The sequence below is a fragment of the Bos grunniens genome, chromosome 10 (genome assembly GCF_055505025.1).
Source record: "Bos grunniens cultivar Pamir isolate PY7600 chromosome 10, Bosgru_T2T1.0, whole genome shotgun sequence".
NCBI classification, from domain to species: Eukaryota; Metazoa; Chordata; class Mammalia; order Artiodactyla; family Bovidae; genus Bos; species Bos grunniens.
This window is the reverse complement of record NC_141174.1, coordinates 74,003,451-75,156,883: the sequence shown is the minus strand read 5'-3', so window position 1 is coordinate 75,156,883 and position 1,153,433 is coordinate 74,003,451. Positions and strand designations below refer to the sequence as shown.

General features: G+C 41.4%; 11 protein-coding genes, 4 long non-coding RNA genes and 2 pseudogenes across 36 annotated transcripts; 11 read left to right on the top strand and 6 right to left on the bottom strand.

The window, feature by feature from the left end:
* Positions 1-19,318: 19,318 nt before the first annotated feature.
* On the top strand, positions 19,319-19,505 carry LOC147364846 (metallothionein-1A pseudogene; annotated as a pseudogene).
* A 16,764-nt stretch (positions 19,506-36,269) lies between these two features.
* On the top strand, positions 36,270-37,632 carry LOC147364845 (large ribosomal subunit protein uL23 pseudogene; annotated as a pseudogene). The gene has a single exon (XR_015135054.1). The product of XR_015135054.1 is annotated as a large ribosomal subunit protein uL23 pseudogene (transcript).
* A 3,095-nt stretch (positions 37,633-40,727) lies between these two features.
* Positions 40,728-47,920, top strand: LPCAT4 (lysophosphatidylcholine acyltransferase 4). 3 transcript variants are annotated; one of them, XM_086322091.1, is made up of 15 exons: positions 40,728-40,864; positions 41,859-41,889; positions 42,111-42,253; positions 42,575-42,795; positions 43,067-43,179; positions 43,298-43,358; positions 43,643-43,701; positions 43,898-43,932; positions 44,471-44,525; positions 44,654-44,736; positions 45,010-45,135; positions 45,495-45,627; positions 46,775-46,873; positions 47,155-47,332; positions 47,542-47,920. In XM_086322091.1, exons 2-15 carry the CDS (start codon positions 41,884-41,886, stop codon positions 47,694-47,696), a joined length of 1,467 nt encoding a protein of 488 aa, XP_086178217.1. In that variant the 5' UTR covers positions 40,728-40,864; positions 41,859-41,883; the 3' UTR covers positions 47,697-47,920. The 3 variants fall into 3 exon arrangements, with proteins under 3 accessions (XP_086178217.1, XP_086178218.1, XP_086178216.1); XM_086322090.1 differs by lacking the exon at positions 40,728-40,864 and adding an exon at positions 40,988-41,565; XM_086322092.1 differs by lacking the exon at positions 41,859-41,889 and having other exon boundaries at positions 40,732-40,864.
* Positions 47,921-48,697: 777 nt separating this feature from the next.
* On the bottom strand, positions 48,698-59,001 carry NUTM1 (NUT midline carcinoma family member 1). Its single transcript, XM_086322093.1, has 7 exons — positions 58,895-59,001; positions 56,576-57,284; positions 53,640-53,768; positions 52,407-52,546; positions 51,650-51,933; positions 51,291-51,407; positions 48,698-50,942 (listed from the first exon to the last, which is right to left on the bottom strand). The coding sequence occupies exons 1-7, from the start codon at positions 58,908-58,910 to the stop codon at positions 48,933-48,935; spliced, it is 3,405 nt and encodes a 1,134-aa protein (XP_086178219.1). The 5' UTR covers positions 58,911-59,001; the 3' UTR covers positions 48,698-48,932.
* A 1,694-nt stretch (positions 59,002-60,695) lies between these two features.
* Positions 60,696-61,755, top strand: NOP10 (NOP10 ribonucleoprotein). Its single transcript, XM_086322089.1, has 2 exons — positions 60,696-60,799; positions 61,371-61,755. Exons 1-2 carry the CDS (start codon positions 60,746-60,748, stop codon positions 61,509-61,511), a joined length of 195 nt encoding a protein of 64 aa, XP_086178215.1. The 5' UTR covers positions 60,696-60,745; the 3' UTR covers positions 61,512-61,755.
* Positions 61,756-63,825: 2,070 nt separating this feature from the next.
* LOC147364841 (uncharacterized) lies at positions 63,826-65,388 on the bottom strand. Its single transcript, XR_015135052.1, has 2 exons — positions 64,870-65,388; positions 63,826-64,363 (listed from the first exon to the last, which is right to left on the bottom strand). It is a non-coding gene; the product is annotated as an uncharacterized LOC147364841 (long non-coding RNA).
* Positions 64,874-149,766, top strand: SLC12A6 (solute carrier family 12 member 6). Of its 6 annotated transcripts, none has more exons than XM_086322085.1 (26): positions 65,247-66,197; positions 112,516-112,560; positions 118,843-118,963; positions 124,154-124,248; positions 125,706-125,837; positions 126,528-126,674; positions 128,019-128,073; positions 128,555-128,685; positions 129,358-129,599; positions 131,720-131,934; positions 132,699-132,857; positions 133,036-133,134; positions 133,602-133,659; positions 134,191-134,365; positions 134,669-134,787; positions 136,301-136,399; positions 138,897-139,016; positions 139,930-140,034; positions 140,410-140,578; positions 142,107-142,302; positions 143,090-143,259; positions 144,024-144,155; positions 144,755-144,862; positions 145,058-145,242; positions 145,631-145,764; positions 146,713-149,766. In XM_086322085.1, exons 5-26 carry the CDS (start codon positions 125,712-125,714, stop codon positions 146,802-146,804), a joined length of 3,036 nt encoding a protein of 1,011 aa, XP_086178211.1. In that variant the 5' UTR covers positions 65,247-66,197; positions 112,516-112,560; positions 118,843-118,963; positions 124,154-124,248; positions 125,706-125,711; the 3' UTR covers positions 146,805-149,766. The 6 variants fall into 6 exon arrangements, with proteins under 6 accessions (XP_086178206.1, XP_086178211.1, XP_086178207.1 ...); XM_086322082.1 differs by lacking the exons at positions 65,247-66,197; positions 118,843-118,963 and adding exons at positions 83,423-87,187; positions 88,931-88,981; XM_086322080.1 differs by lacking the exon at positions 118,843-118,963 and having other exon boundaries at positions 64,874-66,197.
* Positions 141,947-143,095, bottom strand: LOC147364840 (uncharacterized). The gene is made up of 2 exons (XR_015135053.1): positions 142,687-143,095; positions 141,947-142,597 (listed from the first exon to the last, which is right to left on the bottom strand). It is a non-coding gene; the product is annotated as an uncharacterized LOC147364840 (long non-coding RNA).
* Positions 149,601-153,110, bottom strand: EMC4 (ER membrane protein complex subunit 4). Of its 3 annotated transcripts, none has more exons than XM_086322087.1 (5): positions 152,853-153,110; positions 152,494-152,608; positions 150,700-150,853; positions 150,218-150,378; positions 149,601-149,978 (listed from the first exon to the last, which is right to left on the bottom strand). In XM_086322087.1, exons 3-5 carry the CDS (start codon positions 150,809-150,811, stop codon positions 149,943-149,945), a joined length of 309 nt encoding a protein of 102 aa, XP_086178213.1. In that variant the 5' UTR covers positions 150,812-150,853; positions 152,494-152,608; positions 152,853-153,110; the 3' UTR covers positions 149,601-149,942. The 3 variants fall into 3 exon arrangements, with proteins under 3 accessions (XP_086178213.1, XP_086178212.1, XP_086178214.1); XM_086322086.1 differs by having other exon boundaries at positions 152,930-153,110; XM_086322088.1 differs by lacking the exon at positions 152,494-152,608.
* A 460-nt stretch (positions 153,111-153,570) lies between these two features.
* LOC147364837 (uncharacterized) lies at positions 153,571-157,135 on the top strand. Its single transcript, XR_015135051.1, has 4 exons — positions 153,571-154,737; positions 154,990-155,080; positions 155,510-155,664; positions 155,921-157,135. It is a non-coding gene; the product is annotated as an uncharacterized LOC147364837 (long non-coding RNA).
* A 10,248-nt stretch (positions 157,136-167,383) lies between these two features.
* On the top strand, positions 167,384-226,340 carry KATNBL1 (katanin regulatory subunit B1 like 1). Of its 3 annotated transcripts, none has more exons than XM_086322072.1 (10): positions 167,384-167,510; positions 201,787-201,917; positions 202,832-202,872; positions 204,254-204,533; positions 211,232-211,350; positions 212,026-212,076; positions 212,171-212,260; positions 212,589-212,678; positions 214,623-214,716; positions 224,571-226,340. In XM_086322072.1, exons 2-10 carry the CDS (start codon positions 201,801-201,803, stop codon positions 224,691-224,693), a joined length of 1,005 nt encoding a protein of 334 aa, XP_086178198.1. In that variant the 5' UTR covers positions 167,384-167,510; positions 201,787-201,800; the 3' UTR covers positions 224,694-226,340. The 3 variants fall into 3 exon arrangements, with proteins under 3 accessions (XP_086178198.1, XP_086178200.1, XP_086178199.1); XM_086322074.1 differs by lacking the exon at positions 224,571-226,340 and adding an exon at positions 216,431-220,003 and having other exon boundaries at positions 204,259-204,533; XM_086322073.1 differs by lacking the exon at positions 224,571-226,340 and adding an exon at positions 216,431-220,003.
* On the top strand, positions 220,423-222,635 carry LOC147364836 (uncharacterized). The gene is made up of 2 exons (XR_015135048.1): positions 220,423-220,627; positions 222,548-222,635. It is a non-coding gene; the product is annotated as an uncharacterized LOC147364836 (long non-coding RNA).
* A 27,807-nt stretch (positions 226,341-254,147) lies between the features above and the next one.
* On the top strand, positions 254,148-269,657 carry EMC7 (ER membrane protein complex subunit 7). The gene is made up of 5 exons (XM_086322079.1): positions 254,148-254,434; positions 258,245-258,364; positions 265,305-265,443; positions 266,975-267,055; positions 269,191-269,657. The coding sequence occupies exons 1-5, from the start codon at positions 254,202-254,204 to the stop codon at positions 269,341-269,343; spliced, it is 726 nt and encodes a 241-aa protein (XP_086178205.1). The 5' UTR covers positions 254,148-254,201; the 3' UTR covers positions 269,344-269,657.
* An 11,524-nt stretch (positions 269,658-281,181) lies between these two features.
* On the bottom strand, positions 281,182-285,812 carry CHRM5 (cholinergic receptor muscarinic 5). Its single transcript, XM_086322071.1, has one exon. The coding sequence runs from the start codon at positions 283,797-283,799 to the stop codon at positions 282,201-282,203; it is 1,599 nt and encodes a 532-aa protein (XP_086178197.1). The 5' UTR covers positions 283,800-285,812; the 3' UTR covers positions 281,182-282,200.
* Positions 285,813-299,244: 13,432 nt separating this feature from the next.
* AVEN (apoptosis and caspase activation inhibitor) lies at positions 299,245-491,452 on the top strand. Of its 4 annotated transcripts, none has more exons than XM_086322078.1 (6): positions 299,245-299,661; positions 338,907-339,084; positions 480,388-480,458; positions 486,641-486,736; positions 489,790-490,150; positions 490,947-491,452. In XM_086322078.1, the coding sequence occupies exons 1-6, from the start codon at positions 299,416-299,418 to the stop codon at positions 491,060-491,062; spliced, it is 1,068 nt and encodes a 355-aa protein (XP_086178204.1). In that variant the 5' UTR covers positions 299,245-299,415; the 3' UTR covers positions 491,063-491,452. The 4 variants fall into 4 exon arrangements, with proteins under 4 accessions (XP_086178204.1, XP_086178203.1, XP_086178201.1 ...); XM_086322077.1 differs by lacking the exon at positions 299,245-299,661 and adding an exon at positions 325,273-325,338; XM_086322075.1 differs by lacking the exon at positions 299,245-299,661 and adding an exon at positions 328,062-328,118.
* RYR3 (ryanodine receptor 3) lies at positions 490,915-1,055,965 on the bottom strand. 7 transcript variants are annotated; one of them, XM_086322070.1, is made up of 103 exons: positions 1,055,783-1,055,962; positions 868,978-869,097; positions 835,813-835,920; positions 805,434-805,508; positions 803,109-803,187; positions 797,079-797,191; positions 795,872-795,971; positions 792,993-793,086; positions 787,839-787,913; positions 784,952-785,108; positions 773,242-773,415; positions 769,217-769,338; positions 755,693-755,861; positions 754,213-754,348; positions 750,646-750,741; positions 749,090-749,208; positions 739,687-739,820; positions 737,305-737,546; positions 724,746-724,938; positions 711,373-711,589; positions 705,730-705,834; positions 703,956-704,059; positions 702,414-702,497; positions 700,464-700,623; positions 698,979-699,126; positions 697,899-698,104; positions 697,165-697,339; positions 686,588-686,796; positions 684,851-685,026; positions 683,935-683,971; positions 681,979-682,142; positions 678,844-679,009; positions 671,511-671,597; positions 670,872-671,098; positions 667,360-668,155; positions 664,755-664,955; positions 657,808-657,910; positions 656,884-657,021; positions 638,651-638,924; positions 636,380-636,494; positions 634,778-634,907; positions 633,464-633,567; positions 631,554-631,689; positions 620,218-620,398; positions 618,681-618,789; positions 615,929-616,049; positions 610,385-610,554; positions 607,193-607,413; positions 602,851-602,941; positions 600,846-600,986; positions 599,186-599,349; positions 596,862-596,940; positions 593,614-593,703; positions 592,403-592,549; positions 592,156-592,218; positions 590,907-590,982; positions 590,672-590,795; positions 588,122-588,237; positions 587,515-587,582; positions 586,433-586,554; positions 583,060-583,109; positions 582,622-582,682; positions 579,997-580,235; positions 578,557-578,638; positions 568,079-568,209; positions 560,605-560,925; positions 558,097-558,337; positions 549,242-549,329; positions 549,049-549,141; positions 541,601-541,771; positions 541,250-541,309; positions 538,532-538,663; positions 537,940-538,052; positions 534,765-534,861; positions 532,827-532,933; positions 532,376-532,427; positions 531,336-531,392; positions 530,335-530,434; positions 530,105-530,184; positions 528,567-528,643; positions 525,983-526,056; positions 525,710-525,727; positions 525,209-525,289; positions 524,665-524,753; positions 523,588-523,716; positions 520,542-520,646; positions 518,709-518,790; positions 516,720-518,050; positions 514,586-514,644; positions 513,304-513,475; positions 511,964-512,050; positions 510,541-510,741; positions 508,778-508,908; positions 504,435-504,477; positions 503,871-503,998; positions 503,392-503,452; positions 502,963-503,109; positions 498,765-498,899; positions 497,351-497,507; positions 496,233-496,297; positions 495,719-495,819; positions 493,508-493,559; positions 490,915-492,554 (listed from the first exon to the last, which is right to left on the bottom strand). In XM_086322070.1, the coding sequence occupies exons 1-103, from the start codon at positions 1,055,831-1,055,833 to the stop codon at positions 492,459-492,461; spliced, it is 14,598 nt and encodes a 4,865-aa protein (XP_086178196.1). In that variant the 5' UTR covers positions 1,055,834-1,055,962; the 3' UTR covers positions 490,915-492,458. The 7 variants fall into 7 exon arrangements, 5 of the variants coding, with proteins under 5 accessions (XP_086178196.1, XP_086178191.1, XP_086178192.1 ...); XM_086322065.1 differs by lacking the exons at positions 490,915-492,554; positions 493,508-493,559; positions 495,719-495,819; ... (22 more) ...; positions 530,335-530,434; positions 534,765-534,861 and having other exon boundaries at positions 618,681-618,792; positions 1,055,783-1,055,965; XM_086322066.1 differs by lacking the exons at positions 490,915-492,554; positions 493,508-493,559; positions 495,719-495,819; ... (22 more) ...; positions 530,335-530,434; positions 534,765-534,861 and having other exon boundaries at positions 1,055,783-1,055,965.
* Positions 1,055,966-1,112,630: 56,665 nt separating this feature from the next.
* On the top strand, positions 1,112,631-1,130,022 carry LOC147364830 (transmembrane and coiled-coil domain-containing protein 5B). The gene is made up of 10 exons (XM_086322064.1): positions 1,112,631-1,114,504; positions 1,114,817-1,114,934; positions 1,115,222-1,115,272; positions 1,115,852-1,115,920; positions 1,117,641-1,117,697; positions 1,118,181-1,118,240; positions 1,118,809-1,118,873; positions 1,128,072-1,128,147; positions 1,128,743-1,128,790; positions 1,129,724-1,130,022. The coding sequence occupies exons 1-10, from the start codon at positions 1,114,365-1,114,367 to the stop codon at positions 1,129,922-1,129,924; spliced, it is 885 nt and encodes a 294-aa protein (XP_086178190.1). The 5' UTR covers positions 1,112,631-1,114,364; the 3' UTR covers positions 1,129,925-1,130,022.
* Positions 1,130,023-1,153,433: the final 23,411 nt, after the last annotated feature.

Genomic DNA, 1,153,433 nt, shown 5'->3' with positions numbered 1-1,153,433 from the left:
AATAAGCGATACTTTGAATCAACTCCATCTTCTATGGACATTCAGAAAACGCTATGACCCTGGGATAAAACTAGCAAGATTCATCCTTAAATTACAAAAAAAGTAATGTTGTCTTGGAAATATGAAAACACACTTTTTATTTTACAAGTGCTATAGTGACTGTCTTAGTTCAGACAAAGTGGAAATCAGCTGATATAAAAGAAGTTACTGATGAATATATGAATAATCACTTCAAATCTCTGGGAAGTAATGACTTGAAATTTTGAAGTGACTGGATTTTTAAAGTATTATTTTGGAGCAGAGGTTGGCAAACTATGGCACATGGGCCAAAGCCAACCTGCTACCTGATACATATATATAACCCTTTCTGCATTTTTAAGTTTGAAGGGAAAAAAAAAATCAAAGACCAATATTGCATGCCATGTGAAATGATATGAAATTCAAGTATCATTGTCCATAAGAAAAACTTTATTGGAACATGAAAAAAATCTATTATGATATGTAATTCAAGTGTCATTTTCCATAAATAAAAGTTTATTGGAACATGAAAAAAATCTATTTTTTATTTTATTTATTTTTATTTTACTTTTATTACAGAGAAGGCAATGGCACCCCACTCCAGTATTCTTGCCTGGAAAATCCCATGGACAGAGGAGCCTGGTAGGCTGCAGTCCATGGGGTCACCAGAGTAGGACACGACTAAGCGACTTCGCTTTCACTTTTCACTTTCATGCATTGGAGAAGGAAATGGCAACCCACTCCAGTGTTCTTGCCTGGAGAATCCCAGGGACGGGGAAGTCTGGTGGGCTGCTGTCTATGGGGTTGCACATAGTCAGACACGACTGAAGTGACTTAGCAGTTAGCACTTTTATTATCATAGATTAGCAACTATGCAACAAACATTTCTCACAGATCTGGAGTCCAGAATTCCAGCATCAGTACACCAGCAGATTCAGTGTCTGGTGAGAACCTACTTTCTGGTTGACAGATGTCCTTCTTCTTTCTGTGTCCTCACATGGGGGAAGAGCAGGAGTGCTCTCTAGAGTCTCTTTAATAAGGTTGCCACTCCCATTCATGAAGGTTTCACCTTCAGGACTTAACCACCTTCCAGAAGGTCCCACCTCCTAATAACATCACATTGGTGATCACATGGAGGGGGAGGGATTCAACAGATGAATCAGGGAAAGTTAAAGTGAAGTCACTCAGTCCTGTCTGACTCTTTGCAACCCCATGGACTGTAGCCTACCAGGCTTCTCCATCCATCCACGGGATTTTCCAGGCAAGAATACTGGAGTGGCTTGCCATTTTCTTCTCCAGGGGGATCTTCCTGACCCAGGGATCGAACCCTGGTCTCCCACATTGTAAGCAGACGCTTTTACCCTCTGAGCCACCAGATAAATCTGGAAGGGGGGATAGAAACCTGCAGTCCATAACAGCGACAATTACACATTGAAAAATAATAGCTCGTTTTCCAAATACTTTTAGAGTCCACTGAGATCAGCTTTATTGACTATGCCAAAGCCTTTTACTGTGTGGATCACAATAAACTGTGGAAAATTCTGAAAGAGATGGGAATACCAGACCACCTGACCTGACTCTTGAGAAACCTGTATGCAGGTCAGGAAGCAACAGTTAGAACTGGACATGGAACAACAGACTGGTTCCAAATAGGAAAAGGAATATGTCAAGGCTGTATATTGTCACCCTGCCTATTTAACTTATATGCAGTGTACATCATGAGAAATGCTGGGCTAGAAGAAGCACAAGCTGGAATCAAAATTGCTGGGAGAAATATCAATAACCTCAGATATGCAGATGACACTACCCTTATGGCAGAAAGTGAAGAGGAACTCAAAAGCCTCTTGATGAAAGTGAAAGAGGAGAGTGAAAAAGTTGGCTTAAAGCTCAACATTCAGAAAACTAAGATCATGGCATCTGGTCCCACCACATCATGGGAAATAGATGGGGAAACAGTGGAAACAGTGACAGACTTTATTTTGGGGGGCTCCAAAATCACTGCAGATGGTGATTGCAGCCATGAAATTAAAAGACGCTTACTCCTTGGAAGGAAAGTTATGACCAACCCAGATAGCATATTAAAAAGCAGAGATATTACTTTGCCAACAAAGGTCCGTCTAGTCAAGGCTATGGTTTTTCCAGTGGTCATGTATGGATGTGAGTTGGACTGTGAAGAAAGCTGAGCGCCGAAGAATTGATGCTTTTGAACTGTGGTGTTGGAGAAGACTCTTGAGAGTCCCTTGGACTGCAAGGAGATCCAACCAGTCCATCCTAAAGTAGAGCAGTCCTGGATGTTCATTGGAAGGACTGATGCTGACTGAGGCTGAAACTCCAATACTTTGGCCACCTGATGTGAAGAGTTGACTCACTGGAAAAGACTCTGATCCTGGGAGGGATTGGGGGCAGGAGGAGAAGGGGATGACAAAGGATGAGATGGCTGGATGGCATCACCGACTCGATGCACATGAGTTTGGGTGAACTCCAGGAGTTGGTAACGGACAAGGAGGCCTGGCGTGCTGTGATTCACGGGGTCGCAAGGAGTCGGACACGACTGAGCGACTGGACTGAACTGAACTGAAGATCAGCTTATGAAATCCTCACAATAACTTCATGAGATAAATTCCATAACTATCCTCCTTTATCTATGAGGAACTAAGTCACAGAGAAGTTAAACAGTTTGCCCTATGTTACATTATCTGGTGACGCCTAGGTGCCAAGTCTGTCCACCAGCCCCACCTAGTGGTGCTGCTCCAAATAGCAGCGCCCAGATGTAAACCTAGAGTGAACATCAGTGCTAGGCAAACAGCAGGAGGTTGTTGATCATGATAATTATGTTATTTAACAAAGCAATCAAAAGAGATAGACTCTTTCTTCAGGCACGGGTGCTCACTATTTCACCAACTGCTCCATTCTGTGTTTGCTCTAATGTTAGAAAACTCTTCCTGTGAAGAGATATAAGTACCTGCCCCCTGGCATCGGATCTGCTCTCCAAAGCTGCACAGGGTAAGTTTACTCTTAAGACATACCCTTAAATCCTTATATGCAGATTTCATATGTTGAAGTCCCTATGTGATGTTATTTGGATATGAAGCCTTTGGCGTTGATTAGGTCATGATGGTGGATCTCTAATAAATGAGTCTAGTGCCCTTATAGGAAGAGACCAGAGAACTCTCTTGTTGCCTTTCCACCATAGAAGGATACACTGAGAACCCAGGTGTCTGCAACCCAGAAGAGGGTCCTCACCTGAACTCAGCAGTGCTGGCACCGTGGACTTGACTTCCAGCCCCCAGAACTGCAAGAAGTGAATTTCTATTGTTCAGAAGCCACCCAGTCTATGGTTTTGTTCTAACAGCCTGAACAAAGAGTTCAGTTTAATTGCTCAGTAGTGTCTACCTCTTTGCAACCCCATGGACTGCAGCACACCAGGCCTCCCTGTCCATCACCAACTCCCAGAGTTTACTCAAACTCATGTCCATTGAGTCAGTGATGCCATCCAACCATGCCATCCTTTGTTGTCCCCTTCTCCTTCTACATTCAATCTTTCCCAGCATCAGGGTCTTTTCAAATGAGTCAGCTCTTCACATCAGGTGGCCAAAATATTGGATCAGCTTCAACATCAGTCCTTCCAATGAATATTCAGGACTGATTTCTTTTAGGATGGACTGGTTGGATCTCCTTGCAGTCCAAGGGACTCTTAAGAGTCTTCTCCAACACCACAGTTCAGAAGCATCAATTCTTTGGTGCTCAGCTTTGTTTACAGTCCAGCTCTCAAATCAGACATGACTACCGGAAAAACCATAGCTTTGACTAGACGGACCTCTGTTGGCAAAGTAATGTCTCTGCTTTTGAATATGCTGTCTAGGTTGGTCATAACTTTTCTTCTAAGGAGCAAGCGTCTTTTAATTTCATGGCTGCAATCACCATCTGCAGTGATTTTGGAGCCCAAAAAAATAAAATCTGTCACTGTTTCCATTGTTTCCCCATCTATTTGCCATGAAGTGACGGGACCAGATCAGATGCCATGGGACCAGATGCCATGATCTTAGTTTTCTGAATGTTGAGCTTTAAGCCAACTTTTTTACTCTCCTCTTTCACTTTCATCAAGAGGCTCTTTAGTTCTTCTTCACTTTCTGCCATAAGGGTGGTGTCATCTGCATATGTGAGGTTATTGATATTTCTCCTGGCAATCTTGATTGCAGCTTGTGCTTCATCCAGCCCAGCATTTCTCATGATGTGCTCTGCATATAAGTTAAATAAGCAGTGTGACAATATACAGCCTTTTGCAATGAGACATTGCAAAAATTGACTAGTTCCTTAGTAGAACTGCTGCAGATATTGATTTTGATAGAGTGTGTCTGCCACCTACTGTAATTTTTGTGAATGACCAGCCAGCAAAGTTTTTTATCTTGAAATAAGACCTCATTAAAACTGTTCTAAGAACTAAGAGAAGAGCTCAAAAGAGTACTGCTAGGGCTTGAGATGACCCAAGAATTAGGGCTCTTTTCTACCTTGTGATCAATAAAGATTGAGATAAGAAATAAAGTGGTTGAAGGCCAGGCTTCACTTTTGTTATTGATAAGCTGGTGTCAGCCCAGGTACAGAAGTATGAGAGCTACATGTTCTGAATACCGAACCCCAAATTAGATCCACTGCTAAGAGTTCAAACAGTGCTAAACCACCGCAGACCTTCCCAAGTGGTAGCCTGTTCCTTAAAATCTTAGTGCCTATAGGAACTGAGAGGAATGAATACTGACTGAGGGAATGTCCAGCTTTTCTGTCTACAAATCCAATATGATACAACATTCCCACCGCCACAGTGCTGGGTAAACATATATCCATCCATGAGGAAGGAAATGTCAGGAAGCAAGAAGGACTGGCCTTCCTCCCTCCTATTCTACCACACCCCTGCCCAAAAAAAAAAAAAAAAAAATAGTCAGGAAATTGTAAATTGTTAAGAATGAGTAAGCTACATAAACAGGGAAAGCAGGAAAGACAGAGAACCAAATAAAATGGATTTTTTTTTTGTTTACCAACACAGAAAACTAGTGATAATAGAATGCTCAAGCTTTTTGTTGTGATAATTAAATTACCTTATTCATAAAAAGCACTTAGCAGATGCCTATTTCCATCCTTGAGGAGAGAAAAATTTTTTTAAGATTTGTGTGTGTGTGTGTGGATCATTTTTAAAGTCTTTATTGAATTTGTTACAACTGTGTATCTGTTTTATGTTTTGGCATTTGGGCCACAAGGCACATGAGATCTTAGCTCCCTGACCAGAGATCAAATCTGTACCTCCTGCATTGGAAGGTGAAGTCATAACCACTGGACCACCAGGGAAGCCCTGGGGAATGCATCTTTTAAAGAGTAGAATAAGCCATGTCTCTTTCCCTCCATTAGTCTCCGATTCTGCTCAGAGTAAAACCTAAGACTATAAGAAGACCTACAAGGCGCTGTGTGATCTGGCCTCTCAGGATTCCCCCACAATATCTCCCATCACTCCACTCCTTGCCCATCCTCCAGCATACCAGTCAGGCCCCTCCTCAGAGCCCTTTCTCTCTTTGGAATGCCGTTCTCCCAGACAGTTTCATCTTTCACTCCATGTCCTCAAACATCACCACCTCAGTGAGTCTTGGTGGTTACAGCCCAGTCACCGTCAGCCCTCTAGCCTTACTTCAATTTTCTCTTTAGCACTTAGCTTCATCTGACACTAGGCATTTTTTAAGGGTTGTTTTGTTTGTGTCTCTTGTTATACACTTGCACATGCACACACAAACACACACAGAGGTTTTGTTTTGCTTATTAAACTGCTTCACTAATTTCAAGACAATGCCAAGGAATGCTCAAACTACCACACAATTGCACTCATCTCACACGCTAGTAAAGTAATGCTCAAAATTCTCCAAGCCAGGCTTCAGTAATATGTGAACCATGAACTTTCAGATATTCAAGCTGGTTTTAGAAAAGATAGAGGAACCAGAGTTCAAATTGCCAACATCCTCTAGATCACTGAAAAAGCAAGAGAGTTCCAGAAAAAATCTGTTTTTGCTTTATTGACTTTGCCAAAGCCTTTGACTCTGTGGATCACAATAAACTATGGGAAATTCTTCAAGAGATGGGAATACCAGACCACCTGACCTGCCTCTTGAGAAATCTATATGCAGGTCAGGAAGCAACAGTTAGAACTGGACATGGAACAACAGACTGGTTCCAAATCAGGAAAGGAGTACATCAAGGCTGTATATTGTTACCGTGCTTATTTAACTTATATGCAGAGTATATAAAGAGAAACGCTGGCCTGGAAGAAACACAAGCTGGAATTGATATTGCCGGGAGAAATATCAGTAACCTCAGATATGCAGATGACACCACCCTTATGGCAGAAAGCAAAGAAGAACTAAAGAGCCTCTTGATGAAAGTGAAAGAGGAGAGTAAAAAAGTTGGCTTAAAGCTCAACATTCAGAAAACAAAGATTATGGCATCTGGTCCCATCACATCATGGCAAATAGATGGGGAAAGAGTGGAAACAGTGGCAGGCTTAGTTTTTTGGGGGGCTCCAAAATCACTGCAGATGGTGACTGTAGCCATGAAGTTAAAAGATGCTTACTCCTTGGAAGGAAAGTTATGACCAGCCTAGACAGCATATTAAAAAGCAGAGACATTACTTTGCCAACAAAGGTCTGTCTAGTCAAGGCTATTGTTTTTCCAATAGTCATGTACGGATGTGAGGGTTGGACTATAAAAAAGGCTGAGCACCAAAGAATTGATGCTTTTAAACTGTGGTGTTGGGGAAGACTCTTGAGAGTCCTTGGACTGCAAGGAGATGGAACCAGTCCATCCTAAAGGAGATCAGTCCTGAGTTCGTTGGAAGGACTGATGTTGAAGCTGAAACTCCAATACTTTGGCCACCTGATGCAAAGAGCTGACTCATTTGAAAAGACCCTGATGCTGGGAAAGACTGAAGGCTGGAGGAGAAGGGGACGACAAGGGATGAGATGGTTGGATGGCATCGCCAACTCAGTAGAGATGAGTTTGAATAAACTCTGGGAGTTGGTGATGGACAGGGAGGCCTGGCGTGCTGCAGTCCATGGGGTCGCGAAGAGTCAGACACAACTGAGCAACTGAACTGAACACTAATTTCATACTTTGAAAAGAATATTTTTTCCTGTAACTGATGGACAGAAAGTTTAACACTGAGACAAAACAAAAATCAGTTAGAAACTAGTAAGTAGAAACACCAAAAAGTTTACAGAAAAGGATCAGTTCAGTTCAGCTGCTCACTTGTGTGAAAATCTTTGCGACCCCATGGACTGCAGCATGCCAGGCCTCCCAGTCCATCACCAACTCCCAGAGCTTACTCAAATTCATGTCCATTGAGTCGGTGATGCCATCTAACCATCTCATCCTCTGTCGTCCCCTTTTCCTCCTGCCTTCAGGTGGCCAAAGTATTGGAGTTTCAGCTTCAGCATCAGTCCTTCCAATGAACATTCAGGACTGATTTCCTTTAGGATTAACTGGTTGGATCTCCTTGCAGTCCAAGGGACTCTCAATAGTCTTCTCCAACACCACAGTTCAAAAGCATCAATTCTTCAGCACTCAGCTTTCTTTATTCACATCCATACATGACTATGGGAAAAACCATAGCCTTGACTAGGGAGACTTTTTTGACAAAGTAATGTCTCTGCTTTTTAATATGCTGTCTAGGTTGGTCATAACTTTTCTTCCAAGGAGTAAGCGTCTTTTAATTTCATGGCTGGAGGCGGCCTTAAGATGGTGGAGGAAGAGGACAGGGAGACCACTTTTTCCCCCAGAAATTCACGAAAAGATCATTTGAACGCTGAGTAAATACCACAAAACAACTTCTGAATGCTGGCAGAGGACACCAGGCACCCAGAAAGGCAGCCCATTATCTTCGAAAGGAGGTAGGACAAAATATAAAAAACAAAAAGAGAGACAAAAGAGTTAGGGACAGAGAACTGTCCCAAGGAAGGAGTCTTAAAAGAGAAGTTTCCAAACACCAGGAGACCCTCTCACCAGCGGGTCTGTGGGGAGTTTTGGAATCTCAGAGGGCAACATAACTGGGAGGAAAAAATGAATAAATTAAACCCACAGATTACAGGTCCAACTACAACTCCTAAAGGAGAAGTAGCCCAGATGCTCGCCTCCTCCACCAGCAAGCAGGGGCTGAACAGGGAGGCGGGGGCTGCACTTTTAGGGTACGGACTGCTTCTGAATGCCCTGAGGCAATCTGAGGGAGCTAACGAACCATGGGATAGCCAGAGAGGGGGGAAAAAAAAAGAGAGGAAAGAGAGAGAATTTACCCGTGAAAGGCTCTAACCTAAGGCACTGCCTGACCCAACCACAGAACAAAGGACTGAGCGAATGAAGGTGGAGAGGCAGGCGGGCGCCAGCCAGAGCTGGAAGGAAAGGGGCAAACTCTGCCCCAGAGACGCAATCCCCTACCAAACGGCAAGCAGGCTCTCAGTCACTAACCAAGTCTTCTGGGGATCCTGGACGGTTGACATCCATTAGGAGGGTCGCAGCCAGAGATCAGCTCCCCAGAAGAGACACACGGCACACCTGAGACGCAGCTGCGCACCCAGGAAACCAAGCGGCTGGGACGGAGAAGTTGATAAGATGCACCTCACCTGTGGAATGTGCGCTCGCCAAGCACTTGGTCCCCTGAGCTGCTTGGGCCTGGGAAGCACAAAATGCAGGCCCAACTGAGTCTGTGCCTTTGTGGAGTACCCGAGAACCTGAACCTGAGCAGCATAGATCTGAGAAATGCACACAACCCAGGGCCGCTTCAGACAGTCCTCAGCAGAGCAACCTGAAGCCTAAGCAGTGTAGACCAGGAAACACAACCTCCGTGAGTGGGAGCAAACCCAGTGTGACCCAGACACTGTGAGCACTCCCCACATACGCAAGTGATAATTGTATGCAGTGTTCCTCCCTCCCCGCAGCACAATTGAACAAGTGAGCCTAAATAAATGACCACCTTTGCCCCCTGTGTCAGGGTGGAAGTTAGATACTGAAGAGACTTGCAAACAGAGGAAGCCAAAATAAACAAAGAAGAGGGAACAGCTCTGGAAGTGACAGGTGCAACAGATTAAAACCCTGTAGTTAACACTGACTACATTGGAAGGGACCTATAGACCTTGAGAAGAAGTAAAAGGTGGAACAAGGAACTATCTGAAACTTAACTAACCACACACTGTCCTCAACAGCTCCAGAGAAATTCCTAGATATATTTTACAATTATCATTTTTTAATTTTTATGTTCTTTATTAATCCTTTAATTTTCATTTTTAAAACCTATTACCTTGAAAAAAAAAGACCATATTTTTAAAGGAAATTTCATATTTTTTATATAACTTTCGCGATTTTGGTTTTTTTTAATATTGTATTTTTGAATGTCTAACCTCTACTCTAGATTTTTAATCTTTGCTTTTTGGTATTTGTTATCAATTTTGTACCTTTAAGAATTCAATCTTCAGTACCCATTTTTACTTAGGAGTGTGATTACTGGCTTGATTGCTCTCTCCCCTTTTGATTCTCATTTTTCTCCCCCAGGTCACCTCTATCTCCTCCCTCCCCCTTCTCTTCTCTACTTAACTCTGTGTTTTTGTGTCTTTGTGTCTTTGGGTGTTCCAGGCTGTGGAGAAAACTTAGGGACCTGATCACAGGCTAGATTGGTCTCTCTCCTTTTGACTCCCCCTCCTCTTCTCCTGGTCACCTCTATCTCCTTCCTCCCTTTTATCTTCTGTATGGAACTCTGTGAACCTCTCTGAGTGTTCCAGACTGTGTACACAAATAGGGAGTTGATTACTGGCTAGATTGCTCTCGCCCCTTTTGATTCCCCCTCTTCTCCTCCTGGTCAGTTCTATCTCCCTCCTCCCTCTTCTCTTCTTCATGTAACTCTGTGAACCTCTCTGGGTGTCCCTCACTGTGAGAATCTTTTCACCATTAACCTAGATGTTTTGTCATCTGTGCCATATGGATGGAGAGGTCTTGAGGCTACTACAAAAATAAGACTGAAAGCCAGGGGCAGAAGGCCTAAAACCAAAACTTGAGATCACCAGAAATCTCCTGACTCCAGGGACCATTAATCGACAAAAGCTCATCCAAAAGCCTCCATACCTACACTGAAACCAAGCTCCACCCAAGAGCCAACAAATTTCAGAGCAAAACATACCAAGCTAATTCTCCAACAAAGTGGGAACATAACCCTGAGCACAAAAATACAGGTGGCCAAAAGTCACACCAAACCCAGAGACATCTCAAAACTCACTACTGGACACTTCATTGCACTCCAGAGAGAAGAGATCCAGCCCACCCACCAGAACACCAACGCAAGCTTCCCTAACCAGGAAACCTTGACAAGTCACTCGTCCAACCCCACCCACAGGGAGGAGCCTCCACAATAAAAAGGAACCACAAACTTCCAGCATACAGAAAGGCCACCCCAAACACAGCAGCCTAAACAAGATGAAAAGTCAGAGAAATATTCAGCAGGTAAAGGAACAGGATAAAAGCCCACCAAGCCAAACAAAAGAGGAGAAGATAGGGAGTCTAACTGAAAAAGAATTCAGAATAATGATAGTAAAAATGATTCAAAATTTTGAGGAAAAAAATGGAGTTATAGATAAATAGTCTGGAGACAAGGATTGAGAAGCTGCAAGAAAAGTTTAACAAGGACCTAGAAGAAATAAAAAAGAGTCAATATATAATGAATAATGCAATAGGTGAGATCAAAAGCACTCTGGAGGGAACCAACAGTAGAATAACTGAGGCAGAAGATAGGATAAGAGAGGTGTAAGATAGAATGGTGGAAATAAATGAAGCAGAAAGGAAAAAAGAAAAAAGAATTAAACGAGGATAACCTCAGAGACGTCTGGGACAATGTCAAACTCCCCAACATTCGAATCATAGGAGTCACAGAAGAAGAAGACAAAAAGAAAGACCATGAGAAAATACTTCAGGAGATAATAGTTGAAAACTTCCCTAAAATGGGGAAGGAAATAGCCACCCAAGTCCAAGAAACCCAGAAAGTCCCAAACAGCATAAACCCAAGGTGAAACACCCCAAGACACATATTAATCAAATTAACAAAGATCAAACACAAAGAACAAATATTAAAAGCAACAAGGGAAAAACAACAATTAACCCATAAGGGGATCCCCATAAGGATAACATCTGATCTTTCAATAGAAACTCTTCAGGCCAGAAGGGAATGGCAGGACATACTTAAAGTGATGAAAGAGAAAAACCTACAACCCAGATTACTGTACCCAGCAAGGATCTCATTCAAATATGAAGGAGAAATCAAAAGCTTTACAGACAAGCAAAAGCTCAGAGAATTCATTACCACCAAACCAGCTCTCCAACAAATGCTAAAGGATCTTCTCTAGACAGGAAACACAGAAAAGGTTTATAAACTCAAACCCAAAACAACAAAGTATATGGCAATGGGATCATACTTATCAATAATTACCTTAAATGTAAATGGGTTGAATGCCCCAACCAAAAGACAAAGACTGGCTGAATGGATAGAAAAACAAGACCCCTATATATGCTGTCTACAAGAGACCCACCTCAAACCTAGGGAGACATACAGACTGAAAGTGAAGGGATGGAAAAAGATATTTCACTCAAATGGAGACCAAAATAAAGCAGGAGTAGCAATACTCATATCAGATAAAATAGACTTTGATATAAAGGCCGTGAAAAGAGACAAAGAAGGACACTACATAATGATCAAAGGATCAATCCAAGAATAAGATATAACAATTATAAATATATATGCACCCAACATAGGAGCACTGCAATATGTAAGGCAAATACTAACAAATATGAAAGGGGAAATTAACAGTAACACAATAATAGTGCGAGACTTTAATACCCCACTCACACCTATGGATAGATCAACTAAACAGAAAATTAGCAAGGAAACACAAATTTTAATGATACAATGGACCAGTTAGACCTAATTGATATCTATAGGACATTTCATCCTAAAACAATGAATTTCACCTTTTTCTCAAGTGCACACGGAACCTTCTCCAGGATAGATCACATCCTGGACCATAAATCTAGCCTTGGTAAATTCAAAAAAATCAAAATCATCTCAAGCATCTTTTCTGATCACAATGCAGTAAGATTAGATGTCAACTAAAGGAAAAAAAAAACTATGAAAAATACAAATATATGGAAGCTAAACAACACACTTCTGAATAACCAACAAATCACAGAAGAAATCAAAATATGCATAGAAATGAATGAGAATGAAAACACAGCAACCCAAAACCTATGAGATTCAGTAAAAGCAGTGCTAAGGGGAAGGTTCATAGCAATACAACCCTACCTCAAGAAACAGAAGAGAAATCAATAACCTAACTCTACACCTAAAGCAACTAGAAAAGAAAGAAATGAAGAACCCCAGGGCTAGTAGAAGGAAAGAAATCACAAAAATTAGGGCAGAAATAAAAGCAAAAGAAACAAAAGAGATCATAGCAAAAATCAACAAAGCTAAAAGCTGGTTCTTCAAGAAGATAAATAAAATAGACAAACCATTAGCCAGACTCATCAAGAAACAAAGAGAGAAGAATCAAATCAACAAAATTAGAAATGAAAATGGAGAAATCACAACACACAACACAGAAATACAAAGGATCATAAGAGACTAAATCAGCAACTATATGCCAATAAAATGGACAACTTGGAAGAAATGGACAAATTCTTAGAAAAGTATAACTTTCCAAAACTGAACCAGGAAGAAATAGAAAATCTTAACTAGCACAGAACTCAAGACTGTAATCAGAAATCTTCCAATAAACAAAAGCCCAGGACCAGATGGCTTTACAGCTTAATTCTACCAAAAATTTAGAAAAGAGCTAACATCTATCCTACTCAAACTCTTCCAGAAAATTGCAGAGGAAGATAAACTTCCAAACTCATTCTATGAGGCCATCATAATCTTAATACCAAAACCAAACAAAGATGCCACAAAAAAAGAAAACTACAGGCCAGTATCACTGATAAACATAGATACAAAAATCCTTAACAAAATTCTAGCAAACAGAATCCAACAACATATTAAAAAGATCATACATCACAACCAAGTGGGCTTTATCCCAGGGATGCAAGGATTCTTCAATATTCGCAAATCAATCAATGTGATACACCACATTAACAAATTAAAAGATAAAAACCATATGATTATTTCAAGAGATGCAGAGAAAGCCTTTAACAAAATTCAACATCCATTTATGATAAAAACCTGCCAGAAAGCAGGCATAGAGGGAACATACCTCAACAAAATAAAAGCCATATATGATAAACCCACAGCAAACATCCTCAATGGTGAAAAATAGAAAGCATTTCCCCTAAAGTCAGGAACAAGACAAGGATGCCCACTCTCACCACTACTATTCAACATAGTTTTGGAAGTTTTGACCACAGCAATCAGAGCAGAAAAAGAAATAAAAGGAATCCAAATTGGAAAAGAAGAAGTAAAACTCTCCCTGTGTGCAGATGACATGATCCTCTACATAGAAAACCCTAAAGACTCCACCAGAAAATTACTAGAGCTAATTAATGAATACAGTAAAGTTGCAGGATATAAAATTAACACACAAAATTCCCTTGCATTCCTATATACTAACAATGAGAAGATAGAAAAAGAAATTAAGGAAACAATTCCATTCACCATTGCGATGAAAAAATAAAATACTTAGGAATAAAGCTACCTAAAGAAACAGAAGACCTATATATAGAAAACTATAAAACACTGATTAAAGAAATCAAAGATGATACAAATAGATGGAGAAATATATCATGTTCATGGATCAGAAGAATCAATATAGTGAAAATGAGTATACTACCCAAAGCAATCTATAGATTCAATGCAATCCCTATCAAGCTACCAACGGTATTTTTCAGAGAATTAGAACAAATAATTTCACAATTTGTACGGAATTAAAAAAACTTCGAATAGCCAAAGCAATCCTGAGGAAGAAGAATGGAACTGGAGGAATCAACCTGCCTGACTTCAGGCTATACTACATAGCAACAGTCATCAAGACAGTATGGTACTGGCACAAAGACAGAAACATAGATAGATGGAACAAAATAGAAAGGCCAGAGATAAATCCACACACCTATGGACACCTTATCTTTGACAAAGGAGGCAAGAATGTACAATGGAGAAAAGACAATCTCTTTAACAAGTGGTGCTGGGAAAACTGGTCAACCACTTGTAAAAGAATGAAACTAGAACACTTTCTAACACCATACACAAAAATAAACACAAAATGGATTAAAGATCTAAATGTAAGACCAGAAACCATAAAACTCCTAGAGGAAAATATAGGAAAAACACTCTCTGACATAAATCACAGCAGGATCCTCTATGACCCACCAACCAGAGTAATGGAAATAAAAGCAAAAATAAACAAATGGAACCTAATTAAATTTAAAAGCTTTTGCACAACAAAGGAAACTATAAGCAAGGTGAAAAGACAGCCTTCAGAATGGGAGAAAATAATAGCAAATGAAGCAACTGACAAAGGGTTAATCTTAAAAATATACAAGCAGCACCTGCAGTTCAATTCCAGAAAAATAAGCGACCCAATCAAAAAATGGGCCAAAGAACTAAACTGACATTTCTCCAAAGAAGATATACAAATGGCTAACAAACACATGAAAAGATGCTCAACATCACTTATTATTAGAGAAATGCAAATCAAAACCACAGTGAGGTACCACCTCACGCAGGTCAGAATGTCTGCTATCCAAAAGTCTACAAACAGTAAATGCTGGAGAGGGTGAGGAGAAAAAGGAACCCTCTTACACTGTTGGTGGGAATGCAAACTAGTACAGCCACTATAGAGAACAGCGTGGAGATTCTTTAAAAAGCTGGAATGGAACCGCCATACGACCCAGCAATCCCACTGCTGGGCATACACACCGAGGAAACCAGAATTGAAAGAGACACGTGTACCCCAATGTTCATTGCAGCACGTTTACAATAGCCAGGACATGGAAGCCACATAGATATCCATCGGCAGATGAATAGATAAGAAAGGTGTGGTACATAAACACAATGGAACATTACTCAGCTATTAAAAAGAATACATTTGAATCAGTTCTAATGAGGTAGATGAAACTGGAGCCTATTATACAGAGCAAAGTAAGCTAGAAAGAAAAACACCAATACAGTATAATAATGCATATATATGGAATTTAGAAATATGGTAACGATGACCCTATATGAGAGACAGCAAAAGAGACACAGATGTAAACAGACTGTTGGACTCTGTGAGAGAAGGCGAGGCTGGGATGATTTGAAAGAATAGCATTGAAACTTATATATTATCTTATATGAAATAGATTGCTAGTCCAGGTTCAATGCATGAGGCAGGGTGCTCAGGGCTGGTGCACTGGGATGACCCTGAGAGATGGGATGGGGAGGAAGGTGGGAGGGAGGGTCTGGATGGGGAACACATGTACACCCATGGCTGATTCATGTGAATGTATGGCAAAAACCACCACAATATTGTAAAGTAATTAGCCTCCAATTAAGATAAAAATAAATAAATAAAAATAATTTCATGGCTGCAGTCACCATCTGTAGTGATTTTGGAGCGCAAAAACAAAACAAAACAAAAAAAAACAAAGTCTCTCACTATTTCCACTGTTTCCCCATCTATTTGCCATGAAGTGATGGGACCACTTGCCATGATCTTTGTTTTCTGAATGTTGAGCTTTAAGCCAACTTTTTCACTCTCCTCTTTCACTTTCATCAAGAGGCTCTTTAGTTCTTCGCTTTCTGCCATAAGATGCATCATCTGCATATCTGAGGTTATTGGTATTTCCCCCAGCAATCTTGATTCCAGCTTGTGCTTCATCAGCCCAGCGTTTCTCATGATGTACTCTGCATATAAGTTAAATAAGCACAGTGACGATATACAGCCTTGACGTACTCCTTTTCCTATTTGGAACCAGTCTGTTCAATGTCCAGTTCTAACTGTTGTTTCCTGACCTGCATACAGATTTCTCAAGAGGCAGGTCAGGTGTTCTGGTTGATGACAGAGCTACAAAATTGTACAGCAGAAGCCTCATTATAACCTCAGGGGGAAAGTTAGCACTCTTAGGTATAAGGCAGAAGTCATGATGACTGTCAGGGTCAGAAGTTGAAAACTGTACCAACTGCTGCTCCCTAATCTTTCTCCTGATTTCCTTCATCTGCCCTATGTACTTGTCCACATCCTCTCCCACTTTATTGTGATCACTATGCCTGCTGGATATGGCCTGTCAAAACCAGGGACAAGTCACCTAGTCCTGCCCCAGCTTGAATTGCTTCAGGCTTCTGGCCTGACCCTGCTCCCAAATGACACGATTCCTTTCTACTCTGCACAGAGGCCTGGTCCCCTCCTTCATTCTCCTCCCGGGCATTTTCCATGTTGAGCTTTTCCACTACTGTTCCTCTTTGAACACCATCCGGCTGTCTCCCCTTCCTCCCAGTTGGCCCAGGACATTTATATTCACAGACTTGCTCCCCCTCTTTGGGGGCTGCCCCCACCCAGCAAGCCCTCATGGCCCTGGGAGCAGGGATCAAGGAGGGAGTGAGCAAAGTTAGGGCCTACAGACACACACACACTCATGCACAGACTTTTGAATGAAGCTCCAGATGACTATAGATGGGTTTATTTTGTTCATGGCTATATCCACAGGCTCTAGAACACATAGCAGAGCACATAGTAGATGCTCAATAAATGTTTGTGGAATGATGGACATAATAAATGAATATCTTACCTAGTTTTTTCTAAAAGTGTGGTTTACAGACACTTTCTAAGTCACCTGGTTTTGGTATTGTACACTAAACAACTATCCGCAACCTTGAAGTTGAAAGTTATGTTATGCTTGACAGGAATTTTTAGGACTTCAAGCCCAGGAGGCAGCATCTCAAATAACCCTGAGAGAATTATTCCGAAGAGGTGAGGGGAAGCCAGGATATATAGGAGTTTTGCCACAAAGGGCAGAAGTCTGAACATCAAAAGATTTTTGTTAATTAACGCTGGACTGGAAGAAACACAAGCTAGAATCAAGATTGCCAGGAGAAATATCAATAACCTCACATATGCAGATGACACCACCCTTATGGCAGAAAGTGAAGAGGAACTAAAAACCCTCTTGATGAAAGTGAAAGTGGAGAGTGAAAAAGTTGGCTTAAAGCTCAATATTCAGAAAACTAAGATCATGGCACCCGGTCCCATCACTTCATGGGAAATAGATGGGAAAACAGTGGAAACAGTGGCAGACTTTATTTTCTGGGGCTCCAAAATCACTGCAGATGGTGATTGCAACCATGAAATTAAAAGATGCTTACTCCTTGGAAGGAAAGTTATGACCAACCTAGATAGCATATTCAAAAGCAGAAACATTACTTTGCCAACAAAGGTCTGTCTAGTCAAGGCTATGGTTTTTCCTGTGGTCATGTATGGATGTGAGAGTTGGACTGTGAAGAAGGCTGAGCGCCGAAGAATTGATGCTTTTGAACTGTGGTGTTGGAGAAGACTCTTGAGAGTCCCTTGGACTGCAAGGAGATCCAACCAGTCCATTCTGAAGGAGATCAGCCCTGGGATTTCTTTGGAGGGAATGATGCTGAAGCTAAAACTCCAGTACTTTGGCCACCTTATGCAAAGAGTTGACTCATTGGAAAAGACTCTGATGCTGGGAGGGATTGGGGGCAGGAGGAGAAGGGGACGACAGAGGATGAGATGGCTGGATGGCATCACTGACTCGATGGACGTGAGTCTGGGTGAACTCCAGGAGCTGGTGATGGACAGGGAGGCCTGGTGTGCTGCTATTCATGGGGTCGTGAAGAGTCAGACACGACTGAGCGACTGAACTGAACTGAACTGAAAGACAACCAAATATGTCAAGTTAAGGAATTTGGTGCTTTTCTATGCATGGGAAGATACAAGAGACTAGATACTGAAATCGTTCCTTTGAAGTGCACCTCAGCTATCTGGGGCCAGGGGCCTGTGTTTTCATATCTCGCGTTTCCTCAGGGCTTGCCATGGGGAGTGGCTGCAATCTGTTCTTTGTCTCCTTCCTGAGTACCTTCAGGGCTCACTAGCTCACCACAGCTGGTGGCTACAATCACTGATGACTGTGACATCCTTTGTTACTGATATGGCAGGCAATATTCTGTTTTTCAATATGTTTATAGAAGATTGCTGAGGGCCACCCCAGACCTCCTGGATTAAAAATTCTTAGGTTGGGTCAGGAAATTTTCATCTACCTGGCACACAAAAGTTTGAGAACAGTTGACCCAGCCCAACCCAGTCATTTCACAAAAAGGGTATGATGGCCAAGATTATAGAGCTTGCTTGCAGAAAACAAGGACTACAGCTATCATTCCATTCTTTATTTCACTGCAAATTATTTTCATTTGTACCATCCAAAATGGTGTTAAGGTCTCAGGAAGAACTTGAAGTTCCTATGAGGAGGCTATATGACACTAATTAAAATATTTATTTCTGAAAAATAGTTGCAAAATGAAAAAAGAGAAAACCAAGAAATATGCAAAGTTCTAAAGATTATATAAAATTTTCAGGAAAATATAAATTTTAACAGTAGAATTTGTATCTTGTTCTTTTGATCCCAAATTTCTACTATTACATTTCCCTGCTCTAGTAAAGAGTAATAATTCATTTAAGTGATTTTTATTGAGTGCCACTAGGGGCTGTGTTCCAGAGCAACAATAAGAAAAAGGACAAAGTTCCTGCCCTCATGAAGCAGCCACCAGGGAAATAGTCAAAACACAAAGATAAGTATGTAATTCAGAGAGTCCTTAGTGCTATGAAAGAGAAATGGAGCAAGTTACTGAGATGGAAGGCAACAAGATTAGGATGGAAAGAGCAGAGGGAGGTTATTTTATATTAGGGTTCAGGAAAGCCTCAAAGAGAGGATGGTACCTGAAGATAGACCTGGATGAAAGAAGGAAGAAAGGAAGAAGTCAAAGGAAGGTCAAGTGCCCTGAGTCAGAAGCAGCAGACTGAGACAAAACTTCATATTCAGATGATTTATTAAGAAAATGTATTCCAGTGTTGATGAGAGTATGGATAAAAGAGAACCCTGTGCACTGTTGATGGGAATGTAAATTGGTGCACACTGCTATAAAAAAAAAAAAAACTCAATGTGGCATTTCCTCAAAAATTTTAAAGTACACCTCCCACTGGACCAGGGGATGTGCTTCTACACTTGCTTTGGACCTCGGACCTCACCTTTCTTCCAAATGGACCCCAACTGCTCCTGCCCCCACTGGCGGCTCCTGCAGCTATGCTGGCTCCTGCACCTGCGAGGTCTGCAGATGCCCCTCCTGCAAGAAGAGCTGCTGTTCCTACTGCCCCGTGGGCTGTGCCGAGTGTGCCCAGAGCTGCATCTGCAAAGGGGCCTCAGACAAGGGCAACTGCTGCACCTGATACCTGGCAGAGCTTGCCTCAGTTGTCGATAGAGAAACCATGACAAATTTATATACATATTTTTTTCACACAACCTGACCTGGTGCTACATTTCCTTTTTCTATGAGACATGTGATTTCCAATAAAGTTGTTGACTTCAAAAAAAAACATTTTTTTTGTAAGTTAAACTATCATATGATCCAGCAGTTCCACTTTTGGATAGTTATCTGAAGGAAATGAAATCACTTATCTTGAAAAGATATCTGTACTCCATATTCATTGCAGCATTGTTTGCAATATCTAAGATATAGAAACAACCTAAGTATTCATCACCAGGTGCATGGATTTAAAAAATGTGATATAGGGCCTTCTATGGTGGTCCAGGGGCTGACTCCGTGTCTCCAGTGTTGGAGGCCAGAGTTCAAACCCTGCTCAGGGAACTAGATCCTGCATGCCACAACTGAAGATGTTACATGCCACAGCAAAGACCCCATGTGCCTCAAGGAAGACCTGGTGCAACCAAATACATTTTTAAAACAATTTTTTAATTAAGAAAATGTGATATATATGTGTACAATTGAATGTTATGAAATCATTTAAGAGGAAGGAAACCTTGCCATTTGCAACAACATGGATGGACCCTGAGGGCATTATGCAAAGTGATTTGTCAGAATGAGAAAAATATATATACTGTATATTTTCACTTGTATATGGAATCAAAAAAAAAATGAAATTTATAGGTACAGAGAATAGATTGGTGGTCTCCAGAGGCAGGGGGTAGGAGGGTTGGAAAATTGATAAGGGTGGTCAAAATGCACAAATTTCCAGTTATAAGATAAACAGGTCCTGGGGATATGAAGTACAACATGGTGGCTAGAGTTAACAATTAATTAATCATCTTTAGTATTTGCAAGTTGCTGAGAGTAGATCTTAAAACTTTAATCAGGGACTTTCCTGGCAGCCCAAAGAATTTCTTAATAACTCCACACTTCCATTGCAGGGGGTTCAATTTCAAACCCTGGTTGGGGAATTAAGATCTCACATGCCAATAGTAACCAGAAAAATAGAAAAAAAAAGTTTATCACACACACACAAAATCATAACTATATGAGGTGAAGGAATTGCCAACATCCATTGGATTATCAAAAAAACAAGAGAGTTCCAGAAAACACCTACTTTTGCTTTATTGACTATGCCAAAGCCTTTGACTGTGTGAATCACAACTGTGGAAAATTCTTCAAGAGATAGGAATACAAGACCACCTTACCTGCCTCCTGGGAAATCTGCATGCAAGTCAAGAAGCAACTGTTAGAATTGGACATGGAACAACAGACTGGTTCCAAATCGGGAAAGGAGTATGTCAAGGCTGTATATTGTCACCCTGCTTATTTAACTTACATGCAGAGTACATCATGAGAAATGCTGGGCTGGATGAAGCACAGGCTGGAATTAAGGTTGCCTAGAGAAATATCTATAACTTCAGATATGCAGATGACACCACCCTTATGGCAGAAAGTGAAGAGCCTCTTAATGAAAGTGAAAGAGGAGAGTGAAAAAGTTGGCTTAAAACTCAATATTCAGAAAATGAAGATCATGACATCTGGTCCCATCACTTCATGGCAAATAGATGGGGAAACAATGGAAACAGTGACAGACTTTATTTTTTTGGACTCCAAAATCACTGCAGATGGTGACTGCAGCCATGAAATTCAAAGACACTTGCTCTTTGGAAAAAAAGTTATGACCAACATAGACAGCATATTAAAAAGCATAGACATTACTTTGCCAACAAAGGTCCATCTAGTCAAAGCTATGGTTTTTCCAGTGGTCATGTATGGAAGTGAGAGTTGGACTGTGAAGAAAGCTGAGCACCAAAGAATTGATGCTTTTGAACTGTGGTGTTGGAGAAGACTCTTGAGAGTCCCTTGGACTGCAAGCAGATCAAACCAGTCCATTCTAAAGGAGATCAGTCCTGAGTGTTCATTGGAAGGACTGATGCTAAAGCTGAAACTCCAATACTTTGGCCATCTGATGCAAAGAACTGACTCATTGGAAAACACCCTGATGCTGGGAAAGATTGAAAGCAGGAGGAAAAGGGGATGACAGAGGATGAGATGGTTGGATGGCATCACCAACTCAAAGGACATGAGTTTGAGTAAGCTCCAGGAGTTGGTGATGGATAGGGAAGCCTGGCATGCTGCAGTCCATGGGGTCACAAAGAGTCAGACACGACTGAGTGACTAAACTGAACTGAGGTGAAGGATGTTAACTAGACTTACTGTAATGATAATTTCACACCTATACAAACATCAAATCATGTTGCACACCTGAAACTAATATAATGTATGTCAATTATGCCTCAATTTTAAAAAATCATTATGTTGAACATCTAAAACTAAAACAATGCTATGTGCCAATTATAGCTTTATTAAAAATTAAATTTAGAAGTGGCTCATGGGAGCAATATTTCCTGATTTCTTGAAAAGAAAGAAAGGTAGGAATAAAACCCTTCCAAGAGAAACTAGTAAGGGAGCTGGGGAAACAGGAAAGAGAAGGAAGAAAGACAGAAGAGGGTGAGATGTCATGCAAAGTCTGGACTTCAGCCAGATTCTGCAGGAGACCTCTGGAATGTAGATTCTTGCTCAGAGTTTAGAGTTTATCCCAACTTGGAGTCAAAGGAGTGGGGCTTTCATACTTCTGCAGCAGTTGAGGACTGGGTGAGTTGGTGTAGGAGGAATGTAAACTCCTGGTCAATTCCTTTTGCCTTTCCCTCAGCAAGGCAGCTTTAATAATGATTTCATTTCCTTTGGCTATATACCTAGAAGTTATACTAAGCAAAATAAGCCAGACATAGAAAGGCAAATACTTGATGATCTCACATGTGGAATCTAAAAAATTGAATTCACAGAATCAGAGAATAGAACAGTGGTTGCCAGAAACTGGGAGCTGGGGGAGGTGGGGAGATGTTGGTCAAAGGGTACAGATTTTCACTTATAAAATGATTGCATTCCAGAGATATAGCATACATCTTGGTGACCATAGTTAATAACACTGTACCTTGTACTTGATGTTTTCTAAGAAAGTAGATCTTAAGTAGATCTTAACTCACCACACACACAAAAAAGGGCTAACTTTGTGAGGCTATGGATGTTAATTAACTTGATTGTGGTAATCACTGCACAATATATATGTATATCAAATTGAAACTACCAGGTAGCATTTCAGGGGAGCTTCAGTCCTTTATGTCTCAGCACAGAAAGAATTCAGTGAGATGCAAAGTAATAGATAAGAAGTGATTTATTAGAATAGGAATTTATTAGAATAGGATGCTTATGAGGCTTACATGTGGGGAGGTGAGCATTGCACTGTCCTGTGTACATAGTGGGTTACACTTTTATAATCAAAGGAAGAGTAGAGAGGGGGGAAAGACCATCTTCTTCCTCTTTCTTGAGTAGATACCATACTTCTATCATCAGCTCCTCCTCCAGGTAGGGCAGGGGAGTTTTTTTACTCCTACATTATTAAGCCAGGACTGTCATGGCCTATGGAAAAATTATTTCAAATCTCAGTACAATGAAGGTCTTTACTTTGAAATGTCGTCTTTCCATAAATTATTTTTTTATATGAGCAGAGAGCATGTCCTAGGGGTCATTAACTTACCAAGCCCATTGGGTGGGATGGGGGTCTCATGTTTCCATTGTTTTATTGTTTGGCGGCCTGTCTCATGCTTATGCTGCATGGTTTGTTGCTAAGCAAGTCTGCTTGGTTTTGTGGTTTAACAAACTTGCTTTCTTAAGTGATTATTAACTTACTGTGGTTCCCCAAGGCCCCCTAAAATTCCCTCTCTTATCTATAATCCTCTAATGGGATTTCTGAGCTAACTATTTGATTATCCCACTCTGTCCCTATCAAAATCATGTTGTTTAATTGTGAACAACAACAAAAAAAGAATAATTTCTATGTATATCTGAATTGTTGTTTAAATTAAAATTAAAAATTACCGTGTTGTATATCCTAAGTATGTAGGATTTTTGTCAGTTATACCTCAAAAAAAGCAACTCTAATCACCCAAGGATAGTACTCCTAAGAGAGCTGCAGGTGTTGGCTAATAAAAAGCAGGCAGTTTTATCAAGGATCCAAGAGGATCTAGGCAGAACACTGACAGGTGCAGAAACTGAAAGGTTAGGGAGGAGGGAAATGATTGGAAACAGGATTGTGACACTGATTATGAAGCAAAATCCAGCCTCTGCACCCCAAAATCAAATTAAATCTCAAAGACAGAGTTTTGGGAAAAGTACAAAAGAATAGCTTTATTGCTTGCCAGGCAAGGGGACCACAGTGGCCCAATGTTCTCACAACTGTGTCCCCATTTGAAGAGGGTAATTAGAAATTTTATAGTAATGGTTCAAAGAGGGTGTGATCAGTTCATAGACATTCCTCTGATTGATTGGTGGTGAAGTTAAGTAGGAGTCAGCATCATCAACCTTCTGGTTCCAACCAATCTGAGGTCTCCATGCTTGTGGACAACATACTGTAGTTAACCATTAACTCCTCCCAAGTGGTAGAGGTTTTGTATTTACAAAACAGCTCAAAGACGTTGTGTGCATCCCTTGATAGAGAACCATGACCTTGCCCCAAGGCTGCACTATTACTCCTCTTAACTGTTTGTTTATCCCTGATCTTGCATCCTCTCCCTTCTCTAATTAACAACTGTTTGAATCTGCCAGTTGAACTCAGCAAAGGTCATGGAGGCTGAATGTAGGCAGTTTCCCATAATCAAAGAAATGGGGGACACAGAAAAACAGCTTTTGTGTCCAGGAGCTCCATAGGGCCCTACTCAGTATCAGTTCCCAATATTTCAGAATACCATTCTATTTTCTTTCATTAAATAAACATATTTTCAGTACCTGCATGCATGTGAAGTTGCTTTGATCATATCCAACTCTTTGTAACCCTGTGGACAGTAGCCCACCAGGCTTCTCTGTCCTTGGGACTCTTCAGGCAAGAATACTGGAGTGGGTTGCCATGACCTCCTCCAGGAGATCTTCTGGACCCAGGGGTTGAGCCTGCGTTTCCTACGACTCCTGCATTGCAAGTGGATTCTTTACCACTGAAGCCTACTCAGCACCTATGATGTGCCAAATGCTATGCCAGCCCTGAGGATACCACGGTGGACAGTAGAGACACAGTTACTGTACCCTTTGACACTTATAATCTGACCATGAATGAAAACATTAATTTCAAGTACTGTAGGAAACAAAACAGGAAAATATAAATCAGTTTGTGAGTGAAAGAAGGTCTCCCTGAAGAAGTAGTATCTAAACTAAAAATGATGTAGTCAGGCATGGCTGGGCTGGAGGGAAGGTAAGCAGGGGGTGTTTCAGGAGGTGGAACCACATGTTCAAAGTCTAGGAGGCATTAAGAGTGTGGTGAGTTCAAGGAACTGAAAGAAATCTGACATGACTGAGGCAGAAAGATCAAGCAGCAGGAGGTGAAGTTGGGGATGACAGGAGTCAGCAAATTGAGGAGTAGCTACGGGGCCAAGTTGAAGATGTAATCCAAAGACAGTAACAGGATTTAAATAGGACTTAATGGCTAATTAGATGTAGAAGTGGTGATTGGTGGATTTACAATACTGTATTTACAATCCACCTTTCCAAGAAAAACAAAGAATGTAGGAAGAAAAAAAGTTTTGAGGAAAGTGTTTTGCCACTTTGTTGTTTTTAATTAGTAGTTTAATTAATGTAATATGCTTATTTTGATATTTCAAAAATATCTGAAATCTTGAGTTTTGTGTAAAGATCTCATTTTTGTTTCTCATGCTGCTGCTGCTGCTGCTAAGTCGCTTCAGTTGTGTCTGACTCTGTGCGACCCCATAGACGGCAGCCCACCAGGCTCCCCCGTCCCTGGGATTCTCCAGGCAAGAACACTGGAGTGGGTTGCCATTTCCTTTTCCAGTGCATGAAAGTGAAAAGTGAAAGTGAAGTCACTCAGTTGTGTCCAACTCCTAGCGACCCCATGGACTGCAGCCCACCAGGCTCCTCCATCCATGGGATTTTCCAGGCAAAAGTACTGGAGTGGGGTGCCATTGCCTTCTCTGTTGTTTCTCATACATACACAAATTTATATATACATATGAAAAAATGTGTACAAAATTGTAACAATGTGTTCCTCTAGAAAGAAGGACTACAGAAGGTTTTCACTTCCTACTCTAGGTGTTTCTGTATTGCTTGAATTTTTATGAATATATGTTTTTTACGTAATGATTTAAATGTTATCTATAATAAAGCTCAAAAGTGAGAGAAAAGGAAAATAAAGGAAGACTTTTTAAAGATGAATGCTAGAGACAAAATATAGAAGAAATTATTAAGAAATCATTCTTTTGTCACAATGTGATAACTGATTCAGGTGGGAATCATCAGTGGATGTTAAAAAATGGTCCCAGTTCTTCTGTTAACCAAACCTCTTGCAATGTGACTTTGATGGTCTCCTATAAAGAGATGGAATCTATTTTCCCTATCCTATGCATCTCAACTGAGTCCTTATGGCTTAGACAGTAAAGAATCTGCCTGAAATGCTGGAGATGCGGGTTCCATCCCTGAGTCGGGAACATCCCCTGGAGAAGGGAAGGGCTACCCACTCCAGTATCCTTGCCTGGAGAATTCCACGGACAGAGGAGCCTGGCGGGCTATATACAGTCCATGGGGTTGCAAAGAGTCGCTCACAACTGAATGACTAACATTTTCACTTTCATGCTTCTCAGCTGGACTTGTGATTTATTTTGATCTATGGAATGTGGAGGAAGTGACAGTATGTCAGTTCCTAGCCTAGTCCTCACATATTTCCACTTGCTTTGTTGGATCCCTACCAGTGTCATGAGAATAATCCAGGCTAGCCTACTGAGAGACTTGAGGTGCCACTGGCAACAGAGCATCAACACCCAGGAGCTGGGCCACCTAGCCAAACCACAGCTGACCACAGATAAATGAAGAAATCAAACTGAAACCAGGATAACTACTTTCCAAACTCAAATTTCAAATCCCCAGAAGTCATGAGCTAAATAATCGCTTGTTTTAAGCCACTAAATTTTGAAATGGTTTGTTATGCAGCAATAACTAACTGGTCTAAAACAACCAATTAGTTACTGATTATAAAGATGAAAATATGTGGTCTGGTATTCACCATCTTAACTCTCACTAACACTGGAACAACCTGACATTACTGTTTCCTTAGGTGACACAATATCAAATACACAACATTAACTATGACATATTCTTGTCGAAACTGTTAAAATGAATATAACCAAGCCTCTAAACCTCCCGATGAAGTGTACAGGAAATACAGGGGAGAGAAAAACAAATGATGTGGCATCATGAAGAAATAAACAAATCAAGAACCTGAGAATTTTACAAAATGCTTGGTCTAGACCTTTTAAAAAAGAAAAATGTGTCATAGAAATAATGTCTAAAAAGACACAACAGTTTTGGGGACTAGTAAGCCCAAGATCAAGATTTGGTGTTTAGCAAGAGCCTGAACCTGGATCATATTCAGCATTCTTCTCATTGTGTCCTCACGTAGTGGAAGGGGCAAGAGAGCTCACCAGGGTCTCTTTTCTAAGGGTGCTAATCCCATTCATAAGGGCTCTGCCCTTATAACCTAATCAACTCCCAAATTCCCCACTGCCTAATACTGGCACATTGAAGGCTGGGGCTGCAACACATGAATTTTTGAAGGAACACAAACATTCAGTCTATAGCATCAGTCAACCCACAGAATCATGAAAAATAAATAATTCTCGTTGGACTAAGCTTTGGGATGATATGTAACACAACCATAGATGACTAAAACAGATAATCTTCAGAAAAATCCTATGAGGTAATTGCCATTATTATCCGCATCTTCTGTATGAGAAAACTAATGCTTAAAGAGTTTAAATAACTTGCCCAAAGTCACCAAGTTCAGAAATGGCAAAACCAAGAATTAAATGCATACTGGTCTCATTCTAAAGATTAACTCCCAAGTATTATCATGGAGCTTCTTACTGAGGCTGATCTGTGCCCTACTGTATAAAATAACCTCTGGACATGACCTTGGGCATACCCCAGGAGATGACGGGGGACAGAGAAACCTGGCATGCCACAGTCCATGGGGTCTCGAAGAGTTGGACATGACTTGGCGACTGAACAAAACAACAAAAAATGAAATCTAGTTAGAATCAAAAACATCTAGAGATAATGTATTCCAAACACGTACCAACTCATGCCTTCACTGTAACAATGTTTGTCACCTGGAGGCAATGTCTCCAAACACAGGGCTTCTATTCAGAAAATAATTTGTCGTTAATAGCCTTATTAGTGTTCACCCCAGGCAGTGCTGGAGCAAAGGGGAGTGCAAAGACTTTGATGAAAAATAACCACCTCCCATGGAGAGTAAAGAGAGGAGGGATTTTCATTAGGACCAAGCTTAAAAATGAACATGTGGTCTCAATCAGTTATCATGGTTCAGAAGAAAGAAGTCTTTGATGAAAGATTAAAAACAAACAACAGAAAAGATGTTCACCATCATTGGTCATTAGAGAAATGCAAATTTAGACCAAAATAAGATATGACCACACATCTACTAGAAGAGCTAAAATAAAATATAGCAACAAGACCAAATGCTAATGAGGTTATGTGGAACAACTGGATCTCTTGTACATTGCTTGTACAAATGTAAAATGGACAGCAACAGTTAGGCACCTTCTTATAAAGCTAAACATACAACCCCACCAGCAATCACACTCCTAGGCATCTATCCCAGAGAAGTGAAAAATTATGTCAACACAAAAACATGTATGTGAATGTTCGTAATAACTTTATTTATAAAACCAAAACCTGGAAGTAGCTAAAATGTCCCTCAGTAGACAATGAAGAACATATGTAACTGAATCACTTTGCTGTACGTCAAAAACTAATAAACATTGTAAATCAACTATGCTTCAATTAAAAATAAATTAGTTTTAAAAATGAAAGCAAAAAGATTTGAGTTTTCATTGTCTTCAGATGTATACCCAGCAGTGGAATTGCTCGATCATATGGTAGTTCTCGGAGAAGGCAATGGCAACCCACTCCAGTACTCTTGCCTGGAGAATCCCAGGGATGGGGGAGCCTGGTGGGCTGCCGTCTATGGGGTTGCACAGAGTCCAACACGACTGAAGTGACTTAGCAGCAGCAGCAGCATGGTAGTTCTACTGTTCGTTTTTTGAGGAAGCTCCAGATTGTTTTCCATGTGGCTGTACCATTTTACAATCCCACCAACAGTGTACTAGGGTTCCCTTTTCTCTACACCCACTCCAGAATTTATTTGTAGATTTTTTGATGATGGCCATTCTGACAGGTATATGAGGTGAGTCTGCAAAGTTTCTGCTTAGTCTGATGGGATTCCCTTTTTTTTTTTTTTTTTTTTGGTGATTAAGCGTTGGAATTTGAGTTTTCTTTTGGGATCCCCTTATGTATGACTCTTTGGTTTTTCTCTTGCTGCCTTTAGGATTCTCTGTCTTTAACTTTTGCCATTTTGATTATGATGTGTCTTGGTATGCGTCTGTTTGTGTTTATTTTCTTTGCGACCCTCTGTGCTTCCTATCGGAGAAGGCAGCCGATAGGAGGAGCCTGGTAGGCTGCAGTCCATGGGGTCACGAAGAGTCGGCCACGACTAAGCGACTTCACTTTCACTTCTCACTTTCATGCATTGGAGAAGGAAATGGCAACCCACTCCAGTGTTCTTGCCTGGAGAATCCCAGGGACGGGATCCCAGGGCTGCCGTCTATGGGGTCACACAGAGTCCGACACGACTGCAGCGACTTAGCAGCAGCAGCAGCAGCAGCAGCCGGGCTTCCTATAGCGCTTCCCTTATAGCTCAGTTGGTAAAGAATCTGCCTGCAATTCAGGAGACCCGGGTTCAATTCCTAGGTTGGGAAGATCCCCTGGAGAAAGAAACGGTGACCCACTCCAGTACTCTCGCCTGGAAAATCCCATGGAGGGAGGAGGAGCCTGGTAGGCTGTAGTCCATGGGGTCACTGAAGAGTCAGCCACAACTTAGCCGCTTAACTACTACTACTACTACTACTACTACTACTACTACTGTGCTTCCTATACCTGCATATCTGTCTCCTTCCTTAGGCTTGGGAAGTTTCCAGTCCTAATGTCATTGAATAAATTTTTGACCCCATTCTGTCTCTCTTTTCTCCTTCTGGGTCCCATACAGATATTGATATGCTTGTGTTTCGAAGGATCCTTTAAACTCTTTCTGGTTTTTTTTTTTTTGGTGTGTGTTTCTTTCTGCTATTCTAGTTTCCATTGTTCTATCCTCCAAATCACTTATGTGTTCTTCTGTATCACCTAGTCTCCTATTTATTCCTTCTAGTGTGTTTTAGTTCAGTTCAGTTTTCATGTTCAGCTCTCACTGGTTCTTTTTTACATTTTCTAGATCCTTATTAAAATTCTTGCTGTGCTTATTTATTCTTTTCTCCAATTCAGTTAGAATTCTTATCACTAATGCTTTGAATTCTTTAGTTAGTAAATCATTTATTTGTTTCATTAGTTTATTTTTTCAGGGCTTTTCTCTTGCTCTTTCAATTAAAAAAAATTCTTGTTTTCTCTCTCTTTTTTTTGAGCATGTACCTTTTTTTAATCTTTTTATAATAACATGTATCTACCATCTTAGTATCGCACAGAGTAGTTTCATTGCCTGAAAAATCCTCTGAACTCCATCATTCATTCCCCTGCCCTCCCTATTCTCATTTTTTTTTTTTTTTTGTCTTTCTCTGACTCTATGAAATAAGGTGAAACAGTTAACTGTTAGTCTTGAAGGGGGTCCTTATACAGGAGCTTCTCTATACAGCCTGTTTGTGCCCAATGGCTTTGGTGAGAGAGCTGGATTTGAGGCCACATCTTCCTCAGGGTATGCTGGCAGCTATCACCTTGGTAGAAGGTGGGGCTGGCGATGGAAGGGCTAGGGTCTGAGCCAGGTGGGAAGTGGTTCTGCCCCTCTGTTTAGTGGCTGTCACTACCCTATCCGGGCTGGGTCAGGTCCCAAGTTTCTGGAGCTGAAACTCTGAGGGTCTGGTCCCAGCTGGCTCTGTTCTCTTTAAGTGTATGTTCTGCTTCCTCCCAACGACAGCACCCTCAGCCTCAGAGGGGAGCAGCGTTGGAGTAAGAGGACCCAGTGTGGGTATTCATCGAGAGTGGGGCATGGCAGAGGTGGTCTAGCACCATCAGAGACGTGGTCTGCTTCTGATGGGCTGCCGTGCAGTTACCAACAATGGCTGGCCCTCCCTGTTCAGACTCTGCTTAGGATTTGAGCCACCATGGCACCTCATGGCCAGGGTTTTTCCTCTGTTATGGCAACCCTCACTCCAGTGTGGAGCTGCAACGCAAGGCAAATGGTGCTGGAGCATTCACTTGGTTCAGGTTGCAGGATGTGCCAGGGTGGTCATTGAAACTAGTCGGTCCTTCTCCACCCTGCTTTGTTGGTTTCGTTTATTTTTGTTTTGGCTGCATTGTGTGGCTTGTGGGTCTTAGTTTCCAGACCAAAGATTGAACCCAGACCTCAGCAGTGAAAACAGACAGTCCTAACCACTGGACCACCAAGGAATTGCCCCACTCTGCTATGGAAGCAAGCAAGCTTTCTGCTAGTCCCCAGTTAGTTTTCAGTGAGAACTGTTCCCCATACAGATGGATTTTTTATGTGTTTGTGGGGGGAGGTGAGTTCCATGTCCTCCTATTCTGCTGTTTTGATTCCTACGCCTCTAATTCTTTGATCATTTATATTCTATTTTATGTCTTCTGATTGTAAGCCACAAGGTAATTTTTCAAACTCTGGCATGAAAAAGCAATAAATACTACTATGCATTTAGCCAACAGTAATAATTACGAAGTACTTTCCATCAGACACTGTGCTAGGCCTAATGGATATGATAATATTGAATGCATGCTTTGCTTTGCCTCTTCACACATTGCACTACTGCCTCACATAGTACCTAACCTAATTCTCTCCCATTAATCATTGCTAGTTCTTAAATATTTCATCAAAATTTAAACGGTATTTCTAAGTGAAAATGAAGGCAGGAAACAGAACTTTTCAATTATCACCAGAAAATTGGCAAGCTTAGGATGGTATTAACAGAAGGGAGTGGCTGCAGGAGCAGCTAACACTAGACAGGGGGCACGTGAGGAAGAGTAGGGGTATGTGCCTCAAGCAAAGGAGTGACTCGACAGCAGTAACTATTGGTGATGCCAAATTTAAGACTTTACTTTATTCTGACCCAGTCTCACTCCAGCAACTCAGATTTATACCATTATTTTCAGGAAGGATTAATGCAAATATAACACGAAGGCTGGTTGCTCAGATAGCAATGGTATCTGCTTAAATGCTAAAGATATTCTTCTATGTAGTGGCGTGAAGTGAAGTTGCTCAGTCATGTCTGACTCTGCGATCCCAGGGACTGTAGCCCACCAGGCTCCTCTGTCCATGGAATTCTCCAGGCAAGAATACTGGAGTGGGTTGCCATTTCCTTCTCCAGGGGATCTTCCCGGCCCAGGGATCGAACCTAGGTCTCCTGCATTGCAGGCAGACACTTTACCATCTGAGCCACCAGGGAAGCCCCCACGTAGTGGCCTGCTGCTGCTGCTGCTGCCAAGTCGCTTCAGTCACGTCCGACTCTGTGCGACCCCATTGACGGCAGCCCACCAGGCTTCGTCATCCCTGGGATTCTCCAGGCAAGAACACTGGAGTGGGTTGCCATTTCCTTCTCCAGTGTAGTGGCCTAGTATTCTCTAAAGCTCACTGTGAATGCAGATCTCAACATAGTCACTCAGGTGTAGTGATTGATGGCCATTATTCCAGGTCCCTGGATTTAAGTGACTCATGGAGGAATAGGAGATGTCTGAGATTTGCAACAATTATTGATTTATTAAAAATTTGAGACTCTCAAACACCAGAAAACATTTATTAAACATAGGTACACTCAGCACTATGGTACACTCAGGACCACAGAGATGGAATCACCTCTTTCCCCTTGCTCACATGTGCCCTTAAGCAGTAAGCTCCCCTTTTGAAACTTTTTTTCTCATCTTAAACCTGTCTTGAATATTCTTGAATATGTTAAAGTTTAACTGTGATTTTTTTTTTCCAGTGTCTAATCACTCCAAGGACTTTTCATGTGAACCTAAAATGAAGACATAAGAACTGTGCTGTCCCTATCAAGGAGAAGTCCCACCTGTTAGCTACCTTAAAAAAAGGATCTGCCTTGGTATTAAATGAACTTCTTGCTTATTGAGATTGTGTAAAATGGTTTAATATAAAGCCTGACTGAAGAATAAGACAGAACTGGGAAGCTGGAATTCAAGTTCCACAATCACAATAGAGACTGTGTTCAACACACCCATGTATAGATAGATAGATAGATAACATGGTGTCTAACAGATGTATGTGTGTGCTCAGTGGCTCAGTCATGTTCGACTCTTTGCGACCCTATGGATTGTAGCTATCCAGGCTCTTCAGTCCATGGAATTTTCCAGGCAAGAATACTGGAGCGGATTGCCACTTCCTACTTCAGGGGATCTTCCTGACCCATGGATCAAACCAGTCTCTTGAGTCTCCTGCATTGGCAAGCGAATTCTTTACCACTGCACCATCCCATAGGTGTAGCTTAATAAATATTTATTTTACTAGATTGAAAACAGAAAAGATAATGATCAGAATTCTTTCTTGATTTAAGGCACCTCTGAAGCAAATAGATTTAAGTGATTTAAGGCATCACTGACTCGATGGACGTGAGTCTGAGTGAACTCCGGGAGTTGGTGATGGACAGGGAGGCCTGGCGTGCTGCGATTCATGGAGTCGCAAAGAGTTGGACACGACTGAGTGACTGAACTGAACTGAAGCAAATAGAAATACATCTGATCGCACACTCTTAATCTTGATTTCTCTACCAGATGCACACACTACTCCAAAATCTTTATCTCCATCTTTGAGCCCCAGATCCACAGTCCCACCTGGATTTGGCTGATGCCTCACAATGAATATGTTTAAATCATGTCAACCCCAGATATTGCAAGTCTCCCAAGCTAGACCAGTGGTTCTTAACCTGTGAAACAAGCACCTAAGAGATCATGGAGTCAGTAGGGAACCAAGAGCAGGTTGCTAGACAGGGTCAGTCCCACATGTAGGCAACAAGAGTATGCATTGTCTGTAGAAAATTTAAAAACAATAATAAAACCAGCCAAAACTTACTCAGTAGTTTATTATCACTATGCACCAGAAATTCTGAACAATGTCAAAGATAAAATACTCTAAAAAAATACCCTATGGGTCCAAGTTTTAAACAATTGCTAAGGTTACTTTTGAGTTTTAAAAATATTTATTTAAACTACAAGTTGGACATTTTTATCGTTTATCCTTTGATGAACACCACACTCTGCATGGAATCTAACTCAAAAAAACTCCCAGTTACACAATTACCAACTCTCATTAATTTAGAAAGTAAGTTTGCAAAGGTTCAGAATCATCTCAGATTACTTCAAGCACCCTTTTATCTCCAGCCCTTGTGGTAGTAGTCTCATGTTTAAATAGTAGATTTGTGATAAACAATATGGTAAGAATGTCTTAGTTCAGGCACCATAACAAAATAACAAGGGTGGCTTAAGAAACAGAAAGGTATCTTCTCACAGCTCTGGAGGCTGGAAGTCTGAGATCAGGTCCATTTACAATGAGGTTCCAGTCACACAAAATGTGTGATTATAGGTATTACTATGTAGATGTCTATAGAACTTCCGAAGTCTGGCATGCTGCAGTTCATGGGGTTGCAAAGAGTCGGACACAACTGAGCAACTGAACTGAACTGGTAGAACTTCCACTGAAAGTTGCTGTGTCCTTATTTGAGTACAGCTTAAACTCCAGTAGTTTGGCCACCTCATGCGAAGAGTTGATTCATTGGAAAAGACTCTGATGCTGGGAGGGATTGGGGGCAGGAGGAGAAGGGGACAACAGAGGATGAGATGGCTGGATGGCATCACTGACTCGATGGACATGATTCTGAGTGAACTCCAGGAGATGGTGATGGACAGGGAGGCCTGGCATGCTGTGATTCACGGGGTCGCAAAGAGTCGGACACGACTGAGTGACTGAACTGAACTACTCTTTACTAGAGGTAGGAACAAACACAAATCAGTTAGACTGCTTTAACAGTTTTGCACAATATCTTTCAGTCTCCACCTTCGTCCCCAATCTCCCAGCAGTCTGACCATATGGGTGTGTTCAAACCCTCATTAACTTTCTCCTGTCCCAGAGGAAGAGCTCCTTTTCTGTCTGACCTGTTCTTTCCCAACTTCTTTACAAACCACTACTTATATATCAAGATCTACCTCAAATGACCTTCTTTAGGGAATTTGCTCTTGAAGTAGTTATAGAACTCACTCTACTTAATGTTGCTTTTGTTATGCTCTAAGAGCTTTTGTTTACATCTGGATTTCAGTACAGCTCATGTAATTGTGAGTGTGATCTAGTGAAGGACAGGGAAGCCTGGAATGCTGCAGTCTGTGGGGTCGCAGAGAGCTCTACATGACTTAGTGACAACAATAATAGTGAGTGTGAGATGGTTGAACAATAAATTCTGAATGAGAGAAAAATTTTACTTTTACAGGAAAAATAAGTATATTTCTCTACAACAGTGAAACATACTGGACAATATGTTTCATAATGAACCCAAAATCACTTAGTGTCTATAGTAAACACACTCTAGGGTGGCCTTATGATCCCTTCCTCCTCACTGTGCATGTCCCGACTTGATTCTAACAGCAGAATATGGCAAAAGTGATGTGCTATCATTTACACGATTGTGTTACACCATAACGAAAAAGTGAATGGATTTTGCAGATATAGTTAAGGACCACAATCCCTAATTAGTTGATTTTGAGTTAACCAATGGCAGTATTGTCCTGGGTGGGCTAACCTAAAAGAGAGCCCGGAGGTCAGAGATTCTCTCTCTCTTGCACTGGCTATAAGAATCAAGATGCCATGAATTGTACAGCCTCAAGAAAATTAATTCTGCCACCAACTGAAGGGGGTTAGATGCAGATCCTTCCCCAGTCAAGCTGAAACAGGAGGGAAGGAGGCAAGGCACACTCTTTGAAAGAATGACATAGCCCAAGGACACAACAGAAACTGATTAGACTCAAATGGGTCCGAGATGCCAGACAAGTCAACTTCAACTAGACTTTGATCCTCACCAAGGGAACATTTCATGCAAAGATGGGCACAATAAAGGACAGAAACAGCATGGGCCTGAAAGAAGCACAAGATACTGAGAAGAGGTGGCAAGAATACACAGAACTATACCAAAGAGATCGTAATGACCCAGATAACCACGATAATGTGATCACTCATCTAGAGCCAGGCATCCTGGAGTGCAAAGTCAAGTGGTCCTTAGGAAGCAGCATTACAAACAAAGCTAGTGGAGCTGATGGAATTCCAGCTGGAATTATTTCAAATAATTCAAAGGAGTTATTTCAAATCCTAAAAGATGATACTGTTAAAGTGCTGCACTCAATATGCCAGCAAATTTGGAAAACTCAGCAGCAGTCACAGGATTGGAAATGGTCAGTTTTCACTCCAATCCCAAAGAAAGGCAATGCCAGAGAATGCTCAAACTACCGCACAATTGTACTCATCTCACACACTAGCAAAGTAATGCTCAAAATTCTCCAAGCTAGGCTTCAACGGTACATGAGCCAAGAACTTCCAGATATTCAAGCTGGGTTTAGAAAAGGCAAAGGAACCAGAAATTGCCAACATCTACTGGGTCATAAAAAAGCAAGAGAATTCCAGAAAAACATCTACTTTTGCTTCATTGACTACACTAAAGTCTTTGACTGTGTGGATCACAACAAACTATGGAAAATTCTTTAAGAGATGGAAATATCAGACCACCTTACCTGCCTCCTAAGACATCTGTATGTAGGACAAGAAGCAACAGTTAAAGCCAGACATGAAACAACGGACTGGTTCCAAATTGGGAAAGGAACACATCAAGCTTGTATATTGTCACCTTGCTTACTTAACTTCTAGAGTTACAGAAGGGTAAAACTTTTAGAGTTTCACAGAGTACATCATGTGAAATGCCGGGTTGGATGAAGCACAAGCTGGAATCAATATTGCCAAGAGAAATATCAATAAGCTCAGATATGCAGATGACACCACCCTTATGGCAGAAAGCAAAGAGGAACTAAAGAAACTTTTAATGAAGGTGAAAGAGGAGAGTGAAAAAATTGGCTTAAAAATTAACATTCAAAAAGTGAAGATCATGGCATTCGGTCCCATCACTTCATGGCAAATAGATGGGGAAACAGTGACAGACTTTATTTTCTTGGGCTCCAAAATTACTGCAGATGGTGACTGCAGCCATGAAATTAAAAGACGCTTACTCCTTGGAAGAAAAGCTATGACAAACCTAGATAGCATATTAAAAAACAGAGACATTTCTTTGCCAACAAAGATCCATATAGTCAAAGCTATGATTTTTCCAGTAGTCATGTATGGATGTTAGAGTTGGACCATTAAGAAGGCTAAGTGGAAACCCTTTTCATGAAGATGGCGCCGAAGGCAAAGAAGGAAACCCCTGCCCCTCCTAAAGCTGAAGCCAAAGCAAAGGCTTTGAAGGCCAAGAAAGCAGTGTTGAAAGGTGTCCACGGCCACAAGAAAAAGAAGATCCAGACGTCACCCACCTTCCGGCGACCCAAAACACTGAGGCTCAGGAGGCAGCCCAAATATCCTCAGAAGAGTGCCCCTAGGAGAAACAAACTTGACCACCATGCCATCATCAAATTCCCCCTCACCACCGAGTCAGCCATGAAGAAAATAGAAGACAACAACACACTGGTATTCATTGTGGATGTCAAGGCCAAAAAGCACCAAATTAAACAGGCTGTGGAGAAGCTCTATGACATTGACGTGGCTAAAGTCAATACTCTGATCAGGCCTGATGGAGAGAAGGCATATGTTTGACTGGCTCCTGACTATGATGCTTTGGATGTTGCCAACAAAATTGGGATCATCTAAACTGAGTCCAGCTGGCTAATTCCAACTATAAAAGTTTTCACTATTAAAAAAAAAAAAAAGGCCAAGTGCCGAAGAATTGATGCTTTTGAACTGTGATGTTGGAGAAGATTCTTGAAAGTCCCTTGGACTGTAAGGAGATCCAACCAGTCAATCCTAAAGGAAATCAGTCCTGAATATTCATTGGAAGGACTGATGTTGAAGTTGAAGCTCCAATACTTTGGCCACCTGATGCGAAGAACTGACTCATTGGAAAAGACCCTGATGCTGGGAAAGATTAAGCCATCCTCTTACCTGAAGTATCTACCTACCTAAAAACCTGTTCCACCAGTTTCCCTGGAGCACACACTGCCTCACTTTCCACCCTTAACTCCATTCAGAGTGTGTTGAAGTTCAGCTGCTACAGCAGCACAGGAGAAAAAGGGGATGACAGAGAATGAGATGGTTGGATGGCATCACTGACTCGATGGACCTGAATTTGTGCAAGCTCCAGAAGATGGTGAAGGACAGGGAAGCCTTGTGTGCTGCAGTCCATGAGGTCACAAAGAGTCAGACACAACTGAGCAACTGAACTAAATTGAAAATATTAGAAGCGTAAAAAGCAACTTATGTGCAATTATGCTTTTAATGAATTGCCTTAATTTAAAAAAATGAAATTATAAAAATATTGAAACTATTTTGGAAAAGCCAAAACATACAGAACCTGTTTTCCCTTAAATAATAGGTAAAATGTATATCTGTATCTAATAATCACATTGTACACTTTAAACTTACATACATGGCATTAATATCTCAAAAAAGGTGAAAAAGTAAATTGTTAAAATTAAATAGATATGGAATCGTCTCTAAAAATCTATAAGAAATAAATATCGCCTAAAACAAAGGTCCATCTAGTCAAAGCTATGGTTTTTCCAGTGGTCATGTATGGATGTGAGAGTTGGACTATGAAGAAAGCTGAGCGCCGAAGAACTGATGCTTTTGAACTGTGGTGTTGGAGAAGACCCTTGAGAGTCCCCTGGACTGCAAGGAGATCCAACCAGTCCATTCTGAAGGAGATCAGCCCTGGGATTTCTTTGGAAGGAATGATGCTAAAGCTGAAACTCCAGTACTTTGGCCACCTCATGCGAAGAGTTGACTCATGGGAAAAGACTCTGATGCTGGGAGGGATTGGGGGCAGGAGGAGAAGGGGACGACAGAGGATGAGATGGCTGGATGGCATCACTGACTCGATGGACATGAGTTTAAGTGAACTCCGGGAGTTGGTATTGGACAGGGAGGCCTGGCGTGCTGCAATTCATGGGGTCAGAGTTGGACACGACTGAGCGACTGAACTGAACTGAACTGAGGATATTTCTCTGAGAATGCTGGCTGCCCTCCTAAGTGGCAACTCAAAAACATGCACAACATGAATCCTAAGTGGCGACTCAAAAACATGCTCAACATGAGAATTGAGAGTTAAGTTTTATTTGAGGAAAAATCAGGATCGTAGCCCAGGATACAGCACCTCAGATAGCTCTGAGAAACTGCTCCAAAGAGGCAGCGGGAGGAGGTCATTATATGTGATTCTGGTGAAAGGGGAATTCAATACAATCAAGCACCTAACTTACAAAAGATTTTCTGCTAGGAGCTGATGTCACTATGAAGGATTTAGTGCTTTTCTAGATATGAGAAGATGCAAGGATTAGGATCATAAAATAAGTTCCTGAAAATATCTACCTACCTAAAAACCTGCTCCACCAGTTTCCCTGGAGCACACACTGCCTCACTTTCCACTCTTAACTCCATTCAGGGTGTGCTGAAGGTCAGCTGCTACAGCAGCACAAGATTTAATATCAACAAAGGCAGGAGGCAAATACCGTTGACAATTTGTAGTTGACATAAGGACAGAGGCAGGGATGTAAGTGGGTAGATTATGGGGCAAGAAGGGAGGGAAGGGGGTCTAGCTATTAGTGACTCCTGACTTTTGCCTGGTCTCCCTTCCAGTAAAAGATTATTATTACTCAATGACCCAGTAGCCCATTGACCTGCCATTGTTTCCATTACCTTCAAGATATGGTGACTGACAAAGATGCAGGAGAGCCCTAAAGCAGGGTGAACTGAAGGCAAATTCTTTTCAAAAGCAATGAGGCTTTTATTTCCTTTTTGTCACAAGAATTATCTTTCTGATTGTGTCACTGGGTGTGGATCTCAAAGTCTACCCAATTCCCTGATCTCACCACAACCTGACGACAACGGTTTATGAGTTTTCCAGGAATAGTTTGAGTTTGGGAATAAAGGGTATGTATTCCTTTGTTCTCTCAAGCAGTGGAAAGAGGAAAAGAGAGAAATAGAAAGACAGGAAAAAGAGACACGTGTCCCAGCTTTCCAGGTTCTCACTGCCCGTCCCTAGCCAGGTCTAGTTGGGCTCTTATAAGTTTGTGACCCGAGTCTGCATGGCTCAAGGAGTCCTTACAACCGATAGGCAGCCCTGCCCAACGCAGGCAGTACGCGGACGCCGAGCTGTGAGACATAAGGCGGTCGCCAGAGGGCGCGAGCGCTCAAGTTCACGCGCGATGGCGTCGACACGACCAGGAAGGAAAGGTGGTCGGCCTCCGAGAGATGGATGGGGCCCAGGAGCCCGCCAGGACAGCTCGGGCCCGCGTCGCCCGGGAGCTGCCGGCCTCCGCACACTGAGCGCCCACCCTTCCATGCACATCCGCCGGAGGGCCCCACCCTATCTGCGCTTGCAGGGTGACCTCCACGCCCGGGCGGGGTCGTAGGGCGTTCTCCGCTTCGCTCGCTCCCCGCGGCCCTAAACCCGCTCCGAGCCGGAGGCCTGCGGGGAGGCGGAGGCCGAGTCTTCCCAGAGGAACTCCCGGAGAGCCAGGCCAGGGGACAACTAGCAGACGGACATCGCGCTACCGTGACCCGCAGCCTCGTAACAATGGCCCGAGGGGTTGCGGGCGCGGCTGCGGTCGCGGAGGAGCAGGAGCACCCGGGCGCTGAAAGCCCCGCCCCTCGGCCGGCTCCCTGACAACGCGGGCCTGGCCGCGCCGCCTGCTCCCCGCCCCTCGGCGCCCTGCACCAGGCGGGGCCGCGGCCAGAGCGCCACCGCCGCTGCAGGCGCAGTCGCTGCTCTGCAAAGAGGGGCCCGGGGCCGGGCCGGGGCGCCCGCCCTCCCACCTTCTCCCGCCGCTATGAGCCAGGGAAGTCCGGGGGACTGGGCCCCCCTCGACCCTACCCCCGGACCCCCAGCGCCCCCCAACCCTTTCGTGCACGAGTTACATCTCTCCCGCCTCCAGAGGGTTAAGGTAAGGTGTGGGCGGGGGGCGCCCGGAGGACTCGCGCGGATAGAAAAAGGAGGCCTTTTAGAGCCTTGACGCAGATGGGGATGGAGATCCAGGAAGGAGGTTGGTGAGAGGCTAGCCGGGCGGAGAGTCCGGGGTGCGCACGTGGTGGGGGCGGCGGGGGTGGTCAAGGAGTCCTGAGGAAGACGCGGGCTTGGGCGATAGGCAAGGTGAAGGTGTGTGAGAATTGATTAGGTGAGCCTGGAGGACTGCAGGGGACCCAAGGAGATGGAGAACCTTGGAGACTGCGGATTACATCCTGCGGATGCAGATGGGCTAGAACGGAGTTGGAGGCTACGAAGAGCGGGGGTGGGGGCAGAGGCGTGCTGAGTGCTTCTCCGAGGCTCTGACATGGAAGAGCTTGCTGGGCCCGGAGCCTGCACCCCCTGTGCCCTTTCAGCAACCCCACTTTGCACTACCCTCTCCTCAACGCGCATTGCAGCACCTCATGGTGGGGGCGGGGAGGGAAGTAAAGAAGGGGGTTGGCTACAGGAAGTGGAGGGCCGCAAGGGCCTTGGGGGAGCTGCGGAATGGTGTGAGAAGGGAGTGTCCAAGGTTTCTTTTGCCTTCATCTCCCCTGAGGTCGGCTCCTGGAACTCGGTTTGTTTACCTGCACGTTCCCCAGGGCAGCCCCTGAAGTCACCCTGGCAACCCCTGCGTGTGGAGTAAGGCCGAACTCTTTTTCTCCCCCCAGTTCCTAGAACTGCGGGCGTGCTGCTGGGCAGAACTAGAGACTGGCCTGGGTCTGAAAAGTGGACCTCTCTGTTTTCTGGCCTCTACCTCCCAGGCCCACAATGAAAAGGACTATGCAACTGGTTTCTGCTGGACGTGGGATCTATTTATGGAAGAGGGTCGGGGGAGGAGGAACAATCTCTAGCTTACTCTACACCAGACACAGTGCTGGGTGCTTTCACACTGGTTATCCTTGAATCCTCTTAACAGCCTTTTAATTTTGTAGGTGTGGTGGGGACCAACTGAAAGACATGAAAGTGAGGCCACTGATCCTATTAATCTTTTATCCTCTTTCCCTTATTGGTATCTTCATCCCACCTTGGGCTCCAATCCCATCTCCTGTTCCCACTGTACTTGTCTTCTGATCCACAGGGGTGGGGTGATGGCCCTCTGCTCCTGGGTCCATCCTTGTTGGGGAGGGAAGCCTGTAAGGAGCAACTCACAGCCCTGAAATGGCCTTCTCTCCCACCCTCTGCAGTTCTGCCTCCTGGGGGCACTGCTGGCCCCTATCCGAGTGCTTCTGGCCTTTATCGTCCTCTTTCTCCTTTGGCCCTTCGCCTGGCTGCAAGTAGCTGGTCTTACTGAGGAGCAGCTTCAGGAGCCAATTACCGGATGGAGGAAGTAAGTGGGGGATCAGCCCCCAGAGACCCAATTTCTCCTTTCTCTTCCCTGCTATCCATTCTGCTCCCTCTTTGAGAAGAAGATGAGGGAGGGTTCTGAAATTCTCCTACCCAGCCTGGGTAGGTGAGATGAATCAGCCAAGCTCAAACCCTGGTACCCAGGACCTTAACTCTAAACGATGCACCCGGATATGTCCTGGACTAACCAGAGAGGTAGTAACGGAGGGCAAAAGAAGGGCACCTGCTTTCCTGGGTGTCTGAGCTCGGGGATGAGTGAAGGTCAGGATAGCTGCCTCCACTGATGCCCAGCTTTGCCCTGCAGGACTGTGTGCCATCATGGGGTGCTAGGCCTCAGCCGCCTGCTCTTTTTCCTGCTGGGTTTCCTCCGGATTCGAGTTCGGGGCCAGCGGGCCTCTCGCCTTCAAGCGCCTGTCCTGGTTGCGGCCCCTCACTCTACTTTCTTTGACCCCATTGTTCTGCTGCCCTGTGACCTGCCCAAGGTTGTGTCTCGAGCTGAGAACCTTTCCGTTCCCGTCATTGGAGGTGAGAGATTAAGAGGAGTGAAGGGGAGAGATGGCTACTCTGGGCAAAAAAAGACAGGAGTCAGAGACTCTGGAGAGAACTGGTCCCAGGTGGAGAAGGGAGAAGTTAGAAGCCATATCGACTGATACTGGCAAATGAAATGCAAATTAATACTATTTGTGAAGCAGCTTTTTAGATTCTGAGCTCTGTGCTTAGAAGGGAGCAGGGAGCTCTGGTGTTAGTGCCCCTGGGGAAGAACCAAGTGACCCCTTGTGTTCTGTCTTTACCCCAGCCCTTCTTCGCTTCAACCAAGCCATCCTGGTGTCCAGGCATGACCCCGCCTCTCGGCGCAGAGTGGTGGAAGAGGTCCGGAGGCGAGCTACCTCCGGAGGCAAGTGGCCTCAGGTGGGTCCAAGGTCAGAGGACCTCCTCCTATTTTATGTGCTCCCAAAGAGGCTTCTCTCGCCTCTTCTCCCCTTCCACCCACCTCATTCTGGTCCCTTGATTCCTCCCCGCCGCCCAGGTACTATTCTTTCCTGAGGGCACCTGTTCCAACAAGAAGGCTTTGCTGAAATTCAAACCAGGTGAATAAAGCAGCAGTAGATGGGAGGGCTGTAGGAAAGGAGCCCCATATATGGAGCGGGACTCTGGAATAACCCAAGAAAAGTGGTGGGGTGGGGGAGGGACGGAGATAGAGAACCTCTTAGCTGACACTGGAAAGTCTCTGGGAGGCAGAGGAAATTATAAATGAAATGGAGCCCAGCCAGATCTCCTTGTGGAGCTGATCCAGACCCCTGTACTCCGTGCCCTCCAGCTGCCTCCATGCACTAACCTCTGCCTTGGGGGTGGGGGTGGAAATGGGATTTAGGAGCCTTCATCGCGGGGGTGCCCGTGCAGCCTGTCCTCATCCGCTACCCCAACAGTCTGGTAAGTCGTCGTCTGGGGGAGGGAGGGCACAAGTCCACCCTGAATGGGAGTCAGTGAAAACTGCTAGTGGCGCCACAGCGAAATACGTGTGTGGAGGTGGGGCTTGATCGGGGCGCAGGCCTCTGCTCAGAGAGGCTGAGTCAGTTCAGGGAAGAAGAGTAATGCCTTTCTCCTCTCACCTCTGCTTCTCCCGCAGGACACTACCAGCTGGGCTTGGAGGGGCCCTGGAGTGTGAGTAGTGGTATTCCTGGGGGTGAGAGTGGGGAGTAGGGACCACCAGAATTCATGGCCCCCGTCTTCTACCCTCCAGACAAGGTGAAGCGCCCTTGTTCATCCCTGGAACTGAGAGAACTCTAGAGAAGGGGATGCCCACATCCCTTTGTTTTGTCCTGATCTCCTGAGATATTATCAGAAAGTGGGATAGCCCTCAGCTGTCCCTGCTAATCATTCCTGCTGTGCTTCTGGTGCCTTTGGACCCACTTTGCAGCCTTTTCTCCCTCAGTTATCCACAGCACCAGGCTTGCTCCTTCTCATGGTTCCTCAAACCCCTCACCTGTACTTCTTTCTCTGGCAGGGCCCTACAGCACTCCCTTATCCCACCTAGCACCTTTCTGGCCCTTCTATCTCCCAGCTACATACTCATCCAGCTGACTCTACAGCTACTAGCTGATTTTTTATATCAGTGGGCAGAACTTTGCCACTCCCATCCTTGGGCTGGGAGTGCCCGTAGTTAGACATTGGTGAGCATCTGAAGTCTGTTTTCTCTTAGACTCAAAGTCCTCTGGCTCACAGCCTCTCAGCCCTGCAGCATCGTGGATGTGGAGGTATGACTCCCAGGGGTGGGGTAGGAGAGCAGCCATTGGCTGAGCTGGGGATCTTTAGGGAAAGAGGGTGGGAGTGGTCACCCCTAACTTGGAAGTCCTGATGAGAAGCCTGTGTATGTGTGTTTCAGTTCCTACCTGTATACTGCCCCAGCCCGGAGGAGAGCAGGGACCCCACCCTCTATGCCAACAATGTCCAGAGGGTTATGGCACAGTGAGTGTCCCACGGGGTATTTCCTAAAAGCAGATACACAGGGCAGAGGAACCACAGGAAGGGGAGGAGAGCTGAATGAGGCTTTGAGGCAGAACTGTAGCGGGGGAGGCAGTCGGTCAGGAGGAAGGGCTATTGATAGCTGATGTGTGAGGGATGGGAGAGTGAAAGGGGCCTGATCTCCTCTCCCTGGTCAGCAGGCCAGAATCAGTAATGAACCCTCAGATGTGTCTTCTAACTCAATCCCCCTGCATTCCATCCCTCTTCATCCTGTAGGGCCCTGGGCATTCCAGCCACTGAGTGCGAGTTTGTAGAGAGCTTGCCTGTGATTGTGGTAGGCCGGCTGAAGGTGGCCTTGGAGCCACAGCTCTGGGAACTGGGCAGAGTGCTTCGGAAGGCTGGGTAAGTGACCTTGGAGATGAGGGTATGGGTAAGAGGAAAAGGAGAAGAGAAAAGGGAGAATGAGTAGGAGGAAGAAAAGTCCTAAGAAAGAAAAAAAAAAAAGTAGGACAATGAGAAGAATTTTTTGAAAGATAATGGAGTAAAAGGAAGGAGGAAAAAAAGATACGTAATAACCCCAATGACAAAGGTAGGAATGGCTTTCCAGGGACTATAGTCAGAGTACCTCTTAGAAAAATACCAGACGTACCTGTGCTGGGAGGATTCTTGGGGCTGGGGCCAAATTGCTGGTGGGTGGTGTTTCCAGAAGAAAACTGAGTCACTGCTGCACCTTCGATCCTTCGATGACAATTCCCTTGTAGGCTATCCCCTGGCTGTGTAGACGCTGGGACAGAGCCAGGCCAGAGTCGAAGGATCAGTCAGGAAGAGTTTGCCAAGCAGCTACAGCTCTCTGACTCCCAGACGGTGGCTGGTGCCTTTAGCTACTTCCAGCAGGTAAAGGGACTGGGATGCTCAAGATTTTAAGTACAGTACCCCAGGGGCTGTGTGGATGGCCAATCTGGAGTGTAGTCTGGATGCTCTAATAGCTGTTGGTAGACAGACATCTTCTGAGGTCCCCTGGGAGATTCGTTTTTTTATACACTGAGGAGCAGTGTTTTAGTCATTGTGGGAAAAAATGATGGAGAAATAATGGTCTGTGAGATCCATAAATTTCTGAGGCATGCTGGAGATGGGGATCACATGACCTTGTGAGCTCTGGGTGGGGAAGGTGTCATATGGAGGAGACCACACTGGACAGGTTAGACAGTTGAGGGTTTAAGACCCAGAAGTGTATGTAATTCATGGGCAGATTTTTTTCAATGTCTCAGGGCTTCCCTGAAGGATTCCTGAAGTTTCTCAAGAATCTTGATGAGCCATATATTTCCTGGGACTTAGCCAGGTTGTCCTGTTGAATTATAATAACCTCAGATGATTCGTAATGTTTATGAACAACCCCCAGTGGTCCTAAGGAGTTCTTTTTGATCTAAGATGCAGACCATACTTCTCAACATCCTCTGAAGTGACAGAGAGTGACCCACATGTGCTGATTCCTTAGACTGGGGCAGACTGTCCCTGAAAGGAGCTTCCCATCATAGCCTGTAGCTGAGCAGAGCCAAAACCCAGGTGCCCTGGTCCCCCATAGACATAGCACAGCAGGCATCCTCAGGTTTGTTTTTTTTTTTTCCTTGGTAAGTCATTTTGCCAGTGGCCCCCTTTTATTAGTTTTCTGGACCAGTTCTCCCACATAGGCCAAGTCAGAAGAGAACCAGTTTTTCCAGCTTGGGGTCCAAAATGCCCTGATTGTATATCAGAAATGATGGTAACTTAAACATACCTGAGGGATCCCATCATTCCCAGGAGATCCCTTTATAGGAGAGTTTTGTCACCAGGTGACTTGAAGAGGTATAGTATGAGCAAACCCATTCCCCAAGAGAACTGTCAGGGATCCTGGAGAGTTTAGGGCCCACAGTTCTGAGGGAAGCAGACCCAGGACAGGGGTCACCCCCATGCCTGCTGAGAAGAGCGGGAAGCCGAGATCCGGAGCAGGAGGGCGGGTACGGGGTTGGTCCCTCCATTGCCTGGTTTCTCTCCCACCCCCCAGGATGCCGATGGTTTGGTGGACTTCCGAGACGTGGCCCTTGCATTGGCAGCTCTGAGTGGGGGCAGGACCCTGGAGGAGCTGACTCGCCTGGCCTTTGAGGTATCAGGAAGTTGTGGGGGTCGGCCCCGAAGTGCCTGTGCTCACCCCACCCACGGTGAGCTGTTCCCAGGAGCTTCTGGCTAGTAGGTGCTTGGTGTCCACCCCAGTGCCAAACTGTCTGAACCGCAGAGCCCCAGCATCTCTGCTGAGGCTTCACTGGGAACAGGTAGAAGGAAGCAGCTGTGACCATTATAATTCCAAAAAAAGGAGGAGCCTGTCAGACAGACATGCAGGGTGATGTCCCAAGAAAAGAGCTTGACCTGCCTCCCTTTTCGTCCCAGCTCTTTGCTGAGGAGCCAGAGGAGCAGGCCGAGGAGCAGGCCAAGGGGCCCGGCCGACTGCTGTACAAAGATGGCTTCAGCACCATCCTGCACCTGCTGCTTGGCTCGCCGCGCCCCGCTGCCAGAACTCTGCATGCTGAGCTGTGCCAGGCAGGGGCCCGCCAAGGCCTCTCCCTCTGTGAGTCATCCCCTGCAGGCCCCGTGCGGGCAATTGGGGTGTCAGCAGCACAGGGCTGGTGGCCAGCTTTGGGGGGGAATCAGGACATCCTCAGGGCGAGGCCGGGAGAATACAGCCAGGGAGGTAGGGGACAGTACTTTGGCTTTGAGACAGCAAGGAGAGCCGGGGACCTCTTTCTCTCCTCCTCAGGTCTTTCCTTTCCCCTCCAGGTGAGTTCCAGGACTTCTCCCTCCACCATCCGCTCCATGGGAAGCTCTTCAGCACCTACCTGCGTCCCTCCCAGACACCACCCGCCTCCTCCCCAGGCAGCACCACCGCTCTGGCCAACGGGACTGTGCAAGCCCCCAAGCAGAAGGGCGACTGAGCACCTCAACCCCCTCCCCGCCAGCTCGCACCCGCTCACAGACTCAGGGCAGCACCAAGGCCACCCCCTGGGCCTCAAGCCCACCTCTGTCCTGCTTGACTTTTCATTATTGTTGTTGATTTTTTTTTTTTAAGTTGGTTTTCATTTTTCGTTTGTTTGGTTTTATTTTGTAAGAAACTATTTTATATATAAATATATATCTATATCTATTTAAAAAAAGAAAACGAAGCTCAGTCACATTGATGGTATCATTAGCTGGGGAGGAAAGGAAGGAGTGGTTGCTGGCTGCCCTGGGAAGACCCCCAAGGGTTCCCAAGGCCAGATCTCTTGGCCACAGCCGATTAGTCCTCACTTGCAAGTGAATGGATCATGTGGATCTGGTATCTTCCCTCTTGTTGTCACAGCCTGTAACAGGCCTCCTCCTGAACCTCTTTTCAGCCTGTTCCCTCTTGTTCTGTCTTCATTAAAGAATAGCTGACCACCACTTTATATTTAATAATCATACTAAGGTTGATGCCCCCATGGTCGGGGCAGAGAGCTGTGTCAGGACCCAGCCGTTCTGCTGCAGCTCAGACCTGCCACTCCAGAGTTTCTGCCATACAATGAATTGGGGACATACAAGTCCCTTCTGTCCAGCTTCTTTTCAAGGAACAAGAATAGCCCCCTCCTATAGAAGGTGGTATGTCTAGGCACCATTTTGGAAATAGGTTAAGGAAATAGAGCTCTATCCCCAAAATCTGATAGGTTAAAAAGAAGCATTTTTCCATCTAGGGACTTCTAAGGGAGACAGATCATGGCAGGATGTCCAGAGAAGCCCTCCCAACACCACGTCCAGGCTTCTGATGAGGGAGGAATAAAGTAATCACAGGACTCTTGGCACCAGGTTCAGAGGCTGGAATGCCATCTGGATCCATCAAATCAGGCCGCCCCCACCTCCTTTCTCCTTTGCAGCATCTTACCCCATCTAGCAGCAAAGAAGTGAGGGCACATGGAGAGCATTGTCCAACAACAAAATCTTTATTTTTTTTTCTCATACAACTTCCAAAGGTACTTCCCCCAACCTCTCACCCAGGGGACCACCTCCAACCTAGCCAACGTGACACCCTTCTGCCCCAAGCACAGAACAACAAAACAACATACGGCTGAGAGCAAGTGTTCACAGGCTGCCAGGGAGTCTACTCCGGGGGCCCCCACCCACAGGGATTGGCAGGTGGGACAGGATGGCCCGGCTGTCCCCTACTGGCTGCGACGGCGTTTCTTCCTCCTGCTCTTGGAGAAACCATCACGCTTTCTTTTACGAGGCTGTGAGGTGCGAATCACTCCCAGAGCCACTGGTTTCTCCCCAGGCGCTGTAGGTTCATCTCCCTGTAAAGGCCTCTTTTCAACAGGGACTGGTCCTCCAACTAAGGCTCGCTTCCCAGACTCGGCAGCAGGAGGCTGGCTGAGGCCTGCTGGCTTAGGAGTAAGGGAGTGCGATGCTCTCTGGGTCCCCTGAGAATGCCCTGAGGCGAGCAAGCCTGAAGCAGGGCAAGAACTGAGGGGAACCCCCCTCGGCGAGAGGCTAAGTTTAGAGGCTAAGAGGTAGGCAAAGTTAGAGAGCTCCTTGTCTTCCTCCTCCCCTTCCTCCTCAGCTTTGGCCCCATCTGCTGAACTGTATGCTTCAATAACAGGAGAGGCTTCTCTCGCAACTAAGGCATCCTTGGTTCCCCAGCTGGGGGAAGTGCTTCTAAGGCCCTGGTGAGGAGGTATTGATTTGGGGTTCCCATGGCCAGAAGATTCTTGATCCCCTGGTAAGGGAGCAAGGTCTTTAGGCTCAGATAAATCAGTATTCTCCCTGCCTTCTCCTTGGGGGTCATAAGAATTAAAACTTAGGGGGCAAATATCCTCGCTGACCTCCAGCTGGAGGCCACAGGCATCCCTGACGTCTAGTATGTCGACATACGTGGTTTCCAACAGAGGAGAAATGGAATTGCCACTGCTCCCTGCCTCTGGGCTGGCCTCAGGAAAGGTGTCCTGGGTCCCCAGGATAAGGATACTGCCTTGACTTGCAGGCAGGAGTGTTTCTTTAGAAGCCCCCAGTGTAGAGGCCCCGATTCTGCTTTCTAGCAAAGGGGGGCAATCTTCAGGCCACAGATCACGAGGATCCTGCAGAGTCCCAGGGCTCTGTGCCATGTCCTTTCTAGGCCTCGAGGCCGGGCTATTGGCCGTCTGAGGTTCCGCCAGGCCACAATAGTTTCTCTCTTCTAGGGGAACTGTGCCATCCGTGTCTCCACAGGGAACTGCACTGCTTCCCACGTCCCGGGGTGCCAAGGCTTCTCTAGGGCCCAGGGAAATTCTGCTTCTAGAGCCCAATGCCTGGCCGCCCCCCCGAGGCTCAGTTACACATTCCCTCTCATGGAGGTTCTCTACGATCTCCTCGATTTGTAAGGGCAACTCCAAGTCGGCAGCATCCACCTCACTGCTGAGCCACAGTCTCTGGCTGAGAGAAGCCCTGGCCTCGTCCCTATTCCCAGCTGGTCTAGGTGAAGGCTTCTGATCATAACTCTGAACTGTGGGGAGACCACTGTCATCTCCCCACGTGGCCTCTGAAGAGCTTTTCTGGGACAATACCGATGGCTCCATGCTCTGAGGAGCCACTCCAAGACCCTCTACCGCTTGTCCTGGGGGCAGCCCCAGGGTCTGCTTTTCTAACCCCTGTCCTTGCAGAGGAGCCAGCCCTGCAAGTCCAACATCCAAACTGGGAACGAGCTCTAGCTGGGGGCCTTCCTGCCAGCGAAGGGGCAGAGTCTCAGAAGTCCTGTCAGTGCCCAGGGAGCGCCCAGGGGACCCAGCATCTCCCTGGAGGCCATCCTGCGGTGGGGATATCTGGTTTGTAACTTCCCCAGGCCCTCTTTTCTCTATACTCGGGGGCCCTTGAGTACCCTGTGGAGCTGCAAGTTCTAGCTGCAGGCCCCAGCCGCTGGGGGTTGGCAGGGTGTTCCCATCCCTGCCCATCACCCTCAGGCCACGTAGGGCCGGCTCCTGCCCACCAGATACTTCTCTTGCTCGCTCTCCGAGAGAAGCAGCCTTTCCAAGGCGGAGGGAGCCCCCAGCCCCCTGAGGCCCAGGTGAGGGCCGAAGCCGCCCACCCCCATCTTCATCCTCATCAGAAATAGAAGGACTTGAATCTGACTGGGCTCCACTGCAACTTGGAGGTGCCTCGGCATCCTCCTCCTCTTCCAAGGCCAGGAGTCGCTTCTGGACCAGCTGGAAGGAGAACGGACAAATGCTGTTCTATACGTGGTTGTGAGAAGGGGTAGCAGGCCGGGTGGGGGGAGATGGTATTTAGGCAGGACAGGGGATACAAGCAAGTGGCCTAAGTGAGGGTATCAAAGCCAGGTACCACCGCTCTTTTTCTCCACCTTATTGGGTCTTATTCCTGCAATGCTTTGAGCCCTAAACTCCCCTTTTCCATGGTCCCTCGTCTGTTGTTCTACACCCAAAGCTGGATGCTAAAGCTGTCCCTCTCCAGAAGCCGCATCATCCAAGACAGTGTAAGGTTGGACGAAGCCACATAAGTTTTTCATTCTGATATTCTCTACCTCCCAGGTTTACCTGGGCAAGACTGAGTGCTTCTTCTTGTTCCAGCTCCTCAATTAAGGCCAAGGGATCCCTCTGTTGTTCTGGGGACAGCATATCTGCCAAAAACTGAGGGTGAATGACAGCTTCCACCTGGGGAACAGAAGTGAAAGTGGTGGGAGTCATTGAGAGGAGGTAACATGAACCAAGAAGCAGTCACGCACCTCCCCACTCACCACCCTCTACCTGGGTGGTTGGAAACCACCAGCTACATACAGACTTTCCTCAGCACCGAAGACAGTCTAGTTCCCAAAGGCCTCGGGCAAAACCATAGATCTTCCCTGGAGTTCCCACCCCAGGGTCTGCTAGAAACCACACCCCCTGGGCTAGCCCACCTTGGAGACAAAGACCTCCTGAGAACACAGCTCATCGATATAGCTCAGAAAACCAGCATCTGGATATATCCTTTCCTCTGGCTGCTGTTCTTGCTCTTCCTGTCTCCCATCTGACTCCTCAGTGGCCGAGTGGCTCCCCACCAGCCCTTCCATGATGTCGGCGTACTCTTTCACCGCCTCTGATGGGATCTCCTTGGGGGCCTCAGGGGCTGGAGGCCTCTGGGTTTTGCGCTGCCGCCGGCGGGGAGCCCGTGCTTTGGAGGCCGCCTTCTTGGGAATGTACACTGAGGGGCGAGGCGGGAAGCAGAAATGGAAAGCAGTGCTGAGACCTCAACTCCTGCCTCCCACCCTCTCCCATCCCCACTCCCCACTTGTAAGGCAGTGACCTGGGTACACTGAGATGGTTCCAGACTGGATCTGGCCGACCTGACAACAGTACCAGCTAGGGGAGAATACTTAGGAGCTAGAAGGACTGAGAATCTGGAGGACGATTCTCAGAATCCCTGAAATTCTACAAAGGCCCCTGGTCCAGCCCTCATTTGTTAGGCAGATGAGGCATCATGTGCCTCAATTACAGTCTCAGTGAGAGAGCTGTTGGTTTACTTGGCCACGATCAACATCTAGTCTGGGACAAAGGGAACTTATGCCTGTCCTGTTTGGAACATCACATGCCACTCCCTGGATGGAAGTGACTGGTTTCTGTGACTCCCTCTGAGCTCCTGGCCCACAGGCTCCTGTTGGCACTGGGTGGCCTTACCTGGCTGCGGGCAAACCTCAGGGACAGGTGGTCCCGGAGGATCAAGTTTCAGAGGGGCTGCAGGAGGCAGGCTCTGGGGCCCACTCATCAGTTGTGTGTTCTGAATCTGCATCTCCTCCTCAGCCTCAAACTCCATGAACCTGCAGGGGGTGCAGAAGGCCCAGGCAGTGCTGAGAAGACCATGATTCATTAAAAACCCAGGGGATCTGCTCACAGATGGCCGAATGAATAACAGTTCTAGAAAACCCTCACAAGATCACCACATAGCCCCTCTCCCTGCAGCTGTCACTTAGCTTATTAAGAAACTAATCTTAAGAATCTAGAGCTTGTAAGCTTTACAGGACAGAATCATGGCTTTTTCATACCCTATCCCACTCAACATCGAGGGTACACAGATTAATAAAGGCTTGTTGAGTTCAGTCAGGCCTGTGCCACACCTGGCAAGATCCTCATCTGCCTATCTGCCTATGCCTACAACCATAAAGCATGGCTGCATTCCTGAAGCCGAGACAGAGTTGCAATTCAAGGAACTTCCCACTAGGAGGCAGTGCTGTGACCCAGGAGGCCTGAGGCTGGGACTAGGATCCCAGAAGGGTCAATCTAGGAAGTCTGGGTCCAGAAGATTCCAGGGAGAAAGTGATAGCCAAGCTTGGAGGATAGGGTTCGTTTTCCTGAGTTACTTTTTTAACCAAGGAGATTATCATGGAGGAATGGGGGATATGAGCCAGAAGACCACCCTGGACATCCAGGACCTTCCCTGGACAAACCTCCTTAAGAAAAAGCCCTTCCCTGAGGCAATGGGCTAAACGATTCCTGTGCCACTGTTTCCACAGGAGTGGTGACCCCAAGGTGCTACCTGGTCGGTGAGGTAGAAAGAACCTGCGTAGTACGGCTTAAACCTCTTCTTCATTAGGTTCCCTTCAGTATAGGATTTTTACACCAATTGGGATCCAATCCCATCCTAAGGGCTTCAATATCAAAGCCCCTACATAACTCAAGACCTGGAGAAGGGAAAGCTTCCAAGAGGAGACAGGACAGAAAAGTCCCAAGAGCCAAGATGGTGGGAGAAGCAGCGAGGATCCAGGAGGCCCTCTGCTAGTGTATACCCTTCCTCCAGCATCCCTTAGAGCAACCACCCACAGCCCAGACCCAAGCCTCTTACCTGCCCTCAAAGTAGCACCACCACCACCCCCACCCCCGCCCCCAGGGAGCATGAGGTTTGCTGGGACTCACTTTTCTGCCATCTCGTAAAAGATCATCCGGTCGAAGTTGCTAGTACGCTCCCACTCCTGCACAGCCCTGGGCAGTCCCTCCTCCAGGGTCATCGTGGGCTTCAGCCGGGCCAGGGAACGAAGCACTGGGCTAAAACCCCCATTGGGTCAGTCACAGTCTACAAGTGTACCCGCCACCCACCTGCCCTGACCCCCACCTCAGTGCACACCCCCTCCCCCTCATCAGATCAGGCATCTCCAGGTCCCTGTCACATCCCACTGCGGATTAGACTCCAGACCCCCCACCTCCAGCCAGCCGTTTACCACACTGGTCTTTCTTCCCACTGAAATTTACAATCCTCACAGAAAATCAGACAGTTCTCCCCATCTTTTAAAATCAACTACCTTGAATTCTCACAGTACTATCTTCAACCAAACACAAGGAAGAAAGCACTCAGGTTATTCATTGTAAAGTAAGCTGAACCCTGCCCAAAGGCTCTTACATTTCCAAAAAAAAAAGGCACTCACTAACCCAAATGAATCTAATTCAAAGGCTGTGGGGTGTTTTTACTTGTTGCTTTTTAAGCGTTTTTTGCCTCCAGGATACCCCATCACAATCAAATATCAATACTCTTTGAGCTCTTTGTGATTTATTTTTGCCTTTCTGACTTCCTGTGAATCCTCAAACATTATTGTGCCTAGAATCACCTGGGGAAGCTTGTTATAAACATGGATCCCAGTGCCCCCAGAATCACCGGACTGAGCATTTTACCAGCCTCCCGGGTGACTGTGGCAGAGGGTCTGGTCTGGAGACCCTGCCCAGAGCCCCTGAATGTAGGGAACAGAAATAGGCCAGGAGTGAGAAATTCAGATTCCCAGACTCTAAGACACCCAGAGCTGTCTGGAGAAAGTGGAGAGTGATCTACACCAAGGACTTTGAGGGAGCCTTTTGAATAATTCACTCCAGAGTCAGGAAGGAAAGGGAGATTCCCTTAGGGCTTCAGCCACTGGAGGAACATGATGTTCATTTTTTTTCAAGTCCAGTAAGAGATGTGTATATTAAATCATTTCAGTCATGTCCAACTCTTTGTAATCCCACAGACTGTAGCCTACCATGCTCCTCTGTCCATGGGATTCTCCAGGCAATAATACTGGAGTGGATTGCCATTCCCTTCTCCAGAGGATCTTCCCAACCCAGAGATTGAACCCTCGTCTCTTATATCTCCTGCATTAGCAGGTAGGTTCTTTACCATTAGTGCCACCTGAGAAGCCCAAAGGTTAAGTACGGGAGGTGGCATATTGTTATATGATGGTTTACACAAAATGTTGAGAGTGCAGTTGAGGAAGGCAGAGTTCTTAGTGGGAAGAAGAGAAAATTCCCCAGATGGTTAATGACTTTGCTTTATAAACATTAATAGCCAGTGACCCTGGGCTCCCAGGCCAAGCATCCACTCCGCACAGACATTCTGGCCTTTTGTGAGTTCTTTTTCTCTTCTAGATTGCCTTTTTATAATAACAATAACAACAACAATAGCAGCTGCCATTTGATGAGGCATTCTCTGTGCTAGGCGCTCTGCTAAGCATTTCACATACAGTAACTCATTTCATCTCAGCAACTCTCTGCGTAAGTAACCATCCCCTTTAGCTACATGAGAAAGCTGAGAGCAAAGAAACTGGCGCCAGGACCCAGGATGACACACCTAGTAAGTGGTGGGGCCCAGCCCTTGGCCACTAAGTGAGCTCTAGACCAAGTATTAGTCTCTCAGTCGTATGTGAGAGACGGACCCCCACGGACTGCAGCCTGCCAGGCTCCTCTGTCCATGGAATTCTACAGGCAAGAATCCAACCCAGAATACTGGGTTTCCATTTCCTCCTGCAGGGATCTTCCCAACCCACGGATCGAACCCAGGTCTCCTGCATTGGAGGTGGATTCTTTGCCATCTGAGCCACCGGGGAACCCAAGTGAGCTCTGCCACTTCCCTTGACTTGACTCCTATTTCAACTTGACTTCTCCTAATAAAACAGGGAGCTGTATGTGGAATTCCCTGGTAGTCCAGTGGCTAGGACTTGGCCCTTTCATTGCTGTGGACCCTGGTTCAATCCCTAGATGGGGATCTAAGATTCCCACAAGCTGCTAGGCATGGCCCAAAACCCTGAAACAAAATAAAACAGGATAGTAGATAGCGTGGTACATGAGCTCCTTGGCCTGGCACCACACCATCCTCCCCTCCCAGCGCTCCTCATCCGAGTCGGTTTGGACAGTTCAACTCCATGTCAAAAGATAATTAAGGGCTTCCCTGGTAGCTCAGTGGTAAAGAATCTGCCTGCCAATGCAGGAGACATGGTTCAATCCCTGATCTGGGAAGATCCCACATGCCTCGAGTCAACTAATCCACAACTACTGAGCTGTGCTCAAGAGTCCAGGAGCCGCAGATAATGAGGCTGGCTCACTCTAGAGCCCGTGCTCTGCAACAAGAAAAGCCACAGCAGTGAGAGGCCTAAGCACCACAACTGGAGAGTGGCCCCCGCTCACCACAGCTAGAGAAGAGTTCTTACAGCAACGAGGACCCAGCACGGGCCCAAATAAATAATAATTTTTTTAAAAAAAAAGGTAGTAAAATAGCACAAGAGGGCCCTGGCACTCCTTATTAGAGACCTGGGTTCCTATTACCACTCTGAGCATTAGCCTTCTCATCCATAAATGAGGATGACCAGAAAAATGCCTGCCTGAATGTGTAGGATTGTGAGGATCACTTGAAAGAAGACACCTGAGGCTTATTATCCTCTGGGACATGGGTAAAGAGGTTTGTTGCATTGTTATTTTAATTCTCATAGCATCTTCATCACCCTCACGACCTGCCCTCAAGTATCCCTAAATAGCCTAACCACTTTGTCCATCCCCAAACCCTCCTCATTTAAAAGCCTCTAGGATAATGAATCTTCGGTCTCCCCACTTACATAAGAAAGCAGGAAAGGGCCTCTGCATCAGGACTCTGGGATAAGTGCCTTCGTGCCAAGGGTTTGTAGCGCTGCCAGCGCCGGAAGTTCTCATAAACACCCTTGGAGGTATAGAAGAGGTCACCCACTGAGGGCTTGGATCGGGTGGCCATAGGACCTCCTTCCCCGGTTGTCCCTTGTGACCCTGGCCAAGCCTTTTCTGGGGGTACGATGGGGGCCAGTTGGGCAGCTGGTGGTGGAGCCTGAGCAGGAAGGCATGGGACACCCTCCTGGTTCAGCCCAACAGCCTTAGTGGGCAGAAGGGTCTTCACATTAGAGGCTGTCAGGAGCCCGGGGGCAGGACTCTCAGGACCCCCGCAGGGAGCGCCAGAGGCAATCCAACTGAGGGCTGTCTGAGTTAGGATAAAGTTCTGAGTCTGAGAGGGCTCAGCTGACCCGGCTTCTGTCTTGACTTTGACAATGACTTTGCCAGCTCCGGCTCCACTGGGGCCAGGGCCCCCATCCCCGGTCACCAACAACGGGCTGGGGAAAGCAGAGAGCACCAGAGGGTTGCCTGGAGAGAATGCTGAAGGCACAGGGGGCTGCGAGGGCGGCTCCCATGGTGGTGGGTCTGGTGGGCCAGGAGCAGGTTGGGGGAAGGTAAGTGCAGTGAAAGGAGACAGGGCGGTGCCAGGATTCACGGTCCTGTCCGATCCTGGCAATGGAGATGCTGTAGAGACAAAAAGAGGGGATAGAGTAGCAGAAAAAGAGAGCGAGAGCTAGGTCATCTGAGTTCAACTCTAGTCCCCGAAGAAGCAGAGCACCGACTCTCAGCAAGTGAGTGAGTAGGAATGCATATATTTGCAAATGTCCCCCAAGTGTTTCTGATGTCCCTTACTCCCTGTTGAGAATGACTGCACTAGGGAAGCTGCAGTGACCTTGGACCTACGAGCTCATACTCCATAACAATGCCACCCAGCATACAGGTACATTCCAAACATGTTCAAGCCACCTGGACCCTGCTCCCAGCTTCTCTGTGATCCCTGCCACCACTCACAGAAGCACTCTTCCCAGGAGGGGATGTGTGGGTTAGAGGTTTTGTTCCCAGAAATTTTGTTACTTAACAGCCAGGAATGACCAGATAAGAGCCAGGAAATGGGTAAAGGGAGGGCAGTGTGGGAAGGGAGGTTTCCAGAGCTTTAAGTAGATGCTGGACATACTCAAATGTTATCTGTGATCCTTCTGCTTGAAACTCCTAATGTCAGAAATTTAGGGTCCACTTTTGAAAGGCACTGACCATGAAGTCTGAGACACAGCTCAGGGGCTATGTGGACTCTAGTCAAAGAGACCAAGGATAAATATGTTAAAACGTGTACTTAATCAGGACATGTGTCTCCTAGGACTTTCAATAATAATAGATCATCTGCCTATTTCAGGTTGCTCTCCTCCCCCTCTTAGATTATTCTGGTGGCAAATTAACAACGTTCAGCTTCTGCTGCTTCCTGACCATTGAAGGAGACAGGGAATACGAGCAGACTCTTCACCTCAGGCACAGAGCAGAGGACCAGGAATACTCCCTGAAGAACGGAACACCGTGAAATGGGTCTGAGGCCTAAGTTCTGCAAAAGGCAGAAAGTCAGAGCGTCTCAGGGAAGCCCCAATCCTCATCTCTGCTGGAGTGACCCACCTCCCCTGACCCTGGGAAAGCAAGGAAAACTGTTCCCCGCACTAAAAGAGAAGCCCTCGCTGGGGCTGGAAGGAGCCAGGAGGCTCTGAGCAGAGGCACTTACTGCACCTCCTCATCTAGCTTCTGGGAGGACAGTTCTCGACGGACTTGGCAACAGATGGCCCCACTGAACAGTTTTCCAGACAAGGCTTCCACTCCCTACACCCAGTAAGATTGAGAGCGGCCCCAGATCAGTTCTCTCAGGGCAAAATTCTAGAGCAGCCTCCAATTGCCTAAAGAAGACACCAGAACTTGGGCCTTACCCTGGAACCCCCCTGTGTCCCCTGTACCGCACACATCCCTGCCCCTGCCACACAAACACATTGAAGGTATCCCTCTTCCAGAGAAGCAAGTTGCTAACTACCATCCCTTCTCTCTACTCAGCACTTTCCTCAGAGGTGCTCTGATCTGCCACCCAGGAGGCCCCCTTCCTTCCCCAACCCCTAGTATTAACAGCACCATCTCCTCCCCCAGTGTGATGCCTCTCGTAGTGTCTGGTGTTCTCACATCCCTCTAGGTCAGCCCTGAGAGCTCGTCCCCAAGTAAAGTGTCAAGTTTTGAATTGCTAAAGAGGAAGCTGGTGGCAGGGGACCCTCCCCTACCGGCAGACTCACCTCCGTCTGAAGACATCGTCTCAGGTTTGGGCACTAACTGTGGCTGTCTGGAAGCCTCCAGAATGAGACGGGCAGGTCCAGGACCCAGAGAGTAACCTCCAGTAGAAACACACGGATCCAAGGAAGGGAGGGTAAAGATCAGATCAAAACAGAACTAGAATCTAGAACTCAAGGCATTCTACAGTTGGGGGAGGGGAGGGGGAAATGGGGTGAGGTTAGGGATATTCCACAAAGGACTCTGGTATGTAGGCAATAACCAGGAACTCCCTCCAAACCAGAGTGTGGCGACACAATTGTGTATCTCTTCAGGACAACCTGCAAATTATTTCTCAGGTTCCCAGCCACATAATTTTACATCTTGGTTCCCTATACACTTCTTCACCAATATATCTAGTTTTGTGCCTTTCAATTCTACCCAGTTTTGTACCTGACTTCCTATTAACAGCAGACTGTGGCAAACTCTTGACAATTCAATGTTTGCTGTATTTTCTAAACCAAAATCAGAGCACATAGTCTGAATAAATTTAAGGATCAAGCGAAGAGAACGTTTCAAATTAGGGTTGTCTCACAGTACCAAGGGTGCTGATTCGCTGTATGCATATCATTTCCTTAGAAAGCTGTTTTGCAGTTCCCAAATAGACTATTCCCATCGCCTCTGCAGTCCACAGACGGCTCAGCCTTACCCCGGGCTGAAAAGCTTCCCACTTAATCAAAAACTGCCACTCAGAGTAAAATTCCAAGACCCAAAAGTCTTTTTTGTTGGTTTGTTAAATTATTTTTGCGGTTTTAAATTTTGTTAAATAATTTAAATTTTTAAAATGGGTAGTACATCAGAACCGTTCAAAAGTCAAACTATTTAAAATGGACTACACAGCAAGTCCCCCTCCACTCCTTCCGGAACCAAGTTGAGCTCTTTATGCCAGAGGAAACCAGATTTATTCGGATCCTCACTGAGATATTTTATACAACTACAAGCAAACACAAACTATACTTAAAAAAAAAAAAAAAAACTTTAAGGTTTTTCTGGTAATAAAGCTAATATATCTTCCAACGTTTTTCGCCATTATAAATCATACCGCAATGATCACCTCGGTTAATGATATCTGGGTTCCAATTTTCATTTCTTTAAACCAAAATCCTATAAAGAGAATTTATTTGTACGTTCTTTTAAAAATTCGCCATACCTCTAAGAGGCGCATCTTATTACGCTATTATTAACTACTCACCACTACAGAGAGTTGAATTTGTGGTAGAGACCTGAGTTCGAATCTTGGGTCGACCACTAAAATATGCTTCACCGGTTTCGTAAAATAACTTCACGCTCTTTTCGCCGTCCAGAATATGGAATACTCATCGTGCATTTTTACCGCCAATGTTTGAAACTGGGCGAGAGAACCGGATGTAAAATAGGGGAAGGAAGAAAATCTTCTTTCTTTCCTAAGGTAAAGGAGGCTCTGGATCCTGGAGCCTTTAGTTCTGCAGGTACTAGAAACTCATTGCCTCTGAAATGGGTGTGCATCTTGAGATAAAAACAGGATAGTATTCAGTTATGTTTAATCTATATCCATCCCTACCCCCCTCTCTCCCTAGCAGTACCAGGCCCACAGTGGGCACACTGCACGTGTCTTACAACTCCTGCAAGATTGCAACTGGGTTGCAACTGGTCAAGTTCTGCGCTAGTGCGCCTCCTTCTGTCCGGCTGGAGAAAAGTCTAGATAAACTGGACTACATTTCCCGGCGTGCTTTCAGAGCGAGACTTCCGGCTGTACAGGAAGGAAATTGACCAACACGTGAGGCTTTCAGTTAGAGGCAGCTGCGGACAGAATTGGAACGTTCTGCTTTGGTGTGATCATGTTTCTCCAGTATTACCTCAACGAGCAAGGAGAGCGGGTCTACACGCTGAAGGTGAGAAGGGTAAACGGGCTGGATGTGAGCTTAGCGATGCATGTCATTGGAAGGAGCGGTCGAGAGGAGCCTGTGAGTTGCTTAGCTGCTTGGGCGGGGGCGGGACTAAAAACTCCAGAAGCCGCGCGTGGTATTCATTAATGGAAGCAGAAATGCGTGGCTTCTAGACCTTACCGTCGCGTCTCCTGTTTTCATGTTTACCGTTTTTGCGTGGCCCCTGATGTTGAAGCTGAAACTCTAATGCGTTGGCCACCTGATGCGAAGAGCTGACTCATTTGAAAAGACCCTGATGCTGGGAAAGATTGAGGGCAGGAGGAGAAGGGGAAGACAGGATGAGATAGTTGGATGGCATCACCGACTCCATGGACATGGGTTTGGGTAGACTCCGGCAGTTGGTGATGGACAGGGAGGCCTGGCGTGCTGCGGTTCATGGGGTCGCGAAAAGTCGGACACGACTGAGCGACTGAACTGAACTTCCCATCCCAGCCTCCATCTCCCTTTTGAGGCCAGGGATTGGGTTTTCCCACCATTCCAGTGCTGAGATTATGTTCTTTCTTTCCTCCTCGAGCAGAAGCTTGATCCTTTGGGACAACAGACGTGCTCGGCCCACCCTGCTCGATTCTCCCCAGACGACAAATACTCTCGACACCGAATCACCATCAAGAAACGCTTCAAGGTGCTCATGACCCAGCAGCCGCGCCCCGTCCTCTGAGGATGTCTTAACATTTCGTGTGTCTTCTGCTGCCTGCCAGCCCCCAAGAGACTTTGTGCAGCCAGGCTCTTCAGTCTGTGAGCCTGGAAGCTTGCTCCGACCCTTACTCCTCGAATCCGGTCTCATCTTTGCCTTTGATTATGCTTGTTGTGAAGCAGTCATGGTAGCATCCCCGTCCAAGGGGAGATATTTGAATCTTTTCGTACCTTGAATCACTGCCAGGTTATTAAAATGATTTCAAAGAGCTGTTATTTTGTATGTTGTGGGAAGAAAGAAGTGGTTTAAAAAAAAAAAAAACGAGGGAGACGAGAGGGAAGAGTACCCCAGGGATACAACAAGACCACTTGGAAGAGAAACCTGGGTGACTGCTGTAGCAGTCGTGCTGTGCTGTGAGTCATAGCAGGGTGCTGGGGTAGGGGAAGAAAGCTTGAAAAAGACTTGTGCAACTGTCAGCACTCAGTAAGAAATACCCGTGTTGTCAGTTAAGTAATTTTTTGTCCCTTGAAATGAAATTTCACTCAAAATGGAAGAGTTGCTTGAAAAATAATAGCAGCTATATGGGAGGAGGAAGATGTTGAATTGGAAGCCAGAAAATGAGTATTCACCCGTCTATAACTGTGAGAAAGTCAACCTGTTTAGTTCCGTTTTTCTCATCATTTCTAAGTACTCTTCCACCTCTAAAGTTGATAGAGTTCAGTGATGGATCTTAATTCATCCAACCGTTGTGAATAGGAATGCCTTTATGCATTTTTACTGCCCCTCTGGAAATATCTTGGAGGGTTTTCTTTTAATCCTGGAAGATTTCTTAGGCCATGAGCTTCTATCATGGGGCAACCATAAATTTGTAATCCAATTTCTTCATAGCATAGGGATGATGAGGCAAAATACAAGATTCAAGAAATGATTGCTTCTTCCTCTCCTTATCAATTCGGTACTTCCTGAACTTTTGACGATGAATTGAATGTTTGCCTAGTGCCACTGTAACATATATCAGCCCAAATTTGACTTATCAAGATTGGCCCTGGAAAGGGGTAAATGTATTTCTCACTGATGCTGCTGTCTGACTGTCCTAGCAGAAAAGTTCAGAATAGTTGACTGTTGAGAGAAAAAAAAAAAGAATCTAAAGACTTGGGTCATACGTAGTTAGTAAAAGACATGATTTCCGGTTCTATTACTTATGAGAATGGTGAAATGGGATACTTATTTTCTGTCAAGCAATTTTTGGTTTCTTAGCCTCATCACTTAAGGCTCTTAGCATTAAAGAGATTGTAAAAAGTTGTCCTATCCTATTAGAGGTTAATGTTTGAAGAAAGGCTAGAAATTCTGCAAATGACTAGGGAAAAGGTTCTGCTAAGGAAGTGTTTAACTTCAGGGGAATTCTTGGTGGTTAGGACTCCCAGCTTCCGCTGCCCCTCGGGTGGCAAGCTCCTGCGTGGGGTGGCTAAAAAAACAAGCAAATCCTATCTTTTTTTTTTTAATGCAGACTATGATTCTGTCTTTAAAAGCGTCCCTGACCTGCCAAAGAAGGATTAGCATTTTCGATACTACCTACGGTGTAGACTAAGGAAAATTCAAATTGGTGTGTGTATACCGAAGATTTTTTTCTTAGGAGATCTCCTAGGTATCTGAGATGTTCTCAGAAATGGGAGACTTTTTAGTATAAAGTGAATGCAAATACACTGTGGTATGAGACAAAATTCAATGTTGTAGAAATCTAGGATTTTTTTTTTTTTTTAATAAGGGGAATGTCTGTAAGACTGAACAGCAGGCCTGCCTGAAAAGAAAACTGATCAGGGAGCTAAATTTCTTGGCTTCTGCAAGAAAACTGTGAGCCTGAATCAGTATCGCAGGCTTTATAAAGAATCAAGCTTTGAGAAGATTTACATTTTAAATAGGAATCTAGTTTACATTTTGTTACCTGTATCTTTTCAACCAGACTGTGGACTTTGTGTCATGTGATAAAAGGAGATTTCCTGGCTCAGGTCTTCAATACTGTTCTCATCTATTATTAAGGATGATAAACATTTTTACTTGTGCTGAGCAAGGACCAGGCAAAGTCAGGCCTCAGGTTGTTGACTTTAAATGACTTTTGATAAACAAGGCCCTACATATAGTACAGGGAACTATATTCAGTATCCTGTGATAAACCATAATGGAAAGAAATATTTTTAAAAATATCTATGTGTATGACTGAGTCACTTTGCTGTACAGCAAAGATTGCACATTGTAAATCAACTATATGTCAATAAATAAAGTTAGGAAAAATTAAAAATGTCTTGATCACAGCTCTAGGAAATAACTTGCAAACAAAACATTGATGAGTCAAATTTATTGAACACCTCTATTCATGCATTAAATAAACATGCTAGGGAAAATATGGTGGCAATAATAGAGAAAACACTGGAGTCAAGAGAAAGTATCTCAATGTCATCTTCATGTCTAAAAGATGGTTTTTTTAACGGAGCTTTCAGTCTAACTGAGGTAAAACACAAAATTGTATATATGTAAGGTGTACAATGTGAATATTTGATAGGTGTATACCTGTAAAAACCAGCATTTTTTCCAAAAGACAGCAAATAGAAAATGTAGCACAAAGTATGTATAAATTTGAATATACAATGCTTTGGGATATACCACTACATAAAAACTCCAATGAGGGTCATATGCAATATATACCATACATTTTGGAGGTATATGGTGGTGTCGGGTTTGTGATTTTTAAAGAAATTATGAATGGTATTTTCAGGATGCTGTTATTCAGTAGAGATGGTTTTTGCGGTTCTGAGAGTATGGGGTATTCCACTGCTCCCTGAAATCCTTCCACCTCTAGAGTTGGTGCAAGACAGCAGGACCTAGAAGGAAAAGCATTTGTTTTTCCAAATGCACGCAGCTGAGGCCCCCACACCCAACTACAATTCCCGTCTTGCTCCGGGCCTCCGACTCTGGGGCCCAACCCCTGCCGCGACCTGAGCGAGCGCATGCGCGTAGCCCTCTCGTCCACCTCGCGGGCTGCAGAGACTGGGCGGGGCTTTCAGGCGCTCGTGGGGACGGTGCCGCCCTCCGACCGCTCCCCTAGGCTTCTCTTCGGACCGTTAACCTCGAATGAGGAACGAGCGGGGAGGAAAGGGCGGGGCTGCGGCGGCGCGGGCCCAGCCCGCCGGGCCGGGGGCCGGGGGCGGCGAGGTCACGTAACTGCATCTCTGGCGTCTGGCCAGGGAGGGGGCGCCCTCCCTGGCAGCTCCAGCCGTCCTGCGCGCGCCGTGGCTCTGAAACAGTTACCGGCTCATAAACAACAGCTGCGCGCGCACCCGCATCAGCTGGCGCCGAGATCCCGCACCTGCGACCTCCTCCTACTCACATCCTCGCTGCTCTCTCCAGCTCAGCCAGGGCCAGCCTGAGGCCACCTCCTCTTCATTTAGAACCCGAAGGAAGAACAGCGAGAGCTGACCTTGCGCCGGGGCTCTGGTAGGGGAGAGAGCTTCTTCGGCAAAGGGGTGGCTCGTCCTGTCACGCGTAAGAGAAACCGAGTGAGCCAGTCGGGGGCTCAATGGACTGACTAGCAGCGACCTGCCTCGACCCTAAGCTGCAGTCCGCGGAGTCTCGATCAGCTAGCCGCCTCCTCCCAGATCCTAGGGACCTTTCTGCCAGAAGAGCGGGCGAGCCACCCCCGCAGGCCTCTTGAAGGCAGAAATCCGCTCTGCCCCTACAGCCTCTGCTCACCCTTCTCTCCTCATTCTCCTCCAGCCGGAGTGTGCGATTATTTTTCCCGTTATGCGTGCGCACCTCTCCCACCAGACCCAAGTGGATTATCGGCCTCAGAAACATCGGGTGGCTCTACACACACCTCCTCCCAGCCAGACCTGTGGGGTATTCACCTGATACACAACAGGTGGCCGGGTATTCACCGTTTCGCAGTCTGATTTATGCTGTATTCGTCTGATAACGGTGGGCTTGTGCGCACTTTGCTCAACTAACCGTGGGACATTTACAGATAAAAAAAGGACTAACTACCTCGGCCGAAACCTTAGGGTCGAGGCGAGAAAGGCTTCGTCACCTGCTTTTCTGACCATGGCCCTGAGCCCACATCCCTGGACCAGAGGAGATAACTAGATATCTCGTCATTCTGAAGAAACGAAGTTACACGAGATTGGCATCGTTTTGTCTTTTTTTTTTTTTTTTTTTAATATTTTTCAACTGTTGGTACTGCACTTTTTAGGACAGCTTGAATTCTTGAGTAGAAGGATTCTTATATGTAGTGGCTTTTCGTGTGGTGTAAATCAAGGTAACTGAAGGTTGTTTTTCGTGTTTTTAGTTATCTTTTCTATTTTTGCAATCAGAAGTAGCCTGCAAAGGAAGAAGGGTTTTGCAGGGGTTTTCTTTTTTCCTTGTCCTTATAAAGGAAGAGAAAAATAAAAATGCATCCTCCAGAAACCACCACCAAGATGGCTTCAGTTCGGTTCATGGTGACACCAACAAAGATCGATGACATTCCAGGTTTGTCCGACACCAGTCCGGACCTCAGCTCTCGATCCAGTTCCCGAGTAAGATTTAGCTCCCGGGAAAGTGTGCCGGAAACCAGCCGTAGTGAGCCTATGAGTGAGATGTCTGGAGCCACCACTTCCCTGGCAACGGTTGCACTGGATCCAGCCAGTGACCGGACATCTAACCCCCAGGATGTTACTGAGGGTGAGTAGAAGCATAGATAACAAAATACTTCCATTACTGACCTGTTTGTCCAGGATGAAAATATACCGAGATCACGTTTCCATTATAAAATAATCATTAGGAACCAAGGAACCTCTTTTTGAGATGTTCAGGAACCCTCTGGGATAATGGTTGCATAGCGAATCTCTGCAGTAAGTAACTTGGTGTGTTTGAAGGTATATGGCAAGAAGGAAAGTGGTTGTGCTTTGACTTCCTCGTTTTTTGTCTCAGACTTGAAATAGATCTTTTGGTTGAGTATCAAATAATTTAATCATTTTTCAGGAAGGAGAATCCTAAATGGTAAAATTTAATGTAGAGTTGGCTTTGGGGGGGTCTTAACTATGACAGTTTGCTTTTAAGGTCAGTTATGTGGAGTAGTTATTGATCATATCTTAGTTATTGGCTTTCCTAAAGAGACTTCAAATATTGTATCACAAAATTCTTTTTGAGAATTTATAGTTTTACAGAGGCAGTTGTTCCAGTAGCTAAGCTCAGTCAGGGTGAGGGTGGGTAGATCTGAGTGGGCTGCCCTGTCCAGTGGAGAATTCTAAAGACGCTTTTAGGGCCTGATTCCACATACATTTTTTTTTTTTTTTCATTTTGAACTTTAGATGGCATGTACTGAGTATTAAGCCTTTGTAGTCAGAAATAGCACATGAGCCACTTTTGACTTGTATTGACCACTGCAGACCTTTAGCTTCCTAAAGCAATTTGTGTCAACAGGCTTGGAGGTTTCCATTGCGTTTAGTGAGAAAGAGGTGATGAGATAAAACAGGTCATAACATTTTTTGGACTAAAGTAGAAAATTTGAGAAATACTGTACTGCTTTATATATTTAATTTTATGCTGTGTTCTAACATAGCTCTGCCTGGTAATGAAAATTCTCTTAAGAATTTTAAAAGCTCTTAAAATGATATTCTACCCACATTTGAAAACCATCTTCAGCCACTGACTTGCTATTTTCCGGTGTCAGGAAATATTGTTCCTTCTAACCTACAGGGTGCAGGAAACCAAAATGATTTTAGTTCCTTATTTCTGTTTAGTGTGTTTTAATGTAAGGAGACAAGGTAGATTTGCTAGTTTATGGTCCTTGACTAATTTTTTTTTAATGAAGACCTTACAGGTCAATTCCTGGACTTAACAATTTTCACCTTCATGACTGAGTTTATGTTATGTACCATGGTATTAAAATTACATTATGGAATTAAAATAATTGATCATTTTCTCTTCTTCCACATTCTAAATTATAGTTTTAGTTTTTACCCTTTATACTGTGTTTAGGTTGTAAAAATGCCAGGTAAAGACTATAACAGTGTTAATTTTTTTAATGTTGTAATTGTCATTTGTTGTTCTTTAGTCGCGAGTCCTGTCTGACTCTTTTTGTGAGCCCACGGCCTGTAGCCCACTAGGCTCCTCTGTCCGTGGGATTTCCCAGGCAAGAATACTGGAGTGGCTTCTCTTTTCCTTCTCCAGGGGATCTGCCCGACCCAGGGATCAAACTCAAGTCTACTATTTGGCAGGCGGCTTCTTTATCACTGAGCCACTTGGAAAGCCTGTAATTGTTATTAGGTAACACAGGTTCTATTCCTGGGTCCAGAAGATCCTCTGGAGTAGGAAATGGCAACCTACTCCAGTATTCTTGCCTGGGAAATCCTTTGGACAGAGGAGCCTGACAGGCTTCAGGTCATGGGGTTGCAAAAGAGTTGGACATGACTGAGCACACATACACAATTTATAGTTAAGTGTTGATTTGCAAGTTATGTATTATAGAATTGTATTTTTGTTGTTTCTAAAAGTAGACATATCAGTAATGTATTAACCTTGCAGAGACAGGATCCTTGTCTGGGCTGCTCTTCTTATCTATAAGCCATTCTTTAAGGTCTACAGTGGTATCACTTCACACCGTAAGGATAAAACCATAAGGGTGAAACTGCGGACTTGTCTAGTGAAATCTATCTTGTCTAGGTGAAATCTATCTTGTTTAGGTGGGTATTGAAGTTAAAGCTTGGTCCTCTATCTAACATATTCCTTAATGTTTAGTTTCTGGTACTAGATCAAAGGGAAATTAACAGTCCAGCCATTAGATCACACTTTTTTCTAGAGTACTCTTGGGAAATGAGTTTCCTACTTTCCCAGTGACCTATTTTTTTTCTTACTATCTTTTAAAAAAATTCTTATGATGGCAATCATCCTGTGATATATTTCCCACGGAGGGAACTGGTTAAAAATATACTTCCTCTACCTTTGGTCTTGTAATATGCAGATGCCATTATTAGACTTAGAGGTGGCTCAGCTGGTAAGGAATCCGCCTGCAATTCGGGAGACCTGGGTTTGATCCCTGGATTGGGAAGATCCCTGGAGCTACCCACTCTAGTATTCTGGCTTGGAGATTTCCATGGACTGTGTAGTCCATGGGTTGCAAAGAGTCGACTGAGTGACTTTCACTTTCACTTTCAAACTTCAAAGAATGCTGTTGTCAAGAAAATCAAGGACGTGTGTTAATCTACATTTGTCTCTGGGCTAGATTTAATAAAGGAAAACAACTACTTCCTTGACTCTATCCATATGCTTATAAGATATTTCAGAATTGTTTCTTGTTTTACCACTTAGAATTGTAATCACAATTTAGTGATTGCAACATTGGTGTGATTCTCTCTTTTGTCCACAATTCCCTTGCCTCCCACATTTCTTCCCACCTTCAGTTTATTATCTTGTCCTATACCTTTATTAACATTACATTACACAACCAAGGAGGGGTGACACACACAGTTTTAAATATTTCTATCTGTATTTTAATTGTTTTCTACTATTGACCTCTTGAATAGTAATTATCTTTCTGCTATCCAAGTATTTATAGTTCTCTTTCATTTTGTCACTGTCCCATTAGAATTTCTGGACTGTCAAGCTGGTAAATAAAATCAACAATCTTAGCACTATACTTGCTTGTGCATGAAGAATGCTTTAAATGTACAGAAGGAACTTTTGAGAGTGGACGTCTCCAGAGAGTTATGAAAACAGAGTGGAGAGAAGGAATTTCCCTTTAAACAATTCAGTAAAGCATATACAATGTTTTATATTGAAAGTGTATCACTTTTATTCTTTATATAAGAAATTCTACCTTTAAAAAAATCATTTTTTCTTTTGGGTTGTGCTGGTTCTTCATTCTGCTCTGAGGGCTTTCTGTGCCGTGAGTGGGGACTCCTCTTCATTGTGGTTTATGGACTTCTCGCTGTGGTGGGTTCTCTTGTTGCAGAGCACAAGTTGCCTACGGCATGTGGAATCTTCTTGGACCAAGGATCAAACCTATGTCCCCTGCATTAGCAGGCAGATTCTTATCCGCTGTAGCACTAGGGAAATCTGCAAGTGTATCACTTTTAATTTAAAAAAAATTTAGTAGCCATAGCATATTAGTTAGGGAACTTTCAGATGCTCAAGAATCAAATTCTCATCAAACCCCGTTTTAATAAATGAGGAAACCAAGGGTTACAGAGATGGTTATTTATAGATTCTGAGTAGCAGAGCCGAGAGTGAAGTACAGGTGTCCTCACCTCTCTGTCCGTGGCTTTCCGTTTGCCTCTGCCACAATGAACATTTTTTACGTTAGTCTCATAACTATTTGGTTAACTTAAATGATTGCTAAAATAATAATGCCAAGATAGAGCAGAGAGCATATCTTTCTATGTCTTGTACAGGCTCTAATAACATTTCAACCTTTTCCAATTCAACAAATGCTCCTGGGGGCTCTGATATGTATGAGGCACTCCAGTAGAAATTATAGGTCAAACTCCATTTTACTAAATACTCAGGTAAAATATAGGTTCCGCCTTTGGAGAGCTCATAGAAATAAATAGTGGTGAAAATGACAAGAATGCTTGCACCAATGTTTACTGAGCAATTATTATGGGCTAGACCTATTCTGGGTGTGAAGGATGCCGGACTGAGAAAAAGAATCCCATTACTGTTCTAAGGAAAGTTATGATGTAATAGAGAAAACAAACAAAATTTTGTATAAATTAAAATGCTGTATGATAAATGTAGGAAGAGAAGTGTACATCAAAAAAGAAAAATAAAGTAAATTTTAGAATAATACAGTAGAAAAATACAGTAAAGGAAAATGATGAACTGAGACCCTGAGAGACTGGAGGACTTGACAGGTAAAATGGTAGTGAAAGATGCAGAAGGGTTAAAGACCGATCAGATGTTTGAAAGTTGGGCTTAATGTATTCAGAGGTGGAGCAGTTCCAGTGTTAACGTGATCCTAGTGTACAGCCTTGGGAGTAGGTTTCTGAGGTGGAGTAAAAATAAAAGCCAGTTGAGTCAAGAAGCTCTAAGTGTACTTTGAGGCTGGCTGTCCCCAAATTTTTATTGATGGTTGTTAGCTGCTAGAGGGAGAAGGCAATGGCACCCCACTCCAGTACTCTTGCCTGGAGAATCCCATGGACGGAGGAGCCTGGTGGGCTGCAGTCCATGGGGTCGCTAAGAGTCGGACACGGGTGAGCGACTTCACTTTCACTTTTCACTTTCATGCATTGGAGAAGGAAATGGCAACCCACTCCAGTGTTCTTGCCTGGAGCATCCCAGGGATGGGGGAGCCTGGTGGGCTGCCGTCTATGGGGTCGCAGAGAGTCAGACACGACTGAAGCGACTTAGCAGCAGCAGCTGCTAGAGAGGCAAAAGTAATTTAGATAAGCCCCTCCTCCATGGGGTCACCTCTTTCTGCCACCTTGTCTCATTCAATTTCAAATCCAGATAGATCAGATCTTTAAGTCCCTGTATTTCTTACACAGACTACTTCTATAGTACCTATTTCAGTTAGGCTGTAAAGTTCTTAAGGACAGGGACATCAAATTGTCTTTGTATCTTCAGAGCATAATGTTGTCAATTAAAAAAAAAATGCACAACCTAAAAGTGGAGAATTATATTTTATTTGGCAAAAAATGCACAAACTAAAGTTGAGAATTATATTTTATTTGGCAGACTTACTGAGGACTTCAACCTGAAGATGGCCTCTCAATAAGCCCTGAGGGACTGTTGTAAAGGAGGAGTATATGGAGGAGCCAGGATATATAGGAGTTTTTGCAAAAAAAACAAATAGTTGAAACATCGAAAGATTACTGCTTGTTAAGGAAAACTAGACATCTCAAGTTAACAAATTTAGTGCTTTTCTATGTATGAGAAGATGCAAAACTCTGGGCTTACTGAAATCATTCCTTTGAGATGCACCTTAGCTGTCTAGGGCCAGTATCCTGTTTTTCTCCACTTTGAATCCCCTCAAGGTGCACCATTGAGGGTGACTGCAATGACTGATGTCTTGATGGCCTCAACAGCCATTGTTCACTGATAGAGCAGGCAACATTCTTTGTCCATCGTATTTAAAAGCTCTTCAGCCAGAGTTGGGGACCATAGCTCAAAAGGAAAGAGGGATTAATGTAATATACATGTGAAGAATTTTCCTACTATAGGTGGGCTTCGAAGGGTAAGTAGACATTCACCAAGTGGATGAGGCCTGGCAGTCTTTTCCTTAAATGCTGATAGGCCTTAACAAATATTTATCTGCGCTTGGCACCATTATATTACACAGGGACATTAAGCCCACTCTGCTGATCCACCAATTCTGTGTTATTAGTAGTCATATCAGTCTCTTGAGCTGGGGTTAAATAATGTTTGACTAAGAATCAGAATAAAATTGGAAAGCTATCTTTTTTTTTCCTCATAAAAACACGTTTCAGAGCACCAAGCACTTTTTTTATACTTTTGAAAAAAAGTCTAGTTTTTTGCACCAAACAAAACTAAGTGAATTACACTGTATTGACAATTATAGGTGACTGTTAACTTTCTTTTAAATATACCTTTCATATTATATGATTATTGAATACTGTCCATTTTACTTTGACACGCTAATAAAGAGCTGTAACTAACGTGTATAAGGTAGTAAAAGGATAGTTTTGTAAAAACATGTGGATTTGGTACGTTCTTAGTTTTCCTAATAGCATCCTCTGGTAGGTTTTTTTTTTCCCCAAGCTCAATTTGCATCCCCCATTTTTTTAAAAGACAAATTATTGTGTGAAACATTTTGGTTACAGAGCAAGTCTCCTCAATACTGCACTGTTAGTGATTAAATTGTATAATGTATTATCAATATTTTATACCGCAAGTAGCAATCAGCTAAATCCAGTGTGGCAAATTTTATTGAATAATTAGAATTTTCAACAAATAAGTGAATGGGGTGAAAGAGGAGTTGATGGAAAGGGGGAAAGGCTGTTTCAGATAAAAGGAATATCAACCAAATACATGTGTGGACTTTTTTTGGATTTTGATGTTAACAAACAACTGTAAAAAGACTTGAGAAAATCAGGGAAACATGACCATGCACTTAATATTAAGCAACATTAAGGAATTATTGTGAATTTCCTTAGTTATATTTATGACACTGTGGTAATGTAAAGCCCGTATCTATAGAGATACATATTGACATATTAACAGGTGAAATGAAGTATACTCCACCCTCCCCTCATACCAAAAAAATAAAATTTGAGAGATAGACAAGACTGGCAAACACTTATGATTTGTTGAATTGGAGTAAAAGGTACATGAGGATTCATCTTACTGTTTTCTCTGATTTTGTGTATATTTGAAAATATCTGTAATACAAACTTTTACAAAGTTGGACTGAAATCCAGAAATAGACTTAATAGAAAGGACTTTCTTTTATAGAGTCTGTCCAGAATACTCTAGATATTTGATTAAATATTAGTGACTGGAAGAGTGATTACTTCAACTTCTTGTCTTTTATCCTGGGTAGTCTCTCCTATCTCCTCACTAATTCTTTGCATCAGAGGCCTTTTTCTTTTCCTGTCAGAGGCCTGTTTATTTTTATTTTTTCTTTTTAATTTATTTTTTTATGAAGGATAATTGCTTTACAGAATTTTGTTGCTTTCTGTCAAACCTCAACATGAATCAGCCATAGATATACATATATCCTCTTTTGAACCTCCCTCCCATCTCCTGCCCCATTCCACCCCTCTAAATTGATACCGAACCCCTGTTTGAGTTTCCTGGGCCATACAGCAAATTCCTGTTGGCTATCTATTTTACATATAGTAATATTAAGTTTCCATATTATTTTTTCCATACATCTCACCCTCTCCTCCCCTCGCTCCATGTTCATAAGTCTATTCTCTATGCCTGTTTCTCCACTGTTGCCCTGTAAATAAATTCTTCAGTACCATTTTTCTAGATTCTGTATATATGTGTTAGAATACGATATTTATCTTTCTCTTTCTGACTCACTTCACTCTGTATAATAGGTTCTAGGTTCATCCACCTCATCAGAACTGACTCAAATGTGTTCCTTTTTATGGCTGAGTAATATTCCATTGTGTATGTCCCACAACTTCTTTATCCATTCATCTGTCAGTGGACATCTAGGTTGCTTCCATGTTCTAGCTATTGTAAATAGTGCTGCAATGAACAATGGGACACATGTGTCTCTTTCAATTTTGGTTTCTTCAGGGTATATGCCTAGGAGTGGGATTGCTGGGTCATATGGTGGTTTTATTCGTAGTTTTTTAAAGAATCTCCATACTGTCTTCCACAGTGGCTGTATCAATTTACATTCCCACCAACAGTGCAAGAGCGTTCCCTTTACTCCACACCCTCTCCAGCATTTATTGTTTGTAGACTTTTTGATGAGGCCCATTCTGACCCTTGTGAGGTGATACCTCATTGCAGTTTTGATATGCAATTCTGAGGGATTCTCATAAACTTTGCTTTGCTATTACCTGTACTGGGAATGGAAGAGAAGGAAGAGGGCCTGGGAACCTAAGAGTCTTATATAATCATGCTTTTCTGTGTTAAAGCTGTTAAAATAAGAGGAATGTTTTAAGGCAATTTGTGCTGACCTAGAAGGATGATATTTTGCTGTAAACTTGGATCAAAGCTGCCTTTTTTTTTTCTTCCTCTGTGTAATAAATGCTTTTGGACTAGCCAGACCTAAAATGGCCACCTTTGCAAGCTTCACTGGAAAAGGGAAAACTGGATTTCAGTCTCCCCCTCCTTGCCCTTTTGGCCTGATGTAAGCTACATAGCTTCAGCTGGTGGGCCTGTTGACTCAGAGTAATGCACATTATATGTATTTAAGTTCTTAGTGATGTGTTTCTTAGCAGTAGATATGAAAATTTGGAGAGCTGTATTATAGGAATTATGAAAGCACTTTATTTTGTGATTGTCTAAAACAGTATATTATTTTAATGAAATTTTAGAAGTAAGTGGAAAACCAGGAAGATATTCCCCATTAAAACCTTGTTATTAGTGCTTTGGTGTACTTTGTAGAATCCCTGCAATGATGTATAAAGTTATGAGCACAAAACTGCAGAGCATACAACACACACACACAAACACACACACAGCACCTTGCTTTAACTGCAGAAGTTCAATAATTGATTAATAGGAAATGTTATTACTGTATTTACTCAGTTCTAAAGTGTTCATTTGTCAAATTTTTAACATTTCTGATTCTCAAGTGCATCTTACTTTTGAAAAGTTTTAATCTACTTAAATCACAGGTAGAACGTAACAGTTACCAAGATATCAGAATCAAACGAATATTGTAAATAAGTCAATCTGAAAGGCTATGCGAAACTAGAAAATTTGAAGTTACCTCTGGGTATCTTAATTGAAAAAATGCAAGGGCTAAAGCTTTTTTCTTCTTCTTAAAATTTATGTTTTTGTATTTAGACAGGATAGAAAAATGTAGACAAAAGCAGTATTAAGTTGTTAAGAAATGGTAGGTATACTTAGGTCTTAACCCTAACTTCAGTTTTTGTTTTGGGTGGTTTTTTTTTTTTCCTGGCAGGGAGAGTAGTTTGGCCATGCTGGGTGCATGTGGGATCTTAGTTCCTTGACCAGGGATTGACCTCAGGCCCCTTGCATTGGGAGCAAGAAGCCTTAACCACTGGACCACCACGGAAATCCCATGGTTTTTTCCTTTTTAAAATTTCCTGTTATTTTAACTGAGAGCTGGTTTCAGTCTTCTGCTTTGTATTTTTGTTGCTCCATAGCTAAGCCTTATTATATTTTATATGGCCTTGAGAAATCCATGCAAGATATTCAGTTGATAGCATTCATCTGTTCACAGGTGGAACCTTTTTGTAGATAGCTTTAATATTTGGCAAAGTGGCACCTAAATTTCCTCTATTTTATCAAAAGCTTTTTACTTTGTGGATAAGAGTATTCATTTTTCATATTGTTAATTTTTAAAAAGCAAACAGTATTAAGTTTAAAACTCTTGTATACACATGTACAGTTTCACTTCGAGGAGCTGTGATAATTAAATCCATCTGAAATTTATTTTGAGAGCATTTGCTTTTAATATTTAAGCATCTTTTTATATTCAGAAATAATTCACAGTGGCTAATTTACATCAAGATGGTTGTAAAAAATTCTGCTTTTTATTTTATTTTTTTCTAGTTTAGCAGTGTGCTAATTTCCAAACAAAGCTTTAGGAATTAATAGAAAATGGAAAACAGGTTTCTTCTTAAATGAGGTTAATTCTCTGTTGAAAAATCATCAGTTTTGATATTATTTCATTTAAAAAATTATGTCATTTACTTCTGAGTTAAGATAGATTTCTTCTCCAGGAAAAAGCTGAAGCTGACAGTGTTAATACCTGTCCAAGGTCTTACAAGAAATAAATTGAAGAATAGTGATTTGAACCCAGTGTGTGTGATTCTGACACCACTATTATTATCTTTTCTTGGCTGTGCTGGGTCTTGCTGTGCACCGACTTTCTCTAGTTGTGGCTGAGCAAGGGGTACTCTCTAGTTGCAGTGCTTGGGTTTTTCTCAAGGTGGTGGCTTCTTCTATTGCAGAGCACAGGCCCTTGGGCACTCAGGCTAAGTAGTTGGGGTTTGTAGGCCTAGTTGCCCTGTGGCACATGGCATCTTCCTGGAACAGGAATTGAACTCCTGTCCCCTGCATTGGCAGGTGGAATCCTAACCACTGGACCATCAGAGAAATCCTAACACCAGTATTCTGGTCATTATACTCTGCTAATGCAACAAGGCAAACTGATTTTCTGAGGAGGCCTTACAAATAGCTGAGAAAAGAAGAGAAGTGAAAGGCAAAGGAGAAAAGGAAAGATATACCCACCTGAATGCAGAGTTCCAAAGAATAGCAAAGAGAGAGAAGAAAGCCTTCTTAAGTGGACAATGCAAAGAAATAGAGGAAACAACAGAGTGGGAAAGACTAGAGATCTCTTCAAGAAAATTAGAGATACCAAGGGAACATCTTAGGCAAAGATGGACACAATAAAGGACAGAAATGGTATGGACCTAAAAGAAGAGGTGGCAAGAATACACAGAAGAACTATACAAAAAAGATCTTCATGACCCAAGGTCACACCATGATGGTGTGATCACTCACCTAGAGCCAGATATCCTGGAGTGTGAAGTCAATTGGCCTGAGGAAGCATCACTACGAACAAACCTAGTGGAGATGATGGAATTCCAGCTGAGCTATTTCAAATTCTAAAAGGTGATGCTGTTAAAGTGCTGCACTCAATATGCCAGCAAATTTGGAACAGTCAGCAGTGGCCACAGGACTGGAAAAGATTAGTTTTCATTCCAGTCCCAAAGAAAGGCAATGCTAAAGAATGTTCAAACTGCCACACAACTACACTCATTTCACATGCTAGCAAGGCTGTGCTCAAAATCCTTCAAGCTAGATTTTAACAATATATGGACCTAGAACTTTCAGATGTTGAAGCTAGATTTAGAAAAGGCTTTCTAAAGAGATCAAATTCCCAACACCTGTTGGATCATAGGAAAAGCAAGGAAATTCCAGAAAAACATCTACTTCTGCTTCACTGACTACAGTAAAGCCTTTGACTGTGTGATCACGACAAACTGGAAAATTCTTAAGAGAGATGGAAATACCAGACCACCTTACCTGCCTCCTGGGAAATCTGTATGCAGGTCAAGAAGCAATAGTTAGAACTAGACGTGGAACAATGGACTGGTTCCAAATTGGGAAAGGAGTGTATCAAGGCTGTATATTGTCACCCTGTTTGTTTAACTTATAGGCAGAGTACATCATGGAAAATGCTGGGCTGGATGAACCTCAAGCTGGAATCAAGATTGCCGAGAGAAATATCAATAACCTCAGATATGCAGATGACACCACCCTAACGGCAGAAACTTCCTCTTTAGAGCAAATAAAGAGCCTCTTGATGAAGATGAAAGAGGAGAGTAAAAAAGCTGGCTTAAAATTCAGCATTCAAAAAACTTAAGATCATGGCACCTGATCCCATCACTTCATGGCAGATAGATAGGACACAATGGGAAACAGTGACAGACTTTATTTTCTTGGGCTCCAAAATCACTGCAGATGGTGACTGCAGCCATGAAATTAGAAGGCACTTGCTCCTTGGAAGAAAAGCTATGACAAACATAGACAACACATTAAAAAGCGGAGACATTACTTTGCCAACAAAGGTCCATCTAGTCAAAGCTATGGTTTTTCCAGTAGTCACGTATGGATGTGAGAGTTGGATCATAAAGAAGGCTGAGCACCCAAGAATTGATGCTTTTGAACTGTGGTGTTGGAGAAGACTCCTGAGAGCCCCTTGGACTGCAAGGAGATCAAACCAGTCCATCCTAAAGGAAATCAGTCCTGAATATTCATTGGAAGGACTGATGCTGAAGCTGAAGCTCCAAAACTTTGGCCACCTGATGTGAAGAACTGACTCACTGGAAAAGGCCCTGATGCTGGGAAGGATTGAGGGCAGGAGGAGAAGAGGAGAATAGAGGATAAGATGGTTGGATGGCATCATCGACTCAATGTACATGAGTTTGGGCAAACTCTGGGAGGTGGTGAAGTACAGGGAAGCCTGGCCAACAACAGTGGTTGGCTCTGCTGCAATATTTATTAAGCTGCAAATGTGTAATAAGAGTAGAAGAGGTATGAGGAAATGCAAGTTTTATGTTCTGTGTATATTTTTGCAATATTTTGCCTCACATTGTGGGCGTGAAAGGAAATGTTTTTTAAAAAATGTCGTAAAATGGTATGTTTCCAGAACAACGTAAGGTTCTATGTTCCTAACAAGAAATCTGGCCTAAAAATGCATTTTTCACTCTGTTTTACACAAATGATCTCAAGTACCTAGGACATTATGAAAGTGAAAGTTGCTCAGTTGTATCCAACTCTTTGCGACCCCATGGACTATACAGTCCACGGAATTCTCCAGGCCAGAAGACTGGAGTGGGTAGCCTTTCCCTTCTCCAGGGGATCTTCCCAACCCAGGGATCGAACCTGCGTCTCGGGCATTGCAGGCAGATTCTTTACCAGCTGAGCCACAAGGGAGGCCCCAGGGCGTTATAATAATGCTTAATTAACATGAAGATGCACTGAGTTAGTTACATTAGTCCATCTAAAAAAAGGAAGTGAAGAAAGTGTTAGTCGCTCAGTTATGTCCAACTCTTTGCAACCCCATGGACTGTAGGCCACCAGGCTCCTCTTGTCCCTGGAATTCTCTAGGCAAGAAAACTGGACTGGGTTGTCATTCACTTCTCCAGGTGATCTTCACAACCCAGGGATCAAATCCAGATCTCCGGCATTGCAGGCAGATTCTTTACTGTCTGAGCCACCAGGGAAGCCATCTAAAGTTAGTTAATATTCATGTTTCGACCCTTGTCTCAATAGATCTATTTTAATTTATTTTTAAACAAAGTGTTTATATTAGAGACTTGTTTGTACAAGAGGAAAAAAGTCCACTCAAAGCATCATCTGTCATTATGCATTAACCTCCAACACTCATGGGTTCCCACTGGATCACTGAATCTTAACAATAAGTCTGTGCCTGTCATCCTCAGTAAATCTATTTTAAAATGGAGTTTTGTTGCTGGGGAAAAAGAAAGCAATAATTTATAAAAAAATACTTGTTCTCTGACATAAAAATTAACAAGGAAATTTTGTTTCAAATTATGTTTTCATTTTCCTTTATATTTTAGAAATATGTCCTAAGTTTTGATAATGTTTAATATCCGTTTTATTGTCTATGTACTACTGGTAGTATTGACTAGAAGCCCATAGATCATATTTCAAAATGAAAGAATGAAGTATCATACCTCAGAAATGAAAATCTAAGTTACTGAGTAGTTCATGTTTTCATACTTAGGTTGATTTTTTTGGGGGGCCTCTCATTTGTAGGTTACAATTGACATTGGGATGAGCAACCTTATATTGGGAATTGCAATACTCTGAAAAAGATAACAGTAGAAGCTGAGGGCTCTAAGTACTCAAAGGCTTTTGATAATGCCTTCTTTAGTATTTGGATCAGTAGCCAAAATGAATGGCATAGCTCTCCAACTAGCACTAGCAATCAACTGTTATTCTTTCCTCTAGTGAAGACTCACAGCTTAAGGTTCCTACAGAAGAAACTGGGCAAGGTGGTACTGTTGTGCTGTCAAGATTGATTCTATAAGTTACACTCCTGGTTTTATATTGCTTGTTATTATGTAGTTAATAGGATAATAAGTCTGCGAGCTCCTTGAGGGCAGGAACAGTGTCTTCTTCTCCATTGCATTCCTCTTTCCTGGCATATGGCATATTGAATAAATGCATGAGTCCTTCAGCCTCAGTAAAGCATGAGATTTTCCTGATGTTTTGATTTGGAGAACTCTTTGTTATCCTTACCTTATAGTATTACGAATCCATCAGAAAATAATGTCTTTTTTGTATTTACTGTCTTTCAGTCATCAGTCCCAAAATACATTATAAATATTATTTTATAAATATCCATTCATAGACAATTTTATGTAATTTTGAGATTTAGAAGTCTTAATGCCTTACTATCCATGATAGTTGGTCCTCACCAAAGTAACTGACTCATTTAATTCTTTTTATAGTTGTCTACATAGCAAGGCAAAATTTAGAATTTGTGATCATTTTTATACTTTAAATTAATATTTATTGCCCCAGTATTTGAAGGAGAAAAAGGTTTTGCTGAGTATGTTAAATAGGAAATTTATGTATAATGAGATTCTGTATACTTTTCAAATTTAAGTAGTGAACTGCCCATTGACTTCTAATAAAATGTTTAGAACATTCTCTAACAGAGCCATTCAGAGTGAGGTATGCAGATGGTGCTGGATCATGAGCTATTTATTAACCTGCTTACCTCTATGAGGAGATAATGTCAGAAATTAAGTTTTTAGAACTTGCTTAGCAATTTGTTAGAGTAAGTTTATGTCTATTGAGTCTAACAATAAAAATTGGAATTCGTGTTTTGTATATTTCATTTTCTAGTAATTTTTATTTTATGTTTTTATAGGTCTTTTTTTTTTTGTCCATAATGAATGGCAATTTAAAGAAAAATAGTCCTTTACCAAAGATAATTTGCAATGAGAGTGTGGTTCTAGATAATTTGCATAGGTTTTGTACAGTACAGTTCTCAATTTCTTCAAACTAAGTGGAAATACATACATGATTTGCTCTAAAGTTGAGTTTTTTTTTTTTTTTAAGATTTATTTGTTTTTGGCTGTGCTGGATATTTGTTGCTGCACGTGGGCTTTCTCCAGTTGCAGTGAGAGGTGACTGCTCTTCATTGCAGTGCACGTGCTTCTCATTTCCGTGGCTTCTCTCGTTGGGGAGCATGGCCTTTGCAGCACTGGCTCGGTAGTTGTGGCGCACAGGCTTAGTTGCTCCGCTGGCGTGTGGGATCATCCTGGACCAGGGACTGAAGCCATGTACCCTGCACTGGCATGTAGATTCGTAACCCCTAGACCACCAGGGAAGCCCCTAAAATTGAGTGTTTAATGATGGGGTTTAACAAAATATTACAAACTGAAATAATCCTTATGTTGAAAGTAATTTCCTGTTGACTTCCACTTGTTTCAGTGTCTTCACTGAAGCTAACTTGTCTTTTTTTTTTTTTTAATAAATGGGTTGAATAAAATAAAATGCTGGTTATCATGAATTGTTAACCATGATTAAAAATTAATAACAGAATAGTGTAGAGTGGTAAATTGTACTTTCAAAATAGTACCCAAAATATACCCATTCTTTTAAAGAATGGTCATGATTCTTTAAAAAAAAAAAAAAAATTTAAGGTGCTCTGTGTGTCTCTTTAAATTTTTTTTTTTTTTAAAGAATCATGACCATTCTTTAAAAGAATGGGTATATTTTGGGTAATATTTTGAAAGTACAATTTACCACTCTACACTATTCTGTTATTAATTTTTAATCATGGTTAACAATTCATGATAACCAGCATTTTATTTTATTCAACCCATTTATTAAAAAAAAAAAAAAGACAAGTTAGCTTCAGTGAAGACACTGAAACAAGTGGAAGTCAACAGGAAATTACTTTCAATCATGTTTGTGTGTGGTGTGGTGGGCGTTGTGTGTCGATTTTCAATTAGTCTGGCTGCAGGCTCCTCAGAGGTGTAGTGTTTTGAGCTTTCTGTCATTGTGCTGTTTCTCTTCAAGGCCAGTTTGTTGTAGTGTTTTGGTAGGATTCTCATAAATGGTGGTCTATAAAATATGGCATTTTTTCTAATAAAAAATTCAATTAAAAAAAAAAAGACATAGTCACAAGCGTTTCAGTGAAAGTAACTAATAAATATAACATGTATAATATTTAGCCTAAAGAATAAAATGCCCATTTTGCCCTAGCTTGGCCCTATATCTTATTGCTTGAAAATACCATAGATTTTTAAAAAAATTTATTGATGTATAGCTGATTTACAGTGTTGTGTTAATTTCTGCTATGTAGCATATTCTTTTCCATTATGGTTCATTACAGAATATTGAATATAGTTCCCTGTGCTACACAGTAGGACCTTGTTGTTTATCCATTCTCTATAGAGTAGTTTGCATCTGCTAATTCCAGACTCCCAATCCATGCCTCCCTCACCCACTCTTCTCCCTGGCAACCACAGATCTGTTCTCCCCTGGATTTTTTTTAAATGTAAAAATGTAAATATTTCAGACCTGCAAGGTGACTCTCATTTCAAACAGTGTTCAGCACTCTAGAATCAAAGTTCAGGAAAAGCATTTATGCAACTCCCTAAATTTTATGTGAAATGAAATTTGACCCATAAGTGATTTGTTCCAAAGTTTTTTAGATTTCAGTGAACTTCGTTTAGTTCATTTTATTTTTTTTCCAACAGTTTTTTATGAGAAATTTCACACATACACAAAAGTTGAAAGATTATATTATAAATACGCATAACCGTGTCCTCTGGAGGCTACACTTAGCATTTTGCTGTATTTGTTTTATCATATGTTCATCCCTTCCAATGATCCATCTATTTTTGAAGCATTTCAAAGTTAAAGTGCAGACATCAGTGTGCTTCACACTTAAACACTTCAGTATGTGTATAATTAATGTGTAATGTATAATTTATAATGTTTTTGAGATTCATTCATGTTGTTGTTGAATGTATCAGTAATTCATTCCTGGTTATTGTTGGGTAATAGTCTATTGTACGGAGAAGGCAGTGGCACCCCACTCTAGTACTTTTGCCTAGAAAATCCCATGGACGGAGGAGCCTGGTGGGCTGCAGTCCATGGGGTCGCTAGGAGTTGGACACGACTGAGCGACTTCACTTTCACTTTTCACTTTCATGCATTGGAGAAGGAAATGGCAACCCACTCCAGTGTTCTTGCCTGGAGAATCCCAGGGATGGGGAAGCCTGGTGGCCTGCCATCTATGGGATCTCACAGAGTAGGACACGACTGAAGCGACTTAGCAGCAGCAGCAGCAGCAGCAGCAGTAGTCTATTGTATGAATATACTATAGGTTGTGTATCCTGTGATGGATACCTACTAGGCTGTTTCCTGTTTGAACAGTTATGAATAAAGCTGCTAGTACATACTTGTTCAAATTTTTTTGTGATTTTAGCTTTTATTTCTCTTTGGTAAATACCTAGAAGAGGAATTGCTGGGTCATAAAGTAGGTGTGTGTTTAAATTTATTTTAAAAGTGCCAGACTTTCTTCCAAAGTGGTCAACATTTCCATTAACATTTGCTCTACATCCTTGCCAATAGTTTTAGTTGTGATTTTAATTTGCATTTCCCTGATGACCACTGATGTTGAGTGTTTTTTTCAATTGGTTATTATTATCCTTGTATATAGCTTCTTTGGGAATTGTCTGTCTGAATCTTCTGCTCATTTTCTGTTGAGTTGTCTTGTTACTGTTGAGTGGGTTGGGAAGATCCCCTGGAGAAGGGCATGGCAACCCACTCCAATATTCTTGCCTGAAGAATTCCGTGTACAGAAGAGCCTGGTGGGCTACAGTCCATGGGGTCGCAGAGTCAGTCATGACTGAGTGACTAACACTTCCACTTTTCTTGGGCATTTTTATATATTCAGACCACAAGTCCTTTGTCAGGCATATGTTTTATGAATGTTTTCTCCCAGTCTTTGACTTGCCTATTCATTTGCATAATGGTGTCAGTTTATTGTATTTTTTCAACATTTTGTTATAAAAAATTTCAAACATACAGAAAATTGAAAGACTTATAGTAAACACTCATATGCGTACCACCCAGAATCTATCATTAACATTTTATTATACTTTTCCTGTCACAACTTGTCTATCCATTTATATGCATTTTAAGCTAAATTGTGGATATCAGTTCATTTTCCCCCAATACCTCAGGATACATACTATTAAATAGAATTCATTATCTGTTAGCAGCTTTTTTTTCTTTCAAGTTAAACTTTTCATACAGTAAAATACACAACTTTTAAGTGAAGATTGACTGAATTTTGACAAATGCATATACGTGTGGAACTCTTAAACTCCATGTCAAGATATAGAATCTTACCAACACTCTGGGAAGTTCTCTCTTGCTCCATCCCATTTAATCCCCACTTCCATTCCTCCAGAGGCAGCCACTGTCCTGTTTTTTATCCACCATATTACTTCTGCCAGCACTTTGCTGTTGGTTGTTTCATATATTACGTATTCTTTTGTTTAAGGCTTCTGTAACTTAGCATCAGGTTTCTGAGATTCATCCATATTGTTGTAGGTATCACTGGTTCATTCCTTTTTATAGCTGAGTAGTAATCCCTTGTATGAATGTATCAGAGTTTTTTTACTCATTCTTTCGTGGGCTTCCTGTTTGGGGCTGGGTTTCCAGTTTCGGGCTATTGTTAATAACTGTTATGAACATTCCTATACAAGTCCTTCTGTGGGAATATATTTTCATTCACAGGGTAAATTCAGGGTGGTAAATACTAAGGAGTGCAATTGTTGGATTATAGGGATAAGTACCAGACCCTTTTCCAGAGTGGTGAACCAGCTTGTGCTTCATTAACAATGTATGAAAGTTCATTCCGTTCCACAGCCCCACCAAATTTGGTGTTATCCATCTTCCCTGTTTTATCTGTCACGCTGGCTATGGAATGGTATATATACCTCATTGTTTTAGTTTGTTGGTCTTTAAATAGCTGTTTCTTATATCCTACCTTCTCTATCTAACCACCGTTCCTATACAGAACTTACACATCTCTTCTTTGCCACTCCCCCCCCTTTTCTGTATTACTTTAACTTTGCCTTGAAATTTTTTATAATCCCACACTACCTACAGTGCAATCTAGGAGAGAACTGTTTTAAACTTGCTGACCATTATGACTACCAAAGCATTAAATTGGTAAATAATTTACACCTATTGTAGATTGACAGATATTTGTTACCTTCCTACTTGTTTAGTTTGGGGGATTTTTTAGAGGGGAGAGGTGACAGGATAACATTTGTACATAGGGTTATATGTACAAGCTACATATAGATTTATAAACACAAGTAATTGTTTCTTTCCATTGACTATAAAAAATTAGGTACAATTCAACTCTTTTTATAAAATAAATATGAAAAAGTAAGATCCCATTGGAAATATCTAGTGACACTAAAGTATTAATAAATTTGAAACCTAGAATATAATATGGAAATCTTTGACAGTGTGGCAGTTGTTTTAAGTTCCTTTGAGTAAATTAGTTGAGTAGCTACCCAAGTCTTTAATATGGAAAAATCACCAAGGGCACTACCACACCTGACTTACTTCATGTCTCTCAGAGAAAAAAATCTCAGTAGCTACAAAGCCTTCTTTTTTTTTCCTTATAGTAATTCTCAGCCTTGGCTGCCTGTTAGAACCATTTGGGGGGAACTTTTCAAAGTCCTGTTGCCCAAGTTCTACTCCAGAGCAGTTATATCAGAATATCTGGGATGGGACTCAGGCATCAGTAGTTTTAACATCTCTCCAGCTGATTCCAATTTGTAGCCTGAGATTACAAACCAGTGTTATGCAGGAACCCATGAAATAAAATTTAAGTAAGTGTATATGAATTTCTTTTCTGTGAAACCTCTGCGCTGACTACCATCAAAGGTACTGGAGATCTTTAATTTGGGCTTCACCATTTACAAGCTGTGTGACTTTGGGCAAGTTCTTAGCCTAATGTTTCTGTTTTTGTGATGGATTAAATGAGATCCTAATGAAAAGTTTCTAGTGCAGTGCAGTGTACAAGTAGGTCTTTAACAGCTATCGGCTTTGTTCTCTTTTGGAAGTGGTGTATATTGGAATAAATGAGGATTATAAACCATCATTATTCTCTTTTAAATTTAGTGCAGTCTTGCTTGTCAGGTGTTACTAACAACGAAATCCTCCTATTACATCATTAATATGGAAATTAGCACAGAGCTCAAGGCTCAGAGGTTAAAGCGTCTGCCTGCAATGCGGGAGACCTGGGTTTAATCCCTGGGTCGGGAAGATCCTCTGGAGAAGGAAATGGCAACCCACTCCAGTATTCTTGCCTGGAGAATCCCATGGACGGAGGAGCCTGGTGGGCTACAGTCCACGGGGTCACAAAGAGTCGGACACGACTGAGCGACTTCACTTTCGCTCAAGTTACTGAACTCCTGTGTCAGAGTGCTCAGATAGGGCCTCATACTCTGTTAAAGTCATCAACTGAGAACACAATTATCTGATAAAATATATCAGAAGTATGTTATTTTAAGTGTGTGCTAAAGGAGCTATACACCTCTGACGGAGGTCAGAGATTTTCTTGGATTGTTTTTTCTTTAAAACACAATGTTTACACTCCGTACAAAACGAAAAATGCTTAACTCTTCTCGTTAAAAATATTTAGCTCTTTTAAACAAATTTGGACTTTCAGGGAAGTTAATGTCTCTTCTCGGGTGTCCTTGTATACCCTACAACATCTTGAACTATGCTTTATATAAAATACATAGGTATTCATTAAATATTTGTTGAATAAATGTTCTCATCTGAAAGATAAGAAAAAACATTGACCTGCATAACTGTTTTCAATATGCTTTGAAATAAAGCAACAACAGAAACTTACAAATAGTTGATTTTCTAAATTGATGTAGTACCAGTCTTTAATGAATTTTTCCCTAGTCTTTGTCCTGTGAGATGTGAGGGCACAGGTTGAGATCTTGATGTGCAAATAACTTAAAGAAACAAGCGGGTGCATACACAATGGACAGAGTTTCAAGCATTCTTCCCGCTCTCCAGCCCTTGCTTCTCTGGGAAAGCAGCCTAAACCATTCTTGTGATTCTCACAGTTTAATAACAAATAAGCAAGAGGTGGAATGCTTAATCCTTTTAAGTGAATGGTAAACACCACCTTGGAAGGCGTGTTTTCCAGGTTCCCCTCCCTTAGGGCCGTAGGTCACGTGAACTGAAAGTACTTCCCGATTCCCTGCCTGGGTCTCCCGTGGGCAGTGATCAGAGTCAGAAAGGGGCACAGCAAGGAAGTGATAGGCAGCGAACGTAGACTGGAAGGAAGCAAACACAGGGAGAGCACACGTTCCTAACTAGAGCGATGCCACACTTCACAGTGACTAAAGTAGAGGATACGGAGGAGGGGGCAGCAGCTCCCGTCTCCCAGGAGGGGGAACCCAGCTTAGCAGAAATAAAAGCCCCGATTCAGCATTCAGATGAACCAGGTGAGTACTCAGCTGGGGAGCTTTGGAGAACTGGAGGTCTCGTGAAAGAAAATAGTACCTAAAATATTCAAAATGCCTCGTTAAGAATGGAGAAAAAGTATTGTGGTTCAAGTGCTTTTCAGTCAGCTGTTTCACTCCTTTGTATACCTGATAACTTTTTTCACATTCTGGTTTGTTTTTCCCCACAATGAATTCTGTGTTCATTACCTACAGGTGAAACTGAACCGGTATCCGTGTATGAAAAGCGTTTTCAAGCAAAAAGAAAGGCACAGTTAGAGGCAGTTTATGTGGAATTTAGAATTCATCTTTCGCTCAGTTTAAAAAGTACATCAACAGGGAGCATGGTTCAGCAGTTTTGTACAGTGGACTTTGCACTTGTACTTCTCCAGTTCTTCAGTATTTTGCCTCAGTTTTTTACCAGTTAAAGAGTAATTCAGTAGTAAATCATCTAAGCATTCTTGAATGAAAGAACAAAAGTACAGTAGGTCAATTGTGACTAGCATAGCTTCAGGTTTAATAAATTTGATGAATGTGATTATTCCTATTATTTTCTCTAAATGGTAACAATTAATTACACTTGCTGGGGGAATTGTGGCTTTGAATTTTTAACATGCCGTTAAAATCTGAGTTAATATTATGGTATTAAATACAGCCATAGTTTGAAGCCATTTATATTTTAAGTCTGTAACTTTCATAAATTTTCAAAAATTTCTCTAGTCTGTGAATAAAGGCAAAGGGAATAAAAGTCTCTTAAAATTCCATTTGATTCCGTGATTCTAATTTTCTTTTAGCAAGTAACACATCATAATTCATTGCTGTAACTGCTATTGACTCTCTCCTGTCCTACCAAGCATTCATGAATTTTTAAGAATCTCTAACTTAAAGATAAGGCTTATCAAAATAAAGCTCCGTTTGTTTATCTTTTCATTTTAGTGAGAGAATTTACTAGGGGAAGATAAGAAAGAAGGTTTTATGGAAACTCTTTTTCCTCCAGGTTATTTTTTTTTTCCACCAGGGTATTTTTCATTTTGCTAAACAAATAGGGTGATAAGTTGAAATTAAGGTATTTAAACTCAACAGGGAGTTACTGTGTAGCAAAGAGAACTTACTCAGTATTTTGTAATAGCCTGTATGGGAAAAGAGTACATATAAAAATATATAAACTGAGTCGTGTTGTATAGCTGAAAATATAACACATTATAAATCAACTATACTTCAATTTAAAAAAAAAGAAAGTAAGGTCAACCTACATTGTACTTAAACCTGATTCTCCGAAACTCTCGGTCAAAGAATTTAGGCTCTCTTTTGGGACAGTGTGTATTTGAAGCTGCGCTTCCTTTGTTGTCTGTGCTTGCTGCCCTTAGATTTTAATCCTTTTTAAGCTTTTGTTTTTGCTGTCTCATAATCCCACAAAATGCAAAGCTGTGCATTCTTCACTCCTGCTCAATTTTATTATATTTGGTTTTACTATTTTATTATATTTACTTATTTTACTCTATTATTTCGTCTTTACTGGTTCCATAATGTTGGAGGAAATCCACTTTATTCAGATTAGAACAGGGTAGAAATGATTTAATCTATTAGTAACCACCTAGAAAACTGGTGAAACATTTTTATAGCAACCAATATTTGTAATAAATAATATTGCTAGGCTTAATTTATTTTCTTCTGTAGTAATTGCTTTGGACAAGGAAGAAGTGACAGATATAATCTAAATTGAATTTAATAAGGCTTTTTATTTAGGCATTTTCCATGACAGTCCAGGAGGTATCCACTTGAATGAACTGTTGTTTGGTAAGTGAACAACTGATGGAAATACATTTTCTAAATTGTATTTATTTTTATTTTAGGATTAAATTAGAGGGAAAAAAGGAAGGAAACATATGGGGAAAACCTCAAAGTTTTTTTTTTTGCTTATTTGAAAAGCGTTGAGGAAGATAGTGGTTGCAGAGCAGTTGCTTGACATATGATAAGTTATAGCCCCTTGTTCTTCTGAGTTAAAATCCTAAATTGATTGTGATTTTATTGCAAGCACTTCTCATACTAGCCAGTTAGGTAACTAGTCACTTTTTTTATGGAGTTTTTTTTTCCTTATTTGTCTGTGAGGAGAGAAAAATAGGATGTACCATCATATAAACTGAAAATATTTGGAAAGCAGATCATTCTTTAAAATGTGTTTTTTAGAACATGAGATGTATTTGAACTAGACAGATAATTTGAGATAGAATAGGTAATTGTAAACATAACCTAATTTTCGAAAAATGTTTATTTTATTTTTGAACTGTGGTGGGTCTCTGTTGCTGCACTTGGGTTCTCCAGCTGTGCTGAGCTGAGGCTACTCTCTGTTGCATTGCACGGGCTTCTCACTGCGGTGGCTTCTCTTGTTGTGAATCACAGGCTGCAGGCGTGCAAGCTCAGTAGTTGTGGCACATGGTGCTAGTTGTTTTGCAACATGGGGGATCCTCACGACCAGAGATTGAACTGGTGTCCCCTGCATTGCAAGGCAAGTTCTTAACCATTGGATCACCAGGGAACGCTAAACTAATTTTAAAAAAGTACACTGTGGTGATCCTTTTGTAATGTATAAAAATATCAGATAACTATTGTACAGTATACCTGAAACTAATGTAATATTGTAAGTCTGTTCAGTTCAGTCACTCAGTTGTGTCTGACTCTTTGCGACCCCATGGACTGCAAAATGCCAGGCTTCCCTGTCCTTCACTATCTCCCAGAGTTTGCCCAAGCTCATGTGCATTGAGTCGATGATGCCACCAACCATCTTATCCTCTGTCCCCTTCTTCTCTTGCCCTCAGTCTTTCCCAGAATCAGGGTCTTTTCCAATGAGTCAGTTCTTCACATCAGGTGGCCAAAGTATTGGAGTTTCAGCTTCAGCATCAGTCCTTCCAATAAATATTCAGGATTGATTTCCTTCAGGATTGACTGGTTTGATCTCCTTGCAGTCCAAGGGATTCTCAAGAGTCTTCTCCAACACTACAGTTCAAAAGCATCAATTCTTCAGCACTCAGCTTTCTTTATAGTCCAGCTGTCACATCCATACATGACCACTGGAAAAACCATAGCTTTGACTCTACAGACCTTTGTTGGCAAAGTAATGTCTCTGCTTTCTAATATTCTGTCTAGGTTGGTCATAGCTTTTCTTCCAAGGACCAAGCATCTTTTAATTTCATGGCTGCAGTCACCATCTGCAGTGATTTAGGAGCCCAAGAAAATAAAGTCTGTCACTGTTTACATTGTTTCCCCATCTATTTGCCATTAAGTGGTGGGACCAGATGCCATGATCTTTGTTTTTTGAATGTTGAATTTTGAGCCAGCTTTTTCACTCTCCTCTCTCACTTTGATCAAGAGGCTCTTTAGTTCTTCACTTTCTACCATTAATGTGGTGTCATCTGCCTATCTGAGGTTATCGATGTTTCTCCTGGCAATTCCAGCTTGTGTTTCATCCAGCCCAGCATTGCACATGACGTGCTCTGCATATAAGTTAAATAAGCAGGGTGACAATATACAGCCTTGACATAGTCCTTTCCCAATTTGGAACCAGTCTGTTGTTCCATGTCCAGTTCTAACTGTTGCTTCGTGACCTGCATACTGATTTGTCAGGAGGCAGATCAGGTGGTCTGGTATTCCCATCTCTTAAAGAATTTTCCACAGTTTGTTGTGGTCCACACAGACAAAGCCTTTGGCGTAGTCAGTAAAGCAAAGGTAGGTGTTTTTCTGAAACTCTCTTGCTTTTTCTATGATCCAACAAATGTTGGCAATTTGATCTCTGGTTCCTCTGCCTTTTCTAAATCCAGCTTGAATGTCTGGAAGTTCACAGTTCATGTACTGTTGAAGCCTGGCTTGGAGAATTTTGAGCATTATTTTGCTAGTGTGTGAGATGAGTACAATTGTGCGGTAGTTTGAACATTCTTTGGCCTTGCCTTTCTTTGGGATTGGAATGAAAACTGACCTTTTCCAGTCCTGTTGCCATTGAGGAATTTTCCAAATTTGCTGGCATATTGGGTACAGCACTTTCACAGCATCATCTTTTAGAATTTGAAACAGCTCAGCTGGAATTCCATGACTTCCTCTAGCTTTGTTTGTAGTAATGCTTCCTAAGGCCCACTTGACTTCACAGTCCCTAATGTGTGGCTCTAGGTGAATAATCACACCATCATGGTTATCTGGGTCATGAAGATCTTTTTGGCTCTAGGTGAATAATCACACCATCGTGGTTATCTGGGTCATGAAGATCTTTTTTGTATGGTACTTCTATGTATTCTTGCCACCTCTTCTTAATATCTTCTGCTTTTGTTAGGTCTATACCATTTCTGTCCTTTATTGAGCCCATCTTTGCATGAAATGTTCCCTTGGCATCTCTAATTTTTCTTGAAGAGATCTCTAGTCTTTGCCATTCTGTTTTTTTCCTCTATTTCTTTGCATTGATTGCTGAGGAAGGCTTTCTTATCTCTCCTTGCTCTTCTTTAGAACTCTGCATTCAGATGGATATATCTTTCCTTTCCTCCTTTGCCTTTTGCTTCTCTTTTCTCAGCTATCTGTAAGGCCTCCTCAGACAACTGTCTTGTCCTTTTGCATTTCTTGGGGATGGTTTTGATCACCACCTCCTGTACAGTGTTACAAACTGAACGTACAATTTGTAAGTCAATGGTACTTTAATTAAAAAACAGTAGTACATTCATCTCTGCCATGCCAACTACTAGAATGCCAGTCTAGTAAAACCCTACTTAATTTGGTTTCGAAGGGAAAGGCAGAAACTCAGACTTATCTAACATCTTTCTTGATTCCTTCTCTCTGGTCCACCTTAGGTGCCCTCTTTATGTTTTCTCTGAGGCTTGTCCACAGAAATAGCATGTATCACACTCTGGATTGTAATCACCTGTTCATTTGTCTGTCTCCCAAATACCCTGCGTATAAGTTCCTTGAGGGTAAAGATCTTGAATAATATTGTACCTCCACATCCAGGTGAATTGCACACAATAGACAATTCAGTGTACAGACTTGTTTTTTGCCTTTTTTTTTTTTTAATTCACTTAAGCACATGTTCATGCCAGATGTGCTTTTTTCCTAAGGCTACAAAGGTGAAGGAAGTATAAGTTCTCCACTCTGGACCCAGTTACCTGGCTTTGAATCCCAGTCCTACTAATTATTACTAATTAGGAGTAATGATAATTTCTATTAATTATTGCTTGAGTGACTTTGGGAAAGTGACTTAACTTTTCTTAGTCTTACTTTACTCATTGATAAGGGGAATAACAGTGCTATTTACTTCACAGGGTGGTTGTGAATTAATGGGAAAATGAACATAAAGCACTTAACATGTGTGACACAGCACTCAAAAATAAGAGCTACTGATTACTTATTATATTGTGATTAGTGGTTTAATAAGAGCAAAAATAAACCACTTTGGATAGCAAATTCTGGAGAAGACTATAATATTGCCTGGAGGGGACCCTTGGACAGGTATCTCAGAAGACAGGACATACTGATCCTATTTTAACAATCCTTTTTTTTCCTAAACTTTTTACTTTGTATTGGAGTATAGCTGATTAACAATATTGATAATTTCAGGTGAGCAGCAAAGGGACTCAGTTATACATATATATGTATCCATTTTCCCTGAAACTTCCCTCCCATCCAGGCTGCCACATAACTATTTAGCAGAATTCCCTATAGGAGGTCTGTGTTGGTTATCCATTTTGAATATAGCAGTTGGCACAGTGATTTTGAAGGGAGGTCTTGATGAGATTACAAGCAATAGAAACAGTTAGAAGGAATGAGGAAGATGTAGAGCAAGCAGGTGGGAAACAGACCTGTGCAGTAGCTCGCACGTTGGACGTGTGGGAAAGGGCTGGGGCTGCGTGGTGGAGCGTTGCCCAGCTTCAGCCTGTCCCCGCTCTGGGACGGTGGGTGCTACTGCCTTGTTAAAGGTAGCGAAACTGAGCTTGTTGTCCGTGAGCACCTTGCCTAAAGTTACCTGCTAAGTAGTAACAGAGCCTGTGTTCAAAACTGATAAATTTTACGTACTTCCCATCTCACCATGGTGCCAAGTCCTAGCTTTTGAAAAACAAGAGAAAGTTGTTTAATATCTGAAATGTGTTTGGATCACAGAGTTTGATGTAAACATTATGAAATCTGTAATTTTTTTATAGGAACAGTAAAACAATTTTACTATTTATTGCACTTACTGAATCAGGTATAAATGTTGCATTTATTCATTTATTGAAGGATAATTGCTTTGCAAGTTAAAGTATTTCCATGAAATATTTGTTTCAGATCTTCTTCCTCGCTCATCAGATTTCTTTCTTTTTTTTTTTTTTTTTATTCTGCCACATCGTGAGGCTTGTGGGTTCTTGGTTCCCAGACCAGGGATTAAACCTGGGCCTCCACAGTGAAAGTGCAAATTTAACCACTAGACCCTCATCAGATCTTACAGTGTCTATGGATTGGGAAGATTTCAACGTCTGAAGTTGTGTTCAGTTGATACAGATAGCAGATTGGAAGATTTCTAAGGAGATTTTCAGAAATGAACCCATAACAGGAAAGAAGGAAATCTTTTTTTTTTTTTTTAAGAAAGGAGAGAGGAAGAAACAAAAGGAAAGAGGGGAAGAAGGCAGAGAGGAAAAGAGGAAGGAAAGGAACTGTAAGATGGAATGGTCCCAGAAGAGATAAGTATTAAGGATGTGCGTGCAAGCTAAGTTGCTTCAGTCGTGTCTGATTCTGTGCAACCCTGTGGACTGTAGGCCTCCAGGCTCCTCTGTCCATGAGATTCTCCAGGCAAGAATATTGAAGTGGGTTGCTGCCATTTCCTTCTCCAAGGAAGAAAATCTTATATTGGTATTGGAGAGCATGTTCAAACATTAACTCTTAGTAACCCAAATTGCATGAGTTAAGTGGAGTTTAAATTTTATTAAGAACCCTCAAAATGTTAGATTGTAACCTAAACATTAGTTCTGCTTATGTTCAAAGGTAGGTGATCAAATCAGATCAGATCAGATCAGTCGCTCAGTCGTCTCCGACTCTTTGCGACCCCATGAATCGCAGCACGCCAGGCCTCCCTGTCCATCACCAACTCCCGGAGTTCACTCAGACTCAGGTCCATCGAGTCAGTGATGCCATCCAGCCATCTCATCCTCTGTCGTCCCCTTCTCCTCCTGCCCCCAATCCCTCCCAGCATCAGAGTCTTTTCCAATGAGTCAACTCTTCACATGAGGTGGCCAAAGTACTGGAGTTTCAGCTTTAGCATCATTCCTTCCAAAGAAATCCCAGGGCTGATCTCCTTCAGAATGGACTGGTTAGATCTCCTTGCAGTCCAAGGAACTCTCAAGAGTCTTCTCCAACACCACAGTTCAAAAGCATCAATTCTTCGGTGCTCAGCCTTCTTCACAGTCCAACTCTCACATCCATACATGACCACAGGAAAAACCATAGCCTTGACTAGACAAACCTTTGTTGGCAAAGTAATGTCTCTGCTTTTCAATATGCTATCTAGGTTGGTCATAACTTTCCTTCCAAGGAGTAAGCGTCTTTTAATTTCATGGCTGCAGTCACCATCTGTAGTGATTTTGGAGCCCAGAAAAATAAAGTCTAACATTGTTTCCACTGTTTCCCCATCTATTTCCCATGAAGTGATGGGACCAGATGCCATGATCTTCGTTTTCTGAATGTTGAGCTTTAAGCCAACTTTTTCACTCTCCACTTTCACTTTCATCAAGAGGCTTTTTAGTTCCTCTTCACTTTCTGCCATAAGGGTGGTATCATCTGCATATCTGAGGTTATTGATATTTCTCCTGGCAATCTTGATTCCAGCTTGTGTTTCTTCCAGCCCAGCGTTTCTCATGATGTACTCTGCATATAAGTTATACGACTGTCTTTTTACTGACTAACATTAAAATAGACAACTAAAGAGCTTCTTTGTACTGATAAAATCTTTTCTGTAGTAAATATTTAAAAGCTTTTTAACTATTCACATGGGATTTTATATCAACCCAACTAACACATTCAGACCTGCATGTTTTAAAAATCTCAGTGTCAAAAGTTTATTTTTAAACTCAGCTTCATGAGGCATGTTTTTCTGCCTCCCTGCCCCCCACCAATATTCATTGTCAGAAAGACTAACACCTCCCTGAAATACCGTTCTTTTCACCATGTTTTTTTACATACTCTTAAGACCTTAATACAAAAAAACAAATTTGAGACTGACTGCTTTTAGCTCTGTACATCTTAAAACTTTGTTTAAATCATTAACCCTTCTTCGTCATATTCATGTTATACTCAGTGAAAGTGACCAACACTTTGATTCCCCATTTTACTACTGTTATGACCATTTTTTTGTATATTGAGGGTTTTTTGGTTGAAGTATAGTTGATGTACAATATTATATAACCCACTTACCTAATTCCCTGGTCCCTAGGCAATCTGCTTTCTGTCACTACAGTACATTAGTTTGTATTTCCTATAATTTTATACGAATAGAATCATATAGTATGTACTGTCTTTTCTCTGACTGCTTTTATAAAACATAATTTGAGATTCATCCATCTAGTCAATATCCTTTAAAATCCAACTAACATTATGATCTACCTTATTTCACAGAACTTAACATTTAGGGCAGCAGTTGAACATGATACAACCCACAGATGTTTGGACCTCACAGAGGCTTTTTAAAGCGTTGACTTCTTTGCCAAGATTTGAATGTTTTTAGGATTAGTCTATAACTAGGACTTACTTTTCACAGAGGGTTTTGGGAAGGTGAAATCTCCCTATCCCTCTGTTACTAATTTCAACTTGTGTCTGCCACTCTTGAGCCAAATGACCCCTGGATCTGATGAACACTTAGAGGCAAGTGAGGCCTCAGTTCTGTGGGAGCTCTTTCAGGGAGAGCTGACCCAGGACTTGCTCCTCAAGGGCTGGACAAGATCCTCAGAGTGAAGATACAAATGGCAGATCCAGAAAAAGAGCTTGGCTTGGTAGAGATCCATGGACTTCCCTAATGGGAAGAATGGCAAAGAGCTAGGGGACTGTTACCTCCCTGTCTGAGTCTGGGAGATGTAAGGAGACCTGAGAGTTGGCAGCCTTTCTCCCAGGCCTCAACAGGGCTGGTGGCTGGCCTGCTGCCCTGCCCGTCTACTGGTGTAGAGGCTGCTTTGCCTTTCTGTTCTCTTGAGACTGCTACCACTTATGATGCTCCAACAATGAAACCTAAGCCCCTCTGAAGCAACATAGACAAAGATCCCATCTGGGGAAGGCAGGAAACCAGAAAGAGAAAAAAGCACCTAGAGTAAACAGTGCAACAGACCAACTAAGTAGAAATGCAGAGAAGATAGGAACTTGAATATGCAAATAATGAACAGTAGGCGCACTGAAGGAAGTTCAAATGAAGTACAAAAGAGACACAGGGAGCAAAAGATACGATTTCCCTGCTAAATGCTTGGTACCACCTGACTTGCAATCCATGTACATACACTTAAAAAAAAAGTCCACTAGATAAACACATAAAAGCAGGACTTTTTTCTCTTGTGTACACTGACTGCTGTCAGTGTCCGTGTCTAGAACAGTCTTGTACATAGTAAACACTCAGTACCTAATTACTGAATAAAGAATTGAATGAGTATGATCATTATTGGCCTGGAAGATTCAAAGCCCAGAGTTAAAAATACAGATTGAAAAAACCATAAGAAACTTGGAGGATAGACTGAGGATAGATAGGATAGGAAAGAGACTGGGAAGAGGACATCTAATGTGGCTAATACAAGTTACAGAAAAAGGAATAAATGGAAGAGAAGTAGTAATTAAAGATGTTTTTTTTTAATTCCTGAGCTAAAGTTCATTGTGCAGATTGGTGGTACATTCCAGGGAAGATCAGTGTTGTAAAAAACATACCTAGGCTTATCCAGGTAAAGTTTTGAACTCCAGGAATTCATTTTGGAGGCTTCCAGATTACAGTATGATATTCAGAATAGTCTGAGATTCACATCAGAATTCTAATTCACACTAGTGGGAATTAGGAGACAGTGAAAGAGTATCCACAGATTACCAACAGAAAAAGACTGTAATCCCAAATCCCCATTTCCGGTGAAAATAGCATCCTCATCTACAAGGAGGAGCTACGGCATAAATGTAACTTTAGAGAGTGTATTACCCACATAACTAGAGAATATTTAAGAAAGGTTTTTAACCAAATAAATGAGCCAGAGCACAGATCACAAAATGAAAGGGATAGAAAAAGTGGAAAATGATGGTAGACTGTCTGGGAATGTTATGCTGAATAAGGACTCTAATCAACAGGAACATACTTCAGGGAACAATTCAATAATATTTATGATGTAAAAGTACTAAATAAGTCTAAGCAAAACCTCAAAATTATGGGAGGCAAGAGCTAAGAGGTTTCCAGATGGAGATGAGGAAAGGAGAAAGTGCTAAATAAGCACATTTAAGCACTTTAATCATCAGGGATATGCACATCAGAACCACAACAAGGGGCCACTTCACATCCGCTGGGCTGGTTCTGATAAAAACGATGGACCATAACAAGCGTTGACAAGAATGTGAAAAGACTGAAACCCCCGTATATTTTCGGTGGGAACATAAAATGGTGCAGACACTTTGTAAAACAGTTTGGCAGTTCTTCAAGAAGTTAAATATAGAGTTACCATATGATCCAGCAATTCCACTTCTAGGTATATACTTAAAATAAGAATATATGTCCACACGAAAAATTGTAGAGGAATGTTCATTGCAGCACTATGCATGATAGCCCCAATTATAGAAACAACCCAGATGTCGACTGATGAATAGATAAATGTGGTATATTCGTATAATGAAGTATTATCTGGCACTGACAACAAATGAAATACAGATCAGTTCAGTTCAGTTCAGTTGCTCAGTTGTATCCGACTCTTTGCGACCCCATGGACTGCAGCATGCCAGGCTTCCCTATCCATCACCAACTCCTGGAGCCTACTCAAACTGATGTCTATCACGTTGGAGATGCCATGCAACCATCTCATCCTCTGTCGTCCCCTTCTCCTCCCGCCTTCAATCTTTCCCACCATCAGGGTCTTTTCCAGTGACTTGGTTCTTCGCATCAGGTGGTCAAAGTATTGGAGTTTCAGCTTCATCATCAGTCCTTCCAATGAATATTCAGGATGGATTTCCTTTAGGATGGACTGGTTGGATCTCCTTGCAGTCCAAGGGACTCTCAAGAGTCTTCTCCAACACTGCAGTTCAAAAGCATCAAATCTTTGGTGCTCAGCTTTCTTCATAGTCCAACTCTCACATCCATATATGACTACTGGAAAAACCATAACCTTGAGTAGATGGGCCTTTGTTGGTAAAGTAATGTCTCTGCTTTTTAATATGCTATGTTTGTCATAGCTTTTCTTCCAAGGAGCAAGCATCTTTGAATTTCATGGCTGCAGTCACCATCTACAGTGATTTTGGAGCCCCAAAAAATAAAGTCTGTCACTGTTTCCATTGTTTCCCCATCTATTTGCCATGAAGTGGTGGGACCAGATGCCATGATCTTCGTTTTCTGAATGTGAACTTTTTCACTCTCCTCTTTCACTTTCATCAAGAGGCTCTTTAGTTCTTCTTTGCTTTCTGCCATAAGAGTGATGTCATCTGCGTATCTGAGGTTATTGATATTTCTCCCAGCAATCTTGATTCCAGTTTGTGTTTTATCCAGCCCAGCATTTTGCATGATGTACTCTGCATATAAGTTATATAAGCAGGGTGACAATATACAGCCTTGATGTATTCCTTTCCTGATTTGGAACCAGTCTGTTGTTCCATGTCCAGTTCTAACTCTTGCTTCTTTTAACCTGCATACAGATTTGTCAGGAGGCAGATCAGGTGGTCTGGTATTCCAGTCTCTTTAAGAATTTTCCACAATTTGTTGTGATCCACACAGTCAAAGGCTTTGGCGTAGTCAATAAAGCAAAAGTAGATGTTTTTCTGGAACTCTCTTGTTTTTTTGATGATCCAATGGATGTTGTGCCTGGAGAATCCCAGGGACGGGGGAGCCTGGTGGGCTGTCGTCTCTGGGGTCGCACAGAGTCGGACACGACTGAAGCGATTTAGCAGCAGTAGCAGCAGCAGCAGACTAGTGCTAGATTATAAAGGAACTTGAAAGCCAGGATTAGGTTTTTGGAGTTCACCCTATAAGCCAAGGGATTCAGACATGTAAACTGGAATCTTAAGCCATTAACCTCTGCTACCACCATCATTACCACTACCATGCCCAACCAGAAAATTCACAGTAGGAGTAGAGACACAGCCTGCGAAAGGCAGCCCTTTCCTTTTCTTGGAGAGACTTGAATCAGCAGCCCACATGATGTCAAAATATAAATAAGAAGTGAAAACAATCCATCTTCTCTTCACAAAATGATTGGACACTCCTAGCATTTTCACTTGGAGGTCTTTGAAAGTCTTTTTTAAGCAATAAAGAAGCTGATAAAGGCAAAATTAATAAGAAGGAAAATGAAGGATTGTTTGAAGATGGGAAAATTGATGGCAGGGAGACTAATTAAACTATTTTAATTAGTCTATGAATAATGAGACTCTAATAGATGGCAGTGTGATAGAAAGAAGAGATTGGTATGGAAGCCACAAATTACTGGATTTGATGAATGAGAAAGGGGAAGAATCAAAAGTTGGAAACACATCTTCTGACTGGTTCTGCTTTGTATCTTACCCACTTTTTAAATCAATTTTTAAAATCTCCTTTCCTGTCAAATGAGTATATATTTTATATTAGGTACAATGCATGTATGTATGACAGTGACAGATTTTATTTTCTTAGGCTCCAAAATCCCTATGGACAGTGACTGCAGCCATGAAATTAAAGGATCCTTGCTCCTTGGAAGGAAACCTATGACAAACCTAGAGAGTATATTAAAAAGCAAAGACGTCACTTTGCTGACAAAGGTCCATCTAGTCAAAGCTGTGATTTTTCCAGTAGTCATGTACAGTTGTGAGAGTTGAACCATAAAGAAGGCTGAGTGCCAAAGAATTGATGCTTTCAAACTGTAGTGCTAGAGAAGATGCTTGACAGTCCCTTGGACAACAAGGAGCTCAAACCAGTCAATCCTAAAGGAAATCAACCGTGAATATTCATTGGAAGGATTGATGCTGAAGCTGAAGCTCTAATACTTCGGCCACCTGATGTAAAGAGCAGACTCAGTGGAAAAGGCCTTCATGCCGGGAAAGATAGAAGGTAAAAGGAGAAGGGGACAGCAGAGGATGAGATGGTTGAATAGCATCACTAACTCAGCGGACATGAATTTGAGCAAACTCCAGGAGATAGTGGAAGACGGAGGAGCCTGGTACAGTCCGTGTGGTCACAGAGAGTTGTATATGACTTAACGACTGAACAACAGCAATTATAGACTAAAATAACATTATATACCATTATAGATTAGATGTGAAAGTGAAGTCGCTCAGTCGTGTTCGACTCTTTGCGACCACATGGACTGTAGCCCACCAGGCTCCTCCGTCCATGGGATTCTCCAGGCAAGAATACTGGAGTGGGTTGTCGTTTCCTTCTGCAGGGAATCTTCCAGACCCAGGAATTGAACCCAGGTCTCCCGCATTGCAGGCAGACGCTTTAACCTCTGAGCCACCTGGGAAGCCCATAGATTAGATATAGCATATACCTAATGTTGTATACAGGTATGTTATTAGGTGTATATTTCCCACGTTATCTTCAGAACTTCTCCATTAGTCGTGTCCTCATCAACCTCTTTGACTAGAATGTCTCCCCTTGTCCATTTTCTCTCACCCATTCTGCTTTTTAATGAACTACCCATCCTTCAAAATTTAGCTCAGTTATCCCATTGACCATCCCTGATCACCATTTTATTTTGTTTTCCTTCCTTTTTGATTCCCACAGTATTTGTACCTATACTATAAGAATTATTTTTATTGTTTTCATAATCGTTCGCATGTTTTCTCTCCAGATTATTGAGAAGAAAGGGTTACTACTGGTGTCTTGGTGCCAAGCACAGCACCTAACACAGAGTAGGCATTCAGAGTATAGGTTGAACTAATAACAACCATCTAGAGACCATGTGGCCTGGTAATAATTATATCTTCTTGGCCTCTGATAAATCTGATATTCATTTCATTTGCATATTGCACTCTTGTTTTCTTACCTAAAATACTGCTTTTATTTTTAGATTTCCACACAGACAATTTCAATTGTTTTTCATCTCCTTTAGATGTCTTATGACTTTTCCTAAGGGATCAACCCTTCCAGACATGTTTATTCCTCTTCTGTGATTTTGAGTTCAACATGATTTTTAAGGTTTTTAAAAGTTTTACTTAAAATTCCTACTGCACTCAATCCATGTTGCTCTTCTCCTTTGGAGCCTTGCAGCACTAAAGGCAGTACCACAGATTATCAGCTATAGCCCCTTAGGCAATTCATTTTAGTTTTCTGAGTTTCTTTTGAAACACAGAAATAAGTCTTTCTTGCAGGGTTTCTGTGTAGGCTTGCTATGATGATAGTAGGAAAAATTTCCCTAAATTGAATCGCTTGGAGACTACCTTTATAACCTTTCCATTTTTATATATCATTTTTGGATTATTTAATATTTTTTCTTACATTGAGCCACTGGTTTTCTGTTTCCTTTATATGGAAAACTTTGTCACTAAATGAAATCTCAGCATGCTTGCCACTGTATAAATAAAATATAAACTAAAAATAGATGTAATATAAATGATTTTAATTTTGCTAGATACCGTTGCCAAGCAGAGGCTCTGAGCCTGTTAAAAAAGAGACCATAGAGTTCTGAAGAGATGTTACAGACATTCTAGCACAGGCGTAAGAAAATTCTGTTTGATAAAATGCTTCAACTCCTGGGTAACAGGATTAATGGTAAGGGTATAGAGAGAAGATGGAGTGACATCCTGATAACCTGAAACCACAGATATGAAACCTGCCAAGATGTTTAGAACAAATGAATTTAATAAACCTTTAGTATAAAATTATGATAAATATTTACGAGTGCTCATTCTTTTTTTTTTAATATTTATTTGGCTGTATCGGGTCTTAGCTGCAGCCGTGGGATCTTTGTTGGGGTACCTAGTTGCTCCACGGCATGTGGGATCTTAGTTCCCCAACCAGGCACTGAGCCTGCATCTCTTGCATCACAAGGGCGATTCTTAACCACTGGACCCCCAGGCAAGTCCCTGAATGCTTGTGTTCTTACAGAAGTAATCAAAATATAAAAATAACAAAAGTGAAATAGTATAGTTCCTAAACGTTTTCAGGTAGTAAAAATTAAACCATATTTCCTGTCTTCCATAGGCAATCTTTATCTCTTCCTAATACCTCTACCCTTTCATCCCTGACTCTGTGTTAGATTCCGTAACCACATGGCTTTCACTATATCGTCTCATGCCCAGAATGGCAGAGGGATTCTTTTTTTAGTTTTTTATGTTGAATTTGACTCTTCAACAAAATTATGAGCTTCCTAATGTTAGAAATATACTCATTCTTTTATTCCTCACAGTATATAACAGTTTTAGGTGTCTTTAAAACTTCACCATCATTGCTCTTCTCTCAGTCTTCCACAACTCAGTAAATGGCATCTCTGTTCACATAATTGATGGAAAAAACTTTGACTCCTTTCTTTCCCCCTGTCCCATGTGCAGTCATCAGCATGCTAATCTTGTGAATCCTTCCATAGATACACACCCAGCATCTGATTACTTCTCAGCACCTCCACTACCACTGAGTTGATCCACACCACCGTTTATCTTTTCTGGGACTATTGTAAAAGCCTTCTAACAATTTTCTCCTTCCTCAACTTGCCTCCTGCAATCTCTTCTCCAGCTAGAGTGGTCATATTAAAATACAAATCAAAACCTTCCAATGGATTTCTTGCTCACTCAAAGTAAAAGTCCCTACTGTGTCCCAACAAGGCTCCACATAATCTGTGCCCCTGCCCCTGACACACATCCATCTCTTATCCCACACCTTACCACTTTTATCTTGCTGTTCTGTTGTGTAACTTAGCTTCCTTGCTGTTTATTGAACAAGCCAACAGGTACCTGCTTCAGGGTCTTTGCACTAACTGTTCCCTTTGCCTGCGGTGTTCTTGCAGATGAGTTTCTGGTCAAATGTCACATTATCTGACAGACATTCTTTAGATTCAGTGTCTAAATTATAAATTAGCACACAAATCATCCACCCACTAATCCTGTCTGTTCTTACTCTGCTTTTCTTTTTTGTTTTCTTATTACTCTTGACACTTAGCTTGTTTGTTTTTCTCTTCTCCGCTAACATGTAAGCTCTTTGATGGCAGGGATTTTATTGTTACATTTCTAGTAGTTAGCAGTGTTTCACATGTAGTGAGTCATTTAGTCGTGTCTGACTCTTTGCAACCCCATGGACTGTAAGTCCATGGAATTCTCCAGGCCAGAATAGCCTTTTCCTTCTCCAGGGAGTCTTCCCAACCCAGGGATTGAACTCGGGTCTCCCGCATTGCAGGCAGATTCTTTACCAGCTGAGCCACAAGGGAAGCCCAAGAATACTGGAGTGGGTAGCGTATCCCAACCCAGGAATCGAACCAGGGTCTCCTGCATTGCATGCGGATTCTTTACCAACTGAGCTATCAGGGACGGCTTACATGTAGAAGGTACCCAAGAAATATTTATTGAATAGAAAAATGAAAAGGGCTACAAAACTTAAAGTCACAGGAACATTACCTTTGAAGACTGACTCATGAGCCCTCATTCCAGAAGATAGCATCAGGCTCTCAACTTATACCATCTTCATTGCAGTCCTAATCATACCTTTCTAAGATTTCTACAGTAGACTCCTAGTTGGTTCTCCCTCTACTCTTGCTCCTGCTACAATCCTCTCTTCAACCAGCAGCCTCCATCTTCTAAAAAGTTAAACCTGTCATGCTGCTATTTAAAACCTTTCCAGCTATTTCATATCATTTTCTTATCATACTCTTTACCATAGTCTGCAGTACTACAAGATGTATCTGCTACCTAATTTTCTGACCTTTCTTTAAAAACCACTTTCCTCCTCTCTGTATTTTAGCCTCATTGTTTCGCAAACGTGCCAAGGTTACACCCTTCTAAGGCCTTTGTGTGGCTCCTCTTACGCCCTGCCCCAAGGCTGCTTTGTTGTCCTGGCCGTTCCTTCTTGACTCTGCATCCCTTGCCTTCCAGACTGGTAACTGTTTGAACCTGCTCTTTGGAACTCAGGGAAGGTCATGGAGGCTGAACTGAAAGACCCCCGTGCCCAGGAGCCCCTACAGGGTTCTACTCTGTTTCAACAGTATCCCAGGAGATACTGTCTTTTTGGTAGATACTTCTAAACATCTTTTAAAAGTTATATTTCTATTACATTAAAAAAAATCAAAAAGGATCTCTTGATTTTCCTTTATGGGGTACACACCAAGTGTAAATAACTAATGATTTAGTAACTTTTTGTAGGCACTGCTTTACATTTCCATCTTATTACTTACTTAATTACTTTGCCTAAAATTGCTTGATTTTTTTCACCCATCTATTTATTTGTACCCAATTAATCACATGTGAATTTTTTTAGGTCTGTCTAGTTTCACTGAAGTCAGTTCAAGATCTGTGTAAAGAGGATAGCTTTTTCAGATTTTACTTTATATCAACTTGTTTTCTCTCCTAAGTTTCCCACCAAAATTAGAACTTACTCAAAATAGAGGCAGAATCTAATAAATGTGAATGTTAGAGTAATTGTTTTTTATTTCATCTTTAATCATCTTTACCTAATTTTGAGTCCAAATGGCTTATGATGATGTTGCTGCTTTGTTTTTTTTTTAATTGGAATTGAAAAAATTAGAAATGTGTAAAGACTGGTGATTTCAGGTATTTGGTATCTTTAAATAATTTCTGCTGCCCTTGGTCATGCCTACTTCTTTTTCTACATGTTTAGGCAATAGTTTCTATTATTGATTGTGTTATTTCAATGAAATTACTGATTCTATCTTTAATGACTAAAACGTACAGTGATACTTAGATGCACAATGTAGATTAGCTTTCATTTGCTTCAAATTCTCTGCCAAGAATGGTAGATGAAATGATTATCAAAGGAAATTCAGAAAGAGACTATTGCTATGGGCAAACTAAGGGAGATAGTAAGGCTTTTCAGAAAAACTGTTTATAGAGAGGCAGTTTTGCAAGTGAATACCACCCACAGTCATTTTTTTTCTCTCTATTCTCTGAGGCACGTGGCAAGAAATAAAATCTCTGTTCTTTACCATGTGCCCAGGATAAACCAAGTATATTGAGCAAGTATCCATTTTATAAAACTACTATATCATTATAGTTCCAAGGAAATAGTTTCAGTTCACTTTTCTGATGCCATTTACCCATTGTGAAAAGGTACATGTTTCTATTTTGTGTTTGAACTGCCCTTTTATCTGTAGAGTTTCACAGGCTTTTGTATATAATCTGGTTGTGTTATGACTTAGAAATAGCTTAATTTAGGAAGGCTATCAAAGGTTAAAATAGTTACATTATTGGCAGATTGTTCTCATTACAGGAAGTAATTTGGTTAAAACAGATAGCATTTGGAGTAATATATAGGACAACTCCCAGTATTAGGCAAACCTGGGTTGGGTGTGCCCTCATTAGTGACACAGGCAGAAAAAATGTTGAATGGGAGAGTTCAGATACAGAACAATACACAGGTGCCCAGACATATCTCAGAGCGCTGTTGAACACAATTTGGATTGCAGGCCCAGAAACACCCTTCAACTTAATAAACCCATTTACCAATTGTGATTTTTTTTTTTTACAGGCATAGCTAGTTTCATTCTAGTGGGTTCATGAACTTGTTTACTCCTAGATTTGCCCTTGTTTCAGCTTTTACATATATTAATGAAGCATGTCTTTGCAGGTCCTTGGGAGTTTTCATATTACCAAATAAGTATTGAGTAAAGATTGCCCTATGTTCCTTTAATTATAATAAATGAAAAATATTGTAAAGAACTACACAGTAGACTTATTTTTACTTATCTTAAATATAGTCGTCCATTAGAATCCAGGTGGGATTGGTTCCAGGACCCTCCCCACTACCCTTGGAATACCAGAATGCGCAGATGCTCAGATCCCTTATATAAAATGGTGTAGTGTAGTTGGCCCTCCAAATCTGTAGGTTCCACCCTGCTCCCACTCCCATCCCTCAGAAATAGAGGACTGACTGTATAGGGGAATGTCCAAGGGAAAAGTCTTGGCTTAACTAGAAAATGCATGTAATCATGTGTGCACATCTCAGAAGCCAAGAAAATATACAGTAAAGAAAGTGGTAGTTCTGTTAAAGAAAAAGTCATTTATATACCTATTCTGTCTGAGTTATCTGAGATTTTTTTTTTTTTCCCACAGATACATGCCCTGGCAATTCCAGATAACTTGTTTTAGGCTATTGTACTTTATTTTAGAACAAGGAAATTAGAATTACAGAGTATTAAGAAACATGAGTATAGGTTCTCAAAACGTCATGACTGTATCTCCAACCTTTCTTTTTTGTCATAGTGTGGTGTGTCTTTGGTCATTCATTAACCCAAGCATTCATCTTGTCAGTTATATATGTTAAAATCCAAGGTTCTCAGCTTTGTTCTGTCCCAGCACACCTGATGGATAAAGGCATTCCTATTAGTGACAAAATGTGGGAATCAGAATCTTCAGAAGGATTGTTGGTATAGTTTTAGGAAGAAAATAGATGATGCTAATAACTTTTCTACAACTTTTCCTTTAGAATCACTGGAGTATATCTAGATGATGACCAAGGCTCTTCTGGTTCTGAAATCATATGATTCTTTCTCTACTCTTCCTTTCATGTTACATATATACCTGTTTTTCTGTAATGATAGTGAAAGGTGGTTGCCATGAGCTGTGTACTACAATGGGATTTGTGACCTCCAGAGGAGAGGCTTTTGATCTGGGGCCAGAGACCAGGCTTGACCACTTGGAGCTTTTTATGTAACAGAATTTTATTCAAGTATAAAAGACATAGGGAAAGCTTCTGACATAGACATCAGAAGAAGGCAGGAAGAATGCCCCTTGCTAATTTTTAGCAAGGCGTTTTATTTCTGTTAGAAAGCTGCTAATCAGATAAGAGAGATACCTCACAGCTAAGGGAGTTTCACCAGGCCCCTCTCCCACAATGGGCTTCCCTAGTGGCTCAGTTGGTAAAGAATCTGCCTGCAATGCAGGAGATCCGGGTTGATTCCTGGGTTGGGAAAATCCCCTGGAGAAGGAAATGGCAACCCACTTCAGTGTTCTTGCCTGGAGAATTCCTTGAACAGAGGAGCCTGGTGGGCCACAGTCCATGGGGTCCCAAAGGGTTGGACACGACTGTGTGACTAACTTTTACTTTCTCACCCACAGCATGCATTTTTGAGATAGAATGGCACAAGGTGTGTCATCCCCGGCCATAAAACAATTGGCATGAATACTTGTTTGTTGAGCTGTTATCAGCCCAAGGTTAGAGAAAAGAAAAAAGTTAGTCTTAGGCGGACATTCAGAAAACTAAGATCATGGTATCCGGTCCCATCCCTTCATGGCAAATAGATGGGGAAACAGTGGAAACAATGAGAGACTTTATTTTGGGGAGCTCCAAAATCACTGCAGATGGTGACTGCAGCCATGAAATTAAAAGACGCTTGCTCCTTGGAAGAAAAGTTATGACCAACCTAGAGACAGCATATTAAAAAGCAAAGATACAACTTTGCCAGCAAAGGTCCATCTAGTCAAAGCTATAGTTTTTCCACTAGTCATGTATGGATGTGAGAGTTGGACTATAAAGGAAGCTGAGCACCGAAGAATTGATGCTATTGAACTGTGGTATTGGAGAAGACTCTTGAGAGTCCGTTGGACTGCAGGGAGATCAAACCAGTCCATCCTAAAGGAGATCAGTCCTGGGTGTTCATTGGAAGGACTGATGTTGAAGCTGAAACTCCCAATACTTTAGCCACCTGATGTGAAGAGCTGACTCATTGGAAAAGACCCTGATGCTGGGAAAGATTGAAGGCAGGAGGAGAAGGGGTGATAGAGGATGAGATAGTTGGATGGCATCACCAACTCAATGGACATGAGTTTGAGCAAGCTCTGGGAGTTGGTGATGGACAGGGAGGCCTGGCATGCTGCAGTCCATGGGGTCGCAAAGAGTCGGACACGACTGAGCAACTGAACTGAACTGAACTGAGGCAGAACCATTTTGAAGAAAGGCAGATCCCAAAGCAAATACATAGTTTCATTAACATAGCTTAAGAAAAACATTTCCATAAGAAAAATGCATTGGTTAGCTCAAGGTTTGAGAAAAGTTCATGCAGAACCAGGTGTCTACAACACAGAATTAAAAGAAACTTTTAAATTTGTATAGAGAAGAAAAAAATAAGTCTGCCACTTGCAGTTTATTTCCTCCTGCCACCTGGGGACCTCTGGCCTGCCTACCTGTTACCCTGTTATCCAGTGTGTGTGTGTGTGTGTGTGTGTGTGTGTGTGTGTACACACCTCTGGCCTGCCTACCTGTTACCCTGTTATCCAGTGTGTGTGTGTGTGTGTGTGTGTGTGTGTGTACACACCTCTGGCCTGCCTACCTGTTACCCTGTTATCCAATGTGTGTGTGTGTGTGTGTGTGTGTGTGTACACACCTCTGGCCTGCCTACCTGTTACCCTCTCATCCTGTGTGTGTGTGTGTGTGTGTGTGTGTGAGAGCTTGTGTGATATGTTAATATGCTACAGAACTGTTAGTCCTACTTTTGTCTTATGTACAGAAACAACCCATATTCTTTATTTACATAGGAAACAAAACTGGTTTAAATTAAAAACAAATAAAAACTGAGAAATCATTTTCTAGCATGTTGGGGAAATATCTTTCAAAAATTTGAAATTTCTCTTAAAACAAAATTGTGGAAGAAAATCTTCTCAAAATATATCATTAAATGCTCACATAGCATTTAAAACTTTAGTTCTAGGAATCAGATTTCTATCTTATGTGTTTGTTGATTATATTATGTAGAATATATTCTAATATATACTGTATACATCAGAAATCAGAATTTGTATAGTTTCTGATTGGTTCTGCTGATTGTATAGTTTCTGTCCGGGCTGCTTAGTGTTAGATTTAATTATGTATACATTTATATTTAGAAACACCATGGAAAATGTTATTTGAATTTTGTTTGAAATAGTAAATCTTAATATTTTTTGTATCTTGGACCTCTTTGGCAGTCTTAAACCTGTTTAAACCTAGCAGGCACTCTAATAACTACCATAATTTCAAAGTAGTGTGGAACCTAAAAGATATAATGAGGTATATACAACTATAATGTGATATAAAAATATCAGTTATTGTTGACAAAAATCACAGGTAATTTTTTTTTAATGTAGTTTGTTGCCTACATCATATTTGGGAAAAATACTCGACTTCAATTAGAGGTTAGTGAAAATGAATATGTAATTTTTTCCCCATTGTTCATAGACCCTGGTCTAAAATTATTTTTTTTAATATTATTTTTTGTTTTTTAATTTTTACAATGTATTGTTGGTTTCTGCCATACAACAACACAAATCAGCCATAATTATGCATTCTCCAAACACATTCAAGAAATCTAGATGTAATTCTCTATATCTTAAGACATTTACTCTTTAAGGAAAGTAGAGCTCAAAGTCTTTTCCTTATTGAGCTTTTAACGTTTTACAAGCCTTTGAAATAAGCAAGTTGTTAATTGGCAATTGTCAGTATCTCTTGGATTAAGAACTTGGTTTATTGTCACTAATTCTATCACAAAATACTGAAGAAAGAGATATTTATAAAAGCCAGTTTAGTCATTTTATCTTAAAGTCAAATCAGAACATATCTGCTGGTAGTAATGAATGCTTTACTTATGTCTTAACTTGCAGCTGCTATGGCTACATATTCTTTGATCATTAAAGAGACAGTGTAATTCATGTCATAGGTCCTGAATCATTCTTCTACTTTATGGAACTAATATTGATTGGCTAAATTTGTGTGATTATTTTTTAATTTACTTTTTATTATAGAAAAATATATACAACACGAAATTTGCCATTGTACCATTTTAACCATTTTTTAGTGCAATGACATTAAATACATTCACAATGTTGAGCAACCATTACCAGTGTTTCCAAAATTTCTCACCACCCCAGACAGAAACCGTGTCTTCTCGGAATTCTCTGACGGTCCAGTGTTTAGAACTCCATGCTTTCAACTGCTGTGGGTGGGCCTGGGTTTGATCCCTGGTCGGGGAACTAATAAGATCCCACAAGCAGCACTGCATGGACAAAAAATTTGTTTTAAAAAGAAACTCTGGGACTTCCCTGGTGGTCCAGTGGTTAAGACTCCACGCTTCCACTGCAGGGGACACAGGTTTGATCCCTGGTCACCCAGTCAGGGAAGTTCCACATGCTGTGCTGTGTTGTCAAAAAGAAAAGAAACTCTGTACTCTGACCTAATGAAGAGGTAAACTGAGGCAAGCTAGAAAAGATGAGTTTTTTCAGTAACAGCAGAGGGGTTGCAATTTGGGACAAGCAAACTGTAGTAAGCTATAGATGAGTCTGGTCAAAGTTTAGGAAAGGTTATGTTTATGAGCAGGGAATGTAAAGAGGGGAGAGTTCAGTTTGAGTCAGTTAAAATCAAAAACAAACAGAGACCAGCCTTGAAAACTTCCTGAGCAGACAGAATTAGTCTAGTCACACAAACAACGCTCTGTTCAGCCTACTTTGTGAGAGTAACCCAGTTTGGGTCATCTCTTGTTCATGCCTCTGGCAAAACTTACCAGGGTTGAAATGAGGCCTCTGATCAACCCCCCATCATCTCATCTGAGAAAATTTTGTTTCTGTAAGTCAGGCATTTTGGGGAAATCAGCCTCTTAGTCTTTAAGTTTTGTCTTCCTGAGGGCACATGGATGAGTCTTGCCATTTTATATGCTCCAGTTCTATTTTAGATTGAAATTCTTTAATGACTTATTAAATAATAACATCCTACTCCCAACTCCACCTCCAGTCCCCAGCCCCGCTAACCTCTAACCTATTTTCTATCTTTGTAAATTTGCCAATTTGCCCTTTCTAGATATTTCATATAAATGGAATCATGCAATATTTGTTCTTCTGCTTCTGGCTTTTCCCCCTTAGTGTAATGTTTTCAGGGTATATGCACGTGTATCAGAACTTGATTCCTTTTTATGACTGAATAATATATATCTTATTTGACATACAGTAGGGTTACATCCCAAAGAAGGCGATGGCACCCCACTCCAGTACTCTTGCCTGGAAAATCCCATGGACGGAGGAGCCGGGTAGGCTGCAGTCCATGGGGTCGCTAAGAGTCGGACACAACTGAGCGACTTCACTTTCACTTTTCACTTTCATGCATTGGAGAAGGAAATGGCAACCCACTCCAGTGTTCCTGCCTGGAGAATCCCAGGGACGGGGGAGCCTGATGGGCTGCCGTCTATGGGGTCGCACAGAGTCGGACACGACTGAAGTGACTTAGCAGGGTTATATCCCAATAAACCCTTCCTAAATTAAAAATATTGTAACTCGGAGTGCATTTGCTATACCTACCTACCAAACATTATAATTTAGCCTAGCCTATCTTAAGTTCAGAACACTTCTGCCTACAGTTTGGGCAAAATCATCTAACACAAAGCTTATTTTATAACAGTGTGTTGAATATCTCATGTAATTTACTGAATACTAAAAGTAGAGAACAGATTGTCTGGGTACAGAATTGTTGTTATGGTTGTTTATCCTGTTGATTACATGTCTGACTGGGAGTTGCTGCATGCTCCCCTGCCCAGCATCACAAGAGAATATTGTACTGCATATCACTAGCCTGGGAAAAGATCAAAATTTGAAATATGGTTTCTACTGAATGCATATTGCTTTTTGCACCATCATGAAATAAAAATATCTTTAAGTCAAGCCATTATAAGTCAAGGACCATCTGTACCACATTTTGTTTACCCATTCATGTTTGGAGGTAACTTGCATTATTTCCACCCTTGGCTGTTGTGGATAATGCTGCTGTAAACATTGTCTACAAGTATCTGAGTCCCTGTTTGCAGTTCATTTGTGTATGTACCATGAGTCACATGGCAAATCTGTTTAACTTTTTGAGGAAGCTGTGGGATTATTTTTTATAATAGTCATTTTTATTATCCTTTCATTAATGTTTCTTGAGCTTTTTTTTTTTTTGCTTATTTCCTTGGTTGACTTTTGTTGCTGATTTTTAAGAAACTATTTGTTTTGTTCATTCATTTTTCTTTTCTTTTCAATTGTTTGTTTTTCAGACCCGAGTCAGAACTCCATCACAGGGGAACACAGCCAGCTGTTAGGTACAGTATTTCTGTGGGGACTCACTCTCTCTAAAGTCATCCTTTTCCTGCTTATACTAAGAGAGATTATTCCCTTCTCTAATTCTATTTTCTGTACCCCTTTTCCACTTTTCACTCCTCAGCTTCTTTTCCTGCTGTTTCTATTCCCAACTTGGTAAGTTTTAGGAATCTATTCTGTAGTTGATTGTTAAGACTCAATTTAGTTCCATTAAAAAGTAATTTTACATGGTCTGTGGTTTTAAAAAAGGTCTGTAAGAGTTAGAGCTTCTTTTTTCCAAGATAATTTTGAAAAGAAGATACAATATTCTGTAATATCTTGTGATCACCTTCATTTTAATTCTCAAAAGTACTTCATGAACAATACAGCCTTCATTCAGCAAGCCAAAGAAATTGATGTTCAAATTCCTTGTCTGTGAAATAAGTTATGGAAATGAATTGATTTCTTTTAGATATCACTTACTTAAATTGCAGTAAACTTGTAATTTGATAAGAAATTACATCTCAAAACTGATGAATTTTTCAAATATAAAAATATACTCTGGAATGAAAGGAATTCAAATAATATAAAAAGTAAATATATATATATATATAAAAATAAAATGCAGAGGTCCTGTAAAGTATCCTACCTCACCTCTGCTCCCCTGAGGTAAACTTGCTATAGATACTTTATTGTGAATTCTTACAGAAGTTTTTAATTACATATTTTCTTTTGCTTTTTAATTTATCACTTATTTATTTTGGCCTCTTAGAATACGGAGTCTTAGTTCCCTGACCAGGGATCAAACCTGGGCCCCTTGCATTAGAAGCAGGGAGTCCTAACCTCTGGACTGCCAGGGAAGTCTCAGTTAAACAATATATTAAATACTTTTGTTGTTGTTGTTCAGTTGTGTCTGACTCTTTGCGACCGCAGGGACTGCAGCACGCCAGGCTTCCCTATCCTTCGCCATCTCCCAGAACCTGCTCAAACTCATGTCCATGGAGCCCGTGATGCCATCCAACCATCTTGTCCTCTGTCGTCCCCTTCTTTTCCTATGACCGTATCTTTTCCTTTTTCTTTCAGTGGAGTTACACTGTACAGATATATTGTATAGATCTGTGTAGATGTATCTATACAGATGTATACTCATCTCTTTGTATACTTAAATATACTGGCAGTGAGAGTGCAAGTATATATGTACAAGATGTTCGTTGCAACACAGCAGTAAACACCTGGAAATAAGTACTCATAAATAAAATTATAGTATACACATAAATAAAATACTTTTCTACTACAAACAGAGAGAAGAGGCAGATCTTTATGTACTAAGATGTCCAAGATAAAATATTAAGTGAAAAACAGGAAATCACAGAACGGTCCGTACAGTGTAACTCCATGATAGAAAAAAGAAAAAAGATAGTCATACTATTTAATATAAAAATGTGCAGTTGATACTTCCCTGGCAGTCCAATAGTTAGGACTCTCTGCTTCTAATGCAGGGAACATGGGTTTGATCCCTGGTGGGATAACAGTGGGTCAAAAGGTATATATATTTTCAAGAAGATACATCAACTTAAACCCACCAATAAAGAGTATGGACACATACTAAGCTCCCTATCATCAAACATAGGTGTTATCAATATTAACATTTTTTTCTTTAGTAGGTGAAATGGCACCTCTAGTTTTTATTTGTACCTCTTTAATTATGAGTGAATTAAGTACTTTTAAATATATACTTTAAATAAATAAAGTATAAAAAGTACTTTTAAATATGTAGCCTTGTGGTATTAGGGCTGTCACTATTCTCTTTTTAATACTTTTATTTAAACTGTTCAAAATTAGTCTTCTTAGTGTAGAAATTTCACATTTGAACCAGGAATGATTAAGATTTCATAGAAGATTTTGGTAGATCACGAAGAGTACAGTTCCCCCTAAACTGTTAAATTGCTCTGTCTCGATACCTGCCTGACAGGTAGAGACATTTGAAGAGTGGTTCATCATCTGAGCATGAACACACGTGTATAATGGAGGTAGAGGAGGGCTTGGCTAATGAAATGAACAATCAGGGGAGTTGGTGCCATTCCAGTGCTACTGAGCTGGGTTTTGTTTCCAAGTAAGCACTTTGTAGTAAAAGAAAGTAGATAAATTAATTATAGGTGAAAAGAAATAGTATGTGATCATAAAGAGTTCCCTCAGTATTATTTAAAACTCCTAGGATTTGCAAAGAGGCTGCTGCAGACATTAATCTCATTTGGCAGCCTACAGTTGCATTCACTTTTAAATAAACCTGGGAATTTATCCATTTTAGGTTAAGTTCATCCTTCTACCCTGGGTTCTCTCTCCTAGGTTCGTTAGGTTAGATTATATTCTCCTTTTTTCTCATGCTATTGATAACAGTCATCCTCTGTCTCCTGTTCTAAGTATGTTTAGCTACAACCTCAAAATCTGCACTGGTTTATTTTTATTTATTTATTGGCCATGCCGGCGGCTTGTGAAATCCTGAGGAGTTGAACCCGCACCTTCAGCAGTGAAAGAGCAGAGTGCTAACCACTGGACCTTCAGGGTATTCCTCTTACTGGTTTATTTTTTTAGTTTTGGAGTTGCAAAAGAGTTAAAGACAATTTATTGTTATATCTTCTAACCATCTTATGATTCCTCAGAAAAGGCATTGGTAGCTTGACTTAAAATCTTGCCAGATTCTATAAAAAATCTCACTTAGGATAATTTGGCCCAGTAGGTGAAAAACTGCTTCAGTTGCCTTGCCTGCTGAATGGAGTTTATAATAGGATCTTTCAAATCTTCTAAATGCTTTCCTTTCAACAGGGTAAAGTTATTTTAATGTATCTACTGTTTCCACTGACTCATCAGATCTCTTGCGAAACACAGGATCAGGCTGAGGAGATGCACAGAAGGGTGAAACTGCAGTTGTGATACAGAATTAAGCTGTGTGCTTACAATTCATGAATTTTTATGTGTGCGTCATTTTCCATTTAAAACACTTTAGAAAGCAAGCAAGCAAATGAACAGTGGGCCCTGGCGTTTTTACAGTTTTTATCAAACATTCAAGGCAAAATAATTTCTCTTCTACAGTTTCTCTCAGGGAACAGAAAAGCAAGTAGACACTTCTCTGCTCAGTTTGAGACTAGCATAACCTTGATACCAAAACTTAACAATGACAATGTGAGAACAGTATAGACCAATTTTACTTATGAGCACAGATACAAATATCCTAAATGAAATATTAGCAGTCTGAATCAGGCAGTATACACTTGACACTTACAATCTGGGTTTGAACTGCACTGGTCCTCTTAAACTTGGATATTTTTCAATAGTAAATACTACAGCACTGCATAGGTTGTGGCTGGTTGCATCTGCAAATGTGGAGGAGGAACCTCAGATACAAAGAGTCAACTATAGTTATACTTTGAGTAACCCCCAGCATTATTCAGGGGTCACCTGTATTTTTAATTTTTTTACCTGTATTTTTTTAAATTACTAAAAAAAAAAATTACAAAAAAGTACTTTCTGGTAAAGATACATGGTTGGTTTATCATTAAAAATCAATTTATATAATTTAATATATTAGACATATTGAAGGAAAAACATAAAATCATCTTAATAGATTGCAGGAAAAAGATTTGATTGGAAACATTCAGTATTTAAATTCATGAGCTCATAAAAAACTCGTCACTACTGGAGTAGTCTAGTGAAACAATTCATTATTCTGAGAATTGGTCTAAAAGAAAAAAGTGAAGTATTAATCTTGCTTTTAACTATACCAATGGGTAACCAAATAGTAAATTACAGGGAATGTCTGTTTATAAAAGTATTTCAGCTAATAAATTAAGGAAAAATAACAGGATATCACCATTTTTGTAGCCTCTCATGAATTAATGAATCTAGGCATTGGTCATCAACATTTGTTAGTATCTGAAAAAGAAAGCAACTATAGATGACTCATACCTCCAGATGGATGATCAAAATATCCCTAGGAGAGTATTTTCCTCCCTCCCCCATAAAAATACTGAATGTGGTTAAGCCTTTAGACCCAATTATCAATATATAGGAAATAGAAGAAAACAGAGCAACATGTTAAACATCACATGGATGCTTATCAAAATCCAGATCATCAGAAACTTTACTGAACACATGACATAGGTTCTTCAATAAGTGAACTGCAAAGGAAAAGAGAGAAAGCCAGTAGACTTAAGAGATAAGCAACCAGTTATAACGTGTGCCTCTGATTTGACTGTTGATTCAGACTTTCTTCTTGGAGTAGGAAAAGGCCACCCACTCCAGTATTCGTGCCTGGAAAATTCCGTGGGCAGAGGAGCCTGGTGGGGTACAGTCCATGGAGTTACAAAGAGTTGGACACAAATGAGCGGACACACATACATCAAACTAAAAATAAAAAACATAACATTTGAGACAACCTTTTGTGTTCACTTGGTCACATAGTTCAGACCCAAAACTGTGTCAAGGGATATTAAGTATACTTACTGCTCTTGTTCTGCCTTGCTCAGACCAACAAAGGCCATTAGACAAGCTCAGGAGTCTAAGGGAGAAATCTGAGGTTTATCTTACATCTAAGTTGAAATGTAAGTGGTAATTGAACAAAAAATAGCAATATTATAGAAATAATAGCACCACAACAATAAAATGCTTATAAAGAGCAAGAATTTGGCATACTCTTTCTGCCTACAAAAAAGTATGCCATGACAAATGGAAATCTGATATTTTCAGTAGAGCCAGTGGCACTCCTGTCAGTTTTCATTTGAATGTTCAATGAAACACCAGTAAGTTTTTCAGTAATATCAGCATTATATAGTTGGTAAAATGAGAATAAAGAAACATAATAGTGATCTGATGGGCTGTTTACTTCAAAGCATTACTGAGGCCAGTCTCACTAGGTATCCTCCAAAGGCATCTTAGGATTCTGCATAATTCTAAAGAAGTTCTAGGATGGATATGAGTTTGTTTTTTTAGTTCTTGCAGAATAAAGGTTATTTGCTATTCAGAAACTAGAATTTCCATTCCACTTGGGATTTCCTGGAGTCATAGTAGTGACCCAGATTTCTGAAGTTTGTACATCAGAAAGCAGCATGATTTCCAAGATATTCAGACCAAGAATTGATCCACACCCTTCAGTATAACCACTTTTGATTTCATACTGGGTTGAGCCATGCCTTTCAGTTAACCACTTCTGATGAGAGCTTTGCTCCTTGCCCAGAAAGCCCTGACATTTCCTAATTGACCAGGAGCTCTACTGCACCCTCCCACCACCACAAGTAGACCCTGGGTAAGACAATTTGGAAGGCATCATTGATCTCATAAATGCAGGCAAAGTCTCTGGAGACAGTCTTCCCTCCAACCACCCAAAACAAAATTAAGCAAGCAAGTAGAAGTTGAGTCAGAAACTTCAAGAACCAGAGTGTCTGAAAGTTAGGGTAGTTGCACCTGAAACTTGAAACCAGAGAGGCCTCAAACAGAGGTACCAGGGCTGCATCCCAGGAAGCCAGAGCTGTTAGGAGATGGCTTAGACCAGCGAGCAGCAGGGTGGGGGCAGGGGAGTTCTGAAGTCAGATTTTTATAGCAACAATATTATAGGGCTACTGAATAACAGGGAAGTAGTATGCTAAGGCTGGGACTCCTTTCCTCCTGCTGTAACTTTCAAAAGGAATGAAATGGTGTTGAGTCTGGAATATAACACTATTAAATGTCTAAATTATTTAATAGAGGATGCAGCTAGGAACATGAAACTGTTTAAAGAGAAGGTAAACAAACAGTTGTTGATATTTTTAAAAATGAAAGGGTTAAACAGATTAAAAACAGGCGAAAGATAGTTGTGAACAAAAAGAAAACCACATGTAGACATATCTTAATAAAGCTGCAGGACATCTAAGAAAAGATCTTGAAAGCAGCAGAGAGAAGAAACAGATCATCAGAATAACAACAGGATGATAAACTTCTCAGATAACAAATAATGTCTTAAAGTGTTTGGAAAAAATTTATTATCCTAGAATTGTGCTTAGCAAGACACTTGGGGTTAAGGGCAAAATATAATTGTAGATAAGTAAAAGCCAACAACATTTTTTACCACAAAACTTGCTCTAAACTATTTGTTTTCAACGAGGGACAATTCTGTCCCCAAAGGATATTTGGAAATGTTTGGAGGTATTTTTGATTGTCACTATTGGAGATGCTACTGGAATCTAGTGACTAGAGGCCAAGGATGCTCTTAAACATCATAAAATGTGCTGGACAATATCCTACAACAAATAATTATACTGTCTGAAATTTCACAGTGCCGAGTTTGAGAAACCCTTCTCTAAAGGAATTCTAAAGAATATACCGCAAGTAAAAGGAAAATGATCCCCGAAGACTGGTATTCTGAAATGCAACAAAGAATATTGAACAAATGAAATGGTAAATGTAGACCTTCACCCAAGTCAGTGTTGTCAATATGAAATAATTTTAGTGTCTTATTTATGTAGTGAAAAAAAAACTCCTAGAAATGTTGGACAGTAATATGTAAGTCAGGAAGTGAGAGTTGGAACTGACTACAAGAATAGAAATAGAGTGTGAAAACTCCAAGCGAGGAGAGAGGAAAAATGGAATAAGGGAAAGTAAACCAAAAAATCCAGAGAGAAAATGAGAATGAATCATAGAGAAAGAAAACGAAAGAGAAATAAAAAGATAGTACAGTTCAGTCTGAATATATCAGTTGCTAAAGTTGGTGGACCTAACTTGACAATTAAAAAGACAGATTGTCAGATTTTTAAAAACACAGCTACACGCTCTTTACAGGGTATCTACCTACAGCATAAGAACCCAGGAAAAACGAAAAGTTGAAAAACAGAAAAGGACATTTAACCAAAAGACAACTGGTATAGTTATCATTATCTTTTCCTTCTGTTGTCTTAAGATTTATTCTCTTTCTTTTCTGGCTTCTTAAAATAGGTATTTAGCTCATATAATTTTTATTCTTTTTACTTTCCTTATATAAAACTTTAAAGCAATAGCTTTACTTTGAGGTGATGCTTTTGCTGCATCAGACAAGTTTCAATAGGTGGTGTTTTTGTTGTTACTCAGTTTTTAAGTAGATTAATCTTTGATCCTTGAATTGTTGGAAAATGTGTGGTTTTTAATTCTTAAATTTGCATGGTTTTTAAATTTGTCTGTTTATAATTAAATTCTAACTTCTTGTTATACACCAAGATCGTGGCTTATATTTGATATGTTTGATATTTGTACAATCTTTAAGATCTAGTACATGATAAGTTTCCATATATAAATTTTCCATGTATGTTTGATTAAAATGTATAATCTCTTATTTTGCATGCAGAACTCTATCTCCATTAAGGTCAGGGTTATTCATTCTATTATTTGGATTTCTTTACCTTTGCTATTCTGTCTGCTTCACTTATCAATTATTGAGGAAAAGTATGTTAAAAAATCTCCTTGTGTGATGGTAGATTTATTAATTTCTTGATATAGTTCTGTTCATTTTTGCCTCAAATATTTTGAGGCATGGATGGATGGATGGGTGGATATGGCCTTTTTTTTCTTAAGCTGCACTTTGGCTTGCAGGATCTCAGTTCCCTGACCGGGGATTGAACCCAGTCCACACCAGTGAAAGCACCAAATCCTGACCACTAGGGAACTCCCTAGGCAACCTTTTAGATCGGCTCTGTTGATCCTTTCTTGCTGGTATTCATGCCCTTGTGTAATCCTCTCTCCTTTGAGTGAGGGCTGGACTTTATGACTCCAAAACTTCTAATTATTAGAATATGACAAAAGTGATGTCACTTGCAAAATGAGGTTACAAAAAGACTGTGACATCTGCCTTGCACCCCATCTCTGGCTCTTTGATGGCGTGCTTTGAGGGAATCCAGTTGCCATGCTGTAAGCTGCCCTGTGAAAAGTCCCACATGGCAAGGCAGTTGAGAAAGCCCCTTGGCCAACAGCCTGAAAAACAAAACTGAATCCTGCCAACTATGTAAGTAAGGCTGGAAGAGAATCTTCCCCAGGCCTTCCAATGAGACCACGGTTCTGACAGGAGACCATGGAATAGAGTGCCCAGCTAAGCCATGTCCATATATCTAGCGCCCACTAACGGAGATGGTAAGTATGTGTTGTTTAAGCCTCTAAACTTGAGAGTCATTTGTTACACAGAGAGAAATAACTATAAACAATAGATGTATGTTTAAAATTTATATACTTCCTTGGTGAATTAGGCCTTGTGTGGTTACCCTCTCATTCCTAATAAAGTTTTTCTCTTAAAGAAAAATATATCTGCTAACAATAAATCTGTACCAGCTTTATTTTGGTTAGGTTTTTCCTGATATATCTCTTTCCTTTACTTTTATCCTTTGTGTGTCCTTATTATGACTCTTGTAAACAAGAGACATGATATATATGCCTGGATTTTGTTGTTTAATCCAATGTGTCAATCTTTATATTTTAACTTGTAAATTTCAATCCCTTACTTAAAAATATTCTGTCTACTCCCATCCCCCAAATGAAGAAAATAACGTTAACACACTCTCACATCACTCTTTCCCAGCCCCAACCCCTGTTGTACTGTTTTTATCTAGAATAGGTCAGTGGCAAAAAGGATGGGACTTCTCAATAAGTGGACTTAGAAGAGCTATCCATTTGCTAAAGAACTACATGATCTGATTTCTTCCTGTCTTTCTAGCCACTCTATCCTAACTCTATTTTGGCCGTGTTATATATTCTGTTTATGAGTCCATTAAGATTATATCTGCTTTAGGATCTTTTATTTATTTATTTTTGCTTTAGGGTCTTTTAGAACTGCTGTTCCCTCTACCTGAAATGCAGGTTTTTCCCGTCCATCCTGTGCCAAGAGGACAGCCAGTTAGCACATACCAGCTCATGAAAGCCAAGTGTATCTTCTCTTCCTGAAACCAAGTTCAGTGAAGTCACATTAGTATTTTAAAATTAGCCTATGTGAATATTTGGCAAATACTATAAATTAGTATATAATTCTGGAAGACCTGCTTATCATCACTCTAATGATCTTATCAAAACTTGTCTGTCTTCCCATCCTGTCATAATCTATCCCAGTACATGTTTCATTTTCTTCATTGAACTTATCACTTTTTTAAAAGCTATTTTCTGTCTTTTGTGACTTTAGTATATGCACAGTGAAAATAGTCTATAACTGCCTTGTCTACTGTTGTAGTGCCCAACATATAAGAACTTAGTAAGTATTTACTTATTGAATTAATTGAATAAATGAATTACTCTAAAGTGGTAATAATTTTTAGCTGTGTCATTCTCTAAAATTTTCTGGAAGCGTTGGAGAGAAGATAATAATTGTATTTCTTTTTATGACTTTTTATTATGGGAATTTCCAGAGGTACAGAAGAGTTAAGTAGAATAGCATAATGAAACAACATGAACCCATCGCCCAGCTTCTGGTTGCAATTTTTCAGCCCCCACCAAATTTTTTCCCCAGAATATTTTTGCCCTTTCTAAAGAAAATAACCAATCCGTATTCATATCCCTCTGATTGTTTCCTGACATTTGGTTTGAGTCAGGATTCTAACAAGTTTTGCACCTTGCGACTGATTTGGTATGTCATCTTAAGTCTCTTAATTTATGAGTTCACCTGTTTTAGTTTATGCCATTTATTTGTTAACAAAAGCAGATTATTTGTTATATGGAATTGTCCACATGCTGAATTTAAAAAAATTAATTTTACTTACTTTCTTTTGCCTGTGTGGGTCTTCTTGCTGTGCGGGCTTTTTCTCTAGTCGTGGGGCTACTGTTCATTGTGGCGCATGGGCTTCTCACTGTGGTGGCTTCTCTTGCTATAGAACGTGGACTCGAGGGCACACGGACTTCAGTAGTTGTAGCACAGGGGTTCAGTGGTCCACATGTTCTGTGGCACGTGGGACCCTCCTGGAGCAGGGGTCATTGGCAGGTGGATTCTTTACCACTTGATTCACTAGGGAAGCCCCACATTCTGAGTTTGATGACTGCATCTTTGTGGTGATGTTTAACATGTTCTTCCTTTGTTTTCTGTGAACTGATAGTTAGATTTAGAGGTTTGCTTATATTCAGCTTCCATTCATTCTTTGGTTAAGAATGAATTCATTCTTTGGTTAAATTGTACAGTGTTTCTTTTATTGCATTACATTAGAAGATTGTGTTGTCCCACTTTTAGTGATGCTAAGTTTGATCAGTGGGTTATGTCTCAGACTTTCACCTAATGCTTTTAGCAACCATTGATGATGACTGCTCATAACCATTATTTCATTAGGGGTTGGAAATTGGTGGTGTTTTTTTAATTATGGCATTCCATCTGCATTAATTAGCTAGAATGTTGCTATGATGAAGAAATTTTCTCTCTTTGGTTACCTTGAAATATAGTTGGTACAGGAAAGGTGGGATTAGGGCTAATTGCTTAATTCTTTACATTTATTATTTTTCAGACTGATATTTTTTCATAGCAACTCTGTGAAGGGGACTAGTTTTTTTTTTTTTTTTAATGTACCATTTGGATATTTCAAGTAGTTGCATTTGAATTCATTGTATTATGTATTTTTAGTGTTCACATTATCCCATTTTCAGCCAGTGGGAACACCTTCAGATTGACTCTTCTGTCCTTTGACATGACTCTTCTGTCCTTTGACATGACTCAGTTATTTTGATAGCTTTCTGTTTCCCAAGCTCATCTTACATATATGAGGTTTTAGGACTTTAGATTAAAATCTTTAATTTTTATATTGATATCTAGTTCCTCAATATTTAAAATCTTAGAGTTTGGGGGGGGGCTTTATTTATTTATTTTTGGCCTCAAACCATGCTATATGTAGGATCTTAGTTCCCCAACTAGGAGCTGAACCCTGTGCCCCCTGCAATGAAAGGATGGAGTCTTATTAACTACTCTGTTGCCAGTGAAGTCTTTAAAATCTTAGTTCTTAATGACATTTACACAGTTATTAAAATTCTCTCTTCTGCCAGACCTGTATAGCTGTGTAACTTTTACATGATAAAGAACCAGAGTTAAGAAAGCACTCAAACAACAGAATCTCTACTGTTTTAGGGAACCCAATCTCTCCTTCGTTTTTCCTCGGAATGGATTCACCAAATTATTGTGGGATGCCTGTATTCACATAAAAAGATATGTGGCAAATGTTTGTACAAAAATGGTGTCACTTAGAAAAGGTCAGACAGCCCTGAAGGCCAAAGGCTTTTATTGCCATTATCAACAGGAACCGTGTGTAAAGTAGCCTTGTCCAGCACAGTGTTGTACACCAAGCAGGTACTCAGTGACTTTTTATTTTTCATTCTGGCTTTGGATGACATTAAGAGTAGGCTCTCTCTAGGCTAGAGTCTTAAAAGAATAGTGTTTCCAGTCTTCATATTGTTAAGAAAAGGAATGACCCATGTTTACTTCTTAAGAGATTTGCTTTTGCTCCTTTTCAAGAGGAAGTCACATTCTCCAGGCAGTGCTACCACTCTTGAGATGAAAATCTGAATATGAAAGTGAGTTTCATTATTACAGAGGCAACATGCAGTTCTTTGGTGCTGATGCCTCTTCAGTATCAATGAGAAACTAACATGGTATACTTTTTTTTCCAGATGATGGACATAAGAAAGCGCGAAATGCTTATCTTAACAATTCCAATTATGAAGAAGGAGATGAATATTTTGATAAGAATTTGGCACTCTTTGAGGTAATATTTGGGAGAAAACTAGGGCAGAGACTTCAGGAACAGAAATTTCAAGATTGTTGTCTTCCACCTCATCTAGTTTTAAAATTGTACAGGTTGGATAACTTAATAACTGTTAAAATATAGTACTCATAGTTTGTCATTGCAGTTGATTTAATCTATATAATTATTGCTAGTTAACAAATAACCATTGAATCAAATTTCTGTGAAAGAAAGAGGAATGTTGACATCACAGGCATATGGAGAATCTTGCTGTCTAATTTAACTAGGATATAAATGTTTATGTTGTAATAATCTATAAAATTTTTCAAGTCTGTGTTTGGGATGAATTTACCTTAGAACTAGTAACCAAAAGAGTTTCTCTAGTGGCTCAGCAGTAAAGAATCTGCCTGCAGTGCAGGAGCTGCCGGAGATGTAAGTTCTGTCCCTGGGTTGGGAAGATCCCCTGGAGGAGGTCATGGCAACCCACTCCAGTATTCTTGCCTGAAGAATCCCACGGACAGAAGAGACTGGCAGGCTACAGTCCATGGGGTCACAAAGAGTTGTACATGACTAAAGCGACTTAGCACAGCACTAACCAAAAAGCAGGGTAGGAAGCAGGCTGTTGGATTAAAAGGACCTGAATGTCTCATCTGACTAAGACGGCATGGACTTTGATGGAATCTGTGGCCTGATTGTTGAAAGGAGCCTGGTTTAGTCCAGCACTGCTTTGTCTTACTTTGGACAGTGATTCGAATGCCACTTTTCTCAGTGTTCCTGTTTTTTTAAATAATATTTTCTCTTAGTTTCCTTCAAGAAAAGGTCTGAGGTGAATATTTGGTTCAGTCACAGAAGTTTTTCATTGACATGTCCACGCTTGGTGCTGTAAATAATAACTATAAATATGAGTTGACTATTAGTAATACTGTTAGCAGATTGCTAGCAGTACTGTGATTAAAAATTATGTCATCGATGTTCTTTATGAGGTTTGCAGTCGCATGTGTGCTCAGTCATGTCCGACTCTTTGCGACCTCATGGACTGTAGCCTGCCAGGCTCCTCTGTCCATGGGATTTTCAAAGCAAGGATACTGGAGTGGGTTGCCATTTTCTCCTTCAGGGGATCTTCCCGACCCCAGGGATTGAATGAGCATCTCTTGCATCTCCTGCATTGGCAGGTGGATTCTTTACCACTAGCGCCATCTGGGAACCTTTTATGAGGTTACAACTGTCTATAAGGAGCCAGTGTGGTTTTTTGTTTTCTGTCAGCTATTACAATCATAAAGCCTTTCATTTAAGAATTTCCTAAGAATTCATGTAGCTCTGATTACATCTTATAATATGAGGGGAGAATAAAATCTCTGATAGATTTTTAAAAAATATTTGCCTGTGATTACCTTGCAGTTTTCTGGTAGATGGATCGTTTTGATGTTTATTCCCAGTGTTCTTCATCATGTATTTCTTCCTTATTTCTGGCTTTATAGGAAGAAATGGACACCAGACCAAAGGTGTCTTCTCTCCTTAGCCGCTTGGCCAATTATACTAATCTGACACAAGGAGCAAAGGAACATGAAGAGGCAGAGAACATCACTGAAGGGAAAAAGAAGCCCACCAAGGTGAGGCCTTAGAATAGTAAGGCAAGTTAAAAGAGCCCCATGTAGAAGACAGGAAAAAATGTCCTGGGTATCACTCTTTGCTCAACAGATATTGAGCACTTTGTATGTGCCAGCCATGTGAGGGGTGGGTTCTGTAATGTGTAGCTGGGAGATGAGCATTCCAGGGAAAGGGACTAGCACTTCAAAAGAAGAGTGTCCACACCCATGAAAATATGGAACAAAATTACAAGTTAGCTTTCTGGCTGTTCAGGAGTAAAGCAACACTCAGATCTTTTTATCAACTCCATTTACCAACTACTATGAAAAATTTATACCAAGTTCTGAAGAAATTCCATCAAGTCATTATCCCATTTTTTTTTTTTTTTAAGAAAAAACTAATGCCCTTGAAGAATAGAAACTTTTAAATTGTTGAAGATGAACCTAAAAGTTTGTGATGGGATTCCTATGTAAAAACATGTGGAGATCTCTGTAAAGTTAAAATATGTATCTCTAGGAATATTAAGTATGGTGATAGACATTTGTTAGATGGAGATTTTGTATGTGCCTATTTAAAGATACTGCTTAAACTTATCTCTGTTTTGCAATTAAAATTATAGTTAGGGCACAAGTTTTTATATAAAAGTAAAGGGATGAATCAGCTCTTCTAGATGACTACATGATTTTTTCTTTTGTCAACATCTTTCTTTCCAGACTCCCCAAATGGGTACCTTCATGGGTGTCTACCTCCCATGTCTACAAAATATTTTTGGAGTGATCCTGTTTCTGCGCCTCACATGGGTGGTGGGCACAGCTGGAGTTCTGCAGGCCTTTGCAATTGTCCTTATCTGCTGCTGCTGTGTAAGTCCCAAGTTGACCGCTGGAAATCACCTGGAACATGCAAAAGCTCAAGAGTATCATGCTTTAACCTCTTAAGGAATAAAAGAAAGAATACATACTGGGAAAATACTCATGATCTCAACAGGAGAGATTATTTTGGTATTAAAATCTAAAGGATTTTCAGTTTAGTCAGTTACTCACTGCTTATATCTGTAATATATTGTACTCAAAATTACGAGGAAAGGCTTCCCTTGGAAGTAGAAGATACAGCCCCTGACTTCAAACACTTCAGAAGACAAACCATTTGAATTTGATAATGCTAGTGTTGTGACAGAAAATGTGTTAGAAAATGTGATGTGTTACTCCACTGCAGGACCAGTAAACAGCTGATTGTTGTTTGGGGGTAAGAAGTATTTATTTTGAACTGGCATCCCTTACCCCTTCTCCAGAAATTGGGGTGTTATTTCCACGTCTTCTTTCCATTATACTGAGAACATTCTGGTCTTCTTTTAATTTAAATTCCTCTTATCTGTGTATCCCAGCTACATCTGTCAGTTTTGTTGTAAATTGATAGATTATTATAAACATTTTTTTATTATTAAGCTGTCTGCTGACTTATTGCTGTCACCATCACACACTCCCTGTACATTTTGCTCAACTGAGTACCATGCAAAGCAGGGTAAGCGGACATAGTCCATATCATTCATAACTCAATTTTTTTTTTCAGTTTCTTAGTCTTGAAACTTGAGGGCCGTATTTGACTCCTTGATTGCTGGTCATATCTCATCAGGTATCAAGGCCAATGAGGTGTGCCTCTGAAATCTCTTGTCCAACCCCTTCTTTATATTCCTACTTCTCCCACTGCAGTCCTTTCCTCTCACTGAACCACTGTATTAGCCTGCTAACAAGTCATTCTGCCTCCATCTGCTCCCCATCTGCAGTCCACTCTCTACTCTGCCACTATCAGGTAATTTTTTTTTAAATACAGTTCTTGTGAACTCAGAAGTCTCCAGTGGTTCTCGTTACTGAATATTCTTGTTATTGTAGCCAGTGTTTAGTCAGTTTCCAATCTGTTTTCCAAGTTTTTAGCTAGAAGATCAGGGTAGGATCAGTGGTTCTTAATAGCACCTAACCCACTGATTACCATGAAGGAGCATTTTAACGGAATACTCCGGATACCAGTAGTGTGACTAGTGCAGTGATGAAGCTCGTCATCTCATTTCCATACCACTGAGTATGAGGGAACTCCTTCCATGTAAGTATGTAGAGTTGAATATCCGACAGGTGCTCTGAGACCTGCAGATGGGAAAGTAGTGTGGAAATGTTGTCTTTGAATAGTAACAGCCTTCTCTTTTCTCTTTATAGACGATGTTGACTGCTATCTCCATGAGTGCCATTGCCACTAATGGAGTGGTGCCAGGTCAGTAGCTGAGATTGGATTTCATGGATTGTCACTGATTACTGTATGTTTATGCTATAAAGATAGAGGTGCAGACTTCCAAGGAATGTTATTTATTTAGTCTGTTGGCCACAGGCACTACTGTTTGACTTGAGAAAACGTCTTTTAAAAAAATCTTTATTCTTTAAGCTAGAATATCTCATTTCTACTGCATTTTTAGCTTCTTTTAGTTGGAATTTATATTTTATCCAGCTATCTGATGCCTCTGATAAATATCATCTGATATTTTTCTTAGTAATACTGACAAAATTGTGCTGCTTTATGTGGGATATTAGATGTGTGGTATGAAGGTTTCATCTTTTACTTCCTACTGGGAAATCTACTTTTTATCACATTCAGGGTTTTTAAAAGCCTGAAGCATTTATCCTTTTTTACAACTTGTTTACATTCCTGTTACTAGCATGCTTTCTTTATCTTGTTCACCTTCTGTTTTACCTTTTAGCTGGAGGCTCATACTTCATGATTTCCCGAGCACTGGGCCCAGAGTTTGGTGGAGCTGTTGGCCTCTGCTTCTATCTTGGTACCACATTTGCAGCAGCTATGTATATCCTTGGTGCCATTGAAATATTTCTGGTGAGTAATGGCTTAATTGTGGTCTGTAGTATGGAAAAGATACAGACTTGGACTTATTTTGCTGTTTGATAGCAAAGCTTTTGAGAAATCATCTATAGGAATCAATCAAGTGATTGACTGCTGACCTGTTATTGACTGCCTACTGGGAGTATGAGTCAGAGAGGCTGAAGGTATCCTTTGGCTGCCTACTCCCTCCCCTCCACCCCATCACCAGCACCCTGCCACCTCACCCAAAAAGGTAAAGTCTCAGAAGCAAGACGTGCTAATGGGGAAAAAGTAAAATAAAGTTTATCTCTTTTGATGTTTTTATCCCAATGACATAAAATGTTTATTTATTTATTTATTCACTAGGATATATTTTTTACTATTTAAAGTAACAATAGCAGAAGTAGGACTCAAGATAATCTTTACAGTTACTTTGTATAACACTTTGGATAAGCTATTAACATATCCCTTGTTTTTCCACTTGGAAGTGTAAGTATTCAGAATAGCATGTAGGCTAATCAATGACACCCTATTTTTGTGGGCATTTTAGATCGAAACATGAATGAGGCTATGTCTCCAGTCACTTTGTGTCTCAGTTTTGCTTTCGTTTGTGAAAGCAAATGCAAACAACAACAACCCTTTGATTACTTTGAATGACCTTATTTTCTCCTTTTTTTTGCTTAACAGGTATATATCGTCCCTCGAGCTGCCATCTTTCAGAGTGACGATGCACTCAAGGAGTCAGCAGCCATGCTAAATAACATGCGTGTCTATGGGACAGCCTTCTTGGTCCTCATGGTATTGGTGGTATTCATCGGCGTACGCTATGTGAACAAGTTTGCCTCACTCTTTCTGGCCTGTGTCATTGTGTCCATCTTGGCCATCTACGCTGGAGCCATCAAGTCTTCTTTCGCACCTCCACACTTCCCGTACGTGTCTTTGACTAGGCATCATTATTAGGTAGCCGTTAACAGCATCTGGTGATGTGATCATTTCAAGGCAGAATTTCACAGTTTCACTGAGATTTCCCCCTTGGATAAGCCCAGTTAGATCTGTTCAGGAAGCCTCTGAGGAAACTGTGTGTGTCGTCTTCCTTATGTCCCAAGCATAGAATTGGCAGCTGTGCCATCATTTGGATATAGACAGTAGGTTTTTCAAAACCTTCTGATAATGATTATGTATATTTGAACTATTCATGAAAGGCTTTCAAACAGCATAGTTATTGCCAGCAACCTTGATAAAGTATTTAAATGTTAGATTCCTTTTATTAATGAAAAATCAAGAGAGTCAAGAAAACCTTAATTCCTACCTAAGTATTTACAATTGAATTTTTTATTTTGATTTTAGTACAATAGTACAATTTAGTACAATAATGAACTCTCTAGTCACAAAATAAGGCAAATAAATGTCACATCATTTGCATATGTATCTGTTTCTATATAAATTATATGACATACATAAGTAGTACAGGTGCCTTAATGTATACCCTTTGAAGTAGAAATGGGTTTGTACAAATATGTGACTCAAAGGCTCACCTGTTTTCCGTTTGACTAGAGGCATAGGAACTAGCCAGCACTGAGTATTGCTTGTAACCTTGTTATAGTGACTGTCTTTGAAAAATCATCCAAGTAACCCAGGGATCACACTCATCAGTCTTAGGTTGATTTAACCTGATTACTGAAAAATAGATTTTTCAAGATGAAAAATCAGGTCCAGAGAAATTAAATGACTTGCCCCAAAGTTAATGATTGGCAGAGCAAGAACACAAACCTTGTGATTTGCTGAATCCCAGTCCAGTATTTCTTCTCCTGTGCAAAGTGCTGTCAGTAATAAGAGTCCATGATAAATTTTCAGTCTGCTTATCCAGGAACTGTAAAGTAACTGGAGATCCACTTGAGTCATAGAAGTACTAAAGGCTACATTCTGGCTATATCTTAACTTGGGAAATTCCATTTTCCTCAAGTTTTCCTTTGATGTGTCTCCTCTTTTTTGGTGGGCCAAATTCATGTGTGGTATTTTCTTTAAAATATTTCAGCAAAACAAGTCTAAAAACCTAGAGGAATGCATAAAACAAGACTGGGAAATGTTGGGAGTTGTTGAAGCTGAGTGACAGGCACATGATTTATCACATATGTATGCTATCATTTTGCAGATTTCAAAAGTTGCTTTTTTCTTCCGAGAGTTATTTTAACTGTGGGTGTATTATTCTTTTATTTGTATTTATATCTTTGGTTTAAAGAAAAAAATGAACAGTCTATATTTGTATTATCCTTAAATATCCTCACTCCACTGGTCTAGGCTTAAGTTCAAAAATAGTTTTCTATTAGGCCGTAGAGGGACGGCCTAATTATAGCCAAGCTGTCTTCACTGAAACAGTATCCAGAAGATTTGACCTTTTTCTATATATTTTCAAAGGGGTTTTTATTAGCATAAGGCTTTTTCTTAGACCAAAATGAAAGAGGTGGATTTGTGTGTGTGTGTGTGTAAGAAGAACAAAAAGACTCTTAAGATTTATTTTAGACCCTGCTGCTGCCAAGTCACTTCAGTCATGTCCGACTCTGTGCGACTCCTTAGACAGCAGCCCACCAGGCTCCCCCGTCCCTGGGATTCTCCAGGCAAGAACACTGGAGTGGGTTGCCATTGCCTTCTCCGATTTTAGACCCAACAATTGGCTAATAACGTAGAAATTCTATAAGATGATTCAGCACAGCATCTTCAGACAGTTCCTGTATTTGGATTCTGTTACTACTACCCACCACCTGTGTGAGGTCAGGCAGACTACTTTTTCTCCCTAAATTTCAGTTCCTCCACAACAGAGAAATACTGTGGTACATATTTTGTGAGATCGCTGTAAGGGTTAGGTTGGCAGAAAATGTAAGATACCATTTGCAGAGCTAGTTCTTTTCCCACCCATGACAGTAAAAACTCTTCGAGCTGAGATTTTTTTTTCCTTTGCAAGCATATATATACTAGCCTATTTCTAAACCATTTTCTTTTTTAAAATAGTTTTTCCTCGGCTTCAGTTTTCTTCCTGTTCTTTTTCACTTAGGGTCTGCATGCTGGGCAACCGCACCCTTTCATCAAGACATATTGACGTTTGCTCAAAGACCAAGGAAGTTAACAACATGACAGTGCCGTCAAAGCTGTGGGGCTTCTTCTGTAACTCAAGTCAGTTTTTCAACGCCACTTGCGATGAGTACTTTGTTCACAATAATGTCACTTCGATCCAGGGCATCCCTGGATTGGCTAGCGGTGTCATTACAGGTGAGTTAGGAGGTTTGGGGACACGTTTCTTACTCTTCTATTATCCATCAACACTCACTGCCACAGTACCACTTCCCTTCTTAAATTCAGCATACAACTCAATTCAACATCTTTCTGCTTTTCTGTTAATGAATTTATCCTTTTTCAGGACATCTTTGTAGCGTTGTCTGCTAAAATTTACTGCTCTTGAAAGCAGAGCTGAAATTACTTTTAAACTTAAGATAATAAAGTATTCTGTGTGTTAACACATTGTAAAGTTGTCAGTTTTTCCAACAGCCACAGCTAGAATTACTTTAATGTCATCAAACCCACATGTGTTTTCCTGACTCATCTAAATTTTTGAAATTCTTTCCTTAAGTGATTTCTGTCTTAACTGTCTGGTCCACAAATATCTTTGCATGTAAGCAAGTTTACACTAAGGTGTTAGCATTGATACCTAATTTAAAAAAAAAAATAAACTTTGTAAGGGCGTTCAGCCTAGTCTGCTTAACTTTTGCTAATTTGCATTGGTAAACACAACTGTATTTGTACATACCAAAGTATTTGTCAAACTACATCTGAACCAGATGGGAAAGGGCATTAGGTTTTTATTTTTGTGTACTTTATGATATGTATGTGCATATATCTGTGCTCTGTAGAAGCAAACATACCCTTAAAAACCATATAAATGACAGATCTGATTTAGAATACTGTTGGCTAGAAAATTATCCAGTTGTGTCCTTTCCGTGCTGCTACTGCTTATATACCCCTTGATCCCCCTGCAGAGAATCTTTGGAGTAATTATCTACCAAAGGGAGAGATCATTGAGAAGCCCTCAGCCAAATCTTCCGAAGTCTTAGGCAGCTTAAACCATGAGTATGTCCTTGTGGACATCACCACCTCTTTCACTCTTCTGGTGGGCATCTTCTTTCCCTCTGTCACAGGTAAGCACATGGGCTGTTGTCTGTATTATGGGTGATGAGACCAGGGAAGGGGTTTTTCTTAGGAGACAAAGCTATATTCTCGGGATTCCTAGATTTTCCTCTAGCCTTTGATAGCAGTTCAAATATCAATGTCTAGGAACTAAAGAAGTTAACTTGTTCTTTTTTTCCTTTTTTAAAGGCATCATGGCAGGATCAAACAGATCTGGGGATCTGAAAGATGCTCAAAAGTCCATTCCCATTGGCACTATCCTCGCCATCCTGACCACCTCCTTTGTCTGTATCCTTTTGCTGGATCCAGTTTGAGTTTTAGTTATAGGAACAGCCATAGAACAAGGGTGATCAGTATTTTTATCCTGGTAATAAAGATATCTGCTTTCTACCCCCTCACTTCACACCAGATAATCTACCTGTGAAAGTTGCTCCATCGTGTCTGACTCTTTGTGACCTCATGGACTTAGTCCATGGAACTCTCCAGGCCAGAATACTGGAGTGGGTAGTCTTTCCCTTCTCCAGGGGATCTTCCCAATCCAGGGGTCAAACCCAGGTCTCCCGCATTGCAGGCGGATTCTTTACCAGCTAAGCCACAAGGGAAACCCAGGTAATCTACCTACCTCATCTCTAAAACTCAAGAAAGAATTTATGAGATTAGTGAATTAGTCACTCATTTTACTGGTAGAAATATCCTGAGTGTTTATGTTCATCTTAGAGGGTGAATGGCAATTTCCTTGACTCTCAGTGTCTTAGATTTAAGCAACGTTGTCCTTTTTGGTGCATGTATTGAAGGTGTTGTCCTCAGAGACAAGTGAGTAATTGATTTCTTTTACAGCCACCTATCTATCTTCCATTATGTCTGATCATCCCATACAGCACCAAGACAGTTATAAACTCAAAACCCACCTGAGATGTGTATCAAAAGTAACAATAGAAAGTACATATATATAGGTCCCCAAAAGAGAGGCCAGTATGTTGTTGTATATGATGCAGCAAGTATTCCTCAATAAAGCAGTGAATTTGTCTGAATATTGAGGATTTTCCTGTACAATAAGAGCTGTTGGAAAACTGACTAAAAGTAAAAGAGGGCAAATAACAAAAATTAAAAAAATTTTTTAAGTTTCTGTTTTCTCTATGAGACATAAGGGTGTCCGATTGGCATTCTGAATAAAAGCTGGAAACGTACTTTCTTCATTTCCTTCATACAGGCTACTAGTATTTTTCCTTTCTCATCTGTGAGCATAAAAAATTATAAATAGAAGAAATTGAGTGAATGTCTATCTAGCATTTTCATCTAAAGTTATTTCCAGGTTGAACGTCCCCACTCTGATTTCCCTCCCAGGTTTGGAGATGCTGTGAAAGGTAATCTGGTGGTAGGAACCTTATCTTGGCCATCCCCGTGGGTGATTGTTATTGGCTCCTTCTTCTCCACATGTGGGGCTGGACTTCAGAGTCTCACAGGAGCACCGAGGCTGCTACAGGCTATAGCCAAGGATAACATTATACCCTTTCTGAGGGTGAGTGACCCTATTCTATGCCCTCTTCCTTTTTTCTCCCAGTTTTAGGAGAAACTGATCTTCATAGGCTTAGAAATTATTGGACCATATAATATGAAGATGGGTTTTAGCACAAGACTCTGTATAGCCCTCTAAATCTCTGGTATGAGTTTATATGTTAGTGGAATAAAGGTATTTAAAAGCTACCACAGTTGTAATGCTGTTATCTTAAAGATCTCTGAAACTATAGCATAGAGGAATAAGGGAGCATTGACTCAAACATTTCCTACACTCATCTGTCTGATACTTCACTTCTATGCACAGGTTTTTGGTCACAGCAAAGCCAATGGGGAACCTACCTGGGCTTTACTTCTGACTGCTGCCATTGCAGAACTGGGAATCCTTATTGCCTCCCTGGATCTCGTGGCTCCAATTCTTTCCATGTAAGAGCCAGTTATTCTCTTCATTTGTTGTTGCATATGTGATGTCTAGGTTCATGGGAATTCCCTGGTGGTCCAGTGGTTAGGACTCCATGCTTTCACTGCCAAGGGCACGGGTCCAGTCCCTGGTCAGGGAACTGAAATCCTACAAGCTACGCAGTGTGACTAGGAAAAAAAAAAAAACGCAGTGTGGTCTCATCTATGTTTTTAAAAACATAATAAACAGAGTAAAATATGCAAGGAGTGCTAAATGTTAGCAGTTATGATTGTGAATTTTCTCCCTATTTTTTTTTGTTTCTATACTTTTCTACAAAAAACAGATACTATGATAATTTGAGGGGGAAAACTTTCATTAAAGCTTAGCTTATTTTCTGGCCCTCTAGGTTATTTTCAGTGTGCTGAGGATAAGCATAAGATGACTAAGACACAACCTTAGAGAACTGATGGTAGATAAAGAAACCAGTGATGCTTGTCTAGTATGATGAATACTGTGGTCAGGGTGAACACTGCACGCTCTATGAGCTCTACAGTGGTCCACCTCTGTACTGAGAATCAGGAAAGGTTTTCTGGAGGAAGTGATGCTTATATCATGAAGTGAAGGGGTGAGTGAAGGGGTGAAAGAAATTCCAGGCAGGGAATGTGTGTGAAGGAATCAAGAGATGAAATAGTGCAGTGCATTCAGAGAAGTGAAAGTCTGACTTTGAGAGTGGAAGGTGTGGGTAGGGTAAGTGCAGAGCAGGGAAGTAAGCAGAAGTGGATCACAGAGGACCTGGAACTTTTCCTGAAAGTAGTGGATAATCCTTAGAGGACAAAATGGTCATATTTCTATTTCATAATGATTAATTCTGTATAAAAGATAGGTTAAGTGAAGTGAAGTCGCTCAGTCGTGTCTGACTCTTTGCGACCCCATGGACTGTAGCCTACCAGGCTTCTCCGTCCATGGGATTTTCCAGGCACGAGAACTGGAGTGGGTTGCCATTTCCTTCTCCAGGGGATCTTCCCGACCCAGGGATCGAACCCGGGTCTCTGGCATTGTAGGCAGACGCTTTACCGTCTGAGCCACCAGGGAAGTCCAAAATTGAGCCGGAAGTTGGAAGTTTCCAGTGCCAGTTGGAAGCATATTTAACTAATTCAACAAAGAACAAATGAGAGCCTGAACTATGCTGATAGAAGTAGAGGTGGAAAGGAGAGGGAAAAAGTTTAGAGTTTTGTAAATAGAGGGAATCCATGGGACTTGATAAGTGAATTTAGAACTAAGGTTGAGTAGTGAAGAGGAAACTGAGTATTATCCCAAGAGTAACTGGATAAAAAGTGGTAGTGTCTTTCACTGCGTGAGAACTTAGAAGGTTGAGCAAGTCTGTGGGGAGGTGAAGTTTTTCTACACTCTATTCTTAATCAAAGGCTAGTGGGCTAGAACAAAGGCTTAAATACAGCGAAGCTCTCTAGTTATTTAAAATAATCCTTGAAGAATTATTTTACAATAATAGTCATTCCTCATACATTTTTATTCTGCCAGGTTTTTTCTCATGTGTTACCTCTTTGTGAATTTGGCATGTGCCTTGCAAACATTGCTTCGAACACCCAACTGGAGACCCCGGTTCCGCTACTACCACTGGTAAGTCTGCTTTTTTTCTTCTTCCCCATATTTGGAGAGAACTCATTGAACTTGAAAACTAGGAGATTCTGAACTCTCAATCCAGTTTTCTTCTTGGCCATTTGTTTCATACTGTCTCTTTTAGCTTCCTGTGTTCACATGAATTTCCAGCATCCTACTGTGGTTTTTTAGTACATAGTTCAGGCTCTCATTTCTTCTTTGTTGGATTAGTTAAATAAGTTTAATACATGGTTTTATAATAGCTTATAATACTCAATTGAGAATAAAGGTCAAAACTATGAAATAAATATTTCCAGGCTGCTGTGTTCCTCAGTTTAAAACAACCTACCTTTTGCTTATCGGATTGCCTGTTTACATCTTAGCTGAGCCCTGAGCTTCATTCCTTTCCATTTATCCTCTTGTCTTCATCAGTTTTCCTCAGTGTTCATTCTCAGACTCTCTTCCTTATGACAATTTTATTTAGTTAAAGAGTATGAGCTGTGTCTCTGGTGGCTCGGTGGTAAAGAATCCATCTGCCAGTGCAGAGGAGCATGGGTTCGATCCCTGGTGTGGGAAGATCCCATATGCCGCGGAGCCACAAGGCCCGTGCACCACAACTTTTGAGCCTGTGCTCTAGAGCCCACGTCCAGCAACTAGTAAAGCCTGAGTGCCCCAGAGCCTGTGATCCGCAACAAGAGAAACTACCACAATGAGAAGCCTCTGCACAACAGAGAAAAAGCCCTGTGCATCAATGAAGACCCAGCACAACCAAAAATAAATAGATAAATAAATAAAATTATTTTTTTTAAAAAGAGAAGAACACATTCAAGTAAGTATTTTTTTTTTTAAAAAGGAGTATGAGCCTATGGCATCAGATGGCCTAAGTTCAAGTTTAGCTCTACTATTTCCTAGCTTTGTAGCTTTCATCAAAGCTACATAGCTTTGTAGCTTTCATCATAACCACATAAAGTTTCATTTTATTCATTAATAAAATGGGACTAATCGTATTATCTATCTCATAGGATTGTTTTGAGATAATCTAAAGTGCTTAGCACAGTGCCTGGTACGTAGTAAAGCTCTTAATGAAATGTTGCTACTGCTGTTGCTGTTGTGTTCACATCTCAGTCCTTAAAGTAACTATCACATTTTTAGCTACCATCCCATTTCTTTTCTTTCATAGCTAGAAGTTCTTTAATATGTCCTATTATATACTTGTTTGTACATTCCTCTTTGCTGACTTTTTCCTTGATCCCTTTCTAGCTTCACTTACCAGGGGTGGGTAGTGATGTGACCTTTATCTGGCACAATTTTAGATCATCAGCTGATCTTAATACCATTAATCCTCTTTCTAGATTTAATGTTAGTTAAAAGTTCATTATGAACGTTTTTTTGTGTTACCAGTTGCTTTTGGTTTTTTTCCTCTTTCTCTTTACACCCTATATTTTCATTCATTGGATCTAATCTTCACCAGATTAACAACTGCTCTGTTTGTTCTTTGAAATTTATCATACAACTTAGTTCATTCTTTACACAGTACAACTTCAGTAAATGTAGTTGTCTAATTTATTTAATCAAAACAAGAATTCCATTATTTTCTTCCAAGTTCCCTATGTAAAGTAAGGAAACTAATGGCAGATTTTTTTTCAGTGGGTTCTGCAGGTATGCTAATAAATTTTCATAAAGTTTTTAGAAATATTCACATGAAATGCTTTTTTTCTAAAGATCATAGAGTTGTTAATAATTCTGACTGCATGTCCCATCCCTGCTTTGCCATGTAGGTATTAATTGTCCTCGTAACTGCAGATGGCTTTTGTAGCATCCTGGTTCATTTATGTATTATTCCAGCAATGGGAAACATCAGCACTAAGGAGCTTCCCTATGGCTCGAACAGTAAAGAATCTGCCTGCAATGTGGGAGACGTGGTTTCAATCCCTAGGCCGGGAAGATCTCCTGGAGAAGGGAATGGCAACCCACTCCAGTATTCTTCCCTGAAGGAGGAGTCTGGTGGGCTCCAGACCATGGGGTTGCAGAGTTAGACACGACTGAGCAACTAACACTTCCACTTTCTTTTCAAGGATGCTTTGGGGCTCAGTGCAGATCTATTGATTGTTGCCAATCCATGATAAGATAACTATAAAAACTAAGAAAAAAGGGCTTCCTTGGTGGTCCAGTGGTTAAGACTATGTGTTTCCACTGCAGGGGGATGGGGTCAGTCCCTGGTTGGGGAAACTAAGGTCCTGCATGCCTCATGGCACGGTGCTCCCCTCGCCCCCCACCACACACATGGGAAAAGATGTTTAGAAACTTTTATACCAATTTGACATTGGCACGGCCTCCAAACATAACATTTTTTTTCTAGTAATTCAATTTTACTGCGTTTTACAGAGTTTCTGTCTACAACATATTGGAGTTTTAAAAAATAATTTTTCACCAGTTTAAGAAGCACCTTTATCACAGGCTTCTCTTATAGCTGCTTAGAAAAAACATTTTTTATTTGTTTTTGTCTTTAATTTTCTAGGGCACTCTCTTTCATGGGAATGAGTATCTGTCTGGCTCTGATGTTCATTTCTTCCTGGTATTATGCCATCGTAGCTATGGTAATAGCTGGTATGATCTACAAATACATCGAGTACCAAGGGTGAGTCTCGATACAGTCTTCATTGATGCTAAAACTATGGAAACTGGCTAGTTTGGTTAGAGCCATACCAGTGAAATTACATTAGGGATCCAGATAACTTCATTCATCTGTACCTAAATTTTGATCATAAGGAGAAACTATTGAGAAAATATGGATCAATGAAAAAATAAAAGGAGGTACTGAAATAATAATGATTCAGTTCAGTTCAGTCACTCAGTCGTGTCCGACTCTTTGCGACCCCATGAATCGCAGCATGCCAGGCCTCCGTGTCCATCACCAACTCCTGGAGTTTACCCAAATTCATGTCCATCGAGTTGATGATGCCATCCAGCCATCTCATCCTCTATCATCCCCTTCTCCTGCCCCCAGTCCCTCCCAGCATCAGAGTCTTTTCCAATAATGATTAGTATTAAATAAATATAAATATTCTTGCTTATCTCTTCAGGCAAGGAATTGTGTCTGAGATGAAAAATAAATCAGTCCTGAATAACTTTGTAACAACTTCATTAACAGCTTGCCCAAATTAGGAATAAATAACACTCTGATTTAGATTATGTTGAGTTTTGCTTCCTGTGCATTATTTTTGAAATAATTTGAACTTTGGATCTGTAGTAATTTCCTAATCCAAATTGCTATTTAGCATTCTTGCTTTTCAGCAGTTACATCGCAGGACAAGTGAGTGACCCTCTCAGCCTTTATTCTGAACTGTTGTACAGTTCAGTGTGTTGATGGAGCATAGTGTTGATCTGCATACAGTGGGTTCATTGTGTTAGTGAGCATCATATAAATAGCTAATACAAGTTTTAATCTACTTTGTGTGTATGTTACTTTTAAATAAAGTAAACTTTAGTTTTTGAAATTGTACTTGCTAGATTTTAAATCTGTCTCTGCTGTTTTCGCCCCTTTCTCTCAGAGCTGAGAAAGAATGGGGTGATGGTATCCGCGGGCTGTCCCTCAGTGCAGCCCGATTTGCTTTGCTTAGGCTGGAGGAAGGACCACCACACACTAAAAACTGGAGGTAAAAAAAAATCAACAGAATTGGCACACAGAATTGTGTACTTCATTGATTACAGCATAAGGAAATTGTGTGACCCAAGGAATTCGTGTAATGAACCTGTTTTGACTGATTCTAAATCCTTGATCTCTGTGACCTTTTAGTTATATATGATCTAGACTTCTACCCTTTTAATTCTTCCTTCACGACTGATCAACTTGAAATAATACTGGGAAAATTCAGAATGACTATATAGCCTCATCATTTTCTCTAATCTCTTACTTCTGTCAAATTATATGTTTTATTCAGATCTCCTAAATTAAAGGGTAGGATTGTCATTCTTTCCTCAGATCCAAAGTGTTTTCTCATCTTACCATCCCCCTGCCAACCTCTTTGCAGGCCTCAGTTGCTTGTATTGCTGAAACTAGATGAAGACCTACACGTCAAGCATCCTCGTCTCCTCACCTTTGCTTCACAGCTTAAGGCAGGAAAGGGTCTCACAATTGTGGGCTCTGTCATCGTCGGGAACTTCCTGGAGAACTATGGTGAAGCGTTAGCTGCTGAGCAGGTAACAGTCAAGGCTTAATGACCTAGTAGAATTTAATTTAGCTTATGGTTTCATTCAGCTGAATCATAAGACCTCAGATTTCTAAGTTGATCCCTTTGCTGAGCAACCTAGGAGGTGTCCTTCTTGTGCTGACTTGTATGGTCATATTCTCCAAATAATAAGGTGAACCAGAAGATAATAATTTATTCTTCCCATTCAAAAACTTTCTAAACTATAAGATTATCAAGGCTAAGCACTATTTCCAAATAGACTCCAGACATTGACTCGGCCCTGAGAAAAATCACATAAATAAATCATCCCTTGAACCATGGTGATAATTCCTGTCAATTTAGTTGTGACACCAAGGAGCAATGAGCACATTTTCTTCCTCTTTACTAATCTTAATACATGGTAGCAGAACCAGGATTCTTTTGCTAAGTCTGATTAGCTTATGGGAATTAAAGTTCTTTCTGAAGAAGAAAGTAGTTTCCATTCTAATATTTATTATAAGCAATAGATAGAACTACCCTGGGGAAGTTTCAATTGCATTTTAAAATTTTTACTGAAGGACTTCCCTGGTGGTCAGGTAGCTTATATCCCATGCTTCCAGTGCAGAGGGGCAGGTTTCAATCCCTGGTCATTGAACTAGACCCACATGCCACAACTAGAGAAGTCTGAGTGCCGCAGTGAAAATTTACCAGCGCAGCGTAAACAAACAAGTAAATGTAATAAAATTTTTTTTTAATTTACTGGGTTTCATTTTGGAATGAAATGAAATGTTTAGCTTTGAAACACTAAAACTAGAAGTGCTGAAGAAACATTAGTCCAGAATGATCATAAAAATAAATGAAAAGCACAGTATTGGAAATCAAGAGACACTGATTAATCTAGATACACCCTGACTTAATCTGTGCCTTTGGGAAAATCATATCCATTTTCCATATCGTTATTCCCTTCACCATTCCACCAAGAGAGTGAAGTGAAAGAAATACAAGTGTCATTAATAATCACCATTAAAATATCAAAAAGAATGTGGAAATAGGAGAAACAAGGAAATAAAACATACCTGAGAGAATTCTGAAGTGAAACTGAATCTGAATCATCATATTGATTGAATTTGAATCAATATGATGAAACTGAATCATCATATTGAATTTCTAGTAAAGGAGTCAGAGTAAGACTGACACTGAGGAAGGAAGATTATGTTCACACTAACCCTGGGCCATTAAGGAATACCGAATATTCACTTTGTGAAGATCTCTGTTCTCAATTTGTTTGGTATGTTAGAAAGAAAAGCAGAAGGGAGGGAAATGTAGAGTATCTACATGTAGACAACTATCTATGTATGTAGTAAGCACCCAGAAAGTGAAAAGGCAAAGGATAATAAAATTTCATTGGGATAAATTAAACTTTTTTAATTGTTCTGTACAAGATACGACCTTATACAGAGTTTGGAAAGAGGAGGGGAATATAATATGGAGAAGAAGTAAGAAGTTAAAAGACCCGGGATAAAGTAATCTAATTTTGAGGTTCTGGTTCTCTCTTTCAGACCATAAAGCATTTAATGGAGGCAGAGAAGGTGAAAGGGTTCTCACAGCTGGTGGTGGCCGCCAAACTGAGGGAGGGCATTTCCCACCTCATCCAGTCGTGTGGCCTTGGGGGCATGAAGCACAACACAGTGGTGATGGGATGGCCAAATGGCTGGCGCCAGAGTGAAGATGCTCGAGCTTGGAAGACTTTTATTGGTACAAACCACTTCTTGTACTATCTTGAGGGCCCAAATAGAGGATATACTCTGACCCCATTCTCCAGCCTTGTACAGTAGAAATTCTGTCATTGCTGAAACATAGCCTTATAAGGGCACCTAGGGGCTTCCCTGGAGGCACAGTGGTAAAGAATCCACCTGCCAGTGCAGGAGATGCAAGAGACTCAGGTTCGATCGTTGGGTTGGGAAGATCCCCTGGAGGGAAAAAATGGCAACTTACTCCAGTATTCTTGCCTGGAAAATTCCATGAACAGAGGGTCCTGGTGGGCTACTGTCTGTGGGGTCAAAAAGAGTCAGACATGACTGAGTGACTGAGCAGACAGAGCGCAAATAACTGTTAGTAGTAATAACTGATTCTACTCACCTCCTCCAGCCTCACATAACGTTCATCACTTGTTTATCTTGCCAAGTCTTATGTTAGGAATTATCTCTGAAATTGTCATATTTCCAGGTGTGATCTCCCACATTGACATTCTAACAGGAGTTGGAGGAAGTGTTCTTCAGCATCAAAATCTCCCAAATTCACATACCCCACTGTAGAAACACAGTAATCAGAATACACCTAGTGATGTAAATCATAGGTCTCAGTCTAATTCTGTTGGCTATTCAGATTTTTATTAATAAATTTTGTTACTTGATTTGGTATAACCTACTGTGTAAACAAAAGACTGTAAAAGGGCATTACCCTTTCTTTGCGGACATGGTAGGAAGCAAAGCAAGCCTGAGGATTCATCTCTGCTTATCCCAAGTCTCTATTTTTTCTCTAGGCACAGTTCGAGTGACAACTGCTGCCCATCTGGCCCTGCTGGTGGCCAAAAACATCTCCTTCTTTCCCAGCAATGTGGAGCAGTTTTCTGAGGGCAACATTGATGTGTGGTGGATTGTACATGATGGGGGGATGCTCATGCTATTACCATTCCTACTGAAACAGCATAAGGTATTTTGACACCTTTTTTAAAAAAAAGTCTCTCTCCCTCAACTTCTGTCCTGGTTGGTTCACTAGACAGTTTTTTTTCTTTAATTCTATAATGTTGGGGCTTAGAAATGTTGGAGATTGTTCTTGGCCTTCCATGATCCCAGATTCAACCTTATGAGAAATAGTTTTCTTTGTAGTTGATATCTAACCATCTCCAAGGGAAATTCAGCAAGTTTATTAAGCTACATATCAGCCCTTGTGAAAAAAACATTAACAAGTGAACATGTCCTGTTAAAAAAAAAAAGAGCAAAGTGCTGGAAACCTAAGGGGTATGTTGTCTTGCTCATTCTTTGGTAAGACTGAGATTTAAAATAGTAAATATAGCCAGTGTCTATTGACTTGGCCCACCTCTCCCTTGAGGTGTTTTTTTCTGTTCTTTCTGTTCCTTCCTCAATGAACTTTTTTTGCCACAGAGAAAAAAAAAATAGTAGAGTCTGCAGGGTGTCATTAGTATGCTGTCTGACTAAAGCACCCTATTAATGTATCACATGCTGTCTTTTCCATTTTGCCAGTTTTTTTCTTGTTATTAAATAAGAACTCTCTTAAACTGTATTTCATGTGTTCATAGTCAAACTTTTGCCCAAGTACAATAATATAGCAAGTAAGAAGCTAGGAACAAATACCTTGATACTATTCAAGGTTGTTCTAGGCAAAAATGCCATCTGAGTAACTCTTTTTCTGCTTCCTTGCATTTAATTTCCCATGTATATATGGTACTTTCTCAGGTGTGGCGAAAATGCAGCATACGGATCTTCACAGTAGCCCAGCTAGAAGACAACAGTATTCAGATGAAGAAGGACCTGGCCACCTTCTTGTATCACCTTCGCATTGAGGCAGAGGTGGAAGTGGTAGAGATGGTGAGAAAGCTGAGTTTGAGATCAGAGAAGCTACCCTTCCCCCATGTCCCACCCTGTCATTCTAGAATCTCTTCTAGTCTGGGAATTTCTTCAGCTGCAAATGTGGATTAATCCCTTAGTTCCAACAAGACTCTAGTATATTGATTTAGATAAGTATAGTGCATATGTGGTGTGTATTTGGTGGCGATTTTTAGTTTTGCTTTCTTGTTTATTATAGTCCTTCTATTTCTGCCAGATTCTTGTCTTAATACAGTTTCATTAAGTTTCTATTCATATATTCAAGCTAAAGTCACACATAGGTTTTTTTTTTTTAATAACTTGGCAGTATTAAAATAACAGGATTTTGTGTTTTGTGTTTCAAGGAAATACATATGTAATGGTTAGATTGTGGGAAAGATTCAGAGCTCTGGATTTGATCTACAGGCCACAGCATTGTTTTATGTAGCTCAGTGACTGAACAAAAACTGAAACCTAGGTTGATACTGTGCTAGTTGCTCTTGTTTAGTGAGTGGAAGTGAAAGTATGTGTTTCTTGTTCCTTTGTGCTTATTGCTCATTCCTTGAAGCTTATTGTGCTTATCTGTGTGGTCTGTATGGCAGCATGACAGTGACATATCCGCATACACTTACGAGCGCACCCTGATGATGGAGCAGAGGTCACAGATGCTGCGGCACATGCGCCTGTCCAAGACGGAGCGAGACCGAGAGGTGAGGCTGCCACGTCGGCCTCATCCTGGCCTGGGAGGTCTTTCACTGAGAGGGATGATGGTATTCTCACAGCATGACAGATTCTTCCTTACTTGCTTTATTAGTTACTCTACAGTAGCCACATTTTAAAATAATTAAAGATGATGCATGAGAGAAAACAGGTATAGTATCATAGTTGTGTTGGGCCTCCCCCAGGCACAGCTGGTGAAAGATCGGAACTCAATGCTACGACTGACCAGCATTGGCTCTGACGAGGATGACGAGACAGAGACTTATCAGGAGAAGGTGCACATGACGTGGACGAAAGACAAGTATATGGCGTCTCGGGGACAAAAGGCCAAGTCAATGGAAGGGTTCCAGGACCTGCTTAACATGCGTCCGTAAGTTTCCAACTCAAACCTAACGTAGTATCCCCGTTAGTGCCACAGATGCGACTTTGCCTGGGTACACAGGATGGAATCTAGTCTTCATTTCACCCAGATCCAGCCATCTTTCTGTTGTTGGCCTATGCATACCAGCCACCAATTAATACTGTACACAAACCATCTTTCTTCCTGCCCATACTGTGTTCCTGGTATAAAACAAGCACACACAGAATGAGAAAACCCATGATATCAATATTTTAAGGCAATCATTTGTTCATTATATTACTCATACTCTCAGCAAAAAACCTCTAATATCTCAAGTTTTTTAGAGTTGACCATATGCCTTAGTTTTCTCTTTGCCATAACCCACTTCTGTTTCTAACCCCTCGCCCTCCCCTTCCAGGGACCAGTCCAATGTGAGGCGGATGCATACAGCAGTGAAGCTCAATGAGGTTATAGTTAACAAGTCCCATGAAGCAAAGCTGGTTTTGTTGAATATGCCAGGGCCACCCCGAAACCCTGAGGGTGACGAAAACTGTATCCTTTCTGACAGAATTGCTGGTAGGGAAAATCTAAAATGTGTTTTAGATGAGACACTGAGTAACTATAAAGGTCACTGTCTATGACTTCCCCTCTTGAGAAGGGAAGACTGTTAAAAGTCTCAGGCAAGGATCCTTACTAAGTAGTGATACTATGCTTCTTTGGGGGAGTTGGATGTAATATTCTCTCAAAACCCTAAACAAATTTTTTAGGTGGTATATCTGCACAATGACTTTTAATGTTCAGTATATAGAACCATTTCTGATCATCCTAGAGATGGAACACCATATCCTTTCCCCTTTCCAGGCTCTTCCCACTTCACAAAGTCTCTCTTGGAGGAAGTTAAAGGGGAACTTCCTCTAACTGAGGGGAAAAGACAAGGGTTCGTCCTCATACTCTAATTCCAGGACTGTTTTTATGGGCCCCTTCAGCACTGAAATAGCAAAGACTGGTCCATTTCTACAAGTACCATTAAGGAAAAGAGGTTAAAAGCAAACAAAGAGTAAATCATCTGTATTTCAGTGAAACAGAAAAAAGAAGTGGCAGGGAAAAAATGTAACTCTAGGAGCTGCACTTGGAAATTACTTGGATTCTCTCTTGGAATCTTACAGTCTACCCTGTTGTGGCTTTTTCTACTTTTTGGCTTATTTACTGTGTACTGGTAACACATTACTTGTGGGTTTCCCCCATTTTAAAATAAGTTAGAAAAATCTAACCAGTGGGAAATAGTTTTGCATTAATATTATTTATGCCAAGAGACTAGATCCCCAGATTACTTCACAGAACTGAATTGAATCCAGAGTTCAGACTTCTCCAGTTCTGACTATATAATAATTAAGCCTGTTGATTTTTCAGCTTTGTAGTCAGATAAACTCAGATTATCATGATGCCAGGTTGTAAGAATGCTCTTTTCCTACTTAGTTGTCTCCTTGACAATTTCTGAAGACATGGAGTTCCTGGAAGTACTCACTGAAGGACTAGAGCGAGTCCTTCTTGTCCGAGGTGGTGGCAGTGAAGTGATCACCATTTATTCATAATCTACTCCTGAATGGCTCTGCTTGGCCTCACCTTCTGAAAAGGATTCTATCCTCCATGGAAGTGCCAGCTCTTCATTACCACTCCCATCAACTAGAGACCTGCATTCTGTATACATCACACTGAACTCTTAATGAGCTGAGCCTCAAGTCCTTGTGCAAGAAACTACAAACCGATCTGTTCTTCGCTACCATATGACCTGCTGTCCTTAAAGAAGTAGATCTTCCCTCAACATCAGAACACTGCTCAAGGCCTGCAAGCCATGCCTGTTCCAGATAAAGGCAATTTAGGATGAACAAACTAAACCAATAAAATAAATTGGTAAAAGAGATGCTAGAAAGTCAACTGAAGTCAAAAGGCAAATACACAAGTACACATCTAAAATTAAAGATGAGTCTTAGAAGTCATGATTCAAGATGACACCATAGGGGTAACAGCCAGAGACAGCCTCATCATACTAAGGAATTCATGGCCAAGTACATGGGGGTCTTACATCTTTGTGTAGGTAACTGTGGCAGGCCAAGATGAAAATTTTCATCAGTGCATCCACTGCTCTCTGGGACTCTTAATTTTATATTAGGGTACTAATATGTAAAAACTGAAACATGAAACTGCAGCCTCTACTTCCTCCGAAACAACATTCCCCCAAAATATGTTTAGGTACACATACTATATTATATATTTCGGCTGTTTTTCAAAACCCATTCTGTGGTTAGGATTGTAATACAGGCATTGTTACCATGGAAATTGTTCTTTAGAAGGCTGAGTAAAAATTCTTTCAGGTTCTTTTCAAATGGACAAACAAAGGGAACTCCAAAAGGTATCTATCAAGATCTGGATAAATACAGTCTGTAGTTACCTATGTGATATGGGCAAAATACATAAGCTGTTATCCAGGAAATATAGATGATAATGCATATTGACCAACAGATTCTCCTTTCCTTCTCCCTTTTATGTCCTCTGGATTATAGGCACAGATCAAAAATCATAGTAACAAACGCTAGGAAGACTGGCAAAAATCCTTCCCTAAACCTTTGGACTGTCCTTCAAAGGGGGAATCCAGCAGTGGAATTTGAAGTTTAGAGCCATACTCCGTCCATAGTGCCAAAGTTACTGAGCTGCTGCTATTCTTCTTACCTGCTTCACTGAAGTGGTGTAACTGGCAATGGCCTGATTCAAGAAACTTCTTTAAGAAACCTGTGGACTTACTCCCAAAGCCATAGTGAAGACCTGAGGCATGTGCCTCAGTGCTCAAAGTATGAGCTTTTTTTTTTTTTTTTTTTTCAATTCCTTATTCTGACTGCAGAAACTTGGATCTGAACTAAAAAATTATCCAATTTTGCTATTTGTTTTGTTTTCAGAAAACTCAAAATGTGTCAAGAAAATACTTGTGCAAACTTCACTAATTTGCTAACTTAATGATCACAAAACATCTGACTTTGAAGCATAGGTAAGCTACCCTGTGTGGCTGAGTGGTAATTTTATGTGAAGTCTTCATTTATTTTACAGGATAGATAGGGTATTTCAAGAAACTATCTTGCCTGTATTCATGGCTGCTTTTGAAATTCATTTTATGAATGATAAATAGTGCCAGTCTTTGATTACCAGTAGGATATGGAGCAAGCTGCTTTGCTCCATAGTCTGCAGACTATTCTTACCCTTATGGACAGAGGAGAAAAACCCTTCAATATGACTTAAGAAATTTGAGTTATTTTAATTTATTTCCTTTCCTCTTCTTTAAATCTCCAAGCTTAGTCAGGTAGCATGTTGTAAGTTTTGTTTTTTTTTTTCCTGCTGCTTCCTGCAGAGGGTAGAAGCATTGTTTACAACTTCCATTGCAACACTCCATTGCTAAGTTGAGTCCGGCAGTAGCAGAACAAGCCCCCGAGGACCCAAGCTATTAATGACCCATGCTCTAAAGTCAGCTTGCCCAGGAATTCCTTTATATTTACACCCTCTGGCCAAAGTGATACATGTATATGTATTCTTTTCCATATAGAAAAAACGTGGGCAGAAAATAAGGTTAGTTTTTAGAAGAGCCTTTTGTGGCTGGAGCTCTGTAAGAATCCTTTAAAGGGATAATGGAATTAGTGGCTGCTAATATAGCCCCTACTGCGCCCCTAAAACAATCACTGTTACATGGGGAAGCGGTTCTTGGGCCAGATTTAAACTCATCTCTGTCTAGAGCATTTCATGTCTACATGTCACTTATGTTGTCTGCAAAGCGTCTTGTCTCTTAATCACTGCAAATAAAGCAATACTGAAAACTTGACAAGAGAATGCATCTTAGGGGAGGGGGCTATGTGTTTTAAGCAGAAAGAAAAAGGAAAGACATCTTCCTGCTTTTTGAATGAGATCCAGCTTTTAAGTCTTAGCTGTGACTTTACCAGGGCAGGTTATGACAATATTCATTTTCTAATTGCTGGCCCTCTGTGTTGCATAGCTATCTTAAAACTGAAGTTTGAATCGCAGCATCTGTTTGACAGGTTCCCAGTTCCTCTCCGGAGGGAAGATCACCACTTTATATCTTCCATTGCCTCCGATTCCTGTTGCCCCAGCAATCCTGCCAATCCTTACTCCCCCAAATGTGTTAAAAATCCATTTTTGTGGATATTAAAGTAGTTATTACACTGTAAGCATTTTATGCGCTTTTTTGGTCTGATTTATTTTTCTTTTCATCATGTATGATCTGAATTCACATCTTCCACAAGTATCTCCAACGGAATTTTTATGTCCCAGCTTGTGTTAAATAGAAGTGAAATATTAAGAAGAATAGATTTAAGAAAAACTTGTGCAACTTTTTTTTTAGTATTGTTCTCAACCATTTAATTTATTAAAAGGAGATGCTGCTGTGGTTCTTGATTTAACAACAACCATTCTTTTGTTTACATAGTCATGGTTTTATTTGTTGTTTTGCTCTATACTGGAAACATAAATAAAGTTTTCTACCTTATTTTCAGTCAAGAGTTGTGGTATAGTTTTTGTGTGTTTGTAGTGATACATACATTGTCTTTCACCATGGAAAAAAGAGCTTTTGGTTTTTTTCAGCAGGAGATAATGTTAAGGGTTAATAAGCTGAGAAGGAGCCACTGGGCATAAACAATCCAGATATATAGGTACCAGGTGCTTCTTTCTTAAGTTCACAAAAGCAGTCCTCCTCCACTGAACTCCATCCTCTGAGAAACGAAAAATAGGTTAATGGTGAGTGTTGAAATAACTTCCTAAATTGAGTACTTACTACTTTAATCACAAGCTCTATTTTACTTTATCTTTTAAGAATAACAACTCTCAAATTCCTAATGGATCTTATTTAAGAAATGAGCTCTAATACCAACTGTGATCCCCCACCATCAAATGGGTCAGCTATTTACTGTACATTAGAGCTGCTCCAAATTTAACTTTCCTTTTGCCTTACCTCAGGGGGTTCAATGAAGGCTAACCAGTCTGATGCATGTGTAGGCAACAGTCCCATTGACTGGCACTTATAAACAGCCAATGCCAAACCCATAAGGTTCCCAATGAGATACACCAAACCCTGAAGAAACTTCTGGCTTGAACTTTCTAGCATCTTGAAAGCTGTTGGGGTAACAGAAAGTGTCAAAAACCAAAACAACTTTTTCTTCAGTATGAATCAGGCCATATATTAATATAAATAATACAAACAGCCCCATACTAAGATAGCAATAGAACCATTAAAGGTGAACAAAAACCCACAAGCACCATTTTCCCCTCATGCCACCACCACTGCCATCACCACCCTGCACTGCAACTAGCCAAGAGCAAGCTGTGCCAAAGATTTACAGTGGGTTTTGCCAAAGAGTTTGCCTGTGATTCTTAAAGCTTAGTTAGGGTGGATTATTATTTCAAGAATATTTACTGGCAAAAAAAAATACTTACTGGCTGAAATGGCCATAAGTGCCTGAATGGGTCGCCAAGCCATCATACACACCATCATAGTAGGGAAGATGGAGATAGTATTGCCTGCCATGTACATGATGAAGAGGTTCATAGGAATCTGTTTCAGGGGACCCAAGGCAATGTCCCAGCAGCGCTAAAACAAACACAGTTTTAACCACTGATTACTATCCTTAGTTCCACATTTATCATATCACTGACGTTAAAGTCAAATGAACACAATTCCCAGTTCTGTGCTTCTCAGCTAACTCCTCAGTTCCACCACCTCTGCCATTCTCTCAACTTTGCCACAGGAACCTTGCTCATCTACTAAAATAAGGCTTCTTCACTATTTTGTGTGTTTCCCTATGGGTTTTCCAGATACCATTTTTCCCCCATGACTTTAGGTAAAGAAGAGACTTCCCTACTTTTGTTCTTATACTTCACCTATCATTGTCCCATCTACAACTGAAGAACTAGATAAAATCCACATAATGGTATATCAGCACACCACATTTACTAATAGAACAGACAAATCAAGATATGTAAGATGTGAATGACATTATTAACCCAACTGACATACAACACCACCTAACATACAGAATTTACATTCTTTTCAAACACAGATGGGACATCTACAAAAACTGACAACTGAGCCATGGAGAACATGTCAATAACTCTCAAATCATACAAAGCATATTATTTGGTTATAATGTAATTGAGCTAGAAATCAGTAACAAAAAGATAACTAGAAATTTTTTCCTATGTCTTAGAATGAACAAATGTGCTCTAAATGATCCACTAATCAAAGCAGAAATGTCAATGGAAAAAGAAGTATTAACTGATAACAAAAATACCATATATCAAAACTGTAAGACCCAGAGCTTTGAGAAATTTACACCTTTAAATACATATTAGAAGACTAAAAGTAGTATCTAAGCGTTTCAAGAAATCGAAGAATAAAAAATTAGAGACCCAAGGAAATGGAAAGGAAGGAAATCAAAATGAGAGCAGAAACTAATTTGCTCAACATCAAGAAAGCCAAAGGGGTTTTTTGAAAAGCAGTATTAAGGCTGAGAGGGAAAAAAGTGCCAGGCACTGTTGCAGGCACTTGGGAGACAAACATCTTGCTCTCATAGAGCTTACAACAATGGAAAAAAAGAGATAATAAAATATATGAATGATATGGAGAAATATAAGAAAATAAGACAGGGAGTGGCATGAGGGTAGACTTCACCACAAAAGTAACATCTGAGAAACATAAAGGAGATGAGACAGCAAATCATAAAGGAATCTGGGGGAAAAGGGAAGAACAAGTACAAAAAGCCTGAAATAGGTTGCCTGGCATATTTAAGAAGCACCAAGGAGGTCATTCTGGGGACAGGAGTGAACAAAAGGCAAAGTGGTAGGAGATGGAATGACTTAGACCAGGATGATCGATTAAAGCAATAAGAAATAAGATTTTCAATCTATTTGAACCAACAGACTACTCTGACAGATTGGATGAGTGGTATAAGGGTACCAGAGTAGAAAAGGGACTTCAACTGGAATGCGCTGCCCCTATATATAATTTTCAACCTACTTTTATTATACCTTATGTTCAACCATCTTTTATTTTCCCAATTAGCACTTTTGGAGCTGATACGGTCAACTAATGTAACACTTAAGCAGTTTAGCTACCAACTATTCGGGATAAGGGCCATCTTCAGTAAGATATCCATGTGCTGCCTGGAAGAAGAGGTAGGTGTGTAGCTCAGAACTGGCTCAAGGACTATGGTTACATCTATACCTCTGTACCTTCTCCACTAGGATCCGATCTGTCTCTTGAACGCTGGTATCAGGCACTTGCTTGTCCAAGTAACCAACTGGGTACAGCGAGTCTCCCTGGCCACCGCCCCGGTCACTTCGGCCCCTACAGACCAAACCAAAAAAAACTAAGGCTGTAGCCTCCCACACTTCATATCCCGCATTTCCTGTTCTCATCATAGGAATAAAGATCCTCAGATGCATCTACCTATATTGGACCAAGCCCTCCCGTGGTTTCGTCAGATCCTGGCCTACGGGGAAGGATGAAATAAGCATCCTTTGGACACAGAAATCTCCACGGCAGAGAAGCCATCAGCTCCCCAGAAGTCGTCTTTTTAAGAGAGTTGTACCTGAGGGCTCAGGTCCTATTCCTTTGGGGTAGTTCTACAGTGAAAGCTCTGATATCGAGCTTTGCCCAGCACTTCACCTGCTGCCTCCTCCAGGTCCGCTCAGCTCAATCGCCCACTTGAAGCGCCGGCCTCGGTTAGCCACCAGGCTCCCTTGGGCAGTCATGGCGACAGCCGCCTACCAATGCGGCAAAGCTCTGGACCAAAGCGTAGCCGGATCCCAAGCCCAAAGACCTCGGCGACTTCTTGGGCTCGCTCTGTAAGTCCATTTCCGGCGCGCAACTATAGACGTCACTTCCGCCCCGGAAATTGTCCCGTGGCCAATTTGTGCTTGAGCTTGGTGCGAAAGGGACTGTTGCGCTTTCTTTTCTCTCCGAAGAGAACTTTTAGGTGTTGGGTGTTCCTTGACCTCTGAGGTGCAGTTTATGGGACAGAGGAAAGTCTATACTGACTCTGCGTTAGAGGTTGAAGCTAAGAAAGTGAAGTGAAAGTCGCTCAGTCGTGTCCAACCCTTTGCGACCTATTGAATTCTCCAGGCCAGAATACTGGACTTGGTAGCCTTTACTTTCTCCAGGGAATCTTCCCAACCCAGGGATGGAACTCAGGTCTCCCGCATTGTGGGCGGATTCTTTACCAGCTGAGTAACCAGGGAAGCCCAAGAATAGTGGGGTGGGTAGCCTAGCCGTTCTCCAGCGGATCTTCCCGACCCAGGAATCAAACCGGGGTCTCTTGCATCGCAGGCAGATACTTTACTAGCTGAGCTACCAGGGAAGCATTGAAGGCAAGGGCTTCTGCAACTTTTACGCCTTCTTGGGAACACAAGTTCAAATCTCTGTTTGTATCCATATAAACTGTTTATATGCGTGGTGAAGCCACACATTGTGTGACTTTGAGCGAGTTATTTAGTGGCTTCTGAGTGTTGAATGTCCACCGTATTCCAGGAGCTTTGTGTTTATTATATTCTTTAATTCTCACAGTAACAATGCGTCGTAGATAGTTCTATCCCTGCCCTGCACAAAACCTGGGAGGCCTGTGGGTGTTTTAAGACTCTTGGGCTCGGGATTCAGTTTCCCTTTGAGTCATGGCTTCCCTACTTAACTGTGTGACTTTGGGGCAAGTCAGATTCTTTGTTTTCAAACCTTTTCATGCGTACCTGCTTTCAAGGCTTGTTCTGAGTTTAAACGGAGTGCTTGCCACAAATGCATTCCATGTTTTTTATTTTATTTTAAATTTTATTTTTGCCTGTGCTGGGTCTTTGTTGCTGCATGTGGGCTTTCTGTTATGAGGAACAGGGATAGTGCTCTGGCTTCTCACTGCAGTGGCTTCTCTTGTGCAGGAGGAACTCTAGGGCCCAGCTGTCTTCAGTAGCTGCTGGGAATATGCTCAGTAGTTGTGCAGGGGCCTCGTTGCTCCTTGGCATGTGAGATCTTCCCTAATCAGGGATGGAATCTGTGTCCCCCCTACCCCAACTAGCAGTTTGACTCCTAACCACTGGACCAGCAGGGAAATCCTGTTTTTTTAACATCACTAATCTCCAACATTCTTCCTAGTGATTGGGTTTTATATTTAATTATATGCCTATATCATAATTAGGGAGAAGGCAATGGCACCCCACTCCAGTACTCTTGCCTGGAAAATCCCATGGATGGAGGAGCCTGGTAGGCTGCAGTCCATGGGGTCTCGAAGAGTGGGACACAACTGAGCGACTTCACTTTCACTTTTTCACTTTCATGCATTGGAGAAGGGAATGGCAACCCACTCCAGTGTTCTTGCCTGGAGAATCCCAGGGACTGGGGAGCCTGGTGGGCTGCAGTCTATAGGGTCGCACAGAGTCGGACACGACTGAAGTGACTTAGCAGCAGCATATCATAATTAAACCTATTACCAGGTATTTGTTTACTGTTTTTTTTCCCCTTTTATAACCAATATTGCTGCCATTGTCCTTCAAGTCATATACTCCTTCCCTTTTAAAGTACTCCTCTGCTTGGTATAAAATTTTTTAGAGTGCTCATGTTCATGCTTAGTGGCTAAGTCTTATTCAACTCTTTGTGACCTCATGGACTGTAGCCCACCAGGCTCCTCTGTCCATGGGATTTTTCCAGTCAAGAATACTGGAGTGGGTTGCCATTTCTTCCTCCAGGGGATTTTCTTGATCCAGGAATCAAACCTGCATCTGCTGCCCTGGAAGGTGGATTATTTACCACTGAACCACTTGGGAAGCCCCTAATAAGGTACTACAGATTTATTTATTCCTTTATTCTAGGAATCTCACAGTGTTATTTGCTGAAATGTGTTCCAAAGAACATGAAGCTATTGAGATTGAACTCAGAAAAGGTTCCAAGGTCAAATAAATTCGATATTGTATTCTGCACATACATCCCACAGATTCTCAGTGCTATTAGTATAACACTAAAACCACAAGAAGTGATGCAGTAAAGAAACTCCTTTTCATTTTGTTTTCCAATCTGCCTGAACGAGAAATCTGTCTTTTTTTTCATTACATGTGTTAGTTTCCAATGGAATCAGTGTTCTGTAGAACACAGGGGGCTACCTATGTGCTCGAATTCAAGAGAAAGGCGAAGTCACTCTTTTAACAATCTGACTGATATTCTTAAATTGTTAGAATATCATGAAAAATAATAGATTCTTTATGTAAATAGAGTTTCAGATTGGAATGAAACTTGTGTGGATCGAAGTTTTTGCACAAAAATGTGTTTTGCAAGAAAAGTAAAGGGAAACCTATATTCTAATCCTGACTCCAAATGAACTCCTGAGAGGAAGGAAGTCCGTTGGCCTTCATTTCTTCATGTATAAAGTAAGTGATTGACTTATACTAGATTACTTCTAATGGTAACTTTTAGTTTTTTGCATATTATTATTTCATATATGGCATATTCAAAGAAAATAGACATTGTAAACATATAAAGGAATAGTGGGATTTCATATCATTTTTTAAAATTGTACTTTCCATACTTTTCCTAATACTCTGCATTATGCAGCTACCACTTTTGGATTTAGAAAAAAATAAATGTTATTAATTATGTCACCCTGCTTATTTAACTTATATGCAGAGTACATCATGAGAAACGCTGGGCTGGAAGAAACACAAGCTGGAATCAAGATTGCCAGGAGAAATATCAATAACCTCAGATATGCAGATGACACCACCCTTATGGCAGAAAGTGAAGAACTAAAAAGCCTCTTGATGAAAGTGAAAGTGGAGAGTGAAAAAGTTGGCTTAAAGCTCAACATTCAGAAAACGAAGATCATGGCATCTGGTCCCATCACTTCATGAGAAATAGATGGGGAAACAGTGGAAACAGTGTCAGACTTTATTTTTGGGGGTTCCAAAATCCCTGCAGATGGTGACTGCAGCCATGAAATTAAAAGATGCTTTCTCCTTGGAAGGAAAGTTATGACCAACCTAGATAGCATATTGAAAAGCAGAGACATTACTTTGCCAACAAAGGTTCGTCTAGTCAAGGCTATGGTTTTTCCTGTGGTCATGTATAGATGTGAGAGTCGGACTGTGAAGAAGGCTGAGAGCCAAAGAATTGATGCTTTGGAACTGTGGTGTTGGAGAAGACTCTTGAGAGTCCCTTGGACTGCAAGGAGATCCACCCAGTCCATTCTGAAGGAGATCAGCCCTGGGTGCCCTTTGGAAGGAATGATGCTGAAGCTGAAACTCCAGTACTTTGGCCACCTCATGCGAAGAGTTGACTCATTGGAAAAGACTCTGATGCTGGGAGGGATTGGGGGCAGGAGAAGAAGGGGACAACAGAGGATGAGATGGCTGGATAGGATCACTGACTCGATGGACGTGAGTCTGAGTGAACTCCGGGAGTTGGTGATGGACTGGGAGGCCTGGCGTGCTGCAATTCATGGGGTTGCAAAGAGTTGGACACGACTGAGCGACTGAACTGATAACATGACATGATTTTAAACCTAAAAGCAGAATGATTCGGAGATTCACCTTGAGAGCCCTTAAAAAATACTGATGCCTTGGCCACACCTAGAGATTTTACTTCATCTGCTTAGCGGGGATCAAATGCATCAGTGTTTTTTGTGTGGCTCTCCTGGTGATTGTACTTTGCAGCAAGGATTCAGAACCACTGACCTAAGAGTGTTTCATTGCTCTAAAATGACAAGGTTTGAATTTACACAGAGTAGTTTAAGCAATCATTAGTTTTTGAGAGCCTCCTTGTATTCCTCCCCACTGGGAGAAACTTGAGTTAGAAAATAATAGGAATACTGAAATTGTAAAAATAAATATTAAACTTCCCTTACTTTGTGGCTTTGAGTAAATGTTATTTTAATTAAAGAAACTATGAGAAGGCAAACCATGATTCCACAGGTCACATGAGTTGCCTCGTTTGCTTTTACAGTTTGTGCCACTGTCCAGTTTTGGCATTTGTGTTTGTGTCTTCCCCTCTCATCCCCAAACACTTCCTGAAGGGTCTAGTGAAGTGAAAGTCACTGAGTCGTGTCTGATTCTTTTCGACCCCATGGACCATACAGTCCATTTCCAGGCCAGTATATAGGAGTGGGTAACCTTTCCCTTCTCCAGGGGATCTTCCCAACTCAGGGATCGAACCCAGGTCTCCCACATTGCAGGTGGATTCTTTACCAGCTGAGCCACAAGGGAAGCCCTTTAAGGGTCTAAGCAGCTGACTGTTTCTAATACTTCATGCCATTTTCTTCAGAGCATCTGCATTTGGATTGAAACGAACAAAGAAATTTTCTGTTCATACAACCAGATTTGTGAGAATGCATCCCTCTAAAGGAAAAAGTTTTACAGCTACCTCTGAAGTTTTTGGTCTATGCCATTTTATAGCGTCTCTATTATAATTCTATTCGGCTAGCCTCACTGGTTCAACCAGTTCCCCCAGTGTTTTAAAAAAAGCTCCTAAGCCTTTTAGCAGCTTCAGTAAAATGGGCTTCTATTGCAATCTCTAGTTATTTGTTATTTAACTCTACTATCATTACTGTCTTCTGAAAAGGAACACCTTACTATTATACCATTCATGGTACAGTTGTTTCCATGGCAGTAATAGGGTTTTAACAGGATGAAAATTTTTTGATCCATTTTGTCTGTTTGCATTTTCAAACCCCTTTATCAGAAAATATATATATATATATATTTTGGGGGTTAAGATCCTACGTTGTTAGTTCAGATTCGGTTTATGCATCGTTTCTATGCAGATTACAATTTTTTCTGTTTCTGATTCATGGCCATTTAGTGTCATGAAATGCCCCTGGCAGCAGTGACATGAAATAATATGGTGCTGGGAGAAGAGGCTGGCTAGTAATACCATTCTTCATTATCAACTACCTTTCTCATTTCAAGAGGACGGTTGTGAAATTCACATTTTAACAGGTTCCCATTATAGCACTTCCCTCCAGCACTTGCTTAGGAAGCTGGGAGAATTGCCATTCCCACAGATCCATTAAAGAATAAGAATGACAACCATTGTGTGAGTCATAATGATACATCTCTGATGGTGTAACATGTTTCTTCAAGCTTGGTTACTCTGGATTCATCTGGTGATCAATTTCAGGTATCTTGGGAGTGGGGTAAGCTACATCCCACTACACAGAATACTGGAATCTAAGAATACTGAAGTCTACATCCAGGATCTGAATGACCAATCCAGGTCCTTTGGGGCATTTTTTCTTATGTGCTAATTTTTAGAAAGCTTCAATTGGTTCCATTGTAAAGCATTGTTTTATAGCCTGAGTTTTTTATAAGGAGAATTGTTATGGACTGAGTGATTGTGTCCTCCCAAAATTCATATGTCAAATCCCTAACTCCCAATGTATTTATTTGAAGTGGGGCTTCTGTGTGTGTGTGTGTGCTAAGTCGCTTCAGTTATGTCTGACTCTTTGCTACCCTACAGACTGTAGGCCACCACTGTCCTCTGTCCATGGGATTCTCCAGGCAAGAATACTGGAGTGGGTTGCTGTGCCCTCTTCCAGGGGATCTTCCGGACCCAGGGATCGAACCCTTATGTCTCTCTGTGTGTTGGCAGGCAGGTTCTTTACCTCTAGCACCACCTGGGGCTTTTGCGGGGACAGGCAATCAGGGTTAGATGAGGTCATGAAGGTAAGGCTGTCACACTGGGATTAGTGTCTGGGAAGGAAAGTTATGACCAACCTAGATAGCATATTCAAAAGCAGAGACATTACTTTGCTAACAAAGGTCCATCTAGTCAAGGCTATGGTTTTTCCAGTAGTCATGTATGAATGTGAGAGTTGGACTATGAAGAAAGCTGAGTGTCAACAAATTGATGCTTTTGAACTGTGGTGTTGGAGAAGACTCTTGAGAGTCCCTTGGACTGCAAGGAGATCCAACCAGTCCATCCTAAAGGAGATCAGTCCTGGGTGTTCATTGGAAGGACTGATGCTAAAGCTGAAACTCCAGTACTTTGGCCACCTCATGCGAAGAGTTGACTCATTGGAAAAGACTCTGATGCTGGGAGGGATTGGGGGCAGGAGGAGAAGGGGATGACAGAGGATGAGATGGCTGGATGGCATCACTGACTCGATAGACGTGAGTTTGGGTGAACTCCGGGAGTTGGTGATGGACAGGGAGGCCTGGCGTGCTGCAATTCATGGGATCGCAAGAGAGTCGGACACGACTGAGCGACTGAACTGAACTGAACTGAAGAAGACACACCACAGAGCTTGCTCTCTCAGTCTGCCATGTGAGGACACAGTGAGAAGGTGCCTTTCTACAAGCCAGGATGGGAGTGCTCACCAGGAACTGAATCAGCCGGCATCTTGATCTTGGACTTCCCAGCCTCCAGAACTGTGAGAAAATAAATTTCTGTTGTCAAAGCCATACATTCTGTGGTATTTTGTTATAGTAGCCCAGGCAGACTAATAAAAGGGTGAAGTGGGATTCAGAAGAATTGAAGGAGAATAATAAGTACCTTTTAGTGCTTATTGAGTGCTTTTGAAAGATAAAGTCATCCCTTAAAACATAAAATAAATGTAGGATTGTTTAATTTGTAGGAGTTTATTACATAAATGAAAACATACACTGTCTACTGACTTTTTTTTCCACTTAATCCATATTGCTGCTGCTGCTGCTAAGTCGCTTCAGTCATGTCCGACTCTGTGTGACCCCATAGACTGCAGCCCACTAGGCTCCTCCGTCCCTGGGATTCTCCAGGCAAGGATACTGGAGTGGGTTGCCATTTCCTTCTCCAATGCATGCATGCATGCTAAGTCGCTTCAGTCATGTCTGACTCTGTGCAACCCCATGGACAGCAGCCCATCAGGCTCCTCTGTCCATGGGGTTCTCCAGGCAAGAACACTGGAGTGGGTTGCCATTTCCTTCTAATACATATTGAGTATCTTTCATGTCTGTCACTCAAGTCTACCTTGTTTTTTTTAAAGGCTAGAGAGTATACATGGCATAAATGTATGATAATTTAACCAGCCCCTAATTAATGAGCATTTAGGTTATTCCCATTTGTCACTGTTATGGGGGAAAAAAAAAGGTTGCTATGAAAATATCCCTGGGTACTTTGTCAACATAGTTCTGTAGGAGATTCATACAATTAAGGTCACCTGCCACAGAGGTTACAGTTACAATATTAATAGATTCAAATAGGCCCTCCAAGATGTGCTAATTTGTATTTTCAAGAGTTTGTGGACTAAATTATCTGTAGTTTTGTAGTGAGTTATATAGTGTCCCGGAGAAGGCAATAGCACCCCACTCCAGTACTCTTGCTTGGAAAATCCCATGGACAGATGGGCCTGGTGGGCTGCAGTCCATGGGGTTGCTAAGAGTCGGACACGACTGAGCGACTTCACTTTCACTTTTCACTTTCATGCATTGGAGAAGGAAATGGCAACCCACTCCAGTGTTCTTGCCTGGAGAATCCCAGGGATGGGGAAGCCTGATGGGCTGCCATCTATGGGGTCGCACAGAGTCGGACACTACTGAAGCAACTTAGCAGCAGCAGCAGCATATAGTGTCCCCTCCAAATTCACATCCACCTGGAACCTCAGAATGTGACCTTAATTGGAAATAGGAACTTGGCAGATGTAATTAGTTAAGATGAGGTCATACTGGATCAGGGTGGGTTCTAAATCCAATAACTGATGTCCTTATAAGAAGAGAGGGCACACAGATATATGCACAGGGTGGAAGTCCATGTGACAATGGAGGGAGACTGGAGTAATGAAGCTACAAGTCAATGATTGCCCCAGCCACCAGAAGCTAGGAAGAAGCAAGGAAGAAAGATTGTTGTGTAGAGCCTGCAGAAAGATCATGGCCCTGCCAACACCTTGATTTTGGTTTTCCAGCCTCCGGAATTATGAGAGATTGTATTTCTGTTTTGAGCCACTCAGGTTTCTGGTACTTTGTTACCGTGGTCCTAGAAACTAATACAAGTTTCCTTCAGAAAGGGGTTCCATTCAAATGAATTAAGCTAACCAGGGTTAGCTCAAGTGAGAAATAATCACAAATACTAAAATAATATTTCCCAAAGCTCCAAATCAAATCCTAAACTTTAAAAATCTTGCACAGTTTTAATTTCCTGATTGCTATAAATTAGCAAAGTGTTTTTTTTTTAATTTCTGTATTTTAAAAAATATGTATTTATTGTGTATCTGGCTGTGTTGGGTCTTAGTCTCAGCACAGAGGACCTTCATTGCGTCGGGCAGGATCTCTCATTGCATCACATGGACTCGTTGTGGCGCAGGCTCAGTAGGCGCAGCATGTAGCCTTAGTTGCTTTGTGGCATGTGGGATCGTAGTGCCCTGACCCGGGATCGAACCTACATTCCCTACGTTGCAAGACAGATTCTTAACCACTGGACCATCAGGGAAGTCCCAGTAAAGTTACTTTTAAACAATTATTTTTTTAAAAAAGACATTTATTGTACAAAATGGAAAATAAAAATAAGTAAAAAAGGTAATAAATCCTACCATGCAAAAAAGTGATAACAATTTTCATGGACAGTTTGATTTAGACTCTCTCAGACTTTTTAAATTTATATTTTGACTTATTTAACATATATTTTATAACACGCTATTCCATGAAGGGCCATATTTTTATTTTTATAAAAGGCAAAGGACAGGCAAAGGAAAAAATATGGCTAAATCTTTCAGGTTTTTGTGTTTAATTCTCTGATACCTCTGACAGATGTTCAGGTTCTGTTGCTTTTATCCAGCCTTGGCTGAGATCATGCGACACTACCACACTGCACTTTCTCCCTGCCCCATTTCCACAATCCTGTCCACCCAGCCTGCAACGGGAGCCACGCTCCATTTCCCAGGACTGGGACTAGTCCTGCTACCCTTTGTAGATGAGAATAACGCTGTAGAATATTTGTGTTCTCCCCTTTGAAGGATTCAGAGTTGAGGTAACTTTGGGCTGCACAGGTAGCTCAGTAGGTAAAGAATCTGCCTGCAATGCAGGAGACATGGGAGACATGGGTTTGATCCCTGAGACAGGAAGATCCCCTGGAGGAGGGCATGGCAACCCACTCCAGGATTCTTGCCTGGAGAATCCCATGGACAGATGAGCCTGGTGGGCTACAGTCCACAGGGTCACAGAGAGTCAGACATGACTGAAGTGACTGAGCATGCTTGCACACCTGTATCTATCTATCTGTCTGTCTATCTGTCTATCTATCTATCACTCCTCAAGGCTTGCAGGATGTTAGTTCCCCTACCAGGAGTTGAACCTGGGCCATTGGCAGTGAAAGTGTAGAGTCCTAACCATTGGACCACCAGAGAATTCCCTGTCTTTCTTTAAGAGTCACAGTTAATGTTAGCATTTTAAAGACTTTGAGAAGTGGTATACTACAGTAAAGAAATATTTGTTTTATCCAACAGTTACCAAACTTCTGTGGCCAAGGAAACCTTTTTTTCTTCTTCCCTCTCTTTATTTTCAATCTAGCAACATCTTGCAGAACAGGTGTTCCAAAGAACGTATTTAATATTGCATAGCCAGTTTCTGTTCAGACTCAATTTTGTTACTGCCAAAGTGGTTTGGCCTTGTGTCCAGCTCTAGGAAGCAGACTTCAGTTTTCATGGTCTTTCTGCAGCTCCAGTCTCTTGAGGCTGCAGACATTTGTGGACCTCTTGAGGCTGTTTGCTCTTTCAAGTACCCTTCCCAAAGTTATTATGCTGCTTCTGATGCTCCTTGTCCTGCCATTTCCTTTCCTTTTTGCCTGTACCTTGCCTTTGAACCCCTCTCCACTATGCGTTTGTGAAGAACCCTCTAAGCAACTGCATGACTGGACTTGTTTTGCGAATGGTCACCGCTTTGAGATACTCTGTACTGATTACCAGGCCGTCAGCACCACAGTGAGTCTGTCTCCCCAGCACTAGTCCCCCGCCTGGAGCTGGTCTAATTACAAGTCTGGCTTTCCAAGGGAGCAGTCAACCAAATTGTATTCTTCTCTTAGAAAAATCACTGAAAAGGTAACATCAGAGAGAGTCACTGTGGTATGTACTATTGGAGTGTTTTACATAGGTTGCCCTATTCCCCAGCATCCCCTGAGATTGTGCAATTGAGGTAAAAGTGGCGTGGAAGGGCCCAAAGGTGGTGATCTAGGCTTCTGCGAGAGATGAACCTTGCTCCAAAGCTAGCATTCCTTCCACTCTAACAGGCTGCCCTACCTTCTTTCACTTGGTGACAGTGTACCTAACTGCAGGAAATCTATGGGGGAGGAGGGAAATGGTCTCTTGGGCTTCGGATTTGAAAAATCTATAACAAATATCATCATCTGCTTTCCAGCTGTCAAAGGGGAACAGCTGCATCCAAAACAAACTGCTTTAACAGGAGGATCTGCTCCCATTCAGCTGTCCCCACCCTCCACCCTCTCAAACAAAATCCAGGAAATTGCTGCTTCTGCCACCGAGAAGGGCATGTGTACTGTGGTGGTATTTGAAAGGACTGTGAACCTTGCAAACTAGGAGTGCACTTGCTCATTTCCAGTGGCACTGCCTTATCTGAAACTTTCCCTACTGCCATTCTTTCCTTTCACAGTCTGCACAGGAAGGTGGGGAAGGGAGGAGCAGAATAAAAGGGACGGACTTCTCACTTTGCCAAAGCCAGCTGCCTGGAATTTTCCAGGGGCTCTGAGGCTGAGCAGTGGATATAGCTAGCCATGGAAAGGATGAGCTATTGCTGTGTTTTACATCTCTTCACGCTCGGTCTTCTACCAGGCCCAGCATCATTCTGGAGGGGTAAGAATGGCATCACCATAGTAAATGCTCAGGTTCCCTGAACCTCTGACCTGAACGATCGCTCTTCATACCTAAAGTTCCGTCCTCCCTTCCTCCTCTCACTAGCCACCTTGCATCCTGATGATAGATTAATCCTTCCAAAGTATTGATGTAACTCTGTCACTTCCCTGCTCAATGCCTATGCCTTTTTAAGGTTCAACTGCCATTTTTATTATTATGTGCATTTATACAAATTGGCACTTCAATTGATTTTGTATGGATTGATCTACAAAATATGATATCATAAAAAAGCAGCTTTCAAAGTGGTAAGTAGGATATGATCTCATTTCTGTTCTTAAATATAGTTATAAGTGCATAGTAAAACATCTGAAAAAAACATATGTTCAAATAGAAACAGTGCTTGTCCATAAGTAATAGACTTTTACTGGTTTCTAATAATGTTTTTCCATCCCAAACACCTTCGCTTGATCATTCCAGACCTCCACAACCCGTCAGGTGACAGTCTCTGCTCCTGCCACTAGCTAGAGCTCTTTCCACCGGACTCAAATCGGGACAGAGAGCAGTCCTGGAATTTGTTTTGTATTTCTCCCACTATTAAAATCCTCTCAACTCCAACCTTCCTACATGATCTCTCCCCTGACTCTCCACTCAGAAGCACTCTTACAGCATGGCATGAGAGTTCTTTTCTTACATGGGTGTTTAGAGCCAGAGTTCTACACACCATTCCTGAAAGATGTCCATATCCCTGTAAGAGGGAGATGTAGGGCAGAGAGGCTAACTCGGCTGCCTGATCACTCAAATGGAAGGAATATTTAAGGCAGTTAGAAGGAAGGCCTGGGGGAATGGCTAGAGGGGTGAACTCTCTGAGACTGCTGAGGGCTCTCTGAGAACTACATTTCTATGCATAAGGTCTGGTGGTGCAGGGATAATAAAAATATGTGTGGAATGCACTTTTTTTTAATCCATTAAAAAGTCTTGATTGAGTTCCAAGGGGGGGAAAATGCAACTTTATTGACTGAAAAGTATCAGTGAAGAAAACTGACCTGCATTTTCGTCACTAAAATGGTATATATTTCCAAAAAAGCAATAGGAAGGCAAATTTATTTCTTTTCACCTTAAGCTATGTTGAGGTTTGGCAGCCATGTGGGCCAGATGTCTCTAAACCCTGGAACCCAAGTCTGGAGACAAACCTACCTGAAACTCTTGTCCTAAGACGTTTTAGAAATGAGAATATCAAGGTTCTCTTCTGGCCTTTGGACAACCTGAGGCCTTGTTTGAGATGAAATCCTTCTGTGTCAACACCGCAGATTCCCTGAGTCCCGGGACTCCGTTAGTTGTCTTACCTCATCACCCAGCCTTCCTTGAGGGTAAGAACTATGCCTTACACTCTTTTCACCCTCTCCTGGGGAGGGCCCAGCACACTGCCTTTGTGTAGTGGGTCAAGAAATTCCTGTTTGTGATAATGGCGATGAAGAAATAGCTTGAGAGAAAGTGACTTCACCCGTGTATGAGTTTATTTTCTTTCAAATGGCACACCCACTTAGTGTAAGTCCTACTCTGGGAATGTTCTGTGCTACACAGCCCTAGAACCCAGAGCTTCTGCTCCCTCCCTCACTCAACCTGCTGGACTCTCTCAGTCCTCCCACCTGTTAACAAGTGGTGCCCCATGCAGAGGCATGTGCCTGCCTGTGCTTGGTTCGATTTGAGAAGCTCTCCAAGACTGCTTATGCAAAACATACCCTAACAATATTTCTCCCATCAACCTAAAGTAGTGCCTGAAATTTTTACCATTACTTTTTTTTTTGTATTTAGTAAGGACCTTATTACTAGATAGAAAAAATACATTGTTATTATCATAAAATTATATTTTAGCTCTGATTAATTTTTCGGCCAGGCCTCACATTGCTCTGAACTTCCAGAGCATCTAGGATAAAGCTTTTATCATTGCATTCACCACAGAGTATTGGAATGATCTCCTTCCCTATTTATCCAAGCCACTGTGAGCTCCTCCAAGCTATCTGCCGGTAGATTGCATCCTGGCACAATGGTGGGCCTTCAGAAATATTGTTGAACCCAAATTAGGCAACCTGTTCCTTAGGCAGCCTTGGGGAGCTCTTAATGGAGTGCAAAAAGCAGTGATGTGAAGTCTTTTTGGGGTGGGATCTTACAGTGAACAACTGTTTCGTGAAATGCACTACTTGGGTGGCTTCTGCAAGGGATGAGAGGCCCACCAAAGATAAACTTGCTCCCATCACAATTTGGTTAACTTTGATCAGTAGCTTACTTTTGAAGACTGACTCTGTCTCCACTACAATGAAGAGAATTACCCTCGATAATTAAAAATCACCTCAGGGACAGACCCAACCCTAACCTCATCTCAGTGTTCCTCACCCTAAACTGGGTAAAGAAACTGAGCCTGCTTCCTGGGGACAGGGTCTACATCATGCATATTTGTGGTGTTCTTAAGAGTCCAGAAAAGAGTCTAGCAAGTATTAGGAAGTAAAAAATAAGAGCTAACAATTATATAGTGCTTACTATGTGCTGGACTTTCCTGGTGGCTCAGACAGTAAAGAATCCTCCTCCAACGCAGGTGACCTGGGTTCTATCCCTGGGTCAGGAAGATCTCCTGGAGAAGTGAATGGCTACCCACTCCAGCATTCTTGCCTGGAGAATGGAGCAGGAGCTGCCATTTGTATTTGTTTGGCAGCCACATGGCTGCCAAATGTCAACAAAGGAGCCTGGCAGGCTACAGACCATGGGGTCACAAAGAGTCAAACACAACTGAGTGACTGATACTACTATGTGCCAGATACAGTCCTCTAAGAATTTTATATGTGTTAACTCATGTAATCCTCAGAACTATGAGGCACATACCATTAATAACCCCATTTCATAGATGGGGAAACCAAAGCTTAAGGGCGTTTATACGATTTCCCAAAGGTCGCAGAGTTCCAGTCTGCCCTTTCAAAAATTTTGCCTTGGAGCACTTAAATGAGCGTGAGTGAATAAATCTCTCCCTGCACCACAGTTTTATAGCAGATTGTTTGCTCCTTCTGGTCCAACACTTAAAGCACGGTTTCATCCACTAGACTGTCACTAGCGCGGGGTCATTCTTTGACTTCTACAACTCAGTTCCTAGAGCGGTATTACTTGCCTCATCATACATAGCACGACTACATACTGCGTACCTGTGGCCGCCAGGGGGCACTGTGGCCACACGTTGTCTTCCCCCTCCCTCCAACCCTGAGCCACCTGAAAGAGGCGGAGCCAGCATTGGGCGGAGCCTCCAAGAAGTCCTAGGGGGAGCTATCCCGGCGGGCCGCGCGCGCGGCGGCGTTTGAATGGCCGTTCCTGGATCTCGGCCGGGGAGCCGAGGGATAGTCTGGGCTGCCGGGCGCAGTCGGTCAGCGCCTGGACTGGGCGGAGGCGCCGCGGTACCATGAGGCGCCGGTAAGTGACGAGCGGGCCTGCGTCTGCCTCGCGCCAGCGGCTGCCCTGCCGGGGCCGGGCCTGACCGCGCCCTGGGCCCACCTGCAGGCCCCGCGGCGGCCTCTCCTCGGCCTGGCCCGCGTGACGCTGCCGGGGTCGGGAGTCGGGGCGGGGAGGCGGCGGTGTCCGGTGGAGCCCCCTACGCTACTAGGGCGAGGAGGGTCGGGGCGGCAGGTATGGAGACCACTCGGGTGGGCGCGAGAGGTCTGGGCCGGGAGAGGCGTGGACGGAACCTGCTGTCACTTATTTATCTTCGGGTGGAGCCGACGTGTGCATCCCGCGAAGGGGGAAGGACGCCGGCGTCTGAGGCACTGTGTTTGAGGACAGGTTTTCCCAAGAGCCGCCTAGGCCGGGCAGTGGCATTTCCTTATTTTCTGCCGGGTCCTTGCTTCCCTGACACATAACCTTTTGTTCAGCAGGACAAAAACTTGACATAACTGCATAAGAATTGCTGATTGTAACTTTAAAAACCTCATTGTATTTTCTGAAAAGTTGTTCTGTAACTGTACCTAGGCTTTTACCACGCTCTTAAATTGGCTTAAGTATGGAGAAAACAAAGAGCTGATTTGTTTTCTTGTGGCTCGTAAAATTCCTTGAAAACAGAGGTGTCTATGTCAGTTTCTTTGAGATCTTAAAAAAAAAAAAAAAGGATTGTAACAAATTAGGTCTGTAACAATCACCAGTTTAGCACTTGGCAAAAATTATGAGAAACTAGTCTACCTAATAGCTTCAGTTTCTATAGTTTATTTCGTTGTGTATTTTTTTTTAAAACAACTTCAGACTAGAATCAGTTTATACATTGAGGCTTTAACTTGGCCAATAATTAGCGTTATAATAATAACACTGGTTAATAGTTATTTTGTGCTTTCTGTGTGCCAAGCACTGTTTTGAGAACTTTGCTTTGGGCAGACTTATTATCATTTTGACAAGGAGGGGACTGAGGCACAGAGAAGTTAGAAGTGACTTGTACAGGATTACACAGCTAATATGATTGGGACCCAAGCACATCGGCTCTGCTCTTTTAGCTATATTCCTCTGCTGCCTCCTTTACATGTGGTTCTTCCTAGTTTACAAAGCAGTTTCATTTCATTTACTTCTCTCAACTGGCGAGCTAATAGACCTGTGAGGTGCGCTGGTGTACATGCACATGCTGTTAAATCAAGTTCTCCCGTGGACATGCTTAATTTTTGTGCATTAAGCAAAAAATCCATTGGCTATTTTAAGATAAATAGAATGTATAAAGTTTAAGTTTGTGTTGTAGTTTATAGTTTTAATTCGTTTATCATTTCCTATAAGTGTAGAGTTTGAAACCTATGTATTCCTTAAAATATACCATTGTACATTAATGTTTGTTTCTGAAAACTTACTGAATTAGCTTAAATAATAACTCCATGACAAGAAAGTGAAGTCGCTCACTCATGTCCGACCCCATGGACTGTAGCCTACCATGCTCCTCCATCCACGGAATTTTCCAGACAAGAGTACTGGAGTGGGTTGCCATTTCCTTCCCCAGGGGATCTTGCCCACCCAGGGATCGAACCCAGGTCTCCCACATTGCAGGCAGATGCTTTACCTTCTGAGCCACCAGGGAAGCCCCCATGACAAGAAATAGGATTCAAAAGCAAAATCATTTCAGAAGAAATAACCGTTTACGCTTATTTACAGCTGAGAATTTAAATTTCATTCATCAGTTACCAAGCACTGTTAGGCCCAATTAGTTATACAAAAGAAATGTGCCAGGGCAGCAAAACCTGAGGGAAGTTAGTCTAGTTTGGAATATAAAATTAACAACCACCACCAAAAAAAAAAAAGATACATGAGATTTTCTTCATGAATGCTGTGGGTATGTGGTGAACTGGACTCAGATCAGTAAGGCTTCTGCAGAGAACCCAAACTGAAGATTGGATGTAGGACCTTGAATAATATGAATGGGGAATTTTAGTGGGGAAGCAGTGTGTTCAAAGATTTGGAATTGGGAGTGAAAATTATTTTTCTAGGGAACAGTAAGTCTGGTCTCTTTGGAAAGTTCCTACTGAGGAGAAGAAGATTATGGCAGAAGAGTGCCAGGAGTGTTATATAAGACCCATACGCCACAGAAGTTTAGGTCTGACGTAAATATAAAGGAGAGAGAGATGATACTAGGAGTTTACAAGCTTTTAAATGGTGATTCTCAGCTGCTGGCAGTTTTGCCCGTCGGGGGCATTTGGCAGTGTCGCAACTTGGGGGGTGGGGAGCTACTGGCATCTAGTGGATAGAGGCCAGGAATGCTGCTGAACATCCTGCAGCAGGACATGAAAACTAGTTACCCCGAATGTCAGTGCTGATGAGGTTGAGAAACCCTCTTTAAAGCTTTGTTTACATGGCTAGCCTCTGCTTCCATGTGCTTTAGATAAGTATGAATGATGAATTTTCAGAGCAGGAGTACGAGCAATATTAAAGTTAGGGAGAAGCTGCTTCAGGTACCTCAAGAAGACAACTGTTGTTAGAGTCTTGGGGGAAGGAGAGGCTGTAAGGAGTTAGGATAGGAGCAGTGAGGATGGAGAAATAGCAGCCCACTCCAGTATTCTTGCCTGGCAAATCCCATGGACGGAGGAGCCTGGTGGGCTACATTCATGGGGTTGCAAAGAGTCAGAAAACGACTGAGCATGCCTTAAGAAAGCACAGGTGGTGAAATGAGACTATGATTTAAATAATATTTTTCCTAAGTTTGAAAGTAATGTATGTTCATGGTAGGAAATTTAGGAAATGCAAATAAAGTGTGAAAAGAGGGAAAGCCACTTAGAAAATCCCCCAAGCAGAAAGACCAACTGTTAACATTTTCTTGTGGTGGTTCTTTTCAAATTTTTTTAAATGATGATTGCTGTTTTCCTTTATAAATCTAGGATTATGCACTTTTCTTCTTGTGGGGATTTTTTTTTTTTTTGACTCAGCAGATCATGAATATTTCTCATTCTTTGAAAAATGTTCTTTTTTAATGGTCAGGCTTTTGTGTGTGTGTGTTGTTTTGAAGTTGGAAATATTTGCTTTGTATGCAAAAGAGCATTTTGAGTGAAAGTCGCTCAGTCGTGTCCAACTCTTCGCAACCCCATGGAGTACAGTCCATGGAACTCTCCAGTCCAGAATACTGGAGTGGATAGCCTTTTCCTTCTCCAGGGGATCTTCCCAACCTGGGGATTGAATTTAGGTCTCCTGCATTGCAGGAGGATTCTTTACCAGCTGAGCCACAAGAGAAGCCCTTGTGGACATTTTGAAGGACGACATATTAGATCATGATGACTGATTAACTATAGGAAACAGTAGAGGTAAAAGTTTATGATAACTCCAAGATTTTAAGTTTGGGAAGCTAAAATAATGGTGCAGCTACTAAAATAAACCAAGCTTCTTGGGACTACGTGGCAGTCCAGTGGTTAAGACTTCACTTTCTAATGCAGGGGATGCAGGTTTGATCCTTGGTTGGGGAGTTAAGATCCCACATGCCTTGCAGCTAAACAACAACAAAAACAAAAAATCCCTTGAAGCAGAGGCAGTGTTGTAAGAAATCAAATAAAGACTTCAAAAAATTGTTCACATTAAAAAAAATCTAAAAACTGGGCTTCTCATAATACTTTGCATCTTAGGTATATAAACTGCTATTTACAGAGACACATAATGAGATTTTAATGAGGATCCTTGATGCTTATCAGCTTTCATTTTTCCTATAACTCCTATAATTAGTAATCTTCTTCTTTTTTTTGTAACTTTTTTTTTTTGTACTAAGCTTATTTTTCAGTTCTTTCTTAGCAAGTTTTTCCCTTTCTGCTGCTGCTGCTAAGTTGCTTCAGTCATGTCTGATTCTGTGTGACCCCATAGAGCCCACCAGGCTCCTCTGTCCCTGGAATTTTCCAGGCAAGACTACTGGAGTGGGTTACCATTTCCTTTGCCATTTCAAAAATACGTTTTCTTTTTAGAATACTAAGTAAGGCTTAAGTTTGTTGATCATGAATCTTTACTTTGAAAGATTAAATGACGAGTTTGGGTTTTTTTAAATGTATAGATTGCCAAAATTTATAAGCAAGAGGCGAAATGTAATTCTCCCAGAGGAGGAGGAATTATCTTTAGAAAGTCTTGTCCACTGGTGAGATGCCTCAGTACATCATATCGGTCAATATTACATTGCTGTTTTATCAATCATTATATTTGTTGATCTATACCAGTTAATCTGGTAGTTTGTGGAAAACATAGAAAAGTAAATTTAAAAAAAAACCCTTAAAGCTAATACAAATGGTACTTTTACTGGGAATATATGCTTTTCAAATTGGATAGGATGTAATTTGGCTTTTTTTACTATTGACTCTTTAGAGTTCAAATCCATTGACTTTGGAGAAGTTTTGTATTTTCTTTGTTCTTAGGACATGATGAGGGTAGAGATGGGAAGAAACTTCTGAAAGTTCCCCCCAGTTGTCTTCGCTATAATCACCTCTCTCCCCTTCAGTGTTACACACTGCCTAAAATTCTTTTTGCCTTTGGACAAGTCACTCAGGAACCTCCCACCTATGTATGAATCACAAGTGCCCATTCTGGCATTTCTTCTCTTTAGTATAATCTTAAAGCAGGCAGCTTGGTGTTACATAGGAAATGCTGTAACACAAAGTCACAGTTCTAAGCCTGGCTCTTCTGTTAGTGGCTGAGCGTTCTTGGGCAAATCCCTTAATCTTATCTGTAAATCGAAATTATCTCCAAGGTCCTTTCCAGCTCTTAAGAGCCTGTGAATCTGTGAAGCATTTGCTTTTGAAGTTACCACCGGAAGACTATTCGTCTTTCACATCTTAGCGTGAGTTACTCATAGATCATAAGTGATTTCTTCCAAAGGCATTTGTAAAAGCTGACTCCCATATAATAAAATTGGGAGTGGAATTTTAGAATGGAATTTTAAGTGCTGCTCGAATGCAAGCTCCAGGAAGGCAGGGATCTTTGTTTTCGTTCACTTTTGTTTCCAGTGGCTAGAATGGTAATTAGTAGATGACTCAGCCGGTATAGAATCTGCCTGCAATGCAGGAGACCCACGTTTGATCCCTGGGTTGGGAAGATCCCCTGGAGAAGGGAATGGCTGCTCACTCCAGTATTCTTGCCTGCAGAATTCCACGGACCGGAGAGCCTAGTGAGCTATAGTCCATGGGGTTGCAAAGAATAAGACATGACTGAGCCACCGACACTGTCACTTCCCTTTTTCATGTACCTAATATTTGTTGAATGAGTGAAGGAATGAGTTGTTTTTGAGGAAAGACAAGCTTTGAAAGAACTCAGAATGCAAATTTACCTGATTACAACCCAGTCATTCCTACAATATAAACATACCTCCTAGTTGTAAAGCGTCCACTGTTCACTTGACTGCCTTTCAGAACTATTACTAATCACTGTCCTGACTGCTCCTCGTGCTCACAAAGTGCAGTTGTGTCCATCACCAGGCCTTACGTTGGTGCCAGCTTGACTTTTCAGTGTTCCTTTTACTTGCAAAAATCTGTGCTTTGCCTATTCCGTGTACCACTTAATAACATTATTAACAGTATGGTTAGCGTTATTGCAAAACTAAATCATATATGTTGATTAAAATTTGGCCTTTCATCTGTGGAGGACTCATGGCATTAGCGTGGATGAGACCAGCACTCTTGGCTTTTCCATTCTGGTCGTTCTAATTCTACAACTACCATATAAAATAATCTTCAGGAATATTTCTAATCATATGGTTCCTATGTAAAACTTTGCAGTAAGTCTTTTTTGTCTACAAACTCCAGAATCCTGGACCCAGCATTCCGTGATTCTGCATTTTAGCCAACATAGCTTTTTAATCTGTCCAAGTCTTTTCTCTGTAGTGACCTGGACTCTTAACTGTTCCCCCACCTCCACCCCACCGCTTGCCAGATCTTTGTCCCCTACCCATGGATGGAACACAGGCTGTCAGTAGTGAAAGCCCAGAGTCCTAACCACTGGACTGCCAGAGAATTTCCTGGACTCTTAATTATTTCATTATTGACTAGTTGATGTAGATAATAATGAAACAAAAAAATTATTCTTACCTAGAAAGTATGTTTTCAGATAAGGAGAGGCTGACAGACTTTCTCAGGAAGCCTTTATTAGGTGGCATTCATTGTTTGGCTGACTTATTAATTTACTGAAAAATAACATCAAGAAACAAGAATCCTTTAAACTCTACATAAACAGTTTTTTCTCTCCTTGTTGGCAGACATATTTGAAAACTAAGGCCTAATCAGAAAAAAATTAAGTACCTGTGTAGTATATATAGTTAGTAGTATTAGTTGAGTAGTTAGTGAGTTCAGTTCAGTCGCTCAGTCGTCTCCGACTCCTTGTGACCCCGTGAACCACAGCACACCAGGCCTCCCTGTCCATCACCAACTTCCAGAGTTTACCCAGATTCATGTCCATTGAGTCAGTGATGCTGTCCAACCATCTCATCCTCTCTTGTCCCCTTCTCCTCCTGCCCCCAATCTTTCCCAGCATCAGGGTCTTTTCAGTTGAGTCAGCTCTTTGCATCAGGTGGCCAAAGTACCGGAGTTTCAGCTTCAGCATCAGTCCTTCAGCGAACACCCAGGACTGATCTCCTGTAGGATGGACTGGTTGGATCTCCTTGCAGTCCAAGGGACTCTCAAGAGTCTTCTTCTGTGCCTACAACATTGCTTGGTTGGTTTATCAGTATGGATGGGCCAGCTTTTATATATATATAGATATAATTTTATTTATTTATTGGCTATGCTGGGTCTTCGTTGCTGAGCAGGGCTTTCTATAGTTGCAGCAAGCAGGACTGCTCTGTAGTTGTGATGCACGGACTTCTCATTGTGGTGCTTTTTCTTGTTGTGGAGCACGGGCTTGAGGGCACATGGGCTCAGTAGTCGTGGCTCCTAGACTCTAGAACACAGGCTCAATAGTTGTGGCTCATCGACTTAGTTGCCCCATGGCATGTGGGATCTTCCTAGATCAAGGCTTGAACTTAAGTCTCCTTCATCGGCAGATTCTTTACCATTGAGCCACGAGGAAAGCCTGGGCTTTGTTATTTTGCGGTAACAAATAACCACCAACTCTCAGTGGTTTAAAATAACAAAGAATTCTTTCTTCTCAATTCGTGTTACATGCGAACGGTTGTCTGGGATCTCGACTCTGTGTTTTCCTTGCTCAGGAGTACTGAGCAGGTTATCTTACCATGCCTAACTTCAGGGTGATGGGCAGGTATAAACCTATCATGTATCTGAAAGAAGAACTGGAATATCATAACACAGTTTCAGTGTTTACCACAGTTGGGGAACTTTCTTTAGATATGTTCCTACATCTATCAGCTGTTTATTAGGTACCCACTATATATCAGGCACTATTCCTGATACAGTGAACATGGTTTCTGGTCTCATGGAGCTCACAGTCTAGTGGGAGGACATGGACAATAACCTAATAACCAAGTTAATTTCAGATAGTAATAAGTGCTATGGAGAGGGGAAATGTGGTACTGCTATAGAGACTGACCGGAGGTGAGAGTGGGGTTTTCCTTGATTGGGTGGTCAGGGGAATCTTCTGGAGTGGGTGATGTTTGAGCTGGGAAGCAGCAGCCCTGAGAGTGTATTAGCGGCAGCGGTGGATAGTTTAACCAGAAGGAGTGCCACAAAATGAAAATGAGCTTTTCATGTTTAAGGACAGACCAGTGTGACTAGAGCATTTAGGAGCAAGCTGATACCATAGTCCAAGAGAGAGACAATGGTAGATGTAGGATGATGAAAATGGAGACACATGGACAGTTTTGGAGTGTGTTATAAAGGCAGAGGCAGTAGACTGGAAGCAGGGCACTTAGGAAAAGAGCAATCAAGGACGGATCCTTTGTTTTGGGCTTGAGCAACTGAGAAGATGATTGTTACATTTACTGAGTTATAGGTAGTTAGGAGCAGCAGGTTTGAGACGGTGGACATTAAGGGTTCTATTTTCAGTATGTTAAGTTCAAGAATGATGACTGTTAGACATCCACGTGGAACTGACTTTTAAAGCATTAAAGATATGAGTCCAGAGTTTAGGGGAAACATTGAGACAAGTGATTTTTTACTTATTTTTTTGAAATGAGGCTTATGTGTTAAATTAAGTTACACTTAAGTCTGAGACCTGCAAGTCATTATATCTCCTTAAAGAAGAGACATTACTTTGCCAACAAAGGTCCAGTTAGTCAAGTGTATGGTTTTTCCATTGGTCATGTATGGATGTGAGAGTTGGACTGTGAAGAAGGCTGAGTGCCGAAGAATTGATGCTTTTGAACTGTGATGTTGGAGAAGACTGTTGAGTCCCTTGGACTGCAAGGAGATCCAGCCAGTCCATTCTGAAGGAGATCGGCCCTGGGATTTCTTTGGAAGGACTGATGCTAAAGCTGAAACTCCAGTACTTTGGCCACCTCATGCGAAGAGCTGACTCATTGGAAAAGACTCTGATGCTGGGAGGGATTGGGAGCAGGAGGAGAAGGGGATGACAGAGGATGAGATGGCTGGATGGCATCACTGACTCGATGGATGTGAGTCTGAGTGAACTCCGGGAGTTGGTGATGAACAGGGAGGCCTGGCGTGCTGTGATTCATGGGGTCGCAAAGAGTCAGACACGACTGAGTGACTGAACTGGACTGAACTGAAAGCAGTATGTGATTCCTCTGCTGGAGAAGGGAGTGTACCCTAAGAGAAGGGAGTGTTGCCTAAGGGAGTGTTCAACCTTCAGTATATGTTCTTCTGCTTTCAGCACAGGAGATAATGGTGGTAACAAACCTTTGTAACTGACAGTTGGATACTGTAATCCTCTCAAGCATTCCAGTATTCAGTTCAGTTCAGTTGCTCAGTCGTGTCTGACTCTTTGCGAGCCCATGAATCGCAGCACGCCAGGCCTCCCTGTCCATCACCAACTCCCGGAGTTCACTCAAACTCACGTCCATCGAGTCGGTGATGCCATCCAGCCATCTCATCCTCCTCGTCCCCTTCTCCTCCTGCCCCAATCCCTCCCAGCATCAGAGCCTTTTCCAATGAGTCAACTCTTCGCATGAGGTGGCCAAAGTATTGGAGTTTCAGCTTCAGCATCATTCCTTCCAAAGAAATCCCAGGGCTGATCTCCTTCAGAATGGACTGGGTGGATCTCCTTGCAATCCAAGGGACTCTCAGGAGTCTTCAACACCACAGTTGAGAAGCATCAATTCTTCGGCGCTCAGCTTTCTTCACAGTCCAACTCTCACATCCATACATGACCACAGGAAAAACCATAGCCTTGACTAGACGAACCTTTGTTGGCAAAGTAATGTCTCTGCTTTTCAATATGCTATCTAGGTTGGTCATAACTTTCTTCTAAGGAGTAAGCGTCTTTTAATTTCATGGCTGCAGTCACCATCTGCAGTGATTTTGGAGCCCCAAAAAATAAAGTCTGACACTGTTTCCACTGTTTCCCCATCTATTTCCCATGAAGTGATGGAACCAGATGCCATGATCTTCGTTTTTTGAATGTTGAGCTTTAAGCCAACTTTTTTACTCTCCTCTTTCACTTCCATCAAGAGGCTTTTTAGTTCCTCTTCACTTTCTGCCATAAGGGTGGTGTCATCTGCATATCTGAGGTTATTGATATTTCTCCCTGAAATCTTGATTCCAGCTTGTGCTTCTTCCAGCCCAGCGTTTCTCATGATGTACTCTGCATATAAGCATTCCAGTGTATGAAGCATTAAAAACCATTGCTATAAAAGGATGCTAACATCATCTTCTGTTGATTTCATTTAATTTTCAAAGGGCAGTCTACCCTAATATATAGGATGTTAGCATATACTTCTTGCTATTGATTTCAAAATTAGAAAAGTGTTATAGATTGGTAAAGTGAAAAGTGAAAGTGAAGTCACTCAGTTGTGTCTGACTTTTTGTGACCCTGTGTCCGACTCTTTGTGACCCTGTGTCCGACTCTTTCCGACCCCGTGGACTGTAGCCTACAATGCTCCTCTGTCCATGGGATTTTCCAGGCAAGAGTACTGGAGTGGGTTGCCGTTTCCTTCTCCAGAGGATCTTCCCAACCCAGGGATCAAACCTGGGTCTCCCGCATCGTAGGCAGATGCTTTACCATCTGAGCCACCAGGGAAGTCCACCAGACTTCATAGACTGGTGACCCTAGTCCAAATCACGAAGATAAGGTGTTAAAATTAATTTGTATTAGTTTGTCTTTTTTGAGAGTTGTGTGTCTTATTGGCATATTCTTTCACATACATAGAGTCTATCTTGAAAACATCAGAAATATCTTTAGTAGCTAAACAAGGGGTCAAAAAGGACCTTAACCTTAAGGATGACATTTTATACATGTGTATATATAGTTATATTTCAGAGTTTAAGAAGACAACTGGGAAGGATTAGAGTGTTTTTCTTCTCTCTGAATTTTTCCAGAAAAATAATGGAATATTTTAACAGAGAAAGGGATATTCATCAAAACACGCTAAGATAATTATCTGCGTGGTTTAAGAAACTCTTTAAGTCTTCCCAAAGATTTGGATATTTATATAGCCATAAGAAGAGTAATATATAATACATTTTAATTTAGTTAGGACGTAATTGGAGCTTGGGATTAACATATACACACTGCTATATATAAAACAGATAAACAACAAGGACCTACTGTCTGGCACAGGCAGCTGTATTCAATATCTTGTAATAACTTAATGGAAAAGAATCTGAAAAAGAATATATAATATACACATAAATCATATATATATAAAACTGAATCACTTTGCTACACACCCGAAAGTGACACAACATTGTAAATTAACTATATTTCAATTTTTTAATGACTGAAAATAAAACACCATATTTGCTTTTGATAACAAAATTTAAAAAGTCTGCGGAAGTCTCCCTTTCACCTCACCCCCCCACCACACATGTCCTCTCTCTTGAAATGACTTTTGTCCCCAGTTTCTTGTGTATCCTTCCAGAGATACTCCGTGAATATGTAAGCAATCACTCATGTACACTTCATCTTTTACCTAGGTAACAAAATACTGTTCTGTACCTTATTTCTCCCACCTCCACCAGCCCCTGCCAACTTCCCAGTAAAAGGCATAAAGTCACTGAAAAAACTGTGAGTCCAAAACTGTTAATAAAGATGATGATAAACAAAACACCTACTTATCAGAATTTAGCTAACTTTGTTTTTTCCCATTGTTAATCTTAGTTCCTTAATGTATGCTGAGGGGGGTTAATTATTAAAACTGAGGAGTTGGTGGTAGCATTGGTAATTCCCACTGAGTATCAATTTTGTAATTTTTATTTCAGGGTAAGTTAGTCAAAAGAGAGTTGGAATTCTGTTTGGTCTAATTGATTGAAATCATGTTGAACCCACTGAATTGCCAGAAATCTATATTTTCATGCTTGCCCCACTTTCCTGAATTTGACATCTCTCACACCAGCTTTCCCTGGGAAACTGAATTAAGAGAAGAATGATGAATCACTCAGCAAATAAAAAAGCCTCTGGGGTTTACTCCAGATACTAGGGGTTCTGAGTTGTTAAGGACATGGCGTCAGAATGAGAGTACCTAAGTCTTATGATTTGAACATTTAATAATATCAGGCTCTGGTAACTTGATAAATCCATTTCCTCAATAGGAATAAACCTAAAAATATACAGGAAAATCTGGACCACTTGATGGGGCACCCTTTCCCTGGACAGTGCATGAATAAGCACCAGCTCTGCTTGTTTCTGTGCTTCTCTTTTCTTCCCCCATCATTGTTCACCTCCTGTCTCCCCCGCTCCAGTTTATACCCCGTCTCATTGACACATATTTCAAAATGTTAACCTTCAGTCAGATTCAGATCAGATCAGATCAGTCACTCAGTCGTGTCCGACTCTTTGCGACCCCATGAACTGCAGCACGCCAGGCCTCCCTGTCCATCACCAACTCCCGGAGTTCACTCAGACTCACGTCCATCAAGTCAGTGATGCCATCCAGCCATCTCATCCTCTGTCGTCCCCTTCTCCTCCTGAAGGGATTACAAGGCTTCAAAAGAAATGAAACAAATCAACAGAATGTATCATTTCCCTGCCAGTGTAATAGTGTCTCATGTAGTTTATAAAAAGCACACTTGACATACCACTTTGTCACTTTGAGTAGTATAAATGCTCGCTGCCTTTTCTAAACCACCCCCACCCAGATATACTGAGAAATGAAGGTCACCTTTAGGGAATCATGTAATCTTTTTTTTAATCTGGCTTGACATTAAAATGCATGTGCTTTTAGTTCCTACTTGTGATAAGTTGTGCCTGCTCTACACTGGGTCACATGGTCTGTTTAGCACACCCTTTATGTTGAACACTCTTGTTGAAATAGTTATGAAAATGTGTCTTACACGTTGATTAAAATTTAGTAAAACACTCATTGAGTGGAGTGTTGAGCTGGATGAGTCCTATTGGCCTTGAATCTATTGTTAATCTCCGTAGAATGATTCTTTAAGTACCTTTGCTCTAAGCCATTCTATTCTATTTCATATTTTTAACTCAAAGAGCAACCCCACCCCACCCCCCTCTTAGATACATGATACCACTGTGCTTAACATAATCTATTATAATTGCTTGCTTGTGTTTCTCCCTCTGTAAATATGATGATGATGGTGAGAATTTTACAGTAGGAAAGTTTAGGAAGTTTAAGGTTATAAGCAGGAATGAAGCAGGAAATTGCTAGTTACTATGATGTAGTTGTAGGTAATACTGAGATTTTTCTTCTACCTAAAGTGATTTAAGTCATAAATTTTACAGTTATTTTGTATTGTTTTACATAACTTTAGAATTTGTGTGTTTCAAAGCTTAAGAAACATATTTCCTATTTAATGTATTGTCCTTCTATGTTTAAAAAGAAACAATTCTTTTATTTAAAATGTAATTTTTTTTTAACTGCGAAAAACTGATACAGAAGAATAAACCAAAGAAAATGATTCAGTCTTAATATTGTAGAGACATAAACAAGAAAAAAAGAATTCACTGTAATACCACTCTTCAGGAAGAATTTGTTAGCCTTTCAGTGTCTTTTGTTTTCCTATGCTCATGTCCACGTAGACAGAAACATTTAACAAATTTAGGAGCTGGTATTAATATTTGCTGACACCATGAGTCTTGTTTCTCACAACAGAGGCAGCTTTCTTAGTGATATTCATGTATAACTCAGTGAGAGCTAACATTTACTGAGTGATTAACCATGTGCTAGGCATTGTGGTTAAGTGGATTATTTTCTTTAATCCTCATAACTCTACTTTGAAAATAGGAGGTGAAGTAACTTGCCTAATATCACATAACTAGTAAATGGTTAAAGCAGGACTCCAACCCAGGACGTCTGACTCCAGGACTTGTTTCTCGATCACCACATACTGCCAGGTCCTTTCAGTTTTATCACATAAGAAAAATACAACCTATTAAATATTTCAAACGCAAACTAAAACATTGTTTATTATCTGTCAAATTTTGAAAGGGAAAAATTGATAATACAGAGTCTTCTCTTACTGGGAGTGCTGAGAAGGTTCTTTCTCTACCTCTGTTGGCCAGAGTCTGGATCTGGGGGGCAGCTGTCCATCTCGGCCACAGTTGCTGCACTTACCTAGTCACCCAACTTAGAAAATGTGAAAATTTAAAATAGGAGTTTAAAAACATTGTTTCTGTGAAAACTAATGAGGGTATTTTGGATAGACTGGATGAAGGCAAGTGATTCAACAACTTTCTGTCAAATTCAGTATGGGTTAGAAAACTAAAGATAAGTAAAGTAAAACTGTAACAGTTTAGGATTTTGCACTGGTGAGGCTTTGTATCAATGAGTTCTTGAGCCACTTTAAAGAAATCCAAAGTAGAAGTCATAGATGATGAGTATGCATTATTTTTAGATTTTAAATTTAAATGTCTAAGGTATGTGTATACATCTGTCACTTTTTTTGTGTGTGAATTCTCAAAATGGTTTTTTAAATGATTTTAAATGATCAGCCACCACTCCCTGTCACATTATATGAAAGGATTCTTACTATATATTTCAAGAGCTCTAAAACCATATTTTTCAGCCCAGTAATGTGCTTATCCAAAGGAAATAATCAGATGTGTACAAATACTTACGTATACAGATGTTCATCAAGTGTTTTCTGTAATAGCAGAAATAAAAACAAACAGTATCCATGTGATAAAATATATATTAATTTAAATCATTTCCAAGAAGAATTTTTAATTTATAGTAAAGTATATATATTAATGACAAAATGCAACATACAAAACTAACTGCATAAGAAAAAAAAACACCAGAGTATTATTTGGTGGTTGAATTATTAGTATTAAAATAAAATTTTTAATTTTAATTTGTTTTAAACTAAGTAACATTTGCATGAAATGCAAAATTTAGTATAAAGGGAATATAAAATAAAACTTTCTCAGCTGCCCCCACCTGTGCAGTTCACCTCTGTAGAAGCATTCAGTGTTTCATGGAATATTGTAAAGTGAGAGATAATTTTTATCAGTGTTTATTTCTGATTTTTTTTTTCTTTTTATGCAGCAGACTTCATTTGCTGCCAAATCCAGGATTGTGGAGGGAGGGAGGGAGGGAGGGACAGTTGTTTTTGTTTCTGTCTCCTCCCACCCCACCCGACTTTCACAGTGTTATTTTCATTTATTTATTTATTTTTAATTGAAGGACGGTATTACTGCTGAGACAAAGCTGACTGCATCTATAGTCGCTAAAGGAATACCACCTCTAGCCCAAAGAACAAGGACATACCATTTTAACTGTCTTTGAGAACATTGCAATATATATAGCCCACATAGAAGCTTTGCTTATTGAGTCACTAGTTCTTATAACATAAAAGTTTAATCACACAGAAAAATAGAGAGGATGGTGGTATGAACATCTCAGTTACCCAGGTTCAGCAGTTACTAACATTTCTTGTTTTGCTGATTTTCTTTCTCTTTGCAAATCCTATACATCATCTCTTTTCAAGGTATGATGTATATATCTCTGAAAGACTCATTTAAAAAAAGATGTAACCACAGTATGATTCAACTAGAAATAATTAATAATGTCTTATTCTCATATACTGTTGGGAATGTAAAATAGTGTAAAAAACATTGGTGATTTTGTTATAAAGTTAAACAACACCTTCCATAATAGCTTTTCCATTCCTTAGGTCTTTTCCCAAGAGAAATGAAAGTATCTGTTCATCCTAAGACTTGTACATGACTATTCATAGCAATTTTATTAGTAATAGCCAAAACTGGAAACAATCCAAATAGCTATTAGCAGATAAATGGATAAACAAATTGTGGATATCCATACTTCTCTGCAATAAAAAAGAATAGACTATGTATATATAGCATGGATTATTCTCAAAATAATTATGTTGAATGACACTATCCCCTTCCAAAAAAGAGAGTATATACTCTATGAGTCTGTTTACATAAATTCTAGAAAATGTAAAATAGCTTATAGTGACAGAAAGCAGATCAAGTGGTTGGGGAGAGATTAAAAAGGAACAGAGGAAATTTTTGAAGGTGAAAGAGTCACTATTGATAATGGTTTAATGGTGGTATATGTACGTACACTTTTATTTTTTTATAACTTTTTATTTAAAGTTTTTTGACCTCACTGGGTCTTAGCCGTGTGTGGGTTCTCTCTCTGGTTGTGGTGCCCAGGCATCTTGTTGCGGTGGCTTCTCTCTTGCAGAGCATGGGCTCTAGAGTGTGTGGGCTCAGTAGTTGTGGCACACGGGCTTAGTTGCCTCATGGCATGTGGGATCTTCTTGGACACAAGCCCGTGTCCCCAATATTGGCAGATAAATTATTTACTACTGAACCACCAGGGAAGTCCCATACATACACTTTAAATGTGTGAAGTTTGAAAGTGAAAGTGTAGTTGCTCAGTCGTGTCCGACTCTTTCCGACCCCATGGACTGTAGCCGGCCAGGCTCGTCTGTCCGTGGAATTCTCCAGGCAAGAATACTGGAGTGGGTTGCCATGCCCTTCTCTAAGGGATTGAACCTGGGTCTCCTGCATTGCAGGCGGATTCTTTGCCATCTGAGCCATGTTACTTATACTTTAGAGTTATAAATAATTATTCTTAACATCACATATCCAGTTGATATTCATATTTCCCTGATTCTTATACATCTTAACAGTTTTGTAAAAGTAGGACAGATATATTTGGTTGATACAGCCTCTCTTAAAATGCAGATTCCTCCTCTTTTTTTCCTTGCAAAGTATTTGTTGAGGAAACTAGTTTTATGCCCTAAAACATTTCTATATTCTGGATATTTTATAATTCCATCCTTATAGTGCTTAGCGGGTTCCTCTCTGTATTTCCTCTAAACTGGTAGTTGGTAACAGATAATTGAGGCTTGCACTCAGGTTAAATATGGTTAGGTTTTTTGACAAGATAACTTAATAGTAGTGTTTTGTAGTATTTCTTGTTGTACGTATCATGTCATTGGGACATCAGGAGGCATATAATGTTTGGTTGCCTCCTTTGTAATGTTAAAGTTGATTAGTGATTTGGATATTGTCAACCTGATTTATCCATTGTGAAGTTTTCCATCAGCTTCTGAATCTATTTTTTGCTTTCTATTCATGTTCAAATTGAATAACCATTTTTGAAGGAGAACTGACAATACAGAAATAAGGAAAGCTCTCGATACTGATTTTTGAGTTCATAAGTTTATTTTGTTTTTACAATGGTTCATTAATTAGGAGCTTTCCTTCATTTCATTTTCACAATTTCTTGTTTTTCTTTAGGACTTAGATCTAGTGTAACCTGAGACATATTTCTGTGTATTTCACTGCTCCTCACCTTAGATGTGCTGCTACTGCTTTTTTTTTTTTTTTCCTTTTAAGCAGCCTGTGCTATTTTCATTTTATAGCTCTTAATTGTTTTATATTTATTGACTTTCTTTCCCACCAGGCTATGAACTTCTTGAGAAATAAGGTGTATACTTTTTTTTTTTGGCCACACAGTATGTGGGATCTTAGTTCTCCAACTCAGGATCAGACCCTCTCCCCCTGCAGTGGAAGCATGGAGTCTTAACCACTGGACTGCCAGGGAAGTCCAGGCAACACATCAATCTTGACACATAGTGGGTTCTCAGTAAATGCATGTTGAATTGAATACATAGCTTACTTGTCTTTAATTATTTAAAAAGTTAACCTTAAAAACTAGTATACTTTGATCATGATGATACTAATATGCTCCCTGTTGCTCTGTTGAGTTTGTCTGGATGATCTTGTACATTGATGTAAATGAGGGTGTTGAAGTCCCGATACCACATTCTCAGTTTCTCCCTTTATGTCTATTAATATTTGCTTTATATATTTAGATCTTCCTGTGTGCAGGTTTTCTAATTTTGGAGTCAAGCAGGTAAATACACATACATTTTCACTTTGATAGAAGGGTAAAATGAGGCTCAGACATTCCCAAGTAGCTGGGTAAGTGGGAAAGCTGGGAAGATGAACATGGGTCTGTTTGACCTAATCTTTTAGCTACATTTACCTTTAAGGTTGAATGAGTCTTTAAATTTTCACCCAGATGGTGAGTTGTAATTCCTACTGCTACACTTACCTTTAAGGTTGAATAAGTCTTTAAATTTTCACCCAGATGGTGAGTTGTAATTCCTACTGCATAGTGAGCAGAAAGATTTCTAGACAGCTGAGTGCGGCAGAAGGTGCCTGGAGGTCTTTGCAGGTTAAGATTTTAACTTCCTTTGGCCTTCAAGTGAGGGCAGTCACCTTGCATCATTGCACTGGGAAGGCATCGAGGGCATCTTGTGTCCTCAGGGCTGGATACAGCCCACATGGATGAGTAGAATATAAAGAAAGCCAGAAGGGCAGGCCTCAGTAATCACCTGTCAAAAAGATACATATTCCAGATACTTTGAAGAATGTTTCTGGAACCTCTAGGCCTGAAGTGTGGACCTCAGTTTCTTGGCGAAAAAAGAATGGATGTGAGCCCAGTGAGCCTTATTTCTCAGTTCCATCAAGTGAGTTCTGAGTATCCAAGGAGCCTAGTGAAAAGCTCATAATGACATGTGCTTTGCACCCCAGTTTTTTCAAGTCAGGTTATTGAGATTATTTATGTGGTCTTCGACATATGCACAGATGTATAAATACTACCACAGTCAGGTATAGAGCATGTCCCTCACCACGAAAAGTACCCTCTTATCCCTTTGTAGTAACATCTCCCTTCTTCCAGACCTTGGCAAAAAATTGATATTTTTGTTTCCCTGTAATTTTGCTTTTTCTAGAAGGTCAAAAATGAAGTATAGTATATAGCCTTTTGAATGTCTCTCTCACTTAGCATAATGCATTTGAAACTTACTCATACATCATGTTTTTCAATAATTTTTTTCCTTTTTTATTACTGAGTAGTTGATACAGAAAATAAATCTAGAAAAGTAAACGTTTTAACTGGGCCAAGATGAGGGTGACCATACATCCTAATTTGCTTGGGATGGTTTATGCTTCTTGACCCATAATAATTTTTAGTCGTATTTTCTTTTATTCTCAAATGTGTCCTGGTTTGCATGATAAATTGTATGGTTGTTGTAAACTGAGTGACAAGATACGGTCATAGTTCATTGCTCTACAGTTTTGTCAGATTTGCCTTCCAAAATACCGGTCATATATATTTACACTTAACATAAATATGAGTGATAATAGCAGTAGTAACTTGCATGTAATCTCATTTTGAACTTTGCAACAGTCTTATTTTGTGTTTGAGAAAACTGATTGAGAACAGAATAAATTCTGATCTGTTGATCACGAGATTGAAAGTGATTAAAATGTGCATTGTCTCTCTCTACATTTACTCTTAATAACTCCTACTAGTTGAGACACAGTTTAGTGTATTGGTTAAGAGTGGAAGCAGTGGTAACAGAATGCCTGAGTTCTAGTCCTAACTCTTACTGCTTTTTTGCTGTTTGACAAATTGTATAATCTTTCTGTCCCTCAGTTTTCTAGACTATAGAAAGGGTGTAATATGATGTAACTACAGTGCCTATGGCTAGCATGTGGTAAGCTTTTGATAAAGGGTGCTATTATTTTTAATTATATTACCATTATTTCATTAACACTGTTGCGATGAAACCTCCCTCCCTCAACAGAAAACCTCCGTTTCCTCCATGTAAAAAAATATAGTAAGGAATATTTTGCTCAGCTTTCCTTAAATTAAAAAAATTATTAATCTCTAATAGTATCATTAGGATGGTTATATATAATACTATTATTATGATTATGGAGGCCTTCAATATCAATATTTAGATAAATAGTTTAGTCTTGATGTAGTAAATCAATTCTGCATACTCTTCCTTGGAACATCAGCATCTTTCAAATTTTACATGTATTGGTCAAAATTTTAAATTTTTTTAAGAAGTAGGATGGTGGTTGAGTTTGGGAATCAGTTAAATAAAATTTTCAGGGTCCCTCAGAGCCTTTTTAATGTATTTAACTAATTTCCAAGCAGTAATTTAACATCTAACAAATCTAAACTTATGTAAACAGAGTAAAATATTCCGTAAAATCTATGTGGATACTCTAAACATAATTTGGGAAATTCTCTAGTAAACAGTAGGAAATTTTTAGAGATTTAGGGATTTTACTATCAACATCATAGCTTGCAAAGACTGATTTGTGGGGACTGGAGAGACTGAAGGCAAGAAAATCAAATAATCCATACAGTAAGTAGGTTTGAAGTGATTGGGCTAGTGTTCTGACAGTGGAAAATGAAAGGTCCAAATGGATCCATGAAATACTTTGAAGAAAGATTCAAGAAGACATCACGATTGGGACCTCCCTGACAGTCCAGGGTTAGGACTGCATGCTTCTACTGTAAGGGGCTTGGCGTCAGTCCCTGCTCTGGAAACTGAGGTCCTGCATGCTAAGGAGTGACCAAAAAAAAGAAAAAAAAAAAAAAAAAACGACTTAGTGATTGATTCAAAGGAAGGAGCGAGGAGTCAAAATAACTCCTAGGTTTCCAGTCTGAGAGAAATTTGATGCTAGTAATTTAATATTTGGTAGCTAGGAGGGGAGCCATTTGGCCCACCATTGGAAGAGATCAAAGAGGTTTGTTCTAGGTGTGTTGACTTGGACCTAGCAGTGGTAGATCAGGAAGTCAAATGCATAGAAGTTAGAGGAGAGCCTGGACCTATGGAAAAAACTGAAGCTATGAAAGCCTATTTTTCCAATTTTAGTGTAGAGAGAAGAGAGTTGATAAAGGAAAAGTTGTCAGAAAGGAGTAAGGGAACAAGGAGAATCAAGGTAGTGCTGTGTCCTGTGAACAGGAAGATTGAGGGCCTGAGGATGAAGTGATGAAAAAGCTGATGGTGGTGATGAAGAACGAGCAAAGTCTGTGGAGTTGGCTTGGCTGACCTCAGTGGGCATCATCGGTGGTCCAAAAGGCTCCCTTATAGCTTCAAGTAACCTTGAAGATACAGTTGTTTTTGTTTTTTTCTGATAAGAGGGCAGAATAAAAGCAAGGCTCTAAAGGGTTAAAGAGAAAATGGAAACTAAAAAGCACTCGTTGTAGAAATTTGGCAGGAAAGAGAGGTAGAGAAAGAGTATAGAAGTTGATAGGGGAAACCTGAGCAAGTTTGAAAGCAGAAGAGAAGAATCAGTTCAAAGGGAGACACTGAAGATAAAAAAGTGTGTGTGGGAGCTAAGTCCTAAGTGAAGTGAGAAGGCCAGAACTCAGAAAGTTGGATGGCCTTGCCCTAATTTTGGAAAAGTTAAATTCCTATGAAATGTTACCTCTTTGTGTTGACACTTAGACCTTTCTCACTTTTTTACTATAAGGTACTTAAATAATTTAGCTGCTTTTTCATAAGACTTCTTTTTATAACCTCCTTAAGTTAGAATATTATTCAAACTGAAAATATTTCATAGTCATAGTAGAAAATAGAGAAGTGTGTAAATGAAGGGAAAAAAACTTACCTGTAATTCTACCAGCATAAATAACTTCTATTAATGTTTGATAGAGCTCTTTTGAATGTATTGATTATATACATATACCTTTTGAAAAGCCAGAATTATACTGTACTTTTAATTTTCTATCCTGCCTTTTATAATACTGTTATTTTTTTATTATTCTTCCACTTCACAAGACATTATTTGAAAATAGTGTTTTTAATATTCAGTAGTAAGTAACTGATCCCATTTCAGTCAGTTTTGGCATTCTCAATTCCTTTTTTATCACCTTGTTTTTTAACCTGATCCAAATTCCATTATTTGACTTAAGATACCAAAGCATTTATTTAGAGTCTGATAACTGAATTTAGGGGGAAAGAATCAGCATCTCCAGGCCCTAAAGACTGCCCCATAAAATCTCAATTTACCTTCTGTCCCTCTCTCCTGCACTGAAATTCTTGAGGGAAAAAGTCCATGTTCATTTTCCTTTTCATTTTGTGTGTGGCATCTGTCTCTTGGGGAAACCTCTGATTTGTCTTTTAGCCCTTTAAACTCCCTAATGGGCCCTGGAAGAGAGAAAAAAGGTTGCCCTTATAGGATAAGGGAAGGGAAGGCTCCATTATAGTTTATGTTCATTTGTCCCTCTCTTGTCATCTCCTCAGAAAAATTGGCACTCTCATCTTATTTGACTATTTAGAATTGAAAATGGTGACTCTCTTGTAGTTGGGAATGAATTGGATTCAGTTAGTGAAATCAAAGATGTGGTAGAATAGCATAGATTCTGTGCCCTACATTCTGCCACTAGCTAGCTAAGTGCCTTTGGGCAAGTTACTTGATCTCTCTAGGTGGAAAAAAAATATTAGGCTGAAGCTTTAAATTTGAAAGCTTCTTTATATCTAACTACTATACAATAGGCAATGGCACCCCACTCCAGTACTCTTGCCTGGAAAATCCTATGGACGGAGGAGCCTGGTAGGCTGCAGTCCAGGAGGTCGCGAAGAGTCGGACACGACTGAGCGACTTCACTTTCACTTTTCACTTTCATGCATTGGAGATGGAAATGGCAGCCCACTCCAGTGTTCTTGCCTGGAGAATCCCAGGGACGGGGGAGCCTGGTGATGTCTCTGGGGTCGCACAGAGTCGGACACGACTGAAGCGACTTAGCAGCAGCAGCAGCAGTATACAATAGTGGTGAGTTTTAAGCCTCAAGACTCTGAGGGAATACAGTTCACGCTCTTTGTGATGAGAGTGATTCTATGGTGGTGATTGGAGGAGAATCACTGATACCAGGAATAATTATTATTATAATTCTATGTACACCTATGCAAAGTTTTCAAGATGAGGAATGAAATTGCCTAGTTAAGTTGCAGAGTTAAACACAGTGCAAATAATTGATATGCTGTAGCATACTGATGTAAAAAGAAAGCTTAAGTTCATTTGATCTTGAGCTGTAACTTATTGGAGACAGAAGTCCAGACATGTTTCATTTATGTATGATGAGCTTTTCTCATTGTTGTGAGTAGATGAGAAGTATCTAAGTAATATTTAAAATTATTTAGTCTTTTGATTTGATAACCTTTGTAAGATTATCCTAATAGACCCCTTTTCATTTTTATGGTAGGAGATAAGTATTATGTAACAGAAAAGGAATTCATCCCTTCAGCTTCTTCTACAATGCCACTCATTTTTCTACCTTCTCAAGAAAATACCCATAAGCAATCACTTTATTGTCTTGATTTAAGAAAACATGCTCTCCTATATCCAAATTGAGAATAGTTATCTCTTGGCTTTTATTCTCTTAAGGCCTGTTTCCTTTTATTCTTTTTTTCATTAAAAGAGTGTCCTTTCCAGTTTCTTACCACTGCTTTCGACTACTCTTAGTCCTACTTCAGATTATTCTCTTTGCTTGTAGTATCAAATGGAGTTTAGGAAACACCTAGAAACCTCAGTAAGTGCTTTTAGCTATTTGAATAACACTATTAAATGCTCTTGGGGAAAAGTATAATCCTGTATGATAGCCCAGGAAAGTTCAGTTCAGTTGCTCAGTCCTGTCTTAACTCTTTGCAACCCCATGGACTGCTGCATGCCAGGCTTCCCTGTCCATCACCAACTCCTGAAGCTTGCTCAAACTCACATCCATCAAGTCGGTGATGCCATCCAACCATCTCATCCTCTGCCATCCCCTTCTCCTCCTGCCTTCAATCTTTCCCAGCATCAGGGTATTTTCTAATGAGTCAGTTCTTCGCATCAGGTGGCCAAAGTATTGGAGTTTCAGCTTCAGCATCAGTCCTTCCAATGAATGTTCAGGACTGATATCCTTTAGGATGGACTGGTTGGATCTCCTTGCAGTCCAAGGGACTCTCAAGAGTCTTCTCCAACACCACAGTTCAAAAGCATCAAATCTTCAGGGCTCAACTTTCTTTATAGTCCAACTCTCACATCCATACATGACTACTGGAAAAATTATACCTTTGACTAGACGGACCTCTTTTGGCAAAGTAATGTCTCTCTTTTTTAATATGCTGTCTAGGTTCGTTATAGCTTTTCTTTCAAGGAGCAAGCGTCAAATTTCATGGCTGCAGTCACTGTCTGCAGTGATTTTGGAGCCTCTCAAAATAAAGTCTCTCACTGTTTCCATTGTGTCCCCACCTATTTGCCATAAAGTGATGGGACCAGATGCCATGATTTAGCTTTCTGAATGTTGAGTTTTAGGTCAACTTTTTTACTGTCCTTATTCACTTTCATTAAGAGGCTCTTTAGTTCTTCACTTTCTGCCATAAGGGTGGTGTCATTTGCGTATATGAAGTTATTGATACTTCTCCTGGCAATCTTGATTCCAGCTTGCACTTCATCCAGCCTGGCATTTCACGTAATGTACTCTGCATAGAAGTTAAATAAATAGGGTGACAATATACAACGTTGACATACTCCTTTTCCAATTTGAACCAGTCTGTTGTTCCATGTCCAGTTCTAACTGTTGCTTCTTGATCTGCATACAGTTTTCTCAGGAGGCAGATCAGGTGTTCTGGTATTCCTATCTCTTTAAGAATTTTCCACAGTGTGTTGTGATCCACATAGTCAAAAGCTTTGGCATAGTCAATAAAGCAGAAGTAGATGTTTTTCTGGAACTCTCTTGCTTTTTTGATGATCCAAGAGATGTTGTCAATTTGATCTCTGGTTCCTCTGCGTTTTCTAAATCCAGCTTGAAAATCTGGACGTTCACGGTTCACATACTGTTGAAGCCTGGCTTGGAGAATTTTGAACTTTACTTTGCTAACGTGAGATGAGTGCGATTGTGCAGTAGTTTGAATGTTTTTTGGCATTGCCTTTCTTTGGGATTGGAATGAAAACTGACCTTTTCCAGTCCTGTGGCCACTGCTGAGTTTTCCACATTTGCTGGCATATTCAGTGCAGCACTTTCACAGCATCATCCTTTAGGATTTGAAATAGCTCAACTGGAATTCCATTACCTACACTAGCTTTGTTTGTATTGATGCTTTATGACCAACCCAGATAGCATATTCAAAAGCAGAGACATTACTTTGCCAACAAAGGTCCGTCTAGTCAAGGCTATGGTTTTTCCTGTGGTCATGTATGGATGTGAGAGTTGGACTGTGAAGAAGGCTGAGAGCCGAAGAATTGATGCTTTTGAACTGTGGTGTTGGAGAAGACTCTTGAGAGTCCCTTGGACTGCAAGGAGATCCAAACAGTCCATTCTGAAGGAGATCAGCCCTGGGATTTCTTTGGAAGGAATGATGCTAAAGCTGAAACTCCAGTACTTTGGGCACCTCATGCGAAGAGTTGACTCATTGGAAAAGACTCTGATGCTGGGAGGGATCGGGAGCAGGAGGAGAAGGGGACGACAGGGGATGAGATGGCTGGATGGCATCACTGACTCGATGGACGTGAGTCTGAGTGAACTCTGGGAGTTGGTGATGGACAGGGAGGCCTGGCGTGCTGCGATTCATGGGGTCGCAAAGAGTCAGACACGACTGAACGACTGAACTGAACTGAACTGAAGCCCCACTCGAGTTCAGACTCCAGGATTTCTGGCTGTAGGTGAGTGATTCCACCATTGTGGTTATCTGGGTCATGAAGATCTTTTTTGTATAGGTGTATTCTTGCCACCTCTTCTTAATATCTTCTGCTTCTGTTAGGTCCATACCATTTCTGTCCTTCATTGTGCCTATCTTTGCATGAAATGTTCCTTTGGTATCTCTGATTTTCTTGCAGAGTTCTCTAGGCATTCCCATTCTTTTTCCTCTATTTCTTGGCATTGATCACTGAGGAAGGCTTTATCTCTCCTTGCTATTCTTTGGAACTCTGCATTCAAATGATTATATCTTTCCTTTTCTCCTTTGCCTTTTGCTTCTCTTCTTTTCTCAGCTATTTGTAAGGGCCTCCTCAGACAACCATTTTGCCTTTTGCATTTCTCTTTCTTGGAGATGGTCTTGATCATTTACTACCAAATAAATGCATATGACACAAAGCAAAATGGAATGTATAGTGTAAAGATTCTTTGTAATGAGATTTTATTATTACAATGTTGATAATTTGTTTTCTTTTTTTAAAACTTTTGTATAATTTATATACTGTAAAATTTACCTATTTTAAATGTACAGTTCACTATTTATAAGTACACATAGAATTATGTAGTTACCAACCCAAATCTAATTTTAGAATATCTCCATTGCCCACCAAAGAGCCCTGTGCCCATTTGTGTTTATTCCCACTCCCAATCCAGCCCTAGGCAACCACTAATGTACTTTCTGTCTCTACAGATTTTACTTTTATGGACATTTCATATAAATGGAATTATGTAATATATAGTCTTTTGTGTTTGCCTTCTTTCACTTAGCCCAGGGTTCATACATATTATGACATGTATTAGTATTTCATTTCTTTTTTGTTACTGAGTAATGTTCCAGACATAGTAATTTTTGTTTCTCTATCCACCAGTTGATAGACATTTGGGTCATTTCCACTTTTTGGATGTTCTGAATAATGTTGTTATGAACATTTGCACACACATTTTTGTGTGGACATAAACTTTCATTTCTCATGAGTATGTATGTATGTAGGAGTGAAATTTCTGGGTTATACAGTAAATCCAGGGCTTTGCTGGTGGCTCAGTGGTAAAGAATCAGCCTACAATGCAGGAGATGTAGGAGATACAGGTTTGATCCTGGGTCAGGAAGATCCCTTGGAGGAGGAAATGGCAACGCACTCCAGTTGTCTTGCCTAGAAATTCCCATGGCCAGAGGACAGAAAGCAAAGAGGAACTAAAGAGCCTCTTGATAAGGGTGAAGGAGAGTGAAAGAGACGGCTTAAAACTAAGTGTTAAAAAAACTAAGATCATGGCATCCGGCCCCATTACTTCATGGCAAATAGAGGGGAAAAGGTGGAAGTAGTGACAGCTTTCCTCTTCTTGGGCTCTAAGATCACTGCAGATGGTGACTGCTGCCATGAAATTGGAAGACAATTGCTTATTGGCAGGGAAGCTAAGACACACTTAGAGTGTTGAAAAGCAGAAACATTACCCGGCTGACAAAGTTTTGTATAGTCAAGGCTGTGGTGTTCCCAGTGGCCACGTATGGTTGTGAGAGATGCACTGTAAAGAAGCTGGAGGGCTGAAGAATTGATGCTTCTGAACTATGGTGCTGGAGAAGACTTGAGAGTCCCTTAGACAGCAAGGGGGTCAAACCAGTCAATCTTAAGAGAAATCAACCCTGAATACTCGTTGGAAGGACTGATGCTGAAGCTGAAACTCCAGTATTTTGGTCATCTGATGCGAACAGCTGACTCATGGAAAAGTCCTTGATGCTGGGAAAGATTGAGGGCAGAAGGAGAAGAGGGCATCAGAGGATGAGATGGCTGGATGGTATCATCAATGTAATGGACATGAACTTGGGCAAACTTCAGGAGATGATGAGGGGCAGGGAGGCCTGGCATGTTGAAGGGGTCCATGAGATCGCAAAGAATCAGACACGACTGGGTGACTGAAGAACAAACAATGAAGAACTTTGATTTCTCACAAGTAAATATGTAGATGTGAAATTGCTGGGTCATACAGTAAATCTAGCGCTTCCCTGGTGGCTGAGTGGTAAAGAATCCACTTGTAGTGCAGAAGACGCAGGAGACATAGGTTTGATCCCTGGGTTAGGGAGATGCATTGGAGGAGGAAATGGCAACCCATTCCAGTATTCTTGCCTAGGAAATTCCATGGATAGAGGAGCCTGGAGGGCTACAGTCCATGGGTCACAAAGAGTCAGACACAACTTAACGACTAAACTACAACAACAACACGGTAAATCTATATTTAACATTTTAGGAAACTGCCAAACTACCATTTTACACTCCCACAGCAATGTGTGGAAATGCCGGTTTCTCCATATCCCTCTCAACATTTGCTATTGGTTGTCATTTTTGTTACAGCCATACAGGTGGTTGTGATGCAATATCTCATTGTGGCTTTTTGTGTGTTTGTTTTTTTAATTTAATTTTTATTGGAGTATCGTTGCTTTACAGTGTTGTGTTGGTTTTCTCTGTACAACAAAGTGGATCAACTATATATATATGTACACACATACATAAATTCCCTGTCTTTTGGGTTTCCTTCCCATTCAGGTCACCACTGAACATTGAATTGAGTTCCCTGTGCTACACAGTAGGTTCTCATTAGTTAATCTAATTTATACAGAGTGTCAGTAGTGTATGTATGCCAATCCCAGTCTCCCAGTTCATCCCACTCTTCCCCTTTCCCCTTAGTTATCCGTATATTTATTACTCCAGCTTATCACTTTAATATTTAAACCTGACTGACTTTAAACCTGATCCCATCCTCTGGCTCCATGTTTTTATCTGTAGTTTAGCTGAAAGAAACTTATTTCTGAGTGCAGAGGGAAGACAGTTTGTCTAACGTTGGTGACCAGAATATTCTACCTGATTAAGGAAGACTGGTAAACAATTTTGAGATCTTGAATTGAAAAGTACTAATTATATTTCCCATTTCAAATATCTTCTGTTTCTCTTTTTCTTGCCTTTCTATGAATTATTTGAACACATTTTAAACATTACATCTTGATTTATCTATATTCTTTTTAGTGTATTTCTTGATATAGCAGTAGCAGTAGCTTCTAGCAAATAGTTCTAGGTATTACATTACACATCTGTATTTTATCATAGTCTGCTTGAGTGAAATGCAGAAACTTTACCTCCCTTTACGTCTCTTTGTCTTTCCCTACAAGATAATTGTCTTAAAACTTTCCACTACATGTATTTTGAACCACATCAAATAGTGTTATAATTTTTGTTTCAACCCTCAAACATAATTTAACGTTATCATTTTTGTTTTATCTCCCTGTTGTTCTAAGATTCCTTCTTTAATTTCCTTTTATCTGATAATGTCTTGGTTTCTCCTTCACCCCTGAAGGATATTTCTTCCACACAGGAAATTCTGGGTTGACAGTTCTTTTGTTTTAGTACTCGATACATGCGCCGCTGCCTTGGGACTCTCCCTCAGTTCTCTCCCTCTCTTCTCTAATAGGCCCAGGTATATAATAAATCAGTTTCACTTATGTGAGGACTTCTCCCTTCAGTCTGCTAACCTGATCCAGTTGCTGTGTGCCTCTGGTGCACAGCCTTCATCATGGGATCTTTCTGCATAACCATCATGAGAATGGTTCTTGTCATTTTCCCCTGCTGGCTCTCCATTTCTTGTATTTCTAATTTTTTCCTATGACTTCTCAGATTGGTACAGGAAGAATTCGTTTTTGGAACTTGGAGTTTCTGAAGATTTTTATTTTCTGCATTTGCACTCAGGTGATGTTTAGTCAAGATATAAAAATTTAAGCTTCCTAAGAATTTTGAAGGTATTGTTCTGTCTTTACCATTTGTGCGTGACTTGCTTTGGGTTTGGTGGGGGGTGCTAATTTGTTCGTTGTTGTCTGGCTTTCCTGGTGCTCTGAAATGTGACAGTGATGTGCCTTGCGGGTCTGTTTCCATCTGCAGTGCTGACCGTTAGTGTGTGCCTGCGATTTGAGAATTCATGTTCTTCAACCATGAACAGTTTTCAGTTATTTCTTTGATTTCCTCTTTGGGTTTTTTCTGTATTCTTTCTGAAATTCTATTTATTTGGATGTTGCTGCCTATAAGCTAATCTGGGTTTTTTGTACATATGTGTATATTTTAGTCTTTTTACCCTAAGTTTTAGGAGATACCCTCAACTTTGTTTCCACCTTCAGTTGAGTTTTTCTGCCAGCTTAATTACTACATCCTATTTTTAATTTCCAAGAGTCTTTGTCAGTTTGTTTTTGTCTCATTTTTGTTTCGTGGATGCAGTTTATTCTTATCTCGTGAGGATTTTTTTGAAAGTTGGGTTTATTGAGGTATTTTACATACAGGAGAAATTTATCCTAATTACCACCATAATCAAAACATAAAACAGTTCTTTGGGGACTTTGACCATCACTGATGTCAGTATTTTTAGGGGTGTTTGTGTGTGTTTTTCTCTGGGACTAACTAGAGTTCCCAAAGAAACATCTTCTATACTCTTCTCTGGAGTATTTAAGCCTGGCTGCAAGCCTCTGTGAGGCAAGTGGTAGAAAGTTAGCGGTCTTAACATTTAATATGTAAACTTTCACTTGATCCCCCTGTTTAGAAAATGTTCCTCTCACCCTCATTTGTGCCTAATGTTTCCTATCGCAAAGACTGTTTTAGATTTTCCACATGGTAAAGCTCCAGACTTTTACTGGAATGGGGAAGGAGATCTAGGACTCTGTGTCTTAAATGGATGTTCATTCATTGTACTTGTTTCCAAGTGCACCTTTATCCCTCTTCTTAAGGCCCTCAGTATTACCAGTTTCTAAACCTTTGGAGGATTCTGCTTTTCATCTTTCCTCACTGATGCTTTAGGGTTTGGCTTTCTCAGATCTGCTGTTTCTTATCCCTAAAGCTTTGCATTTCCAAAATGTTGTTGTCATCACCTCATCTTCTGTTCTTTGTCCTTTTGGCAGTTATGCCTTTAAAATCTTCCTTACTGTCATTGTAATAGGATTTCAGGGAAAGGTAAATGTAATTGCATGTGTTCAGTCCATCATCTTTAAAAGTCCCCTTACAAAAAAAGAAAACAACCCTGTGGCCAAGATCCTTTACCGTCTTGTTTCTGCCTGTCTCTCCAGACTCACTTATGACTCCACTGCAGCTCACCCCCAGCCTAAGCTCTAGTCACATGCATCTACTTAAGAGATTGCCAAACAGTTCATGTTGCTCATGCCTTTCAGTTCTGCACGTGCTGTTTTCTCAGTGTGCTGTTTGCCTAGAAGACTCTCCTCACTGGAGCTTTGCTGACTTGCGTGGGTGCCCCTCTGTCAATGTGCTTATTGTATTACTGCAGTCATTTATTTGCTTTAATAAAAGTCTTATACTAGAGGTTCCTGAACTTGAGGGCACAAGTGGATGGGCTGTCCATGAATTAGCAGCAATAAATTTTAGAATACCTTGAAATTGATGGCAGAATTTCATGTGTTTGTACATATTTTTGGAAAATTCAGTTCAACTAAGTCAATTTTTTTTTTAACTAAGAATGTGCATTGGAAATACCTGTGGGGCTTCCTAAATGTGTACTTGCTTTGGGCTTTTTCCCTGATACCTGCTGAGTTATAGGCTGAAATTAGGGTCCAGGGGAACTCCGTGGTGGCCCAGTGGTTAATGACTCCAGACTTACTGCTGAAGGCCCAAGTTCTATTCCTGGTTGGGGATCTAAGATCCCACCAGCTATGCAGTATGGCCATTAAATAAATAGTAGTTTTCATGAAATTAGGCCCAGAAAGATGTATTTTCAAAAAGCTTCCTAAATGATTCGGTAGAACAAGACCTCCATCTGGCCTGGCATATAGTGAATACTCAGTAAATGTATAAAGAAAAGATGAGGGAGAAACTTGGGTTTCAGGCCATGACCTGAAATAAATTTGCTGTGTGAAACTTGAGTGCAAATGGGAAAATTACTAATTTCCTCTATTACATAAATGGAAATAAAAACAACTCAGTTGTGTCCAACTCTTTGCAGCCTCATGTCCTAGCCCACCAGGCTCCTCCATCCATGGGATTTTCCATCCATGAATTCTGGAGTGGGTTGCCATTTTGGATGTCAGGGGATCTTCCCAACCCAGGGATCAAACCTGCATCTCTTGTGTTTCCTGCATTGGCAGATGGATTCTTCACCACTAGCACCAACTGGAAAGCCCCTACATAAATGAAGTCATAGCGTCTTTTTTCCGCCCTTTGAATATAATTGGAGGAGTAACAAGGTGTGGGTTATTTTTTTCAAAAGTGGAAGAAAACTCTGGAGAGCTAGTTACATGAATGAAAGAAAAATTTAAAAATTAGATATAAAACAACTCAGATATATATAATCCAATTTTGGGTCCCCTGACTGCTTAGGTTGTATATGACCCAGTGATTTGATTCCAGAAATTTAGGCTTGAATGTGTTTGAATGTCAAGATACCACTACTATTAGACCTGATTTCATAAACTTTAAATTTAATACATGGATTGTGATAAGGAAAATGGGAAGATTGACATGTGTTGTCAAAAGTACATGCCATATTATTGTAACTGTTTGCAATTTAAGAAAGAGAACAGAATTGTAATTTTCTGGAATGCCCTGCCTCGTGCTTCCCTCTGTGTTTAAGGCTTTAAAAAATGTTTAACTTAGAACTACATTCATATCTCAGAGATACTGCAGATTTGGTTTCAGACCACCTTAATATAGCAAGTCACACAAATTTTTTGGTTTTCTAATGTATGTGAAAGTTTACACTGTACTACATGTAGTCCATTAAGTGTACCATAACATTATGTCAAAATGTACATGCCTTAACTTGAAAATTCTTTATTGCTGGTAATTCCCTGGTGGTCTAGTGATTAGGACTTTGTGCTTCCACTGCATCGGGCGTGGGTTCCATACCCAGATGGGGAACATAAGATTTTGCAAGTTGTGCAATTTGGTCAAAAAAATAAAATAAAAATACTTTAGTGCTAAAAAAATGCTAACCATCATTGGAGCCTTCGACAAGTCATAATCTCTTAGCTGGTGGAAGTTCTTGTCTCAACGTTGATGGCTACTAACTGATCAGTGAGGTGGATCCTGAAGGTTGGAGTGGCTGTGACGATTTCCTAAATAAGACAGCAGTGAAATTTGCCACACTGATTCACTCTTCCCTTCACAGTTTCTCTGGCATGCAGTGCTGTTTCGTAGCACTTTACCCACAGCTGAACTTCTTTCAAAATTGGTGTCAGTCCTCTCAAATCCTGCCACTGCTTTATCAACTAAGTTTGTGCAATATTCTAAATTATTTTGTGTCATTTCAACAGTTTCCACAGCATCTTCACCAAGAGTTGATTCCATCTCAAGGACCTGCTTTCTTTGCTCATCCAGAAAAAGCAGCCCCTCATCTGTTAGTTTTATTGTGAAATTGCAGCAATCCAGTCACATCTTCCAGCTCCACTTCTAATTCCAGTCCTTTTGCTATTTCTGCCGCATCTGTAGTTACTTCCTCTTCTGAAGTCTTGAACCCCTCAAAGTTGTCCATTAGGGTTGGAATCAACTCCTCCAAAATCCTGTTATTGTTGATATTTTGACTTCCCATGAATCAAGAATGTTTTGCAATGGTGTCTAGAATGGTGAATCTCTTCCAGAAGGTTTTCAGTTTACTCTGCTGTGTAGCCTTCCAAAATATATTTTTTTAAGTAATTATACTTGAAAGTCAAAATTGCTTCATGGTCCGTAGACGATTGCAGAATGGTTATTGTGTTAGGCATGAAGACAACATGAATCTCATCGTATATCTCCATCAGAGCTCTTGGGTGACCAGGTGCATTGTGGATGAGCAGTAATATTTTGAAAGAAGTCTTTTTTTTTTTTTTTTTTACCTGAGCAGTCAGTCTCAACAGTGGGCTTATAAACTTCAGTAAACCATGTTGTAAACAGATGTGCTTTCATCCAGGCTTTTTTGTTCCACTTAGAGAGCACAGGTAGAGTTGATTTAGCATAGTTCTTAAGGGCCCTAGGATTTGGGGAATGGTAAATGAGCATTGTCTTCAGCTTAAAGTCATCAAACACGTTAGCCCCTAACAAGACAGCCAAACTGTCCTTTGAAATTTTGAAGATAAGGTTTGACTTCTCTCCTAGCTATAAAAGTCCTAGATGGCATCTTCTTCCAACAGAAGGCTGTTTCATCTCCATAGAAAAATCTGTCATTTAGTATAGCCAATTAGCTAGATCTTCTGGATAACTTGCTGTAGTTCTGCAACAGCACTTACTGCTTCGCCTTGCACTTCTGTGTCAGAGAGATGACTTTTTCCCTTCAGTTCAGTTCAGTTCAGTCGCTCAGCCGTGTCCAACTCTTTGCGATCATGAATTAACCTCTGCTAGCTTCAAACTTTTCTTCTGGATTTTTTACCTCTCAGCATTTAAAGAATTAAAAAGAGTTAGGACCCTGCTCTGGAATACGTTTTGGCCTAAAGGAATATTGTGGCTAGTTTGAACTTCTATTCAGGTCACTAAAACTTTTTCATATCAGCAATGAAGCTGTTTCACTTTACCATTCATGTGTTCACTGGAATGATACTTTTTATTTCCTTCAAGAACTTTTCTTTTCTATTCACAGCTTAATTGACTGGTGCACATGGCCTGGCTTTTAGTCTTCTTACTTTTTGACATGCCCTCCTTACTATGGTTTATCATTTCTAGCTTTTGATTTAAGGGGAGAGACTTGTGACTCTTCCTTTCACTTGAACACTTAGAGGCCATGGTAGGGTTGTTCATTAACCAATTTCAATATTGTTGTGCCTTAGGGAATAGGGAGAGAGATGGGACTTGCTGGTCAGTGGAGCAGTCAGAGCACACACGTTTATCAATTAAGTTTATTACCTTATATGGACACATCTTGTTGCTCAAAAACAATTATAGTAGTAGCATCAAAGAGCCCTAATCACAGAACGTTGTAACAAATATGGAGAGGTATGAAATATTGTGAGAATTACCAAAATATGACACAGACACGAAGTTAACAAAATGCTGGACAAATGGTGCCAATGGACTTCCTTGATGGAAGGTTCCCACAGACTTTGAATTTGTTTAAAAAAAAAATCTGTGAAGTGCAATAAATTGAGGTATGCCTTTATGTCCTCTGCTGTACTTGTAAGCCTCTTTTATGCAGCATAGAGCTGTTCTATTTTTATGTGTGCTAAGGAAAAGATTAGGCTCTTTTGCTTTTTGTATTTTCTGTTTATTATTTTTATTTTTTGTCTAGGTATTTAAGAGATTATGGCATCTGAAACCCACAATGTTAAAAAACGCAACTTTTGTAATCATACTGAGGATCATTCCATTGATCTTCCTAGAAAAAGGATCTCTAATTTCACTAATAAGAACATGAAGGAGGTAAGTCCATGGTTTCTAGAATTAAGACAGTATCTCAGTCTGTTTAGATAGCCACAGCATTATACCAGAGACTGGATGGCTCATAAACAACAGAAATTTATTTCTCACTGTTTTAGGGGCTGAGAAGTCCAAGATCATGGCCATAGCAGAGTTGGTATCCAATTAGTGTCTACTTCCTGATTCATAGATAGCTGTCATCTACCTCCTCACATGGTGGAAGGAGGGAGAGCAAATTCTCTACTCTCTTTTATAAGGACACAAATCCTGTTCATGGGGTTTTACCCTCATGAGCTAATCACCTCCTGAAAGCCCTCCCTCTTAATACCATCACTCTGGGGAGGGGGTGATTTAGGGTTTGAACATAGGAATTTCAGGGAAACACAGTCATTCAGTTTGATACAGTTTAAACAGTTAAGTCTATGGGTAGTTCTGAGTAAATGGGAGGGTGATAGTTTTGCTTAATCTGCCAAAATTAGGTAGAATTAATAAAAAATTGAAATCTGTTTATATTCCAAAATCTAAAAACTTTTTGGCCACTATATTGTTTCGATATGATACAATTTAAATATTTTAATTTTATAGGAATCACAGAAGTGCTTTTTGTTCACCATTGCAAGGCTCGTTAGCAATGATATAATTTCTTAAAACCATATTAAAACTCAACCCATTTATTTAGCACCCTGCATATCTAATATATGACTAGTAGCATGGAAACTAGTCAAACAGATATGTTGCATTGTCAAAAATACATACAGTGTTGTTGTAACTAATAATTGAAAGTACAGCATCAGTACAGTAAATAGCTTTATCTGAAAAGTTTAACTTGAATTTCACACTTGTTGACATCAATCACAAAGTTTACATAGCTTGGTTAAATAACTTAAATATGCTGCAACTCTACGTGTGTTTTTCAGGTTAAGAAATCTCCAAAACAGTTGGCTACTTACATAACTAGGTAAGAACTTCTTTGAAATTTGTGGGAAACAGCAAATATTGAAAGCTGGATAAGAGTGAAAATAGGAGAAAAAAATACTGTGTTTTAGTATGATAATTTATTGTCAAGCAACTCCTTTGTGCCAAACACTGTGCTAAACATATCAGTATAAAATAGATGGGTACCATTACCCTAAACAAGTGATGAGTTAAAAAAAAAAAAAAAGATTTTGGCTCTCTTTAGGGTTATACACCCAGAAGGTGGTAAAAACAGCATTTACTTTCAGGTATACTGAACTCCAAAGGCACTTTCCATTAAACTACTGGTTCTCAAAGTATGATCTGGGACCCTGGAGGTCCCTAAAGCCCTTTCAAGGAGTTTATGACATCAAAACTATCTTCATAACAATGCATGTGTTAAGTCGCTTCAGTCATGTCCCTATGACTCTTTGTGACCCTATGGAGTATTGCTTGCCAGGCTCCTCTGTCCATGGGATTCTCCAGGCAAGAGTTCTGGAGTGGGTTGCCATTTCCTCCTCCAGGGAAAAATACTAAGACGTTATTAACCTTCATTTTCAGTCTGTTCCAGGTGTACAGTAGAGTTTTCCAGAGGCTACATGATGTAAGATATTGAATCCAGAAACAGATATGAGGATCCAGCTGTTTTCTGTTAAACCAGATATTAGAGATTTTACACAAATCCAAAACAGTGCCATTCTTCTCACTGTATTTTTTGTTTTAGAAAATAAAGGATTTTTTAAAATATTCTATATAATATGTAATGAGTTTATCTTTTTTAATTAACAAATTTTGTGTTTTAATTTCTGATTCATCAAATATCAGTAGATATTGCTCACAAAAAATTTTTTTGAGACCTCAGTAATTTGAGTGCAAAGCATCCTGAGGCCAAAACATTTGAGAGCCACTCTACTAAACCATGCGATGTGCTCTCTATTGTTTTATCTTATTCAAATTAAATATATTTCGGCTTAATCAAAATAAGTGTTCTCTTTTATATTAAAGTGTATGTTCAGACCTGCATGATTCAAACTTGTATAATTACTGTGTCACCTTGTTAGAAAAAGATTAGGTGAAAAGAAATTGTTTTAATTTTTATACTTTGTGAATGCCTTGTAACGTTACATTTTAAAAGCATCTAGTTATTATGATGCTTCCTTTTCTTTTGGTACAAAGTATCATCCTTTTCATTGCTTTTCAGATAGTTTGTAATTTCCCTTTTATTTTTCTCTTCAATCTAAGACTTAAGATTTTTAAAAATTATTCTGCTTCTAATTTTAGTAGATAGTGATCACAGAATGTGGCCTACTAAGTCTGTCTCTTAAAAACTTTTAAAGCTTTTCATATGATTCTCTATCATTTAAGAAAATCAATTCTTTTTACAGAACAGTTGGACAAGCTGTGAAAAGCCCAGATAAACTACGTAAGGTGATCTATAGAAGAAAGAAAGTTCATCATCCTATTCAAAATCCTTGTTACAGAAAAAAGCAGTCCCCTAAAAGTGGGGGCTGTGTCATGGCAAATAAAGAAAATGAACTGGCTTGTGCAGGCCACCTCCCTGAAAAATTACGGCATGATAGCCGAACATATTTGATTAACACCAGTGATTCTGGTTCTTCACAGACAGAAAGCCCATCATCAAAATATAGTGGCTTTTTTTCTGAGGTAAGTCATTTATATAAACTTAACTGTTTTTTTCAATTATTGACTTTTTCCTTCCTATAGTCTACTAGTAAAATAATTCACTGTTTATTGAATTCAGACTATTTGAGAGATTTTAACTCCCTGCAACAGTTCTCTAGATTAACCAAATTTGAATCTGTTGTTTATTCTGTTTTTCTAAGTTAAGGATATCTGAGATGGAATGAAATGATTGACAAGCTGCTATAAATTTCCAGAATGGCAAGTTAGCCAGTAGAGATTTAAAGAAAGGGAAGAGATCATAAATCTTGCATAAAAAGTGGACCACGGAGCCAGTTATCCAGACATATTTTGCTGGGCTGTCAAAATTGCCATTGGAAACTTTGTTTAGGCAAACCTGCTTAGTTTTGCTGCTCTTCTGGCTCAGGCAAAGTTAGTTGTTTGAACAGGCTTATGGGAATTGTTTTGGGTAATAGAAACATTCTAAAACTGGACTGTGGTGATAGTTGCACAACTCCATACATAAATTTATTTAAAATCTTTGAATTACTTACTTTCAATATGTGAGTTTTATGGTATGTAAATTATAACTCAGGAAAACAAATTTTAAAAAATGATCATTTGAAAGAATGATTTGATGAAAAATTTATAAACACATAAGTTTAAAATAATTATTACATTTATTGTATATGTTGTAGAAAATAAACCTAAAGGAAACAATTATCCATAAACTCAACATCTATAGATAGCAGTGTTAAATTTTTGATGTATCTTTTCATATTATACATATTGTTCGATAACTTGGTTTTTATGTTATATATAACTTGGTTTTTATTATATAAAATTTAATAAATTTTAATGTTTTTCCATGTAATTAGATAACATTTGTACAGTTTTCCATTCCAGTTTTGCTGAGATATAATTGACATACAGCATTTGGTATGCACTTAATTATTTGAGATAAATATGTCATGAAATGATCACCACATTAAGTTTAGCAAACATCATGTATAGATACAAAATTTTAGAAATGGAAAAAGAATTTTTTTCCTTGTGATGAGATCTCTTAGGATTTGCTCTCTTAACAGCTTTTATATATAACACTCAGCAGTGTTCATTGTAGTTACCAAATTATACATTACATTGCCTAGTACTTGCAGCTAGAAGTTTGTACCTTTGACTGTCTTCATGCAGTTCCCCCTCAACCACTCATGCATGCCTCTGGTAATCAGAAATCTGATCTTTTTCTGTGAGTTTATTTGTTTATGAGTTCAGTTCAGTTTCTCAGTCATGTCTGACTCTTTGTGACCCTATGGACCGCAAAGCAGAGAAAAGGACCCCAGGGAGACCCCAGGCCTCTCTGTCTATCACCAACTCCCGGAGTTCACGCAAACTCATGTCCATTGAGTCAGTGATGCTATCCAGCCATCTCATCTTCTGTCGTCCCCTTCTCTTCCTGCCCCCAGTCCCTTCCAGCATCAGGGTCTTTTCCAGTGAGTCAGCTCTTCGCATGAGGTGGCCAAAGTATTGGAGTTTCAGCCTCAGCATCAGTCCTTCCAGTGAACACCCAGGACTGGTCTCCTTTAGGATGGACTGGTTGGATCTCCTTGCAGTCCAAGGGACTCTCAAGAGTCTTCTCCAACACCACAGTTCAAAAGCATCAATTCTTCGGCACATGACTACTGGAAAAACCATAACCTTGACTAGATGGACCTTTGTTGACAAAGTAATGTCTCTGCCTTTTAATATGCTGTCTAGGTTGGTCATAACTTTCCTTCCAAGGAGTAAGCGTCTTTTAATTTCATGGCCGCAGTCACCATCTGCAGTGATTTTGGAGCCCCAAAAAATAAAGTCTGACACTGTTTCCACTCTTTCCCCATCTATTTGTCTTGAAGTAATGGAACCGGATGACATGATCTTCGTTTTCTGAATGTTGAGCTTTAAGCCAGCTTTTTCACTCTCCACTTTCACTTTCATCAAGAGGCTTTTTAGTTCTTCACTTTTTGCCATAAGGGTGGTATCATCTGCATATCTGAGGTTATTGATATTTCTCCTGGCAACCTTGATTCCAGCTTGTGCTTCATCCAGCCCAGCGTTTCTCATGATGTACTCTGCATATAAGTTAAATAAGCAGGGTGACAATATACAGCCTTGACGTACTCCTTTTTCCTATTTGGAACCAGTCTGTTGTTCCATGTCCAGTTCTAACTGTTGCTTCCTGGCCTGCGTACAGATTTCTCAAGAGACAGGTCAGGTAGTCTGGTATTCCCATCTCTTTCAGAAATGGGAATTTATGAGTTTATGCATTTGTTTTTATATATAATAGACATACAACACTCTGTTAATTCCTGATATATAATGTAGTGGTTTGATATTGCTGTATATGTTGAAATGATTACCACAGTAAGTCTAGTTATCATCTGTCACCATACAAAGATATTACTGACTGAGCCACCAAGGAAGCCCAATTAATGGATACATAACATTATAATGCATGAATGTACCTTAATTCCTTAAACTATGATTTGGTAAACTTAGTATTGTTTCTCTCAAAAAACATTTTTTGTGGCATACAAGCAAAAAAAAAAACTTTATATTAAAATCATCGTTAAGTATGTAGATGAATAAAAATGAGCATCATATGTAGGATAGTAATTACAAGTAAATAATGTGAAAGAACAGTAAAAAAAACGTTACTAAACCATAATAAAATGATAACAAAAAAGGATTCCATTTGTCAGTGAAAATGTTCTTGTAAAAATAAGATCCCGGAGTAATAGAAAGTTAGTAATGATAGGGGAGGTGAAGTTAGTGTCTATAGTATCTGTGAGAAAAGAGCGAGCAAGGAGAATTTGACTTAGCAGTGAATTTTCATGAGCCCTGGAGAAATAGGTGGTACCTAAACCTTAGTGTTAAAATTGAGGATCACCGTCATACTAATTCATTCACGAATATTTATTTGATGGCTCCCTGCTGTGCAGTGTATTTTGAGGCTCTGAGAAACAGATTGGTGGGTGAAAAACAGACACTGCCCCTTCTTTCATGTAGTTATAGAAGTGATGAAACCAACACAGATTAGAAAATCAAAGAAACTATATACCCTGAAGAAAAAAAACGTGTATAACTATATGATCCAGAAATATGGCCTAGATTGGGACCTGCATTGGATCCTCAATTGAACTGAGGCAGTAAACATTCTCAGTGAAAATGCCTTTAAAAAATAAAAGCTTCAGTTGTACATTTGTATTAGTGCCACATTTTTTTTTGGTGTGGCATATTTAAAGGCCCCCCTTTTACTTAGCTCCCATTTTGACTACTGTCCACAAACCTTCATTAAGCCTGTGCTTAACTAATAGGTTTATTAATTGTTCTTTTGTTGTTTCAGACTTTTTTTCCTGATTGGCTAGTGCTTTCTCTGAAAACCTAAATTTAAAAGTGATGCTATATTATTTTGTCAAAGTTCAAATATACACAACCTTTTCATCCAACAGTTGCACTCCTAGGTATATACCCAAGAGAATTGAAAAGTCCACACAGATATTTATCAGATACTCATAACACTTTTTAATAGCTCCAAGTGGAAACCATCCAATTATTCATCACCTGACTGTGGATAAATATAATCTCACAGGCCATACAATAGAATATTATTTGATCATTAAAAAGGAGTAAAATCCCAACATATGCTACACTCTATATAAATCTTGAAAACATGTGTATGAAAGAAGCCACACATTAAAGAAGGTCATATATTATATGATTCAGTTTATGTGAATCATCCACATTAGGTACAGCTTAGTTGGTAAAGAAACTGCCTGCAATGCAGGAGACCCTGGGTTGATTCCTAGGTTGGGAAGATCTGCTGGAGAAAGGTTAGGCTACCCACTCCACTATTCTTGGGCTTCCCTGCTGGCTCAGCTGGTAAAGAATCCACCTGGAATGTGGGAGACCTGGGTTCGATCCCTGGGTGAGGAAGATCCCCTGGAGAAGGGAAAGGCTGCCCATTCCAGTATTCTGGCCTAGAGAATTCCATGGACTGTATAGTCCATTGGGTTGCAAGGAGTCAGACACGACTGAGTGACTTTCATAGAGACAGAAAATAGACTTAATAGCTGTGAATAGCTGGAGAGGGGAGAATGGAGTTCAGGGTTTCTTTTGCAAGTGATGAGAAGGTTCTAAAATTCATTATGGTGCTGCTTGCACAACTCTGAATGTACTAAAAATTACTGAATTGTGCATTTTAAATGGGTAAATTTATGTTATATGAATTGTATCTTAATCTGTTATTGAAAAAAATTGGATCTAGCTATTCCAGCTCTAAAATTAATCCTATGGAAGCTTTTATACAAGTGTACATATTTACACACATAAGGTGTTCATTGATGCACAGTTTTAGTAAGGAAATACCAGAATCAGTCGAAAATTGTGGTTCATAAAGACTGGCCAATATGTAATTGTTTCCTAAAAATGAGACTGATTTATATGTTGTTTTTTTCCTTCAAAAAGTGTTTTTATTTCACATTTTGATACATACTACGTCTGGAGTTTAAGTTTTTTTATGTTAGGAAGTAGTGTCAACATTCATTGTTTTCCAAATGGATATTCAATTTATCTGATCTATTAAAAATTTTTATAAATTATATTTATGTGATATTTGTCATAAATTGTTAGTTGTATATACATTTGTCTGTATCTGAAGTTTCTTTAACATGCTATTATTTGTCTGTCTTCTTGTCAGTGTCACATTGTTTTAATTGCTATGGTTTTGTAATATATTTTGATGATGTTGTTTAGTAACTAAGTCACGTCTGATTCATTTGCAACCCCGTGGACTGTAGCCCACTAGGCTCCTCTGTCCATGCAATTTTCCAGGCAAAAATAGTAAAGTGGGTTGCCATTTCCTTCTCTAGTGATCTCTGTTTTGATTTTGAAAAATCTTACATATTATTTAAGTGAAAAAACAAAGTTTTCAAAAATATAGATATTAGAATAATTTAATTTTTTACCTGCCTAATTTGTCTTTGTCTAGAAAGTGGTTTGAAAGATACTTACCAGTATGTTAACAGTGATTACTTCTCAGGAGTTAAATAAATATTTTTGTGGATAAGTAGAAAATACTTATTTTATAAAGTTTTGTGCTACTTGAACTTTTTGCAATAGGAACGTGTTCAGTTCAGTTCAGTTCAGTTGCTCAGTCATGTCCGACTCTTTGCGACCCCATGAATCGCAGCACACCAGGCCTCCCTGTCCATCACCAACTCCCGGAGTTCACGCAAACTCATGTCCATCAAGTCAGTGATGCCATCCAGCCATCTCATCCTCTGTCGTCCCCTTCTCCTCCTGCCCCCAGCCCCTTCCATCATCAGGGTCTTTTCCAGTGAGTCAACTCTTCGCATGAGGTGGCCAAAGTATTGGAGTTTCAGCCTCAGCATCAGTCCTTCCAGTGAACACCCAGGACTGGTCTCCTTTAGGATGGACTGGTTGGATCTCCTTGCAGTCCAAGGGACTCTCAAGAGTCTTCTTCAACACCACAGTTCAAAACCATCAATTCTTCAGCACTCAGCTTTCTTCACAGTCCAACTCTCACATCCATACATAACCACTGGAAAAACCGTAGCCTTGACTAGACAGACCTTTGTTGGCAAAGTAATGTCTCTGCTTTTGAATATGCTATCTAGGTTGGTCATAACTTTCCTTCCAAGGAGTAGGAGTTTTAATTTCATGGCTGCAGTCACCATCTGCAGTGATTTTGGAGCCCAAAAAATAAAGTCTGACACTGTTTCCCCATCTATTTCCCATGAAGTGATGGGACCAGATGCCATGATCTTAATTTTCTGAATGTTGAGCTTTAAGCCAACTTTTTCACTCTCCTCTTCCACTTTCATCAAGAGGCATTTTAGTTCCTCTTCACTTTCTGCCATAAGGGTGGTGTCATCTGCATATCTGAGGTTATTGATATTTCTCCGGGAATCTTGATTCCAGCTTGTGCTTCTTCCAGCCCAGCGTTTCTCATGATGTACTACTCCACACATAAGTTAAATAACCAGAGTGACAATATACAGCCTTGACGAACTCCTTTTCCTATTTGGAACCAGTCTGTTGTTCCATGTCCAGTTCTAACTGTTGCTTCTTGACCTGCATATGTTTCTGAAGAGGCAGGTCAGGTAGTCTGGTATTCCCATCTCTTTCAGAATTTTCCACAGTTTATTGTGATCCACACAGTCAAAGGCTTTGGCATAGTCAATAAAGCAGAAATAGATGTTTTTCTAGAACTCTCTTGCTTTTTCGATGATCCAGGAATATGTTACCTTAATTATATAGAAAAAATGAATGAATTTAAATCTTGTCATAAAACTGAATTTTTGTGATTCCCTATTCATCCTATTTAGTTGATAATGACTAGCCTGTATGGTTACCTTTTCCTTTAATTCACATTATAAATTAAATCCTAGGTTTGTAGGTGAGTAAAAATAATTTATTCTTTGAATTATTGAGATTTAAAAGGAAATAGTAACAAATAAGAAAGAGTATTGATACAGGTCCTAAATTGTTTCAAATCATATGTTTACTATGTTCGCTGCAATATTTATTTTTGTGGGCTAGTAAAAGGAATCACCTTTGCTTAATTTTAAAATACATTTACCAGAATGATTTAATTGAAAAAGATGATTTTATGTCATACCTCGATGTGCTTTTTAACAAATTAGATTACTGCCTTTCAGGTTTCTCAGGACCATGAAACAATGGCACAGGTTTTGTTCAGCAGGAACTTGAGATTGAATGTAGCTTTAACTTTCTGGAGAAAGAGAAGTATTAGTGAACTTGTAGCATATTTAGTAAGGTAAGTGTGACCCTTAATGGTTTTGTTCAGTAAAAGTAATTTCCAGTGTATTATCTCCTCTTTTTTATGTTATACTGGTTAAAATTAAACTTCCTATGTTTAGCTTCATAGTGACAATATGTTTTAAATTATATTTATCTATAGTCTAAGTAACCGAAATACAGAAAACCATTTGTTTTATCATATTGAACATACATTTTACCTTCTCTAAGATTCTTATCTATAAAACTAAGAGATACCATTATGCAAAAACCAACCTTTTAAAAAATTTCCTTTCAGTAAAAATTTTAACTATTACCTTCTCACTGTATTAGTCTTCGCAAATGTTACCTTGGTGAGGCCTTCCTTGACCACCTTATTTAAATATGTATATTTTTTCACTTTCTGTCCCTCTTTTCCATTTTGTTTTTCCCCACAGTACTTCTCACAGTCAGCATGCTTTATGTACTTCATTTGTTTATTGTCTGTTGCTGCCTTCTCCACCCCTCCTCCCATACTCACACATGCATTGAAATACAAGCCCTGTCTCTCTGATAACTGCTGTATCCCTAACACTTGACTCATCATAGACACTCAGATCATTTGTTGAGGATTAAATTTCTTAAAAGCAGTGTGATGGTTATAATATGAAAGGAAATAAAGAAATCAGCTGTCTAAGCAGTTTTGTTCCCACAGGATAGAGGACCTTGGAGTTGTGGTGGATTGCCTTCCCGTGCTCACCAATAGGTAAGAAGACTATTTTTCAGAAAAAAAAGGAAGTTTAAAGAAGAACAGAGTACAACCTGTTCATATTTTATAACTTAGTATTTATTTATTTTAGTTTACAGGAGGAAAAACAGTATATCTCACTTGGCTGCTGTGTAGATTTGTTGCCTCTAGTAAAGTCACTACTTAAAAGCAGATTTGAAGAGTAAGTGCTAATCTGAATCTCAATTCATTTTTCTGTTTCAACATCCTTGATTTTGTGCCTTCAAGTACATAATGGTAGATTGAGCTCCCTGAGACATACATGGTTTCTGTTTTAAGAATATAGACTGACTAAAGAACAATTAGAAAACTATCTATAAACATGTTACATAAAATACAATTTGGTGAAAGTAGTGAAAATTTAATTTTTAAAGGTGTATCTGTGTGTTTTTTAATCAGTGTGTATGTATTTTTTTGAGATCAGTAGAGTATCTTTTCTAAAGGCTTCTTGGATGAAAACACTTGAATTTTGTTACAAAATGTCATTTCAGATATATAATAGTTGGTTTAAACTGGCTTCAAGCAGTCATTAAAAGGTGGTGGTCAGAACTATCATCCAAAACAGAAATTATGAACGATGGGTGAGTATACCTTTAAAGATAAACTCATGTTACTAAAGACTTTTTTTTCAGGAAATTTTATTTTATGATTATCAGTTTTTCGTTTGCTAAGTTGTGTCCAACTCTTTGCAACCCCATGGACTGCAGCACTCCAGGCTTCCCTGGTCTTCACTGTATCCCAGAGTTTGCTCAAATGCATGTCAATGATGCCATCCAACCATCTCATCCTCTGTCACCCCCTTCTCCTGCCTTCAGTCTTTCCCAGCATCAGGGTCTTTTCCAGTGAGTTGGTCCTTCACATCAGGTGGCCAGAGTATTAGAGCTTCAGCTTTAGCATCAGTCCTTCCAGTGAATATTCAGGGTTGATTTCCTTTGGGATTGACTGGTTTGATCTCCTTGCTGTCCAAGGGACTCTCAAGAGTCTTTTCCAGCACCACAGTTCGAAAGCATCAATTCTTTGGCGCTCAGCCTTCTTTATGGTACACCTCTCACCCCGTACACAACTATTGGAAAAACCATAGCTTTGACCATGTGGACCTTTGTTAGCAAAGTGATGTCTCTGTTTTTTAATATACTGTCTAGGTTTGTCATTACTTGTCTTCCAAGGAGTGAGTATCTTTTAATTTCTTGGGCTGTGGTCACAATCCTCAATGATTCTGGAGCCCAAGAAAATAAACTCTACCACTGTTTCCACTTTTTCTCCATCTATTTGCCATGAAGTATTGGGACCAGATGCCATGATCTTAGTTTTTTGAATGTTGAATTTTAAGCCAGCTTTTTCACTCTCCTCTTTCACTTTCATCAAGAGGCTTTTTAGTTTCTCTTTGCTTTCTGCCATTAGAATGGTATCATCTATGTATCTTCTGGCAATCTTAATTCCAGAAGCCTGTGATTCATGCAGCCTGGCATTTTGCAAGATGTGCTCTGCATAGAAGTTAAATAAGCAGGGTGACAGTATACAGCCTTGACATACTCCTTTTCCAGTTTTGAACCAGTCTGTTTTTCCATGTCTGGTTCAAAATGCTGCTTCTTGACCTGCATACAGCTTTCTAAGAAGGGAAGTAAGGTGGTCTGTTATTCTCATCTCTTAAAGAATTGTCCGCAGTTTGTTGTAATCCATAGTCAAAGGCTTTAGCATAGTCAGTGAAGCAGATTGTCAGTATATAATACTTATTCTCTTCATTTTCAGAGAAATAATAAATTGAGATACTATTCATCTTTGGAATGTTACATGTGAAAGTTGAATTCCAGAGCCCAGTAACCCCCTGTGTCTATTGTTCTGGCAGAACCATACCCTTTGGAAGGCAAAAGCACAGACTTACATCCGTTATATATATTTTGGGAGGCAAAAGCACAGACTTAAATCCATTATAAAGGAGTGAGAGAGACAAAACCTTTATATCCATTATAAAGGAGTGAGAGAAAAAGAGATGACCTTTGGTGGAGTAAAATTGAGACCTAGCAATGGAGTCATCCTGGGGGCGTCCTATGGCTCTCTGGACCAGATAGCCAAAGGACATTAACATAAGAATCCAGTGTGGATGATTACAGTTCTAAAAACTGAATTATAATCATAGTTTGAGTATTGTCTTGATGTGAAAGTGTGTGGGTGTTCTACCAAAGGAGCCAGATTATCATGAAACTACAAAATATATATATATCCCAACAGTTTCCTTTCAGTCCATAATTTGCTTTCTAGGCTCTCAGGACTTCCCCACTTCATACCCAAGAACTGGATGTCCAAATGTCCCAAATACCTCATTGTTTTCTTACTTGCTTTAACACCTGAGTAACCTTTAATTTCCATGATTGACATGTACTAGTTTAAAGAGTTGCTTGACTTCAAATGGTATAATTTTATCCTGAAGAAGACTTGAAAATTTTAAAGCTGTTTTCATTAAGTGTATTAGCTACCAAAGTCTATAACTTATTATATTTGTATTTTTTTTTCTTTTTTTCTCCTAGAAATATTCAGATTTTAAAACAGCAATTAAGTGGGTTGTGGGAACAGGAAAACCATCTTACTTTGGTTCCAGGATATACTGGTAATATAGCCAAGGTAATCTATATTTAAGCTTAACTAAAAATTTGGAATAATGTAATAGTATTATGCAATCATAAATGAACTCATTCGAATGTCCAGTTAAATACTACTCTGCTGCTGCTGCTGCTAAGTCACTTCAGTCGTCTCCGACTCTGTGTGACCCCACAGAGTCTCTCAGCCCACCAGCCTCTCCTGCCCCTGGGATTCTCCAGGCAAGAACACTGGAGTGGGTTGCCATTTCCTTCTCCAATGCATAAAAGTGAAAAGTGAAAGTGAAGTCGCTCAGTCATGTCCGACTCTTGGCGACCCCATGGACTGCAGCCCACCAGGCTCCTCCATCCATGGGATTTTCCAGGCAAGAGTACTGGAGTGGGGTGCCATTGCCTTCTCCAAAATACTACTCTAACACGATCTAAAGTCAGTTTCATATTTATGAACACTTAAGGTGCTCTGGATATGAATATGACTTTGGCAAGGAACATAAGAATTAGTCATTGAATGTGTTTCATATACAGCCATAAATATGTGCTAGTAGGTATTTAATGACCTTGCTCCAATTACAGAAAAATATTTGGAAAAAAGTTAAGAACCCAGGTTAGGAAGGCGTCTGAAATGGCAGTGATATTCAGGAAGCAAGGTGAGGAACGTAGTCAAATAGTTTGGGAGTATTTTTAACTTGGCTTTTGCTAACGCCATACTTTAGGGGAAAGTTAAGTTGTTCAAATCACAGTATGAATTTGACATCATTCTTTATTGATTTACTTGATCTTAAAGGAAAAAGTACATTACTATTTTGGATTTTAATATTTAAACTCCAGAAAACATTGGTAGTTAAAATATAATTGCAAAGTAAATCATTGTTAAAAAATATTTCCACCCTTTTACTGGGCATACTGCTATCATATAAATGGGCATTAAGCCAGAAATATAAAAACTTCCTCTGGTTTAAAAAATATCGTATTCTTAAAAAAAGGATTTATGTCTTGGACTGACTTATAAAATTTTCCTTGAAATACCTTCATGAAAGGAAGGATAATCTTGTATCAAGCAAATATGTTATACCAATGTGTATAATTTTACTCTGTAGAATTCTTAATGATGAAAATTTAATGAACAGAATCAATTTCCTAAAGTTTTTAAATTATTATTTGTTGTTCTTTGGTTAAAAGGAGGAAAAATGAAGTAAAAGTTGATAGAAAATAGAATACATGATATATCACGTTATTCTGAAAGTACCTTGTATTCTTAGTAGTAGAACTGAAAGATTATTTCTTTAGAAATTTGCAAGGTACTATTTCTGTTATTACAAACAATATTGAGTGATTAAAAGTTCTGTGAAGTTCCTTAAGCTATGATAAAGCCTCCTTAACAACATTAAACCCTCACTGTAATTTTTTGAGGGTAGAAATCAGAATGGCCATCATGAAGCTGGCCTGGCATTTATATAGCACTGAAGGAACTGCTGTGAATGATGTAATGATCTTGCTGAGCTATAAAGGCAGAGTTGTTTGATAACAGAAACTAGAACATTCCCTAAGCACTTTGCAAAGACTTCCTGAGCACATGCTGTGTGCTACCAAAATGCAGATAAAATGTTGAGTAGGGCAGATCTTTTGCACTCAAAGGGTCACGAAGGCAAAACAAGTGACAGAAAGGGAGAAGAAAACGGGGTGTGTATATGTGTATTTACAGTACTGGCTAATGAAATGCTTCTGTTTTGTTCTCTAAGGATGTAGATGCTTATTTATTACAGTTGCATTGAAAGACTTCATCTATAGCATTTGGCTATTCAAAACATCCTTGGACGATATGATTTCCCCAGAAATATCTCATCTGAGAACTGTGAACTATGGAAGAAATCAAAACCATTTTTTCCTTTAAAGAGAAACGTATGTTGAAACCACTAATGAAATGCTACCGATCTACTTCACATTGAAGTGGAAAAAGATCCAAAAGGAGCAGCTTCAGCTCCAATGAGGTGAAAGTGTACTACGAAGATTGTTCACCTTTGCTGCGTTTGGGATTTATATGGTTATTTGGTAACATTGTTTAAGAACTACTGGGTCTTAATGCAATCCTGCATAAGAATATAATTTATACTATGTGAAAAATAAGACAGGACTTATTACTAGGAATCACAGAGACCAATCATCATTACTTTTTTTTAAGATTGTGTTTTATAAGAAAACACTTAAATGTGTGCAGCTACTATTTTCTTATGTTGAAAAGACTTTGAAAGTTTAAACCATTATAGCAAATAATCAGTACTAAAAGTTTTTTGTTCGCACTGAGATACTGTATATGCAAAATGCCTTAATTATTAATAAGCCGATGTGTATGATACCAATATCTGTTTAAGAAAATTAAAAGCAAACATGCTTCTGGCATGATAAAATCATGGAATTAAATCAGGGGTTTCCATTCATGTAGAATGTTGTTAAAACTTATTCTACACCATTCTTAAAACTTGAGAATATTTTTAGTATCTCTGATTTTTCTTTTTTTTTTTTTGCCAGAATCATGTCATGTATGTATGTATGTGTTACTCCTATATATAAGAAAAAGGCAAATCTGTATTTGTATGAATGCTTAACTGGAAATGTCTATGGAATTGACTAATTTATATTCACTTTTTATTGTATATAGATTTCTGATATATTCAGTTCTGTATCATTTAAGTTTTCTTCATTTGAGTAAATTGACTAAATATTTCTATTTTTTGCTTTTTTAAGTTCTGATTTTATATGAATTATACTTTTTTTCACTACATATGTTTAAAGAATTACATACAATGCTTTAGAAATGTTTACACTTAGTGCTGACCTTGTATTTTAAATTCCAACACTTTACTACCTCCTCCAAAGGTTGGTATGAAATACCAGCAGACTGTATGAGGTCTCTCTTTTATTTTAATACCATTTTTAGTATCAAAGAACCCACTTCTGGAATGTCTTAAGAACTGCATACATTACCTTGAAAGTAATTGGGGTTTAAATACCACTGTTGGTGGTTCGGTTCGCATATCGTCTCATCTTTAATCAGCCTGAGAGGCATCTGAACAAAGCCTTTTAGTAATTGAATTTCTGTGCAGTAATCCTTTTAAGCACTTGAATGTAAATCTTTAGCATTTACCCAATTAGCCACTACTAATGTGAATCTGAAACACACATCTTCTTGCTTTAAATGTTTCTTCTGTGAGTTCTTTTTTGTGTAGCTATATTTTATATAGCTATGTATTCTTCACAGTGAACATCAGTTGTAGTAACTGATTATTCTCTAAACGTTTTAGATTAGAATAATTTCAGGTTACTGCATTTCTGAGTTTTGAGAGTTGAGTTATTTAAGAAGTCATTTTTCAGGGGGTGGAAATTTGAATTGTAAACCTGCATCATCTCTGTGAAACCTTAAGATGATGAAATATAACCTTTCTTTGTTCCCGTTCCTTTAGTTTTCACTCTCTTATCTAACAGTTTCAACCAGTTAATACAGTTGGTACATGGTGCTAATGAGGCTAAAGACGGATTTCAGTCCTTTTAAGTGTTTGTTAATTTTACACACATACACAGAACTATTCATGGCTACAGATTGCACCTTAAGCATACATCTCACAAATTCAACTCGAGGTCACAAGGAAGATGGTGTGTACAGCATAACACAAACCCTTCAATGGAAAGATAATTCAAATAATTGGCACATGGAAAACTATAGACTTTTAATCTAATATTTAAAATAATGTAATGTCTAAAATTCTGTGTCACTAGTTTTCTCTGTTTACGATCAATGGCTAAACAGTGTCTTCTGAAAACCAAACTTGAATTAATCAAACTTTCAGTAAAAATTAGGTACAAATAACAAATGAAACAGTAAGAAAAGGTATTATCTTGTTAACATGTTGGTACAAATATAAATGAAACATAGTAAGAAAAAGTATTTCCATGTTTTGCTGAGTTTGAGTTTCTTAAAAGATAGTAGATAATACTTCATTTTTACATTCAGAGCTATATAAGGCAGCAGTCTTTAGCTTATAAATATCATTCAGTGGCCCACACTCCCAATTTCTGTTCTTGGCCTTTGCAGTTTACCTTAGTACCTACCTCTCTCAGTTACTGGGTTATGATTAGTGTTAGGTGATTTTAAGACTCTTGGATAAAAGATAAGTACATATTGTTGAACCCTTACTTTGCTATCGAGTCCTTCTCATGCTGTTTAATCAGAACAGTGTTGATCTCCAGAAAGAGCCAAAGAAAGTGTTTACAAAGTATTTTGGCTGTTGTATTGACCTAGATTAAAACAATTGCTGTCTGTCATCACTCTCTTGTTGCTGTGCTGCTAAGCAATATAACTGAAGGACTACCCAAGGTCTCTATGCCTTTCTATCTCTTGTACCTTACTCAGTTTTTTTAAGATGGTAGAGGGTTATAATCAAGTAATTTGCTTGATTATAAAGCAAATTATAGAGATAAAGTAAATGATGTTATAATGAGTGTTCAGAGAAAAGAAGTTAGGAAGCAAGCATTATGCAATGGTTTTAAAAACATCCTTTGGCAATAATTTCAAAGGTAATTGGCATACATTATTTACATGAATCTTGAGGTACAAGAATTTAGAAATAAATATCTGTACCCACTTTGAATCATTAATATCAGCACTGAATTTTAAGGGCCCCTGAGGAATTAAATCCTAATGCCCCTAAACATACTTGGTATGTGTCTTGTCCTAACCTTAAAAATGGTTGTGTGGCTTCAAAGCTGTATATTTGGACTTTGAAATAATTTTCTCAAACTTAGACCATTTCTATATTTGACAAGTTGTTGATATAATTAATATCAATGGAATCTAATTTGAGTAATGATTATTAGCTGTTAAATGCTGATAATAGAAATTATATTTAAATGTTTATTTAGTTACTTAAGGAGTTTGATAAAACAAAATTTTAGTTAACATTTTGGTAGTCATTCCCAGTTATTTTTTTCTTCCTATTTAAGAACAAAATGGTAACGTCAGTTGGCTTTTTTGATTTAAAGAAAAAAAATAGAATCACAAACAGTTGACTTAACTGGAGTGATCTATTTGGATGCACTACTTATCTTTCAACACAGACTTTTATTTTCTAAATTATTTCAGATGAAAATAGTATTGCTGGACATTTTGGTAGGTATTGACTTCTGTGTTATTCTTTAACCCTTAATTCTTAATTCTTCTAGCTATGGAAATTGTCATAGAACTTTGTGACACACTATTCCCCCTCCTTTTTAAATTCTGTAACAGGCATATAGAATAAAAAGTTCATCCTTAAACACTCTATGGTTCTAATGTGTAATATGGCTTGATTGATTCAGTAATAGCACCAAGGATAACAATAAGAATAAATACTGCATATCATATATTCAGTATACTGAGTGCATTTTCCAAAACTCTACTTAATATAATATTTAAAATTATGGTAGTCATCATAATTTTCTCTGAGTCAGATCACTGACTTGACAATAAATGCTAAAATCAAAGTTTACTAAAAATTAAGTACAAGTACAGATGAAACTGTGTATAGCACAGTATTTTGTTCTATAGACTCTACTCATAAAACATGAAAAGACATTGTTACTAAGTATCAGTAGTTCTGTGAAAGGGCAGCCCCACAGCTGCCAGTATTTTTTATAGCAATGCTTATTATATATTCTTTGATATGAAGAGTTACTATTCTCTGAACTATAAGTTTTATGTTGGGAGATACTCTGAGTCTAGATAAGCAGTCAGCCCCCAAACATGCTTGAACTACTCTTCAAGTTCTGTGCTTTACAGTATTCTGTATTTTCATTCAGATTTAAACCAGGATTTCATTTTTTCAATATCCTAGACCTGGTCAAGACCATTGTGACACTATGAATTTACACGAAGCTAAGAAGAGTTGATCCAGATATTTTCTAGGGTAAGAAAGTTGTGGGAGTCATGAAATACACCAAATTTCTAGAGTTACTTGCTTCTAGAATTACTGTATTGCACTTATCAAGCAAACTTGCAGTTTGGGGCCTGGATGGGAATTAGTCTTCACTTTCCAAAAATCAGAAGCAGAGTTTGTGTCCATTTACTTTTCTACTTTCATTTGAGAAAGAAAGTAAAGGGGGAAGAGAAAAAAGAAAAATTGCAAAAAACTTCATTAGACCTTTGTGTAAGTTATTTGAAGAGGTGAAAGAGGACCCACCTCAGCTCCCACTTGCCCTGCAGTGCATTCACTGTTTCCTCTCTGTACCACAGTAGCCTAGCCTCAACAACAGCAAGAGAAATGCAAGTTAACACTTCTTTTTAGGCAGATTCTAAAGCTTACAAGAGGATTTTGAAGATGCTTATTTTTTCCCCTTAGCCATTCAGATTCTTTTTCCCTTAGAGGACAAGAAATAGTGAAGGAAGAAATCAGTTCACTTCTCAGTTTCTTCTTTTAGAGACCTCCCTGCCTCTCTCTTAGACATTAGTATTTTCAGGGTTCTGTGTTAAACTCTTTTCTCACTCTACATGGCATCCTTACTGTCAACATTAACTGTTCTCATTTGGGGGTGGGAGGGAGGTTATTTTCTGACTGATCAAATAGGCATGGATTTTTTAAAAGGTTGAGAAAACATTGAACTGTATGTTTATCATTCTCAAATCAATATCTTGCTCTAAACCCAAATCTTAGCTCATCCATTATGTATATCCAATTGCCTACCGGAAACATTCATCCGGATATCATTTAGACATCCTAAATAAAATAGTATCCATAATTGACCTCTCTCTCCCACCTCCCTCCACTCCTTTCCACCAAACTGTCATCCAGTCCCCGCCCCACCACTACCACCAAGGGTCCTGGATTTCCATTCTCATTGAATATTCTTCATATCAGTAGTTATCAAGCCACAAACTCATGAGTCATCTCCAAATCACTCATCAAATCATGTTGGTGCAACCCCTTAAATTTCTCTAATCTTGCTACATTTCTTCACTTCTGCCATTACCGCCTGCAATGCGGGAGACCTGGGTTTGATCCCTGGGTTGAAAAGATCCCCAGGAGAAGGGAAAGGCTACCCACTACAGTATTCTAGCCTGGAGGATTCCATGGATTGTATAGTCCACGGGGTCACAAAGAGTCAGACATGACTGAGCGACTTTCACTTTTACTCTACATTATTCCAGCAGCCTCCGGACTGGATTCTCTCAATAGTACCACCTCCTCTCTGCCCCTCCCAATGCTCCAGCTAGAAAGAACTTGTTTCAGTTTCTGGAAAACATTAGTCTTTCTGTGCAAATGTTTATCAGAACACTCTTCTCCTGAAGTTCACCCATTTATCACTTCCTTAGCCTTCAGGCCTCAGTGTAAACACAATACATCTGGGAAGCATTCTCTGAAGCCTCTTCTGCTGTTAGAGGCTCTGTCCACATTTTCATCTCCACTCTGTTTTTAAGAGCATGTAGTGCTTTGCAATTGCTTATTATCTGTCATCCCAGATAGATTAATAGCTGTATGAGACCAGGGTCTGTGCTCTCTGTCACATTCTCAGGACTTAGCATTTACCCAGCCTTACCAGTAATAGACATTTAATTCTTAGGAATAAAAATGCAAGAGTGTAGCATATTGGGGCATAAGCTGGGTGAGAAAGTAATTTAGTAATCCAGAGCTATTTTGAGATAGCATTGCAACTAAAAATGAGTAGTTCTGCAATAAAAGTATCCAGTTTTCTTCTATCACTTTTTTGTTTTATGAAATTGGTTTGTAAATGTTCATGCTGCAAGGAAATAAAAACCTTAGCTAAAATGTCTGATTCTCATAAGATGTACATTTGTTTTTCTATTGTATGGTTTCTACATTCCACACAAGATCTGTGCAAGTGAGGACCATCTATGAAGTTCAAAATTAAGGTATTTTCATGTAATGTGTAAAATACATAAATTTTCTTGATATTGAAGTTTGTGTTTCTCCTCTGCTTTTATCTTAAAACAATTGAGAGTCATGCGAGATAGTGTTTTGTTTTGCCTTTTTTTTTAATGAATTCCTTTTTTAAATTAAGAGTCGTTCATCCTTATTTCGGAGAAGGCAATGGCACCCCACTCCAGTACTCTTACCTGGAGAGTCCCATGGATGGAGGAGCCTGGTAGGCTGAAGTCCATGGGGTCACTGAGAGTCAGACATGACTGAGCGACTTCACTTTCACTTTTCACTTTCATGCATTGGAGAAGGAAATGGCAACCCACCCCAGTGTTCTTGCCTGGAGAATCCCAGGGACGGGGGAGCCTGGTGGGCTGCTGTCTTTGTGGTCACTGAGAGTTAGACATGACTGAGCGACTTCACTTTCACTTTTCACTTTCATGCATTGGAGAAGGAAATGGCAACCCACTCCAGTGTTCTTGCCTGGAGAATCCCAGGGACGGGGCAGCCTAGTGGGCTGCCGTCTGTGGGGTTGCACAGAGTCGGACACGACTAAAGCGACTTAGCAGCAGCAGCAGCATCCTTATTTTTGAAAATGGAATAAGAAAAATAAGAAAATTAAACACCCATAGTCTCATCCACCTAGGGAGGATGAGGACACTGTATTTTCTTCTATATGTATGCATATTTTTAATGCAAATGGGTTCATAATCTACATACTGATACTTGGTATATTGTTTCCTACTTTCTATATGCTGGGAAAGCTTGAAGATAACTGAAGAACTTTCATGTGTACTAAAGCTATACATTAAAAATAGTTACTATTAATTTCTTTGAGGAAATTGGAAAAAAAGGAATGTTTGAGACTTACTTTTGAAGCATTCTTAATATAGGATTCTGTTTTCTTTGACCATTCCTAATCATTACATACTTGATAAAAATTTTTATTTTAGGAAGAAGACTTATAAGGAAAAAGAGTATAACTTCTGTACTTTGAAAAGAAACATAAGTTAATTTAAATGATTGTTTTCCAAAACAAAATTTCAACGTCTGCTATAGCATATTTCCTTTAACCATCAATTCTTAATTTTCAGAATAAATAATAGTTCAGCCATTATTTATGAAATTGGCATAACATTGATCAATACTATAATGTTAAGTCTGTATAGAACCAAGATTTTAAAGATTCAACCCCATCCAAATCAATTCCGAATAACCTAACTCTTAAAACATCTTCTACATAGTCCATCTAATAAGTTGCTTCTAACTGAATAATTTCTCTTCTACCTAAATAATTGCTCTTCAGATTCTGTATTTATATATATATATGATTTATTTTATTTTAGTTTTTGGCTGTGCTGGCTTTTTGGTGCTGCATAGGTTTTCTCCTAGTTGGGGCTAGCAGGGGCTGCTCTCTAGTTGCAGTGCACAGGCTCCTCGTTGCAGTGGCCTGTCTTGTTGCAGAGCCTGGGCTCTCAGTAGTTGCGGCATGTGGGCTCAATAGTTGCAGCTCCTGGACTCTGGAGCACAGGCTCAGTAATTGTGGCTCATGGGCTTAGTTGCTCTGCAGCATGTGGGATTTTCCTGAATCAGAGATCGAACCTGTGTCTCCTGCATTGACAGGCGGTTTCTTTACCACTGAGCCACTAGGGAAACCCCAGATTCTATATTCTTATTTAAAAAGTAATCATTACATTATCGTGGAGGAAAGTCACTTAATGCTGGAAGTAGAGAAAAACATTACTTAATGGTGAATAGAAACAAAGGTAAGTAAAGCTAGTAATTATACATACTGATGAACACATGCTCAAATACATACATAATGTGTATATTATCCTGTGCCTAAGATCAACCTATTATGCTATAGTCAGTCATAAAATTACTATATGGAGAATAAAGGGAGTGGGATTTTCTTACAAATAGACACACAAATGATTTTATTGAATGAACATTCTTCTGTACTTTGCCAACAAAGGTCCGTCTAGTCAAGGCTATGGTTTTTCCTGTGGTCATGTATGGATGTGAGAGTTGGACTGTGAAGAAGGCTGAGCGCCGAAGAATTGATGCTTTTGAACTGTGGTGTTGGAGAATACTCTAGAGAGTCCCTTGGACTGCAAGGAGATCCAACCAGTCCATTCTGAAAGAGATCAGTCCTGGGTGTTCATTGGAAGGACTGATGCTAAAGCTGAAACTCCAATACTTTGGCCACCTCATGTGAAGAGTTGACTCATTGGAAAAGACTCTGATCCTGGGAGGGATTAGGGGCAGGAGGAAAAGGGGATGACAGAGGGTGAGATGGCTGAATGGCATCACCTACTCGAGGGACATGGGTTTGGATGAATTCCGGGAGCTGGTGATGGACAGGGAGGCCTGGCATGCTGCAATTCATGGGGTCGCAAAGAGTCGGACACGACTGAGCGACTGAACTGAACTGAATACTACTAACTAGGTAAAATTCCTTAGTCTTCATCAATTCTGAGATCATAATTTATATTGGCTTGCTTTCATAACCATTTAAGTGTTTTAAAGAAAAGCAAAATTTTTTCTCCATGTTTTAAAGTTTTTGGTGATTTAACCTAGTATAGTTTTGCTTTCTTTGATTTGCACTTTCAAAGCCAATTAACAGCAAAACAGATCAATAGAAAATTATTTAGTACCCTTCTAATTAAGTTTTACACATTCAAATACTACATGACTTTGTTATTTATGAGCGTTTTAAAAAATTAGTTTTTAAAGGTGACTGGATAGCAATTGAAACATCTTAACCTGTTAGGTTTTTAAGAATGTCGGATAGTATTGATTCAGGGCCATGTTATTGTTGCCTTAGTCTAATAATTTAATAATTTCTGCTCAATCAGAATGTAGTTAGATTAATATGTGTAATGACTTCATTCTATAAATCTTCAAAATATGATATAGCAAAAGTTTGCTTTAAACTTTTTCAGAACTAGAAATTATATTGGTCAAATTATTTAAAGTAATTTTTTGTAAATTTTATTACCTAAATATTGATGTAAATTTGGAATTAAATAGTGAAAACTACGGTTATTAAAATAATTGACATGTGTTTGATGTAGTCGTCAAGAGAGTAGCTAATGTTTTAGAGACGTACTAAACCATTGTAAGATTTTCTTGAACAAATGATACACTTTTGTAATTTGAACTAAATGAAAATAGTGTGACTTTGTTTTTCCGTTTTTGTTAGGATACTGGGACCTAATAATTCTTTGCAAATATAAATTGATATGGGAGGACTCAGTTATAAGATTTGTGTTTAAATGACACAGCTTAGTACTTCTTAAAATGTTAATTCAGCTGTTGACTAGTATGATATATGAGGAACTGCATTGTATCTTTGAAATCATATACTTTAATTAAGATATTTATAAAATATACACCGCTTCCATGAGCTGCTTGTAGCAGCTGGCTCACCCCCATTTGTCAAATCACATGTGGTATGAGTTTCATGTCTGCTACTTTTATCTCTTGATCAATCTTTTCCATTGCTTATTTTAAGTAAAAAGCAACAGCTGAATATATGGAAAGAAAAGCTTCCTCAAATACATACTAGTAATATTTACTAGTGCTGATGTAAGTAAATTGTAACACTGATAGTTTAGAAATATATGTACAAGCACTATAAGCTAAACATTTACAAATACCAAAGAAACCTATTTGAAACATTGAGCAATTAAAAGTTAACAAGTATTTAAATTTTTATAAAGAACAGAGCTTCAAAATTAAACTTCAATCTGTGGAATTTTTTTTCTCCGCAAGTAAAACTAATAGAAATTTCTTTTTTCCTGTTAGTCATGCTGATTATATAGCTCCCTATAAATCATATTTCACATAAGTTTCCTAAAACTTACTTTTCTTTTTTGACCACAATGCACAGCGTGCAATATCCTAGTTCACCAGCTGAAGATCAAACCTATGCCCCCTGCAGTGAAAACACAGTGTGTCAACCACTGTACTGCCAGGGGAGTCCCCAGTTTCCTGAAACTTTATTGGAAAATTAAAAAGGTGGATTCATGTCCCAGTGAATACTAACAGGTGTGATTGAGGCTGTGTCTAAAATTCTCTGTATACTATCTGTCATTGTTTCCAGATGCTAAATCAGAGGCATTAAGCTGTCAGATACCCAGTAGTAATATGATACTGGCTGGTTGAGGTAGTTAGGCAGTCCGTGATCAACAGGTTACTTGTTATATGCATGTTGATGTTAAAACAGAAAGGTTAGGTATAGTACCTGTCTTCAAAGAGTTGTGTTAAAATAAAATAATACATGTACCATGGTCTAAAACCATACTATTGGGTAAGACTTTGCAATTGTTACGTCTTCTTGGATTGATCCCTTGATGATTACATAGTGCCCTTTGTCTCTTGTAACTTTCCTTTTAAGAAGTTTTTATTTTATTTATGTATTTTTGGTTGTGCCGGGTCTTTGTTGCTGTGCATGGGCTTTAGTTGCAGTTTGTGGGCTTCTCCTTGCAGCGGTTTCTGTTGTTGCAGAGCAGAGGCTCTAGGATACATGGGCTCAGTAGTTGTGGCTCATAGGCTTAGTTGCCCCACGGCCTGTGGAATCTTCCCAGACCAGGTATTGAACCCATGTCTCCTGCATTGGCAGGCAGATTCTTTACCACTAGACCACCAGGGGAGTTCTAACAGTCATTATTTTAAAGTCAGTTTTGTCTAAGTATTGTTACTCTGGCTTTCTTTTAATTTCTATTTTCATAGAATACCTTTTTTCAGCCCCTCACTTTCACTCTGTGTGTCTTTAGTTCTGAAATGAGTCTCTTGTAGACAACATATGTATGAGTCTTGTTTTTGTATACATTCAGCCTCTGTGTGTCTTTTAGTTGGAGTATTTAGTCCATTTACATTTAAGGCAGTTATCAATATATATGTTCTTATTGCCATTTTGTTAATTTTTGTTTTGGATTTATTTTTGTAGGTATTTTTTCCCCTTCTTTTGTTCTCTTCTCTTATGATTTGATGGAGAAGGAAATGCAACCCACTCCAGTATTCTTGACTGGAGAATCTTGTGGACAGAGGAGCCTGGTAGGCTGCTGTCCATGGGGTTGCACAGAGTCAGACACGACTGAAGCCAACTTAGCATGCATGCATGCATTGGAGAAGGAAATGGCAACCCACTCCAGTATTCTTGCCTGGAGAATCCCAGGGTTGGAGGAGCCTGGTGGGTTGCCATCTATGGGGTTGACAGACTAGGACACAACTGAAACGACTTAGCAGCAGCAGCAGCTTGTGATTTGATGGCTATCTTTAGTGTTATAATTGACATATAGAAAGCATTCTATCCAAATGCAGCAGGATACACATTCTTTTCAAGTTCACATGGAACATTCTCTAGGATAGATTACATGCTAGGCCACAAAACAAGCCTCAGTAAATTTAACAAAATATGACATGAAATCATATCATGCATCTTTTCTGACCACAACGCTGTGAAACCAGAAATCGACTACAAGGGGAAAACTGCAAAACACGCACACAAATATGTGGTAGCTAAATATGCTACTAAAGAACCCAATGGATCACTGAAGAAATTGAATAGGAAGTCAAAAAATACCTACAGACAAATGAAAATGAAAACATGATAGTTTGAAAGCTATGGGATGCAGCAAAAACATTTCTAAGATGGAAATTTATAGCAGCACGAGCTTACCTCAGGAAATAAGAAAAATCTCAAATAAACCACCTCACCTTAACATCTAAACCAGCTAGATAAAGAAGAACAAACAAAACCCAAAGTTAGTAGAAGCAGAGAAATCATAAAGATCAGAACTGAAATAAATGAAACTGAAAATAGAAAAGATCAATTAAATTAAAATTTAAATTTTAAATTAAATTAAAATTAAAAATTTTAATTTTTAATTAAAAACTAGTTCTTTGCCAGATTCATCAAGAAATAAAAAGGAGAGGGCCCAAATGAACAAAATCTTAAGTGAGAAAGGAGAAGTTACAACCAACACCGCAGAAATACAAAGTATCATAAGAAACTACTATAAGCAACTATATACAAATAGGCCATCTCCAAGAAATGGACAAATTTTTAGAAAGGCACAATATCCCGATACTGAACCAAGAAGAAACAGAAGATAATCACAATAAATGAAATTGAATCAGTAATTTTAAAACTTCTACCAAACAAAATTCCAGGATCAGATGGCATCACAAGTGAATTCTACCAAACATTTAGAAAGGAGAGGTAGCACCTATCCTTTTGAAACTATCCCGAAAAATTGCAGAGGAAGAAATACTTTTGAACTCATTCTGTGAGGCCAGCTTCACCCTGATACCAACTGACAAAGATATCACAAAAAAGAAAATTACAAGCAATACCACCGATGAACATAGATGCAAAAATCCTCAACAAAATACTGTCAAACTGCAACAACACATTGAAAGGATCATACACCATGATCAAGTGGGAAAAGAATTTATTCCAGGGATGCAAGGGCTTGTCAGTATCCTTAAATCAATCAGTATGATACATTGATTGTATCACATGCAGTAACAAAAAATAAAAACCATATGGATGAAAGTGAAAGTGGAGAGTGGAAAAGTTGGCTCAAAGCTCAACATTCAGAAAACGAAGATCATGGCATCTGGTCCCATTACTTCATGGGAAATAGATGGGGAAACAGTGGAAACAGTGTCAGACTTTATTTTTGGGGGCTCCAAGATCACTGCAGATGGTGACTGCAGCCATGAAATTAAAAGACACTTACTCCTTGGAAGAAAAATTATGACCAACCTAGATAGCATGTTGAAAAGCAGAGACATTACTTTGCCAACAAAGGTCCGTCTAGTCAAGGCTATGGTTTTTCCTGTGGTCATGTATGGATGTGAGGGTTGGACTGTGAAGAAAGCTGAGTGCCAAAGAATTGATGCTTTTGAACTGTGGTGTTGGAGAAGACTCTTGAGAGTCCCTTGGACTGCAAGGAGATCCAACCAGTCCATTCTGAAGGAGATCAGCCCTGGGATTTCTTTGGAAGGAATGATGCTAAAGCTGAAACTCCAGTACTTTGGCTACCTCATGCGAAGAGTTGACTCATTGGAAAAGACTCTGATGCTGGGAGGGATTGGGAGCAGGAGGAGAAGGGGACGACAGAGGATGAGATGGCTGGATGGCATCACTAACTCGATGGACGTGAGTCTGAGTGAACTCCAGGAGTTGGTGATGGACAGGGAGTTCTGGCGTGCTGCAATTCATGGGGTCGCAGAGAGTCAGACACGACTGAGTGGGTACTGATGAACTGAACTGATGGTCATCTCAATAGATGCAGAAAAGGCTTTTGATAAAATTTAATGTTCTTTTATGATAAAAACTGTCCAGAAAGTAGGCATGGTGGTAACATACTCAACATGCTATGCTAATGCTAAGTCACTTCAGTCGTGTCCAACTCTGTGCGACCCCATAGACGGCAGCCACCAGGCTCCCCCGTCCCTGGGATTCTCCAGGCAAGAACACTGGAGTGGGTTGCCATTTCCTTCTCCAGCGCATGAAAGTGAAAAGTGAAAGCAACGTCGCTCAGTCATGTCCGACTCTTAGCCACCCCATGGACTGCAGCCTACCAGGCTCCTCCATCCATGGGATTTTCCAGGCAAAAGTACTGGAGTGGGGTGCCATTGCCTTCTCCGATACTCAAAATGGTAAAGGCCATATCTGACAAACCCACAGCTAACATCATACTCAGTGATGAAAAAACTGAAAGCATTTCCTCTAAGATAGGAACAAGCCAAGGATATGGACCCTCATCACTTTTATTCAGCTTAGTTTTGGAAGTCCTAGCCACAGCAATCAGAAGAAAAATCCTGAATATGCCACCCAGAAAACTATTAGAGCTCATCAGTGAATTCAGTAAACTTGCAGGGTATATATAGAAATCTGTTTCATTTCTATACACTAACAATGAAATATCAGAGAAATTAAGGAAACCCATTTACCATCTCTGAAAAGGATAAAATATCTAGGAATAAATCTACCAAGGAGGCAAAAGACCTGTACTCAGGAAACTATAAAATACTGGTGAAAGAATTGAAGGCAATGCAAATAAATGAAAAGATGTACCATGTTCTTAAATTATTAAAATGACCATAATTTCCAAGGCAACCTATAGATTCAGTGGATCTCTATCAAAATACCAATGGCATTTTTTTTTTACAGAACTAGAAAAAATAATTTAAAAATTTTTATGGAAACACAAAAGACCCCAAATAGCCAGAACAATCTTGAGAAGGAAAAAAGGAGTGGAGGAATCAGGCTCTCTGTCCTTAGACTGCACTACATAGCTACAGTAATCAAAACAGTATGATACTGACACAAAACCAGAAATACGTATCAGTAGAACAGGACAGAGAGTCCAGAGATAAACCAACATACCTGTGGCCACCTAATCTATGAAAAAAGAGGTAAGGATGTGCAACGGAGAGAAGACAGTCTCTTAATAATTGGTGCTGAGAGAACTGGACAGGTACAGGTAGAAAGCTGATATTAGAACATTCTCTAACACCATATACAAAAATAAAATCAAAGTGGATACTATAAAACTCCTTGAAGAAAGATTGGCAGAACACCCTTTCACATAAATCACAGCAATGTAAAACCAGATAGTATAAAATTTCTGTGGGAAAACAGGCAGAGCACTCTGACATAAATCTCAGCAACGTTTTTAAGGAACTGTCTTCTAAAGCAGAGACTATAAAAGCAGTGGAAGCATGGAGTCCTAACCACTGGGCCACCAAGGAATTCCCCTCCCTGTAACTCTTGATTACATCGTTTCCAGATCATCTTTAAGCTTATTTTAAAATTTTTACAGCTTTATTGGGGTGTACAAAAATTACACATTCAATACACACAATTTGATGTTTATTATGTCACAAAGTAATAAACATCCATCACCTCCAAAACTTTCCTTATGTGAAAGGATATTTTTTGTGTGTGAATGTGTGGCAAGAAATATCCTCATCAAAATATTAAGTGCACAGTACAGCATTATTCACAATAGCCAAGATAAGGAAACAACTCAAATGTGCACTGACAGACAAATGAATTTGTTATATACATACAATGGAATATTCCTCAGCCTTAAAAAAGAATAAAATTTTACCTTTTGCAACAACATGGTTGGACATGAAGACATGATAAGTGAGATAACTCATTTCCAGACAGATACTACATGTTGCCATTTATATGAGACATTTATAAAAAACAAACTTAGAGAAGCAGAAAATAATGATGGTTGCCAGGGGATGAGGGGAGAGGGAAATGGAGAATAACTGTTCAATGAGTATAAAGTTTCAGTTATATAAGATCTATAAGTTCTAGAAGTCTACTCTAAACATAGTGCCTATAGTTAATAATTGTCTCATTTAGCCATTAATACCTTTGGATACTGATGGAAATGATCCCTTAAGCTGATATACTTCAAATTTTTGTTAAAAATAAAGCTTCTCTTTACCTTTATGTTACGTTGATGTTTCTGCAGGGCACGTGCACCCTTGTTCATACTTAGACTGAAGATCTGCTAGGCTGCACGTGCCCTCAGTGCTTGTGTCCTGTATCATCTGAGTAATGGCTTGCTTGTCAAATTCTAAGTATCTGTTTGTCACTTGTTCTTTCCCGAATTGTTGCAGCAACATTCTTTCTAAATGGGTACTTTTGACTTTTCAGGGGAAAGTTATATTTTAATTATGAATGTATGTAAAAGCAAAACTGCAGCTCTCCTTTGGGTCTGTGATGCCATTGTCTTTTATTAAAAATGATATATAAAGTAGGTAAAATCATAGCCTTTAAGTATACCTATCACTCACCTCACTAATACAACTATTTTAGCTAAAGTACCATTGCCTTGTGAAATTGGCATTGTACAGTGGTTATTCAGTGACTGCAGACTGCATTCCTAATGTACAAGATAAAGCCATATGCCAAAAGCACTCCCTCTGTATGGGTGTGGTTTGCCTGAAATAAATACATTCCCTGAACTATTTCAGATGAAATTGCTGAACGTTTCATTCTTAGAGGGAGTTTGAGTTTTTCCTTTTAAAGATTCAAAAGATAGCTGTTGCTTAGCATGTGCAGAGTCACAAGTAGTGTGACAGAGGGGAAAGAGCGTTGGATTAGGACCAGGGGACCCTCAGATTTAAACATTTAAAAACAGACTCAGATTATGAAGTGAAGTAGATTTTACATAGTGAATTAGGAGAAATGGGTTTGACTTTAGCTCAGTACCTAAAATAATAATTAACTCTGGTTCATGATAATAAATTCTGCTTTCACAGAGAAAGAGTATCTTGATAAAGTGATGTCAAATTTGGCTTGGGAAGGCAGATTTAGACAATGTTTTACATCAGCTGAGACCTTTTTATGTTTCTGAAGGCTGTGCCAGAAGTAGAACTAAATCCTTAATAAGCTTAGCTCCTTTACTGTAGCCTGGTCTTCCCCCCCACCCCACCCCCCACCTCTTTTTTGTTTGTGTATTTAAGATATTAAAGATCTCAATAAATACACAACAGCTGGTTGATTATAAGTTTTAAATTTCTATATTTATAAATATTACACTTTAGTTGGAAGAGTACTCATTGAATACATTGCCTTCTAACAGGATTTGCTGAGTCACTTGATTCAATTTGTGATCCCTTCAGCACTTTTAGGGAACTTAAACATTGTTTCTGTGAAGCAACAGCAAAGCTTAATTGTGTCCCATAAGCACATTTTTGACTCCTACTCGCAACTCTTGATTTCTACTCATGAGCTCTTCCAACATTTTATGTCTATTTACCCAAGACAGTTTGCCCAAGTCAGAGGGTTATGAGAATCAAGTAATACTCTTCCCCTGTCATTTCTCTCCCAAGAGTTATTGGTGCTTGCAGCTTTACTTTAGTAAGCATTTTTCTAATCATTTTGCTTCTTGATATTGTGCTTATCTATGTCTTATTGCAGATCAAAAAGTGACAGTACTAAAGGACACAAATATTTCACTGTTTCTGGAAGTCTTTGTTACCATTGAAGGCCCTCAGAAGAAAAAGTTTCTGGAGATGATGATAATATCTAACACTTACTGAATACTGTGTGCCAAGCAGTGATCTGAGCACTTTATGTGTATTAACTCATTTTGTCCTCAAGCCACCACATAGTAGGTTCTATAATTGTCCATATCAGGAAATAGAAGTACAGAGAATTTAACCAACTTGCCCCAAACTGGCAAAGCAGACAACTAGACTTTGAACCACTGAACTATTCTCTCCTAAAATAGTAAGAGAAAGGAGGTGGGAAAGAAGAGTGGAGGTGGGGCAGTCTAAACAAAATTTGACATTTGAATATGGCATTTAATTAGGTATTACTATCATCCCTGATACATGTGAATTTTTTGATTCTTCAAATAATGTTTTATTCTCCCAGCATGTACATGTATCTAATATTTTTATGATACATATTAAGTATAGATGTTTTGATCAGTTTCTGCTAAGTTTCAGTTCTTAATAGCAGTCATTTTTCTATAAGATCTAAAATATATCTCTGTGTCCATACCTGTTATGTATACTTTTAACTATGTGTCTGTGCTACTGCAGCAGCACACAAAATCATTCACATGGTGTCATGCCTTTTCAGTTATAGGTGGTACAAGAAAATTTTCACTTAAAATTTATTTTGCTAAGTATAGCAAGAAATCAAAGGTGTTCCTGCTTATATTTTTCCATAACTATGGAGGTTGTAGTAGATAGCAAAACCTCCTTTGCATGAAAATTGGCAAGATCAGGTCTAATCTACCAATACCCTAATAAATATAAGCAAAACTATGTAAGAAAATTGATGCTAAAATAACTCTACTAAACCTGTGCCTTAAGGCAGAGAAAAGGAACAGTTGTGTAGCTGTTATATCTACTTCGTTTTTGCCACAATTTAATTTAGATAATTTGTCTCATTGTCCTTGTGTATGTAAATGTATTCATTATTGAGATACAGCCACAAAGCAGGAAATCTTTAAGGAGTAGTATGGAAAGTCCTTTAGTCATTCATTCTGTTTGTAACTAGGACACCATATAGTAAGGTCACAAAATGAAAACAAGATTCCTAATTTGTGAGTTACAGCCTGGATGGACTAATATAAAGGATTAACAATCCAAATGCCTACCAACTAATAATAAATAAAATGTGATATATTCATACAATGAAATATTATTTGATAATAAAAAGAATGATATATTCATATCTGCTGCAACACTGATGAACCTTAAAAACAGTATGCTAAGTAAATTAGTCCAGTCACAAAAAGTCACATTGTATGATCTGGACATATGAAATGTCCAGAATAGGCAAATATGTAGAGGGAGAAAATAGACTATTGGTTGCCTAGGGAAAGGGTTTAAGGAAGGATTGGGAAGTGACAGCTAATGAGGGTAGGGTTGAGGGGGTGGTAATGAAAATTTTCTAAAATTGATTATGGTGATGGACACCCAGCTCTATGAATATACGAAAAGCCACTTGAATGTACACTTAAAATGGGTGAATTATATGGTATGTGAATTAGGTTTCAAATAAAGCTGTTTTCTAATTTAGTGGCTTAAAAATAAACAATTATCTTATTATCTTCACAATTTTGGGAGTCAGGAATTTGGGCGGGGAACACAGGAATAGATCATATCTATTCTGCCATGACTGGATCCTAAGTGGGGATGACTCAACTGACATGTTGGTGTGACTCAACTATGATCATATCCTTTGGTATGCTGCAACCAGCTTGCACTAACTTCTGGAGAAGTCAGCTGTGCATATCCCAACTCTCCCTTCAGTGGCATGACATTATATTTTGCCTTGGTCGTGGTGGGAGTATTTATACCATGAAAATTAGAAAATACCACAAATTACAATTTCTTAATTTGATTGTAAGAGCCAGTACAAAGAAAAAATGAGATAGAGTGACATCAGAAGCCCCGATAAAAGAAACTTGCAATCATTTTGTGCTTTTTTTCCCCCTTTAAGATTTTAACATAAGAAATATATTGGCTCTCCCTAAGATGACAGAATGAAAATTAAGACTAGAACATGGGCAGTAAGGCAGCCCTGTGCCAACCTGTGTCTTAGGCCTTCCAAGTGACCTGTTCTTTCACAAAAGTAAAGGATGGTGGCTTATGTTGGGCGTATCACAGAGCACCCTGAAAAGCCCAGGAATCTGTCATTTACTCTTCAAGGTTAGCAGTTAATCATTTTGTTACTGAATTAAACTTGGATCTGCTCACCTACCGGCAGTAAAGCCAGTCTAATGACACTAGATTGTGGTGAAGGGAAGTGCAGCATTTTATTGCAAGCTAAGCCAAGCAAGGCGTGTGGGCAGCTTGTGCTCAAAAGCCTCAAACTTCTGATGGCTTTAAGGGAAAGGTTTTTAAAGACAAGGTGAGGGAGAGGGTTATATGATGTGTGACCAACTTGTGAACATTCTTCTGATTGGTTGGTGGTGAGGCAAACAGTGTCAACCTTCTGTTCCAACAGGTCTGGGATCTTTGTGTTTGTGGTCAGCATGCAGTTAACTTTTTCCACCTGGTGGAGGTTTTAGTATATGCACAATAGCTAAGGGATATGATACAATAAAGGACTGAAAAGGTAAGGACCTACAGAAGCAAAAAAGATTAATAAGTGGCAAGAATACACACAAGAACTATACAAAAAAAAGTCTTAATCACCTGGATAACCAAGATGGTCTGGTCCCTCACCTAGAGCCAGACATCTTGGAGTGTGAAGTCAAGTGAGCCATAGGAAGCATTACTACAAATAAAGCTAGTGGAGGTGATAGAATCCCAGCTGAGCTATTTCAAATCCTAAAATATGATGCTGTGAAAGTGCTGCATCCAATATGTCAGCGAATTTGGAAAACTCAGCAGTAGCCACAGGACTGGAAAAGGTCAGTTTTCATTTCAATCCCAAAGAAGGGCAATGCCAAAGAATACTCAAACTACTTGTACAGTTGTGCTCATTTTGGATGCTAGTAAGGTTATGCTCAAAATCCTTCAAGCTAGGCTTCAGCAGTACATGAACCGAGAATGTCCAGATGGACAAGCTGGATTTAGAAAAGGCAGGAGTAACCAGGGATCAAATTGCCAAAATTCATTGGATCATAGAGAAAGCAAGGGAATTAAAGCATGAAGCAGATGAAGAAACATCTGCTTCATTGACCATGTTAAAGTCTTTGACTATGTGGATCACAACAAACTGGAAAATTATCTTAAAGAGATAAGAATACCAGGCCACCTTACCTGTCTAACAAGTTTCATATGCAGGTCAAGAAGCAACAATTAGAATCTTATGTGGAACAGATGGCTTTCAAAATTGGGAAAGGAGTACGTCAAGGCTGTATATCATCACTCTGCTTATTATGTGAAATGTCAGGCTGGATGAATCACAGGCAGAATCAAGATTTCTGGGAGAAATATAAATAACCTCAGATATGCAGATAATACCACCCTAATGGCAGAAAGTGAAGAGGAACAAAAGAGCCTCTTGATGAGGGTGAAAGAGGAGAGTGAAAAGGGTGGCTTAAAACTCAGCATTCAAAAAACAAAGATCATGGCATCTAGTCCCATCACTTTATGGCAAACAGGTAGGGAGAAAATGGAAGCAGTGATAGATTTTATTTCCTTAGGTTCCAAAATCATTGCGGATGGTGACTGCAGCCTTGAAATTAAAAGATGCTTGCTCTCTGGCAGGAAAGCCATGACAAATCTAGATAGCATATTAAAAAGCAGAGACATTACTTTACCAACAAAGGTCCATGTAGTCAAAGCTCTGGTTTTTCCAGTAGTCATGTGTGGATGTGAGAAGGACCATAAAGAAGGCTGAGCAATGAAGTACTGATGCTTTCAAATTATGGTGCTGGAGAAGACTGTTGAGAGCCCCTTGAACAGCAAGGAGATCAGACGAGTTAATCCTAAAGGAAGTCAATCCTGAATATTCATTGGAAGGACTGATGCTGAAGCTCCAATACTTTGGCCACCTGATGGGAAGAGCCAGCTCATTAGAAAAGATCCCAATGCTGGGAAAGTTTGAAGGCAAAAGGAGAAGAGGGCAGCAGAGATGAGATGGTTAGATAGCATTACTGACTCAATGAATATGAATTTGAGCAAACTTTGGGAGATGGTGAAGGACAGGGAAGCCTGCCCTGCTGCAGTCTATGGGGTTTCAAAGAGTCAGACACAACTTAGTGGCTGAACAACAACAACGTGACTCAGAATGTTATCTTTAGCCCTTGAGGAGGAACCAAAGATCCTTGACTTTGTTTAGTGGTTAAAATATTTTTATTTTGCCATGTTTGACTGTTTTCCTTTGTTTCTAGATTTTCTCACTTGTCTGATTAAATGTGCTCTTTGAAACGGGGAAGGCCTAGGAGGCTAAAATTTTCTTAGAAACAAGAGGCAGGCAGAGGAGATGGACGCATTTTTCCTGGGAAGGCCTCATAGGTTTGTGCTTGATTACAGTTTCAAATAGTATATTTCAAATGTCAAGTTTTTGCAGTGGAAAGTGAAGTCAGCACAGTTAGGATCCCTTTGGTGAGCCTCTGGTCCATGTTGAAGATCCTTTGGGTTGATCTCTTCAGAAGTTCCTACTACTTTACCTCTCTGTTTGGGAGGGTGGGAAATCTGAATTGAATCACCAAGTGTTTTCTGGCCAACAGATTGTTATACACTTAAAAGTAGCGTTTTAAAACCGTACCTTTATTTTTAAAAGACCCTGTTCTACGTACCTGCTATATGCAAGGCTCTGTCTGCTCTCTAAGGAGGTTCATGGAAAAAGAAGCTAAAATGTAAGTTGCAGAAAGCCTGTGGAGGGAGGGGTGTGGTTGTGTGTGTTGCTTTTGTTTATTTTTCTTTTTGGTAGGTATATTTGGACATAGGCTGATTAGTTTGAAGGAATCTAGAAAACATGGTCTCTGCACTCAGATTTCAAGCAGTATATATCAAATGCCAAATTTGTTTCGACAAAACCTTTATACACTTACTGTGGACAGAAATTCTTTATTTTCTAATTGAAATAGTTTTTATTTACTACTGATGTCAACCAAACTGCTGTCTGTGTTCTCCATATTTTACAGTTAGTTAGGCTTAGACAGGCTTGATAAAGTTAAGGGGTGACAGGAGCAACACCTACAGTGCAAAGATGCCTAACCCTCTTCAGTCTGGCTCAGAATCTGCTCAAATGGAAGCTCTTCCACCCAGTGCTGCCAGTGACCTCATTGGGCCTTCCTGGCACCTTCATATGGTTTTAATAAATTTGAAAGATAAAACTTTATGAACCTATTTGACAGGTTGTCTTTGAGGGAGGAGATGAAGGAAATTACTAAATCTTCTCCCTTGTCTTTTGTAGCAAATAGCTACAGAGATCTTTCCAGCATGGAAAGAGATCAAGACTTGAAACACGTCAGCAGTTGTGCATTGCCTCAGGATAAAATACCTTGGCTTGCTAGACCCGTCGTTTTCTTGGCTTTGCTTTCTTCTCCAGCCTCATCTCATCTTGACATCATACCTGCACTGAGGGGCTGTGCTTTCTTTACCCAGTTCATCTGACACTGAAATTTCAGTTCCAAGCTTTCAAACTTGCTATTCCCTCAGCCAAGAACATTCCTTCCCCATTCTCTGCCTTTTGCCTCCAACTACCTTCTTCATCTCCTCCAAAAATAACCCTTCCTTGAACCTTTGATTCTTAGTTTTCTCTTCACTTCCACTTTTCTGTTGTTTTTTTGTCACACCTCATGGCTTAGGGGATCTTAGTTCCCCCACCAGCGATTGAACCTGGGTCCTCCGCAGTGAAAGCATGGAGTCCTAACCACTGGACCACCAGGGAATTCCCCCAGTTTTTGTTCATGTGAGGTGTTACTCTGTCTGCTCTGAGGGTACTCTGCACTGCTGCTACCATGGTACATAAATCGACAATACTCCATTTTATTTTATTTTATTTTTTTGTCAGTAGCTCTTAGGTAGGATCAGTCTGTTTATCATACCGTTGTACCTCCAGCAACCAGCTCCATGCAGCCTAAATAAGAAGCTTTCAACACAAATCTGTTGAATAAATGAGTAAACAAACGGCTCTTGGGTGTTTTTACTAAACCAGAACATTGGGGTAAGTCCCAGGTGTCTGTACTTATCAGTCATCCATTCTTGGCTGTACCGCCAACTCGCACCTGTTTTTCTGTGGGGACAATTCAGTCAGTAATAGAATTCCTGTAACAGGACCTTGCCATGCTGTCAGCAAGCACATCTGCAAACCCTCCTGTTACTGCCATTGGGATTTGCTGCCTAACACATGGATCGTAAGACACTATATTTTGTTGCAGAATTAATGGAAGGTGCTTGCTTGATAAGGTAGCCAGCAGAGTACCTTTTACAGTTTTATTGACGTGTGCTGATAATGACAATAAAACAGGGGAACCTCCAACAGCTCATACATATTTCTCCTAGTAGATCAGGCACGAATGTTGGTCAACACCCTATCAGTTGCTCCTCTGACCAGTTCCCACACAGAGATGGTATCAGGGAGCTCAGTAATTCTGATGTCAGCACTATCAACCTCTGTTAGCTCTGGGGCCTTTTTTGACCACTCTTACCCATCCAAAAATCATAAAGTGGGAATGAAAAAGATTAGGGGCCTTTGAAAACCAGAGTTGGGTAAGTCTGGGTTTATCTGAAAATCGTTCATACTCATTTTAATGTAATGGGTCAGAGTACTCCAGCTGAAAGAACAATGTTTAATACTGTTTGCTGATTTCTGTTATCACTTTTTTATCTGGAATTAGGAAGTAAGCTCATTGCTGTAAGATTAATTTATTTTTTGTTTAGAAAAGCATTCTGAATCTATAAAAATTGAATCACTATGTTGTACACTTGAAACATTATAAGTCAACTATACATCAATTTTTAAAAAACATTCTGGTTTTGAGGAGAATTTTGTTTGGGATATAAAAATTAGTCTTTAAGATCTTGGATTTCCATAGCTTGTGTCTGCTGTGTGGCCTATCACACAGGTGGCCATTTTAGGCTATTAATTTCTTTTGTAAAATGATCTCCTCATATGACTATAGGGGAGTTTATTTCTAAGTGATATAAACAAATGCAAAATGGAAGAGACAAGATAAAATTACTTTAAAATAGATAAAACATTTGATTGTAGTGTGTATAATGAAAACACATGTATGTTTCACCCTCCCCTGAAACAAATACATGGTCACAGGAAGCTCGTTAAATTGATTCTGTTTCTTACCTGGCATTAATCACAGCATGAAGATCACACTGAAATCATCTAGGATTGGTCACCATAATAACAGTACTTCTGTTTATTCAGTACTCTCCACATGCCTGTAGCTGTGATAAAAACCTTATTTCCATTATCTCATTTAATCCTCATAACAACCCTGTGAGACAAATACTCTAATTCCTGTTTTTTCCACATGAAGAAATTGAGACTCAGCAAAGTGAAGTACCTAGCCAAAATTTCACTGTTCATGATTGACAGCCAATATTCAGTCCCTGATTTGACTTCAAAGCCTGTGTGTGTATTTTTAACCCTTACAATGCTTCAAGTGTTGGGTTGGAACTGGAGAGAAATCAGTATCTTGATGAGTGAATGAGTGAAAGTCACTCAGTCGTGTCTGATTCTTTGCGATCCCATGGACTATACAGTCCATGGAATTTTCCAGGCAAGAATACTGAAGTGGGTAGCCTTTCCCTTCTCCAGGGGATCTTGCCAACCCAGGGATCGAACCCAGGTCTCCCGCTTTGCAGGCAGATTCTTTATCACAAGGGAATCCCACAAGGGATTCTGAACCACAAGGGACGCATCCTGATATATGAACATACTAATTTCTGCTTTTGGAAATTTGCTAACAATAGCTGCACAGGATGTCTTCTGCTTAAAACAACAAAGCTTAGCATTTATATTATACTTTGTTTTCTAAGAGCTTTACTAGACTACTTATTTAATGCAAATGCTTTCTCCTGAGATAGGTAAGCAGTTCCCAAATTTGGGGTGCCATAAAAATCACCCAGGGAGCTTGTAAACATGAAAATACCCAGGGCCCCACCCCAGACCTACTGAGTCAGAATCTCCGTGGGTGGGGACTAGCCATCTGATCTTTAATAAGCTGCTCAAGTGATTCTGACATACATAGAAGTTTGAAAATTACTGGGGTCTGTGAACAATGGGAAGATTCTTTAGGAATGATAATTCTCAAGTTTATAGACTTACTTAGGGCTTCACAGTAGTTTGGGAATGAGTAAATGATAATTCATGAATTCCAAAACTATTATCCTGTCTAAGTTAATAATTGTTAATGGGCAATGTCTGCATTATGACCTATCACAGTGAAATTGATTGTCATCTCATTCTTCTTTTTCCTGATTGTTTATTTGTGATAATAACTAGTACTCTTTTGTGTGTGTTGTATCTTTTTCACTTGGCATGTGAAAGATATTTCCTATAACCGCTATTAATAAAATCTCAAGCAGTTTAAAACAACAACTGTTCAGACTCCAAATAAAGAATCACAAAATCCCAAGATTAAAGTCATCATGGACAAACCATATGTTGCTTGAATTCTTTGTTACAGCATCTCCACCAAGTGGCCTATTTCTGCTAGAAAGCTGGCTTTTCCTGGAGTAGTCTCTTCTGTCTGACTTAGAAAGTTCTTCCCTATAATGAGGTGAAATCCATTTCTCAAGAGCTTCTGTACATGGGTCCTAGTTCTGACCCCCTTATCAGAACTTCTTACTCAAATCAAATCAGCCAAAACCTTTGGTCAAGAAAGTAACTCCCTGATTGTTAGTTTCTGAAAGTTCACAGAATGCCTCTCTGAGACTGTTTGTGCCATGGCCATGTCATCATCTTGTCAGACTATTTTCTTAGGATTATAGGACTAAATTCATTGATTCATATTTTAAAAATAAATTTTAGTAATTCTTTATGTGAGCGTGTTTTCATTTATGTATGTATGTATTACTGCATAGTTGATCTACAATGTGTTACTTTTAGGTGTACAGCAAAGTAGTTCAGATATATATACATATATATATATATATAATTTTCAGATTCTTTTCCCTTATAGGTTATTACAAAATATTGAGTATAGTTCCCTGTGCTAAACAGTAGGTCCGTGTTGGTTATCTGTTTTATATATAGTAGTTTGTACTATAGGTTTGTACTCTTAAATACTCTATATTTAAATATAGAGCCTGTATTACAGGAAAAGGAATGTGATCTTGCATGTTGTTAAAGCATTCTAAATTCCTTTTATTCCTTTTAAGGTCACTAGTGTGATATATTAGACGTAGTAGCCGGATTTAAAGTTTAACATGTTTACTTTCTCTGTGCTTTGTTCAGATCCTCTAAAACCCTGGTGGTTGTTGATCGGTCTCTTCTAAATGAGAAATATACTGTACATCAAGTTCCTGTGATTCATTTATTCCTTTGCAGCTCAAAAGAAAAAAGGACATTCATGTCCTCACTGCCCAAGAATTTCTAGTTCTAACATTTCTTCTTTTAGATACACATTTCCTTCTCACCATCCTTTCCCACAGACTAGAACTTGTTCTGGAGCCCAAGAGAAAAATAGCAAATGTGTGATAACCAGTGGTGCAGTTGCCACCAATGTTAACTTTTTGTGGCCTGGATTCAATGAGAGTCAGATACAGGTGGAAGCTAGTAAGTTAAACCAGTGTTGGGAAGAGACATTTTCCTAGGACTTTCTTGCTGTAGGTACTCTGGGATTTGAGGTTCAAATTTTAGAAGATAAGCAAGACAAGTGTTAGTTAGTACTGTGACCATTCAGATAGACTGGCCAGGATGAAAGAAGCTTTAATCACACGTGGAAACAATACTCTATATTAGCATTTACTAGCATAGAAAATCTGCAGTTCAGTTACAGTTTATGGTAAAAGGTAACTATGTCCAAGAGACAGTCCCTTCCCCAGTATCCTTTCTCTGGGGCCAGCATTCTCCTCTGTCTCCTCTGCAGCATCCAGACTTTTGTCCTTCTATCATGGATCATCTTTCCTGAAATTATTGTTATCTCTTTTTGTCACTTTTAACCAACCTATTCAAGATATTTTGCCACCACTTTTTTAGCCTGTGATTCTATCTAGATTCCTACCATCACTGATGGCATTTTCAACATTCAAGTTGATTCTTCAGATATAAAATAAAGTACAAGAAAAATCATTTTTTCACTTGTATGTATTTTCTAAGAGAAGAATATGAACTTATGAGGATGCTCTGATAACTGAAAAGTACACCATGGCAAACTACCTGTTTAGCAAAAAGAGACTAATTGACATTTGAACTATAATAATATATAGCTTACAGTCTGATTTTTGGAAAGTCAATAGGCAAAAATATATTGATTTATATCAAACTTTCTTGGGTAAACCCCACACAAACTAACAGATAAAGCATACTAATTTTACAAGAAAAAAGTAGGAAGAGCAGCAGTGGAAAATTATGACCAACTCACAGCACTGCTGACATATTGTTTCAGACAGCAGTCCATCTGAAAATCGTAGGAATTCTAACTATCTGCCTCTGCTCATTAATTGTGGGAGCTCAACAACCTGCCAAGCCCTGTGCAGCTGCCAGTCTTCCTGTGGAATTCTAATTGGGAATCTTCATATACCAAGGCCAATTCATGTATTAGGCACAGTAGACACAGTGCCTAGGGTGCAGGATGCTTTCAGGAGCCCACAAATGTCTTGATTTCTTTTAAAATAAGGAGAAAATAAAACAGTAATGGATATACAATAATGAATCTGCCTGGATTATATTTGTCTTTATATCAATGCAGTCATAGAATAGAATTACAAAATTTTTTTAAATTTTTTTAATGGAGGAAGAGGTCTACAAAGGCAGGAGTGCCTAGGGCTCTCTATGAAATCATGGTAAAGCTTTTATTTTAAGCTCTAATACTCTGCTAATGTTGCTCATGAATACCACATTTTAATGGCTCTTAATAACTCATAATAGCAATTAATGCTATATGAAATTCTATGGAGCTGTTTGTCATGTGGTAAGAACTAAAGAAAGAATGTGTGTTTCAGCATCTGAGTTGGAGGATCCTCATAGTCCACCCATAAACAGAGGGCCATATTTCAGTGACCGCAGCTCTCTCTGACATAGGGCTAGCAACAGAAAGGAATGTGGTAGAGATTCTGAACCCGAGGCCCTAGTCAGCCTTGCTAATCAGAATGTGCATTTTAACAAATCCTCAGGTGATATGTATGCATGGGAAAATCAAGAGCCCTGCCAGGTTTAGAAGAATCTCTACCTAGGAAATGTTCTTCATTCTAGTAGGAGAGACTTCTCCAAAAGTAATACTGTTTGCTTTTCTAAAAAAATCTTTAACCAACAACTGTACTCATCAAGAAATGAGTAGTTCAGATCTTACAGGAAGCAGAGAAATCTTCCAACAAATGTGGAAAGATGGTCAAAAAGACAATAAGAAAACTATAAAGCTCTTAGAAGAAAACACAGGGGAAAAGCTTCATGACATTGGATTAGGCAGCAGTTTCTTGGATATAATACCAAACAAAAGTAAAAATAAATTGGACTATATCAAAATTAAAAACTTTTATACATCAAAGGATACTATCAACAGAATGAAAAGGGAACTCATGGAATGGGAGAAAGTATTTATAAATCCTATATCTGGTAGAGTTAATATCCAGATATATAACTCCTAAAACTCAGCGACAGAAAAACAAGTCTCTTGAAAAATAGGCAAGGGATTTGAAGAGACATTTCTCCAAAGAAGATATGCCCATAGTTAATAAGCACTTGAAAAGATACTCAACATCACTAGCTGTCTTAGTCTCTTTGGGCTGCTATAACAAACTTGCACAGACTGGGTAGCTTATAAACAACAGAAATTTATTTCTAACTGTTTTGGAGACTGGTTAGTCCAAAGTCAAGGCACCAACACAGTCTTACTCTGGTGCAGTCCCACTTCCTGGTTGATAGATGGTCATCTTTTCATTGAGTGCCTACATGGTGGGAAGGCCTGAGATCTCTGTGAGGTGTCTGTTTTAAGTACACTAACCTCATTCATGGTGGCTCTATCCTCATGGCCTAGTCACCTCCCAAAGGCCCCACCTCCTAATACCATCATCTTTGGAAGTTGGTATTTCAACATACAAATTTTGAGGTGATATATTTAGATCATAGCACTGGTCAAATCAAAACAACAGTGAGAACCACTTTTCATCCATTAGGATGGCCTTTTAAAACAACAACAACAAAACAGAAAATAAGTGTTGTGAAGGATACAGAGAAACTGGAACTTTTGTGCATTGCTAGTGGCAACCCACTCCAACACTCTTGCCTGGAAAATCCCATGGACAGAGGAGCCTGGTGGGCTGCAGTCCATGGGGTTGTGAAGAGTCGGACACGACTGAGTGACTTCACTTTCACTCTTCACTTTCATGCATTGGAGAAGGAAATGGCAACCCACTCCAGTGTTCTTGCCTGGAGAATCCCAGGGACGGCGGAGCCTGGTGGGCTGCCATCTCTGGGGTCGCACAGAGTCGGACACGACTGAAGTGACTTAGCAGCAGCAGTGGGAATGTAAAATGATGCAGCTGCTGGGGAAAAGAATATGGTGCTTGCTCAAAAAATTAAACATAGAATTACCATATAATTAAACAATCCCACTTCTGGGTATATACTCAGAAAAAGTGAAAGCAGGGACTTGAATAGATATTTGTACATCTACATTCATACTGCTATTATTCACAATAGTTAAAAGGTGGAAGCAACCCAAAAGTCCATTGACAGATGGATTAAAAAGAAATGTAGTAAAAATACAGTGGAATATTATTCAGCCTTATAAAGGTAGAAAATTATGACATATTGAGCCAACTCATTGGAAAAGACCCCAATGCTGGGAAAGACTGAGGGCAGGAAGAGAAAGCAATAGAGGATGAGATGGTTGGATGGCATACCAACTCAATGGACATGAGTTTGAGCAAACTCTGGGAGATGGTGAAGGACAGGGAAGCTTGGTGTACTGTAGTCTGTGGTGTTGCACAGATGGACACGACTCAGTGACTAAACAACAACAAAAAGGATGAATGTTGACGATATTATACTAAGTAAAATAAGCCAGTTGCAAAAGACACATACTGTATTATTTCACTTACATGTGTTATCTAGAGTATTCAAGTTACAGAAACTGCAGATAGAATGGTAGTTCCCAGGGACTTGGAGCAGGGTTAATGCATGCTTAGTCGCTTAGTCATGTCTGACTCTGCGACCCCATGGACTGCAACCTTCCAGGCTCCTCTGTCCATGGGGATTCTCTAGGCAAGAATACTGGAGTGGGTTGCTGTGTCCTCCAGACGATCTTCCCAATCCAGGGATCAAACCCAGGTCTCCTGCCTTGCGGGCAGATTCTTTACTGTCTGAGTCACCAGGGAAGCCCGCAGGGTTAATGGAGAGTTGTTTAATGGTACAGAGTTTCAGTTTTGCAGGTTCCAGAAGTTCTGGAGATTGGTTGTACAACAATGTAAATAATATACTTAACTGTATACTTAATGATTAAGATGGTAACTTTTATGCCATTTGTATTTTATCACAATTATTGAAAAGCAGTAATACTCAAATCAAGGCATGAAGAATATCCAGCTTTCAGACTTCTTATGCGCAGATGTAAATAGAGGGCAAATGTTTTCTAAGGGTTGGCGTGTGAGACAGACAATAGAAAGAAAGCACAAGAGGGGCTTACAAAGGCCTTGTGTGAGCCTAGAGTTCAACTACAGTTACTTCTCAGGTCCTGTGACTGGTCTTGGAGTCAGTCCTTTAGCTTTGGTTCCTGTGGTGCGTCGAACATTCCTACCCTGCAACACAAGTTAGTGCGAAGTGGGTCCACCAGGCCTGAAGAGCCCAAAAGCACAGAAGGCAGTTAAGTGTTACATAACTTCTTTATTCTAACACATCGGCTTTTTCATTACTGTTCAAATACATTAACAATATGTATATTTTAGCAAATTTAGAGCACTTTTGCTAGAACAAGGGATGTTTAAATTTTTGCCTCTTAATGTCAAAGATGATTGCTTTCTCCTCATATTTATAAGCTGTTTAGCATATCTTCACAAGTTCTTACTTTCTTATACTTACATTTTCACAGAATGTGGTGGAAGAGATGAGAATTTAGGGTAAAACAAAAAAGTGAAATCTCCATTGTGATTTATTTCTGTAGGAATTAAGACAAATTTGATGCCTCTTGAACTCTGAGTTCATTTCAGAAGACTTCCAGAGGGAACTTTAGAAAGTCAAACCTCGGGTCCTAGTGGATGATAGGCATTTTTAAATATTAAGGGAATTGGCTCCAGGTTACTTGAGTGAAAAAGATTAGCTAACCTACTTGAAGTAAATGAGGTTTGAAAACTCACAGGGCAGAAATCACTTAAAGTAAGTAGCAGGGTATTTGGGGATTAGCACAGCTCAAGTTTCCCAAGCATTCAGCTAGTATACTCCTATTTTTAAAAATAAACCCGTTGACTTAAATATAAGCAGAGAAGCTAAAAGTATGATCCTCATTACTTTGTAGTCACACCTTATAACCTACTATGACAGCAAAAGTGTGAAGAATGGTTGGAAAAGCACCATGACACTGTGAGATGCTGACACACAGAATACTGAGACAGTGGGAAAAGAGATTAGAATTATCACCAAAGAGTCCACATTAAGTGATCATGAAAACTCTGGATAAGCGTGGCAACTGCCTTTTGGCTGATGCAAATCTTAAGAGTTCAAAACAAATCCTATTATTTATATATTATTTAGCAATTTTAGTTTCTTTTCAAAGATAGCCTTATATTTTAATGATTTATACTTGTAATTATAAAATATTTTAAAAAACCAGAAACATAACTCTTTGAAAAAGAAAATAAATATTACCTATAAAACCCAGAGTCGACCTCTGTGGTATAATCCAATATTTATAAATATCCCTTGTTTGGTTTTAGAGTTCTGCCTCTGTCCCTATCCTTTCTCACCCCCTTGTGGCCATGATTTGAAGAAACCAAGAACCAGGCAGCAAAATGAGAGAAACCAAAAATCCTGAAGGATAAACTGATCACCTCTCACTTTTACATCATTTTCCATAATAAAGTAGGTCTGCTTGAAATTCACATGGGTCAGGATCTTTGAGAAAACAGATGGAAGATGTGAAGTGGTGATTGTAAATTATCACTTTGTTAAACTCTCTTGGAAGTATGGACATTGAAGAAAACTAAAAAGGATGTGCTACTCATACTTCCTATTGGCTGAATCCAACTAGAAGCACTCAGAGGGAAAAGGAATCAAGTTTTTGCAATCCTTCCAGGCACAAAGTGGAGTGAAGGGTAGAAAGTGGATCTGACTGGGCAAACAGAGCAAGTCTAGTACAAAATCTTTCTAAAATATATCATTATAATTATAGTTTATTTTCTATGTTATATTATGGAATGCCTTGTATAATTTGGAGTTGAATATCTATGCAATTCCTGTGGTTTACCTGAAAAACATCAGAGATAACAGAATTTCACACCATCAGAAAGCATTACTTAGGCTTTTCTTCTCCATCTACTGCCTCTTGTATGTTCTTCAGTCTCTTAAGGCTGTCCGACTTTCTGCAACCCTGTGGACTTCAGCAGGCCATGCTTCCCTGTCCTTTCCTATCTCCCAGAGTTTGCTCAAACTCATGTCCACTGAGGCAGTCATGTCATTAAACCATCTCATCTTCTGTCACCCTCTACTCCTGCTCTCAATCTTTCCCAGCATCAGGGTCTTTTCCAATGAGTAGGCTCTTCGCATCAGGGCAAGTATTGGAGCTTCAGTATTAGTCCTTCCAATGAATATTCAGGGTTGATTTCCTTTAGGATTGACTAGTTTGATCTCCTTGCAGTTCAAGGGACCCTCAAGAGTCTTCTCCAGCAGGACAGTTGGAAATCAATTCTTCTAATGCCTCTGGAGAGGGGTATAAACCAGGCAGTTGAAGGGTCAAATCACTGGATAGTTTGGTATTAGAGTGACAATAAGGTAGGGACAGAAAGAGAAAGGCAGAAATGAGGATACAGAGAGAGCAGTTACACTGTGCCACTGGTCCTCTGCCACCCTTTGCCCTACATAAAAAATAAACTTTCCAGCTTCTACCTGGAGTATTAAGATGAATACTGATTACAAAGTAATCAAACTGAACATGTGCCTAAGGCATCAGCAAGGCAGGGTCACCAAAAATGTGTGAAAGAAAATGGGAAAAATTTGGGATGAAGCTATTTTTATTTCTGCATATTTGTAAATTTTTTGTACCATGTGAGAAAAGTGAAATTTATAATTTAGCATAGTTTTGCTGGTTGGTGTTTGTGGGGAGGGTTGGATCACATGATCTTTTTAAAACATCTCTGCTCTTTCAAAACTTTAAATGTTTAGAAATGGCTGTCTTCAGAAGACTCAGGGAAAGTACTCCTAAGCTGCAGTTGCTGACACTCAGAATAGAGTATGGGGTGGCTCCCGGAGGTTGCATCACTACTCCCTGCCAAGGGGTTCAGAGCCCTTGGCTCTTGTATCTCTTGTTTTTGTTTTTTGTTTTTTTCAGTTCTTGCTGCTCTTCTCTGGGAGGCCAACTCTAAGAGTGGCTACGTCTAAGGCCAACAGAAACCCTTGCGCCCACCAGAGATGCTCGGAGGGCTCAAACAAACCTTGTGTGCACCCGGACCCAGAGACCCCACAGAGACTGAGCAAGAACTGTGTTTGAGTATCTCCTGTGGAAGTATGGGTCAGCAGTGGCCTGCTGCAGGGGCAGGGGCTCTGGGTGCAGTAGACCTGGGTATGGCATAAGCCCTCTTGGAGGTTAAATGGCATTGCCATTAAACCCCACTATACAGCCACCAGAACTTACACAGGACTGGGGAAACAGACTCTTGAGGGCACAAACAAAAGCTTGTGCACACGAGGACCCAGGAGAAAGGAGTAGAGACCCCACAAGAGACTGACACAAACTTGCCCGTGAGTGTTGAGTCTCTGGCAGAGGTGTGGGTCAGCAGTGGCCTGCTGCAGGGTTGGGGGCAGAGTGCAGCAGTGCATGCATGGGGCCTCTTGAAGGAGGTCGCCAATATCATCATTACCTCCACCATAGTTTGGTCTCAGGTTAAACAACAGGGAGGGAACACAACCCTGCCCATCAACAGAAAATTGGATTAAAGATTTACTGAACATGGCCCTGCCCATTAGAACAAGACCCAGTTTCCCCTCAGTCAGTCTCTCCCATCAGGAAGCTTCCAAAAGCCTCTTATCCACTAGAAGGCAAACAAAATGAAAACCATAATCACAGAAACTAACCAATCTGATCACATGGACCACAGCCTTGTCTAACTCAATGAAACTATGAGCCATGCCGCATAGGGCCACCCAAGACGGACAGGTCATGGTGGAGAGGTCTGACAAAGGGAATGTCTGAGAAGGGAATGGCAACCACTTGAGTATTCTTGCCTTGAGAACCCCATGAACAGTATGAAAAGGCAAAAAGATAGGACACTGAAAGATGAACTCCCCAGGTCGGTAGGTCCCCAATATGCTACTGGAGATCAGTGGACAACTAACTTCAGAAAGAATGAAGAGACAGAGCCAAAGCAAAAACAACACCCAGTTGTGGATGTGACTGGTGATAGAAGTAAAGTCCAATCAGTAAAGGGTGATGTTACATAGAAGCCTGGAATGTTAGGTCCATGAATCAAGGCAAATTGGAAGTGGTCAAACAGGAGATAGCAAGAGTAAACATAGACATTTTATGAATCAGCGAACTAAAATGGACTGGAATGGGTGAATTTAACTCAGATGACCATTATATCTACTACTGTGGGCAGGAATCCCTTAGAAGAAATGGAGTAGCCATCATAGTCAACAAAAAGTGTCCAAAATGCAGTACTTGGATGCAATTTCAAAAATGACAGAATGATCTCTGTTCGTTTCCAAGGCAAACCATTCAATATCACAGTAATCTGAGTGTATATCCCGACCAGTAATGCTAAGAAGCTGAAGTTGAACAGTTCTATGAAGACCTACAAAACCTTCTAGAACTAACATCCAAAAAGATGTTCTTTTCATTATAGGGGAATGGAATGCAAAAGTAGAAAGTCAAGAGATACCTGGAGTAACAGGCAAATTTGGTCTTGGAGTACAAAATGAAGCAGGTCAAAAGCTAACAGAGTTTTGCCAATAGAATGCACTGGTCATAGCAAACACCCTTTTCCAACAACACAAGAGAAGACTCTACACGTGGACATCACCAGATAGTCAATACCAAAATCAGATTGATTATATTCTTTATAGCCAAAGATGGAGAAGCTCTATACAGTCAGTAAAAACAAGACCAGGAGCTGACTGTAGCTCAGATCATGAACTCCTTATTGCCAAATTCAGACCTAAATTGAAGAAAGTAGGGAAAGCCACTAGACCATTCATGTATGACCTAAATCAAATCCCTTATGATTATACAGTGGAAGTGAGAAATAGATTTAAGGAATCAGATCTGATACACAGAGTGCCTGAAGAACCATGGATGAAGGTTCATGACATTGTACAGGAGGCAGTGATCAAGACCATCTCCAAGAAAAAGAAATGCAAAAAAGCAAAATGGCTGTCTGAGGAGGCCTTACAAACAGCTGAGAAAAGAAGAGCAGTGAAAGGCAAAGGAGAAAAGGAAAGATATAAGCATCTGAATGCAGAATTCTAAAGAATAGCAAGGAGACATAAGAAAGCCTTTCTCAGTGGTCAATGCAAAGAAATAGAGGAAAACAATGGAAAGGGAAGGATTAGAGATCTATTCAAGAAAATGAGAGATACCTAGGGAACATTATATGCAAAGATGGGCACAATAAAGGACAGCCTCTTGAGAAATTTGTATGCAGGTCAGGAAGCAACAGTTAGAACTGGACATGGAACAACAGACTGGTTCCAAATAGGAAAAGGAGTTCGTCAAGGCTGTATATTGTCACCCTGCTTATTTAACTTATATGCAAAGTACATCATGAGAAACGCTGGGCTGGAAGAAACACAAACTGGAATCAAGATTGCCGGGAGAAATATCAATAAACTCAGGTATGCAGATGACACCACCCTTATGGCAGAACGTGAAGAGGAACTCGAAAGCCTTTTGATGAAAGTGAAAGTAGAGAGTGAAAAAGTTGGCTTAAAGCTCAACATTCAGAAAACAAAGATCATGGCATCTGGTCCCACCACTTCATGGGAAATAGATGGGGAAACAGTGGAAACAGTGTCAGACTTTATTTTTGTGGGCTCCAAAATCACTGCAGATGGTGACTGCAGCCATGAAATTAAAAGACGCTTACTCCTTGGAAGGAAAGTTATGACCAACCTAGACAGCATATTCAAAAACAGAGACATTACTTTGCCAACAAAGTTTCGCCGAGTCAAGGCTATGGTTTTTCCTGTTGTCATGTATGGATGTGAGAGTTGGACTGTGAAGAAGGCTGAGCGCCGAAGAATTGATGCTTTTGAACTGTGGTGTTGGAGAAGACTCTTGAGAGTCCCTTGGACTGCAAGGAAATCCAACCAGTCCATTCTGAAGGAGATCAGCCCTGGGATTTCTTTGGAAGGAATGATGCTAAAGCTGAAACTCCAGTACTTTGGGCACCTCATGCGAAGAGTTGACCCATTGGAAAAGACTCTGATGCTGGGAGGGATTGGGGGCAAGAGGAGAAGGGGATGACAGAGGATGAGATGGCTGGATGGCATCACTGACTCGATGGACGTGAGTCTGAGTGAACTCCGGGAGTTGGTGATGGACAGGGAGGCCTGGCGTGCTGCGATTCATGGTGTCGCGAAGAGTCGGACACCACTGAGCGACTGAACTGAACTGAAACATAGAAACGAGAGCCTTTTCATCTTTGCACGTCTTGCGGAATCTCTAAAGGCTTTTTAAACGCTCTGTTCTGGACTTATTTCTATCTAAATCAGAGCCTCATTTGCAGACACTATTTAAGATCCTCATCCCTCTCAGTCTTAATTTTTTTTTTTTTCCCCACTTTTCAGGTGGCGCTAGTGATTAAAAAAAAAAGAAAAAAAAGAACCCGCCTGCCAATGTAGGGGTCATAAGAGATGAGGGGTCGATCCCTGGGTTGGGAAGATCCCCTGAAGGAGGGCATGGCAACCCACTCCCACTCTCCTGGAAAATTCCATGGATAGAGGAGCTTGGCGGGCTACAGTCCAAAGGGTCGCAGAGTCGGACACGACTGAAGCGACTTAAGAGGCAACACACACTTAAGAACCTCGTTCCTCTCAGTGGGGACCACAGCAACTCACACTTCACTTTCGCTTCGTGGGCAGCTGCCTTAAGTGGCGCACCTCACAGAGCCCTCCATTCTCTAGCGCGCGGAAGTGCCGCAACACTCGCATCTCGCTAGTGGATTGGCCGAGACTCCTGCGCTGCGGTTTGAGCCCACAGTGGGCGCCCGAACCCGGCGCGCGGAGATGACGACATCAGCGCACCGCTGCAGCGACTGCGAGAGACGGGGAGGGTTTCCGGGGCTACCGGCCTGACCGCCGAAAGCTGCTGTCATGGCGGCCACTCTATGGGCCTTCTTTTCCGTCCTCCTGCTGCTACTATCAAGGGATGCCCAGAGCTCGGAGGTGTCTGGGTCTACCTCCGACGGGTCAGGAGGGAGTGGGGTCGGCACTGGAGATCGCTTCAAGATTGAGGGGCGTGCGGTTGTTCCTGGAGTGAAACCCCAGGACTGGATCTCGGCGGCCCGAGTGCTGGTAGACGGAGAAGAGCATGTCGGCTTTCTGAAGTGAGCATCCTGAGGGCAGCGCGAAAGCAATTGGGATGGAAGCTGGAAGGGAATTCCCCCTGAGGGCGCTAGGTGTCAAAATCTGACGACGTCGCTGTCCGAGGGTGAAAGGGCGAGCACTGTTAGCGGTCTGTGCCGGGGGTACCTTGTCAGGCAGTCTGACGTTTTCCCCTTCCCGATCCTGTACCACAGAAATGAGGATGGCAGGTGCTCGTCCCAGGGCCAGAGCAGTGGCAACAGTTATCTTCAACTCCCTTTTAGCCCTGGATGGGAACGGCCACTTCTGGGCCCTGGGGACAGGTGGACCCTTTTTTTGTCTTTTGATGAATTCTTTCCTTTGCATCTCATCTGGTTTCCCTGGAATTTGGCCTCTTTTTGCACTTCATTTCAGTCTTTTGGTAGCTTCATGTTATGTAGAATGATGCTAAGCAAGTGGGAATTCTCAAAGCCCACAGGATTTCTAGTGATGACACAGACTGGAGGCTAATGTTGCTACTTCTAAAATTAATGGGCCCTGAAGTCCCTAATCAAAACACCTTTTTTTGCCTGGAAGTGGGATTGTTGTTCTTTTTTACACTTGAAGTTATCGAGGGATTTGCAACATCACTGTTGTCATTTATGTAAGACTCTACGGTGTTTATGCTCATCTGTCCTGTCTGGCAGTGAGTAGAAATAGGATTTGAGCCTATATTTAAAAGACGTGGTGAATTTATTAGCACTGCAGTTCTCTCAGCTTGCTTTTCAGATGTCTAGGCATAAGTGTAATATGATGTTTTAAATCTTTCAATTGCTGCTTGGAAAGTGAAACTTTGAACTGAAAGTATTTGGTGAAGTGTTCCTCTGATGGGTTTGTTTACTAACAAGTGGTATCTGAAAACAAGACAATTTAATTCTAAATCTGTTTTGTAAATATTCAGAGTCTCCGGGTGCCTTTGAATGAGAATTTCAAACTCAAATTAATAAACAATGAAGAGAAGCTTACTATCATTTTTAAAGTGCTGTTTATCATTAAAAATCTGGCATTAGGCCATTCTTGAAGTTTTACCCTAATAAATGATCTTTTAATAATAAAAATCTCATTAAGCTTTAGAAAATTAGCCATGATTAACCATTTGATCTCTCTTCTGCCATATACAGTTTTTAAAATAAGCATTATTTTTATTGAAAATAATTTCTGCTTTGTTTATTGAAGAAAATATAAATAGAATAGAGATAGCAAGCCTTAACATTTTATTGTATCTTTTGGGAATTATATGACATTTTTAATACTAATATACAATATACAGTGCTTTGTAACTTGCTTTTCTTCATTTAATATTTTGTGAGCAGCTTCTGGTGCCATTTCATGTTCTTTCGTTTATATGTAGAAAGGTTGAGAATTAATATGAGGGGCTTATTGTGATAACCATTTTGGAAGAGGTATAGGTAATTTGTCCTGTACCTGTTACACATAACTAGCATGCAATTTTGACTGTGTTTATGCTTGTTGGAGGTGACTTGAGACTTTACTAAATGAAGATTGGGGGAGTTTCAATTGAAGACTACCCATGCCACTTCTTGCTCTCATCACTGTGTACGTGAACTTAATTTATCTTGTCCTCTGTTTGGGGGCATTTAGATAGTTTTCCGGAGAAGGCAATGGCACCCCACTCCAGTACTCTTGCCTGGAAAATCCCATGGACAGAGGAGCCTGGAAGGCTGCAGTTCATGGGGTCGCTGAGGGTCGGACACGACTGAGCGACTTCACTTTGACTTTTCACTTTCATGCACTGGAGAAGGAAATGGCAACCCACTCCAGTGTTCTTGCCTGGAGAATCCCAGGGACGGGGGAGCCTGGTGGGCTGCCATCTATGGGGTCGCACAGAGTCAGACATTACTGAAGCGACTTAGCAGCAGCAGCAGCAGATAGTTTTCAGCTTTTTGAAATTATGTGCTATGTTTTATGTAAGATTATATACTGTAACTTTTTTGAACTGTTTATTATGGAAAACTTCAGACATATGCTAAAATAAACAATAACTTAGGAACACATCACAATTTACTGTTTGATTTCATATCTGCTATCTGCCCCTCTTTACTTTCTTTCTGGAATATTTTAATGTGATCTTAAACATAATATAATTTCACTTGTAAAAACACTGTTATGTATCTCTGAAAGATAAGGGCTTTAAAAAACCCACAGTACCGTTATTTGTTTCACTAAATAATAATAGTGTCATTTAGTACCCAGTCCATTTTTATGTTTCCACACTTACTTCAGAAATACTTTTAATGTGCTTGTTCTTTCAAATCAGAGTCCAGCAAGGTCTGTGTATTGCAGAGTACATTTTAAAAACCAGGTTTTAAGTTTTCATTGTAAAATGTGTATGTTATCTTTTAAAGTAAACTGTTTACCCTAGGATGAAAAATATATTTGCTTTTTATTTATGCCATTAGTTCTGCTATTATTTATGTTGCACAGGAATTAATTGAATTCTCTTTTTTTCTGGACCTAGAAAAAAATTTTGAAATTCATTCATTTAGGGTCCCATCAAGAAACTGAATAATTAGAATAATTCAAGGAAAGTTTAATGAAAGGATTAACCAGGGTAGTCATGGTGTAAGGAAACAATCAGATTAAGCAGTACTCCAAAGTTTACAACTTCAAGGCTATTGTCATCTCTAAGCCTGAATGGAGGCTAGGAAATAAAGGTTATTGGAATCTAGAAAAGAGCAAAGAACAGCCTAGAGAGGAGCTGGATCCCTTGCCAAAGCCAGTTAGGGGTCCTTGCATGGAAAGAGCTGGGAGGAAGGTATACTAAGCTCGTTTTCTTCCTTTCCTGCTGTTGGGAGAGAAGGGTGGAGAATGATCTGAGGGAAAATAGAAGACATCCAGCCCAGAAATAAGTTAACTTGATGTTTATATTTCAACTCTATTTCAGTTTAGCGTGTTCTTTGAAATAGTATGGAACTTTTTCCCATTACTTTTTAGTAAACATGTGGATGTAACAGAATCATTCCTTTAACTGTGAAAGAGCCTAATGATTTAAGGAACATTATTTTAACATTATTATGAGACTGGCAATTCTTTGATAAAGTCAGTCCTTTTAGAATCTTTGTTCTCCTGAATCATAAACTTTTTTCCCATCAGAATGGCAGTTTCTCATTAGCAAAACAAATTAATTTTGGTCTGTGAACCTGAAATGACTAGTTCTGGATGGGGTAGTTTTCTTAGTCTAGAAGGTTTAGAAGAAATCAGTAAGGCAAAAGTGGATGGTTTTAACTCACATAAACATTTTAAACTTATACATAACCAAAAAGAAGTAACTAAAATAGATGGGAACTATTTGAAACAAGTGGAACAAGCAGTATTTAATTACCTTTTTTTTTTTTGGTACAAAAGTAAAAATGAAAACAAAATACAAATTAAAACTAGGGGAAAAAGCCATTTTTAATTAAATTATTGGAGGGGTTTGGCAAAATTGGAACCCCAGTATTGTAGGAATAACATATTCATTCCCTTGAATAAAGACATGACTTTAGAGTTGGACCTGTACCGCTGTCACCTCTCATCTCTATCCTGCAGAAGGAATAGAAGTGCTTTCTGTGTCAGGGCTCTCTGTGGAATGGTCTGGGGCATTTTCATTACCCATGCAGTGTAATCATGGAAGCTGAAATGTGGAACAACTCTCACCAGTTTGGGTTTGTTTTGTTTTGCTAAATACTGTGTCATTTTGGGGGGTATTGGTTTGGGAGTTAACTGATGATTTAAAACAAGGAAATAAACTGTTGATCATAAATGACTAAATAATGATAATTTCATTTTTCCAGGACGGATGGGAGTTTTGTGGTTCATGATATACCTTCTGGATCTTATGTAGTGGAAGTTATTTCTCCAGCTTACAGGTTTGATCCTGTCCGAGTGGATATCACTTCAAAAGGCAAAATGAGGTAAGGACAGCTGATTTAATTTTTACCAAAGGCTAGGCTCCTGAATACCTCATTATATATTCCTTTCAGAGTTTATAGTTAAGGTTGAAAGGATTCTTATTTAAACTGCATGTATTCCTTAAAACATTTAAAGCATCCTTATATTGTTCTAATTTGAGCATTGATAATATTGTACAGTTGAACTTTCTCCTGCTCTGCCTTAATATTTATTTTAAAACTCCTGATATATATATAGAGAAGAGGTAAGATTACTTACTATAGGAGCAAAAGCACTGTGAAAGTTTTAATTGAAATGCGATTATTAAAGTTGGAAATAATTTAACTTTTCTAAGTTGAAAATATTTATCATTTGTTTTTCATTGGGATATTTTGATAATTTCATGGAGTTTATTTCAAAATGAGGATCATAATGAGAAAAAGTATAGTATTAGAGGCTGGAAGACAGGAAAAAGTTTTAGAATTTCCAAGTAGATGAACACATGCTTTGAAGTTGAGTGAAAATTTTGGACTAATTCAGGCTCTAATTCTGGAATACCACAGACCCCTTTCAACTCGGAATCAGTTGTGTAGATGTCCACAGTGTTCAGATTTAGCCTTCTGCTATTATAAGCCCAGTTGATTATTTGTTATTAGTCTCGTGCCAATAGTGCTCTCTTTGGTGTAATCTGACCAGGAGGTATAGGAAGCCATTTTCTTGCTTGCTTGTTTGCTTTATTGAGCTGTAATTGACAAGTACCAAACAATTTAAAATGGTAATATCTCTTCTTTGTTTGAGCTATCACAAAATTACTTCGTGTTGCCATAATAAATCTTTCCAGGTAGCTCAGTGGTAAAGAATCTGCCTGCCGATGCAGGAGACTCAGGAGTCTCGGGTTCAATCCCGGGTTGGGAAGATCCCCTGGAGAGGAAATGGTGACTCAATCCAGTATTCTTACCCTGGAAAATCCCATGGACAGAGGAGCCTAACGGTTTGCAGTCCACAGGATTGCAAAGAGTCTGACAAACTGAGCAATTAAGCATGCATGCAGTAATTAAGAAGAGGTCACGCAAAGGCAAAAATAATTTGGGGGTTAGAGGAACTGTCGGAGAAGGCAATGGCACCCCCTCCAGTACTCTTGTCTGGAAAATCCCATGGACAGAGCAGCCTGGTAGGCTGCAGTCCATGGGGTCGCTAAGAGTCGGACATGACTGAGTGACTTCACTTTCACTTTTCACTTTCATGCGTTAGAGAAGGAAATGGCAACCCACTCCAGTGTTCTTGCCTGGAGAATCCCAGGGACGGGGGAGCCTGGTGGGCTTCCATCTGTAGGGTCGCACAGAGTTGGACACGACTGAAGCGACTTAGTAGTAGTAGTAGCAGTAGAAGTAGAGGAACTGTATTTTATTACTGACCTTTTCTTCACATGCCTAGCATATTTAGGTTGATTTGTGGAGACCTTAGATTGAGTTGATATAAGAGAGGTGTTTAGTTTGTACCATAATATTTATATTTGAGTTAACGTTTACTCCTAAAATACTTTCCTTCTTCCTTTACTTTTTTTTGATTATTGAACATTTTTAAAGTATAATATGTAAATATGCTGTAATTAAAATAGTCATATGTTGAGCTTTGTATCATACATCCTTTATATCAGCTGTATATTAGTTCATTGATGTCAGCTCCGATAATGGATAGGTAGAGTTTTCTTTTTCCTCTTTTAGCATGTGTTGAACACAGTTATTCTGTGTAATTTAAATTCTTAGTTTTATTATGAAACCAATAATGCTATGCTATTGGTATGCTATGCTATGAAACGCAATGCTATGAAAAATAATTCTTTAGAAACAAATTACTTTCTCATATATTTTTGAAGTTAAATTGTTGTCTTAGAATACTTTGTCCAGATTCTAATATCACTTGCTATTGGCTACTCAGACTAAGGGTAAAACTTGACTAATATCCTGCAAATATATTTATAAATATTTTGGGGGTAATAAATGGATTGTTTCAAAGTAATTGAACCTTATTAGCTATTGACTTTCTCATGTCTTTTTAGAGGCATAAAATTTTAAAAATATATATTTATATATAAAACTAGTATGTTAATATCTAAATTGTAAAGAACATATCATGACTTTTTATATACTTTAGGATTGCAAGTGTGGACATGGAGGGGGGTTAGTAGATTTACCATATGCACTTTATATAAGTTTGAGAGTCTTTAAAAAATACTGAAAATACTGCGAATTCCCTGGGGTTCAGTAGTGGGGACTCTGCACTTTAATTGCAGTGAGCCTGGGTTCAACCCTCATTGGGGAATTAAACTACAAGCCAAGTGGCCAGACCAAACAAACAAAAAACTGAATACTGGAGGGAATGAGAGTTGTTAAAACAGGATATTTGTTGATTAAAAACTGTAATTTATTTTTATTTATTCTTTTTACTTTGAATTTTGATTAAAGCTGTTGTTCAGTTGCTAAGTCATGTCTGACTCTCTGCGACCCCATGGAATGTGGCATGCCACATTTCCCTGTCCTTCACTATCTCCTGGAGTTTGCTCAAATTGTTGTCCATTGAGTCAGTGATGCCATCCAACCATCTCATCCTCTGTTGCTCCCAACTCTTGCCTTCAGTTTTTCGCAGCATCAGGGTCTTTCCTAATGAGTCAGCTTTTCACGTCAGATGGCCTAAGTATTGGAGCTTCAGCTTCAGCACCAGTCCTTCCAATGAATATTCAGGGTTGATTTCCTTTAGGGTTGACTGATTTGATCTCCTTGCTGTCCAAGGAGTCTTCTCTAGCACCACAGTTCGAAAGCATCAGTTCTTAGGAGCTCAGCCTTCCTTATGGTCCAGCTCACACATCCATTTATGACTACTGCAAAAACCATAGCTTTGACTATATAGACCTTTGTCCACAAAATGATATCTCTGCTTTTTAGTACGCTGTGTAGATTTGTCATAGCTTTTTTCCCAAGGAGCAAGCATCTTTCCATTTTGTGGCTACAGTCACCATCCTCAGTGATTTTGGAGCCCAAGAAAATAAAATCTGCCACTGTTTCCATTTTTTCTCCATCTGTTTGCCATTAAGTGATGGAACTGGATGCCATGATCTTAGTTTTTTGAATGTTGAGTTTTAAGCCAGCTTTTTCACTCTCCTCTTTCACCTTTATCAAGAGGCTCCATTAGAGTGGTATCATCTGCATATCTGAGGTTGTTGATATTTCTCTGGGCAATCTTGATTCCTGCTTGTGCTTCATCCAGCCCATCATTTTGCATGATATTCTCTGCATATAAATTCAATAAGTAGGGTGACATGCAGCCTTGATGTGTTCTTTTCCCAATTTTGAACCAGTCCGTTGTTCCATGTCCAGTTCTAACTGTTGCTTCTTGGCCTGCATACAGTTTTCTCAGGAGGCAGGTCAGGTGATGTGGTATTCCCATCTGTTTGATAAGTTTCCACAGTTTGTTGTGATCCACACAGGCTTTTGCATAGTCAGTGATACAGAAGTAGATTTTTTCTGGAACTCTCTTGCTTTTTCTATGATCGAATGGATGTTGGCAATTTGATCTGTGGTTCCTCTGCCTTTTCTAAATCCAGCTTGTACACCTGGAAGTTCTCAGTTCAGGTGCTATTAAAGCCTAGCTTGAAGGTTTTGAGCCTTACTAGCGTGTGAAACGGAGGTGATGGCACCCCACTCCAGTACTCTTGCCTGGAAAATCCCATGGATGGACGAGCCTGGTGGGCTGCAGTCTTTGGGGTCTCAAAGAGTCGGACACGGCTGAGCGACGTCACTTTTCACTTTTCACTTTCATGCATTGGAGAAGGATATGGCAACCCACTCCAGTGTTCTTGCCTGGAGAATCCCAGGGACAGGGGAGCCTGGTGGGCTGCCGTCTATGGGGTCGCACAGAGTCGGACACAACTGAAGCGACTCAGCAGCAGCAGCAGCAGCAGCAGCAGCGTGTGAAATGAGTGCAGTTTTATGGTAGTTTGAACATTATTTGGCATTGCCTTTCTTTGGGATTGGAATGAAAACTGACCTTTTCCCGTCCTGTGGCCACCACTGAGTTTTCCAAATTTGCTGGCATATTGAGTGCAGCACTTTCACAGCATCATTTTTAAGGATTTGAAATAGCTCAACTGGAATTCTATCACCTCCACTAGCTTTGTTTGGAGGGATGCTTCCTAAGGCCCACTTGACTTTGCATTCCAGGATGTCTGGCTCTAGGTGCATGATGGTTATCTGGGTCATATAAGACCTTTTTTGTATAGTTTTGTGTATTTTTGCCACCTCTTCTTAATATCTTCTGCTTCTGTTAGGTCCTTGCCATTTCTGTCCTTTATTGTGCCCATCTTTGCGTGAAATGTTCCCTTAGTTATCTCCAGTTTTCTTGGAGAGTCTTTCCCATTGTATTGTTTTTCTCTATTTCCTTGCATCGTTCTCTTAAGAAGACTTTATTATCTCGCCTTGCGATTCTCTGAAACTCTGCATTCAGTTGGGTGTATCTTTTCCTCTTTTGAATAAAGTAGTCTAAGCAGTTAGAAATATTTTCCTAAAATACAAACTTTTATTCGCCTTTTCACCTTGGATAAAGAGTACTGCCTGCTTTAACTTTTAAGGACTGGTTGCAGCAGTGGGATTCATATTTGCAGATTTATTCCTGTTGATTGGATACTTGAAGCATAACTTAAAAAAAAAAGGCCCTTATCAGTTTAATCATTGTGGGGTGGGCAACAGTAGAGAACAAAGAAGGACTTATATAAGATACTAATAGTCTTGACCAGTGTTTTGTAAGTATGCATGATAAATTAGTTTCAAATAAATGGGACTTCCATTTCTGACATTTTGGCCAAATGAAAAATTTTAGAAATGCTGGATAAAACATGATAAAAATTTCCTTTTAAATGTATAACTGCCCCAAAAGTAAGGGAACTCCCCAGAGAATAAACTGCTTTCCCACCTGGGGGATTTATTCTCTCACCAAAAGGCTTAGATTTTATTAGCAGTTTGTAGATGGAAGGCAGGCTTTGGGCATGCTAGGAGTCAGTCAGACTAGAGACTTGTTCCCTCCTCAACCCTTGGCCTGAGATCCAAGAGATCAGATTCCCAACTTGGCCCTGGCTTTTGGAGGGAAAAATCTATCCTGAAAATTGATAGTCATACCCTCATTTAAATTTGGGATATGTACTTATTACTTCCTGCATGATCCAAAAAATTCCATTCTGAAAAATTAATAAGATGGTCCCTGGTCATGATCCTGGACTCCTGGCAGAGACAAGTGCATAACCTCTCTGGAGGCAGATACTCTCTGTCCACACCCACACATAAGTAAAGTCTACTTATAAAAAATACCCAAGAAAACAATGTCCATGGAGTCAGCAGATGAATCAGACCTCTGATAACTCTAATTTTATTTGTTTATTTTTGGCTGCGCTGTGGCTTTGTTGTTCTGCGGGCTTTTCTCCAGTTGCAGCAGACGGGCTACTCTCTAGTTGTGGCATGAGGGCTTCTCACTGCGTGGATTCTCCTGTTGTGGAGCGCCACCTCTAGGGCTCCAGGGCTTCGTTAATTGCGCCTCCTGGGCTCTAGAGCACAAGTTCAGTGGTTGTGGCACTCGGGCTTAGTTGCTATATGGCATGTGGGATCTTCCCATATCAGGGATGGTACTCATGTCTCCTGTATTGGCAGGTAGAATCTTCACACTGAGCCACCAGGGAAGCCCTGAGAACTCTAGATAGTATAACTATTGGATATAGACTATATAAAATGGTTTAAAGTATATTTAAAATGCTTTAAACAAAAATACTTATTGCCATAATACCAAAATAGACCATAGATAATACCAAATAGACCATATGAAAAAAAAAAATTGAAATTTTGCTTTGGAATATAAAACTCAATGGATGTGCTGAGCAACTGAACAGAAGTTTGATAAGTTGGAGGACAGATCAGAAAAATTAGCCAGAAATCAATACAGATGAAGGAAAGGACTCTGAATGTGAGAGTTTAACAAGATGTGGAGTAAAGAATGAAAAAGGGCTACCCTGATGGCTCCGTGGTAAAGAATCTACCTGCCAATGCAGGAGACATGGGTTTGATCCTTCATCCAAGAAAATCCCACATGCCATGGAGCGACTAAGCTCTTGCTCCACAATTATTGAGCCTGTGCTCTAGAGCCCAGGACCCGCAGTTAATGAAGCCCTCCAGCCCTAGAGCCGGTGCTCTGCAACAAGAGAAGCCACTGTAATGAGAAGCCTGCTCAGCAATGAAGACCCAGCACAGGCTCCCCTGCCCCCTCTGTCCGCCCCCCCATAAAAGAATGAAATGATCTAACACTTGTCTAATAGAAGCTCCAAAAGGAAACGATAAGAGGAAGGGGGGAAACAATTTTTAAAAAGTACACTGAAATATGTGTGGACATGGGTGATTAAAATGCATAGCATGTCTGGTAAAAATGTAATGTTAACACCTATGACACTGTTGCAGGACTTTCTTGAATCATGTTTTTCTTGCAAAATACCCTTTGCAATTAGGTATACCCCATAATGCATATCTCAGACAACCAAAAAATTCTAACATTTTTATATATTTATAGCAAAATAAGTTTATTATTAAATAAAATCAAAGAGCTTTAGAGCTGGAAGAATTCCAGAAGAACTTCTGGTATAACCAGAAACATTAAGAACTTAAGACTTGCAAGCCTAGGTATTAACAGATCTGTAACTAGAAACTAGGTCTCTTGATTCCAAATCTAGTTTCTTCTCTACATTTGCTAAGTATTTTAGACATATAGATGAAGCTACTTTGATCAGATTTTCAAGATCAAAAATTAAAATGCCAAAGCATTCTGGAAAAAGCTAAAGGTAATTAAGGCATTGCCAATATATTATAAGCAGTTCTTTTAACTAGTAATGCTTGTAATAGGATTACTGATGCTTTTTTCATGTTGCTTTATCAGAGCGAGATACGTGAATTACATCAAAACATCAGAAGTGGTCAGACTGCCCTATCCTCTCCAAATGAAATCTTCAGGCCCACCTTCTTACTTTATTAAAAGGGAGTCTTGGGGCTGGACAGACTTTCTGATGAACCCAATGGTATGTATCAGGCTATACTAAAGTACCTTTACTAATCTCTAATTTGCTTATAGGCAATTGAAAAATCCTAACCCTGTGATAGGAAAGCTGGGGTCAGATTGTTGGATGAAAGGATTATTGTGACTAGTTTATGAATTTCAAGAAAATAATAGCTTTGGAACTACATAATGAAAAAAATAGTATCAAGAATGGCATGGTAGATTTGACATAGAAATGTGCAGCAGAAATTAGATAAATAGTTATGTTTAAAATTCACACAGAATGAGTATGTGGTAAATCTCCACAGGGTTGCAGAGAGTCAGATCCGACTGAGCAACTAAACACACACACAGTCATGTGATAAGTCACACATGTAATAAGTCATGTGATAAGTCACATGTATGGTAAGTCACACATGTATGGAGTTAGCTCTCCTTCATACTACATGCATATTAGACCATTGATGAATGTGCCATCACTTAATAAATTGCCCTCTTGATGGGACATGTACTTTTTTTTCTCTCTCTCTCTTTTGAATATGGAATGATCAGAAAAATTATTCTGTGGTCATCTAAGTACTTGGTATTTTCATGAAATGATATTACGGTATCCACTAATATAAAATTCTAATAGCATAATTCTTCAGAAAAAAGTTAACTTTTTTTTTCTTTGCTGTTTTTTGAAACTTAAATTATTACCTTAGAATTATCTAAGTGTTAATCATATTTCTTGATGATAGCTATTTAGATCACAAATAGGGATGTTTCAGGCTGTACATCCTTTGAGAGGAATAAATTAGTACCTGGAATCTGCAGTTAGGCCTGAGGAAGCAGGAGGGTAGAGTGGATGGATGAAATCAGTAGTGAGACTCCAAAGCTAATTGAGAAATATCTTCCATGTTCTCATTTCTGAAATTTCCATGGGAACGTATGCAGTGTGAGAAGATCCTAGGTCATTTTTTAAAACTTGTCTGCTATAGTTGTTGCCTAGTAGTATATTGTCGGAGAAGGCAATGGCAGCCCACTCCAGTGTTCTTGCCTGGAGAATCCCAGGGACGGCGAACCTGGTGGGCTGCTGTCTATGGGATCGCACAGAGTCGGACAAGACTGAAGTGACTTGGCAGCAGCAGTAGTATATTGTACGTTAGAAGGGGGATATTTTGTTTTCTCCAAAAACCGCAAGTCATCTGGAAAAAGCTCAGCTGGTCATCACGATCACCAATCTCAGTGGCAGGCTGCAGATTGAAGAAAGTGAACGAATAGTTCTGTTTGCAAACTGTTTGTGTTAAATAAAACTCTGAACTCTGCAAAATGATAGGTAGCACAGATATGAAGCAAGGTGTCTGTATAAAGTCCACACAAACTTATAGATAAAGCTCTAATGTTACAACAGTGCACCTTGATGTCAGCAGGCCTCATTCAATAGAATTGAAGTGGTGACTGCTAGTTTTATTCTATTTTACAGTATTTAATTCCATCATTGTTTGTTAAGTTCAGATTTTGTACTACAGTTAAGTGGGGAAAACATTTTCTGAATGTTTTTTCTTTCATAGGTTATGATGATGGTTCTTCCATTATTGATATTTGTGCTTCTGCCCAAAGTGGTCAACACAAGTGATCCTGACATGAGGCGGGTAAGATGACTGAACCATGTTCTGATGCCTGGTCATCCATTGTGGCTGAATGGCTTGCATTTGTCCAGCTTTATCCTAATTCCCAAGCCAAATTCATCTATAGGTTGTGTTGATACAGTATTATATGTTTCTTGTATTTAATTGTTTCCATTGGACCAGATAAATTCAGTTGGATCTGTCTGATAAAAGCCTGGATCTCTTCATGTAGTTAAGACATTCTATTTAGTACTTGCCTCTTTGTGACTCACTTGTTAAATAGTTGAAATGCGTAATGATTCTGGTATACCTAATCTAAATATTTCACTAAATGGTAGCTTCTTACAATCTACCTTTATTTTATAAAGTTCTTCAGAGTATATGCCTTTAGTTTATGTTCAGACACACAAAAGACATTTGGATAAACCACAGGAGAAAAATAGAATAGTGGTTTTCAAACTCTACCACAAGATCGTACTGTTTGGTGAGGGGGATAGGAGTTGCCAGTAAGATGCTTCGAATTTAGTCCCACCATCTCATCTCTTTTAAATATTGGCTTCTGTATAAAATCTTCAGAATTGAAAAAGAAAAAGTTATCTATTCTTCACCCCAAACCATCAACATACATCTCCCGAATTCCAAGTTTTTCTGTTGTATTTAATATACTGATGTATTTACACCTATTGATTACTGAATAAATATTTATTATCAATTTTTAGGTTCTAGATACAGGGGATACAAAGATGGGTTATATGTCATCTCTGTTGTCAACAAGCCCAGTTAAATATAGGAAATAGAATGGATTTATAAAGCACTCTTCTTTCCATGTGTATGTTTTAAATGGAAAAATAAGCTATCCATAAATAAAAATGTCTGCTGAGGTACTAGGTGATTAAGTTCTGTAAAGGCATATATCCCATGCTGGAATGGCAAAAAAAAAAACTTCATAAAAGAAGAACACTTTATGATGTTTCAAAATGTTTTATTGCTAAGTTTTGGCATCTTTGCCTCAGTGTTGGTTGGAAAGTGTACCTCCTGTATCCTTGTATCTTTTAAGGCAGTTAACTCTCTGTGGTATCAACAGAAGGAAGCATTAGAAGTCATACTGGGTTAAAAATTCATTTCTTGCAAAATGCTTTTCACATAGTATGCAGTGTAAAAAGTTGTTCATTTAAGAGCTTCAGAATTGAACAGATTCAAAAATAGAGTTGATGTATTTTTGCAGAGATTCAAAACCTGTTACTATATACATTTAATTCTTGATTACTAGGGGATGTTAATATAGGTGATTTATATTTATAATGTTTCTTTTCCTGGGCTTATTTAAAGCATTTTCTCCTTGAAAACGCATATATAAATTCTACCTTTGGAGAGAAAGCCCTAACTAATAATTGAATTAAAAACTCAATTTTAAATGATAGATAATAGGGTATTTCCTATTTTTTTCATGTCTGAACCAATACAATTATGAGTTCACTTTTGTAATGTCACATGAAATTCAAATGAAGCAGACATTAATATTGTCAAAAGTGGAACAGTACTTTGGAGATTGTTGGCCCAGTAAGGGGTAGGACAGAAACCTCAGAATAAAAGCACTATTTCCTTAGGTCCTGCGAGTGACGGTAACATTTTAACATTTGTGTTGCTTGCTTTAGATGCTGTAACTGAGGTGACTCAAGTCATACAGTGTTCATAGATTTACTAAGGCCCTTAGGAATAAAGTCTTGGAAGTACTATAGTTATCTTCAAACTTTTCTGATAGCTTGATATATAAAGATTGATATTCTAGATAAATGCATCTAGAAGAAGCATGAGTTTAAAAATACTTGTTAAAATAAAGTATTTTAATCAGAAAACAAAATAGGTGGCAGGAATATAATCACATTATGTCCATTATCAGAGAAAATCCCCTTTACAAAAACATAAATGGAATCAAACTCCAGGCAACACTTTTGAGCATTTACTGAGGTCAGAATGCTGAGTGATACAACGGGAGCATGAAACATGGTTTCGAAATGCTGTTGGGTGTGACATTACGTCATTGCTCAGAACCAGTACCTTTTTCATTTCTCTCCTCCTTCCTTAATGGAAGTGTTAGTTGCTGGATGACTTGAAGGATCCCTGTGACTTTCATACCAATGTGCTTTGCCTTCCCACAGGAGATGGAGCAGTCAATGAATATGCTGAATTCCAACCACGAACTGCCTGATGTTTCTGAGTTCATGACAAGACTCTTCTCTTCAAAATCATCTGGCAAATCTAGCAGTGGCAGCAGTAAAACAGGCAAAAGTGGGGCTGGCAAAAGGAGGTAGTCAGGCAGGCCAGAGATGGCATTTGCACAAACGCAGTAACACTGGGTGACATCCATGTCCCGAGGGAAAGCCGTGTGAAGCAACTACTGTAAACTGAGTCATCCTGAAAGTTGATCTCTTACAACTGTCATGTGTGATAACTCTTCAGCACAGGTTTTGTATTTGGTACACAAGGAAACCCAGCTTTCATCCTTTGTCTGTATGAGGTCAACATTGATGTCACTGAATTAATTACAGTGTCCTATAGAAAATGACATTAATAAATTATATGAAGTACGATACATTATGTATATTAAAATAAGTCTTAATCCAGAGATAAAGTTATTTTGTCATTTTTTTTTCACTTTAATGTTTCCTTTAGTCCTTACAGTTTTCTTCTGTCTTTCATTATATGAGGCTTGAACTTAACCTTTCCTGTTTAAAAAGAGTGCTTAGTGTTTTTAGAACAGCATGCACCATGGGTTTCTGTGTAACTAGACTGTTTAAAATTCTTAGTCCTGCCCTGTAGTTTTAACATTCCCTGATATTTGAAGTAGAACCACATGTTCCTGATGTAGTTTTAATCTTTATTATTACAGCTGGTTTCAGAGTGTGGATGTATGAATTAGAGTGGATGTTATCAATCTTTAAATTCTGGTTACCATCTGTGGTTTCATTTTATAATTATTGAACATCAGCTTTATACTGTGATTCAAAGTAAGATACAGAGATGGATAATACCCAGTGCCTGTCTTCAATAGAGCTTATTATGTATGGAGGAAACACAAATAATGACAGAGAGTGAGTGGCCAGGGGAAAGAAGCGCAGGAGTAGGAGAGCGTTATAGAGTCTGAGGATGGAAAATCAATCTCACAGCTCCATGTTGTCATGTTGATAGTAGAGCAGAGGTCCTTACAAATCCTCTCATCTTCCCCATTATTGATTCTCAGCGGTATTGGAATATAAATTACTACTTTGCAGTTAGGAGTATCTCAAAACCTTTTTATTTCGATAAGTTATGGCAACTTTTCTTTTGGATTGTTTTAATTTAAAGAACTCTGATGCCACAGCATTGCTTCTAGTAGGGCTCCTATCTTCTCCTGTTAAAGAACCCCCCTGTTGCTTTCTTAGGATTATTAAGTTTAAAAAAAAAAAAAAAGGATTGGTTCTAAATTCTTATTTTCCTTCTTATAATAGGTACCATTGTTCATTAAAATTTTTTTTTAATTTATTCATTTATTTATTTTGGCTGTGCTGAGTCTTTGTTGGCCATTGTTCACTTTGAAATGAGGTATTTGAGTTTTCTTTTAAAAAAATAAGTTAAAAACAATTAAAAAAAAAAGAATCTCCTGGCTGTCCAGGTGTTAGGACTCTACTTCCACTGCAGGGGGCAGAGGTTTGATCCCTGGTTGGGGCTCTAAATCCTGCATGCCATGTGACTTGGCCAAAAAAAAAAAAAAGAAGTTCTGATTCAGGACATTTTAAAAACTGTATCTCTGATTACATTACGTACACTAAAGTTACCACACTAGTTAAGCTATGAATAAATAAGGTGAATAAACTGGTTAATGGTAGAACTAGGTCTTTTAAAATAATTATTTATTGAAATAGCTAAAATATCAGAGCATGAATTGAGTTAAAGTTGCAGTTCAAAAGAGTCAGAATATAGTAAGAGTCATAGTTGTTTGGCCAGAAATTATGTTCAAAAGTTTGAAAATTTGGGTTGTCAGAATTTGCACATGGACTATGTGATAAGCTAGAAATTAGAAAGCACTTCCATGCTAATTTAAAAAGTATATGTGATTATTTTACATAGATTTTAACACAGTCTGAACATAATATATATACCCCTTATCATATTACAGAATGTTACTGCATTGGTTGTATATGAAACTTTTATCTTTGCACAGACCCTTCATCAAATACTTAGTGTGCTTACAGGTGCAGAAATGATGGTATATTAGACAATATGGAGTTGAGTGCGAAGAGCCTCTGTTGAGTTGCTCACTTGCTTTGTGGCTTTGGGCAAGTCAGATTCCCACTTTGAACCATCTCTTGTCCTGTTCATTGTTGTGTTTCTAACATTGAGCATGCAGACACATAATAAATGTTTGTTGAATGAATAAATGGGCCTCAAGTTTCCTCATCTGTAAAACTGAGAGATTTGGATTAGACCTGTAAATTCCTTTTCAGACCCAAAATTCCAATATAATTTTAACCCAGTTCTTATTATTTCTTACCCTGAAGAACTGTATGATTTGTGCCAACTTTTTCTCTTTTTACTTCCCTGGGTTCTTTTTGCTATTTCCCACATGGAGACACAGTATGTTTCTCTTTTTTAAAAGTATTTCTTAGATTCAGTTTACATTTATCTCCTTTTAAATATAACCTGTGTGGTTAAAAATTTTTCACTTCTGCTAAATTAAACCTGAGTAGCAGCTTTGTGCAAAACAGATCTTAGTTGCCCATTCTTGTCAGGAAGTTCTGAGTACCTGGGATGTATCAATAGCTCCCAGATTTTCAGTTTTTTAGGGAGTCAAAACCTCAGGACTCATCTCGAGTCTGGTTAACATTTTGAAAAAATTAGGTATTTTACCTAACATGCCCAAAGTAGTAAAGTATGTAATCATTTTGTTCTTATGTTACCTCTGACAGGAGAGAAGAAGCAACCATTCAGTGTACTTTTCAGTAACTGGAATGATTTCAAGGTCCCGAAGAGGTCAATAATAATAAAGGAGACCTTTTTCATTTAAGTAGTTACTCAAACTTTGAGAAAGTTTGGGGTTTTTTTGTGTGTGTGTCTTCAACTAAAAAAAATCTATTGAAAATATTTTTATTAAATAGCTTAAAGAAAAAACGAAAACAACTGTTTTCATTTTTAAAAATTGCCTTCCAGGTCACATAGTCACATTTTTGCATGGTTATGATCAACTGTTTAAAAATTGGGCAAAAAGTCATCTTTTAGGATGGCTTGTATATGCATTTTGTATTTTAACCCAATAAAATTCTGTTAAGCACTAACTTCAGAGAACACAATAGAAACTGGTGACCCAGTCTTTTAGTGCTATTCAAAGAGCACGTCGAGGCAGGACCTAGTTGTGCTCTCCTTTCAGCATTTTAGGTGTGATTATTGTTATCCAAGTCAATTATTGTTTTAATTTGTAAGGTTTATGAGAATATCCAATTGAAATAAGTACTTATAATTATTTAGAGAACTTGAGAAGGGTAGATTTTGTAAAATTCAAATGTTGCCTATAAATTATGAACATTGTTTTAATATTCCTGAAAAAGAAAGATGAAATACTAAAATAGCTATTTTAGGGGAAAATTCTCCCTCCCCCAAGTAGCACCCAGTATTAGCTTGTCTCCTTTCCCACAGTAACAGCTTTATCATGGGAGCATAGGGAACTGAAACCTTTCATAATGCCTTCAGTCAGGTAGGATTGGGCTAGCCTGGGCAACCCTGTTAAGATGGAGGAGTAAATTAATAATGTTAGGTGGTAAACAAGAGGAATGGGCAGAGCCAAAAAACTGGCTGTGCACAGCACTTCCAACAGAAAATTTTGACAAGCATTTACTTGCACTAAAATTTATAAACTAGTAATGATTGAAGATTCACATCTTTATCTCCTTAGGTAATGCTGAAATAAAAATTTTCCATGTATGTATATATGGCTATATGTATGTGTATATATATATATAAAGTAATTCCACTCAGTGAGCTCCTACTATATATATTTGGATATTTTAAAATATATTTGAAGTAACTAGTAAAGTTATAAAATCTTTAAAATTAAATGATCATGAAAATTTGGCATTAAGATTAAGAAATGGACTCATTCTTAAAGTGTTATGAGGTGATTCATAAGGGACCATGAGAAGATGTATAAGGAAAGCTTCCTTGCAATCACTGTTATGAAATCGTGTGCATCATACATAGGAAAGAGAAAAAGTTCATTTTGCATTTGTCTCTCTATAGGCCTGGATGGACCTGTCTTCTCACCCACAGCTGGTTGGACTGAGGGTGGGACTTGAGCCAGTCAGTTGGGTGGTACTGGATCAGAGAAGGTGGTATGTTGATCCTGAGCTACAGGTAAGCAGAATCAATGGTCTAAGGAATCTGGCTCACAAAGAGCATGACAGATGCCCAACTGGGAGAAAGACCATGGTAACTCCAGAGATTGGGGGAGCAAATAGCTGCTGGACAGCATTTCAAGTCTGTGGAGATTCTGTTGGTCTTGCAGGGATTCAGTGAAAGCCTCTTGAATCCCTTCCCCGACTATCTGCACCCTAACCCCTTACTTATCATTTATCTGATTTGAAGAGTACTGTGTCCAGTGTTAGCCTCTATAGTAAGATACATCGAGCAGGTCTAGAGAAAAGCTGCCAGGGATTAATATTCATACTTTTCTATACAAATGATTCTACTGACCCCTGACTATAATAACTAGGTGTACTTTAAGAAGAATTAAAGTGGCTATAATTTTTTAGTTTGGTAAAGAATGCTAAGGGGACTTTTCAAATGCTTAATAATCTTTCTAAAGCAAATTCTGATGAATTGTGTATTCCTCAGTAAGGTCTGAAAAACAAAATGGACTTAAATACAGCAAAATGAATTAGTTTCTTGTGAAGAAGAGTTTCTTGGCATGGTAAACAAAATGGTGATGTGCCAGTGACCAGATTTACTTTTCTTGGCAGTCTTAAAAAACTGGGCAAAAGTCACCTCTTAGGAGGGTTTATATATACACCTACTGGTCTCTTGGGCTTCCCTGGTAGCTCAGCTATTAAAGAATCTGCCTGCAATGCGAAAGACCCTGGTTCAATTCCCGGGGAATTGTTCCCCTGGAGTAAGGGATAGATTACCCACTCCAGTATTCTTGGGTTTCCCTGGTGGCTCAGACAGTAAAGAATCCGCCAGCAATGTGGAAGACCTGGGTTCAATCCCTGGGTTGGGAAGATTCCCTGGACAAGGGCATGGCAACACACTCCACTATTCTTACCTGGAGAATTCCCATGGACAGAGGAGCATGGTGGGCTTCAGTCCATGGGGTTGCAACGAGTCGGACATGACTCAGCATAGCACAGCACTGGTCTCTTAAACTTCTTCCTATCCCCCAAAGTAAATTATTTTATTCTCAGAATGTGAGGAATATCAACAAAATTGGACAGTGGGGAAGGGCAGAGGAAAATCTAAACTCTGACTCTACGAGCTTTCCTTCCTTTAATGTACATCTGTTGACTTGTCATCCAGCTTATGCCTAACTGGTTGTCCCCTGGGAAAGAGTGCAATCCAAAGAAGTGTCATCCCAGAAGCTCTGTTTGTGCTGTGTGGCTCTGCTTTTGTGGGCCTGCCATCCAGGTTAGGCCATAGGCCAAAGGCTGTCTCTTGGGAATTTGAAATGAAAACTGAGGGATCAAAGTAGTTTGCAACATATAAATTTGCAAGATGTTCATGGCTCTTTATCATACACACTACAGAAAACAGGTTCCAAGTTGAAGTGGAAGATGAATTCTGAGAACTGTGCCTTTGTTCAAATCCTTCCCTGGGGCCACTGTGTTCTTTCTCTTACATTCCCTGGAACTCTGCTACGTTGTGTGAAAGTGAAAGTCGCTCAGTTGTGTCTGACTTTTGCGACCCTATGTATTGTAGCCTGCCAGACTCCTCTGTCCGTGGAATTCTCTAGGCCAGAATACTGGAGTGGGTAGCCTATCCCTTTCTCCAGCAGATCTTCCCGACCCAGGAATAGAACCAGGTCTCCTGTCTAGTATAGTGTTTATGTGTTTTACTTAAGCTAGTTCCAATAGGTATCTATTATTTGAACCCACGTGTCCTAACTTACGTACTTTTCCAGAGCTGACTAAAATTATCTCTAATCTACTGAAAGCCTTCTCCTTTTCCCTCAGTCAGTGAAAAATCGGGCTGTGTTGCCTCTATATCATCTTGAATGAATGGGTCACAAGGAACTTTCTGAGTTATGGGAGAAATTGGATGAACACACGTCCTTGTTTCATCAGTTACTAGTTATATGATCTTAGAAAAGAAACCTTTCCAAGCCTCAGTTTCATCAAATGTAAAATGGACTACAGATTTCATCTATAAAATGAAGGAAGTATCTACTTCATAAGTAAAACTGTTTAGAACACTTTATGTGTATTATCCCACTTAATATTTATAGTAACCCTATTATGTGTTCAGTGAAAGCCTGTAATTATTAATATTCTTAATGGCAATCCACTCCAGTACTCTTGCCTGGGAAATTCCATGGACGGAGGAGCCTGGTGGACTATAGTCCATGGGCTTGCAAAGAGTGGGACACGACTTAGCGTCTTCATGTTCACTTTAATTTTCAGATGAGGAAACAAAGGTTAAAATTTTCCCAGACTCACCAGCTGGTAACCTAGAGCAAATCCTGTGAACCATTTCCTACAGTGCTTCTCTTACAAGCTAAACTGAAAAGACTAAAGATTCACATGCACACCATCAATACACAGCCTTACATCTATTCACTTGCATGCCCTCTGCCTCCCTCTGCTGGTATGATCTGGGCTCTTGCTTCTCTCCTTCCAGACACCGAGAGAAGAGGGTGGCGTAGTCAAGAGAAACTGACTTCCAGGAGAAAGCAGTTCTAGTCCTAATTTCTGGTGCCTAGAGCTTCAGACACTGTAAACCTAAAGGTAAATGTGATGGCGTCAGTCCCTAATAAAAAATCCTTTGTGGACGCTCCATAGACTTCAAGATAAACCCTCTGACCATGGTCCATACAGACTCATTTCTTATCACTTTCTTTCTGCATGAATCTTGAATTTTCCTCATTTCCCCACTTTAAGTTCTACATGTGTGCTCACCTCTGGGCCTTTTTATTTCTTCCTCTCAACTCTACCTCACCCCTACTCCTTTCTCTTGTCTACTTCTTACATTTTCTTTAGGACAGTGTGGAAATCACCCTTGACAAAAGTCTTCCAAATGCCCCTAGGGCTTGGATTAGAGCCTTGGTTCCTTATCACGCCTGTGCTTACACCATTATAGAATTTCATTTTCTTGGACCACCTTTTTACTTCTCCGACTTCCCTGGATGGTAAAGTACTAGCGATACAACCAGCCTATCCTCAAGGAGGGTTGGGAAGACTCTAAATCCACTAAAACAGTTCTGTGGTGGCTGCAACATAAAGCATCATCATTTTTAGGGATTTCCAACTCAAATCATCAAAGAGATCAGAGACTCGTGAATTAAGCTGCTACTTCTCAGGGAGCCACACAGGTACTAGCTATGCTGGAAAAAACCCACAAAACCCTGGAGCCTAACCTTGCAGCTATCTGCTCCCTCGATGTGCCAAAGTCTGCTAAGTAAGGGGACTCATCATTGAGCAAAATAGCATGAACTCTGGCTTTAGAGCTAGAGTTTAGCAGGAGAAATGGACATGAATAACCAAGCACATATATGTGTGTAATGAAGACCTTGATAGGTGCTCCATGGAAAAGTCCTGGGTGCTATAAAAGCTCATAACACGAGATGAGAGGGTAGAGGGCCAATGCAGGACCACTTCTTTGAGAAAGTGACCTGTATGAAAGACTATATAGGAATTAACAAGGCTGAGCCTGAGAAGAAAGGATGAGAGAGAGGAGCTTCTCAGTGTGAACTGAGGTGGGAGGGAGGTCGGCCCGTGAAGGAACTGAAAGAGCTGTGTAACTGGAGCACTTGCGGAGGAGGAGAGAGGGGAGGACCTGAAGAGGTGGGAGGACCTGGAGGCCTTGCAGGCTTAAATTTACCTTCTCAAAGATAGCTCACTCCTCTCAAGACAAAAAGTAAGGGAAAACCCTATGTATGGTGTTCCATGGTCACCTAGTGTGGCTGACTAGTGATAACCAGTGGGTAAAGAATATGCCTTCAATGCAGGAGATGCAGAAGACATGGATTTGATCCCCGGGTTGGGCAGATCCCTTGAAGGAGGGCATGGCAACCCATTCCAGGATCCTTGCCTGGAGAATCCCATGGACAGAGGAGCCTGGTGGGCTAAAGTCCATGGGGTTGCAGAGTCAGGCGCAACTGAAACGACTGAGCACACAAACTGCAGGCTATGAAAATCACTGCCCAAAAGCCTCAAGGACCCCAACACTTTTGAGATAATAATGGAAGAAAGACAAGTCTTGCCTTCCCTCCTCACTTGCTTTCTGCCCACATCTGGCCCAACCTCATGTCTTTAAATGATGTGATCTAGCAGAGATCTCTGGCATGAAACAGTTTCTCCTCTTCATCTTCTTTGGGGACTGGCTGGGAGTGAAGTTTCTGCTCTTCTTCAGGGCATCTCAGAGGACTCTGAGTTCCCAGTATGCTCTCAGCCCTCACTCCAAACCAACGGCTGCCACTTTGAACCCCAGGCTCTTCTCTCCTCACACATACTCATTTTATGTATGTAAATGTGTGTGTGATTGTGTGTATTTGATTTTGAAACTATTCTTGCAGAGTCCTACTGGTACCTTCTCTAACTTCTGCATTCCTACCTGACCTCTACCTTAAGAAGGGATTGGATTATGGAATAGGAAAGTTAGGCTATATCCAGACAGGGCAAGACTCCTTTCTGAAAGGCCTGGAAACCAAACTGAGGGGAAAAAAAAAGACCAAAGAATAACTTGAGAGCGTCTAAGTAAAATGTTGGATATAATCCACGCCAAACAGTACTTAGCAGCTCTGTGTGTTTTAATATATCTGTTTCTGTACACAGAAAGTTTACAAGGAGAGACCCTTAGATATTTAGCAGAGGTTATCTCTGGGTAGTAGAATTACTGGTAATTTTTTGTTATTTGCTTATTTATTTCCCAAATTTTCTAAGCAACTATATGCTATTTTATTAATCACTATATCATAAAAATGACTATAAAACCTAGTATAATTTTTTTTTTTTCCTGACTCTTGAGGATAGGCTCTACTTTTGGGCACAAAGGCTCCAACAAAAAGGTTTTCCAGTCATGGCTATCTAGTTTTTCAGGGAGAAGAGTAGTCCTCCAAATCCCAGTTCAAACCTGTCTTCCAGCCATAGTGTTTCCCACTATAGCCTACTGTAAACTACAATAGGGGGACTGGCCTGTAGTTGGTACACCATGGTCAGTAGCATCATGAATTTTCACTGAAAATAGCTGGACTACAAACCTGTCTGGATATATATGGGATTGCTAAAAAATACCACCAGCTCCCCAGTGAGTGATACTGGGGATAAATGGGTTGAGTATGAGCAGCTCCTTGTTAGAGATGAGTACCCATTCCTTTACTGGAATACCACTGAGATGCATTCATGCAGGATGACTCTAGAAAAGCATTGCCGAAGTCTTGGAATTGAACTCTTTGGAGAATTGCTCTTAGCAGGAGCCGAAGGGCATCTGGTGATGTGAGGCTTGTTCAAGGGACATATAAAGTAGGAAGAGGACCTTTTGAACAAATAGATTGCCATAAGGGCTTCCCTTGTGGCTCAGCTGGTAAAGAATTCATCTGCAATGCAGGAGACCTGGGTTCTATCCCTAGGTTGGGAAGATCCCCTGGAGAAGGGAAAGGCTACTCCAGTATTCTGGCCTGCCTCATCTCCCTTGTCCTGGAGGGAAATGGAAGCATTTTAGTCATAGGAATTTTGTCAGCATTATTTCATCTTAATGTGGTTATTGGTAAATGAGAGGAAAGGGGGAAATCACAAACGTGACAAGGGGGACATGTGTCTACATTATGTATCAATCCCTCTGCTTTTAAAAGGCCAGGCCACGTGAGTGTATGTGTAATTTTTAACGTAGGTGGATCTAGCAAGCTCACTGAGACCATTTTCTTATTTAACACTTAGCCTTGGACTACTGTGTGGTTACATTTCTTTAATATCCAGAATAATGCTAGTACAATACAGGAAAGCAGCCCAGTTCCCACATCCTTTGCTGTAATTCCAGTATTTACAGGAGACAATGGTATTTTCCTAGCTGGAGATTAGGTACAGATTTCACAATGACAGAGCCAAACATCAGCCTCACCCTCAAAGGACATTCACCAAAGCAACAAAGCAGAAGCCAGGATTATGGACAAAATGCTTTAACCAAAAACTGTACTGAAAACAGATTCCTTGATAAGCCATCAAATTCACACCAAGGAGAAGCAAACCACAATATTAGCAACATGGCAGCATCCAATAGGCAACTAATCAAGGCTGCACATAAGTTACCACAGACAGAGCTTTGGAGATGGGACATAAGAAGGCCTAAAATTCAAAGCTGGCCCACACCCCACCCATCCACCAGTCAGGTCCCTGTAGTTTACAGTTGGAGCTGTTCATTCTGAGGACCCCACCAGAGGCCCTATTCTAAAGAAGTCTTGCTTCCCCTAGTAGTTTAAGGCATCCTTTTTGTTTTTGTTAAGGGACATAGGTAGTCTGCATAACTGGCTGCCTCCCAAAGCTATGATGAAGGAGACCTAGGCCTCTCAATTAATTTCCCAAAAGTCCTAAGTTCTAGGCAATTGTGGAGTGAGAAAGATGTGCCCCCAGCAACCCTCCCCCTCTGTTCTGCGTCCTTTTGTTGGAATTAGCTTAATCTCTCTCTCTACCGTGAACAGTGAATGAGCTCAGAGCACTAACCTCTTGGAGGAATTTTCACTTTTGTCCGGAGTCAAAGCCTTAAACTAAAATAATCAACTTTTATCTAGAGCTGGTGGAACAGGTTTGCACACCCTGTTGGCATCCTGTAGACCTGGGAGCCTCTGTCTTGGAGAACTGAGCCAGTTCATTAATATTCTCTATCAAATTCTTGGCAGGCATCAACCTGCCCTTCATAAAGACTCAGCAGCTACACTGCTTCTAAGATGTTCCATCTCAGCCTTAAGTTCCTACAGGGCTGGAGAGGCCTGGGTTTCCACTTCCGTGAAGCCTTCTTGGGACTCCCTCGAAGCTCTCCTATATCCACTTACCAAATTCCCAGGACGACGAAGCCTGCTATTTTTACATCCCCTTAGCAAAGGAGGCTGAAAAAGAACTGGCCCACATTAGGTGAAAAGAAGTCCAGTGATTTTTACATATGACTGCGGCTATAGTCGACAGGTTAAGTATGAGCTTCCGTCTGACAGAAGTGCTTCAACTTTAAAGTCCTTGCTGGGTGCTATATTGCTGCTTTCTTTGTGGACCGTTAATTTTATGCCCTATTGTATTGTTTTAATTTTTTGCATGTTAGTTAATTTTCAGAATTATCAAAGGAAACTCTTATATTTGGTTTATTTATATACAGATTTCAATTAAAAATTTTCTTTTGATAATCCTGATACTTATATGTGTGTTGATCAATTTTTTTCCTTTTGGGCCACATTGCATGGCATGCGGAATGTTAGTTCCCTGACCAGGGGTCGAACCTGTGCACCCTGCAGTGCAAGTGTGGAGCCCTAACCATTAGACCGTCAGGGAATTCCCTAAGTTGATAACTTTATTTTTATATATTATTGTGGCCTACATTATTGCTTATAAAGAAAACATGCTCATTTTTAATGACCATAGCCAGCTTTGCTATGCTATGCTAAGTCACTTCAGTCGTGTCCAACTCTGTGTGACCCCGTAGATGGCAGCCACCAGGCTCCCCCATCGCTGGGATTCTCCAGGCAAGAACACTGGAGTGGGTATAGCCAGCTTTACTGGAGCCCAACTGTATTTTTATGGGCTTCTTGTTTGGGGAAATCTAGAGATGAATGAATAAGTCAGTCATTTTTGAGCCATGATTTGAAAGATCTATTTTTTTTTTTAAACAGCCTTTCCCCTACTGTCTCTCTAGATAGCACTTCTGACTGGAAGCATCACAATGACCTGCTTGTGCCTGGGTGTGAATTGGGGGGTCTGATTGAGGGCCTGCCCAAAAGGACTGGAAGAAGTTCAAAAGCATGGAGCAAAACCAAATTTGTTTTGCGCATTTTGCCTCAGGTTTGCCTTGTGAAGAAATGAGAATGTAAGGTTTCTGAAAACCATTTTGAGAACCGTGATTAAATAGACTGGAGAAGGTCTTTACCCAGTAAAGGGCTTTCACACAATGAATCTTCCTAAGGAGGAGCCTCAGTAAATGGGTTCAAAAGGGCACAAAGTAGAATAGATAGTATTTGTTTGTGTAAAAGGAAAAACTTCCAATTGGTAAAAGCAAAATAATTGACTGTATAGACCTGGTGATCTTTATTAGCAGAATAGAGGCCGCTCTGTAGGACTGGGTGTGATGGGGTTCCAGTGTCCTTCCAGACCCGAGACTCTGAGGGGAAGGGTGGTTCTGTGGGGACCAGCCTGGCCTCCGTGGGTACCAGGAAGTGGCATCAGTTGTGAAAGGGAGGAGCAAGAGCTTCGCTCAGATGTAGGAACAGGAAGACACACCACGGTACAGAACACATAATAGCAGCATAATAAATACGGAACAGTTTAAAAAGGAATAGAGTCCTAGAAACCAGCTGAATAGCGCTCTTGTCAACAGGTGACACTGACTTCATCCTCCCAGTTTCCGCTGAGATGAGACAACTGCATAGACACAAACGTCCTGCACGAACTCTGTGACTAGGTTTCCATTCTCGCTGTCCCTGCAGAAGGTTAGACAGGAGCTCCCTCGGCCATGGGTCACTGGGACCCAGGGTGCCTCCTCCTGGAAGGGGCATGAGTTTGTCTGTCTACTTCAGTGGCAAGCTCCAGTGGCATCAGACACTCTTGTCCTGGTCATACAAGGATCATTCAGTATGGCAGCGATTGTGGCAGCTGTGACTCCTTCCTTCTGACAGTAGACCTTGATCCTTTACAAAGTTCTCAGGGACTCAAAAGGACAGATGTCTTTTTGGAAAGTAAACCAGAATCAGCTTGCCCATCCTCGATCGTGGTTATTCTTTGAGGGGAGTTGTTACTTTTCAGGGGAGCTTACTGTTCCCCTGCCAGTACAACTTCTCTTCCACTTTTTTCTTTTTCCATCGGCAGAACAGCAGCATCTTAAAGGTCTTCCTGAAGGTTCTGTTGCAGAGGGCATAGCAAATGGGGTTGACAGTGCTATTGACATAGCATAACCAGTAGCCCAGGTGCCACAGGGTGACTGGGACACACTTGTCGCAGAAGGTAGAAACCAGGACCATGATGTTGTAAGGAGTCCAAGTGATGATGAAAGCCAGGAGAATTGCACTCAGGGTCTGGGCGGCTTTCCTCTCTTTGACGAGAACCATCCTCTTTCGTTTGGTCATCTGATGGCTGAGGTTGGGATCGAGGCCTTTTGTTGAGGGGTCCTTGGACACTGGGAAGGAACACGGCATGATTTTTACCTTGCGGCATCCGTTGTTGGTGTCATGGGTCCCCTCAGCTTTTACCACCAGTCGGAACTTGTAGGCCACCCACTTCTGACTCTTGGGCCCATGAGCAGAAGCTGGAGACAGGAAGTATTTTGGGGTGTCATAGTCATTTTTTTCACTTTGAGCATTCACAAAAGTCTGCTTGGTCTCTTCAGCACTTAACTCTTCCCTTGGGCTTTCCTTGGCCTGACTCTTGTAAACCACTTGAAAGACAGGATCAGTGGTGGGCTTGTCCTCGTCTTCTGAGGAGGGGTAGCTGCTGCAGGTGGTTAGCTGTTCGGCTTTGGCCCACTCGGTGCTTGGGCCGGTGGCTTGGGATGGCTTCCCAGTGATGGAGGTGCTCCTGCGGGAGGATGACCAGGAGGCCTGGTTCCTTTCCCTCTGGGCCAGGGTGGGCCAGGGGCAGCTGAAGCAGGACCTGAGCAGAGCCTGGTGGGCTGACTTTCTCTTCTCAGCTTCAGCCACGGAGTCTGAGCCCTGGAGGTCAGCCAGGTCCTTGGTTCGCTTCTCCGTTTCCCGGTAGATGCGGCAGTAGAGGATCGTCATGACAGAAACAGGGATGTAGAAGGCGGCAATGGCAGTGCCGAAAGTGATGGTGGGCTCAGAGAGGAACTGGATCTGGCACTCATCTGGAGGTACCGTCCGCTCCCCAACCAAGTACTGCCAGCAGAGGATCGCGGGTGCCCAGAGGATGAAAGAGATCAGCCAGGCCAAGCCAATCATGATGCCAGCCCTCTTTGGGGTACGCTTGGCCCGGTACGTGAGGGGCCTTGTGATCGAAAAATAACGGTCAAAACTAATCACCAGAAGGTTCATGACAGAAGCATTGCTGGCCACATAGTCCAGTGCAAGCCAAAGGTCACAAGCCAGACTCCCGAGAGCCCACCGTCCCATGAGGATGTACGTAGTGTACAGGTTCATGGAGAAGATCCCAATGATGAGATCTGCACAGGCTAAGCTGAGCAGGTAATAGTTGTTAACTGTCTTCAGCTGGCTGTTGACCTTGAAGGAGATCATGACGAAGACATTGCCCACGATGGTGATCAGACTCACCACGGCCGTGACAGCTGCAATGGTGATGACCTCCCACAGCCCATGGCGTTCCAAAGGCTGGTGGCTCACTGGGGTGCTGTTGACGGTAGATGCATTGTGGTAAGGTTCCCCTTCCATCCTGGTACAAGAGTCTACATCAGAAGTCTTAGGTTCTAGACAGTTCTCTTTTCTATCTCACCTCTTCTGGTCAGCATCTAGAAGAGAGGGAAATTCATTAGTTCCACTCACCAGCATGAATTTCTTTTCCACTCATTGTTTATAATTTCCAACAGGACATTAAATGTGGTCCCACACCTATTGACAGCAAGATGCTGAAATCTCTAAAATTTTAATGACACTTTTTATAGGTGTCTCCTCCCTTTGCTTTTTATAATTACCAATGCCTGAGAGCCTTTCTTGTACATGAGGCCCTCTTGTGGTTCCAACTGGCAATTTAAAAAAACAGTAAGATGACAAGGGCAATCAGAATGGGAACAAAAAGGAATTGAATTGTTAGAAGGCAGTAAAGAGGGGAAAACGGGTGATGTTAAGTTACCTTAGACTATGGCCTTACTTTTTTGAGGGAAGACCCTCTGTTTTTCTAAGCTCTGGTGGTAAGGTACCTATTTTTTCATGCACTTGGGAAAAAGACAGGTTGTATCTACTTTATAAGTCCAATTATTAAACATTGAGTTTAATTATAAATTCAGTTATTAAACATTATTCACTGTTGTTAACCAAGGCTGTATTACACCACTTCTCCCTGATTTAATGCACAAACTCCCCATGTATACCCAGTTTTCATCTAAAAGGTTCAAAAGTTGCCTCAGTGGCTAAAGATGATGATCCCCCCTCTTCCATTTTGGAGCTGTTTGCAATGTCACAAATTGTTTTAAATTATCTTTTTTTTTCTGATTATAAAGTAATACGTTCCTTGTAAAAGTTCAAGCAATGTAAAAATGTATAACTTGGAAAGCAAAAGTTTCTTCTAATGTTATCTTGCCAGGGTAATCAATGCTAACAGCATGTATTTTGACAGCTTTTCTCCCATTCTAAAGGTTGTCTTCTTTGTTTTATTTAAGGTTTCCTTTGCTGTGCAAAAGCTTTTAAGTTTAATTAGGTCCCATTTATTTTTTGTTTTTATTTTCATTACTCTAGGAGGTGGATCATAAAAGATCTTGCTGTGATTTATGTCGAAGAGTGTTCTATGTATTCCTCTAAGAGTTTTATAGTGTCTGATCTTATATTTAGGTTTTTAATCCATTTATCCATTTTGTGTTTATTTTTGTGTATGGTCTTAGAGAGTGTTCTAATTTAATTCTTTTATATGTAGCTGTCCAGTTTTCCCAGTACCAGTTATTAAAGAGACAGTCTTTTCTTTATTATATGTGTTATTTGCTTCCTTCGTCATAGATTAGGTGACCATAGCTGCATGGGTTTATCTCTGAGCTTTCTATGCTGTTCCATTGATCTGTATTTCCATTTTTGTGCCAGTACCATACTGTCTTGATTTCTGTAGCTTTGTAGTAGAGTGTGAAGTCAGGGAGCCTGATTCCTCAAGCTTCATTTTTCTTTCTCAGGATTGCTTTGACTATTCAGGGTCTTTTGTGTTTTCATGCTGAATCAGTAGATTTCAAGTAAAGCAGATTGTCCTCCATAACTGATGACTGGATGATTCCAGTCAGTTGAAATCTTTAAGGGAAAAGGCTGAGAAGAAAGAATTCTGCTTCCAGATTGCCTTCAGAGTCAATTCTACAGCATTAACTCCTGCTGGATTTCCAGCCTACTGGCCTGCACTGCACATTTCAGACTTGTTAGCTCCCTTGGTTCTTAAAAATTCCTCAAAAAGTTCCCCGCGCCCTCACCCGTCCCCCCCCCCCCCCCCACAGATAAATGGAGTAAGCACTTTGATAAATGGAAAAAAATAGTGACCCTTAGGGCTTCCCAGGTGGCTTAATGGTAAAAAGTCTTCTTACCAATGCAGGAAACGTGGGTTTGATCCCTGGGTGGGGAAGATCCTCTGAAGAAGGAAATGGCAACCAATTTCATTATTCTTGCCTGGGAAATCCCATGGACATGGGAATCTGGTGGGGCTGTAGTCCATGAGGTCGCAAGAGAGTCATACACAGCTTAGCAATTAAACAGCAACACTAAGAGTCCTTACCTCATAGGATTGTTTTAAAGATTAAACAAAATAATCCAGGTTAGGTGCTTTGCATAGAGACTGACATAGGAAAATGCTCATTACAAGGTAGCAATCCGGCAAGAAGGACGTCAAAAATGACTCTTCCTACTGTGAGTATGGGTCTGAGGCATGGTCCATTAAGGGATAAGGTGGAATAAAATGATGAGGCCATATTTCTGCAACCTTGAGCCAGCCATTTCAGATGCTTCATGGTATTGATGATATTCTCCCCTTCGGTTACTAGAGTTGGTGCCCTACCTCTGGGGGCAGAACAAATTGTTTCCAACCACTCCAGCCAAGTAGCCTACTGCTGCTGCTGCTGCTGCTGCTAAGTCATGTCAGTCGTGTCCAACTCTGTGTGACCCCATAGACGGCAGCCCACCAGGCTCCCGTCCCTGGGATTCTCCAGGCAAGAATACTGGAATGGGTTGCCATTTCCTTCTCCAGTGCATGAAAGTGAAAAGTGAAGGTGAAGTCTCTCAGTCATGTCCAACTCATCACGACCCCATGGACTGTAGCCTACCAGGCTCCTCCATCCATGGGATTTCCCAAGCAAGAGTACTGGAGTGGGTTGCCGTTGCCTTCTCCGAAGTAGCCTACAGTCCTCCTCAAAGTCTGCTCATTGGAATAAGACTACCTTAAGATTCTTGATTGAAAAAAGTATTTCCATAGTCTGGTAAGTTGTGGAAATGCCATCTAAAAGCTCTCAGAGACTCAGAAGACACAGGAGCCCAGTGAAGGCTGAGAGGTCCTGAGGTCAAGACACTCCTGAATTTGTTTTAACCCAGAGGTGACTTAGCATATCTAACATTTTTCAGTGGAACAGCAGTTAGTATCTTGTGTAATCCCACAAGATGGATCACACTTGGGAAATGCAGTGTAGTGGGAAACATACTGAACTAGGAGGGTGGAGATCTGAGTTCTCATTTCAGCTAAAATCTTGTGATTTGAGACAAATCTCTGGGCCCGTTTCCTTACATATAAAATTAAGAGGTTGGCACTGGTGGTTTATTCTTTTAAGTGAGTTCAGGCTTTTCTTATAGACTCACAATGGAAAACACTGGATGTTGTATTAATTTTCGACCTTAACTTTCCTCTATTTTCAGTCAGGGAAATAGTTATTTAACTGCTCTATAATATAGTGAAAGCAGCTCTTTTCTATTAAACAGACATAATAATATTTGTAAAAGAGTACAACAATATCTGCTGTATCCACCTTACAGGTTGTTTTGAGGACTCCCAAATCAGATTATGTAGGGCTACCACCAGGTCCTTTTCTAGTGGCAGTTTGGGGTTTTAATTATTACAAAATGAAGAGTTAGTCTAGGTAAGTGGATCTTACCCTAAGCCATGTACTAGGATAATCTAGGAGCTTTTTAAAAATACTAATGTCTGGGGTTCCCCCCCAGACCTGTTAACTCAAAATCTAAATATGTGAAGAGACATGGGTCCATGTTGCTGTGAAATTACTCGGGTGAGTCTCATGTGGAGCCAGGGTGGAAAGCCAGTGCCCTCTCTAGATCCGTGCCATTCAAGGTGAGCACATTCGATCTGAAAGATCCCCAGGACCAGAACAGAATCAGTGCTTCTCAAAATGCTCATGAATTACCTGGGGAGAGGGGTCTTGTTAAATTGAAGAAGGGTGGAGCTTGCAATTCCACATTTCTAGAAACCTCTTAATGCTGCTGATCTAGGAACTGTACATAGCAAGGCTGAGGTTAATTTCTGAACTTCCTAGAAAAGGGGAACCATAGCTTACAATGTGCTGCTGAAATTGGAATTTTCCAACTGAAATGTCCAGTAACAATTCAGATCCCCCCTCTGCCTTCCGAGTTATTTTTACTGCTCCTGTTTGAAATTAACACATATTTCCTCTCCACCTTTAGTTCTCTCTATTCTTTCATTTTTTCCCACTGCTTCACTTTTGGGAGAATGATTCCCCCCATGCCCACCCCAATTCCTAAGCTGCTGGGAATGTACAGATCTTTCCACAAACAAGGTCATTTGGGACATGAAGTACGTTCCATGACTGAAAGATTGATTTCTTTTTGTTACAATAGCTGGATGATAGTTGAGGGTGAAAACCGACTTTAAGGCATCATAGTATTCTACAATAAGCTTTTTGAATCATTGAAAGGTTTTTGACTGAAAAATTATATTTATGGAGGGGTGAATCTTAAATTTGTGTGTGTGTGTGTGTGTGTGTGTGTGTTTATAGTGGGGTTGAGATTTCTTCTGAGTTATTTGGTTGAGTTGCGTGTGTGCTCAGTCTCTGGGTCATGTCCTACTCTTTGTGACCCCGTGGACTGTAGCCCACCAGGCTCCTCTGTCTGTGGGATTTTTCTGTTAAGAGTTCTGGAGTGGATTGCCATTTCCTCCTCCTGGGGACCTTCCTGACCCAGGGATTGAACCTGAGTCTCTTGCATTGCACATGAATTCTTTACCTCTGAGCCACTGTGGAAGCCTTCTTATTTATTCAAAGTTTAAAAGTTACCATTTTTCACCATAGTGTTGAGAGTATGTTTATTTCTAGGGTGCCTGAATCAACAGAGAGCAGATAATCATCCCTGGTTTATTTACCACTACTGAACAGAAAACAAGAATCTCGGAGAAATAAAAGTGTTCTTGTTCCTGACCTTGGTAGATTGCTTCTTGCTTCTTTGTTGTCAACAAATGAAGTAGGACAGCATAAAAACAAAAAAGGTAACACTGTACCGAATGAATTTCTCTCCTTGTGGAGTAGCCTTGATGACTTCTGGGGCTTTGCTTTTCTGAAGTACCTCTTCTCTGAGAAGCTTTACGCCTGAACCACTCCTCACTATTTCTATAACAACCACAGTGGAAAACTTCAGTAGCATCTACAGTCCAGTGATGTCAGGACACACCATCACCAGTTCATGCTGTTGTATAGAGTATTCAGATGCTGCTTCCCCCTCCCTCCTTTTCAAAGATAAATCATAGAAAGTAAGTGTAAATACATGATACCTGCCATCAAGTTAGATATCAGAAAGAGCTTCCAATTTCCAATGACGACATGCGTGACTAAGGGAGGTTCTGGCCTTGTCGTTTTGGTTTCTTCTGTCAGGTAAGTTCTATCCAACTCTTGATAGAATAGAATGCTGTCCAAAAGTGTACAGTGATTAAGAAAGGGTTTGTTGGCCACTCTTGCCTTCTGAGACAGACCGCATTCTGCCTGTGGAATGTGTATCTCTCTAAATAAATCTGTTTTCATTAAAAAAAAAAAAAACTCTTAGTGTTGCTGAAGCAATAATATCTGAAGCAGAATTTTAATCTGATATGTTTTAAAAAACATGTTCTGTGTTTACCACTGGGCTACAAGCCATGGGGTATATAAGAGCTCTACAATAGTTCTTGAACTGAAGGAGTTAAACTTTTACAATTCTAAGAAAAAGAGGACATAAGAATTGTCGAGCCTTTATAGTTATGCAACAGAAAAGTCTATTACCGAGGTCTTCAAATGATTGTATTTTCATTGTATCTGGAAAACAGAGGTGGGATTGCTTTACATGAAGACATAAACTGGAGTCCTTCAATGCATGTGCTGTGACCCTCAGGGCTTGGAGTTGCCTAGGTGGGTTGCCTTCTGTTGAGATCAGTCTTGTCTCATCCCACAGTACTGGGCAGGTGTTATCTTTTTATGTGTGCCAGGACATGGGCAAGTCTGGGCAGTACTGCCACTATACCCAGCTGTGGATGTGACTGGTGATAGAAACAAGGTCCGATGCTGTAAAGAGCAATATTGCACAGGAACCTGGAATGTCAGGTCCCTGAATCAAGGCAAATTGGAAGTGGTCAAACAAAAGATGGCAAGAGTGAATGTCGACATTCTAGGAATCAGTGAACTAAAATGGACTGGAATGGGTGAATTTAACTCAGATGACCATTATATCTACTACTGCGGGCAGGAATCCCTCAGAAGAAATGGAGTAGCCATCTTGGTCAACAAAAGAGTCCGAAATGCAGTACTTGGATGCAATCTCAAAAATGATAGAATGACTTCTGTTCATTTCCAAGGCAAACCCTTCAATATCACAGTAACCCAAGTCTATGTCCCAACCAGTAACGCTGAAGAAGCTGAAGTTGAACAGTTCTATGAAGACCTATGAGACCTTTTAGAACTAACACCCAAAAAAGATGTCCTTTTCATTATAAGGGACTGGAATGCAAAAGTAGGAAGTCAAGAAACACCTGGAGTAACAGGCAAATTTGGCCTTGGAATATGGAATGAAGCAGGGCAAAGACTAATAGAGTTTTGCCAAGAAAATGCACTGGTCATAGCAAACACCCTCTTCCAACAACACAAGAGAAGACCCTACACATGGACATCACCAGATGGTCAACACTGATATCAGATTGATTATATTCTTTGCAGCCAAAGATAGAGAAGCTCTATACAGTCAACAAAAACAAGACCAGGAGCTGACTGTGGCTCAGATCATGAACTCCTTATTGCCAAATTCAGACTTAAATTGAAGAAAGGAGGGAATACCACTAGACCATTTAGGTACGACCTAAATCAAATCCCTTATGATTATACAGTGGAAGTGAGAAATAGATTTAAGGGCCTAGATCTGATAGATAGAGTGCCTGATGAATTATGGAATGAGGTTTGTGACATTGTTCAGGAGACAGGGATCAAGACCATCCCCATGGAAAAGAAATGCAAAAAAGCAAAATGGCTGTCTGGGGAGGCCTTACAAATAGCTGTGAAAAGAAGAGAAGCGAAAAGCAAAGGAGAAAAGGAAAGATATAAATATCTGAATGCAGAGTTCCAAAGAGTAACAAGAAGAGATAGGAAAGCCTTCCTCAGCAATCAATGCAAAGAAAGAGAGAAAAACAACAGAATGGGAAAGATTAGGGATCTCTTCAAGAAAATTAGAGATACCAAGGGAACATTTCATGCAAAGATGGGCTCGATAAAGGACAGAAATGGTATGGACCTAACAGAAGTAGAAGATACCAAGAAGAGGTGGCAAGAATACACAGAAGAACTGTACAAAAAAGATCTTCACGACCCAGATAATCACGATGGTATGATCACTGACCTAGAGCCAGACATCCTGTAATGTGAAGTCAAGTAGGCCTTAGAAAGCATCACTACGAACAAAGCTAGTGGAGGTGATGGAATTCCAGTTGAGCTATTTCAAATCCTGAAAGATGATGCTGTGAAAGTGCTGCACTCAATATGCCAGCAAATGTGGAAAACTCAGCAGTGGCCACAAGACTGGAAAAGGTCAGTTTTCTTTCCAATCCCAAAGAAAGGCAATGTCAAAGAATGCTCAAACTACCGCACAATTGCACTCATCTCACAGGCTAGTACAGTAATGCTCAAAATTCTCCAAGCCAGGCTTCAGCAAAATGTGAACCGTGAACTTCATGATGTTCAAGCTGGTTTTAGAAAAGGCAGAGGAAACAGAGATCAAATTGCCAACATCCGCTGGATCATGTACAAAGCAAGAGAGTTCCAGAAAAACATCTATTTCTGCTTTATTGACTATGCCAAAGCCTTTGACTGTGTGGATCACAATAAACTGTGGAAAATTCTGAAGAGATGGGAATACCAGACCACCTGACCTGCCTCTTGAGAAATCTGTATGCAGGTCAGGAAGCAACAGTTAGAACTGGACATGGAACAACAGACTGGTTCCAAATAGGAAAAGGAGTATGTCAAGGCTGTATATTGTCACCCTGCTTATTTAACTTATATGCAGAGTTCATCATGAGAAACACTGGGCTGGAAGAAGCACAAGCTGGAATCAAGATTGCCAGGAGAAATATCAATAACCTCAGATATGCAGATGACACTACCCGTATGGCAGAAAGTGAAGAGGAACTCAAAAGCCTCTTGATGAAAGTGAGAGTGGAGAGTGAAAAAGTTGGCTTAAAGCTCAACATTCAGAAAACGAAGATCATGGCATCTGGTCCCACCACCTCATGGGAAATAGATGGGGAAACAGTGTCAGACTTTCTTTTTTTGGGCTCCAAAATCACTGCAGATGGTGATTGCAGCCATGAAATTAAAAGACGCTTATCCTTGGAAGGAAAGTTATGACCAACTTAGATAGCATATTCAAAAGCAGAGACACTACTTTGCCAACAAAGGTCCGTCTAGTCAAGGCTATGATTTCTCCAGTGGTCATGTATGGATGTGAGAGTTGGACTGTGAAGAAGGCTGAGCACCAAAGAATTGATGCTTTTGAACTGTGGTGTTGGAGAAGACTCTTGAGAGTCCCTTGGACTGCAAGGAGATCCAACCAGTCCATTCTGAAGGAGATCAGCCCTGGGATTTCTTTGGAGGGAATGATGCTAAAGCTGAAACTCCAATTCTTTGGCCACCTCATGCGAGGAGTTGACTCATTGGAAAAGACTCTGATGCTGGGAGGGATTGGGGGCGGGAGGAGAAGGGGACGACAGAGGATGAGATGGCTGGATGGCATCACTAACTCGATGGATGTGTCTGGGTGAACTCCGGGAGTTGGTGATGGACAGGGAGGCCTGGCGTGCTGCGATTCATGGTGTCACAAATAGTCTGACACGACTGAGCGACTGAACTGAACTGAACTGGAAGTTCAGACGCTCTGACTGTACTGTCCAAGTCTTCTTAACAGGCTTCGAGATGTGCCTTATATATGCATCTTTGAATTCCCCATCCTGGTGTGTTCTGGAAGCAGCAAGAGAATGTTTCAAGGAGTCAGAGTGATCAACTGCATCAAATGAAACTGATAAATCAAGAAAGATTTTCAAAAGGGAAGGGATATATGTATATCTATGGCTGATTCATGTTGAGGTTTGACAGAAAACAAGAAAATTCTGTAAAGCAATTATCCTTCAATAAAAAAAATAAATTAAAAAAAAAGAAAGATTAAGGCTGAAACCTACTGGATCTAGTTACATGGAGATCAAATCACGTTGGTCAAGTGGTGGGCATGAGAGCCTTGTGTAGTGAATTAGAGGCTGAATGGGAGAAGAAATAAGAGAGCTGTAGATGACTCTTCTGAGGAGCTTTGCTTTAGAAAGGAGTAGAGAACTGGGGCAGAAGCTGGACTAGAATGCAGGGACAAGAGTTGTTTTTTTATTTTTTTAAGAATGGTGGAAATATAGCATTTTTGCAGCCTACTGTGAGTAACTGTTTTATCAGTTAGCAACTATCCGATGTTGCTGGAGAGATGTCCTCCAGTAGGTGAGCAGGGAGAGCAGCCAGTACAATAGTAGAGGAATTGGCCTTGCACTGGAGCTGAGGCCCATTTAGAGAACAGGAGAGGAGGTAGGGATTTGTGGAGATGGCAGTGGTGGAAAGTCTTTTCTGATTGCTTCTATTTCTCTGTGATATAGAAAGCAAGAACAGCAGCTGGGAATGAGGATGGAGGGAGAGAGGAGAAGGGATCAGGTTATGAATTCTGTGTGTTGAGAGTTTGTTCTGTTGATTTTGGGGAGTTCTTTACCCCCAATTCCATTCAAAGCCAAAGCAACATTGTGAGCTGACAGAGAGTTCGCTTGCCTTCATCTTCACTGGGTTATACGCTGGATCCTGGCCTGAAAGGCTGGCTCCTGCCAGACTCCCTTCCCCTGCAGCCTGAGGGCAACCCTCAATAGTGGATGCTGCTGTTCAAAACACAAAGTAAATAAAAGGCCTTCTTTTTGAGAGATCTTATCAGTGTTTTCCAGTTTGCATTGTTCATGGACTATGCATCAGAAGTCAACTAAACTGTAGAAAATCTGCCTGCCTGCAGAGAGAAGAATCAGGAACTGCTTTTTTTCCCCCAGAAAAGTTATATCAATATTTGCAAGGGGACAGGGATGTTAAAAAATCCTATCATAATATGTGCTTTCATTAGACAATGAGCACTTATGAAATCCATGGTCTTGGACTAGGAATTAGGAGGCTTTCTTGTGATATTTAAATGCCCAATTCTACCTTGAGACAGTGGTTCTCAAACTTGGGCATTCATCACAGTCACCTGATGAGGGGTTTGTTAAAGCCTTGACGGCTAGGCCGCATCCCCACATTTCTGATTCTGGGCTAAAGCCTGAGAATTTGCATTTCTCTTTTCTTTTTCATTTTTTGGCTGTGCTAGATCTTCACTGCTCAGCGTGGGCTTTCTCTGGCCGTGGTGAGCGGGGCTACTTTCTAGTTGTGGAGCACTGGCTTCTCATTGCAGTGGCTTCCTTTGTCGTGGAGCACAGACTGTGGGCGTGCGGGCTTCAGTGGTTGCAGCTCTCGGGCTTTAGAGCACAGGCTCAGTAGTTGTGGTGTGTGGGCTTAGTTGCCCCTTGGCATGTGGAATCTTCCTGGAGCAGGGATCGATCCCATGTTCCCTGCATTGGCAGGTAGATTCTTAACCATTGGATCACCAGGCAAGTCCAAAATTTGCATTTCTAAGTTCCCAGGTGACTCTATGCTGCTTGCCCTCATTTTGAGAACTCTTGCCTTAAGGAATTGACATCATAGGTCATATATATGTAAAAATATACCAAAGAGTGGTTTATTTTCTTAAGGATTCACCTGTGTGATTTAGGATTTTGCTTTTGTATCTCATGAATACTACCTAAGGGAAAACTGAATTTTTTATTCATGCAGTGGCATATATTTAAAATCAGGACTATCAAGTCAAAGCAATAGCAGAAAATCCTCCTTCCCTTCTTCCCTTTGTTATTTATAAAACTAAAAGATCTCTATTTTTTTTTTTAATGCAATGTAGTAAGTGACAGACACTTTTTCGATGGGATCATAATCAGATGAGAATACACTCAACATCCTGGTTAAAAGAATTTCTACTAGTGGTGTCCTCTAATTAGGTATTAGCAGGAGACCCCTGAATTCTCCATATCCTAAACACTCTTGGTTTAATTGAAAAGACCCTTGAACTGATAGATGGGGAGGGCAAAGTAATGTAGTTTCTGCACTTCTGATGGCATCTGAAGTATAGACTGAAGAACACAGATTCTGAAACCAGACTGATCAGGTATGAATCTCAATTTTGTCACTCATTAGCTTGAGCAAATGATTGAACTCCTTTGTGACTCAGTTTTCTTATCTGTAAAGTAGGAAAAGTAGTATTTCTATTATTCATAGAAATATTAATGAAGATTAAATTTAGCCTGTGTAAAGTGTTTGGAGTTTTGCCAGGGACAAAATAAATGTTAGCTCTTAACTATCCACAAATAAAGTCTCTCCATGTCCTAATGAGGTTGGCTTAATGTAAAACCCACTGATCTTTTCAACCTCATAATTTTGGAGGTGTCTAGAATGACAGTCATATAGTTAAATCAATTTGTGCTAGCGATTCTCAACCAGGGTGATTTTGTCCCATGGGACAAATGTCTGGAGACAGTTTTGGTTGCCATAAGTTGGGGGAGGGAGGGTTGCCAGTGGGTAGCACCTAGTGGGTAGAGGCTGGGGATGCTGTTAGAAATTCTACAATGCACAGGACAAGCCACCACCACACACAAAATTATCCAGCCCTAAATGTGCCAAAGTTGAGAAGCCCCGATTTGTGCTGTCTGGTGTGAGATTAATTATGTGGCTCTTCATCTTAGGGAGAGCCTGAGCCTGTGGCATGCTGATAAATATTTAACTATCTGTTTCCACTCCCACTTTCAAAAGTCCTAATTTTGCCAGTTTCTGTGGTATAAAAATTCCCACTGTAGGGCTTCCCTAGTGACTCACTGGTAAAGAACCTGCCTGCCAATGCAGGAGACATGGGTTCAATCCCTGTCCTGGAAGATCCCACATGCCCTGGAGTAAGTAAGCCCATGAGCCACAACTACTTGAGCTTGAACTCTAGAGCCTGAGCTCCACAAGAGAATCCACCATAGTGAGAAGCCCGCGTATCATAGCTAGAGAGGAGCCCCCGCTCGTAGCAACTACAGAAAAGCCTACACAGCAGACGAAAACCCAGCACAGCCAAAAATAAATAATTAAAAAAAAATTCCCACTGTAACTGGTTTCAAGCAGCCAACTTTCTGTACAATTAGGAAAAGATAATGTACCAAACCATTATAGCTCCTGGCCACACAGAGGATGAGAGCCCAGGTTGTCCAGTGGATTCTTCTGTTAGTTCCTTTATGGGGTGAAAAGAAAAGCATAAAATTCTTGCTACTATTCCCATCTGCCTGTTTGGTGTTTCTCTAGGGATGGGAGTGTGAATTTGAGAGTTTAGCGTAAGAATGAATAACTTAATTCTGAGTGCCGCTGACAGTCTTAATTTCACAAATAAAGACAAGGTTAAAAAAAGAGAGAAAAATAGGATAGGGTGGGGATAAAGGGGAAAGACCAGAGAAGAGTAGAGAGGGAAAAGAAAGAAAAATTGATGTATTGGGTGAGAAGTAATAGTGTCTATTGACAAAAATATTATTAAGACAAAGAAGTAACAAAGAAAAATGCAGAGTATAATGTTTAAAAAATAATATTATCCTGACACATCTCCTCTCATAACCCTATATTTCCTCTGTTGACTAATGGCATCATGAACTCCCTGGTCACTCAAACAGGAAACCTAGGTATCACCCCTAACTTCTTACCCTGACCTCCCACTTAGAAATGGACAAGAAGCCTATCAGTTCTCCCATCTATCTGGTTACTTTCTTTCTTAGCTCTCAACTTAATTTAGGCCCTAATTATCTGTCACTTGGACTCTTCCAGTTGTTTCCTAAGGGCTGCCTAGAATTCTGATTGTCCTGTATAGAATGGTTTTCTGAGTATGAAAGTGAAAGTTAGTAGCTCAGTTGTGTCTGACTCTTTGTGATCCCATGGACAGTAGCCCACCAGGCTCCTCTGTCCATGGAACTGTCCAGGCAAGAATACTGGAGTGGGTTGCCATTTCCTTCTTCAGGGGATCTTTCCAACCCAGGGATTGAACTCTGGGTCTCCAGCATTGCAGACGGATTTTTTACCGTTTGAGCCATAGTGGTTAGTTAACAGCATAGTCTGAAGTCAGACAGCTCTGGGTTCCAATCATTCCATTACTAGCTGTGGAATCAATCCATTAGCTCTGTGATCTTGGAAGTTAATTCACATCTCTGTGTTAGATTCCTCATCTGTTAAACATGGATAACACAAGTAGTACCTAATGGGGCTTGCCAGGTGGTGGTAAAGAACCCACCTGCCTATGCAGGAGACATAAGAGATGTGGGTTCAATCCCTGGGTTGGGAAGATCCCTGGAAGAGGGCATGACAACCCACTCCAGTATTCTTGCCTGGAGAATCCCATGGACAGAGGAGCCTGATGGGCTACAGTCCATAGGGTCGCAAAGAGTCAGACCCAGCTAAAGCGACATAGCACGCATGCTGTAGTACCTCATAAGGCTGCTGTGAGGTTTATAGGAAGTGCTATATGGGAAGTATCAATACTTAGAACTATGCTCTGTATTACTTTAAGATTGTGTTTCTCTCCAGTTTACAATCCTTCAGTAGTTCCCTATTTCCATTTATCAACAAGGCAAACTCCTGCTCAACCATCAGGCCTTGGCTCCTGGGTCTGTTTCTCAGGTAGCCCTGGAAAACTCATTTATTTAGGCAGTGTAACTTTTCTTCCTTCCGGCCTTCACCTTGAACCTCTCACTGTACTCAGTGCAATGGTGCAGTCCTCCCTCTACAGAGTTATTATCTTCCTTATGGGAAGTGAGCCACTGGAGAACAAGGACTGTGGCTTTTTTCTTCAAAAAAAAAAAAAAAAATCTTCAAGCATTGTGCCTAACACAGAGTAGATAATTAGAAGCAATGAGTAGTGTTAACTGTATATGAATGTGAAAAAGGGTAAGAAAGGATTGGGAAGAAAACATGTTTTGCCACACCGATTGTTTGAGGGATGCTGTAAACCCTTCTCTGTATTATTTTTATGTGGTTTCTGTAATAGAAAGTTAAAAATGGCTCCCATGTATCCATATAACCAATTGCCCTTTTCCTCCTTAGTTAAGAGTGGATCCATAAAATGGACTACCGCTTAGCAAGAAGAAGGAACAAAATATTAAATCACAAAACATGGGTGAGTCCCCAAAACTTTCTACTAAATAAGTGACATTGACACACACACATGAACAGACTGAGCTTGCCTGAGTTAGGTTGTTCGTTCCACCACTACCATAGTCGTGTCATATCAGACAAGTGGTTTACTTTCTCTAGGGATATTTCCTTATCTGTAAAATAGGATGACAGTAGTACCTACCACATAGGGCTGATAAGAGAATTTAACGCTCATGCACTCAGTAAGTGTGAGCTAAAGGAGTCACTTCTACAAAAATTCTTTTGAGGTCCTGTCTCTCTACTCCCAGTGGCTTGTTGCAGCCTCCGCCTCTCACCTGAAGGTCTTCCCTTACCTTCTTCATACCTCTTTCTGAACTCAGAGTTCAGTATAACTTTAATAATTACACATATTCATTCGTGAAAGTCAGGAGACTAAACAGAAAAAAAAAAGGAAAAAAAAATTAACTCACTGAAAGGCTCAGCACAGCTAACCACTAGTGTAATACGGAAGAACATTTTTATTCTATTACAAGTTAATCACTAAAGGGCTGTTGCCTATAAGCTTCAATTGTATATAGTACCCCATCTCATTACCTGCCTCCCAGGTAAAGAGCATTAAACGCCTTTGTGTAGCTTACAAGAAACATCCTGACCAGGCCCGCCTGAGCAGTCCTCTCCTAAGGCCGACTGGAATCAGTAAATGTTTGAGTTTACTCCCTCCCCTTTTAGTATGCTGCTGCTGCTGCTAAGTCGCTTCAGTCGTGACCGACTCTGTGCGATCCCGTAGATGGAAGCCAACTAGGCTCCCCCATCCCTGGGATTCTCCAGGCAAGAGTACTGGAGTGGGTTGCCATTTCCTTCTCCAATGCATGAAAGTGAAAAGTGAAAGTGAAGTCGCTCAGCCGTGTCCGACTCTTAGCAACCCCATGGACTGCAGCCTTCCAGGCTCCGCCGCCCATGGGATTTTCCAGGCAAGAGTACTGGAGTGGGGTGCCTAAAACGCTAGCTCAGGCGAGACAGGTCTTTGGACGGTGGGAGTCCATCATCTTCTCAGTTTGCTGCTTTCCCACCAAGTGGCTATTCCTTGCCCCAACAACTCATCTCTCAATTTATTAGCGTGTCCTAAGGTGAGAAGTAGAAGCTTGGACTTTGGGAGGGGGGTGTAACACTAATATTTTGATATATACTTTTAAAGACCCTATGCAAATACACCATATCAATATTTTATTCTTTTAATAAAAAAATGAATTCATATTACATTAGCTGTTTATTTTATAACCCATCCTTTTACTTACCACGGCCACTCCCCCAGAAACACCCCTGCTCCTGACCTGCAGCTCCCACTGGTCAGGCCTTTCCTACAAACCCTCGGCCCTCCCGGAGCCCCGGCTCCGGCCCCACCTGCCAAGCCTCAGGGCAGCCCCGCCCCCGCCGCGGCCGGCTTCCATCCCCGGCCCCGCACCCCGCGCTCGCTGACACCTAGGCCCGGCGCTCGCGGCTCCTCCGTGGGGCCCGTTTCCGGTGGGGCAAGGGCGTCTCTGCGGGCGGCCAGCTCCCGCGCGCTCAGCATCGCCGGCGGCAGCCAGATGCAGGCGGAGCGAGGAGCTCGGGGCGGCCGGGGACGCCGACCCGGCCGCGGCCGGCCGGGCGGCGATCGCGACCGCGAGCGGGCGGGCGCCGGGACCGCCGTAGCGAGAGGTGGCGGTGGAGATGGAGGCGGCCGCCGAGGCCGCGGCCGGGGGTTCCGGGGCGGCCGCGGTGGCCGAGGAGGAGGCGCCCCGCGAGGCGGCCGTCGGGAGCCGGGAGGCTGGGGCGCCAGGACCAGCGAACCGGTAAGAGGCAACGGCGGGAGGGGTCTAGTGGGGGTCGCAGCTGCGTGGGACCGGGGCTGGTGAGGGACCCCCTCCGCGACTTAAGAACCGGGAGCGGCGTCCGGGGCGCGCGCCAGTTGGGCGGTGACGGCGCCTGCGCCGGGCGGGCGGCGAGCGGAGGGCGGCGGGGGCGCGCGCCGGGCTGTGCACGTGGCGCGGCTGGGGTGAGCTCCTTGTTGCCGGCCTCTCCGCTGCGCACCCGGAGGTTCGGGGCGGAGGGCTTCTTCAGTTTACCTAAGGGCTCTTGGCCCAGTTATTAAAGAACCCGGCGGTCGAGCCTGTGGGTCCGCAAGTCTAGGGGGCGCGATGGGTTCGGGTACGGTGTCAGTGTGATGGGCAGGGCAGCCAGGGCGTGGTTTCTGGTGCCTGACCTTGCAGAGAAATGTTTATGTTAGTAAGAAAGAAGAGATTTGGGGCTCAGTTTGTTCACAGCCTGTGCAATGCGTGTCACACAGTAGTCTCAAAATAAATGTTTATTGAATGAAAGAATGACCCCGACGGGCTGGACTCTATACTATTTGGGGCCAGGATCAGATGCATAGTTCGTTGTTTTTTTTTTTAATAACGTAGTTCTCTGTTATTATATATGTATAGGAATCAGAGGTCATGGTCTTCATCTGTCTGAACTTGCAATCTGTAAATGTTTCAGCAGTCAGGTCTCAATTTTAATAGTATAATCGGGCGTATTCACACATTCATACTTGAAAATGTCTTACAGCTTGAAGCAGGGAATGATTTGGGGACAGACTTTTACTATATTGCTATCTTAGCTAAAGGAGTTACATCACTGTCTTTATGAACTATTCTGCTGTTATTTTAACATTTGTAGTACAAAACCGTCTTTATATTTTGAATTCCCATGTGCATAGAGTGAAAATTTATTTTTGGTTAGAATTTCCTATTGCTGAAGTAGTTATAATATCTTAAGGGCATAATAGAATGTCCCTAAAGAAAGGAGTTGTGTACAGAAAGAGAATTGGAAGAAAATGAAAAAGCTTAAAATTAGGTTTGGCATATTCAACCTTGATTAAGGTAGATGATGAGTAAAATTTGAGAGGTATGAAGAAATTCTTAACTCACCAGGAAATGAACCTGAGCAGTCCAGTGCACACTGTATATATCACATTTTGTCTCTATAACATAATGTATATTAAACTTTATTACAACTTTTTTATAGCAACTTGAAGTTTAAACAACTTTGAATTCACTTCAGTCCCTCAGTCCTGTCGAACTGTTTGCGACCCCAAGTACTGCAACATGCCAGGCTTCCCTGTCCATCACCAACTCCCAGAGCTGGCTCAAACTCATGTCCATCGAGTGGGTGATGCCATCCAACCATCTCAACTTTATAACAAATTTATTATATGCATACACACACTTTATGGCAACCCACTCTAGTATCCTTGCCTGGAAAATCCCATGAACAGAGGAGCCTGGCAGCCTACTGTCCATGGGGTGGCAAAGAGTTGGACACAACTTAGCAACTAGAACAACAAAACAATGTAACTTTTCTATGTATAAAATCTTGTTTTTATAGATTAACTGTCTGGCTTAAGCTCTTGTAGCCAGTAGTGGCAGAGCTGGGATTTACACCCAGCTGCCCTTGCCCAGGGCTTCCCTGATGGCTCATTTGAGAATCCACCTACAATGCTGGAGGTGTGGGTTTGATCCCTGGGTTAGGAAGATCCCCTGGAGGAGGGTATGGCAACCCTCTCCAGTATTCTTGCCTGAAGAATCCCCACGGACAGAGGAGCCTGGTGGGCTACAGTCCATGGGGTTGCAGAGTCGGACACGACTGAGCGACTAAGCACACACAGCCCTTGACTGTGTTTTATTTCTCATATGTTTGTGAATCAATTACTGCTTTATTGAGAACAAAGCAGACACTCCTTGGTTGCAGGGATCATGTTTTAACAGTAATTGTAGTTGTGGTCTCTTTGGTATTTGATCTTCATTGAACTAAACTGAGTAAAATGATAGATCATCTAGAGATGAATAATTTAAAATTTGCACTAATGTAGTAACTATTGTATTAAGACTTCAGGTTTTTGTCAATTTTTAGAATGGTCTGGAAAATTCCATCTCTTATTTTCTTGTAGTATTTTCTCACTCTACAGTTTAAGGATTCAGTGTGTCAGTGAGCGTAGATGCTTGGCACGGTACCTGGGGAGTAGCTGCAGACACTCTTGCTATCACCATCATGTTTTCAGGTAGAGCTGGATGAAGAGAGGTTGGAAAGATAATTCCTTCATTTTGGTTTAGGTTGGTGGCCTCTAAATCACTCCTGCTTCTCAGGTTCTGAAGTGCTGTTCCTATTTAGGCTTGCTAAGAATACCATTCTTGATGCCTAAAGACTAAATGGGACAAAGTTGGTTAAGCTGCCTTTGACTTCTTGTTCTCATATCCTACGGTGTGTTTGTACCCCAAATGGAGACTCAATGAAATGATTAGAAAGAAAAAATTTACAACAGAGTTTTAGTTTTGTAAGGACCAGGTACCTAACTCCAGAGTATAATACTGTCTGTTCCCTTTGCTTTCTGCTTTCGACTACTACGGATACATGACTTATAAATGGAAAAGAGAACAAAACAACTTCTTGATATGTAATATCCCACAGTAACTTGGTTATGTTGAACCTACTAGGCATTTGCTCTTAAATCATTCCCTCTATAGATGTGAACCCCAAATCTATGGAGTTTGAGTAAGCATGTCGTAAGGCTACTTATTTTCATTGAGTATCTGCTAGAAGTGTAATATTGTACTTAATGCAATCATTAACTTAAAAATTCCCAAGTACTAGCGTTTTCTTAGTTTAATCTTTTTGATGAACTATTAACAGAGTAAGTCAAGGCCTGTTGGCAGTCATTGGAAATTTTTTTCTTCCCTGTAATATTAATGGTAACTCACATTTATTGAGCACTAAGTATGAGATCAGAAAACTGAGGCACAGTTACGAGACGTTAGGTAATTTACCCAGTATAACTCAACTACCAGATTGCAGAGCCTGAACTCTGCCCAGGCATTTTAGCTCTGGAGCGACTTTGAGATTCGAAGAGGGGATGTGTGGATCCTTTTCACGTACCTGTTTTCCTGATATTTGATATAAGGTTTTAAGGTGACACATACCATTTTCAATTATTGTGGGTGTCAGATCTTTGCTTTCTTGCTCCATGTTTATGTCAGTCGCTTTTACCCATTTTTAGATTCATTCAGTTCAGTTCAGTCGCTCAGTCGTGTCCGACTCTCTGCGACCCCATGAATTGCAGTACGCCAGGCCTCCCTGTCCATCACCAACTCCTGGAGTTCACCCAGACTCACGTCCATCGAGTCAGTGATGTCATCCAGCCATCTCATCCTCTGTCGTCCCCTTCTCCTCTTGCCCCCAATCCCTCCCAGCATCAGAGTCTTTTCCAATGAGTCAACTCTTCGCATGAGGTGGCCAAAGTACTGGAGTTTCAGCTTTAGCATCATTCCTTCCAAAGAAATCCCAGGGCTGATCTCCTTCAGAATGGACTGGTTGGATCTCCTTGCAGTCCAAGGGACTCCCAAGAGTCTTCTCCAACACCACAGTTCAAAAGCATCAATTCTTCGGCACTCAGCCTTCTTCACAGTCCAACTCTCAGATCCATACATGACCACAGGAAAAACCATAGCCTTGACTCGGCGAACCTTTGTTGGCAAAGTAATGTCTATGATTTGAAAATGCTATCTAGGTTGGTCATAACTTTCCTTCCAAGGAGTAAGCATCTTTTAATTTCATGGCTGCAGTCACCATCTGCAGTGATTTTGGAGCCCAGAAAAATAAAGTCTGACACTGTTTCCACTGTTTCCCCATCTATTTCCCATCACCGTTTTCTGAATATTGAGCTTTAAGCCAACTTTTTCACTCTCCACTTTCACTTTCATCAAGAGGCTTTTGAGTTCCTCTTCACTTTCTGCCGTAAGGGTAGTATCATCTGCATATCTGAGGTTATTGATATTTCTCCTGGCAATCTTGATTCCAGCTTGTGCTTCTTCCAGCCCAGCGTTTCTCATGATGTACTCTGCATATAAGTTAAATAAGCAGGGTGACAATATACAGCCTTGACGTACTCCTTTTCCTATTTGGAACCAGTCTGTTGTTCCATGTCCAGTTCTAACTGTTGCTTCCTGACCTGCATACAAATTTCTGTCCAGTAAAAGATAAGACAGTTGTTTATGATTGCATTAAGGAGAGTAGACTTGGAGGCTGTTTTTTTGGATGAAACATTTTTGCTTTGCAAACAGAGATGTAAATCCTTTGCATGAGTAGTCAGTCATTAATACTAGATGCTTCTGACGTTTTTACTGCTACTATTTTACTTAGTAAAATAGAATTCTCTGACTTTGGTGTTCAAGCTTAGTGTGAACCGGTAAGAAGAAACAATGGCAAATCAAAGTTACTGGCAGTCAAAGGCACCTGCTCTTTCGTTGTGGCTGAAGGGAGTCACTTGCATCATGTCAGCCAGCTCTCAGAGACTGAGAGCCTATTAAAGCTCAAACTCAAATGACAGCCTCTAGACTGCATTGCTCCTATTTTCAGAAAGCTTGAAATAAATTAGGTTAGAAACTGAACGTGCTTAAGTGTCCCAAAAGAAAATTGCTTTGAGATTAGCTTTTGGTAATCACAGAATTGGCCCTCTCCCCTGCTGCTGCCGCTCCAACCCTGTAACTATTTTGGCATCCTTATCCTTCCTTGCTAATGTACCTGATGGAGGTCTGCTTTTCTCGCTGGCCATTGCTTCTTTTACATGTTTTCATTATCAACAAAGGCAACTGATCCTCGAAACTTCCTGCTTATAGCCTGCTTAAAAATATTTTGATAAATTATGTAAGAGGTTGTACTTTGTTATGAACTTTTAAATCAATGGTTCTGATTGTTTCAGAATATAAAATTTCCAACATAAAATAAATATATACTGAAAACTAGTCATTTAATACTCACTGTCATTATGTATCTGTTCTTCCACCTTTTTCTTTTCTTTTTTTGGTATTTTTTCTTGCAGTCTGAGGTATAATTGATATATAACTGTTTACAAGTTAAGATGTGCAGCATAATTTGGGTACATATATCATGAAATGATTATCATGATAAGTTTAGTGAATGTCTGTCATCTTTTATAGATGCAAAATTCAAAAATAAGAAAAAATTTCCTTATGATGATTTACTGTCTTAACTTTTACGTATAACATATATCAGTGTTAATTGTTTTTATTGTGTTGTACCTTAAGTCCCTAGTACTTATTTATCTTATAACTGGAAGTTTGTATACCACCATCTATTTAAGAACCACATTAATAAACTCTTTAGCAGTAAGAAGATTGATATTATTCCTTATTCTTTCTAACTTTTGTTTTAATTTCACATCTCCCATAGAATTGGGCCCAGTGTAATATATTTTTGAACTTGAAAATTTTTTAGTGATGATCCTTTCTGCTTCCTCATAAAAAACTGTGATTTAAAACAATGTAAATTCGAGACATAGAGAACTGACCTGTGGACACAGGGTGGGAAGGAGAGCGTGGGATGAATGGAGAGAGGGGCATGGAAAAGCATACATCAGCATGTGTAAAATAGATAGCCAGCGGGAATTTGCTATGTGACTCAGGGAGCTCACGCCAGAGAGACAACCTAGAGGGGTGGGATGGGGAGGGAGGAGGGAGGGGGGTTCAAGGGGGAGGGGACATATGTATACCTTTGACTGATGCATGTTGATGTATGGCAGAAACCAACACAATATTGTAAAGCAATTATCCTGCAATTAAAAATAAATTTTAAAACTGTTTTGTAACCTTAAGGTTTGGGTATAAGTTTTTTCTTTTAGACTAAATTAAAATCACATTGATTTATAGCAGTATATTTTAATTAGCAATTGTTAAATGTAAGATTTTGTGAATGCATCACATTTTCCTTAGTGAGTTTAGTCGGGTGTCCGTGAATGAATATTACTTATTGCCTGAATGAGACAAGATTCACCATCAATTCTCTTCCCAAGTTTTGTTTTTAAAGATATAGGTACTGAGGAACATAGTTCTCATACATTGGTAGATGGGAATGGTTGGGGTTTCATCATATGTCTCACTCAGTTCTTTGAATGCCTTTCTGGTTATATGCCAGAATCATTATTGTAAAACATTTGAATACTCTGTCAGCTGACAACTAGATTAGGTCCCACTTCAATTTTGTTGAAAACAAGGAATTGGAAACTACTTATTTGGGAATGGTCTTTAGAGTTACACTTTTTCAACATCTACACCTATATTTCAAATTACCTTTTCTTGGGGTTCAGGGAACACAGCACAGACTGAGAATGGCCGAGAAGTTTCCTTGCCCTCAAGGGCTAAGTGTCCTGTATTTCTTTCTTTCTCTCTTTTAAAAAATGTTTTTGATGTGGACCATTTTAAAAGTCCTTACTGAATTTGTTATACTGTTGTTTCTGTTTTCTGTTTTGGTTTTTTGGGCCATGAGGCATGTGGGCTCTTAGCTTCCGAGCCAGAGATGGAACTTGCACCCCCTGCATTAGAAGGTGAAGTCTGAACCACTGGACTGTGAGGGAAGTCCCCATGTCCTGTATTTCCAAGATAGACTGCTCTTAGGAAAGAGTATGGACCTTGAATATCTGGAACTTGATTCTTTTAAAAACATGCGTGCTCAAAAACCCATTGAAAAACTCTTTATGAACCCCCAGACCTCTGCTTGCTCCATCTGAGGCCTGGGGACTAAGATCACATTACTTAACGAGCTCTTCTTTCTATCTGGAGCCTGTGTGGAGCCTTGTGAAAAAGGTAATGCCTGGGAACAGAGAAAATCAATATGTGAAGACTGCTAATTGCAGGACTGTCGAGGCCCTGTTCAGGGTCTCCTCCTTAGGCATGCTCTTCCTGAATATCCTGAACCACAGCTCCCGCTTGGCTCAGTGCTCCTTGTTTGAGCTGCCTTGTCATCTTGCCTCAGTTCTTGACATTCTGATTTGTATTAGACAACCGGGGCTTGCCTTGTTCACTGTTCAAAGTTGGAAAAAAAAAAAAATCATAGTACTAACCCTCCCTCCCCACAACCTGCTCAGTGGGGCTTCCCCGGTGGCGCTAGTGGTAAAGAACCCGCCTGCCAATGCAGGAGATCAGGAAGGTCTCCTGGAGGAGGGCATGGCAATCCACTCCAGTTTTCTTGACTGGAAAATCCCATAGGCAGAGGAGCCTGTCAGTCTGTAGTCCATGGGTCCATAAAGAGTTGGACACAACTGAACACAATATAGTTTAATGCAGTTATTCACCAAGAGGGTTGGGGTGTGTTTTTGTTTTTCTTTGGTGGGTTTTTTTTTTTTTTTTTGGTTTCTTGACATGTGCAGAATAATGTTTTCAATTTTCCAACTTTTGTCAATCTTAGTAATGTTACTGTCTTTATTTTAAACTACTGCTGGGATGGAAAACGGCAAGCTCGTAATTCCAGACTACCAGGCTGTTTCCTGGGGAATTAGGTAGTAAACCATTTCTGCTTCTTCCTGTTTTCTTTAGAAAAAGTAGTGATTACTTTTCACAATCCTGGGTAAGTAGCCTCTAGAGAGGCTGTGTAAGTTGTTGGGTCATAACCACACCACAGCATGCCTGACTTACTGTTTTTAAGAAATTAACTTAAATGGCTGTGAAGGTGTTTTCTATTCAGATGTCACTATTTTCTGCTGCACTTTGGATTACCAATGGGAGAAATAAAGACCATATTGACACAATTATTTCTATTTTATAGAAGCAATAAAGGAGACACAGGTTGGATCCCTGGGTCGGGAACATCCCCTGGAGGACAAAATGGCAACTTATTCCAGTATTCTTGCCTGAAAAATCCCATGGACAGAGGCCTGATGGGCTACAGTCCATGGGGTTGCAGAGTCGGACACGACTGAGTGACTGAGCACGCATGCACTGATTAACTTATTAGGGCACTACATTCATTCTCTTTAAAATATCTTTCTCTTTTGTTAGAGCCATTTGTGTGTGTACATTGAGGTACCAAGAATAAGTTCTTTAATACTTTTCCTTTTTTCCTTTTGGATGGAAATAATCAACAACTTCGGTCTGAATATATTCCAAACAGGTGTCATGGAGCATTGCTTTGGGAATTGTTATAGACAGTCTCTGAGTTTAACAAATTTAAAAAAAAATTATTTATTTATTTTTTTAAAGTCACTCAGTTGTGTCTGACTCTTTGCGACCCTATGGACTATACAGTCCATGGAATTCTCCAGGCCAGAATACTGGGGTGGGTAGCCTTTCCCTTCTCCAGGGGATCTTCCCAACCCAGGGATTGAACCCAGGTCTCCTGCATTGCAGGTGGATTCTTTACCAGCTGAGCTGCAAGGGAAATCAGTCCCTCACTTTTGAGTGGATTGTGTCAAAGGATGTTGAGAAATACAAATTGATATGTGAAGTTTTATCCTGGTGTTGCAAGAATGCTGTTTTTAGAATTGGACTGACCTAATGTTTGTCAACCTTAAATTAATTAAGACAATTTCTGTAAAGAACAGTATTCCCAAGGATGCTGTTTGTACCATCCATGTCACATCACTGGTATGTGCAAATAGAATTAAAATTAGAACATAGGAGATTGATAGAATGAATTCCCTATTATACCTATTTAATCTTGCCTTCATCTTCTTGCTATTAAGGACAGATACAAATATGTCTGATCCTTAGTACCAAGTCAAACTTATATTGAGGGATGCTGCTAAGTCACTTCAGTCGTGCCTGACTCTGTGTGACCCCATAGACGGCAGCCCACCAGGCTCCCCCATGCCTGGGATTCTCCAGGCAAGAACACTGGAGTGGGTTGCCATTTCCTTCACCAATGCATGCAAGTGAAAAGTGAAACAGAAGTTGCTCAGTTGTGTCCGACTCTTTGTGACCCCATGGACTGCAGCCCACCAGGCTCCTCCATTCATGGGATTCTCCAGGCAAGAGTACGGAGTGGGGTGCCATTGCCTTCTCCATACTGAGGGATAGGAACCACATTTTAATATTAATATAGGCAAAGCTTTGGGATGGCAGAACTTTCATCTAAAATTTATGTATACTCTTGGATATATCAGTGCTGCGATTCTTCCATCTCTCTATTTAGCTGTGGAAAGTTACACTGGGAGATTGTCAGTGGATGTGTGTTCTGAGATAGTCACCAAATCTAGCTGTCTGTAGTCTCTGGCTTGAAAGGACCATTAACATCAGCAATTTGGAAAAATGTAAAATACTTAACTAGCCTTCACTCTCAAAGTCTAAGAAAGTGTGAATTTCATTTAAAACGTGGATTTAGTGAATCTAAAGTTTACATCCCAGTAGCTGGATTTGCGATGTTGCTATGCTATGCTAAGTCACTTCAGTCGTGTCCGACTCTGTGCGACCCCAGAGATGGCAGCCCACCAGGCTTCCCCGTCCCAGGGATTCTCCAGGCAAGAACACTGGAGTGGGCTGCTATTTCCTTCTCCAGTGCATGAAAGTGAAAAGTGAAAGTGAAGTCGCTCAGTCACGTCCAACTCTTAGCGACCCCATGGATTGCAGCCCTAACAGGCTCCTCCGTTCATGGGATTTTCCAAACAAGGGTACTGGAGTGGGGTGCCATTGCCTTCTCCGAGGACTAGAATATTTCAGTCTCTCTCTCTCTCTCTTTTTTTTTTTTTTACTACAAGGTTTAGAAAATATGTCTTTGTTTAATATTTGGGCTAATAAAAGCCTAATCTTATTTTATGCTACTGAAAAAGGCTTAATCCTTGTTATAGATACACAAACTTCAAGTCCTTCTGAAAAACTTAAATGAGTTCTCTGGGAGCAAAGCTCGATTAAAAAATGAGTATTTTTAGAGAGACAGAGTTTGGCTTCCTTTTTTTCCTTACTGCCCTTCACCCCACTCCCAGGCTGTGTTTTGGTTTCCTGCTGCTTTTTTATGTTGGCAGTCTATGATTTTATGGACTGGTTTTTATTAAGTTTATTTTTAATTTTTATTGAAGTATATTTGATTTACAATGTTGTGTTAGTTTCGGGTATACAGCAAAGTGATTCAGTTATACATACACATAAATCTACTCTTTTCCAGATTCTTTTCCCATATAGATTGTTACAGAATATTGAGTAGAATTCCAGTGCTGTACAATAAGTCCTTGCTGTTTCCCTGATAAGTTTTAAAAGGTATCTTTCTTTTCTTCACAGCCAGGAGAATCACTGAATTAAGACATGACTAGAAAATGTTATTTTAAGAGCGGTTATTTTATGTACATTGGAGGGGGAAATTAAGGAGATAAGGTGGTTTTTCATTTTTACAATTTGGAAGTAGACTTAAAATGGAAGGTTTCTAGATGGAGTTGGCAGGTAGAGGGGCTTCAGGTTTGTATCTCATCTGTTTTTGGCGTGGCTTCCTAGGGGTCAGGGAGGAGATGGGAAATGTCTGTTGATGTCAGGCTGTCCATGCTGGCGGGGGCACCACGGTGATCCCATGTAGGATGGAGTCCCTGAAAGCTTAAGTATTAGAGTTGAATTATGGACAAATAGGAATTACTGTTTTTAGGTGGTAGATAGCAGGACTTTATAGACAAATGAATAGCTAAGGTATAACTTCTCAAAACCTAAGTATCTTATTTTTCCCTGTCTCTCTTCCTTTCTTTCCTTTTTCTCCCACCTGTGTTTTTGTTTTTTCACTTTTCTTTCAGGGGTTATATCTCATGGTGATCAATGTGTTTTGCAGTTTAGCAGATGCTTAGAATCCTACCTTCCAACCCCCACTTATTAGTTGTAAAACCTCAGGAAAGTTGCATAAGCTTTCTAAAGCTCAGTTCTCTTACTATATAGGGTGAGTAAGAGTGTCTACCTTACGAAATTGTAAAGACTGAAAATAGATGAACACAATCAAAGGTGGCTCTTTTATCTACATTCACTCCGCTGTCCTCATCCGTGCAGTCTTCTCAGAGTATACCGGGGAAATGCAAAGCTACACACTTAGTCATGTACATGAACTTACATTGTTGTTGTTCAGTCGCTCAGTTGTGTCTGACTCTTTGCAACTCCATGAACTGCAGTACGCCAGGCTTCCCTGTCCTTCACCATCTCCTGAAGCTTGCTCAAACTCACGTCCATCGAGTCAGTGATGCCATCCAACCATCTCATCCTCTGTCACCCCCTTCTCTTTCTGCCCTCAATCTTTCCCAGCATCAGGGTCTTTTCCAATGAGTTGGCTCTTCACATCAAGTGGCCAGGGGTACTGGAGCTTCAGCTTCAGCATCAGATGTTCCAGTGAATATTCAGGATTGATTTCCTTTAGGATTGACTGTTTGGATCTCTTTGGTGTCCAAGACTCTGAAGAGTCTTCTCCAACACCACAGTTCCTTTGTCAACAAAGTGATGTTTCTGCTTTTTAAAACATTGTCTAGGTTTGTCATAGCTTTCCTCCCAGAGAGTAAGCGTCTTTTAATTTCATGGCTGCAGTCACCATCTGCAGTGATTTTGGAGCCCAAGAAAATAAAATCTGCCACTGCGTCCACTTTTCCCCCATCTATTTGCCATGAAGTATTGGGACCAGATGCCATGATCTTTTTAAGACTAAAAATGTCTCGGAAGACTTTTTAGTGTTTAATATGAGAGACTTTTTTTTTTTTTGAAGCTGTCAGTTTGGGATTGATCACATATGTTAGAATATGTTAAGTAGGCAACAGCTAATGATTTGTAATTATTTAGCCAAATATATTTTATCATTTTATGAGGCTATTTTCATGATTCTTCTGAAGATTTTGGCTCCTAATTTAGTTTGTATTTTTTAGTACATCCTGGATGACACTCACTTATGTGTGACTGATGCACACTACATCATGGTTTCCATTATGTGATTTTTTCAATTCTAAACTCATCTCAAATTTGACCTCTTTCAACACGCCTCCCCATGTTATCAAAATCAATCTGTTACCTTTCCTTCTCTTTTGTATCAGAGAAAAATGTATCTTCTAAGACCAAAAGTTCTACCGATTCTTTTAAATTACAGAAAAATACCAAGAAAAAAATAAAAAGTACCATGGGGCTTCCCTGGTAGCTCAACTGGTAAAGAATCCTCCTGCAGTGCAGGAGACCCTGGTTCAATTTCTGGTTCAGTAAGATCCCCTGGAGAAGGAAATGGCAACCCACTCCAGTATTCTTGCCTGGAAAATCCCCGTTGACAGAGGAGCCTGGCAGGCTATAGTCCATGGGGTTGCAAAGAGTAGGACAGGACTAAGCACGATAATATCACCACCCAGATATAACCACTGTTTAACATTTTGATGTTAAATGAAACTGGAAAGATGTCATGATAAGACTTTTAAGGAAAAAAAGATAATATGTGTTTACTGGACAATTATAAGATATAGACACGCATTTAAAATATCCTAAAAGGGTATGAATGCATATCAAGCTATCTATGTGGAGTGGGGAAGATAGAGTTTGTGGAATTTTATCGTTCCCTTCATTCAGTTTTTTTTTTATAGTTGTGTGTTATTAGAAATATAAATATATGCCATTTTGGAAAGAGGATTCTACAAATGAACTTTGATTAGAAAATAAGATGAGTCAGGTGGGCAAGAGGATATGCATTTACAAATCATAGGGATTATCTTTGGGTGGAAGGACTGAATAGTGTCATGCATCATACAGAGGGCTTCCTGTGGAAAGAGGATCACTTTAGCTTGGACTGGTTATGTTCCTGTCTTTTTTCCTATTTCTCTCTCTCTACATATACACACACTGTTTTTTTTTTTTCTTAAATATTTCTTGAATCTTTAGGAGTAAATGGTAGACATGATGTCCCTTTACCCCTAAACACTGCAGTTGTATTTTCTAAAAGCAAGGCAATCCCATATATAACATTAGCACAATCATCAAAATCAAGAATTAAACAGTATTGTACAATGCTGTAATCTAATCTTATTGAGATTTTTCCAGCTGACGCAATAATGTACTTCGTTAGGCTTTGAATCTCAAGGGAATGACATACAGATGTAGGACAATTCACTGTGGCACTTACCGTGGCATCCTCACTAGTCGATTTCTGTTAAGTGGCTGGGTTCTCAGTTGCCTGTTTCCTGCTGTTTTTTATTTTTATTTTTTTTCAACCTCTACACTTCTTATTTTACAAGTTACTGGAAATTCTTTTAGTAAACTTCTTTTCTGCCTGCTGCTACTGCTAAGTCTCTTCAGTCGTGTCCGACTCTGTGCGACCCCATGGACTGCAGCCCACCAGGCTTCTCTGTCCATGGGATTCTCCAGGCAAGAATGCTGGAGTGGGTTGCCATTTCCTTCTCCAGTGCATGAAAGTGAAAAGTGAAAGTGAAGTTGCTCAGTCGTGTCCGACTCTTAGCGACCCCATGGACTGCAGCCCACCAGGCTCCTCCACCCATGGGATTTTCCAGGCAACAGTACTGCAGTGGGGTGCCATCGCCTTCTCCTCTTGTCTGCCTGAGTTAGCCATAATTGATTTCTACAGTTTGCAACCCAAACTTTGACTAATAGATTATCTTTTTCGCACTTTTTCAAAATCTTATTCATCTTCACACGCTCAGTTCATTGAAAGTCACCCTTTTTTTTCACGAAGCTTCTAGTTTTCATCAGCAGTTTTACTTTGTAAGTAGAGCACTTAGTGTTCATCTTCATTTTATTATAGTCAGTTATTGTGTATTACTGTCATTAATTGTAAGCTACTTGAAGGCTGGTACATGTTATAGCATTGTGATGTTTGGGCAAGTAGAGGATTTATAAGGTAAAAGGGGCAAGCTAGAGAGGTAGTAAAAACAACACCCAGTTGTGGGTGTGACTGGTGATGGAAGTAAAGTCTGATGCTGTGAAGAGCAATATTGCATAGGAACGTGGAATGTTAGGTCCATGAATCAAGGCAAATTGGAAGTAGTCAAACAGGAGATGGCAAGAGTGAACGTCGACATTTTAGGAATCAGCGAACTAAAATGGATGGGAATAGGTGAATTTAACTCAGATGACTGTTATATCTACTACTGCGGGCAGGAATCCCTTAGAAGAAATGAAGTAGCCATCTTGGTCAACAAAAGAGTCCGAAATGCAGTATTTGGATACAATCTCAAAAATGACAGAATGATCTCTGTTCATTTCCAAGGCAAACCATTCAACATCACAGTAACCCACGTCTATACCCCAACCAGTAATGCTGAAGAAGCTGAGGATGAACGGTTCTATGAAGACTTACAAGATCTTCTAGAACTAACACCCAAAAAAGATGTCCTTTTTATTATAGGGGACTGGAATGCAAAAGTAGGAAGTCAAGAGATACCTGGAGTAACAGGCAAATTTGGTCTTGGAGTACAAAACAAAGCAGGTCAAAAGATAACAGTTTTGCCAAGAGAACACACTGGTCATAGCAAACACCCTTTCCAACAACACAAGAGAATACTCTACACATGGACATCACCAGATGGTCAATACTGAAGTCAGACTGACTATATTCTATGCAGCCAAAGATGGAGAAGCTCTATACAGTCAGCAAAAACAAGACCGGGAACTGACTGTGGCTCAGATCATGAACTCCTTATTGCCAAATTCAGACTTAAATTGAAGAAAGTAGGGAAAGACACTAGACAATTCAGGTATGACCTAAATAAAATTCCTTACAATTATACAGTGGAAGTGACAAATAGTTTTAAGGGACTAGATCTGATAGAGTGCCTGAAGAACTATGGATGGAGGTTCGTGACATTGTGCAGAAGGCAGGGATCAAGACCATCCCCAAGAAAAAGAAATGCAAAAAGCCAAAATGGTTGTCTGAGGAGGCCTTACAAATAGCTGAGAAAAGAAGAGAAGTGAAAGGCAAAGATGAAAAGGAGAGATACACCCATTTGAATGCAGAGTTTCAAAGAATAGCAAGGAGAGATAAGAAAGCCTTCTTCAGTGATCAGTGCAAAGAAATAGAGGAAAACAATAGAATGGGAAAGACTAGACATCTCTTCAAGAAAATGAGAGATACCTAGGGAACATTTCATCCAAAGATGGGCACAATAAAGGACAGAAATTGTATGGACCTAACAGAAGCAGAACATATTAAGAAGAGGTGGCAAGAATACACAGAAGAACTATATAAAAAAGATCTTCATGACCCAGATAATCACGATGGTGTTATCACTCACCTAGAGCCAGATATCCTGGAATGTGAAGTCAAGCATCACTTAGGAAGCTTCACTATGAATCAAGCTAGTGGAGGTGATGGAATTCCAGTTGAGCTATTTCAAATCCTAAAAGATGATGCCATGAAAGTGTTGCACTTAGTATGCTAGCAAATTTGGAAAACTCAGCAGTGGCCACAGGACTGGAAAAGGTCAGTTTTCATTCCAATCCCAAAGAAAGGCAATGCAAAGAATTCTCAAACTACTGCACAATTGTACTCATTTCACACGCTAGTAAAGTAATGCTCAAAATTCTCCAATCCAGGCTTCAACAGTACGTGAACTATGAACTTCCAGATTTTCATGCTGGATTTAAAAAATGCAGAGGAACCAAAGATCAAAGGATCATTGAAAAAGCAAGAGAGTTCCATAAAAACATCTACTTCTGCTTTATTGACTACACCAAAGCCTTTGACTGTGTGGATCACAACAAACTGTGGAAAATTCTTCAAGAGATGGGAATACCAGGCCACCTGACCTGCCTCCTGAGAAGTCTGTATGCAGATTAGGAAGCAACAGTTAGAACTGGACATGGAATAACAGACTGGTTCCAAATTAGGAAAGGAGTACGTCAAGGCTGTATATTGTCACCCTGCATATTTAAGTTATATGCAGAGTACATCATGAGAAACGCTGGGCTGGATGAAGCACAAGCTGGAATCAAGATTGCCGGGAGAAATATCAATAACCTCAGATACGCAGATGACACCAGCCATATGGCAGAAAGTGAAGAAGAACTAAAGAGCCTCTTCATGAAAGTGAAAGAGGAGAGTGAAAAGTTGGCTTAAAACTCAACATTCAGAAAACTAAGATTATGGCATCTGGTCCCATCACTTCCTTACAGATAGATGGGGAAACAGTGGAAACAGTAACAGACTTTATTTGTTTTTTGAGCTCCAAAATCACTGCAGATGGTGACTGTAGCCATGAAATTAAAAGATGCTTGCTCCTTGGAAGAAAAGTTATGACCAGCCTAGACAGCATATTAAAAAACAGAGACATTACTTTGCCAACAAAGTCCATCTAGTTAAAGTGATGGTTTTTCCAGTAGTTAGGTATGGATGTGAGACTTGGACTATAAAGAAAGTTGAGCACCAAAGAATTGATACTTTTGAGCTGTGGTGTTGGAGAAGACTCTTGAGATTGGACTGCAAGGAGATCCAACCAGTCCATCCTAAAGGAGATCAGTCCTGAATATTCATTGGAAGGACTGATGCTGAAGCTGAAACTCCAATACTTTGGCCCCCTGATGTCAAGATTTGACTCATTGGAAAAGACCCTGATGCTGGGAAAGATGGAAAGCGGGAGGAGAAGGGGACGACAGAGGTTGAGGTGGTTGGATGGCATCACCGACTCGATGGACATGACTTTCAGTAAACTCCAGGAGTTGGTGATGGACAAGGAGGCCTGGTGTGCTGCAGTCCATGGGGTCGCAAAGAGTTGGACATGACTGAGCGACTGAACTGAGAGAGGTACTGTGTTTTTAGACAGTGCCATTTGGGGAGTTCAGGTCAGCAGAATTATGTTTCATTTGCCTTTGTTACTCTATTTGAAGTACCCTTCTTTTGATGGTTGAAAGCTTAGTAACTAAAAAATTACTGCTCTCCCAAGGGCCAGATCTATACAACAGCTTTAAATCGCATTGGATTTTATATTTTCTTTGTTCTAAATATTTAAACTTTCCAGTTTGAGCAAACAACAGAGTTTTTAAACTATGAGAATAAAATAGGAATTATAGTATCCAGGAGTCTTATATAGCACCCGTTTTCACTATTTTGTTCTCTATTCATGTTTAAAAAATTTTTTTAAATTAATTTATTTATGTTTTAAACTCATTTGTTGTATGTATTATTTAAACTTGGATCTTAATTTTGTTTACACTTTGAAGTCCTGCCACTTTTACCTTTGCCATTTTTTTGGTCAGTTATTAAATATTAGAGAAGTTATTTTTTAAAGCTACCTGATTATATAGCCTTGGTCCAGCAATTCCATATTTAGCAATTTCTCTTATGTATATATCTGAATAGTTAGCTTATGTAAATAGATGACTGTTGTTTGCAACATTGTTTAAAATAAGGACAATCTAGAAACAAGTTCCTAAATCTTTCTGCAGAAGGACTGGTTATGTTATGTCCATGCAGAGATTATCCGCAGCTGTTAAATAATAGGATAGATACAGGAAAAGTCTAATATTAAGGGAAAAGGTTACTTCAGAAAAGTAAGTATAGTATTACTACATTTGTGTAAAAAGAGAATATTCATACATAGGCATAGAATAGGAGGCTATACAGGAAACATGTAGTGGTTACCTTTTGGGAATAAGACTAGTAGAAAAGGAGGATTTTCCTTTATTTTTTCTGTTCAGTTCAGTGGCTCAGTCATGTCTAACTCTTTGCAACCCCATGAACCACAGCATGCCAGGCCTCCCTGTCCATCACCAACTGCTGGAGTCTACCCAAACCCATGTCCACTGAGTCGGTGACGCCATCCAACCATCTCATCCTCTGTCGTCCCCTTCTCCTTCTGCCCTCAATCTTTCCCAGCATCAGGATATTTTCCAATGAGTCAAATCTTGACATCAGGGGGCCAAAGTATTGGAGTTTCAGCTTCAACATCAGTCATTTCAATGAACACGCAGGACTGATCTCTTTTAGGATAGACTGGTTGGATCTCCTTGCAGTCCAAGAGACTCTCAAGAGTCTTCTCCAACACCACAGTTCAAAAGCAGCAGTTCTTTTGCGCTCGGCTTTCTTCACCATCAAACTCTCACATCCATACATGACTACTGGAAAAACCATAGCCTTGACTAGACGGACCTTTGTTGACAAAGTAATGTCTCTGCTTTTTAATATGCTGTCTAGGTTGGTCATAACTTTCCTTCCAAGGAGTAAGCGTCTTTTAATTTCATGGCTGCAATTACCATCTGTAGTGATTTGGGAGCCCCTCAAAATCAAGTCAGCCACTGTTTCCCCATCTATTTGCCATGGAGTGATGGGACCAGATGCCATGATCTTAGTTTTCTGAATATTGAGCTTTAAGCCAACTTTTTGACTCTCCTCTTTCACTTTCATGAAAAGGCTCTTTAGTTCTTCTTCACTTTCTGCCATAAGGGTGGTGTCATCTGCATATCTGAGGTTATTGATATTTGTCCCGGCAATCTTGATTCCAGCTTGTGCTTTTTCCAGTCCAGCGTTTCTCATGATGTACTCTGCATATAAGTTAAGTAAACAGGGTGACAATATACAGCCTTGATGTACTCCTTTTCCTATTTGGAAGCAGTCTGTTGTTCCATGTCCAGTTTTAACTGTTGCTTCCTGACCTGCATACAGTTTCTCAAGAGGCATATCTTTCTGTAGTATTTGAATTTTTATTTTGTTGCCATGAACAGACATCACTCATATGAGTAAAGAAACAAATGAAACATCAAGTTAACTAGAACTGCTTTTTCAAAGTAGGTTTTCAAAGTCATTCTTACATTTAAATTATGATCAGAACCTCCATATTTTGGAGGCAGGCAGTATTAAATGTGATTTTATAGATGAAGAAATTAGTAGCTGGGTGTACTTTAGGCCATTTAAGTAATACAGCCACGTAGTTGGTGGTGGGATGAATACTTGAACTTGAGGTTTGTAACTTCTAGGATAAGAATTTTTTTTTTTTTTTTTTTTTGCTGTTGCTTATGAATGGTTAAAATAATGAATTGTGAATTGTTTTTTCCCTCTTAGAAGAGTTATGTATTTTTCACGCTTTCCTATCAAGCATTCCTATCTTTCTTTTCTATTATAGCAAATAGGCTACATTGAATTTTAGTTTATCCCTTAGAACTTTATTAACTTAAGCTTTTGTAGTTATTCTGTATGTATCTTATTGCTCTTAGAGATAGCAGAAGAGAGGGTAGTAAACTATGAGGTTGGGAATTTAAGATTTTCACCAGATGAAACAGAAATGGAGGTTTCTGCCCAGTATCCTTGGTCTTGGGGTGTGGTTTTACCACACTGTACTTCCCAGACTGATAAAAGCCTTGCTTCCATCCCCCAGATTCCAGTTCCTTTAGTGGCCTACTGTGCTATGTGATATTAAAAAGATATCAAAAGATATTAAAAAAACTGTGAAACTTTTGCATCCCACTTCCCTTCCCTTCTCAATTTCTTTTCTTTCTAAAATTGGGACGTCTATAGAGGAACTAAAAAGCCTCTTGATGAAAGTGAAAGTGGAGAGTGAAAAAGTTGGCTTAAAGCTCAACATTCAGAAAACGAAGATCATGGCATCCGGTCCCATCACTTCATGGGAAATAGATGGGGAAACAGTGGAAACAGTGGCAGACTTTATTTTGGGGGGCTCCAAAATCACTGCAGATGGTGACTGCAGCCATGAAATTAAAAGACGCTTACTCCTTGGAAGGAAAGTTATGACCAACCTAGGTAGCATATTCAAAAGCAGAGACATTACGTTGCCAACAAAGGTTCGTCTAGTCAAGGCTATGGTTTTTCCTGTGGTCATGTATGGATGTGAGAGTTGGACTGTGAAGAAGGCTGAGCGCCGAAGAATTGATGCTTTTGAACTGTGGTGTTGGAGAAGACTCTTGAGAGTCCCTTGGACTGCAAGGAGATCCACCCAGTCCATTCTGAAGGAGATCAGCCCTGGGATTTCTTTGGAAGGAATGATGCTAAAGCTGAAACTCCAGTACTTTGGGCACCTCATGCGAAGATTTGACTCATTGGAAAAGACTCTGATGCTGGGAGGGATTGAGGGCAGAAGGAGAAGGGGACGACAGAGGATGAGATGGCTGGATGGCATCACTGACTCGATGGACATGAGTCTGAGTGAACTCTGGGAGGTGATGGACAGGGAGGCCTGGCGTGCTGCGATTCATGGGGTCGCAAAGAGTCGGACACGACTGAGCGACTGATCTGATCTGATCTGATAGCAAACAAATATTAATCTATTCTCATTCTCTCTCACTTATAAAACATTTAAGTGTGAAAATCATATGAAACCACTCAATTTTAGAATATCATCAGTATAGTTTATAATCAATGAAATCATCCTGTAGCTTAAAAATCATGTTAGATTGAGATGTGCTCTGTAGAGCAGACTGCTTAAAAATGACTGAAATGGTGATGCTTCATTTCTCTTTACAAAAGTTAAAGGATTTTTTTTTTTCAAATAAGAAGTGAATAATAGAGATAAAAGTGAATGTGTAAGTGCTTTTTGGCCTAATCAAATAAAGTACAGTTGAGCCGTCTGTCAAATGCAGGTTGAACTAGATGTATGAACTCCAAGGCCCTTGTCCGGCTCCAAAACAGCAATGAAAATAAAATTTCAGGCCACCCCCAGGCATCATCTGCTGCACCGAATGTGTGTCTGCTCAAAGCTGACATGAAACCAGAAGCCAAAGCAATTTTAGCCTTGAACAGCAGGTGGGGTAGGCAGTCCAACTTTTTTCCAAATGGGAGTAACATTCATTTTCATACTTTAGTGATGGATTGAACAACCTTGGAATGCGTGCCAACCTGAGTGTGTTCAAACCTTAACTGAGTGGATCAGAACAGCAGCAACAAAATCTTCATTGTAATTATAATTCTTCACTCCTCAGTTTTGACTGTTACTTAGATTGTTGATATTATTTCAAACCAGATTGAGAATCTGAGAAATGATACACACTCATCATTTCGTGTTTCTTCTCTCCATGTTTTGTTAGACTAGTACAGTCGTAACCATAAAGGAAAAAAAGAGTGAGAATCAGAGAAACAAGTTGTAGGAGAAAATCTTCTTTTGATGTTGGAGTTTCTTATCTTTTGTATGTGTGAGCTTTGGTGCATATGTCATGGCTAAGGGTAATTCAGGCAAGGATGATGAGCAAATGTGTGAGTTTAATATGGTGCTTCATTTATCCTTAATGTAGGTTTTCTAGATGAAAAATTTGAAACTGACTTGCAGTATGAACTCCAGATCTGGTATGTATTATCATATTTGTGAAATTTCAGTATAGTTTCACTGATTGTTGGCATTAGTGGCTTAGAGTCAAGGTAGAGCTTACAGAATAAATTTTTTAGAATAAACAGCAAACTTTGGAAGTATGTTTCTTTTGAGTTATGTGCCTCTTCTGATACATGGACTTGTGTTTACCTCCTTCATTTTCTGGATTGTAGAAATTGAGTTTATATTTGCAGTTTATGTATACAGTGGCTTTTGGTGCCTTAGCCATCTGTATTTCCCACTTCCAAAGCTAGTATATCCTTAAAAACAGATTTATTTTAAAAGAACAAATTAAAGAGGCATCTTTCTTTTTTTAGTGTAGGAACTGACTGTATATGTTGTATAAACACATATAGTTGGCCTGTGCCCCTCTCTATATCTACACATATATTAGCATGTTAATAAATATATAAGTTGATTGTTAATATACTATTTGGAAGCTCTTTATATTCCCAGTTTTTAGTTTCTTAATTTATGTGACTTAATAGTTTTCCCTAATGAATATTTTCTGGGCAAAATATGTTCCTTTTTTGCTTCTTGACCTAAATAATGATTACTGATGATGTAAAGAACTGAATGTTTCTGTTCCCCCAAAACTGACACTTTGAGGCCTTAACCCCCAGGCGATGGCATTTGGAGACAGGGCTTACGAGGAGGTGATAAGTCGAGGAGGTGATAAGTTGTAAGGGCAGGGCCCTAGTCTGATTGAGCTGGTGCTCTTGTCAGGAAAGGAAGAGAGACCAGAGCCCTTTCTCCTTGACTTGTGAGGATATAGCGAGAAGGCAGGCATCTAACCAGCCAGGTAGGTCCTTACCGCCCTGAGGACCTCACAAGGTCTGCGGCCGCCTTGATCTTGCAGTTCCCAGCCTCCAGAACCATGAGGAATAATTTTCTGCTGTTTAAGCCACACAGTCTGTGGTATTTTGTTTTGGCAGTCTGTATGACTAATACAGATGGTTTTCTAACCATAAATAGTTTTATATTGGTTAGTGTGAAGACTTCAGATGAAACAGATTAAGAAACTGATGGGAATTTTAATGCAAACTAAGACCACTTGACTGTTTCTGAAATGAATAGTCCAGTCTAGTTTTTGTTGTAGCTTACATATATCAGTTCTTTTAGTTACTGATCTTTAGATTCTCTTATTTGTGATTGTTTACTTCATATGCAAATGACACCTTTCCCCGCCTTTAATTGGCCTATGGTAAAGATGCCATCTGATACTGGGTTAAAAAAGTCTTTACTGTTTAACTCAGGAGAGTTCTTTTTAGAGGTAGCATATTCGTTCTCATTGTTGCTGTAACAAATTACCAAAAACTTAGTGGTCTAAGACAATATAGATGACTATCTTATGGCTCTGGAGTCCCACTATGGGTTTCACTGAGCTAAAATCAGGTGTCTACAGGGCTGTGTTCCTTTTTGGAGGCTCCAGGGAGAATGTTTCCTGCTTCTAGAGGCTGCTTACGTTCCTTGGCTCTTGGCTTCTTCCTCTGTCTTCAAAGTCAGCAACATAGCATCTTTCTGACTTCTGTGGTCACATCTCTTTCCCTTTCTTTTTTTTCTGCCTCCCTCTTTTACTCTTAATGAATTCTTGTGATTACATTGGGCCCATCTGTATATTCCAGAGCAATCTCCCTATTTCAGGGTCAGCTAATTAGCAACCTTAATTACTATCTGCAATCCTATGGCCCTTTTGCAGTGTACCCAAACATATTCCTATATTCAGGGGCTTAGGGCTTGAACATCTTTGGGGAGCCATTATTCTGCCTATCACAGGCAGAAAGTGATATATTTAACAAAGCATAAGAAAATTTTGCTTGGAGAATTGTTCTTACCTTTCAGCCTGTGTTTTCTTGGAAGGATCGCGGTATGTATTTCTCAATTGCCTAAACCTGTGTCCTCTTTTGAAAAACAAAAATCTTGTCTATTCTGTGGTCAATAATAAACACGTTAGCTTTTTTCCTTCTAAAATGTTCACGTACCCTCCCCCACCCAAGTGTTTGAGCTAAATAAGGTTTGTCACACCTGTACTTAGCCTACAACTGGGCCACTGTTTCAGATTTCTGGAGTATTTTAGGCTCTGGGATGTAATGTTCTCACTTTTGCTAAACTTAAAAATGTCTCGAGTTTGCTTTATTCTTATTACCAGCTCCATTTCTCCATAATAGTAATTATTTGCTGTTGTTATTGTGAACTTATTTAAAGAAGTAAGCATGCCTCACATTTTCTAAACATGTTCATATACTTAAGAGGTAGGTAGAGTATGGATAGTGCTTGTTGAGGAAAAAGTGGAAGATCTACAACTTGAATTACCTAGTTGATTAGAGGCTGATTTTCAGTCTCGTTGTACCAACTGAATAACTCATAGCAGTAGGATAAGGTGGTTGCTTTTGTTGGTATGTGGTCTCAGAGCATGTATCCTGCAGGGAGATTTTATATAAATATATTTCTCAAAATAGACTTTATAGACTTTTTAGAACAGTTTTAAATTTAGAGAAATTAAGAGACTAGTATAGACAGTCCCTAAATATCCCATGCTGTTTTTTTCCCATTATTAACATCTCACATTAGTAAGGAACATTTGTTATAATTAGTGAACCAATATTGATTTATTATAATTAACAAAAAATCATGCTGTCAATTCTGTTTTCTAGTAGAAAAGGAATAATTTGGCATTTGAGAACATTATTTATGAAAAATAACTTGTGTTTGGGGGGTTGATTAATTATGCTTTATTCTTAAACTCTGTGATTTGACTTTGTATTGGCTTCTTAATCTGTGAAGGCTGACTGTAAAGTGGATTTGAATATTAGGTTTAGCTCTGAGTTTGAAAGTAATTTTTTTGGTTAGTAAAATTTTTTGAGAATGAGAGATGATCAGATTAAACCTTGCGTTTTTCATGTCTCTGGGTCTCCCTTCCCATTACATTTAGAATAAAATCTGGATTCCTCACCCTGCTTTGTAAGGCTCTTCATGCTCTGACTCCTGTGAACCTCTCAGAGCTTGCTCCTTCACTCTGTAGCCAGGATACTGGCTTCACTTCTGGTTTTCGAATGTGGCAAGATTGTTCTCTCCTAAGGGCCTGACCCTTCTGCCTCTTCACCCCCAGGTCCCTGCATGACCTACTCCCTCACTTATCTGGTTCTCTGCTTGAATGTCTCTAAAGATGGTTCGCTGATGATTCTATATAAAATAGTGCTTTCATCATTCTCTGAAGCATTACCCTGCTTTATCTTTGTAGGGTCTTATTTGTCACTACCTGAAAGCACTGTGTTTTATGCATGTAGTTGTACAAACATTATGTATCTGTTTATGTGTTGGTTGTTTGACTCCTACAGTAGAACGTCAGCTTCAAGAGGGCAGGGAATGTTTCATGCACATCAAACAGTACCTGGCGTAGTGTAGACTCTCAGTGGATACTTATATGACCGAATAATGGAGTTTGTCTTTAAGCATGGCATTAGAATATTCTGGAAACATTCATGTTTATTTTCTGTTAGTATTTTTCTGGCTTTCCTGCTAAAACTAAAAGCACTAAAGGGAGGCTGAGTGTAGCTGAAACCTCATCCGCTCTCTGGGCTCCTCTCTGCATACAGTCCTCTATTTTGCCATCGGTGAAAAGAGCCAGAAGGACTTTAAATGCCTGCACCCAAGAAAGAAGCATCTATCAGAATTTCCAACATCGGCTTTCTTTCTTTTGGGGCCCTTAACAGCCGGAACATGTGTGGATTAGTCTTTCTTAGTCTCTAGCGGCATACCTGATGAGCAGCTGTTTACAATGAACAGTTCCCCACCCACCGGCCTCTTACACCCCATGTGATTGGCGGGGAGCGTAAGAGGCAAGGCCTCCAGAGTGAGGAGTAGGATAGGACAGTGGTCCAGAGGTCAGGAAGTTTTGGTTTTCTTCCCTGTGTTTTTGAGGGTATAAGATAAACCATGACACCCAAGAGGAGAGTGAGAAATGTGCACGGATGCCATGGTTTTATGAGACTCAGTGATGGGGTTCTTTTTCCCCTAGTGATACTATCAAGTGGAAGGTGAGAAACAGGCTGGCCCTCAGCTCAGGTGTGTGGCATATCTCATAGTTGAAGAGGTCGAGAGAGCTGCTGCCTCCACGAGCAGCAGCAGAACTACCGGGAAGACGCACCAAGGGAGAGCTGGTGACGATGTGTGCAGCTCAACGCTGTGGACAGGTTACTTGAAGACTTGGAAAAGCAAAGAAGAGCTAACAGGTGGTCCTGGGGGTGAAAACCTGGGTAAGCAACCTGTATACGGGACCAGGGGTGAGAGTTTCTCAGTGTTTGCTTTCTCTCCAGTCTTGAATCTAAGGCAGGCTGTCAAGAGAGCTGTGTCCCTGGTAGCTAAAAACCAAGGGGAGTTACATCTTTTTAACCAGAAGACCAGGAAAATGCAAGCTGGAGAGGATGGGGGGAGGTCCCCTCCTTCCTTTGAATCATGGGTGAGTGGGCAGCAGATCCTTTGGAGAGCCAGGCTGGCTGGTGGTGCTGGCAGCTGAAATATAAGTCTGTCTTTCTGGCCAGAGGAACCAGGGTTCCTGCAGTCCAAAGAGCATGAGAAAATGTCCGTTTTCTTTTTTATCCTTCTTTGTTTTGCTCTTTGAGGGGCAGTGTGGGCAGCTAGAACTCTTAAGAGAAACCAGACCTTTGGGCCAGAGGGTTGGGACAGTCCTAGGGAGGAGAGAGCTGGAAGGGGATCCTCTTGGAGCATGAAACGGCCAAAGACAGGCTCACTCAGAAGTGCATGTGGGGCAGACAGACGGAGGCAGCAGAGGAGCAAAAACCTTGAGAACTGAGAAGACACTGAACTATCGCCCACAGAGGATGAGACAGAACTTATTGTCTGAAGCTAACCAGATTGGTTGCCTAATAAAATGGAACAAACAAAACCATAACGTTCTCCAGAGGATTTTAAACGGGACCCAGAGTCTCAAGAACTTCATATTCAGAATGTTATTCTACAGCCAAAGTTTTACAGTATACCAGGAAAATGTGACTAATTCTTGAGGCAAAAGACAATTCACAGATGCCAGCCCCATAGATGACTCAGATCATGGCATTCTGAGCCAGACTTTAAAGCAATCATTATAACCCTGCTCCCTCCATAAATTAAAGTATCTTGACACGAATGCAAAGACAGCCATTCTTCTTTTAGAAGAAGCCATAGGAGGAAATGTTTGTGGCCTTGGGTTAGGCAAACATTTCTTAGATATAGCACCAAAAGGATGACGTGCAAAAGAAAAGAAATAGCTAAGTTGGACTTCCTGAAAATTAAAAACCTCTGCTTTGGGAAGGATGCTGTTGAGAAAATAGAAAGATAAGCTACACAGGGCTATATGGGAAATTGCTGTTCCCTTTCATGTGGTTTTTCTGTGGCCCTAAAATTGCTATTAATAAAGCTTTATTAATAAAGAATAAATTCTATTAAAAAAACAAGCCACAGACTTGGTAGAAAATATTTTCAAATCACATATCCAACCAAGGGATTGTATCCAGAAAACAGAGCTCTCAACACTCCATGTGAAAGTAAATAATTCATTAAAAATGGGGAAAAGACTTAACAGATGGTATACCCAGGAAAATAGATTGATGGCAAATAGCACAAGGTGGTCAACGGCATTTGTTATTAGGGAAATCCAAAGTAAAACCACAAAGAGAAACCACCTTATATCTGTTGTTTAGTCACTAAGTGGTGTCCGAGTCTTCTGTGACCCCATGGACTGTAGCCCTCTAGGCTTCTCTGTCCATGGGATTTCCCAGATAAGAAGATCAGAGTGGGTTGCCACTTTTTTCTCCAGGGCATCTTCCTGACCCAGGGATTGAAACCGCATCTCCTGCATTGGCAGGGAAACCCTATGTCTGTTAGAATGGCTTCAAAAAACCTGACAATACCAAATCCCAGCAGTTCCTTATCAGGTTAAATTTTTCATATGACCTAGCAATCCCATTCTTAGGTCTGTATTTACCCCGAAGAAATGGAGACTCTTATGCTTGAATGTGTATGGTGATTGTTTATTCGTAATTGCCAAAAGCCAGAAACAACCAAAGATTTCTTTACCTGGTGAATGAATACACGAACTATACGAAGGACTAGAAGTTAGTGGTAAAAAGTGATGAACCACTTTTACTCAGAACAGCATGTGAATCCACTGCGAATGCACTCGGTTGAGAGAGAGCTTGGAGGGTGGTGTGATGGAAAGCTTTGGGGCAGTGGGACTGCCCTGTATCTTGGTGCTGGTAGTTATCTGGACTCCATTTATCGAAACTTTGTATTTTACTATATGAAAATTGATAAAAGGGAGTAATTATTGGAGACCATCTAATTAGAGTTTTTATCAGATCCTAAAAAGATAAGTATTCCAGACCAAGAGGGTTATTATTTTTCGCATGACATACTTCGGCATTGAGGAGATCATCAGCTCTCTTCAGTGGTGAGAGAAGAGCTTGTCCTGCACACTGGTAACCCTGAGATGTCTTTCCAAGTGAATTGTGTGCCTCAGCTAACAAAATCTACCACTCTGGATCTTACTGCTTTTTGAGTGACTTCAGGACCATTAGAAATAATGAGGCATTTCCCTTTTCCTTTTTAACCTTTAGTGTACTGAATTGCTGTGAATAACCAGCCTGAAGGCTGGTCTTGAGGGTGGTGTGCAGAAAGAAGCAAGCTTTATCTTGCCGGTAATTGACATTTTCTTTGGGACAGACCCAGGGCCTTCTTCCTGTCCCTTCTGTTCTCTAGGGCTTTCCCTGAGTGCCCATTCAGAACTGTCTTAATGATACATCATGCTCCCGACATTCTCTTCTCTTCTTGTCTAAACTGTGATGACGACAGTGTGTTACTCTCAGGGGAGGGCTTTGACTTTCAAGTTGCTTTCATCAGTGTGTTGCCTCTTTAGACATACCAGTGGGGCTACTCTTTGGGGGCAGATGCGCCTTTTTCTGCCGAGCATATTACGGGAAGAGACAGCAGTTTCCTTCTGCTAACGTTACAGCTCATGTTCTAAGAGGCTTTTCATATTTATGCGTCTTGAGAGTTTCAATGAAGATTTTCCACTCACAGGCCGCCCTGTTAGAGGAGAGCAATACTGTGAGTTTAATTTGTGCTTCCTCCACAAAAGGAAGACCCACACTGCTGGTGGGGATCAAGACAAGGTGGAGTTCAGCGCAGCTTTGCATTTCTATGAGGCGGAGAGAGTCTCACACTTACAAAGAGGAGGCACAGGTAATGTCAGTACTGCTAGCTCCAAGAGAACTTTACCAGACACGGTTATTCAGGCTCGCTGTGCCGCGGCCCAGCTTCAAGGCGCTCGGCTTGTGTGCACTCCATAATCCTGGTCCTGGGGTTTGCGTCTTGTCCTTGTGGATTGAGAGCTTTGAGAAAATCCACCTTTCTCTAATGCCAGGTAAAAAGCTCTCTCCCTTCCTTACATGTCTTTGCTGCCCTTTCTTTTAATTAAAGTTTTTTCCTCCCTAATGTTGGGAGAGCTTCCTAAAGGTCACACTTGAAGAGAACAGAAGAGAAATGCAGATTGTAGCATGCTGTCCTTTCACAGGGGAAATCATCTAGCGAATTTCTTTGCCTCCGGAAAGTGCATTTTCTTTGTCTCATTTCTCAATTTTGGTTAAAGCACTGTGGGTGGGAAGGAAAGGATTTTTACTGATATGTACTCACTGACTCGATGGACATGAGTCTCAGTGAACTCTGGGAGTTGGTGATGGACAGGGAGGCCTGGCGTGCTGCGATTCATGGGGTCGCAAAGAGTCGGACACAACTGAGCAACTGATCTGATCTGATCTGACTCATGATGTCGTTATGTTGATGGCAGAGGAACAGAAAAGGCAGTTCAGCCTGAAAAGAAGAGCATGGGAGCTCGAGCGTCCTGCAAATGTTATGCATTGTGTGGCGAATGCAGGGCTCGTGGTTAACGCAGGCACTTGTCTTCAATGCCATCCACAGAATATTTGCCTTTGAAATCTCTAAATATGATGTAGAAGTTGTCATCTGAATTCTGTGGACGCTCAGGGAGCCGACTGACCGGGCCTGCGTCCTTTTCAGGTTAACGTTGTCATGTGTAAGTGCTCTTGAAGATAAAAGATTGTAATGTTAAAAGAAAAATCAGCATGCCCACAAAAGAGAAATATTATGCATTGTGTCCAGATTCTGTTCATCAGGGAAGAACTGAGTAGGAGGACAAATTCAAAAGAGGAGCTTCAGATGGTGGGAAGCAAGCGATGGAAGCATACATCCGCTCATCTAGGTGTCAGATAAGACATGTACCAAGGACGGCTTTTCAGGTGATTCCTTCCTCGTCACTCGGTCAGGGTGTGTACGGGCTGCCCCGCATTATACATGGTAGGGACTTAAGAGAAGTCTCTTAGGTCCATTTGTTCTTTCATGTGAAATGGCAAATTAAACAGCTCTTGCTGAGTAGGGCCTGAGTTAAGCCCTTGTCTTTAAGAACAGCTAAAGAACAGCTAAAAAGTGTTCTTTTATCTCAGGAAATTTGACCTAGTTAAGCTTATAGGTTTTTGCCACAAGGAAAGTAAGATTGTAATTCAGTCAAGGGATCTGAATGAGGTGACATATAGAACTTGTATGAAGGCACACAGATTTCTAGCCTCACAGCTGTAACTTTGAAAGTCACTATGGAAAGTGCAGTGAAAATTGTAGTCTATTTGAGTTGTGAGGCAGTGTGAGAAGTGTACTCTACCAGATGGTGGCATTCATTCTTTAATTAACAAGGACAGACAGCATAAGATTTAAATCACACCTGTTTGTAGTTTTTTTCCACATTTTATCAGTCTGTCATTCGTTGACATCATCATTTATTTCAGTTCCAACAATTTTTGCAAATGTTAATCAACTTCCCTGTTAAATTGCATGTTTTTCTTCATGTCATTGATTATATGTGTCTTCTCCCCCCAGTCTCTGGTCATTTTTATTGCTTTTAACTATAAGTGATTTATTACTATCAAGTCATTTCCCCATTCGTGAATCTTGCTATTTCCAATGATTAACATGAACAGGTTACCATGGATACATTTTTGTGAACTTTGTGTGGTTGGTAAGTTTTGGGAGTGGGTATGACCTGTTTCAACTGTATTTCATCTGTATACATGTAATTGATTATGTGTAAGTAAGGTCTTTTCTGTCTTTCAGGGCTTCTTTGAAATTAAAGATAATTTCATGAATGAGTTTTGATAGATACAAGGTGGTGTCATTGTAGGAAAGGTGGTTTCATACATCAGATGCTTCTTGAATCATCAGTTTCTGGCTGACTACATCTCTTCTGTACAGTCATGGAGAATTTTAGAAATGTAGACTAATCAATGATAATGATTAAGGAATTAGAACTTTGTTGTTATGAAGGAGGAAATATGGTTAATTTAGGTAAGAGAAAATGCAGACCCGGGAGACGGGCCCAGTGTGATATCTACATGATCTTGCCTGAGGGCAGAAGGTGGGCCAGAGCTACCCAGGCTCTTTCTAGATTGATAATTCTTTACTAATTAAGTTCTCTCTGGTGATTTGAAAGTTTCGAGAGTGTCTTAAAATTGGCCAGATAAACAACAGCTATTTAGTGGCCTGTGATTTTTCTGGAAAGTGGAAGGTGATGACCTTAAGACCTCAGTAACTAAGGAAACCAACCTTGTGTTGATAGAGAAGTGAGGTGAAAATTTAACTGAGACAGTCAAAAAGAATCTGGCCTGTAGAGAACAAACTAGAGGTTACTAGTAGAGAGAGAGAAGAAGCGGGTAGGGGCAAGATAGGGGCAGGGGTTTAAAGGTATAAAATGAGCTATGAACAAGGATATCTTACACAGCAAAGGGAATATAGCCAATATTTTACAATAACTATAAATGAAATGGTGGTGGTGATTTTAGTTGCTAAGTCGTGTCCAATTCTTGCGACCCCATGGACTGTAGCCTGCCAGGCTCCTCTGTCCATGAGGATTCTCTAGGAAAGAATACTGGAGTGGGTTGCCAGTTCCTTCTCCAGGGGATCTTCCTGACCCAGGAAATGAACCCAGGTCTCCTGCGTTGCAAACAGATTATTTACCAACTGAGCTACGAGGGAAGCCCCATAAATATTAACCTTTCAACATTGTGAATCACTATGTAGTGTACTTTAAACTTCTGTAATCTTGTACATCAACTATACTTCAGTAAAGACAGATTAATTAAAAAAAGGAAAACCTGGCTATTTGCAGTTAAACCCATGCAGTGTAATCCCTGGGAAGACTGAACAGAGGCTGGTGTGCCTGAAGTGCCGTTTGCTTTCTTAGGAAGAGTAAGCTGTCAGTGGCTGTGGTGGAGGAGGGTATGTTTTGTACACTGAACTTACCCAAAGATGCTCAGTCTACATGCACTCCACATATGAAGGTTGATTATTTTTGTGTTCAGAAAACCTTTTAGTCAAATGTTTTAATAAAGCAAAGTTTTTATTTGAAGGCCTTTTAGTTGGATTTCTAGTTATTGTTTGATTGAGATCGTAACCATAGCAAGAAGCAAATTGTCTTGGTTATAATTACGTTTAGTGCCTTTACTGGAAAAAACCATTGATGTTAATCGAACTTGTGGAATTTTACCTGAGAGTTGGGACTTACAAGGTGGATTAATTTGGTAACTTTGAAACCTTTTTTTAGCCTGAATTCTTAAATGGAGCTCAAGTTGTAAAGCAGATAAAATGAAACTGATTCATTCTATTGCCACCCACATCCTCCTTTCCATAAGGACTTCCATTAAAGGACTTACACAAAAGATAGTTTAAAATCACCAGTTGGCCCAGTGAAAGTTACTGCAGCCTAATTTCCCAGACTGCCCTTCAGTCATGAAAGCAATAAACTCTCAAGCTCTTAGGTGGGCTGCCAGCAAATGGTAATTAGCTTTCTCTGCCTCCTATTTTTAGGCAATTTTGGAAACAATTACACAGGTGAGACAGATAGAAGGACTTGAGAAAAATGTAAGGACTATGGTGAAAGAGGCGGAGAAGGCAATGGCAACCTACTCCAGTGTTCTTGCCTGGAGAATCCCAGGGACCGGGGAGCCTGGTAGGCTGCTGTCTATGGGGTCGCACAGAGTCGGACATGACTGAAGCGACTTAGCAGCAGCAGCAGCAGGGTGAAAGAGGAGCCCTGTGGAGAAGTGTCATTGAACAGCTGCTTTGAACGTGGGGTTACCATTTTCTCTGTTCTCAGGGGCCTCTTCCTTCTCTTCTTTCGCATACATGGATCACAAGGAGGGACAAGAAAAGAGGTTGTATACAGTTTTTATGCTGGAAAAACCGTCGAATTTCAATACAGTCTGGATCACTTTTTTTCCTAGTTCTTAATGGCCACAGTAATTTGGAGCTCTAATGCTATGTACATTGTTCTGGGCTCAGTAAATAATTTATGTATGTATGCCATATATTACACTTACTAACTTTTTCAAATATGATCGTGCTCCAATATGTATTTTATTTAATACACAATGACAAATGGAAATATCCTTCTTGGTATACCTGTATACTATGTACATGGTATATTTTTTATTCAGTCATTTATTAAAATTTAGCTTCTTGAAATGATATAAAAATTATTTTTGCTAGCACTTTTTAAAACTTTTTATTTTATACTGGAGTATAATTGACTAACAATGTTGTGTTACTTCAGGTGTACAGCATTATTTATTCTTTTTCAAAGTCTTTTTCCATTTAGGTTGTTATCTAATATTGAGCAGAGTTCCCTGTGCTATACACTTGGTCCTTGTTGGTTGCTGCTACTGCTGCTGCTAAGTCGCTTCAGTCTTGTCCAGCGCTGTGCGACCCCATAGACGGCAGCCCACCAGGCTCCCCCGTCCCTGGGATTCTCCAGGCAAGAACACTGGAGTGGGTTGCCATTTCCTTTTCCAATGCATGAAAGTGGAAAGTGAAAGTGAAGTCGCTCAGTCGTGTCTGACTCTTCGCGATCCCATGGACTGCAGCCCACCAGGCTCCTCTGTCCATGGGATTTTCCAGGCAAGAGTACTGGAGTGGGGTGCCATTGCCTTCTCCGCCTTGTTGGCTGTCCACTTTAAATATGGTAGTGTGTACATGTCAATCCCAAACTCCTTAACTATCCCTCCCATCACTCTTCCCCTCGGGTAGCAGTAAGTTCATTCTCTAAGTTTGAAGCACACTTTTCTAATACTAAAAGCTGTTCTTGAACTCTGAACTATGATCAGTTTCTGCTTATGACCCAATGATTATGTAAGATAAAAATGACCTTAATAGAGTTATAGATATAAAAGTTGTCAACTAGACTATTAACTAATGATATGTTTTAGAGTTTTATAACATTTAAAAATTTTATGGTAGGATGAATTAATATAATTTTCCAGTTACACTGTAGCATTTTTGGTTGGCTGTATTTGACTTTTTAACTTAATTACTGAAATTAGTTTTCAGTGACTTTCTGTAGGGGAGTTTCCTTAAATATGCTTTCTTTTATATATATATATTTTATCTCACTCCGTCCCTCCTGTGGTATAATTACATTTTGTGAGGAACAAACAAGGTTGTTGAAAAATGTGTGATTGATTATTTTCAACTTCCTTATTAGGTTCAAATCAGGAAAGCCTTTTCTATACTCATTTACTCCAGAAGAAAGTAGAACAGGGACCTTCAGAACCTAGGTTCCCGAGTATAAAAGGCTTTAAAGAGGATATGTTGTCTAGGTATGTATTAGTAGCGTCCCAAATTATACTGGCTTATCTGCAAGCTCTTCATGATAAAGATAAGCATTAAATATCAACTGTTGCTTTTTTGGAAAAAAGAAAGTAAGAGGATGTTTTAAAAATAATGTCGATTAAACATAGTGTTCATAGGCTGGCCAATTAAATTTAAGTTGTTGTAAGTTAATGTAAATTATTGTTATAAGAAAAATAGGACCTCATCTTCAGGGAGTAAAGCTTTTTATTGGTTCTGCTGTGGATATTAGTACCTTTTGTTTAGCTCTAGCCATTACTGAAAATGGGGTGTTGAAGTCTCCAGATATTATTGTTGAACTATTGATATTTTCCCCCATAATTCTGTCAGTTTTTGCTTCCTATACTGTGAGGTTCTCTTGTTAGCAGCATATGTTTAAATGTTGTTATCTTTCTGATGGATTGACCCTTTTATCATTGAACAATATTCTTTGTCTCTTGTAACAGTTTTTCCTTGAAGTCTATTTTGTCTGAAATTTGAATAGCCACCCCAGTTTTCTTTTGCATACTATTTGCATAGAGTATCTTTTCCCATTCTTTTACTTCATTTTAATGATATTTTAATCTTTGAATCTAACATATTTCCTGCAGACAGCATATAGTTGGATTTTAAAAGAATCTATTCTGCCTGTTTTTCCATTTTTCCTTCTTTAATCTATTTATATTTAATATTTTAATTGACACAGTTGGGTATTTATATCTGCCATTTTACTTTTTTTTCTTCCACAGGTCTCATGTATATCTTTCCTATATTTCACTTTTACTGCTTTCTTTTGCACCAAGTGAATATTTTTAGTGCAACAGTTTAATTCTTTTAATTTTCCCCCCACTTTTTAAAGAAGTCGTTTCCTTAGTGGTTGCTCTAGGGCTTACCATTTATATTTTAACTTAGAATTTTCATCAACTAAGTTAATTCCAGTGAGATATAGAGACATTAATAGAGCTCTATTCCTCTTTTCCGCTTTTTGTTGTTCTATTGTTTTATGTATATTACCTCTATATGTCACAAAGCTAATCATATTTTGTTATAATTATTACCTTATATAATTTTATGTCTTTTAAAGACTATGAGAGAAGAAAGAGGAGTAAGCATATATTTATAGCTTTTATTGCAAGAGCCTTATTGTTGGGTTTATAACATATAGAAATATAATTATGCACTTATTATTTTATAACTGCTTTTAAAGTCGGTTATTAAAGGAGAAGCTGATTTAGATATATGATTTGCAAATATTTCTCCCGCTCTGTAGGTTGCCTTTCACTTTGTTGGTGGTTTCCCTTGCTGTGCAGAAGCTTTGTAGGTTGATGTAATCCTACTTGTTTATTTTTGTTTTTGTTGTCAAGTCCAAAAACTTACTTACAAGACTGATGTCAAGCAATTTACCACCTATTATTTCTCCTAGGAGTTTTATGGTTTCAGAGCTTACATTCAAGTTTTTTATCCATTTTGAGTTAATTTTTGTATATGGTGTAAGATAGGGGCCCAGTTTCATTCTTTTGAATGTAGCTCGCCAGTGTTCCCATCACCATTTAAAGAAGAGACTGTTTTTTTTCCCTCTCCATTGTATATTCTTAGCTTCTTTGCCATATATTAATTGACCATATGTGTGTGGGGTTATTTCGGGGCTCTTCATTCTCTTCCATTGAACTGTGTCTGTTTTTATGCCAATACTATACTGTTTTGATTGGTATAGCTTTGAAATATAGTTTGACACCAGGAATTGTGATGCCTCCTTCTTTGCTCTTTTTTTCAAGTTTGCTTTGGCTCTTTGGGGTCTTTGTGTTTCCTCAGGACTTCCCTGGTGGCTCAGACGGTAAAGCGAATTTTAGGATTGTTTGTTTTATTTCTGTGAAAAATGCCATTGGAATTTTAATAGAAATTGCATTGAAGCTGTAGATTGCTTTGGATAGTATGGACATTTAACTATTCTTCAGATCTATAAGCATGAACTACTTTTCCATTCATTTTGTATTGTTGATTTCTTTCATCAATGTCTTATAGTACACAGTATACACCAGGCATTTCATAATAATGTTTATATAATGATGCCTTCCTATTTAGTTTTCACATTGCTTTCATCAGTATTTTCTTATTTATTCTGCTCTTTCTCCCATCATGGGATTTTGCAAATTTTATCCTGTCCCAGATTTTTGCAAAATGAAGTAAACATAAAATCTCTAGGAGTTTTAAGATATACCTTTCTCTAAGTTACGTCAGATGTCTTCCAAACTTTATTACCTCTTACTACCCTCTTGTGATGGAGGCTAATGATGACTCTTGTCTCCACATTTAGGTGGAGATAATGAGATTCTTGTTCAGTGATTCTTCTGAGTTGGGGATTAGTGAGTCATTCAGCAGCAAGGCCCAAGCTATTATAAACACTTTGTAAATATTAAATGATGGTGATGGCAGGATCATTAATTCTATCTAGATCTCCAGTCTCCCATTTCAGTGCTTATTTCTGGTTAATAGTTCCTTGGGTGTTTCAGATCATAATCCTTTCACCTCCAGCTAATTATTTTGCTCAGGTTTACATTTTTGCAAAGGGCTATATCTGTGTTCAAAGTTTTCTACTAACTGGAGAAGCCTCTCTGAACTCTCCTTACCCAGTGGGTCAACAAAAGAATATTGAATTTTCCCAAATTAAACCCTGCAGATACTTTCAGCTGTAGTCTACCTATCAGATTCTCATCAGTTGCAAGGTATTTTCTTTGACATGTTCCTGGCATTTGTTATTTATATAGCAGATCTCATTCAGTCATTTATCTTTAATTTGCCATCATCTTTTGGTTCTGAGAAGCTTTCAGGAATGTTTCAGACAGGTTTCACGTTAGGTTTCACATTAGGTTTCAGGCAGCCTTCAAGATCTCTAGATTATAACGTGGATTGCCATCTTTTTGTGCTGTCCAGGAGGTTTATGATGACATATGAGGGCTGAAAGTGATCTTGAAAGGTCGCTTACTCCATTGCTTCATGAAAGCTTATGAAATTTGATTCAGGCAAGGATTATTGACTAGTTTTAAACTTGATATGTGAATGGTTGATGGGCAACCTGAAATTTGTAGTGGACCAAAATAACACCACACAGATAATTTGCTTGATGCAACAGGGAAAAACCTCACTATGGTGGGTAGATCAGGCTTCATGATACAAACTCATTGGTTAGTCTTAGCTTTACTTATGTTGGGGCTTCCCTGGTGGCTCAGATGCTAAAGAATCTGCCTGTAATGCAGACCTGGGCCAGGTCTTCTCTGGGTCAGGAAGATCCCCTGGGGAAGGGAATGGCTACCCATTCCAGTATTCTTGCTTGGAGAATTCCATGGACAGGGAAGTCGGGCGGGCTACAGTCCCTAGGGTCACAAAGCATTGGACATGACTGAGCAACTAACATTTTCTGCTTTCCCACTTTACTCATGGCTCAGCCATTTATCATATGTTATTCACCATCTGTGATGTATTTTAGCCAAAAATATTTAACTCAAGTCTATTGAGCATTTAGATTAAAAATGTTTTTTATCCACTATTTCCTATAAATTAATATACTAATGCCACAAGGAAATAACCAGACAGAACGTGGGTCCTTTTGCCTTCTTCAGTAAATAAATGTCATAAAAATAGAGGTTGTGGTAGATTCAAAGAGACTTAATGGACAAGCAGTGAGATATAATGCATGGTCTTGAATACTGTCTTGGAAAAACCAACTCTAAAGGAAATTTTGGGGATCAGTTAGGGAAATTTGGAAATAGTCTGGATGCTGTAGAAAATGAAATTTACTGAAGAGCAGAGGTGGAGAATATTGATGAAAAAGTCTGGTTACCAAAAGTATATATAAATATAAACATTGTAAAAGATCTGAAAGAATGTATAGCAAAGTGTTCATAGTGGTGTGCCTAGGTGATGGAAACCTGGGGTTTTTATTTTTTGGCTTGTTTCTCCCTCCTAATTTTCTGCAATATACATGTCCTGTTCCCATGTCAATAAAAGTGTAAAGTCTAACTCATCTTGTACAAATGGATTATTTTAATGTGTTTTACAAGTTTTATAGTATTTCATAAAGATTTTATAATCTTTGGCCTACTCATTTGAATTGTATCTTTAGATTCTATATGCATGATTTTTTAGTTTAATTCTTATTATGGAAAATTTCAAACATATACTAAAGTAGATAGAATTATATAATGAATTTCCAAATACTTATCATCCAGCTTCAGGAATCATCAATTATGCTCAGTTTATTTAATCTCTACCCACCAGTCCTCTCCACCTATGATTTTGAAGCAAATCCTACATCATATCTTTACATCAATAAATAGTTCAATATTTATTTCTAAAAGATAAAAATATTTAACAAATAATTGTATCATACCAAACAATAAGCAGATAAAATATTTCCTTAATATAAGAAAATACCTTGTTATTGTTCACATTTCTTCAGTGGTATTAGAAATGACTTTTTTTTTTTCTAGTTAAATTGTTTGATATGTATATTTGGTCATGTCATGCAGCCTGTGAAATCTTGGTTCCCTGACCAGGGATTGAACTCAGGCCATGGCAGTGAAAGCATCAATTCTTAACCACTGGTCTGCCAGAGAATTCCCACTAGTTATATTATTTGGATCAGAGTACAAATAAGTTCCCACAGTACAGTGGTTATGTGTCCATTGAGCTCTTTTAATCTATAGGTTTTTTTCCCCCTTCTCCCACCGTTTTCCCCTTGTAATTTATTTGTTGAAGAAACTAGACCTGTATCTTTTGTAATTTGTCACATTCTGCATTTTTCTGCATGCTCTCTCAATATTTTAATGCCCAAGACTGGAAACTATCGTCTGAAATGCATCTGAGCAGGGCTCCCATTTAAAGCTTATAAAATATACTTATGGGGTGTGTTTGTAAAATCTGTAAGTTGGAAGAAGTGATTTTTGCCTTTAAGTCTTTTGCCTGTGACTCTTACAGCCTTGATTATTTCAGTGAGAAATAACTCTTGAAATAGGATACATTCAGGTAGACTTTAGAGATTCAGTCACACAAATTTTAGGTAGGAACTCATCAGATTTCCTTTTGACAGCAAAATGAAAAGTTTGCCCAGAAAGCACAATGTATGATATAATGGGGTTCTCTTGAAATACTATTTAACGTTTTCAGAGAGCTTGGCTTATATAATGTACTCTTTATCGTGATACCTATGTACTGTGTTTTTGTTTTGTTTTTAAACACTTTATTGCTAAGGCGACTAAGGTCAAAATTTCTACTGCCAGCTTATCGATTTGTCTCTAATGATTGCAGATTGAAGATGACAGTGATGCAGAAACCTATGGAGAAGAGAATGAAGAACAGGGAAATTATTCTAAAAGGAAGATAGTCTCTAACTGGGATCGATATCAAGATACTGAAAAAGAAGTTGATAATGAAAGTGGAGAATCACAGAGGGGGACAGATTTCAGTGTTCTTCTCAGCTCTGCAGGTATGAATCCCAGTTCATACTACTTAGTGCTATGAAAGTTGCATGGACATTTATATTCCTTTTTAAATAGCATTTTAATAACTAGCATTCATTGTTTGGATTTTAAATCCAGGTAAAGGACAGTATCTAATGGTTTGCAAGGAAAAAGGGATATTTCTTTCAGTGGAAGCCTTGGGTTTCCACATACTGGTGTAGGATGACTGAAGTTCTGGTTGAAATGGGTAAAAGGCTTTATGGGAATGAAATACTAAACTGTGCCCCGCTAAACTGGATAGGCTGATTTCAGAGGAATAGGTACTTAATTTTATACAAAGCTTTATTATGTTTCTAGAATATATGTTCATTCTTCCTTCTTTTATAGCCAGGAATATACATACTAGTGGGTAGGCCCACTGAAGCCATGTGTACCTGAACACCACACTTTTTGTTTTTGAATAGTCTTCTTTATCAGTAAGGTGAAAAACTAATTACTTCTATGACCATCTGTTTAAGATTGACTCCCTGGAGTGATGCACAGCAGTGTGAAGCTGGAGAGTGGTGACAGGAAATGGAGCAAAGCTGGTTGTATAGAAGGCCATTTGCTACCAGGCTATGGCCTAAGAACTGAAGTGACGAATGACGGATAGACTTGTGGTTTTCAGGAGTTAGTGCTCATATTGATCAATATCTTGATTGTGGTGGTGAACACACAAACTTACACACACACTCATAATACATACAAGTGAGCACAAATAAGACAGGGGAAGTCTGAATAAGATTGGATTCTATGTCAAATGTCAATTCCTGAGTGGCATATTCCACTATATAGTTTTGAAAAATGTTATCATTGGGGCCAACTGTATAGGAGATCTTGCTGTATTATTTCTTATAACTATGTGAATTTATAATTGCCTCAAAAAATTTCCAGATTAAAAAAAGTAAAGGATGAAGCCGTGAGAAGCAGAGAAATAAAATGACAGTAGTGTTTTCAGATAGTTGGTTTTGAATTCCCTCTTCTTCCCAGCTTTTATGTTGCAGTTAAGTTGTACACTTTTTTTTCTCATCTACCTGTATTTTTAAATGCCTGTACCAAACTAAGAATCATAAAGTGAATTCTCTTCTAACTTAATAGAAGAAACCCTTTGAGTAGGAAAGGAAGAGGTAAGGGGAGAGAGAATTAGATATGAATAGAACAGACGGAGAAGGCGATGGCACCCCACTCCAGTACTCTTGCCTGGAAAATCCCATGGACGGAAGAGCCTGGTAGGCTGCAGTCCATGGGGTTGCTAAGAGTCGGACACGACCGAGTGACTTCACTGTCACTTTTCACTTTCATGCATTGGAGAAGGAAATGGCAACCCACTCCAGTGTTCTTGCCTGGAGAATCCCAGGGACGGGGGAGCCTGGTGGGCTGCCGTCTATGGGGTCGCACAGAGTTGGACATGACTGAAGCAACTTAGCAGCAGCAGGAGAACAGATTCAGCCTGGGGTCATTATGTTTATGCCAATAGCATCACCCTTTTGTGTGGTTAGTGGCATCCAACTTGCTGACTGTTCAGTGATGGGTTTTTCGCCACTCAGATGGGTGTTTCCTTCTTCTTGTCTGCATTTTGGCCAGTTATGGATTTATAAGCTCTTTTCTTCAAATAGGAGAAAGGTGAAATGTGAGCTGGTCAGTTTCAGTTCTTAATCAGCTGCTTTGCTAAAAGATTTAGGGGGGAAATTGAAGTACTGCAATAAAGTTAACATGTGGACTCCCTACCAGTGGATTTGACTAAATCACTTGTGTAGTCAGTTACTAGGACACTATCTGGCAATAAATTATACTGTATAAATGTTTGAAGGCAATTCAGAATTCTAGTCTAACCCAACTCTTATGTGCATTGGCTTATGATTTTGGTGACTTATTTTAGTGTTTTATTTATAACTTAAAGCTTGGCATGGTTTGGGTCTCATATGTATTTTTCTTATAGCCTGTCTCTGCTTACTGATTTCCTGAGTGGCTTGTTTATCTGTAATTAGTTTCTTGGGAAATCACAGCCATCCCATCTTGATATGTGCTTACATTTCTTCCCCACTCTGCTGCCAATTCTATCATTTTCTTTTCACTGCAGCATAAGCCTGAGAAGAGCTGCCATGCTTTCTTCCTCTCTGGTGGGGATAGGGCTATGTTGGTTTACTTTTGAGAAGTGGAGTTCATTCTGTAATCATAAAACATTAAGAATGTCCTATAGACAGGCTGACCATATTCCTTAGAATGATTGTGACTTTTAATATACTGTCCTAGTTTGTATAAATACATTTATAACTCAGAAAAAATATCACAGACGTTCACATCATGAACTTTCCTAGATACTGACACATTGCTCTCCAAAGAGGAGACAAGCTGAACTTCCTAGTTTTTGCCAATATGTAGAGCTGTTAAACCTTTTTTCTTTTTCTTTTGGCCAATTGATTGAGTGGTATCTAGTTGAGATTTCTTCAACAATTATTGGAGCACCCACCATTTCCAGGTACCATTTCAGAGGATGAGCATACAGAAGTGAAACAGAACAGACACAAACACCTGCCTCGTGGAGTTAACATTCTAGAGGGTGGAGACGCACAATAAAGAAAAGGAAACTGTATAAGATATTAAATGGCTACAATTAGGATAGAAATGAAGTGAGGAGGGGCTGTTACCATTTTATAAAGGTGGCCAGAGAAAGTCATATGGATAAGATGACGTTTGAATAAAAACCTGAAGAAGGGCAGGCATTGAGGATGTGTGTGGGAAGAGTGTTCCAGGCAGAGAGAGGAGCAAGTTCAAAGGCTCTGAGATAGGAGTAAAGGAAATAACACAGAGGCAGCATGGCTGGAGCAAAGTAAGCAGGTAGGCATCGAAGTCAGAGAGGTGTCACTTGACCAGATCCCATAGAAGCTTATAGACCGTTATAAAAATGTTGGCTTTTATTCTGAGTGAAATGTGTAACCAGTGGAGGGTTTTGAAGAGAAGAGTGATACAGCTCACTCTTGTTTTAACAGGTCAGTCTATCTGCTGAGTTGGAAAAGCCTGAAGACAGGTGAGGGAAGGAGCAGGTAGACCAGAGAGGGTACTGCAATAAAGCTGTTCCTCAGTACCCATGGGAGATTGGTTCCAGCACCTTTAGCAGATACCAACATCTGCAGATGCTCAAGCTCCTTACGTAACAGTCAGCTGTCTGTTTCTGTGGTGTAGTAGGTGGTATGCAGCCCAGTCAAGTCTCTGTTTCCGTGGACTCAGCATCTGCAGATTTCCATCTGTGGATGAGGAACCTGCGGATATGGAAGGCCGACTGTCATGCAGACAGGCTTTGATGGTGGCGGGGGCAAGGGGTGGGAGCTGTGGAGGTGGTGAAACATGGTGGAGTTTTGGATCTATTTTGGAAGGAATGCTTCCCAGGTGGCGCTAGTGATAAAGAACTCGCCTGCCAGTGCAGGAGATGTAAGAGACATGGATTCAATTCCTGGGTCAGGAAGATCCCCTGGAGGAGAGCATGGCAGCCCTCGCCAGGATTCTTGCCTGGAGAATCCCATGGACAGAGGAGCCTGGCAGGCTACAGTCCATAGGATTGCAAAGAGCCAGGCATGACTGAAGTGACTTCACGTGCAGAGCAAGCACAAATGTAGGGTATGAGATTGGACTTGCAAATGTGGGTATGAGATGAAAAGATGCATAAAGATGATGCCAAGATTCTGGCCTGAACAGCTAGAAGAAGGGGGTTAACATTAACTGAGATGGATAAAACTGTAGGAGGTTCTCAGTTTACATGTGTTAAAAGTGAGATGCCAGTTAGACATCTGTATTAGTCAGAATCCTGTAGGAAATAGATGGTACACTCAGTATAATTATAAGGCAGTTTTAACAAAGGAATCACTTACAAAGATGTGGGTAGGATGTAGAGGAAACACAAAGACAGTACGATGTTGGGAGGGCGGGTAAAGACAGAGATGTTAACATCCCTGTTACTAGAACGCTGAAGGAGAGCGTCATGTGAGATGTTTACCTTGAGAGGATGAATCACCTTGGTCAAAAGATGTAGCCAGCAAAGGTGGCTCCACCAGGAGAAGGACAGGGCGATAAGTACTCCGGTCTTAGACTCCTTTTTTCCTCCATTGTCCTGCCACGGCTTCCCATAAGCCTAACCTACTGAAAGTCAGAAGACGAGGAAAACCTGTAGCTGTGATCTGTATAGACCAACCTCTGGGCAGAACAGGAAGACCAGTGGAGACTGAATCTGGACTGAAGCACAGCACCCGACAGGAAATGCTGGAAATGTCAAGTGGGGTGTTGGATGAAGGTGTCTGGAGTTCAGGACCCAGGTTTGGATAGGAGATTCACATGTGGGTGAAGCCAGCCTGTAGATGGTGTTGAAAGTCACAAGAACGTGTGAGATGTCCAAGGGAATTACTGGCTAGAAAGGTACTGAGCACTGGGTACCACAGTGTCTAGTGGTTACGGATGAGAAAAAACTAGCAAAGGGGAATGAACATATTTCCAAGAAAAAAGAGGGGTCAGTGTCAAATGCAGCTGATGACAAGCAAGAATTGACAGCTGAATTTACTAGTGATCTTAGCTAAAGCAGTTTTACTGGAGTGGTGGGATAAACTCTTCTTGCATTTAATAAGAATATGGAAGGAGAGACATGTCAGAGAAAGTATAAACAACTATTAATATTGAGTTTTGTTCTAAAGGGAAGGAGAGTTATGGGCTGATGGGGGAAGTGGATCAAAACGTATTTTTTTAAACATGGGAGAAGTAATTCAATGTTTACTGGTTGATAAAAACATCCAGAAAAGAGGTAAAAAATAATCTGAGAAGAGATGAGAATTGAGGATCTGTGTTCTTTGGTCTCCATGAGATGATGGAATCATTTGTAGAGATGGAGTTGATTGCCCACTGCTAGGGGCTTGGGCAGTTTTTCAACTGTGATTGGAGGATACTCAGACTTCCCAGGTGGCGCTAGTGGTAAAGAACCCACCTGCCAGTGCAGGAGACAGAAGAGATGTTCCATCCCGGGGTTGGGAAGATCCCCTGAAGAAGGGCATGGCAACCCATTTCAGTATTCTCGTCTGGAGAATCCCATGGAGAGAGGAGCCTGCTTGGCTACAGTCCATAGGGTCACAAAACTTCAGACATGACTGAAGCGACTCAGCACACACACACACATGCGTGCACACACACATAATATTTAGGTAGTTGGATAGATGTGACGGGGGTTTGAGGAAACTCTCTTCTGGTTCTTTGTTTTCTTAGTGAAATAAGAAAGCTGTAAGTGAGAGTCAGAGAGGAGATACTGGAAATGTGAGGAGAGGGTAGAAGTTAAGAGAGAGTTATCTATAGGAAAAGAAACATCATGGTTGCCAAAAAGAGAAAGGAGGGGAGGGTAAATTAGGAGCATGGGATTAACAGATACACACTACTTTATATAAAATAGAAAAACAATAGGATCCCACTGTATAGCACAGGGAACTAGATTCAATATCTTATTCAGTAATGAAAAATAATCTGAAAAGTAAAACTGAATCACTTTGTTGTATATCTGAAATAACACAGTACTGTAAATCAACTACATTTCAATAATAAAAAATACTAAAAAAAGCAGCACATAGTAGACCAGGGTGTAGGAACTTGAATGAAATAGGAAAATGTGGTATGGTTGCTGAGAGCTAATGGAGGCCCACTGGAGGTTGATGGTCATGAGTTTAAGGTGAGAAAGGGTATGTTTCCTCCCATTTACCTTCTGTTGTATGGGTGCAAGTATATATAACTGAAGTATACAATACCTCAGTGGGATTCTATTCATATAAAGTTCAAACAGGAGGAAAAAGAAGTAAATAGTGTTGTTTAGGGATGCATGTTTAAACGGTAAAATGAAAATCAAGGAAATGATTATTATAAAAATCAGGACTGTGGTCACCTCCAGTGGAGAGATAAGGGGTAATAACTGGGGAAGGGTGTGTAGTGGGTGTGGGGAGTGGGGATGAGGGAAATGGCTCTGCTGATGGCTGAATTCTGTTTCTTGATCTGGATAGTAGTTACTTATGTTTGTTTAATAATTCTTTAAATTGTGTATATGTATTGCTTATGTATCTCTCTATATAAGGAAATGGCAACCCACTCCAGTGTTCTTGACTGGAGAACCCCAGGGACGGGGGAGCCTGATGGGCTGCTGTCTGTGGGGTCGCACAGAGTCGGACACGACTGAAGCAACTTAGCAGCAGCAACATATAAGGAAAAAAGTCTAAAAGTGGATTTCTTATGGTAGAATTTCAGATACTACCACAGACCAAAAGAAGCCTTTTGAGAGAGGCAGGCTGTTTTTGCACCTTCAACTTGTGTGTTCGACGTGCAGGTGCTTTCTGCTTTGAGTTTCTGGCCAGGGGCTCTGGCGTCCCATTTTTACAAAGGGACGATATGGGAAGGGGACTAGCTTGCTTGAAGTCCTACTCTTTCTGATAGGATTGGGAGCCTTCAGATACCTTTTTAGTACTCTTTCTGTAAGCCTTCAGCTTATAGCTAATCATGCTTTTAGCTCTTCTTTTTGAACAATATCCTTGCAATTCTAAGTTATATTTTAAAAGTTTTAAAAAGGGTACCATGCTCTCACATTGACACATGAAAACTGAGATCTTTAAGCAATTTTTCTGCCTTCTCTTTTTTTTCCCCCCAAATGGTGAGTTATTAAAATCATGCCATATGCTTTTTTTTTTTTTTCTCATTTAAGATGCCTCTGATAACAGAGTTAGAAAACTGTTTACAGTGTGAACAGGATGCACTGGGGCAATATTGAAGATAAACATGAGAAAACCAATCTTTTATGTGCAAGTCTATAAGCTGTTTAAGTGGAACAAATAAAAAGGAAATGATTAGACTACAGTTTAGTCAGCACAGCTGTCTAGGCATGTTTTTATTTGAAGCTATTACAGGAAAAGCCTGTCTATCCTATGGATGGGATGCTGCCTGATTCATGGGTCATTGAATAAAACCAATTTAGACCTTCATAAAAAGCTACTACTATCTTATCTTCCTCATAATTTTATGAAAGTTCATTTTGGGGGGGAGGTTTTAATTATAATGATATTTGATTTCTTTGCCTCTATATCCTCTTGCCAGCAGTTAGACCAAAAAGGAAAAGGCTGTCATTCTGGCACCTGTATTTTTTAATTAAACTTGGAACTTTTTTTTCCGTGAAGCAGCAAGATAGTTGAGTTGTATTTGACCTCCTTGATTCAGTTCTCTTGTTTTTCTCTTTTTATTTGGTATGTATTTTATTAGTTTCTGCTAATACATTCTCATATTACAAAGGCAACTTAGTGGAAAAACTCTTCTTTGCTGTTTGAATCATTTGAAGTAACACAAGCAGAACTATACATTAAAACAGTCTTTATTTGAACAACAGAAACAAAAACGTTAAACCATGGAAGCAAAAAGGTCTTTTCCTTTCTCTTAGCTGGACACTGAATTGGGTCTAATTTGATTTTCTTTTTTTTTTCCAAACCTCCAAAGATAGAAGCAGCTGAATACCTAGAAATGTGTTTGCTACCCTACTGGTCTCCTGCACCATTGTATTTTCTGTTGTTTTGATTGAGGCTCTTTGTTTTTACTGGTCCAGCTGCCTCATTTTTATCATGTACACCATCGCTATCAGTTTTCATTTCCTTGCTTTGAGACTACTTTTCTTTCGACAGATGCAGCCTATGCTGCTTTAATTCCTTTTCCTTTAAGTCTGTGACCTTTTGATTCCATTTGTTGAGGGATTCTGGTTGGTGCACCATGATTTTTTCAGGGCTGTGTTTTGTACCTCTGCTCGTACTCCTCATCTCTCTCTTTTGTTCTCTAATTGGAGTTACCATTATTGGCTTCTTCAGCCATATCTATTATTTCTATTGCTTTCTCATGAAATAGAATTATATCTCTCTTTTTCACCTTTGATAAAGTCTATCCACGTTATTTCTTTACAATTTGAGAAGAGGAAGTCTTGATCTTCTCTGGGTCAGATCATCTAAGTCATCCATAAAATTTCAGAAAACACCCAATCTTTTATTGTGGAGATTTCATTTCAGCGTTTACAGCACCGTCTTTTTCCCTCTTGTTTAGGCCTTAATTTAGCTTATGATTTATTTTGCCTTCTTTCTCTCCTTTATTTTTTTTTTGCAAATTAATCTTCCTTGAAAAGCATTAGATGATCTGTCTTTATACTTTTGATCAAAGGTCTCTAAACTTTTTAGCAAAATCAGACACTACAATATAAATTCTTAAATGCTTTGTAAATGTGTTTCTCATTTGAATACTTTGTGCTTGCCCTTTATCTACTAATATTTCTTTTGTCACCATAGGTTGTGCCAGTTGAGAATCCTTTTATAAATGGATCTGTTTTTACATTATTTTTTATAGTTAACAGTCATCAGACATTTTATACTCATCAGAAGGAGTTTTACATGGAGAGCTTCTGATTTTAGGTTTATCTTTATTTTCATGAGTTCTGACTTTGACTTTCTTAGTATTTCTATTATAAGTTTGTAGGCATTTTAACCTGTTGAATTTTATTATCTCCAGAGGTACCCAGCTTTCATCCAGTTTGATCTGTTCCTTAAAAAATCTATCTCATGGCAAATTAAAGTCATTCAAATAACACTTGGTTTGCTGGCGGGTTTTGGTCCCAGAGCAGCCATTTCTTTACCAGCACTGTTTTCGGCTCTATTGGCTGTCTTTCTGAGCCTAGTCCTTCAGAGCTTAGCTGTAGGGTCCACTGGCAGAGACCACAGTGTCTCAAGTTCATTTTTTACCTACACTGTTAGATAAATTATTCTTACTAGAAATCTTAATGAGAGCACATTATTGAATCTTTTTGGACTTTACTTGTATTCCAGATACTGTTCTGGTTGATAAATGTCTAACTGTCTGCATCATCAAGTCTGCGTGTTATATTCTAACAGCATCTGGCACGTTCCTTTTGACTCTCCTGTCTACCCTGTCAGTCTCTTTATTCTTGGGGACTGATACTTCCCTTTAAAAAATTACCATCGTATAAAGGAGGCTTTTGGAAAATAGCAAATAAATGCCCATGATCAATGTCATAATTAAGTGGAAGTTGATAAATTTCTTTACTTGCTCTAGAAAGATTTGAAAAGAATTATTTTGGTATAAGCCTTTAGTGAAAGTCAGAGTAGAACCTCTTCTAATATAAAAAGCATGGAACATGAATTTAAAGCTAAGAGAAGGGCAGATATAACCACAGGATTGTGATAACAAAGTTCTCTGTTTCAATAAGTATACCTGAAGTGTCATGTGTATTTTGGTTGTAGAATAGAAGTCCATTGAATTGATGGATGTCAGCTGAACTGTCTTGGTTCTGGTTGTTACTTATTAACTACATACTCTGGAGGGAGTGAAACTCTGGGAACTTCCTTTTTTATTTTTATTAAACTGTGAATTAGAAATAATACCTGCCTTGCTTTAATCCAAATTGGTTGCAGGGATCATGTAGAATTTTAGACTATAAAGTGGTATAAAAAGCTAAGAATTATTTTATAGACAAAGACAAGCAAACTGTTGGAGTAGAATATATCGTATAAGTGTGATGGTTGAGAAAAGCTAGTTTCGTGTTTGAAGTCGGGCCATTAACATAGGAGCATCATTAAAATAACAGCACGATATGACACACATAATTAGAATGTAAAACACAGTGACCATTAGTTTGTTTTCTCTCTTAAGGGATTTGTCGACCTCTTTCAGTCTCTAAAACTACAGAGAGGACACAGGGAACTTGAAAGATGATTAAAAATGGGAAAAACTGGATTTCTGATTAAAGGTTTGTGATGCTAAGAAGTCTGAGAAGTGATTTAAAAATTATGTCATATGTGTTCCAGCCCCTAAAGACAGTGGAAAAAAGCCAAATGTGCTCAACTAAAATGTCAGGGAGATGGAAACTTATGTGTATTTTGTATATGAAATGTTAACTAGGCATGTAAGGGAGAGTTGTAGAATTGTTTTAATGGGAAACGTTTCAATATGGGTATGGTTTCATTTGACTGGGATGGATTCAACAATGGTCTTTCCTGTTGCACAGGGACAGGCAAGGTGATTTATCAAGGAATATTATTGTACTTTTTATTTAAAAAAATTTTTTTGGCTGACCACAGGGCTTGCCAGGATATCAGTTCTCCAACCACAGATTGAATCTGGGCCATGGCAGTGAAAGTGCTGAATCCTAACCACTAGACCATCAGGGAACTCCCAAGAAATTTTTTTTAACCCTATAATTTTGTTCTCCTGGCTTCTTTAAATTTTGCAAAGTTTCTATAGCATTTTACCCAAGTGCATTAAGTTAACACATCCAGCATTCTCGGAAGAGTTAGGCTTAAAATAAATAAGCAAGAGATGTATGTGTAAATGGATCCCTGTGGCCGTTAGTGACCCTGTGACAGCAAAAGACCTTAAGCTAACAAGCTGATGGCAATAAGTACTACCATTTCCTGGGTACCTACCAGGTGAAGGCTCTGTATAAGCCGTGATACAAAGGCTTTTTTCAGTATCATTGATTTGAAACTGTTACTATAGGATAGATTTCATTATCTCTAGATGTGTTAAAATGAAGTCTTAAAAAACAGTGTTAAATATGTACAACATTCACATGTAACCGAATAAGGATTAATCTTATGCCTGGCTTCAGAGTTGGTATCTTTCCCATTTGATACTGTCCATTAAAATCTACATATATATCATTAAGATACACATTCTCTTGTATGTTTGTTTCTGCAAAAGGAAGCTTTATTGTTTACACCTGGTCTGCAGCTTGGGAGAGGGTTTGTGGCTGGTTAAGAAGTTAAAGGCAGAGACTCCGGCTGAAGTCCGGAGGCCAGGGAGCCGCAGCAAGTCTTCAGAAGGTGCTGCTCCTGGATGCTTCTAGTCATGCTTAAGGGTGAGCATTTCAAAGAGGTCTCACCCAGCCCTGCCTCAGGCTGGCCTGAGGAGTTTGTCAGGTGGTTGTCCTTCTTGATGAACTTCACCTTGTGATCCAGGAAACATTTCTTCAGGAAGTCAGGTGGGCATCTCTGTGGGCAGAACCCAGGACTTGCAGATTCACAGCAGGACCTGATTCAGGGTTTCCTCTGGGCTCAAGATCTCTTCCTTGGCACCAAGGCTGTGACCCCACTCATCTTGAGGCAGCTTCGGCATGTCCCAGAAGAAGACTCAGCCACAGCCCTAATTTCTAATCTTCTAGAGATGTATGGCACCATTGCATTTTCCCAGTACCTCTGGCTGCCACACTTTTGCAGTTGGAATGGAAGCCCAGAGAGAGAGATGTACAGGAAGCCCGCAGATGCAGGTTGACCAGGTGGGTGATTGCAGCTTTGACCTTTTCGGAATAATTCTGGTGAATCTGGGAGCTCATGGTTGACTGGGGACAAGGAGCCAACCACAAAACTGGTATTAATTGTTGTTGGAAGCAAGGGGTGGCGTGGAGATGGTCTTGGGGGCTGCAGCTGAAGAGGGGATTGGAGGAAGATCAGAGGCTGGAGAATGGGGACGAATCTTGGGTCTGTCCCACCCATCACTGCTGAGGCAAGAGACAGATCCAAGCACTCCCTAGTGCTATCGATTCTTTTGTTGTTTTTTAAAGTCAATATCATAAATGAATTTGCTGGGAAAAAACTTCAAATGTACCTTTTCCAGTTGAAAGGTGGTGACATAAATCAAAAGATTAGAACACATACAGGATACCACATTGTATATTCTTAGTGTATTGTCATACTTAAAGAGAATGGGAGGAATGCTTCCACGTGATTTGTTACATTGGTCTTAGCATTTTCAGTTACCGAAGAATGGAACTGATGCTGATGAAATATCAATATGTCCTGCTTCATTCACTTGCTGAGTGTGATGTGCATTCCACGAATAGTGAGGATGTCTACTTACTGCTTTTCATAATCTGTGGTGAGAATTACTTTTGGAAATAAAACCTGTGTCTTACGTATTTCATTGGCACTTGCGAAAGGGACTTATAGTCTCTTGGTCATTGTTTATCATCCCTTAAATACTGCATCCTGTGTATTTGTACATGGAGGGAAATATTTCATTTTTAATAATGATACTGCTAGTCTCTTAAAATCACGAAGTTAGAGAACTTTTTTCCTTCATCTATTCATCTGTTATTTACTAGTGAAGTAGATAGTTTTTGTGGTTTCAGTGTTTCCCTTGAGAATCACAGGGTGTGATTTACTGCGTCAGTGGTCCATACATTTGGTACTACATTTTGTCTTCTTTAAGAACTGTAGCCCTGGGAAGATAGTCTTCAATGAAAAGCGACTTACTTTGTAGCCTAGCATAAATCTATTCCAACAAGTGAGGAAGGTGGTAAAGTTGCAGAATATCTTACATGTGGATTTATTTAATACTAAATGATATGAAGACCCATTTATTTATTTGTCTTAAACAATAGAAATTTATTCTTTGATAATTATGGAGGCTAGAAGTCTAAAATCAGCTTATCAGCAGGACTGTATTCCCTCTGAACGCTCTAGGAAAAAATAGTTCCATGTCTCTTCCAGTTTCTGATGGTTCCAGATGTTCCTTGGCTTGTGGGAACATCACTCCAACCTCAGATCCTGTCCTCCCTTAGTTGCTCAGTTGTGTCCTGCCCCTACTACTGCTGCTAAGTCACTTCAGTCATGTCCGACTCTGTGTGACCCCATCCCTGGGATTCTCCAGGCAAGAACACTGGAGTGGGTTGCCATTTCCTTCTCCAATGCGTGAAAGTGAAAAGTGAAAGGGAAGTCGCTCAGTCATGTCCGACTCTTAGCGACCCCATGGACTGCAGCCTACCAGGCTCCTCCGCCCATGGGATTTTCCAGGCAAGAGTACTGGAGTGGGGTGCCATTGCCTTCTCCGTAGTTGTGTCCTACTCTCTGCAATCCCTTGGACTGTAGCCCGCTGGGCTCCACTGATCATGGGATTCTCCAGGCAAGAATACTGGAGTGAGTTGCTATTCCCTTTTCCAGGGGATCTTCTCAACCCAGGAATTGAACCCAGGTCTCCTGCATTGCAGGCAGATTCTTTACCATTTGAGCTATAGGGAAGCCTGCCATCTTCACTTAAGGCCCAATTATTAATTTTTGATATTTTAATTTTCTAATACTACTTAGATTTTTCAGAAGAGTTGCAATAATATCCTTCACCTAGCTTTCTCTAATGTTAAATAACATCTTAAACATAGTACCTTTATCAAAATTAAGAAAATCACATTGGCATACAACAGACTTCATTTGAATTCCCCTGTTTTCTCCCCACTGATGTTTTTTCTTTGTTCTAAAGCAGGGTACCACATTGCATTTATTTATCTCCTTAGTCTCCTGGAGTTTGTGACAGTCTTTCAGTCTTTTCTGGACTTGATACTTTTGAAGAATAATGGTTAGGGATTTTGTAGCATGTTTAATTTGGGTTTTTCTGATGTTGACTCATGATTAGACTGAGGTTATGGATTTTGGAGGGGATACCACAGAGGCGATGTGCCTTTCTTGTTGGCATACATGATTCATTGTAGTACTACTGATAGTGTTGACTCTGATCCCTTGATGAAGATGGTATTTGTCAGGTTTCTCCACTGTCAAATTACTTCCTACTCTGATCATTGAGTCCTACTCACTCCCTAGGGAATGGGAATTAAGCTTTACCTACTCAGGAGGAGTATCAGCTTGTGGGCATATGTTAAAAAATGAAGTAAATAACATCTTGGGGGAAATATTTTGAGGCTGTGCAAATGTTCTTTTTCTCTTTAAAGCCTCAGGGGAACCAGTTTTATCAGAATGAGGCTGAGAGTTGCCTGGGATAAGCAGGAATGCTATAATACTGAATAGTTGACTTTTTCAATTTATTTATGCTTTATTGCAGAGCTATCTGTTATGTAAATGGTGCTATTCTGGTGTCATTGATCTTTCTGTCAATTTCTTTGAAGAATGGAAGTATTTATATTCACTGAGTGGGGTGAATGAGGGTACATCTGTTAAACAAGGTTAAAACATCAACAATTGATTTTAATTTCTTCATTAATCAGTTACAAAATGTTTATTTATCTCTAAGAATGTGTTGGCTCCCAAGTAAGGTACATATGTATGTGTATGTATATGTATGTGTATGTATAAATATATATAATATATATATATATAAATATATATAGATGTAAGGCAGGCAGATTATTTACCACTGAGCCACCTGGGAAAGCCATATGTGTGTATATGTAATATATGTGTTTATATATGTGTATGTGTATATGTGTGTGTGTATGAACAGCTTCATTCCAAAGGACATGTATACATGTCTAAAATCCATTGGTCAGAAAACTTCATTTAAAGGATAGATATATAAGTATAACTGAATCACTGTGATGTACGCCTGAAAATAACACAACATTGTAAATCAACTACAGTTTAAAGAAAACTTCGTTTAATGTTGAACTTCTTATGCAAGAGACAGGCATGGTATCCCATGCAATTTGGAGGTGTCATGTTTCGAAAGCTACCCTAGCAGAAGTTGACAAATGAGAAAGAGGCATGTTTCACTGAGCCAGTATATACCACCTATATGGCTGATCTTCCATGGAAGTGGGAGTAATTCTAGGGAAGACTTGTTGCCCCTGGGGTGCTGTCCAGACAGGGGCTGATCCAGAGAGATACTGTGGTTAAGGTTGATAAGGTAGATTTTGATAAGGGGAAAAAATCATGACATTCTGATGTATGATATAACCATTTATTTGTTACTGCTATTCTCAGCAGTCCCATAATCTGAATGCATTCTTGCTTAGATATTTGAGTAAGAGAAAATTGGAATAGTAGTATTTGATACAGTGCTAGATATGGGAAAGGACTTACAGCATTTAAAAAAATTTGTAAGATCTTAAGAAAAATATGAATACGATTTGGCAGTGATGATTTAACAGCAGTCCATCATATTGAATCTGACCATTAGACTGAAATTTGGTCTTTTAAGCAGGTTACTGCTTTGCTCCAGAATAATTTTAGTGATGAGCTATTGTCAGAAATACTTTGATTTATTTTCTTCTTTGCAGAGCACAGCATTTCTCATTCTTGGTGTCATCAGAGTAGGGATTGGATAAGAGGGGGTACCAGGAATTTGCAATGGAGAGGGCAACATTGCTGTGAAATGTATTGGGGCTATTTCATACTAACTTATGTTGAGTAACAATAACTGCCTTAATTTGAGGTCAAGGAGGTAGATGCAGTACATGTGTGTGCGCTAAGTTGCTTCAGTCGTGTCTGACTCTTTGTGACCTCATGGACTGTAGCCTGCTAGGCTCCTCTGTCCATGGGATTCTCCAGGCAAGAATATTGGAGTGAGTTGCCATGCCTTCCTCCAGGGAATCTTCCCACCCAGGGATCAAACCTGTGTTTCTTATGTCTGCTGCATTGGCAGGCAGGTTCTTTGCCACTGGCATAATCCTGGAAGCTCTAGATAAGGTATACACATAAACAAATGTGTTAAAATAATTATTTGTAGAGCACCTGGCTAGGTATTTGGTACTTTGTATACAATATTCTATTTAACTTCAAGATAACCCTGCAGGGTTAGTATTAGACCATTTTACAGATGTGACAAATTAAACTCAAGAAGTTAATTTGCCTAATGTCACATAACTGTTACATGATGGAACTGTAATGTAATTACCTGTCAGCTTGATTCCAAAACCCATCACTGTTCTTTATTGAACTCCTACCTTCTGACTCTGCGTTCAGGCCCTTTTTAGTATATTGTATAGAAATCAACAGTTAGAACTGGACATGGAACAACAGACTGGTTCCAAATAGGAAAAGGAGTACGTCAAGGCTGTATATCGTCACCCTGCTTATTTAACTTATATGCAGAGTACATCATGAGAAACGCTGGACTGGAAGAAACACAAGCTGGAATCAAGATTGCCGGGAGAAATATCAATAACCTCAGATATGCAGATGACACTGCCCTTATGGCAGAAAATGAAGAGGAACTCAAAAGCCTCTTGATGAAAGTGAAAGTGGAGACTGAAAAAGTTGGCTTAAAGCTCAATATTCAGAAAACGAAGATCATGGCATCCGGTCCCATCACTTCATGGGAAATAGATGGGGAAACAGTGGAAACAGTGTCAGACTTTCTTTTTCTGGGCTCCAAAATCACTGCAGATGGTGACTGCAGCCATAAAATTAAAAGACGCTTACTCCTTAGAAGGAAAGTTATGACCAACCTAGATAGCATATTCAAAAGCAGAGACATTACTTTGCCAACAAAGGTTCGTCTAGTCAAGGCTATGGTTTTTCCTGTGGTCATGTATGGATGTGAGAGTTGGACTGTGAAGAAGGCTGAGAGCCGAAGAATTGATGTTTTTGAACTGTGGTGTTGGAGAAGACTCTTGAGAGTCCCTTGAACTGCAAGGAGATCTAACCAGTCCATTCTGAAGGAGATCAGCCCTGGGATTTCTTTGGAAGGAATGATGCTAAAGCTGAAACTCCAGTACTTTGGCCACCTCATGCGAAGAGTTGACTCATTGGAAAAGACTCTGATGCTGGGAGGGATTGGGGGCAGGAGGAGAAGGGGACGACAGAGGATGAGATGGCTGGATGGCATAACTGACTCTATGGACGTGAGTCTGAGTGAACTCTGGGAGTTGGTGATGGACAGGGAGGCCTGGCGTGCTGCAGTTCATGGGGTCGCAAAGAGTTGGACATGACTGAGCGGCTGATCTGATCTGATCTGATAGAAATCAAGTCATTTCACGATCTGGGAATGGTTATATTCTGCGCCCCCTACCCGCACCGTAATAAAAAAAAGAAAAGGCAAAACAAAACTTTTAGCTACTTTTAAAAAGTTAGCTTTGTTGGATAGCTTGGTGCTTTTTTATCTGGTCATGAGAATGGAAACATGGCTCTTATTACCTGCTATTTGTTTCATTTATACTGAAAAATATGGAAAACTAAATAGGGATTTATTTCAACTATCTGACTTATTATGACAGAAGTAGTCTAGAGCTTTGATATGGAAATGAGTTTCTTGACTGCTGATAATTATCAACTCAAGCAAGAAGATAATTATGTTAACCCATGTGCTGTGTATGTGTAAGTGAAATTCATTTGATTCATTAGGAAAATTGACAAGGCATCATTATTGTTAATATTTTTCACATTATCCTTTTGGATTTCTTATTTAGACATCTTACCATAATTTTGAGAGAAAATCCAAAGGGATTGTTGCCAGGGCTTAGAGGAGTCGTAGAAAAAGTTGATTGTAATATTCATACATAAACTGGTCTACTGTAACCTCAGTAGACCATTGAACATTTTTGCAACTTGGTGATCCCTGTTTTTAAGTGTGAGCATACTTATTTGCAAAGCATTTCTGAATCCCAGGTTTGTCTTTGAGTTTTGATTGGAAGCTGTCATGATGTCATTTTTAGGGTAGACGAGTTATCTTAATGAGATCTGTATCTTTTCCCTTGGTCTTCCCTGGTGACTCAGTGGTAAAGAATCCGCCTACAATGTAGGAGATGAGGGTTCTATCCCTGGGTTGGGAAAATCCCCTGGAGAAGGAAATGACAACACACTCCAGTATTCTTGCCTAGGAAATTTCATGGACAGAGGAGCCTGGCGGGCTACAGTACAGGGGGTCACAAAAAAGTTAGTTATGACTTAGTGACTAAACAGCAGTCTTTTCCCTTACATTTTGAAGTCAGAATGATATGGCACATTAGTAGTTCTCATCATATTCTTAATGTTTTAATTTGCATATGATGTAAATGGAATTTGAGAACAGCTCATGGACTTGTCTATACCTCTGCTGAGAGCAGGAAGTGATTCTGGGGCTTTTTGCCTATATAGCTAATGAGAAATAGGACACTCTGAGGGACACGTTTTACCTTTACACCTCTGCCTCTTTTTTTCTCTGTGGCTCTTTCTTTTCTTTCCCATTTAAGTACTTGCCCAAGGCTTTTAGGTACTCGTTTATGCTTTGCCTGCTCTTGAGGTACCTCTCCCAGGAAGCCCATCCTTGCATATTTTGTATTCATATTTTGTGCTCATATCATATATGACCACTGGGCCACAGTTGGAGAAATGAGAGGGAGCGTTGCTTGAGAGGCAGTCCATTTGGAGCGTTCATGTGAGGGACCATGCCAGGACACTCTAACGTAAGAAAAACAACAGGTAAAGTGAAATCATTTTAGAGCAGGCTGCTGGGTGAGGTCTTGTCAAGTTAAGACATTCTCTGTGCACTGGTACTTGAAAGGTAAGCTGCTAACAAAAAGATATTATTAAATCCGGTTGTGTAGGAGTATGCATGTCTGTCAGCTATACAGTATAATTCCTAGAGAATTTGCTGTTCCTGATGTGACTTTAAAGCAATGTATCTTCATCTCTACCTGTTTGATTTTCTTGTGCCTCATCTCTACTATGTCTGGTTGCTATGAGCCATACTAGTTTACTAGGGGATCATTAAAAAAAATAGTACGAATTCAACCAGAATATCATGAACCTTTGCCCCTATTATTCTTATGCTCTTTTTTTTTTTTTAACACTCAAAATCATAGTGAAAAAGTGAGTTGTTTTGAAACCCAGAGAATAGAGATTTAAGAACTACCATTACACAATATTTTCAAGTATATAAACTTTCCCAAACATTCATATAGGATGAAAAAGAAACCCGGGATACCACATAAGCCAAAAAAATCCCATCTGTTGTCTGATTTGGGGCTGTGTGAAGTTGGACTGTGAAGAAGGCTGAGAGCCGAAGAATTGATGCCTTTGAACTGTGGTGTTGGAGAAGACTCTTGAGAGTCCCTTGGACTGCAAGGAGATCCAACCAGTCCATTCTGAAGGAGATCAGCCCTGGGATTTATTTGGAGGGAATGATGCTAAAGCTGAAACTCCAGTTCTTTGGCCACCTCATGCAAAGAGTTGACTCATTGGAAAAGACTCTGATGCTAGAGGGGATTGGGTGCAAGAGGAGAAGGGGACGACAGAGGATGAGATGGCTGGGTGGCATCACTGACTCGATGGACGTGAGTCTGAGTGAACTCCGGGAGTTGGTGATGGACAGGGAGGCCTGGCGTGCTGCGATTCATGGGGTCGCAAAGAGTCGGACACGACTGAGCGACTGAACTGAACTGAACTGTTCTGCTACCCCTTCTCTCTACTCCTGCCTGATACGAGTGCACATCTTTCTTCTGTGTCAGTTTTCCATGTCTGCTTTCATTAGACCTGAGACTTCAGTGTGAAGGCAAATATTACTACTACCTGGTTTCCATATTTGTGGTTTATATCCTTTTCATGTTTTTTGGGTGGAGGAACTGTATGAAAGGGAAAAAACAGACTGATTTCTGTTTTTCTCAGATCCTTTAAGGACCGATTTGTACAGTTTAATTTTCACTTTTTCCCCATTTTTAAAAATGTATTTCTTTTCCTTAAAAAAAAATTCATGAGAGCTCTCCTCTGTCTGCAAAAAATCTACCATATTCTAGTACTACAGTGTGTTCTGAGGTTTTTCAGGAAATGGTAATAATACATAAGAGCCACTTTGATCAGAATGACCAATCTATCTATATCAAATCTCTGCCCAGAGAGATTTTCTTCTCTCATCATCTACTCTGATCCCCCATTTTTTGGACCAGTTCATTTGTAGTTTTAAACAGGAGCAGTGAATTTTCAAAGTCTTTCTGATTGAAGCCTAGCTGCTTTAACAGAGAGGACTCACTTATCTGAAGATTTTATTATTGGAAACTTAGAGTTTAATAGAGCACCTGTGATTCTCCATTCATAGAGAGTTTCAAGGTTCAAAATCTCACAGAGCTATAGGGGCATAAAGGAAAATGTGCGTGGACCATCCTTTCTTTCAAAGTGTCCTTGAGGAGAGAGAACACATGCGTTGTGCTGGGTGAAGGCACTCGGCTGGGATACAACAGCCTGACTCTTAAGTATGCTGTTAGAGCCTCCTAATGAGAGATGAAGTGAATGTATAAAGTTGGAACTTGCTGTGATGTACAGTATTTGACGTGCTAGTGGATAAAGGCAGGAGAGAGTAGGAGCAGGAGGTGATGAGGAAAGGAGGGTTTGTCTGAAACTGTCTCATCTCCAGCATTTGTTGATACGTTACATTGGATCTTTCTATGATAATAGTGTATGAGAAGCAGTATTTTTTAATATTTGATCTTTATTTTATATTTGAGCATAGTGATTCCCAGTGTTGTGTTAGTTCCGTGTGTACAGCAAAGTGATTCTGTTAGACATATATCTGTTCTTTTTCAGATTCTTTTCACATAGAGATTGTTACAAAATACTGAGTAGAGTTCCCTGAGCTCTACAGTAGGTCCTGTTGCTTCTAACATTTAATATATAGTAGTGTGTGTATGTTAATCTCAAACTCCTAATTTATCCCACCCTCCACCTTTCCTCTTGAGAAACAGTATTTTTTAAGAGGTGAGAGTATTGGAGCTCGCTCCCAATTGTTATCCTGAAGGCAGGCTTCCTTGTCTCCCTGTAAGAAGTCTAGCCTTTATATTCTCTTTAAATGTGGTTATTGTGGTTTTTGTTTTATTTTCTTTCTAAAAAGGGGAGTATCTTGATTTTTATTCAAGTGAGGAGATGTATATTTTCAGTCTTCCTACCTCTTTGGTACCAACTTGAGTCAAACATGCATTTTTAAAAAAACACAGTATTAACCTTACCATATCTAGTTCATGCCTTTGTGACCACAAGTTGAGGTCATCTCTTTTCTACATAAGAAATCACTGTTGAGAGTCGGTTTCCTTCCCAGGGACCCTGTAATATTGATTATTTTACTTCTACCCAGGATATTACTGCACCACAGGAAGCTGACACAGCCGGGAGGTAAAAGAAACTGCCTATGATTCTGTTGTCTAGGACATTTATTTCAGAAGTTCAGCTGGTCGTCTGAGATAGGAAGGGTACAATAAATGAAGAAAAAATCTTTGTCTTGATGTTTACAGTTATTCAAAATGTTGTAATGAGGATAGTTCTGTAATAACTAGTTAAGTATCCATCTGATACTTAAAAACCTAAATAAAGATGTAGAATTATAACTAGCTCCTAATATGCTTATCTTAGAGAAAGCAGTTGTATTGCCAGCTGGAGTTTTTGTTCACAGACCTATTTATGAAGGGAACATAAAATATGATGCAAAGATGTCAAAACTTCATACTTGTTAAAGCTGGGTGGTAAGCACATGGGTGCTGGCCATTTGTTTGAAGTAATTCAAAGTAAAATATTAAAAACGGAATATCAAGAAAATATTTCAAAGTATTTTAAAACATTTTAGGGAAGAAGACGACATTGCTCGTGTAGAAGATTAGCTTCAAATAGGAATCACTTGAGATTTTGGAATAATAGTTGTGAGAATTCCTTAGTAAACAGGAAATCGTGCTGGAGATCGTCAGTAAATGGAAATGAATAAATTATTACATAACCAGTGTGTCACCATAGTTGAAACATGGAGGGATGGAGGGATGGAAAATGATATTTCCTCTTGGAAAAAAAGAGCTTGCTCTTATCCACTCTGTCCTGCTAGATAAAACATTTACTTATGTATTGTTTGCAGTTTAAATACTTAAGCCCTATCTCACTCTCAAAGTAAATTACAGAACCCACAAACCTGGAGTCAACTGAAGGCAACGAAAATGTCTGGCACAACCTTATAAATGAAAGAATATTATAAAGAAAGCTTCTTGGATTTCCAACAATTCGTTGCTTTTTACTCCTTTTGTGACAAATTATCACTCTTTGATTTCCATGCCTTCTTGATTGCAAATGATACAATTTTCTGAGATTTTGTGCATTTTAGTTACTTCTGGGATATCCTAGCCCCAATTACAGATGTTTAATCCTTGTTTATCAACTTGTAATTTGACTCCTTGTTCTTGGTTGCTTGATCACTGTTGAGACAACAGAATAATTGAGCAGCAGTCTGCATGTCTAGCCAGCACTGTTTTGTAACACGTGCCTTTTTGGGCTAGCGAAGGCTAGGACTTGACGTAACTCATTCCAGGAATTTTAGATAAAAGTGTTCGGCATTCGGCAGTCTCTATATGGGTTCAGCTATGTGTATTAAAATAAGGAGGAATGCTTTTGTGGATCCTCTAGATGGCAGAACAAATACAGCAAATATGCCTCAGGAACCTTTCCGAGAAGTGTGGGGAGGGGAGAGCAAGGAGAAATGGGGGACAGAGGGGACTTTCTAGCTAACAGAGCTCCAGGCTTTCTATCTCAACCCAGCAAGGGAAAATCCGCTTTCATATCTGAGATCTTGCTTGAAAGAATGCAACCCTGCTAAAAAATGATGGGGTAAAGTTAAAAACCTCAAGCTGTGCACACTAACATCAAACCACAGATTTCCTTGAGGATGAATGGATGCACCTGCCTGGTTATCCTGCCCATTTCTAGAGACTGTGGCTGACTCCATCCCAACACATATGCTGGTGAATTCTGAGTGATGCTGGCCTGCTTCCACACTCTTCTTAATTTCTATCAGAGAGGATCAGGTGCAACATAGATTTCAGCCTTTGTCCCTACTTTGAATGAGATCACCATTATTGGCATAGATTTAACAGATAGATGACAGTGGCTCTCAAACTCAGAAGACCTGATACCTATATAGATGCATTCCTCACACAGAGCACAGAATAAATGTAAGATTTGTAGGTATGCCACTTCCCCATTCTGATCTTTGAGTAGCAAGCTGATTGTAGTACTGCTTTAATTTCTTTTGCAAAATGCTTATCCCAGTTCTTCTGTAATCACCTTTTAATAGTAAGGTCAGTTCTTGGTCCCTTTGGACTGTTGATGAAGTCCTGAACCATAATATGGTATGACAGGTGTGATTGTTGGCTAGACACTGCAAGGAAATCAAACCAGTCAATCATAAAGGAAATCAGTCCTGAATATTCATTGAAAGGACTGATGCTGAAGCTGAAACTCCAATACTTTGGCCACTTGATGCGAAGAACTCACTCATTGGAAAAGACCCTGATGCTGGGAAAGATTGAAGGCGGGAGGAGAAGGGGACGACAGAGGATGACATGGTTGGATGGCATCACTGACTCGATGGACATGAGTTTGAGTTAACTCCGGGAGTTGGTGATGGACAGGGAAGCCTGGCGTGTGCAGTCCCATGGGGTTGCAAAGAGTTGGACACGACTGAGCGACTGAACTGAACTGCTACATATATCTGTATATATATAAAGATAACTGAATTGGAAGCTGGCTTTGACTTTTGCTACTCAAAGAGCATGTTATTCAGTGCTACATTCCTATAATGATACTCAGCAAATAGGAAGCCCATGTGTTCTGACGATGACAACAGTGTGGCATCACACTGTGAGTCTATAAAAGTGGTAATATTTAAACTGGATTATCAAGCTATTTCACTAATACCTTCAATACCATATGAAAAGTGAAGAATGACAGGATCTTCAAACAACTGTTGAATAACAGTGGTGGTAATTAACCAGTGCATGGGACTGGAAGATTGCTTTAGGAATTCTCTAACACAGCATCATTTTAAGCAAAGCAAGTAACTATAGATGTGTCTTCAGGTTGGCCTCTAGGAATTCATGTAGTTGTTTTTTTGCACATAATCTTCACGTCGACTCTGAGTTTAGGAGGCTAAGACATAAGTGATGTTTTGAATTACGGCTACTGCAACTAATCAAAGGATAAACTGCACATGTGTTCACTGGAAGGACTGGTGGTTCTGCTCTCTCCTTTGCAGCTAAAACTGCATAAAATATACAAAGAGGTGAGATGGTCTGTGTAATGTTTACATGTATGTAAGAGGGGCACTCATTTTGTCTCCTTTATTGAACTCTAACTCCCAAATTACTTTTATAAGTTTTTTGCAAATTTTTGTTGAAGACTTTTGTAGAACACAGTAGCTTTGTTTCCCTGTTTTATGAATTCATGTTTTCTTAAAAGGATTTCGCCAGCTTCCTTCTCTCACCTCCATGTCCCAGTACTGTGTATGTGCCTAACACTAATTAATTATGTCACCAGATCATTTTATAACCTATATTTAGGGGCTATTTCTCATTGAGAGAGATTCTTTCCCATTTCGAGCGTATTGATAATTTTCGCCATTTCCTGAGCAGTGTCCATATATATTTGAACCCGGGTGGGGTTGGGTGTCCATCCCTCACTCTCCCGGTCCCTCTTTATTGCCTGGTTACTCGCTGGTACTTCCTCCTCCCCTTTTATCATCATCTGTGAATTTTTATTAACATGATGTTTGCTCCTTCTTTGAATTATTAAATAAACTGTGAAATGGTACTTTTGTCTTTAATGGTTGATACTGTAAAAGTGACAAATGCAGGGCAGGCCTCTTTCCCTAGCTTGGCTCCTGTCCCGCGTCTCTGTTGAGTCTCTGTGACAGGGCTTGAAATGATAGTGCTCACATCTCTTACAGCTCGTTTACACTGAAAGGATATAACCATTGGTTTGCTATCAAAGCCACTTCCCCAGCTCAGATTGTGATGCCACAAACCAAAGGTGATTCTCTCTCAGCAGGAAAAAGCCGGAAAGGAGATGAATCTCCATGATGAACCATCAGCCTTATTCAAATTTGGTCATTTCATGAAGAAAAATTAACCATGACAAGGAAGAAAGATACCAGCTAGTTGGAATACCCTGTTGAATTAAGCTTGAAAAACTTTTCCATGATACTGGAATGAGGGAAATTCTTTCACAAATTCTAAGGAAAAATTGGGGAGTTATAATAATATAGATATCAGTAAATATTTATTGAATTAAAAATATTATGTAGTACCAGTCCCTTTGCATTAAATATTAACACTCCAAAATGACTTACAGGAATATTTCTGATTTTCTGTGTAAAATCATGCGGCTTGTATTTCAGACAAAGATAACATATCTTAAAAAAGTCAGCAAAGACACTAAATGGATGTACTTTATTTTGACTTATACACTTACTTATATACTTTCATGGTTTAAATAAAAAGTGTAGCTTTTGGGTGATTTAAAAAGAGCAGAAGCTAAAAAAGCGGTGATAAATATCAGTGCAAGGATATGGTAGCCAAAATATTTGCTCTATTTCTATGAAAGAATCCATTAGTACACAATAATATTACTTGTATAATATAATACTTTTATAGCGTATGTGCATAAAAGCATCCTAAATTACAGAAACAGTCATTGAATACTTCCCAAGCACGTTCAAAAATCTCAATTATTAAATCTATCAACACACAACACAAAAAGTCCCATAAACAAATGAAATCTTTAGGTGTCAAACCAAATCTTCTAGCATAAAATCTCTTATCTATTTGTACCATGGGATGCTAAAGTTGAAGCAATTTTCACTTGAATCATTTGATAAATGATGTATTAAAAATTAGCTAATGTTTTTATTCTTTACCTTTTCACATAAAATGAAGAAACTATATATTGAAATAATTTGAAATAAATTGTTTTTTGAAATGAGGTTTTTGAAAGCTGTTATTTAAATCTCAATAATCATTATTCAGAATGAGTTTTAGAGAAACATCAATTTAGATGGGAAAGAAAAATGAGGATTCACTGGGACTGATGCTAACCAGGGTAAAGGGAAGGTGGGTTTGTCTATCCATCTTCTTTAGAAGATAAACCACAGAAACAGAGTCCCCAGACTGGTGAGACAGGGGTTTCTTTGTACCTTAGTGAGTACATAAAATCCAGAAGACTTGAGGAATGGAATTTTATACTCTCTTCAGTTCTACTTATTGAAAGCAAATTGTTTGAGCCTAATATTGTTACTCTCCTGTTTTTCTCTAAGTTACTTAAGCAATTCTTTAATTGGATTACAATATTATTTTTTTAACTTAAAAATATATGCATATTTTCAAAGCATGTCAGTTTACAAAATATAATGAGGAAAAAGAAAAGAATTCTTAAGGGTTCAGGTGCATCTCAGTGGAGTTAGAAAACAGTACTTTAATTCCGTGTCAGTTAGGGTTGATATACAAAGTAAGCATTTTGAAATTTTTAAGTAAACATTCTTCTCAGCAGTGAATTGGTACACCACACTATTATGCTTGTATCTGAATTGCTGCTTTCCATTATTGGAAAATGATGGGTGGATTTCTGTAATGAACACCAATGCGAAAGACTTAGGATATTTAAGGTTATTTACAGACTGTCTTGAAAAGAGTGATGGGGTCATGTAATTTACTCTATCAACTAAAATTTGAGATAAGGAAAGAATTCAGTGACGTGGAATAATTTCACATTTGACTATACTAGGCAAGTACTGAATAATTACTTTAGATAAATTTCCTTGTATATCAGAAGATCTCTTTAGTGGCTTTTGTTGTTTCTCTTCTGTCTTCTAAGATAATAGAAGCATATTATTTATAGGGCTTCTTTTTTTTTTAATTTTTATTTATTTGGCTGCTCTGGGTCTTAGTTATAGCATGTGGGATCTAGCTCTGACCAGGGATCGAACCTGGGCCCCCTGCACTGGGAGCTCAGAGTCTCAGCCACTGGATCCCCAGGGAAGTCCCTTATAGGGCTTCTTTATGAAAGGATTAAACTTTGAACTTTTCCTATTGAAGTTAACTAATATGGTTGAACTTTTGCTAAATCTAAGGAATTCAGATTCTGACAAACCCTTTTCTTTTTTAAAACATAAGACAGTCTTAAAGTCTCACTGTGGAGTGATTTCTAGGACATTTCTAAAAGGCACTGTGCCCTTTAAAATTCTTCGGTTTTGGTAGTTCTTGGCATTGTACAGTTTGGACCATTTGATCTGAGTTAAAGCTTTTGAGGTATTAAGACATCAGACATTTTTTTTGCTCTGTTAAATCAAAAAAAGTCTTCATTTATAAATGAAAATATGTCCAGAACCTTAGGGTATTCTACTAAAGTGCTATATCTTACTTTACTAGAGATTGTTTTTCTTGAGTGTGAATGAGAATGACATCACAAATGTGTGTGTGTGTGTGGTTTTTTTTTTTTTTTTTGGCTAATGATAAAAATCAGTCATTGAGCTTTGTTCTTTTGCTTCACTAGAAATGACTTAGAACACACTATGTTTTCTTTGTTCTACCAAGTGCCCTGGGATATAAGTTACATTTAAGTATGTTTGGTAAATAGCAATTTGGAATGTCTCTTATGCCCTGTGTAGGGCTTTCTTCAGGCATTTTTTTTCAAGCTATTAAATATACCAAAATTGGGCTTTTAAAAATGAAGACAAAGATGGGACAGATTTATTGGAAAAAAATGAATGGAATTTTGGAGTATTTTCTTAGCTAGTTATGGATGATTAGTTTACGCAGCATAAGTAAAAACAAACGTTTACCTTACAAGGCTTAAATGTGCACAGAGCTTAAGAGAGGATTGCATGGGATTCAAAGCTACTGGCTCACTCAGCAGCAGGTTTGCTTTCAGTGGCTGAGACACAGAGTAATGTTATAAAATTAAATCTTACCTGGCAGTGGTGTGCTTGAAGCTCAGTCATTTGAACTCTGGCTGAAAATGGTAAGCTTCCATACCTGAAATGCCTTCTCTACCTCCTTTTGTGTTTCCTTTTACCACCGTGTTTTCTTTCCTGCCGAGTCTCTGTATCTGTGTTCCTGGTAATCCTCTAGCATTAGTTAGGATGGCATGCAGTAGATGAAGGTTCCTTCTGGATAGGATGCTAGAACCAGAAGGGTAAATTTTGCCTTTCTCGGATAACAGCCTTTGGTCTGACCACAGACAATGTGAGTGTCCAGAACTTATTAAAAATTCATTGACTGTTTCATCAATTGGAAAATCCTGAGTCTTTCTATACACATTTTACCTTCTGCAAAAGTTCTGTTCATATTTCAGAATTACACATGCTTCCGAATCAAGTTGCCTTAAAAAAAATTGTCTGGATCAGAAACATGGATGTTGTTGTCTTGCATTCTCTTGCTTTCCATATTTTTCCCTTTATCAACTTTTCAGTCCATGAGCTTCCTTTCTGCAGAGGATGGAGGGATTTCTTCTGTTCCTCTCATGTTTCTGTAACACGCAGTTCTGGTCCACTGTTCTGTGAGTAGTGAGGAAAAAATCCAAAAGGAGGTACAGCTTTGTCATAATCTCCGGACAGTGAGCACGCTTGGCATGAATGAAGAGCTGATATGAGCTATTCAAACCAGACAGCAAACTGATGGGCTGACGCTTTCATACATAATAAACCCATTAATTACTTCTCCTGATGGACAGCAGTGTGCCCTGAAAGGAAAGAAGGAAGGAGCAGAGGATCACATTCGGTTAAATAGGTGCTCTCTGTTTGAGCAGCTTGTCATTGAGAAGTGCATCCAGGGAAAGCTGCAGCTTTGGAATGTGATCAGGTAGAGTGGGCAAGAGTTGTTTTGACAGACAGTTAAGTGACGTATTTGGGGAGGGAAAAGAGAGCTGAGCACAGAGGTAGCTGGAATAAGTCTCCAAAATGCTTTTGAAAATGTTCATTTTTCTCTGTTAGTCCTTTTGGCTGGAGGAAAGTAATTCGTGTTTTACCTCTGCATTATTTGCTGGGATTTTGCTGAGCTATTTACACATGATATAGCTTTCCCTAAAGAAGGAAAATAATTTTTAGAGTCTTTGAGATTGAAAAGTATATTGTGAGTTTAAAAAAATTATAGCAGTAAAAAGGCTGCTTTTTGTGAAAGATGTGTAAAAAAAAAAATTGTCAGCTGTATTCAGACATAAATCTGAGGGAAAGCAGAGAAAACGCTGCTTTTTGAAATATATATTTTTACGTTTTTACATATGTTTTAGGCACATGCATTTTGTTGCTTTGGAATAAAGCATCACTTGACATAAAAATTTAGCAGAGTTTTCCTTTTACAATGTTCTTTAGATGGAATTTTGAGTAGTTGTATAAATTAATAGATCTAAAATGTCAGTTTCATAATTTTTACTTCATTTTTAACATATCACAAGATTTTTTTTTTTTTTTTCTTTCTTGTTCATAGAGTCCCTTTAGGAGACTTTCTGGGCAATAGGATGTTTTCAAATATTTTTAAAAAGTATTATGAAAATTTCAAACTTATACAAAATGATGAAAAATATCTATGAATGTCCATAAACCTACTACTCAGATTCAATAATTATGAAGATTTTTTTTTTGCCACATTAGCACAGTGCGGGGGAGGAGATGGTAGGATAAACTGAGAGAGTAGCATTGGCATATATACACTCATGTGTAAAATAAATAGCTAGTGGGAAGCTGCTGTAAAGCACAGGGAGCTCAGCTCGGTGCTCTGTGATGACCTAGAGGGTGGGATGGGGAGTGCGGGAGTGGGAGGCTAAGAGAGAGAGGGGAGATATGTATACATTGTAGCCAATTCACATTGTCATAGGGCAGAAAATAACACAATATTCAAAGCAATTATAGTTCAGGTAAAAAAAATTTTTTGTAAGATTTTTGCCACTTTAGCTTTATTTAGCTTTTTTCTTTTCCTTAGCTGAGGTATTTTAAAGTAAATCTCATTTCACCCCTGTGTACTTTAGTCTATATAAGTTATATATGCATGACCCCTGCCAACTAGTTTATTTCAAGTCTGTTCTTTCTTGGTCACTCGTTTTATGATCTAATATCTCTCATTCATTTGTCAGGAAATTCTTTCTTATATCTAACCCAAGTCCATGCTGGTAATGTAAGGTTGTATACCCCAGTTTTGTCTTCAGAAAAGGCAAAAGATACAGTTTATGGAAATTTTCCACTTTGGGACTTTCCGTAAACAGTAGGTATATTTTTAAAGCGTGAACGCTTTCTCACATGACCACTGTGCCATTATCATGCTTAATAATAATTAACAAAGGAGTACTTGTTAATAATTGTTTGGGGTCATATAATATCCAGTGCCAAAGAATTGATACTTTCCAACTGTGGTGCTGGGAAAGACTCTTAAGAGTCCTTTGGACTGCAAGGAGATCAAACCTGTCAATCCTAAATGAAATCAACCCTGAATATTCACTGGAAGGACTGATGCTGAAGCTGAAGCTCCAATACTTTGGCCACCTGATGCAAAGAGCCGACTCACTGGGAAAGACCCTGATGCTGGGAAAGATTGAAGGAGGGAGGAGAAGGGGATGACAGAGGATGACATGGTTGGATGCCATCACTGACTCAACGGACATGAGTTTGAGCAAACTCAGGAAGATAGTGAAGGACAGGGAAGCCTGGTGTGCTGTAGTCCATGGGGTTGCAAAGAGTCAGACATGACTTACCAACTGAACAACAATATGCAGCCTGTTTAAAACTTCTCATGTCTCAGACAGCAAAAGAGACACTGATGTATAGAACAGTCTTATGGACTCTGTGGGAGAGGGAGAGGGTGGGAAGATTTGGGAGAATGGCAATGAAACATGTAAAATATCATGTAGGAAACGAGTTGCCAGTCCAGGTTCGATGCATGATGCTGGATGCTTGGGGCTGGTGCACTGGGACGGCCCAGAGGGATGGTATGGGGAGGGAGGAGGGAGGAGGGTTTGGGATGGGGAACACATGTATACCTGTGGCGGATTCATTTTGATATTTGGCAAAACTAATACAATTATGTAAAGTTTAAAAATAAAATAAAATTGGAAGAATAAAAAAAAAAACAAAAAACAAAAAACTTCTCATGTCTCAGAAACTGTTTCTTTCCATAGATTCTTTTTTAAATTAGGATCTAGATATAGCCCACACATTATATTTAGTTGTTAAGCATTCGAATTTTAAACACTGTCTTAGATGATCACATATGAGAAGGAGATAAAATTTAGTTTTATTGTGTTCTAGACACATTCATAATATGAATATCCATAGAAGAGAACATGTTTCTTGAATATTTTTCCATCCAACATTATGTATGATACTAAAAAAGGAATATAACTTTGTATGGTAATGATTGGCCATTGGTTAGGTTCATTGCTTTCTGTAAATTTTGGTTTTGACTTGTTCTGGAGTATGTAGTTTAGGATTCTGCCCAAGCTATGGAGCCTACCTTCGGGGCTGGGCATATTCAGTCAAGCGCATTCCAGTTACTTGTGCTTTATTGCTGAGAAAGACCATCTTGCTGGTTTACTTTGTCAAACACAATAGAACATTGCTCTAATAAACACTCCAATTTAAAGCCATTGATTATTGAGCCACTTTGAGCAATTAAATGTGTCTTAAAGTTCTGTGATGATCTAAAAAGAGAGACGTCATTGTGTGCATGTGGACAAATGACTGTAATACTGTATAATTATATAATATCCATAAGATAATATAATTTTGCCAATTGTATAATTATTTCCCAGTAATACATTTTTTTCCTATGAATTTTTATTTTCCAATTAGATTTAACTCCCAGTTCCTTTCTGAAAAACCAGAGCATTTGGCTGCCTATTTAACTTTTCTAGGAGTGCAATAATATGAGGTTGTCAAATAACTTGTGTGCTGTGTTCTTTGCTGTTGAGATTTTTTTCTTCATTTTCATCCAGATTCTTTCTCTCCCTCTCCATCTTCCTGGTTGGCTTGATAAATGAGAATGGGAAGGTGAAATATGGGGAGCCATTAAAAGGGCATGGATGGAAATTATACCCGGATTCAGAGCCAGTGTAAGGACCATGCTCCCGTATCTCTGGAGGGCTGTAGAGTTCTGCTCTCCCAAGATGTCCACAGTGGTGCACCCTGGCTGTATCTCCTGTCACATGACTGGTCACTTTGTGTAGCATTTCTTCATACTCTGAAATTATGCCTTGTCCCTTAAATCTTGCTGGACAAGGAGTATATGTGTTTATTATCTACATATGTGAAAGCTTGGTAAGTAGTTAACGACTATGACCATTTTATGTACATAAACTGAATAGAAAAAGATGAGCCCAAACCTGCTTTTTTGTAGGATGGACTTCCTGCTTCGAAGTAAGGCTTTGTCTCTGTGAATACTATTGTTCAAAGATCTGATGGGTTGAGCAGTTGGTTGGGTGTATGGCTTATTCTCCCCACCCTCACAGGAAGTGGAGGGAAAGTCTCAGGGACTTTTATGTTCTCTTTGATGCACACGATAAAGCTCAGTTTTCCTTTGTTCAGGCATTTCAACTCCCATCTCCCATTTTGCAACTCCCTTTATTCTCTAAATTTAAGTTAATCTAAACTCACCCATTTCTACTATAAAACTGAGTAAAGAACTTCAGATGTTTCCTGGTCTTCATGGATTTATAAAAGAGTTTCATGTATAATACAATAAATGGTTTTTCCCCACAAAGTTCTTTCTTGCAGGAATGTTTGGTCCATACCAAGAAGTATGCTCAATAGCTGTTTTTGAGTCTTTGCAAAATTATAACTGCTTTTATAAAGAAAAAGTAAAAGATAATCCCTTCTTTATGTTCTCCAGTCCTTAGACGTGTTTCAGATTTGTGTTTCAGAACTACTTCTGTGGCAACTACTTATTTTTAGGGCATTTAAAATATCTTTAATCTCAGTTGAATGTGATTATTTTCAGTTAATTAAGAAAAAAGTTGCATTTTAAGAGTGTTCTAGAATCCCACAAGTTCTTTCTAAAATAAATATCCTTTTTTTTTTTTTTTTTCCAGTTGCTCTTATTAAAGACATCAAATCTTTGTTGGCCTACTTGGGTCATTCTGTATCACTTTCACCCATTAATTGTAAAAATTAACAAATGTTTGATTCCTTCCTAGTTACACGATACAACTCTATATTCTCTGTGTGTATAATACATCTACTTTTTATAGCTTTGGAGCAGGCTGTTATCAATCCTGTTGTACAAAGGATGAAACTGAGATACAGAGAAGTTAAGTAATTTGCTCAATTTGACACAGCTAGTAATATGTTGGGAGAAGGCAATGGCACCCCATTCTAGTACTCTTGCCTGGAAAATCCCATGGACGGAGGAGCCTGGTAGGCTGCAGTCCATGGGGTCGCTGAGGGTCGGACACGACTGAGTGACTTCACTTTCACTTTTCACTTCCATGCATTGGAGAGGGAAATGGCAACCCACTCTAGTGGGGTTTTTTGCCTGGAGAATCCCAGGGACGGGGGAGCCTGGTGGGCTGCCATCTATGGGGTCGCACAAAGTCGGACACAACTGAAGAGACTTAGCTTAGTAATATGTTGAACTGCAGTATGAACCCAGTAAGATGCCCTACTCAGTGTCGGGGGAGTGTGTAATTTCCTTGGTTCTGTCTCGCTGAAGCAAAGATTTGGAACCGTGGACCAGTGTTACAGCTCCATTTTATTTGGCAAGCAGAGGAAAATACATCCTCAAGGTATGAGGGAGGGCTGATCCAAAGGAAGAGCAGTGTCCCATTTTGTCTCCCCTTTTTATGTGTTTTTTCTCCTCCCCCTGAGCCTGCCCTATGTCAATTGGGCTAGCCAGAAGGGCTGTTTGTTTCACCTGGGGTTCTCTCTCTGGTCCTCAGATTTGCTTTTGTTCCGTTTACGTGGGCTTTTCCTTTCTTTGTCTTTTAGCCATCACCATTTTGGACTCCTTTTTCCTGTTCTAACTACCTAACATTAGGAAAAAGATAGTGGAGCCTTTTTCTTTATGTGTGAGACTCCCAGTATAATTCTGAGAGTGGCATGATCAACACTATCAAAATGAGGTCTGCAGTTTCTCTGAGATCCCACATGATCTGGCAGATGACCCTAAGAGTTGGACTGTCGTTGAGAGAAGCACAGTGGATTTAATATAGAAGGAATGTTTCCTTTCTAGCTTCCATGCTTAGCATTTTAAAAGGGGTGTTTTTTTTTTCTTTCTAAAATTACTCATTTTATTCTTTTATAGGCTCTCAAATAGTAGTATGTTTCAGAATACCAGTTACATTTTAATTAAAAATTTTTAAACAGTGTGGTGCTATGAGGGGATATGAAATTGATAGAAAACAGTCCTTCATATGTATCACATTCTGATAAAACTAATTGAAATTTTATCTTCTTTGGATTAGTTTTTTGTTTCACTTTTAAACTTCTTTAGTTTATTACAATAGCACTCACTTGTTTCTCTTATCTTGGGCTTAACCTGTATGCTGGCATTTGACCTTTTCCATCCCATCTGTCCTTCAGATTTTGAGTTCTGCAGACGACCACTAGAGGTCTGCAGAACTAGAGGTTCTGCAGGGGAGCTGCAGATGACCACTAGAGGTCTCCAGACCACACTGCAGAAGGCTGGTTTTACCAGGCTCACCCCAGTGAATGGGGTTAGATATGTTCCTGGGGATGTCATTTACTAGTATTTCTCATTAAATATTAAGTGCTTCTAATGTTCCAGGTCCCAGACTAGGCTATTTCCAGGGCTAGATTAAAACAAACAAACAAAAAAAGGTAAGGCCTGCAGCCTAGTGGGACACTAAAGTGAGCACATGGTCACAAAACTAATGTTAGGCATGGCCACACGATATCCTTTTTATTGTTGTTTAGTTGCTAAGTTGGTCTGACTCTTGCCACCCCATGGACTGCAGCCCGCCACACTCTTCTGTCCATGGGATTTCCCAGGTAAGAATACTGGAGTGGGTTGCCATTTTCTTCTCCAGGGGATCTTCCCAAACCAGGGATTGAACCCACGTCTCCTGTATTGGCAGGCAGATTCTTTATCACTGAGTCACCAGGGAAATCCATATGTTTTAGATCCCAGTTACTAGGACCCTTCAGATTTCCAGGTTTATCAAAGCTCTATGAATATTCTTAAACTCTGTAGCTCTTCATCTGTTGTGAAATCACTTTTGCTTTCTCTGATAGTGAAAGCCCAGATAGTGCAGCTTTATCAGTCTGACAGGGAACCCATTCTCTGGGGCAAACAAGATTATTTGGATAAGCTCTGTTATTTTATTTTTGTTTGTCTCAGTGGCTCTAGGCATCTAGTCTTTAGGGATTCACTTCAGATAGGAGTCAGCCTCCCCAATTTCGGGGAACAAGGTAATCCCCACAGTTCAGGGTCTTCCATTTCCGTTTTGCTTTATACTACAGACATTTTTTTAAGGAAGGATCTGTGTCCCATTTGCATTTCTTATGTTAGGGGTGATTTCCTAGGTTCATGCTTACAGTCTTATTCTGAGTGATCCATGAAGAGTACCCAGCATAGCACCTGCCACATAGATTGGAAATGCTCAATAAACACCAGCACTTATTGTGATTATGAGGCTGAATTTAATTTTTGTATTGGAAGAACTTCAGAGATAGTTTAATCACCTATTTTACACAGTAAGTTATAGTGTTCTTTCAAATGATCTATTTAACTGGAGTTTTTATTTTCAGTGCTATCCATTCCAGAGTAGGAAGGCCAAAATTTTGATGCAGTCATTATCAGCTTAATGATTACTCTATTTCATAGGAGTTTTTATGTGGATAAATATTTTGAAGTAAATGGCAATTGTGAATTTTAAAAGAAATTAAGGGTGAAATTTGGAAAGCACTAAAAATTTCTACATAAACAGTGGTGGTATAAAAAACCTGGCAATTTGTTAGTTTTTTATCTGTATTGGAGGTTCCAGAGGGAATTCTGAAAATAATAGATTAGTAACTTTCTGGATGGTAGATCTATTTTTAAAAGTGTGGAATCCTTGAATACTTAGATGAGCAATTGAAGAAAAAGGTAGCTTGATTTTAGAAATAAATAACTAAATGGATGAGTAGAAACGGGGTTATATTTTAGATTTTAAAAGATTTTTGACAAAGTGTATACCCTAAAATCTATTTTTAAAACCTTAGTAAATAGCTAAATATATAATTTTGGAGATGTTTAAGTGGATAGCCCAATTGTCTGAGCTGGTGAGAGAACTGTATAGAGATAGACACCAGTTCTTGGAATGGAGGAGCTTTGGGAATTTTCTAGGAGCTGAGATAGGTTTCATTTAACATTTTAATAGATTATTGGAAACACAGAGAATAAAAGAAAAGCCCCGAGATTAGGTAGTAGTATATAAAGCCATTAGAGAGAAATTCTAGAGTGGAGCTCTATGAGTGAGAAATGGTAGATCCATTTTAGTGTGGGCATGAATAGGTGAAAATAATATTGATAACAACTATGTGATGATATGCCTGAAGATAAGGGGAGAGTTACAGAAAGGTTTTAAGCAGGGGCATTCCATGATTTGCTGTGTTTTTAAAGCTCTCTGAGTCCCATGTGGCATGGTAAGAAATGAAGAGATCGGTAGACTAGTAAGGAGATGATTGTGATGATCTAGGCAAAATATGTTGCTTGCTGTCTTAGCGTGGGCTGCTGTAACAAAATACCATAGATTGGTGTCTTTTTTTAATTAAGTAAAAATTTATTAGAAATACTTAATCGAAGTTTAATACATCTTCTGTAGTTCACAAGTATGTGTTACTGAAATATAGTTGATGTACGATGTGTTGATTCCTGCTATATAACAAAGTGATTCAGTTTTGTATATGTTTATACACACACATTCTTTTTAAGGATTCTTTTTCATTGTGGTTTAACACAGGGTATTGAATATAGTGTTGTCTGTCTATTCTCTATGTGATAGTTTGCATCAGCTAATCCCAAATTCCCAACCCATCCCTTCCTCACCCTCTCTCCTGCTTGGCAACCACAGGTTTGTTTTCTGTGTCTGTGAGTCTGTTTCTGTTCCATAGGTAGGCTCATTTGCATCATATATAAGTGATACCGTATGATATTTGTCTTTCTCTTTCTGACTTACTTCACTTAGTATGATGATCTCTAAGTCCACCCGTGTTGCTGCAAATGGCATGATTTCATTTTTTTTTTTTTTTTATGGCTGAGTATAATACCCTTTTGTATATAGTTACCACATGTTCTTATCCATTCAGATCCATTCAGTGGACATTTAGATTTTCTCTATGCATGGACTAGTGTCTTAATCAACAGACATTTGTTTCTCACTGTTTCAGAGACAGGAAAGTCCAAATTTAGGATGCCAAGCATGGTCAGGTTCTGGTGAGGGGCCTCTTTCCTCCTTGCAAATGGGTTCCTTCTTGCTGTATCCTCATATAGCCAAGAGAGGAAGCTCTGTTGTCTCTTATTCTTATAAGAGCACTAATCCCTTCCTGGGAGTGCTACTCTTGTGACCGCATCTGAACCTTATTACTCCCCAAAGGCCCCACACCCTAGTGTCATCATTTTGAGGATTAGGAATTCAACATATGGATCTGGGGACACACATTCAGTCCATCACAGTTCCTCAGATTCAGGTAATAACAGTGGAAAAGAAAAGAAGTGGACAGATTAAAGAAATATTTTGGAATATGAAAGATAGAACTTGCTGATGAATTGAGGAGTGATGGAGTTGTGAATGCTCAATAGTCTGGTTTGAGTAGCTGGATGGGGATGCCATTTGCTGAAACCAGGGAAGCTGCCTGGGGAGCAGGTTTGGGAAGAGGAAGATCAGAAGAGAAATGTTCAACAGTCTGGGCTGTGGATCGGTGTTTTACCTTCTTAAATACTTGAATGCTTTTTATGTGTGAGTCAACATACTCTTACATGTAATCTTTGTAAATAGGCCTTTTTCTCTGTCTTAAATGATGACTTCTAACCTCACTTTTGATTTTTCTTGTCTGCACTATTTATGTGTAATACACACTCATCATAACTTCTCTCCTTGCAGGTATTCCAGGGAGGTAGGAAAGAAATTGATATATCAGTCTTTCTGTACAGGGTGTGGTTTGAAAAGAGCCACTGTAGGAGAGAATATGCCCCTGCATATTTCCATCCCCACCCTTACTTGGTTGAGAATAATTAAAAAAAAATCTTCTATGAATGAGTTTTGACATGTCCAGATTTCTCTGTTTTTTTGGTTTCTTGGTCACCCTGGCTCATTGGCAGAAAGGGCTGTCCTCAGATGATCCAGACACCTCATTTTCTAGATAAAAATGCTGAGCATCTGAGAGGTTGGCATTTACCCAAAGATGCAGATCTTGCAGCTGGTTGAAAGTAGATGTGGTAGAGAGTAGAACCTCAAGAATCGGACTCCCAGCCTATACTTCTTTCCATGAGACATACCTTTTGCTTGTCAGTTTTCTCTCGTAAAACAAATTCTCATGAGTAATAACAGAAGTGAAATATGTTTTATGAGAATTATGTTGGATAAAGTACAAACGTCTTCTGTAGAGATTTCATGTTTATCATTTGATAGGATTGATATTTTAGTCTTTGAACAGTTTAGCACCTGAAATATCTGAAGCAATCTAGGCTGGATAGGTAAAGGTCACTGAGGATAAACTGTTTCCAGGCAGCTGACACAGAGTGGGGGCGGGGGAGGACAAGCATCGAAACAAACAGTGCTGTCCTTAGTGTGATGGTTACTAAAGTGGCTGTGGAATAGTCAGTAAAATGGGGCTTACACGCAAGAGGAGACAGTTTTAGCTGGGGAGATCAGGGAGGTTTTGGAGAGGAGGTGTGCTGGGGATAGGTATTGGCTCAGTGTTCTTTGAACCCCTCCAGAAGAATCAGTTTTATGAAGCTCATTTTATTTTCCTTGTTTATCCTGAAACATGAACAAGAGGCTTGTTGTGTACTAAGTAGAGAATTAGATTGAGATTATGTGCAAAAACATTTCAAATAATAAGAGTGGCAACAATCTGAGACACACGCACACATATTCTCTTCCTCTTTTTAACCCAAGTATTCTTGTTGCCATAACAACCTGATTATGGGAGTGCATTTGCTGGTGTGGTTGAGGTTGTGTCAGCAGATCCATATAAGCTGCAGTTTTCAGGAGTTTAAAATTCAATGTCATATTCACTGATGTGACATAAAATCCCATCCATCAGTTTTATGTTCCCATCTACTTGAGTACCCAGAAGTCATTCTCTTCCCCTCATGCTGACAAAGTCCACATATTCAGTGTCTCTAGGATTCTGCTTTTGTTTGTGAACGTTGTATTGCTCAAAAAATCCTCCTTATCTGATCAAGTTCTCTTATTTCATAATAAGGGAATTGAAGCTCTGAAGGGTTAAATGACATGCCTGAGGGCAAATAATTCAACAAAGATTTAGTAGTTAATACACCAGAGCTGATGGTATTGGAGTTGCAGAGGTGCCAGGGTCCAGCCCCTGTGGATCCAGGGAATTCGAAGCCGGACAGCGTCGGCGAGGATCAGGAAACAATAGCTTAATTAAACGCTAATTAAGGATATAAAGAGTAATAGATAAGGATAGCCCAGTGAGAAAATTCAGTGGAGAAAAGAGGCTGAGTTATTCAGCCAGAAGGTGAGAGAAAGAACGACACGGGGAGACCAAGCTTCCGTGAACAAGGCCCGCACTTTATTTTTCAAAGTAGTTTTTATACCTTAAGTTATCATAGAGGATAATGGGGGAAGGGGTAGAGTCATGCAGTAAGCCAGGCTTTCTTCCTGCAAACTTATCATATGCAAAAGTTTAGGTGATTTGCATCATCTTCTGGCCCGGAGGCCTGTTAACATTTCAAGACCCTTTCTTCAGAAAACTTATTTTTCTCTAAAGATTGATTAGTCAGGCGCCACCCTCCAAAAGCATTAGATAAAGTTGCATTCCTACAGGGCAAAGGTGTGGTGGGCTATAACAAGAAAAAGAATTAACTCAAGGGTCCAAGGTTACAAACATTAAAGCTACTACTTACATTTCTATACACCAATTATATCAATCAATACACTGCCAGGGACACAGTAGGTAAGGGATATGGAGACTTAGCAGCAAACATTGGCCCAACAAGTGAAAAACCCTTCACCAGTACAATTTCTAATCAATCTTTTAACAGCTCAAAGGAATCTGTATTTAGACAGTTTAGAACATCGCATGACTGTCACAGTTGGGAGGCTCTGAGCAATCACATGTGGCCGGAAAAACCTATTCAGGCAGGCTAGAGGACTTCCAAAGGAGTTTGTAGGTTGAAACACTGTCACACCCAGGAATTATTAACTGGAGCTGTAAGTTAACTCTTTTTTCAGAGAGAGGTAGTGGGGGACAGCCCCCCGTAAAGTCAGAGGTGTAGGTGAGAGCACAAAGCAGAAAGTAGGCAGACTCTGGTTTTAGGGGTAGATGCTCGAGAATTTCCAGGGGGACTCCTGAGGCTCGATCCCGCCTTTGCGTATGCCGAGCCTCCTTCCACATGACCTTTGCCACGGCGGAGCTTCTCACACTGGCTCCCTTGGCACAGAGGGATCTCCTTGATCTTTGATTAAATCTCACATTGATGTGCCTTTCAGATCAGATCAGATCAGTCGCTCAGTTGTGTCCAACTCTTTGCGACCCCATGAATCGCAGCACGCCAGGCCTCCCTGTTCATCACCAACTCCCGGAGTTCACTCAGACTCACGTCCATTGAGTCAGTGATGCCATCCAGCCATCTCATCCTCTGTTGTCCCCTTCTCCTCTTGCCCTTAATCCCTCCCAGCATCAGAGTCTTTTCCAATGAGTCAACTCTTCGCATGAGGTGGCCAAAGTACTGGAGTTTCAGCTTTAGCATCATTCCTTCCAAAGAAATCCCAGGGCTGATCTCCTTCAGAATGGACTGGTTGGATCTCCTTGCAGTTCAAGGGACTCTCAAGAGTCTTCTCCAACACCACAGTTCAAAAGCATCAATTCTTCGGCCCTCAGCCTTCTTCACAGTCAAATTGTCACATCCATACATACCACAGGAAAAACCATAGCCTTGACTAGATGAACCTTTGTTGACAAAGTAATGTCTCTGCTTTTCAATATGCTATCTAGGTTGATCATAACTTTCCTTCCAAGGAGTAAGTGTCTTTCAATTTCATGGCTGCAATCACCATCTGCAGTGATTTTGGAGCCCAGAAAAATAAAGTGAGCCACTGTTTCCACTGTTTCCCCATCTATTTCCCATGAAGTGATGGGACCGGATGCCATGATCTTCGTTTTCTGAATGTTGAGCTTTAAACCAACTTTTTCACTCTCTTCTTTCACTTTCATCAAGAGGCTCTTTAGTTCTTCTTCACTTTCTGCCATACGGGTAGTGTCATCTGCATATCTGGGGTAATTGATATTTCTCCCTGCAATCTTGATTCCAGCTTGTGTTTCTTCCAGTCCAGTGTTTCTCATGATGTACTCTGCATATAAGTTAAATAAACAGGGTGACAATATACAGCCTTGACTTACTCCTTTTCCTATTTGGAACCAGTCTGTTGTTCCATGTCCAGTCCTGACTGTTGCTTTCTGACCTGCATACAGGTTTCTCAAGAAGCAGGTCAGGTGGTCTGGTATTCCCATCTCTTTCAGAATTTTCCACAGTTTATTGTGATCTGCACAGTCAAAGGCTTTGGCATAGTCAATAAAGCGGAAATAGATATTTTTCTGGAACTCTTGTTTTTTCCATGATCCAGCGGATGTTGGCAATTTGATCTCTGTTTCCTCTGCCTTTTCTAAAACCAGCTTGAACATCAGGAAGTTCACAGTTCACATATTGCTGAAGCCTGGCTTGGAGAATTTTGAGCATTACTTTACTAGTGTGTGAGATGAGTGAAATTGTGTGGTAGTTTGAGCATTTTTTGGCATTGCCTTTCTTTGGGATTGGAATGAAAACTGACCTTTTCCAGTCCTGTGGCTACTGCTGAGTTTTCCACATTTGCTGGCATATTGAGTGCAGCACTTTCACAGCTTTTCACCTTCCAGGATGATGGAATTCCATCACCTCCACTAGCTTTGTTTGTAGTGATGCTTCCTAAGGCCCACTTGACTTCACATTCCAGGATGTCTGGCTTTAGGTGAGTGATCACACCATCGTGATTATCTGGGTCGTGAAGATCTTTTTTGTGCAGTTCTTCTGTGTATTCTTGCCACCTCTTCTTAATATCTTCTGCTTCTGTTAGGTCCATACCATTTTTGTCCTTTATCGAGCCCATCTTTGCATGAAATGTTCCCTTGGTATCTCTAATTTTCTTGAAGAGATCTCTTGTCTTTTCCATTCTATTGTTTTCCTCTATTTCTTTGCATTGATCACTGTGGAAGGCTTTCTTATCTCTCCTTGCTATTCTTTGGAACTCTGCATTCCAATGCTTATATATTTCCTTTTCTCCTTTGCTTTTCGCTTCTCTTCTTTTCACAGCTATTTGTAAGGCTTCCTCAGACAGCCATTTTGCTTTTTGGAATTTCTTTTTCTTGGGGATGATCTTGATTTCTGTCTCCTGTACAGTATCACGAACCTTCATCCATAGTTCATCAGACACTCTGTCTGTCAGATCTAGTCCCTTAAATCTATTTCTCACTTCCACTGTATAGTCACAAGGGATTTGATTTAGGTCATACCTGAATAGTCTAGTGGTTTTCTCCACTTTCTTCAATTTCAGTCTGAATTTGGCAGTAAGGAGTTCATGATCTGAGCCACAGTCAGCTCCTGGTCTTGTTTTTGCTGACTGTATAGAGCTTCTCCATCTTTGGCTGCAAAGGATATAATCAGTCTGATTTCAGTGTTGGCCATCTGGTGATGTCCATGTGTAGAGTCTTCTCTTGTGTTGTTGGAAGAGGATGTTTGCTATGACCAGTGAATTCTCTTGGAAGAACTCTATTAGCTAGCTTTGCCCTGCTTCATTCTGTACTTCAAGGCCAAATTTGCCTGTTACTCCAGGTGTTTCTTGACTTGCTACTTTTGCATTCCAGTCCCCTATAATGAAAGGGCATCTTTTTGGGGGTGTTAGTTCTAGAAGGTCTTGTAGGTCTTCATAGAAATGTTCAACTTCAGCTTCTTCAGCATTAACTGGTTGGGGCATAGACTTGGATTACCGTGATACTGAATGGTTTGCCTTGGAAATGAGCAGAGATCATTCTGTCTTTTTGACACTACATCTAAGTACTGCATTTTTACTAAAGTACTGCATAGTTTGCTAAAGGTTACTAAAAGTTTTTGGTGTAGACTTTGTGCTTGAGATAGATTGGAGCCATGGTCTTTAAAAAAATAAGAAAAAGTCTTTAAGAAAGTAAGAAAGTGCTGAGCTGACACAGAGAAATAGTCCTGGTGATTTAGAGACTGAATCAGACAATGAGAGAGATAGGCTGTTTGGTTAAGCCAGGTGAAACAATGAGGAGGTCTGCTGAGTTGGGATGTTGGATGAGGGAGACTAGAAATGGAGGTGGGGAGGCATTTCAGAGGTACACGTACCAGATGCGGTGATTGACTGCATAGAGCAAAGGAGCGGAAGCAGTAGAAGAGGACGATTTCTCATTCAAACTTCCAGGTGGATTATTTTGCCAGATGTCAAACTGTAGAAAACAGGAGGTGGAGTTAGATTTGGGTTAAAGATAGTTTTTAAGGAATTGTATCCAAATTCTAAAAATTGAGGTATCGTTTGCTTGTAAAATGCTTGGATTAAGTGAACATTTACTTGCGTTTTGATAGTTGTATGCACCTGTGTGCATACAACCCTTACTCACCCTACACACAAGATACAGAAGAGTGGCTCTCCACTTCAGGGGACATCATAAAGACCTGGCTGGCTTGTTAAAGCATAGATCGCTCCCACTCGACCCACCCTCAGTTTCAGATTCAGTGTGTCTGGGGCAGGGACGTAAGACCTTACATCCCTGACAAGCTCCCCGTGCTATTGGTCCAAGGCCAGCACTTTGAAAATCACTGATAGAAAGTGTTACCATCCATCCAGAGCGATCTTTCCTCCTCTTTCCTCAGGGAATCATGGCTTGTTTTCTGTCATCATGATTAGTTTACCTTTTTTTGGATGGCATGCAAATGGAGGTACACAGAATGTACTCTCTTGTGTCTGGCTGTTTTTCATACATGTGAAGATTTGAGAGAATCACCTGTGTTGTTGCATGTGGTTTATTCCTATTTACTGCTGAGTGGTGTCCTATCATCTGAATATAGCACAGTTGGTTTATTGATTCTGTTTAGACACATTTGTTTTAGTCCCAGTATTGGGCTATCATGGATAAAATTTCCATGAACATTTATGTACAAGTCTCTTTGTGGTCACACGTTTTCATCATTCTTGGGTAAATACCTAAGAGTCGAAATGGTGGGTCATAGGGTAGATATATGCTCAATTTTCTAACAAACTGTCAAATCATTTTCCATAGTGGTTGTAGTATAACTAGTTGAACTGTGATTGACTGTTGATGAACTCTAGTGAGGTTACTAGATTTTGACTAGATTGAAGGGCTTTTGTCAAAGAAAAGGCTAGAGTGGATAGGGGAAATTTGGCAAAATCATCCTTTGGGGCATATACATAGTTAATCAACAATGATGCAACTCTCTCCAGATCCTGAGAGAATTTAAATCTGTACTTGGTCGTAGAAAATGTAGATCACTATTCATTCAAAGGACCTTTATTAAACAGTTACTGTATGCTAGTCACAGAAAGGTGCGTGGGTCCTACATACCTGCCCCAAGGATCTCACAGGTAAAATAAATTCTTGTACTTTAAAAAGATATAAGGCCATGCTTTAAAGTCTAAGTTGCTCTTAATTATAGTTTACCTCAATGTCATTATTCTGGATATTCTAAACACCAAAGAATCATGATGTAATCAAACACCCCAAACTTCAAACATTTCTTATTACTGGGAAAAAGATGGCTTTGTCAGTCAGTGATGATGGTCCAAGTGGAGTTACCATCTGGGGAAAAAGTGGGATTCAAACCTCAGACTGTATAATGGGGAGAAGTCAATGTGTGTCAAAATTTTAAATGTAAAGCAAAAATCACATGAAAGTATTAGAACAAATCACGGACAAATTCTTTTCTAATGTCAGAGTGGGGAAAGTAAAAGTGGCTCAGTTGTGTCCACCTCTTTGCAACCCCATGGACTATACAGTCCATGGAATTCTCCAGGCCAGAATACTGGAGTAGGTAGCCTTTCCCTTCTCCAGGGGATCTTCCCAACCCAGGGGTCGAACCCAGGTCTCCTGTACCACAGGTGGATTCTTTACCAGCTGAGCCACAAGGGAAGCCCAAGAATGGGGAAAGTCTTTCTAAATGACACATAAAATCCAGAAAACATAAAAGACTGTTAAATCTACTCATATAAAAATTTAGAATTTCTGCATGCCAAAAACCATAACCAAAGCCAAAAGACATATGATTATATGCACGGTGGTGGGGGTTGGTGGAGAGGATTATAACTCATTGCAGAGAACTGATTTCCAACATGTATGTGATGAGTTTTAACAACCTTATTAAAAATCGGCAAAGGCTATGAGCAGACTATTCACAACAAATGAAATGCAAATGGCTCTTAAATATGTGAAAAGATTTTCAACCCACTCATGACAAGAGAAATGCAAATTAAAATTGAACTGAAATCCATATTTTTCAGCTTTCAGACTGACAGATGTCAGAAAGTTTGAGACACCATGTTGGCAAGGGTGCAGCTGGAGAAGGGCATTGGGGTTGAGGAAACAGCAGGAGCAGACACACAGAGGCTGTAAAGAGTAGGGTCAATAAATTGAAAGAGAACGGGATAAATGGGGCCAAGCACATAGACAATAGCAAAGAGTGACAGCAACAGACTCATGTTGGGGAGAAGATGGGGAAACTAGGAGAAGGCAATGGCACCCTACTCCAGTACTCTTGCCTGGCAAATCCCATGGACAGATGAGCCTGGTAGGCTGCAGTCCATGGGGTCCCTAAGAGTTGGACACGACTGAGCGACTTCACTTTCACTTTTCACTTTCATGCATTGGAGAAGGAAATGGCAACCCACTCCAGTGTTCTTGCCTGGAGAATCCCAGGGACAGGGGAGCCTGGTGGGCTGCCATCTGTGGGGTTGCACAGAGTCGGACACGACTGAAGCGACTTAGCAGCAGCAGCAGCAGCAGCAGCAGACATCAGAAGCCAAAACTCAGTGTTCGTTATGGTGGAGGCAAACAGCCCTGAGGTATCGTAGTCTTAAAAGGGTCACTTTATAATGACTGATCAGGGTAACCGCAGAAGGTTGCGTTATACCCAACATGTTTTTATTTAAGGAAAGCATTAAGATAGAGTTCTGAGGGACTTCACTGGTAGTCCAGTGGTTAAGACTCCACACTCCCAATGCATGGGGCCTGATTTTGATCCCTGGTTGGGGAACTAGATCACACATGCCACAGAGGAAGATGCCACATGCAGCAGTTAAGACCCAGCACAGACCAAAAAAAAAAAAAGTTTTGGGACCTACACGGTGCTATAAAGAAAGCTGAGCACTGAAGAATTGATGTTTTTGAACTGCGGTGTTGGAGAAGACTCTTGAGAGTCCCTTGGACTGTAAGGAGATCCAACCAGTCCATCCTAAAGGAAATCAGTCCTGAATGTTCATTGGAAGGACTGATGTTGAAGCTGCAGCTCCAATACTTTGGCCACCTGATGCAAAGAGCTGACTCATTTGAAAAGATCCTAATTCTGGGAAAGATTGAAGGCAGGAGGAGGAGGAGATGACAGAGGATGAGATGATTGGATGGCATCACCGACTCAATGGACATGGGTTTGGGTGGACTCCAGGAGTTGGTAATGGACAGGGAGGCCTGGTGTGCTGCGATTCATAGGATCACAAAGAGTCGGACACAACTGAGCAACTGAAATGAACTGAACTGAACTGAACTACCAAGGGAAGAGGGAAGCGGTGAGAGGCAATATAGTGGTAGGGGAGAGTAAGAGATACAAACTATTAGGTATATAATAATCTAGGCTTCCTTGGTGGTTCAGTGGTAAAGAATCTGACTGCCAATGCAGGAGACTCAGGTTTGATTCCTGGGTCAGGAATATCCCCTGGAGTAGAAATGGCAACCCAGTCTTGTATTCCAACCTAGAGAATCTCATGGACAGAGAAGCATGGGGGGCTGCAATTCATAGGGTTGCAGAGTTAGACGCAACTGAGCACGCGCACACACACTTTTATTTTTAATTTCCATTCCCTCCCCTCCCCTCATTTTTCTTATCCTCCTTTTATTACTTCTGCTTCATTGCTCATTTTATTCTCAGAATTCCAAAATTCATGATCCTCTTTAAAATGAGGTTGTTGTCATTTGTCATGACTAGTTTAGTGTTGAAGGCAGCAGGTGAGATCAGATGGCTACTTGAGATGCCTTTTGGTCTAGGATGTTATCATTCTCTGCAGTCTCCATGGTTTAAATACTATACATTGTGGATTATGCCTTCAGATTTTATAAGTATTAGGGGCAAATAGGGCACCAAATATTTAATGAGATTTTTGTCTGCTTGCATTCCTATCAAAGACTGTAATTATCTGCTCAACCCAGAACATTAGTTTAATTTACATTTTCCTTCTTACTCACATTCTGGTCGCTGTCTAGATTTTTTAAAAAACTTAATCCTTTTCCCAAGTATATTTCAATAGTTTCTTTGAGTCACTAAGGCAAAAGCTTTAGCAAAAAGATAAACATTAAGAGGGTACTTTGAATGCTGATGAACACAGATCCTATAGGATTTTCTGATGGGCAAGGCTGTAGGTGCTGTTAGGAAACAAAAAGGCAGCCATGTATCCTCTATGGTATCTGAAAGGAAAGCATATCATTTTGTATTGAATTCTTGAATAGGTAGTCACTAAGCAAGATGTTTTGTAACCTTTTCAGTGCAAAGTTGTAGGAAGAGAAGCATCTGCTACTTGTCAGTGGTCCTTTCAGAGACTTATCTAGGTAGAAGCTAATGATTGAGAAATGGTGACATTGATAACTCAGGTGCTATTCATCTGAATTAAGAAGAATTGAGTTTGTGAGACTAAAAGTAAATGAAAAAATCTTATTTACTAATACTGGGGTACTCCTTGAAATGTTTTGTTTGTTTCCCTTTTTAGATTCTGTGGACAAAGGTCAGGTCAGACTTGGCATTCTTGTGTGTATGTGGCTGTCTTCTTATAGTACTATGTTAGACACTCAAATGTAGTTATCGATTGACATTTTGTCTATATTTTCCTCAAACAGTTTCATCCCATACCCAGTTCAGCTGTCTCAGAAAATTAGGTAAATTTGAGTTGTTATACAAAAATCAAATGCATATTTACTCTATTTTTCTATTTATGCTGTTTGGGAGCCATTAAAAAAAAGTAACTCTATTTCATTATTTATGCCATTTCATCTCTTTTCGGAGATTCATTGTAATTTTTGCCATTGAGTATGCTGATATCTGACTCAGAAAGGAGAAATACTGAAATTGCAGTAAATGAGATTTAGTTTCATATTTGCCTCTAACCAACAAGTACTACAGGTGCTACCACTTACGGGCAAACATCTACACAGACAAAGTAGGGTAAATTTAGGAGTCGTCTCCTAATAGTTCAGGAAATAGGTTGCAAGGTGTTTTGCTGTCTGCTCAGTGCTTTGCCTCTTCCAAGTCCCTCCATCTGCACCCTTGAAAATTAGAGCGAATTTTTCTTTCCTCTTTGATGTGGAAAACAGAACTGGGATTTTTCTAATTGAAGATAATATTACTCAATGTTATCTGTTGAATATGTACCCACCTCGGCATAGACTCATTGCTAAAAACTAAGCCAGATAAAGAGAATTTGGTCCTAAAGCATGTCTTCTGTTATTATAGTCACATAAACCCTTGGTGATCTGGAGACCTTGCTATTGAAATGGAATGGATTTTTGAGCTCTAGAGCTGTGCTTACATGAATGGAGAAGAGTGAATTGTGTGTGGTAGGTATTTAGGAAATTAGTGTTTGGCATTGGTCTTATCTGGCCTTATCGATGGAGGAAAGAGTGATTTCCCTAAAGAATAGAAACATCCTTCTTAGTTAAGATACAGTTTAACTTTGAAGTCTAGCTATCAGACTTTCCTCCTCTGCTGCCGTGGTCTTTCCTAAATAACTTCTTCTTTATTTTATGTTCACTGTATGTGTGATACTTCAATAGTGGATGTGGTCCTTGAACTTTGGAAGTAGCCCCCACCTCCATCTTCTTCTGCTTATTGGTTTGCTTGGCTTGTTCTAGGGTGACCCTAATTGGGTTGGTAAATACCTTTTCCCTCATAGTTGGGAGTAGCTAAATAATAAAATTTTCCCTAGTTTCTTTTTTTTAACAAAAATTTATTCTTAAGTGTACAGTAGGTTCCAAGACAGTACTTCATTCTAACTATGTGTGGCAACAGATGTTATGGCAGGGAATCCAGATGTTTAAATGGAATTAAATAGGAATGGAGTTAGGAATCATCATTGCCTCAGGCACAAGGAGCAGTGTACTTTTTGCCAGATTTCTTAATTCCACCTGTGGCCAGGGGGCCTTTTTCCATGGCTTTTGCTTTTATTTTATATTATTTTGGTTTTGGCCTCTCCTTCTGGCTTGTGGGATCTTATTTTCCCAACCAGGATTGAACTTGGGCCCTCGGCAGTGAAAGCACCAAGTCCTAAATGCTGGACCACCAGGGAATTCCTTGCCTTCGCTTTTAGCTCCTTCAGTTTCTTTTGCTTCTAGTTCTTTTTCTGCCTGAATACCTTATCCTCCTCATCCGTCTCAGTATGCTTCTTGGTTGCTTTAGGGGCTTTTTCTTGCCACCTTCATGGCCCAACACGGTCCCTGCTCCTCCTCCTCCCTCTTCATCCCTTATTATGGATGCTAGAGATACTTGCCATTTGGCATAAAGTGAATTTGGCTTTTGAGGCCATGCTGGCTCATTTGGCTGAAGGTACCTTGTAACTTTTTATGGCCTTTGAGACCAGATGAACTGGATGCTGTAGAGGTAATTAAAATGATAAACTATAGACACTCTAACTATATTATTTGGTTAAATATTTAAAATAAATTTCATTTGTGGGAACTGTAAGAAGGATTATTTGTAGGAACTGTAAGCTGAATTATCTCAGTATTACATGCACATATATTTTAAAAATACAAATAGTCTTGTTAACTTGATTACTGATTTGTTGTTCATTCCAGAAACATCTGTTGAACAACACCATGTGTTTGGGTACTGTGCTAGGGCCCTGGGGAGGTTGGTAGGGGCACAAAGAGGAACAAGACTTGGTTCCTGCCCTGGAGGAGCTTTCAGACTGGCAGAGTGGATAAGTATGCAAATATGTGACCAGCATCTGGTAGAGGTACACAGAAAGGGTATGAGCACAAAAGAGGAAGTGATTATTCTCCTTGGAAAGCTTTACTGAGGGGTACTCCTGCTGCTGCTGCTGCTGCGTTGCTTCAGTTGTGTCCGACCCTGTGCGACCCCAGAGACGGCAGCCCACCAGGCTCCCCCATCCCTGGGATTCTCCAGGCAAGAACACTGGAGTGGGTTGCCATTTTCTTCTCCAATGCATGAAAGTGGAAAGTGAAAGTGAAGCCGCTCAGTCGTGTCCGACTCTCAACGACCCCATGGACTTCAGCCTACCAGGCTCCTCCGTCCATGGGATTTTCCAGGCAAGAGTACTGGAGTGGGGTGCCATTGCCTTCTGGAGCATGAATATTTGAGGAATGTACAGAAGAGGAATTTGGACTTGAGAGAGAGGGGTAAAGATAGGAAAGAGTTTCTGATGGAAATGAAAAAGGCAAAGGTTTCAAGGAGAAATGATGTTAAATGCCATATAACAGCAAAGCAGGATGAGGATTTATAATAAATAGTTGTGGCTTGAGAGTCACCGTGGTGAGGGCAGTTCAGTGGGGCAGTGAGTACAGAAGCCAGCGTGTTGGGATCTGAAAAGGATGAATGAGAAGAAAATGGAGAGTAGGTTTAGCTCACGTTAAGAAGTTTGTTGGAGAAGAGGCAGAGGTCGAGGGATGGACAATCCAAGGAAAGGACGTGCGTGGATTGCAGAATATTTCAAACATTTTCAAGTATAGGAAACTTAAGCTTGTAAGTGGGTTGCAAAGAAGCCCATAAAGGATGACATTGAAATGAAAGAAAAGGGAGTAATAATCAGTAGATCCAAGTTTGCGAGGATGTAGGAGAGGATATTAGAGAAGGCAATGCCACCCCACTCCAGTACTCTTGCTTGGAAAATCCCATGTATGGAGGAGCCTGGTAGGCTTCAGTCCATGGGGTCGCTAAGAGTTGGACATGACTGAGCGACTTCACTTCTCACTTTCATGCATTGGAGAAGGAAATGGCAACCCACTCCAGTGTTCTTGCCTGGAGAATCCCAGGGACAGGAGAGCCTGGTGGGCTGCCATCTATGGGGTCGCACAGAGTCGGGCACAACTGAAGCGACTTAGCAGCAGTAGCAGCAGCAGGAGAGGATATATCGTATCAACAATGCCATAGGTCATTTTTTGTTTGTTATCTCCACTCTTTATTCTCCTGGAACCCTAAAGAGCAATGCTACACTCACATAAACTGGAAATACAGTAGACATAAAATCAGTAGCATAATTCCTGACAAGCATCTAGTGTTATGTTTAGTGTAAACTAAGTGAATTCAGAAAGAATGTGAATTAGAACATGGACATAGAGGTTATAGAATTACTGAGGTTGTAGAGAAAATGTGCTGAAGGGTGTGATTGCAGAACTTCAATTTGAGAATTTGTGTCTGTTGACATAGATTGGGAAGGAAATTTGCTTCTTATGTATTTGGAATCATTTGGGTAAAATGTCTCTTGCCTTCAAGGAGACAGGTTTGATGAGAATGGAAGAGCGTGGGCTCCAGAATAATGAGATGAAATTCTACAAGGAAGGAAAGGGAAATGAATGAAGGGATTTGAAGGCTTGTTTAGTCTTTAATTTTTGTTCAGGGAATAATGTAAGTATTACATTGACAACGTAAGTATTGTATTACATCGGCATGGTCGAAATATTAACTGTTGAGAAATTGTTTCAGGAATACTGTGAAGCAAGCTACTCCTTGAACAGTTTGCCTCTTTCTCAAGGAGGCCTTCATGCAGGTTTTGGTGCTGGGGATGCAGATAGGAGCACCACACGAAACTTCCCTAGATCTGGCCTCGGCCGAGGCCCTACCTCCTCTCTCCAGTTCATGCTTCTTTTAACAGTAGCAACTGCTTACAGTTTCCGGAACATACCAAACTCTCTACCTTTTAACCAGGTGTTTCGTCTGATTATTCCCTTAACCAGCTTTTCCCTTTTCTTCAAAGACTCACTCATCCTTGTTTCCTTCTTGGGATTTTCCCTGATGGCCCAGCGCGGTCAGGCCTTCTTCCTTCCTTTTTCTGTGTTGGCTGTGTCTCTTGGACCCGCAATCTCACAACCCTGGTAATGACCTGTAATGATAACTTGAAGTGTTCGGGTGTCTGTCTTCCTCATGACTTTTAAATTCCTTGAAGACAGAGGCAATACTTTTCATCTTTGAGGTGTCGGCACCTGATGGAATACTTGGCTTATAGTAGGACGTCAGTGTTTGTGGAAATGAGTTGAATCGTCATGCTTAAACAACCCTCCAAAATTATACTTTATTTTAGATGCATTCTTAAGATCTCAAACTCCTGCAATAATATCCGTGAGTACAGAGAGTTTTTTTTTTTTTTTTACATTTTTACATATTTATTAAAAGATACTAGAAGTATTACTTTAAAATACTGTTACTTTCTGCCTTCTGCCTCATTGGCATCTTTAAAATATTGATCTTTAGACATTTAGGTATTTAAATTTTACTTTTAAAGTATACAAGATAAATTTGTTTAATGATTGTTTCTGTACAGTGAGACAGCTGATACAGGCAATTAAGAGATATTTGATATTCTCATAAGTGTATTAGATATTTTTAGAAATAGCATCTGGTCTCATGTTTATATCTAATTGTATATATACTTGAGTATGTTATACATATAGTTTTAAGAGATTTTATATCATTCTGGAAAAAGATAAGGCTTTAAAACTGTTGGAATTGTTCATGTATTTTCTACCTAGTAAAAGCTATTGCAGTGTTTCCATCTATTACAGAGCCTGGCTCTCAGTTTTGTTCCGAATGATTGTGTTCAAGGGTGTCTAAGCAGTCATACTTCATGGTTAAATTACTTACTTAATTACATAGTCCCCCAGTACATCTATATTACAGATATTTCTGTTTTCCTCATCATTTTTCTCAGCGGTTATGGCAGTTTTTCGTTTCTCCTGTTCTGTTAGTTGGGCTATGTATGCCTCTTGGCTTTCAAGAAATTAAAGCCCTAGGTGTGCCCTGTTTGGCTTTCCCTGCCTCGTGCTGGGCATTCACTGCTGCCGAATCAGTCTCCAGTGGATGCATGAGAGTCTGGCTGCCAGGACTTTCCGTCAGTGGTTTCTTGGAGTTAGGTGGGAAAGGGGGTGGGATGGCTAGGGGTTTGTCACCTTTTTCTTAATCTCCCTGTTTTCAGTGGAGCCCCCCACTTCTTCCCACAGCTATGCCTGGTGTCCTTGAGCCCAGAACTCCTCTGACTCCATGGTCCTAACCTCATCTGCACATTGAAATCCCCCTTGGAGATTTTGAAACTACTGATAACTAGCCACACCCCATACCTATCAAAAATTCAAATCAGAAACTCTAGGGTGGGACTCACACTTTTTTAAGTTCTCCAGGTGATTCCAGAATGCAGCCAGCTGGGGAAATCAGTGGATCCTTCTGTGATCTGACCCCTCACGCCATCTAAGGCTCCCTTTGTCCCCTTCACCTTCACTTCCCCCATCACCATCCCCATCACGTCAGGTTCCACGTTGTTCGCTCACTGAGCACGCTTCCCTGTCGAGGTCTGTGCGTCCAGCCCACTGTGTCTGTCTGAGGTGCTCTTCCCTTGGGTGTCTGCATGGCTCACTTCTCCTTTCAGCTTCCTGCTCTCCAGCGACAAGCACAGCACCCTCCCTGCCCCACTGCCACTTGCTCCAGAGCAGTTATCACAGTCCACTGGCTTATGCCTCCCCCACAAGGCAGAAGCTCCATGGGGACAGGCCTTGGCTGTGTTGCCATGGAGATTTCTGGGCATCCAGGACCGAGCCTGGCACCGAGTAGTTGCTCACTGTCCATCAATTGAACACATTTCTCTAGAGAAATTTTCCTACTGACCTTGAAGGGAGAGTTGGTTACATGTTTGTGTCATGTTGGGCAGGACCTCTGGGGAGACTAGTCACTCCCGTATTTTTTCAGCCCGCCTTTCCCTTTGCAGCCCTTCTTCTACCCAAGTGTCACAGACACTTGTGTCTCCATTCCTAAGCCGTTCTTCTGAGGTGCTCTTCTGAGGATCACATGACTGGGCTGCCAGGTCAGTCGCCTTCCTACATTTGGCTGCTGCCATCTCTTTGTCATTAGGATTAACAGTTATTTAAGTGAATATTCAGGGAACAGTGGAGATAACTTTGTGTTCAGTCCACTCTCTTTAACCAGAAGTTGCCCTTCATCAGCTCCTCCGTCAATCCACTTGCAGATTAATTTCTTCCATGAGTTTATTGAATATCAACTCTGTGCCAGACGCTGTGAATAAAATGCACAGTTCCTGCTCTCACTGAGGTTGTTTCCTGGGGTTCGTGAGTGGTGAATTTGGATGAAAGAATCAGTATAGGTGATACAGTAGAAATGTGCTGATTTCTATTCTATAGCGAAGTGATTCAGTTACCTATACATTCTTTTTGATGTTCTTTTCCATGATAGTTTATCACAGGATATTGAATATAGTTTCCTATGCAGTACAGTAGGATCTTGTTGTTGATCTGTTTTATATGTAGTAGTTTGCATCTGGGCTTCCCAGGTGGCACTAGTGGTAAAGAACCTGCCTGCTAATGCAGGAGACATAAGAAATGAAGGTTCGATCCCTGGATCGGGAAAATCCCCTGGAGGAGGCCATGGCATAACCACTGCAGTACCGACTCCAGTATTCTTGCCTTGAGAATCCTATGGACAGAGGAGCCTGGTGGGCTACAGTCCATAGGGTCTCACAGGGTCGGACACGACTGAGCGACTTAGTATACACACATAGTTTGCATCTACTAATCCCAAACTCCCAATTCTTCCCTCCCCAGACCCCTGCCCTCTTGGCAACCAAAACTTTGTTCTCTGTGAGTCTGTTTGTTTCAAGGATAAGCTCATCTGTGTCATATTTTAGATTCTACAAGGATAAATTCTTTTTACTATTCTTACAGTATTTCAAGAAGTTTGAAATTATTTGAAAATAAACTGTTGTTTTTTTTTAATGTGTCACACAGGGACTAAATCATTAAGAGTCTCCTGTGCCATGTCAGAGGCCCTAAAGGCTTTGTGAACCATGGAGGATCTTAAGCAGGGGAGTGCTGTGATAAGTTTTGGATTTAGAAAGATTGACTCGAGTATAAACTGGGATGGGTTTGAGACATGCAAGACTGGAGGAAGGGAGAGCAGGTAGGAGGCTTTTAAAATAATCCAGAAATGATGAAGGCCTAAGATGAGACCCTAAGGATGGAGCAAAGCCGCTTTTCCCATAATGCCCATGTTATCAGATTCCCTTGGAGGTAAAGTGCTGTTTCTGTGGTAATACAGTCTGCCATATACCATTATTAAGGAAGGTAAGCTTGGTTTTAGAGACTGTCTCTTGTGGTTGTACCCAGAATGGAAATACTAGGATTTATGACAAAGTTGATACTGCCATACACAAAAAGACCCACAAGAGAATAACATGGGTTATTACTGTTAGGGGACAGCTCCAGGTGCTGTCATTATGAGAGGCTGCCCAGAACTGAATTCAACTGGTCTGATGGATAAAATGTGGGAATTTGTGCTAATACATTTCTTTATTGCTGTTGCTGCCATAAATTCTGTATTTTATCCAGTTGTGTATTTCTATTCTGTTGTACAGTGTTTGCTGTCTCTTGTTGCTATGGAGAGCCCATTCCTGCTGCGGTAGGCTATTAAGTGCCTTAAGGATTCTTTATATATCCGCTTTAGTGGAAGGTCTTTTCTGTCATTTTTTCTTCAAGTTTTTCTGTTAACAAAAGAGCTTTTGGTTCTTTGAATGTTTTAAAATTTGTATTGACTTCTGTCTCACATGTGGGTATTGTTCTTTGTGCTTATTATAGGGGAACTTTGCCCAGAGAAACATCAGTCCAGAGAAATCCCACTTTCCTCCTACAATTTAGGAGATAATTGAGAACTGTAGACCTGGTCAATTCATTGCACAGATAATAGGTTCCCAGTATTGAGCTGGGTACAATTGGTTTCTCCAGTCTGCCCCGGGGCAGGGATCATGGCCTAATTAATCTTTATATTCTCTTTCACTTACCACATACTTATTGCTTGCTTGATATCTGGTGAATTGAGCAGGAAATGTGAGAGAAGCAGATTTTGTTCTATGAGCCACATTCAGGGCTGCATAGTTGATACAGTAGAAATACTGTAAGAATAGTAAAAAATTTATCCTTGTAGAATCTAAAATACGACACAGATGAGCTTACCCTTGAAACAGACTCACAGGGAACAAACTTGTGGTTGCCAAGAGGGGAGGGGTCTGGGGAGGGAAGAATTGGGGATTAGTAGAAGCAAACTGTGTGTGTGTGCTAAGTCACTCAGTAAGGCAGCTTTCTTAAGGCTGAATAATGTTCCACCTTAATATATTATAAGTAATAATATGTATATTACTGTACATATAATATACATGTAAAATGTACGTATATATCATATTTCATGTATTACCTTACCTGTCAGTGGGCACGTGGGTTCCGTCTGCTTGGCTACTATGAATAGTGCTGCTGTGAACATAGGTGTGCAATTACGTCCTTTAGACTCGTGTCAATCCTTTGGTGTATACATTCCAATATGTGTATGTGTGTGTATATATACATATATTCCAGAGGTGGAATTTCTGGATCATGTGGTAGATCATCCACTGTAAATTTTTTGAAGGAACCTCTATAGCTGTTTTCCATAGCAGTCACATTTTACAAACTCCCAGTAGTGTAAAAGTGTTCCACTCTCTTTGCATCCTCACCAACATTAACACATTTTTATTTTTATGTTAAAACAAATGTACTATGGTATTGACTCTTACATTTTGAATAATTTTGAAAGTAAAACAGAAGCCTTGAAATAAATTTTGATTCTGTAGTAGATCCTTTAACAAAAGGAGTACTTCGGTAAAAAAAAAAAAAAAATTTCAGAAGCCCTGAACTGCAAAAGAAATCCTCAGGATAAATCTAGTTGAGAAGAATCCATGCGTGTACATGAAGATAGAAAAACATCTTCTCAAAGCAGCATGTCACAAAGAACAACTTCATCTTTTAACACTTAGGACCACAGGCATTTAGTAGGGAAGTGAAGTCTAATTATGTCAGCAACACAAGATTCCCTGAAAGTGATTATTTTTGAAAAGGAGCTGGAAGGAGGATGGTAAATGTGAATTGACAGCAAGAAGAATATGCATTCCTCTAAAGGAAATGGTGACACAAGGACACAATCATAGAAGTTGACATTGGCAGCTAATACTCAGTGCTTTTTCTTCTCTGTATTTAGTCATAGTTGTAATTGGATTTAGTAACTGTGAATTTATTTAATGAGGACAGGTTGAACATTTTTATTTTTTTCGGGATCTGACACAGTCTTCAAATGCCATGATGATTTGTGTTACTAAATTTGTATAGAGTGGATTTAAACAACTACTTGATGAGCAGCATTTTGTTAGCCAATCCCCTAGGACCAAGTGTTTCTGATGATTGTGATTTAGGGTAGGCTTTGCCTTTGTTTTCTTTTTCTTTGCCATGGCTTGAAGGGAGAAAGAGCAGTTACTGTCAAGAGAGAAAATGGTGAAAAACTGAAGTGTATAGGCAGCTAACAAAGTGTTCTACTTTTTGCAAGTATGGTCCCATCTTGTGTGGATCTAAGTCAATCTTAATTCAAGTGATGACTTATGTTTTCAATGTGTGACTGTAAGATTGTTATTCCATAAGTCTTATGTTTTTTTATTCACATATAAATTTTTCTTCTTTGGTGTGGTATATCAATGTATCCTAAGATCTGTCCATTTTCAGGTTTTAAGTCACCCTTCCTCTGCTGGTGACTTTCTTTGGCTGTATTTTAATTACCTTTTGCTTCAAAGCTCTATTTCATTTTTTAAGTGTCAACTGTGCAGTGAAAGTGGAGAGTGAAAAAGTTGGCTTAAAGCTCAACATTCAGAAAACGAAGATCATGGCATCCGGTCCCATCACTTCATGGCAAATAGATGGGGAAACAGTGGGAACAGTGGCTGACTTTATTTTTCTGGGCTCCAAAATCACTGCAGATGGTGACTGCAGCCATGAAATTAAAAGACACTTTCTCCTTGGAAGGAAAAGTTATGACCAACCTAGATAGCATATTCAAAAGCAGAGACATTACTTTGCCAACAAAGGTCCGTCTAGTCAAGGCTGTGGTTTTTTCCAGTGGTCATGTACGGATATGAGAGTTGGACTGTGAAGAAGGCTGAGCGCCGAAGAATTGATGCTTTTGAACTGTGGTATTGGAGAAGACTCTTGAGAGTCCCTTGGACTGCAAGGAGATCCAACCAGTCCATTCTGAAGGAGATCAGCCCTGGGATTTCTTTGGAGGGAATAATGCTGAAGCTGAAACTCCAGTACTTTGACCACCTCATGCAAAGAGTTGACTCATTGGAAAAGACTCTGATGCTGGGAGGGACTGGGGGCAGGAGGAGAAGGGGACGACAGAGGATGAGATGGCTGGATGGCATCACTAACTCGATGGATGTGAGTCTGGGTGAACTCCGGGAGTTGGTGATGGACAGGGAGGCCTGGTGTGCTGCAATTCATGGGGTCGCAAAGAGTTGGACACGACTGAGCGACTGAACTGAGCTGTGCGGTTACCAAAACTAATACTAAAGCTACCAGACTAGAGTGGATGTGTTACATTCTGGTGGGGTAATAGTAATTTGAGTACTTGGACCAGCTGGTGATGATTCCTGTCACACTTGGCTATATTCTTTGGTTGGTAGGTTTCAGGTGCCTGTGTCAGGGGACAGCCTTACTGTTTACTCAACCTCAAACAACTAGATGTTGAAGAACTAATTTCATATCAAGAAATGAGTAAATGACTCTTTGATGTAAAATGCTAGCTGCAGAAAATGAATCAGTTTCTGTTTAGCAATGTGTGAATTAAATATCATCACATTTTGAGCAAATTATGTTTAAGCAAGCAGCTTCTAAAGTGGCTTCCCTGGAGCACTGATTTTATAAGGTGTTAATAGATATTCTGTGCAGAAAGGCTTTTGTGGTTCCTGGGGCTGAGGAACCTTAGATTAAATAGTATGTTGTTGTTCAGTTGCTCAGTTGATGTGACTCTTTGCGACTCCATGGACTTTAACACACAGGCTTCCTGATCCTTCACCATCTCTCGGAGCTTGCTCAAACTCATGTCCATCAAGTCGGTGATGCCATCCAACCATCTTGTCCTCTGTCGTTCCCTTCTTCTCTTGCCTTCAATCTTTTCCAACATCAGGGTCTTTTCCAGTGAGTCATTTCTTTGCATCAGGTGGCCAAAGTATTGGAGCTTCAAGTTTAGCATCAGTCTTCCAATGAATATTCAGGTCTGATTTCCTTTAGGATGGACTGGTTGGATCTCCTTGCAGTCCAAGGTTCTCTCAAGAGTCTTCTCCAATACCACAGTGCAAAAGTATCAATTCTTCAGCGCTCAACCTTCCTTATGGTCCAACTTTCACATTCATACCTGACTTCTGGAAAAACCATAGCTTTAATTAGATGGACCCTTGCTGGCAAAGTAATGGCTCTGCTTTTTCATACGCTGTCTAGGTTTCTCATAGCTTTTCTTCCAAGGAGCAAGCGTCTTTTAATTTCATGACTTGCAGTCACCATCTGGAGTGATTTTGGACCCAAGAAAATAAAGTCTGTGACTATTTTCGTTGTTTCCCATCTATTTGCCATGAAGTGATGGGACCAGATGCCATGATCTTCATTTTTTGAATGTTGAGTTTTAAGCCAGTTTTTCCTCTTTCATTTTCATCAAAAGGCTCTTTAGTTCCTCTTCCCTTTTGCCATAAGGGTGGTGTCATCTGCATATCTAAGGTTATTGATATTTCTCCCGGCAATCTTGATTCCAGCTTGTGCTTCATCCAGCCCGGCATTTCGCATGATGTACTCTGCATATAACTAAATAAGCAGGGTGACAATATACAGCCTTGACATACTCCTTTCCCAATTTGGAACCAGTCCATTGTTCCATGTCTGGTTCTAACTGTTGCTTCTTGAGTTGCATACAGGTTTCTCAGGAGGCAGGTAATGTGGTCTGATATTCCCATCAGTTAAAGAATTTTCCACAGTGTGTTGTGATCCACACAGTCAAAGGCTTTAGTTTAGCATGGTCAGTGAAGCAGAAGCTGATGTTTTTCTGCAACTCTGTTGCTTTTTTGATGATCCAGTAGATGTTGGCAGTTTGATCTCTGGTTCCTCAGCCTTTTTAAAATCCAGCTTGAACATTTGGAAGTTCACGGTTCATATACTGTTTAAGCCTAGCTTGGAGAATTTTGAGCATTATTTTGCTAGCATGTAAAATGAGTGCAATTGTGCAGTAGTTTGAACATCTTTGTCATTGCCCTTTTTTGGGACTGTAATGAATACTGACCTTTTCCAGTCCTGTGACCACTGCTGAGTTTTCCAAATTTGCTGGCATATTGAGTGCAGTACTTTAATGGCATCATCTTTTAGAATTTGAATGGCTCAACTGGAATTCTGTCACCTCCACTAGCTTTGTTCATAGTGATGCTTCCTAAGGAGAACTTGACTTCGGACTCCGGAATGTCTGGCTGTAAGTGAGTGATCACACAGTCATGGTTATCTGGGTCATTAAGATTTTTTTTGTATAGTTCTTCTTTGTATCCTTGCCACCTTTTCTTAATATCTTCTGCTTCTGTTAGGTCCATAACTGTTTCTGTCCTTTATTGTGCCCATCTTTGCATGAAATGTTCCTTTGGTATCTCTAATTTTCTTTAAGAGATCTCTGGTCTTTCCCATTCTGTATTTTCCCTATATTTCTTTGCATTGTTCACTTAGGACGACCTTCTTATCTCTCCTTGCTATTTTTTGGAACTCTGCATTCAGATGGATGAATTGGTTTTTTTCTCAGCTATTTGTAAGGCCTCCTCAGACAACCGTTTTCCTTTTTGCATTTCTTTGTCTTGCAGAAGGTTTTGATCACCGCCTCCTGCACAATGTTACGAACCTCTGTCCATGGCACACTTGTCTATCAGATCTAATCCCTTGAATCTATCACTTGCACTGTATAATCATAAGGGATTTGATTTAGGTCATACCTGAATGGTCTAGTGGTTTTCCCTACTTTCTTCAATTTAGGTCTGAATTTGGCAATAAGGAGTTCATGATCTGAGCCACAGTCCACTCCCGCTCTTGTTTTTGCTTACTATATAGAGCTTCTCCATCTTTGGCTGCAAAGAATATAATCAATCTCATTTCTGTATTGACCATCTGGTGATGTCCATGTATAGAGTTGTCTCTTGTTTTGTTGGAAAAGGGTGTTTGCTATGACCAGTTTGTTTTCTTGGCAAAACTCTGTTACCTTTTGCCCTCCTTCATTTTGTACTCCAAGGCCAAATTTGCCTGTTACTCTAGGTGTCTCTTGACTTCCTACTTTTGCATTTCAGTCACCTATGATGAAAAAGACATCTTTTGGGGGGTTAGTTCTAGAAGGTCTTGTACGTCTTCATAGACTGTTCAACTTCAGCTTCTTCAGCATTACTGGTCAGGGCCTTGACTTGGATTACTGTGATATTGAATGGTTTGCCTTGGAAGCGAGCAGAGATCATTCTGTCATTTTTGAGATTGCACCCAGGTACTGCATATTGGACTCTTTTTTTTTTTACTATGATGGCTACTCCATTTCTTCTAAGGGATTCTTGCCCACAGTAGTAGATATAATGATCATCTGAGTTAAATTCACCCATTCCAGTCCATTTTAGTTCAGTGATCCCTAAAATGTTAAAAAGTATAAATTAGATCAATATACATCTTTGGGACTTCTTAGAGCCTTTAATATTTGCATGTTCATTTTTAATTGCTCAAGAATGAGGTATAGTGTGCAGCGTTTCTGAAACAGGGCTTTTTTTTATCTTATGGCATCGTGCCGGACTAATACGCAGTAGGACAAACAGTAGAAAGATGGACTAGCCATGACTAGAGCCAGAGTTTTGTTGTAGGTTACAAGATGGGAGTGTGGTCCAAATAAAATTGCATCCCTGATGGTCAGCTTAACAGATAAGAATTTCACAGATCACATAGACACTTCAGCTAGATTCTACATTGGCATTCTGCTGTCCAGTCTCATAGGTATGACTGAAATCTGCTTTGGGGACAGAAAGCAATGGAGAGGAGAGATCCTGCCAATCAGTAGCCCCTAACTTTGCTCTTTACAGCATCGGACCTTGCTTCTATCACCAGTTACATCCACAGCTGGGTATTCTTTTTGCTTTAGCTCCATCCCTTCATTCTTTCTGGAGTTATTTCTCCACTGATCTCCAGTAGCATATTGGGCACCTACTGACCTGGGGAGTTCCTCTTTCCGTATCCTATCATTTTGCCTTTTCATACTGTTCATGGGGTTCTCAAGGCAAGAATACTGAAGTGGTTTGCCATTCCCTTCTCCAGTGGACCACATTCTGTCAGATCTCTCCACCATGACCTGCCTATCTTGGGTTGCCCCACGTGCATGGCTTAGTTTCATTGAGTTAGATAGGATGTGGTCCTAGTGTGATTAGATTGACTAGTTTTCTGTGAGTATGGTTTCAGTGTGTCTGCCTTCTGATGCCCTCTTGCAACACCTACCATCTTACTTGGGTTTCTCTTAGCTTGGTCGTGGGGTATCTCTTCAGGGCTGCTCCAGCAAAGCACAGCCACTGCTCCTTACCTTGGATGAGGAAGGAAAGTTATGACCAACCTAGATAGCATATTCAAAAGCAGAGACATTACTTTGCCAAAAAAGGTTCGTCTAGTCAAGGCTATGATTTTTCCTGTGGTCATGTATGGATGTAAGAGTTGGACTGTGAAGAAGGCTGAGCGCCAAAGAATTGATGCTTTTGAACTGTGGTGTTGGAGAAGACTCTTGGGAGTCCCTTGGACTGCAAGGAGATCCAACCAGTCCATTGTGAAGGAGATCAGCCCTGGGATTTTTTTGGAGGGAATAATGCTGAAGCTGAAACTCCAGTACTTTGGCCACCTCATGCGAAGAGTTGATTCATTGGAAAAGACTCTGTTGCTGGGAGGGATTGGGGGCAAGAGGAGAAGGGGACGACAGAGGATGAGATGGCTGGATGGCATCACTGACTCGGTGGAGGTGAGTCTCAGTGAACTCCGGGAGTTGGTGATGGACAGGGAGGCCTGGCGTGCTGTGATTCATGGGGTCGCAAAGAGTTGGACACGACTGAGCGACTGATCTGATCTGATCTGAACATTGTTTTTATTTGCACTTCAGAACACAGGCATGAAGTGAAAGTGTTTGAGAGGAAAAAGAAAAGGAGTCTTGTTTTCTTGAAATGTTTGGTGTTATTTTATTTGATTTTACACTCTTTTGAATTTTGCATAAGATATTTACCATCTCTTTTATTAATAGTTTTCCAAATTTGTTTAAGGAAACTGAGATGGTATATTAATTTACATTACCCATCAGTCCAAATTGTATTTTTAGCTCACTGTGCCACGTTTTCCCCATCCATGGAGAAGAGTTTAGAATCATAGAATTTTAGAGCTTTTAGAATTTTTAACAGTTATTTCACCCTGTTTTTAAGAATGAGAAAGCTGAGGACTAAGGGTTTTTATGTCACTTGCTTTATTCACAGCTAATTTATGGTAGGCTTTAGACTAGAATTTGGGTCTCCTGATTTCCTAGTTTAAAATTCTTTCCAGTGCATTCTCAAGTTCTTAGTGTGGCTGTGAGCTCTCCCCCCTCTCCCTCCCTGTTCCTTTAGAGCTTACCTCTGTAGAGGGCTTTATCTTTTGCATCTTTTATTCAGTTGTACATATTACTCCATAAAAAAAAAAAGATTGATACTGATTTCTAGCCTCTGATCATATCTCCTAAAATGGTGCCATTTTACACATTGGCAATTCATGAATTATAACTGAGTATTAAAATTTAACTAAATTCTGGTGACTGCATTGGAGATTTAGTGATAACTTCAGAGGGAAGAGTAAAAGACTGCTGGGAGGTTTCAAGGCTTTCATGGCCTGGGCAGTGATGGTGCCATTAAAGGAAATAGGCGTGTCTGACAACTGGGGGTTTGGCAGGACACTTGATGCGTTCAGTAAGACATTTAGAGTTCATTGAAAAAGTAACTGTATCATTTACTCTGATTATATAGTCAGTGCATTCTCAGTTTGATTAATACGGTGCTGCTAAGAGGTTCCATGTACACGTCCAGCAAGTAGTTTAGATTTGTAGGAGTTCTTTGTATGCTCTAGAACTAGATGGTAATTTTTGATTAGCTGTATGAGTTAAATATTTTCTCCCAAGGAATGGCCTGCTAAAACCTTTTTTTTTTTTTAAACCTTGTACAATTTAATAAAGCAAAATCTATCATAAACTAGAAAAATAAGAACTACAATTTAAAAAATTCTGGACACAATCAGAAAAACTTTGAGATTGTGAGTTAGGCGAGTATTTTTCAAATGGGACTCATATTGAACAGATTATAAAAGAGAAAAATTAATGAGTTTGTCTTCACCTGTCTTAGTCTGATTGGGTTGCTATAACAAAGCACCACCATGAACTTGGTGGCTTTTAACAACAGAAGTTTCTCACAGTTGTGGATGCTAGGGAGTCCAAGGTCAAGGTGCTGGTGTGGTTGGTTCTGGTGAGAGCCTTCTTCTAGGCTGTTGACTTCTCATTGTGTTCTCACATGATGCAAAGAGAGTGGCCTGGTTTTCACTTTGGTTTATGGCATCCTTTGCTGAATGTAACATTTATATTTTATAGTAACTAAATTATTAGCATTTCCCTTTATTGTTTCAGGTCTATTACTTCAAGAAATCTTTCTTTTCTCCCCTAATCTATCTTATATGTATATATTTGCTTTCTTTTCTTTCTTTTTAATTCCTTAATTTTCACAGTTAGTACTTTATTTCTTACGTGATTGTGTGTGTGTGTGAAGTTGTTGTTTAGTCATTTAAGTCGTGTCCGACTCTTTGTGACCCCATGGACTACAGCACACCAGGCTTCCCTGCTCTTCACTATCTCCCAGAGTTTGCTCAAACTCATGTTCATTGAGTCAGTGATGGCATCCAACTATCTCATTCTCTGTCGTCCCCTTCTCCTCCTGCCTTCAGTCTTTCCCAGCCTCAGAGTCTTTTCCAATGAGTCAGTTCTTCGCACCAGGTGGTCAGAGTATTAGAGCTTCAGCATCAGTCCTTCCAATGAATATTCAGGGTTGATTTCCTTGAGGATTGACTGGTTTTATCTCCTTGCAGTCCAGGGGGCTCTCAAGAGTCTTTGCCAGCACCACAGTTCAAAAGCATCAATTCTTCTGCACTCAGCCTTCTTTATGGTCCAACTCTCAGCTCCATACATGACTACTGGAAAGACCATAGCTTTGACTATATGGATCTCTGTTGGCAAAGAGATATCTCTGCTTTTTAATATGCTGTCTAGGTTTGTCATAGCTTTTTTGTGTGAAGTAAGCACTTGTATTAATCATCTTGGGCTGCCTTAAAATACCATGGACTGGGTGGCTTAAACAACAGAAATTAATTTTCTCACAATTCTGCAGACTTGAAGTACAAGGTCAAGGTCCCGGCACAGTTGCTCTTTCCTTGGGTTGCAGATAGTCATCTTTTATGTGTCGTCACACAGTAGTGGTGGGGATGGGTAGAAAGTATACAAGCTCTCGTTTTTTTTTTCTTAAAAGGGAATGCACTAATCCTATCAAGGGGACCTCATTCCCATGATCTTGTAAATCTGATTGCCATCCAAAGGCTGTATCTAATATCATCACATCGGGAGAATTTTAGAGAGACACTGTTCAATCCTTAGCAGAATTTTGTTTTATTTTTTTCCTGTACAGCTCATTAGTTGTCCTGGCATCATTCATTGCATCAGCCTTTCTTTCCCCACTGATTTATAATGACATAGAGGTCCATTTTTGGAGTCTTAATTTTTAATCACTGTTTTATCTTTAATTGTATCACTCCTGTTCAATTGTATCACTCCTATCAGTCCAAGCTCACTTTGCTTTGCTGCTGCTGCTAAGTCGCTTCAGTCGTGTCTGACTCTGTGCGACCCCATAGACAGCAGCCCACCAGGCTCCGCCGTCCCTGGGATTCTCCAGGCAAACACTGGAGTGGGTTGCCATTTCCTTCTGCAGTGCGTGAAAGTGAAAAGTAAAAGTGAAGTCACTCAGTTGTGTCCGACTCTTTGCAACCCCATGGACTGCAGCCTACCAGGCTCCTCTGTCCATGGGATTTTCCAGGCAAGAGTACTGGAGTGGGTTGCCATTGTGTGGCAATAAGTCTGCAGATGAGGTGCTGAGACAAGGAATACAACTGTATTCAGAAAGGAGGCAAACCGAGAAATGGCAGACTGATGTTTCAAAATAACCACTTATGGGGTCTGGATGCCAGGTTGTTTTATAGAACAGAGAAGTGGGGAAGTGAGGAAGTAAAGTAAAAAGCCTGCTGCTGCTGCTGCTGCATCACTTTAGTCGTGTCCGACTCTGTATGACCCCAGAGATGGCAGCCCATCAGGCTCCTCTGTCCCTGGGATTCTCCAGGCAAGAACACTGGAATGGGTTGCCATTTCCTTCTCCAGTAAAAAGCCTATTAGTCTTATTTATGTCTCCTGGAATAGCCAGTCTCAGGGAGAGAGGGTGTTAATTTTTTCCTTCCTGTAGCTTATCCACAGGTGGACAGGGTCCTGAACAAAGATATTTTGGTTTAAAATTCAGGCAGAGGGGCAGGGTTCCCCTAGGTAGGCCATTTTGTATAGACAGTATCCTTTTAGTGAACAAAAACAATGCAAAGCAAAGGTTAAAGAGAAAGAAACCAGATCCACCATGGAGTCAAAACTGGCTCTTCCCTGTAACATTCCCACACTGTCATAATTATTATAGTTATATAGTAAGTCTCAATATCTGAGAAGGCAAGGTGCCACTTTGTTATGCTTTTAACTTTTCTAGGCCATTCTTGGCCCTTCTACGTGAAATTTAGTTAGTTTTCACACACAAACTGAAAAATAGCCCCAAACTTGGAGAATGGAGCCTCATTTATGTATGACTGAGTTCCTTTGCTGTCCACCTGAAACGATCACAATATTATTAATCCACTGTACTCCAATATAAAACAAAAACATTTTTTAAAACCCCAAACTTAAGAATTATGTCTGGATTTGCATTGAATTTATAGAAGATTTGGGCTGAACTGATATTGAGATTCCTCATTCATGATCATGGCACAGACTGCATTTATTTAGCTCTGTTCTATTTTTGAATAAGATATTGTAACTTTTTCCCCACAGGAGTCTGATATATTTTAATGCATTTATTCTGATAATTTGGTTGTAATGATGCATAGGACTTTTTATCAATTATATTTTCTAGTTATCAGTGGAACACATTTGATTCAGTAACCTTAGTAAACTCTCATTAATTCTTGCAGGTTGTCTGCAGATACTTTTGCATTTTTCATGTAGCTGGCCAGGTTGTCTGAGTACAAAACCAGTTTTGTTTCTTCCTTTCCACTTCTTATATCACTGATTTCTTTTTCTTATCACACTAGTTTTTGCACAGGTTGAATGGATGCAGTGATGTAGGGCATCCTTGTTTTGTTTTTTACTTGATTAGAAATGATTCTAAAGTTTCAGCATTATGTATGTTGAGGATTTTATATAACTTTTATCAGTTTAAGGAAGTTCCCTCCTATTCCAAATATTGTTTTTGATTTTTAAGATTTTTGAAAGTGGTTCATTTTATGATTGTGTCTTCAGGAAATTAAATGGTTACTCTTAGACTCATTTCTTGCCAGTGGTATTACAGAACTTAGCGAAGTCGCTCAGTCGCTCAGTCGTGTTGGACTCTTTGCGACCCCATGGACAGTAGCCTACCAGGCTCCTCTGTCCATGGGATTTTCCAGGCAATAGTACTGGAGTGGATTGCCATTTCCTTCTCCAGGGGATCTTCCCGACCCAGAGATTGAACCCAGGTCTCCCATATTGTAGACAGACGCTTTATCGTCTAAGCCACCAGGGAAGTCCTACAGAACTTAATGTGTGACCATATCTTGACTCAATAACTTTTTAAAAAAAGTAAAATAATAAAGAATCTCTAAACAATCAAACATTCATGGTACATTATAGAAAATTTGAAAAATACTCAAACACATTAAAGGAAGTAAACATTAGTCATAACCTCTCTAAACACTTCCGTTCTGTTCATATTTTATGAAGTCAAGGTATCCTGCTTCCATCCATCTCTGCTTCCTGCTTGGTGACCACAGATTCGTATATATTGTTCCTTTTTTCTCCGCATGCAGAAATGAAGTAGACTGATTATTTATATATATATTATAAATATTTATGATCATTTGCATATATACACATACACAACTGTAAAAAAATTCCCAATAGGGAACATGCTATATATATCTTTTTTTGAACTTTTTATTTTGTACTAGGGTAAAGCCAATTAACAATGTTGTGATAGTTTCAGGTGAACAGGGAAGGGACTCAGCCACACATATACCTGTATCCCTTCTCCCCCAAACCTCCCTCCCATCCAGGCTGCCACATAACATTGAGCAGAGTTCCATGTACTAAACTGTAGTTCCTTGTTATACATTTTTAATATCATGCTATATATATCTGGCAACTTTTCTAATGCAACAATACAAGACTTTAAAAAATGCTACTTAGAACTTCCTTCTACGAATACATTGTAATTCAAACATTTCTCTATTAAAGTTCTTCCCGGTTTTTGACTAAGAGACTATGGACACTCATGTACACACATCTTCACTGACTCTAGTGATAGATTTATCACAGAAGATTATGCTTATGTGATAGATTCCTAGAAAAAGGACTGCTATGCCTGACTTCCCATGCCTTGAAACATTGTTTTCATGGCAACTATGACAAAGCAATTTTATATGAAATGTCTCTAAGTTTTCAGTTTGTGCATTTGTGATTTAAAACAAAAAAAATACCGCCATCAGAATACATGCACCATATCTGCCCGTTATTACCATGGAACCATAGCACTTTGAATCACACCACTTCTGAAGAGAGCCTTAGAGACATCTGTTTCAGTTTCCTATTTTATAGATGAACAACCTGAAAATCAAATTATTTCTGGGATTTGAGATGGACATGATTATTTTCAAAGTAAATAGTATTTGAGACCTATACTTTGCCAGGCAGTACACTATTTGCTTTACATACATGATTTCATTTGATTTTCACTCAACCGTGTGAAGTACATATTCTTATTTACCCTTTACAGTTGAGAAAGCTGAGGTTTAGGATTCGGGTGGGTAACTTCCTGAGTTACACAATCAGAAGGTGGTAGAAATGGTGTTGGAAACCACATCTTTCTGATAATAGAACCCGTGTTGTTTTCATTAAGTTACTTCCTTTTTGAGAGGCCGTGTAACCAGAACACTAGGTAAATACATTATATTCAGGTTGTGTCTGTAGCATATTGATTTCAAGATGCAAAGAGTTGAATACATTCATTGTTCACCAGTTGGTTATCTTCTTTAGTGAGGATGCTAATATTCTGCAGAGAGAGTTAACAGAGAGGTTGCTGTGAAGACAGCCAGCTGGCATTCGTATTGCTAAGAATAGCCTTCCGAGATTATTTTGAGATAGATCAATATAAAAAACAAAATAAACCCAAACTGGGTATAGGTGACACTGTTTGATTTTGTCCCCCACCGCCCCCCCCACTGCCCCACCACCTACAAATTCTTTTCTTTGGGTTCCTAGAAAAATTGCTTGTAATCTAGCTCCCGAAGATCTGTTTGATCATGTTATCTTAATTTTATTAGGTACTTTTGCTAAATAATTGAGCCTCAGAAATGGACATAGAGGGATTTCTTTAACAGTGAAAATTCCTTTCTTAAACCAGTTTTTTTTACCATTATGGGTCCCTCTTTTTGCTGATGCTAATTTTTAATTTTAGACTTGTTTGATAAGTAGAATCTAGGCTGGGTAAACTGTTTTCATATCTTGTGATCCAAATCTTCATTGCAAGCAGAACTCACTACTGACTTGGTGATTTTCTTTTTTTTAATTCAAATAACATTTTGAATGAGACTTCACTACGTTCTCCTTCAAATGCTTTTAGAACTTTTTCTGACACTGAGACAGTACCTATTTAAAGTTTTGTGTAGCCATGAAAAGCATGTTGGCAGCACACATTTAACAGATTTGCACATTTATTAATATTTTATTTAGTTTACTTTATGATTAGTTTTTTTCGAGAGAAATAATCTCTCATAGTATCTTTGGGTCTTTGAGCTTATTTTGAAGGCAGAGTCATTTGATTCCTTTAGAACAAAGATTTTCCCTTTCTTAGATGCCTTAATTCTGAAAGATGTAATGTCTTGACTCTGCAATTTAGTTGTCCTGAACTTCCTTTTGATTTCTCAATTTTAGCTTTAAAAAAAAGAAAAAATAGCTTCTCACTGAGACCTTCATCCCAGCTAGTGTTAATAATGTGACTAGTGATGTTAGAAAGTGATTGAAACATAGGCCACATATCATCAGTATTTTTTTTTTTCAATTATTTATTTTGGCTCTGGTGGATGGGTGGCAGGGGGAGGACTTACTTATGGCACGTGGGATCTAGTTCCCTGAGCAGGGTTTGAACCTAGGTCCCCTGCGTTGGAAGCACTAAGTCCTAGCCACTGGAAACATCAGGAAAGTCCATCTCGTAAGTATTGTAAAGGTAAATGGGGACTAGGGTGAGTCTATGGGAAAACAATGGTCATTTTAACAGATTGAACCTTACAGGTGAAAACATTTTTTAGTCTGTATTTTAGACTTGTCAGGTTCACAGCCATCAAGATATGGACAGGATGTTTTTTTGTATCATGGTAATAACCGAGCTTCCTCTCTTGTAGCTTCTCATCCTGTAATGATTACTGAAATACTGAAAGCTTCTGTTACTGGCTGTTATATAGTTGCCATATGTCCTGGCCTAGGGTTTCTCTGCATCTCTGCATAGAGCTGGACAGATCACTTAGGTCTGACCATGTTCTCTCAGAGCTTCACAGCCTTGTTTCTGTTTTTGAAAGACCATTCTACTCCAGCAGTGTGTGGACAAGAGTCGTCTTGGGAATACTTCCCACTCCTCCAACAGCACAGTGATTGTGACCTGCTTAGAATAACCTTTGTGGTTCTAGGGCTGCAGGCTCTGAGAAGGAGCAGGATTCTCTCAGGGTTCCCTTCATGTCAGGCACTGGTTATTCGTGTTCTGGATTGTAGAGGCAGTGCTTGAGGCATTGGCTTTCAAACTGTTTTGAACAGGATCCAAGTAAGACATACAGCTTGTATTGCCATCAGAAATAAGACTCATGAAATCTTGTATGTACCACATGCAATGTCTTTGATATGTTCTATTTATTTAATTGGAAGATGCCTACTGTGTTGGTTTAACAAAACACTAATATGCCAAGACTTGGAGTTTAAAAACAGTATTGACTTAAGGAGACAGTTTACCAATGTACTTTGTAGTATACATAACACACTGTTGTTTTGAAACTCTCTTCTGTATGTGCGAATGTAACTGAGAAGATTACCATGTGACTTTTAAACATGTGTGTCCACTGGTTGGAAATTGAGACTCCAAACTGTTTTGTTGGTTTAGAAATAATGGTTATGAACTTGCCAAATTGAGTATATATTAGTGTAGTATATATTACAAAGAAGACCAAAGGTTTTTAGAATCTGTTTTTGTTCTTCAGATTTTAGCTCATTCTTGTCAGTCAGATGTAACTTGATTGTACCATTAATGGCCTTACTGGCCTGCATGCTGACCTGGAAAGATATGCTTACAGACTAGGAGTCTGTTCAAACTGACTTCATAGGATGCTAGATACTACTTCTCATTGTAATTTATTTCCCTGGAGATCAATGTCATCTCAGAATTAGGCTTATTCGAGTGTGAACTTCATATTTTATTCTTTCTCTGAGCCTTCACTTCTGTTAAAGGGATTATTTTGACGATGATGAGCTATTTCGTCTGTTGCAAATTAGCTATACTTCTAGATATGAGAAAGGAATCGCTCTAAGCAGTTAGATAGTGTGTTCTGCTTACTCCTTGATTCTAATGACTAGTCTCTTAAGAAAAAGAGACGAAATATTTAAATTTAAATACTTGATTTTGCTGTCGTACTGTTTATTCTAATTTTAATGAAAATATTCAGCATAGTTTCTTTTTGGCAAATAAATAGGTTTAAAAATGTCTCTTAATTTGATGGTCATATGCTGACTGAAATAATTTCAAAATAAATCCATACAAAGATCCTATAAATCGAATGAAATATTTAAATTTCAGTTTTTTTTTAAGTTTTATTTTATTTTTAAATTTTATTATTTTTTTAAACTTTACAAAATTGTATTGGTTTTGGCAAATATTGAAATGAATCCACCACAGATATACATGTGTTCCCCATCCTGAACCCTCCTCCCTCCCCATACCATCCCTCTGGGTCGTCCCAGTGCACCAGCCCCAAGCATCCAGTATCGTGCATCAAACCTGGACTGGCGACTCGTTTCATACATGATATTATACATGTTTCAATGCTATTCTCCCATATCATCCCACCCTCTCCCTCTCCCACAGAGTCCATAAGACTGTTCTATGCATCAGTGTCTCTTTTGCTGTCTCGTATACAGGGTTATTGTTACCATCTTTCTAAATTCCATATATATGCGTTAGTATACTGTATTGGTGTTTTTCTTTCTGGCTTACTTCAGTCTGTATAATAGGCTCCTAAATTTCAGTTTTTGAAAGCTGAAATTTAGCCTCCTTCTTTAAGTGAAGACGGATAATGGTTTGTGATTCAGACTATAGATAACTTACTCATTGCTTACACCATACTTTTCATTGTAGTCATTCTGAAAGAAAAGCACCTATTTGTAACTTCTAATTTTTCTAAGGAATGGGTGGTATATGCAAGTAAAATATATGATCTGTCCAGGGAAGAAAAGGGGAAGTTTAAAATTCATGACATCATGGTTATTATGATTACCATGCAATCTGCTTTTAGTATTTCTTGAATTATTACAGATTGCTTTTTATTCAGAATTGTATATTCATTGTGATAATTTCAATTTGGGGCCTAAGTGACTATTTCCACAGCATTTTATATTTAGCAAAAAAAGTATAGGCCGTTTCATGTGAAAGAAAGAGGGAATATTTTGCTTAAAGAGTTGTGGACTATAATTTATGTGTTTTATTCTTGCTAGCATTCTTTTGTGGAAAGTCTCTATATGTCTAGGACCATACTTTTTCTTGGCTTAAACTGGACTTGAAATTAGTATTTGGCTAATAAACTGTCACTAAGGATTACTCAAGTGGTTCTTTGTCGCAGATAGCCTCAAAATAGTTCTTGTATCATGGTTTACTTCCTTGTCTCAAGTTACTAGATGTCAAGATGCTCTCCTGAATCAGATTTTATCCCCCTAATAAAATCTTCTCAACTTTGGACCACGGTTCTGTTTACTCCTAAATGGTTAGGAAACCACAGACAGAGGGACAAAGAAAGATAGCAGAAGGTTATTTGTAATATGATGAAAGACGTTTTAAATTTTTTCCTGTTGTCCTGGGGACTGACCGTGTCATATTGGGGCAGTTACTTAAATCTGCTCATCAAAAGGCTGGTGCCTTTATAGGACTCCTTTGGTATGTCTCAAGCAGATGCTTGATTTGCAGCAGCACTTATGAAGAACGGACTGGATGGATTCTTTTTTTTTTCTTTTTTAGCAGTAGTTGTGCCAGTTTTAACCTAGCATACTTTATTCATCAGTCTGTTATCATATACTTTTTTATTTGGTTTGTTAGTAGTTTAATGCCTTATGTTCCTATTTGTTCTGAATAAATTTCCCTTCTGAGATATGTGAAGACTAGACTGATCTGCTTCAGTGTGTATTTAGGGACACTGTGTTTCCCATTTATCGCCTGCTGCTAATCTTCAGCAGTAAAATTAAATTGACATTTGTTAAAGGCTGTTTTGATCTATCTTTGAAAAGGGTAGTAAAGAGTAATTAGTCACGGTAATGGCTCCCCTTCCCCATTTTGTGTGCAAATTTAGATTGCTTGCTGGAACAAATTCATATTTTGCAATGGTGGTAGAGAATTCTTGCTTTAGCTTCATGGTTGGTTTAAACAATTAAAAATCCAATGATCCCTGAAGCATTTGTCAATTCAGCAGCCTTGAAAACTAGCCTCCTTCTCTTTGGTTGCCCACAAGGCTAGGACCAGCACCCGTGCGAGTGTTTTTCCTTTTTCCCTTGACCCGAGGTTGATCCCAATCCTTACTGTTGAAAGAGTACTTACAGCTATGTGGTGTGAGCAGCTTGCTTGAAATCATCACTCAAAATAGGAAATCAGGACGTTGGACGTGTAACTTTACATTTCCTGGGTAGACTGTCAGCATTACTGACAGTCAACCTATAGACCTGGGAGGGAATAAAGAGAAGTGTGGGAGGCAGGATGCAGCAGAGAGCAAGTAAGACTCAGATACTAAGACTGATAGAACAATATACTTTATGTGCTGGGCATAATTGCTTATTCTGGGTCAAGCATCCCATTCTCCGTGTCCAGGATTCTGAAGGTCCACCGAGAGCAAGTTTTCTCTCCCCACCAATCAGCTACTTCTTGGAGAGCGCTCTGCCTGTCTTACTGTTCCCCGTACTCAGCTTCAAACTCCTGTACTGTTAGTCCTCAAAATGCATTCTTCAGTGCTTGCTGGCCAAGGCATTCCCCACCACTTTTTCAAATTCTTTCATGGCCACCTTTGCCGCTAGCCCTACAGCCTTGCTTGCCTTGGTTGATCTCCTTCATTCACCCTGCTGGCCCTGCTTCAGTCACATTTGGGAACACCTCTCTTAGGTTTCTTAAATGACATGAGCGTTAAGATTACAGAGCTTTCAAGTTTTCTCATGCAGACTCATCTTTGAATTGACAGCACTCAGTGAACAGTTTGCTCTGGTCTTTGTTGCATGGTTGATCATGGGGTTTCATGGAATGTGTTTTAATAGTAGTACCAGTGTGTTACCAAACAGAGAGGACTTCCTTTCTTAAAAATATATACCATATTCTTTACTCTTCTAACATTATATATCAGAAATTGTCCAATATTAGTACATATAAAATAGCTTCATTCTTTTTTTAAAAAAACTTAATTTTTATTGGAGTATAGCTGATTAACAATGTTGTGATGGTTTCCAGTGCACAGCAAAGGGACTCAACCATACATATAGATGGATCCATTCTCCTTCTTCAAATAATGCCAGTAATTCTGGATCCATGAAAACAGTGGGATACTCTACAAAGAGAAGCAGGAGTGTGTTCTGAATCCTTACACTGCTTCAGAATGCTTTGAAGAAATTCCTAGAGCATATCCATTAAAGTAGTAGAACACAGTCATCAGTTCAGTTCAGTTCAGTCGCTCAGTCGTGTCTGACTCTTTGTGACCCTGTGGACTGCAGCACACCAGGATTCCTTGTCCATCACCAACTCCCAGAGCTTGCTCATTTAAATTCATGTCCATTGAGTCGGTGATGCCATCCAACCATCTCATCCTCTGTCGTCCTCTTCTTCTGCCTTCAGTCTTTGCCAGCATCAGGTTCTTTCCAGTGGGTCAGTTCTTCGCATCAGGTGGCCAAAGTATTGGAGTTTCAGCTTCAGAATTAGTCCTTCTGATGAGTATTCAGGGTTGATTTCTTTGAGGATTGACTGGTTTGATCTCCTTGCAGCCCAAGGGACTCTCAAGAGTCTTCTCCAACACCACAGTTCAAAAGCATCAATTTTTTGGTGCTCAGCTTTCTTTATAGTCCAACTCTCATATCTATACATGACTATTGGAAACACCATAGCTTTAACTAGACAGACCTTTGTTGGCAAAGTAATGTCTCTGCTTTTTAACGTGCTGTCCAGGTTGGTCATAGCTTTTCTTCCAAAGAGCAAGTGTCTTTTAATTTCGTGGCTGCAGTCACCATCTGCAGTGATTTTGGAGCCCCCCAAAATAAAGTCATCCACAGTCTCCAATGTTTCCCCATCTATTTGCCGTGAAGTGATGGTACCCGGTGCCATGATCTTCGTTTTCTGAATGTTGAGCTTTAAGCCAACTTTTTCACTCTCTTCTTTCACTTTCATCAAGAGGCTCTTTAGTTCTTTGCTTTCTACCGTAAGGGTGGTGTCACCTACATATCTGAGGTTATTGGTATTTCTCCCAGCAATCTTGATTCCAGCTTGTGCTTCATCCAGCCCGGCATTTCGCATGATGTACTCTGCATAGAAGTTAAATAATCAGGGTGACAATATACAGCCTTGACGTACTCCTTTCCCAATTTGGAGCCAGTCTTGTTGTTCCATGTCTGGTTCTAACTGTTGCTTCTTGACCTGCATACAGATTTCTGAGGAGGCAGGTCAGGTGGTCAGGTATTCCCATCTCTTTCAGAATTTTCCACAGTTTGTTGTGATCCACACAGTCAAAGGCTTTGGCATGGTCAATAAAGCAGAAATAGATGCTTTTCTGGAACTCTCTTGTTTTTTTTTATGATCCAGCAGATGTTGGCAATTTAATCTCTGGTTCCTCTGCCTTTTCTAAATCCAGCTTGAATATCTGGATAGTCTCGGTTCATGTACCATTGAAGCCTGGCGTGGAGAATTTTGAGCATTACTTTGCTAGCATGTGAGATGAGTACAACTGTGTGGTAGTTTGAACATTCTTTGGCATTGCCTTTCTTTGGGATTGGAATAAAAACCCCTTTTCCAGTCCTATGGCCACTGCTGATTTTCTAAATTTGCTGGCATATTGAGTGCAGAATTTTCACAGCATTATCTTTTAGGATTTGAAATAGCTCAACTGGAATTCCAGCAGTCACAGTAAACCTTAAAATGATGTACTATAAAAAGCATAATATGAGGTATGATTTAATGTAATGAAAGATTCTCAGGAAATCCACCAGATTCTGCTGACTGGTTACTGGGCAGAGCAGATATAAAATGCTTCCATCATTTCAGAAAGGTCTTCTAGACAGTGCTACTCTTGAGAGTTGTGTTAAATCTAACAGCCTCTCATTGTTGACCTAGGAGTCACATACAGGTCTCTTGGGGTTTGAAAGTGACCTTGCCTCCTCCTCTACGTAGAGCTGCCCATCTCACCTGCCTGCCCTGCATTCCTCTCAGAATTTGTGTCACACTTTCATGATCACTTTTCCACATAGAATTCACTCAGCTGTTTTCTTATTTGCTTGTGAAATCCTAAAATTTCAACTTTTTTATGCTCAGTATGTGCTGCTTTTGTTATTGGCCAGTTTCGTTACTTTTTGGAGGACAGGGGCCAGGCTATATCCCTGTCCTCTGCATTCAGTATGTGGTTGGTGGAGATGAAGATGCTCTGCATCACAGGTGCACAAATTACAATCGGAGGGCCAAATCTGGACCATTGCTGACTTTTGTAAATAAAGTTTTATTGGAACACAGTCACTCATTTATTTGCTTATTGCTTATGAGTGATTTTGCACTATAATAGTGAGGTAGTAGTTGTGGCAGAGACTGTGTAACCCATAAAGCCTAGAATAGTGTTTATCCCTTTGCCAAAAAAAGTTTTCTAATCTTCACTCCACATTTATGATATCGCAGGCTCTTAAAATTTAGTAATCACAGAATAAATCAATTAGTATGCCTAAGTGAAGTAACTGATTACTCCTCATTAATGCATCTGCTTGACTATTATTGTAAGGTTACATATAATTACCATCAACATTTTGGAAGTGAATACATATTTCAGAGAGAACATGAGATCCCAAGTATTAATACTCATTCCTTTAGTTGGTAAAACAATGTTTGACTAAATCTTACATTACTAATTCTTTTTTCTGCCTAATGAAGATATTTCATTGAAATGGAACAAAAGCATGGTAATTACCAAGATTATATACCCGTCTTTTCAGTGTATCCCTTTTTAATGTAGTTTGCTTTAATCTTGTGAAAGCTTGCTAATTATTATATAAAACTTTTATCTGTAAAATATGTGTTCTTAACTCACAAAGCATAAGATTTCTTTTAAATTAATATTTATTAAATGTACACATGATACTAATTACAATACTTGTAAAGCAGATATAAATTTAATATTCATTCATTCACTTGTTTATTCCTAACAAAACTTTGAGCTTTGTACAAGGAATTGTGAATGTCTTTAGGATATGGTCACAGGACCCCCCCCCCCAAAAAAAAAAAAAAAGAGGGTGGGGAGGAACATTTGTGTATCAAAAGTAAAGCATAAAACAGTATTTCATGAAATATCTGTTTAGAAGAGACGGTCTCTAAGATAACACTGAAGATTTGATTGTCAAATCAGACTCACAAGAATCAGATCATACCTCCCATTAGTCTTTACTAACAATGTTTTAAGGACACAGATGGTCCTGAGGCTCCACAAAGCATTATGAGGACCAGGACTGCCCTGTCCACTCCCCAGGTCCTCTCTGGCTGCAAAAGGATCCCCTGGTTGGCCTTACAGTTACCACATCCCTAAGCAATGCCTGTGATGTGTTAGGACAGCATTTCCATTGGGAAGCATTTCCATTTTGTGCTCTGATGGTGACAAAACGTATATGACATATTTTCCAAGGTATTATCCTTCATAAATCCAAAGATTCCAGATTTGTTAATGATAAGTAATCCATGCTAGACAGATTAGGTGGGGGGAAAAAAAAAAAGTGAAAGTTAGTTGCTCAGCTGTGTCTGACTCTTTGTGACCCTACGGACTGCACCTGCCAGGCTCCTCTGTCCATGGGATTTTCCAGGCAAGAATATTGGAGTGGGTAGCCATTTCCTTCTCCAGGGGATCTTCCTGATGCAGAGATTGAACCCAGGTCTCCTGCATTGCAGCAGATTCTTTACCTTCTGAGCCCCCAAGGAAGCCCAGATGAATCAGGTACATCTTGCCAAAAGGATTCCATAGGTAAAGACTCTCCAGCTAATAAACATAAGTTGATTTTTTTTTTTTTTTTGATCAAGAGCTCGAACACTAGTTGTTCACAAGAAGACTTGACCAGGTTAATTGACCTCTTTCTCTTCTAGAGCATTTCCATACCCCAGTCTATCTAACCCCAAAAAGGGAGAAAGTGAATCGGAGGCTTGCTGCTAACCACTTCCTCGTCTCTCTCCCTAGTCATGTTGCCCTCCCTCCTTGCCACCCCTGCTCACATACAAACATTTGTGCTGTGGGAGATGGAGGCAGGACAGTAAAGCCATGTCAATTATAGCATGTGCCCTGAGTTTTTCTTTTGTTTTTTTTTCTTAACGTTTATGGAAATTTGTGGATATGCTTAAATTTTGAGTATGATTCTTATACATATATTTTCCGAATAGGAAGTCAAGTATCCAGATGAATCTTTCTGACTCTCAGTTCTTACTGGGTTGTTGCTTTCTCACCATTTCTGCCGCCACTCTGTGGGGTGTGGTTTGAAGTATCTTCTTCCACCATATCAAGGCAATGCAGTCTGGTGCCAGCTTACCTTTCCAACTCTCTTGGTTTCCATTTTCCTAAAAAATCCTCCTTGCCAACAAGAGAGAACCACGTGTCCCTCCCATGTGGCTCCATCATGCCTGTGACTTTTGGAAAGTTCCTTCTGCCGTGGGTGCCCCCTCTCACTCTCTCTTCTCACTCAAGCCTGAGCTCCAGTCCTCTCTCAATTCTGGATGAAATCTCACCTGTTCTGCCAACCAGTTTACAGGAGGCTCTTTCCTGAAGTATAATGGTAAGTCATTGTTTGCGTAAGTCACCTGGAACATGACTGTTTTTCTCCCTAATTCTTTTGCGGGCTCCTGAAGGATGGACACAGTTGTGTGTGCATTAGGTACATGAGTACAGTATGGCAGAGGTTATTCTTTATTAGGAGTGGGTCCCAGTGTTGAGAGTACTTGAATAATAATAATGTAATAAAATATGGTCAGGGCCATAGTTTTCAGGTTGATGAGATACTTGTTTTCTTTGTATTCCTATGTTTTGTGTTTATCTTTAAAAACCAGACATGTCAATTGTGCAAGAGGCTAACACTGCAGAGGCTCAGGGTGGGTAAGGGTAGAGGACTCTCAGTTCAGTTCAGTCGCTCCATCGTGTCGACTCTGTGACCCCATGAATCGCAGCACGCCAGGCCTCCCTGTCCATCACCAACTCCCGGAGTTCAATCAAACTCATGTCCATCATGTCGGTGATGCCATCCAGCCATCTCATCCTCTGTTGTCCCCTTCTCCTCCTGCCCCCAATCCCTCCCAGCATCAGAGTCTTTTCCAATGAGTCAAATCTTCACATGAGGTGGCCAAAGTATTGGAGTTTCAGCTTTAGCATCATTCCTTCCAAAGAACACCCAGGACTGATCTCCTTCAGAATGGACTGGTTGGATCTCCTTGCAGTCCAAGGGACTCTCAGGAGTCTTCTCCAACACCACAATTCAAAAGCATCAATTCTTTGGCACTCAGCCTTCTTCACAGTCCAACTCCCACAGCCATACATGACCACTGGAAAAACCATAGCCTTGACTAGATGGACCTTTGTTGGCAAAGTAATGTCTCTGCTTTTGAATATGCTATCTAGGTTGGTCATAACTTTCCTTCTAAGGAGTAAGCGTCTTTTAATCTCATGGCTGCAGTCACCATCTGCAGTGATTTTGGAGCCCCCCCACCAAAGAAGTCTGACACAGTTTCCACTGTTTCCCCATCTATTTGCCATGAAGTGATGGGACCAGATGCCATGATCTTCGTTTTCTGAATGTTGAGCTTTAAGCCAACTTTTTCACTCTCCACTTTCACTTTTATCAAGAGGCTTTTGAGTTCCTCTTCACTTTCTGCCATAAGGGTGGTGTCATCTGCATATCTGAGTTTATTGATATTTGTCCCAGCAATCTTGATTCTAGCTTGTGCGTCTTCCAGCCCAGTGTTTCTCGTGATGTACTCTGCATATAAGTTAATAAGCAGGTGACAATATACAGCCTTGATGTACTCCTTTTCTTGTTTGAAACCAGTCTGTTGTTCCATGTCCAGTTCTGTTGCTTCCTGACCTGCATACAGATTTCTTAAGAGGCAGGTCAGGTGGTCTGGTATTCCCATCTCCTTCAGAATCTTCCACAGTTTGTTGTGATCCACACAGTCAAAGGCTTTGGCATAGTCAATAAAGCAGAAATAGATGTTTTTCTGGAACTCTCTTCCTTTTCCCGTGTTCCAGCAGATGTTGACAATTTGATCTCTGGTTCCTCTGCCTTTTCTAAAACCAGCTTGAACATCTGGAAGTTCATGGTTCACGTATTGCTGAAGCCTGGCTTAGAGAATTTTGAGCATTACTTTACTAGCGTGTGAGATGAGTGCAATTGTGCAGTAGTTTGAGCATTCTTTGGCCTTGCCTTTCTTTGGGATTGGAATGAAAACTGACTAGACAGTACAAATCCCTGGGCCACCAGGATTGCTCATGTCTAACCTTTTTGTGAGTTATGTATTCCTGAGTTTCCCCATCTGTAAAATGGGGCAGTAATAGTACTTATTGCATGTGGTAGCTGTGAAAGTTAAGTGAGTGATGTGTGAAGAGTGTAGAACAGGGTCTGGCACGCAGGAGAACTGCTGCCACTTCTTTTTGTTAGTTTCTGTCATTGTTGTTGAGATATGTCAGAGCGAACATTTTTTCTTTTAAATGTGCTAAAATAAGTCAGGAATTCATTGGTGATTAAGAGGTTAAGTTACTCAGGGAAGCTGGTTATGCCTTCAAGAGATTTTGACTGTAGTTGAGATGAATTCTGATGCCTGTGGAATTCATGCTACCTAAACACAAGAAGCATTCTCCGAGCACACTGATTTCCTAAGTCAGGTTTTCTGTAATGGAGATCTTGCCTGACTGGCCAAATTTTCCCTTCAATAAACTGTGAGATCCCCAAAGGCTTAATGAGGTGGCCACAAGGAGAGTGCTGACATTAGCCTATTTCTTGCTATAATAACTAGCAACTTGAAAAGAAGTATATGTACAAAGTAAGATGCCCCCCCCCCCCTTTTTTTAATTTGGAAAAAGACTTGGTATAGAAAGTGATAAATCGAAGAAAGAAATAGACATGTGGAAATGGAAGCCATGTTCACTAAGACAAGAATTGGTAAGGAGGGGGCGCTGTCTCAAAGCTTATAAAATGTAGGTATTATTCTCTAAGCTTTTAGGTATTCAGTAGTAATGACTGTGTAAGTACAGAACATGGTAGGGAGGGTGAGAGAAGGTTGGGTCTATCAGATCAATCAACTCAGTGAGATTAAGAGGTAGATTTTAAAACTATGACTGTTAAGGACAAGGTGGGTTATTAACGAGTGAGATTAGATGTTATTTTGATATACTTATCAATGTAATACAGATTAAAATGGTTAAAAGTAAAATATTTCATATCAAATCAGTATAAATGAGATGATAGTGTTCACTGTTGATGAAGGTATAGTGTGAGAGGCGCTCTCATTATATTATTGGCAATGTAATTAATCTTTTAGTTAAAGTATTAATACATTTCTAGATATAAAAAGTTCTTCCTTTTAAAAACTTTACTATTCTGATTCTATCATAAGAAATAAAGCATCAGATAAAGATTTATGCATAATAAAGTTAATTGAATCATCATTTATGATGAAAAGTGAAAACCCATCTAAATTTCCAAATGTTGGAATGGTTAAATTGTGTGATAACTATAAAAGGGAGCATCATACAGCCATTAAGTTTGGGCTACAGAAGGATATATGTAACTTTGGACACATTTGTGATTTCATATTGATTTTAAATGGTATACTTAGAATATGTACAATTTATATAAAATTATAAACGCAGAGCATGACCAGATGAAAGTGCAATGATGGGTTGTCTAACTATGGTGGAATAACAGGTAATTTTAGTTTTATGTATAATTTCAGTATACTTTATTGAAGTTGTAAAGACCTTGTTTTTACTTTTATAATTAGTAAAATGTTATTAAAAAACAAATGGCTGTACTCTCCTGCGGTCTGAGCTCTCTAATGGCCTGTGTCAATGTCCGCTTATAAACACACTGTTTCCCCAGCAGTAAGTATAGCCTGGTACAAAACAGGTGTCCTGTAAATATTTCTTGATTTGAAATTAATCTCTAGGGAGGTTGAACCTCATTACTTTGCCTCTCTCTCTTGGCAGCCTAAAGGAATGAGAATCTTAATTGTAGAAAGTGTCACATTTTTTAAAGCTGAAATTCAGTGGAAGGAATTTGGTCACAATAAGTGGTTGAAGCTAGACTTTGTAGAAAAGCATTGAAAATTATCAAGGGCAGGTAAAAATTTAGCTATTGAAGAAATGAGGAAGTGTATTGAGAAAATTAATCATCAAGCATTTTTTTGAGTCTTTTATGTACTTGCCACTGTGCTAGAAATCCAAAGATGATGTGGCCCTAGCCCTCAGGCTCACAGTCCGGTGGTGAGACAGACATACACAGAATCAATAGGGCACAATGTAGTATGTCTAGTAGAAGAGGGAAGTCCTGGCTGTTACAGTGAGCAGGAGAGGGCGCTAATACAGGCAGAAGTGGGCAAAGGGAACCCTTCTGGAAGGGGACAATGAAGGTTGACGATGATTGCTTTTAAAATACATAGGAGTGAGCTGGATAAAGGAGAAAGAGGGACAGGCATTCCAGAGAGAAAGAAAAACAAAAGCCAGGGCATGGAGAGATCCATCTCAGTATATTGCAGAGTGGAAGCATGTGTGTGCTGGTTACTGAATGGTATTGAGGCAGTAGGGAGTGGTTAGAGGTCAGACTGATGAGGCAGGCAGGGAGCAGGTAACAGTGCCCTCTTGGGAGTCCTAAAGGTCTTAGACTTTGTCTTCTACATACTGGTTCCTCAGGGGTTTAAGAGAAGAGTAACAATGAAATTTTCAAATTAAGAAGATTCTCTGGTGAAATATATGGCATGTGGTTTAAAAGTACAAGACTAAAGGCAGAAAGATCACCCGGTTAATGGTCTTTGCAGGAGTGGACCTAGAACATGAGAAGAACACAACAGGGCAACAGGAAAGAAAAATCCAGTGTGTATGTTATAATACCAGTTTGTTAAAAAATTTTTTCTGCATCCATATGTGTACAGAAACAAGACACAGAAAATAATGACTCTAAGGACCTTATTAATACTATAATATCATTAATGTTAATAGTGATTCTTTTTAGGTACTAGGAATTCAGGAAACAAAGTCTTTTTTGTTTTTTTGCAAGTATTTTGCTTTGAACATGGATTACTTTTATAATCATAAATAAAGGCCTGTCCTTTTAAAAGTAGTAGGAGAAAGATGAAAGAGAATACTGGGACTAAGAGAGCAGTCAAAATTAGGAATGAGACTGCTATAAAAAGGAATACTATAGAGTATTGACAAGAAAATAATAGTACCAAGTGAAGTAAACCAGTCACAAAGAGACACATATTGTGTGATCCCACTTAGATGAGTATTCAAACCCATAGAGGTGGTAAGTAGAAATGGTTGCGGGGGTTGGATGAGAGGAGAAATGGGAGTTGTTTAATGGGTATAGAGTTTCAGTTTCACAAGATGAGAAAGTTCTGAAGATTGGTTGTGCAACAGTATTAACATAATTAACACTGCTGAGCTGTACACTTAAAAATGATTAATGTGGTAAATTTTATGTATATTTTATCACAATAAGTAGGACAAATCCTCATGCCTTAGTTAATCACTAGTGCCCTGTTGCCTAGAGAAGCAGATGTGTCTTGAATCCAAGGTTAGGGTTTTGCTGGATCAGCATAGAAGGGAATAAGGGGTGCTGATGAGAGTAACACTGACTCGGTGGACATGAGTTTGAGTAAACTCCAGGATTTGGTGATGGACAGGGAGGCCTGGCGTGCTGCAGTTCATGGGGTTGCAAAGAGTTGGACACTACTGAGCGACTGAACTGAACTGATGAGAGTAAACACACGTAGTCACTTAGCTCCGGGGAAGGGGATGGATGAGGAATAAATAAGAGATTAGTAAGAGCTCCTAAAGAGCGCATATACTGAGAAGATGCCAAAGAGACAGTAGTCTGTAATGCAAGAATAGGTGACGGAAGTTTATATGTATTCTGCGGAAGTGATACTTAACCTACATTCCTTATAAATTCAATCCTGCTGTTAGATGGAAAGCTGCTTATAGGTAGCTTGAAATTGTTCTTAGTGGTACTTTGTAATGCTTGAGGGAATGAGATTAAATGTGCTCCATAAAATGATCAGTTGAAGAATATGTGTATATTGAGTCTCACGTATCTGGAAGGAGCATCCCACACATAGAAAATGCCTTTTGCTTGCCCATCTTTTCCTTATGTGGTCTTATTCTGAGCCGCAGATTGCTGAGGTGTTACCGAGTAGGGCTCAGCCTTCATATGGTCCATTCCCATACCCTTCTTGTTTTCTGTCTAAGGGGAATTAATATTCCACTGAGATTTGGGGATAATTTTATATATGTTGATTCTACCCTGTAAATCTGAAATAGATGAAAGTTACACACCTACTTTTTGAGAAATACTTAATCTTTCTAAGGTTAGAATTACCTTACTGTATTTGCCTTAGCTGTATAGTATGACCATTATCCAATGTTTTCAGACATTATTGAAGTTTGAAGTAGTGTCTAGAATTTATTTTCTTCCTTCTTAGAAAATTTGTCAGCAGGATACTAATATGGATCTTTTTCTTAAAAATACAGACAAAAGCAGAGGCATATGCTATTCATATTTGAGAAGTCAACAGCATTAACCTCTGTTTAAAAAAAGATTAATTTTCTCCCTGTTGAAGAATTGTTTAGTCATTTGAAATGATATAATTTATAAGAAACTTAATTATTTAAAAAATGCTTTAATTTAAAAAACTGGGAAGCCATAACATGCTTCATTAAATTTCATAAAATGCTCTTTCTTCAACACAGATTATGGCAGTGTTCAACATGTGTTGTCTAACAAACAAGATTTAGAAGAAGGTTGCTAGATTTAAAACATCGGTTTGATTTTGAAAGTGCTGAGGAGGGGCTAAATGAGCTTAAACTTTATGGTCATTTTCTTTTTTATGGTCATTTTAAAGAAGCCTCAAGAAAATTTTAAAAGGTGATTACTCTTTTCCAGGTCTGCCAATTGTTTCTGCGTTGCTTTTTTTAGAGACGTATATGAATCTGCTCTTACATAAGAAAGTTTAAAGTGAAATATCTTATTTCACTTTTTTGTTGCATAATTTAATTCTAGAATAAAACAGGTACAGAAAACTGCACAGAATAAATTTATAGCTTAAGCACAAGGCAGATACCCTTGTGATCACCACCTAGGTCAAGAAATAAAACTTCATACCCCACAGTTCCTCCTTGCCCACCAGCCTCATCATAGCCTAGTCCTTCTTTCTGTTTGTAACCACTGTACTGATTTGTAGTAATGACTTCCTGTGTTTTCAAAAAGTTTTTTCTTTTTTTTACCCAAATGTAGCTCTAGACATTATGTGTGTGAAGTCACTTCAGTTGTGTCCAACTCTTTGGGACCCTATGGACAGTAGCCCACCAGGCTCCTCTGTCCATGGGATTCTCCAAGCAAGAATGCTGGAGTGGGTTGCATGTCCTCCTGTCGTGGATTTTCCTTACCCAGGGATCGAACCTGCGTCTCTTAAGCCTCTGACATTGGTAGGCAGATTCTTTACCACTAGTGCCACTTGGGAAGCCCCAGACATATAGTGTCTATAAACTAGACATTATAGTTTAGCTCATTTAAAAAAAATTAATCTTTTTTAATCTCTTGCTGCTGCTAAGTCACTTCAGTCGTGTCCGACTCTGTGCGACCCCATAGACGGCAGCCCACCAGGCTCCGCCGTCCCTGGGATTCTCCAGGCAAGAACACTGGAGTGGGTTGCCATTTCCTTCTCCAATGCATGAAACTGAAAAGTGAAAGTGAAGTCACTCAGTCGTGTCTGACTCTTCGCGACCCCATGGACTGCAGCCTGCCAGGTTCCTCCGTCCATGGGATTTTCCAGGCAAGAGTACTAGAGTGGGTTGCCAATGCCTTCTCTGTTTTAATCTCTTAATGAATAACAATACTGTTCAATAATAGGAGCCATTTGCAATTTTAAGGTTTTTAGTAGCCAAATTATAAAAAATAGAAAACTGCAATTAATGTTAATATATTTTAATTAGCTATATCCAAAATGTTATCATTTCAACATTTAACCAATGTAAAAATAACTGAGGTATTATACACATATATATTTTGGTAGAAGAGTACTAAACATTTGAAATCTGTTTTTTTATACATCAGAGAGAGATCAGAGATCCATCGCTCAGTTGTGTCCGACTCTTTGCGACCCCATGAATCACAGCACGCCAGGCCTCCCTGTCCATCACCAACTCCCAGGGTTCTCTGAGACTCACGTCCATCGAGTCAGTGATGCCATCCAGCCATCTCATCCTCTGTCGTCCCCTTCTCCTCCTGCCCCCAATCCCTCCCAGCATCAGAGTCTTTTCCAATGAGTCAACTCTTCGCATGAGGTGGCCAAAGTACTGGAGTTTCAGCTTTAGCATCATTCCTTCCAAAGAAATCCCAGGGCTGATCTCCTTCAGAATGGACTGGTTGGATCTCCTTGCAGTCTAAGGGACTCTCAAGAGTCTTCTCCAACACCACAGTTCAAAAGCATCAACTCTTGCACGCTCAGCCTTCTTCACAGTCCAACTCTCACATCCATACATGACCACAGGAAAAACCATAGCCTTGACTAGACGAACCTTTGTTGGCCAAGTAATGTCTCTGCTTTTGAATATGCTATCTAGGTTGGTCATAACTTTCCTTCCAAGGAGTAAGCGTCTTTTAATTTCTTGGCTGCAGCACACTTCAAATTATCTTGAATTTGGTCATTTGGAAGCCCCTTTTAGCTAGCTGCTGTATGCTTATGATATGCCTCCTAATTTTGGGAAGTACTTCCTTTCAGTCATTCAGGATATTCCAAACTCATCTTGAACCTGCACTGTCCCCATCCTGGAAGTGGCTGTTTGTCTCAGGGGCTCTAGTTCCTTTCAGTGCTGATGGTTTCAAAGACCAAGATATGGTGCTAGGTGTGTGCCTTGCTCCTGGGGTGCCTGCCTAGGTGGTCAGAGGTAGGGCACACATGAATGTGTGTATATAAACATACAGCAGTACACACACACGCACGTATATATCTCTACAGATACCTTTTATCTTTCATGGTCATAAATTCATACTAGAACTTCCAATTCCAGCCTATCCCCAAAGCTCCTTCTTGCCTTTTCCTTCATATTTGTATGTTCCTTCTTTCACAGTGAGAACTCTGGCACTCAGCAGTATTAACCCATTTATTTATTTTCTTAGTCCTATAATTCATCTGGTATACTAGTCTAATTTCCAAACCTCTTCTCTCCTTTTCCACTACAAAAATCAAAGCCACCAGAAGGAGATGGGAATTTACTTGCTGTTTCCCCCCCACAATTAAGAGTGTACAGTCAAATATGGTGTTTATAAATTTCTTTTTTATTTTAAAATGAATATCTTGTGTCAGTCTTACCTGCTCCTTCAGTGTGGTTATGATATTTATTTGAAATATAATACAAAAAAGTTTTTTTTTCCCTCTGTTTTAGATGTTTCCTCTTCTGCCCACCCATACTAATTCAGTTGTATCTATAACATGGCTAAAGCTTCCAAAGGTTAAGACTGTGGTGTATGAGGTACATCCAAAGAAGCCTCACTGCCTTCAGTGTCTCTCCTACCCTGCTTCCACCACCCCTTGTGGATAATTTCCCTCACTGTTTTCTTGCTTTTCTTTCTCATGTTTCATTTCATAAGGATGGGAATATTATGCCTTCTTCATTTCCCCTTCCTTCTCACACACTATGTTCAGAATAGGCACATCTAAGAGGCTGAAAGTAGTAAATACGTGTTTGCCTAGGGCTAGAGTAGACTCTGGGGGTGAATGAGAAGTGACAGCTAATGCGTACAGAATTTCTTCCTGGGATGATGAAAGTGTTCTAAAATCGTAATAGTGGCTGCGCAACTCGAAAGATATTAAAAGCCATTGAATTATGCATTTTAAATGAGTGAGTTGTATGGCGGTGTGAGTTATATCTCAATAAAGATTTTTTTAAGTAGCAAGTTATATGTACTCTTTTTGCACTTGACTTGTTTTGCATTCAACTGCATTTCCTGGAAATTACTTCATGTCAGTTCATAGAGATCTTTGCTTTTTTAATTAGCTACTTAGTACTCTGTTGTGTGTATTGAAAAGAGTTCACTCAGCTGTTCTCCTGTTCTTGAACATGTAGCTGGTTTTAAATCTGTTTCAGTTATAAATGGTCCTGCAGTGAATAACCATGTGCACATATACCCTCACACTGTTGAGGATTATCTTCAGGGTACCCTCCTTGAAGTGGGACTGCAGGATCAAAGGGAAAATGCATATACAGCTGTATTATAATGCAGTTCTCCTCTATTTTGCATTCTCACCAGCAATGAGCAAGTGTCTGTCTCCCCATAATTTTACCAATGAAGTACGTTATCAAGCTTTTTAAACTTTGTAAATATGGTGGCTGAAAAATAGAATCTTAGGATTGTTCAGATTTGCACTTCTCTCATCATGGGTCAAGTTGAATATCTTTTCATATTTTGAGGGACACTTTTTATCTTCTTGTGAATTGTCTTTTCCTGTTTTTCTGTAGGATTTGTATTCATGTTCTTCCTCCATTTTAAAAACCTCTCTGTTGTAAGTCAACTACATTTCAATAAAATTTGAAAAATTAAAAGATACTAACCCTTTTATATTAGAGGAGGATGATGATGTTCAGTTGATCAGTCTTGTCCGACTCTCTGCAATCCCATGGACTGTAGGTGGATTTGCATGCCAGGCTTCCCTGTCCTTCACCATCTCCTGGAGCTTACTCAAACTCATGTCCATTAAGTCAGTGATGCCACCCAACCATCTCATACTCTGTCATCCCCTTCTCCTCCTGCCTTCTATCTTTCCCAGCATCAAGGTCTTTTCCAGTGAGTTGGCTCTTCGCATCAGGTGGCCAAAGTATTGGAGCTTCAGCATCAGTCCTACCAATGAATATTCAGGGTTGATTTCCTTGGAGTCCAAAGAACTCTCAAGTCTTCTCCAGTACCACAATTCAAAAGCATCAATTCTTCGGTGCTCAGCCTTCCTTATGGTCCAACTCTCACATCCATGCTTGACTACTGGGAGAACTGTAGCTTTGACTATATGGACCTTTGTTGGCAAAATAATGTCTGTGCTTTTTAATACACTGTCTAGGTTTGTCACAGCTGTGCTGTGCTGGGCTCAGTATTAACCCTTTATCTCTGTTGTATGTTGCAAATATTTCCCCCCCACTTTGTCTTTCAATTTTGCTTATGTAAAAGTTTTTATGTAGACAAATTATCAGTCTTTCTTTCCTTGCATCTGGACTTTAAATCCTCTCTAAAGAGCCTTTCTCTATCTCCCGTTAAAGAGGAATCCACCTATAGTCTCTTCTAGTAGTTGTTGAGGTTCCTATTTTGCATTTAGGTTTCTGGTGCATTTGGAGTTTATTCTCCTGTATGGTTTGAGGAATGGGTCTCATTTTATCTTTTTTCCAATAACTATCTATTTGTACCAGTCCTGTTTGTTCAAACAGCTGTCTTTGCCTCAGTGCTTTGAGATACATCTCCCTCCTATGGCAGAGATGGGTTTATTTTGGACTTCCCAGGCGCATCTCTGTGTATTTGTGTACTACATACCCTTTTAATGAAAGAGGCTTTTTCTTTTAAATTTTTATTTATTTTTGGCTGTGCTGGGTCTTTGTTGCTTTGCTCGGGTTTTCTCTACTTGCAGCAAGCAGGGTCTTTTTGTCGCAGTGCTTGGGCTTCTCATTATTGTGGAGCCTGGGCCCTCGGCACACGGGCTTCAGTAGTTGCAGTTTTGGGCTGTAGGGCGCAAGCTCAGTAATTGTGGCAAACTGACTTAGTTGCCCCATGGCTTGTGGAATCCTCCTGGACTAGGGATCGAACCCATGTTCTCTGCGTTGGCAGGTGGATTCTTATCCACTTCTGGATAAGAAGTGGAAGGGAAGCCCCCAAAGAGGCTTTTTAATGTGTTTTAATATTTTTTCATGACTTTCTTTTTGATGTCCTCCTAGCTGTTCTTGAATCTTTATTTTCACATTTGAACTTTTTTTTTTTTTAAAAGAACAACTATAAAACTACTGTAAACAAACAAACAAACAAACAAAAAACTACTGTAAAAGAGCTCATTGCCATCTTAGGGAGTTTCCTGACATTGATACATTAACGTAAGAAGAACTGACATTTTACTCTTCAGAGTCCTCAAGTGTAAATTTAACCCCATTCACTTCCTCCTCACTGTTGGTACTATTGTTTACTTCCACATACAGTAATGAATTCCTCCTTAAAATGTTGTTACTTTTGCCTTAAGCATCAGTTGTCTTTTAAAAATTGAGAGAAAAAGAATGGTCTTTTATGTCTCCTCACATATTTACATTGTCTGTGGGTCCCGTTTTCCATTCTGGTACCCTTTGATGATGCTGAGATGTCCTTAGCAAGAGCAGGGGGCAGCTTTTCACGCACTCGAGTCTCCTTTTGTGTTTTCAAAGTGATGGGAGAGGGCATTCTTGCCCTGTTTCTGATTTTATGGGAAAAGCACTCAAGATGCCAAGACTAATTATATTATTGGTCATCTTATTATGACTCAGTGGGCTGAGTGTAAACATGTAAACTTTAATGACTTCGGGTGATTTGTGTATGAGAGACTTACTGTGTTAGATCTCCTCCCAGGCTCACTGCACTTGCCACTTAAAGTATTGCTAGTCATCCCACCACGAGGCTGAGGAAATACTGCAAGGCAATTTTAATATTAGATTAAGCAAAACATAATTAGGAATGTAAATCTGCTCAAAGCCCCTTATGTTCTATAATGTGCTGTACAGTCCCAAATTAATGATGTTTTGATTTTCTCTATTACCTTCTTCCTTAATTGAACAATTGTAATGCTGACTGGTAATCAGTGTTATTTGGCATCTATATGTATATTTCTACTGTCTTTAAAATCAGTCAGTTCAAAAGTTGAACATTTGGTTTCATCCTTTGTTTAAAAGGCTCAGAGTTAAAGCATCTGCCTGCAGTGTGGGAGACCTGGGTTTGATCCCTGGGTCGGGAACATGCCCTGGAGAAGGAAACGGCAACCCACTCCAGTACTCTTGCCTGGAAAATCCCATGGACAGAGAAGCCTGGTAGGCTACAGTCCATGGGGTCGCAAAGAGTTAGACACAACTGAGCGACTTCACTTTGACCTGTTTTAAAGTAGACATGGCTGCTATGTTTAAGTTAAAGCCCCTTTATATTATTTTTTCCCTTTTATAGCTTTTATGCAACAATATCTAAATAATATGTTCAGACTATAAATGAGTATTTTATTTTTACTAATGAATTTTAGAAGAATCTTGCCAAATATGGAGTCTAGTCACTGACCTCTAGCACTCAGGTTTTCCCTGTGCTGTCAGGACAGCAGTCCATCAGCATAGTACATGTGAGTGTCGTGTGTCATCAGTCTGAGTGTGATGATGGATTTGGCCAATTAGCAGGGAAAGACAAGCTTCTTCCTTCAAAGAGAACATGAAAGAGCTAAGATTAGAACAGCTAAGCATTCCACATGGGCAGAATAGCAACTAAGGTGTCCTCTTTGAGAGGAATTAGGTTACGTGTTGGGGGAAATCCATACTTGTAATGTGTCATATTGTAGTTTTGTCCTTTTACCAAGAATCGTCCCTAACGTTTAATTATGAATAATAACATTTTATATTTTATAAATAATATATATATAATTATTATATATAATTATAAATAATCATTTTGTGAGGCCTCTCATTCAGATGCCTATATTTAAATAACCTTTGCTACGAATGTTTTCCATTTCTTGTATTTAAAATTTTTTTTCATAAACCAAATTTTAATAATTACTGTCCCATAACTGATCATTTTAAAATAGTAAGTAAAAACTACCAAATTGCATAGGATGCCTTCCAGCTGTGGTCTGTTCCCTTGGTGAGTGGTGAACAGGGAGAGAATGTAGGGAGCACTAACGATTGTGTTCTTCTGAAAGACATTCTGTGTTCTTTTGCTTCTACTGGACTCATTCTATGAAGTAGATAGGCTTAACTCTTATTTTACAGATGAGAAAGTTAAGAGATTAGTTAACCTTACTGAGGTCACAGAGCTGATGAGTTGTGGAACTGCATTTCAGGCATACGTCTCTCTCATTTCCTTTCCCTTGTACAGTTTCAGCTTCCAAAGACCCACGGGTAACTTACACCATGCAGGGAACGTACAGGCATCACAGATCCTTCTTGAAGCCTAGAGTTCCTTCCCTTTACTTCCTTCAACTCTAGTTATTGGAAGATCCACTCTAAAAAGAGTAAACCGACTTGGGTTTCATCTCTCTCTCTCTCTCAATATATAACTGATAATAATCAAGGAAACTATGTAAGTCACCAGCTAGTTGTCAGCCTCTAAGGATTGGGAAGTTTGCTAAGATGATTCTTAATTGCCATCCCACTTTTCTGTGTAATTTAGAAAAAGTTAGAGTTTAATCTTCTCATATTGCCTATTAGACAAATACACAATGGCTTCTCAATGTTTAAATAATATATGCTTTAACTTTGCAAGCTCTGTGATATTAACCATTGTGTTTAGCTCTTTAACTGTCTCAGTTTATGATGCAGAGTTTCTTATTTTAAGACCCTGGCCCCAGGAGTGCCTTAGATTTCAAGTGTCACATGTGCTTTTAACAGAGTTATTCCCATTTGGTCTTGGCATACTGGATAAAATGCCTCTTTTTCCAGGCATTGCATTATTTCTGAGTCATTTAGAATGAAAGATGTGCAGTGCCCTGTGAAAGGCTATGTAAAATATTTGGTCATTTAAATGTATCTCATCAAAATAAAGGAAACACAAATTAAAGTGTCACAGATGAGAGTGACAGCTAATGACACTGTTGATTTTGCTGAGCGTGTCGTGCCTATGGTCCTCTCTTGTTTCTCACAGGGTGTCCAGTGCTGGTTTTTATCTGCTGCCTTCATGGTGACATCTGCTCTGTGGAACAAGCTTTAACCATGTGTTTTGCTTGACCCCTAACATAGTGTGGGCACAGACCGGGTTTTGATGCTGAGAATGCTAAAGAAAAGTGGGAGTGCTGGAGCTGGTCCCCAGAGGAATAGGGAACATTGATTTAATATCTGTAAGTATTGTGGGAAGGGTTTTAATGAATTGGATTCAGTAGTGCAGTTTAGTTTGTGAAATTGTTCTTACTGCTTTAGCTTCTCTCCCCTAATTCAGTGCTGAGTCATGATTCATTCGTGTAAGGTTGCTTTCCTTCCAAAGAGCTCAAGGCACTTTAATAGTGTATGTTCATGATCTTGATATCTGCCCAGAAGCAGGCAAATAGAGAGTTGAAACGGTGAGTAGTTGGCAGTGGTGGGGGAACTCGTGTGTCCCCTCCATCTTCGTCAGAGCTGCCTCCTCTTGGCTGGACTTTGGACAGCTCTGATTTCTTTTCAGGTCTGTCCCTGTAGGAGTAAATGTCTCAGCGCACTCTGTAGAATGTTCCTTTTATTCCAGCCTCACCACTGTGTCCCTGATACAGATCTCCTTCTGGCAGAATGAGTAAGGCTGCTTTTGGTGAGTTGGGCATTTATGAGGTGAGGTGTAATCAGTCACTTTCTAAAATCCTGGAGCAGAAATGCCACAAGTGTCTGTGAGAAAGGAAGCCTCTGCTGGCGTCACTTTAGCCACGGGCCAGGTAAGTAGGCACCGGTACTGGGAGCATGATCTTCAGACCCCGATAACTAACGTCCATCCGCTCTTCTCCTGATTCTTAGAGCACCAGGCCCAAACTTTGCAGATATTGGATATGTGGTAAATGGGTTTGCTTTGTATTATTTTTTTGTTTCTCTTCTGATCTTTCTTGAGGCTGGTTTCTAAATAGACAACTCAGTAGTCTTCTGACAAAGTTCCCAGCCAACTCACAACTTCCCACTTTCTCTGTTCTTAACACTGGAGCTCCCCATTAACAGATCTCAGAGAAAAAGAAGGAAGGTGTGCCTCCCACAGAGGCAAGGGGACCCCTGAAAGAGACTCATTTTAACAGGCAGTACCTTGCTTACTAGGGCTTCCCAAGTGGCTCAAGTGGTAAAGAATCTACCTGCCAGTGCAAGAGCCACAGAAGATGCAGCTTTGATCCCTGGGTCAGGAAGATCCCCAGAGTAGGAAGTGGCCACCCACTCCAGTATTCTTGCAGGGATAATCCATGGACAGAGGAACCTGGTGGGCTGTAATCCATAGGGTCATAAACAGTTGGACACGACTGAAGTAACTGAGCATACATGCACACCTTGCTTACTAAGCATAGGCTTTTAATGCTTAAAAAAAGGAGTCCTAAATGTAAAGTTGTGTTTATAATTTTATATACCTTTTAGATTATAGTAATTTAGTCATTCTAAAAGTGTATTGATTTTAAACATTAAAAAAATAGTTAGATAATTTTTAACTGGTAACTTGACAGGGGTAAGACTATAACTGACACTTTTTAGTATCTAGCCAAAATTCTTTCACTTCTAAAGCTAAATTGCTAATTCCAAGGAACAGTGTGCTGACAGCGCCTGCAATTAAGAAGCTCTCACCTTTGTAGATGATGATTTTGTGTCTTCCAGCAAGTGTTATTGTTAATGGGAAGAAAAGATTCCTGCTTTCTGGTTCAAACCCTGAACTAGTAACATATCATTATTCATTCATATTACTGTTAGTGTATTAATTTAGTGTAAAATCATCTTATAATAACAAATGGGCAAATAGTTTATTTACGCAAGAGCTCTTACTTCCTCTCCTGTGCCCCGAGTATTTTACTTTTGTATTTTTCTCTGAATTGCCTGCCTGTTGCCTAGCTTTCTCCCTCTCTCTAAAGTAGAAGGTGTGAAATGTCTTCTTTGTTCCTGGGTAGGGAAGTGAAGCTGTTTCTACTGTATGCCTTCTTGAGGAACCTGGAATTTTGCAAAATCACACACTAAAATAATAAGGCTTAAGGGAAAAACAGGTGTAGGACCTGGCCACTCAGAACTTAGGCAGGTTTGTGACCAGATAACTAACTACCTCAAGCACCAAAAAAATAAGTACTGCTTGGGGAGGTCATTTGAGGGACAGCCCAGGAGGCAACTCAGAGTGGTGGCAGGCTGTTGGAGAGGATAGTAAAAATATATGAAAGCACATTAGTCTCTGCGGCATCTTCAGAACTCAGCAAGCATTGTGCGAGGGACACGAGTCACGTTTCAGATCTCCAGCTTTGTCACTCCAAAAGTACAGGACTGCTCCTGTCTCAGCTGGTTTTTCTTCCCCAGCAACAGCCCTCTGCAGGAGCCGGGCCCTTAACCTCCTGAGTTTTGTCCATTAACTGGATTCTTTGTCTTTTGAAAACATTGACTTGTATACAATAGCTGGTATATGGAAACCGAGTAAATGACCCTTGAATGAATGGATAAAACATGGTGTAGGGACTACCCTGGTGGTCCAGTGACTAAGAGTCCGCTCCCCTACTTTAGGGGGCTCAGGTTCAATCTCTGTTCAGGAAACTAGATCCCACATGCCATGGCTAAGAGCCCACACATGGCACCAAAGATATGGCTTGCCTCAATGAAGACCCACCATAGCCAAATGAATAAAAATAATAAAATTCTTAAAAAAACCAAAAACCTTGTGGTTTATACATAGAATGAAATGTTATTCAGCCTTTAAGAGGAAGGAAATTCTGACACATACTACAACATAAATGAACCCCGAAAACATATTGAATGAAATAAGTCACTAAAAAGGACCTCATGCTTGCGTGAGTAGTCAAATTCATAGAGACAGAAAGTAGAATGGGGGTTGCCAGGGGCTGGGGAAGGTGGGAGTGGGGCTTACTGTTTAATGGGTACAGAATTTCAGTGTGGGAGGAGAAAAAAGTTCTGGAGATGGATGATGTGATGGTTGTATAACAGTGTGAATGTACTTAATACCACTGTGCACTTAAAGATGATCAAAATGGTGCATTTTGTGTTGTATCTATTTTACCACAAACATTTCTAAAACGTTGATTTATAAGGTTTACATTGTAGAAGGTGAGCAGTCTTCTTATCTGTTGAGTTGCAGATGTTGCTCTTCCGTTGTCATTTGCCTTTTGACTTCATGGCTTTTGGCTGTACAGATGCTTTGCATGCTGTGGAGTCATAGGCATTTTGTATCATGTTTACAAAGGTCATCTTCACCCCCGAGGTTATAAAAATAAGTTTTACCCATGTTTTCTTCTAGCACTTTCACCTTTTAAAAAATCTTTTAATGTTGGGAATTGAGAGGTTTAGGGGAGTAGAGCAAGTGCCTCATTACTTTCAAGGATTATCAGGACCTGAGGGGAACAACCTCTGCTCTCCGATTCTTACAAACAGCTAAATTTAGACTTGTATACCCTTGTCAGTATGGCGCGGTGAGGGCAATGGAAACCACAGGGCAATACAAAACCTGTGCTTACAGGGTAGGATAAATGATGAGGACGCTCACAGCATGCTGGCCTAAAGCACAGCTGCATTTCCTTCGTTCCGGATGGACCAACTTAGCATAAAAAGGGGCAGAGGATTGGCCTTGTCCCTTAAGAACCAATGTATCATTTAAAAAGCATAATCCAGTTTGGAAGCAAGGTAACCTTGGTACCCCAAGCTTTCCTATGAGATACCCCTTAACATCCCTAGAGCCTGTCATGATCATGACCTTAGGTGTCTGCCCTTGAGACTTGCAGTGTCTGAATGGAGAGAGAGGCAGATGGCCTCCAGTTCCATCATCTGAAGGCTCAATTGTAAGGAGAGACCAGTTAACCTGGTGCCTCGTAGGTGTCAGCAGGGAATTGGCGTTGGGCGAGCAGGGGTATATCCTACTGATTCCTGGAATGCTGTAATACAAGGCTCTGTGGTCCAGATGCTTATGGGGAAGACACTCCAAGTCCCTCATCATTTTTCTCATCATGCATGGTTTGGTGGGGAAAGCTGTGAACTATCTGCAAAAACTTGGTCCTTAGCTCTGTCATTAACGGTTGCTTGAGTTTGGAAAGTCAGTTAACCAGTGTGGACCTCATATTTTATGTCTGTAAAGTGAAGCAGTTGAATCAGAGGATTGTGAAAACCTCGGGTGTCTCTGATACTCTCTGGAATGCATCTGCGTGGAGGGCTTCTCCTTTCTGTGGCTGAATGTTCCATTTCCTCCTCAGTGTTTGTCTTCCCTGACCTTTGCCCACCCCACCCATCTGACAAAGCAGGAGGACAGACACGTGTGCACTTGACTCCAGGTCCAATCGAGAACTCAAAGGAAGCAAGCACCTGCTCTTAGATAATTGAGTGGCTTTGAACTCGGCCTTAATCATTTTCTTTTTGTTAGGACAGCTACATTACAAAAGTCAAATTTAACAACTTAATATAAACATGCCTTTGTGGATATAAGGACAGTAATTCATGTATAGGAGATACTCAGAAAATCTAGAAATTAGAAATGTAGGGCAGACCGTGTGCTTACTAGTGTACTAAACAAAAAGGATGTTGTTTCACTGGGGTCGGTGCTTTGGTTAGATTGGGTCCAGGGGTGAGTTTTACTTTCCTCTAGCTGGAAAGAAAGAACTCCTGGAGATGAGTTTGGATTTGACATTGGCAGGATGGTCAGATCATGACGGTAGAACTGTGAAAATTTATTTAGCATGGATACATGTCAGATCCTAGAGTAGGTGTGTTAGCTATATTCAGTTCAGTTCAGTTGCTCAGTCGTGTCCGACTCTTTGCGACCCCATGAATCGCAGCACGCCAGGCCTCCCTGTCCATCACCAACTCCCAGAGTTCACTCAGACTCACGTCCATAGAGTCAGTGATGCCATCCAGCCATCTCCTCCTCTGTCGTCCCCTTCTCCTCTTGCCCCCAATCCCTCCCAGCATCAGAGTCTTTTCCAACGAGTCAACTCTTCGCATGAGGTGGCCAAAGTACTGGAGTTTCAGCTTTAGCATCATTCCTTCCAAAGAAATCCCAGGGCTGATCTTCTTCAGAGTGGACTGGTTGGATCTCCTTGCAGTCCAAGGGACGCTCAAGACCTCTCCTGGAAATAGCCCTACAGGATGAGTGTGATCATCCTCATTTTTTTCCAGTGAGAAAAACTAAGACCCAGAGATGTAAATAACTTCAAGATGTCACAGCAAATAAGCAATGAAAAGTAGTTCTTTCTGATATTAAAGTTCACATTATTTTTTATATACTATGTGATTTGTAGTTAAAAAATACATACATTTGATTTTCCTCCCTGTTCCTGGCACAGAGCTCCTAAAACTCCTGGAATTTCCTAAGCAACTGAGAGCCAAAGGTTTTCTTTTGTTTATATCAATGAGATGACTTTCGGACCCCACCTAAGGATGGTGGCTGGTTGCTAGGAGTACCAACCCTGTGGTTAGGGGGTTGGAACTTTCAGTCCACCCCTCCTGACCTTTGGGGAGGGAAGAGGTAGGGATGGTCGGGTCTATTGCCAGTGCCCAGTGATTTAATCAACTGTGCCTATGTAATAAAGCCTCCCTAAGCTCCACCAAAATGGGATTCAGGGAGCTTCCAGGTTGGTGAACACTTGGAGGTGCTGGGAGGATGGTGCTCCCAGAGAGAGCCTGGAAACTCCAAGCCCTTTCTCCATACCATCTCTTCCATCTGCTTTGATCTGTATCCTGTATCATATCCTTTTATAATAAGCTAGTAAATGAAAGTTATGTTTCCCTGAATTCTGGGAACTGTACTAGCAAATTAATTGAATCCAGTGGAGTAGGGCGGGGGGAGGTCATCAGAATTTCCAGTCTATAGTGGGTTGCTTGGAAGCACAGGTGACAACCTGGGCTTGCAGCTGGACTGGTGTCTGTGTATGTGTGTGTGTATGTGTGCGGCTGAGGGGACAGTCTGCTGGGCTGAGCCCTTACCTGTGGGATCTGATGCTGTCTCTGGGTGCACAGTGTCAGAATTATGTTGAATGGTAGGACACCCAGCTGGTGATGCAGAGAATTACTTGTTGTGGGGAAAAACCTCCACATATTTGGTGACTAGCAGTGAAGTGTTTTTTCTAAAGATAAAGCAAGATGCAAAAGAGAATGGGGTTTTTCCCTACATAGAAAGGAAAACAGCTGAGTTTTTCCTTGACAGTCATTCTTTTGGAACAAATGAGCATCTATTCACTGCAAAGAGTTAATATTATATATATATATATATATATTTTCCCCCTGAATCTGTCTCCTTACATAGGATCCTATCTGTGGTTTATATTTATAAACGATATGTGTTGTTATAGTTTATAGTTATCTATAGGAAGTTTATTGGACTGCAAGGAGATCCAACCAGTCCATTCTGAAGGAGATCAGCCCTGGGATTTCTTTGGAAGGAATAATGCTAAAGCTGAAACTCCAGTACTTTGGCCACCTCATGCGAAGGGTTGACTCATTGGAAAAGACTCTGATGCTGGGAGGGATTGGGGGCAGGAGGAGAAGGGGACGACAGAGGATGAGATGGCTGGATGGCATCACTGACTCTATGGATGTGAGTCTGAGTGAACTCCGGGAGTTGGTGATGGACAGGGAGGCCTGGCGTGCTGTGATTCATGGGGTCGCAAAGAGTCGGACACAACTGAGCGACTGAACTGATAGGAAGTTTATAGTTAGATTATATAATGCCCAAAATATGCAAAATTAAGTAGATCAAGATACTATATCAATCAGGGTCTTAGTTGTAAGTAATAGTAACTGACTTAGGCTAATTTAAAGCAGAAAAGGAGTTTATTAGAAATGTACTGGCAGCTCCCAGACTCTCTGGAAGGGGCTGATAACCAGGCCCAGGGCTAGAGGGCTGGGATCAGGGCCTCAAATTACCCTGCAGAACTGATGGAGCTGCTGCCACCGCGCCGCGGGACTCTGCGACTTGCACCACCAACACCGTGTTGCCCACACCAGGCGCTGCTCTGTGCTCCTGGAGCCTGGTTATAGTTGTGACCACCCAACACTAATAATGGATTCTGAATAATGGTCCCTTATCCTTGTCATCAGCTTTTGATTCAACCATTGGGATGAATATTTGTGATCAATGTGGCCTTGTTTACGTGCCTATGTCTTGGAGAAGTAAAAATGGAATAGCTGGCATTTTCTGCTTTGATTGTAGGAAGAAGACAGTTTATAAGGAAGGGGATTCAGATCTGGTGACTTCAAATAGGTGGCAGTGCTTTAGCAATTCTGGGAGGTTGTTGGCAAATATCATCAAACGATAGGAGAGACAGCTAAAGATAAGGACATAGGATTAAGGCAGAAATTATTTTACTTGAAATGTAAAAGCAAGCACAATCTGGGTCCAGAGAAAACAAAGCAGTATTAACTGTTCAGTGAATAAATAAAATGTTATGTTCATGCAGGGGAATATTTGGCATTAAAAAGAAGTGAAGCACTGGTATGTATTATAATTTGGATGAACCTTGGAAACATTGTGCTAAGTGACAGCAGCCAGTCACAAGAGACCACATATTGATTCCTTTTATATGAAATCTCCAGATTAGACAAATGCGTTGAGAGAAAATGTAGTTGTTGTCGAGGGTTTGGGGTGTAGGGAAGAAATGGATGTGACCACTTATGGGTACAGGTTTCCTTTTGCAATGATGAAATGTTCCAAAATTGATTATCATGATGCTTGCACAACTGCGTGAATATTCTTAAAAAAATTGAAATGTGCTTATTAAGTAGGTGAATTGTATATGAATTGTATCTCAAAGCTGTTGTTGAAAATGAAGTCAAGTGGGAAAATTTAGAAAACAAGGCTCTCAGTTAATTGAGATATAACTGAGATATATATAATTGAGATATAATTGAGATATAAATAATTCACGAAACATATGAATCAATGGCTTATCTCTACATGATTTCCATTATAGGAAAGGCACAAAAAATATGAATCAGTGGCTTATCCTTACATGATTTGTATTTGCTTTTGAAATCCAGTGAGAGGGACATACTCGGCCTCCTTTGGCTCACCACTTCCTTCTCCCTAGCCCCAGCCTGGGCCATCTGTGTGAGAAAGGGAGAAAGACTTCTTACAGTTCCTACTGAGGGAGAGACAGTAAGCTAGTCACTGGTAATGCAGTTGACTGATGCTGCCATTTATGAAGTTGATCGATTAGAAGTTAGAAAAAGAATTTTGATTTAAACTTTTTTATTTAAAAGTTTATATTTTTATCATGCTTTTACTTTATAAAAGATCTCTATCACTTGTAGCTGAATGTCATTTTAGTCCTTAAGAAAATTATGTTGTGGTGGAAGGAAATAGGACACCAAAATGAAATGATACTTTCAGTAACTTATTCAGCTAATATAATCAGATATTTTGTATTTAAAATAAATAAAAATGTTTCTCCATCTACTTTGCTGTACTAGAGTTGCTCTGATCTCAGAGAATTGAAAACATTTGAAAGCTACACAATGTAGCTTTGTGGGAGAGGTGACCTTCTAAATCCAGAGGGTTTCAAGGACTCTTTTCTATAGAACAATTGCAATTACATAATCCTGGAAGAGGGCTTAGAAGAAATGGGGGTTGGCGGGGAGAAGGTTCTTAAATACAGATATAAGATGCTAGACAAGAGTACATGCAATAGTTGTGGCCTTGGCATTCCCCCTGTGAATTTCAGCAGAATTATTGTCAACCAGATCCTCTACTCTGTGTACTTGTTTGCACATGACTTTCTCCTTGTTTGTGAAAAATAACATAGTTATGGTTTGAGGATCCTCAGCTTTGTAACTCAAAAGAATGAGTTGGTTTACACTCCAGAAATACTCCTTTGGAGAGAGGAATTACCTACAAAAATTGTTCTCCTGTGAGTTAGAAACTTTACTAAATTTTGTTTGCTAGCTTGCAAGTTAATACTATAGAAGGCTTTTACTGAAGCAAATAGTGTAAACACTTTTGAATGAATGTTGTATTTTCAAGAGGAAACTTGAAACATTTCAGCAGATGAGTGAAATAGACTACATGTAGTCACAATGTTTGGGGCCCTACAGCTGTTTCTAATTCTATTAGATGCTAGCCGAATAAGTAGGGAAAATTCTTAGCCTGGGATCAGTAAGTGGTACCTGAGTGATATGAACAGTCCAATAACTACTTGGTGGTAAAGAATGTGCCTACCAATGCAGGAGACGTGGGTTTGATTCTTGGGTTGGAAGATCCCCTGGAGGAGGAGATGGCAACCCATCTCCGGGATGGGAGTACTACTACCTGGAAAATTCCATGGACAGAGGGAGCCTAGTGGGCTAGAGGAGCCTGGTGGGCTAGAGGCCATGGGGTTGCAAAGAGCTGGACACGACTGAGTGACTAACACATACTACCTGAGCATGATATGAACAGTCCAGTGAATTACTTTGGAAAGTCTCCTGTCATGTTACTTGAACTTCTTCCGTGTGATAACCAGGCAGAGATGATAAAAGAGGGCTCTTTCTACCATTTTTTAGTCCCTTGGTGGCCCCCAGGCATCTCCTGAATGTAGTAAGACTCCCCGTTTTATTTGTGTATTTATTTAGGCTTCATTGACTTTTCGTTGAGGCTGTCAGGCTTCGCTTGTTGTGGAGCACAGGCTCAGTTGCTCCGTGGTGTGTGGGATCTTGGTTCCCCAACCAGGGATCGAACCTGTATCCCCTGTATTGGAAGGCAGATTCTTAAACACTGGAGCACCAGGGGAGTCCCCAGGCTCCTCTTTTAGATATTTGACCACTTGCTACCTGGTTTCCACCTACCTTTTCAATGTGTGTCACACTTAGAGCTAATGCTTCACCAAACTGGCTTCCTCTCTGCTTATCCACCCTTTCTTGCCTTTGGTTTAAAACATAGCATTTCTTCCCTTAACTTACAATGTCCCACCTTTCTGCTGCATATCTGCTGACACAAATCATACTCTTCTCTTCCAAGCCTGTCTCAAATACTATATTTCATATACTGTAAAGCCCTCTCTTAACTCCACTAGAGCTTCTGAATGAAAGTACTTTATACTTCTTATTGTATTATTTGTCGTATTTTGCCTTGTTTCATAACTACTTGTGAGTGTTAGGAATTGAATTGTGTCCCCTCGGAAGATATGTTCAAGTCATGACAGCTTCCCCCCGCCCCCACACACACACCCAGTACTGGTGAATAGGACTTTATTTGGGAATAAGGTCTTTGCAAATATAGTTGAGTTAAGATAAGGTCATACCGCTTTAGGTTCAGCCCTAATCTAATGAGCTTAAAAGAAGAGGGGAATTTGGACACAGAGAAGGGAGACCCAAGGAAGGAGGCCAGTGACCATAGATGCAGATGTTGGAGTGGTGCAGCTACAAGTCAAGGAATGCCAAGGACTGCCAGTAACTTCAGAAGCTAGGAAGAGGCAGGCAAGCATCTTCCTCTAGAGCCTTCAGAGAGAGTGTGGCCATATAGCCTCTCTGAAAGAATACATTTCTGTTAAGCCACCCATTTTGTGCTCCTGCCCTGGAAACTGAGATTCCGAGAAAGGTTCTCTAACCGAGCAGGGTCCTTCTGGAAATGTGATAGGATCCAACAGCTTCTTCCCAGTTCTCTATTCTTAGGAGCTGGTGAAGAGCTATTTAAAATTCTTGGCATTATGATTGTTCCTCCTTTCCACTCTTTTCTGTGGGAGAAACCTTGAGAAGGAACTTGGTATCATTGATGAAACCCTGTCACCATGCTCTCTCCCAACTTCTGCTACCATTTATTTTACATTGGATGGAAATCAGAAGTAGCTGCCCAGAGGTGCTGCTGAGCATAGAACCTAAGGGGTGCCTGCCCACTGCTGCAGTTCCTCCCGTCAGCTCGGAGACATCTCAGACCATTTTCATTTTCCTAGTAGTGGTGACCACAGTTTTTATTCAGGAAAAATAAAGTGCAAAAAGGACAAAAGGAAGTTTCCAAAGAATTTATATTAGCTCATTATGTATTGCAAAAATAGTTTAGAAGTAGAAAATCTTCCGGAAAATAGTGCTTAATCATACAAGTAGGACTGGTATTTGCATGAATCTTCTCCTGTATATTAAGGTTTCTAAAACTTGCTTATTAATAACAAGTAGAATATTTTATTTATTGAACTATAGTTGATTCACAGGAACTATATGTTTCCTGTGTAAGCAAAGTGATTCAGTTATACATTCCTACATACATACATATATATTATTTTTCAGATTATTTTCCATTATAGGTTATAACAAGATATTGAATATACTTCCCTGTGCTGCACAGTAGGTCCTTGTACAAGTGGAATATTTTATTTTTAAAAAATTGTGTTTGCTTATTTTTGGCTGCGCTGGGTCTTCACTGCGGCACGCGAGCTTTTTCTAGTTTGCTGCGAATGGGGGCCCCTCTCTAGTTGTGCTGTGTGGGCTTCCCGGTGTGGTGGCTTCTCTTGTTGAGCAAGGACTCTAGGCAGGCACAGGTTTCGGTCCTTGTGGCTCTTGGGCTCTAGGGCACAGGCTCAATAGTTGTGGCATACGGGATTAGTTTGCAAGTGGAATATTTTAAAGCTGTGTTTTCTAATATTTTAGTGTTTTTCCGTTTTATTTTAATGATTTTCCTCCACAGCTTTCTTGTGAATATAACTGTATATATTTAAAGTGTGAAATGTATTGATTTTGCTGTGCATACGCATTGTGAAATGACATCAAGATGATTAACATATCTATCACCTCGCATAGTTTGCTGTTTTCTCCGCCCCCCCCGCCAATGGTGAGGTCACTTAAGACTACTCTCAACAGCTATCAAGTATGCAGTACAGTATTGTTGACTATGGTTACCATGCTGCACATTAGATCCTTAGAACTTATTCTTTAATTTGAGAATTTGTATCCTTTGACTTATAGCTCCCCATTTCCATTTCCCCCAGCACCTGGCAACCACCATTCTGCTCTGCTTCTGTAAGTTTTCCATTTTAGACTCCACATGTAGTATTTGTATTTGTCTGTCTGGTTTATTTCACTTGGCATAATGCTCTCTAGGTTCATCTATGTTGTTGTCAATGGCAGGATTTCCTTTTTTTTTAAAATGGATTAATATTTCAGTATTCCAAACACCACATTTTCTTTATTCATTCATCTGTTTGAAGATGTTTAGGTTGTTTCCGTATCTTGGCTATTGTGAATAAAGCTGCAGTGAATATGGGTGTGCATCTCTTTGAGATTCTGATTTCATTTCCTTTGGCTGTACCGACACCCCAGAATGGGTTTGCAGGATCATATCATAGTTCTATGTTAAACTTTTTGAGGAACCACCGTATTTTCTGTAGTGGGCTGCACTAATTTACATTCCCACCAACAGAGTACAAGAGTTTCCTTTTCTCCAAATCCTCACCAACATTGATTACCTCTTGTCTTTTTGATAATAGCCATCCTACTAGGTGCAAGGTGATCTCATTGTGATTTTGATTTGCATTTCCCTGATGATTAGTGATCTGAACACTTTTTCATGTACCCTTGGCCATTTGTATGTTGTCTTTAGGAAAATGTCAGTTCAGGTCTTTCGCCCATTTTCAAATGGGTTATTTGCTTTTTTCATATATATATATCCCTTAACAGATACACTGTTTGCAAATATCTTCTCCCATTCCGAAGGCTGCCTTTTCATTTTGTGGATGACTTCCTTTGTATGAAGAAGCTCTTTAGTTTGATGTAGTCCCACTGGCTTTCATTGCCCGTGCATTTGATGTCTTACCCAAGAAATCTTTGCCAAGACCAAAGTCAAGGACCTTTTCTCCTAAGTTTTCTTCAAGGAATTTTCTGGCTGCTGGTCTTAAATTACAGCCTTTAATGTATTTTCGAGGTAATTTTTTGACTGGTGTAAGACGGGGATCCAGTTTCACTTTTTTGCATGTGGCTGTCCAGTTTTCCCAGCACCATTTATTGGTGAGACTGTCCTTTTCCCTTGTGTTTTCTTACTGTCCTTGTCAAAAATTAGTTGGGCTGTAGGGCTTTTTCCTGCAATGATCATATTCATCAATTTGTACCATTCACTTGCCTTGGATGGTGGTGTTACGATATCTTTCATTTTGAGAGGGCAGTATAAGAGAATTTCCAATTGAAAATCTCTGTAGCTTTTCCTCCTTCCCACTTGTTCTCAGTTGAGGTCCTTGATTTAACAGAAGGTTCTGACTGCCAATATAATTCTGCATTTTATGTTTGTGACTTAAATTCTGGCAAGTTTTATGAAAATAAAATGTTTACTATTTTTCTCATTTCTCTATCCTTTACCTTCTTTATGTCACATAGATTACTTGTATCATTTGCTGACTTGTTCTTTGATTTGTACGTTACTCATTTGCTTATTCACTCTTGCATGCACAGATTTATGCATTATTCATATAGTAAATACGCATTTACTAACTGCCTACTGTTGTGCCAGAAACTGCACTAGTCACAGGAGGACGTGATAATGAAAACAATAAGCCTTGACGGTTACTGTACTTGAGATGATTGCTTTAGAGAATGTGTATAAGATGCAGAAATGACCTTGGCTTTGCATGGAGCAAGATGAGGTGGATCCCCCACAAAGATCAGATCATTTGCCTCACCCCTTTCCTCTCAAGGAACAGGAAAAAAAAATCTCATTATCAAGGAATAAAAACTGAGACCCTATCAGTGATGCGTTGACACTACCAGTGAGGTCAGTGTGATTCATGAGGAAGGGAACGTGGGTTAATACCTTATGGTAGATTGGTTTGGGGGTGAAGTTTAGTGTAGCAGAACACCGAGCTTGCAGCTACCTTGCTGTGCCCCTATCCCAATGTTGGGAAGTGCATTTGTTTGCACGTAATTTTCACAACCAGGCTTTGTGATTACCACTTCTCAACCCACTCCTATGGTCAAATTGTACACCAGACTTTCTCTCCGTGTAGGTGAGGGAAAGGAACCATAGCTGCTTTATAAGTCTGGAAAGACTCAACCCACAGAAAATCACAGTTCTTACATTATTTATTTTTTTGACAGGGAGGCAAAACAAAAACTTTAAAGATTCAAATTACTCTGCATATTATTTTATATCATAGCTTGATAGAATAATACTTCAGGGCTTCTCTGGAGGCTCAGATGGTAAAGAATCTACCTGCAATGTAGGGGACCCAGATTTAATCCCTGAGTCAGGAAGATCCCCAGGAGAAGGGAATAGCAGCCCACTTCAGTATTATTGCTTGAAGAATTCCATGGACAGAAGAGCTTGGTGGGCTGCAGTCCACAGGGTCACAAACAGACACGACTAAGTGACTAACAGTTCACTTAGTGTTTTCAAAAATAAAAATAGAAGTAAAGAAAATGTAATGCGATGAGAATACAAGTTGGATACTGATGGTTCTTTCCACACAGAAATGTATTTCATATGCATTGGTTCGAATAGGATGAGGCAGAAAAACAGACAGTTATGACTTGTATTGGGAGAAGGCAATGGCACCCCACTCCAGTACTGTTGCGTGGAAAATCCCATGGATGGAGAGCCTGGTAGGCTGCAGTCTATGGGGTCGCTAAGAGTCGGACATGACTGAGTGACTTCACTTTCACTTTTCACTTTCATGCATTGGAGAAGGAAATGGCAACCCACTCCAGTGTTCTTGCCTGGAGAATCCCATGGACGGAGAAGTCTGGTAGGCTGCAGTCCCTGGGGTCGCACAGTCGGACACGACTTAAGCGACGCAGCAACAGCAACAAATGACTTGTATTGGCATGTGAGAGGGCGAATCCAGGGGTCAATGTGAACTTCTTTTTTTTTTTTTAATCGTATTTATTTATGTTTGGCTTCACTGGGTCTTTGTTGCTGCGTGGGCTTTTCTCTGGTTGCCGAGAGTGGAGGCTGCTCTCCAGTTGCAGTGTGCTAGCTTCTCATGGCGGTGGCTTCTCTTGTGGAGCATGGGCTGTAGGGCACTTGAGCTTCAATAGTGGCGGCATGTGCGCTCAGCAGTTGTGGCTCCAGGCTCTAGAGTATAGGCTCAGTAGCTGTGGCATGGGCTTATTTGTTCCAGAGCATGTGGGATCTTCCTGAACCAGGGATCGAACCCACGTCTCCTACTCTGGCAGAAGGATTCTTTAGAACTGAGCCAGCAAGGGAGCCCCACAACGTGAACTTCTTAATGAGCCTAATATTTTTCTTGAGTTTTCAGCTGACCTCATAGTGTGTCCAAAAATAAGCAACAAAGCAGACTTCATAAGCCAACAGTGGAGAGGGCAGAAAAGCCACAAGTCTGCTGGATACTAAAAGAAGTTATTTTAGTATTGGTTGGAAATGGTTCATTATACTCATTTAGATTAAAAGGTCATCATTACAGGATTAAAAAAAAAAAAGTTGCTCAGTCACGTCTGACTTTTTGCTACCCCATACACTGTATAGCCTGCTAGGCTCTTCTGTCCATGGAATTCTCTGGGCCAAATACTGGAGTAGGTAACCATTCCCTTCTCCAGGGGCTCTTTCCGACCCAGGGATTGAACTTGGCTGTCCCACATTGCAGGTGGATACTTTACTGTCTAAATCACCAGAGAAGCCTCTCACTATAGGATAGTGGGGTATTGACATTGTTGAATGTAATGTATCTGTCATTTGAAGTCTTTGTAGTGCAATAGGTAAAGAGGCTCATTTTAATAGCTTTATTAATAGAATAGATTCTTAATGTTTTTACTTTTTCTAAATGGCAAATGTTCAAAATATAAAATATAATAATTAAATATTTTCTGAATGGTAAATTTTCTTGTACTTGTAAATTAAAAGGATAATCTCTTATAAATATCTGTAAGAGTACATCTTACCTGAGTACCAAAATAGGCAAAAAGCAGAATTCCCAGTGTATTTCCTATAGATGATAAATTCCCCAAGTCTAAAGCTATTGAATAAAAATGCCAATTTGGCTTATAAAGTACATTTACACATTGTTTCGGGTCCTCTCACAATCCTGTGAAGAAAGGTAATGACCCATAGCTTTAGTTGCTCTGGGCTCAGCTGCTCCTCACATGTGTGAAGCATCCTCCTGAGGCTGTGCCGGTTTCCCTTCCTCTTGGAATGCTCTTCCTCCAGAAATCTGCACACTCCCATCCTTGCTTCCTTGAGGAGGCAGCACAGTGCTAACCATCAGAGAGGCCTTTCCTGACCTCTCCCTAATGACTTGGCAGTCCACCTTCCCTCCCTGGTCCCAGCTGTTCGTACCCTGCTTGTTTTTCTGCACAGCACTGACAGCTGCTGGACAGACTACATGTGTAGATAGAATGTCAGCTCCAAGACAGCAAGGCCTTTGTTTGATTCACCTCTGTATCACCCCCAACTCTAGGGCAGTGTAAAATAGGTGCTCAATAAACATTGAACCAATATATAAAAGAAAGAATGAAGTTTACAGATGAGACAATGGAGTTAGTGAAGATGGAACTAGAACCAGGTTGTCCCAACTCTAAATGCATCTTTTTCCCAACATGTGGTTTGCTTTTACGCTTCATGGTTGTACAGTGTTAACAAAGTAGGCCCGGGATCGCTTACCTTTAGGAGGGCCTGCCTGCCAGGTTGACCATTGGCTGATTTATGGGAACTTGGAATTTGGGAGGATTCTCACCTTTTCCAGAACTGATCAGAGTGGCTCACCATAGCTAAGTTTTTTGTACAAACAGTATAGTTCATGATAGACACCCGCTATCCTCTGGATATCTGGAATATTGGAACAGGCCTAGGCAGTGAGTGCCTTTGTGATCAGCTGCCAGTAGGTTCCCTGGGCACCAAGTCCCTAATGAATTTCCCTGGTGGACAATATTTCACATGTATTGTCATATTTTGTAGCTGGAGAAATTAGATCCAGGTGATTCCACTGGGAGAACACGGTCGGAGCTTCTGCCTCTGGACTTCATCCACGCCCCTTTTCCCTTGCCTGATTTTGCTGTGTGTTCTTTCGGTATAATAAAGCTATGGGTACAACTGTATGTTGAGTCCTATGAATCCTTCATTGAACCTGACGGTGGTCTCAGGGACCCCTTATATAATGGTGTTCCTTAGCTTGCTCTTTTGATGCATCTGTGCCCTGCAAACGTCCAGTTCTGTGTTAATTATACAGACCTATCTCATTCTCTTTAATGACTTGATTGGTATTCTATGTTAGGAATATGCCATTAGTTATTTAACTATTCTCCTATTAATGAATATTGAGGATGCTTCAAGTTTCTCATTTTTATAAGCAATGCTTGCACATATACACTGAATTCTAAAAGTAGATTTTCTTTGGTTAGTTTTAAGGTACTGCCGAGTTACCTTTCAAAAAACTTGTTCCAAGATATATTTCTACTAGCAATATACAATGCCCCATCTCTCCACATTCTTAACTAATCCTGGATTTATCAGTTCTTAAAATTTTTGTGTCTCATGCTCAAAAACTGGAGTGTTCTCTTATGATTTTTAAATTTGAAATTTTTGGCAACTAGTAAGCTTGAGCATCTTTTCCTGTGTTTAATTCATTTGTCTATTCTTTTGTCTTCAGTTCTATTCTGAGTGTTGTATTTTTTCAGTGTGTTTTCTGAATTGGTGTGTTAGTGCTGTCAGTATATTAATGATATTGGCCTTTTATATGTGGATAAGGAAATTGTACCACTCATTGGCTATTATGTTCTTTCCCCACTGATATGAAATGCCATCTTGATCACATACAAAGTTGTATGTCTGTGTTTCTTTCTGAAGTGTGCATTTTATTTTCCTATTCCTCTGCCAGGACTGTACTGTCTAATGACTATAACTTTACAGTCTGCTATTTAGATTTGATAAGTAGGGCTTATTCTTCTTTTTTATTTAAAAAATTTCAGAGAAGTCTTGACTGTCCTTACACATTTTACTGTCGCAAATGAAACAGAAGAGTTGACAAATTCTCCCTCTACTCAAAGTTGGGATTTTTTTTTGGAATTGCATTGAGTATAAATACTGGAGAGTAACTGACATTTTTACAATTGTAAGATTTTATTTAGTAATGTTATTTTTCCATTTATACCTTTTTATCTTTCATTACTCCTTCCTCAAATTGTATGCTCCAATAACACCAAACTGCCTGTGGAAACCCACAATATCTTAATTTTTTCATTCTCTGATTTTGACAAAACTTTGCCATCTTTCAGATCAGGCATCATCTATTCTAGGAGTCCTAACACTGCCCCAACGTGAATTAATTATCCCCCATTTCCCCACCTCCCAGTACTACTATAGGATATTGTGTCTTTCATGAAATATGGTGATTGCTTATTTAAATAACCATGAACTCAAGGGGGCAATGTACTATGTAGTATTATACTTTCGACTCTTAATACAGCCTCAGTTCAGTTCAGTCTCTCAGTCGTGTCTGACTCTTTGCAACCCCATGAATTGCGGCACGCCAGGCCTCCCTGTCCATCACCAATTCCCGGAGCTCATGTCCATCGAGTCAGTGATGCCATCCAGCCATCTCATCCTCTGTCGTCCCCTTCTCCTCCTGCCCCCAATCCCTCCCAGCATCAGAGTCTTTTCCAATGAGTCAACTCTTCGCATGAGGTGGCCAAAGTATTGGAGTTTCAGCTTTAGCATCAGTCCTTCCAAAACACCCAGGACTGACCTCCTTCAGAATGGACTGGTTGGATCTCCTTGCAGTCTAAGGGACTCTCAAGAGTCTTCTCCAACACCACAGTTCAAAAGCATCAATTATTCAGCACTCAGCTTTCTTTATAGTCCAACTCTCATATCCATACATGACTACTGGAAAAACCATAGCCTTGACTAGACGGACCTTTGTTGGCAAAGTAATGTCTCTGCTTTTGAATATGCTATCTAGGTTGGTCATAACTTTCCTTCCAAGGAGTAAGCATCTTTTAGTTTCATGGCTGCAATCACCATCTGCAGTGATTTGGGGGCTAAAAAAAATAAAGTCAGCCACTGTTTCCACTGTTTCCCATCTATTTTCCATGAAGTGATGGGACCAGATGCCATGATTTTAGTTTTCTGAATTTTGAGCTTTAAGCCAACTTTTTCACTCTCCTCTTTCACTTTCATCAAGAGGCTCTTTAGTTCTTCTTCACTTTCTGCCATAAGGGTGGTGTCATCTGCATATCTGAGGTTAATCATATTTCTCCCGGCAATCTTGATTCCAGCTTGTGCCTCCTCCAGCCCAGCGTTTCTCATGATGTACTCTGCATATAAGTTAAATAAGCACCGTGACAGGATACAGCTTTGATGTACTCCTTTTCCTATTTGGAACCAGTCTGTTGTTCCATGTCCAGTTCTAACTGTTGCTTCCTGACCTGCATATAGGTTTCTCAAGAGGCAAGTCAGGTAGTCTGGTATTCCCATCTCTTTCAGAATTTTCCACAGTTTATTGTGATCCACACAGTCAAAGGCTTTGGCATAGTCAATAAAGCAGAAATGTTTTTCTGGAACTCTCTTCCTTTTCCCATGATCCAGCACATGTCGGCAATTTGATCTCTGTTTCCTCTGCCTTTTCTGAAACCAGCTTGAACATCTTGAAGTTCACAGTTCACGTATTGCTGAAGCCTGGCTTGAAGAATTTTGAGCATTACTTTATTAGCGTGTGAGATGAATGCAATTGTGCGGTAGTTTGAGCATTCTTTGTCATTGCCTTTCTTTGGGACTGGAATGAAAACTGACCTTTTCCAGTCCCATGGCCACTGGTGAGTTTTCCCAATTTGCTGGCATATTGAGTGTGGCACTTTCACAGCATCTTCTTCCAGGATTTGAAATAGCTCAACTGGAATTCCATCACCTCCACTAGCTTTGTTTGTAGTGATGCTGCCTGAGGCCCACTTGACTTCACATTCCAGGATATCTGGCTCCAGGTGAGTGATCTCACCATCATGATTATCTTGGTCGTGAAGATCTTTTTTGTACAGTTCTTCTGTGTATTCTTGCCACCTCTTCTTAATATCTTCTGCTTCTGTTAGGTCCATACCATTTCTGTCCTTTATCGAGCCCATCTTTGCATGAAATGTTCCCTTGGTAGCTCTAATTTTCTTGAAGAGATCTCTAGTCTTTCCCATTGTATTGTTTTCCTCTGTTTCTTTGCACTGATCACTGAGGAAGGCTTTCTTATCTCTCCTTGCTATTCTTTGGAACTCTGCATGCAAATGGGTATATCTTTCCTTTTCTCCTTTGCCTTTTGCTTCTGTTCTTTTCACAGCTATTTGTAAGCCCTCCTCATATAGCCATTTTACTTTTTTGCATTTCTTTTTCTTGGGGATGGTCTTGATCCCTGTCTCCTGTACAACATCATGAACCTCCATCCATAGTTCATCAGGCACTCTTGTCTATCAGATCTAGTCCCTTAAATCTATTTCTCACTTCCACTATATAATCATAAGGAATTTGATTTAGGTCATACCTGAATGGTCTAGTGGTTTTCCCTACTTTCTTCAATTTAAGTCTGAATTTGGCAATAAGGAGTTCATGATCTGAGCCACAGTCAGCTCCTGATCTTGTTTTTGCTGACTGTATAGAGCTTCTCTGTCTTTGGCTGCAAAGAATATAATCAGTCTGTTTTCAGTGTTGGCCATCTGGTGATGTCCATGTGGAGAATCTTCTCTTGTGTTGTTGGAAGAGGGTGTTTGCTATGACCAATGTGTTGTCTTGGCCAAACTCTATTAGCCTTTGCCCTGCTTCATTCTGTACTCCAAGGCCAAATTTGCCTGTTACTCCAGGTGTTTCTTGACTTCCTACTTTTGCATTCCAGTCCCCTATAATGAAATGCACATCGTTTTTGGATTTTAGTTCTAAAAGGTCTTGTAGGTCTTCATAGAAATGTTCAACTTCAGTTTCTTCAGAGTCACTGGTCAGGGCATAGTCTTGGATTACTGTGATATTGAATGGTTTGCCTCGGAAACGAGCAGAGATCATTCTGTTTCTGAGATTGCATCCAAGTACTGCATTTCAGACTCTTCTGTTGATTATGATGGCTACTCCATTTCTTCTAAGTGATTCCTGCCCACAGTAGTAGATATAATGGTCATCTGAGTTAAATGATTAAGCACCATTAAAATATATGTGTGTGTATAATTGTGAGCAAATTTGGTTATATTACTGTAAATGAGTTATGCAGATGAGCAAGGTGAATATGAGGCTGATTTGGTCATTGGAATCATAATTGGTGGGTGAATTTTGAGATTATCTTTCCCTCTTATTCCAGAATAATTTCCTGGCATGATGATAAATTATATACTGAAATTTGATGTAGAGCTATTTCTAGGTAAAGAAATAAAGAATTTTAATATTTTGTATTTATATTTTTCTTTTTATTGTGATACATGAATAATTTACCTTTTTTTTTTTTTTGACATCGGTGTACTGAAAAGTACTTTGAATGCCTTGGAACAATGCCAGTTCTTTCTACAGGTCTCATAATTTAGGCTCAACATTTGCTATCTGGAAGTAGATGGTTGGTCTTTGAAGGCAATTACTTATTCAGGTGGAATTTCTTACCTTTACTTTTTTATTCACTCTCATTCAAGAAATTCATTACAGTAGAAAGCAAATGTGAGCTTTCAAACAATCCCCATACTGGCTATTACTCTTTCAATTTTATTTAACTCCTATGGTCCCATGGCAAAAGATTTCTCTCTTTGTTGTTTATCTTTCCAAAATTGGTACAGGAAATTTAGCCTGAGTGACATTTTTGGGAGAGCCCTGGTAGTGCTTGCCTTTAGGGGGCACAAATACTCAGGATGGAGCAGCATCATAGTATCTGCTTACTGCTCAGTGATTATGTTGACATGAACTAAAATTATGAAGCATTTGTTGTCTGCCAGTGGTGACTGTGCATAGGTCATTTAATTCTCATAATCCTGCTAAACTGGGAACTATGATTATCCTCATTTTACAGGAAGTAGAGGCGAAGGCAATAGCACCCCACTCCAGTACTCTTGCCTGGAAAATCCCATGGATGGAGGAGCCTGGTGGGCTGCAGTCCATGGGGTCGCTAAGAATCAGACATGACTGAGCGACTTCACTTTCACTTTTCACTTTCATGCATTGGAGAAGGAAATGGCAACCCACTCCAGTGTTCTTGCCTGGAGAATCCCAGGGACGGGGGATCCTGGTGGGCTGCCGTCTATGGGGTCGCACAGAGTCGGACACGACTGAAGCGACTTAGCAGCAGCAGTAGCAGAGGCACAGAAAGTATCAGCAACTCCCTTAAAGACATGCAGCCACTAAATAGTGGGGCCAGGGTTCAAACTCAAGACAGTCTGACTGCAGAGACTAATTACTTAACAACCAGAAAGGCATATATGTGTTACTTATACTTTGATTTACCAAAATAATTTTCTCTAAATTAACACCCTCAATTTTGCTCACTTTAATTCTTTGATATCCTTCTGTCTTTTTCCTCTTCCTTGAAAATTACAAGAATTTGACTTGGTATCCTTAAGGTTGATTTCATTTTCCCCTTAGCACCCAGTCCTTTACCTTTAAAAGTATCATTGACTTCTTCATGATATAGTATGGTGTCATTGAATCTGTCAGGCAAACCTTTATTTCTTTAAAACATTATGAAATTTAAAAAAAAATTGATCTTAAACTTTCAAATGTATGCTTTGTGAATTTCCTGTTGTATTCACAGCATCCAGTTACCATATCCCTTGTCAGCAGTGTTACATGATCTTTGGATCTGACACTCTGGAGTCAGATAAAGACTCTTCCATGTTATCAGTTACCTGGTGCTGGCAGCGTTGTTGAAAGACCTCTCTCAGGCTGACGGTTCCTCTGTGGATTCTTGCCCAGGTTCTGGGTAGCAGGAGCAGTTGAGGATGTGTTCTCAGCGCTGGTTCTTAGCGTCAGAGCAAGCACATCATCTTGGATCTTGCTTGTACAAGAACATGTGGCCTTGTATGCCACACACGTGCTTCATAGTCTTTGATGAGCAGACCTGCTTTGAGGACTTTGGAAAGTCTTCATAGGAGAATCCTCCTTTTATGTTGATGGCCATCTGTATAATGCTGCTCTCTGCCATTTTATTTTGGGATCTGTGGCATGGCTATTTTTTCCTTCACGTTGATGGCTAGTGTATATTTTGATGTAGTTTATGAGTATTCATTACTTAAGTGCACCACTGTGAAGCCAGCCTCCTGTGGTCTTCATGCCATTTGGGGATCACAGGCCCAGCAACCAACCCAAGAAAAGCAAAAATTAACCATGTTAATTAACCAAGTTCTCAGAGAAATTTCAGTTAAAATAACAAAACATAGGTAAAATACATAATCCAATCTTTCTCTAGAGACAGGAATTTACTTGAAGGGCTTTACATCTATAAATGGAATTATTGGCTTTTAAATGTCACAGTATTAAAAAAAATCTACTTCTTATCTGGCAGGAAGATGGACCTCTCTAAAAAAGCAGCCAAAGGAAAGCAATGCCAGAATTTATTACATTTAAATAGTGTAAAATATATATTGGATTTAGAAACATTGATGTTTCAAATCAGTTTTTCCCTTATTCTCCACCATAAAAGAGAAAACCTTAACATCTTCTCCTGAAGGGGGGGAGGTGATAGAAATTGAAATTTTATTTGTAGCGAAATACCACCTTGCAATTAAATTTCAATTCTGACATAAAGACTTTTAGTGGGATTATAGCTTCACAATGACAGTTGTAAATACATGCACTTAATAGGTATCATTCACTAAAATTTGAGAGCACATAAAGGATGCTTAGTACAGTTTATTGGAAACAGCTGCGTGGAGTAGGGAGAGGTTTAGGTTCCCTTCAGTGTCAGAATCCCTGGATTAGTGTGAGAAAAGAAGGCAGTCCACACATCATGTTTAGGCAAGGAGATGAAAGGATCAGACTTGTGAACCCTAAGGTGGTGTGGGTATTGGAATAGGGGGCCCATATGTGGTGGGTGCACACACCCTTTCTGCAGGAGCAAGTCATGCCATTCTGTGAGCCCACAAAGCAGCCAGCCTGGATCATGGACCAAAGAACCTCAAACAGCTTATAATTCCCCCTTTAGAAATCTCAGTTTAATTTTGCACCAGTTTTTGAAATTTCCTTGGACAGTATTCTGAATTTGCCCTGGGCGTGCATCTGTTTCTCTTTGTATTCCGTGTCTAAATAACCAGGGTGGGAGAGTGGCACGGAAGCTGGCACTTGTCTCTTCTCCTTTTGCTACCTCTTCTCTTTGGAAAACAAGAGGAGTTCAAAACTGGCTACAAATACAGGCCTTCCTTGACTTACAATGAGGTTACGTAAGCTGAAAGTATTATTAAGTGGAAAATGCACTGAATATACTAACCTATTGATCATCATAGCTTAGCCTCATCTACCTTAAACATGCTCAGAACACTTAACATTAGCCCACAGTTGGGCAAAGTCATCTAACACAAAGCCTGTTTTGTAAATAAAGTGTTGAATGTCTGATGTAATTTATTGAATACTATACTGAAAGTGGAAAGCAGAGTGATTGTGTGGGTACATAATGGATGTAAGTGTTGTTGTCATTTACTCACGTGATTATGTGGTAGATTGGGAGCTGTGGCTCATTGCCACTGCCCAGCATCACCAAAGAGTATCAGCATATCACTGCTGCTGCTAAGTCACTTCAGTTGTGTCTGACTCTGTGCGACCCCATAGACGGCAGCCCACCAGGCTCCCCCATCCCTGGGATCCTCCAGGCAAGAACACTGGAGTGGGTTGCCATTTCCTTCTCCAATGCATGAAACTGAAAAGTGAAAGTGAAGTCTCTCAGTCATGTCCAACTCTTAGTGACCCCATGGACTGCAGCCCACCAGGCTCCTCCGTCCATGGGATTTTCCAGTCAAGAGTACTGGAGTGGGTTGCCATTGCCTTCTCCTAGCAGCATATTGCTAGCCTGGTGGAAAAGATAAAAATTCAAAGTATAGTCCTTACTTAATTTATATTGCTTTAGCATCATCAGAAAGTAAAAAAGTCATCTAAGTTGAACCATCATAAGTTGGGGACTGTCTACAGTCATTTCCCTGGCTGCTCATGATCTAATCTGCTCTCATCTGAATAAAAGTTCATTGTCAATGACACCTAGATTTTATGTGATGTTATTATTGATGGCCATATAGTTATGCATTATTATCAGTCACTTCAGTTTTTATAAAACTTTCCCCTCCTAATGGAAGCTTATCTTAATTTCACTACTAAATGATATTACTGATGAGCAATTTTAGGATATGCTCCTTTCCTAAAAATTTCTGGCAAACATAGGGATACTTACCTTCAGTCCAGATAACTCCAAAAGCCCAACATTATGCCTTTATCTGAAATTGGATTCTGTCCTTATACATTTCAATTAATTTTCTCTGATTAAAAGCATCCTTCCAAAAAATTGAATTTCAGTCTGATCAAGCTTCTAGTTCTAGCTACCAGTTTATAGGAGATACAAGGAATAAAAGAATAGATTAGACAATAATATGAGAATACCAATCGGCAAAATATAGGAAGTGAAAAGACCAAGAGGTCAGATGCTCAGTTTTCCTCAACAAAAAAGCTATGAATACTAAAAAGATTTAAGAGACAAATCAACTGAATGCCTTGTGGGGAATTTATTTGGATTATGGTTTGAATGCATTAACTATAAAAAAATTCTTCCATCTCTCCTCCTCCTAAGAGAAACCCAAAACATTTTATGGGTGTACTTAAATACTATCTATGTGTTTGATAATATTATTCTTTAACTACTGCTGTTTTACATATGATATTATTCCTATGTTATTAAAAAAGAGACCTTATACTTTACAGGCACATACAAAAGTTTTTAAAAAAAGCATGCTGTTTGGTTAATACCCCCGGAAAGCCCCAGGTGGGACTGTATTTGTAGATACAAGTGCTGAAAGCATATAGGCCTTTAACTTGCTGAATTCTGCCCAGTGGCATCTCCTGGAAACACAGCAAACATGAAATGGGGCAAAGTTGATTAATTATGTCAAAAGTAATTCCTAAAACTTGTCAAATGGAATTTAATAAACAGATTTATTCCACTGGCACCTTGTCTAAAGTTTCTTATATAGTTTTGTGTTAAAAAGATTTATAAGATAGTTCTTGCTTTAAAAAAGCAAAAACACAAACCCAACATTTACTACGCTTGCCCTACTTTTAAAACCTGAGAGACATATTAATGATTTAGAGAGACTAATAGTTCATTTATGCAGGTTTCATTTTGAGCTTTGAAGCCTTGAAAAGACGTTGCTACTTTTGACAGTACCCATGAAAATCAAAGTATGTATTCTGAGTATATAATAAAACACAAACATGATCATCGAATCAGGAACACTTTAGAGTTAGCATCCAAACAACAGATGTTTCTTTATAGATAATCCACCGATGTTCCTACCATTGAACAATAAACATACTCTGAAAAGTGTTAAGTAAAGCTTTTGGAAATTCAGTCACATTTTAAATATGTCAAGGAATCTTAGTATCTCTGAATCCGTTCATGAATCCTTTGGTAAATATATTTGGTAAATCCTTTGGTAAAAGTCAATAAATAATAGTCCAGCTTATCAAGTTACTTTCTTATAACTTTGGCTTTTTGTATATCAGATTTTCTTAAAACTTAGCACTCTGTCTTTTAGGCGTGGAATGGAAACTTTAGATAAAAGCAAGCCAAGTATACTCTAAGGCAGCCATAAATAATGAGAATCAACATCGACACTACTGACCTTCTTAAACAGATCCACGCAATACCAGGTAATTTGTGACTTTCCAGTACAGTTCAGTTCAGTTGCTCAGTTGTGTCCGACTCTTTGCGACCCCGTGAATCATAGCACGCCAGGCCTCCCTGTCCATCACCAACTCCTGGAGTTCACTCAGACTCATATCCGTCGAGTCAGTGATGCCATCCAGCCATCTCATCCTCTGTCGCCCCTTCTCCTCCTGCCCCCAATCCCTCCCAGCACCAGAGTCTTTTCCAATGAGTCGACTCTTCACATGAGGTGGCTAAAGTACTGGAGTTTCAGCTTTAGCATCATTCCTTCCAAAGAAATCCCAGGGCTGATCTCCTTCAGAATGGACTGGTTGGATCTCCTTGCAGTCCAAGGGACTCTCAAGAGTCTTCTCCAACACCACAGTTCAAAAGCATCAATTCTTTGGTGCTCAGCCTTCTTCACAGTCCAACTCTCACATCCATACATGACCACAGGAAAAACCATAGCCTTGACTAGACGACAAGCAACACATAAATAATGCCAGGACCCCAAAAGTACCCATTAAAATTTGTTCAGTGAAAACAAATACTAAGGCTTCCAAGTATGCCGTTTGCTTTTCTGGCTTCATAGTTCTGCACTTAAAAGTTGAACACTTGCCAGCTATCGTCAAAATATGTAGTGGCCATGTATGTGAAGAACAAAACAGCCATGAAATGGATTCCACAGTAAAATGATGGACTGGGAGAGGCTAGAAGCTAAATGTCATCAAAACATAGGCTGAGATTCATATTTAAGAGTTGCATCCGGAAAGGTGGTGAGCAGAACAACTGGTCTTAAATAGCTGAAGTCTGAGAGACAGGGTTCAGAAGCCCGCGCCAGGCAACACCGGGGCTGGAATCTGTGAATAAGAGGAAGAGAGAACCAGAAGGCTAACCGCTGCCTCTCTGCCAGTCTGGAACAGGCAATAGGGATGTATCAGGTTATGAGGTGTGTACTCCCCAGTTTCATTCTCTCATATTTCGTCTCCCTCCTGTCACTGACAACGTGAAGGTCTGCCTTCCAGATTAGTCACTCTGGATATTAAATAGGAAACTGCCATGTTCTTAAGCATGGAGATTTTTCTGTGCCCAAACTTCGTAGAGGTCCCACCAGATTTTTCCCCGAGCTAATTACTAGTTAGGATAGCTTGCCAAATTCCTTAGCGTCATAGTTACATTTCTGCTTCTCAGACATGGCTGGGGGAGATGACGTGTAGCCATGGTAACGTTAATGAGGACAATTATTATTCTATGCAAAGAGAACTTTTCTATCTTCTACCTTCTTTGTTTTGAAGGTGACAATTTGACAGACCCTGCTATTTTATTTAAAAAATTGTTTTTACTCTTTTGTGTTGTCTTATTAATCTGTAAATGGTAAGGGTAATTGTCCTTGAGAATTAGTATGAGAATTAGGGTGGATACTCATGTAAAATGTGTTTAACAGGTAAGAACTAGGATGAGCTGGATTTCACTAAGCCTGGTTATTATTGTGGAATATAGTGTTAAACACTGGAACCTAATACCTGGTTGGACATTGTTGAGTCACATAAAGAACATGACCCAGCCTGTCTTCAGCCTTGCCTCGCCTCTTTACCCCTCACCATGCTTGAGCCACACTGGCCTGCCTTCTGCTGCTCCGGTGGCCAAAATTCTGTCTTGAGGCCTCTGCTCATGGGTTTCCTCTAGGGAGATGTTGCCTTACTGAACTCATTCCTGGTGTACCCAAGAGCTAGAAATAAGAGAATTTTAAAAAGAAAAGCAAGGATCTGAGACATGAAGTTAATCAGAACTAACTTGCACAGGTTCTACATTGCCTGTCTGAGTTGACCTCAAAAAAAAAGTATATTGAGGAAGCAACCTAAATGTCCATTGACAGAGGAATGGGGAGGTACATATATACAATGAAATATTACTCAGCTATAAAAGGAGTGAAATTGGGTCATTTGTAGTGATGTGGATGAACCTAGGGTCTGTCATAAAGAGAAAAACAAATATATTAGCCCATATATATGGAATATAGAAAAATGGTATAGATTGACCTATTTGTAAGGCAGGAATAGAGGCACAGAAGTAGAGAATGGACTGTGGGCACTGGGGAGGAGGGGCAGGAGAAGTTGGTATGAATTAAGAGAGTAGCATTGACATGTCTACACTGCCATGTGTGAGATAGATAGTGGGAAACTGCTGTGTGGCACAGGGAGCTCAGCCCAGTGCTCACTGACCTAGAGTGTGGGGGGGGGGGGTTGGATAGGGGGCAGGTGTGCATGTGCTTGTGTCTATGTATGTGTGTGCATGGGGAGGGGATATATGTGAATATATATATATATATATATATATATATATAAAACTGATTCATGTTGTACAGCAGAAACTAACACAACATTATAAAGCAGTGAGTGAGTAGGTTAGTGAAAGTTGCTCAGTTGTGTCCGACTCTTTGCCACCCCACGGACTATATAGTTCGTGGAATTCTCCAGGCCAGAATACTGGAGTGGGAAGCCTTTCCTTTCTCCAGGGGATCTTCCCAACCCAGGGATCGAACCCAGGTCTCCCGCATTGCAGGCGGATTCTTTACCAGCTGAGCCACAAGGGAAGCCCATAAAGCAGTTATCCTCCAATTAAAAAAAAAGAAAACCAATTAAAAAAAAGAAAACAGTATATTGACTAATGGTCCTCTGTCTTCAGCTTGGCATTGTTTGTGCTTACTAGAGCTGGCCAGTTGGAGATTTTATGAAGAATATTGTGCTGGTGAGCAGTGAATTCTTACATGATTTAAGACTTTACAGAATCTTAAATGAAAGTAGAAGCTAGAAGGAGAGAAAAGACCAGTCAGTAGCTAAAGATATGGATGTGAATTTGGATTTTATACTATGAAGATATGAATTAGTTTCAGAAAGATGAATTGAGCTGATATGTAGGAAGAAAATGGTGAAACCAATCAAAGCTAATAGATAAGACTTCTTTATCCTTTAATATATAAGAGTCTGGCCTACATTTAGCTAGTAAACCACAAATTGAAAGTCATCTCATATTCCTGATAGAAAGCGGTTCAGACATTTTCTTTCACAAATGCTCAGTTTTCTCTGAGGGCATCATCCAGTGTCTGCTTCATCACGGGATTACAGTGTTTGGGGATTTGAATTATTTAACATTGCTTTTAATTGCAAGAGGAAAACTTGGGCAGATTAAGGTAGAAAATACTATGTTTGAGAGGTGTAAGCGGTAATAGGGATAGATTGACTTTCAAAAAAAAGTACACAATATAGTAAAAGAAAATTAAATAGTAGAGAGGAATGGATGATTGGCCAGGAAATTCAGGGAAGGTTTGACTCCACTGTGGGACCAGGTTGCTGGGAGTTTTACAGTGACCTTTGGAAAGGAGAGTGTCATTGTCCTTGTGGGACTGTGCTTTTTTTTCTGCCCTGCACTGAAGTGGGTGCGGGCATGTGCTTGAATCTGAGTGGCATCCTACCAATTCAGGCTGCTTTCTAGATAATGATGATTTGGCATTGATCTGGCTTTTCTTTCTCCTCTGCTTCCTCTGGAAGTGAATTGTATGTCGTTGGAAGATTGCTAATGAGATTAGGGGGCAGTCTACTCCTTGAGTGATTAGACCTGGAACCTTAGATTGTATGTATGATGGTTTCATTAGCTGTGATAACCAACAGAGTCAACATTTTGGGTGTCAGATAAATAAAAAAGCCTAAGCAAAGATTTAGGTGGACCAAATCTTTTTTGAGGAAATTAGCATCACGAGTGAGTCATTTTATGTGAATGTATGTTTAAAACAAAGGGAGAGAGTGCAATTGGAATTGGAATTGCAATTTAAATTTCCTTTTCTTTTGTTTGTTGATTTTTCTGTAGTTTCCTCTTGTCTTGTTCAGCTCAGGATTTGAGAGCAAGTAAACCAGGGAGTAAGTCTTCTCTATATTGTTTGCATCCAGTTGTGTTTGACACAGTTGTGCTGAAAAATGTATGAAAGAATGAAAAAAATCAATAAATTTAATGAATGAATTTTTCCTCTTAAAGTCATTGTTGTTTAACATAACCTGGAGAAGGCAATGGCTACCCACTCCAGTATTCTTGCCTGGAGAATTCCATGGACAGAGGAGCCTGACAGGCTATAGTCCACGGGATCGCAAAGAGTCAGACATGACTGAGCGACTGATACTTTTACTTTTCATTTTCTTTATAACAGAATTGGGAAAAAAAGTTGAACGGCACATTTTGTCTAAAATTAATGTTAACTATAGTTTGAGAAGTTTGAAAATTACATGAATTTCTCTGAAATCATTGGAGGCAACTCATACTTTGGTGCACACCATCACTAACTGGCAGCTGACTCTTATTAATGACCTCTTGAGTAGGACCCTCTCATAGTTTGTCACAGATTGCAGTTGCTTCCCTACCTCATATGCATTCTTCCTTTTTGACTCAAACCCCTGGTTGTTATCTGAACACATAGCCAGTGGGGAAGAAATTAATTATCCAGCCTTCCTTGTGGCTTGATAAAGGGATAGATACAGTTCTAGCCCAAAGAGAGAGTGGAAATGTTCTGTGGTAGCTTCTGGGAAAACCTTACAGATAGCTGCTGCATGTCTTTTGCCTCTTTTTCTCCAACTCCTCTTCTATCTTGTTGTGTAGAATTTTGCTGGGATAGTGTTACTGAACTAAGTGTGAGGACTCTGCTCAGACCCCAGCCTGGCCGAGGCCGTTCCTCTGCCTTGGTGGTAAAAGGTTCTTTTTCTGTTTGGGTTTCTGTAGCCAAATAACAAAACCAAAGCTTGAGATTGTTGCAGCACAAGCTTTGTTCAGTGGCCAAAGAACAGAGAAGCAGCACCTTCATTCACAGATGAAATTCTTGGCCAGGTGATAAGAGGCACTTGATTTAAAGAGTTAAAGACAAAGAGGGGAGGCGGGTGGCTAATGATGGGGAAGTAAAGCGTCTGTGTACAATGCGGGAGACCTGGGTTCAACCCCTGGGTCGGGAAGATTCCCTGGAGAAGGAAATGGCAACTCACTCCAGTACTCTTGCCTGGAAAATCCCATGGACGGAGGAGCTTGGTGCAGGCTACTGTCCATGGGGTCGCAAAGAGTCGGGCACGACTGAGTGACTTCACTTTCACTTTCAAAGGGAAGGGGCAGGGCTTTAGGGGAAGTGGGATGCCTCTCCCTTTTTATCCATTTTTGGTCCTTGATTTCCAGTCCTGGCTGTGGTAGGTATGTTATTTAATATGCTAATGTAGTAAAATCCACATATAATGAGACTCGGAGTCTTTTGGAGGTCAGATTCATTGCCATCATGGTTCCAGCTGGTTCTGTCTGGTTTTTGTTTTCCTTGTAGCTTTCTCTCTCATCTCTGGACCCTGTGACTTAAACATTTATGTTAATGCCTGTTAAAGGTAGGGGTTGACAGGTTTTGCCTTTCATACTGTTCTTGGGGTTCTCAAGGCAAGAATACTGAAGTGGTTTGCCATTCTCTTCTTCAGTGGACCATGTTTTGTCAGAACTCACCACCATGACCTGTCCATCTTGGGTGGCCCTACACGGTGAAAGGAGCAGTGACTCCACAAGAGATAGACCCAGACTTGCCCATGAGTGTCCAAGAGTCTCCAGCGGGGGTGTGGGACGGCAGTGGCCTGCTGCAGGGTCGGGGCATTGAGTGGGGCAGTACGTGCACAGGACCTTTTGAAGAAGGTTGCCATTATCTTCATTACCTCCACCATAGTTTGGCTTCAGGTCAAACAACAGGGAGGGAACAGAAAATTGGATTAAAGATTTACTGAGCATGGCCCTGCCCATCAGAATAAGACCCAGTTTCCCCTTAGTTGACTTCTCTGATGGCTCAGATGGTAAAGCGTCTGCCTACAATGTAGGAGACCCGAGTTCAATCCCTGGGGTGGGAAGATCTCCTGAAGAAGGAAATGGCAACCCACTCCAGTATTCTTGCCTGGAAATTCCCATGGACGGAGGAGCCTAGTAGACTCCAGTCCATGGGGTCACAGAGAGTCAGACACAACTGAGTGACTTCACCTTCACTTTTCTTTTCACATTCCCCCTCAGTCAGTCTCTTCCCATGAGGAAGCTTCCATAAGCCTCTTATCCATATCCATCAGAGGGCAGACAGAATGAAAACCACAACCACAGAAAACTCATCAAACTGATCACATGGACCACAGCCTTGTCTAACTCAATGAAACTGTGTGCACAAGGTTTTGTTTGTGCCCTCCAAGAGTCTGTTTCCCCAGTCTTGTATAAGTTCTGGCATCCGGTCCCATCACTTCATGGCAAATAGATGGGGAAATAATGGAAAGAGTGACAGACTTTATTTTGGGGGGCTTCAAAATCACTGCAGATGGTGACTGCAGCCACGAAATTCAAAGACACTTGCTCCTTGGAAGAAAAGCTATGACCAACCTAGATAGTGTATGAAAAATCAGAGACATTACTTTGCCAACAAAGGTCCATCTAGTCAAAGCTGTGGTTTTTCCAGTAGTCATGTATGAATGTGAGAGTTGGACTATAAAGAAAGCTGAGCGCTGAATAATTGATGCTTTTGAACTGTGGTGTTGGAGAAGACTCTTGAGAGTCCCTTGGACTGCAAGGAGATCCAAACAGTCCATCTTAAAGGAAATCAGTCCTGAATACTTATTGGAAGGACTGATGCTGAAGCTGAAACTCCAATACTTTGGCCGCCTGAAAAGACTCTGATGCTGGGAAAGACTGAAGGTGGGAGGAGAAGGGGACTACAGAGGATGAGATGGTTGGATGGCATCACCAACTCAATGGACATGAGTTTGAGCAAGCTCTGGAAGTTGGTGATGGACAGGGAAGCCTGGCATGCTTCAGTCCATGGAGTTACAAAGAGTCGGACACAACTGAGCGACTGAACCAAACTGACAGGTTTTGAGTGAGGATCTGGTGTCAGCTCTGGCAGCAGCAGCAGGCATCCTGGTCATCATCTGGGATCGTGGCAAGAAGTGCTTCTGTAGGAATAGCAGAGCAATGAGCTGGAGGGAGCCTGGGCCATCATCCCAGCCTTTGACCACCTAAATTTCAACTTCATTTAGTTGACAGAAATAGAACCTTTTATCTTATTTGCTGCATGTTACTCTTCTTGCTAAGTTGCTTTAGTTGTGCCCAACTCTGCAGCCCACCAGGTGGGCTAGTAGCCCACCAGGCTTCTCTGTCCGTGGGATTCTCCAGGCAAGAATACTGCAGTGGGTTGCCATGCCCTCCTCCAGGGGAATCTTCCCAACCTGGGGATTGAACCCAGGTCTCTCGCATTGCGGGCGGTTTCTTTACCATCTGAGCCACCAGGGAAGCCCTAAAATGAAGTACTCATCCAGAAATGGTTGAACCCTTGTCTTAGGCATCTCCTGCATTGGCAAGCAGTCTCTTTACCACTAATGCCATCTGCAGAGGCAGGGGAGGAGGAAAATAAATGCAGCTGTGCATTCTGAATTACCATAGCTTGATAACAAGCCAGCTCCCTCTCTTCTTGGTATCTTCAGAAAGGCTGTCTGAAGCTGCTGTCTCCCTACACTCTGTTTGGAAGAAAGTATTTGGTGGGAGCTGGGAGCCGGTGGATGGTCAGGGATGACCCTATGGGACGTCAAGTCTCCAGCACTTTTAGGTTGGTCAACTGAAGATGTTAGGAAGTTCATCCCATAATAGCTCAGCTGTGACACAAAAGTCCCAGTATAGAAGGCAGTAGGATACTGGTCTGGCCTCCAGGAAGGCACTGGCAGGGCGAGACCTCAAGGGACTCAAGGGATTAGGAGCAATTGCTTCTGATCTTCATGGTCTTTCCAAGCCCCTGTCTTTGTAGCAACAGTGGGGCTTTATCTTATGAAAGCCACAATTTTTTGGGTTTCATTACATGCAGCCAGACATCATCCTCACTGACACGCTTTTTACTACAGATCAGTTCTAGGATCTTACGACTTCATTGTCCATCTGAGGAATAGTCTTCATATTCTTTGATGTATTCAGCCTTGTCTGAACATTTACTCTCATCTTTGAGTTCTACTCTCATCTACCAGAGTTTGGTGTTGGCCTGGTTTCTGAAAACAGTTGATCTGAGAAATTTTACTAAATTGTCTACTGTGGAACAGGGTTAATATGGAATATTTGCCAACTGTTTTGGGGAAAACAAGCTAGATTCTAAGTTCCAGAATGTCAGCATCATCCTTTGCTCATAAAGCCTAGAACCCTTCTGTGGTACCTGAGTATATTTGACGTTTCCTTCAATGTATCCATGCAGATGGGGAAGCACCTTTTTAGGGGCATTGGGAAGATAGGCACATCCTATTATGTAGTGCTCAATGTGGATATTTGATGCTCAAGGGCCTTTGGGGCCCCATACCTGGTGAGAAAGCTAATTATAGGTCACTGTTGAGCTAGAGGAGAGAGTTTTCTAACTTTCTCGTTCTTTTGCAACAACCTAACTTCTAAAATTCATCACTGTTGTGGTTTTTATAGTCTTTCTCACAACGACCAAAGTGTTAGCTGTTGCTTTGTTTCAGGATAAATACTGAAGTGCTTGACCTGTGAATCTATTAATAGAAAGACTCATCAGTGGGAGCTAGAAATTGGGGGTGGCAAGGACTTTTTTACATCCTTATAGACTGAACTGTGGATCATCTCTGGATTGATCTGTGTCAGTGTGTGGATTTGGGATCTACCTTGCCTTTCCAAATATGTTATGTCTCATAGATGAGCTAGAGAAATTCAGAGAGAAGAAGGGTATGTTCCATTTTCTATAGCAGCCATGATGTTGACCATTGGGACATAGTGTCTTTCTATGAAGATGTCAGCCTATAAAGTTGTTTGTGATTTCCCATAGACATGGTGTCCTGATTGAGGGCATATTCTGAGGGCTGTGGAGGATGTAAGGAAGGTGATCACAATAAAGAAGAGCTAGGAAAATGGAGCTTAACATGAAGTGTGTGCATGCCTAGGTGCTCAGTCGTGTCCAATTCTTTGCAATACCTTGGACTGCAGCCCTCCAGGCTCCTCTGCTCACGGGGATTCTCCAGGCAAGAATACTGGAGTGGATTGCCATACCCTCCTCCAGGGGATCTTCCCAACCTGGGGATTGAACCCAGGTCTCTTGCATTGCAGGCAGATTCTTTACTGTCTGAGCCAATAGGAAAGTCCTAAAATGAAATACTCATCCAGAAGTAGTGCTACATTCCTCTTGCTTTCTACAGTTGGTTTCCAAATGGACATACAACAAGGGTCTGGGCCAGTTCGATAAGGAAAAGATCCAAATACCTAGGATAGATGTCTGTTATGGGAATTGCCACTCCATTGGGTGTATTGTCCATTTTCCACATTTGCTCTTTATATACATCTGACCTGTATTTTTGAAATTGAAAGTCTTGTAGGTTTCTTTGCCCAGATAAAGATTGTGCCTGAACTTTTACTGGTTATGTTAAGTTCTTTTACTTGAGTGAAAGCTCTTTTATGCTGATATAGCTGAAAGGGTAAACCTAACATTCAAAGCTGTCTTATCTATGACTAAAGGGTACATTTTTTGATAGCATGTTGGTATTGTGTAAGTCTAGCAAGTTTGGTGTCCACTTTGTCACTGATCCTAAAATTTGTGTTAGACTAGTTTGAGAAGTCAGGCAGAGGGCGTATCCTAGGTACAACCGTACAGTGATGGGTGGTGTATCACCTTTATTTCTCTGATGCTACTGCTGTTAGAATACTTACAGGTCTACAAACATACTCTTATTTTTTAAAGTACTTATTTACAGGAACCCCTGAAATGATTCCTAAAGTGAGGAATTCTGTTTTTGAGTTTGGATTTTCATATCTTCAAATATTGTTAACAGTAGTGTATCAAATGTCACTACTCAGTAAATGAAATATTTATTGAGTATGTTTTTTTCCTAGGGAACTCAGATGGCTGAGAAGACTAGTAGAAATAATGGAAAGAGCTTTGTTATTAATAGTTATAGGTATAATAATGAATGTTAAGAGTCAAGGTCTTAGTGTCCAGTCATTAACTGGCTAGTCAGGCCATTGAGCCTAAGTTTCTTTATTGTTCTAGAAAGTGAGCGTTAGAATGAATGACACCTAGTGTTGCAGCTCTTGAAGTCTATGGATGTTTTGTCTTAAATGCATTCTGAGAAGGTATTTGCCCTTAAGTTTCAGCTTTTTTTCTAGCTTTCCTTCTTTTGTGGCTCAGTTCCAAAAGTAACAAGTGCTTATTATTTACAAAGGAAAATTCAACTGGAATATGTATTATACAGAAAGGATAAGTCTCCTTCAACCCTGCCCTCTGAGAGAATCATTCTTAAAATAGAATCATCTTGACTTATTTCTACGCATGTATTAGTATTTTTGTGATATGTACACATATGTATGTGCATATATAGCATGTACATATATGTGTGTGTATACATGTGTGTGTATTATTCACACTGTACTAAAACTTGATTTTTTTCATGAAACAATTGAGATGATGGACATCTTTCCATGGCAGTACATACAAAGCTATATTATTTTTGTAATTGAAGTATAATTGATATATAACAGTTTCAACTGTACAGTATCATGACTCAGTATTTGTATATACTGCAAAGTGATCACCACAATAAGTCTAGTTGACATGCATCACCGTACATAGTTACAGTTTTATTTATCTTGTGATGAGAACTTTTAGATCTACTCTCGTAGCAAGTTTCAGTTATGCAGTACAGTATTACCTGTAGTCACCATGATGTACATACATTATATAAACTACTGTATTTTTTTAAAATGACCTTATAAAATGTCACTAATTGACTATTGTATACACATTAAATATGTATTCTGGCCAAAATGTCAAGTGTTGAATCATATTCAGCTGCAGCTAAAGCTAAATATCACTGTTAATAGAATGGATGTATGGAAATACCTGAAAAAAATCTGAAATTTCAAATAAAACTAAAACTTGATTATGAAGGTTTTTAGTGGCCAGGTTTACTTTTGACCATATAGAGGCATTCTCATTTCTCACCACTGTCTGCTGTTAGATTGTCCTATAGTCACTGTACCACATCCTACACATTTGTGATACTCAACAGATGTTAGCTTGGCTGAGGTAGGTGGAGGGGCACAGTATTATTTGGTTAGTTCTGCCAGAATAGAATACCATTGAGGGTAATGGTACTCCGCACAATTGTACTTTCTAAGAGTAACTGGATAAAAACTAGGTAATAGACTAGATGAAGATTTATCTCCTCATTAACTGCTAGATGTGGAGATTTGTTTGATCATGAGTTTCATTGATGGAATCCTCCAAATTGAAGCACTGTGCACTGCCCTTTCCCCCATATTCTTTTCCCTTATGACTTATTACACAATGTTGAATATGGTTCTCGGTGCTATAGAGTAGGAATTTGTTGTTTATTTTGCATATAGTAGTTTGTATCTGCTGACCCCAAGCTCCTAATTTATGCTCCCCCAGCCCTTTCCTCTTTGATAACCACAAGTCTGTTCTCCGTCTGAGTCTGTTTCTGTAAATAAGTTTATTTGTATTATCTTTTTAAAGAGCCCACATGTAAGTGACATGATATGGTATTTGTCTTTCTCTTCACTTAGTATGATAATCTCTAGGTCCATCCATGTTGCTGCAAATGGCATTATTTCATTCTTTTTGTGGCTCAGTAATATATAATACATGCATACACCATATCTTCTCAATCCATTCATCTGTCAATGGACATTTAGGTTGCTTCCATGTCTTGGCTGTTGAAAACAGTGCTGCTGTGAACATTGAGGTTTATGTATCTTTTTGAATTAGAGTTTTCTCTAGATATATTTTCTGGAGTGGGATTGCTGGATCATATGGTAGATCTACTTTAGTTTTTTTTTTTTTTTTTATTGAAGGATAATTGCTTTACAGAATTTTGTTGTTTTCTGTCAAACCTCTGAATCAGCCATAGGTATACATATATCCCCTCCCTTTTGAACCTCCCTCTCATCTCCCGCCCCATCCCATCCCTTCAGGTTGATACAAAGCCCCTGTTTGAGTCTCTAAGCCATACAGCAAATTCCTGTTGGCTGTCTATTTTACATATAACAATGTAAGTTTCCATGTTACTCTTTCCATATATCTCACCCTCTCCCCCATCTCCCCATGGCCACAAGTCTATTCTCTATATCTGTTTCTCCCTGTAAGTAAATTCTCAAGTACATTTTTCTAGATTCCATATATGTGCATTAGAATATATGACATTTATCTTTCTCTTTCTGACTGACTTCACTCTGTATAATAGGTTCTAGGTTTATCCACCTCATTGGAACTGACTCAAAGGCATTCCTTTTTATGGCTGAGTAATATTCCATTGTGTATATGTACCAGAACTTCTTTATCCATTCATCTGTTGATGGACATCTAGGTGACTTCCATGTTCTAGCTATTGTTAATAGTGCTGCAATGAACAATGTGTCTTTTTCAATTTTGGTTTCCTCATGTTATATGCCTAGGAGTGGGATTGCTGTGTCATATGGTGGTTTTGTTCCTAGTTTTTTAAGGAATCTCCATACCGTCTTCCATAGTGGCTGTATCAATTTACATTCCCATCAACAGTGCAAGAGTGTTCCCTTTTCTCCACACCCTCTCCAGCACTTTTTGTAGACATTTTGATGATGGTCATTTGAGGTGATATCTTGTTGTAGTTTTGATTCACATTTCTCTAATAATGAGCAATGTTGAGCATCTGTTCAACTGTTTGTTAGCCCTCTGTATGTTCTTTGGAGAAATGTCTATTTAGGTCTTTTTTCTGATTGTGTTGTTTGTTTTTCTGGTATTGAATTGTATGAGCTGCTTATATATTTTGGAAATTAATCCTTTGTCACTTCTTTCAGTTGTTATTATTTTCTCCCATTCTGAGGGTTGTCTTTTCACCTTGCTTATAGTATCCTTTGCTGTGCAAAAGCTTTTAAGTTTAATCAGGTCCCACTTGTTTACTTTTGTTTTTATTTCCATTGGAGAAGGCAATGGCACCCTACTCCAGTACTCTTGCCTGGAAAATCCCATGGATGGAGGAGCCTGGTGGGCTGCAGTCCATGGATTACTCTAGGAGGTAATTTTAGTTTTTTAAGGAACCTCCATACTGTTTTCCAAAGTGGGTATACCAACTTACATTCCCACCAACAGTGTAGGAAGGTTCCCTTTTCTCCACCCCTTTTCCAGGATTTAATATTTATAATTGTTTTTAAGACATATTAATTCAGCATTGTGATCAGACTGTTATATATAACAATCAACAGCATTGGCACAAAAAGAAAATCTACATTAAAACTCTTCATTGGAATGCTTTACACTTTCCATAGAACAGAAACTAAAATAACCTGTTATGCAATTAATCTCAAGTACAGTCCTCAAGTTTTTTGCCCATACACATGAATATTGTCTAAACAATGTCTTCTTTAGCAGCGAGGCCCTGCCACCACTGTGCTTGGCTGAGTTCACAAATCTGTAGCTTCCCTGTCACTTCTCTCCCTCTCCTCTCCTGCTAAGCTTTGTTTCCTGGCAGTAACTAAAGCCTTCTGCTGCTGCCATAGCTACTGTTGCTGGAACCACCATAGCCACCTTGGTTTCGTTGGTTTGGCAAAGTATTGGCCTCCACCACTATAAGGGCCAGAACTTCTGCTTACAGTTTTCTCCTTTTATGTCCAAAATTTGAAGATTGATTGTAATTGCCAAAGTCACTGTAGCTTCTGCCACCTCCAAAATTGCTTCCATCAGTACCAGATCAATTGTAGCCATCCCCACTGCCACCATATCCACCGCTGCCACAGCTGCCACCAAAGCCACCTCGACCACTGAAGTTTCCTCCACGACCAAAGTTGTCATTCCCACCAAGACCACCTTCACAAGCACCACCAAAGTCTCCAAACCACTTAGACCTCTTTGGCTGGATGAAGCACTAGCCATCTCTTACCTAGATAGGGTTTTCCTTGCTTCACAGTTGTAGCCATTCACAGTGTGATATTTCTGAATGACAGTCTTGTCTACGGAATCATGGGCATCAAAGGTCACAAAAGTAAAGCCTCTCTTTTTGCCACTTAGTCATGATTTCAATCACTTCAATTTTCCCATATTATTCAAAACAATCTCTTGCATTATGTTCTTTAGTGTCTTCTTTAATGCCACCAACAAAAGTCTTTTTCACAGTTAAGTGAGGAGCAGGTCTCTGAGCATCTTCTCTTGAGACAGCCCTCTTCGGTTCCAGAACTCTTCTGTCCACCTTGTGTGGCCTTGCCTTCTTGGCCACATCCACCTCCTCCATATTGGCAAATGTGACAAACTCGAAGCCTCTGGAACACGTGGTGTTTGGATCCCTCAATACCATACAGTCTGTGAGCGTTCCCCATTGCTCAAAATGGCTTCTCAGACTCTCATCAGTTGTTTCAAAGCCCAGTCCATGAAGGAAAAGCTTCCATAGCTGTTCAGGCTCTTTGAGAGACTGACCTAGAAATGATGACAGTGAGCAGGGAGAGACTTCAGTGATGCTTATTTGACAGTGTCCACAGGCTGAAAGGCTGTGGACTTTTTCATGATGGCCCTTCTGATTGGTATGAGGTGATATCTCATTGTAGTTTTGATTTGCATTTCTGTAATAATTAGTGATGTTGAATATCTTTTCATGTGCATTGTGCACTGCTTGAAATATTCTTTCTGATACCTAAGATCACATATACCTAACTTTCTAACATTTTTTTTTTTTGCTGCTTTTTGCAACTGATTGATTAGAAAAAAAATCCGTCATTAATTTTGGCTCCAGAAATGTGGCAGTAGAGCGATGTTGTTGAACCTCAAGAGACACAGAATTGTTTCCGTATCACCTGTATCTCAGCTTTTGTTGCATTACACCAACCTCAGCTTTGTTGCAATAGAATGGGACTTTTATAACACAGGAAAAATGTGAACTCTCAGGGTGCATCAGTTTTGTTTAAATCCCTCTTTTCCCCCTTGCCCCATTTTCAGCAGATTCTAGTGAATAAATTACTTCATAATAAATAATCACTGGATTTAGCAGGCCTTCTATTTTGTTATTGTTATCTGCAAAGTAGAATATTATGGGATTTTGTTACTGTTGTTCAAGCAGCCTATATAATAAACACTAGCTGCAAAGTAGAGTATTATGGAATTTTGTTGCTGTTATTCAAGCACCTTATGTAATAAACACTAGCTTGTCTCCATCTTGTTTGAGAATATGGTGTAAGTAAACAGCAAGGCAGTTCCACAACCTTTTATACATCATGAAGTTAGTCTTTGAAGAAAGAGAAGGAAGAAAGTGCTATACTTGTTTTATGCTTCTGGTTCTGTTCATTATGCTCTGCTTTAATTACTTTCTGAACACTCAGCTGGTGAGTGTCTAAAACTTTGAATGCTTATGACTCCTAAGACACATTTCACCATGTTTATTCCATGTCAACAACAGTTGGCTTTCCCTGTTCTTCACTGGGTTCCATTCTGTACTTCTTCATTCTGATTCATACTGTTAGTGTGAGAGACAGGAACTCTCTCAACCAGAGAGTAAAGCAGGAGCAGAATTGAATGCATTGTGAATACATCATGCTTTTTTATTGAAAGGAATCCAAATGTCTGATGTACAAGATATAGGAGTAACACATTTACTAATACCACCATTGTTTTGTACATCTCGACATAAGAGTTTTGGTAACATGTTTTCTAGAAGTACTATTGATTCTAGGAGTTGTAATTTTGACAAATATGGACACACTTTCATCTTTAGTGAGAGAATTAGAGAGGTTGGCATTCTTTGTTGAAGATTAATTGACTGTAGGTATGTGGGTTTATTTCTTGGCACTCTGTTTCGTTCCATTGATCCATATGTCTGTTTTTGTATAATACCAATACCATACTGTTTTGATTACTGTAACTTTGTATTACCGTATTGTCTGAAGTCTAAGAGCACTGTGCCTCCTGCTTTACTTCCTTCAGGATTGCTTTAGTAATTTGAGGTCTTTTAGGTTCTATGTAAGACATTCTTTAGTAGTCATTTAACCAGCTTATTTTTTTAAGATTAGCCTCTATGTGCTTCATGAGGATTTTAAAATTGTGTTGTTTTGAAGTTTGATTACTGTAAACAAAAAGGGCTTAAATATCTTATTTTTCTCACTTTCTTTTCTTTATATTTTTTATGTGAGTATTTGGTATCAATCAAGAATGACTTCTTGGTCAGAAAGACAGTTACAATACTATATCACTTGTATGTGGAATCTAAAACACGATACAAATGAAATTCTGTTACAAAACAGAAGCAGAATCACAGACAGAAATCAAACTTAAAGTTACAAGAGGGGAAAGAGGTTTGGGAAGGGATAAATTAATTGTTTGGGATTAGCAGTTGCAAACTATTATATACAAAATAGACAACAACAAGATCCTACTCTATAGCACAGAGAACTATTAATATATTCACTATCCTGTAATAAACCATAATGGAACAGAAAAAAAATGACTTTATGAAGGTCATTGTGATTTTTTTATAGTTTTTCCTATTTTTGAAATTTTTACATTGCAAAAATCACAAGATTAGTGTCTGATAACTGGATTTTTTTTTAATGGCTCTTAAAAATTTTAAGCTCAAAATTCTCCAAGCCAGGCTTCAACAGTACATGAACAGAGAACTGTTCAAGCTGGATTTAGAAAAAGCAGAGGAACCAGAGGTCAAATTGCCAACATTCTTTGGATTATAGAAAAAGCAAGAGAGTTCCAGAAAAACATCTACTTCTGTTTTATTGACTACGCCAAAGCCTTTGACTGTGTGGGTCACAACAGACTCTGGAAAATTCTTCAAGAGGTGGGAATACCAGACCACCTTACCTGCATCCTGAGAAATCTGTATGTAGGTCAAGAAGCAACAGTTAGAACCAGACATGGAACAACAGACTGGTTCCAAATTGGGAAAGGAGTATGTCAAGGCTGTATATTGTCACCCCGCTTATTTAACTTCTATGCAGCGTACATCATGCGAAATGCCAGGTTGGATGAAGTCCAAGCTGGAATCAAGATTGCCAGGAGAAATATCAGTGACCTCAGATATGCAGATGATACCACCCTTATGGCAGAAAGTGAAGAACTAAAGATACTCTTGATGAAAGTGAAAGAGAGTGAAAAAAGCTGACTTAAAACTCAACATTCAAAAAATGAAGATCATGGCCTCTGGTCCCATCACTTCATGGCAAATAGATTGGGACACAATGGAAACCGTCACAGACTTTATTTTCTTGGGCTCCAAAATCACTGCAGATAGTGACTGCAGCCATGAAATTAAATGACACTTGCTCCTTGGAAGAAAAGCTATGACAAACGTAGACAGCGTGTTAAAAAGCAGAGGCATTGCTTTGTCCATCTAGTCAAAGCTACGGTTTTTCCAGTAGTCATGTATGGATATGAGAGTTGGACTATAAAGAAAGTTGTACCCCGAAGAATTGAAACTTTTGAACTGTGGTGTTGGAGAAGACTCTTGAGAGTCCCTTGGACTGCAGGGAGATCAAACCAGTCAGTCTTAAAGGAAATCAGTCCAGAATACTCATTGGAAAGACTGATGCTGAAGCTGAACCTCTAATACTTTGGCCATGTGATGTGAAGAACTGACTCATGGGAAAGATTGAAGGCAGGAGGAGAAGGGGACAACAGAGGATGAGATGGTTGGATGGCATCATCGATGAAATGGACATTATTTTGAGCAAGCTCCAGGAGTTGGTGATAGACAGGGAAGCCTGGCATGCTGTAGTCCATGGGGTCTCAGAGTTGGACACCACTGAGCAACTGAACCGAACTAAATAATTAGCATGGTTGAGCATCTTTTCATGTGTTTTTTGTCTGTCTTTATATGTCTTCTTTGGAGAAATGTCTATTTAGGTCTTCTGCCCATTTTTTGATTGGATTTTGTTGGTTGGTTGGTTTAATCCTCTCTCTAGCTTTCTGTTATCTTGGTCTCATCTCCTGATATACCTGATGGTTTTTAATGAATTTTGAATACTGTATATAATATATAGTAGAGGTAATTCTAGGCTATTGATAATGTCATTTTTCTCCAAAAACGATTTACTTTTGCTTCTTTTAGTCAGAATCAGAGATTGAGTTGATTCACTCCTTTGCCTCAGACTTTGTGAGGCTGGCCTCTTCTCCTTCATTCCTACTTCTAAGATGTAGTCCTCAAGGGTTTCATCTAAAAGTTTTGATTTTCCAGGACTCTTCTTCACCCATGGGCCCTGAACTCCCATTTTTGTCCGCCCAGTGCCATAAAACTAGTGGAAGTTCTCGGTAGTTTTACCATCTCCTGGTTATTACTTGATGCTTAATTTTTCAGTCTCTCTGTATCACTTTGGAAACTAAACTCAAAGGGAAAAGCAGTTCTAAATGTTAGACTCACCTTTTTGTGCTTTTCTTCAATCTGGGAACTTTGTCCCTCACATCCTCACTGCCTTGGTAACTGTCTAATGTCTTCAGGTAGATTTTTTGGGATGGTGGTGGGGGAATGTTCCTAGTTGTTTTCTGTAGGAGCATTGATTTCAAACAAGCTATTTGCCACTGTTGGAAACTTACCTGTATTTGAAGTTGAATATTTAGATATTAAAAATACATAGAGCATGCCTCGTTTGCATTACTGTTATCTAGGATGACAGTGGATGAGATGGTTGGGTGGCATCACCGACTTGATGGACATGAGTTTGAGCAAGCTCCAGGACTTGGTGATGGACAGGGAAGCCTGGCGTGCTGCAGTCCATGGGGTTGCAAAGAGTCAGACAGGACTGAGTGACTGAACTGATGACTGATGATATCTAGTACTGATTACATAGTATAGGATCCATGCAGTCATAGGATCATTTTTAATATAGAAGTTCACAAATATCAAAGGTAACACTACTTCATAAAATAGTCAACTGTTTGACCAAGTTTAAAAAAATCTAGCAGATTAATTTTTTATTTATTCATGATTCATTTCATATATACATATTAGCCACTTGCATTTCTTATTCTCACCCCCTTTCCTGTTTTCCTACTAGGTGGTTTTGTTCTGGTTAATTTGCAGAAGTTCTTTGTATGTGAGAGATAGGCTCTTTGCCTATATGTGCTACAAATTTATCACTGGCAAATATGGTTTGTATGACTGCTACATTTTAGGATATTTTTAAAGGTTTTTTTTGGTAACCTTTCTATAGTCCTTTTAAGATACTGATATTGCACAAATATTTATGAAGTATCCACATATAATCACAATACATATATGTACACACGCACTTAAATATCCACATGCACAGACAAGACCTTATTAATTCAGATCCTTTATATCATACTTTTGGGAGATCACATTGATTTGCTGGTGACTAATGATTGTGATTTTATCCTTCCTCATGATAAAGACTGATGTTCTTGGTCTGTTTTACCTTGAACTTGATCTTGTCAAGTTTTAGATGCTGGAAGTTTTATCTTTGTCTCTTTAATTTGGAATTCTTCCCTTCTTTTTCCCCTCTTTTAAGTTAGAAGTAAAGAATGGATTCTATGGCTAAATAACCTGAGAGATATCATAGGAGGAGGAAGTGGGCCTGTACCTGAATCTTGAAATATAAATAGGATATGAATGGGTAGAAGTGTGTGGGTCTTCAGACAAGGAAGAAGGATTAAAAGAAAAATGAGGATAGGATAGAAAATGAAGTATGTTCAAAATGTGAAAAGAGGCTGACTCTGGAGCAGAAAGTCTGAAGAAATAAGAAGTAAATGTTCATTAATGAGGTAGGACCACATTTTGGAGGATCCTGAAAGCTAGGTAGAGAAATAATTCTTTGCTTATAAATTGGCTATCCCTAATGCAAATAATCAGGTAAGTACACGTTTACAAAATAAGCCTTGTGTCAGGCTCCTTGTACAGAATCATCTGTCAAGCTTGTTTATTTTGATTCATTTTCCTTCATTCTGGGAGCTCATGCTCATTCCAGCCATGCGTCATGATTCACATTGACTAATCTAAGGCACATCCTTTGGGTTTTATTTTGCATCTGACATTCTTACCAGGTGATTTTTGGAGTGATGGTTGAGGTTGGTAAACTCACTTCAAAGAGATATTTTTAGTCGTCATATTATGGGTCAGTGGAGAATTGCTTTCCTTCAGTTCTGGTTTTCTCCTTCCTTTTCTACTTGCCTACCCCCAAAATTACACATATCAGTTTCCTTGCATACATTATAGAGAGATAAAAATATGCTTAAAATGGGTAGATGGCCATGTCTGCAGGCCTGGACTGTTTAGCTGTTTCTCAAGTGTGTAGGCTGGTGGCTTATTGAGAGTTGAATAAAACAATGAATACAGCTGTCAACAATATTTTCAAGTGCCCCCTACACACAGGTTGCTGTGGAAAGATGTGGACCGGGACCTTCTATCGAATGGTATCACCATGTTTGGGATGGTCAGCTCTTCAGAAACAGCACTTTTCCTTCCAAAGGGAAATTTAGAGAACTGAGTGTTCGCCTTTGGCTTTGATATAAAGTTGTGTGCTTTTTTCTGTTCCCAGGGGACTCCTTCTCACAGTTCCGGTTTGCCGAGGAGAAAGAGTGGGATGGTGAAGCTTCATGCCCCAAGCAGGTAAGGCGAAGCTTTGTGTTGAATGGGGGTTGGCTCTTCTCAAGGATAAAGACCAGCACCTTTCGCACTGTTGTTTAGACGGAGTCTTCACATAGAGGAGAGTCTAGTACTTCGTGTACAGTTCAGTCTCAGTTACCTAAATTGCTCAGAAAGTTTTCAGGGAGCTTAAATGTTACAAGTTCTTGGAGCTGGAGTTGACCTTCATACCAGGCCACTGTGTGAACTCCTCATACAGTTCATCTGTGACTATAGTTCATACAGATTGGGTTGCAGGGCCAAAGATTATGGTTATGATTTTGAGTGGATTACCTTACTGTTTGGCCTTCCACTTTTCCCTTTCTGTGAAAATTCCTCTTAGAATCAGTTGAGAATTCAGTTTTTTTCTCCCACACTGTTTTTGGTATTATGGACAGGGAGGCCTGGCGTGCTGCGATTCATGGGGTCGCAAAAAGTTGGACACAACTGAGCGACTGAGCTGAACTGAACTGAAGAGAATCCTTAACTTCGTAGTTTTAAATAACTCTTTTATCTATAATTAGGAGCAGAAAACTATAAAATAAGAACAAGTATCATAGTCTTTCAATGAATCCATAAAACCCACACACTTTCTTTGTATTCCTGCCATATTTTCTTCCCAAAGGAGTTTTGATGATTCTCCAAGCAGGATTTCACTGATTCTTTTCATATGAGAGATGACAGGTATTCTCACCCTGTAAAAATGCACAGAGAATGAATGAGTGGTGGTTTGGCATATGCTCCCCAACCCCAGGGCTAGAGCATACTGTCTGACACAGTGATCAGACCGTCCGCCCACAGCTTCAGACAGGAGACCGAGCCACAGACCTGCTGGGGAGGGGTGGTCCCTTCCTCCCCATTCTGCTGTCAGCTCAGTACACACACAGTAGGCGGCTTGCACTCCCAGGTGGACTGGTGTTATGTTCAGTTGTTTGGGATGGACATTGACTTTTCAGAAAGACAGAGGCGAGGGAAGTGACTTGTAAAATAACTGCCTGTCACTTTACAAAGAGTGTGTATTACAACATAGAAAAAAGTTGAAAATTAGAAATATTTGTTTTTCTTGAGTCTGTTTGGGATGTACCTGAGCAGAGACGTTACTTTGTCAACAAAGGTCCGTCTAGTCAAGGCTATGGTTTTTCCAGTGATCATGTATGGATGCAAGAGTTGGGCTATAAAGAAAGCTGAGCGCTGAAGAATTGATGCTTTTGAACTGTGGTGTTGGAGAAGACCCTTGAGAGTCCCTTGGACTGCAAGGAGATCCAACCAGTCCATCCTAAAGGAGATCAGTCCTGGGTGTTCATTGGAAGGACTGATGTTGAAGCTGAAACTCCAATACTTTGGCCACCTGATGCGAAGAGCTGACTCATTTGAAAAGACCCTGATGCTGGGAAAGATTGAGGGCAGGAGGAGAAGGGAACAACAGAGGATGAGATGGTTGGATGGCATCACGGACTTGATGGACATGAGTTTGGGTGAACTCCAGGAGTTGGTGATGGACAGGGAGGCCTGGCGTGCTGTGATTCATGGGATTGCAAAGAGTCGGACACGACTGAGTGACTGAACTGAACTGAACTGAGTATGGTTTAGAGTTGTAGGACAAGTTAAAAACAGATTAACGGAAGAATTGAGTGAAAGCCAAATGGTTCTCATTTCAACTCCTTTGAACCATGTTGGCTAAAAGAGAACATTTGAGTTATCTTAAGATTTTCAGATGATTCTAAGGTTCTTCATTCATCAAAACACTGAGCACTTGTTATTTATTATGTTTTATTAGTTGCCCCTTATTCAAAGATGAATGAGACAAAGCTCATGCTTGTTCACCACCCTAGGCCCCTTGCCTTATAACATAGTGGTAGATGACATGTGGTAGATGATCAGTAAATATTTAGATGATAAATGAAAAAGAATGCAACATAAGATAATTGGTATAATGCTCCTGCTGCTGCTAAGTCGCTTCAGTCGTGTCTGACTCTGTGTGACCCTATAGACAGCAGTCCACCAGGCCCCCCCATCCCTGGGATTCTCCAGGCAAGAACACTGGAGTGGGTTGCCATTTCCTTCTCCAGTGCATGAAAGTGAAAAGTGAAAGTGAAGTTGCTCAGTCATGTCCGACTCTTAGCGACCCCATGGACTGCAGCCTTCTAGGCTGCTCCATCCATGGGATTTTCCAGGCAAGAGTACTGGAGTGGGGTGCCATTGCCTTGGTGGGAGAAATCTGCTTTGGACTGGTAGTGATTGAGAGTAGGAGCATGGGATGAAGACCATTTGAATGGGCCTTGGTGGATAAGTATGGTTCTGGTGGGTCCTCTCTGGGGAACAACAGGAGAATGATGAGATCTGAAAGACCAGGCTGTGGTCAGAGTTGGGAGCATAGCTGGACTGTGGTATTCTCAGAAGAGGAGGCTCCCAGGGTAGGTCTAGGCCACTTAGTACCAGCAGTTGGGTTTTCATTTTCATCTGGGGGCAGTTTAGCGTGTGGGTAAGAGCATAGCCTTTAGAGACACAATCCTGAGTGTAAATCCTAGTTCTCATCTGTAAAATGGAACTAATCATTAAGTATAACTCAGAGTTGTCATGAGGATTAGATTGGGTTATAAATAAAAGTTCTTCTGTGCAGTTCCTGACACATGGGAAACACTCAAAATTAGCCTTTATTCCTACTGTTACTTGTTCACAAGAGTATTGTTTAGCAAGAAAATGGAAATGGCTAGATTGGACCTCCACAGTTTTGGGAAGGAGGGACTGAAGAGGTCAGAGGTTGGAGGAGGAAAAGCAGTGGGAGGATATTGTGCTGGCTAACGGGAGGGGATGTGGGCTGACAGCATGGGGCCGTGGCAGGGAAGACAGTTCCCTGATGGATGAGACTGCGTGGAGGACGAGGGAGAATATGTCATGGGCCAGACAGGAGACATAAGGACAAGAAAGATTCACAGGGGCTCTGAGGCTCTGAGCATGACGACGAGGTGAGCAGTGACAGCTGATGGAGCAGAAGAAGGCAGTCTTGACCATGAGTGTGTTGAGTTGACACGTCCCAAACCGAATTCATCACTTCGCCATCAGAACTGCTATATGTCCCACTTCACTCCTCATTTGGTTCTCTTTATTTTTGCTTACTTGAGAGAGAAAAAGAAGAGGAGAATCTGTCTATATATCTATCTTCTACCTATCTGTCCGTCTACCTACCTACCTGTCTGTCTGTCTACCCGATATCTGTCTACCTCCTTACCTGTCTGTCTATCCAATATCTGTCTGTCTGTCCCTCATGTGCTTCCCTGTCCCCAGTGCTGCTGGGGACATGAGGAAGTAGAGCTGACAGCGGGTCCTGGTGAAGCCCCTAACAGGAGAGCGCCCAGCACTGTGGCTGTGACCGGCCTTCACAAGTCTGTGGCTCACGTGCAGGGTGAAGGGGATGCGGCCTGGCAGTCAGGGTCCCTGCTTCAGCCACGCTGGCCCCATTTCTTCAGGGGAGTTGGTCCCTTGGATCCCTGAGTGACGTTTTCAGACCTGTTCTTTGGACAGTGGGGGAACATGGGAGGAGGGAATGTGAGGTGGGAGGAGAACTTTGTAGGGTGAAAAAATAGGCCCATTATTTTTTAAAAATCATCTGAGGCTTTTTTTTTTTCTTTTCATTTTACTTTTCAGTTCTGTTGACTAGTGACTTGTTTATTCCATAGAGCTTCCTCAAGCACCAGCAAGCACTGGGTGACATGTGGTGGTTCCTGAACACGTGGCTCCTAATGGCGTATATGCCCTCCCTCAGTTCCCCGCAAGAGTGCAGTTCTGGATGGGACTCTGTACATGGAAGGCACCCCAGCTTACTCCTAAGTATTGCTTGATTTGGGCACTTCCGCTGTAAAGGGGCCTTGAGTCCCCACATGTGGACGATGAGTTCTGTAGCTACCGAGGAAGGTATAATGGTCTGACTAGAGGCTGTAAGTGGAGTTTTAGCTCGCTGTGCCCTCCCAGCATCCAGGTCTGCAGAAGAGGAGGCACCAGGCAGCCAGGCATCACACACGCTCCAACTGAGAATGGGTATAGAGTTGGCCAGGTAGGTGTGGAAGCCAGGCACTCCAGGCACAGTTAACCCACCAACTACTTTACAACATGGAGCAAAAAAAAAGCTAACTCATGGTGGTTATTCCAGTCAAACCTGTCTTCAAATTCACACTTTACTGTTACAAGGAATTCACTACAGCTCCCTTTATGTCGAAGGCATTCAGCTTTAGCTCTTTAGAAGACAAAGTGGTGACCAAAAGAGGGAAAGTCTTACACAGTGGTGTATGATGAGGGCAGGTTCTAGGCTCTGGGACTTCTACAGGGAGACCAGCAGAAACCACTGTGCTGGGCTGAAGTGTCGTGAGGGCCTTATGGTGACAGCACCTTGTCACCTGGGCCTTGGATGGGGGGTAGGAATTAGAGACATGGGGGTGGGAGCAGCCAAAGGTCCGTCATTCAGGACTCAGCACACAGGCACAGCCTGGCCGATCCTCACATCTCACAGACTTCCTTGTTAACAGCATACCTCGTAGTGTGTTGCACCTGATGTGAAAGTGGGGAGGAAGTTTGAGCACTTGTGGCTAGACCGCAGCACGTCTCAGAGGCCCTCCTCTGGAGACCTGAGAGTGGTTGGCAGCTCTGAGTAGTTGGCAGGCATGGTGGAGGGAGCAGGGGGTCTATACAGTGGGAAGGGTGAGATTTCCGTTTTGTAATGAGGCGATGTACTCGTGTGTTACACATTCAGGATCACATTTTTCTAGTGGTCTGAGAGATTTTCTTCAAACTTCAAAACAAAGGCTGGCTGTGCTGGCCCTCATGAAGCCTTGGGTGTGCTGAGTGCAGGACCAAGGCAGGGCGTGTGTGTACTGAATTTCCTGCTCTCCTGCCAGAGCTTTGTTTTCCTCCATCCTGTTCCCTAAATACTCTATTTTTAGATGTAAGTTTTTTTTTTTTTTTTTTTTCCCTAGGGCAAGGGGCCACATCTGCTGCTGCCGGCATTGCTCCCCTAAGAGCTAGCCATCTTCAGAAAGTTTCAAAAGGGCAGCTGAAAAGCCATATTGCATTTTTCGATCGCTGTGTACTTCTGTTGTGAGGCTCAGGAGTTTGAGTGGGTCTGGATTTAGTGCTGGGGCTCTACTTGAGAATACCAGGAATGACTCCCTACCTCCAGTCATCATAAATGCATCTACCCAAGACATCCTTATAGTGGATTTGAGACTCCATGACCCCTGGGTTTTCTCTGACTTGAAGTCCGTGATCACAGCAGAAGGCACAGTTCTACCTAGACCTGTGACAGTCCTTGGTGGATGAGATGGTTGGTGGTATCTGACTCTTAATGTGGTGATTTCACCCACCTTTTAGTTTTTCCCTTCTCTTGGATGGCCAGGGTACCTAGAAGCAGCTGTTAGGGGTCATGAGATAATCTGGAATGCCTTCTCAAATACAGTCAATCTGTGAAGGCATTGCCTGGAAGGGACTTTGCGCCTGTGAATGGGAATGGAGTCCCAGGGAGTTTTAGTGTTGGCCTCACACGTAGAGCTGCCAGCTGGAGGGTAAGTTTCCATCCCCTGATTTCTGGTTGGAAGAGAAGTGTACGCACATGGACTCCTCTGGCTGTGCCGTCAGCCCCAAGTCACTGTCGAGACAGCTCTCCACTGCTCTCCCAAAGGCCAGCCATCTGAATATGGAGGAGGTGTCCAGTTATGTTTCATTAAATGCTTTGAATTTTCTCTGTAATTCCAAGAATGTCCACAGTTTCCAGATTACCATGCAGTCTTTTTTTTCCCCCCTTTGGCCATGCAGCGCAGCCTGTAGGATCTTAGTTTCCTGACCAGGGATCGAACCCATACCGTCCCCCATCCAGTGGAAGCACAGAGTCCTAACTATTGGGCCACTGAGGAATTCCCATACCATAGAGTCTTTGATTCGAGTGATTGCTACCCTGCTGCTACTCTGACCACCTGAGCTGTGGCTCAAGAAGGTGGTTTTGGTTTTGCTTATCTTCATGCAGAGATGATAGAAATTAGAACCATATGATTTATGATTGGGTCACTCCCAGCTAAAAGTAATGGATGATTTATTTACAGTTACTACTAGCGTCTTGTGCCCTTTTATTTCTGAAAGGTCATATGTAATCATCTTGATTGATCAATTTCTCTTTTCTGTAGAATTCAGCATTTTATGTGGACTGTGAGTCATTGGTTCGAGCCCTTCAAGAATTGCCTCTCTCACTCCGACTCAATGTTGCTGCTGAATTGGTTCAGGTAAGAACCCTGATGACATCTTGAGGCTGGTGTAAATTAGGGCAGAAGAAGAAAACTGAAAAGTATCTCCCTGTAGGATGTCTCAGAATCAGCTTTTCCTTTCAACAGGCTGAGGGTTTTGTATCAGATAGAATTTTGTAGTTTTGAGGGAGAATGAAATACTTTTCAAAGTTTTTATCCTGTTTTATTGATATATTTGGAACATTTTAAAGGATAAAATGTAATGGAATCAAATGAAATGTCAAAGTACAGAGTCTGGCTTGTGTTGTACCCAAAATGTTTATGTGTCAGGCTCTGTGTTAGGCACTCAGATTACAGTGGTGAATAGACAGACATGGTTCTTGCCCTCATGGAGCTTAATCTGTCAGGAAAGATGGGCATTAATCCAGTTATCAAATTGCACTAAGTTTGTGAAGGATAAGCACTATGTGCTATGAGAGTTTGTAATAATGAACCTGTATGATGTAGGAATGACTTTTCTGAAGAAGTTACAGATAAACTGAGAGCCAAAGTATAGGAACATTTGAGTTGAGATTTAAAGAAGGGTAACCCAATCAGATCTGTAATAGCAGTGCTAGTAATAATGACAACAATAACAAAGAACATTCTGGCGGCAGAATGGAGAGAAGATGTGGGATTGGGGTGAGTGTGTGTATGGGGAAGTCTGCATATGCACACCCATGCAAGAGTAGAATAGATGAGGAGAGGCAAATTAAGTGGCTCTTGCATGGTTCAGGTGAGTAATACTGTAGCCTGTACCAGCAATGGTGGGGAACTGCACTTTACCAAGAACTGAACTATAAAAGTAAAATTAATAGGACTTGGTGAAATGCTGGTGATGGAGCAGGAGCAGGCAGAGAATTCTTCTGGGTGTTCCAGCTTGTGCAACCCAGTGGTGGCTAGTATCAGTGAGGCTTGGACAGAGTATGAGTTTGTTCTGAGATTTCAAAGTGAAAATAATAGTAATTTGAATGTAGAAATTTATAGTTCAGAATTAAGGACTAGAAATATAAATCTGGGGGTTACAACCAGTGTAAGGTAGGTAAGAGGAGCCACTGAATGGGATAAGAGAGGAAGCGTCCAACAGTTAAACCAGAAGGAACTTTGAAATTTCTTTGAGACTTGACTGGATTTTTTTTTTTTTTTTAAGTGAAACCCTGGGCAGTACTAAATAGAATGCAAGCAACTAAAATGATCAGTTTTGTTCTACAGATGAATATGATGCCAAGCTTAAACATCACCATGAACTGGCTACGCATCCAGTTGCTGTTTCTGTGGCACTTAACTTGCCTCAGATTTAGGGCAAGTAGGATTCAGGGCTGGGGGACAGTTCGGGGCTGAGAAGTAGAAAGGCTGGCATTTGCCTCTGATGGGGAATCACCTGGGGCTTCTTTCGGAATGCGTGGGCTTGTCTTAATGACAGGGTAAGTGTCACTTTTCCTCTGGGTGTCCAGTGATGGTTAGAGTTTGGACATGCTTGGTTTGGTCCCACACAATGAGGGATGGTTAACAGGACCTCATTGGGGTGAAGGTGATGGGGACCCCAGGACTGAGGAGAGAAACGGGGTGAAGTGTTATGAGAAATCCAAAGTGAAGGATGGCACGCCTGAAGAGGAAAGATATAAAGTAATTACAGGAACTTTGAAATTAAAATACCATCCCTCCCCCGTTATGCAGAGCAGTTATTCTCAACTGTGTCTGTATCTTACTTACCTGGGGAGTGAACAGACAAAAACCATGCTGGACAGCCAGTCCAGACCATCTAAGTGATCACAAGATTAGAACCGGGGCCCACATCCCAGCTTCACCCTGCCTACTGACAGTGCTGGGTGAGTGTTCAAGTTCATGTGTGAGGCTGTACTGTCTCAAAAGCCCTGAGGAGTTATTAGCAGACTGGATCTGCTCAGGATGCTTAAATGTACGAGTAAGGGAACAGTGGCTCCAAGAGCAGCTGAACCTCCTTTTGAACCTACCCGACTGCTGCCAGGCTGGTCACCCCAGTCTTCCCTCCGGAACTATGGTTCTCAGTCGTCTTCTACATTACAGTCACCTGAGGGGAGGGTCTAACTCTCTTAAATTCCAACATGTAGAAAAGTGCACATGTAAATCTTTATAACCATGGAATCACCATCTAGATCAAGAAACAGAATATTGCCCCTGCCCAGAACCACCCCCACCGCACCCAGCCCTGACCCAAGGCAGTACTTTCCTAAAACCACTATTTTGACAAGAGTTAGTTTTGCCTGTATGGGGAGTTTTTACAAATGTAATCAGATAGAATGTTTTCTTTAGTGTCTGGCAATTTTTAGTCATGAATGACTGCTATGCTATGCTATCCTAAGTCACTTCAGTCGTGTCCAACTCTGTGTGATCCCATAGATGGTAGCCTACCAGGCTCCCCCGTCCCTGGGATTCTCCAGGCAAGAACACTGGAGTGGGTTGCCATTTCCTTCTCCAGTGCATCAAAGTGAAAAGTGAAAGTGAAGTCGCTCAGTCGTGTCCTACTCCTAGCGACCCCATGGACTGCAGCCTACCAGGCTCCTCCGTCCATGGGATTCTCCAGGCAAGAGTACTGGAGTGGGGTACCATCGCCTTCTCTGAATGACCACTAGTAACGTTATTTTTTTTTAGTGAATGTGTCCCTTCACCTCTGTATTTGTGCATTTTAGTACGATGAGCAGATCTGATTTACTTATTACTCCTCCATGCCTTTTACAGATGTCTGCCTCGTCACAGGCGTAAGTGTGTATTCACATAGACCTGTGGCTCTGTCTGATCTCAGGCCAGTGATGGGAACGCATGGGCCTTTTGATTTCAGCTCTAATCTGGTTAGCACAAGGCTGAGGTGGACATAGCGGGGAGGTGTCCCACATTTACCCGTATTAATTAGAAGGGGTGCTGGGACAAACCTGGATGGAGAAACTTCGTGACCTTCCTGTCTGAACTGAATTTCCTACTCCACAAAGTCTGATGGCTTCCTCTGCTTTAGTTCCTGCTTAAGCAAATAGGGCAGGACTCACAGTTTTAACTCAGATATTGTGTTTCTCTTTCAGACTGCCCTTCCTTTAGAGCTCCCTCAGGTGAAACCAAAGAGAAATAACGATGGCAAGGGACTAGGGATGCAGCTAAAGGGGCCCTCGGGGCCTGGAGGAAAGGGGTCCCTCTCTGAGATGAAATCCACCACCACTGGCTTCCCCGTGTACCCGGGTAAAGACGGCCCAGGATCGGGTCCTTCCAAGGGTTCTCAGAACCCCACTTCCCTGCTGCAGTTGGCAGCAGATCATTTGGAAGAAGAGCTAGATCTGCTGCTTAATTTAGACGCGCCTGTGAAAGAGGGAGGTGACATCTTATCAGACCAGACAGCTCAGGACCTGGAATCTGAGAAAAGGGGGGACCTGGTCCAAGCAGCAGCAGGTACGGTTTTTATTTTATTTCCCACCCATCTTCTTGATTCTGGTGTTTTTCTGAGAATAGCTTCACATCCCCACACATCCTCATCGGTGTCTGCCATCGATCTGGCCTCGTTCACTGACATCTATTTCTGTGCTCACATCTCCGCTTCCCCCTGAGCTGACCTTTCTGACATCGTTCTCACTCGATAATACTGGCCTTCCAAAGCTGCTACCTGCCTGATTGCAATCTTAAACCTGGGGCTACAAATGGAACTCATGCTATAAAAGGCATTTAGAGCCTTGTGGCCTCAGCTGTGCAGCAGCAGACCTTTTAATCGACTGTCTGAACAGGCCTGTGGACCAAGTCTGTGTGCTTCTCGCTTGCTATTCTGCTTTTGTTTAAAAAGGAGGAGAGTTCCTCACATGCCCGTTCTGTGAGATGGTGGCCCATCTGACAGGGAGAGGCCTAGTGACTGCCCCGTCCATACACTGCCCTTAGGACCCTCTGATGGCTTTCCAGGATCACTGCTTAGTAAAAAGGAAACAGAGCTATTGGTCTTTAAAAAGAAAAAAAAAAAAAAAAACCTCATGAACTGTGAGATTCACCAAATAAATAGAAGAGCAAATCTACCCCATTTATGAACCTGTTTAGGTATTATTGGATCTTCTTAGGGAGTAGGCACAATGACAATGTTTCCTCTTATCAGGAGCAAAGTAACAACTTGGCTGATTTCTAGCATGGATCAAACCCCAGGGAAGCATTAACCCTCAATTCTGAGACTAACATTAAGTTGTTAACATTGCGTTTATTTTCTTAGAACCTGCAAACCCATTTGTGTTGGAAGAAAAGAACGTGACCTCGGGGCAACCAAGTATATCCAGAAATGTTACCGAGGAAGAGCTTGAAGACTGGTTGGACAGCATGATTTCCTAATGACAAGGAAAGAAAGGGAAAGAGAGAGAGGGAAAAGAAAATGAAAACTGCCTGAAGCCAATTTTGGTTGCCTTGTAAGGGTGCGCAGGCCCAAGGCTGTCCTAGAACAGCTGGTTTACAAGCATGACCCCAAGCCCATGTGGCCATCACGCTTAGCACAGTAGACGCCTTCCTCCATGTTCAACAACATCTGAAGTAGACGTTTAAGAGGCTCGCTACATTTGTTCTCTGGCTTTAGTAACTGAATAGATGTCTTAAGGGCAAGAGATGTTTCGGCCCTTGTTTCCAGTTTCTTCCTCTCTGTGTTTACAGCATAGCAGGTGCTGCTGATGAAGAGAAGAGAGCTAAGCAACCAGGCATGCATTTGGCCAAAATAAACACTGGTCTGTAGATTTTCTTTCTTTCTTTCTTGTGTGGGGAGCTGTGTGCTATTTGTTACTCCCATGTCCCTTTCCCTGCAGTCACAGGGTGGTTGGGAATCAGCCAGAAGGTGGTTCATTACAAGAGGCCAAGCCGTGGAGTGGTGTGTATGACTTTATTGCAGTGGGCACTTCATGTTACTTAAGGAGATTCACCTAAATAGAGCAGCTCCACTACTTACAAGGGACCATAAAGCATTGCTCAATTTGGCTTAAGGTTGAGATTTTTTTTTTGAATTTTCAGTACAGTACTTCTAATAACAGCAATTGGTAAGCTGTTACTGAAAAAAAAAAATGAATAACTTTTCAAGTGCAGTTTCATAAAGTAAAAGATCAACACAACTGATTAATGGAACTGTCCATCTTGAACATAAACATAAAAAACTTGCATAGCTATATCTAAAGAGGTTTTTAAGGCACTTAATCGATATTTCAGTGTCGACAAAGTGGTGGTTTCTTGTTTTTTTTTTTTTTTTTCTATTTAACTGCTTAAAGCTTTTCAAGCTGATTCTGGATACATTCACTAGCAAGTACCATGGGAAAAATTAGACTGCAGTTAAAATGGTTTTTTGTTTTTTTTTTGTAGCTCAGACCATGAATCACTAGTGGGCTACTGTCACATGGCATTCACATGTTTAAAATTCCAGGTATTATGCATCTAAAACCCTACATCTCCAGCCCTTCCCTCCGTGGTGTCATCCCAACATACTAGTTAGAACTGAAAAACGTGAAGACTGTCCACTAGAGCTTCCTTGATGCTGTGCCATCCTTTTAACATTTTGACAGGTCATCTCCCACAGTGTAAGTCCATTAGGTACAAAAAGCCAAGTCAATTCCAAAATATCACAAATGTGTAATGAACTCTTCCTTGTACGGGAGGCCTTTAGGAAATGTCACTTTTCCAGTGTGTTGCAGAATTGTAAGAGAAGGATTTTATTGACCATCCAGAATATGGTGGAGGCTTCTTTCATTCCCATTTATCCAAGCTGATCTTCGTATTGTTTCCGGAAGCAGTCACCAGCTGGGAAGAAATCCCAGCACCTTTCTTGGTACATCTTCCAGACATAAGATTCCTGAAATAGTGAGAACCAACCACAGTAAGCTGAAACGCAATTTATTTTCCATCTCTGTGTCTCCCTTTGGGAATACTGATGTGGATAAGTATGAGGCCCCAACTGGCACATTCTTTCTTGCTCTATTCCCAGCCACCACCCCACCCCCAGGCTATTTTGGGAGCAAGAAGTCATTTCTCCCTTCTCCTGACCACCACCTCCCCTCCACCATCCCCAACAAAAAACCCCCAGTGAAACCAACTCAATGATTGCCACTAAAAATACTTAAAGATTTAGCAGTGAGTTGATTCCACATCATTTGTAATTGGGAGGAGGCAGAATGTATGATGAGAGCGCGCCGAGTGCCCACTGAGGCCAGGGCCAGGAGAGCTGAGGCTAGATACGGATGCCAGTTGCCTTTAAGTGTCTGAGCCATGACGTTTTCCTACAAAGCCAGTAACGTTTGAATATTTGGTAACCTACCTTTTCCTCCTGTTCTCTGCCTTTGTTTCTTGTTCATACTTAGTCACAGAATCCCTCTGACGCACACTCTGTCACACCCACCCCTTTGCGTCCCTGAGTCACCCACATAGGAGGTCGTTGTCTTCCTTGTGCTGTCTCTCCCACTGTTTTACTCTGAGGCGCCTGCTCTTTGCTGCACCGCCCACTCCGCTTCACATTGTCTCTTTCTCTGTTAACGTTCTCCCCACCTCCAGTTATTCGACTCAGAAGCAGCAACCCTAAGGGCTTAGCAAACGCCAGTGTGTGCTGGGAAGGATAACCAGGGGGCCTTTTGAAACAGATGGGAGTTGCCTTAAAATTTGACTTTGAAATTTACAAAGAGATGGTATAATCATGCAGGAAGCAGTGGGGAAATGCACAGAAGAGACGGATGGGGTCATTTCTCTACCGAGTTTTGACTTAGGAAGGGGAAGCCCTAACACAGGGGTGTGATTCTGTTGGATATTTCTCACCTGTCCCGTGTGCTCTGTCTCATCTTTGTTAATCAAATACATGAGGAAGAACCTGGAACGAGGAAAAAAGCTTTAACGACCGAAGGAAAGACAGTATTAGATACTTTGGTTAGAAAACTAAAGTTCACTTACTCAAGTGAACTGGAGAGAGGATCAAGCATCTTGGTTAGCATCATGCTGACCACTGTACCTTTCAGAATTGGGGAAACATGGCGTGACAACATACACCATTATTTTCTAATAATAATATACATAAATCTCAAAATGAGCCTTTCTCTGAAGAGAGGTCCTTTTTACTATCACCAAACCTTGAGCTAAGATCACTTCTGAGGAAGCATTTGTAGCTACCATTTTACTGTTTTTTTTTTTTTTAAATCCTAATATGAACAATAAAATGGTAGCCAAAACTCTAACCATATAATTTTTAGTTGGCTAGTTTATTCTCTTATAGGAATGCAGAATTGAAATCATATGTATCTCAAAGATATGTCACAGAAAAGTATTGATAAAAGTAGTGACTCTCATTCAGAAGTTGCCCTGATTTTTCCAGAAGTGTAGTTTTGTTGTTGTTGTTGTTTTTAACAAACAACGGAGGTAGGCCAGTGTAGTTTCACTTGCTCTAACCAGGAGGCTTGTGTCTAAGGTTTGAGTATGTCTGGAACACAGAATCATGGGAGGCTGGGGCTGGCCTCTCAGCTCACATTATGCAATCTCAGAGACGGCATCCGAGGGATTCGGCCTGTGCCCTTCAGGAAAATGACTGTGAGGCTGGTGAAAGGAAGAGAAAGCATAAATAGCATCCTTGGGAGGGTGAGGAGAGCGTGAGCCCCAGATTTTGAGTTCTCCCAGGATATTCTTAGGTTTATAGACTCAGATTGTGGCCCACGGTGAAGCAATAACTACTTTCCATCCTTTTATCAGACTAAGAAAGGAAACGTGACCAGTATCTTGTCATATAGGACATTATTGCTTTCCTAGCACATTTAATTCACAAAGCACAATTTTCAGGGGCGGGGCGAAGTTTTAAACATGAGTAAGACTGGTTCTCTCCCCTCAAGCTTGCTAGTGGAGGGGCACAGAGAAAATACACTATTATGTACAGAGTGCCATGGGAAGTACCTTCAAGAGTCCCAACTGTTCTCTCTCCACGGGCCTGCGATGAGCCACAGGCTCACCTTTTCTAGAAGTACATCCATCCTGATCACCTCCATGAAGATGCAAACAACAGTGAACATTCATGGTTTGAGGAAAGGTATGCCCAAGTGATTTTTTTTTTTTTAAACCTGTGTTTCTGTCTTAAACTCATTTTAGCAAAAAGACATCATTACTTCTCTTTGACAATAACCTCCCTCAGTGGCAAGGCCCATTCTATCCTAAAGAAAGATTAGGGTTTCCTAAACAATAAAGGGTAGACTCAGAGGGGAGGGGCCAGGCCAGTTAGCAGAGCCCAGCAGTTTCTTTTCTTGAAAATGATGATCACTTACAGAATCTGAATTGTCAGGGGATGTATATTCCCTACAAATTCTCTAAGTTTCCTAGGCAGTTTGTGGCACATAGTAGACTCTGAATACCTTCTGCCCGAATGAGATATTTATTATTTACCTTCTGGGTGCCAGGCCTCAGGTGCTGGGATACAGCAATATGAAAACACACACATCTTAAAGAAACCCAGCCTGGAAATTAACCCTGGAATCCAGCATCGTGCAGGTCAGGGGCTGCCTTGACAAGAGCAAATAGGAATTGGTCGAGAGGAAGGCCAACTGCAGGGGAGAGTGAGTGAGTTCTAAGGAGAGTGGGAGAGAGAGAGAAATTGGAGACTGTGAACAGGCACACTTTTCCATTTTTTTCTGGAAGAGAAGGAAAAGTGGGGCCATAGCCTTTTTTCTTTGTTTAGGATTAAAAAATATTATAAGGTGCTAGGAAAAATCCCCAAGAGACAACCTGCTGGAGCTAACAAGACCTTGGGAAGGGATGGGATCTAATTCCAGGTGGAGAAACAGTCTGCACACATCTAGGAAAACAGGAGAGGCAGGGTATATGGCAAAGATATGGCTCATGGGGACTCCTGCAAGTTCTTTCCTGATTGCGCCTACTTTCCAGAGACCAAGGAGGAAGAGACATTAGCAGAGCGCGAACTGTAAGACGTAAACTGCACTTAACCCACTGCCCTTCCCCTCAACCCTGTCGCCTCCGCTGACCAAGGATACTCACAGGTAGTTGGCTAAGTTGTGCTCTTGCAGGGTGTGTGTTTCAAAACCATGAGGCGTTGTGTCAAAGTAGTCATTGCCAATCCCACAGATGAAACATTTAGTCTGAGAAAAATAACAGAAAAGGCGTGAGTAGGCGTGACATTACAGGCAGTTGGAAAAAGGGTGATGATCTCTGAATTGAGAGATACTGAAAAATATTTCCCTTTTGTGCTTCAGGCTATTAGTCACCTACTCCACAGCGTCACGTACCTAGCTTCTGGCTAGTGGAGGGTACCTGCTCTCGCCCAAGCCTGGGGCATGACAGAGGCGGCAGGTGGGAGGAGGGTAGGGCACAGAGGGTGGAGCAGAAGAAATGCCCAGAGCTGGTGGATGGGCACAGATAAAAGGACAGGCATGGAAAACAAACTTGGGTAGTAGTTTTGCCTAGGGCTGAGGAATAGCAGAACCTATTGTTTAAAAAATCCATTTGCTGTGAGATACCAAAATGGAGTTGGGATTAGTAGGACTGTAGGTACCTCCATATCCTCTCGCACTTGTTCCTGCTGGTCTCTCAGCTCCCCAAAAGCATCAATAATAAGACCTGGAATTTTAAATATGAAAACAATGCTTTGCATAACCTGTCTAGTAGTTCAGAGCAGAGGCCACTTTGTTTAAAAAATAAAAAGGGGAATTATGAAGCTGAATGATACAATTAAACCAAAATCAGAAAAAAAAAAACCCACTTGTGTTTTCAGATGCTGCATCCTGGTTAATCGTTTTTCATGGTTCCTCTTACTCTACCTCTCTGCAATATTTGATGCTAACTACTCACTCCTCCTTGACTCTTTCTTCTCATCCTTCCTTCCTTGTCCTGCTGTTTGCTGGGCTGTTCCTTTTCTGTCTTCCTTATTGGCTCTTCCTCTTCTAGCCCCTTAGGCACTGATGTGTATCAACTGGGGTTCCTCCTCAGCTTTTTTGCTTTTGTTTTTGGGAAATCTCTACACCCACATCTTCAACCACCACCACTAATGGATCCCATTTTTTTTATTTTTGCATTCATTAATACTTATTTTATACGTCCTTATGTAATATTTTTACCTTATACCATTCCTGATTTGTCTCCTAAAAGACCTATTAGAGTTAACTGCTTGTTGGTCCTCAATACCTCTATGGCTCATAGGTCTCTCGACTTGTCATGACTTAAACTAAATCTGTCACCATCGTTCTCTAATTCCTGACAAGCTACTAACATACCAGTACCTCTCCCTGCCAAGAAGGAAAAACCATGTCACACACTCACAGCTCCTCTTTCTGCTCCTTCCCCACCCGATTGCCTGGGAGGTAAATGATCAGGGCAGAAATCATGAGGGCCCATACTAACCACAGGAGATATTTAGGAAGCAGAATAAGATGGAAATGATCAGTTCAGATTTGGCAGTGAAGGAGGGTGGTCCTCTGCAAGGATGTTCAAGTTTCTGGTATCACTGCCTGGGTATATCTTTGGCCTTCTATATAGTAGATGTCTAGAAATGTCTTGTTTGAATTAACAAGTGAATGCACAAACCTCTTTACATAAAACAATTAAGTGATAGATGCAGAAAGGTAAAGAGAACTAGACTGAGCCCCGTAAATACAACATAACTGGTAAGCATACCTTGGATGATGGCTAGCAGGATGACAATGACGAAGAAGAAGAAGGTAATGTCAAAAACGATGCGATACATTTCATACGGGTCCCCAGCAGGGTCTTCAATTTCATCACCAATGCCACCTCCAGCTCTCACTCCCACGTACATGTGGAACAGGTAACACTAGAAGAAAAATCATGGCAATTTGAGTAAAAGCTGCAGAGTTTCGTTTGTTGTTATGGAGATGGTCTGATCATTCATGTAATTAAAAATATGATAGCCCTGAGGCAGGAGAAGGGTACGCTTCACAATAATATTCATACCGCTAACTCTGGGCTTGCACCCCCAGGTGTCTATAAAGATGCAAAGATTGCTGTTCCATGTAGCCTTTAAATGATATTTTTTGCTCCTTTTCTAAAAAACAGTTTTGAACTACTGGACACACACGTGAGAATTCACTCTAGGCGTGTATAAGATAAAAGGACTTTAGGCTCTGAGGAGGATGGCATAGGCCAGATATGAATTTTATCTCATTTAATCTTAAAGTCTCAGCCTCCAGGAAAAGGCTGCCCTCCTCCTGCATTCTCCGCACACCTGGGAGCGTGGGGCTCCCCAGAGCATCTCCTCCCAAGCTGCACGCATGCACCAGGTAGGGTTCACAGATCAGGCTGCCCCGTCTCCTGACTGGCTGTGATGGGTTTGGGATGCAAGTGTGGGAAGCAATCTAAGGGCTCGTAAATCAAAACCCAGGGGCAGCACAGAGCCTGGGTGGCCACGCTGGGGCTTCAGCAACTGCAGTATTGATGTGTCAGGAGTGCTTGCCCTGAGAAGGTATATGGAGGGTTTTTAGCCAAAAAGTGCCCTCATTTTCCGGAGAAATGATCACAGTGTGGGCAGGGAAGCAGTGTACTGTCACTGGTCTCTAATACACACATTCTTTTCCTGAAATCTGGTCCCTATAAATGTCTAGAGATGCTGCTGCAGCTAGGCCCTTCTAGCCCCGCAGAGGCTGCCCTGAAAGGACCCTGCTGCCCCGACCTGATCCCACTGCTGTGACATTTTTCAGATGACATGTGTTCTGAAAGAAGGCCCACTGGCTTGCTGAAATACACTGAGCGCCAGGTTCATGGGATTCTTTGCTCCCAGCTCTCAAAGGCAAAGAATCCAAACTTCACTTCCATGAGATACAGACGTAGGTTAACTCACATCTTCACCACACACAAATGTGGGTAGATGACCCGCCTACCTGTGTGCTTCTCCTTCCACCTGGACCCAGACAAGTGGCATATTCCAGCACTTCTGTCTTCCCAGGGCCCGCCTCGCTTTTGGACCAGACATCAGTTTTCTGTTCTCATCTCTGTCATGCTCTGTCTCCACGCTGCCACTCTGCCCACAGCCCTTCTGCCCCTGCCAGGCTGGGCGGCCCCACAGGGAACTCACCGTCATCATGTCATCACACTTCATGTCGGGCTCGTCGTCGTCTTCACTTTTGTTGTAGAACTTGCGGAAGAAGTTGAATGCCACCACGGTATAGAGATAAACCACCACGGCCAGGAGACCAACGGTCAGGACCAACTGGGAGCAAAGAGAGAGGGGGAAGAGAAGTGGGTCTTCACCTTAAAAGGCTGGTGGGAGACTCCCAGAAAACAGGAAAGTGGAGTGATGAGGGGACGCGAACAGTGGCTGTAACACTCCAGATGCCGAGAGATGAGACCAGAGAAGAAAAACAGGCTTGTCGGGAGAAGAGTAATGATGAGCTCTCACGCACTGAATGGGGTCCCTGAGATTCATATGTTGAAGCCCTAATCCTCAGCACCTCTGAATGTGACTGCCTTTGGAGACAGGGCCTTTAAAGAGACGATTTAGGGCCTTTAAAGGGGTGATTAAATTAAAATGAGGCTCTTAGGGTGAGCACTGCTCTAATCTGACTCGGTTTTTTTAACAAGAAGAGAAGGTTAGGACTCAAGAGAGATACCAGGTATGCACTGAAGCATAATAAAGTGAAAAAGCTGCAGGCCATGGAGAGGGGCCTCAGGGAAACCAAGCTACCCACATCCTGATCTTGGACTTCCAGCCTCCAGAACCGAGAGGAAATCAATGTCTTGTCTAAGCCTCCAGTCTTGAGTACAGTAAGCCCCCTAGGTACGAATGAGTTCTATTCCACGAGGGTATTTATAAGTCCAACGAAGTTAGCCTAGATACCCAACTAACACAACTGGCTATATAGTACGGTATTGTAACAGGTTTAGAATACTTTTCACATAAATAATACGTAACAAACACAAAAAATAAGACATTTTAAATTTTACAGCACCTTGAAAAGTACAGTGGACAGCAGCTGGCACACAGGGCACACCGTATGTAGGGACTTACTGTACATTGCTACAACCGCCTGGGCAGACTAACGCCTGGGGTGCTGCACAGGGGCACGTGTAAGCCATGTGGGACTGAAGGATGAGCAGAGCCACGGCACTCTAAGGGTGGTTACTTTGGTTTTTTACAGAGAGAGCAATGACCTGAAGCTTCATGATGTAGCTGCTGCTTATTTATTTGTAGTTGACTCACAATGTTGGTTAGTTTCAGGTGTACAGCACAATGATTCAGTTATACACATACCCCCATACATATCCTTTTTCATATTCTCCCCATAGGTTATTACAAAATAGTGAGTATAGTTCCCTGTGCTATAAAGTGAGTCCTTGTTTATATTTTATATGTAGTTGTATCTGTTAATTCCAAACTTCTAATTTATCCTTCCCTACCCCCATTGGTAACTAAGTTCTAATGCTGCTTCTAAAGAAACTGCATGAAATTAACACATTTGTAAATCAACTATACTTCAATAAAAAGAAAAACTGAGTCACACTGCTGTACAGAAGAAATTAACATGACACTATAAATCAGCTATACTTCAATAACATTTGTAAAAAATGCAAACTACAGATTCCTTGGGCTGGTGGGTATCTATCCCCACATCACAGTATTTCATAACGAACCATGAACTGGGTAACTGTCACAGCTTTGCTCAACCATAAAAATTCTTACAGTAACTTCAGAGTGACATCTTTCATAATGAAGAAACCTACCTTGGACCTTTGCTGGCGTCATAGGGCCTGTTTGTTTCCTGGCTTGTAGGAAGCACCATAAATGAAGACTACAGAAGACCTGCTCATCTGGCCTACGCCAGGGAACAGGTGTCGGGCTGCATTTGGTGAAGATCAACAAGATAAAATCTTTGCCCTCAAGTTGCTACACAGAAGGAAGCGGGCAAGATAAGTACCAGAACTGACGTATTCAGTGACTTCTTGAACAATGAATTTAGTAACTTTATATCTTAAATAGCAGACTTCACAGACAGAAGCGCTAAAATGCTCTTGGGTGAAATAGCCTCTCTTGAGTCTCAATTCTCTTAAGTGAGTATAACATCTACTTTGGTTGTGAGCCTGTTGCAACACTTGGCACATGGTACAAGCTAGGCACATTTTTTAAAAACCATCTTGTCAGAGTTTAGTCAGCAAGCCCATATAAAAAAAATGATTGTTTATACTTTTCATTTAAGGTGTACTTTTGCTGTATAATGCCATTAAGCCAAATCAACAAAATGTGAGCTTTCAATATCTGAGTAAAGGGGAAGAAAATAATTCTCTTGATAAAAAAAAAAAAAACAAACATATTGGAGAACTGGCATTCCATAAATCACATTTTGGGAGAGGCCACTTTTATAGGATAAAACTTCCCAAGACACACATGGAAAAATGATACACAATGCTATTTCTCTCCAGATCCTGTAAGGAAGAATGTACCGCTCTAAGCAAACATCTGTATGACCGGTTCTGTTATCACCTCCCCAGACTTTTAGCTTTTGTGGCCGCAAATGTCTGTCTCTACCTTCCCTCCATTCTTTTTAGTGTCAACCAAGAAACAACCAAGAAACTGTTGCTGCTACCAGAAGCCTAGAAGAAATAAACCATCATAATATCTGATGATCTAGCACCCTTTCATTTTAGAACACTTAAAAGTTAATTTAACTTTTTTTTCTGGTTGGAATTTTCGTTTTTTAAGGTGTGCAATGTGATGACAATATATGCATACATTATAAAATGATCACCATGCTCAAGTTAATGAACACGTCCATCATCTCACACATTTCCTGTACGTGTGTGTTGAAAACACTGAAGAGCTACTTTCTAAGCAAATTTCAAGTATACAATTCAGTAGCTTTAACTGTAATCACCATACTTTACTTTAGATCCCCAATTTATTTATTTATTTAATAACTAAATAGCTAATTTATTTAATAACTGAAAGTTTGTACTTTTTGACCAATACTGCCATTTCCCCCAACACCCCCTGGTAACTACTGCCCTACTCTCTGGTTCTAGAAGTTTGCCTTGTTTATTATTTCACATAAAATGACACCATATGGTATTTGTCTTCCTGTGTCTGGCTTATTTCACTAAGTACAATGCCCTATAGGTTCATCTATGTTGCTGCAAATGACAAAGCTTCTTTTTTATAGCTGACTGATATTCTGCTCTATGTCCAGAGCAAATTTTGTTTATCCAGGATGGATATAGGTTGTTTTCATATCTTGGCTGTTGGGAATAATGCTGCTATGAGCATGGAAATATAGGTATCTCTTCAAGATACTGATTTCATTTCCTTGAGAGAGAAATATATACCCAGAAGTGGAACTGCTGGATTAATATGGCAGTTCTATACTTAATTTTTTGAGGACTTGCCGTACTGTTTCCTATAATGGCTGTAATTAACTTCACCTTCTTTTCTCCTTTCTCCTAGAAAGATTTAGAGATGTGAGGGAACATGTCTCATTCGTGGATTTGCACTTAATGAGGAGTAAAATGCTACGGAGTTTGTTGACAGGAGGAGCCATTTGCGAATTTTAATGAAGGGATTGACCCTGACAGTTCTGTAGTAGACAGACTGGATACTGATGAGACTGGATATAGAGCAATGACTATACAGATATATATAGACATACACACATACATGTATATATAGCTGTGTATGTCTGCATATAGCTGTATATATGTGTGTAGATAAATATCTATGGGGCTTCCCTGGTGCTCAGATAGTAAAGAATCTGCCTGCAATGCCAGAGACCTGGGTTCAATCCCTGGGTCAGGAAGATCAAAGCAATGGCAGCTCACTCAGTATTCTTGCCTGGAGAATTCCATGGACAGAGGAGCCTGTCAGGCTACAGTCCATGGAGTTGCAGAGTCGGACATAACTGAGCAACTAACACTTTCACTTTCACAGATATCTGTCATTGGTTCTTAATTGGAAGCGTGTAGGCTATAGTCATGTGGTCACAAAGAGTCGGACATGACTGAGCGACTTCACTTCCATACTTCCATCAGAAGTACCTAGTGACTTTTCTAAGTACATACATTGATCTAAATGTTAAAGGTCTCTGAATCAAGGTCTTCTTCCTTTTAATTGGCTGCAATTTTGCAAAACCAATCCCTATTCATTCAAGCGTTTGACCATGAAAGGCACGTTATACACTACAACACATATCTTCCTGTCATACACTAGTGTACTACCTGTTATTGGTTATGATTTTTCCTATCCGTGTCTTGGTCCCTCCCATTCTGCACCAGTATAAACCCCGTACCTGTTTGCCATTGTGAGTGACAGAGGACAGAATAGTCCTCAGAGTCTTGAAGCCCATTGCGATATCCAGAAGATGAGCCGCGAAGAAAAAGTTGTTGTAGTGGCCCAGGACTGACATGGTCGTGTACCAGGCGAGGTAGAGAAAGGACTGGGGAGTGGAAGAAATTGAGCAGCTTTTCAGGCATTCATGAAACCCACTTTTTCTCATCTTGGGCTGTGAACTGACCCAAGAATTGCCAAGTGATCCCCCCCTCTGCCTTATACTATTGCATGAGATAGAAGTGTCCCCCCACACCCTAAGGCTGTCTGTCTTCCACGAGAACTCCCTGCACCTTCCTGGGCTGCCTCCATAGCTTGTTTCTTTGTGGCATCTAATGACATCCCTAGACTTGGGGGCACAGGATTTCACTTTCCCAGATGCCATACTTACATTGTCAGTAAAAACAACTCCCAGCTTCCAGACATGGTACTTCATGTCGATGGAACTTAGCCTAAAGGGGAACAAGTCATTTCAAAGCTTATAAATGTCAAGATTTAAGTGTTTAATAAGGGAAAAAAGTTGTTTTTTTTTTTTTTTTCTCTCTTGGGGTTTAATAAATCTATAAATATAGCTCTGAGCTTTATGAAGTTGTATGTGTTACCATGAGAATGAGAGTGGCTGAATCACACATCTTGAAATTTTAATGTCTTTCTCCTTCAGCTCTATCAGGCATGAAGGCTGTCTTTACATTTTTTTAAACCAGTATCTCCCTGCTGCCCCAATATATTAGAACCTAGAAGAAACAGGCTAAACTAGAGCCCGAGACAACAAAGACAGGATTATGAGTTTTGCCTCCAGCACAGGGAGGACAACTGGAAAGACAAAGGGTCTAGGCAGCCAGACTCAGATTTAACTTCTAAGCTCTGTACCATGACACCAGGGAGGCCGCCTCTGCTTTGGTCTCTTCCACTGGGCTAAAGTCAAGGGCATTTTTGTCCAAACCCAGGAGTTCAGCAATGCGTTCTGCTCCATAGAGATCTCCATATTTGTTGATCACCTAAAGCAGAGAAGAGAACAGGGTGCGCTCAGGTCATGCACCACCATCAGTGTTTTCTCCAGCCCCGATGTCTCCAGAGCTACGTCGCACTCTGGGCTCTTCCAAGGGGTTGATATGAATCAAAATGCAAAAGGAGAATGAGTAACCCCCACATAAAACAGAAGCAATAAAGACAATTAAGTGAAAGCTGCTTTTCTGGCTATCATTTTGGAAGGGAGGAAAAAACCTAGTACATAGAAAAGTGATTGTGTTAAGCTGTTTAACTAAGCCCCCAAATGACATAAGTTCATATAAAACCCTTTCTGTTGACTTACTCTCCTGTGATACCATCATAAAAGCAGCATTAAATTTATCCATGTTTGTTAATGGAGATCTTGAAGAAATTTACATTTCTTTGGAGGTCATGGAATTCCCCTGCCACCCTGACAAGACATACCTTTCTCTTTACAAACTTGTCCCAGTAGTTATTAGGGAAAGATCTGAAAATGAAAATGAAAAAGGAGATTTTCTTAACATCAAGGCAAGCACATCAAGAAACTTGGCAGTTTTCGAGTGTCTGGACCTATGATCTTTTTGGGTTTTGTCCTGTTCATTGAAGAATTCAAGATTTGATTGAAGTTCAGAGTCACCACAGGTCTACCAGATTTCTGATCTCACTTTGTGGTGAGTTCTCATCTGAAACACCTGAAAAGCTACTTTGCATTTTCTACTTCAAAATTATGGTTAAGAGCCAGGAAACACATGCAATAAAGCTTCATCAAGTGCCCTCTTTGGGCTTCCCTTGTGGCTCAGCTGGTAAAGAATCCACCTGCAATGCGGGACAACTGGATTCAATTCCTGGGTTGGGAAGACCCCCTGGAGAAGGGAAGGGCTACCCACTCCAGTATTCTAGCCCGGAGAATTCCATGAACTGTATAGACCATGGGGTCACAAAGGGTCAGACACGACTGAGTGACTTTCACTTTCACTTCAAGTGCCTACTTTACAGCAGTAATTGGGGTAGGTACTGCAGTCACAGTGGTGGGAAGTGTGGACAAAGTCCCTAACTGTGAAATTTCCAGTCTGGAAATCCCCACTAGCTAATTACATAGGGGTTTTCCTAATGGCGTGTTCTCCTCTCTTCTCCATTCCAGCATAATTCCTGTGGGGTACAGCTTCCCCCTTCTCCAGGCATCAGATCCCTCTCTCCTTCGGAGATGGTCCCTACACCATCCAAACCTTAAGCCCACGAGGGAACTTCTTTCTTCTGCTAGGCAGCTTGTACCAGCTCCACTGCAAATAGCTTCTTATTGTTAGAGTCAAGAAAGAACTGTTACATTCAGGTGTGTTGGCAGAAACCATTTAAAATATTTTGCTCCTATCTAGAAAGATTAATCCTACCAGAGAGGTTCCATTTGAGTCTAGTTTGCAGCCAAGGAACCTCTGCCCTTGATGCAAACATTCCTACTTATGTCTTCCTTCATTTAAGTCATTCTTGTTAGCTCTGGAACACAGAGCTATTCTATAGAGGCCACCCAAGTTGGTGATGAGGAAGGGGGGCCACCCTCTGTCCATGGACCCCTCAGAAGAATAAACCTGAGCAAATGCCACCTCTCCCACAACAGGGTAGCAATCTTAAAAAAAATTTTTTTTGTATATTTGAAACAGTCTCTCTCTCAAATGTCCAAATGATTCTTAAAAGCAAAAAACAAATGCTGGGCTTACAAAGTAAACTGCTAATAGATTTTATCTACGGAAGATGGAAATAGTTATTTTGATTTTCTTCTTTGTCCATTTTTCTGCTACTTGGTATTTTTCATGTCCTATATTTAGAACCTAAAATAAATAAAACAAAAATAAGCCACCCTTCCTCTATCCACACTAATATCGCCTTTCTCTTAAATCTTATACAAATTGTCTGTAACACACAACTGAGCTTGGCCACATTTTGGCATAAGTGGAGGATTCCACAAGTGATGTTGAAGGGCCAGTGACAGAAGGCTTTGGTCAAGCCCCTTTCACAGAGGTGATCTTACTTTGATCTGAATATTCTTGTCCCCTGACTAGGCATGTAAACTCCTACAAGGTAGAAAGCACAATTCCACTTGGTAATATTCCTTTAAGTGAGGGGTAGGCAAAGAACCTTCAGAAGGGAAATGCATAAATAAGTGATACATCTATATACGAATGGTCAAGAAAAGTAACATAAGAGGCTCAATCTCTTAGAAATTAGCAAAATGCACAAGAAGATGCTATTACACACCTACCAGATTAGCTAAGTTATGTGAGGATAACAAGTGCTGACAAGGAGACAGAGAAGCAGGAACTCTCGCAGGGCGCGGGCTCAATGGAAATCAGGATAAATATCTGCAGATCCTACTATTCAGCAAATTCGTCTCCTGGCCTCTAGTCTAGAGAAACTCACTTGTGCACCAGGTATAAAAATATTCTTCAGAGCACTGTTTGTAACAGCCACTAGTTGAAAACAGCTGAAGTATCCACTGTCAGGAAAACAGCTAAATATACAATAATATACTCACCGAATGGAAAGTGCCACAGTTTTGAAAACGATCAGTTACAGCCACACACATCAACCTAGTTGAGTTCTTGAATGGGGTGCTGAACAAACGATTCAAGTGACAGTACAATGCGTATAGTCTGATTCCATTTATATAAAGTTCAAAAGTAGTTAACGTGAAACCACATGTTTAGGGACACATACCTAAGTGGTAACACTATACGCTAAAGCAAAACAAAGTATCAGGAAAATCAGGAGAGTGGTTAGCTGGGGCCTGGGGAGGACAGGGAGGAGAATACCTAAGACTTCAAAGTTTTCACTGATGTTCCAATTTTAAAGATTTGTAGTTCATTTTATTACTATACTTTAAAATAGACATGCATTCTATATCTTCTTCTATATGTATTTAACAACATAAAAATATGAAAACTCTCTATGACATAACAGTTAACTTTAAAAAAGCAGGTTACAAAGTACTACATGTACAATGATACCATTATTGTGAAGAAAAAGGTTCATTGATTGAAATGCTTTAAAACAGCTATTCTCCTTATACATGCATTTCCCTATTCACGGGTATTTCAGCCACTTCAAATAAATGTTAGTAACCATCCTTGTCAAAACAGTTTAGTGTGCGTGTCTCATTATCTCTTGAGGATAAATTTCTAGAAACTGCACTGTCTTTTTACTGGGACTCTAAGGCCATATCATCCTGCGCCACAGACACAAGCGTTAACTGATACATGATCTGTCTTTGGTAAGCTTTCTGTAATTAATACTCAAAATTTTTGTACTATAATAACGAGGGCTCAGAAATTAGTCTTAGTAGTTTCCCTTAGTTTTAAGTGGGGAGATTGGCAGTGACCTGCAGGCAGAAACATGCTTTTGATTGGCAGGCTCTTACCTTTTTTCCCGTAATAGTCGAGCCTTCCCTTACTAGGGACTATTTTACAAAGCTCAGCGGTGCCTTTGCAAAGCTGCGTCTCTCAATTTGCTTAACTTTGGATAAGCAGCATTTTCTTCCCCCAAGAGTCAGGGCTGCTGCTTCTAGATGTATATATTTTATTGGTGCAGCCGTGTTTCAAAAGTTACCTTTGTTTATACAGTCAGCCCTGCTGCTTTGCTTTTCTTTCAGCGCATTGTCTTACAGCTCTCATTTTCCCTATTGTGAATACACTGGCATTAGAGCATCACCTTTGCTAATGGTGATGGTCGTTTCTTTTCTAAATTTTTACTGTGGTTAAAATATGTATAACTTTACAATCTTAATCATTTGACTATATTTCCTGCGTTGTACAATATGTTCTTATAGCTTATTTCACACCTAAACGTTTTTACTTCTTACTCTCTTACCCCTAAATTACCCCTCCCCTTCGCCTCTCCCCATTGGAAATCACTACTTGGTCCTTGTATCAGTGAGTCTGCTTCTTTTTTGTTATATTCACTAGTTTGTTGTATTTTTTAGATTCCCACATATAAGTGATATCATACAGTATTTATCTTTCTCTGTCTGACTTATTGATGACGGCCATTTTTTTTGTTTAACAGTGAAAGGAACTCACAGCCACGTGACATCCCAGGACTGTAGGAGATAGTATTCTCATCAGTCTATTAACAAAGAGGAAACTGAGGTTTATGGAACTTGATTCCCTTGCCCTAGGTCACAGAACCTAAGTGACAGAGCTGACTCAGTACTCTACCTCTCTGCCTCCAGAATCAATGCCTTTTCCTACCACATTAGCAATTATACACATGCCTACCAAGAAGGCAGGCTTAATGCCACAGGTCTTAACATCATCACCCAGACGATCCTATTTTAGCTGCCCGTGGAGATGCTTATTAAATTCTATTGGGAGGAGTTCTGGTATCCACTAGGCTATCTGTTTTAGGAGAAGACTTCTGAGACTGCTGTCACAGGACAGCTGTGCCATTTAGGGACTCTGAAGAAGCTGATCAGCTTCATCTCCAAACTCCTGGGCCAAGGAAACACTATGACTCAAACATGGGAAACTAGATTAGGGAGTATTTTGCTGGACCATCTGATCCATTAATTAAATATGCTAAGCACTTTCTGATAATATCCTCTGTCTGCCATTAAATGCATAGCATACATACAACTGTTGGAGGAACAAGACGCTACTTTGTGAAAAGGCAGGGGAGAAAACAAGTCCCAGAAATCAAAGGAAGGCTTATATTAACCAGTCTCCAGGGCTGCTGAAAAGGTATTATTTTATTTATGGTAGAAACTCCTTTTTCCTTTTTGGGGTGGGGGCAAAACTTACGGCGTGTTGATTACCAAGCGATCCCACTGCCCCTTGATGTCATCTTCAGAAGGCTGTTCAGTGATATACAGGCCATCAAACTCCAGCTTCCTGGCGATTTCTTTTTCTCTTTTGAATACGACCAAAGGGACCTAGGAGCAGGAAGACACTGTACTCGAGCAGGCTTTCTAATGACAGCATCCTCTCCCATGCATATCTCACAAATGGGCCTTCCAATGTCAGGGCAGCAATCTCTGCAGTGGGATTCTTAGGGTGCCTAGTTGTGGGTCCAAGGCTAAATAAATCACCTCTCACTCCTTTGGCTCATATACCTCCCTCTCCAGAGCTGATCTGATTTGGCCCAGCCTTCAAACAGCTGACAGTACTACAAACTGGACTTTCTGGCTTGTGCTGGTGAGAAGGCCACACGTAGATGAATCACAGGGCTGAATGAGTTAGGTATCCTAAAACTGTCAGGCTGGAGGTTGACCAAGATTTAGAAAGGACAATAAACTATTCTAGTTCAATCAACTATATTGAACAGCTGGAATAACACGGTAAAAATTCCAACTTCCTTCAATGGCTAGGGTCATATTCTCATGTCTTTGAAACTTGGTTAATGAAATATGGTTTAATAGTTAGAATGAGAGGATCCACTGGGCTCTGTATACAGTCTTTTGCTACTGAAGTTTTCTTCCTGACGTACCTTCTGAGAAGAGCTCCTGCCTGGCACACTTACTTGTTCTCTACCATTGCTTCCCATTCTCTTATAATTATGACTTTGCTTCTAGCCTAGAAATGGTGACACATTTATAAAGACCTACCACAAAGGAGGTACGTACACAGGAAATACTGGGAAAACAACCCACTTGTCCCAACCATCACCAGACACACAAACTTAGTTAGTAAGGTCAGAGGATACCACTGGAATCTCAGGATATAAGAAGGCAGGATAGTCAGAGCTCCACAAGCCACAAAAGCTTAATTCAGATAGAGCCAGGGCTTCTCATCAGCTGGGAAGCTACTAGTTACTTGGCAACGTCCCTGAGACCTTGGACTGTTTCTCCCAATAATGCTTTCTCAAATCTCGTGATATCTCTACCCCTCACACTGCTCCTGTATTTCCAAGACAAAAAGGCAAATTTTTGATAATGATTTGTAAAGAGTTACTGCCTACTCTTTTCCTCTCCTTTATTTTTAAAATTTATTTTATTGAAGTATAGTTGATTTACAATGTTAATTTCTGATATATAGCAAAGTGATTCAGATATATATATGTATATATACATATACATAAATATACATACACATACATTCTTTTTCATATTCTTTTCTATTATGCTTTATCACAGGATATTAAATACAGTTGCTGCTTAAAAACAAGGAAACAGCACTGAGGAAATAAAGGACTCAGGATAGGAAGGTGGCAAAGGCTGATCATGAGCACTGCACAGTGCAGCATCAGTGACTGCTGTTGGTTCACGGATGAAGTGGGAGGAGAAGCAGAGAAAGGCAAGAACTACATTCAGTACCCTGTGATAAACCATAATGGAAAAGAATATGAAAAAATGTGTGTATGTATGTGTGCATGTGTATGTGTATACATATACATATATATGAATGAATATGAATACATTCATATATATGATTGAACATATGAATGAATCACACACACACACACACACACACACACACACACGAATGCATGACTTTGTTGTATACCAGAAACTAACACACTTGTTCTCCAAGGGCTCTGATTAGCCTCCGAGTGCCTGGCAACCTACCTTTAGGCAGTAGTAGCCCACCACGCAGACTAAAGAGATGATGGTGTGGATGATGGCCAGGGCCCGCAGGGTTGGCGCCATGTACCCAGTGCTCTCCTGCAGGACAAAGAACACCACCGCCTCTTCCTCTTCCTCGTCATTAAAGGAATTCCACAGGTTTGCAACATCCTCTGTCTCTTCTTCTAAAGGTTCTTCGGTGACCTGGTCCAAGATACACACCTTCTTAGAAACACCAGAAAGACCTCTGCCACTAGGCTCTCCCCATATATTTTATATTGCTGGCATTTGCTGTACAAATAGTAGTGACTCCATATTACCTGATGAGTGAATAAGGTTTTTAAGTACTTTATTCCAACAATATTTTTAAGAGACAAATCCTCGCTCTTGAAAATAAGCCCCAAATTTAAAAGTTAGGAATGTCTTACTACATATTCTACAATCCCTTTGCTGCAGGAGGTAATCTTTGAAATGCTATGGCCTGGGAGGAGACTTAAGCCAAACAGGTGTGCACAAGTGCACACATAACACACACAAAACATTTCTGTTCTTTCTCAGGGGCTGTTAACGTCACAGCCATCCTCACACAGGGACTCCCAGATCAGCGCCTTTGAAGCTGCCACCCTGCAGATCCCGCTGCCTGCTGGCTCTCTGCACCTGCCTACCTGTCTGAATCACTTCAGTCTCAATGTGTTTAAAGCCAGGCTTCACCATGCCCTTCGACACAGTTCCATTTTTCTACCATGGGCAAGAGCAAGCCATTCATTTGTCAAATGCAAGACTGATGTGGGTAAGAGCATGTTTTATACAAATTAGATCTGTGGTTTTAAATAGGAAGGGGGAGAGGCAAGTGACAACAACCAGTTAAAGACTATGTCAAGAATCCAGGACCTATGACATTCATTAATTCATTCTACTAACATGTATTATGCACCTACAGTGACAAGATTCACTTACCAATGTTCAAAATCTCCATTTATCTCGATGAGTCCCTCTCCTCCACATCCAGAAACCAACTTCTGTTCATTCTTTCTTTGTAATAGTTCTAACATACGGGTCAGCTATCATGGCTGACTGTTAGTTTTATCCCTCACAGAAATAACTGTATTTATTATTCAGTTTGAAATACCTTATAGCTCCTAGTATAGGGTGTAGCACATTGCAGACATCCAACAAATATCTGAAGAATTAAGTAACAACTAGAACAATCCTGAACGACTGAAATGGTGCCCTAACTGGCTTCCCTTGCAACCTGTCTCTCCATTCCCCCCCATTGCTGAAGACAGTATCCTTTTTTAGAAGCTAGTGTCTCAGAAATTTCCTTAGATACTAGAATTTTTGCTTAAATTAAGAACATAACTCCTTTTACTTAAAAAAAAAAAAGCATATAATCTATTCAGCAAATAGCCCCCAAATGAAGTATCACCTTGTAAAAGAGCAGGATGAAGTTGATAGCGAAGGCTACAAACAGAGCAAGGAACCTCAGGTTGTAGAAATTCCTGGCCAGGTAGTGCTGAAAAGAAAAGGACAAGCAGAAGTAGGAGAGTGCTGGCAGGGGAGGGAGCTTCCCTCTCTCACACAGAGGGTCTCAGAGGAAGTCTACACAGGGCTAGTCCTGCTCTTCCGTAACCACTCATCCAGGACAATCCTGGCCTTCTTACGACTTACTTGGTGGGGGATCAAAAGTGATGATTTTTTAAAAAACTGCTTAAAATGACGCTCAAGGGAACCCTACTTAGTTTAAAGCTCAGAAAACCAAATGCCTAAACATACCCTTAGCACAGGTCTCAAATGGTGCTATGAAGGGTGTCTGTGTGTGTGTGTGTGTGTGTGTGTGTGTGTGTGTGTATTCTGCAAAGGAAGTAGTCAATTTGGAAATTATGAGTGATCTAGGCCCACAAAAGAACCCTGCAACTCCCACCCCAACTGGAGCCAGACTATGGCCGAGAGTCCTTGTCCTTTGAAAGTCACAGCCCGAGCTCCCCTGCCTCTCCCCATTCCCATGCCCAGTGGAAATAGCAGCACTTGAGGACAGGAATGGTAGCTGCTTGCGGAGTGGTCAGTCTCCGTGGAAAAGGCTCCCACCAGTGGTGCTGGGAGGCTGTGGTCCCAGCCTTTAGCAACTGGCCTCAGTGAGCAATTCGCCAGAGAAAGGATACTACAAGCTGGGCTGAGGACCTGTGGAGTAACAGAGCTTTTGAGAACTAGTAATGACAACCTACCACACCACAGGAATGCTCTTTCTGCATCCGAATGATCTCACTACTTCTGAAGTTTCTGACTGGCATGGGCCCAGTCCCCAAGGGCACACATAATGCTCTCCCTCCTGGAGAGAGCGCAGGGCAGAGGAGCTGGAGCGCTTGCATTTCCCCTTTTCCTTTCCCTGTAACTGGTGGTTCAGACGGTAAGGAATCTGCCTGCAATGCAGGAGACCTGGGTTTGATCCCTGGGTTGGGAAGATCCCCTGGAGGAGGGAAGGGCTACCCAATCTAGTATTCTTGCTGAATTCCATAGACAGAGGAGCCTGGCAGGCTACAGTCCATGGGGTCGCAAAGAGTCAGACATGACTGAGTGGCTAACACTTTCGCTTTCTCTTCCCTCCAACACAGAAGGGACAAGCAGGTAATCAAGAAGAGCAAGGAAGAGGGATGAGAAAGATGAGGAAGCACAAGTAAGCGAATGGTGAAACAAAGTCGGCGGCCACCTCTCTGAGGTCTGTCCGTGTCAACGCCCGCACCCGAGTGGGACCAGGGCCAGAGTGCTTACCAGCAACTTGGTCTGATAGATTTCCAGCCCTTTAAAGAAATTGGCCATGAAGGCTTCAGGCTTCTCAACCTTCTGGCCACACCGTCGCTTCTTCCTTTTGGTCACGTCTGCCCACAGGGCCTCGGCCTGCTCTTCTTCTTTGGCTGTGTCCTCTTTCTCCCCATCTTCCATGCTGCAGGAATGACAAAGCCCCTCAGCACAGAGGGCAGAGGGAGGCCTGACCCTGACAGGGAGACTAAAGAGAAATCTGGGCTGAGAGGGGAGGGAGACATATTATTCCCTGAGCCCGGGAATCTCAGGTCTTGATTTCCTGCTTTGATGAGTCATGGTCACAGGTGTACATATACAATTTAGTAGCTTTCTGAAATTTGCCTTATCAAATTTTTCCCCTTCAGAAATGTTGTCCTTTATTTTAAGCTTTCATGAGAATTGCCAATAGTACCTATTTCAAGTCTGTGTTAGGAATTAAATGAAGTATCGCATAAAAGAACTTAGCAAAAGGCCTGGTGTGTAGCAGTTATTCAGTAATTACTATCAATAGATAGCACCATCATCAACATTATATGAAGTTGCTAAGTGTGAGAGTTTGATCGATTGCTTGGTCAGATGGTGAAATCCTGATCTACTAGTTGGACTGTGAAGTGAACACAATTATTAGAATGTGTTTATTGTCTGGGGTAAAAAGAAATGTATCCACCCATGAAAAGATGATCAACATCATTAATCATCAGGGAAATACAAATCAAAACCACAATGAGCTATCATCTCACACCTGTCAGAAAGGCCATCATCAAAAAGAACAGAAATAAATGCTGCTGAGGATGTGGAGAAAAGGGAACCCCTGTGCACTGTTGGTGAGAATGTAAATTGGTGTAGCCGCTATGGAAAACAGTATGGAGCTTCCTCAAAACACTAAAAAGAGAGCTACCAGATGATCCAGCGATCCCACTCCTGGGTATATATCCAAAGAAAACAAAAACAATGATTTTAAATGATACATGCATCCCAGTGTTCACTGCAGCGCTATTTACAATAGCCAAGATATGGAAGCAACTGAAGTTATAAGTAGAGGAATGGATAAACACACACACACACACACACACACACACAATGGAATATTACTCAGTCATAAAAAAGGAAAAAAGAAATGTATCCAAAGCTTGCACAGTATCTGTTCCCTTTGTTAATAGAACTCAAGCTTTCTATTTACCATAGCCACAGAATAGTAGATAATATTGAGAACTATCAATCATAGCAATTAGAATAGCTACCAGGAACTTACTCTGCCTTCTCAGACTCTATTTTTCTTTCTGCTTCATGAGCTGCTTTCATTTCTGCTGCCTAGACAAAAATAACAATCAGTTAAACTTTCCTCAAATAAATATGTTCATGACGATGAACCATATCACTAGCCAATGTGCATGGTCAGAAATCCCAACGGCTCTCTCTTTATGCTTTGGCAGTTCTCAGGATCACAGAATGTAAGTGTCCTGCTGTACATTACATGGCTCTGGAGAGATCAAAGATTACAGGCTTGAAAATCTCCCTGCTATTATTCAATCTAAAGAGAAAACTTGTGCTAGGACATTGCCTGAGGCCTGTGGCAGTGGTCCCACTGCTCCATGGGGTCAGGGAGAGATGGAACACAAGTCATGGTAGGTCTAATCCAGAACCCGCTTCCATCAGACAGCATCCCTGCCCCGTCTTCAATCCTCTTCCACTACCCTACCCTCTCTGATGGATGACCATGGCACTGCAAATAAAATTCAAGCTCTTTCATGTGCTAAGCTGTTTCAGTCATGTTCGACTCTGTGACCCTATGGACTGGAGCCCACCAGGCTCCTGTGTCCATAGGATTCTCCAGGCAAGAATACTGGAGCGGGTTGCCATGTCTTCCTCCGGGGGATCTTCCCGACCCAGGGATCGAACCCATGGCTCCTGCATTGCAGGCAGATTCTTTACTGCTGAGCCATCAGGGAAGCTCTCAAGTTCCACACTAAGGCCTTTAAAGCCATTATGACTATGGCCTTTCTCTCCATCTTCATCTGTACCATCTGACTCATTTCCAACACAAACACCTAGACCTCCTTTTCTTTCCTGAGACATGCTTCCCTGTACCAGAACCGTAGCACAAGCCATATCCTCTGCCTGGAATATGACTGTCCTCATTTTTGATGTGCCTGCCATTCTTCAGGACTTGGTTCAGAGGACACATTTTCAGATGCACCTTGAGCATCCTATTTATAGTAGGGCCCATAATCACTCTGTAACACACAATCTTGTTCATTCATTTCATCATGTGCTCCAAATGATAATTATTTATTTGATGTCTTCTTCCACCAGATGTTAAGCTCCATGAAAGCAAAAATGTTGTCTCTCTTATTAACCAGTGTGTTCCCATATCCCAGGAATACAGCCTGGCATATAGCAGGCCTCAAATGAGTCCCTGTTATGTTTCCAACTCTGCTCTAGTCCCTGGGTTACACCAGGGAGCAAAAGAGAGTACATCAAGTAATACTGTCAGAAGGTTTATGATTCTGAAGCTTCCTTTCTTGATTCTCCACACCTCTCCTACACATTTCCATAGCACTGATGGTCCTCCTTCCTAATATTCTCCATGCTTGTACTGACTTGTCCAATGTCAACCTTTTTCACTAAATTACAGGAACAATGCATTTCTCATTCACCATTGTATTCCCAGAGCCTAAAACAGTGATAAGTGCACACCAACTATTTGGTAAACAGTAATGTAATTCATGAATAAAGGTTGTCTTTGGGCTCTGATCTCTTCACACTTAGCTCCATACTCTACTGCTAGAATGATGCTGTGAGTTGAATGCTGCAACATCCAGAACTTTTGATGGCCAAAGGGCTCTGAATTCTTGCTATCTTATTCACTCAATCTAGTCCACTGACTCAAAGACCAAATTGGATAGTGGGGGCAGCACAAGGATGAAAATGTCCCCAGTGTGACAAAACTATTGGGCACTGTGCTAAACTGTATGTTAACACCTGGATCTTCCAGGACATGGCAGACATATGACCTTATCAGAAAGGTCTCCTTTTATGGTATGCCTGGTTTTCTACTCTTTCAGTTACTGAATGAACCTGTGTGCCTTGCAAACTAACCTAAGAAAAGGTGTGGAAGCAAGTGGCAGGTCATGGATCCCCCTGTTTGAACTCTTACAGTGTAAACTGGAAGACCATTCAGCAACTAGACATTGAGACAACCATCTAAGTCTCATCTCTGCAGACATGACAAAGCTGAAATTATCAGATTAGGGTCATCGTGGAACAGCTGGTGTCTAATACAGTGTCTGCTCCTAGAGAACTGGTATCAGTATTGACTGAAAGGTAGACTGGCTAGTCTTTTTCTGGGGATACAGAAAGGTGATAGAAACAAGTCACGTGCTTACCTGTGCTTTCCTTTTCTTCCGGACAGTACTCTCTAAGGTAGGGGGTTCGTCCTTGCCAATAATCTCAGAGAGGTCACCCAAACCCACTTCAGGCCCATGCTTTAAGCCACCTTCTTTCTTTGGGTGGAGTCCAAAGAGATCTGACATGATGTCTGCATCTCCCTTCTGCCCCTTTACGAAGTGCATGAGTTCTGTGGCGATGCCTGGCTCAGGCACTTCTGCCCTCTCAGCTTCCATAGCATCATCGTGGATACCAAACTGGGTTGGGTCAGGCATGTCACCCAGGATCTTGGTGACTCTTATGTTCTTTGCCCCTTCTATGAGTCCCCCTCCGAACACTGTGCTCCAGAGGACCTGAATGATTCCTCCCACTATAGTGAAGAGCAAGTGGAAGAGCCCCACGAACAACGTCCAGAAGAAAGAGAAGAACACCTTCACCAGCTCCTTGAAGGTCATCTTCTTCACCTTCCTGTACTGCTTCCTGAGGTTCTTCAGGGTGGCCCTCTTCAGAAAGTTGGCCACGTTTCTCTTCACCGAGCCACAAGCCATGGCAAATGCAGAGGCACACTCAAAGGGCTTCTCCTCCTCCTCCTCACCCTCCACTTCTAACACATAAGAAGAATCTCCACCTTCTTCCTCCTCCTCATCTGGCCTGTCGGCTGAGTCAGATTCCGAGATCTGCGATGCTAACTGCATCTCAAAGATGGTGTCCTCACAGAAGTTCACGAACAGCTCCATCTTCTCTTGCTCCCCACCTTCATTGACAACGTCAAAGATGAACTGTCGCTTAGACTCCTTCACCTGGGGCTTCTCCCACTGAGTTCGACTGGACTCGCTGATCTCAAAATAAACACGCTCAATTTTCTTGGCCCCACCCATGATCTCAATGCGTCCCAGGTAGGGTTCGAAGTAATTGAGTACACTTTCTGCTGGGTCCAACAGACACTTAAGGCGAGAATCGTTTGGCATGTGCTCAGAGAGGTTTGTCAATAACACTGCCACATTAAACCCTATGTCCTTGGCTGGCTCATGGAACCGGTCAACAAAATCGATGTAATTAAACATGTCATTTTCATCAGCTTCTGCGCATGAAAGGAGAAAGTCTATCTCCGACTGTGTGTACTGCTTTTGCCCTTCCATGGCCTTCTGGAATTCCTTTTTGGAAATGATTCCTTTCCCATCGGGGTCATATTCTTTGAAGGTGTCTGAGCTGGTTAAGTCTTTAAGTTTCAAGAACATGTCAAAGAATTTCAAGATCATTTCTACATTGGTAGATGACTCTACCAGTGTGTCAACCATCTGCTTGCCAATGGTTCCATTAACCACATTCCCTGTGAGGCAGGTTCAAAAAGACACACAGATACATAAATAAACCCAAGTCATCATGGAACTGGTCAGGCAGATATTTTTAGAAGACTTCTATCCCAAATCGGTCAGCTCTTTTTCTGACCATGATGATCTGGAAATGGGTAGGAGGGAGCAGCAAGCCATAAAGACTACACCACTAGGAGCCAAGGGGGAAAGAAACACAGGGAAGGAGGAGATGGCCACGCCAGTGCCTTTTACCTGGCCTGGGGCCTGGACAGTGGCTTTGTTATCAGATTATCAGGGACACATAGGGATAAGTGGTGCCCCTCTAATCCCCTTAGACCTAGGAGGGTGCCCAACTAGATGGCTGGCATACACACTGGCAGCCAGATGTATTGAAAAGCAATGGGGAGGGGAGAGGATAGGGAAGAGCAAAGCTTGGAGGTTTTCCCCAGTTCATTCTGGCTTCCTATTGATACAAAATGAGTTGGTTTCAGGCTTTGTCCATCAGGCCATGTGCCCCTCACTCATTTTCTTTTGTTTGTTTCTGAAAATTTGGTTTTCTAACCAATGTCATCTGGCATCAATGACCTGCCAGAAGGATACTCTGCGTGATTAGTACAGTTAGTGCTCGGACCAATGACAGTCGTGTGAATGCCTAGTTATACCAAACAGCCCAACCTTCCAGGAGGGACAGAAGCATCACCACCATGTCCTGAAGGAGATCCAAGAGTTCCTTCAGCAGCTCGATCTGACTGGAATCCTAGAACAGAAACAGGAGATACCCCTGAGCTATCTGATCCCTCAGCAAAATACAGGGCAGCGAGCAAGGAGAGCCTGCTCTGGGAAGGTCAGGTGAAGGCTGTGTCCATCTCCAGAATGAGCTCCCTTCTCATGGTGGAAGCAGACATCTTAGCATCCTCTCTTTGTAGCATCAGGAGGCTCGCTGTAACAGGGCTCATCCAGAAGAGTTCCTTTACAGTTTTCCTTTTATTAGCACAACATGTCAGATACACCAATTGTCCAAAACTACTGAACAACCCAATCCACCAAAGACCCGTTAGGTATCTCTAGTAGCTTAGGTTGCCATTTTTCATGCCGAAGAATTACCGGTGAGCTTTTGGGGAATACTATTGCAATCCAATTAAATTATCAAGGTTCCAATCACCAAATGGGTTCTCCTTTTTTTTTTTTTTCTTAATTTAGGTTCTCCTAATTCTAATCGGTGGTGATCTGGGTACCACTCGTCCCTTAAAATGTTGTATCATTGAGGCTATTCCTCTGGATGGTTTTGATACCAGTCTGTTTGGTTTTCATTTCAGCATGGGAGAGAAGGGCATTGCCAAGTGGGCTCTGGGTTTGATACCTGTGTCACAGAAGGGAAACAACCCTTGGAAGGTCTGAGGTGGGGAATCTGAGGGTGAGATTAAAAATATGGATTCTGGGCCACACTTCTTTTACAGATGCTCTCTCACCAGGACACAGTTCTTTAGCTAGCCCTTCAGATTTCAGAAGGCTTTCCTCCCACCTTTGGAGGGTGTCACAGATATCCACAAAACATCACAGAAGTATAGACTGTTAGAGCTAGAAGAGCCCTCTGAGGTCATCATCTATTCTAACTCCCAATATTTTCTAGATGATGAAAGTAAAAACCGGAAAGGGGAAGTGACTTCCCGGAAGACACCGAAGAGGAGGTGGCAGGGTCAGGATTTTGTCTCTAGGGACTCTGCACCACACTGCCCTGTGGGGTTGACACAGCAGTGGATGTATGACTGCCAAACTGGCAGCCCTCCCAAGAACTCTATCTTCCCATAAGGCCAGAGTCAAAAGGGGAAAAACGAAAGGGGTAAATAGCACATTCCAAAAGGAGAGGCGGATGTGACAGCCTTGACAATTTTAGATACACATTATTTACATGAATGCTGCCGATGTGACTCTAATCAGCCTGAAACATATCCTAAAGCTCTCCCACACGTGTTGCCATGGAGAGAGGTGACCAACTACTACAGACACTACATGTATTTGTTCGTAATAAATGCTCTGAGTGATTCCAATTCATCTTGCCAGAGAGATGGGGAGTGAGAAGGAAAGGCAGAGATGGGGAGGAGGGGCAGCAAAGGTTGAGAGAGAAGGGAGATGTGAATTAGAGACATGCAGACACTGGACAGATCAGACAAGGTGGTGGATCATGTTCATAACCTGTGAAACAGTGACAAGGAAGCAAAGGGGATCAGCGCCATAAAAAGCAACTGTTGAGGCAATGATGGAAAGGGTAGGTGGGAAGAACACAAAGGAGGAAGCTGTGTTCATGCAAAAGCCTGTCTGGGACCCCCCAGGAGGTGTTCATTCCCATCTCCCATTGAGGCCCTCGTTTTACAAATGAGATCTGATCTGCTTGGCTTTTCCAGGCAGGTGGTCAAGCAGCCACATCCACAGTGGGAAGACCAGGGGGTGGGGACCGACTAAGCATTTCACATCAATGACACATGGGGAACGGGGAACAGGCCACAGTACCTGGGAGAGTTTCATCTGCATGTTAGCAAACACATGGAGGAAGCCGACCACCGCGTCCCACAGCCTGCTGTGAGCCAGGCTCTGCTGGTTCCCAATGCAGGGGCCCTGGGGAGAGGACATTCTTGTCTCACTGAAGCATCACAAGCTGCTCTGAAATTTGCCTTAGTAAGGGCATCTGACATCAGCTCTTTCCAAATGTCACATATCTTGTAGCTCAATATTTTCCCAGGTTACTTATTACTTCTCCCCCAACTCCATTGTGTGCACCCCACCCCCCAACCCATCCTAAGATCCTATTTCTAGGAAAAGTCACTAGGAATTTCACAGTGTGGTGATTTTCAGAGACTTTATTTAGTGTTTGTTCTTATGTTAAAGAACATTATTTTAAAAGTAAATGTTCTGGTTGAAACAGGGCTGAAGGGTACTCCTGCCAACTCCAGCCCCCCACCTTGGCCTAGGAGGGGTTCTGAGGAGCTCCAGGGTTCCAAGGAGCACAATTTGAAAACGAGGCCCATGTGTTTCCATTGTCTGCAGGCAAAGCTACTCATTAAATATGATGGCCACATGGCTATCTACTCAAGTAAAAAAAAAATCTGAATTATGAATGTTAAACTACTTTTAGTATTTTCTTATCATTAACCTATATGTCAGGTATATCATTTCTATCTTTTCTGAAAGCCAAACAGGGATGACTTGATGACCACTCTGCATTTTCTGTTAATAACCTTCCCTACTTTTGAAGATCATTATTGAACCACTGTTTCTTTTCTTTTTAAAAATAAATCATTTAGAATTCTTCCGAATGGAGAGTTGTCTGTTCTTATTTATTTAGCATTTATTTACATCAGTATGGGCTTCACATATTCATTTTATGCTATGGGTTATGATTCAATATTACTTTATTTACATTATTTTGTAGCTCTACGTTTTCTAATTTTGGCCATTGGGATCTCTTTCAGTTGGCTCCTGTATCCCTTTGACATACCTCCACCATTATTTTTTAGCATTTTCTTGCATTACAGGATTCTCCAGGCTCATCTTGTATGTTTCTTGCTCTAGTTCTAGAATCAGCCATTTCTCTAAGGAGCCTTATTTCCTTTCAATGGACAGTGGTATTAGGAACCAAGAACTGGGCTCTAGTTGTATTTGCTGCTACTGGGGTATCATTTTTTTAGGTCCTCCTGGCTGACAGAGCAGCAGAAATAGACATGTACACATATCCATAAATATTTCCATATGTAACCATTTATATCTATGTTAAGATGAACATGAGTTTAGCATATGGGTATCTCTAACTCTCCTTCATTCCCAGAGGGATCTTCTAGTCTCCTCTGCTTGCTCATCAGTGAGAAACCTGGCTCATTTCCATTATATTGGGTTGGCCAAAAAGTTCATTCAGGGCTTTCTATACAATTATATGGAAAGATCCGAACGGACTTTTTGGCCAACCCACTGTATGTACGGTTTCAGAATTAGTAACACATACCCACATGGGAAAAACTTCATCACCTAAACTGCTTATGTAAAGTTCTTCTTGCCTTTGGTCTTTCAGACTGTTCTCATTTCCAAAGTTTCTTAGGCCAGCATCTTACTCTCCAGCTCTTCAACGAGACTATTTTATGTATTTTTTATACACTGAGTCTTCGGCCACATTCTGCCTATGTTCCTTATGCTTCTTCCTGTATTTTTCTACCCTTTAATCACTCTCCAAATCACACAATCAATATTCAAAAGGAACACTGATACTAGTGTTCTAGTATCAAGTTCTAGAAAAGGCTTGGCTGAATTCCCAGGGAAGAGGTGAGCAGGAGAAATTTTGCCTGAAAATCAAGTAAGCATGTTTAAAATTCACTGTTCATGTACATGTGTTATGCGATCCCAAGACGCCTCTAGATTCTTTTTTGAAATAAAACTGATTGCTAAAGAATCTCAGATTCACCCCAAATAAGGGTGAATCTTCTTTTACTTTTGGGCTAAGTGCTCCATGGAATTTTCTGGAGCTTAGGATAGGTTCTGCAGAGAGCAAATCAGATGCTTGTCAATCTGCTCAATGATCTTCACAAGTAGTTCACATGCTGTGAAACTTCAGATTGGTCACATGTTCCTAGCTGTATCTCCCTATCTTTTTACAATCCTTGAGTAAAGACAGATCAATCTCTTCTGGAACTCCTTCTTCTTTTCAAGTCTTAGTCTTGTGTTTATTTCAGTGAGCAGATATGATCTGAGGGTGCCAGTTGGCTCATCATATAGATCTTAAAAAAAAATCTTAGATTCCATCACAGAGGACCATGATATAATTACTGATTTTACAGCAAATTCTGCCTGAGGACGTCCTCTACTCCTTTCATGAGACCACTGCAGGCAATGAATACATAATGCTGTAAGATGTAATAGAAAATGCTGTAAGGTGTAGACATTCACCCTGAAATACACCTGTTGATTTGCCTTTCATTGTACTTAGTTTATGTGCTTCTGAAGTTCCTTTTCCATAGAGCTGATTTCTGACAAATGAGTAGGCTCTCATGAATTCTGTTTTTAACATCAAGGCTCAAGATAAGATCATTTGTCCCTTTATTCCTCCATACTATCAATTATTTCTCTGCTTCACTTTCCATGCTTAACTGAACACCTATGATGTGCCACACATGCCAGAAATGAAGAATTTTAAAACACCTAAGAAATGTTCTGTCTGCAAAAAAATTTCAGTCTAGGAGGGAAAGCAAAATGTTAACTGCTACTGCTGCTAAGTTGCTTCAGTCGTGTCCGACTCTTTGCGACCCCATGGACTGCAGCCTACCAGGCTCCTCCATCCATGGGATTTTCCAGGCAAGAGTACTGGAGTGGGGTGCCATTGCCTTCTCCGAAATGTTAACTAGATCAATGCAAATCAAGTGTGACAAGAGTGTAGGTACTATTGGTTCCTGTTTATAGATAAATACTGTCAGTGCTAGAGCTGGATCCACAGTCCACATGTGCAGGGAATACAGAATATGGGAATGTTAAAAATGTTCCCTTCATTTGCAAGCAAACATTTCGTAGCACATACCTGGATGTATTCTGTAAGAGAATTGAAGATCTGCTTGGTGACCGCCAGGGCTTTGGAAAAATTGTGCTGTCCAGATTCATCAATGATGTCCTTCCCTGAGTAATACCAGTAGAAATCACTGATTGATTCCTAAGAACAAACGAGGAGAGTTTAGTATGTCTCACATATCAGTAAGTGAAGCTAAATCTCGTGTTCGGGAAGAGTACAAGAGAATCCTACATTTCCGTGACCACTTTGTTATGAGAGGAGCCTGGAACTCTATGAAAAAACACAGAGACATCTGATCCCAAGTACAGATACTTCCCCTCTGCAGGAAAGAACAGGTGAAAGAGAGGACAGTGTTCAGCCGGAGCTGGGTGACCATGTTATAGGACATTTATTCACAATGCAAAATGTTACATTAAAGATAAATATGATCACCCAAATACTCAGCAACATACTAGCTGGCACTGTCAGTACTAGGCACTGCTCTGAGCACATTACATGTATTAAACCTCTTCATCTTTACTACCACCCAATAAGACAGTACACTCCTCGTTTTATAGATGAGGAGAATGGAACACAAGAAGGCTTGATAGATTGCTCCAGGTCATGAACTGGCAAGTGGCAGAACCAGGCTGAGAAATTAGCAAAGAGAAAAAAGAATCCTTTTTTATGTTTGTGTAGATCTTCTTGAAATTATTTGGATTTTCCTTCAAACAATTAAACCAAGTGATGTCTGAACACTAAGAACTTGTAAACTCATTTCCCATCCTTTTTGTATCTCTTTTTCCTAGTGAAAGTCTGTTTTCACTCACAGGCTGTTTTATAGCTCTGGAGCACTGTGGCTAAGTTTACACCAGCTAAACTAAAGTAAACCAGCAGGTTATAATAGATTTCGTTTTTAACTGCTCCCTCTTAACACGTCAGTCTTCAAACTCACATTTAGGTATCTGATTTCCCATGAGTGTGTGGACATGGATTCCAGTATCTGCTGCACTCAGGCTGGACCGTACCCTCAGTCGTCCCTGGCCTCTGTAACTGTCTTTAGCTTCTAGAAGTGTACACGAGGAGAGCCGCCATCCAGCACCCACTCACCTGCAGACGCAGAAGGTAGTCCACGGTACTGATGATGACGTTCACCGTGGTGGTGTTGCCCATCTGAGTCCTCAGGAAGTTCTGGAAATCTGAGCACACCAGGGCTGGGTCAGAGCTCATCCCTGTCATGCCTGAGGAGCAAGTCTTACCCTCTCGGCTAAGCTCCGAAGAGACACACTATGTGGAAAGGCTGACAAGGGCACCCTGTCTGGGTCCTGGCAGGTGGTCAGAGCACCACCCTGAGCCCACCCATCCCAGTGACACCAGAAACTGGACATCGTGAGCTCTGAGGAACTTGACAGCAAGGGGTAGGAATTTAACTTCAACATCTGAAGGTTCTGGAAGCAACTTAGCCTGGATGGCACTAAATAACACTAGCCATGAAGTTTAAAGCTCATGTTACATAGCATTTTTTAATCGAGGAATGGATTAACTGTTGTCCTTGAACTAGCAATTCGTTATGTTGAGGGTGGCAACACGGAATGAATCATAATTTTGCACCTGAATGTTGTTTTCCCTTGACGAATCAATGTGTTCCACTTACCACTGTTGTGTCCTTCACAAAGTAACTGCAGGAATCTAAAGAGATCTCGTGTAAACTCGTCATTCTGGAGTACTTTTTCACCTTGAAAACACAGAATACGGGCAAGCATTTGTTTGCTTTTTCAACACAGAATACCTTCGGATACACATGACTGCAAAAATGCTAAAGGAACTGTGTCAGAGCTGTGTGGAAAGGGAACTTTGGATAAATGGTGACAAAGCCAATTTAAATTGGAACTGAGGCAATGCCCAACAAAGCTAGGATTGTCAGCCCCGGGATGCATTTGGAAGGAAAACAACTAGGCTGCTGGCAGTAACGGTTCACAGTCCATAACCCATGCTTTAGAAGATGGAAGACACTTCTTTAATTAAACAACAGACTGCTGACTTAAACTCAACATGCAACCACCAAGCCGAAAATGTGTCTGTGCTGGGCCAATTAAATAAGATCCCTTAGGACTCACACACAGGGCAGGAACTCAGGCCAGAGATTCAAACTTACCACGCTCACGAACAATGACTGGTGAAAAGAGAAAAACAGAAGAACACAGAGTAAGAAAACCACAAATGTCAAGATAGAGTGTCTTTAGCTAAGACTGGTTCTGTGAACACATCAGCCTGGATGTGTTTTATCAAAACTACGGATGGAAACATCTTGCTAAAATGGAGCAAGTCCTTGGAGGTTACGTAGCAGTGAGCAGGAACTCTAACCATAAATAGTTAACCAGGATTTTAATCGGAAAGAGAGCAGCCTTCACCTTCGTCAGTTACTTACGTGTTCCTTCCTCAGTAACCATCCCCAGGCCTTCAGCTTTATTCTGCCTCTCAAATGCATTCAAATCAAGGACACTTGTAACAGACGAAAGAAAACAAGGTTCAGGGCTATGCACACTGGGAAAATGGGTTTTTAATGTCAATGTAGCCATCAACTAAGAATATCCTGTCCTTGTATTACCATAAATTACATTACACGTTACAGTGCAGTTGAGTCTAACGGTTCTCTGGGTTTGTGACAAGCAGTGCCTGGAGCTCACAGCTCTTGACACACGCAAGGACAGGGCTCAGACACACTTACAGTGACTGTCGTTGTTTGTCCAGTTGGAGTCCTTCCTTATGGTTGAAGATTTAGAAAGGCTTTCCAAATAAAGAAGGAATAACCTGTATCTAAGATTTCTTAAGGGAAAGATTACTTTAACCTCCTTTAATTCATGTTCTTCCCACATTCATCTACTTTTTTTTTTTTTTTTCCTGAGAAACACAAGGAGTTGTGGCTTTTAGTGCTTAGGATAAATATCCATGGAGAGAGCAACAGTTTCAGATTCTGAAAGGCCACCTCCTTTACTCTATGCTTCAGGAGCCAATAATAGCCAAGATAATGCTTTTGAGAGGCCATGGTGTCCCTATGTGTTCCTGAACCTGTGACAAGTTTGCTTTCATTTGGTCCTCACCTTCCATAACCTTCCCAGTCACAACCACCACCAAACCCTGCTTAGCCAGGAACCCCTGGGTCAACCACAAAGCTGTGGTCACGAGGATGAGGACCATATGATTTCCAACTGAGGCTCACTCTGTTTCTCTAATAGAGTCTATCTCTTTCCACAGTATGAATGATTTCATAGAACTTAAGACCACAAAGTTTCACAAGAATATAGACCTTAGGGAAGCCTATGGCAGAGTCCAGTAAGATTCTGTAAACTCCCCTCTTTCTTTAACGACTGGGCAAAGAAAATGACTGTTGCCTTGAAAAGACTCGAGGGAAAAATCCAGCACCCCTCTCCCCCTTTTAGGGAGTCACATATGTTCTGGAATTTAGATAAATTTTACAGAGGAAGTGAAAATTCCTATTGCCCTCATGTTGGTTTTTCCCAGATCCTGCTGTAAAACAGGTCTTTAAAAAAATAATACAACACCATCCTTCAATTTTGGGAGGAGAATATGGACTCAGGACATTTGGACATAGCTGCTTTGAAGCATCACTGCTGATTCAGGAGACAATCTGTGTAGCCGACATTTCTGACCTTTATTCCATCCCAAAACACCCATTTCAAAATTTAATTTCTTGAATGGCTCACTATTTTACAAATATGTATTATTTTTATAATCAGCAAAAAGCCATTAAAATATCTTAAAAGTTCTGGTAGGACTCAGTTGGCCTCTTAAGAGTATGTCACTTATCCCTCTAAGACATCATTATAAATTAGCTTAGCAATATTAAGTGCTACAGACTACTAAGGGAACTCAGAAATTTAACTGAGAATTTCATGAGCAATATGGAACTGAACTGCCTTGATTTTTGCCATCTTTGAGTCCACATGTACTATTTTATCCTCAGTGAGTCAGGTCTGGCAATATTACATTTTCTTTTCCTGAAATAAACGAATTGGCTGTTGGTGAGGGGAAAATGGAGCTGAACACAAGGGATTGTACTGAAGCTCAGATATGTTCCCTACAACCCCGGGGTACAATATTTACCCAATCCAATATGACTAGCAATATTATGAAGTTCACCAAGTAAAAAGTCCATCCCCCAAATTTTCAACTGGACCAATGTTCCAATTTTAAGAATTATTATTTGGAAGCAAATGAGCTAGGTAATCATAACTTTGACTTCTTTTGGAATGAGTTGCAGATGATTCAATATATATATGAATCTTGAAGAATAAGAACACTTTTCTTAGAAAGACTGCTGGCTTGTTTCTGAAACGAGCAAGTATGGTAACCTTATGACTTTTGGTTACCTATTGTTCATCTGTCAGAGGGGAGGCTTACACAACTGGGTAATATAAATGGAAAGTTTAATGCTTCGTTTTTCAGACAATGTCAAAATGTTCCCACATCAGGATGTACCGCTGTCAAAATATGTACCCACTAAATATCTCTTCAAAGAATTGTTAAGGATAGAGATGAACAAAGTACCTAATGGATCTCATGAACACAGAGCCTTGAGTCACACTGAGTATACTTCTTTTCCATTCTTTTCTAATTTGACTTACGAGTACACATGTTTAATAAGAGAAACTCACACTCAGCTCCAAAGAAAGCAATATAACAAAAAAGGAGGTAAGGGCAATTCAAACACTAAACAGATGTAGAGAGGTAAGCTCTGTGTGTGTGTGTGTGTGTGTGTGTGTCTGTTACATGTTCCCCTCTGTGTGTTACATTTTCCCTTCTGAATGCTATTTGAAGGTAATCCTGAAGGCTAGAGGAATAATACTCATCCTCTTCTGAAGTAGGTATTCTTTTCTCAATAATTCCACGATAAGCCAGTTTATTTATGTGGCACTCTCCCATCCCATGCCCCTTTCCCTGAACAGTAAATAATTTTTAAAAACTGCTATGGGTGGTTTTCCCATATTTACCTGCAAGACTGCATAAGACCAGAAAGACTTTGAAAGAACCCAGCATCCTTTTTCTCCTTTAGGTAATCTAGCATTTTCTGTAAGGGAGACACATTTGAAAAGGAAAAACAATGAAAACTCTGGCACAAATATCGACCCTCCTCATTGCGATGGACAGATGGCAGTTCCCAATCATTCAGGCACACCAAGTGAGATTCAGGAGGTGGTTTTGTAACCCTGGGTAAGCATGAAAATATTCCACCTGTGGACTTAAGCCTTTCATGTGCCTGAGCCCCACTCTCTACTTAAAGAACCAGAATCTCTCAGGGCAGATGTTTTATTTTACAAAGGTTCACTGGTGTTGATAGATCTACACCGTTGGTACGGTAGATCTTTGACTTCAAAGATTTACTGTTTGAAGCCTCTTCTCTTTGGAACAGGTTCTAGGACTAGGCTGTAGTAATGTTTATGGTTACTGAGGTAAAATCTGAACAGCTCATGCAATGTTTAATGCATTGGAGGAAGGAGCTTAGCTAGTAAGGAGGCTAGTTGAGAGCACAGTATCTCTCACAAAGAGACTGTTTCCTCTGTTCTCTGTTACTGGCAAGCTAGGAACTTGGTCTGGCATAGTAAGAATCTTCTTAGCTTTTTTAAAGGGCTCTGTAAGAAAGTCAACTGATGGAGTGGTGATGGAAGAGAACAGAAAGTGAGGGGTGCCTCTGAAATGGTAGTTCTTAATGAGAAATTTGGTTTGTGATGAATTAAAGCCTGGGAAAAATTATATGCAATAGTGGTAGTTATGGATTTGGAGATTCTCAAAGGCCCTGGGAATGCCAACAGTCTTTGAAATTTCATTTTCCTGTGCACACAGATGCTTTTATTTTTAGCTAGAGCCTGGAGTGCTCAGGAGACACTACTGCATGTCTATCATCTGTAGCCAGTTCCAGGTCAGATGGTTGAATGAATTCCATGTGCCAGGTACTCCGCTATATATCTCTGTGTGTTCTCTCTTTTAATGCATGATGGCAGGGAGTTTTATTTTCATGATCCACTGCTACATCCTCTACCCATTGAAGAGAGCCTGGCCCTAGTACATAGTCAGTGATCACTAAGCAGCTGTTAATATGAATGACTGAATATGAATGACTGAATAAACAAGTGTGTGGGGTTATGAATGTCACTTAACTGATCAAGCTTCTTGCTCACAGTAAGGCAACTAATAAATGAAAGTGTTGAAATAAAAACCAAAGGCTGAGAAAATTTCCTCTAGAGTATAACTTGCAGAAAATCACCTAATGATAAAACAAATGTAATGTTTTTCTTTCTGAACCCTAGATGACCCCTCTTTAGTAAGCACATGTTTGTCTGCAGACTCCCAGTCCTGGTCTTATCTGATTTCAGCTACTCAATGTAATTGGCCACTGAGGACAGAACTCCAGCAAAGGTGATTCTTGGTGGCCATCCATGCAGCAGAGTCAACCTCTCTTCCCCAAAGTGTGACAGCTGTTAACTGGAAATACCCCAGGAAGTCTGCACCACCTCCTGTGAGCCCCCATTACCTGCTGCACACCGGCATTGCCCCCATTCAGAATGGCGATCCCCAACTTCAGAGTCTCCACCACCATGGGGCTCATCTCACCTGTCGAAGTAAAGATTTGGTGGAATCACCGAGGAAACAGGGTAAATCACATCTACTGGGCTTTATCCAGATTCCTTAATAATGACTTCATGTCACAGGGTGACATGTCAGTGTTAGTTAAGGGACCCACGCACAAGTCTCTGTATTCACCTTTGCTGGCGCTGATCATCTGAAGGACCATCTCGGCGGCTCCACGCTCATGCAGCCGGGCTTGCTGATAGAGGGTTTTCTGCTTTTCCATTTCTTTCTCCTGGAAAAAATAGCAGGGCGGAGGGGATGTGTTTACCCCCAGAGAATTCACTGTAGTCAGATGAGTTGAGAGAGAGACTCTTTACTCTGCTAGGAAGGCAACACACGTAATTTCAAACAAAACAGATCTTGGAAGTGACCTCAGACTACAATGGTTTGTTTTCAATGTTATAAAGGAAAACTTGCTGAGGGCTCAGCTGGAATTCATCTGAGCACAGCATATGCCTACTTATCCAGAAAGCTCAGACCACACTTAACAAATGAGATGCTAGAAGCCAAAATTTTCCAGAACTGTATCCATTTACTTTAAAAAATATATGTATTTATTTGGCTGCCCTGGGTCTTAGTTGCATCATATAGGATCTAGCTCTCTGACCAGGGATTGAACCCAGACCTCCTGCATTGGGAGTGCAGAGTCTTAGCCACTGGACCACCGGAGAAACCCCTGTATTCATTTACTTCTGCTCTTGAATATTTCGTCTATAAAACAGTACAAGTAAACTAATGGAGTTTTATTTTGAGAGACTCAGGGTCCCACACTGCCCCAAATCAAGATCGTCATTAAGTACATTTACAGAATAATAGTGCAAAAACCATCCAGTGTCTCCACTGCTGTGAATTTTCACTTTTGAATGTTTGCATGTGCCCTTCCATGGCTCCTGTTGCTACCATACTTGGGTTGATGTAGGAGATTTCCTACAAGAACAAACTTGAAGGACCGTCTGCTGACTGGCTGCCTGCTACCTTTCATGAGGCCAACAGACGCGACCACACCAGTGCGCTCATCCAGGCTGACTGGCGTCCTTGCCGCCTGACACACACGGTGGGCCAGTTGCGTGGCTGATGCCAGCATCCACCCCTGAAGGCCCTCCTGGCTGGCTTCAAGCTTAGTGAGAACTCACTTCAAATGTTTTCTCCTTGTCTTCGTCCTCGTCTTCGTCTTCCCCACTCTGACAACTCTGGATTCCACGCAGCCGGGAGAGGAGGAGGCAAACAGTCAGGTTAAAGGTGGGCCTAGTAAACAGGACTCTGCTCTACTGTGTGAGGGCAGGGGACGGGCTGTAACTCACAGGCGCCTCTGGACCTCAGCACTCTGTGAAACTGAGAACATTCGGATCCCAGCAGGCAACATTCTACTCTAAATACCACCTTTGTGGTTACCAAGGAGTTCAGAAAAGAGAAATGGGAACACCGAGTCAAAGGGGACATCCCTGGTTTAACCACAGACCCGAACTCTCCTACTTAAGAGAGTTCTGTAAAATTCTGGTGTAAATCAAGGGATAGGAGTGCAAAGAACCTGCCCATTCTCAACATGAGTCAGAGGCTTGGCCATAAGATTAGGGAAAGCCAGGATGTGAATCCCAAAGTGACCCCACGGAGCACCTGCCAGAAAAATGGGTGCTCCCGTATCTCCCCACACAACCCCATCTCTGCCCGACAGGAAGTGCTCCCACCAGAGGAGCAATAGTTTCGCTCAATCACTCGGCATTCCAGAGGCCACTGACTCCATGTGACCTAGAAACATCATTTCTGGTCACTTCATCTCTTCTAGAACACTAGTTACTTCCTCTAGTTTCTAAGCCCGTTTTCAAATGTACTGGATTTCCATCACCTAGGGACGTGGTTGAACTGTTGGACGTGTTCTGAGCATCAAGTGAAAATTCGAGGATGATCTAGATGTCTGAACCCTGTGAAGCTGGCTGCAAAACGTCATGTGAACACAGGCACCAGACCCCACTGTTTCTGCAAAGCATTGTTTTCATAGGATGATGGTAGAGTAGTTTACTAATGTTGCCTGCAGAGCACGTGAATTGTGCAAAGCCTGGAGCCCACACCATGACTCAAGTCCCAGGCTAGTTGCTCAATGTGACAGTTTCCATGTGCCTGAAGAGGTCAAAGGGAAGCAGGAAGACTGCAATGACAGGAAGTAAACCAAGTGTACCTTGGCCATCATGCTGGCATAGGAGGTGTACAAAGGGTCGTCTTCCAGTTTGCTGGAAAGAATGGAGGAAATATTTAGCAGACCGACTTTGGACACAGTAGAAAAGACTGGGAGGCATATAAATCCTAATATACCAGTGAATTAATTAGAAGCCCTCCTCCCTCACCCCAGTTCTTAGAAACCACTCTGAAAATCTGAATCATTATTGGCTTGACACGGAATTCAGGGATGAAGTTCCAGTTTCAGGCTGCTTCATCTTCAGACTCAGTGTCAAGCTAGGGCTATGGTTTCTGTATTTTCCCCTAGAGGTTTCTTGATGGCCAAGAACAAGACAGCAAGGAGGGCTGTTCAAATCTGGCACCCGCTCTGTGCACACTGCCACTTGGGGAGGACAGCGTGGGGAGGACCCAGCCATGCCTGGGATGTGAGCAGGATGCTCCAGGGTGCTGACCTCCTCTCCGTGAGAGCGTTGCGGCTAAAGTGGAGGATGATCTGATGAAGCGGGTCTGGCTGCTTTTCCACCTCTTCCTCCTCCTCCTCTTCCACCTTGGGAGATTTCTACACAAACCAAGGCAGATAGGTTTCAGGCATGAATTTCAGCACGTGGCATACCACTGCATGCGAACAAAGGCGAAGCACCAGGAACAGAGCGCATCAACTCAAAGCACAAAGAGAACCACAACGTCACACGTTTATTTCAGGACAGAAGCCCTAAGGATGCAAGGTCTGGGAATGAAATGTGTGTATATATATATATATATAAATATATAAATATATTTTTCAGCCAATTAAATAAACATTGCAATTTTGGGTTAAAACAAAATGGAAGGAAAAGCAAAAGCTTGACTGCAGGGGAGGCGCTCCAGACTCCAGTCAGCAGAACTCTCATGCAAGCTCTGGGCACCCGCATTCAGGAGGGAAGCCCTGGAGAGTACCGAAGAGGCTGTATCTCTCCACCAACACCTGACATTTCTCTTGGAGAGCTGGGCTGGGAATGGGGGTAGGGCAAGAGTTACAAAGCACTGGGGCCATCTGGGCGTCTACTACTATCCTAGACTGAACCCAGTGAAATGCTTCTCTTTCCTGAACTCAACCTTTATCCTGAAAATCTTGCTGTCCCTGAGAGATGCTATCCTGGAGCTGTGAGCCTTGCAGTTTCTCCTCTGAGAAAGTCTTTTCTCTGTCTCCTTTTACAGAAATAGCAGCTGATGCCAGACGAATAAGTTGACTTCCCAGCAGTGGTAGAACCAGCAGGGTGGACCATACTCAGTAAATTGGTGAGAACTACATAGGTTGTGTGAATGGTTCAGAAGAAGGGGAAGGTTGAAATGATGCTCATTGTCAACTTCACACTAATCAAGAAACAGGAAATCAAGCAAATGTCTTTCTCGCTGACAGGAATGTATGAAAAGATAGATGTGCATAAAGAGAAATGGAAAGAGAATGAGCAAGAAAGGATTAAAGGACAAAAGACAAGAAGAGGAAAAGAAACTGAGGGAGATGTAAAGAAAAGTGAAAGTGAAGTCGCTTAGTCGTGTCCGACTCTGACCGCATGGACTGTAGCCCACCAGGCTCCTCCATCCATGGAATTTTCCAGGCAAGAGTACTGGAGTGGGTTGTCATTTCCTTCTCCAGGGGATCTTCCTAACCCAGGGATCGAACCCTGGTCTCCTGCATTGCAGACAAATGCTTTACCTTCTGAGCCACCAGGGAGATAAGGAAATACAGAAAAAGTCACATGGCAAGTATAAACGTGAGATACACAGGGTAAGACTAATGGAGAGAGTAGAGATTAGAGAAAAAGGTGAATGGGAGAAATAAGGAGAAAGAGGAATAGAACTAGGGCTTGGCCAAGGTGAGGAGGGTGTATTTTCTTTCTGAACCAGGATGAAGCTCAGTGATACTGCTGCAGTAAGCTTTACCCCTTGCGTGTTGTTTCAAGTAGTTTAAGCACATGAAGCCTGTGAGAGACGGGACGTGGCAAATCTTCAGAAAGGCCAAACACAGAAATGTGAGATGCAGGAAGGGCGTTTAGAGGTGCGTTCCCCAAAGGGGAGCTACCCACCAGAAATGCAGGGCCTTGGCTAGGGTGGGCTGGCCTCCTGCAACCAAGAGTGCTCAAAACTTAACTTGGCATGAGCTTTCCAAGGCACGGCTGTGCATCCCAAGAAATATTAGTTGTTAATAATGAGGAGGAGGATGATCACAGGACCAGCACCTCCAAGTGAAATTCATCCTCTGGCTCTTAGGACTATTATTAGCGGGGCTTCCTCTGAGAATCTATACACCCGATTCTTTGTGAATCTTTCAAAGTTATAATGCACACACATGAATACAAAAATCAAACTCATTCGTACCCATATCTGCTCCCAGTTGAGTCAGTACTTACAGCCAAATCCTGTACTAGTTTCTCTTCAAAGGAATACTCCTCTGTTTCTATCCAAAATCTCTGATAGCCATGGAGGAAGAGGTTAATAGAGCGGTGCCTGAGCGGAAGGGGTGAGAATGAGGTCAAGAGGGGTCCACGGGACACCTTGTTTTAGTCTGGGCGGTTAACGGTTAGTAAGCAGTTTTGTACAATTCTTATCTTCTGATTGGTCAGGGTAGCCAGGAGCACACTATAAGCATTTATTTCAAAGAAACCAGAACCTGCTAACATGGCAGATCCTGAATATTTAGACAGCCTTCTGAATGAACTAACAATGGTTAGTTCAAGACCTGGAGGTCACATTTACCCTGCTCTGGTCTCACTGGGTCTTTATCACGTCTCCCCTCTAATGAGAATTCACTAGTTCGAAGAACAGCCTTGAGTTATCTGTGAATATGGCAATTTGGTGATTCCTTTTGACTGATCAACTGTCCAGGTAATCCAATCTAAATTATGCTGATGGTGAGCTGTGTAGTCTCAGATATACTCAAAGCAGCAGAGTGTCCTTCTTTACAGGGCCTGTGAGGTACCACAGCTGCAAGGGCTCCAGTCTGTACTCAGGAAATGAAGCTTGGGTGTGTTGTACTCATCAGCAAAACTTCTGCATGCTTCACAGGTTCCAGTGCTGGCCCTGGTATCTGGGAACACTGAATAAACTGGCACAAGCCACTCCCTCTCTACAGGACATGACGGACTTCTGGGAATATTAACCACTGAAGAGCAAGTGAGTGGTTACCAAAATGTGAGGAGGACCAAAGAGAAAAGGAAGCTCAAGACCAGACTTATCAAGCCTTGGTCATTATTTCTAGTAGAATATAGCCCTTACCATCTTTCTTCAAAATCTGACCAATCAGAGGTGTTTTTTAAAAAAAATTGTACAAATTTGTGTTTTCATGGTCATGTTAAATCATGGTCAAGACAGGAGAAGTGTGCAGAGAATGAGTGGGTCTCTCCACAGGTTACATTACCATTAAAATGAGTATAAGCCTGTCATACTGAGTTTTTTCATTAACCTTTTCCAGCCAAACCCGTTGAAAGGTGCTCAGGAAGAAATTGTTAATTTTGTGTCTGGGGAAAAGCATACAGGTTTTCTTTTAAAAACTCACAGCAGAGAAAGTTTCCACATGATAAAAATAAATCCCTTTAGCCCTTTAGTTTGGAAGACTCCATGCAGTTTAGATTCTCATAAGAAGGAGAAAAGGCATGGTACTGACCACTAGCCTCTTGTTCATTTTTATTGTTGTTATTATGAAATCTATGTATAATCCTCCTAGGGATACAATCCTCCTATGTATAACTTCTAGGCAGAACTCCAGGGCAGCCTCTCTAAAACAGCTGTGTTAGACACGGCGACATTAAAAATGGATAACTAACAAGAACCACTGCAAAGTACAGGGAACTCTGCTCATTGTTTTGTGGCATCCTGGACGGGAGGGGAGTTTGGAGGAGAATGGACATATGTATATGAATGGCTGAATCCCTTTGCTGTCCACCTGAAACTACAATACTGTTAATCAGCAATACTCCAATGCAAAATAAAGTGTTTTTTTTTTTTTTAAAAACAGCTGGGTTAGGAGTGGGGGTGGCCATGTTTCATTAAGGAGACAGTGGATTCTTGGACTTACTATTATCCATTCAGTGGCAGAGTTCTTGAGGGAGCAACCAAAATACTAAAAGATGGTACTATCATTTTCAGTGGGTTTAGAAAAAAATGCTTGTTTTTGAGAGATGTAATCGCTGTCGAGCTGGCCTGGGAGATACGAGCTTAAAGCTGAGCCCTCTGGAGGTCATGTTAAAGCACATCAGGTGTGGCTCTCTACCAGAAGGGGAAGCGAATGCCTTCTGATGTTTTACAACTTTTAGAAAACAGACAAAAATCCTAGGCAGTTTTGCTTCTTTTACTGGGCTATAAATTTCATTTGTCTGCCAAGACTTCAGCAACCTTCATGCCCATGACTGCCTGACTTAATTTTTCAGTTTTCTTAAATTAATGAATTCTATTTGATTTGTGATGCCTCAACCTTTCCAGAGACACTAGTCTATTTTCTCAAGAGACCTATAGGAGCAGGTGTGTGTCTCAGAAGCCATGATTCTGCACCATCTTCAAAGACCCTAATTCAGAGAGCTCAGTTGGCCAGCTGGCTCAGGACAGGGATATGGGACACTCTGGGCAAATGACAGCCAACATACACAATTTGATGAAAGCAAAATGTCAAACATAGAATAGTCTTTCATCTGAGATTCCAAAGAAACACATGTATTTACATGCGATGCAGAATTTACTTGGCCACATCAGTTTCTTCTTCCTGACCAGGTAAGGATATTCCGATTGACTGGAAGTTGATCAAGCAGTGGCTCTTCAACTACCAGCTTTGTTTATTGATCACAGGCCCAGACTTACTGACTTTGCAATTAGTCTGAGGATGGGAATGCCGCCACACCACCAGCGACACTGAGTTGGCCTCAGTGGTCAACAATGGCCCAGTCTATACCGATACTCTGCCCTTTACTGGCACAGCACATGTTCACACACATTCCAGAAAAGCCTTCACATATTTTTGACTTCAGAGTACAGACTAAACATCCAGGTAATGCCTTATGTTCATGACTGGCCTCTTGGGGCATCTCTAAACAGTTCCCTAGTTTCATCTTGAAAGCCAAGTACATTAGGCTGAAGGATTCTCGGGTTACATTTCTGTACTTGCTGAGGAAACATAATTTTGGTATCAATCAAGTGCTTGAACATGGAAATATTGCTTGATCTATGGATGGAATTTGGGGTAAAGACTTTTAGAAAAGTTTCCTTTTTCTAGTATGCCTTTACAGCTGCACAAAGAATCTTACCTAGGTAAAACTAGAGAGCTTCCATATGCTTACACGGCTGACTTTACAGTGCAAAAAGGTGAAGTGAGGCAGGCTTGGGGGCACTAGGAAATCTCATCTGTTTTCAGTTCTTATACTTACCTTCGTAGGCCAGTATACTATACTGCAGATTGCGATGGCTCCGCAGGTGAAGGACTCCAATCTCTACCCCTGGGATCATGAGTGTCAGAGCCAGAAGAGAGCATAGCTATAGGAAGATACCTTAATTCTCATCTCTGACTCACATGCCAGGAGAAAAAGACAGAATACTTGCCTGGGCAAGTTGTAGAGAGGGGCCATCCTGAAACAGGCCACCACTGCCCGTTTCCGCTGCTTTGATAGCAGTTTGTGCCAGACCGCCTTCTTGGACCTCAAAGGCTGTTCCACCTAAGAAGAAATCACATGGCTAGGTATACACTAAGCTGATCTGGGGGGCAGAAAATACCAATAGTCACCTACAGCCCACACTTCTCAACCCTGGAAGAAATAGGATTTCTCAGCTGTGGTCAAAGGTACTCAGCACTAAATGATTCACTTTATAAAAGTCTTAGGTTTTCTTTCTTCTCCCAAAGGCTTTTGGTTGCTTACTGCTTAATAGTAGCTTTACAAATGAGCAAGGAACTTAGATAGGTTATTTGAACTAATGGCAAAAATTTGTAAAACACTGGAAGGGTTAAGCATTAAGGAGTCTTGCTACCACGAGGCACCAAGATGACACTTTGGGATGACCCAGGATGATCCTTACTTCTTGGTTTCTTACAAGGGTGCTTACAGGGTGTCCGAAACTAAAAGCTGAGTGTCAAGATAAATTTTGTATTCTGCAAGGCGGTCTTGCTTCCTCAAGCCTTAGGGTAGATGCTACTTACCTGCTCTAGGTGGAAGACAGCTGCTGAAATTCTCTGCACACGCTCCACTGTCTTTTCTGGGTTGGAAGGTTCTTCACTCTTTAAAACATCTTTGTATAGGTTCAGTTGCCACTTTACAGCTGGATCATCAGACTGCAGATTGAAGCACATACATGAGATGAGCAATCTCTTATACCTCTTCTATAGAAAAGGCCTTTGTCTCCTAGAAGGGTTCCATAGCATTCAAGAGTCTTTTCTACGAATTCCTCTCTCATTTTCTCTATCATATTTTTCTGGAACTGGGTAGATGCTTCATAGGAACTTCTCATTATAGCCTATATGTCTCAACCCTTCTATCATATTTTCCATCCCTTTCTTTCTGTGCTGCATTATGATTTCCTTAAATCAACCGCCCAATTCATAAGTTCTCTTTTCAGCTGTATCTACTACATTTTTTAACCTATATACGGAATTTTTATTCCTAGTTTTTTAAGGAATCTCCATACCGTATACAGATGGGATTTTTAATTTCAATGATTATTTTTAACTTTGTAAATCACTGTGAGGTCTTTTTCAATTCTACATCCCCTCTCCTTTCTTTGCAAAATAATGTCCAAAGCTTGATTTATAGCTTATATGGCTGCCTTTATCTCTTTAACTATTTCTATAATACTTAAAAAATTCCTTTCTGTAGTTCCTTAGGCTTGAATTCTTCCTTTTGTTGATTTTCTGTCTAATGGTCATGGATTTCTTTCCACACTGTGTGTTTTTTAAAAATATGAACTTGTACTCAGGAGTTTTGTTGACTGGCCCATATTCTAGCAGGTAGAGTCTCTCTACATGGTTTCATGGCTGTTTTTACGGCAATTCATGGGTGTCACTGCATCAAGGCTCATTTTACATAAGTTCCTTGCTCTGTTGTTGTTCAGTCGCTAAGTCATGTCAGACTCTATGGGACCCCATGGGCTGCAGCACTCCAGGCTTCCTTGTCCTTCACTATCTCTGGGAGTTTGCTTGAACTCATCTCCATTGAGTCTAGGATGTTTTCCAAACATCTTAGCCTCTGTCGCTCCCTTCTCTTGGCCTCAATCTTTCTGACTATCAGGGTCTTTTCCAATGAATCAGCTCTTGGCATCATTTGGCCAAGGTATTGGAGCTTCAGCTTCAGCATCAATCCTTCCATTAAATATTCACGGTTGATCTCCTTTAGGATTGACTGGTTTGATCTCCTTGTAGTCCAAGGGACTCTCAAGAGTCTTCTTCAGCACCACAATTTGAAAGCATCAATTCTTTGGTGCTCAGGCTTCCTTATGGTCCAACTCTCACATCTAAAAATGACTAGTGGAAAAATTGTAGCTTTGACTATACAGATCTTCATTGGCAAAGTGATGTCTTTGTTTTTTAATATGCTGTCTAGATTTGTCATAGCGTGCCTTTCTTCCTTTTAATTTTGTCGCTGCAGTCACCATCCGCAGTAATTTTGGAGCCCAAGAAATTAAAATCTGTCACCACTTTCACTTCTTCCCCTTCTATTTGCCATGAAGTGATGGGACTGGATGTCATGACCTCAGTTTTTTGAATGGTGAGTTTTAAACCACCTTTTCCACTCTCTTCTTTCACCTTCATCAAGAGGCTCTTTTATTCCTCTTCACTTTCTGCCACTAGAGAGGTATCATTTGCATACCTGAGATTGTTGGTATTTCTCCTGGAAGTCTTGATTCCAGCTTGTCACTTCTCCAGCCTGGCACTGCACATGATGTAGTCTGCATATAAGTTAAACAAGCAGGGTGAAAACACAGAGCCTTTACGTACTCTTTCCCAACTCTGAACCAATCAGTTGTTCTATGTAAGGTTGTAAGTGTTGCTTCTTGACGTGCATACAGGTTTCTCAGGAGACAGGTAAGGTGGTCTGGTATTCCCATCTCTTTACGAATTTTCCATAGTTTGGTGTCATCCAGATTTGCTCTAAATTTATGCTAAGCATGGGAAATTTGGTCCACACTCCTCTTCCAGATTACTAAAACCCTCATCCCCTATGATATGTATCTGGTCAGGAAAGCTCTATGAGTTTTCCTCACTTCATCATCTTCTCTTCATTACTAAGATTTAGAATGCCTTCTTTTTTCTGGCACTTAGAATTTCTTTTTACTGCCTTTTTTATAGTATACTTTACCCACCATTCCTATATAGTTGGGGTATAAAGGAGAAGCTATTTGTATCATTTTAGTCTTCTATTTTAGGGCATAACATATTTTGGGGGAAAGCTGTTCAGATTTGCAGACCTGGAAAAATTTTAAATAGCCTTAAAATAAAAATTGGTCTTCATTTTGATTTTGGGGTGGGGGTTCTACAAACTCAGACATAAAGTTACTTTGTTCACAAATCTCTAAAGCTGAAAGTGCTAAAACTTCCCCCAGGTTTCTATTACACTCTAACACACCTCACAGTCAGGAAATTCTGAGACCTCATCTAACTCCCCTGCCATGGTTTGATGTCACACAGTGGGAGGTGGGGAGACATGATTTACTGGACCTCCTTGCAACTGGCAAAGAAAAAAACAAAAATCAAGGACCAAAAAATGAAAAATTAAAGGCAGAGAGTTCTACCAATTAAGCACAAGTACTCTGAGACTGTTTTTAGAACACATTAAGAAAAATATGAGTAAACTAAGTGGGTGTGGGGCACCCTGCAGCCAGAAAGAAGCCTGTGTGAGTTCTCATTGTGTTCCTGCTACATCACCTTTTCCTGCAAGTGCAAGTTATTCCGCAGATGTTCCTTCACCTCTTCATCTGTGTCCTTCTGTGGAAAGAGATGTGAAATTTTATTCCTATAGGTTACTATGGAAATATAAAGTGGGGTGCAGGGATGTACTAAGAGTTTTGCTGGGATCTTTACTACAAGACAAAAGGAGAGGACAGACAGGGACTTATCCGAAAGAGCATGTGCTGACTCCCAAGTCAGCTGTAAAGATGATGGCGTGTTGCTTCTGTGCACCTTGGCGTCTGTTCATTGATCCCCAGGGACGGAGGGCTGAGCACAGATCACCACCACCTGTATTAAATGCTCCACCAAAGCAGATGGGTGACTTACATAGCTGTACCGTGATTTTGCGAGGGAGATCAGCTCCTGATCGCCTGGGGTGCACATATTCAGACCAATGGGCAGCATTTTCTTGAGCGCAGCCACAATGAGGGAGGTCTGGATGGAATAAAAGTCTCCCCTTCGCTTTGTCTTCTTCCGCTCCTGGTCCTGTCCTCCAGACTAGGAGATGAAGTTCAAACAAACAGAGGGGCTCAATGACTCCGAAAGGCATTGCCTCACCTCAGAGGCAGCCTGCCTCCTGTATAGGTCCTTCCTCGTATAGGTTGGGCCTTTCTACATTTCAGATGCCAGTAAAGGATTGTGATACACAAAGCCAACCAAGGGGCCATTCAAGGCCAGCCCTGATGCTAAGCCTTCTCCTTGTGCACATGCTCACTGAACCACATGACCAGACACATAGCACCAACACCCACGGTCTCTGCTCGCTTGAATCTGGATGTAATGAACAAGTGGTGTTCTTACAAAAAGAGTGATTTGCTAACTGACAAAATGACTGCAGAAAAGAACTAAGAATCCTGATGGTGGGCAGCAGTAAACAGGTGAGAGAGCATCTGCCCTAGAATACTAGCTCCTGGCCAGGGCTGGAGCAAGCATTTTGGGGCACAGGCATCCTAAGGTCCACAGGAAAACGGGACTGCCCAGGTTGGTAGGGCTGCTTTGGGATCTGGCTGGGGCAAAGTTAGGAGAAACAGTGCAGACAGGTGAAGAGGAACCGTCCCAAGTCTGGGAGAGTCCACCCTCCTTTGGTTACACTTTCTGGACCCTTTCTCGGTGCGTTTATCCAGCGAAGTGGGAGGTTTGCAAGAAGAGCTGCAGTGGGTTGTGGCGCTGGTTTGTGGCAGCCCCAGGCAACAAACTGTGGACCCTCTGCACCCACAACAGAAGGTGGATATGGGTGGGCCCAAGAAAACAAGGCTCTGCCCGGCCCACGTTGTACCTCGCTTGCTGGACTCTGCCCCAGCTGAGTGGGCTCCTGCTGGAAGGAAGGAAGGGCTGGGAGGCCAGAGGCAGAGATTGAAGTCAGGGTCCATGATGGGGGAGAACTGGGGCTTATTAAAGCTTTTGCTTTATGAGGTGCCCGTGAGTGGCCGTGAGTGTTTGTGGCCTCCTTGTGATTGCACAGTGGCTTCCAATGACACACACACTCCGTGCTCCAGGAGCTGCTGAGAGGCTAAACCCCTCCTCTGAAAACGGCATGTAAGACTTGAGACCCCCAGCTGGAGTAGAATTTGCTTTATGGAGGATTGGTTTTCTGAGAGAAGACCAAGTCGGGTCAGAATCATACCACCTTAGCGCCGATCTGTTTACATTCAAAGTGCGATGGAGGAGTATTATGAATGGATGTTCTCAAAACGGAGGTGACTTCTTTTACCCAGCTTGTGGTGGCTAAGCTTTCAAGTGGTTACACCGCAGAAACCACAGTGAAATCCCTGGCAGGCAAAATCCAGTCTGACCAAATGCTGCCAGACAACTCTACTTGTGTCTGGTATTCCAGAACAACAGGTCAGACCCAGACAGCAGTGGGAGGGGGCAGTGGAGGAGGGTGGGGTTGAGGCAGGATACAAAGTGTCTTGTATTCTAGACACACAGCTGGAAAGCTGATTCCTACAGAAATTCCCACCTTTACTGAGAGCTTGCTGGTTTCCTTAGATGTTCTAGTATCAGGTATAAAATTCTACAGGTTGTGCCTAAGGCAAAACTCGTAAGTCTAAATTACCCTTGAAAATACCTCAAATTATCCATAAAGGATAGAACCCAGTTTTTAATATATATATATATATATATATATATATAAAATGAGGTATAATTACATGGACATTATATAAGAGGTAAATAGTAACATGCATATACAATAAATATGCAAAATTGTGGATGTGATATACAGTTTAATTTCTTGTTTGCTATTTTCTTTGGCCAATCTCATGTTGTTCTAACTATAAATGCTGCATATATGATGTGGCTCCAATGTGCCTGATACTTAGATAAAGCATTTGTAATCTTCCCAACAATGCTAAGATAACAAGAAGTCAGTTATATAAAGGGGAACATGATGCTCGGGGAAGTTAAGTGATGTTTTTCTAAGGACACACAGCAGTTATGAGTCCGGGCCAACATCCAGACCGACATCTGCCTGGCCATGGCTCCATTTTTCTTTACTAAGAGCTGCATGTGACCTGGTTCCTGCACATCTCCGTGTCTCTGCTACAGACCTGGTGCAAAGGTCTTGGGACAGTGGCAGCAGACATATGTTAATGGAGAGAAAGAGAAATACTTCCAAGCAATAACCGGTATAGGATACTAGAAAACTGTCCCAGAGTTTATTCCACTGGGTGCACATTTTATGCAAACACGGCTATTTGAAATCCTTGCTGGTTTCAAATCCTTGACTTTAGTCTTTGGAAAACTCTCTGACTCATTGGAGTCCTGCACAAGAGCCAGACATGTATAGTGGGGTAGGGCTGGGACCACTAACGGTAGGTAATTGGAGGGAGTCTCCTGGGCTCTCAGGGCCCTGGTCAGCGTCCCTATCTCTGTTAGTGTGCTGGCTGCAGAGTAGGCAGCTGGGAAGGGAGCAGAGATGGCAAGGAGACCTCGGATAGGGCGAGGCTTGGCTGGCTTCCCCGGCTTCCCCCTTCCAAAGGTGGGTAGGCCTACATTCACTCTTTGACAGGCAGTTGTCTTCCCTGGAGCAGGCCTGGGGGACCTCCAAGTGGGAAAATCCATTCTGGACCACCCCCATGGTGATCACAGTGCAGAAGGTGGCCAGAGTCTGGCCCCTCTAATACTAGGACAGAAAAGACACGTCATGCATTTGACCTGTACCTTTACTTGCATGGCCTGTGTGGAAAGATAAGAGAAAAGAAACAAGGAGAAGTCAGTCAGTGAAAGCAGGGGTCCAAAGCATAAGCATGTTAGTCACAGCTCTTCCACCCCCATTCCTTAGCCAACACGACAGAAAACCAACCACTCTGGAAGCCAGTTGACCATGGCATGAAGAGGGGGTGGGAAGTTAGGATGGAGGTTAATTGGATTGAAAGGACTTACACCCAGACCATGCAGTACATCATCTCAGAGACCAGCATTCCAGAGTGTGTGACACTCTGCACACATTCCAGAGCGTGCAGACCCAGATGGTCTTCAGATCTGGCCACCCAAGTGACTTTAGATTTCACGCCTTCTCTCCTCCCCTCTCCATCCTGTCACCTGGGTGGGCTGCAAACAATCTGTCACATAACCAAAGACCCTGATTTTCTTTCTTTCTTCCACCCACTACATTATCACCACCAGAAGATCTGTGGTTACAAAAAGAGTGAGGAGAACTGAGCTAAGGGGCTATGTATGTGCTTCCCCTAAATAAAGGTTTGCTAAAAACCATACTCTAGGAATATCCAAGGTGGTTCAGGATCATCTCATGACCCAAAAGATGGGGCACCTCCCTTCTTGTGCTGTGACCTTCAAATATACCTTAGGTCAAAGGCTCCTCCTACATGCTATAAGTTCTAGTTTTATTCTTTTCCTCACATATTGCTAAGATTAGTTAACTCAGTGCATTTCCCTAATGGTTGAATGCTCTCTCTCTCGTGCATGCTCTCTCAATATATTTTAATCTATTTTTAAATGTTAGCTGAAACTTTTCATTTTACAAACAAATCTAGAAATTCCTATACATTAAAAATCACTTCATTTTGGCACACTTAACCACTAATAGTTTATGATCAAATAGCCAATTTATGTGTGAAATTAAGGGAAAAACAGAGACTCTTAAGGAAAAGGAGTTGGAGGAGTGGAGGGAGGCTGTAGAACTAGGGCAGAGGTGTGCGATCTGAAGCGCTCATTCCCAGGGAGAGGGTAAGGGAGGTAGAGACCAGTCAAGTCTACAATGGATAGTAGAGAGAAAGATGAATTTCCAGAAGCCAGTCTGAGAATGAGAAAGTGTGTGTGTGTGTGTGAGAGAGAGAGATAGAGAGAGAACAAAGGAGGGAGGGTAGTAAGAGAAGAGAGAAGGATAGAAGAGTGAATGGCGGGGGCAGGGAGGATAGAGAGAAGAAGTGAGGAGGGAGGCAGGGTGGGGGTTGGGGGTGGAGGGTAAGGGGTGGGTAGCAGGGGGAAAGGCTGGAGAAAAAGAAAGGGAGAACAGGAAGTGGGAGAGAGAAGGCGGGCAGAGGGACAAACAGCACTTGAACTGTACAAGTGCAAGAACAAAGGGAATACAAATGAGAAAAGGTAGAGGGGGGAATGAGAGAGACAGGTGAGTGGCCAACTGAGGAGTCACTGAGGAGGAAGAAGCACGCTCACACATGTCATTCTGCATACCTTTGAGGAGCATAAAGGTGTCTTTTCAGCATGTCCCTGTCCTTTCTCAATACACTGAAATCACACTCACAGGGTGGAGTGGCTTTAAACAATGAGGCACCCTAACATCTCCTGCATCACAACTCTTTTGTTTACAATCTTGGTCAAGGAACTGACATTTCTTGGGCTAAACGTGTTCTAACTTACCACTCCCCTCCGAGGAAGCTGTTGCCATTTTTCCAGAAAACAAAACAAGTTTAAAAACAAAACAAAAAAACACATGCTCAGCTCAGTTATGTGCAGCTTGACATATCTGCAAACCGGTGTTTAACAAAATATACAATGAACTCTCCTCAAAATGTGCTTTCGCTGCTGGAAAAAGGACATATCTTTGAACTGACCTTCCATTAAGCGTGAACAGTGTGGCCCACTGTATATTTTTTCCACTTCCTTTTTGTCTGCAATAGCATGCATGTGTGGTGTGTGTGGGCATGCAGCTTTCTGGCACACACCTCTCTCATATGCACTGAGGCCAAGATCATTTATACAACACCAGAATTCAATTAAGAGAGGAGATAAAAGCAAGCACAGGTGACTATTCAGATCAGGTAGAAGAGAGAACATTTAAAGCAGGGTGGCAGTGGGGATTCAGCTGATGCTAAAGAGAACACTCCCTCTCAATCAGTACTTTTACATCCAAAAAGTACCAGAAATAGCTATGGGTTACTGTTTTTTGGAGGCATGGTATCTCCCTATCTGAAATATTGTGCTGCATTTATGTCATATTATTCAAGAGATGCATTTAAAATTTACTTTTTAACAGGGCATACTAGTAGAGTTGGGAGAAGTCAGGCAGTAAGCTCAAGCCCATTCTACAAACTAGTAAACTGGGATCCAGAGAAGTTAAGTGAATGTTGCAAGGCCATCCTTATACTCATCATAAAGCCAAGCGTGGGACTTTTGTTTCCTTTGGTATCTAGTTCCGTTTACTACTACACTTTGTGTCTCAACTACTACTACACTTTGTGTCTCAACTGAGGCAACTGGAACAATACGAATATTTATTACCCTGAGGAGTACAGAAAATGTTATTTAACATCTAGGGAGTGTCCTTCCATCCATTACACTGTAACTTTTACCCTTTCCAACATCACTCAGAAAAAAAACTGGCATACAATGTCAATGGAAACCAAACGAAAGCCTTTGCTCCTGTGGACTAACCTTACCAGCAGGGAGGATGCACCCAAAGACCCTGCTTTTCTTTCTTCTTTCCACCTGAGTTCTGATTCTGACTATCTTCTGACAAGGCTAATGTACTCTTTTCCTCATTCAATGATGTGAATGAACACTTTCAGGTTAGTTTGTTAGTAGGTTAGTTTTAGAACATCATTCTTTGTCACCTCATCTCTTTCCAAGCGTAAACCCAAGGACCTTAAGTATCTACGCATCACCAGAGGGTTAAGGTATCTTTGCCATTTCAGCTCATCTGGGATCGAAATCCCTGTATCAGAGTCATTTCCTTTGCTTTGTTGTCATCCGCTGACAATAACAGTGGATGCTACCTGGATCCACCAAAGGCCAAAAGATCTACCCCCAAGTTGAAGGAAGCAAGGAATCTGAGCATCAGTGACTTTCTGCAGGTGAGCAGGGTCAAAGGAGAGCTTGCAATGACTGTAAGAAAAGTCTTCAGAGGAACTGAAGGACAGATGTCCAGAGATCAGGAGTTTGAAAATATCCTTTCTCCTGTACCTCACACAAGTAGCTGTTTGCCAGAAGTTGAATGCAAAATAAACTCTGGAAAATCAAATAAAAATTATCTAAAGCACAAAAGGATACATCTTAAGTAAGATCCCTTTGCAGCAAAGATTCCTCTTGACTGTGAATATATATATACCTAATCTCTCTGCATTGTAAGTGCACAATTTTATTTATTAAACTTACTAACCAGCATACATCAGATTTGAAACTCTGAGAATAAATTTTTGGATGCTGGAAGAAGTGTTAATGTCAATATAGCTTAAAGATGGAAGGGACAGAAAGTTCAGACTGCAGCTGACCAGAGCTAGACATGCTTCGTGAAGTTTTGGGTGCTGAAGTTTTCACTTTTGGTGTCATACCAGTCCCTGGTCCGCAACTGTGCATACAAAGATCGCAAATGGTTATTTGGAAAGATGTACCAAGGGCTTCACTATCAACCCATGACTGTCATCTTTCCAGAACTGACTCTCACTTCTGAGAGGTCCCCATGCAACCTCCACCTTCCTGGTTCTCAAAGGCAGCACTGTCCCAGCCATGAGAGATGGACATCTCACATCCAGTTGACAATACAGTCAACCCTCGTCAAGGGACACTTCTCAGGGGAAGAGAGTTCAGGTAAGCCAGAACAGCTGGGAATGAAACAGCACATTTAAGTAAGCCTTGCTTTTGTGTACACCCCTGAAGGAGTGTGTCTGAGAATTCTCTCCCATAAAATGGCGAAGCCTCATTGTACAGAACTGACTCAGGAGGAGCAGGGGGGCCAGCTCCCCCTGCTCTATTTTTGCTGTACCCTGCCCTGTAGGTGACTTTGTTTTCAGACAGATGTTTGGAATGCCCTCTTTCAAACATTTCCTATAATGGGATGGATAAATGTTTGGGTTTCTGAGTGCAACTTGTATGGAAAATAAATAGAAGGCATTAAGAGGTCAGCACAGCTGAAATAAAGCAGTTACTAGATGTTCCAGATAGGAGGAAAATTAGTGCATTGTAAGAATATGTGCCAACAACATCTTCAAAGTAATGTCCTTACAGCTAGTTAAAAGGTGGCTCTAGGCACGTGTATTTTTGTAGCTTTTCCACACAGGAAGTACGTCTACTTTAAAACAGGTAAGTGCAGCTTTGGTTTTGCAGACCTCTCAAATGCCTTAGGCAAGTCTCGAAACAAACTTTTTGACACACAAAGCAGCTACTTATTCATCAAATGTGATGCCCATGCTTATTTGAGAGCAGTTTCTTCTCGCTCATTCTCAAAGAAACAACAGTGGAGACTGTTGGTTTTGTGTGGTTTGACCTGAACGCAGTAGGAGCTTATCCTTTCACACACCCAGGACATGTAGCTTGGTTCAAGGCTGGAGAGCCTTCGGAATTGATTTCTATGGACTTACTTTTGACATCTTGCTTTTGCTGTCTCCAGTTAAAAATGCCAAATTATTAATTTCGTTCTGAATCACAAAATTTTGCTCTTCCCTCTTGAAGTTCTGAGTGGGGGGAACAGAAAAACAAACATTACAAGAAAGTCTTCCGAGGTGTGTACCTTTCACCACTGAGTCCAAGTCCAGGGTCTCCGTGTGTGCTTACGTGAGATTTACACCACAGGATGAAGATCTCTGCCACCATGCGGAAGAGCTGGTCAGAATCTGCATCGGGGCTTTTGAGCCAGTTAGATCTGAGGCGAAAGACAAATGAGTATGCATGTGGAATTCATCAGTGATTGAAACAGTCACACTCTAAAAATTATACCAACACCAGATGCACACATTTATCCAGATAAAACTGCATCCCCACCAAAAGCATTCTTCAGACAGGCTAAATATCAGTATACTCCTCACATGCTTAGATACAGACATGCAATTGTTGTAGGTTGTTTGAAGGACCTACAATACTCATTTCCATTTTACTAAAAGATGCCAGGATTATCTTAGCAAACAGACATTAGAAATCAACATTTCAAAATAGTCAAAAGTAGGGTTTTTTTTGTCCTTTGAACTGAAGAGATGATTAGAGTTACACTCTAAGTTTTGTGACTAGCCTCCTTTAATCCATAAGGTTAGCAAGATCAGGAAAGTCTTGGTCACTGTGACATATAATCTTATTGTGGACATCTGTTACTGTCAAGTGTCTGAAATTGTGAGTACTCTATAAACAGTTCAGGCCTCACCTATTTTCCTTTCAGAGCCACTTTTATGAATGAAATCTGTAAGAATGTTTTTCACTGATATTTGAAGTGTACATGCAGAGACCAATACTCCTTTGCTCTCTGAAATGGTTTGGAAATTCCCTATCTAAAATACTAGCCTAAGTTAAGAAATTTTGCAGTGGTGGCAAGAAGGCTAAGCTACAACAGAATTTAGTCACTTTCTTTGACTGTGTGGATCACAATAAACTGTTGAAAATTCTGAAAGAGATGGGAATACCAGACCACCTGACCTGCCTCTTGAGAAACCTATATGCAGGTCAGGAAGCAACAGTTAGAACTGGACATGGAACAACAGACTGGTTCCAAATAGAAAAGGAGTATGCCAAGGCTGTATACTGTCACCCTGCTTATTTAACTTATATGCAGAGTACATCATAAGAAACACTGGGCTGGAAGAAGCACAAGCTGGAATCAAGGTTGTCGGGGTAAACATCAATAACCTCAGATATTCACATGACACCACCCTTATGGAAGAAAGTGAAGAGGAACTCAAAAGCCTCTTGATGAAAGTGAAAGAGGAGAGTCAAAAAGTTGGCTTAAAGCTCAACATTCAGAAAACAAAGATCATGGCATCTGGTCCCATCACTTCATGGCAAATAGATGGGGAAACAGTGGAAACAGTGGCAGACTTTGTTTTTTTGGGCTCCAAAATCACTGCAGATGGTGATTGCAGCCATGAAATTAAAAGACGCTTACTCCTTGGAAGGAAAGTTATGACCAACCTAGATAGCATATTGAAAAGCAGAGACATTACTTTGCCAACAAAGGTCCGTCTAGTCAAGGCTATGGTTTTTCCAGTGGTTATGTATGGATGTGAGAGTTGGACTGTGAAGAAAGCTGAGCACCAAAGAATTGATGCTTTTGAACTGTGGTGTTGGAGAAGACTCTTGAGAGTCCCTTGGACTGCAAGGAGATCCAACCAGTCCATTCTGCAGGAGATCAGTCCTGGGTGTTCTTTGGAAGAAATGATGCTGAGGCTGAAACTCCAATACTTTGGCCACCTCATGTGAAGAGTTGACTCATTGGAAAAGACTCTGATGCTGGGAGGGATTGGGGGCAAGAGGAGAAGGGGACGACAGAGGATGAGATGGCTGGATGGCATCACCAACTCGATGGACATGAGTTAGATTGAACTCTGGGAGTTGGTGATGGACAGGGAGGCCTGGCATACTGCAGTTCATGGGGTCGCAAAGAGTCGGACATGACTGAGCGACTGAACTGAACTGAAAAGTTGTCTTGCCTCTAATCATCTTGCCCATTTGAATTATATTATATTTTGAAAGGGGTGGATGATTTGCCACTTTCAAATATCTGTGTAAAGTAATGCACTAGGAGTTAAATTGTGTATCATCTTTCTTAAAGAAAACTGTGGCTCTCATGAATGGTTTAAAAAACTCCATGTCCCTTGGTGCCTGCAGGGGAATAGCTATCAAAAGCCAGTTCCCTATACCTGGGATATCAGCCTGAGTTGTCCTGAGCTGCCTGTACCTTCTGCCCATTCTGCCCATTACTAGGCTAAGGAAGAAAGTAAAGACTCGTAAGGCCAAGACCACCTGTGGACACCTCTCTCATCTCCTTAGTTCCTCACTGCTTGAGTTCTAGCTTCATGGATGTTTCTGTTTAATCTTTCTTGTTTTCTCCTTCAACTAGACTCTGTTTTATAGGTAGACACTACAGGTGATCTGCCACGTTTATTCTCCTCCTCTTCCTTAGGAAGAAAACCCCATTGTACCCTGGGTGGCACTGCGTGCTGCTAAGATCACATTACCCAGCCTCCTCTGAGGGACACCTGTGGAACTACACTCTGATGAGCTGGAAGAGGAAGTTGTTGGATAAGCCTCCTGGAAGAGCTGTCTAAAAAGCATCAGATAGCTGAAGGTGCCCTCCTGCCTTTCTACTTCCTCTCTGGGATGAAAATATGACAGCTTAAACTCTAATTGGCATGTTGCACCATAAAGTAACTTTGAAGATGGAAGTCAGTGTTAAGGACAGGAAGAGAGAGGGGTGAGGAGCAACAACACTGGCCATGGATTGGATATCTCTGCACTTCTTTTATGTGTGAGATTTAACTTCTACTTTAAGCTACTCTATAAGGTATCCATCACTAGGGGCCAAATGCATCCAAACTTGAGGCTTGAGATTGGTAATGCTTTTTGATTTCTTTCATATTGATTTTTCAGGAGCGCCTTTTCAGAGTCAAGTGTCAAGTTTTATCAGAAGTACCAGCCGTTCCTTCTGCCGAGTTCTAGCTTAAATGAGCTTTATAGGCTTGCCCTATGCCTCTAGTGGGAAGAGACAAGGGCACACATCCTACCCTGCCGAAGAAAAGTCCAGCCACAGGGAATGTGACCTGCAGGAACGCTGAAAACAAAATATCAGGTGAACATCTGCTCACAGGAGAAAGCAGCAGTTTTGAATATCTTGGCTTTCAGCTCAGTGAATTTTGTTTTGAACATCCTTCTTGCAAGAGACAGATTTTTTACTCTTTGTTTTTAGTGAGGGTCCTTCTTTGGGTTCAGAATGGTGGGTCACATGAACCCCCCATTAAATGCTTTCTCCCAGGCACATAAATTCTCTGCTCCTCTCAAACCAGACTAAGACAATATTTGCAGGAGGGCAGAAGATTCCAACCTTGCCTCTCCATTTTGTCCGAATCTTTTCCTACCCCCAAACGAAGTAACCAGGCTCTGTCCCCGCTGCTCCCAGCGTTTCACAGAATTCAAGATCTCTCTCAACATTCAGACAATTGATCCTTTTGGAGGTAGTTAACTGAATGTGGGTTTCTTTCATCATCTGCTCTCTGTGCTGCCAAAAGGCAGCTGGGAAATGCAAGGCTGTAGGTGCGGAAGAAGGTTGGACTTAGAGGTAAAACAGAAACAAAAAGCAGGAGAACAAAATCTTGGAGAAAGGCAAGAGTGAGAAGAGTTAGACTGCTATTTTCAAAATGACAAGTCGTCAGGTTTTTGAAGAAAGTAAAGCCAGTTATCAGGCTTTTGAAAGAAAGTAAAGCCTTGCTCCTGTATTCACGGTCAGGTTGTCTGACTAAGCGGTAAGAGCTTATCTCTGCCTTGTTCCTGAGCCTTTTATAGAGGATTCAGCCTGAGGCAGTCACCGCACAGAATTTACTTGGATTCCCGTCAACAGTTTGAGAGATGAGTTTTCACTCCAAATCGCACAAAAGCTGTTCGTCTCTGTTCAGGGTCTCTGATTTCCAGAAACGAAGCTGAGAAGCTGATTTGTGTACAGAGGTTTGTTGAACCTATGTTGATTTATAACCTCCCAGCCTGAGGAGATGGAGCCCTGAGTTACCAGGCTATGACCACAGCATGCCTGGAACTCTCACTCCTTCTGGGTCATTTTCAGGCTGATCACTGACCCGCCAAAGCTTCTATTCAGATGTCAAGGAGACCTGACACACTGCTGTGACAGGGCTGAAGGAAGTACAAAGATTTAATACAACAAGAGAAAACAGGGGAAGACAGGACAAGATGGCTCTCTTCAATATTTAAAGAGCTGCTTAGGGAGAGACTGGAGGAGTTTTGTGGCTCTAAAGAGCAAAAGCAGAGCTGATAGGAGTTACAGATCTGAACTCAAAATGGTTCAAAGTTGGGGGAATTGGATGAAGGCAGATCAAGGTATAAACATCCAGTTATAAATAAGTCCTAGGGATGTATGTTAAACATGACTCATCTGATTAACACTGTATGTTACATGAAAGTTGTTGAGAGTAAATCCTAAGTTTTCTCATTACAAGGAATAAAGACTTTTTTGTCTTTTATTTTGTACCTGTGTGAGATGATGGACGTTCCCTCCGCTTACTGTAGTAAGCCTTTCTTGATGTATGTAAGTTAAACCATTCTGTTGTATACCTTACAGAGGGCTTTGTGTCAATCATGTCTCAATAAAACCAGAAGAAAAAAATGAATGAGAAGGAGTTGAAAAAAATGACTTGAAATGTCTGACACTAGAAGGGGAAGGCACGCATGGGTCCAGCTTTGTCTGTTGTCCATAACCGTGGTGGATAACGAGAGGAGGGAAAGGCACCGCCAGGAAAAAGGAAGGGGGTGTTTATCTGTCCAGTTAGATGAGCCGACCTCTCATATTCCTGCCAACTCCACAGTCCTGTACGTCCAAGCCAGCTAATTCTTTAGGGTGAAGAAAGGACTCAAGGAAGGCAAAGGCACACGCATAGGAAGGAAGCATTTATAAGTGAGGCTCAGATAGTCTTAATGCTCCCTGGTGCTCAGGGAAGAACGGGTTGAAAAGTGGGGATGAATGAATTAATGATGATCTCAAAGACTCTCTGACATTGTCATTTTTAGCAACTTTCAAATACTACATAAGTGGAACACACTCCATCTTGAGTCTTGATTGTCAATAGTGGCAGATGCAACGAGAGAGCTATTTCAGGAGCAATCTTACCCTACTCTCATTCTTGCTTTCACCTCAGACTGACAAATTTCTTTGCTAACCTGCTAACATAATTATGTTATCATAAATGACTAAAATGATGACCCTGAGAGCAGGATTTCTTTTGAAAAAGTGAGTAAAATTGCCCATAGATAGTTAAGGAATTATATACACACATACACCTATATATAGTGTGCATATGTTTATTCTGCAAAGCTAAACATAAGTAATCTTAAGTAGATATTTTAAATAGGAAGTGTAATTTACCTTATGAAATAAATGCTAAAATAGGCATATCCAGACCTATTCCCTGCCCATGACAGAATGGCATACCACTCAAAAATTAGCAGTGTTCCCCCAAATGTCTCTAAGTCTTTTCTGTATCTACAATGGGGTATTTTAAAATTAAACCACTCCAAACTTCCATTTGAGGGCTCGAAGCTCTGGGAAGGTGTGGTTTAATAAAATATCTATTTGGTCTTTGCCTTCCACTGGGACCAGCTGTTCTTTGTTCCTTGGCCTGCTCGTGAACATAAGGTTCCTATGCTTTCATTTCCTCCTTGTTGTTGTTGTTCAGTGGAGAAGTCTTTGCGACCCTATGGACTGCAGCACACCAGGCTCCTCTGTTCTCTACTATTTCCCAGAGTTTGCTCAAAATCATGTTCCTTGAGTCAGTGATGATCTAACTATTCTTATTCAGCTTAAATTCCATGATCAATGCTTATAATTAGCCTTCATCATACTCATTTTGCAAAACCCCAACCCTGGTTAAATCCAACTCTCTACCTAGTCTCAGCCTGTACGTGGCAGCCAAGTCGGCTGGAGAAAATCACAACTTGCTGATGATCCCACTTTAAGTCCACAACCACAGATCTCAAGTGGGGCCACTGATGCTGCCTTGCAACCACTGCACTCCCCTGGTCCATCCATTCCCCCTACTTGTCAAAGCCATTGCCCCAGATCGTCTGCTTCCTCCTCAACCCTCCAAGTACATTCTCCCCACCCTCCCTCTCAGTTGATGTTCTTGCTTCCTACTTCACTGAGAATGGAAGCAACCAGAAAAGGACTCCTACAGACTGCCAGCCATAACACATATGGGCGTGTGTGCGCATGTGCATCTGTCTGTCTGTGCGTCTGCCAGCAGCAGCACCCATGCACCCTGCCCTCCTGCCCATCACTGTAGATGACTGATCTCAGGCTGATCCTCTGCCTGTTTGAATGCATTGCTTTAGAAATTCTCTCTCCCTCTTACATCAGCAATTTCTCTTCTCTCCAGTGGCTCATTCCCATTCATAAAGGAACAAGTTGAAAAGTCTCCCATCTTAAAAACTCTCCTTTTGAACCTATTCTGCATCTAGCTAGCAGCCCATTTCTTTCTTCCTCTTTATAGTGAAACTCCCTGTGGGACTTCCATAACGTTCCAGTGGTTAGGAATCTGCCTTCCAATGCAGGCTACGTGGGTTCAATTCCTGGTCGGGGAACTAAGATCCCACATGCTGTGGGGCAACTAAGCCCACACACCACAACTAGAGAAGCCCACGCACTGCAATAAGATGGCCTTGTGTCCCAACAAATAAAGCCCACGCAGTGCAACTAGAGAAAGCCAGCATGCTGCAAAGAAGACCCAGAGCAGCCAAAATAAAAAAAACAAAAACAAAAACCTCCCTGAACAAGTTGTCTGTAGTGCTATCTCCAAGTCCTTTTCTCCTATTCTCTTCCAACCTACTCCAAAGAGGCCTTCAACTCCATCACTTTATTGATACTGCTCTTATCAAGGTCACCAATCATTTATTCGTTATTCTTTCCTCCTGGAAATCCTTTGTGAAATTGGTACCTAGGACACAACACGCTGTTGGTTTCCTCCTGTCTCACTGGTGGCTTCCTCTCAGTCTCACTCGTGGTTCCTTCTCTTCCGCCTGACCTGTGTACAAGGGCTCAGTCCTTGGAACGCTTCTCTTTCCCTCTCAAGCCTTTATTTATCTCATTCAGTCTCATGGCTCTCAAAGACCACATACCAATATGTAGGCGACTCTCAAATTCTTAGGTCCACACCAGACCTCTCTTATGAACTCTGGACTCATATAACTGCCCACTTGACATTTTCATTTTTATATGGAAGCAGCAACTCAAATTAACATGTCTGAAAGGGATCTCTTCATCTTCCCCTAAAAACCTTCCGTACCCACAATCCCCTCCAACTTAATTGTTGGGAACTCCCTCCTTCCATTTGCTCAGAATCATCTTTGACTCATCTCTTTTCTCTTATTTCCAGTCTGCATGTCCCAAAGACTCTACCTTTAAGATGCTGGGTCCAGAATCTGACATATTCTGTCAACTTTCATTGCTACCAACTGGGCCCCAGCCAACACCAACTCTTTTTTTTTTTCCTTTTAAGTTGTAGTAACATACATGTCAAATTACTCATTAGCAACATTCAGTACATTCACAATGCTGGACCACCACTATGACTATCTAATTGCAGAACATTTTCAGGACTCTGAAAGGAGACCCCAGTCCCACTAAGCAGTGGCCCCATCCCTCTCTGCCCCAGGCCTGGCACCAGGACTAGGATTAGGGCACCAGGATTAGGGTTAAGGTTAGGGTTGGTTTGCTCTGTCAACTCCAAATCACCCTCAGCCCTTGACTGGGCCACTGTAAGCCTCCCAGCCAGCCTCCTCACCTCCTTTATTTGCCCTGGTCCATCACCACTGTGCTTGAAGACGGAGTCAGATCACATCACAGCTTAGCTTCAACGCTGCGCCAACCTCTCATCTCACTCAGAGGAAAAGCCCTGTACTCTCGGCCCCGTGGAGAGAAACTGGCCACTCTGACGTCTCCTGCTGCTCTCCCCACCCGTCGACTCCTCTCTCTCTGGCCTCCCTGTGACTCCCTGAACATCCCCACTCGTCCCTCCCTCAGGGCTTTTGCACCGGATATTCCTTCTTCCCAGGAACAGACCTCTTCCCCAGATCCACATGGTTTCCGACCTCACCTCCTGCAGGTCTGTGTTCAGATGTCACCTTCTCAGTAACATTCTTTTAAAACTGCCACCTGGCACTCCTGATTCCATTTACTTTGCTTGTATAGTTTACTTAGGTAAGTACACTGCTGCTGCTGCTAAGTCGCTTCAGTCGTGACCGACTCTGTGTGACCCCAGAGACGGCAGCCCACTGGGCTCCCCCGTCCCTGGGATTCTCCAGGCAAGAACACTGGAGTGGGTTGCCATTTCCTTCTCCAATGCATGAAAGTGAAAAGTGAAAGTGAAGTTGCTCTGTCGTGCCCGACTCTTAGCAACCCCATGGACTGCAGCCTTCCAGGCTCCTCCGTCCATGGGATTTTCCAGGCAAGAGTACTGGAGTGGGGTGCCATTGCTATAGGTAAATACGTAAGTACATAGGGAAGTATATTGTGATTGTCTAAGTACTTTGTTTATCATTTGCTCACCCCACTCTCTTGCCAGAGTGAAAGCTCCCTGAGCCAACATCTTTTTTTCTGTAGTGTTCTTGCCTGTCCTCTCGAACAGTGCCTGGCACACAGTCAGTAATATCTCTTGAATGAGTGTGTGACAGAAGAGCAGAGGGGCGGAAGGGGTTGTTGCCACCCTTCTTCAGTGGCCTGTGAGGATGGACTGGGTGGCCATGCCACTGATCATACAGAACCACTGGGCAAGGAAAGTGCTGCGCAGAGGTCCCACAGCAGGGATGGAGGCAGAGGGGCGGGGGTGGGGGGCGCTGGTGGTGGCAGCCGTGACCTCCCTCTCTCGCCTGTAACAAAACCCAGTACCACCCCTCCATCGGGGGCCGGCCCTGCCCAGGCGCCTCTGTACCTGTTGTTGTCCACGTAGCGGATGAGCATAGGGTAGAAGGCATAGAGGTCTCTGCAGAGGACAGCAAACTCGTCCAGGATGAGCAGCTCAGCCTCCTGCGTGTCGCCCTTGCTGTCAGCTCTCAGCTGCTCCTCCTCCTGCACAGTTTTGATGGCCTTCTTCTTCAGCTTCTCCAGGGTCGGGATGAAGTGGCTTCTCAGCAGGTCTGGCCTGGCTTTGCTGATGATCGGTTGGGCGTACACTGTGTTTGCAAACAAAGGGCCTCCCCCTCATTCCACAAGTTATGACAGTTGAGAAAAGGAAAGAAGGGACACTCAATGGTGAGGCTATGGAAAGCCCTTGACTCACACTGGTACCCTTCCTTCATCTTCCTTTTGGCATGTCTGTCTCATGAAGTCACAGTTGCTGGGGTGGGGGTAGGCACGGATGGAGCTACAGGAGAAGGTCCCTCTTCCTGTTTTGCTTCTTCAAGTTATGAGAAGAGCCACCCCTGAACTCTTCAGGCATGGCCCTTGCTATATCTCTGAGCTCTTCATAACAGACCATCTTGTTTCATTTTAGAAGAGTGACTTTGGCTCACTAGCTACGTTATAAACTCCTTGAAGGAAGTCTTTTATTTATATAAACAGCACTGTGCTGAGTCAAGAGTACACACTTAACACTATGCTTTCTGGTTATTTTATAGAGAAATCTCTTAAAAATACACAAACCCAACCATAGTTCTCAGCCCCCAAGACTTGAGAACTGCCAGCCTATTATCTTGGGGCTCCTCCAGGCCCTGAGAAAAGCAGACAAACTACTATCATCTATAATGAAGAGGCAGGCTAGGGTGGCCACTAAAAGTCAATGAGCAGAAACAAACCATCAGTAGGACTTGGGACTACGATTCTGGCCCTCTTAAAGAGAAAGATAAAACCTACATGTCTCATTGACTTTTTAAAATGCAATATCCTAATGGTCGAATGCATAATAAAGGTCAGAATCAGAGTAATTATTTAGATATGTGAAAAAAAATTCTCAAGAGTCATGAACCATTCGCAAAGTACAATATGTATTTTGTGTATTTCAAAGTTCTTTAATGTAGGGCTTTTCAGTTGGAAACAGCCTATATTCCAGCACTTTTTCATCTCACTGTGCCTTATTTTTTGCTTTCATAAAAAAGACTTTTTTAGAAAGAGAAGGTGAAGGCAGTTCTCTGTTGCAATGTGTTAATCAGAAGTCGAAACTTCGCACTATGATGGCTCCCATTTCATACCCGGTCCTCACCTGGGTGCACCTCTGCTCTGGACCTGGAATCAGAGAGGTTCTTCCAGATATGGGTGATTTGAGGTTGCTCTTGAAAACTGACTTTGTTTACACACCAGGAGCGAAGTGACCTGACTGAATGAGATCTGGACACCCTTGTGAAATAACAGGCCAAGTTCAGTTCTCATCAGTGTGCTGTGACTTCTTTCCTTTGTACCCCTGGGGAATCTAAGGGAGTTAATTCTTTGATTTCCTTCCTTCCCTTAATCCAGATTTACAAATGTAGAGCCCTCAACAAATTACTTAAGGGTTAACAATATTCTTGGGCTAAAAGATAAGAAAGGAACACCAATTTACCTATTCATATGTTCCCAGGGGTCTTATACTATCCAGGAGCCGTCAGTAACCAAAGTATTTATTAATATAATTTGAATCTCAGTTCATTTCAGAGACAGGAAGAGGGTAGGAAGTTTTCTTCCTTGGTCTTGCGGAGGGGTATCTACTTATTTGTCCAGGAAGCTAATAGCTCCTATTGACCCAATGGCTGTGTTTCATGGTCCAGGAAAGTGTAGGGCTGAAACAGCTATGGTGGAACTGTGTATCTAAACTGCAGGTCTATCAAAGGCAATGACTTTAGCTTCTGTCTCCTCTGACTTTACCGTGACAGAGGACCCTAAAATCTTCATGGTTTCCTGACTTGGAAAGTGTGGTTATTAATTTTCCAATCCTCTCCTCTTTTGAGAACAGAAAATCAGCAAGTAACACTCACTAGGAGCCTACTGCATGCAAGGAGTTCTAGAGGAATACAAAACAAACCCAAAATCAAAGTGACGCTACTATGAGCCTAAATCAGAGAGTGTCTTACAAAGCATAAAGTGAAACACAAATGCTAGAAACTTACAGTACAGCCCAGGTGGGAGTGAGTTTCGTACATGTGGAAAACACACAAGGTCACTTACCCAGAAAATATGAACAGTTATTACTGTAAGAGCAAATGCGATTCTTAAGTACCAAAAGCAAATGAGCAATGATCATCAGAATCTTGCACAGTTTATTAAGAAGGGCTTCCTGGAGATTTGAGGGGCTGGATTAGTTGGGGAGTCAGGCAGGAGCATTTGCTCCAGGAAGCCCTATAGGGGAATAAGTCAGTTCTTTTTACTGCTAAATATCTAAGGTGGGGAGCGGGGATAGCTTAATGATAGACTAAGAGAAGAAAAAGAGTCTAGGCATCTCGATGCCAGGGCTGAAAGACATGCGTGGTACCTGCAATGCGCTTCATCCAAGAGGCCTCGTCGATGCCCAGGTTGTTGTTGATGATTTTCAGAATGTTGCCCAGGATGACACTGAGGTGTTCAGACGTGACCTTGGTGCACCAAGGCCCTGCACTGGGGGGCAGGTGCTCGGGCCCCCGCTCCCACCAGTAGGACAGGTAGTTGCAGAGCATGGGCAAGATGACCTCAATGACGTGGGGCATCTCTGTGTACCGGGCCCCTGACTCGGCCAGGTCGTTGATTTCCTTCATCAGGCCTTCCAGCTGGGGGATGTCGGGGCACATCTCCTCCACTGTGTCTGGCATCCCCAGAACTGACCAAGAGGGTACAGGAATAATAAAGGGACAGTGATTCAAAACAAACAGAGTGCAACCTTCTCTCTCTGTCCACCCCTCCTTTGATCTTGAGACATAATTTTCCACCCCAGAACCTTAAACAAGCAAGCACTGGATACGTAGGAGCTATTGTAAAGGCTGCAGCTTCCAGAGACTGGGTTATCTTCTAGATGTTCTATTCAGGTCAAAACACTTAAACTGAATCTTAAAGGAACACAACAGAGACACGGCTGAGGGACATTTCACAAGACTTCTCTGTGAAAAAGTCAGTCTCTTGGCTTCTCTCTCCTGGCCTCAGTGCATGCACTGCAGGAAAGGCAGGACTCAAAACAGAAAAGCAACCCATAGATACTGAGCTGCCAATTTGTGGTTCAGTCACCTAGATCATGTCTGTACTGTTTTGAAAAGGAAAAAGAAACCTCTTGCATCAAAGATTCTTTTAGCTGGACCAGAGACAACGCTTTCCATCCAGTTGAAACCTGTCAGGGGCGGGGGGCGGGAAACATTGCACATCCACTGATTTCTGCATTTACAAAAGAAGATTGATGATCTGAAGTAACCTTTGCTAAGAGCTCTTGTCCATCACTTAGACCTTTTTGTTTTTGAAGGCTTATAGGCAAGGAATAGTGAGTTAGCCCTGTCTTTTCCTCACAGTGAATAACTGAGGTCACTTCGCTGAACAAGGACAGACAGGATGAGATGATTACAGAGTTCAACATGAAATGCTGTCAGGTACAAGAATGGTAAATGGAAAAAGCCAAGAGGATATCTGTCCTGTTCTTCTTAAGGCAAAGGACACTCTTTTCCTCCAAGATAGGAGGAGAGACCAGATGCAACCTGAAGTTGCTGATGGGTGAGATGCAAATAAGGGCTCTGTGTGGCAAGCCATGGCCTAGTTGAGGAAGAAACAAGAATTGGAAGTTCTGCAGAGCATCCTGGTCGGCAGCTCATGTGCAGACTCCACCCACAAGCTACACTTCTTAGAGTGGGGCCAAAGCATCAGGCACCACGGAACCTAGGGAGTCAGAGAAGCAACGGGAAAGTGTGGTGCCTTTTAGACCCACTAATGGAGCACATTAGATCCACTAGAAGATCTGAGGAAATTATTTTTGATATTAAAAGTAAAGCACAAAGTCCTCTTTCAAAGGAAAAAGCAGGAAACTTCAAATAAAATGTGACATTTAGTGAGTTGGGTTCTACCTTTAGGCCCTGTGCCATGGGGTTACTGCTGGTGTGAAATCTCTCTTTTCTAGATTTTAAGTCCATAGGAATGGAAGGGTTAATGAAGAAAAGGCCACAGCAAAGGCTTTGGCTTTTAGGAGTATTAGTCAATTGAAGAGTCTGTCTTGGTTTCCTTCATGACTGTACTGCCTAGAGCAAAGATACAGAAAAATCCTGTGAAGATAGACTAAGAGATGAAAAGAGAATACAGGCATCTTGGTTCCTGGGCTGGGGTGGGGAGGAAAGGCATTTGTGGTACCTTCATCCAGGAGACAATGAATCTGTAGCTGATACAATCGGTTCTACAGGATGGTGTGCAGCTGCAAATCAATGGACTCAGAAGAGCCTCCCTGCTATGGAGGAGGCCCTGCCGGGGGTGTCCTAACACTTGCCCTAATTATGTTTTTCTCTTGCTATTGGTATGGCCTTTGGTAAGTAGAAGGCTGATTACTCTTCCTTGGAAGTTAGGAGTAAAGCAATGTCCTTTAAATCCAGACAATTCAAAAGGACTAGCAGCATGAAAGCCAAAGAACATCGAACTTCTGTGATTTACAGCGAAGGGAATTAAACAGGTCAGACACAATGCATTGCCAATGCTGGTCATTTGCAGGGAACAAGTCTAGCCTGTACCTTGCTGCAGAGCAATAAGAATCAGGGGTGACATCAATGTGGGGGTCTGGGGAGACTCTCACAAACAAAATCATTTGACACGTACGGTGTCAGATAAATAGGTACAAATGGTGAAGTCAAACATTCTACCTTCAGGCTCTACACACAGAGCAGTGCCAACGGCCACAGATGCAATTGAAGTTTACAACTGTTGGCTATAAAATTATACATGAGAAGGCTAGGAGCATGTGTGTGTTTAAATGTCACACAGACAATCCATCGTCACAGACACTTTTTTTTCCTCCTACCTAACACAGAGTTGCTTGAGGTTGCTTCATTGGAGTCATTATAATGACCTTTAAAAGTTATTTATATGTAATTGGTCCTCGAGGGGAAGAAACATTTGCGATTCCGGTGGTGTTTTGTACTTCAAATGCCACATAATAAACCGGCAGAATGAATGCTGCTGAGTTATCTACCTGAAAGCTCAGTTGGGTCCTGTTAGAATCAGACTCAAGACTGTAAGGGGGAACCATTAGAACACACTGTCCTTTCATCTTCCACATCAATGGCTCTCAAAGTGAGACTGTCCTGCCAGCAATGGCAGCATCACCTGGAAACTTGTTAGGACCTTTGGAATCTCGACTTACTGAATTAGAAACTCTAAGGGTAGGACTTGGCATTCTTCAACAAGCCTTGTGAGTGATCCTCATACATGCTATTAAGAGAGAACCGTTGGGAAAGACTGCGTTCGAGTCCACAGCTGTATTTTTTTCACCAGGCAGCTCTTCCCTCAAGATGACAGCAACAGAGAGCACCACTTCTATAGTATTACATGGAAACCTACATGGAAATTGGACCTCCTTCCTCTCTGGTTGATTTTTTCCAATAAGGATTTGAAAAGTAAACTTGGCTGGTGAGTAGGATGTTTTGGTTAATCTATTATCCTGACTGGGCTTTCCTAGTGGCTTAGTGGTAAAGAATCCACCTGCCACTGCAGAAGACGCAGATTTGATCCCTGGGTTGGGAAGATCTCCTGGAGAAGGAAATGGCAACCCACTCCAGTATTCTTGCCTGGAAATCCCATAGACAGAGGAGCCTGGTGGGTTATAGTCCATGGGGTCACAAAGAGTTGGACACCTTAGCGACTGAGTATACATGCACACAGATCTAATTCTACTCATGAATGGAGTCAACAACAAGATTCTGATTAATAAACCACTGCCACACGTAACCAAAGATTTTATCTAGCACACAGCTAGATAAACCTTTTCTAGACATATCTTAACAATTTTGGATGAGTTAAAAAATTCTCCAGGATGTTACAAGATAGAAGACACCCCAATATGAGTAACTCTGCTGGCAAAATGGACTACAGCCCGCCAGGCTCCTATGTCCATGGGATTTTCCAGGAAAGAATACTGGAGTAAGCAGCCATTCCCTTCTCTAGGGATTGAACCTGGGTATCCTGCATTGTGGGTAGATTCTTTACCATCTGAGCTACCAGGGAAACTTCATTAATTGAGATGCCCAATTGACTGAAGGCTTGATAAATCAGTTCATATTGTATTTCTCAACCAAAGACTCACACCTTCTGTCACATTCCTTTCCCTCCTCCTTCAGTCCCTCAGGCCACCTACTGTGTGTAGTGAATGAAATCTACCCTTTCAGAGTCCATCAAGCTATCAGTCATTGTCTGGCTCCAGGCAAACATGGCTATCCCAGAATACATATTTATGTACATTCTGCTTTTCGAGAGCCGTACACATCGTCAGAATTCACTCTTTGTTAACTGAAAGATGAAAAATACGGGCTCAGAGGACTTGGGCCCTGAGTCCACAGTGTGTGACTGATGGATGAACAACAGTGTCATCATTAATTACAACTTTGTCCCTTCTTCCTATGGAGTATGCAACGATGGATACTTATTTTTAATTTATGAATATATCTTACTAAATCAATGTAAAGGTATATAAGATAAGAAGAAACATATTTCTAATAGCCCTTGAGAACAATGGGACACAGTCATTTCCTTCCCTCCAAAGCCAGTCTAGGGTTTCCTCCATCTGGGTCAATTTCAAATTTGCCTGCTACTCTACCTCTATGTCCCATTGGTTCATGGCAACTAGATAGGGAAACAATGGAAACAGAGACAGACTTTATTTTCTTGGACTCCAAAATCACAGAGGGTGACCACAGACATGATATTAAAAGACTCTTGCTCCTTGGAAGAAAAGCTATGACCAACCTAGGCAGCATATTAAAAAGCAGAGATATTACTTTGCCAACAAAGGTCTGTCTAGTCAAAGCTGTGGTTTTTCCAGTAGTCATGTATGGATGTGAGAGCTGGACCATAAAGAAAGCTGAGTGCCAAAGAATTGATGCTTTTGAACTGTGGTGTTGGAGAAGACTCTTGAGAGTCCCTTAGACTGCAAGGAGATCCAACCAGTCAATCCTAAAGGAAATCAACCCTGAACATTCATTAAAAGGACTGATGTTGAAGCTGAAGCTCCAATACTTTGGCCACCTGATGCAAAGAGCTGACTCATTAGAAAAGACCCTGATGCTGGGAAAGATTGAAGGCGGGAGAAGAAGGGGACGACAGAGGATGAGATGGTTGGATGGCATCATTGACTAGATGGACATGAGTTTGAGCAAGCTCCGGGAAATGGTGAAGGACAGGGAAGGCTGGCATGCTGCAGTCCATGGGTCACAAAGAGTCGGACATGACTGAGCGACTGAACAACTACCTCTATGAGTTCAAGAGCAAAGTAGATCTCTCTCTTTCCCAAGGTGCAAGCTCTACGCACTGGTGACATAGAGAGACACTTTTTCTTGAACCACAGCTGGAGCTAAATAAATACATCAGTATCCAGCACTGTCATGAGGCTGGGGAGCAATATTTTAGCTGGCTTCTGTCTACAGATGCCACAGCCCTTCCTCATCATTACCAAAGCCTGCTCTGTCGTTTAACTCTTACTTTAGCTGCAAGACATAACTCATGTGGAATCATAAGACAGCAGAGAAAAACAAGGTTGGGACTATAATTTTCCTAGTCCATGAAAGGGGAGAAAGGGTGAGATGAGGCTGAGGGGATTGGGGAAATAACTGAGGGATGCCATGTGAGACTTTGGAACATGGAGGCATCTTGGCAATATATCTCTCTCGATGAGCTCTGAGAACACTGGTCTCCGCAGTATTTTAGCTCAAGAAGAGAAGTTTTAAAAGCAATTTTGTCTCAAATGTCCTGGTCATGTTTACTGGGGACCAGGTGCTGCTTTTATCTGAAGTGGGAACAAAGCTGCTAAAGCTTAGCACTCTGGATTCTTAGATGGAAAGAAGAGTGACAGAGAAAAATGTAGCAAGAACCCTTCTTCTCTTAGGACTCTTAGGACCCACGACAGTTTGAAAAGGGGGCTTGAACCAAATGGAACTGAGGAACAGTCTAGTCATCTGCTGGTACTGTGTGCCAATATTTTACGAAAATACTGGTTCTGAACAGGATATATTCTGGTTTGAAATGGTTTGCTATAATTTTTTTTTTGGGGGGGGTCTGCTTTTCTTAACATCAATCTAACCCATCGTGTGGTAGCTTTTGCTTCATGTCACATCAAGTCAAGGTAGTTCTTTCCAGCTGGAGGCTGAGTTTCATTCAAGGTTCCTGTTGGAAGGGCCTCTGATCTACTCCATGGTCCTTCAGCAGGATCACACTTATCCATACATGGGGACTCTTCCATCCCCCAGAAGCAGGTTTACCACCTGCCTTGGATTCCAGTTCCAGGTTATTCTAGAAGAGGGGGGTGGGAAAACTTTTCCTATAAAGGGGCCAGACAGTAAATGTTTTAGCCATTGCAGGGCCAACAGTCTTTGCTGCCACTACGCAACTCTGTCACTGCAGTTGAAGGGGAACAGAATGGGCCACCCCCAAATATGCCCCTTTGGCAGAGGGATTACTTTGAGCTGATTATTTTTAAGAAACTGAAGATCCAGGAGAATGTCTGAAAACAGAGTTACCCGTTTGTAAGGGAAATCTACCTTTGCAAACAAAGTTTACCTTAGTTACGGGAGCCTGTACCAGAAGAGAGCTCTTACCAAAGATCACTTTTTCATCTGAGAGATTCATGAGCCTGCTGGGGCACACTGCTTACCAAGCCCTTCCTCTTCTCACTTTCCCATGGATTCCTACCCCATCTGAAGCCCTAGACTCCTAACCTTTTCCTCAGGATGGTATATAAGTCTCAAATGTTGGGCTGGCTTTTGAGTCTCACATCTTTTGGGGGCTCCCTTATGTACACATATGTCCATAATTAAGTTTTTTTCCCCCTCCCATCAATCTATCTTTTTCAGAGGGGAGGTCTCAGGCAAGAACAATGAAGGGTAAAGGGAAAATTATTTTTCCTTCCCTACACAGTGCTAAGGGCTTCCCTGGTGGCTCAGTGGTAAAGAGTGCTTTGCCAATGCAGGAGAAGTGGGTTGAATCCCTAGGTTGGGAAGATCCCCCTGCAGAAGGAAATGGCAACCCACTCCAGTATTCTTGCCTGGGAAATCCCATGGACAGAGGAGCCTGGTGGGCTACAGTCCATGGGGTCACAAACGAGTTGGACATGACTTAGTGATTAAAGTATACAACAACAACACAGTGCTAAAGCAGCCACAGACAACATGTAAATGAATGGATAGACTATGTTCCAATAAAACACCATTTATAAAAATCAGCAGTAGGCCAGATCTGGACCACAGCCTAGCACTGTTCTAGAACTCAGTATGTCAACACTCCTGTCAAATTCTCTGTTGTGTAGAATTTCAATTCCTTCTTGTGTTTTTCTATCCATCCTTCACGAAGATGGAGAATACATGGTCATCATCCTTGGAAGCACAGCCGTGCTATGGACTTGAAGAGTATACCAAGGTTATCAGTGCAGCTCTGTGCTACCCCCTTGCTCCCACTCTCTGGAGAGGAACAGAGAAGAACAGTCACATCCCCAGGTGCAGGAAGAGAATGGAGATCCGGGCAGACAGGAGAACCTGAGCTCTTAGGATGCAAGGGATGTTGAAACCAACTGCACTGTCTCCTCTTTTCACAGAAGAGGAGACCAAAGTCTAAAGATAACAAAGAACTTGCTTGTGTCCACTTTTCCAGCAAGATGGAGACCTGTCACAGGGCACCAGTTCTGACCTCCTGGCCCCTTGCAGACCACGTGACTGACAAGGCTGGGGGCTGCTGGCCTTGCCTTTCTGGCTTTCTCTCCCACTGCTTTCCTCTAAGCACATCAGTGATGACCTCTGATGGATGGTACTTACTAGACCTCTCCCTGGGGGTTTTGGTGTTGAAGACGGAGAGCGGGTTGTAGCGGTTAAGGGTGGGCTCCAGGAATGCCACTGGTATGGCGGCTGCCAGTGAGGCCAGGCATTCTCCAAGGGCAGGACGCTGCCTGGAAACAAAGAAGTCCATTTAGAAGTGGTGCCACCTCCGTGCTGGCCCCATGCATTGGTGGACCAGGCCTCTTTCCAGGACGTCTCAGTCCACTTCCCCACAGACGGCTCCACTGGACATCCTGGGCCTTGAGCTCAGCTGGATTGCATGTTCTTCCCCTCCCTCCCCTGTTTCTGGACACTAACCAATGGTTTACAATGGTCTCATTCCCTGCTACCTAGTTCTTAAATAACTAAGGTGATAATGTAGCTTTGTTTTCTCCCAGCATCTCTGAGAGCAAGTTTGGCTGGCATCCAAATTGAATCAGATCCTCCCAGTTCTTAAAATGTTTTAAAATCTTTCATGGAATTTCTTTGTCTAGTCCCTGTTATGAGTAGAGCTTGTGTTGACCAATTGGAACCGCAGACAATGGGCCAAAAACACCAATAAGACACCAAATTAAAGTTCTGCCTTGCAAGATAACTGACACGTCCAAAACAAATCGCTTGATGTAGACAAAAGAGCTCTAACACCTATTACTTCTCTTTCTTCCACAAACACTTGAGTGTCCACCATGCACTAAACTTTCGTTTTTAAGTCTTTCTGAGAAAGATGCAATCAATCAAAATCAAAATGCTTGGGATTCCTAGTTCAGATTTTTAGTTCTCTGGCTAAGAGGACTTATGCTTACCTGCAGGATAACCAAGGCTGCAAGAGTAAGTGATGGACTACAAGCCACCAGCTGGTCAAAGCAGAGCTAGTACTGAAAGAGTGCTTCCCCTCTCAGACCTGGGCTTAGCTCTGGATTTTTATTATCTAATCCAGCAGGTTCTTTCTGCTACTGAGATGATATACAGTCGTAGCGCTGGCTCAAAGGGCCCCATTAGGGGGCTGACATCTGTTGCTTCCTGATGAATGGGAGACCAGAGCCATCTGTTTTCCACCCATCAATATCTTTTACCTGCCACCCTCTGGCATTTGATCACAGACAGACTACACACACCTGCCTTGTGAGTTACATACGTGATGCCAGTTTCCAAATACAAGGAAAAATTTCTTCAAATAAACAATAATGTGAGTCCTTTGTTAGACCGTGATACAAAGGTAACTAGTAGAAAAGGCACACATTAGGTAAATAATTAAGAGATGAAAGGGATTACAGGATTCAAGTCCATCATGTTTGCCTTCCTCTGTGACTGAGGAGCTTAAACTCATCAGTATGAATGTGGATACTGTGCATGAAGCCCATCAGGAGAAGCCCTGGGGGCAGAGGATGTCAGGCTGCACATTGGGGGATATTACAGAGCCATTGTGGAGAAAACTGTCAGCTAGAGGGGGCATGCTTGGAGCCAAGAGCAAACGTGTACCCCACTATTGCAGTTCTGCAGAGACAGGAAGGCATTCAGTTCTCACAGTTACCTTCAGTTCCCACCAAAACCCATGCCCAACAACATGTACACTCTGCCATATTTAAAATGGATAATCAACAAGGACCTACTGTACAGCACAGGGAACTCTGCTCACTGAGGCATAACAGGCTGTTATGTGGCAGCCTGGATGGGAGGGGAGTTTGGGGGGAAGCAATACTATATATATGCTGCTGCTGCTGCTGCTAAGTCACTTCAGTTGTGTCCGACTCTGTGTGATTCCATAGACGGCAGCCCACCAAGCTCCCCCGTCCCTGGGATTCTCCAGGCAAGAACACTGGAGTGGGTTGCCATTTCCTTCTCCAGTGCATGAAAGTGAAAAGTGAAAGTGAAGTCGCTCAGTCATGTCCGACCCTCAGCGACCCCATGGACTGCAGCCTTCCAGGCTCCTCCATCCATGGGATTTTCCAGGCAAGAGTACTGGAGTGAGGTGCCATTGCCTTCTCTGATATATACATATCAGAGTATCTGAGTCCCTTTGCTATCTACCTGAAACCATCACAACATTGTTAATCTGCTATACTCCAATATAAAATAAAAAGTTAAATAAAAGTGCTATGAAAAGGAAAAAGAAACCCATACCCAGCATCCCATTAATTGTCCTTCACTATGACAACAGCCAATAATTCCAGTAGTACCAAGACACCAGACTGTCAAAGCTATAGAGTCTCTGAATAGGATAACAAACATTTACTAGGGGACAGGGCAGGGAGGTAGCTAGGGGAGCCATTGTTGTCTGAGAAGTAAGCCAGGTAGTAAAGAATCCACCTGCAATGTAGGAGACCTGGGTTCGATCCCTGGGTTGGGAAGATCCCCTGAAGAAGAGAATGGCTACCCACTCCAGTATTCTTCCCTGGAGAATTCCATGGACAGAGGAGCCTGGCAGGCTGCAGTGTGACAAAATAGCATGTCTTTATGGTCTCATTATAAAGATTAGAATCAACTTGCAACTTCATTATGCAGAGACAAAGGATACACATTTGAGTTGGGTTAGAAATGTGGTCTTAACTGGTCCTGAAAAAAAATGCCTTGACAAGACTATCTAGGGTAGAGTCAGAATGTGTTGGGCGCTAGCCTGGGGGTCCATAGAACTGTTCTGCTTGAGATGCCAGAGGAGTCTGCTGGACCAGAGAGAGGGAGGAGGGTGAGGGTGGGTGAATCTCGATATAAAGCTGTGTACCCCTTGGAACTTCCATACACTCCTTAGCCAAGTTATCAAACCTAAGACAAATGTGATCTTTTAACTACTTTAAAAGACAACTAATACATATGATTTTATCCCTTCTTTTCTATCTTCTTCTTGAGCTCAGCTTTTAGGGGATTAGCTGACAACTTACTTGGCCTGAAGTATTTGAGCTTCCACATCATTTTCAAATCAGCCTCCAGGAAGCAAGAATGCCCTCAGCCAGATAAGCACTTGTTAGCTAACAGCACAGCCTTGTCCTTCTGTGAAAGATCTGACTGTTAAATCATCGCATCCAGGTCTGCTCTGGAAGGTCTATTTGGGAGCTGCATCAGTGGTAGAAGAGGCTTCCCTGCTGGCCCAGCAGGTAATCCACCTGCAAGGCAGGAGACATGGGTTCGATCCCTGAGTTGGGATTATCTGGAGTAGGAAATGGCAACCCATTCCTATATTCTTGCCTGGGAAATCCCATGGACAGGGAAGCCTGGCAGCATTACAGTCAGACACGACTGAGCCCATGGCACATCAGTGGTGGAGGAAGGGAGGGGGCGGGGCTGGGGAGACTGCAGAGCCCAAGGGTCTCTCCAGAGAGCTCTGCAAAGCTGCTTCACTTCTGAACAGGCCCTGGCCAGTCCTGTTCCCCATCTCTCCTCCTCAACACCTTTTCTTCTCCTGCTGGGAGCCACCACGGGAGATCCCACCCATGACAAGGTCATGTGGAAGAGATCTGAAGAGCAAGGCTGATCAGAACTCAAGGGACCACCCTGAATCTGCTTGAGCATCTACCCCAAAACCAAAATCTGTCTGTCTTACTACTTTGTGCCTTTCACCAACTCTTCTGACATTAACATGGGGCTATCCCCAACCACCTTTCTCTGGAAAAAATCAACTTAGGGCTTTAGTTAATGGGCATGATAGGAGTGTTTCAATTCAAACCCCTCTGTCGGCATTCTAGCTTGCCTGACAGGTTTATCCATACTCTTGCAATTAACACACATGATTGTTCACAACTCCCCAACCTTGAAAGGCACGGGAAGCCAAAACATTCTAAAAGTCCTAATAAGCATAGAGTCCTTTAAGGGATGAAAAATTATTAGAATAGATAGTACTGGTAAAGGGCTTCATTATTGGGCCAATGCTTGCTGCCAAGTGCCCATATCCCTTATCCATGTGCACCTGGGAGTGCATTAGTTAACATAGTTGGGATGTAAGAAAAACAAGCAGCAGCCTTGGAATTAACCACATCAGACCTTTGAGCTAATTGGTTCTTTCTTTGTTGTGACCCGCTGCACCTTTGCTCCGTGAGAATGTAACTCTGTTTAGTACTTTCTGAGGCTGGGAGAAATATAAAGAAAAAACACTTCAAGGGAAAATAAGTTTTCTGGTTGAGCAGCCTTTATCAAAAAAGGGTCATAAAATGTCCACAGGTCTCCAAGGCCAGAAGATAATGTACACAACATTGTTTATGGGAAAGGTATGCAGAAAAAATCCTGGTTTTGATAAAGACAAAACAGATGTAATGTTTGGGCTGACTCTGTATGACTTTGCATCTTTCATTTCCCTCTGTGTACAAGTCAAGGTATAAAAGTTCCTTTTGAAAATAAAGTTATGGGCCTCACTCACCGAAGCTTGGTCTCCCCGTGTCATTCTTTTTTTCCTTTTCCCTCCTTTTCTCTCTCTGTTCTTCTTTCAGGATGACTCCTTGGAACACAGGAGCTTTATTGGCTTTCTGTGTAAATCAAGGAAGATCAAGCCCTGTTTTCTCTTTTCTATCCTTATTACCTAAGCTGTCATCCTGAGGGTACCCCTGGATCCTGCTGGGGCTGGACCCTGGCATTCTCCCACTCCTTTGCTTCTTTCTAAGCTCATGGTGGTGGAGGAAAGGCCAACCCTCAGGACAGATGATTGGAGTGAGGGCCTCTGCACATTGAACATGAAGAGCCACATGTCTTCATGTGACAAGGGGTGATATCAAATCTGAGAGCAAATTTTTAGTTGGGGCAGGGAGAGGAATCTAGGATACAGCTGGTCCTGGGCTGTCTTGGTACTAAATTGACCCATTCAGTTCAGTTCAGTCACTCAGTCATGTCCGACTCTTTGCAATCCCATGCACTGCAGCATGCCAGGCTTCCCTGTCCATCACCAACTCCTGGAGCTTGCTCAAAGTCATGTCCATTGAGTCAGTGATGCCATCCAACCATCTCATCCTCTGTCATCCCTTCTCCTGCCTTCAATCTTTCCCAGCATCAAGGTCTTTTCCAATGAGTCAGTTCTTTACATCAGGTGGCCAAAGTATTGGAACTTCGGCTTCAGCATCAGTCTTTCCAGTGAACATTCAGGAGTGATTTCCTTTAGGATTAACTGGTTTGCTCTCCTTGCAGTCCAAGGGACTCTTTAATTGATCCATACTACTTCTCTTCTCTTTCACTCACCAAAATTAAAGTTATGATCTCCCAAAAGTGAATTTCTACAGTTAGTCTGATGAAAGGCAATCCTTGGGGGCAATGGACAGTTCTCTGGTGTTATGCTGACTCCCTGACTTGAGGGAGAGGGACAAGCATGATATTTAGTTACTGACAAACTGAGTCTCTGCCAGCTCACCACAGGCATTTTCTAGTCTGGAGCACACAACGATGCTAATAAGCTGGAGGGAGAAACAACAGTTTTTGCCTCACTGAGAAAGTTCTTTCTGTAAAAGCCCAGAAGTCTGCCAGTTAATGCTCCTGGCTGTGAAATACCAGAGGGATGACCTTCGCCTCCAGGTCCAAGACCAACTGAGCTAGACAAAACTTGCTGCTAAAATACTGGTGGTTTTTAGCACCTGCCAGGGGGCATTGTGGGTGTGGACCAAGCAAAGCAAGGGCTACAGAAATAGCTCCATAGCAACCAAAGGGCATACTGTAAGAGTTTACCACTGGAAAGAGAAATGCACTCTCCCTGCAAGCCCCCTCAGTTATTACTGTTAAGAACAGTATTTTTCATATAACAGTACTTGGTCAATGCTGACAGGCTGAAGAGACTTCAATTTTTTTTTTCCCCATTAAATTGAAGTATGGCTTAGATGATAAAGAATCCGGCTGCAATGCGGGAGACCTGGGTTCGATCCCTGGGCTGGGAAGATTCCCTGTAGAAGGGAATGACTACCCACTCCAGCATTCTGGCCTGGAGAATTCCATGGACAGAGGAGCCTGGCAGGCTACAGTCCATGGGGTCACAAACAGCTGGACACGGCTGAGCGACTTTCACTTTCACAGTTGATTTACAATGCAAAGTAATCTTGTGTGTGTGTGTGTGTGTGTGTGTGTATTCTTTTCCAGATTCTTTTCCATTATAAGTTTTTACAAGATGCTGAATATATTAATAGTTCCCTGTGCTATACAGTAGGTCCTTGTTTACCTATGTTATACATAGTACTGTGTATCTTTTAATTCCAAATTCCTAATTTATCCCTCCCTCTCCTCATTCTCTTTCAGTTCAATTTGTATTTCAGGTTTTGTTAATTCCTAAGTCAGTCTCTCAACTTTTGTCCCATGAATTGGGACCTGCTTATCAACAGTCTATCATCAGGGATATCGGCCGAGACAAAGTCATTCTAATAATAATTATGCCTGCACGTATCTGGTGCTTTGCAATTTTGAAAGTTCCTTTGTGTAAATTCCAGAGGATGCAAAAGAGAGTAAGTAACAGGGAGCAGGGGGGCAGAAAGTGGAGGCACAGCAAGGTTCTAGACAGCAATACCAGTGATCTCAGCAGTTTGGGGAGAGCAACGTTTGATCAGGAAAGAACTGGTCAAAGCGGGCAGAGCAGGAAGGCAAATATAAATATCTCTAAAGTGTGAAGGCAAAAACAAAGTTTTAATCTGAAATAAAATGGAGATTCAATGCTTAATGTAGTCAATTACCAAACTTAGTCTCTTGATCTATCTCCATCAAATGCTCTATCAATTAATCAAAGTAGGGACTTGCCTGGTGGTCCAGTGGTTAAGAATCCAGCTGCCAAAGCAGGAGACACAGGTTCGATCCCTGGTCCAGGAACTAAGATACCACATGCCTTGGGCAACTAAGCCCATGTGCCACAACTATTGAGCCTGCGCTCTAGAGCCCTTGTCAATAAGAGAAGCCACTTCAATGAGAAGCCCACATACAGCAACTAGAGAGTAGCCCCCACTCACTGTACCTAGAGAAAGCCTGAATGCAGCAATGAAGACCCAATGCAACCAAATGAATAAATAGTAATAAAATCAATCAAAGTATATTCAGGTTAAAGAATGTTAAGCATTCTCCATGTTTAAATACACAGGTAAGAGCCTTTATCCTACTCTGAAATTTTGTACCTGAAAATTTACCTGTCAGTGACTGTCTCAGTCTAGCCTCAATTAGAAAATATTCCCCCCAAAAGGTCTCTAATCTGTTTCAATGACTTTTTTCCTCCTCACAGTCAACCCTATCATGGAGGTGTCTGGAATCTTTTCTATTTACAATGCATTCATGCTATAGTTGGAAACCAAATATTGAGTGGTTCCTTTGCAACCCTATAAGACATATGCTAGCCAAGAAACTTCAGTAAAACATGGCAGAGAAATGGTAATGGTAGGCTTCACTATATTTTCTCCCCTCTAAAACCCACAAGAGCTGGGGGAAAATTGAGGAGAAATTTAGACCTATGCTGAAATTAGAAAATGTGTGTTAACTTCACATTGAAAAATACATACCAAATCAAAAAAGTTTCAGAAAAGAACAATTAGCTAAAAGTTACTACAGAGAAAATGAGAGAGGAAAGTTAAGGAAATAGTCAATCAGATCAGATCAGATCAGTCGCTCAGTTGTGTCCGACTCTTTGCGACCCCATGAATCGCAGTCAATAGATACAAATAATTTCCCTCCTTGAACAACAGCTAGGATCAAAAACCTCAGCAACAATATAATAAAATTGAAGATTCATTAAATAAAGTAAGATCCAATTCTGGAACCTGAGGGGGTGTATTAAGTTCTGAGAAGAAGTGCAGGGGTTGATATGGAAAGGACAACCCAGGGACATGGTACAGGGAAATGAAAGAGCTTCAAGACCAAAGAAGGAACCCAGTGAGCAGCAGCAAAGTCAAGTGTGCAGGGAACAAATCACCGGGTTCCGGGAATACACACTGTCAGACCACAGAGAAGCGAAGTCTGTACACTTCTGAAGGAGGAAAATTATGACCCAAGGATTTTATACCATGGAAACTGTTCACATATAAAGTCGGCAGATGATATTACAAAATATGCCAACACTCAAGAGTAAGCACTCTTACAGAAAAAACAACATAAGATGAATCTGGCCACCCAAGAGGTAAATCAAAATAAAAGTTTTAGGATGGGCAAATCACAATTTAGAAGGATTGGCTACACACTGAGTCATTTAAATATAAACCAAGGTAAACAACTCAAGGAATATTAGTCCTAAAATATTCCAGGGTAAAATGTATGTGTTGTTAGGAATTACACAGCAAAAAACGAAAGGTAGAAAGGATAGGAAGTGCCAGAAATGCAAATGTATTAAACTTGGTAATCTTTTTAAAAGTAGAGCATTAATAATTATTTTAATTAATGATAAATGAAAAATATATGAGTTACATGTTAAGGAAATTCAGTTTTTAACTTCATCCAACAAGACAAAGTTATAAAGCAATATTATGATCCTAACGTGTAAAAATGTACACATGTAGAAAACGTCTAGAATGGTAATACACAAACTGTTACTAGGTGGGGTGATCTGTGGTGAAGAAGGAAGCAGACTTTTAATTTTACATAGGTCTGTACTGTTTGATTTTTTAAAAAAATAAGTATGTCTTACTTTCACAATACAATAGAAAATACATAAAAGTCACTAATGGCAGCGTCACAACTTGAGGATTTTAAATCTTTATATCCTGGTTGCTTAACTAACAGACAGACAATCGGGGCAGACTTGACTGAGGTGCTTCTTCAAGCCTGGCTTTCTACCTGCGTGGAATATGAAACACAGGCACCGATATTCCCAGCACTATGAGTACATGAATAAAGTATAAAAAGTCATATGAAGAATGGTCTCTTTTCTGGTCTGACATTTCAGAGTTGACCTTTCTTTGACTTTTTTTTTTTTTTTTAACAAGAGAGAGTAATGCATAAGCTTTTCAAAAAATTGTACCAAAAAAACACGTATACGTATAGACGCATGTACATACATACAAGGATCTTCCCAGGTGGCGCTAGTGGCAAAGAACCTGCCTGCCAATGCAGGAGACATAAGAGACACAAGTTCAGTCCCTGCGTTGGGAAGATCCCCTGGAGGAGGGCATGGCAGTCCACTCCAGCACTCTTGCCTGGAGAATCCTAGGGACAGAGGAGCCTGGTAGGTTACAGTCCACGGGGTAGCAAAGAGTTGGACACTACTGAAGTAAGTTAGCATGCATGAACATACATATAAACCAAGAGAATAAGAAAAGATGTTGAGAAAATATTCACAAATGCTTAATGAAAGTAAAGATACTTTCCCTAGGTGAAATTCTGTATTAAATATTAAAAATTTTAATTCTCTTGATTTGGTATAAAATATGTTTATAACTTTTGTCTGCCCAGTTCCTATTAAAGGACAAGACTATTTATCTATATTTCATGTAAAACAATAAGGAAAGCTATGTAACTCTAAGGAATTAAACTCATAATCAAAATAAATTAGCTGTTAGTTCTTCAATTAATTTCTTGAACTCTAGAAGCTACTTAACAGTTGTAATTATGAAGACATAGACATTTCTTCAACATGCTTTGGTTATTAGCACATGATTTCAAGTCATCAGATCCTGAGTTCTTGAAGGAGTCAAAGTCTTTTTTTTGCTTTATTGAGAAACTGCAATTAGAATTTATGTAAGTTTAGATATGAAACAGGGATATACTGTTGGTTTGTTTGATAAAGGATCATAAATTGAGGAGGTCTACAGATCGTGGATATCAACAGGATGTTTAGATTAAGCAATTTTAAGCACAGATCAAATTCTTTCCAGTTTCCTTATTTGAAAAGGCAAAAAAGGAAAAAAAAATCTTCCAAGGATAAGTCTACATCTAGAGTTTGGCTAACACTGTGTTTATCTTTCTGATCTTCTCCATGGATTTAAACAGAATCACATAACACATGACATTTGATTCTGAAAAGCAAGGGGTGGCCAAAGGCCTCCATTGCTCCAGGCAGATTAGAGAGCAGAGTGGGAACTCAAACACCTTGGAAAGTCAGCCTGTTCAGATTCAAGACCACTGAGTAGCATTTCTGTTCCCGAAGTGTGAACTTTTTAAAAATTATAGTTAATCTGACAGCCAAGAATGGTAAAGGTCCAGGGCCGTATCACATAGAAACTCATTAAACACTAAAGCAACCGCCTCACTTCCCTTGAGCTTCTCAGCAAGCTTTAACCACAGGAACTCTGGAAGCTCTCTGAAAGCTGTGATTATAAAGAAAGAGATGTTTCTTCAACATTTTTTGGCCAACAGCACATGATTTAGTTTGGCTATATTGCTCCTCCAGCCACGTACATTCTCCAGCTATCTCCACGGAAGTCATACATCTTAGAAGCCTCATTAACACTTCTAAATACTGCCATAAACATTTCATAAGCGAGGCTCAAAATCACTAAGCCATTTCAGTGAGCATTTTGCTTCTGCTGGATTGGAAAGATGCTACTGTTAAGTGTTTAAAGACTTCAGTAACACATTCAGCCCGAACGTGTTAGCCTCTTTTGTTCACTCATTACCTTTCAACATAGATGTTCTTTCCTGTCCCGAGGGAGTAGAGGCTGCACAGTATATGGTAGCATGAAAGCTGCACATCACCCACTGGAAAGAACAAACAAGAACTGTCATTCTCGTGCATCAACCCCAGAGGTCCACCTCCTGCACACAGCAAGGGTCTGCAAACAGAAAACACACTGGCTTCACCCAAGAGCCAAAGATCTCACTTTTTTTCTTTTTAACAAATAGAGCCCCTCTCTTTTCAAATGCCAGTTGCTGAGCTGGAAGAGAAAACACCATAAGGAAAACACCCACCACTGTGCCATCCCAGGTCCTTTGTGGAACCCCAGATACAGATCACATAGCTTCTCAGGGAAAGGAATCATTTGACCAGTGAGTCCTTCCATGCGGTATTTTTTTTTCCCCTCCAATAGAGGGAGACACTGCAGTCAAATTTTATCCAGAGCACTATTTCCTTTTTTTGAAAGGAAGAATGAAAGGAATCTGAAGCTTGAGTGAGCTTTTTGTTCCTTTTCCAGGGAGACGTGTACAATGTCCCTACTTCTTATGAGACAGAGCAAAATACCTCATGTCCACCTGTCCCAGCTTCTCTGATAGATGTTTTACAAAAGGTAATTCAATTGTATTATGATTTTGCCATGTTTCTCAAGGGAAGGGCATCATTCACTTAGGTACTCAGAATTTAATGGGCAGGCTACATGCCTCTATTAATGTATGGAACTCACAATAAGGCTGGAACTAATTTAACACAAAGAACTAGTTTAATTTCTTATTTTTCAACAAGAAAGTGTGCTGTTTCCATGACACAGAATAATGAGTTTGGATGTTCCCCTCCTTCTCCCCCAAAGCCCATGGAAACAACTGATTTTCACTACTGAGGGCTATGGAAGACACAGCCTTAGCCATTGGCCATTGGTTAAACTAATTCAATCATGTGCCACCATTTACAGTGTGAAATTGAAGCTTGGTGGCAGGATAAGAAGGCTGAACATAGTACTAAACGCAAAGTAAAACCAACCAACTATGGTCTTTCTTCTGGCGGCTCAGATGTTAGCAGCTTTCCTTTGCTCCTGATATACAGTGAATAAATTAAAGCTTCTTAATAGGAAAATTGGTGTCTGGGAGCAAACCTGTATCTCTTGACAGATTTCACAGATAACCTTTTCAAATTAAGAGAGAACACAATGGCTGAGAGTGAAACCAGTGGGTGGAAGACTGGTCCTGGGTACAGTGGGAAAAGGTGAAATATTTATAAACTGATATTTGGGGATCTCTTCCCCTCCAAGAGTCTACTCCTTTTTTTTTTTAATTAAGAGGGAAAAAGTGTGGAATGGTTGTCTCTACTCTGCCCTGAAGGTCAGCCTAAGGGAATGAACCCCACACTTCCTAAGGATCTGCAGCTGGGTACACATGAATCCATGACAGACGGCAGGTCAACTCACAGAGTAAGTCCACCCCGAACTGATGCTGAGCCACGTGCTCAAAGATGGATGTCAAGATGGGGAGCAGAGCCACCGTGGTGTAGTTAATATTTTGAGAGACGCCTTTGATCTGTGTTCTGGAATGGGTAAACTTGCCGAGCTTCAGGTTTTCCAAAGTTTTCTCTAAGTCTTCCGCTGCATTTTCAAAGAATGCCCGTAACCCGGCTTTCACCAGCTCTGAGCCTGACTTCATGACCGTCCTGTAAGCAAACAATGTTCAAAACCAGAAGCATAACCCAAACCTTTGGCCAATTCCCTTCTAGAGTCTGGGGACTTTCAGTGCAACCCGGGCAGACATTTGACACCCCTGTCACTGCAGTAATTATTAACACCCAAAAAGAAACTGGGATCACAGAATCCTGAAGCATGGGCCAGCAACTGGAAGGCAGGCTTGATTTGAGGGCATGACTGCTCAACTCTTGGGACTCCCACGTGGCATGGTGGTAAAGAATCCACCTGCCAATGCAGGACATACAAGAGATGCAAGGTCAATCCCTGCGTTGGGAAGATCCTTGGGAGGAGGAAATGGCAACCCACTCTAGTATTCTTGCCTTGAAAATCCTACCGACATAGGAGCCTGGCGGGCTACAGTCCACAGGGTCAGAAAGAGTTGGAAATGACTGAGTATGCACACATATACTGGTAATACTGCTCTGGGTTGCTGTCTACACTTTACATTGACACACTGCTCAATTCTTAGAGAATGGACAGGACGATCTAGAGAGAAACTGATATTGGTCACCTGCTATCTATATAATATTGCAGCTGGCTACATTCTTCTGGAAATATCTAATTAAAAGGACACAGAGAGAACTTTTCTTCAGCTCCCCATGGGCTCAGCAACTTTTATAAGGGCTAGTTAGAAATACTAGCTCTCCTGTGATGCAGGACCTCTTAGAAAAAGAGGACAAAGAATTAAATCAACTGAAGCTTATGTTTCTATCACTTCGCAGGGATGTTCCGGCTTGGAGAAGGGGAGGGAAGAAGGGTCACCCCCTTTTAAAACAGCTTACTCAGACCACTGAAGAAACCATATGGGAATAGAGATTAGCTATGGGTATCTGGGGCTTTCCCTCAAAACTATCTTATAAAACTCAGCACTGGAACAAAGCCTATCAGTTATCTTTTATTTTCCATATTTCTACATCTTATTCACAAGATTATGACAGGCTTGCCACAAGGCCAGATGCTTTTTATCTACAGCATTTTCACGATTATCATCCAGCCAATCAGAAACATAAAAACAAGGAAATAAAGTCAGTGAGGCTTGTTCCTATCCTGTAAGTATTTATAAACCATCTTCCTCAGATTTTCTCAGGAATGACTATGAAACACACTGACTTGTGTTCTGTTTAGTTTTGCAGGAAGAAAACCCGCTCTTAAGGCATTTTGCAAATTTTGGGAATAAAGATTCCTCATCCCAACTGCACCCCTGGAATGCTTTGGTCTGATTCTGCAAATTTTGTGCTGTTAGTACTTCTGGGCCTCCGAGGTGGTACGCTGATAGAGAACCCATCTGCCAGTGCCAGAGATGCAAGAGACGTAGATTCAGTTGGGAAGATCCCCTGAAGTAGGAATTGGCAACCCGCTCTATTATTCTTGCCTGAGAAATCCCAAGGACAGAGAAGCCTGGCAGGCTACAGTCCATGGGGTCACAAAGAGTTGGACACAACTGAATGTGTACAAGAGTTTTAAGGGGTTTAGTACCTCCACAACATATTTCTCTCAGAAACCTGAAAATCCCCTTTAATTGCCCTTAACTTTTTTTTAAACCATTTTTAATTTATAGAGGTTTTTATCATCTGGCCATTCTTTTAGGCTGTTGCCTCTCTTCTGCCTTGGGTTTTGGGAAGCATGTTCTCCCGACTTTGTGAACAGCCCTGCTTAACAAGTCTGCTTATAAAAGCTCCCTTCAGTTCTTTGCCTCTTTTTATCTCATCAAATACTTGATACTACCATAATATATGTACACACACACACACACATATATCTGATGTTATATACATAGATGTTATCCATAACATCTTATTAAAAAAACTCAAACTTTTTGGTCAATCCAATGCGTGAAAGGAAGGAAGACTTCCTTTTTTGTTCAGCCACCTTTCCTACAGACCCTCAGGACACCTTCAGGCTGGAATCTATCTTTGTCTTTGATCTTTTGGTAATCACGTCCCTTCCTTGGCCATTTTGAACTCAGAGTGCTGTGAGTCCCTCTCCCAGCATCCTTACAGCCTCACCACCCATCAGATAGCTTTTACTTTTTTTGTGGAGAATTAGGTACAAAGTGGTACTTTGCCACGTTGTCTGTTTTATCTTCTGAAAGATGAACTTCTCAGTCAGAGAAGACAAGAATTGATCAAATGCTCAGCTTTCAGCATTCAGTATCTGTCACGACAGTGGCTCTCCATCATGAGCTGAGAAAAAGTGTGCTGACATCAGGGTGATTTCCATCTTTTCCCTGTCTTCCCTTCTCTCCCTGGCTCCTGCAGAGTGGTGGCACGTTTCTTCTTCCATACAATAATAAGTGAAGAGAGAGTCAGAGGGGGGAGTCCTGAGAAGATACTGGAGAATGCCGGGCACACTTACCTTGTGTCAAGTGTCTGAGCTAAGATGTGAAGACAGCTCACCATTGTCGTAGAATCGCTCCCTAAAATAAAAAATATCACCCGTGACTCCCCAAGCCATTCAGCCTGTCATTTAAACCCAATCTTCTCAATAAGCACAAACCACAGCCCAGCATAATTAACCACCAACATGCAAAGTGCCAGGGCTCTGTTTGGGGCCAAGGCATTTATCTCCAGCCTGACACATGGCTTTGTGATGGATGTTAGAGGCAAAGCTTAAAACATTCATTGGCATGGAAAATCTAAGCTGTTTGAGGGGTACAGAGGTCATTTATCATGCTTCAGCCCAATTTTCTATGGCAAATTTAGGTGACACCTTAGTCCTAAGGCTCAGGTTGTCTGTGGGACATGAGTTGAGGGTAATCACAGGACGTGCAGCCTTTAGCAATACTTCTCTTACCGAAGAGGGAAATCCTGTGTCGAACCAGAGCAGCGAGTTTGCAGAACAGGCTAAAGCAGAAAAAAATGCAAGTGGGAAAGGGACAGAGATTCAAGGCAGACCCACGTAAACCTTATCCCTCAGCCGCCCATACGGCAAAACAAAGTGCACAGAATGCCCCCCCCACGCCCAGGAAGACAGACTGTGTTCCCCTCAAAGGGTCCTCTGGACCACACTAGGAAAACATGCGGTTCCCCCTGTCTCATTGGACAATCATGAAAGATACCTTGCAGGCATCTACAATGTTACAGAAAACAATCCTTCTGCAACAGCTACAATATTTGGCAATGAGCCAGCTGTTGTAAACCATCTCTTGTTATAGAGTACTAAAAACATTCATTTAGATAACACCCACATTTGGGTAAAAAAGGGTTCTGGAAGGATTTTTCCATTGTTGCAATGGATTGCAAGCCATTTTTATTGTCTTCACTGGGTGAGGGCTGTGAGGCCTTAGTTGGGAGGTGGGCAAGATGGCGGGATTGGAATAAAGATTCAGGTATGGGCAATACTGTTTTGCACCAGAAACATTTCAAGGAACGGCTTCTCTCTGTCATCTCCATTAGCCTACAGGCTTAACTGCTGTCTGATCCATGTCTTTGAAGCTAGGAAATCCCACCTGCCATGCTTTTGTGTTTTTTCTGACCCTATTCCGTGCCTTTACCCATATTTTCTACTATGGAACCTGCTGGAGTCCAGTTGTGTCTTACTCTTTTACTTTTCACAGTGCCTAATAGAGTGCCTTGTGCAGTCAGCAAAGAGCCCATAGGTGCTTCCGAACACTCTCCTGATGGCCCCCCGTCTAGGGCACCATGGCCTTCATTTGACCTGTGTTCCTGGAGGAGATTGCTGAGAATGCTGACATTATTTGACATTGGCACAGCTAGACAAGAACGTGGCAACCCTTTCAGGGAGCAGTCCTTCCTGGAGGAACAGGAAGAGGGAATGTAGAATAAAATCACTCAGTACAGGCTGTGGGATTCTTAGATGAGATCCAGGTGAAGTCCTTCCCCTGGTCTTAGAACTCATGCTCTAACACAGGGCAGAAGTCTTTGTGGGAAGGCCAAATGAAGAAGAAATCCATCTAAGTGTTGGTGGGGATGAAAACTTATTCACTTCTAAACGGTTTTCAGTGAATGCCCTGAGCCTTTCTGGGCTGTCTACTGGAAACAGGAGCCAAAGTCTCTCCTGGTTAGTCATTTGTTTTTGCAGTGGAAATAAGTTGGAAACCCTGGCCTCGAGCTTAGGAGAGCTCAGAATAAGTTAACAGAAACTTGGCAGCCAGCAAGTGTGAAATGGGGCCTTTTCTCTCTTCCCAGGGTGTTTTTTGTTTTTTTTTTTTTTGAGTTATGTATGTGATGAAAACTCATGGAGTTGGCAGGGATCCTGGAGGAATATGAGTCCTGTGCATCTGCCAGAACTAGCTGGCTGTCATGATGAAGCCAGCTCACTCCTCTGTGCTTTAGCTTTCTCATCTGTAGGCAGAGACTCATAACATGACTCTCTTAGTCTGCAGAATTAGGGGCTAATAAACTCAGTTATTTCTGGCAAAATGCTTCCAAGTGGACCCACTCTGTACAAACAACATTTTTTAGAGCTAAAGCAGATCCTTGGGTTGTTTGATTTTGATAAAAATGTGGCTCCCCTTGCTGTCAGAAGTGCTCTCAGGCACGCCAAGGCAAGGGCCTGAAGTTTTCAAAGGCCCTTTTTTTTTGGGTCACCTTTGGGGCCCACCATTTAAGTAGAAGCACTGTTCTTTGCCCAGAGTTATGAGGTCCAGCATCCCCCGGCACCTCAGTCTCCTCTCAGAGTTAGAAGGTGATAAAGAGGTCCTCAGGGAAAGACTCTGGAAAGCAGTGACACATGGCAGCAGATGCAGGAGAGGCGGGGCATGGATGAAGGCTGCAGACCAGAGGGGCCTGTAAGTGGGAGCGTGTTCAGGGCCGAGACGACCACGGCTGTGGGAGGGCGGCACGCATGCTGACGGATCTGAAAGCTATTTGCAAGGCTGATCAGCTCCAGGTTGTATTCCAGCCATGACAAATGGTTCCTGGCTGAACAAATGTTACATTTCCATGAATTAATAATCTAAGAAAAATAGATGAAGAGAACAGACACACCTGCCCTCTGTTGGCTTATCTGAATATCTCACTTGGCACCTCATTTTCCTTCTTACAAAATACACTAGTGCATCGTGGAAATATCTAGGAAATGTTAGGTCAGTAACTGGTTGTAAGTGCATCTCATTTTGACAGCATGGGCTTCTCCTTGTTTAACAAATATCAGTAAATGAAGTAACTTCAGTATAGAGAAAATGCCCCTCGGTCTGGATAAAGAGGGGTGGGCTTTCATTCTTGCTCTCATTATCTAGGGTCACTTTAGGCACTGGAAGGAACCTGCTCAAACCTCAGTTTCCTCATCTGCAAAATGGAGATCATAATATCCGGGTGGTTCTTAGAAATTAAAGCACTGTGGTGTTTCACAATGATACTTCCACAGGTGGGCAATTATTTGTGCATATGAAAAATTAAGCTCACTGCTGAGACAATCCTCCCAAGATTGTCAATGGCTAGGTCCTTATAAAATATAAAGTACACTCTTCACCACCAATGGATGCTAGGGAAAGGGTGAACAGACTACTCTGATTGCAGTCCTTAACTCTCTGCTCTTTAGAAATCTAACCCATGCTTTTGTCACTCATAAGTCAAATACAGAGAGAACCTGAGGCATGGTGGGATCCACCTCATAGCCTGATCATGAAGCACCCCGCTTTGTTCTCAGTTCTGCTGAGACATCCCCATGTCTCATCTAGTGGAACGAGAAGGCAAGCTGACACTTTTGATTAAAATTTGTTTCCTGTTAGAAATTTAAATTGAACTATGCCAGCCTAGATTTCAAATCTCAGGTCATCCATACCAAGACTTGTAAAATCTGATTCTTTAAAAGCAATTTAATCTTTAAAAACCTGATAAGAATGGGGTTGAAAGCAGTGTTAATCTGTTTCTTCTCAATGTTGTGTGTTTGCTTTCCCCAAGCTTCAGAATTACCTTCACCTTTTTCTAAATATATTTCAGGATGGAAGTTGATCTGAGTATATAAATCTACCCCCTAATCCTACTGATACCCACAAACAGTACACTTCTCTTGGTTGCCAAAATAATACACAGGTAAGTATGAATAAAGTCATTTTCAGAAAACAGATGATAACAGAAACCTCTGAGCTGCCAATTGTCAGGCCACAGCTCATTTCTCCAAAAGATTCACAATTTAAGTTCCAGGAATCTGGGGTTTCATGGAAATCACATCAGCACCATGACCTTCTCTTCTGTAGACTCACCTGGCCACCATTTCTTTCTCCTTATGGGAGGCATACCCGCTGCTGCTAAGGGGCTTCAGAGGGGAGGACAGGAAGTACAGGCGATGATTGATGAAGTACTGGTCAACCAGTGGGAGGAGAACCTGAAAGATCCACCAGAAATGAACTGAAAGATCCGCTAGAGATAAACTTCTAGGAAGCTGGCAAAAGTCCTTCCTCTGGTTCCTTTGAAAAAGTTCCTTCTCAGTGAGCAAAAAGCCTCTGAACACTGGTCCTGGAATTTCCAGGAAACACTATCCTGCGGATCTCAGTTTCCAACACATTTTCTTTTCCTAGTCCTGTAACCAGAGGCCTTGGGTACATGTGAAGGGACAGAGGAAGATACTAAGCACCCAAAGAAGTGCACATGGGGCCCTGAGTCAACACTTTCAGGGGTGTCCTGTACTTAGCCTGCGCTCAGATGTGGTTTCTTGGGCATGGCATTCAACAGTATACTTGAGGAATGGGCTAACACCACTAGCCTGGAGCATCCTGGCTCTGCTTCTCAGAGCATGGCTACCTCAAGTCCTCACTTGTATTTAGTCCTTTGCCTAGGGTTATGTGGCTGAGACAGCTCACTGGCCTCCATGTTCACTCTCCCCTTCTTTCTCTTAGCTGTACAAACCCCTGTAATTTAGCTGGGAATGGGGTCACCCAGCTAGAAAATGCATTACCTGCCTCCCTTGCAGCTAGCTGAGGCTAAAATGATTCTGTTCTAGCTATTGGGATAGAACTTTAATAAAACAGACGCTTTCCTTCCCCTCTCCTTTCCCTCTTTCTCACAGATGTGGTACAGTTGTGTCTGTTTGGACCAAACTGTCAGGGATTACATTTTAGGAGATGGAAGAACATCATGAGAGGAAGAACCTGAGTCCCTGGGTGATGGCATGGAGCAAAGCAGGCTGCCCAACCTGCCTCAGGACTGTTCCACAACAAACAGTTCTGTATGATCAAAGCCATTACTGGGGTTTTGAGTATCTTTGTTGAATCTGCGTTAACTTGTACCCTAATTTGTGCGGCTGCCAAGGAAAAAGTAATCTAGTTAAACGCACAGGGTCACTTACTTTGGCAAAGAATTTGATCTCCTGGTCATGGGGAGACTTTTCATTTTTCCCACTGCTGACAATGGCTTCTACGAAGACAAAAGTGACACGAAGTTGGCCAGAGTAAAGAAAACAAAAACAGTCACAGCATTGTAGAGACAGAGAAGCTTTTCATCATGAAAAGGCCATTTGATTTTTACAAAATATCTAATATTTTATAAAGTACTTGGCAATTGTGAGAGCTGGTTATTTTTTGTGTCAATTCTCTAGAGTATCACCACCCATTTCACCATCTTAGTGATGAGAAGGCAGCTTCAGAGAGCTTGAGTCATAATCTCAGAGCCACGAAGCAAAAAGATGGAACACTTAGAATAGGATGAGTTATATTAAAAATGACAAATGATTCAATCAAATCCAGAAGGAAAACCAAAGACAAAGCTGATTTTTTTTTTAAATGGGGTGTGTGGGGGGGAATATCTCAGTCATTGTGTCCTTCCCCAAACCATATGCCTAAAAGCATCATGAACAATTATGGCATGAAAACATCATTCCTTGAAAAATGAATATCGAATTCTTTTTGATATTAGGAGAAGCACACATTTTTGTGATATTTCACAATGATACTTACCCAAATGGGCAATAAACTCTTGAGCCGAATCAACATATTTCAGAACCTTCTTCAAAAACTTATAGGCAAACCTCTTTTCCATGGAGGAGGCATCCAGCTCCATATCCTTCATACCTCTAGGGTGGAAACAGGTAAACCCCAGGGGGGAACAGAGACAGCTCTGTGACTTCAGTGCACCAGCAATTTTCCCTGTGTCAACTCTGTTTTCCAAATGTTAATGGTTTTTCTGCCTTAGTGATCTGACTCACCATCTGACTCATTTCCCCTTGAATTTGGAACTTGCCTCCATGAGCATACAACATCTGAGCTACAATAATTTCTGAAAAGACTTTTCAGAAAGATCTGCATCATGCATTCAATAAATGCTGAGATGGAACTAAAGCAGAGATGCAAACAAGAATCCCCTGTGTTCACGGAACTTACATGTCAGCTATGAACAGGCATGAACACTACATAAAACAAAACATAAAGTGTATGGAGTGTTAGAGGTTAATAAGCTTTGTGAATAAAAGAAAAACTAAAGTTAAAGGATGAAAGGGTCCAAGAGTGCCTGAAGGGGTGGGTGAGCAGACTGTTGTGTTAAATCAGTGCTGGGCTTATTGGAAGGATGACATGGGAAGGTGAAGACATAGAGACATCAGGGGAGAGAGCTTTCAAGGCATTGGGAGCGAGGGTGCAAAGGTCCTGAGGTGGGAGCAAGCATGCTGAGTGAAGCCAGTGTGGATGGAATGAAAGTGAGTAGTTCAGAGGGGCATGGGGTGGACAATGGGCTCAATCATTAGGATGCCATGGGTTGTCCTTAGCAGTTTGCTTTTGCTTTGAGATGGGAAGCTATTGAAAGTTTTGAATAGAGGAATGACACGATATGATCTATATTCTAACAGGAGTACTCTGTTGAGGCCAAAGGTTGAAATAGGGAGCATGGGAAGGAAGCCCTTTCAGCAATGATAGTGACAGCATGAAGGTGAGAAGTGGCTAGATTCTGGGTATCTTATAGGGAGAACCACCAGGATTTCCTAAAGAAGTGGAGGCGAGTTGAAGGAAAAAGAGAAGAGACAAGGTTTCTGGTTTGAGCACTCGGAAGAAAGGGGTGTCATCAAGTGATGGGGAAGCTGGGGATGGGGCAGATTTGAGGTGTGGGCAGCAGGAACCAAGGGGTTTTCCTTAGTGATAGGATGTCGCCTCCTCATTGGTATAGTCAAGTGCCCATGATAGGTTCTGGCACAGGGTAAGCCGCTAAGGGATATGTTTGCTGAACTCAGTGATCTTTTTCCTTTTCCTCCCTGTTTCCTAGATTTCCTTCTTATCATAAAGAGGAATTTTTCATTTCTGTGAGCGAGTTATTTATTGGCAAACCACAGTCTGCATGCATCGCAGCATTAAGAACAGGATTAAAATGATGATGGGAGTTTTTCTCAAAGGCTTCCCCAGGGGCTATCCCCCATTGCCTGACCTTTCCCACTCAACAATATGGCAAATAAGTTTTGTTATTCTTTAATATGAGCTACAATAGAAATATTTGTATAGAATTTTATTGGGGTTTCTGCCATTCAGTGGCAAAAATTCTGTAGGAAACCAAAAGAAGAAACAGCAGCTGGCTCGGCAGACATTTCTTTCAGAAGAAATGGCTTATCAGGATGGGACACTTGCTTGTTTTTCATTCTACAAAGGACTTGGCAAGCAAAGCCCACTGCTGATACCTGACCAGCAGGAAAACAGATTCTAACTTTAAGACTTAAGCAGCCCAGACCATCCTCATCTAAAACCTTCATCTAGATGATTCTGATCAACATAAGCTGGAGATAAAGTCTTCAGAAATCACGGTTCATTCAGTCTCTCCAGGAACTGAGTCTTTTTTCCAGGGTTGTTGATGTCAGTCATGGTCTCTATTGTTATTACGGCATTTTATTAAATACCATATAAAACATTAAAATACAAGTGTGAAGAGAACTGGTGATTCTGTGAGAACTAGGCTGCATGTTTTACAAAGACCTGCAATTGTAAGTTTCCACATACAGAGTTTTTGAACTAGATGTAAGAAAACTGTAAAACATAGAGAGGAAATTGTAAAAAAAAAAAAAAAAAAAAAAAAAACCCCTAGAATGCTGCGCTTACAGTGTTTTGTATGTGCCTTAATCCTCACCGCTCTTTAGGGAAGCCCAAGTTTCAGATGTTTGAGGATGCATTATGGATGTGCTTTATAATTCCAATCAATAAAACAACAAAGTAAAATAAGGTCTGGGGTCTACAGTACAAGATTTGTGAATGAATGCATATTTGTATGTTTTAAGTTTAAATTAAATGTTTAAGGTATGTACGTATAATTTGTCATGATTCTTTGGTAGATTCTTTGCATGCATCTTTGATTTTTTTTAGAAATTGACATCAATCAGTCTTATTTATGACAGAAGAGAGGACTTCATGCTCCAAAACACTTACCTAATTCAAAAGACCCAACTGCTGTCCTAGGCAGGTGATTAAAGATCTAGAGCAGGAGAGACCACACCAGCCTGTCCCTGTCCCACTAACATCACCTGGAAGACGGCTTACCTGGAAACCACAATGCCATTCACTTGGAGGAATTTAAACAGGTCCTGGGCCTTCTCTCGGTCTCTGAACTTTTCCTTGGCAGTCAAGGTATCATAGGGTACCAAAAGAGGGTGACTGCCACCACCTGGGGTCCGTAAAGTGAGAGATGACAAAATATTTGGCTCTTTGCACTTTTGGGAAAACACACCTGCCCCCCAGCTCACCTTCTGTGGAGGACACTGTGGACCTAGCTCACCTTTGCTCTCCAGCTCCAGCTTCTTCTTCTTGGCCCAGATATTGTGATAGTTCTCAGCTACCACCTCCACCATCCCCTGGGTCCCACCAGGGAGACGACGGTCAGAGAGAAAGCAAGCAAGAAAAATGGGTTCATATCTGCCAGGCTATTTCAGGCAGCCTTGGAAACAAAGCACCACCAAATGCTAACTGCACATTACTGAGTGTCTCCTGTCATTAATTAGTCTGTGCTTATGCACCTCATTAGTTTTCTATCTTCCCATACACACAGAAAACAATTTCTAATTCGGGCCTTCCCTGGTAACTTATTATCTTGGCAGTTTGATGCCTTTCTGAGAGAACACACATTTCCATTGCAAACTGCATGCTGGTGGCACTTCATTTGTCACAGGAGTTGAGTGTCTTACTCCTGACCTGAGAAAGCGAGCTGTAAGTGGGAGGTCAAGCAAAAATCTAGAATCCCCAAAAGCTTTTAGCTTAGCAAACTAAAAAATGGCCCCATGTTGCAGAAAACTGGGGCAAAAATGAGATTTCTCAAATAGAACTCATCTTTATAAGGCTTATAAGTTAGTGACCTGGAATGAAGGGTGTACTTTGGAAAGGAACTTTCTTTAAGGTATAAAGCATTGGTCTGATGGATGCTCCGAGGAGTAGCTGCTTCCATCACAGTCACCGATGTGTGCACAAGGTGGGAGTGGGAGGAAGCCACTTAGGGCTTTTGATCTCATCCTCTTGGCTTCATGTCCTGAAACCCTGCAATGATGACTCATCTGCACCACCACAGGCAACTTTCGTGAATCCACCATGGAATACATGGTTGTCCTCAAGGTTGGGGAAACAAACCTACTGTGACCAGGCCAGCACCCCCACCCAGGGGCGGCTCATAGGTTTTCTCCTAGTTGTTATTAGTTTTGTTACTAGTTATTTCTCCTGGCTCTTATCAGTTCTGTTTTGGGTTTTGATATAGGAATTTGCTGTTTGTTCTTCCTCTTAGTGAGTTATGACCTGTTTCGATGTCCCAAGAAGAAGTGCAAAGCCTCACCTCCTCTGACCATTGGTCAATTCTGCTGAGACTATCTCGAATGAGTGGCCTCTGCTCCGTGTAGCCCTTCCTAATTTTGATATTTCAGTGGTGATATTTCAGGCATTCTCTCCTTTCTGTTTTTTTAACTCTTTGGAGTTTGACATTCCCTGTACTTGAGGGGTTTTAGAAAGTAAGTTACGCTGGCTCTGAAGGCATCAAGACTGACCTGGAGCTCTCTGGAGAGCACGACATTGGAGAGATCCAGAGGGGCAGGGCTGTAGCTGTTGCCCTAGGGAAGTAAAGGCAGAATCATTCTTATCAGCATCCCCAACGTCAGTGGCCAAAGGTATGTCCCAAAAGATTCCCAGGGCTCATGGATGATGAGCCTCATCTCTGCTACCTGGGGAGAGCATTCCCAGGTTCTCCATGGGTTCTACTGGCCGAGCACTGGCCTTTGGGCGTGATGGTCGTACCTGGCTGGCCTGGGACACGCTTCGAAGCTTCTCATTTTCCCGCTGTTGAACCAGAGCTTCTCCCTCTTTGGTCCTCTCTACAGTCCAGCCCACAGCCAGCATGGTTTTCAGGGACTCTCTGGCAGGCCAGCGATAAATTTCCTTCTCCTGGAAGAACATTGGAGCAGAAGAGCTGTGTAGGGCAGGCTCCAGCACTCCGGCTGGCCTGTCTCCTGGAAAAGACGTTGGAGCCCACAGCGGAGGGGGCTAACTGGCTCAAACTTCCTCTCACCGGGTCAAAATACCCTCTGCAGCATCCCATCTGAAACACGTCCTCAGCCTTTTGGAGGTTTTTAAGTAAAAGACGCTACAGTCTCCGGCTTTTAAGGGGAATGTGCCAGACATTACCCACAGTTTGTGGTTAAAGAGAAGCAAGAAGAGGACAATGAACTCCTCCCTTCCCCTCTTGCCACCCCACTCCCTCCAGCACTGCCACCTCGGCCTCCTCCAGGCAGCGCTTACTGCGCAAGCGTCACCCACCTGGGCCCCGCCCCTTTCTCTCAAGAGTGACTTGTTTGGTAGGTGTTCAGGATGGCGCACGTCAAAATGCGTCTGCACAAAGCTCTCCTCTGAGCTTGGGAAATAGATTTCCTTAGATTTTCAGTTCTCTTTTGAGTCATACACAATTTTATAGCCAGTGAATATGCATATAAAGATATACATATCATCCTTTACCTGTGATGGTAAATCTAAAGCCTACAGAGAACTCTTACTGATGGCAAGATAGGAATTCAGAGTTAAGCTGAACCAAATCTCATTATTAACAAAGCAAACGAAACTATGAGACCTGTTCATATTTCCCTGGGGATTCTCTTCTCTGTTCCTTTCATCCTTCGTGATTGGAAGTCCTTTCCATCTGAATTCATGTCTCCCCCCCAAAAAAATTTAACAAAATAATCCCCCCAATAATCTAACAAAAGCCCTTCCTATTTCAGTTGCCAAGTGAACCACAAAATGTATTTTGGTCCAGCTTCTGAGTGCTGACCAGTGTTTCTTTCTCCAACGGGCTCTTTGAAGCTGGTCCTGGGGCCGTGGGTCATAGGCCAGCTCCTGAGGAGCTTCTCCAGTCCTGAAGTCTCTAAGGAGCTGGACCGTGAATGTGCCCTCAGCTCCTCTGCTGGGATATAATTCCCCGGGAAGGGAAACCAGCATGGCCACTCAGTGGTCCTTACCTTCTCGGTTAATGTCTTGAAAGGCCGGATCAATGGATGGGTCTTCACATTTTCATCCAGCGAAATTCCGTATTTCCATCCATTCTGACTCTGTAGAAATGTTCTCAGTTCAAATATCCTTGGCATCCTGAAAGCCCTGCTATGTGACCCACAGCCCAGCTTCTATTTTCACTGAACAAATAGAATAATGGAATGTGACAGAGCTTGGAAATTTCCCCCCAAAATATCTAATTGATCTTTTAAGGCTGTCAGGCTCTCTGCCCTGAGTTGTGAACCCTGCTCCTTTATTTCTTCCTGTTTTAGTGGCTGTCCCCTCCACTTACTTGCTTGTGTTTCAGGCCCTCTACAGACAGGAAGGATGCTTCAAAAGACCTGAGAACAATGCTTTTCAGGTCAGTGTGTCACAATCACAGGCAAGGACAGGTGTCAAGGCTGAATGCTTGTGATAAATGGACCTACTGGCCATGGCATGGAGGGAACTGATTTGGTTTGCTCCCTTTGCCCGCAAAACCCAGAGCAAAACTGTAGCAAAACATGTTTCCTAGAATCATAGAAGTTGACGAATTTCAAAAATCATTCAACAAACATTGGTTGAGTGTCTACGACAGTAGGTTGTAGACTCTGTCCCAGGCACTGTGGGTACAGAGATAAGTCAGAGTCTGTTTTTCATAATCTCATCCCCTAGAGACTTCTGGCTGCTCTTTCTCAGTCTCTGCTTCTTCCCACTTGTTAATGTGGAGTTTTTCAAGCTTGTGTCCCTTCTCAGGGCACACTATTCCCAGGGGTATGTAATCTAGGCCCCAGTCCGTAAGTAAATGAATACCAAATCAGTATCTGTAGTCCAGATCCATAACTTCCACACCTATCTGAGCTCTGCTTGGATGTCTGCAGGTACCTCTCAACAGGTCAGAAAGAGAACCCAGCATTGCACTTCTCTAAATGGCTCTTGTTCTAGGGTTTCATGTATCTCCATGAACAGCATCAGCTTATACTCACTTTCCAAGCCAGAAACGTGGGAGCCTTCTTCAACATCCCCTTCACTCTGTACCTGTTCACATGTGTTCAACCTCTCAGACCTATCGTCTGCCTTGCCCTCACTTTCCTGCCAGTGCGTTGGCCCAGGCTGCCATCGCTCTCCCCTGGAGGAGGAAATGGCAACCCACTCCAGTATTCTTGCCTGGTAAACCCCATGAACAGAGGAGCCTGGTGGGCTACAGTCCATGGGGTCACAAAGAGTCAGACATGACTTAGCAACTCAACAATAAGAAGCCATCTTTGGGCATTCTCAGGTGGCTCAGTGGTAAAGAATCTACCTGCCATGCAGGAGTTGTGGCTGTGATCACTGGACTGAGAAGATCCCCTGGAGAAGGAAATGGCAACCCACTCTAATATTCTTGCCTGGGAAATCCCATGGACAGAGGAGCCTGGTGGGCTAGAGTCCACGGAATCTCGAAAAGTCAGACATGACTTAGCAGCTAAACAACCATCAGCTGTCACCTGGATTACTGCAGCTGCTTCCTATGTGGTCTCCCTGCCTCCAGTCTTGCCATCTCTAACGGATTCCAGTTTCAATACCACTGTCAGGTGATTTTTATAAAATACTCTGATCAGGGCACTCTGCTGCTGTAAAATTTTCTGATTCACAACTGCCATCACGGTAAAAATCCAAGCTCTTTCTGGCCTCTATGGCTGCAGCAAAGGGCTTGTTGGCTCCTTTAGGCTCGTGTCCTGCTTTCTGCCCCTGCCCTACTCTGTGACCCCATCATGTTGAAACAAACTTCCTTGAAAGCCACCACACACTCTTGCCTTTCAGGGTCTGTGTCCATTGCTTCCACAGCCTTCACTCTGTACCTGTTCACATGCTTGCTCCCCTGCAACCACTGCTTGTCAGTAGCATGAAGAGCAGACTGGAGAAAATACACATGGGCAGACTAGTTCAAAGGTCAAAAGATGAGTGCAGCCTGGTCTAAAAGCGTGGCTTGGACAGACAGAACTATACAAATTCAGGAGTGACTAAAAAGGTAGAATGCATGTGACTTAGGGATGCACTGGATGATTCATGGACGTGTCCCTGTCCCTAAGTCCAAGCTGCCCAGATGGGCATATGAAGGAGTGCTGAGAAAACACAGATGCTCTAGTGCAACAGTCAGCAAGCCTCAGACAGCCCTTGGGCCAAATCCAGCTGAGTCCCTGTTTTAGAAATACAGTTTTTACTGTATTACATAGGCACACTCCTTCATTTACATGTTGTCTATGGCTGCTTTTGCACCACCATGACAGAGATGAGTAGTTGCAATGGAGACTGTCTGGCCCACAAATCCTAAAATGGTTATTATCTGGCCCTTCACAGAAAAAGCATGCCAACCTCTGTTCTAGAATCATGAGCCCATTCTACAGATACAATGATTGTTGTTGTCATGAGCCCCAAACAGTAGCTCAGGAAAGAATCAGAGCTGAGCCCAGCTCATGACAGAGGCTGAGCCAGGGCTTCAAGCTGTATCTCATCCAGCGTGCAACCAGGGAGGTGGTTTCTGCGGCCGTGCTGCGGAGGTGGGTCCACCGTTTCGGGCTGTAAACTCCAGCTGAGCAATGGCCCCAGTGCTTAACGGGCTGCCTACAGGACTCCGGGATGGCTTTGGCATATTCCTCTCCTTTTGCCTGCCAGCATTAAAGGGCTGACAGAGCAATTAAACTTATTAAGCAGCCTGACCTCATGTGGTGAAGAATTTTAAACACCAGATGGACGGGCTTATTAATAAGGGAGAGTCTGGAAGTTCCAGCACTGCCTGTCACAGGAAGACGGGTGTCTTCCCTAGACCAAAATTCAGCTTGCTGGCAAAACGTGAGAGTAAAGCTTTCCATTCAATTGTCCCTTTCCTAATGGTACATTAAAAAAATAAAATTGAATAAAAGCTTCTGGCCCCACATTAAGCATTTATGTCAAACATACATAAGCATGTGCTTGAGCACCAATTCCAGGAAATGCAATGGGAAGAGAGACAGCAGCCCTCCCAGAATCAATCATTTTCTTGAGAGACAAGAAAAGGTGCACCAGCAGCTGCCACCACGTATTTCTCCGACCTCCACCATCCCTGGGAAATGGCCACTCAAAAATAATGAATGCTCTTGGCATGGCAAGTCTGTCACTTAGACGCGTCAGGCAGATTTCCTGGACTGAACACTTTAATGTTCTTGGGCTGCTTATTTTTACCCCCCGTGACAACTGTCAGCTGGATGATAATCCCTACCTTGTCACAGGCCCATCTATCATGGGAGTGCTCAGCATACTTGGTGACAATGTATTCCAATTTTTCAGGCAAGGAGAAACTGTGAAAGGAGGGGAAAAATAAAATTACTACCTCCGCAAGCACTTCGGCCAGATGTGCCAAAAAGATAGAACCAACAATCAACCGACAGAAGCTGGATGTGATCAACCAGCTGACTCCAGATTTGAAGCTGAACAGCAGACTCGGTGACCTTCCTGAGCTCCAGGTGTGGCACATTCAGGACCAGGTCACAGACACACCCACGGCTAATCAGAGGGCGGCTCTGCAGCAGCCTCTGCTTCTCAGGCGGCCTCCCTCCAGCTGCCCCGGGTTCCCTCGGCTCCTAAGAACCACTTCAGCGCCTGGGGCAGACCTGTCCTGGCCAGATTGTGAGAATGCATTCATCAAAGACACTGCCCTGCCATCTCACAACTCCAAGCGGGGGATGGTAGGAGTGGGTAGCTAGAGTACCTAGTGATCCAAAGTAGTGCCTGTCTACCTTTTGAGGTCTGGTGATTCATGCTTAAATGCTAGAATCACAACAGGCCAGTGGACATCTGTCATTTCCGTTAGCCCCACAGCTTTTACCCCATCTGTTGCTAATACACCTTTGCTTCCCTTTAAGGAGCAAGTCTCCCTGCCTTGTGTGTAGTCTTATGTGAACTGTCATTGAGGATTGGCTCTGATGAGGCCAACTGGACTCATTCTCTCTGGAATTTGAATCTTTTTTGGGGGGAGGGCTGTGCTGTGCAGCTTGTAGGATCTCAGTTCCCTGACCAGGTGCTAAACCCAGGTCACAGCAGTAAAAGTGCATAAAATCCTAACCATTAGACCACCAGAGAACTTGTAATTTGAACCTTGAGTTGAGTGAGACCAGGACAGCAACTCTTCATGGTGACGCATCCAGTGGGGACACCTGGAGAATGTCCATGTGGTCACTCTGCTTTAGTTCCTGTCCTTGCTGAGGCCTCCTTAGTCAGCTTTTGCCTAGATTTTAATAATGACCCTGTATCTTTTTACGATAAGGTCCTTTTCTGTTTAAGTTTTGGTCAGAGTTAGTCTTCATTATTCATATTACTCAAAGAACCTGTGATGTCAGAAATCTATCTGAAGAAATCAGAGTTCTCAAATTAGCGTGGAACAAGTCACATTGGCATACAATTGCTAGAGTTTCACACTGTCTTGTAATGTTTATAAAAGCGTCCATGTTGTCACACCTTTCGGCATTCTTTGGCCCATGATGTTTTCACGGGGCCGAGTTCTCCAAAATCAATACCTGCCTTCCCTTTGGCCAGCCTGAAGGTATACCACATCCCTTACCTCTCTCTTACAGCTGGTTCAATTCTATTTCCCACCATTCATTCAGCTCAAGGTTCTGCTGATGGAATGTGTATTTAATTTCCCCAAAGATGAACTTTATATGTTATCAAAGCTGACAGCTCCAGAGAAGGGCTCAGACTATGGCTCTCATCTGAGAACTACTGCCGTAAAACAGAAGTCCAAGGGGTCCATCACAGGATGCCTGTTTCTCCCTGCTCATATCACAGCAGGTCTGGAGCTTTTCACTGAAAATGCAGCTGGAGATGAAGCCTGTATGCCCCATGACCCATAATCATAATTGGGGCAGAATTGCCAAAGGCAAAATCGAGTAGATCTTGTCTAATACTTTGTCCATGGCCTAATCACCACCAGTGAGGCATGCTGGAGAATCAGTGGGAGGAATTAAAAGGAGTTATTGTAGAGTCATTCCAAAGATCCAGCATCCATTGGTAAAGAGCAGGTCCAGTCTCTCAAATAAGGACCACCCCCTCCCCCCCCCGCCCCGTGCTGTTCTGCCCTCACATCCTGAAGTCTTGTGGGAGCTCAGCTGAGTGTTATTTAAGGAGGGGCTTTGATGTACGATGCTATTAGTACTGTACAGGCCTAATTCACAAAGAACAAAGATTTTGTCAAAAAACTCATTAATAAATTAATTGCATCATTTGTCAGAATACTTACAAATGCCTCGGGAGACATATGTGGAGAGCATCCATTTTTTATAATAAATAAACCAACTCCACCCTCCAAAAAGAAGTGCAGAATAGAATAATATAACATATAATCAGATATGGATGGATTAAACCTTCAGGAGTTGAGGTCAAAATCCAGCACCTGATGTGACTTGTAGTGTCAAGGGACATGACGAACAGCGTTGGAAGGGAAGGGAGACAAGGGAAGGAAGTTTAAATTTCTGGGTTTCTTCTGAAAGAGAAACACTAGCCACGGGGTAAAATCAAGGACCAGCTTAGAGATGACTCTAGACTCACTTCACAGTGTTGATGGGTTTGGGGTCAAAGTTGCCATCTGCGTCCACTGAGACCTGTTTCTCCAATGTGGCTGAGATTCTGGTATCTAAATAATCTGGTGGCAGGGCCCCTGCTATTGCACTGAGACAGGGCAGGGCCATCCGGAAGAGATCTGGGTCATACCTCTGTGAGAAAAGACAAAAACCACGTGAGCACAGACACCAGAACCACAGCCACCGGCAGAACCACTCACCGATTGGCTGGGGAAAACACACACACACACACACACACACACACACACACACACACACACATATGCATTTTCCCAGGTTAACCAAAATGGGGAACATGTAAGACCTATAATGCATTCTGGTGGAAACTGAGGTATCCTTGTCACAGAAAAGCAACAATCTGTAAAGCCTTCAAGTCACCATTTGCTGTTTAAATCAGTCTCATCATTAGCTACTTGCAGGAATATCTAAAGGTTAAAGTGGTTCTCACTAGGCCAGAAAAGTCTACAGACTTGTCGGCCATAGACGGTTATAGACACTGATCCAGCCTGTGCCTGGAAAGGGCAGAGCAGCTTGGCTGGGCCCCCCAGTAGCCAATGCAGGTCACAGGCTGATAGTGTCAGCAGATTGCTCGGTATCACCATTCTCTCCTAAACTTCGCCAGGAAGGAATCTCAGCTGAAACACGTCGGGTGAGGGACAACCTTTGATCTACTTGTACTAGACCAAAGAAGACAGGTGTGAAGATCATTTAAGTGCGGGTGGCGCAGTGGTAAAGAATCCACCTGCCAATGCAGCAGATGCAAGAAATGGGGGTTTGGTCCCTGGGTTGGGAAGATCCCCTGGAGAAGTGAATGGCAAGTCACTCCAGTATTCTTGCCTGGAGAAAATTTCATGGACTGGGGAACCTGGTGGGTATAGTTCATGGGGTTTCAAAGAGTCGGGCATGACTGAGCACATACACACAACCAACACCAGACTGCAGCTGTATACCTGCTCTCGACTTCTGTATGAAAACCTGAAAAACTTTAAAGCTGGTGACCTATCTACCGCCATACCATCCTGAATGTTACTGACTTCATCTAAAGCTGGTCACATCACAAATCTAAATATATGTTAAGGGAAGGGGAGCACGTGTGAGATCGGGGCTGTGTTCCAATCAGACAGCACAGGAAGGCTGGGGATGCAGAGGCCCTTAGTCCTCCCCCAAGCTTCTCCTCCCCAGGGGCCGGACAGCTCCTCCCCTGAAGGGTCTCCTGGGAATCCCACATCCCCACCTCAGGGTAGATGCTAGGACTTCTCTAGGCTTGAACTTGGTGAAAGCAGGCTAACAGGGGCCATATAACATCAATGGGGGTCGGGGGTCGGGGGTGGGGGTGGGTGGGGAGGGAAGGAAGGGGATGAAGTCATTAATCCTGGAACCAAGAGGTATTCTTCTGATTTACTCTGAAAGTAGCTCTCTCTATGTTAACTTTGTGAGTTTGGCAAGTTACCAACAGATCTCCCACCTGTCAAATGAGGGTCAGGGTAGCTGGGATAATGCATGTGATCTGCTTGCAAAGTGCTTGGCAGAGTTTCGGGCACATGGCAGAGGGTGACTGGGAATCAGCTTGTATCACTGAGGTCCAGCCACCCTTACCCCCCTCTTTGTTCCAGGAGCACTGCCATTACCTTATGAGAGAGGGAGTCAAAAATCCCCCAGAAGAGCTTCTCTGTCAGATGTAGCTCTTCCTCCACGGCCAGACCGTAGCTCCCCCAGCCCGAAGGCAGACAATAGTACTTCCAGCACTGTTCGTAGTGATTCGTCAGAAGCTGGCAGGTTGAGAACAAGTGTGCACCAGTGGGGTGGGGCAGAGAAGATCCACAGGCATCGACAGCACACAGGGAAGAAGAAAGCAGCACAGACCCACCAGGAGAGTGAAACCAACAATGCAAATAGTTAGGCTGTCTACAAAGAGGCCCCCGGATGCACTGGGAATGGTCTGCTCTTGTGCCTCACAAGCTTCAGCCCAAACGGAATCTGCCCCATTAACTCTCATACCTCCTCAATCACCCCCAGAGGCTGCTATAAAATGGGAGAGGGACTGTTACTACTCCAACTGGGAAGATGCTACCCTCTGGAAGTGTTTGTGTTCCAGCCAGTAAGGCCTGAGGAAAATTTCTTCTGAGATCTTTGCTTGTAAATCTGGTAATGCTGATATGAGGAGGGGTGGGCAGGGAGCAGGCTGTGGGTCCACAGATTTCTCCACATTGACTCCTGCCCCTGGCTTCCCTGCCGTTCCCTGGAGCCTTTTGATGGTCTAGCCATGTCACAGCAGTTCCCCACGTGGCCAGTAGAGGGGACACGTACACTGCCAAAGGTCCCATCCCAGCAGGCGGGAATCCACATCCTCCAGGAAAAATCCTGCTGATCTAAGGGGTAAAAGTGAGCTTGCTGAGTGCTAGTGATGATGTCTCTTTGGGAGCCAGAATTCAGCTGATGGCACAGGCATTCCAAGGAAGCAATGCCAAGCTAACTGTAAAAACTTGTGTTTTTTATCTAAAGGACTTTTTGAGAAGAAAACCAAGAGTCTTAGGGTTAGACAGAAGAATAAGCCCGTGGAGGGCTGTGGAATCTCTGACAACATACAAGCTGTCTTCTACCTGGCATGGAACAAGAGGATGGACTAAGGGCCTCTTGGAATTCTGTTTATCCCAGTAAAACACTTCCTGAAATCTTTGCTTAGATTATTTCTGAAAAGAAGGAAAGTTCTGTTGAAATCACTAGGCAGAATTTTCAGGTGTGGCTGGAAACTGCTGACCCTTTTGAATATACAACTAGCGCAGGTGCCTCAGAGGTAAGAGATGAAAAACACTGCCCTTGTGGGTGACTGATTCTGGTGTCTTCTCACCCAGGCCGGAATGCTTGCCATACCAGCAATAAAATGTTGGTAATTTGTGAGAAAATCAGAAACCAGATGATGAAAACAGGGCTCTGTGGCCTTACTTTTTACTAATAAGAGAAAAGAAGTGAAAAAAATTTAAAGATCTGTTATAAAAGGGAAAAAAAGCGTAACATAGTATGGAAAAGAAAAGGGACATTTTACTTTCTGTACCTAAATGAAGAATCACAGGACTTCAAAGCTTTTTGAGATTAAAAACCTTCTGAAAACCTAATTAGGGCAGGAAAGTACAAAGATCCAAGTCCCCTCACTAACCTCTGCTAAATAACAAGTAATTGGTGGAAATCGATTATGGCAAATTGGAGCTGTTAATGAATCCAGCAGAATTATTCTTTCCAACCTCTACACTCAAGAAGCTTGTATGTTGTATGTTGACAAGAGCTTATATGTTGTCAGAGATTCCACAGCCCTCCACAGGGTTCTAGGGCAACTTGGAGGAGGGGGGGTGGGGTGGGAGGTTTAAGAGTGAGGGGACATATGTATACCTGTGACTAATTCATGTAATTGATGTAGGGCAGAAACCAACACAATCTTGTAAAGCAATTATCCTCCAATTAAAAATAAATAAATCATAAAAAAGAAAGGGCTTGATTTTGGAGGTTGTATTCAGTTTGCTATCAAGTCAAAGGGGTAAAACCCATTTCAGATGTATTTTGCTCCCCCCGTTGTGAAGATCATGTTTTACAAGGCACGTTTCCTGCGCCATAGACTATTTCTGTAACAGAGAGGTTTACCTTAAGAGGCATTTTGCAGTATTCATTGAGTTGGGGCACATCAAAAACTAGACGTCGCAGGAGTTGCTGTAACATGGAAGGTCTCAAGTGACTGCAATACAGAATAAGAAAAACAAAAGGATATAATGAAAAAAAAATAAGGGAGAGAGAATGAAAGAAATACTCAGCAGCGATAACCATATATTAGAGCTAAGCTTCAAAAAACTTAGCTCCTAAATCACAAGATCATGGATAAAACCACAGTCGATGGTAAAACACTTTAAAAATCAAGTGTAGTTAAAATGCAGAAAGAGAGAGTGGGGCTCACGGCTTGAGATCCTTAAGGTTAAATTCTAATCACCATGTGACAGGATGTTCTAGGGTCTATGACACTCAGTCAAAATACAGCCACTGACTATGGGCAAAGAAATATATATGACAGAAATACAACAGAAAGAAAGTCCAGGTGGTTTTAGAATTCTCTACAGACTGACCATGCTCCTGAACTCTGCCAAGGAAGAAGCAAGAGGTGACCAGCTGCACAGGTGGAATCTGAGGACACCTACTGGTGATTTGAAAGGTGCTCTGAGTTGCTGAACCTGAAATTCTTATTATCGAAATCATGTTTTGGGATTAAGGGTTTGTCCTCAAAAAAAAAAAAAAAAAAAACTTCTTTAAAAAGCAAATTGAATAATTAGAGAACAGTATATCAAATTATCAAAGCATTCATGGCCTTGGTATTGGTACAAGTAAATTCTGAGAGAAAAGAGATAAACCAGGTTGACTTAGCCATTATTTTTAGATTGCCAAACCTTTTAAAACCCTGTGGAAGCTCTGGATTCTTCCCAGATAAAATACACACTTAGACACAATTTGGCACATAAGTTCAGCTCACAGGCCCCTTTCCAGAGATGCCTAAGAGACAAGGAGGCAAAGTTAATAACTCTGATCTTGAATGTTAAAATGCCACAAAGAGCCTCAGAGGCATCTAGAACAAGGAGGCTAGATGTGAATGGAGATGGACAACAAAGCTCGTCTGTTTCACAAATTTTGCTAGAACTGGCCTTGCGATAAAATTCCCTGGAGTGAAAATGTCAATCATGATGTATAGCAAGTAAAATCTTGTCTCTAAATGTAATAATCATAAACATATAAAATTGTTTTTTTTACACTGTTTACCTAATTAGCAGTATCACCTTAGACTAACAAATAAAATCAAGGAGTAAAATAAATCTCAAACTCAATTAACTACTGACTTAATAAATAATAAAGCTAGTTAAGTATCAGTTTGTCTGCTGTTTCTAGAGCTCAGATGGCCAAGAAGAGGAGTGGAGAAGCTCCTAGGAACATAGGAATAGGGCTGTGAGCTCTAATTTTCGTTTGATACAAAATTCTAATTTTCCCAACATCTAGTCTGATTCTTTAAAAACATATATGCTAACATCAGTTTAAAAAAAAAAAGAAAAAAAACTAGGAAGCAGCTTATGCTGGGAGACAGGACTTTTGATTTGGTTCCCAAGATACCTGGTGAGTTCAGACCTAGGAAAAGGTCGAACAAGACCTACAGCTGTGATGGACATAGCCACCAGCCAATTATAGAACCAATGCTGACAGGAAGGATTTCTGTGCAGACTCACTGTTTATTCCCTTGGCCATTACTCAGGAGAAAAGTAGATGCCCAACCATATCCACTAGTCAAGGGGCTCCTGCTCCTCCTTGTGAAGTGGTGGCGTGGAAATCTTAGTCACCCTATTCATTCCTAGAGGCCTGCAGTGTGTTTACCAAGCTTTGTTTCCCTTCCAGGACCAAGAGCATTCAAATAAGCTTACTTCTCTGCCAGTTCTAATGATACTGGAATGAATGAAGTGCTGTCAGAGTATAAGAGCCTGATTTTGGTAGAGGATCTCAGAGAGAAACCCCTTTTATGGGGCATGGGTGGATGGCCCACATCCTCCACTCCACATCCTAGGCAAATAGCACTATGCATGACATAGCTTAACCCATAAAAGTATTGGGTTGGCCAAAATGTTTGAGTTTTTCTATGTCTAACAGGAAAACCTGAACAAACTTTTCAGGCAACTCAATAGTTGAGGTCTATAGGCCTTAGATGATAGACGGCATTTATTTATTTATTTATTTTGATTCTTTATATCATTTTAACTTCTTAAAAAAATTTATTTTATTTTTTAACTTTACAATATTGTATTGGTTTTGCCATATATCAACATGAATCCATCATAGGTATACACGTGTTCCCCATCCTGAACCCTCCTCCCTCCTCCCTCCTCCCTTCCAGTATGAGATGGCATTTAAAGGTTAATTTCAATAAAGCATTTAAAATAGAAGGACCACGTTACATTTGAAACATAAATGTGAGATGGCCTTTTAATTTGATGTCCTAAACGGACTGACCAATTGCTTTTTTCTAGGCAGCCCCAGTCCCACCACTGCACAGTCATCTCTAGTGTGACTAGGAAACAACCCATTCAACAAGAATCAGGGTCAGACCTAGTTGGCCACTAAAGGGAAAACTGCTGGGCTTGACTCCAGGACAACCTACAGCAGTGACTCTCAGTCTTGGCTGCATCATGGAGTTGTCTGACGAGCTTCACAAGCTAGGGGCCTGGCTCCCATCCCTAAAGGTTTGAATTTTAGGGACTGAGATGTGGCCTGGACATCCAGGTGATTCTAATACATAGCTGAGGTGGAAAACCACTGGCTTAAACAGCAGAGCCTGGTTCTGGACTGTGTGGTTGAGGCTCGCCATTGGAAGAGCCCTTTTTCCTTTGACCCCACGAGATCTGATGTAGTTTTCTGACAATTCTGGGTCTCTGGGTGGCTTGACACTCTGTCCCTGGTTGCCCATCTGCGGCAGTGAGCACTCCTGCCTTGATTCCCCACGGGGACTGGAGATGCCTTTTCTTTATTTCAGGTCTAATGTGGCATAGAGGAGGGCTGCTTTGACTCATGCTTTTATAGTCTGGCCTCTGTGTGAAGGTCTACTTACCCAGAAGGGAAAACCTGCTTCTGGCTCTAGTTTAGGAACTAAAGCATTAGTTCTTTTTTTTTTTTTTAATTTGTATTGGAGTATAGTTGATTTTAGGCTTCCCTGGTGGCTCAGAAGGTAAAGAATCTGCTTGCAATGAAGGAGGCCTGGGTTTGATCCCTGGGTTGGGAAGATCCCCTGGAGAAGGGAATGGCTATCCACTCCAGTATTCTTGCCTGGAGAATTCCATTAACAGAGGAGCCTGGCAGGCTACAGTCCATGGGGTTGCAAAGAATTGGACACTACTAAGTGACTAACATTACCGCTACTGCTATAGTTGATTTACGATGTTGTGTTAGTTTCAGGTCTACAGCAAAGTGAATCAGTTATGTATACACACACACATATTCTTTTTCAGCTTTTCCCATGTATTACATCTATTATTACAGAATATTGAGTAGAGTTCTGTATGCTATACAGTAGGTCTTTGTTAGTTATTTTACATATAGTACTATGTAATCCTAACCGCCTAATTTACCACTTCTTAATCTGAATACTTCAGGCCTGAGAGACGGTCTCATCTCCTGGCCTACCGATCCTCAGGGCTAGAGCCTGAGCTGTCAGTCCCATCACTGCCCCAGAGCAAGAGACGAGCTTCATCAGAAAGAGCCTGTGGAGCCTGCGGATAAATTAGGAGTTTATTACGTGTGTGTGTGTGTGTGTGTGTGTGTGTGTGTGTACACCCATGCATGCACATGTGCATACTCAATCAGTCATGTCCGACTCTTTGTGACCCTGTGGACTGTGGCCCTCCAGGCTCCTCTGTCCATGGAGTTTTCCAGGCAAGAATACTGGAGTGGGTTGTCATTTCCTCCTCCAGGGGATCTTCTCCACCCATGAATCAAATCCATATCTCCTACATAGGAGATGGTAGGTAGATTCTTTACAACTGCGCCTCCTGGGATGCCCATATGTGTGTGTGTGTTTGTGTAATATATATATATATATATATATATATATATATATATATAAACAAGGACCTACTGTATGACACAGGGAATGATATCTTTTAATAATCTACAGTGGAAAAATCTAAAGAAGAATATATATATATATATATATATATATATATATATATATATATATAACTGAATCACTTTTCTCTACAGCTGAAACTTAACACAACAATGTAAATCAACTATTTTTCAACAGAACATTAAAAACAAAGAAAGAGCCTGTTGCAAGTAGGGGACCCAGCACAATCTTAGAGTCTGAGCGTATACTCAGACTAGATTCGCCAGGTCTAGGTTTACACAGTTAAATGCAGCTGACACAGATACATACACAGAAGTGAAACACATGGGAGTGTGCACTTACTTGCAAATGGCCAGCAAACACTCCTCTATGGTGTCCCTCTGAGCTTTGGTGAGGGATCGCCCCTTGGAAAGCCTGTATATTGTCTGCAGTGTAGAGTCAATCAAAGAAGTGTAGTGCTCTGTCCCGGCAAAGAGAGGGGCGCATCTTGTGAGGAGTGGGAGCACAGCAGAACATATGTACCTGTTCAGTGCCAGTGCAGCCTCGGTGGTGCTTAGGGAAACCTACGAAAAGGGGATTGAGATGCTGGTCAGTCTCCTGGGAAGGACAGGGCCAGGCTTCCCCTGTGCTGAGCTCACAACCAGCAGGGCAGGGAGGTGTACTCATATGTGTGTTTCACAGTGACAGACTGAACAACTGCCTACTCTGTCTAAAGAGACCTGTTTCTCTTTTGCATCTTAAAGGAAAAAAAGAATCAGGTTAAAAGAAATAATAAACAAAAGAAAAGCAAAGGCTGACTTGTGCTACTCATTCCGAATGGCCCACAAACACCTGTTTCCTTCAAGAAGAATCCCAAACCCTTGTTAAAATGAGCTGATGACCAGTCTAACCCAACACCCTTGTTGTCTGCAAAGTCCAATTTCCAAGTTGCTGTATTATTATTTATAATATTTTTCTGGTTCTCCATCTCTTTTCTCACATTATGGAGACTCACAAGCTGTCCTCTTGTGATTTTGAGATTACCAAATGGTTACAGGCTCCTTGGTGACTCAGTGGTAACGAATCTGCGTGCAATGCAGACGTGGGTTCGATTCCTGGGTGGGGAATATCCCCTGGAGAAAGGAATGGCAATCCACTCCAGTTTTCTTGCCTGGAGAATCCCATGGACAGAGGAACCTGGCAGGCTACACAGTCCATGGAGTTGCAAGAGTTGGACACGACTTAGCAACTAAACTACCAATACCACAAGGTGTTGAGGCTCAGCAAGCACTCAAACACTGATTTTGTGACAGTTTCACAGGAAGAAAGTGGAGCTCTGACCCCATCACCTAGTTTACGAGCACTGTGAGCAATCTGAAATCTGATCATTGGCACGAAGGTAAGACATCACTAAAGGGAACCCACTTCTTCATGGGAAAATGTGTACATGGAATAGAAACCTACGGCCTTCTCTAAAACTCAGCTGTAATCATCACTCACAGCGTTCTCTCTTGCTCATTTAGACAGGCTGGATTTAAGGAAGGCCCACTTAGTGACACTAAATATAGCCAAAGCATGGTTAACTGTCATTTTTTTTTTTAAAGGGAAGAACTTCTAAAGAAACCTTGTGGCCCACAGAGATGAAATATCCTTGTTTCCTGTGATGATCACAGCCATTATATCTATAACACATTTCCTATAACACAATTTGATAAACTGTTTTCTTTGAATGGTCCATATTTCTGGGTGTTTCTATTAATTATCAAAAGTTTGCCTTCTAGGAGCTGCAGTAATCATATGGAAAGAAATAGCTAATCTTCCACATTTATCTCTTTAAAAGACAGAGTTATTAAAATGAGGAAGAGCTTTGATGCCAGTGGCTTAAAAGTTTTCAAAAGAGAATGCATGAAAATGCCTGTGCTGAGAAACTAAATACAAAGCTTCTTTTGTGGAAGTTAGTGTGTAGATAAGCCTATGATTTGAACACCAAATTCTAGAAGATTATTTCTGCTTATCTGATTTATAAACAAGGTGAACGCTTTGATCAGGAAACCTGGAAATGTCCTACAAGTTAATCTTTTTTTATTTTTTAAATCAAAGAACTTATAAGAAAGATAAAAAAAAAAGGCAGTGGAAGCTTTTAACTGTTTTAATTTTACAAAACAGCCATATGCCCCTAATGCCTTCACAGATATACCATTTCTTACCTCCATGCCGCAGATAGGGATGGAATGCCCATTCAGATTGGGGCTCATACTGCTTTCCACTTCTGGGTGACTCCATCCATTTCTGAGTAACTCGTTCAAGTAGAATTCACCCCAGTTAAGGTACTGGCTAGCTGACCACCCCTCACCGGAGCTCAGACTTCTACTGCTGTTGGACACCAGGTGGTGCCTTTGAGACACTTTACAACTGATCAAGAAGATATGCCACTGGCTCTTTAAAAACAACCCTGAGGGTCCAGTGGTTAAGAATCCACCTTGCAATGCAGAGAACACTGGCTCGATCCCTGGTACAGAAGGTCGCACATGCAGTGGAGCAGCTAAGACCATATGCCACAGCTGCTGAGCCTGTGCTCTAACGCCCTCAAGCCACAGCTGCTGAGCCTGTGCTCTAACGCCCTCAAGCCACAGCTGCTGAGCCTGTGCTCTAATGCCCTCAAGCCACAGCTGCTGAGCCCACGTGCACCTAGAAGCCTGTGCTCGACAACAAGAGAAGTCACGGCAACAAGAAGCCCGGGTGCCACAACCAGAGAGTCGCCCACATGTGGCAACAAAGACCCAACGCAGCTAGATAAATAAATAAATAATAATACAATTTAAAAACAACCCTAAGCTGGTCAATATTTGTTTTAAAACTTAAGCTGATCTCATTGGTCTTTCCCCCTTAAACCCAGAACTTCTAGTGTTCTCTCTCTCTGCTTCGTCCTGATCTGGAGCACCTGGCATTCTTGTTTTCGAACTCCTGGGCCTCCTGTCTTGATGTCTGTCGATGATGGATTACCCTACCTCACACTTGACTGCCAAATTTGGATTTGTACTTGGCCTGTTACCTTGACCTTGTCATGCCCTGAGCTTCAGACTATCCTTCCTGATGGTCAGTGCATATAACGTAAGAAGTCAGAGTAGGAAGAGTATTTCCAGCCTATCATGCTTGCCAGCCATCCTTCTTCATAAGTGATAGAGCCATGGTTCTCATGTGAGGGTGAGTGTCTCCCAGGGTACATCTGGTGAATTGCTTTGGGGGGTGTGCTACTGGTGTGTAGTACCAGCAGAGGGCAGGAATGATTCTAAGCACCCTGCAATGCACGGGATAGCACCACTCCCTGCCACCACCACAGTGCTGAGGAAAGGACACTGCACTGGATGGAGCTCGATTGAATATCTCAGGTCCAGTTCACCTACATTGAAGTCTCTGGACCAGGAAATTCAGATCCTCCGTTTCTTGTTTCTCTATTTTCTCACCCTTTAAAGCAAGCTACTAATATGTGATCAGGGAGTAGATAGAAACTTCACTTCTAATTCCAATAATACTTTTCTCATTTTAACCACTTACTGTATCTAGAGAGGCAGAGGCTCTTAAGTCAGGTAAAAATCCAACTTCCAGCAAGTGGAGCAGAAAAGTTTGATCCTTGATGCCATACACACGGTCCAAGAACAGTACCATGGGCGCCTTGTGGTCAGGGCAGAAGTTGGCTGCCATATCTGGCTCACTGACCGACCCATCTGAAAGAAACACAGAGAATGTCATATTCTCTTTTCTGTCTCCACAGTCTCAAGTGGAACACGGAGCTTGTCTGTCTATGGCTTGTTCTCCTGACAAGAAATAGGAATTTTTGAAATAATACAAGGTGCTAGAGTCAGTTTATATTGGCTTGGAAGAGTTGATTGCTAAAATTTCAGGAATTTAGTGAGCCCGATATTAGATATGTCCATTATTAAAATTATACTTTGTAATTAAGTATATATTTTAAAACATGACAAATATTCAAAGCTTATCACTTCCCAATTATTGTACTATAATCTATATTTGATTTTATTTACATGTATTGTATTTGTATGTTGGAAATTCAGTACAGCAGGGTGCTATGTGAATTCTCTGTCCAACTCTATGCTCAGCGATATCGCATTGGGAGCTTGAGGTTGGTGAGCAAATGCCAGGAGTCAGGGGTTGATTTACTGCTTTGTTCAATGATGGCATAAAAAAGGGAGGGAGAAAAATGTAAGGCAGATTAAATTGAAAAGTATGTCATGCTTATAAGCATTGCAACCTAAATAGCACAACACTGAGGACATGCTCTTTCAGTATTTAGTGAGTATTATCTGGTTTAGGTGAAATTTAGATCAGGAAATCATCCAAGAATTGTAACCTTATTTTAATAAAAAGGGTCAAAGATAAAGTGAGGAAAATGCCATGAAGCAAAAAAAAAAAAAAATTTCTTGACGTGGAGAACAAAAAGGATCTCTAAAGGGGATAAAAAAGAAAAAGTCTTCCTCCTACAGTTTAGTTAAGACCAAAAACTAGAAAAGAGAGCTCCAGAATGATCAAGCTAAAGTCACACCTTATATAAATTCTGTACATCATAAGGCACCCTGAGAGTTGCAAACATTTAGTGCTATCCAGTCCCAAACCTAATTCAGCCCAGGCATCTATGCAGGACTCTGGGAGAGCAAGGAGAGGACTCCTTCCAGACAGGACGCTGCCTGCGTCTCCTCCCCTGAGCACTAGTGGGAGCTGTTTATGAACAGGGGAGGCTGAGTTAGTATCTCAAATATCCGGTATACTGTCTAAAAGACAGTACTTTTACGGGATACTAATGAGCGTTCTGTGTTCAAAAAGTTTGGGAAACACTGAGTTCAACATTTATCTTCTTTACCACATGGTTTCTCAGAGGCTTCATGAAGTTATAAAATGTGATACGTTCAAGAATGACGTCACCAAGATGGGGGGAGTAGGAGACCACAAGCTTGATCTCCCCCAAAGATCAGCTACCCATGGGCAACACCAGCTTTGGGAGGGCTTTGGAGGGCTTAGGGAGGGCCCCACCAAATAAACTGCGGCAACACTTGCTGTTCAGTCACTCAGCCGTGTCCGACTCTTTGTGACTCCATGGACTGAGGCACACTGGGCTTCCCTGTCCTTCACTATCCCCAGGAGTTTCCTCAAACTCATGCCATTGAGTTGGTGATGCCATCCAACCATCTCGTCCTCTGTTGCCCACGTCTCCTCCTGCCCTCAATCTTTCACATCATCAGGGTCTTTTCTAGTGAACTGGCTCTTTGCATCAGGTGGCCAACATATTGGAGTTTCAGCTTCAGCATCAATCCTTGCAATGAATATAGAGGAATAAAACATCTGAGAGTAAGTGCACAAAAAGGGAGGGAAGGGTGGCTTCATGTTGCCCGCATTCTTCAGGCTGGCCCTGCTCAGTGCCAAGAAGGAAACTCAACTAGAAAGAGTTTCTTTTGCCAGTTAGTGAGAGTAGGGTGTGTGATTGGTTTCCAGAGCCTTCTGGGGCACTGCATGAAGGGCCAGCTTTGGTTTCACCCCACCCAGAGACTGGCAAAGCTGAGATGCCTAGAGACACCTAGGAATAAGAAAGAAGGGCAGGGGTGACCAGTATCAGCCACACAGTAGGAGATCCTGGTTTTCCAGTGACCTGCCTGCTGAGGACCCAGCAGCTTTTGCCACTGAAGAAACTAAAAGCCAGCACAGCCACCACAAAATCCAGATTTCACAGGATTCTGTCCCATGGGTTTGTGTGTGTTCACAGATGCCCAGTCACCTGACTCTCTCCCCATTGCTCCCCAGGAACAGCCAGAACCCCAAATCTGCACCAGCAGCCAGCCCCGGCCTCTGTGATTGTGCAAGTATGAGACACCATCTAGACTCCTTCAGCTGCAGGGTTACCGCCCCAGCTGTGCACCCGCACACTGCCAGCCCAGCTCCAATTCTGGGCCTTCACTGCTGTACATGCACCAGGTGAGACCCAGCAGGGTCTCCCCACGTGCCAGTGTACCCACAGCTGGCTCTGGTCTTTGCTGCCGGCCCCGCCCTTGCCACTACATGTGAGTCTGCAGCTGGTCCCTGCAAGTGTGTGTGCCACTGGCCCTGGCCACCACCACCACTGCCTGCCCTGGGCCCTAGCAGCTAGACCTGAAGCACTGCTTAGGGAGCTGACAGCCCTGTCGGTCACGGAGGACCCCAGGCAGCACCGGCCAAGGACCATGCAGTTGTCAATATTGCTGACCCCAGGGGCCCGAGGCAACAAGACATCATGTGCTGTCTGGACCTGAAGTTGCCTTACATTCCTATACCAGAAGAGCCCCACCTGAAGGCGAAGGTCTTTCTTTACCAAAGTCAGTCCATAGAGTCTGGAAGAGGTGACTGTTTCCTCAAATGCACAATACCTATGCAAGGCTACAGGGCTCATGAAGAACAAGAGAAACACGCTCCACAAAAAGAATACAGTAAGTGCCTAGTAACTGAAACCAAACAAACAGCGATGCATGAATTGCCTGACAAAGATTTTTAAATAGTTATTCTAAAGATGCTTAGAGAGCTGCAAGAGAATCCAGATAAACAAATTAATGATATAGAGAAAGCAAGAACAAAAACATGAGTTCAACAAAGTGATAGAACAAAACATTAAAAAAATTAAAAAGAACAGAAAAGAAATATTGGGGCTGAAGAATATAATGACTAAATGGAAAAATTCAATAGAGAGTGTCTTCTGGACCAAGCAGAAGAATCAGTGAATTCAGAGATAAATCATTTGAAATTATTCAGCAAACAGAAAAAAAGAATGAAGAAGGTCTACAGGGTTTAAGGGATAGCATTAAGAGAAACAATTTACCTATCACTGGAGTCCAGGAGAAAAGAGGAAGAAAGAAGCAGAAAGCTTAAAGACATAATGACAGAATTTCCCAAACCTGAGGAGGTATTTGTACATCTAAGTTTATAAAGCTAATAAGTCACCCTCAAATTTCAATCCCAAACCATCTTCTCGAAGACACATTATAATAAAATTGTCTAAAATCAGAGATGAAGAGAATTTGGATTCCTATCTTACACAAAAGTTTATCACAAAAGTTGACTAGAAATAGATTAAAGACTTAAAATTCCTAGAAAGAAACACAGTGGGTAAGATCCTTGATAGGGTCTTGGCAATGATTTTTCTGGATATATGACACCAAAAGTAAAAATCAGCAAGTGGACAAATTAAGCTAATGAGTTTTTGCATAGCAAAAGAAACAATCAACAATTTGAGAAGGCAACTTACAGAATGCAATAAAATACTTGCAAAACATATATCTAATAAGGAGTTAATACCCAAAATATATAAGGAACTCAAAAACTCAACAACAAAAAACAAATGATCTGACTTAAAATGGTCAAGGGATACAAACAGATATTTTCCGAAGACATACAAATGGCCAAGAAATACATGAAGAGATGCTTAACATCACTCACCATCAGGGAAATGCAAATCAAAACCACAAGGACATATCATCTCACACCCAGCAGAAAGATTATTAAAAAAAAAAAAACAAGGGATAAAAAATGTTGGCGAGGATAAGGAGAAAAGGGAACCCTTGTTGTTGGTGGGAATATACATTGTGCAGCCACTATGGAAAAAGTGTCGAGTTTCCCCAAAATCACAAACAGAACAACCAAATGATCCAGCAATCCCACTTCTGGATATATAGCCAAAGGAAACAAAATCAGTATCTTCAAGAGGTATCTGCATCCTTAGGTTGATTGTGGCATTACTCACAATAGCCAACACATAGAAAAAAATAGTCTAAGTGTCCACAGATAGATGGATAGAGAAAATGTGGTCTATACATACATAAGGACACACACAGACACACAGAGAATAACACTATTTAGCTATCAAAGAAGGAAATCCTGCCGTGTGTAGCAACATGGATGCACCTTGAGGATATAATGCTAAGTGAAATAAGTTAGAGAAAGACAAGTATTGTATGAGCTCACTTATACATTGAACTCATAATAATTGAACTCATAGAAAGTGAGAGTAGACTGATGGTTACTACATGTTGGGGGAAGGGAGGGAAATGGAAGGTGTTGGCCAAAGGGTACAAACTTTCAGTTATAAGATGAGTAAGTTTGGGGGAATCTAATGTACAGCGTGGTGACCATAGTTAACAACGCTGTATTGTATACTTGAGAGTTACTTTGAGAGTAGAACTTAAATGTTCTTACCATAACAGCAACAAATGATAACTATGCAAGGTGAAGCATGCATTTACTTACTTTATTTTGATAAACATATCAAATCATCACACTGTATACCTTAAACTTATACAACATTATGGGTCAATTATATCTCAGTAAAGACAGAACAATGTGGTATATCCCAAGGTTTCCCAAACTTATTTGACTCCAAACCCCTTGTTAACATGTACAGCAATTAGCGTGCTTTACCAAAATGTCTCGCGGAACACCAGTTTGCGAAACACTGCAGCAGCAGCATGCTGTCTTTCCACCTTTTCCACCAGCCAGGAGGAAACTAACTGGATAGCAGATGGAGTGACATGGAGAGCCTCTGTGTTTGGGGGAGAGTGTAAGTTTTGTAAGGTTAACACAGACTGATGCCCAATGTCAGAAGAAGCAGTGGAAAAAGGCCCTTTATGGTCCATGGCCGTGAGGCGCATAGCACTATGGCCAAGGGAGCCTGAGTCAGACCCTATCCTTCCATTGCCCCAGCTGGCTGCACAGTTTGGGGGCACAGAGGCAAAGGAGATGGGAGGTTTGGAGAGAGCTCTTGTTGGTGCCAGTCCATCAGCCTCCCTCCAGACAACTGGAGTTTAGAAGACAGTGAGGTCTCGGCAAGCCATATTTATAGGACATGGTGTAGGGAAGTCTCAACCCAAAGGAGCAGAGGAGACAAGCAGCCAGCTGGAGCTGGGAGGAGAGAACTCCCCACTGCCAGAAAAAGAGCAAGATCCTGTCCCTGTGAAGCCTGCCCTGCAGTAGGAGGCAGGGAGGACCCCTGCACTGCACACAGGGTCCTGCTGCGAGTGGGTGGCCCTGGGGAGGCTGGCAGGACTCAGTCTTCAGCCATTCCCTTACCTTTGTTCAGGGAAGGCAGTTTCAAGGGGATGCTGATGATTCCAACCAAGTCCTCGGTGGGAACCAGGGAGCGCAGGATGGACCTGATCCGGATGGCTTCTCCCTTCCCTGTCTGGATAAGCTGCAAGGTAGGGTTGGAGAGTAAGATAAATGAAGTTCCCATATGCCCACTCCACCCCACCTTAAAAGTTTGGGCAGTAAAATTATTCTCCTTGTAGGGGGATGGGTTGGGTACACTTTTGTGTCTCCCTAATTGTTCTAGACATGGGTGGCCACAGAAAAAAAGAAGCACTTTCTCTTGATTTTCTAGAAGAGGTGCTACTGAGGGAATAACTCTGGCCAAGGAAGGCAAGTGGATTCCTTTGCTGTGATAGCAACAGTCGTGTAGTCTCAGCAGTGACGGCAGCCTGTTGTTGAGTCTCAGTGTGACTGCAGTCCTGGGAGCTCTAGGTAGCCATGACAAGTGTGGTGACAATGTGGCCATGATTCCAGACCCTGGAATTCTGCTCAATGTAGACATGACTTAGGTGTTTTGCTTTCCTAAAAAAGTTTGATTAATGCTGAGAACAGGGCAACAAGAGGGATATAGAAGATGTCAGAGAGAACTTCAGAATCTCAAGGGAGTTATTTGGGAATGGATAGCCTGATTCTTATGGCCACGGTGGGCATGTACACAGCCACATCCTCCTGGATGTGGGGGCAGCAGGCACGCTTCTGGGCACAGGCTCTTAGCTGGCAATGGAAGTGTCATGAGCTCAGGACTGAGCCTACCTAGGAGGTAGCTGGGTGACATGCTGGGACACAATGCTTGCAGAATCAGAGACAGGAGGACACCTATGTGTGACCCTAGCTGTGAGCACAGCTGTGAGTGATGACTGCATCATCCCTTCCCCTTATTCACACAGGAAGGGCCATGGGAGAAGTATGTGTATGTGTTTATGAGGTTGAATCTGAGGGGCAGTAAGCAAGGAAGAAACTCTCTCCCAGGTGGGGCTCTGAGGGTTTAGCTATCCCATGTGGCCAGTCTTCCTGGGACTAGGCAAACTGTGTAACCTGCTTTGTGAAAAGATGACAGGTGATCAAGGGAACTGACCCCCCACCCTAAGACAGAAGGACGCCTGAGAATTTCCCTAGCTCCCTTTCATTTTCCTTTATTTGTTTAACAGCACAGAAATGGAAAGATTTGCCCATGTGGGTAAGGTGCTAGTTCCACAGTAGGAACTAGAAACTATTACAAGTTAAGAATTCTGATCAGCCTCCCCTTTGAAGATTTAGATTTTCTTTTCTCTACAGTACTTTTCTGGAGAAGGAAATGGCAACCCACTCCAGTATTCTTGCCTAGAAAATCTTATGGACAGAGGAGCCTGGTGGGCTACAGTTTATGGGGTCACAAAAGCACACAGTACTTTTACCCTAGATTCTTCCATACCGGAAGAGTTCCCCTAAACGCTTGTAGATGGATTTCCAAACAGGCTACATTGTTAAGTAGATAATACATGACATACAGGAAGAAAGATAAGAGTTTATGTTTTAATGCAGTATCTTTCAAATTATAGTCTTGACCAACTAGTGGGTTATAAAATCAGTTAGTGGATTGTCACCAGCATTAAAAAGCATGAAATATATTAGAATAGAGTAGAAACTATTAGAATGCAGTATCCATAGCAAGGATAAGTTTCGTTTCTGGACATATGTATATTAGGTTACAATGTAAATGATATTAATTTTCTCAACAAGTTTGTTTGGATCAAATTGTTAAAGAAAAACCCAAGTGATCTTGTTAGCCCACCCCAAATTTCTTACTATGGTTAAAATAATTTTTTTGGTCAAAAGAATTTGAAAGCCACTACTTAAATCAATGCTATCTTTTCATTAGCACTAAATACAACATACCCACTGTTATCTTGGCTGTGACCAAATATATAACCTCATCAATACCAGAAACCACTATTTATATCATCCTAGTCTGCATTGCAAGTACTTTTAGGGGACACTGGCATAATCCAAATGCAGTGAACACTGTGGAGAGAGCACCTGAGCCCTGAATGAACAAAGTTCTATTACACAGTTACCAAGTACTTTTAAAATAGAAGGAACTATCTTTTCTGTTTTCCTACAAGCAGCAATTATTTCCTCTCTCACTTAATAATGTGAGACTTTATGAGAAATAAGGCCAGTATGTGTCTCCACCCTCAGCAGAGATGAAAAAGGGAAGGTGAAAACACAACTTTGAATACACAAATTCAGTTTGAAACTGAATGTTTGAGAAGACATCTCATAAAAATAGAATCATCTTTTCCAGTATATCTGCAAAGCTTACCGCTGGGAAATAACCAAACATGAATCGTGACTATCTTCCTGATGCCTAACACCATGGTCATCAAAAAAAGATTTTCCATGTGGAGTGTCCTGACAGAGACAACCATGAAATCAAGTTGGTCACATTGTGACCAGGCTGAGGTGCAAGAAAAGGTAATTTTTGGAGGCTTCTGAAACAAGAATATGTAGCAGATATGCCCTACTAGGGTCACAGAGAAATCATACAACACAGAGATTTTCCCAGGAGTCATTCCTCAGAAAGCTGTAGAATCAGGTACCAGAGGCAGAAACTACTTTTGATTTTGGCTAGAAGGAATAGAGAGAAAGGCACGTTCACACATGCCAGGAACAGAAGAAGAAATGACCTTCACGACATCTACCATGTTCCTGATTCAAGTCCCTCAAAGCTGCTCTCTGGGCACTCATCACTTACGTGCATCTCAGGAGCACAGCGGCCCAGCAGGTCTATAAGAGCCGAATAAAATGACATGATTGCATTGCCCATGTGCACGATCTCTTCTTCATCTTCATCGTCCTCTGTGCTGCTGAGACAGAAGCGACACAAGGAGCTGTAAGGAAGTCATGCAGGTGGCACCATGCTCGAGACACGATATGGAAATACTTTCTCTGCTCACCCTGGGCATCATGCATCCTTTCCACTGGACTCTTTCTCTCCCCCAAGATGTCAATGAGGTGGTTTAACTCAGCAAGCTCAAATGACCCAAATATACTCCCATGAACTTAACTGACATGAGTGGATCATGCAGACTACACTCACTCATGGAGCAGTACTGTGACCCCCAAAGTGAAAGAAAGTGAAAAGTGAAAGTGAAATCGCTCAGTCGTGTCCAACTCTTTGCGACCCCATGGACTGTAGCCTACCAGGCTCCTCCGTCCATAGGATTTTCCAGGCAAGAATATTGGAGTGGGTTGCCATTTCCTTCTCCAGGGGATCTTCCCCACCCAGGGATTGAAACCGGGTCTCCCACATTGTAGGCAGACGCTTTACTGTCTGAGCCATCAGGGAAGTCCAAAACGTCTACCAACCGTTCCATCATTTTCCTGCTAGGCAGACATGGAAAGCACATTGGACGGGAGTCAGGAAGGCCAAGTTCAGGCCCTGGCTCTGATGCTAAGAAGCTATATGACTCTGGGCCTCAGTTTTTCTCAGGTTACATGAGGAAGTTGGGACAGCTTATGTTTTGGGTTCTAACTCTACCAGATCACCTACCAGAAATGATGACCAGAAAAAAAAAAAAAAAGCCCCTGGCTGGAATTATATCCCAAGCTAGGCTGAGTTATATCCCTTCTCTAGATTCTGGGGTCTAATCTAGAGGCCGTGATAAAAGGGAAATGGTCACAAGACATAGTGAAAGGAAGGTCACAAGGCCGATAATGTACTAACTATAGCTTTAACTGTTAAATTCCAAGATTAGTAGAGCTGTGATTTTTTCACATTCTGCAGCTTTCTTTTTACCCCAGGAATCAAATCAGACACTTTCAGAAGAGGAAGTGGAGGTTGCTCCTTCTTTTTAAAAGTATGAGAGGTATGAGGTGAAACAGTGGGATTCAAAATACTGAAGGGGACAGGCTGGAGTTAGACAGTGACTGGAGCCCATTGGTCCAGGCCTCTTAGCCTAGACACAGTTTCCTCTGGTGGGGATGCCACAGGGAGGCATGGGGGTGGGGTGTGGTGGGGGTTGAGCTTGCAACTTCTGGATTTGCCAACGGACCTGACTGGAGAAGGGGAAACGGAAGGCAGGGAAGATAAGACTGATCATGAAGCTTACTGGGAGAGTCAAGATAACAAGCTCACGAAGTGATCTAAGCTGTTTGAGCAACAGCTGTAAGGAGCCTGTGCTTCTTCTACCAGAGAGAGGTTATTGACACTTGCTTTATCATGCATGTACTGAGAATATTGGGGAGCTCACCAACCATACGGAGGCGGGAAGGCAATTCTATTCACTTACACTTCCCTCTTGTAGCCCTGTGAGGGGAGGTCGAGGGCTGGGTTCTCAGAGATCTTAATGGCGCCTTGCATGGCCGCCAACAGACCGTTTCCTCCTTCACCCCGCAGGGCGGGGCCGAAGCACTCGGGGCGTCTGATGAGCAGCTTGACCACGACACTAGCATTTTCTTCCACACTTTCACCTAAGGGAAAGAGGCATTTTTACCATCTCGCTGGAGGGGACAACCTCAGAACTGATTTCATTTTTTTGGCCATGCCATGTGACTTACAGGACCTTAGCTTCCCGACCAAGAATTGAACCTGTGTTCCCTGCAGTGAAAGCGTGGAGTCCTAATTACTGGACTGCTGACAAAGTTGCCCAGAATTGATTTCTAATTGATAAGGCTGGAAGAACAGTTTTGGTTTAGCTTGTCACATACTCTTAATATTAGTAGCTAATACTGATGCAGAGGAAGCTTTGATAAATTAGGTCAGAATCTATTTATCTGAAGTAGTACAGTTAACCAGTATTAGAACAGAGTCTTGCTTCTCAGTTCAGGATTTTATGCCATTCACATTATTTCAGTATATTTAGGTCCTCAGAGGGCAAGAAATAGACTACTGCATCTACCATGGATTACTGATTAATTCATAAGTGACTTAGAGAAAGAGGACCTTTATGTCTTTATTAACTCCCTTGGGGTGCTTATTAGGTATTTCCTTGCTTCCTTGAGATGAGGTAATAGGGTAACTCAAGCTGGTGTGTTTCAGTTAGCATCTGGAGAGGTGACGTGCCTCAGCTGTTCTCTCTGGGGTATGTCTCTCTTGGGGATGACAATGTTAGTCGCTCAGTTCTGTCTGACTCTTTGCGACCCCATGGCCTGTAGCTTTCCAGGTTCCTCTGCATCATGGGATTTTCCAGGCAAGAATACTGGAGTGGGTCACCATTTCCTTCTCCAGGGGATCTCCCCAACCCAGGGATCCAACCCGAGTCTCCCGCATTGCAGACAGATTCTTAACTGTCTGGGCCACCAGGGAAACTCTCGGGGATGGACCTCAGGGCATTTCTGAAATCATTTATCTGGGTAAGAATCTACTTGGTAAAGTTGTCTTAGTTATTCTTAGAATTGCTCTGTGGGGAGCTAAAGACTGGATGACTGTGTTTGCTGGTATTTCTGTTTGGAAGAAACCGTAGATAACCAAGACAGGGTATCACTTCCCAAAGAAGTGATTAAGCAGTGAACCGCCACATGTGGACAGGGATCGCCAATGCTTCTCAGAGTCAGTTTTAAAATCCAAAGTAGTTTTACAGCTTGTTCAAACAATTTCATGAGACATACTTTCTGTCTCAGTGTCTCATACAAAATCTTAACTTGCGTCTGAGAATTCACCCCTGGGCCAAACCTCAAAGACAAGGCTTTTTGACACTATGTACTGGATGAAACCTGAAGAAAAATATTTTTATAAAATTACTAGATATTATTGGAGGATTCAATTCTATAATAGAGGTTGCATCTTGATACGCTGTTGTATTAATTATTTATCCTTGCATTAAAAATTATCTTCAATCTTAACAGGCTAAGACTAACTATTATCTCATAGTTTTTGTAGTTCAGGAATTTGGGAGTGACTAAGCGAGGCAGCCCTGGCTCGGGATCTCCCATGAGGCTGCAATAAAACTGTCAGCCAGGGCTGCCGTCTTCTGAAGGCCTGACTGGACATGGAGTATCAGCTTCCGTGCTTACTCACATGGCTGTGAGCAGGAGGCTTCAGCTCCTCACCGTGAGACCTCTTGATAGGGCTGTTTGAGTGTTCTCATGACATGCCAGCTGGCTTCCCACAGAACAAAGGATCCAAGAGAGCGCGTCAGGGAGAAGCCGCGACACCTCTTACAACCTTGTCACATACTGTCACTTCTACTATATCCTATCCATGAGAAGTGGTTCACTGAATCCAGCTCGCACTCAAAGGCAGAAGAAGTAGGCTCCGTCTTTTGGAGGGAGGTACAAGGAAGAATTTAGAGATGTATTTTAAAACTATCACAAGAGTTTAAGTTCTGTGTAATGAACATTTTTATGAATCAACTTACAATGGCGCATTAGAATGGAAACCTATAAAGCTTGGCTTTTCCTCTAGATTTTTAGCAAATCCCTGTGTGAGTAGGCACACTGCACCAGCTCACCAAGTCTCATTTGTCCTGTTGAGATACTCGTGCCTCTTCTAGTTTTAGGGTGAGTCCATTAGTCTTACTCATGTGCAGAGATTTCTTCCATCATGTCCACAGCATTAGAAGGGCTGAGCTTGCTTCCAAATACTTGAAATTAACTTGGTCCCACTCAAACTCACATGTGAACACACTGCTGTGTCTCACAGCCCTGGACAGTCTACCAGTATTCCTGGTCTAAGCGTGGCCTGCTGACATCCTTTCTTATCACTTGACCTTCTATACCACAGGTAAAATCCAAGATTGTTAAGTTTACACCAACATAAGTTTTAGAACCGTGTAATTAGATTCAGAATAGAGTTTCATTAAACTGAATTTATACAGCCCATCAGCATGCATTCACTATTTTATAGCTCAAGCCTTCAAGAAGAGACTAAATTTTTTTGTAAAGAAGTTTTTCTTCAAGTTTCATCTAATATAGTATCAAAACAGCATTTGTTTTTAACTAAACCAGAATCCACATGAAGAAAATTCTCAGGAGATGCTGAAAGGGTAAAATAGTCACAATAATGATATGGTGGAAAGAATCAGGAAGGAAAGGAACCCAAGGGGAGGTTGACATTGTACTGTTTACAGAGGAGTTCAGATAAAGAAGTGATGCTAGTTCTAAGGACATGTTTTCCATGAGGTCAACCTAGCATTTATACACGATAGAGATTATTCACAGAGGGATACTTAAAGAAAAGCACCAGGAGAATCAGTATATTTGAAAGCAAGTATTTTTAGTTATAGATGTAACCCACAGTTGACGACTTTAAAATATTGTTGGCCTTCAAGACCTATCAGGTAGCACATATATCTACACTCCCAGTTGTCATTTCCTATTACAAGAATAATGAAGCTAAAACTTTGACATTTTAAGTGTCAAAAATGGGGGAAAAAATTCAACCCTATTAGTCAAGCTTATTTAAACACTGTGCTCAGATTCTCTCAGTTCTCAGAATGGAAACACTTATGGGTCAACCCTTGTCTTAACCAGTATGCTGAAATTAACTTTGTTCTTTCCAAAGTGATCAGTGTCATGAAGCTTGATGGAACGTGGACCACAGTGTCCAAAAGGATTTGAAGAATTAAGACTGTGAGTTCTGTATTGAGTTTGCTATTGAAATTCATTTGCCAAGGTAGCCTTATTTTATCTGAATCTTATGTCTTCAGTTCAGTTGCTCAGTCGTGTCTGACTCTTTGTCTGAGAGACCCCATGGACTGCAGCATGCCAGGCTTCCCTGTCCATCACCAACTCCTGGAGCTTGCTCAAACTCATGCCCATCAAGTCAGTGATGCCATCCAACCATCGCATCCTCTGTGGTCCATTTCTCCTCCCACCTTCAATCTTTCCCAGCATCAGGGTCTTTTCCAATAAGTCAGTTCTTCGCATCAGATGGCCAAAGTATTGGAGTTTCAGCTTTAGCATCAGTCCTTCCAATGAATATTCAGGACTGATTTCCTTTAGGATGGACTGGTTGGATCTCCTTGCAGTCCAAGGGACTCTCAAGAGTCTTCTCCAACACCACACTTAAAAAGCATCAATTCTTCAACACTCAGCTTTCTTTATAGACCAACTCTCGTATCTATAAATGACTATTGGAAAAACCGTAGCTTTGACTAGATGGACTTTCGTTGGCAAAGTAATATCTCTGCTTCTTAATATGCTGTCTAGGTTGGTAATAGCTTTTCTTCCAAGGAGCAAGCATCTTTTAATTTCATGGTTTCAGTCATCATCTGCACTGATTTTGGAGCCCCCCAAAATAAAGTCTCTCACTGTTTCCATTATTTCCTCATCAATTTGCCATGAAGTGATGGGACCAGATGCCACATCTAAGCTAATTAGGTTGGCTGGTACAATGGATCCAGGAAGCTATAGCTTGATCACTGTATATTGGTCATCTGTGGGGGATGCAGAGAGCACTCTGCAAGAGGAAGGAACTGAAGTGCAACCATTGATGCTAATTGGAGAGGGGACCAAGGAAAAGGATTTCTGAAGGTTTTGCAAGGTAGAAAGGTTGGTCTGATTAGAAGAGAAGAGAACAGTCTCTTCTAATTACCTGTAGCTCAGTACGCTGGGCTGCCAACCAAATCCCAAGGGAGAAGGGGAATACTGATCTTGAAGGCATTTTTCAAGGGAAAGAGAGATCTGAGGTAAACTAGTTTTGCCCAAGGGCTTACAACAGTGTTTTTGCTGGAGTTCCAAATGAATAATAAGCTTAATAACGGTGCACATTCACAGAGCTTCTCTTCAAAGTCTCTCAACACTGCCTTCATATTACCACCTTGTTTTCAATGTTCCTGAGAAGTTAGATGGAAATGGAATGATTCTCTCCATTTTAATCTTAAGCAGTCATTCTCATCACAGGAATGATTAACAAGAATATCATGATTGCCCATTGCTTTTCTTACTGTCTGTATTCTAACCACAATTCCTATTTTAAGTTCTTTTGCTTGGAATGCTCTCTTCCTTTCCATTCCTTTGACATAAAACCTTGACCTATGCAATTCCATTTTGCCCTTGAGGATCAGCTTAAACTTGAAAGTTCCAGAGGATGTAATCCTCCAAAACGCCCCATCTTCTTTCTTAAAGCATTGTACACAAGTGTAATTAATGAATGTTTGGTATCTGTATTTTTCATACTAGACTGTATATTTAATGAGAACACAGTCCATGTCTGAATTATCTAACCTTGTACGCTCAAGCCTCTTGTTAATGTCATTTACAGGCTTGAAAGGATCAAATGGAATGCTGAGGGTGATTATCCATCACTGCATTACCAACGCAATTATCAGCTGTTGTTTGCAAGAACTGAGGCTGTCCATTTCCTAGGATTATAAATTTGACAATAAGAACAAAATCTTAGACATTTTAATCTTAACCATCCCCAGTCATCAATACCAATCACAATGAAGAGTGGTTATTACATTTTTTATGACTCTAAAGACATGAATACAGAACCAGCTGATTCTTTTAAGCATCTGTACCTACTATGCCCTTCAAAGCCAACATGCTAAATTTGTATTCTTGATCCTAAAAGACCTTTTTTTCAGCGTTATTGAGATATAAATGTCATACCCTAAAAGGTTTCTGGCTCCCAGCTCAGCGCCTCTCAGTATGCTCTCCCCTGACTACTCTGTTAAACTAGGTCCGTTTCTTTCCTCAGGATGTTGTTCAACATCTGCCTTCTTCCCCAGGCATTCCTTTATTCCAAGATTCCAACAAGCACCATCATTTTTGGCCTGCCCACAGCCACATGTGTCACTATGGAGGTGGGTGCAGTTGAGTTTTTTAGTATGTATATAATGATTTTGATCATTTTGCTTCAGTTTGCTCTGTTTGCTGCTTTGACTTTCAGTGACTTCAGGGTAGAGCTTCTCATGCATGTCTCCTGTCACTTCTCACAGCCCCTCATGCACTCTTCACATGTCACACGACGGACGTCCGAGTTATGATCAAGCTGCCTAGGGAAACAGATTCAGTAAAGCTGGACACATCGTGTTTTCAGATAAGTTTGCAGCCTGAGGAAGACACACTAAAATGCTCCAAGGACTCTACAGAGGCACAGATTTACTTTCCCCCTTCTTTTTCTTCTTTGTTTTTGGACTGTGCCACATGGTCTGTGGGATCTTAGTTTCCTGACCAAGGACTGCGCCTGGACCCTCAGCAATGAAGGCACCAAGTCCCAACCACTGGGCTGCCAGGGAATTCCCCTTCCTCTTGTGGATCTGTAAGGAATCTTTTCCTACTTGGTATCTACCTTAGGAAGGGATTAATCACACACCCAGACACATCTGTGTCTAGACAGGCTATAAAGTTTGTAATTGCTGGGTTAATAGAAACCTCTCAACTTCAGTCCTCCCAGAGTTAAACACAACCCAAGGTTTCCCAGCAAGCTAATAAAAATAAAGTGGAGAAAATTATATGCTTTAAGAAGTTCTCTTAAAAACAAATCTCGTTTAAGAAGATTTAACACCAACATTAAGAGAAACTACTAAAATAATGTTAGAAAAGAATTTTCTAATTCTATTATTTTGATATAGCAAGAGCTTTTGATTTGGCTTAAAAAAATTTTTTTTTAAACAAACACTAGCACCAAACAGAAATTAAACAATTCCAATTTTTGATCAACTCAAAGGAGAAAATGCTGTTTCTCCTTGTTCATTAGGGAGACAGTGTTTACAAGGCAATGCTATATAATGGTTTGAGTGGAGTTTGGCCTCTGGAGCCAAACTGTTCTGGTTCAAATCCTCACAAACGTCTACTAGCTGTGTGATTCTGGCAAAGGTACTTATTAATGGCTCTAAGCATCAAGGTGTTTATCCATAAAATGATGACAATAACTATATCTAACTCACTGGGTTGTTACATAAATGAACCAGTTTGTACGTATGAATCCCGCTCTCTTCTATGTTCTCCCCTGGACAGTCTGTTCTTACCATTTCAACTGCGGGTGACCTGCAGGCCCAATTGGTCCCAATCTGTTGCCTGATTGATCTCTATTCTATAGCCTCAATTTGGGGCATCTCCATCTGGGAGGTCACACACTGCAAAATTACTCCCCAAAACACACAAGCCCATGACCCTCCATCTCCATCCACTTTGTCCTTCTGACCACCCTTACTTCTTTTCTCCCTTAGATCTCTAAGCTCTAAAGTGACCTGTTTTTTTCCTTATGTCAACATACCCAGGACCCAGCCATTATAATCCTCACCACCAGCGAGTCCTATAAATTCTGTCTCTATTATTTATTTCACATGGATCTCCTCTATCCCATTCCCATCACTGCCATTACAATTCAGAAACTCATTATCCTAACCTGGGCACAGAAGTTCCCAGTGGTTGCCAGTCTTTCTTCTGATGAAGAGGTTTCCCAGTTCTCTGCACACTGAATCAAGACTAAACTCTTCAGCTTGGCACTTCAATTCTCCCCATCAGAGATGCCTGCCTACCTTTTACACCTTGTCTCTTAGCACTGTCATCTATGCATCTAACCTCCAAGACCAGCTGATCACTGTGTTTCCTCAGCACACGTGCTTTAGCCCTCACGCCACTGCTCAACTGGCTCCTCTCCTGTATCTTAGCATCTGGAAATCTGACCCTTCAAAGCTCATCACTAATATTACCTCCCCAAGAGGCCTTTTCTGATCTCAACAGGATGTAAGTGTCCCCTCATGAAACCCACTAGTACTCTGTCCCTACCTTACTCTACTCCTTATCATAGTGACCTCTGTCCATGTCTGTTCCCCTTAGTAGACTGTCAATTCTTTCAAAGCAGAAGCCAATAATCTTTGCCAAAACCAAATGTGACCTTCACATGATAAGAGACACAATAAAAGTTAAAGCGCACATAGCTTCCTACTGATGGTCTAATAGATTTTCAGGAGTTTACTGCGTTATGAAATTGTACTGTAGAGTACATTAAAAAGGCATAAAACAATCTGAAAGCAAAGAGGGTGGACCGAACATATTCAGAGTTTAGTTGAATATGGTTGTACCACATAAGCAAAAGCAAGTGTTGGAATTCGGCCATCCAGGTAAGAAAACAGCCAGTGGATTCCTCAACCTTCATAACCCAAGTAGACAGTCCCACTAACTGACTCATAAAACCCTTGATCTTCCTGTGAAGTTGGCCGAGATGAATAAATGGGCCTTCCTGGATCTGGTATGTATCATACAGTCTATTTATAGAATTTGGTGGCACCACACAATTGCACATGCTAGTAAAGTAATCCTCAAAATTCTCCAAGCCAGGCTTCAGCAATACATGAACCGTGAACCTCCTGATGTTCAAGCTGGTTTTAGAAAAGGCAGAAGAACCAGAGATTAATTTGCCAACATCTGATGGATCATGGAAAAAGCAAGAAAGTTCCAGAAAAACATCTATTTCTGTTTTATTGACTATGCCAAAGCCTTTGACTGTGTGGATCACAATAAACTGTGGGAAATTCTGAAAGAGAAGGCAATACCAGACCACCTGACCTGCCTCTTGAGAAATCTGTATGCAGGTCAGGAAGCAACTGTTAGAACTGGACATGGAACAACAGACTGGTTCCAAATAGGAAAAGGAGTACGTCAAGGCTGTATATTGTCACCCTGCTTATTTAACTTATATGCAGAGTACATCATGAGAAACATTGGACTGGAAGAAACACAGACTGGAATAAAGATTGCCAGGAGAAATACCAATAACCTCAGATATGCAGATGACACCACCCTTATGGCAGAAAGTGAAGAGGAACTCAAAAGCCTCTTGATGAAAGTGAAAGTGGAGAGTGAAAAAGTTGGCTTAAAGCTCAACATTCAGAAAACGAAGATCATGGCATCTGGTCCCAACACTTCATGGGAAATAAATGGGGAAACAGTGGAAACAGTGTCAGAGTTTATTTTGGGGGGCTCCAAAATCACTGCAGATGGTGACTGCAGCCATGGAATTAAAAGACGCTTACTCCTTGGAAGGAAAGTTATAACCAACCTAGATAGCATATTGAAAAGGAGACATTACTTTGCCAACAAAGGTCCGTCTAGTCAAGGCTATGGTTTTTCCAGTGGTCATGTATGGATGTGAGAGTTGGACTGTAAATAAAACTGAGCACCAAAGAATTTATGCTTTTGAACTGTGGTGTTGGAGAAGACTCTTGAGAGTCCCTTGGACTGCAAGGAGATCCAACCAGTCCATTCTGAAGGAGATCAGCCCTGGGATTTCTTTGGAAGGAATGATGCTAAAGCTGAAACTCCAGTACTTTGGCCACCTCATGCGAAGAGTTGACTCATTGGAAAAGACTCTGATGCTGGGAGGCATTGGGGGCAGGAGGAGAAGGGGACGACAGAGGATGAGATGGCTGGATGGCATCACCGACTTGATGGACGTGAGTCTGAGTGAACTCCAGGAGTTGGTGATGGACAGGGAGGCCTGGTGTGCTGTAATTCATGGGGTCGCAAAGAGTCGGACATGACTGAGGGACTGAACTAAACTGAACTGAACTGATGGATCTTTAAAATCGACACAAAATCCCCTTTATTACCACAATAACTCTGCATTAATTTGGGATATGCAATCATCTGGACTAGAAGTAAGACAGGCTATCAGAGGATACTCTGAAACTGGCCACAGAGGAAGAAAATGGGAGTTTAGCAATTCTGATGATGAACAGATAGTAGGTACGGAACACACAGAGGGAAGCAGAAAACCCAAATCCCTGAAAACTTGGCTGGACAAGCCCTAGGGGGACAAAAGACAAACATCTCAAGGTCTGTGACCAAGTCAAGAAAGGGAAAAAACCGGGACACTGGAAACCATTCAAATATTAAGAACAGAATGCATCATGATGCAGGAAAATAAGCAGGGGGTTGGGGAGAAGGAGACAAGAAGAGCACATGGCAAGACAATGACCGCGTGATACCAATACATTTTTAGGTGAATTCTCATAGAACAATCGGCATGACTGCTTATTAGCTGAAATCCCTCTCTGCAATCATTTAACTAGCGCAGCTAGGTTTGTTAGCCAGAAACTCCAACATGGGAAAAGGGAGAAAGACTGTAACTATAATGTAAATACAAGTAAGCTAGTATTAATATCATAACACAATTTTGGAGACAAGGTACAGTTTTAAGAAACTACTCATTTTATGCAATATTCAGCATATTCAGTTCAGTTCAGTTGCTCAGTCGTGTCTTACTCTTTGCGACCCCATGAATTACAGCACACCAGGCCTCCCTGTCCATCACCAACTCCCGGAGTTCACCCAAACTCATGTCCATCGAGTCGGTGATGCCATCCAGCCATCTCATCCTCTGTTGTCCCCTTCTCCTCCTGCCCCCAATCCCTCCCAGCATCAGGGTCTTTTCCAATGAGTCAATTCTTCGCATGAGGTGGCCAAAGTACTGGAGTTTCAGCTTTAGCATCATTCCTTCCAAAGAACACCCAGGACTGATTTCCTTTAGAATGGACTGGTTGGATCTCCTTGCAGTCCAAGGGACTCTCAAGAGTCTTCTCCAATACCAGTTCAAAAGCATCAATTCTTTGGTGCTCAGCTTTCTTCACAGTCCAACTCTCACATCCATACATGACCACTGGAAAAACCATAGCCTTGACTAGATGGACCTTTGTTGGCAAAGTAATGTCTCTGTTTTTGAATATGCTATCGAGGTTGGTCATAACTTCTAAGGAGTAAGCGTCTTTCAATTTCATGGCTGCAATCACCATCTGCAGTGATTTTGGAGCCCCCAAAAATAAAGTCTGACACTGTTTCCACTGTTTCCTCATCTATTTCCCATGAAGTGATGGGACCAGATGCCACGTGAATGTTGAGCTTTAAGCCAACTTTTTCACTCTGAATGCCTGATGAACTATGGAATGAGGTTCATGACATTGTACAAGAGACAGGGATCAAGACCATCCCCACGGAAAAGAAATGCAAAAAAGCAAGATGGCTGTCTGGGGAGGCCTTACAAATAGCTGTGAAAAGAAGAGAAGCGAAAAGCAAAGGAGAAAAGGAAAGATATAAGCATCTGAATGCAGAGTTCCAAAGAATAGCAAGGAGATATTAAGAAAGCCTTCCTCAGTGATCAATTCAGCATATTAAACTAGTGGAAATGCAAAGTTTGTGTCAACTTGGAATTCAGTATAAATGAGAGGTGGTTTGCATTAAGAAGAAGAATATTTAGGGTTTCTTTTGCAATTCTTTATTTTTTTCCCTACTGGGAGTTTAGTTACCTTTAACAGCTATCAGCTCTTCCATGTTTGTATTCATTCATCCATCCATCCAATCATCCGTTCATCCATCCAACCATTCATTCATCCATTCAAAACTCTAAGAATCTAGATACACACTTGCATTTAATTCTGGGAAACAAAGATATTAACAAGCGCCCTCTTTTAGAAGAAGAGGTACGAAGAGGTGACAAGCCCAGGCCGATGTAGTGAGCTCCTTGTAGGCTCTGGTCCTAGCATTCAGGACTCTCTCCACTGGATTCCACTCTTGATCCTTGTCTAGCCTGATTGTCCTAGAGGTTTTTCTATCAGCTGCCACCTACCTATACAATCTACCGTGTTTATGGATAGGAAGCAGTGCAAAGAATTTCCTTTTCCTAGTACGCACTGTGATTGTGCCATCCTAGGTCTGAAAGGCATGGGAAACTGAGACTCACTGTTCACGAAGACGGCAAACCTCAGGAAGGACAGGTAGCGCTCCCCTTCAATGGGGTTCCAGCCGACATCAGGGTATCCTTTGGCTAGAAGCATGGGGCAGCTCTGTAGGCCACAGCCTGCCAAGTAGGTCACCACCTGCCAAGAACAAAACAAGAGTTAAGTGAGTTTTTTTTTTTTTTAATGTAAGTTTTTTATATAGTTGGTAAGGCATGCACAATTCTGGGAACTGAAGGGCTTTCATTTCTCTAGAAGCTGGAGACAGCCCACTACTTTCCAAGTAAATAATTTAGCAGATTTGAAATTGGAACCTTCTACTCATTTTTGTTTCCAAGCAATTGACAAGACTGATGATCACTGCTATGTAGATATAAGCCATATGCTATGATTTCCCGGTTCTGGCAAGAGGGACATGGCATTTAAATGCAGGCCTAACTAAGGTGCCCCGGGGGAGATGACGGTGGATGCAGGCTGGGCCTGTTCATTTGACCATGGGCTTTCAAAACCAAAATGTTCAGTCACTGGTTGACTGGGTAGGCCCTCCTTCTTCTCTACAGACTTCCCCGGGTACCCTCTCTCTCCTCTCCCTCCCTCCTGGTCTCCCTTCCGAGGGAGACTCAGGGTCCCGGATAAGCAGTTATCATGTGAACAGGTGAATGTGGCTGAGGGTGGGCTGCTGAGCATGGCATCCTGGGGCACTATCTTATCGTGTGAGAATCACTACCTAACTTTAAATACAGGTGTCAGTTAGCATCATATCACCTAAATGAAAGCTGAGATATTTATTGCCGTTTAAATGGATGAATAGCCAAGTCTGACTAAACTCTGTCCCCTCAGAGACAGAGGCCAGGAATGCCCAGGACATTCACATAACAGCAATCACGTAACTTGCTGATGGGTGCACAGCTCCTGAGTTCATGTGTGTATGGGGTGGGGCGGGGTTTGTCTTGTTTCTGTTCCAATCACTTCTTACTAAAACCAGGACGTGTTCCAGAACATAAAAAACTGTGTCATGTTTCTCCGCTGCTTGAAGCCCTCCAGCAGTTTCTGTGGCTTGAGGCTCTAGAGTGAGGTCCCACAACATCACAGGTAACAGAACGGCCTCTAGAGCCCAGAGCTTTCGACCCTGGCTCTGACATTTGAACCCGATGACTCCGAGGATGTTGCCTCATCTCTCTATGCCTCAGTTTCCTCTCCTATAACTAGGGCAATGATAAAAAGGCTTGTCCTAAGGATCACGTGACTTAATTCTGAGTGGGGCCTGGCACACAGTGATTCCACAGATGTATGGACCTCTGCGGTTTGCAGCAATGGCAGCATAAGGCCCGTTCATTTCTGTTTCTCCTCCCTTCTCAGCACTTCCCACAAGCTTCAGGGCTCTGGTCACAGCCAGCTTTCTGAAGTTCAAGCACACCATGCTCTCTTCTCCGAAATTCAAACATTCCTGGCACATGTTTGTCTTCAACATGACTGAGTAGCTTCTGCCCACCCTCAGGGTCACCTCTTTGCTGAGAGCCCTTCCCGATCCCCTTGTTGGGGGCAGATGCCCATTCCTAGCTGCTCCCAAACCCACCACACAGTGGACAGCCCTTTCCTTGTCCCCCTCCTCCTGACTAGACGGCTCCCCTCCAAGCTGAGAAAGTGCATTGTCAGTCTCGTCAGCTGTCCAGTCAAGGAAACAGTGAAGACGGGATAGGAAGAAGGTGAAGGTGTCTGTGGAGCTGGCAAGTCCTGTCCACAGGAGATGCTGTGGTCCTAATTATCATACGGCTCCCAGGACTCACATCCCGCCACACTTTCCTTACACGCTGAAGAGGTTCTGATGAGGCTCAGCCTTTGGTCTGCTTTTCCTTGGCTTGGCTGCGCTATAAGCAGGGGAGAGCAAGCATAGCACCTCCCCAAGGCCAGTTACCTTCTCGAGGTCTGGCTCCTCTAAGCCCAGCGCTAACTCATTGTTGTCCATCACAGAGGAAGCGGCCACATCCAGTGGGGTGGATCCTCTCATGGAGGGGGAAGCTGAGGAAGAAGGAGAGAAGGGGAGAGAGGGAGAAAGAGGCCACCCGGCGCTGAGCTGAGGCTGCAGTGCCCAGTAATGGCCAGGAGAGGTCAGCAAACACAAAATCTGGACACATCGCTGTCCTCAAGGGGGGGCTGCCTGCCCAATTCAAGAGCAGCTTTGTTTTCTGTCCTTCCTCCCTACACTCATTACTGACGGTGAATATAGCTTAAGTTAGAAAATCAGTTCATAGGAGCACCTGGGACCGTGTATTTTCAAGTGCTTTTCTAACATGGAAGTTCTTGGGCCCTTGTTTGGTGATCATTCAAGTCTCAGATGGCACTTGATAACCAAGCTCACATAACTTGGTCATTTCTGGGGTCACCACCTAGAATTTAAAAATAACCTCAACTCTTAGAATTATATCAGCTCACCAACATTGCCTTTCATTTCCCTTTGGTTCTTAGGCTAAAACTGAGAAAAACTTTAGGTGGCATTTTATAAAAAGGTTGGGTAGTCTAAGCTTGTTGCTTAGTCCCTAAGTCGTGTCCAACTCTTTTTGCAATCCCATGAGGTTGCATTTGAGAAACAGGAAACCTGAGATTACAGATTTCACGTGCATATAATGTATTTGCGTCTTCCACAAATTCATTTAGTTTACATACAGAAGAGTAAGGCAAGTGCATGCATTGGTTTTCTAGCGGTGGTGTTGGATTTACGCTGTTTGTCCATAGTTGCTCCTGGCCTGTCTGCCTTGCAGCTATGAAAGCACTGGCTGGTTAGCCGATGGGACAGGCATGTAACCTGCGGCCAGCCTGCCAAGAAGGGATTGGATCCATGACCTTGGTCTTATTAGCACTGCTCCCTGGTCCGCTGAATGGGCTGGGAGGTGCTGGATCTCCAGACTACATCCATAATCTCAGGTAGCATTTCATGAACTCCGGGTCCCCAGAGAGAGGAGGCAAAACTGTGTGACTATAAACTGTGCCTAAGCCAAAATGAATCTGTCATCATTACCGTCACCATGGCTGGTTGGCAGCGACTTCTCTCCTTAGGTTGGAGAGCAGAGACATATTACTATTATTTCACATGTTTTGAGACCAGGCAGGATGCCTTCTTCTATTTAAAAATACCATAGCACACATGTGACTTCTTTCCTTTTACTGCCTAAGTGGCCAGCAGGGGAAGGGTAACCCCTGAGCCAACTGCAGAAGTTATAACATGACCTACCTAGGCCAACACTGCTGTTCTCCAACAGGTAACTTAGATGCTCAAACATGGCCTTCTGATTTTGTCGGCTGATTCGACAGAAATAGCACAGGAAGCGGCAACAGCTAGCAACCATCTTTGGAAAGGCAATCTGTAGGGAGAAGTAGAAAGTGTCACGGGGAAGAATCTATCGTGAAGCCTTTCTGAAAAGGCTGACTTCAAAGAGTCTTAGGTTGGAGCCTTCCAAGCTGTGAACAGTTGGGAAAAAGAATTTTCTCCTTGCTTCCGGTTGTTTCCAAGATGTTTTCATAGGAGGGACAGAGAATAGACACCTAAGAAGAGGCTTCTAAAAATATTGAGGGCTAATTATAGCTCCTGAAGTATCTTTCAAAAAAAAAAAAAACAAACAGATGTCATGACAGAATTCTAGTCATCCTCAGATGTCATGTGAAATTGTTCAACCCTACATCAGACCACTGTTTCTGAGTAGGAAGGGAGGGGACAGAAAGGGAGATGGGTGATCACAGAAAATAAGACCTAGCACTGTATCAAACCTGAGTCTTCTGGGTAAAGATCGGCCTCTACTGCTGTAGAAGCCTCAATAGCATCACCCTTTCAGACTGTGAGCCTCCCCCAATTACCTCTGTCCTTGATGGCCACTCTCCTATGTGCTCCTAGAGCATTCATAACATGATTCTTACAATTTAGCACCAAAGTGCCAACTTCCATTACCATCAAAAGTGGTTGGCTTCTCTGCTTAACAAAGTAATTAGCATCTCCAGGGGCTGGCCGCATCTTCTGTTTGATCAATCATGCTCAATAAATGGTGTCAGTGTTAACCTTGGCTCAGGATCCAAGAAAGCCCTTGATTTCCACTTTTAGAATCATGGAACGTGTTCTAGGAAGTTAAGATTCTAAAAGTTAGTCTGTCTGCTTGCTGAGGCACACAGACGTTTGTTCAGAGGTCTTCTGGGGAGGGTCCACTTTCCTGAGAGATCAGAAGGAAGCAAATGAGGAGCAAGGTGAATGGGGCTCCTGTGTTCTTCCTTCACAATGCTCACCTGTCAATATTGGTGGCACTGCTTTCCTAGGACCAGGTACTCTCGAATTTCCAATATTTAAAAACATCCCCTATCTGTTGCCTTAGAACCTCTCTGACTCTGAGAAGGACCTGGACAAGGTGCACTACCTGCTCAGGTGGGCCCTACTGGCACTCCCTGTCCCTTGGCAGCAGGAGCTCCCGGGCCCCTTATGGCGGGGCTGGCTAGGAAATAGACATCGTCAGGAGCTTGGCTCAGACAGGAAACACGTACCCTCCGGTGGGAACAGTGCCAGGATCGTTATTAAAATCCTATTTTCCTTTAGAACTGCCTTCTGACACAGCACCAAACACACCAGGCTCCTAAGTGGAACCCAGAGGAATTCCATCTTGGAAGGAGCAGGACTGCAGAAGAGGATGGGAAGGAGACTGAGCAGCCCAGTGAAATGAGTGAGAACTGTTAACACTGGCTGGGTCCCATCTCCTTGCTCCTCCCCGTACCCTCCCTGGGAAGAATCACTAGGCAGTGGGCACCAGCCACATGCAGGGGTCAAATTCAAGATAAATTCTCCTTGGAGAATTACCTGCAACTTTTCTGCACCCAGCACGTTCACCATCACCTCCATGACGGTCTCGTGCATGCCGAGGACTCTCATGAGGTTGGGGTGCTGGTAAAATACCTTGTTGTTCATTATGTCTCTAGGGTAATCACAGAGAGAAGTCAGCACTTGCTTATTTCAATGCTACAACAATGCAGGGTTGAGAATACACAAATGCACATGAACACATATTTGGGGTGAACTAATGTATGAGTTTGATCCCTGAGTTGGGAAGATCCTCTAGAGAAGGGAATGGCTACCCCCTCCAGTATTTTTGGCTGGAAAATTCCACGGACAGAGGAGCTGAGGAGTCTGGAAGGCTACAGTCCATAGGGTCACAAAGAGTTGGACATGATCGAGGGACTAAAATTTTCACTTCTAATGTACATGCCATCTGCTGGAAAGATGGTCAGAAGGTACTAGGTTGGTGGAATATATGTGGAAGGCCATTTTTAGCTGAAGGAATATCTTATGCTCATTTATTTCTACTTTTTTTCTTTTAAATATTTCCTTCTGATGACATCAAGTAGCTGCCCCTCAGTTGTTTTTTTTTTTTTTTTTTGCTTGTGATAGTTTTGAGATAGCCCAAACCACTGAATTCTCTTCCTCTGTGTATTAAGGGTCTTCTATTTTTTGTTCTCCTGTCCTTATATCTATATCTCTATGTACTTTAGTTATCCAAATGGTAGGGCAGGGTTGTACCCTCTTCTTAAGGCAGTTGTGTATTAGGTGCCAATGATATTCTGGGACAGTAGCACTCAATAAAATGATCAAAATGAAACATAAAAAGAATTACGTTTTTAAGTCATTCGACATAAATTCACATAATAAAGCTGCAGGCAAATCAAAATACAGAGGCAGCCTGCAGCCTGGCTGTGTAATTCCTTGCACGTGGTTCCTCTCAGCCCATATCCCTCTCTCCAGAGGGCTGCAGCTGTTAAAAGGAGACAGCAGTAGGTTTTAGTGGAGCTATGTCTACCACAAGGGCTGGAGAAAGGCTAGTTCTGCAGCTGTTTCCTCTTCCCATAAAAGTCTCTTCACCTCTGTTGTAAGAGTCCTCTTTGAAAATGAATTTAAGGAATGCATGCATCCCCTCGTCCTGCCTCAACTGCCAGCATCCCTGTTCTGGGTCTCAGTGATGCTCCTTTACTTTGCTGGTTTGAGGGTGGTAGGATGACAGTTCCAGCAGCAGGGAGACTATGGTTCTAGTGCCCGATTTTATTCAGGTAAAACTGTGGGTTAGTCAGTGAATGTTTTGGGGGGGCTTTAGGTTTCTCATCTGCAATATATATTACCTAATTAAAGGAAATCTTTTTGATATCTAAAATGCGATCTTTCTTGTGGTATACATATACAATGGAATACTACTCAGCCATAAAAAGATGAAATTTTGCCATTTGCGGCAACATGAATGGACTTGGAGGGCATTTTGCTAAGTGAAATAAGACAGATAAAGACAAACACTGTATGATATCACTTATAAGTGAAATCTAAAAAATACAAGAAACTAGTGAATATAACAAAACAGAAGTAGACTCACAGATACAGACAGCAAACTAGTGGTTATCAGTGGGGAGGAGAGGCTGGGGCAATACAGGGGTAGGGGAATGGGAGGTACAGACTGTTGGGTGTAAGATAGGCTCAAGCATATATTGTACAACACAGGGAATTTAACCAATATTCTGTAATAACTGTAAAAGGGAAGTAACCTTTAAAATTGTTTAAAAATTAAAAATTTAAATTATGAAAACAAAAACAAGCAAATAAAATTCAATCTTTCTAGTGATGTGGCTTCTAAGGAAGATCTACAAGCTACTGTCATGAGGAAACACATTTTGAAGAAATGATGACAATGACTCTACTCCCAAGAAAAGGGAGGAAAAGGGCTATAGTTATTCAAAGGGAAGTTTCAGAAGATTTCCAGTCAAAACCTTAGGTGCTCAAAAAGTCTCTCTCTTGTTGGGTTGAACACACTGTCCCCTCCTTTGAATCTTTTCATTGCTTCCCTGGGACTATTTTTATCAGATTCAAACTAAATATCTGCTTTTTTCCAAGATTCCTTCCTCCTCCTTCTGGCCACGGCCCTTCACCCCAAGTAGCCCACTGTCTGGTCTCTGAGGTTATTGAAGGCGACTGATTTAATGAGCATATAATCTGAAAATGAGTGAAATCAGGATGGGGAACCCAGAGGTTTTTATGTGACTTGATTTCAGAACTGCCTCCTCTGCAAGCTTGCCCTTGATGGGAATGACCCACCCCAGCCCGTTGATCATGAGTAGCTCCTCCTCCTTGCCCATCCTGACGCTGAGCAGGCAGCGAATTTGGCCCAGGGCAGCTAGCAGGCTGATGGTGTCGCTCACGGAGGCCTGGCTGATGGTATAGGTCTTGCGCAGCGCCTGCAGCAGCTCCCCGATGCTGTCGTACTGCCGCCGCAGAAGGTTGAACATCATCCGGACCAGCTCTGCATCCTGGATCTGGTCCTCCTGGGCCCATCGGATCATGGTCTGTGAGATGAGCTCCTTCAGGGTCGCTGGAAGGACAAGGGGAAGCACCAGTACTGTGGCTGTCGAGGCTCAGGAGCACTGCCCACTCTGTCACTTCACTCAGTGATAACGTACAACATCAGCTGGGTAGGGTTAAAAAAATTCTTAAAGGTGGATTATGGCACACAGAGAAGTAGAACGCATACCAAAAGGCAGGTGCATGAGCCATATTATAATAAAAGAATATCTTCAATTTGAACTGAGAAGGCTAAATGTTCTATTTGGATTAAATGGCATTCAGTGATGCTTGAATGATGCTGGACATAGAAGACAAAATAAGATGCCTTCTTGCCATCAGGGTGCTCACAACTTGGTTCTTCACATTTTCATTTTGACTTAAAAGCTACATTTTATCCTTATTTTATAATACAATGAAATACATACTAAGATGGGATTGTGTATAAGTGCCACAGGATACAGTGGGGAGTGATTCTGGATGGACAAAATCATAAGAAGACATTGGGCACTGCCTCTTAGGAGTAAAGCACTATTAAGTGCTAGGATTTCTCTACCATAAACGGCAGCCCACCAGGCTCCCCCATCCCTGGGATTCTCCAGGCAAGAACACTGGAGTGGGTTGCCATTTCCTTCTCCAATGCATGAAAGTGAAAAGTGAAAGTGAAGTCGCTCAGTCGTGTCCGACTCTCAGTGACCCCATGGACGGCAGCCCACCAGGCTCCTCCATCCATGGGATTTTCCAGGCAAGAGTACTGGAGTGGGGTGCCATTGCCTTCTCTGCTACCATAAATACTATCCTCCAAGTATTCTAAAGATACTATCCACCATGAATTGAGTAAGCCATACCACTGATTCAAGAACTCTAAACTATATTTGAGATGACACAAACATAAAAATACACTAGGGGATGGAGAGAAGTAGACTGAGAACCTTCTATTAGGTCAAAAGACTTTGCAACCAGACATCTGACCATCACCCGCTGAACTGATTGTGTTGTCCTGGATCTTTGGCAGGAGTCAGCTGACACTGTGTCAGATGCTTCACAAGCATCAAGGGAGGATCCAGTATGAGTGAATTCAGAACGTATTGGGGCTCGTGCTGGTTGCACAGAAACACCACTGGCTGCACAAGTAAAGGAAAGATGGCTCAAGTGGGAAGCAAACCAGCACTGGGACCTTCACAGGTTGAGCTGAATGGCCCCCACAAAGTGCTGATGGTCACTGGTGTGGGAAGATGACCAAAAGGGAGATGCAAATCTGAGCAGGAGGACAGTGTGATAGGGGATCCTGCCAGAATGTCTGGGAGGCACTGCTCACCCCCCTCTATGTCATGCACATTTCCAGAAGATGCTGTAACACAGGTGAGACACGCTGCTCTTATAACTGCTTCCAAGTCCAGCTCTGCCTGGCACATTCTTGCAAGGTATGGATGGCACCAAGGCCCTTAATTCAGACCAGTGATAAAGGCAGAGCTCAGGGGCTGATGAGGGTTGAGCAGTCCTTCACTGAAAGCACTGGGGATAAACTCAGATGCTTTCAGTAGCCTGTGCCCCGTCTTATAGTTTTCTACCTCTGTGACACTAAATATGGCCGGTGTCTTCTCTACATACGATAACGGCTCATCATAAGGATATGAAAACGGAACTTTGTTACCAAAGCTCCAGAAGAGATCTAGATGTAAAGGATGAATTCAACTTACTTCTGTGTCTATCAACCCTGGGGATATTTTAGGTTTAGACAGGAGACATAAGCTAAAAAACTTAAAAAAAAAAAAAAAAAAGGATACCCAAGGCAGAGAAAAGCACAGTTAAAAGATGTTCCTAAGAGAACTTACTAGGCAGGGATTGCTGACTAACATTTGTTAGGTTAGATAATACCTGAACTTTCTGGGGGAGAAAAGTTATTTACCATCTAAGCCTGGTCTCCTCTCAGGAACTTGTTTCCTCAGCAGTCAAATGTAAAAGTTTCTGTTTCTCCTACTTAATAGTCACACTAATGAATAAAAGCAGGACAAAACCATAGATGTTCTTGTATGCAACATAAGCTTACCCGGTCCTGTATGTACAGTTTCCTCTTAAGCCTGATTTAGGACTGAAAGAATTACAGTTCTCAATACTTACAACCAAATTCATTGCAGAGATAATACACGTGACCACAGTCCCTGCCACACATGAAAAGCAACCATAAGTATTAACCAGCTCAAGGACCATCCTCTTTTCAACAGGGAATTCTACAGAGTCACACTGAAACCATGTAAATATTCCCCTAACCTGTCTTTAGGATTAGTTCAAGATTCTGGTGAGCTCTTAGCCACACACTGACTTACCAATCCAAATCAACATTTATAGCCTAGAGAATGGTTCATTTCAGCACAACACCTCATGAGAGGGCAAATGGGAAAGGAAATAGCTACTTTTTTTTGGAAAGGGCAAGATTTTATTTTTGTATAGTTGATTTACAATATTGTGTTAATTTCTGCTGTATAGCAAAGTGATTCAGTTATGTGTATGTGTGTGTATATATATTACATATATACACACAGTCTTTTAAAAAATTTTCATTTCCATTGTGGTTTATCACAGAATATTGAATACAGTTTCCTGTGCTATACAGGGGACCTTGTTGTCTAATGTGTATGTAATAGGTTTGGATCTGCTAATCCCAAACTCCCAATCCTTCTCCCCCAACCCCTCCCCCTAGACAACCACAAGTCTGCTCCCTATGTCTGTGAGTCCATTTCTGGGAAACAGCTCTTTAGCCTGAAAGGGAAGAACAGGAAATGCCCCATGGGTTCTTTGTCCAGGTCAGCCTTTAACATATATGTGAGGCAATGGGATAAACAATTATCTATGTGTGACCAAGTTAATGCTCAGTTAAAAAATTGTGACCCCCAAGCTCCCAACAGAAAAAGCACCTCATCATCGTGTATCGATAGGCAGATGTAATTCAGTAGAAGGCACAGCATTTAAGACCATTCTTGTTGGACAAGGTTTCAGATTGTGAGACCGAGGTTCAGAAAGTGAGAGAAAGTATAACTATGAGAAGAAAACAAACTGGGGACGGGGGAGAAACATTCTTAAGAGCCCTGAGAAGCACGGTGTACTTTGCGGCCTGACATACGCTGGAGACCTAGCACCCACCAAGCAAACCTAGGCTGAATAATGAATTTTTAAAGGTCTAAACACCTCTGGGACTGAGAAAATGGAGCTTTATACCCCTGGCAGCAATGCTGTTGAAAATTGCTAAGACTTTAATTAGCTCCCACAAACCAGCAACAGAGCAGCATAAATGAACCAGGGTAGAGAGGTTAAAGAGAACACATTTTCTAGAATGTGATAGGTTCTTCATGTAACTGCATATCTGGGGATTAAAATAATTAATGCACATAACCATCTCTGGCATAAACCATGGGCTTAATAAAAGGTAGCTCTTATGCTATCTGTGCCAGTAACTATAAAAGTTTGGTTCACAGCCCCCTGGGATCTCCAAGACCCTTCAGGCAGTTTGCAAGGCCTGTTGTACTTTCATAATACTTCTAAGATGCTATTTGCCCTTTTCATTGTGTGATTAGCTGCACTAATGGTGCAAAAGCAATAGTGGGTAAAACTAGTGGGGCAAAAACAAACAAACAAAAACAAAAGCTGGGTCCTTAGCACAAAATCAAGACAGCAACACCAAACTCTATGCTTTCCTGCTGCATTACCAGACCAATGACCGGTACTGCTTGCATTAGAATGCTCTGAGTGGCATAGAAAGATTATTAATTTTATTAACAACAAACAACTGATGCTGAAGCTGAAACTCTAATACTTTGGCCACCTGACGTGAAGAACTGACTCACTGGAAAAGACCCTGATGCTGGGAAAGACTGAAGGCAGGAGGAGAAGGGGATTACAGAGGATGAGATGGTTGGATGGCATCATCGACTCAATGGACATGAGTTTAAGTAAACTCCGGGAGTTGGTGATGGACAGGGAGACCTGGCGTGCTGCAGTCCATGGGGTGGCAAAGAGTTGGACATGACTGAGTGACTGAACTGAACAACAAATTCCTGAGTATACATATTTCTAAAGCACTTCTGTTGTACAAAGGCCAGTGGTTTTGCTGAGGAAAAACACCTGTGTGATTGTCATGATTGTTGCTAGCTAAACTAGCTGCTTCTTTCTTGGAATGCCACCTTAATTAAGAGAACAACAGACAAACTATGGTTAATCACACTTGAGTAACTGACAGATATTTTCTTAAAAATGAAACAAGCCTGTCACTTCAAGGAAAATAACTCTTAGGACTTGTTGCCAAGTTTAAAATTCAAGCTTTCAAGAGAAAACTAGAATTTTGGAAAAATGTTTTTCTGCCACTGTGAGTTTGATAGCTTCCCAATATTTAAAGACTTTTTTGATTAAGTTGTTGATATTAATGAATGTAACTTAAGAAACAGTTTATAATAAACTGTGTCGACATTTGAAAGCTCTGTATAACTCAGTGAACCAGTCATTTCCCAATGATCAATGTATAATGTTACAAAAAACATCATGGATAAAAGAATCCATTAACAAACGAGATAGACCAATGGATTGTTATATAACCCAATAAAAAAAAGTCTTTACTATTATTTCAAATTCCACATAGCAAATAACTTTTGAGGAACTATTACTTGCTGAGACTTAACATAGTATCAAAAGAATATCCACAATTATCTGAAAAGGCTACCAATAGTAGTCCTTCTCTTTCTAACTATATATCTGTGTGAGGCCAATTCTTTAACCAGACATAAGAATAAAAAAAAAAATCCAGCTATCTTCTAAGTCAGACATAAGAGATTTATAAAAATGCAAAATATCCCGAATCATTTTTTTGAATTATTAAACATTTAGTTGTTTTTCATAGAAGTTATTTATGTAACATGTAATGGGTTTACTCTATTATTATGTATTTAAGTACAGTTAATTTATAATATTATAGTAGTTTCAGGTATCCAATAGACTTATTTGATATTTTTATAGATTATATTTGATTTAAAGTTATAGTGGCTATATTCTCTGTGCTGTACACGATATCACCATAGTTTACTTCTTTTTTTAAAAATATAAATTTATTTATTTTAATTGGAGGCTAATTACTTTACAATATTGCTGGATTTGCCATACATCAACATGAATCTGCCAGTTTATTTCATTCATAATAGTTTGCATCTCTTCCTCCCCTGTCCAATCTTGCCCCTCCCCTCTTTTCTCTCCCCACTGTGCCCAATGCTAATCACTACTTTGTTCTCTAAATCTGTGAGTTTGTTTCAGTTTTGCTATATTCATGTGTTTATTTTTTAGATTCCACACATAGGTGATAAATACACTGGGCTTGTCTTTCTCTGACTTATTTCATTAAGCATAAGTGGGTTTCTTATTTTTCAATGAATTAACAAATATTTAAAAAATCTCAGTTTTAAAATCTATTTTAGTTTCACTTGTGTAATATAATAGATACAATCCTCATAAACTAAGGCATATTGGGATCCTTGCTAAGTTTTAAGAGCGTAAAGGGGCCTCAAGGCTGAAATTTAGAGGATCACTGTCTCTATAATAGGGTCTACCTTAGGGGATGGCTGTTACTGGAAGGCAAATCATTCCCTTTGGCTAAGATAAACCCTGTTCCGTTGGACTGTGATTCTAATCAAGTGGTTGAGACCAGAACCTTGAAAACTGTGCCTTAGGAAGCTTTCTCTGTTTCTGGATGAGAGGTAAATTAAATGAGCATAAAGAGAGTAAGACAGCTCACGTGAGAAATAAAGTGAAGATTAAAGAATCATTATTTTGAAAATTGAATCCTGGCCCATTATTCATTCATTACCAAAGGGCTCCCCACCAGCCTGAAGGGCCCTAAGCTTCCCTCTTTCATTTGGGTTGAAGATGAGTCACCTTGGGAGCAAGGAGGGAGCCAGGTATCTTTGACACCGAGGCAGCCAGGCCTTCTGCAGCCTGCTCTGCAGCCTGCTTTGCAGCCAGTACAGTGAGGCACAGAGCAAAGGAGGGCTGCAGGCTGTAGAGGGAAGCACTAATTTTCTGCCCCTGACATTTGGTGACCCTTCAGCAAAGACTTTATTTTCAGTAACACCTGAAACCAGGGTGGTCTGCTCTAGAAGGGATTGCTCTGGAGGTCATGTGTAACCACGCCTCAGGACACACCTCACTCATCCATTTCTGCCTGTCCTCATCTTAGTAGGTGAATTACCTCCAGTTATGTCACCCCTAAGTTAGCTTATCAACTGAATGACATTTTCTGTTACATGTCCAATACTGAATAAAGTACTCTATATGAAACTATTTCAAGACACAGTTACTACCCACAGCAGCCTAGCTGGGAAAACTAAATATGTAAATAAAGTGTAAAATAATGGGTAAAACTGTATTTGCCCAGGACATTTAGAAACGAGACCATTTATAAGAAGGTACAACTTCCATTATAATACACATGCCCAAAAGAAATCAGAGAAGAGAAATGATCAGATCTTCCTCTCTTACTTTTCCTCTTAATGATGAGTCCTTTTTCTGAAGTTCTTTATATTCTAGAATAAGTCCATATTGCTGCTGCTGTTTAGTCACTAAGTCCTGTCTGACTCTTGTGACCCCAGGGTCTGTAGCCCACCAGGCTCTTCTCTCCATGGTATTTCCCAGGCAAGAATACTGGAATGGGGAGCCATTCCTTTCTCCAGGGGATCTTCCTGACCCAGGGATTGAACCTGCCTTTCCTGCTTGGCAGGTGGATTCTTTACCACTGAGCCACAGGGGAAGCTGTAGGTCCACACTGCATGGAGAGTAAAGAAGCAAGGAGGAAAAAATTCTATCATGAATTTATCTCCCAAGGAAGATATGAAATGATCTGAGAGAAAACACATTCCGATGGTTTGCAATGCCATTTCCTTTCAAAAGATAATTTACACAAGTAGTTCATGTAGTAAATACTTATTTTGTTGTTGTTGTTGTTGTTCTGGTATCAATGGGAAAGTGCTGACAATTTTGGAAGGATTTTCAGAAAAGCCAATGGAGATGATTCTCAAGAATACTTAAATCTCTTTCTTAAGCAGAGACAGATACAACTAAATACTGATTTCATTTCTGCTGTTTTTCTAAGTTCACCTTTGGAAACGCTGCCCTTTCATGACTGAGAACACTTTGGTGTTCACAAGAAAAACATCTCTAAGTCTGGGAGTCTGTTTCTGTACTTAGAGAATGAGCTTAGGGTTACCGCAGGGGAAGGGTTGGGGAAGGGATAGCCTGTTTGGGATTGACAAGTATATACACTGCTATATTTAAAATAGATAAACAAACACCTACTGTATAGCTCAGGGAACTCTGCTCAATATTCTGTAAAAACTTACATGGGATAAGAGTCTGAAAAGAATAGATACTTGTGTATGTATGACTGAATTATTTTTCTGTACAGTTGAAACTAACATAACATGGTTAATCAATTGAAGATAAAATTGTTAAAACTACAAAAAAAAAAAAGAGAGAGAGAGAGAGAGAGAGAAAAGAAACACACCTCCTGAAGGGGATGAGGCTCTAGGCAAAACATAAAAGTGAGGCGACGAGGTCAATCTGCCATTTGCCTTCATGATTGGCCCCTCTTACTGTCTCCCACACGTGCACAGACGTCCAGCTGCTCCACTTAGAACCCCCCCACCATGTGATGAAGTTGCTTCCACAGTCTTGGTTGCAATCGTAGGATTTTTATCCACCGATTTACCTTTTCCAAGAAGGCCTTGTTAAGTGCACTGAATGGTTCAGCTCATGGGATTTTAAAAAAGCTATAGTGCTTTTTTTCAAAAAGGAAAAAGAAAGAAAGATACGGAACCAAGCTCTTGTTTTTCTGATGGGAAATAAAATCAGCTCCTATGAAACAGAATGCCTTTGGGAAGCTAGATGTATACGCGTGGTTTCCTTGATGATTATAAATGGCTTCGTTTATGAAATTATTAACTTTCTGACTCACACTCCACCGTTGTAATTAGTGTAATTAGGGATAGTCACATTCAGGCAATTATATCAAGTATATGATCTAGAAGCCACATTTTAAATGATTGCTCAGGTTAACTCAGAGTGGAAATATTTCTAAGGCACTGTATTATTTAGGGAGACTTGATGACTGAAAGATAGTCTAAAAGAAAAACAGCTACTTCACTACTCGATTTCTCGACTAGTCAGATAGATACTCCATATAAGAGAAAGTATTAGAGTGTCTTCAAATTAGACCTAGGTTTAATATATTAGTGTTGGAGCCCAGTATTTATTTGTAGGTTTCTTATTTCCTTCCACTTGTCACTTTATAACTAGCTATGGAACCTCAGAATCTCAAGTCCATTATTCTGTGAAACTTGCAAGAAATTTCTCTAGGGAGTCACCCATCATCCTTGATATAACTCTTTCCTAAATGGTCAAATTAGCAGCTTTGCAGTGCCAACTATAATAAGAGAAAGGTCATTTATTCTCAAGGTACAGGTTTAAATTTTTAGGCTTCAGAGGTCTGGAAAGAATCTTTTCATCCCTAAATTTAGACCACAGTCCAACTGGCCATCAAGCAATGAGGTGCATGCTTAATATCAAAGAGCAGATGTTGGTCACTGGCAAAGCAAATCCCAACATCTTACAGATTCCCAAGCCTAGGCTGCTGTGACATTTCTTTGAGTGTGCTCCTAAATCTGGGTCAGTTTGGAAGAAAAAGTATTCTGATTACATTGTGGAGAAGGAGCGAACAAAACTGCACTGTACTTAAACTTAGAAAGCAATTTATAATGCTCACACTTACAATGGGAAAAGAAAAATAATTATGTACCTCTTAATTACGTAGACTTATATTTAAATTCTAGGTGATTAAAAGTCAGCTTGTGGTATGCCGTAAATGCTCTGGAGGCATAACAGGTGGTAGATCAATTTCAAGTAGGAAGAACAAGTGTATTTCAACCTCTGCTTTCTTCCTCCCTGAGGTAGGCCGAATAAGGCCCCTCCACCCCACCGCCAAGATGTTCAGCTCTGAATTCTTAGAACCTGTGACCATGTTGCCTGATATGTCAAAGATGCTTTGTAGATGTGATTACATTAAGGATCTTGAGATGGGAAGACTATCCTGGGTTATCTGGGTGGGCTCAATGTAATCACAAAGGTCCTTATAAGAGGGAGGCAGGAGGGTTGAGAGTCAGAGAAGGACCTGTGATGACAGAAGCAGAGGTTGGACTGGCACCTCTGCTGGGGGGCCACTAGTTAAAAATACAGGCAGCCTTTCAAAGTTGGGAAAGGCAAGAAATGGATTCTCCCCAGAACTGTAATGCTACTAATTCATTTTAAACTTACGACCTCTAGAGCTGGGTGGTAATGAATTTGTGCTGTTTTTAAGCCACCAAAAGTGAAACTGAAAGTCGCTCAGTCGTGTCCGACTCTTTGCAACCCCATGGACTATACAGTCCATGGAATTCTCCAGGCCAGAATACTGTAGTGGGTAGCCTTTCTCTTCTCCAGGGGATCTTCCCAACCCAGGGATCGAACCCAGGTCTCCTGCAGTGCAGGCGAATTCTTTACCGGCTGAGCCACAAGGAAAGCCCTTAAGCCACCAAATTTGTGGTGATTTGTTACAGCAGGGCAGGAAACTGACATAGTCTCATGGATAGAAAGTCCTGGGTTGAGGATATTTGAGTCCTTTTCTGAAGATCCAAATCAGACAGGAGCATTTCAGTGAGCAAGAACTACAGACATCAGACCTGAGAGCGAGCTAGTTTTCCAAGTTTTTGCTGAGGCAACTGGAGTAGATAAATGACAGCGTTGGTGACACAAGCGAAGACTGTCTGGATCTGGCCCAGGGCTTGTGTCAAACGCGAATGTCAGTAAATGCAGAAAGTACTCACCACAGAACCGCGGTGGCCCATTAGATAACACATACACGTTTCAGACAGCACATTCTCTAGTTCCTGTAACACAGCGTTTTGGCCTCTACTCCCTTTCTGAACATCAAGTGCAGAACTGCATACATCTCAACACTACCCACCGAATAAATGAAAGATGCTGGAGGTGATGACCATCATGGCATATTGAATATTTCTGACCACCGAGTCAGCATCTATTTGACCCTTCTTCCTTCTCAACAGAACCCTGCTTTTGTACAGATACCTGCCTCTCTACCTCATGGCCATGTTCCTCTGTGAAAGGACCCAACCCTCCTCCAAAGGTGGCTCTGGCGACTAAGTCACCAGCACGTTATTTTCTAGGTCACACCCATTGGTTCAACAGATGACCCCTGATCAAGTTCTCCAGTCAAAAGTGATCGCAGGATTCTTGCCTTGAATACCAGAGTAGAAGAAACCTTCTCACCATTCCCTTGAACACCGTTGTTCATGGATGAGGCCCAGAAATGCAGCCACCATGTTGGCTGTGGAGGTGAGGAGAGCCAAGGAATTAATTCAACAAAGGGACTGCGGCCATCACCTCCAGATACACCAGTCATAAAATTCCTGTATCAGCTACTCCATCTGAATTGCGTTTTCTGTTCTTTTTTTACTGAAAGCACCGGAAATGATAAACATGGAAGTGAGCTTCTTATGTATGAACTATACCTTTTAAATTCACTTCAGGAGCTGAAAGTTACACCAACTTCTAAGTACCAGAACATTAAACTGAGCACTGCTTTACTGAGTTCTTATATTCCCTTCTCCTACCCTGTGAGACTGGAACTATTATTATTCTCTTTTTACAGACAAGAAAACTAAAACAGAAAAGTTTCAGAAATTGGCTTAATATCATAAGCAGTAAGTGACAGAGCTGGGAATCAAACCTTGCCTGCTGGAGTCTAAACCCATCTATGTTACCATCTTAGCGCTGCTTACTCTCAATAGCTTTGTAAAATTCAGAAAAATAGTTATCTTTATTAATGCTTTAAATTTAAATTATACTGCTTAGAAGCGCTCTTCATAAACTCCAAAATGGATTCAGAAATAAATCCTGAAGATTATAAAGCTTTAGCTCTTTTTCTAACTGACTCTGAGCTGGGCAGATTAGTCACTTTCCCAAGAGGCTCAGAGTCTTCACCAATAAAATGAAGTGAACAATACAAAATTCATGTTGAAGAAAATGAATGAGTGTGTCATCTAGGGACAAGAGTGCTGGGTACTTGGTTCCCGCTCCGCCTGTGTGACCTTGGTCAAGATGCTTTACCTCTCTGTGGCTCCGTTCACTTGTATGAAGTCAAGTCACTTGTGGCTTAATATTCTACAATTCTGTGTCTATCCGACCCACTGAGTTCTTGAAAGGGTTGTCCTAGTTTATTAAAATGGTGAAATGAACACTTATGTCTTCACTGGGTTAAACTGATAAGCACTAAGAATTTTACCACTGAATTTTAATGCCAACCAGCCTTATCACCATGTTACCCAGCTTGTACTTGCTAATAGTAAAATCTGAGACTGAGGAAATAAAATCTTTAAATGCCAGTGGTTACTGACCCTGGCGAAGAAGTGGCCATTATCAAAGCATCACTGCACATCGCTAATCACTTACATCGAGAAGATGAGCTGTGGCAACTTGATGGCCTTTCTGATGACTGTCCTGATTGCTGGTGGAGAAAGAGCCCTTCCTGTGTCAGGGGTCAGATGGTATAATAACACCGGCTAGATTTAGTTGGGAAGATTTACTAGGGAGAGTGTCATGCCCTCTGTGCTCCATGCTCCAGAGCTTCCTCTGGGCTGAAAGTCTGCTCTGTGTTACAAAGTGGCCAAATACCTACGACTTCTTAGCAGAAAAGGTTAGGGAGAAAGTTAAATCCGTACATTTCAAGGATATCTGGAAAATTCATCATGCTAATATCTCTGGAGCTTCCCAGGTGGCTCATCAGTAAAGAATCTGCCTGCCATTGTAGGAGATGCAGGTTTGATCCCTGGGTCAGGAAGATCCCCTGGAGAAGGAAATGGCAACCCACTCCAGTATTCCTGCCTGGGAAATCCCATGGACAGTGGAACCTACAGTCCATGGCAGGCTACAGTCCATGGGGTTGCAAAACAGTCAGACGCAACTTAGTGACGAAACAACTTCTCTGAGCTTTCCTGGTGCCTCTCTGGCCTGGGCTGTGCACTTGGTACCACTTTTGCCTCATTTCAGTAGAACAAGGATTCTATAGAGATCCCTGAGAGCAAGGCTGCAAGGCTCTGAAAACCTGAAAGGCAAAGCCTACAGACAACTGGACATTGTTCCCCACTGACAAGAAAGAACCGCTCTATGTTGTGTCATCAGGGCCCAGTGAACAGGCACTGGCTGTCAGACCCCCAGAGGCACGTCATGTGCCAACTCCCCCACTGCCCCGCCGCCCCGGGCTCCATGGCAAGCAGCTGAACATCTAAGAAAGCACCCTGCTCTCCTTCATCTCAGCTCTATATTTAATTTGTAGACATGCACACTTGTTTCCTTCTCTTTTGGCTTCCCTGTCTGGGAAATAAGGGTAAAAGTTTAGGCAGCTTGCTAGAACACTCTATTTCTCATCACAACAGTAGTAGCCAATATTTGCTAAGAACTTCTTGTGAGTCTGACTCTGTGCTAAATGTGGTACCTGAATCATCACTTAACTCTCCAGATCATCAGGTAAGAACAGAAAAGACAGATGTGGTAGGAATTGTTTCCCCAACACTGATGGCTGTTGTTAGACTAATCCTTGCTTTACTTTTTATTTAAGCCAAGAAGCACTACAATTTAATAAACAAATCACAGTTCCAGTCTATAGATGATCTACAGGCTGAGGCAGCATGGGAGTTAGGGCTGTACAAGAGATGAGCCTTTCCCGTCTCTGCACAACTGGACCCCACAAAACTCCCAGTCCCCCTGGTCTGGCTGCCCTTGACCTTGGCTCTCAGGGCTGGTTGTGCGTGGACAGTCTCCTGGTGGCTGACTATTTCTGCTAAATCTGTTTCCCTCTCTCAGTGGTTTTCTACCTTGGCTAGAGCTTCCCCACTTGTGAAGCAACTGCGTCACCCCCAGGACCATTTCCCCAGCTGGCCGGACACCCTTTCCCATCAGAGGCAGCCTCACAAAGCATCCGTGAGACTGCACTTCTGCCAGCCCATCTCTGCAGCCTCTTGGGGTCTCATCCATCATATGGAGATAATTAGCCTGTTGTTTTTGAAATCAGTCAACCAGCCTCATAATCACTTTCTAGAAAACATTCAGGCGATTAAATGACCGATGATGACAACAGGGAAGAGAGCACAGAGAGAACAGATGATGTTTGCTGACGTGCTAGGGAGGGAAGCCCCTGAAAGCCCTGGAACGAAGATGGGACACAGATGGGACAGCAAAAGACTCAGGGACCTGAGGTCTTTGTCTTTACCTTGTTGGGAAGGTAATCAAATTGCTTTTATTTTAGTGTCTATGTCTATTTGGTCTGGAGAATAAACTGATGCTGAGGCAAGCTCCTGGCCATGCATCCTTGATCTCTGAGCTTCTCCATCCTCCCCTGCCCTCTCCCCCCGACCCCCACAGCATCCCTGCACAGTTCTCAAAGATCAGGGGCCCTGGATATGAAGTGTAATTCTCATCTTGGCCTCTTTTTCACTTGTTGCCAGAACCTTGTCCACATTACTTCGCTTCTCTCAGGCTAAGCTGCCTGGCGTACAAAACGGGGACCTGGCTGCCACTATATCTGGTTGTTTGCTGTGGGATAGACAAAGATTTGAATTTTTATGCTACCCTCCGTGTGACTCTGGCAAGTTATTTAACCTGTCTTTACATCAGTTTCTTCAATTGTAAAATAGGAATAACATTGTTGACTGCATATTTTTGTTGGGAGAATTAAATGAAGTGATACTCAAACAAGCGCCAGGACAACACTCAGGACACAGTGGGTACACCACGTAAGTGCCAGCCCCTCCTTCCTGGCAGCTGTAAGGCCAAGTAGTATAAAATACACGGTAACAACCACGTGTCACCCTCTGAGACTGTGAACCACTGGAGTTTTCAGGACACGCTGCTCTAACACACCCTGCCTTTCCTACACTTCCTCATTTTATTCCTTTGACAATTCAGCCAATCTCAATTCACTGCCACTCTTGGAATATGATTTTTTTTCCCCCTCTGGGCTTTATTGAAGTAGCTCCTTTCATTAAAAATACTTTTCCCTCTTACATCTACCAATTTATAATCTTTATGGAGTTTTCACTCCCCTCCTTTGGCCACCTGCTGTCCCTTATCTGTACTTTTATCTGTACTGTAGCACACCAGACCGCATGCTATATGGAGTTTGACTGTCCACACCCATTTCTTCCTTTGTCTGTAAGGGCCACATTTTCTTCATCTTTTGAGTCTCAAATGATTAACATGTATTAGAGGTCGAAAAGATGTGTGCTGATGAGGTGAATGTAGAAACAAGTAAGATGTGGTCTCTGTACAAAGTCCCAGTAAAAAATACTTTGCCTAAGGTGGCATGACTTTCCTGACATTGCCTTGTAAGACACATGGCAATGTTAGAAATTTATGTCATGCCCTGGATGACATGCCCTGTTAGAAATTTAGTGACAACGTGGCAGGGGCAGGGAGATGGAGGATGAGGTGGAAAAAAAAGACTTCCTGGAGGACGTATCTGTGTGTGTACATCTCAGAGAGAAGCTGATTGGAGAGAATCTAAGGAGGCTTAGAAACACTGCCTGAGCACCTCAGATACACGTACTGCTAAATTATCTTACTTTGTGTATATCTGTGTTGGGTTCCAGGATTTATTTTGGGAGTGAACAGTAGACTGTTTTCCCTCCTCAGCATGAGAAGAGGCTGCAGCATGTAGGCAGGGGAGAATCTGGGGCTTGGACCCTCAGGTTATTCAGTGACTGGGTGAGAGCTGATACAGGCAGCAGCTTTCTTTGCAGAGAGAAGATAGTGTAAAAACCTGCCATGGGGAAACACTCAGTGAATGATAGAGGTCAGGGAGGCACCGACTTTGAGTTGTGAAGTGACAAGTGACTTTTATTTTTTTTAATTTTAGAAGTTAGCAGAAAGAGCTGGTTGGCCTTTTCTGGAGGAAAAACTCAGTGGTTACAAATTTAAATTCAAGGAAATTCTACTTAAATTGTAGTGTGTTTCTGAGAAGCACTGGCCTCCAACTAACAGGCAAAAGATTTTCTGGACAACTTGCTGGGTTGGGATATTAAAAAAAAAAAAATGCTACTTTGTATGGTGGGCTGCTACTATTTTTCTTAACCTCTTCATTATCATATAATTTTTTGATAAGATTGTAGCAACTTCTATCACAATATGGGTAGGAATTACTTTGGGCAAATCCCTTTAACACTGAACCAGCTAGCAGGATTCTTATGGGTTTCAGGACACTGTTCTTCCTCTTTCCTAGATGTTGAGGTTCCCCTGCAGGTTATCTGGCCAACACCAATTGCTCATAGAGGAGAAATTGCACCCCCTACCCTGAAAAGCCTGAGTCCAGGTCTTTGGCTGGGTCAATTTTTTGATGTTAAAATTCTGACCTCTGTTGGGTTCAGATTTCTACACATAACAGTAAGTCACAGAAGTGAGTTACCTCACAGATACAATAAGCAAGATAAAAAGATGATGGTTTCAAGAAGGCATTCTATATGTAATATGTAGGTTGGGGGCTCATCATATTAATATATATGCTGGTAACTTCTATGGCAAGCTTCATTGGATGACAGAAAGAGTGTGGAATCAGAGTCGGAAGACCTCAATCAAGTCACGGCTTTACTCATCTTGGTTACCTTGGGCTGTTGACATCAAGCACCTGGAAATTCTTCTAGAACCAGGTAACGCTGGAAAGAATAAGTATCCTTTAACTCTTCTGAGTCTTATGTTCATCAACTACGCAATGGAAGAGTAACAAAAACTAACAGCAGTAAACTAATACATATGAAGCATTTTGGAAATTGTCAGTTCACCGTAGCATGCTATTTTCATCATCTAAACTTTTAATATTTTATCAAATACAAGGGTAAGAGAAATCATAAGCAATAACATGGGTGACGTTACCAATATTTTAAAGGATTAGAATCCTTTATGGCAACTGGGTATGTATTCAGAACCATCATTTCCATTCAATCAAGTGAAAAACAATCTTGGCGGGGAGTATGGAAGTAAAACCATCTCCAAGATTTTCTTTTAAAAAGTCAGCCCTGATTGAGGAGCTTTGTGTCCCTGGAACACCTGGCAGGGAACCATATGCTGCCAACCAGACATGCTTGGCCACCTTCTATTCTATTTCTGGGACTGCAGGATAGGAGGCTTATGACACAAAGTTTGAACCCCTCATAATTCTGCTTGTGGAAGGGAAGAGGTGTGGGATGAACCATGGAGTCTCGTGCTGGAGTGGCCTTTCCGGTTGCTCTACATGTCCTGCCAGAACAGATACAACATAATCTTTCTGCCTGAACCCCGGGGGAGCAAATGCTAACCACTGTAGTCCTTGGAGCTTGAAAACCATTCTTAGAGTCAGGGAGACTTCAGAATCAGGTGGGCTCATCTAACTGACTCTATTTACCTAACATGAAGTGGTCGCCTTGGAGGACCCCTGGTCGTGACATATTGTCTTAGAAAGAAGCATCCGTTTTAAAAACAGACTCTCCGCAGGTAATGTGGGTCAGTTCAGTCTATTTTTAGTTCTGCTTTGGCAGTAAGCACAAAGGAACTCTAAACTCACTTTTATGAACCTTTGAATCATGCTGGCATGTTCTCACCAAAGACCTCCCCCCTCCATGTTGAGAAATAGGACCGATCAAGGGTTGCCAGTACAACTGCTGCCAAGTACCCCAGGCACTCTTTTGAGGCTTCAACACTTCTGCTGATAAATGGGGATGATTCTTTCCCTTCAGAGATAGTCTGACAAAGATGGAAGGTCAATAGAAAGGGCAATAAGATGTATGAACCCCAAAGCAGTGTTTTCAGAAAAACTGATCATATCTTGACAGTTTATTGCTCTAGTCTATAATTTGAAAGCATGTTCTAAGATGGATAGGAACAGGGAATAAGACAACTACATTAAACTTGGAAAATTCTTTCTTCTTTAGACAAGTAAAATCTTTGCATAATTTCATAGTACAGAGCAGACTGATTATAATATGCAATCTTCCTCTTGAAGTATAGATAGTTTATGGACAGTAAACTGTCTTGCACTACAAACAATGATCTTGTTTCAAAATGGGAATAGTTTCAATGGTAGGAATTATCTGTAATATAAAGATTAGAGAAATGATTTGAACAAGGTTCAGGAAAATTGAAAGATAGAAGGTCCAAGTCGTCTAGGGTGTTGTATTAGGAAAATCATAGCCCCCAAATGAAAACAAACTTCCCTGCTCCAAACTCCACAACCTATTCCCTTTGATTGCTAAGGGGCTTCCCTGGTAGCTCAGACAGTATGGGGCGATTTTCAATGCAAAGGAACCACAAACAAAAATGACAAGAACAATGAGGGTTACAAGAGGAAGACTATGAAAACATAAAAGAAAGAAAAACAGAAATCTGTGTACAGGTATCAGGCATTTAAAAGTAGACAGACAAGAGCAGACCTACCAAGCAATCTATCCCTTTCAGAAGACTCTGAAAGCAAGCTCCTTAAGTCAGAAGGAAAGCAGAGCCCCAGATATAGAGCATTAAGAGCATCAATTATAACAGAATGCCCAGATGCTTCCTGGAAGCTAAGCAGCCCTTCTCCACCCCACAATATATGTTTAGGAAGTTCATTACCTTAATTAGGGGCTTCCCTGGTGGCTCAGATGGTAGAGAATCTCCCTGCAATTCAGGAGACCTGAGTTTGATCCCTGGGTCAGGAAGATCCCCTGAAGAAGGGAATGGCAAACCACTCCAGTATTCTTGCCTGGAGAATCCCATGGCAGGCTACAGTCCATGGGGCCACAAAGAGGTGGACATGACTGAGCAACTAACACTTTCACTTTACTTTAATTATGCCTTAGAAGAGCCTTGGGTTGGGAGCACCATAATGGAAAGGCACGGGAACTTACTAGGGCATCTCTCTTCTTCCTCCGTTGGTTGTTCCTTCTCTGGCTTGGGAGGGCCTTTGATTCTCTGCACCAAGGCACAGAATTTTCCAGTCCAGGAGGAATCCTCTTCCTCCTCTTCCTCTTCTTCCAGGGGAACCCCTAAGCAAGCCACAGAAAGAGGGACAACCTCAAACAGTACACAAAGCCACCAGATAATTGAAAGAACATAGAAACACTGCTTTCCATCCTTTGGAACTTTCTAAATATACTACAGGCAGCCTCCTATAAATATTTATCTACATGTCTTTTGGCAAGCTTTTTAAATGATAATTTCTTGTATACAAAAACATAAAGTAATTTCAACCCCAAGACTTAAGTTTTTCTAACCCATACTCCAAATGGGCTCCAGAGTATCTAGAAAGAAACAGTTACCAATCTGTTACTTCAAATGAAAAAGTCATCTGTTATCCACATAGCTTTCAAAAGCAGTACACTTGTTGATGGGCACTTAAAACCAGCAGATACATATCAAAGTAGAAATGGCTGGTTTAGAATCCTTAAGGGCAGACATATCATTGCAGAAGCTAAAAAGCAAAGGTGATCAGAATCTTGGTTCATTTGGGAAGAGTGTCCCAGATATCTAACTTGAGATAAACTGGGTGAGGTTTATATAAAGATCTTTTCTTTTCTTTCCTTCTTGAGAGACCCAGTCCCCTCTCTTAGATCTCAGCAACATTTCTTGTAGACAGAAGGAGTTTCAGTCATGTATTATCCCAGGATTATGTCCTGTATCTTCTCTGACCCAAATAGTTTGGAAAGAATTATTTCTTGGACAATTAGCACTATAATTTTAAACAGAAACTAACTTTACAACCCCCCATGAACTTCTAACCAAGGAACCATGAACAGCCTTGTCTTGGATAAAGCTTTTATCTGGAAGCTCACCGCAGTGAAGGAGAAGGTCCTCATGGAAGTCGTACAGCTCTTCCCGGATCTCTTCTGGGCATGGGCAGTTCTCCCCCAGTTGAAAGTTAAGAAGCATGTTGATCTTGGAGGGGCAAAAAAGATTGGCTAGTTGGTTCTCAATGTCTGTCTAAAGAACTCAGATCCAACCTTAGACACCTAACATTCTTTGCAAACTTTTAACTCGATTTTGTGTGTGTGTAAAGACAGCCAACATTTAAAAATAGCTTTTTATAACTGAATCACTTTGCTGTACACCTGAAACATTATAAATCAACCATACTTCAATAAAAAAACTAAAAATATTTTTTAAAAGTGCACAAACTTCCAGTTATGAGATGAGTAAGTCTGGGGTAGTAATATAACAACACTGTGCATGAAAACTGCTAAGATAGTAGATCTTTTCTAAATTTATAATTGGAGTATAATTACTTTACAATGTTGTGTTGGTTTCTGCTGTACAACAAGAAGAATCAGCCATAAGTACACATATGTCCCCCCTCTCCTGAGTCTTTTTCCCACCTTACCCTCACTCCGCATCCCACCCCTCTTGGTCATCACAGGGCACTGAGCTGAGCTCCCTGTGTTACACAGCAGCTTCCCACTAGCTATTTATTTTATTTTTTTCTATTAATTCTTATTAATTTTTAATTTTTTTAATCTATTTAATTTTTTTAAAATATAAATTTATTTATTTTAATTGGAGGTTAATTACTTTACAATATTGTATTGGTTTTGCCATATTAGGCAACATACATATAGATAAAAAATAAGTACAAAATATATTCAGCACAAAGTTTTTCTCTCACTCTGCTTCCTTGTTGTTCAGTTGCTAGGTCGTGTCTGACTCTTTGTGACCCCATGGACTGCAGCACGCCAGGCTTCCCTGTCCTTTACTATCTCTTGGAGTTTGCTCACACTCATGTCCATTGCGTGGGTGATGCCATCTGACCGCCTCATCCTTACCTAGTTTACATGTAGTAGTGTGACTTTCAGGGCAACTTTCTCAATTTGTCCTGCTCTCTCCTTCCCCCTCTGGGAGACTAGATCTTAAAAGTTTTTATCATAAGAAAAGTAATTCATAACTATGTGAGGTGATAGAAGTTAACTAAAATTACTGTGATGATCCTTCCACAATATAGACAGATATCAAGTGATTATGGTTGTACACCTTAAGCTATACAGTGTTCTGTGTTAACCAAACCTCAACAACGGGTGGGGGGGACCCCACTACAAATGCAAAAAAAGGAAAAGAAAATATTCTAGCAATATTGCTTTACATCACCAAAATACTGTCTCTACCCTCCTCCTTTGGAATAACTATTTTGGTGACTATGGCTCTAATCCCTGCCTTTAAGAAGGAATACATGATCCTGAGAAAAAAGTCATGCATTCAGGGCATGCATTTTAAATGATCTTTGGAGAGATGGGTCATGAGAACACAAAGATGTAAATAATACACTAATGAGATAAAGCCATAAACTGTGAGTTGCTAAAAAAATAAAAGTAGCTTTTCCTTTTTTCTGATTATAAAGGTAATACAGAACTTGATTAGCTAAAGAAGAAAATTTACTGAGATCTCCCCACTGAGATAGCTGCCATTAATATTTTAGTTAATATCTTTATATAGGCAGATTGAGATTACAATCTAACTTGACTTTTTTGAAACTCAATTTTTCAACTTAATTTATCACAAGCATTTTAAAATGTTCTCAACCTGATCTCTTACAGGTGCACTGCATTTCATCACAAGGATGAACAGCGATTTATATAAAATGTATGTAAAATTAATGATCTGCTCTGAAATATCTCAGTTGCTTTCATTTTTTTATCCCTGTAAATAAAGTCAGTTTGAATTTCCTTTTATGGAATTTTTGTTCACATCTCTGTTTATTTTCTTAGGATAAACTCATAGAAGCAAAATGCCTGGATCAAAAGGTTTGTACATTTTAATGGCTTTTGATATGAATTGCCAGATTGCTCTCCAGAAAGCTCACAACAGTTTGCATTATTACCAAATTTATACAAGAGTATGTATTACTTTGCCAACGCCATTACAGTAATGGGAATTAACATATTTTCAAATATTTTCCAATCTAACGAGTAAAAAATGTCATATCCCTGTTGCTTTAATTTGCATTTAATTGGTGAGGTTGATCTGTTTTTTCTCACAGAAGGACTGTTTTTATCTCATCATTTATAAATTTCCCATCCATGTTCTTCCTCCATTTTTCTGTTGTGTGATTATCTTTTAAAAATTAATTGGCAAGTGTTTTGCACATCTCTATAGACTATTATCTCTTGGTAATATATATTCCTGGAGAAGGAAATGGCAATCCACTCCAGTACTCTTGCCTGGAAAATCCCATGGATGGAGGAGTCTGGTAGGCTACAGTCCATCGGGTTGCAATTCCAAATACATTTCCTAGTTTTTAGTGAGCTTTTAATTCTATTTATAGAATTTTTTTTTGACATGTCAGTTTTACGTTTTGAAGCCAGCCTATCATCCTTTCCTTTACAATTTTATGTCAGAGATACTTCCCTGTTTCTGTGCCATGGATTACCCTGACTTCCCCAGTGATTCATTGGAAAAGAATCTGCCTGCCAATTCAAGAGATGCAAGAGATGCAGGTTCTATTCCTGTGTTGGGAAGATCCCTTGGAATAGAAAATGGCAACCCACTCCAGTATTCTTGCCTGGAAAATTTCATGGACAGAGGAGCCTGGCAGGCTATAGTTTGTGGGGTTGCAAAAAGTCAGACACAATTGGGTTACTGATCATGCATGTCCTACTTGGACAGTCTGGTGAAACTCATGGATGTTTTTCTCAAATTAATATTTTAAATACCTAAAATAAAATATAAGGGATTACAAAGAGAAACAGTTATAATGAAATCTAATTATCAAGATCATAAAAAACATATTTGTGATATAGTAACATATATACTTGGAGAAGGCAGTGGCACCCCACTCCAGTACTCTTGCCTGGAAAATCCCATGGACGGAGGAGCCTGGTAGGCTGCAGTCCATGGGGTTGCAAAGAGTCGGACACGACTGAACGACTTCACTTTCACTTTTCACTTTCATGCATTGGAGAAGGAAATGGCAACCCACTCCAGTGTTCTTGCCTGGAGAATCCCAGGAACGGGGGAGCCTGGTGGGCTGCTGTCTATGGGGTCGCACAGAGTCGGACACGACTGAAGCGACTTTGCAGCAGCAACAGCAGCAGCAACATATATACTTATTTATTAATTCATTAGACAAAAGATCTAGGGGCAGCCCTCATACCCATTGCGATCTTGAAGCAGTGATGAATGTAAATGATATTACCAAGTATTAGAACCACTGTGATACCATATGAAAAAATATACAATCTCTGTGGGTGACAAAGTATTTGCTTTGCTGCCTACATCAATAATTGAAAGAACTGCTATTAGAAATTAATGAAAATTTGGTAAAAAAAAAAAAAAAAAAAAAAGCTAACACTCAGATTCCTTGATGTCTAAATTCTTCCACAGACCTATGAGCCTGGTTAGTAAATATGTGGAGGCACTGAAGTAATAACTAGAGGTAGGACTTCCCTGGTGGTTCAGAGGTTAAGAATCCACCTGCCAATACAGAGGACACAGATTCAATTCCTGGTTGGGAAGATTCCACATGCTGTGAAGCAACTAAGTCCGTGAGATGCAACTACCGAACCCGCATACGGATGCCCACGTGCTGAGAGTCTGTATTCCACACACGAGAAGCCACTGCAATGAGAAGTCTGCGTACCACAACGAGAGAGCAGCCCCTGCTCGCCACAGCTAGAGAGAAAGCCCACGCACAGCAACAAAGAACCACCGTAGCCATAAATAAGTAAATAAAAATCACCAGAGGCAATCTTGTCCATTTTACTCTATCATATAGGGTAACCCAAACACCAGGCAAAGGGGTATTTTCTCCTTTTGTTTGGGATTTCTAGGTGAAAACATTTATAATGTCTTTCATTAAACTATGAACCTTATTTAATATTGTTAGGAAGATCCTTATTCAAAGCTTCTACCGCAAATAATTTTTTGAAACTATTGTTTGTATAATATGCATAACACAGGTTGGAAATGTTACTTTTGTAGTTGTTTCATGATGGTAAGATTGGTTGAATTATGGTAACTGTATCAGCAACATATATCAATGAGTTGTTCATTAAAATAAGATCTGAAGATCTGGTTCCAAGAATCAAAAAGTTAATTTCTTTACTGAAAGATTTTCCTTTTGGTAGAATATTTAGGAAGCAAGTGGGAGCCCTCAGGGCATAACTAAAAATGGGAGTGAGCTGAATTTTCTGCTGCAGGTCATACCCTCTAAATGAAGTCCTTTTCAAAGTGAAAGGCTTACTGACTATGCTTGAATAACTTGCCAACAATCACTGGACTAATCCTAGCTTTACTACCTTTATACTTAGTTATATCCCCCAAGTATGTTTCTATTTCATCTTTTTAAACAGTGAATGAATATAGGGCTGAAAACCTCTATTTTATTCTCAAAAGTTACAGAAGAGAGAGGTAAGCATATCACTGTTTTAAAATTCTAAGTCCTATGTATCCTATTTTCCAAGTGATCTTGCATTCCTATGCCCTGAAATTGACTGAAATCCTCCAAATCCTTTATTAAATTCTTAATTATTTAGAAAGTTCTATTGGCAGATTCTTCTCAAAATGAATACTATGGGAGGGGCGGCAAAAGAGACTACTGAGTTTGGTAAGAGTGTTCCTTCTTTTATTTCATTTCTCGACACCTCAGCATCACCTGAAAATTTACTAAACATGCAAATTCTCAGGACTTACCCAAGACCTACTGAATTAGAAACCCTAGAGGTGGGACCAGCAATCTGTGTTTTATTAAGTCTTTCAGGGATTCTGATGTCTGCTCAAGAATCACTGGTCTAACACATAAGGAAAGAAGTTCTTGAGACTTCTGAAAGGGGTCTGAAATGATTGGTCAGAGGACTGCCTGCAAGGTTAAAGGAGGAAGTGATGGTGAGCCCCGAGGATGGCAGAAGAGAAGGTAAGGAGGCAGAATGCAGCAAGAGTGAAAGGGTTCTTCCAGGAGCCAGGATCATGAGCTGGGTTGATAAAGATAATGTCAGATGGACAATGCAGTCCTGGTTGAGCTGAGGACATGCCAGAAAACATGAGTAAACTCTAGTCACCGACTCACTGACAGAAGGTCATAGAACATGGTTTAGTTGCTAAGTCGTGTCTGAGTCTTTGCAACCCCATGGACTGTAGCCTGCCAGGCTCCTCTATCTATGGGATTTTTCAGGCAAGAATACTGGAGTGGGTTGTCATTTCCTTCTCCAGGGGATCTTCCCCACCCAGGGATTGAACCTGGGACTCCTGCATTGCAGGCAGATTCTTTACCAACTGAGCTAACATGGCACAAGGCAAAGGCAAATACCTCTGACACGAAAACTGATGACAGCCCTTCCTACTTACAGAATGTTTACTACGTGGCTGAGTTCCTGCCAAGCAAACTAAGTGAATTATCTCGTGGGATTTTCACAAACATTATCTGCATTTTGCAGCCTGAAGACATTGAGACAGAGAGAAGTAATATGCTCAAGACTATACCATGAGTGATGGCAGAGCCGGAATGGCAGCCAGGCTCTGAAGCCAACACCGGTGTTTTAATCACCACATCATCTGCCATCCCATTTTTCACAAATGTGAGTCAGCATCTGCCCAGCCGAAATAGGGAATGTTCACACCTGTTGCCGGTCTAAAAGCAGCCTGACAACATTTGTAAAGCCTTCAAGAATAATTCACTGCACGTTGCTCACTGCACACTCACTCCGTTTTCCTTAGCACAGCACAAACTATCTGCTCCCATCCGTCCACAGGGCCTCGCATTTTGCCTCTAGCAAAGAGTGGCGAAGCAGATGGATCTGCTCTTTATCAAGGCCAGTATCATTCAAAGGAATCTTAAAAAACCCAGAGAGGCGGTTCCTTTTTAAGCCAGTATAAATATCTGTAGCCTATAAAACAGGTTTTAGGAAAGTAATTGGACCAAGTTGTGGTGGAGTCATTAATATAAAGTGGTGGTAATCATACTGACAACAATTTATGGATAGGCTGCTTATCAAATATGTATAAGATCCAAAGATTTGGTTTTGGAGACAGAAAATGAATTTCTTCCCTGGAAGATCTATCTTTTCCCTTGAACGTTAAGGGAGCCTTGCTGAATGGCTTACAGGATATATATAAACAGCTGGGCAGCAGAGACGACTGGAAACTATTATTTTACAAGATGTCCCTCTGTTATCTGCAAGTTTCTCAGGATTTTCATTCTTTTCCAGTCTTTCCATCTGAGTGAGGCCAAGGCGGGGACCACAGAGAATGGAGACAGAACATCACAGGAGGGACTTCCTCACACAACTTCTGCTCTCCAGGCCTCCTGGAGCTGGAGTTGGGGGGCGGATTCCAGGGGGGTCTCCATAACTGGGTGAGAGGTTTGGGCCCTCAGATGAGAAAGAATGTGCACCTGCCCTCATGAATCAGGAAATGCTGACCATATTCTGTTGCTCTCTGATGGAGAGGAGTGGCTTTTGGATGGACTAGACAAAAATTCTTCTAAAGGGTGAAGCAGGATGCTGGTCTAGTGATGTGATGTGATCTGGCCTTTGCCTTACTGACAGAGGCCCTGGCATGTGGGATGGCAGGATGGGAGAAAGCCTGGCCCCCTCCCCATGCGGTTTCAGAAGGTTATCTTCCCACCCAAGATGCCTGGCAGATGCTTATCAGCTCAGCCCAGGACTAGCCTGTCTGCTGGTGCTAGCTGGGGTCTTTCCATCTCCCTTAGCTCTCATGGCTGCCCTTTCACATAAAGGCTGTGTGTACCCTGCTCTAGAGGGTGCCGTTCTTCCCTAGGAACAGGCTGGAAGGTTCTCACCTGTTCCTGTGGGGGCGAGCGGAACTCCCTGGTCTTCCGGGCGGTCAGAGCCGCAGACATGTTCAGGGCCTGCATGAGCTCGTTGTAACGGAACTTCTGATTTTCCTGGAGCTTGGAGACATAGATGTCACCGAAGGCTACAATGGCCTCCACCCGGTGCTGCAGCTCACAGTCACAGAGATAGCTGAGCAGCTCACACATCTGTAAAAGTGTACACACATGAGAATATAATAACACTTCATGTCCCCTGGTGATGCAATTATCATTCCCAATCTACAGACGGTAACACTGAGGCTTAGACAATTTGAGGAATTTCCCAGTGTTATACAGTAAACACAGAGCTATTACTGGAATCCAAATTGGCTATTACTGGATGACTCTGGAATAGTATTTGAACCTAGAGCCCAGTTCTTCACTGCTGAGACCAGAACTACAACAGGGAAATGAGCTCATTAGACATAGAGCACGTCTGCCTGTGGAGACAGAGAACAGCATGTAGGAGGGTGTTCTCCCAGGGCTCAAAGCTCAGTACAGAGACCATCACCAAATCGTACATCTGAGGACTGAGTCTCTTCTCTGACGTCTTCTGGTTCTAGGTGATGGGCAAGTGAGTCTGGTTTCTCTCTGAATCTTTCATTGCTTTTGCTTATCGGCACTGTTTGATCAATTTATCAGAATTGTTATAGCTAGTCTTATATTAGAATTTATACTAATAAAAAAAACAACAGCTGTAGCTTATTGAGCACCAGCTATTTGCCAGACACTGTGCCAGGCACTTGCCATACTTTATGTGTTTTTTGCGTATTTTTACTAAAGCAGAAGTTCTATTCACCCATCTCCACTTAACACCACACACATAACTAAGGAGTACCCTCCAGCGTGTCTGGGCACAGACAAGGCCCCTGGTGGTGGGGTGCTGTTGCCCAGCAGAACAGCCTCTGCTCCCACCAGGTAAAGTGGGACCCATCTCTTATACCCATTCTACTTGTGATTATAATTACCATTTAAAGTCACATAGGTCAATACAATAGGAAAACGAAGCTGAGTGACTAGGGAGCATCTGAGAAAGTCAAGTTTTTTTAAAAAAACAAAATGCTAAAACTGAGTGTTAGACAAGTATAAAAAATTAGGAAAATCATAAAAATCCAGAAGCATTTTGCACTCAGCTTGCTTTTGATTACCTCTAGATCTCAGGGTACCTTAAAGACCCCAGACTGGCAATCATAGATGGTACATGACAGGTAACATCCATGGAGGAGAGAACTCGATGGGCCAGTCAGGGACTCACATTAAAGAAAAGGTCTTGGCCCTCCATCAGAATAGCACATTTATATGTTTTAATAAAATGTTTAAGGTACATATGTGAGATTTGTTATGCTTCTGCTCTATATTTAAGGCTTTGATGAAATGAACACCATCACGCTGTATAAGAGAACTTAATTGCAGATTACCTTTTATAATATATTTTATACTAAATATATTTCAAATTATATTTTATAAAAACACATTTTAAAATTGTTTTATTATATCATCATCCACATTTTACAAATCATAAAGCTAAGACTGATGGGCTACTAACTTGGCAAATTTATTCAGCTGGTAAGTGGCCAAGGAGCAGGAATTAAAATCCAGGGATTCCTGGACTAGGCTCACTCCACTAAGACAAACTCCTCTCCTCCATTATTCTTTTTTATTTTATTTTTTGCTCATTAAAAAATGTTATTGAAGTACAATTGATTTGCAGCACTATGTTAATTTCTCCTCTATTTCTTTTCATTTCTCTTTTCTCAATGCTGAAAAGACAAAGTCACCATCATCCCCAGTACATCACTGATGCTACCTCATATCTAGTAAGACTATGTCTTAAGAAATACTGAGGTTCCTCAGGTGATGCCAAGGGGGCAACTCTAGTGAGTAGGACTCTTAGCTCAGATGGCATTTTCTTTGAATGCCAGTATAACAGGCCCACATCAGCCTGGTGATCAGGGTATGGCAATGTATGAGAGTAGGTGATGAGTGTGGTCATCTTATAAGCCAATTCCTTTGGTCAATTGCACAGTCAAAGGCTCTTCTCTGTCTCTAGACAAGATCTCACCAATAAGCCCTTTAGTCCCAAGGAATAGGAGATAAGATCAGGGAAAATCTATCACTGGTACCAGAAAAACAATTCTAAAACAGGTACCTTATTGATGAAGGCTGGTATTCTCATTTTGGTTTAGGGAGACTTGGTAGCTCAGACAGTAAGGAATCTGCCTGCAATGCAGAAGACCTGGGTTTAATCCCTGGGTCAGAAAGAACCCCTGGAGAAGGGAATGGCAACCCACTCCACTATTCTTGCCTGGGAAATCCCATGGAGAAAGGAGCCTGGTGGGCTACAGTTCATAGGGTCGCACAGAGTTGGACACGACTGAGCAACTAACACTTTAACTTTCACTAGAGAGTACGTTCCAGCTCAGAAACAAGCAGGACCAGGGGGTGCTCTCCCTCAACATCTCTGCTCCACTCCACATTCAGGCCCATGTCCACAGTCCAGACGCATCACCAGGCTGCCCTGTCTCCCTCCCTAGTTCTTTCCAAGGGCAGGATGCTGGCTGCCCCGGGTTACCTGCAGCTTGACGGACTCCGGTAATCGGGTCTGCAACAAGCCTTTGATGGGAGCCTCCCTGCTGGCCTTTTCCCCAGCCTCCACAGCCTTCTCCTCCACCTGCGTCACCTCCTCCTTCTCTGCTCCCTCCTCCGTCTCCCCACTGTGCTCCCCAAACACAGAGGGGTCGATGAGGAGGAGGATCTGCCGAACGTCATCATCATCAAACACCCCCATGATCAGCAGGGTTCCGATGAGCTTCAGCACAGGCACAAACTGGAACTCCACGGACCCCCCGACAGGGTCCCGGATGTGAGCGCCGCTGCACTGCACTGCCTCCGTCAGCATGCCCAGTGCCTTCGTCTTGAGAAGCTCCAAGGGAATCTCGGGGCTCTGCTTCTGGTGCTCCTCGTTGGTGGTGATGAAGCAGGGGGTGGAGAACCTGAACCCTGGCTTGAGGCACGTTCTCGGGCCCACTCCAGGGAGCCCGTGCCTCTTGGACTCATCCGGGTACAGGCGGATTTTCCTGGTGGTGCTGGTGATGGGGATGATGTACTCATTCTTCATCATCAGCTTCCTCTCCTTAGCGCTGGCCAGGTGGATGCTGATGAGCAGGTCATAGAAGCCTGAGCGCAGGAGGCCAGGGAGGTACTTGTTGTCAATGGCATAGAAGAGTTGGGAGAGGTCCACATGGCTGCAGAGGGCGTAGGCCACGCGGTTGTTTCCCAGGGCGCACAAGGCGCTGTAGAGTCTCAGTGTATGGTAATGGAACCGCATGAGGTCCTCCTGCTCACAGAGCTCCAGGATATCCACACACCTGAGGAAGAGACAAGCAATCAACTGCTCCATGTGGAGGAAATGTGAATTTCCTCCACATGAATCCATGTGCCAGGATTCAGCAGAGTGCTCACTCTGGGAATCCCCAGATTTCATGCAGCCCAAGGAAGGCAGAGCAGATAGAGGGCTTACAGGTTATTACTCCTCTTGCAGCTCTGGTCTATATCCCAGCTCCTGATAATCCACTATTTCTAACTATAAGGGTCTCAAAAGTCTGAAAGACTTAAAGAAGACACTAGCTTACCAAATATCCAAGTCCTCATCATTAGGGAAATGTCCAAACCTCAATACTGAAAACATTCATCAGGTCCATGCCAGGTGACTCTGTCTTCTTATTTGTAGGCTCAAGGACATCCTCTGCCCTTGAAGAAGATGTAGTTAAAGCTCTCCATCAATCTACCATCTGCTTCATCTACATGATCTCTAATTTACCATCAGCTTTCCCTTTCCTGAAAACAAACACAGGCCTGCACTCTTGTCCAGAGAGGAAACACTTTCCAACCTGAGGTAAGTTGGTGTCAATTCACTTTCTCCATCCTGACTGTAGCAATCTTTAGCTGTGTATGGGTGTGGGGGTCCAGGGCACAGGCTCTGATCTCTGCTTAGATTTTTCCATTTTGTCTTCTCACTGAGGATCTGAGGACCCTTTGCAATTAGCTTACTTGGCAGGACCCCTTTCTGCTCCTTCCCTACAAGTGCCTGTGCTGCTGCTGCTGTCCATGACCCAGTGGAATACCTAAGTGGGAGCTACATGGATGTCAATGTAGCTCTGCCCTCCATTTTTTTTTCCTGTCCAAGTCATCAAGGGGTAATAACATTTACAAAATAAAACTTACTTAATTCTATGTCCATAAACTGAACTCACTCATCTAACACGCTAGTAAAGTAATGCTCAAAATTCTTCAAGCCAGGCTTCAACAATATGTGAACCGTGAACTTTCAGATGTTCAAGCTGGTTTTAGAAAAGGCAGAGGAACCAGAGATCAAATTGCCAACATCCACTGGATTATGGAAAAAGAAAGAGAGTTCCAGAAAAACATCTATTTCTGCTTTATTGACTATGCCAAAGCCTTTGACTGCGTGGATCACAATAAACTGTGGAAAATTCTGAAAGAAATGGGAATACCAGACCACCTGACCTGCCTCTTAAGAAATCTGTATGCAGGTCAGGAAGCAACAGAACTGGACATGGAACAACAGACTGGTTCGAAATAGGGAAAGGAGTATGTCAAGGCTGTATATTGTCACTCTGCTTATTTAACTTATATGCAGAGTACATAATGGAAACGCTGGGCTTAGATGAAGCACAGGCTGGAATCAAGATTGCCAGGAGAAATATCAATAACCTCAGATATGCAGATGACACCACCCTTACGGCAGAAAGTGAAGAAGAACTAAAGAGTCTCTTGATGAAAGTGAAAGAGGAGAGTGAAAAAGTTGGCTTAAAGCTCCACATTCAGAATATTAAGATCATGGCATCTGGTCCCACCACTTCATGGCAAATAGATGGGAAAACAGTGGAAACAGTGGCAGACTTTATTTTTTTGGGCTCCAAAATCACTGCAGATGGTGACTGCAGCCGTGAAATTAAAAGATGCTTACTCCTTGGAAGGAAAGTTATGACCAACCTAGACAGCATTAAAAAGCAGAGACATTACTTTGCCAACAAAGGTCCGTCTAGTCAAGACTTGTTCTTCCAGTGGTCATGTATGGATGTGAGAGTTGGACTCTAAAGAAAGCTGAGCACCGAAGAATTGATGCTTTTGAACTGTGGTGTTGGGGAATACTTGTGAGAGTCCCTTGGACTGCAAGGAGATCCAACCAGTCCATCCTAAAGGAAAGTCCTGAATATTCATTGGAAGGACTGATGCTGAAGCTGAAACTCCAATACTTTAGCCACCTGATGCGAAGAGCTAACTCATTTGAAAAGACCTTGATGCTGGGAAAGATTGAAGAGGGGAGGAGAAGGGGATGACAGAGGAGGAGATGGTTGGATGGCATCATGGACTCAATGGACATGAGTTTGAGTAAGCCCTGGGGGTTGGTAATGGACAGGGAGGCCTGGTGTGCTGCAGTCCATGGGTTCGCAGAGTTGGACACAACTGAGTGACTGAACTGAACTGAAACTGAACTCGATTTTACCTACACAACTTCCTTTCTTCCCTCCCAGCAATCCATTGAGTGAGCATTGATCTCACTGTATTGATGAGGAGACTGAAGCCTGGGGTGTATCAGTAGATCACTCAAGAGCCGCAAACAGCAAGTGGCAGCCCTGGAACTGAACCCAGGCCATAAAACAGGAGAATCTCTTAATGAGAAGGGGGGCCAGGAGCCTGATTCTTGGTTCTCCAAGCAATCTAGGCTTGCCTCATTCTTTCCAGTATTGCCATCATAATAGATTTCTGGACCATGCCTTTTTTAATTTAAGGCACAGAAATGTCCCTGAGTGCAGAACTCAGAGCTACAGTGAAAGCCCCATGGCTGGCACATCATCGTGAATATCCTGCTCCTATTTCCGAGTGATAGTTAAAGTGGGGAAGGGAAAGAAAAGAAAAACCCATGCTTTGGGGCAATCAGCAACCACCCTGGACCTTGGCCGGTGAGGATGTTCCCCCTTCCCTCCCGGGCTTGCTGGGTCCTGCCTCCGCCTCCCCATCTCCTGGCCCCTCCCCTTTCTCCATGGGCCCCTCTACTACCTGTTCTCTTCCGGGATGTGGAGTGCCATCATCTGCAGGGGCTCCAGGCACTGCACCACCCAGCCATGGCGCTCGCTCACCCTCTCCGTCTCCACCTTCAGGAAGCTGCTGGGCATGCGGCTCCAGAGCACAGGCTGGATGGTTTGGACATCCAGCCGTGGTGGGCATTGAGGGACGGGGTTCTTCTCTTCACTCTTAAATATGGCTGCTGACAGGGGCATGGCATTCTGGGACAAGGCAGAAAGGCGTCAGACACATGCAATTCAGAGATGCTCAGTGACTGCACAGTCCAGTCAGCCCACAATAAGCAACAGTGAGCCATACCTTAAAGTGAGCTGTACATTAAGAGAGACAAGTGCATCCAGGGACCAATGATGGCTTTTCCAGCACTAATAAAGACCTGACATAATGGGTTATATGAGCATCCATTAATCCTTTTGGAACCCAAAAGAAGTAGGGGAAGGGGAAAATGGGAACCTATGTTCTGCGTCATGAATTTCACATGGATGTGTAGAGGTGGGGGGGCGGCATTTGAGAAGCAGGAAGTCAGAGATTTCCTGGTTTCCTCATGCCTGAGCTTCTCCCCATAATGGCCTGTGCATCTTATGTATAGCCATTAGACAAGGGACAGATAAATACCTTCAGCTTCCCAAGTTCAAATTGAAACAGAGAGGTGCTTGTGGGCTGCAGGAAGACGGCTGGAAACACTTTGGTATTGGGCTCCACCTGGAAACCAAAACAAATCCAGAGGTTTGCCCAGAATTATAAAATCCTAGGGGGCTAAGTCATGAGTGTTTCAATCAATGCCCTCATTCTAACTTGAGGGGAAAGAGGACAGCTAACTGGCTGCTCACTGGGCACTGTTCAGAAATTCCCAGAGACCCAGGGCTTACTGGTAGCTACTGTCACTGTTCCTAACTTCAATACTCCTCTCTCCACTCAGGGCTGAGTGGTCTCACATCCTTTCATTTTCCCTCTCAGGTAATTGAGAAGCCAGCAGCTTTCTCCAGCGTGCAGGAGGGCAGTCACAGGTGGGAGCTACCATCTGCCCACCAGAGGCAGTGCGTGCTCTGGTCACAGAACAAGGTAGGGTACTGGCTCTTCACAAGGAGACCCTCAGGGAGCACCATCATGCATTACTCCTGCTCATGGGAGGTGATGAGTGAGGGCAGTGAGGTGACTTCAGTATTCTTTCTGAAGGCACGTGGTGCTGGTCAGGCAAGCCTGGTGAAATTATAGCAGAATGTCCCAACCTCGGTCCTACTGATGGTTTGGGCTGGGTAAGTCTCTGTGTGAGGGCTGTCCTTGGCATTGTAGAGTAGTTACCAGCATCCCTGGCCTCTATGTACTAACATGTCAGTAGTACTCTCCACCCCACCATGGTCATGATAACCCAAAATGTCTCCAGAGATGGCCCGATGTCCCTGAAGGGAGAAGTCCCCCCACTCGAGAGCTAACTTTGCAGGCAAGGACCACATGGTACTTCCATGAAGAAGCTGCCCCCAGAGCCTGTCTCCTCCCTCAAAACCTCTCCTCCTCACTTGGTTCCTCTAGACTTCTCTCCACCCCTTCCTCACTCTATGATTTTACTTCTTACATTAAATAGTGTGAGATTCACCAACTGCCTTTTAGCTGCTGCTTAAATGAGGCATGTGATATGTTTATGACATCAGGGCCTTCATTTATCACTTATTTACTTCAATGTGGAGCTTTTGATCAGACTTGGAGGACCACGGAAGAAGAAATGCGACTTTAATCTCACCAGTGAAAGTCCTTTGCTGCTGCTGCTGCTAAGTCGCTTCAGTCATGTCTGACTCTGTGCAACCCCACAGACGGGAGCCCAAGCAAATTCAGACATTAGGACATGCTTACAACTCTCCTGACCCATCAAATTAGGGGCTTCTGGGTGTTGTGGACATACCTGAAAAGCGTCCCCCAGTGAGTTACTCCCTTGAATAATCGCCTCTTCTAGAATCTGTGTCTTGTTTCCAGCAAACAGGTTATTGCAAAAGCTAAAGGCCTGTCGTTCCCTTGATTGGTTGTATTATAGAGAAGATTCCATTTCAGCAGACTGGAGAAGAAGTTGCTCCAGATAGCCTCAGAGAAGTACACTGCCATGTTTTGAGAGGGCCATGTGGCAAGGAGTTCTAGGGGGTTTCATGGGGCTGAAAGTGGTAAGCTCCTGGCTTCAGCCAGCAAGAAATGGAGCCTGAGTTTTACAAATGCAAGCAACTGAATTTCTGCCAACAACCACATGAATTTAGAAAAGGACCCCAAGCTCCAGAAAAGAATGCAGCCTGGCTGACAACTTGACTGCAGCCTTGGGAGATGCTGAGCTTGGGACCCAGATAAATTCTGTCCTGACTCCTGACCCATGGACACCATGGGACAATGAATGAATGCTTCTGAGTCACTGAAAGTAAAGTGAAAGGGTTAGTTGCTCAGTTGTGTCTGACTCTTTGTGACCCCATGGACTGTAGCATACTAAGCTCCTCTGTCCATGGAATTCTTCAGACAAGAATATTAGCGAGGGTTGCCATTCCTTTCTCCAGAGGGATGTTCCTGACCCAGGGATTGAACCTGGGTCTCCCGCATTGCAGGCAGATTCTTTACCATCTGAGTCACCTGGGAGGCCCTTAAGTCACCGAGTTTGTGGTAATTTGTTATGAGACAATAGAAAATGAATATAGCGATTTTCCTTTCTTCCAGGATATTTGTTACAGGCTTCCTGTAAATAATAAACTTCCTCAATGCATTTAGACATAATATTTATAAACACATTTTTAAGACTGGAAGTGACTTAAAGGATTGTCTGGTTCAGAGCTGTTGGCTTATGATGAAGAGGCCAGACGGGTTAAACACCAGGCTTGTTCCCAGCATATGGCATTCAAGCACACTGCAGTGGGCTCACATTTCAGATAAGACAGTTGCTTTATACCTGATGCCTCAGGTACCTCTGGATGATTATGAAAGGATGATGCTAGTAAAACTAATAGGTAGGGATGGAGCTGCTAGAACTGCCTGCTGCTGCTGCTAAGTCGCTTTAGTCATGTCCGACTCTGTGTGACCCCATAGATGGCGACCCACCAGGCTCCCCGGTCCCTGGGATTCTCCAGGCAAGAACACTGGAGTGAGTTGCCATTTCCTTCTCCAATGCATGAAAGTGAAAAGTGAAAGTGAGGTCACTCAGTCATGTCTGACCCTCAGCGACCCCATGGACTGCAGGCTCCTCCGTCCATGGGATTTTGCAGGCAAGAGTACTGGAGTGGGGTGCCATTGCCTTCTCCGAGAACTGCCTAGGCTATGTCTAAAATAAGCTTTGCTGAGGACATTCAACAGTTATTTAGTGCCTATCACATACCTGCTTTGTGCCAGGATCTGGGTTTATGGGTGAGAGACACAAATGGGAAATTCTGATTTGCTGCTGTGTGACTTTGGTCACAAAGCAAGAGTCATCTTTAGGCTGGTCCCAGATTTCTCAAATACTCTAACAGGTAACATTCTAGAACAATGTGTGCCTCTCAAGTCATTGCAACTTGAAGCAAACAGAGGTCTGGTGGGTGAGAAAATTTTGCCTGAATCAGCCAGGTGGAAGAGAGAGAAATGCACTCACTCAGAGATTTCTGATGCTGAACTCAATTGTACCATCATGGGGAGTGACAGGCTAAAGGAGGTGACACGTTTTTAGGTCCCTCAGGAATGATCCCTGCAAACGTCATAAGCTACCCAGTCAAACGGCAGGGTCCTCCTCAAACTTCCCCGCAGAGAGGAGGTCCTTGAAAGCATGTAGGATGGATGCTCTGGGATTGGTTTATTTCTACCCTCAGAGTACATTCCCACCACAATGAACAATGGAAACTTTTCTTCAATCACTAAAATAACAAGAACACACAAGTGTGAGCACCTGATGGGTGTCCATAAGGAAAGAAACTGCAACTGATGGTGCGGTAAGTGGAATATCCTAGACGGCCCTCCTGACCCCTCAGTTAGTCCTGTGATCCTGGATGTCATGGGGCAAAACTGATTCTGTCAGCAAGGCTACTAACAAGCTGACCTTAAGATAGAGACAGTATCCTTGTGGGCCTAATCCAATTGCACAAATTCTTAAAAACAAGTGTTTTCTCTTGCTGGGGGCAGAATGGAAAATCAGAGAGTCAAAGGATGAGAAGAACCAGCTGTGCCCTTGTTGGCTTTAAGGATGGAAGGGACCACGTGAGAGGGAATGTGGGCACCTCTGGGAGCAGAGAGGGGTCAGCCACCAAGGAAGTGGGGACCTCAGAACCTCTGCCTACAACCACAACTGGATCCTGCTGACAACATGAAGGAGCTTGCAAGGGAGGCTGCCCAGAGCCTCAGGACAGAGCCAGCTCAGTCCAGCTGACACCTTGATTTTGGCCTTGTGTGGACCTGGGCAGAGAACCCAGTCAAATCTACAAAACCATGAAATGATAAACAGATGCTGCTTGAAGCTGCTAATTCTGTGGTAATGTGTTAGGCAGCAACTAAAATCTAGTGGCTTCCCAGCCAAGTTGGTCAGTTTGCAACAAATACTTAGCAAGCACTCCCTGGGCGCCAGGTACCACGGTCTCATGTTCTGGGATACGGGAGTGAACCCGCGAGGGGAGGCAGCCCCGCTCTCAAGGAGCTTATATTCTGGAAGGGGGTACTGCAGCCTGACGGAATAAGCAGCGAGTCCAGATTTGAGGCTGCCACGAAGTGCCATGGACTTTCTTCCCTTTGTGTTTAAGGTACTTTTTATCGCTGGCTGATCTACTTTGTCTTTGCAATGATGGACATTCTATCTCTAATCATGTGTGAAGGTCAGGGCGTAGGAAACAGCCTGAATTGAAAGGTAACCCCTCTCATAAATCTGAATCTTACAGCTGGCCTCTGCTCGCAGAACTGTGCAGCTGGGATGGCAGTAACTGAGGACAATCTCTTGAACATACATTTTATTTCTCATTTCTCCCATGATTACATTAAGTGAGACAGAAAAAGCTTTTCAGATTGCGTAGCAGTATTTAATGGGGAGGTCTGGAAACCTTGGAGAGAATCCTTCTCTTATTATTTTGGTTACTGGTCCTTTCTGAATGGAAAGCCAGTGTATAAATATTACTACCCTGCTCTGCTCAAGATAATTGAAAAATGAAAATGGCTACAACTGCAGAATAACAATTATCCCAGGGCTGGGAGACCAGACACACGGCTGGACATGTTAACTGTCTCGCCGGGAATGAGAAGGGGGCTGGGTGGGTGGGAGTTTCCGGAGGGTTCCTGCTCAGAGCCCTGACCTCCTCCCCATTCCCACCCCAGGGCGGGAGCTGGTTGGAAGCCCTGAGCAGAGTCATGAGGATTTACGCACATGGAGTCACACCATCCACCCTGGGATGCAGATACCAATAGGCAGCTCAGAAAACTGACCAACTTCACATCATCCAGGAACTGCAGTGGAAGACAGGACACAAATGGCACAGAATCTGCTCTTTGCTGTAACATCTTCTTATCATCATAGGCTCTTTCCTGAAGCAGGCAAGTCATTGCTGCTGCAAATGCCCTGGGTTGGGTTTTATTTATTTATTTAGGGACCTTAAATGTGATTAGATGCCTTGGAACTCTCAGCAGCTCAGGGAGGACCCTTTAGTCAAACTCATTTCAAAAGTTAATGGAAAAAAGCTAATGGATTCTGAAGGACGATAGTAATGTATATAAGCCTCCTCTCAGGGGACTTAAGAGGGGAGGGGAAGGTGGAATCATGAGAAAGTACTAGAAGAACATTATGTTACTTTCTGAATTTGCAAAGGCCGCTTTCTGGGAGCAGCTGGTGGGGTCCCAGCTGCTGGGTAGTGGTGATGATTCCACTTCTTTCCAGGAGGAGGAAGAGCTCCAGCGTAGTGTGCAGGGGGCTACCCACTGCAGGAGGTCCTGGGGAAGACCGCCACACTGGCAGGCTGTCCCTGGCCCTCAGAAAGGGCTCTGCCTGTGTTTTCAGTCACTTAACATTTCAGATTTGGGGCAGCTACGGACCCCTGCTCTCCAACCACAAGCCAGACAAAGGGCTGCCAAGGGGCTTTTCAGCCTCCAGGCTGTAACCTGGGGCTGATTCTGGAATCTGGGGCTTTAGCCATTGACACAGGAGCCATTTACAGCAGAGCTTTTTATCTCCTGTATTTGGCTGAGCTGGAGGACATGGCAGCCCATTCCAGTATTCTTGCTTAGAGAATCCTGTGGACAGAGGAGCCTGGTGGGCTGTTGTCCATAGGGTGGCATAGAGTCGGACAGGACTGAAGCGACTTAGCATGCATGCATGCATTGGAGAAGGAAATGGCAACCCACTCCAGTATTCTTGCCTGGAGAATCCAAGGGAAGGAGGAGCCTGGTGGGCTGCTCTCTATGGGGTCGCAGAGTCGGACACGACTGAAGTGACTTAGCAGCATCAGCAGCAGCAGTTGGCTGAGCTCCCCTCAACACTGTTTGCCACTGTCCTGAGAACACTTTTGGAGCTCCTCGTTGCTTCCTAATTCCTCCCTACCTTTCCAAATTTGTTACCACCAACCATTACCCATTCTAATCTGTCCATCATTCCTCAAACATAAACATCGCTTATGCCTTCATCTCCATTATGCTTTTGTGCCCTTCTTTCAACCAAGTACATGCCTCTCTCTCTCTACCTGGAAGTATTCTGTTTCATAATCAAGATTTCTCTGTAATAAATTTTTCTTGGCTACTTTCCATGGAAGTAGACTCCTTTTCTGAACTTGGATAACACTCTATCCATACATACAGGAAGCTTTCCATTCTACCTTTGAAGTGTCAAGAAGGTTTAATACAGATATTTAATTCCTTAACTTAGCCTTTCTCATAGTATGCTCTGTAGAACTCTGGGCTGATAGAATATTACTAATTGTTAAATTAAAAAAAAAAAGCTTTTCTTGATTAAATGAGAAATGGTTGGCTAGGTTTCTTTCTGAACCATTTCTTAAAGTTTTCCTGTACTAACACTTACTGCGAAACTTCCAAAGGAAGATATAATTTGTGGCTTTTCCCAAGCTTATTTGGCCATCAAAGGTGAAAAATCCGACTTAAAGCAGATTAGCTTTCTTGTGGTTAATGACAGGTAAACCTACATGTATATAGTTGATAGTTTCCCCAAGGAGTTCTGTCAGTTTATAATCAGTGAAAGAGGGAGATACATTATTTACATAAATGCAGTTTTTTAAGGACCCTGCAAAGAAGCCATAGTGAATGAGAATAACCTTTTTTGCAAAGGGAATACTCCCTGGCAAATTAATCAGTTTTTATAGGTCTATATTTTGAGCACAGAAGTTTCTTAAAGTGAGGAGTATCTCTGTTGACCTTTTAGACTTTGTATCTTATATAGTGTTGCTGCTGCTAAGTCGCTTCAGTCGTGTCTGACTCTGTGCGACCCCAGAGACGGCAGCCCACCAGGCTCCCCCGTCCCTGGGATTCTCCAGGCAAGAACACTGGAGTGGGTTGCCATTTCCTTCTCCAATGCATGAAAGTGAAAAGTGAAAGGGAAGTCGCTCAGTTGTGTCCGACTCTTAGCGACCCCATGGACTGCAGCCCACCAGACTTCTCCATCCATGGGATTTTCCAGGCAAGAGCACTGGAGTGGGGTGCCATTGCCTTCTAGAGTAGGTAATGTGAAAGTTGCACAGGAAATACTGATGGAATTAATGAATAGCCTTTCAGAGCCCAATGCCACAGAAAAACCTTTTTATCTGCTAGAAAGATGACCAGCCTTTCTAATCAACCAGTAAATAAGATCTTTCCCTCTTTGAACAAAATGAAGTCATTTTGTTCTTGTTTGTTTTCCTAGATAGCTTTGGACCATGTAGGTACATCAACTCCATGTGCTGTGGTGAAGACGCCAACCACACAGAAGACTGAGGAGCAGAGCCCTGAGCACCCAGGCCTGGGATGCCACTGTCATGGTCCCTGATGCCACTCCTACCTGGTAGCAGGTGCCAAGTTCCCTCCCGTTGGCTGAAAAGGACAACATGCCCATCGCCAGATCCACGAGGCAGCCAATCTCCAGGTCCACGTTGCTGCGACTCGCTCTTTGGGATGTAGCCACGATGTCCCCACCCCAGACCATGTAGCAATTGCTGCGTTTCACGCTAGGAGCCAAAGAGAGCAAAAGACAAAGAATAACCTGGACTGGGGCAGTTTGCAGTCAAGACTCAGGACTGAAATGCCCCCAAAGCCTCCACGGAAGCTTTCCAATCAGCCCCCAATAATTGTTTTTCTTAAGTGAATTCGCTGAGTTTAGGAATGTGGCAATCTATCTGCTTCAAAGAACAGAGTATTCAGGTAATCTTTTCCTGGCTCAATGTCAATTCGCATTTCTGAAACAGATATCAGGGACCACAATATTAGAGGGGAGAACTAAAGGTGCCTGTGGACTTAGAGAGAGGTTTGGTATAAGAGGTGGGAACAAAAAGGTCTGTGTCCTGAGTCCCAGCCCAGTGCCAGGGCAAAAGGCCACTGGACACTTGAGATGCAGGCCCACGTTCCCTAGGATGGCAGGCCTGGGCCATGGAAGACTTGCAAAGTAGATAAAGTTAATATCTGATGTCCTCTCTCCTCTTGACCTGTACTACCTGCCCTCCCAGCTGTCTGGAGTCCTGCCTTCCGCACCCTCACCCTTCCAGACCTATGCACTTGGGTACCTTTCTCAGCTAGCTGGCTACCACTCCCACAAAGAAAACTCCATCACAGGCATTTTGATGAAAATGCCAACTATAATAACCAAAAGATTTTGAACCCCCAAAGCCCAATTTCTTAATGGTAAGATTTCAACCACTGGATGGGCTCTCAAGAAGCAGTAGATGAGTTCCCAGAGCCGCTTATGATGGCTGAGGGCAAGCCCAGCCCTCGTGTGTCCATCTGAGGGACCTGAGAACTTAAAGTTGCATCAAATGACTTGTCTCAGGCTAAAGGACTTCCCTGGTGGCTCAGATGGTAAAGAATCTGCCTGCAATGCAGGAGACCTGGGTTCAATCCCTGGATTGGGAAGATCCCCTGGAGGAGGGCATAGCAACCCATTCTGGTATTCTCTCCTTGGACAGAGGAGTCTGGCAGGCTATGGTCCATGGGGTTGTAAAGAGTGGGACACAACTGAGTGACTAAGCACACACAAAGGAGAAAGTGACTCTATATGGGACACTACATCAGCCCTTTAAACTTCCTAAGGTCGATCTGATTTTGCCTTGGAAAGCCAAGAGTTTGATTAGAATTCTTCCAGGTTCTTTCTGATTCTCAAAGTCTATCCCTTTCCCCAACAACTAGAAATCCCCTTTGTAAGCATGCCTTCACCTCCTCTGCCTGCCTCTTCTCTAGGGCACCAGTGGGGCTGGTTTCGCAGTGAAAATGCCCTCAGGCAGAGCCAGTGCAAATTGCTCCCTTCAAGTGAGTTATAGCCATTGCTAGATTTTCATTAAGGTTAAACTGCAGCTGTGTTACTACTACTTTTCAGTGATTAGAGTACTAAGTACATGGATGACTACAGAATCCAGTTAATAATGTATGAAAGTCATGGGAGTGTGAAGTGCTACACTTTGGTCCTATTTTAAAGGGCTCAAGTTTGAAATGCCCGAAAGCATCTGAAAATCGATCCCGTGTTTATTTCTTATTATACAAGACAAAGAACCAAGAGTTATTGAAGTGAAGTTATTGAGCACCTACTATTTCCTGCGTCTTATTCTAGGTGCCAATGTGCCACATACTTTTCTCAGTGAGTGTGGTCTGAGGCTCAGATAAATAAAATTATCAGTCTGGTGTGGCACAGCCAGAAAACTGGAGCAAGAGACCCAGCTGGGAGGAGACCGTCTGGCTTTTTGTTCTTTTGGCTGAAGAATGAAGTCTGGACTGGACAAGGGCTTTCACATACCTTTCTTTGTAACCAAACCAGATGTTGCATTTGGTTACAGCATCTCCTCTGGGTCTCATAACATGCTGGACAGTCAGTAATGGTAATAAGAGCAATGTTTATTGAGTACTTGGGGCAAGGCACTGCTGTAGGCACTTACCTATGTTTTATCTCAATCCTCAAAACACTCTGTTAGATTAGAACTATTATTCTCATTTTATAGATGAGGAGGTTCAGACCCAGGGTGGTTAAGTAACAGGCCCAAAGTCACACCTCTAGAAAGCACTGGAACTGAGTTTAAAATGGGGGCAATTTGCTTCCATTGTCCTCTTTGCTTCCTCTGTCCTCTTAACTACCCACCACAATGGTCTCCCAGGACACAGCAATCCTGCCTGACCTCAGCCTCTAGTCTTTGATGAGCAAGTAGCATCTAAAGAGCATTGATTGCAAAACATCCTGACTTTTTAGGGATAAAGGTCAGCATGAGGACCAACTTCTTACATTTCTATATAAGTCTGTATGGGCAAGGACTCTAGGAAATCTCACTGAGGTGGAAATAAAGTCTGCTGGTTCATCTCTGGGGCAATGGTGGCCAAAGATCTTTTTTCTGATGGCAGTTCTAGTGGACTGGTGGGAGGATATGGGTGTACCTAAGGCATGTTTTTCTTTAAGATCCCTAATTTCTACTCAGCGGTAATTATTCCTGAATTCGTCATGTCTCTTTGATGGTCTTTATTCTTTCAGCCATTACCAACTTTTGATGGGGAGTTCTGAGTTGATCAGCTGCTGTGTATGATGTGGTACATCTTTTTATTTCTTTGGAACTGATTTCCCTCAAGCACCTGAGGATTTTTCTCTGCCTTTTTCTAATGTTGCAGAAATTGGGACTTGTCCAGAAATCACAGAGAAAAGACTTAGAGGGAGCTTAGACCTCTCAATTGTACATCTGTATTTCCCATTCCTGGGTCATGTTTTATATACGTAATGAAACTGCCCTTTATTCTGGCTGATAATAACTTCGCCCACCATAGTACCCTCTCCACAGCCCCACCCCAAGCTCATTCACTCAAGGATTTTAAGCCTGTGCTTTTTTCCCCTCTTTATAATAGAAGTTGGGATGTTTCCTTCTTTGAGTTGTGAGCAGAGAGAGGAAAAAGACTGCTGGATGAGAGAGGGAGGGACCTGATGGCCAAACCTGCCCCTTGGAAGTCCTCTTACCTTTCGTGGACTCGGCCTCTTTCATCCCCCAGAGTAACAGTCACAGTACAGTTTTTATTCAGGTCAAACTTTTCACTGTACAAGTGATAATCCGGAGTCACCCATCCGACCCACACGCAGGAGGGGTCCTGTCCGGCAAAGATGCGGATCGCATAGTAGCACTGCTGGGGAGAGACCACAGATGGAGTGAGTGACCCCAGCTGGGGGGAATGGGCTCAAGAGGTAGACATTACACAGCAGCCCACTTGTCCCCTTTTCGTAGAAAGCACACTCTGTACTGGAGTGTGCCCTGCTCTCTGGACTAGGGGCAGGGCTGATGCGAGAACTTGGCTTCCTTGTTTTCCCGCTTTCTGTTGTGCCTTAGCACCTAGACAATCAGGCACCTATTCTGTCACCCTCTGCCCAGAAGATGCTGCTGCTGCAGAGATCAGGGGCAGCCACTCAACGGTCAACATAGAACCCTCACTTTCTTCTGGCTCCTCGGGCTGCTGGGGGGAGCTGGGCACTGTCTGCCTTCAGAGAGAACAGTCAAGGTTCAGAGAACAAGGCCACTTGCCACTTCTGCAGGGAAGTCCAGGGATATATTTTTTTAAGTCTTAAGAAGGAAAAAGCCCACATTGTGGCCAAAGGTGCTTCATAAAAGAAAAAGCCCACATTTTGGCCAAAGGTGCTTCATATGGCCATTAGGCTCAGTGACAGGCAGGGCTGAAAACCATAGCCATTCTTAGGTAGGCACTGTAACAATTTGTGAAGTTTATCACTGTGTTGTAATAGCAACTGAAGCACTGAGTTAAGTGACTGCTTCATCATTTTCTTTATGAAACTGAACACATTTATTCTAAATGAAGTCCTCATATTTGTTGTTATCTCCAATTTTTTGATTGGAAGAGAAAAGAGTCAGCCAGACACAACCTGTGCTGGAATCCTGGGGCTGGCAGCTATTAATCGTGTGACCTTAGACAAGTCATTTGTCTTCTGTGCCTTGGAGTGCAAGAGATTGTTCATCTCCCAGGGCTGCAGTGGAAATTAAGGGGGAAGGTGACACAGTGTGCTCCGTGCAGTGCTCTGCACACAGCAGGTGTGTGACACGCCAAGGCAAGAATCTTATGCCAGACAGTTAACCTATGATTACCGGGTTGCAGGGTAACTTTATTGAAGGGGTGACATGCATTTCTTACAAACAGTTTTTTTTTTTTTGGTCAGGTGCTAAATAAAAATGAGTTGTTTTCTAGTTGCTAAGTCGTGTCTGGTTCTTTGCAACCCCATGTCCTGTAGCCCACCAGGCTCCTCTGTCCATGGGATTTCCTAGGCAAGAATACCAGAGTGAGTAGCCTTTTCCTTCTCCAGGGGATCTTCCTGACCCAGGGATCAGATCTGCATTTCCTGCATTGGGAGGCAGATTCTTTACCACTGAACTACCAGGAAAGCTCAAAAGGAAGAAAGAAATTAGGAAGCATTGCTTTCTGACCACTGTTTATAGAAAAGAATCAAAAGCAGCCTGCATCTTCTGGGCTGGCTCCCTGCTCTTTTTTTTTCATTTGACTGCTTTCAACATCATTCCTGGCACTGCTCAGAGAGATGGGAGAGTTGATTCACAGTTTACATAAAAGAGCAAACAAAAGGATTAAATTAACAGCCCCCCTTTCCCCCTCAACTGGTGTTCCTTTCAATCAGAATGGCAGTGCTGGGTCCCTGGTGGCAAATAGGCACCAAGTACACAATGATGCCCAATTAGATGCTCTAGGTAGAGTTCTGTTTTGCACTGAATAACTGTTTTTCTTTCCCCCACTTGAGAGATGCCATAGATATGTTCTGGAAGCATTAAGATGGATATTAAAAGGCAGAGTAATTGGCAATTAAAGAGGATCTCTAGACAGATCTTTGCTGTAAGGGGCATATTACCAGGCATGGCAAAGAATCAAATAATTAAAACCATAATTGAGCACATTTACTTACTGTTGTTGTGTGAGAGAGTATTTCTTGCATCTGTTTCCTGGGGGGAAGATAATCCATGTTTTAGTTCTTCAGCTCTATAAAGAAGCCAACAAGTCTGACAGGCAATTGATCTACCTTTAATGACGAAGACAAGTTTAGGAAGCTGCATGTTTCCCATATATGAGTGATCCCAACTGATCTTGGAACTTTTCATCAGCAACCTGCTACCAGCAGGCAGGACTATGCCTTCTAACTCTTGTCTCTCAGCCCAGATGTAAGGTAGGGCAAGGGGGAGGCTGGGGAGATGTTAATAATATAGGCAGGGATACCCTGGGATACATTATCCTGTTCTCTCAAACAGCTTTGCTTCTTTAAAGCTTGGTAGATAGTAAAACTCTTGAGGAAACCTGCACCAGCCTTATATCAGTGATTAAAAATAGACATGAAAGGGAAGAAAGATAGCAAGGAATATATTTCTTACCAGGCAGAAGGAATTCACATTACTCATGAGTCACACAGCTACTGGGTTGGACATTGGCCATAGTTATGCAAAGAAGGTAGAATTTGCCTACAGAAGCTTCTAATTTCACACAATGGCAACAACAATTGCACTTACATTCTTTTCTACTCCAAAACATAGGAATTACAAGTTGCAAGGAGGCTAGGGACTCAGAGCTTGAGAAGAGCAGAAACGTGTCCACTGGATGTGACGTAATCAAGCTTGATTGGCCCCCTAATTATACACTGTGGGCACACACGCACACACATGGGCACACACACGTATGAGCACACATCCTTATTTCTTTCCTGACTGAAAGCAGAGGGAACCCTACAGACCGGGCTCCAGCTGTGCCATGGTGCAGTGAGAAGCAGACAAAGTCAGTTTTGCAGCAGACATGCTGAGCACCTCTGAGAGCTGGAGCCCCCTCTCCCTCACCTTTTCTGGAAAGCATCACTGTCCATACAGGGGCTGTGACTGAAGGAGGAGTGGCACTCGACGGGCACGCTCAGGCGGCAGTAGATCATGGTGGCACTGCTGTTCTGGGTGCCGAATGTCTTGTGGGTCACCTTGAGGCACGGAGGGGTATCCATGGTGCCGTCGATCCTCACGACCTGGAAATGCCACCATCCTCACCTGACAGCCTGACTCCCGCCCACCCTCTCTTCCCTCACTGACTACCTACGTAAGGCTTTCTGCGAACGGCAAAGGTTGTCATGAGTGGTAGCCCAACCGTTACACTTATCGTAATGTGGACCCTGCCCAGTAAAATATCATAGACCCACTTCTGGCTGGGGAGATTAGGGATTTGAAAACATGGCTGCTGGGTTTTCTGCAAGGTCAAGGGTGCCAGGCAGCAGGGGTGTTGCAGTGCGTTTGCTGATGCTGACCTTTTAGGAAGGTGGCGAGTGGCTAAAGAAGAAACTTTTCATAGGTTTCCCATGTCAGTAGGCATAAGAATATCTAAGGGGGGAAGGCGCCAGAAAGCCCAAGACTCCAGAAGTGACATTAGAGTTTCCTCAGAGGACCCTGTCTCCCACCTGGTGGACTTCCCGCCTTTACCTGTAGCCTGAGTCAAACAGAGGATCCTGACAAAGGAGGAAATTCCCAGCTCCAGGGCGTGAGCACTTGGAGGAGTGCAGTGGAGGAGGAAAGATCACAACTGGGTGTTTGAAGTGTATGTGTGGGGATGGGATGGGGAGCAGAGAAAGTGAGCAGACTTACAATGATGATTTTGTTATGATCTGAGCACTTCTCCCTGCATTCTAGAGCCAGTTTCTATCCTGCGGTCCATGAGCATGCTTACCTAGGTTTGTGGGGTCTGCATATTTTCAGTTTGTCAAAGGGGCTCATGACTTCCAAAAAGTTTATGAGCCAGCTTTCTAAAGTAACTATCAGGTAGAAATTGAAGAAATTCAAGTCTACTATTTAAGGGTTTGGGGGAAAGGGGAGATGAAGAGCTGATGCTTGCTGAATTCAGATTGGGAGGTGAGTGAAGGAGACACACTCTGGTGGAAGCGAGCCCTTGAATCTAATGCTTCAGTGGAGTTGATCTGTCTGACATCCCATCAGCTCCCATCTCACCCTGACACCATGAAAAAATCGTAGTGTGTGTGGGCGACGCAGGGCAAGGAGATGTAGAACCAGAACCCAAATCAGGATCCTTACAATCTTTGGCTTCTCTGCTTCTCTGCTCCCCACACAAGGTACAAGCATCATAATCAACTATTGCACCTCCACCTAAAAAGCTGGAGATGGTTCTGCAGGAATTAAACACAGCCTAAAAGACATTAAGTCCTGAGCAGAGGAGAACAATGTCCGGGACATATCATCTTAAGTGCAGGTATTGAACTATTTTAGGAAAATGACATTTAAGGACTCTAGATACTGTTTTGCTCTAATACTACTATAGCAACATCTGGAGAATATGTAGTGGCCCAAAGATTTGGGGATATGGATCTGCAAGGTGGTTGGTTATCCCTTGTAAGATGCCACTCAGCTGCCACAACTAAGGTGCCTGTAATGACAGCTCTGGAGTCCGGCAAGGAGGTGACTGGGGACAGACAAGGCGTGGACTTGGGCAAGCACCAGATGTGACAGGAACATCAGTGGGAGCTCAGTGCCTGGGTCCCCCTGCACTGCCAGCGTCCCCCACGATGTGTACATGTAGCATACCTCTATCTGCGGATGATCCTTGGGCACGTTGACAAATGTTGGGAGGCGTTTGCTGAACCACATGGCCACGTCACGATTCATGTTGACAGCAAAAGGCTCAAAGCCCTCTTGGAGGCCGCACATGGTATAAAACTTGAAGGTGCTGGCATCCATCCCGAGATTCATACGGCCGATCTGAGACAGCCCCAGAGAGCAGATGGGCACAAAGCCTGCAGAGTGGTGAGAGAGCTCGGTCAGCCTGCAGGACTGTCCCGGGAGGCTGGGAGGAAGCAGAACCCTTGCTTCCCTCACAGCTTTGAGTCCCAGTAGAAAAGATAGGACAGCATCCTTTTCTTTCTTCCTGGCCCATATACTCAACAACAGGAGGCCATGTGGAGCTGACAGCTGCCCTTGATATATGGGAAAGACAAGCGAGTCTGGTTCAAAATGACTGGCAGAAAAAATAACCATCCAGCCAAGATGTAAATAAATGTCATCTGGAAAAGTAAAACCAATAAGAGAGAAAGTGAAATTCTTTATTTATGTCTTAGTTAAAACTGATATTACTTGTGCGCTAAGTCACTTCAGTCATGCCCGACTCTTTGTGACCCCATGGACTGTAGCCCACCAGACTCCTCTGCCCATGGGATTCTCCAAGCAAGAATACTGGAGTGGGTTGCCATGCCCTCCTGCAGGGGATCTTCCCAACCCAGGGATTGAATCTGCATCTCTTACGTCTCCTGCATTGGCAGGCAAGTTCTTTATCACTAGCACCAATTAGGCCCTGGGTAATTTTAGTTATCTATCTCTGGAGATATACTTTCTTTTAAATTGAGTTATAGTTGATTTACAATATTATATTAGTTTCAGGTATACAACATAGTGAATCAATATTTAAATAGATTGTATTCCATTTGAAGTTATTACAAAACAATGGCTGTATTTCCCTGTGCTGTACAATATATTCTTGTTGTTTATCTCTTTGATACACAGTAGTTTGTGTCTCTTAATCTCATACCCCTATCTTGCTCCTTCCTTCTACCTTCTCCCCACTGTTTATCATGAGTTTGTTCTCTGTATCACTGAGTCTCTTTCTGCTTTGTTATATATATTCAGTTGTTTTATTTTTTAATTTCACATATAAGTGATAACATACAGCATTTGCCTTTGTCAGACTTATTTCATTAAACATAATACTCTCTGGATCCACCCATGGTGCTGCAAATAGCAGAATTTCATTCTTTTTTTATGGCTAACTAATATTCGTGTGTGCGTGTGTCTGTGTGTGTGTACGTGTGTGGGTATAGATATATACACACATATATATATACATATACAGATACATCATCTTTTAATCATTCATCTGTTTACAGGCACTTAGAGTGCTTCCATATCTTAAACCCTGTGTAATTTTAAATTTTGCCCCAAATAAAACAATGCAAGAAGCCCAAAGAATGACTTGATGTAAATTGCCAAATTTCTCTAGGTCCCAGCATCTTCTCCAGTGAAATGAGAGGTACAGTGGCTCTTGTCATTTGAGAATATGCTAAGAAGTTTTGGATGCTACACTATGACTGCTTGTTTACAAAATACATCTTATAAACCCCATCCTCCCAGTCTACTGTTACAGTCCCCTGCTAAGTAGGAAAGTGAGATTTTCAAGCAGGAGCTGTAGAAAACTGTTCGCTCCTACAGTTACTGTCTCTCCAAGCTCTTTTCTGTGTCCTCATCATAATAAAGCATTGCCATGCAGAACAGACCCAAAGCAGAAGTTCAGATCGCTTGGTGTTCTTGTCTGTGGGCTATTTATGAATCATAATTGTGGACCAACAAATCAGCAGAGTTGGGAAAGCACTAATTATCCCAGACCTGGGAAGACATGAGGCAGGCAGCTGGAGGGCAGCTGAGGCTGCAGACTGCTCGGAAAAGGACGAAGGGCTCCAAGGCTGGACGCTAAACCAGGGCTTGGAGCACCCCCATAAAGAAAATCGTGTCACTCCTAAGGAAGGAGTGTTTATGTGAGGGACATTTAAAGGTCAATTTTGGGAGAATTTATGTTCAACAGTAAGTCACTCATAGAGATCAAGGCCAAAATTCACTCTTCCTAAAGTCAGTGTGTATATACTGTTACCTAAATCACAAAGTTTCTATGTAAATAAGTCATATAAGTGAAAGATAAAACCAAGCTGAGTTGGTTGTTTTCAGAAACTGAATTTATTTAAGATACTATGTGATACTGTTTAATACTATTTCTAAGTAAGAGAGCTACAATGAAATCCTAGCAATGCAGGTGATGTCTGTACAAAGAGCCTCCACCCAGGACCACTGGGGGTGGCCCCATCCCTCGGGAAGGTGGAAGGTCTGGTCGATCAGATTCATGGGCCTTCCTGAGTATTGTTTTGCTCCTCAGACTATGTTTCATAGCCTCTGAGACTATAATAGATGAAACTACCCCCTTCTATAGACAGAGATTTTTATAAGTAAGGAAGCTTTGAAGATATGACTCTAGTATGGAATAAGGACTACTTGTTGGCACAATTTTGGGGAGCCTACTGGGACAGAGGGCTCTGCTTTATGCTGTGAGATGTGAAGGAAGGAAAAGAAATCATCCTGGTTGCCAGGGGCTTAGAGAAATGAGGATGACAAGTGGAAAGTGGGAGAGTGAATGGTGTGTGGTAAGACATTCCCACTTGCAAGACAGTACTTTTGTTTCCAACCTGGACAAGTACCACTGGAGTTAGCTTTATCTGGAAGACCTGATTTTGAAGCATTCCATCCCTGATGTGAGCAGAGACTTGACATCTTAAGAAAGTCTCTTGGAAGTGGAGAAAAAGGAACTCTCTGACACTGTTGGTGGGGAATGTAAGTTGGTGCAGCTATTATGGAGAACATTGGAAAAGACTCTGATGCTGGGAGGGATTGGGGGCAGGAGGAAAAGTGGACAACAGAGGATGAGATGGCTGGATGGCATCACTGACTCGATGGACGTGAGTCTGGGTGAACTCCGGGAGTTGGTGATGGACAGGGAGGCCTGGCGTGCTGCGATTCATGGGGTCGCAAAGAGTCGGACACGACTGAGCGACTGATCTGATCTGATGGAAGTTTCTCAAAAAACTAAAAGTAGAGTTCCATATGATCCAGCAATCCCAATCCCAGGCATATATCTGGACAAAAGTATAATTTTGAAAGATTTCTGTGCCCCTATACTCAAAGCAGCACTCTTGACAATAGCCAAGACTTGGAAGCAACCTAAATGTCCATTGCCAAATGAATGGATAAAGAAGATGCAGTACATATATACAATGGAATACTACTCAGCCATAAAAAGGACGAAATACTGCCATTTACAGCAACATGGATGGACCTAGAGATTATCATACTGAGTGAAGTAAGAGAAAGACAAATACCATAGGATATCACTTATAAATGGAATCTAAAATATGACATAAATGAACTTATCTATGAAACAGAAACAGATTCACAGACATACAGAACAGACGTGGTTGCCAAGGGAGACGTGGGGTGAGGAGGGATGTTTGAAGTTTGAGGTTAGCAAATGCAGACTATTATATACAGAATAGATAGACAACAAGGTCCTATTGTATAGCATAGGGAACTATATTTGATATCTTGTTATGAATGATAATGGAAAAGAATTTAAAAATACATATATATATATATACACATATAGTATGTATATACATGTGTGTGTGTATAGATATAAAACTGAACCACTTTGCTGTGCAAGAGAAATAACACAATATTGTAAATCAAGTGTACCTCAATAAAATCAATAAAAAAAGAAAGCCACTCTTTCCCTTTCTTCTCCAACATGAATGATAGGATAAGTAAGCAGCAGATTCAAAACATGAGGACTTCTGAATAACTTCAGGTCACATCAGTGACTTCCTAATTATAGACACTCTGACAATGTAAGATGCACACAGAAAGGAAAAAAGGTCATATTTGCACAAAGCCCTTTTTCTAAGGAACTTGGGCTCCTCATTGTTCCTAAGACATCAGCAGAGGGGACAGTACTTTGCTGTCCCTCTGAGTCACAGACCAGCTGCCAGTCAGTGGGCAAGACAAGGGGGGAAGGTTACAGGGGATGAATACCCCAGATCTAAACAGCAGTCATGTCCCGGGGGCGGAGGGCTGCCCTCATTACAGAGCAGAGCACTGGCCCTCTGGGACAGAAGCCATCTCTACAGGGGCCAGCTGAACATTGCCTGCAAACAGGCTCCTCAGCAGCAGCAAAAGTCAGGTATGTCAAAGCAACGGGAGGGAGTGTCAGGGACCTCCTGGGAGCTAAGTGGGCACAGCAGGGCAACTCTGTACAGTGGCAGACGAGAGCCTAAATCCCAGGCTTGCATCAAAAAAGCGAAACCCCAGAAAGGACTGAGACAAAGAGACATCCTCACAAGCACCAGCACTTTCTCCTGGGGAGGAATACTTTAAAACTGGATCAGCTCCCTCCACCTGGTAGAGAGGCTCCAGCTAAGGATCACTCCTCCACAACTTCCTGACCTGAGACATTACAACTTCATGTAACTCAGGAACTCTTGACAGACAGAGGAGGGAGGGACAATGATGATAAACCACACCAGCTAATATTTATCAAGTACCTCTAGGTGTCAGGCCCTGGGCTTAGCACTCTATGGATATATTACTGTGACTGAGGAAACTGAGGCCTAACAAGTTGAGTAACTTGCTCAAAGGACTGTCTCCTGGAGTGCATGCAGGGCCAGCATGTGAACAAGACTGCCAGAGGAGCGGTCCAGAGTGAGCAGTGAGGACTGAGGCCCAGATGCCTGCTTTCTAACTCTCACTTCCGGTGACTGGCTTTGTGATGAACTCTTCCTTCAGTGTTCAGATGATTTTCCTAAGTGTCATATAGTTGGCTAGTTTGCCTCTAGGTCAGGCAGCGGGAGACCTTCGACCACGAAGCACTCCAGGCCCCCAGGAGGAGAAGGGCTGCCTGTCACAAGTGGCCGCATGGCTCCCTGGAGTTGGTGTGGTCTTACCTGGATGGACAGAGCCACTTGGTAAGGCCATGTGGCATCACCGTGAACAATGTCACCTACACACAAGGATCCACACTTTGTACACAACTCAACTATAACCCCCAGCTCAAATGAGACAGGAGATGTAACAAGATGGAAAAATAAAGGTGAAAAACAACACTCCATCCCGACATGCATGCAGACTAGAAGATGCAATTATGCTGACGTCATTGAAGAGGTCTGAGGAGGAAATTTGCAAATGGCATTATTTGGAACCTAGATGTACATAAAATCCCTATTTGAGGAAAGGAATGTCAAGAACATATTCATTTAAATGCTGCAGAGGGCCCCAGGTTCTGATGAACTTTGTATCACAAGGCCTCATAGGGTTGTGTGATTAGGAAGAGGGACCCCCAGGAGGTCATCTTTTTATAATTCAGGAGCTTGGAAAGAAACCAGTTCTCTAGACCACACCAACCATGGATCCTTTTTAAAATCCATGTCAAACTGAAGAAATTTACTGAGAGCCAATCACTCCCCAGTAGCGGAAAAACTGAGATCATTGGGAGAAGTGGTGAGACCGCTGCCCAGACCATTCCTGGGGTGTTTCTCAGAGTCTCCATCCAGCAGTTCATGTTTTATCCATTAATTTTAATTTCCTAAGCCTCACAAAGAGGGAGTTCAGGGACAGCACCGAGATCGTCACAAGCTCTGTAGAAAACGCAGGGAACAGGAGGCCGCGCTCCCCTGCCACAGCCGCTCCCTGAAGCACAGCACCCACTTGGGGAGAGAATGACAGGGGGCTCTAGGTGGCAGCGTGCTTGTGCACAGACGACAGCGACTGCCTGCAAGAAAGTTTCATCTGCTGCCTGTGGAAGGGCTGCTGGTACAGCCAGAGCTGGGGCGTCTGTTAAGCCCTGACACGCCGATAGAGGAAGAGCTTGGGAGGCTGTCCCTGCAGACACTGAAGCTGTAGCAAAGCAGGGTGTGCCCAGGGGTGTCTGGCAGCAGCAGCAAGGGAGACCAGCCCTAAATTAAACTCTTTCAGACCTCATGTTTTGAGGTCCAGAATGATGTTCAGAATTTTATCTTCCTTTCCTTTAAATGGGATCAAAGGGAAGACTAACAGCAAAGGTTTCTCTGTGAGAGCTTCTCAGCTTCCAGATGCCTTTCGGTGACAACATTGAGAGCTGTGAGGGTGCAAGCCAGGGAACACAGTAGAGAACAATGATTAGGAAAACGAAGCTGATAAGAGTATGTCACCTATGACGCAGACGAGGATGGGGATGACAGCTTATAAATCACCCAAAGAAAAAAAAATCAGCCACGAATCGTAGTGCCTGCTCCCATTCCTCCCCTCAAAGGACTAAAAATACTTACCCCAGCAGGGTAAACGGCCTGAATCAAGGCTGGGGTGTTGGCGACCAGAACACACACACAAATGGGATTTTGCTTTCTGAGGGGCTGTAATGCACACAATGTTTTATATTCAACAGATGGTTTTCCTAACAGCTCAAGGCAAGAATTGCTGGCTCTTTCCATTTTATGCAGAGCTGCTCTATGGTTAAAGAGCTGCTCTATGGTTATTCTAAGCCTCTGGGTTATTGTCGTCAAAGAATTGCATGCAGACTCCCTTTCAATTGCCCTTCCTCTGACTCCTGAGCCATCACAGAACTGAAAAGGCCTCCCAGTTATCTTGTCTCCATGTTATTAAAGTGCAGTGCAATGCTACAGTACAATGTGTTAACATAATACAGTACAATTCTATTATAAAACAGAGTCCTAATAATACTTTGTTATTCTGAAGGTCAAATCATGTCTCTCTGTACAAAGGGTCAATGAGGCATCTCTTTCATTACAGCACAGACGATCTCTAAAAGCAGAGTTCTCCTACAGCATCCCCTTTCTTTATAGTATTCTGCTCAAACCCTAGGACAGCCCCCATGTCACAGAGAGTGGAGTCCAAGAAGAGTGGGCCCAGATTAGACAATAGTTTCCTGAATAAAAAGACCAAGTCTTGGTATTCAAGGCTATAATCTGTAACTTCTCATTCTTTCCAGCTTTGTCTTCTATAAATTCCATACACAATCATCCAAATGCTATTATCACTCTTTTCTGCAGTTTCCTGATTCCTATTACTCTACCTGCAACCCCCTCCCCCGAGAAGAAGACCCTTCTTAGAGGTAAAAAGCTCATCTGTAGTTGCTGAGACAGCTCATAGTTTTCATTTAACTTTCAGTTCCAATTCCAGTCTTCTAGAATTTTCATCCTGTATTGGTCAACTGCCATTTCTGACCTATCGCTTTGTATTGGTAGTTACCTTTCTGTATTTTCATTTAATTTATTTTTTGAACTAGAAAATTAACTCCTTCATTTTGCTACTATTTACATTTGTGTATACTTTAGACCACTGCTTCTCATACTGCAAAATGCATGGGAGCTGTCAGAGTATCTTATTTGAATGCAGCTTCTGAATCAGTAGGACTAGCGTGGGGTCTGAGACCCTGCATTTATAACAAGCAGCTCACACTTTTGATTATCAAGGATTTAGACCTCATGGAGTTCTTACAACTCTGAAAACTGACAAGATCTTTTTCTCTTCCTTATGTTGAGCCAAAGTCTTATAGATAACTAAGCTCCCCGAGTCCACAGGGTCACTGGACTTTGGACTCTGCCTACTCCAGGAAGCTCCTTTCCTTGGGGATGAGCCTAAATTACCTAGTTCTTTGTTTTCCTCCAGCCTCCTTGAAGATAGCCTCATACATGAAGATGATACCAGGCAAAAATTGAAGAGGAACTAAAGAGCCTCTTAATGACGGCAAAAGAAGAAAGTGAAAAAAACTGGCTCAACATTAAAAAAATTAAAATCATGGCATCTGGTCCCATCGCTTCATGGCAAATAGAAGAGGGAAAAGTGGAAGCAGTGAAAGATTTTATTTTCTTGGACTCCAAAATCACTGCAAATGGTGATTGCAATCATGAAATTAAAAGACACTTGCTTCTTGAAAGGAAGCTATGACAAACCTAGACAGTATATTAAAAAGCAGAGACATCACTTTGATGACTCTAAAAAGATCCAAATAGTCAAAGCTATGGTTTTTCTAGTAGTCATGTACAGATGTGTGAGTTGGACCATAAAGAAGAGTGAGTGCTAAAGAATTGATGTTTTCAAATTGTAGGGCTGGAGAAGACTCTTGAGAGTCCCTTGGACTGCAAGGAGATCAAAGCAGTCGATCCTGAAAGAAATCAACCCTGGCTATTCACTGGAAGGACTGATGCTGAAGCTGGAGCTCCAATACTTTGGCCACCTGATGTAAAGAGCTGACTCAGTGGAAAAGACCCTGATGCTGGGGAAGATTGAGGCAGGAGAGGGGACAACAGAGGATGAGATGGTTGGATAGTATCACCGATTCAATGGACGTGAGTTTAAGCAAACTCTGGGAGATAGTGGAGGAGAGAGGAGTCTGGCATGCTGTTGTCCATGAGGTCCCAAAGAGTCGGACACGACTTAGTGACTCAACAACAACATGAAGAGAGCATTGCCTGTGCTGGGTACTTAGTGAATATCTGTTTCCAAAGAGCAGTGACAGAGGATGGCTCGTCCCCAACCCCCTAATGTCATCAACATTTCCTCCCTCTTTGCCTCAGAACCAGTACGTGGGTCATTCTTTCTGCTAGCAACTTCTTTCCCAGTTGTTTCCAAAAATATATTCTTTAAAATTCATATTTTAAACCTTTTCAGAAGGCATTAAAACACGAACCCATATTGCTTCAGTCATCCTGTCTTTCTAAGAAAATACACTGACTTGCAGCTTTTCTATTATCCCAAATATATGGCTCTTAGAAAAATCTTTAAAGCTCTTTTAAGGTCCAGTTGATATGCATGTTGCAGATAATAGGTGTCTGTACAAAGTATGAAAATGATTTATAAAGCTAAAACACATTGTAAATAAAGAATATTTTATATGTATTAAAAATGTGCATGCACGCTAAGTCGCTTCCATTGTGTCCGACTCTTTGCAACCCTATGGCCCATAGCCAGCCAGGCTCTTCTGTCCATGGAGCTCTCCAGGCAAGAATACTGGAATGGGTTGCCATGTCCTACTCCAGGGGGTCTTCCCAACCCAGGAACTGAACCTGTGTCTCTTATGTCTCCTGCACTCACAAGTGGGTTCTTTACCACTAACACCACCTGGGAAGCCTGAATTATATGCTCATTTATTTCTGCTGCTCTTGCCTCCGCAATTTTATCTTTTTTAACGTTTGATGCAGGGAGAGGAGACTGTCTCTTTTTGTAAAGTGCCAGAAATTTAGAGCTACCTGGAACCCTAATCATTTACAGATGGGGAAAAGAGGCACAAAGAGGTTAAATAAAGTCAACCTGAGATGTCACAGGAGGAGAAGGACAGAGGCAAGACGGGAACCCAGGTCTCCTGCCCTGGAGCAGCCTCTTCCCCTCTCAGCCTCCCTGCCTTCTCCTCCTTTGTACTGCAGGAGCAGAGAGTGGCACAGCACCAAGACCAGAGGTGTGATCACAGCGGGTATTAAGTCACTGCCACAGAATATTACATCTGAGGAGGATGTTGGCATTTATATGGTCTATCATCCTGTTTTCTGGTACAGATGAAGGAGGCAAAGCCCAGAGGAGTCAAACCAAGCCTTGCTGGGAGCCCACAGCTTGTTAGGAGCAAGGCAGCTGACTCACAGTCCAGTGTTCCTAGTCCTGGTGCCAGCAGCCTTGTGCACATAAGGGAGTTCTGTAGACAAGAAATAAGAAGCACCTATTGCCCCTTTGTGTAGCTGGAAGCACCAACCTGACTGTAGTCTATTCCTGGCCATTAACAAGTGCAACTGTGCTTGGGTTTCACAGCATGTTTGAGTTTCAGAATAAATTCTATTTCATTCAAGGAACAGCTAAGTCAACTTCCATGTTTCAGTGATTCTCATCAAAACATTAAGTTCAATTATACCAACATTCACAATGACAATTCAAATCAGAATAAGAGGATAATTCTAATTCATTGATTTTTCTCTCCTGCCAGGGACATCAGTGCACAGGCAATTAGCACTTCCTTTGTGATCCTGAGAAACCTGGGGAACATTACCATGCCAAGGCACAAAGCAGGGAATTAGAGGGGAGCGCCTTGGTCATTCTATGCCTATATCTGGCTCAGATGGTAAAGAGTTTCTGCAATGCAGGAAACCAGGGTTCGATCCCTGGGTCAGGAATATCCCCTGGAGAAGGAAATGGCAACCCACTCCAATATTCCTGCCCGGAGAACCCCATGGACAGAGGAGCCTGGTGGGCTACAGTCCATGGGGTTGCAAAGAGATGGACATGACTGAGCAACCAACACTTTCCTTGGTCAATCTCTCTGGAAGTTCAGACTTACATTTATGCTGCATATATCAACTATCTCTATTATTTGTTTTGATTCTTCAAAAATGATAGTATAAGAGCTGTCTTCACCCCAGGGCTTTAGATCTGCAAAGGTCAGTGTTCCATGAGTGAGGAGGCATAAGATCTCACCCCACTCCCTGGAGTTCCCTTCATCTTGTGGACATGGAAAGGGGTGGGGAGGTTGGTGGATTTACCATTGTCAATCTCATAATCAGCGAAGGCAAGTTCAGAGCCTTTGTTGGTGATCAGCAGCTCCCCATTCAGCGTGAAGATCATTGAAGCATCATCCAGGTTAATCATACATCCAACCACATCTCCTGGCTGCCAGGTCCGTCCAAAATACCCACTCCCTTGATGCCAACGCTGGCCCTAGAAGACAAGAGCCCAGGGATTAGAGAAATGGAGGTCCTAGAGGCCCCTGTGCTGCTGGAGAAGTGACCCCATGAACAATTTCTCCTAATGGGCAGTGGTGCCTGGTTTCCAAACGATACTTCCCTTTCTACCAAGGACAGTGCTCAGGGAGAAGTGGTCTATCTACAGGTGTGGGAAACCAAGGTATACAAGGCTCATCAGAAAAGGTGGCCAAGTCTCCCAATACATAGTCAGCTATGTAAATGAGCTGGATTCCTCCGAAGACAAAGTGGTAAGATTGCCCCACATGCTTGGCTGCACAGTGTCCTGTGGGTTCAGGGGCAAGGCAGATATGGAGGTGATCACAGAAAGGACTAGAGTGTACAAGCCCTCCCCTTTGCCCTAGAGCAAAGGGACAAACACTAGGGGATGAGTGTGCTGTGGTCTAAATCAGTGCGTGTGGTGGCTCCTCCCTTTTGAAGCCAGAGGTCCAGATACTCAGCACTTCTCACTTCTGGAGAAATGTTTGGAGCAGAAAAACCTGGACTGAGGAGTGGCGAGCACCAGCCAGACTCACCCTGCTGCCTTCAAACACGAAGGCTTGGTCATCTGCCCCCAGCTCAATGTCAGGTCGGCAGCCTGGCCGGGCCCAGCCAACACGCATGTCACCTCCGGTCACCACCTCGAACTCGAAATACCACTTTCCAGATCTCACGGCATAAGAGCGCTCTACCCGGAAAAAGCGGATCTTGTCTATGCTGACTTTCTCCACAGCTGGGTCAGCTATCAAGAAGGAAAGGGAGGAGAGATTGCCGGAGAAGGAGAGAGAACACAGGCTTTTAATATTTAGGGAGGACTCCTCGAAGGATGTTCAACAACAAAGGCTGATGGCAGATCTCCTGCTAGTCAATATAACATAATGTTCATAAAAGAATCATCTCCATCATCATCATTTCATAAAAACACAAACTACCATTCACTGTGTGAGTGCTCTGCAGTAGAAATGAAATCTCAGTGTTTCCTCCCAATAATCCTATGAAATCAGTGTTATTGTTTTCATTTTACCAATGAAGAAACAGGCTTCTGAGGTTCACTTGTTCAAGGTCATACAGCCAATAAACCGAGGAGAGCCAAGATCTGAACCGAGGTCTGTCTTACTCCAAATCCATCCCCTTAAACCACTTTTTACTGCCCCACGTGCCTATGGTATCCCCTGAGGTATGAGGTGGCAGTGACATGTTAAATACTCATAAGGTGGTGATTTTAATCAGTGACAGAATTCAGTTGAGAGATGACATTACCTGCCCCAAAGTGAGATGATATTCATGTTCGGAAAATAAGAGAAATAATGGTTAACTTTGTTTTGGGACCAACTATCCTGAAAAGCTCAGCTATGCTGGAGGATAACTTATTCCCTGTGGGGCTGGGTCATAGATGTGCTCATTACAGAAATATCTGGTCAATGGAACACAGCTCTATGATCAACATGGTTCCCCCTCCACCCCCCTACTTCCTAAAATTCACCATTGTTTTTAATGTTTTTTAGCACCAACGGTATTTCTAACAGTGCAAGTTAGACCTATTGAACATCAGTATTCCTCCAGAAGAAGATGTGTTTAGCAAACTGGAGCCAGAATGAACAATCTGCACTCATTACCTAGCTCTTGGTCTGATGGCTCAATGTTATAGCCATAACCAACAAACGTCCGGACAGCTTCACGAAGGCTGTCCCTGTTTGACTTCTTGGTACGCTCATCCAGCAATGAATATGGCACCAAACGTGGATTTCTTTTGTTCTTTAAATCCTATGTGAAGCCAGAGAAAAGAGAATCTGAGAAAATGCATTTCATCTTTACAAAGAGCTCCTCCCACTCACATATCCCCAGCAACAGTCCTGGTTTCCTCATGTGAGTCTGCCAGCTCTTCTCCCAGTGCCTTGATATTTACCAGTGAATATATTTGCCACTTCAGGATTAAATGAGTACAAATGGAAAATTTGTACTAACATTCAAAGCCAGCAGTAAAAATCACATTTTAATAATGCCAGCCCTTGAATAAAATGAAGTGTCATGAAATTAGTTAGACTTCTCCATTCCCAAGGCGAGGCAGATGGGGGTTTGCGTAACTATTCCCCGATGAAAGACCATGCGTGATTTAAACTGCTATGGCCTCCTCACAACAGATCCTTCACAGAGAGGCATCTCTGCTTACAGAGAAACATTTGAAAAGATGGCAGAGCCACGGTGGGGCTGTTGCCCTGTAATAATAGCATGTATTTGGATGAGTCCTTTTCCGGTCCTTAGTGGGGACTAAGAAGACGACAATGACAATGGCAGTGATAAGTTGTTATAATCTGACATGCTGTTTTGAATTCGCCACTCCCTTCACTGCCACGGTTTCCTAGTTGTCATCTTCTTGGTTCCAGACATCTGCAGGTTGAGAGGCTCAAGAATGAATGAGCACGTGTGCACACAGCTATCTGTGAACTTCCCTGATCCTGAGCCTTCCTGAGATGAGGCGGTTATTTCAGAGTGAGAGGTGCAGCAGGTGGGTTAGCGCTAAATCATGGTTCTGAACGCCACCTAACTTCTTGCTGGGCTCTCATGCTGCCTTTGGATGAGCCAAGAACTCTGCCTGGGAATTCTGGCCCCGTGGACTGAAGTAAGGGGACACAGGCTTATCGTTGGGCTGGTCTGCCCCTCTCCTGGGCTGGTTTCCCCTTCAGTGGTACATACTTGGGACCACTCCAAAAATATTGCTGAGCTATTATGTTGATTCATGTGAACCTTAACTTGGCCTTGGAGAGTGAGTGAAAGCTCAGCTTTCCATGGGACAAGCAGCAAGACAGGGAATAAGAGAAGATGCAGCCAGAGGCCATATACACAAGGCAACCTGATCACAAGTGTATCGGACTAACAAATGAAACGTAAGCCTATGCACTGCTGGAGTTAATGTCAACATGACCATCGTGAATTCCATTCAGCCCCATGATTCTATTAACAATGAATGTGCTGAGGGATGAGCAACAGACTGCAAAGGCAACCTCAATCTTCCAATCTAATACCCACCAAAGCAAAATGCCTTTTTGATAGATGATCACATCTCCTGGCTTCTCCATCAGGCCTGACCCAGCATCTCTCACCTGTTGAATGCCATAGGTCCATCCTTGTTTTATTCTGTCTTTTGCCCAGACATTGTGTGCATTTTCTGCAAGCTTATCCACTAAAACTTCTTGAGGAGGTAACAGCTTCACATCAGACAAATCCAAAGGGGCTGGCTTATAGCCATTGGACATCATGTAGCTACAAGTAAATACAAAATATATATTTTGAACAGAACTGTAAATCTTTCCCATTTCGGATTTTTGACCAATAGCACAGGGTCAGAATACTAGAAAGATAAGGCTACAGTCACAGGTTCTATGTGTTTTCCAGATGGCTCAGTGGCAAAGAATCCGCCTGCAATGCAGGAGACAAGGGTTCAGTCCCTGGGTCAGGAAGATCCCTGGAGGAGGAAATGGCAACCCACTCCAGTATTCTTACCTGGAGAATCCTGTGGACAGAGGAACTTGGTGGGCTACAATCCATGGGATCACAAAGAATTGGACATGACTAAGCAACTGAGCATGCAAGCACAGGTTCTCCCCTTGGCAGAATGGATAGCTCAGTTTGATTTCAAGTTTTCGGATGTGGCCCTTAATTCATCAACCTAAACCCATCCTTATTTCTCAGTGTGCAAACCATGGGCACACTCAGTATAATTCAGCATCACCAAAGCTCCTTTGCCTCACTTCACAAACACAAAGGTTATGATACACAGGGCAAGGACGCGACCTTGAGCCAAATGATTTCTTATAAAGCAGCAGAATATGATTGCTCAGTTTTAGAAAACTAAACTTTCACTTTGAGAATTAAAAAAAAAAATCATAGCATTAGAGAGTTTGTGAAATGACCTTCATGGTTTGCTGTCCAGTCCAGGAATCACAGCCACAGTTGTCTGTAATTTGCTAGATAACTTGAGGATGGGAAAAGCTCAGCAGGAGCCCAGGGAGATGCATCGTGTGAACGGAAAGAAGCAGGGGTCCATGTGGAGTGACTCACAGGAGAGCAACTGACCATAGTCATGTGGGAACGTGAGTCCAGAGGCACTCAACGACCCCAAGGCCACTGACTGCTCAGATCAGGGCCAACCTAAATCTGACAACTTGCAGACCGGAGCTACTCCACCCAAGAACCTCAGAGCAGCAGGGGATGCGAGGTCTACTGTAGCACCATGCCGTCCCTCACTCACCCTCTAGGGATGCCTGACCTTGGGCAGGGCCACCATGTGCTGAGCACTGAGCACTGAGCCCAGCCACCCCTCCAGCTGCTGCCTCTCACACGTGTGGCTCCTGGCCCCAGGAGCTGCCTCTGAGAGTGGAGCTTGGCAGCCTGGGGTTTCACAGGGAGGAAGGGGAAGATAAGCATTCGATTAGAGCTGGCACTGTCTTGGCTCTCAAATCATCATGACACCTGCGTGTGAATGCGTGTGCCCCCAAGGCTGGCATATGTGTGAGTGAGCAAGCGAGCCAGGGGATGTGCCAGCAAGCCCATATCTGAGACTGTGAGAACACATGACGAGTGAATGTATGGATGAGAGGGAGAGAAGGATACGTGCAGATTTAGGGGCCAAATTAAATCTTGGCAGAGAGGCCGATTTCTACAAGATTTACAAGGCTGGCCCAATGCCAGAGGAGTGAATCTTTGCTGTGGCTACCGACCACATATTTAAGTTCTCTTGCCAATTGCTATTCTTATAGACCATGACAGCTTATCCTTCTGAGTGCCGCATCTTCTGGCTCAAAACTAACAATAGTAGATAGTAGTGTGGGTCCAGGCAGAAGGAGTAAAAAGAGAGGAGGCCTGGAAACCCTGTACTTCAGCTGGTTTCTGCTTGGGGTTTGAATGCAGTCTAGGCACCTGGAGGAACTGCCTGACCTGGTGCTGGAAGTATCTGGGGCAGTTCCCTGCCTCTGTGCGTGGACCTCCTGTCCTCCCAGTTTAAACATTAAGACCGAAGCATTAAAGTTGCCAACCATTAAAAGATCACCTACTTTTTGGGCAATTTGACCTTCTTGAGATCGTCCTCAGCAGCTGGGTTAACATGAGCAATGTGGCACCCCAGGGCCAGGAGAGTTCTGTGATGTAGTAGACAGAGAAAACACAGGTCAACGGCAAGGTAGAGTTCAGTGAGAGCCCCCACCTCCATCAGAAGTGATAAAAACAGACTATATTCACTCATTAGACCAGAGGTTGCCAAACTTTTCTTAGAGGTGAGATAGGAAATGGTGTAGGCTTTGTGGTCCTTAGGTCTCTGTTACAGTTACTCACCTCTGCCACTGCAGAGGGGAAACAGTCATAGACGATATGCAAGACAATATGAAGAGCCTACCTTTGTTACAATAAACATTTTTTTTTAACCAAAATAGGTGGCTGGTTAGATAAGCTTGTGGATCTTAGTTTGCCAACTCCTGAATGCATAGCATAAAAATGCAACAAAAAGTTTGTTCATTCTGGGAGACCTTTTCTAGTTTATGACTCTGCATTAGGATTGTATCCTGATTCTCTGATTCCAGAGGACAGATGGGACCCTAATAGCAAACCCAGAAGTCAGCAAGCATTTCCTGGGTGCTCCCTGCACACAGTGTCTTGAGCTGTGCTGGACACCACGAGGTACCAAAGCCCCACCCTTGAGGAGGGTCGCTATGATGGAAGACATTTCACGTGGGTTCCTGTGAGACAAGGCATCACTATGCCAGCAAACCTGAAGTTAAAAAGTTCTGTACTGACAAGGAGCGAACAGAGAAATACTAGGCAGAGCTCACAGGTAACAAGTACAAAGGGATTGAAGAAGGGAGACATAGACTTGGGCTAAAAAAATAATGAAGATCTGAATCAATGTTGAAACTGTGGGTGGGATCATAGAGAAGCTAAAAGTTATTTTTAAGTTGAATGTTAGTTAATTAAACTATGTTTTCCCATTGATTTTTTAGAAATGCTGTATCCTTATTTTTTAATGTTCAGCATCTCATTTAACCATTACAACAATTATGAAAAGATAAGAACTATTACTATCTTCACTTTGTAGATGAGAGAACAGAGACTTAGGTTAAGTTGTCCAATTTCAATATGACCTAGAATCTACTGTATATCTTATCTTCTTTTCTTAGTGATACATGAACTAAAAGAGGCAACTCCCCTGGAGAAGCAAAGGCAGCCCACTCCAGTATTCTTGCCTGGGAAATCCCATGGACAGAGGAGCATGGCGGGCTATGGTCCATGGGATCCCAGAGCTGGACATGACTTAGCAACTAAACAACAAAAGAGGCAATCAGTCTTTTGCAAGTTTCTCTTCCTTTTTTCTGCCTACATTTTCCTTGTCCAAAATGGTCTCTAAAGAACTATATATGCTAAATAACAACAGCAGATATATTACTGACTATGCTAAACCCTTTTGTGGCATGAATAATCCCCATTCCTGCTAATTTGTCAGACTGCATCATGTTTTCGAGGCAAGAGACAACAGGTTTGTAGTTTAGTTATAAGGCATTAAATCATCTGCTCACTGTTTAATCCAGATTCAATTAAACACTCACTTTAAGGTTTCAGTTGACATTTGTAGGTTATAATTCTTCTCAGTTTCGGGCAGCTTTGAAAACTCAACAAGGCAGGGGTGTTGTCTTTTATTGTCATCCCGTATCTAGGTGACAACATAAGAAAGAATATAATTTTAAGTTTTCACAACCAGCACTGCCTGGGGAAACAGAAAAGGACACACTTTAAGACATGGCCCAGGCAATTCGTGTCGGGCAGAACAACGACAGCTATTTGCTGATAGACAAATAGACAGTCTTCTCTCTAGTAAGTGACACATGCAGTCCCCGAGCTGCTGGTGGCTTGCGTTCTGTGCACTGCTTCTAGTCAAGTGTTTGCATTCAGAACATACTTTCCCAGAGAAGCACTTTTATTCATGGCAACCATGCTCCTGCCTGTCCCAGATTTGTAGAACCCTGGTGCCACTGAAGGGTAGCATTCTTCAGAACATAAAGGACTACAGACTCTGGACCAGCACTGTCTGATGGTAACACAGAATCAGCCACCGATGGGAACTACATTTGCAATTTCAAATTTCCTAGGAACCACATGAGAAAAGCAAAACAACAACAACAGAAACTCCACCCCCCGCCCCAAACCAAAACAAAAAAACCCCAAAGAAAACAAAACAAAAAACCCCAAAAAGCAAAAGCCAAAACCAGGTGAAATGAATTCTAATAATGTATTTTACTTAACTTAATACACTCAAAACATTAGCATTTTAACAAATAATTAAGAAATTATTTCTGAGCCATTTTATATCGGCTTTTCATAGAAAGTCTTAAAAAGCCACCGTGTACTTTCTATTTACAGCACATGTCAATTCAGGCTAGTCACATTTTAAGTGCTTAGGAGCCACATGTGGCCCACAGCTATTGTATTAAACAGTGCAGATCCAGACAGTAACTCACTCATTCATTCGTTCGTTTATTTCACAAACACTTGCTGAATGTCCACCAGGTGGTGGGCTGTGGGCTAGACCTTAGGAGTTCCATGGTGAGCTGGGACAGGATACAGTCTTATGGGCAGTAATACAATCATCAAAGAATTAAGTGCTGAATTGCAACTGTGATTACAAGAGCATTTAGCAGAGAGGGGGTCACATATAAAGAGAATATTTATGAGCTGTATCAATATATAACTGCTGGGGTGCAGGGACCCTTTAAGTAACTAAGCTGGATGGTACATAATTTGAGAGTGTCAGGCTCATAGGAAGCTTTAGAATCATGGATCCTTCTGCCTTTGGACATGACCTTACACAATTCACAGAAGAAAGTCCATTTACATCCTCTTTGAACAAGGTTCTCTAGTGAAAGAGATTTCTTAACCTCCTCCGAGTATCCATGAATCTTAGTCATACATCTGAAAACCACAATAAACAAATTCTGATTCACAACAATGAATCAGCCTCTTTTCACCAGCCATGCAGAGAGGACAGCTTTTTCCGAAGAGAAATAAGATGTGAGGGCGCTCGAGGAGGAGATGAGGGATGACCACACTCGATATTCCCTGAAGAAAACACCCAGCATTTGGGAGTAAGGAGGAGGCCAACTGCATGGTCAGCCTGTGCAGAGCCTGTCTCCCTGGCACACCTAACCACAGTTCAACAAACTTGTGAGCAAGGCTGCTGGACACAGTGAGAGCTGGATGGGACTCAGTAAGAAGTAGGTTTGGGCTCGTGAGGTTTTTGTTTTTTATCATTTGAGTCTTTGAAGAACTCTTCCAGGTAAAAGGCTACCCAACCCTCCACTCTAGCCAGGTCACTCAAACACATACCTTGCCAAAAGTCCAGCCAAGCTCTATTTTATTCATTCCCCAAAGCTCATGGATGTTTTCAGCCAGCCTGTCTCGTATTTTCTCTAGATGAGGTGGTAAAACAACCTAAAAGGAAACAACAAATGAGAAGTCAGAACTACGAGAATCAATTTTATTAAGATCTCATCATTAAGTCTAGGCAGATCAGACACCCCAGTTGAATTCACTACATGTCACTAAAGGAAATCAACCCTGAATATTCATTGCAAGGACCGATGCTGAAGCTGAAGTTCCAGTACTTTGGCCACTTGATGTGAAGAGCCAACTCATTGGAAAAGACCTGGGAAAGATTGAGGGAAAGAGAGGAAGGTGGTGACAGAGGATGAGATGGTTGGATGGCATTCCCGACTCAGTGGACATGAGTTCGAGCAGAGACTGGGAGATGGTGAAGGTCAGGGAAGCCTGGTGTGCTGCAGTTCATGGGGTCACAGAGTTGGACACAACTTAGCAACTGAACAACATGTCAGTCAAGAGGGGCTGTTTCTATAGACTCCTTCCTCTCTTGGCTTCCTCTGGACCATCTCTCCCTTTCCATCTCTCCCTATGCTCTCTTCTTGAGAGATCTTATCCATCCGCAGGTCACGCCTGACCATCCAGCCTCCATTCATGGTCTCTCTTGCAGTTCAGATACACTATTCCAACTGCCTGCAGGATTTTCCCCCCAAAGTGAACTCAGTATGTTGCTCAAGGCGGAATTCATTATTTTCCCTTTAAAATTTTTTTCTTATTTTTAGCTTCTCTTTTTTGTTGAATGAATGTGTCCACAATTGCCTTAAACCTGAAAGTCATCTTAGTGTCTTTTGTCTTGGCATTATACTCCCACTTTCATCCCCCCACCAACCACAACTAATCAGTCACAAAATCCAACATGCTTATTTCCTAAACATATTTTTGAAGGTTCCCCTCCTTCACATCACTCAACCTTGATATTTTCTACCTGGACCATTACTACCTGGACCATTACAAGACCATGCACAATTGGTCTCGCCAACTCCCACCAATCTATTTTTCACACTGTGACCAGAGTGATGAGCTGACAATAATACAACTATATCAAAACACTCTCCTCTTGAGCATCCCCAAGTATGCCTTGACTCTCCTAAGACACAGACTAGATGTATTAATCAAGAATATAGTGCTATTCTTCAGCCCTCTCATCACAGTCCTCCCAAAACACATCCTTTCCAAATCTCCTGAAATTCTTCCCAAAAGGTCACACTGTCTCACAGTTCTGTGCCCTTAAATATGCAACCTTTACTCTTATTAGTACTCCCTGTAATACACATAATATGTATACTCTCCCTGCCTCCACGCCATATGACAAATGACAAAGACTCTCTCCTTGGCCCAATCTCTAGATAGGTGCTTCTGAGCTATTTTTCTCTAGGCTCAATCCTGGGCCTTGTCTTCAGGATTCCAGTTTTAGCAAGAATCTTGCTAATTCAGTTTACTGACCCACACCCTTGATATCTGATCACCCACCATGTCTGAACAAATTTATTCATCCCCAATCCTTCCCCAGGTGATATCAGATCACTCAGACCTGCCTTTAGTGAGAGAATTGTTAGGTCAGTTTAGTAAGAATCCATCCCAACCCCAATGTTCTACTAACTACTTTTGCATCACTGACATGCCCGCCCCCCACCCCCACCCCCACCTTGCTCCTTGGCTGTAAATCTCCACTTGTCTGTGTTGTATTCAGAACTGACCCCAGCTCTATAATGGAGTTCTCTTTCCTCTATTGCAAGAGCTTCTAAGTAAGATCGGGAGAAGGCAACGGCACCCTACTCCAGTACTCCTGCCTGGAAAATCCCATGGACGGAGGAGCCTGGTGGGCTGAAGTCCATGGGGTCACTAGGAGTCGGACACGACTGAGTGACTTCACTTTCACTTTTCACTTTTATGCATTGGAGAAGGAAATAGCAACCCACTCCAGTGGCTGGATTTTAGCAAGATTCTTGCTAAAACTGGAGAATCCCAGGGATGGGGGAGCCTGGTGGGCTGCCGTCTATAGGGTCGCACAGAGTCAGACATGACTGACGCAACTTAGCAGCAGCAGCAGCAGCTAAGTAAGATCTGTTTATACCTCTTTAACTGCTACCCAGATCTGGTTTTAATACAAGTTCAGTTCAGTTTAGTCGCTCAGTCGTGTCTGACTCTTTGTAATCCCATGGACTGCAGCATGCCAGGCTTCCCTGTCCATCACCGACTCCCGGAGTTTACCCAAACGCATGTCCATTGAGTTGGTGATGCCATCCAACTGTCTCATCCTCTGTTGTCCCCTTCTCCTCCTGCCTTCAATCTTTGCCAGCATCAGGGTCTTTTCAAATAAGTCAGCTCTTCACATCAGGTGGCCAAAGGATTGGAGTTTCAGCTGCAACATCAGTCCTTCCAATGAATACTCAGGACTGGTCTCCTTTAGGATGGACTGGTTGGATCTTCTTGCAGTCCAAGGGACTCTCAAGAGTCTTCTCCAACACCACAGTTCAAAAGAATCAATTCTTCAGCACTCAGCTTTCTTAATAGACCAACTCTCACATCCATACATGACTGCTGGAAAAACCATAGCTTTGACTAGATGGACATTGGTTGGCAAAGTAATTTCTTTTCTTTTTAATATGCTGTCTAGGTTGGTCATAACTTTTCTTCCAAGGAGCAAGCGTCTTTTAATTTCATGGCTGCGTCACCATCTGCAGTGATTTTGGAGCCCCAAAAATAAAGTCTGTCACTGTTTCCCCATCTATTTGCCATGAAGTGATGGGACCAGATGCCATGATCTTCGTTTTCTGAATATTGAGCTTTAAGCCAACTTTTCCACTCTCCTCTTTCACTTTCATCAAGAAGCTCTTTAGTTATTCTTCACTTTCTGCCATAAGGGTAGTGTCATTTGCATATCTGAGGTTATTGATAATCTGGCAATCTTGATTCCAGCTTGTTCTTCATCTAGTCCAGCATTTCTCATGATGTACTCTGCATGTAAGTTAAATAATCAGAGGGACAAATACAGTCTTGACGTACTCCTTTCCTGATTTCGAACCAGTCTGTTGTTCTATGTCCAGTTCTAACTGTTGCTTCTTGACCTGCATACAGATTTCTCAAGAGGCAGGTAAGGTGGTCTGGTATTCCCATCTCTTTCAGAATTTCCCACAGTTTGTTGTGATCCACACAGTCAAAGGCTTTGGTGTATCAATAAAGCAGAAGTAGATGTTTTTCTGGAACTCTCTTGCTTTTTTGGTGATCCAGCAGATGTTGGCAATTTGATCTCTGGTTCCTCTGCCTTTTCTAAATCCAGCCAGAACATTTGGAAGTTCATGGTTCACGTATTTTTGAAGCCTGGCTTGGAGAATTTTGAGCATTACTTAACTAGAATGTGAGATGAGTGCAATTGTGCAGTAATTTCAGCATTCTTTGGCATTGCCTTTCTTTGGGATTGGAATGAAAACCGACCTTTTCCAGTCCTGTGGCCACTCCTGAGTTTTCCACATTTGTTGGCATATTGATTGCAGCACTTTCACAGCATCATCTTTTAAGATTTGAAATAGCTCAATTGGAATTCCATCATCTCCACTAGCTTTGTTCAGAGTGATGCTTCCTAAGGCCCACTTGACTTCACATTCCAGGATGTCTGGCTCTAGGTGAGTGATCATACCATTGTGATTATCTGGGTCATGAAGATCTTTTTGTATAGTTCTTCTGTGTATTCTTGCCACCTCTTAATCTCTTCTGCTTCTGTTAGGTCCATACCATTTCTGTCCTTTATTGTGCCCATCTTTGCATGAAATATTCCCTTGGTATCTATAATTGTCTTGAAGAGATCTCTAGTCTTTCCCATTCTATTGTTTTCCTCTATTTCTCTGCACTGATTACTGAGGAAGGCTTTCTTATCTTTCCTTGCTATTCTTTGGAACTCTGCATTCAAATGAGTATATCTTTCCTTTTCTCCTTTGCCTTTCACTTCTCTTCTTTTCACAGCTATTTGTAAGGTTAATAGAGTTTTGCCAAGAGAACTCACCGATCATAGCAAACACCCTCTTCCAACAACACAACAGAAGATTCTACACATGGATATCACCAGATGGTCAATACCGAAATTAGAGTGATTATATTCTTTGCAGCCCAAAATGGAGAAACTCTATACAGTCATCAAAAACAAGACCAGAAGCTGACTGTGGCTCAGATCATGAATGCCTTATTGGAAAATTCAGACTTAATTTGAAGAAAGTAGGGAAAACCACTAGACCATTCAGGTATGACCTAAATCAAATCCCTTATGATTATACACTGGAAGTGAGAATAGATTCAAGAGATTAGATCTGATAGACAGAGTGCCCCAAGAACTATGGATGGAGGTTCGTGACACTGTACAAGAGGCAGCGATCAAGACCATCTCCAGAAAAAAGAAATACAGAAAGGCAAAATGGTTGTCTGAAGAGACCTTACAAATAGCTGTGAAAAGAAGAGAAGCTAAAGGTTTTAATACAAACTCCCCCAATATTTATCCTTCTGTTGTTAGCTCAGTGTCTCAGTGTCTTCCCCAGGACCTTCAGGGAAAGTTTCTCTATGTTTTCCCGGCACTTTGCTCCTCTCCCACAGAGGTCACAAACTGGGGACTCAATTTCTCTTTTCTCCCCCTTATTTTCTCTAATTGACTACTACTACAGTATCAACAATAAACAATTATTACCATTTTCATTTATTAGTTGACAGTTCATAAGAAGTGCGAATGTTCATATAAAAATTCAGATTTCTAATATCTCCTGACCAGTTGGAAGACTCTAACTTTGTCTTGACACTTTTACTTGGCGATTGTAAGCCAGGGCTAAAAAATCGCCACCTGCTTCAGGAGGGCCTGCACCCTTGACCTGCTTCCCTTTTGTGTCACCTCCCTGGCTCTGGTATGACTATTAGTGTTTCCATTATTTACAGAATTCCCAATTATGTTTGAGGAGGGGAGCTCATAGAGAATTTTTTGTTTGTTTTTTTAGAAAAAGTATACCAAGTCAGTGATATACAAGGAGACTACAGAGAAAAGTAGCAATAAAATATTTAAGCTATGTATGAAAGGCACTATTTGACTTTCGACTAAAGACAGTCTTTTAAAAAAACCAACTTATTATTGAAAAGTCAAACTTAAGTGCCATGATGTTTCGATAAGGAGCAAAATTGGGAAAACTATTAGCAAACATGACTATTGTATTTGGGTTTTACTGGTTAAATAAGATAATCTGTTTAAATTAAGTGCTCCTTAGTCAATCACAGCCTGAAAGTCAGACTTAAAAACAAATTACACTTGTGCTTTTTTTTTCCTTATCTCTTCAACTTGGGTGAGAATTCCCAGAGAATCTTGAGACATTTCTGTCTTTGTCTCACAGAGCCTGGTACAATGCCTAGTGTGCAGTAAGTGCTCAACTTGTTTATGGATTGCAAAATCCTTAGACTTCAATTGTCTCATATGGTGGAAATGTAAAGAATAACGGTTGTTCACATATCATGACAATGCTACAAAATGTATGATAAGAACAGTTCAATGGTGAAGAAGCAATGAGGATTTAACCCTATTACATTATCTCCATGGGATGCCTCCTGTTGGCAGCCTGAACCTACCTGACTGGTATCTATGGGGCATGGGATGAAAGATGCTTGGGAGAGGAACTGGGTGGTACCCAACAGATCTCGAATTCCTTCAGCATCACGTTTATACTCTTTGACAGGCTCCAATCTCATCTTTTCTTTTGGAAGTAAGGCTTCATAGCAAGGGGCATAGCCAGAGGGAGGCAGGAACTTAAATTCTCCATGACGTCCACCCAGCAGGAAACGTACTCTGTGTTATATGGAAAGACCAGGAAGAGAGAGGTTAAAAAAATAATATGCCAGCCTAAATAAGTGAAAGTTAAAGATCAGCTCCCCCCATCCAAATTATTTTTTTGGGAAGTGAATGATGTCAGATTCATCACAGTGAACACCCTAAAGTACACATCATAGTGAACACCCTAAATTGGAGATAAAGGCAAGTATCAGTTCATACTGCCCACAATTCTCAATTGACCATGTCAGCTAAGTTCTTAAAAATGAAGATACATTAAAACTACTAGATTTTTTCCTTTTGCTTAATTAGAGTATAATTGCTTTACAACGGTGTGCTAGTTTCTGCTGCACAGTGAAGTGAATCCACTACATGTATACATATATCCCCTTTCTCTTGGGCCTCCCTCCCAAGAGAGTGGGTGCCTCCTATCCCACCACCCCAGGTCATCAAAGAGCACTGAAAACAACCCAATCAAAACATGGGCAGAAGATCTAAATGGACAGTTCTCCAAAGAAGACATGTAGATGGCCAAGAGGCACAGGAAAAGATGCTCAACATCGCCAGTTATTGGAGAAATACAAATGAAAACTGCCATGAGGTACCACCTCACACTCATTAAAATAGCCATCATCAAAAAAGTCTACAAACAATAAAGGCTGGAGAGATTGTGGAGAAAAGGGACCCACACTGTTGGTGGGAACGTAAATTGATACAGTCACTATGGTGAAGAGTATGGAGGCACTTAAAAAAGTAAAAATAGAAGTATCATATGATCCAGAAATCCCACTCCTGGGCATATATACCTTGAGAAAACCATAATTCAAAAAGACATACACTCAATGTTCATTGCAGCACTATTTACAATAGCCAAGACATAGAAGCAACCTAAACGCCTATTGACAGATAAATGGATAAAGAAGATATGACTTATATACAATGGAATATTACTCAGCCATAAAAAGGAATGAAACTGTGTCATTTGTAGAGATGTGGATAGACCTAGAATCTGTCATACAGAGTGAAGTGAGTTGGAAAGAAAAAAAAAATCATATATTAAAATCACTAGATTTTAAAAAATCAAGTTCATCCTTACCCTAGTTGGAGAATCTTTACTATAGATATCATTACTATAGATATTATTACTATAGTTTGAAAAGAGTAACAGTGATAATGCCAGATTCTGGAAAGATCACATTGAAACAACAGCATGAGAACTTCAAGTCTTTTTACTTGAGAGAGAGTACTCACACAACAACGAAAGAAAACATGCTATAAATATTTGGGGAAAATAGGAAATTCCTAGTTTAAGGTGCAAAAAGATCAAGTAACAAGAGAATATTAAACAGAAATGGTATATATGGCGGGAGATGTTAATAGAAAAGATACACTGAAGAGGCTGCAGTTCCCAAAGTAGCCATATGAGGGAGACTGTGAGAAAGTATCAGCAGCTGGTTACAGCCATGGGGGGCCAAACGGGCCTCCAGTGTTTGCTCCCTAGGGTTCCAAGAGCCTTCTAGGGGGCACCACTGCCTTGTTGGCACCCAGGCCTAGTGCCCTGGCCCACTCCAGCAGTGCCTACAGGGACCTCCCAAGGAAGGAAGAAGAATCCTTATGGGGCCACAGTCACGGCCGGCACTGATTACCAATAAGCTGAAATTTTAAAAATATTTTAATTTTGCATTCTGGCTGAATATCAGCCTCATATATATTGTTAAGTTAGGGTTAGAGCACAAAGTTCCTCTGCAAGAAGAGAGTGAAAATGAAGTATTTCAACGTGACACTTTATAGGCTTTCAGGTTTGAGACTAGAAATACAGCTTTTGCAAATCATCTGTAAACCATATTAAATTGATGAGAAAATATGACGGTAACATTAAGTATTTAGGACATGACAAGACACACAGTCCTGCAGGGTCACCAATAATCTTACACAGGAAAAACCCATCCACATACATAGCAGCTACAGGTATTCGCTCCCTCCCACTTCCCCTCAGCATAACCAACTATGATATTTACTGAGCCCACATGAACTGCACTGTTCTCCACACTGTGGATCCAGCAATAAATAGAGAATACCCCGTCCCCCGTGTCCCAGAGCAGACATCCAACGAGGCAAGCAGTCATAACAACTGATGGGGAGACATTTGATGAGGGAATAAAGAGGGAGACTGAAACAACTCAGGGAAGGAGGGGGTGCTAGACTGGGGCCTAGAAAGACTTCTCTGAGGGGAGATATTTCTGTTAACCCTAAAGGAAAAGGAGAAGCCCATGAGTTCAGAATCTGAGGAAGGGCATTCTGGGTGAAAGGAACAACATGTGCAAAGGCCCTGAGGTAGGGAAGATGTGGGTGGAGGGCGGTGTGAGCGAGAACATGGGGAGCCCGAGGGATAAGAGACGAGGTGGCAGGGGTAAATCAGGCAGGGTCTGTTTCTTTCAGGTGAAGAGCTTCTGAGGGATTTAAGGAGAAGAAACACAGGCTTCTTTTCACCGTTTCATGTAGACAGGTCTGGGGCCAATTAGGAGGCACCTGACATTAATCTAGTCCCAGTGAGAGATGAGGGTGGGTTGGAACAAGATGATGAAGACCAAGCTGGAAAGCAGTGGTTAGAGTCCAATTTTGTTTTGGAATTTGGCTTGTTAGGGCCTTTGTGTGTGGAGGGATATGTGGGAACGTTATGACCTAGCAAAGCTCTCACAGCAATACTCTCCACTAGGTCTCACTTCCTTTAACTGGAATATTCTAGTGGGGGGAAGCCTTGCAGCAGAGTCTCAGTGTTGGCTGAATAACTGTGATTATGAGCAGCTAATGGTAAAACTGGAAAAGAAAAGGCTCTCCAAGTAACAGACATTAAGTTTCTTCCCCTCTTCCCAACATAAACAAATTCTTTAAAATGTTGTTTTAAAATTAATTACAGAAATCATATGAAGCCTCCCACTTTCCCATTTTAAAGTACTAAACAACAATAATAGAGAATTAGAACCACAATTAGTCCCTGTGAGTGTTCCTACATTAACCGTTATATAACAGGACACAATCTATGGGTATTAAGAATATGAACAATGATATTAGAACAAAATTGAGTCATTAGCTTGCAATGTTACTAATTTAGTAAACCTTAAGGAAATAATAATTAGGCCTTAATATTTGTGAACTTTCCAAAATTCAGTTGCAACAGAACAGACTGGGTTACAGACATGCTGGAACATGCTGGAACTATGGGACAAAACTAAATCTTTTTTTTTTTTCCAAAACTAAATCATTTTGAGCAAAGAATTTGTGTGGGAAGTTTTCTGCTTTTCCCTTCTGAGCATTCTTTTGGTGAAGAGCTGAACGCCCAAGAGGAGCTTGTACAAATGGTGTATTTCTTGTTACTCACTAGTGTATGGATGCTGCTGCTGCTGCTGCTGCTAAGTCGCTTCAGTCGTGTCCGACTCTGTGCGACCCCAGAGACGGCAGCCCACCAGGCTCTGCCGTCCCTGGGATTCTCCAGGCAAGAACACTGGAGTGGGTTGCCATTTCCTTCTCCAATGCATAAAAGTGAAAAGTGAAAGTGAAGTCGCTCAGTCACGTCTGACTCTTAGCGACCCCATGGACTGCAGCCTACCGGGCTCCTCCGTCCATGGGATTTTCCAGGCAAGAGTACTGGAGTTGGGTGCCATTGCCTTCTCCGGTATGGATTCTAAGACCAACTAAATGATCTCTTACCAGGACGTCTAGATGGACTTAATTATTCATAAGCCCTATTGCCAGTTACATATAGTTTTAACATTTCTCTTATGCTTTAAAATCTGCTATTGTCCTCTGGATAGAGAACAAATCAATAAAGGTAGAAATCCATGTAGCACTTAGGGAGAACAATGCTGCTTTTATATTCAGTTATTCAAAGGAGAATGATAATTTGGTTGTAAATTTTAATCTTATCGCCTTGAATGGCCACACAGATAGTAAAATAAAAATTAACATGTTTACTGCTTACTGAAGCATTCATCTTCCAGTGCCATTATGCTGTGCTTCGGTGGGAGCAAAGAAGGGTTCTGGGTGGTTTCCCAAGCCCTGTCAGACGGGAGCCCTGCTCCCCAGCAGGCGGGACTGGACAGGAGCCGGTGCGGGCACACCACCATCTGTGGCTCCTCCCCTCGCTGCCCAGAGTCTGCGGGAAGGGCTCCAACAAACCACCACGAAGGCCGGTGGTCCTCATAAACCCTCTCCCGGAGACCCACAGCAACCAGGTCAAAGGGAATAATTAGGGATAAAATACAGGTGTAAAGGGAACAACCAAAAGCAAGAAAGAAAATACTTGAAGACCAGTTTAATGATGTAAGGATATTAAAATGGGATCCCCCTTTGTCTCTGGTTTAGCAGAGGTCCCAGATGTAAATAATTCAGAGGATGTCAATGTTTTCTCATCCTGAAATGAGGTGCTGGACCAACTATGAGGATCCATGAAAAAACTGTGAAATCAGTGCAGCTTTAGCCCACCCCTTACCTCCACACTGATAAGAAAGGTAAAGAATTCATTTGGAGAAAGTTGTCAGGAAGAAGAGGATGGGAGTCCTTTCTCATGTAGAGTCAAATGAGGGCTTAAAGGAACTACTCAGAAGCTTGTGAGTGTCCCTGGAATGTAGCAAGGGACATGTTTGCCTAGTGATGGCGCAGAGCAGAGGGACAGATGAGCCAGCTGCTAGCCATCAGAAAGGAATCCTGCCTGGAAAGGCAAATGACTAAGCAGAGATCAGAAACTCAGGGCTTGGGGGAGGCAGGAGGCCCACATAACTGGAGGGGGAAGGGGAACGGAGGAGGCTTGGGGTCAGCCAGAAGGGAGCGGCCAGCACAGGTGGGGAAGCCAAGTCAAGAGATTTGAAGTTGGATGCTCCCAGCCTGGGGCTCTCCAAGAAACCTACCAAAGAGCCTCAGAAGAGAAAGATGCAGCAATTATGTAGCAGCTACAAAAAGGCTTGATGTCACAAGGCAGCTGAACCAACTCCATGGAATGTGCTCACCCTTAAATCATCTTGAGTCTGGGCTGGACCCTAGGCACTGGAGGGGCCTGAGACAGGAGCTGGTGGCTGAGCAGGAGCCTGACTTCAAACTGCAGGGGGAGTAGGGGAGGGCTCAAATGGTAACTGGATACAAATCTAGAGTTTTTATACTTTTCAAAAGATGGAATTTTTAAGTATTGGCAAGATGGTTCCTGGTCTTAAAAGGAGTAATAAGGGCTACAGAACCTGTCCAAGAACTTATCCAGGAGTCCAGAGAAAGGATTTAAAGGCGTGGAGAGAGAGACAACAGTTACACCTATCTACTTTTTCTAATAAATCTGTTATCTGGCACTTACTGTTAATCTTTTAAATCCTTTGGCCTCATTCATCAATGAGAAATTTTCAATTAGAACATAAACCTCTCTTCCCTTGGTGTATTCTTCCCTGCTCCTTGGGTTCCACTGAATCTCTTAGTATCACAAAAAAATATTAAATTGAAAATAAAAAGATAATTTAAGAGGTCATTAAAATTAGTTCATCCTCTGATTTTTCTCTACATTAATAGATTTTGAAAATCAATTTCATTAATCAATTTAATCTCTTCCACTAAAGCACTTGTATCAGCTTCTAAGGTTCTTCCTATAACTCAGACGCACCATCAGCTCTCCAAGGCTTTTTTTTCTTCCTAAAGTGATTATGATAAGGGAAGGTTCCTTAGATTTCTCTACTTTAAAGATGAGCAATAGATTCAGTAATAGTCACCTGGGAGTAGTGAAGTTTGAGGATGCATAGAGGAATTTTTTATTTACTAGGCTAATTTTATAAACAGAGAAAACGGCATTGAAAAAATCCCCACTAGCATTTACAATTTCATCTTTTAAGATTTCTGCATTTTTACTTACCAATTTGCAGAAGAGATGAGAAAACCTATCGTAAATCCCCAAGTTTGAAAGACTGACCCATGAATAAAAAATAGAGTAAAAATCAAGACACACCTTTGCCATACTCAAAAAAGATGACTAAGTTTCCTTATTCATCCTGTACTAGCAAAGTGTGAAATCATTTTAGTCTTACTAGATGTCTCATTATTCTTATTGAATCCCTCCCAGGAGTTGGGACAGTGTTCCAAAGAAGAAAAAGATACAGGCTGTAGTTAGCAGCAGAAAGAAATGGTAAACTTTTGTTGACCTGAATTCAACTCATAAGTCATGATTCATAATTGCATCTTTAGTCCACATTGCTAAGACAGGAGAACAATTTGAGTTATGTACATTCCCACATTCATATTTCTTTCTGGCCAGTGTTTGATGAAAGCCCAGGGCAATTCAGCCAGTGCTCATCATGTTCTCTGCAGAAGTATATTTATCTCAGCAATAATTTCCACAGCATTGACCACAGCAAGCTGGAAATAGCTAAGCTATTGGTTACCTGAATTTTAGCCAAGCCTGGTGCAGAAAACAAATAGCAACCACAAATACCAACCATCTTTGGAGAGTGTTGTTTTAATAAATTAGAAAGGCTGGTAAAAGACTTACATATGAAGATTAATCGATGGGGAATTTGGGATTCTCAGGTGGCGCCAGTGGTAAAGAACTCACCTGCCAATGCAGGAGACTAAGAGACTCGGGTTTGATCCCTGGGTCAGGAAGATCCCCTGGAGAATGGCATGACAACCCACTCTAGTATTCTTGCCTGGAGAACCCCATGGACAGAGGAGCCTAGCGGGCTATGGTCCATAGGGTCACGAAGAGCTGGACATGACTGAAGTGACTCAGCACACACGCAAGGGGAATTTAACCATAGCTATAAAATATACTCTACTACAGCAAGTTAACTCATCAATTTTTTGCAAAACTAAGCACCCAAATTTCACTATATCCTGTGGCTTTAGTGCAATGTTCTCTGTGTGGCACACACCATCATGCCATTTGGCAGGGTGAGATTACCTTTTAATAAAAGCTTTCTGATATCTAAGTAATTCAACCTTTTGGGTGGGCTCCAAGGTACACATGCTTCATCCCAAATTCTGTCCTAGAACAAATAGGGTTGTTACATTGAGGGTTTATTACACTCATAATACCCTCCACAAACAAACTAGTGTGGGAAGGACACTAAGGAGGCACATTGATAATGGTTAGAAAAGAGAGCACATATTGATTTGTGGATTTTGTTAGTAATTACTCATACTGCTTTTGACTTCACTGTGGGTAAATCTAATTGAAAAAGATTTTTGCTCTCTGATGCCCCTGGCAGGGACATCCTGATCAGGTACTGTTAACAACATAGTTTGTAATTATAAAAATAATTGTGGGATCACAAATTCAAGACTATGACCTCAGTAAAGATGAATAAAGAGGAGGAAATGGGAGAAGTTAAATATGAGAAACAATTCTGAGTTCTTGTATGATGGGAGAAAAATCTCTGTCTTGATAGGAATAACCTTGCATCTTGCTGAGAATGACATTATAAAACTATGCAAGTATTCTACTATATTGGGTGAAAACACTAATTTCTTTTCAATTTTGTTACTAAATACATTTATTTTCAATAAGATACTTCAAGTTGGAATTAATATCTTGCTTTCTTTTTCTAGCTTTTTGCAGAAGTGAACCAAAATAATACAGAGGGGAATGGCTGAGTTTCAGTACCAAATGATATTTTACCAGTTGAGGTGAAAGAGTAAGTACTGGTACGCTGATCCCTTTTGCTCAAAAGTGAAAATAAACAAATTGGTTACTTCAACAGAGGACTGGCATTGACCGTGAGTAAAGACATCATGTGATGGACTGTATGTATTTCAGTAAAATGTATTTCCCATGTATGCAACCCACTGTGATTCCACCTCTGCTCAGACCATATTGTGTTCTGAGAACCAAAGATAGGAATATGTCACAGGCAATATTTTTCCTGATAGCAAGGAGACTAAAGAGACATCAAGTTCCTGAGCACCACTCTTCAGTTTACGCTCCTTCAATTTCTGTAAGCAAGAAGTTCTTATGTTGAAGGTGTTAACTTTTAAAGTCCATGTATCTGGACTCCCCTCTCTCAAATTCTCTCAGCAATTATGCCTTCTAAATGGGTTAGATGTCTCATCATTCTTATCTTGGAACTTTGCTTCTCTTCCTCCTGTGTACTGAGAAGGATGCATGACCCACTGACCTAGTCACAAGATACTAGAAACATCTTCTCCATATGCGTACCTTTCAGCCCCCTATGTCTTTCCCTGCTAGCCATGATCTTTACCAAGAGAAAGTGAAAGTGAAGTTGTGTCCAACTCTTTACCACCCCATGGACTGTAACCTACCAGGTTTCTCTGTCCATGGGGTTTTCCAGGCAAGAATACTGGAGTGGGCTGCCATTTCCTTCTCCAGGAGATGTTCCCGATGCAGTGATTGAACCCAGGTCTCCCGCATTGCAGGCATATGCTTTACCATCTGAGCCACCAGGAACTTTACCAAGAGAAGATTAACAAAAAAAAAAAAAAAAAAAAAGATCGCAAACAACAAAAATGTACATACTCTAAAAATCCTGCCTCATTGCTCTGAGGGAGACTGGATGGATGGGTTAATAACTAAAAATCATGCAACATGTGGGATCAGATGTATTGTTAGCTAAATACAGAATGCACAGAAAAATCCATTAGCCAGCAGATTGGAAAAGACATCTTCTCCAGAGATTTGACTACAAGCTAAGCACTTTTCTCACATGAGATTCTTGGGAAGTAGGTGAGCTTTCTTTGAAAATTTGCAAAACCCAGAGAGTTGGATGCGGTCAAACAAAACAGGGATGGCACTGATGCTGGGTCACCAAGGTCATTAACTACTCAGGCAAACATGGTCCTGAGAACTAACTGATCAGTGACCTTGCTTCTCCAGAGAGGACACCGAGCCAACAGGTGGATGATCCAAATGCTGTTATGTTGGATTTAGATTTCGGCACATTTCTCTCTATTCCCAGGGAATGGAGTGGGAAAGATGTACAGTGTGGCTTGTACTGGTTTTCCCTGATTGCCAGAGAATCTTGCCCAATCAATCTTTGTGTTTATAGTGGCTGTGTCTTTCAATAATGTTTTCTACATGCTCCTTATGGATTGCAATAGAAACGATACATTCTGTCACACTTCAAAAGGAAGAACTGGGGTGGCATTCTCAAGGAAATATTCTCAGCACAGAGAAACACAGGTAAAGAACTCTTTTTGTTTTTGTTTTTTTTTTTTAATTTAAATTTATTTATTTTAATTGGAGGCTAATTACTTTACAATATTGTGACTCTTAACTCTTTAGAATATAGTTTTTAATGCTGATGTTAGCATCTCTGGCTTGAACCTGTGATGGGCAGATTTACAACCCTAGTCACTGACCAGGTGGCTCAGGACCAAAGAACCACCTGCCAAGCAGGAGATATGGGTTTGATCCCTGGATCAGGAAGATCCCCTGGAGAATGAAATGACTACCCACTCCAGTATTCTTACTTGGAAAATTCTATGGACAGAGTAGTTTGATGGGCTACAGTCCATGGGGTAGCAAAAGAGTAGGACATGATTTAGCAACTAGAGCAAGGTTTTACTATACTTGTTCTTCTTTTGTTACCAGAACCTCAAACAATGAAAATGCTTAATTTCAATATATTATATACATCTACATGGCTATATTTATAAATATGCCTGTACGTGTGTATGCATACGTGTGCTGGTACGTGTGTTGCAAACATACATTACAGGTGTACCTTGGAGATATTATGAGTTTGGTTCTAGACATCACAAAAGCAAATATCACAATAAAGTGAGTCACACAAATACTTTGGCTTCCAAGTACATGTAAAAGTTACATTTACACTATACTGCAGTCTGTTATCAGAGAAGGCAATGGCACCCCACTCCAGTACTCCTGCCTGGAAAATCCCATGGACAGAGGAGCCTGGTAGGCTGCAGTCCATGGGGTCACTGAGGGTCGGACATGACTAAGCGACTTCACTTTCACTTTTCACTTTCATGCATTGGAGAAAGTAATGGCAACCCACTCCAGTGTTCTTGCCTGGAGAATCCCAGGGACGGGGGAGCCTGGTGGCCTGCCGTCTATGGGGTCACACAGAGTCGGACACGACTGAAGTGACTTAGCAGCAGCAGCAGCAGTCTGTTATGCACTATAGCATTCTGTCTTGAAAAACAATGTACATACATTAATGAATAAATAATGCTGTTGGAAAAATAGGCTTGCTTGATGCAGGGTTGCCACAAACCTACAAATTGTAAAAACTGCAATAAAGTGAAGGGCAATAAAACAAGGTACAACTGTACTGCCTACTATGCATGCATGCATGTGTGCTAAGTTGCTTCGATCATTTCCAACTTTTTGCAACCCTATGGACTGCAGCCCGCCTGGCTCCTCTGTCCATGGGATTCCCCGGGCAAGAATACTGGAGTGGGTTGCCATGCCCTCTTTCAGGGAATCTTCATGACCCAAGGATTGAACTTGCATCTCTTAGATCTCCTGCATTGGCAGGCAGGTTCTTTACCAGTAGTGCCACCTGGGAAGCCCTATATACGATATATGTTTGCATATCCATGGCAAATTCCAAAGGCTAAATATTATACCCAAAGGATAACTCTTTACTCCTAAATAGTTTATTTAACTGAAACAGAAAGTTATGTCCATTTTTTGGGGGGGAATACTTGCATATGCCTTGGTTTATCAACCTTCGGGAGGTACTAAGATCTGTCACAGTGGTATCACTCTGGAAGTCCCATCACTAGGGTACTAGAAGTTCTCAGATGGATTTTTTTTGTGGTCCCAGATCTAAGTGTATGCTCTCCACTGCTGCTGCTGCTGCTAAGTCGCTTCAGTCGTGTCCAACTCTGTGCAACCCCATAGATGGCAGCTCACCAGGCTCCCCCATCCCTGGGGATTCTCCAGGCAAGAACACTGGAGTGGGTTGCCATTTCCTCCTCCAATGCATGAAAGTGAGAAGTGAAAGTGAAGTCGCTCAGTCATGTCTGACTCTTCGCGACCCCATGGACTGCAGCCTACCAGGCTCTTCCATCCATGGGATTTTCCAGGCAAGAGTACTGGAGTGGGGTGCCATTGCCTTCTCCACAACTCTCCTCTTTTCATGACCCTTTTAAAATGGAAATCAACATGATTTTAAATGTATTTACTCTAGTTTCCCACTCAATTATGAGCTCTTTAGCAAGCAGGGATCAAGAATGGATAAGAAAATTTTGCAACAAGAGCGTTATAATGAAGTCTTGCCTTAAAAATGTTAAAGTGTATTCTCAGACTAAAATAATACAGCATCCAACTGGTACAAGGAAAGGGACAGAACAATGAACATGATTGTTGGCATTGTTAAAGTATGAAGGACAACAGTAGGCACAGTACAAGCCCAATGTAATGTAAAATTATTGAGATGTATAAGTAAAAAGTAATATGATTATCTCTGGATGGTACAATTATGGGTTCTTGGTATTTCTTTTCTTTGGACTTGCATTACTTTTGTAAAAGGGAAAAAATAGGGAAAAAACAACAGTGTTAAAAAGGTAAATCACAAACTAGGAAAATACATGAAAGCAATAATAGTTTAATAACCTTAATATATAAAAATTGCTCATGAAATGAATACCAGAAAGGCAAGGAAGACAAAAATTTTAAAAAATACTGGGCTGAAATAGTATGTAAGAGTAGTAAGCATAAAAGATGTTTAACCACATCAGTAACCAAAGAACTAGGAACCTAAAACTTTAAGATACAATTTCTTCAAATTGGCAAAGATTAAAAATAACCAGTAACAGTAAAAGTTAACGAGGAGCCAATCAGTTGGGTTACTTTAAATGATACCACAGGCACAAATCCTTTTTCTGAAACTTTTGCAGCTGTTCTTCAGACTTGGGACTTTAGATTTTAAAAAAGACAGGGGCTTCCTAGATGGTCCAGTGGCTTATACTCTCTGATACCAGTGCAGGGGCCAGGTTCCACCCTTGGTCAGAAAACTAGATCTCACATGCCACAGCTAAAAGTTCTGCCAAAGCTAAAGATCCCGCATGCTGCAGCTAAGAAGATCCTGCATACTGCAGGGAAGATCGAAGATCCCATGTGCCACAAATAAGACCTGGAGCTGCCAATTCAAATGATAATAATAAATAAAAAAGAACAAAGATAAGATGTAGTATATATTAAGCAGAACTTCCAGCTAGGTGAGAGGCTGTACTCCATAATTAAACACACTGACATTTTTGCAGTTACACGTAAATATTCACAAGAAATAGAATACACGAAAAATTGAAAACAGTCTGATTTCTGTTGATGACGGTTTTTGCCATAAAATGAGTTCAGGTCAGATTTTGCAGTGAAATCAGTTAAAGAACAAATGGATGCTTTTCAGAGCTTTTTAGATTTTAGAATTGTTGATCATGAATTCTGAATGTTTATACAATCTTTCTGAAAGTCTTTTCAGCCAAGCAACTATAAGGTTAGACTTTAAAAATATTATACCTTTTAATCTGCTTCTGGGAGGAACTAAACAGAAATGCAGACAATGAGTTATCCTCAAGGATGTTGATAATAATTTCATTTGTGACAATAAAAATGAAATCAGCATGAAAGTCTAACACAAAGTAATGGTTATATTATGGATGGCCAAATAAAAGGGTATTATTGGCCATAAAAATCATTTTGAGGAAGATAATAACTCAGGAAAATACTTACTACTTATTGTTGAATAAAAAATAATCAAGACATAAAACTTCATACTTAGTATGATGTTAATTTAAAAATACATGTATCTATAATATAAAAATCTTGTTGAAAATACACCAAAATAGTAATAGAGATTATAAGTAAACACTGGGATTATGGGTGGTATTTATTGTCTTATTTATAATGGTATCTTTGAAATTTTTTTATAAAGAGCATAAAATACTTGCTATAATTATGAAGGTCATTTTCTATGTAAGATTTATCTTATTCATCTTACTATTTATCAGAGGACATTATATATAAACCCAGGCAGGAGGTATGTGTCCAAAAAGTATATACACGTGACTCTAAATTGCTCCTCCCCTTTCTCCATTGCTTTCTTGGGGGAGTTTGGTTCATGGTGCTGAAACCCTGAAGGAGATTGCCATGCTTGCCAGCTCATAGGAATGATGGGGAGGTGGGGGAACAACTACTCTCCATAAAATCACAGCCATAACTTACTTGACACCTGCTGAAAAGCTCACCACAGGGAAGAAGAGCCCATCTGTGTTGAAGTTCTCAAACATCCCCTGCACAGGCTGCCCGTTGATGCGGAAAGAGATGCTGGGTGCCCCCAGGTCCAGGCAACAGCTTACCACGTCGTCTGACTTCAGGAGGTGCTGGTTGATGGAGGCCACGGCTCTGGGTATGCGACCTGGTGAGCAAAGAACAGGAGGAAGGCACGTGGGACTCTGGGGAAACATTCACAGGCCACCCTGGCGGGGAGGAGGGACAGAGGTCTGGATACACTGCATTTAAATGCGACTTTGCCTTTCCTGTGTGAGGTGAGCAATGAGCAGTGGTTTCCTAAGCTCTGCGAATGGACAGCCATGATGAGATGAGTCCCAGAGCAAACGCTCAGGCTGCCAGGAATGAGAACAAAGGAGAATTCAACCCATTCAATGTGTGCTCAGATTCTGGCCTGGTGTCTAAGGTAATGGGCAAACTGCATTGCTAGGGATGGCTGAGAGAGAGAGAGAAAGAGAGAGAGCGTGAGCGAGCATGCGTGCGTGCGTGTGTGTATTCACAGATACTCAAAGACCTTCCCCTCTTCCCTGTCCTCTAAAAGACATGGCTGCTTCAGCACTGGATGAAGGAGCTGTCCAAGTGAGTAGGGCAAGTCTATCTAGTCACGAACAGTTTACTTGCTAAAGAATTTTATTACTTTACTGAGGCAGGGAAACCCACTGTCAGTTATTTGCTGTACTGCTGATTTCTTTTATTGTTGCTTATCTTTTGTAAGATGATTTATCATTTCCTGACCTAACTTGAAGTAGTAGGAAAATCATCTCTTAAGTTTTCTATGTTATACCATCTAATTCTGAAAGGTTTAGAAGTAAATTATCGGAACCACTCTGCCCATCCCCCTACCAACTTTTCAGTTCAGTTGGGGGCAATGAAGGGGCAAAAGGTTTCGTCAAAAACCCTTGAACAGGGTTTCAAGCAAAGCTCTTAGAAGTGTATATCGTGTTTCTTGATCATGGAAGCAGTACACGTTTTTATAAATGTTAAGTGTATATATAGAAAATTATAAATAAGGAAAAAATGTAAAATAAAAATTTTTAACTTTTTGATATATATATATTAATATTCAAACTGGGATATTGTAGGTTTTGTAACTTGTTTTTTCCATTTATCACATTGCAAATATTTGACTTTATAATGGAATATTCATCAGAAAATAGAGTTTAATGACAATAACACACCGTTAAAAGGTAATTTAAAAATCCCTTTATGATGAGTATATGAGCTGTTCATAAATCTTGTACATACATCTATGCTATGTAATATTTCTAATCTCTGTTTAGAACTCTTTAATGTTTTCAGTGGTGATTGCTATTCTAGTAATAGATTCCAAACCAAGTGGTGGATTTTAAAATAGTGAAACTACATTCTCCTTAATGAAAAATTAGGTACCCACTTCTGGTTATTTTGGGTAATTGACAAAACCATACTATATTCCCTCCCACCCTTCCACAAACAGTAATGAGGCAGATATTGTACTTGGGGCTGGGGATCAAAGACAGAGGACCCAGTTCCAGTCCTGAAGAAATTCGTAGTTCAAATAAAGAACTACAGTTCAGTGTAACAGTGTGAGTAAAGGTGTACATGATGAGATGTCTTTAGAGGCAGAAGATGCTAAGTCAGCCTGGGAGTGTGCAAGAAGTTTAAAATGAAGAAAGAAAGGTTCACTAGATAAATGAGAAAGAAATGAGCATTCCAGACAGAAGGAACAGCTTGTGCAAAAGGAGTATATGAGTGTATGACATATCTGCAGAATGGCTAGAGTTTGGAGAGGCTGGGCTTGATGACGGGTGGTCGGGGAATAAAGAACCTGGACCATCAGCACAGTAACAGCACAACAGCATCTGAAACATTCAATGCACACTGGCAAATTCAGTCGCTCAGTCATGTCCGACTCTTTGCAACCCCATGAATTGCAGCACACCAGGCCTCCCTGTCCATCACCAACTCACAGAGTTCACTCAGACTCACGTCCATCGAGTCAGTGATGCCATCCAGCCATCTCATCCTCTGTCATCCCCTTCTCCTCCTGCCCCCAACCCCTCCCAACATCAGAGTCTTTTCCAATGAGTCAACTCTTCGCATGAGGTGGCCAAAGTACTGGAGTTTCAGCTTTAGCATCAGTCCTTCCAAAGAACACCCAGGGCTGATCTCCTTTAGAATGGACTGGTTGGATCTCCTTGCAGTCCAAGGGACTCTCAAGAGTCTTCTCCAACACCACAGTTCAAAAGCATCAATTCTTTGGCACTCAGCCTTCTTCACAGTCCAACTCTCACATCCATACATGACCACAGGAAAAACCATAGCCTTGACTAGATGGACCTTTGTTGGCAAAGTAACGTCTCTGCTTTTCAATATGCTATCTAGGTTGGTCATAACTTTCCTTCCAAGGAGTAAGCATCTTTTAATTTCATGGCTGCAGTCACCATCTGCAGTGATTTTGGAGCCCCCCAAAATAAAGTCTGACACTGTTTCCACTGTTTTCCCATCTATTTCCCATGAAGTGATGGGACCAGATGCCATGATCTTCATTTTCTGAATGTTGAGCTTGAAGCCAACTTTTTCACTCTCCACTTTCACTTTCTCTGTTTTTGTAACTTTACACCTTGTTGCATCACTGAGAATGAAGAATAATTTCCTCACTGTAGGACTTACATGTATGCTAAGTTACTTGAGTTGTGTCTGACTATTTGTGACCCTACAGACTGTAGCCCACCAAGTCTCCTCTGTCCATGGAATTCTCTGGGCAAGAATACTGGGGTGGGATCTGTGCCATCCTCCCAGGGATCTTCCTGACCCAGGGATCAAATTGCATCTCTTATGTCTCCCTCATTGGCAGGCAGGTTTTTTACCACTCGGGCCACCTGGGAAGCCTGTAGGACCTACAATCAACACTATTTAAAACAAAAAATCTTAGCAAAGTTGATGAGTATGTAGGTTTGATACTTTTCCTGTCTCCATTTGACAAGACTGAGATCTCTCAGCTCCTTTTATGGAGTGAAGATACCCCAGGGTCCCAGAATCTTTCCTTCCTTATCATATTAACTCTGTTATGAAAGGAACCTATGGTATTCAGTTCAGTTCAGTCACTCAGTCGTGTCTGACCCTTTGCGACCCCATGAATCACAGCACGCCAGGCCTCCCTGTCCATCACCATCTCCCAGAGTTCACTCACACTCAGGTCCATTGAGTCGGTGATGCCATCCAGCCATCTCATCCTCTGTCATCCCCTTTTCCTCCTGCCCCCAATCCCTCCCAGCATCAGAGTCTTTTCCAATGAGTCAACTCTTCACATGAGGTGACCAAAGTACTAGAGTTTCAGCTTTAGCATCATTCCTTCCAAAGAAATCCCAGGGCTGATCTCCTTCAGAATGGACTGGTTGGATCTCCATGCAGTCCAAGGGACTTGCGAGAGTCTTCTCCAACACCACAATTCAAAAGCATCAATTCTTCAGTGCTCAGCTTTCTTCACAGTCCAGCTCTCGCATCCATACATGACTAGTGGTAAAACCATAGCCTTGACTAAATGGACCTTTGTTGGCAAAGTAATGTCTCTGCTTTTGAATATGCTATCTAGGTTGGTCATAACTTTCCTTCCAAGGAGTAAACGTCTTTTAATTTCATGGCTGCAGTCACCATCTGCAGTGATTTTGGAGCCCCAAAAAATAAAGTCTGACACTGTTTCCACTGTTTCCCCATCTATTTCCCATGAAGTGATAGGACCAGATGCCATGATCTTTGTTTTCTGAATGTTGAGCTTTAAGCCAACTTTTTCACTCTCCTCTTTCACTTTCATCAAGAGGCTTTTTAGTTCCTCTTCACTTTCTGCCATAAGGGTGGTGTCGTCTGCATATCTGAGGTTATTGATATTTCTCCCGGCAATCTTGATTTAAGCTTGTGCTTCTTCCAGCCCAGCGTTTCTCATGATGTACTCTGCATAGAAGTTAAATAAGCAGGGTGACAATATACAGCCATGACATACTCCCTTTCCTATTTGGAACCAGTCTGTTATTCCATGTCCAGTTCTAACTGTTGCTTTCTGACCTGCATACAGGTTTTTCAAGAGGCCTCAGCAAACCTTGCCATAATTATCTCATTCTTAAGAGCTCTTGTTTTTCCATTAAAAACCAATCTTTCCTGTGTCAACTGTTTCTTTTTCAATTAGTTTAACTTCTGGAAAATATCACTGCAGTCATTTGAATAAATCCCAAGAGATTTCTATGGATTTGTGAAAACCAGGAATTAATTGAAATGCTGAGTTAGACAACTAACTTCAAAAGTATCCATATCCTTACTGGATAAAGATACAAATGAAGGGACTTCCCTGGTGGCCAAGGGGTTAAGAATCTGCCTTTCAGTGCAGGGGACATGGGTTCAATCCTTGGTCAGTGAACTAAGATCCCACTTGCTGAGAAGCAACTAAGCCCGCATGCCACACTAGAGAGAGCCCACGTGCCGCAACTAAGGCCTGACACAGCTGAGAAAACAAAGATACTAACAGATCTCACCTTTCTGAGATCCACATTAACTGGGACAAAACTGACCGTATTGAATTGTGACTCTGGCACCCTCATCCCACCCTCTCAGAGTTTACTCCTGGCTTCTGTGCCAGTCTGAGACTCAGCCAGTAAAAAGATGAAGAGTAGCCTTCATGGTGGATGTTCTTCACACAGCAGTGCTTTGATGCCATCAGAAACCAAGCTTCCAAGCTTTATTTACACCACAGCACCAGGGGCCTTCCTGAGGAAGGATGGCTGGGAGAGTTTCTGTCCAGTGTGCTCCCTCGGTTGAAAACCACCACCAGGATGAGCAACTGTGTCCTTGTGGTGAAGGACATTGTCTTTTATCTTCCTTATTTTAAGAGGCTGCGAGCCTAGAAGTTGCCATTGGAACATTTGTTAAGAGCATCTGTAGGCAAGCTGAAATCGTAGTCTGAGCCTATATTTAAAACATATAGAGACTATAGAGTTGGGATCAGTATTATCCAGAAACTGAAGGGAGTCTGTGGTTAATCACTGGATATAAAGCATGTGCTTAGCAAGTGCTTAGGGCAATGTAATGAGAAGTCTATTTGAATAAAAGAGTCCATTTCATGTAACATTCATGTTGTAAAAGGTCATTTGATAAAGTACATCAGCTCTAAAACGTGAGTAAAGATTTGAAACTAGAAAATTGGAATTGTGAGACTGCTTTTGTACATTCTGTTTCATAAAACCGTTCCCATCTGCAAGAAGCAATCTCTACCTGAGGAGGGTTTTCATGACTCCAGATGATTCTGAAGGGTTCTACACCCACATTTAAACAATATGCTTGTTTTTCCAACTGCCTGTAATGAGGTGGCATGGGGGTTGGGTAGGGGTGAGAGCGGTCTCAGAGCCACAGAAAGGGCTGAGTTCAAATACCCAGTCTTTACCTGCTGTGATTTCATTAAAAAGTCAGCTTCTATGTCCACAAAATGGGGACAGTAATGCTCCCAGTGATGCTGTCAAGAGGTTTTTTAAGGTATGGTTATTATTCCCTAGAGAAGGAAATGGCAACTCACTCCAGTAACCTTGCCGGGATAGTCCCACGGACAGTGGAGCTTGATGGGTTACAGTCCATGGGGTTACAAAGAATCAGACATGACTGAGCGACTGAGCACAGCAAATTATTATTCCCATGATTTTGACAAGACAATGACTTACGTCCTGTGTACCTCTCGAGAGGCAGTTGCACGTAGCAGGAAAGGGTGTTTCTAGAACCAGGCTCCCTGGGCTTGAGTCCTGGTGCTGCCACTTACTGCGTGAGCTTGGGCAAGTCACTTACCTTTGTGAACTCAGGTTCCTCATCTATCTAATGAAAATAATAATGTCCAGGGGTGACTGTGAGTTTTGAATGAATTATTCCATAAGAGTAACTGGAAGGGCCTGACACAGTGCAACCTACAATAAATGCTATTTCTATTGCTCGTGTAACTCCAGACACTTCCATTACTAGGTTAACAGGAGATAAGCTGACTAGCATATTGTTGGGATAGTATGTCCTTTATAATATTAGGTAAAAACAACAGTACAGAGAATCATAGCATTGAGGACCGAGTCCAGGAAAGTGACTTGAAAATTGAGTTACTGAAAAATCAGTAAATCTTACTGAAAGACCATGCTCTAAACAGGCACTTTCAAATACATTTAAAATGTACTGGATGCTTTTGGCACAACCAACAGGCATGTGATGCTGTAGAAAGGAGAAGCAAATATGACATGGAGAGTTTTTCTAAATTGCTTTAACTGCTTTGCCAGATATTAGGAACTCTGAGTAATCCTAGAGACCACCTATTGGGACAGTCTGGGAAGACTTGCGGCTTCTGTAAGTCTGAAGAAAACCCCTGACTTACAGGCTCAGGACCGTTGGAAGGTCCCAGAGGGCTTGGAAAGGCCATTCCAAGCCTAGCATTTTTAAGATGAAGGAAAAAGCCACTTAATCACATGCCACACATCTTCAAATGAACCTAAGGATGTGTTACTGCAGGCTTTTATTTCTTCTGATGAGTCATGTAGACAATTGGAAACACTGATGCTCAGCATTTCCATCGCCCCAGGCACCGCAGAGTTTGGTGTTATAACGTAAACACAAATACTCAGGCATTTGGAAACAGAGAAGATCCAGATACATCAAAACTGTGGTGTCCTACAGCTAACTTCTTGAATCCTCTACATATAGCACTGTGGTTGGAAAAGTCCAAGTCACAGTGGGCTGTGTTTTGATAGATGAACCAATACCCTGGAGCTCGTCCTAGTAGGGATGCAGGAGCCCTCTCATCAAATTGTCCTGATGAGTCAGAAGTGCTAAGGAATCAGCAAAGAATTTTATCCCATTCATTTACTTTCTGTATCACCTTATCTCTTGAGAAGGTGAATTCCTTTGCTTATTCAAAATTTTCAAGGGGAAAATTTACAGCAAGGGAAGAGGGGGTGTGATTTCCTCCTATGAAATTGCTCCCTAATCAGTGATGTACTGTATGGCTGTGTATGTGTATGTGTACATGTGTGTGCATGATCAGTCATGTCCAACTTTTTGTGACTCCCATGGACTGTAGCCCGCCAGGCCCCTCTGTCCATGGAATTTCCCAGGCAAGAATACTGTATTGGGTTGCCATTTCCTACTCCAAGGGATCTTCCCAACCCAGGGGTTGAATCCCCATATCTTGCATCTCCTGCATTGGCAGACAAATTCTTTACCGCTGAACCACCTAGGAAGCCCTACTATATAGGCTCAGTTCAGTTCAGTTGCTTAGTCATGTCCGACTCTTTGTGACCCCATGAATCGCAGCAAGCCAGGCCTCCCTGTCCATCACCAACTCCCGGAGTTCACTCAAACTCACGTCCATCGAGTTGGTGATGCCATCCAGCCATCTCATCCTCTGTCATCCCCTTTTCCTCCTGCCCCTAATCCCTCCCAACATCAGAGTCTTTTCCAATGAGTCAACTCTTCGCATGAGGTGGCCAAAGTACTGGAGTTTCAGCTTTAGCATCATTCCTTCCAAAGAACACCTAGGACTGATCTCCATTAGAATGGACTGGTTGGAGAGAGCCAAATTCACCCCCAACTGCAGTTCTGAAAGGCTACATATGTAAAGGCTGTATCAGGAGAGGGAAAGTGATGCGAGGACAAGAAAAGAGCCGTTCCTCTGAAAGGATATTCACAGTGGCTGGGCTGACTCAGGAGCCTGTAGGGAGGGTTGGGCAGGGTTCAAATGGGGGATATTTGTACAGCTGATGATTGAAAGAAACTTCATAGGCTTGGTGAAGACCTATGGAGGCTGCCCTCCTCCTATACAGAGGAAAAACTCATTCATATTTCCCAGGATGTCACTTTGAGACCTTCTTCCCCATTCAGCATGGAACCTGGGCTCTGTTTCCTCTCAGGATGGAGCTAATCTCATGGTCTCGAGGGAGGTACCCAGAACTCTGCACTTGATCTCTATGATAGTTGACTTCATAGACAATGCAAGTAGGTAAGAGATATTTATTTTGTATTTAGTGTGTGTCAAGAACTTCACATCCTTCATCTCATTTAAATTTCCTAAAAGTCTTGTATCATCTTCATTTCATCTGAGGAAACCAAGTATCTGGGAGGTTAAGTAATTTGCCTGATGTCAAAAAAACCAAGTAAGTGAAGAGCTGGGATTCAAACCCAGGGATAACTCCAAAGTCACACTGCTGCTTCTTAAATTTCTCTATTGACAAAAGTATTAAGGGCTCTGCCATCCTTTCCAACTTCAGCAACATCCTTTGTGCTTTAATAAGTAGTAAAGTCCAGCTCAAGGCTGTGGCTTAATTTATGCATATAGATAAGTTTAAAGGTAATAGACCATCCACACTGTGGCAAATAGCATTATTTTGTTCTTTTTATGGCCGAGTAATATTCCATTGTACATATGTACTACATCTTCTTTATTCATTTATCTGGCAATGGATATTTAAGTTGCTTCCATGCCCTAGATATTGTAAAATACGTTACTATGAACAGTGGGGTGCATGTATCTTTTTGAATTATGGTTTTCTCTGGGAATATGCCCAGTAGTGGGATCACTGGGTCATATGGTAGTTCTAATTTTAGTTTTTTAAAGGAACCTCCATATTGTTCTCCCTAGTGACAGTACCAATTTACATTCCCATCAATAGTATAAGAGGGTTCCCTTTTCTTCACACCCTTTTCAGTATTTGTTTGTGGATTTTTTGAGGATGGCTACTCTGACTGGTGTGAGGTGATACCTCATTGCAGCTTTGACTTGCTTTTCCCTAATAACTGTGATGTTGAACATCTTTTCATTTGCCTTTGGCCATTTGTTTGTCTTCTTTGGAGAAATGTCAATTTAGATATTCCACTCATCTTTTGATTGGATTATTCATTCTTTTGATATTGAGCTGAATAAGCTGTTTGTATATTTTGGAGATTAATCCCTTCTTGGTTGCTTCACTTACAAACATTTTCCCATTCCTAGAGATTGTCACACTGAGTGAAGTAAGTCAGACAGAGAAAGACAAATACATGATGTCACTTATAAGTGGAATCTGAAAAAAAAAGGGTACCAATGAACTTGTTTACAAACCAGAAGTAGAGGCGCAGATGTAGAAAACAAACTTATGGTTACCAGGGGATTGGGGGGCGGAGAGATAAATTGGGAGATTGGGATTGATATGTATACATTACTATATACAAAATAGATAACTAATAAGAATACGCTGTGTAGCACAGAGAACTCTACTCAGTACTCTGTAACAGTTTATATGGAAAAACACTCTAAAAAAAACCCAAGTGAATATATGTATAGCTGATTCACTTCACTGTGCCCTTGAAACTAACTTAACACTGTAAATCAACTATACTCCAATAAGAAACACAGGCAGTGGACCCAGGCATTTACATCTCAAGAAAGGAAGAAAAATGGTCAGACCAGTATCCACCATTTCTCCCTAGCCACCCTCTATTCTCTCCTGTAGTAAGTCGGAGCATCACTTCCATTTCATTTCTCCATCAACTATTAGACCTTTTCATCAGACAGTCCAAAATTCACTGCTGTCCTGGTGGGAGTCATTAACAGAAACCTTATTCCTTCCACTGGTGCACACGCTGACATATTTACCTGTTTTGCCTTCTGCAAGATAAATGTTACCTGGGCGCAAGTTGGAGAATTCAGAATGATGCCCAGACCCAAGGAAGCTTTGCATTTTAGTGAGCATAAAAGATGCCAATTTTATGGATGCTGGTTTCTTGACATCTCACCAGATGCTGAAGAGTGAGTGATGAAGACCCCCAAAATGCTCCTAGGTGAAGTTATATTACTATGTGGGTAATATTCACCTGGCTTTCTGGTCTTGACTGGATAAGAAGGAAAAAGGGAGCATTGTACATTCCTGGAATGACACACAATAGGATGGATTGATCCTACAACAGGATGGACGTCCAGGTCCTAAAATGCACTGACAGCAGTGCTTTCTGGATGTGCAATTTGTGGGTTCTCTGCCTCCTGACTCACTGTTGCATTTATTTTGCAAATTTTTATAAAGGGATATGTCAAGTGCCCCATGGAGGGCTGTGAAATCTGGAAAAGATGGAATAAATGTGTTTTTTTTTTGAGAATGGTTGGTTTTTCTTTGAAACTAGGGGCCAATCTGCTCCATCTAAGGGTCTTGGTAGACTTCGTATTGCCTCAGTCAATCCAGAGTTCTCCATGAGTGAAGCCTGGGATCCAGGGAGGGCTTCCCAGGTAGTGAGGGGTAATGAATCCATCTGCCAATGCAGGAGGTGCAAGAGATGCAAATTTGACCCCTGGGTTGGGAAGATCACCTGGAGTAGGAAATGGCAACCCACTCCAGTATTCTTGCCTGAAGAATTCCATGGACAGAGGAGCCTGATGGGCTACAGTCCATGTGACTGCAGAGAGTTGGACACAACTGAGCGCATGCACCTGGGATCCAGAGAATATGCTCGGGTTGTGGTGAAGAGAGGGCAGGAAGTGAGCAGCAACCAGCAGGCAGTGGGCAACACTTTTCTCTCATCAACCCCACTCATCCCCCTACAGGTTCAATTTTACTAAACTCAGGAGCTGTAAGTATATGAGAATAGTGATTTTTTGTTTTCAAATCACTTCCCCAGAGATAACTTTCTGAGATCCTTATGCCATCTGATGATAACCTAAGCTAAAGGTTACTACAACTGTATGACCACAGAAACCATGCCTCTACAGTGGGGCTCTGTGAATCCAGAGAAGACCCACCTTCACCCCTCATGAAATGGAAAGTTAAACTGTGAGGATAAGAGAACAAGACATTCACTTCACTCTATCATCCTGCCATTTTGTACCCACTTTTGTCTGCAACACACTGTCCCCTGGGATACACAAAACACAGAATCAGGCAATTTCTTCTTATAAATGATCCCAGATACATATATAAACAAACATATTTGCATCATTCCTAAGAGGTAAAAAAATGTTTATACTGAATATAAAATAGCACAAATATTAAAAAATATTGATCAGTTGAAAGTAAAGATCAACTGTAAGAAACATGTCACTAGGACCTGAGCTATTGGTTTTAGCTGGAAGCTAAAAGGAGGAGGAAAATGTGATGGATTTTGTAGTTCTCGGTTACAAATGAAAATACATAGGTCTGCCTTGTACATACAAACTTTCCCCTTGTACTGGATTTACAGAGGATTGTATGTCCTGGTTCCTTATGCAAGAGGCACACAGCACAATGCTTACCTAAGAAATTTCTATAAGGAACAGTATACCTCCAGTTCCAGTTTTGCAAAAGATACAGATAAGACAAGCTGTAGATAGGAGAGGGGAGGGGTAGAGCCTCTGCTGTGGGTAAAAGTATGAGGGTTAGTCTTACATTTCCACCCATTCAGAAGCCAACTCACTTCTCCACAGGCAACCACCACGGACATTTCTGGGGAAAGTGTAACTGTATATTTAAAAAGGAAGTTTTGAAATCTTTTAAGAGATTAGCAACTACCATGTGTCAGGTACAGATCCAGACACCTTATAAGGTGTATGACAAGGCAGCATGTTACAGCCACCAGATGACAGACTTGTAGTCAGATATGGAGGCTTCTCTGCGTGACTGCGAGTAAGTTAACTAAACATCTTTGTGTTCAGTTTCCATGTCTGTAGTATGAGATCAATATTATCCACTGTAGGAGGTCATTGTAAGGATAAAATGAGAGGAAAAAGGTACAAAAGATATGCAGCTTACTGCAAAGTCAATAAATGCTCAGTCTTTTTCTCCTTTCCTGTTGGCCCATGTAACCTTGACAAATCCATGCAATTAGGATTGTAAAGCAGCAGACACTGAGCTTGAGAAAAGTTAAGGGATCTGTACTAGATGATGTAACTGAAGTACAGACTCGTGGTTTAAAAGAGGACAGTCTCAGGCTTCTCTGGTGGCTCAGTGGTAAAGAATCCACCTGTCAGTGCAGGAGACGTGGGTACGATCACTGGTCCGGGAAGATCCCATAGGCCTTGGAGCAACTTAGCCTCAACTACTGAGTAGTTGCCACTACTCAACTCAGTAGCTGCCACAACTACTGAAGCTGTGCTCTAGAGCCTGGGAACTGCAGCTACTGAGCCTTAGTGCCACAACTAAGCTACTGAAGCCCATGCACCCTAGAGCCTGTGATCTGCAGAAGACAAGCCACCACAATGAGAAGCCTGTGCACCACAGCCAGAGAGCAGCCCCCACCTGTCGCACAACTGGAGAAAACCCCATGCAGCAACGCAGACCCAGCACAGCTAACAAACACATAAAATCATATATACAAAAGACCCAGCACAGCCAACAAACACATAAAATCATACATACAAAAAAGCAGGGCAGTCTCATTTCAGATGTGATGCTCTTCCTACTTAACCATCTACTTAGTTGGGACTTGAGTCTGTATCATTTCAACAAGAAGTAACCATTTCCATTTGAACAATCAGGGGCCGAAGCCCTGGCAAGGTGCTCACCTGACCAAAGGTGAAGTCCATCAAAGCCATAGGAGTATAGGTCATCACCAACACCATTGCCCCCCCATCCTTCTCCGCCTCCAGGGTAAGGAGCGTAGCCAGAGGAAGAGGCCCAGCCCACCCGCAGATGCGTGGGCTCTGCTGTGAGGAAGGGGTCCACCTGGTCGATGATAAGCTCGAAGTACCACTTCTTGTACTGTGCTGAGCCTTCAGCAACTCCCAGGAAGATGTTTGGCCGAATACTGAAATTAAACATGAGACAGGTGGCACCTACAGACTCTTAAGAAATAGGAAAGCAAACTGAACCAGACCATAGGAGGCACGGGCCCAATTAAACCAAAAAGTGAACGTGACAGTCGCTCAGTCATGTCTGACTCTTTGCAACCCTATGGGATTCGCAAAGCCCACCAGGATCCTCTGTCCATGGGATTCTTCAGGCAAGAATATTGGAGTGGGCTGCCATTCTATTCTCCAGGGCATCTTCACAATCCAGGGTCTCCTGCATTGCAGGTGGATTCTTTATGGTCTGAGCCACCAGGAAAGCCCAATTAAACTGAGAGCAAGGGCAATTTCATGATTTTTGTCTTGTTCTAAAGCAGAATAATCTTCAAGCCTCCAACACTTGATCAAGTTCTTAGTGGGAGATGTCAGGACAACATTAATTCCATTATAAAATATAAAAGATATATGTTCCAATATTCAAGGCAGCACACATTTACTGAGTGCCAACCATAGGTAAAGATGCTGAAAACATCATGTAGAGTTGTATGATTGCAAACTCCTCTTTCTTTCTGTAAGTGTAAGAAATGACTTACTCAGGTTCCATCTTCTGGTAAATTGATTTAAGCTTTTCCCCATAGGCATTATTAATAATAATGGCCTCTTAAAAGCATTAAGAAGTCACTATGAGAAATAATCCAGACAAATACTGCATAGTATCGCTTACACATGGAATCTAAAAAAAATAGTCCAACTCCTAGAAAGGGAGAAATGAAAAGCAGTTCTGGAGAGTAGGGGCAGGGGGATAGCGAGAAGTTGATAAAAGGGCACAAACTTTCACTTATCAGATGAGTAAAGTCTGAGGATATAACATGGTGACTTTGTTGATAATGGGCTTCCCATCATGGCTTAGTGAGTAAAGAATCCTCCTGCAATGCAGGAGATGCCTGTTCAACCCCTGGGTTGGGAAGATCCCCTGGAAGAGGGCACAGCAACCTACTCCAATATTCTTGCCTGGAAAATCCTCATGGACAGAGGAGACTGGTGGGCTAACATCCATGGGGTCACATGGGGACACGACTGAAGTGACTGAGCATGCAGGCACGCACAGTTGATAACACTGTATTATAAAACTGAAATTCACTAAGAGAGTAGGACTCACATGTTCTCATTTAAAAATGGTAAATGTGTGAAGTGATGGAAGTGTTAATTAACTTCATGGGGAGAGAGAATCCTTTCATAATATTTATATGTGTTGAATCATCACATTGTATACTTTACATATCTTACACTTTTGTTTGTCAATTATACCTCAATAAAGCTGAAAAAAATTCAACCTCTATGACAAAAAAGGTGGGGGGCAGATACATCAGTATTAGGCAACCCTGTTAAGAAATAGGGATTCTAATGTATCCAGAAAAAAATGGTTAAAAGCTTGGGAGTTTTAACCCGTGCATGCTCACTTGGAGTTTTTCTTCTTGGAATCCTACTCTTAGAGGTCCACTGTCCTGGGATAAGACTGTGTCCATTTTGGGTGGGCAAGGGAAGAACCAGACTGATACCCAGAAGAAAGCCTGTGTGATGTCCACAGACCCGAACCTGCTCTGCACTTTGGAGGGGACGTCATTTTCTCACGTTGCAGAGTAGGGAGGGAGCCCAAGTGGAGAGCTGCTGAAGTTGCTCCCTAGTCCAGGTCCAGTGAGTTCATGACTCCCAGGGTTCTTCATGAGCCCATTCTGGACTTCACAGATGGCCCTGGGGGTAAATGGCCAAGTTCCAGAGGATAAAAGAAACCATGGTCTCAACATGGGACATCCACGCTATCAAAAGATTTAAAAAAAAATGTTGGTATATCAAAATAAAATATGTTATGAAGGTATAAGATATACATTCATGTTTAAAATAAAACATGGTAGATCACTCCCTTAGGCCAAATTCTTTAGTCCTCAGGTGGTGTATTTACTCCATGGGGAGAAGTTTGAGAAATTCAGCTGAAGGGGTTGGAGTACAAGGCCCTAAAAGATGTGCATATTTGCTGGTCTTATCTTATGTGGTCACATCAGAATGGAGATGATGGGTAGGTAGCTTTGGAGTTGAGATCAGCCCTCTTTCTTTCCTTTCTGGGGACAAGATGGGCATTTGCAATGATGGTGGTGGCCTTACCTTGTTACGTCATTAATCAGCCGCGTCTGCAGGAGCAGGTTTCTCCGGGGCAGCAAGTTGTCACAGATGAGATTCTGGTTGGCTCTCACTGCGACCCCATCACAGAGACAGAGGGAACACAGCACATCCAGAACCTGCAGCAGGACACACCCCAGCCAACCTTAGGACCCGAGGGGGGTGCATAGTGGGCAGGACCTGACGGCCACAGCACAGGAAGGAAGCCTGCCTCACGAAGGTGAGGGCCAAGGTGACAGGTGTGAGCACCTGTTCAGAGTCAAGGAAGCCACACCTGCCTCACCAGACATGAGTGAGTGATGCCCAGGTGCCTGCTGGCCCTTGGGGAAATGAATTTGGGTTCCTTTCTAGCTACTCTGCTCTAGTCTTGTGACCCATCCCTCCAAACTAGGCACGCCACCTGTGGTCACTGTTCTGTTAAAGAGGGTAAGAGTCTGAGCTCTGAAGATAGCCTGTCTAGGTTTCTTTTCCAGCGAGGTCCAGGACTAGGGTGAGGTGAGGCAACAACTTCCTCTCAGGGTAGGTCCTGGGAGGGCCCCCATGGACCTTAGGCTGAAGCACGTGCTCCTGCCTGGGCTTGGGGGCCCTCTGCACAAGGTCAGCAGGCACTCACACAGGGCTTCCTGAAGGACACTCAGATTCCCATCTGGCTAAAGTCCCTTGCTTGTGGCAGGCTTGGGATCCTCGCATGGGTCGGGTAGAGGGGACGACAGGGAAGATTCCGAGTGCTGGTCTTCTGCTATGATACCATGAAAGCTCACTAAGATATCCCTATCTTCCTAGAAATACCTATTCAGAAACATTTCACCTGCTTTTTTCCCCCCGTAGAGTGAGAGTAAACCATAAGAGCAAGCAAACCAGGCAGACCCTGAATCTACCAGATCCACCACGAGCTGTGCCTAAACCACCTCATATGCCAGCTGCCAGGGAAGTGGGAACAGCCTCTGGCCACCTCTCCCACGCACTGGCCTGCCCGCCCAGTCTCCTTGTGCTGAATCCTCATTCATCCGTATTTCATGTTCCTAACGTGGCAGAGCAAACATGCTGGGCCAGGCACTGCTCCTCCCTGTCTCCCCCATGGGGAGGAGTGTGCAAACGGCAGTGGATGAATAACAGCCAGGACCGTGGCAGGCTGCGCTGATAAGGAGGGGGCAGCCCCAGTTCAGTCTTACAAAGTGGCCACCGGAGACTCCATGCTTAGTGGGGTTGGATAGCTTCATGTTGTTGATGGGATTTGTATCCATAATTCTCACAAATCAGTTTTCTACCTGGCTCGCTGAATGTCAACTTCATTCCAAATAAATACAGAGCACATTAATGGGACAGGCCGAAAAGAACTGCAAAGGCGGTTTTATGGAGGACTCTCACCATTACCACTCCATGAAACTCCATGAAACATTTGACCGTGGCACTGGAAATCCAGAGGATAATTTGTCCCTCTAAGAAAAGAGCCCATAGATGGCCAGGAAATTAAATACTTATCATCCAGCCTAGCGCACATTTTCATCTGTTTTGCCTTGAAGTGACGGCTGTAGGAGCCTTGCTGTCAAGCCGGAAGGAAAGTAGAGCTTAATCCACATACAATAGGATCAGGGAGGAGAAAAAAGGCTCTGAAAAGCACATAGCCTAATGGGATAGTACATCACCTACAAATAAACGATGCCATCAAGAATGTGCTGACAGTGTTCAGGCTTTATTTTACCAGGCGTTTCTTGGGGTCATGCACCCTAACATTCACTGCAGCGCTGTTTACAACAGCCAGGATGTGGAAGCAACCTAGGTGTCCATCCACAGATGAATGGATAAAGAAGATGTGGCATGCATACACACACACACACACACACACACACACACACACAATGGAATACTATTGAGCCATAAAAAGAATGAAACATTGCCATTTGCAATGGACTTAGAGATTGTCATACTGAGTGAAGTTAAGTCAGATAGAGAAAGACAAATATCATATGATATCACTCATATGTGGAATCTAATTTTAAAAATGATATAAGTGAACTTATTTACAAAAGAGAAATAGACTCAGATTTCAAAAACAAACTTATCGTTACCAAAGGAGAAACGTTGTATGGGGGGATAAATTTGAAGCTGGGGATTAACACATGTACAGTATTGTATATAAAACAGACAACCAACAAGGACCTACTGTATAGCACAGGGAACTCTACTCAATATTCTGTAACAAGCTATGTGTGAAAAGAATTTGAAAAAGAACTAATACATGTATAACTGAATCACTTTTGCTGTACACCTGAAACTAACACAACATTGTAAATCAACTATATCTCAATAAATTTTTCTTGAAAAGTGAAGGGCATGTAGATGGGTCAGTCCACCCTGGGGAAATGCAAACACAGTCCTTAGGGGTCATCTGTACTTCCTGATGGAGATGAAGCATCTCAGTGACCTCTGGGGTGCTTGTTGGCTGTGGCGGGTACTTCCCAGTGGTCACCAGACTCTGCCTCCTTCTCGTCCTATGCACAGAGCCTACACTTCCCAGGCACATCTGCAGTGTTGTGGAGTCATGTGACTGAGTTCTGGCCAGTGGAAAGTGGGTGGATGTGATGTCCACTGCTTTCAGGGCTGGCCCCTATACTCTCCCTTTCCAGTGGGATGTGGAGATCCAAGGAAGGATTACCAATCCCAAGGGTTTCCTTACTCCAAGTGAGATCCTGCAGCACTGGAATCATGTAGGAACTTGCCAGAAATACAGATGCTCAGACTTACCCCCAGAAACCTATCAGATCAGAGCCTTCAGTTTGACACAATTCTCAAGAGATTCACAAGCACATAAAAATCTGTGAAGTCCTGTCCTAGGGGACAGTGAGGCTGCTAGATGGAAGAAAAGTGTGTCTCTGAATGACCACACAGCATGGAGCCCTCCCACTGGCCAGCCTCAGACAGTAACTTCACTGTGAGAATCTGGGGTTATCTGTCTTGGAATTAGGCTTCTCTAATCTAACAGAAGCAGAAGATATTAAGAAGAGGTGGCAAGAATACACAGAAGAACTATACAAAAAAAGAGCTCCATGACCCAGATAATCATGATGGTGTGATCCCTCACCTAGAGCCAGACATCCTAGAATGTGAAGTCAAGTGGGCCTTAGAAAGCATCACTACGAACAAAGTTAGTGGAGGTGATGGAATTCCAGTTGAGCTATTCCAAATCCTGACAGATGATGCTATGAAAGTGCTGCACTCAATATGCCAGCAAATTTGGAAAACTCAGCAGTGGCCACAGGACTGGAAAAGGTCAGTTTTCATTCCAATCCCAAAGAAAGGCAATGCCAAAGAATGCTCAAAGTACTGCACAATTGCACTCATGTCACACGCTAGTAAAGTAATGCTCAAAATTCTCCAAGCCAGGCTTCAGCAATACGTGAACCGTGAACTTCCAGGTGTTTAAGCTGGTTTTAGAAAAGGCAGAGGAACCAGAGGTCAAATTGCCAACATCCATTGGATCATCAAAAAAGGAAGACAGTTCCAGAAAAACATCTATTTCTGCTTTATTGACTATGCCAAAGCCTTTGACTGTGTGGATCACAATAAACTGTGGAAAATTCTGAAAGAGATGGGAATACCAGACCACCTGACCTGCCTCTTGAGAAACCTGTATGCAGATCAGGAAGCAACAGTTAGAACTGGACATGGAACAACAGACTGGTTCCAAATTGGAAAAGGAGTACGTCAAGGCTGTGTATTGTCACCCTGCTTATTTAACTTACATGCAGAGTACATCATGAGCAATCCCGGGCTGGAAGAAGCACAAGCTTAAATCAAGATTGCTGGGAGAAATACCAATAACCTCAGATATGCAGATGACACCATGCTTATGGCAAAAAGTGAAGAGGAACTAAAAAGCCTCTTGATAAAAGTGAAAAAGGAGAGTGAAAAAGTTGGCTTAAAGCTCAACATTCAGAAAACTAAGATCATGGCATCTGGTCCTATCACTTCATGGCAAACAGATGGGGAAACAGTGGAAACAGTGTCAGACTTTATTTTTTTGGGCTCCAAAATCACTGCAGATGGTGACTGCAGCCATGAAATTAAAAGTTGCTTACTCCTTGGAAGGAAAATTATGACCAACTTAGACAGCGTGTTAAAAAGCAGAGATATTACTTTGCCAACAAAGGTCCATCTAGTCAAGGCTATGGTTTTTCCAGTGGTTATGTATGGATGTGAGAGTTGGACTGTGAAAAAGACTGAGCACCAAAGAATCGATGCTTTTGAATTGTGGTGTTGGAGAAGACTCTTGAGAGTCCCTTGGACTGCAAGGAGATCCAACCAGTCAATCTTAAAGGAGACCAGTCCTGGGTGTTCACTGAAAGGACTGATGCTAAAGCTGAAACTCCAATACTTTGGCTACCTCATGTGAAGATTTGACCCATTGGAAAAGACCCTGATGCTGGGAGGGTTTGGGGGCAGGAGGAGAAGGGGACGACAGAGGATGAGATGGCTGGATGGCATCACTGACTCGATGGATGTGAGTTTGAGTGAACTCCGGGAGTTGGTGATGGACAGGGAGGCCTGGAGTGCTGTGATTCATGGGGTTGCAGAGCCAGACATGACTAAGCAACTGAACTGAACTGAAATGAATCTATACATTGGTCCAACTTGAGAATTTCCCTGGCCCACTCTGTGAAATTCATTTGCTGCTTAATTGTAAAGCCATTTTCACCACTGACACCACATTTCATCCAAGATCTTTCCTTGCACATTTAATCTCCATTAGTCAACTACCCCAAACACAGGCTCACGTGGGAATTCTGATTTAAAGGTAAGAAAGAGGCATTGCATATCCATGGAAATAGCATTTGGCTCTTGCATTTTGTCCTCAGCTTTCTATTAAAATAGCTTTATTTTTTAAAATACAAAGGTACTTAATGTGGTGAATTTTTATTTGATAAATGAGTGCTTTCTCTCTGCAGAACAGATTCTGTTCTCCCTGTGGTGTGAACTGAGTGGTTTGGAGCATTTCTATCTTGCCTTGACTGCCTGGGATCTCAGAGGTGATTTTGTGGAGCTATTACAGCAAGTCTGTGGGAGTTAATGGTTTCCTTACCTTGGTACTCTTCTGTGCCATGCCTACCCCACCTACCTGTTAGGGCTAACATCTCAGTTCTGATTTACACTTTCTCAGGACCAATGATATGACTATTTTACTATATATATATATATATATGTATTTTATCACAGGTGGCTCCAAATCCTTGTGAAACAAAGAATAAAAAAAATATTCATCTGTGATAACATGGAGCAGGTGTGAAGTACGTTAGGTTGCAGGGATGAGGGAAAAGGGCATACTTTATTTGTATTATTAGAATCTTACTTCATGGAAAAATTAGAGGGTTGCTGTCAGAATATTCAACAGTTGTCCTTTTTACTCTATAAAATTGGTGCCACCAACATAGTAAGTGTGTCTCTTACTACCAACAGCCATCTGTTGGATGAGATGAGACTTGGGTGCATTTGTGAGCTTCCATCCATTCAAGATGAGACAGGAGGAGATGGTGGGTCTACTCATCCATTCCTCTTTTTTTTTAATCACACCCTCAAAAACATGTATTAGATGCCTGCTGTGTGTAACATGTGAGCTGGGCACTACAGGGATCACAAGGTCCTTAGTCTCTGAGAGAAATATACACATAATATATCTGGAAAGGCAGATTGGAAACACCATGGAACAAAGTGCATGGTGTACAGGGGAGGAGAGGAGATCACATCCAGCTGGGATTCAGAGAAAGATTCATGGAGAGGGTGGCATCTGAACTGTTCTGAAGGCAAAGAGAATTTTGATGGGATCTGGAAAAGTAGAAGGTGAGGAGATGCTGAGGATGAGTAAGCCTCGTCACTTGTGAGGTCATGGGGGTGGAGTCCATTCAGAAACTGGGGCAGCACACCCCACTTCTGTCCTTTTTACTCCAAAGATTGTGCTTTCTCTCTAACTTTTTGACCTAAATTTGATCATGCTTTAGATGACTGGCAACACTTTTCACAGCCAGTATAGAGCTGAGAACTAAAATATTACTTGCCATATCAGTAAACAAAGGATGTCACAGCCATCACAGTATAGCTACTGGAATGGTGAGCCCTGAGGGAGCTCAGAACGGAAGCAAAGAATGCCTTTCCTTTCTAAACATATGAATGGAGGAGACGCGGTACAGTAAGGATGTTTCTCAAACCCACTATATCTATAAACCTTTAACAAAAAATGTCATGGTCCTGAAGACCACCTTCATGGACCCACAGGAACTCTCAAATTCCAGTCTGAGAAATACTAACTTACTATACGAAATGGTTTCTGATTGTGAATTTTTTTACTGTGAAGAGTTTTATATTTATATAATAATAATAAAAAAAACTGGAACACAAAATTAAACATAGTCTCATAGAACATGCCAGACTACAGCTTGAGAAACACTGGAAAGAATACTGAACTTACTGTTGGAGACCTAAATTATGGTCCTGGTTTGTCTGGCAACCTTAGTTAATATTTTAAGGTGTCATATACACTGGCCTTGTTTTCGCCTCAAGTGGAAATAATACTTCATGGAATAATAACAAGGAAGAAAGAAAATGCATGCGAACACTGAGCACAGCACCTGGTATTTGTCAGACGCAAAATAAATGTACACTATCATTATCATCACCATCACTGTTTTTGGAGGCATTGTGAGGTGCCCTGGGAGGCATTGTGAGGTGCCCTGGGCTCTAAAATTCTATGTATTTTGAATCACTCTCTTCACAGAAACCTAAGTGAATAGGTCAGAGGTGTCTGGACACCTGGGACTATGGAAAACAGAGCAGCCTGGATAGGAAAACATTGCTTTGGCATTTTCCAAGTTAAGATACAATGCTGCAATGGAAGTCTAGTCTGCACCCAGTATTCTTTGCCAAGCTACCACAAATATCCCTGGTAATGATCTGAGACTAGGTTTCCCTTGAAAATAAAAGTCATGTACATGAATAACTCTAATGGAACTGAATTCATGACAAGCCAGTCCCCATCCAAAAAATCCATCAGAAAACAAAAAAATGGGACATTCTAGAAGAGATTCTTTTTGTACCACAATCACATTGCCTCAGCTTTGACATCATTGCCCAGAACTTCTCAGTCTGGAAGATGTAAGAGTACTATGCTACTACACTCAGGTAACATATCAGGCCAGGCATGGATTCCTAGCACAATAATAAAGCTCCCTAGCCCTCAGTCCCTAGGCATTGAGAGTTCCTTGGACAGCAAGGAGATCAAACTAGTCAGTCCTAAAGGAAATCAACTCTGAATATTCATTGGAAGGTCTGGTGTTGAAGCTGAAGCTCCAACACTTTGGCCACCTGATGCGAAGAGTCAATTCATTGGAAAAGACCCTGATGCTGGGAAAGATTGAAGGCAGGAGAAGAAGAGGTGACAGAGGATATGATGGTTGGATAGCATCATCGACTCAATGGACGTGAGTTTGAGCATACGCCAGGAGATAGTGAAGGACAGGAAAGCCTGGCGTGCTGCAGCCCATGGGGTCACAAAGAGTCAGATACAACTAAGCGACTGAACAACAACAACAACAACAGCTTTCAGTATTCTCAACCGTGGAATACTCATACTGTGGTCAGAACAGTATTCAGCTGCCATTACTGAGCGACAATCCAGTAAGGGCTTGTGGCTTTTGGCTGAAAGAAGCCATCACAAAGTTTGTCATCTACTAAGTGTGTTCTGCAGTATGATCACAAAGCAGCCCCAGGAGCAATGAAAGGAGAGCGGCTTTGCTTTCTAAGAGCTCCTCTTGACGTGTGCCCATGGCTCCCGACTCAGGCCATGGGTTACTCGGGTGCTTATCAATTACTCTTATTACACTTCGCAGATGGGAAGGGGCATGTTCAGACATAGCGAAGCTGGGCTGAAGCAGGAGCCTCATGCCTGCTTTTGATTTACCACATTTGGGAAAGCAATTACCAACCCCCCATATTTCTTTCTGTTTTTCTCCAAGCAATTTCATAGATGCAAAGGCCCATGGCTTGTTTGTTTCCTAAGGATGATACATATCATCTGAGCAGTGCTGCAGAGGCTTGTTCTCCTGGACCCCCAACTCCAAGACATGTCTCCGATGTGCAGTGCCCCCCAGCTGAGGTTGAGCAGAGAGGGCCAGTGACCAAGCTGTGTTCTCTCCACTCTGCCTGAGCCCAGCTGCTGTCCCTCACATCCAAATATGCCACTTGATCTTGAAATGCTCCTCTTCAGCCTTATAGTACCTGCCTGCTCACTAATGAGTCAGTAAGATATCGCCCAGTGGGTCAGGATAAGACATATTTTAATAGACTTTCCTGAGATCATGCTTCCCTCATAGCTCAGATAGTTAAGAATCTGCCTGTAATGTGGGAGACCCAGGTTTGATCCCTGGGTTGGGAAGATCCCCTGGAGATGGGAATGGCAACCCACTCCAGTATTCTCACCTGGAAAATTCCATGGACAGAGGAGGCTGGAGGGGTACGGTCCATAGGGTCAGAAAGAGTCGGACACGACTGAGCAGCTAACACTAATCCCCAGAGATCATGGTGTCTTAGAAATGTAATTCCATACAAATAGAGAAATTAGAACTTTAAGAGAACTTAAAAAAAAAACCAAAAAACTTGACCCAGAATTCTGCCTTTGTAAGTGAGGTGGCGTTGTCTTCATTTTACAGCTGAAATGATGGGGGCTCAAGGTCATGCAACTGTTTTCTCTCAGGGGACAGCCCTACCGCTCATCCCCTCTGGCTTGTTCATGAAAACCCCATTTTTTTTTTCCACCTGCTTTGACTCATGGCAACTCTGATTTCATTTAAGAACATGCCATGTTGCCAAAACTTTCTACATTATCCTAAATCTGATTTCTGTGTAGCTTCTTTATAAAGTTGGCACTAGCTGTTTCATTTCTAAGCTCCTAGACTCGAGGGTGGGATCAGTTCCTGCAGCCGACCCTGTATAGAGCTGAACGCCTCGGAAACCAGCTGGGTGTTAAGGGGGTAATGATGAGCCAGGCTTGGGAAGCTGGTGGAAACTGAGGGGACCACCCAAGGGCCTGTGTGACTGGCTCAGAGTGTGCTCCTAAGAAGGAAAGGTCTTTCAGGACTTCAGTTTCCAGAGATTTTTTTTTTTAATTTATTTTTAAATCAAAGCCAAGAAAGAGAGTAGTCATCACTCTCTCTCTTTCAGGACTTCAGTTTCCATAGGGTTCTTTTTTGTTTGTTTTGTTTTTAAATTTGTTTAAAAAAAAAATCAAAGCCAAGAAAGAGAGTAGTCAATACTCTCTCCATAACACACAAGGGTTACTAAGCAGCAGGGAAGGAAAAGTCAGGTAAAGTCAATCCCTGTTCCGAATTCCTTCCACACCTACCTTGTGATTCCGTCCATGCTTATCCAACAGGGAGATGATGGACTTGATGTGGCCCTCTGCTATCAGGTTTAAGGCTTCTGGGCTTTCAATGAGGATGCAGTGCAAAACTTCCAAGATACCTGCATGTATGCCACAAAAATCATTTGGACATTAAATAACCAGCAGAGCTAATTATAACTAGAAACCTGAGAGAGAAATGATCCTCCTAAGGGGACAGAATACCATCATTCTTTGGATCTATTAAATATTTCCAGCCAGAAGAAAGATGCGGCCATCTCGGATAGACTTCAGGAGCCCCTGGGGCAACACTCTGTAATTTAGAGGTGAGTTTATTTATTACTAACCCCTCCTCCCTCTTCCTGGACGAAGACATGATCCTTCTGGGTCAAAATATAGAGAAGCAGCTTTAGAACAGAATTTTTAACCCAATAAAACCAAGCAATACTTAATTTAAAAACAGAAAAAGGGATACCTAGTTTACTAAAAATTCTAAAGGTCATTCAAATAATTTAGAAAATGCTTTGAATGTTCCTTGAAAAAGAATTTTTCTAGGAATTACTCCAGAATATTTTTAGATGCACTGGTATGGTATATGAGTAATCTGTAAGCTCACCAAATAAAGATTACTGGGCTTTGTCCCCTCTTCTGGGCACAGTGGATGGTTTTCTGTATTAAGTGAAGGTGTAATAAAAATGATCAGGTGGCCTTGCAGCCTGGCACCTGCATGTAACACTGGGGTGGAAATGCACAGAAAGTGGTTGGCTAATATCTTTATAGGTTTCATTGAGAAGAGTCCTCTTGATTCTCTTTTTTCCCCAAGGTTTTCATAAATTACCCTAAAATGTGGTCTGGCCCTGAAAGGAGGTACTGAAGGAAACAGAGGCTTAGGAAGAAGATATATGTGGAGGCGGATGATCCTTAGAGGAGCTTTCGCTTGGCTTGTCTGTTCAAGCTCCTGTCATCTCTAAATGATGAAAAGAGCACTGAAACCTTTCAGCTTCCCAGAGGGGGACCCACACCTGTCACGTTCTCTTATCTCTGAGGAAGCAAACTGCAGAGCCTCTTGGAATGGTCACTTAGTAACGATGACCACTTTTCTTGGCTCAAGTTCTCTGTGAGTCATCAAGAAGGGCTCTAGATATGATGTTGAGGGTGACTCGGGGGTACGAGGCGTATCATTTCCTCTAAGTTCTTGGTCATTTTTCAGTCCTGCTTCTAAATAGTTGAGAGGACCACGTTCAGACTGGGTGGGGAATGATTCAAGGACCCAGGGAGAGGAGATGAGGGCACAAAGTGAAAAATGAAGCAGGAAAAGAAAGAGTTTGGACGCTGGCTTGAAGTTGATCGACAAAGTTTTAAGAGTGCCAGGAAGATTTAGGGTTGTGTTTCTTTTGTTGAAGTAATTACTGAGGATTGCTTGCAATCCAGTGTGTGTGTGTTGGGGGGTGGGGGGTGGGGCAGAATTGTTCAGAGATTAAACTTTCTCTCTCTTTTAAACAGAAACAAACAAACAAAAAACCCCACCTTCTCCCATTGTGTTTCCTGTTAAATCCTACCTGAGGAAGATTCTAGTCTGTCCAATTTGCTGATCAGCCAATCAAGGTTATTGGAGAATTGAGCACAGTTGTTTCTGTTTCCACGAATAAGAGCAGCTGTGAATGAGAACATGTTTGATCATGTAGGTTAAAGGGCACAGTGATGGGAACGGGATGCTGTTGAATACTCCCATCTGCTTAGCAATTAGAAAGAATGAAATAGTCCCCTTCCCCTCCCAAGCCTTTTGATACATTCCTGTCTCTACATTTCGAAGAGCAAAAAAAATCTACCATTCATTCAAATATTTCCAGAGATTCCACTGTGTATGAGGCATCTGTCTACTTGCTGGGAAAAGTCAGTGGGAACACAACAACAGATTCCCTGCCTTTGTGAAATGGGAGAGAGAGACAAAATATACACAGATTTAAAAAAAATTATTTTAGGTAGTGATAAGCAAGAAAACAATATCTGCTTGGTTGCTGGCTTCAGAACTCAATTTCCTCTAATGTTTTCTTAAATCTAGCTGCTGCTGCTGCTGCTGTCACTTCAGTTGTGTCTGACTCTGTGCGACCCCAAAGATGGTAGCCCACCAGGCTCCCCCGTCCCTGGGATTCTCCTGGCAAGAACACTGGAGTGGGTTGCCATTTCCTTCTCCAATGCATGAAAATGAAAAGTGAAAGTGAAGTCGCTCAGTCGTGACCAACTCTTCGCAACCCCATGGACTGCAGCCTTCCAGGCTCCTCCGCCCATGGGATTTTCCAGGCAAGAGTACTGGAGTGGGTTGCCATTGCCTTCTCCATAAATCTAGCTAAATACTTGCTATTCTTTACTGCTAAAAGAAGGCATCCAAATGAGTACAACTGAAAGGGTTGGCTAAACTAGGCAAGTAATAACAAAACATGAAACTCTAAAATATCTAAAATGCATCAGGACACGACAGTGGTTCTCAAAGTGTGATCCCCGGATAGGAATGTCAGTATCACCTGAGAACGTGTTAAAAAACACAAATTCGTGGCCCTGTCCTATGTCTACTGAACCAGAAACTCCAGGAATGGGCCCAGTATCTGTGTTCTAACAAGCCCTCCAGCTAATTCTGAGGCCTGTTCATCTTTGAGGACCACTGGTAGATGATACTGAAAAGGTAGACAGAGAATATGCTGTCACTAGATTTTCACTATAAGACCAAGTAGCCTTCCCTCCATAGGCCAGTACTATGGACGGGACTCTGGAATAAGTCCATGTAAACTGATTGGCCCTGAGGCTTTCTCGTCATGCTGCTGGTTTTCAAAGACTGTGGTATTCACAGACATTTGTAAGGTATTTGGATAAGGAAATTCTTCCTCAGGACCTCTGCTTCGTACCTCCACAGCCATCAAAGGGCAGAATTCAGTCTGATCTCCTATCCTGCTTCTCAGATCAGCCATAACAAGATCAAACCAGTCAATCCCAAAGGAAATCAACCCTGAATATTCATTGGAAAGACTGATGCTGAAGCTGAAGCTCCTATACTTTGGCCACCTGATGTGAAGAACAGACTCACTGAAAAAGACCCTGATGCTGGGAAAGAAAGAGAGCAGGAGGAGAAGGGGGTGACAGAGGATGCGATGGTTGGATGGCATCATTGATTCAATGGGTATGAGTTTGAGCAAACTCTGGGAGATAGTGAGAGACAGGGAAGCCTGGCATGTGGTAACCTATGGGGTTGCAAAGAGTCAGACGTGACTTAGTGAATGAACAACTAGGGGGTTGAGCTTGAGGCTCTGCAGCCAGGCTGTCTGGACTCAAGCCATAGTTCCATCACTCTTCTAACATGTATGACCCTGGATGAGTTATGAACATTTCTGAGCATCAGATTCTTCAATAAAATGGTCAGAGTACCTACACCTCACAGTGTTGCTCTGAGGATCAAAAAGAGATATCCTACTGCCTGGCATCAACAAATGTTAGCTACTATTGTTGTAATAATTACTACTGAGTTTAAGCCATATCATAAAACGTTAAGAGTTGGAAGAGACTTTATGAGGTCACTCAGTACAGTCACAATCTAATCAGCTTGACCCTTGACAACTTGAATGAATCTGACCTGATTTCTCCAGGCTTCCCTCTGACCTGCTCAACTTTCCATGGATTTCCTCTCAATGGAACATTTACATCAGAGAAAAGCCCTAAAATGCTGCCCTGTTACCATGGCCAAATCATTATCGGTGGCCACCTTCTTGCAGAGGCCAATACTATCTTGCACTGTCTTCTTCCCACAGGCTGGCAGCCTGGGCCCATGTGGCATTGGTTACAGCAGGCACTGGAAGGTCACCATGCATTCAGAGTTGTGAGAAGAAAGATTGGATGCTGGAACATCTCTACTCAATTTCCTTTTTCTTTCCACCAAAATGAAATAAAAACAGGCCAAAACAGCAGGAATCATGACTGCCCAACAAGTGGACAGTGAAAGGGTACACTTTTGAAGAGAGTAGACATCCTCTGACTGCAGGTGTCAGAAGTCTGGAACTGGAGGGTATGTTAAACATATTTTTGCCTTGTTCTCTCATTTTAATGATGAGGTTCAGGGAGTGTAAGAAACTGCCAAGTGCTTCACAGGTAGTTTGATAAAACCAATCACCATTTGCTTCCAGTTGCTGTCATTTTGGAAAGTAAAATAAGTTACCAGTTAACATAATGAATGGCTGGGTTAGTTGTTGTTCAGTCGCCAACTCATGTCTGACTCTCTGTAACCCCATCAACTGCAGCACACCAGGCTTCCCTGTCCTTCACTATCTCCCAGAGCTTGCTCAAACTCATGTCCATTGAGTCAGTGATGCCATCCAACCATCTCATCCTCTGTCTCCCCCTTCTCTTCTTGTGCTCAATCTTTTCCAGCATCAGGGTCTTTCCAGTGAATTGGCTCTTCGCATCAGGTGGCCAAAGTATTGGAGCATCAGCTTCAGCATGTCCTTCCAATGAATATTCAGGGTTGATTTGATAATCCACTGGGTTAGAATCAAGTGGTTAACACAATCTTCCAAGGAATGAGGCTGGATGACAATAGCAGTTTGTTCCATGAAAATGTTAAGGGAAACATTGGCTGAAACCACCCACCCTGGCCAGGCACCACAGTAATCAGTTGCATGAGTTATTTTACAATAGGAGATCCTGGTAAGGAACATAGAACTAACAAAGCACCACCAACAGGAAGAATTTTGGAAAGGTCAAAAGGAGACATCACATATCCTACTGACCTCCCAGAATCCTCCTTGCTGGAATCCATCTTGGCTGAGGAATGCATGCACGACCAGGGAGAACGCGAGTAAGAGTGATTGGCCAGAGACAACCTGGAAACTAATCCCATTACCATAGGACCCTAGACTGTGAGCCACATGACAGAGCAGTCCTCCCGGGTTCCCTAACTCTCCTCTCCGTCCAGGTGCCCCTTCCCAACAAATTCTCTTGTTTTGTTAGCACATATATCTAGACCACTCATTTCTGAATGTTAGATAAGAGTCCCCCTTTTGGGCTCCCCCTTCCCGGAACAAAAATGCCTATAGACCTCCACAGCCACCTGCCCAGGGAGAGAGCTCTGGGCATGTACTTACCGAGCAATTTGTAGAGAAGGTTCAGAATTTCTTTCCAGGCCATCCCACTCTCCTCCCTGGCGATCCCTGCAAAGTGTGCTATGCTATTGTAGATATTTAAGCGATCAATGCAGTTTAACACAAGGGCTAACATTCCCTGTGAAGGCAAGTTGGGAAAAAAGTGAAAATACGTAAGATCTCAGGATCCCTTTTGTTCTTTCCTCTCCCATATCATTCACCTTTCAAAGCTGGTGATACTAATGTACAAACAGACCTTCACGGTGCCAATTTGGGTTTTGTTTTTTCCTCCCCAAAACAAAATATGCATGTCTATGCCTCAGAGACCTAAATAGCATCCATTCTGGAAGTGAGTCAGCAGTCTCCTCTGACAGGCTTGCCCCCACGTGTTTAACTTAAACCAAGGACGTAGTGAGGAAGAGGGAACACGAATGAGTCTCACAGAAGCCTGCTCTGTCTGGTGTGAAATGATTCTGACTCACCTAGAAACAGCCCTTGGATATAGGATCTATTTTTCTTTAAGATGCAAACTTGTGCATCTCCCCATCTGCTCCAAAAAGGGAATTTAGAGACAATAAGACTAAAAGAGGATTTTCTAAAACGACCTTTCCATCTAATTTACAGTACTATGCCACCCACTAAAAACATCTGTGCCCAGCTGTTCTTAAAGAGCAGGAGGGAAATGTTAAGTGTAGTTTCAGCAGCCTATAAAGGCACACAGAAAGTTCCCCCAGCCAAAGTCTGCTCACATCAGAAGGCTCAGTAAGGACAGGTCTACTTCCCACACTTTAGAAATGCCCAAAGGACAAGCCCTGTCCACAGGAATGCAAGGCCGCAGGAATATGACTATGGCCTTAAAATTAATGCCAAATCATCATGTCCAAGCTCAGAAAAGCCATGTGATCTAAGATCACACACAGCCAGGGATGAAGCCAGAACTAGGGCCAGGACTCCTTGAGCCCCAAGTTAGTATTTTCCCCATATCTATGCCCATCCCTCGTGACTCAGATGCTCAAGTTCACCTTGAGACATAGTAGCATCCGTATCTCTTAAACCAGCTCTCCAGGCATTTCTGATGTGGTGGAACCTGGGAATTCATATTTTTCCAACAAAGTTCTAAGATAATTCTCATACCTTCCAAAATTTGGGAATCACAGCTAGTGCCATACTGTCATAGCTGAGATTTTATGGAAGACCAATTTTGGATACATAGGCGACACTGAAGCTTTAAATTAATCTGGTTTGAATGTACCAAAGTACAAGCATGACAATGTTTGCTGCTAATGTGATCCGGGTGCTGACAGGAAAGGGTAACTCCCAATGGATCTTTTTCTTTCCAACTTTCTCTCTTTGCTCTTCTCTCTTTCTAGAACACATGCATGCATGGAGACAGAGACTGCATGGAGACTCTAAATTGCAGTCATCAGGGTACTTTTAGCTCTGGACACAAAAAGCATCTCACTTTTTAATGTTTTGGACTTACCTCTTCCTTGAAAAGATTCTGTCTGTTTTTGAGTGAGCGGAGCTTGTTCTGCTTGCCTTCATGCTGCATCCCCTCCTCCGGGGGCTGGAAGTAGGCAATCAGGTCATGTAAGGTCTGCAGGACCTCTTCTATTGGCAGGGTGACCGGGGCAGCTGTGCGACTGTTTCCACTGAAACCACAGATGGACATGGCTTAGGCAGCGGGTCTCTAGCAGGACCCTGACGAGCGTCCACTAGGTCCTAGCTCCTCCCTGCCCTGAACTGGGCACAGCGACTGGTATGGTTGTTGGGCACCTGGGATAGTCGCTGTACAGATAACCTCCAATTGAAGTTTGCTGACAAACAGCATAATGGGAAGGAATTGCTGATTCAATTTTCAAACCATTTTATAAATCAATGAAAAGGATCCCTGGCTGTCTGCCAGGTCTTCCTTTTTAGGTAGAAGTACTTTTATAGATAATTATTAACCCATAGTTCTTTTAGACTACCACATGTTCCTGAGACAGGTTAAGCATCAGCTGGAAGGGGTTTCATCACTGGTCTCTTCCTCCATCTACATCTTTGTCTTTTGTCTCCCCATGTGTCTTTGTGATATCTCTGTGGGTGTTTTCCTCTTAATGTTTGTATGTTTGCAGGCGCCCTATTTGTTGATGTGTTGATGTCTTCCCTGCTCTGTCTCTCCTTTCAACTTCCTCTGTGTGGCCTCTGTTTTTCCACCCCCCACCAGTGTCCCATCTCTCAACATTCTTCTTCTCTGCTTCAACACCCCCACCATCTCCCCCTGTTGTGTTCCTCCTATCCTATATGTATGTGGGTCTGACTCCCTATGTCATAATTTTCCAAACAAATCTTATAACTGAGTCTTTCCAACACAGAGAGGCCACAAACCTCTACAGATGACAAAATGACCCTTTGTTTTCCCGTCTCCTTGAGAAGTACACTGGTGAGCTTTTCAGAGGCCAAGGCTAAGAAGAGAAGGGGGAGTGGATGCAGTCCATGAAACTGAATCTGAGACCCCACTGTCGAGACCCTAGTGGAATGGGAACTTATTCCGTGAGTAAATAACATCAGGGGTTTTCCTCTGTGGTCAATTTCTAATGAGCCGTCCTTTATATTTACTGAAGATGTGCTTACATATCTGTCTGGACACAAGCTAAAGAAAATATTGTGGGGAAAAAAAAAAAAAAGAAAAGATTGTGAGCTAGGCCTCAGACAAAGCTTATAAACAAGTCCTGAAAATATTCAGGTTATGAGATGACAGTAATTCCACTTCTGTATAAAAATGCCAAGTGCACACAATGAGAGAAAGAGTGAATTACAGGCAGGAGGCACTTCTCAGCAGTGTGTCCTCTGCCCATGGCAGGTGCTCAGGAAGTGATTATTAAACATTCTCTGGGATATTATTGGATTCAGAGACAGTGAGGAAGAGAATCCCACATGGATATGAGGTGAAGGTTTGGGAAAGAGAACTCAATCAGGAATGACTCCCCAGTTTCACATTCAGTAAGAATGAATACGTTTTCCTCAATATTTCTGAGCTAGTTGCAAAGTTTTTTTTCTCTCCCTCTCTCTCTTTTTAAAAATTTAATACTTTCCATATATCAGAGACACTCAGGCCAGTCAAGTGAAGAGTATGTCCTCGTGTGATGAGAAATGAGGATGAGAGAAGAGGTCTGTAGGCATTTCTGTAGCTTGATGGGGCAGCACATCAGTATACAGAGGGTGGGAAAGCCCAGGTTACAGTCACTGCCATTTAACTGTGAGGTCCTTGGAGTGCCGCTAAGACTCCTGTGCTTCAATTTAACTGAAACATAGGAAGGTAGACACTATGTTTGCCAGGATCCTTCTGGGGCTAATTTTTTTTTTCCTGTGGGTTCTAAGTGCTGGATCACTTCATCTTGCCTCTTGAAGAAACATCAATCTGACAGTCCTCCAGGGAGAATGCCTCCTTCCTTCAAAGGAGAACACATAATACGTGCTTGGCATTGAGGACGCATCCTCTGAATGGCTTCAAGATGCTCGCAGTCTACTCTAGAACCTTGGGGGAGGAGACCCAGATGGATCTAGATGGACAGGGACAAGAGGATGCCGCAGTTCAGAACTAATTACAACTGGCCCCCATCTCAGTTCAGCCTTCCTCCGGCCCCTACAGCCACTGTCCCATTATGTTCTCAGATCTTTGACAAGGACTTCTTTTCCTAAGTAAAAGCTCAGGTGATTCTGAGTATTTACCACACTGCTGCTGCTGCTGCTAAGTCGCTTCAGTCGTGTCTGACTCTGTGCGACCCCATGGACTGCAGCCTACCAGGCTTCTCCATCCATGGGATTCTCCAGGCAAGAACACTGGAGTGGGTTGCCATTTCCTTCTCTAATGCATGAAAGTGGAAAGTGAAAGTGAAGTCACCTCAGTCGTATCTGACTCTGTGTGACCCCGTGGACTGCAGCCTACCAGGCTCCTCCATCCATGGGATTTTCTGGGCAACAGTACTGGAGTGGGGTGCCATTGCCTTCTCCCATTTACCATACAGTTACCATAATTATTTATATATCATTCCCCTCCAAAAGCGAAACTCAGAGGACAGCTGGATAGCATCTTCTGTCTCCAGCAGGACATCTGAGACTCCTCGGTCCATCACACTGTTCATTTGTCCTATGGGACATTTCCCAACAAGCACACAGGGGATGATGAGACAGTACAGGAAACTTAAACATTATCTTCTTCATTGTTATTCTTCATTCTTTATTCCTTTAACTTGTTCTTGTAGAAGGTCAATCTCTCTGGTTTCCATTTGTACATCACATGCACTGTTGGTTTCTCAAAAGGGGTGGGAGAGGAGAATCTATTTCCAAATTATGCTGTCATCCTTCACTTTCCAACTCTTGCAAAATGTAAGCACCGTGGCTTTTGTAGCCCTCACCTCTGCTGTACTGGTTTGCTGTTCATTAGCCCTCCTTTCTTGTAAAACATCCTGTGTCAGGGAGAATCAAGAATCTCTTCCACTGAAGGTGGGGCTTCCAGAAATGAGGAGCTCAGTGAGTTCTTTCTCCCAATAGAAGTGACAAAATTGGACAAAATCATCCAAAAAACTGTTTTAGGATTCTGGAAATTGACCAAAGGTATACAGGAAATTGAGAAGTTTTTTTTTTTTTTTTTTTAAATAATGAACCTTGGTAAGAACAGTGGGAATCTATGATATTTCAACCTGAGATAGTTCCCATCCTCTCCCCTGCTGCTGCTAAGTCGCTTCAGTCGTGTCCGACTCTGTTCAACCCCATAGACGGCAGCCCACTAGGCTCCCCCGTCCCTGGGATTCTCCAGGCAAGAACACTGGAGCGGGTTGCCATTTCCTTCTCCAATGCATGAAAGTGAAAAGTGAAAGTGAAGTCGCTCAGTCGTGTTTGACTTTTAGCAACCCCATGGACCGTAGCCTACAAGGCTCCTCCATCCATGGGATTTTCCAGGCAAGAGTACTGGAGTGGGGTGCCATTGCCTTCTCCGGTCCTCTCCCCTAGCTCCAAAGAAAAGAAGGTCTAACAGGGTGAGGCAGGCCATGCCCAAGGTCCCAGACAGACACACTCAGGAAGAAACAGAGGGGGCCCCAGGTATTATTCATCTCTGGCTGAATATGATGAAGCCTTGTGCAAGCAGAAAGTAAAATTCAGGATGAACTTAAAACTGCCTGACCTTTGGACATATTATCCAACCCACACACAGGTCTATCAGCAAAGGGTAGGAGGCTTGCCCCACAAGAAATAAGTACTCCAAGCTGAAAGTCAATGACATGAGACACTTACTAGAATCCATCCTGAGAAATAAAGAGCAGTGGTAAAGGTTACTATGCAGTTCAATGTAAAACAATATGAATATGTACCAATGTTTCTCTTTTTTGTTCTTATACCTAATTAAAAATGCATAAAACAATAATTATAAAACTGTATTGCTGGGCTTATACCACATGAAGCTATAATATATATATATATATCAGTATTGTCACAAAGGAGTTGAGAGAAGAGAACAATATTGGAGCAAAGTTGATTTACTTGTTAAATTCATATTAATGTGAAGTAGATTATTTCGTATCAAAGACATACTAAGTTCCCTAGAGCAACTAAGAATATAACTTAAAAAAGTAGTTAAAAACACTCAAAGGAATTAAAATAGTACTAGAAAATGTCAATTTAACACAAAAGAAAGCAGTTAAGGAAGAATAGAGGAACAAAAAGACATAAAAATCAAATAGCAAAATGGCACACATGAAACCAATCATCTGAATAATTACACTATCTATAAATTGATTACACACACCAGTAAAAGGAAGAGACAGTCAGACGGCATTTTGGGGGAAAAAAAAGGTTCACGGTATGCTATCTACAAGACACATTTCCAATTCAAAGACGCAAATAAGTTGAGAGTGAAAGGACTGAGATACACCATGCAAACAGTAACTGTAACTAGCGTGTGAGACAGCTGGAGTGGCTCTACAAAATAAATTGAGACAAAAAATATTCACATAAAGAGGGACTCAGCCATAAAAAAGAATAACCTTCTGCCATTTACAGCAAAACAGATGGGCCTAGAGAATATTATTCAGGGTGAAACAAGTCACACAGGAAAACACAAATACTATATAATATCGCTTATATGTGGAACCTAAAAAAATAATACAAATCAATGTATATATAACACAGACTCACAGACACAGAAAACAAATTTGTAGTTAACAAAGGGGAAAAGGATGTGGGGAGGGGCAAAATAGGGGTATGGGATTATCAGATACAAACTATTATGTATAAAATACATAAGCAACAAAGATATATTGCATAGCACAGGAAGTTATAGCCATTATCCTGTGATAACTTATAATGAAATGTAATCTTCAAAATTGAGTCATCACAGTGTACATCTGAAACCAATATAATATTGTAAATCAACTATTTCAATTTCAAAGAAAAGAAACACTTGGGGATAATTTAAAAAAAAAGAAAAGAGGGCGATATTTTATAAGAATGAGTTTGGGAGGAAGATATATTTATTATAAACTCCTTGGTGGCTCAGATGGTAAAGAATCTGCATGCAGTGTAGGAAATCTAGGTTTGATCCCTGCATTGAGAAGATCCCCTGGAGAAGGGAAAGGCTACCCACGCCAGTATTCTTGCCTGGAAAATTCCATGGACAGAGGAGCCTGATGGGCTACACTCCATGGGACTGCAGAGTCGGATGTGACTGAGTGACTAATACTTTCACTTTCAAAGCACCCAGTAACAGAGACCAAAATATGTGCAGTAAAAATTGACAGAATTGAGGGAGAAATAGACAATTCAACAATAATACTGATTTCAATCACATTCTCAAGCAGATAATGTAATAAACTATATAAATAAAGGACAAAACCACACCATCAACTCAATAGACAGAAAGAATTTGACAAAATCTAACTAACATTCATTCAATATAAAAAGCTCTCATCAAGCTAGAAGTAGAAGAGAACTTCCTCAACTTGACAAAAGACATCTACGAAAATTCTGCAAGTAAGTACCAAACTTAATAGTCAAAGACCAAATGTTTTCCCACTAAGATCAAGAACAAGACAAGGATGTCTGTTCTCTCTACTTTATTTCATATTGTAGTAGATGTTCTATCCAGGGCAATCATGCAAAATAAAATAGAAATGAAGGACATTCATTCTTATTGGAAAGGAAAAAACCACTCCTTTTATTCACAGATGACACGATCCTGTATGTAGAAAATTCTAAAGAATCCACACCAAAAAATACCCTCGCTATAATAAAAAATTTCATCTAGGTCATAGGATACATGGCTGACATGTTAAAAACTCAGTTTCTCCATGTCAGTATTTATAGACACCAGCAGTGAACAATCTGAAATGAAATTAAGAAAACACCTCCATTTGTAGTTGCATCAAAAATAAATACTGTATACATTTCATAAAAAAAAGTATAAGATTTACATACTGGAAATTCTAATATCGTGTTGAAAGGAATCCAAGAAGAATAAATGAATGGACAGACATTCTGTGTTTATGGACTGAAAGATTTATTAAGATAAAAGTTTCCCAAAATTGATGTGTAGATCCTTTGCAATATCTATCAAAATCCCTGCAGGCTTTCTTACAAAAATTGATAAATTCACCCTTAAATTTATATGGGAATGCAAAGGATTAAAATAATATCAAAAAAAGTACAACATTGTAGGAGGACTCTATCTGATTTTAATACTTATTATAAAGGTATATTAATCAAGATAGTGCTATTTTACTATAAACATGTTTTAGTATGTGAGATGAGTATACTTGTGTATCTCTCTCTCTCCATATATATATATATACACACACACACACAATCATATATATATATACATACATGTATATGTTTTTGTCAGAGAAGGCGATGGCACCAACTCCAGTACGCTTGCCTGGAAAGTCCCATGGATGGAGGAGCCTGGAAGGCTGCAGTCCATGGGGTCACTGAGGGTCAGACATGACTGAGCGACTTCACTTTCACTTCTCACTTTCATGCATTGGAGAAGGAAATGGCAATCCGCTCCAGTGTTCTTGCCTGGAGAATCCCAGGGACAGGGGAGCCTGGTGGGCTGTCGTCTATGGGGTCGCACAGAGTCGGACACGACTGAAGCGACTTAGCAGCAGCAGCAGCACACCTTTTTGTGTATGTATGTGTGTACAATTTATATATGTAATATGTATTTAAAACATACTCACAGAAATACTTTTTAGCAATAAGAAGGGACAGGACACCATTACATATTGCAATAGGGATGAACCTCAAAAATGTAATGCTAAATGTAAAGGCCAGATTCAACAGACCACATATTGTATGGTTTATCAATTTAATGCATTAAAATGTGAGAGAAGCAGATGATTGGTTGCCTGGGGCCGGGAGTGGTAACTAGTATAAACTGCAATAGGCATAAGGAATCCTTTTGGGGTGATGAAAGTGTTCTAAAACTGAATAGTAACAATGGCTGTACAGCTGTATACATTTATTAAAATTCACTGAGTTGTACACTTAAAGGGATGGATTTTATGATATGCAAATTATAACTCAATAAAGCTGTTTAAAAATAATTTTCCCATTGTTAGGCATGTAACTCCCACTGAATTTTTAAAAATAACAGCTTTATTGAAATATAGTTCATGTATTATACCATAATCTATTCAAACGGTACAATTGTTTTTAGTATATTTACAGAGTTGTGCAACCATGACCTAAGTCAATTTTAGAATTTTTCATCAGCTTTTCCTCAAATCCCATCCCCCTTATCACCTGCTATCATACCATTCCCAGATGTACTTTGTTTCTACAGATTTGTCTATTTCAGATATTTCATATAAATGCAGTAATACAATATGTAGTCTTTTGCGACTGGCTTTTTTTCACTGAGCATGTTTACAAGGTTCATTTATGTTGTAGTGTATGTTAGAACTTCATACCTTTTTACAGACATATAATATTCTGGTATATGGATACAGCACCTTTTATTTATTCATTCGTCAGTTGATAGACATTTACATTGCTATCGCTTTTTGTCTATTATGAGTAATGCTGCTTCGAACATTTGTGTACAAGTTTTTGTTTGGTTATCTGAGGAGGCCTTACAAATAGCTGAGAAAAGAAGAGAAGCGAAAGGCAAAGGAGAAAAGGAAAAATATACACATCTGAATGCAGAATTCCAAAGGACAGCAAGGAGAGATAAGAAAGCCTTTCTAAGTGATCAATACTAGGAAATAGAGGAAAACAATAGAATGAGAAAGACTAGAGAGCTCTTCAAGAAAGATAGAGATACCAAGGGAATATTTCATACAAAGATGGGCATAATAAAGGGCAGAAATGGTACGGACCTAACAGAAGCAGAAGATATTAAGAAGAGGTGGCAAGAATACACAGAAGGACTAAACAAAAAAGATCTTAAAGATAACCATGATGGTGTGATCACTCACCTAGAGCCAGACATCCTGGAGTTTGAAGTCAAGTGGGCCTTCCGAAGCATCACTATGAACAAAGCTAGTGGAAGTGATAGAATTCCAGCTGAGCTATTTCAAGTCCTAAAAGACGATGCTGTTAAACTCTTGCACTCAATATGCCAGCAAATTTGGAAAACTCAGCAGTGGCCACAGGACGGGAAAAGGTCGGTTTTCACTCCAATCCCAAAGAAAGGCAATGTCAAAGAATGTTCAAACTACTGCACAACTGCACTCATCGCACATGCAAAGTAATGCTTAAAATTCTCCAAGTCAGGCTTCAACAGTACATGAACCAAGAGGTTCCAGATGTTCAAGCTGGATTTAGAAAAGGCAGAGGAACCAGAGATCAAATTGCCAACATCCATTGGATAATCAAAAAAGCAAGAGAATTTCAGAAAATCATCTACTTCTGCTTCATTGACTATGTTAAAGCCTTTGACTGTGTGGATCACAATAAACCATGGAAAATTCTTAAGGAGATGGGAATACCAGACTACCTTACCTGCCTTCTGAGAAACCTGTATGCAGGTCAAGAAGCAACAGTTAGAACTGGACATGGAACAATGCACTGGTTCAAAATTGGGAAATGAGTATATCGAGGCTGTATATTGTCCCCCTGCTTATTTAACTTATATGCACAGTCCATCATGAGAAATGCCAGGCTGGATGAAGCACAAGTTGGAATGAAGATTATGGGGAGAAATATCAATAACCTCGGATATGCAGATGACACCACCCTTATGGCAGAAAATGAAGAGAACTAAATAGCCTCTTGATGAAGCTGAAACAGGAAGGTGAAAAAGCTGGCTTAAAACTCAACATTCAGAAAACAAAGATCATGGCATCTGGTCTGATCACTTCATGGCAAATAGATGGGCAAACAATGGAAACAGTAAGAGACTTTATTTCCTTGGGCTCCAAAACCACTGCAGATGGTGACTGCAGCCATAAAATTAAAAGACACGTGCTCCTTGGAAGAAAAGCTATGACAAACCTAGTCAGTATATTAAAATGCAGAGATATTACTTTGCTGACAAAGGTCCGTCTAGTCAAAGCTATGGTTTTCCAGTAGTCATGTATAGATGTGAGAGTTGGACCATAAAGAAGGCTGAGCACTAGAGAACTGATGCTTTTGAACTGTGGTGCTGGAGAAGATTCTTGAGTCCCTTGGACTGCAAGGAGTTCAAACCAGTCAATCCTAAAGGAAATCAGTTCTAAATATTCATTGGAAGGACTAATGCTAAAACTGAAGTTCCAATACTTTGGCCACTTGATGTGAAGAACAGACTCACTGGTGTTGGGGGCCAGAGTGAGGTACTCCGCCCATGGCAAAGTCATGAGGAAGGAGGCTCGACATACGCAAAGGCGGGATCGAGCCTCAGGAGTCCCCCTGGAAATCCTCGAGCGTCTACCCCCATAACCAGAGCCTGCCTACTTTACTACTTTGTGCTCTTACCTACACCTCTGACTTTACGGGGGGCTGTCCCCCACCACCTCTTTTGGAGAAGGAGTTAACTTAGAGCTCCAGTTTATAATAATTCCTGGGCGTGATAAGAGTGTTTTAACCTACAAACTCCTCTGAAGGTTCTCTGGCCTGCCTGACAGGCTTGTCCGGCCACATGTGATCGCTCACAGCCTCCCAACCGTGAGAGGCACAAGATGCTTTAAACCTTCTAAAAACAGGTTCCTTAGAAAAGTTAGAAAACTATTAGTATAAGTATAATGGGCTGATTAGAAATTGTATTGGCGAAGGGTTTTTCATTTGTTGAGCCAATGTTTGTTGCTAAGTCTCCATATCCCCTGCCCTTACACACATTAATGAATATATAGAATTGACCTTTGATATTAATCACGTTAGACCTTAGGCTAAGTAAATTCTTTCCTTAACTAAAACCCACTACACCCTCACCCTGTAGGAGTGTAACTTTACTTGGGTGGCGTCTGTTTTGAGAATAATCAGCCCTGGAGAAATAAGTGTCCTGATGGACTGACCGCTGTCACAAGGAGAGGGTCGTAAATTGTCAGCAGGCCCCCCTGGCCAGAAGATGATGTAACACCCCTAAGACCTCTGTATACATTTGTGTGAAGCACCTGACTTTAATAAAAGTCAGGACTGCTGTCCCCACGTGACTTTTGTATAACATCTTAGTGTATAAAAACAGACTCTGGAAAATAAAGAATTGGGATAAGTTTCTCAAAATACTGGTCTCCCCATGTCTCTCTCTCCCTCTGGCTGAGTCTCCATCTGGAGCGCGGAACCCACCAAGCTTACTAATTTTGCCTGGGCTTCTAAGATCCGACCGGGGAGGCCTCAGTGTCTCCTCTCCTTCGGGAGAACGGAAGGACGCCTGCGGCCTACGTAAGTGGTGCAAGCTTCTTGTCTTGAAGTTTTATTGGTCCCCCGCGTAAACCAAGCTACTCAGCCTCTTTTCTCCACTGAATTTTCCTACTGAGCTATCCTTATTCTATTACTCTTTATATCTCTAATTAATATCTAATTGAAACTATCATATCCTGACCCTCGCCGACGCCGTCTCTCCTTCGAGTACCCTGGATCAGCCGGGGCTGGTCCCCGGCAGGAAAAGACCCTGATCCTGGGAAGGATCGAAGGCAGGAGGAGAAGGGAATGACAGTGGATGAAGTCATTGGATGGCACCACCAACTCGATGGACATGGGTTTGAGCAAGCTCTGGGAGATGGTGAAGGACAGGGAAACCTGGCATGACGCTGGACATGATTGAGCAACTGATCAATATTTAACATCTCTTGGGCACATACTGAGGAATGAAATTGCTGAGTCATCTGGTAACTCTATGCTTAAAATTTTGAGGAATTCCCAGACTGTATTCCATAGTGACTACAACATTTTACATTCCCCCAGCAGTGTAGGTTCAGTTTCTCCACATCCTGCCCCACATTTCTAATTGATAGCCTTTTTTATTATAGCCATCCTAGTGAGAACGAAGCATTATCTCATTGTGGTTCTGATTTAACTTTTTCTGATGGCTGATAGTATTGAACATCTTTTCATATGCTTATGGCCATTTGTATATCATCTTTGGAGAAATGTCTGTTTAGATCCTTCATCCATTTTTAAGTTGGTCTATTTGTCTTTTTAATGTTGGGATGTGAGATTTCTTTATTCTAGATACAATTCCCTTATCAGATCTATTATTTGCAAATATTCATGAATTGTTTTTTCACTTTCTCCATGGTGCCCTTCACAGTAAAAAAGATTTTGATTTTGATGAAGTCCAATTTACCTAATTTTTCTTCTGTAGGTTTTGTTTTTGGTATGATATTGAATAAAAGATTGCTGAACTCAAGGTCATGATGATTTGAGCCTATGTTTTCTCATACAGGTTTTATAATTTTAAGTTTTACAATAATGTCTTTAATCCATTTTGAATTAATTTTTGTAAATGTGTGAATTAGGGGCCTTGACTTAAGAAAGATATAAGGGCAGAAGTTGAGAGAATTGAGAATTAGATAAAACTATCCACTCCCTATAGTAATGGTTGTGGTCTAGTAGAGACTACATGCAAAATTCATGTATGCATGTAGCTAATTTTTTCTACCTATACCAAGCCATTCAATCTTACACTCTTTCTGTGAAGAAGGGGAGCAATTCGGATGTAATGCAGAATGGAAAGGAGGATATATTTTGCTCAAGAATCATGGGAAACCAGTGGCAGAGTCAAAATCAGGCAAAGATAATTGATTTTCAGGCCTCAGTCCCACCTTGTGGCAAGAATACCCCTACCATCTGCTTTTCTTCCTTCAATTAGTATCAAGACCCTCTGGTTGTAACCCACCAGAGAGATTTCTCAGCCTTCTTTAGCTAGGTGTGGCCATGTGACTAGTGTTAGCTAACAGAGTATAAGATAAGGCGATCTACTTCTGGGTTATATTTTTTAAAAAAATAAATGGCTTGCCCTCTATTTCCTCTCTCATCTTTTCAGGTCAGACCTCAGACATGGTGCTAGTACACTATTTTTAATCACACGGTTGAAGAATACATACCAGGACAGTTGGTTCTCAACTGTGACTGAGTATTAGAATTATCCAGGGGGCTCTTGTGTTTGGACCCCACCTCAGAGATTCTGAGGCTCAGACAATAAAGCGTTTGCCTACAAGGCAGGAGACCTGGGTTCAACCCCTGGGTCAGGAAGATCTCCTGGAGAAGGAAATGGCAACCCACTCCAGTATTCTTGCCTGGAAAATTCCATGGACGGAGGAGCCTGGAAGGCTACAGTCCAGGGGTCGCAAAGAGTCGGATACAACTGAGTGACTTCACTTTCACTTTCCAGAGATTCTGATGTAATTGATTGAAGATGCTACTTTGGCATCAGGATGTTAAAAGCTTCCCAGATGAATCTAATACCTGGCCAAGGGCAGGTACCTTTATTCCAGGGCAGTAGTTTGTAAACTTTAGCATGCATCGGCATCAACTGGAGGACCCATCAAAACTCAACTTTTCTGAGGCACCACTCTTAGGTGTCCGATTAGGTCTATCTGGGATAAATCCCAAGAATATGTATTTTTGACAAGTTCCCAGGTGATGCTGCTGGACTGGACATACTTTAAGAACCTACAGAGATTTCAAAGCAGCAAGACAGAAGGAAACTGTCCCAGTAGCAGGATGGTCTGTTTTCCCTAAACCACTTGCCTCCCCTATACTATTACTTGAAAAAGAAATAAGTTTATTCTGAACCACAATAGCAGCTTAGCCTGTATCCTAACTAATACATATCCCTTGGATCACAGTGACTCAACAGGAAGGAAAATAAAGGTATAGTGGGACCTTAACAAAGGTTTTTCTCATTTCATGCAGATCCACAAATGCAATTGAAATCCTTCAGGCTTTAGAGAGATTTTCCTATGAGAGAAGGATGGCTTGTAACACTGCACTGTTTACAACAGAATCTGTTTTTGTGTGTGTGTGTGTGTGTGTGGTAATTGGTGAATACAATCCAGAATTCTATTTTAGCAGCACTGTTGAGGCTGGAAGGATTATGATCCAAGTAGGTAGTTAAGTTACTTTCCCCATTTAAGTCCCAGTCGTAGGTGGGTGACCCAAGCATTCCATGCAAATCTTCTCGTGTCCAAACCATAGCAACAATTTTGAAAGATGTAGAAAACCTTTCTAAATAGCACAGAGGTTGTAGATCCATTTTTTTTCTCTCTCCTCTCCTGTTCATGCGCTAATACAAAGGGGACTTACAGCACTCCATCTCTTTCCATTTAATTTTCATAAGAAGACCTTGGCTGTTTATGGCGCCAACCTGAATGCCAACTAATGACACCAACTGAAGAGTCTTGGGCATTTGTTGGGCCAAGAGTGAAGCTGGTAGGAGCTCGCCTAGTGGGAAATAAGTTTCAATCCCAAGCTCTTTCTGGTAGAACTCTTCGCTGGTACATAATTATTTCCTGAAAATCCATAGTATTAAAAGGGGGTGGTCTCTGGGATCGGATGGCTGCAAAATAGAAACCAACAAGTAGAGAAAAGGAAGGAGCTCACGTACCTTACAAACTGGCTGAATAAGGCGGTCGTGTTCCGGATGATCCGAGCAGCCTGGGACTCCTCACGCTGGCATCTCTGCAGGGTTAATCCATCATCCATGTGGCCTTCCTGATGGAGTATGACCTATCCCGGGGTCAAGGACACCAGGGCCAGGTTACATTGGACAGTCAATGTTTTTTGCAGTATTTTCCTCATCCCTTGTATTCCTTCAATGGACCAAGTTCCCCTGTGTTCATTTTGAAAGTGGGACATTAACAAAGTTATTTTGTCCATATACCCTATTACTGATATATGATTCATTCCTGAGACACAGTGCTTTGATGAAAATGAAATTTTATGTGCCACTATGGTTTGAGTTACAATAAATTCCTTGGGCTGGTATGGCCAATTTGAATGGGTGAAAACAAGTTTTATGATAGATTTTTCTCTTAAAATGAACACAAAAACTTATCTCTGGAAATGAGAAAAATCACTATATTCAGAGCCTTTTTCTCCAGAGATAAACCAAGGAAGTGGAAAGACAAATTAAAGTAAAATCCTCTAAAACTTTCTACTGGGATGAGGTGTGGCTTTCTCTCCTAAAGGATGATGGCCACACTGGGTTAGTTGACTGGAACCAGGGAAGCAGCTTGAGACAGTGGTTTGCTTCTCATGGAGCTAGAGAGGGGGTTTGAAAGCATGGGCTTAGGTACCAGCCAATCTGACTTCTAATCCCTCTAGGTCACTTCTCAGCAGTGTGACTTTCAGCAAATTATTTAACCTCTCTCTGCTCTGACTTCACCATCTGCAGGAGGACTTATTTTAGTGGTTTGTTTGGAAGACTAGACGATTTACATGTCAGTCATTTAGCGTGTTACCTACAATATAAAAGGTATTCAATGAATATTTGTTTTAAGGGACAGCATATTACTGATCTCAAATCAGTTGTTAGGAAGTTAAGTATACTTATTGCTCACAAATGACATCATGATACATTTTTTTTTTTTTAAGGTGGGGCTAGCAGCTTTTGGTGTGGAGGTCAGTGCTTTTATTTTTCTCTTGAAAGGGCCAACCAAATATGTGTGGTTATTAACCGGGATGGTTTGACCCTGATTCAGGTCAGGGTCAAATTCTGATTCAACTTCCTGGCATGGTTTCCTCTTGATGTGAGTAAGTGAAGTGAGACCATCTGTAGGTCCTAGGGAAGTGGGGTAGGAATCAGTCAGTTTATATGTCAATTAAACAAAACATGTGGCTCCAAAAAATATCTTTAGAATAAGGGTTTTTGGTATCTCTCATTTTTAGCACAAATAAACAACCTATTTCCTCATTTCCAGGTGCAAACCTCTCATTTGTATTCTTCTGAAAATGCACCCTCATTGAATGAATTCACCCAGGAAGAAGCACGCTGGCTTGCATAAATTTATGTTCATTTTTGAAGAGACCTGCATCTCATCTATATACCGTAGCTTAAGCATTAGCAAAGGATGCCCTTACTATTGGATTCACCAACTCTTTCAAAACATTACTTTGAGATTCCCAGCAACTGCTTATCAGTGTTGCATTTAGATTTGGCAATACATCTCACTAGGTTTACTCTGGCCTTAGTCCCAGCTTTTGGGTCCCTAAAGACCCACCTCCTTATGTTTTGCTTGTTCAGATAACACATTCAAACCGGCCAGTCAAACAAGAATGTAATGAGAAATGGGGGAAATGCAGCTGTTAGAACGTTGTTATGATGTGTCCTATTGATTGCTGCAGCTCACGTCCTAAGGTCCTTTTTTCTTTCCTGGAGGAATTCCATAACTGACAGCAGAAAGCAGAAGCCCAAGATGGCAATGGAAAGAGGGTGCTTCCTTAAAGGTGAGCTACCATTCATCAGGTTTCTCACTATGTCTATTTCCCACTGGGTTTTCTAAATTCCTATTTTGTTTCATAAACCAATTAACAAGATTGGACATCCTTTGTATTTTTAGAGGAGAACTTAACTTGTTCTTCAGGAAATGGAGCTGGGAAGCCCTGACAAAGGCTTAGCATTAGGGCATCATTAGAGAGAGTTTCTGAAAGCATCTCCCAAATCCACATTCCAGCAGTTAGATGGACCTACGGACTATGGTCCCAGGAGAAAAAGGCAGGGAGAGGCACAATAAACCAACATCATAAACTGGGGTCTCCCCTAGTTGACAGGGTCCTTCAAGTGCGTCCCCACCTACCCAGAGTTAGAGCCCAGATCCACAAATTCTACTCTCTTTCAATATCATCTTTATCTTAGTAGGTGTGAAAAATTGTGGAAACTCTGGATGATATTATCATACTCTTCAGAGGATTGCATTTTCTTCTGATAGGCTGTTAGGGTAGATGATCAGGTTTTGGCATCTATTTTCCATTTGCCCTTACTCCTGGGGTATAGCCCTTATTTGGAATTCAATTGAAAGTCCACTGTATTTTCAAGGCCATTCCAGCCCGAGGGACTTTGTACTCCAGCCTCTGTCTCCCTAGCACCGTCACACTGTTCACATCTCTGCTTTGCTCTTCTCCACCATAGAGAAATATCATTTTCTGTTTGCCATCTTAGCTTTATACCCTATTCCTGGTCTGCTTAAGATACTAGGAGAAACCGCATTTGGAATTTCAAGTTCATGCTTCTGTGGCTTCCTCCACTCTGGAATATGGTCCCTTAAGTCTCAGAAACCTCGGCTGACCTTACCACAATTATGGCTCTCCAACCCACAGAACTAACAGGCGATCCCATTTCTTGTGCGGTATCTCAGCAAGACACTGAGGGCAAAGTGGTGATACAGGAGGAACTCACTTTAGTGCACTTCCATTCTAGTGGGATCTTCAGCACTCACATCCTGGGTGTCTTGCTGTTGAAGTCTTCCAATGTTTCCATGTTTAGTCCAGCCTTTACAATTGTTGGCAGAGGAAGCTCTGGGCTCCTACAAGCAGTCTTTGTGGCCTCGTATTCTGTTTTCTACAAGCGAGTCTCTGTGGCCTCGTGTTCTATTTTCTATCTCCTTTTCATAATTTTCCCCTTTCCTCGTAAATTTTACTTTGCACAAAAATAAGCTATTACCTTATGGGTTCCCCCCAACCTCCTTTCTTACAATAACCAGCATTCTGGGAAAATTTTCATCATCTCCATATTAGGCTGACCTACACAAACTACATTGTACAATGTTTCCTAGAACCTTATCATGGGCCTCCTTGCCTATCCAAACCTGTGCTTTGTAAGGGCTTTTTTTTTAAAGCATGACTTGAGCATCTGTTTCCTGATTCCTATCAAAAGAAACCCTACTATGGCAGTTGACTTTCTGGAAAAAAAAAAAGATGTTCTGTGTATTCAAGCTGGATTTCCCACTGTCACAGGCTGTAACAGATCTCTGAGACCTGGATCCATTCTCTGTGGATACGGTATCATTCAACAGTATCTCATCTTTCTGCGTGTTGGTTCCTGTGTGCTTGTTATCATGCAATCTGCATCTCTCTGTAGGGATTCTGTTTAGTCTGTATATTATGAAAACTGCATAGTAACTCAATTATCCACTTAAATGAAAGGAGAAATGATGTGGATAATCCCCAAATAGCATTCTACCAAAAGTCATTTAGTACAGGTTCTAGAGCACAAGGATCGTATTGTATCCCCTCTTCACAGATTTGTCATCTATTTAACTTTTTCTTTTTCACACTGAATATGAAGTCAAAGTAACCACACTAGGCTACACACTCTGTTACAGAAATAATTCTTCAGAATAGTAAGAATTTTTGCTTAGTTGCTGTGTCCAACTCTTTTGTGACCCCTTGGACTTGTAGCCTGCCAGTCTCTTCTGTCCATGGAATTCTAGAGGCAAAAATACTGGAGTGGGTTGTCATTTCCTTCTCCAGGGGATCTTCCTGACTTAGGGATCCAACCCACACCTGCACTGGCAGGCTGATTCTTTGCCACTGAGCCATCTGGGAAGCTGAGTAGTAAAAATCCATCATGCCCACCTTATTTCCACAATCACTTCTCATGCCTAGTTGCTTCCAGCCTTTCTGACCCCTCACCTTTCTTTTCAGAGGTCCCAGGCGGGATGTCTTGGCATCTTGTGCTTTGTAGGTCACCCACAGACCACTGGCTATATGTTGGACAAAGCAGACAGAGTCTCCATACTTGATTTCTGGGACTCCCATGCCTTCTATATCTCGCTTGTGACTGGAATCCAATTTCTCCTTGATTTCCTATTTCACAGAAAATGAAACAAACGTAGGCATGTCTGATTAAATAGAAATGCAATGTATAAAACAGGTCACTGGTGCAGAATTTGTAAGCCAAGGAACCGATTACCACAAAAATCATGATACGCCTGTCCATGCCAGGATTTTAGAAAGGCTTGCTTCCCTTATCTGCTGCTAATTGTAAAATCAATGGATTTCATGTTTTGGCTACTTTAGTGATTATTTATATCCATGGGAAATGGAGGCAGCCTATAGTGTCTCTCTTTGGTTCTGGTTTTATATAATTCCCCATTATGTTTTTTTTACTTTTCCTCATCCTGACTTAGATAATAACTCACCCTTAATAGCCAAATAACTTATTTTCAGCAAGTTGTACCTTCGATAATTTTAATAGTTATATAAAAGCCTTCATTTGGGGCTTTAAATATATCTGTTAAAATCATATAAATATCTTTTATAGAAATCAGCAGAGGAAACAGACTCTTGCAGAAGGTAGGGGGCTACTGTGCCTTACGTCTAATGCAGTAATTGTTGTATTAGTTTATTTTATATTTTTTAGTTTTTTTTTTTAAATATTTATTTGGCTGTGCTGGGTCTTAGTTCCACATGTGGGACCTTTGATCTTCATTGGGGCATATGGGATCTAGTTTCCTGACTAGGGATTGAACCCGGGGCCTCCTGCATTGGGAGCATGGAGTCTTAGCCACTGACCCACCAGGGAAGCCCAATATTAGTTCCTATGGCCTCAGTTGTATGTTGCAGTCAGTGGATTTCATTCTTCAATTGCCACTGTTTCACAAAACTCATTGCTAGTACAGAAGAGGGAATTTCTGTGTACCAGGTATGCATCCTCCCTTTGTGCATCAAGTATCCATTGTTTCATAGAATAAATGCTCGTTGACCATTTCCCTATGGAGAAATCTAGGCACACCTAAGGTGCCTGTCAAAGTGAGTCAAGAAGTAGTCTGGTAACTCTGTCCCCCTCCTCATTAATCAGGGCCTCTGAATGGCCCTATCCTATTTCCATTTCTTCTCTATATCTTGTGTTAAATTGCTGGGCATATTTTAAATTTTTCATGGAATAAAAATGCAGCATGCTGTTTCCTCTGCTTGTGCCAACCTTACTCTCATTCTTAATGATGGAACAACAGGAACATAGGCATTGAGCTCTTTGCATGTGCAAGGCAGTGTTCTAAGTCTGTTACGTATGCCAGCTCTTCATAATGGCCTCAGATGTAGCTACAAATATTCCAGTTTTACAGAGGAGCAAATGAAGGAACAAAGAAACAGCTTGTCCACAGTCACTCAAGAAGCAGTGAAAGAGGAAGAGTTAAACCAGGAAGTCTGATTCCAGAGACCATGCCCGTCCCATGGCCCCAGCTCCTACTCATCCTCAATACCCTGCTCAGGTGTCACCTTCTTTGTGAAGGCAGAGTTAGTTTCTCCTGCTGTATTTCTCCAGCAGAGTCTCATCCCTCTATTGAGGACTTAACAGACTATAATGTAAATATGCTTGTTTATATGATGTTTCCTTTTGCCAGGCTATGAGAATGAAGGGTTTGGGCCAGATGATTGTTAGTTTTGGATTCCCAATGCAGAGCTGCAGTCCATGGGGTCACAAAGAGTCAGACACGACTTAGCGATGGAACAACAATGCAGAGAATCCAGCACCTATCAATTATTTAACAAACATATGTTGAAGGAACAAATGTATACAACTGAGTCATTTTTCTTTCAAATGTATATTTTTTTCATTTCGGCTCTTATTTCTTTCCTTCAAACCCTCAAGAAAGCAAAATTAGTTATTCTGCACACATTTATAGGGTCATTTTGAGCAATATTAATACACTACAAGAACATTCTTATTTTAAGCATATGTTGAAGCACTGGTTGGATTGTTCAAAATGACATTTCTCAAAATGAACATTTCCAAAGGAAAATATTTCTGATTTTATAACATAGTCAATGGGAAAACAGAATTTGATATTTAAGGATTTATCCACAGGCAAGTGGTCAAGAATGCATTTATTCTATAAAATACTGGATACTTCATTTTCATTTCAAAAATGTCCATAGCGGTACAGACACTCAAACCAATAGATGTAATTAAAATATGCCAAAGGTTTCATCTCTAGCTTATTTCCTAACCAAAGACAATGCAGCAAAGTAAACATATTATACACTACAACTGTTAAATATGAATAATTATGGTGATTACCAAGAGGTCATAGTTAAAATAGCACATATTCCCCAATGACGAATGACTATAATTTCACTTGTTTTATCACTTGTCATTAATTTAAATATGACTTTGCCAAAATAAAATAAATACTAAGATTTGTTTTTTTAGAGTCTCTAAAATAAATGGATCATTATTGATAATAGAATGGACTGTCTCTCTGTGTCTTTGCTTTTGCAAAACAGCATCAACTCCCAAAGTTCTATGGCCAGCATTGTTGGGACTGCTTCTAATTTAAAGAAAAACAAGAGCAACAAAAATGAAAACCAAAACATAGAAACAACCCAACACTAAAGCCAACTCTACCCAAAACTACACAACAATGACACAGCTTAAAGAAATGAGAGTGTCCTGAGGCAGAGAAGCTGGACTTGGCTGGTCACAGGTGGGTGAGCTTCCGACTCAAGTCATGAACTAATGCTCTACCCTCTGTCTTCATTTGAATGTGGCCCAGATGTATTTACTCTATGGCTGGAACCTTCCTCTACTGAATCTTCCTATGGGAACCTTCCCATATGATAGGGGTCTTTTGATCACTCCCTTCAGTAACTCCCTGATTCCTACAGAATATAATTCTCACCTCTAAAGTTCTTATATGCCACATGCTTTAACCAAACTGGATTATGTTTGTGTGCTATACCAAGTATTCCCTCCCTCAGGGCTTCTACTGACATTACACTCCTTGCTTGGAAGGCCTCTACTTTATCTCTGAATTTTTACATCTTATCCATCAGCCTTTCCCAGATCCAACTGTGCATGTCCTCTGATTTCACGGCACCTCCCTTACTCTCTCTCAAGGCTCTTTACCATCTTCTGTGATAGGAATCTTTTGCTGGTAGACTTCCTGTCCTTTGCCTGGTTGGAAATTCTCCAAGGGCAAGACTGAGGTTTGTTGGTCTTTACATTTCACACTAAGCTCTGCTAGGCTGCAAATAATTTGTTTTTGTTTTATTGGTCAGTGGGCATCAATTTATCTGTGTATCTGCACCAACCTTTCATATCTTAGATGATGAGTGGATTCTGAGTAGGAACAAGTTACTTGGCCCTAACAAAGTTTTGAAGAGGAATAATCATCATTATCCCTTGTCTCCACTGAGAGTTTATAAGGAAATGGTTGTGACCACATAATTGTCACATAAACATGTATTTAGTTTAGATGGTAAGTTGCTGCTCTCCAGATTGATTTAAAATTTCTGAGACAAGAAAGGTAACTGGAATGAGTATTTATTTAATGCCTACTTTGAGCAAAGCATTTTTGCCAAGTACTTTATAATGACAACACCATCATGAATTTACCAAGGGCCTACATAGTGATATGTGTTATACATGACATTTGAAAAACATTTTCTCTAAACCTTTCACTGGACCTGCTGTTTTTATTTCTCCTACTTTATAGATGACAAAACTGAGGCTTGTAGAGTTGGAGCAATTTGTTCAAAGCCCTGTAGCTTGTAAGTAATGAAAGGGAATGCAAAACCAAGTGTAAATCCAAAGCCTGTTGGTCATGTGAACATAATTTTTGGAATGGTAACCATCAGCACAGTTAAGCATTGGTTATATTAATGTTTTAGGTATTAGGATGCTGTTACAAAGAAGTTGAAAATATGTTATTATTTTATGAAAAATAACTCTGGGTTCTAACGTATAAGCTTTAGGAATCCCACACACCAACCACTAATGACAACAAAGTGATGGAGTTCATACTGAAGGTGCAACTGGAATTTGGAAGAGAGGAAAATTCACCATGCCTGGGGACTTCAGGATGCTTCTATACCAATTTCTGCTTGATGTGAGCATGGCTAGGGGAAAGAGGAGAGGTGAGGAATATGGAAGGGGACAACACTGTAGGAAGGTAGGAGTAGTGTGGCAGGAAGAGTGACGAAGTCCAGAAAAGACCTGAACAACAAGGACTGACTTTCTCCTACAGGTGCATGTTTCCCAAACTCACGCTGTTTGCAGACTTTCTGTGGGAAAAGAGGACTTCGACAGTACCGTATTTTCTTTCAGGAGGTAAAGGGAATGTTAGGATAGTATAAACTAGATTGTTATGAGTCTTACAGTAAAAAACAAAGAAGAACAAAAGGAACCAAAACAACCTATTCAACTGTTTAACATAAGCATTTTAAATCTTTTTCATAAATCATTGTTTGGAACACCTCTAGGGAAAAGCTATTGCAGGTAATGGGAATCCACCGAGAATTTTAAGCGGAGAAAACACAAGGGTTGTATCTTAGAACAATTGTTCCAGCCACAAGGTGAATGATGGGTTGAAAAGAAATGAAGACACAGAGACAGACCAGTTTTTGCCATGGTAATAGAAATCGAGCATGATATTTGGAACAGAGTAGGTCCTAATTCCGGAGAAGGTGATGGCACCCCACTCCAGTACTCTTGCCTGGAAAATCCCATGGACGGAGGAGCCTGGTAGGCTGCAGTCCATGGGGTCGCAGAGAGTTGGACACGACTGAGCGACTTCACTTTCACTTTTCACTTTCATGCATTGGAGAAGGAAATGGCAACTCACTCCAGTGTTCTTGCCTGGAGAATCCCAGGGACGGGGGAGTCTGGTGGGCTGCCGTCTATGGAGTCGCACAGAGTTGGACACGACTGAAGTGACTTAGCAGCAGCAGGTTCTAATTCATGCTTATTACTTAGACAGGAATTTGTTGAACTTGACATATTTAAGCCACCTATGTCCACAGAGGACAAGAAAGTAGCTTTCCACAGACAGGAAGCAACCAAAAAAGATTCAGAGAAAAAGGAAACATGAGAAGATGGACCTCATTCATGGATGCTGGGGTCAGCCACCAATACAGTGCTGGTTAGATCACTGCTTCCTAAAACTCCCAGGACTAACTTTCAGAAATTACCTTTAGAGTCACTTTGCCATGAATACAGTCCCCCTTTGAACTTATGATTTCGAGTGGGATGTCTTAGAATGGCCTTAAAAAAATCGCACACTGCAGGACACTGCTAGGAGCCTGACTGGCCCCAAGGCTGGCTGCAGAGCCTCTGCTGGTGGGAGGCCAAGGGCAGCCCTCCGCTGTTTCCAGCATGCTAGGGGAGCGGGCTTGTCTGTCTCATCAGGGAAGGTGCATGTCCTGAGCAGGTCACTGTGCTGGGCTCTTTCCTCCATCTTTCTCGTCAGTCCCTCTCTACACAATCACCTTCAGGTAAGCAGCACTCCTGCCATTTCATGGATAAGGAAACAGTCTCTTAGTGATCTTCCTGGTCTCACAAGAGTCCTTCAAGACACACTTCTTCACTCCTGTTTTTTGTTTGTTTGTTTTGCTTTTACAATCAGGGACAGGAAGGCCAAACAGCAAAGGCAGAGCCAGGATTCAAACCCAGGTTTCTTCTACTCCAAAGCTCAAGGTTCTTCTTGACTACCTCTCTGTCTGGCCCACTTGAAACAATTAAGACTTGGGAAATTGTCAGTTTAAATTTTTTAAATGCTTTGTAGATTTTATTTAAAATTGAACTGCAGGGACTTCCCTGGCAGTCCAGTGGTTAAGAATCCGCCTGCCAATGCAGGGAACATGAGTTTGATCCCTGATCTGGGAAGATCCCACATGCCATGGACCAACTAAGCCCATGTGCCACAACTACTGAGTCTGTGCTCTAGAGCCCGGGCACCGCAACCACTGAGCCCAAGTGCTGCAACTACTCAAGCCCGTGTGCCTAGAGCCTGTACTCTGCAAGAAGAGAAGCCACCACAATGGGAAGCCCATGCGCGGCAATGAAGACCCAGCACAACCAAAAATAAATACTTAAAAAAAAAAAAACTGAAACTGCAGGAAGTGGTGTGGTCTGGCGACGACTGAATCTCAAGGTCCATGTTTTGCTCTTTCCCCTTCCCTCCATACCCTCTCTTTCCCCAACTGAGAACTTGCAGAGCAAGCAAGGGGACATGCGCAAACAGCACTACATCAGTGCCCATGATTTCACAGAGGGATATGCTGTGAACCCAGCTGCCCTCTTGTTTCCGGCAGGACCGCTGAGGTTAAAGAGTATAAGAGGATCCGGTCTACAAGCATGCTTTCTGCACACAGTAGAGAGAGCGGTGGGCAGTTTTTAAAGGAAACATCATTTTTGGCCAAGAACACAGATCTCAGGATATAGCAGGCAACATTTGACAAATGTTGACTGATTTGAATTGTTTTTACACACTGAAAAAAAATTTCCTCTAATTGAGAACAGTGATAGCTCTCTGGCTTTCTGTAATAAAGGAGGCAAAATCTGAGATTCTATCTCAATCATTCTGGACTTATGGTAGAGTCATTAAAAAAATAGCTAAAAAGTGAATGGCTTCATATAATAAGGCTTGCTTTAACATTATTAATTCATCCTTCCCTGAAAGGAAGTGAGTATTATAAACTGACTCGGAGACGTGACATCTAAATAGACAGCATTGCTGCGCCAGAGTAAATATTAAATCACATTACCGGACGATCCTTGGGGAATGGCCTTGCAATGTCAAGACCATGGGAAAATGATGCGAAATCAAGTTCACAGAAATTTGACTTTGATGTTCAAATTAATGAATCTCTCTCCTTGAATGTTTGCGGGGTTGTGTTGTGATTGAAAATGATTACACAATGACTATAAAATTCTGTGAAGAGGATGGAGGTTAAAATGGAAAGGATTTTGCTGTACGACCACACTTACATAACCTTTTGGTGAGTAATATTCAAAGTTACTACATGCTCCTCACTGTGTGGGGTGCAGAGGTGCAGAAAAGGCGGGCGGAGGGATGTGTGCTCTTTGTCATTTAGGGGCTCCCGGTCAAGTGAGTGATGGCTAGAATGGAGTCACGAAAAAGGCCCTACGGGGAAAGGCCCTCTTCCCATGAGGGGCACTTGACACTTGTCTGAAGAATGAGGAGGAGTTTGCTGATTATGGTACATGGAGGGTTAAAAGGTATTCTAGCTACACGTTTAGCTGTGAGAAAAGATACCATGTTCAAACACAGTATGTACTTAGTATGTTAGAGCTCAAGGCAAACATGAGCTGGTGGCCAGAGATATTATGGAAGGGTAGGCAGGGGTTGGCTCTTCAAAGTCTTCATTGAATTTGTTACAATATTGTTTCTGTTTAATGTTTTTGGGTTTTTGGCTTGGAGGCATGTGAGATCTTAGCTCCCTGCCTAGAGATCGACCCCGTACCCTCCGCACTGGAAAGTGAAGTCTTGACCACGGGACTGCCAGGGAAGTCCCCAGGGGTCGGCTCTCAGAGCATCTTTCACGACAGACTTCAGATGAGGTGCAGCTAGAATAAGAATTGTATTCAAGGTCCCACAGAGGGTAGATGGGAGTCAAAGCCAGATCTAGGTGACTTGGAAGCCATGCTCTATCTGACACCCTACTCCTTCCAGACTGAGGGGACAGGTGTAAGGCTGTAATTCAGAGCCCTCAACAGCTCCCAGACCTCCACTTTGATTTGGATCTCCTGGTGAAGGAGAGGAATGCGAGCTCTGACCAAGATCCCTTTCTGCTCAGTCACACAGTTTTCTCAGAGCCCACAGTTTGATTCCATTTGAACCAAGCAACACTGCAGCCGATGCTTGACCTCGACCCCTCCCAGTAAGGCTCAGTCATATCCCTGTCCTGTTCTGTGGGTACAAGATTCACATGGATACCTGCCATCCTCCTTGTAAGGGCATCTTGCTGAGGATGTGAACATGCACCTGCAGCTGTCCCCAGGCCCCTGATCATGTAGTCATAGCTGTCATGGGTTAATGCAACTTGACAGGAAACGTGGGGTAAGAAGCCGGTCACTGCCAATGACTCACAGCCCAGCTTCCCCAATGTCCTCCTAGAAATGTAGGAGCCTAAACGGCGCTCCTTCCAGGAGTCTCTTCTCTTGTTTTTCAGATTCTCCAGCATACAGAGAAGATCAGATAATCAGATAATCCCCCACTCAATCTCGTTCACAGAGGCACAAAGAACACACTATCTCTTCCTTTCAGCCTTCCCAGTGAGTCTCCCCAACCCCTGTGCCACCTGTCAGAACCTGGGCCACTATTTCAGACAACGTTCTGCTGTCTGCTCCATCACCTAACACCTGGTACAGCTGAGAGCGAGAAAGACAGTGCAACACCTTCCTGCTGTTGAAAGCCAGAGCCAACTAATCCCTCTGTTGGGGAACATCACTATTCCCAAGTGAGCGGAAGCACAGTGGAGAGTGTATTTAAGGCAGAGGCCCTGTGCCAAGAATGGTAAAAAGACATTTGCTAGGACTTCCCTGGTGGTCCGGTAGATAAGAATCCACCTGCCAACGTAGGGGACATGGTTCGATTCCTGGTCCGGGAAGATTTCACATGTCATGGGCCAACTAAGCAGTGCACTGCAACTACCGAAGCCCTCGAGCCCACGCTCCTCAACAAGAGAAGCTCCCGCAAGGCAACTAGAGAGTAGCCCTCTGCTCATGGCAACTAGAGAAAGCCAGCACATAGCTGTGATGACCCACTGCAGCCAAAAATAAAAGAAGTTAAAAAAAGACATTTACTGAGGAGGAGTCTGCAGGCCCAGAGAAATCAAGGCATCTCTAGAGTTCTTCCCCAGGAGCTCTTCAGATTACTGGTGTCAGAGCTATGGGCTCCTGCATGTTCTTCCTTCCTGTGCAGCTTCGTGGCTAAGATGCCCCATGCCCTGCCCACACAATATCCCAAGGAATCCCAGATCTCCTGGGGGAAGCAGCCTTATCTTGATCAGGCATGGAGACTAGGACATTTTAATTTCAGTTTCTTTCAAATTAAAATAAAGGTAACTGGGCTGAATACCACTGCACTGAGAGTTATCTAAACCTCTAACATCGTGACGCCAATGAAATGCAAGTGCATCGCCAAGTGCGCAGGACATTGTGACTCACGGGCGGCTTTCTGTCCAGCCCTGCCATGTGGGCAGGCCCCTGGTACCACGACGGCTTTCAGCCATCCGCTGCTGGCCTCCCTGTGCGTGGGAATCGGGGGGAGATATGCAACGAGCCTTTTGAGGGTAAACTGTGCTTATAGGCCGGAAGTGGTGCCAAGTGAAAGGAGTGTTATGGAGACTCTCTGTGGTGCTCTGAGCCTTTCTGGCTTCCCACAGAGGCCGCAGCACAGCGCCGAGCCATGCTCTGTGAGGTTGAGCCAAGAAAGGAATGGAAGGGAAGAGTCCCCTTGGAACAGGATCCTGCCAGCTGCCTGGAAGGCCATCTGACTTTTCTGCTGTCACAAGAGAAGCCTCTTTCTGCAGTGGTAAAGGTCTCCAAGTCGGGGTTTGTCCAGGGCTGAGAAGACCAGGAGGGAATGCTCGAAGAGGGGACAAGCCAAGTTGGCATTCTTAGAAAGGCATTTCCTTGGTCATAGGCCATGATGAGTCACCTCTTATCTTCCGCCCCTCCCTGGCTTCCCCTGCCTGTCCTGCCTCCACATCCCACATCCGAGGTGTCTCTCAGGGAAGAATGGGAAGACTCCTCTCTGCTCTTAGAACTTTCCTGTTGTTTTCTTTCGCTGCTCCTTTTAGCCAATTGCAATGCCCTAACTCATTTCCTGGAGGTAAAAATCTTTTACTCCATGGTCATAAAATTGAATTTAAAATCCTTGTGTGGGGAATCTTAAAAAAATAAAAGTGACAGTAACATATGGAGATGTGTTCTGAGAACCTGAATGGAGTCAAGGAGCTAACGCGCCATTAGAGAGAAGCAAAGAGAAGGAGATGCTTGAAGGAAATTTAGGGCAGAAAGCTCTCTTTTCTTCTTTTTTTTTTGGCCACACTACACAGCATATGGGATCTTTTCCCCTGATCAGGCATCAACCCCTTGCCTTTGTGCTGGAAGCTTGGAGTCTTAACCACTGCACTATCAGGGAAGTCCCAGGAAGCTCTCATTTCTTAATCTTTGAACGATGGGTGCAGGAAAGCCTAAATCTGATACAGGGTAACTAGGGGAGAAAAACCTCTAAGCCAAAGAGATTCACTGCTTCAAAAACTTTAGGACTGTAAGAGAGGGGAAAAGGAGTCTGACCCCCTGCTTCAATGAAGGTGGTGCTGAAAAACTGGCTTCTTCTGATTCATTATGAAACAGAGATGTCCCCATGGAAATTCAGCTGTAAGCCTGACACCAAGTCCTACACGAACAGAATCATCAATAACCCTTTATGGAAATCGTGTTGAGAACACAAATCAAGATCTGTGTCTGGAAAGGAGCAAAGAAGAGTGAAGCTAGAGATGAAGCTCCCGACGGAGATGCTGAGCCTCTTAGAAAGTGTGGGCTGCTATAACTATGGATACACTGTGCGAGCCTGTCTCATGCTTGGGTGCTCTTTCCAGAACAATCATAAAGTGGCAGAGCACCAAACTGTACATCAGGAGCTAGCTCAGCGTGTGATTCTGACCATCCAGCTAGATCAGACTCTGAGTGACACAGAGTCAAAACTTGGCTGACCGTTAAAGACAGAAGTTTAAAAAAATATTTTTCTCTCTACACATCAAATGGCAAATCTACATGTTTGAGGTGAACCTAGCTACCACAGAATGTGCTCTTCGTGGAGGCAGGTGAGGCACAGTGGAGCTAAGAGATCTGCAGAAAACACATGACAAGGAAAAGGAACTAGTAATTCTGTATAATGCGAATAACTGCAAGACGATGCCATGTCCAGAATTAAGCCTTCTCTGCACCTGAGAGAAATTACTTCTTTGATTTAAATAAACATAACACTGAAACTCATGCCTCCACGTTATCTTTGCTGTATGGGAGTGAAGCAATAAGACTTAAGTGAAAGTGTTAGTTGGCTCAGTCATGTCTGACTCTTTGCAACTCCATGGACTGTAGCCTACCAGGCTCCTCTGTCCATGGGATTTTCCAGGAAAGAGTACTGGAATGGGTTGCCATTTCCTTCTCCAGGGGATCTTCCTGACCCAGGGATTGAACCTGGGTCTCTTGCATTGCAGGCAGACGCTTTACCATCTGAGCCACCAGGGAAGCCCTAATAAGACTTAAAAGTAGTAAAAACAATTCAGAACGTATTAAGCAACAATAACATTTTCCAGTAGCCTCAGAGCAACACTGTCCATTCTTGTGATCCTTTTTGTTTTTTAGGGCTTTCCACTTTCCATTCAAGCCTTTCTCTCTTAAGACTTCAGTCTTCATCCAGGGTACACATTCCTCTATGAATTCAGTTTAAAAGATAAAAGAACTAAGTATTTATCATTGGTCTAATTTCCAACTCCGTTTTGTTCCAGCCTATTTTCTTTGCAGTCATAGTTCTACCTGGAAGTTTCAGAGCTTTCACTTTGAGAATAAAGTCAAAATCCACCTCACCTTGGATGCTCGAAAAGAGAAGGCCGTGGACTTGGTGTCTGACTTTCCCCGGTCTTGCAGTATAAGGCCTTGGTCTTCTGTCAAGGCCAGGTAGTGGCCTGTGGTGAGATGCCGGAGTCGGAAAGCCTGTCCCCATCTGATGTTACTGCCACTCCAGCTGGAAGATGGAAGAGAGAAGAAATTGCATTTACACAAAAAAATAGGTCTTTTTCAATATTTACCCTGTGCATTTTTACATATGTTCTGACTCAGTACCCTTCTACGGTACATCCCCTGACTCCTGGCTTGCTCTAGGACTGTGTTTCTGCCTCCAACTCATCACTTCTCAGTCTTCTGGCTAAGATCAAGTGTCTGTCTACAACTCAGCATGGCATTCTCTTGTGAGCTCTCTTCTAACATTTAAGATCACCAACAAGGAACATCGCCCTCTGGGCAGGTCCATGGTTTAATGTAACTGGAAGTTCCAAGCTTCCAAGTTTTCCTTCATTTCACTGAAATGTCTTGATGCCAAAATTACACACAAAAATGAGAAGCCCGCTTTTGAAGAGAAACTTGTTTCTGGGAAAGTGAGGCATTTCCAAATGCACGGTCTCCACTCAAGTATTTTACTACCACCACTAATTTGAAAAGACATACGCACCCCTACGTTCATTGCAGTATTAATTATAATAGCCAAGATACGGGAGCAACCTAAGTGTTCATCAATAAAAAAATGTGGCATATATGCATACACAATGGAATAGTATTCAGTCATAAAAAAGAATGAAATTGTTCCATTTGTGATAACATGGATGGATATTGAGGGTACTATCTAAGTAAAATAAATCAGACAGAGTAAGGCAAATGCCATATAATTTCACTCATATGTGGCATCTGAAAAACAAAACAAATGAGCAAACAAAACAACACAAAATTCACAGAGACAGAATAGATTGGTGGTTGTCAGAGAGAAGGGAGGTTGGGGAGGTGGGAGAAATGGTTAAAGGGGATCAAGAGGTACAAACTTCTAGTTATAAAACAAATAAGTCATGGGGATGTATGTAAAGTGCAGCATGGTAGTAATATATATATTATATACAGTAATAGTAATATATATATATTATTGACTATCATCACAATTTGAAAGTTGCTAAGAAAGTAAGTCTTAAGAGCTCTTATTGCTAGAAAAATTGCAATTCCATAATGGTGACATATAATAACTAAACTTACTTCAGTAATCATTTTGCAATGTAAACAAATGTCAAATCATTATACTGTACGCATAAAACTAATATAATACTGTATGTCAATCCTACTTTAATAATGAAAAGAATCCTCTCTTTAAGAGAAATATTTATGCAGTTTACACTCACCAGGGAGAGACAAATAATAAACAAACATAAATAAGTAAATATTGTGGAATGTTACAAGATATTAAATTCCATGGGAAAAAGTAAAGCAGAATAAGATGATTGCGATAAGTGAGAGTCCATGCTGAATGGGTTGTAGAACCATATGGTCCTACATCAAAAGGCTGGCATTCAATAAAAGTCATGGTAAGTGCTAGGGCAGAAATTATTCATTGAATAATCTGTATCTAATTATCTTTTCAGTTAGAACAAAATGTTTCAGAAATACATGTATCAATTTTTAAAATGACTCTCCCCTTGATCTAATTCTTTGGAGTACCAAAGAATCTAATTACATTAATAGAAGCCTTAAATTCTTCATGTTTAAGACTCTGGGGAAATAAAGAACCATAACTGGAACTATATATACATACTTATTTTTATTTTTTAAAAAGTTCATTAAACAAGAACCAAGCCCTAATATCCTGAAAAAAACAGAGTATGTTGCTATAAAAACTTCAACAGGCTTGAAAGAGAATATAAATGCCACAAGCCAGCTAACAAGTGGGTACTCCTTAGGACACCATACCCTTTCAGTCAGCCTCTTCTAGAGTTCCTCAATAAAAAAAAAATTGAATGTACCTGTATGTGTGTGTAAGAGAAATTCTAATATTTTCTCCTGATCACCAATGGATTATCTTGAGAACTCCCTGGAGGCACATACACCCCCACCCACTAGAGATTTTATTTTGAACATGTGTTCAGGCAGAGATGGAACAGAGAGCTAGAGGGGAAGGCAGAGAAAGAAAACAAAAAATGGCCACACTGACCCTCTGCTCTTACCCTGAGCAGTTTAGCTTGAGCCTAACTTGTGATCCCGCTCAGCAAAAGAAAAGTCCAGAGCTTAACTGAACTCCTCTGCAGTAGAGATGCCATGCCTTTACTCAAGTCCCTGTCTCCAAAGTCTTGGTGTCCTGTTCCGTCCAGCCAATTGTTTCTGACAAGTTCCGGTAAATGTGGTTTCCTTCAGAGCTACACGTCCAGGGATATTTTAGTCTTCCCTACCTCATGCCATCACAGCCGCCACTCTGTCAATTAAAGCTAACTTTGCTTTGGAGCCAACAAGGCTACCGGGAGGAGGAAGACTCACCTGGGTACCAGAGAATCTATTTAAGAAAATAAATGGGAGAAGAGCTTTGATGGCTTTCAGTGGACATGTCTATGCTTGCCTTTTATAACATAGCCACTGCAAGGGTGGCAGGAGCTGGGGGCTTGGATCAAGCAATAGAGCCTGCTAACTTCAGAGTCAAAGCAGAAGTCTTGGAAATCGTGTGTGTGTGTGTGCGCGCACACACACACATGTGTGTGCGTTGTGCTTTAAAAACAAAAGCAAAAGTCACAGACATTTCAGAATTTACCTCTGCCAAGTAACTTCTGAGAGTTTGCCAGCTAATGTAGAACAAATGTAACATTTAAGACAATAGGTTGTCCGGGAAAACAAACAAACAAACAAACAAAAAACCAATCTTGAAAAGAATGCAACCCTGAAGCTCCATTACCTTATCCGAAGGGGTTCCACTCTCCATAGCGATCTGGCTCTCGTGCCAGCTCCCCCAGCTTCATAGTATATCCTCCTGTGAACACAGGTGGAGATTAGATCTTCTGCACGTGATGTTGATCAGCACTGGGCAGGGGACAGTTCCCTGCAGAGGCTGCTCAGAACACGCTGTATTTCTCAGGACTCATAGTAAGCAAAATGAGAAACAAACCTCAAAGAAAGACACAATTTCCTATTCTCTCTTAAAAGGGAAAAAAGGTGCTAAAGGCGAGGGCAATGCTCACCACATACACGTCGTGGACACTCATGGACTGTCAGGCGTACAGTGAAAGGACTGTCTCCATCTCTACATCAGGAGTCAAAACAGTCCAGACACATATCATCAGATTAAGTACTGAATGCTCCGTTTCTTTCACATTCAGCTCCCTGATGCACTTTCACATCTTTAGAAAATGTATTTGTACTTGTAAAACATATGCAGTACAGGGTGAACTCATTTCCATTGTTCTAGGAAGCTGGGGACAAAGCTCTATGCTTAGCTACTGTGGTGTTCAGGGTTTTATTACTACACTTTCTCCCCTTTCCTGCATTAATAATCATCTTTTAAAGTGTTTTTAACTAAAAGTTTTATTTTGGACTAACTGTAGATTTATAAAAATGTTGCAAAGATAGTCCAGAGAGCTTCTGTAAAGTCTCACTTAGGTTCCTTTATAGTTATCATCTTACAATATGAAGTAGAGTTGTCAGAACTAAGAAACCAACATTGGCTCATCACTGCTAATTAAACTCAAGACTTTATTTCGATTTTTCCAGTTTTTCTATAAATTTTGTTTCCTGTTCCAGAGTCCTATCCTGGATGTCACATTTCATTTAGTTGTTATGTTTTCCCTGTTTATTTTGGTCTGTTGGAGTTTCTTAGTATTTTCTTATTTTTCATGCCTTTGCCAGGTTTGAAGAGTACAGGTCAGGCTTTTTGTAAAAATGGGTTTGTCTAATGTCTATCTGATGATTAGCAAAGTCTATTTTTTAAAATCTGCACAATAGGGAACAACTTATCTCTATCATATTATGATAAATTAAATGAACTATCCTCGTTTAAAGGTATGTCTCATGAATAGTGGTCCCTGATTACCGGGCATACTGAATCCAGATACTTTCTGAGAATACTGTGATTTTAGCTCAAGACTGATCATTTAACTTCATTTAATTTCACTAATTTAAAAAGATATCTCTACTGTAGAAGGTTTGGATGTATCACTACTGAATTACTCAAACCCCAGGAGAATCTTGACCTATGTCTTGAGACAACAGTTAATTAACAGAGGGGAAAGAGGAAAAGTGCAGTAATTATTTGTTTCTCCCAGGAAGTAATATAATTATGAGTTGCTTACAAATATTAATTTTGGGTGTCAGGTAGACCTGAATTTGAAGCTATTAGCTTCATGACTTTGCCAAGTTCTTTCAAATCTCTGTGCATCAGCTTCCTTGTCTGTAAAATGAACCTAATAGGGTATTTACGTCAAGGCATGGTTGTGAGCATTTAATGTGGTTTCTTTAAAGTAAGGAACATGTACAAAGATGTTCATGGATGTACAAAATATTGTGTACTGTTGATTTATCCAAATTTTGTTTATAGACACTTATGAACATGCATGGAAAGCTACATTACATGGCACAAAAATATAATAAAACACTACATCAACCATAGTTAACTTTGGTTCGTAGGATTATAGAAGACATTCTAAACTTTTTGCAAATGTACATACTATCAGGAAATATGTAGTAAGTATTTAAAAGAGAGGTCTAGCATCCCAGGTGTCTCTGTGCCAGGCCCAGAGTAGTAATGAGGCTGCTCTGACCTAGCTCCACAGGAAAATTAGTTGAGATTTTCACGGATGCGTCTCCATCCTCAGTGAGAGCAAAAGTGTCTCTCAGGTAGCGAAGGTGGAGCAGGTCACCTTAGGTCACATGATTTGAGGACTCTTCCTCTGACATGTAAAGAATTCTAGAAGGTTAGTTCTTCCCATCTAGGAAAAGGAGGCGGCTTGCTCCAGTGAATCTTGCAAGGTTACAGGGGTTGAAACAACCTGTTCCCATTCTCTAAAACAATAACCCCAGGAGAGGAGGTGAGTGGGTGGGGAACTGAGGCGTTCTGAAAGCGTGGCTGACAGCTCAGCCTTGGCTTCAGTAAGTGACTTACCCCAGGGTGCTTGACAAGCCCGAGGCAGAGCCAAGGATCAGAGCTCAGAACGCTAGATTATCCTTTTGGCTTTGCACCCTGGGAGGGTCAGCCTCTCATGGGCCTGGCTGCTCTCAGGTTTTACAAGGAATACAAACGATTTCCTCTGGAAAGCCAGCCCCATTACAGTGGAATCACTTGCATGATTTCTTGGCTGTGGGGACCTCCTAGAATATTCTCAACTTCCTATTTCTTTGCGCTCTCCCACATTTTGGTACTCCTGGCCATTCTGGCCCATTCTGGGGGTTTATCTGATGACTCATGACAATGATGAGGCTTATCACTCACCTCACGAAGACATCAAATAATGCTAAAGCATCTTGTGTTGAATGAGAGACCAGTGACTACAAAGATCCAAGTTCCAGTACAAGGAGCCACTGCTGACAACCCAGTCTCAACCCTTTCATGCTTCCTTACAAATTTTTTATTTTTTTTTATCTATTTCTTTTTTTATCTATATTTTTAATCTATTTCTTTTATTACAAAATACAAATTAGCTCACATGAAATCCTCAGTCAAAGGAAAGCTACCTTTACTCTTAACTCAATGATGGCATGCAAGCCTGGCTCGGGGGCCCATTCTGGGAATTCCTCTCCCCAGCATCTTCCTTCAAATTCTTGTCCAAACTTTCTTTTGGGTCAGGATCTTGTTGAACCACTCAACAGGAATGCCCAGAAAATGATAAGCTTCTCCAAGCAGCACAGTTTCTGCCTAGGCTGCTTCTAATTTCATTCTAAATGTAATGACATGTGAGAGTGTGTGTGTGTGTGTGTGTGTGCGCACACGTGCACGCACGCACGCATGTGTGCATGTGGAGGTGAAGGAGTGGGATAAAGGGCCATGTACATGTTATTTTAATTTTTTCCAAATTTCTTTCCTTAAAAAAGAATAAGAATGAAAAAAAAGAATAGGAATGGAAAGAACTAGTGAGTTCCAACGTGTTCCATCTTAGATGTAGACAACTCTGCACAACTACTCACAAAATTTCAGTTCTGCAAGCCTTCCCCTTAATGCAGCAGAATAAGATATTGTAGAGACAGCACTTGGGCTACTGCACAACCTTACAGTTTAAAAATAAGGAAAAGAAAATCGCACCTGAATAGGATCATATAACGTCATTTAGCATAGGGAATCTTTAATTCCAATGGACATCAACTCAGCCTCTTTTCTACTCAGAGATAACCGTGAGCCACGGGACGAGAATTAATCAGACACTTGCCAGAGGTCTGTGCTTTATGTGTCCTAGACACCATCTGGGTCACATCTGGTTCCCACAAAGGGACACACAGAGGACAGAGTGAGTAGGGAGAGGCTCAGAACAACAGACATTGCTGATGGATGGGCTTCCCTGGTAGCTCAGACGGTAAAGTATTCGCCTGCAATGCAGGAGACCAGGGTTCGATCCTGAGGAGGGCCTGGCAACCCATTCCAGTATTCTTGCCTGGAGAATCCATACGGACAGAGGAGCCTGGGGTTGGCAAATAGTCAGACATGACTAAGCAACTAAGCACAGCACAGCATTGCCAAGGGATAGTTTCTAAGAGTACAATAACACACTCAAGCACAGTGCTCCTGAGTGTCATTTAGGACATGAAATAAGGAAGGAGCCCTGGCTAGAGAGTTAGCATCTCTGGTTTTCAGGGTCCCAACTGAAATCATCCAGTGTGTGACCTTTGGCAGGAGCCTGAGTTAGACGGTTTCTAACATGTGTAGATGTGAACCTGTGTTTCTAACAAAGTAAAGAAATGCAGTTAATGAGGTTCCCACAGGTGTCATGCAAAAACAAAGGACGTATTAGACAACAGGGAGATCAGACTCACTGTTGTCTCAAGTGAAAAAGTGAAAGTGAAAGTTGCTCAGTTGTGTCTGACTCTTTGTGACCCCATTGACTATACAGTCCATGGAATTCTCCAAGCCAGAACACTGGAGTGGGTAGCCTCTCCATTCTCCAGGGGACCTTCCCAACCCAGGGATCGAACCCAGGTCTCCCACATTGCAGGTGGATTCTTTACCAGCTGAGTTACAAGGGAAGGCCAAGAATATTGGAGTGGGTGGCCTATCGCTTCTTTAGCGCATTTTCTCAACCCAGGAATTGAACTGGGGTCTCCAGCATTGCAGGCGGATTCTTTGCTATATCAAGTTCAGTTTAATTTGGATCTAAGACTTGAGTTTTTAAAATATATCAGGGTTTCACAATTACAGGGGCCAAGTTTGTATACTCTGTTCCTCTGTATATAAACAGAATACAAAAGGATGCTTCAGCATGAAGTTAAGATCTAGATTAACATCTTCCATCTCCTGACTTTGAATTCTGGAAACGCATCCACCGAGAGGATAACTAGAGGACCAGAGAAAGCGCCATCCTCAGCAGCTCCCTCTACACAGTCCCTTCGGCACTGTCCTCTGCTAAATCCAGCTCTGTCTGGATACTGACATTTGGTTTCTCCAATCCTATTTGGTGATAAGCAGAATGAAACCACTGAACTCCACCTTCATAGCACATAAAAGGGGGAGTAACAGAGATGATCTGCCTTTGAAGAACCTGGTGAATAATGTATATAAGTGCACAGACTCACTAGAATGATTACCCTGATTTCCATCACCAAAATGGGGGCTTCAGTCTGCAATTAAAGCTACCAGAAACTCCTTAGATTCCAGAGTAACCAAAGAAAACAATGGGATTGAAAAGCATGATGGAATTTCTTGCCTAAGAAGCAGCATGTGCATGCTATTCCTGTGAGCAAACTTGAGCATACTGCCTTTCCTGTTTCACAACTGCAACTCACGACTGGACAGAAGTCTGTCAGTTAACCAACACTTACAGAATTCATTGGCGGACATATCCAAATGCAAAATTTTTAGTCTGAGTCACTGGAGACAGGAGACAAGAGAAGGAGGAGGAAGCTATTGGCTTACCTGTGCTGGGAATCATTCTGGTCTGTAGATGGTATCGTCAAACACTCATCGTGACCATGGAAAAGACGTACTACATGCCCACCAAGTAGGTATCCTGTAACAGAATTATGTCCTACTATGAGCTGACAGGAAGCTGAATAATGAGAACATATTTGAGTCAGTTATTTTAGAAAACACAAAGAGAGAAGCATTTGGGAAATGACAGATTCCACGAGTTCAGGCCTCAGGTAGAAAAAAGCCAATTCTAACACTGAAAGTTAAATAGGGTTTCAGAGATGAACAAGCCCAGTATCAAAAGGGAAGGTGAAAACAATGTCAATTCATGTCATTAAAAGCCAAAAGGTTACCTGTAACTAATACAATGTATATCAACTATGCCTCAATAAAATAATACATTAAAAAAAATACACATACACACACAACCAAAAGGAAATTTGACTTGCTGCTCTTAGGAAGATAAGGATTTTCCAATTGTTGAGGACATAAATAGACCCAACACCAAGTTCCTGGATAAGCTCTTACAATGTGGATGTGTACATTTTGTGGTAAGTTTCAAATAAAATTGCAGTCATGAGAAAGTAAGATGATACTGGGAAAGGAGAAGCAAACTTATTCTGAGCTTTCTTAGGAGTAGCTAGTTTTCGAACATGTTAAATAAACACAGATCAAACCTGAATGCTATTCCAACACCAAGAGAAGGCAGAATGACATTCCAGAATCCCTGAGTGGCCAAGCAGAGAGGCAGCTGTCACCTAGCCCTTAGCTTTCACAATAAGGAAAGGAATCTCAATAGCCATGGAGTTCAGAGATGGATAGGAAATAATGAACTTCAAGGACATGATGACCAAATAGTCTTCAAATAAACGGCAAGTCTCCATTTAAAAAACATGGTAGCAGGGGAAGGGTCCCAGTATGAACTTTACTTTACATGAAGAAGTGGAATTTGTCATCCCTTTGAAATAAAAATTTCTCCCAACTAGTCTGTTCTCAGGAGACATATGGACTTAATATGTTCAATGTCTGTATCAGGATTTTGAGAAAATCACATAATTAGATCACTTCAGGGCCTGTGAAACTATTTTGAGTGTTGGATTATAATAGTAAGAAGGAAAAGTCATGCCAGGGGAGAAAAGGGTGTTATCAATACATCTTATACAGGGATAGTCTTGATATTCCCTAGTTCATTTTCTCCATCTGTCCAGGTAAGGCAAGTTCCTCTTAAGCTTTCCTCAAATGTTTACAAGTCATTTTCTCATCTTCCTCTCTTTTACTGTACAAATATTTACAATTGTATATTTTTTTGCATTAAAATAATTCATGATATACTGTAGGGGCACTGTTAACAGCCAACTTATTTAGAAAGTTAACCCCTTCCATGATCACGTTCTTGATTAAATGATCTATCATCTTACGACGGCACAGCCATGCTCCATTTGCAGCCCATCATTTACAGTCCCTAGGCTTCTCCAATCAATATTCTATGGCACGGAGGAAGCTGCCAAATGCTGGCGCATTACAACATTTCTTAATTGAAATATACCAGGGCAATAATCAGGAGAGAAGGGTCACGAGGAGGAGCACTCCTTTTCTCAAGGGCTGAAGTGGGTTTCTCACCAGCAGATGCTGAGAGAACATTTTGCAGAGTCAGATAACGCAAGTGATCAGCTGCCCAAGCTCTACCACAAGGGCACTCAAAACTTTTAAAAGCATTGTTGTGAAATGATTTGCAATTAATCTCCACAAACCCTCTTGTGGGACTGGGCATTAATATTATCCCTATAGTGGAAATGAACAAAATTAACGCAGAGAAGATTCGGTCAAAACTTCCTCAGGGAATATTTTAACCTGGGATTCCTTGGTTCCTGAGAGAAAGGGAATGACTGACAAAACATTTAGAGCAGTGGGTGAATTCTGGTGTGAAAGAAGAGAGCTGAACACATCCTGCCTTTGAAAAGCCTTCCTTCAGTTGCCAAAGGAGTTAAAAATTTGCTGCTTACTCATTTTTCAAGTTAGCTGTGATGCCTCCTGAAACTGGGGTATCACCTTGACAACTCTCAATTTTCCATTTTCCAACATCATCTAATAGAAAGAGGTTTCACAGACTCAAGATTTAAAATAGGGTTAGAACCTGTGATATGAGTATTTTTTAAAAATTCTGATCTTGCTATAAAGTCCTAGAATGTGATGTGATAACCCTTAGGTCACTGGCATCTGATTATCCTGCTCAGCAGTGATATTACCCATGAGTAAAATAAGGCCAGTGTATTTATTATATAACTTGAAAGGTGTTATTGACTTTGCCTAGCTCCAAAAAATAGAATATGCTGAACAAACTTTGATGATCTTACTTCTAAGGGAGAAATAAAATATGGAGAAAATGCCATTTGTTATTTTTAAATGGACTTCCATAAATATAAGTAAAAACAAATGGCCAAACATCCTTTTATTATACAGAAAGTCCTCCTCCCACCTGTAGAGAGAGATGCATTGGGGAGAAATATAAAAAATATCACCTTCTTGGCAAATAATGTCTTCTAAAATTGAACCTGCTAAGGTCTGTATACTTATAACCATAAATAAAACTGAAAAGTCAGTGGGAGAAGAAAGGTTTGTCTCCAAGGTCCTGAACGCACACAGTGCCAAAACAATGGTACATTGAAAGAATTGAAAAATCATGTCAGAAGTGCTCATGAAATCAGAAATCAGGACAGGAAATAATCCATATTAACATGAGAGAAAGGAATTCAGGTGAACCAAAAATCACACTAAGTGGGTACCGAGACACCCGTGCCAGAACTGGAAAGTCGCAAAATACGTCAATATACGTAGCACAAGACAAACAGGCGGGCTGAGAGCTGGACGCACAGAAAGAAGCACACCTTCTTCGATGCTACTTCCTGAGCACGTAGGATGTACATTCCAGAGTGTCTGCATAAAGGAGGCGTCCACTTGTATGTTACCGTTTGATATTGAGAGATGCTGCAGCAGAAACAGAAATGAGACACCCTTTAAATCGCCAGGCCAGTCCTGACAGAAGCAGCTCACCTAGAACTTCAAGGATTACTCTCATCGGGCTTTTTCTACCTAGACTGTGGGAGAGTGCTCCACCCCATCTCGAAGCAGCTTCCAAGTGGGACACTTTATTCAGGGAAGAGGAAGTATGCAGCTACAGAGGTGGCAGACATGCTGACTTCATCCCCTCAGCTGGATCTCAAATTCAACAGGAAGTTACAAAACATCTATCGTTGGCAGGAGAAGGGGACTTACAATTGGGAAAAATTAATCCAGCCTTTGGTCTAGACAAAGTAAAATCTGCTGGCAGAACTGGTGCTGAGAAACTTAAAAACTTACCTCTGACATTTCTCTGATCTGTAAGGAATTGCCCCCATCCCTTAAGGGCCTGATGTCAATGCTGCTTGACATCTTATATGGTATGCAAATACCACTACCAGGGGCAAAATTTCACCTGCCTTTTCCAACCACTGTGACATCCCACACTCTGAAACATGTCCAATTCTCTTTCTCCCTCCAATTATGTTTTTATATCCAACACTTTCTGGCTTGTTCCTAATTAGACAAGAGCTAACCAAAGTGATAAACTGAGTCCCTGGTGGCTCAGATGGTAAAGAATCTGCCTGCAATGCAGGAGATCCAGGTTTGATCCCTGGGTCAGGAAGATCCCCTGGAGAAGGGAGTGGCTATCCATGCCAGTATGCTTGCCTGGAAAATTCCATGCACAGAGGAGCCTGGCAGGCTTACATTCCATGGGGTCACAAAGAGTTGGAAGACTGAACAACTAACACTACTATTAAAGGAAACTAATGTGTCAATTGTTGGCTTTTTAGGAAGTGCCTGGGGGCATTTAAGCTGGGAACAGTGCTTTAATCTAAAAAAAAAAAAAAAAAAAAGTTACATTCCAGGCCCCATGACAATATGGCAGGAGAGACAATTTAACCATGTCTCAAGTATACTGGGTAAAGGTAATCTTATCCTACCCAATCGGATGTGGTTCTGTTTTCCCTGGCCATCCATTCCTAAAAGAAGCAATTCTGGAAATGAAAAAGGCTTGTGTTAGGAGGTACTTACAAGGTATCTCTCAGAGGACACACTGACGAGGATGAGGTCATCACCAATTCGAACCTTTTCTCCCTCAGACCTCTGCTTGGAAGCGGGATGAATGGTCCACCAACAGGCTTCTCCTGCACAAAGGCTCCTTGAGTTAGTGACTGCATCACAGAAGTCAGTGTCCCTAACTCTGCCCCTCATCCTCCTTCCTCCTGTTCAGAATCCCTGAAACACACACACACACACACATGCACACACCCTCCAGACCTCAATTTCTATTTATCTATAAGCATTCCAGTTACCCCCACGTCTGCTCTTGAGTATGTTTATCATTTTCATTTTCTTTACAAACAGAAAGACAGTGTTTGGAGAAGAACACTGGAGCCCAAAAGCTATAGAAGCCTTTGAGTATTTTTAATACATACAGAAAAACGATATTTTTTTCATATGCACCTACAAATATTTCAGAAATAACTTCATTGGTCTACTGACCACTTATAGACCGTTATCTTTGCCTCACCCCTTCCCCATGAAATTCTACTAAATCATCAGTAATTTCACTAGAAAAAAAATCAGAAGTTTTCAAAAGGTCTAAATCTATAAGGTCTAAGACAGCAGGTGAGAAATACATAGCAAAGGAGAAAAATTGATATTTTGGGAAAAGGAATGTTGAAAGATGCTTTTAGCCAAGACAAAGCTACAACTGCAGTCTCTGGGTAAGAAAATGGATTGAGAAGTTGATCTTAAGAAGTAAGGCCATTCCTGCTACATATTCTCCAGAAATTCTGTGGAATTGGAGATAACAGTTCCTTATGAAGGCAACCATAGAAGATGGGGTTGAAAACAGGAGGAGTGGCTGAAAGCTTTAAGGGAACATTTGATCTTTTTCTCTATCCTGCATGCCAGGCAACTCTTCCTCCTCCAGTCTACAGAAGAATAGAAGTGATATCCGTGGAATGACAAACCACTCCAGGTATCAGGCACTGTCAGACGTGGAACTAAAGAGTATCGCTGAAAAAGGAGAGTAATTAAAATTCGATGCTCTGGTTAGTAAAATCTCAGCTCCCTTTCCTCTACCTCCGTTCCTCAGCTTCCAGAATGCCAGCCGTGATGCTGAACCATCCCCGATCCAAATGAAGATTACTGTTTAGTTTGGAAGCAAAACTACCCAACAAAAACCATACTGCTGTTTGGGCATATCCAGTGCAATGTCCAGGTCCCTGCTAGATTATCCCAAAGTGAAACTTAAGACACGGCAAGCCACTCACACAGTTGGGGCTTCCTGTCGGTTTTTACTGCCTCGATCTAAACATCAACTGGGACCAGGGATAAGCTGACATGTAAGGAAAGTCTCTAACATGAACAACAGGAACAAACCAAAAAGTGAGGAAAGGGGAAAAATGAAGATTACAGAGAGCTAAAGATAACTTCAAACAATTCTTAGAATTAATCATCTCAGAGGCATAAGAAAAAGTAACATTCATGAAGCAGCTAGGAGAGTATCCATGAAGGGTCCCTTCAAAGAAAAAGAAATCTCTTTGATCCTGAAAAAGAGAGAAAGAAACAGGAAGGTTATAGGATAAAGTTGAAAATTTTTCCCACAATGAAGAATGAAGAAAAGCAGATTAGAAACAAGACTGCAAAGAAAATTAGAAAACCGACCTAGAGGAGTTTCAGAAAGCAGTAAGAGAACATAAAGGGAGAACATTAACTAAAAGATATTTGACTTTTCCCAAGGCTGAAAGACAAACATTTTTATAGTGAAGGGGCCCGCAGAGTCCCTAGCACAGTGGAGAATGGACACACACAAACACACACACACACACACACACACACACCCACCAGGGTCCACTCCTGTGAGACTAAGAACAAGAAAGAAAGAAAAAAGAACAATAAAGATCCAGGACAAGACAGCACTGTGGAACTGTACACATCAGGGCCAAAGAGAAGATCCAGATATCTCAGAAAATATAAACAGGTCACACACCAAGGATCAGGAAGCATAATGTGGACAGACATCTCAACAGCCAGACCAAAAGCTAGAAGAAAACAAAAAACCTTCAGGATGCTGAGAAAAGAATATTTCCCATGTAGAATGCTTCTATGAATTACTTGTGAAGCTGAAATTAAGAAACTTTCAGACAACAGTTTGTCTCCCATGGATATTTTCTGTAAAAGTTACGGGAAACGGGCTCCCCCAAAATGGTGTGATCAACCAATAAGGCAGGAAAACATGAGATCTGGAAAATACAGAATCTTGGAGAGAGGAAACAGGAATTTCCCTCATGACGGTGTATGTTTCTAAGAAGATGTAACCAACAGAACAGCTATTGTGACTGGATCTAATCAGGGACAGTTACTGTTCTGTGGGGCAGTTTGGAAATAAATGACTAGGTCACGGAAAGTAAAGCAACAAACAAGACAATTATTAAGTAGTGGAAAGCACAAAAGTAATACCACAAAGTGAACTGACCATAGTATATCATGAGTCTCATTTGCAAATAAAAGTTACAGTTATGCCAATGTAAGTAGTTAATATTGACTTGATAGTTATATAAAAGTTAGGTGCAAATATACTAGGCAGGTGGAAGGAGAAAATAGAGAAGAGAGGACCACAAGAGGTGCGTTTTTATTATTCATTTAGGACATCAATATATCATGCCCAATCTGGAAAGAATAACTAAAGATCAGTAAGCCATATGACTATGCACAGTGGGAAGTGTACTAAAGGAGCTGGACGTGGATGCCTGAGAGAGGTGGGGTCCAGAGCAGGGAGGCGCGGGGCAAGAGGTAGATGCTTTCGGTACGCAAAAGAGCACTATGTCTCTCTTTATGTACAGGTATTACTTTGATTCACTTTGGATAAATACATATGATGACACTGATTACACTTTAATTAGACTTAAAATTTTGTAACAGAGGAGGCTGGTCTCTACATTCGAAGAGGAAAATGACAGGCGTGTATCCATCATGTGCACTGGACCACTGAGGGGGGTCAGGATGAAGGGGTCCTAAAGAGATGCATAGGAGAAGAGCACCGTTGCTCTCTCTCCCTCTCCTGGGGACAGGGCAGTGGTCTGGAGCCCAGGAATGGGCCAGTCCCCACGTCAGCAGGGTATGTGAGGGCCAGTTGAGGGTCCTAAAATACCTAACACCTTTTGGTGTTTTTTTCCTACCAAAATACCTTTCGGTGTTTTTTTCCCCCAATTCTAAACAAATCCTAAATCTATGTCTAGAAAACAACAAAAACTTTTCAAAGGGAAAAAAGAAAGAACTCCTTAAGCAAAACCAAGGGCAAAATGGTCATCAGTTCTGTTAAGTCAGTCAAATCATTTCACTGTGTAGGGGAAACACTTCCAGAAATATTCAAGAAACTGCTTCCAAACTTCTCCTCACATTCTCCTAGAGATTCAACTCAACTATTTGTTTTCAATTCAAAAGCGGCTTCTGAGTGAAAAGTGCATTCCCAGGATGACCTGGGTAAATGAAGCAATGCTATTCTGTTGGTTCCTGAGCAACCCTCCTCTTAAAGAGAGGAGACTCACCCCAGGCCTTACTGAACTGTATCTGACCGGCCGGGAAGTTCTTCCCCTCTCCCACATATACCAAGCTGACTCTCTTCAAGGAGAATATGAAATGGGTTGGGGATGAGGGAGGTAAAATAAATTATTTTAGGCTCTAGGTTTTCACGAACACCTGGTCAACCCTGTCCCCCCGTCTTTCTGCCAACGTCAGCTTCTGAAAAGCCAGCTTGAACCTGGGCTGATGCATGTGTTTCCCTCATCTGTTAGCAGAATTCATACCCAGTTTGATTTTAGGAATTTGGGGTAAAAAAAGTGGTAGAATGAGTAATATTCTCTGCTATTTCCCTATATTTTTATTGAAGCCTCTAGTAACTAAAAACAAAAAACAGGTTTCCTGAACACATGACTAGAAAGTGGTTATTTCTCAAATTTCTTCCCAAGTCTCAAAAAGTCTAAAGTCATTTTACTGGTATAAATAGTGTGACCATATATGACTTTTCTGATTATGTGCTCCAAGACAGACAGACAGTTTATATTTAGAGGTCAGTCAGCTTACACTCAGAATGTGTCACGTCACTCATTTTGTAATTTTCAGCAAAGGTTGACAACACCTTAGAGGAGATTATATTTTAAGAATAACACGCTTTAGCTGGAAACAAAGCAACCTCAGATCATATTCAACTATAATCTGACTTTAGTAAAACAAACAAACAAACAAAAAACCAAACCTAGTGGGCTGAGGCAGGCCCACTCTTCTGCTCTGTATAAAAAGGGGAAGAGGAGGAGAGGTAGGGGGCTTATGTCAGGTGTTCTTGGACATGACTATGTATGATCCAGAAATAACAGATCCAGGTAAACTCTAGATTCCTTCCCGCCAGATTAAATCTAGGTTAATCTCTAGATTTTTAAATTTATTTTATTATAAATTTATTTATTTAATTGGAGGCTAATTTTAAAACAGGTTAAACTATAAGTTTTTTTTTTCTAAATCATATGTAAAATCAGATAATCTTGGACCATCTCCTTATGAACTGCTGTAGTTTTAGAATAATTACACGGACACGACTGAACTGAACTGAACTGTCCTTCTTTGACCCCAACAATGGAACTCCCCTCCTATTTGGGGGAAAATGTCATATTAAAGACTGTCTCCAGTGAGACTCTTCCTGCCGTGTGACCTAGGCTGTTTGCTCTTCCCTGGCCTTTCTTCCTGCCCAATTTCTAAGCCTGGGGCTCAGCTTCAGAGGAAGTCTATGTAACATCCTTCCAGTAAACTCTCTTTCTGCTTGAGTTAACGGAGTCAGTTTCTGCTGTCTGCAACCAAGAATCCTGATTGGTCCTTAAGCCCAACCTCTAAACGGAGCAGAAATTACATACGTAATGCCCTTGGCAGACAGATTGCTCATGAATATTTCCAGCCACAGGAAACACCTTCCATCTCGAGGCCAGCTGTTCCTTTGCTGGATACTGCAGATATTACAAAGTGATTTCCTTCACTGAGATGAAACGGGCCTGTTTTCTACTTCTATCCATTGTTCCACTGGTCTTTGGAATAACCTACAGCAAACCAGCCCCTTGTTTGATTAACTAGAAACATTTGTTGATAGTTATCTTAGTCTTCTGTTGTTCATTTAAACCTGCATCGTCCTGGTTACCATCTTTTTTAGGATCCACCACTTGACTGTCATTTTTGATCGAACTAAAATAAAAAAAATAGCCAGTGTTTCCCGTAGTATATGATGTATAGTGCTAGTAGTGGAGGGCGATTAAACAACACTGAGTCATATAGTGAGAAATTTCCTTTACTACTTTCAAACCTTTTGGTTCTAACAGAAAGTTTTCAGTTTGGAGCTTGTATACCATGAACACTTTTCTAATATTTGCCAACATTCTTCAATTATTGAGTGACACGGTTTTCTTTACATTATATTCTCTTTTTACAGCAAACAATACCAGTTTTCTACTTACAGCAATGATGTTAGTTTTGTCTATAAAATTTTAAACACAAAAGTAAATTTAAGGAAAAATATAAATTAATAATAAAGTTGATGCACAGGAATGGCAAATCTATGAAGGTGGATATCATTGACTAACATCTGGGAAACACTGCTTTAAAAATAGCTGATTCGCTGCAGAACAAAATGGGACTACTTTTTTAAAATCTAGACTATACTTTATTATGTAAACCTTCATTATGCTTTGTTTTTTAAAGCGGTTATTCATTACCATTGGTTTTTATGTGGAATAACTTCTCTACTATTTTCAGTATCTAACCCTAAAAATTGTTTTTCTTTGAGACTCTGGCAGACTGTGGTTAAAGCCTCGTGCTCACCTTCATTTTGCATTCCTATGTTTTCATTCTGCATTCCAATAATATTCTTTATTATTATTCTTCTGCAGAGTTCTATCAGACCTATTTCTTGACCAGGTTGGTGTGGAATCCCAAATGATTTGCATCCAGCCTCCTTCTCAAGACCCCCTAGCCCAAGATCCCACTGATCAACAGATCTAGGGTGTGTTGACTTACCTGTGGCATGTTCCCGTAGACCTACATCAAAGGCAAGTTTATCCGTCTGGGATCTTGATGTGGTCAAACATGTTAGATACTGTGGAATAAGAGCAGATGCTAGTGAAGTCATACTCTTCTCTCGGATCTTGGCATCTCACCATTAGCTGGCTTCTCAGTTTCAACACTGAGCTACTATGAAAAGGGCTTCTTTATTGTTCATGGCTACAGTGCTTCTGGGATATATTTTCATAATGTATTTAAAACCTCAAAGATGTTCTTATCTGATGACCCAGTGATTTGACTCAAAGGACTATGAGAAATAAGTTTAAATAGAAAAAGTTTGAAATATGAAATATGTTTTAGTTCAAAGATACTCTGAAACTTTTAAACTGAGAATATGAATAGAACATAAATGACCAACAATAATGGAAAGGTTGATAAACTCTGGTACTTCATTTTATGGAATATTATGTTACCATGGAGAATATTTATCAAGAGTGTAGAACAGTATGGAATATAAACAAAACAGTGTACTTGTATGGTTGCTACGTATGCAAAGTTCAAATGCCAGCAACCAGGCTAAAGGGAATTACACCAAACTGATAGCAGGTTGTCTTTGGACAGTGGGAACATCCATGATAATATCCTCATTTCTTTTATTTTCTGTTTTTCAGTTTTTTTATTAGCTTTAAAACTTCTCAAGTAATATCTGATTTTTTCTAATTATAAAAATACACGTGCATGTAAAATTTAAAAATTATTTTCAAAGGTAACTTAATAAAGGAAAAAAGTCCACAGCCTATTCCCTGCCTCCTTTATTGACAGCCACAGCAAGTGGTCTTAGAATTGGACTGAGAGGCAGATACGCATTTGGCACAAACTTTCTGAGTTATAATTCTAATTCTCTGCAACAGGAAAACACAGAATCATTGTATGGTATAGACATCTCTCACTGGCTTTATTCTCAGAGCTACTCCTAAAAGGAACTGGCTAGTATAGAGTTCATGTTAACTGTGAGTGGGATTTCTTGGGAGTAGAGGGCAACCAACCTAATGATGAATAATGTAAACCTTCCTCTTTGTAGCACAATGCTAGCCTGAGTTTTTAAAGGCAAGAGAAGTATACTGTTTGAGCTTTTATTTATTCTATTTAGGGAGAAAAAGAGAGGTGCTAGGGTTTTATTTACCCTATGGATAAGCACCAGATTCCTAAAGATAAATGATCACCTCTCAGTTCTAGAGATTGCCAGGGTGCAAAATTTCCCTACTCTCAAATGGTCCCCATCTCCTGCTCAGATAACCTTCCATTTGGTCATTTTTGTTTGTCCTTTGCCACAAGGGACTATCACAGATGAATGTTCAGGCTGAAAAGGTCAACTTCTTACCAGTGTTCAGGAAAAAAAGAATGCTGCAATAAATAAATTATTTAAGAAGCAGCTGCTGTTCTCCCTGCCAATTTGACAGTTCAAGCTTTGAGATGAATTTTGCAGTGTCCGCTGCAGGTGTAAAACGTATGAAAATAAAGTCCTGAGTTAACGTAACAGTTTTCCACTGGGATTAGAGAAAGAAATGTTCCTTACACTGATAGTAAGGGAGAATGATACATGTAGGAACTGGGGGTAAATATCCTTAGAATTGCCTCATATTATACTTGACTGAGGTCATGATATTCCTCTTAACACTCCCTGCAAAAGAACTGGAATATTTGAATTTTAAAAATTACATTTATTAAAACTTGAAAAAAAATTCAAGTTATACTGAGTTATCTCATTTCGGTTAATTCTAGTTCTAGATCCCTGAATAGTTATAGCTTGATCTGCTTTCTGTGACTGCTCTTCTCTTTATCTGCCTCCTGCCTCTGGATTAACATAATACCTTCAAATTCAGGAATGAAGGACCAGATAGCATCCTATTTCCTTTAGCTAGTAAAAGAGAAATTTCACAAAAATCCCGTTTGATTGATTTTCCACCTATGCTGGTTATCCTTATACATGCGAGTCATCAGTTATTCCAGGTTTATCTGATTATCCATTCAACAAATATTTTCTAAGCATTTAGTATATCAGAGCACCACACTTGGTCAAGTTAGGTTTAGTTACATAAATTTAAAAAAAAAGACATAATCCTTTTCCTTATGGAGTGGGAAGGAAGGTGGTCAGACGTTAAGCAAACACAGATGTACAACTGCTAAGTGAGGTAAGTTACTAAGACAGTAATGTACTATAATTTCCATTCTGAGTGGCTCCTGCTGATTTCTTAACCTGACTGAGACACTCGCTGGCTTCCCACCCTTTCCCTCCTCCTCAGCCTCCTTGAGTGGTGACAGCGATCCAGGTGAGCTTACCATGCCACTGAAGGAGTGCCGCAGGAGAATTGCGTGGCCATACAGCAGGGTCCTGTGGCCACCCCCTTGTGCTGCCTGTGGGGAAAGAGGGCAAGAAGTGTCAGCACAGGCCAGGCGTGGCTACTCTGAGGGCAAAGCATTCTTGGAGGACACACTACAGAGGAAAGACCCATGGCGAAGCTCCCAAGGAATTCATTCTAGAAGCAAGTGGCCAGCCTACAGGCGGGGGGGTGCGACTGGTTGACCGCAGCCATGCAACATCCTTGGGAGAGGGCGAGTGGGGCCAAACCTCTTCTCCAGAATGGCCCCTGCCCGGGATCAGCAGAAACCCAGAGCTGTTCTATCAGAAAAGCACGTGGATGAGATAGGTACTGCTTACCTTCCTTTGAAACTTCTCAGAAGCGTTCAGTGAGAGAGAGAAACAAATGTGATGTAACTACAGCCTAGTGACAGAAAGGCAGCGTACGGGGTGGGAGGGACAAGGCATATCATATACTCAGTCTGTGCCTTGTGGACTTTTTAAGGCACCTGTGCCTCCTACTCGCTCACTTAAACAGGTCTAATTTACCCTCATTTCACCAGTGAGTGATGGCTCCGATATCTGGGTCTTTAAAAGGGTAACCAGTGATGGGGAATAGATATCTCCTCTACTTAAGGGGCCGTTTAGGTGCCCTCTCTCTGCCCCACCAGGCAGCACCACTCTGGCTGTCCACTCAGTGGCAGTCTGAGCAATGGGACAGGCTCAAGAAGAAGAGACAGCCCCACATAAAGCCGTGGTGTCTGCCTCTTGCTTTTCCTTTTATTTGATTTGCACAACCATGATCTGAAAAGTATTGACATGATAGGAGACAAAACCATTATGTATTCCAGTGACAGGTGACCAGGTAACATGGAAAACTGAAATCTATAGAAGATTCTAGATTTGTTTCCCCATCATTTTCAACCTTTTACCCAAGTCTCTCCCTGTCATGTGAACTTACCCTCAGAGGCAGTCACACTTTTTTGATCACACACTCCTTTTAGGAAAAAATATGTGAATGTAGGCTCCCATCCCCAAATATACATAAAAAGAAAGTTCAAAGCCTGAGATTAAAAATTAATATGCAGAGAGTAACATGGAAACCTACAATACCATATATAAAATAGATAGCCAATGGGAATTTGCTGTATGATTCAGGGAACTTAAACAGAGGCTCTGTGATAATCTAGAAGGGTGGCATGGAAAGGGAGATGGAAGGGAGGTTTGGGAGGGAGGGGACATGGGTGTACCTATGGCTGATTCTTGTTGATGATTGAAAGAAAATCACAAAATTCTGTAAAGCAATTATCCTTCAATTAAAAAACTAAAGTGGCAAAAAAAGAAAAAAAAATGTTGGCCAGCCAAGGTAGAATAAAAAAAGTAATCATACAGAGAAATTCTAATGTTTTCTTTCCATAAGCCAAGGGCACCCCTTACGCATGGTATTTTAGCCAGTGCTTCAGAGCAGCAGCCCAAGGGCTGGTTTCAGGGTCTGCTCCTCTCCTGTGTTGACCCTCCTTCAGGGCCACAGACAATAAGGGGGAAAGAAGGCAGAGTACTTTTATTTCAACTCTATTCAGATTAAATTTGGATTAACAGAATCACCCTGTCAAAGACATGATTTTTCATGTCATATCATGAGCCTAAAGAAAAGGAAAAAAATAAATGTGGTATCTTGTTAAAAAGCCAGCAACTATATATAAATGTGGCTGTGCTTTTTCCATAGCTGTAGAGATATTTAAATGCTCTCTAGACTTTAATACTATGAAAAGATTAAATGTTCTTTGCAATGTTTTAGGATTTCTTGAAACTATCTGAACTAACTTTAGTTGCTGTATTTACAAATGTGTCAACAGCTCACTTTAGAATTAGTCGTACTAAAAGAGTTTTCATACCTCGTCAGTCTCACTGGTATTCTTCCTGTATAGTTGTACTACTGCAAGTGAATTGATAGCCTGTGATGGTTTATGGTGTGGGTTTATGCTCTCAGATTAGTCTTGTGTCTCAAACTGAACTATACTTCCTATTGTTTATCATGGGTTACACTTTCCTCCAATTCGAGGACTCGTTAAGTAAAGAATCAGGAGTTGCTGGCCCCCCAGAGTGGCACTAAGGGGCTTGTGCTCCCCTTCTCTGCCAATGCTGGCAACATTCTTGGCCCTCATGTCCTCTATTTTGATGCAAACAAAAAGCAGAGTGACTTAACTACCCCTCTGGGCTTGTATGGGACATCACAAGCCACCTCCTCCCTCTGCTAAGGCAGTGGGTCTTAGGTGCCTGAGAATATCAGCTTGTTAATACACAGACTGCTGGACTCCACTCCACAGCATCTGCTTTATTAGGCCTGGGGTGAGCCTGAGAACATGCGTTTCTAAAGGGTTCTGGGGAAAATGGCATTGACTGATGCTGCTGGTCCAGAAGCCACATTTTGAGGACCACTGCTTTAAGGAATGATCAAGTTTCAGTGGCAGTACAGCAAAGGAGCTTTTTCTGCAGAAGCTCTGGTAATCATCATTCCAGAGAACACTATCCTTGGCACAAACCACACTTTAGAAACATTGGGTGCTTTACAACCATCATAGCTTATTCTCCTAACTTTTCAAGGTAGGGGTGATTTCATACTCTCGGAATGTGAAGAATTTGAAACTCAGAGGTAAGGCTCTTGCCTTACCTAGATGTCACACAGCTTGATGTGGTGGTGGGGGGAACTGAACTCAGAGTTAAGTCTAAAACCTGACTCATTTCACCCAATTTTTTAAATAATATATTCATTTGCCTACAGTGTACAAAATCAGGGAACACAGCACCAGGAAGAATAGAAAGATACTGTCTCAGCTCCTCAGCTTCATGAAGGAGAACGGACACAACTGTGTCAATTAAATGAGCTCTGATCATATGGCAGGCACAGAACTATAGTAAGCGAGTCACCTCATTTTACTTCTTACTTAGTGTTGCAAAGTGACAATGGAATTACCTCCATTTTACAGAGGCACAAACCGAGGCTTTGAGAAGTAAAGTAACTTGCTCAGTCATATAGGTTCCAAGGGCAGAGCTGGGATTTAATAAAGGGGAGGATTTAACCATGTGCTCTATGACAATATTTTCTTGTCTGTATTCTGGCAGGAGACAAGGCTTGTGCATAAAAACCCATGTTACAGAGAGACATCCCTGTTAAAAGAGGGGAAGCCAAACATCATTGGGATAGGAATAGACCAGGAAGGTGATGAGGGTGTTAAGGAGCTGCTTTATCAAAAACGTAGGCCATAATATTCTGGTAGGATCCTTGACATCTAACAATGTAACAAACAAACAAAAAAAATAAGGACCCCATACAGGCAAAGGGTTGGAGGTTGAGACTATGAAGTTCATGGGGGGACTGGTAGACAATTCACTGGTTAGGGTTGGAAGAAAGGGAATAGCTGGCAATGACTTGGGGCTGTTAGACTATGGAGAGCCACATCTGATGGTTCAACAGCTCATGGGACACTGGGGGAGACTTTGGAATGGAGAACAATAAAAACTGTACCTTAGGAAGGTAACCCTGACTGCAAAATGGTAAAAGAACTGGAGGCATCAAACCCTAAGGACAGAAAAGATGACTCTCTCGTTCAGTTTCCAAGACAACCTAAAGAGAGGATATAGGCTGAAAAATCTTAGAATCATCCCTTACTTCTCCCTTTCTCTCACATGCCACAGTCCATCCAAAGCACATTTGGTGCCGCGTTCAAAATATATTCTCCATCCACCTACTACCCAGCGCCCCTGTGCTTTCAGTCTGGTCCCTCCTACTGCTCTATCTCACCCCGGCTATAACGATGGCCTCTTAACTGCGTTCCCCGCTGCACCCTCTCTGGTTACAGTCTGAGCTAACACAGCAGTCACAGCTGTCTTTTTAAGACTGTCAATCACCTCACATTACTTTCTTACTCAACCCTCCCCTCATGATTTCCTTTCACACTGTGGCTTCTAAGGCTGCGCATCAGGAACTGTCAAAATATTCTCTATAAAAGATGAGACAGTAAGTAACTGGAGCGTTGCAGGACACATGTAATATAGTCTTCTTTTTGAAACAACTTTTTCATGAATTAAAAGCTCTTCTTACCTAGAGGGCTGTATATAAACAAGCATAGGCTAGACCTGACCTGCTGTTGTGATCCCTGCCCTACTTGATGTGGTCCCCTCCACCTATCTGACCTCATCACCTGCCAGGAGGAGGGTCTCCACCACCCACTCTGCTCCAGCCACGTGGCCCTTACTCTATTCTTCAGACTGGCAAATGCCTCCTGCAGGGCCTTTGCACATGCGCTTCCCTCTGTGCTCTTCCTTCAACATTCTCAGGGCTCATTCCCATTCTGATCCATCTCTGTGCTCAGATATCTCATTAGTGAAGCCTTCTCTGTTCATCCTTCCTAAAAGACAATCCCCCTTACTGGATAACATTTTTTTTTTTATTATTTCTCATGGCATTTATTAGCTTATATATTATTTTTGATATGTATCTCTCTTCCCTCTCTCCCCCGAGGACATAAGCTCCATGAGTCTTTGGTATGTTCTCTGTCACATCTATATGACTTATAAGTGCCTAGCAAACAAGCACTTAATGTCATTTTCATATTCATATTTCCTGAATGAATGAATAATAACTGGATGAAGTGGTCCTTTTGCCTCCTTTACACAGATGGGAAAAGAGAAACTCTCTTATGGTCAGCTTGTGAGCAATGAATTTGGATTTGAACTTGAGTCTAACTACAAATTCTACCAACTCTTTTCATTATTTGACACTAATTCTGGATAACATCCCAGGAAAGCAATGATGTGTCACACAGAAGACTTCTTAGGTCTATTCATAAGGGGGATCCAGACCTCAAGTTAGTGAGACTTTATTGGGATGGCAGTTCTGTCTAGGTTCGGAGTGACCTTGGCTGTCATCATTGGGAGAATGAGAATAAGTGGTACCATCTCATTTGACTGGAGTGGAGCAAGGGGAGAAGCCAGCAAAAGTGCCCTGATGCCATGTCCTACGGTAAAATGTTCCATTAGATCATTAATTCAGTCATCTCATCTGTAATTGCAAAAGTGAATCTGTCACTGACATTTCTTTTGGTGGTTCCCAGAGGACACTGTCACCCAGTAAGATAAATCTGATATGGCAATAAAGGGGAGGGTAACTCTGTTTCTCTCCAGCCATACATGTTTCAAGACTATAAGATCTCTAAACCACCTTCTTTTATAATCTGGAACCCCAGACTCCACTTTAGGGGGTCCCAGGATTTGGAGAGACTCCTTGATCCAACATAAGCTGTGAAAGCTTTGGGGCATACTTCCTGGAGGGCTGGTAAGGCATGACATTACTTCCTGGGTAGGGATGTATGTACTTCCATCTTCCTTCCTCTCCCTACCCACCCCCATTCTTTTAGGCCATCAAAGAAAGAAAGAGGCCTTGCTAGAAGGTCACAGAGCAACATTTCCTGAACACATGGGGGCCTTTTACATCACCCAGGAGGTTTCCTTTGACACAGGTGACAGCTAAGTAACCATGATGCCATACAAGTGAAAAAAACAAAAAAACAAAAAAACCAAAACCCAAAAAACTAGTAACCACCTAGCAGCAGAAGCAAAAGGAACCTAATATGTTCAGTTAGAAAACACAGCGAAAGTTTATATTCACCATTGGTACAAGACATTAAAATTTTAAGGAATTTACCTAAATGTTGAGTTAAACACTCAAAATGAAACCACAAACTTTTGGTCTATAAAATAAAAATTGATTTGGTGAAATGCAAAGGTGTACTTCATTGCTGTTGCTGCTGCCAAGTTGCTTCAGTCGTGTCTGACTCTGTGCAACCCCATAGACAGCAGCCCACCAGGCTCCCCTGTCCCTGGGATTCTCCAGGCAAGAACACTGGAGTGGGTTGCCATTTCCTTCTCCAATGCATGAAAGTGAAAAGGGAAAGTGAAGTCGCTCAGTTGTGCCTGACTCTTAGCGACCCCATGGACTGCAGCCAGGCTCCTCCATCCATGGGATTTTCCAGGCAAGAGTACTGCAGTGGGGTGCCCATAGAATGAGAATACTAGTGTTTGCTAATGCTCAGTCTCCTAAACTGAACTTACAGATTCAATGTAGTTTTAATGAAAATTCAGGTAGGGTATTTTGGAATTCAACAAAATCACTATAAAATTAATCTGCAAACATAAACAGTAAGAAAGTTTTATTCTAAAAAGGAACCACGTTTTAGGAAATGTCAAGAAGCAAAATTAATTCATTGATTCTGGTAATGGTTCAAAAGGAGAATGTAATACAATACAGATAGTCCATAAACAAATCTGAACTGCTGCACATGATAAAGCAGATTTTTTAGTACAATGAGGGGAAGACACGATTATTAAGTAAATGTCCCTTTGATATATGGATAGCAAAACAGAAAAGTGTTCAGTAAGATCCACAGGAAATGTAAAAGATAGATTCTGGGTGGGTAACAGTTAAATAATTCATTTTAAAATTAAATTCTATGACAACTAGCATGTAATAGACAGTCCACATTCTTTTATAGACCTAATACTTCTCCATGCTCTGAAGCAACAGATAAACTCACAGGAAATAAAAGACAGGATTTTACCAAGATTACTAAACTTCAGAACAATGGAAGTATCGACATTTAATACAGTAGAGAAACTCTTTGTTATCACGTTGACAAAAGGATGAACATCTCATTGAAATGTAGGGGGAAAAGCATCAAATAAAGAAGCGGGCAAAGGATATGAATAAATGATTCATATCAGGCATAAAATTAAAACATATGGCAGAGATTTTCTTCCTCCTAGTAATGAAACGAAAGACAATTAAAGCAACTTTGATGTATCATGTTTTATCAACTATATTGTCAAAAATGGAGCAAAAGTGTGAATGCCATCAGAGCTATAATTTAGCTGGTGCTACTCCGTACAAGGTGGCACCGCGTACAACTCTTTTGAAAAGCAATCTGGTGATATAAAAAAAGAGGTATAAAGAAATGAAAAACCTTTGCTGTAGTAATCCTACTTCTGGGAGTAATTTTTTAAAAAAGCCACACAGTATGGGTACTGTTGTGAAAAAAGCGTCATCGTGGGACAAGCAAAAAACCTGGAAAGGACCTGAATATCCAGGAGAAAAATACTGTCGAGTAAAACACGGGGCTTCTTCAGGCTGTTCTATCCTGCAACCATTAAAGAAGACAATTTACAGAGGTGCCTAGAAACACAGAAGATGGTTCTGATAGACCACTGTGGAAAAGGCAGAGCGCAAAATGCTTTCCACTATTAGTATATATGCAAGAATGATAAGGAAACCTATAAAAATGAAACAGCCATCTGACTGGGTGCAGAACCACTGGACTTTGCTTTTCCAAATTCTTCTTTAGCACCACTACTAAAAGGTCATTTCAGTAATGAGTGTGTGTGCATGGGGGGCAGCACTGTATTGCATGTGTTTTTAAGGAAAAGAGGGCTACGAAAGTGTTCTGTCTTTCTTAAAACTTCAGTTCCTTGAGGTCTGATTAATTTGCCAGGATTCTCTGTAAATGTAAATTCTCTGTAAATTCTCTGTAAATTACCTGCCTGAATGGTGGCTGGCAAAGCATACTTAGCATGCTAGCAATTAGGCACTGATTCCATGGTCTAGCCCTACCCTGATGTTGGATGGAAAGATCAGAAAGGCAGGCTTTATCCCAGACACCTCTGTTCTCCTCTGAGTTCCCTCAGGCTTAGCCCAGACTCCACAGGGGACATTTCTTGCCCAGGGAGTCACTCTTGCTTGGATCTCAAACACACTGGCTCTTCTGATAGCCCTTAGTGGACCCTTCACCTTGGATTCCATCCTTGTTCCTTTTGCTCTTTAGTTGCTAAGTTGTGTTCAACTCTTCGACCCCATGAACTATAGCTCACCACGGACTGTAGGTGCCTCTGTCCACTGGATTTCCCAGGCAAGAATGCTGGAGCGGGTTGCCATTTCTTTCTCCATCCTTGCTCCCAGAGACTTTGGTTTCTACACTATTCTATGCTTCCAACGCTGCCTCAACCAGCCATCAGATTCTAGGACCACCTTCCCCAACTGCTACAAGCCATCATGCCCCTCTGGCTAAATTCCCAAGACTCCACTTAAGCACCCTACTTTTCTAGGAGAGGTTGACAGAACTGCATAATCAGGGACGGATGGGAACTGCCAGCTCAAATGGCACCAAAGGAACTAATGGGGCATTTTCCAAACAGGTCTTAGACTGGAAACTGCTGGTAACAGAGACAGTTTTCCATTTTTAATGACAGTTAGGGAGCCTGGTGGGCTGCTGTCTATGGGGTCGCACAGAGTCGGACATGACTGAAGTGACTTAGCAGCAGCAGCAGCAGCAAAGTAGTATACTGGACTTTAGAAAGAGCCGAGGTCAGAAGGTCAGATTAGTTTGACTTGTGATTTGGAGTCAGAGCCAGGGAATATGCCAAGAGCAATTCTATAAGCACATCCTAGTCATCCTCATTCCCTCACTATATGTGAAATCCTGAAAAACCCAATGCAGGACACTAAATCCTTTTCTTCACCACTTTTTCTGGATCCGATACTCTATTCTTCAGCTAGGTAATTGCCAAGTCCAGCTTTTGGGTCCCTATTTCACGATACAAAGACATTCTAAAAAGTCTAAGGTATCATTCTCTTAATTTGACACCTTGATTTTCCACTTGTAAAAAGATAATTAACCTGGATCTAAAACTCTTAGTCAAAGATTTCTGAGACATTGGCCATTGAGAAAGCAACAGCATCAGGACAGAGTCCCCTAATGAGGTTTCCCCTGTAAGAAACCTTCTAAGCGAGTCTGGGCCAACTCAACCAGGAAAGTGCAGGCCCCTAAGATAAAAACACATGAAAGGAGGCCACATTCTTGGCATCCTTTGTGGGCCTCTAGGGATATTGTTAAAAACTGAAATCATGAAACAGAATTTTGATTAAGTTCAGAAAAGAGGAGGACGTGAAGCATCTCCCTCTTTCCCAAGTTCAGTGATCATGATCATCTCCCCAGTTGCCTTAATGACAAGACAGGCCCACGGTTCACAGGCTGCAGGCACAACAAGATTCCAAAGAGAAAAGGCTGAAACTGGTTTGCAGAGGGCCTATGGCAGCCTTTGCTCTGTCTGTGGCCGTGTTCTCCCTGCAAGGTCAGCAGGGGGACTGTGACTCCAAGGAGCCCCACCTCCCACCCGCTCAGGGCTGCCTCCTCTCCACCACTGCATATCCCAGAGCCCAAGGAAAGGATGCTCCAAAAGCTGTGCACAAAGACAGGTCAGCATCATTAATTTCTTTCACTTCTTAAATAGAGAAAACACAAGCAAAACCTCAATAATCCATCCCCCGACTGAGCACTGAATGCCAAATATACCATAGTTTGTACCAAAAATGCCAAATGATATTTTACAATTCACTGAATTCAGCCAACCTTCCCTCATGGATGCACCTGGAATTATTCTTCCTCAGTGAGGAGGATTTTGACACTCATTTTTGTTCAAGTCATTAATTTCATTGCCACATGGGAACAGTTCAGGACAAAAGGATGAAAGGCCAGAACCTGATGTGCGGAAGTGTAAGTTCTGGGTCTTAAGCATCATCAGTAACAAGAAGCTGCACAGCAAGAAGATGTTTTCTTTCAGGCAAGTGCTTACAGGGCTTCTCTTTTGCACAGATCTGGCTGAAGGGGTAAGGAAAATCTGAGGCATGGCTCAGATAACTTAGGGATCGCAGAGGAGCTGCTGTGATGACCCCGAGTTCACAATTTCCTGTGAGTACTTCAAGTCATGAGAAGGAAGAACCTGTGGATGGTGCAGATGTGGGCCCTGTACTCATGACTAAAGGCAACTGAGGAATCTTCTGCCTTTCAAGTCTTTAAAAATAAGGGTCCTGGCTCTTTGAGACTGGTGGACACATGCAATCGTGTTCTCTCCTCTCTTTCCCGACCCATGACATGTGAGGAAATAATTAAATGACTTCTGGAGATTCCCACTTGGGCTGCGATTTTACAAATGCTGATTGTGAAACAGGAGGATAAGCATTCTTCATTGAGGGGGAACAAAGGTGGCCATGGGATTGCCTCCAAACTGAGCATGGGGTCATTCTAGATGCATCTGTGCTTTTCTTAGAAGGTAGACACGTGACAGCCAGGGTGGCAGCTTGAACTTATTTTCTATTATGGTATCTTATAAAGAAGCAAATTGACAGGAGATATTTGTCAGGGTATTAATGACATTTAGGCTGATGACAAGGATACCTTGAAAGAGGTGAAGCAATTATTTTCTTCTCTGAATTAATTTTCCCCCTTTCTCCTATAGCTCACTAACAGATTTGTAAGAACCTGACATTGCCAAGTCCATTCTTTACATGAAAGGCCCCTGTCAGCCAGATCTGTTTTCCAGTCACTGCTCTAGTTTTTATATGAACCACACATCCTCATCATCCATCAGGCCTCTGATGAAATGATAGACCAGTGGCACCAAAAACTGTGCTCAACCATTTCCTTTCACCCAAGCTAATGAATAACAAATATTTCCAACAAAAATCTAAAAGGTCAGATTACCTTGACATGAAAAATCAAATACTATCTTTAATCTACTATGTCTCTAGGGGAAAGAAAAATCACCATTCACCCTGGGAATTAACATAATAGGGGTCAGTTTTTATTACAAAACCACTATTGAGTCCTACTGTGTGCAAATACCTCTATTCATATGGGCTATGAGGAAGAAAATGAACTTTAGTATATTCTGTTATTTGGTCCTCCTTCTCCCCTGCACTCTTTAACCTATTTCTCTCTCTCTCTCTTTATCAACACCACTTCTTTTTCCTTTATCCCTCCAACTCCCTTGCACTATTCCCAATTACGTTCTTGCTGCATAGAGATAAATGTATCCTGCTCTCTCTGCTGCTGCTGCTGCTGCTAAGTCGCTGCGACCCCACAGACGGCAGTCCACCAGGCTCCCCTGTCCCTGGGATTCTCCAGGCAAGAACACTGGAGTGGGTTGCCATTTCCTTCTCCAATGCATGAAAGTGAAAAGTGAAAGTGAAGTTGCTCAGTGGTATCCAACTCTTAGTGACCCCATGGACGGCAGCCCACCAGGCTCCTCCATTCATGGGATTTTCCAGGCAAGAGTACTGGAATGGGGTGCCATTGCCTTCTCCATCCTGTTCTTTCTACATCCACAAAATAAGCCTAGGGCCAACTTTACACTTCCAAGAAAAACAACACACAAAAGCCTGATCTTTCCTTGAAGGATATGAAGTGGCCTTAGGTAGAGGAGCTGATTCTCAGAGTTCTGTGTGTATGTTCAAGCCAGTGGATGGATAGAACAGGTGCTCCTAGTACTTCCTATGTGTCTGTGGACCACACACTGTTCAGAGGCAATGGGTCTTCAGAACCTCTCATGGGTTGATCATACAGAATTGCACCTCAATCCCAGATATCCATCAGAATCATTAGTAGGGCTTTCAAAATGAAAATAAAGAAAAAAAAAAAAACACCCCAAAGGCAGGGCTATTTTCCTAAGACTCTTATTTGATAGATCTTTGATGAGTCCTAGGAATCCTAGATAATTCTAAGACATAGCCAGGCTTAAGAGCCACCACCTTCTGAGACCTTCCCAGCCACAGTGGGCCCTTCATATAAGTACTCTATATGATGCTTACAGTCAGCAAGTACCTCCCTGTTCTCAGAAGCCTCATTCTGGACCAGCAGCTGATTTTTCTTTTAGCATTTCTCCAGAATCCTACCAAAGCAAAGAACAAACATGGCTGCTGCCCGTGGTCCCTGAAAGCTCGAGGACTCATGTTCAGCTAAAACTCTCAGTCTCTTAGCTCTGCTGCCATGTTTGTGACAGGTAGAAAGACACAGATAACTGCTGCAAAACCTGTGTGGAGAGGGCTCTAGACAATTTAGACTTGGTTTAAAAAGAGTCCAGGCCCATGACTTCTAGGTCTCTACACCCATCGTCATGGATCTAAGACCAGCTACACCCTTCCTGAGCTGTGTTACCTGCAATCTGGCCTTCCCTCTCCCACCAGTCTGGATTTTATAAGGCCTGGGAAGAGATGAAGTTAAGGGCAAAAAAACAGAACAGATGAGGGGGAGCGACTTTTACTTTTCTTCTCTCACTACTTGGTCACCCCATCCCTACTCAGTCACTTCCAATCTTCTATTCTCACTCTGGTTTCTGTGTTCCTGGCCCTTCTGCATTCTCACTGATAACACTCCACTTTCCTCCATACATCTATAATGTCTCTTAGAGTTGTTCTGAATCATCTAACACTTGGGCAGTGTGATTCACATGGCTGCTTTCAAAAGCCTAGCTTAATTCTAAGTGTTCTTGCTACCAACTAATTCTTCTGTCAAAAAGAAAAATAAAAAAATTTTTTGAGGGAAAAAGTCTCTTCTTCTGGCCTGTGAATAGAAGCCAGGCCCTGGATAGAGGAAGCACTACCTGAACTATTTTCTCCCCTTTGTACAGAGAGTAAATTCATCACATGGACATTGATAGGATAACCGATTGGGACTGACAGTAAAACCAACTAGAGCTGCAAGAAACCACAGCAAAGCTTTCCAGGCAAGAGGATAAAGGCACATTAAAATTAGTACCTTCTACCTGTGAGAAGTGGAAAAGACTAGAGATGTTGTCAAGAAAATAAGAGATACCAAGGGAACATTTCATGCAAAGATGGGCTCTATAAAGGACAGAAATGGTATGGACCTGACAGAAGCAGAAGAGATTAGAGGTGGCAAGAATACACAGAAAAGTGTATGAAAAAAATCTTCATGACCCAGATAATCACGATGGTGTGATCACCTACCTAGAGCCAGAAGTCCTGGAATGTGAAGTCAAGTGGGCCTTAGAAAGCATTACTTCGAACAAAGCTAGTGGAGGTGAAGGAATCCCAGTTGAGCTATTTCAAATCCTGAAAGACGATGCTGTGAAAGTGCTGCACTCAATATGCCAGCAAATTTGGGAAACTCAGCAGTGGCCACAAGACTGGAAAAGGTCAGTTTTCACTCCAATCCCAAAGAAAGGCAATGCCAAAGAATGCTCAAACTACCACACAATTGCACTCATCTCACACGCTAGTAAAGTAATGCTCAAAATTCCCCAAGCCAGGCTTCAGCAATATGTGAACCGTGAACTTCCAGATGTTCAAGCTGGTTTTAGGAAAGGCAGAGGAACCAGAGATCAAATTGCCAACATCCACTGGATCATCAAAAAAGCAAGAGAGTTTCAGGAAAAAATCTATTTCTGCTTTATTGACTATGCCAAAGCCTTTGACTGTGTGGATCGCAATCAACTGTGGAAAATTCTGAAAGAGATGGGAATACCAAACCACATGACCTGCCTCTTGAGAAACCTGTATGCAGGTCAGGAAGCAACTGGACATTGAACAACAGACTGGTTCCAAATAGGAAAAGGAGTACATCAAGGCTGTATATTGTCACCCTGCTTATTTAACTTATACGCAGAGTACATCATGAGAAACACTGGGCTGGAGGAACCACAGGCTGGAATCAAGATTGCCAGGAGAAATACCAATAACCTCAGATATGCAGATGACACCACCCTTATGGCAGAAAGTGAAGAAGAACTAAAGAGCCTCATGATGAAAGTGAAAGAAGAGAGTGAAAAAGTTGGCTTAAAGCTCAACATTCAGAAAATGAAGATCATGGCATCCGATCCCATCACTTCATGGCAAACAGATGAGGAAACAGTGGAAACAGTGGCTGACTTTATTTGTCTGGGCTCCAAAATCACTGCAGATGGTGATTGCAGCCATGAAATTAAAAGACGCTTACTCCTTGGAAGGATAGTTATGACCAACCAAAGACTGAAGGCAGGAGGAGAAGGGGATGACAGAGGATGAGATGGTTGGATGGCATCACTCAATGGACTCAATGGACATGAGTTTTGGTAGGCTCTGGGAACTGGTGATGGACAGGGAGGTCTGGCGTGCTGCAGTTTGTGGGGTTGCAGAGTCAAGATACGACTGAGCGACTGAACTGAACTGAACTGAACCTGTGAGAAGAGGAGGAGGAAGACAGTGAATGGCTCAGAAATGTCAAGCATGGTTTACAATTTGAAACAACTTATACCAAAATAGGCAAAACTAAATCACACTTGTGCTAATATTTGACTCCTTTAATGGTTGGAGAAACATCAATCAATCATTTCCCAGTGGGAGTGTGATGTGATGATTTGGTACAGAAAAGAACACTGCAAACAATGATTTAGCTGAAAAAGAAATAAAATGATCCCATTTATGATAACATCAAACAACAACATCCTTAGGAAAAAATGTAGCCAAGGCAGTAAAAAAATTTTACACTGAAAAAATACAAGACCAATAATGCAAGAAAGTGAAAAAGACACAGATAAATAGAAAGATGTCCTGTGTTCATGGATTAGATGATAAAATATGTATACTACTCAAGGTCATCCATGGACTCAGTGCATTCCTAACCAAGACTGCAATAGCATTTTTCATAGAAATAGAAAAAAATAATATTGAAATTTGTATGAAACCAAACTATATTACAACTTTTATCAAAACAGTATAGTATTGACAAAAAAACAGACAGATAGACGAATGGAACAGAATTAAGAGCCCAGAAGTAAACTCATGCATATATGACCAACCAATACATGACAAGAGAGCCAAGAATACTCAGTGGAGAAAATACAGCCTCTTCAGTACAGTGCTGGGAAAACTGGATATTCACATGCAAAAGAATGATCTTACACCATTCAAAAATTAACTCAAAATGGATTAAAAACTTGAATGTATGACCTGAAACCACAAAAGCCCTGGACGGAAACCTAGAGAAAAGCCTCCTGCCACAAGTCTTGGCAATGTTTTGATTTGTTTTTGGATATGACACCCAAAGCAAATGCAACAAAATTAAAAAATAAACAAGTGGGACTATATCAAACATAAAAATGTCTTCACAGCAAAGCAAATAATCAACAAAATGGAAATGGAGGAAAATTTGAAATTAAGAATCAGATAAGAGGTTACTCTCCAAAACATATAAAACACTCAGACAACTCAATAGCAAGAGAAAAAAAAAAAAAAACAACCTCCAAAACTCCAAATACTTCATTAAGAAATGGGCAAAGGACTTGAAGTGACATTTTTTCCCCCCAAAAAGACATACCAATGGCCAAGTACATGAAGAGGTACAAGCACTTCTTCATTAGGGAAATGTTATGATATCACTTTATGCTGTTAGAATGGCTATTATCAAAAAGACAAGAGATAATAAATGCTAGCAAAGACACAGAGAAAAGAGAACCCTTGTGTACAGTTGATGGAAATGTAAAGAAGTGCAGCTCCTGTGGAAAACAGTATTTTAAATTAAAAAAAAATTAAAATAGAACTAACATATGATTCAGCAGTCCACTTCTGAGTATTTATCTGAAGGAAATGAAAAGACTATGTCAAAGAGATATCCACACTCTCCATGTCCAGTGCAGCAATTTACAGTTTCCAAGACATGGAGACAACCTAAGTCCATCAACAGAAGTGAATGGATAAAGAAAACGTGGTGGAATGGACTACCGCTCAGCCATAAACGAAGGAAATCCTGCCATTTGCAACAACCTGGATGGACCTTGAGGGCATTATGCTAAATGAAATAAGACAAATACTGTATAATCTCACTTACATTTGGAATCTAAAACTCAAACTCATAGCAAATGATATCAGATTTGTGGTTACCAAGACAAGGGATTGGGAGTGGTGGAATTGGGTGAAGTTGGTTAAAAGGTATAAACTTCTGGTTTTAGGATAAATAAGCATTGGGGATACAGTGTATAACATGATGACTATAGGTAACGCTACTGTATGGTATGTTTGACAGTTGCTGAGAGAGTAAATCCTAAAAGTTCTTGTCACAAGGAAAAAAATTATAATAATGTGGATAAGAGGTGATGGATATCAACAAAACTTACTATGGTAATTGTTTTCCAATACGAGTATGCCGAGTTGTCTCAGTGAATACCAGTGTTGTATATCAATTCTATCCCAATTAAGCAACAACAGCAACAAAAAGAATACTGCAGTGGATTTCTCCTCTTTACACTGGGAGGGATCACTGCTTGTCTATGAAAGATCCTCAGAAACCTGAAGAAGTAACTCTGTTATCTACAGAGTCTGCAGTGAGAGGGAAACGCAGAGGAACAGAGAGTCTCGATTGAAAGCAGTTAAGAAATTCGTGGTAATTTATCACTGTCTAATAATCAATATGCTTCTATATATACCTGTTTATGCACTTTCAAGATCTTCCTTAATACACTAGAAAATCGTGCCATGAAACCAGAGGAGGGAAAGGATATACCAAAAGGATCCCCTAAGTGCTTTTTAAATAAACGGAGAAAGGACAGCCCAATACAGTGTCACAGGAAACCTGTCACCTCAAAGAGCAAAAATAATTTCACAAGTGCTCATGTTTTAATAAGGCAGAAAAATTAAGTAAGGCTGAAATTACACTAGAGTTATCATTGTGAACTTTAAATTCATGTTCTTCATAAAAATGAAGTCTTGATCACCATGTGCTATAAGTAATATTTCCTTTCGGTATCATATGAATGCTTCCTTCCTACCAGTCATGATGCGGTCAATCTAACACACAGCTCTCACCACAGAATCTAATCTCTAATATTATTCACTATGAATTTAAAGAGTCATGCAATTTCATGTCTGTGATCAAAAAGAAAAAAATTTAACATGGGCCTGGGCTACCGTACACCTGCAAGGAAACAAGGCTGCTGTCAAAGACCTCAGCGGGAGCTAAAAGGGCTCACGAGCACCGCCTTGGGTCACACAGATGGGGTCTGGGCATCACAGAGAACGTGAAGGCTGCATCTTGGGACATGCCAGGTACCTGAAGAGAGATGTGAGTCTAAGATGATACTAAAGCAGGAATGCGATGACACAGTATATGAAAGTGTCACCATAACATACACATGAGCTCCTACCAGCCTTACAGCAGGGATTCTAAGCTCAAATTATGATAGCCCTATATCGATGTTATTTTTCATTCACTAGATTATTAAACAAAAGTAGAAAGTAGAAAGTCTGTTTAGAAAGTGGGAGAACACTGGAGTTGTGTGTTTGGTTCTTGCACTGATTATAATAACATGGTGACCCAAGTTGTCCCTTATTGGTGAACTACCACAGGGATCACTTTTCAAAAAAAAAAAATCTGTTATGAAGAATTTTAGGTACTCTATCTGGGACAGAATGGTGCACAAGGCCTCATGAACCACAAACAGGACCTTCTGGAGTCAGGAGGTCCCAGCTTCAAGGAGGTTGGGGACCATGTGTAGGAGGTAGAGTCTGAGCCTTCCCTGGTCTTGAGGACCCTGGGACTTGAAGGAAAAAACTGGCTTCAACCTGAGACTCCTGTCCTAGATCAAGTGAGTATATTTAAAATAGATCTTACAGATTTGGATGTCTTTTGTTTTGGAGGAATACACATAGGTATATATGCTAAAAACAAGATCATCTGGGGATGGCTGTACCTATGTTTTGTGCTAGACCTGAGTATCAGTTAAAGTAGCCCTTACTGGATGAAACAAGAGTGAATGTCTAGTGTGGAAATCTCTTAATTCATTTGGGATGTTTCACAATAAACGACAATCAGGATATGACCTTTTAGAGGAGAGATTTAAGCAAGTTTTCACCATAATTTAATGCAAGAAACTAAATGGAGCCTTTTTTCTTCTATTAAACTATAGTTTAGTAGCAGAGTATTACAGTGGATAAATAAATGAAATAAAAAGGACAGACACAAATAGATTCCTTTTATATAGGAGGATACGTTTGGAAAGACAAATGTAAATTTGAAGGAATGTTGTGAATGTTGATTGATATTTTATTATTCACAAGAAAGAAAAATCTCAAGATTCATTAACAGGATTAAAATGAAGTGAATGCATTTTTGAAAAAAGTATACAAGTCAGTGAGTCCTTATGGACAGGCAGAAAAATGGGGGAAAAGGACTGGCAGAACCCAGGAGCATTTTATATTCCTGCAAGCACACACACACACACACACAAAACTAAGTGAAACAAGAAATCAGTTGCCAATTGACCTGTTAGCTCTGGGATTCAGCAAGTGAGCTTATTCCTGGTTGCCCTGGGAACAGCTCAATCTAATAAAATCTAATAAAAAATTACCAGCTAAGTCAATAGCATTAGAGGTGAAGCAACTATGGCCTGGGTAGCTCCATTTGTAGGAGATACAGTTAAAATTTTAAGAGGGATTTGTGCTCTAGGAAAAGACTGAGGTTTTGAGACAAGGAATTGGAGTTTTATATAAACAGGTTAACTTGACAGTCCATTCTATTTTTCAGTTTTCTTTCCTTATGATTAGAACATTGATGTTTTAAAAAATGAAATATAGTTGATTTACAATGTTGTGGTTGGTTTCAGGTGTATTGCAAAGTGATTTGGTTTTGTGTGTGTGTGTGTGTGTGTATGTGTGTGTATCCATTCTTTTTCAGATTCTTTCCCCTTAAGTTATTATTAACACAAAATATTGAGTAGTGTTCCCTAGTGCTGTATAGTAGATCCTTGTTCTTTGTCTATTTCATATATAGTAGTGTGTATCTGTTAATCCAAAACTCCTAACTTCTCTTTCCTCCCCCTCCCCTTTCCAGTAACCATAAGTTTGTTTTCTATGTCTGTAAGAGACTGCATCCTTGAGAGAGCCTGGGAGTACCACAGTCCTATTGTTTCTTCCACCGACACTGACTGAAATGAGTGTAGCCAATAAATCATGGATTTGTGTATCCCTGTTCCCTACACACTGAAGCGGCTGCCCAGAGGGAACAATGAACTGGAAACAGCAGTTGCTCATTCTTCTGGTGATGCAGGCCAATCACTTTGGGTCAGAGAATTGTGACTCCTGCTGCTCAGACCACCCCCTGGCCCTTAGCATCACCTAGGGCTGAGGCCTGCTTGGGTACAGTGCAGGAGTAGAATAAGGAGTTGAATTCACCACAAAATTTACAACCCTGAGGGGAGGAAGAGGTTTGAAAATGCTAGCATCTTGTTAAATACACACCCTCCATTTTTCCCATTATTGAAAATGGATGAAATTGGTATAGAAACATGTTACTGGACCCTGTTAAAGGCTGAGAGAAAGAATGGTGAATTTGAGATACTGTAATACATGAGGTTATTTTTTTCCAAAATTTGTGTAAATCCTAAATTGGATCAGGGTTTCCCAAGAGTCCCTTTAGCAAGCTGACATGGAAATATCCCCACAAGGGTAGGGTATAAGGTAAAGTTGCTGGGGTTGTAACATGGAGAAACAGTCCTACAAATTATTGGAGCAAAAGGCCTGGTCCTCTCGCCCCTGGAGCTGTGTCCTGAACTGAATGAACACGAGGTGAGCTGCGTTAACCTACAGAATCAGCACCACGGATAGCTCCACCTGCTTGACTGACTAAAGGTGCCTCAAGAATGATAATTCAGTCACCTGTATCCACTAATAAGATAAAATCTAGAGATTTTTGTACTCCAGCTGTAATTTTGAAAACTTCTGATACCAAGTCATAAGCTTCAGAAAAGGGACAACTATTTAAAGATAAACACATAGTTTAAAGAAAAAAAAGCCATGCATTCATCTTACCTTTCTAATATTTCACCAGAGACATGAAAACAGGCATTTTTCGGTAGTGATCAAGCCATAAGTTTTCATCACTGCCCAGGCCCACCCAGAGAGCAGGACTCAGGGGGCTCAGGAAGAGGAAACACTTCCTCAAGCAAATTCCCAAAGGCTCTTCTTCACAGAAGCCTGCATAGGGCTGGCCACATTGACCCAGACACAGTTTTGAACTCATTCTCAGGAGCAGCATCCTGGTTCTCCTGCCCACTGCCCTCCACATTATAAAAGCTGATGAACAGCAGAGAAATGCAGGCAGGGAACCCAGCCTCTAGCTCCATATCACTAATGGCAGCAGGTGATTCTTAATAATGTGCTGTCTTCACTTGTCTCTCCATACCAAAAACACAGGCAACTGGTGCCCAGGAACTCAGAGCCCCCTTCCTTCCATCATGGAGCTAAGGTCCAGAGTAATCCACCAAGGAAGATGTGAGTGCCTACTACCAACAAGGGCATTGACCCTCTGGGTTTCATCAAAACAGTTTTTGGAAGTCAAAACACATGTCTGGTGTTTGGCTGGAATTACTTAGAATATAAAGTCCACAAGCTGTACATGAAGACAGTCCTGAGAGGTTCACAAGTTCAAGAACTGGTGCAATTTCAATAATAGGACCAAAACGGATCATCCGTGGTTGCCCATCTTATATTTGGCCCAATACATTTTGCATTTTAAAAAAGAAAGCTGTCCCCTATTATCACTACAATTTTCAAAAAGAAAATACACTAGCTTTATTACAATTATGTTATAAAATACTAAGAAGGACATAATCATTATGCTAAATGAAATATGTCAGATAAAGACAAATACTGTATGATATTGCTTATACCTAGAATCTAAAGCACACAACTAACTGGTGAATATAACAAAAAAGAGGCAGACTCACAAAAACAGAGAACAAACTAGTGGTCACCAGTTGGGTGGGAGGTACAAACCGCTGGGTGTAGGATGTGTGGTACAGTATGGGGAATATAGCCAATGTTTTCTATTGTAGCTGTAAATGCAGTATAACAGTTAAAATGGTATAAAAAGTAAAACATTTTTTAAAAATGCCACAATCACAGAAAATAAGAAAGGCAGACCTTTCCATTTATAAACTTTGATTAAGGAAACAATTCATACATTGTCTTTATTTCCAAATTTCCCTGATGACTTGCAAATTCTTCCTCATGGATAGACATTTGTCTTGGAAGAGAGTCTAAAGATGCTCAGGAGTCAATAGTGTAGTTCAGAAGCCCCATTTTGCAAAGGGGCAGAACAAGGCCCAGAGAGGAGCAATGCCCGGGCCAGAATGCCCAGCCCCTTCTAGTCCTGCATTTACTCCCTCCCACCAGAGCAGTATCTCCAGACTGAGGAACAAGGCTCAGCCACTCCCTTCTCCCTCTCAGTACCAGCCTAAGTCTCAGCTACCAGAGATGCCAGATAAAAAGATACATCCTTCCTTTAGCTTTCCTCCTGTTCTTCTACAGAGCGGGAATACTTTTATCACACAAACTCCCGAAACCTTGTTCTTATTCTTGCTTTCTTTCCATTGATTCCATTTAGTCATTCCAGATCCTTCCATTTGAAAACCAAATATTAGTAATCATAGCATTGGGACACTGGCTACATGGTTTTTACTCCAGTGAGGATTAAAGCACCAGTTAAGATCAAGTAAATTTTTCTTTACTAGAATTTCCAAATAGGTGCTTACATTAAGCTTTCATGAAATGAAAATAAATAAGAGGTCTTTTCTTCTAGTTCATTCAATTTTCCCTACAAAAATATAATTTAAACCCTGCTAGTTATTAAAGTAAATTTCACAATCAAAGGGAAGTCTAATAAATCACCTGAAAGGTTCCGATTCTCCCAGGATTTCTTGAATTTCCAAATGTGCTTCATTTTTAAAAGGTAAGCAAGTCTCTTGAAAGATTTCCCCTAATTCAACTATTCCACAATTTAGGATTAAATCAAATTCCTAAAAATGTAGCTGAAATTCATCTCTGACTCTTCAACTAGTTTTTTTTTTTTTAAGTTCAGCAAATTTATCTTCAAAATATCGCATGTAAGAATACAACTATTTACCTCTCAGTATGTTCCAGAGAAAGTTTAAGTATGCCAATCCTTCCTCACTCCTCTAAGAAATTTTAATGAAGATGTTTAATTTTTTGCAATTAATATGTTAAGAGCACACACACACACAAACATACATAATCACTGAAAACTACATCTATTCTAGCCCTGGGAAAGAAGCTCAAGCTTTCTAAGATAACTTAGGTCATTATGACATGACTATACTCCCAGAGCATTTGAATGTCCACAGCAACAATAAGAGGAATTTCAGGGTTTATGTAACATCAGCCAAGCTGATGTAACATTAGCAAAATAACCCCAGGATGACACAGGCATATTTACTCTAAGCAGGAGGTACTGACTTCAGAATGAAAAAAAAAAAAAAATCCACTGAAGAAAAGGCTATTCCAATAAAGCTGAAACATTATATTCAGAAAGAAGTAGATTTGATAGAGTCTGGAGCTTTAAAAATTAATTCTGTGGCCTCTTCACTTTAAAATGCTTCTACTCAGGATATGAATAAATGTAAAAAGCTAGTTAACTTTAATGGTTATTCTTAAATGTTGAAATTAACATTTGATTCTTCTGCTGGTTCACTTTGGGGATGCTGCATGAAAAATGGGAAGTATCCAACTAGCTTTTTCCATTTTTATTATGAATTTCAGCTTTCCAGAGGAGCAGAGTTGGACTTGCATAATAGACTAGGTGAGTCTGAAGCACCGAGAAGCTTGGAGTAAAGCAAGGCTGCACACTTCTGTCACCTTACAAACTTGAACCGTATGGCCACAGGCCGTCTAGACCATAGTCAGAGGGAAAAAGACTTTAGAAACAATTTTCGGGAGTTGGTGATGGACAGGGAGGGCCTGGCGTGCTACAATTCATGGGGTCGCAAAGAGTCGGACACGACTGAGCGACTGAACTGAACTTCAATATGTTGAAGGAAAAGGAAAAAATGAGTCCACAGGCAAGCCATCCTTGTAATTTCAGAGCAGCAGTTTAACAAGTTTCTTAGCAACAAATTTCTAAGTGTGCAGGCACCTCTAATTCCACCAGATTGAGGTGTGTGGTGCGGTGGTGCTTTTTTAAATTGTAGAGGCACAGAGGATGGAAACGGCCTTGAACACTCACAACTGAAAAGCCTAGCTCATTACGAATGCAGCTAGAGTCAGCTGTCCATGCAAAGACACATACAGTAAAGGAGTGAATAACATACCCATTCCAAGAGGCCACTGAGCTAGCAAATCAAACACAAAACAGTCAATGTATATTTGAGTGTGGATCAGTCCTGCTGAAAGCGTTCAAGTCATCTGAGGAATCTGCTGATACTTAGAAGAGCAAAAACCCCAGTGGGAATAAAATTCCTACCTAGTGAATATTTTGTGATTTTAGCTAGGACTAAGCAGCAGCACTAGATGTAAAAGTTTGTTTTTACTTTTCCAGTACCATGCTGATGTCATCAAGAAACTGGCAAACAAGCCACACACTGTAGCCTAAATTTGTCTGTAGCACTTTTTTTTTTTTTTTTGGTAATTATATTTATGCAAGAAAATCCACCCAAGGACAATGGTCAGTACCTACATCAGAAGATTTGGAATTTCTTTTTCTTAGAAATATTGCAAGCAACCAATTAGACTTTTTCTTTTACCAAAGAGGAGTTTTCTTACCATGAAGTAAAGTCTCCCAGGTGGCAAATTTTAATGATATCATGTTATTGAAAGGCCAGCTCAACAATATGAGTTACTTGTACACATTTTCATTAGTATTAGCTTATCAGAGAAACATTTAAATCCATTATATCAGCGTGAAATTATAAAATAGCATAATGAGAGAACAGTAAAAAGGGGAAAGAAAGAAGAGAACGGGCATAGTTTGATGACAATTTGGTCTGTGAAAAAAATACATTAAAAACCTTAGTTTGGAGATGTTTCATTATTGTATAATTTCTGAAAATGATATCTGGCTCTTGAAGAAAGAAATTCTGTCAAAACTATAAAATACCTCTCATATTCTTCCATAAGAAGATTTATAGGCTGTTCATGTCTCCAAAAAAATTAAAACCATGTTGTCATCACTTAGAGCTTTAGGGTTGCTGTTATGGATGGAATTTGAAAAATTCTCTCTGTTCACACCAGGAAAGAAAGAGAATAAAACCATGTATCCATCTACCGAATATTATGGGAGCCAGGGTCTCTAGAATAACGACTAATACAAACAAGTTAATGTTTCCACAATTAGTGATGGGCTATTGTCACTGGAAGGCTTCCCTGGTGGCGCTAGTGGTAAAGCATCTGCCTGCCAATGCAAGAGGCATAAGAGACACAGGTTTGATCCCTGGGTAGGGGAGATCCCTGAAGGAGGCCATGACAACCCACTTCAGTATTCTTGCCTGGAGAATCGCATGGACAGAGTGGCCTGGCAGGTTACAGTCCATAGGTCGCAGAGTCGGACAAGACTGAAGCAACTTAACATGCAAAACTCCAGTAGGTGGCAGTTCTAGGGCTAAACCACCTGACACAGCTTTGTCACCAAAACAGGCTGCCATTCGCAAATGTGAGCAGACTCTAACGTGGAGCAGACTGTCAAGAGGAGGTTTTGATATATAAACTCAAGCTTTTGCATATAAGAGGGATTTCACCAAACAGGTTTGGTGATTCTGTTAATACAAAAGTAGTACTTTTTTTTTTTTTAATAGTGGGTGTGGATGACCAGCCATAGGTTAAAAAAAGAAGTGGAAGCATCTGAAATCAGCATGTTATTTTTCTCCTTTCAAAACAAAAAGCAGGATGAAATTAAACAAGAATTTAACACTGTGGTATCTGGATCTTCCCAGTTAGGCAGCAGGCAGGCTTGGGTAACATCCCCAGGATGAACAACCTGACAGGTGCTGGCACTGGCGAGGGGAGGTCCTGAGTGGGAGCATCGAGGAGGCACTTGCAGAGCTTGGCGCAGTGGCTTCTCACCACCCAGTACAAAGGAAGTCCAGACTTGGAAACCTAATGTGGTGATTCTGGCATATTCTGACTACCCCTTCTGTAAGGCATATATGGGCAAGTCCTGGGACTGACATCCCAAAACAGGCAGAGGTGTCTTTGTATTTTTTCTCCAAAGAAAATCTGATGTGTCCTATTTTAAAGGTGCAACTAACACCCCCTGTTAGATTTGACTCATCAAATGATTTCTTTCTTTTAAACAACGGCAATGGGGATGAAGTTTATTTAGAATTGTGTATATAGTTCCTCCCTCAGTCTTGTTCCCTTCCCCACACACATACCAAAGTAAGTTCTCACTCCAGCTGTTTTCTGACAATTATGGAGGGAAGACTAAAACCTCAGAAAACTGAGAAGTGACCTCTGGTTGATGGGGGTTGTCCCTTCTCTTCTGTAATATACAGATGATGGGGGGATCTCAGGGCCCCAGGAATAAAGTGGTAAGGCTCTGATTGGCCTTCTTCATTCTGGAAGTTCCCACAAGATGTCTTAAATCTGGGCACAGCCAAAATTCAAACTTTAGACAACAGGCTTCTAATTGCCCTCCTCAGCATCTGTTTTGATTTGTTCATTACCTAACCACATCAGGGGAGGTGCATCTTTGGCAGATTCTTTTTTTAATGATGCTGTCACCTTTCTGTGACTAGATTTTCTGTGACTTTATAAGAAGGATGAATGCTTTGAACTTGGCTACAATGTATCTCACGACACATACTTTAAATAAAATCTACGTGAATACAGCAATATGTAAGATTATGCCTCCTTGGCTGTTTAGAAGGTCACACAATGCCAGGAGGCAACCTCTAGCTTCTCAGAAAGCATGAACATGTCATTCTTGAGCATGACAAACGTGCCACCACATGTGTGCATTTCTTGAGCAACTGTGCTGTGTATAGTACTCCCTGCTCAAAGACAGGGGCAAGTGAAAGGAGTCTGAAGCTCCTCTTCGTGTTAGAGGGACCATCTCATAATTAAGTGTTGTTCAGTTGCTAAGTCGTATCCTACTCTTTGTGATCCCATGAACTGCAGCACACCAGCTTCCTTGTCCTTCACTAACTCCTGGAGTTTGCTCAGACTTGCATCCATTCAGTCAAGGATGCCATCCAATCATCTCACCCTTGTTAGCCCCTCTCCTCCATCCCTCAGTCTTTCCCAGCATCAGGGTCTTTTCCAGTGAGTCAGCTCTTTGCATCACGTGGCCAAAGAATTGGAGCTTCAGCTTCAGCCTCAGTCCTTCCAATGAATATTCAGTGTTGATTTCCCTCATAAGTAATACGGGGAATTAAAAGACCCCTTCACAGTGAGTTTATCTGTGAGAGAGGTTCTTACAGAAACAGTATCTCTCCAGGTCACATCTCCCAATCAAGTTTAAAAGGCTGATTGTGTATTTGCATTCTAGAGATTTTAGAATCTGAAGTCAAGCATGATCTTACACAACCGTAACATTCATTCTTTTTACATATATTGCATCTCCCTTTTTTAAGTAGTAAAAGTCTGACAGTGATTAAGTCAACTTTTAGAGAAAACCTGAGCCCTTATCAGGAGTGCAGCTGGTAACTGTGTTAACCAAGGTCTTTCATTTTTAGAAGCATTATATTCATTCATGTCAAAATTCATTTGTAGTTATACGGTATGGTCATATAGCATGGGAATCTCCTTCCTTTGAGGCATTTGAGTATGTCTGAAGGATCTGTGACAGGAGAAAGCAGACCAGAGATGAAAAGAGGAACCAATATTCATTTCCACACCCATAGGCACTTGTCAACACTTATGTAATTCTCACCTGATCTTAGGAGGGAGGTTGCATTTTGAAGGTGTGGAAAGTCAGGTACGGAAAGGGGAAGCAATTTGTCCTAGAAGTCACTTGCTCCTGTATAGCCTGGACTGAAAACATATTAACCTGACTCCAAAAACGGAGCTTCTCTCACTGCACATGTTGCTAGTTTTGTGTTCAGTCATTGTTATAGGATGATGAAGACTGAGGACTCAGAGGGAGATGTGACATCCTTTCTAGTTCCCTGTCCTGCTGAAGGTGGCTGGGGACCTCATACACTGTAGGCTCCATTAATGTAAAAATATATTATATTTGTATGCAGGGGTTTTACATCAAAGTCCAGCTATTTAATTGGCTACAGTGCCAAGCATCCATCTCTTGGTAATATTCCCCAAAATAACATCAGATAGGACTTAACCAGAGGTAAAGTGACCCAAGGATGAGCTTAGTGAGGGTGGGCTCTGAGGGGCACTGACATCCTCTGCCCCCCTGGGGCCTTCTCATCATTCAGTTTCCTTTTCAACATAAAGCTGACTCTCAGTTGCTACTGGCTATAGCTAAGGATGTTTCAATAATAAACCCTCTGTTGTTAAACCAAGGTGGACACCTCTGTTTTCTTTGTTACTGAAAGGAATTGCTGCAGAACCACCAATCCCTGCAGAAAGACTTCTGTATGCTCATCATATGAATAAACAAATATCATTTTTAAAAAGTCCAACTGCTGTGCAGCAGTGAACAGACACACAAAGACCAATTTATTCCCAGGAGGAAAAATGATACTCTTCAAAGCATCCCGTCTGGTGGTAGTGATGATCATTAGTGTAAGTAATATCCATTTAAAAGCAGTAAATGTCTCTTCCCAAACAGAATGGACTGGCGTGCAGAGGAGGTGTCAACCCACTCAAACATCCCTTGGCTCCCCAGAGAATCATTATGGTCTGTTGTGTTAACTTACTTCCTTCTTGATTTTTCTTCTTTTTTTCTTTTTCTCCCCTGCTGAATATTATCATTTCAAATCAAATTAAGTACTAATAGTAAGTGCATACAGCAATCACTTCAGAAAAGCAAAACATTCAGACTCAAGAGGTTGTATGAAAAATATTATTCCTCATAATAAAGATTGAGAGCCCAGATGGAATTGTGAGAGAGTTCCAAGAGGGTTCTAGCAACTGAAGCTGCTGTTTGGGTAACTAGTGGAGCCACCAACAAATAATAAAATCTAAATCATTTAAAGACAGCACCCTCTCCTATCTGTGCCCCAGCTCTCTTTTCAAGTCTCTTCTTTCTAGCTCTAAGATCTCCAGTTATTAATTACAATAGAAGTAATATATCAGGATGGGAAATCACTATTAGCTCAGTCTTTTCTTTGGTAAAATAGCACAAAATGGCAATACAGTACATGGGAAATTTGAGAGTCTGACTCGATATGGTGATTGTTATCCAATGACTATTTAACCATAAAAATGTCATGGATTGTTTATTTTAGACTGGAGTTTTCAAAGAGACTGGATCCTCCAATAAGACTTAACCTATTGGTCTTTAAATATTGTAAATTAAAGATGGCCCTTGAAATATATAACTACATGGAGTAAACTTCTGCTAGAATATGGATGGTAATTATAGGTATGTATTAGACATACATTCCAAAACTATGCATTCAATCTTATTAGACTGGCGTTCTATTCTATATGGAAAATGAATTAGTTATTCTTTTTCAAAAGACAAACCAGGATAAGACTATTATTTAAGTTCCTGGCAACAAAGAAGAGCATGGATTATAACCAGAACTTTTTAGTTGACTTTGACACCTGCAGGATTCCCTGAACTACACAAATTAGATGGTAAAGAAAAAGAAGTCCTTAGAAATGCAATTTGTGAACAAAGAAGACAAGAGAATGCCCATGAGATAATTATCCAGTGAGCATAGCTTCTATCTTCCCAATTTCTATCCTGGGGCCATATGTTGGCAGGGTCTAACTGATCTTGGTTGACACTGAAAGTGGTGATATTCCAAATCAGCCAGGTCTTCCTCACCAAAGATGTCTATAAATCATGAGTTAATTATCTTGGAGGAAAAGTGAGCAATTAAAAACTAATTTATTTCACTGAGTTGGAAATGTTTGAGGGTGTGTGCCCAAGGACGAAAGGTTGGGGGTACTGAGGTCAATGTCAGGGAGAGATAAACTTGAAAAGAACAAAATCTCACCTGTGTTTATGCTCTAAGGAACAAAGCAAAGCTATTTTCAGGTGGTTGATGAAAGCATATTATTCTAAGCCAAAAGAGTGAAGAATCACAAATGTTGGTGTTAAGGACCCTAGCAAATTAATTATACTTCCTAATTTTATAGATAAGAACACTATGGTCCCAAGAGATTAAAAGATTTATGTAAGATCACATTAAGAGCTGAAAGATGACCTAAATGTAAATATTGGTTCCCTTGGGGCTACAGATATTGTCTCTTCTACCACCAATGAGACACTTCATTATATATGAGTTCATTCAAGTCAAATAATAAACTGTGCCAGGTCCTATAAATATTCCTACCTACACACACTACAGAGTCTTGTAATTATAGACTATAGACTTGTAATTATAGCACACAGTAGTAAGAACTTTTCACTGGCCGTTGCTCAAGAAAGGGTACCCATCCTAGAATTTCAGGGTCAACTTATAGGCTTCTCCGTTGACCTAATATTTAGACTTGTTCCTTGAAAGAGAAGTAAAGATCATATAAGGGGAGAGAGAGAGAAGGAGAAAGCTGTTCTAAATGGAGGAAAGAACTGACACATATGATCTGAGGCAAAGAGAATGGTTATGTTTGAGGAACTGAAAATATCCATGTGGTTGGATCACTGGGTGTTTGGGAAGATGTGGTGAGAAACAGGACAGGCAAGGTGAGCAGGACTCAAATCCTGAAGTTCTTTATGCCCAGTTAAGGAATATGGGATTTCATTCATGGTAATGGGCAGAAAGACAATTTTTAAATGGTAAAGTGTGATGATTAGGTCTATATTTTGTGAAGAGCATTATGTCAGCTTAGGGAAAATAAAATAGTAGGTGAGGTAAGCACAGAAGGAATCAGAGTGGTGAGTCTGATGTAATAACCCAGAAGATAAAGGATAGTCCTCTAACACAGTATCTAAGGGGCGTAGGAGAGTGGTGTCTGCATGTGAGATATTCAGTCCATAGAGTTAGAATATTTGAAATGATAAATGAATATAACTAGGTGAGTCATTAGGGAAAGGGTCAAAAATTATTCTGAAGTCTCTAGTCAATGTCTTGCCTGGGAGACCTTTGGGAGGCCATTATCCCTTAGTTAAAGACTTGGAAACAATTTTACTGACAATAGAAACTTAATACAGCTCTGTATTTGCTCATCTTTAGTGAAACCATGAAGATCTGGGTACATGTCAATGACTCTGAATTCTATAGGAAATCCTCTCCAAATGGCTGTAACCTGGCTGTGCTTCATTGGCATAGTCATAAATCTCTGATGAGACTTTTCCAAGAAAAAAGAATCAGCCTAACAGACAACTCCCTCTCCTCTTCCCAAGGCTCTTTCAGCCTCTCCATATATCCTGGTGGATTGTGGGTTCAATGACCTATGCCCCGCTCAGGCAGCATTAAGTTGGTCTAGTCTATTTTCTGGTGGAAGCTGGTTAACCCAAAGGAAGTAGGGCTGCTGAATAAGAGGAATATGAGGATGGATTCAAGGAAACTGGAAAATCAAGGTTTTCTAGTTCAAAACTGGAGGAATGAAATGAAGTGTGTACTCTTGGGCTATGGTGTGTCCCAATCCCTCCCTTCCCAGGACATAATTCAGGTACTCACCCCTTCGCCGCCATTTTCACCTGTGTTGGCAAGCATTTCCTGCAGGGCTCTGACAGAGAGGGACTGTTCCAGCACAAAGTTGCAGACGCAGAGATCTGGAGGAACATACTGTGGAAATAAAACCAGAATGAGGATGCCTACTCATGTCGGTTGGGGATCAGTCACGCAGTAACATCTCAAGGGCAAAGAGCCTATGAATCAAAGTAACATTTGATGGATGGATGGATAGATGAGTACAAAAGGCAGATTTTTTCTTGTTCACGCTAAGATGAGTTTCAAGCTGGATTCTAAAGTAGGAAGAGAAGAAAATCGCAAAGTCTCAAGGGAACAGTGACCAAGATGTCAGGATCAACTTGAGTGAGGGCTGGGGGCACCCATGGGAGAACACTACACATACAGCCTTATTGAAGCAGGGAAGGCTGATTGACACTGATGTCTGGGTGGGAGCAAAGGGAGAAAATCACTTATCCATAATAATTTGTAAGCAGACAAGAGCAAACTGGCTTTCAACAACAGTGACCAAAATAGGGAATCCATTTACTTGTTCAGAAGATCTGGATACCACAGTGTAAAAGGAGCTACATACATTTACTTCTGAACAAAGAAATGTCCAGAACTATAAGAATTGATGATCCCTACAGCAATCATTCTACATCATTACTCAGGTAATACCATGATATTCTCAAACATTTTTCAAAAACAAAGATAGCCTTCTCTGTAGACTGTAGTAACAGTTAATGCTCATTGAGTACTTTTCTAGGCCAGATATTGTTTTAAGTGCTTTGCTTTAAGCGATTTCCTTTAACCCACACAACTATTTCATGTATAGATATTATTAGTATTTCAGCTTACAGCAAAGGAAAGTAAGACACAGAGAAGGTAGGTCATCTGTCCAAGGTGATGGCTTACACTTGGATGAGTTGGATTCAAATCCATACATCTAACTCTATTCCTGCTGCTGACAACACTGCAGATTTTTTCCACAATTAGAATATTTTCAATCAGCAAATATTTAAGTATTATATTTCTGTAAGACACAGCGCTTGGTATTCAGAAAGATACAAAGACATGCAAACAAAAATAACTACTCTTTAGGAGTTTACAACCGGGTTCCACGACGCACCATTTCCCTTGGGAATACCGCTTACATTCACCTTTCACATCAAGCCTTTGTCGCCCCTGTAATATTGGCACCATGAGAATACCAGGAATGAGGGCCAGAAGTCACCCACAACTATGTCTAACACTCAGAGACAGATAACATTGCTTTCATGAACCTTCAACTAAAAAGCTAAAGCAAACCTGTTGCTAAAGCAGAGACAAGCCCTCTGCTTCACAACATTTTCATTTATTAAATAAATATTATGAAATCAGCAATCTTTAAGTTCTCCTCACTTTCCAAGTGTTTGTACCTTCTTCCTCCTCCTCAGCCTCAATGCCTTCAAAAAAAAAAAAAAAAAAAATGACGTCCCTCTTGTTGGACTCGCTCACTCTTTCCCTTTAGTAAAGTTTTAACATCCCCTAAGCCAAGAAATCAGAGAAGGCAATGGCATCCCACTCCAGTACTCTTGCCTGGAGAATTCCATGGGCAGAGGAGCCTGGTAGGCTGCAGTCCATGAGGTTGCTAAGAGTCAGACACAACTGAGCAACTTTACTTTCACTTTTCACTTTCATGCATTGGAGAAGGAAATGGCAACTCACTCCAGTATTCTTGCCTGGAGAATCCCAGGGACAGGAGAGCCTGGTGGGCTGCTGTCTCTGGGGTCACACAGAATTGGACATGACTGAAGCAACTTAGCAGCAGCAGCAGCAGCAAGCCAAGAAATAGAGGAAAACAACAGAATGGGAAAGAGTAGAGATCTCTTCAAGAAAATGAGAGATACCAAGGGAACATTTCATGCAAAGATGGGCTCGATAAAGGACAGAAATGGTATGGACCTAACAGAAGCAGAAGATATTAAGAAGAGGTGGCAAGAATACACAGAAGAACTGTACAAAAAAGATCTTCATGACCCAGATAATCACGATGGTGTGATCACTGACCTAGAGCCAGACATCCTTGAATGTGAAGTCAAGTGGGCCTTAGAAAGCATCACTACGAACAAAGCTAGTGGAGCTGATGGAATTCCAGTTGAGCTATTTCAAATCCTGAAAGATGATGCTGTGAAAGTGCTGCACTCAATATGCCAGCAAATTTGGAAAACTCAGCAGTGGCCACAGGACTGGAAAAGGTGAGTTTTTATTCCAATCCCAAGGAAAGGCAATGCCAAAGAATGCTCAAACTACCGCACAATTGCACTCATCTCACATGCTAGTAAAGTAATGCTCAAAATTCTCCAAGCCAGGCTTCAGCAATATGTGAACCGTGAACTTCCAGATGTTCAAGCTGGTTTTAGAAAAGGTAGAGGAACCAGAGATCAAATTGCTAACATCTGCTGGATCATGGAAAAAGCAAGAGAGTTCCAGAAAAACATCTATTTCTGCTTTATTGACTATGCCAAAGCCTTTGACTGTGTGGATCACAATCAACTGTGGAAAATTCTGAAAGAGATGGGAATACCAGACCACATGACCTGCCTCTTGAGAAACCTGTATGCAGGTCAGGAAGCAACAGTTAGAACTGGACATGGAAGAGCAGACTGGTTCCAAATAGGAAAAGGAATACATTAAGGCTGTATATTGTCACTCTGCTTATCTAACTTCTGTGCAGAAACGCTGGGCTGGAAGAAACACAAGCTGGAATCAAGATTGCCGGGAGAAATATCAATAACCTCAGATATGCAGATGACACCACCCTTATGGCAGAAAGTGAAGAGCAACTAAAAAGCCTCTTGATGAAAATGAAAGTGGAGAGTGAAAAAGTTGGCTTAAAGCTCAACATTCAGAAAACGAAGATCATGGCATCCCGTCCCATCACTTCATGGGAAACTGATGGGGAAACAGTGGAAACAGTGTCAGACTTTATTTTTTGGGGCTCCAAAATCACTGCAGATGGTGACTGCAGCCATGAAATTAAAAGACGCTTACTCCTTGGAAGGAAAGTTATGACCAACCTAGATAGCATATTCAAAAGCAGAGATATTATTTTGCCAACAAAGGTCCATCTAGTCAAGGCTATGGTTTTTCCAGTGGTCATGTATGGATGTGAGAGTTGGACTGTAAAGAAGGCTGAGCGCCAAAGAATTGATGCTTTTGAACTGTGGTGTTGGAGAAGACTCTTGAGAGTCCCTTGGACTGCAAGGAGATCCAACCAGTCCATTCTGAAGGAGATCAGCCCTGGGATTTCTTTGGAAGGAATGATGCTAAAGCTGAAACTCTAGTACTTTGGGCACCTCATGCGAAGAGTTGACTCATTGGAAAAGACTCTGATGCTGGGAGGGATTTAAGGCAGGAGGAGAAGGGGACGGCAGAGGATGAGACAACTGGATGGCATCACTGACTCGATGGACGTGAGTCTGAGTGAACTCCAGGAGTTGGTAATGGACAGGGAGGCCTGGCGTGCTGCGATTCACGGGGTTGCAAAGAGTCGGACATGACTGAGCGACTGAACTGAACTGAACAGAAGCCAAGAGTGGGCTTCCCCAGTGGCTCAGCAGTAAAGAATCTGCTTGTGCTGCAGAGCATGTGGAGAATTGGGTTCAATCTCTGGATCGGGAAGATCCCCTGGAGAAGGAAATGGCAACTCCCTCCAGTAATCTTGCCCGGAACATCCCACGGACAGAGGAGCCTGGAGAGGTACTGGCCATGAGTCATGAAGAGTCAGAAACAACTGAGCAACTAAACAACAACCAAGTATAGGTTGATCCAAGTATCTGCGATCCTATCCCAAAGGCTACTGGCCCATGGGCAACTTCACCTTTTGAGTACTTGCCGCTTCAATGCTTTTCTATTCAGGGTTTCTGCAGTCAGAAATCCTAAAAACCCAGACTTCCTAGAATTCTGGTATTACAGGAAACTACCCAGTTCTCTTTATGAACATGATATAACCAAGGAGAAATTGTACCACCAGGAGACAACAGCCTTTATTTTACACACTTCTTGCTTTGTTTTCAAGGTTTGTTCCTGCTGCAGGTAATTAACTCATTTGTATGGGACTTGAGGAAGCAGACAGCTGGTGATGCAGGGCAAGGCTTCATATTCAGAGAGTGTTTTTAGAGCACATATCGCATCATTATAAGTGGCAGACAATAATATGATAAAGCATTTCCATAAAGATCATATGCCATAAACGTATATTGTCTGACTCAGTCTTCCCAAAGAGGATGCCATCTCACAAGATTTTACAGAGGTTTTTCCTCCTACCACTTCTTGGTCTATCTGGATCTCAAGTCCCCAGAATAGGAGGCCAAAAAAGCCAGGGTTTGAGGGTTTTTCCTTTCTCCTTCACTTCACTAGAACATGTGATTTGGAATTTTTTTCTATTCAGGAACATCAGCAGGTGTAGTTGTACTTAAAGGGGTGTAATGTACTTTAAGGGGTGCATTTTGGGCTAATCAATGAATAACCCCGATATTCATGCTCACTTTGACAAGAACCCCGTGTAGTCCAGTCTCTTTAAGACACAAACTTTCACAGCTCCAAGTGCTAGAGATTCTGTCCTTATACAAGATTGTGTGATTCTGACTCAGCTCTCTTCCCTCCTGGTCTGGCTTACTTGGACAAAGATAGGAATTCTCCTCGGGCACCACCATCCTACAACCTGATACCAGACACTAGGCAGGCTCCAGTTAAACTTTTCTTTTCCCCCCAGATATTAAAAGTCCCAAGGTGGATTGGCTATATATACCCCAATACAAAATAAAAAGTTTAAAGTTTAAAAATAGGTAAAAGTCCCAAGATGGTTGTGATTTAATTACTGGTACCAATGGGTACATTTACAGAGAGACAGTGAGCATGGAGAGGAAGCATCTCCTGTGGGAGCACTGTGTCTCCCATAGGTTTACATCATTTCCTCAAAGTTTATTTTTTCCACCTCTAGAGTGTGGTCCTGCCTGGACTCTCCATACTCAGGGATAAGGTCACACACCACTCCAAGAGCACAGAGAATGACATGTGGGCAGTAGCAAGGGAAGGAAGAGGGCAACGGGAATATGTGGAGAAAAACAAAAAGCAGCTAACAACTCGTGACATGAAGTGCAGAGCACAGAGCCATCTGACCTGCTCCGCCAGCTGCCATCCTTAATTAAACTCCACACCGGCCAGAGATCCCACCTCCACATTTCCCAAGAATGAGCAGAGGCTACTGGTCCATCAGAGCTAATTTGTTTGCAGCAGAAGAGCCCCCAGGAGGCCGGCTCATTGTCTCTGTGCTCTGGAGGCTGAGCCTCAGTCACTGCCTGGCAGGCGTGGGGCATGTGTTTGATGATTCTCAGCATGGAGAGAAGGGCTCTGTTGACATCTGTTCTGAAATAGCTCCTCATCACTCTCCGCAGCCCAGTCCTCAGCCTAGAGAAGCACCATTTCCAAATGTCCTACAGAAAACCTTGAGATGCCAGGGCTCTGTTTAAGCCAGGAACTAGGTATTCATTTAGCCCTAATACATAGAAAAGAACAAAAGAAAAGGCCTATGGACCCTCCATGTTCCCTTAATCTAGGTACTCCAAGTATTTTTCTGGGGCTTACTAAGTCCAAGATGGTGGGAATTTAACATTTCTATTATTGGCTTCACATAGCATTTTTCTACCTAGCAACCCCACATTGTACACTCACAAGGGTACTAGTTGGTATGAGGCAAACCTTCAGGGAAATGAAGAGAAGAATTAGTTAACAGAAGTGGGGCTGTCCTCTCTCCATTACACTGTTAACTACAGTCTTCTGTGGCTTACATAGTTCTTCACATGGTGCAATCTGTTTCACTAAATTGTGGGTATCTTGTAAAATATGTGTCTGATTCTACTTTTGGTTTCTTAAAGTACACAGAACATCAAGAACTCAACTCAAACCTTCTTAAATGGACTCTGTGTCCTAGACTATCTGAGAGCACGTGACTGATGGTGCCTGTGGTTGCAGACATATTGCACTGAGCACACACCTGCCCGGCTGAGCCCCTTCCCCAAGTCTCCAGCTTAAGATTCAAGGGACTTTTCTTCTCTCATTGTCATGGGTCTGCTCCCATTTACTGTTGATCCATCTGGCCCTCACACAGCCAAGACTCAATGATACACTCTGTGAACACATTAATGGGTTATTGGTTAAGAGCGAACGTTGTAATACAGGACTTCCTGAGGTCCCATCTATGTTCAACCACTTATTAGCTGAATGATATTAGGTGGGTAGCTTTGTGTCTTTGTGCCTTAGTTTCCTTGTCTGTAAAGTAGAGATCTAATGGTACCTACTCCTCAGAATAAACTCAGTTTTTTTGTTTAAAGAACTTAAACAGAGTCTTATATGTAGAGTCTGGCACATAGTAAGTACTAAATAAATGTCAAATGTTATCCACAGAGGGCAGTGAAGTCCAAACATCCATAACTCTCTTAAATGTTCATGTATATAATTTTTCAAGTTCTTATTTTGTGTAAGGATAATCCCTGCCCTTTAAGGCTGTGTGGTCTCGTGGTGTATGGGGAAAACAAATGGACAGTTTTTAAAGTATGATTCAAAAGGCCCACAGAGGGAGAAGGAAGTGTGTGAGGAAGCACACGGAGCTGAGTGGGGCTGAAGTAGGGGAGAGGAACAAGGAAAGAAGGTGAGAAGTGAGGTTGGGGAAGAAGCAGGCATTAGACTGAGGGTCATGAGTCCCTTGCCAAGGATTTTGAACTTCATCTTCAGGGCAATAGGTGACATCAAAGGAAGTGATAGGATCAAATGTGCATCTCTGAAAAGTCACTGCAGTTCCAGTGTGAAGGGGCTAGAACCAAGGCAGAGAAACAAGTTAGGAGGTTGTTGCAATAAACTGCTTACAAGATAACAATGACATGAAGTAAAGTAATGGTGGTAGACATGAAGATAAAGTAGTGAATTAGAAAAATCTGCAGAAGTTGAGAGAGAAGATCTGGTGACGAATTGGATGTAGGAGAGGAGGGGAAGATGGTCAGTGTTTCTATCGGATGGCAAAAGAGGGCAAAAAAAAAAAAAAAAAAATTCAGGAAGAACAAGCCACCCCAAGGGTTAGAAGAACCACACACATAGCAATTACATTTAGCAAATTTTCCCTGGATCTCCATTTGGGCAACAGAATGATGATGGGAGAATAAAGACTCTAAGGTGATATAGCGGTAGCCCTGAGGGTGTCAGCAGAGGGAGGCTCATCTGGGAAAACATAAGGAATTGGACAGAATGACACCTGTTCTCCACAAAAGGAGAATTCCTGGAGGCCCAGCAGCCAAAATCAGCCCAAGTATCCTCCGTTTCCTTTTCCATCCCCATCAGGTGGTCAGCCAGTATTTAGAGAACCTAACAATATGCTTTGACTGTGTGGATCACAATAAACTGTGGAAAATTCTGAAAGAGATGGGAATACCAGACCACCTGACCTGCCTTTTGAGAAACCTATATTCAGGTCGGCAGCAACAGTTAGAACTGGACATGGAACAAGACTGGTTCCAAATAGGACAAGGAGTACGTCAAGGCTATATACTGTCACCCTGCTTATTTAACTTATATTTAAAGTACATCATGAGAAACACTGGGCTGGAGGAAGCACAAGCTGGAATCAAGATTGCCGGGAGAAATATCAATAACCTCAGATACGCAGATGACACCACCCTTATGGCAGAAAGTGAAGAGGAACAAAAGAGCCTCTTGATGAAAGTGAAAGAGGAGAGTGAAAAAATTGGCGTAAAGCTCAACATTCAGAAAACTAAGATCATGGCATCTGGTCCCATCAATTCATGGGAAATAGATGGGGAAACAGTGGAAACAGTGGCTGATTTTATTTTTCTGGGCTCCAAAATCACTGCATATGGTAATCGTAGCAATGAAATTAAAAGACGCTTACTCATTGGAAGGAAAGTTATGACCAACCTAGACAGCATATTAAAAGGCAGAGACATTACTTTGCCAACAAAGGTCTGTCTAGTCAAGGCTATGGTTTTCCCAGTAGTCATGTATAGATGTGAAAGTTGGACTATAAAGAAAGGTGAGCACCGAAGAATTGATGCTTCTGAACTGTGGTGTTGGAGAAGACTCTTGAGAGTCCCTTGGACTGCAAGGAGATCCAACCAGTCCATCCTAAAGGATCCATCTAAAGGAGATCAGTCCTGGGTGTTCATTGGAAGGACTGATGTTAAAGCTGAAACTCCAATCCTTTGGCCACCTGATGCGAAGAGCTGACTCATTTGAAAAGACCCTGATACTGGGGAAGATTGAGGGCTGGAGGAGAAGGGGACGACAGAGGATGAGATGATTGGATGGCATCACAGATTCAATGGACATGAGTTTGGGTAAACTCTGGGAGTTGGTGATGGACAGGGAGGCCTGGCATGCTGTAGTTCATGGGGTCACAAATAGTCGGACACAACTGAGCAACTGAACTGAACTGAACAATGTGCATGAAGTACTGTGCCAAGCTAGCAAGGTAATGCTCAAAATCCTTCAAGCTAGGCTTCAACAGTATGTGAACCTACCAGATGTACAAGCTGGATTTATAAAAGGCAGAGGGAACCAAAGATCAAATTGAAAAAGCCCATTGGATCAGAAAAAAGCAAGGGAATTAAAAAATAAACAACTACTTTGGTTACATTGACTAAGCTAAAGACTTTGTGTGGATGACAACAAATTGTGGGAAATTCTTACAGAGATGTGAATATCAGACCACCTTACCTGTCTCCTGAGAAACCTGTATGCAGGTCAAGAAGCAACAGTTAGAACCAGACATGGAATAACAGACTGGTTCAAAATTGGGAAAGGAGTACCTTAAGGCTGTATACTATCACGCTGCTTATTTAACTTATATGCAGAGTACATCAGGCAAAATGCTGGGCTGGAAGACTCACAAGTTGGAATCAAGATTGCCAGGAGAAATAACGACCTCAGATATGCAGATGACACCATGCTAATGGCAAAAAGTAAAGAGGAATAAAGAGCCTCTTAATGAAGGTGAAAGAGGAGAGTGAGTAACTGGCTTAAAACTCAACATTCAAAAATCTAAGATCATGGTACCTGGTCCCATCAGTTCATGACAAATAGATGGGGAAAAAATGGAAACAGTTACAGACTTTATTTTCTTAATAAAAAAATATCTCAAAACCACTGCAGATGATGACTGCAGCCATGAAATTCAAAGACGCTTGCTCCTTGGAAGAAAAGCTATGACCAACCTAGACAGCATATTAAAAACAAGAGACATCACTTTGCTGACAAAGATCCATTTAGTCAAAGCTATGGTTTTTCCAATAGTCATGTATGGATGTGAGAGTTGGACCATAAAGAAGGCTGAGCACCAAAGAAGTGATGCTTTCAAATTGTGGTGCTGGAGAAACTCTTGAGAGTCCTTTGGATGGCAAGGAGATCAAACCTGTCAATCCCAAAGGAAATCAACCCAGAATATTCATTGGAAGGACTGATACTGAAGCACCAATGCTTTGGCCACCTGATGTGAAGAGCCAACTCACAGGAAAAGACCCTGATGCTGGGAAAGATTGAGGGCAAGAGGAGAAGAGGGCAACAGAGGATGAAATGGTTGGATGACAGCTCCAACTCAATGGACATGAGTTTGAGCAAACTCCGGGAGATAGTGAAGGACAGGGAAGCCTGGCGTGCTGTAGTCCATGGGGTCGCAAAGAGTTGGACATGACTTAGTGACTGAACAACAACTGTGTCACCTGCTGTGGGGAATAAAAAGAGAAAGACATGGTTTCTAACCTTAAAGAATTTTTAAGCTATTTGAAGAGACAGATCTACCATACATGAGACTTTATGAAACGATATAAAAGTTGATATTCAATGCTAAATTGAGCAGTTTGAGTTTTATGTTTGCTGGACCCAGAAATGATGTTGTGATGGAAAAGGTCAGCCCAGGCTGGAGTGCAGCCTGAAGAGGGGTTACAAGAGCAAGCAGTTCCTGGCACGGAGCCAGAACCTGAATTTGTATTTAGTGAATGAACAAGATGGGAGAGTTCTTTTTCCATTTTCTTGTGTGGATTCTTTCTTTCTGTTTAAAATTCCACTAGTTGAAGCTGAATATTTAAGTTATAGGCTTTGCAGGACCTCTGTCCTTACTTCCCTTTGCTTTTTCACCTAATTCAGCCACACCTCCAACTCATCTCTGTGGGCACCATGTCTGCTAGTGACGGACAGAGCTGGACTCTGTCCCCAGTGGTCTGGCTTCTACATGACTCGTTTGTTCCATTTCACCACAGTGCCTCAAACGGGATTGATAAAATCTCCCTATGAGGCTCAGTGTGAAAAGAATGAAAGTATTAGTTGTTCAGTCATGTCCGACTCATTGTGACTCCATGGACTGTAGCCTGCCAGGCTCCTCTGTCCATGGAATTTTCCAGGCAAGAATACCAGAGTAAGTAGCCATTCCCTGCTCCAAGGAATCTTCCCTGGCGGCTCAGACAGTAAAGAATCTGCTTGCAATGCAGGCAACCTGGGTTCATTCCATGAGGCTCAATGGAGTCCTACTCAAAGACTGTGGATGAGAAGATTTCCCAAGCCCTTGAGGGCAGAAAATTATTCTCTCCTCCAGAAAATGTTCCAGGTCAATCTGGCCCCACTGGGTACAGAAATCTTTGGATAAGACCAACTTTCCATGGGAGAACATCAGGATGGCTAGAGACGGGACATACAGCTTGTATTTCAGGAGTTTTAAACACTTCATAGACATGATCTCATCCATCTACAGCAGACATGAGCTCATTTGTGGACTGCTTCTCTATCATTGATAATACATAATTATTTGCATTGTATTTATACTTTAAAGGCAGAGCCAATCATTAACCAGACTAGCACCTATATCTTGTCCCAGCCAGGTTTAAGTATTTATGCAGTTAAGTGCCTTTTACATTTACCTTTGTTACTTCTGCAAAATATTTGATAGAATATAATGAGGAAAGTTATAACAGTGAATATTTATTTATTTATTTTTAACAGTGAATATTTAAATCTAAGGTTGTTGCTCAGTCACTGTGTTTCTACAAAAATAGTTGGTGGCTTTGGGTTCAATCCCTGGGTTAGGCAGACCCCCTGGAGGAGGAAACAGTAACCCACTCCTGTATTCTTGCCTGGAGAATCCCATGGAGAGAGGAGCCTGGAAGGCTACACTCCATGGGGTCACAAAGAGTCAGACACGACTGAGCAACTAAGACCAACAGTTACAACTATTTTAGAGTTGGCTCAACTGAGATACACAAGAATTAGGTAAAACTTAATATGGGCAAGTGGAGAAATAAGAACAGAATTCATATATACATTTACAATGTATCTATTTACCTATATATATAATCATAGCAGGTATTGTACTAAATTTTATCTCATTTAACTCTAACATCAACTCTTTAACAAAAAAATTATAGATCGTTTGTAAGTCAGAAAGGCTGAAAGGCTTTCCCATTACCACATCTGAGAATAGCATTCAAGTCGGGAATTCCAAACTCAACTCTTTCTGATACTGTGTCAATATTCCTGAAGAGAAGGTTCTCATCTCTACACCAATGTTGTGGGACTCTAACTCTACAAGGCTACCCCCTCCCAATTTTTATTTTTTGGCCACACCATGTGGCACGTGGGGATCCTAGTTCCCCCAGCAGGTATCAGCCCTATACAGTAGAAGCACAGAATTTTAACCACTGGGCTGGAAGTCCCCTCCCAATTCTTATACTTTAATAATTTAAGGACTTCATATTAGGTTCTTGACTATCTCAGGAAGGGTGGGTCTGGAATGGCCACTGGGAATGCAAAGATTATGACTGCAGTTGGTGGGACTATCTGGGCTCAAGAACTTTCTCAAGTTGAGACTCCTGGCAGGCAAGCTTATTTCCATCATTACACAGTTCTGAAATCTGACACTGACTTATTACCAGGTAAGTGCTCTCTTCCAAAAAGCAATTCAACTCTGGGCATGAAGAGACAAGTTTCCACTAAGGACACAATACATATGTAGATTTTAAACATGTATACATCCAGATTTTACACATGTTGAGGGAAGAGACTTTGCCTGTGTTAAGAGTCAGTGTGAAACAAGTTTAAAATGTATAAAACCTTGTATACGTTTTAAAAAAATTTATTTTGCTATGGAAAAGGATAGATGGTCTTTCTGAAAATATTATACTCAGAAACTGTTCACAACATTTGAGTTCAACTTTTGCCTGGACTTTGCTAACAAAAATCATGTATGTGAATAGCAAGGCACACAATTTAAACTCAGAGATGGAAAACATTCTCTTGGGGAGGAGAAGACAAAGATGTTACTATGTTTTAAAGGAATGGAGTAAAGAAAGTGCCTTTTGATGCCCAAGGAATCAACCACAGGAAGGCAATGCTCTCAGCGTCCACCAGTCTCCTGGTGGCTGTTTATTCTAAGGAACAGTGAGCATCCGTGGGAGGACTGACAGCTGTGGAAAATCACTACCGCAGCGCAAGGAGACTTACTAGGCAAAATCATGGTCCGGAGCAGAGTGACTTCAGCGTCTGATGCCATGCTGGCCTGAGGTTTACTTCAAGAAAGAAAGATTATTCAGAAGGAAAGGGATGGAGTAGGTTGATCACTCACAAGAGAAAGGAAGAATATTATCAGGTTACAGAAAGGTGTTCATATTTAAAAAATCAAATAGAAAGCTTCTACTAGGGAGTTAAAAATTTACTTGAGTAAAACATTCGCTGAAACACTTCCTATGCGAGCAAGGAGCCACTGTCACTTAGAAGCAGGAAATCCAAATTGCAGGCCAAATATCCTTCGAGAGAAGTCCTGCCCGGAAATACCAGCCGAATATAGATAAAGATACTAAAAAGATAAAGAACTAAAAACATTCAGTCACTGTTTCCTTCCTTCATCCCTCAAATGCCCAGATATTGGCTGTTTAATTGACACTGATCAACAGATCTTTTACAGTCTAGCCTCTCACAGGGAGAATATTTATTAATTCAAATATAAGCCACACTGGCAACATCACCTATCCTTTTGATGATGCCCAGAAATTTCTCACAAGAGGCAGCACAAATAAGCTTGTTCTGGAATTGTGAATGTAGAAACACAGTTGGCCCAAGAATCTTCAGGGCAAGACTGCTGACACTTACGATTCCTGAGACTCTTCAGGTGGTACTTTAAAAGAATATCCCAGATGACTCTGAAGCAGGATGCCTCTAACCTTAATTTGAAAGACACCACAGAGAAACTGAACCAAACAAGTAAATTCAGGTCCCTGGACAGTAACTGATTTTTTACTCTAGATCTTTTGTTAAAGAGCTCAATTCATCAAAATGTAAGAATTTCTTTCAAACGAATAACCCACTAATTTGAAATACACATAATTGTTGTTTTTATGATCTTGCCTTATGGCCCCAACCAAAAGTAACACTGAGGTACCCTGGACACCAATATTCTGCCAAGCATCAGTGGCTTCTGGCACAGTTAGGAAGAATGTCCACCAAGAGCCTGGCAAAAATCAGTGCTGTGAAGCTTGTGCTTGTGTTCTTTAAAATGAGGAAGAAGGGGCAGCCAAAGAATGAGAGTCAAAATGCTGGGCAGCTGGCTTGTAAAGCTGCCTGCTGGGAAAATGCATAACTGACAGGCTGGATGGTTGATTTGGTTCTTGATTGAGCCAAGTTTTTCCTGCCTGGCATGGCTGACGTGTTAAATAACAAAGGTGCCTAAAGGTGGAAATGCGGAACACTTGTACCTGGCAAAAACAAGCTGTGCGGAGGAGCAGCAAACAATACCTACTGTTTATAGACAGAGTGGAAACAATGACTCTTTATATGGTCCTAAAAAATATGGCCATAAGTAAAACTCTAACTTAATGAGTAGCACAGGCAATACAACAAGCTCTATAGTAAGAAATGGGACCCTAAATTCCTAGTTTTCAGTGGGATCTACTACGAGAAACTGAAGTTATTATTCCAAAGAGCTTACATGCTAGAAAAACAGCAGAGCTCAGGAAAGAGGAAAGGCAGCGTGTCAGCAAGGAGATGAAACCAGCATGTGTTTTCCATGTGCTGTGAATAAATTAGGGGTGTCAGCATCAGCAAGCAAAGCAGCAGAGGGCATAGGATGGAAGAGCAAGAATGAAGCACGACTGACAGAAATGTCAAGTGATGAGATCAAAGCTGAGGGGGGCAGGCTGGCAGGAAAGCCTAGTCTCAACCTAATGTTTGTGTTTTAGTCTCGAGCTTGGTTTCCTTTAGCTTTGGTAGGAGGAACACTGACCAGCAGGGCACCGCCCCCATATTCCTTGGCAATTTCACTTGCTCTTGCATCCCTTTTGTGAAATGACATGGTTGTTAGAGAATTTAGAAACCATGGTGAAGCTTTTCTCCATTACCCAGAAGTGGTATCCAGCAGCTGCAGGAGAGGACAATGTGTTTCTCTTGGCCTCTCATTGCATAACAGGAAGGAGAAGATTGGGGGAAGCATTCTGAGGCGCCCACAGAGCAGAGAAAATGCCAAGCTCAACTAAAGGCTGATGGAACGAGACACTGGGTACCCAACAGCAGTGCTGTCCCCCTTAGGGGCAATGATCACCACAATTATTAACAGGGAGAACCTTCTGTGTACGGAGTCCTGCTTGACTGCAGCATCAGCTTCACGAGGCTCTTGGACTCAGGGCACCAAAGGCCAAGGACAACAGCCTGGTTTCCAAATGGTTTGAATTTTTCTTCCAACACCTCCTTCCTACTCTCAAACTGAGTCCAAATTCCTAATGGAAACACAGTTTTTATTTTTTGTCCCCTCTGTGGAATTTTCATTTTGGTAAATATCCCTAAAATGTCATTTCCGGATTCGAAAATATTTTTTTCGGTAGGGGTATATGGGTATGTGTTCATAAAAGTTGCAATTTTAAAAACCTTTGTGGAAATAAATAATAGTTATAAATGTTAATAGTTTAAAGTTTTATAAAACTTTTCTCCAATACGTACAAATCCTCCAGTATTCCATCCCCTTCAACTGCCTCATAGTATCTGATCTAAACTACTACCAGGAGATGTTCATATTTGCAAGGATTAGCACCACAGGCCCCATTTGCAAGGGAGAATATAGTACTCAACACAGATATTTTAAAACATGTACACTGGAGAGAGATTTAGCACTGCTCCTCGGGAAGTAGCGGCATGAGTTAAAAATGCTCACTTATACGTCAGTGTCTCTTTTGCTGTCTCGTATACAGGGTTATCGTTACCATCTTTCTAAATTCCATATATATGCATTAGTATACTGTATTGGTGTTTTTCCTTCTGGCTTACTTCACTCTGTATAATAGGCTCCAGTTTCATCCACCTCATTAGAACTGATTCAAATGTATTCTTTTTAATGGCTGAGTAATACTCCATTGTGTATATGTACCACAGCTTTCTTATCCATTCATCTGCTGATGGACATCTAGGTTGCTTCCATGTCCTGGCTATTATAAACAGTGCTGCGATGAACATTGGGGTACACGTGTCTCTTTCCCTTCTGGTTTCCTCAGTGTGTATGCCCAGCAGTGGGATTGCTGGATCATAAGGCAGTTCTATTTCCAGTTTTTTAAGGAATCTCCACACTGTTCTCCATAGTGGCTGTACTAGTTTGCATTCCCACCAACAGTGTAAGAGGGTTCCCTTTTCTCCACACCCTCTCCAGTCTTATGGACTCTGTGGGAGAGGGAGAGGGTGGGAAGATTTGGGAGAATGGCATTGAAACATGTAAAATATCATGTATGAAACGAGATGCCAGTCCAGGTTCAATGCATGATACTGGATGCTTGGGGCTGGTGCACTGGGACGACCCAGAGGGATGGTATGGGGAGGGAGGAGGGAGGAGGGTTCAGGATGGGGAGCACATGTATACAAAAAATAAAGAAAAAAAATAAAATAAAATAAAAATGCTCACTTAATAATAAGCACTCTCACAGTGGAGTGGTCTGTGTCTATTTCACTAGTGCCTTCCTTAACCAGAAGCATTCCAAGTATGAAGGACAAACAAACATCAACAAGATCATTGAACTATGGAGATCTGTTGGATGCCATTCTCTCCAAACCTCCTTTTGCTGAAGTCACCGATACCTTTCACTCAGCTCATGTGCCAGATTTGATAATCACAGGAAAATCATTAGGAGACTCAGTCTCTTCTAACTTGAACCCAACCCATCACTCAGCACCTGATGAAGGTGCCCAGGAAATAACCATGTCGAATACTGCTCCTGTCCACCCATCCAAGTTCATATGACAGAGCCTTAACTTGAGTTTCCTTCCTTAGCTCTGCTAGGTAGCTAACCCAGGTGACTGAGGTTTCCCATCAACAATGAGGAGAGAGAAGATTATCAGGGAGGGAAGGAGAAAGGAAAAGCCATCATCAGGACTCATACCTCCAGTACACAATGGTTGTATCAGCTCGGTACCATGAGAATCAACACATTGATAGAAACCAACAGACCAATGCCACACCTCAAAATGTAAAGTCCTTGCTCATGGTGACCCAAGATGTTTGTCAGACCGCATGAAGATAAATGTCTCAAATCAGCTGCCCTCCAGCACCATCTGTCCTAAAGTTCTCTGTGAACAAGATGAAGCTGAGTGCCATGTCTGGCTTTCTAGTAAACTTGCACATTTGGGAAAGAAGCAAGTTCATTCATCACTAAAGCAATTGGAAACTTTCCATGGCAGGCTGCAGTTAAGTGTGAACATGATGCTAATGAAGTCAAGGTTGGTGGTAGTTTGCCTCATTTTGTGATGCCATCTAGCTACTTTGTCATTACTTAATCAAACAGGGAAACAGATGTATAAGGCTGATGACTGCAAATTCAGACCTGCCACAATTTCCAAAAGTGAGGTCTGCAGACCAACTGCCTAAGAGCCAGGCAGAAGTTTGTTTAAAAAAATAAAAGCAGATTTTTGGCCCCGCCCAAGATAAGGATGTGCTCATTCAAGTTTGAGAACCACAGCCCTTCTGGGTGAGCTTGGTGCCAAACCCTGCAGATGCTGGCTAAGATCACCATCTTTAAAGACAAAGCATTCATGACATAATTTATCTGGGAAACCAGGGAGTGAGCAAAACCACAGTGCTCATTTTTCAACTTGAAAAGTGATCAGAGTAGGTTGTGGAAACTTCCTCATGGACATCATAAAGTCCTCGTTTTTCTTGGTTAAATTCTTCACCAAAAAAAGTAATTCTCTTTAGCCGTGATCCACTATGCTTTGCTGAATGATAACAGTAAGCCTTCTTGTGTTCATTCAGTCTCGGAGCTGGCATTACATTCTAAAACCTCTCGTCTTTAGGCAAAGGAACTGTTTGATTATTATCAGGATAATAATTCAAATTTCAAGTCTCAGGTGACTGCTCTTGGTATGGGAGAGGTGGGGTGGCAATCAATTATTCCACCCTTGGTATTCTGAGGCAGTACTGTACCTGAATCAGCCCAAAGAGAAGATAATTTCATCTGTTTTGAAGCAGAAATATGTTGGGATGTATAGTGAACTGCTCAAGTGGGGCTTATGGCTAAAGTCTTTGATGAAAGTGCTCTAATAAGAAATAGATCATTAGGGTAAAGGGTTTTTAAATTCTGTCAACCACTCAATAGCTCAAAAACAGCTATCTGACAGAGGCTTACAAAAAGCTTTCTTGTACCAGTTGCTCTCATCTAAAGGCTTTGCATAAAGCTCAACTGAGTTTATGTGGAATGGAAGAAAAATGATTGGCTATTATAATCAGTGCTACAATGAACATTGGGGTACACATGTCTCTTTCAATTCTGGTTTCCTCAGTGTGTATGCCCAGCAGTGGGATTGCTGGATCATAAGGCAGTTCTATTTCCAGTTTTTTTAAGGAATCTCCACATTGTTCTCCATAGTGGCTGTACTAGTTTGCATTCCTACCAACAGTGTAAAAGGGTTCCCTTTTCTCCACACCCTCTCCAGCATTTATTGCTTGTAGACTTTTGGATCGCAGCCATTCTGACTGGCGTGAAATGGTACCTCATAGTGGTTTTGATTTGCATTTTTCTGATAATGAGTGATGTTGAGCATCTTTTCATGTGTTTGTTAGCCAGTCCAGGTTCGATGCACGATACTGGATGCTTGGGGCTGGTGCACTGGGACGACCCAGAGGGATGGTATGGGGAGGGAGGAGGGAGGAGGGTTCAGGATGGGGAACACGTGTATACCTGTGGCGGATTCATGTTGATATATGGCAAAACCAATACAATATTGTAAAGTTAAAAAATAAAATAAAATAAAATTTTTTTAAAAAAGAAAAATGATTGGAAAACATCCTAACAGAGAAAGCAGCTAAATTCTTAAATGACTGTCTTAAGAACAATTTGTAATCATCCCCTGAAATAATTTGGATGAAGAAAAACTCATTCTCCATAGCATTTTTAATTATTTAAAATCAACTGCTTGCTATACATAGGGAATTTAAGATGCTTTCAAATTGTGGTGCTGGAGAATACTCTTGAGAGTTCCTTGGACTGCAAGGAAATCAAACCAGTTGATCCTAAATGAAATCAACCCTGAATATTCATTGGAAGGATTGATGCTGAAGCTCCAATACTTTGGCCACTTGATGCAAAGCCGACTCGTTGGAAAAGACCCTGACACTGGGAAAGATTGGGGGCAGGAGGAGAAGCGGGTGGCAGAGGAGGAGAAGGGGGTGGCAGAGGATGAGATGATTGGATGGCATCATAGACTCAATGGACATGAGTTTGAGCAAACTCTGGAAGATAGTGGAGGGCAGAGGAGCCTGGCATGCTTCAGTTCATGGGGTTGCAAAGAGTTGAACATGAGTTAGTGACTAAACAACAACAGGAATTTAAGAACCAACAAGATACTGTTTCCAAATGACTCAAAAATATTTCAGTTCATGTAGTTGTTTCAGGTCACTATTTACAAACCAATGAAACCACTGAAAACTACTGAAAAGGAGAAATAAAGTTGTCAACTAAACTGAAAATCTTAACTTCTAAAACAATTTAAACATTTCCTTTACAAGACTCTTCTCCTGTGATGGCCAGGCAAATCAGATTTGAGAGGTTATTTTGTGTAACATTTTAAAGCATGTTGGAATGAGAGCAAAACTAAATCTCTTGAATCACTATCCAATGTTCTTTGTAAACAATTATTTCAACTGTGAACTATGAATATGCACATCATTTCAAAAGCTCACATAAAAGGTCATCAGCATGATTTAGGTTTTATCCCCAGGTTTTAAAACACCCATGAGGAATAAAAATGGTGGGTGTCACATGCCTGGGGTTCTTGACAAATTCTAACATAAATGCAATGCATCATTTTAATTCCATGTAAAAGTAACAACTGGAAAAGAGATGTTCTTCTAATCACAGGGGGAAAAAAGGCAAGTCTTTGTAATCTAATTAATAAGTTGAGGAGTTGGTGGAAGAAGAAAAAATACTGTTAATCGAGACCAAAATAGCAGCTATTAGGTCTGAAGAGCAAAGCACTAAGAGCTGCAGAGGAGCCCGGCTATGAATAATACCTACTCATAATTCACCTGGGGCCATTTGCCTGCTGTGAACAAGTGAATGACAAATGAGCAGCCGAGCTATGGTGCCACTTTACACTGAATAAATTCTCTGTGAAGATTCCCACCTCTAAAGGTACAGACTGTCTTTAAATAAAAAGAAGGGACGGTAATGCCTCAAGCAGGTATGTTATCAAGACAGTATTATTAACTCAAATAGGAAGGAGAACAATATAGATGAGACAAATTCTCAGGGTTAACATCCCCCTCCTCCTTTTTTTTCACTAGAGAAGATATCCGGCAAACGACAAATGCATTAATAAACTTGATATGCATTGCTCTTAACTTTTATGCTATTCGTTTGAATGTCTGTTTCCCTTATCTCTTAACTGTTAGAAACAGCAGGGCATGAGACTCAACATGGATGTAGAAATGGAAAGAAAATTTCTGGACAGGAAACCAGTTAGCTGCTGAATGGGAAGAATTGCCCCATGCGGCCATGATTTGCAGAATCTGAGCATCCCTAGGATTGGACTCCAGTCCTTCAACTTGATGAATTACATATAGACCAATAGGAAATGAGTCCTTTGTCCCGCCTACGCAAAACAACAAAAGTCCCTGGCCCAATGTGAACAATCTTCCCTTGGGGTTCTCTCAATTCCAGATGTTCTTTCTCTTATTCTTCAGATAACTCAGGGTTAGGAAGTAGGGTCTGCATCCTCCTCCTTCCCAGGAGTGTTTCTAGACTGTTGCTCTTCCACAAGTTAACTCCTCCTTTAAGCTTCCTATCTTCCTATGCCTGGTGACATCACCCCTTGCTCCCTCCCTTTTTGCAATTTGTGTATTTCTTTCACCTTCCCCATCTCCACTGAAATCTCAGGCCCCTTTTCATTCCCATTCCTGGTGATTAGAACACTCACATCAGTATTTGTTGGACTGTGTGCTCCCTTCAAATGTATGACCCCCTGCAATTGACCTCTGGCAACTAGTAATATGACCTAATTTGGACACAGGGTCTTTATAGATGTAACTAAGTTAAGAGGAAGTCATTTTCTGGAAGAGTTTGAGTAGGATAGGTGTTAGCTCTTCTCTAAATTTTTGGTAGAATTCAGCTGTGAAGCCGTCTAGACCTGCGCTTTAGTTTGCTGGAAGATTTCTGATTACAGTTTCAATTTCCGTGCTTGTGATGGGTCTGTTAAGATTTTCTATTTCTTCGTGGTTCAGTTTTGGAAAGTTGTACTTTTCTAAGAAAATTGCAGAGGAAGGTAAACTTCCAAACTCATTCTATGAGGCCACCATCACCCTAATACCAAAACTTGACAGAGATGCCACAAAAAAAGAAAACTACAGGCCAATATCACTGATGAACATAGATGCAAAAATCCCCAACAAAATTCTAGCAATCAGAATCCAACAACACATTAAAGATTAAAAAGATCATACACCATGACCAAGTGGGCTTTATCCCAGGGATGCAAGGATTCTTCAATATCTGCAAATCAATCAAATACACCACATTAACAAATTGAAAAATAAAAACCATATGATTATCTCAATAAATGCAGAGAAAGCCTTTGGAAAGATTCAACATCCATTTATGATAAAAACTCTCCAGAAAGCAGGAACAGAAGGAACATACCTCAACATAATAAAAGCTATATATGACAAACCCACAGCAAACATTATCCTTAATGGTGAAAAACTGAAAGCATTTCCCCTAAAGTCAGGAACAAGACAAGGGTGCCCACTTTCACCATTACTATTCAACATAGTTTTGGAAGTTTTGGCCACATCAATCAGAGAAGAAAAAGAAATAAAAGGAATCCAAATTGGAAAAGAAGAAATAAAACTCTCACTGTTTGCAGATGACACGATCCTCTACATAGAAAACCCTAAAGACTCCACCAGAAAATTACTAGAGCTAATCAATGAATATAGTAAAGTTGCAGGATATAAAATCCACACACAGAAATCCCTTGCATTCCTATACACTAATAATGAGAAAATAGAAATAGAAATTAAGGAAAAATTCCATTCACCATTGCAACGAAAAAAATAAAATACTTAGGAATATGTCTACCTAAAGGAACTAAAGACCTATATATGCTGCTAAGTCACTTCAGTTGTGTCCGACTCTGTGCGACCCCATAGACGGCAGCCCACCAGGCTCCCCCATCCCTGGGGTTCTCCAGGCAAGAACACTGGAGTGGGTTGCCATTTCCTTCTCCAATGCAGGAAAGTGAAAAGTGAAAGTGAAGTCGTCCTGTCGTGTCCGACCCTCAGCGACCCCATGGACTGCAGCCTTCCAGGCTCCTCCATCCATGGGATTTTCCAGGCAAGAGTACTGGAGTGGGGTGCCATTGCCTTCTCCGAAAGACCGATATATAGAAAACTATAAAAAAACTGGTGAAATAAATCAAAGAAGGGACTAACAGATGGAGAAATATACCATGTTCATGGATTGGAAGAATCAATATAGTGAAAATGAGTATACTACACAAAGCAATCTATAGATTCAATGCAATCCCTATCAAGCTACCAACAGTATTTTTCACAGAACTAGACCAAATAATTTCACAATTTGTATGGAAATACAAAAAACCTCGAATAGCTAAAGCAATCTTGAAGAAGAAGAACGGAACTGAAGGAATCAACCTGCCTGACTTCAGGCTCTACTACAAAGCCACAGTCATCAAGACAGTATGGTACTGGCACAAAGACAGAAATATAGATCAATGGAACAAAGTAGAAAGCCCAGAGATAAATCCATGCACCTATGGACACCTTATCTTTGACAAAGGAGGCAAGAATATACAATGGAGAAAAGACAATCTCTTTAACAAGTGGTGCTTGGAAAACTGGTCAACCACTTGTAAAAGAATGAAACTAGAACACTTTCTAACACCATACACAAAAATAAACTCAAAATGGATTAAAGATCTCAACATAAGACCAGAAAACTCCTAGAGGAGAACATAGGCAAAACATTCTCCAACATAAACCACAGCAGAATCCTCTATGACCCACCTCCCAGAATGCTGGAAATAACAGCAAAAATAAACAAACGGGACCTAATTAAAATTAAAAGCTTCTGCACAACAAAGGAAACTATAAGCAAGGTGAAAAGACAGCCTTCAGAATGGGAGAAAATAATAGCAAATGAAGCAACTGACAAACAACTAATCTCAAAAATATACAAGCAACTCCTGCAGCTCAATTCCAGAAAAATAAATGACCCAGTCAAAAAATGGGGCAAAGAACTAAACAGACATTTCTCCAAAGAAGACATACAGATGGCTAACAAACACATGAAAAGATGCTCAACATCACTCATTATCAAAGAAATTCAAATCAAAACCACAATGAGGTACCATTTCATGCCAGTCAGAATGGCTGCTATCCAAAAGTCTACAAGCAATAAATGCTGGAAAGGGTGTGGAGAAAAGGGAACCCTCCTACACTGTTGGTGGGAATGAAATCTAGTACAGCCACTATGGAGAACACTGTGGAGATTCCTTAAAAAACTGGAAATAGAACTGCCATATGACCCAGAAATCCCACTGCTGGGCATACACACCGAGGAAACCAGAACTGATAGAGACACATGTACCCCAATGTTCATCACAGCACTGTTTATAATAGCCAGGACATAGAAGCATCCATCAGCAGATGAATGGATAAGAAAGCTGTGGTATATATACACAATAGAGTATTACTCAGCCATTAAAAAGAATACATTTGAATCAGTTCTAATGAGGTAGATGAAACTGGAGCCTATTATACAGAGTGAAGTAAGCCAGAAAGAAAAACACCAATACAGTATACTAACGCATATATATGGAATTTAGAAAGATGGTAACAATAACCCTGTATGTGAGAGAGCAAAAGAGACACAAATGTATATAGAACAGTCTTTTGGACTCTGGGAGAGGGAGAGGGTGGGATGATTTGGGAGAATGGCATTGAAACATGTATAATATCATATAAGAAACAAATCGCCAGTCCAGGTTCGATGCAGGATACAGGATGCTTGGAGCTGGTGCACTGGGATGACCCAGAGGGTGGTACTAGGAGGGAGGTGGGAGGGGGGGTTCAGGATGGGGAACACGTGTACACCCGTGCCAGATTCATGTTGATGTATGGCAAAACCAATACAATATTGTAAAGTAATTAGCCTCCAATCAAAATAAATAAATTTAAATTAAAAAAAAGAGGAAGTCATTAGGGTGAGGCCTTATCCAACAAGACTGATGTCCTCATAAGGAGGAGAAAACACCATGTGAAGTCATAGACACACAGAGAGAAGGGCCATATGAAGACGGAGACCGAGACTGGGGTTATGCTGTCACAAGCCAAGGAATACTCGGGACTACCAGAAACCAGAGTAGGCAAGAAGGATCCTCCCACAGAGGCTTCGGAGGGACAGTAGCTCTGTTAACACCTTGATTTCAGACTTCTAGCCTCCATAACTGTAAGGGAATAAATTTCTATTTGAAGTCACTTAAATTTATGCTAATTTGTCACAGTAGCCCTAGGCAACTAATGGACTATATGAATAATCTATTATATATTACAGTTTCTCAGCTATTTTTCTTCCTCTTCATCAATGATATTCTACATTGCAGTTCAGCCACCGTCTATCATGGTCATACACCTGGGCCCTAGTTTCAGCCAAACTGGTCTCCTCTGAAGCCTCTCAGGGACACACCCCACTGTCTAACCATGCAGCCACCTTCCAGTTGGCTTGCTCACGCAATTACTCTTATCACTACTGATATCCCTTAATTTTTTTCACTCCCAGTTCTTTCCCAATTCAGCTTAAATTCCAAGATACCATGGTCTAGTCTCCTAAACTCTCTTGTCCTTTTGACATTTATCACACTTACCCAGCAACACTTTGACCCTGGCAGAATTAAACTATCCATTTTCTTCATGCTTCTGGTGGGCTGCTGCACAAGATGACACAATTTGGAAAACTGGTAGCACTGAAAAGTTATGGTTACCAACCTCAAGTGGCTCTTCCAGCTGGGCCCTCACACTGCTCAGCAATTGCACCAGTCTCCTCTAGGCCAGTGGTCCCCAACCTTTTTGGTACCAGGGACTGGTTTCGTGGAAGACAATTATTCCAAGGACAGGGATGGGGGAATGGTTTCAGGATGATTCAAGTGTATTACATTTATTTTGTACTTTATTTCTATTATTATTACATTGTACATTGTGATTATATGGTAATGTGAGCAATGGGGAGCAGTTGTAAACACAGATGAACCTCCCCTTGCTTGCCAGCTGCTCACCTCCTACAGTGTGGCCTGGTTCCAGTCCATGGCATGGGGTTAGAGACCCCTGCCAAGTGTTTTGTCTCACTCTCCAAAACTTTCTGCACAAAACCTACAGGGTTAGTCCTATCCTTGCCTTCTTCCTCTTCAATGATATAAGAGCTCTTCTTTTGTTTGAAGGCTAGTTCCTCACCTATGTTCTTAATACCAGCTTTCCCCACTATATCAGCAATTTGCACACTAAATCATCCATTCCCTCTTTTGCATCACTTTTTTTTCTCTTTCTCGACTTGTACCTTTCCATCAGCATGGGAACATGCTTAAGTCTTAAGTACATTTAAGTCTCTTCTATTATAAAAATCCTTCTATCCTCTGACCCTCTCCAGCCATCACTCTCTCTTTCAGAGACTTCTGCACTGGCTGTCTTTCTCATTTTCCACTTGGACTCCACCTCTGCTAAATTGGCAAATTGGCTCTGTGCTTGTCAGCCTGTTGAGGTTAAGGTCTCACCAAGACTGCCATTGGCCTCCGTGTTACTACATCTAATGGACATCCCAACCTCACATTACTTTGCCTCCAAGTGATATTCTACCACGTGGACCATACTCCTTGATAGTCTTCCCTTGGTTTCTGTGGCTTCTATGACATTGCAAATGCCTACTTTACCTCTGATTTCTTAGGATTCTCCTCCTCATTCTCTGTTTCTCTTCTTCTACTCATCTTTAAATATCTATACTTTCAAGCCCTCTTCTCTTCCCTTCTTAATCCATAATTTTTCCACTCACTCTCTCCAAGCATAATTCTCTAACCTTAAGCCAATCTCTTAAATATTATCTCCATTTCAACCTCTCTGCTTCGTATATCCAGATGCCTATCAAAATTTCCTCTTGAATGTTTTCCAGGCATTTGAATTCAGTATGTTCCAAATTGGGCAGATATTACACCTCCTTTTTTTGCAGATTGAAGGCTTGTGGCCACCCTATGTCAAGCAAGTCTCTTGGCATCATTTATCAACCACATTCGCTCACTTTGTGTTTCTGTGTCATGTTTTGATACTTCCCACAATATTTCAAACTTCTTTAAAATTATTATATTTGTAACAGTGAGCTGTGATCATTGATGTTACTACTACAGCTGAGTGATGGCTCAAATGATGGTTAACATTTTTTAGCAATAAAGAACTTTTAAATTAAGGTATGTACATTTTTGGACATAATGCTATTGTACACTTAATAGAAATATTACAATGTAAATGTAACTTTTATATGCACTGGAAAACCAAAAAAAAATTGTGTGACTCACTTTATTGGGATATTTGCTTTATTGTGGTGGTCTGCATCCAAGCGTGCAATATCTCTAAGGTATACCCATATAATCTTTAACTTTAAAGTTGATGATACCCATATCCTCAACTTTAACATAGAGTGGTGGAGTGCAGGAGAAAAGACAGGTAAACCATCATAAATCAATGCAATGGATGTTTTGACACACCCCTCCCATTTACAGTGCTTCTGTGTCTTATATCCCAATACAGAGGCACAATACATCTGCCTTATCACTCTTTTAAAAACGTACTTTCTAGAAAAAAATATGATAATCTTTATATCTATAAAAAAAAGTTAGCTATAAAAATTTCAATATTGCTTCATGTACTGAGAGCATTTGCATTTTAATGGATTCTGTTTGATTTAAGCAAATACATATTTCTAACTTTGGAGTGTCAGGCTTTCAGAGGACAGATGCGACAAGGTTGTGGGAGGGCGTATGGAGATCTCCCTGGGTATTCTTAAAAATCTAGCCACTTGAAGAAATATGGCTTCTTTATCATTAAATAAGAATCATAATGCTCTCTATTCCTGAGTATTATAGAAATTAGACAGTGATTTGAGTTTGGAATGAACCATCTTCAGGAAGTCACTTAACTTTGTCTAAATTGTTTTATCTTTTTTTTTTTTTTAATCAATGAGAACAATTTTTGCTTCATAGGTTGTAAAGACTAAATGAGAGTGTGTAAGCACCCACAACAGTACACAACACACAGACTATAATGCTTGATAAATGTTAAAAAAAAAAGATCAGAATTTCAATGCTTAAATCTCTATATTAAAAGACATGGGATTTTTACAGTTTTATCATAGTTTGGATTTTATAAGATCTCAAGGCCATAGAGAAGACTACACACTAAAATTATATTGAGAAGTTCAAAAAAAGGTATACAATTTCAGGCTGAGCCTCTGTTTCCATAAATTTGCACAGACTTAGTTCTTTAGGAGTAAACAGTAAATCTTTCTGAGCTGAAGATAATAAAAGCAACAGAAAATAAGGGTTGTTTTTTTTTTTAGCCAAGAATTCTGTTCTAATTTATGTCATTGACATAATGATGTTTGCACAAACACAGATGTTTAATTCTGGGTGTTCAGCACCTATACAAGTTTTCAGAAACCACAGGAGACTATTTTTTTTTTTTTCAGTTTTCAAAAGAGGAGGTGAAAACAATAGGAATAAAATTTTCCTGGAAAATGTTCAATTTGAAAATTAGATTTGAAACTGGATTTTCCATTTTGAGTAAACCATGGTCAGCAAGACACAGTGCTCCCTGACAGAAAGGCAGAACATTTTTCTGTGAGAGCCCAAAGAGTTCAGATGTGACACTGACTTAAAGGGCACCAGGGTAAACTGTTTCACTTCATCAACATCAGTTTCATTACTAAAATTGGTGAAACAAACAAACCTTGGTCTGTTGCAACTGATTTTCAACAAAAAGTTCCCATATTTTTCTTCTTTTTTGGTGCTCTACAATTAAGGAAGGTAGAAGTCAGGATTTGGAAAGGTGTTGGCTTACCATCGTAAATAACTACCATCAGTGAAGATTCCTGTGGGGTAAGGCGTATGAAACTCTCCTCTTTTTGCCTGAGAATTTGACCTTCAGTTAATTGTCCAGTTTTGTTCTTGGGACAACCTGATAAAACTGATATGCTAATTATGTTATGAGAGAACATTGCTTAGGGTGAAAATGATCCCTAATTTGTAGCCTGCATCTGGATTGGAAAGATCACCAGTACTTCATAGAAAGCCCTCTATTTGTGATTCCCCAAGTGTGATGACCCTTGTATCAGGGGTGGTCCTTCAAAAGCTATGCATGTGGAGTTGCTACAAGATACATCAGCTCCTGTGGTACAGAGCCTTTTAAGCCATGGTGACTCTACACTTGCCTGATATGGACCTTGTCTCTTTGAGCCTGAGCTGTCATTTGGGGTGGGGATTCAGAAGGCAGACCCTGGAGGCTGCAAGGATTTCTGCAGAAGTGCCTGACACTTCCCCGCAGGCAAGCTGTGGCTCTTGTCCTACTAAGCAGATTGGGGTCTACCAGCATCTTATGAGTCTGGATGTTAAGTTGAACCAAAGGCAACCTCTTGGTGGACACTGCAGATACAACATAGATGAGACACAATATTAAGAACTAGAGGAAAAACAGACGATTTCTGATTCCTGGAAATACATTTTCCACTTAAAAATGACTGTCAATATATAAAATAAATTGCCACTGGGAATCTGCTGTATGACTCAGGGATCTCAAACCAGGACTCTGTAACAACCTAGAGGGGTGGAATGGGGAGGGAGGTGTGAGAGATGTTCAAGATGGAGGGGACATATACCTATGGTTCACTCATGTTGATGCTTGGCAGAAACCAACATAATTTTCTAAGGCAATTACCCTCCAATTAAAAATAAATAATTTTACAAAATGACCATCCATAAGCATTTGCTGCTATTAATAAAAACAGAGAAGCAACATTTCCCTTCAATGTTGCCTGCTCCCTGGTTTCAACACTGAATCTTCCCTACAAAACAAAATACCTTTTAACTCCTCACACTGTGCTCATTTGAATGAAAAGCTGAATAAGGGTGCTTCTGTGAATTAATATCTGCAATTTCAGGGGCCTTCAGAAAAGGCCATGACAAACAAGACTCAAAGTCACAAGAACTCTCCCACGTGCTCAGCAGTTCCTGGTCTACAGCAGGTGTTGATATTCTAAAACTTTTGCTTCCTGTATTTCTACCCTCTTGCTCCCCGCTTCAATATGACCTCTTTTTTCTCAGGACTTGTACACAGAGAATATCTTTTAAGTACCTTATCTCATGTCTTCTTTCTCTGAGGTCTGTCTTCTCCCTAGAGTTCATCTCAATTTTACCTCTCTGAGTCTCGACTAAGTTGAAATACCCTTGACTGGGATGGCCCAAGGTCACCGGCTGGCTCTGTAGCCAGTTGATAAGAGTGACGTTTGAGGTCTGCGCCTTATACCCAGTTTGCCAGGCTCGGGAAAAAACACACCTTCTCATTTTATTGCATGGTTAACATTAGTTTCCAAGAGCGTAAGAATGGCACCATTGGTTGTGAAATCTGATGGTAGAGAGTTAGGAGAAATAGCTAGTGAAAAGGGAGGGAACAGGACAGAAGAGGGGTGTGCACAGCTGGAGCCGACTATAGGAAAGCCTGGAGCCACATAAAATGGGTTAATCTAGCAGGCTGCTCCCAGGAGTGGTGACAGGAAATTCTGAAGACCTATCTATCCTTTCCACGAACTTATCCTGTTTTTCTGTGAGAAGCCCTCATGGTGCACTTTCTTCATACTACATACAGGAGAGACACACACTCATGCAATGATAGCATGGGTGCCAACTCTAACAACTGGTTTATCCTTTTGGAAAGCCAATTTAATGTTGTTTATACTCTGTTGCCATTAATTCTTCTCCTGGAAAATAATTCAGGAAGCAAGAGTAAACCAACAAAAACCACGTACATGAATTTTTCTTTAATAACCATGAAGATTACATAGCAATATGGAACTGGATGAAATGTGAAAGAAAAAAGGCAGAAGGTCTGAATATCCATGATGAGTGTGACTTTGAAAATATATGGGTACATGTGGACAAAGGCCAGAGTGAAAAACAAAAATGAAAATAGTTGGGACAGGGAATACAGTCATAGATGACACATGTCTTACAAAACTTCTTCAGTTGTGTTATCTTGTTTTAAATTTAAAATGAAAAACCAAAATAATAATGATCAGTCAAGTGGGTGTTAGCAAGGGTTTTTCTCATCCCTGATGCACTTCTGAGTGGTATGGGTTATTATTTTACACCTGAGGGATGCAAAGAATTCTTAGGTTATGATACATAGTTCTCTTTAATTTGTTTTAGGTAATCTGGCCTAGGTACTAGTAAATCACAATAGCCAATGGTTAAACATCCGCTGGATCATGGAAAAGCAAGAGAGTTCCAGAAAAACATCTATTTCTGCTTTGTTGACTATGCCAAAGCCTTTGACTGTGTGGATCACAATAAACTCTGGAAAATTCTGAAAGAGATGGGAATACCAGACCATCTGACCTGCCTCTTGAGAAATCTGTATGCAGGTCAGGAAACAACAGTTAGAACTGGACATGGAACAACAGACTGGTTCCAAATAGGAAAAGGAGTACGTCAAGGCTGTATATTGTCACCCTGCTTATTTAACTTATATGCAGAGTACATCATGAGAAACGCTAGGCTGGAAGAAGCACAAGCTGGAATCAAGACTGCCGGGAGAAATATCAATAACCTCAGATATGCAGATGACACCACCCTTATGGCAGAAAGTGAAGAGCAACTAAAACGCCTCTTGATGAAAGTGAAAAAGGAGAGTGAAAAAGTTGGCGTAAAGCTCAACAATCAGAAAACTAAGATCATGGCATCTGGCCCCATCACTTCATGGGAAATAGATGGGGAAACAGTGGAAACAGTGTCAGACTTTTTTTTGGGGGGTTCCCAAATCACTGCAGATGGTGATTGCAGCCATGAAATTGAAAGACTGCTTACTCCTTGGAAGGAAAGTTATGACCAACCTAGGTAGCATGTTGAAAAGCAGAGACATTACTTTGCCAACAAAGGTCCTTCTAGTCAAGGCTATGGTTTTTCCAGTGGTCATGTATGGATGTGAGAGTTGGACTGTGAAGAAAGCTGAGTGCCAAAGAATTGATGCTTTTGAACTGTGGGGCTGGAGAAAACTTTTGAGAATCCCTTGGACTGCAAGGAGATCCAACCAGTCCATTCTAAAAGAAATCAGTCCTGGGTGTTCATTGGAAGGACTGATGCTAAAGCTGAAACTCCAGTACTTTGGCCACCTCATGCAAAGGGTTGACTCATTGGAAAAGACTCTGATGCTGGGAGGGATTGGGGGCAGGAGGAAAAGGGGATGACAGAGGATGAGATGGCTGGATGGCATCACTGACACGATGGACATGATTTTGAGTGAACTCTGGGAGCTGGTGATGGACAGGGTGGCCTGGCATGCTGTGATTCATGGGGTCGCAAAGAGTCGGACACGACTGAGAGACTGAATTGAACTGAAATAGAGTTTGCTGCTGCTGCTGCTGCTGCTAAGTCGCTTCCATCATGTCCGACTCTGTGCGACCCCATGGACTGCTAAACAAATATTAACTAATTTAAATCTTAATAACAACATTCTTAAGTTGTTACTACTAAATTTCCATTAAGCAGATGAAGAAAACTAAGTTCAGAATGGTGAGGTATCTTGCTCAAGGCCCTAGCTTAGCTGGTGAGTGGTGAACACAGGATTCAGACTCAGAGTCTGGCTCCAGAGCAATGCCCTAAACCAATGTCCTATACCTTACTCAATGGATGACTAGCAAATGGTACCATGGGTTTCTAATTCAGACCAATATTCTTTTCATTACACCAGACTGAATCTTATCTGGAAGATGAAGAAGCTGGAAACAAGACTGAGTGCCTTGCTCATGGTCACATGATGAGCTAATGGCTGAGAATCAACTTCTTTACTTATAATCTAATGATTTTCCTATTATCCCAGACTGCTGGGAATGAAGAGAAAAATACCTAACTAAGAGCAAAAGTAAATGAGGAAAGACCTCAGGGAAATAAAACCTAAGACCTCTAAAAGATAAAAATCTTCTTTGTCTCTTTGCTCTGCCATTTATTTGAATGTGATTCTGTCCTTCATGCTACTGACAGATGCCTGTGCTCATGGACCAGGGACCTCCCTACATGGGAGAGAGGCAAGTGATGAAGAGCAGAGGGGCTTCAGGGAGGCGTGGCCACCATGGGGCACGCTTGATGTTCTAGGATTTGGCCAAACTGCATGTGTCTGTGCTGTATATGTTAACATGGAGAAATGACATACTAATCAGGCGGCTTTGCTGGAAAGTATAACCATTTTCTGATTTAAAACATTCTATAGGAAAAACTGAGTATGGGGGTGTGGTGATGGATAATTGTATGCCAACTTGGTTAGACTATAGCATTCAGTTATTTAATCAAACACCAATCAAGATTTTGATGTGAAGATACTTTGTACATATAATTAACATCTACAATCAGTTGGCTTTAAAAGGGATTATTACCCTTGATAATGTGGGTGGGCTTTCTCCAATCATTCAAAGGCCTTATGAATAAAACCTGAGGTTTCTTGGAGGAAAAAAATGTCTGCCTTAAGACAGATTCAACTCTTGAGTTTCTAGTTGATCTGACCTATGGATTTCAGATTTCCCAGCCCTCAAAACTGCATAAGTCAATTCCTTAAAATAAATCTGTATCCATCCATCCACCTGTCCAGAAAAAGGAAGAGATCCTATTGCTTCTGTTTCTCTAGAAAACCCTGACTGATACAAAGGTTTTTCCAGGACTGCAAAGTACTGTGAGAATACGGGCACACAGATCCACCTGACATACAGTTTGTGAAAAGCAGAAAGCAAATGAAAATGGAGGAAGCAAAGTTTCACTGAGGAGAGAGAACACTACATGCCCCCACACAGGCGGGGACCAGGGCAAACATTCCTTTCTGCCCCTGGGTCACAGCAGGCAGTTACTACCACCTCAGCACAGTCGCAACTGAAAGTGATGAGCTTGCTGTGAGACACAGGCCCAAGGACCCACGAATCGCTGAGGCAATAAAATGATAGCTGGGAGTAAAGAAAACACACTTAGATTTCTAGGAATTAACAACAAGGAAGGTGTTCGGGGCATAATAAAAGCATCTTCTCCCTGAAGACTGACAGTGACCTCAAGGCGTCTCCCCCATGTGCTGCTGAACACTTAAAGATAGGTACTATTAATTCTTCGCATTCCTCTGGGCTTCCACTGTATAACTTTCTAGGCTGGGGAGAGTTATGGGATCTGCTTCCCATTTCAAAAATAAGTATGTCTTTCGAATTTCTTCCTCACCACCCTCCTCACCCTCATCATCACTTCCCAGCAGTCCCATTCCCGGACGACTGCTTGGGAGGCCAAGAGGGAAGGTGCAGAGCAGACGGTTAATCTCACCTTGGCTTCTGAAGTGGGTTCCAAGAAGCACAGGCGATTCCCGAGTCCCTCGGCTGCCAGGCAGAACTTCCTCTGCTCCTTGTGAACGTTGGCGATGCACTGGAGGACCACTTCATCTTCCTGCCAGGGGAACAGAGACCCATGTGAGGAGCAAGGGACTACCTCCCAACACAGAGCCAAGCCCCTAAGGCACCCTGCTGCATCTTCATCAGGTCTGCTGAGGGCACATGCCTTTGAATATTAGATAAAGGAAAGTTTGTTCCTCGCATGGCATACCTGAGCTCCTCCCCTGAGTCAGGATTCTACTCATCTCTGGGGAGTGGGGTAGCAAGGACTTGGAAGAGAGGTACTACTTAAGTTCACAGCGTGAGCCTCCCTTCTGAAACGTACAAACTGCACACCATCCAGGTAAGCAGAGGATTTCAACCCTTGAGGGAACCTTAAACTAAACCTAAGCAATTTCTCCAAATAAACAAACAATGAGGGAAACTGAGATGGCAGCAGAGATCAGAGGGAGGCAGGATCTGTGGAGGGAAGGTCCATTCTATGACAGGCTGGAAAGAGACATACTTTGTTGGAGGAGAGGGATGTATGCAGTGAAACGCATTCGGAGACGACAGAGGAGGCTGTGGAGGATACCAGCAGATGCCTTTAATTTTAAATTCTCTTTTATATTGAGTTATAGCTGACTGAGAATGTGGTGTGTTTCAGGTGTACAGCAAAGTGATTCAGATAAACACAAGCATATATAACACAGGGAACTCTACTCAATACTCTGTAATAATCTACATGGGAAAGGAGATGCATTTTAGATATGCATCTAAGGAAGATTAAAAGGAAAGGAAGACTGAGAGAAGCCTTGAGGATCCAGGCTGGAAGGACGAGTGGTCAAAAAGAAAAGCCAAGGAGAGGACTTTCCTCCTAGGCGGCAGCCTCAAAAGCAGCCCTCCTCCAATTGCAGACACCTTGTTTGAGTGGCATTCCTCTGCTTGATGGTCCAGAAATGAGGCTGACCTCCATTTACAGGAACATGATCACCCCCTGCACAACCCTGCCTGACCAGGAGCGGCAAACCTCTTCCTTACCCATCCCTCCATCCTTGCTCCTCCAACCTGTCAGTCCACATGCTCTCTCTCCACCGCCACCTGACCTCGGGTTTCAAACATCAAAGATGACTTCCAGGCATAGTTGAATTAAAGGGGGAACCAGAGGCACCCCAGGTGTAAGTGCTTCTTCTCAGCACTTGCTCTCCTGTTTCTCGTCTCAGTTCCAGATCCCCTTGTCTTAGTGTTAATCCTATCCTACAGTACTGGAAAGGCACACTAAATAGACATGCTTTTTCCTCCATGGTGCCTACAACACATCTAGTCACATGGAAAAATGAAATCCTCTATGTGGTGGGAGCATGAAGAGATTCAGTAGGACCAACCCCCACAAAGAGGTCTGCAATGCCCAGGGATTGGCCAGCGGTGACAGGGAAATTTGAGACGTCACAAATCACAGACATATGAGGTGAACATTGAGGGGATAAAAAGGGCTCCATCCTTTCACTAGCCCTGAAATGTCACTGTTCATCACTAAATTGAGTCAGTAATAAATTCAGGCCTCTGCTTCAGAATTCAGTCTTCATTTGAGTTGAGACAGAAGAAAACTCCAGAATATCACTTCTCTCGAAATGTGGGCTCAGGGGGATCTCTGAAAAAAATGAAGTTTTTCCCCAGGCAGAGTATGCTCCAGATCCCAGACCCAATACCATCCCCCTGGGGGGCACAGGGAATGGGGGAGGATTCTGAGTTGTCAAAACTTCAGAAAGGTGCCACAAAATGGGCGTGGCAGTTCAATGGTCTGTACTGCAAGAGGCAGTCCTCAAAACACATAATTTTTCCATCCAAAATGTCAAGAAGACCTGTTGAGAAATACTTTAAGTATCTCCTACCCACGTACCATTCACCAATGGAAACACGCATTTGGAAATCACAGAACTGGATCTATGGACCAGATTTCTCACAAAGGGAAAGTCAACAAAGTTTTCTTTATAATATGTGTCTTAGAGAATCACCTTTCCCATGTTCTTTCCACCCTAAAGTGCCCAAACCATCTTGCACTAGCTGCCTCAGGGATCTATTTGTCTTCTGAAATTGACCTGTGCTGTAATTCACATCCTCATAACCTAGGCTACCAATCAACTCACGAAATAAAGGAATTGCCCTGGCTCAGTAACCACTTCCTGAAGAGCATTCACATGCAGGCACTGTCCAAGTCAGCACTCTGGGGGATACACGTGACTGTGAGGCTCTGGACCAACTTACCCTTCTCCAAACATGTTCACTTTTTTCCACCTGCTGTCTGGAACTGTACAGCTTGGACTGACCTGGCTGTAGACACCACCTGGCATGGCAGCCTGTACCTGCCTTCCCTCCAGACAGCAGCTATTAGCACCACAAACCTTCAACAGACAGACATCTGGAGCCAAAGAGTGCTTGACGCGGAAATCTTTGCACCATTTGGAATCATGAGATGAGTTAATTTAACTCATTTCATTAATTCTCTCACTCCCTAGTGGAACACAGAACACAACCCCTTCTAGGCCATTACCAACTCTATTTAGTTTACTCATCCCTATACTGATGTATGCTTTCTCCCCTCTTGTTATCTCTCTTCCTTTATCCCTTTGCTTTAAAGCAAATCTGGGAATTTCCAGATAATGCTATTTCCGAGGAAGCCCCGTTAACTGAAGGCTGCAAATTCTCCCACTTTTGCTATCTTTTCTTCCAGAAACTCTAGCTCCCCTCACAATCCTCACTGCCAACTCAGATGATTACTCTTCAACTCAGGTGCCCAAAATCTTCTATTTTGAGACACATGATAGCCAATCTCCACATCTTCTTTGGCAATCTATCAACAGACTAGTTACTTCTCCCATCCTTTATCTGACTCTTAATGACAATTGGGGAATTTGATAAACATTTTTGTGTGAATTCAACTCACATTTATTGAGTGCCTTCCAAGGGCAAAGAATTCTTCCAGGGTATCATGAAGTACACCAGGTTTTGTAAGAGGTGATATGTTAATATTGTAATAATGGAGCTGACATCTGACAGGCCAGCCCACAGCCTTTCTCCACTCTGCTTTAATCATCATCTCAAGTAATTTCAAGGTTCTTGTGGACAATCTATTCAAAATGAATCAGTTCAGTTCAGTTGCTCAGTCGTGTCCAACTCCTTGCAACCCCATGGACTGCAGCATCCCAGGCCTCCATATCCATCACCAACTCCCGGAGTTTACTCAAACTCATGTCCATTGAGTTGGTGATGCCATCGAACCATCTCACCCTCTGTCGTCCCCTTCTCCTCCTGCCTTCAATCTTTCCCAGCATCAGGGTCTTTTCAAATGAGTCAGGTCGCATCAGGTGGCCAAAGGATTGGAGTTTCAGCTTCAACATTGGTCCTTCCAGTGAACATTCAGGACTGATCTCCTTTAACATGGAATGGTTGGATCTCCTTGCAGTCCAAGGGACTTTTAAGAGTCTTCTCCAACACCATAGCTCAAGAGCATCAATTCTTTGATGCTCAGCTTTCTTTATAGTCCAACTCTCACATCCATGCATGACTACTGGGAAAACCATAGCCTTGACTAGACAGACCTTTGTTGGCAAAGTAATATCTCTGCCTTTTAATATGCTGTCTACTACTACTACTACTAAGTCGCTTCAGTCATGTCCGACTCTGTGCAACCCCATAGACGGCAGGCCACCAGGCTCCCCCGTCCCTGGGATTCTCCAGGCAAGAACACTGGAGTGGTTTGCCATTTCCTTCTCCAATGCATGAAAGTGAAAAGTGAAAGTGAAGTCACTCAGTGGTGTCCGACCCTCAGTGACCCCATGGACTGCAGCCTTCCAGGGTCCTCCGTCCACGGGATTTTCCAGGCAAGAGTACTGGAGTGGCGTGCCATTGCCTTCTCCGAATATGCTGTCTAGGATGGTCATAACTTCTTCCAAGGAGTAAGAGTCTTTTAATTTCATGGCTGCAGTCACCATCTGCAGTGATTTTGGAGTCCCAAAAAATAAAGCCTGCCACTGTTTCCACTGTTTCCCCTTCTATTTGCCGTGAAGTGATGGGACCAGATGCCATGATCTTTGTTTTCTGAAAGTTGAGCTTTAAGCCAACTTTTTCACTCTCCTCTTTTACTTTCATCAAGAGGCTTTTTAGTTCCTCTTCACTTTCTGCCATAAGGGTGGTGTCATCTGCATATCTGAGGTTATTGATATTTTCCCAGCAATATTAATTCCAGCTCATGCTTCTTCCAGCCCAGCGTTTCTCAGGATGTACTCTGCATGGAAGTTAAATAAGCAGGGTGGCAATATACAGCCTTGACGAACTCCTTTTCCTATTTGGTACCAGTCTGTTGTTCCATGTCCAGTTCTAACTGTTGCTTCCTGACCTGCATATAGGTTTCTCAAGAGGCAGGTCAGGTGGTCTGATATTCCCATCTCTTTCAGAATTTTCCAGTTGATTGTGATCCACACAGTCAAAGGCTTTGGCATAGTCAATAAAGCAGAAATAGATGTTTTTCTGGAACTCTCTTGCGTTTTTTGATGATCCAGTGGATGTTGGCAATTTGATCTCTGGTTCCTCTGCCTTTTCTAAAACCAGCTTGAACATCTGGAAGTTCATGGTTCACATATTGCTGAAGCCTGGCTTGGAGAATTTTGAGCATTACTTTACTAGCGTGTGAGATGAGTGCAATTGTGCAGTAGTTTGAGCATTCTTTGGCATTGCCTTTCTTAGGGATTGGAATGAAAACTGACCTTTTCCAGTCCTGTGGCCACTGCTGAGTTTTCCAAATTCGAAATGAATACCTTGACCTAATGATTGCCCCTCTGCTTTGGTAACACACTCTAATGAAACTTCCTTGTCATGACCTAGAATGAATCCAGTTCTAAAATCCAAAACTGGACTTTTACTATACAGATGCACTCTTCTCTCTTGCTTGCTTTCTCATTGCACTATTCTTGCTTTCCCCTTCAGCAAATTGGCCGGTTCCAAGAGAGCACACTGCCATCGTCATTATTTTCTCCACCTGAGCAAGGAAAATGATTGATTTTTTGGAAAGATAAAACATCACAACTTTGAAGTTTGGGGAGTTTTAAAAATATTGTGTACTAAATCATATAAGTAGAATCTAGAAAAATGGTATAGATGATTTACAAAGTAGAAATCAAGACACAGGGAACAAACATGTGGATACCAAGGGGGAAAAGGGGAGTGGGATGAATTAGGAGATCAGGATTGACATATATACATACTGTTGATACTATGTACAAAATAGACACCTAATGAGAACCTAACTATATGGCATAGAGAACTCTACTCGATGCTCTGCAGTGACCTAAATGGGAAGGAAATTCCGTTCAGAGGGGATATATGTGTACATGAATATATATGAATCAGTACAGCTGATTCATGTTGCTGTATTGCAGAAACTGACACAGCAGTATAAAGCAACCATACTCCAATAAAAATCAAAACAAACAATAAATAAATTTATGAGGGTTATTTTTGGTAACATTCTCAACTTGTTTGAACCTTGCTTCACTGAAACACAATCATAAATTTTTTCCTTTTTCATAGGACTTATAGCAGACTTAACTCAGTCAATATCAAATAATAATAGCTTCCATCTATAATAGAAAGAGAGGCAAACTAAAGGGAAGAAAGCACTAGTCTGGAGGGCATAATAATCAGAAACAGTAAGACCTTTCAGACCCAGCCTCTGTCCTTGGGTGGGCGTTATGAATCTCCTGGGGCCCCAAGAAATTATCTGCATAAGACCGCAGAAGGTTTTCCTTCTTTTACCAAATAAGTCAAAAGGTCTCGGCCTGGCTTTGAAAATGTCTCCACCACTGAGTTCTCCCCTCCACCTCTCGTCTTATCTTCCTTCATTCCTATTGCCTACCATCTCCCAAATAAGTCTTGCTCAGAGTTCATGGAATGCTCCTCCTTGAAATCCCTCCTTCCTTTGTTCAACTCTTGAAATCCTTCCTTCCTTCATTCAACTCCATATTCTCCTAGTTCTCCTCCCTTTCCGTTGGATCCTTCCCATGTTCTCTTTCTCCTGCCACCCCTAAATATAGGGATCACTCAAGGATGGGTCTTTGTCATTTTCCCTTAGAAATCTCACTCATTCTTCAGGCTTCCAGGTTTATTCTGAGAGTCATTATGCCATCTGTACTTCCAGTAGGGCTAGTGGTAAAGAACCTGCTTGCCAATGCAGGAGACATAAGAGATGATCCCTGGGTTGGGAAGATCCCCTGGACAAGGGCATAGCAACCCACTCCAGTATCTTTGCCTGAAGAATCCCGTGGACAGTGGAGCCTGGTGGGCTACAGTCCATAGGGTTGTAAAGAGTCAGACACGATTGAAGCAACTTAGCACACACACACTCACACACACCTCCAACCTGATGGCATTCTATAGTTCCAAATCTCCACCTATTGATCCATGGACTTCTCAACACCTCAAACCAATGTGTTCCATTGTATCATGTATTCATGATACATGAATATTCATCTTTTTATTATGATTCCTGTATTTGTCAATGACATATCCAACCCCTCTTCAGCCCAGGCTCAAACACCATCACCTTCTATCTGAGTCTTCTCTCTCCCCTCTTCTGCAACATATGGACCAGAGGAAGCAAACACTGGAGCTCTAGAGCTCAGAACAAGGCTATAACAATACCCAAAGCAGTCTTCCTTTGGTCTTTTACTGGAGGCACAGCCCTGACTTCATCATTTTCCTGCTGAAAATCCACAATGACTCTACACTGTCCACAAAACAAATATAAATTTCTTAAACCAGTATATAAGGACCTCCACGTTCCAACTTCTTCCCTACAGACGTCTTTGCCATCTCTACCTCTGTGCCTTGATTTGCCGTTTTTCTGTGATCACAGATTCGCTGGCCTCCCAAGCTCAGCTTAAATATCATATTCTTTATGAAGTCCAGGTCACTATGCCTCTCCTGCCAAACTTCCATAGCAATTATTACTGTCCTCTTGCATAATGATTATTCACAATATGCCGTATCCCCAGTTATGTATTTGGAAATGGCTCACATTTGCTGATCTCTGACTGTGTAACAGGCACTGTGTTTTATGGACAATAACCCATTTAAACTTCATGTCAATGCTGTGATGTAGGTACTATTGTAATCTCCATGTGACAGATGAGAAGCCCCTGTGCAGAGCAGTTAAGTAACTTGCCTAAGGTCTCCGGGTGGCAAGGGGTGGAGCCTGGTATCCAGTCTGGACAGACTGTATCCACATTCTCTTTCCCAACTTCTCTCAGTTGGCCATTTACCCCTTGAAGGCAGGGTCCCCATCTGGTTCACCTTTACACCTATTGGGATACTCACAAGCATGGTGCCTTAAACACATCATTCACCCAATTATAACTTATTAAGTGGGCGTGTTTCCACCTTGCAACCCCAGTTAATTACAAACTCTGTTAGAGCAGAAAACAGCTTCCCCATCCAAGCTGGGAATGTAATGTGTTTGGTAAAATCATGTTGGCTGATTGGAATACAAAATCTGATTAAAAGAAGAGATTACTCTCATGGAACAATAGTTTTTGTAGAAGGGGTCACTGCTTCACTGATGAGTCAGAACTGAGTAAAGTTATAAAAAGAGAATAGATATTGACATAAAGAAGGAATGGGGAAGAAGCCATAATGAGGCTTTGGAGCCCATTTCAAAATTTCTTAGTTTCTGTTGCTTAATTATTATTGCTGATAATAATAACCATTCATTCTATACCAGACACTCTGCTGAAATCTAGCCTCCCCTCCTAGATGATATAACACTCATAACAACACAACCATTCTAAGAATGAGGAAACCAAAGCTCTGAGGATTTAGCTAATTTTAATGAATAAACATTTAATGAACAGTCACCATGTGACACCATGTTCCAGCACCTCAGTTTAGTCCTTACAACTTCCCTAATATTCTCTCTATTCATAGATAAAGAGGCTGAAGCATAGAGAGCATAATTAACTTGCCTAGCATCACACCACATGTAAGTAACAGTTTCCAACCTTGAACCTGGGATTACATGAATCAGGAGCCTGTCCTCCTGATCATGATGCCAAAACAGCTCTTGACTCCAAGAGAGTGACCTTAGCAATAGATTTGAAATACGTCTTCCTGATTCTAAGGCCCATGGTGATGGTGTTGATAAAAATAAATATATCCTGGCCCTCTCACATGGTGATCCAACTTCAAAAAGTAACCAAATCAGAGAGCATGATGCCAGAGAAAACAGCCAGAGACCTTAAAATCAAATAAAATCAAATTTCTCAGTGTCCCATGACTATAACGATGGAAGGAGTGAACATCATCCCTAAACTTGTAGCAGTGCAGGGTGGGTGGGGGGATGATTAAAATCCAAGGTATATCGTATATCAGCATCCCCCCAAGCCATGTGGTTCACAAGCGCTGGCTATTCCTGTCATAGCTCCAGCCTGGGTGGTGCTGAGTGATTGTCCCCGAACAAGAATATACAGCCTTTGGCTCTCTTGGCTGAGATGTCCTATTATCACAGGTTGCCTCTGACAACGTTCTTCCCATACCCCGCTAGAGAACTTTGAACTTGAAAATGAATGGAGCTTGCCTGTTCTATTCCTGCTGCTTCTTTCTTATACCCCGACTCCCAGCACCAGGGCCAGAGAAGGTCTGTGTTTGCCATCTTGGAGTTGATGGATGGGGGCACCCTGGCTCCCTCTCTTCTCTCTGGGTCATTTGTAGAGGACTCTTTGGGACAAAACAAAATGGCTGAGAGCCCTATTTAAGGTCGGGCATTAGGCAGTTGACGACAGCCCTATAGTTAGCTGTGCACATCACCGGTGCTGAGCAGCTCGTGAGCAGGGGCATGTGGGACAGAGCGCAGTCCAGCAGATTTCATGGCCTACCTTTAAGTGCAGACAGGACTGCAGAGGACAATCCATAACCATTTATTGCTTTAAAAAGGAATATGTGGCCTCGCCACTCTTCTTGAACAGCAGGCACTATTTTGGGAACTGATACAGTTAGAGCTATCTGCTAAATATATATACAGACATGGGTGAGAGAGCTTATTCCAAGGCTTTACCCAAAAGCATCTCTTAAATGAAAAATAAGTGGGTTATTGGGATGACAGGACCATCTACAGACTGTTTCAGAAGGATTAACAGTACTGGCAGTCTACTGTGCCCTAGGTATCAATCATTTTAACTATTTGCTTCCTCAGATTCTAAGCTCCTCAGGGGCAGGAACCTCTCATTTCCCTGTGAATCCTCAGTGTCTGGCATAGTGGCTGGCACTGAGTAGAAAAGCACATACTTGTGAATTTAATGAAAGAACCATATATATTGAAAATTAGTAATATTAACAAAATACTGACATATAAAAATTGCATCATGAAGATATTTCTGCATTTCCTTCCTTGTAGAGTCTAGAATGTCAACATGGAAACAGTTGGAATGTTATATAAGGCTCTGCAATATCCTGTTCACTTCTACAATGGCTCAATGAGACCTACAGATATTCTTAATCCCATTTTAAAAATTATTAAGCTACTATCTCTGATTCCTTACTACTCATTGCTTGTTGCACAATGCAATAAAATGGAAATGCCAGGATCCAAGAGACAAAATTGACAGAGTTGATAATTCCTTCCTTTGTAAAATACAGTCATCATTCGGCTCATAGGGTAGACTTTCTCTTGCATGTTGCTCCTATTCGAGAGCATCTCCTTCTCAGGTTCCTTGGCTGGCCACGCCTCATCTTCTCCTCTGTAATGCGGGAGCTGTGCCCCCACATTATTCTTCAGAGTTCTTTTCCTTACCTGAACTCTCCTCCCTGGTGATATCATTTGGTTTCATGGCTTTAAAAATCATGTGTAGTCATTAATATTGTTCTTGTTTAGTCACTAAGTTGTGTCTAAACACTATGCAAGCCTATAGACTGTATGTAGCCTGCCAGGCTCCTCTGTCCATGGGATTTTCCAGGCAAGAAATACTAGAGTGGGTTGCCATTTCCTTCTCCAGGGGATCCTCCTGACCCAGGGATCAAACCCTGGTCTATTGCATTGGCAGGCAGGTTCTTTATCACTGAAGCTGCCAAGGAAGCTCCAGTCATTAATACTAATGACTCTCAAATTTGTATAACGTGCTTAAACTTCTTTTATCTCCAACTGCTTAACAGGTTCAACTCATAATCATGTCCCTTGTGTGTTCCTCCTGATGGTCTATCTCAGGACATGGCAACTCCATTCTTCAGGTACTCAGGCAAAAGAAAAATCTTGAATTAATTCATTTTTTTCTCACCTCACTTCCACACCAGCAACAAATCCTACCAAATCTATCTTCAAAATCTATGTGACTGGACCAGCTTGCATCCTCCTCACCACACCACCTGGTCACACCATCACCTCTTGACATGATTACTGCAAGCACCTCTGAACTTATTTCCCCCTCATCTCTCTTCCCTACACACTAGCTAGAGGAAGGTTTTTACTGAGATCCTATCTCCCCACTACTCAAAACTCTTCAGTGGCCTTCTGTCTTACTCAGGAAAATGGCAGGATTCTTACTGTGGTCCTAAAACCAGCCCCACTTGCCTTTGATCTCTCTTCTTTTGCTTGCTTAGTCTCAGCTGTACTGGCCTGGTTCTAGGAGCTTAGATTTTTGAAGCACGCTCCGCCCTCCCACCCTTTGCCCTGGCTCTTTCTTTGCCAAGGATGCTCCTCTCCAGTTCTCCACAGGGCTCCTTCCTCACTTCCCTTAGGTGTCTGCTCAGTGTCAGTTTATCAGAGAGGCCCTCCCTCTATGAAATTACACCCCCATTCCCACTCCGCACTTTCCATCTTGCTTCATCTGCCTTCCTTCCCCACTAGCACTTACCACCTAAGAACATGTACTTGTTTGTTTCTTATCTATTCCCTCCTCATTAGAACGTAACCTCCATGGATACTGTTTTGGCACCACTAAATCTCCAGTGTGTACAACAGAGCCTGATACAAAGTACATGAGTATGTGCTCAGCCGCTCTGTCTTGTCTGACTCTCTGCGACCCCACAGACTGTAGCCTGTCAGGCTCCTCTGTCCATGGGATTATCCAGGCAGGAATACTGGAGTGGGTTGCCATTTCCTTCTCCAGGGGATCTTTCTGACCCAGGGATTAAACCTGCATCTCCTGAGTCTTCTGTGTTGGCAGGTGGGTTCTTTTTACCACTCAGCCATCTGGGAAGCCCCACAAGGTAGGTACTCAGCCCCGAGAAAAAGACTAGAGGTTTATTCCTTTGCAGGAATTGTGCAATCATTCCTCAGACTCGTCTGGGATTAAGGGCTTATGTTAAAGGCTGACAAACAAAAGAAGCAACCCACAGCCTGCAGGCAGGGACCTGGAAAAAGTGTCCTGTTTTCTCTTGATAACTTTTCCGACTGCCAAGAAGACTGAATTTGAAGTCTGGTGATACAGTTGCCACAGCCTCCCCCATGGCTTGGTCCTTTTGGAACTTGCAGAGAAGAAGGCAAACGGGGAAAGCCTTCCCTGAGCTGATTAGGGAGATCTGCAGGCCCTAGGGTTCCCAGGTGCAGTTCACTCCGTCAGGTAGACTAGGCAGCTAGCCAACATGGAAGAATGCAGTGACCTGTAACATCGTCTCCAAGAAATAATGGTCAATTTATTTAAATTTCCGATCCTCACAGGGTAGAAAAATAATGATCGAGTTGGTACCAGGCAATTTCAGGCCCCACAGGAAGGTTTGCTTTATTTTTCCCCAATAAAATTGTACATAACTTGATATTTTGAATATTCTCCCCCAAAGCAAGTGAGTGACCATACCCAGGAGCATACACATACCCCTTTGGTTTCTTTCTTCTTCAGACACATCAGCCGGGGTAAAGAGTGAGCACAAAAAGCTAGACTACTATAGCAATCATGATGTTTGATGTATAAGAGGGAGCAAGGGTTGATAATAGTCACGACAGGGAAAGGTAAGTCTGTGGATCTAACATTGCTCTGAACCTAATTTGGAAAAGGTGGGGATGTAAATTGGTGCAGCCACCATACAGAACAGTAGGAAGGGTCCTTAAAAAACTAAAAATAGAATTATCATATGACTCTGCAATCCCACTCCTGAGCATATATCCAGTTTAGTTCAGTTCAGTCGCTCAGTCGTGTCCAACTCTTTGCGACCCCATGCATCACAGCATGCCAGGCCTCCCTGTCCATCACCAACTCCCAGAGTTCACTGAGACTCACATCCATCGAGTCAGTGATGCCATCCAGCCATCTCATCCTCTGTAGTCCCCTTCTCGTCTTGCCCCCAATCCCTCCCAGCATCAGAGTCTTTTCCAATGAGGCAGCTCTTCACATGAGGTGTCCAGAGAAAACTATATTTGAAACTATACATGCGCCCCTAGTTCACTACGGCACTGTTACAATAGCCAAGACATGGAAGCAACTTAAATGTCCACCGACAGAGGAATGGATATAGAAGATATGGCATGTGTATACATACATAGATATAGATATTTGTGGGTGTCTGTGTGTGTGTATATATACACACAGAATGGAATATTAGCCATAAAAGAATGAAATCTTGCCATTTGCAGCAATATGGATGGACCTAGAAATTATCTTATTAGGTGAAGTCAGACAGAAAAAAATAAACATCACATGCTACCACTTATATGTGGAATCCCTCCCTAAATGATACAAATGAACTTATTTACAAAGCAGAAACAGACTCACAAACTTAGAAAACAAACTTACAGTTACCAAAGAGGAAAGAGGGGAAGGGAAAATTAGGAGATTGGGATTAACATACACCCACTGCTCCTGCTGCTGCCGCCAAGTTGCTTCAGTTGTGTCCGACTCTGTGCGACCCCATAGACGGCAGCCCACCAGGCTCCCCTGTCCCTAGGATTCTCCAGGCAAGAATACTGGAGTGGGTTGCCATTTCCTTCTCCGATGCATGCATGCATGCATGCTAAGTCGCTTCAATCGTGTCTGACTCTGGGCGATCCCATGTACAGCAGCCCACCAGGCTGCTCTGTCCACGGAATTCTCTAGGCAAGAGTACTGGAGTTGGTTGCCATTTCCTTCTCTGATATAATGCCTGAGTATATCCTAATAATAAGTGGCAAGGAGACATGGAAAGGAAGCACAAACAATATTGGCCATGAGTTAAAAATAGCTGGAAGATAGGCAATGGGTTCATGAGATTTCTTATACTATTTTCTCTACTTCTGTATGTTTAAAATTTTCCATAATAAAGCTAAAAAAAAAAAACCTACAAAGAACTAAGATTAGAGTTGCTGCTGCTGCTAAGTCACTTCAGTCGTGTCTGACTCTGTGCGACCCCATAGACGGCAGCCCACCAGGCTCCCCCGTCCCTGGGATTCTCAAGGCAAGAACACTGGAGTGGGTTGCCATTTCCTTCTCCAATGCATGAAAGTGAAAAGTGAAAGTGAATTCGCTCAGTCATGTCCGACTCTTCGCGACCCCATGGACTGCAACCTACCAGGCTCCTCCGTCGATGGGATTTTCTAGGCAAAATAGATAATCAATAAGGACCTACTGTGTAGCACTCAATATCCTGTAATAACCTATAATGAAAAAGAATCTGAAAAAGAATAAATATATGTACAGGTGTAGCTAAATCACTTTCTTGTACACCTGAAACCATCACAATATTGTAAATCAATTATACTACAATATAAAATTAAAAAATTGTTAAGCTTTAAAAAAATAAATAGGGAGTGTGAACAGCACACTTTTTAATCTCCCATGTTTGTATCATAACTGCTGATGCATTTGCAAGCCACCTTCATCTTGAGAAACCATGAGCCTTGAAACCCTAGAAAGAGACAAAGAGTATCCAATTCTGACTTTACCAACGACACTACTGGGAGACCCTGATGAACTGTGCAGTGATACCTACATTTTTACATTAGATCTAGTCTTTAAGTCAGTTTCCTTTAATTTTGCCATTGATTCTGGGATCTTTGTTATACCTCTCTGACTTGAGGTATAACACCTCCCTGGGCTATGTAATTCACCTGTGGCAGTTCACCCATTTTAAATCAGATCTTCTAACAATCCCTGTGCTTGGGGGAGTAGGCCACAGTACCATCTGCTTCTGTTTCTTAGACATAAACTAAGCATCGAGTTTCTCTCTACTGGCATAAGGTAGTGCCTCAGATGGTGAACTTTCTGGAATTTTCCCCTTTAAGATTTGTAGAAAAAGCAAACTGAACTAAAATACCCTACATGTAGCTTATACTCTGTGTGCATACCAACTTACTGACAGAGGTTGCATCTGAAAGCAAGAACAAAGCATCTAGCAATTTCCATACACAATCTAATAGCTAGGGAACACTGTTCCTCTCTCAAAAAAGATGCTTGATGAAGTTAGTAGACTATAATGAAATTTATGGACTGACATTGAGAAGGAAAGTCTTTGAAAATAGGTCACTTAAAGGCAAAAGAAGTGTTCTCATCATTTAATGGTGCATAAAACCCTATCAACTGTCCAGGGGTAGTTTCTTTAAAAAAAAATATATCCATTTCATCCAGCTTACATTCAGTCATGCAAGAAATACTTGTGTGCCTACTGCTGCACCAGATTCTGTTTCATGGCCTGGGGTGAAGTGGTATATACAAAGGTGAGGCGTCTGCCCTCCTGGAGCCCCTAATCCAAGTAGATGACAATGTGGTCATACAGATCAGCTCAAATAGGCTTTAGGTGGCAGTGGTTTGCAGAGACGATGATATAAGATGATATAATTCAGAATCAGATGAATCTGAGTAAGACAGAAGAACACAGGAATGGTTGAGATACTTCTCTCTCCTTTCTGACATTTTCTCTCTCCTGACTGAACTCCTGTATGTGTTTCTATGGGAGAACTGACTCCTCCATATTGTAACTCTTGGATTTCTTATTAAAATCTCCCTTACCAGATCTTTTTCTGCTTGGCAGGCAAGGATAATATCCTGCTCATCTCCATCTTGTTTGTATGGTATTCCCTGGTGGCTCAGATGGTAAAGAATCTGCCTGCAAAGTGGGGAACCTGGGTTCGATCCTTGGGTTGGGAAGATCCCTCGGAGAAGGGCATGGCTAACCACTCCAGTATTCTTGCCCGGAGAATTTCATAGACAGAGGAGCCTGGTGAGCTACAGTTCATGGGGTCGTAGAGTCAGACATGACTGAGCAGCTAACACTTTCACATTCCACATTAATAACCATATGGCCAACATGCCATATATGCTTGTTAAATGAAAATCATGAAGGTGGGGAGAAAGGGTGGGTCAGAATGGTGGGTCAGAGCTGAGTAAACAGCTGTGGACCTAGAGCGCCAAAACCAGACACTGTCCGGGATCATAAGACACACCTCACGAAAAAGCAGAGGACTCATGGGAGCCAAGACAAGCCTGTTTCTATTAACAGGGATTCACCTGGACACATCCTCCTGGAGCAGAACTCAGCGTTTCATTCTCAGAGTCTAATCTGGGGTTAAAAGCTGACTACTGTGTGCAAAAATTTCTCATACTTGATGCTTTCAATTCAGTGAGGAACTTGCTATCACCAATCAGTGAATACACAGCACTGAGGAAAGGTATGTGCTAGTAGGCAAATTAAATACGAGGAGAACCCACCAGGTGCAGGTTTAAAAACTTCATATTTTGTAACATTTCAAGAACCTCATCGCGTTAGTCATCAGTATGCACATCGTACAGGCAGAGCCACTTGGGCATAGGCTCAGAAGTGGTAAGTAACAGCCTAGAGTCAGACGTCATTGCTTTTGTTCATCCATTATTCATTAATTTATGAAGTATTCATTAATGCCTATTATACGCCATGCACTACTAGGTCCTGAGAAGACAAAAATGCATCTGAGTGAGTGAGTAGGGATTTAAATCTTGTTCAGTGTGATTCCAAACCCACATCGTTCCTACTGTACCAAGGCCTTTTGGTGAAGAAAGCAGTTCAGTAATTTAATAACTGACACCACTCCCACCTTGTCATGCTGTTGTTCAATTTCTCACCTTACTAGGGCTGGTGGAGGTATAGCTGGAAGACTTTAATTCAAGGGGTAGTTTCCTCTTTCCTAAATAAGATATAAACACCCAATTGTTTCTTTATCTTAGTCAAATGCAAATAGAACTTCAAGCCCCAGGGTCATTCTTTTTGGCTACAACCCATCCCTGCCATTCACTACCATACTGTTGATCAATAGCCAAGTTGTGTCAGACTCTTTGCGACCCCATGGACTGCAGCACGCCAGGCTTCCCTGCCTTTCACTCCCAGAGTTTGCTCAAATTCATGTCCATTGAGTTGGCTATGCCATCCAACCATCTGCTCCTCTGTCACCCGCTTCTCCTCCTGCCCTCAAGCTTTCTAAGAATCAGGGTCTTTTCCAATGAGTTGGTTCTTTGCATCAGATGGCCAAAAGTTCTGGAGCTTAAGCACCAGTCCTTCCAGTGAATATTCAGGTTGATTTCTTTTAAAATTGACTGGTTTGATCTCCGTGCAGTCCAAGGGACTTTCAAGTCTTCTCCAGCACCACAGTTTGAAAGCATCAATTCTTTGGTGGTCCACCTTCTTTATGGTCCAGCTCTCACATCTGTACATGACTACTGGAAAAACCATAGCCTTGACTATATGGATCTTTGTCGGCAAAGTGATGTCTTTGCTTTTTAATACACTTTTTAATTCACTGTCTAGTTTTGTCCTAGCTTTCCTGCCAAGAAGCAGCTGTCTTCTAATTTCATGGCTGCAGCCATCATCCTCAGTGACTTTAGAGCCCAAGAAGAGGAAATCTGGCACCTCTTCCTTCTATTCCCCTTCTATCTACCACAGATAAGACCAGAAGCCAGGTTCTTAGTTTTTTGAATGTTGAGATTTAAGCTGGCTTTTTCACTCTCCTCATTGACCCTCATCAAGAGGCTCTTTACCTCCTCTTAACTTTCTGCCATTAAAGTGATATCATCTGCATATCTGAAGTTGTTGATATTTCTCCCAGCAATCTTGATTCTAGCTTGTAACTCATCCAGCCCAGCATTTTGCATGATGTGCTCTGCTTATAAGTTAAATAGGGTGACAATAAAAGGTGTTGTCATACTCCTTTCTCAATTTTGAGCCAGTCAGTTTTTCCACACAAGGTTCTAACTGTTGCTTCTTGCATACAGGTTTCTCAGGAGACAGGTAAGGTGGTCTGCTATTCCCATCTCTAAGAGTTTTCCACAGTTTGTTATGATCCACATAGTCAAAGGTTTTAGTGTAGTCAATGAAACAGAGGTAGACGATTTTCTGAAATTCCCTTGCTTTCTCTATGATCCAGCAAATGTTGGCAATTTGATCTCTGGTTCCTTTGTCTTTTCTAAACCCAGCTTACATATCTGGCAGTTCATGTACTGCTGAAGCCTGGCATGCATAATTTTGAGCATAACCTTACTAGTATGGGAGATGAATTCAACTGTTGGTAGGTTGAGCATTCTTTAGTACTGTCCTTCTTGGGAACTGGGATGAAGATTGACCTTTTCCAGTCTTGTGGCCACTGCTCGGTTTTCCAAATTCACTGATCTATGGAGTGCAGCACTTTAATAGCATCACCTTTTAGGATTTTAAATAGCTCTGCTGGAATTCCATCACCTCCACTAGCTTTATTGGCAGCAGTGTTTCCTAAGACCCACTTGATTTCACACTTCAGAATGTTTGGCTCTGGGTGAGTGACCACATCACTGTGATTATCTGGGTCATTAAGACGTTTTTTGCACAGTTCTTCTGTGTATGCTTGCCATCTCTTCTTGATCTCTTCTGTTTCTATTGGGTCTTTACCATTTCTGTCCTTTTTTGTACCCATCTTTGGATGAAATGTTCCTTTGATATTTCCAATTTTCTTGAGATCTCTAGTCTTTCCCCTTCTGCTGTTTTCCTCTGTTTCTTTACATTGTTCATTGAAGAAGGCCTTCTTGCTCCTCCTCGCTATTCTCTGAAACTTTGCATTTAGTTGAGTGTACCTTTCCCTTTCACCCTTGCTTTTTGCTCCTCTTCTTTCCTCAGCTACTTGTAAAGCCTACTCAGACAACTACTTTGCCTTTTTGCATTTACTTTTCCCTGGGATGGTTCTGTTTGCTGCCTCCTGTACGACGTTATGAACCTCTGTCCATGGTTCTTCAGGCACTCTGTTTACTAGATCACGATCACACTGCTTGTCCGTAAATCCTGCCTGAACCTAAGAATTTTTTTTTTTAAGTTTCAGAGTGTACTACATTCTATGGACAGGCTTAGAAAATGCAAGTGACATCAGAATTAGCAAAAGTCCTCAGAAATCTTAGCCAAGCCAAAATCTAATGAAAACCCAATAAAATTAAAAGCATATGAAATAGGGCTATTTGATTGCTTGATTCTTTTTGTTATACAGATTAGAATTTACTCCATATCTCAGGTGAAAAATAATGCCATATTGCCTTTTTTTCTAAATATAGTGACATCTGGCTCCAGATTTTAACTTGCAATGATTTCAATCTCAGTCATGTACAGGGAAACTTTCCCTTCCCCAGAGCTATATAACAATCTCAGGAGATTTATACAGTCCATAAAATTTGGAGCAAAGCAGCTGGTCCTTGGTCCATCAAATTGCTGTCAAGATACCCATTTTCCAAGCCTGTGTGGTCCATTTGCTGGCAGGAATCCAGTAGTTCTTCGCCCTTCTTAGAGACTGTGGTCCCCAAGTCTTGGTGCTTCAGGATCAGCATCTTGAGTCCCATCATCTTACCATCTCCTGGCTAGTACATGGGCGGGGCTGGAGGTGCTCCTATGAAGCCCCTGCCATGCTCTTTCCCCCTGCCTCCAAAAGCAAGGCTTTGCCGGGTCTGGCAACTTTGCCTCCCCCGTCCAAGCCTCAGGACCCATCCCCTATCAGGACCACTCCAATTTTCACCTCGAAGAGACTCTGGAAAATAAAAGTCCTCAGGACAAAAGGAAGTCCCAGGTATCCAGGACTCAAAGCCTAGCCTGTCTGGATGAGAATGAAAAGAAGTAACTCATTTTTATTCTATATTATTTTTTCTCCAATTTCTGTCATTTCGATGAGTCAACAGGAAATGACCAAACCTGTCTCTGCTGCAAAGCAGGGGTGCTCAACCATGGAGACATGAGAATCACCTGGAGCACTTTTAAACTATGCTGACACCAGGGCCCCATCCTGAGCCAAATAATGGCAATCTCTGGGGAGCGATGCTGGGTGCGGTCTCACCAGGTGACCCACGACAGTCAGAGTGGAGAACTCCTTTCCAGGCTCAGGTCAGAGGTGACAACTGGGGAAGTCAGAGAAGACTGGCAGATACCCTGATACAGATACAGAATCTCAGGGGAAAACGAGTGACCTCTGGATGCAATAAAAGGAAAATTCTGGGGGAAAGCAAGTATCCTCGTTTCCTTTTAATCAAGGATACAAAAGCTAGGCCACAGTTATTCTGAGGCCCTCCAGTCATTTGTCATGATGCAGGCCCCTCATCAGGTTCAGTTCAGTTGCTCAGTCATGTCCGACTCTTTGTGACCCCATGGACTGCAGCACCCCAGGCCTCTCTGTCCATCACCAACACCCGGAGCTTGCTCAAATCCATGTCCATTGAGTCCATGATGCCATCCAACCATCTCATCCTCTGTCGTTCCCTTTTCCTCCTGCCTTCAATATTTCCCAGCATCAGGGTCTTTTCCAATGAGTCAGTTCTTCACATTGAGTGGCCAAAGCACTGGAGTTTCCGTTTCAGCATCAGTCCTTCCAATGAATATTCAGGACTGATTTCCTTTAGGATTGACTGGTTTGATCTCCTTGCAGTCAAAGGGACTCTCAAGAGCATACCTCATCAGGTATGTTTCTCTAGAACACAGCCTGATGCCCTTTTTCTCTTTTTTTGCTAGGTATTTATAATACTGCCTCATGAGACTCCTTTTCCTAAGTACAGGGGATAGGAAGATGATCTGTCAGCTATAAGTGAGTCACCAGGAGAAACTAACATCTTGCAGACACATCCAAAACCAGTGAATCATAAAGTAACAATGGGCTGAGAAGTTTAAAACAGAAAGCTAGCCAACCAGCCAGCGACTATTTATTGACTATTTTCAGTGAACCTGAAATTATCTATGCATGAAACCTGTGGATCCTTCCTCTTTTTTCCCCAATGCACTCCCAAACCCATCCTGGACAAGTAGGAATGAATTTCTGATAACTTCAGAGAAGAGTAAGTAAAACCACTCTGAATTAATAACGCTCTTTACATTCCCTAAAGAAACTGAAGAGTTTTGTAGCTAGGGACAAACAAGCCTCAAAATGGATAAGGGAACTATTCAGAGTTGCCCAGTGGCTGATTTGGGAAGAGAGGCAGAATAGCTAAATGATGTCCCAAAGCTAACAGGTATCCATCTGCTTCTTTGCCTTGTATTTTCTACCTGGAAATAGAGAAAGCAATGTTACTCTTCTTTCCTAGAGGTGGGGTATGTTTATGTTTGGGATCACACAATGTTGCATAATTTGAGTGACTTAGAAGTAAATATATTTCAAACAAACTTCTGAAATCACAGCTCATCTATAGGTGGCCATGCATGTGTTGAACATAAGCAGAATTCTAGTCACTGTAATATCTATGGTCCTAGGGATAAGAACCTTTCCTTTAATAATTTTAGATTGTATATCCCTGAGTTGACTTAGAGTTAAGTAGTACTATTCATTGCTTTTATTCATTTATTTGTTTTTAACTTTTTAAAAATTGAAGTATAGGTGGTTGGGAAATAAGATGGTTGGGAAATTAGGAAATTGGAATCAATATATACACACTGCCACACATTGAACAGTTAACCAATAAGGACTTCCTGTATAGCAAAGAGAGCGCTACTCAATATTTTGCAATGAACTATATGGGAAAAGAATCAGAAGAGGAATGTGCATATACGTAACTGTGCTGTCCATCTGAAATTAACATGACATTATAAATCAACTATATGTCAATTAAAAACAAATGAATGAATGAGTAAAAGATATTAGAAGGGATTAAGTATACTTCTGAAGAAAAATAGAAATATAGGTGATTTACAGTGTTATATATATAATTATTGTTTAGCTTTCTTTTTTTATTAAGCAGATCAATGATACAGAAAGGCCCCTATTTTATCCTACAAGTCAAGACAATCTCATGCTCAGTTGTGTCCAACTCTGCAACCTCATGGACTATAGCCTGCCAGGCTCCTCTGTCCATGAGATTATCCCAGCAAGAATACTGGAGTGGGCCATCATTTCCTTCTCCAGGGGATCTTCCCCACCCAGAGACTGAACTCGTGTCTCTTGCATCTCTTGTACTGCAGGATTTACCTACTACGCCATGGTTACAATTAACTGTAGCTCTGATGATTTGACTGACTCAAACGGTACAGAGCAGACCATCCCAGCAACAGCCCAAAGCAGTATCCATCTCTACCAGCAAAATACTAAGAGAGTGCTCATGACCTCCCTCTTCCCCACAAGGAAGGTCAGGTTCTCTGTGCAAATATCCCTCCAAACCAAGATACAGGGAGTAAAAACCATCTACGTGGAACCATAGCATGTTTGAAGGAGTAGCATCTCATCAGTCATTGAATCTAAATTTCTCGGGAGCTCATTCACACAAATGAGGGAGAAAAATCACAGGCGCAGCATCAAAAGAGAAGATAAAAACCCACTGAAAGATGTAATACTAATTTTCACACTTTTCTTTCCAAATTAAAAACCTCCTCTGTTATGTGCTAGCCTGCTCTGTCTACCCACAGCCAGGGCCTGTTAACTAGTTAATTCTCTTGGCATTCTGTGAGATCATTTCTTCAGGTTTTATTAGAGTTATTTAGCCTTGGGAATTCCGAACAGAAAGGAAATTTATTATCCATCTGCAAGTATGGGAAGGACTGATATATGGAAGATGGTGACCATCTGTTATCCACTGAGGTCAGAATGAGACAGGAAAGCTCTGAAGATATGGAAGAAAAGACTAAAATGAGATATGAGGAAGGTCTTACTGAAAGTGAGGGTTAAACACGACCATAAATTATCAAGATTGGATTACAGTTATTTACAAATAGAATACAGAACTGTCTCCTCTGGCAGTGTTTAAAGTATCTTGTGATTGGAAATTCAGTAGAAACACAATTGCAGAAATAGCCATTAAAAGAAGATTATTTTTGGTCGATTTACCCAATTTTAGCATCTTGATACTCATGCATTAGAGGATGTGAGCTCCATGAAAGCATAAACTGTGTTTAATTCTCCCTTTCCTCTGTTTAACATGGCATTATGTGCAAATAAATAGGCAATAAAGTATTTTTGCTGCTCTTTAACAAGGTAGACAGTTGTGCCTAATACTTTTGTCTAGAGCCAGCATCAAAAGACCAGGATTCCGGGGGTCTGTCCCTTGTGACAAATGTGACAATGTGACAAAGCTTCATCCATTTACTTCATGATGTGTGATATTCTCTCTGCTCCTATGGCCAGCTGCTTTCACTGTAGGTCTCCAGTAAGCTCCAGTTTGTCATATATGCGGGATCTTTTCTGACTTTTTTTTTTTTTTTTTTTTACCTATGAGGCTATTGGACTGCAAGGAGATCCAACAAGTCCATCCTAAAGGAGATCAGTCCTGGGTGTTCATTGGAAGGACTGATGCTGAGGCTGAAACTCCAATCCTTTGGCCACCTCATGCGAAGAGTTGTCTCATTGGAAAAGACCCTGATGCTGGGAGGGATTGGGGGCAGGAGGAGAAGGGGACGACAGAGGATGAGATAGCTGGATGGCATCACCGACTCGATGGACATGAGTTTGGGTGAACTCAAGGAGTTGGTGATGGACAGGAAGGCCTGGCATGCTGCGATTCATAGGATCGCAGAGTCGGCACAACTGAGCGACTGAACTGACTGACTGATGAGGCCATGGGCACTGCAAATCTCTACATTTTTCTTGAAATGTTTTCTCTTTTGGCTTCTAAGGCAGCACATGACCTCCCAGTGCATTCCCTTCATCTCACCTCTCATTCAGCCTCACTCGTGCCTAGAGAGGTGGGGGCTCCTCAGGCTTCTGTCTGCTCATGCTATTTACCAAGTGATTCCATTCAAGTCACTGGTTTCAACTCACAACTCCTTCACTTACAACTCCTCAATCTCTCCTATCTGTGCCCAGGCCCCTATGTTAGAATCAGTAAAATGATCATCTCCATTTGGATGTCCCTGATGAACAAGTCAATTCATCCAAAGCCTCTCATTACCCTTCCTTCCCCAACTTTGCTTCTTCTGCACTCCCTGTATGGGCGTGCAGGGACCATGCATGCATCCACATGCCCATGGCAGGAAACTGGAAGTCATCCATAGCTTCTCCTTCTCACATACCCTTTCTTCCTCCTCTCTTCTCCATTCCCACTGTTCCTACCTTGTTTTAGGTCCTGAGGATCACAATAGCTTCCTTACCAAGCCTGGCCTTCTGTTTCACTGCCCTCCCCCAACCCTCCGTGCTCCTGACAGAGCAACATCCCCAGAAAGCCTATCTGAGGAGTTCACTCCATTAGTTACATCTCTCCAGTGGTTTCCCTGTAACTTTCAGACTCCTCCTCTGGCTCCTCCCTCTTCTCTACAGCTTCACTCCTCCTCATCTGGCTCCTCCCTCTTCTCTACAGCTTCAGTTCCTATCCTTGCCCCCTCTGTTCCTCCCTCAATGCTAAACTTCAGTCCTCTGGAGGTACTACTGAAGTGCCATGCTCTCCTCTTACCTCTGAGTCTCTGCACGCACTGTTCTTTCAGTCTAGAACACCTATCCCCAAGACACTGCCCATTTTCTAAGACTTGGGAGACACATCTTCCAATCTGGAAAGGACCACCATTCTGTTTCCATAGTACTCGTTGCATATTTATTACCTTGTACCCTAACTGCAGCTTTGTCTGCCTCCCTCTGCTGGCTATAAGATCCCTAAAGATGTGGACTATGTCTGATTCTCTGATTCATCTGTATGCTGAGAACAAGACTGTGCACAGAGAAGGTACCCTGGAAATGCCTCATGAATGAATGATGAGCTTGTTGGCCCAGGGTCTTCAACTTAGCCTGTTATACAATAGAGTTCATTGTCTAATTTCTAGTTTTTTATTTGTTCAGCCAGGCCACTGGATGGGAAAGTCAGTGGAAAGAAAAGGCCAGTGTGACATGCAATGGAGCAGCAGGCTGGTTTCAACATTCTTAGGAGCGGGCGCCTCAACTGCCATCTCTTTACAAATTAAAAACCTCCTCCGTTATGTGCTAGCCTGCTCTGTCTACCCACCGCCAGGGCCTGTTAACTAGTTAATTCTCTTGGCATTCTATTCTTCAGGTTTTTATTAGAGTTATTTAGCCTTGGGAATTCCAAACAGAAAGGAAATTTATTATCCATCTGCAAGTATGGGAAGGATTGATATATGGAAGATGGTGACCATCTGTTATCCACTGAGGTCAGAATGAGATAGGAAAGATGTCTGGTTACTCTGGTTTAAAAGTGCTCAACAACTGTGTTGCTCCTTGTTTCTTAGCCTTCAAGTCTTCTCTTCACTGGTATCTCATTGATGTCAGGAGCCATGGTTTTCTCTCCTCCATTCTCATCACAGGACTTTGCCAAGTGAGCCCCCACCTTAGAAAGAACTAAAGGGACAGACCAGCGGGATGTCCTCCAGCCTTACTTGAACTCCCACTATGCCTGTTCAGGTTTTGAGCAGCTGCCAATTTTCAAGGGCAGTTTCATCCCCCAAGCCTGACAGGAACTCAGCAACTCCTAGTTCAACACGAGTCCATGTCTGCCTATGGAGCCTCAGAAAGAACCCATGGCAAAAGAAAGCCCACGCCTAACGTGTTGTGCCTCTTCAGCTGAGTCCAAGGGTTGCTCAGTGCTGTGCATCTCAGCTGCTTTGTGTGTGTGAGCATTAATTTCATGTTTGCCCCTCTGAAGCCAATACTTCCCTTAAAAACAACATCCTTGGGATTTTCCTGGTGATCCAGTGGCTAAGACTCCGCACTCCCAAAGCAGGGGGCCTGTGTTCAATCCCTGGTCAGGGAAATAGATCCCACGTGCCACAGCTAAGAGTTCACGTGCCACAAATAAGACCTGGTGCAGCCAAGTACAGAAATATTATATTTTTTAAAATCCTTGTTGCTTTGTCTTTTGATTAAAAAAAAAAAAAAGCCAAACTGAAATCTGTGTGTTGACTATTGCAGAAACACAAAGATAATGCAATGTCACCTGCTCATTTTCCAAGTATGGATATAACAAATTTGCAGTATAATGGCATCATCAACATTTGCATACAGATGTACACTCTTAGGGAAGCTAAATTGTCACTCAATACAGTACCATTAAAGCTACAAACTTTTGCATTAAACCTACAGAATTGTCATATGTCCGTCTTTAGATTTCTGCTTTTTCATGGACAAATAATCGATATACAGGATTTTCTCACCCAGGCAATCATGGAAACAGATGTTCTTGCTTTCTACACATGTAATGCCAGACTTTTATGGGGAGATGGCTCTAGAGGAGGAATATATTCAAAATTCCCAAACAGTTAAATGTAACCACTAACAGAGTTGGAAAAAGCTGGTGGAATTCATTGCATCTGAGCCAGGATGAGAGCAAAATGGATACAAAGTGCTGAAAAGCCTTCTAAATAGTAGTGGTTAAGGTTTATTTGTCCATGAATCTTGCTTTAAGATGGTACTTAGCCTTCTCAACTTTATTCTATTTCACTGGACAAATGGATGTTTTAATAAAGGTCTTAGTTTATTTAGAGCTTAGAGATACAACTTGTTGCTTCACTAGACTCCTTTCTGAAGCTCCAAGCTACAATTCCAGTTGCAGCCCCTAAGAAGAAAATCCTAGTTTCAATAGCAGCAAACCTCCCTGGAGTTTTTGAAGAGACAGAAACAGATAGAGCCAGAATGCTGGGGGCCTTGCTGCTCTGGAAATTTTATCTGACAAGTTACACATTCAGAGAGAGAAAACCCTCACTGGCAGTAACATATTGCTGTAGGTTTTCATGTAATTATGGTTAAAGCATTAAGATGTTTTTCAAGTCTGTCTTGCACATTGATTGATTTTGCTGCTTCAATTTTCATATAAAATCCATTACAGCAGAGTGGTGAAGAGCACCAGGCTCTGAAATCAGACTGGCTAGGTTGGGATCTTATCTCTGAATCTAGCCATGTGGCCTTTGGCAAAGTGTATCACTTTTTGTTCTCAATATTTTTCGGTGGTGAAATAATTTCTTCAGGCATCATTTGAGAATAAATTAGTGAATATAAAACCCTGGAACTGTTCTTCCACATAAAAAGCATTCAATAGATAATGGTACTTTGTTACTATTACAACCATACTTAATTTAAGAAGCCTCTAAGAATAAGCAACATTTAATGGCCTATGTCTCCCTATAACAATAGAAAAGACTGATCTTCAGAGTTACAAACATGTTTTAGAAAGAGAAATTTGGCTGATTTTGATTTTCTGGTTGATTTTATAACAACTGAGATGCTACTTTAAACCTAAACAACTTAAAATCCCTCACCTACAGTATCAGTCCTGCTTTGGGATGTTGTCAGTTAAACGATAAACATCCTGCTTCTGTTCTGCAATGGACACTCTTGGTATCACCAGCACTGACCAGACAGCAAGTAACCACCTGCTCTAGACCCCAAGACCAAGGTTGCCTCTTCATTCCCAATATAGCTTGGATCCTTCCCATTCTTTGCAACCAGTTATAATTCTGGGAAAGAGACAAATAAACATACCCTGGACCACAAAGTATTACCCCACTCTCTAGTTCTAGTTGGTTGCTAGAGTATGGAGGCATTTCTCAGTCTTTCAACCAGATTTACAGTGTCCTAGACAGTCTGATTAAGTTTATGACAGTGGATTTAACAGCAGAAGCACCAAAACAAAATTTCCAAGTTCCCAGGTTGAGTCACTGGCTGCATGGCTCTGGATAAGTCCTCACTTCTATGAGCCTTATTTACAAAATGAAATTAACAATGCCCAAGTCAAAGACAACTGTAAGAAGTAACATAACCATGCAGGCAGGGCAACAATCTGATCATAACAAAGTTTAGTGACCAAGATTCTTTTAGTCTTCAGCTTTATTTTTAGTCTCCCATTTTGCCTGGGGCTCTACCATCCTTGCTAGGGAATCCCCAAGCTCCTCTCTGGACTTGATCTCTGGCCTCTTGATCTTCTGGGTTCTCTTCCATTCAGTTAAATTCTGGGAGGCCACTGCCATCAATAACCCAGGAGTTAATGGAACCTCCTTGTTTGCCTCCCTAATATGATGGTACAATCCTTTCTGATGTTTGGTTTTTTAAACTTGAGCTCCTCTTTCTTGACAGTCCTGACAACTTCTAACAGAGTTACACAGCCAGTGGGCACTTTTCTTCATCCAGTTTATATCAATCCTAAATATTCAATCCTGAATCAACCCTGAATATTCACTGAAAGGAGTGATGCTGAAGATCCAATACTTTGACCACCTGAGGCGAAAAGCCAACTTATTGGAAAAGACCCTGATGCTGGGAAAAATTGAGGGCAGGAGGAGAAGGGAGTGACAGAGGATGGGATGGTTGGATGGCATCACTGACTCAATGGACATGAGTTTGAGCCAGCTCTGGAAGATAGTGAAGGGCAGAAAAGCCTGGCATGTTACAGTTCACGGGGTCACAAAGACTTGGACAGTACTTAGTAACTAAACAACAACGACAATATACATGATCTCTTCCAGGCAAATGGGAACTGTTACTATCCTGAAAGGTGCATAATGGTGGAAAAGAGAGAGAAAAAAGATTAGGATACAGGATTGAATCCACAAATAATTGAGAGTCTTGCTATCTGCTGGGGAAGAGAGGAAGAAGGCAACTGTTAACTGAGAAGCTCCGGTTCTGTGCAGGGCACTTTGTAAACAGTCCTTCATCAACACTGACGATAACCTCGTACACATTTCACAGAAAAATAATAAGGTTCCGAGTGCATGTCATTTACCCAAAGCCACACAGTGTAAGAGATGAAATGAGAATCCAGGGGGTTAGGGGAAGGAGAGAAATAGGTGAAGGAGATTAGGAGATACAAACTTCCAGTTGCAAAGTAAGTCATGTATATGAAATGTACAGTATGGAGAATTAAGAAAAAAAGAATCCAGGTCTGCTGGAGGGGGATCAGGGGAAAAGTCACCTCATCTTTACATTGCCTCTGCCAGCAATGGGTTTCTCCAGCCCCCTCAACAAGCCTCTAAGGGCCAAAGCACATCTCATCTCTGCTTCTTTCAGAGATCATGGCAAAGCTGGAAATACGTACTGGAACATGTGAGCTGAAAGCCACTGAGTATACCTCCCACCTCAGAGCAGGGTGGTGAGGAGCACCCGGGGTAGGAGACACATTGCTCTATTTCCTGTGGTCCAGAGCACGTGTTCTGGAAGGCTTTTCTGTCCTGGCCCCCTACAGGTGCATGCAGATGGGACATGACCAAAATCTGTTGACTGGAAGTGAAGATCAGGGAGCTAGGGCTGACACTTTTGCAAAGATAAGGATCCTGCAGACTCTGTAGTCTAAACAAAGGCTGTGTATATTGTCCATAGGCTGACACTGTGTTTAAACAAGTGAACAAAAATGACCAGGGAGTGCTAGAGCTCTCTCTGGTAACAGACAATGTCACTCTGATCCAAAGGGTTTTACCTCAGCACTCAGGGCTCTGTAAATGGTGGTGCAGAAACATCTGACTTGGGGAGGCCTGAGACGAAGGCAGGAGATGTGGCTTTGCAGCGCACTAAGCTATGGCACGTGACTTGGGGCTTGGCAGCACCCAGTCCCTCCCCCCCTCCTCCCAGCCTGAGGAATCAATTATTGTGTTAGAAACTCTCCATCAGGCTCTTGCTTTTCCAAATCAAGTGTAGCCAACAGACTCAACAGCTAATTAGTTGGCAGGGTGGGTGGATGGGTGTGTGTGTGTGTGTGTGTATGTGTGTGTATAGAAGGGCACTGGAGAATCTCAGATTCTTGTTCATGCTTGTTGGGTGAGGCCACACAGGTGAGTGATACTCGATCATTCTTCCATTAAAGGGGTGTTCCTGTGAAGGTGTCAACAGAACTAGCCCCGTGCTGCTGCCCTATCTCCTCTCTAGGTTTCAGTGCTTCAGCAACAAGGAGGCAGGGAAAAGGGGCCGAGAGAGGAGAAAGAACACCTGCATCTTTTCTAATAGGGAAGGATAGGACCGACCCTAAGTGAAAATTCAAAACAGGTTCCATTGTCTTTGGTGTACTCTCCCACCTCATTTAGACTTTATCCCCTTTCCCTGACTGCTCTTTGTCTCCTCCCTTCCAAAATGTCAGTGTATTCAATGCTTCCCTCTGGCTGAATACCTTCCTTTCATGCCAGCACGGGCTCTCGTTCTTTGGAGCAAAGAGATCCATGCATCAAAGTTACTGACCTCCTACACACTTTGTCAAAACTTCTAGGCTCATGATGTCATCACAAAAAGCAATCTGATTAAACCTTAGGGAACTGTCGGGGTTTTTCCGAGTTTCATTATGGCATTTGTGTTATTTTTATAGGCAGTATGGGACTACACATGGCACTGTTACATTTTAAAATTTATTACCAGGAACACAAATGTATTTCTGTAACGTGCTCAATATCCTGCCCTCCCACACCACAATATGCCTCAGACAGGCTCTCAGATGGGCTCCAGGGATCCCCCACTCCTGTGGATTCCATGGCCCTGGAGTGTGGCTAGACCAGGGGACATACTTCTGATGAAAAGAATATGGCAAAATGGTGTGATGTCACTTCCAAGACTAGGTTAGAAAGAGACCGAGGCTTTCCTGTTTCATGTTCTCTCTTGCTCTCTTTGGTGGATGCCCGCAGCCCCACGGTGAGGGTAGGGTGGTCCTCGCTGGCCAAAAGCCAGCAAGGATCAGAAGCTACTGACAGCAAGGTGAGTCACCTTGGAAGTATCTCCCCCCTATTAGAACTTTGAGATGACTGTGACCTGTGAGACACCTTGAGACAGAGGACCCAGCTAAGCCACATCCAGATTCTTGATCCAGAGTAACAGAGATCATAAATATTTGTTGCTTGAAGCTGCTAAGTTTGGGGGTAACTTGTTACACAGCAGCAGATAACTAACTACTCTGTATCTGACATGTGTACTCTGCTTCCCTTTTGGAATCTGTGGACACCACATTCTCTCCCCACTCTCTGGGCAGTCCCTTTCAATCAATCGGAATGGACCACCTAGACAAAGCCATTTTTCCTCAGGATCTGACAGTGTGAGAAGAATGCCATCACCTGTCACCCTCTGTCACCTATGAGGCCCAGAATCCACTTCCCACAGCCTCCGTTTCCTCAGTCTGTCTTTGATTTTCTTTAGGAGCCCAACTATGTGGAAACAGAATTGATTTTCAGATAAATCTCACCTTTGCTTTATCAGCTAAAGGCCCCTCATTATTTTGACACCCTCTGTGAAAACTGCTGTTTTATGATTGGTATTTTATGTACATTTCCTTATTTCATTAGTGTTCAGTCACCTTCAAATCTCAATGTCAAGGCATTTTCTTTGTTCTCTTCTTTAGAAATATTTGTCCATTTCTCTAAGAGGGCTACAATAATCTCCCCGGATCCGGGAGTTCTGTAAGTCACATAGAAAAATGAATGAAGAATTGACATCATTAAGACATTCAAGGTTTTTTTCTTGTTCAACCAGAGCATCTTTTCTTTGGTAGACTATGCTCTCTCAGAGTCCTACCTACTCTTAGCCCCAACTAAACGTGATTTGGATCTAGAAAAGGAGGAGAAACAAAAAGCTCAAAACTTTCCTTCTAAATGGGGATGGGGATTGCCTTCACATTCTCTTGAGTCTGGCAGCTGGACAGACTTCTGCTTCTCTAAGAAGAGCTGCTCATGGTTGGGAGCCCCTCAGTGGAAGACTCAGCTGCCTCAAGGCACTGGGGACCCAGATAAGGTGAGTAGTGGCAACCTGAGACCAGCTGAGCATAAGACTGTCTCTCCAGGATCATCTTTGAACTATTTAATTTCACTGTGGCTGAATGCAAGTTGAAGTTATTGCGAAAGACCATTTTATACTTATTAAATAAGTAATTCTTAAGACTAATTTATTATTATTATTCTAGCACTTGTTCAGTCTCTCAGTCGTGTCCAACTCATTGCAACCCCATGGACTGCAGCACACCAGGATTCCCTGTCCTTCACCATCTCTCAGAGCTTGCTCAAACTTGTGTTCATTGAGTTGGTGATGCCATCCGACCATCCGTCCTCTGGTTGTCCTCTTCTCCTCCTGCCTTCAATCTTTACTTTCTAATTTAGGGATCTTGGGCAGTTTATTTGATTCACTGAGCCTCCACTTCCACATGCTCAGCTTGAGATTTTATGGAGTCTAACACATGATGAGGGCACACTAAATGGGACCACCATTGTCACATACTGAAGTAGATGGCCAGCAAAAAGTTATGATCTAAGGTTCAGAGCCACGTTGAACAACAGAACTTTCTGTGATGATGGAAATGTTCTACAATCTGTGCTATTCAATATGGTAACCACTAGCCACAGGTGGCTATTGAATACTTGAAATATGGTTAGCATAATTGAGGAGTTACATTTTTTATTTTATTTTAGTTTTTTAAAATTTAAATATGAATAAATGGCCATATGGCTAGTGGCTACCATATTGGACATTGCAGCTTTAGATGTATATCTTATCACATTTCCAAAGCAGGCTGCCATTCTCACATCCTTCCCACAGGGAGCACAAGTAGATTGCCTGCACTGGCCAAAGACCACTGCACAATATCACCTTGATCTCCTAAGGAGTCCAAGGGTGCAGTACTGTTCAGAGGGAAGCACTTTGTGAATGGGTATGGGATGGAGAGGAAGCCCTTTCAGGCAAAGAGAGTGCATCTGACCTACTTCTAACGGGATATTCAGTTCTACTTGTTCTGAAGGATACTTGTCACTTTGCACTGAATTATCATCATTATTATCTAGTCACCTTAATGACTACTGGCTGGCTGAAGTCAGGGGGTTCTCTGTGTGAGGTTAATGAGAGTATGAGAATTTAAAATAATTTATACCAGGTCTTAAGCAATGAACAATAAGTCACCTTCATTCACACTACGTGAAATATAAGCTACGCCTGTACATGCTAAGTTGCTTCAGTCATGTCTGACTCTGTGCAACCCTATGGGCTGCAGGCTGCCAGGCTCCTCTGTCCGTGGGATTCTCCATGCAAGAATAATGGAGGGGGTTGACACGCCACCTTCAAGCTAATCTAACATTTGTACATATTTTACCTTCTTATTGATTAAGCACTTAAATGTCAGGCAAAACACTAGAATACAACATTGAACACAGATCTTGACTTCATTTCTCTCTACAAAATTAGAGAAGCAAGTAAAGAACTGTGGTGTAGGATGAGAAGTACAATATGGCATCATAAAGAGTCTGTAATCAACTGCAGATGTTGGGAAAAGAGCAGGAGGCAGCTGATCGAGGCTGTGAAGGCATCACAGAACTTGCCTTCATCAAAATGTGTAAGGGAAGGGAGGATGCTCCTGGCAGAGAAGAAGCATGGGCAAAGCCCAGCACCTTTGACAAGCATCAGCAGCTCATGATCAACACTGAAGGGGCAACTCTTGGAGGAATATAGGAAAGTAAGTGGGGAGAGGCTATGAGAAGCTATACTAAGGAATTTAGATTTTCTGTTAGAAAATGGGAAACCACTGAAGGATATCAAACAGGGTAGTAACAGGATTTGTGTATCAGATCACTCTGAACATTGTGTGGGAAACAAACTGGAGGGAGGGCATGGGGATCAGTTAGATTCTAACTGCACTTGTACAGATGTGAATGTTGGATCATAAAGAAGACTGAGTATTGAAGAACTGACGCTTTCAAACTGTGGTGCTGGAGAAGACCCTTAAGAGTCCCTTCCACAGTAAGGAGATCAAACCAGTCAATCCTAAAGGAAATTAACCCTGAAAATTCATTGGAAGGACTGATGATAAAGCTCCAAAGCTCTGGCCACCTGATGGGAAGAGCTGACTCACTGGAAAAGACCCTGATGCTGGGAAAGACTGAGAAAAGGAGGAGAAGGGGGTGACAGAGGATGAGATGGTTTGGATGGCACCACTGACTCAATGGACATGAGTTTGAGCAAGCTCTAAGAGACAGTGAAGGACAGGGAAGCCTGCGTGCTACAGTCCATGGGGCCACAAAGACTCATACACGACTGGGCAACTGAACAACAGAAAAAAACTGGACTTGAGCAGGACAAAGGGGAGGGTGTGCAAGGAGACAGAGTAGACGTGGGAATCCATGACAGTTAACAATTGGTCTTTTTATAAAAGAGAAGGCTGGAAGCTTCCACACCAGAGTGAGTTTTATGGGGGTGGGGGGTGGAGAGGAGGAGCTTTACAAGATGGAAATACTGTTACAGGCATAATTGTGTTCCTCCAAATTCACATGTTGACCTCCTAACCCCAGCACCTCAGAAGTCAACTAATAAGCTTAATAACCATCTTAATAAATCCTTAACTTTTAAGGAGTGATTAAGGTTAAACTCAGTCATTAGGCTGGTCCCCAATCCAATATGAATGGTCTCCTGAACAGGAGAGGAGATTCAGACACAGGCACAGAGGGAAGGCCATGAAGATACTGGATAGGGAGAGAGCCATCCATGAGCCAAAGGGAGAGGCCTCAGAAGAACCTAGCCCTGCTGACACCTTGATCTCCAACTTCAACTCCAGAATTGTGAGCAAATATATTTATTTCTTTAAACCATAGCTTTGTATATGGCATTTTGTTAAAGCTGACCTAGAAAACTAATACAAGTATATTCAGTCTCTTTCTATAACAATTTCCACCCACATAAACAGATGTTGGTGTTTATTCTAAAGTTTCTATACCTGGGAGGGAAAAGCTCAGTTTTCCTATGTCTTCAATTTATACCTTTTACCTTAATCTCTTTTGCCTGGTTCTCATGAGAACACTAATTTGAGCAAGAGAAGAGGAAAAGGGAAATTAGACCAACAGTAATAAAAGGCATTTTCTCCAGATATGGGAAAAAGATATGTTTTTAGTTCCCGTTCTAAAACTTTTTCATGCAAAAAATAAATACAGGGGTGGGGGTGGGAATATTCTTAAGAAATTGCCTCCACTGTCCTCAGGACTATAGACACTGAAGTCACTCCTGAGAGTTTATGTACAGGCTTAAGGGAAGCAAGTCTCCTACTAAAGTGCTTCAGCGTCTCAGAACCTTCAGAGTCTTAATTGTCTGACTTAAAGCACTTCTACTGTTATTTATGATGGTACGAAAACTTACACCAATCTTCCTCTTTGGTTATAAAATGTATAATCCAGTATCCCAGTACAAAATAAGGATCAATTATGTCAAGGCTGTATATTGTCACCCTGTTTATTTAACTTATATGGAGAGTACATCATGAGAAACGCTGGACTGGAAGAAACACAAGCTGGAATCAAGATTGCCGGGAGAAATATCAATCACCTCAGATATGCAGATGACACCACCCTTATGGCAGAAAGTGAAGAGGAAATAAAAAGCCTCTTGATGAAAGTGAAAAAGGAGAGTGAAAAAGTTGGCTTAAAGCTCAACATTCAGAAAATGAAGATCATGGCATCCGGTCCCATCACTTCATGGGAAATAGATGGGGAAACAGTGGAAACAGTGTCAGACTTTATTTTGGGAGGCTCCCAAATCACTGCAGATGGTGACTGCAGCCATGAAATTAAAAGACGCTTACTCCTTGGAAGGAAAGTTATGACCAACCTAGATAGCATATTCAAAAGCAGAGACATTACTTGGCCAACAAAGGTTCGTCTAGTCAAGGCTATGGTTTTTCCTGTGGTCATGTATGGATGTGAGAGTTGGACTGTGAAGAAGGCTGAGCACCGAAGAATTGATGCTTTTGAACTATGGTGTTGGAGAAGACTCTTGAGAGTCCCTTGGACTGCAAGGAGATCCAACCAGTCCATTCTGAAGGAGATCAGCCCTGGGATTTCTTTGGAAGGAATGATGCTAAAGCTGAAACTCCAGTACTTTGGCCACCTCATGCGAAGTGTTGACTCATTGGAAAAGACTCTGATGCTGGGAGGGATTGGGGGCAGGAGGAGAAGGGGACGACAGAGATGAGATGGCTGGATATCACTGACTCGATGGACGTGAGTCTGGGTGAACTCCGGGAGTTGGTGATGGACAGGGAGGCCTGGCGTGCTGCGATTCATGGGGTTGCAAAGAGTCGGACACAACTGAGCAACTGATCAGATCTGATCTGATGTTGACTTTTTAACCTCCAAAAAAAAAAAAATATATCACTTTGTCAATATGATTTTTAAACTTTTCAATCAAAATCAATTCTTCCCTTGAATCTCTTCTTTTAGTCTCAAAAGGGTTTTCATGTTTGTTTCGTGTGTATGTACTTATTCTTGTGGCAAAATGAAATAAGGAGAGATGGGAACTGACATTCACATCTGAGACTGAAAATCTGAGAGGCAGCTTCTCTGCAATTTAACGATATTTACCAGATGTAAGGCCTACCATGTGTCTGCCACATTCCCCAGAGGGGGACCTCAAATCAAGAAAAGTAAGATGTACTTCTTCACTTAGATGGCTAATAGGCATTTCAGTGTGACTATGCCCCAGATCGATCTTTTAATCTCCTCTTGTGTCATCCTCAATACTGCAAATATGCCACCATTCATCCAGTTGTCCAAAGCTCAAATCTTCACTTTCAATCCCATCCTCCCCCTTATCTTCCTCCAAGTTCCTTGGCAGCTCCCACCAGCACCACTTCCAAACCACATTCGATCTTGCCACTTCACAGCATCCTCACGGCTGACTCTTCAGCCCAAGCTCAAACCACCTCTGCTCTGGCCAGTGCTGAACTCAAACTTCCTGCTTCATTTTCCTTGGCCATCTTAGCAGTCAAACGCAATCTTTATAGAACTTAAGCGATCAAAGCACTCCTTGGCTACAAACCTTCGGTGGTATCTAATTTTTCTCAGGACAAATCCAAATGCCTTACTGTGCCCTCCAACTCTACCTTGACTGTCATCAGTGTCCCTCCGGGTCACTGGGACCCACCCACTCCAGTCTCATTTCAGTCCCTGAATGTGTAAAGCCCTTTCCCTTTCAGGGCTTCTGACCTTGCCGTTCTCTCTGCCTGCCATGCTGTTCTGCTAGTTTCCGTGTATGGTGGCTCACTCACTTCCCTGATAGCTCAGTTGGTAAAGAATCCGCCTGCAATGCAGGAGACCCTGGTTCAATCCCTGGGTCGGGAGATCCCCTGGAGGAGGGATAGGCTACCCACTCCGGTATTCTTGAGCTTCCCTGCGGCTCAGCTGGTAAAGAATCCGCCTGCAATGAAGCAGACCTGGGTTTGATCCCTGGGTTGGGAAGATCTCCTGGAGAAGGGAAAGGCTACCCACTCCAGTATTCTGGTCTGGAGAATTCAATGGACTGTATAGTCCATGGGGTTGCAAAGAGTCAGACATGACTGAGTGACTTTCCCTTTCACCACTCCACTCAGGTCTAAGTCTGGAACCCGATGCTGAGCTCCCCAACCCCTACCCTCTCTCACACACCACTGTTAATATATCAGGGTCCTGTCACAATCTGTATTTATTCATATGCTTTCTCTTTGTCTCTTGCCCACCAGAATGTAAGCACCTTGAGGGCAGGGAGGGCCTCTAACATTGTGTCCCATGACTGGCTGAAAAGTGAAAGTGAAGTCACTCAGTCGTGTCCAACTCTTTGCAACCCCATGGACTATAGCCCATCAGGCTCCTCCATCCATGGGATTCACCAAGCAAGAGTAGTGGAGTGGGTTGTCATTTCCTTAATCCAGGCGATCTTCCCGAACTAGGGATCGAACCCAGGTCTCCCACATTACTTTACCGTCTGAGACACCTAACTAGGACTTATTAGAAGGTCGCTAAGAGTCAGACATGACTGAGCGACTTCACTTTCACCTTTCACTTTCATGCATTGGAGAAGGAAATGGCAACCCACTCCAGTGTTCTTGCCTGGAGAGTCCCAGGGATGGAGAAGCCTGGCGGGCTGCCGTCTATGGGGTCACACAGAGTTGGACACAACTGAAGCGACTTAGCAGCAGCAGCAGCAGCAGCAGCAGAAAGTCCTAATAAACAGCCACCAAACAAAGGTGATTTCTAAGTAGGATTCTGGCTATCTAACGCTGAACCCAGCATCAGGAGGCACTTTTTCCTTATTGCTCTGTGGTTGAAATTAGCAAAATATGAAATACTTTTAAACCTTCTCTTCTTCAGAAAGGAAATTAAAATGCAAATCGGCTTAATTAGAGAAGCTGCTGCTAGGAAAACCAGGCTCTAACAAGCTTCCGTTCATGGAGCTAAATAATTAGTGTCACTTACCTATCTTGACCAAGTCTGTGATAGTCTCCTGGTCATAGCTTTGAGTATGGACTCTTCATAGGCCATGACATAGAAAAAAATCTGCCCCTACCCACCACCACCCAACTTGTATTACTATGGGTCCCAACTTGGTTTTCCAGACTAAAAAAAAACTTTTTAATACAAAAAGAAAAAAACAAAAACGGCTAGCCACAAAGCCCTCAAATTCATTTCAGGCACATGAGGCACCCTGCAACGATCACCCCAACGTAACCTGCATGGTGTGAGAGAAGTCGACTTCAGACTTAGGCTGCCTCCCCCAGGAACTGTGCTGTGTGGGGATGGAACAGATTTTCAGGCTGTCTTACATGAAACCCCAGATGAACTGTCAACACGTAGGCTGAAGTCACCAAAGATAGCAGGAGCTCGATGAAGGCAGAACACAAGAGGGAATTACAAGGGAGAATGTGACAAAGAGCGCCCGCCACTGTGTGCAGGTGGCTGCGACACAGCCCATGAATTCCCAAATGCACTCGCAAGATGGGCACGTTAACTGTGTGTCCGCTCCATCACTTCCAGACTCTGGGGTCCCCGTGTCATGTAAAACAAAAAGGGGCTCCACAACCTGACAATTACTACTCTGGACCACATCACAACTTGTTTCTACCATCTGAAGTTAGCAGCACTTTTTTTTTTTCCCTAGTGTTTTTAAAAATTTTTACAACGCTGTGTTGGTTTCCGCGGCACAAGAACGTGAATCAGCCACAATGACACATACATCCTCTCCCTCCCAAGCCACCCCTCTCCCCATTCTACCCCTCCAGGCCATTGCAGAGGCCAGACTGGGCTCCCTGTAGTGGCACTTCTGATATGATATTGTCCTGTTATTAGGGACTGTTTACTAATTTCTCAGGGCAAACTAATGGATTAATCTCTTTTAAAATGATTATAAACTTTTGCTTTATTAAACTGCCTCTACTGAACGTAATACACTCATTTAATCAAGTTAGACAATGATTCTGTGGCCTTACTGTGCTAGGCGGCCCATCTGAACAGCCCCAGGGCACTTCTCTTTGCTTGTTTTTGACTTCCAGGGTTTGGTTCCTTTTCTAGTATCAACTAGAAATGTTGTGCTGTTGCCTATGCAGTTTTTGTCATTCCTTCCTTTCTCCCATCTTCTACTGTGCAGTGGTCTGGAAATCCTAATGAGCAAAACAATTAGAACTACCTAACTTAAGAAGAAATGCCCTTTGGTTATGGCCCTTTGGGGTGAGTGAATACATGCACTTAGTGTCTTGGCTTTGTGACATTCATTTTGGTTGTTTGGAGGCCTCTGCTTATTAGATCGCCAGTTATATTTTACATGTTCAAATACTGGATAAGTGACCTCCAGATAAAGGAAGTACTGTCTTTATGGAAATTTCTGTCTAAAACTTATTGGCTTGAGGAAAGGAAATAAAAGGTGACATTTCCAAGCCATGTGCAATCTGCTGATACAGTCAGGTAGTTATAACCTGTAGTGCTAATTGTCTTTGTTATCAGCATTGCCAGTTTTGAATGTCACTTCTTTGCAAACTCCTTTTCCATTTAGTTTGGCCAGAAGCATCACAGAAAACCATTTCACACTGAAATCCTTAAATCGAATTCTTCTTTGAAACTGTGAAAAGAATTTTAGGAGCAAAATATGAGGGCATTAAATATATTTAAGTTTTTTAACTACCTAATATTAAGAAAATAAAAAAATTGAACACAAATGTTCAAAGGTAAGTTGTATTCAACAGCTAACTTGGTTCTGGGAGAATATAAAAATGAAATGGAATGAAATTATATAACTAATTCATGACGTAAATGCCAACCGCCTGGCTGAATACTGTTTTCACAACCATGCTCTGGCTACATTTCCACTCTTGGATGGAAAAAAGGGTAATTTATTATATTACTTTATCATTATAGTCAACTTTTAAATACTGGGGACAAATACCAAGTTGAGAAGTTAAAAAATATTTTTTGTTTCACTCAAAAATGACTTCCTAACACTAACGTCAGTTTCTAGCTTTGCCTTCTCTCTGGTTTCATTCTAGTCAATTGCTATGGCTCACCTGAGTGGTAGAGAAAATGAAATTTGGAAATACCTATGAATAATCCCCAAGTGGTAACTGAGAATTAATTTGCTAATTGATATTCCAGTGATGGGGCTTCCCTAGTGGCTCAGATGGTGAAGAATCTGCCTGCAATGCAGGAGACCTGGGTTCGATTCCTGGGTAGGGGAAGATCCCCTGGAGAAGGGAATGTCAATCCACTCTAGTATTCTTGGCCGGAGAATTCCATGGACAGAGGAGCCTGGCAGGTTACAGTCCATGGGGTCACAAAGAGTGGTGCATGACTGAGCAACTTTCATTTCACTTCATTCCAGTGATATGCCTGAAAACCACTTCCTTTCTGTACAAGTAATACCTTTTCTCTTCTCTCTCCTATTCTCAAGGAAGTGATTCAGTCTCCGGCAAGAGGTTCCCCATGGAATCCGTCATGGTGACCATGTTTAAGGACCTGCAACAGGTATTTCACAGTCAACAGCAGTAAGGTATTTAGGACATCTGGAGAAATAACATGGATTAAAGAGCCAAATGTATAAAGCAGAGCATCCACTTAAAAGCAGAGATCTTTAAACAATGAACTTTTAGGGCATGAGCATTTTGTAAATTTAATTCGATAATCACAGAAAATGAGAGAGTTGGTTTGGTCAAGTGGCTGAGAGCATGGGCTCTGGAACAAAGCAATGACTTCAGTCTCCTTTTGCACTCTCTGTGTGACTATGGGGGAAATCACTTATCTTCCTCAATTTTCTTATCTTAAAAATGAGAATAATAATAGCACCTACTCATCAAGGCTGTTTCAAAAATTAAAACATCAGTGTCAACTACTTAGAAAAACTCCTGGAAAATTTAAGTGCTATTTAAGTATTAGCTAAAGAAGCACCTATTATACAAAGATGAATCCTACAAAGGGACTTTTGGTCAAAGTGACATTAGTTAACACTGCTGCAGAAACAGATGATTCAAAAGCCAGAATGAACAATCTGGCAAACAGAGAATAAAGCCTGATGTGCAATTTCCTCTAGATATTCTTGTCCCTAATGGCAACCAGGATTGCAATAAATACATTTCTGTGAAGAGTACTATAAATTTAATCCATAGCACTCAGCCTTGTTTGTAGCCTGCCTAGAATGATGGCAGATCCTCACCACTGAAGTGACCCTGAAGATGTGGCTGGCTGAGCACAAAATGCTCGATAATGACAGAAATCGTTCAGCTATGCTCTGCCTGTCACTGGGCTAAGAAGCCACCACCTCACAAAGGCAAGTGCCTTGAGAACAAGCCAATGAGAGCCTGGCTGCTCCTGGCTCCTGACGATGAATCACTATTATTCTTGCTTCTGTTCTACTCTTCTTGTACTTGTGTACTTCTTGTACTGGGTACTTGGTCAATGCATTGATTAAAATGCTCACACTGGATCTGTTTCAGTACTTCCTAAGGTGAACTTCCTGCATCACCTACATCAGATTCATCTGCATGTTTAAAGATCCATGTTTTAAGGTTCTGAGAAGTTGAAACAGAATCTCTAGGGATAGTCCCCTCTATGCAGAATCTAACTAGAAGTGATCCAAACGAACTTATGGACAGAACAGAAACAGACTCACAGACCTAGAAAATGAACTTATGATTGCCAGGGAAAAGGATTGCTAGGGAGTTGGGAGGGACGTGGACACATTACTGTATCAAAAAGACCTACTGTACAGCACCAGGAACTCTGCTCAATGTTATGTGGCAGCCTGAATGGAAGGAGAGTTTGAGGAGAGAATGGATACACCTATATGTACTGCAGACTCCCTTTGCTGTCCATTTGAAACTATCACAACATTGTTAATTGGCTATGCTCCAATACAAAATAAAAAGTTAAAAAAACACACAACAAATAAAACAAGGGGAAAAAAGGAATCTCTAGGGATGGAGCCTACAATTTTTACAATTTTGAACAAGAAACCCAAAAGATACCTAGAGATGCTATGACTCACAGTCCCTTAAATACATAATAGGTTTTAGAGTTAGCATTATTGCTATTTTGGATCTCTGTTATCAGGGCTACCCTGTGCATGGTATGATGTTCAGTTGCATCTCCTACTTCTACCCACCTGATGCCAGGAGTGCTACCAACACTCCAGTGGATAACAATCAAAAACATCTCTGGACACCACTAAACACCCACTACTAGACAAAATCACCCCTGGTTGAAAAACTGAGCTATTTTGTCTTTAAAGTCATATGGGATCAAGGATCAGCAGACTGCCTCAGTGAAGCTGTGGGGCTCAAGCGTTCACCTAGGGTCTTCCTTGTTTACTTCGGTTCAAGTCAGTACTCTGCATCCCAGTCTCAATTCTGTTCATATTTCCCATAACAGCTTGCACAAGGTTGAACTTAATTTGTTAAAAGACAAGTTATAATTCAAGAAATTGAAGGGAATTTGTTTTGCACTAGCCATTGCTAGTTGCAGATGTCAAATTAGGAGTGAGTTTTAAGCCAAGGAACAAACTTCTGCCCCCACTGACCTGCCCTCTGATGTTTGGTTATTCTAACTGTGCTCCAGGGGAATCAATCCTGGTGCGTTCAGTGGTTTCAAATATCCATGCTTGTGTAATTACAGCACATAAAAGGCAACCTGTTTTCCATAAGAAAAGAGCACGTCCATATGTTTACGGTTGAAAAGGGACTAATGAAGGATAATACAACTCTATGTATCATTTTTTTGTAAACTTGCTTCCTGAAATGTCAGTCGATGAGCTAAAAGCTTCATAAGGTTATTTCAATGAATCCTCTCAATAATCTCATTGCACTGGTACTATTATCATCCCCATTTATTCATGTGGAGAGTGAAACTTAATGAGATTTGAGTAACTGGTCCACAGTCATACAACCATTTTATGGCCGTAGTTAATTTAGTCTTAAAACACTTCATTAGAGGTAAGACATAGGAAATATTCCCTACTTTATGAAATTAAAACCACTTAAGGAGAATAGCAGAAAAGACAAAGACTGCTTCATTCATGAGTATAAATTAAAACAACAACAACAACAAAATAATGGCAAACTGAATCCAACAGAGTAAGAAGATATGTCATAATCTAATTGAGCACAATCCAGGGATACTAAGATTGAGTACATAAATATACTTTCTGATGTTGCACCAGTCACATTAATGGAATAAGGTAGAAAAATGGCATGATGATCTTACTAAAGAAAAAGCACTGGAATATTAATTCACAAAGAATTTTAAAAAACAGCCAATACCCCCACCCTCTTTTCCCTGCTCCAGCAAACCAAGAAGTGGAGGGAGCTTGCTAAGTCATCTTCAGTGATTAAAACACTGGCAACAGTCCCTTTAAAAATTAAAACAAGTATATCCACTATTACTAGTCCTATTTAACATTGTACTATGCAATATCACAAAAGAAAAACCCCGTCACTGTGTGCAATGTATATACTTTCATGTACAGAAAGCCCAAAGAATCCAAACAGAAATATTAAGAAATTTTAAAAATGGCTGGTTCTAAGATCAACATCCAAAAAACCAAAAGCATGAAAACCAACAAAACAAAATTTAAAAAAATAACAAGATTTAAATAACAACAAATAAACCAGGAAAAAATGTATTAACAAAGGATTATAGGACTTAGAATTTTTTAACTTTTTTAACATTGAGCTGATAACACTCTTTACCTCTTGGCCCGGAAAATCAACACTGGCCCATTCACTTTGATTTCTACTTCAGTTCCAGAGCACCCATAGAAAAACATCCTAATGTGTTTGATTTGTATCCTTGTTTGTACAAGTCCTTGTAAAGTGCTGATTACTGTTTTATGTGCCTGTATATTTACCTGACATACAAGGTAATGTGCCATTGATTCCACACTTTTCTTTCAGTTATCATTATGTTTTCAAATCTATCAACTTCAGCAGAAACTCATAACCATTACTGAAAGAGATTAAAGAAGACCTGAATAAATGGACCATGATCAAAGAGAACAAAGATATAAAGATGTCAATTATCTTTAAATTAATATATCAATTCAGTATAACACACACACACACACAAAATAACCAGTGTGTGTGTGCGCGCACATGTGCTTAACTTGATAATTCTAAAAATTACATGGAGTATAAAAGAAGTAAGACTAGCTAAGATGGGATAGTTAGGGACTTTGGGAAGGTCATGTACACAGTGCTATATTTATAACCAACAAGGACCTATGCTATAGCACATGGAACTCTGCTCAATGTTATGTGCCAGCCTGGATGGAAGAGGGGTTTGGAGGAGAATGGATGCATGTATATGTATGGCTGAGTCCCTTGGCTGTTCACCTGAAGCTATCACCACATCGTTAATCAGCTATACCCCAGTCCAAAATAAAAAGTTCTTTAAAAAAAAAGAATAGCTAAGATGCTTGAAAGAAGAACAATAGGGAATAAGAAAGGAGAACGTGCCCTACCACAACACTCTTTTAAAGTTATAGTAAGATAATGTGGTGTTGCGTTCAACATAAGCATATACCAATGGAAAAGTGTAAGTATAACCAATGGAAAACTCAGAAACAGGCCACTGTAGCAGATACTGTTAAGCTGGCTCACTCAACACTTATTTCTACCTCATTCCATCTTGCTTTCTTCTGCATCAGAGGCTGTCCAATTAAACAGTCTATTGAAATTCCTAATCTCTGTTAAGCTAAGGCTAGCATTTTTTTTTAAACAGTTGTATACAATAAGATTTCCTAAGGAAAAATTTCTCTTCCTAAAAAATACAAGGAAAAGCATCACAAAGACTGGATCTTTGCCCTTTACAATTCTCCCTCTTCTTCCAGACATGAACATAGATATGATCCCTGGAGGTACAGCAGCTACCTTGTAACCATGAAGAAAATGTTGATGAGAAGGATGGCAGAGATGTAATGTAAAATAAGTTCAAGCTCTTGATGATGCTTTTGAACTGCTTTGTCTGCCTGAACTGCCTTTCCCCAGGTAGTTATTGCATGAGATACATAAGTTTCATATTAGCTTAACAGGCCACTTTAGTGATATTTTCTATTGCTGATAATCAAAGAGAGTATTAACTTGCATGTAGACATGTACACAATCTTGATATTGATAGAGGTAAAAGTATAAATCATTACAGTAAGTGACATCTAGACAACTGGTTAGCTACCTGAAAAATAAAAGTAGATCCTCACTTCACCACACATATAACATCAATTCCAGTGGATTAAGTATTTCAGTGTAAAACGAAAAACTTTTAAAATTTTAGAAGATAAGAATACTTTGGGCATTGTGATAAATAAAGATCACTTAACATGAAACAAACAATATTACATATCTTGCAAATCTAATACACCTGACTGCATTAAAACTAAAAATACAGCTTTATTAAAAAACAATATAAAAGTATAGGCCAAAAATTGGGAGATATCTGTAACCTATAGCCCACAGCTTAACAGCTAAAATTTACTGTATAATGTACATTATAAGATCTAAGAACTCTTACAAATTATTTAGAAAAAAAAGTAACTCAGTATAAAAAATGGGAAAAAGTCACAAGCAGGGATTAAGGAAAAAAACACAGAAATCTGGTAAGTACATGAAAAAGACACCCAATTGCAACAGTAATAAGAATTAAACACCACATAACACCATTTCACTCTGTCAGATCTGCAAAAAATATACAAGTTCAACAAAAACCAGTACAGCAAGAACACAGAACAAAGCAGATTCAGACAATGATGGTGGGAATGTAAACTAGCACCACTCTGGAATACAGTTTGACATGATACAATATGAATGAAGATGCACATAGCTCATCAATTTCCCTTATAGGTCTATATCCTGCAGAAGTTCTCACACAAGTACAAGAATGTTCATGGCATAGAACACACAAACACACACATAAAAAATCCTAAACTCTCCACTAACAGGATAAATACGCTGTGATAAATGTATGCATTGGAATACCATAGGACAATTGAAGATTAACTGATGAGAACTATATATGTCAACATAAACGAAGCTCACATTATTAAGTAACAAGTTCCAGAAGAATATGACACCATGTATATAAAAATTAAAAAAAAATACAAACATTGTTTATTAGTGCTTAGAGAAATGTAGCCAATCTTAAAGAAAAGCAAGAGAATAACAAATACAAAATTTTGGCCAGGAGTTACCTCTGGGGAGGAGGGAAAGGAATACAGTTAGAGACACATACGGTTATTGATAATGTTGGCTAAGCTGAGTAATAAGTACGTATGTTCATTTTATTCTTTGTACCTTACATAGAGGTACTATGTATTTTTATATGTATGAAACATGTCATAAAACTGACAAGGTTCCATACCAAACTCTATTTTCAAAAACATCGCCATGAAATTGGTCAGTGCTGTTCTGTATAATGGAGAGGAGATAGTTTTAGACACACTGGAAATATGGGAAGGAATGAATAGATTCAACTGAGTTCTAACACCTCCTGGAGCTAATATACTTTGAAATCTTTAAATGTGCAGATGACACAGAGCTTCTGCAGCAATACAAACAGTAAGTACCACAGCCACCATGGCACTGGAGGTGATGTGCAGAGCAAGTTTGTGAAGCTGTGACTGGCAAACAGCCAACAAACAACTAGTAAATTTCACCATGGGTGAAGTTTGACATAAAACAATAAAATTCTGTAAAGCAATTTTCCTTCAATAAAAGAATAAATTAAAAGATAATTAATTAAAAAAATTCATCCCAGGTGACCAGAAGACAGTATTTTTACTAAAAAAAAATTAACTCATATTTTCCCAGCTGCCTAAAGAGCTTTCTCCCTGGCACAACTTAAAAAAGAAGCCTTGATGACATCACAGACTATTTTTAATGACACTGATCCAGTGTGTTATTGCCCAGAAAAATGGCCAACAAAATGTCAACTATCATTAGAAAAGGTACAAAATATTATCCTATAATTCTGGAGAACAAGGGTGCTTATGTATTTGGTACATTGTGTGCCGTTCAAATTGTTATTCTTAAAGAAAAATGTAATGGATCTGGAGAAGATTCAAAAAAATTAAGTATAATGATCAAGGGGATGAAGTTATACCCAATGAAGTCACACTAAAATACAAGAGTTTGCCAATCTAGAAGATGAGATTTGAAAAGGGATGTAACTGGAATGTATCAATTTATAGACTAGGTGTCTCAAAGCTTGAGAAAAGGAAGGAGAAATCAACATATACTGAAAATCTGAAATGTACTAGCTACTAAGTTAGGTGCTTTCTCACACATATTCGCTTTATTTTAAAAACACTAAAAGTAATTTTTATATAGAATTATGTGAAATTCATTACTCCAAAAGATGCTACATAATCAAGAAATAAATGGGCTACTTCTCATGTTTTACGTTTTCTTACTCTTATTCATACTCCTCTTGAGAAATTTGTATGCAGGTCAGGAAGCAACAGTTAGAACTGGACATGGAACAACAGACTGGTACCAAATAGGAAAAGGAGTACGTCAAGGCTGTATATTGACACCCTGCTTATTTAACTTGTATGCAGAGTACATCATGAGAAACGCTGGACTGGAAGAAACACAAGGTGGAATCAAGATTGCCGGGAGAAATATCAATCACCTCAGATATGCAGATGACACCACCCTTATGGCAGAAAGTGAAGAGGAACTCAAAAGCCTCCTGATGAAAGTGAAAGTGGAGAGTGAAAAAATTGGCTTAAAGCTCAACATTCAGAAAACGAAGATCATGGCATCCGGTCCCATCACTTCATGGGAAATAGATGGGGAAACAGTGAAAACAGTGTCAGACTTTATTTTTCTGGGCTCCAAAATCACTGCAGATGGTGACTGCAGCCATGAAATTAAAAGACGCTTACTCCTTGGAAGGAAAGTTATGACCAACCTAGATAGCATACTGAAAAGCAGAGACATTACTTTGCCAACAAAGGTCCGTCTAGTCAAGGCTATGGTTTTTCCTGTGGTCATGTATGGATGTGAGAGTTGGACTGTGAAGAAGGCTGAGCGCTGAAGAATTGATGCTTTTAAACTGTGGTGTTGGAGAAGACTCTTGAGAGTCCCTTGGACTGCAAGGAGATCCAACCAGTCCATTCTGAAGGAGATCAGCCCTGGGATTTCTTTGGAAGGAATGATGCTAAAGCTGAAACTCCAGTACTTTGGCCACTTCATGCGAAGAGTTGACTCATTGGAAAACACTCTGCTGCTGGGAGGGATTGGGGGCAGGAGGAGAAGGGGATGACAGAAGATGAGATGGCTGGATGGCATCACTGACTCGATGGACGTGAGTCTGGGTGAACTCTGGGAGTTGGTGATGGACAGGGAGGCCTGGAATGCTGCAATTCATGGGGTCGCAAAGAGTTGGACACGACTGAGCGACTGAACTTAACTGAACACTGCATTTATTTACACATTAATTTTTCCAAATATCCTTTAAATTCTTTGAGAATACATCCTTACTTGTTTTTCATCTTTGATGTCTAGCATACACAACAAGTTTTGAACACTTAGTACATACTTACTAAATGAAATGATGAATGACCAAAATAGCTTTAGATGAATTCAAAGGTACACTCAGGGTCTAATAATGGAATAAAGGGCTTGAGGGCCTAACCTCTGATACTAATGCTGTAAAAAAAAATCACACCAGGATGCTCTTCTGTAACAATGGATTTCCTTGGGAGACAGTAAGCTGAGCAGTGTGGGGACGCCTGGGTCCAAGCCCAGGTGGCAGTTTTATGCTTCATACACACTAACAGAAAACACATATCTGACTATATACAACTTAAAATGCATCTCTATACAGGAGAGAGCAATGAACTGGAAGATCCCATTTCATCTTCCTCCAGAATGTTAGCCTGAGTCAAAACCTGATAAAAGTAAAGGTTAACACAGTTTAGTGTGTTCAGCCACTCAGTCGTGGCCGATTCTTTGCGACATCATGGACTATAGCCCAACAGGCTCCTCTGTCTGTGGAATTCTCCAAGCAAGAACACTGGAGTGGGTTGCCCTTTCCTTCTCCAAATACAGTTTAGGACAATGGACAAATCAAGTGAAAGGGTTAATCAATAAACTAATTTAATGCAGCCAATACGATGGGCATTATTTCCTAGGTTGTAAGATTAAATTAGGCCAAAGAGTTGGAGTCTATTGATTTTTCTATCCTGACTTCATAGTTCCACACAAACTAATTCAGTGTGGAATTAGTGGAACTAGAAATAATAGCTTTGCGTCTAGTGGAATGTAAGTGCTTCCCACGGTCAAAAGTTGATGGGTAAAACATTTGACTCTATCTCAGGACTAGTTCCACAGTTGTTTGAAAACCTTACTTAAGTGAAGTCTTGTCCCAAATCTTTGGAGCAGGACTCTTCAAGTGATAGGATGTTTCACAGTCCAGAGGGGAGGAAAAATCTTGGAACAGTGATTTTTCTCAAACAGATGATACAGCTATGGGACGAGTGCTGGCAGGTTAAATGTAGGTGTGTTGTTTTCAAGACAACATCTATGCAGTTCAATAACATCCCCTCTTCTCCCTAGAGACCAAGCTGTTCTTCCTTTTAGCTTAAAGCAGATGTGGCTCTTTTCTTGCTGTCCTAGTCAACTTTGTGCGTTGGTACCAACGATTTTTATAATCCTCACAAGCGCCTACCGTAACATTCATCTTGGCTTTCTCTAAAAAACTCATTCAGCCATGAAGAGAACATCAACTTACTCTCATGTGAAACTGAATAATTAATATCTGTGAGGCAATTTCAGGATAAATGAGAGCCAGCTCTTACATTCACATTTTGAAAGTGAAAGTGTTAGTCACTCAGTCGTGTCCAACTCTTTTCAACCCCATGGACTGTAGCCCACCAGGCTCCTCTGTTCCTAGAATTCTCTAGGCAAAAAATACTGGAGGCAAAAAATAGCCATTCCCTGCTCCAGGGTATCTTCCTGACCTGGGGATTGAACCTAGGTCTCCTGCATTGCGGGCAGATTCTTTACTGTCTGAGCCACCAGTAGTCAAATCAGAAGTAAGACAAGGGAAAGCACTAGGCATGGGGGTAACCCATTGACTCAGCAGTAGAAACAATTCTTATCTCCAATCAGTCCAGTTGTTTGCTCTCTAAAATATGTCAGCAGATCACTGATGATGCAAAAACTTCCTCTACCCCCATAAATTTCCCCAATTCACCCCTAGCCCTCACAAAAAAAAGACAATGCTCTTCTTCCTCCAGGCATGTGTGTGTGTGTGTGTGTGTGTGTGTGTGTAATCTCTTAACTTTTATTCCCACCACTCAGTGCATATTGGAAATTCCTCTGTGCTGAGCTAGAACAGATCTAGCTTATTCCCTTTCACTGCGTCATAGTTTACCGTGGTATGTAAATACGCTGTTATTCGGTAAAGGATACTCTTATGCTTATCTCCTGCTAGATACACTGAAGCAGCGACACTGAGTTAGAAACTTGCAATTCACCTTCTAAGGTAGTGGTACCAATCTATAGTGCCATTAGTAATGAGGGAGAGTTCCAGGTACCCTGCATTCTCAGCTAGTTTTGATACTGTCACCATTTTTATCTGGGGCAGTTCACTTTGATCCACTCTTTTTTGGACCCCTGAGTTCATTTTCTGACCAGGGATAGAGAAGGTGGGTAAAAATAAAATAGAGCAGTAAGAAAGAAATTTAAACTTTTCTGAGGCTGCTGATATTTGATGAGCTTCCTAGGAATCACCTCTCTCAAACAATACACACTTCCTCTTTCCTAGTTTTTTCTGATGTTGGCCGGAAATCTCATGCATTCTTTTAGTCAAATGAATGCCCCTTTTGTATTAGATCAATCCCAGGCATACCCAGCCAGAGGGCCCTATGTATTCTGGAGAACTTCTGGCTAAAGGAATTGTAGAAAACCAAAGAAATGTCTTAATCCCATCGCTGTCTGTGTGCTAGTACTAAGTTGCTTCGGTCGTGTCCTACTCTTTGCGACCCTGTGGATTGTGGCCTGCCAGGCTGTGCTGTCCATGGGATTGATTCTCCAGGCAAGAATACTGGAGTGGGTTGCCATTTCCTTCTCCGGCAGATCTTCTTGACCCAGGGATCAAACTCGCATCTCCCGTGTCTCCTGCACTACAGGCAGATGCTTTACCACTGAGCCACCAGGGAAGCCCATATCCCATTGCTATTTCCATTTCCTAAAGAAACACTAATAATAACCTATCTTATGCAAATAACTTTTATTTGTGTCATATAATATAAACATAATATTAAAATGATATTTTGGCCTTTCCAAAAACCAACTGTCAGAGGTACCCAGTCACTTTAAAAAGATTCTTATTCATTGGATTTTTGTGATTTTCCTATACATGTTCAAAAGGTTCTCAATAAATCTATTTAAGCAAAATGTACAAAGGAAGAAGTTCCTCAAAATAGTGTTTCAAAGGGGGATGTAGAGGAGTGTTAGGGAAGTATTCAGAATTCTGAGGAGCATTTCTTCTCTTCAAATAGCTTTATTAAAAGCACAATAAAAACATGAGTGTCATCAATGGCACTTTTTAACCAGTAAATTAGAACACCATTATTAGCTCAAATCTGATAATCACCATTAAAAGCTTAGCCTCCCAGAAGCTAAGTGGAAGAAAAAGAGAGGACTCCTACAGTACTACATACTTATAATTTATCATCTCAGATTTTTTTTAACCTTTCTCAGAAGGAGCTGCTTTTATTGTTGCAAGGAAGGTAGTTTATAAGAAAAACATTAAACCTCTTTGAGCTACATGACAACCCTTAGTGACTCCTATACTTCACTACTGTAGGGTACTAATTGGGCTAAAAAATGTTTCCTTGCTTTCTCACAAATCTCCACATCAACCCATAATAACTGATAGGAAATAAAATGATAAATTCTCTGGGGTCCCTGGTGGTTTGACTCTTAAAAACACTTAGATACATTGAAAAACTAGCTTCATTGGCCTCCTGCATCATCTATTTCAACAACTATTCTAAAGGAATATTTGAAAATACAAAGGATCAGGGTAGAAAAAAACGAGAAATAAATTCCTGCAGTGTCCCATCCTTAAACATAAAGTACTGTTTCTTTCCCCAGATTCTGGACTGACTGGCCATTTTGACGGCTGGGAAACAAGGTTCCTGTGTAGATGCTATTCTTAAAATTCTCAAGTTTCAATGGCAGAGAATTTCAATAGCATAAAGGAACAGAAGTCACCAGACACTCAAATCATACTTTGTCTCAAATGACAGGTATTTGTAAAACGTTAATCGAGGGACTTCCCTGGTGGTCCGGTGGTTAAGAATCCACCTTGCAGTGCAGAGGATGTGGGTTCAATCTCTAGTTGGGGAGATCAGATCTCACATGTCACGGGGCAACTAAGCTCTCATGTCGCAAATTAGAGAGTCTGCACATCGCAATGACTGAGCCCACAGGCTGCAGCTACTGAGGCTGCGTGCCACAGCTATGGAGCACGCATGCTCCAGAGCCTGCGCACCACAGCAAGAGACGCAGCCATAGAGCACGCATACTCCAGAGCCTGCTCACCACAAGAGAAGTCCATGTGTGCTGAAGCTAGAGAAAGCCTGTGCCCACAGTGAAGACTCGTGTAGCCAAAATAAAACAATAACAACAACAACAACCTTTAGCCCAGTACTAGATGGCTTCACTAATGGAGTCTACCAAACATTCAGAGAGAATTAATACTAATCCTTCTCAAACTCTTCCAAAAAATAGAAGAGAAGGGAACACTTCAAACTCATTTTGTGAGGCCAGCATCACTCTGATATCAAAACTAAACAAGGATACTACAAGAAAATAAAATTACAGGCCGATATCCCTGATGAGCATCAATGCAAAAATTTTCAGCAAAGTAACAACAAACTGAATTCAAAAATACATTAAAAAGGATTGTACACCATGATCAAGTGGGATTTATTCCAAGGGTGCAAGAATGGTTCAATATCTGCATTTCAATCAATGTAATATACAACATTAACCAAAATGAAGGATGAAAATCATGGCTATCTCAATAGATTCAGAAAGAGCATTTGACAAAATTCAACATCCATTTATGGGAACATGTGTACACCCATGGCGGATTCATGTTGATGTATGGCAAAACCAATACAATATTGTAAAGTAATTAGCCTCCAATTAAAATAAATAAATTTTTTAAAAAAGAAGTAATATCAGAAACAATAGGAGGTAATCAGAAAAAAACAAAAAAACAAAAAACCTCTCAATAAAGTGAGCACCAAGAGAACGCACGTCAACATAATGAAGGCCATATATGAAAAGCCCACAGCTAACATCACACTCGATGGTGAAAAAACTGAAAAACTTTTCTGCTAACTTCAGGATCAAGACAAGAATTCTCACTCTCACCACTTTTATTCAACATAGTATTAGAAGTCTTAGAGGAATGAGGCAAGAAAAAGAAAAGACATAAAATCAGAAAGTAAGAAGTAAAATTGCTTTGTTTGTAGATACTATGACCCATATAGAAAATCCAAAGACATGACCAAAAAACTACAACTAATAAATTCAGAAAGCTATAGGATACAAAATCAATATACCAAAATCTTTAGTATATCTATATACTAATAATGAAATATCAGAAAGAGAAATTATAAAACAATCCCATTTGCAAATTACAAAGAATAATAAAAATACACAGACATAAATTTCACCAAGGAGATAAAATACCTGGACATTGATGACTAGATATTGATGAAAGAAATTGTGGGTGACACAAATAGAGAGGTATTCTGTGGTCATGGATTAGAAAAAATTAATATTGTTAAAATGTCCATACTACTCAAAGTTATCTAAAGATTTAGTGCAATACCAAAATTCCAATGGTATTTTTCACAGAGCTTAAAGACAATCCTGAAATTTGTATGGAACCACAAGGATTCTGAATAACCAAAGCAAACTTGAGAAAGAATAAAGCTAGATGAATCACATTATCTGATTTCAAACTCTATCATAAATATAGAATCAAAATATAATCAAAATCAGAATGATACTGTCATAAAAACAGACACATCAGTGGAACAGAATAGAGGGCCCAGAAAAAACCTAAGCATATATTGTCAATTAATTTATGACAAGTCAAGAATATACAATGATAAAGGGCAGTCTCTTCAGTAAATGGTACTGAGAAAAGCAGTTGTTCTTTAGTTACTAAGTCCTGTTGGACTCTTTTGCAACCCCATGGACTGTAGACCACAAGGCTCCTCTGTCCATGGGATTTTCCAGACAAGAATACTGGAGTGGGTTGCCATTTCCTTCTCCAGTGGATTTTCCTAGCCCAGGGATTGATCTGTGTTTCCTGCATTGGTAGCTGGATTCTTTACCACTGAGCCACCTAGGAAATCAATAAAAATGGACAACCTCATAAAAAAGGAGGAAACTGGATCACTATGCTACATCATAAAAAACATAGTCTAACTGGATTAAAATAACAAACAGAAACTATAAAATTCCTAGAAGAAATCATAGGAAGTAAACTCTGACTTGGGTCTTGACAAGTTTTTAGACTTGACACTAAAAGCAAAGGCAACTAAACCAAAATAATCAGGTGAGAACTACGTCAAATTCAAGTTTCTAAACAGCAAAAGAAACCATCAACAAAATGAAATGGCAGCCTACATAATGTGAGAAAGCATTTGCAAATCATATATCTAATAAAGTGTAAATATCCAAAATACGTAAAGAACTCATATAATAGCAAAAACACAAAAACCAGTTTGATTTAAAAATGGGCAGAGGATCTGTACAGACATTTTGCCAGTGAACACAGATAGATGACCAACAACTACATGACAAGATGCCCAACCTCAGTAATCAGAGGGAAAAGCAAATCAAACTCACAATGAGATATCACCTCACACTTGTCAGAATGGTTATTATTTAAAAAAAAAAAAAAAAGAAGAGGATAAGAAGTGCAAGGATGGAGGGTAAGAAGTGCAAGGATGGAGGGAAAAAGGGAACTCTTGTGTACTGTTGGTAGGAATGTAAATTGGTTCTGCCATCATGGAAAACAGTATGGAGGTTCCTCAAAAAAATTAAATTAGAACTATAAATAAAAATATGATCCATCAATTACAGTTTTGCATATTTACCCAAAAGAAATGAAAACATTAATTTGAAACAATATCTGCACCCCTATATTCACTGCAGTATTATAATAGCCAAGACAAAGAAACAATCTAAGTGTTGATCAGTGGATGAATGGATAAAGAAATTGTGAGATACACACACACACACACACAGATCAGATCAGATCAGTTGCTCAGTCGTGTCCGACTCTTTGCGACCCCATGAATTGCAGCACGCCAGGCCTCCCTGTCCATCACCAACTCCTGGAGTTCACTCAGACTAACGTCCATTGAGTCAGTGATGCCATCCAGCCATTTCATCCTCTGTCATCCCCTTCTCCTCTTGCCCCCAATCCCTCCCAGCATCAGAGTCTTTTCCAATGAGTCAACTCTTCGCATGAGGTGCCCAAAGTACTGGAGTTTCAGCTTTAGCATCATTCCTTCCAAAGAAATCCCAGGGCTGATCTCCTTCAGAATGGACTGGTTGGATCTCCTTGCAGTCCAAGGGATCTCAAGAGTCTTCTCCAACACCACAGTTCAAAAGCATCAATTCTTCGGTGCTCAGCCTTCTTCACAGTCCAACTCTCACATCCATACATGACCACAGGGAAAACCATAGCCTTGACTAGACAGACCTTTGTTGGCAAAGTAATGTCTCTGCTTTTCAATATGCTATCTAGGTTGGTCATAACTTTCCTTCCAAGGAGTAAGCGTCTTTTAATTTCATGGCTGCAGTCACCATCTGTAGTGATTTTGGAGCCCCCCAAAATAAAGTCTGACACTGTTTCCACTGTTTCCCCATCTATTTCCCATGAAGTGATGGGACCGGATGCCATGATCTTCGTTTTCTGAATGTTGACACAATGGACTATTATTCATCCATAAAAAAGAATAAACTTGCCATTTGTGACAACATGGATGGACTTTGAGGGCATTATGTTAAGTGAAATGAGTCAGAGAAAGACAAAAACTGTATGATTTCACTTATATACGGAGTCTAAAAATAAGCCAAATTCAGATAGAGAGAACAGACCGGTGGTTGCCAGAGGTGAGAAGTAGCTGGTAGGTGGAATGTGTAAAGATGGTCATGGGTATAAATTTCCAATTATAAAATGAGTAAGTCAAGGGGATATAATGAAAGCATGGTGACTACAATTAATAATATTGTATTCTATATTTGGAAGTTGCTAAGGAAGTAGATTCAGTATTCTTGCCTTGAGAACCACATAAACAGTATGAAAAGGCAAAAAGATATGACATTGAAATATAAACTCTCCAAGTCAGTATGTGCCCAATACGCTACTGGAAAAGAGTAGAGAAATAACCCCAGAAAGAATGAAGAGACAGAGCCAAAGAAAAATCAATGCCCCATTGTGGATGTGACTGGTGATAGAAGTAAAGTCCAATGCTGTAAAGAGCAATACTGCATAGGAGCCTGGAATGTTAGGTCCATGAATCAAGGTAAATTAGAAGTGGTCAAACAAGAGACGGCAAGAGTGAACATTGACATTTTAGGAATCACTGAACTAAAATGGGCTGGAAGGGGTGAATTTAATTCAGATGACCATTATTTCTACCACTGTGGGCAAGAATTCCTTAGAAGAAATGGAGTAGCCATCATAGTCAACAGAAGAGTCCAAAATGCAGTACTTGGGTGCAATCTCAAAAATGACTAATCTCTGTTTGTTTCCAAGGCAAACCATTCAATATCAGAGTAAACCAAGTCTATACCCCAACCAGTAATGGTGAAGAAGCTGAAGCTGAATAGTTCTATGAAGACCTACAAGACCTTCTAGAACCAACACCTAAAAAAGACGTTCTTTTCATCATAGGAGACTGGAATGCAAAAGTAGGGAGTCAAGAGATACCTGGAGTAACAGGAAAATTTGGCCTTGGAATGCAAAATGAAGCAGGGCAAAGACTAACAGAGTTTTGCCAAGAGAACACACTGGTCATAGCAAACTCTCATCCAACAACACAACAGAAGACTCTACACTGGACATCACCAGATGGTCAACACTGAAATCAGATTGATTATATTCTTTGTAGCCAAAGATTAAGGAGCTCTATACATTCAGCAAAAACAAGACCAGGAGCTGACTGTGGCTCAGATCATGAACTCCTTATTGCCAAATTCAGACTGAAATTGAAGAAAGTAGGGAAAATCACTAGACCATTCAGGTATGACTAATTGGAATCCCTTATGATTACACAGAGGAAATGACAAATAGATTCAAAGGATTAGAAGTGATAGAGTGCCTGAAGAACTGTGGACGGAGGTTGGTGACACTGTACAGGAGACAGGGAGCAACACCATCCCCAAGAAAAAGGAATGCAAAAAGGCAAAATGGCTGAGGAGCCTTACAAATAGTTGAGAAGAGAAGAGAAGCTAAAGGCAAAGGAGAAAAGTAAAGATATAATCGTTTGAATGCAGAGTTCCAAAGAATAGCAAGGAGAGATAAGAAAGCCTTCCTCAGTAATCAATGCAAAGAAATAGAAGAAAACAATAGAATGGGAAAGTCTAGAGATCTCTTCAAGAAAATTAGAGATACCAAGGGAACATTTAATGCAAAGATGGGCACAATAAAGGACAGAAATGATATGGACCTATCAGAAGCAGAAGATATTAAGAGGTAGCAAGAATACACAGAAGAACTATACAAAAAAGATCTTCATGACCAAGATAACCACAATGGTGTGATCACTTACCTAGAGCCAGACATCCTGGAATGTGAAGTCAAGTGGGCCACTATGAACAAAGCTAGTGGAGGTGATGGAATTCCAGTTGAGCTATTTCAAATCCTAAAAGATGATGCTGTGAAAGTGCTGCACTCAATATGCCAGCAAATTTGGACAACTCAGCAGTGGCCACAGGACTGGAAAAGGTCAGTTTTCATTCTAGTCTCAAAGAAGGGCAATTGCAAAGAATGTTCAAACTACTACACAATTGCATTCATCTCACATGCTAGCAAAGTAATGCTCAAAATTCTCTAAACCAGGATTCAACAGTACGTGAACCATGAACTTCCAGATGTTCACGCAGGATTTAGAAAAGGCAAAGGAACCAGAGATTAAATTGCTAACATCCGTTGGGCCACAGAGAAAACAAGAGAATTCCAGAAAAAACATCTATTTCTGCTTTATTGATTATACCAAAGACTTTGACCGTGTAGCTCACAACAAACTGTGAAAAATTCTTAAAGAGATGGGAATACCAGACCACCTTATCTGCCTCCTGAGAAATCTATATGCAGGTCAGGAAGCAATAGTTAGAACTGGACATGGAACAACAGACTGGTTCCAAATTGGGAAAGGAGTACATCAAGGCTGTATATTGCCACCCTGCTTATTTAACTTATATGCAAAGTACATCATGCAAATGCCAGGCTGGATGAAGCATAAGCTGGAATCAAGATTGCTGGGAGAAATATCAATAACCTCAGATACCCGGATGACATCAACCTTATGGCAGAAAGCAAAGAAGAACTGAAGAGCCTCTTGATGAAAGTAAAAGAGGAGAATGAAAAAGTTGGCTTAAAACTAAACATTCGAAAAATAAAGATTATGGCATCTGGTCCCATAACTTCATGGCAAATAGATGGGGAAACAATGGAAACAGAGACAGACTTTCTTTTCTTGGGCTCCAAAATCACTGCAGATGGTGACTGAGGCCATGAAATTCAAAGACGCTTGCTCCTTGGAAGAAAAACTATGACCAACCTTGACAGCATATTTTTAATGACATCAGCAGAGACATCACTTTGCCAACAAAGGTCTGTCTAGTCAAAGATATGGTTTTTCCAGTAGTCATGTATGACTGTGAGAGTTGGACTATAAAGAAAGCTGAGTGCCAAAGAATTGATGCTTTTGAACTGTGGTGTTGCCGAAGACTCTTGAGAGTCCCTTGGACTGCATGGAGATCAAACCAGTCCATCCTAAAGGAAATCAGTCCTGAATATTCATTGGAAGAACTGATGCTGAAACGGAAATTCCAATACTTTGGCCACCTGATGACTCATTTGAAAAGACCCTGATACTGGAAGAGATTGAAGGCAGGAGGAGAAGGGGACAACAGAGGATGAGATGGTTGGATGGCATCATCGACTCAATGGTCATGAGTTTGAGCAAGCTCCAGGAGTTGGTGATGGACAGGGAAGCCTGGTGCACTGCAGTCCATGGGGTCACAAAGAGTCGGACACAACTGAGCAACTGAACTGAACTGAAAGGGAGTAGATATTAAAAGTTCTCATCACAAGAGGAAAAATTTGTAACTTTGTGTGGTGATAGATGTTAACTTATCGTGGAATCATTTCACAACATATGCATACATATAATCATCATGTTGTATGCCTGAAACTAATATGTCTATTATCTCTCAAAAACCACTTCAATGAAAAGCTGAATATAGTACCCTAAAGAGTCATGTTAACAACTCTTTTTTTTTCATTAAAATATTTCCTCTAAAATAAAATTTCATTGTATTATTCACTCTTAAAAGTTGCAGAAAAAAAAAAACATTTGAATTGGCCCTGACTATATGAATGCTGGAAAAGACTAAGGAATCAAGTAATCTTAGAATTGGAATGAATCTGAGAATTTTTGTCACACATCTTCCTTTTCAAAGACAGGAGGAAAAAAAAAATCCTGAATAAAATTAGATTAAAGTTGGTTATACTTCCACATGGGCGATTTATTTTCCCTTAAGTAGATATGGGAAGACCCAGAAACAAGGGACTGAGGTATTCTGTTTTTGTTGTTTGTTCAACAATATAGAGGATTTTATCAAAATATTTGGGTAAGAATTATTAAAATCTTCAAAGTATAGATCTTAATATCTGTACCCATACAGATAATTTTCATAAAGGAAATAAAGGGAGAGAACGTGATATCCTTCATGGAGCAGAGTTTGTTAAACCTGAGATAGTGCCCATTGCTATTAATGACTAAGTGCTCATTTGTCAAGCATCACTGTGTCATTGACACAGAAGTAGCACACTGTAATACAAGAGATGGAGAGAGATGTGGAGAAAGAAAGAAATGTACCATCGTTCTCCCTGTATGACAAACATGAGGCTTATCTAGGAATTCCTTGTTGTTGAAGAATATCAGGAGGCCTTCTGCTGCTGTTGCTGCTGCTGCTAAGTCGCTTCAGTTGTGTCCAATTCTGTGCGACCCCATAGATGGCAGCCCACCAGGCTCTGCCATCCCTGGGATTCTCCAGGCAAGAGGAGGCCTTCTACAACAAGACAAAGATGTCAACCTTTTCTTCAGGGAGCTTACTATACACACATATTGGACATACACGGTAGATTATTATACACAATGGTTGAGATAGATGAAGGGGAAGAGGTGAGGTCAAGGAGATGCCTTAGGAGGGAAGGAGAGAAAAGAGAATTCATCAAGACAATATTTCCTGAACCAACATTTCTAGGTTACTCAAGACCTGACCTTTGCTATTTTCTTTGAATCAGAGCTCCTATCTAGAGAAAGACTTCCAAACAGGAATAGGGGAAAGGATATGCAGCCATAACACTTCTTTAATGTCTGACTCCAGTATCATATGTTACATTAGTGGATCTGGACTTGCTCCCTTTCCATCTCTGGCTTTCACTGTGATGCCACTGATTGGTGACTGGTCCCACTTGGAAACGTGAGGCAAGCTTTGCACAGATGCATAAAAATTCATTTCCAAGACAGTCATGAATAAACTTCCACGGATGGGCTACCATACAATAGCCAGTTTCAGAAAATGAAAGTTTATTTCTTTTTTAAGTCATCATCCCAAAATGTATTTTTCAAGGAAGAAAGAATACTAGTTATAAACATTTATTGAAGAGAACACTCATAAACACACAAAATTATAGCTATGAGTAGACTTCTCTATTACTAATTACCAATCATCACAGTTTGAATCTTTTTTTTGATCCTTAGTCTGAAATATGTTCTGACACCAGCTCTCTTAATGAGATTGGGGCTAAATTCAAGAGTAGAACATTAAATTTTGATACCACTGTATCTTTTTAATGAACACCCACTGACTCACCTATCCATACACAGTCAGTGCTTCGCTGCACCTTCTCCCGTGAACCCTTGCATCTATCAGAAGCACTAATTAGCTAGTAACTCTGGGACCCAGCAAATACTTGTTGAGTGTGGTGGAACGGAGAAAAGGAGGCCAGAGAATCCCCAGACCTGATTTCCATCCTGGTTCTGCCACAGATCAGCAGTTAATTTACTCAACCGTTATGAGTTTCAGTTTACCCATGTTAAATGTGGATGATGATGAACAATGAGAGTTATTGGATGGCTGAATCCAATTAGATGCAGTTAATAAACTATGTAACTCTTGTGTTATTTTGTACCTACTAAACTGCCTTTAGTACAAAAATACTACACTTTGACCACTAAAAGGATGGCAAGGTACCACTTCTAGGGGTGACATTTTTAATGACCAGCTGAAAAACATGGAATAATAGTGAGTGCCCGTAGCTGGCTGTCTTTCAAACTTAGGAACAAAAGCCCATTCTCACTCCAAGTGCGGATCCAACATCATCTCAAGATGTGAAGTACCAGAGAGGAAACCTATAATCATATTTTCTTAAAAACTAAGAAAAACTTTCAGCTAAGCAATTTCAAAGTTTTTGAAATCATAATATTTCAAAGTGTTAATTCAGTGCTTGGTCTTTATTTATTTATTTTATTCTTTCTTTCTTTTATTCTCTTTTGCCTTAACTGTCAAGAAGCTTAGAACTCAGTTTTATGTCTAGTTTTCAAAACTGTGCTTTTTGCTAGCACTTTTCTCCTGACTCACCTCCTCCCACTTTCATTAATGTCTTTTCAAAAGAATGCTACTAAATTTGTAGTTTTTGTTAAGATGAGGGAGTCAGGTTATAAACAATGAAGGAACATTTTTTAAAGGACAAAAATTGACAAAATTGTGAGTCTCAACCTAGTATAGTTTCAGACTAAACAGCCGGCATAAGAAAACTCACTGTAGACTCTAGATGACACAGGATTATTTTGTTGAGTGTTTACTGCTGAATTGCTTGCTACCTATTGTGAGCTTCCTCTTGACTTCTTTGCAAACAGCAGGATTCCTCTCATCTCTCTAGTTTCAGATTTCACCAGAAATTCAGGAGCTGAGTCAGGACTACAAGTGGCCCCATCTGCCGACCAAGAAGGATGAGCTGTTTTGGAAATACAGTGATGCCACGAGGACTCAGAATTCCCAAGGCCTCTGAAGGAAATGATAAAGACTACAAGTTCTCCTGCTAGATTTTACATTTTTCAAAGCCACAGGTAAGCAAGACCATTTATTTTGAGAAGCCTCATTAACAGAAACTTCTTATGCAATTCTTTGTCTACCTTAGTGACTTATACAAACTGCGTGTTCAATAAAGTTGCTGAATAAATAAAACATGGTTGTTCACGAGACTTACAGAATGAACTTATGGCTGTGGGGAAGAAGGACTGGGGGAGAGATAATTACGGAGTTTGGGATCAACATGTACATACTGCTGTATTTAAAATGGATAACCAGCAAGGACCTACTGTGTATCACTGGGAACTCTGCTCAGTGTTATATGGCAGTCTGGATGGGAGGGAAGTTTGGGGGAGAATGGATACCTGCACACATAGAGCTGAGTACATTTGCTGTCCACCTGAAACTATCACAATGTTGTTATTCCAATATAAAATTAAAAGTTTAAAAAAAGAGGAAAATAATGTACAGAAAAAAAAACCCACATACAAAAAAGAAAAAAAAACTACACAAAAAACTGTGGTCAAGATCAACAGAAGCAAATAAGATTCACTGTTAAGGAGTCTGTTTTGATGATTATACGGCTACCAGGAAAGACAGGTGAGCTTTAAGATAAGGAAATTCTACCCATAATCCTGCCCAAACCATGTCAAGCTAGAGAATAAGGGTGTAGAGCTGCTTTCTGTAAAGGACTTACGGAGGTAATTAATTACCATATTCACATCTTGATGAAACCCCTACTGGATGTGTAAAATAAATGAGATGAGTAAGAGGAGTTCAACGCAAAAACACTAATGTGATAACAGACAATCACTGTAATATAGAGAAGTGAGCCAAGACCCAGCTCAGCACGCCAGACGGGGCTTCACACAGAAGGGCGTCTTACGGACTTCCAGAGTCAAGGATAAATTCCTTATGCGAGGCTCAGTCAGGCAGAGGGAAGAGCAAACACTAAGCTCTGGTGACACGAATGTGTCTGGGCTATACTAGACGGGGGCTTACGAGGCTGAGGAAAGGGGGTGAGACAGTCCACAAGGCTAGCCACCCAGGGCGTGAAGGGCCCTGTGTGCACTGCCAAATGGTTTGAAGTTTGTTTTGAGAAAGTAGAAATCCAACGTAGTTCAAATAGAAGAGGTCTATAATCAGATTATGAGAAAGGTAAGTCTGCTGGCTGCAAAATGGGCCCCAAATTAACAATTATTGAGTGTGCCCAACATACTAAGCCAGATACCAAGGGCTCCGCAGGTACTGTCCTCCCAGCAGACAAGTCAAATAGACACTGCTGCTTCCCCGTTCTATAGGTGAGGACACAGGGCTTAGTGAGATTAAGTGATTTGCCCAAGGTGTCACAGCTAGTGACAGCTCTGAGGATCTCTGATGAGGGGCTGATTCCAATGCTTATGCTCTTAGAACTAGAAGAGAGGGAGATCACAGGCAAGAAGGGCAGAAAGCCGGCCAGTGCCCTAGTCCATCCCAGAGCTGTGGAGCATCCGAACCAGGGCAAAGAAAGTAGGACTTGTACCGCTAGCACATTGCTATAGCCAGTAGCTGCTGTTTTAGCAAATTGATCCCAAATACAATAGAGGGCATTTCAGAGCATAGAGTTGTCTTACTTTATAAAACAATTTTTTTTTTTGAAAGAATGCTCCAACTACAACCATTCATTTGGAAATAAAAATCTACAGTCAAACATTTTTCATGGCAAAAAACAGAAACACGAAGCCTCAGGGACAAAAATGACTTCAGAGCTTGATATTACTTACTAGAAAATGTCTTTGCATACCTCAGAACCCACATAGTGGGCATGAACCCACAATGAGGTTGCGCTTCACACCCACTAGGATGGCCATAATAATAAAATAAAACAACATCAAAAAGGAAAAATAAGTGTTGGCAAGGATGTAAGGAAATTAGAGCCCTCCTACATGGCCAGTGGGAATGTGAAATGGTGCAGCTGTTGTGGAAAACATTTCGGCAGTTCTTAAAAAGTTAAACATAGGATTATCATATGACCTAGCAATTCCAATTCAAGGTTTATACCCAAAAGAACTAAAAACAGAGACTGAAATAGATATATGTAGGCCAATGTTCATTGCACCGTTATTCACAATGGCCGAAAGGCAGAAACAATTCAATTGTCTAGAATAGGCAAATTCACAGATACTCAAAGACTAGAGGTTACCAGGGGACTGAGGGAGGGGTACAGGGAGCTTTTGCTTCTTGGTTAGAGTCTCTATTTTGGGTGATGGAAAAGTTTTAGAAATAGACAGTAGAGATGATTACAAATATTTTGAAAATACTAAATGCCACTAGATTGTACTTAAATGTATGTTGTTGTTTTTACTTAGTTGCTAAGTCATGTCCAACTCTTTGTGACCGCCTGCCAGGCTCCTCCGTCTATGGGATTTCCCAGGCAATAAAACTGTAGTAAGTTGCCATTTCCTTCTCCAGGGGATCTTCCCAACCAAGGGGTTGAATCAACATCTCCTGAGTTGGCAGGTCAATTCTCTACCACTGAGCCACCAGGGAAGCTCTAAATATGTATGTATGTATGTATGTATGAATGTGTGTGTGTATACATATATATGTGTGTGTATATATATATATAAACACAATAAAAAAATTTCCTCAAAGAAAACAAAAAGCTAATGTGCAGTTGCCTCAACCATTGCCAGAGAAAATAAATGCAACCTTTCTTTATAGAACTGTGTCGAACTTGGCCCCCATGCTGGATAAGAATTACAATATATGCAAACAAGCCTGGAACCTTCAAAATATGCTATTCAAAAGAATTCAGTGGCTTCCTACAACCTACAGGCTACAATGGAAACTATTTTACAGGAGATGCAAGGCCTTTCCTGATCTGGTTCCTACTTACCTGTCCAAGTCTAGGCTCATCTGCCACATCATTTCTGCTAATTCTATGCTTCAGGGATACTGACATGCCCCATGAAACATGGGGCTCCCTCATATCATGGTTTGCCCATTCTGTTCCATGTGCTTAGGAAGGGCTCTCTATGTACCCATCCCTTTATGATCTAGCAAACGCCTTATCTATCATCCAATTTCAGTTTCATGAAGCCTTGCCTGGACTTCTGAGCCTCCTTACCCATGGCCCATTGCCTTTATTTACTGATCCCTTTATAATAGCAATTGTAATATAGCAATTGATTATTTGTATGTCTGTAGTCTACCAGACTTGGTACTTCTACCAATACATTGGTACTTCCTCAATGCACCTCAATGCCCTTCCTCAATGGATACTAAATTTCAGCATGAATACAAGGTAAGAAGTAAAACACCTCCAAGTTAGAAAAGCTGCAAAGAATCACCCGTACCTACGGCTTCCCTCGTGGCTCAGAGGTTAAAGCCTCTGCCTGCAATGGGGGAGCCCTGGGTTCGATCCCTGGGTTGGGAAGATCCCCTGGAGAAGGGAATGGCAACCCACTCCAGTATTCCTGCTTGGAGAATCCCATGGACGGAGGAGCCTGGTGGGCTACAGTCCACAGGGTCGCAAAGAGTTGGACACGACTGAGCGAGTTCACTTTCACTTTCATGGGACTACTAAGAAATCCACACACTTTGAAACTTAGAAGTTCCCTAAGAAGGCAAATGGGAAGCAGTTTATTGAAAGTGTGCTCCCAGTGAAGTATAATTGGTCAACTATAAAGATGCACTGAGTTGCACTGCAAAGAATTCAAATCTGAAGGTGAAAAATAAAAATGTTAATCATCATCCAATACTACCAAACTGGTAACTTTATTATTTTTGCCACTAAATATGTCTGTCCCTCAGTAGAAGACCCTCCACATTTTATTTGACTAAATAAACCTCCTTTAAAATCCAACCATTTTTGTTGTTGTTCTGCTTCTAAATACATATGATAATTGGGCTATTGTTCCAAAGCACTACCTAGCAGATGCAGTTGATATAAACAGGTGGTTTTCCAGTCATCAGAAAGATAGGTTTCTAGATAAGAATTAACAAACTGATGTTCTAATTGATAAATTCCCATGAGTTTGGTCAGCATGATTAAGGTCTAATCAGCCCTACACGAGCATAATTTAAAATGAAAATTTAGTTCTTTAGGACTGAGAATTCCAACATTAGGTAGGAATGATGTCATCTGGGGTTTACAGAACTTCTTTATGACTGAAATGGCGCTGGGTTATATTAAGAAAGATCTTTCCCTGATCACCTCCTTTCTTCCTCTCTTTCAAGAGGTTACCTGGTTATTACACTCCCTAGATTTCCCCCCTTTTCTCAGTTAGCTAATTCCAGTTCTGCTCAATTTTTATTACCTACAACCCACATTTACACCACTATTTCATTAGGAAAACTTATTCCATATCCTTCACATTTAACTTTAAAGTAAACTTTTTACTACTTTTCAGCTGGAGTCTATTTAGCACCCCTGGCCTGACTCGATAGGAATCACCACTAAATTTCCACCTCCCCTGTGCCACTCTGGTCATGCTAATAAGATCCTATTTTTACCAGAATGTTGCATCCACTAAAGAACAGAATTAGAATGGAATATCAAAATCTTGCTTCTCCAGAGTTGTTTTATCATCAGTAAGCCAGAGCCAGTGCTCCCCTAGGGCAGCCTGGGCCCCCGACCACCACTTGGAAATAAATGACCTGTGTGTCTGAGTCTTCTCTCCTGGAGCCCTCATCTGACACCATGTCAGGCATCATGCTGGTCTTAGGGGGAATTCCAAAAGAAACAAGCTGGATGCTGTGTGATTGAGTCCTAAAGGGCCTAGCTGAGAAGTTTACCTGAAGGTCATGCCACATTTCATCAGAACCTCATAGAGGCTTTCAACAGGCTCAATTCAAAAGGATGTGGCTTGGCTTAGTCATGAGTGTCCAAGCCCAGAGAAGGTTCACATATGCCCTTTAGCACGTCCAGTTCAGAAGTCCTCACTCAGATGGACCCATGTGGCAGCTGATGCTGCAGGAAGAAAAGATGATGAGCAGAAGAGGGTGGAAGCCCTAGGTTTCAACTCTGGCTTCCTGACTTCATCCCACATGTGAAGCTGGGATTATCAGTCACTCCTCTGAGCCTCTGAATTTCCAGTTTTAATGCATGTGTATACATCCTTTATATTTAAGAAGTTGGTCCCCCCAAACTGTTCTACTAAGAACTGATCATTACAAACCTAAGAGCTAGAAACTGGAATTTGACTAATTCCTAAGACTGATTCGTGAACCTGGCCCTCCCAGATCTGCTGCCCATGTGCCTGCTCTGACTAGTGGCTGGGTTGGATCTCCTCACATCCCTTTCATTTTAACTTGTCCATTTTAACTCCCTGGGTATCTCTGGAGAATTAAAGCAACAGCAACTCAGCAGGATCCCAAGCAGATGGAAGGCTGAGGGTAAGCCCACAGAATAATGGAAAACATACTCAAGTCAAAAGATTTTAAATTGCCATTTTTGCAAGAATAGGTTCTGTTTATTCTGGGGTTAAATAAAAAGAAAAAAGAAAACACTGTCAGGAGTGATGTGAAAAATGATGGTAATTCAAAGCCTTGGATGCCTCCAAGTCCTTTTACACTGTGGCTGCTTTGTGCTTATCACACCAAGGAAAACGTTTTTCACAGTCTTGTGATTTTGAAATGAGCTGTCCCTCTCACGTTGGTCTCTTGCTTTTAATGTATTGAATTGTAAGCATAAACTTCTAGGCACCTGCAATTCCCTGACTTGGCTGGGCTCAGCCTAATTACTGAAGGATTTGGAGAAAAGTAGGTGAAAGTTGGCACCAATTTACAACATTCCTCTGCCCCCCAACCCTGCACTAGCCCTACCTCTTCCGCAATTAAGGTGCTTGGTTTACTGAAGCTGCCTTTATACAGGACAGTTTTATTAAGATATAATTCACAGCTTTCCCTAGCACCTACTGTTCAAACATTTTCATTACCTCAAAAAGAAATGCTGTACCCACTGGTAGTCACTCCTCATTTAACCTTCTCCCCAGCCCCGGCAATCACTTGTCTGTCTTCTGTCTCTATGGATTTTCCTATCCTGGCCATTTCATGTAAGTGGCAGGCATCATACACTATTTGTCCTTTTGTGACCGCTCCTGATGCTCCTCTGCAGTCTCCTCTGTGCACACTTCTCTCTTTCTCCTTCCCTTACATGGTGCAAGCCTTCTGGTTCTCTCATAGCAAGAAAGGCAACGAATTTCACCAAACAGTGGCTAAACTTAAATACCAACACAAGTAACATGACACACAGGCCTGGATTAAGCTCTGTGGAGAGACATAGAGAGAACCCTAGGCTTGAGACACCCAGGCCACCTACTGAACACCCATCTCCCTGACACTGATTCCTCTATCTTTCGGTTTGCTCAGAGGCAGGTAAGGACGTTGTTTGCTGCTAAGTCAAGTCTGACTCTTTGTGACCCCCATGGACCGTAGCGCGTCAGGCTCCTCTGTCCTCCACTGTTTCCTGGAGTTTGCTCAAATTCATGTCCATTGAGTCGATGATGCCGTCTAACCAAGTCATCCTCTGTCGCCACCTTCTCCTTAAGGAGAAAACCCATCAATTTTCTTTTGTACCCTTGATGGATGAGCAACACATCCATTTCCCCTATTCCATCGTCTTTTCCTTCCACGCAACTCAATTTTGTGAAAACAAGGCTGGATTCTCCAAAGGAAAAAGTGTGATTAGGGTAACACGTTAAGGATTGCTTGTGGGAAGTCACCTATTGTCTGATAAATTCATAATTATAGGTTGCATCTCTGCTCTCTTAGAGGCACCATAACAGTCTCTTAGTTTTAATTCTGCTGGTGGAGAGGAAGACTTTACATCATTTAGGAGGCCAGCTGTGTTGTACTTCAGCTGCAAAATATGAAAGTTCTCAAGTGTGCTTGGCATATATTCTGAGCTGAAGCATATGCTGCTTACTCAGGCAGAATGTCCTTGCACTGCAGATGCCTGGAAAGGCGACACGGGGACTTTAGACATATGTGGCCCATCGACACTGGCTCCCTCACTGATGAGCACACACTGTATCACTTTTTCCTTCTGTTTCACGTCTTATAAATGGGCACCAATTCAACTTAGAGCCACCACCACAGAATTTTAGAGCTACAAACAGGATTCTTAGCAGTAATCAAACCTAATGCCCGTTACTGAGATAAAGAAAATGAAGCACAAAAAATGTACTTTATTTGGTCACATTATCAGGCAAAGGTACTATCACCATTAAGTGTCAAAGAACACTTTACAAGACACTATTTTCTTATGTCTTTTCAAACTAAAGTCCAAAGAAAAGCATATAGATTTTTAAAAAGGGAACAAAAAGGTGAAGAGAGCAGGAACTCAATGTTTGTGATTAGAGTCCAACATCAGACTGATTGCTTCCTGGCACAGGCCACCTCCAATAGCCTGTCCCAACCTCCTGACTTGAAAAGGACTCCCCACCCCTTCTAGAGAGGTCAACAGCAGGCATAAACAGGATGGATACCTCTAAGATTCTTGTTGCAAGTTGAAGAATTTCAAGTCTACGATGCCACTGTTACTGAGAGAATTGAGGGTTTCAGGGACCTCAATTTGTCATGGTGGCTTTTTCAAATTTGACTTCTCTCCTTTACTTAGTTCTTGATTCCCAGCCCCTGCCCACGTCTCCTCAGAAACTTTTGCCCACTGACTATCCCCTTGCTCTTATAATTCTGCTTGTTCTCTTTCTACTTGGTCCTATCCCGGACTCACTGCCACCAAGAGCTTAAACTTCCCTCATCTTGAAACACAGAGCAGGATGGCTGTGTACCGCCTCCATGCCCTCCCACCAAAGTCTGATCAACTTTCTGCTTTTCCTACACTTCCAAGCTTCTGGAAATAGTCATCTGTCCTCACAGCTGCCTGTTCTTTATCTCCATTCATTCCATTAAAACTCAGAACTATATTTTGGCTTCTGCCCTCCAGTCAGCAGACTGCCTTGACTCCCTAAAGCAACTCAACTTTACAGATCCTGTTCTCTACACCATCTAAATATCTTATGAATGCGTCACCTTGTCTCATTCTTGTTCCCAGTGTCTGAAGTCAAGGCCCTCATATCTCTGGACAACAAGTTTATGCTTAGTCTTGGCGGGGCTTCTATCTTTGCCTTTCCTAGTTATTCAATCACACTACCTCCAGAGCTAGTTGTCTTAAATACAAACCTGAAGTCATTTCCTATTCAAAAACTTTGAGTTACACATCTCTTACAGGGTAGCTTATTCTATAGGATGTTTTCTATAGGCTAAAGTCCAGTTTCCCCAGCTATCAGCCCTGCATCACTTTCTTCTGCTGCTAAGTCGCTCTAGTCATGTCCGACTCTGTGCGACCCCATAGACAGCAGCCCACCAGCTCCTCTGTCCCTGGGATTCTCCAGGCAAGAACACTGGAGTGGGTTGCCATTGCCTTCTCTGCATCACTTTCCTCTGCATGATTCCTTTTCTGGCCAAATTGAACTCTTGTTACAACCCACTTTGTCCAGCCCTTTCATATCCTGCTGTCTTCATTTATGCTTTTCTTTCTGGCTAGCGTCTGTTCTTTTTTCTCCATCTATTTCTAATTTTCCTTTAAAGTCTAGTTCAAGTGTCAACTCTTCTCCGAAGCTCCCCACTCCCTAGCTGGCAGTGATCACTCCCTTGTCTCGCTGTCCTCAGGGCCCCTATGGCACTGGGACATTTTTCTGTCATAGCACTTAACATACTGCACTGTAATGACTGCTTTTAAAAGAAGATTCAGAGTTCTTTTAAGCCTTCTGGAAATCACGCTTGTTATACAATCTCTAATGTTCATGTTTTCAGAAGTTTGCTAAAGTAGGATGAATTCTTATCCAAGACATAAATCTTTTGAGAATCCTCTAAATCAGCAAAAAAAAAAAAGTGTTTTGACAATACAAGTGTGCTTTTACCATGTTTCCTTGAAAATACTAGTTACTTTCCTCTATTAAAAAGCAGAGCCAGGCCCCTTCTAGAAGCACAAATGCCAGAATTCAAGAGGTTGCAAGAACACCTCATTTTTCTTCTCCAGAAGTCGTCATTTTATACATGAAAAAACCTTGGTATTAAAAAATCATGACTATCAAGATGGTATATTTGCTTTCAGGCTCAGAGATGGGCACTCCATTCCCATCCTCAAAAAGAAAACAACAGAAAAGATAAGAAACCATCCTATGGAACCTTATTTTCTTGAACAGAATATTTTTTCCTATCAAGACTCAACCCCAGCCGCCTTCCTCCAGGAAGACTGGCTTTCCTCCTCCTTCCCCTGACACAAATGCATACAAACTTGGTTTTCTCCATTTAACAAGCCAGTCTGTTTGCAAACAGGAAGCTGCCGAAGTGGGAGGGTGTGAAACAGACAAACCGGAGGACAGTTCTGAAAATGCACCAGCAGAGCAGGAGCTCAATTTAGCCACTCTGCTCAGCTTCGGAGTTACAACCAGACCCCGTCCATCCCCAGTGGGGCAGGAAAAGGCCTGAGTCCCATCCTCTGGAGCCTTGGTGACAAAGGCTAGGCCCTGAGGGGAAGCTGTGGGGCTTTCCTCTTCTTTCCCGAGAGGGCAGGAGACCTCTGCCAACACACATGGTCTGTTGGTGGGGATGGCTGCAAAGTGATCCTTATGGTGACAGTTGACTTACTTGATGGAAACCCACACACTACCAGCTGCTGATTCTCCTAAGGGCTTAAAAGCGTTGGAGTTTCCACTGTCAGCTTGCCCCCCGGGTGGAGTGGCATCCAAACCCAGATCCAGCTTGGGAACATACCTCTGGCACATGGAAGAGGTCAGCGGCAAGTCAGGGACCAGTGCCAGCTGCCCTTCCCAACTGGGGGCCAAAGGGGTCATTAGATGCATTCTTTTGCCAGAAACTACTCCCTCTGTGAGCCCAAAACTGTGTCCAAGAGGGGGATGTCTAGTTCATTTCAGTGGCTGTATTTATATCTATTTGCCTAAGTAAATATCCTCAATAACTTAGAAACTCTTCACTAAGGAGCCTAGTGAGTGGCATCAACAGGTGTAACTGACACACAAGAAACATACATTTGATACTACACTCACGGTAACAGGAGATCCCTTGGCGGACAACTGTGACAAATTCTTTCTTGGAGGTTAATTTGGCCCGAAAACATCTTCATGGAGCTGATGACTACTGAAAACCTCCACAAGACAGGAGAGACAGACCAGACGTTTGCAAGAGGTCTGATAGTTTTCTCCCTATGTCTTGGGGCTTACTGCCGAGGTGATGGCCACCAGCGAGGTCCATGAGAAGCCATCAATGATAGAGTTAAAGGACAGAGACCCGCACAGAAACCTCTCAGAAAGTGAGAAACTTCTGTAGCCCTCATGATCTATCGTATATGAGCAGTCAGGGAAATTAACTTAAGGTAAATTTGATGCTGTGGTAAGTTCTGTGATTCAGATTTTGGCAGCTTCATTCAATCTGTAAATTTTAAAAAAATAGTTTTTTTTTAAAAAAGAACATGACCAAGGCACAGGTGATGCTGCCTAATCACCCCACAAGTATCCTACCTACCCAGTCTTATACCTTATTCCTTCTCATGTCTATATGTGGCCACACAGACTCCTCTTATGATGTGCATTTGAATAGCATGTGCCAGATTTGTTCGCGTTGATGACAAATGTCTGCCCCATACTTCTTAAGGCAGGAAGCACATTTACCTGTGTCACTTAATACCTCAAAGATGTCAAGATGATGGCTGAGCGTTGTGTAGAGACAACGATCTATTGTTTACACTGAGTCTAGATATCTCATAACTTTTCCCAGGGGTTCAGCAAGACAATTTCAGCAGTGGGGAAGCAACTTTTAAATAGTAAGAGCAAGAGAAATCCAGGCAGAGGGGCCTAAGAAGCAGGGTACCAGCAGTGAGCTTCTAAGCCAGGGATGGATGTGGCAAGCATACCCAGATGGACTCTCCACCCACTGCTGTGCTGTCTGAAGGCCCCTACCCCTCCCATCACTCTGGAGATGAAACAATTTACAGTGGAGAGCAACATCTCCAAGAGATGTTTACAACTCAATTCCAAGTCTCTCTGACAATTAGATGAAAATAAGGCAATGAAGCACACACAGACTGCTCAGTGCCTCTGAGCAGTCGACTTTCTTTGCCTGACAAGCTTTTCTTCTTGAATCCATTATGGATGGCTGGTCCTGTGTTTGAATAATGAGGATGAACTTGAGTGACAAAAAGTTTGTCTAAACTTGTAACAAATCATTCCCAACATCTTGACATGTGGTGAATAATTAATTTCCACTGTAGCGGCTACCTGCCTGTTCAGTTCTTCTCAGATGATTCCAATATAGGGAGCCTTGGGCTTGTCAAGTGCTCTGAAGAAGTAAAGTGTCATGCTCGGCTATTTAAAAATACATAAGGAGCAACAGCGCCCCTGAGTCTGATGGGCTAACAGCTTGGGCCCAAATATCTGCTTTATCGGTGCTGTGACATGTCTCCCCCAAGCAGCTGCATTTTATGGGCCAGTTACATAGTTCCTCTCACTCTCATTTACCACTATACGCAGAGCCCCAGATCCGTTTATGCAGTGAAGATGCACAATTTTCCCAAGTTCAAAACCAAACAATGAAAGAAAGGAAACAGAATCTATTTGAACTTGACTTCTACATCTCTGGGATTTATCCCAGCTTTGGACTGCTTCAAGCTATAAACATGATTTGAATCCTAGGACCACCAGACCCTGGTACTTTTCGGAGTCTCTTGGGTTGAAATGCTCCTCCATTCCAGGTCCAAAGGAAAAAGGCAATGGGAACAAGCACTGCCTGATTCCCTTGTAACTTTTTAGACTGTAAAATAAATTGATTCCCTCTAAGAGGTGGGTTTTAACTTAGCTATTTTGCAAGCATAGCTAGAACTCCAGGAGTGAGAAACTCCTAAGATACTGTCTCTTGTATACCCACTTCTAGCCAAGATGAGACAAAAGGACCAGATTTACCCTCCCACTTGAAATGCCAACAAAAAAAGAAGAAAAAAATCTAGGACAAGATAATCCATATGAAACAACAGTTTTGAAGACAGTGGCCAGCAGGCAAAGCAGGGTGGTAAGCCCTACAGCTGGCCCTGCTTTCTGCCTCTGAGGGTTTCAAGCTATGGCATGGGGAGGGGCCCCCCAGAGGGAGCCTGAGTGAAAGAGATGAAGCTGAGAATCTGGAGAGACTGCAATAGCCAGTGTGCACAGAACAGAGGACCAGAGAGGTGAGAGCTGACACAGAGAGGAAGGCCCCAGACCATGTCCTGTATTTCTAAGGAGAATGGAGTCACCTAGGATTTTGGCCAAACCAACTGGATAACTGGAAATTCTCCTGTCTGTACTTGCAGACAGAAAGGCCACAGGTTAGCACTTTAAAAGTGGAACCCCTGCTGCATTATGGAAAACAAGTACGGGTTTTTTAAACTCCCCTCTAGATACATAAGCATGAGCGTATATTTCTGTCAAATTTGTGAAGAATATTTTCCACGTATCAATCACTTTAAGTTAATGGCTATAAATCTTGAAGATTCATTTTTCTATTCAACGAGGGCAGCAGTTGAGGTTCAGACTAAAAATACTGTTGTTCTGCTCAGGAGGGCTGCCAGATAAAAATACTAGATGGCATATAGCATTTAGGACATATAGAAAAGTTACTTGTTCATCTGAAATTCATGTTTAGTAGGGTGCTCTTTTTCTTTTCTAAATCTGGGAACTTTACTCCCAAGCAACGGTGTATAGGAGAACCCTACTAGATTTGACTCTCGAGTGAGGGAAAAAGGGAAGGAAAGAATACACGTGCTGCAGGAACCACTCAGATGGTAACTATACAACTCACGGTTAATCTGGAAGCCAAAAGCCATATTAGGAGTAAATGCCTTTCTTTATACACTCTGGTTTTCTGCAGACACCGCCATTTTCTCTTTACTCACTCTCTCCCACTGCCAAGGAGCAAGGGTTCCGCTTGGCTGGTATGAAGTTACATGAACACCATCCTACTCCATCCAATGACACAAAATGAGTAACCCAGCTCTCAGGTCTTTGCTGGGTTACAGGGGCATGTCACCTCTCCAGGACCTTCCCATCTCTCTCACAGCACAAGTCAATGTCCTCACAGTGGCCTCCGAAGCCCCCAGCCCTCTGGCTCCAGCTACCTCACCTGCTGCTCCTCTGTCATGTCAAGCAAGGCCTATTTCAGGCACAGGTACCTGCTGTCCCTTCTTCCTGGAACTCTCTCCACAGGTCCCCCTAAGTCTCGCTCTCACTCGGCCATCAGGCCTTTGTCCAGTGAGGCTCCTCCCCTCCACCATACACAGCCTACTCCCACTGCTCCGTTTTACTTCTCTGCTGACATACATATTTATTTGCTTTATTTATTTATTGTTGTTCTCTCTGTTCCAGAATGAACACTCCATGAGGACAGGAGCTTTGCTTTTGTTCCTTGATATATCCTTAAAACCCAGACTCAAACCTGGCAGGTATCAGGAATTCAATAAACATCCATGGAAGGAATTCATAGTCTGGCCTGATACCTTTCTCCTCTCTTCAGCAGGAGGGTCCTCATCGTCTGGCTAAATTTCAGCCACGTCCAAACTGATTCTTCAGAACACAGGGCCAGAAACTGCAGCCCACAGCAGACTGAGAGCCTGCCTGCATAGCATGTACTTGACCATTTGAAGGGCAGGGCTGTCTGACCCCCATTTAGAGACCTTCTGTCCACTATTTGATTCCTTGACTCTTAAAAGCTTATCCTTAAAATGAAAAGCTCCAGTGTAAGTGTTCTTGAGAGGCAATTAAATCTCATTTGGTCAACCCTTTTACTGTCAGAGATTGATGGGAATAGATCACAGATAGGTGTTTTATGGAGGTGGGGTGAGGCCGTGGGTGAGGGGAAAACCGTTGGAGGATTCCTGCGAGGGGCGCTAAAATACTCAGAGGTCCAGCCATCTGGCCAAAGGGCGTTAGTTATCTGTCATCAGTTATCTACTGCTTGAGACTCCCTCCTCCATAATCACCTCTCTAATCAGAGAAGATCGTAAGGGAAGAAAGCATTTCTTTGGCATCCATTCACATTGCTGGGCTTCCCATGTGGCGAGTGGTAAGAATCAGCCTGCCAGTACAGGAGACACAAGAGATGTGGGTTCAATCTCTAGGTCAGGAAGATCCCCTGGAGAAGGAAATGGCAACCCATTCCAGTATTCCTGCCTGAAAAATTCCATGGACAGAGAAGCCTGGCAGGCTGCAGTCCATGGGGTCGCAAAGAGTCGGACAGGACTGAGCACACAAAGGCACAGACAGACACACTGCTGTGTCCACGTATGCCCCTCAAAGCACACACAGTGTTAATGAACCACCACGATGCTCTTCCCATCCTAACCCCGGACTACAACTGAATACCCTTCCTAGCCACTGGGATGAGCAGGTAACTCAGGCTGATGACCAGAGCAACACATCCTCCGAGGTACACTGCTTAGTTCAAGGGTAGGCACATGACCTAAGCATGGCCACTGAAAGTCCTTTTTAGAATAGAGATGGCAGAGAAGAAAGGAACGTACTCTCTTCTCCAGGATCTATAGTTGTGAGGATGCTAAGAACCTGAAGTCACTGTGGGCCTCTTTGTCCCCATAGAGAGAACTTGCCTGAAAATAAAGCAGAGCCCAGAAGACACAGAGTAGAATCCTGATGACATCACCTAAATCCTCAGTTCAGCTGAGTCTGAAGCCAACACCATCACTATCCAATTACATTAGCAAATAACTTTCACATTTTTGCAAGCTCATTTGAGTTGGATTTTTGTACTTGAAATATCTTTAATACACTTCGTTACTACCTACAGGCACTACCTGTTTGTATCAGAGAAGGATCTATCCAGAGTTGACTGCTGTTTTCTACTGGAGAAACTATTTATTGAACACATAATATGTATGGGCTAAAAGACTATATCAGCACACCAGAGAGAGGTTTCATGGTTCTCCAGATTTGTTCAACCATATTTCTTTTCACTATGGAAGGCAAGATAAACCTCCCATGGTCCCAGAATCTTGTCTTTTAAAGGCCTAGAATCTTGGCCAAATAACTCAGTGAAAAGTCCCTGGGAATATCCTTAGAGAGTGGACAGAAGACAGTTTAAAGAGCACATCTTACCCAGTTAAACTCCAACTCACATACTTAACCTAGTGTATCAAGAATGTGGTTTACAGCCTGTCCCTGGCACCAGGACTATGGCTGTAGAAAATGAAAACCAGCCATGGCTGCTCGCTCAGATCGCTAAGCCACAGCTCACACTAAAAATACCCACCCAAGAAGACTGAAGCTTTCTTTTTATGTTTGATAGAAAATATCATCATTCTTGACTCAGAGAACTCTATGTCTTTACAGTATTTCCATAAACATTATCTCGCTGGAGCTTTCACAGCAACCTAGGAAGTACTATGGTTCTACTTTCCAAATGTGACAACCAAGGTTTTCCACGTGTCCAAGGTCACCAAACTAGTCAGTGCCACAACTAGGACTTAAATTTGGACCATTTGACTCATGCTATTTTAATTCTGCTTCCAAGTTTCCCCAAGAGATGGCCTCTAGGACACTTGATATCTGATAATGGGTGTGGAGGGTGGGGGAGGACTTTAAGCAAAGATTATATGTATAGGTTAAAAGCACATAGTCTGTCTAGAAAGAATAGAAGGAAATGGCAACTCACTCCAGTATTCTTGCCTGGGAAATCCCATAGACAGAGGAGCCTGGCAGGCTACGTAGGATCCATGGGGTCACAAGAGAGTCAGATATGACTTGGCAACTAATCTATAACTGTCTAGAAAGAAAAAAACAAAAACTAGTCTGTAGCTTTCAAAAATCTGGTTAGCGTCAGTCCTATTTGTACTTTTATTATGAATGTATTATGAACTCAACTATTTTCCATTTGCGTTAAGACTTTGTTATACGAGTAACATTTTTTGGTTTTTAAATAATTTGCTTGGTTTATATGCTTTTCACAATGACTCAAGCTTAGTATTTTCCAAATTTGACAGTTGAAAGTAACAGCAGTAGTAAGCAGATATTCTTCATTTAAAAGTGGTCCCTATTTTGTATTATGTTTATTGTGCTAAGTCATTGTGCTAATTGAATTATCCATTTCAATGAGAGTCACTGTGTGTGGACAAACCAGCAGGCTAATGAGGATGGTCTAGCCCAACAAATTTGATCTTTGGTATCACATAAACTTTGATTCAGATCACAGCCACCCCTATCTACGTGACTCTGGCCAAATTAGTCAGCAGCTCTGAAGCCCAATTTTCAAATTGGTTAAGAAGGGATGATTGTTTACCATTTAGAATCATTTTGAGGATTAAATGAGCAAACAGACACATAGTCAGTTCAGTTCAGTTGCTCAGTCGTGTCCGACTCTTTGCGACCCCATGAATTGCAGCATGCCAGGCCTCCCTGTCCATCACCAACTCCTGGAGTTCACCCAAACCCATGTCCATCAAGTCGGTGATGCCATCCAGCCATCTCATCCTCTGTCGTCCCCTTCTCCTCCTGCCCCCAATCCCTCCCAGCAGCAGAGTCTTTTCCAATGAGTCAACACCTCGCATGAGGTGGCCAAAGTAGTGGAGTTTCAGCTTTAGCATCAGTCCTTCCAAAGAACACCCAGGACTGATATCCTTTAGAATGGACTGATTGGATCTCCTTGCAGTCCAAGGGACTCTCAAGAGTCTTCTCCAACACCACAGTTCAAAAGCATCAATTCTTTGGCACTCAGCTTTCTTCACAGTCCAACTCTCACATCCATACATGACCACTGGAAAAACCATAGCCTTGACTAGACGAACCTTTGTTGGCAAAGTAATGTCTCTGCTTTTCAATATGCTATCTAGGTTGGTCATAACTTTCCTTCCAACGAGTAAGTGTCTTCTAATTTTATGGCTGCAATCACCATCTGCAGTGATTTTGGAGCCCCAAAAAATAAAGTCTGACACTGTTTCCACTGTTTCCCCATCTATTTCCCATGAAGTGATTGGACCAGATGCCTTGAAACAGACACATAAAAGTTCAGTAAAAGAATTTCTTCCCTTTAAAGATCACCAATATGTCTGTCATTTATAGTCACCAGTATAAGCTAAAAAACAACAGCACAAGCAATATTTTGATTTTATATACTGTCATCATTTCTTCTAATAAAAGGCACCATCCCAGATGCAAGCTAACTGTTTTTTTTGCTACCACATCACCCTTGAAAGGGAGAGGCAAAACACTTCTGACAGAACAGGAACATGTGGCCTGCTATTACAAGTGAGAAATACCCATGCAAAACAACTGTTTATCTCTAGGTTGACAAGATATTCCATATGCTTTTTGGCAATGCCATTTATTTTTTTACAACTCATCTAAAATTATGGCTGGCTAAGAATCTCTCTTCTGGCTTTAATTTGGAAACCATCCAGGATTTATTTAAAGAACTCAGCCAAATCTAACTAAGAGTGATGATGTTTTGAAGAAACTGGAGAAAACAATGGACTTGATTATGAACAGATTCCTTTTAACTGTTTAAGTTCAGCACTGGATATCAAGCATACACAGAAATACTTGAATATAATTATTGGCCAAGAAGCTGATGGGAGACAATATAATGGTTATTTACTTCAATGAAAAAAGAAAAATGATTCATTTATGTTTTCTAAAATTATATTTATATCAATGTATCATACATGTTTACTAAAAGTTTTCTTACAGAATTATTATTCTATAGTGAAATTTGACCTGGAAGAATATTCAGAGACTTCATCAAACCTATCAATATTGAAAGACATCTTCATTTCTTGTGTATGTATATATATATATTTATGTACTAAGAATGTTTATATTTAAAATATATCAGGCATATATTGTCCAGTTCAGTCACTCACCATTGACATATAAAGTATTTCATCTCTGATTACTAAAAGCATCTAATACCCACTAACAGTAAAAATCAAGACGAATCTCAGCATTTCTCAGCATAGTCTTCAGTATTAGATTTATGGCTATAAGTGTATATCTTAGAGTTTATATTTGCTTATCTTCACAAACTCAAGTATCTTATAAAGATATTGGTTCAGAATTTTTAAAAAAGAAAAAGCATTCTCACAGGTTTAATTTGCTGCCATACACGGTTAAAAAGCAAATACCAATATAGTTAGCTGGCTAATGGGATCTTTCATCAGTTACTGGATTTCAAACCTCTTTATAGAGTCCTGGTTCAGAAGCGAAGTCTTTACAATTCTCGATGTCCCAATCAGCTGTCCCAGCCATTCATTCATGTCTTTGCCATCCCATAAACAAGACACAAAGTACCAGAGTGAAATGCCAATAATTGCTCATTTAAATAACCCTGTCTCTATTCATGTGATGGTAGATGTAGTCACACACAATAGGGTCGTGGCTGAGCCCAAGGGGCTGGCACTGCCCGCTGTCCATCTGTGGGAAACTCACTGGCCACTAACATCTCTGCAGCTGACACCATGGTCAGCCTCATTAGTCTCGGCCCTACTGGGCATAGGATTTCATAACAACAAATAGCACCAAGTCTAAAAACACAAACTTGATATCCCACAGCAGCAAATCTTCTGAGTCCTTGAGTAGTAGTTCTCAAGCTTTGGACAAGTCCTGAGAGACATGCTCTTAGTCTGTGCAGGATTTATGCCGAATGGATCATCTCCAGAGCTGGTGGCCTAAGTCTAGCAAAGCTGTTTAATATGTGAAGTTCAGCCTAGTATTAACAAAAACAACACTAGCCTAACTGTCTGTATTTCATATATCAGGTTCTCAAGTAGAGGTCTTGGTTAAGACAATGAATAAAAGATATTTATCCAAGGTAGATAGGGAATTGGCACAAGTATGACAGTTAACACCCAGCACCTGGTGAATACCTTTTCACATATCAGATGCAACAGGTGTATGCAAGCCTCCTCTGCACCTTCAGTATTTGGGGAGTGAAAATCAAATCAGAAAATCTAAATTCCACTGGTATTTACTGATCATACCACTTCAGCAGTGCTATTCATTGCCCCTCTTCATCTATAAAATGGAAACAGGTGTGGAAAACTCACTGACCACTAAAATGGAAAATTAAGTCACTTACAGTCCTGCTGCTGCTAAGTCGCTTCAGTCGTGTCCGACTCTGTGCAACCCCATAGACGGCAGCTCACCAGGCTCCCCCGTCCCTGGGATTCTCCAGGCAAGAACTCTGGAGTGGGTTGCCATTTCCTTCTCCAATGCATGAAAGTGAAAAGTGAAAGTGAAGTCGCTCAGTCGTGTCCGACTCTTAGCGACCCCATGGACTGCAGCCTACCAGGCTCCTCCGTCCATGGGATTTTCCAGGCAAGAGTACTGGAGTGGGGTGCCATTGCCTTCTCCGACCCACAGTCCTACCCCAGAGATAATCACTGTTAACATCTTGGTTGATATCCTTGCTCAATTATTCATATGGATGCAGATTTGAGAGAGGGGGAGAGATCATAATTGATTCCAAAATGCTATCAAATATAAGATTTACCATTCTTGGAAATTCTCTCTGGTCTATGAGGAAGGCATTTGCAAATGAATCAACCACAAAAGTAACTCTGAAGGTATTAGTGTCTTATAATGTCATTCCCATATGATATTCTTACATTGTACAGAAATATCTATGACCAAGAAAGCACTCTTAAAACACAACATTTAGACTGATTTCTATCCCCTTTCCCCCAAAGCAACCTCTCTCTAAATACTTTTCATAACTTCTGCAGGACATATTTGTAGATGTTTTGCTTCTCTATCTGCTACTTCATAATAATAATGGGGAAAGAATCTCATCTTTCTCTGTTAGGGACTACTACCATGGATTAAAGGATCTTGGCGCCTTAAGCATCTGCAGACTCTTTAAAAACAAACTTCTGGTTAGCAAAGTGGAAAGGGCTGGGGGACAGATAAACTAGGAGTATAGCTGCTATATACAAAATAGATAACCAACAATTACCTACTATATAGCACAGGGAACTATACACAATATTTTGTAATCAACTATAAGGGAAAATAATCTTTAAAAGAATATATATTAAATATGTGTAACTGAATGTGCTATATACATGAAACTAACACATTGTCAATAGTTCAACAAAAGTCATTGTTGAAATGAATAAATATTCACTCAGAAGATTTGTAAAACACAAAAGAAAGAAAAAGGAAAATTAAGTCACCCACAGTCTTTTCCCAGAGAAAATCACTGTTAACATCTTGGTAGATATCCTTGCTCAATTATTTATATGGATATGGATTAGACAGAGGGGGAGAGATCATAATTGATTCCAAATGCTATCAAATAGAAGACTTACCCTTCTTTTAATAAGAACCCTATAAGAGTGGGACACATACATTGTAAAATGTATCCTTAATTCAAAAATGTTAAACAGAAAACGATTTGTCCTAGTCTTAAATATATTTTTCCACATGGCCTCACATGGAACATACTGTTCATCACCTAATTTTTCCAACAAAATATCGTGAACATTTGTCCCTATAAAAAGTATTCTACATATCAGAAATTCTAGAATTTCTACAGCACCATTTAAAAAAATTAATTTATTTTAATTGGAGGCTAATTACAATATTGTAGTGGTTTTGCCATACATTGACATGAATCTGCCACGGATGTACATGTGTCCCCCATCCTGAACCCCCCCTCCCACGTCCCTCCCCATCCCATCCCTCTGGGTCATCCCAGTGCACCAACCCTGAGCATCCTGTCTCATGCATTGAACCTGGACTGGTGATCTCTTTCAGATATGATAATACACATGTTTCAATGCTATTCTCTCAAATCATCCCACCTCACCTTCTCCCACAGAGTCCAAAAGACTGTTCTTTACATCTGTCTCTCTTTTGCTGTCTCACATTTAGGGTCATCATTACCATCTTTCTAAATTCCATATATACGCATTAGTATACTGTATGGGTGTTTTTCTTTCTGGCTTACTTCACTCTGTATAATAGGTTCCAGTTTCATCCACCTCATTAAAACTGATTCAAATGCATTCTTTTTAATGGCTGAGTAATACTCCATTGTGTATATGTACCACAGCTTTCTTATCCATTCATCTGCTGATGGACATCTAGGTTGCTTCCATGTCCTGGCTATTGTAAACAGTGCTGCAGTGAACAGTGGGGTACATGTGTCTCTTTCCCTTCTGGTTTCCTTGGTGTGTATGCCCAGCAGTGGGATTGCTGGATCATAAGGCAGTTCTATTTCCAGTTTTTTAAGGAATCTCCATACTGTTCTCCATAGTGGCTGTACTAGTTTGCATTCCCACCAATAGTGTAAGAGGGTTCCTTTTTCTCTGCACCCTCTCCAGCATTTATTGTTTGTAGACTTTTTGATAGCAGCCATTCTGACCGGTGTGAGATGGTACCTCATTGTGGTTTTGATTTGCATTTCTCTGATAATGAGTGATGTTGAGCATCTTTTCATGTGTTTGTTAGCCATCTGTATGTCTTCTTTGGAGAATTGTCTGTTTAGTTCTTTGGCCCATTTTTTGATTGGGTCACTTATTTTTCTGGAATTGAGCTGCAGGAGCTGCTTGTGTATTTTTGAGATTAATTCTGTCAGTTGTTTCGTTTGCTATTATTTTCTCCCATTCTGAAGGCTGCCTTTTCACTTTGCTTATAGTTTCCTTCATTGTGCAAAAGCTTTTCATTTTAATTAGGTCCCATATGTTTATTTTTGCTTTTATTTCCATTACTCTGAGAGGTGGGTCATAGAGGATCCTGCTATGATTTATGTTGGAGAATGTTTTGCCTATGTTTTCCTCTAGGAGTTTTATAGTTTCTGGTCTTACGTTTAGATCTTTAATCCATTTTCAGTTTATTTTTGCATATGGTGTTAAAGTGTTCTAGTTTCATTCTTTTACAAGTGGTTGACCAGTTTTCCCAGCACCACTTGTTAAAGAGATTATCTTTTCTCCATTGTACATTCTTGCCTCCTTTGTCAAAGATAAGGTGTCCATAGGTGTGTGGATTTATCTCTGGGCTTTCTATTTTGTTCCATTGATCTATATTTCTGTCTTTACAGCATCATTTTAATGGCTACATAGTATTCAGCTGGGGAGGGGGACAGCTGAATGTAATCATTGGATGGTGTGTTACAGGGTTTTACCAGGTGGCTTAAATTCATACAATACAGAGTGCTTGTGAAATCAACAAGAAAGTTACATCTATGCTGACCAAGGCTATTACTTTAAGAATAAAAATATTAACTTTTTGAATGAGCTTTGAAAAGTTAAAAGTGCTCTAGAAACGTAAGGCAGAACTTCCATCATCTAAAGGAAAGCATCCAGGGGTTTCTTGACTCTATTCTCCTTCAGGATGGTTGTCCCAACAAGGCCGTGGTATGTTTAAGATCTCATAATAGCTGAGCAGAAGATAACACTAAATGAGATGCTCAAGGGACACACTTCACCTGGTGCGAATAACAGCCCTAGTTCTGGGACTTCCCTGATGGACCAGTGGTGAATAATCTGCCTTGCAATGCAAGACACAGGGATTCGATCCCTTTTTGGGAAACTAACTAAGCCCGGGCAGCACAACTATTGAGCCCGTGAGCCACAACTAGGAAGTCTGTGCTACAAACCTGCATGACGTATCATGCCACAACCAAGACCTATGTGACCCAGCCAAGTAAATAATTTTTTAAAAGAGAGTACTGCTTCACATCTGGCCCAGGGTTGGTAATGCCTTTAATGTGTCCTGGTTACTAGGACATATTTCTTATGGTAACTAAAGCTATTTCAGGGTGACCAGGTCACTGTGGGTGGTAAAGGCAGGCAGCTGGCCTGGCAAGTTGTTTCTCTAAGATGAACCCGGCCATGTTGCCTGGCTTCTAAGTGAGTATAACTGACCCAAACAGTCACTCAGAGGTAAAAGGCAAGAAAAATACACACACACACACACACACACACAAAACCCTTGTAAAAGTGGATTCATGGGCTGCTGTTTTTCATTCAGGTTATAGCTTCAGAGTGTTAAACTTTGAATTTGGGGCAAGAAAGAAATCAGTGATAATTTTAGCAATACTGCTCCCCGATGGACACCAACTGAGGCACCTCACCATGGGAGCTACTTTTTTTCTTTCCAACTCCAAAAGAATCAAGACACCTTACCCCTTCCTTCCACACCTCAGGAAAGCACCCCTTTTTCTTACCTTGTTCTCACAGCTCCCATGAAGGAAGACGGTCTTGGTAAAGGAAGTTCAGGTTAACGATGGAGCTCAGCCCTCTGCAGCTTCACCAAGTTCTAAGCCGGGAAACGGCCCAGGGTGTCACGTGCGCGTTCCCACCCCGTGAACGCAACGAGCAATAGGTTCAATCAATTATCTTCATCATTGAGCGACTGGCTTTTAAAGAAAGAGGAGTGACAAAGGGGGAGCCTGTAGGGTGTGTGTGAGGAAGGATTTCAACGCTTTACCTTGGTGGTAGGCAGGGTTGGTCATCCAATTTGTTATCCAGATCAGGACACTTTCAAGAGTGAAAAAATATGCCATCGATAATTATAAGACAATATAAACCAGGATGGTCCCAGTTAACTTATATTTACCTAGTGTTAGGACATACTTTTTTTTGTCTTTTACATTAATATGTTTGAGTTTCACAAGTGTAACTCTTAAGTGGAATTATTCAGACACAGAAGAATACATTCACAATTCCATCTGAAGTTCAAAAACAAGCAAAAGGTAGCCACAGGGTTACAAAGCCGGTCAGGTCAGAGGGCTCCTTGGGGGAAGGGGGAAGGAGAGGGGTGGGGCATGGGAGGGGCTTTGGGGATTCTTCTAATAATCCATTCTATTTCCTGATCTAGGGTTATATAGATTTTGTAATAATTCATTGAGCTGCATTGTAATGATATAGGGACTTCTCTATTTGTTCTACTTCAAGTTTGGTGGTGGTTTAGTCGCTAAGTCATGCCCAACTCCTTGTGACCCCATAGAATTTCCCAGGTAAAAATACTTCAATTTTAGAAGTTTACTAAAAATATAGCTTTAGGATTTGATTGTTTGCACATATGTACACACATATGTACACATATATCTTTATATGTATGCATATATATTTATATGGATATCTTTATAGCTACAGCTGTAACTAAAAATGTACCTTTCTTTTGGGTTTACGTTAGTATCAGCTGCCATATCACTTTTTGTCTGCCTGTGGGTGGGAGGGTACAGGTAAAGAGTTGTGCTGCTGCTGCTTCTGCTGCTAAGTTGCTTCAGTCGTGTCTGTGGGACCCCATAGACGGCAGCCCACCAGGCTCCCCCGTCCCTGGGATTCTCCAGGCAAGAACACTGGAGTGGGTTGACAGTTCCTTCTCCAATGCAGGAAAGAAAGTGAAAAGTGAAAGTGAAGTAGCTCAGTCGTGTCTGACTCTTCGCGACCCCATGGACTGGAGCCCACCAGGCTCCTCCGTCCATGGGATTTTCCAGGCAAGAGTACTGGAGTGGGGTGCCATTGCCTTCTCTGAAAGAGCTGTGACCCATGAACAATTCAAGGTTATATTTTTTAAATATAGGGAAAGAGAGCTCAGTTCTGGGTCAATTGATTTATTATATTGTAACAATGCAGACCTTAACAAGTACTATAAATGTTGTCCTTAAACTGGTAACAGGCAAATACAAATTACGTCATCAAAGTCTCGCCACAACACAACTCTATTTCACAGGTAAAGAAACAGAGACTTAGAGGAGGTCCCCTGTCAAACGTGATACCAGGATCTGGCTCCAGGTGTCATAGATGCTAAGCCTGTGTTCTTTACCATGAGGTCTCTGATTTCAGGACTCAGTTACTACTCAACTAAATCCCAACCCCAGTGCAGGATTCTGGATTTATGTCTAATGCTACAATTTGGAGAAACCTAACAGTCAAGGCAGAAAATCAAGAAATATCAGCACAATCTGAAGGGTCCATTCTTAGCATGCTGTGGGCAGGTAACAGCTTATAGTGCCCATCGGCACCCAGGTACCTTGACCACTGGAGATGCCCACATCCTCCAGGGTGAGGGAACCCCTCCAGGTTGGGGCCTCACTATCCTCTGAGCCAGATGCATGGCTCAGCTCTACCCCAGGGGCCTGCACCACATATCACCCCTCACATAAGGTCCCTGCCCACCTTTGCACTTCACGGTGCCCCCCACACAATCTCATTCCCTCAGGAGGAAACCAAAGCCTGCCCTGCCTGGGCAAGGAAAGCATGGGACAGTCTCTCCCCCTGAAACCCCATACACTTGGTTTACACATAGTGAAACCAGTACAGATTTATTTGCCATTGGACAGCATTTTATCAAGCATAGTACATTTTGAGTGAGTTAAAGTTGTTCAGTCGTGTCCAACTCTTTGTGACCCCATGGACTGTATGTAGCCTGCCAGGCTCCTCTGTCTACAGAATACTCCAGGCAAGAATACTGGAGTAGACTGCCATGCCCTCCTCCAAGGGATCTTTCTGACCCAGGAATTGAACCCGGGTCTCCCACACTGCAGGCAGATTCTTTACCATCTGAGCCACCAGGGAAGACCCCACAGTACATTTCAGTACAACACAATTCTTCAGTGACCTAATTTTGACTCAGATCCCCAGTTTTCTGACTCTGAGGTTGCCAGACTCTATTCCCTGAGTCTGCTACTTATGTTCTTGACAGTAAAGATATTACAAAGCCACAAATTCCTCTTACTGCTGCTACACCAAAGTCTAGCACACCTGATATCCACAAAGGCTATGGATGAACAGCCACCTTGACAGTTTCTAATAACAAAACCTATCAGCTTTGCTTTGACCACTGACATTTCATGATCCATACACTCTGAAAAAATAAAACAAAACTTAGAAACAAAGAAAGCTCCTGAATAGTTTCTGGAAACATTGTGTGTTTGTCACACATTTTATTTAAGGGTACCTTAAATTTATAAAGGATCATTCTTTAAGGAATCCTGAGTTGAATGGGAAACTAGAGAAAGAGTTTAAATAAATTATATTACTATTATAAATATTAAATCAGATAGCTTCTCTGGTGGCTCAGACAGTAAAGAATCCACATGCAATGCAGGAGATCTGGGTTTGATCCCTGTATTGGGAAGATCCCTGGAGAAGGGCATGGCAATACTAGGTTTTTGACAGATCACAAAAATCAAATGTATTGTTTCCTTCTCAGGGAATATACAAGCTCCAATTCTTCTGCAAACATTATTCTTTGCTTTATGTTAGCAGTATTAACAAAATACATCTGGCTTAGTTTCTTGACCAAGGAAATAAAGAAGTTGGTTGGGTTTCAAAGATTATAAAGGGTGTTGAAGGAGGAAGGTGCCCAAGTCTTCCATCCTGTGGGATGAGGTTTCTGTGGGTGAAAGGGCTCCACAACCACGTCATCTGTTCTCTCACTGGTAACAGTGAGCCCTGATATTGGACTGGCCCCTCCTACATGCTCATGTATAGTTTTGAGAGGCAGCAAGAGGCAGGGGCGGCAGTAGAGGGATAGAGAGATCCAGAGGCGTAGAAAGAGCTTGCTTCTTTTCCTTTTTTTTTTTAACCAAGAGTCTTTATAACATCTTTATTCATAATAGCTCCAAGCTGAGAACAATCCAAATTTTCATCAACAAGGGAACAGATGAACTGTTTGTAAATCATACCACAGAACAATTCATTCTTTTTACTGCTGAAAGAGGTTGCTTCTGAGAGTGACCAAAGTGGCAGCCACAGACCATATCTGACACATAGAAGTTTTTGTCTGTCTCGTTCTCTTTAAAATATTAACTTGCTGTCAACATATACAATCAAGAGATTTCACATTATTCTGTATTTACCGTTTGTCTTGAGACTCTGGGGGCTCGAGTCCCTTCTCGGCAACAACTGGCTGAAGTTCAGTAGCAGGTGTTCTCAGCAGATGGCTCCCCTGTTCTCCAGTTCGCCACAGTCCCTAGAACCCCCAGTGTCCTTTACCCTGACCTGCCACACCCCTGCGTCATCTGTCTGGCCATGTGCTCATAAGGGCATGAGATCTCTGATCTAGAGAGTAGAGTCAAGGAGACAGGAGTTGGAGAGCTTGTGATAAAGTCCCATTATTTCAAAGAGCAGGCGATACAGCTCTCAGTGGGCAGAGGCCAGGAGAAGACCACTGAGGTGAAAGCCATGACTGTCCCCATGGGGCAGGGGTCAGCTGTGCCACCCACGGCATTAACCACAAGGGTATGATGGGGGGTGCTCCACTCCCATCCACACAGGCTGAGTATATTTTCCAATTTCTAATCTAAATGAGGGCAGTCCCAACAAAGCCTGTGCTGGGCTCTTTCAGTGAGCCACTTTGGGTTAGAATACACCCAACTTTTCAGAATTACCCAAGTGGGCCAACAACTGAATACAAGATCACTTCAGAAAACACCCACATTTCTTCAGAATCCAAGGAAAAGTCATGACTTCAAAACATCTGTGTCCCTGAATGACAACACAGGTGGATGGAGTCTGACACCCACTCACGCGAGCCAGATGTCCCCAGGGACAGGCAGAGCAGACCAAAACACTCAATTCTGAGGCCAGCGGTCCCCAAAATAAATCACTCCGCTAACCAGAGGAGACTTAACAGGCAGGAGCCCCAGACTGAAGCAAGTCCACGTTCGTCACTGCAGAGAGCAGCCAGATATGATTTCTAGGATGTCTGACAAATGTGGGGCTCCAGCTCCAGAGGAAAGACTCAGTAGAGCTCCTGCCTGGTTCCCTGGCAGCCTGTCAGTCAGTGGGTCCGGCACGGATTCTATCACCAGCTCAAATTTTATGTTCTGCCTGTCTCTCTGGTTTGCCTGTCAGTCATCCGAGAGCCTAGTCTGACATTTAGAAATGCCTGGTGCCAAACTACTTCTGCGCAGTGCATTATGTAGCCCATGGTAGAGATAAAAGGGCCCTGGATGGCTTCCACTTTTAAATTTCAAACTATTACAAGCACAACAGTGCTCCCGGAGCTCTGGGTAAAGAAATATGAAACCTAAAAACATCATCTCCAAAGAAATGCTTTCCCATTAGTCCATTGCTTGAGGTACCAGCTCCAGCTAGCCCCCTGGGTTTGTGACTAATATGGAAAGTGACACTTCGATGTGTGCACACTAAGAGGGCAGGGACTAGTTTCTCTCAATCAGACCTTACAACCACCTTCTTCGTCTAGTGTCAGCTGCTCAGTTGTGTCTGACTCTTTGTGACCCTGTAGACTGTAGGCTGCCAGGCTCCTCTGTCCATGGAATTCTCCAGGCAAGAATACTGGAGTGGGTAGCCCTTCACTTCTCCAGGGGATCTTCCTGACCCAGGTCTCCTGCATGGCAGGCAGATTCTTTACCGACTAAGCCACCAGGGAAGCCTTCTGGTTCATCTCAGTAAATTTTGTTTTTTTTCTAAAACTTACCTTGACATCACAACTCGGGGAAGAACACACATTACTTTCTAACCTGGTGGTTCTCAAATTTTGGCTTTGTAAAATCCCAGTGCCAAAGTTTCACTCCATATCATTCAAATGAAACCGGAACCTCTGGGACCCAGGCATCAGCATTTTTAAAACTCGTCATGACTCATGGTGTACCATATACCAGTTCTCCCTACCTTTCAAATTCCAATTTTTCCTCCATTCATTTCTCAGAATTGGCTTTCAAAATCAATTTCCCTCCCCCTTGTTATTGCCTGAGCCATCGCTACATTATGTGGAAATTAGCATGACTTGTGAAAAACAGAGTTGGCACATTTCAGTTGGAGGAAGCCCCAGAGATTCAAAGATGAGGTTTTCTATATAGCATCATTTCAGAATCAAATTAGTTTGTGGCCTCAGCCAAGAATCTTATGCAATGAAGGAAAGAAGTCTTTCACTGATATTACAGTTCTCTTCACAGGATAACACCCCAAAGAGATAAAATCAGTTCAGCAGACAAAGTGACAACTTGTGACTCAAAGTGATGGAAAAAACTAAGGTGTCTCACACCCACCCACCTTTGTGCCCTGAGGTCTAAAAAACAAAAGATCTGAAATCTGGGCCAATTAAAACCACATGGAAAGTTAGATCATGAAACATAAATTCTTTCTTTCTGACCACCGGATTCAGATTACCACATGGTCTGATATTCTGATTCTCCCAACTCACTTTTTGGTTCTGCAGAAAATATTTGAAACACTGTTGAACCCTAGTGAGAGCTTTGTTATCCTGTAATGCCTTGCTTCCTTGCCCACCATCTCAGCCCATTATAGGGTGGCCACCACACTAATATAAAGGGCTATTTTGCTCTGGGAAGGAGACACTGCTGAGCAGTGTTAAATGTATGGCCTTACATTCCCCAACATGGGGAAACAAGGGTAATAACACTTCAACTGATTTCCCAAGGTCATGGGAAAATGGAGAGGTCACCTGTGCCACAAGGTGGCACAAACTTTGGAGCCAGACACATGTGAGTCTGGCCCTACCACTTACTAGATGTCTGGCCTTGGGAAAAAAATGCTTAATTTCTTTGTGTTTCAGGTTCCTCATCTGAAAAGGAGATTGCAACATCTAGCTTATGTGGCTGCTAGAAGCGTTAAATGAGGTACTATACGATAGAACACCTACTGCTGGGTCAGGCACATGTTCTTTGCTCAGTGGTGCTTGTTCTCTTTCCCTGGGATCAATCAGGAAAGCCAACAGAAGATGCCATGTGGTGATGCAAGGATTCAAGATTGGAATTCAAGTTTATCATTAGGCACCACCAGCATCCATCAAAGGTTCCGAGAGCCACCAAACTGGCAATATGCCAGGCCTAAAACAGAACAGAGAGTTCCTAATTTGCAGTCCAACCCAATAATCACCTCATGTTGTTGAATTTTTCCCATCTTGCTTCTCAAGTATAATGGGTTAGAGTGGGCTCATGATCAATTTCAATCTAAAACAAGTAATTGCTTCCTTCCCAACAAATAATCAACTTTTACTATTTTGATTCCTTTTCCACCCCTTATTTTGTAATATGTGGTTCTTTCTCCCCTGAGTCCCAGAAATGACATAGAAAATGTTGCATTTTCACACATGCTACATAGGTTCTCAGCATGATTCTTGTGGTCTTTACAATAGCTGGGCTCTAGCAACAAAACCACTCCACAGAGAGGAAAGTCAGTAGGTACATAGAAAGTTGACATTTTTGCTGATGTTTTGAAAGCAAGCAATGATTATGGTCCAATACTCAGTCCTGGGATCTTTCAGTTCCTTGTTAAAGTCAGGTCAGTTATTAGATTCTAGCTAGGAGGACTGTTTCCTAAAAATGTTTGAGCAATTGCAAAACACACTTAAACACTGTTGACCACATCCCTCTTGGCAGAGATGACTCCATGGGACAGAGGTGAGACGGTCTCAGCCCCTCATTCAGGGACTTTGAAAGAACCTTTTTCAACATCTCCAACTTTAAGCCAATATGAGCTTTCCTGTGATTACAGCTATACATACATCATGTGCAGCTTCTTGTGCAAATTCATTGGCCCACACACTTCCCAAATATACTTGAGCAACAATAACAACTGCATATACAAACTTTGGGGACTTTGCGGATGGCACTAGCGGTAAAGAATCCAACTCCCAGTGCAGAAGACGTTGGTTTGATCCCTGGGTTGGGAAGATCCCTTGGAGAAGGAAATGGCAACTCATTCCAGTATTCCCACCTGGGGAATTCCATGGACAGAAGAGCCTGGTGGGCTATAGTCCAAAGGGTCGCAAAGAATCAGACACAACTGAGTAACTGAGCACATGCAAAGTTTTTATTTTTCCTTTAATTTTTGCCATGGGACACAATTATAGATACTCTTTGCTTCAGTTTCATCCAGTTGCATTTCTGCCTGTCCCAGAAGCTGTTGGTGACCCACCATGGTATCCCCCCAACAGCATTCCACTAAAGGCTGAGGTTCTGCTATTATAAGCATTTTCTCCTCTTTGCCTAGGAGGCATCCCTCACTGCAGGAGCCTGCTAGGCCCTCAAATGGAATAGGCTGGAAGCAGCCTTCAGACAAGATAGAAAAGGGAATTAGTGACTAGATACCCAATTTCTCACCCCTCAGAATAACTCTGAGGCATGTTCTGCACAGTCTTGGAGGCTCTGAGCAGGACTGAGTCACTGCGCCCACAGAGATAACCTGCTACTCACCCTGGGTTGGCTTCCCTTCCCTGCCTTGCTTCCCAGCTCCCCTAACAATGCTTCTTGAAATCACTTTCTAAATAAACTACTGGTACTCCAACCTTATCTTAAGATATGCTTGTGGCTCAGTCCAACCTAAGAAACAGACACGTGCAATGAGACCAAAACCTTTAGTACTGCAACCAAACAGAGTTTCTTCATGCCTTTATTCAACATAAATTTTTTTGAGGGTTTGCTAGGCACTGTCCTGGGTTTTAGGGCTGCAACAGTTAACAAGACAGACACCATCTTTTTCTTATTAAATTTATAGGACTGTAGCCTACCAGGCTCATCTGTCCATGGAATTCTGCAGGCAAGAACACTGGAGCAGGTAGCCATTCCCTTCTCAAGGGGATCTTCCCAACCCAGGGATCAAACCCAGGTCTCCCACATTGCAGGCAGATTCTTTACCATCTGAGCCACCAAGGCAGCCCCTAGCAGAAGAGAAAGACATTAAAAAAAGGTTTAATTGACGGATGCTATGAAGACAAAGTACAGAACACAACCAGAGTATTAAAAAACAAAAAACACCTATCTACATGTGGGGATAAGAGTTCCCTTAAGAAGCAGCTTTTAGCCAAAGACTAATCTAAGGGTATGGAGTGAGCATTGTAAACAGTAGGTGGAATAGTGCCCCAGGCAGAGAAACAACACTTATAAAAGCCTTGAGGCTTAAGGAGACAGTGTTTCAGAGTGAAGGCAAATGTGGCTGGAGCACCTAGAAAAACCTATACCCTCTTTTAATCCCTTAAAATTCTTAAAGAGATCAAATAGCAGACCACCTGACCTGCCTCCTGAGAAATCTGTATGCAGTTAGAACCAGACATGGAACAATGGATTGGCTCCAAATTGTGAAAGGAGTATGTCAAGGCTATATATTGTCACCCTGCTTATTTAACTTATGTGCAGAGTACATCATGTGAAATGTCTGGCCGGATGAAGCACAAGCTGGAATCAAGAATATGGGGAGAAATATCAACAACCTCAGATATGCAGATGACACCACCCTTATGGCAGAAAGTGAAGAGGAACAAAAGAGCCTCTTAATGAAAGTGAAAGAGGAGAGTGAAAAAGCTGGCTTAAAACTCAACATTCAAAATACAAAGATCATGGCTTCTGGTCCCATCACTTCATGGCACAATAGATGGGGAAACAATGGAAACAGTAACAGACTTTACTTTCTTGGGCTCCAAAATCACAGCAGATGGTGACTGCAGCCATGAAATTCAAAGACGCTTACTCCTTGGAAGAAAAGTTATGACCAACCTAGACAGGATATTAAAAAGCAGAGACATTACTTTGCTGAAAAAGGTCTGTCTAGTCAAAGCTATGATTTTTCCAGTAGTCATGTATGGATATGAGAGTTGGACCATAAAGAAAGCTGAGCGCCGAAGACTTGATACTTTTGAACTATGGAGTTGCAAAAGACTCTTGAGAATCCCTTGGACTGCAAGGAGATCAAACCAGTCAATTGTTTGAATTTCCATGGACAGAGGAGCCTGGCAGGCTACAGTCCATGGAATCGCAGAGTCAGAGTCAAATACCACTTAGCAGCTCAACAACAATTCCATTTAAAAACATGAAATCTTGAAGTTATTCAAAAGTAAAGTGGAAAGCATAACCCCAGTGGAGACATACTGGTTCAGACTGGTTGGACTTCAAGTCCTTTGTTAGAAAAAGTGTTTGAAAATCACTCTTAAATCTTTGACTTGGTGATGATAAGGGGTGGTTTGGAGAAATGAGAGAAAGGGGTCATGATTAATCTATTTCTTACTATTTTATGGGTCCCAAAAAAGTCACCTCCTTATTCAGAAATTTACTAGGTTTCATGGAACTCAGCATATAACTGTATTCTTAGCTAAGATATGTCACAGCCACATAGTAAAAATATACAACTGGATCATAATAGAAAAAGACAGGCAGAAAAATCAACGTCAGGCTTCCTTTTGCCCTCTCCTTCCGTGGAAGTGTACATTTGTGTATTCTCCTTTCTCTAGCAACTAAAAATGCAATGATGTGCAATGTTTATGTCTAGGGATCCCATCAGAGGGTCAGCATGCAAAGTTGGTACTGGGGTATGGTCACACAGGCACCCTCTGCCTACCGCATACCACCACGCTAGCTTCCCAGAAGCGAACAGGTGTTTGGCATGATCACATTGTGTGAACAGTCTAGGCACAGTGGACTGCCCTTATCTCTAAAGGGAAGGAGTCAAGTGCCAAATTTTCCCAAATGCTAGCCAAGGGCCAGCCTTGTAAGCAGAGCCTTAAAAAAAAGGCCTCAAGCCTGTTATATTAACTCTTTTCTGCACATCTACCATTCCTGTAAATAAGAATTTGTGAAAACCAATAGAACACATTTCCCCCTGTTTTCAACATCCTAAGATCAATAGAGAAAGAAAAGTAAATTAGTAGGAAGTTCTATAGTCCTGAGTAGTTTGGAAAACATCAGTATTAAGTGGCTCAGGCATAGTGCCTGATGCCTCCAAGTATACAGGTATTGAAGCCAGTCTTGGCCCAGCCCAAAGAATATACCAACCCCAGATTTTGTAAATCTCCAATTGACAACACAAATGGGCTATGCTTGATGATTGCTTTCATTTGCAAAGCACATTAGAAACTAAGCCCATCTCTTCTCCTGTCTCCCAACAATAAGACACTGCTTGGAATAAAAGCATAGATTTCCAGCAATGAAGCCAACTCATCTAGTGACATAAAATCCATTTATGACAAACATAAACCATGTTTTCAGCAATAATTTATGTTTGAAATGAGAGAAATTGGAAACTGATCAGCATAGCCTTATAAATGGTCCTCTTCATTGTAACTCTTTTATAGCCAAAGTGACCTTTCTTAGTGCCAAAGCAGCATATTTATAGGATGCTATTTTCTCATGTAATTCACTGTCACATTACATTTTCGTAAATATTTCTGAAAGGTAAAACAGCTGCATATAATAATAATAATAAATACTAAACTGCATCCTTGAAAAAGTAATATAAAAACATTAAATTTTGCAAAGAAAGAATCATTCACAATTTCATAAATACCTATTTTATCAGAATATTACATTTTAATTTCTGCTCACATGCATATATATTTGATGAAGTTATGATCACATTGTATTTCTACTTTCAGATTGTTCAAGGTACAACAAATATTTTCTGTGTTTCTCTATAAATGTCATGTGCTATTATTACATTCCATTATTTGCTATAGGTTTACTTTTAATATGTTATTAAAATTCTCATTTAATCAATGTAACCTATACATATTGTTTAAAATCAAGTGGTCAAAAAATGAGTTAAAATAAAATATCACAACAGCCTTACTACATCTCATCTGCTGTCATTCCCCTCTATCCTTGAGATTCTCTTGGTGTGCATTGCCATTTCCTCCTCCAGGGGATATTCCTAACCCAGGGATCAAACCCACATCACTTGTGTCTCCTGCATTGGCAGGCGAATTCTTTACCACTAGCACCACCTGGGAAACCCAGATACTATACTTATCTCTTTGGCTTCCCTCATGGCTCAGTGGTAAAGAATCCGCCTGCAATGCAGCAGATGCAGGTTTGACCCCTGGATTGGGAAGGTCCCCTAGAAAAGAAAATGGTAACCCACTCCAGTATTCTTGCCTGATGGGCTACAGTCCATGGGGTCATGAAAGAGTCGGATACAACTTAGTGAATAAGCAACAACAAATTATCTCTTCATTTCTTCTTCCATCTGCTATAAGTAATGATTTTCTTGATTTCCCACTCTGGAAATGAAGGGTTATGAATACCCTTCATTTCTCCATCCAATTTCAAATTTTGAACTTCTGTTCCTCATATTTACATTTTTATAGTGTAAGATTGATATCGTTTACATGCTGTTTTGTAGTCACTTCCACACTTTGTCCATATTGATTTCAACTTTTAGAATTAGGCTAAACAGTATCTATATGATGATGACTCCATAAATATTGTTCACTCTGACAGCTAAATGGTACAGTATGGTTATATTAAGCTGGTGTAAACTCAGCATTCAAAAAATGAAGATCATGGCATCCAGTCCCATTACTTAATGGCAAATAGATGGGGAAACAATGGAAACAGTGAGAGACTTTACTTTCTTGGGTTCCAAAATCACTGCAGATGGTGACTGCAGCCATGAAATTAAAAGATGCTTGCTCCTTGGAAGAAAAGCTATGACCAACCTAGACAGCATATTAAAAAACAGAGACATTACTTTGCAGAGACATTTACAGACAAAGGTCTGTCAAATGTCAAAGCTATGGTTTTTCCAGTAGTCAAAGCTATGGTTTTTCCAGTAGTCATGTATGGCTGTGAGAGTTGGACCATAAAGAAAGCTGAGTGTCAAAGAACTGATGCTTTTGAACTGTGGTGTTAGAGAAGACTCTTGAGAGTCCCTTGGACAGGAGATCAAACCAGTCAATCCTAAAGGAAATCAGTCCTGAATATTCATTGGGAGGACTGATGCTGAAGCTGAAGCTCCAATACTTTGGCTACCTGATGCAAAGAACTGACTCACTGGAAAAGACTCTAATGCTGGGCAAGAATGAAGGCAGGAGAAGAAGGGAACAACAGAGGATGAGATGTTTGGATGGCATCACTGACTCGATGGACATGAGTTTAAGCAAGCTCCAGGAGTTGGTGATGGACAGGGAAACCTGGCATGCTGCAGTCCATGGGGTCGCAAAGAGTTGGATACTACTGAGCAACTGAACTGAACTGATGGTTCTTTACTTTTCCTTAAGTTTCTAGTTGCTTTTGTTTTCCTTCTTATAATGTTTATCTGTATCACCTTCTTATATTATCTAGAGAATTAAAGGGAGTGATATATTATATGGGAATGTCTTTCTGTCACCTACACCTACTCTGATAACTTCTTCCTAAATCAATCTTTTCTCCTGTTCTAATCAACACTAATTGCTACCAGTCAGTACAACCTAGCTGTTATCCTGGTACTCTCCTTCTTCATACTCCTGGGCTGAAATTATTTTCAGAACTTCACCTTCCTCTTTTGTTCTTTCTCCCTCTCAAGGAGTGTCTGAAAATATCTGTACTCTACTCTCACATTTGCCTGATAATTTTGCTGGATAGGCAAGTCTAAATTGAAAATTTTCACTCAAAAACCTGAAGTTTTACCTCATGAACAAATTATATCCCTTTTTGCTGTGATTCTTGTTCCCTTGTGGTTTGCCTGTTTTTATGTTTATTTTGTTATTTTCTTTCTCAAGAAGTTCATAAAACCTTCCATTTATTCCAAGCATTCAGAACTTTCTGAAACTGTGTGTTTTCTCTGTAGACCATGCTTTATTCATTTGTTTTGGACATTGAGCAAATTTTTCATTCTTGTCTTTCAGTTTAAAGAAATTATCTTAAACATATGCTTGGTAAGTTTCTTCTTTCTCTTTTGTTTGTTCTCTCTGTCTCATCCTTCCATATTTATTCTCCATGACTTACTTTTTTCCATTACTCTATCTCTTTATTTTACTTTGTAAGAGACTGTATCAAAGTTACCTTTTATGCTTTCAGTATTTTTAAAATTTCAAAAGTCACATTGGGGAACACATGTATACCTGTGGCGGATTCATTTTGATATTTGGCAAAACTAATACAATTATGTAATTATGTAAAGTTTAAAAATAAAATAAAATTAAAAAAAATAAAATAAAACTCAACATTTTATGGATTTATAAAAAAAATAAAATAAAAATTTCAAGTATAGTTGGTCTGTAACTTGTCAGTTTCTGGTATATAGCAAATAGATTCATATATATATTCTTTTCCATTATACATTATTATAAGATATTGAATATAGTCCCTTGTGCTATACAGTAGAAACTTGTTATTTATCAAGTCACATTTTAACTGAGCATTTGTTCATTTTAGAGCATCTCGTTTTATGGGTACAATATCTACTTACAATTTCTTGAAAAATCATTAAAAAAGCTCTCTTACCATTTGACTAATTTCTATTTTCTGTGAGGTCATTTTTTTCTATTCATTTTTCTTTCTTTTTCATTTATCAAACTCTCTTCAACTATCTGGTGGTCCTTAATTATTCATAATTAAGAATCAAGTAACAAAAAGCAAACAGGTACTTCATACCCATCAGAATGACTACTAACAAAACAGAAAACAAGTGTGGGTGAAGAGGTAGAGAAATTGGAACCCTTGTGCACTGTTAGTGGGACTATATAATGATACATCTGCAATGGAAAATAGTATTTGGTTCCTCAAAAAAAATTTTACACAGTACTGCCATATGATCCAGCAATCCCACTCCTGTGATTACATGCAAAAGAATCAAAAGCAGAGTCTAGAACAACTGTCTGAATAGCCAGAAAGTAAAAGCAACACTGTTGTTCATCAGTGGATAAACAAAACGCGGTATATACATAAAATGGACTATTATTCAACTTTAAAATAGGAAAGAAGGTCTGACACACACATGCATGAATCTTGAGTGAAATAAGCCAGTCACAAAAACACAAATACTGTATGATTCCACTTATGTAAGGTTTCTAGAGCAACCAAATTATAAAGAATCATGGTTACTAGAGGCTACGGGAGGGGGAAATGGAAATTGTTGTTTAAAAGGTATAGAATTTCAGTTCTGCTAGATGAAAAAGTTATGGACACGGTTGCACAATCATGTGAATGTGTGAATATACTTAATACTGTTCCGTGCATTTAAAGTGGTTAAGATGGTTAAAAGCAACAACTTACAGGAAGCTATAGCAGAAGCACTGTGATCCTGCCCATTATTTCTCGGTAATTATCATTTCAGCCCATGCTGGCATGGTTTCAAATAGATTTGAGTGTACCAGTTCATGTCAATTTTATGAATTTTGGATATGGCAATGATCACCAACCAGTCAATCCTAAAGGAAATCAACCTTGAATATTCATTGGAAGAACTGATGCTGAAGCTCCAATACTTTGGCCATCTGATGCAAAGACCCTGCTTTTTAGAAAAGACTCTGACCCTGATGCTGGGAAAGACTGAAGGCAAAAGGAGAAGAGGGTGGTAAAGGATGAGATGGTTAGCTAGCATCACCAACTCAATAGACATGAACTTGAGCAAACTCTGGGAGATAGTGGAGGACAGATAAGCCTGGTGTGCTGCAGTCCATGGGGTTGCAAAGAGTCAGACACGACTTAGTGACTGAACAACAATGATCAATATTAATATTACACATTCATATAAACATTTTTTCTCCAAGAGAATGGACTCTCTGATACCTTAAAAGTTGTTGCATTATTTGGAAATAAGTCATGGCTATACTAAGATGAAGGTATCAAGGAATGAAAGGCCAGTGAGTAGAAGAACTTAGGCATTCTATCCTTAATTATACCTTCTTCTAAGAATATATAAAGCAAACAAGGGAGTGATGCTGGAAGGGAAAGAATTTCAGGGCCTATGAATAAAATGAATTGCCACCAACTTGTATAAATCGGCTAGAAATTAAAAAAAATTATAAACATTTCAGACTTTTAAATCCATACATTCTTCTTGAAAAAGTGTTGTTTCTGTTTTACAAAAGTAGGCACTTTTGGAGAAAAGAAAGGAGGGTAGTGGCATCAATACATTTCATGAAAATTTTTAACGAGACAAGGCATTCCTGCCCTAAATCAGTGACAGAGGATAAATATTTGGCTTTGTCATTCAGATTTTAAACTCTCAGGTTTTGCTTTTGTTTTTTTATTGTAGGAAGAAGCAGCCACTTTTTAACTTCAGGTCTCCTCCCTTTATATATAAAAACTGTACTGGAGGTAGCTACAGAAAAAAATGACTTGAATCATACTGCTCATCATGCAGCTAAAAATAGGAAGCCACACTTAAGTATCTTGGCATTTACAGAGGTAAGAAAGAAAATTTCCATTGTCACTGTTGTTAGCAAAGAGAATATATTTCTTCATCTTCTACAAGGAAACTAAAAAAAAAAAAAATTACCAATGAGTACAAAGAGGTAGCACCTGGCTGTAATTCAATTCTGCCAAGAGGCCCAGAAGTAATCAATAAACACTTATTAACTAATCACACAGCATCTCGCTTCCATGAGTGAAATGGCAAGTGCTGTACACATGCTGAAATTAAACAATCCTTAATATAGACAAAAAAGTAGGAGAATAAAGAAAAAGCTGAGGAACTGGTTTATGTCAAATTTCCTAGGAAGGGGTTTAGCCTTCTTTCTATTCTGAGGACCACCTAGGTTTGGAGGGGAAAATATCAAGGCTACTGTATTACAGTCTGATTTTCCTTTTCCTTCCATAGTTACCCTTTAGCTTTAAATGCTTATGAGATAGCCCTAGAAATCCCATACCACCCCAATCAACCTTTGGAAAATCATTAGTCAAAACAACAAGTGCAAAGTACTCAATTTATGTCCAGGAAACTGAATTACAATCAGAGGCTCAAAGGAAGTATCCAGATAATTCTGGAGAAACACGCCCCCACCCTGCTGCCCTTGGGATGTATTATTTAGTAAATGAAATTAACTTAATAAATAGGTTGGTAAACTAAACTTGCGTTCCTTCATTTTACCTTTTCAAGTACCTAGAGAAGCAGACAAACTAGACTGCTGGGCTCTGAAAATTTAAAAAAGAGCGTAAGCAGTCAAACCATCTTTCTTTAGTGTGGGTTCAAACACTGGTATCACACTGTATCACAAATAGCAAGATTCTTGGGAGGTGGGGAGGATGGGTCTTATATTCAAGATCAAGGAGACAGAACTTCCCTTCCTATCAAACAGGGGCACAGGACACAGGGCCGAAGCTGCTTTGGTTTTTCTGCTTTCTTGGTCCTACTAACTAAAGACTAATTGGACCCTTGTGGTTTGAAAGGCAAGACTCAGGTGCTGTGGATGCCATGAAAATGGTGGGTGTCTATTCATGTTGAGTGTGAAATCTATAAGGCAATTCTTGGAAGACACCAACAAGGACAACCAGTCCTCTTAGTTAAAGAATACTAACTGCCTAACAGAAGCACCTCAAATGTGACATATCTAAAAACTGTATGCATTAAAATAAAAAATCTTTTTCCCATGTTCCCTCTCCAGTGGCAGCAACACTAGGTAGCCAGTTGCTCAACAATACAAACCTGGTAGTCACGCCACCTTCCTCCCTGCTCCTCATATGCCTGTCCTGGAGCTCTCACATGCTCATCTTTTGCTCTTCCATCACACTTGATCTTGACTTCCGCTGCTGCCTCTCATCACTGCTTGGGATTCCTGCAGGAGTCTCAGCCCACCACTTGGTCTCCAGCCTTCAGCAGCATTCTCCATTGCCTTCTCCAGTGCTGGCCTACCATCTTTCGGAAGTCTTATCACATCACTTCCTTATTTAAAATCTCTCAGGATGCCAAGTGACCCTAGGTAACTGCTCATGTTTTAAGTAAGGATTTTCTTTTAGTCAAAGTGATACAGATACAGTTTTGAGTTTTTTAATGTTGTTCAGCCACTCAGACATATCTGACTCTTTGCAATCCCCATGGACTGCAGCACACCAGGCTTCCCTAGCCTCCACTATCTCCCAGAGTCTGCCCAAACTCGTGTCCATTGAGTCAGAGTTGCCATCCAACCATCTCATCCTCTGTCATGCCCTTCTCCTCCTGCCCTCAATCTTTCCCAGCATTAGAGTCTTTTCCAATGAGTCGGCTCTTTGCATCAGGTGGACAAAGTATTGGATATTACTAAAGGATAGACAATGAAATGTCAACGTTTCACTCATCTCAGACCCTGAGAAAGTCTACTATTAGTAGTTTCTCGGGTATCACAATTTTTTCTGTGATATATGCATGAATATTTGTAATTTTACATAAATGTTTTTTACCCATTTTAAGTTGTAGATTCTCTCATATGAACACATACAGATGTACTTTATTCTCCTGAATGGTATTCATTTCCAAGTATAAACCATAATATTTAATTAGCACCTCTCTGTGAGGATTTATGTCATTTTTCCAGTCTTGTACTCTCAGAAACAAAATGACAACATGTGCGGAGTCAAGTTGAAACTCTTCTGCGGACAAGTTCTTTGGCATCTGGCTGCTGCCGACACCCTTTGTTTCATCTCCCCCACTTCCCCATGCACAGTCTTTCCCTGGCCACACCACACTACGTGCAGTTCCCCAGACTCTGTGCTTCTGGGTTACATCTGCCTGTAATGTCCTCTCTGCCCTTCTCTGCCTGGCCAACTTTCACTCCTCTTCTGAAAGTACTCAAATTTTAATTTTGGTGTCCTTCCTTCTTTATCTGAACTCCATGGATTCCTGTGCTATACTCTGCTCCATGCATTATACCATAGAAGGCCAACTGAGTGAGAGAAGGCGAGATCTGGAGCCATCAAGAATGATTTTGAGGGGTGGTAGGACTGAATTGCCCTGGTGGCTCAGAGAGTAAAGAATCTGCCTGCAATGCAGAAGACCTGAGTTTGATCCCTGGGTTGGGAAGATCCCCTGGAGAAGGGAACAGCTATCCACTCCTGTATTTCCGCCTAGAGAATTCCATGGACAGAGAAGCCTACTGGGTTGCAGTCCATGGGGTTCCAAGGAGTTGGACTTGACTGAGCGACTTTCACTTTCACTTTTATTTCAGGACTGAACTGAGTCTTGAAGGAAGAATTAGACTGAGAGTCTAATTCTGTGATGACTAGGAGCCATCACAGTAGGGAGTATGCCCTGAGCAAACACCCGGAGGAGTAATGGGGTAGGGTTTGCAGAGAAGAGAGGGAGACAGGAAGAGAGCTGAGCTCAGATTTTGATGACTGGCAGTGTAGGGCTGGCTCCTTCATGAATTAATTCAATAAACATTTATTGAATCTTTGGCTGTTCTGGACACCAGTGTCAGCAAGAAGCAAAATACTGCTGTGACCTCACAGAGCATCTATTCCAGGGGTTCTGCTGCTAATTCCCAGTGTAACCTTGAGCAAAGCTTCCCCACTGTATGGGTGCTGGGCATTTCTAAGATTGGAATCTTTTTTCTCTCCAACATTCTAAGATTAATAGGAAAAGGTTAGAAATTTGGTGGAGCCAGATGACAGAGCTACGGAAGTGGGACTTCTTCATTTGGGCAGCAGAAAGCCTTTGTGTTTTCTGTGTATGGGGGACACTTTCAAGGTTTAAGAGGCTTAAGGAGTTTGGTCTGATCAACTGAAGGCAGGAAAAAAAAAAGGAAGTTGGAAACAATTTAAGAGATAACTGATCTTTATAAGGTGATGAAGACCCAGACCTACATCCTAAGATTTAAATTCATGGGTGAATAGCATAGATTTGATAAACCATGAATAAGCCATTGCTTCCTAAAAATACCATCTCTATTAAATAGCTGGCTATCAAGGCTTCACTGCCATGATGTTAGCTGAGAACAACAGAACTAGAGATAGATCTGCAGGCTAAAAACAATTTTGGATCTCCATAAGACTAGGCTTAAGGGTACATGTGTTGCTTCACAGGCTACAAAGGAATGTCCTGCATGCCAGAGGAATACCATACAGCCTGTACCAGATGCAGAACACTCCAAGGGGTTCGGCTTGACAACGTGTAAATACACACCTGGCTACACCATGTAAGATGAATGAAGCCCAAGTAATGTGAGTTGTCTTCCTGGCATTCTGATAATAAGTACAGCATGTGGAATTTGCTATCTTTAGCCCTTTCGCTAGAGAATACTAGAGTACTTATCACCCTGGTAGTTAATCACAAAGCCATTTCTAGTTCAGCCTTCCCATGGCTAACGGAACTTTAGAAGTCACTCAAAGACAAATGTTCCCTGCCAGAAAATACCTTAAAATAAAATGTTGGAAAGATTTCCCTGGAGCAAGCAATAGGCACTTGCTTAAGAACCTCCCATACAGAGTTCTATCTCCTGCCTCCAAGAGCAGACTCCAGTCAGTCCCTTTGCTGAGGCTGGGGCACCAGAAGCCTCTTTAGATAAGATCGGCAGAGAGAGAAGTCACCAATTTAGAAACTGAAGCAGAACTTGATGGCTCAGTCTCAGTTCTATTCTTGTTGACTTAATTCCATTGTTTGCTTCCAATTAAGTGAAAAACAAATAAGCAAACAATGATAAAATCTAGGTGGCAGGATAGTCCAAGTCAAAGTCAAGTGCACTTTGTTAACAGAATAATAACAAAAGACTTCTTTGAAAGCAAATAAACAAAAAAGTCAAACCAGACCTTAGTGTCCAGTCTTCCCCAACTGCTTCCCCCATAGCGTGACACTTCAATTTTAGTCCTTCTAGACTATAATAGGAGAAGGCAATGGCACCCCACTCCAGTACTCTTGCCTGGAAAATCCCATGGATGGAGGAGCCTAGTAGGCTGCAGTCCATGGAGTCGCTAAGAGTCAGACACGACTGAGCAACTTCACTTTCACTTTTTGCTTTCATGCATTGGATAAGGAAATGGCAACCCACTCCAGTGTTCTTGCCTGGAGAATCCCAGGGACCGGGGAGCGTGGTGGGCTGCCATCTATGAGGTCGCACAAAGTCGGACATGACTGAAGTGACTTAGCAGCAGACTATAATAAGGAACAGCTGCATGACTAGTCATCAATAACCAAGGGTCATTTTTATCTTTATTTCAGAATATTACATCAACAGCATTTCAAATTCTTGAAAACCATAGTGTTTCACAATGTCACCAACATTTCTCCAGTTGTATGTGATTATCAAGCAGTAGCCAGACTGCTACTGATCAGAAGATTATCATTTTTTTTCCTGATCAGAAGATTATCAGAATCTGTTGTCTTTTATCAACACTGTCTACAATTTTTTCCCATTTAGATGTGGAGAGATTGACACTCAGAAGGGTAAAGTAGTTTATCCACTGTTATTTAGAAGGAAGAAAAGGGAACCTTTGCAGTAACACAGACAAGACTTTAACTCTGATTAATCAAAATAATAAAACATATTTTCAATCTACCCTCTGTCCTAAAACTAACTTGTGACAAGCCAAACAAATACTGAGTACACATTTCTAGCTTGCTCCATAAAAAGACTCTAGGTCCTCTCTCCTAATCTGCTTTTCATTTAAACAACTTGGGTTTCACTGGCTGTCATCACAAATCAGCTTATCACTGACCACATTAGCCTCTATCAAAGATGACGAGAAAGCTTCAAAATTTTTACAATCCAAGATGCTTGGAACTAAAAATTCTTTTAAAATTCTGCTACGTATGGCCTTTGAGCCCTTAACATTATCCCAGGAAACAACACCTGTAAGTTTAAAGCAGTGTAAAGCTTGATATACATAAAACAGATAAAAGACAAGGATTTACTGCATAACACAGGGAACTGTATTCAATATCTTATAATAACATGTAATGAAAAATAATCAAAAAAATTATAATTATATATATATACTATACACACATATATCTGAATCACTTTGCTATACACTTGAAACACAATATTGTAAGCCAGCTGTACTTTAATTTTAAAAAAATGTCTTTAATTGAAAACAGAAAGCAGCGTGAGGCTCAGAAAACAGGCAGTGGAGCACAGAGCTGTTTCAGTTCTTGCGGTCCCTTCAAGAGTTCCTAGGATTTGTGGAACAAAACACTGAAAAGACGGGTGGAAGCTAGGCTGACTGGCTCCTAGGGATCTGAACCCTTTCAAGTAATGCCTGCAGGTCTCTATGAATGCACATAATAATAACCACAATGTTATTAAATATTAATACTTACTGTATGCCAAGCTTATGCTAAGGGTTGTACGTACCGCTGTGGCTAAGTCGCTTCAGTCGTGTCTGACTCTGTGAGACCCCATAGACGGCAGCCCACCAGGCTTCCCCATCCCTGGGATTCTCCAGGCAAGAACACTGGAGTGGGTTGCCATTTCCTTCTCCAATGCATGAAAGTGAAAAGTGAAAGTGAAGACGCTCAGTCGTGTCCGACTCTTAGTGACCACATGGACCGCAGCCTACCAGGCTCCTCTGTCCATGGGATTTTCCAGGCAAGAGTACTGGAGTGGGGTGCCATTGCCTTCTCTGAAGGGTTATATGTACACTAATTCTTTAAATTCTCACCACAACTACTTTAGTATTATTATCCATTGCATTCTACAGACAAAGAATCTGGGGTATCAGAAAATATATGTGACATGCTCAAGGTCACCCACGTAGTAAGAGGGAAGAAACAGGATTGAACCTGGAAAAATCTAGCCGTAGATCTCAGGAATTTAACAGCTCTACTAAAAAGCTTCCCATGAGGAAAGGCCCGTGGCAGCTGTGGCAGAGACAATTCTTGTGTTTACTGAAGACTATGTTTCCCAGTCTTCCTTGTGTCATGTGACTGGGTAAGGAGCAGTTAAATGTCATGTGACTGGGTATGGAGCAGTTAAATACCAACAGAAGTGGTGTGAGCACACCTCGGGCGCACAATTAAAAGTGTCCCATGTGGACCTTCAGCTCTCTCGTCCCTGTCCATGGCACTGTGGAAAGCTTAAGTTTCAAATGACATAGTTCTAAGATGGAGGCAGCTGCAGTGTCCCCAGTTATCGCTTGGAGAAGAGGTACCCAGGAGAGTCACTCAGCTCACACCAGGTGTGATGTGAGCAGGAAAGAAACTTCTGTAAGAGCCAGCCACTAAGATTTCAAGATTGGTTTATAACTATGGCATGGCCTCATCAATTCTGAGCACATACCATGCAATTTACTTCAGGTTTTAATTATGGGGGCCCATTATTGTATAATCTGCCTTAGTAAGTCTGCATAAACCATACTGTTTTCCTTGCTTCCCTAAGCTACTAAATTACCTTCCTGATCAAAAAGGGTTATGCTGTTTCTGCCAGATTTCTTTCAAACACTGCCTCATATAAGGATAAATAGATCAATGAAACAGAATAGAGAGTCCAAAAATAGACCCACACATATGTGGTCAATTGATTTTCAACAAAGGCGTCATGAAATTCAATAGGGAAAGGGAAGTCTTTTCAACAAATGGTGCTGGAACAACTGGATATCTGTATTTAAAAAAAAAGAAAAGAAAAAAAACTTCAATTCCTAACTCACGCCATGCACAAAAATAAATTTGAGATGAGTCATAGACAATGTAAAAGAACTATGAAACTTTCAGAGGAAAACATAAAAGAAAGCATGACGTTGCAGTAGGAGAGAATTTCTTAGATCGGTGTAGTGGATGCTGTGGTGAGCTACCTAGGCGCCCCCTCTTAGACCAAAACCCTCATTCCCCTAGCTGCAAGTGTTTGGCTTTTGTGGTTCACAGCTGAGTTTCTTCCCAGATGCCTCCTTCTGCAAAAGGGATCTACCTCGCTAGAGTTAGATTCTGTCCCCAGAGACAGCTCTTATCCAATGACTGGGAACAAAACAGACCTGTCCCTTTGTTGTAATTTGGGACAACTTTGAAGGGCTCTCCCGTGAGAAATGAAACATACTCACAAAAGATTTAGTCTGCCATAGCCTTATTCATGATGGCCCCCAAACGGAAACCCAAATATCCATCAGAAGAGAATGAACAAGTTGTGAGATAGTCATACAAATGAATACCACTGGCAATTAAACACAACCAACTGCTGATATATCCAGTGTCATGGAAGATCTTAAAACCATTAGGTTGTGCTACACAAAAAAGTACATATGGGGGACTTCCCTGGTGGCCCAGTGGTTAAGACTCTGGGCTTCTAAAGCTGGACGCTCAGATTCAACCTGGGGAACTAAGATTCCACATGCTGTGCGGTGCAGCCAAAAAGGAAAAAGTACATATAGTGTGATTCCACTCGGATAAAATGCCAAATCAGGTAAAACTACAGTACTAGAAATTAGAAAGTGGTTGTCTCTGAAATGAGGAGGAAGTTCCTTGAAAAGTAGAAAAAACGATCTTTCTGTGTTGACAGAAAAGTTCTATGTCCTAATCAGAACGGGGGTTATAGAATTTCCAAAATTCAAACTTTACATGCAAGCTCCTTCCATTTTACTGTGGCATGAAGATTTTATTTCAATAAAAAATGTTTGCCTCAAATCTGGGCTCCCTCTCTTACCCCCATGTGTGGAAGTTTTCTACCACTGTTGATCCCACTGTGTTGGATTTAAAGAGTGGTTCACAACACGACTCCCATGTTCAAGTTTGGAGCCTTGAAACTTCCCTAGCTAGCCTCATTCAGAACTCCGCCTTTCTCCCTTCAATCTCTCCTGAATTTAATGGAGCTGGATTTCCCTCCTTTTAGGAGTTTTAAGGTTCTTTGAGGACTATGACGACTTCTTTCCTTATCTCTACTCTCCATCTCTTAGTCCAGGTGGCTAGACTATATTACCAGCTAAAGAATCAATCTCTCTTCCATCCCCAGACCAGGGAGGACAATAGCAATAGCAACACCAGTAACAGTCACTGCCCTTTCTTGAGTATTTACCGTGGGTCGAGTGGTGTTCTAAATGCTTTGTTTACTGTCTTGGTCCACTTGGACTGCTGTAATAGAATACCATGGACTGGGTGGCTTATAAACAAAGAAAATTTACTTCTCACAGTTCTGGAGGTTGGAAAGCTCAAGATCAAGGCACTGGCAGATTTGGTATCTGGTGAGAGCTTACTTCCTGATTCATACACAGAACCTCACATGGTGGAAGGAGCAAGGAAGTGTTCTAGGACCACCTTTATAAGGGCACTAACTCCATTTGTGATGGCCCCACCTGCATGATCTAATTACCTCCCAAAGACCCCCACCTTCTAATGCTATCACCATGGGGTGAGTTTTCAATATATGAATTCTTGAGGAAGACAAACATTCAATCTATACCTTATCTCACTTAAAAATAGGTCAACCCCTTAAAGTAGGTATTATTATCCCCATTTTATAGTTAAGAAAACAAAGACTCAAAGAAAATTTTCAACTTACCCATATTCATAGAGCCCAGGATTAAAACCCAACTCTGGTTCCAAATAGGAAAAGGAGTACATCAAGGCTGTATATTGTCACCCTGCTTATTTAACTTATATGCAGAGTACATTATGAGAAACGCTGGGCTGGAAGAGGCACAAGTTGGAATCAAGAATACGAGGAGAAATATCAACAACCTCAGATATACAGATGACACCACCCTTATGGCAGAAAGTGAAGAGGAACTCAAAAGCCTCTTGATGAAAGTGAAAGAAGAGAGTGAAAAAGTTGGCTTAAAGCTCAACATTCAGAAAATGAAGATCATGGCATTTGGTCCCATCACTTCATGGGAAATAGATGGGGAAACAGTGGAAACAGTGTCAGACTTTATTTTGGGGGGCTCCAAAATCACTGCAGATGGTGACTGCAGCCATGAAATTAAAAGACACTTACTCCTTGGAAGGAAAGTTATGACCAACCTAGATAGCATATTCAAAAGCAGAGACATTACTTTGCCAACAAAGGTTCATCTAGTCAAGGCTATGGTTTTTCCAGTGGTCATGTATGGATGTGAGAGTTGGACTGTGAAGAAGGCTGAGCACTGAAGAATTGATGCTTTTGAACTGTGGTGTTGGAGAAGACTCTTGAGAGTCCCTTGGACTGCAAGGAGATCCAACCAGTCCATTCTAAAGAGATCAGCCCTGGATGTTCTTTGGAAGGAATGATACTAAAGCCGAAACTCCAGTACTTTGGCCACCTCATGCGAAGAGTTGACTCATTGGAAAAGACTCTGATGCTGGGAGGGATTGGGGGCAGGAGGAAGAGGGGACGAGGGGAAGAGGATGAGATGGCTGGATGGCATCACCAACTCGATGGATGTGAGTTTGAGTGAACTCCGGGAGATGGTGATGGACAGGGAGGCCTGGCATGCTGCAATTCATGGGGTTGCAAAGAGTCGGACACGACTGAGCGACTGAACTGAACTGAACTGACTGACTCCAAAGGCTGGATCCTCTCCACTAGACAATATTTTCTTTTGACAGATTTAATAAAATATCTTACTTGAATAAAAAATGATAGCTATGCTTTTAATAATGTGATGATTATAACAAGTACTCAAGAAAGCTTTTAAAAATAAATAATAGCACTTCTTTGGTTTAGAGTCAAGAGGCATGAACTTGAAGCTCTGATTTAGGCTGGCTATAACCCACAGATGCTGGGAGGGATTGAGGGCAAGAGGAGAAGGGGACGACAGAGGATGAGATGGCTGGATGGCATCACTGACTCGATGGACGTGAGTCTGAGTGAACTCCAGGAGTTGGTGATGGACAGGGAGGCCTGGCGTGCTGCGATTCATGGGGTCACAAAGAGTCGGACATGACTGAGCGACTGATCTGATAACCCACGGAAGGCCAAGGCTGTCCAGCAGCAGACTGCAGCTGCTGAATGTCCTGGGGGGCTTTGGGGGGCATCCAAAATGCCCCAAACACATGCTACCACAATTACATTTCTGCTTGTTGAATGTTCAGTGCAATATACTTCACACCTGCTTTCAATTATAACATTACTTCATTACCATTCAAAACACAGATTTGCTGTTGGTTTTTTTAAACTCCAGTGAGATTCATTTCAGGCCACCATTTATGACTTCAAACTGTCCCAAAGAAATACATTTTATCTGATATGTTGAGAAACTGGCATATTTCTCAATGCCACTGAGCGTGGATATTTTTCACTTCCCTCTGCTTGGGCTGCTCGAAGCAAAAAAGGCAGAGATGGCACTGAGCAAGACAGAGAAAGAATGGGATTGGGGGGTTGGGGGTGTGTGGGGGGTGGGGGGTGGGGTGTATATGTGTGAGTGATGTTTAGCCACTGACTAAATGAGGGATGAGTCTAGAATTAGTCCCACATCAGTCAGTTAGGAAGGCAGCCACAGTCAACACTCAATTATTCTAATGCTGAGGATCCAGGGTCTGAAATGAGCTTTTTGCTTTTCTTTTCTAATTTCTTTGTTGCTGTTGTTGTTACTCATCTTCTTCCCTCTAGTTACCTATCTTTTCAACATTTCACTACTGATTAGTTGCTCCATTGGAGATTTGACAGAGAAAATAAAAAGATACCAACTGAAACTCTGTTTTCTACCAGAATCCCTGATTTAAGGTCTTATGAGGAAGGTGGTTTATACCATCATGTAAAATTAGATTTATTTTCTTTAATCATCTGTGAATTTTAATTATCTTTGATAGTTTCTGTCCTCTTATTCTCTATTCCTACTGAAACATATTTTAAAATGATTTCAACTTCCATTTCATCTGTCTTGCACTTTTATAAAATACCAGAAATATTGGCAGCTCTTGGGAGGAAAAGCCTTAGACACTTGTATCGGGAGTCAGAAATAGATACTGTGTAGGGACCAAATCCTGTGCCATGAAATGGCTGTTTGCTCAATCTCCCTGAGATGTATATTGTATTTTAAAGGTTGTAAGGTCAGAACTCTTAGCTATTTTAAAAGGAAACGTTATGTTTTCAGTTCCACATACCATGTAAGCTGCTTATAAATTAAGCCATTAGGGTACTTGAGGAAGGACTGTGCTCTGAGATGATGTAGCCCCCAAAGCTCACGGGAGGTGGGTGGGGGAAAAGTAGGGGGTTGTACTACTCTGAAGAGCACAGTTCCCTCTCACCCTCTTCACGCAAACCCCAAGGACTGACTGCATCTTCATGTAGCCACGATGACTGAGACACAAATTAGATCATGTACTGCCTTTCCTCTTCCACATTTACTACTTCCAACAGCCCTCAGTTTAATCGTCTCGAACCTATTCAAGAGAATCCAATTTCATTGTTGAGGATCTGCAGCAGAACTAAGCATTATGATGCCTTTTTCTAGGATTATATGCAATTTAAAACACATCAGAATACAAAAAGCAAGTCATCTCCTGAAAACTTATCCTGGACAATAAAAAGCAAAACACAGAGCTGTTGTTAAGTCAATATCTGACACATGTCCAGAAATATATATTCATTCCACTCAGTGGTGTATCCCCAACACTATTTCCCCTAAAAATAGGTGGATCATTTACTATACCAGACCCTTTGCCTCATTAATTTGGTTAGATCCTGTGGCAAACTTAGAAAATAGATACTACTCGGTCCATTTTATGGACACAGAAACAAAGTTCAAAGAAGTTTAATTTATTGAAAATCTCTCATCTGGTAGATGAACTAGGAATAAATACCTCAGATGATCTAGATCTTCCCTGGTGTTTATATAGAGATGATAAAGAAGGCAGAAACAAGTAGGGAATCTAAAACAGAGATGCACTCTTAAGACAGAAGGTGATGAACTAGGACTCTTCTCATCAGCCATTTGCAGATGTGGATCCAAAAGAGACTAGGAAAGAGAGGACTCAAACACCAAAAATCCACCATTCCTAGAAAACTAGCTGAAAATAGAGCAGGTCAGTAAACTCATTGATTGGAGCAAAGGCAGAGACACACCTGAGAAGTATGAGACAGTGTTTTCTATTGGAAATGACATCAAATTCTTGTTGAAGCCCTGACTCCCAAAGAGAAGGTTTTAGGATGTAGGGCTTTGGGGGAAGTAATTAGATTTAGATGAGATAATGAGGGTGGGGCTCTCACGATGAGATTAGTGCCCTTATAGGGAAAGACAGGAGAGAGTAAGTTATCCTTCATCCTCTCTCCTTTCTTTCTTCCTGTCTCTGTCCCTCCCCTTTCACTTTGTCCCCTGCCCATCACATGAGAACACTCCATAAATGCCATTGGATGGCAAATCAAGAAAAAAGCTCTCACCAGACCCCAACCAGGCTGGCACCCTGATCTTCTGGCCTCCAGAACTGTGAGAAAAAACAAAAAGTCTTTTTTTTTAAACCACCAGTCTATGGTATTTTGTTATGGCAGCCAGAGCAGGCTAGGACAGTGCCCTTGCCTACAAAGGGAATGTAACCCAGATCAGGTATAACATAGACATGGAAACATGAGCAATACAAGGATATCTATTGCCGTGTACTAAGTTAAAGGACTCATGATTTTGAAGATGGCATAGTTTAACCTAGATTGGAATAGTCAGGAAGGCCAATGAGGAGCCGAAACTTGAGTGGAGTTTTAAATCACAAGGAGAGACAAAAACCAGAGGGTCTTGCAGGTGGGAGGCCAGCAAAGGCAGATGAAGGAAGAGGACAGAACAAGGGTCAGCCAGTGGTCCAGGTGAAGCAGGAGACACACGGTGAAAGGCCAGGTTCTTCACAAGAGGAGAGGACCTGCAAGCTGTTTAGACACTGTATAGTGATCAAAATATAAAAGCGTGGTCACTCAGTCATGTCTGACTCTGCAACCCTATGGACTATAGCCTGCCAGGCTCCTCTGTCCATGGGATTCTTCAGGCAAGAATACTGGAGCAGGTTGCCATTCCCTTTTCCAGGGGATCTTTCCAACCCAGGGATTGAACCCAGGTCTCCTGCACTGCAGGCAGATTCATACAGTAAAGAGATGGCAAAGCTTCATGAGCCAGGCAAGGATACCATCAAAGCCCGAGTCTCCTAGTCTACAGACTGAGAATAGCACGTGTGCCTCCTCCATGGCATTGCCGTAAGGGCCCCATGTGGAGCAGTTAGCACAGGGCCTGGCAAACCAAGCATCAACAGGTATCAGCTCTCATCCACGCAGCGGCATCAGGAAGGCAAAAGGCTCGTTAGCCAGGGTGAGTATCAAAGCCCTCCAGGCCTCAGCATCTTGGCAGAAACACCCCATAAATAAACTGGCTGATGCTCAGGAGGGCTCAGCAGAGCAGCAGCACTGCTGGCTCAGGCCACTGGCCCTCTGCCAACCCCCACCTCACAGCCGGCCCTGAACGCACTGTTTTTAGAACCTGGCCACGCTCACCACAGCCCACAAAGCATCAAGAGCTGCTGCATCTCCAGTGTTGCACTGCCCACTTGAAGAACCAGCCCCTGACTCTCAGAAAACGGACATGAGGTCTCTTGTCAGATGTCAGTCTGTTCCTGGCTCCCAGCTCCCCATCCCTGTGGGCTTGTCTGCTGAGGGGTGATTGACTCCAAATGCAGAAGGAGCTCGGGGTTGAGGCCCTGAGATGCCACTTTCCAGCTGAGTGACCCCATTGCTTAGTCCCTTTATCCACTGCCTACTCCCTCATTCATAAAACAGGATAATATATTCCCTCAAAGAGTTGCTACAGGATCACATGGGATGTGGTGGGTGAATGCTTTTGCTAAATATGCTATAAATATTAAATTTTAAAAATCTGTCTTCGGTTCATTTATTCATTAACCAAATATATACCGAGCACCCTTTCTTGCCAGGAACTATACTTGGAGGTGAGGATCAAATAGGATATAAACTAGACCCAAACTCTTGTCTCCTGGTGTTTATATTCTAGGGCCTGAATCTCCCTGGAATGCAGGTGGTAGACAGTGTGAAGTAGCACCTATCTCTTAACAGCTGCTTCTTCAGTTATCTTCATTTCCGATGCATTCTTCTGTCTTCCCTGCCTGTCTAAAGTGGCCTTAAACTTGACTTTGCCTTGGTTCCTGTTTTGCCTCTGGTTCCTCTTGATGCTTTACCTGACTCACTTTACTTGACTTGCTCCATCCTGGCTCCCAGCCTTGCTTGTCTTGCACCAAAGATGCCAGCATCCTGGCACAACAATTCCCATAAAATGCCCAGCTGGAAAATGGAAAACTGGGTACATATCACCACTTCAAAAAGTTTATTTTACATTGGGGCCACAACAGTGATTACCTACATGAAAGATGAGAAACCTGGCCAAGAACTGAGAGTCAGCACTCTTTACGGACAGCTGTGTCCATTCTGCAAGCAGCACTGCTTGCCAGCTGCCTTTCTCAGCACATCTGGCATGGGAGGTCTGGACTTCAGTGTTCCAAGCCAATGAGAGCACCAAGGGAATGATCACTGTTGATTTTCTGACATCATGATTACAGGCCTCAAAATAACTCATCAGTAATGGGGTGAGAAGTGGAGATGGGGAAGACCAGGTGGAAACCATGTCAGAGGGTGCAGTGCGAAGGGCTCTACCTACTCAAATCTGTTCAGATGGAAACAAAAGCTCTTTTTGGAAAGTGTCTCACTGCATGGTTTTTATAGCAGCAGGTAGAAGAAAAAGCCTTCAGCTCTTAAGACATACTTCCAAGTCAAACCAATTTCGTTGCCATGGTACCAAGGCTCCTACAAGGGAGAAAAAAGATGCATTTTCAAACACTTGTTTGAAATATTCAAATAAATGGCAGTATGATGGCTGAAAGTGTCAGGAGGCCCCTGCAATTCAAGTAACAAATATCCATGGAGGAGTGCTTCCTATGTGCTAGGCACACTGGATTAGGTGTGGGATAGAGGCTGGGATGAATCAGATGCTGTCCATGCTCTAAGCCTTAGAGGTTTATGACCAAGTTTGGCAGAGAAATACTTCATAAAGAGAACTAAAACATAAGGCAGAATGTGATAGCAGCTAAAGGAATGGTACAAATGTCTGTTTACTTACTAACTCATTCATTAAATGAATATTTGAGTCCAAGATCTCTTATAGATGTTGGGTATCCAGTGATTAGAAAAAATAAGCAAAATATATATAGAACAGATAAACAACAAGATCCTACTGTATAGCACAAGGAGATATATTCAATATTCTGTAATAAGCCATAGTGGAAAAGAATTTTTTAGAAAAAAAGAGAAGAAAAATAAGCAGGATGTCTTTCCTTTTCCAACTAGGGCAGGGAGACACCTGAGCAACAGATGATAAATTAGTGCTGAATGATAAAGATAGATAGAAGTGAAGGACAGGGAAGTGGAGGACAGGGAAGCCTGGTGTGCTGCAGTCCATGGGGTCACAAAGAGTTGGACACAACTGCGCAACTAAACAGCAAAAGATAGATAGATGGATAATAGAGAGAAGATTGATAGATGATCAATGAATAGATAGACGATGGGTGGATACATGGATGATAGATAGAAAGATAGACAGATGAGGGGTTACAAAGTGATGGTTGCCATGAAGGTAACAGGACAAGACTGTATAATAAAAGTGTTCCTTAAGCACAGAGGTGAAGAAATTGTTACAGCTAGACGGAGAAGGGTAGGCTTCATGGAAGAGACAGCATAGGGGCCTGGCCATGGGTGATTTGTAGGTTTTAACAAACAGGGAGAAGGCCAGGAGTATCCAAGGTCAAGAAGCTGAACAAAGGCACAGAGGTAGAAGAGTGCCAGCCGTTCTTGTGACAGTGGAATGGCTAGAATGTAAGGAGAATGCTAGAAGGTGGAAGGAGGAAGCTAACAAGGTCCATCGTGGGACAGCAGAGCAGAGCAGCTAGGACTTAGCTTCGGAGCCAGCTTGCCTGGTGTGGCCACTTCCTAGGTGAGTGAACTTTACCTTTTGGTGATTCAGTCTCATTCTTTGCAAACCAGGGATTATTGTGTTGTTTTAGGGATTAAATGATTTTTATATCATTCAAATGCATAAAGTAGAATCAGGCACATGGTAACATGAGTTACAACGAAGGAGACAGTGGTTGCTGCCATGTAAGCGTGCTGGCACAAAGCCAGGGATCACTCAGGCCCTCCCCCAACCTGGGAGATGTTCCTGGTGATGTCTAAATGTCCCTGATAATGACCCATCGTTTTGAGGTGCACTGAGGAAGGTAAAGCTTTGGGGACACTGCCTTCCCTCTGACTGATATCTTCTCTTCTGGACTTTGCTGTGAGATTGGCCCTTCAGGCTTGTTTCTTGGATCTCGAGGCGCTAGGATCCACCGTCAGATAGAGACCCCTCTCACTGCTCTCCCTGCTGAGGGCGCCATGCTGTGGACCCCGTGAGCGAAGAGACCCTGTTCTGACGGGCTAGACCAACAGGGGGCGCCTCACTGCATTTTGCGCCCTTTTTATACTGAACTGACCACCACTAAAATGGGGCCAGGAGGCACATCTGTAAATCTCACCACAACCTATAATCTCAGCTTAAACAGCCTCAGTTCAGTTCAGTTGCTCAGTCGTGTCCGACCTCAGAAGGGTCTCAAAGGCAAAGCCTGCAACAGATAACGGGCTGCACAGACCAACATGGGGGCTGCTGAAGCCGAGCCCTGCATCCCCCACCCAAGCTTACTTATAAGCCTGGCTGATGCTGAAAGGAGAGAAGCAAAGTGGTTCACCAGGGCTCAGGATAAGAAGCCAGCATGGGAAAGAGGGAGAAACTGTTACTACAGGGAGAGAGATTCCCCTCCTCAAGCTGCAAAACCAGGCTATGACCCAGAATCTAGTCTAAAGGATATATTCAGAAGAGCTGAGGCAATTCAAACTCTGTAGGGGTCTGTTTGTTCCTTAGGCTGAGTCCTAATGTCTTTTTGTGATTTACCTTGAAGAGCTGGTAGCTGGGCTGGATTTTCCAAAGGGGATTGACTAGGCAGCCTGAGCAAAGTGAATGGGTTTTTGCAATTTACTGGCAGAATAACAAAATTGCAATAAAACTAGAGTTCAGTTCAAGCCTGTATTCCCCCTTCCTGTCTACATTAGTAATAATATCTATATACATACATTCATTAGACTATGCGTCCCATAAGCACAGCAAAGGAAAACTTTACAGCCAATCTAAGAGATCACTGGTTGCAGAGAAGCCACACAACTTTACATGAGTCAATTATCTCTGCGGGCTTCAATTTTCACATCTGCAAAATGTTGAGGCTGAATGGGGAGATCTCCTGAGCTCTTTGCAACATACAAAATCTGGGCACTTAAAGGAATATGTTGTCATCAGATCAGCCAGAAGGGCTACTGGGTCAGCTTCAGGAATATGGGGGCAGCTCAGAAATTTATAATATTGTACTTCTGCATCAAGAGGGGGGTGAATTTTGCTTTGTTTTTATTTTTTTTCCCTTTTTAAAAAAATTTTATTTTATTTTTAAACTTTACAATAGTGTATTGGTTTTGCCAAATATCGAAATGAATCCGCCACAGGTATATATGTGTTCCCCATCATGGATACACAGGCATTAAAAAGCAGAGATATCACTTTGCTGACAAAGGTCCATATAGTCAAAACAATGGTCTCTCCAGTAGCCATGAATGGATGTGAGACTTGGACCATAAAGAAGGCTGAGTGTTGAAGAACTGATGCTTTCAAACTGTGGTGCTGGAGAAGACTCTTCAGAGTCCCTTGGACTGCAAGGAGATCAAACCAGTCAATCCTAAAGGAAATCAACTCTGAATATTTATTGGAAGGACTGATGCTGAAGTTGAAGCTCCAATACTTTGGCCACCTGATGTGAAGAGCTGACTCATTGGAAAAGACCCTGATGCTGGGAAAGACTTCAGGCAGGAAGAGAAGGGGACAGCAGAGGATGAAATGGTTGGATGGCATCATCAAGTCAACTGATGTGAGTCTGAGCAAACTCCTGGAGATAGTGAAGGATACAGAAGCCTGACATGCTGCAGTTCATGGAGTTGCAAAGAGTTGGACACGACTTAGCAACTAAACAACAACATGCACAGGCATTGTTTAACTTGTTAAGAACAAATCCCTTTACTGGCAGCCTTAGTATCAAACCAATAATCGTGCTCATTTGAAATGGTCTTCATCCAGCCTAAGTCTCAGAAGCATTCGAGGGCTTCGTTTTCTCTTTCTTCTTGTTTCAAAGTTTCTGTGTACATGTTCTCATGACTGGAACAGCTATATATTTATCAGGGATACTGGTCTGTAGTTTTCTTTTCTTGTTCAGATTTTCTCATTAATGCAATTGGATTTCCCCACCATTTAAATTAAATCAACTGAGGGAACATCAACAAAATGTTGGTACAGGAATTTCTAATACCTGTCCCCTCCCAGAAATATCAACTGGAACCATTATCTTCACACAAAAATACCTTCACAGGATCTAAGGATTTCAGGTGAGGAATTATAGCACTTAGATGAAGTGAAGAAATAAGAGAAGATGAATTGAGGAGGGTAAAAAAATAGATTCAAATCACCCCCATCTCTCTTTCCCCCAAGTCAGGCACCCCAGCTCAGAGAGAAATAGCCTTCCTTTAGGAGAGGAGAGTGAAGTGGGTACTCATTTCACTCAAGACCTCAGCATAGCCCAACCCAGCACCAAGCCAATTCCTGTGATCCAAAAAGGCTCCCGGGGTTCTCCATCAAACCCAGGCCCCCAGCACATCCCAGCACTGGCCAGCACTCATGGCCCAGGCAGTTCCTATGGCCCCAGGTTTCCAATGAGCTCCTGCAAACCCAGACTCCAGGTGGGTACCCACAAACCCAACCTTCCAGATGGACCCACTGCCAGGCTCACCACTAAAGCCACAGGCCCAGCCAAGCCAACCCCCATGGACCCAGACTCCTGATCTGCCCCACCACCAGAGGGCCCCACAGACTCAACCACCAGGCCAGCTCCCAGGAAACCAAGCTCCTAGCCTGTCCCAGGATCAGACTACTTCCCAGGGTCCCAGGTGCTGAGCCCACACTTATGGTCTCTGATACCTGTTGATCCACCATGCAAGCCTGCCCATGCAGACCCAGGTGCCAGGTCCCCCGCCATGGACGCAAACACCAGGCCCACACTAGTGACAGCAGGCTCCAGACTTGTCCCCATATACCGAAACATCAAGCCTCCCCACTCTCTAGTCCAGATGCAAGACCTGCCTACCCAGGTACTCGAACACAATACCCCCAAACTCATTTTACAAGGCTAGCATTACCCTGATACAAAAGCCAGATAAGAACACAAGAAAAGGAAACTATGGGCCAATATCTCTGATAAATATAGATGCAAAAAATCTCAAAAAATACTATCAAACCAAATTCAATAGTATATTAAAAAGGTCATACATCGTGAGCATGAATTTATCCCTGAGATGCAAGGATGGTTTTCATAAAAATCAATAAATATGATATATCACATTCATGGAATGAAAGATAAAAATGATATGATCATCTCAATAGATTCAGAAAAAGCATTTGACAAAATTCAACAACCTTTCATAATTAAAAAAACCTGAACAAAATGGTATAAAAAGAAAGTACCTCAACATAATAAAGGCCATATATCATAAACCCATAGCCAACATAATCCTCAACAGTGAAAGTTTGAAAGCTTTCCAACTAAGATCAGGAAAAAGACAAGGGTGCCCACACTAACCATTCCTATTCAACATAGTACTGGAGGTCTGAGCCAAAGCAACTAGACAAAGAAAAGAAATGCAAGGCATCCAAATCAGAAAGGAAGAAGTAAAACTATTTGCAGATGACAGGATCTTATACAGAGAAAATCCTAAAAACTCCACGAAAATAACTCTTAGAATTAATCAACAAATTCAGTAAATCTGCAGGATATAAACACAGTACACAAAGCTAAATTGCATTACTACATAGTAACAATAAACTATTTGAAAAAGAAATAAAGAAACAATCCCATTTACAATAGCATCAAAAGTCATAAAGTACTTAGGAATAAATTTAACCAAGAAGGTAAAAAATCCGTACACTGAAATTTGGAGAAGGCAATGGCACCCCACTCCAGTACTCTTGCCTGGAAAATCCCATGGATGGAGGGGCCTGGTGGGCTGCAGTCCATGGGGTCGCTAAGAGTCAGACACGACTGAGTGACTTCACTTTCACTCTTCACTTTCCTGCATTGGAGAAGGAAATGGCAACCCACTCCAGGGTTCTTGCCTGGAGAATCCCAGGGACGGGGGAGCCTGCTGGGCTTCCGTCTGTGGGGTCGCACAGAGTCGGACATGACTGAAGCGACTTAGCAGCACGCTGAAAATTGAGAGACACTGATGAAATAAATTGAAGAAGACACAAATAAGTGAAAAGGTATCTGTTTTCAAGGATCAGAAGATTTAATATTGTTAAAATGTTGATAGACAAAAACCATACATAGAGTCAATGCAATCCTAATCAAAATTCCAATGGTATTTTTCACAGAGGAAGAAAAACAATCTTAAAATTCATATGGAACCACAAAAGACCAAATTAGACAAAGGAATTCTGAGAAAGAAGAACAAAATAGAAGGATCACAAGTCCTGATTTCAAATGACTATAAAGCTACAGGTATCAAAACAGTATGGTACTGGCACAGAACAAATACATAGGCCAATGAAATGGAATCAGGAGCCAAAAAAAATCCCATGTATACATGACCAGCTAGTATTTGGCATGGAGAAGGCAATGGCACCCCACTCCAGTACTCATGCCTGGAAAATCCCATGGATGGAGGAGCCTGGTGGGCTGCAGTCCATGGGGTCACTGAGGGTTGGACACGACTGAGCGACTTCACTTTCACTTTTCACTTTCATGCATTGGAGAAGGAAATGGCAACCCACTCCAGTGTTCTTGCCTGGAGAATCCCAGGGATGGGGGAGCCTGGTGGGCTGCCACCTATGGGGTCGCACAGAGTCGGACATGACTGAAGTGACTTAGCAGCAGTAGCAGTATTTGGCAAGGTAGCCAAGGTCATCCAGTGTGGAAAGGACAGTCTCTTCAATAAATAGTTAAGAAAACTGGATATTCACATGGAAAAGAATTAAATTTGACCCTTGGATTACACCACTCACAGAAATTTACTTGAAATGGATTGAAGATGTAGGACCTGAAACTATACAATTACTAGAAGAAAAGGTAGGAAAAAGCTCTTTGACATGGATCTTAGAGACAATTTTGTGGCTATGACACCCAAAGCACAAGCAAGAAGAGCAAAAATCAAGAAGTGGTACTACATCAAACTGAAAAGCTTCTGCAGAGCAAAAGAAGCAATCACAAAATGAAAAGGCAACCTATGGGATAGAAGAAAATACTTACAAACCACCCATCTGATAAAGGGGGTTAATACCCAAAGTCTATGAGAAATTCATACAATTCAATAACAACAACAACAAAAATCTGCTTTTAAAATGGACAGAGGATCTGGATAGTCATTTTTCCAAAGAAGACACAGAAATGACCAACAGATATATTAAAAGGTGCTCAGTATCACTAATCACTAAGAAAATGTAAGTCAAAACCACAATGAGATATCACCTCACCCTTGTTAGAATGGCTATTATCAAAAAGACTAGAAATAAGTATTGGTAAGGATGTGGAGAAAAGAGAACCTTTGTGTACTATTGGTGGGAGTATAAATTGGTGCAGCCACTATAAGAAACAGTATGGACATTCATCAAAAACTTAAAACCAGGGCTACTGTGTGACCCAGGAATCCCATATCTGAGTATATATCCAGAAGAAACAAAATCACTATCTCAAAGAGATAACTGTGCCCCCCTTGTTCACTGTTGCCCTATTCACTCCAGCAAAGACACAGAGACAACCTAAGTGTCCATCAGCAGATGGATGGATTCATAAAAGAATAATATTAGTCAGCCACAGGAAAGAAGAAAACTCTACCTTTTGTAACAACATGGATGGTCCCTGAGGACACTGTACTAAGTGAAAGAAGTCAGCTAGAGAAAGGCAAACACTATATATTCTCACAAATAGAAAGTAGAATGCTGGTTACCAAGGGAGAACTAGGGAGTGGGAATAATGGGGACTTGTTGGTTAAAGGGACAAGCTTCCAGGTATAAGATGAACAAGTTCTGGAGGTATAATGTGTATATAGCATGATGACTATAGTTGGTAATACTGCCTTGTATACTTGAAAATTGTGAAGAGAGTAGATCTTAAATGGTATCACCAGACATATACAAATGATAATTATGTGAGGAAGTGGAGGTGTTAACTAACCCACTTATGGCCATCAATTTGCAATACACATGTGGATTATATAGTCATGTTGTACATGTTAAACAACACAAAAAAAGGTTTTTAAAACTTTGAGGTCAAAATAAATATTTTTAAAATACATCAATTATCTGAAAATAACAAGACAGTCAAGGAAAAGGGCAGAAATAAGGAGGTAGAGATGAAAAAAATGAGGAGACTAAGAATTCAGAGGAAATAAAGATAAGGTCTCTGTAGTTACTTCTTTTCTATTTCTTTTCTTTATAGTTTCTGAAGTTCTTTTCAGAAATGCAATGTGACAGAATTTAACATCTGGTAGTAAACTGCATGTTTTCTGATTTGATGACATTAACCACTGGTGGGATCACAGCCTCTGGCTGCTGAAAATAATGCACTTAAAAAAATAAAAATAATGTTTTGTTATTTATTTTTCATAGCTTGTAAATCATCCGCATGTCTTCAGTAGCACTTAAATGAATAAATAAAATGTTTACTCCCAGTACTAAACAGAATGACCTCTCTGATATGAGACATACCCAGTGTCATCCAGGTATCCTTGCCCCCGTCTAGAGATGGGGTGGCTTGTTTCCTCCTATGATATTCTATTCCATCTTCACTATTAGAAAATGCTCCTTGTTGTTGGGCTAAAATCCATCTCCCCCATTTTCTACCAACTGGTCCTATTGTTCTGCATTTGGCCTATGTATAGCAAATCTCTCGAATATAGCAAAATTCTCTTATTTTTTGAGTAAAGCCAACGATTGTGTGTCTCCAAGCTCTATGATTCCATGGGTCCAATAGTTCCTTCTAGCTCACAATGCTTAAACTAGTCAACATCTAGTCATTTTCCTAGCAAACCCATGCTCCAATTTATCTTTGTCTATCTCAGTGTTACCCAAATTCACATTAGTTCTTTAACAAGCACACCACACAGTAAATTCATATTGAGTTTACTATCAATTCAAAACTCCTAAGTCTTGTTCACATGTACCACTGCGGCTGGTTCTCTTAGTTTTTTGAAACTAAGTATTAACACAAAGCCCAACATTAATTCCTACAAAATTTCATCCTAGTGTATATGTGTTAATTCCAATCTCCCAATTCCTCCCACCCCTCCTCCTCCACCTTAGCCCCTTGGTATCTATATATTTGTTCTCTACATCTGTGTCTCTATTTCTGCTTTGCAAATATTTAATAGGATCACCTATATCATTTTTCTAGATTCCACATTTATATGTTAATTGGTAACTAATGAGAACATACTGTATACATAGTATAGGGAACTCTACTTAATGCACTGTGGTGACCTGAATGGGATGGAACTTCAAAAGGGAGGGATATATGTATGGCTGATTCATTTTGCTGTGCAGTAGAAACTAACATAACATTGTAAAATATCCATTCAGTTCAGCTCAGTAGTGTCCAACCCTTTGCGACCCCATGGACTGCAGCACGCCAAGCTTCCTTGACCATCACCAATTCCCAGAGCTTGCTTAAACTCATGTCCACTGAGTTGGTGATGCCATCCAACCATCTCATCCTCTGTCATTCCCTTCCCCTCCTGCCCTCAATCTTTCCCAGCATCAGGGTTTTTTCCAATGAGTCGGCTCTTCACATCAGATGGCCAAAGTGTTGGAGTTTCAGCTTCAGCATCAGTCCTTCCAATGAATATTCAGGACTGATTTCCTTTAGGATGGACTGGTTTGATCTCCTTGCAGTCCAAGGGACTCTCAAGAGTCTCCATGCTCCAATAAAAATTAATTTTAAAAAATTTACCTTGAATGAGGCCCGTCATTCCTATTACAATTTTTAAAAATTCTGCCATCCAGTATATTAACTACTCTTGAAAACTTCATGACATCTACAAATTGAAAAGCATGTCTTTTTAAACTTTACCTAATTCATTGATAAAATTGTTTGCATTCTAGTAATATATGATGTGTCCTTTAAGTATGAGCATTAGTAACCAAATACAATTCTGGTATCATTCAGTTTACATTCCTCTTTTTTCTTTACACTTTCACAAGAGACCCTATTAGTACTGTATAAAGTGTGGGTGTATATGTTAAAAATTATCTCAATCTTAACAAATTAAGGAAAATCACCTTCTCTAAGATTACTTATACTTGGTGAACCTAAATTTGCTTCTATTGACCACTGATAGCTTTTTCTAATTTTCACAAACTACCCTTTTCATAACCTATTCTTGAGTATTGGATGGAACTGATGTCAAATTCATTCTTTACAATCTACTGGTCTTTATAATTTCCTTCCTTTTTTGTTAAATCTAGAAACTTTATATCCCTCTTTCTCCTAGCTCTGAGCACTTTTCTTCTCCTTTCAATCTCTTAGAAATTCTGTAGAAAATTCAGTGATCTTACTGTTCCTTGGTCCCCTCAGATGTAATTCATCCAGGCTACAAGCCACGAGCTCTCAATTCCCCACAATTAATTAATGTTTGTTCTCCCCATCTTAAGACAAGGATAAGCATCATGGCCCCAAGGAGGAAGTCTATCCAGACTGTCCTTTCTTGTTATCCTTTCTTCACCAACTGAACTAAAATGGCTCCTAACATTGCCATTAGTTTTCACCAGCATCAGCAGACCTGAAGCTTCAGCCTTCTGAGTACTGTCTTTACATGTTGCTGCTTTGTCATACTCCTTTTTGTCCTTCTCTCCATCTTTAGAATACGTGCTCTCTTCCTCTGAGCTCTTGAAGAAGCTCCCTAAGCATTCCTAAGGGAACTGCAAAGAATCTCAGCAATGAAGGAAAGAAGGTAAGTTCTTAAATATATGTTCTTAAATATCTTCTTTTCTTCCTTGTGGAGATCATTTGTGAGTTGTTGAGTTACTTTTTTGAGAAAACCCCAACACTATTGATGTCTCTTTTCTGTTAGAATTAGATACCATGGAATCATATCTCCTGCTTTTTCTGACATTCCTACAGTCTGCCTTGTTCAAGTCTAGAATTTCTCTGTCTAGTCTTCTTTAAATTTTTTTTTCTAATAAACTCTAAGGAGAGAATTGCTTTCTTTTGGAGTGCATTCTTCTCCAGGTCATCAATCTGGGGCTTCTTTGTTGGGCAAAATTCTGTCTACCTTGTCACTTCTTCCCCATCATAGAAGAGGACCTTTATTGTAAAGCATGTCAGTGCATTGTCTGGCCCTCTGCTTTTCAGCTGAATGTGTTTGCCTGCACAGGTCCAAATATTTGAAGTCTCTTACTGTTACTGTATCTTGCATTTCTCCCAGTATTGTGCCCATGGTTTTACAAGCTGCTAACAAAAATCATGATCTGGCTAAAATGAGAATCTAGAGGAAAGGTAAAGATGGGGATCCTACAAAGGAGTGTTCATGAGTGTGCATAGAAGGCAGCAATTTTGCTTAATCACTTGTTTTAAGGTAATCATAGAACCTCTTTGGTCCACATAAAACACTGAGAATATGGAGAAAGAATAGATCTGTGCTGTGAACAATGAGCTAACCACTGAGATGCACGGTTTTGTGCTGCACTGTCCAACAGATGTATCATGTGAGACACACATGTAATATAAACATTCTAGGAGCCTCACTGTAAACATGTAGAAAAAGGTGAAATAACTGTTCAGAACTTTTTTTTTTAACCCAATACATCCAAAATATTGTCACCTCAGCATAAAATGAGTGAAAGTCGCTCAGTCATATCTGACTCTGTGCGACCCCATGGACTGCAGCCTCCTCCGCCCATGGGATTTTCCAGGCAAGAGTACCGGAGTGGGTTAATGCAACACTACTCAGCAAATTAAAAAAAAAGAAGCAAACCACTGGTACATGAAATAACATCAGTGGAGAGATACACAGACAGATAGATCAACCTAGAATAGATAGATATACATCCTATCTATAACAATAAGTTGAACAAAAGAAGCCAGACACAAAAGAGTACACACTACAAGACTCCATTCACATGAAATTCTAGAAAAGACAAACCTAACCTATAGGGATTGAGGGCAGAACAGTGTTTGCCTGAGCCTAGGAGCTGGGCATTGGGCAGGGACTGACTATAAAGGGACAGGAGAAAATCTTTTGGGAGACTGCTCCATCAGTGATTGTAGTAGTGGTTATGCAGGTTTATATATTTGTCAAAACTCATCATATTTAAGTTTATTTAAGTGGGTATATTTTATTGTACTTAACAGCCCTGGGATTTCTTTGGAAGGAATGATGCTAAAGCTGAAATTCCAATACTTTGGCCACTTCATGTGAAGAGTTGACTCATTGGAAAAGACTCTGATGCTGGGAGGGATTGGGGGCAGGAGGAGAAGGGGACAACAGAGGATGAGATGGCTGGATGGCATCACTGACTTGATGGACGTGAGTCTGAGTGAACTCTGGGAGTTGGTGATGGACAGGGAGGCCTGGTGTGCTGCGATTCATGGGGTCGCAAAGAGTCGGACACGACTGAGCGACTGAACTGAACTGAACTGAAGGGAATACATGTCCAAGGAGCAGTGGATGCATGGGCGCAGGAGGGCCAAGAGGAGCTACTCCACTTTCAAGGTCAGGAGGGGTGGCGGTGAGGAGATACCCTTCGTCCAAGGTTAGAGAAACCCAAGTAAGACGGTAGTTGTTGTGAGAGGGCATCAGAGGGCAGACACACTGAAACCATAATCACAGAAAACTAGTCAATCTAATCACACGGACCACAGCCTTATCTAACTCAATGAAACTAAGCCATGCCCTGTGGGGCCACTCAAGATGGGCGGGTCATGGTGGAGAGGTCTGACTCAATGTGGTCCACTGGAGAAAGGAATGGCAAACCACTTCAGTATTCTTGCCTTGAGAACCCCATGAACAGTATGAAAAGGCAAAATGATAGGATACTGAAAAAGGAACTCCCCAGGTCGGTAGGTGCCCAATATGCTACTGGAGATCAGTGGAGAAATAACTCCAGAAAGAATGAAGGGATGGAGCCAAAGAAAAACCAATACCCAGCTGTGGATGTGACTGGTGATAGAAGCAAGGGCTGATGCTATAAAGAGCAATATTGCATAGGAACCTGGAATGTCAGGTCCGTGAATCAAGGCAAATTAGAAGTGGTCAAACAGGAGATGGCAAGAGTGAATGTCAACATTCTAGGAATCAGCGAACTAAAATGGACTGGAATGGGTGAATTTAACTCAGATGACCATTATATCTACTACTGTGGGCAAGAATCCCTTAGAAGAAATGGAGTAGCCATTATGATCAATAAAAGAGTCTGAAATGCAGTACTTGGAGGCAATCTCAAAAACGACAGAATGATCTCTGTTCGTTTCTAAGGCAAACCATTCAATATCACATTAATTCAAGTCTACGCCCCAACCAGTAACACTGAAGAAGCTGAAGTTGAATGGTGTGAAGACCTACAAGACCTTTTAGAACTAACACCCAAAATAGATGTCCTTTTCATCATAGGAGACTGGAATGCAAAAGTAGGAAGTCAAGAAATACCTGGAGTAACAGGCAAATTTGGTCTTGGAATACGGAATGAATGAAGCAGGGCAAAAACTAATAGAGTTTTTCCAAGAGAACGCACTGGTCATAGCAAACACCCTCTTCCAAGAACACAAGAGAAGACTCTATACATGGACATCACCAGATGGTCAACACCAAAATCAGACTGATTATATTATTTGCAGCCAAAGATGGAGAAGCTCTATACAGTCAACAAAAACAAGACCAGGAGCTGACTATGGCTCAGATCATGAATTCCTTATTGCCAAATTCAGACTGAAATTGAAGACAGTAGGGAAAACCACTAGACCATTCAGGTATGACCTAAATCAAATCCCTTATGATGATACAGTGTAAGTGAGAAATAGATTTAAGGGCCTAGATCTGATAGATAGAGTGCCTGATGAACTATGGATGGAGGTTCATGCATTATACAGGAGACAGGGATCAAGACCATCCCCATGGAAAAGAAATGCAAAAAAGTGAAATGGCTGTCTGGGGAGGCCTTACAAATAGCTGTGAAAAGAAAAGAAGTGAAAAGCAAAGGAGAAAAGGAAAGATATAAGCATCTGAATGCAGAGTTCCAAAGAAGAGCAAGAAGAGATAGAAAGCCTTCCTCAGCGATCAATGCAAAGAAATAGAGGAAAACAACAAAATGGGAAAGACTAGAGATCGCTTCAAGAAAATTAGAGATACCAAGGGAACATTTCATGCAAAGATGGGCTCAATAAAGGACAGAAATGGTAGGGACCTAACAGAAGCAGAAGATATTAAGAAGAGGTGGCAAAAATACACAGAAGAACTGTACTAAAGAGATCTTCATGATTAAGATAATCACGAAGGTGTGATCACTGACCTAGAGCCAGACATCCTGGAATGTGAAGTCAAGCTGGCCTTAGAAAGCATCACTACGAACAAAGCTAGTGGAGGTGATGGAATTCCAGTTGAGCTATTTCAAATCCTGAATGATGATGCTGTGAAAGTGCTGCACTCAATATGCCAGCAAATTTGGAAAACTCAGCAGTGGCCACAGGACTGGAAAAGGTCAGTTTTCATTCCAATCCCAAAGAAAGGTAATGCCAAAGCATGTTCAAACTACTGCACAATTGCACCCATCTCACACACAAGCAAAGTAATGCTCAAAATTCTCCAAGCCATGCTTCAACAGTATGTGAACCATGAAACTCCAGATGTTCAAGCTGGATTTAGAAAAGGCAGAGGAACCAGAGACCAAATTGCCAACATCCTCTGGATCATCAAAAAAGCAAGAGAGTTCCAGAAAAACATCTACTTCTGCTTTATTGATATGCCAAAGCCTTTGACTGTGTGGATCACAACAAACTGGAAAATTCTTCAAGAGACTGAAGAATTTCAATCTCATGTCCCTCAAGTTCGTTATTCTATCTAGCCATCTCATCCTCTGTCATCCCCTTCTTCTCCTGCCCCCAACCCCTCCCAGCATCAGAGTCTCTTCCAATGAGTCAACTCTTCGCATGAGGTGGCCAAAGTACTGGAGTTTCAGCTTTAGCATCATTCCTTCCAAAGAAATCCCAGGGCTGATCTCCTTTAGAATAGACTGGTTGGATCTCCTTGCAGTCCAAGGGACTCTCAAGAGTCTTCTCCAACACCACCAGACTGTATGCAGGTCAAGAAGCAACAGTTAGAACCAGACATGGAACAACAGACTGGTTCCAAATTGGGAAAGGAGTACATCAAAGCTGTATATTGTCACCCCACTTATTTAATACTTACACAGAGTATATTATGCAAAATGCCAGGCTGGGTGAAGCACAAGCTGGAATCAAGATTGCTGGGAGAAATATCAATAACCTCAGATATGCAGATGACACAACCCTTATGGCAGAAAGCAAAGAACTAAAGAGCCTCTTGATGAAAGTGAAAGAGGAGAGTGAAAAAGCTGGCTTAAAACTCAACATTCAGAAAACTAAGATCATGGCATCCAGTCCCACCATTTCATGGCAGATAGATGGGGAAACAATGGAAACAGTAAGAGACTTCATTTTCTTGGGCTCCAAAATCACTGCAGATGGTGACTGCAGCCATGAAATTAAAAGACACTTGCTTCTTGAAAGAAAAGCTATGACCAATCTAGAAAGCATAATAAAAAGCAGAGACAATACTTTGTCAACAAAGGTCCGTCTAATCAAAGCTATGGTTTTTCCAGTAGTCATGTATGGATGTGAGAGTTGGACCATAAAGAAAGCTGAGCATCAAAGAATTGATACTTTTGAACTGTAGTGTTGGAGAAGACTCTTGAGAGACCCTTGGACTGCAAGGACATCCAACCAGTCCATGCTAAAGGAAATAAGTCCTGAATATTCATTGGAAGGACTGATGCTGAAGCTTCAATACTTTGGCCACCTGATGCGAAGAACTGATTCATTGGAAAAGACCCTGATGCTGGGAAAGATTGAAGGCAGGAGGGGAAGGGGATGACAGAGGATGAGATGGTTGGATGACATCACCAACTCAATGAACATGAGTCTGAGTAAGCTCCGGGAGTTGGTGATGGACAGGGAAGCCTGGCGTGCTGCTGTGCATGGGGGTCCCAAAGAGTTGTACATGACTGAGCGATGAACTGAACTGATGTTGGAAAGTGAGTGGAAACTTTCGTTTGTTATTATTATTGTTACTGCTGTATCTTCTTTTTAGTATAAGAAACAAATGATTTTATATGATCTGATTTATACTTTTAAAGTCTCATGCTGGTTGCTTTGCATAACAGAGGTGGAAGGAAGGAAAGATGGAAGCAGTAGTTAGGAGACTATTGCAGGACCCAGGCAAGAAGTGGCAGTGACCAGGGCTCGTCTGTAAGAATGGAGGAGGCAGAAGGTGGGTCAAGTTAAACTAGTAAAGAGTACCTACCTCATCAAGAGGCTCTGAAGAAAAACAAAAGAAGTCCATGTACTCTAAGTACCTAAGTACTTAAAACATGCTCAGAATACTCTAAGCACTTGAAATACTCTTTAGAATAGTACTTAGAATATTGTAAGAAAAATGGAATAGAAATGTGCTTAGAATATGCTAAACCCCTGAAAAGTGCTTATAAGAGCACCTGGCATATAGTTAAGGACTCACTGTGAGCTACGATTATCACTCTTCTTGGTAAAAGAACAGCCATCATCCCTGTGGGGAAGGCAGCCCTTTGTGTTCTTGGTCAAAGGGTTGTGAGGGGGCCTCATCTTCACAAGTTTAACTGCTGCTGAGGTGCCGGGGACTGTGACTGAAGCAAACTTTAATAGTGTTAAAATTAAGGCAAAATTATTCCTACTTTTCCCACACTACTGTTACCCCTGTTTCAATAACAGCCATTACAAGGATACGAAGTCAAAACTCTTCTGAACATTAGACTCTAGGGCAGGAATTAAGGACCTGAGCTCCATCCGGGTCCCAGGCTGAATCATGTCAGGTCGCTATGTTTCTGCAGCCTCTTTTTCATATTAGCACAACAGACAATTTTACTCCTGGATACAGAACTGAATCTGATGCATTTCAGTCTTGCCTGAACCCCTTTCTGCATGAGTCGGCAACAGACACTGTCAAACAAACTCTGAGTGATACAGAGGCTAAGAGAGTTTTCCAGAGGAGAAACCCTGACACTTTTCCCGGATGGCTGCTCGAGTCTGAGCTCACAGATAGGCAGGAGTGCGCAGGACACAGCCACACCTGTGCCCCTGCCCGCTTGATCCGGTGTGGTTTCCCTGGCCAAGTCCATGAAGTGAGCATAATTATCTTCATTTTATCACAGTAAAAAGCAAAGCACAGTGCAAATACGTGAGTTGTTAATGGTCACTCAGCCAGGATTTGAACCAACTTGACTCCATTCTCCTCTGCCAGCACAGAAGAAAGTAATCAGAGGTGAAGGAAGTCCCTTCACAGTTTGTTAAGGTGAAAGGTAGTGATGCTATACTGCTTTGTAGAAGAGGTCTTCGATGCAACCTTCTTCCAGTGAAGTTTCCAATCTGATCCAATATAAGTTTGCCATTTATGTAAAATACTTCTCATCTAAAAGACCCCAAACATGATCAGGTTCAACAGTGATGGCAGAAGGGAGAAAGTACTCTGTATGTTTGTGTTTAAATGGTAATTAAAAGTTAGTGAAAGGAGAAGCTATGTATTACAATATTTATAAATTCTAAAATTTCTAGCTTATGTATAAATATCATTGCTCATTATTTATTTATTTATTATTTTTGTCTGTGCTGGGTCTTGGCTGCTGAGTAGGCTTTTCTCTAAGTTGTAGCGAGCAGGGGCTATTTTCTAGTTGCGGTGCATGGCCTTCTCACTGCAATGGCTTCTCTTGTTGCACAGCAAAGGCTCCAGGGTTCATGGGCTTCAGTAGTCGTGGCTCACTGGCTATAGACCAGAGGGTCAATAGTTGTGGTACAAGGGCTCAGTTGCTCCTTGCCATATGGGAACCTCCCAGATCAGGGATCAAACCCATGTCTCCTGCATTGGCAGGCAGACTCTCTACCACAGACACCAGGAAAGCTTGACCCTTGCTCATTTTACATAGGCATTATAAAATAACTTTAAATACAAAAACACAGCAAGTTGGGAAATCTGGATGGCTTAGTCTGTAGAATTAGATTCAAATTTTAAAACTTGAAGGTGTTTGCACATTAGAAAAATTCTAAAGCCTAGGAGAATCCATGATAGATTAGGGTAATATGGGGTGCCATGCAGGTCCCTCGGGGATGACAGTGATGTCCCAGATCACTCTCTGATCTACACAGCCTTACATTTCTCTTGTCAAGTAAGCAAGAGCAATGTGGCAAATAAGTTTCCCCAAATAAGTAAGTCCCTACAAGAGCAGGGGGTCTTGTTTGTTTGCTCTTTCTCAGATCTTTCAAGAACAGAGCCGATGTCATCTTAAAGAAGTACAGTAGGTAGTACTTAAATAATACAGACCTGATTAAGTATCAGAAAAGGAGGGCTAGGCCCTCTTCCAGTACTCTGGCCTGGAAAATCCCATGGACGGAGGAGCCTGGTAGGCTGCTGTCCATGGGGTCGCGAAGAGTCTGACACGACTGAGTGACTTCACTTTCATTTTTCACTTCCATGCATTGGAGAAGGAAATGGCAGCCCACTCCAGTGTTCTTGCCTGGAGAATCCTAGGGACGGGGGAGCCTGGTGGGTTGCCGTCTATGGGGTTACACAGAGTCGGACACTACTGAAGTGACTTATGCTGACTTAGCATAGCATAGCATTGCTGCAAACACCACGCGTGTCACATACCAGACCACATGGTGAGAAAACAAAGACAGTGGCAGCAAACAGACAAGCAAAGGCAGGCAGGACAGAAAGAAGGCCGGAACGTATCCTCCACTTCCTAAAGACCCATCCAAGAGAATCAGACAAAGTCATGAGGCATGGCACTCAGTCCTTTCTAAAGAAGCATCTGGACTAGACCACCTGATAATCAATGACTCTGCTAAACTCTGGCCCCTGAAATCCTGTATTTCCATATTATAACTGTTACTATCTACCATTTATTGGATGCTTCAGTTCAGTTCAGTTCAGTTCAGTCGCTCAGTCATGTCCAACTCTTTGTGACCCCATGAATCGCAGCACGCCAGGCCTCCCTGTCCATCACCAACTCCCGGAGTTCACCCAGACTCACGTCCATCGAGTCAGTGATGCCATCCTGCCATCTCATCCTCTGTTGTCCCCTTCTCCTCCTGCCCTCAAATCCCTCCCAGCATCAGAGTCTTTTCCAATGAGTCAACTCTTCGCATGAGGTGGCCAAAGTACTGGAGTCTCAGCTTTAGCATCATTCCTTCCAAAGAAATCCCAGGGCTGATCTCCTTCAGAATGGACTGGTTGGATTGGATTGGATGCTTATCTTATGCCAAGTAAGAGGGAAGTTAAATGTTGCCTTGGTGCCTGGAGAGTAAACCTCAATCTTATCTACTGAACAATTTCTTAAGACTTGGAATAAAGGTTTTCTTTCCAGATGTCAGAGTTCGTGAAGGCTTGCAAGTGTCCTATGAGTCTGAGACTCCATCCCAGTGACTCAGCAGACTCTCTCCCCTTCATTCCTTACCCAGCTTCACACGCTCTTTTTTTGTTGTTTGTTTTCTCCAAATGCAACAATAGTATACCCCACCTTGCAACAATAGTGCCTTTTGTTTGGCTGCACTGGGTCTTCATGCTGTGTACAGGCTATCTCTAGGTACAGCGAGCAGGGGCTACTCCCTAGTTGCAATGTGCAGGCTTCTCACTGCAGAGGTTTTGCCTGTTGCAGAGCACAGGCTCTAAAGATCATGAGCTTCAGCAGTTGTGGCTCATGGGCTCAGTAGTTGTAGCACATGGGCTTAGTTGCTCTGTGGCATGTGGGGTCTTCCCAGATTAGGGACTGGACCCACATTGGCAGATGGATTCTTAACCACTGGACCACCAGGGAAGTCTCCATACACTCTCCTGATCTGAACTTGTGTCCCTGCCTCCACTCTGTGTCTTGGTCCCCTCTCAGGAGCCTCTTCAGAGGGGCTCCCTAGATTTTGATTTCCAACACACCCGCAAGATCCTCTCAGATTACCTTGATTGATGTATTGTGATCAGCTCTGCCTGACCCCACCCTCAGTTCAGAACCTCAGGAGCCAAGGCTGGGCCCAGAGCCCCCCACCCTGCTTGTCCAGGGAGGAAGCTTTGCCAGGCTTAAGAAACCGAATCACAGAAGTCAGTAGCATTACTGAGGAAGTATAAGCTGCTATTATTAAATTCATTTCTAAAGTAAATCTTCCTTCAGTCAAGGCTAAAAGCTGATAATCTAATCCAAGATAACACCTTTTAAAAACAGACTAGCTTTACAGATTGATGATATTTTTATCATTCATTCACTTCAATTCTAGTGGTCTATTGTACATACTTCGATTTGAGAAATCACCAAATCACCAGACTTTAACAAAAACATTCTCAAATTTGCTAAGAGTAAGCCCCTCCAGAAAGATTCTAGTGCTTCTGATATAATGAATACAACTAAAGACTTCTTACATAAACTTATAACAATAGCTTTTATAAATCACTTTTGACAAACTGTGACTTACCATAACAATCCATCACTCTAATTATTGTTTTGCAGTTCAAATCTTTGGTTGTTTGACAGCCTGACTATGATGCTGACTGAAGTTAATGAATCCATAAGCCCATAAATTTAATATTTTATTTGGTTATAGTCTTGCAAGTGAGTGAAATGAGCCAATCTTTCCTTTTCCCTACACAATTTTGGGCAATAAATTCTACTTTTACTTCTGTTTCTCATCTTTACCTATAAATAGCTCACCTGCGGCAATTCCAGGTCCACCTGTCTTTTCTAGGTCCTTTGTCTCAGGCTCTGTTGAATATAGGAATAGTCGGAAGCAGGTCCTAACTTCCTACCAGTCTAGACAACTGATGCTGACTAATGGAAAAAACAGGTGGGAAATTCCCATTTGTTCCCATCTGTCTAAGTATTTAGCTTCCATGGATCTCAACTCTCATACTAACTCAATATACAAACTTATGTTAATAATATATACCCTGATTGGATGCTTAGTATGTGGCAAGCACTGTCACAATAAACCATCTATATACAGATGGGAGAGCTGAGGGACTAACACTTGAGTAAGTGGTCAAAGCAGGTGGCAGCACTAACCAACCATCATAACACCAGACTGTTCTAAGTAGTCATTAGGCCAATGCCTTGCATTGTTATTATGGGCAATGATTATGTTAAGAGGCTTTGTATACACATTTTTAATTTCATTTATTCTCAAAACAAACATATATGTGTTGAATATAGAATCATTTCCATTTTACTAAGGAAGAGACCAAAATTCAGAGAGACTATGTGACAATATTTTCTATACATTTTATTTTGATGTATTCTTAACTATCATTGTTTCTTCTGACTGTACCATTGCATCTGTCCATAGAGGAAGGTCTAGCAATTCAAATTCAGACTTCTAAGCCCACCTCAAAAATGACAGCCAGTAGCCAGGGAGTTGATTCCATGAAGATCCACCCTCACCTACTTTTGTCTTTCTCACTTGTTAATGACAGTAACTATAGTAATAATAGTAACAATGACATAAATCATGATAGAACATTAACAGCATGTCAGAATACTTTATTGCTTTCCTTGTGACAAAGCTGTGAAGTAGAAATGATAATTATTCTGTTTTAAGAGATAAGGAATCTTGAGTTTAGTTGAGATTATATAGATTGCCAGAGGTCAACCATTCAGGAATAGAGAGAAATGAGACTCTAACATAGAACTTCTTACTTCAAATTCTGAGCTGTTTCCAGTAAGTCACGTTGCTTCACTTAGATTCATTGAACCTCATCATATATATGACTTACAAATCTTTGCTACAGTCCTCATCTGTCTCCCAAATTCAAGTACAGCTCTAATATCCATCTGCTAGGCATCTCCATCCAAATGTCCTAGCTGTAGGTCTTATGCTTGTTCCCCTCACAGTATCTACAACAGGCTCCTGAATAAAGTGGGTACTTTTTCTGCTCTGATTGCTGTGGCCAAAACTTCCAAAACTATGTTGAATAGTAATGGTGAAAGTGGGCACCCTTGTCTTATTCCTGACTTTAGAGGAAATGCTTTCAATTTTTCACCATTGAGGATAATGTTTGCTGTGGGTTTGTCATATATAGCTTTTATTATGTTGAGGTATGTTCCTTCTATTCCTGCTTTCTGGAGAGTTTTATCATAAATGGATGTTGAATTTTGTCAAACACTTTCTCTGCATCTATTGAGATAATCATATGGTTTTTATTCTTCAATTTGTTAATGTGGTTATTACACTGATTGATTTGCAGATATTGAAGAATCCTTGCATCCCTGGGATAAAGCCCACTTGGTCATGGTGTATGATCTTTTTAATGTGTTGTTGGATTCTGTTTGCTAGAATTTTGTTAGGGATTTTTGCATCTATGTTCATCAGTGATATTGGCCTGTAGTTTTCTTTTTTTGTGGCATCTTTGTCAGGTTTTGGTATTAGGGTGATGGTGGCCTCATAGAATGAGTTTGGAAGTTTACCTTCCTCTGCAATTTGCTGGAAGAGTTTGAGTAGGATAGGTGTTTGCTCTTCTCTAAATTTTTGGTAGAATTCAGCCGTGAAGCCGTCTGGACCTGGGCTTTTGTTTGCTGGACAATTTCTGATTACAGTTTCAATTTCAGTGCTTGTGATGGGTCTGTTAAGATTTTCTATTTCTTCCTGGTCCAGTTTTGGAAAGTTGTACTTTTCTAAGAATTCGTCCATTTCTTCTCTGTTGTTCCTTTTATTGGCATATAATTGCTGATAGCAGTCTCTTATGATCCTTTGTATTTCTCTGTTGTCTGTTGTGATCTCTCCATTTTCATTTCTAATTTTACTGATTTGATTTTTCTCCCTTTGTTTCTTGATGAGTCTGGCTAATGGTTTGTCAATTTTATTTATCCTTTCAAAGAACCAGCTTTTGGCTTTGTTGATTTTTGCTATGGTCTCTTTTGTTTCTTTTGCATTTATTTCTGCCCTAATTTTTAAGATTTCCTTCCTTCTACTAACCCTGGGGTTCTTCATTTATTCCTTTTCTAATTACTTTAGGTGTAGAGTTAGGTTATTTATTTGACCTTTTTCTTGTTGCTTAAGGTATGACTGTATTGCTATGAACTTTCCCCTTAGGACTGCTTTTACAGTGTCCCACAGGTTTTGGGTTGTTGTGTTTTCATTTTCATTTGTTTCTATGCAAATTTTGATTTCTTTTTTGATTTCTTCTATGATTTGTTGGTTATTCAGCAGCGTGTTATTCAGCCTCCATATGTTGGAATTTTTAACAGTATTTCTCCTGTAATTCAGATCTAATCTTACTGCATTGTGGTCAGAAAAGATGCTTGGAATGATTTCAATTTTTCTGAATTTACCAAGGCTAGACTTATGGCCCAGGATGTGATCTATCCTGGAGAAGGTTCCGTGTGCACTTGAGAAAAAGGTGAAATTCATTGTTTTGGGATGAAATGACCTATAGATATCAATTAGGTCTAACTGGTCTATTGTATCATTTAAAGTTTGTGTTTCCTTGTTAATTTTCTGTTTAGTTGATCTATCCATAGGTGTGAGTGGGGTATTAAAGTCTCCCACTATTATTGTGTTATTGTTAATTTCTCCTTTCATACATGTTAGCATTTGTCTTACATATTGACATGATCCTCTACATAGAAAATCCTAAAGACTCCACCAGAAAATTACTAGAACTAATCAATGAATATAGTAAAGTTGCAGGATATAAAATCAACATACAGAAACCCCTTGCATTCCTATACACTAATAATAAGAAAATAGAAAGAGAAATTAAGGAAACAATTCCATTCACCATTGCAACGAAAAGAATAAAATACTCAGGAATATATCTACCTAAAGAAACTAAAGACCTATATATAGAAAACTATAAAACACTGGTGAAAGAAATCAAAGAGGACACTAATAGATGGAGAAATACACCATGTTCATGGATTGGAAGAATCAATATAGTGAAAATGAGTATACTACCCAAAGCAATTTATAGATTCAATGCAGTCGGTATTCATTGAAGATTCAATGAAGAACAGTATTCTTCACAGAGCTAGAACAAATAATTTCACAATTTGTATGGAAATACAAAAAACCTCGAATGGCCAAAGCAATCTTGAGAAAGAAAAATGGAACTGGAGGAATCAACCTGCCTGACTTCAGGCTCTACTACAAAGCCACAGTCATCAAGACAGTATGGTACTGGCACAAAGACAGAAATATAGATCAATGGAACAAAATAGAAAGCCCAGAGATAAGTCCACACACATATGGACACCTTATCTTTGACAAAGGAGGCAAGAATATACAATGGATTAAAGACAATCTCTTTAACAAGTGGTGCTGGGAAAACTGGTCAACCACTTGTAAAAGAATGAAACTAGAACACTTTTTAACACCATACACAAAAATAAAATCAAAATGGATTAAAGATCTAAACATAAGACCAGAAACTATAAAACTCCTAGAGGATAACATAGGCAAAACACTCTCCGACATACATCACAGCAGGATCCTCTATGACCCACCTCCCAAAACATTAGAAATAAAAGCAAAAATAAACAAATGGGACATATAAAACTTAAAAGCTTCTGCACAACAAAAGAAACTATAAGCAAGGTGAAAATACAGCCTTCAGAATGGGAGGAAATAATAGCAAATGAAGCAACTGACAACAACTAATCTCAAAAATATACAAGCAACTCCTACAGCTCAATTCCAGAAAAATAAATGACCCAATCAAAACATGGGCCAAAGAACTAAATAGACAATTCTGCAAAGAAGACATACAGATGGCTAACAAACACATGAAACGATGCTCAACATCACTCATTATTAGAGAAATGCAAACCAAAACCACAATGAGGTACCATCTCACGCCAGTCAGAATGGCTGCTATCCAAAAGTCTACAAGCAATAAATGCTGGAGAGGGTGTGGAGAAAAGGGAACCCTCTTACACTGTTGGTGGGAATGCAAACTAGTACAGCCACTATGGAGAACAGTGTGGAGATTCCTTAAAAAACTGGAAATAGAACTGCCTTATGATCCAGCAATCCCACTGCTGGGTGTATACACTGAGGAAACCAGAATTGAAAGAGACACGTGTACCCCAATGTTCATCACAGCGCTGTTTATAATAGCCAGGACATGGAAGCAACCTAGATGTTCATTAGCAGATGAATGGATAAGAAAGCTGTGGTACATATACACAATGGAGTATTACTCAGCCATTAAAAAGAATAATTTGAATCAGTTTTAATGAGGTGGATGAAACTGGAGCCTATTATACAGAGTGAAGTAAGCCAGAAAGAAAAACACCAATACAGTATACTAACGCATATATATGGAATTTAGAAAGATGGTAACAATAACCCTGTGTACGAGACAGCAAAAGAGACACTGATGTGTAGAACAGTCTTTTGGACTCTGTGGAAGAGGGAGAGGGTGAGATGATTTGGGAGAATGGCATTGAAACATGTATAATATCATATATGAAACGAGTCACCAGTCCAGGTTTGATGCACGATACTGGATGCTTGGAGCTGGTGCACTGGGACGACCCAGAGGGATGGTATGGGGAGGGAGGAGGGAGGAGGGTTCAGGATGGGGAACACATGTATACCTTTGGTGGATTCATTTTGATATATGGCAAAACCAATACAATATTGTAAAGTTAAAAAATAAAATTTAAAAAAAGTGGGTACTTAATAGTAACTACTGAATAAATAAATAAATAAATAATTTCAAAGGAAAAAGGAGAGAAAGTCCCATAACTGAGCTAGGTGAGGTGGTGGGAACCTGGTCAGCATAGGAACCAGGAGATACCAAGCTCTCATCCTCTGCATCTCAGCACCATTGAGTACCACTGGCATCAGTGCTGCCCAGACCAGAACAGGGTGAGAGGCAGCCATTTCCTTCTGGCAGTTCAATTGACAAAGGGTCTCCACAAATGTAGCTGCAGTAGGAGAAACACCAGCCTGAGAGGTCCAGACCCTTTAGATGTCTCATGACTGGATTAAGATTGGTTCTGTAATATCCCAGGAGCAAATATGGCAGAAGAAAAGATAATCATGGCTTTGATTGTCTTATGGGGTAGCCAGAGTAGCAGCAAACCCATCTCTAATGTTCATTAGCAGAAAGAGCCTGGACAAACTTCCTAAAGTTTGCAAACCTCAATTTCCTCATCTATTTGATGAAGCTAATAACATAGTTCTCAGTGATAATAGGAGGGTAATAAATGAGGTATTGCATGATGCAAAATAAATATTAGCTATTATTATCAGATCAGATCAGATCAGTCGCTCAGTAGTGTCCGACTCTTTGTGACCCCATGAATCGCAGCACGCCAGGCCTCCCTGTCCCTAACCAACTCCTGGAGTTCACTAAGACTCACGTCCATCGAGTCAGTGATGCCATCCAGCCATCTCATCCTCTGTCGTCCCCTTCTCCTCCTGCCCTCAATCCCTCCCAGCATCAGAGTCTTTTCCAATGAGTCAACTCTTCACATGAGGTGGCCAAAGTACTGGAGTTTCAGCTTTAGCATCATTCCTTCCAAAGAAATCCCAGGGCTGATCTCCTTCAGAATGGACTGGTTGGATCTCCTTGCAGTCCAAGGGACTCTCAAGAGTCTTCTCCAACACCACAGTTCAAAAGCATCAATTCTTCGGTGCTTAGCCTTCTTCACAGTCCAGCTCTCACATCCATACATGACCACAGGAAAAACCATAGCCTTGACTAGACGAACCTTTGTTGGCAAAGTAACGTCTCTGCTTTTGAATTTGCTGTCTAGGTTGGTAGTAACTTTCCTTCCAAGGAGTAAGCGTCTTTTAATTTCATGGCTGCAGTCACCATCTGCAGTGATTTTGGAGCCCAGAAAAATAAAGTCTGACACTGTTTCCACTGTTTCCCCATCTATTTCCCATGAAGTGATGGGACCAGATGCCATGATCTTCCTTTTCTGAATGTTGAACTTTAAGCCAACTTTTTCACTCTCCACTTTCACTTTCATCATGAGGCTTTTGAGTTCCTCTTCACTTTCTGCCATAAGGGTGGTGTCATCTGCATATCTGAGGTTATTGATATTTCTCCCGGCAATCTTGATTCCAGCTTGTGTTTCTTCCAGTCCAGCGTTTCTCATGATATACTCTGCATATAAGTTAAATAAACAGGGTGACAGTATACAGCCTTGACGAACTCCTTTTCCTATTTGGAACCAGTCTGCTCTTCCATGTCCAGTTCTAACTGTTGCTTCCTGACCTGCATACAAATTTCTCAAGAGGCAGATCAGGTGGTCTGGTATTCCCATCTCTTGAAGAATTTTCCACAGTTTATTGTGATCCACACAGTCAAAGGCTTTGGCATAGTCAATAAAGCAGAAATAGATGTTTTTCTGGAACTCTCTTGCTTTTTCTATGATCCAGCGGATGTTGGCAATTTGATCTCTGGTTCCTCTCCCTTTTCTAAAAACAGCTTGAACATCAGGAAAGCATGTTTTATTCTCCTTGCCATTAAATGACCACAAGTTAGAAACCTTCATGATTAAATATTGAAAACACAATTTTCCAAATCCCATGCTTCTTTTAGAAGATATAAGGATAATAAGCCTGCCTGCTGATGCCATGCTCTTGGCTGTCAGGGTACGTGGTGAATGTGCTCATAGGTGGTTCTGTCACAGACTAGCCAATGAAGTCCAGCTCCTTTACCTGTGAATTTCTAGGGAAATCAAAGGTCACAGGACAGGGTACACTTCCAGCTCAGCCTGGAGAAACTCTTCCCAGAAAGGAAGATCTCCTTATTTTATAGAGAGCATATGTAAGAGTTATTGTCCTTCGCTGTTCAGTCACTCAGTCAGGTTCGACTCTTCGCCAATCCCATGGACTGTAGAACGCCAGGTTTCCCGATCCTTCACTATCTCCCCAAGGTTGCACAAATTCATGTCCATTGAGTCAATGATGCCATCCAACCTTCTCTTCTTCTTTTGTCCCCTTATCCTTTTGCCCTCAATCTTGCCCAGCATCGGGGTCTTTTCAAATGTGTCAGCTCTTCACATAAGGTGCCCAAAGTATTGAAGCTTCATATGTAAGAGTTAGTGAGAAACTACTCCCTACCCCCATTCCTGTACCACAATTTCCTGCCATGCTCAGAAAGCTGATTAAATCAACCAGAGCAGGTTTGCAAAGCAGATGAAAGGCCTCGCATTTTCAAATAATGAGTCAAGAGCTGCATTATGAAGTGCTACTTGACACCTAGCAGTTCTTCTTTTTTGTAAAGATGCTCTCATTTACAGAATTTGAAAAGACTCCAGATATTTCCCCATGGGTAGTTTCAGGGCTTCACACATGGCATTAGTCAAAATGTTTGCATTTAATGTGTACAGTTTGCAGAAAGAAAAGCAAATAGAAAGCAATGCTATATCAGAAAAGGTGGGGGCAGACCAGATTCCAAAGAGAGGATTAAAACTGAGTGGACAAAACATTAACAAATGGGCATCTTACTACATGGTTCTTTCACAAATGATTTCTTGGCAGGTGCTGCAGAGAGGTTGAATTGAATAGCTTCAAGGTCAAATGCATCTCTAAGGATTCTTATGGACGTCACCTGTATCTGAGAAAGTGGAATGTTAAACATTTGTCTTGGGTAATGACAATAAACACTCATTAAATTGCATTTGCCATCTTCTTTTGCTATAGATCTCAAATCATTTGCCAGAATCACAAACTGATCTCAGAAGGTCATGTCAACCTTTTCTTTGATTCTGAGCAGCCTTCAGATGAATGGATGTCCAAACAGCTCTTCAAAGATCTCTCAAAAGCGGGGAGTCACAGCTTTCCATTTCCCAGGGCTATACAGTTAGAAAGCTATCTCTTTTATAGAAGCTAAAGCTCCCTTACTGGGAGAGAACTCTCACATAGATGTTATGGGATGAGGGGGGATATGTTATTCTTATAGAGGAGACTTCTCCTGAAGTGTCTGCCCTGGGGTAAAAACAAACCAAGATTGCTGTTAGACCTTCTATTAATTGGGGGGAAAACTGCTTTAAAAGGAGTATTTCACAGAATCACAGTAACACACAATTTAGAGCCAAGAAGAATCTTCGTGATATGTTAATCCAATGTCTGATTTTAAAGAATGGATAATTCCCTACTAACATGACCTGTGATAAAACTGGGACAGTATTGGGTGAATCAGTGTGGTTGGTTGTCTTACCCCACCAACCACCAATCACATTCAATCTCTCAGCAAGTCTACTTAGCCCAATCTCCCAAATAGGCACCAACTCTGATGCTGCCTCTCTACCCCCACTGATCCAAGCCATTTCTAGTCTTGCCCATCATAATCACTCTCTAATGTGTTTCCCTGTTTCCACTCTTGTCCCCATAATACATCTTTTGAACCATTAAGAGTAAGCTCTTTTAAAAAGAGATCAAACCATCAATATCCTCCTTAAACTCTTTCAGCTGCTTCCTTTGGCAAATGGAATAACAGAAATATCTTATCAAGGCAAAAAAACAGACTTGCCTGTACATTGCTACCTTCCAAATAAGGTTGTTCTTACTGAAATTCAAATTAAATAAAAAATACATTTATATATCTCAGAAGAGTGAAGATGATGAAATAATACTGGGTTTGCAGTTCTAAACCTTTCTATTTGGTATAACAATGTTAGAAGAAGACCCTGCAGCGTAGGTTCTACATTCTGAGAAGCATTTTCCAAAGCAAAGCTCATTTAGGTCTAGGGGATGTTTACAGCCCATGGTAAACATAATACTCTAAGAGAAAAGCAAATGGGTCCACAAAGTCCTGATGTGTTAAGTGAGACATTTAGAGTTGCTTTTATATATTTTTTAGAAATGATCCAGTGATAGTTTTGACACTGACTCTTTAAATCACCACACTGCATGAATAGAAGTAGGACAGGGTTCCGATTTAAAAGCTAATTGTATAACCAAGACATGAAGTCATCTAAATGCCCATCAACAGACGACTGGATAAAGAAGATTTGGTACATAAGTACAATGGAATACTACTCAGCCTTAAAAAATAATGAAATACTGACATTTGCAGAAACGTGGCTGGATGTAGAGATTACTAAGTGAAGTAACTCAGATAAAGACAACTCTCATATAATATCACTTATAAGTAGAATCTAAAATGATACAAGTGAACTTATTCACAAAACAGACTCACAGACTTAGAAAACAAACTTATGGTTACCAGAGCAGAAAAGGGGGAGGGAGAAATTAGGAATTGTGTATCTGGGATTAACAGAAACATACTACTATATATATATACTAAACAACAAGAACCTACTGTATAGCACAGAGAACTATATCCAGTATCTTGTAATAACCTATAATGAAAAAGAATCTGAAAAATAATATATACATATATATGTGTGCGTGTGTGTGTATACATAACTTAATCACTTTGGTGTACACCTGAAATATAAATCAGTTCTACTTCAATTCTTTCTTTTTTTTTTTGGCCACATCGCATGGCATGCATGTTCTTAGTTCTCCAACCAGGGATCACACACGTGCAGTGGAAACTTGGAGTCTTAATCACTTGACCACCAGGGAAGTCCAACTATGCTTCAATTTTTAAAAAAGACTAATTGTAGTAGCCAACCTTAAGCCTCAGTGAGACTAATCAAAAGCTTTGACACTAAAGCTTTTGCCTGTGAATAATATCTTATACACTATTAGCTAAAAGAGTATCAGAGGAAGCATACACATACACACACACACACACACACACACACACACACACAGAGTACCAGAGCCAAAGTAACTGAGATGCAAAGAAATACCACTATCTTTTTAAAGCCACATAGCTAGCAATAAGCAGAGCCAGAACTAAGCATCAAATCCCTTGAGTTTTTTGTACCTATTTCCCTACTGCTTTAGCCCAGTTAAGTCAATGCAAGAGACTCCAAAGTGTGGTGGGCTTCGTCTGGCAGGAAGAATCTGGAACAGTGGATATCAAGACAGGAAGGGGAGGGAGAAAGTATTGGCTGTATCAGAACAACTGATCTTGTTTACCACCAGAAGGCTTCAAACCTAAAGCTGTTCTTTGAGACTAAAAAATTTAACAACACATGAGAGATACTGTTAAGAGGATGAAAAGACAAGCATAGAATGGGAGAAAGTATTTGCAAAACACATATCTGATAAAAGGATCTGTATCTAAAGATGTATAATAAGAACTTTTAAAACTCAACAATAGGTACTTTCCTGGCAGTCCAGTGGTGAAGACTGTGCTCACAATGCAGGGGGCACAGGTTTGATTCCTGGCCAGGGAACTAAGATTCTGCATGGCTAAAAAAAAAAGCCCTCAACAATAAGAAACAAACAATCCAATTAAATACAGATAAAATATCTGAATAGACACCTAAAGAAGATAAGCAGATGGTCAAAAGCACTATGAATAATTGCTTATCATCATTTGTCATTAGGAACTGGAAATTAAAATAATAATGAGATGCCACCACACACCTATTAGAACAGCTAAACCCAGAAAACTGACATAACAAATGCTGGCAAGGTTGCCAAGCAACAGGAAGTCTCGCCCGTTGCTGCTGGGAACGCAAAATGGTACAGCCACTCTATAAGACAGTTTGGCAGCCTCTTACAAAGTAAACATAGTCTTACTATCCAGTCCGGCATTCATGCTCTTATGTATTTACTGAATTGATTTGAAACTTTATGTCCACACAAAACCCTGCACATGAATATTATTAATAGCAGCTTTAGTCACAGTTGCCAAAACTGGAAGCAATCAAGATGTCCTTCAATAGGTGAATGGATAAACAAACTAGAATACATCCATCCAATGGAATGCTAAGTCACTTCAGTCGTGTCCAACTCTGTGCGACCCCATAGACAGCAGTCCACCAGGCTCCCCCGTCCCTGGGATTCTCCAGGCAAGAACACTGGAGTGGGTTGCCATTTCCTTCTCCAATGCATGAAAGTGAAGAGTGAAAGTGAAGTCGCTCAGTCGTGTCCGACTCTTAGCGACCCCATGGACTGCAGCCTACCAGGCTCCTCTGCCCGTGGGATTTTCCAGGCAAGAGTACTGGAGTGGGGTGCCATTGCCTTCTCCGTCCAATGGAATATTATTCACTAAAAAAATAAAAAGAGCTATCAAGCCACAAAAAGACATGGCAGAATCTTAAGTGCACATTGCTAACTGAGAGAAACCAGTATGAAAAGATCACCTACTATATAATTCTAACTACACATATGATCTTCTGGAAAAGCCAAAACTATAGATACAGTGAAAAGATCAGTGATTGCCAGGGGTCCAGGGGAGGAAGGGTGAAATTAGGCACAGGGGATTTTTAGGCGATGAAACTATTCCATACGATACTATAATGTAGATATGATACTAAACATCTGTCAACACTTACTGAACTGTATAGCGTAAAAAGTGAATCTTAACGCATGCACATTTAGAAAAATCATTTAGAAGATGAGAAAACATCGAAAAAGAATGACTATGATGACAACGAGAATCTAATTTTAATTGCAAATGTATGAAATAAACGTATTGAGGAGTGCAGAGAAGACGCTACTCCATGTAACTTTGGAAATGAATGAAGTCTATAAGACTACAGGCAAAATGAACTGCACATGGCCCTGTACTCTAGTAGACATAGTTGTCTCCCACAGGGAAACAAAGGGTCAACAGTTCTGATATTGTTACACGTGTAGACCAGAAGTGAGCCATTAAGTAAAGGGATGGTGGATGGATGGAAACAAATTTTTCACTCAGTTCAATTCAATTGCTCAGTAGTGTCTGACTGTTTGTGACCCCATGCACTGCAGCACACCAGGCCTCCCTGTCCATCACTAACTCCCGCAGTTTGCTCAAACTCATGTCCATTGAGCTGGCGATGCCATCCAGCCATCTCATTCTCTGTCGTCCGCTTCTCCTCCTGCCCTCAATCTTTCCCAGCATCAGGGTCTTTTCCAATGAGTTAGCCCTTTGCATCAGGTGGCCAAAGTACTGGAGTTTCAGCTTCAGCATGAGTCCTTCCAATGAATATTCAGGACTGATTTCCTTTAGGATTGACTGGTTTAATCCCCTCTGAGTCCAGGGAACTCTCAAGAGTCTTCTCCAACACTAAAGATCAAAAGCATCAATTCTTTGGGGTTCAGCTTTCTTTTTAGTCCAATTCTCATGTCCATACATGACTACTGGAAAAATAAAATGACAAGGGTATGTCAAAAGAGCACAGAAGCCAACTGAAAGAGCTCCCAAGAGCTCAAATAATAGGAGTCACAAAACAAAGTGATACCGGATTATAACTCAAAGTATAAAACAAATATCCATTATTTCAGGGGTCCTTTCCCCATCATTTACATTACCACCTGAGTTACACCGCCTGTCAGATCACTGGTGGCATTAAATTCTCATACGCACACAATCCCTATTGTGAACTGTGTACGTGAGGGATCTAGGTTTCATGCTCCTTGTGAAAATGGACTGTCTGATGATTCAAGGTAGAGCTGAGAAAGTGATGCTAGCACTGGGGAGTGTCTGCAAATACAGATTATCCTTAGCACAATAAATTTAATTAGTTTGACTCATCCCAAAACCATCCCCCCAACCCCAGTCTGTGGAAAAACTGTCTCCCACAAAACCAGCCCCTGGTGCCAAAAAGACTGGGGACCATTGCATTGTTTCACACTAAAGTAAATGAGTGAATGCATTAATAAAGGGGGAGATGAGACAAATCTATGCAGGAGACTTCCAAATAATGTATGTATGCTCCACCCTCAAGGAAGTGGGGCGTAACTCCCCACTCTTTGAATGTGGGCCATGCATAGTGACCTCCCTCCAAAGATGACAATGTGGATAGGCAGGTAAAAAGCACCTTGTCTGCGGAGAAACCTGCAAACATTGAGTCAGCCGGCTGATCAAGGTCAGCACCACGAGTCATAAACCATCTTGATAACATGTACGCTTGATATGATGTGATGAACTCGACACTCCACCCCTGTGATCTTCCTCTCAAAAACTCAGAACCACAGCCTAAACATAAGAAAAACATAACCAGACAAATTCCAACAGAGGTGCCTTCTACAGTATCCCTGATACTGTAGTGGGGTGCCATCGCCTTCTCTGATGAGTACGCCTCAAAATCGCCAAGGTCATCAACAACCAAGTCTGAGAAACTGTCATGAGAAATCTAAAGGAGGCATGACACCTAAATGTAATGTAGAATCCTGGATGAGATCCTGGAACAGAAAAAGAACATTAGGTAAAAACTAAGGATGTCTGAATAACTATGGATGTTAGTTAATAATAAGGTATCAATATCAGTTGATTAATAGTAACAAATGGACCATCCTAATGTAAGATGCTAATAATAGAAGAGACTATGAGGGGGAGGAGAAGGCAATGGCACCCCACTCCAGTACTCTTGCCTGGAAAGTCCCATGGGCGGAGGAGCCCTAAGCTGCAGTCCATGGGGTCGCAAAGAGTTAGACACAACTGAGCGACTTCACTTTCACTTTTCACTTTCGTGCATTGGAGAAGGAAATGGCAACCCACTCCAGTGTTCCTGCCTGGAGAATCCCAGGGATGCGGGAGCCTGGTGGGCTGCCCTCCAAGGAGTCTCACAGAGTCGGACACGACTGAAGCAACTTAACAGCAGCAGCAGCTGCATGAGGGCGAAGGGGAGTAATATGGGAACTCTGTACTATCTACTCATTTTTATCTGTAAATATAAAACTGTTCTGAAAAATAAAGCTTATGGAAAAAAAACCCACAACATTAATTTGTCTTCTGGCACACTATTTTCTTAGGGCATTTACCAGCAAAGCAATATGAGTATGCTGGTTGCCTCTCACTTTTTCTGGTATTTTATAAAGAGGGAGTTACAGGAGAACCTTGCATACCATTTTTTCTGATGTTAATAGGATTTCTAATTATGACAGGATATACCCCCAAAATAGCATATTTTGAAGGATTCTGACCTTATACAGTAAAACCCATGTCAATTCTTACACTTGGATATCAACAGTTGAAACATTTCCCTGGATACAATTATTCCAATTAGGAAGTAAATCCTTGAAAGTCACTGTATGCCTCTCCCAGATGATTCTGGGGTTCCTGGTCTTGTGGCTCCCTAGGGCACTGCCATACTTTGGTGCATATTTTATTTAAGAATGAAGGTAAATAATGAGAAGAAGGTCTACTCCATTCATTTCACTAGCACCGCACTGAAACCACTTTAGGTCAGTAAGAACAACAGAATGTCACTGTCCGTCTAGAAATTACAATCTCTTTTTTTCAGTAAATTTTTATGATCAATTCTCCATCAGTTATGTGTCTCTCACCCCAACACACACACAGAACAAGAAAGTTTTGTTCTCTCTTCCATATTCCAAAAGTCACCTGTCATCTTTATCTTTTAACAAAGAAAACTCAACATCCTTTAGAAGTTGTTATAGTATTATTATTTTAGAAATAGAAAAAAATATAAAAGATAGTTTTATATTATGATACTCCCATTCAATAGAATGCTAAATAGCCTCTTAAAATAAATATACTAACATGGAAAAACATCTAGGATGATTAAATTTAAAAAGTTGCAAACTCAGCATAATGTAATTTGATTTTTATTCAGAAAGGGAATACATTAATATGGTATAATATACATTAATTATATATGTGTTATTATATTACTAATAATATAGTAATTAATATACTAACTAATATATTAGTTATATATAATAATATATGTTAGTATATTCAGAAGAAACTTTTGGAGAAATGCACTCCAAACTCCTCTATAGGAGGATGATGTGATAAAAACTTGTATGTATGGATTTATGTCCTGTTTGAACTTCTATAAGCAGAGAATATTAATTTTATAATTTGAAACTTTTTCAATGCTAAAAAGTGTATTTTCTCTTGAATATCATGTGGCTTGATGAAAGGAGGTGCTGGCAATTCAGGAGATATCTGTGCACCAGGACACAGATTGTTCTACCAGGACCCAGGTTGAGCCCACACTTGACAGAGAATGAAGTCTGAGGCACTCTTCTGTCCTATTACCTTCTCCTCTGCTCAAGCAGGACTTTAAGCTATGATGTCATTCATGGCAGAAATGCTCTATTGAATCTCCACCTGGTGGTTACTCAGCTCCTGGCTGGACATGGGGACCACACCACCTCATGAGACAGCTATTTCATTCCTAGGAGTTCAGAGGTATTTCCCCAAAAAATTCTGCTGGAATTTTGGTGGCTCAGATGGTAAAGAATCCACCTGAAATGCAAGAGACCTGGTTTGATCCCAGGGTTGGGAAGATCCCCTGGAGAAGGGAATGACAACACACTCCAGTATTCCTGCCCGGAGAATCCCATGGATAGAGGAGCCTGGCAGGCTGCAGTCCATGGGGTCACAAAGAGTCGGACACAACTGAGTGACTAAGCACAGCACCCCCAGAATTGTAAACATGATTCAAAATTACAGAATAGTTATTCAATGACATCCTGAATAGCCATTTTTAATGCTACGTCTAGCATAATTCATGACTTACAGTGGTTACTCAATAAATATTTATTGAATACATAAGCTGACTGTTGAGAATAGATAGGTTTACACTCTGCTCTATTCTTCTCTTACCTGACTGCATCATATATTTTAGACACTATATCACACAGTTACTTCATACTGAAAAAAGCAACAACTGAAAAAAAAAAAAAAAGAAAGAAATGAATTAGAAACCAAGAAACAGGAGTTCTGTTTCTGGTTGTGCTATTTATCAACTGTGCAAATTTAGGGAAGTCATTTCACATCTCTGAACTCTTCTTTCATATCTATAAAATGTGGGGAGGATTGGGAAGGTGGATTTCAACAAAAACTCTGAAAATAAGCTACAGCATCCAGACTTTTGTCATCCTATGTGAGAGTAGTTATGTCTAAGCCCAGGGCTTTTACACTTATTAAATATAACCTTTATGTCTTGCTCTTTTATTCTGTATATTAAGTCACATCTCGTAACCCTCCTTGCCCACTCCAGCTTTCTAGTGGCCATAGATTTAATAACTCAACTGAAAGTAGAATGAATAGAAAACAGATCACGTTGTCTAAAGAAACCATCTTCAAAATGCTTGTATTAAATGTACTCAGCAAAAGTCTTTAATGCAGAACCAGTCTTCAGAGTTGAGTGGAAACATTTGAGAAATGTTTTGAAACCAGTGGTTTTAAGTGCCACCCAGAAAAAATATTTTGCCTGGGAAAATAAACATTTTTTTTTTCTATATGAACTGGCTGATTCTAAAACTTCTTTTGGAAAAAAGTTGTGTCCGCTAAGAATGAATATCTTAAAAATAAGCAAATGGAGAACTGAGAGCTTTGTTAGGAAACACTTACCAGTGTGGATACAGCCACCGTGGGGGCTAACTGTCCTAATTCCAGCCTTCATTTGGAACATGGTCAGTACTGGGAAATACATTCTAGGAAGCAATAACTTTTCATTACTCAACTCAGTACTTCCATAACATCTGTTCAGCCATTTGGCAGATTTTGGTACTAGATACAACGTTAAACTAAGTCAGTGGAGTTGTAGGTGTTTACAAGGATGGATGGAAACTTCACCTTCAATAAAGGCAAAGAGTTTTCTGTCTTTGGTACTTCTCATTACTGGGCAGTAATACTGCTTTGTAAAAAGCAGCAATAAAAATTCTTGCAGGTGAATAAGTATTTTTGAATATAAGCGTGCAATAACAATTCAGGACTTTTTCCTCAGAGAGCTTTCTGAATCCTAAAGTAAGATTGCTAGAAGCTGCCACCTTTGGCAATCTCCTTAGCCTTTCTCCATTTCACTAATCATGCTCCAAAGCCAGAGCTTACCACAAATTACTACTGTACAGGAAAAATGCAAACACCCAAGACATCTTTTTGATTAAGTAGTCAAGCTGTTTACAACTGGGCCAGATAATCAGAAACTGAAGCAAAAGCTTGCTTCTATTCTTGGGATGGCATGACTCCTGGCTACTTCATCTGAAAAATGAAATCAAAACAATGGGGATAGAAGATAATAATAAACATCCAACTATTTTGAAAATCTCAAAATGTGTGGACAGGAAATAAAACACTAAAAGGAAAAAAAAATGTTTTTTCACTTAAAGGAGCAATCTCTTTTCCTCAAACAGTAAAAAAAAAAAAAAAAAGGCAAGGATGATCACAAATCATCCTGAAGATGCAAAGGGCAGAAAAATTCAAAAGACAGTAAAGTGTGAGTTTCTGGGAAGTCAAACTAGGGGAGTGAGGGAGAGCAAAAAATAGTGACAAAATAGCCCAAAATAAATTCTCTTGTGTGATTCAGCAGGAGGTACCACAGAGAAGGCAGTACAGAGAAAAAAACACAAAAGGAGGTGTTTGTTAGGCTTCAAAGGAGAAAGGGAATAAAAGATGAAGGCCATTTTTTATTTTTCATTTGACAACAAAGGGCAGGTGAGGGAAACTGGGAGCTTGTGGGGAAGCAAAGAGCTATCCCCTTGTTTTTAAAGAACTCAGAACTTTCAGAGGACCTGTGGAAGTAGACTTTACTTATACCATGATGATGCTATAAAATACTGCACTCCCAGTAAAGACAGCTCCATGCATTACCTTGGGAGAAGGCAAGGGCACCCCACTCCAGTACTCTTGCCTGGAAAATCCCATGGACGGAGGAGCCTGGTAGGCTGCAGTCCATGGGGTTGCTAAGAGTCAGACACGACTGAGCGACTTCACTTTCACTTTTCACTTTCATGCATTGGAGAAGGAAATGGCAACCCACTCCAGTGTTCTTGCCTGGAGAATCCCAGGGACGGGGGAGTCTGGTGGGCTGCCGTCTATGGAGTCGCAGAGTCGGACACGACTGAAGCGACTTAGCAGCAGTAGCAGCAACATGCATTACCTTAATGACTGCTCTTATATATATGTGTGTATATATATATATATACACACACACACACACATATATATCATGATGTTCCCTGACTCCAATTTCTCATTTCCATTATCAGAAAGAGCTTTGCTATGATGTTTTTTCTGTCTTAATTAGCTGGAGCAAGACAGAACATTTAAAACAACCAACTCTGTTTTATACTTCTGCACCTTTAGAATCCCTTGAGATATTATATCTAAATATCTCTTAACAGATCACTATTTGTTCTCCAACATTACCTAGGACGAGGGACCTAGGGGCTAGAATTTGAACAGAACCTCTGAGCTGTGAGTTAACATCAATAAGAAATGTCTTTGTCTTTTGGAAATGGTTTTGAGGTTTAGTCTCAGAGTGCGGCTGGGAAATTCATAGTTTGATTAAAATTGTAATAAGAGCTAAAATCTGAGGCAAAAATTCTGGTAGCTGGAAAAAAAAATTTCTTTAATAAAAACCCTGCAGTTCTGAAGGGAAGCATCTTGTTTCTAATTCTGGACTTGGGGGATGGAAAAAGGAATATAAAAAGGAAATTGACTGACACGAACTGGCTCTAACTACCCTCATCAAGACCACTGGATAAAATCAGGTACATCAATGAGAGATGTACCTTGAAATGATTTTTTAAACTATTGCAGGTCATGGAAATTTCCCTTATTAAAACATTCCAATCCTTAGTCAACAGATATCAATGCATCAAGCAGAAAATGGGCATCAGAGCTTGATGTCAGTATAAGAAATGAACACTACATCCCAGCTCAGCTGAGAAGAAAGACCATCTCTCAACTTTGATCGGGTACAAAGTTCTTTTTAGGAGCATAACTTTCATTATCTTGTATTTTATTCCTGATTTGTGAAAACTGAGATTGAGGCAACACAACTAATTGTCAGTTTTCTAAACCCCACACTATGGAAATTTGCAGATGGCAGGGGCCAGAAGTCAGTGAAGGCTCCCCGCAGGAGCGTTTATGGAACATATGCAGCCCTTCCTAAATGCTGATGTAATCCACCCCACCGCAGCTGCAGGGCCAGGACCTGCTGCTCCACTGGAAAGCAGAAGCCCTGCCCATCCACTCCCTTATTGTCCCTCTTACTTGTCCTGCTGAATCATTTGTTTATCATGCTAAGTAGGTATGGAGCACCTGGACTGGCCAGATAAATCATCAGACCTCAATTCTAGTTCTGGCCCTGCCACCAATTTGTCGTGTGGCTTTGAGTAGGTCATCCTTGAATCTCGGTTTCCTCTTCTAAAAAAAATAGCTTTCTGGTCTAGAAATAACTTACAATCTCTTTGAACTCCACTGTCTTTTGATTTTTTTAAAAATTCTTTTTGGACAGAAAGGAATGACAGGTGAGATAGAGTTTCTGCTCTCTTACAGGCTGTGGACACCACCTTGAGAAAAGTAAAAGTTCATTACTGGAGTTCTCTGAGTATGCTTGGACTGCTAATTATCAGTCCTTTTCAACAGAGTTTCCATGAGGGGTGAAGATTTCATATTCTAAGATATCCCCTCTCTGTGATGAAAGAACCTCCCTTTTATGCATCTAGATTGGTACACGTTATGCACCATCCTTTGGAGAACTGAGAAACAGCCTCTCAGATCAACTTTCAGGTTATGTGATTCAGATGAGCAACTCCAACTGAGAAAGGCTGCAAGTTATGACTTTCCCATAGGATCATCATAGAATGCCAAAGCTAAACCATTCTATCCTACTGGTTCTCAAAGTGTGGTCCCTGAGCCAGCAGCAGCCAGCAGCACCTGAAAACTTTTTCAAATGCAAAGTCTCGCTCACCTTAGTCCACTGAATCAAAAACTGTGGGGATGGGACCCAGTAATCTGGGTTTCAACAAGCCATACAGGTGATTCTAATGCATGCCAACGTTTGGGATCCACTGTTCTAGTCCTTGGACCTTCCTTTACAGATGAAGAGGGCAGGAGTGCAAGAAAAGTCACTTGCCCAAGCTGGCACCTCTAACGTATGGTTAGGCCTTGATTAGAATCAAATGTTACGGACAGAATTACGTCCTCCATACAAACTCATATGTTGAAGCCTTAATTCCCCAGTGTGGCTGAATTTGAAGACAGGGCCTTAAAGAGGTAATTAAGGTTAATGAGGTCAGAGAGTGGGCCTCTAAAATGAAATGTCATCCTTATATCAACAGGGAGAAGTGGCCAGAATGTGTACACACAATGAAAAAGCCATGTGGGGACTCAGAGAGAAGGTAGCCATCTGCAAGCCAAGGAGACAGACCTCAAGAGAAATCAAACTGACCAACACCTTGAACTTGGAGTTCTAGCTTCTAGAACTGTGAGAAATAAATTTCTGTTAAGTCACTCAGGCTGTGGCATTTTATTATGACAGTTCTAGCAAATGAATACTCCAGGTCCTCTGATTCTCTGGACATGAATCTATTATGTCAATTAAAATGACTTTAGAATTCTAACAAGTTTTTCTGAGATGTAAAGAAACAAATGAATCCCAAGAATGGCTGTTCTTCAGCTGGACAGATGGTAAGAAGAGGGCTTCCTAGAGCCCTGACCATGCACACATCCCAGGCACTGCTCAGAGGGTAAGTTCTCCAAACCTGCATCTTATGCAAAGATTTTGACACAGTCATATGAGAGTAGTGGTCCTCATAAGAGGGGTTATGTGTGTGTGCGTGTGTGCTAAGTCGCTTCCATCGTGTCTAACTCTTTGCAACCCAATGGACTGTAGCCTGCCAGGCTCCTTTGTCCATGGGATTTTCCAGGCAAGAAGATTGGAGTGGGTTGCCATACCCTCCTCCAGGGGATCTTCCTGACCCAGGAATCAAACCAGCATCTCTTATGTCTCCTGCATTGGCAGGCAGGTTTTTTACCACTAGCACCACCAGGGAAGCCCTATAAGAGGGCTTAACGGGGCCACTAAATCAGGAAGAGTTAAGAAAGAACGAATAACATAAGGTATGAGGTTCCTGTCTTCCCGCAGAAGCAGGCAGTAGTAGACGGACAGGTTCTAGGAGGGCAGTGACCAAATGTCCTTTGGACAGGCCAACCCTGGATATCCCTCAAGCTCTGTCATCTTCCTCTCTCCTTCCCTGTTGGACTACACACACACAAATGCCTCCTCTTGCTTCCATAGCCTAGGTAACAGCATTTTCATCCCTCTGATGATGCCAGCTAGAATCATCTTAATGTTTTTGATTTTCCTCTTCCATATCCACCAGGCAGCACCCAGTCCTGTCCATTCTGTCTCTGAAATACCTTTCAAATCTTTCCTCTCTTCTCTGTCCTGGCTGCCACTGTTTTTGATAATCCTTTCGTCACCTCTTGCCAGAGCTAAACTTTTAAAGTTTTATAAGTTGTCTCCTGATCACTGACTTACCCTCTCATATTCTCTCCAAAAGATGGTCAGAAGTCTGCCTTCCGAAAGACAGATCTCAGACAAGGCTCTTCATAATCCTATCGGCCCTTCCAGTCCACCCTTCGGCCACATGCCCATCCCTCCACAGGCACAGCAGCCCCACACTTCTCCAGTCCCCAAACCCAGCATGACCCTTCCCTCTACGGGATTGAATTATCTGGTAGTCTTAACTCTTTTGGGGAAATGCTTATTATTTTTTTCCTCTGAGCATGTGTGTGTGTGAAATGTCATCTATAACAACAACAACCCTCATATCCCCACCACCAATATAAGAAACAGAATGTCACCTATTACCCATCTTACACAGCCCTCTTCTCCTTCTTTCCATCTGCCAGAGGTCTCCTTGATATGCAGGCTTTTCAGTCTCCTGATTTCCTTAGTAGCTTTACCACTTGTGTCAGTTCAGTTCAGTCATTCAGTTGTGTCCAACTCTTTGCGACCCCATGAATCACAGCACGCCAGGCCTCCCTGTCCATCACCAACTCCCGGAGTTCACTCAGACTCACGTCCATCGAGTCAGTGATGCCATCCAGCCATCTCATCCTCTGTCGTCCCCTTCTCCTCCTGCCCCTAATCCCTCCCAGCATCAAAGTCTTTTCCAATGAGTCAACTCTTCACATGAGGTGGACAAAGTACTGGAGTTTCAGCTTTAGCATCATTCCTTCCAAAGAACACCCAGGGCTGATCTCCTTTAGAATGGACTGGTTGGATCTCCTTGCAGTCCAAGGGATTCTCAAGAGTCTTCTCCAACACCACAGTTCAAAAGCATCAGTTCTTCGGCACTCAGCTTTCTTCACAGTCCAACTCTCACATCCATACATGACCACTGGAAAAACCATAGCCTTGACTAGACGGACCTTTGTTGGCAAAGTAATGTCTGCTTTTGAATATGCTATCTAGGTTGGTCAAAACTTTCTTTCCAAGGAGTGAGCGTCTTTTAATTTCATGGCTGCAGTCACCATCTGCAGTGATTTTTATGTACCCATGAGTAATGTTATTACTTTTGCTTGTTTTTAAGAGAGACCACCTGTTTGTAGCTTTCAAGGACTTGTTTCTTACCACTGGATTCATAAGATTTGCCCACGTTGTTGCACGTAGCTAATTCATTTCACTGTTCTCTACAAATCTACATAAATATATATGTACAGTATGCATACCCTTTTCCATTCTGTTGCTGACTGGTATGTGGGTGTTTGTACAATATTATGAACATGTTTGAACACATGTACATGTGTGTAAGTTTAGAGACTGCTTCTAGGACTGCTGGGCCCTGGGTATGCGCATGTGATCTGGCAATACTAGATTGTATTCCAAAGCGGCTATACCAATTGACACTCATAACTTTTTCATCTGTTGATAAAAATCAGTCAGTGATATTCTGTTTAAGATTTTGCATCTGTGTTTAAAAGTAAATTTGGTAACTTTCCTTTCTTAAATAATATTTAACTGATTTTAATATAAAGGTTATACTGACCTCACACATTAATTTGGAAGTATTCCTTCTCTTTACACTCCTTCAAAAAGTTTTGCAAGATTGGAAATACCAGTTGCTTGATTTTTTCTTTTTTTTTTTGCCGTTGTAGAATTTGTCTAATAAATTACCTAGGCCCCAGTTTTTGAAGGAAACTTATAAATACAGTGATTCATTTAATAGTGTTTAGGAGCATTCCAATTTTCTTTTTCATTTCAAATCAGTTTTACTAATTTATACTCTTTTAGGAATTTGACCTAACACCCAAGTGTTCCAAATCATTGGCATAAAAGTGGTTCATGATATTCTCTTATCATTTCAGTGTCTGCTACATCAGAGATTTAACAATATTGTTCCTAATACTGTTTACTCATGCCTTCTCTTCCTTTTTATATCAATCTTATCAGACTTTGAAAGATATTATTAGTCTTTGTATTGTAACATAATGTGCATTCTTGGATTTTCTTGACCACATTCTACTTTCTCTCACTTGCACGGGGCCCTCTCACACTGGCTCACCCCTCCACTGTCACCTGGATGCTAGGTCACACTGCTGAATGAATGTGCTGATGGACTATGCCCTTTGATAGTTCTTTGGGCTTTCTCTTTTTTCTTTTTCTTTTTTTTAACCTTACTCCCACAGCCCTGGGCTTGTATCTCTCAAGTGAAAAAGTGTTCATAACTTCAGTCTTGACCTAAGTAAGGATCTGCCTTCTGGAGCAGTGAGGCTAAAGCAGTCTTTTTTTCAAAAATTATTTATTTATTTTCGGTTGCGTCTTCATTGCTGTGCATAGGCTTTCTCCAGTTGCGGTGAGCGGGGTCTGCAATGAATGGGGGCTGCAGTGAGTGGGAGTCACGCTTCATTGTGGTGTGCAGGCTTCTTAATGTAGATGCTTCTCTTACGGCAGAGACAGGCTCTAGGCACACAGGCTTCAGTATTCGCAGTGCGTGGACTCATGAGTTGTGTGGCTCACAGGCCCTAGAACACATGGGCTCCAGTGTGGCACACCGGATAGCTGTTCCATGCCATGGGGGATCTTCCCGGACCAGGGGTCAAACCCACATCCCCTGCATTGACAGGTGGATTCTTATCCACTGTTCCACCAATGAAGTCCAAAGTAATCTTTTTAAATAATCAGATTTTGGCTTTGGTTTAGAGAGTCTACCATTTCCTTCCTCTTCTTTTCTCTGGGTCTATTTTCTGTTTTGTTTCAAAAGTTTTTAAGTTCAATGATTAGTCATTAATTCAACCACTCACTTTTTCTAACATCCATCTTTAAGGCAGAGGTCAGCAAACCAATAGCCCACAGACTTGTTTTTGTAAATAAACTTCTACTGGGACACAACCACACCCATTTGTTTTCATATTGTCTGTGGCTACTTCTGTGTTACAACAGCAAAGTAGAGTAGTTATGACAACACTGTGTCTGTAACTAGTAATATTTTAGTAGCTATTTCTTTACAGAAAAAGTTTGCTCTAAGGATATAGATTTTTCTCTAAGTATTCCTTGAGTGACATCACAAATTCTGCTACATAATATTTGCATAACTCTTCTGAACTCTGTGTTTTCTCATATCTAGTATGATTTCTTTGATTCATATGTCATTTAGCAAGTATTTTTTTTTTAAATTTTATTTCTCATGTGTTCCCCATCCTGAACCCTCCTCCCTCCTCCCTCCCCATACCATCCCTCTGGGTCGTCCCAGTGCACCAGCCCCAAGCATCCAGCATCGTGCATTGAACCTGGACTGGCATCTCGTTTCATACATGACATTTCACATGTTTCAATGCCATTCTCCCAAATCTTCCCACCCTCTCCCTCTCCCACAGAGTCCATAAGCCTGTTCTATACATCAGTGTCTCTTTTGCTGTCTCGTATACAGGGTTATCGTTACCATCTTTCTCCAAACATGTTTTTTTTTCTCCCAAGGCTTTTAGTAACTGAACACTAACTTGTTCTATGATGAGAAGGTAGATTTGTGTGACATTAATTTTCTAAAAATTTTAGAAATTTTATTCCTGGCCTAGTATATGATCACTTTTGTAATTTTTTGCGATTCATGGGGTCGCAAAGAGACACAACTGAGCGACTGAACTGAACTGAAATGAATGTATGTTTGAAAATAATATGTATTCTCTATACATATGTATGTGTAGTGTCTTATTAATCATATCTTTAAAATCTTTTGTATCCTTACTGATTGCTCAAACAATTAATTACTGAAAAAAAGTATTAAAATTCCCCACTAAAGGGTGGATTTATCAGTTTCACTTATAGCACTGACCATACACACTTTTTCAGATATATAACAATTAAACCTTCTATAATTTCCAGGTGAACTGATTCTCTTATGAAGATAAGCATTGTATCTATTCATTTCTAATGATATTCATTTCTAATCATATGTCATAAGTGTGTCTCTTATAAATAGAATATAGTTGAATTTTTTTATGTATCCACTCAGAATCTTTAACTTTAATTAGATGTTAAGTCCATTTACTTGATCATAATTATTTGATATATCTGGATTACTTTGATCATCTGATTTATTTCTCATTTTGTCTGCCTTTAGATATTTCCTTCACTGTATTTTCTTCTTTACTTGCTTTAAAGTTACATAATTTTTCTTTCTTGTTTTAAAGGTTAACTTAGAAATTTTAACATATATTTATCCTAAAGTCTCAAATTAATGTCTTTACCTTCCTACAACAATAAAAGAAGCAATCACCTCCTTCCCAATTTATATGCTATTATTTTCCAGAATTGTAGATATATATAGATTCTTTTAACCCCCAAACTCACTGTTACTGTTTCACATCAACTTGTTCACTATTTTTGTTTTGCTTTGTTTTTACCATTTCCTCTTTCTTCCCAGACCCTCTTCCTGAGATCATTTTTATTTCACATAAAATATATTTTTTAGTTAAGTCCTGTTGGTGGCAAGCCTCCTTGGCTTTGTTTTGTCTATAAATATTCATATTTAGTTTTTATACTTGAAAGATAATTTCACTGGATATCTCCTCCCTTAATATGCAAAATATATTTATGTATATGTTTTTGTCACCCTGGAATTAATTACATATTTATTAAAGTAATTATAAAATTACTATATGTACTATATAAATGTGTTGTATGTATATATTTTTGTCACTGAATAGTTAGAAGCATTAGCTCTAGGTGAATCAAGTAAACTAAAAGGCTATTTCTAGTTAAACTATTAAGAGTTTATTTTATTTGCTAGTGAAGAGACTATTTCCAATTTGCTACCAAAAATTAGTTAATTAAACCAGACTATGCTTCAGTACATCTTCCTAAATGTGGAATTAGCTAGTGATCTACTTTATAAGAACATCAACAAATTAAACAGCTATAACATAATAGAGAGAATGAACTTAAGGATAGTTTATTTTGCCTTAACTATGTGAATGTACCCCAAGGTGCTTGACATCAAGAATACTAAATTAATATATATTTAAAAGAGAATGAATCAATTTTAAAAGATTATTTTTTCAAAAGACACAAAAAATATTTGTCCATAAAAATGATGTTAACTCTAATGTATTAAAAAATATATACAACAGAGTGAAGAGGCTGAAAACCTCAAACACCAACCTTTCAAATAGATTCTCTCAACTCAGCTCATAAAACTGCAAAAAAGGCACTGCCACTTGAGTGCTCTGCTCTTGGGAGAGGTGAAGTCCTCTGTATTTATAGGAGGTTGATAAATCTGAATACATTAAATCATCAAATGTACTCTCTTCCATCCCAAATGAAGCCCAAACTAAAACAGACATACTGAGCACAAAGATACAGGAGGGAAAGATAAGAGCACAGAGATAAATAATTCTGGAAAGTCAAAGCAATCTTGAGAAAGAATTATGCTGAGGGTATCACGCTCTCTGATTTCAAGCTCTATTACCAAGCTATAGTAATTCAAATCGTATGGTACCAGCATAAAAACAAATACATAGATCAATGGAAGAGAATAGAGAGCCCAGAAATAAACCCATACATCTATGGTGAGATAATTTACAACAAAAGCATTAAGAATATACAATGAGGAAAGGGCAGCTTCTTCAATAAATGGTGTTAGGAAAAGTGGACAGTTACATGCAGGAAAATGAAAGTGGACCACTTTCTGACACTATAAAATAGATTAAAGACTTGGACATAGATCTGAAACCATGACCTCCTAGAAGAAAACATAGGCAGTAGACTCCTTGAGATAGGTCTGGAAATGATTCTCTGAATCTGACACCAAAAGCAAGAGCAACAAAAGCAAAAATTAACAAGTGGGACTACAGCAAACTAGAAAACCTCTGTACAGCAAAAGAAACCACAATCAAATGAAAAGGGCAACCTACTGAATACGATAAAATATTTACAAATCACATATTTGATAAGGAGCTAACATCCAAAACATGTAAAGAACTCATATATCTCAATAGCAAAAAAAGGAAATATTTCAATTTAAAAATGGGCAGAAGACATGAGTAGACATTTTCCCAAAGAGAGGTATTACATGAAACAATGCTCTACATGATTAGTCATCAGGGAAATGCAAACCAAAACCACAGTGAGATATCACCCCTGTTAGAATGACTATTAAAAACAAATTGGAAAAAAAAAAAAAAAAAGGGCTGGTGAGGATGTAGAGAAAAGGGAAATTTTATGTGGTACTGGTAGAAATGTTAATTGGTGGAGCCAGTATGGAAAACAGTATGGAGGTTCCTCAAAAAATTAAGAGTAGAACTATCATATATCATCCAGCAATTCTATTTCTGGGGTTTTTAATCCGAAGAAGACAAAACAGTAATTCAAAAAGACATATGCATTCCTGTGTTCACTGCAGTATTATTCACAATACTCAAGACATGGAAATAACTTAACGTCCATCAATGGATGGATAAAGAAATACTATTATATTATCACAATTATATATATATTATTCAGCTATAAAAATAATGAAATATTGCCTTTTGTGACAAACTCAAGAGCATTATACTAAAGTGAAATAAATTAGAGAAAGAAAAACACAGATGATCTTTCTTATATGTGGAATTTTAAATATTTAGTGTGTATATATGTATATGTATATACATATGTGTGTGTGTGTGCTCATAGATACCAAGAACAAACTGATGGTTACCAGAGGCATGGGGTGGTGGGTAGAAGAAATGGGTGGGTTGTTTTTTTGTTTTTTGGACTTTTAAGCCTAAATAATTTTGAAAATAAAAATAAGCACGAAGATGCACAAGTGCATAATCACATACATCAGTCTTTGACACGGCTCAGTGTTCCTTAATCTATCTTGGTCTAAGACCAAGCAAACCGTATTCTATCTAAGCCACTACCTCCTCACCAGGACCACTTCAGTCACCTTCCAACACGTTTCCCTGGTCCTACTCCTCCTCTACGAGAGCTTTCAACCATGTCATTCTCTTCTTAAAACCCCCCAACCACTTCTTATCAAAACACCATCTCAACTCAATCTCAACTTCCTATTTAAAAACAGAGCACAAAGGTCAGAGGTGGATTCTCTGGAGACAGACCACCTGGCTCAGGCTTGGGCAGACTGTGTGTGAACCTGAAGAAATTGCTTATCCTCTCTGAGCCTCAGTTTTATTATAAGTACAATGGAGATAATAACAACGCCTACCTATAACATAGGGTTGACATGATTCCCACATGATACGATTAACAAGGCTTATGAGATCCCACTGCTGACTCCCTCCAACTTCACATCCTGCAATCTTCCTCCTGTCCGTTCCACATCAGCCTCACCAGGCTTAGGGCTCTGACTTGTCTTCTTTCTTTTTTCTCTTATGTTCGCTGTGGCTTCTCTCTCATACCACTCAGAGCTCAACTCAAATATAACCTTACAATCATGCTAAATCGCTTCAGTCGTGTCTGACTCTTTGTGACCCTATGGGCTGTAGCCCATCAGGCTCCCCTGTCCATGGGATTCTTCAGGCAAGAACAGTGAAGTGGGTTGCCATGTCCTCCTCTGGGGGATCTTCCCGACCCAGAGATCGAACCTGAGTCTCCTGCATTGGCAGGCAAGTTCTTTACCACTTGCATCACTGGCGGAGCCCAACATTACAATCATTTCACCTTAAATAACCACCTAGACCTTTGCAGACCCTCGCTCTCTATACTCAGATCATATGTTACTTTTCCTCATAGCTTTCAGTCTTCTATGAAGTTACATTTACTCCCTATTGTATGCTCTTTGTCTCCCTCACTGGAACGTAAGCTTCGTGAGGGCAGGAGTTTCCTATGTCAGGTTTACTATCACATCCTTAGTACCTACTGCAGTGCCTGGTACACGGTAGGCACTCAAAAAACATTTGCTGAATACTAGAATAATGAAATGCTTACTCAGACAGATAGTTCATAAATAAAATGTCAGTTACTGTTATTATTAGGGAATGTTAGACCAAATTATCTAGCCACGTTCATTTTAGAAATGAATGCGCAGTAGTTCAAATTTGCAGAATTAGTGACATAGTTAAGACTACAACCCAGTTGCTAAATGAGTGTGTACTTTCAAGAGATAATCCTGTGAAAACAAATATTTCACTGCTCTTTAGTTCATTTTAATTCTGTGCAACAATATCCATAAGACTGATGAAGGGACGTGATGGCCATAGGACTAGAGTGCCTGTGAGTGACTATTCTTATTGTAGCCACAGTCTATGCCATCCTGCTGGTAGTATACCTAAAATCCCAGTTATTATTCACTTATATGAATCAAAGCATTGAAGACTGATTTTAAAATAAAACTATCTAGGTACAGTATTGGTAATTCTTTAATATCTTAGCTCAAACTAATTCATAGCAATAGGAACAAGATATTGAATAGAATCATGATGTAAAGGAACCCTGGGAAGGCAGACTTTGGAGGGGAGGAAAAAGAAGACAATTTGAGCACAGCATAGCCTCCTGGATGAGCTAGCTTACAAGCAGCACTCCCAAGTACGTGTGTGCAGGAAGGCACCACCAGTTGTGGGAGGAAAGCTGGGGAGCAAAAAAGCCATGCGGGCAACTGTTCCCGTGAGACTTATTCAGAAAGGGCGATACCAGGGCAAAGAAAATAAAAACAAAGGCAAGGACATTCTTCCTTGAGCTTTATTTAGTGTACATTCTGGAAGTAAACAGGGGGCATGGGGAGGGAGTACAAGTAGGTTTGGCTGATGAATGGAAGACAAGGGAGCCCATGAAAGGGTGTACCCCAATAATTTGGGGATGAAGAAAATGTTACCCAAAATTAAAGAACCAGCACCTTGAGATTAGTTACTCTTGAGATGGATTGGTCAGAATGGTGCCTCCATAGAATCTAGCACAAGTAAGAACTGACCAGCCTGACTTAGGCCCACAATGTCTCAAGCCTGTGTAACCAGGCTGCCCTAAAAGACCCTTGAGGTCTTTGTATTTAGATCCAGGATCATTTCTTTTTTGCCCATTTACACCGCTATGTTTAACTCCCAACTTTCAGCTCCATTTCCTGGACTGAGTTTAGTTAGAACATGACGTATCAGATTTCAAATAAATTTAAGTTTCCTCCTATTTTCTCCACTTTGTTTTATTAGGTTGTTCTGTAAGTATTTACTCAGTACATGCCGTAGGCTATAGTGCTCTGTTTGCCATTGGAGGTACATTAGAAACAACAGCAAAAATCTAAAATGCCTTAATCATGGACATACAACCACCAACAGACACAGACACACACACAGACATACACACACACACACACACACACACGCACACATACTTTTTAACCTTTATGGGAAACGAGTCAGTCCTATTAGAAGTGCAAACTGTCTAATTCAGAATGGAATCTGCAATTTGTAAGTAACTAGGTAAAAACACCAGAGAAGGCAATGGCAACCCACTCCAGTACTCTTACCTGGAGAATCCCATGGACGGAGGAGCCTGGTAGACTGCAGTCCATGGGGTCGCTAGGAGTCAGACACAACTGAACGACTTCACTTTCACTTTTCACTTTCATGCATTGGAGAAGGAAATGGCAACCCACTCCAGTGTTCTTGCCTGGAGAATCCCAGGGACGGGGGAGCCTGGTGGGCTGCTGTCTCTGTGGTCGCACAGAGTCAGACACGACTGAAGTGACTTAGCAGTAGCAGCAGGTAAAAACACACCATTTGGGTGTGCTGAATACCTAATCTAAGCAACGAGGTCTTGCAGAAACACAATAAAAAATCATGCAAGAAATCACTGAGCCACTGTGTACATGAATATGAGCACTGATAGGAATTGTTAGAAATTAAACTAACTAAAGAAGACCTTGCCCCTAGAGAGCAATTCAGTTTTGCAGAGAAAAGGAGATTTATGACTCATGAAACCAAGTTTGCACAATATGATCAAGTGCCAGATTACTTAGTTCAGACAACAATAATCAGCGAGCACTTTCCAGTAATAGTCCACACTAATCTTTTAGCAAAATTTTAAACAAACCATCTGAATGTGCTGATTTGAATTCTGATCTCCTATTTTTCCTCACTATTATATATAACCATATGATAGGGCAGCAAAGGCAAGAACCAGGGTAGAAAAGCCTATAAAGTCTATTCAAGAAAGGGTCACATTCCACTACTACAGTGGCTTTAGGGCTCAGGTGCCCCGTGGTCAAGAAATGGCCTCTGGAAGAAGCACAGGAGCCAAAGTTAAACTGTCTGAGGTATGAGGGACACTGATGATACTAAACTGTTAACAGCCAGAGTCTTCCCTCAGTAACACCTATAATAGAGCTACAGCCCTTCAGCGCTAGCCAGTTTCTATTTTCTAGATGTTCCTGAAGTGCCCACTGCTTTTTCTGTTACCTTAAAGCCTTGTCCTGAGCCAAGATGAAACATCTTCTATAGCTATAGAGTAGATCTCATTCCATGAGGGAAAGTTTAGGTACAACATGAGACTCTTCTTTCATTTCCATTCCATGGCCAAGGCCAGGACCCTGTTAGTGAAGGTTCTCGCTGGTAATAGCCTAAGTCCTGTCAAGTCCTGTCTTTACAGATGATGAGGCTTGAGTTATCTGTATCTGTCCATAAAGGGGAGAAGGCGATGGCACCCCACTCCAGTACTCTTGCCTGGAAAATCCCATGGATGGAGGAGCCTGGTAGGCTGCAGTCCATGGGGTCACGAAGAGTCGGACACGACTGAGCGACTTCACTTTGACTTTTCACTTTCATGCACTGGAGAAGGAAATGGCAACCCACTCCAGTGTTCTTGCCTGGAGAATCCCAGGGACAAGGGAGCCTGCTGGGCTGCCGTCTACGGGGTCACACAGAGTCGGACACAACTGAAGCGACTTAGAAGCAGCAGCAGTCCAGAAAGGGACAACTGGATTCTCAAAGTATCAGATATACAACTGTGAACTGAAGAAACCAGTAGAAAAGAGTACCCTTACATAAGCTGGATCTGTATGTTCTACTCTACCAAAGCTATGTAATAGTGAATTACCATAAGCATATATCTTCAGATCTTCAGAACCAATTGTATTTATAATAGGTTGTTCTCCATTACCCAAAGAATTAAGGTCAGATCATCTTGATTTGCTCTCAAAATAGTTTTCCACTATCATTGTTGTTTTTGGTCACTATGTTGTGTCCAACTCTTTGTGACCCCATGAACGTCAGGTTTCCCTGTCCTCCACTATCTGCAGGAGTTTGCTCAGATTCATGTTCTTTGAGTCAGTGATGCTATCTAACCATCCCATCCTTTGCCGCCCTCTTCTCCTTTTGCCTTCAATCTTTCCTAACATCAGGGTCTTTTCCAGTGAGCCAGCTTTTCACATCAGATGGCCAAAGTATTGGAGCTTCAGCTTCAGCATCAGTCCTTCCAATGAATAGTCAGGGTTGATTTCCTTTAGGATTGACTGGTTTGATCTCCTTGCAGTCCAAGGGACTCTCAAAAGTCTTCTCCAGCACCACAATTCAAAGACATCAATTCTTCAGCACTCAGCCTTCTTTTTGGTCCAACTCCGACATACATTCAGTATGTCGTTAATCTTTCATGTACCCCCTCTACTCTACTCTTTGCTGGTAAGTCGCTTCAGTCGTGTCTGACTCTGTGCGACCCCATAGACGGCAGCCCACCAGGCTCCCCTGTCCCTGGGATTTTCCAGGCAAGAACACTGGAGTGGGTTGCCATTTCCTTCTCCAATGCATGAAAGTGAAAAGTGAAAGTGAAGACGCTCAGTCGTGCCCGACTCTTAGCAACCCCATGGACTGCAGCCTACCAGGCTCCTCCATCCATGGGATTTTCCAGGCAAGAGTACTGGAGTGGGGTGCCATTGCCTTCTCCAACTCTACTCTTTAGTGTTCCGTGAATGTGTATTTTCACACCTCTGGGTGTTACTTGATGGTGATACTTCTGTCTGAAATGCACTTTTAACCCCATTTTCCGTTTATCAACACTTTATAGAATCCACCTGGTTCAAATACTCCCTCTCTTCAAATTTTTCCTGACTCTCTAGTCAAAATTAACCATTTAAGCTGTATAACTTTTATCCTTGTCTTAATCTACTGTTAAAAACTTTAAGTTGCCTGAGGATAGGATTATGTATTTTGTTCCCCTTTACGTCTTCTTCAAACTGTTCATAGGGTTCTCAAGGCAAGAATACTGAAGTGGTTTGCAATTTCCTTCTCCAGTGGACCATGCTTTGACAGAGTGAAAAAGCTGGCTTAAAACTCAACATTCAAAAAGACTGAGATTGTGGCATCCAGTCCCATCACTTCATGGCAAACAGATGGCGTAACAATAGAAACAGTGACAGACTTTATTTTCTTGGGCTCCAAAATCACTGCAGATGGTGACTGCAGCCATGAAATTAAAAGACACTTGCTCCTTGGAAGAAAAGCTATGACAAACCTAGATAGCATATTAAAAAGCAGAGACATTACCAACAAAAGTCTATCTAGTCAAAGCTATGGTTTTTCCAGTGGTCATGTATGGATGTGAGAGTTGGACTATAAAGAAAACTGAGCGCAGAAGAATTGATGCTTTTGAACTGTGGTGTTGGAGAAGGCTCTTGAGAGCCCCTTGGACTGCAAGGAGATCAAACCAGTCAATCCTAAAAGAAATCAGTCCTGAATATTTATTGAAAGGACTGATGCTGAAGCTCCAATACTTTGGCCACCTGATGCAAAGAACTGACTCACTGGAAAAGACCCTGATGCTGGGAAAGATTGAAGGCAGGAGGAGAAGGGGATGACAAAGGATAAGATGGTTGGATGGCATCACTGACTCAATGGACATGAGTTTGAGCAGGCTCCAGGAGTTGGTGATGGACAGGGAAGCCTGGCGCACTGCAGTCCATGGGGTCACAAAGAGTCAGACACAACTGAGAAACTGAACTGAAGTCTTCTTCAGTTCCTAGCATGTCTCTTTCACACAGTAAGTACTCAAAAAATGCTTTTTGGACAGATGGATAGATGGATGATGAATGAATAACACATAGCATCTCAGTTTCCTAACATAAAAATTAATAGATGATTTCCAAGGGACATTAACTAGCTATAAATGTCTTAGGATTCTTTTAGAAAGCTATTAGTTCTCATTTAGCTCAGTAGACACTGAGCGGGGGTAAAAAACATCTCATTAGACTCACACAAGAAAGAAACAGGAGCCTCACCAGAGTCTTACTCAGGATCCTACAGGAAGAAATCTCAGAAAAGGGTCTAGAAGAACCTCTAGGTTCTAAAGGAGGGCTAGTACTTGGAGGAAATAGAAATAGTGGTAGCATAAAAGTAGAAACAAGCTGAGCAAAAAGCAATGTAGGAAAGGACATTTCAAAGCCAAACAAAAATAAATCTTGAATTAGCAACACCTTAAACTACTAGTAAAACACTTCCTTTCATCTGTAGATATGAATGGTGGCTAAGTTTTACTTCAAATCTGCATGTGCAGTGAACATGCCTCTTCCAGTGGAGAATGCTGCTATATGTTGTTGCTAGTGCTCGAGAATCTCATGGAAATAAAGGGCCCATACAGAAGGGTTAATGGTTTCTATCTTGTACAGATTAAAGACTGTGAAAGCACATAAAAATCTTTCCCAAAGTAGACTGACATCAGAACAGCCTTCAGCTACTCAAATAAGCATCAGTTTGCAAACATCTAGAAACACAAATAGTATAAAAATGTCAGTAGTCATCAAACTGATATCAATGATATGTAGCACAGACATATGTTCCATACATATGGAATTGCCCCATATTCATTTTCTCTTCCCATAAGGACCTAGAAATGTCCCATGCATGTTTAATTCTGAGAGGCAGGCAAACATATATGTGATCTAGAGCCATTCTCATTTCCCAATTTTTTATAAGCTGATTCGTGTAAGTATTAAGGTCAGAAAGTGAGACATTAGTCCTCATATCCCCAAGCCTGGATTATTCCATTATATGATTGGGATTTTTATCTTCATGGTAAACCACATTTCACTTGCTTCAATGTCACCAACTATAAGGGCACATAGAGGGGAAGAGAACAGGGAAATCAGGCCGTGAGAACACAGTAAGGTAGGGACATGGGCTGGAAGACCAGCATGTGAGAATGTGTTCACTAGCTTAACAACTGTTCTTGGAGACCTACTATGTGCCAAGCACCATCCTTAGTACTGAAAATATAACAAAGAAAAAAAGATAAAATTCTGACCCTCGAGTAGTAGGAGATTAAATAAATAAAATAAGTAGTATGCTAGATGCTGGTAAGTGTGAAAGGTGAAAAAAAATCAGCAGTAAGAAAAGACAGTTAACATAAAAGTCACTCAATTGCAAACACTGAGTTCCATCTAAGATACTGACATTTACAAAATAAATTGGGATGAAAATTATGAAGTTAATGATGCTTGGCCTCTCTGCTCCTTATCCTTATCCTTTAGGTGCTATTTACTTTTTTTAAACATACCTTCTCTTTATTCCCCTAGGAGATTCAGGGTAACCAACTGTGGAATTGAAACTGCCAGTGTCCTGGTGACCATTCTTTTTCTTTCAGCCCCACATGCTATATTACAAGATCAGTATTTTATTTCTAGATAATCTGATAATCCAAGAGGAAGCATAGCAACATCTAAAGCCACTCCCCTATCCTCAGACAATATGTTTGTTGTTGTTTAGTTGCTAAGTTGTGTCCAACTCTTTTGTGACCCTATGGAAAGTAGCCTACTAGGCTCCTCTGTCCATGGGATTTCCCATTCAAGAATACTGGAGCAGATTGCCATTTCCTTCCCCAGGGGATCTTCCTGACCCAGGGATAGAACCCACATCATCTGCATCGGTATGGAGATTCTTTACCACTAAGCCACCAGGTAAGCCCAAACTATAGACACAATGCCTTAAGCTAAAGGAGTTTCTTGAACATCAGGAATTTCATGCACCTTGTCACACAGTGAGAGAGAAGTCTCGGGCAAAGGGGCCTCTCTTCCCCAATGACATACTTAACCTATGGGCTAAAGAGAGGTTAACCCTAAATCTTTTTAACCCTAAAACCCCAATAAACCTACTTTTAATTTTTATTTGATTTCAAGAGTTTAAATGTACTCTGTGAGACATTTGCCTTCCAATTTGTATTCTGGGGGCCCTGCCAGGACGTGAACATGAGTGACATGCACTGAGCACAACCAGGGACCAGAGCAGAGCCAGGGGATCAGTACCTGCATCTGTCATCACCTAATAAGCATCCGGAGAAGGTAATGGCACCCCACTCCAGTACTCTTGCCTGGAAGATCCCACGGACAGAGGAGCCTGGTAGGCTGCAGTCTATGGGGTCATGAAAAGTCAGACACGACTTCACTTTCACTTTTCACTTTCATGCACTGGAGAAGGAAATGGCAATCCACTCCAGTGTTCTTGCCTGGAGAATCCCAGGGATGGGAGAGTCTGGTGGGCTGCCGTCTATGGGGTCATACAGAGTCGGACACAACTGAAGCGACTTAGCAGCAGCAATAAGCATCCAGGAGTCAGGCCCAGGTTCCTGTTCTTCGTTAAAAGCACGATTTGGGACTGCAACCTTCATGAGTGCAGAAAACCAAGGAGGAACATGTGCACGCCCACAGGATTTCAGTTGGCGGAGGCTTCTAGGGAGCAGGTGGGAGAGCTATTTAGATTTTTTTCCAATTAATTGAGTTAGAAATTGTAGTAAATAAACAATTTTAAGTACATTTTCTACCCTCTAAACAGTTCCCATATCATTGAAGAGCAGCTGCTTCAGGATCCCAGGTGGCTCATAGAAGCACAGGCTGGGCATGGGAGCTGGGGACCTGGCAAAGGGAATCCCCAGCCACTGTGGGGGAGGACCTACCATGAGAATCTGTATCCTATCACATCATATATATTGTAGCAGAGGAGGACATAGGCACAGCATGAGATACTGTGCTCACTCAGTTCAGTTCAGTTCAGTCCCTCAGTCGTGTCCAACTCTTGTGACCCCATGAATTGCAGCACGCCAGGCCTCCCTGTCCATCACCAACTCCCGGAGTTCACTCAAACTCACATCCATCGAGTCAGTGATGCCATCCAGCCATCTCATCCTCTGTCGTCCCCTTTTCCACCTGCCCCCAATCCTTCCCAGCATCAGAGTCTTTTCCAATGAGGCAACTCTTCGCATGAGGTGGCCAAAGTGCTGGAGTTTCAGTTTTGGCATCATTCCTTCCAAAGAAATCCCAGGGCTGATCTCCTTTAGAATAGACTGGTTGGATCTCCTTGTAGTCCAAGGGACTCAAGAGTCTTCTCTAACACCACAGTTCAAAAGCATCAATTCTTTGGTGCTCAGCCTTCTTCACAGTCCAACTCTCACATCCATACATGACCACTGGAAAAACCATAGCCTTGACTAGATGAACCTTTGTTGGCAAAGTAATGTCTCTGCTTTTGAATATGCTATCTAGGTTGGTCATAACTTTCCTTCCAAGGAGTAAGCATCTTTTAATTTCATAGCTGCAGTCACCATCTGCAGTGATTTTGGAGCCCCCAAAAATAAAGTCTGACACTGTTTCCACTGTTTCCCCATCTATTTCCCATGAAGTGATGGGACCACATGCCATGATCTTCTGTGCTCATTACAGCTATACAAACGTTACCACCCTCAATGATCTCAACAATTACATGAAAAGTTATCAATATGCGCATTTGAGAGATGAGGAAACTATCAGGATCTTATATTGTGCAAACGATCAATCCAAAATTCACACTCAGGTTTGTTTTACCTGCAGCTCTTAAACTCTCTTATCAAGGACGATATATGACAATGGTGTTGACACTGATGTTAATGAAGGTAATGGTGATCTGAAAACGGTAGTAGTGCTAGAAAAACCATCAACAGAAGAACTGTTAATAACAGGAGAGCTAAGACATGCAATTTTTAAAAATGGTCTTGCTAGGCAACATTTATACTAATTATAGTCATTTATGTGAATTGTGTACAATTATGCCTAATTATAAGTCACCACAATAATATTTATGTACAAAAATAAATATGTCAGAATAACTTTGATCTAAAATGTATTTGATTATAATAGTCACCTCTCTATATATGTAATCAGACTTCACTGTTGCCCAGGTTCTAACATGCACGTGTGACATCTTTATATTCTGCAAAAGATGCTGTCTGAGGACATTCTCAAGCACCAGACATTATCAAGTATTGGGAGGAAACAGGCAACTAATAATAACAAAATAGAGTATGGCTCTGGAGAATCTCAGGGTGTGCTCATTTCATCCTGACCTCTGCCATGAATTATGATAGTCATAATTCTATAGATTAGGAAACTGAGGCTAGATTCATTGAAATAGCTCATCCATAGACTTTAGTTTTCTATTCACAACTAAAAAAGTGAAATTTATTGCTAGTGAAACACCCAGATTCAGTAACCCCACCCCCAAAAAATCTCTTTTCTTCAAAGAAATCAAAAGCCCACCCATTCTCTATTAGTTGGAGGAAATCTCACTTTAATTGTTTAAAGCATAATTTCTCATCTACTGAGCCCAATCATTTTGGTTGTTGGAACCAGCTTTATGAATGAAAATAAAGAGCCCACTGGGGGTTAAAACCTAATCAAAAACAAGAAACCATCAGCTAGCCCACGTGCCTGCTGCTGCTGCTTGGTCACTTCAGTCGTGTCCGACTCTGTGCGACACCCCCCCCCATAGATGGCAGCCCACCAGGCTCCCCCGTCCCTGGGATTAGACTCCCATTATACCTGCCACACCTCAAGGACCATAGAGATTTAACTAGGTAAACATCTACCCTCATCCAGGGAAGGGAAAATTTCTAATAAAGATTAAATAACCAACATTATCCAACTTAATTCCACAGAAAGCAAAGAAGAAATAATGGCAATAATGTTTGGTAGGGAAGGAGGGAGGTAAAAATCAGAAGCTTGGGCCACTGCCTGCATCAGGACCCCTCAGGATAGAGAGCTCTAAAGCAAGTATCAAGGTTTACGTTAGGTTCAGACTTTGCAGCCGCAGACATGAGAGGGGATCACGTAAGGTGCATAGCTGATCTTTATAGTAGGATGACTGCATTGCTGAAAATACAGAAAATTCCCTGAAAAGCAAATTCCTATATTTAAGACATAGGTTGAGAAAAGTCTCCCCAAACCAAGGACAATGAGTTGCTTGTGTTTAGGATTTTGCAAACCACTTTGTCCATCCACTCTTACAGATAATCAAAAATTGCCGGAGGATGAATCAGTTAGCATTTGCATCAAGAGGTTGTGTGAAGCAGATACTCTGAGAACTGACCTTTCAGTCTGTGCACTTGGGGCCATGTACATCCCCAGCTCATTTCCATTCACAAGGCCTGGTCATATTATACTTAAGCAGAATGTCAGCAATCCAGACCATGGAATAATCCCAAGGTACGGTCCCTTTGTACTTTCCAACTCTAAAATGGATGTGCAATGACATTTGGAGTAGCTAATGTGACTAAGGTCAATGTTTTACACTGATTGTTGAGACAATATTAATAGCTAATATTTATTGGGGACTTAGTATATGCCGGGCACTCTTCCAAGTACCTTACATGGATTAACTCATTTAATCCTCACATCAACCCTTGGAGACACACACTATTACTACTCTCATTTAACCCATGTGGAAATAGGTACAGATGTTAAGCAACGCCCTTAAGGTCATAGATTTTAATAAGAAAATTTCTGGACCACTGAAGTAGGGGAAAGTTAAATTGTTATAAATACATCTGAAGTGACTGATATCTTTGTTACCTCAAAAGCAAACTGAGCCCCCTCTTGACCTTCAGCTGTTAGAGGTGTGGTACATTAAGATGTCTTACTCATCTATGCAACTCCCGGTCACTTGTCAGGGCCAGGCTGGTCAATAAATGTTGAATGAATACCCTGCTTACCTTATATTTCACAATATCTATATCTATATGACAACTTTAAAGGGTATTTAAAGGCTAGAACAATCTGCATTCATTTTGAGGATCAAGTCTATCATTTATTAAGCCTACTAATCTGTCTGCCTGCCAATCTCTCCTATACACTGTGACAGATGATACATTGTCTTTTATGTTGACATTTTCATCCAAGGACCTTGACGTGCATTGTGAACCTGATCCTACTCATAAAAATATTCATGCATTCCAGGGAGCACATTCGCTCAGAATCTAAAGGTGCGTCCACGGCTGCAAACTAACTGGCAGACAGCTCAGGATCCCGCTGCAGATGTGTTTTGCTTGGCTGGCAGTGTTTAAAATTTTTATTTGAATGTGTAGATCAGGCCTGCCTCTCTTTGCAAATAAAGCTAGGTTCACACATTTTGTTACCTGAAAGTGAAAGGGTTAGTAGCTCAGTCGTGCCCGACTCTTTGTAATCCCATGTACTGCAGCCTGCCAGGCTCCTCTGGCCATTGAATCCTCCAGGCAAGAATACTGGAGTGGGTTACCATTTTCATTACCTGCCTGGACCCAAAAGTGTTTAAAAGTGAGTCCTCCAATCTACTGGTACCCAGGGATTTGGAGTAGACTGAATAGAGACCTCTGTGCTCCTAAAATTTATAATCTATAGTCAGCACTTCAGGTGGATAGAAAACTTTTCATGCAATGAGGCCACTAAATATCCTTTATTTCAAATGACTCCTTCCATATACACATATCTAATTCTCCTAGAAGAGACTCAGGATCACCTCACTCCTATTTTCAAGGCATCCCTGAGATACACTCGTTATGGCCACATCTTCAGAAATGGATAAACTACAACCCAGGGAAGGACAGACAATCCTACAGGTATCCAGTGATGGAATGTCCCAGAATAAAGCAAATGCTTTCACTCCGAGTTTACCCACTAGACTGGAATGTTCTCTGTTACATTTTTCATCTTAAAACCCCTCTTGTGAAGAAATGAGATTTATTCAAGACATCACCATGGTTTATTCTTGGACTCCTCTTTGCCAGACACCCTGGAGAGAAGAGAGGCTGACTTGGAGGTGGACCACTGCAGTAGTAGAGAATAACAGCCACATGTCCTGTATGAGAGAGATGATGGGGCTTAGGAGGGGCTCACAGTCCTCCAGGACTGCTTGCTCTCTTTCGATATGACCTCTTGGATTCAGCTTTTGAGTCAATGTGAAGCTGCGGCCAACCAGATCTCTCTTACCACCTCAGTGTTATTTACAGTCTGGATCTGGTCCATGGTGTGGAGTACAGCAGTGTCAATCAATACTTCTTACACTGTAGACATTTACGTGCCATTGATGGAGAACTTTCCATTTCTTCCTGTAGTCCCACTGACTAGCTCTCTCTGCTCAGGCCCATTAGAGAACTCAGCTGTGAAATTATCAGGGAGTAAATGCCAGGCCTTATCACTGGTGTGTACCTTCCAGTAAGAGCCTTCCCTATTTGCTCCACTGGAGGATAGGTGGCTTTCCTTGGCATTCTTTTTTGCTGCAGGATTGTTCTAATTGTCTCTGGATTGGTCTCAGGGACTCTGGAGCATTTGTTTGGGATAACGATGAGCAACACATCACCAAACATGATAAATGACAATGGAGTTTTGTGGCTTGAACTCTTTCCTTCTTCAAGAAAGCACTGCCTTAGTGCTCAATTTGCCGTAGAGTCACCTTATAGTATAACAATCAGAGTCCGTCTTTTTCTAACTGTTGTCTCTCATTCGGAATTATCTAAAACAAAGTATTAAGTAGCACCAATCCTGGCTGTAAACAGTGATCCTACTAATGCCTGAAATGAGGTTGGTTACTTTCTTCTATGTAGCTCAAGGATTCCTCACCTCTGATCAAAAGTCACATGCAAATAAAGATGGGGGTCTCTGTGCCACCACTCCCACAGGCCAGACTTCTATGCCCTGATGCTTCTTCTGCCTACTCAGGGTTCCCCAAGAACCAGTGAAGTGCTTCACCTAGGCTTGCCCCACTTAGGAGTTCTCCCGGGTGTTCTCAGGTGACAGCAATCCAATTCCTAGTGCTTCAGAAACTGGCTCTGCTCAGCTGTTAATGATGCTAATCACTGATGGTACCCACTGAGCTAACAATTTCGCATTTCTATCTTTTGATAGAGGGAATTTCTTGAGTCATTGCCTTATCCCAAAGGCAGACCAAGGAGAACTACAGCCCTCTGGGTAACACTGACACCAACTCAGATTTCCATTCCTACACTTCCCTGAAAGCTATGCTGCCTTGCTCATCACATGGGTTTGTTCCTATGGCATAAAATCACACATAAACTCAGTAGAAAACTGTTGATGGTGTTTAAGGTTCTGCACAGGGGCAGCCGCTCCGTCTCCGGAGTTCTCTCCTGCCTCCTCTGCTCTCTGAACAGTAAGCAGCAGCAAGCAGCTGCCACCCTTGAGGGGATGGCTCCTGTTGAGTGAGATTTCTGAATCTCTTTGGGATCTGATTTTAGGATATAATGTTTGTTGTCCTTCTTGGGCACTGGGCCCAGTAAAGTAAGACCTCTTCAAATAGTCAAGCCTGAACGGGGGCTGGGAGCTTTCCTGGTGGCTCAGTGGTACAGAAACTGCCTGCCAATGCAGGAGACACAGGTTGGATCCCTGTTCCGGGAAGATCCCATGTGCCATGGAGCAACTAGGCCTGTGCGCCACAATTATTGAGCCCGCACTTGAGAGCCCATGAGCCACAACTACTGAAGCCCACATGCCCTAGAGCCTGTTCTCTGCAACAAGAGAAGCTACCGCAATGAGAAGCTGCCCACTGCAACTAGAGATTAGCCCCCGCAGCAACTAAGATCGAGCATAACCATAAATAAATAAAATTGTGAATGGGGCTGCAAGACCTGTAACCAATGAGAGGAGTTCGCTGCCTAAGGAGATGGAAGGTGAAAATGAAGAAAGAGCCAACAAAGAGAAAATCAGGGCCTCATGCCTCAGTGTCTCCTACTTGTATGACCGTGTCCAGCCTAAAAGGGCAGTAGCCCTGAGCATTCCTGTGGAGTCAGCAAGTGCTCTGAGCTAGCCAAGGGGAGCAGTGCATGTGAGGAGAGGAAGCACAGCTCTTGTATTTTTGAACACTGCATCATTGGTCTCAGAGCTGATCTGAACTTTGTTTTCTAATAATCAGGAATCATAAATGACAGAGGAGGAAAAAAACAAGCTTGGCACCTCCCAAGGCCTATCCCCATGGCAGGATCAGGACCAAGGCGCCAGCACTTTTCATTCCCTGAGTTGAAGAGGTACTATAATGGCAAAACTCACTGAAGCAAAGGAAGATGCAGTGACTGGAAATGTCTTTGTCCCTAAAATACCCCACTGGCTTTTAAACAGGGAGAGGACTGAGAGGATGCCAGCCCAAGGACCCGACGTGGCTCCCTGGGGAGATTTGGTGCCCTGCAGCCTCAGCATTGGCTGGGATCCTGCCATAAAAGCATCTGCTTCCTCCAGGTGCGGCCAAAAAGGAACTCTTCAAAGGTCCTGACTCTCCAAACAGACGTGACTGAAGCAGCAAAATCTCTAGGAGGAAAAGCAGGGTTGGCTTTAGAGAAAAGCTGGTCCCAGTGCTCTGGGGAAGGGGCTCATAAAAGCAATGAGAGGGACAGCTTTGAAAGGAAGATATTCAGTGAGAAAGGGATTCAATAAGGAAAGGTGGTCCAACAAGAAATCATAGCTTTGGTAATTTTCTGGGAAGACAAAAAATAACTCTGAATGTTCTGTTTGGTGGCTGGAATCCTGGGTGGGGGGTGGGGGGGTACCTTTTGAAGGTTCTAGCACCAAGTAACCTGCCTTCTCAATCAAGTCTTTCGGTCAAATAGCTTGAGAGAAGCTGGTGTTGGTTTTAGTCAAGTAATTTCCCAGATATGCTGCAGGTGAACCAACACTGGAGCCCACTTAACAACTCTGGGATGAAGGGGAAGCCCTGTGGCAGAGAGCACGTCAGATGAAGGGAAATGTGCTTTTCAACAAGACCCAGTCACACGTAGGGTTGATTTTTCTCGTGCAAGAGAAACACAGCAATAACACCCGACGAAATACACCCTCTTCGCTCCTTTGAAGTACTGTTGAAAGACCACTGCCACTCGTGACTCTTCTGTGAAGCAATTAAAGCAGGTTCTACCTCCAGACAGAGAGGAAAACCTTCATTTTCTTAAGGGACTCATTCAAGGTCACACTGAGCTAGGGACAGAAACAAGAATTCCTGCCTCCAGTTTAATTCTTTTTATTACATCATTCCACCTCTACTGGATAAATTTCGTAAGAAGGGTAGCTTAAAGACAGAGCTAATAAAGAAGGGTTTATATGGATGTGGGATTGTAGGAAATGAACCAGAATGCTGGTTTCTGAAGACATTCCTGGGCCCACACAAGAGATGAGGGAGAATCAAGCAGGAGGATGCAGGTCAATTAGAAAATGATGGAGCCAGTTGTTTCTAAACTCAACATTCTTTAATCTGTAAGGTAGAGTCAAATGATGAAATGAATAATCCTTCCCAGGAAGCAGTGAAAACAGGTGATCACAAAAAAAGCAACAGAGGCAAATAAACAGATACTCATAATAAAATCTATTTAATAATACAAATCCTTAAAAAATAATTACTAGGGTATTTCACTCTCCAGATAAATTCCTCTCACCCTTTCTTTTTCAACATTTTCCCCCTCAGATCGACCCAAAGGAACTCAGCAATATATTTGTATTTCCTCTAATTCAGTATTGGAAAGGAAACAAAGAACTGTTTTAAAAAATGCATTTCACTGATGTGTCCTCGTCCTGCTTGACAATCATATTCACATAAAAAAAATTATGCCAACATCAGACACACCTCAGTCAACTGCCCACCTGCTCTGGTCTCACTCTTCCTACACTGGGCTAAAATGCATTCCAATATTTCCAATTTCACAGTTATCACCACCTCATTCTCTGGAACTCGATGGCTCACAATCCCTCAGGACAACCCTGGTCAGGACAATCAGTGCCTCAAGGTAGAAGCTACCACCACCCCGCCACCCCCAGTGCAGATGTGACCTTTCTAACACAAGTCGATTTCTGTGAGAAGGACCTGGCTTTCTTTTATGTCCACCTGGGCCATTTCCCTGGAAAGGAGGGGATATTGGATGTCCAGCTATTCTGCTACAGCTCCTTAATAAGATCAGCTTCCCAAAGTCAAAGGAAGAGAGACCAAGAAGGTGGGAAGTGATGTTGGGAGATCCAGAGTAGGGGGACATTCTGCATTTTGCCATTTTAACCGTCAAACCTGATTCTACAGGACAGCCCAGCCCTGCTTTCCAGCCACATATGCCTGGTACTGGGTCTGCATTCTGGCACTGCCTCCATCACCACACACTGTTGTTCCAAGCCGCTGTGCTTGAAGAAGTCACTGGTGTCCTCCTCCTCCCCCCTGCCTCCGTGAGAAAAGTGATCAAAGGCACGGCATTGGCAACATGCCGCTGTTATGTAATCAGACTCAGCTGAGGGCAGAACCAAGCAGGAATCTATATACCGTGGAGGCAAAGTTCACTGTCATCCCAACCCGGGACTACTCCGTTTTCTGGACCGACATGAGCTCACATTGTTGCTGCAGCTCAAATTCAGGGATTTGTCCTAGCCTTCCTCGAGGCTGGAACCCAAGACCACAGGAGCAGTCTCAATTCTCAGCCCAAGTGCCTTCTGTCACTTGAGAGCTGCAAATTTAGATGAAGGAGGACAACTTTCTACGAGGAGGGCTAAATGAGACATCTACTTGACCAATTTTTAATGGAAACTAATAGAAATGAGTGTCTCTCTCATGCTGAGTTCTGTTTCAGTTAACTTTATTGTGGAGAGGGGGCTGGCAAAGAGAAGGCTATGACATTTTAAAAACAACTAGCTGAGGCCTGGAGGTTTTTCTTTCTCTCTTTTTCCAAGGATGCTGCAGTCCAAGGGGAAAAACAATGGGAGCGGGGAGGCGGAGAAACCGTCTTCTCCCTGGCACTCTCAAAGCCTGACGCGGTGCCAGCCGCTCCACCAACTGTCTGGAGAAAAGGTAACTGTCACTCTTCTCACCGTAACTTCTTGCTTTCAGATCAGTGGCTGGCAGGTTTATCTGCTTCTGAGCAGCTTCGGAGCCGCGTCAGTGACACTGGCTACGTCAGCAACAGCAATCGGAAGGGAGCATGATGCCACTGCCAGCAGAGGTGGGAGGGAAGATTGTAGCCTTCAAGAAAATTCTTAGGTCTGTTCGTGTGGCTGACTCGCTCACATTGACTTAGATGACTGCCACTGATTTCAGAAAGCCAGAAGGAAATAGGTAGCTTTACACGGCCATTTTCGAGTTGGGGGTGCAGGAGGTTTTAGTTAGTAAAGGCTTACAGTTTCAAACCCCTTGTGTAGGACCTGCCTCCAACTTAGGAGAGGGTGGGCTTCAATCAGAGGATGGAGTCAAAGTGAACACCACCACCCAGCAAGTGCCTGAAGCCCCCGTCCACACGCCTCCAGTGATTACTGCAGTAATTCTGGCCCATTTCAGGTCACCCATAGTTCTAGCTGCTTTCATTTTTGTCGTTATGATAAACAGGGCACAGTGATCACCAAGGGTCCTTGACACAGCGCTATTCTATGATCTATGTTTTTTTAAGTAGGTTTAAAGGCATCTGTTCTTGGAGCAGCAACCCCTGAAGTTCATGGTTGCAAAGATAGAATTCTATTTCATCAACTTCTGGTTCAGGACTTTCTGGTTAAAAACAATGTTAAGGTGAAAAGACATAACATGACTAACACACAGTCCAAATGCTTTCAAAGATATTGTTTTGGGAAAAGAAAGAAACTCTAAGGTAAAGATAGGTGGGGAACTTTGAAATATGTTCTTTAGCCCAGTCTTGGTCAAAGGTGAAAAATTTCCACAGACAGCACAGCCCCATGATTCCTGATAGCCCTAAAAGCAGCAAGTTAAAGTCAAAATCTTGTATCAAAAACTCATGTTGATTAGATTTGAAGAAATAACTTTGCCTAATCCATGGATATGGAGACAGTGTCAGGGTTCAGAAAATGGCAGTTCTCATCTCAGTATATTCTTAAGATTATAAATAACCTCTGGAGTACTGCTCAAGGCCAGGCTCTAGTGGGAATTTAACATTATGGAATGACAATTATTAGTAACTTGCTGGGCAACCATGGCCAACGCACTGAATTTCCTATGCTTCCATTTCATCACCTATTCTGCCCCCAATAAGCTAAAGATGAGGAAGTTAAGCTGTTTCTCAGGTTTACTGAGGAACACATCTAAAGGTCATTATTTGAAGTAAAGGGATCAATACCACATTTGGAGTCACTAGCCTCATGGTCACTTGCAGGTCTGGATCAAAGCCATAACTGATACGCAGTACTTCTTCCGAGGTTCTTACCTTGGGACCTTGAACCCCATGGGAGGCCATAAATGGGCTTTAAAATGAACCCACCTGCTCTGATCTAGGGGCAGGACACCCACTGACACAAACAGTTTAAGAAGCATTGTCCTACAGTAAGCCTTGGTTACAGGTGTACCAAAAAAAAAAAAAAAAAAAAATCCAGCGACACTGCCTGATGGAGAGGAACAGTCTAGGAGGATGGTCACAGAAGCCAAAGGAAATACACAGCATCAGATCTCGAGAAAACCATCAGGACTTCACCTTGACCTTCTGGGTCATCTATCCATTCGAACTGAGCCTATCTGTCAGAATGGAATTTCTCCAATCAGCAATATCTGCTGCTGCTGCTGCTGCTAAGTTGCTTCAGTCGTGTCCGACTCTGTGCAGCCCCATAGATGGCAGCCCACCAGGCTCCTCTGTCCCTGGGATTCTCCAGGCAAGAACACGAGTGGGTTGCCATTTCCTTCTCCAATGCATGAAAGTGAAAAGTGAAAGTGAAGTCGCTCAGTCGTGCCCGACTCTTAGCGACCCCATGGACTGCAGCCCACCAGGCTCCTCCGTCCATGGCTAGAGTACTGGACTGGGGTGCCATTGCCTTCTCCGCAGCAATAGCTACAGGATCATTAATAATAAGCAGAAGAAATGACTGACTGAGGAAGGCAAAAGGCAGGAAGCACCTGGAGGAGCTGCCAACCATTCAATACCAAGAACACCTGTTGGAAGGAAAGCCTAAGGATTTCACAGGGCTTTGTTGGTGTGAAGGAACAGGCAGATTCACAGCAAAAAGGCTGTAAAGAGTGGTAAACATGAGGCTGTCTTGTTCAAAGTGTGAGAGCTGAGACTGAGGTCTGGGTCTGTGGATCAGAGTCAGGATGAAGAGATGGATAATTCTATAGTATCAAAAGGCAGTATCAAAGGGTAAGAAAGAAAAAAAGTGAAGTCACTCAGTCATGTCCGACTCTTTGCGACCCCATGGACTGTAGCTTACCAGGCTCCTTGGTCTGTGGGATTTTCCAGGCAAGGGTACTGGAGTGGGTTGCCATTTCCTTCTCCAGGACCAAAGGGTAGTACCAAAGGGTAGTAGGTCCCAAACAAGACCCAAGTCCCAGCCCCAAAAGAGAAACCATATTTGGAAGTAAAACTAAAGGGATTTGTAGGGAACACTCCAAGGAGAGGGGAATGGTGCAAAAGAAGGACAAGAGCTCAGTTGGGATCTTCAGAAACCAGGTTTGAAGGTGGCACTTAGAAAAAGAGGGAGAGAATTGGAAAGGATTCCAATTCCTGAGATCCAGGCAACAAATAAAATGCTCTAACACTTACAGAGCAACTTACAGCTTACAAAACATTAGGACATTCACTATCTCATTTAATCCTTATCACCCTGAAAAGCTGGTGTAATTTTCTTTATTTGACCCATGAGGAAACTGAGGCTAGGAAGGGTGGATTATGCGACTTGCTCAAGGTCACTTGGTGAAAGTCAGAGCTGGGACTGCATCCCAATGCTCCCACCCCTCCTGATTGTTATCCACTTGGAAAACCTTTATGTTAACTCCTAAGGGGCAAGGTTAATGTGATTACAAGGAACTCCACCCCCACCACTATCCCCGCCACTTGCCCTAAAATCTGGGGCGGAGCAGCGCCCCCCGGTGCCAGGGAGGGGACCCGAGTGACGCGGAGCCACAGCCCGGGGTTTCCCTGTCCTGCCGGGCTCTGAAGAGCGAACAGCAGAAACCACGGTTCTTACACTCGGAGCAGTCAAGTAACGCTCCAGCAGCAGCTGCTGGTTCGGGGCTTAAAGTGCGAGGGGCAGTGCTGGGCGAATTCCCTTCCAAGCGATCTTAGGTCCGGGACCCAGCCCGGGCGCCGGCTTCTCCGTATCCCAAGCTCGCCCCTGCCCCACTGGTTCCTTCTGGCGGTTCTCCAGTGCGTTGAGGAGGCGACAGGAGCCTGGGGTGGAATATTGGGGTGAAAGAGCGGGTCGACTCTGGGGCAACAGTTTCCACTTCTGATCCTCCGGGTCAGAACCATGAGCAAACCCTGCCTGGAAGTTTGGGCATCAAAGGTTTCAGATCAACTAGCAAGTTGCCGGGAGAGCAGTAGAGGCGGGGGAAGATGGGGGTCTGGGGTGGGGGTGGCGATAGGGGAAAAAGGGACAGGCAGGAAGAGATGCCCCTTCCCACGCAGCCCCCCTGCGGCCCCGCGGGTGGGTGGCCGGTCCGTCTCTGCAGCCCGCGGGTGCGGAGAACGCGCCGGGCATCGGGCACCGCGCATCGGGCACCTGGGCGCAGCGCAGCCCCTCCTCGCCCGGTTCCGCGCTCCTCCCCACCTGCCCGCCGCCTCGCCCCCGCCGCGAAGACTCACAGTCCGCAGAAACTGGATCTCGTCCTCGCCTCCTTCTCCCCCTTCGGCCATGGCTCCCGAGGCGTCGGCGGTGCCCCAACCTCCGGCGCCTCTGCTTCCACCGGCAGCCGCTCGGCGTGCGCCCGCAGCTGCTGCGCTCTTTCTCCTCCTCCTTCTCCTCCTTCTCCTCCTCCTCCTCCGGCTCCTGGCTCTGCCTCAGCAGCACCGAGCTAATCCCCGACCATATAGGGAGCTGGGCAACACTCCACTGCACTGCAGAGCGCCAACGCCAACCAAGCAGCCCGCCTACCCTCTCGCCTCTCGCCCCAGCCAAGTGCGCGGCGGCCACCGAGCCCGCGGACAGCGCAGCGCCTGGCGCACAGAGCGGGCGGGGGCGGCGCTGCGACCCGGGCGGGGGCAGTGGGGCCTCCCCCGCAACGCACCGCGCCGCTCCGCCAGCTCAGCGGAGACGTGCGCCCCGCGGCGACGAGAGAGTGCCCCTACCCTGCTCGGATTCGCAAACAAAGGCCAGTTGCTTAGCTCCAGCGTGCTCAGACTAGGCATCTACCCTCTCTCTTTGCCCACTCTGCCCTCGTGCATGTGTGTGTGTGTATGTGTGTGTATTGGGCTCCAATGCTTTGCTCCAACCTGAGTGCCTCGTTCGGACCCCCAGCCGCGGAAGGCTGAGAGAGGCGTGCCTGTGATCTTCTGATCAGCAGAGAGCAAACGGTGCAATGAGGATGTCTGTCCATTCATAACAAAGTTTGCCTTTGTCTTTGCTTGCATGGCCCTTTCTGAGAACCCCTTCTCCTCTGCAAAACCCAGTCAGTATGTTTTACCAAACTGCTTAATTATCCATTGTTGGTGGACAGAGTACCATCTCTCTGCACCTCAGAAACCTTCCAGGGATTCCCCCATTCCATCCACAGTTCAGAGGTTAGGTGGCATGAACTGGTTCTCTCTGCCTACCCTCCTCTCCTAAATTTCTTCTGCATTTTAGCGTACCAGCCCTGGGAACTCTGTAAAAGAGAAACAGTGAGACCTCTTCTGTCTTCGGACTGCTGACATCTCACTCAGCCTTAGGTCACTTTCTGGAGCTGGGAGGCTGTCAGATTGTTCATTGCTAAAGCTGAGGTTTCAGGATGTCCCCTTCTGTCTGCTGGCCAAGAAATTCCAGGGCCAGAGAAGCTTTCAAGAGAAGGCACGCTAGGAAGAGCTGCACACCTAGGTTGAAAAGAAACCGGAAAGAGGTATGGGTGACAATTCTGGGCTACTGGTGGCACAGAACACTGGAAACCTCAACCAATTCCGCAGCTTCCTTGTGGACAGCCTCTCTCTTGATTCTGCCTTAAGACCTCTTTCCTGGGCTCCAGTTCTGCTTTGTCTACTGGACATCAGAGATGCTAAGAAGAATGTGGTGTTGTTGTTTTATATTTTACCAAAGCTGCTTCCTTCCAGAGGTTGCACCTTGACCCTTGTTCCTCTTCTGAAGCCTGCCTAGAATAAACCAAGCCATCTGCACATCTCGGCCCTTTACATATTGGAGGGCACCTGTCATGCTCACCCTCATCCACTTTTCCCACCTCCTGACTAAAGATTCCTCTTTCCCTCGCCGTCCTCTAGCATAGTTTCCAAAGCCTCCATCATCTCTGATGGCCTTGTTATAAGCATTCCAGTTTGTCTTCTTCCTCCTGAATCAGAGTGCTCTCCTCCTTTGGACAGTCTGTACACAAAGCCTAATTGGATTGGCTTTGGAGCAGCACCAATGACACTTTATGTGTACATTTAACTAGAATTTCTGTAGTGTTTTTTTTTTTCTTTCCCACATGAGCCACTAACATCAAAACTTTAACATTTTGTTCATGTCCAAATATTGATAAGTACCAGCTTTAAAAAATATTTATAATTTATTTTATTTCTATCTATGGTCCCTTAAGACATTTTTAAAATCTAGATTATACCATTTCAAAGTGCTGATTATCACTAATCTATAGTATGGCCTACCTTTGCCATACCTTCTTGGGTGATGTTGCATACTTTCATCTAAGACTATTTGACAGATAAAGAACCTACATAAATATAGTATTTTGCATCCCTAATTTTTTCTTGTTCATGAGACTACAAGTACATTTTCACACACTTTACTGAAATCAAGATATGTGAGATAGAACACTACTTGCTTTATTGGTCAAATAACCTCTGAGAAAAAGGAAGTGGTAATGAGTGATCTAACACTGTGAATGTATCCAATTGGATTTTGGGTGATCCTTACATTCCTCTAGTGTGTTTAAAAGTGAGCTGTTTAAGTATCCAGTCTAGGATTGATTCTGGGGCTCAGCATACATTTGGGAGAACGTAGAACATTTGTCCCTATGTGAAATCCTCTTCCAATCTTTAAAATGTCCCCCAAATTCACCAATAGTGATGCTCTAAACAGGTGAAAACATTATCTCATTACTTTAGGATTTATTTAATCCAGGTCTGCAGATATAACACTGAATACGACAGCTGAATCCCTTGTTCTCAGAGACACTTGAAAGAAAGGAAACTGGGATGGATAAGATAGATAGATGACAGATTTCAGATATTGGGCTTTGTTAGTCCTTCCATGAAGCCTGGGATAGAATAAACTAAGATTGTTACTTGTCTTAAGTTATACATCTGGTAAGTGGCAGAGCTGTCATTCAGACATGGATTGTCTGACTCCAAGCCTAATACTTTTTGGTACTTTTTGTCCTGTGCCACCTTGCTTCTAGGGCAGTAAAGTGGAAACCATCTTTACTGTGATGGTTAAAGTGATATACCCCTTCCCCACCACCCAACACCATCACATATCAGGCTTGTTCTCCTACACCCTGTATTTCAAACTGTCTCTCGGAAAATTAGTTACTCTTCATAGAAAGCTAGAGGACTTGGACCTCAGTTCTTAGAGGACTTAGCATCTACTATAGTCTCATTGGAAAAAGCCAAGCCTCTCAGGTTTCTAAATCCTTGAAAGTTGTCTGTCATTATTAAATTTTCAGGAAGGTGTCCACAGAGCAATAAAATACCATTGGGATGCTCAAGTTGTTCAAAGACAGCCCTGGAAGCTAGCAACTTTGGAGGTAGGGCGCTGAGCAGCCAATATCACCAATAGCTGGAAAGCACACTGTAACAACTCTGAGGCCTATGGGGCCAAACTGGACATTTTTATCCTTGCATTTATATATGTACATTTATATATGTTCCTTTTACATACATATTTTAAAGCCCTGAAAAAAATCTAAAGCCTGATTATTGAAATAAAATTCATGTATTTATTTTTCCTCTGGCAAATTCTCAAATGAAGTATTGGTCCTGAGGATTTTCTCACATTACAGGGCCTTTTATATGTGTTTTACCAGAAAGATTGATATAGCTTTAAAATATTAATGAAAAATTGCTGTAGTCATATAATTCAGTATCTTATTTGCTATGCTTTATTACTCATGGTGGTCAATTGCTTAAGTGGTATTAATAAGGCCAGGGCTGTGGATTCAATTCCAGGAGGGCCAGTTAGTCTCACTCTATTTGCTGGTCAAAGACCTTGGTCCCTTTACTCTGGCCAAGAGCCTCATAAATCTTTGCTGGTTTATCCATAGGAAAGGCAGGTCCAAGCCTTGTGACTAACTAAGACCTACCATGCTTGGAGAGACAGAAGCTAAGAGGCCACACTTGATAGAGATAGCCGTCCCCATCGTACTAGAGATATATTAAACTCGACACAACATTGAATCCGTCTTCAATATCCATTTCAACCTCACTTCCCAACTACAGGAGTCATCCATCTACTGAAAATACATTTCTCCAGTTAATTGTGCTCATGACTTTGGCCTGAGTTGACTCAGATTCCACCTGGGGAAAGTATCAAAGGCAATGATGGAAAAACTGTAGAGGAGGGGCTGACCTCTGCTAGCTGCCACCTTTTTTGATCCAACACTACACATGTAAGTACTATTTATAAATTGACTGAAGATTTATTTAATTTTTCATTAACAAATAGAAAAAAACACATTTCTGTGCTTTTTCTCTAAGTATTTAAATTGTGAAGCTCTTTTACTGATGGGAGGGCAAGAAAGGATTGTCCCCATTTAAGCCCATGAACAGAAATAATTCCTCAAAAGGACACCTGCTTTTGATTTGGCCCTGATTGGAATGATGGCGTATAAACTTACAGATGTCTTTTTTTTTAATTTAATGTTAAGCAGTGATTATCATTAGTTTCCAAAATGTTTTGCAATAAGTTACTCAGTTGATAGCTTCCTTTGGTCCAAAGAATTGGCTGCTGCTGCTGCTAAGTCACATCAATCCTGTCCGACTGTGTGCGACCCCATAGACGGCAGCCCACCAGACTCCCCCGTCCCTGGGATTCTCCAGGCAAGAACACTGGAGTGGGTTGCCATTTCCTTCTCCAATGCATGAAAGTGAAAAGTGAAAGTGAAGTTGCTCAGTCGTGTCTGACTCTTCGAGACCCCATGGACTGTAGCCCACCAGACTCCTCCGTCCATGGGATTTTCCAGGCAAGAGTACTGGAGTGGAGTGCCATTGCCGTCTCCGCCAAAGAATTGGAAGTCATACCAAAAAGCCTTGACTTGAATTCCTTTTTTTCATTAGCAAGGGGACAGATGCAGAGAAATATTTATCTTCTTCTACTGATATCTGTTTTATCTCCTTTATAAAAGTCACAGACATCACAAATGCCTAACATAAACAAGATGTCATAGTTAAGAGACCTTCCTGCAGTTAACACATGAAAAATGTCTTTATTCTTTTTCTGACACCTTAAGATTGGAAGATTATATAATAAGGTTAAATCGCCACTTTAGTGAACCACTCAAAGAGGGGACAAAGGAGAGGGGGTTAACTGAATTTCAGCAGATATGAAAAGGCTTCCCAGGTAGCCTTTAAAAAAAAAAAAAAAAGCCTGCCAATAAAAGAGACACGGGTTCGATCCCTCAGTTGGGAAGATCCCCTGGAAAAGGAAACGGCAACCTGCTCTATGGGCAGAAGAGCCTGGAAAATCCCATGGGCAGAAGAGCCTGGTGGGCTGCTGCTGCTGCTGCTTCTAAGTCGCTTCAGTCATGTCTGACTCTGTGCGACCCCATAGATGGCAGCCCACGAGGCTCCCCTGTCCCTGGGATTCTCCAGGCAAGAACACTGGAGGCTACTAGTTAGCAACTAAACATCAGCAAAACAAATACAGATTTGGAGGCGAGCTGAGCACACCAGCAGAAGCCTGAAGGGTGGATCCTCGCACCCCCTGTCTCCTTGCAGCTGAGCTTCAGGGCATCTCCAGCTGGAACAGTTGTTAAAGCAATAGATTAACAATGGGACCATTGCTCATTTACATTTGCCTCCAGGAAAACCACGATTTAACCTTAAACTTGTACTCTGGCTAGTACACGGGACAAAGTTTACACTAAACAGATGAGAGTTTGAGTTCTATGACCCTGAGCAGGTGATTTAAGCTCTCAGAACCTATTTCATCTGGAAAATGGGAATGAAAAGACCTACTTCTCAAGGTTCCTTTAAGGATTAAATGACCTAGTGATTAGAAAATGCTTAGCAGAGTAAAAGTGCTCAGTAGGAAATCCTGAGATCTCTCTTGCAGATCCATCCCCTTCCTCTTCCTTTGTATTGGTTTCCAATGCCTGCCCTTCATATCTATTTGTGTGCCTCTTTAAAAATTGAAGTATAGTTGATTTACAATACTGTGCCAATATAGGGAACTGTATTCTACATCCTGTAATAAACCATAATGGAAAAGGATATCTTAAAAACAATGTATATAGGTCTGCCTCTGTCAAAGTTCCTTTCTCTTCTGATTTGTCATGAGGCCTCTCCCCACCAAGAAAGACACAATGCCTCTAATTTCAGGACCCAATTTCATGCCCCAATAAGCAAAACGTTCTGGGCCGATCTCATGTGTTGTGAGTTCATGGTGAAGGCCGACACTGCTTTTCGGTGCTTGTTTCCCACAGAGTTTTGTTCCTAGCTGTATTATGTCCACATCTTTAATGAGAAATGTATTCTGTTGCCATGGCTTATTGAAATTCATGGCTTCCTCTGGTAGGTGGAATCTTCCCTGCCCACCTCCATCGTCAGGTTTTGCCTAGGGCTTTATGAGACTGAGATCTCTGAAACTACACTTAATCAGATAAGTCTCAGTTACACTCAACTCAATGCCTTTGATTTCTAATTTCTGCATTTTAATTTTTCCTGCCTGCAGTTCAGTGGCACAGATTTATTGAAACTGTTGCCAGCAACAATTTGCTCTGACCCGCTACGGTTTTAAGAGTTGCTGCTGAAATAGGCAGGTACACAGTGAGAAGGAGATAAATGGAGTTTCGTGTCATTTATTTCAGGTGCCAGGGTAAGACCCACATTTCAGGAGGTAATAATGGAAGTAAACAACTTTTATTCTGGTTCTAAAGTAATGTTTCCATAACCAACTTCTGGGTTAATTTGTCTTTTCAGCCTGTGCTGAGCAGATCTCATTTCCAGTGTCTTTGAGCTGGTGAAATTTCCTTTACAATGATTAAGGAATTTATCAAAGCAAATCTTCTTGCTCTTTACAAGGATGCACAATTTTCCATTGGCATTCAGAGCTGCGGTGTCCTGGGACACGAGCTCGGCTTTTGAAATTTCTTCTCAATATGTCACTGCTGCTGACAAGTGTGGCAGATCGCTCCAAGACTCTGATAAGAGTTCGGAGACTGGCAGGGCTCCTGGTTGCCTCCTGTTGCTCTCATCTGAGATCAAAATAAAAGTCAGAGGTTTTAAACTCTACCTGCCTCATTCAACCTAGAGTTGAAGAGGAGATAAGCGTTCTAGCCCATTGAGTCCATAGACCAATAAAAATCTAGAGGAAATTGTCAGCAGTACCATGAGGTTGCCAGCTTTTCCTGTTGCTTTGTAAACACATTAAAAAATCCAGTTGCTAATGCCAGCTTATTAAAAAGCAGAGACATTAATTTGCCAACAAAGGTCCATCTAGTCAAAGCTAGGGTTTTTCCAGTAGTCACGTATGGATATAAGAATTGGACTATAAAGAAAGCTGAACACCGAAGAATTGATGCTTTTGAATTGTGGTGTTGAAGACTCTTGAGAGTCCCTTGGACAGCAAAGAGATCCAACTAGTCCATCCTAAAGAAAATCAGTCCTGAATATTCACTGGAAGGACTGATGCTAGAGCTGAAGCTGCAATACTTTGGCCACCTGATGCGAAGAGCTGACTCATTTGAAAAGACCCTGATGCTGGGAAAGATTGAAGGTGGGAGGAGAAGGGGGCCACAGAGGATGAGATGGCTGGATGGCATCACTGACTCAATGGACATGAGTTTGAGTAATCTCCAGGAGTTGGTGATGGACAGGGAAGCCTGGCGTGCTGCAGTCCATGGGGTTGCAGAGTCAGACATGACTGAGTGACTGAATTGAACTGAACTGAATGCCTAGACCATTGTTTTATAAAATAAAGAACATTTTAGCATAACAGTAGAAATGACAAATCTTAGAATTAAAAATAAATTTTACTTTATAAACAACTCACTACATAATTTCTTTCTTCCTATCTTTCTATCTTCCTCCCTCTCTCTCCCCTCCCCCATCTACCCTCCTTTGCTGCAAAGGAGATGCAAACATCATTAGAGACAAATTCTGGTCTGAGAATCAACCTCCTTATTCTCTGATTGGGAAAACGGAGCCTCTCTGAGGTTTAATTGAACTGATGAAAGCTGGAGCTGCACCCAGACCTTCTGGCTCCTTGTCTGGTATTTATTTTCCAGTTTTCTTTGTAATGAAATTCAGGGTAATGTCCCAGAGGTACAGCCTGATCCTGGAGTGTCTTCCTAATCATCAAATACAATTATTTTGCCTTCTCTTAAGTTGTAATATTAAGTGAATTGACTATGGTCTAGTTCTTTAGAAATAAAAAATACCTGTTTGGGAATTCTCTAGTGGCTAACTGGAGTCCTTGTTCCCAAAGGAATGATTTCCTAGTCTTTAAAACCAGTAACAACAAAACAAACCCAGAAAGTTAAGATTGAGGTCAGTCTTAAAGATTATTAACACTTATACATTAAAACAGTATGTTGAAGTGGCTTGGGGATAGGGTGGTTCCAGAACAGCCTTCATAAAAGTGGAGGATTGATTTACTAAATTACATGACCAAATTGATTGTGTGAAAGTCATTTTCCATGACCTTCCTCCTGTTAGTGTCTACCTCAATATTTTAGTCTCTGACGTCCAAGGTTGAGAGCGACATCCCAAGCATGGCATTTTAATTTTAGTTCTTGTTCTCCTCTTTGACCATTGAATTATTTAGCCCTGTCAATGAGTTACTATTTCTTGGAACTAACGCTATTCCTTCCTTACCCTTAGGGTCCATCCTTGAGGAGCACTACCCTGGCACTCCTATGTCTCCACCTTCTTTGATGACTTCTCTTCCTCATCAGGAATGGGCATTCCCCAATATTCCATCTTTGACCCTCCTTCATCCTCTATAAAATCCAAGCCTATCCTTTCTTATAACTTTAGCTACCACCACTTCTAGGCCCAAATCTTTATTACCAGTTCTTCCAAGTCCCAAACTCATTTTGTTTAACCTCATGCTGAACGTTTCCAACTGTGTGTATCACCGTTTCTTCAAACACAACGTGACTAAAGCAGAATTCATCTCATAAGTAAGAGCCCTCCCCATGAACTCTCCTTTTCCACACCAGCTGTCTTCTTTTTCCTCCCAGTGTCTACATCTCTGTTATTGGTACCACCATCCTTGAAAGAACAATTTCTAGAATCAAGCCCTTATTCCTCCAGTGACATGGACAAGGGAACCAGCAGAAATAATAAATACCACTCAGTCAAGATATCAATACACTCTGCTTCTCCCTGTTGTACTGCCCTGCCCTTACTGTCTGTAAGAAATAAAAAGTACGGGGAGGGATAAATTAGGAATTTAGGACTAACAGATACACACTAATATATAAAAAATAGATAACCAACAAGGACCTAGTATATACACAGGGAACTATACTCAATATTCTGTAATAACCTATAAAAGAAAAGAATCTGAAAACAAATAGATATATGTATATCGGAATCACTTTGATGTACACCTGAAACTAACACAACATTGTAAATCTGCAATTTTTGAAGTCTTCATTTTTTAAAAAAATTTAAGAAAGGATTTTTAAGTATTTTTTAAAAAAAAAAACTTCAATTTTTAAAAATATAATGCCCCCCAAAGAATCATCATCAAACTAGAGACCAAGGTCATCTAGACTTAAAATATTTAAAAGCAAAGACAAAGATTCAGAAGTTAATGAGAGAAAATGAGCTTGGCCAAAAGACTTCTGGAGAAAACTGTGATTCTTCTTGAATAGGTGTGGTATCTACCTGGATCAGCAAATTTCAAGGTCTCTTCACTCTGGAACCCTATGCTTTGAATCCTGGTATCAACATATATTAACTTTGTGAATTTGGGTAAGACACCCGGCTCTTCCTTGCTACAATTTCAAAATTAAAAATTGTTAATAGGATGGTTGAAAAATTAAAAGTGGTCACTATCTGTAAAGCTTTTAGAACAGTGACTGGTAATGAACAGACACTGTGTTCAAGTCTGGTTTCCCAGAAGTGGACCTGAGACATGGATTTAGGAGTTGATCCCAGGAAATACCTGTAAGTGATGAAGGGAAGGGAAGGGAAGAAGCAGGCAAGGGAAGAAAGCCAGTAAGGGGTAAGTTATCAAGTCAGTTTCCCTGTGAGAAAGTGGACACTTAATCTCACTGGGGAACTCTAGGGGTCAGTAAGGAACACCCACCTCAGAGTCACCCCCAGAAGGACAAGGAGGCTGAGGTATTTATATACTAACTCCGGTCAGTCAGTGCTGAAGCCTGCTCCCAGGGAAGTGAATTCTCTGGCACTTTCACCAGCTCTGGCTGCCAGAGAAAGCCCTCAGGCAGTTGGAAACTGGGCTGGCAAGTCCCCTACAATAGTAGGGCCCAAGGAGATACATGGGGACATTGTCTACCAGTATGCTCAATAAACACACATCTTCATCATCACTGTGGAAGTCCAAAGGCAAACAGATGAAAGCCAGGCTCTCCTGGCTGAGAGGAGAGAGTGGGGGTGATGAGCCCAAGGTTTGCATGGGGAACCCAGTTCTCTGCACAGAATCTTAGAGATCTACATGATCTACATGAGAAGCACAGTTCATGGTGGCTGCTCCTGGGATCCTTTCCATCCTTAAGGAAATGCAGCTTAGTTCCTGAGACAAACTATAAACATAGTATTGTAAGGTAAGCAGCAATGGAAATTAGGACTTGCTCAGTGTCCAGCAAGTGGAGTAGAAGTTGTTTGAAAGGCTGAGATTGTCATGAACTGGGGCTATCAGAATGGACGCTAGGGAGTAAATAGGATGAAACTCAGCCCTCTATGCCGACTGTCTTCCCAAGGTGGTGCAGTGGTAAAGAATCCACCTGCCAGTGCAGGAGACACATTTTCGATCCCTGGGTCGAGGAGATCCCCTGGAGGAGGAAATGGCAACCCACTTCAGTATTCTTGCCTGGAAAATTCCATAGGCTGAGAAGGCTGGCAGGCTACAGCCCATGGGGTCGCAAAGAGTCAGACATGACTTAGTGACTGAACAACAACATGACGATTAGTTGTCAGTTACAAGAACAAAGGCAGAGGAGAGTTTACAAGAGGTAGCAATACACTGATTGGGCCCAAGTGTTTTCTAGATGCTAGTTATCGCCCAAGAGTGTCCTAGATGCTAGGTATCAATGCCGAAAGCCTAGGGGCTGGGACTTGCTGCTTTGGAAGGTCTGTCAGTTACCCTGGAATATGCAATGTGATTTATGCTAGCTGTGTTGCCATTCTCCCTAAACCAGCACTCCTAAAGGCAGATCCAGCTTTCAGTCTCTCTCTCCACCCCTGCACAGATTTTCCATCTTAAACATTACCTTTCATATCATAATAACTATCAACAACTCTTTGAGGTAGGCATTTTTATTACCACTTTACAGATGAGGAGATTAAGAGTGGAGGTTAAGGAATATCTCTAAAGTTAAATTTGAATTTGCACCATAGTCTATCTCATTTCAAACCCACACCAATCACTATACTTGATGCCTTCATTTCAAGCAAAGAGGAGACAAAGAACTCTTTTAATTACTTGAAATTTGGAATAGTCACATTAGATCCTGCAGACTGATTTAAAGCACTTATATTGATAGTTTTTTTCTTCTGAGTATCAGCACTGTTATGGGGACTGCTTCTAAGGCTCCTTCTATCCCAGCAGCTGCTGCAAGCTTAGAGAAAACAAATTGGAAAGGGACAAAAGAGAATAGATTGAGATCCATTTGAGTGACAGCTTCCTTGCCTTGGTCAACAGATGGTGCATTTATGGCATTCTTGGATCTCTAGGAGAAGAAGAATTCCTTGAGATCTGAGTTCAGCCCCATTTCTGCAAAAATTGCAGGGCTCATTCAGCTAGTACTTAACATTCCATCTGTTACCTTTTGGCAGTTTTTTTTTTTGTTTGTTTTTTATCAAAGGTATTCATTACCTGAAGCCTCCTTTCACTGTAACAGATGTGTTAAAGATATCATCATTCAGATATTCATTCATTCATTCATTTCTGATGACAGCTTAGGAAAGTAAAGAGAGTAAAATATTATTCTTTATTTACAGGTAAGGAGAGATGGCCAATAACGATCCTTTAATTTGGCCTTTCCCCCTTGCAGACACTCCCCTGCCCACCCCCCCACACCCCCACCCGCCTCCTCCCATTTTAGCATTCCCAGAGAAAATACTCTGCAAGCGTCTGGAGTAGATCACAGGAAAGGCAGATGCAGGCTCTTCACAGAGTTCCGGTTAAGTGATGGCTTGCCAATCCCTGAGGCCAGAGGTCTTCTCCAATTTTTTTAATCAGATAAATCCATAACTGGGTGCTGGAAATCCTTGGGTAAAATCATACCAGGATGAAAGGGAACAGATACAAAAGGATCACTTTAGAGGTCATTTTCCAAATACTTCAGAATGGTTTTAGGATATTCTGGGCTCCTTGAGGCACTAGGCTCTCTGGGACCACCTGTGTATGTGGACATGCCATTCCAAATTTAGAATCACATGAAGCTAGCACGAGCTTGGGAAGTTAATGTTGAAAATGTAAGTCTAACTCCCTAAGGAGCAGCGGTTAGTCTTAATTATCTGGAGGTGACTGTGTGTTTCTCTGGAAGGATATACACAATGATCCTTCCCTAAACTTTTAACGGTGCTGCTGATAATAATCGTAATAGCCACTGTAGAGGTAGTAAGCTCTGTGTTACTTTTGACTGTGTGCCAGGCACTATTTGGTTTCTATATGTATTAAATCATTTAGTCCTACAATAGTCTTATATAGTCAGTATTATTATTATTGTCCACATTTTACAACTGAGTTAGCTAAGGCACAGAATTAAAGTTACTTGCCCAAGGTCACATAGTAAATCAGTGGTGAGATTTAAATACAGGCAGCTTGTATCGTTATCTATTGCTGTATTACAAATGACTCCAAAACTTAGTGACTTAAAACAGTATGTATTATCTCATACTTTACATAGTCCTACCCACTCTCAGAGTGTATAATTTTAATACAAAAGTTGTCAATACCAGGGAGCAGGATCATTGAGGGCATGATGCATTCCACACGGTCTGAGTTGAGAGCCTAAGGCACTGATCAAGAGAGGAAAAGAACAAGTTTTCTTTATGGTCAAATTCAGAAGAACCAAACCTGTGTCAACAAAGGGCATAGAGATGGAATGTCTTAGCCTGAGACCAGCTAAAGTTAATAATTTTCAGATCACTTACGCTTTGGGAATTATGTTTCCCTACCTTGCAAACTTTGCCATTTAGCTCCAAGGACAAGGAAAAGGAAAAGCTGGGGATAATTATTTCTCTAATTCCAACTGTAAAGTTAGTGATAAGAGAAATTAACCTGAGGAACAATCCCTCTTCCCTCTTTTTGTCTTCCTGTCCTTTGTCTTTCCCGCTCTGATTTTGGGTCTCTCTGGCAATTTCTCTGTCTCTCATCCATTCCCCTCCCACCTGACCATCTTTCTCTTCCTAGTCTCTCCTGAGGTATCAGTTCAGTTCAGTTCAGTCACTCAGTCGTGTCCGACTCTTTGTGACCCCATGAATCGCAGCACGCCAGGCCTCCCTGTCCATCACCAACTCCCAGAGTTCACTCACACTCACATCCATCAAGTCAGTGATGCCATCCAGCCATCTCATCCTCTGTCGTCCCCTTTTCCACCTGCCCCCAATCCCTCCCAGCATCAGAGTCTTTTCCAATGAGTCAAATCTTCGCATGAGGTGCCCAAAGTACTGGAGTTTCAGCTTTAGCATCATTCCTTCCAAAGAAATCTCAGGGCTGATCTCTTTCAGAATGGACAGGTTGGATCTCCTTGCAGTCCAAGGGACTCTCAAGAGTCTTCTCCAACACCACAGTTCAAAAGCATCAATTCTTCGGTGCTCAGCCTTCTTCACAGTCCAACTCTCACATCCATACATGACCACAGGAAAAACCATACCCTTGACTAGACGGACCTTTGTTGGCAAAGTAATGTCTCTGCTTTTGAATATGCTATCTAGGTTGGTCACGACTTTCCTTCCAAGGAGTAAGCATCTTTTAATTTCATAGCTGCAGTCACCATCTGCAGTGATTTTGGAGCCCCCAAAAATAAAGTTTGACACTGTTTCCACTGTTTCCCCGTCTATTTATGTACATATTAATCTTTTATCCTTTTTTCTCCCTAGGTTGTTTTTAAGTTTTATTTTATAAAAAGGTTTTAGGAAGGAAGAAGTCAAGATCAAACAAATTCACCAGAAGGTGGTAGGGTGGTCATTTTTATGTCAGTGTGGCTAGACCATGGGACCCAGTTGTTCATTCAAACACCCATGTGTTGGTGCTGTGAAGATACTTTGTGGTGTGATTAAGATCTATAGTCCATTGATTTTATGTAAAGGAAATTATCTTGAATAATATGAGTGGAACTGATCTAAACTGTTGAAACTGAAGTTTCCTGGAAGAAGAAATTTTGCCTGTAGATTGCAACGTCAGCTCCTGCCTGAGAGTTTCCAGATTTCTTGTCCTGATAGCTTGCCCTGCAGATTTAGAACTTGCCTAGTTCCCACAATCACCTAAGTCAATTTCTTTTCATATACATATCCCCTGGAGGAGGAAGTGGCAACCCACTCCAGTATTGTTGCCTGGGAAATCCCATGGACAGAGGAGCCTGGCAGGCTATAGCCCATGGGGTCACAAAGGAGTCAGACAGGACTTAGTGACTAAACAACAGCAAAACAATAAATACAATGTAAATTGAAAATATCTTAAGTCAAAAATGCATTTACTACACCCAACCTACCAAACATCATAGCTTAGCCTAAGCCTGCTTTAAACATGCTCAAAATACTTACATTAGCTTCCAGTTGGGCAAAATCATCGAACAAAAAGCCTCTCTCATAATAAAATGTTGAATATCTCATGTGATTTATTGAATATTGTACTGAAAGTGGAAAACAGAGTGGCTGAAGGGTACAGAACGGTTGTAAGTGCATCAGCTGCTTATCCTACTGATCGTGTGGCTGACCGAGAGCTGCCCTTGCCCAGCATCACAAGAGAGTATCGTACTAGCCTGGGAAAAGATCAAAATATGAAGTATGATTTCTACTGCACCACTGTAAAGTCAAAAATCATAGTCAAACTCATAAGTTGGGGACTGTCTGTATCCATATATGAATATGCAGGCATGCATGTTTATGACCCCATGACTGTAGCCCACCAGGCTCCTCTGTCCATGGAATTATAGATATATAGATAAACACACAGCTTGCTGATTCTACTTCTGTGGTAGCACCCAGAATGACACAGGTGGGAATGTCCAAGAGTTCTGAAAGCAGTCTCTATAGTGGTTGGGAGAGGCAGGCTCACATTCATCTTAAAACAGGAGTTGATTAATGTAAAGAAATGAATTGTTAGTGATACTTTCATTTTGCAATGAAAATTCTGGATGTCCCTCAAGTTATGCATGCTGGCCATCTCCCCTCTGGTCTGAATTAGTCCCTGGTAACATCATCTTCAGACTTTTTTCAGTCACTCTTCCCTATCCCATGAAAGCTTTACTTGTCATGTTTTCTATTCTCTCAGGGACCTCATTGCCAATACATCGTTCTATTATTCTGTTTTATTCACATTTACATTCCTAGCTCTGAGCATTGCAATTTATGCCATTTTGTACAGGTTTACCTGAAGACCGATTGGTAAGTTTAGATTTAAATAAGAGCATCCAGTGTCTTAACCCAGTGATAAGACAAATGGTCAGGTTCATGTACCATGAGGGGCAGTGAAAGAGAATACCTTGGGGCAGGAGCTCCTCCTCACGCTCCTCAAATCCTATTACTCAGCCACCTAATCAACTACCCGTATTCATACACATTCCTGTGCCCTTTCCCATACATGGTCACAGACTGATATTAAACCATGCAAAATGGTTAAAGATCCACATAAAGACCAGTCATCTCAAAGTGTGGTCTCAAGATCCCAACAGGTCCCCAACATACTCTCAAGGGGTCTGCTAGGTCGTCCATGTCCACCTGTATTTCTGTGCGATACTATATATTCTTCATCCACTTCAACCAAACCAGCATATTAGAACATATTAGAAATGAAAAGGCAGATTTAAGAGTCATGTTCTCTTTTACTGTCATCCATGAAAGAGATTTGAAAAAATGTATCATTGTGGTCTTTTTCTCACTAGTTTTTTCAGGAAAAAATATTTTACATAAAATGTTACACACAATGAGTTTATTATTATTTTAAATGAGTTAATACATGCCTATTTTTAGAAATTTGATCTGTTTTAATTTCTAATATGAGAAATATCATTAGCTATAACCCATATAAACAAAAGCTCTTTGTGTTCTCAGTAATTTTGAAGAGAGTAAAGAATTCTAAAACCAAATGCTTGAGAAACTGTGGTTATACATCACTGATTATGTTTCTGTTGGACTGAGAAGCACAGTGTACCCTGGGGGTGGGGGTGTGGGTGTGGGGGTTGACTGGCCAGCCTCAGGAATTGGAAGCAATTTAGAGTGACAAGGAGCCTCAAGCCTGTTCCTCTCCTTAATGGTCAAATCCACATCAGAGGCTGTGTTTTATATTCCTTCTTTGTCTTCTACAGAGCCTAGAAGGACCATGAGTACACAATATACACTGTATAAAATGCATTGACTGATGTCTGTTGATCTTCAATTGTGCAGAATGTATTAGTCTGAAGTAAGGAGGTCTCTGTCATGCAGCTCAAGAAACTTAATATCAGTCTCAAAAGCTACAACATGAACAGTTTTGTACCATTGTAAAGTCGAAAAATCATAAGCCAAGTCATCATAAGTTGGGGGCCATCAGCATCCATATATGTGTATAGATGTATAGATAAATGCAGAACTCATTGATTCTATTTCTCCGGTGGAACCTTGAATGACCTTGTGGGAATCTCTGCCCCTCACCCCACCACACACACACACACACACACACACACATACAGCCTAGAGCCTGAAGCCTTTTCTCAGTACATGGATGGAGTCACTAGGTCCAGGAGATTTTGAAGTTTTCCTTTGTTTCAAGAAACTAGCAGGCCAGGACACCAATATTTACAGCCTGGATCTTAGATCAACTACAGATTAGAGACTGGTGATATATAACCCAGGGTATACTGACTGTGTACATGTCTATCTTGTACAGTTTTTAAGTCCAGACTAAAGTACAGTTACAAGTGCTGAATCAAAGCTCATCCTACTCGCTGTGAGGTCTTAAGCAAATTTCTTACACTCTACCAACCTCAGTGTCCCTATCTGTAAAATAGGAATACTAGTAATACAAGTTGAAAAGGTTGTGGTGAATATTAAATGATATAATGTATGCCAAATGTTCAGCAAAGGGGCCTGGCGCCACGAAACACCTGGAAAAAAATGTGAAATACTATTGCTCTTATACGCCTGACACTTTTTTGTGTTAGGCAGAATAGAGGGGCCAGAAAATAAAGTTTCTGCTCCTACTTGATCGTTAACGTTTAATATTCGAAGCACTAGAGAGACCCATTGTTTCCCACAGTGCTTGCTATGGATGAGGAAGGAAAACACAGATTTGTCTTGCTTCTTTCTTCATTCTCATCAAAAGCCCGGAAATGCAGGACAACCACTGGGGCATTAAGGACACAGTGCTTCCACTTTGACCTTCTGCTGTGTGTGAGTTTGGGACAATCCCCTTCAATCCAACAAGATCCTGTTTGAGTTGGAACAGGAGCTTCTCTTGCTGGAGGGAAAGGGCACAGTGCTGACCGGGCAGCATGTTTGTTTGCCAAGGATCTTTGGGCTGCTGGTTAACTGTCAGCACAGAGTTGGTTTTCATGTCTGGAGCCAGGAAAACATATTCCTTAATGCCCACATATTTGCAGTGTGACACACGTCTTGGAAGCCCATCACACAGATTGCAGCAGTCACCTGATTTGTTTCCTAGGAAAGACTGTCTTCATGAGATATTATTAGAGATGAACGCTATGAGCGATGTGCACCAAGGACAGGGCGGCAGCCACCTAACTTCAAAGTCTTCTCTCCTCCCCAGGCCCCTCTAGGCTGAGCCCTGTCATCAGCCTGCCCCAAAAAAGATCTTTCAGCAGCAAGGGGACTGTGACTCGCCTGGTATCTGCATTTGAGAATCAAAGGGCCAATTTCAGGTAATGATCTGCTGTTTGTCTGGAGACAGGTTTGGGGACTGCTCTCCTGTTCTGCTGAAGGAATGGCAAGCAGAATGATTTCACACAGAACGGCTGGTTCTGGTGTGAGTTTAAAGTAAAACTGAAGAAAACAACGAACACCCACCACTTCACCAAGGCACCCAAAGAGGCAAGTTAATGCAGAGGGTTGGAATGAAAGAGTGCTGAACGTGAAATCAACTGACTCGCTTGTTTCAGAAAAGGGCACTTAAATAACAACGAAGCTAGAGAGTTGTAACGCCAAGTAATGTCTGAAAAGAAGCTAAAAAGAATGCATATTGTTTAATAGGAAGAGCGAAAAACTGAGGAAAGATAAAATAAAACTTTCTGTGTTTAACAAGCTGTTTCCATCACTACTGGACAAAGGAGGAAAATGTGGATTAGAATTAGTGTTAAGTCACCAGAACTTTGTTGCTGTAGTAACAGGGGAGAAAATAGAACAAATGCTTCAGTGCATCATTAAAGCAGGAGGGGTCCCTACATGTTAGGAGTGGCTCGAAACCATCTTTCAATTTTAGGCTGCTGCTGCTGTCAAGTCGCTTCAGTCGTGTCCGACTCTGTGAGACCCCGTAGACAGCAGCCCACCAGGCTCCCCTGTCCCTGGGATTCTCAAGGCAAGAACACTGGAGTGGGTTGCCATTTTCTTCTCCAATGTAGGAAAGTGAAAAGTGAAAGTGAAGTCGCTCAGTTGTGCCAGACTCTTCACGACCCCATGGACTGCAGCCCACCAGGCTCCTCCGTCCATGGGATTTTCCAGGCAAGAGTACTGGAGTGGGTTGCCATTGCCTTCTCCATCAATTTTAGGCAGTGAGTTGCAAATACTATAGTGCGTTATTTTCTATCTAATCTTTTCTTCTTCTTTTTTTTTTTGGTCACATGGCATGGGGGATCTTAGCTCCCCACTCAGGGATTGAACCCACACACCCTGCACTGGACCACCAGGGAAGACCTCCACATGAACTTTGACCTAAAGAAACTTTTGTTATTGCAATAACAATGAGGCAGTGGCAGGGTTTAAAAATAACCAAGACAAGACATTAAAATATCAAGTAGCAAATAGTAAGTGTGTCCTTAATAAATGAACAGGTTTTTAGAAACAAGGAAGTATGAAGAGGAGGAGATGGAAGACTGCAAGCATGTGTATGCTTAATTTTCCAAACGTGTGTTCTTGTTGAGGATATTCTCCCTCAACGATTGGAGGCTCCCTCCAGATCCAGCTCATTCATCTCCAATATCTATCCACTGAAGCTGAAGCTCCAATACTTTGGCCGCTTGATGCAAAGAGCCAATTCACTGGAAAAGACCCTGATGCTGGGGAAAATTGAGGGCAGGAGGAGGAGGGGAAGTAGGAGGATGAGATAGATCGCATCATTGAATCACTGGATATGAATTTGAGCAAGTTCTGAGAAATAGTAAAAGACAGAGAAGCCTGGCGTGCTGCAGTTTACGGGGTCGCAAAGAGTTGGACACTGACAGCGAATAAACAGCAACAACCAATTCTGATCCATCCATCACCCTTCCTGAGATCTGAGCATCCCCATAATTAGGTTAGATCGCCCTCTGGTGGCAAGGAGCTAATCTTATCCTCTGCCTTCCCTCTGATGAGTTCAACATTTTGGTAAACAGCGTTTTCATATGAAGAAAATACAAACTCACAATTTTTACAGAATAAAGAAACCATAAAATATAAACTACTTATAGTTTCTTTTAAATTTCTTGTAAATAATTCAGGAAGCAATTTGGGATATTGAAGAACCTGAGTAATAATTATTCGACTATTTTATAAAAAGGGGAGGGGTATCATTAATAGGGATTCTTTGTTACTGAGATTGATAGGAAGCCTGGAAAATAAGCTTTCACTGTTGATGGCAAATAAAACACTCTGATTTATAAGTAGATGTTTTCAGCCAAAACAGCCTTCACAAACCTACTTGAAATGAACCTGAAGGCCAACAATTACTGAAAATAACTAGGTGATAAGGGGGAAAAAAGGTAATAATTGAATTTCAACCATCGTCTAAGCAGATAGGATTAATAATTAATAAACAGACAGGATTCTTGCCCTGATACTGTCACTGTCTGGTTCTGTGTTCTTGGATTTCACTAGATACTCTGATGATATTCAAATAAATTTTCTCGGGCTTCCTTGGTGGCTCAGTGGTAGAGAATCCACTTTCCAATACAGGAGACTCAGGTTCCATCCCTGATCCAGGAAGATTCCACTTGCCATAAAGTACCTAAGCCAGTGCACCACAACCATTGCACCTGTGCTCTAGAGCCTGGGAACAATACCTATTAAGCCCATGAGCCGCAACTACTGAAGCCCTGCAACCTACAGCCCATGCTCTGCAATAAATAGGAAAAGCCACCGCAGTGAGAAGCCCATGGCCTGCAACTAGAGAAGAGCCTGTGTAGCAATGAAGACCCAGCACAGCCATAAATAAAGAAATAATTTTTTTTTAATTTCTTCTTTTTTCTTTAAGTGTTTCCAGTATTACTTGCAACCTAAATATTAACCAAAGTAACATTAACTCAATATTCTCCAGAAAGCTGCAATCAGCATTGACCAATAACATATGCACACACATTAGGGAGATAATTAAAAACAATGAATACATTAAGAAGGTTTCCTCTGATTATTTAAAAGGCAGTGGAAAATATGGCAGAAATGAACATCAAAGTGGACATTTTATGGACACAACTGCAGGGAGAGGGCCTGATATTTAATTTCAAATTCAAATTTTAAAGGAAGAGTCTATAAATGAGCTTTGGGCAAGGGTTCATCCAGGTCCACATAACCATGACTGCAAGCAGGGTGAGTAGGATAGGGTTGGGGGTTGGGGCAGGTAACTCAGCAGATGTCCACTGCAAGGACAAAATTCATATCGTCTAAAATAAGTGAATGATCTCCAGATTTGACCCCAATAAGTACATGTTTACGCTGCTGCTACTGTTGTTGATAATTAACAAGGAAGTGGATTTTTTTTTATCTCATTGACTTTAGGTAGTAGAACTAAAGTTATATTATTCACAATATATTCTACCTCATGCTACAAAAAAGTTTTATGTCTCTGTTAAGATTTCTTACAAGGAATATAATAGTAAAAAAAAAAAAAAAACTAATCTCTTAGATAAAAATGCATCTGAGCCTTAATGTCTGCTGTGAAAAGTGGAAGTCATTCAGTCGTGTTCGACTCTTTGCAACCCCATGCACTATACAGTCCATGGAATTCTCCAGGCAAGAATACTGGAGTGGGTAGCCATTCCCTTCTCCAGGGGATCTTCCCAACCCAGGAATCAAACCCAGGTCTCCTGCATTGCAGGCAGATTCTTTACCAGTTAAGCCACCATGGAAGCCCTAAATGTCTGCTATAAAATTCCATAATTTGAAAAAAAAAAAGTCAAATTTTAATAGAAGGATTTGAGACAGGAGCAAAGACCATTGGTGAAGTACTCTTTTAGTATGATTTTTGTCTAACATTTTTATGTTTCCAGTGTTTTTAGATTCATACACTAGCTATTTCCTCTAACACTGCAGGCAGAAGGATTATTAGTTAATGTCCACTTCATTAATTAGAGAAAAAAAATGAGGGCCTCCTCAAGATCACAGAAAAACTCCTAGAGAAGTTCACGGGTTCTTGTTTGATCCTTTCATCAATTCATCCATTCATTTCCCAACAGATACCTATTGAATAAATCTGTTTGTAATATGTGTATCCTAAGTGTAGAAAATGTGAATAAGATAAAATATCCATATATGCAAGGAGTCTGGAATATAGTAGGACTAATCAGGCAACTAGAAAATAGGCTGAAATGGGTGCTTTATAAGTTCGTGGAATCAGAATTGCAGAAGCTAAAGAGACCTTAGAAATTATGTAGCCTGACTTCTCTCATAGGGTATACACTCTATAGAATATTTGGTGTGTGTGCATGCTAAGTCGCTTCAGTTGTGTCCAACTCTTTGCAATCATGTGGATGGTAGCCCACCAAGCTCCTCTGTCCATGGGACTGTCCAAGCAAGAATACTAGAGTGGGTTGCCATGCCCTCCTCCAGGGGATCTTCCTGACCCAGGGATCAAACTCACATTGTTTATGTCTCCTGCACTGGCAGGAAGGTTCTTTACCACTAGTGCCACCTGGGAAGCCAAGAATATTTGGTATCCAGGATCAACTAAAGCCCTAGAAATTGCTGTTCCAGCCACCATCCTGGCCAAGGGAACTATACTGTGCAGTGGGAAGGGAGGGCTAGTTAAGGAAATGTCTCTTACATTTGCTGGGTCTCTGGAACAGAATCTGGGCATGTGGACAGAGGAGTCAATCAGGCTGGCCCTTGTCCTAAGTTTGGGGGCCCAGGCTAAGGAGAAATGGAAAAAGGAGTCCTGAATGAGGGCAGGCCATAAAGCAAGGGAAAAATAGAAATTTAACAGCTAAGGAGCAAGTCAAGATAAAAACCAAGATCCATAGTGAAATGGTTTCAAGCAGAAACAGGCAAGGTTGCAACACAGGTTAAAGAGGTGGTATCCAGAATGAAAACTTGGAGCAATTTTAAGTCTTCCAGGAATGAGCCCAGAGAACAAGAGAAAGCTATTAAGAAGACCAAGACTGGAAAAAAAAAAAAAAAAGAAGACCAAGACTGTTCCAGCATTTTCGCTTAATATTTCCTATTTGCTATGGCCTGGGCTAAGCATTAGGTAGAAAATATGAAGAAGATCTAATTCAGATCTCGGAGTTCTCACAGCCTCCTTTTGGGCAATGGTCAAAGGCCATCTACCTGTTGCATAATGTGATCAGTACAATGATGGAGCCATAGAAGAGCAACAAGACCTCTGAAGGAGGTGGCTGTCTGAGTTTTACAATATGAGAAAGACTTGAGTAGATGAAAGAACTGGGAAAGACTTTCTAGGTGGAAGAAAAATGTCAAGGGAAGGCCCACAGAATGAGAGAGAGTGTGGTGTAAAAAGGAGCTATATTTTACACCATATATATATATATGGTGTAAAAAGGTGGTTCTATATTGCTGGATTGTCAAGTGTAAATCACCGACAACCAGATTTTTCCTTTCCTGTACTTGAGAAGTTACATTTTAGAACCTAAATAAAGGTCATTATACTTGTTAACTTTAATACTCATATTATTTGTTTTGCCCTTTCATAGTAGTCTTAAAATATTCTCAAAATATCAAAAGTCTGACTCCTCTTGGTGGCTCAGCTGGTTAAGAGTCCACCTGCAATGCGGGAGACCTGGGTCCGAATCCCTGGGTTGGGAAGATCCCCTGGAGAAGGGAACGGCTACCCACTCCAGCATTCTGGCCTGGAGAATTCCATGAACTGTATAATCTGTGGGGTTGCAAAGAGCCAGACACACCTGAGCGACTTTCAGTCATTCATAGTTACTATTTCCCAAGGCTGCAGATCATCTGAAAATTTGATGAGTATTCTTTTTCTAGTTTCCTTTAGTCCTTGATTAAAATATAAAAATAAAAAAGTTGAGCAGTACAGCACTAAGTCTAGAGCCCTTCAGTATTCTCTAGAGAGCTCCTGTCAAACTGGCATTGAGCCAGCAATCAACAGACTACACATATGGTTGTTTAATTAGCTAACACTCTGCAGGGATGAGAGATAGTATGGCTATCTAGGGCCAGGAAAGGCAAGTTAGGATAACTTGGAAAGAATCCAGCTGTAAAAGTTCACCTGTTGAAGGGGAGTTAGGACATCAGAAGACAGATCCGCATGTTAGTGTTGGAGGGAACTCAGTCCAACAGGCAGTTTCTGGAAATCATGGTAACAGACAATATGCAAGTAGTCAAGTGGGAAGGCAGGCAGAGAATAAGGATTACATAATATAATGGGTTTATCTAAAAGGCAAGCGAGGCAGAGTGTTAGGGAGGATATTTGGAAATGTCCTCTTCAGTATTTAGGGGTAAAAGGACATATTTCTGCAGCTGACAAATAGTTCAGAAATATAGATGCATGCATATGTATGTGTATGTAATATATGTATCAACTACACATATGTGGGGTGTATGTGTATCTATCTATCTACCCAGAGAGAAAAAAATATAAAATGTGATAAAATATTAATATTTGAAGGATCTGGCTGAAAGATAGTCCTGAATTCTTGGCACTTTTCTTAAAACTTTTCTGTAGAACCAAAAATATGTCAAAATTAAAGTTTAAGGGAAAAAAAATTCCATAATGTAATGCCAGAGTGGAGTGCAGTGACTGATTAGGGGGCTTGCAACGGTTCAGGTGAGAGGTGATAAGTGCCAGGTGTAGGCGGGAATAGACGGGAGAAGGAAGCAAGAAACATTATACAGGTGAAGGTGCCCGTATTGACAACACAATAGATAACTCAGATGACTTGGGATTCTCTTTCTTTCTTTTTTTTTACTTTACAATATTGTATTGGTTTTGCCATACATTGACATGAATCTGCCACAGGTGTACACATGTTCCCCATCCTGAACCCCCCTCCCACCTATCTCCCCATCCCATCCCTCTGGGTCATCCCAGTGCACCAGCCCCAAGCACCCTGTATCATGCATCGAACCTGGACTGGCGATTTGTTTCACATGTGATAATTTACATGTTTCAATGCCATTCTCCCATAACATCCTGCCCTCTCCCTCTCCCTCAGAGTCCAAAAGACTGTTCTATACATCTGTGTCTCTTTTGCTGTCTCGTATACAGGGTTATCATTACTATCTTTCTAAATTCCATATATATGCATTAGTATACTGTATTGGTGTTTTTCTTTCTGGCTTACTTCACTCTGTATAATAGGCTCCAGTTTCATCCACCTCATTAGAACTAATTCAAATGTATTCTTTTTAATGGCTGAGTAATACTCCATTGTGTATATGTACCACAGCTTTCTTATTCATTCGTCTGCTGATGGACATCTAGGTTGCTTCCATGTCCTGGCTATTATAAACAGTGCTGCGAGGAACACTGGGGTACATGTTCAAGTCAAGGTGCCAGAGAGAATGGTATCACCTTCACAGTTTACATGATGATCATCATGGTAGAGAGTTACTGATGATATTGCAAAATAAAAACTGTAATTCTAGGAAAGAGACATGAAGGGGAATAATATGGACTGCGACTAGAATCCCTGAATACTTATTAGGTGAGTCGATCAGTTTTTGTTGTTGTTAAAGTATCCAATTAAATTTAACTGTGGTCCAGTTGGTAAATTTGTATTTGTGCACCCAGCCAGAAAAGGACTGCTTTTATCCCCAATGAAGACGAAGAGTCCTGAATGCTGAAAGGTAACAAGAGCAAGCCCCTACTTGTGAGATAAACTTTCAGAAGAGCACAGGTGCCTTGCTTAGCTGGGCTGGTCATCCCTATTGAACTCACAGCCTTTTCATAGAACCTGCTGTCCCACTCAACTCTGTGGCCTTAACAGGCCTCTCAGGTGACTGGGCCCAATAAGAAAGGCCTCTGTCAACCAGAGCTTGCTGGTGCTCTCTCATCTGCATTTCAATATCCTGAAATGTTAAGCCTCCACTCTCTTTGCATTTCCCAATAAATTTCTTCTTACCAACTATCGTGGTGGAACGTGTTCAGATCAGATCAGATCAGATCAATCGCTCGGTCGTGTCCAACTCTTTGCGACCCCATGAATCGCAGCACGCCAGGCCTCCCTGTCCATCACCAACTCCCGGAGTTCACTGAGACTCACGTCCATCGAGTCAGCGATGACATCCAGCCATCTCATCCTCTGTCGTCCCCTTCTCCGCCTGCCCCCAATCCCTCCCAGCATCAGAGTCTTTTCCAATGAGTCAACTCTTCGCATGAGGTGCCCAAAGTACTGGAGTTTCAGCTTTAGCATCATTCCTTCCAAAGAAATCCCAGGGCTGATTTCCTTCAGAATGGACTGGTTGGATCTCCTCGCAGTCCAAGGGACTCTCAAGAGTCTTCTCCAACACCACAGTTCAAAAGCATCAATTCTTCGGCGCTCAGCCTTCTTCACAGTCCAACTCTCACATCCATACACGACCACTGGAAAAACCATAGCCTTGACTAGACGAACCTTTGTTGGCAAAGTAATGTCTCTGCTTTTCAATATGCTATCTAGGTTGGTCATAACTTTCCTTCCAAGGAGGAAGCATCTTTTAATTTCATGGCTGCAGTCACCATCTGCAGTGATTTTGGAGCCCAGAAAAATAATGTCTGACACTGTTTTCATTGTTTCCCCATCTATTTCCCATGAAGTGGTGGGACCGGATGCCATGATCTTCGTTTTCTGAATGTTGAGCTTTAAGCCAACTTTTTCACTCTCCACTTTCACTTTCATCAAGAGGCTTTTGAGTTCCTCTTCACTTTCTGCCATAAGGATGGTGTCATCTGCATATCTGAGGTTATTGACATTTCTCTTGGCAATCTTGATTCCAGTTTGTGTTTCTTCCAGTCCAGCGTTTCTCATGATGTACTCTGCATATAAGTTAAATAAACAGGGTGACAATATACAGCCTTGATGAACTCCTTTTCCTATTTGGAACCAGTCTGTTGTTCCATGTCCAGTTCTAACTGTTGCTTCCTGACCTGCATACAGATTTCTCAAGAGGCAGATCAGGTGGTCTGGTATTCCCATCTGTTTCAGAATTTTCCACAGTTTATTGTGATCCACACAATCAAAGGCTTTGGCATAGTCAATAAAGCAGAAATAGATGTATTTCTGGAACTCTTGCTCACAATTCTTCCTTCCCTTCCTGTTCACCCTGTGGTCTTCCCCACCCATTGACTCTGGATTGGGCCATCTGGAGGAAATGACAGGTACAAATTCTGAGTAGCATTACATGTTTCTGTTTCCTCTCTTGACAGATGCAAATTCTGAACAGAAGCATCATCTGTTTCTGTTTCCTCTTTTGTCCTCCTCTGCTCGGCCAGGACCACAAACTCTGGCTAATGACTGCTCAATTTGCTTGCTCCATGTGCACCCAAATCCTTATACCCAAGTCTTAGACAAGCCCAACCAAGTCCAACCAAGCCAAGCAGAGCCACAAATCACCTAACAGACAGACGAAGAAATGAAAGTTTATTGTTGCAACTGTTGAGTTTGAGGTTGTTTATCACACAGCATAATCACAATAAAAAGTGATGAGTAACTACCAGTCTCTTGTCTATTTGGTTTGCAGCTTTTAACTCACCTCTTGGATTTGATACTTTAGATGTTTTCTTTGGAACTGAACTCCTGCTTTTTTCTGGCCTCTCTGGCTTCCCTCTACAAACCACCCTTAATCCATGGATTATAAGGTTTCTGGTCCCCACCTTACAACTCTGACCCATCATGGCAATTCCCTGTCCTTGCAACCCCACTGAATGTTTACAGGCCCACAGATCAGGAAATAGACATGAGATGGGCAGTATTCAGAACAAAGAGGTCCTCACCTTTCTAAATAAATTCAGTTACTTAGAAAGCTTTCCTCTTTAGAACACAGCTGAAAAGGAATGAAAAATGATTAGAAATAGTGAAAACCATAAATTCTCCCAATATTCAGGCCCAATGGCAGAAATTTATTTTTCAGAGGAGAATTCCTCACTTACAGACTATATGTTTTTATATTGCATGTACTTATAGCAAATATGGTCCTATGTTTCAAGGCCACATCTGACTGGAGGAGGAGAGAAAGCCTGTATGAAGGGATACTGACATTCGGGAGGAGAAACATCTGATATTCTCATGGACAGAGGGAAGATAAAAACCTGTTAAAATGGGACATTAATAAAAGCAAAAAGCCCAGTGGTAAGTATCCCTATGCACCACAGGACATTTCTGTTGTATAGTGGATCAAAGTATTTGCTGGGATTTTCTTCTTTTATTATTATTTATTTTTGTTGAAGTTTAGTTGATGTACAATTGGGATTTTCTTTTATCCCAGCATTTAGCTATCTGAATATAATTGTTTCATGGGGGCAATAAAAAGCTCTCAAGTTAGTGGTGTCTAAATGTTAATGTGAAGAACCGACTCATTGGAAAAGACCCTGATGCTGGGAAGATTGAGGGCAAGAGGAGAAGGGGATGACCGGGGATGAGATGGTTGGATGGCATCATCGACACAATGGACATGAGTTTGAGCAAACTCAGGGAGATAGTGAAGAACAGGGAAGCCTGGCATGCTGCAGTCCATGGGGTCGCAAAGAACTGGACAACAAGTATCAGCGTACCACTAAGCTTGCTAGGAATGCTCTTCATAAAACGTACCATAAATGAAATTCTGTCCTGCCGAATGCCTTTAAGTGACAAGCACTATATGTTTTCTTTCAGGGTTTGAACAGCTGGGGCCTGGAGTAGGGTGTGTTGAATGTCTGAAGCACAAGAGCAGCCCTCCACAGCCTCCTTAAGAATCTGTATGGCTTGCGACTTTTGTGAGTTTTCAGGTGTCACCCTCCTACTGTCGTATCTCCCCCAACTCCTCCCACCCTTGCTGTCTTCTCTGGCCACCCCTGCTGTCCTTCCATTCTCAGCCTAGACGGCATCCTCTGGGATGCTTTCCCTGTCTGCCACCCCCTCCCCAGGAGGCGGTTAAGTGTTGGGTTAAGTGTCCCCTTGGTGCTGTCACAGCCCCCTCAGCCCCTCCCTTCATGCATGCCTGGCCTTTATGACACCATGCTGGACTCACCCGTTTAGACGTGGGCATCCTCACCAGACTCTAACTCCTTGCAGGTAGGCTCTGTGTCTCCCTGATGCATCTTCCTTCATGAGTGGCCACCAGCAGACTCCTAGTATATATTCATTAAATGAGTAACGCTCCCACACAGGTGGCTACCCAACATCAGGGAATCTGCACTACAACCATAATAACGAAATGAAGACACTCATCATGGATCATTTTGACAGGAAGGACACTGAGCAACATTATGTCAAATGGTTGGCAGTTCTCAATGCTGAAGTCAAGATTTTACACCAAATTCCAGTATATAGAACTATGCATATATTAACTCCACCTTGGACTCTCTAAACACATCTTTCCCATTCATATCCCTGGTCCCTGTGGCATTATTTGCATATACGGTGGTACTTCCCAGCCAGTGCTGGGGGCAGCAGGACCCAGCTAGGCAGGAAGAGGGATGAAAGTGTTCCCGTTTGGCAGAAAGGGGCCAGTGTGTACTCAGAATTAACAATGTGCCCTCAGGGACTAGGAAAACATACTGAGGCAAGATGTTTCCCCAAAGAAAGCCTTGTGAAAAGGAATCCTCTCTCAGACCACAATCAAAGGACATTTATCTGGACAATCAAAATAACTTCAGATTATGAGACTAACGTGCTGATGGCAATTTAAAAAACAGGGTTTACAACCACTGCTGATGGCAAGTGAGTGGTCCTATTATTATGTAAAAGGTCAGAAAACTTGATAAAATGAAAGGCATCAGGTAGAATGGTTTGTTAGAATGTAAGCTAAAAATCTAAAATGTAAGCTAAAAAATGGCTCTAGTCCATTTTTTTTTCAAGTTCCCCCAAACATAGCAGGTTCATCATGATGATTAATAATTATTAAGGAAAAACCAAAATACATTTCAAGAGAATTAATGAAATGGGAAAGTGTTCATGATATACTTTAAAGTGAAAAAAAAAGCAACTTATAAGATAGTATGTTCAAAATTGGGAAAGGGAGTAAGTACATCAAGGCTGTATATTGTCACTCTGCTTATTTAATTTATCAGCAGAGTACATCATGTGAAATGCTGGACTGGATGAAACACAAGCTGGAATCAAGATTGCCAAGAGAAATGTCAATAACTTCAGATATGCAGATGATACCACCCTTATGGCAGAAAGCAAAGAGGAATTAAAGAGCCTCTTGATGAGGGTGAATGAGGAGAATGAAAAAACTCAACATTCAAAAAATGAAGATCATGGCATCCAGTCCCATCATTTCATTGCAAATAGATGGGGAAACAATGGAAACAGTGACAGACTTTCTTTTCTTGGGCTCCAAAATCACTATGGATGGTGACTGCAGCCATGAAATTAAAAGACATTTGCTCCTTGAAAGAAAAGCAATGATAAACATAGACACAAGTTGGAATCAAGATTGCCGGGAGAAATATCAATAACCTCAGATATGCAGATGACACCACCCTTATGGCAGAAAGTGAAGAGGAACTCAAAAGCCTCTTGAGGAAAGTGAAAGTAGAGAGTGAAAAAGTTGGCTTAAAGCTCAACATTCAGAAAACGAAGATCATGGCATTTGGTCCCATCACCTCATGGGAAATAGATGCGGAAACAGTGAAAACAGTGTCAGACTTAATTTTTGGGCTCCAAAATCACTGCAGATGGTGACTGCAGCCATGAAATTAAAAGACGCTTACTCCTTGGAAGGAAAGTTATGCCCAACCTAGATAGCATATTGAAAAGCAGAGACATTACTTTGCCAACAAAGGTTCGTCTAGTTAAGGCTATGGTTTTTCCAGTGGTCATGTATTGATGTGAGAGTTGGACTGTGAAGAAAGCTGAGCGCCGAAGAATTGATGCTTTTGAACTGTGTTGGAGTTGGAGAAGACTCTTGAGAATCCCTTGGACTACAAGGAGATGCAACCAGTCCATTCTGAAGGAGATCAGCCCTGGGATTTCTTTGGAAGGAATGATGCTAAAGCTGAAACTCCAGTACTTTGGGCACCTCATGCGAAGAGTTGACTCATTGGAAAATACTCTGATGCTGGGAGGGATTGGGGGCAGGCGGAGAAGGGGACGACAGAGGATGAGATGGCTGGATGTCATCGCTGACTCGATGGATGTGAGTCTGAGTGAACTCTGGGAGCTGGTGATGGACAGGGAGGCCTGGCGTGCTGCGATTCATGGGGTCTCAAAGAGTTGGACATGACTGAGCGACTGAACTGAACTGACTGATGGTTTTTCCAGTAGTCATGTATGGATGTGAGAGCTGGACAATAAAAAAGGCTGAGCACCAAAGAACTGATGCTTTTAAACTATGGTGCTGGAGAAGACACTTAGATAGCAAGGAGATTGAACCAGTCATTCCTATAGGAAATCAACCCTGAATATTCATTGGAAGGACTGAAGCTGAAGCTCCAATACTTTGGCCAGCTGATTCAAAGAACTGACTCATTGGAAAAGACCTTGATGCTGGGAAAGATTGAAGGTAGGAGGAGAAGGGGAGGACAGAGGATGAAGTGGTTGGATGGCATCACTGACTCAATGGACATGAATTTGAGCAAACTCTGGGACGTGGTGATGGACAGGGAAGCCTGGCGTGCTGTAGTCCATGGGGTCACAAAGAATTGGACACGATTGAGCGATAAATAAATGTATTTATAAAATGTATTGTATTCTCAATGAGTATAAGCATGCATGTGTGTGTGTATGTGTGGGTATATGCATAGGAAAATTATTTGAGTGAGACAAAGAAGATTATAACCGGTGACAGCACTGGAATTACAGCTATTTTATTCTTGCCATGTTTTTGCATTTTATAATTTTTCAGTAAGGTACAAGTTTTACATTATCAGCTGGAAAAAAATAAGTTTTTATGAATGTTTTCTTCTGTTCATTAAGTTAATATGTGTACTTTCTAATGGAGGTAATATTTTGTAACTATGTAATTGGAATTACAATAATAGTTGACCATTAATGACTATAGTAGAGCTCTGTAGCTATAAAGTAAGCTATACTCTGTACAGATAATGTGCAAGTCATTTCCTTTTCAGCTTCACATTATTAGAGTTCAAGTAGCAATGAGAACTGAGGCAAGTCTCATGGCCTGGAACTTAGAGTTTCACAGACTTCAGACATAGCACCAAGTTCCTCTCTTCCTCCTTCTGAGCTCATCTCTGCAGGCCTTGGCTGTGTACGGATCCAGCTTCTTCCCTGACTATTGTTTGAGTCTTCCCATTTTCTACTCCAATAAATAGTTAACAATTAGTGTGATGGTTTGATCCCACGGCCGGCTAGCTTAGGTCAAGCTAGTAAGCACACATCACGTGTGGCTAATTGTGGCAAATCAGTTGGAAGTTAAGAGGAGAAAGCTGTAGGGGACGAACCCAGACCGGGAGGCAGAGGCTCACTCTCTTGACACAACAGGCTTCGAACATGAGGTGGAAGATTAGCTCCCACACTGAGAGATTCCTTTTTCTTTCTTTTTAAATGATTATAATATTGGGAGGAAAAGAGAAATAAATAGAGTGAGCTCTTGGCTGGAGTCAGAACTCCTCAGTGGAGTTCCCAGCCTGCTCCACCCTCAGGACCTGAAGTCTCTTCCTCTCTGTATCAGAAGCTTCCACACAGTGAACGGTATGATGCTACCAGCCTGAAGTTTTCAGAAGAGATTAGAGGACACTCCCTCCAAGAAAGTACTCAAGATTTCAAGGGCTGGGGAGAAATGAATCATACTTTACTGGAGCAGGAAAAATGGGAAAGGGGAATGGGTAGCTATTGATCCCACAATACTAGTTTTATTGAAGATAGATTAAGTCATCTTGTAATTCCATCACCCTTGCCAGCATTTGGCTAGGAATAGGCTGGTGACAAAATTCTGCCAATGAGATTCTACAGTAATCTGCTGAGAGCTGCTGGGAAGTACAGGAAGAAATGGTCTTGCTTCCTAAGGACACCATTATGTCTGCCTCCTCAGTCATCTTCTCCTAGCCTGAGAGTTGTTGTTCAGTAGCTAAGTCATGTCTGACTGTTTGCAGCCCCACAAACTGCAGCATGTCAGGCTTTCCTGTCCTTCACTATCTTCCAGAGCTGACTCAAATTCACGTCCATTGATTTGGTGATGCCATCCTACCATCTCACCATCTGGCATCCCCTCTTCCTCTTACCCTCAATCTTTCCCAGCATCAGGGTCTTTTCCAATAAGCCAGCTCTTTGCATTAGGTGTCCAAAGTTTTGGAGCTTCAGCATCAGTCCTTCCAGTGAATAGTCAGAGTTGATTTCTTTTAGGATTGACTGGTTTGATCTCCTTGCTGTCCAAGGGACTCTCCAGAAGTCCCCAGCACTACAATTTGAAAGCATCAATTCTTTAGCTCTCAGCCTTCTTTCTGATCCAACTCTCACATCTGTACATGACTACTGGAAAACCAAAGCTTTGACTATATGGACCTTTGTCACAAAGTAATGTATCTGTTTTTTAATATTCTGTCTAGGTTTATTATTGCTTTTCTTCCAAAGAGCAAATGTCTTTTAATTTCATGGCTGCAGTCACTGTCTGCAGTGACTTTGGAGCCCAAGAAAATAAAATCTTTCACTGTTTCCACTTTTGCCTGAGAGTTAAGACAACATTAATGAAAACATACCAGAGACTTAGTAGCATGGCTGGGCCACTGAATCAAACAGGCCTGAACTCTCTGGACTTCTAGTTATAGAAGGTCATACGTGCCTTACCATTCAGTCACTAGGAGTTAGGGAAGAGGAAGAGGAAGAGGTTTGAGGAGTGATTCACTGTGGGTGAGATAAATACCCACAGAGCATAACTTTAAAGGATGGACAGTGACACTTGAGCTCATAGACGGGGAATTGGGTGATTTAGGTAGATTGGGTCCACCCAGCCCTTTGCCTCCCCGACTAAGCTTAGTTTGCAATAAAGCAAAAGTGAAGGAAAGAACTTTCCTTGGAGTTTCATGTGTGTTTTTCTCAGTCAACATAGCAAGGTTACAAATAACTCAGACTCTATATTCAAATGGACAAAAAAAAAAATGTAGTTAATTTTCCATAAGCCTCAGCCCTCCCTAGGTACTAGAAAAACTTACTAATTAACTTGCTAATTAAAGTTTCTGTCTCTTAGGGTTTAAACAATCTCCTGAATCAGATTATTCACAGTCCAGTTTCCCAGGGGGGCTAGTATAAAGCATATATTTCGGATGACTTGGTCTCTCTGGGTAAATTCTCAGGTTCCAGAGTGCTGTCTCTTCCTCCTAAGAGATCTATGATGCATCTTATTGGGTTCCTACGGTAGGTATCCCACGGGACTTGCTGGTCTTTACAATAGTATGGCTTATCTGATCTGCATCTTTAACTGGTGATCACTACAGGGTGGCTGGTCCCAAACAGACCTCTTAGATCATGTCATGGTACCCATTCTTGAAATCTTCAATCCCAGCCATCTGCTCCTACATGAAGATCCCCCTCATATTAATCTCTTTATCCTGCTGTTGCCCTGGCTCCCCCAGCACTTCCCATCCTTTCTGCAGGATACATGGGCATATTCCCAGGCAAGATGAGGCCAGCAGAGAGCCAGGAACAGGGCTCCAGGCTTGCCAGCCCAGTCATCTCACTCCTTTCCATCACTCTATCATCACCTGGGATGTGAAGCTTTTTGATCACCTATGAATACTTTCTGAATGATTTGATAAACAGTTAAAATCAGTCTTACAGGTTGCTATTCCTCTCCACTGTTACTTTAAGGAATTAAATAGAAAATGCTATAAAATAACCTTTGAATAAGTGCTGTCTAAATTAAGAGGGGTTTGTAACTCTGTCTAATTAAATCTCAAATTAAGCTTAGAGACTGAGGAGGGCCATGTTTGTTAAGGAATTGCCATTGGATAGAACTAAAATCAAAATTGCCATAGCAACGGTGAACCACACACTATCAGAACTTGAGATACCACTGGCCCAGAAGAGTGTATGAGCATAAAAAAGACTGGGACAGGGCATCCCTGGCGGTCCAGTGGTTAAGGCGATCCACCTTACAATGAAAAGGACACCAGTTGGATCGATCCCTGGTCTGGGAAGGTCCCACATGCTGCAGAGCAACTAAGCCTAAGCACCACAACCACTAACCTGCACTCGAGAGCCCAGGAGCCAAAACCACTGTGCCCACGCACCACAGCTTCTGAAGCCTGCATGACTGCAGCCGTGCTCAGCAACAAGAGAAGCCACTGCAAGCAGAAGCCTGCTGATCACTAGAGAGCAGCCCCCTTCTCCGCAACTAGAGAAAGTGCATGCAGCAATGAAGACCCAGCACAGCCAAAAATAAAATAAATAAATGAAAAAAACAAGATAGGGACAAATCACCTACTTTTCCAGTATGGAAAGCAAAATCAGCATTTTATGAAGAACTTTTTTCATGTTTGTGATTCCTAAGTCTATCCTTTAAGCCAGAGCTTTTCCTTTTTGGTTTGTTTAACTGTAACCTATAATAAGAAATGGGCTTCCAGGGTGGTGCTAGTGGTAGAGAACCTGCCTGCCAATGCAGGAGATGTAAGAGACACGCATTCAATCCCTGGGTTGGGAGGATCTCCTGGAGGAGGGCATGGCAACCCACTCCAGTATTCTTGCCTGGAGAATCCCATGGACAGAGAAGTCTGGAGGCACTTGGAAGGTCCTGAAGGGCTGGCTACAGTCCATAGGGTCAAAAAGAGTCGGACACAACTGAAGTGACTTAGCACACACACATAATAAGAAATACATTTTATTTTCCATGATGTACTTTTATAATAGGGAAGAGCCTTTCTATTTCATTATAAGTTAATCACTAAAGGGATGTTGCCTATAAGCTTAAATTATTTGTAATGGCTCATCTCTGGGAACCCTGCCTCCCAGGGAATGAGCTACCTTTGTTTAGCTCACAGGAAACACCCTGAACCATGCTGCTGCTACTGCTGCTAAGTCGCTTCAGTCGTTTCTGACTCTGTGCGACCCCAGAGATGGCAGCCCACCAGGCTCCCCCGTCCTTGGGATTCTCCAGGCAAGAACACTGGAGTGGGTTGCTATTTCCCACCTGTGAATAAATGCAGGAAGAAAGAAATTAACATATACCCTCCAGATTCTGGGGAACCAGGACTTTATCTCCACTCCTCCCTCTTTAGTAGAAATGAAGCTTAAATTTCTAGCTCAGGGAAGATGATTCTTTGGGAAATGTGTCCACCATATACTTTGTCTGCCGGCTTTCTGGATAAAGTCGCTATTCCTGCCCTGACAACTCATCTCTTGATTTACTGGCCTGTTGTGCACTGAGCAGTATGAACTTGGACTCAGTAACACTCTGGTCTATCCTGTTTTGTCCTAGTCTAGTCATTATTTTTTAATACTGGTAGTGACCCATTAAATTGATGTCATGACCCCTAGTGGATTAAGATCTGTAATTTGAAAAATGTATATTGCCTTTTAAAGTGTTTCTCAAAATGTGATCCAAAGACCTCCCACAATACACACAGTATATCAGAATCTCTTGGAGTTATTTTTAAATGCAGAGTCCTTTATATCTTTCGTGGACTCTAAACTTGAATACATACTTTTCCTATGGCAATGGCTCCCAGCCTCTATTCTCATTCCATCATGGGCCTAAAATCAGGGTTGGGATGATCGCAAACCACAGATTTGAGGAGAAAGAATGGACCAAAGATAGAAGCTGAGCTGAGGTCTGAAGGAGGCTTAACAGACATCAGACCTGAGGGGTAGGGGAGGAGCTACAGGACAAATAGATCAGAGAGGCAAGGGGCTTCTCAGGTGGTAGGGGGTAAAGAACCCACTTGCATTGCAGGAGACCCATGAGAGCTGGGTTTGATCCCTGGGTCAGAAAGATCCCCTGGAGAAGGGCAGGGGAACACACTCCAGTATTCTTGCCTGGAGAATCCCATGGACAGAGGAGCCTGGTGGACTATAGTTCATAGGGTCGCAATGAGTCGGACACAACTGAGTGACTGAGCAGGCGTGCACGCAGGAGACAAGAGGAGCAGACACAGACTGAGGAGACAGAACAAGAAGAGGGGCCGAGCCTTGCTGGATTTCAAGGCGCAGAACCAAGTTGCCAAACAAGGTCCACTCTCTTGTGCTGACCAAAAGCAGAGTTTGAGAGTGGGTTCTAGGATTCCAATTAAAATGAGCTCCCCTGGAGATTTTTATGCAAATAAAATTATAGAGATATTGCTAGGCATAAATTGTATCATTCACTCGCCAAGAAGGAGATTACAATTTTTAGCTACAGGCATGATATAAATTTTTAACGTGCAGCCATGCACCAAAGTGAGGTTTAGTTACTTCTCTGTCATCATAAACACATTTGCTTCTTTCAGTGGAGTCTCCCTTCTCTTGCTCATCATAGTATCAACAAAATACTTGATCTTTTGCCAGGGGCTCGGTCATTGGTTGCAGCTGTTACTTGAAATTCAGGGCCACTTTTTACTACCAGGTAAGATGCAGGGCTCACATTCAGCCAGGGACATACCAGGGCAAACATGTTAGCCAGAAGGAAATAGGATTTCTGAATAAAATGGCTTTGAGTTTGTTCTCAGCTAGGATCTGCAAAAAAAAAATTTCATCATCTTAAAAGCCAAATCCAGAAAGCTAATATATTAATTTTTAATGAAGAAAATGTAACTCTCAGCAAGATGAATGCTTGCGTGCCTCTCCCTGTAGGCAATTTTCCTGGGATACTAAATTATCAGAATATTGCTTGGTGCTCACAACATCACAGCAAGCGAAACAAGTAGGGTGAAACTCTGGCCCACGGATGTTGGAATGGATGCATTTCCAGCCCTCTCTCAGGACACAGGCGCCCCCAGGGCAGCAGGTTCCAGTCTCACGGCACTTGCTATTTTGGACTTTCTGGAGATACGCTGCTGGCAGAAGAATCTCTGAATGTAACTTTTCTTTCTCATTTTTATAAAACGAAGTTTTCAACCCTTTTCCTTCTATTTGTTTATCACAGAATATTAAAAAAACAAAACCCTCCCAGAGAGAACTGCCATTAACAGCCTACTGATTCTTCTAGATGCTTTGGGTTCCATCCATTGTTGTTCTGATCTTTTCTGTCGCAGTTGCCCTTGATCCCTCCCTTCTGTCCCCAGGGGTGACAAATGGGGGACAGGGCAGAGGGGGCCAGCAGCGTGCACAGTTCACCAGCTTCTTAGGGTGGAATTCAGGTGGAAGGCCAGGGTGGAATGCCCTGGCTGCAGTATGAGCAGACTGCTGTTTGCTCTGCAAAAACATAGAAACAGACACTCTGGGAGTTTGCTTAGCCCTTGTTCTCTCTCTCTCTAACTGGAGTATAATCATTTTGCAATATTGTATTAGTTTCTGCTGTACAACAAAGTGAATCAGCTATAAGTATATATATGTCCCCTCCTTGAGCCTCCCCTCCACCCCCCACATTCCACCCCTCTAGGTCATCACAGATCACTGAGCTGAGCTCCTAGTGCCATGCTGCAGCTCCCCACTGGCTAGCTATTTTACACACTTAATGGCACCCCACTCCAGTACTCTTGCCTGGAAAATACCATGGACGGAGGAACCTGGAAGGCTGCAGTCCATGGGATCACTGAGGGTCAGACACGACTGAGTGGCTTCACTTTCACTTTTCACTTTCACGCATCGGAGAAGGAAATGGCAACCCACTCCAGTGTTCTTGCCTGGAGAATCCCAGGGACGGGGGAACCTGGTGGGCTGCCATCTCTGGGGTCGCACAGAGTCAGAAACGACTGAAGTGACTTAGCAGCAGCAGTTTATATTGTCAATGATACTCTCTCAGTTTGTCTCACCCTCCCCTTTCCTTCCTGTGTCCACATGTCCGCTCTCTACAGCTGTGTCTCTATTCCCACCCTGCAAATAGGTTCGTCTGTAGCATTTTTCCTGACTCCACATATGTACATTAATATACAACCCTTATTTTTCTCTTTCTGACTGGCTTCACTCCATATGACAGCCTCTATGTCCATCCACACCTCTACAAATGACTCAGTTTCATTCTTCTTTATAGCACATTCTCTTGAAACTGAAATTTCCCCATGAACTGTCCTCTGCTCAGAGAAGTAAAATTGGTCAGTTGAGAGCAGATGACAATTATTGCTGATGTTTATGACACATTTACCATGAACCAGTCACTATTTGAATATTTCTGGAGGGCCTACTTTGTTCCAAGCATTTTTCCACATGCTGAAAATGCAGAAACAAAACATAATGAAACCCTGCTCTCATGAAACTTCCATTCTCACATGAGGCAATTTTTTTTAACAAGTGAGATAAGAAGTATACTAAATGGTGATGAATGCTATGAAGGATAATAAATCAGGAAAGGGGGGTGGACAGGATGATAGCATGATTTTTTAAAATGATTAATTTATTTTTGACCACACTGGGTCTTCACTGCTGTACGCGGGCTTTCTCTGTTGCGGTGTGAGCTTCTCCTTGTGGCGGCTTCTCCTGCTGTGGAGCACAGACTCTGGTGTATGGGCGTAGTTGCCCTGTGGCATGTGGGATCCTCCCCTACCAGGAATCCAAAACTGTGTCCCCTGAATTGAAAGATGGATTCTTAACCACTGGATCACCAGGGAAGTCTGAGAGTTGGATTTTGAAAGCAGTGGTCAGGAGAACCCCTGACATCTATCAGGAGAACGTGATATTTGAATTAGCATCCAAGGAGAGGTCAGGTAATAAGTCACATGGAAAAGCGTTCTAGGCCCAAGGAACAGCCAGTGCCAAGGCCCTGAGCAACCAGAAAGGCTGGGTTGCAGAATAAGGAGAATAGAGGAGATAAGGACAGAGGCTGATGAGTGGAGGGAAGGGCTGGTTTGTGTTGGGCATTATTTAGAGGCCACTGTAGTGACTTCAGCCTCTACCATCAAGTCAAATGAGAGTCCCTGGATGTGGGAGGTAGAAGAGTGACATATTCTGATTTTTTTATTAAAAGCTCCTTCTGGCTGACATGCCAAGAGCAGACTACTGGGGCTCAGGTGGCTGGGAAGCTACTGTAACACCCCAGGGGGCAGACAATGGAGGCTGGGATGGAGGTCGGAGTCATGGTGTTAAGCTTTGGACATATTTTAAAGATGGATCTGACAGGATTTGCTGACCATTTATATGTGGAGTTCAAAGGAAGAGGGGAATCAAGACTGACAGAACAACTGGAAGGATAAAATTGCCTTTTCCTGTGACAAGGAAAACCATGGGGGTGGGTGATGATCAGATGTTCATTCGGGTATAGGTTTGTGGTGCTTACTAGGCATAAAGTGACAGTGAACGTGAAAGTTGCTCAATTTTGTCCAGCTCTTTGCAACCCACAGACTGTAGCCCACCAGGCTCCTCTGTCCATGGGATTCTCCACGCAAGAATACTGGAGTGTGTAGCCATTCCCTTCTCCAGGAGATTTTCCTAACCCAAAGATCGAACCCAGGTCTCCTGCAATGCAGGCATAAATGTGGAGAGAACTGTCCTTCAGGCATATATTTGAGAATGCCAGCATATGACACAGAAGAAGACTAACTAGGGAAAAGTAGGTAGAGAAGAAAAAAGGTTTAATAACTGCCCCTAGATCTCATCACTATTTAGAGATCTGGGAGGTGAAGAAACACAAGGATATGAAATTGAGCTTGAGACCCAGGGAGATGGGGGGAAACAAGGAGTAGGAAGGAAGAATGAAGGAGGAGAAGAGGCAGATGCTGCAGATGGCCAACGGAGACAGCTGGATTTGGAGGTGTGGGAATTATTAATGTCTTCAGGAGCAATGGTTTTGGTGGAGCCATGGGGGAATGAAAGCTCAGTGGGAGTGGTTTCAAAACAATATATGACATGAGGAATTGGGAAAAGAATAAACAATTCTTTCTGCAAGTTCTGCCCTAAAGGGAAAAAGGTAGAGGGGGTGGTAGCCAGAGTCAGATGTGAGAGTCAAGAGAAGGTCTTTGATTTTTATTTTTTCAAGGTAGGGTAAATTACAGTTTGTTTGTATGCTGGTGGGCATGATGCACTAGAGAGGAGAAAATGATAATACAGGGAAGAGAGAGGAACACTGCAGGTGTGGTGACCTTGTGTAGAAAAGAGGGTAAGGGCTTGATGCATGAGCAGAGGGGTGCACAGACAGACCTGCTCTGTGATTCTAGGATGGGAGGCAGAATAGCTTGGTACAGATGCTTGTTAGCAAGGTGAGGTGGTAGTGGGAGTTTATGGATATTCTCTTCTCATTGTTTTGGATTTGCAGAAATATAAAGCAGGTCATCAGCTGAGAATGAGATTGGGGCAGGAAGTTTGGAAGATTGAAAGAAAGAGAAGTCTCTGAATGGATTTTAAAAATGTACACTTGCTCTAAGTACTTTTTAGTAATTTGCGCATTAATCTTTGCAATAGTCCCATGTAGTAGGAAGTAGTCTCCTCATCTAAAAATAAGGACATAGAATGATAAAACAGATAGCCCCAGTAAAGCAAGACCTTGTGAGAGGCTGGTTTCACCAGCCAAGAGTGAGAACAAGGAGTACAAGGTTAACTTGAAATCCTTCAAGCTAGGCTTCAGCAGTACGTGAACCAAGAGCTTCCAGATGTACAAGCTGGATTTAGACCAGGCAGAGGAATCAGAGGTCAAATTGCCAACATATGTTGGATCATAGAAAAAGCAAGGGAATTTTAAAAAATTGACTTCTGCAAGAGAGTTCCAGAAAAACATCTATTTCTGCTTTATTGACTAGCCAAAGCCTTTGACTGTGTGGATCACAATAAACTGTGGAAAATTCTGAAAGAGATGGGAATACCAGACCACCTGACCTGCCTCTTGAGAAATTTGCATGCAGGTCAGGAAGCAACAGTTAGAACTGGACATGGAACAACAGACTGGTTCCAAATAGGAAAAGGAGTACGTCAAGGCTGTATATTGTCACCCTGCTTATTTAACTACTATGCAGAGTACATCATGAGAAACCCTGGGCTGGAAGAAGCACAAGCTGGAATCAAGATTGCTGGGAGAAATATCAATAACCTCAGATATGCAGATGACACCACCCTTATGGCAGAAAGTGAAGAGGAACTAAAAAGCCTCTTGAGGAAAGAGAAAGAGGAGAGTGAAAAAGTTGGCTTAAAGCTCAACTTTCAGAAAACGAAGATCATGGCATCTGGTCTCATCACTTCATGGCAAATAGACAGAGAAACAGTGGAAACAGTGTCAGACTTTATTTTTGGGGGCTCCAAAATCACTGCAGATGGTGACTGCAGCCATGAAATTAAAAGACGCTTACTCCTTGGAAGAAAATTTATGACCAACCTAGATAGCATATTGAAAAGCAGAGACATTACTTGGCCACAAAGGTTCGTCTAGTCAAGGCTATGGTTTTTCCAGTGGTCATATATGGATGTGAGAGTTGGACTGTGAAGAAAGCTGAGCGCCAAAGAATTAATGCTTTTGAACTGTGGTGTTGGAGAAGACTCTTGAGAGTCCCCTGGATTGCAAGGAGATCCAAGCAGTCCATTCTAAAGGAGATCAGCCCTGGGATTTCTTTGGAAGGAATGATGCTAAAGCTGAAACTCCAGTACTTTGGGCACCTCATGCAAAGAGTTGACTCATTGGAAAAGACTCTGATGCTGGGAGGGATTGGGGGCAGGAGGATAAGGGGACGACAGAAGATGAGATGGCTGGATGGCATCACTTACTCCATGGATGTGAGTCTGAGTGAACTCCAGGAGTTGGTGATGGACAGGGAGGCCTGGCGTGCTGCTATTCATGGGGTTGCAAAGAGTTGGACATGACTGAGCAACAGAACTGAACTGAACTAAACTGAACTGAAAGCCTTTGACTGTGTGGACCACAACAAACTATAAAATATTCTTAATGAGATGAGAATACCAGACCACATTATCTGCCTCCTGAGAAACCTGTATGCAGGACAAGAAGCATCAGTTAGAACTGAACATGGAAAAATTCTCTGGTTCAAAATTGGGAAAGGAGTGTGTCAAGGCTGTATATTGTCACCCTGCTTATTTAACTTATATGCAGAGTACAGCATGTGAAATGCCAGGCTGGATGAAGCACAAGCTGGAATCAAGATTGCCAGGAGAAATATCAACAACCTCAGATATGCAGATGATACCATTTTAATGGCAGAAAGTGAAGAGAAACTAAAGAGCCTCTTGATGAAGATGAAACAGGAGAATGCCAAAGCTGATTTAAAACTCAACATTCATAAAACAAAGATTATGACATCTGGTCCTATCACTTCATGGTAAATAGATGGGAGAAATATGGAAACAGTGTCAGATTTCATTTTCTTGGGCTCCAAAATCAATGTGGATGGTGACTACAGGCATGAAATTAAAAGACGCTTGCTCCTTAGAAGAATCACTGTGACAAACCTATACAGTGTACTAAAAAGCAGAGACATCACTTTTCCAATGAAAGTCTGTCTAGTTAAAGCTATAGTTTTTCCAGTAGTCATGTAAGGATATGAGATTTGGACCATAAAGAAGGCTGAGTGCCAAAGAATTGATGCTTTTGAACAGAGGTGCTGGAGAAGACTCTTGAGAGTCCCTTGGACAGTAAGGAGATCAAACAAGTCATTCTGAAAGGAAATCAACCCTGAATATTCATTGGAAGGGCTGAAGCTCCAATACTTTGGCCACCTGTTGTGAAGGGCCAACTCATTGGAACAGACCCTGATTCTGGGAAAGACTGAAGACAGGAAGAGAAGGGGGTGGCAGAAGATGAGATGGTTGGATGGCATCACTGACTCAATGGATGTGAGTTTGAACAAACTCCAGGAGATAGTGAAGGGCAGGGAAGCCTAGTGTGCTGTAGTTCATGGGGTTGCAAAGAGCCAGACATGACTTAATCACTGAACAACAACGTGGTTAATGGAATTACCTCAGAACCCGAGACCTGCAAGGGTTGGTTCTTGTGTATCCATATGATCTGTCTTATTTATTTATTTATTTTTTACCTCAATGACTGTGTCTCCATTCCATGTAATAAAAGGGTTGAATTAGCATAGTGATATAAAATAGGAAAGTTGGCCAACCCTTTCTCTCTGCTGGTCAGACTGTATGATAATAGATAGGGGTTCTATTTACAGCTATCAGGTCATTTCTGAGCCCTCCTGCCTCTCGGTTTGAACTGGGTTAGACTTCCCACAAGCTAGCATACTTCTGGTTCCAACTTAAGAACTATTTTATTACTTAGAGCCACTGTACAAAAGCGTTGCCTGAGAACAATAAATGTGGTCTCTCAAAGACTGGATATTTTCTAAGGAATAAAAGATGCTGTTTTAATCAAACTAATGAGAGTTGAACTATTTAGCATTTCAGTCCTTCAAGTTGATCGTGTTTGTGTGCACCATCTCTTGACTCTAATCTGAGAAGAGTTTTCTGTGCATAACTCAACCTACAAACTAATAAAAGACTTCTTTACTGTCACAACTCATTACTCTTCTTTGATCCCAGAGTTACAGTTTTACCTTGATGTGTCAATACAAATGGTGACTACTACTGATTGTGTTGACGTTGAGTCTAGTTTCAGAAACTTTAATTAAAAATATGTGTAGTGATGCATTTCTGCCAAGTGTTAATTAGACTAATTTTTTCCTACCATCTTCCCCATTTTAAGTAGCAGTTATGACTTTGGCATATGTCTTTATCAGAAAAAGAAATATCTACTTTTCTAGTTTTGGAGGAACACATGAGTAAAGAGGATTCTTTATGGCTTTAAGAAGCCTAACTAAAATTTGACATGAAGAATCCTCATTCAGATTCTAGTTTTGAGATACTGACCCAAATCAATCTAAATTTGATTCAGCAAAGCTTTTTGGGGCTCACTTTGGTTTAGAGATGAAGAATCGAAAGTTTCATAAATAGTGTGTACAAACTTGAGCTGATGTACCTTTGGATAAAAATGCTCTTTTGCATGAAACCCCATATCTTTGATCTTCATTACCACTATTTTCTGGATTACAAACTAAACCAGAAGTGAGAAAGTATTATCTCAAAGTTCTCATTGACCCCATTTAGATCCATCTTCTCTGCAAGAACACGCTTTTTAAAAAATTATAGAGACCTCACTATTTAAAAAAAAAAAGGACATTATTTACATGAGCTGTTTAATATAAGGGCTTCCCTGATAGCTCAGTTGGTAAAGAATCTGCGTGCAATTCAGGAAACTCTGGTTGAATTCCTGGGTCTGGAAGATCCACTGGAGAAGGGATAGGCTACCCACTCCAGTATTCTTGGGCTTCCCTTGTGGCTCAGCTGGTAAAGAATCAAGATACACACACACACACACACAGTTTGATTTAATGAAAGTCACTGTTGTACCAATAGGTTTATTGTATGATATTTATCATCAACAGCAAGATAGACTATGTACCCATCAGTAAAACACTCAACTGCCTCACCTTTGGTGTTTAGCTGAAAGGAACTATGGCAGCCTTTTGATTCACTCATAAACAGATGCTTATTGAGTGCCCACATATGTTAGTCACTGTACTAGTACTTAGGAATATAAAATTAGAGAGAATGTATGCTTGGAGGCTGTATAGCACATCAGACAGAAATGTGCCTCTTAGGGGAAAATTCTATAAGGAAAAAAGCTTATCTGTTGGATTCATTCTGAATACCAAGGTTACCTTTACAAATTACCTTTGCAATTTTTGAATCAGTAGAATCGACTGAGATAACTCTCTACGATAATACTTGAGAAATTATTTCTAATTTTTGAAAATTTCATCAAAGGATTGAGAATGCCTGAACTCACATTGATGAACAAGAACAATAGTTTACTATTCAGTTAACTCAGTGTCTAAATGATAGATCAATAGAGAATAAATAAAAATGCTATATCATGGTATTTAAGGATTAACTTCCAATCTATCCTTATAGAAAATTAGTGAATTATTTCTTTCTGACTCTGCACCCTTTCCTGCTTGTTCGGATTCTACTGAGTGCTGTTATTGGCCTGGCCTTAAATGGCTGTTTCCCTTGTATCAAGGCACTTGTTGCTAATTTCAGAGTTCTGTTTTTCTGATTTGCAAATGTACACGTTCAGATGTTATATAATAGGGTCTCATCGAGTTTATTTCTTAGGAGATTTGCTTTGTTAAGTAAGCTTGGTAAAATGCCTGCCAATATATACTCATTAACTGGGAATAGTTTCTTGATTTGCATATTGCTGATGATTTCTATTTGTCTCTATTCTGAATGTTCCTGAAGGAAAAATAACATATGAGTTGCATTTGAATTGGAAAAGAATTCTATAGCACAGAAATTGCAGGTGTCACAATGCTTCTCACATCTCTTAACCTTTAGACACTCTTCTGTTCGCCTGTGTGCATGTTAAGCTGCTTCAGTTGTGTCTGACTTTTTGCAACTCTATGGACTGTAGTCTGCCAGGCTTCTCTGTCCATGGGATTCTCCAAGCAAGAATACTTGAGTGGGTTACCATGCCATCCTCCAGGGTATCTTCCCAATCCAGGGATTGAACCCACATCTCTCCTGTATTGGCAGGCGTATTTTTCACCTATAGGCACCATCAAAGTATTAGGAGTTGGGACTTCCCTGGCCATCCAGTGGTTAAAGCTCTGACCTTCCACACTGTTCCACTGTGTGCGATGGGAGTTTGATCCTTAGTTGTTTAGTGGCTACGTTCCTGGCAGAGGAACTAAGATCCTTAATGCTGCAGGGTGTGGTCAAAAAAAAAAAAAAAATTAGGAGCTCATGTTCTAACAGGGGCTATACATTTATAATGGAGGTATATACCAAATTCTGTAAGAATAAATAAGACAGAGTAATTAATTGCTCTAGGAGTTTGAGATTCCTGGAAAGTTTCACAAAGGAGCTACATCTTGAGAAGAGACTAGGCATTTCCAAGGGAAAAAAGTGCAGAAGACTTTCAGCTAAAGAGGAAAAACATAGCATGAATCAATTTTCATTATGCTTAATTCTGTCATTATTTTTATGTAATTAGAATCTTGGATTTCCCTGGTGGCTCAGATGACAAAGAATCTGCCTGCAATGTGGGAGACCAGGGTTCAATCCCTGGATTGGGAAGATTCCCTAGAGAAGGGCATGATAACCCACTCCAGTATTCTTGCCTGGAGAATTCCATGGACAGAGGAGCCTGGCTGGCTATAGTCCATGGAGTTGGACATGACTAGCAACTAACACACACAAGACACAATTAGAATATAGTTTACTCTGGGTCTGCTAACAAAGATGAAGGCCAACCCTGGAAGATGAGAAGACTAGTTCTTCAACTTCAACTTTCTGTATCCCACGAAGACCAGCTTTCCTGAAACGCTGTGAAATTCCTTTTCATATCCAAAGCATCTGTCCTGTACCCTCATTCACTCAGGACATTTGTTTTCTCATTTTAAGGCAGCAATTCTTTATTGCAAAATGTTCGAGATAAAACCTCAATAACTGGTCATAATTGATATAGTACTCTTTCCAGGAATAATAGTATTTTAACAGGTTGATTCCAAATGCAAAAAGATTTAGTAAAAAGTAGTGAATCTTTCGGAGAAGGCAATGGCAACCCATTCCAGTACTCTTGCCTGGAAAATCCCATGGATGGAGGAGCCTGGTAGGCTGCAGTCCATGGGGTCACTAAGCGAGTTGGACATAACTGAGCGACTTCACTTTCACTTTTCACTTTCATGCATTGGAGAAGGAAATGGCAACTCACTCCAGTGTTCTTGCCTGGAGAATCCCAGAGACAGGGGAGCCTGGTGGGCCTCTGTCTGTGGAGCCGCACAGAGTTGGACGTGACTGAAGCGACTTAGCAGCAGCAGCAGTAGCAGTGAATCTTTATTTGTGGAATTTTTGTCATTTTGGTAGATTGGTGGGGATATGTCTTAGTACAGTAGCTTTAATGTCTTCTCTCACAGCATGGACAGAACTGTGAAATACCATCCTTCCCTTGAATCATCAGATGTTAACTTTGTGTCTTAGCCATGGGAATCTTTGTTTCATTTGCTCTTTATGACCATGATTACATTTTTCCCAATCCATGAGGAACTGATTTCACTGGAAACTGGAATATCTTTTTAAGCCTTAATTTATTTTAAAACAAGGAAGAAAAATGGGAATTAAAAAAAAAAGTGTGGAGAAACATTTTTATTCATTTAGCTGAACGAGCTTGTGTTAAAAGAGGGTTTTCCTTCTGTAATGAGATTTAAAAATGGTAATTTACCTAACTTTTTTCATTTTTGTGAAAAGCTTTCCACCACAGTTCTGGTTTCTCCACTAGTAAGTGAAAATGTAATGGGAATACATTAATTACATTTTCTAATAAGAGTCTGTAGCTATTGGTCCTAAACTCTAGAGAAACCGTGAGTCCCTAATTAGAGTTTATCAATTGCAATTAAGCCTTTCAACTACTCCCTAGATGTACTTGAGAAAAGGAAAATGAGTGGCTAATAAATTTGAGGAAAGATTGAAAGCTCTTTCGATGACTGTAAAGGGCCCGCTATCAACCTGTGGGAGAAAACCTCACCCCGCATTTGGGAAGTGATCGCCATAGATTAGCTTTTATCTTCCTGAGACAGTCTCAGGACTTGGGTAATTGGTGCAGTGGCTCTTATGGAAGTGGGTTGGTCTTAGGCACAATGGCTCTGATTGCCTTTGCACACTTTGGGTCAATACTATAGAGGCAACTGCTTACAATTCAACTTCAAGTGTCCCAGTTTCAAAAACCTGGAGTTAAGCACTGAGGGTGAGGCAGAGACTCACTGAGGTATGGAAGAGACTCACTACAAACTGGAGAAGCAGGACAAAGATGAGATGTGGTATTTAGTGTGAAGGCCAAGGATGGAGTGCAGGAAGGTGAAGGTTAATCCAGCAAAGCTTCTTGGAGCCACGCAGGGAACCGGGGATGACCCTCAGGATTTCTCGGCTGCAGTCTTTCAGGAGTGACTAGTGAGTCTTGCTCATGAGGTCCAGTAGATGGAAAGAGCCCTCTGTTTAACTTCTTCTGGTTGGGTACCTGCAGTTGCAGTATGCTTAAACTGGGACCCTGTTCTTGGTTTTGTTTCTGAAGGACTCTAAGCACCTTGCTCTTGCTTTCTTGCCTCCTGCTCACAGGATCTGAAAGTTAGTGTTCTGGTTATCTACATCTCTGGGAAAAAAACCACACATACAACTTAGATGCTGAAGACAGTTAAGATATTTCCTTTTTTTTATACAAATCTACAACTTGGGCAGGTTCTCATGGGAACAGCTAGTCTCTTTTCCAAGGTGTTAGCTGGGGCTGTTTGATTGGAGGATGGAGGACCTGCCTTCAAGATTTCTCACTCATGTGGCTGGAAAACTGGTACCGGCTGTTTCCAAGTACCTCAACCAGACCTGTGAGCCTAGTACTTTGAGCCTTTTCATGGGCTGCTCAGGCTTCTTCAAAGTATGGTGGCTAAATTCCAGGGGAACCAGGCAAAGGTTGCAGGGGCTTTTCTAACCTACACTTGGAAGCCACTCAGTGTCGCCACCACTGCATTCTATTTATGAAAACAGTCACAAGTTTGGCCAGATTAGAGGAGGAAGGGACTTGGACTCCTCACTTGATAAGGGAGTGGCCAAGTCCTAGAAAGACATATGGCCATCTTCAGAAAATGTGACAAAGTGGTCCCTTCCGCTGAGGGGTCCTGTTCACGGGGGGCCTGATGCTCTGTGTTCTGTCTCTCCAGGTCTCATGAGTCTTCAGCCTCCTGATGCCTCCATGGGACCGTCTGAATGTACTGCAACCCCACTAAACCCTTTATATGCATCAGCTGCCTAATGAAATTGTAATGTTTGGAGTACTCATATAAAATTAACTTTAAATTAGCTTACAGACTAGATTTCGCATCTGTAAAATTAAGCAATGTGGGATAATTTCTCAGGTCCCTTGAACAAGAATATTCTCTATCTGTATCTTTTTTAATATTAAGAAGATTATGTACTATGAGGAATACTTCATGCAACAACTGGGTTACAGTCTTCAAAGTATCAGGGTCATGAAAACAAAAGAAGGCAGAACTGTTTCATATAAAAGAAGGCTAGAAAAACACGACAACTGCAAACAGAGATAGTTTTTGACCCACCTCCTAGAGTAATAAAAATAAAAGTAAAAATAAACAAATGAGGCCTAATTAAAAGTTTTTGCACAGCAAAGGAAACCATAAACAAAACCAAAAGACAACCCCCAGAATGGCAGAAAATATTTGCAAGCCAAGCAACCAACAAGGGATTAGTCTCCAAAATATACAAACAGCTCACGCAGCTCAATATCAAAAAATCAAACAACCCAATCAAAAAATGGGCAGAATATCTAAATAGACTTTTCTCCAAAGAAGACATACAGATAGTCAAAAAGCATATGAAAAAATTCTCAACATCACTAATTATTAGAGAAATGCAAATCAAAACTATAGTGAGATATCACCTCACACTGGTCAGAATGGCCATCATCAAAAAATCTGCCAACAATAAATGCTGGACGGAGTGTGGAGAAAAGTGAACTCTCCAACACTGTTGGTGAGAATGTAAATGGTGCTACCACTATGAAGAACAGTATGGAGGTTCCTTAAAAAACTAAATATAGAGAATTCCCTGGCAGTCCAGTGGTTAGAAGTCTGCACTTTTGCTGCCGGGGGCTCAGGTTCATCCCTGGTGGGTATGTAAGATACCACAAGCTAGGTGGCCTGGCAAAAAACAAACATAAATTTTAAAAAAATCCCTAAATATAGAACAACCATATGATCCAGCAATCCTACTCCTGGGCATATATTCAGAGAAAATAATAATTTGAAAATATACATGCACCATGATATTCATTGCAGCACTATTTACAATAGCCAAGACATGGAAACAACTTAAGTGTCCCTCAGCAGAGGAATGGATAAAGAAAATGTAGTACCTATATACAGTGGAATATTGCTCAGCCATAAAAAAGAACGAAATACTGCCATTTGCAGCAACATGGAAGGACCTAGAGATTATCATACTGAGTGAAGTCAGAGAAAGACAAATACCATAGGATATTCCTTATATGTGGAATTTTAAAAAACAGTACAAATGAACTTATTTACAAAACTGAAATAGAGTCACAGATATAAAAAACAAACTTAGGGTTACCAGAGAGGAAGTGGATAAATTGGGAGCTTGGGATTGACGTATGCACTGCTATACACAAAATCAATAAGGACCTATTGTATAGCACAGGGCAGTCTACTCAATACTCTGTAATGACCTATATGGGGAAAGAATCTAAAAAAACAGTGGATATATGTATGACTGATTCACTTTGCTGCATACTGGAAACTAACGCAAATTTGCAAATCAACTGTACTTCAATAATAATAAGAAAAAGACATGGACAACTAAATGCAATGTGCATCCTTGATATAGAAAAATTGCTGTCAGAATTGGCACTATTGGCACTACTATTGGCACAATCAGCAAAATTCAATACTATATAAACAATAGGCATTATGCAAATATGCATTGAATTTCAATGAGTTTAATTTGAATTCCAATACTTAGAATGGTATGTGACAGCAATCATAAAAATCGTTTGTTTATATTCTAAATAAACACCCACCAACCAACAGTTTGGCATGGTCAGGTGAGGAAAATAAGTATAAAAACATTTACTGAATATTTTCCCTTTTAGGATCTTTTAGTGACTCCAGCAGTAATTCAGCTCAGGGTTTCCTTGACTTCATCTGACCTCCTTCCAAAACATGAGAGCCTCCCACCCCTGTAGGTAGTAGAGAAATGGAGACAGTGCTCAACTTCTGCTGTAGCTCTGGTTGATCACATTTGCATTTGCACCATCCTTACCAACTCCCTTTGGATTCGGGACTTTACCAATGTCTTGTCTGATTTACTGGAATCTGCTCCTCTGCCTGCCCAGTTCTAAAGTTGGACACATCCCTCCTCTTAAGTGAAAGTCCCCTCTACAGAGTCTGGATCTGTTGGATTCCATGCTGTGGGGTAACGCTTATGAGTCCTGGATTCTCATCGCCTTGCTTCTGTAAGTATCAGCATCAGGTCCAAATGAGACTTCATTCTCCCACCTACTGCCAAAGAGCAATTCCAATTCTTTATATGGTGTCTGTCAAACTACTAAATAAATTTTAAATATTAAGGGGAGGTCTTATTTCATGACTGAAGCACCCTGGTCTTTACCTTTCTGTCCTCTACCAATTTCTTTCCCACCACTTGGCCCTCAGGCTGATTCACCTGTCAAGACGCTCCCCACCCCTTTCTACCCAATCCATTTTCTCCCCTTCCTCTCTCTCCCACTATTTATTGATGTGATGAAGCTCAATTTAGCTACCTTCCTTCACTTCCCCCCTCTCCTCACTTTTTCTCACCCATTTCTGATTCTACTCTGGCAGTTCAAGTATAGCAACTGCTCTGGGATCAATCAGCAGAGATCAAGAGAGTAAGAAGATGCTAGCAAACACAAGATTCTTTTTTCTGAATGGGAGGAAAGACAGGGACTGGAAACATTTAGATGTTATTTTAAGTGTGAAAGTGTCAGTTGCTCAGTTGTGTCCAACTCTTTTTGATCCCAAGGACTGTAGTCCGCCAGGCTCCTCTGTCCATGGAATTCTCCAGGCAAGAATACTTGAGTGGGTTGCCATTCCCTTCTCCAGGGGATCTTCCTGACCCAGGAATTGAACCTGGGTCTTCTGCATTGCAGGCAGATTCTTTATTGCCTGAGCCACAGGGAAGCCCAAAACTCCCAACAAAATAGGTCATTGTAAAACACTGCATAAATGGAATGAATGAATGTTCCCATAGAAATCACGGTACAAAAAAAGATCTTTTTTTTTTTCATCAAGTCAAATCTGTTCCTCAGCCCACCTTTTCAAGATCAATGGGATGCCTGATATCAATGTGTTTGTATTGCTTCCTCCCCTTGCCACCCACCCTTCCTTGTATTATAACCAGGATCTTCAGCTTTTGTTCTTTCAGGAAAATGGGAGAGAAGAGTTAGCCATACATCATGGTCCCTACTGACCCTACTGACATTCTCCTCATCCAACTGCTGTGAGGACTAAGGGGCAGCCATCCACTCAACCTCATCCCCTGATGCCAGACCTATGCAGGGACATTCATTGTTCTATGTCAGAGACCACATCACACAGCCTCCAGCCTCCAGTGGCATTCCCAAGGCCTCTACCATCCTGATGTCATAAACTTTGATCACAAAGTGTGCAAATTCACTGTTACCTTGTGAACAGCTCTAATAATGATACAGGAAATTTTATTTTATTCTATTAGTTTTGATTGACAAGTTAGTCTTAATGTTATGAAAAGTTATAAAAATGAAAAATAAGTGAATTCTTTTAAATCTCAAAAGATTTCGTTTTTCACATATCTGCATGTTAAGAGAGTAATGCAAGATTTTTAAACTGTATTAAGGCTACATTTCTGATCTTCCTCCATTATGCAACCCAATGACTGAAAACAAATTCTCCTTAATCAGAAAACAAAGTTAATTCTTGACGCTGCAACAATTTGTCTTGCTACGTTGTGATATTTGTAGGGAGCTAAAATAGCATGACAGCACAAATCCTTCTGACTTGTGGGATTTCTAAGAAAATGGTTAAAATTGCATTCTGCAGTCATGCTAATTAGTCTAGACCTCCTCTATAGCCTTAGGTACTGGAACAAAACAGGAGCAGTTCTCAGTAAAACTAAGCTGTTGAGATAAAGAGTCAGAACTCAAAATAGTAAACAAGTGAAATTGCTCAGTCGTGTCCGACTCTGCAACTCCCTGCACCAGGCTCCTCCATCCATGGAATTTTCTAGGCAAGAGTACTGGAGTGGGTTGCCATTTCCTTGTCCAGAAATCTTCCCGACCCAGGGATCAAACCCAGGTCTCCCACATTGATAGACAGACGCTTTACCGTCTGAGCCACCAGGGAAGTCCAAAACAGTAAATGGAAACCATCAATTCTTTGTTTCCCTAAGCTGCTGAAGCTTAGAGTTCTCTGGTGCCTCATTACAAGAGGACAGCTAGGTGTAGGGAGTGCCATAGGGAATCTAAAGAGTTAATTGTTTTTAGATTCATTAAAAAAAAAAACTGATGTGTTAAATAGGTCTTCATATTCTTGATACATATATCATTCTTTCTATTTGGCAGGGTCACATGAACAGAACTACATCAAGAAGGCATATATTTGGGTTTGTATTCACAGCAAGTGGTTCACATTCATGGATTACACACTGTACCAGGAGAAGGAACATATGGGCCATACTCTTAAAAATTTATATATATAGGGGCCCAGGACTTCAAACTATGTTTTATTCCATAGAAAGATCCAAATACCCTTGCTAAATGCTAAGAGTTACTTGTTTGTTAGTGTTAGTTGCTCAGTCATATCCAACAAGAATACTAAGTGGAGTGGGTTGCCATTTCCTTCTCCACAGGGGATCTTTCCCGACCCAGGGATCAAACCCATGTCTCCCGCATTGCAGGCAGTTTCTTTACCATCTGAGCCAAAAGGGAAGCCCAAATACTAATAGAGTTACTTGAGAAGCCCAGAATAAAAATAGACTTACCTCTACAGTTCTACTTTTCCAATGAAAAGGAAAAAAATTTTCACTTACAACAGCATTTACCTAGGAGCTAAATGTTGTATTACCACAACTGGATTTAACTAGCTGAACCTGTTGAAAGACCATGATTTGGCCAATAGATTTTTGACAAAGGTGCAAAAACAATTCATTGGAAGAATGTTAGTCTTTTCAACAAACAGTGCTGGAGGAATTGAACATTCATAGACAAGGAAATGAACCTCAATATAAACCCTCATACAAAAAGTTAACTGAAAATGGATCATAGACTTAAATGTAAAACAGAAAACTAAAAATAAAATTAGAAGAAAACATAATAAAATAACTTAAGGACTTAGGGCTTGGATCAAACAAAGGCATGATCCATAAAATAAAAAATATCCATAAACTGACATTAAAATTTTAAAATTTTGCTGTGTGAAAACTGTTGATAGGATGAAAGAAATGCTATAGACTGGAAGAAAATGTTTGCAAATCACATACTTGACAAAGGATTGTATTTAAAATATATAAATAATTTCCCAAACTCATCAAGAAAAAATAATCCAAGAAGAAAATAGTCAAAAAACATGAAGAGACATCTCACCAAGGAGAATATACAAATGGTAAATTAAGCAGTGTTCACCATCGTTAATCATTAGGTAAACGCAGATCAAGAACATGATGAGCTATTACTGCAAATCAGTTAGAATAGCTAAAATAAAGATAATTACAACCCAATACAGGGGACAACCCATGTGCCCTGCAGTTGAAGTGTGGAGTCTAAACCACTAAACCACCAGGGAAGTCCTTGTGTAGTGTCTTTAAGGAAAGGAGGGTGCCGTTAGTGGAGAGAATATGTTCTTCATCACTGATTCTCAATCAGAGGTGCCTACTGCTCTAAGGAGTTTAACAGAGGCTTTCAAACTGCATCCCCAGTGATTACAGATTGGCCTCCTGGGGGATGTGGCCCTTTGTTGAGAATTCCGCTATGGGGTGCTGTACTGCCAACGAGAGTGTACTAATGGGAGTGTACAGGTAAGCATCTCCCAGGAGGGTGGAGAGGACAGGGAGGATGTATCTACTGTTCTAGATAAAGGGAGTGGAATGAATTGTTCATTCTTTCATTCTAAAAACATTCAGCGTATGCCATGTGCAAAAGTAATATAAGATTAAAGAATGAAACATATTTTGTGTTGGCTAATGATGAGAATTAAGTACTTACGCATGGCACACATAAGGTTAGGAGTTTTACATATGTTAGTTCATTTAATCTCCCAGGTAACACTAGCAGTAAAAAATGCACCTTCCAGTGCAGGAGATGCAAGACATGTAGGTTCGATCCCTGGGTTGGGAAGACCCTCTGGTGTAGAAAGTGGCAACCACACCAGTAGTCTTGCCTGGAAAATTCCATGGACAGAGGAGCGTGGTGGGCTACAGTCCATGGGGAACAGAGTTGCACACAACTAATCAACTGAGCACACATAACTTTGTGAAGCAGGAGTAATGCACATCTTACAGATCAGGAAACCTGACCTCAGTGAGATTAAGTAATGTCCCGGGTACCACAGCTTCCAAGTGCCAGGATAGAGTGAAATCCAATGAAATTCGGTTTTGATTTGTGTGCTTTCTGTATCTAACCCACTCTCTGTTTTCAGGGTCATCCTTTTCTTGAACAACTCCAGGGGGCACCATTCCTATTGAATTCTGCAAATGGTACCCCTGGAGCACAAATCAGGGGGGAAATCAAAATGGCTTTGATTAAAATACGCTATTTCCAGAAGTTTATAGATTAACTGTGAAGACCATTGTGAGCACATTTCTAAAAACAACATAAAATAAGAAAAGATAATAGAGGTTGGAGGGATTAATTCTGTTAGGATTTGAGGGTGTGGTATCTGAAAGAGTGTAGAAGAAGCACCATTTGAGCTGAGCTGGGAAAGAGGGGTAAGCTCACGACAGATAATTGTGTGGGAGAGAGATTTTCCTGGAGAGAGAGTGGTATGTTCTGTAAGGCCTTTCCAAGGACTTAAGGTTAGTATAATTTAGCTGGAAAAGGTTAGACTTAAATCTTGGAGAAGTGAACCAAGTAAGAAGGATAGAAATGAAAGATATGAAGTCCAAGCACACCCCTTTATAGATATCTCGCCAATTCTGTATCTCGCCTCATTTCCTCCATCAATACAGAGAGGAATCTAGAACTGGTTAGTAGAGTGACATTGATAATGTAAAATCCCATCTACTATTCCAGTAATTTAAGATCTCAAAAAAATGAGGATAGAATTATTTATAAGTGAGCAGTTGAGTAGGGTCTCTGGACCTAACCCTCCTCTTTCCTCCTTCCAGCTTGACCTCCACATACTGAACTACCTTTGAAACACCAGGCTTTCCTTCCCAATGACTTGGCTGTGCCTCCTTAGGAAAAATAAAGAAATTTGTTTTGCTGCTCCAAAAATCCAACTTGATAAAGAATGAGGATTTGCTTGGCTCATAGATAAGACATCTTTCATATTCTTCCTACCCTGCTCTCAGATGTTCCTGCCTCTCACCTCTTAACTGCATTGACTAGAGGTGCTTGGTTTGGATTTGGGTACAGTAATTTGCTCACATACCACACAGAGGTTGTGAAGGAAATGAGCATGATATCAACTACTGCTGGGTCAATGGGTTTGGGGAAATGAAGGAATGTGTCCCATAGAGATGAGTGCTGTTTCAGAGCAGTTTAAACTGTGTCCAGAAATTTGTTCCATGGGTCTTATCGCTCTTTAGGGAGAGAATTAAACTGTCCTAAAGTTCTGAACTCTGCTCTCATTCTGCCTACAGAGATGACAAGGAGTTGCTTTCACCCCACCCACCCCTATCCACTATGACATGCTGCCCCACCCGGCTAGAGATGACAGGTCCAGCTGTATGTGGAGCATGCCATCATCAAGGAGATACCTTTTCTGAAACTTGTGACATTCAGTTGGAAATCTCAGTGGGAGCAGAAGAAATCTCTATTGGGATGAGAAGGGTGAGCTCAAGGGCATCATCACAAGCTGGGCTTCCTAATGTGTAAAGAGAGTAGAAAGAAAAGGGAAATTCAGGGAGGGCTATGAAGGGAGAAGAAGGTACAGAAAGGAATTAAAAGGGGAATTAAAACCAAAAAAGCTTCAAAGAAAGAGAGAAGGAAGAGAAGATGGAATGTGAAAGGAAATTTGGTGTTCTCCTTTTGTTAGATTGGGTTCAGTCGTGAACTTTAATTTTGATGCAGTGGAGCAGATACCATCCCTGAGAACCTGACATTTTCATATGACTCCTTTCAGTCATTATATCCTATTGCCCACACTGCTTTATCTGTTCCCATTTCAGCGTCAACCCAGCCATAATATCTAGAGTTTGTAAAAAAGTAGGATGGCTATAGACCGAAAGAAATCAGCCAACCAATTCTTTTATATCCTCCAATTTTTCTATCATTCTTTTTTCCTAAGTCTCCCTGAAGGTCAGGGTTAGAAATAAACTCTCAGTGTGTTTGCCAATAGACACAAACTTGAGTTCTCCTAGCATTTTACCTGCTAATGTGCAGGCAAGAAAGGGGCAAGGTAGCCAAAGTGTAAAAACACTTTTGTGAAAACAAAAAGATTTCTGTACTCCAATGGGATTCGTTTATGAGATTCATTTAAGAGATATGATCTGGCTTACTGAAATCTAGCAAAATATTGCAACTGATCCTGAAATACGAAAGGGTCTAGGAGGCATAAGTTTTGTCTTGGTTCTGTCTTGCCTGGTCAAACCTTTTCTCTGCTCCTTCCTGGGCTAATGACTATGTTGAACAGTAGAAGCTTTGTTTCCATAACACATGTTTATGTTCACAACATAGGAGACCTACAATGGGAGAAGCTGGACAGGACCCGTTGGATGATGTGTAAGTAACAAGGAGGAGGAACTGGTATGGGACGCATCTACTGCAATTCAGTAAGGAAGGAAACCTTGACTGTGCAAGACAGTGTCCTCAAGCCCGGAAGCCTTCCTAGGGAGGAAAGGCGGTTTCAGTTCTTTGGACTTCATCAGACTAGAAGTGGGGTTTGTAGAGACAGCCAATGTCTCCAAAAGCAAATCAGTCTTATTTAGGGAAAAGACCCTCGTCCCTGCCCCCTACCCAGTCCATGTTCCTACATGACTAGTGCAGAAGGTTTTCAATATAATAAACTCCTTAGTAGACTGTAACAAAGGAAAACTGAAAACGTGCCTCTTCCTTGAATTCTTTATATGTGTGGTGTGGAGTCCACATACTCTGTATAAATTTTTTGAAAACAAGTAAGTTAGAATATAATTATTCAAATGAAAAAAATATTTCTTTTGCTTCATAAAAGATTTGTGTTGTAATGGGTTCCATCTATAATATTTTAAATTAAAATGTGATTTGACTCCAAGAATTTGGTTTATGCAAAACATCATAGACATCAATTTATCGTGGACAATGATAATGCAAGGCTGGTGAGGCATAGTGACAACATAAGACAGGGCGATAAATGAGACGACAGCTCATCTGTTTTCCTGTCCTGAGTTTGGTAATGGGATGATTTTCCTGCAGGAGGGATGTGATGGAAATACCGAAACTAGAGATCACAAAGCAGAACCTGGACTCCCTGAACTCAGACCTTGAAAAGGACCTGCAGAGAATGGATGAGGCAAATCAGGTTCTTCTCAAAAAAATTCAAGAGAAAGAAGAAACTATTCAAAGGTCAGGCTTTGTAGTTGGATGGGAAAGGTCTCCTCATCTGAAGGTCCCTTGGGATCAAGAGGTGGGTGGGAGGAAAGTTTACCTCTTTGTCCATGAATTGAGGCAAGTTGTTTAAATTCTAAACTATAAACAGTGGCGTCCTCAAAAGGTTTTATGTACAGATTTTTCACTACGCTTCCACATTAAGCCATTATTTTATTGCCACTGCAATGGGTGATCACTTTGGCTCCCTGAGACCTTGGCGTAGCTTCTCAAGCTGGGGCCCTGGCAGCTTCCTTTGGACTGAGCCACCCCTGGGTGACTGTGTTTCAGTCTGGAAAGAGATATCACGCTGTCTGTCAGACAAGCCAGAGAGAGGGAGGAGCTGGACCACTGCACAGCTGAGAAGGAGGCAGCCCTGCGGGACCTGGAATTAGAGACGGCCAAGCTGGTAAGGAGGTGTCTAGAAAAGGACAGTGTGATGCATTTTGCTGCAATCCACCAGTCTCTCTTTCCCAGGGGACCATCATTGCTGGTCACTGCTGTGTCTGTGGAAATCACAGCTGTCTAACAAAGTGTTTTGGGCATGATGTGCTTGGCATGGGGGCGAGACCGGGGCTCTGTTCCCAGATCCTCTGTGTGGGGCCCTCGTCCCTGGATGGGATTTCAGTGGCCCAGCAAGGAAGAGGGTTTGAGAGCAGCGTGTGGTTTGTATCCTTTACCTCTTTCTTTCCCCAGGAAAAAAATAAGGAAATTCTTAGCAGGAGTGTGGTGGAGGTGCAGAAGGAGGTAAAGTGGGACCAGCTTTTTTGGGGGGAGGGAGGGTGGTCCCAGGATAATAAGCCCACCCTTGAAAGGAGGCTCATTTCTTAGGAATCCCAATAGGATCCATCATCTTCCTGAACTCCCCAGTCAGAAAGACAGGAGGAAGAGGAACTGGCAAAATGTGTGTGCTCCCTCCCAATCTGCCTTCCAAATCTCTTAGAACAAACTGGCTAATTGATACCATCCTTTGTCCTCTGGGAATTACAGCTCTGGGATGGGAAGGTTACAGGAATGTGAGAGGAGAGAATTGCCCCTCCCTCCCACAGCTGCTCTGCACCAGTTTCTCTTCCCTGTCTCCCCACCTGCCTTGCCTCCCTTGTGCGTACTTTTCATGGGCTCTGGGAACAAAAGGGTCTGTTCAGCTGGCATGGAGTCAGGCAGATTCCAGAGGAAGGAAGAGACACTTTTCTATTAAGCGTCCATCTGGGATCTGAATCAATTAACCACTGTTCTGCTACTTTGAGACCTTCAAGTCTGACTCTATGCCACGTTTTCATGTCCGGATGCCTTACTCAGTTTACAATTTGGGGGATGGTATTTCAGATTTCAAGGAAATTTAAGAATGTTGGCCTGGATAAAGAAGCCCTAAAGCAGATGTTGGCAGAATTGAAGGTGAGTAGAAAAGCAAATCTACCGATTTTCTGGGAGATGTGGTGTCATTCTAACTTTGGGGAGGAACAGCTTCCAAGAACCCACCAGGCTAAGTCTGTCTGTGTGCTCACAGAGGTGAGCCAGTGTCCTTTGCTCCCTCTGCTTTATCCCCTGACCTGGGCGGCATTCATAAATTATTTTGCAGCATTCGTAACTTTAGTTTTAGTCACACTGGTGGCAGAGATGACTACAATGCCCCAAAGAGAAGGGAATTGCTCCAGAAACCTCTTCATCCATCAGTCAATAGGACATACATTCTGAATGCCCATCGGGACCTGCCCTCTAAAAATTTATTATCTAAATGACACACAAATGCAGGTAGTCAAGGAAGAAGAAAATACTAACTTCCACAATTGCAGAAGGATAGGTCAACAATTGTATTTGATTTTCTAACCCATTGTTTGTAACTTAAGGGAGTTTTTTGTTTGTTTGTTTTTTAATTGAATTGAATGTTTTACTAGGTGGCAAACCCAATGAGGGCATGAAGTTTTGTCTGTGTGATTCTAGAATAATGTCTGGCACATGGTAGTAGCTCGCTAAATATTTGTTGAATGAAAAGATGAACTGGATGCCCAGTAGAGGGCAGAAATCCTATTGAGGTGCTCTCTGCAGCTTTGTGTGGCAAATATGACCATTTGGCTGAGTCCAGCATGCCAGAGCACTGCTGTTCTGTTTTTCTCTGAAAAAGAGGCAGAAGGTTTCTCTTGTGCTCCATGATTCAGACTGCATGTGAGTGCACCCAGTGGAGTATAAGATGGAGGAACAGGTTGGCACTTTAGTCAGTAGGACTGGAGGAAGAAGGGTGATTAGGTCCAAAGACTGGGCAGTCAAAAAACCAAGGCTTAAACGTTGACTCTGCCGCTGTGTGATTTTAAATAAGTCATGCACTAAACCTCTCCTTGCTTTTGTCTCCTCCTCACCTGTAAATCGGAGAAGGCAATGGCAACCCACTCCAGTACTCTTGCCTGGAAAATCCCATGGACAGAGGAGCCTGGTAGGCTGCAGTCCATGAGGTCGCTAGGAGCCGGACACGACTGAGCGACTTCACTTTCACTTTTCATTTTCCTGCATTGGAGAAGGAAATGGCAACCCACTCCAGTATTCTTGCCTGGAGAATCCCAGGGACAGAAGAGCCTAGGGGGCTGCCATCTATGGGGTCGCACAGAGTCGGACATGACTGAAGCGACTTAGCAGCAGCAGCAGCACCTGTAAATGGGCCAATAATATTGCCCACTCCAGATTGTTATGGTCTGTCCTCACTATTTGGAGAGGGAAATGGCAACCCACTCCAGTATTCTTGCCTGGAGAATCCCAGGGACAGGGGAGCCTGGAGGGCTGCCGTCTATGGGGTCGCAAACAGTCGGACACGACTGAATGACTTGGTGGCAGCAGCAGCAGCAGTCCTCACTATATGATACATTATCATCATGCCCTGGGCTTCTCTGGTGGTTCAGCAGTAAAGGTTCACCTGCAATGCAGGACACGGCTTGCAATGCAGGAGACATGGGTTAGATCCCTCGATCAGGAAGATCCCCTGGAGAAGGACTCAACTTAGAGACTAAACCACCACCACCACCACCATCGTCATGCTCATTGTCTGTCTGGGGAAGATGAATATTACCCATTTGCTTTCACAGAAGAATGCTCTCAACCTTCTGCTGTCACACGCTGTCTTTAACAGGTGAAACTACAGAAGTCAACAGAATCCTGTGCCAGTCAAGAGAAGGAATTGGTCAAGGTAGAGGTGGAGTCTCCACTGAGGGTCTGTTCAGGATACAAACGAGAGAGAACCCCAAAGGTTTTAGAAAGAACAGTTGGAGGCAGGGGAGGGGGAGGAGCAAGAATATCTGGCAAGTGAATTTCTGACTCACCTGCAGGTAAAGGAAAAGAAAACTTATGTTAAAAGTACTGGTCTTGTCATTCCTTAAATACCCCTCTACCTCAAATACTCAAACACTGTTGTTGAAGCCCATATCTAAGTGCCCTGAAACATCTCCTGATGTCTCATGTAAAAGCATATGAGAACCTGGGAAAACAACTTTCTTTGCTCAAAATTAGACCCTGCTCATGAATGATGAGATCAAAGGTTTCATGATGTGGTTGCTTTCCCTGGTAAGAAGTTGCTAGGTAACCAGCCAAATAGCCAATGCACCAGTTGGGAGCAGCCCAGGCTTCATTGTGATTTAATCCATGAAATTTGTTAATTCTCTTTTCTTTCTAGATAGAGAGTGACTATCAATCTGTGTATCAGCTCTGTGAGGATCAGGCCCACTACATAAAGGTACACTGCCTCTGGGGACAAGTCATAGTAGAGGCAGAATTGTTCCAATGCCATGGATCCCTTGGTTTCTCATTTAGGCTAAAATCTGCCACTAGGGGAAATACCGTTTATACAACAGCAGCAACAAGAACCAGATGTATGTTAAGGATTTATTTATACTGGCCCATATAGTATTTTTAAGCAATCTACATACAGTATTTTCCTCAATTAGTTTGTCCAGTAACCCTTTGAGGATCATGTTGTTATGATCAAGAGGACACAGGTTCAAAGAAGTTTGGTAATGCGCTCTGAAAACATAGCTAGTAAGTGTGAGAGCTGGGATTTTCCTACAAGCAGGATCCGAAGAGAGAATGCTTTTCCTTTTTTTTTCCATATTCATCCATCCAGTCACTAATGTCCTAATTTTTATTAGAATGTCTTCATACTTGTGTGTGTACATTCTTGCATGCACCATTTGGAAAATTAGGAGTTAGTCTTAAGAGAATCTTTTATCAATGTCATTGATACAGAAATTCAGAATACAGAAATTCTTGATTATGATAAATATTTTTTTTATTTCCATGGGAAGAAATACCAGGAAATTCTGAGACAGATGGAAAAGGAAAAGGAGATGCTTCTTCTTGAAAAAGAAGTGTAAGTTTGGGAAAATGACCTCATTGGTGGGATGAAGCTATAGTCCCCAGTGGTCCTTGAAGGGCAGAGTACTTCTCAGACCAGTTTGTGTCACTATAAATAGCCCCCAACAAGTTATCCCTGTCAACTTCTGCTCCATGTTCTGTACTGAAAAATCATCAGCATTCAGGCTTCTCTCTTGCCGTTCTCAGCAGTTGGTGTTTAAAAGGTCTCTTTTTTTTAATTTTTTTTTATTTTTAAAATTTACATAATTGTATTAGTTTTGCCAAATATCAAAATGAATCCATCACAGGTATACATGTGCTCCCCATCCTGAACCCTCCTCCCTCCCCATACCATCCCTCTGGGTCGTCCCAGTGCACTAGCCCCAAGCATCCAGTATCGTGCATTGAACCTGGACTGGCAACTCGTTTCATACATGATATTTTACATGTTTCAATGCCATTGTCCCAAATCTTCCCACCCTCTCCCTCTCCCACAGATTCCATAAGACTGTTCCATACATCAGCATCACTTTTGCTGTCTCGTACACCGGGTTATTGTTACCATCTTTCTAAATTCCATATATATGCGTTAGTATACTGTATTGGTGTTTTTCCTTCTGGCTTACTGCACTCTGTATAATAGGCTCCAGTTTCACCCACCTCATTAGAACTGATTCAAATGTATTCTTTTTAATGGCTGAGTAATACTCCATTGTGTATATGTACCACAGCTTTCTTATCCATTCATCTGCTGATGGACATCTAGGTTGCTTCCATGTCCTGGCTATTATAAACAGTGCTGCGATGAACATTGGGGTACATGTGTCTCTTTCCCTTCTGGTTTCCTCAGTGTGTATGCCCAGCAGTGGGATTGCTGGATCATAAGGCAGTTCTATTTCCAGTTTTTTAAGGAATCTCCACACTGTTCTCCATAGTGGCTGTACTAGTTTGCATTCCCACCAACAGTGTAAGAGGGTTCCCTAAAAGGTCTCTTTTTTTTTACGTTCTTTTCATGCATCCTCAGTTGAATGTTGTTCTTGAAAAAACTGATTGTGCTGACCCCTTTCCCAGGACATGGTGAACCCCCACTGGGGGCCCCAGTGAGAGCCATTTACATACATTCTGTATTTGTAGACTTGTGTGGTTTAGGACTTGCCACACTTTCCATTGTTTGCTTATACTCTTTAACTATGTTATGTATTATATTGTATTACGCAATATACATAGAGTGCACAAATCTCAAGTGGTGTGTTAACATGACTCAGATCAAGATACAGAACATTCTGAGTACACCAAAAGGCTCCCTGTGCTCTCTTCTCAGTCCTCATTTCTTGCAAAAGTAACCGTGATTCTAACTTCCATCATTTCTTCTTGGTTTTGTCTGATCTTGAACTTCATGTGAACTCAGTATGTTCTCTCTTGTCTCTGGCTTTCACTGATATTTATCCACATTGCTGCATGGCTCTGTGGTTCATCCTTTTCCTAGCTGTGTATATAGTATTCTATTGTAGGAATATGGCACAATTTATCTATTTTACCATTGATGAACATTTTGGTCATTTCCAGTTTGGGGTTATTCAACTAAAGTTGTTATAAACATTTTTGTGCATGTATTTTGGTTGACATACATATTTCATTTCTGTAAGTTATATACCAAGGAGTAGAATTCCCAAGTCATTGAGTATACATATCTGTGGCTTTACTAAACAAAGTCAAATGATTTTCCAAAGCGGATTACCAGAATCTCCTCCAATGAGAATCTATACTAGTTCCAGTTATTCTGTTCCTCATTTCCACTTCATATTTACAGTCTTTTTAATTTTAACCACTCTGGCAGGAGTATAGTGATATCTAATTTTTATTTTAATAATGCATTTCACTATTGATTATTAATATATATATATATACCTTAAAATGCTTACTTGAAATTTGGTTATCTCCTTTTATAATAAGTCTTTTGCCTTTATTTGGGAGATTATCCATCTTTTTCTTATTGGTTTATAGGATTTCCTTATATTTTTTAATGAGGTCCATCATCAGTTATGGATGGACACACAAACACACGTTACAGTCATTTCTATGGCTTTTCTGTTTTACTCTTTTAATGGAATCTTTTGATAAAAAAATTTCTTAATTTTAAGGAAATCCAATCCATGAAAGTTTTTTCTTTCCTTTTTTTGCTCAGTACTTTTTCTTGGTAATAAAACTATTCTTTAATGCTTTGCCAAAGAATTTTCTGTTTGTTTTGCCTCTTACATTCAAATGAATGTAAACATTCATGTAAAATTTGTTTTTTGTGTGTGTGGTGTGAGGTAGAGATCAAGATGTGTTTTTTCCATGTGTGGGTAGCCAGTTGGCCCAGCATCATTTATTTAAAAGAGCATGCATTTTCAGTGGTGCCTTGTTTTATAAGTAAGGTGACATATTAATATATGTGTGAGTCTGTCTCTGGATATTTTATTCTGTGCCATTGGTTTGTGCCTCTATCCTGCACCAGTACTACACAAGGATAGAGGTGTAGACTACAAGCATAGACTACCGGAATTCTGAAAGAGATGGGAATACCAGACCACCTTACCGGCCTCCTGACAAATCTGTATGCAGGTCAAGAAGCAACAGTTAGAACTGGACATGGAACAATATACTGGTTCCAAATTGGAAGAGGAGTACGTCAAAGTTGTATATTGTCACCCTGTTTATTTAGCTTATATGCAGAGTACATCATGCGAGATGCCAGGCTGGATGAAGCACAAGCTGGAATCAAGATTGCTGGGAGAAATATCAATAATCTCAGATATGCAGATGACACCACCCTTATGGCAGAAAGCAAAGAATAACTAAAAAGCCTCTTGATGAAAATGAAACACAAGAGTGAAAAATCTGGTTTAAAATGCAACATTCAAAAAACAAAGGTTATGGCATCCAGTTCCATCACTTCATGGCAAATAGACGGGGAGACAATGGAAACAGTCACAGACTTTCTTTTCTTGGGCTCCAAAATCACTGCAGATGGTGACTACAGCCATGAAATTCAAAGATGCTTGCTCCTTGGAAGAAAAGTTATGACCAACCTAGACAACATATTAAAAAGCAGAGACATTACTTTGCCGACAAAGGTCTGTATAATAAAAGCTATGGTTTTTCAGTAGTCATGTATGGATGTGAGAGTTGGATCATAAAAAATTGGACCAAAAATTGATGCTTTTGAACTGTGGTGTTGGAGAAGACACTTGAGAGTCCCTTGGACTGCAAAGAGGTCAAACCAGTCAATCCTAAAGGAGATCAGCCCTGAATATTCATTGGAAGGACTGATGATGAAGCTGAGACTCCAATACTTTGGCCACCTGATGTGAAGAACTGGTTCAATGGAAAAGACCCTGATGCTGGGAAAGATTGAAGGCAGGAGGAGAAGGGGACGACAGAGGATGAGATGGTTGGATAGCATCACGGACTCGATGGATGAGAGTCTGAGCAAGCTCCGGGAGTTGGTGAAGGACAGGGAAGCCTGGTGTGCTGCAGTCCATGGGGTCGCAAAGAGTAGGACATGATTGAGCAACCGAACTGACTGACTGACAGGGATTACAATTACAATTTAGTTTTCTAATTAGTTTTGATTTAGCATGTCTTAAGTTCTGCAACTTTTTGCTTTTCTTCAAGACTATTCAAGACTATCTGAGCTATTTTTGGCTCTTCGAATTTCCATATAAATTTTAAAATTGGCTTCTAAATTTCTACCAAAAAAATTGCTGAGATTTTGATTATAATTATATGGAATCTATTTTGGAGAAGGAAATGGCACCCCACTCCAATATTCTTGCCTGGAAAATCCCATGGACGAAGGAGACTATAGGCTACAGTTCATGGGGTCGCTAAGAGTCGGACACAACTGAGCGACTTCACTTCACTTCACTTCATAGATAAATATGGAGATTAACAATATCTAAACAACATTGAGTTTTCCAAGTCATGAACATTTTTATCCCTACATGTATTTAGATCTTATTTAATTTTTCTTAAACATGTTTTGTAGTTTTCTATAGTGTTTTGTGCATCTTTCATCAGATTTATTCCTAGGTTTGATATTTTTGATGCTATTGTAAATAAAAAAATTGTTAATTTGATTTTCTAATTCATTACTAATGGTATATAAAAATAAAATTCATTTATAGATTGAACAATGTGGGGGTTAGGGGCACAAGTCGTCTGCACAGTTGAAAATTCATGTACTGCTATCCCTCCAAAGCAAAGGAATTAATAAATGACTCACCCAAGGACAGATTGCTGGGAGAAATATCAACAACCTCAGATATGCAGATACCACTCTAATGGCAGAAAGTGAAGAGGAACTAAAGAGCCTCCTGATGAGGGTGAAAGAAGAGAGTAAAAAAGCTGGCTTAAAACTCAGCATTCAAAAAACGAAGATCATGGCATCCAATCCCATCACCTCATAGTAGTGGGCAAATAGGTGGGAGAAAAGTATAAACAGATTCTGTTTTCTTGGGCTCCAAAATCACTACAGATGGTGACTTCAGCCATGAAATTAAGATACGTGCTCCTTAAATGAAAAGCTATGACAAACCTAGATAGCAAATTAAAAAACAGAGACATCACTTTGCCAATGAAAGTTTGTATAGTCAAAGCTATGGTTTTTCCAGTAGTCATGTATGTATGTGAGAATTGGACCATAAAGAAGTCTGAGCACCGAAGAATTGATGCTTTCGATCTGTGTAGTGCTGTAGAGGACACTTGAGAGTTAATTGGACTACAAGAAGATCAAACCAGACAATCCTAATGAAAACCAACCCTTAATATTCACTGAAAGAACTGATGCTGAAGCTGAAGCTCTATTACTTTGGCCGCCTGATGTGAAGAGCCAACTCACTGGAAGAGACTCTGATGCTGGGAAAGCTTGTGGGCAGGATGAGAAGGAGGAGGCAGAGGATGAACTGGTTGGATGGCATCATCGATTCAATGGACATGAATTTGAGCAAACTTCAGGAGATATTCAGAGAAGGCAATGGCACCCCACTCTAGTACTTTTGCCTGGAAAATCCCATGGATGGAGGAGCTTGGTAGGCTGCAGTCCATGGGGTTGCTAAGAGTTGGGCATGACTGAGCGACTTCACTTTCACTTTTCACTTTCATGCATTGGAGAAGGAAACGGCAACCCACTCCAGTGTTCTTGCCTGGAGAATCCCAGGGACGGGGGAGCCTGGTGGGTTGCCGTCTATGGGGTCACATAGAGTCGGACACGACTGAAGCAACTTAGCAGCAGCAGCAGCAGCAGCAGGAGATATTGAAGGAAAGGGAAAACTAGCACACAGCAGTTCATGAGGTTGCAAAGAGTCGGACATGACTGAGAGGGTGAACAGCAGCAGTGAAGGGCAGGAAGCTGAAACAGTTCAGATAGATTCAGGACTGAAACCCTTCCTTGGGTTTTCCCTCTCACAATCTTAAACTCCAGTCTCTGTCTCCATGTTTGTTGTTGTTCATTTGTTAAGTCATGCCCGACTCTTTGTGACCCCATGGACTACAGCATGCCAGGCTCCTCTGTCCTCCACTATCCCCCAGAGTTTGCTCAAATTCACATCCACTGAGTCAGTGATCCTCTCCTATCATCTCATCCTCTATCACCCCTTCTCCTTTTGCCTGTAATCTTTCCCAGCATTAGGGTCTGAGTGTAACAGGTCTCAAACTCCAAATTCTACTTCCCAGAACAGCATGACTACTATAATCTTTTCTCAGCTCTTGAGGCATCTTCTGCTTTCTGGGCTTTCTTGGAATCCTGAGCTACTCATATACAGCTTAAGAGCCAGCTATCACTTTAAGGGAAATTCATGCAGATATTTGAACTCATTTCTCTATGGTTCCTTCTTTCCTTGGACTTTCCCCCCTAGGGAATTAAACTCCAATCTCTGTCTCAGCCAACTGATGCTTCCACTTGCTGCTTGGACTCTATTCACTGTACCGCAAATTGACAAGTGCCCTTGGGGAAAGGCCTGGGATGAATGAAGGTATTATCTCAGTATGCTTTACTTTGCTCAGGATATGTATCCCCTCATCTTCTGACTGCATTCTTTAATTCATTCAAATGGCTGTTTATGTACTTTGTCCAGTTTTTATAGTTGGTTGTAGAGATGGACTAGCCTGATGCAAACTATTCCATCAAGGCCAGATCCTGAAATCTGGGCTGCTTCTCTCCTTTCTTCTATATTTGATGATTACAAAAAGATTCCCATGAAAAGTCTAAAAGTTTTTACTGGATCTGACCCTCTGGCAGGACACAGTTCTAAACTCTGAGCAACAGAATAAAACAAATGACTGAACAATCAGAAGGCCCTGGAGAGTGAATAAAACCAAGCAAATTCTGGAGGGGGGGCTGACAATTGGAAGAAGGGAAAGGCAAGAGGCGATTTTCTCATCTGATCACTTTTAGTCTGAAGGTCATCACCAGATGGTCAATACCAAAATCAGATTGATTATATTCTTTGCAGCCAAAGATGGAGAAGCTCTATACAGTCAGCAAAAACAAGACTGGGAGCTGACTGTGGCTCAGATCATGAACTCCTTATTGCCAAATTCAGACTTAATTTGAAGAAAGTAGGGAAAACCACTAGACCATTCAGGTATGACCTAAATCAAATCCCTTACAATTATACAGAGGAAGTGACACATAGATTCAAGGAATTAGATCTGATAGACAGAGTGCCTGAAGAACAATGGATGGAGGTCCGTGACATTGTACAGGAGGCAGGGATCAAGACCATCCCCAAGGAAAGGAAATTAAAAAAGGAAAAATGGTTGTCTGAGGAGGCCTTACAATTAGCTGAGAAAACAAGAGAAGTTAAAGGCAAAAGAGAAAAGGAAAGATATACCCATCTGAATGAAGAGTTCCAAAGAATAGCAAGGAGAGATAAGAAAGCCTTCCTCAGTGATCAATGCAAAGAAACAGAGGAAAACAATAGAATGGGAAAGACTAGAGATATCTTCAAGAAAATTAGAGATACCAAGGGAACATTTCATGCAAAGATGAGCTCAATAAAAGACAGAAATGGTATGGACCTAAAAGAAGCAGAAGACATTAAGAGGTGGCAAGAATACACAGAACTATACAAAAAAGATCTTCATGACCCAGATAATCACGATGGTGTGATCACTCACCTAGAGCCAGACATCCTGGAATGTGAAGTCCTGGGCCTTAGGAAGCATCACTATGAACAAAGCTAGTGGAGGTGATGGAATTCCAGTTGAGCTATTTCAAATCCTGAAAGATGATGCTGTGAAAGTGCTGCACTCAATATGCTGGCAAATTTGGAAAACTCAGCAGTGGTCACAGGACTGGAAGGTCAGTTTTCATTCCAATATCAAAGAAAGGCAATGCCAAAGAATGCTCAAACTACCACACAATTGCATTCATCTCACATGCTAGTAAAGTAATGCTCAAAATTCCCCAAGCCAGGCTTCAACAGTATGTGAACCGTGAACTTTCAGATGTTCAAGCTGAACTTAGAAAGGCAGAGGAACCAGAGATCATATTGCCAACATCCACTGGATCATCAAGAAAGCAAGAGAATTCCAGAAAAACATCTACTTTTGCTTGATTGACTATGCCAAAGCCTTTGACTTTGTGGATCACAACAAACTGTGGAAAATTCTTAAGGAAATGGGAATACCAGACCACCTTGGACCTGCCTTCTGAGAAATCTGTATACAGATCAAGAAGCAATAGTTAGAACTGGATATGGAACAACAGACTGGTTCCAAATTGGGAAAGGAGTACGTCAAGGCTGTATACTGCCACCCTACTTATTTAGCTTATATGCAGAGCACATCATGCAAAATGCCGGGCTAGATGAAGCACAAGCTGGAATCAAGGTTGCCGGGAGAAATATCAATAACTAACCTCAGATATGCAGATGACACCACCCTTATGGTGGAAAGTGAAGAGGAACTAAAGAGCCTCTTGATGAAAGTGAAAGAGGAGAGTTAAAAAGTTGGCTTAAAACAACATTCAGAAAACTAAGATCATGGCATCTGGTCCCATCACGGCAAATAGATGGGGAAACAATGGAAACAGTCAGAGACTTTTTTTGGGCTCTAAAATCACTGCAGATGGTGACTGCAGTCATGAAATTAAAAGATGGTTGCTCCTTGGAAGAAAAGTTATGACCAACCTAGACAGCATATTAAAAAGCAGAGACATTACTTTACCAACAAAGGTGCATCTAGTCAAAGCTATGGTTTTTCCAGTAGTCATGTATGGATGTGAGAGTTGGACTATAAAGAAAGGTGAGTGCTGAAGTATTGATGCTTTTGAACTGTTGTGTTGGAGAAGATTCTTGATAGTTCCTTGGACTGCAAGGAGATCTAATCACTCAATCCTAAAGGAAATCAGTCCTGAATATTAATTGGAAGGACTGATGCTGAAGGTGAGACTCCAATACTTTGGCCACCTGATGCGAAGAACTGAGTCATTTGAAGAGACCCTGATGCTGGGAAAGATTGAAGGCAGGAGAAGGGTATGACAGAGGATGTGATGGTTGGATGGCATCACTGACCTGATGGGCATGAGTTTGAGTAGGCTCTGGGAGTTGGTGATGGAGTGGGAAGCCTGGTATGCTGCAGTCCATGGGGTTGCAAAGAGTCCGACATGACTGAGTGGCTGAATTGAACTGAACTGAGTCTGAGGGTAAGCTAAACTTGATGTGAAGGTCAATTTAAAAGTCTTGAGGGAACTGTACAGTCTTTCTGAGATAGAAACTAGAGGACAGAGCTCAGTATAGTCAAACTGCTGGATTAAAAAACAGAGAGCTAGAGATGGAGAGTCTCGAGTTTTATCTAAACTCTGACCAAATCACAAGCTGACCTCCAAAACCATGCACTCCCAAGGCATTCTGTGGCCAGCTGAGGACATCAGACCTGAACTGAAGTTTGAACTGCCAGCAGGAGACAGAATTCACATTTTTGCAGTGTGAATCCAGTATCAGGGTTGTGTCATGGTTACTCTTCATTGGTTGTCTTTTCTCTTGAGACTGGACCACCTTTTCCTGTTTCTTTGAATATTGACCAATTATGCATTTTGAATATTGAGCCTTGTGAATGTTATCAAGAATCTAGGAAATAAATCACATACATTGCATGACTTAGAAAAGCATCTTTCATCAGTCTCACAGATTATGTTACTTAATTCTTGGATCTGATCTTTGTCACCCAGATGCAAAGCCCAGAACAACGCCACCCAAATAGTGAAACCGGGGTCAACTCTGGTGGAGACCATCCAAAGCAATATGGTAAGTTTTCCTTGTCCCAAATTGGAGTTTTCCTCTGTCCTTTCATACCCTGGCTTCCCCCTTCCTGCCCCCTGGTCCCATCCCTTCTTTTCAATAACCTTAGAGGTAGGAAATTAACAAGGCTCAGTACCTTGCTTCACACCACAGCAGCTAGGAAGTGGCAGAGCAGTGACTCCTGGGTCAAGCTCTTAGCCACCCTACTACACTGCCTTTTTATGAGCACATGGACAGGCACACCTGTGGCTTTTATTGCTTCCCACAGGAGAAGACCATCGTCAAGAAACAGAAGAGAATCTTTTGGTACAGGTAAGTGGTGGAATCTCCTGTTTTCCTAGTCTAGGTCACGTTCAGTCTGTAGCAATAAGGATTTGATAAGAGCATGTAGAATAAGGATAAACACATCTACCAACCAGAAAATATCAGGCAGCCCCAGATTTCTGCCATCTCTCCCTTTCTTCTTTTCTGAAAACCAGAGTTATGTAGGACTTGGTGGCTGGAGAAAATGGCTGTTTTGGAGACCTTTAAGGTGAAGCTTGCATTTTAATTTCAATTTCCACTCTTAAGATTCATAGTAGGGCTCCTTTCTATTTTTCAGATCCTGAACCTGATAATCTGCTCTCCTCTTTACTGGAAAGAGAGTTTAAGATGCATTAATTTTCTTAGTTCTTTTACTGCAGGCTGTAAAATTTTAGAGAAAAAAAAAATCACTTGAACTCCGTGCCTTTTCTTTTTTAATTTTTGAAACAAGGAGACTAAGATGCTCCATGTGGCACTTTAATGAAAAGCTCCAATTTGTGACATTTTAGTATAGTTAAAGATGGAAAGCCTTGGGCCAGTTTTTAGGGTGGAATTTTCTTGGGTGCACACAAGAAAACACATGCACACAACCTATTATTGTTTCAGTTTATTTTTCTTCCTTATTTTCTTTTTTTCTTCCTTCCTTTCTTTTTTGGCCACACCATGTGACCTGTAGGATCTTAGTTCCCCGACCAGGGATTGAAACTGCACGCTCAACCGTGAAAGCCCACATGGAGTTCTATCCACTGGACTGCCAGGGAATTCCCAAGTTGGTTTCTTTTGGCACTTGATGTTTAGCAAAAAAAAAAAAAAAAAGAAACCCACAACCCAATCATTTTCTGTGGATGTTAATGTCAGAGATGGCCCAGACATATTTCACAGTCTAAAAGTTCTTGCTCTAGTAGAGTGGGGAGGACCACTGATGAGAGACTCTCAAGAGTGCAGTTCTGGATCTCTTGTGACAACCCCCACAAAGGCCTGCATATATAGTACCTGGAAGGTCTTATCCTTCTGCATCTCCAGCTCTTCTGTGTGGACATCTATTCTGTTGGAGGGCTTAGAAGTCAGGAGGGCTGTATCCCAGTCCTCACGACCACATCAGTCTTTTTCTATTATCACCTACCCCCTGCCCTCACCCTTTATGTCTGCATGCCCCACGTCCTTATCAGGCCAGCCCAACCAAAGTGATTCACGGTCATTTACGAAGGTGAGGTTCACCTCCCGCTGCTGCTTCCCAGGCTGTCTCTTTCCCCTACGCTAACGATGAATGTCTCTCTGCAGGCATTTCAGGTACTTTATCTTCGTGGTCATGATCTTCTTTAGGCTGCTGGGTTACGTGCTTTTCTACCTGCAGTACATAAACCCAGACCTCCTTGTGGACGCCCTGCCCATGGTCATGAGCAGAGAAACTTTGACGAGGCTGAGGGATGCCTTATTTCCCTTCCTCACTCTAGAGGTGGAAGAAGTTCTACCACATTAGTCTGGAGTGATCCGGAGGCTTCACACTGCACCCAAGTGGAGAGGAGGGCATGGCTCTAGCCCCCAAGTGGGGAATGGGCCAGGAAAGAAGTAGGAGCTCTGACTCAGAGCTGCTGCTTTGACATCTGACCTCTTCATTTCATTCTCTTCCCATGCTTTTTCTCCAGAGTGTCTCTCTTTCAAATAAAACATATGTTTGATCAGAGTTCACTGTGTTAGTCTGAGAATTTGGTCCATGGGTCCTTTAGGGAAGATAACCATACATTATCTTCCCTAAAGTTCTCTTATTTTATATTGTTCTATGTCTTATAGGAGTGGGATTGCCTGAAAAGCTGACCTTTTACATGTACACAGATGGTTACTCATTCTCAATTGAGAAGAAAATTACCCTAAAATTCAAGTGCTATAATAAAATCAAATCATAATTCAAATGCCTTCCCTCCCATAATGCCTCCTCTGATCATCCAAATGCTGCTGCCACCTTCTCCAGGCTTCCCTTACTGGCCTGCCCACTTCTGCCTTGCAGTATCATTACTGTCTTGAGGGTGGGGCTTCTGATACCTAGATTCTGTATTAGCACACATGGCCCCAAGCATAACGTTTTTACAAAGACTCCTTGGAGAGCAGCGTCTCCTGGATACTGAAGCTGAGTAGTGGAGGCATCTTCCTTTGGCAGCTCCTTCCTCCTATGCATTTCTGAGGCCCTTGCTTTCTGGTGACTTTTCTCCTTCCAAGACCATTCTCTTGCAAAGGTTTTAACTGAATTTCACTTGCATAGCAATGTCGAGGTTGAAGAGACACATTGTGTGTTCGCTTTGGCTGCAGACATGACCCTATCTCACATTTTCTTTTGGGGGTCTAAGGAGGAGAGGGTGAATGAGTGGTCTCAAGACTCCTAAAAAAAAAAGAAAAACTGATCAACACCACCCTCTTGTGGTCAAATACAAGCTCTATTGCATTTCAGCGGGCTTCCCTCCAAAAGGCAGGCGTGTGATTAACAAGTTGAAGCAGAAAGGTGGGTCTTGGACAATTGTCTGAGCTCTAAGAAGTCCAATTAGTATTCGTTCATTCATTCATTCAACAAATATTCATTGAACCTTTTTCTTGGTCCAGGCTCTGGGATTAAAGCAATGAATGAAACAGCAAAAGAATCTCTGCTCTCATTGTGGTGGGTGTGTACATGCTCAGTCACTAAATCATGTCCAACTCTTTGCAAACCCATGGACTGTAGCCCACCAGGTTCCTCTGTCCATGGGATTTCCCAGGCAAGAATACTGGAGTGGATTGCCATTTCCTCCTCCAGGGGATCTTCCTGACTGAGGGATCAAACCTCCATCTCCTGTGTTACAACAGATTCTTTACCACTGAGCCACCTGGGAAGCTGTAGTGAGTAGAGTCAGATAATAAATTATTGAAATATAAAAATATCAGATGCATTAAGATATGGGGGAGGAGGAAAGAAAGGATGATGAGCAGCAGTTACAATGTTCCCTTGAGAAGGTAGCATTATAACCAAGACCTGAAGGAAATGAAGGCATGCGGGTACCAAGGTGGGTGGCTGAGCCAATTAGGAGACGGAAAGTACCTGGCCTAGAAAGTGGAGTGTGCCTCTTGTTGCTTTTGAGTTTCCTTTGCTGATTTCCTGCTCACACCTCTCTAATAATCCCTTCGTTAAACTCTCTTCATTGGAATCCTCTGAGCTGAGTAGGAGTAGGATAGCCTACTGGTTAGTACCAAGATCCTGGCTGATCCTCTGTTCACTGGCCAGACACATGCCGTAGGCTGGAGGATTTCAGGACTGGGCTGATTCTAAACTACAGGTGTATGTGAGGAAAACACCTGCAACTGGCCAAGAGATGTATCCACAGAACATTACTTCCTGAGTCATTCCCATCTCTGGTCACACAGTCCCTCATAAGTGCATGAAATGCCTAGGTGCCCCTCCAATACCCAGCCCTTCCCATATCACATCCTAGATAGATGTGGGCCCGTCCCAATCAAGACTGGCTAGGAAATACCGGGTTAGGAAAACTGTGGCTAGGTACCTCCTTATTTGTAGTCAGCAATCCACTGGGGACTGAAACCCTCAAGTTGTATTGGAAATTCACATTGCAGAAGCACAGTGACCTTTTCTGCCGCCAGGAGAGCCTGGCTCCAAGAAGGACGCTGAGTCCTGAAGGGCCTGGAAAACATTCAAAGTTCTGGGAAGAACAAGAGTGGTTACTGCTTCTTTAAATGAACAGTGCTGAGCTGGACATTGGACTTCCAGCAAATGGGAGCTTTTCATATCCAACCCTCACATACCCATCGGTTTCTGAAAGATTGTAACAAAATGATATAACACGCCTAACACAGCAAAGGGCACATGGTGGGCATTCAACTACAAGAGTTTCCTTTCTTTTATATGAGAGTTTGCCTTCATCTAGCAGTTAACCGCATATAGCAACACAGCAAAGTGACTGCCTCTTGTATATTTTAGTCACTAAAATGAACAGCCTTCTGTTCTCCAAATGAACATTTGCAAGTCCTCTGAGCTGTCACATGACATGGCTTCTAGATCTTGTATTATCTGATTTACCCTTCCCTGGCATCTACCGAGATGAACAGAATATCCTACAGATGAGGTCTGTTTGGCACCGAGTGTGTGTGTGTGTGTGTGTGTGTGTGTGAAAGTCACTCAGGCATGGTCAGCTCTTTAAACCTCATGGACTGTATCTTACCAGGCTCCTCTGTCCATGGAGCTCTCCAGGCAAGAATACTGTAGCCCTATTATCCCTTTAGTTTAAACAACTATGACTTTATTAATACTGCCTAAAATTTCATTAGTCATTTTGCCTGCTATATCTCTCAAAAATATGAGCTTGGAGTCAACCGAGATTCTTAACCTTTTTAGACATGAATTATTTTTATCCTACATCCCTTCTTTTTTATTTGTACAGATTAAAAAAAAAAAAATCATACAAACAAAACGATACTAAAAACCATGGAGAACTTACTGCTTGCTCTATTAAATTTCATTTGTTGGTTTGGATGCTTTGTTTCAGTTTGTTGCAATCAAAACCCAGACTATATGAAGGAGTTACTGGCCCATTGAATGACCTGAGACACCTGGTAGAGTAGACATTGCTGAACTTTGGATGGAGAGAGGTCTTCAGTTTTGTAATAACTGTTGACCCCAGGCAGCTAGTTAACCCTGGCTTTAAAGTAGCTAATTATACTCTCCCTCAGGAAATTGTTGCAGCAGTTGCCAAGTTTTTTTCTCCAGTATTCTGAAATGGAAAGTCTTTTGGGCTGAAGACTTCAGTTAAATGGATTAAGCACTTTCCTTGTATCTTTTAACCTATCATAAAACTTGAACCAGTTAACTATTTTGGCTATTTTTCTTATCCATGCGAAAGATAAATTTCTTATCCATGCTAAAGATCAATTTCTTTGATAAAGAAGGCTGAAGTGGAATAGACTCTTATCTTTTAACATTATATAGCATACCCTAAGACGTGGCCCACCCTTCATCTTTCCTATTCCAAACATAGCACTAAAAGTACCTTTAAAAAATGCACTTTATAATATCTTTTCGTAAACACCAGTGTTGTCTAGGAAAAAGCACCAAATAAGGAAGTAAGCCTTGGACACTAGTCCCAGTCTTTCTGTTATGTAGCTGATTTTCTACAAGCCAAATAGTCACATACCCTCTCTGGGCCTATGATCTCTATCTCCTAGTTTGCTGAAATGCCTGATATTATCCAGATGGTAAATGGCAGAGCCAGAGCTCACAGGCCACCTCTGGGCTCCTCTAGGACACATGCAGGGCAAGTTAGAAAGACATAATCTAGACCCCTGAAGTCATCTTCTAATATAAAATTAATCTGCTGAGTATTAGAACTATTGAATCAGTACTCATAAATTAGTTACTTTTCCATTACTTATATTCTTGAGATCCAGTATAATTCCTTTCACTGTCTTAAATTTTCCTTTGGAGCTGAATTATTCCTCTAGTTTAAAGATTCCCATTAAAATAAAAGATAACTTGGATAAATGTTTTATCAAGGCATTGAGGGCCATTTGTATCTTAGTACAAATACAAAGTGGAAGAACTGGATTTTACAGGGGGAAGGGAGGAGCTGAAAGAAATATTAAGGCCGTTGTCACCTGAAGGTGGGTGAGGGTATTGAATCAAGGTAGTAACAGGGACACTGAAGTAAGCATTAGAATAGTAACTTGTCTAGAGCAACTTTGCCTGAGACAGCCCTTGGGGAGTCCACTTGCAAGCTTTAGTTCTTACATATAACCATGCCACTCTCATGTTACATCTTTTAGTACAAAATAATTGGACCTGGAAGGAACCAGACCCTGTCCAGGGGTGCCAGTGTCCCCTGCAGATCGCTCTCTTGCAAAGCCCAGTTGAATCGTTCCTGGTGGATCATTCTCCCACACACCATATATACACACCAGTTAGAACTTCATCAGATCTTTTTAAATCCTTGTCTTTATGCCTTTATGTCATTCACCCCCTGCGTGTGGGTGCCGGCTTGAAAGAACAACATTAGTGGCTCCCTCTGGGAGTTCAGTGGACTCTATGGTCCCTGAGTTCAAGAGCTGCCAGCCCTGTGGTAGGGACGACGAATGAGCGGGTTTTGCTCCCTCCACTTGCTCCGGCAGGAAGAAGGTTTTCCTGCTCAGCTGGCAAAGTTGCCCTAGCGTGTGACTGTCCACCCTTTGCCGACAGTCTGTAGGAGACTGATCCCTGTTTGGAGCTCAGCATTTAGTTTTCTTCTGGGAGGTTTGTTGGAAGATTAGCTAAGCCTGGATCTAGCCTGAGGCTTTTCTCAGCTCCACAGAGCTATTTCACAGAAGAGTGAAGGGAACGAGGGAAGTGATTTTAAGCAGGCATTAAAAGAGTCACAATTCAGGGGGCAGTAAGACGGGATGGAGGTGAAGGCTAGGGCAGCTTGGCAGAGGGGAATGTCAAGAAGGTTTAATGAAAAGGGGAATAGATTTCCTGCCTTTGGATCCCTCCTTTTGCTAGAATTCTCCTGCTCCAAATGTAGGTGGTTAGGAGATTCTATACCTTCCAGGACTCTTGGGCCTAGAACTACATTTTCAGTCAAGTTTAAACAAAACCACATGAGTGTGTAAACCCTGTACAATTCACAGTCAGTGCTGCAGTCTGGAAATCAGAGGTAAATTTGAGACAAGGTGTTGAAAGATCCATCTGCCTCTCGAGGCACAGTCTGAGCATCTCTGGTCTAGGAAACTAGATCAGAGTCAACAAAAGCAGGGAGCCAAGCGTACCAGTGACTTCCTATGTCATGAGAAACATATCCTCTCCCTGAGGTATTGTCCAACTGGGAAGATCACCACTGACCAACCTTGCATGAAAAAGAGTCAGTTCAACAATTTTTCATGTCTCTCGTACCTACCTAGCACATAGCAGAATTGTGTATTGATTACCTAACTTCTACCTTGAAAGAGTTTATAATCTACTAGCAAGGGGAAGAAAGTACTAAGTAACTGTAAGGTAAAGCAAAGTGAGGTGAGCGCCATTAAGGGCCTATCTGCAGGGTAGAAATACAGACTCAGACATAGAGAACAGACTTTGGGACATGGAGAAGGGTGGGGTGAAAAGGAGAGGGTGGGACAAATTGAAAGAGTCGCCTTAAAACATACACATTACCATTTGTAAAATAGTTAGTGGGAAGTTGCTGTATAATATAGGGAGCTCAACCCAGTGCTCTCTGACAACCTAGAGGGGTGGGATGGGTAGGGTTTGGGGGAGAGGTTCAAGAGGGAGGGGATCTATGTATACTTATGGCTGATTGATGTTGTATGGCAGAAGCCAACACAATATTGTAAAGCAATTATCTTCCAATTCAAAATAAATTAAAAAAAAAAAAGGATACAGAGTGTCAAGGAGGCTCAAAGGAAATAGATTATATCTAGAGCAGGAAGGAGCGGATGAGGAGGTATCATTTGAAATAGGCTTTGACAGAGAGACAGATTTCAACTCTCAGAGACAAAGGAAGGGCTTTCCAACTAAAGGAAGATGAGAAATGGTGATTCAGATACTCCCTGGTCTTGTAAATAAACTAATCTAAAAGGCCCAGGGAAAGAGTTGAGCTCCACTAATCCTTTCAACTTAGAAAGAAAATTCTCTCAAGAGAGAAAATCTTAACAGCAGTTCACTTGATTACTAATTGTTCAAGAGACGTTATTAATTATTCACTTATATTTGGTACTCAAGAAAGAGTTCCAAAGCGGATTCAGGCAACGTCTGTCTTCAATGGATTAAATATTGACACGATTGGAGGGCAAATTTTGCAGGTAACCCTGAGCATCCCCTGTTGGTTCACAAACTAGCCCCCATACACCAGGGGCTAGGAAAGACAGAAGAAGCAAACCACTCCTGGTTGGTGGGCAGCAGTTTAATAAGCAAGAAGCTGAGGAGGTTTGCCTTAGGCAAAAAAAAAATGAGGAGACCTCCACACCAACCAACAGATCTCAAAGTTTCTGTAGAGGCCTTAAATGGGCCTTAGTCACGTGTACCACCCAGATGGTTTCAACAAAACATTACTCTCTTAAGGCAGCATTCTTGATGCATCTTCTAGTGTGGGGGTGGGGTGGAGTGGGTGGGGGAACAGGTGAAACACACATTTCAAGGACAGGGGAGGGGTAAGGAGCCCTGATTGTCCAAGTCCAGCTAGTCGGTCAATTAGTAGTCATGTCCTCTTGATGACCTTCTCCAACACCCTCCTTGGTCGAACTTTAAAAATTCTTAAATCTTTAAAACCAGTGATTTTCAGAGATACTCAGAACAAAACAAAACATTATTTAGTAAAGAAAAGGAAAAGGACATTTTGTGAGTCTGCAGAAGAGAAATTCAGTTACTTCTTTACACCAGAGACTCCCACTAGAGAATAATACATTAGAATCACCTGGAGATATATACATATATTTAATAAGAAAAAAATTCCTCAGCAGCAACATAAGACATGGGCTGTTCTGGAGGCCAGAAGTCTAAAATCAAGATGTTAGCCCTGCAGATGTTAGAAGCTCTGAAGAGGGTCCTTAGCTATCTTGATTTTATTTAAAGTCACTGATAGTTTTGAAAAGCCCCCACCCTCATTCCAAATGATTCCAATATATAGCCAAGGCTGAGAACCACTGTTCTAAAAGCATTTAGAGTAACCACCAGATTCTTTATGCAAAGTGAAAGGTGTGGGCATCTATTTCCAAATTGGGAAAGTAAGAAGCAGCAGGGACATCTCTATGTGGGAAAACAGAGGCTTCACCTCAATATGAAGCCACCTATCTGATCATTCTCCTTTCCTATTTATAACTGCTTTGGTGTATTCCACCTGGGTCTACGTTTGCTGCCTTCTACCTTGAACTGATAAGAATACTTTTTTGTTGTTGTTGTTCAGTCACTTAGTCACGTCCGACAATTTGTGACCCCATGGACTGCAGCATGCCAGGCTTCCCTGTCCTTTACCATCTCCTGGAGCTTGCTCAAACTCATGTCCATTAAGTCTGTGATGCCATCCAACCATCTCATCCTCTGTCATCCCCTTCTCCTCCTGCCTTCAATCTTTCCCAGCATCAGGGTCTTTTCTAATGAGTTGGCTCTTCGTATCAGGAGGCCAAAGTATTGGAGCTTCAGCTTCAGTCCTTCCAATGAATATTCAGGACTGATTTCCTTTAGGATTGACTGGTTTGATCTCCTTGCAGTCCAAGAGACTCTCAAGAGTCTTCTCCAACACCACAGTTCAGAAGCATCAGTTCTTTGGCACTCAACCTTCTTTAATAGTTTCTTCAGCCTGTTTATTTTTTTTCTATTCCATAGAGATCAGGGTAAAGCAGAAACTTCTGTCTTTCCAAATGTGGGAGGCAGACTAAATATCCACATATCTATATGGATATCACTTCAGTGTATAAGCAATACAGAAAATTACTACTAGAGATATTAATCATTCTAAGCCAAAGAATTGATGCTTTTGAACTGTGGTGTTGGAGAAGACTCTTGAGAGTCCCTTGGACTGCAAGGAGATCAGCCCTGGGTGTTCTTTGGAAGGAATGATGCTCAAGCTGAAACTCCAGTACTTTGGCCACCTCATGCGAAGAGTTGACTCATTGGAAAAGACTCTGATGCTGGGAGGGATTGGGGGCGGGAGGAGAAGGGGACGACAGAGGATGAGATGGCCAGATGGCATCACTGACTCGATGGACGTGAGTTTGAGTGAACTCCGGGAGATGGTGATGGACAGGGAGGCCTGGCGTGCTGTGATTCATGGGGTCGCAAAGAGTCGGATATGACAGACTGAACTGAACTGAAGCCTTTGAAATCTGGTTTGTAACTAAATGATTTAATGCTTTGGATTTTTTTGGATTAGATAACTATAACACTAAAATTAATTTTACCTGTTTGCTTTTACTTTTTTTTTTTTTAAGATTTATTTATCTGACTGTCTTTGTTGCTAGGTCTTCATTGCTGTACATGGGCTTTCTCTGCTTGCAGAGACGGGGCTATTCATTGCAGTGCATGGGTTTCTCATTGTGGTGGTTCCTCTTGTTCTGGAGCATGGGGTTTAGGGCATGCAGGCTTCAGAAGTTTCGGCTCACAGGCTGTAGAGCACAAGCTCAGTGGTTGTGGTGCATGGGACCAAGGATTGAACTCAAGTCCCCTGCCTTGGCAGGCAGATTTGTAACCATTAGACCACCAAAGAAGCCCTGTCTTTACCTTTTAATGTGGCCTCTGAAAAATTAAAAATTTCACACATACCTCACCTGCTATTGCTGTTGGATACCACTGACTTAAAACATGTGAGTGATTTGCCTATTGAGTAAAATAGCACAATTTTGTAGTTATGGAGCTATTTCTTGCCGTTTTCCTGAGGAAAAAGTATGATATTCACAAAATCAGGATGAAGTGAGTGTGGAAGTAGAAGGGATCAGGGCAAGATACACTTTTAGGCTTTCATTTTGGAATGTCACTTTATTTTTATTGCAGTAAGATGTACACAACATAAGATTTACTGTTTTAACCATTTGTAAGTGTAAAATTTGGTGGCACTGAGTCTATTCACAATATTCTGCTACTATCAGCATGCTCCATCTTGAGCACTTTTTCATCTTCCTGAACTGAAACTCTGCACCCATTAAGCAATAACTCTCCTTTCTCTCTTCCTCTCAGCCTCTGGAAATCATCATTCTACTTTTTGTCTTTATGAATTTGATTTTATACCCCACTAATTGGAATTATTCAATTACGTACTTTGTGTCTGGCTTATCTCACTTAGTATAATGTCCTTAAGGCTCATTCACTCCTTTCTAAGAGATGAATAATATCCCACTTACATATATGCCACACTTTGTTTATCCATTCATCTCTTCATGGATCCAATATGTCCCTTTGTACTTGCTGTGCTCCTTATAGTTGTTCTAGTTTAATGAACGGTTTTAGCTTTGATTCATCTCATATTCTTTTGTAGTGTCTATTGGACATCTATGGCATAGGGCCTCTTAATAAATTCTTTTGATGAATTAGGCTTTTCAGAGCTATTAAAAAATTGGGCAATTTTTGGAGGAACCAGGAGTTCACATTCCCTGCCACATTGTCAGTAGATTTTGGTAAGTCAGAAGAAACTTTGTTAACAAATGATTTGGCAACAGTCCATAGAGACCAGACAGTTCTCTTGAGATGTTGAATTCTCATGCTAGAATTTAAGACTAGCAACCCAGTGTTATTCCACTATAATGTTTATTCAGGGCCTTGTGTCTCCAGCCATGGATAAATAGACATTCTACAAGGTTAATAGGCTCTGCTGAATCTGTGCACAGTAAACCAGGAGCCAGGAACCAAAATCTTTTCCTCCTGCAGCGGCTCTCCTGTGTCCTTTACTGGCAAAGTTTACAGTTGGCCAGTTGGCAAAGAAACAGTGCTTGGGCTAAGATCCATTTTCACAGAGAAGGCAAATACAAGACCTATACAAGCCATGTGTGATAAACTGAGCAATCCTATTTCCATAGACAGGGAGTGAAGGGAGTTTGTTGAGCATGAAGGATAAAAGCTCTAGTGATAAGTAAAAGAATATTTATTTTTTCAAGACCCTCAAAATGTCCTTGGTAACCTGACATGAATAAACAGGAAAACCCTGACTGCTGTAAGCTAAAGTGTTTAGAGGTCCCCCTCTCCTGCTCAGTGGGGGAGACCATGTAGGTTCTTTCAGCAAATATTGAAGACCTACTAGGTGCAAGTGCTACTCTAGTAATGAAGGAGACAGGAGTAAACAAAGTAGGCATGGTACCTGACCTCGTGGCTCTGAAAACAAGACAATGAATAAGAAACAGTTAAAGCAACGGACTATTAACAAGACAACAAATAACAAGAAAATTAAAACGTGTGGAAAGTGATATATGCAGGAACAACTCTGATGTTATACAGTGTAGCTGGGGAAAAAGGTCAGATGAATTTGGTGGGTACACTGGAGAGGTCCTCTATGGACGTGACATTCACCTTGAGAATGAAGGCACGAGCAAGAGCCAGGCAACTAAGGGCCAAGGGGAAAGTACTCCAAGAAGAGAGAAGACCAAGGACAAAGCCTTGAGGCAGGAAACAGCTGGCTTTACTCAGAGTGAAGCTGGGAGGGAGGAAGAGATGTGGGGAGATAGGAGGAAGTGTGGGAAGGGAGGGAGGCATTTCTTGTCAACAGTGGAAATTCATTAAGGCCAGCTCACATCACTGTAGCAGACAGAGGCATGATAGAAAGAAGAGCCCCAGGGTTCCTCAGAGAGGAAGAAATTACCTCATTACTTCAGCATGGATGGCATGATATTATTATGTGTCTGTATCAGATCGGGTTAAGCTGCAGCCCAGCTTCAGCTGGTGCTGCACTCATGAATGCAGCTGGCCTTGAGGGTCAGCTAGCATCTAATCAGAAAGTCAATGTTCTTCTACTCACTACTCTGCAGTGGCCTGTATAGTAAAAGAATCTAAGAAGGAGTGGATATATGTATATATATATATAACTAATTCAATTTGCTGTACACCTGAAACTAACATAACACTGTAAATCAGCTATACTCCAATAAAATTTTTAAAAAAGGGAGCCCATGTTCTGAAGGCAATAACTCCATGCACTTCTATTATCCATCACCAACCAACACCAGAAACTTGGGTAATGAAATAAATTTCAAAAATGAGCTTATCTATAAAATTAATGGTTAGTCAAATGGTTTGAATATTAGAAATTTGGCTTTTACTGTTAATGAAGTGTATTTTGTTTTGTGACTGGCCACATTTTTTAAGATTTCCAAATGATTTCTACAGGCCAAAGGGCAATATGTCTTAATTATATTTTATAAAGGAGATTAAAAGCATACCTATTATGTACAATGCATTTATAAAAGTGGGACATGCAAAGCAAGATGAAACATGATCTGGAAATATTAAAAATTATTAAATGAAAAAGCATTTTCTCTATTCTATCCCTTCATTATCCCCTCTTTTTTTATGAAAGTAAATCTGGCCAAGACATTTTTGATCCACCTCATTGGAAGGACTGATGCTGAGGCTGAAACTCCCATACTTTGGCCACCTCATGTAAAGAGTTGACTCATTGGAAAAGACCCTGATGCTGGGAGGGATTGGGGACGGGGAGAAGGGGATGACAGAGGATGAGATGGCTGGATGGTATCACTGACTGGATGGACATGAGTCTGAGTGAACTCCGGGAGTTGGTGATGGACAGGGAGGCCTGGCGAGCTGCGATTCATGGGGTCGCAAAGAGTCAGACATGACTGAGCGACTGAACTGAACTGAACTGATCCATGCATGAACAGAGAGTGTAAGCATCCAGGGAGGCATATAGTCTATACCTTGTGTGTGGACTCAAGGCTTGATTCCAAATTGGTTGTTTACAGCCTGAGGATTGCTAATCCTTGGTCATCTCTAACTATTTAGAGACTACCTTTTTGGTTGTTGTTTTGTTAAAAAGGACCTAAAAGAGATTGTTTGACCAATTTTGCCTGTATCTATTTGCAACCCATTCCCAAGTGACAAAAATCTGGCAGTGGGCATTTAAAGGATGGAAATTGGAGGAAAGCACTTTACTCTAACTACAGATGAGAATCTAGATTTAAAACCTATGACTTTGAACTATACCTATATACTTTGACTAAAACCTATGACTTTTGAACCTATGATTTGAACTATGACTACTAGCCTGCGAGCATACACATTTCCTGCAATTAGCAATAAGGTCTCCAGTACAAGGCAGATCTATCCCAGAGCAGGAAGGCTATGGCATGAGTACAGATCTAAGTAAGAGGCTCCAACCTTCAGGAGGGATAGATAGAAGGGTGAATATGACGATACATCCTTTCCCATCATGCTCGCTAAAATGTTTGGGTGAAAGTGTGCCAGTTTCAAAAGTGGATATATAGCAATTTTTGTGATTCTAATCTGATGTTATTAAAGTTCAGTAAGTGTCCTTATTTTAGAAATAAGAAAATAATCCACTTAAAAGATAAATCATAATTCTTAGAAATCTCCTTGAATATCTGTAGAGAGATTTAAAGTGCCCTGCAGATATAGTACACCCACATCTTTATTTCCATAAAACAAAATTTCACAGCAGTAACTCAAGCTTTCCTTTTTGCATTTGTGCAGAAATAGATCTGAATGAAACCGTAGGAATATTGTCCTAACTCCCCTCCCTTGCCTTTTTTCAGAAGGAGAAATTTAGGCCCAGTAGGAGAAAAAGGGCATGTATGCTTCTAGGTCAAATTTGGGTTCTGACATGGGTGCCCAAATGCGCAGCACTGGGCACTGAGTATCTCTCCCCACTGCTTCCAGGTAAAGGAGACTCTAGGCAACAGAACAGCATTAAGAGAACATTTGCTCCACATTTTGAGTGGCCCCATGCAACACCAGGAAAGTAGAAATAAGAGCAGACTTACTATTAAGTATTATGAGTAACTGAATTCTGGTTTAATCTCTCACAAAAACTGCTGCTTGGCCTTGGATAATTCCTGCAGCATCCTTGAATCTTAGTTTCAGCAGTAAAATTTTGGTGTCAGATGCAGTAATCTTCAAGGTCCTTACTGCTCTTACATTTGATGTCTGTCCTTGGCAGACATCACAGGAGACGGTGTTGCCAACTGATTAAATAGAGAGCTCAGCCAAAGGATGTCATGGGGCCATGAAATATCTAATTTTTGCACTTTAAGCTAAACATTTAAGTTTCTAAAGAAATTAAACAGCAATGGTGGCTATGCCACATACTCCCCCAGCACACATGAGCACACAATAAAAATATTATCCAAAAATGATGCAAATAACCTGAAACTGGAAAAAAAAAAATTTAGCTCTTGCCTTCCCTATGTAACAAATGATCCAACAAAACCTATTTGAAGGTCATTTATTCTAAATTACCTATCAGTTTCCCCCAGCCTCTTCAAACGTCAACTCCTACTATAGTTAATACTTGGCATCTTACAATCATTTAAGAATAACATTTCAGTCTCATGGTTTGAGCCCATCATAGAAATTTAAGTGGTGCTTTTGCCTGTGTAAACGGAGAAAATCTAAAGTCATTTATTTCATCTGTAATTTTAGGTTCTGTGCCCTGTTTTGATTGCTATATATATGCCTTCTGCCCTTTTGTCTCCAAGACAAGAATTTAGGTTATTAAAAATTTGAAAAAATATTTCTAAGCCCTCTCACATAGTGTGCTGTGCTGGGTTGTACTACATGCCCTCCATCTGCCCTTCTGGTCAACTCTCATCCTTTTCCACTTGCTCTCTGGTCCTAGAGGCTGGCTTGTTCAGCCTGCATCCATGAGGGCTCCCTACTTTCCATTGGGTCTAGTACCCAAGACAGATAAGAGGGAGAGAGGAAAGTGAGACAAGGGTATTAATTCTCACGGCGACTCCCTGAGAGGTTACCTCCCTCTGGCTATGTCCCTTAACCAGGGCAGAACAACCGAACCCTGTATCTCCCTGGTTCTGGTAACCTTTGTTTTGTTGCTTAGATGTATAGAGAAGAGAGAGATCCACCAGACTGGGCAGTCAGAAGATCTTAGTTAAAATTTTCCAGAGTACTTATGAGGTGCAATGGATGGAAGCCTGGAAGAGGAGCAAAGACAGGGAAGAGTAATCTTTGCTGGAATAGAAAAGAAAAGGAGGAAGAGATCCTAGAGGAGAAGTCTAGAGAAAAGGTTTTTGTGTAAAGGCTAGGGATTGGAGAATGTTTATAGACTGTGGCTGTTCAAGCATAATTGGACTGGTGGGCCAGAGAGAATTGCCCAAGGGCAACAGAAGCCAATACTATGGCACTGGCTTTTAAGAAAAGAAAAAGCTTTATTGTGAAGTCTACCACCAAGGAGAAAAGAAGGAAGTCTCTCAGATCTGTCTCTTGGGTTCGGGATCTGGATGACAATTTAAAGGGTTAGGGAAATGTCAAACTGAGAAGCTGATTGGCTAGTCTTGAATCAGTCCATTTAAGATACCACACTGCTGGAAGCTAGATTTTCCTTAATGGAGGGCTTCTTGATTTATAAAGGTCTGTGGTCTTAATATTTCTTTTCTTTGAGTTCCATAGATGGAAATTCTTGGTTCTGAGGTCATCTTACACATGCACAGTATTGTCTCTGTAAAATAACTCAAAGTTTGATTAATCAACAACCTATTTAAGGAGGCAAAACCAGTTTAAGCTTGTCAATGTTTTATGTGCTGTTTCAATAGGTGGGCAGAGAGACTAGATCAAAGGCATGAGTTGGGGGGAAACATTTGACTTGAAAAGCTTGGGGTTTTAAGAATGGAAGCTGTGGGGACCATGTTCACAAACACACCTTTAATGGTCTGTGTGTATGGGAATTGATAAAATCATTTCCCAAGAATATCTATGCTTTCTGTGAATTAGGACACTGAAGTCCAGGAATTAGAGGAAGAGATTGCTGGAAAGAGTGAAGTTTAGGACCTGAGGTGGATCAGAGGTGGAGACACTCCTTAGACAAGCAAAGAGCAGTCAGAGATGTCTCAGCGAGGCTATGTGAGGTGACTCTCCCTGTCTGCAGATGAAAGCACTGCTCTTAACAGCACAGGTGTGGAGAAGTTTACCTGGGATTGTCCAGCTTCGTGGGTTGTACCTGGTGTCTGGAGGGGAAGCATATGAAGTTGAGGGTGCTGACAAATGAATGACAGTGGATTCTTGACTTAGTGATGAAGGAAAATGTGATCAGTAGAATGTTCACAGTGTGAAATAAAATTCATATTTTAAGGCCAGACAAGAAATAGCAGAGGTGTTTTTTTTTTTCTTTCTTTCTTTTTTTTTTTTTCTGTCCTTTGGACTTTTTCCCTTTCTTCTGGCATGCACTGGGCATCTGCATTATGCATTAACCAGACCTCTCCAAGAGCAGACAGGCCTGCTTTTCTGGCTCCCGCAATGTAATGGCTTAGAAGATACCATTCCTTTCTCAATCCTGTTTGAGGTCATGATGATAAACCACTAGCTCTGTATGTGCAAATGTCTTTGGTGAACCATAAGTACAATGCTGATAAATAATTTCCTTTAAAGATAGAAAATGTTGTGGAACTGACTGGGTCAGACCACCTGGGGAGGTGCTGGGCTGAATCTAGTGAAAGTTCTTAGCTTAAATACTCTGGCATCATGGGACAAACTGGTCACGAAATGTCTCCCACACCCAGGTTGAAGTCAAGACCGAAAGGGAAGGGATTGTGAAATAAAGAATGTTGCCCACCGTCCAGTTCTCTCCAGGGCTTGACGTCATTGACCTACAATAAATACTCTCTGAAAGGAATTCAAGGCGAAGATCAGGATGACGCAGACACTTTGTGCTCTGGGAAAACTGGCAGGACAGGCCCTCAGATGGTTAGCTATTTTCAGGAGAAAATTTTATGAGCCCGGTTTCTTGCATCTTCCCCTAAGTAGAAAAGCACTAAAACCATTAACTAAGATATTTGTTTCTTGAAAATAGAAGTACCATTCTGCCAAGGTGTGTGCTTGATTGCACGTACCCCTTTGCCAAAATCATGTCTGTGCTATCCCCTCACCTTCTTTAGAACAGTCCTCGCAGCTTTCCGAGACTGTCTCCCAGGTTATAATCGTCAGGTTGGTACAAATAAAATTTTCCATTCTTTCTTAGAATGACCATTGATTAACTTTTTGTCAAGAATAACTTCAGAAAAGTCATGGGGGAAAAGTCTCATAGGGGCTTCATGAGCCTTACATGTGATAACATACAAAACTTTGGTGGACACTGTGCAGGCTGGGTCTGTAATTTTACCCTACTTAAAAGCTGCCCAGTTAGCCTGCTATAGGGTGCTGGCAGAAGTGAGGGACAAGACTTAAGTCAAAAGCAGAGACCTTTATTACTCCCTGTAGCCAGAACTTTCCGTTCATTTGGATTGGTTCTCTGTGTTCTCCAAGTCCCATGGGGGCAACAGGAGGCCTGTGAGAGACACTTGCACACACAACAGCTTAAGTTGCAGGATTTACCACTAAGTTAAGTTTGGGGATTTACCACTTTCTTATAAGCAGAAGCAAACTTGCTCTTGGTCCAGGGGGAGTAACTACCTCAGAACTCAAGGTTATGTGCTACAAACACAACTCTGAGAAATGGCTTGGCCAATGACTGGTCAGAGCTTTGTATTCTCCGCACACTCAGCAAACATGCAGGGATGCTCAGAATACATGGCAGATTGCTTCTTCCATTAAGTATAGTGTCTGGCCGGTGGCTCAGATGGTAAAGAATCTGCCTGCAATGCAGGAGACCTAGGTTCAAACCCTGGGTCAGGAAGGTCCCCTGGAAAGGGAATGACTACTTACTCCACTATTCTTACCCTGAGAATGCCAAGGACAGGGGATACTGGTGGGCTACAGGCCATGAGGTTGCAAAAAGTTGGACACAGCTGAGCAACTGACCCTTTCACTGGATGATAGCAGGTGTTTAACAATATTAGCCATAATGGATGACCATGTTGTTATTCATGATTAAGTTGAATCCTATTTAAAATTCCAGGGAGATAAATGGAGGAGCCAAAGAGCCACAGTCTTGGGTATATGTAGTTCACTCACAGGGACTTGATATTAAACTCCAGCAGAATGAAAACTCTGGTGTGTTTGACTTATTTGCAGGTGAAATGCAAAGAAAATAAGAACTACAAGTTTGTGAATAAATCTGTTATAGAAAATCCTTAATATTATGTGAGTATGAAATATGAAAGAACATCATGATGAAATGGCTAAAGTAAATCATAATGTAATCACATTTTTGAAAACACAGTGGATAAGTGTGAGGTGCAGAGAAAGAACTCTGCACAAAATATGGCTAAGTTAATCTTCATATACCATTTACTTAAAAATTCAAAAGGAGACAACTAGATTACAAAACATGAAAATAATTTCCCAGAATTGTTCCAAAGTCAAGGGAATGGACTCAATGACCTCCCTAGACAGCTAAGATTTTTTTTTTAAATGATCTATGACCTAATTTGAACGTTATATAAAAAACACACACTTCTAAACCCAACCATCAGCTCATTTTCCTTGGATTCCCTCTCCAGCTAAACTAGAATAGGGATCCTCTCCACTCTGTTCTTAGGAATTATTCTAGCCTGCACTTGTTCCCTTATTCTCTGATGTCAAATTCTTAATGAGATTGACAAGGCGTTCCCACTCAGAAAGAAGGAGTGTCCTTATAACTGAATGTTCAATGAAACCATTATCCTTCATGTGCTCTGATATTAATCTTAATTGAGGGGCTATTTTCTTAGGCTCTCTGGATGAGAACATAGGTTCTGGAGGATCCTGGGAACTGCTTTTGTTAACACCATAAGATTGCCCCTCCCCAAGCCTCTCTCATCCCAAGCAAATATTCACTCTCTACATCCTTGTACAATCCATAGTCCCTAATCTAGAGTTACTCAGGTTTTTATTTCCAACTACAACTGTAAAATCTTTATATAAAACAAAACTAAGCACAAAGACGACACAGAATCGAGCCTCGCTTCCCCCAAACAAGGCAAATTGTGCACAACGGTTCTCCAAGGTGCATCGTTCTGGTTCACGGGTCTTTGCCCAAGTGTCTCTATTTCAAATTAGCCAGTTGAAGCCACCTTCTGAATCTGGTTTGTGAAGGATTTGGGATAGCTGATTTAAACTTCAAATGGATTTGCTAGCTCAGCTGGAGCACTGATTGTTGGTGTGATTGAATATCGTAAGCCTTAGGGCTACATGTACAGTTTTACCAGGTTCATCTTTAGGCAGATTCCAGGTTCCCAGGAGTTCAAAGATCAATTGCAGCATCTCCCCTTATACATTATCATGAAGCTGAAGGGTAAAGAAGAGTGAGTGATCCCAACTATATGAACATAAAAGCTTCCACCTGGTGCAATGGTATGACTTTCTAATCTTTCACATACATACTATAAAAGAGGTTTATTTTTAGGAAGTTTCTGCCTACTACTAACTTTATGTAAATGTCATTTGTTTACGTGAGGCTTTTTAAAATCTGTAAACCTCCCCAGTCATTTCCTCCAAGGACCCAGATTGCAAGAACACTTTTAACATTAAGTTAAAATAAACCCATTAGCTCATTTAGGAAAATTACTGAAAATGAAACAAAAGGAGGAGGTTCCTCCCAGCCCTCCTGGTTTTTTTTTTTTAATGTATACTTCATATAGTGAAGATAAAGTATCTTCAGTCTATGTCTTGTCTTGGGCTCCCCTGGTGGCTCAGATGGTAAAGCATCTGCCTACAACACGGGAGGCCTGGATTCGACGCCTAGGTTGGGAAGACGCCCTGGAGGAGGAAATGGCAACCCACTGCAGTACTCTTGCCTGGAAAATCCCATGGACAGAAGAGCCTGGTAGGCTACAGTGCACAGGGTCACAAAGAGTCTTGTCTTAGAGCTTAACAGATCAGGATGAACTAATTCTGGATTGCAGCCCTAAATCAATGATACACAGATCTCTAAAATAAAAGTTGATGAGAAAGGAAATTCTAAGAGTGAAGACTATCTTCCAATCAATTAATCTCATCTCTCTCTTTCATATTCTAAAATTGTGTAAGACATGGATATTTCAAGTCATGCTGAGCTCTGCAAGGAGCGAATGAATCTCTGCTCCAGCATGGAGCCAGATAAGTGTACTAGGGAAGATAATAAATCTGATGATTAGCAGAGACACCTGGTCACCTTAGTCCTACACCCACCCCACCATTCCAGGTGTGAACTTGCTTTTTTAAAAATCCTTTGAGACATGAACTCCAGAGTTGATTGGTTCAAGCAAATGTGATATATATAAAAATTCAAAAGCATCAGTTCTTCAGTGCTCAGCCCTCTTTATGGTCCAACTCTCACATTTGTACGTGACTACTGGAAAAACTATAGCTTTCACTGTACAGACCTTTGTTGTCAAAGTGATGTTTCTGCTTTGTAATATGCTAGCTATCCAGACTTTTCATAGCTTTCTAAGGAGCAAGTGTCTTAATTTCATGGCGGCAGTCCCCATTCACAGTGATTTTGGAGCCCAAGAAAATAAAATCTGTCACTAAACAGACCTGCTAAATTATCAATAACTGGTGTGTAACTCACTGAAACCAAAATATTATCTTTCAAGATGTCCCACATGGAAGACATTACTCTAGGATCTTTCATTTTTCAGAGGATGCATATAGGAGCATTGCCCTTGCACAAAAATCAGTTAAATCATTTTGCTCAATGGGAATATTTAAAGTATTCTGCATGAATCCTGGTGACTGTCTTCTTCTATTTTAAATGGCTGCTGCTGTGGGATTATGTTCTCTCTTCTTGACATGCCAAATATAACTCTGTAAGTGATGGAGAATGCTGTCCTGCACGGACAACCTCATGACGCTTTTGGCAATTTAAATGTAGGCATTTTAAAGCCTGAAAGCTGCATTATTTTCATCCTAACTCGGTGTAGCTTAGTGGCCAGAATTGTGAAGCATGTGCCATCGATCAGGTGGATTTTTGGCTATCACTTCAAACGTGGAATAGATTTATGAATTTAGTATCCTTAAAGTAAAAAAAAAATTGTATATATAATATATACATACAATAAAATATTAGCCATAAAATAATATAATATTGTCATTTGTAGCAACATTGATGGACTTAGAGAATATCATGCTAAGTGAAGTAAGGCAGACAGAGAGACAAACATTACATAATATCACATATATATGGAATCAAAAAAATTATACAAATAAATTAACCTACAAAAAAGAAACAGACTCACAGATTGTTGAAAACAGTTTGAAACAAACTTATGGGTACCAAAGGGGGAAGGTGGGGAGGATAAAGAACGAGAGGAGGATAAATTCAGAGGATAGTATTAACAGATTATTATACATAAAATATATAGGCTGATAGCTCAGTTGGTAAAGAATCCACCTGCAATGCAGGAGACCTGAGTTCAATCCCTGGGTTGGGAAGATCCCCTGGAGAAGAGAAAGGCTACCCACTCCAGTATTCTGGCCTGGAGAATTCCATGGACTGTATACAGTCCCCGGGGTCACAAAGACTCGGACACAACTAAGCAACTTTCATTTCACAAGGATTTATTGTATAACAGGGATCTATATTCAACGTCTTACAGTAACCTATAATGGAAAATAATCTGAAATATATATAACTGAATCACTTGCTGTATACCTGAAAAAAAGATCTTCACGACCCAGATAATCACGATGGTGTGATCACTCACCTAGAGCCAGACATCCTGGAACGTGAAGTCAAGTGGGCCTTAGAAAGCATCACTACGAACAAAGCTAGTGGAGGTGATGGAATTCCAGTTGAGCTATTTCAAATCCTGAAAGATTATGCTGTGAAAGTGCTGCACTCAATATGCCAGCAAATTTGGAAAACTCAGCAGTGGCCACAGGACTGGAAAAGGTCAGTTTTCATTCCAATCCCAAAGAAAGGCAATGCCAAATAATGCTCAAACTACCACACAATTGCACTCATCTCACACGCTAGTAAAGTAATGCTCAAAATTCTCCAAGCCAGGCTTCAACAATACATGGACTGTGAAATTCCAGATGTTCAAGCTGGTTTTAGAAAAGGCAGAGGAACCAGAGACCAAATTGTCAAAATCCACTGGATCATGGAAAAAGCAAGAGAGTTCCAGAAAAACATCTATTTCTGCTTTATTGACTATGCCAAAGCCTTTGACTGTGTGGATCACAATAAACTGTGGAAAATTCTGAGAGATGGGAATACCAGACCACCTTACCTGCCTCTTGAGAAATCTGTATGCAGGTCAGGAAGCAACAGTTAGAACTGGACATGGAACAACAGACTGGTTCCAGATAGGAAACGGAGTTCGTCAAGGCTGTATATTGTCACCCTGCTTATTTAACTTATATGCAGAGTACATCATGAGAAACGCTGGGCTGGAAGAAGCACAAGCTGGAATCAAGATTGCAGGGAGAAATATCAATAACCTCAGATATGCAGATAACACCACTCTTATGGCAGAAAATGAAGAGGAACTAAAAAGCCTCTTGATTAAGGTAAAAGAGGAGAGTGAAAAAGTTGGCTTAAAATGCAACATTCAGAAAACGAAGATCATGGCATCTGGTCCCATCACTTCATGGGAAATAGATGGGGAAACAGTGGAAACAGTGAAAGATGTTATTTTTGGGGGCTCCAAAATCACTGCAGATGGTGACTGCAGCCATGAAATTAAAAGACGCTTACTCCTTGGAAGGAAAGTTATGACCAACCTAGATAGCATATTGAAAAGCAGAGACATTACTTTGCCAACAAAGGTCCGTCTAGCCAAGGCTATGGTTTTTCCTGTGGTCATGTATGGATGTGAGAGTTGGACTGTGAAAAAGCTGAGCGCCAAAGAACTGATGCCTTTGAACTGTGGTGTTGGAGAAGACTCTTGAGAGTCCCTTGGATTGCAAGGAGATCCAACCAGTCCATTCTGAAGGAGATCAGCCCTGGGATTTCTTTGGAAGAAATGATGCTAAAGCTGAAACTCCAGTACTTTGGCCACCTCACGCGAAGAGTTGACTCATTGGAAAAGACTCTGATGCTGGGAGGGATTGGGGGCAGGAGGAGAAGGGGACGACAGAGGATGAGATTGTTGGATGGCATCACTGACTCGATGGATGTGAGTCTGGGTGAACTCTGGGAGCTGGTGATGGACAGGGAGGCCTGGCGTGCTGCGATTCACAGGGTCGCAAAGAGTCAGACACGACTGAGCGACTGAACTGAACTGAAATGTGCTCCTCATTTAATAAGCAATTACTAGCAGATCCAACCAGTCCATCCTAAGGAGATCAGTCCTGGGTGTTCATTGGAAGAACTGATATTGAAGCTGAAACTCCAATACTTTGGCCACCTGATGCGAAGAGCTGACTCATTTGAAAAGACCTTGATGCTGGGAAGGGTTGAGGGCAAGAGGAGAAGGGGACAACAGAGGTTGAGATGGTTGGATGGCATCACCGACTCAATGGACATGGGTTTGGGTGGACTGCGGGTGTTGGTGATGGACAGGGAGGCCTGGTGTGCTGCAGTTCATGGGGTCGCAAAGAGTCGGACACGACTGAGTGACTGAACTGAACTGAATAAATGTTAGTGGCTGTACTAGACTCTGAAAATGTCCATTTCAGTAAAACCAATTTCATGACCTCGATGAAGCACAACTGAGTTGAGGACACAGTCTGGATCAGGCTTGAAGAGATCACTTTGTAAACATCATTGCCAGTCTTCACAGCCACCTAGCAAGGTGAGTATTATCCTCATTCCAAAGATAAGAAAGTGAGATCAGAGAGAATGATAACTCACTTGAGGTTACACAGTTCAGAAAGTCTTCATTCCAAATCCTTCAGACCCAGGGGTCCACATTTTTACAATACACCATTCTGCCTCCCTAAGGGAAGAAGCTATCTCTAATAAGCCCCATAGAAATGCACCCCTCTCTGAAATATGTGGTATGTATTTTAAAATACTGAATTTGGTCAATTTATCAAAGTACTCCACTTTCTAAAGGGAAGCAAGAAAATACGAAAGATGGTTCCTGTCTATTTGGGCTTCATGTAATGTTTACATGTCTTTTTTTTAAGCCCTTAGTAGTAGGTAGAAGGTTTTCATCTAACTCCCCATCTGTTCCAAAACTCTCTTTATTACCTCCTAGTTCACTTCTAGTGAAATCAGGTCAGCCTCACCTCGAAGTTTATTGGAAATGCAGAATCTCAGAGCCACCCCAGACCTACTGAATTGGAAGCTGCAGTGTCATAAAATATCCCAGGTGATTCCTATGCACTCAAGTACTGTTTGTGTAAAATGTATTTAACAACTCAAGCAGCTTAATGCCCAAAGATGACTACTCCTGACCTTGGACTGGGGAAGGGAACATCTGCAATGTACCTGTTCAGTTATGCTTCCACTATAACCTGTAACAGCAAGAAACATTACTAGTGCTCACTGATCATTAACTTCTCTCAAAAGATTAAACCA

Coding starts and splice junctions, on each gene's coding strand:
- KATNBL1 (XM_086322072.1), top strand. CDS start 201,801: ATGGCATCTGAAACCCACAATGTTAAAAAACGCAACTTTTGTAATCAT. Junction 201,918..202,831: donor CTAATAAGAACATGAAGGAG/GTAAGTCCATGG, acceptor TGTGTTTTTCAG/GTTAAGAAATCTCCAAAACA. Junction 212,261..212,588: donor CTTAAAAGCAGATTTGAAGA/GTAAGTGCTAAT, acceptor ATGTCATTTCAG/ATATATAATAGTTGGTTTAA.
- NUTM1 (XM_086322093.1), bottom strand. Junction 53,769..56,575: donor GCCCTTTCCTGCTTTCTTAT/GTAAGTGGGGAG, acceptor TGGGGGTTTTAG/CCCAGTGCTTCGTTCCCTGG. Junction 51,934..52,406: donor TGAGGTTTGCCCGCAGCCAG/GTAAGGCCACCC, acceptor CTCGCCCCTCAG/TGTACATTCCCAAGAAGGCG.
- EMC4 (XM_086322086.1), bottom strand. CDS start 153,015: ATGACTGCCCAAGGGAGCCTGGTGGCTAACCGAGGCCGGCGCTTCAAG. Junction 152,609..152,929: donor GGACCTGGAGGAGGCAGCAG/GTGAAGTGCTGG, acceptor TTTGGTCTGTAG/GGGCCGAAGTGACCGGGGCG. Junction 150,379..150,699: donor ACTTATGGCCATTTCAGCCA/GTAAGTATTTTT, acceptor TTACCCCAACAG/CTTTCAAGATGCTAGAAAGT.
- EMC7 (XM_086322079.1), top strand. CDS start 254,202: ATGGCGGCCACTCTATGGGCCTTCTTTTCCGTCCTCCTGCTGCTACTA. Junction 258,365..265,304: donor ACTTCAAAAGGCAAAATGAG/GTAAGGACAGCT, acceptor TTGCTTTATCAG/AGCGAGATACGTGAATTACA. Junction 265,444..266,974: donor ACTTTCTGATGAACCCAATG/GTATGTATCAGG, acceptor TTTCTTTCATAG/GTTATGATGATGGTTCTTCC.
- NOP10 (XM_086322089.1), top strand. CDS start 60,746: ATGTTTCTCCAGTATTACCTCAACGAGCAAGGAGAGCGGGTCTACACG. Junction 60,800..61,370: donor AGCGGGTCTACACGCTGAAG/GTGAGAAGGGTA, acceptor CTCCTCGAGCAG/AAGCTTGATCCTTTGGGACA.
- AVEN (XM_086322078.1), top strand. CDS start 299,416: ATGCAGGCGGAGCGAGGAGCTCGGGGCGGCCGGGGACGCCGACCCGGC. Junction 486,737..489,789: donor TTGCTGCTGAATTGGTTCAG/GTAAGAACCCTG, acceptor TTTCTCTTTCAG/ACTGCCCTTCCTTTAGAGCT. Junction 490,151..490,946: donor CCTGGTCCAAGCAGCAGCAG/GTACGGTTTTTA, acceptor TTATTTTCTTAG/AACCTGCAAACCCATTTGTG.
- CHRM5 (XM_086322071.1), bottom strand. CDS start 283,799: ATGGAAGGGGAACCTTACCACAATGCATCTACCGTCAACAGCACCCCA.
- LOC147364830 (XM_086322064.1), top strand. CDS start 1,114,365: ATGGAAATACCGAAACTAGAGATCACAAAGCAGAACCTGGACTCCCTG. Junction 1,115,921..1,117,640: donor AGATGTTGGCAGAATTGAAG/GTGAGTAGAAAA, acceptor TGTCTTTAACAG/GTGAAACTACAGAAGTCAAC. Junction 1,118,241..1,118,808: donor ATCAGGCCCACTACATAAAG/GTACACTGCCTC, acceptor TTCCATGGGAAG/AAATACCAGGAAATTCTGAG.
- LPCAT4 (XM_086322090.1), top strand. CDS start 41,252: ATGGAAGAGCTTGCTGGGCCCGGAGCCTGCACCCCCTGTGCCCTTTCA. Junction 43,702..43,897: donor TCCGCTACCCCAACAGTCTG/GTAAGTCGTCGT, acceptor CTTCTCCCGCAG/GACACTACCAGCTGGGCTTG. Junction 44,526..44,653: donor GCAGCATCGTGGATGTGGAG/GTATGACTCCCA, acceptor TGTGTGTTTCAG/TTCCTACCTGTATACTGCCC.
- SLC12A6 (XM_086322080.1), top strand. CDS start 65,927: ATGCATCCTCCAGAAACCACCACCAAGATGGCTTCAGTTCGGTTCATG. Junction 124,249..125,705: donor AGAATTTGGCACTCTTTGAG/GTAATATTTGGG, acceptor CTGGCTTTATAG/GAAGAAATGGACACCAGACC. Junction 140,035..140,409: donor CCACACACTAAAAACTGGAG/GTAAAAAAAAAT, acceptor ACCTCTTTGCAG/GCCTCAGTTGCTTGTATTGC.
- RYR3 (XM_086322070.1), bottom strand. CDS start 1,055,833: ATGGCCGAAGGGGGAGAAGGAGGCGAGGACGAGATCCAGTTTCTGCGG. Junction 682,143..683,934: donor TACTCTCTCACACAACAACA/GTAAGTAAATGT, acceptor GTCTCTCCCCAG/CAGTGCTACTATGCGATCCG. Junction 492,555..493,507: donor AGACAGAGCACACGGGACAG/GTGAGAAATATC, acceptor TCACTATTTCAG/GAATCTTATGTCTGGAAGAT.